This window comes from Triturus cristatus, chromosome 2_1 (assembly GCF_964204655.1).
Source record: "Triturus cristatus chromosome 2_1, aTriCri1.1, whole genome shotgun sequence".
Lineage (NCBI taxonomy): Eukaryota > Metazoa > Chordata > Amphibia > Caudata > Salamandridae > Triturus > Triturus cristatus.
This window is the reverse complement of record NC_140581.1, coordinates 632,496,924-633,650,356: the sequence shown is the minus strand read 5'-3', so window position 1 is coordinate 633,650,356 and position 1,153,433 is coordinate 632,496,924. Positions and strand designations below refer to the sequence as shown.

The 1,153,433-nt window shown below is 45.2% G+C and overlaps 1 protein-coding gene across 1 annotated transcript; it reads left to right on the top strand.

The window, feature by feature from the left end:
- The first annotated feature begins 341,093 nt into the window (after positions 1 to 341,093).
- LOC146865704 (uncharacterized) lies at positions 341,094 to 973,715 on the top strand. Its single transcript, XM_085640187.1, has 12 exons — positions 341,094 to 341,169; positions 359,891 to 362,497; positions 422,735 to 422,923; positions 555,302 to 555,469; positions 608,205 to 608,306; positions 662,317 to 662,427; positions 727,744 to 727,922; positions 821,491 to 821,648; positions 904,589 to 904,631; positions 918,287 to 918,473; positions 948,628 to 948,766; positions 973,234 to 973,715. Exons 1-12 carry the CDS (start codon positions 341,094 to 341,096, stop codon positions 973,331 to 973,333), a joined length of 4,059 nt encoding a protein of 1,352 aa, XP_085496313.1. The 3' UTR covers positions 973,334 to 973,715.
- Positions 973,716 to 1,153,433: the final 179,718 nt, after the last annotated feature.

Sequence of the window (1,153,433 nt, the reverse complement as noted above, 5' to 3'; positions counted from 1 at the left end):
TCCCTCACTCCTGGGAGCCCCGCGCTGCCATCTTCACCTGGGCACCCTCCTGGGACCCGGGACTTTATCTCTCGGCTCGTGGAGGCGGGGTGGGCTCCCGCCCTCCTTCTCTTCACTAGGCGCAGTCCAGCGCGGGGTGGGCTTCCGCCTGGACTCTTCCATTCCTTCTCTTCCCGGGACTTCGCAGGTGGCGGCAGGACTTCCTCCGCAAAACCGGAAGTCCCGCCCACCGCCAGGCACATCATTGCCTGACTTCCGCCTCGGCCGCGCTGCGATCGGCAGCCTCCGGCCGGCTTATTTCACAGTGGGCTGCGGCGGTGATCTTCTAATAATAGCACGCGGGGTGGGCACCCGCATTTAAATATAATTGAAAAGCGGCCATGTGGGGTAGGCACCGACTATAAAATAGCAGGGGAGCAAGGTGGGCACCCGCTCTCCATAAATTGCACTCAGCACTCCAAACGCGGGGTGGACACCCGCAATATATCGGGCAGAATGGGGGAATCCCTACGTCGGGATTCCCTCGGTGGCGATCGCAGCCCAGCGCTGCAGATCCAAAACAGGAGCGCTCCTCAGGGTGCAAAAAGGCAGCATCAAGACTCGGCAGAGTAAAGGGACCAGCAAAAAGGTCCTAAAGGTCCTGAAGGCATCCAGGGGGCAAGGTAGGGCCCAGGGGCCAGCACACAGGGCCCTCCAGCAGGGAGGTAGCCCCCATGGCGGTCCCTCCTGGGCCTCACCAGCAACAAGCCCCCCTCTATCAGGATCCAAAGGAGAACATTTTGTAAGGGGACACAGCCCCTTTTTATACACATAATACCTTTGTCTCAAGGTGCAGGGGAGGGGCGAACCAGATGCAACTGGTTCTTGAGCACTTTGTTTTGCTCAGCCCCTCTCCCTATTCACAGGACAGGCCAGGGTCATCAGTCGCACCACAGGGGCGGAGGCAGCATTGTGTGGGGAAAGCCCAGCCCTATTCAGGTCCCAGGTGTACTCCTCCCACCCATCTAGCTGCTGATCTCCCCATTCACCACTGGGTGACTCCTCCTGACTCTGGGGATTCCGTAGCCCGTCACATGACCTCAGCCAGCCAATCGCCAGACAAGGCACTCATCTCACACTGCACCCAGAAATGCCCACTTCTAGAAGTGGCACTTCCACACTAGGTACATTGACGCCGCACACATCATCGCGCAGCATTTCATCACACGAGTCCGCACATACCAAACTCGGCCCTGCACTCCCCACGCATCAGGAACTAACATGGTCACTCAGATCCCCCATGCATTCCTATGGGAGGGCAGGTCAGTCTCACTCAATGTAACCCAGAGCGCACGCACTTTACACTGGGACACAGTGTTAAAGCGCCTAGAGGCCTAAATCCACTAATACACCATAGGGAAAAGGCTAGGATAAAGGCAAAAAGTTCTAGGGGTGAACTTGCCAGAAGGGCCAAGTCCAACAGTCAGTGAGTTGAGGTAGATGATACATTGAGAGCAGTACATGGTGAGAAATAGGATAGTGCATTGGATATGCTGAATTAGAAGAAAATTAATAAATATATAGATACATAAGTAAATGGAAGGTGTATATATGCATAAGGAAGGTAGTATATGTAGATTAAAGATGCATTTAATAAACTTCGGCTTTCAAGTGTTTTACTTTAAATGAATTCTTTTTTTATTTTTTGTAATTCAATAGTGAGGCAATTTTAGATAAATAGTTATGATAAATGATTTACTTATTTATTCAGTCACTTAAATACATGTTAAAACATAGATCAATGTAGCTACCAGTAATATGTACATTTGTCAAGCAGAACTAATTAATATCTATGTTTTTATAGACATAATTATTATACACTTTTATACAAAGCAATACACATACATTAGTACATATCTATAGTCCAAATAAATGCTTATACAGAGGGACATGCTGTATATTTCTGTTTGTGTATGGTGGTTATGTGGGGAAGAGTCAACTCTTGAGTAGTTATAGCATGCTGCCTTTTTAGATAGCTTTTATATTTCAACCCTTAGTATGAGCAGTGGGTGTTATGTTCCAGGGTTAGGCCCATGTAGCGAAGCTGCTCATTTCTTATATTGTCCTCTTTTTCACAATAACATTGCAGCTGTGACCTTTTGCATATATTCGTGTGTGTGACAATGTTGATTTAGTTTCTCTGAAATTACTTCTGTTTACACATCTGACTTTGCATAATATTATCACAATGCCTCCAACACCAAGTACAAGGCCTCTACGCAAAAATGTACAATTGTCATTCTATCTTTATCCATGTGGCGACAATACTATCAACATATCCATACCATTGCTAATCTATATGTACATTGCAAGAATGCTTTTTAGGTCGAGCATTCAAGACCGCTTGTATATACTTTAGTATATACTTATGTGTGTATGTACTTTGTGGGCTCTGGAGATCAGCTTCTGCTTAGGGACTTTTTTTTCTGTTCAACAGCCTCTATTTAAATGTCTTGATAGCAGAGATCAGGAAACGAACAGAATCACTTTAGCATTCTCTAGATTCCAGTCCATGGAAATTATCTTCCACAGGCACCTGTAGACAAAAATATTTTTTTCAAATCTTGTATTTTCAGTGATATGACCACGAAGGGCCTGCTTTTATATTTAAAACAGAGCTTTGGACTATACAATTTCCCGCTGAAAGGCAATAGTTCTCTCCATGTGTTACCGTACCTAGCATGTCACACAATTTGGTGCTTACTTACCCTCCATCTTAAAGTACAGTAGATTTTTCAGCAGCCTGGCTAATGTGCTGCATAGCTAAATATATATAAGGTCCCAAAGGTGAGACCAATTGCATTGCAAATGCTTGAGTATCCCTGCATCCTCAGACTTCTCCACGTAGCGGTCTGACATCTCATGAGGGGTGTCCAGTTTGTGACCAAGACCGGGTCTTACATTCTCTCCCGCCAAGTAATGGGGTTGGATCATCACTTGGGGGGGATTCTTGGCATCACACCTACACACACACTATGTACACACAGAGTAGGGTTCGGGTAGCAGGAGTACGCCTTATTACTGCCTTGTTTTTATATGCCTACATATATATGCTGTTTTAGCACCATGGTAGAACTGTATCTGCTATTTACTCTTTTGGTGTTTGTAATCGCTTTTATCTGCTTCTGTCTACGGATCATTGCAGCACATGTATTTTATAAAAGAAAAACATTGGTTCAATAAATATATTGAAAACATCCCACTGAGTATTCTCTGTATATTTCTATGAGAGCAAGGAGCACGAGTGACTGGATGAACGGATTTGATCTGTTACCATGATCCTTGAGGGGTCAAGGTTGCCTTGTTCAGTGGGTGCCAGAAACCATTCGCTCCCTGGTAGGGTTATAGGGCTTATGGTGACACTGTGAGCTAGCTGGTCTCTTGGCCAACATATCCTGCAGGGGTGCTTGGAATCAGTCTGGGCATCTCACCCAAAGTTGATGTTGTCCAGCAAATAGCCAGATCCTACGGATTAGTGAGAACTACACAACAAAACTATGCAAAAAGATGCCAGGTCTAACAACAATGATCCGTCCTTATGATAAATTCTTTACCCCGCACAAATAATCTGAAATGGTTCACACCTCACCAACACACTAATGCTTCTCTTTTGGAAGTGGAGTAGTTTTTCTGTGTCTCTTGAAGGCCTTGACGCATGGCAATGTTGACTTCCTTGCCATCTCAACACTGCAACAGGACTTCCCCCAAAGCCACACAGCCAGCATGACTGTCTTGCCCTTGGTGTCAAAAGGTGTAAGTGCAGGTGTAGGTGCAGATGCAATGTTTCATTCTTTAACATGAGTTTTTCATGAATTTAGTTTTGTCATCAAAAATGGTGATAAATTGTGAATAATATTAAGCCAGGCCCGAGAAAGACGTAGTTGATCCAATGATCTTTGCACTCTGGTGAAGCTGCATGCTCAATAGCTGTAACTAATTTCGTTTTAGGAGAAATACTCCTCTCATCTAGCCAATGTCCCAAATATTTCACACCTTTCACCCCAATCATACTTAATTCTAAATAGTTAAACCACTCCTCTGCAAAATCGCCAGGACTGACTTTAAAACCTGGTCATGTTTCCGCATTGTCTCAAAAATCCAAGATGTCATCTTGAAAATAACTGACAAGAGGCACATCCTGAAACAAATGGCGCATGGTGCATTGGAAAACAATGAATGCTAAAGCTAACCCGAATGCCATATGTTTGTACCTACATTTTAATGTTAGCATGGCACAAGATGATAATGGTCTTGAACTGTGATGAAGTGCTATTTGATGAAATACTGACAGGTCCAGGGTGGAAAACACCGTAGCTCCCCTGATAGTCATCATAATCTCATCAATATTAGCCAGGAGATGTCTATTTAGTCATATGGCCGAGTTCAAATCACTCCAATCCACACACAGACATAATTCCCCTTTACCATTCTTGGCTGTCATCATGGGGGGGCCAACCATTTGGATGCTTTTATCTCCTCGATCCCTTCATCACACAGTGTCTAATGTTTGGTGCTATGGCTTCCTCATTATGAATGGAGCACCCTGGGCTTATGTGCTTTAAAGACGGCTCTCTCTTTTAATATAATTTCATGCATAAACCTCTTAAGCAGACCTAATTTGTCAATTCATACCCCAGTAAACTCTTTCTCAAGAGACACTCCCATCAGGACATTTACTTCAGACAGAGCTCCCAAAACTTGATCCGGATGGTTGTGATCTAATTGTATGAATAGATCCCTTTCCTACGGCCTACGCAAAAGACCAGACCAATCTCTGAGGGAAGCTATATCCATTGAAATTCCAGATGTGCTACAAGAAATCCTAACGCATTAATAGGTTTGCTCACATATGCCACCGGTTTCATATTAGATAAATTGAGAATATGCTCGGGAAAGTTTGTGAGATATTATTTTCCTCGTACCATATACTGGTGCCAAAATCTGACATGACTCAAATTTTCTATGCCAATTTTAACTGTGCAAAACAGACTACCACTCTCTACATCCCCACTTGACTCACAAGCATAATGACCTCTTCACATTATTACTCTTAACTTTTATTTATAGTGTTAACAGAAATCTTCAGCCTGCTAATGTTTCCCACCCTGCCATTCAATACTCTTGCAAAATGTCCTTTTTAGGTACATTTGCTGCAGATCTGACCAATAGCAGTGCACGTCTCATCCGTTGCCAGATGACCCTTGAAACCACATTTGTAGCTGCTTAAATTTGTTCTGTCCCAGGACTCTGCAGATGAGGAGTATCCTTTGTCGACCTTAGATTTCTGGACAACTTTCTGAATAGCTTCCACTTTACCAATCTCTTCGTATTACAACTGCTTTAATCCTTTGTCGGTGTTCTCTGCTCTTTTCACAATATCAATCACCATTTGCAATTGTCGGTTCTCAGTACTTATTACTTGTTATTGTACTATTGTTATTAACAACATTTGAGGAACAACTGGTTCCTCAAATGTTGTCAAGGAAGCTCTTATAGCTGCAAGATTCCACCAAAACCAGTCCTGCTACATAACTTTCGAAGGAACCACTAGACATTTGACAGCTTTTAAAAATGTTAATCTTTCTACTTCCGACTTCTTTGTCTTTCCGAGATGTGTGCCCAATTGTCTTAATCCAGTATTGTATTCATCCCTCTCTTTGTCTTCTAGGTCCTCTTCTAAAAGTGCTGGTAGGTGTTTCAATACACGCAGTTGTTGAGCACCTAAACCATGCTTGAGCATGGCCAAATATTTAGATGCCGTAAAAGTGGCACATCCCACTGCCATAACAGATGCTTTCGACCCGCCCTCCCAAGTTGTTGTGGGTTCACCTTGAGCATTTAGAAAAACTAATCATGCTGATAACCCTTCCGCAGAAGGGATGTGTGGGTGCCGCTTTGTCACACAGATCAGCTGAACCCCTGTAGATCAAGGCAGAGAAATAAGCCAGCGTTATGTCTCCCAGCAACCACAAGTTAACAAAGCAGATTGTGTATTGTATGAATTTCGCATCCTGTATCTAGGAAATACTGAGACAAGCGGGCCAGTCAAATGTGACACAGTTGAGCTGGAGATGTACAGAAGCAGCACAAAGTTTTTTTTTTTTTCAACAGGTCTGAGCATGCATGCGTGCACCTCTCCCAATCGCACTCTGGACAGCAAAAATAAAGGGATTCCTAATAAGTAGAATTGTCTTCTTACTATAAAATTAAAGTTGCAGGGTTTCCAGAAAATGAGATCTCTAGCTTGTAGGAGCTGCTGGACTGCCTTGGCATGCTCTCAGCACAGCACAGCATGCGTAACAGATATCTGCAGATTCTAGCTGTGAGTGACTCTCAGGCACACAGTGAGTCCTCAACTTTCACTTGTCACTACTGTAAAGAATTGAGTCCGACACATTGAAGTAAACAGCAAGGATTTATTAAGATAGCATTCTACTGGGTGGGAGACTTCCTGCCAACTGATTCTTAGAATCCCATCACACATTCCACTTCAAGAATGGAATCCACTCCCAACTTTCTTGGCTAAGCATTCCGGGATGTAACAGCCATGTCTCAGGACCTCATCGGAAACTTCCCACAAAGTTCATAACTTCATCCTTACACTTCTCTAAAAAACAAACATGCAGTCCGATCAGTTATTGCTATGGACAGCTAGAGTGCCACACTAGTTGGGTGTTGTCAAAATACTGGTGAGCACTTAAATACACAGTAGTTGGAACCACTGCTAATAGTTCCATAAAAAGGTGATTCTTGATGCGTTCCTTAGAAAGGTGATTCTTGATACATGGTATATGCGTCAGTACCAGGATAGAGCATGGTTTGCCAACCTCCAACATCTCATAAGTATTTGTTAAGAAAAAAAGTCAAAAGTCTCAACAACTTGTAGTCCCCAAACTCTATACTTGTCTTCCAGGATGTTTGATAATATTGTCTGGTCAGTTGTGTTAGTTGCTGCTGAGATGAGCACCAGAAGAGACAGGGTTACCCATCCATTATGCCGAGGAATTCTTCAAGAGTTTCAGTGGTGGTTTCTTACATCCCACACCCTGACATAAAATAGATAGGGGTGCCCAAAAGGCTGTCCTTCGTCATTTAAGGAGTCGGTTGTAAGGGTACTCAGGGATCATAGAAGGACAAGCACTTTCAGTGAGTCTGACAGTTTTAGCGGGTCTAAAATATTCTGCAGATCATGTAATAGGTTTAGGGTAACCTCTGATGACTTTACCCAGGTTCCAACGTTTTCTCTATTCAGGTGCACTTCCCTTGTTTCAAATCTGGCTGATCTTATCAGAGAAGTTATTTTGCTTCAAAAAGATTTTTTACATAACATTTATTTTGGGGAAGTTAGTCTCCTTCCTGTTTTGTGTTTTCATGATTATTTGATCCTCACTAAGGAAAACCTAGGTCAATTCTTTTTCGTGCTCTACCGCAAGGACCTAGAGAAATCGATCAATATGTCTACCCTTGTATTTTTGTGGATTTAAACTCCTGCTCATGAGTACGCTATTGTCCAGCAACATGAACTGCTCACTTTGCCCTTGGGTCAAGGAGGGCTGGGAGCACCAGACGTTCCTCTGTACACCTACTGTGCGCAGGCTCAGTTCCTACATCATTGGGTATTCCCCACAACATTTCAGCCACATATAGCTGTCGAATTGGCTAGATCCACACCTGTACCATTAAATGTAGCAGTCTTCTCCAAATTCAAAAGACCTAGAAATGAAATAGATACTACTGAAATTCTTAGATGGGCCTGGGATGGTTTGCGCACGATGGCTAGACACGACCCCTCTGCCCCTCTAGCATACAACCCCCAGATACCGGCATTGGCGGATCGTGGCAATGTTCTAAGAGCTGAAAAGCTGGGCTGGAGGACTTTTGCCGATCTATACCCATTGGATAATTTTGTCTCTCTCCCCCGGAAAAGATGGGAGCTGGCACTTCATACTTTTCTGACCTACTCCTATAGTACAGGATTAGGGCCACCTGCTGTAAGATACATAGCTCCTTCCCTGCCCCTCTGCCTACATTAACTGCACTAGAGCATGCACTGACTAACACTTTCCAGCGCAAATTAATTACACGATTATACAGCTCTATGCAAGTCACTTTCCCAATTGCCAGACACAAGTCCTTTGAGGGTTGGAACAAGGAATTACTCACACCCCTGACTGAAGTTCAATGAAAGTTCTGCTGTAGTCAGCTAGTGATGCTCTCCTCGAATTATAAGCTCCATTTAATTAACTTTCAATTCTTGCATAGATATTACAGAATGCCTGCGCAGCTTCTTTAGATGGGCCTATGTGAAGATGCTAGATGTTGGAGATGTAACTCACCATAAGCCCCGTCTTATACATGGCATGGCATTGCCCTAAGATAGTGCAATACTGGGTGGAGATTTTTGCTTCAGTGAATGAGATACTAGAAACTAGGCTGGAGCAGTCACCACTTCTGGGTATCCTGGGATATACGAAAAATATACCAGCTGAATCTCAATGCCTTCTTGCGATGCTGCTTCTACTGGCGAAGAGATGGGTAGCCATGTCCTGGGGGAGAGCGGGGGTTCTCAAACCTAAATTCTTGGATTGCTAATGTTACACACTGTCAGGAACAGCTTACTACATTCTGGGAGCTGATGCTGACGGCATCCAGACCCCGTGATATTGGGATCCCTTCCAAGATTGGATTCAGTCTCAGGACCCCTTCGATGTTAGTGCAATCGAGCCTTAGGGGTATATTAAACTATACTGTATGTGTTGTTTTGAGAAACAGGAAGTCACACTGAAACCTGTGGCCACGGGGCCTGTCCCATTGGGATATTCACACTCTCTGCTGACAATTTTGGTACTCCCCTTTTGATGTCCACTCTGTTGACAAAGTGGTGGTTGACATAATATCTTGCTTGTAATTACATGTGTTGTAAAGGCTGTACTGGTTTCTCCCTTATGTTGGGGTTATTGACCCTTTTTTTTTCCCTTTAATGTTTCCTTTATTCCCACTGTTTTCCCTTTCAGCCCTACTATTTCATTATTGTAACTTTTGGAAATGCGTGATTAGGTATTGGGTATGGCGATTGTAAAAAAAAAAGCGTGTACCAATACACTCTGTATTTTTGTTTTATTTGTTCAATAAAACCTTTAATAATTTTTTTTTTAAAAAGAAGTAAGGGCCGAAGGAAGGACTTTATACCATCCATCCACCCTATTTAGAGTAAAACCTGACTGTAAGGGACAGGAAAAAAATTGCAGTGTTGCCCTCTGAGAAAACTCCCAGCATGTGGGACCATCAGTTTCGTTGTTTTTGAAAACAAACTCCTGCTTTTGGAGTTTCTTTTTGAAAAACTAACATTGTTTTAAAAGTTTTCTAGCCAGCCATCATATCTGGCTGTACTGTCCTTCAAATGTTTCATGCGTAGACAGGAGCCACCATGGCAGCAGTTCCTGTCACTGTAAAGAGTTGTCCACAGGGCCAGAGGATAGCTCTAAATTTGGCAGGGTGAGGTCCCTTAGTATGTAGGGGTATTGTCCTCTGCCCTCTTGACGGAGTTAACTCTGTACTTGAAACTTTAAATCAGGCCCATAGTTTTTCTTACTTCTGTCATGAGGTTGGAAGGAAGCCTCTCAATTATACCATGTTGCTCACTTCATAAGGATGCCCTATGCAATTGTTTATATTTTGATAAAATCACCCTAAATATTACATGTTTCTATGCTATTGGGTTAAAACATTTCCATTTCTTGTTTTAAAAATTTCTTGTTTTCCAGTGTTTCATCTGATTTGTTTAATTGAACTGAACCAGAATTAATAAATCCAGCAAGTACTGATTTGCTACAGACATAAGAGGTGTTCTTATAACATGGAGTCTTTTGGTGAACCTATATCTGGCCCTTGTACATTCCTATCGCTTTGTGAGTAAGAGCAAGTACAAATCTTCAGAAGAGTAAACAGTTTTAACTGGTCTTGCAAAGGTTCTAATAATCTTTATCATTAGTCACATCTGCAGTTAAATGTAAAGGAGTGGGAGCATTTGTGGAGCACAAGACCGCTCAATAGAGGGCATCCCAAGTCACTACGTCTTGGCCCACAGTGTAATGGAGTGGCATTCTGTGCCATGTCTTTCAAAATAACTTGGAAACATTCAAACGTTTGGGGCCTTTAGACTTATAAGTTAGTGCCTTCATCTAAGTCAGTTTTAGTACTAAGGGCCTCATGTCGTGAAATCCCAAGTTTTGTGACCACAAAAGTACTTATCATGTTCAAAACCTTTTCTATGAGTTGGGAGTTTCTTTAGTCTAGTAAAAGAATGTCTGCAATCGTTTCTGAATTGCAAATAGGAGGGTTCATGAAAGGGTGTCAGAAGGGTTTATCACTTCCAATTTTGAAAGGGCTTTATTGATAGTTTGTGACTGTAATTGCTATCGTAAACCATTGTTGAGGTAATTACCTCCGAGTTGGGGAAGTAACTCATTTGCAGAAAAGAAGGAGTCCCCTTAGTACATAATGTTCGCAGCCTCGGCGAGGGGACGTTTTACTAAAACTGCCAGCCAAACAATGCAGAATCACTACTGTTTCGCCGGCTGCCAGGTAAATGGTGAGGTTTTTCTGCTATTTGCGCAGCTGCCAACCGAACCACAAATAACCTCTTCTATTCAGCCAGCAGCCAGGTAAATGTATACGTTTTCCTAAAATTTGCATGGCTGTCGGATGAACAATGCAAAATCTTTAATATTTAATAAGCATCCAGTTAAATAATTAGGTTTTTCTGCTATTCACACGGCTGCCAGGCCAGCAGTACAGAGTCTCTGCTACTTTGCCAGCAGCTACGTAAATAGTGAACATTTTCCTGCTATTTGCATGGTTGTTGCCAAAAACAGTGCAGAGTCTCTATTACTTGGCCAGCGGTTGGGTAAATAGTGAACAATTTCTACTAGCCTACGGATGGGTAAATAGCTGCTATCTTTCAGAATACCTGGTGCCTGAAGCCTGGAAGTGCTTGGTGTGTTAGATATGAATGTCTCCAAATGCAATCAAAGACACTAGAGGTGGATGCTCAATACTAGCAATGAAAAAACAATTTGGATACCATCTGCAGCATTACACATTTGCTATGCTCCTCTTATCTCCAACCAGGAAAAAACTCAGGTCAAAAGTAAGGGTTTCTATACCCTTCAGAGTACAATATCCAAGTGGCAACTTTGAACCAAGAGAAATGCGGTAACGTTATTGGACAATAAGGCCCAGAATTGGATTACAATTGTGGAAGTATAATGTTCACAATTCAAAAGGGGACTAAATGTAAAAAAAAAACACCATCAAGTACTATAAAACGGTATGCTTATTGGAGAGTCACATGAGGGGCTAGTATCCGTGAGAATTGCCATCTACCTTCCTGTTTGTACACTCTACTAGACTTGTAAATAATGTATGTTAAGACCCTCATAACAAGTGGGCTGGTAAATCGTGATCCCAGCTCCAATACATCACATCATTTATATCCCGTATGTATTCTAAGTATAACACATTCCTTTTTTTTTACGGCAACATCTGAAATGAAGGGCATTTTTGGGTGGATTTGTCCAGGCTAGAGTGTGAATCTGACAGCATGATATGGCCACCTTATTGGCTTTTCTTTTTCAGATCTGGGTGGTCTATCCCCAAGATGAAAGCCATGTCACTCACAGAATCACCAAATAAAGCTTCAGAATTTGGAGACTTTGGGGTAGCCATCTTACGATAATGATGTCCAGGGGCTGGATTATAGATTGTGCCCTGTGGGGGCAACAGGCATGTGCGCCTGCTTTGTGCGCTCCCGGGGCACAAAGGTATTGAAGAGGGGTCTGCAGATGTTTGTGCGTCCCCTTCTGTAATACTGATAATTCTAGCACACATGTACTGCCGGTGCTATCATGGGAGGGCATTCCCTCCTTTGCATTGAGACAATCACTTTGCCTCTGCGCCCATGTATTACTGATGTGGGTGCAGAGGCAAACATACCCTTGGAAGGTGCACTTTCAGTGCACCACAAAAAGGTGGCTCTTTCGGGCACATCCTAAAGGCAGCCCTCTGGTGCGGGGGAAAAGGGGTTCTATGGATTTCCCAGAGATCCCCTTTCAGGCTAGTGCAGTCACTCACTATTTAAGACTTCTTCAGGTTCCAGTTTACCCCTTTCTTCTAAAGTCACTGTGCTTTTTCTTTTGATGAGAAGACACCCCATCTTAGAGTAGAACTGCTTTATTTAGTGGTGTAATCTAGGTATGCATTGCACTGTTGTCGATTTAGTGTGCGATAGAGAGGCATAAAATCTTATCGAAGGCACAGTAGCGGCAGAATGTGCCAGTTTCTTCCCCGTGTACAAGCGTGAAGGTGTCCTTTTCTTGTCACCTTACCCCACCATATTTACAGATGAAGTCATGCCAGATGTAGAGCCATGATGGGTAGGGAAACTACAGACCATTCCTCAGCTCAGCCAAACATCGACAAACAATTTTGCCCAGCTCTAGATTTGAAGTTTTACCAGTTATTGATTGGTGTACTCTTGGCATCGGGTCTTTATGTTGTTTTAGTTTGTTTCCTGAGGGCGACAGGTATCATGCATTTTACCAGTCACTGGGCCATTTGCCACTGGTAAAATGCATTTTGGTATGTATGAATTGTAATTTGCGATTCGGTAACATGTTACCGAATCGCAATTTAGAATTTAGAATACATACCAATTTGGTATTAGGAAAGGGCATCCATTCCTAATAGCAAATCGCAACAGTATGGTAGAATGTTTTGCATTCACAACCATTCGCATTTTGGGACATATGTATCAATACTGGAAATAACGATTACTTTTCTGCAAATTGCAATTAGTTAATCACTATTCCTGATGTACGTAATGTATGCATTTTTAGCAGTTGCAAACAGAAAATTGGGGCGTTTGCGATTGCAAAAAAAGCTTTTAGCAGGTACTAACCGATTACCGACTCTCAAAAAAGGTTTTGCGAGTCACTATTAGGAAGGGGCATGCCATAGCGAGTCGCAGGGGGATGTAGGATTGTTTTGCGACTGCAAATGCGGTTACAAAGCAATTGCTGTTACCACCAATTTCGAATTTGTGCTCAGCCAGATGCAAACAGGAAGGGGTCCCCAGGGGACCTCTTCCCCTTTGTGTTTGCAAGTTAAAAATTTTTTAAGCGCAGCGGACCACTGTCTGCCCTTAAAAAATGAAGAGAAAACTTTTCATTTTATTCTTTTAAACGCATCCCATTTTCCTTTAAGAAAAACTGTTTGCATATGAAAAAAAATGTTGCTTTATTTAAAAACCAAACACAGACATGGTAGTCTGTTGTCCCCAGCAGACTACCATCCCGGTGATTGTAGCCCATTTCCAATGGGTCGCAAATTGCGACCTGCTTTATGAATATTGATGAGGCAGTTCATTGCTACCCCATTGGTAGTCGCTAAATTTGTCTGATACATATTAGTACATTCTGTTGTGCGAGTCACAAAAAAAAATCACAATTTGCGACCTGCAAAATGGAATGGTTGTACATCTGGCCCCATAGGTTTCATCTAGCGGTTCGTAGTGAGTCACAAATCGACCTACCTTATGAACATTAATGAGATAGGTCAAAACTTGCGACCCTTTGGAAATCACTAAAATCACAGGGATGGTGGCCTGCAGGGGTCAGTTGACCACCATGTCCGTGATTGCTTTTAAATAAAGCAAACAATTTTTTTTAAATGCACCCCGTTTTCATTCAAGGAAAGCGGTTTGCATTTAAAAAAATAAAAATGAAAAAGTTTTTTTCATTTTTTAAGATCAGGCAGTAGTCCCTGGGACCACTGCCTGCTCTGAAAAACAAATTTGCTACCATATCCAAAGGGAAAGGGATCACTTGGGTACCCCTTCCTATCTGCGAATGAGTTACCACCTACTTAAAGTAGCTGGTAAAATGTGAATGTTTTGCGACCGCTTTTCAGTCTCAAAACATTCTTGCATACTGCTGTGATTCAGGATTAGGAAGGAACAACTTAAATACGCCCCTTCCGAATACTGAATTGGTATGTATTCGCAATTCTAAACTGCGATTTGGTAACATGTTACTGAATCACAAATTTGAATTTATACATGCCAAAATGCATTTTTCCATTTGCAAACGGCTTGATTCTGCGAATCTGGCTGTTTGCGGCTGGTAAAAATGCATGATACCTACCCTTTATCACCTTCTTTGAGTAGGTAGTAACCAATTCGCTAATGGAAAGGGGTCTCGAAGGGATCCCTTTCCTTTTGGGAATGGTAGCAGAAACAGTTTTTCAGAGCGGGCAGTGGCCCCACAAACCACTGCCTGCTCTAAAAAAAAAATAAAAGAAATCTTTTAATTTTTCTTTTTTAAATGCACCTTGTTTTCCTTTAAGGAAAATGGGCTGCATTAAAAAAAAATTATTGCTTTATTTAAAAACCCCAACTGGCCACCATCCCTTGGATTTTAGCGATTCCCATTCTGTCGACCTACCTCATTAATATTCATGCGGTAGGTTGATTTGCGACCCACTAGGTATCGCTAAATGAAACTCATGGAGTTTAATACATTAGGAATAGTGATTACCTAATTGCGATTCACACAAAATCACAATTAAGTAATCGCTATTTCTATTTCCACTAAGTAATTGGGCAGCTACTGGAGTGGAGTTTCTGCTCACATGGCTGGAACCGGACTAGATTTACTTAAAATGTCATTGCCTGGAACTTTTTATATTAGGGCGGCAAGGACAGAAGAATTTCTGTTTATTTTGCATAAGATTTTTGGTCATTCCATGGCCTACTTGACCTGTATTGTATTACAATCTCATATATTTTATAAGATTAAACACATGTTCACTGACCTATGTCAATGTTTTTCGAAGTATCTCTCAGTCTGCATGGATCAATAGGAGATTACAGATCACAACTTTATCTTGCACTACTTGGGAAATAATCTTTTATTCTGAAGAAATATATGTTCAGCACAACCGTGCACAAAAAAAACTATGTCTGCCTCAAGAGGGCACTCACGTGCTGCAGACTGCAGAGACGTGTATTTACTCTCACAAAAACAGACAGTACTTGCCTGCTTTTATATATGACTACAACATGTTCAAAGCACAAATACAGGTCTGTAATGCAAATCTGTAGTTTGATACAGTAGAATAACTGTCCTGTTGTCAATGAAGAAATAAAGACACAAAATAAGACCCTTTCAGTTGTGTGCGTTCAAAATTGACTTTTTGGTTTAATTACGAGTAACGACAAGATGAAATGGAAATGTAAACACAAGGAACCCCCCTACAGCAACATTGATGTACTACGTAATATATATTCAAGTCACAGGCCCACACTGTTACACTAAAGCATTTGAACCAACAGAGAAACAGTATCACATAACAACATAACATGCCTCACGCACAAAGCCTTACACACAGGAACACCTGACTATCTGGCCGCCAAACTCAAGAAGGCTGGTCCGAATTGAAACCTCAGGAGCTCCAATACCCTACTTCTCATCCCTATGAAAACACACAAACAAAAAACCGCTGCACTGTCCTTTGCCGGAAACGCGCCCAAAAACTGTAACTCAATCCCAGCAGATATCAAAACTATCTCGTCCTTCCCAAAATTAAAAAAAACACCTAAAAGTCCATTTCCTCAACTGCTCCCTCCCGAAGGGATAGTTGCCGCCTTAGCGCAAATCCCCACTAGCCGTTGCTCCCTGACATTGTATCACAAAGACCTACCCCCTCCCTGCTCTCTGACCACTGCCTGTCCCCCCCCCCCCCAAAGGTTCATCCCAAGACAAAGTGCACTAATCAAGGTTATCTCAGGACTCATGTACTACCTCAATACTGCACAGCACACTTGGACTTCCCAATCCTATATGTATAACACTGCATACTGACCACCTCCTGTCCCCCCCCCCCTAAAGGTTCATCCCAAGACAAAGTGCACTAGTCGAGGTTATCTCAGGACTCACGTACTACCTCAATACTGCACAGCACACTTGGACCTCCGAACCATTATGTATAACACTGCTTTATTATATGACTCTTGTGAAAAACTGCTGTGGTTCAACCAAAGACAACGTGCACTAATCGAGGTTATCTCAGGACTCACGTACTACTTCAATACGGCGCAGCACACTTGGACTTCCGAACTAATATATATAACAAGATAACAGGCTCTATTATATGACTCTTGCGAAAAATTGCTGTAAAGCACTTTGGTACCCCCACGTCCTGCCAGTGCTATATGAAACTCCTTAAATTAAAAAAAATAATAATAATAAACATTAAATCACATAATAGAGGGGTCGTCGCCTACAGTAGATGTCAGCATCAACTGATTTCTCATCAAAACGCTCTTGTAGATCCATTCCTTCATTAATTCACCCCCAAACTGCCTGCCCTAGGTATCTGGTCGCTCATTTCCCACATCAGAGTTCTTCAAAAAACAGTTTCTTTTTATTCCAAACATATAATGAATCTTTCTTTCATTTTAAAAAGAACAGAGCCATAAATATGGTTGTTCTTAACAGCACAGCCGATGCGTTTCGTCCTTGAGGCGGACTTCTTCAGGGCGTTTTGTGAGTCACAATTCTGATCAATCCTATTCGGAAAGCGTAAGGGTTTATCCAGATCTGTAGTCTGTACGAAATATCCTCTTCTTATGTATAGAGAGGTTATATAAAGATTTTTGTGTTTATCTAGCATCACCGTGATATTGGCAATCTAATAAGATCATGTCACTTCATCCGTAGCCTTTTATAATCTGAAAGTGTTCAGTCTTTACAGCCAGTATAGGGCTATATAGATCGCCCGAGCATTCCGAAGATAGCGGCTGCCGGACACAGCCTTCTGTCAGGAAGAAGGACGCCCGTCTGCGATGTTTCTCTGCTCTTCACAGCCACCTCCACTACGAACAGGACTCCTTGAGCTGGATTGAGAATGTAACTTTTCAGCGGGGCTAACCTGGTCCTTCTATCTGGTAAACGCTCCATCGCCATCGGCCTGAACTTGTGACTTAATCTGCTCTTTTTGGAGCCATTTTCACTTAATCTTTAAAATTGCATATATCTGGTTCTGCTGATAGGATTTTTGTTATTTTGGTCTTGTTTTATTTATGAAAGTCTACTCTATTTTTTTATCATGGCATTTTTGTTGTGTTGTGTTTTCACTTTATTATATTTTGAAGTGCCGGACACAGCCTTCTGTGTCCGGCAGCCGCTATCTTCGGAATGCTCGGGCGATCTATAAGATCCATAAGAAGAGGATATTTCGTACAGACTACAGATCTGGATAAACCCTTACGCTTTCCGAATAGGATTGATCAGAATTGTGACTCACAAAACGCCCTGAAGAAGTCCGCCTCAAGGACGAAACGCGTCGGCTGTGCTGTTAAGAACAACCATATTTATGGCTCTGTTCTTTTTAAAATGAAAGAAAGATTCATTATATGTTTGGAATAAAAAGGAACTGTTTTTTGAAGAACTCTGATGTGGGAAATGAATTTTATATTTTTCTTTTCTTACCTACTCTTTAACATGTGGTGCATCTGTGCTTTTGTCTAAAATTTGTTAGGTCCCTTTAGGGACTCGCATTGTTACAGTGGGTGTGATTCAGTGTGCACACAAACCCCCAGTCAGTACATAGGGGAACGAATAAGGGAGGGATAGCAGGTCAGGTGCTGCCATACAGAGGGCTCCACTGTTAGACGTGTTTTTAAAAAAAAGTATCTGGTCGCTCATACAAGATGCTCTGTAATTTTCCCAAAATGGTTCTCTTTGTGTTCTATGTAAAAGCTGTTATAGTGGTGCCATTTTTAGGTCTAGCCCAGAGACATCCAACATTTGTTTTGGTAGTGCTCGTGCGATAAACAGAAAAAGAGGGTCAGCCCTTTTCCAACAAAAGCTGATTTGGGCCAGCTCACTTCCGTAATTCCTCATTGAAACTTTTTCCGCATTTTGGATGAGCATAGAGAATATTCACTTCGCTGTCATGCTGTTGGCTATTAGGCTTAATAGAAAGCAGGGTTTCTCACAAACATTTTCTGTGGGGCAAAAAAGGACTGTAAGAAATTGGGTTACTTCTTGAGCAGCAACCACAATTCTTGCCAGAGTGAAATCACAAGCAAACCCCCAACTAACCAGTGCTCAACTTTCCAATAGCCGAGCACAGAGCAGTCAGGCTTAACTTAGCAGCAAAGTGTATAGTATTTAAGTAGCACTTCAAAATGTAATAAAGTGAAAACACAACACAACAAAAATGCCACACCATGATAAAAAAATAGAGTAGACTTTCATAAATAAAACAAGACCAAAATAACAAAAATCCTATCAGCAGAACCATATATATGCAATTTTAAAGATTAAGTAAAAATGGCTCCAAAAAGAGCAGATTAAGTCCCAAGTTCAGGCCGATGGCGATGGAGCGTTTGCCAGATAGAAGGACCAGGTTAGCCCCGCTGAAAAGTTACATTCTCAATCTAGCTCAAGGAGTCCTGTTCGTAGTGGAGGTGGCTGTGAAGAGCAGAGAAACATCGCAGACGGGCGTCCTTCTTCCTGACAGATTCCCCACAGGCCGAGAAGTATACTGAAGAGTTGGTGTCTGAGATCCAGTTTTTATACTTGGTGCTTCATGTGAAGTGGGAGAAGCTTCTAGAGATTTCCTTTTGAAGCGCACCGGTTTCCTACTTCCGTTCCTCTGCACTGGCTGCAGACTAACTACTACAGAGGGTATGCAATGCTTTAAGTGGAGGCAGGACACAGCCTATTCAAGTACAAGTAGAGCTGTGCCCAGCTCTGCCCTCCCACCCTGACAGTGACAGCCCATCCATTCTCACCTAAACTCTCTGTTGTTTTTAGCTGTCTAGGATGAATGCACAAAGTCCAACTACCTACTACATCCAGTCATGTGACCCAGAGACAGGCTACAAGCACTAAATGGCTAAGACAGGAAAAAATGATAACCGAAAATTAGACTTCACCATGGGAGGATTTTTCATTGCAATTCCAAAGTCGCCAAACATGAACTGGTTACCTGTTTCCATGTGGAAGATACAGCTTATTATGTCATAAGATAACTCAAATGTTATTCTTTGGGAAAGGTAGGGCTTGCAGTAGTGAAAAACACCACCAAGACCTGTAAAACCTAGAAGTACATGTCCAGCCTTTTAAATACACTGCACCCTGCTGTCTCTGCTGTCAAGGGTCTATCCAAGGGTGACTGGTATGTGCTAAAAAGGAAGCTTTAGGCCTCGCAAAATGTTAATTTTGCCATGTTGAAATAGCAGTTTAAAACTGCACCCATAGCAATAGTAGTCCTGAGACAGGATTAAAGGGCTATTTAAGTAGGTGGCACAGTAAGTGCTGCAGGCCCACTAGTAGTATTTAATTTACTGGCCCTGGGTAGAAGGTATAGCAGTTTACAGGGGACTTATAATTAAACTAAATATACCCATTAGGGGTAAGCCAATGTTATCATGTTTTAAGGAGTGAGCACATGCACTTTGGCACTGGTTAGCAGTAATAAAGTGTGCAGAGTCCTAAGGCCAGCAAAAACAAGATCAGCAAAAACAGAGGAGAAAGGCAAAAAAGCTTAGAAGAAGACCGCCCTAAGGCTGCAAGTTCTACAAAGGGTATTTTAGGGTTTGACCAATGGCTGCATCAATGGTGTAAGAGACTAATAACTAGATAATCACAGTAGGATTAACAACTATAGAAGCAAAGGAAGATTGATCACACAATAGCACATGTGTTTACTCCAGTGAAACCCTTTTTACAGGAAGATAATGAGTTGAAAGGAAGTTTGTTTTCCTCAGGAAATGGTAAATATGCCAATAGTCATACCTGATTTGCATATGGCTGTGTGTACAATAACGATGGACCGGAATGCAGCCCGAGTAATTACCAGTGTCTGAGATTGATTCAAACATTCCATCAGTCACTTTGTGTGTACGTCACTGTGACGCCCTTGATGGAATTGGTATGCCCAGACCCCGGGTTTTGCAGACTATGCCATTGGAGCCAACTGAACCTGGCTGATGAGCCATAATAAAGGCAAAACAGGTCTTTGGTTTCTTGTGTTTCAGTTCAGGGAGGACCAGGCCTGGCATTTCGGGCTGGACTGCTCCTACTTGAGAAGGGTCAAGACCAAGTGTACCTGGCTGGTTCCAGACTAAGGTGGCATGGTGTGCAACATTTTGATGGATTGAGATGCGGCCCGAGTAATTGCCAGTGGTTGAGATTAATTCTAGTATTCCATCATCACTTTTTGTACACTTCATGCAGTTCAGCTCTGGCAGCCCAGGAACCTACTTTAAATCCAGCATGTTCAAGGCTGTGCATACTTTGTGCTTCTACATATTACCAGCACCTCTGCTACCGGAATTTTAGTGAGGCATCAGTCTGAAACCCACTACTCTGAGTACAAGGTACACCAAGGAGGAGCAGAATCTTTTTGAGACCAGCATTTAATCAAAATACATTGGTACTTAGCTTGAGATGAACAGTAGTGCTATTTACACATGACTTAAGTGTGTGGTTGTCAGACAGAACGGTACTAGTTTCACCTGCAGCTAGTCTCTCTTGCTACCAAGGTAGTGGCACCATATGAGCAAAATAGAGGGACTATTTTGCAATTTCTGTCTGTCCTCTCTTTGGAGTATCTCAGTCAATGGATGGGCACCCCATGCATGCAATGTGGTTCTTTTATGCAGAAGATATAGTGATATGTATGTGATGAAGGATCGGGGAACAATGAAACTTAAGACAGAATTTAAGTTGTTCAAAGGGATAGAAATTGTTTTAGATAATGTCAGAAGACAGCACTGTTACAAAATGGGGACATTTTGATGTGCTCCATGGACTACTCTATGTATATAAACATGTATTGTATTGTGAACATCTTCTGTTATGAAATGCTTATGTAATAGTACTGTGAATATTCTGTACAAGTATTCCTTTCAACAGTATGATGCATGCTCTGAGAATGTTTAGCTTTGAAATGAGATGGTTGTTTCAGTCATTGTTGGACTGGTGGAGGATCTTTGGTGTAGCAAAAGGAACAAAGGTTACCTCAAATACACATCTTGCCTCCAGCGCATTACTACTTTTTGACAACGATCTGTAGTGTCGCGGTCTAGTTGACGCGCACTACGTCAGGGTAGGAATGCGCGTAGCGGCCATCTTGGACGCTACTGCGCATGCGCGTTAGAGAGCGCGGCGTGAGAGAAGCGAACGGAGCTCACAGCCCGGCGCTCTCTCGGTGAAGTGATCTGTAAAGTTAATAAAGGCAGTTTAACCAGTTATACCCTGTCTCCTGCATATCCTGGAAGGGTGCTTGCACCACGTGCAAAGCAGCAACTTTACAGTGGCGACGAGGCTCGGACAGAGCGGACCCGGTGACCCACAGTGAGGGAGGTGCCCCCAACCTGCACATAGGAGGACGGCCTACGCAGGGGGGACGGCTCAACACGTGGAGAACAGATCCAGGAGGTTGGGGACAGACACCAACGCACCGAGAGAGCGCGGCAGAGGCAGACGGACGCCAGAGGGAGGCACGAGAGCAGTAAGTGTGCCGTCCACGAGGAAGAAGAAAGTCAGGGGCGAACCGTGGTGCGGCAGTAGAGACCCTGGCGGAATCGAGTGGAGACGGCGCAGGCAGCTCCGACGAGATCCCAGTGTCCCGAAGAAGGGGGGAGAGGACAGAAGCGCCAGGTAGCCCGAGGAAACAGGCGGACGTCAAGATGAGTGCGCAGGCATCAGCATTAACGACGCCGGTTCCGTTCCTCCCGCGGCCAAGAGAACCCCAAATGAAATGGGAAGACTGGAGGGAGTACTTCAAAAATTACATAGAAGCACTGGAAGATGAGAATGAGGAGGCGTTCTCCAGCGCCAGGAGGAAGAGGATACTATTGCACAACCTGGGACTAGAAAGAAGGCATACGGGTATTCCAAAACCTCACACCGGTCGCCAGACAGGCAGCGGACACCGACGTGTTCAAACATGCCCTTGAAGATTTGGACAACCACTATCGTCCCGCAGTATGCACCTCCATCGACCGCTACAACTTCCAGCAGAGGAAGCAAGAAGCGGGGGAAACGATAGACGATTACGTGGCGGCACTGAGGAAGCTTGCGATAACATGCAAATATAGAGGATTACAAGACGAATTCATCAAAGACCAAATCGTGATGCACACGACGAGCAAATCGATGCAAGATAAATTGTGGGCGAGTGGAGATGCGACGCTGAAGGACGTGATCGCCATAGTGAAGAGGGCAGAGCTGACCAAGCGCTGCGCAGAAGCAGCAAAGAGAGATCAAGCCCCGAGACTCACGATTAATAAGGTAGATGACGCAGACCAGCATGGAAGAGGAAAACCGGCGCCTGGAGAATACAGAGGATCATACAAGGCGAAAGGAAAACCGGGACAGACGTGGAAGCAAGACAAGGGAGAAACGGCGAGGTGCTACAGATGTGGAAGCCCAAGTCACGCGGCACATGACAAACGGTGCCCCGCCTTCAGAGCCAAATGTGCGTTTTGCTGCCTGGTCGGCCACTACGAGAAGGTGTGCAGAAGGAAAGGGAAACAACGCGTGGTGAAATTCGTGGCACAGGACATAGGTGAAGAAGAAGAAGGCCAGGAGGAAGACGACGAAGTCCTGTGCGTGGAAGACCAGGTACTGGGCATCGAGGGGAGAAGAGCGCGCAAGCCCCAGTGCGACATGCTCATCGGAGGAGTAGGAATCACCATAGTGGCGGATTCGAGGTCCCCTTACACGATCGTCCAAAGATCGGTGTGGAACGAGAGCTTCGAACCCACACTGGGCTCACGCCTAGAACCACCTGACATACGACCGGTCACCTACACAGGGGAACCCATTCCGATGGTCGGATTCAGGAGACTGCTGTTCAAATTCAAAGAACGCAGCGCCCACTGTAAATTATATGTCGCGGAGAAGGGACCATCAGTCCTAGGGTGGATGGACCAAGGAGAGTTGGGCGTACAGCTGAATCCAGGAGGGGACATCCAAGTGCTGGTGACCTTGCACGGAGATGAGTTGACAGCAGCGAAATGGCGGGGCGGACACCCGAAAGTGTTCGGCGGCAAGATCGGTAAACTCGAGAAGTTTACCCACAAGATCGTCCTCAAGGAAAACGTCAGCCCAGTGGCGCACAGAGTAAGGAACATACCGATCGCACCGATCGCAGTGAGAGAGGAAGAAGAAAGTCAGGGGCGAACCGTGGTGCGGCAGTAGAGACCCTGGCGGAATCGAGTGGAGACGGCGCAGGCAGCTCCGACGAGATCCCAGTGTCTCGAAGAAGGGGGGAGAGGACAGAAGCGCCAGGTAGCCCGAGGAAACAGGCGGACGTTAAGATGAGTGCGCAGGCATCAGCATTAACGACGCCGGTTCCGTTCCTCCCGCAGCCAGGAGAACCCCAAATGAAATGGGAAGACTGGAGGGAGTACTTCAAAAATTACCTAGAAGCACTGGAAGATGAGAATGAGGAGGCGTTCTCCAGCGCCAGGAGGAAGAGGATACTATTGCATAACCTGGGACCAGAAGGCATACGGGTATTCCAAAACCTCACACCGGTCGCCAGACAGGCAGCGGACACCGACGTGTTCAAACATGCCCTTGAAGATTTGGACAACCACTATCGTCCCGCAGTATGCACCTCCATCGACCGCTACAACTTCCAGCAGAGGAAGCAAGAAGCGGGGGAAACGATAGACGATTACGTGGCGGCACTGAGGAAGCTTGCGATAACATGCAAATATAGAGGATTACAAGACGAATTCATCAAAGACCAAATCGTGATGCACACGACAAGCAAATCGGTGCAAGATAAATTGTGGGCGAGTGGAGATGCGACGCTAAAGGACGTGATCGCCATAGTGAAGAGGGCAGAGCTGACCAGGCGCTGCGCAGAAGCAGCAAAGAGAGATCAAGCCCCGAGACTCACGATTAATAAGGTAGATGACGCAGACCAGCATGGAAGAGGAAAACCGGCGCCTGGAGAATACAGAGGATCATACAAGGCGAAAGGAAAACCGGGACAGACGTGGAAGCAAGACAAGGGAGAAACGGCGAGGTGCTACAGATGTGGAAGCCCGAGTCACGCGGCACATGACAAACGGTGCCCCGCCTTCAGAGCCAAATGTGCGGTTTGCGGCCTGGTCGGCCACTACGAGAAGGTGTGCAGAAGGAAAGGGAAACAACGCGTGGTGAAATTCGTGGCACAGGACATAGGTGAAGAAGAAGAAGGCCAGGAGGAAGACGACGAAGTCCTGTGCGTGGAAGACCAGGTACTGGGCATCGAGGGGAGAAGAGCGCGCAAGCCCCAGTGCGACATGCTCATCGGAGGAGTAGGAATCACCATAGTGGCGGATTCGAGGTCCCCTTACACGATCGTCCAAAGATCGGTGTGGAACGAGAGCTTCGAACCCACACTGGGCTCACGCCTAGAACCACCTGACATACGACCGGTCACCTACACAGGGGAACCCATTCCGATGGTCGGATTCAGGAGACTGCTGTTCAAATTCAAAGAACGCAGCGCCCACTGTAAATTATATGTCGCGGAGAAGGGACCATCAGTCCTAGGGTGGATGGACCAAGGAGAGTTGGGCGTACAGCTGAATCCAGGAGGGGACATCCAAGTGCTGGTGACCTTGCACGGAGATGAGTTGACAGCAGCGAAATGGCGGGGCGAACACCCGAAAGTGTTCGGCGGCAAGATCGGTAAAATCGAGAAGTTTACCCACAAGATCGTCCTCAAGGAAAACGTCAGCCCAGTGGCGCACAGAGTAAGGAACATACCGATCGCACCGATCGCAGTGAGAGAGGCTGTGCAACAGGAACTACACCGACTGGAGGACGGGGGAATCATCGAACCGATCGACAGCGCGGAGTGGTTGGCGCCACTGGTAGTGGCCATGAAACCGTCAGGCAAGTTGTGCTTATGCGTGGATCTCCGAGAATTGAACAAGAGCATCGTGGTAGAGAAATTCCCCTTACCACGCATAGAAAAAATGTTGGCCCGCACGAAAGGCGTGAAATGGTTCTCCACCATCGACCTGCAATCGGCATACCACCAGGTGGTGCTGCACCCCACGAGCAAGAAATTGACGTTGTTTACAACGCCGTTTGGATGCTATCAGTTCTGTCGCATGCCCTTCGGACTAGCATCCGCAGCTGCAGTGTTCCAAAAGCTGATGGCCCGCCTAATTAAGGGTATAGAGGGAGTGCAATACTTCCAGGATGATATCCTAATAATGGGGAAGGAGCTAGAAGACCACGACGAGAAGTTGGAAGCGGTGCTGAAGATCTTGGAGGAAAACGGTCTGACGGCGGAGTGGGAGAAGTGTCATTTCGGAATGACATCAGTCACATACCTGGGGCACGAGATAGGAGAACACGGGATAACACCGAAGAAAGGGAACGTGAAGGCCATCTGTGACGCACCCCTGCCCACTTCCAAGGAAGAAGTAAGGTCATTCCTAGGGATGGCGGAATACTACAGCAAGTTTGTCCACCACTTCGCCATGAAAACACACAACATGAGACAACTCACGAGGGACAAGACGGCATTTGCATGGACGGAAGAGGCGCAAGAAGAGTTTGACACGGTGAAACGTGAAATCAGCCAGGCGATCCCGCTGCATGGGTAAAACCCCCAGGGGAGATCCATCTTGATGACGGACGCAAGCGAAAAAGGGTTAGGAGCGGTACTCATGCAAGAAAGACCAGAAGGCGGGACGGAGACGATCAGCTTCGCGTCTAGAACATTGACGTCTCCTGAACAAAAGTTCAGCGTAATTGAAAAAGAGATGCTAGCCGTGGTCTGGGCCATGGGGAAGTACCGCCAGTTCCTGTGGGGCACACGTTTTCAGGTGAAGACGGACCACAAACCCCTAGTGAAGGTGTTGACGTCCTGCGGCCATGCTAGCGCCACACCCCGGATTGCAAAAATGACGCTGAAACTCCTGGAGTACAGGTACGACGTGGAGTACGTACCGGGCTCGAGAAACAAGATAGCGGATTACCTCAGCAGGGCGTCGGCAATGGAAAGCGCCACCAGCGGCACAGAGGAAGAAGACGAGAGGGTAGCCTTGACGGAGGATCCGGAAAAGACGATCAGTAGACAGGAGTGGAAAGACGCGTATGCACCACATGCAAAGCAGCAACTTTACACGATCCTGCTACATGGTCAGACCCTGTTTGCATGCTGTTCTCTCTCTGTGCTGTCCCCTGCTCCGATTGTCATGGGTGAGATCTGCTTTTCAACTCCAGATTACTTCTGATGGAACCTAGCTACTGAGGCTCCCCTAATCATCAGCAGTTTTGGTTGGCGGCTCCCGTTTGGTGTTGTACTGCCTGAACCAGTCTGCTGTATTGTGGCCAGTACCACGGCATTGTAGCTGCCATTGGTTTGCGGTGCAGTTTTCCACAACACCATCTTGGGGGTTCTACTTCCTCAAGCCAACCTGCGTCTTTTGGGGAGAAGTGTTACAGACTCATCTTATTTCGAGCGGCCATTTTGGAAGGCTGCTTGAAGTACTGCAGACTAGTTGCCGGGCTCATGGTTCTGTGCATTTCTTCCGGTGTTCATATTCCCACGATAGCCATGTATTCACTGGACTACGGTGATGCATGCACCACACCAATAGCATTCTGCGCATCGGATGTGTGTTTTGGTTCCCGGACCACGGTGATAAGTACACCAAATTGTCAGTGTTCTGGTCATCCCTGCACAACAACGCTTTTCTGAGATTTCCTAGTTGATATATACTGGCACGGTTCCTATCCAAGTTGTTGTGTTCCTATGGTGATGTGCATACCATTGGAGCATGAGCTGCGCTCAAGTTCATATGCTGACATTGATGCGCACACCATTTCGAAATTATCGTTCACATTAAGAAGTGAGAGTACACTGTCTATTTCCAGTTATGTATTTTTAGATGGGCTATTTCTCATTGAGGATCTTTTGCTAATATTGTAAACACTTTGATTTTTGTTTTCGTGTCCACGGGCACACACTACATAGGTTTTACTGACAAATTAAAGCATTTAATTATAGAATAGTTAACTGGTTTTGGCCTACGTTTCATATTACAGCGTACAATACATTATTATTGTGTTTTCTATATTATTAATTTGGTTACACCAAAATGTGCACTATGCAAGCTGTTTCTCTTCCTCCTTTCTTTTTAGATACACCTGGGGAATCACCTGTTAGGTGTGAAATTGGTTTGATGCATCTGAGACCTTTCTGGGGGCAATAGGAGTTTTGAGATATGGTGCAGAGAGAAAGATATGTTTGCTTCTTCGTTTTTGTGGTTTTGAGGCCAGATATATTTTTAAGCATTTGGCATATTTACAAAATCAGGAAGGTAATAATGCTGATGAATAGCGGGATGCTGTATAAAAACGTAAGAACAAATTTGACAAACCGCCTAATGTTATGATATTAGGACACACTTTTTTCACGAGGAAACAGAATGAAGGAAAATATGTTAATGCATTTATTTTGGTTTTATGTAGGCAGGTATCCGATTGCCAATTTGAAGATTTCAGTAATTAAGTTGTCAGAGACCAGTTTGTGTGTCATTGCAGAGACAAACACATTAGGCAGGAGTTGGGTAACCCTACATTAGAAGAAACTTTCAAAGTGTCTAAAATCATTGAGATCTCACATGTTACTTTAAAAGATTTGAATGACAAACCAGTCCAAAATATTAATGTGGTTGGGGAGGGAAAGGGAGTCATAAATCTGAACATAATACTAATGCAGGGTCTTACATACCTACCAAGGTAGATAACTTAGGTCCTAGCACTGTTAATATGTGTTTCCATTGTGGTAACACTCCACATACCAAGTGGGGAAAATGTCCAGGGGCCAGTGTAACATTTAACTATTGCAGAAAGGTTGAACATTTTGCTAAAGTGTGTCTACAGGCGAAGACTTACAAAAAACTGTAGATTGTGTGTGGTTGAGTCTGAGGATGAATCAGACACCGAGGTTATATCTGCTGTTGGAGATGAACAAGTTAGTGCCCAAGAGTGTTTTGGCCCCAATGATGAACCTATTGTGGGTGATCCTTCAAGTTGCGTAGACCCCATAGTCAGAAGTATATGTTGGAGATAAGGTACTTAAACTCTTGTTTGATTTTGGTGCTAGGCTCACCATGATAACTCAACATCTGTTTGCGGAGACATTGAGGAGAGAGACCTTTGATGCCTCCGGACAGTCCCCCTGTTTCACATGAAGGTCGTTGGATTGAACTATTGGGTTATATAAAAGAGGTGATGGAGTTCAAGGGGAGAAAGATCAGAGGCAAGATTTATGTGGCTGTCAATGGCCATGAAACCCTAGGATGTTCCACCAAGGTCTGTTTGGGACGAGACTAAGGCCTGGGGCCAAAGAGCACATGTTAGTGCCTGACTGTAATGATGTGGGTCAAAAGCAGAAGGAGAAGTTCCCTTTTGTGTTTAGTGATGATTTAGGTAAACATTTGAGGCTTCAAACATAAGATCAAAATAAAGGAAGGTGCAGTCCATATCAAGCATAAACAGAGAGGGGTACTTTTAGTGTGAGGGAAGACCTTGAGAAAGAACTCAATAACCTGTGTGACAGAGGCATCATTGAGCCAACAGAATCCTCCTTGTGTCTGTCTCCGATAGTGGTGGCCGCAAGAGTTGCGGACAGTTGCAAGTGTGCATGGACCTGATATCATTGAATAAGGAAATAATGGGTTGATTTGCATCTATTGCCAAAGATCAATGATTTATTTGCTTGTATCGAGGGAGCTAAAATTTTCTCTAAACTTGACTTAGCCTCTGCCTACGACCAGGTGGAACTTCATCCTGATTTGCGACACTTGACTGCATTTAGGTCACCTCTCGGCGCTTTTCAATATTGTTGCATGTCCTTTGGTCTGGCCTCTGTGGCCTCAGTGTTTCAAAGAGTGCTGTACAACTTACTCAAAGAGGTGGAGGGCATCCTGGTGTTTTAGGGTGATGAATTAATTTTTGCTGAAGATGCGAAGTCTCATGATGGTATTCTCCAAAGAAAGTTAGAAATCTTTCAAAAACAGGATGTTGTCTTGTGCAGTGAAGTTGAATACCTAGGAAACATGATTTCAGAGGAAGGTTTGCATGAGTGCTACTCTCGGTTCATTCCTGATTTTGCTACCAAGGTACATCCTATCACCAATTTGCAGAAAAAGGGTGTTCAATTGGTGTGGTGTGATGAATGTATCTCATCTTTTGATCAGATCTTGTCTTTGTTGAGACAGAGCAGGATTCTTAAGCCTTTTGATCCAGGTTTCTCATGTTGTATCAAAGTTGATGCCAGCCAGGTTGGCTTAGGAGCAATCTTGACGCAAAGAATTGGGGAGTATGAATATACTGTGGTGTTTGGATCTAGAGTGTTGAGGGAGGCAGAACTCTAATACTCAGCAATTGAGAAGGAACTATTGGCGTGTTTGTGGGCTATCAAGAAATTTCAGCAGTTTGTGTGTAGAAGGCGCTTCATGTTACAAACTGATCATAAGCCCTTGGTTAGCATGCTAGGTACTGGGGTGAATGAATATTGTACACCAAGAATTTTGAGAATGGTCACTAAACATTTACAGTAGCATTTTAATGTAGTGCACATTTTGGATGGAAGGGCTGATTTCCTTTCCCTTTTTTCCACAAAAGGAGGATGAAGACAATAAAAAAGGAAGTTTTCTGATCTTATTGATGAAGAGTGTGAGGACTGTCTTGTGGCATCTTTGGAAATACCTGAATTGAATGTGTTCCAAAGATGAGTGGATGGCTGCCATGAGGAGTGAGCAGATTTTACAACAGATGAATGAACTAGTAAAAAAGGGTTGGCCCAGGGAAAAGATTGTATCTCCTTTGTTGCAACCATACTGAAAGGGTGAAAGTGAAATCATTATAGAAGATAGTATGCTGTTTTTGTCTGACAAGCTGATTCCACTTCATTCTGTTAGGAATAAAATAATCAGGAAGGCCCATGATGGACATCTAGGATCGCCTTTCACCAACTGTCGCATTTGGGAGACATTTTGGTGGTCTACAATGGATGCTGAGATTAATGAGGAGGTTGGTAACTGTTGTGTGTGTGTATGTTGGCTAATAAAACTCTGAGGGTGGTTACACAGCTCCTCATGCCTATTAAGAGTCCCTCGGGACCATGGGTCAAGCTAGGCATTGATAGCATAAGGCCTTATAATTCTCTACCTGAGGGAACCAGATACATTTTAGCACTCATGAACTATACTTTGAAATGGCCTGAAATCAAAATGGTCAGAGAGCCGAGTGCTAAAATTACCATGGAGTTTCTTAGAGAAGTCTTTATGAAAGAAGTGTTTCCTCAAGTTCTGGTTTCTGACAATGGGACACAGTTTATGAGCAATGAATTACAGGTGTTCCTTAAGCCTTGTGGTATCCAGCATTTGAGAAGTTCTCTGTACCACACACAGACCAATGGACTTGTGGAGAGAATGAACCGTGTGGTGGGGGAATGTATCTGATGTACCAAATTTGGGAACCATGATATTGTAAAGTCTGTGAGTAGCATGTTATGGTTCTATAGAACGACACAGCACTTTTCCAGTAAGGTGTACCCGTTTGAGCTATTGAGGGAAAGGAAGTATAACACCAGTTTCAGACCTGCATGGATGGCAAAGTGGCTCATATATGACTCTGATGTGCAAAAATTGTTGTCCATGGTAAAGGAGAATATGTCTCAAACCCAAGAATAACAAAAAGGTTGGTGCAATAAAAAGAAACGTCTCAAATGGTTCCTCTGGGAATTGAGGACATCGTTTGGATTAAGTCTCCTGTACATATGAAGAGGGGAGAGAACAGGTTTGCTGAGCTGGCCATAGTTGAAAATATCAGAGTAAATGCTGTTCAAGTTGAGGAGGGTCATTGGTGGAATTTAGGAAAAGTGGTTAAAGTAAGGATGGACTCAGGTGACGTTCTCTTAGGGGATAAGGTTTGTGAACCTATTAAGCAGTTGTCAGATAATGTGTGTGGTATCCCTGTGTTGCCCAAAGGTGAAATTAGAAGAAGAAGTTCAAGAGTTATTGTTACTCTGAGTAGGTTTCGGACCAAACTTCTAGGGGTAATGTATGCTTGTCGGTTCCTTGACTATTTCATTATCTGCAGTTTGTTTTGTTTAGTACTTTGTTTTTTTTGTTAAGAAAGGAAGGTGTGTGGTACTTTATGTATATAAGCATGTATTGTTTTGTGAACATCTTCTGTTATGTAATGCTTATGGACTAGTATGATGGACATTCTGTACAAGTATTGCTTTCTATAGTATGATGCATGTTCTTAGAATGTTTAGCTTTGAAATGAGTCGGTTGTTCCAGTCATTGTTAGACTGGAGGAGGAACTTTGGTTGAGGTCCTTTACTATCATGTGCCAACAGAAATAAAGCTTACCTCAAATATTTGCTTTGCCTCCAGCATATTACTACACACTTGTTATATTAAATTCCTAACCTTCCTGCTCCTTTGCCTGACCAGATTTCATGCATACTAATGGGTGGTGTAAGAAAAAAAATAACAGTTTTTGAGTGTCGCCTCTTTGTAAAACAGTGGGCATATATACGCTGGTCTGGCTGTCACTGTGAAATTTGAGTTTAGGTTTCCAGGCTCATCCATTAAATTAAACCCTTCGATGCGTTCGTCGGCCAACGGCCATTGCGAGCACTACCTCCGTAGTGAAGCGCACGTCTGTTGGCCGACGCGGCCCCGCCCGCGCACGGAAACACCCCCACTGCGGCAGTTCCGCCACTGCGGTTAAAGGGTTAAATGCAGACAATCCACAATTTTGGCTGTTGCATGTGAATGATCACTTCCTTCCTGCATTGGTGTTCCTTCATTGTCTCCCGGCAGAGAGATGCTACAATCATTGTTTACTGCAAGACTTATATTAATGAAGTAGCTATATGTAGCTGTTACAATCCTATTTGGCTTTCCTTCTGTGACGAGTCCTCTTCTTATCATGTAGTTCACTTATATATCACCATTCTTAACTCTGGGTAATCAAAAAATGTTTTCTCAAATTTAGAAAATGCTTGAAAAGCTAGCATTGTTGTTCACAAACTCAGTTATGGAATTCCCTTTTAAATTTCTGCTCACCACCCATAGGTGCACTCCCAACGTTTTCTCACCTTGCAAAAAACAACTTTCTATGGTAGTACTGGAGCCTTGCTAAAACAAATGTGATGAGAACAATGTGTATCAGTTTAGAGACTCGCTATACTGCACACAATGCTGGCTAGCAAAATAAACATCGGACATAGTAATTTCACCCTCGTAGTGCCCAGTCTGTTGTTATGTTGTAATAAATGCTTTAAGTTGGAACGCATAAGGCTAAAAAACATGTCAGACAATACGCGAGGGTGCCATAGGGCAAACAGCTACTGGGCCATTACTGTGATGTTTGAGGTTGTTTGCCACTGATGCAATGGGTCGTTGTACACCCCTTTCCTCACTTGACTCTCAGGACAGAGAAGGTGAGAAGCCACTGGCTTGCCAGGGAGGTAGCATGGGGTCAGGATCTCAGAATTTAGCTGTCAACCAACAGACATAATAATGTCTTGCCCTGCCTATTATTTATACTATATGTAAAACTTCAATATCATAGCTAAACTAAATACTACACAATTCAATGTGAATGCAATACTTAGTTAGTAATCAAAGTTGCATTTATCAGTGGGGCACTCTACCCACTCTCTGATACTTTGTCCCTGGAATGGTCAACATGACACGCCTACAGTCCCCAGCCCACTATGTGCATAAGCATGGATTTGGTACAGCTGCAGATGGTGTTAAATACTGTCACTGATCAATTGTACAACTCACCTCTATATCTTGGGCGGAGCTTGCCTGGGCTAAGATGGCCGCAACCAAAGCGAGCTCCGTATTCCGTCCTAACTATCCTATAGGTATCGGCATCATCCGTGGGAGAAGTCACCTTATATGCATTATATTACGTGTGACTTGTGAAGAACTACACATAGATGTGTGAGCTGTCGCTGGAGGTGACTGCTGAGTTCAGCTGTGTGTAACGTTTGGTCGCGGCCTGGCTGACTGAAGTGGGGTAGTCCTGTGAGGCCGCAACTCCAGAGGGGGCCCTACCGCAGCAGCGTTCACCGAGCCAAATGTCTGGACGCTTACTGAGTGAGAGCAGAGTGTTGGTGACTCCTGGCGGATCCAAGATAATGCGCTGAGGCTGGCGGGTCAATCTCACCATGGCGTGGGCCAGATGTAGTTGGCGGTGCAGAGCTCATCCGAGAACGGGGAGGCAACGTTCCAGTGGGCCATCGAGAGGAATCTGCAGGGAGAAGTGCAGTGTCGCAGGGGACCGCTGTGCAGACCTTCGCAGGACCGCGGCCCCTCCCCGGTGAGTGAGCAAAGCGCAACACCCCCCACTCCGACATTCATAGATTGCCGGGACTCCCGCAACACGGGCTGGGCCTTAGTGCAGCTCCAAGCCAAGTCCTAACATCACAGCCCTTGAAGGATTCCAGAGAGGGCCTGAGAGAGCTGTAAGATCCTGTGGCATCGCTGCACCGAGGTGGGTCCTTGGCCTGATACAACTGCGGGGGGAGTGGCGGAACGATCCAGAAGGAGTGGCGCCTATTATAAAATGTCTATTGCGGGGAGTGTGAGGATTGCACAGTCTGCTGCTTCAAACCAATAAACTGCATACAGCCAACATCACTATTGTGAAACAGATAAGGCCCATACAACTTCAAAGAGTGGAGGAGCTGCTGCGCCGCGGGGAGTGGGTCCTATAGTTTCCGCTACATACAGTTACACTGGCACAGGGCGAAACGACCAACACAAAACTCAAGACCATAGGCTGCAGCTGATTGCTGCACACTGAGTCAACGTTGTGGGGGGTGGCAGGCCCTGCGCGAGGTTCAGATCCTGAGAGGCTGGGAAAGAGCCCAGCCATGGGGAAAGTAGACAAAAGCCAGCCCAAGCTTCATTTTGAACTACGCAAAACACCGAGAAACAGAGACGAGGGAGCAGAGTCAGCTGCGTCGGACCAAGGAGACACTGTGGATGAACTTGGGGGAAATGTACGCCAAATCCTGACGGCAATGCAAAAAAGCCTCACTACAATCGACGGGAAAATAGACTCCCTCTCCTATCGAATTGACCATATGACGTAACGAATTGACAAGCACACAGAACACCTAGATATTGCAGAAAGACGGGTGTCTGAAGTAGAAGATGCCCAAACGGAGGCCAATAATAATCAGAAACAAATGTGGAAACACTTAATGGCAATGCAAGAAAAGGCTGAGGATTTGGAAGCCAGATCCAGGCGTAATAATATACTCATATTTGGCTTGCCTGAATCCACAGCAACTGGCAACATGGAGGCATACACAGAGCAGCTACTAGTAAACTTGCTGGGTCAAGACACATTCTCCCCAGTGTTCATTGTAGAGCACGTTCTTCGCTTTTTAGTCCCCAAGCCACCTCCTGGCGCACCCCCGACGAGTGATAGAGTGGCTGCTAAATTACAGAGACAAGGATGGAAACTGCATGAACTTAAGTTCAAGGGCTCTGTGCTGTCGCTCTTCCCGGATTTTACCCAAAGGGTGCAGGAGGAAAGAAGACAATTTGCACCTATGAAATGCAAACTGCGTGAACTGTAGGAAGCTGGCTCTGTATATACCATACCAAAGTGAGGTATAGTGTGCACAGAGTCCAGTGGATCCCCAAAGGTAGGCAGAGGTAAAGTTAGATAGCACCTCAGTCTCTATTTGTGGTAGTGTGGTCGAGCAGTAAGGCAGTATCAGAGGACAGTGTTAAGCATTTGTTGTACACTCTCAGTCAGCAAATGAAATCACACACTCTAAGACTGAAATTCAGAAAAATTGTTTTTGTATAAAAATATTCTTTTAGTTATTTTATTTTCTAGAACCAAGCAAGCCTGGCACAGGTAAGCAATAAATACTTTATAGTAGTAATGCAATTGAAATACAGTTTGAATGATAATTGTATATGCACTTTGGGTTGATTTACAGTATGAATGCAGAGAAATGCAATACTTAGTAAATGCAGTACATACGCTTGAACAGGCTTTATAGTAAAATAGCAGGTAAGTAACTTTTGAGATTACTAGGCTTACACAGAGTAGTATACCTAGATACTACTCTGTGACATTTTCTGAAAACAGGTAAGTAAAATCGTTTTTGTTAGATTATGCAATTCTAAAGAATTTCTTTAGTTTCTCAAACTCCACACTTAAAAACTTTTCACAGTAAAACAGTCAATGTTATCCTATGGAGGAAAATAGTGTTATTGATTTTGAGGTAAGTATTTGGTAGTGGGAGTTGAAGTTCTGAGGGTAGACTCGGGGGTCCCCCAGGGTCAAGGATGCACTCTAGTTACACCCTCAGTGTCACTAGGGCGGCTGGGTGCAGAGTGCTGAGACACAATGTTATCTAAAGGGGGATAGGGGGCCTCCAGTTGGTGGCTGCTGACTAGCAGGCCACTTGGCTGTGGGAGCAAAGCTCCTGGACTGTAGTTCAGGGAAAATGGGGAAACAAAGTAGCACCAAAGGTGCACTCTCAGCGGCGCTAGGGCAACCGGGTGCAGAGTTTGGTTTCGACATCGGACGACCTGTTGTTTTCAATGGAGAACCTCCGGTTTGGAAAGACACTGCAGGCTTGGGGACGAAGGTCTTCTGAGTGCGACCACCACTTCGAGAGGTAAGTTGGGAAGTTAGGGGTCGGTTAGGCACCATCAGTTTGGGCACCCAAGCCGTGGGATGTCAGGTACAGGGGTGTCTTTTGGGGTCGGATCTTCTTACCAGCTCCTGGTCGCGGTTAGGGGGGCTTTCTGGATTTAGGCTGTAGGCGTCGGCTGGAGGCTTAAAGCAAGTCAGGGGTCACCGGATCTCGGGTCAGGATCGCCGAGGTGACATCCTCATGGTGTTTGTCCACTCGAGTTCGGGCTGTGGATGGCAGGTGCAGAGTGGGGTGGATCAGCGGTGTCCGGCCAGAGCCAGAGGTTGCAGATGAACAAATCCAGTGTTCACAGGAGACAAAGTTTTTGTAGTTGAAGGCAGGCAGGTCCTCCTGGGCTTTCGAGGTTTCTGGCTGCAGGACACATGGATTTCGCAGGAGCAGGTGCGAGGGGGAGACAGGCCGGTAGAGCTGAGGCCAAGTCAGTGGGCGTCTTCCCAATGTTAGCTGCTGCATGGCTGCTAGGTCCTTCTTCTTCTTCTTATTGCAGTTTCTTGTCTAAGGAAGCAAGGTTCAGGGGTGCCCCTAAATACTACATTTAGGGGCGCTGCAGGTAGGTAAAAGGTAGGGACCAATGAGTCCTTTCCCTAGGGTGGGTACACCCCTATTATGCCACCCTCGAGTGGGAGAGGGGCATGAGCCTGTCCCTGGTTGGCTGAGTCCCCCCATCTTCAAGATGGCGTGGACTGAGAGTTGTGCTTCACCTCCCCTTCCCTACCTGAGGGGTGGAATTGGCAGAGGTGGGCACACCTCTTTCCCTCACTTGTTTTTCCGGCCAGTTCTCCCGCTCAAAGTGGGGGTCAGAACCAGTGGGGACCAGTGGCTGAGAGCAGCAAGTGGCCTGGGGAAGCTCACAAAAACTGCAAGCCTTTGAAGCTTCCCCTTCGTGAACCCTGCCCATCCTGTCGGAGGAGGCTTGCCACTTCGCCCCAGGATGTGTATTATTTCAGGCCCCAGAGAGGGTAAACATCCATTAATACGTGGATGTTAGTCCGTGTACCATTACTTCACATGCATTACAACGCATGTGATGTTACAACACGTAGCCTTTACTATGCAAGTTGTAACATCGCATGCGTTGTAACGCTTGCGAAGCAAAGGCGATCAACATCATTGAGTGGAAACGGATGCACTTCCGTTTCCACAAAACGACATGCACAACTGACGCTGGAAGCCCGGAGAAAAGGAACTACGGCTGAAGCAGAAGAGAGGAACCGAGGAGGGAGAGGTAAGAGGGGCTGTGTAGTATTTAAGGGTTAAGGGTAGGGGGAGGTCGTGCAGGGAGTAGTATTTTTGCTTTAAGTAGTGTAGTTGTGTTTGTGGAGTGTAGAGTAGTGTATTTTGGTTTAGGGTAGCGTCGGGGAGGGTTGTGCAGGGTAGTGTTTGGGAGTAGGGACAGGACTGGGGGTAGGGGCAGGGTCTTGCTGGGGGTAGTGTTTTAGGGTTTAGGGTAGTGTTGTGTTTGTGTAGTGTAGGGTAGTGTTTTAGGGTTTAGGGTAGTGTTGTGGTGTTTGTGTAGTGTAGGGTCGTGTTTTAGTGTAGGGAATGGCTTGGGGGTAGGGGCAAGGACGTGCTGGGGTAGTGTTTTAGGGTTTAGGGTTTAGGGTAGTGTTGTGGTGTTTGTGTAGTGTAGGGTAGTGTTTTAGGGTTTAGGGTAGTATTGGTGGGTCGTGAAGTATAGTGTTAGAGTGTAGGGTCCAGGTAGGGTGAAGGGGGAAGGTCGTGTAGGGTGTAGTGTATTAGGTTTTAGGGTAGTGATGTGGTGTTAGTGTAGTGTAGGGTAGTGTTTTAGGGTTTAGGGTAGTGTTGTGGTATTTGTGTAGTGTAGGGTAGTGTTTTAGTGTAGGGACCGGCTTGGGGGTAGGGGCAGGGTCATGCTGGGGAGAGTGGTTTAGGGTTTAGGGTAGTGGTGTGGTGTTTCTGTAGTGTAGGGTAGTGTTTTAGGGTTTAGGGTAGTGTTTGGGGCGTCGTGAAGTGTAGTGTTAGAGTGTAGGGTCCAGGCAGGGGGAAGGTCGTGTAGGGGGTAGTGTATTATGGTTTAAGGTAGTGGTGTTTAAGTAGTGTAAGGTAGTGTAGTGTAAGCATGATTTTAGTGCGATGTTTTTAATTAGCATAAACTATAGTACATTTATAACCATTTTCGTTATAAATGCATGCACAGTTAAAACTTGCAAAGTAATGGTTTATGCTAAGTAAAAACATTGCACTAAAAGCATGCAAAGTAATGGTATGCGAAGTATTGACATACGTTCCCCAGAGAGCAGCAGGCTCTCCACCCAGGGCTCCAGAAACATGTCTGGTGGGGCAGCTGAGAGCAGCCACTCAGCCTGGACACTAGTGGTAGGTTAGTTTTCAAGGGGCATCTCTAAGATGCCTTCTGTGTGCATTTTTCATTAAATCCCACACTGGCATCAGTGTTGGGTTAATGTGCTGAGAAGTGTGATACCAAACTTCACAGTTTTCAGTGTAGCCATTATGATGCTGTGGAGTTCTTAATGACAAACTCCCAACACCATATACTCTTAATGGCAGCACTGCACTTACAATGTCTAAGAATGGACTTAGACACTGTAGGGGTACAGGGCTCATGCACCTGTACCCTCACCACTGGTACAGTGCACACAGCTCGAGGGGTGATTGATCTATGCCAGGGCAGTGGGTTGAAGGCATGCCATACACAGGGGTGTGCCATGTCGAATTTTCACTTGGTTCTGAACCAAAACACTGAGCCTGCAAAGGCAGTGTGTGAGTGTAGAGGTACAGGGCTTCTAAGGGTGGCACAATAAGTGCTGCAGCCCTCAGAGGTCTTTCCTGGTCACAGTGCCCTGGGTACCTATGGTACCATTTACCAGTGAGGAAAAGTAGGTCGCACACCGCTCGTCACACTAGCAAGTTGCCCCAAAGGACTGTGGGAAATGTAGTGGCGACGGCGGGTACGCCTATGCCACAAAAAGTAAATAGAACAGTATGTGTATGCGTTAGCCATCCCTGGACACGTGTTTCGAGGTAGTTGCCTCTCGTCAGCAGGGAGCAGGTCAGTGTAAAGGGGTGCCGTGTGGACTGCCAAAATGTAATTAAAAGCAGGTCAAGTACCTCTCCTGGCGCGCAGGTGCAGAACCAAGGCTCCTCAGCCCGTTAGCTCAAGGAAGCCGTTTAAATTGTGGAAGAATAGGTCGCACACTGCTCGTCACACCAGCAAGTTGCCCCAAAGGACTGTGGGAAATGTAGTGGCGACGGCGGGTACGCTTATGCCACGGAATGTAAATAGAACAGTATGTGTTGCGTTAGCCATCCCTGGACACGTGTTTCGAGGTAGTTGCCTCTCGTCAGCAGGGAGCAGGTCAGTGTAAAGGGGTGCCGCGTGGACTGCCAAATGTAATTAAAAGCAGGTCAAGTACCTCTCCTGGCGCGCAGGTGCAGACTCAAGGCTCGTCAGCCCGTTGGCTTAAGGAAGCCGTTTAAATTGAGGAAAAGTAGGTCGCACACCGCTCGTCACACCAGCAAGTTGCCCCAAAGGACTGTGGGAAATGTAGTGGCGACGGCGGGTACGCCTATGCCACAAAAAGTAAATAGAACAGTATGTGTATGCGTTAGCCATCCCTGGACACGTGTTTCGAGGTAGTTGCCTCTCGTCAGCAGGGAGCAGGTCAGTGTAAAGGGGTGCCGTGTGGACTCCCAAAATGTAATTAAAAGCAGGTCAAGTACCTCTCCTGGCGCGCAGGTGCAGAACCAAGGCTCGTCAGCCCGTTAGCTCAAGGAAGCCGTTTAAATTGTGGAAGAATAGGTCGCACACTGCTCGTCACACCAGCAAGTTGCCCCAAAGGACTGTGGGAAATGTAGTGGCGACGGCGGGTACGCCTATGCCACGGAATGTAAATAGAACAGTATGTGTTGCGTTAGCCATCCCTGGACACGTGTTTCGAGGTAGTTGCCTCTCGTCAGCAGGGAGCAGGTCAGTGTAAAGGGGTGCCGCGTGGACTGCCAAATGTAATTAAAAGCAGGTCAAGTACCTCTCCTGGCGCGCAGGTGCAGACTCAAGGCTCGTCAGCCCGTTGGCTTAAGGAAGCCGTTTAAATTGAGGAAAAGTAGGTCGCACACCGCTCGTCACACCAGCAAGTTGCCCCAAAGGACTGTGGGAAATGTAGTGGCGACGGCGGGTACGCCTATGCCACAAAAAGTAAATAGAACAGTATGTGTATGCGTTAGCCATCCCTGGACACGTGTTTCGAGGTAGTTGCCTCTCGTCAGCAGGGAGCAGGTCAGTGTAAAGGGGAGGAGTCTCCAACGGGCAGAGCGAGATCCGATGTACAGGTGAGCGATTTCTCGCGTCTTTCCATAATAATTGAACATTAACACATCAATTTTATGTGTGTATGTCCAGCTTGAGCTTTCTAGGTAAAGGTTAATTGGTCATCTGACGCTCTCTAATGAGAGCATAGGCTAAGTCAATATGGCCGCCGCAGTTTACGCCTATGACTTGGCGTCTTTGGTTACCATGACAATTGCCTACGTGGTCCGTTTTCCCGCCTCCTGACACACTATTTAAAAACTGCGGGCTAATGGGCCAGGTTACTCACCTGTACATCGGATCTCGCTCTGCCCGTTGGAGACTCCTCGGTGCTTTGTTACTCTGCAAATATTATATTGCGGTAAGATTCGGAAGCGTTATTACTCTCCGCCTGCTCGAACCTCTTTTGTTCTGCAATCAGGTCCGATTGTTTTTCTGGCTTTGCTGCAAACACGTACTTTGCTCGTTATATGATGTCCTATATTCACGCATTACAAGGCATGCGTGGAGTAGCTTTAATTATGTGTAGTGTATAATGCTCCTCATGTAGTAATTTATTCCATAGTTTTTTATATTTTTATATATACATTTGTATACTTTTCACTTCTCTCTTAGACCTCTGGGACGATGTTAAATATAAACATCCCCGTCATCTAGAGATTATATGGTTCCATTGATTGTGGACGACAAGTCACTGAATTTCGGCGGTTACATTGTTGACGTTGTCCTTGCGCCCAATTGTAAGTCATTCATATTTTGCTGAGAATACACTTACCATTGCATTAGCTCCCCTTTTTTTCATTATTGCTATTTTTCAAGGTTCATGACTGACTTTAGGTGCCCTATTTCTCTGTCTCTCTCTCCTTTAGAGTCAACTGAATGCCACATTGCCTTACAATATATTCCATTTAAGGATTGAAAAAATCAACGAGGATTTGATCTGTTTGTTTTGGCGCCCACTTGTGAGTTACATTCAGTCTTTCTGGTACACACCGGTGATTAAGTTAGTAGTTGTTTTGATTTTCTCCAATATCTTAAGGATCATGACTGACCCTAGGTGTCCCCCTTTCTCTTTCCCAATTTTTCTACTTTAGAGCTGATTAAATGACAATTTGCTTCCAACTATATTCAACTTAAGGATTGAAAGAAATCCATGAGGACTCGTCCTTCTATAACCTACGCTACGATTTTAGTGGTAGGTTAGGTTTCTCTCTTTTTGTTTCTCCTTTTGGTTTCTGTCTATTGGTATCCTCGGTGCTTACTTCTGTTTGTCTTATCTGTTTTGAGTTTGTTAGTTCTAAAACAAAGGCATATTTCTCTGGTCTGGCCCTGTAAATGTGGTAGTACTTTTATCAGACTGTAATGTGATACATTTTTTGGAATGTTTAAAGTTAATTCTTTAGGTAGAAACAAAATGACTACCAGGTTTAAATATACCTCATAATTGAAATAAGTGTATCTATGTACTAGGAAACAATGTCGTCTTGTCTTGTCATTGCTTTTATGGTGCTTATATTTGTGTATAAGTGTTCTTATAATATGTATATGTTCTTATATATGTATGTTATTTATATGTATATATTTTTCTGTTTATTGTTTGACAGCCCTGAAGAAGTCCTGTTTCAGGACGAAACGCATCGGCTGGTCTGTTTGTAAAGTCATAGAAACTGTTTGCTCATGTCTTTTGAAATTATTATATAATTGAAAAATAAAATGTTTATAAGGTATGATCTCTGAGAAAACTAAACAATGACAAAGGACTCCCTTGTCTTCTAACTGTCTATGTGGTGCACCTCTTGTTTTTTGTAATACACTTGGATTCCTAAGGGAATAGGCATTTCAACAGTGGGTGCCACTGAGTGTGCACACTTTTCTCCCTCATATATAGGGTCATTACAGATAGAGTCATAGAAGGTTAGGTGCTGGTCAAGTGAAGGTTCCACTGTTAGTTCTTGCTTCTCAAATCTATTTACCCTTCCATAGCACTAATCAACTCTTACAACTTGACTATCATTTAGCTCATTCACTGATACCACGGTTAGAGTTGAGCAATGCCTGGCTTTAAAGACAGACGACAGGAATTGGCCCAGGACCTCTTTGCAACAAGACCAAGAGGTTCAGAGGCCAATGCCCCAAAAGCAGAGGGCCTAAAACTAAAGTTTCAAAGATTAGAAAAGTTGAAAAAACACGAAATGTCCAGGTGGTGGGACGGAACCACCCTGGAAAAATACATTGAGAATGACAAAATACCACAGGGCCTGCGAATCCTAATTTTTCCAACGTTCGAGGACTTAGACAAGGAACAACTGGAGGACTGGGAGGGAAACCTCCGTAATGCCTCTATTAACATGATGCGTATTTTGATAAAAAATGCAGAGAAAAAGGGACTTAAATTACAAAAGGAAATTGAAGAACTAGAGAAGGAAATAGCAGACTCTGACTTAAAGGAAACAGTAAAGAAAAACTATGCGATATTAGATGGAATTTTGGAGGGATATCAAACATATTTGAGGGACAAGAAGGTGAAGAAGATCATAAGAGATGACAAGGATTACAGGGATGGGAGAGTATACACTTTCTCCCATAAATATGATAATGTTAAAATCTCAGGAGAGGGTAAAAGACCAAGGGAGGATACCTCAGAATTGACCTCCTCTAGCAGTATAAACTCACTATCATCAGTGGCCAGTTCTGTGGCAACTGAGGACCTAGTGGAAGCAACAGAAATTGAAAACAGGCCCAATAACAATTTTTTATTGGAAATGGAGAGACTGAGATTAGGTGCAAGAACTGGAACAAAAGATCAAAAGTCAGAAGGGGTGGGAGGAGATGGCAGGAATTCAAACAGAAACATCAACAAAAAGACAAGATCAGAAACAGTAAGCAGAGTGACCAGATCAAGGAAACCAGAGAATTAATGAATCCAGAAAATAAGGCGGGTAGTGCAGATAAGGAACTTATGATTGTCAATTTGTCAACCAGAACTTTATCTAATGATGAAATTTCTGTATTAAGTAAGGGACTTGGCTTTTGCCCCAATCAAGTGAGCGGGGAGGTTGATATATTTGTTGACTTATTCAAATTCATTCGTATGTTAAAACTCAAGGATCATTTTGTACGGAATCCGTCTACTTGTGATATTCCTGATGTAGAAACTGTGCATTCAATACACACTGTTCATGAAATAAATACGATTCAAAGCATGATGTCTGTTGAACTTGAAACGTCTATAAACATCGAACTTGTTAGAAATGAACTTGAAATTGCAGAGGATATGTCTGTGGACAGCGGCCTAAAACCAAAGTCCAAATTTATCCCCGTTGGTACCCATTCTAACATAGATATCTTTAGACAAAGAGTTACCAAAGGCTTTTATAATCTTTTGGAGCATCCCATACCATTTCATCAGAGAAACTTTAATCTTACCTCCATGGAAAATGTGGCGCTAAAAAACCTTAAATCAGACCCAAGTATTGTTATTTGTGAGGCTGATAAAGGGGGAAACATAGTTATTATGGAAAAACAAGACTATATGAAGGAAATAGATCGACAATTGGCCGACACATCCTGCTATACCAAACTATTGACAATCCTATTAACACTCTCAACTCGTATATAAACATGAGACTCAATGAGTGGGGTGAAGTTGGTTTGCTGAGTGAGGAAGAACTTAGATACTTAATAGTCTCAGAACCTACTTTCCCCTGCATTTACATTCTCCCGAAAATACACAAGGGCGGCCAGTTTCCACCAGGCCGCCCTATCATCTCCGGAGTAAATTCACCCACGGAAAAACTTTCCGAATATGTGGACCTCTTCATTCAGCCACTAGTACAGAATCTACCCGCGTACATTAAGGACTCACATTCTGGGCAAATTTGAAGGTTTTAGGTGGTCGGAGTCCCTTCTCTTTGTGACAATGGACGTCGCCAGTCTATAAACCTGCATCAAAAAAGAGTTTGGGACAAAAGCACTACAATCCTTTCTGGGACAAAGAACAGTTGATCACTACGCCCATAATGAAGTATTATTGGAAATGACTGACATCATTCTTTCCAAAAACTTCTTCTTGCATGACTCCACATGGTTCCACCAAATCCAGGGCACGGCCATGGGATCGAGGTTTGCTCCCGCTTATGCCGGGCTCTTTATGGGCTGGTTTGAGCGGGAGCATGCCTGGGGCAGACATGCGGCCAAGTGGATGGAGCATGTAATCTTCTGGGGTAGGTACATCGACGATGTAATCATGTTGTGGGATGGACCTACCGCCACTCTCATGGAATATCATGACTATCTGAATGACAATCCCTTTAATGTAGCACTCACCATTAGTCATAGTCAGCGGGAAATAGATTTCCTGGATATTACCTTCTTCATCCAGGATGATCATATACATAGTCGTACCCACAGGAAGATCACGGCGTGCAATAGCACACTGCACTATCAAAGCTCACATCCCCAACATGTCATTTCAAATATTCCCTATGGGGAAATGATCCGCATGCGTCGTAATTGTAGTACAGATGAAACCTTCTCTCAGAATCTAGAGGAAACTAAGCAACGATTCCGGGATCGTGGCTATCCGGAAACAGTATTAAAGAAAGCACAAACAAAAGTTTTGAAGATCCCGAGACGAGACACTTTAACACCCAAACCAATGAGGAAACTTCAAAAAGCCCCCATTGCATTTGCGACTCAATTTGATGACCGTAGCAAAAAGATATATAATATCTTAAGAAAACATTGGCATTTGTTGACTGAGATACCAGGTCTTAAAGATATTATACCACCTAAACCGAAAGTCACATATAGAAGAGGGCAAAATTTACGTAACATACTGTGCCCCAGCTATGTCACCACTTTGAAACCACAAACCTGGCTCCAGTCCAAGATGCTTGGTTTCTACACGTGTAACCAATGCAATATGTGCAAACTGGGGAAAAACAAAACTAAAAGTTTTAGCTTTAATTCTAAACGCAATTACACAATAAGCCACCTAATCAACTGCAACTCGAAATATGTAACGTATGTGCTAGGCTGCCCCTGTAATAAGATCTATGTGGGCAGCACCAAAAGGGTTTTGAAAATAAGAATGCAGGAACATGTCAGGGCCCGTCGAAATGGTGATTTGAGATACCCACTCACATATCACATGCAGGAAAACCACACAAATGAAGAGGAATTGTGGTTTATGGGAATAGATCATATACCCAATAATGTGAGGGGTGGTAATCGGGAATTGTCGTTGAGAAAAAATTAGGCAGGATGGATCTGTAAACTGCGAAGTGTGGAATTTGGATTTAATAACGATGATGAAATGCATTACTTTCTTTAATAACATTGTCTTATAGTTCTGTGGTTATTATTGCAGGTGGAAACCAGGAAATTATTATGTATAACCCAAGTTAAACAAACTACTTGGATTATCTGAAACATATGTACAAATACACTGTATGCTTATAATTAGAATATATGTTTCTTCCTGTCATTCTTCCTGCTATTTGCACAACTATATCTATGATGCATTTCGTCAACCTTGATTTTAACTCCTAAAGTGCTCTCTCCATTTGCTAAGTTTACCTTACTACTACTGATCTTCTTAGGGCTCCTCAGAGGGGCTCTATGCTGTTGGAATCAAGACAGATCTCAAGAGTGGGATAATTCCCTATGAGAGGGACTCCTTAACAACTCCCATTGGAATAACGTTTGTGAAAAATAGTTCTTTTATCATTTTTTTGCTGTCTGCTAGGCCATCCCTACACCTCATAGGTGGAAGTGGAACTTGGACAAACTGCAATATATCCCCAACTGGGGGTACATAATAATAACGTTTTGGAAAAATAGTTCTTTGCTTCTTTACTGTGTTGCTGGCCTTGCCATCTTTGATTTTCCCTGCACCTCTAGATGGGAAGTGGACCTTGGACAAATTGTAATATACTCCCTATTGTGGGATACAATAATTCTTGTTGACTATACAGCTACTTTGTTTTTCTGCAATTGTTTCCAATAGATTTCACAATTGCACTAGTTACGAACCAACCCACCACGCAGACATATTCCAACTCATTTGTTGTTTAACTAAAATTATACATTGCAATACTCAAGGGAACTTTCATCTATAGATATTTAGACATTTCACCATAGCTGCCGCTGGGTACGTCAGGTCTCATTTATATATATTGCTATGGTAACTAACTACGTGGTCTCCATCGTCATTTGCATCATCATAAGATCGCGGGCACTGGGGCTGAAATATACTCTGATCGCCCTTTTCGTTTCTCTTCCAAATAATTCGATAGCAATATATTACTATTATGATACTCGTTTTTCCTTTCTGTGTTTTTTTTTTTTATATAGTTATATTAATGGTATACTGGACACTCTTCAATTGGATCACGTACTACGTCAATATGGCCGCCGTAACGAACTAAATCGGATTCATCATTTTTGAACGCTAGAATAACCATTTTCGCGATTTCTCGCGTCTTTCCATAATAATTGAACATTAACACATCAATTTTATGTGTGTATGTCCAGCTTGAGCTTTCTAGGTAAAGGTTAATTGGTCATCTGACGCTCTCTAATGAGAGCATAGGCTATGTCAATATGGCCGCCGCAGTTTATGCCTATGACTTGGCGTCTTTGGTTACCATGACAATTGCCTACGTGGTCCGTTTTCCCGCCTCCTGACACACTATTTAAAAACTGCGGGCTAATGGGCCAGGTTACTCACCTGTACATCGGATCTCGCTCTGCCCGTTGGAGACTCCTCGGTGCTTTGTTACTCTGCAAATATTATATTGCGGTAAGATTCGGAAGCGTTATTACGCTCCGCCTGCTCGAACCTCTTTTGTTCTGCAATCAGGTCCGATTGTTTTTCTGGCTTTGCTGCAAACACGTACTTTGCTCGTTATATGATGTCCTATATTCACGCATTACAAGGCATGCGTGGAGTAGCTTTAATTATGTGTAGTGTATAATGCTCCTCATGTAGTAATTTATTCCATAGTTTTTTATATTTTTATATATACATTTTGTATACTTTTCACTTCTCTCTTAGACCTCTGGGACGATGTTAAATATAAACATCCCCGTCATCTAGAGATTATATGGTTCCATTGATTGTGGACGACAAGTCACTGAATTTCGGCGGTTACATTGTTGAAGTTGTCCTTGCGCCCAATTGTAAGTCATTCATATTTTGCTGAGAATACACTTACCATTGTATTAGCTCCCCTTTTTTTCATTATTGCTATTTTTCAAGGTTCATGACTGACTTTAGGTGCCCTATTTCTCTGTCTCTCTCTCCTTTAGAGTCAACTGAATGCCACATTGCCTTACAATATATTCCATTTAAGGATTGAAAAAATCAACGAGGATTTGATCTGTTTGTTTTGGCGCCCACTTGTGAGTTACATTCAGTCTTTCTGGTACACACCGGTGATTAAGTTAGTAGTTGTTTTGATTTTCTCCAATATCTTAAGGATCATGACTGACCCTAGGTGTCCCACTTTCTCTTTCCCAATTTTTCTACTTTAGAGCTGATTAAATGACAATTTGCTTCCAACTATATTCAACTTAAGGATTGAAAGAAATCCATGAGGACTCGTCCTTCTATAACCTACGCTACGATTTTAGTGGTAGGTTAGGTTTCTCTCTTTTTGTTTCTCCTTTTGGTTTCTGTCTATTGGTATCCTCGGTGCTTACTTCTGTTTGTCTTATCTGTTTTGAGTTTGTTAGTTCTAAAACAAAGGCATATTTCTCTGGTCTGGCCCTGTAAATGTGGTAGTACTTTTATCAGACTGTAATGTGATACATTGTTTGGAATGTTTAAAGTTAATTCTTTAGGTAGAAACAAAATGACTACCAGGTTTAAATATACCTCATAATTGAAATAAGTGTATCTATCTACTAGGAAACAATGTCGTCTTGTCTTGTCATTGCTTTTATGGTGCTTATATTTGTGTATAAGTGTTCTTATAATATGTATATGTTCTTATATATGTATGTTATTTATATGTATATATTTTTCTGTTTATTGTTTGACAGCCCTGAAGAAGTCCTGTTTCAGGACGAAACGCGTCGGCTGGTCTGTTTGTAAAGTCATATAAACTGTTTGCTCATGTCTTTTGAAATTATTGTATAATTGAAAAATAAAATGTTTAAAAGGTATGATCTCTGAGAAAACTAAACAATGACAAAGGACTCCCTTGTCTTCTAACTGTCTATGTGGTGCACCTCTTGTTTTTTGTAATACACTTGGATTCCTAAGGGAATAGGCATTTCAACAGTGGGTGCCACTGAGTGTGCACACGTTTCTCCCTCATATATAGGGTCATTACAGATAGAGTCATAGAAGGTTAGGTGCTGGTCAAGTGAAGGTTCCACTGTTAGTTCTTGCTTCTCAAAAGAACTCCCTATACCTCACTTGATTACCTGTTTTGAGGAGATAGTGGAGGACGGGTTGATGCTCCCCTCAATGAGGAAGGCTATGATAGTGACTCTGCTGAACCAGGAAAACCCCAAACAAATTCACTTCCTATAGGCCACTGGCACTTCTAAATGTAGATACAAAAATATTTGCTAAAATTCTGGCGAACAGATTGACCCCCTTGGTCCTGATTCTAGTTGGGCTGGAGCAAGCGGGATTCTTTCCGGTTCGAATACTAACATATAATTTGAACATTGTATTTTGGGGCTATACAGCATGTTGAGCCAGAAGTCAAGGCTGCTGCATTCTTTTTAGACACAGAGAAGGCTTTTGACTCAGTGGAATGGGCATTTATGGAAACAGTGCTGAGAAGGGTTGGGGTAGGCGAGGTCTTCTCCAAATGGGTCGCGGTCTTATATACCATGCCAACGGCAAGGATCAGAGTTGGTGATACGGTCATGCCTCCCATTGAGATATCGAGAGGTACACGACAAGGATGCCCACTGTCCCCACTACTATACTCCATAGTTGCGGAGCCATTGGCGTGTGCTTTAAGGGAACATCATGGGCACGTGGGAATTAGATTTCCCAATTATCATCTCATAATGTCTGCATACGCGGATGACATGCTGTTATACGTCTGAAACCCTGGGGCTAATCTGACCCCTGTGCTTAATGAGGTAATGCGATTTGGTAACATCTCAGGCCTCAGGGTCAACTGGGCTAAGTCCATTATTTTTCCTCTTACCCCGGCTATGAAAACAACGGATTTGGGGTTTGCTATTTAGGCAGTGACATCTCTTCCACTTGTAAATATGAAACATAGATATGAAAAGGCTTTGCATATAATGAGCCATATCACGGAGAGGAGGATCATGCTTCCAAACCGTACACCATGAGATTAGCAGGCTTCTCAGAATCTCTTAGAAGTATTAGCATCAAGCTGATTAAACCAGCCAGGCAGTAATATAGAATAATGATATATGCTTTGTCTGTGTATTTCTCTCCTCCACTGAATGGCTCATTATTCTTTTCAGATCTAGGCTCAATACCAATAAAATATTGAGAAGACCTTAAGTATTATGAAGTGCCAAGCAATGCAAATAATAAAATGTTGTTGAAGTTTTATGGAAGAAAGCAGCTAGGTTAATACTGAATGCACTGCCTAGACATGTCACTATAGAGTAGTAAGGGTATTGCCCACCTCAAATGGCCAGCTGCCTGAAAGACCATAAAATAAGTTATCATTCACAGGGATATGAGAGGCAACACAATACAGGATTCACTGTGTTTATATAACATGAGATTGATTGGAGAGTCCACACAAGGCTTGTAAAATTCAAGTGTTCTTTTAATCCAAAGTTCGGTACAGCCACAGTCGCAGCCAACGCGTTTCACCAAAGCATGGGCTTCTTCAGGGCTGTTTGAAATCATACAAAAGGATAGTGGTTGTGGCATTAGTGACTTGGACAGATAAATAAAGTTACTAACAGAAAGAAAATAAGAGGCTTGTTTGTGTCAAAGAATAAAGTAGACAGGGCGGTGGTAAAGAAAAGGAGGTGGTACACACTTATCAGATGGTGAACTGACCAAGGACCTGATGATGACCGTGAAGGGGGTAAAAGGTAAGGTATAGTGACCGAAAAGGTACTGAAAAGAGTGCCCTTGAATGGCGAACAACCTTAATGATAAAGTAACCATCTCATGTGAGAAAGCGAAACTTCAGAGGGACGGTGATTGTGTACAGGTAAACCAGTGGAAGAGAGAAAAAAAGACTAAAGCGTGATCAAAAAGTGCGGCTTACCAAAATGTGTCAGTAGATAATGCGCAGAGGCTTACGCGAGATAAAGGTGGATTGTCCAGTAGTCAAAGTCAACCTATAAAGAGTAAGAAGTGGCAGTGAGCAATCTGGCCTGGGATGGAGTAGGCAATGAGGCATCAAGGTAATAATGTTAGGCTGCGAAGTCAACTAACCTCGCTGTGCTCAGACACTTAGGTAGCAGACGAAATCAGGCACTTGGTAGATTTTTATATCAGAAATAATCCAGGGTACTTGGATCTAATGTAGACACAAGACATGAGATAGCAGTTAAAGGTGAACCACAGCGACATCAGTATGTATAGTCAGTCTAGCCAAATGTGCTAGAATAGGCTCAGTTAATGGGCAAATAGAAAAACGGTAAGAATCAGAGAAAGCACTCTAGGAGGTGAAGACCGGGGAAAATCAGTAACAGGTGGCAATTCAATAGCAGGTGGCAATATGCAAGAAAAAACATAGTAAGGTTGAAGCACTGGATGTATAGTACCAAAAAATATAAAAATATATATAAAAAAATATATAGAAGGTCACAGCGTATAGGTAATACGATCTGTAAATACCCACATGGTTTCTGCGCGACATTCTGTAGAGACATGGGAGTCAAGGTGGGCATAGGGTGCGCGTAAAGAGAAAAGAAAAAGTATCAACCTATGTTGTAATTGTAGACATGAAAAAACTGTGAGTTACGACCGTAAATAAAATAGAGCACTAGAATATATCACGTAGGCAATCTGTACGTGATTAGACGGTGTGATTAGTGTGCCCTAGTCTAAGGTAAAGACTCGTAGTGGCACTAGTATGGTGTTCCTACCAAAAATAAATAAGAAACACTAGTGCTAATGGTGAACAGAGGCGCTCTGCAACAATCTATATGGATGGAAATACAGCCAAAGTCCCCCAGTCTATCTGCCCAGAACTTACTTGATAAAACGCATAAGTATTCCATCCGTCGGGAGCCTGTCGAAACGTGGTAACCGTCGTGTTGAGGCGGGTGCACGGATGAACAGACTGCAAGCGTTTAAATAGACTAATACCGATGAAGCAGTTCCGGTTTAGGTCAGCAGAAGTGTAAGTGTAATTTACGTTCGTAACTCACAGTGTTTTCATGTCTACAATTACAACATAGGTTGATACTTTTTCTTTTCTCTTTACGCGCACCCTATGCCCACCTTGACTCCTATGTCTCTACAGAATGTCGCGCTGAAACCATGTGGGTTTTTACAGATCGTATTACCTATATGCTGTGACCTTCTATATATTTTTTATATATATTTTTATATTTTTTTGTACTATACATCCAGTGCTTCGACCTTACTATGTTTTTTCTTGCATATTGCTACCTGCTATTGAATTGCCACCTGTTACTGATTTTCCCCAGTCTTCACCTCCTAGAGTGCTTTCTCTGATTCTTACCGTTTTTCTCTTTGCCCATTAACTGAGCCTATTCTAGCACATTTGGCTAGACTGACTATACATACTGATGTCTCTGTGGTTCACCTTTAACCGCTATCTCATGTCTTGTGTCTACAATAAAATGTTGTTGTGTAAATTGCCTCTGTCCTCCATTTTTTGGATTTATTCTGTAATGTTTTTTTACTCTGTGCACCAGGACTCGGCTAACCAGGCCCCAGTGCATGTGCTGTGATCCATAATACATGTCAAATTGGCTGTACTGCTAATTTGCATATTTAACTTACCTGTAAGTCCAAATTTTATGGTATGAGGGGGTCTGTAGGTTAAATATCACTAGTGGACTGCAGCACACACTGTGCTTCATATTGGGGTAGTAAGCTCTATATAAATACTCCAATACAAAACAATGCATTACAATATAGTGACTGTACCGAACATGACTGTAGGTATGGCAGCTGTATCGCCCTTTGACAGGCATAAACATTAATATTAATGTCACTCATAAGTAGGCCTTAAATGTCAAATAAGGCATCGTGTATTTTACATGTAAAGGTTTAATGTAAAACATGTCCTTATAGTGACTAGGCCCCAAATCTATTTTCACTGTAGCATGTTTAGCTGTTCTATAGGAAAGCATTGAGACTAAACATTCAAAATTAAATAAAGTTATCTCCACCATGAAGCCACGTAAAAAGTTCATTCTTGGACACTGTAAAATATTTATTACAATCCCAATTCATTGAAAAAGTTGGAATTGTACTAAATATTTTTCAAAAGGTACTTTTTAAAAAGTCACTTATAACTTGCCTAAATCCTCTAGAAACCTATTTGCATGTTTTTCCAACTGTCACCCAAGAGCTGAATAGCTCCTGGGTGAGGTGTGAACTTGCTCTAAGAGCTTAGACAAATGCCTTGGGTATGGGGGAAGTGTCTTGTTCCTCTGACAGGATGTCCATCTGGGCAGTGCCCAGGTACTTCATTATCTTCAAAGAGACCTGCCTTGTCACCGGCAGATGTAGCTAACACCTGGGCCTATCCTCTTTTTTCCTTTTAGACTACCAGACACCAAATCAGTGGGTGAGGAGCAGCCCCCAGAACCAGTTTTGAGTGACCACAGAGGAGGTCTTGCTGATTTTCCTGGCCATACTTCCAGGGTGGGCACAGAAGCTCTTTATAGGAAAGAAAGGTTCTGCCATCTTGGTTTTGGGTGGAGAGGATCACTGTGGGGTTGTTTATTCACTGAAAAAACCATAGGTTTCAGGGACATTATAGTAAGGCTGACATTTCACTCATACAAAAGCAGAGAAATTCGGCTGTTATAGTTAGCTGAGCTAACTATAACTTGCTCCCCCGCAATGCACTGCTGATGACGTCACATATTATATCACTCATGGCATGGTCAGTGACATCACTGATGACATCTCAAATGACATCACTGATGACATCATCTACTTAATATCTGATGCACTTCCTCACACCCTAATACAACCTTTCATACTCTAAAATACAGACTTCCATTCTCAAAACCATATATATACCAATGCTAGTTAGTACATACCCACTCACTGATTCATAGGGATACACACACATCCACTCACCCATACAGTCACTCATTTCCGCAGTCACTCATCAATACAGCCACTGATATATGCACTCATACACCCATATAGACACTCACACACCAACAATCACCCATAGAGTTATGCACACACCTAGTCAGTCACCCAAATAATCAATCACACTACCATTTACTCACCTATATAGTTATGCACACACCACCTCGCTTAGGCATACATTTAGTAACACATTCTAACTCTCTTCTACAATCACTGACATAAGCACACACTCATCCATATAACCACTCTCACACTCACTCACTAACACATACAGCCACTTATATACTCTAACACTCACATATACTGCCTTTCACATATGCAGCTACTCACCCATATACCACTGAGACATCCATACACTCACCAACACAGCCATACGCACACTCACTCAACCATACCGTCCCTCACAGATGCACTCATGGCCCATATACCCGGGGATTCACCCACTCATATATCCATGCAGGGAGTCAAACATTCCCTCACTCACCTACACAAACACTTAGGCACTTATACTGGTACTCAGGCAACTAATCAATAACCCATATAGACACTAATGTACCTACTCAGCAACCCATGAAGTCACTTACACACCAACTGACAGACTGATACAAACATTTACACAGATTAATCACTCACATACCCAAGAAATCATCCATACAGACACTCATACACCCACTCATTCTTCAAATACACCTTGGCGTGTATGTGTATATATATATATATATATATATATATTTCTTAAACTTTTTAGATACACTGACACTCACTGGATGATGTCATCAGTGATGTCATCAGTGATGACATTTGAGATGTCATCAGCGATGTCACTGAACATGTCATGAGTGATGTAATATGTGACGACATCAGCAGTGCATTGCGGGGGTGCGAGTTATAGTTAGCTGCAGCCAAATTTCTCTTCTTTTGTATTAGTGAAATGTCAGCCCAACTATAACGTCCCTGAAACCTATGGTTTTTTCACTGAATATCAAAGGTTTTTCAAATGCTAATTTCTAACTATAACGTCCCTGAAACATATGGTTTTTTTAAGTGAATTTTAAAGGTTTTTTAGTTGCTAATTAATAACTATAACGTCCCTGAAACCTATGGTTTTTTCAGTGAATTTCAAAGGTTTTTTAAAGGCTAATTACTAACTATAACGTCCCTAAAACCAATGTTTTTTTCAGTGAATGTCAAAGGTGTTTCTAAATGCCGATTACTAACTGTAACGTCCCTGAAACCTATGTTTTTTTCAATGAATATCTAAGGCTTTTTAAATGCTAATTTATAACTATAACACAGTCGTGGCGTTTGCAGAGTGGTGCAGAAAGGAGGCTAAGCCTCTGACCAGAGCTCAGGAATTCTGCTGCATAGGACTTACAGGATGTACCAGCAGGACTTCTTGGCACCCAAAGTCCCTCAGGAGTAAAGTGAACTTCATCCCTCAACCTGTAGTGTGCCAGGAGGTGCGTTTGCAGACTGGTGGAGGAAGGGGGTGTGGACTCCGAAGACCTCTTAGCAATTCCACTGTGTGGGACGTGCTGGAGGTAACAGGAGGGGTAGTTGGTCCCCAAGGACATCCTTGGGGTCCAACTACCATTCCTATTACCCCCAGTAAGTCCCACACAGTGGAATTGCTAAGAGGTCTTCAGTGGCCATGCTCCCTTTGTCCACCAATCTGCAAACACGCTCCCTGGCGCGCTCTTGGATGGGGATGAAAGTCTCCTTTGATGCTGGGGGTCCTTAGGGGCCAACTAGCCTACCTGACAGCTCCAGTAAGACCCAGATAGTTAAATTGATGAGAGGTGGACACAGGCCAGGCCCCCTTTTTGCACCACTCTGCAAATGCGCCTCATGGTGCACTGTTGGTTGGGGGATGAAGTCCACTTTAGTCCTGAGGTCCTCAGGGCACAAGAGGACCTCATCGTCCCACCAGCAGTGTGCCAAGAGGTGCATTTGCAGAGTGGTGTAAAAAGGAGCATGGCCTTGGACCACCTCTCAGCAAACCCACTATGTGGGGCTTACTGGAGGTACCTGGTGGGCCAGTTGGCCCCTAAGGACCCTTAAGATTCTAGGGAACTTAATTCCCGGATGTATGACGTTACAACGCATGCTTTTACACCGCATGCCGTTACAACGCATTTTTTACACCGCAAGATCTGTTACAACGCCAGCCTTTACAACGCATGCTTTTACAACGACGTACACTAGATGGAGTGCTGACATTAGAAATGTATAATTTACTATTCTAACTCCAGTCCACGTTGCAGTAGGGAAGGTGTTTGGATAGTAAAACTACACTATTTCTAATGTTAGCACGCCATCTAGTGCATTTCGTTGTAATAGCATGCGTTGTAATGGCATGCGTTGTAACAGATTTCGCGTTGTAATAGTTTCGTTGTAATGGTAGTGCGGTGTAAAAGTTGCGTTGTAAAGGTTGTTCACCTTAATTCCCTAATCTAGAATGGGACCGGAGGAGCGTTTGCAGAGTGGTTCAGGGAGGGGGTGGGTCTTCTGGCGAGATGCTGTCTTCTCTTTTTTTTTTTGCTAGAAGGGGGCTGTGTGCCCCCCCTTCTCTCAATATTTAGTAGGCCCTGGGGACCCCATCCCCCAGGGCCTGCAAAAAAATGTTTTAATAAAAAAAATGGGAAGGGGGCCCTCCTCCAGAGGACAAATTCAGCCCCAGGGAGCCATCCCCTAGGGCATGGCCGCATATTTTTATTTTTAAAATAATAAATCATTTTAAAGCGGGGGCCATGTGATCCCCCTCCTGAGGCCAGTATTGGCCCCAGGGACCCCATCCCCCGAGGCATTGCCTTGTTTAAGTTTTTTTATGTACACAGGAGGGGGCAGCTTGGCTTCCCCTTCCCTAGCCTCAATGTTGGGGACTGCGGCGGGAGCCCCAATGCCCCCGCGGTCCCTGCCTCTTCCCTGCCTCCTGTGGGAGCCGGCATTGCTTTTAGGCAAAGTGAGCTGGTGACATGCAGCTCCCTTTGCCCAAAAGCAATTCTGCTTTGTTTCATGGAAGCGAGAGCAGATTTCCTGCTCTCACTTCCACGAAGCAAAGCAGTGTTTGCTATGGCAGGGCCGGAGCCGTGCTCCCTCCCTGCCATAGCAAACTGCAATGTCCCGAAGGGGGAGGTACCCAGGGCATTGCTGGACCCGGCTCTGGGGGGTAGCGGTCCCCAGGGCCAAGGAGGGCTTCTGGAGGGGGGCCGCACAGCCTCCCTCCCATCACGATTGAAGCTCCGGGGAGGTGGTGGTCCCCTGAGCCCGGGTACCGCAACAGACTCCCGCCCATAATTAAAGTTTGCCCTGGGGAAGGTGGTGGTCCCTGGGCAGTGTGTGGAGGGGCAGGAGCCCCCCACACTTTATATAATGATATTTAAACCCCGGGAAGGTGATGGTCTCCAGGGCTTGGGGAGCCCGCGAGGCCCCCTGCTCATAATTACAGAATGCCCCGGGGAGGTGGCAGTCCCTGGGGCAGCGTGGCGGGGCAGGAGCCCCCCACTCATTTTTTAAGAACAGCCCCGGGAAGGTGGCGGTCCCTGGGGCTGCGGGGGGGCCACATGCCCCTGCACATTAGTACAAAGCCCTGGGGAGGTGGAGGTCCCCAGTGCTGGGGAGCCACTGTGGCCCCCGTATAACAGTCATACAATGCCCCCTTGACCTGGCCCTCCAGGGGGCAAAAAGCAAAAAATCACCAAAGCACAAGAGACCACGCTTCGTTTAAAAAAAATATTTTCGTCAGGATTCACACACCATACGCGAATCCCACCCAAATTATTAATACATTTGCTTTTTTGACCCCCTGAGCAGGAATAGGGGGTCAGGGTGTTTCTACCCTGCCCCCATTTTTTCTTGTGACTTGGTTCTACTGAGTCACAAGATGGCTGCCAAAACTTCTTGGTTTGAAGTGTTGGCAGCCAATCAGAGTCAAACTCGTGCTCAAGAGGGTTCGCGGATCCACCGTGGTCACCAGATATCTTTCACATTTTATTTTCTCCAGATCTACTAAACAGAATTACACCATTTGATGCAAAGAGTGCACTCTGAATCAAGAGCTACCGTTCTGCTAAATTTGGTGTAATTTCATTCAGCTGTTCAGGCTGTAGCTGTGACAAAAGTTTCCTTTAGAAATTGGAGAAAACATCTTTTGGGACCCCCCCTTTTTTCTCGGCCCCCGCTTGATGAATCACCAAAAACTTTTAAGACAAGAACTGACCGGAGCGCCCCATTAGGTTTGAAAATTTCGCAAAGATTCGTCAAACGGTGCAAAAGATATTGGCAAATCAAAAAACGTGTTTCCTATGGAAACTGGGTCCTAACTATAACTACCTACTGGCGGCCGCCAGTAAGTAATATATATATATATATATATATATATATATATATATATATATATACCTATATTATATAGATAGATAGATAGATAGATAGATAGATAGATAGATAGATAGATAGATAGATAGATAGATAGATAGATAGATAGATAGATAGATAGCGGAATATAATTTTTCGTCTTTTTTATTGTTCGTATTGTGTTTTTAATGTAATGTATTTTATTCATTGTCTGTGAGCTTTAATGGGCACTCATGCAATGTAGATCAGTGCAAATGGAAGTGTCAGTCAACTTTGGTAAAATGTTTAACTTCAAAATGTAAAAACATAAACAGCTTTGAGTCAGGAAGGGCTGATCCTTTGGTAATTGGAGTTGGTTAGGGGTGCACATTAAGGGGTGTCAGAGGTGGAACAGCGCAAACCCTAGGTTTTGATGAAAAGCTGGATCAACTAAAATAATATATCCTGGCTTTTTATGAAAATGGCATGCCAAGTGAAAGCAGGAGCAATTAAGTGATCAAGCAGTGTATTGCATGATATACCTACCCATGACATGGAAAAGCACACGTTCAACCTGGCTGACCCCTTTGTGGCCGTCCTCACACAGTAAATTGTACTGGAGGGTGTATCTCAAATACAAATCCTATATTAGACATAACTGACTCGCCTTTGCGTCATAGCTTGTGGGCCTATTTGCCATAGTACAATGCAGGTGCAGGTTTAGAAGAAATCAACCTATTAACTTCTCGGAATCATCGGGAGGATCCAGTGATTCCGACGCACAACCTGGTCCCAGCCGTATTGATAGTCACCCTGGTCAGTCTTTTTTAGATCGGGGCAACAAAAGGAGGGGGAGAGGGAGAACATGGCATCAATATGCAGGAGAACGTCAGACCCGCAACAAACATTACCAATGGGGACCACAACCCAATTAGTAGGTACTGAGACAGAGAGTATTCCCATCTTTAACCTGTCCAACCCCCTCCTATCCTCCTCAGAAATCTCATTACTAAGTAAGGGACTATCCTTTGTAATTACAGAACGCACAAATTTTTTCAATTTAAAAACAGAGCTTTATCAGTTTTTCAGAAAGATTCGTTTAAAATTATTTTTTGCAGATAAGGATATCCCCTTGAAGTATTCCAACACGAACCTCAAACCACCGTCAACTTTTTATCCCAGTAATGGGATGATGCCACCTGAGTTATTGACCTTTGAAAAAGTAATTCTAACAGGAATCGATAAACTGAAAGAAAGTACTAAATTCATTCCATATAACATCAGTCTAGAGGAGCGTAAAGCATTATTGGCTTTAAAAAATGACAAGACAATCGTTCTGAAACCTGCTGATAAAGGTGGCGGGATTGTTGTACAGAACAGGGACGACTATGACATCGAGATCAGAAAACAAATAGGAGAAGAAAAACACTATAAAAAACTGGATATGAATCCCTTAGTGGATATTAAGAAAGAGATACTCAAAATAACGACGGAAGGCTTGGAAGAAGGATTTCTGAGTAAGAAAGAGTTTGAATTCTTAAATATCGATTGTCCTAGAACTCCGGTTCTGTACACCCTCCCGAAAATACACAAGAGCACTACCCATCCCCCAGGACGTCCTATACTATCAGGATGTGGTTCAGTTCTTGAACCCATTGGTCAATTTATAGACTTTTTTATAAAAGACTATGTTCCTCTTCAGGAGACCTATGTTAGAGATTCAATGCATATGATTAATCTATTGGAAGATCGACCGTATGACATCAATAAAGACCGACTAGCGACACTGGACATCACCTCATTATACACAAACATACCTCAGCAGGAATGTATACAGGTGATCCAGGATTTACTTGAAACTAGACCAAAACCCCATCAGGTACCCACTTCCTTTATTGTCACACTTTTACAAATTGCATTAACACACAATTACTTTGTTTCGGAAGGCAAGTACTACGAACAATGCTCCGGGACCAGTATGGGCGCAATTTTTGCGCCAAATTTGGCGAATATCTTTATGGATAATCTAGAGCATAAATTTGTCCTCAATAATGCAAACATATACCACTCAAAAATCAATTGTTGGAAAAGATATATTGATGACATTTTTTTGATTTGGTCTGACACAGTTCCTGAGTTTAATAATTTTGTCTCTTATTTAAATTCAGTTCAACCACACCTTAAGTTCACATCCACCATACATGACTCTTGCATTGCCTTTTTAGACCTTAGCATCTCACATGATGAGGGCAAACTCTATACTTCATTGCACAGAAAACCAACTGAGCGTAATACACTACTCGCTTACAATAGTCATCACTCGCGTGCCTTGAGAGATGGATTGCCTCATGGACAATTTTTGCGAATACGTCGCAATTGTACCAAAAAAGAGGACTATATGAGAGAGGCGGGTATTCTGCAGGACAAATTGTTGACTCGGGGTTATCCGAAAAAATTAGTAAAGAATTCTTTAAAAAGAGCCTGGTTCTGCCCCAGAGAGACATTACTAACTCCGAAAGAAAAAACCAAGGTTGACAAATTAATCTGTGTCACCACGTTTGGTATCCACACGAATGCTATTCGAAAATTGGTCACGAAAAATTGGCACATCATTCAAAATATAGACTCTAGCATTGACGTACCTATGTTTGCCTTTAAAAGAGGCAAAAATATCAAAGATCACCTTGTAAGATCATCAATGGAGAGTCCATGCCAAAATCTAAGATCATTGGAATCAACCTGGGGCTTACCAGATGTCAAAGGTCACTACAAATGTGGTAACTGTGTCGCCTGTGAATTCACAGTAAACACCAAAAAATTCACTCATGGAAAAGTCGATCAATTACTAAATTTCTTTGCCAACTGCAATACTAAAAATGTAGTATACTGTATACTGTGTCCCTGTGGACTACCATATATTGGACAAACCCAACAAATTGTTAAAGCACGCATAGGACAACATCGCAGCAGGATCAGGAATTCTGTTCCCAATGCCCCATTGGTCAATCACTTCGAAGAGAAAGGGCACACTGCAAATGACATTCGCTGGCAGGTAATAGATAAAGTGATTGCTCCGAAAAGAGGTGGAGATCTATCGCAGATATTACAATGACTAGAGTGTCGTTGGATTGAACGTACTAACTCCATATTACAGGGACTGAATACAGCTGAGGAATGGCGGGGGTTTATTACTACCCTTTCCTAATCAGTGTTGCTTCCGTACCTAGCATGTCTCTTAACACATTTTTCTTAATACTGTTCCAACTGAAAATCCAAAGAGTCTTTGTCATGCTTTTCCATAATTAGCCTGATTTGTACCTGTGTGACAATGGGTGATGTATACAGTATATGGTTAGGGATCTAACCTTCACATGTACTAAATAAGAGCGAATTTACAGTATTACAATGCCTTTCACTGAACAGTTAACTATTGATTGTAGCATATTGTCTTGGATAAGACAACGATTTTAAGCCTTGTTGTAAGTGTTTGTCATGTATGTGCATTATTTTTTATTGTTTCAAATCAGTTAATATTTTCACCATTGTTTGCTCTTTGAATTGAAACATTCACTGTATAGTGTTCAAGTAACTAGAGTCATTGCCACTGCTACATGCTAGAACCAATGTCCGTACATTTAAGCCTGATATTAGCAACCACTGTATCCTCGTGCAACCTAATAATAATTGCTACGACAATTGCTTTCTTATATCGCAACCCTTATCAAGTTCCTACTGATTGAGTACTGCCGTAGAATGCAGGACCGCTTCCGACAAGTTTAATGACTGTGTACACGTATCAGTTGTCCATCACCTTGTCAATGAGGATATTCAATCCGCCAGTCCCGTTTTGTATGGGTTCTTAAACTATTTTTTAACGTAGCGGTTGAGAACGGGATCAGCTCTCACTCCTTCCAAACACCTAGATTAATTTCGATTACAAGCTTTTTAATCAAACTATACTGAGTGTTTGCAGGTCCTGGTCACTAGGCAACGCCACGCTCGCGTCACAGCCACACTACCGTTCGACACTCCTGATTGGCTCTTTTTTAACGAATCAGGCTTAAGTATTCTATTGCCGGACCAACCGCTGTGATCGTACCTAACAGACAGGACCTTGTTTGCCTGCTGCAGCACTCCGCGGGATATTCGGAAACCCGTAAGAAGGGAGAGAGGTAGGCGCTGTTTCTCCACTTCAATGGTTCCCGTTTTATGCCATTTGTAGACCAAAGAGGCTTATTTCCCTAACAGATCTTTTAATACTACCGTCCTCCGCTCCTATTTATTTTTTGCTATAGTTGATCGGACTCGCTAATACGAGGTGACAGCTATACAAAAGTTTGGAACTTCAGTTGGTGTGGTATATTGAAGGACCCTTACATCACGTACAATTACAATCGCATCGATTTACAGTGGGCCACTGCCTCCGTGTGAGTCTCCTCTCACAGGGGTGAGTAGAAATTCGGGTTCTTACCTGATAAATTAATTATCGAATCATGGTATGGATAATAATGGTTTTCCTTTGTCCTCACACAGCACCCGGCTGGGTACCTGTGAGTATATTTTATCCTTTCTTTTTGAACACGGTGTCACTGTATATTTACACGCTACACCAGTCCTGGACGTTAAGGTAGAGAGGCGCATCAACTATTTTCTTTCCTTTCTTGACACTTTTTGGCTCCTTTTTTTGACACACATTCGTTATTCTCCTTTCAGGTGTCCCTATATTAGACAGTCCTGACGAGACCCTTTAAGTTGGAACAGGGTCGAAACGCCGTTGACGCGATAGGCAAATCACTAATCAACACCTATATTAATTAAGTGTTGTTAATTTGAATTATTAAGTGTTTGTGATTACCTTTGTAAAGTGAAATGGAAACCTTGTTTGTATGTCGTATGTTATGTAAATTGTCTGTTTAAGGTTTTTCTTCATTGGGACACTAATTTGTAATTTGTTTGTTTAATGTCAAAATTGTATTGTAAATCTATGTGCACCTTTTGTGTAAATATTCTAGTAATATAAACGAAGATCATTCTTCACAAAAAAGAACCAACGTGTATGGCTTTGCCTTTTCTTCTGACATCTTTCACAATCCCCGCTTCCTTTTTGATTATTATTTTAGATTACATACTATATTGATAAGTATTAATCCGCATGAGCTATTGTTTCCTTACAGCACACAATACCCAGGCTCCTTGTGGGTAGGGTTTCCTTGTTTCCCAATCGAATAGTACAATGCAGAGCATCGTGCACAACAGCCTTTTCAGTGCGATGACATCAGCAGTATTCAACTGAGTGTAAGCCTGCTACTGCACAGTCTTCTGTCGTTCACATAACACAGTGCTTTGTTTTGTGAAAGCTCGTAAATGTAGGTCCAAGATTATAAGCAAAATATCATACCCCTCTCGACCGTTTTGAAAAATGACAGGAATCAAAACAATGAAAAATCTGTGAGATGATTTTCAGTGTAAGTTAATGAAGACAACCAGTATAGTAGTTTGGATGAAAAAGCCCCGCAGGGCTAAACTCCTGCACCAGGGTGTTAGTGCATTTCTGATCGCATAAATGAGGTTCAGCTGTATAATGTTGACCACACACTTAGAGAATCTGCAGTTTAGTCATCTTCTGACCAAGCTCCACAAAGGCTGTAAAGTGAGTTGGCTGGAATGCATCCCCAGGCTGATCTGGCCATTTCCATGTTACTGTGTGTTAGAAACTGAGTTTCTAGTTGGCAGAGGTATACACCCTGTTCAAGTAGGACCCACAATCCTAGTCAGGGTAAGTCAGGTACACACCCTAAATTAATATGTGCTCACCCTCTGGTACCTTGGTACAAAGTGAAAACACAACACAATAAAAATGACACACCAAGTTAGTAAATAAGGCATAATTTAATGAACAAAACAAGACTAAAGCGACAAAAATCCAATATAACCTGAGTTATGAATTTTTAAAGAATATCTTGAAATATAGTGCTTAAAAGCAAATAGTGCCAACCGGCATTTCACTGGGTCAAATCTAAATGTTCAGGCAGATCGTGATGGAGCATAAGTCAGATACAGGTACCAGTCTTGTACCGCTGAAAAGTACCTTGTTGCGTCATCGACAAAGACCTGATACATAGAGCAGAACAAGCAACGCGTCGTCGTCGATCCCTTTGGATGAGGCAATGCGTCGGTTCCAAGTCGTAGATGCATTGTTGTAGAAACCCACTTTCAAGTGCCCAGAACTAAATTGCCACCACTTAGCATGTCAAGACTCTCAGATGGCAGGGTCCAGGTGCTGTAGATGAGTGGATTTAAATCTTTGATGTCCCTGACACTTCTAACAGGAGGCAAGCCAACAAGCCCTTGGAGTCACTTAGTTTCTGGGTTGTATAGATGCAGTCCAATCCTTCTTACTCCCAGGCAAGGAGGGCAGCAGGCAGCAGGTCAGCACAGTAGAAAAGAAGTCAGCAGGGTGACATTCATTCATTCAAAAAAGTCTTTATTTCGATTGTTCATCTTAAAAGACAAATACAAAGAGTAAAAAGGTGACGCATCCAAATATACAAAAGAGGAAGATAAAATAGACTTTTTTTTAAAAACAGTATTAAATGTATCATTCGAAAACACTTTACAGAAAAACGTACATCTGCTTAATTCATTGCAGTTCAACCCTGGGGAATGGCCTGAGCTAATAATCATAACCCACCGACTTTTCGCGGATAGCCCAAGACCAACTAAGAAATTTGGCCACCCCAGTTATTATAGTGGCATTGCCCCCACTTTTTAATAGTCTTTTGGCAATCATAGCCGAATTCGTGCCCAAGTTTCTGCATAAAGGTTTAAGCCACACGCTTCTAGGGAAGCAGTAAACAGGGCAAACATATAAAAGGTGGTCGATGGTTTCGACTGATTCAGGACAAAATGGGCACTTATCGCCTTTACCAGTTGTCCAGTTGCGAGTGAACTTCCTAAGCGGGAGAGTTTCAACTCGAAACTGGTGGAACAACCTGCGGTCTCTGGGTTTGGTGATGAGATCCCAGTAACCTTCCAACTGTGGGTAGTCTTTAAAGTCTAGAAAAGCTCTTGACAGTAAAGAACCTCCTGTGCTAATATGCCTCCTATAATAAATTAAGTCCCAATAGGCTGCTCTAAATGATACTTTTGGTGGAAATACGGCCGACTCTGGGGACACCCGTAAGTCCCTCATCCCCATCTCTATAAGTAGGGCTTTGATTCTGGATAGCCATAAGATCTTATTTGAGCGATCCAGACCCCTTATTTCCGCTAAGGCTTTGGCAAAGGGGATTAATTCTGGAACTGTCCAGAGTCTTCTCCAAAAAGCCAGCATTCTGTACTGGGCGATGTCCTCGATTGTGTTACAGCCCAGGTCAAGAAGAAGGGGGATGCGGGGGGTCGAACTGGGTAGGCCCACTATAGATCTAAGGAACTTGTTTTGGGCCTTTGTTAGATCTGTTAAATTGCTACAACCCCAAATCTCGGCACCATAGAGTATGGCCGGAATGATTTTCAGTATGTATAATTTAACCACTGGGGCTATTGGCTTGGTCTGGGAAAGCCTGTGTTCCTTTAACAAAGCCCCTGCTAGCTGGGAGTGTTTCAGTGCAAGTAGCTTCACATGAGGTAACCAGCTCAACCTTGCGCCTAGGGTGATACCCAGGTAGGAAAATACGTTAGCCTGTTCCAGGAGCTTCCCGCTCATGAAAACTCTTGCAGAAACAGGTCTCGCCCCGTGGAGTACCATACATTTTGTTTTTCCCACATTTACAACCAGCTCATGATCGGTACAAAACTCCTCAAAGCGGGACAGTGCCAACTGAAGGCCCTGCCTCGTTTTTGAGAGAATCAGGGTGTCATCGACGAACATGAGCAAAGGTATCCTTTGGCCGGCCAGCATGGGGGCGTCAGTTGGAAAATTATCAAAGTACTGCACCACCCATTGATGAAAAGAGAAAAGAGGGTTGGGGCCAGGACGCACCCCTGGCGGACACCCTTCCCGACACTGAATTTCTCGGTGAGCTCACCTGGTTTTCCCCACCGAACCTGGGCGTAGTTGGAAGTGTGGAGTTTAACCACAAAATCCACCAGTTCCTTGGGCATCCCTAGACCTAGCAGTACATCCCACAGTTTTACTCTAGGAACAAGGTCAAAGGCAGATTTTAAATCTACGAATCCTGCAAATATCAGGCCCTTACCTAAGAGAACCTCCTTCCAATAGAGCATGACGAATCTAAATACTTGGTCTAGGGTCCCCAAGTAAGCCCGGAAGCCTACTTGCAGGGAAGATAAGATGTTCTCTTCAGACATCCAGATTTGGATCCTGCCCAGCAGGACCCGAGCAGTGATTTTTTGAAGTGCGTTGATAAGGCTGATCGGCCTGTAATTGGCCGGGGCGGAACGATCCCCCTTCTTATAAATTGGGATAATTTCCGCCCCGGACCAGGAGGTTGGAAAGGGTGTACCCCCCGCCAGTGAATTAATCAGGGTCATGATGTAGGGGACCCAGAGATCGCTGTTCTGTTTAAAGAGGTCTGGGGGGATACAATCGGGCCCTGGTGCTTTACCACTAGGGATGTTCCTCAGAACCACCTCGGCCTCCTTGGCACTAACCGTCAGTCGAGAGTCGACACTTATAACCGGAGCAGGTGTTTCATACTCCGAGTCCTGGTGATATTGGGCTTCGAAAAAAGCAACCCAGTGGTGTGGGTCCACGTTGTTGTTAGGGGTAATTAACCTTTGCCCGTTTCCCCATTTTATTAGGTCCCGAAACCGGGTCATATTCCTCCCTTTGCAAGCAGACAGAAGATCCTTCCATCTATCCTCATCCCAGTCTCTTTTTGCATCTCTTTGGGTGGATTTATAATGGGCCCTAGACTGCTGGATGAGGGTAAGATTCCTGGATTTGATGGCTTTCACAAGAGCTTTGTGGGAGGACCTACAACAGACGTTATACCATGAAATGGGATCAGGCTTACATTTCACTCTTAATGGCTAAGAATTTATAAAGAACCCCTTCAAACTACGAAAGAGCTCTTTATGGATTACAGATAATCTGGCTTTGAGGGACTCCAGAGAACCGCAGTCATTAATTTCCCCCAGAGAGCCTGAAACAAGTGCCCGGATTTCTAGTATACTCTTGTCATCAAGTACAACCTTGTCCCAGGGGACCCTTCTCAGGTCATTACCCAAAATTACATGATTAGGGCCGCTATCCGACTCAGTGGATGCTATAGGGCCAAAGCACAGCCCATTAAGAGTGAGCACCAGTGGATTATGATCGCTTTTGGGTCGAGAGTGAACTTTCATGTCAACGACGTGATGCCAAAAGTCTACCTTGACTAGAATATAGTCAATCCTGCTTTTATTGCGCCCGTTATCAAAGGTTGCCACCCCGATTGCATCAGACTTCGTCCTGCCGTTTACAGCTCTGAGTCCCCATTCCAGACACAGCCCTTTAACCTGTAGAGCAACCTCAGTCCATTTTTTAATGGGTTGGAGATCCAACTGTTGCACACCCCAGAGAGCATCCACCTCTTCACTGAGCCAGCCATCGTCCGAGTCCAACGGCTCAAAGCATGTGTTGAAATCCCCAGTTATAATCAAATTGGTATTGTGGGCGCTCTCGACTAGAAGAGACTCAAGAGCTGCTATGACCTGGGAGTACCTGCCTCCCTGTTGCCCTCTGGCATAAACGTTGTACAGGAGTAGATTGAGACCACCTGAGGAACTTACTCTTATGACTAGAATGTCAGGGTTGCCAGAGGGAATTTCAACCACAGTGATCCCCTCCTTTTGCCTAACCCAGCATGATAGACCTCCTACCGGCCTCCCCCTTAAGCCCTTATATGCTGGTTTCGAAAAATTTAGACAACCTATGTGAAAAACATTATCCACAGCCCAGGTTTCTTGGAATGCCCAGATGTCTACCCCGTTGATAAAAGATGCCCAGTCAGCTGACCCAGTTTTAGATTCCAGGCCAGCTATATTCCACGAGGAAATGACCAAGGATACATCTTGTGGGGAGGGTAGGGACCCAGTAGCAGCTGCTAGGTCCGTGGGACAGCAGTCCAAGATAGTTATGGCTGGGTTCGCTGTGGTGGTGACCAGGGTTTGGACTTTATGGACTACTGGGCTAGGGTGGCTGGTGTTAGATAACCCCCCACCAGACCCAAATACATCTATCGAAAATCTCCCCTTAGGTCCCACCCGCTGTCAATCTATTTCTTCAAGTGATGAGAGAACATTGAAGCGGTTATTAAGCTGGATGGAAAAGTCAGGCCTAAGATGGTTGTGTCTTGCAGTATGGGCATCCCGGTGACCCTGGGATAAGTGCTGTTGGTAGAAGAAGCGAAGGGGTAGTATGGCAATGGAGGCCCCATTAACAGGTTAATAACTAGCTGCCTCAAGAATATGTCGAACAAGGCCTGGGGACCTAAAACTTAATACAACAATCACCTTTTAGAAATTTGGCGGATTGCCCAACCCATTCAATCCGTCTGACCATTTTAAATTCCTCGAATAGGCCGTCCCCAAGATTTGTCATTTTGTTCAAATGATATAGGGCCTTGTTTTTAAGAGAGGACCAATGTTCTTGAATGCCCTGTGGTAAAGTGGGAACATTCGCCAGGATGACCGTGTAGGGAGATGCTTCGGGGGGCAGGTGAAGGTTGGGTTGTCTTACTTGACATCCAGAATAACTGTTATTGATTAGCCTATGGGAGCTCTTTAACATAGATGACCTTTGGTTAGGGGATGCCTCGGTGATACTGGGCCCACTTGGCAAAACGGTGCTTATGCTTCCAACTGGATCTGCCCCATCCTTGTGAATTTTAGCTTGTACCGTAGCACCATGCTGGTCCTTGTGAATGTCCCCCACCAAAGCTGGAAAGTTACTGGTGGGGGTAGCCTTGGGGACCTGAGCCTGGCCCTCATGTGAAGGGTTTACCAGAGTGTCCTCAATCCTTGCGAGCCTGGTGTCAACAGAGACCAGTCTTTGGGCAAAAGGCTCAAGGAGGGCAGCTAAAAGCTCCTTTAAAATACAGGAGATGTCACTTCCACTCAAAAGATGGTTAGAGTCAGTAGAAACTTTGGAGGCGTTATCGGTGGGTGGGGGGGGGGTACTGCACTTGAGCTACCAAATATGAATACCCCTTTCGTAGCAGTGGATGACAATAGTGGTTTTTGTTTCGTAGTGCTGTGCCCCTTCCTTGCCTTTTTCTGTGTCGTCTTGTTATTTTTCCCAACCCCTTTCATCCCTCTTGTAGTAACGCCAGCGGGAGTGCACGTAGAACTCAGGGGGGGTGGCGGATGGTGCTCAGGACTGGATGTGGCGGGGCTGGATATCCTAGACCGCAAGCGATCGTTGGGGGCAGCTGCTTCAGAGTTTGATCGAGAGACATTCAAAGGAGCACAGGGCTGTAACCCCCCCCCTAGGACTCTAGGATCTAAAGAGAGTATGCGTTCGGTGGCCTCTATATCGTGGATTAAAACGGATTCCGCTCTTTTTAAAAAGTTATCCAGGGTACTAACCACCCTGCCAGCTGGTTCGCGTTTGTTCATTATGAGACTGCTTCGTAAGAAGAACAACCCTGCCGCAGGGAAAAGGACCAATAACAGAGCTAAATGGAAAGTTGAAAGTTGCACAAACCTGTTCCGAATGTCATAAGGCGATTAATTCCACGAGGAAAATAAGGTGGCCCAGCCCGGCCTCCTCCGGCCTCGGATGGCCGTAGACGGCCCCGCCCTTGTCCCGGGCTTCTCCCGGTGCGGCCCGCGCGCGTCCTCGCTGGGCGAGGGACTAGGCGGACCTTTAAGCGCCTCCTGGGGCGTGTGCTGTGTCGTCCTGTCCCAGGGGATCCTGGGTGTTGTAGTGTGACTGGGGCCGGCGGAGCCAAGCCCGGCCGGTCCCATGTTGCTGCAGGGGGGCGGAGCCAAGCCCGGCCGAAGGAACAGCGAGGCACCAGGGAGCAGGAGAAGAGAGGTAATGCAGCAACAGCTGCTGGCGCCCAGAGAAAGCAAGGAGAACAGGGGGCTCCGCACTAGGCGGACCTTTAAGCGCCTCCTGGCGCGTGTGCTGTGTCGTCCTGTCCCAGGGGATCCTGGGTGTTGTAGTTTGACTGGGGTCGGCGGAGCCAAGCCCGGTCGGTCCCACGTTGCTGCAGGGGGGCAAGCCAAGCCCGGCCGAAGGAACAGCGAGGCACCAGGGAGCAGGAGAAGAGAGGTAACGCAGCAACAGCTGCTGGCGCCCAGAGAAAGCAAGGAGAACAGGGGTCTCCGCACTAGGCGGACCTTTAAGCGCCTCCTGGCGCGTGTGCTGTGTCGTCCTGTCCCAGAGGATCCTGGGTGTTGTAGTTTGACTGGGGCCGGCGGAGCCAAGCCCGGCCGGTCCCACGTTGCTGCAGGGGGGCGGAGCCAAGCCCGGCCGAAGGAACAGCGAGGCACCAGGGAGCAGGAGAAGAGAGGTAACGCAGCAACAGCTGCTGGCGCCCAGAGAAAGCAAGGAGAATATATTATCACAGAAGACCTGCTTGAGACAAAAGGGTGACATTCCTTTCAGCAGCACAGCAGTCCTTCTTCCCGGCAGAGTATTCACACGTCCAGAAGTGTACTGAGTTTGTGGTGTCAGTGGTCCAGTATTTCCACCAGTTCTGCCATTGAAGTAGAGGAGACTACAAAGAGAGGCCTTTAAAGTGCACGGAGTCCCTACCCTTCTTGCCCTGGCTCCTGACTCACTACAGGGGGGTTATGCAGCCCTTTGTGTTGGGATAGGACACAATCTATTTATGCTGCCCAGGATGGCCCATCCGAATGTGGATGGCTCATCAGTCACACTTAAGCTCCCTTTGTGTGTGGCTGTCTGGAGGGAATACACAAAGCCCAGCTGTCACCCACCCCAGACTTATATTCAGAGATAGAAAGAAGGCACTAAATGGCAAAGAAAATTCCATCATTCTAAAAGTGGCATTTCTAGAATTACAATTTAATATCTAACTGCACCATAAGTTAGGATTTTAAATTGTGATTCTAGAGACACTCGGGGTCCTATCTCTTCCCAATCGGAAATTATACTTATAAGATGTAATAGGGTAATACACATTTTAACCTATGGGAGGAATATGCTTTGCAGTAGTTAACAATTAATTTAAGAGTTTCGCACTTCCAGGACATGTGAAAACGTAAAAGTACATGTTCTACGTTTTAAAGACACTACACCCTGCCCTTGGGCTGTCAGAGGCCTACGTTAGGGGTGACTTATATGTATTAAAAAGGAAGGTTTGGATCTGACAAGAGGATTAACTTGCCAGGTCGGCATGGCAGTTTAAAACTACGCACAGGCTTTTCGCTGGCATGCCTGCAACATGTTTAAAGGGTGGGTGGCGCAATCAGTGCTGCAGGCCCAGTAGTAGCATTTAATTTACAGGACCATAGACCATGGGGTGGACTAGCAAAAATACATAATGACAGCATCAAAGTTACTTCACTGGAGGAGCATAGCAACACAAATATTAAAATCATGGTCTTTCGGTTGGACCTTATATAACAATTCAGCTGGAAGGGGGCCTTAGTCTATTGGCCCCCAGACCCCTTAGTCGATTTCTCACTCCAACTTACCGAACTAATAGCTCCCCATGTGATCTTGACAAAACAAATTTCTATTGTTGGGAGACTTCAACATCCACAGTGAATGCAGCTCTAATACCAACGCACTGACACTTATAACAGACCTCGCTCTTCTGGGCTTACTTAAGCTCAATTAAGGCCCTACCCACAAAGCAGGTCACACATTGAACATTATTTTTTCTAATTCGTCCTGCATTTTGTGTGAACCCGCTGACGTGGTCAGATCATGCATTCATTGAATTTTCTATCCAGGGTCCTAGAGAGATGAATGGCCCCACCCCTGTTATTCAGTCTGCATATAGACAATGGAAGAAAATCACCCAAGAGCGCTTCCAAGCCTCCTTCCTGGCGCCTGTGGGTGCCGCACCTACCAACAAAGAGGATGTTTTTGCTAAATACAAATCAGCCATCACATGCGCCTTAGATCAGCACGCACCATTGAAATCTCTCCCAAACTCTCCTAAGCGTCCTCAGACTGTTTGATTTTCCCCTCAGCTGCGCACTCAAAAACAATTTGCAGAAAACTTGAAAGATGCTGGCGTTGCTCCCTTGATGAGAGGCTCAAGACAGATATAAAGTCGCCCTCTCTGACTATCGCAAAAACATCAAGGTCACCAGGAGAGCTCATATCGCGTCTCAATTAGCCCAGGCTGGCAACGCCCCCAAAACCCATTACTGAATTCTTCAGTCTTTTATCAACCCCTCGGCATGTGATAACTTAGAGGCCCCCTCTCAATCCCTTTGCAATGACATCGCACAATACTTCTCTCAGAAAGTAGAGCTTATATACGATAAAATCGTTTCATCTGGAAGCCAGACTCCGGCCGCCCTGACTAATGACTTGCCAGAACAGACAAACATCCAGCTGTTAGAGAGTTTCCCTCCTGTGACCTTGGAAGATGTTGAAGCACTGTTACATATTGTAAAATCTGGCTCGGCCAAAGTCGCAGCCTCCTTGTACTATCAAATATCCCCTTCCATAGAGTTTCTCCTCAATCACTCTCTGAAAGAGGGTCACGTTCCTCTGTAATGGAAAGCAGCACAGGTTATGCCCATCCGCAAGAACTCCAAGGCCCCTATGACTGATCTCTCCAAACTCCGTCCCATCTCGCTTCTCCCTCTACTGAGTAAATTACTAGAGAAACACATCAACAAACATCTGTCCGACCATGTCGAATTCACTGGAAGTCTAGACTCTTCCCAGTCAGGCTTCAGGCCCAAATACAGCACCAAATTAGCCCTGCTAGAGGTCACAGATAACATCAGGATGAACCTAGACAGGGGCTAATCGATGATTCTGGTGCTGTTGGACCTCTCTGCCGCGTTCGACACGGTCTCACATGAGATACTGCTCAGGAGATTGGAAGAGATTGGACTAAGAGACTCCGCCCTCCGGTGGATGATTAGCTTTCTCTCCTCCAGTACCCACACCGTTAACCTTGGCCCTTAACATTCGTCGTCTGTGAAGCTGACCAAGGGAGTTCCCCAGTGCTCGTGTCTGAGCCCTACCTTGTTTAATATCTATGTGGCTCCCTTGGCCAACCTTCTCAGAACTTGCGGTTTTATTTCCATCTCCTACACCGACAATACACAGCTGCTATTTTCCTTCAATAAACTTACCTCATCCGTACAGTCGGCCTTCTCTTCTTGAATGAAGACTATCTCCAATTGGATGAGATGTAACTTCCTCCAATTCAATGTGGGGAAGACAGAAATCATGCTCTTTGGAGACGCACACTTACTATGGACACCTGATTGGTGGCCTTTGGACCTTGGCACCCCCCCCTCCCCAAGTCCACTGTCAAGAACCTAGGCATTCACCTGGACCAGGCTCTCACCCTGAAGGAGCATGCCACTCAGACAGCTGGCTCTTGCTTTCACATGTTGGGCCTATTACGCCGAGCTTTTCCCCTGCTTCCTGACTCAGAAGACCCTGACGCAGGCACTGATATTGAGCCGCCTAGATTACTCCAATGGCCTCTTGTCCTTGGCCATTGAGTCCCCGCTTTGCAGATTAGAGGTAGTCCAAAACACGGTGGTGCAACTGGTCCTAAATGCCCCCTCAGACTGTCTCTCGCCCTCTCCTCCATCAGCTACACTGGCTCCCGGTACAAGAGAGGGTCAAGTTTAAGGTTTGCTGCACGGTCCACAAAGCGTTAAACCATCTCAGCCCCGCCTACCTTGCAGAGAAATTCATGCCGTACACACCCTCTAGGTCCCTCCGCTCTGGGACCAAATCTCTACTAATGGTCCCCGAGTAAGGAAGGCCAGACTAGGTGGAAAGGCATTCCTCCACCTTGGTCCTCTTTACTGGAACCAGCTCCCCTTGTACTTGAGACAATGCTCTGAGCACCTCAAATTCAGGAAGCACCTTAAGACCTTCCTTTTCTGTCTCTGATCCTGATCCAGTCCCTCAGTTCTTCAGTTGCCTGTCGGCAGCGCAGAGATACCCCGTCGGGGGTCGATTCAGGCGCTAAATAAATACTAAATAAATGGGACATGTAGTGCTAGTCTAGGGAACTTTAAGTAAATTAAATATGACAATTGTGGATAAGCTCATGTTACCATGTTTAAAGCAGAGAACACATGCACTTTAACACTGGTCAGCAGTTATGTTATATTATGTTATGTTATGTTATTTTATTTTGTAGTGCGCACAGATACTCCAAAGAGTGTCCCGGCGCAAACCAAGAGGGGTGAAAGAGCTAACACAACACAAAAAGATGCGTTTTCAGATTTTTCCTAAAAGCCAAGGGGTCTTGAATGTTTCGAAGAGCAAATGGGAGGGCATTCCTTGCCAGGATGAGAGAGCAGCCACCCAGGCATTTGAAGCAGGGAACCTGGGCTAAAAGTTGAGACGTAGAGCGCAGTTGTCTCACCGGGGCATAGAAGGAGAACAGCTTCTGCAGGTAGGTAGGGCCCAGTCCATGGAGAGTGCAGTGGGTGATAACTAATGATCTAAACTTGACCCGTTCAGCCGTGGGAAAGTGTTCAGAGTCCTAAAGCCAGCAAAAATAAAGTCAGCAAACAGGATGACAAAAGGCAAAAAAGTCAGGGAAAACCATGCCAAGGATGCCAAGTCTAACACCACTCCTGACATAATTGGGTGCAAGAATGCTGGGTCCAGTTGTACCAGGTATGAAAATGTAACCAATGAATCAACTGGGCATTGAGAGGGAAGCAGAGGCCAGGGACACCAAGAGTGTGGAAATCTGCCCCCTCCAACAGCACTAGGACATTATGGCATGCTCCCTGCTTCAGCCCGAGAGCCCGACCAATGCATCAACACACTTGCTATGTCACAGCCCTGGCACAAGGGCCTGCTGTGTCTTCCCTGCTTTCACTTAGCACCTGCTCAGGGCAGGGGGTAAAGGTGAGCTGAAATTGGGGAAGACCTGCAGAACAGGAGCAGTTAACCTTGAGTCTGACAGATATTTCCGATCCGGAGACCAGGGAGTAGAGATATGAGCTGGAATTGGTCTCACCTGTCCCGGTATACTCACCCATACATTTTGGGCATCTCTTAATAAGGAACCTCGTGTGTGTGTGTGTTTCAAGGACCATGACACCTTCCGTACCAAACAAGATGCAGACTTTGAGCAGACAGACCTGTAGTTTAAAGTAACTATCTCTATAAGCCCTTTTACCTCCCTCTACTGCTCAGGACTCCATAGCTGTTAATACGCAGGCTTCTTGTCCTTTAATGTTCTAAACATTAAGGGGCCGATTCCGATGTTGGACGGACTCATGTCCGTCCGACATCGGTCAGGAGCCGTAACCGACCGACCTGCTGTCATCGGTTACGGCCCTGCTAGTACGATGCGACCGAACAGGGTTCGGTCACACTTGTTTACAAGACAATGCAGGCATGCATTCCGAGCGAATGCATGCCTGCATCCTTGAAAGCAGGGGTGCAGTTCATCCCTGTACCCTGTGGGCGGCACCCCAAAGTGCCTGCCACCGGGTTCAGGGATCCACAGAGGGGCACCATTGGTGCCCCCAGGCCACCATACGGTAGCCTCGCACCCATGGGCCCCCAAAGGCAGTTTCCGACTGCCTTTTCGTGCCGGAAAAACCGGCACGGAAAGGCAGTGAAAAACTACTATCGTACTCCCTCGGTCGCAAAGAGGCAACCGGGGGAGTACTGGGAGATTTCCGGACAGCGGACGGGCTCTCCAAGCCTGTCGTCCGCAATCCGGAAATCCGTGTCGGATTCCTTTCCGACTGAGCCCATTGGAATGGCTTGGTCGGAAAGGAATCCGGCCGACATGATCCGAATCGGTCCGAAGGGCTCCAACCGATGGTTGGAACCCTTCCGACCGAAATCGGAATTGGCCCCAAAGTAGAAATACACAATACAGAAGTGCATTAGTTATTCAGGCAAATGAGAAACTGACTTTTCCAGCCCTGGCAGGCAAGTTATATCCAGAGAAGATTCCCATGCATTTCTGCGTCTTGCCCATGAAATGTAGGGTTCGATGTTCTCCAAATCTATACTGACAGGTTTACGGACATTTTTGTAACTTTACAGAGGAAAGGCCTACTTCAATAGATTAGTTTGCTTTAGGGAAGTCCTTCCTGTGAAAATACTCAGTGTTTGGTGCTGCCTGCTAGCCTCACACACATTTGTCTCCGTTGAAGAGCTCAGGCCTCCTACTTTGCCACATCAAGACCAAGGTCATCTATCAGAGGGCCCTACAGTGTGCTTGAAGGCAGGGGTCTTAGCTATTCTACTAGAGATCAAGTTTCCATTTTTTCTAGTCTAAGGTGATTCTTCAGTAGGTCATCCTGGGTCGCTCATGGCTCAGTGAGACCATCTAGCGATCACCTTAGCCCAGGAGTATTACCAGGGGCTCTGTCGCACTTCAAAGATGGTAGACATGAAAGTAATGGAAGCGGAGTAACGTTTAACCTTTTTATAAAATGGATTCTTGAAAATCACCTCTTAACAATAGGAATTCAGTTTCAGGAGATATATATCAAAATCTAAATATATTCCAAAGTAGAGTGAGTTGAGGATGCAACAAGCAGAATCTAAAAATATACTTTAATAACATAATAAGCTAGGGAGCATTGCACTGGCAATTTCTCTCTTTAATGCCTTAAAAATTATGCAATGATTTATGTAGGCTTCCACCGGTATAGAGTCAGAATATCGAGTTTCAAATGTCGACTTGCACTTATATCGACTTTGAAATATCGAGGAACATAAATATCGACAGACAGAATATTGTGGTCCAGAATATCGAGTTTAAGGTAAGAAATATTGTTGTTCAAAATATCGTTATTTTAGTTAGTGTTATGTATTTTAGTATGTATTTTAAATGCATGTGCTCTTTTTTGTGTGTAAGTATTGCTTTTGTTTTTTAATATATGTGTTCATTTTTTAGTAATTATTAATTTTATTTAAATTTAATTTTGAGTTTTAGTTCCGTAGCGGGTTGTGGGTTTATAGTGGAATAGGGTGGGAAGTAATTTAATTATAACAAATTGAATATTAAGTTTTTATTAATTAATATGTATTTATTTTATATTTTATATTGTTAATTGTGCCACTTGTTTTATTAAATATTTATTAATTGGTTGTTAAATATTATGAATTAATTGGTACTTATATTGATTGTGTAATTTTTTTAGGAGCGGGTTGTGGGTTGATAGGGGAGTAGAGTGGGAAGTAATTTAATTATACTTAATTTATTATTATATTTTATTAATTAATATATATGTATTTTATATTGTTAATTGTGGGAATTAATTTACTATTATTTATTTAGTAATTGGTTGATAATTATTATTAATTAATTGATAAATATGTTAATTGTGTTATTTATTTAGGAGCGGGTTTTGGGTTAATAGGGGAGTAGGGTGGGAAGTAATTTGATTTTAATAAATGTATTTTTATTTTTAATTTCATATTTAATTAATTTTATTTTATAGTGTTAATTGTGTGAATTAAGTTTTTTAATAATTATTTATATTTTGCTTGTTAATTGTTATTTAATAATGAATTGTTAATTACGGTAATTGTGTCATGTTTTACGAAATTGGTGGTGGCATTTATAGGGGAATATGGTGAGAGGTAAATTATTTATAATTAATTAATTATTTGTTAATTAATGCAAATTACCTAATTAATATTTAAATATGCCAATTGTGTAAATTTTGATGTGTGAGTTGTGGGGTTTATAGTGGTAACTGTTGGGAATTAATTCAAATAAATTAATTAATGATTTGTTGTTAATTGATATTAATTTATTAATGAAAAATTAGTTATGTAAATATTTTTAGGTGTGTGTTTTTGTATTTATTGGGGTAGAGGGTGGAAAGTAATTTTGTTTAAAATAATCAATCATTCCTTTTTCATTAATAATCATTTCATAATTAATAATAATATTTTTGGTAATTGTTTAGTTTTTATTTTGTTTGGGGATTTAGGTTCAATAGCTGTAACTTTTCGTTTGTACATTAAGGGGCCGATTCCAATCCTGGGAAAAGGCTGTACGAATCGTCATACGGAGCGTTTTCTCCGTACGACTCGTACCCGGTAAACTGTCCGTACAACCTAGGAAGTAGGATTCGTACAGAAAGCCTATTTCCGTACGTTTCGTACAAAAGACCGTACGGGTAAAAAAAAAACAACGATTCTGATCCGGAACCGCTTGTATGCGACGTCCGGACGCATTCAAGCAGCGGTTTCCGGCCCAGCAAGTACGATTCGTCCCTACGTCACTCCGTACGGCTCTTTTTTTACGGGAGCCAAACACAGCTGGAAAAGCAGAGTCCGACACGAACCGCTACGCAACGGAACCCCGGTACGCGACGTACGCACCATGAACCCCATCGTACGTGTCATCCCGGTCCTCCTAGCCTACGACCTGGTGCACCGGACCCGACGCACACGCCGCAGAAGGTGAGAACAACACCTAGGGGCCAGGGAGGGGGTGAGGGGCAGGAAACATACCCTATACCCAAAGCAAAACCAATAATATGGAGCCCATACATTAACACCAGGGTCTTTTCACTTGGGGAGGCGTGGCCAGCAACCCCTGCGTACCGCAACAACAGAAGTGGACGTGTACGGTGCATTGCACACGTACCCCTACCACCAGTAGAACAGTCATACAGACCGTACATACGCAATGAATGCGTGGGTACGGTGCGTTCCACACGTACCCCTACGGCACCAGTAGAACAGTCATACGGACCGTACACATGCATGGGTGCAGAGGATTGCCAGCAGTGGCCACACATATAGGGGTGGGTGCAGATTAATACCAGCAGTGGACAGAGACATGGGGGTGGGTGCAGAGGACTCCCAGCAGTGGACAGAGACATGGGGGTGGGTGCAGATGAATACCAGCAGTGTCCAGACATATGGGGGTGGGTGCACAGGACTCCCAGCAGTGGCCTGCAATATGAGGGGTGTGTGCAGATGAATACCAGCAGTGTCCAGACATATGGGGGTGGGTGCAGAGGACTCCCAGCAGTGGGCTGCAATATGAGGGGTGTGTGCAGATGAATACCAGCAGTGTCCAGACATATGGGGGTGGGTGCACAGGACTCCCAGCAGTGGACAGAGACATGGGGGTGGGCGCAGAGGACTCCCAGCAGTGGACAGAGATATGGGGGGGTGTACATCATTATCAGATGATCACACCTACCTGGTGGTATGGACGCATCCCTAACTTTGGACTATGATGATAGTGCTATGACAACACATCACTGACAGCAGTGTCCCACTCCCAGGAGGATGGATGTATTTCACACACTGCATGACACACCACATGTGGGTGTGAGGACATATAACACATGCATACCCACCCATGGCGGATGCAGCACAATACACACCCTGATATCATGCCACAAGACTGTATAGCCTACAAAACTAAGATAGCCAAAGGGAACACACACTGTCACGCACATCCCAGGACTAATAGGAATGTCCAGGTGCTGGTCCAGCCACCAAGATGTTGTCTCTCATGGAAGGAATAGGGTGGAAGTCCCCTAGATACAATGCCCACAATTGTCAGTCAGGTGCCCAAATACCCTGCATAACAAGTACCATTTGTGTGGTAGGCCGTGATTACACACATGCATAGTGCTGAAAAGGGGGAATTTGTCCATGAAGGCATTTCGACATACTCAAAACACAAGTACAGTGACTAGCAAGGATGGCACAGACGATTCAGCAGGAGACATCGGTGAGCAGGCATGGCCATTGTTGAAGGGATCCGTCACCAACAAAGGAAATGTTGACACAGGTCAGCACAACAATTGTGCAACTGTTTGCAGGGAAGGTGTCAGGTGGCACAGAAGAAGGAACACTCCTTGGGACAATGTCTCTAAACAAAATTAACACACACTACCAATGATTCTTTGCAGAGACATTGTGATGGCACACAGATACCATGGTCCACCTCATGACCATCATACAAAAACATTTCTCTGAACCCTAACACATTACCAGAACACCAATTCCAGGAGCCTCAGCACCAACATCAAGTACCTGAAATGCAATAGCGTTGAAAGTCAAAATAAAGGCGTTATTCAGCACTAAAAAAAAACAACGAAAAATAGACTACGTACAGAGGCCAATGGCCAGTCCATATTTCAAGTCCAAGGGGGGACGTAGGGTACCACGTCTACCCCTAGCTTGCCTGCACAAAGGAACCTCAAGGTTTGTCGACCGGGGGGGGCATCATCTGTGGCAGTACCAGGCACCGCAGGGTCAGGAGGGGGAAGGGTAGGTGTTGCGGGTGCAGGTGGGGATGTCTCCGCCACAGGGGGTGGGGCAGCGCCGAAGGTGGAGGCGAGCTCGGCGCTGCACACCGCTGCCAGTGCCTCCATCCGAACCCCTGCACCTGAGAATTTCCCAGGGTCAACAGAGGGTGTGGTGGGTGAGGGATGGGGTGCAGCGCTCTTGGGGGAGGGGGTCGACATGGTGGGGGACTCAACTCCCGTGCCCGGGGACTTCCTCACCCGCTTGTGGGGTGGTCGCTCAGTGGGGGCGAGGTCCAGTTCACCCATAGAGATCTCCTTGGGTGAGAGTTTGGCAGGGGAGCCAATTGGAGTGGTTTTGGAGGAACAGGGTTGTGAGGACTGCGGACTGCAACTGTGGCTGCGTGTATGTCTTCTGTCCCCAGACCCTGTGGGTGTGCCTACATCCCCCTGAGTGTGCATGGCAGGAGGTGTGCGATTTGCCTTACTTGGGGGTGTGCTGGCTGTGTTTGGTGGGGTGCGTGCCCGTGACTGTCTGGGTGTGCGTTGGACAGGCATGGGAGAGGGAAATGTGGATGGGTCTGGGGTAGGGGTGGGACAGAGCAATGCAGGAGACTAACTGCTGCCGTCAGGGAAGAGTCCATGGTCCGCAGAATCCTGCGTTGGTCAGACATCGTTGCTGACATGCCCTCCATGAACGACACCATCTGTGTGAGCAGTTTAGTGTGTCCATGGAGGACATTCAGCACCGATGCCTGCCCAACCTGCAACTGCCGCAGTATGTCCACAGACTCTTCACTGAGGGCAGCAGGGGTGACAGGGGCAGGGGGTGCGGTGCCTGGGCCGAAGGAGACATGGTGGGCCTCTGCATGGACAGAAGGGACGGGAGCAACTGAGAGGGCGGGGATGGTAACGGATGAGGCGGGGACAGATGTGGGGATGCTGCCAGGTGGTGTTGCAGCCTCCGCCTCCCCCAGGAGATCAGCGCTGGACCCGTCGGCGTCGTAGCTGGTATCGTGTCCAGACAGGTCCTCTGACTGACTCCCCTCACCTTCTGTGCCACTGGCTCCTCCTGACTCTACAGCACTGGTGGCACTGTCGCTGGGTCCTTCCTCCAGGTCCGTGCAGGTGTCTCCCTCCGTTGCGGATGATGATGCTGTGGGCAAGGAGAAGAAACCGAAATGCATCAGTCACCTGTATACATCTGACACATGAGCACAAAAACAATTGGTCACAGTGCATATCAGGCAATGCATCATGAGTAACAGCTAGATTACTCCGCACATATGTAAGCCCGGTACTGCCCAGTTGGTAGACCCACTATGCCACTTGGACACAAGGAAAAAAAGAACACACCAGGCCACTACTTGAATGAGAAATACACTGAGAAGCTAGTGTCTGTGAACCGGTGAGCACAGAAATACAATGAAGTCATGCCACCTCTTGTTTACCCTGAAAGAAACAGTAGTGGTGCACCCAACGTAAACTGACACACCTCAATACTCAAGGTGTCACCACACTCAGAGACCTGTAAGTACTTTGGAACACAAAACGAAAAAATGTTGGTACCATGGGACTCACAATACTTTACACAATCGACATGTTTGGAATGGGCCAATTCGCCATTTTGCGAAAACAACACTCATGTGCCTGCATGAAATATCTGCACACAAAACTACATTTACACTGTCATTGAAGAAGCTGGCACCTTTTCTAAGAAGCCACTGTTAGAAATGAATGGTGTTGCAGAAAGTACATATACATGGGCCCATGGAGGTCTGGATGTCTTGAGACTTGTTAGTTTGTATCACCAACAACAAAGTAGTTTCACAAAATCCAGACCACTGTGGGAACATGTATATGGAGAATCTGCAACACCATTTAATTCTAACAGTGGCTTCTTTGCAAAGGTGCCAGCGTGTTCCATGAAAGTGGAAATGTTGTTTGGTGTGCACTTCCTTGGGAGACATCTTTCATGCAGGCACATCAGTGTTCTCAACACAAATCATCAAATGACCACATTTAAAACATGAAGAACTCTTGACAAGTGCTGTGAGTGCCAAGGTACAATTTTTTTAAGAGTAACAACTTGAACTATGTCAGTTGTCACATGGCCATCCGTCACCTGATTACACAGTTGACTACACATATGACCTACTGCCTGTCATCTGGAGCGGCATCAATGTCCACACCCCGGACAATGCATAAGCTACTGGGCCTGCAACTGGGTTGTTAAAAAGCATAGCTGTACTGTGGAGACACCCTCATGGCAAGCCAGAATGTCCACACAGATGTCAGCACACAAAGTTCAAACTGCGTTGCATCTGAACCACACACAGGTGCCAAAAATGTATGAGCAGGAATCATGTTTTAGAAAAAATGACACAGGCTGAAAAGCACGAACATTAAGTACTGGCCAGCATCACAGGGGCACAGCACGGTGAGTCTGTGTACAGCCAATTCTCACACAGACGTCCGACCTGGCAAGGAAAAATCAGGGGTGCTCATGTAGGCCTCACCCGCACAACCACCCATACCTGAGTCAATGTCATTGATACAGATCAAGAAGTGACACCTCTTATTCAGGGTAACAAAAACTGTGCAGCAAAAATTGCTAGATTTACACAACATCACCTCCTGGGGCTGGCAACACATATTTGTGACAAACAACCAGCAACAGATTTTTGTGAATAGCCACACAGTCACTGCCCAGTGTGATTATGCACAAGCAAACGAGTGTATCCCTGTCCTGTGGACACATGTAGCACACATTATAAAAATACAAACTAGGCCAGGGACCAATGCCACAGAGGCAGAACTATGCTGAACCCACAGAGAATGTGCACAGTGTTGGATGACACACATGATTAGGAGGCCAGGGTGTCTCAGGGGACTGTAGTGGTCACACTGCTCCGTGTTCCTGGAATGAGCTGACTGTACCATGAGCAACCGTCGTGGCACTATGCATATCTCACACTCATGCACATCATGTCTAAGGCCACAACATTGGTCATGCATGCTGCAAGGGTGTTCATTTGAAACCTCACACTCCTATGTTGAGACTCATCATCAGTGCCAACAAAATATGGACCCCCAACATAGTGAACAGGTCATGGCACAGGCAATGTACCAACACAAGTCACAGACCACCCTCCAACATGATGCAGAAAGCAATGTGCACTTAGATTTACTGGAACCTTAGATGACCATGTGCAAATGTGATTACACACAGACCAGGGGGCACATGTCAAAGAGGGGAAGGGATGAAAAAGAGCACCAGGTGACATTGGGGACCAAAAAAATGCACTGCACATATAAACTCTGGGAGTGTATCCAGGCTACAGAGCACTTCCAAAAGCTGGTGACACATAACACAACAAACAGCCATGTACCTACCCCCTCGTTGCTGCAGTCTCTCCTGTAACTGCCTATCGAGGTCAGGGAATACCACCGCCAGGACACGGTTCATGTGGGGGGTCAGGCATCGGTGCCCACCATGGGGGCGAGGAGAGTCGATCCCCAGCTGGACCCAGGCGATCCGCCGGGTCCAGCACCGGATGTCCTCCCACCTTTTGCGGACCTGGGGCAGGCTCCGACTACGCTCCCCCGCAGATCTCACGGCCCTGACGATGTCCCTCCAGATCACCCCCTTCTCGTAGGCAGTTACCTGTCAGGATGACAAAGTGACACAACATCAATACACCTGCTCCATGTCCCAGAGACACACATTTGAACATCTTCAAAATGTTGAACAGGGCATAGGATGCTGACAGGAATTACATCATTCACAATATGAAATTGGCCTGTGTGCAAGCCCCAATGCACTACATGCATTGAAAGTCAACAGGTGGCATGAGGGGTGCGACACACTCACTGATCATGGCACACACTGTGCAGCACATGCAACAGCAGGCTGATGGCCAGCACGTGTCAAGCAGTCACATGTCCCACTCCACTGACGCACCCTCAGCAGACTAGACAGACACACCCAGGCACAGATCACTCGCCTGTCAGTCACAACAGCGGATACAACCCTCACTCTGCACGTGTGCCACTTACTAGTGGGGTGTCACAGGTGTCGTGCCAGCTCTGTAAGTCAGACACACAGCACGGCTTACTTGTCACATCAGATGGGTAGATCTGTTGCCTCCTCCATGCAGCTGTGGTGCAACACTTCACATAGACACTCACCCACATGACAAGGAACATTCACACACATCAATGTCCATGAGGTCGTACACATCATTTGGACACTCTCACCACAGGTCCACTCAACTCATACACATCTGTGGGTACAGTCACCTGTCACACCGGGGGGACCACTGAATCACCTCAGGACAATAGGAAAAAAAGCCACCAAGGATTTCCCAGGCTGAATGTGTCATGCACTATGCAGTGAATGTCACAGTAAGGACAATGCAAGTGAGCAGTGCACACAGGAACTACCTCATGCTCTGCATGAGAGACATAAGCTTGTCCCCCCCCTGGGACCCACTCTAAACAACATTGCATGTCTGTCACACCTGGACACAATGCCAGAAGTGACAGTCACACAACAGGTGCATAGGGAAAGGAAGTGGAGTCAGCACTCACCTGCTCCCCTCGTCTCCCATACAGCTTGGGGTACTGTGGGAGGAGGATGTCCAGCAACGCCCCATTCTCCTCCAGGGTGAATGGCTGGGCCCTCTCCACAGTACGTGACATGGTCCAGAGGAAGCAGAGACAGCAGCAGTGTTGTCGACTGGAAAGTTGTGCAGGCAAGTGCCCTCTCATGGGTTCTGGCTGCCTTATATCTGTCTTGCTGAGGGGCATTCATTTTGAGGAGTACATAGTGATTGGTCAGACACATTTGCATCGTACGTTTACTCCAATCCCTTTAAACATACACCTATGACACGCATTCGCATCGTTCAAATTTTGAGCATCATGTCAAGTCAACAACCACTTTGCAACATTGTATTTTGTGGCCAACTGACTGTTCCAGGACACCTGATGGACACAACTGAAAACTCAGTATCCATGACAACCAGCATGCATTTTGAAATCCACACACAGGTATGGTGCGTTTCACACGTGCCCCTACGGCACAAGTACAATGGTGAAACGAAGCGTACACATGCGATGATTGCGGGTGTATGGTGCGTTTCACACGTAAACCTACGGCACAAGTACACTGGTGAAACGAAGCGTACACACGCGATGATTGCGGGTGTATGGTGCGTTTCACATGTACCCCTACGGCACAAGTACAATGGTGAAACGAAGCGTACACACGTGATGATTGCAGGTGTACGGTGCGTTTCACACGTACCCCTATGGCACAAGTACAATGGTGAAACGAAGCATACACACACGATGATTGCGGGTGTACGGTGCGTTTCACACGTACCCCTACGGCACAAGTATACTAGTGAAATGAAGCGTACACACGCGATGATTGCGGGTGTACGGTGCGTTTCACACGCTTACAATGGGAATACAGGCATACACATGCCAGGGCCAGGAATGGAGGGCTACGAGTCGCAGAAGGATGTCCATCAAGTACTTGTCATTGCATACTTTCATGTACAGTCCCTAGGTGTGTCAGCCAGTGATATTGCACATGTTATCTCATCTAGTTGCACAATTGATGTGTGATGACCTGTGTACACATGTCATGTGTGATGGGGCACTATGTGGCACACATCACTTTGCCACATGTGTGTCTGTAGTCCAACTGTGTCATGCACAGCAGCAGTGGGTTGGCACAGTCATCACCACCGCACCTGTCTCCTGATGCCAGGGACAGGGACACTCTCTCAACTGACATGTCACGATCAGTGTGCCCCTATGTGACTATGTCAGGTGTGTGTCATGTGTTCCCATGAGCTTGCTGTTAGTGTTCCGTCAACTGCATCTGCTGTTGGTGCATCCAACATGGGTCTGTGTGGAGATGGGCATGGCACACATCTACGCACACCATGCCACATGTGGATTCCCACCGCTGTAGGGTCTGTGTGCATCGGACATCATATTTTCCCAGGCATACATGTCTGCGTCGTCTCAATGGCTGTGTTTAATTGTTGTCACGTGTACCCCTTCATCGCAATGTGTGTCATATGTACATTTGACATTCCATGTGACCTGTTTGTGTGCCTTGCAGTCAACTGTCTGGATGAGATGACATCCTTCCAATGCAGCTATGTGGATGTGTGTCACTCCGGTGATATCTCTGGCTGTTCACTCAGACTTGCCCCCAGCTCATTTCAGGGCCTGTCATGTAGAATTGACAATCAACAGGTGTATCTGGCTTTTCGTAGGCGTGCCAGCAAGGTGGCATATGTGTCCTGGATGTATTGCACACACCAGACTCCATAGTTACCTGATGTGTAGTAGCAGTTTAGCATGTGCTATGTTCATTGACATTGATGTTGGCAGACTCTCAATCTTCATGATTCCTAACAATGTCTTGCAGGGCACCGCCTGTCCCAAGAACAATGCCAGACTTGGCTGCCATGAGGGAACGTGCCTGCATCCGACGTTACAGATTCACTCAACAGTTGATTGAGGACTTGACCGACAGGCTGGCACCACACCTCCAACCGCAACACAGGTGTCCTACTGCGCTGACCCCAAAGATGAAGGTGATGGCAGCCCTACATTTTTTTGTCACGGGTACGTTTCTATTGACCATAGCTGATGTTGGTGGGATGTCACAGTCAATGTTCAGCCGTCTCCTGCGTGATGTTTTGGCAGCCATGTTGGAGCACCTTGATGAATTCATCAAATTTCCTACTCCTGAGGAGTTGACAGATGTCAAGGGTGATTTCTATGCCCTGGGAGGGATGCACCATGTTATTGGGTCCATTGATGGGACACATGTGGCTTTGGTACCACCACAGGCACAGGAGGTAGCCTATCGAAACCGTAAACATTATCACTCCATTAATGCCCTTGTGGTGTGTCTTGCTAAAATGCTGATTTCCCATGTCTGTGCACGTTTTCCAGGATCAGCACACACTGCCTACATCATGAGGCGTAGCAGTGTACCACAAATGATGCTGCGGCTGCACAACGAACGAGCATGTCTTGTTGGTGGGTATACTCTGTTTGTCCTGTGTGTTGCGGTACCTTTGGCTCTTACGGCATCTATTGACCCACTTATTTACATGATGTTTCCATGTAAGGGACTCTGGATATCCCAACATGCCATGGCTAATGACACCTCTCCGCAACCCAAGAACAGCTGCAGATCACAGGTACAACAATGCACACGGGCAGACCTGGCGAGTGATTGAGAGGACGTTTGGCCTCCTGAAGAGCCGATTCCGGTGCCTTGACAAGACAGGCGGGTCCCTCCCATATGCACCGGAGAAGGTGTGCAAAATCTTCATTGCGTGCTGCATGCTGCACAACATGGCCGTTGAGAAGGCAGTGCCACTCATCCTTGATCCTGATGAGGAGCAACACCCACCCGTGGAGGATCCAGGGCTTGGTCACGAGGCAAGTGATGAGGAGGAGGAGGATGATATCCGGAGTCAGCTCATACGCAACTTCTTCTCATAATGGTGAGTCACTGGGTATGAGTGTGCAAGCTTGTAGCATTGAGTGGCATGTGTTGCAATGTGTGTGTCCAGCTGACTGAATGCAAAGTGACTTTGACGTGTGTACTGATGTGTCACTCGAGTGATGATGTCATGCCACACAGTTTTGCGGAGAGATTTTCTTTGAAATTTGCATGTGTCCAACATTGTTCATGTTTTGTAACTGACCATGTGTGCGGCGAGATTTGTTTTAGGTGACTTCTTGTGTGTCTGTCATTCCCAGGTTTTTGCGCCTGTTGTCTGCTCGTGTCATCCTTGTCCTCCTGCTATTCCTCATGAGGATTGCAACATGTGCTGAATCAGCATTCCATGCACGGACATGTGGAAATGTCAGTTTGTGTAAGGATTGCAGCAAGGCTTTTTGGTGGTGGTACGGGTTGGGAATGTTTGGGGACTGCTTCTGTGCATGTTGTGGTACCATGCATACATGTCTTCTCACCATGGAGCATATAACATGTAGCATCACTCCCATGACATGATAGTCACCCTTCGTGACAGTCATCTGTAGTGGAGTGTGGAGTCTGATGAAGGCATCAATGTGTGTAAACCTTGCCTCTGAAACATTGCTGATGCTACGGGTGGACATAGTGTGGGACATCACAACAACTGGCTCTATGGTGATTTGCAGCATCTCCGTGTGCAGCAGGATGTGTTTGGCTCATCCCCTTGACTTGTGTGCCAGTTCATTGGGATTTACAACATCCGTGTTGTGAAGGGGGGGTCCTGCGTATGTCCCACATGTTCTGTCAACTGACCTGTGAGTCTGTTCGTATGGATGCATTTCCCTTTGTGTGAGTTTGTGCAATAAAGGTGTTCTGCACAATCCAAAGTGCCTCATCTCTGTCACTGCATATCTCTTGCCAGTTTGCATGCGTCATCTATGGCATAATTGTCAAAGATTGAGCATATGAGTGTATGTGTACTTCGGCAACATGCATGCATTTCTTCATGGCTAATAATCTCTATTGTGCATGAAGTACCTGGTTGTGTATGTATTTGTGCAAGTTGCTCCCCACGACGGGACGTCAACGCCCGCTGACAGTGTGTCTCTGTCGGGGACGGGATTAGTGACACAATGTTAGTCCTGTCACTAACCTTCGTCGCGGGGACTCAGCAGGAACGATGGTGGTTGCGTGAACCCCACCTCCCTTAAGCGCCCACTCCCACAGAGTGAAGTACCCTACTGTGAGAGGAGGCCCCCAGGGGAAACGGGGAAAAGAAAGGGAAAAGAACAACAAAGGGCGTTGCGGCAGGAGAAGCGAATCCCAGGTCTGGTCGATAAGAGTGCGACTTCTGGTGATGGAGTTGCTCTGAAGGGGGAAAATAAACAACAAGGATTAATGGTTCCTTGAACTGCCTGATGAACCTATCCCCCTTGGTGTTGCCTCTACTAAGTCTTGTCCCACTCACCAGGTTTCCCTCTCTCCACGAATGAATTCTTCACAGCACTAGAAGTATTTCAGTGAAGAAGAGGCTTGAATTCTCCTGCACAAGTCACTAAATAATAACTCAGGCAAATGTCTCGACAAACGGGGTTGTAATGAGCCTGCAGAAAAAAGTCTCATAAATATAGAAACGAAAAAGTTCTGAGTACGGGTAAATGTCTTCGAGGGAAGACCTCGCTTCGAGGTTGATTCAGCGGTATACTCCCCTCTTCTACGTTCTTTGGTAACCGGCCATAAATCAGGATAGCCGTCTGAATACGTATCTCGGCTGTTAGAGAAAACTGTTATAGCGCGTTGGAGCCCCGGGTGAACGCTGTGGTGCTTCGGGAGATAACCGTTGCTCACTGTGCATCTCGTTGCCGCTACTTTGTTCTCCCGTATCCCTGGAAGTTCTCAAAGACAGACACAGTTACTTCCATGCACACAGGAGCTATAAGGGGATTTGGTTTTCCCCCTGAGTGTCAGGACACCGAGCCGGCAGCTCACTGCGCAGTACACGAATACCTGGTGCTTCGGTTCCGTTATTCTTCGTGCTCAGGGTTGCTCGGTGTTTCCGCGGCTCGCTTGACTCGGCTTGGCATACGACGACAGGAAAGACGCTGCAATTACTTCCCGCTGGTATCCGGCGGGGAGCACCATCCGCCACGTCCTCTTGGTACTTGATTGACAAGCACCTTTCTCTTGAGGAGGAGGTGCTTATATGCAAGGGAGGTCTGAGCCTCCTTTTGAGGCGGCACACAGCATGCTGGGACATGTAGTATCCCGGGCCTTTTTTCCACCAGATTTGCGCGTTTGAGGCCTGTTTGTCTCTATCTACATTCTGCCTAGTGGATGCTCTGAGAGCGATCGCTACAGTCTCATGTGCGCAGCTCCGCATTTTGTTGCCTGATCCTGTGGCCTGTTGATTCTTCATACATTTTCTCAGAGTGACCCATGAGTAACCTGACACTCCTTCCTTTACATACACCTGTTGCACTGTGCCTTTCTGACCTCCTTGTCTTTGTGTGCTACTTTTTTCCTAGTTTCTCACCCCTCCCCACTGCTGCTGCCTCACCTGCGGCACCGCCCCACCGAGTGCCCTGATTCGGCAACCCACACGCCTACAAAATGCTCCTCCCTTCCCCCTCCACCCATTCTAAATGCAGCCAGCAGCTTGTCTGTGCCACTGTTGCACCAACGCCCTGCCAAAGGCAGGACCGTCTGCGCCTGCAACGTGCACAGTGCATGACCCTCTGGTCCTTGCATGACCCACGTCACACAACAGGCTCATGCTGCAGCCACCCTCCAAGCAATGTCCTCCAGACAATTAACCGCCTGCTATCAGGCAACCCCTAAGCGCACACACAACACCTTTGCATGCTGAGTGTGCAACTCCAACTGCCTACACAACGCTGTCCTGCCTACCAGACCCTGTCAGAACAACCAGGTCATGTGCCTCCTACTCCACACCCGCTCCGTCCACAAGCACGCCATTGGACTCTGTTACCTTGTCAACACAACGGCCCCACACATCACCTTCATGACAGTAACCTGGTCAAAAGCATCCTCAGCACACAACTTCTTCATTGCCATCTCAGACGCATACAAGATCACCCACAGGGACGGCAACAAAAATCCGGGAGGATGAATTGCAATTTATTCCCAAGTACACCCTCAGAGTCACAAATCCGGTTTTGCTCCAACCACCTGGCAACCCTCAGAGTAACACTCATCTACAGATCTCCAGGCCTACATCCACAATTCTGCAAAGCCATCAACACGTACATCTGCACGCACCCCCTCACCTCTACAGGCTACATGTGGCTGGGGGCCAGTAACTTCTTGCTGGAGGAGAACCACACCACCATCCAACATTAGTCCATCAACATTTGCATCCACGTCTCCGACAAGTAACACACTGCCCCACACCCTGCTACCGATCCCCCAAAGATGCTTGATGTAAGTCACCACAGAAAAGCTGTGTGGGACACTCGAACCAACACCACCGCCACTCCCTGCAACCTCACACACTGGATCAGCTACTGATCCAACAATCTTGCCACATTGACAGACTTTCCTGTGAAGCAAAACAACAGTTAAGCCACCTGGGACAAGGCAGATCTACTGGACTCATACAGATCGAGCCGGACTCTTGTGCAAACCTTGCCACACAAAGTACCTTCATTTCCCTTACAGCCCTGGAAAACGCCACACACAGTCATCACCATATCATCAGCAAGGACAAGTGTAGATCCTTCAGATAGGGCCGAGGCACCAAAACACATGACATCAAGGAGCTCATCAGCATTGTGAGTGAATTGACAGCAGATCTCCATCCAAAAGAAACCCCACCCTTGCAAGGCAGATCACATCCCTTGCAACTTTCTACCACTGCAAGCTCATGGCCATACACGACAGCCTTGGCACACAGAGGCAGACAGCACTATTATCCGCGTGACAAACCCCCCTCAAGTTCTGGACTCCCGTCAGCAACAAATACACCACCTGGCTCATGTGCACCATCCACTCTGGCTCTCCATAAGGCCCCTTCCCACACAACATCTCAACCACATCATTCCCCATCCTTGAAGCCCACGTCCAGGGCGTCCTGAATGTCTCATTTGAGTTTGCCACATTCCATGGGAGCTGGAGGCATGCAGAGACCCAGGCTCTTCTTCAACAACGGATGACAGTACCGCAGGATCTCCTGGAACATCACCCTGCTTCCCTACCCAGCAAATGTCATCAGGAAGACACTCAACGAGCGACTAACAAACTTCCTCCAGGCAACCGGCACCAGAACATCTTCCACAGTAATCACACCACTGCAACCGTCATCATTCCCACCACCAACGAAAACTTAGCCCTACTCAACAATGGTGAGACCACCCCCCTTGACCTCTCAACGGCATTGTACACCATGTGCTACCACACTGTCAGCTCACACATCTCCAACACTGGTATCCAGAGGAGGGCCCAGGATTAAATCACCAAGTAGCTCACCAGCAAGGCCCAGGGAGTCGGCCTCCACCCTGGCGCATGTAGTACACTGGGGTCATGTGGACCATGCCCCAGGGCTAATCTCTCAGCGTGACAATCTTCAATGTCTCCATGACCCCCCTCCCCACCATCACATGCGCACACGACCTCATCATCATCTCGTATGCCATTGACACCCAGCTGCTCCTCAACCTCACCAAAGACCCAGCCATTGCCAGATCCAACCTTCAAGAAGGCATGAGATCCGTTGATGAATGGCTGACCATCAGCCACCTGAGGCTGGACTTGGACAGGACTGAGGTCATCATCTGAGGATTGTCCCCTTATGGCTGGGTCAACTCCTTGTGTCCCACCGGCCTGGGCACCACACCAGCACCCAGTGGCCACGCACGCAAGCTGGTGTTCATCATGGACTTATCGCTCACAATTACCATGCAACTCAACACCATCTGTACCTCATGCTGCAACACCCTCCGCATGCTGCAAATGATCCACAGATAGATCCACTCCAAGGAAAGACAGACCGTCCCCCAGGTCCACAACACCTGCCGAGTCAACTACAGCAACGCCCTCTACGGAGGAACAACAGCAAAACTGCAGGAGAAGTTGTCCACATCCATGGGGCATCCGCACAGCTCATCTTCAACATCCCCCGCCCCAGCCACATCACCGTCCACCTGAGATAGCTAGAATGGCTCACTGTCTGCTGCAGGATCACCTTCAGACTCCTGAACCACACTCAGGAGGCAGTCCACAACCCCAGACCCAAAACCGACCTTGGACGTCTGTCATCCAACACCCTGTTGGCCCAACTTTGTGCAGTCCAACTTGCCCTGGCCACCATTCATCACATCCACAGAACAACTGCATGCAGGAGATAGTTCTCCCACCTCGCAAAACAGACCTGGGACTCCCTCCCCGGCCACCTCAACATGACCCATGACCTCTACACCTTCATGATACTCTGTCAAATTGGTCTGTCTGAGCAGTATTGCAAGCCCCCCATCAGCAGCTTGAGGCCATCACGGGTGAGGATTGGGCTCCATGTCTGTATTTGGTGATACATTGTGACCCATGTGTGTCCTCGACCGGACTCAGATCCATGTGTATGGATAGCTGGAGTTAGTTCAACACTCTGGCTTATTTTGACATATCCCCACACCTATGTTGTGGACTCATGCTAAATGACTGCAACATAAAATTACAATTATATATTTTTTATTATGGGTCTGGGGTGTGATTTCTGCACAGAAAAAGGTGCAATACAGGGACCATAGAATCCAAAGTTCACAGGGGGAGATGGGATCCTTGGCATTTGAAGTCATCCGAGTCCAGGCCACAGTGTTTGGCATCATTGGTCTGACTGTGACCAGCAAGTCCATGTGGCAGATGATGTCAGTCAATTAGGTGATGCTGTCGCACATGGAGGCCAGGTGCCACGCCAGGTGACCTGGGAGATGTGGATGGTCCGCTGCCTCTCACGGTCTTTTCCGTGGACGACCCACCTTCCTCCGGGGACCCTCAGATGCAGGCCTTGACGATGCTTGGGGCGCTCCGTCGGACGAATCCTCCTCCTCCTCCCTCCCTGTGGCTGGTGGTGGTCTTCGCCTGGTGGCACAGGGAGGGTTGCCCATGTTGTCGGCGATCCGACGGAGTGAACGGCTTATGTCCCTTTTCACTGCCAGGAGCTCAGCCAGTCTTGCCTCCATCCGTCCTTGGTGTTCTTGTTGACTGGCGTGTTGCTCGGCCTGCTGGTTCTTCATCTCTGTGAGGGTCACCACTACCTGGCTGAACTCCCTGGTGTCACACCAGTATGCATCCATGATGTTGTCTATGTGTGACATACCGGTCCCTTCAGCTGGCTGGTCAGGTTCTCGCCTCCGCCTGCCTCCACTCCCACCAGCCCTGCCCACATGAGTCTGGGCTGCCGCTGTGGGCACATCGGGTCTACGGGACCCCTGAGGGATGGCAGTGGCAGTGTTGTCTGCCTCCTCCTGGGTGCCCAGCGCACCTTGTCCCTCCTGGTCACACTGGCTCAGGTGTTCACTGCGGGCAGAGCTCTTCGGTGCCTCCTGGGATGTGGCAGGAATGGGGGTGGTGGTTGGCACAGATGTTCCTGAACCAGGTGCTGCAGGGGCTTGGACACCAGAGGGTCCAGGTCAGTCGGGGTCATCCGCGGAGTGTTGAGAGGCGTCGCTGCTGGTGGGATCAGGTTCCTCCCGAGCCTGGGACTGTGATTGTTCACCCCCATTGTTGGGGGGAGAATCATCACGTTGCCCTGTGTGTGAGAGACAGACAATGTTAATGCTGTTTCATGCAACATCCATGTTTCATACACATTCAAGTTGGCACTGTTCCTCCAGATAGTTGTATGTGCCTAGCATTCTCCTCAATGTTCACTCGTGGATGGGTATGTTGCGGGGGACAGATTGATATGTTCTCCTGAGTCCTTGACATGTAGATTTTTAGCTTGGATGCTTCTTCGGCTATGTATTGGTGTTGTTGTGTTACATGTCCATTGTGACAGTGGGTAAATCCATTGCCTGTCCCGGGGGTGTCTGCTTGTGTAAGGGGTGTGTGTGACAGGGCCTGCTGGTGGGTGTAGTGTGATTTGGCAGTGGGGCTCCCAGGTGATGTAGCTGTCCCCCCATGGAGCATGCTGCCATGACAGTGAGTGTGAGTTCCTGTCCTAGATATCTGACCTTGTTGTCTTGGTGTTTGTGTTTGCACTGGTCACAGGAGGGCCTTGTGCTGCCTACACCCGGGCCAAGTGTCAGCTATCTTGTCAGTACTTTCCCAATCCCTGTGCATTGCGCATGGTGCATGGGTATGTACCTGGGCCATATGGGATGAGGGCAATTGTGTCTGATTTGGAGTTCAACAATGCGTTTTGTGACACCCACCCTCTCAGCATACGGGACATCCATTCCTGGGTTGGTGCTTCGTGTAGCATGGGACATAGCATGGCCTTGCTTTCTCAATGGGGCATACACATGTTATTGGCATTAGAGTTGTTTTTGACTGTGGTTGTGGCCGGTGAGGGCTTGGTGGTAGTTGTGTGCATTTTGTGTAGTTGGGGTGTGGAAGCCATTACCCCCATGTTACGTAAGTTGTGTGTGTACTCACCAGGCTCTGGAAGTCCTTGAAGTCCATGTACTCCCACCGGCGGAATCAGGGCCATCACCTTCACCTCCCAGGGATGGAAATGTACTGGTCTGCGGGGCCCACCCCCTCCAGTGATGTTGCTCTGTGCGTAGTCATCATTTATTTTTCGCTTGACCGCCCTCCGCAGATCGTACCACCTGGCTTGGCATTCAGTCCTGGTCCTTCTGATGGGTGCAACAGCATTCACTCTATCGACGATCCTCTGCCACAGGCATGATTTTTCGGCTATGCTGGTATGTCTGACCAATGTTCCAAACAGCTGTGGCTCGACTCTGATGACTTCATTGACAAGGATCTCCAGCTCCTCCCTTGTGAACTTTGGATTCTTGTCTGTGGTCATGGTGTGGGGTGAGGGTGTGGATGGTTGTGGGTGTGTGGTTGTGAATGTGAAGTTGTGTGTCTGAATGTGAAGAGGGGGTATGTGTGAAGGGGGTTGTGTGAAGGTGTATATGTTAAGGTGGATGGGTGCAGCTGTTGGTGTGTGCTCTCTAGCTGCAGTGAGTCTGTTGCAAAGGCTCATTGTTTCTGTGTGTGGGCCCTTTTTATTGGTCCATTTGTGGGTGGGCCTCAGTTTGAATTTTTGGTGGGTGTGTTATAAGGGGTGGTTGTGAGTTTGCCCCTCTGTTTGCCTGTTTGGATGTGGCCAGATCAGTCATTTCCATGTATTGTGCACTGTAGACGTGTTTTGTGGTGTTGTGCAAGTCGAATAGACCCTCCTTGTGCTGTTTTACATTGCCTATGTACGGTGCGTACATACGCGATGTTGTTGTGAGGTGCGTACATACGCGATGTTGGGGTACGCACCGTATATATGCGATGATGTTGTTGTGAGGTGCTGTACATACGTGAGGATGTTGTTGTGGGGTGCGTACATACGTGATGTTGGGGTACGCACCGTACATACGCGATGATGTTGTTGTGAGGTGTGTACATACGTGACGATGTTGTTGTGGGGTGCGTACATACGCGATGTTGGGGTATGCACCGTACATATGCGATGATGTTGTTGTGAGGTGCGTACATACGTGATGATGTTGTTGTGGGGTGCGTACATACGCGATGTTGGGGTACGCACCGTACATACGCGATGATGTTGTTGTGAGGTGCGTACATACGTGATGATGTTGTTGTGGGGTGCGTACATACGCGATGTTGGGGTATGCACCATACATACGCGATGATGTTGTTGTGGGGTGCGTACATACGCGTTGTTGGGGTATGCACCGTACATACACGATGATGTTGTTGTGGGATGCGTACATACGCGATGTTGGGGTACGCACCGTACATACGCGATGATGTTGTTGTGAGGTGTGTACATACGCGATGTTGGGGTACGCACCGTACATACGCGATGATGTTGTTGTGAGGTGCGTAGATACGCGATGTTGGGGTACGCACCGTACATACGCGATGATGTTGTTGTGGGGTGTGTACATACGCGATGTTGGGGTACGCACCGTAGATACGCGATGATGTTGTGATGTTGGGGTATGCACCGTACATACGCGATGATGTTGTTGTAAGGTGTGTACATACGCAATGTTGTTGTGAGGTGCGTACATACGTGATGATGTTGTTGTGGGGTGCATACATATGCGATGTTGGGGTACACACCATACATACGCGATGATGTTGTTGTGGGGTGCGTACATACGCGTTGTTGGGGTATGCACCGTACATACGTGATGATGTTGTGGGATGCATACATACGCGATGTTGGGGTACGCACCGTACATACGCGATGATGTTGTTGTGAGGTGCGTACATACGCGATGTTGGGGTACGCACCGTACATACGCGATGATGTTGTTGTGAGGTGCGTAGATACGCGATGTTGGGGTACGCACCGTACATACGCGATGATGTTGTGATGTTGGGGTACGCACCTTACATACGGAATGATGTTGTTGTAAGGTGTGTACATACGCAATGTTGTTGTGAGGTGCGTACATATCCATGGGGGGGCCTGTACCACTCGCACCCCGGGAACTACTTTTCCCAGGATACGAGTCGTACAAAGTTTGCTTTGTAGCGGGTAAAGTCATTCCCCATGTACGGGACGTTTTCCATACGAACCCTAAATCGGAAAGCCGGTCCGGATCGTACTTGTACGGTCGGACTGTATTTTTAGGCTTCGTACGGAAAAGTGTCCGGGTCCGTCTCGTACAACTTTTCCCGATCGAATTCGTACAGATCGGGCCGATCCGTATGTATTTTTCCCGAACGAATCGTACTTCACGGGTGGGACGGGACTTGTACGATTAGTACGGGAAAAATTACGGATGCGAGTCGTACTGAAAAAAAAAACTACAGGATCGGAATCGGTCCCTTAGTTTTACATTTTTAAATGTGTTTAAACATTATTACTATTTGTTTAATTGATAATTATGTATATTATGGAGGTATACTTTTTTGTTCAATTTAGATGTGTGTTGTAAATTGTGTGGTGTTATAGGGTAGGAAAATAAATATTACATTTATGTAAAAAAAAAATCTGGATTAAGATGAATTTTTATTACAAAATATTTATTTGTTTGTAAATTGTTTGTTAAATTTACTAAATTAATATTTGTATGTTAATTTTAGATTTTTGTAACATTTAAGTATTGTTATGTCTTGTTAATTGTTATATTTCTTTATATATGTTTTGTTTTGGTTTTTTAAAAATATATTTTGTATTGTAGTTGATATTTTGTTTGTTTTTAAATTTGAATTTTGTTCTGTGGGAATAATAATGTATATCCCTACGATATCCAACACTTTCCCTACTGTTGTACTCCCTGGAGTGGGAATAGTAATTTTATTCCCTTTGCTATCCAACACTTTCCCTACTGTTGCACTCATTGGATTGAGAATAGTAAATTATTCCCCTCCACTATCCAACACTTTCCCTACTGTTGCACCCGCTGGAGTGGGAATAGTAATTTTATCTCCTTTGCTATCCAACACTTTCCCTACTGTTGCACTCATTGGAGTGGGAATAGTAAATTATTCCCCTCCACTATACAACACTTTCCCTACTGTTGCACCCGCTGGAGTGGGAATAGTAATTTTCCCCCCTCCGCTATCCAACACTTTCCCTACTGTTGCACTGGCTGGAGTGGGAATAGTAATTTTTTGTTGAATCAAAGAGAACTAGCTCTGGAGTGGGAGCTCCTAGCGTATGTTTGTTTTGGAAAGGAAACACATTATGTTAATAGTAAGGCCCTCACTCACCAACCTAGTTGGTGACTTGCTTCATGATCGGGCCCAACCCAAGGCACCGAGTGCACCTTGGGTGTGCTACGATGCCTGGATACAGCAGAGCTGGTATTGTGCCGTGAGAGTGCAGTGAAAAGAAGTGAGTGAATGTTAAAAAGACTGTCCTAAGGGTCCCTAGGATAAAAAGGACTATTTTAATAAGTGTGCCCTTGGCAGTGAATAAAAACGAGAGGCGGATATTTAGGGAGGTCTTAAGGTAACTCCAATACCCTAATCGGGCAACATGTTTTAGCCATGCTCTCTTTAATGGTATGGCTTTCATCAGGACCTATGTGTAGTGCAAGGTGAGTGGTCTAAACAACCGTCATTCAAAGACCATATATGTGACACATGAGCTATTGTGTGCTAAGTGGGAGAGGAGATCTTCCTCTAGTGCGCTTTCCTGTGGGGAAGGAAAAGACAGACAAACATACAGAGAAACATGTGTCTGCAGGAGAAATAGACATAGAGAAAAGACACACCCCTGTGGGAGTGTCGAGCGCTTGTGTGTGCAAAATAAATGAAACTAAAATAAAGTTAACTCAGGAGAGACCCTAAAGCACGGCTAGTATCAGGATGTGTCATTATTATGAAATCAAGTATGCCTTCTTTTATGACTGAAAGTAGGTATAAAAATGTTTTGTGATTTTGAGAACATATCTCAAGGGAGAAGAAAGATTGAGTGTACGGGGTACATTCACATGAATTCGCACTAGCTTGTGAAGAAAGATTTTTCATTTTAGGTCAAAAGATAGTTATGACACTGAGGTGTTGATCTGATATGCTGATGTTTAGTTCCGATTAAATTCCATTATTTTCATTTAACCCTGTGACGTTCGTGGAAAGGTGATAGATCCAACGTTGATCCTTATGTAGTAGAATCCTGTCATTTGAAAGGGTCTGGCTGTTGATATGTTCTATTACAGTCCAGTTTAGGTCGTTGGGGGTGTGGTTTGCTTGGATGAAGTGGTCTGTTAGTTTACTTCTGTTCTTTCTACACCCTATGGTGCTGCGGTGTTCCACATTGCGGGTTCGGACTTTGCGACTTGTCATGCCTATATATCGTAGGCCGCAAGTGCAGGTAATCAAATAGATCGCATTATTAGAGTTGCAGTTAGTGTGGTGAAGCTGCTGCCACGTTTTTCCTGCCTCCAGATTCAAGGTCTATGTTGCTTTTGTAAGGTGACAGACACTGCAGTCACCACACGGTAATGACCCTTAATGCCTGGGAGACTCTACGCATTTAGAACAGTGTTGGGTGCTGGAGTTCTGGGTATAGGTGGCCTAGTGGAGACCAAACGGTCGCGTAGGCTACCCGCTTTTTTGTATTCCAAGAGTGGTCGTTCCCATTTCATGGTGCCACTGTTGATTATGTGCGAGTTCTTGTTAAGTATCTTGGCTACTTGGTTAGAGGCAACATTATAGGTGGTGACGCAGGTCAAGCGTGTCGTGGTGCTGTCCCGTGTGGTGTCATCTAGGATGGCATCCCTTTGTTGGTTGTGGGCCCTCTTCTTGGTGGTGTTGATAATCTTCTCCGGATACCCACGTGTTCATAGTTTATCCGCTAGTTCAGAGGATTGCTGTTTGTAGTCTTTGGTGAGACTGTAGTTATGGCGTATCCGTAGATATTGGCCGTATGGCAGGTTTTCTCTGAGGGGCCTCGGGTGAAAGCTACCAAACTGCAGTAAGGAATTCCATGATGTAGGTTTGTAATATGTGGTAGTCTGTAGTTTGCCTTCTATAGCCTCAATGTTTAGTTCCAGGAAGGCTATCTTGGAGTTGCTAGCACTACTGGTAAACCGTAGGAAGGGAACCCGCTGGTTCAGCCACGTCAGAAAATTGTCAATGGTGTCGTTCGGCCCTGTCCATATCATGAGAATATCGTCGATGTAGCGTCGCCAAAATTGGATATTGGTGCTGTATGGGTTGGTAGCTGTTAAGATGTGTTGTTTCTCAAACTGGTATACGTAGAGACCAGCTACGCTAGGGGCAAAAACGCTGCCCATAGACGTCCCTTTCGTCTGCAAGTAGAACTCTCCTTTAAATTTGAAATAATTTTGTTTAAGTTCTAGGGTGGCGCACTGTAAAATAAATTTCCTCGGTGTTGTGTGTTTCCAGGTGGTTTCAGAGAGCATATTCCTGAGCACATGTAAGGTATCGTTCTGCGGGAGGCTCGTATATAAACTCTCAATGTCCAGTCCTACTAGGAGTTGGACAGTGGGGTCAAATTCAGTATTCTTGATAAGGTTCAGGAGATGTTTTGTGTCCTTTAGGTGGAGGACGCTTGGACCATTGGGTTTAAGAAAAAGTTACAAAACCTTGATAGGGGTTCAAGGATGGAATTAATCCCTGATACTATTGGGTGTCCGGGTGGAGGTCTTATCTCTTTATGAATTTTTAGGACCGTATAGAAATACGGTACCTTCGGCTTTTTAGCACAGAGGTAATCAGCCTCTTGTTTGAAAATCTGGTTGTTGGTCTCCGCAGTTTCTACCAGAGAGATGATGGTGTCCCTTAGGGTGGTGGTGGGGTCTTCTTTCAGGTGTTTGTAGTTCCGAGTATCGCTTAGTAGCCTCCTACATTCAGTGGTGTAGTCTGTCTTGTTCTGAATGACTATCCCTCCACCCTTGTCAGCTGGTTTTATAACAATGAGGGGGTTTTCTTGGAGGTTATGTATGGCCTCTCTTTTTTTGGTAATCAGATTGTTGAAGGGCTTGGGCGGATCAAGATTTTCAATTTGATTATAGACTGCCTGCTCGAAGGCGATGATTTCCACACGGATGCAGGAAGGCGGTGGGCAAAATGAAAATTTTAATTTCAGCCCTATTTCATTGGTTTGTGGATTAGATTCCGTTGGTAGTTGTTTTTCAAAAAACGCCTTTAGTTTGAGCGTGCGGAAAAATTCAGCTAATTCCACATGGAGTTGGAATTTGTCCAGGCGTGTGGTTGGTTGGTTGGTTGCATAAGCTTGGGAACTATGAAGTTGGTATTTGGACTGAAGCAAAGAGAAGGAGGCCAGAGAACCTCTCTCCAAGAGTTCTCCTGTCTTAGAAATGCCCATTTCCTGAAGCCCCTCAATTTCCTGATCTCAGTTAAACTAGCACCTTTCCATAGGGGGGTCTCCCGCGTAGGTTTCCCCTCCCACCTCATCAGTTTTCCTGCACTCCTCCATGCCGCTATTACCCGTTGAGTAGCAGGGAGGAGTCGTGTGGTCCGGGCACCCCATGTAAGAAGTGGAGCTGGGAGCGCTCCTGAAACTGAAGCCTTTCCATCCTATATGTTGGGTGATCCCCAGGTGCGTGGTTCCATTCATGAATGATTATGAGGTGGGCCACCTTATCGTAAGCTCTGATATCTGGCATGGCCAACCCTCCGTTGTAAGGGTTCCGTTGTAAGGTCTGCAGTGCTATCCGCGGTCTAGCTCCGTCCCATAGGAGGAGGCGCAATTCACTATTAATGGAAGTACAAATGGCGTCCGGTAGTTTGTGATATGTATTTTGCAGAACGTAAAGAAATTGGGGGAGTGTTACCATTTTATACATGGCGGCCCTTCCCATGATAGTCAGAGGAAGCTTCCTCCATCTTCTCACATCTGCCTGAAAGTTTAGCAACACCCGTCGTATGTTACACTTCATTCGGGCCTCAGGGTCGGTGGTGATATAAAGTCCCAAGTAAAGAAACCCCTCCGTGGACAGCCGCAGGCCGCTGGGATAGGTGTAAGCCTTGGGGTCTCCACTCAACGGATAAAGGGTGGATTTAGTCCAGTTAATCTTATATCCAGCATAGCTGCCATATGCCTCAAAGATGTGCAGTAGCCGAGTGCGTGTTTCCGCAGGTTGCGTGACATAAAGCAGAATATCATCCGCATATAATGATATGCACTCTTCCTCTCCAGGACACGAATCGGCGAGGAAGCCACCTAGATTCGGTCGGGTGCGAGCCATACAGGCCAGCGGCTCCAATATGAGGGTGAACAGTAAAGGGGATAGGGGGCACCCCTGCTTGGTGCCTCTCTGTATCGGCCAGCTGGCGGAGAGAATGCCATTGACCCGGACCCACGCTTTGGGCATGTTGTATAACAATGCCAGCCAATCGTGCAAAATCGGGCCGAAGCCACATGAAGGGCCAGTGAATCGTGTCAAACGCCTTTTCCACGTTGAGCAAAAGAAGCAAGTGGGGACTGTCCCGACCCTTTACCGTGTCCATCCAGTTAGCTAAGTGGCGCAACGCGTCGCACGCTTGGGCATAAAGCCAGACTGGTCCCTGTGCACCAGCGGCAGAATCCCATTCAAAAGGCGCCTTGCCAGGATTGTGGCCGGGATCTTTGTTTCAAGATTAAGAAGGGAAATGGGGCGATAGGACCCTCATTCCTCTGGGGGTTTCCCGTCTTTGTGGATAACTACCACCGTGGCTAGGCGAAGGTCCTGCGGGAGACTCCCCTGCTCCTTTGATTCCAGGAACATCTTAAGGAGATGCGGCGCAAGCAATGCACTGTTCAGTTTGAAGAATTCACCCGGTAGGCCATTAGGGCCCGGAGTCTTACCTGCCTTTTGTCGACCAAGGGCCTCGGTCACTTCCGCCAGCGTCAGATCTCCTGCTAGGCTATCCCTGTCATTGGGTGTAAATGAGGGTAAGTCAACGGTTTGCAGGTATTGGCATATCTGTGGGTCTCCCACCTGAGTGCGGGCGGTGTATAGGGTCATGTAATACCGCGCAAAGGCTCCAGCAATAGCTTCTGGAGTGGTGTGAGTAACCTCTTGTTCCCTGATGGACATCACCCATCGCGACTCGATTTCCTTCCGCCCCAACCACGCCAACAACTTCCCTGCCCTGTCCCCAGTTTCATAAAACCTATGCTGAGTTGCCAATTGGTGCGTTCTCACCTCATTAGTCGCTATATATTCTCGTCTGGTTATCTCAAGTGGACGCAAAGTGTGTTCATTCAGTGCGGTGGGGTCAGTCCCTTCTAATTCCAAGAGTGTATGTTCTAATTCCTCAAGCTCCTGGGTCTCACTCTTTTTTTATTGAGCCAGTATGTTCTGCACTCTGTCACGTAACACCGTTTTATAGGCCTCCCACAAAGTGACCGCTGATGGGACAGAACCCTCATTCTTGGTGAAGTATAGCTCGGATTCAATCCGAAGCTCTTCAGTGACAGTCTCATCTCGCAGTTCCCATGCATTTAACCTCCACTGTGACATGACACGCCCACCTCCACTGCCCACCTTCATTAGAAGGGGAGAATGGTCTGATATGCCCCCACCACCCCCTCCACCTTTTGTAGCAGTGTGATCACGGCCTTGAATCAAACTAAGGCCATTCCCATCAGACAACCTCAAAACCGTGCCCAAAACATAATAACATCCACCCCCTCCCCACACTCTTCAGACTTCCCTGCCACCCCCCCGCTCGTCAACATGACAACTGTGGAGCAGATAGTCCGCTAAGAGGTCTGTTACCCCCCTTCCCTCCCACCCAATTACCTACATAATACTATAACAAAAATTGCACACAAAATGTTTTCCCGGCTTCGCTCTAAGTCAGTGGATATCCACTAGGCCTCAGGAAAGTCTTACTGTCCAGTTGTGGCCTGCGGGCCCCGCTTCTCATGTCTCCTCGCCTGCATTGGGTGGCTGCCGGGTCTGCGTATCAGGAGCATGGAGGTTTTGATCCGTCGCTTCTAGTCGTAGGATACTGTTGAGTAACGGGTGATCACTAGGTATCTCGTCAGAGTCTTCCCGTTCAGATAAGTCGGATTGTCCAGTGTCTTCTGGTCTGATCATAGGATCTGCCGATCGTGAGCGAACCACATCGTCTCCAGATTCTGATAGGAGTGTGTCTGTACCTCTGGATCTCAGTGTTCTTCCCAGAGTATTTCCCGCTGAGTACCTGGCCCGCAATCCTCTCCTCCGGCGTTTGTCTTTGGGTCTATCTTGAGACCGGCTCCTTCAGATTAATGGAGCTTGGGTTGGGTCTTTCAGCATCGGTCGCCATAGTTGCGGTCGTTCCTCTACCCAGGCCCACACCTCTTCAGGGGTTTGAAAGACCCTTGAAAAATAATTTTCAGTTTGGCCGGAAATAGCAACATATACTGGATCCCCATAGCACGAAGTTTGATCTTGACCTGGTCAAAGGTCCGCCTCTGCTTTTGCACGTCGCGGGAGTAGTCAGGAAAGACCATCACTTTAGTATTTTCATAACGGATCTCCCCTTTTTTCCAGATCTCCCTCAGTATTAAGTCTCTATCGTGAAAGTTCAGGAAACGTGCTATTAGGGGTTGAGGAGGGGCCCCTGGTGGAGGAGCAAAGTTCGGCATTCTGTGCACCCGTTCTATAACAAAACATGTCGAGAACGGCGCCTGTGGTAGTATATTTTTCAGGAATGTCAGAAGAAACTGTCCCGGGTCAACCAACTCCACCTTTTCAGGAAAACCAATAAATCTGAGGTTGTTCCTCCTGGCCTTATTTTCGGTGTTGTCCACTCTCCAGGCCACTTCCGCCACCGTTGACAAGAGGCCTGTAACATCCTTGCGCGTGACTTGGGAGGTATCTTTCAGTTCCGAGATGTGGTGTTCAGTTTCGGTCACCCACTCTGAGACCTTACGGAGATCCTGGCGCAACAGTGTCACCTCGGAATGGACCTCCGCTATCCTCCCCTCCAAACTTTCACTGGATTCCCGAATAGCTTGCAGGATGGTCACCGTATCCGGGGGCGGAACAGGACTGCCTTCCGCACCCAGTGCGGCCGGTACCACTTTGGCAAAGCGGTCCAATTTACCCTGCCGAGACTGCTTGGATTCTTTGTCCTTGTCCTTCGCCATCGTAATGGGGCTTGGAGAAGGCGACAACTCAGACAGCGTCAGTGAGGTCCCCTATTCCCACCTTTATTCAGTAGCGGAGCAAGCAGTCGAGCCCTAGGTGGTTCAATGGTGGCTGAGACGATGTGAGGTGCTGTAGACGTCCCTCCAGGCTAGGCGGCACAGCGATGGATCTTCCCAGTCACCGTCTTCCACGCAGCACGGCCGGAATCGCACCAAACAGGGAAGATGGGGGTCATCAGCAGCCTGGGAAAGTTGGCACCAGTAAGTATCGGTCTTCAGAGGAACCGCATGAGGACAGATGATCCAGAAGCAGTACCATGAGGGGTGGGGAACACCAACACCTGCGCTCCTCGTATATCTGGCAACTGATATTAGGAGCTTGTTGTGGCAGTGGCACCAGCCGATGGCATCCCCCTCCCGTCACAAGTCTCACCAGAGCGTTGGAGTCTGAACCTCACCTGCGCTCAAAGAGGAGGGTGGGTCAGCCCACAGGGAGAACACGCGCCGGTCAGCATTTCAAGATTGCTCTCCAGCGTGGTGCAGAGGTTCCAGCTCAGTGTTCGGGGACGGCCTGTGGTGCGTCAGGACCAGCCGACATCCAAGGCACGGTCTAGCTGAGGTGAGTGTAGGGGTAGCAACGCCAGGACAGCAATTACGGTGATTAGGGGCCAAGCCGTGCCCAAGTCATCACCGCTCGCCTGGGTAAGTCGTTCCTGCTGAGGGAGGCAGCCACCGTGCCGGTCAGGGGCGAGGGAGCCGAGCCCAGTGCTGGTCATACAGGTCGTGAATCAGGCGACTGGGGCCCTCTCCGCACCAGTGCGTCTCCACGTTATGTGACCTTCCGCGCGACCCAACAGGAACTAGAGCAAGGGAGAGGGAAGCGGCATTGTCGTCTTTTCAGGCCGGGCTGCCCCCGGGAAGCAGAGAAGTTGCGGAGCACCGACTGCGCCTGTGGCTCTCGCAGCTCGCCGCAGGGGCAAGCGGTAGTGCTGTACCTGATGCTTCTGATGCAGGTGCCTACGTCCACGCCCCGGGCCAAAACCAGCTGGCGGCCCGTTACAACTGGGGTGAGTGGAGGGATAGCACCACCAGGGCAGCGATCACAGTGCTTAGGGGCCAAGCAGCGCCCAGGTCATCGCCGCTCACCTGGGCAAGTCGTTTCCGCTGAAGGAGGCAGCCACCAGATCGAACAGGGGCGAGGGGGCCCAGCCCAGTGCTGGTCGCACAGGTCTTGGAGCAGGCGACCGACGTCCTCTCTGCATTCCTCCATGTTATGCCGCCCTCCACGTGGCCCAGTGGGAACTAGAGCCCGGGAGGGGAAAGCAGCCTTGTCCTCTCGGGCCTGGCCGCCTCGGGGAAGAAGAGAGGTGGTGGGGCACCGCCTGCGGCTCTCGCAGCTCGCTGCAAGGGACAAGCGGCAGCGCCACGCTCTACGCTTCCAGTGCAGGCGCTTACTTCCGCTCCCCGGGATCAAGAACAACCGTCAGCCCGTTGCAGTGTCCTCAGACTCAGGGAGGCAGGTCAGGCACAGCTCCGGGCTCTCCCCTCACAGTGTTAGGCCTGGGTGACAACGCTGGGCTCCCCTTCCAGGCGTTCGCTGCATCGCAGTGGCTCTCACTCTGGGCCAGGCTCCGGCTAAGGTGTTGGCGCCGTCATTTTGGTCGAGATCGCGCTCCAGCCCCAGCACCAGAAAACTTCGCGGTCACCGGGTCCGGAAAGCACCGCAGAACCCCTCAGTGACACCGCCCTGTTCCGACAGGTTTCCGTCAGCAGGACAGCCGCTTAGGTAGCTAAGAGAAGCAGGATTATGGCAGGATCATGAGCGGGGGCGAGCGGAGCTCTCGTTGAGCACGTCTACATCGCCATGATGCTGGCCACGTCCCCTCGGAAGTCGATATTATTGACAATGATATTTATGTCGCGATATTTTGGTAACTCGATATTGTGGTCGTCGATATTCTGTCAGTGATTCGCTTCCACCCAGATGTACTGGAATCTCATTCTTATGTGCTACTTTGAAAGATTCCCAGGTGTTGTTTAGTTCCAGCTAATCAGTATGATCTGCGCATTTCTTAGGTTGCATAAACTAAGGGCTTGGCGTCTATAATGATTCCGTACACTCCCTCAGGATATGTTGGCCCAGAGACCTGCTAGCACACAGTGCCACCGTAACCCCCTCTAACCTTACCAGGGAGCGAATGGTTTCTGGCAACCACTGAACATGACAACTCTGAACCCCAGGGATCGTGGAAACAGTACAGAACCTTTCACTCAGTCACTCGTACTCACTTATTCTCATAGAAGTATACAGAGAATACACAGTGGTACGTTTTGAATAGGTTTATCGAACCAACGTTATTCTTGTATAAAATACATGTGCTGCAATGATTAATAGACAGAAGCAAATCAAAGTGATTAGGAGCACCAAAAGTGTAAATAGTAGATATAGTTCTTCCATGGTGCTAAAACAGTGCATATATGCAGGCATATAAAACAAGGCAGTAACCAAGCATACTCCCACTCAGCACACCCTACTCTTAAGTGTACCTGGAGTGTGTGTAGGTGTGGAGCCAAGAATCCCCCAAAGGGACGATCCAACCCCATTACCTGATGGGAGAGAATGAAGCACCCCGTCTTGGTCATGAACTGGACATTTCTCAGGATATGTCCGCATGCAGGGACCCTCAGTGTCAGCTGAAGTGCCTCCTCTCCTAATCCATCGGGATGCTCATCCTTTTATAATAGAAAGCTGCCTTGCGATGTGCATATAGATTAGTGATGTTATGGATATGTAGATAGCCCGGTCGCCCCGTGAATGAAGATAGAGACGACATTTGTACATAGTGCGAAAGGAGACCTTGTACATGATGTTCAGGGCATTGTGATATTGTTGTGCAAAGCTAGATATGTTAACAAGTTTAGTTTCAGAGAAACTAATCCAACATTGTCGCGCAAGCAAATATGTGCAAATGTTCACGGCTGAAATGTTATTGTGATGACAGTGTAAGAACTAGGCTACTTCGCTACAAGGGCCTTACCAGGGAATAGAACACAGGCACATACTGTATGGCTGCCTTTGCCAGACCACATATCTTATCATTGTTGCTGTCCTCAGGTTTGCCTGATCATGTGGCCCATGGGCTCCCACCATTCTGTTTCCCAATATGTAGGCCCTACCTGCCCAGCTGCTAGCTATATTGTCCCTGATTCCTTCATCCAATCCCACTTTCTGCTAATGACTCATCCTAATGAGGGCATGGATCTTTAGTCACATATAGGAAAATTAAAAGCTAGATTTTGTAGGCTGCCACTTTTAAATGATCTGCTAGCAATGAGACAGCAAATTAGTGACCCAAAAAAAGCATTAGGAATCAGGATACTTGAGAAAAGTATGGAGTAAAAATAATCAATTGTAGAACAGAAGAAAAACAAAAGTAAACGTATGGCAGTGTCAAGAAAAATCCATCATTATTCCAGAACCCTCAGCCCAGTTGGGTCTTCCAGAATATTCTTTTCCTGGGCTTTTGGATATTAACTGGTACTTACATTGTTGTACTAGAAAAGCCTCTGATTTCTTAAGATGGACTACCACTACCCACAACAAAGAACCTGACTTAAGGGGCTCATTACGAAGGCAGTCGGACATGAGTCTGCCTGCCATCGTTGCGGTGGTTGGGACCACCCGCCAGTAATGCCAGTCCCACCACACATATTAGGATGCCCCGCCAGTATGGCGGGCGCATCCGGGGCCCTTAACATTGCAGATGATGGTGCTGGATGCAGCACCGTTCGCAATGTCAAACTGGCATGCACTGCATTTCCCTGCACTGCTTGGCAGGCACCTCGCGCTGCCTGCCACGCAGTGCAGGGAAATGCATGGGGCCCAGGGCAGCAACACCCCCCCAAACAAGGAGGGCCTGCCATGGGCCCCCAAACCCAAACCCGCCAGCCTTACCATGGCGGGACTTTCTTTACCCACATCATCATTTGGTGGACGGTGCCTGCTAGGCACCGCCACCATTTAATGCGCCCTGCACCATCCCCATGGCAATTGGTATGATTGCATTTGGTGGTGAAGTGGTGGACGGACTAATTGGGCGGTGGGTAAAACGCTCAGGACCCGATTCTGATGCGGGTTGGAAAAGCTTCCCGACCGAATCGGTTGGGAAATAGTTTCCGACCCACTCGGATCGGGAGAGTCCGACTGGCAGAGTACGATGCATACTGATGCTTCCAGATAGGATTTGGTTGGACTCCCATTGACTTCAATGGGAGCATATGTTCCTAACCGGATCATAATTGGGCCCTTGGTCGGTAAAACAAGTTCCCGATCCGATTTGGAAGGAGCAAATGCCGTTAGGAGGCCTTCCTAACCACATCAGGCCCTAGGTGGGAATGCTTTCCTAACCGCATCAGAATCAGGCCCTAAGTGATGGCGGAAGGACCGCCACCGCCATCCTAATCGGCTCCTAAATGAGAAGAATAAAGTAGCATTGTGTGAGCTGAAGTAACTTGTACCTTGGTCAATGAAATGACCTCAGTGAAACATTTTCACTTTTTGTGTATTTTCAGATCCAAAGGCATACATATCTCTGCAGTGGCTTAAACTACTACTAAGAACTACTACTACTAGGAAGCAATCTTCTGGTAGGACACCTAGCCTTCGTAAAATACTCAGCTGTGGTGGCGGTTAGAGTATTAAGGACATAAGGACATTTGTTTAAAAAACACAAACTAAAAAATATGTGAGGCTAAATGTTCAATGCTTCTCAAGTTCACCCTCTGAAAAATGGATATGAGTATTTTAAAGGGGGAGGCCCATCTGATCTCGCTAGAGTGAAGTAGAGCTAAGAAGGAAGAAAAAGAGGACTGCTGCCGAGCAGATGAAGAAATGTGCAAAAGTACACAAATATGCAGTAGAAAATCTCTCTCTCTCTCTCTCTCTCTTCCACTATATATATGTATATATATATATTTCTCTGTTAAATTCCTGCAGATGCACGCTCTACACCAAAGCGAAGGGCGCGTCATCGCGGGGATTTTGCAGGAAAATCCAAGCAATTACTGCCATCAATGGCAGTTTGACCTATAAATAACACTTGTAGTGCCGAAACGCGTAATGCTGCTAGCGCAGATGATGGACTTATTTGAATAAAGAAATTTGCACCTCACCTGTGGTTCCTGCTTGATCTGAGAAGCAGTGGGAGTTTTCTGGATACATATATATATATATAAATATATATATAAATTCACTGAAAAAACCATAGGTTTCACACATGTTATAGTTAGCGGAAATTTTACTGATAAAAAACCAATGAAATTGCCCCGTTATAGTTAGTGCTGGCAACTATAACTCACGCGACCGCAATCCTCTGCTGATGCTAATACTGTATTTAGACACTTATTTGCCCATGTCTTCTTCCATACATTTTTAGCTATACATATATTACAAATATTTTTTTTTATAAAGACACATATGTCATCAGCAGAAGATTGCGGTCGCGTGAGTTATAGTTGCCAGCACTAACTATAACGGGGCAATTTCATTGGTTTTTTATCAGTAAAATTTCCGCTAACTATAACATGTGTGAAACCTATGGTTTTTTCAGTGAATTTGCAAGGTTTTTTAAATGCTAATTCCTAACTATAACGTGTGTGAAACCTATGGTTTTTTCAGTGAATTTGTACGGTTTTTTAAATGCTAAGTTACTTTACGCCATTCGAGGCGTGCGCGCCCACTTAACGCAGTGCGTTCCGTGCACGGTTTTTATCAACTTTAATAAGCCCTGTACATTTGGTGGCCTTCGGCCACCAAAAGCACAGGGGGGGGGGTCAATGTGGATAGTGTTTTTTTTATTTCGATTTTATAATTTCATGTTGCCAAAATATAGTTTTTTTACTGATGTAATAAGCCCTGTACATATGGTGGCCTACGGCCACCAAAAGCACAGGGGGTGGGGGAAGTGTGGATAGTGTTTTTTTTATTTCTATTTTTTACCGTACGCTTACGGTAAGCGTACTCGGCAAAATTGCCGAAAAAAAAATAAAACCGTTTTTGCTCTTGGGGGATGTTTGGGGACTCCCTCAACATGACTATGTGGGAGGGAGTTGTCAAAACAGCCCCGTAACATGTTTTTGGGCATCATGTTTGATAAATAACACTCAGTGCGAGAGACAAAATGGCGGACGCCGCTTCCTGGTTTCGGCCGATTCGAATGTTTACTAAGATCTAAGAGCCAATCAGAATCGCGCTCGCGCACGCCACCGTACGCGTACGGTAAGCGTACGGTAAGCGTACCGTAAGCGGGCTCAGATATATATATTAATTTAAAGGCTATTTTCTCAGAATCTACTGAACAGATTTACACCAAACCTACAAAAGGCACTTCCTTGACATAGGGACTACCTCTCTGCCAAATTTCTAGTAATTCTGTTCAGCCGTTCGGGCTGTAGCTCTGTCTAAAGGTCCTATGGAAAAATGCATGGGAAAAACGCGTTTTGGGACCCCCTTTTTATCTCAGCCCCCGCTTGACGAATCCCCCCGAGACTTTCAGGGTAGGAGCGGAGCGTAGCGCCCCACCTATTTTGAGAAATTCGCGAGGATTCATCGACCTGCGCCAAAGTTATTCAAAATAGAATGTTGCGGATTTCCTATGGAAAAGGGGTCCTAACTATAACTACCTACTGGCGACCGCCAGTAGGTAATATATATATATATATATATATATATATATATATATATATATATATATTCACTTAAACAACCATAGGTCTCACACATGTTATAGTTAGGTGGATATTTCACTCGTAAAAAACCAATGAAATTGGCCCGTTATAGTTAGTTCAGATAACTATAACTCGCGCGCCCGCAATCCACTGCACATGACGTCACATATTACATCACTCATGACATGGTCAGTGGCATCACTCATGACATCACTGATGACATCATCCTTGTGATAGAGTGGCGGTCGCGCGAGTTATAGTTATCTGAACTAACTATAACGGGGGAATTTCATTGGTTTTTTACGAGTGAAATATTCACCTAACTATAACGTGTGAAACCTATGGTTTTTTAAGTGAATTTGCAAGGTTTTTTAAATGCTAATTCCTAACTATAACGTGTGTGAAACCTATGGTTTTTTCAGTGAATTTGTACGTTTTTTTAAATGCTAATTTATTTATGTATTATTATTTTTTTATATATTTATTTTACAATAAACTACATATTACAAATTATTTTCTTTTTTGGGGGGGTTTCACCCTGCGATTTTTTTTTTATTTTTTTTTTTTTATATTTTTTTGGGGGGGGGGTTTCAGGGTGCGCGCACTGTGCGCGCACACCCCCGTGATTTAAAAAAAATAAAAAAAATTTTGCCTTCGGGGTCCTTCAGGGACCCCCTGAGAAAGGCTAGGGGGTCAGGAACTCTCTACCCTGCCCCCTTTTCACGTTCGCCACCTTCCTTTTTCACTCTCGCACTGAAAACAAACAAAATGGCGGCCGACACTTCCTGATTTCGACCGATTCGAACGTTGACTAACATGTAACCACCAATCAGAATTACGCTCGCGCACGTTAGGGTGCTCGCACGGTGCGAGCACCCTGCGCGCGTATAGATATATATATGCTTTTAAATGCTATTTTCTCCGGAAATACTGAACAGATTTACACCAGACCTGCAAAAGGCACTTCCTTGACCTTATGGCTACCTCTCTGCCAAATTTCAAGTAATTCTGTTCAGCCGTTCGGGCTGTAGCTGCGACTAAAGGTCCTATGGAAAAATGCATGGGGGAAACGTGTTTTGGGACCCCCCTTTTTTCTCGGCCCCCGCTTGACGAATCACCCCGAGACTTTCAGGGTAGGAGCTGAACGGAGCGCCCCATTAGTTTTGAAAATTTCGCGAGGATTCATCAACCGGCGCCAAAGTTATTCAAAATAGAATTTTGAGATTTCCTATGGAAACACGGTCCTAACTATAACTATCTACTGGCGACCGCCAGTAGATAATATATATATATATATATATATATATATATATATATATATATATATATACACACATATACATATTACCTACTGGCGGTCGCCAGTAGGTAGTTATAGTTAGGACCTAGTTTCCATAGGAAACTCATTTTTTGTTTTCGCAATAACTTTAGCGCCGGTTGACGAATCTTCGTGAAATTTTCAAAACGTATGGCTCGTTACGGTCAGCTCCTACCTTAAAAGTTTCAGGGTGATTCGGCAAGCGTGGGCCGAGAAAAAAGGGGGGTCCCAAAATGTGTTTTCTCCATGTTGATTCCCATAGGAAACTTTAGACATGGCTACAGCCCGAACTGCTGAACGGAATTAAACCAAATTTGGCAAAAAGGTAGTGCTTGTTTCACAAAGCGCCCTTTTTTTTAAATGGTGTAAATCCATTCAGTAGTGGCGGAAAAAATAAAAAAATAGAGGTCAAAAAATCAATTTCCCATAGGAAACTTTAGACACGGTTACAGCCAAAACTGCTGAACGGAATTACACCAAATTTGGCAAAAATGTAGTGCTTGGTTCAGAAAGCGCCCTTTCTTTTAAATGGTGTAAATCCTTTCAGTAGTTGCTGAGAAAATAAAAAAATAAAAGTTTTGATATCTATGGCCACGGTGGATCCGCGCACCCTCCCGATCACGTGCTGCATTCTAATTGGCTGTCAACATTTCAAACCAGGAAGTATTGGATGCCATCTTGTGCCTCGGTAAAACCAAAGCACAAGAAAACAGTAAAACAAACACGTAAAACAAGAAAAGGGGGCCAGGTAGAAACACCCTGACCCCCTAGGCATGACCCCCCGGGCCAAGAAAAGCATTTTAAAAAAAAGAATATCACAAGATGCGCTAAGGATCCGCGGATCCGGCCATGAAAAAAAATTAAAACGAACCGCGGGCTCACGCGCTTTGTTATTAATTAGCCCCCAGGTGGGCCAAGTCCCGGGGGCATGTCACAAATTGTTTGTGGGGGCCCAGGGGGACCCCGCAGCCCCGGGGACCGCCATCCCCCGGGGCTTTATATAAATATTTGCGGGGGCACACACACCCCCCGGGGCTTCTTTTTCTGATGTATGGGGGCCTCAAAGGCCACCCCAAGCCCCAGGGACCGCCACCTGCCGGGGCTTTCATTTGATATTTGCGGGGGCTAAGAGAGGTGGTCCAGGCCACGCCCCTTTTTACACCTATCTGCAGCGTACCTCTGTGGCGCTTACTGGAGGTACCTGGTAGGCTAGTTGGCCCCCAGGGGCCCTCAAGATTGAAGGGGACTTAATCCCCCAACTTAAAATGCACCACGGGTCTTGTTTGCACACATGGTACCTCAGGCCCCGCCCCCTTCCTTCACCACTGTGCAAACGCGCCCTGTGGCGCCTTGTAAGTTGAGGAATTAATTCCCATTGAATACAGAGGGTCCCTGGGGGCCAACTAGCCCACCAGGTACCTCCAGTATGCACCAGAGAGCTGCATTGCAGAGAGGTGTTCAGAGGCTATGCCCCTTTTTACACCTCTCTTCAACGCAGCTCTGTGGCGCTTATTGGAGGTACCTCATGGGCTAGTTGGACCACAGGGACCCTCAGGATTTAAGGGGACTTAATCTCCCAACTTAAAACGCACCACAGGGTGCTTTTCACAGTGGAGAAGGGAGGGGACAGGGCCTGAGGTGACATGTGTTCAAACACACCCTGTGGCGCGTTTAAAGTTGGGGAATTAATGTCCCTTCAATCCTGAGGGCCCCCGGGGGACAACTAACCCACCAGGTACCTCCAGGAGGCGCCAAAGAGCTGGGTGCAGAGAGGTGTTCAGAGGCCACTCCCCTTTTTACAACTATCTGCAACGCAGCTCTGTGGCTAGTTGGACCCCATGGACCATCAGGATTCAAGGGTACGTAATCACCCAACTTAAAATGGCCACAGGGCGTGTTTGCACATATGTCACCTCAGGCCCCCACCTCCCTTCACCACTGTGCAAACGCGCCCCGTAGCGCGTTTTAAGAGGTAGTTTTAATCCCCCATGCCCTATTATGTACTACGGCCTTACAGAGGAGGTCATGCTAATCACAGAGGTACCCCAACACTTCGGGCCCGATTCACAGAACTAACTTAAGACAAAATCCTAAACTTACTACCATTTTGGTATTCACAGAATGCACTTACTGCTTTTGGTATTCACAGAATGCACTTACTACTTTTGGTATTCACAGAATGGATTTACGACTACTAACTTTACGTCCGCACTCGGGCTGGAAATTCCGGCCCGGAGGCGGAGCTTCTGGACCGGAGGCGGGGCTTCCGGGCCGGAGGCGGAGCTTTCGGCCCAGAGGTGGAGATTTTGGCCATGGCTAAATCTCCGCCACTGGCCGGAATCCCCACCTCCAGGCCGGAAGCTCCGCCTCAGGCCCAGAAGCCCCGCCTCCGGCCCGGAAGCCCCGCCTCTGGGCCCGAAGCTCCGCCTCCGGGCCGGAAATTCTGGCCCGAGTGCGGACGTAAAGTTAGTAGTCGTAAATCCATTCTGTGAATACCAAAAGTAGCAAGTGCATTCTGTGAATACCAAAAGTAGTAAGTTTAGGATTTTGTCTCAAGTTAATTCTGTGAATCGGGCCCTTCGTGTTCCCTAGTGTATGTAGGTGTTTTCACTGTATTCTAAGTGTCTTTTAGCACTGGCTCTAGGCCTGGTTTATCAGAGTCAGTTACCACCAGTACCCGTCTGAAAAAGTTGTGGGCACATGATGACTTTGCAACAAGGCCTCTTTCTGCTCCTCTGTTGGTTCTTTCTGCACATGTCTTGCTTCTTCCTGCACTTTTCTTCGTCTTTGTGGACTTCTGTTGCTTCTTTCTGCATTTCTTTAGCTTCTTTCTGTGAGTTTTTTCATCTTTCTTCACATGTCCTACCTCTGTAGGCATAGTTAGAAACTAGCATTTAAAAACCTTTGAAATTCACTTAAAAAACCATAGGTTTCAGGCACGTTATAGTTAGAAATTAGCATTTAAAAAACCTTTGAAATTCATTGAAAAAACCATAGGTTTCAGGCACGTTAGAGTTAGAAATTAGCATTTAAAAAACCTTTGATATTCACTGAAAAAACCATAGGTTTCAGGCATGTTATATTTAGAAATTAGCATTTAAATAACCTTAGAAATTCACTGAAAAAACCATAGGTTTTAGGGAAATTTATAGTTAGTTAGACATTTCACTCGTACAAAACCATAGAAATTCCCCCATTATACTTAGTACAACGAACTATAACTCACGCCCCCGCAATGCACTGCTGATGACGTCACATATTACATCACTCATGACATGGTCAGTGACATCACTCATGACATCACTGATGACATCTCAAATGACATCACTGATGACATCACTGATGACATTATCCTGTGACTGTGTGTTTCTGTAAAGTTTAAATTTGTTCAATATATATAGGGAAAGGCGTATTGAAGAATGAGTGGGGGTGGGGGTGAGGGGTGATGGCGGACAGGGAGTTGCTGCTGGGCATGTTGGAGCAGTGTTGGGTGTCCGACCTGCATGATCGTTGGCTCCATTGCATCTGTTCTCAGAGACTTGCGAGCCGACTGGCTGGCTCGTAGATGAAGAGCTACGAGCCGAATGGCTGGCTCGTAGAGGGAGAGCGGCTGCCCGTCAGTTCGCAGAGGGAGAGCTGCGGGCCAGCTAGCAGAGGAACAGCTGCGGGCCGACAGGTATAGGGAAAGGTGCAGGCCGTCGGCTTCCAAAGGGATAGCTAAGGAACAGTGATGTGGGGAGAGGGAGTGTGAAAGGGGTATCTCGCAGAGAGAGAGAGACCTGCGGCATATTCCTAGTCTTGGCTTCACAGATACAACTGCGGCCTGAGAAGTCGCACCCAAAGATCTGCGAGCCGACCAGTGGTTCGCAGAGGGAGACTTGCGGGCCCAAGAAAGTTGTTGGGGTATGCTGGTGATATGGGAAGAGGGTGCGTTACCTGCTGATGTGGGGAGAGGCAGCGTGAAAGGAGTATCTCGCACAGACAGACCTCTGGTATGTTTTCAGAGTTGCGTCGGAAAGATGCAAGCTGACGAACTGAATCACAAAATAGCTTTTCAATGCTCATATAGTGTGACTTATCAATAGTTCGCACCCAGGCTCGCAGAGGGACAGCTGTGGCCCGTGGGCTCGACTCGCAGAGGGAGAACTACGGGCCGTCCACTCCCAAAGGAACAGAAGCGTACTAGCTCGCAGAGCTAGAGGCACAGCAGCGTACTAGCTCGCAAAGTTTGAGAGCTGCGAGCTGACGGACTGGCTTCTAAAGGCATAGCTGCGAAGTGGTGATGTGGGGAGAGGGAGCGTGAAACAGGAATCTCGCACAGACAGAGCTCCGGTATATTTTCAATATTGCCTCGCAGAGGTAGAACTACGGAGAGATACGAGCTGATGGACTGAATCACAAAATGGCTGCCAGCACTTCCTAGTCTCAACAGTTCGCAGCCAATGAGCCGCAAGCTCGTGCTCGTAACCCCTCAACCAATCAGATGTCAGAATTCTCAAATATCGATATCTGTACAATACGATACTTCTCAAAAACTACTGAACGGATTTACCCCATTTAAACAAAAGCGTGCTTTCTGCCAAATGTGGCGCGTCCACTCGCACAGACAGAGCTCTGGTATATTAAATTGCCTATGGCACCTATGTTTTATACTTTCACTCGATGCGAGGCACAAGATGGCTGCTAACAGTTCCTGGTTTTAAATGTTAGCAGCCAATCAGAGGACACTTCCTGCTTTGAAGAGTTAGCAACCAATCAGAGGCAAGCTCTTGCTCGGGAGTTAGGCTCCGCCCAGATCTATATATATTTTTTTCCTTTAATATCTCAAAAACTACTGAACGGATTTACATCATTTCAACAAAAGCGTGCTATCTGGACCAAGACCTTTCTCCCTGCCAAATTTGGCATAATTCCGTTCAGCAGTTTGACCTGTAGCCTTTTCTAAAGGTTCCTATGGAAAATGCATTGAGAAAACACGTTTTGGGACCCCCCTTTTTTCTCAGCCCCCCTCGACCAATCACCCCCAAACTTCAAAGATAGGCGCTGATCAAAAAAGAGAAACATTTAGGAAAATTTCGTAAAGAATCGTCAAACGACGCCAAAGTTATAAGCACATGAAAAAATGCTTTTCCTATGGAAACAGGGCCCTAACTATAACTATCTACTGGCGACATGCCAATATATAAATAGAATATATATATATATATATATATATAGAATATATATATATATATATATATATACTGAATTCAATGGGAAGGATATGTGAACAGGGAAGCGCTCTTCTAAAATAGATATAACAGCGAACTATCAGGGAAGGTACACATACAAGTCTATTGAGGGAACAGGTATACTGTACCTGCAATACTGTTTGATGGCTGTAGGAAGCCTGTTCTGTATATGATATTATCACTAGTTGGTAATACCAAGCACAGAGTCCAGGGGTTCCCTGAAAGTGTACAGGGCTCAATGCAACACCCAAAGTGCTCTATTAGTGGTAGTGTGGGTGATAAACCTTAGGCCTAAAACAGAGGAGTGTCAGACATTTACTACACACACAGATCAATAAAGGACACACGCCTCAAGAAGGAGAGCCCGACCAATTTTATAAATTATGATTTGTTATTTTTTATTTTAAGTTCAAAACTTCATAACAAGGTAACTACATTTCACATTCAAAAATCGACACTGCAATATTCAAATAGTTCAAGATGCCTGAGGAGAGAATCAAGTGAGGGGTCCAGTCCTCGGGTGGTCAGACCCATATTCAGTGCAGGGTTGTTTGTGGGGGACTAGAGCACCCGTACGGTGCTGAGTTCAGTACCTTCGCCAGACGGTCAATACTGGCACTGTTCTTCAACCTCGCGGTCGGCAGAGGCAAGGAGTGGGATAGGTTTCAGCAGGCGGGCAACTCAGTTACTGTCGCTGGCGGTCAATGACTGTAGTTCGTATGGGGGTCTGCCATCAACGGATCGTCTCAGAGAGATTGCAGTCAGGACGGAGGTGCAGGAGGTGACTGACAGGGTCACTAGCAGGAGGGATTGTGGAGGTTGTCCAGTTGCAGGGGGTTCTGTGGGCAATGCAGAGTCACATCGACACAAGTGTCAGCCCTCTACCACTGCGGTCCTTGGGAGATATTTAGTAGCAGTGAGCCACATCGACACCAGTGTCGTTCTTGTTGTTCTTGTGCAGCAAGGAGTCGCTTTGACCAGAGTCGGTCCTCCCTGTGGCGGTTCTTGGGGTTTGATTCTTCTTGGACAGGTCCACTGTCCTCGGGAGATTGGAGTCTTTATTGAAGGCAACAGTCCTCCCAGGGGTTTTGGAGGCTGTGCTGAATGACAGGTAGAAGGTTTCGTCAAAGTTGGAGAGAGGCCGGTAGGGCTGGGGCCAAGGCTGTTGTCGTCTTCTGGGTTTGGCTGCAGGGTGTCATCTGCTTCGTAGGTCCTCACAAATCTGGGATCCAGGTCTGGGGGAGCCCCCTAATTACAAAATTTAAGAGGCATTTTAGGGGAGTAGCAGGTAGGGCCAATGGGCACTGCACCTGGGTAGGGGGCGTTGACCTAGCCCAGATTGGAGGGGTCCCCCCATCCTCAAGATGGCGGGGACTGAAAAGTGTGCTTCACCTCACTTTCCCCCACCTTAGGGAAGGAGTTGGCAAAGGTCAGCACACCTCCAATCTTTTTTTAATTTTCCTGCCCGTTTTTCCACCCAAAGTGGGGGAGTAAACCAGGGGCTGCCATCTGCTGCTAGCAGAAGAGGCTGGGGGTCACATTACAAAGGTGGCAGGCCTTTGAAGCTTTCCTTCTTCGAGAACGGGTTCATCCTGGTGGATGAGGCATGACACCTCTGCCCAGGATGTGCATTGTTTCTGGTCCCAGAGAGCAGGGGCTCTCTACACAGGGACCAGAAACATGTCTGGCGGTGGCTGGCTGCCTACAGACGGTCATAGACCACACCATGGCTGGTAGGAATTCAGGGGGCACCTCTGGGGTGCCCTCTAGGTTCATGGTACAATAAATCCCATGGGAAAGGATTTATTGAAAGGAGTAGTTTGCTACTAAACACTCCTGAATCAGTGAAGCCATCATGATGCTGTGGAGCTCGAGTTGTCGAGTTCTCAGGCAAAGAACTCTCTATGGCTTCACTGGCACTTACAACATTAGGACATGGTGCCTAGTATTGTAGGGGCATATCTGCTCATGCAGATATGCCTTCACCTGTAGTATAGTGCACTCTGCCTTAGGGCTGTGAGGCCTGCTGGAAGGTTCATTTGCCTATGCTGCCAGGCAGTGTTAGCTGGCATTGCACCCAGACAGGGTGCCATGTCGACTTCATCATTTTTCTCCCTCACAGGTGCATGCTGGCTGCCAGGGCAGTGGCATGGTCTTAGTGAGGGGGCCCCAAGGGACCCTTTTCAGCCTCCATGCCCTAGGCATCTAGGGTACCACTTACTAGGGATTTACAGTAGGGCAGAAGTACCAATTGTGGACATGTTTTTGGGAAAGGACACTGGTACTGGGAACCTGTACAGCAGAGACCCAGTACTATACAGTCAAAGTTGTATCAAAAGCCAAGAAAAAGTGGGGGGAAGGGGGTACTGCAACAGTACCTCATTTTCTCACAATGGCACTGACATCTGATTGCACTAATTTGTTTACGAATTTTGTGGAGCACCAGTTGAAGAAATTTTAATGCAAATTGCAAATCGTTTGAATGACTAAATAATGTGAGTGTAATTGAAGAAATATTATTGCAAATTGCAAATCATTTGAACGACTAAACAGTGTGAGTGTATATATATAGCAAGGCTCTGAGGAGCCGAAACGTAATGGTCGTCGCTTTTGGCAAATAAATCTAATTTTGCACTTTACTTGGTTCGTGTACCTGCTTTTTGAAAACGTCCGGAGGATTACTGAGGCTGGCAAAAGGCGGTAATCAGGATATATATATATATATATCCACACCGTCACACTCAGAATTAGCGCGCTCTCAGAAAATCGCAAAACTCCGGGAGAGTGCGTGTATCACCATTTATATCACAACGAGTTTCGATTCAAAGAACCTTGATCACGTGAAATGTAACACCCAATCCCGAGACAACTTATTCTCTAATGCAAACATTGAAAAAGGACCAACCAAGTTACTGTGTCGGACATCTTGGAATGGTAGAAGTAAATATAATACTGTACTTGGCATATCTGATACGATATTACATGTACCAACAGCTTCCTATGTACATTACTTCGCATAAACAGTATCATGATCGACCAACCATTGCATAGTCCCATTGACTATATTGTAAAATGTCAATGATCTTCATCAATAAAGTTTCAAATAGAACTTTATTAATCCCTGATGTGAACCATATTGTTATAATCAGTTAGACAGTATAGATCTGGTATAACAACATGTTAGACAAATATAAGTCATTCCATAAGCATCTGAGAATACCAAAGCAAGGTCACTATCCAAGTGGATCGTGTCATCGTGATGCGGAAAATATCGTCCGAGTTCACATGTATACTCTAAACAGTTGTTATTAATATGTACACATAAACATCAAGGCAAAACTTAAGAAACAGGAACACAAGCAAGTGCCCGCAGTCCTCTATACACCAGTGTATCTCTAATCATACTGGAAACTGAAAAAAGGTCCTATTACAATCAATACTAATGACTCAACTCATGAGTGCTTGAGAGAAGTCTCGTGTGAGTTCTACGGTGCCGCACAGGACAAAAGAGGAAAGTAGAAAGGGTAGGCAGCCCGTGTAGGTGAACCCCGTGAGTGAGCCCCTTCCTTCCTCCTGTGTGAAATAAAGAAAAAGGGAACAGAAAAAACAAAAAAGACTAATTGAAAACCAGCATGGACAACACTTTCCACATGATATCCTCATATTGCCATCATTCGAAAAGCAAAAACATCAAAGATCGATAAAAATAGATATCTATATAAACTGTTTTAGAGGAAGAACACTGATGTATAGGGTAAAAATCACAGGATGGAATTCACATGATTATACATTTTGTACTCAAACAAACCATTCATATACTAGTACTGCCCAGCCTCATTAAAAATTCAATTCTAGAAGGAAACAGATAAAATGTCACGATAACCAATGTTATACTACTCTTTAAGATGTACCGCTAATTCTTCATCTTGATTCAGGCCCCCAGGGGCCCTTGTCTGAAAGTTGATAATATGTCTTGACTCCTTTTGAGTGTCAAGACCCTATTTCCTCCTCGGGGTCCTTTATGAACTTGTTCCAGAATCAAAAAACTTAGGCCCATCGCATTGGAGAAATGTTTGTCCTGAAAATGGCGGGCTACAGGATATTTTTGGTCGCAATGTAAGATGGCCCTATAATGCTCTAAAATACGTTTCTTGGCCATCAAAGTTGTGGATCTAATATACCACAAATTGCATTCACAGACAATTGCATAAATAACAAAAATGGAACTGCAAGTAAGAAATTGCGTAATTTCTTTGCGTACCCCATTGTATTCTACATGATTACAAAATTTACTATTTCTACGGGCTTTGCAATGCCCGCAGGGAAAAAAACCTTTTAGGCCATGTAGATTCCTGTCAGGATAGATGGTGACGTCACTATGCACTAACTGATCCCTAATACTCCTACCCCTTCTGTAGGTTATATTGGGTCTGTCAGCTACAGTGTTACCAATGATGCTGTCTGATTTGAGTATGTTCCAGTTACGGGTCAAAATGCGTTTGATGTTGTTAGAGTCTTGACTGTAGGTCATGATGATCCTTGTGCTGTCACAATCGTCATCGCTCTCCTTGACAATGGTTTCTGAGATCGTTGAAGATCTATCAATGCTCTCAGCTCTGTCTCTGGCTTTCTTGAGCACCCAGTTGGGATAACCTCTTTCTCTGAAGCGTGCACACATCAAATCCCTTTCTTTTTCGAAAAATCGCCGATCACGCTTACCGTACGCGTACGGTAAAAAATGTTTTTAAAAAAAAAATTATCCACACTCTCCCCACCGCGTGTGCAAATGGTGCCCGAAGGGCACCATTTGTGCATTGCATATCAATCTTATGAAAATAATAAAGAATACATTTCACAACGATGCGCATAATATGTCCCCCATGTGCGCACGGTGCGCGAAGCGCATCGTGCGTACATGGCCCATCCCGCATAACGTGGGCACGTGGTGCGCGCAGCGCACCGCGTGACCACCGTGCGTGCACGGCACTAACTGCGTAACGTGGGCGCGCGGTGCGCGAAGCGCACCGCGTGCTCACCGTGCGCGCATGGAACGAACTGCGTTAACTGGGCGCGCACGCCACGAATGGCGTAAAGTAACTTAGCATTTAAAACACCGCAATCTTCTGCTGATGACATATGTGTCTTTATGAAAAAAAAATATTTGTAATATATGTATAGCTAAAATTTAATGGAAGAAGACATGGGCAAATAAGTGTCTAAATACAGTATTAGCATCAGCAGAGGATTGCGGTCGCGTGAGTTATAGTTGCCTGCACTAACTATAACGGGGGAATTTCATTGTTTTTTTACGAGTGAAATGTACAGCTAACTATAACATGTGTGAAACCTATGGTTTTATCAGTGAATATATATATATATATATATATATATATTCACCAGCTATAAACTATAACTTGCACCCCCGCGATGCACTGCTTATGATCTGATATAGTACTTTTCTACCAAATTTTGTACAGCCTGTGTCCTGCTAATGGGTGTAAGCGTTTACAAAAGGTATCTGCTCCTAATGCATCATAGGTGTGAAGAGGTATTGAACGCAGTATAAATCTTCACATTGAAGACTAATTCTGTGCTGTTGACAGTTGACGACTTGTGTTCAGCATGTTCCACTCACGTTTTTTGCTCTGCAGAAAAAGTTTTGAACAAGGCAAAGATTCTACGTACTACATACTAAGGGGCAAATTTAGCAAATAATCACACAGAGCAGCAAGTCACCTTTCTGCGCTGCCTCATATGGAAAGGGCAGGAATGTGCCTTACCTAACAATAAATGGTGCATTCCTGTCCTTTTAGCACTAATGCAGGCACTCTTGCACCATGGTCAAGGGTGCCTGCGTTGTAAGCAGGATTTGTTTTGTGTAGGAAGGGGCACCTTCCTGCAGAAAACCAATTCCCTAAGGCATGCAGCTCCTCCTAGGACCAGTCCATGCTGCCAACCCAGTGGTCTTGTGCCATACCTGCATACAAACCCTTTCTGGCATTGCAACCAGTAGGAATTCCTCTACTCTCGATGTCTAACCATCCACATTTGCTAATTTTGCACATTTCATTAGTACCCCAGGTTAATTCCAGTCCTTATAAGACCCTCCAATCCTGTTTAGGATCAAAACGCTGTCAACACCAACTGAAGACAGGCCTTTCATTCATAAACTTTACACTGGGTACATTGCCCCATGAGGATATATGTATACAATATAACTGGCTGTCTTTCCAAATAATACCAGTATACCATTCATGCTCACATAACTTGTCACCTTTCCTCTGTGTTTGGTTTTGGTTTTTCTCACTTGGTGTTTCTTGCAAAACTGTCTCACCACTCACATGATTGTGATTATCTAGTCTTCGCATTTTTATGTCTACAAAAATAAATTTCAATTGAATATTACAATTGTATACTGTTTGATCTCCATTTGTTGTGTATAGATTAATTTCTGGCACAATTCTGCCTGTCATAATTTAAATGTTATGATTTTGATTGATTCAATACAGGATTTTCCTGCCTTACTATATTATTTTCTTACAAAAGGAGTTCCATGTGAATGCTTGTTCTAAGTGCATACATGCTACCCATATTCATGTGGATATTTGGGTCGCTCTTGTTTATTCAGAATATATATTGCACTGTGGTACACCGCAAGAACTGTGTTTCTTGCTCTACCCTAAGTAGGGTTTTGAGTATTTTTGTCCTATATAGTTTTTTGGTGTTTGTCACAGATGCCTCTACTGACCCCAGCGATCTCAAAAAGTATCGTTCCATCTCCCTCCTCCCCTACTCAGCAAAAGTACTCGAAAAAGCCATCACCCAACAGCTCACAGAATTCCTAGAACAAAACCACTTACTGGACGCCTCAAAATAAGGATTCCGTCCCAACCACAGCACTGAGACCACACTGATCCCCACCACAGACAACATAGGAACACTCCTCAACTGTGGAGAAATGATGGCCTTAATCCTCGACCTCTCCGCAGCATTCGACATCATCTCCCACAACACCCTCATTAACAAACTCTACAACATAGCATACAGCAAGACACCCTCTAATGGATTGCTTTCTTCCTTACAGGATGTGCACAAAGCATCCAACTGCCTCCCTTCACCTCCCCACCAAAGACATCATATGCGGCCTACCAGATGGATCATCACTCAGCATCACCCTGTTCAACATCTACATGACACCCCTCGCAGACGTTGTCAGATCCCAAGGACTCAACATAATCTCCTACACAAATGACTCTTAACTGATCCTCTCGCTCACTGAGGACCCCTCCAATGCCATAACCAACTTTCATGACACCATGACCGACATAGCTGAATGGATGAGAGACAACTGCCTTCAACTCAAGTCCAACAATACTGAAGGACTGATCTTAATGGCAGAACACTTCCACATGGGGCGCAGTAGGTGGCCTGCAGAACTCGGACCTATGCCCTCACCGACCGACCATGCACACAACATCGGTATCATCCTAGAAAGCCAACTGACCATGAAACGGCAAGTCACCTCAGTCTTATCCTCCTGCTTCCACACACTTCGCATGCTCTGCAGAATCTTCAGATGGATCCCAGCCAACACCAGGAAGACCTTCAACCAGTCCTTCATCACCAGCTGCCTTGACTATGGCAACACCCTCTGTGCCAGCATGCCCACCCAGCTCCTCAGAAGACTCCAGACCATACAGAACACTGCAGCCAGACTCATCCTGAACCTCCTCAAACAAACCCACATTGCCCCCGACCTAAGAGACCTCCACTGGCTCCCCATCTAAGAAGAGATGCCAGTTCAAGATCCACACGCAGGCCTACAAAGCCCTCTAGGACCTGCCTACATCAACCATCTATGAACTTCCACTAACCCCATGGACACATGCACTCCTCTTCACTCCACCTCGCATATACTCACCCATCCGTAACAGCCACAGCAGTGGTCACACCTTCTCCTACGTCATTGGCAAGACCTGGAACGACCTCCCCCTCCAGCTCCTTACATCCCCCTTGCTGGCAGACTTTAGAAAGAGACTCAAGACCTGATTTTCGACGTAGACAGGCACCCATATACCCATAGGGGTGACAGTGTTGCACTGTACAAATGCTGTGTGATTGATTGATTGATTAAGGCTACAAGCATCACCGTACATGGTGCACATCCACCATCATTACTTACCCCCACAACAGCCCTCCAAACAATATCAGACAGGGAGGCACCACTCTACACCAAGGAGTATATAGCTAAATTCATTAGATGACCATCACTCTTCTCTTCCAGCACATTTGTACTTTTGTACTTTTTCCAAGCCCTACAAAGGTCATTCTAAAGAACCTAGAGAAGGCAAAGAAAAAACACTTAAGAACAGAACTGCATGCTTGCATGCGTAAAGAGTACTTAAAAGCAGGAAAGGCCAACACAGAAGCTGTATCCGCTGCTCAATCGAAACTGCGTCCATGGTTCAGCAATATCTGGCAAATCACCACCCAGTGTACGGCTTGAGTTGGCAGGTCATAGAGAAGGCCGTATCATTTTCCTGAGGTTGAGACACATCGTAGACTCTCAAAAGACTTGAATTCAAATGGATCGATAAATGTGACTCAAGAGGAATGGGCTCAACACCATGGAAGAGTGGAATAAATTAATTACCCTTATGAAGAAACACTTATGTGGCTTCTGCAACATAAGCTATGACTCTGGACTACATACCCACTTCTTCTGGGACTGATTTGGTGAATTTTCCTCTTTGGATATTGATTTAAAAATTTGTGATCACTCATGAGAAAATGGGTGACAAAAACATTTTCCTAGGCAGACATGCTGGTTTGATTTAAAACATTCACAGTAATTTGATTTGTGTTGTTTTTCCATTTTGTATTGTCCATTTTTGTATTCTGAATTTTATGTATTTAAAATGTATTGTTTGTTATTTGTAGCATAGGGCATCCCCCTTTCAACCTCAGTCACTCCAGCACAATCTCTGATGACTATGACATACAACAACTGCTGCCTCCTTACACAACTTCTGTCACACCTTTGATAGTATATACAGCAGGCCCTAGTATCAACATTGTTCCCTCTTATGTACCAGGGTCCATCTACCTCCAATGCAGGATGGTATGGCCTTATACCAGTCTTACTGGAACTTGTCAGGCTTGTTATGTACCAAGGTCCATCCACCTTTCAGCCTTATACAGGGCTTTCTAGGATTTGTCATCACCCAGCCATTTTGTTGAATCAACCTCTCCTCTGCACAATTGTTGTGCATCTGGGGCCAGATTTATGACCATTTGCTTTTGCGACTCGCAAATTACGAAAAATTGTGAGTCGCAAAAGCAAATGTACAACAGTGTCAGAGACACTGTTAGCAATTCACAATGGGGTCAAACAAAGCGAGGCTCATGAATATTTTTGGAAATGGGATTTTTGGTCAGCTAGGGCATGTGCCAAAGTCGGGCACAAACCACCACTCTAGTCAGGATAAGGGAGTTACACTCCTAAAATAACCCATGCTCACCCCCTTGGTAGCTTGGAACGAGCAGTCAGGCTTATCTTAGAGGCAGTGTGTAAAGCATTTGCACATAACCAACAGTAATACAGTGTAAGCACTACAAAAGGACACCACCCCAGTTTAGAAAAATATCCAATATTTTTATATACTTAAGACAAGACCAAATACGATAAAAAACCACAATACAATACCTAAAAATCTTCGGTTATCAAAATACGCTTGAAAAACGATTCCTTGATGTCAATAGCTCCGTCCGGGGCTATCACGGCATCGTGAGCAAACAAATCCAAACAGTTCTGGCTGACCGCGGTGTCGCGGGCCAGCTACGGTGTAAGAAAGACCCGCAAACAGCACCTTTTAGAAATGCAGGGCGTCGGCGACCTCTCGTTGAGCTTCCGAAAGCACAGCAACCGCAGGCGTCGGTTCCGGAGGTCGGTGCAGGAGTCTACGGGGCCCTCGAGGTCACATGCGTTGTTGATCGATCTCCTCTATGTTGGAGTCAGGAGCACTGTCGTCAGAAGGCGTCGGGTGCTGCGGTGCGAAGTGCAGCAGTGCGGCGTGCGGTGCCCTCAGGTCGCGGTGGGAGCAGCGGCTCGGTGGCAGCATCAGATGGCATCGACGGTGAGACCAGGGTCGTGGTGCGAGATGAAGGCGGTGCTCGTCGCGGATCTGGCAGGTTACGGTGCAAGCAGTGGCGTGGCTGAAGCGCTGTCGTCAGCTGACAAACTGGAGTCGATGGCGCAGACATCGGTAGGCCAAGGCTGCGGTGTGGGATGAGGGCGGTGCATTGTGTAACATTACGAGCGGTGCCCTCGAACCACGGTGCAAGCAGCGGCGTAGATTTCGGCGAGGAGCGTCATCATCGGGGATACCAAGGTGTCGTTGTGAAGCGAGGCGGTGCGGTGCCAACAGGTCGCGGCTTGGTGGCGGTGTCAGCAGGCGTCATTGGTGAGACCAGGGTCACGGTGAGGCATTGTGGCGGTGCCCTCTGCGGTGCCTTCAGGACACAGAGTTGGCAGTGGCATTGTAGATGTCGTCGGGTTGCTTTTCTTCTGTTGCAGCACAAAACACACAGTCCCCAGTGCTGAGGGCAGAAGAACTTGAAGTCTTTGCTGTTCCTGAGACTTCTTGAACAGGGGGCAAGCTCTACCTCAAGCCATTGGAGAAACTCACAAAAGTAGATTGCAGAAAGTTTAGTCCAGTCCTTTCACTGCCCAAGACAGAAGCAGCCACTGCAGGCTAACACAGCAAAGCACACAGCAATGTGGTAGTTCCTCCTCACAGCTTCTCCAGCTCTTCTTCTTGGCAGTCTTCTTGGCTTGGTCCAAAAGAGTTCTAAAGTTCAGTGGTCTGGGTCCCAATATATATGTCCAAAATCCTTTGATCTCTTAGGCAGAGAGTGTCTGTGCCCCGCCAGAACCAGTTCTGCCTTCTCTGGTGTGACTTCCTGGCAAGAGGTGGAGACGGCATGGTCAGAGGCAGACCTAGCCCTTTGAGGTGCAAGGAAATCTCCTCCCCCTTCCCCAATTGCAGCCCAGGTCTAATAAGCCCTTTTCTGACCCACCTAGACTAGCTTGAGCCACTCTTGCTCCCCAGCCTAATGTCATCCAAAACCCAGATAGGCAATCCACATTCCAGCAGAGGCACACAGGATGACTGAGCAAGAAAATACCTACTTTCTAAAAGTGGTATTTTCAATCACAGAATGTAAAAATCCCCTTCACTAAAAGATGCATCTTTAGAATCTGAGTTCAGGCATACTAAACTTTATTTTCTTACCTAATTCCCCGGGCCAGTTATGTTTATTCTGTCCTATGGGGACCAGGTAGCCTTGCAATAGCGAAAAACAAAATTGGCCGTAGTTCGCTACCAGGACATGCCACACGCACCAGGGCATGTTCTACCTTTCACCTACACTGCACTCGGCCCACAGGAGTACCTTAGGGGTGGTGGACATGTAAGAAAGGGGAAGGTGAGGGACTGGCAAGTGTGTGCACTGGCCAAGTCGACATGGCGGTTACAAATCACACGCAGACTCCACAATGGCGGGTCTGGGTTACCTTTTCAGGGCTACTCACGTGAGTGGCACAATCAGTGCTGCAGGCCCACTAGTAGCATTTGATTCAAAGGCCCTGGCACACTCGGTGCAGTTTACTAGGGACTAACAAGTAAATCAAATATCAAATGATGGAAACACAAATCCATCACACAATTTACCACAGGAGCACTTGCACATTACCACTGATCAGCAGTGAGAAAAATGCGCACAAACACTGCGCTAGCAAAAACAGGATTCAAAACTGGGAGGTCAGAAAGCAAAAACTCAGGGAAAACACGCCAAAAGATGCCAAGTCTAACAAATATTAATGAGCAACTCGCAATTTGCAACTCCAATGGGATTGGCTTGCCCACCCAGGGATGGTGGCCTGCTGGGCTCAGCAGACCTCCATGTCTGGAACGGCTTTTAAATGAAGCAGGTTTTTTTTAATGCAGCCCATTTTCCTGAAAGGAAAACGGGATATAGTTAAAACAAATTAAATGAAACGTTTTCGTTTCATTTTTTAAGGGCAGCAGTGGTCCCTGGGATCACTGTCTGCCCTTATAAAATATTTTCCAATGCATTCTCAAAGGGAAAGAGGTCCCATGGGGACCCCTTCCAGTTTGCGAATGATGTACCACCTACCTGAAGTAGGTGGTAAATTGCAACTGTTTTGCTACCGCAATTGCGGTCGCAAAACAGTTGTACATGGGGCTCAGACTCGCTATTAGGAAGGAACGCTCTTGAAACGTCCCTTCCAAATAGCGAGTCGCAAATCCTAATGAGCGAGTTGCAAATAAATTGAAACTCGCTAATTAGGGTTTGTACATGACCCTTAGGTATTTTTACATGCGCAAACGGGTCGCAAAATTCATACATCTGGCCCCAGGTCTGCACCAGGTCTCCATCTCTGATATGTATACCAATACCCCTTGCAATCAATTCACTTTCACTTTCACTTCAAGAGAATTCGCTGCCAATTATGGAGCATATTTACGAGGGGATATTGCGTTCTGGTGGTGATAGTCCCCCTTCTCCTTATTTCAAAAGCAGCGTCCAGCCACTAAATGTGGCTTAATGCCGCCTTGTAAATACATGGAGTGAATACATGGAGTGAAAACAAAGAGGTATGAAGTTCCTAAAATTGACGCAAGGTGTGTTAGAATCACTAGAAGATACCAGGGTGAAACTGTGAAAATAATGAGATAAGCAGGAGTGAAGGTTACTCCTTTTGGAAAAGAAGACCCTCACACACCCAACAAGCGGGTGTCTTGCTTCATCACCGGGTCTTTGCTCCTTATCGGGCCGGCGGTGCAATGCCCGATCAGGCACCCAAATGGGGCCTTCCTATCGGAGATCTTTATTTCCAACGCCGAGGAGTGAGGTGTGTGGGGGGAGTTAGTTTTAATAGTTGGTGTAGGTGCATGTGAGGTGAGAGGTAAGTAAACTAAAACAGGGGTAGGTGATCCACTTCAAACAATTTTAATAAAGCATGGTCACCATCCTGATTAAAATAAAGATAATACGCACATATTTCACCTTTAGGTGTGTGAGTAAATGTGCTAAAAAGATCAAAGGGTCAACATGTTTCTTGCCTTGTAATGTATTAAATGGCAATTCTTCAGGACCAAAAAAATGATACGGCTACCTACACCTTTTTGGTGGTGGTCACAACCTCTAGGAGGTATCACTGGTGCCCACACGTACAGCACCCTAAAAAAGTGTGTGGTACCGCGAGTAAAAAACACAACCTGCGAAGGAAAAGGAAAATTACAGGTATAAGCATTATAATTAAAAAAAAAACAATCCAAGATATCAGGTTAACTTTAGACAATAGGTGATGTAAATGAAACCGTGACATGCGTTGATTGTGAGCAAACGTTTGTAGGACTTGCTTCGAGCTATCAGCAGCAAAGTATATAGAAAACCAATACAATGACCAGCCCAGGATAGGTTGCGTCAAATTACCAAGAGTAGTGTCACAAAACTCACCCTCATAGGCTGTGACGAATTCGAGGCCAGGGTGGGAGAGCACTAATTTTTAGTGTCCTGAAATATGGAAAGCAGATAAACAACTGAAAGGTAAAAAGAAAGGTAAAAGCAAAACATAGCAAGGTATTGTAAACCTATGTAGCATTGAACCTCATAGTATATTGAAGTATAGGTTAGTTAACAGAAGAAACAGTCTACAACTGTGGCCCCGCAACGGCACGAGCAACTCGAGTGATACATATTGAGATGTCACCATCAGGTTAAATACACGTCACTGTGTTGGTTACCCGTAACCCAATGGGTACATGAGGGTCTGTGTTAAAGCGCTCAAGTCCCTAACAGCGACCGTCACGAAAACTAGTACGCTGTAAGTGACATGTTGGCACCTCCAACCCGCGTCAGATTAGCGTGGAGGAAGTAGCGTGGAAGAACCTGGGACGCTGTCAATACAGCAAGTACAGTTTATTGATGTGGATCCAGGCATACTCAAGGACAACTCACTCATGAATCAGAGGAAAACATGCTAGCGATAGTATCTGGCCATTGTTCATGGAGACAGTAAGATATCAAAAAGACCTGGAGCATACGGTTCACGCATACGGACAACCCTTATTGACCAGGACTCTGAAGCTCACGGATCATTTATGCGGGCACAGCCTAGTGGTAAGGGCGATATTGTATAAATACTCACGGTTCCGTATTTAGGAAAATACCGTAAACCTAAGACCTCACCAGCCGCTGCAGTCTGGTACTCTCACGCCCGACTAGTTCCTGGTTATGAGAACACGTCGGCCTGAGTAAAAAAGGAGGGCGGGACATCCGGTTGAGAAAGGCGTGCTATGGCTATAACAACTAGTCCACTGACCTCGTTGAGTGTGTATTGGAGGGGACGCATTCGTGGTTGTCATGGTGTCTCACGCGGGAGAAAAACAATCCCCATCGCTCGAGTGATAGTAAAGAAAACGGGGGAGTTAGAGACAATCTGCTCGCACTATAGGTACAGAAAACGGATCAACAGTTGACCACTGGAGGGATATGGGAATTAAAAAAAACTAAAGAGAAATGAAGAAAGTTAAAGGGAGCACAGGGTCAAATTCAGTGTACTGAGTTGGGGATACAGGGAGCAAGCATACTCCATTCAGCTTGAATTATGGAACGCAGAAAGTTAATTTAAGTAAGCATGCTCCACGGAATATCCTCGTTAAGACCAGTTGTGTCTGCAGCCAATCGTAGGACCCAACGCTGTTCGAGTCTAAAGAGGGATTTTTTTGACATGTAGGGGTGGGATTCTAAGACAACCCATTGGAACGAGGTGGGAGCATGTCGTTCCAGATGATAATGGGTCGTCATCTTGGTGTTTGTCTTTGCGCATCTGAAATTGCTTTTATGTTCCAGTGCTGGAGCAGAGTTTTCTGTTTGAAAATTCGCTGGCTTTTGAAGCTCTGGCATGTCTATTTGTCATATTAATTTTATTAATTACTAGCAATTAATTATTTGTCTTGTGCAAGTGCGTTTATATTAATCAATCCGTTTGTCCTAACAAGAGAGAGTTACACGTGGGTGCGCATAAATGTGCTGTTTAAAATTAACGTGCGTGTTTTCATGTTTAAACGTTGCTATGTGCTGTTTATTTTTTAGCACAAAATGCTTTCCGAATTAATGCTTTTCTATGTTGCAAGTGCTAGATAGATGCATACACATAAGGGTATTAGTGGGGTTAACACTGTTTAATCACTATGCTGTGGTAATGTTGTTTTTGTTTCTTTTAATTAAGATGGTCTATTGAGGCCTATGATGGCCTAGAAAAGATGGCCGATTTGTAAGCCTTGCTGTGATTTATAATATGAAAACTGTGACGAGGGAGACCCCTGCTGGAAATGGTCCTGAAGCTAACTGACCATGGTCCTTGCTTGCTTGTTTGAAAACTTTCCATGAGGACAGCAGCAGTTTTGGGAGATCTCCAAGTGAAATGAAAATGTCCTTGGCAGCCTTGGGAAACAAAGGAGCCTTAGAGAAAAACTCTGAACTGTGGCTCGATTGCCGAGGAGAAGTAGAACTAATAAGAAACATGTTTTATTTCTTGGTTCCTGTTCCGTAGTCTTTATTATGTGAACTTTTCCTGAGCGGAGATTTTCAAATGTAGCGATGTTACATCCTTTCCTTCTCGCTCTGCTCAGCAGGTCCGGCGGACATTACAACCTTTTCTATGTTTCCAATGTATCTTTCCATTGTTTAAGACACTATAAGAAATGTTAGCCTAGAGAGGGTTTTTTGCCACTTGCCATTTTGCCTTTGCCGCGTACCGAATCTGCGTTGCTGAGGATTGATGCTGAAGGGACTTCGTCTTGAGAGACATTTACCGAGAGACTTGTCCTGACCCGTTCTGACATTTAGCTAGAATAGGTAACTATGAGAAAATGATTTACTCTGATTGATTTCCTTTGACTAATTTTAGATAAAGCAATATAATTTTAAACATGGTGTTGGATATTCTTTCTTGTCAATTATTGGGTTTATATTTTTGATCATTGCTGTATATGTTGTATAGATTATGTTTAAGGACAGTCACAAAAACCAGGTCTTATCGACCTCGATATAGATGCAGGGTGATTAGGAGTTTTCCTTCCACAGGTTTATTGCTGGTAGAGTATTTGAGCGTATGTTAGTGTAGTGAAATGGGCCCTAGCGTATGATGTATGCATGTGCGTGTAACTGTGAGATTACTCTATCCGTGGTAGTGGGAATATTATACACACCCTGATCTCTATCAATTTCCTGGTAGCAGAATTTGATGGTTTTTGGTGATTGTCTTGATCTGATAAGATTGCTTGTACATTAGTTTATTGATTATTGATTATTGGTTCATGTTGGTATATGTACTAATACTATATGTTGGAGTTGTAATGTTGAGTTATATGTAGTGCTTCTGGAACTTGGAAGCTGTAGCAGTTCCGTAGTAGGGCAGAGGGAAGTATATGCTGCTCTCGGGAAAGACGGAATTGTAAGGAATAACGTGTGACAATTGAAGTTGCGCGTCACATTGTCTGGGTTCGGAATCAGTGACATCGTCGTATGTTACTATTAGAATATATTTCTGGTATATAAGGAGTGTGTATGATAGTGAAGGTTATCTGTGAAACTTTGGTCTTAAGTCCCAGGGATCCGTAAGGATTTCCGTCAAAGCTTATCGCGGGAGGAGTAATAGGTATTTTCTGAGCTTGTTTGAAGAACTGGGCAAAGAAAGCTTGCTTAGTTGATGTATGTTATAATTCTGTAGTGGGACAGATTGTGCGCTGTTCTCGGGAAGCAGGATTCTGTGTGCATGTACTATATTTTCTTGTATGAATGTGCGTGAATGTTTGTACATTTAGTTGATTGTAAGACTCTTTGGACAAGTGCTAGAGGAAACAGTTAATGAATGTATGTTAGTAGGGCAGAGTAGAGGAAGTGCTACTGTGTCAATGAAAGGTCTCTTATGAAATAGACTCTCTTTTTACTATTCTGTGGTTAGCGAAGCAGACAATGGAGATGTTTTTATGTTGTAACTAATAGATTTGTAGAAATTTTGACACGCAGTCTACTGAAAAGATTTTGTAAAGGAGGGGTAGACGAGTGACAGAAGACAGGAGACAAGCGACTGCAGCGACTGTTGACGTCAGAAAGACCGCGCTCTGATTGGATGGTAGATCAGAATAGTGCTTGCGCTAGGATTGGTGCGTAAGTGTGAGCCGCGCAAGGATTGGAAGGGCTATTTAGTGACGTAGACGTTCCAGGATTGGTGCGTTAGTGTGAGTCGCGCTGTTATTGGTTGAAAATTTGTATTGTATATTTATAATACGAGAAAGAGTAGAGAGTTTTGGTAAACGCTAAAATGTATTACCAAGAAGAGAAAAAGAAGAAAACATTTTTTTGGTAAAATTAAAAAGTGGTTTAGCAAGGATAAAGATGTTAAAACAAGAGAGGGTGAGTTGTTACCTCCACCGAAAACACCTGCATCCTTCATGGCTGCAAGACATGGGTTTCATACCTGTATATGGTTGGAGAATTGGGTTAGGTATACTAAAGAAGATGGTGTTCTAGCATTTCCAGAACATGGTTCATTTAATCTAGCCGTGTTGAGAAATTTACGGGAAAAGATGTTATGTCTAGACCCGAAACCGAGACCTACACAGTTCGAGGCTTTAGTGGAATGGGAAGAGGAAGTACATGAGAGAGAAAAACAGAGATCTGGAGGGTACTATAGGTACATGTTTGGGAGGAGACATGATCGTGAGACTCATCATGATCGAATGAAAAGGTGGCGAGATGTTAGTATGTCAGAGGGATTATATCCGATGAGAACAGTTGAAGGAGGAGCAGAAAGGGTTCCTGAGTCAGAAATAAGAAAATATGGAGTTAATGAGTATGAGGATGAGGTCTTGAATGACATGATTTACAAGAGACCACCTCCATATAGACCAGAACTGGATAAAAGTACACCAGTTGTTTCTCCGATAAGAGATACAGTGTGTGTTAGTGAGACAGAAAATGAGACACCTGAGGTAAGAAGTGATCATTACCTTGATGAGAATGCCAGACAATTAGCCAGAACTACAACAGAGTTGACAGAGAAAATTAGGGAGTTAACGAAGAATCTAGAAGCTGTTACGGTGCCTGTAACAATAGGTCCGGTTATGCCTGTGTTTGACAAACAGAGGACAGGTGAGAATGGACTGGTGATTCCATATGTTGGGAATAATCTGACAAATTCAGTTGGTCCTTCAGGAGATTCAGGCAAAAGAGCAGAAAGAAGTGACCTGAGACAATCAAGACATGACACATGTAGTGAAATATTGGATGCTAGTGAAGCTAGTTGTTCAGGGATGCCAATTTTAGAACCGCAAAAGAGAGTGGTTCCAGTGAGAAAAACTGCTGAAATAACAGTTGATGATTTGAATGATTGGATGAAGGTTCTACAGAAAAAGGATAAAGATTCACAAGTAATTGATGTAGCTAGGTTACGTGTAGAACTAGAAGAGCTTGTTACAGGAACAGTTCCAACAGAGATTCTGAAGAGTCATCATGATGGTGAACTAATGTTCATGTGCAAAAATATCACCTGGAGAGCAAGGAATACACATGACAGGCTAAGAGCGATAGCAAATGAGCAGGGAGTTGACATTGATAAAGTGAAAGCTTTACAAAGAACTTACAGGATGGATTTTACAGAGAAGGATATTGAAAATTTGAATGCTACTGGTAGAACAGGACAGATTAAGGAAATGGTAGCATTATTGCGAAGATGGGGTGATGTAGAAAAGTGGAAGGATAGGTGGTACAAGAAAAGAGATGAGGCTGAAGATAGAACAACTTATTCAGCATTTCCAGTGAGAGAAAAGGAGAAACCAGTGGAAAATTATCCTATGAGAGAAATACCTGGAGGAGGATATGTACATGTTCCATGGACCAGACAGGATATTTTATCATTTACGAATGATTTCCCTCGATTGAGAGAAAAGCCCGTCGAGTGGTATAGGCAGGTAGATAGGTTTGTGAAATTGTCAAAAGTGCTGTGGGTTGACCTGAATAGTCTGTTTGATATAATTGTTCCAGCAGACTTGTGGACTGAGTGTAAAATAGTTGTGAGTTGGCCTACTGAGGAATATCCAAGAGACCCAAGAACAGGGGCACCAGATCCAGAGGTAATGAGAAAGTATGATCAGGTGATGGTATACCTGAAGAGTAAAGTTCCTGCAAAAGAGACAGACTGGGTAAAGATAGATCGAACACAACAGGAAGCGAAGGAATCAGTTCATGCTTTTTACGAGAGGCTGATACTGGCATTTAAACAATTCAGTGGAGATGAACACCTGGGTGACAAAGATTTGAGTCATTTTGTATACAGATTTGTATATGGCCTTAGACCTGAAATTGGTGAGAGAATTTGTGAGCACACAGTGGATTGGCAGAGTAAGAAAGTAGATGAGATCCTGAGACATGCGAAATACTTCAGTGATGAAATTGAAGCAAAACAAAGAAAGCTGAAAGAGAAAGCAATGTGGGCACAAGTGAAAGTTGCGGAAAGACAGGAAGCACAGTTAGTGGAACAAGCGAATAATCCAGGAAATAATGCAGGGAATAGACCTAGATATGCAGGGAAAGGAAAGGGAAGTCTTGAGGAAGCGAAAAAAAAGTTTCCTTGTCACAACTGTGGCCAATTGGGGCATTGGAGATCGGCATGTCCTAATCCACCATTAGTAAGTAATGAAAATAAACCCTTAAATCAACAGGTGCAGAACGAAGGAAATAATCAACAGCAGCAACAACAGAAAGTTGTGAGACAGCAGAGTCAAGAGCCAAAACCGCCCTTGCCGCAGAATAGAGGGTTACAAAAGTATAATCAGGATTCAGGATTCTACAATGATGAGCAGGTAAACAAACCAAGACGTTCTAACAAAGTACAACAGTACTTGTTAAAGAGTGAAGGGAGTGAGTCTGAGGGTGATTATTGACGGTGCCGAAGAGAGGAAGAAGAGTGCATACTTGGTGCAACTCTAGAAATAGACCAGGCAGGACCATTTGTGGATGGGAAAATAAATGAGGAGAGTGTTACTTTTTTGGTAGACACAGGTGCGACAAGATCAACTGTCAGGTCAACAGATGTTAGAAATCTTCCTCTCTCGGATGAAGCAATCCAAGTAGTTGGTGTAGCCAATACGCAAATCAGAACACGTCTTACTGAACCTGTAAGAGTACAGATAGGGAAATTTTCAGACATGCACAGATTCATTGTCTGTGACACGAGTCCAGTGAACCTATTGGGTAGAGACTTGTTATGCAAAATGAACTGTACAATTTTTTGTACACCGGATGGAATAGCCTTTGAGACACCAGATAAAGATGTTTTGTACCGAGTGACTCTAGAGAATAGAGAAAGTGAGTTAATTGGTGCATTTGCTGTGTTTAATCCGGAGGATTTGCCTCGAGAGCTGAGAGACACAGTGAAAAGGACAGTTTGGGATTTTACTGGAGAGGATGTGGGATTGATGAATAATGTGGATCCAGTGAAAATTGCAGTGAAAGAGGGAATCACATATCCTAACATTCCTCAGTACAAAATGACACCAGAAATAATTGAAGGGATAACTCCTATAATTGAGAAAATGATTCAGCAAGGAATCCTGAGAGAACTACTGAGTAGTCCGTGTAATTCACCGATAATGGGACTAAAAAAGCCCAATGGGAAATTTAGGATTGTACAGGATTTGAGAAAAGTTAATCAAATTGTGGTGGCATGTTGTCCTATTGTGCCAAATCCATCAGTGATCCTGTATCAAATTCCACATGATGCTGAGTGGTATACAGTGATTGATTTATGTCATGCGTTCTTTTCAATTCCATTGCATCATGATAGCCAACCGATTTTTGCATTTAGGTTTGGCCAGCGTATCTTAGCATGGTGTCGTATCCCACAGGGGTATACGGAGAGTCCTTCGATATTCAATCAGTTATTGAAAAAATCGTTGGAAAGTTTGATCATGCCCGAGAGTTCAGTGCTAGTGCAGTATATTGATGACCTACTGGTGGCATCAAAGACACGTGAAGCTTGTGAAGTAGATACCATAGCTTTACTGAATCATCTGGCAGATGGAGGGTTAAAGGTATCTCCAGCCAAATTGCAATTTTGCAAGAAAGAGGTGCATTATCTTGGACACAATATTGAAAAGGGTCTGAGAAAAGTGACTGATGACAGGATCAGAATAATCAGAGAAATGAAAGCTCCAAAAACTCAGAGAGAAGTGAGAATGTTCCTGGGTATGGTGGGTTATTGTCGTCAGTGGATAATTAATTTTTCCTTGATAGCAAAGCCACTGATTAAACTGACAAAAAGTGAGATGACAGATCCATTGGATCTAGATGCAGAACAAATGGCAGCATTTGAAGAGCTCAAAAATAAAATGTGTGAGGCTCCAGCCTTGGGTATGCCTGACTATGAGAAAGAATTTGAGTTGTACTGCAGTGAGAGGAATGGATGTGCACTTTCGGTGTTAATTCAGAAACATGGATTACTGAGAAGGCCTATTGCGTACTTCTCATCGACACTTGACCCTGTAGCTGTGGGTTTACCAGGTTGTCTGAAATCTGTGGCAGCAACATGCAGAAGCCTGGAACAGAGTGAGGGAATCATAATGGGATATCCTGTAAGGGTATTCGTACCTCACAATGTGGCAATTCTTTTGACAAGAAGCAGAACTCAGTACATGTCACATAGTCGGTTGACTAAATATGAAAAAGTGATTCTGGGAGCATCAAATGTGACTCTCGAGAGATGTGTAAATCTGAATCCAGCGACACTTTTGCCAGATATTGAAAATGTGGGTGTGAAGATGGAAGATGATCATGATTGTTTGGATGTGCTTGATTACTGTACAAAACCGAGACCAGACATAAGGGATCTACCCTTGGATGAGAGTGATCATGTGTTGTTTGTGGATGGATCATGCCTGAGAAATGATAATGGTGTGCTATGTGCAGCATATGCGGTATGTAAAGTTTCAGAGGTCATGGAAGCATCACCATTGAAAGGAGTGAAATCTGCGCAAGTTGCTGAATTGGTGGCATTGACAAAAGCTTGCGAAATTGGGAAAGATTTGAGGACAACTGTAATGACTGATAGTCAGTATGGATTTGGAGTGGTGCATGATTTTGGCCAGCTTTGGCTACAAAGAGGTTTCTTGACATCGAGTGGAACTCCGATAAAGAATGCTGAAATGATTGGTAAATTGCTTGAGGCGATACAGCTGCCTAAAGAGTTAGCAGTTGTAAAATGTGCTGCCCATGGACAAGGGGAGGATTTTATAACGGTCGGAAACCGTTATGCCAACGATGTTGCGCAATACTGTGCCAAGACAAATCAGTCCATCAATCGGGACAGAGAGGGGGAAATGTCTTTACTCTCTGTGATGTTTACTAATGTTTTAGAGACATGGGATGAAGTGAAACAGTTGCAAGATGAGGCAGGAGAGGAAGAGAAAAAAGATTGGATTAAGGCAGGATGTGCTCCAAGAGAAACAGACCATGTTTGGGTCTACAGAGATGGCAGACCAGTAATGCCCAACTCCATCTTGTCGTCAATGGCAAGGATGTATCATGGCCAGGGACATTTGGGGAGGGATGCGATGGTTAGGTCGTTCAAGCAGACCTGGTACAATGCAAAGTTCAGGACAATTGCAGAAAGCATCTGTCAAAGGTGTTTAGTTTGTCAGCAATTTAACACTGGAAAAAAGACAGTGGTGAGTCTGGGGACAATAGGCAGAGAAGGAGGTCCTTTTACAAGAATGCAGATTGATTTCATTGAAATGCCCCAAGTAAACAGACTGAGGTATGTTTTAGTGGTAGTCTGTTTGTTTTCAAGATGGGTGGAAGCTTACCCGACTAGAAGAAATGATGGATTAACAGTGGCAAAGTTACTGTTCAGGGAGTTGATTCCTAGGTATGGGTTTCCAGTAACAGTTGAGTCTGATAGAGGTGGACACTTTCAAAATGAGCTTATGGGTTTGATTTGTGAAGCATTGAAAATACAGCAGAAGCTACATTGTGCATACCGACCAGAGGCTTCTGGTGTGGTTGAGCAGATTAATGGCACAATCAAGAATAGGATTGGAAAAATGTGCTTAGCCACTGGCATGAAATGGCCAGACGTTTTACCTCTAGTTCTGATGACTTTGAGATCTACTCCAGATAGAACTACTGGTTTGAGTCCGCACGAAATAATCATGGGACGTGCAATGCGCCATGCATTCGTGCCTGTCAATAAGTTGGTGACAATAACTGATGACATGATTTTGGATTACTGTAAAGGCCTGGCTGACGCAGTTCATTCTGTGTTTCACCAGGTTGGAGAAGAAGCTACCACACTTGAGAAGAAGCAAGCCCATGATCTGAGTCCAGGAGACTGGGTGAGGATAAAAGTTCACAGAAGAAGAAATTGCTTGATTCCAAGGTGGGGAAGGCCAAGACAAGTTATTCTGACTACGACGACTGCAGTAAAGTGTGCTGGAGTGAAGCACTGGGTACATGCAAGTGATACTCTGAGAGTTCCAAACCCAAAAGAAGGAACTGGTAAAGAGTATTTTGAAGAGTCAGATTCCAGTGATGATGAAGATACAGAATCAGTGGGGAAAGAAGTAGGAAAAGCTTCGAATGAACCACTGCGAGTATCAGAGAAGAGATCAGATTCTGTAAGAGAGCCTGAAGTTTCAAACAGCAGTGAAGGAAAAAGAAAAGAAAAAAGAAATCACACAGAGACTACTCCTGAATCAGAAGAGGAGGAGATTGAAGAACCACTTGAGATTATACTTGAAGAAGTAGGGTCAGAAGAAGATAGAGAGGGACAGATTGCGGAAGACCCCCGAGGAGGTGTAGGGAACATTCTTGATGAGCCAGGTGAAGGGACAAGTAGACAGCAAGAAGATTGCGTGTCGGAGACTCGAGGAGGGACAAAAGTAGGGAAATCTCAAACAGTGGTGAAAAAATCTGTGGAAAAGAAGAAAGCTGCTGGAAAACGGAAACAAGAGGCACTTGAAACAGATGATGAGAATGAACAAACAGAGGGTCGAGTTCTGAGAAAGAGAACTTGGATTGGAGAAAGAAGTAATAAAGAAATAAAGCCGGAAAAGGTGTTAAGAGGAGATCGTTGGCCTAACAACAGAGTTAAGAGGCTGAGATACAAAATAATAAGAGCAAGTACATCGAAAGCTGAACAAGTGAATGAAGTTTCGAGTCAAAGTTCAAAAGCTGAAGGAGAAGAATCAAAGGAATCAAAAGAACCAGTAGAAATAAAAAGAGTAAGAAGACCCAACCAAAAGTACAGATCACCGGAATGGTCTTATGTGGCACTGTCTGAAGGAGGAAAAGAAGAAACAGTGACTCGAGATAATCCGGAAGAGATCTTGAGAGAAGTGGTTGAGGAAGATACTGGTGAAATTCTGAAAGTACTCTTGACTGACATTGGAGAAGAGTCGAGTACTGAGGATTTTGATGTCAGAGATCTAATACAATTTGATGTTGAAGAAATTGAAGTGAAGAATGACAAGTATCCAAACTGAATAAAGGAAGGATTCACTTGGATTAAGTGAACGAAAAGATCATTTGGAAAAACTGAAAGCTGAAGAATTTGCTGAAGAATTGAAAAAGTTCCAACAGTAGTGGAGTAGTAGAGGCTAAACTAAAGTAGTAAAATGGCTAACATAGAGGATAATAGAAATAGATGTGCCTTCTTTAAAAGGTGGTGTAGAATGTGCTGCTGCTGTACTGGATTATTAATGCTTCTATGGGGTGTTTTAGTTTTATTAGTTACTTTTAAAGTAAAGTTTGAGATGCATACAGAGAATGTGACAAATGTAGAGGAGAATTCGCAAAAAGTAGTTCCAATTAGAATTAGTAATACTTACATACACAAAGATAGGTCAATTAATAATTTTTCTAGTAATGTTTTTTCAAAATTGTTATATGAATATGTGAAAACAATGGAAGTAAGGGATTGCTACGTCTGTATGCAATTACCTGCATCCGTTTCAGAGGGTGTTACTTATCATCATTTACCAGCTACATATGGTATTTCCTGTAGTATTTTAAGTAGTGTTTTTTATTTGTTAGGGAAAGTAGATTATAAGATGTCTAACAGAGATAGTATTTTTGGGCACTTGCCAATGAACAAAGAGCTGAATCCAGCTAAAGAAGCTAACACTTTTGGTGAGATTTTTATTGAAGAAAAAGGATTAACATTAGATTACATTTTTAAGAATAATTTAACTTGCAGTTTGAAAGGAGAGGAGAAAGCTTTTCTGGATATGGTAGAGGAAAGGAGATTGAACATGCATGAGAAAGCGGGAAAATATAAAGTGAGTGAGACAATTTGGGACATTGAGATGGGAAAAGAATTGAAGAATGGGGCCAGTCCAACTTTAGCTTTAGATGCACCACAGAAGGGTAAACTTTGTATTACAAGAAGGAAATCCCAATATGATACATATTTTGTTGGGACTAGTGAGTGCCATGATACATACTTCATTGCAACAGGTTGGGGTTTCAGAGGTGGAGAAGATACAATTTTTCCAGGAGTGTACTATGTTTGTGGGAACAAGGCTTATTACAAGTTGCCTGACCATTGGTATGGCACGTGTTATGTGGGCCTGGTTTTTCCAAAGATTTTTCATATAGATAAAATAACAGATGTAGAACATATTAATTTACTAATGCGTTTTAAGAGAGAAACTTGGTCTGAAATAGTGGGTGACATTTTTGGGGTTTTGATTCCAGCAGTGGGAATTTCTTTGAATGCTTATGGAATTCGGAAACTGTCCACAGTGGTTGATCGCTTATCGACAAATACCGCTGGAGGGTTTCTTTTGGTGAATACGGAATTAAGTGCCGTACGTGCCATGTCTATGCAAAATCGACTTGCCCTTGATATTCTATTGGCCAAGGAGGGTGGAGTCTGTGGAATGCTGAAAGTTCAACATTGTTGCACTTACATTCCAGATGAAAGCAAAGACCTGAAGGTCTATATCAAAAATATTACTGATTTGCATGAAGAATTAGTACCACTTGAAGCTGAGAGTTTATGGACTAAAATAGCTAATAAAATGATAGCTGTTAAGGATTTTATTGCAAAAATAGGTAGTACTATTATAGGTAGAATATTGTTTCCTTTAACTTGTATAATTGTTGCTTTATTGATAATAAGATTGGTGTGTGTGTGTTGTAAAAACAGGGGAGGGAGGAAGAAATTGAATAAAGAAAAGAAAAACAAGAGGTTGAAAAGAGAACCGCAAGAAATTGAATTAGAAGAATTGAGGGAGAGTGTTTACTTAGAGACAAAAAGGGGATGATGAAAGAGTGACTGGTGTGTAATGTTGTGTAAGGGGAAAAAGACATTTCCGATTTCTCCTAAAATGGGACTAAATTTTCACTAATTTTTTTTTTTGGGTTTATTTGGTGATAAAATCACCAAAGGGGGGATTGCTGGAGCAGAGTTTTCTGTTTGAAAATTCGCTGGCTTTTGAAGCTCTGGCATATCTATTTGTCATATTAATTTTATTAATTACTAGCAATTAATTATTTGTCTTGTGCAAGTGCGTTTATATTAATCAATCCGTTTGTCCTAACAAGAGAGAGTTACACGTGGGTGCGCATAAATGTGCTGTTTAAAATTAACGTGCGTGTTTTCATGTTTAAACGTTGCTATGTGCTGTTTATTTTTTAGCACAAAATGCTTTCCGAATTAATGCTTTTCTATGTTGCAAGTGCTAGATAGATGCATACACATAAGGGTATTAGTGGGGTTAACACTGTTTAATCACTATGCTGTGGTAATGTTGTTTTTGTTTCTTTTAATTAAGATGGTCTATTGAGGCCTATGATGGCCTAGAAAAGATGGCCGATTTGTAAGCCTTGCTGTGATTTATAATATGAAAACTGTGACGAGGGAGACCCCTGCTGGAAATGGTCCTGAAGCTAACTGACCATGGTCCTTGCTTGCTTGTTTGAAAACTTTCCATGAGGACAGCAGCAGTTTTGGGAGATCTCCAAGTGAAATGAAAATGTCCTTGGCAGCCTTGGGAAACAAAGGAGCCTTAGAGAAAAACTCTGAACTGTGGCTCGATTGCCGAGGAGAAGTAGAACTAATAAGATACATGTTTTATTTCTTGGTTCCTGTTCCGTAGTCTTTATTATGTGAACTTTTCCTGAGCGGAGATTTTCAAATGTAGCGATGTTACATCCTTTCCTTCTCGCTCTGCTCAGCAGGTCCGGCGGACATTACAACCTTTTCTATGTTTCCAATGTATCTTTCCATTGTTTAAGACACTATAAGAAATGTTAGCCTAGAGAGGGTTTTTTGCCACTTGCCATTTTGCCTTTGCCGCGTACCGAATCTGCGTTGCTGAGGATTGATGCTGAAGGGACTTCGTCTTGAGAGACATTTACCGAGAGACTTGTCCTGACCCGTTCTGACATTTAGCTAGAATAGGTAACTATGAGAAAATGATTGATTTCCTTTGACTAATTTTAGATAAAGCAATATAATTTTAAACATGGTGTTGGATATTCTTTCTTGTCAATTATTGGGTTTATATTTTTGATCATTGGTGTATATGTTGTATAGATTATGTTTAAGGACAGTCACAAAAACCAGGTCTTATCGACCTCGATATAGATGCAGGGTGATTAGGAGTTTTCCTTCCACAGGTTTATTGCTGGTAGAGTATTTGAGCGTATGTTAGTGTAGTGAAATGGGCCCTAGCGTATGATGTATGCATGTGCGTGTAACTGTGAGATTACTATATCCGTGGTAGTGGGAATATTATACACACCCTGATCTCTATCACCAGCATGCGGGTCTTGACTGCACCCGTGGTCATGCCTATGTATGGTAGACCACACGGACATGTCATCATATAGATGCAGTTAGATGAGTTGCAGTTGGTGTGTTTGCAGATGGTCCAAGTCAGGCCATTAGGAAATACCAATTCTTTACTGATCCTTGTCTGGGAACACATAGAACAAGCCCCACAGGGATAGTGGCCCTTAACTGGAGGCAAATCCCACAACATTCTTTGTGACCTGATAGTTTGTTTCTTAGGTCTGGTATGTATTAGTAAATCCTTCAGATTACTAGTACGTTTAAATGCGAACCTGGGATGTTCTAAATCCAAGTCACCAGTATTGAGAATAACCCAATGTTTTTTTATGATTGACCTGATCCTGTTGGAATCAGGGGTATATGTAGTGACACACGTAATCGATTGTTCATGTTCCTTGATGTTAATTTCTAACAGACTCTCTCTGTTATTGTTTCTTGCTCGTTTACGTGCCCGTGACACTACTTGTTTGGGATAGTCTTGTTTGATCAGATCATTCATGAGGGTCGCGGACTCTCTCTGGTAGTCTGCCAAAGAGCTGCAGTTCCTTCTAATACGCAAGAATTGCCCGAAGGGCAAATTTTCCCTCAATGACTTGGGATGATAACTGCTGAATAAGAGGAGGCTGTTCCTATCTGTAGGTTTACGGTACAGATTTGTAGTGATCTTATCTCCTTCAAGACGGACAAGTAGATCCAGGAAGGGAACTTCTGTGTCAGAGATAGTATGTGTAAATCTCAAATAGGGGTTTAGGGTGTTGATCCAAGTACAAAATTCTGTACATTTCGCATAGTCTCCTCTCCAAAGGATCAGAATGTCGTCAATGAATCTTTTCCAGAGCAGTACATTCGCCGAGTATGGATTAGTGGAGTGGTGAATTTCCCTAGCTTCAAAGGCTGACATGTACATACATGCTAGACTCGGCGCGAATGTACTGCCCATGGAAGTACCTTGGGTTTGGTGGTACAATTGTGTGTTGTACTCAAAGAAGTTTTGAGTAAGGGCCAGGCTAGCGCATTCCATTATAAATGGTACAGGAGTAGTGGAAATACGCTCACTGTTAATTAGAGCATCCTCGATAACCTGGAGAGTGGCTTGTTGGGGTATGTTGGTATATAACGCCTCAACATCCAATGTCAGCAAAAGATCTATTTCCTGTGGGTGTGGGATACCCTCCAGGAGGCGGAGGACGTCAGTAGTATCTTGGATGTAGGAAGGAGTAGTTCTGACCAAGGGCTGGATGAAATGGTCAACAAACTGCGACAGAGGTTTGTAAATACAGCCAATTTTCACGTTTCACTTAGCGTGAAAAGGGACATGCAATGGGTGTTGCATTGGGCGTTCTGCTGCAACACCTGTTGCTTTTTGATGCTGCTACATATTTACATGGATGAGGAACTGCCAAAAACTAAGACCAGGTACAACCTGGACTTAGGGTTGCAATATGTGGAGAAAGGATACATTTCTCCTCCTACTTTGCTGTTTCTTTGTGTGCTGCATACATAGAAACAGCAAATCGCCTTTAAAGATTGTTTATGTGCATGAAGGTGTCCCTTCCTGCACGTAAAGAATCGCCCCTGCAGCGTAGGCACCCTTGCAACATGGCACAAGGAAGCTTGCACTGGCTTTTTTAGCACCACCGCTAGGGGAAACGCAGGGGTGTGCTGTATTGTTGTAAATATGGCGCATCCCTGCTATTTAACATTTTTTGGAGCATGTTGTTACCTTTCTGCAGGGAACCGATGTTTGATCTTCCACAATTCATTTAATTAATGGTTTTAAAAAAAATTATTTTGTCATGAAATTACATACAATTCTTCTTCACAGCTCCTTGCCTTCTATACGGCATCACTCTGATGTGACACGATATGGCTGTATAAAATCCTCAGCCTCATTGAGCGTTTCTACACTAGCTATCTGGCCATTCGTAAACTGAGATTTATATTCTGGTAAGGGAGTCAGAGAAGGCTCAATCCCTTGTCTCTTCAGACTTGTGATATTTATTCAGTAAGCTCCCAGATCCACTGGGACCCGGGGGTCAATCCTCCACTATACGTTTATTAATTATTTTCCTTTCCATTTTAACATGAATTCTAATTCATTATTTTTCACCACTCCCTGCCTATAAATGGCCTTGTAGGCATCCTGTTACCTACACTGGCTCATTGAGCCTTTCAAATGCTCCCCCAGCCACAGGCATGATAGACAGGGGCTCATGGTTGAGACGAAGACTTGCATCTGCTTGAGTCGCTCCGTAAACCACGCCCCTGTCACACCCACAGCATGCCTCCTCCACAAGGACGCAGCGTAGCGCCGCAGTTTATCTACCTCTACCACCTAGGATGCATGGGCACTGTCTTCCCTAACGGAAACAAGCATAGGCGAAGCAAATAGGTTTCGCCTATTTTTTTTTTTTTTTTTTTTTACTGAGTTTTATATAGCGAGAACTTGACCCGGTAGTCTATGTGAGATCTAATGGCTTTGTCAATTTTTTTTTATATTTTGCACAATAGCACAAACTACTGAGCAAAATGGCTTAAAGTAAAAAAAAAAAATCAATATTGTTTCATTAAAACTACATTAAAGGGCAGGTCACAGTGGTTTGGGAACTTATCATGCACCAGTTACCAGCATGCGTGTGCGTACTGCCAGGTCATTCTTCGCGTTTTCTGTGGAGACTCATTTCAAGTCTTTCAGTCGAATAATCTTTCAATAGTGTGTACTGGCTCTGGATGGGTCAGAGTGACATTTGCCTGCTGTGGCCTTGGCTGTTCAGCAGCAGATACTGAAACCACTGGACTGTCTTTCTGTCTAATAATACACGTAGAAATAAAAAACACTCATGGACATCTGAACAGGAACCATTGAATGGAACGTTGTCGTTCACAACTGTAAATTCAAAGCTTGCCAAAATAATATTAATAAGGCCCTAAGTTAACATGTAAATACACAAAATAGATGTACACCCATAAAACATAAAAAAGTTATACAGGAGTAAAACCTAAACACGTTTTGTTGGCCTTAGGGCTGAGTCCTAACGACAACAAAAACAAATTCAGGAAAACAGAAATGACCTACTTCCATGTATAGGTTTGCTACTGACACTGCGGGAACATGAGAGCCCTGATAATGCAAACCACCTTGCTTTATGCACGCTTCAAGCAAAAGAGCACGGAGTATGCTGAATGCTTTCCTTGCAACAGGGCTGTGCATTCATACTTCAAGTGAATATTCAGATTAACAATTTTGTTTTTTAATATAAGCAACAGCCCCCGTGAAGTCAAGAATTTAGAGGAGACTAGTGCATTGGAGGAAATATCTTCTCTGGCTAATTCCATTGGGAGAGGGTTGTAAAGATAAGTGAGTAGTTTGGAAATGTAGCAGTAGGAATCCCAAAACTAATCCTAACCTCCAGACTAATAATCTTAACTCTAGTGCTGTTTGTTCTCCTCCTTCTTAAAGGTTTGGATATATTTAATCAAAAGGTGGGACAAATTGTGAGAACAAAAGCTATCAACAACAAGCGGAAGGAAAAGAAACTATACTGAATTGGAGGAACTCCAAAGGCAAATTTAAAATGACATGAAAGAACTGGAACAATCTAGACGCAAACATGTCAAAGCTGAGGACTTCTTTTTAGGTCTCGCCTGAGACAGCGCTTTAGCGCTGCTCTGGCGAGACTTATAGTAAGCGAGTTTTGGAAGTGCAAACAGTGGCTTTTCAGGCCTCCAAATACAGTGCATGTGCGTCGGCCGGGCGCGCGCACCATTTGGAGGCCTGAAAGTACTCATTTGCTTTCACTTTCGCGGGCCGCACGGCCGCTTTGATGTGATCGCGATCGCGATTACCGGGGCAGCTTGCCCCTCATTGCTGTCGCGCTTTTCTTTTCCGACGCTTACAGTTTCGCTTTCAAAATGAAAAGTATGTATATTTTCCATAGACTTCCCGGTCCGTCGCCGCGGTTTTATTTTGAGCCTGCCCTGTGTTAGCAAGGCTCCCCCAGGGGTGGTGGTGGCAGATTGCACCATACTTGCTTTGTACGTGGAGCAATACCTGGACTGCGTCGAGTCGCTGCCTCTTGATATTCAGCGCGGCGTCTCTCTGTTGCGGGCGATAGACACGCGTTACCGAGAAGTTTTAAATGAAATTGATGAGGTCTATGAACAGCATGTGAATGAAAGCAACCCTACTTGCTACAGCTCTGGTCTGTTCTGTATGAGGTGTTTAAGCGGCAATTTCCCGTTGGCTAAGGACAGCAAAGAGCAGTTAAGCTGGCAGTGATGACTGGCGCACTCCAACATTCACAGATGGGATAGAGAAGTGGGCACTTGACAGCAGCATTTCCGGTTCTGGTGTCCTGCACGGCTTAGGCTAGGTGTGCAGAAAGATCCATGTGTGCGTTTACGTAACAGGACATTAATTTTATGTCCGAGCTTGCCCGTGCTGTTGTACCGCTGTAATATTTTCCGGGCTTGTTTTAAAAGCAGCCACGGTACTTTCCATAGGCAACTCCAGCCTGAGCATTGCGGTGTGTGCGCAGCGGGAGAGCTGCAAGGAGCTCGGATGGGGGAAGGCTCAGGATCCTCAAGTGAAAAGTTAGCAACAGACGCCGCGCTCACTGCCCAGGCTCGCATCATCTGCAGCAGCACGGAATCCCTGCAGCTAGTTAGGACGAGCATTTCTTGTGTTTGTGTTTTTATCGTTGTGTCAGCAACGCGTTGCACTCATTTGACTATTTCCGTATTCTCTGCCGCCCTCCAAAAAGTCATGCCTGAGGAAGACCTCCCCCCTCCACCCACGTCACTGTCTGAGTGCTGGAGCTGCTTCATGTCCGCTGCGCTATCCAGAAGACGCGTGAACCCCCTCCTACCTCCTCACCCACATGTAATGCCGGCAGCAACTAGTGTGCCACATTGAGGCTGTCACTCAAGCTGGTATGTGACCGCAGCCTGTACAAGCTGCTCGCCATGACTGCACTTAACCTTCACCTTTGGCCCCTGCTCGTCCTTTCCTCACCCTGCTGTCCCCGTGCGCACACAGCTGCAGCAGGCCTTGAGCACTAAACTCTCATAGGCTGACCCTGTGTTTCCCAGACGCAAGTCCAGTGTACCCAATGAATTAAACCAGCCTCTCCCCTTGAGTGAATGAATGAATACATAATGACGCTTGCATAACACAACTGCTAATGCCTTCAGTGGGCCAAGAGCAAAAGGTGAATATTAGAAGTAACAGCCGTGTCAAATTGTAATCAATGTTTAATGTGATATTCTGTACTTTGATATACATAGTATCCAAAAAAACGTGTCACATCTCCGAGCCGCGCAGTGGTTCATTAATTACCGCGATGTTATGTTCACACCGCCAGCCCTGCTTTTTACTGCGATTGCTCATTTTCGCTTCTCTCACTTAACTTCTTATTTTTTCAAAGGACATTGATTTTTCGTATCAATACATAAACCCCCTCAGTTTAGGCAGCATCTGCGCCCAGTGAACTCGCTGGAGTCCCAAGCAGGAGACTGAGTATGTCAGGGCACTTCAAAGCGCCTACCCTCTAATGAACAGACCTAGATTTGTATTGCTCCGCTGTGTTTGTATAGTGCTTCATTGCGCTGATGACGCGCTCGGAGTATCACCAGGCTCCTTTGAGGCCCTTGGGGTGTGCATGGTGTGTGTGGGTGGGGTTGTGATGTGCGAGGAGACATACTACGGTCATGTTGCTGCAACCTGGGCTCAAACATGATGGGGTGCTGCAAGGCGCACCTCTAGGTGCTGTCGAACATGCCACCTTCTTTGCCAGCAGTCATTGTTGCACATTCACTTGGTAGGAAGTTTATAAGGCTCTTCGAGGGTCAAGGAGACCGTCATTTCGACAGTCGACAAGTGCAAGATTTTTTGTAACAAGCGACGGTCAGGAGTTGCCCAAGGCCGGTTCAAGTGGTCTGTGGAACTGGCCCTGAACATAAAAGAAGTAAAATAGGCACCGATCATGGCTTACCATGCAAGATGCCAGGACACTCCTTTCAAACACTATTAGGATTCTTCCCACCAAACATAGCTGTGGACTTTTGTCGCTCGCCACCCCAGCAAACCTCGGATTGACTGTCTCCAGCAGCAATCGTAAATATCCGGCTTGCTTTTAATGTCTTCATTTTCAATTTTGGACCTGTGCTTAAAAATTAACTATCCCACTTGCCTGCTATTGTCAGACCTATTAACTTGGCCAGTGCTTGTTTCCATTCAGTGCAGTCAAACAGCAGCTCCACGGTACTAGCTTTCATGCAGGCAATTTGGAACATAAGAGCTCGGCATCTCAATTAATCATAATCTCCCCTCAGTTTTCACTCTTGATCCCCCTAACATCCAGCTGCATATTTCTCTGTCCCTCCTCCACCTTTCACGGGGGAGGCCGGCCCTATTTCCTTCCATTATTCTTCTCATGGAATTCTGCATCCAACATGCCTGCTTATAACAAGCATTTGCAATCCAATAGGTCACGCATTACTGAATGTTTGAGCTATTGCTTTTGCATTATTATTAGCAATGCCAATAGCTCAAAGTTTAATAATGCGAGACCTATTGCATTGCAAATGCTTGTTTGTGAATAGGTTTCGAAGGGCAAGATGTGATCATTCTAGTGAGTCATCAGAGGAGGGTTATTTACTTTTTTTTCTTTTTTAAATAAAGTTTACTACTAATAAATCAATATTGCAATTGTAGGCTTCATACTCCATCTTGTGTGTGATGTTTGCTGTCAATGTTCTGTATATTGTGGACAACCCCGCATTTTCATGGCTCAGTAATGTAATGTTGAATGTATTTTCAATGGCAAGCCAACAATTTTCACAAGAATATTAAAATGTCGTTTCAGCAGAATTGTACATTTTTATGGTTTCACCAAGCTGTTTTAGCAGAATCACACAAAATGTAGCAATATTTTATTCTAGTACAGATGGCATCCGTATTGTAGAATTATGAGAGACTTTCGAAATGTTTCCCTCTATTTAATTTTTATTAGTTTGTTCTTTGAGACCTGTGTACAATTGTATTGAATATATAAATTCCTTTGAGAACATCCCTATAAAGGTTCGCTCTTTGTTGGATGTGTTATGAGGCCCTTTCTTACAGATTTTGGAGGTGGGTCCACTTCAGATTGCTCTCCCATTATATGCTCTGTATTTTGCAGACCTGCACTTTCTGAGTTCTTTGATTGATTCTAGATTCTGAGCTTTGCACACTGAGCTTTATTGATTATAAAACGTATTTCTGTGTAATGTATAATATGAAAATAAACCTTTAAGGTTTAAACGTTCCCTGTCTGTCATTCTTGTAGAGCCAAATGGGTTTAACTTTTTTCAAATTGAAATTGTCATTTCGGGCGCTTTACAGAGAAACAGGTCCAGAAAGTAGCACCAAAATCCGAAATGGAGTAACAACACTCCCAGTTTATCAGTCGTGCAAGATAACAAGAGGGAGCGAAGCGGCAACCCCAAAGGGCTTGTGGGTGGGGTGGTGGTGGTCCCAGAGTGCACACCCTCTCTTGATTAGCAGGCCAGAACATGGGCAACATGTTGTGGAAGCCATTCCAGGACTCTGAGTAATGGTCCCTATTGAAATGCATTGCAGTGAATAGCAGGTTTTGAGAGTCACAAAAAGGAGCACATACAAAGGGTGAAAACAGATTTTAGTCACAATATAAATCATTTGTTGTTGATAGCATTCTAATTTTAGGAATTGTGGTGTGTGCTAAGGTGATCTTACCCAGTGAAAAATGCTGATCCTCTGCTTAGATTTTATAAACTATGTTTGAGAGAAAACTGTTTTCTCTCATGCTTTCTTTGGAAGTCATGGAAGGAGCTCCAGAAGCTCAAATTAGAGCACCTTTGTTATAAATTCACTCTGTCCTCAGTCATGTGAGTAAAATATCTAACATTCTGAGTAAAACATGTACTTCCAACAGAAGCAGCAGCATATCAGCTAATGTTCCGGTGTACGACTGCAGCCTCCCACAGTGTTCTAATGAACAACTAGAGTGCTAACATTCTGTGTGTATGAGAGAGCGTGGCAGCCCTGAGGCCATCTTGATGGATTCAAAGCTGCAAAACATAATGCATTTCCTTTAGAAATTAACAGTATGAGGGGAATCTTTTCTCATACAAATAATTGTTAATGCCCTAGAAATCTAAAATGAGGACAAGCAGCTGGCAGGGGCAGTGGAACCACATGGGACCACAGAGGGTAGGCGAGAGGGTGCATTGACACGCAAACACTCAGCCGGGGCAGAAGGGAGTGGGGCAGAGACATCAAGCTGACCACAGAGGGCAGGTCAGGCATGGCAGTGACAGCACTGCAGACCACGGAGGCCCAGATGAAGGGGGCACGGGCATTCACATGGAAAATGGAAAATGGAAGGCAGGGGAGAGGGGGAAGGGACAGCAAACTGAAAAGAAAGGAGAGGCCGGCATGAGCAAGGGAAGCAAGCTGAACATGAAGGGCAGGTGGGAGGGAAACAGGGACACGCAGATGATGAACAGTAACATATATGTCAACAGACGTGATTCAAGCAGTAGTCCTACAAACCAAAAAAAACCACTTTTATTTAGCTTTCTCCAACCTGAAATCGGTCCGCTTCAATGCAACTCAATAGGAAACATACTTTCCCCGATTATTTTTTCTATTACTCCTGCTTCCTGTTTTCCCAATGTTGACATGTATGCAGAGGCAGCCGATGGTCCGTGCAAGTAACGGCGGTGGGGCCGGGTAAGGGGGGATTTCGAGGGATGATGCAGAGGGAAAAATAAATAAATAATGAATTTTCCCTCTGCATCGTCCCTCGAAATCCTGCCTTACAGGGCCCCACCGCTGGTACCTGCACAGACCGCGGCTGTGCAGAGGGCAAGCGTGAGGTTGGCAGGGGCAGGATGCTGACCACAGAGGGCAGGCTGCTATGGGCAATGTAAGCACAATGGACAACAGAGGGAAAGATAGAGGGGGCAGGGGCAAGCAAATGAAGAAAAGGGAGCAGGAGGAAGGGAAGGTGAAGGTAAGCAGGCTGACCACGGATTGCAGGCCAGCAAAGGGGCAGTGGCTTCACAACAGACTAGGAGAGCAAGAGGGAGAGGGCAGTGACATGCACACAGAGAATGGAGGGCAAGGGGGAGGGGGCAGTAAACTGAAATGGATGGCAGGCCAGCTCGGGCAAGGGTAGCAAGCTGGCTACGAAGGGCAGATGGCGGGGGCATGCAGGTGATCAACAGAGGTCAGGCATGAGAGAGGCAGGGCAGTATGCTGCCATAGAGGGCAGGCCAGCAGGAGAAAGGGCAGCACAATGGACCGCAGAGGGTGTGGGTGAGGAAGGGGTCCGGGTCACACACAAAGAACAGGGTGCAGGAGAAAGAGGAAGAAGGAAGGATAGGGAATGCAAGCCGACCACAGAGGGCAGGCTGGAAGGGGTAGCACAATGAACCACAGAGAGCAAGATGGAGGGAGCAGGAGTACACACACAGAGAACGGTGAGCATGGTAGATGGGGCAAACAAGCTGAACACAGAGGGCAGACTGGCATTGGCAGGGGAAGGAAGCTGGCCAAAGAGGGTGGAAGAAGTGGGCAGGTGTACGTAGATAGAGAACAGAGGGCAGGCAGAAGTAGATGGAGGCAGGGCCACTAAGCTGACCACAGAGGGGAAGCCGGCATAGATATGGGCAGTAAGTACCATGGACTGTAGGAGGGAAAAGGCAGGTGCAGGAGCAGCAACTGGCCATTCATGGCAGGCCAGCATGGGCAGGGGTAATACAATAGCCCAAGAACCGAGTTTGAGGGGGCCGAGGGTCACTCATAGAGAGAATGGGAGGCAGACGGAAGGTCAGCAAGCTGACCACGGAGGAGAGGCCTGCATGGGCAGGGATAGCAAGGTGCCCATGGAAAGTAAGTGGGAGGGGAACAGGGGCATGCAGATGGAGAACAGTGGGCCGGGGGATCGAGGTCGGGGCAGCAAGCTGACAACAGATGGCAGACAAACATGGGCAGGGCAACACAATGGACCATGCAGGGCAGGGAGGAGGTGGCAGGGGCACACACACAAAGAACAAAGGACAGGTGGAAGGGGCAGGGACAACAAACTGACCATGGAGAGCAAGCCAGCATTATCAGGGGCAGCAATCTGTACACGAAGCCCAGGTAGGATGGCACAGGCGCACGCAGACAGAGAATGGAGGTCAGATGAGAGGGGCAGGGGAGGCAAGCTTACTTCTTCAGGCAGGCCGGCTGGGGCAAGCTGTTCATGGAGGGCAGGCTGCTGTGAATTGGCCACTATTAGGGTGCACATTGCCGAAGGCGCAGCTCATTTGGGGTGTTGGATGAATATGATGAGAAAAAAACAGAAGTTAAGAGACATTATTGTTAGGAATAGTAATATGATCATCCCCTTCATTGAAAAATAGCAGAAATTAACTGGAACAAAACAAAGGTTAAAGTGACATCATAGTTATGTGCTGAAATGCATTACGAACTAACGTTTATAAAATGAAAAAACACTGAAATTAGCTAGTTATAGTTCAATGAACCAACTAAAACTTGCTACCCTCCTTTCACTGCTTATGTCCCCACATATTACATCTCTCATCACATGTTAAATTATTTTATTGATGGCCTCACTAATGACATCTCTAATGACATCACAGATGACAATATCCAAGGTACTATTCCTTAAGTTACTCTATAAACCCCTACATCATTTTAGAAAACGAAGGGCCTCATTTAAAAGAAATGACCCATCGCTCCCACAGTGCAGCAACGTGTCAAAATCACTTACGACGCGCAACGTCATTATTTTGCATCATGGAAGCACCATATTTGCGTTATGGCGCACTATGTTGCAAGCAGAGAACAATGTAAAAAATTACGCTGGCAACGGTGTAGTGGTGCAGCAAACAATGACACATCTGTCGCAAAAGTGTCTTAAGGAAGATTAGCATCACATAATGCGACCCAAAACTTTTGCACAGTGTGAAAATGTGGAAACATCAAAAAATGCTTTAAAAAATGATGCAAATGAAAAAAACTCAAAACAAAATACACTGAAAGCAGCCATGGAGCAGGGAGAAGATACCAGCAGGCTGACTTGCTAGGGAAAAGGAAGAGGAAATCCAGCTTCAGTGAGGAGGAAAATGAGATACTGATAACGGAGGTGACAGACTACCAACACCAGCTGCTTGTCAACTCTAAATTGCCATTATCAAAGTCATTTGGCAGGTCATATTGACCAAGGTCATCCATGTCCGCCAAGCGAAGAGGACACTTATTGACTTGAAGAAACGCTGGCATGACATAAAGAGCAGGACAAAGGTAAAAACGGCTAACACCCTAAATACAACTATGCAGACCAGAGCTGGGAGCCCAGGATGACCTGAAGAAGCGGGTTGGCAGTTGTCATTCCAGAGAAGTTGGTGGCAGGACTTCCAGGACAAGCGGTGCAGCCCATGAGGAACAGCAAGACGTACAGGGTAAGTCTAAAAAAGGGCCAATGTGGGAGAAAATCACATGTTGGGAAGTTCAGATAGCTAAGTATCTGCACTTGACTCAGCTGTTTGCAGAGCAAAGGGCATGTATGTGGGCTCATGTACTGGTAAGCATCATGGGCCTATATCATGACGCATGGCAGTGCAGCAAGCCTTCCTGCTGCGCTGCCATGCCTCAAAATTAAAAGGCAGGAATGTGCTGTATCTACAAGAAACAATGGATTCCTGGCCTCTCCCCACCACTGGTACACAAACTGCATCCATGTGCCAATGCAGACACCCTTGCGCCATGGTGCAAGGTTGCCTGCATTGCAGGGATTATTGTTGCTGTGCAGGAAGGGGCACCTTCCTATACAAAATCAATCATTCCCACGTCACTTGCACTCTTGTAAAATGATTCAAGAGTGCCTGCGATGGTGCAAGGAAGCCATTTTGTGTGCCAGCGTAGGGGAAAAGGACAAGAAAGTGCTGGATCCCATACATAGGGCCTCATCTACAAGAAAATGACACAGCTCGGCACCGCAAGCCATTTAGCTACACCGTGCTGCGTCATTTTCAAAGCACAGGGATGCACAACAATGCAACGCATCTCAGTGCTTTCCCCTGCACTGGCACACAATTGGCAGACATGCGCCAGCACAGGCAACCTTGCATCATTTTGTAAGGTTGCCTGCGCTGTGGGTATGATTGTTTTTGTGCAGGAAGGAACACCTTCCTGCACAAAAACAATAATTAATGCTATTTTCGTCTTTCTATGCATGCTGCAGCAAAAACAAGGTGAAATAAAACATATTTCTCCACGTTGCGCCATTCCTACGACTCCCCAGTGAAGGTGTAGGTTTCTGACACATTCTCAGTTTTACAAAATCTTGTAAATCTGGGAATGTGTCAGGTTCCAGGAATGTTGCATGGGAACACCCACAGCAACACCCATGGAACGTTCCTTTCACGCAGAGTAATGCGTGAAAGGGGCCCATATTTACAAGGCCATGAAAAGTTACGCAGGGCGACTTTACTTGGCCCTGTAAATATGGGAAAGCCTATTGCTCCAGGGGTGTATCAAAAAAAGTGATGCACCCGTGGCGCAATGGGCTTGTAAATAAGCCCCATTACGCACATTCATGCACTGTGTGTTTTAACACAGGGCAACACTGCAAAAATCCTTGCAGTTCCGCCCTGTGCCAATACCTCATCGCTGAGGCCTACTGTGTGTCCCTGGGGGTAATTTGGTAGTGCAGTGTATTGTAGGTGCTGGCTGAGCAAATACAACTGCCAGTGTGTGTGTGGGTGTGGAAACATTGCATATGAAGGATGTGAGAAGCCACATGTGTACAGCAAGGTTGGCTCACAATTGCAAATGCACTGCTGTGTCTGACATTGTTATACATGTTTATATCTCGGTAGGCATAACAAAGAGGAGGATAACGGGGTAAAACATACCTACGCATGATGTAGTATTGGTTGAAGATTGAGCATGTGGCAGGAGGGAGTCCGGAGGTAAAGTGTCTCACCATGCCACATATGTCAAAGTGAGAGAATGTGAAACGGGGTCAGTCAAGTTTAGGAAAACTTTGAATGCCACCACAAAGCCCTTCAGAAGGGGATAGTGTGAGACTGAGGTGAATTGGACCACTTGTGTGGGAAACTGGGCCAGATACATGTCACCAATACCAGCACTACTAGTATGTGAGCCTCAGCCCACATATACAGCCTGCCATGTCAGTCAATTGGATATGGGCACACCTACTGTTGGTGTTGTAGGAACATGAGGCTCAATGTAGGGTCAGGGTGACATCAGTTTGAGGCAGAAAGTTGTGTCCCTGGTCCAAAACAAGGGGCAGAGGAGACATGTACATGTCCAAGTGAGGGAGCCTGAGTCAAACAATGTGTGATAGTCGGAAGAAGAACTACTCACCCAATGACCAAAACTTGTGAGTGTCTCTGCTAGCAATCTAAATGGTTTCACTGGGCACATTCCCTCAGAGTTGCTACACTGTGCCCACTGCCTACTAATATGAAGCTGTGTGCGTGTGTGTGTGTGTGTGTGTGTTCACTTAACCCACATCAGTATCCACCACTCATAAAACCATCCTAAGAGCGTGGCCTCACACAATCCTGCTGTGTATTAAGATGTGAAGCTGTGTAGAGGACATGTCTGAAGTACAAACCCCCTGACAATATTAATGCACATTGTGCATTCACGATACCACAACAAGCCACAGTGCTGTGGTGTACTGTGAAAAATGCTGACAGAAGGTACATAACTAAATATTTTCCCAACCCACATCACTTCCACATGAGCAAAGGGCACAGTATTGGTCACAGGGAATGCTGGCTCCATGAGGAATAATTTAGCAATGTTCATAGTAGTGTTGTCACGACGCCCGAATAATTGGGGGCATATACACAAGGCCAGTGCACAGCAGGAGTTTCACTTAAAAGGCTGTTGCTGCTGTGCACTGAGCCTATACATATCCAAAAGGCCTGATAAAGCCACTCTGCATGGCTCTTCATGGGCGTGTTGATATGGAGAGAGACAATTTAGTGGAAGTAGCTGGGTGCCTCACACTACGATGGGTAGGCATGCCATGGGGCTCTTGGTGGGTGTGCCCAAGTAACTGACATGGCATATACGACAGTCCCTAAATCATGAAAAGTTGTACACCTGGACATGCCTCAATATCAGATGCCTCACCAGGGGAGGAGTAGAGGAGGAACAACAAGGAGCTATCACATAAGTAATCCACAAATGTTTCTTTGCCACGTTTGCCGCATTTAGCAGCACAGGCAGAAAGAGGAAATAGCCTCCTTTTCCATTTTCAGGTCAAAATGGTGCTCCTACCTGCACAAACTTAATCACCCCAACAACCCAGACACCCTTGGAGCATGGTGCAAGGATGCCTGCATTGGTGCATGGCACCCATTTGTACACCTGCCCCATGGGAGAGGACAGGAATGCATAGTATGTCATAGATATGGGGTTGGCATGCCCTGTTCTGTTTGATGTAGGTATGCATGGCAGGATGCAGGTAAACGCTTACCTATGCCATTAACTTCTAAATGAGGCCATGATGGACAAGCTTTTGACTCTTGTGAGCAACTGGCAAGGATTACCATCAACATCAATGTTTTCCTTTCCAGGGAAAGAAGCACCTACTCCTGACCAGCTGCATGACCTCGAAGTGGATCCTGCGGAGGATGACATACCGCTGAGGCTTGATCAAGACACCCTCCAGGAAATCCTCGATTCCATGCAAACAGCCTCTCCAGTTGCAAGAAGGGCCAACAGCATTGTGGGGTCTCCACATGATCTGTCTCTCACACACCAAACACCACCTGCCAGCCCACCCCAGAACAGAACGCTGAGGACCCTCAAACAGTTGTCCAACGTTGTGTGGTAGGAGTGCAGCGTGGGCTGGTAAATGAGTTGCGGGTGGAGAGGGAGACTGGAGGCTGCCACCCTACAGGGAGTGTGTAGGTGCCTCAGCCCCAATACGGACTCCTCAGAGGCTGTAAGAGGCACCTACTCTCCACTTCATGTCTTGGACTGGTCCCTGGCTGACATCACTGGTGTCACAAGGCAGCTGCATGAGCAAATGCCCTGCCAAAGTTGCTTTAGCGAGGTTTTCAACAGGCTGGGGGCTATCCAGATCATCCTGAAGTCCATGGAGCAGAAGCAGGACTCCTACATCGCTATAATGGGTTGCTACCACCGCAATGTAGCTGCTGTGCTGGCGAAACAGCAGGTCCTTCTCAGTGCTTTGCTGCCTTACTTGTTGGCGCAGGGAAATGCTGCTGGGAATCAGGGGTCCACATCTTCAGCACCTGATGTGTGTATGCATTTGTCGGCTCCGGGACCTTCAACAACACCCTCACATGAGACAACACAGACATCAGTGGAGGAAGATGTGGACTTCTGTACTTTGCAAAAGAAAACAGCTCAGTAGCATATCTCTATACCACATGGATAATTTTTGCTATGCCTTGTTCTGATATCCATGCTAGTGCACCTCTCAACAGGTAATGTCCTCCATTAGCTTGCCCACCTGTTGCTCTCATCCCAGTGTAGATTGTCTATGTGGACTTTCTTTCCTAATGGCAATTGGATCTTCCTTCTCACTGGAACATTCCTCTCTTCAACATGTTCCTTGGCATGTATCACCCCTGGACTGGGTCTGGACATCCAATGGCTCACAATGTATGTTGGGGTTGTTGCCCCAAACACTGCCAGTTGAACCATGCTCCTTGGTTGACATGTAAATGAATATAGTTTCAGTTATCAACATGTTGGATTTCTGGTAATGAGTGGAGTAACTAGTCCATGGTGGTAGTGCTGACTCTGAAGGCACTATCTGACATCTACAGTATGTAGTGAGTCTGAGATCCTGGCATAAATATGCGCAGTGCATGCTAAATGGTACATGTGATCCATAATTACATCAAGACTATCATGTAGGAATCCAAGGTCAAAATCGTGAAGTGCAACAATAGTCGATCAGTTAATGTTAACTGAATGATTTTACTCTCTTGGACAACTTCAATTTACATCTAGAGGACCCTCAAGACAGGGATGCTGCCCACCTTATAGATGTTATGGAAAGCCTAGGTCTCTCACAATGGGTCACTGGTGACACCCACTCAGCAGGTCATTTGCTGGATGGGGTATTTTCTAATGATGAATCCCTCCAGTGTCTACCCCCTCTCCCCTTGACCTGGTCCAATCACAAAGCAGTCATGTTTACCCTCAACCTTCAGCGGCCTTGTTCAGACAGTGGTCCGATAATAAATCTTAAACGGTTCCACCCTAGGAACCTAATATCGGCTGAAGCCTTGGCAAGATCCCTGACCCAGAAACCCCTGGAGTTCAGTAGCGATCCGACCGTAGCAGCAACTGCCTTCGAGCAATGGCTCCACTGCGCAATAGATTTTTTAGCACCTGAAAAAATATATTCCAATTGCAGATCTAAACCTTCTGAACCTTGGTTCTCAAAACAACTCAAGCGACAAAAACAGGAGTGCCGCCATCTAGAGAGGAGATGGAGACTTCACTATAACACTAATGACAGGGAAGTTTACAAACAGTCTTTGCTATCTTATAAAGAGTTAATTTCTAGAGAAAAAACTTGCTACAACACTGCAACCATTGTAGCATCAAAAAAACTCATCCAGAGAACTGTTTGCCACAATAAAGAAGTTAGCTAAACCCCCAGAGGCTGTAAACACAAATGCTAGTCAAGAATTCGGTAACTCTTTAGCCACCTTCTTTCAGGACAAGGTTAAGGCAGTCTACAGCAATTTTTCTGTGGCCCTGTCTCGGGGCCCAATCTCATCCCAGTGCCCTCTGGCCAATGGTGACATTTCAAAAGTGGCTCCAGTCTAGATTACTGAAGCTGCCAAATCCTCTACGTTACCTTCTTTTCATCACTGACTTTCTTTAGATCATGTAACAAAATAACTGCTGCCCACCAAATCAGGCTCTCCTCTCGATCCGAGTCCAACAAAGATCTTCCACCTCTTGCCGGAAATCTTTGCCACACACCTCTTACTAATTTTTAACCAAATGTTTATCTCGGGTACTTTTCTAATCAAAGGGAAGTTAGCATCTATCCTTCCACTCTTAAAACACTAATTTAAACTCTGCAGATCCGAACAACTTTTGCCCTATTTCCAGGCTTCCACTGCCTGCAAAAATGGTTGAACAGGCTATGAATACTGTAATTTCAGGTTATATTGAGGAGCATGGATTTCTGGATGCCACCCAATATGGCTTCAGGAAGGACCATAGTAGTACAGAACTGGCTCTGATCTCTGCATCAGAACAGGTTTGGCTGACAGTCGATACTGGGGGCAATGCAGCACTGGTGCTGCTAGACCTCTCTGCCATGTTCGATACTGTCAATCACAAAAAACTGCTGGAGTGTCTGCAGGCAAAAGGTATGAAGGGGAGAGCTTTGGCTTTACTCGAGTCATTTTTGTCGGATCGAGAACAATTTGTTGCATTATCTGAGTTTAAATCATCCAACTTCACACTTCTGTGTGGGGTTCCCCAGGGCTCTTCTCTGAGCCCTACTCTTTTTAATATCTATGTGGCCCCCCAAGCACAACTGATACGATCATTGGTCTTCTCAGCAATCTCCTATGCTGATGATACCCAAATTATTGTATCAGTGACAAGTAACCCCTCGGACACAGTCTCACAGTTTCATGACTGCCTTCTCCATGTTGGACAGTGGATGGCTGCAAACTGTTTAAAACTTAACTGTAATAAAATCGAGGTTCTCCTATTTGGCGGCAATGCGTCTTTTTGGTCACCTTCTTACTGCCCTCAGGAACTAGGCTCTCTTCCCGTTCCAACAAACAAAATAAAGAATTTGGGAGTCACCTTTGACTCCAAACTTACCTTCGAAGGCCATGTGAATACCTCAGCATCCTTTTATGCACTAAAGCATCTTAGAAAAGTCTTTCCTTTTATACCCCATAATCCTCGTAAACTTGTCATTACAGCTCTGGTTTTGTCTAGAGCCGATTACTGTAATGTTCTTTTCATCAATCTGAGGAAAAATTGTCTCACCAAAATGCAGATCATACAAAACGCCGCTGCTCGCATACTGTTGGATATTCCTAAGCATAAATCCACTGCCTCCGCGCTTAGACAAGTACACTGGCTCCCAATAAAAAGACTAATAACTTTAAGGCTCTATGCATCGCCTTCAAAGCGATACATGTTTGGGACCAAGCTTTTTTAAACAAAACCTCCAATGGTATGTTCCAACTCGGTCGCTTCGACCTTCCTTTGCTCATAATCTTGTGATACCCAACTTTAGGAAAACCGCCTGGAGCAGCAGAAGTTTTCTGGTCGGCACCATCAGACTATGGAACTCTCTTCCCCTAGATCTAAAAAGAGAAACTCAACTGCTGGCCTTCAGAAAAGCATTAAAAACCTTTTCATTCTCTGATCTTTTAAAGTAGGTCTTAGTGTTCAGCTGTTCTGTGAGCTAGCACCTAGACACCCTCGGGTATTTGTTCTCGCACCATAGACCCAGTTTTCATTTAATTTCATTTCAGTAAATGTTGTTTTGGTCCTGGTGGCTGATACAGCCATGCATACTAGCCTGGAAAAAGCTGTAAAGCTAAAGAAAATAGGTCCTAGGGAGAATGCGTAAGTGACAGGCATCAGTGTCATTCATTCATATAATATATGTTGCATCACATACACGCACAGTGCTACTTCACATTAATACCTGTTTTGAGCTGTGTGTCCATTCACAGCAAGAGTGCCACTTACAGTGACCATTGACATTTTAATATTCCTAAAGTGACTCAATAGCAAACTAACAAGTTGTGAGTTGTGACACCTTAGGTGCTCTATCTACAAACACACATATGTGAAAAATGACAGCGACTCACACCATGTGCATAACACAACCTAAGCAGATGTCACAACTGATTATCATTATATGGGCAAGCAGTTGTGAAACAGCTAAACTGGGTTTATTAAATTATATATATGTACATATATATGATCCTGAATGGAGTCCCAAACGCGCTCTTGGAGTAAAAAATAATAATTACCAGGGAAACGGATGGTCACATTGACGCAGGTAGGTTTATTCACGTCATAAACCTGCTGCAACGCGTTTCACCCGCGAACAGGCTTGTTCACACAGCGTGCCAAACACAAATGCCACAATACATACTGTTCCGTAGAAAAATCATTAACATGGACAAAGGACTTGAAAATACAAGCAGTCAGTAATGGTACGCTAAGTAAGGCGCCATTTTGTAATGTGTTTTCACTGGTAGTATATATAAGTGATCATCCATTATTTTGTCTGTTATTCTGTCAGAAAATATCAACCATGAAAGAAAGTGTTACCATTGTAATGGTGCTAATCCTTCACTAGTTAGCGGAAAAATCCATGAACATCATACTTTGGCATATCTTGCGTTAATACAAACAACGATATACGAATTAATTTCAAGGCATGCGATACTAATTAAACAACAGTATCTGAGGCTGATTATAGCATTGTGCCGTTCGTAATGTGTGGTCTCTATTTTTGGGTTTGAACCTTCACATGCTAAGTAGCCGTTTTTTTAAAATAAAACTTTATGTGAGTATGTGAATACAACATATTCCCTGGGATCGTGTAATGATCGCCTAATAGTGGCAAACACCATTGTGATGCATCTGTTTGGATGTAAGGAGTATCATATACCCTAGTTGGTCACCGTCAACTATGCATGCATAAACTTTGATAAATAAAAAACTTAGTACATGCAATTGTTCATTTAACTTGTTAAAAAGGTCAGACGGTTAAACAAAATCGCCAATAGTGGCAAAGAGAACATACCGTCTATCTATTGTTCCTCAGTCAATTGATTACGTCAGTAGTACTACGCCAATTCGTAGCAAAAATAGCATAACGTCTATTCCATGATATCCTAGAAGGAAAGAGCATCAACCCTACACTAAAGACTCTATGCAGGACTTTATTCATGTATACGTGATGCTTTGAGTTATACAAGAACCGTCCAAAGTCAATATCGGGACTATGAATGTGGCATAATGAGTGCAGATTCTTTATTGGAGGAGTTGGAGATTAAGCATGACAAAGCAGCGTGCAGTCAGTTCAAGCCCAAATCGGTATTCCTGCCCAAGATGAACCACGATAATATTGACACCTTCCAAGACCTTGTAGGTAACGATCTTCTTAAATTCAGGCAAAAAAATTGGCCCAAGAAATTACGGAACTTTGGGTATAATTTGTCACATGCACAAAAAAAAGCGATGGAGGAACTGGCCAAAGATGAAAACATGGTAGTGAGACCCGCAGACAAAGGGGGCAACATTGTAATCCTAACTAGAGCAATGTACATCACAGAGGCCTTGAGACAACTCAGTGATAGAACCACATACACTCCGTCTAGCAGGGCAGATTACAACAACAGTATTACCAACATCTGGGAGAAGTTATCCGAATGGAAAGACAAAGGGCTGATTGAATGGGAGGAATATTGTTTCCTTAAAAAAGATTTCCCCATATTGCCAGTAATGTACTTACTCCCGAAAATTCACAAAAGTAGGGAGAATCCACCAGGGAGACCCATCATCTCCTCTAGAGGCTGTGTGTTAGAGAACATTTCACGGTATGTAGATAATTTTTTGAGGGATTTTGTTCATGCTTTACCCTCATTTGTCAGAGATACCAAAGATTTCTTGAGTAAAATAGAGAAATTCGTGTGGAAGAAAGAGTACATCCTGGTTACCCTAGATGTCAACTCCTTATACACAGTGATTGACCATGACCAAGGCCTAGAGGCATGCGCTAGGTTTCTAAAACGTAGGAACATACGCTTTTTGGGTCATACTGCCATGATTCTTGACATGATCAAGTTTTGCTTACGCAATAACTTTTTTATGTTCAATAACGATTTGTACAAGCAAACACTGGGGACCGCGATGGGAACATGCTTTGCACCGAGTTTCGCCAACCTCTTCATGGGAGCATGGGAGGAGGATTTGCACATGAGTTCTACTCTTCGAGATACCCTAACCAAGGTTACACTTTGGTTAAGGTATATCGACGATATTTTCTTCATTTGGTAGGGAGATGAAGAAGAGTTGAGATTCTTCATCGAGACCCTCAACCATAACAACAATCATCTCACCTTTACGAGTACCATCAGTCGCAAAGAAGTCACCTATCTAGACACTCAAGTAAGAGTAGTCAAGAATAAATTACAGACTATTCTTTACCGTAAAAGTACAGCGGGAAACACCTTGCTCCATGCTATGAGTAGTCACCCAGATAATTTGAAATGGAGTATACCGTATGGGGAACTTCTCAGAGCAAAGAGAAATTGCAGCAATCTGAATGATTACCAAAACGAGGAAAGAATAATGGTAAAAAGATTCAGAGAAAGGGGTTATCCACAGTGGGTACTCAAAAGGGCAATGGATAAGATATCCGATGTTGAGAGAAATACGCTTTTAGAGGATAAAACTAAAGAACCCATAAGTGACGACGAAGATTCCAACATTGCACGTATGATTCTAACGTTCAATGGGAATTCTGAACCTGTAAGAAAAATCCTGGCACAAAATTGGAAACTTCTGAAAAGTGACTCCATAATAGGGGAAAGCATACCAGATAGACCAAACATTACATATAGGAGGGGCCGTACTTTCAAAGACTTGCTGATCCATAGTGATATAACAACAAGTACAGTTTCGAGAAGCATTAACATGCAAGGCTTCTTTCCCTGCGGACACTGCAAGGCTTGTGCTAACAGTCGCATGGTGAAGGAATTCTGGAACACCAGTACTAATACAATGGTTAGTATTAACCAGTTTCTAACATGTAACAGTACCTTCGTCATATACGTTCTAGAATGCCCATGTAAGCTAAGATACGTGGGCAGCACAACACACATGGCGAAAAAACGAATTCTGGAACACATGAGGGCGATTACAAACAAAGACAAACAATATCCTATCGCCCGTCATTTTGAAAGATTCCATTTTTCAGACTGCAAGAAACTCTCCTACTATGGGATAGAACAAATCCTACCAAACAAACGAGGTGGAAATCGCACCCTGCGCCTTAGACAAAGAGAATCAAGACACATCATTGGGATGTGCACCAGATTTCCCAACGGACATAATATGGATGAGGAAATGGCGATCCATTTACAGTCTAAATGAATGTTTTGTTGAAAGAACCATCAACTTCACAAACTCTGTGAAGCAGCACACATTACAGACTAAGAATCTCTTAAATAATGTACAGCTTTTGTGATCCTTTTAGGTCCTTTTCAGGTTCTTACCAGGTCTACTTTCAGGTTGTTTGTACAAAAGAACTTCCATGTATTAATTGAGATAATACTTTTTTAGACTTCTTTATAGATTTTTCCTGAAAAATATTTTTTTACTGTAAAATGTCTCCAGATGTTTTAATAACTCTTCCATTATTTTTGAATTAAGTCACAAACATGTGTAAAATGTTAATACGATATCCTTCTGATTTTCTCTCACTCCACTTTTCTTTTGTTCTTCTTCTTACAGGAGGAAAGGAAGGGACCATGATTTTCCAAGGGCCAAAGGGGTCCCTACCCTTTTCTTCACTTACCTTCCAGACCTTGGGGTTTTGACAACTATCAAGTAATTTACTATAATTTGAGGTTCCGAGTACATATTAACGAACTTTTGTCTTATGCTGCACTTAACAGACATGCCAGAGATTTTGACCTCTAATGTGACCTCTTGTCATTTAAACAAACCAAGATGCTCTCTTCTCTCTCTATCTTCTATACGAATTCTTCTTCTTATACTATTTTGTTTTCACTGATGGGTGTTTTAGAGGAAGTTAGTTTGAACAGGGTAAACACATTATGCCACATTCATAGTCCCGATATTGACTTTGAACGGTTCTTGTATAACTCAAAGCATCACGTATACATGAAGAAAGTCCTGCATAGAGTCTTTAGTGTAGGGTTGATGCTCTTTCCTTCTAGGATATCATGGAATAGACGTTATGCTATTTTTGCTACGAATTGGCGTAGTACTACTGACGTAATCAATTGACTGAGGAACAATAGATAGACGGTATGTTTTCTTTGCCACTATTGGCGAATTTTGTTTAACTGTCTGACCTTTTTAACAAGTTAAATGAACAATTCCATGTACTAAGTTTTTTATTTATCAAAGTTTATGCATGCATAGTTGACGGTGACCAACTAGGGTATATGATACTCCTTACATCCAAACAGATGCATTACAATGGTGTTTGCCACTATTAGGCGATCATTACACGATCCCAGGGAATATGTTGCATTCACATACTCAAATAAAGTTTTATTTAAAAAAACGGCTACTTAGCATGTGAAGGTTCAAACCCAAAAATAGAGACCACACATTACGAACGGCACAATGCTATAATCAGCCTCAGATACTGTTGTTTAATTAGTATCGCATGCCTTGAAATTAATTCGTATATCGTTGTTTGTATTAACGCAAGATATGCCAAAGTATGATGTTCATGCGGATTTTTCCGCTTACTAGTGAAGGATTAGCACCATTACAATGGTAACACTTTCTTTCATGGTAGATATTTTCTGACAGAATAATAGACAAAATAATGGATGATCACTTATATATACTACCAGTGAAAACACATTACAAAATGGCGCCTTACTTAGCGTACCATTACAGACTGCTTGTATTTTCAAGTCCTTTGTCCATGTTAATGATTTTTCTACGGAACAGTATGTATTGTGGCATTTGTGTTTGGCACGCTGTGTGAACAAGCCCATTCGCGGGTGAAACGCGTTGCAGCAGGTTTATGACGTGAATAAACCTACCTGTGTCAATGTGACCATCTGTTTCCCTGGTAATTATTTTTTACTCCAAGAGCGCGTTTGGGACTCCATTCAGGATCATATTACTGCCGGTTGTCTCCGCCGGTCCGCGCCACCCCTCCTATGGGGGCTAGAACTTCAGAAGGAGTGACTTCGTGGATTAATACATATATATATATATATACATATATATATATATATATATATACATATATATATATTCACAGAAAAAACCATAGGTTTCAGGGGTGTTATAGTTAGCTGGACTTTTCACTTGTACAAAACCATTGAAATTCCCCCGTTATAGTTAGTTCAGCTAACTATAACTCGCGCGCCCGCAATGCACTGCTGATGACGTCACATATTACATCACTCATGACATGGTCAGTGACATCACTCATGACATCACTGATGACATCTCAAATGACATCACTGATGACATCACTGATTACATCATCCAGTGAATGTCTGTTTTTCTGAAAATTAAATATGTTTTATATATGTATATCTCAAGGTCGATGGAAGAATAAATGGGTATATAAGTGTCTAAATGGATGATTTGTTTTTGAAAAATTGATTCTGTAACTGAGTGATTAAGTGTATCATAGTGAATACATGGCTTAGTGAGTAATGTTTAAATATGTAAATATCTGTATCAGTCTCTCACTTTGTGTATAAGTGGCTGCATGGGTTGGTGAGTAGCTACATGGGTGTCTATATAGGTTACTAGTTGGTTTTTTGAGTATCAGTCTGAGTGTCTGCATGGTTCGGTGCGGGGTATTACGTAGTGCATAGGTGCATGAATGAGTGACTCACTGTTTGTATGTGTTGAAGACAGCATGTGTGCAGGACTGTATGGGTGGATGAGTGTGTGTATGGGTGTGTTAGTGAGTGAATGACTGTCTCAATAGTGTCTTTATGAGTAACTACATATGTTTTAAACTAGTATATGTGACTATTGGTGTATAGAAGTGAGTATATGTGAGAGTGAGAGATTGAAAGAGTTCCTGTATGAATAAGTATGTGTTTCTATACGTGATTGTTTAAAAGACTAAGTATTTGTAAGTTTCCGTAGAAGTAAGTGTGGTGGTGTGTGTATAACTGTATATGCAAGTAAATGTATGTTTGATTCTTTATTAGCATGAGTGACTATGTGTGTGAGTAACTCTATGGATGAGTGGCATTGTGTAACAACATGTATAGGTGTATGAGTACATATGATGAGTGAGTACATGTATGAGTGACTGTATAGGACTGTTGGTGAATGAGTGGATGTGTATGTGGATCTTAGAATTACTGAAGAGGTTGTTGTAACTGGTATTGGTATGTCCATTGTTTTGAAAATTTTAGTCTCTATTTTTGAATGTGTGTATCAAAGGTTATATTAGGGTGAGAGGAGGTCTGCCACTCTATCACAAGGATGATGTCATCAGTGATGTCATCAGTGATGTCATTTGAGATGTCATATGCAACTTTACACTCCCCAGCACATATTTTATATTACAACTTTAGAGACTAGTTAGGTTACACAACACTGCCCTGTGCATATTACACTCCAAGGCGCACATCGCATAGCACGCGCTAGTGCCTGTGCTATCTCGCGCTCTCCAATGAATCTGTCATTGCGCACAATGTATTGCATATTATATTTCACGCCCGGTTCATCTTATATCACACTTTTTGGTGCATAGTTTATACCATACACTATATCTAGTTTTCATTTTCAATCGTGCTCTCAGGACTATGTTCTATATAACACTGTGTTCACCTACCCTTTTCACGGGCATTACATTTTGCGATAGGGGGTGGAGGGTCAGGGGGTGTTTCTGCCAAGTGAGCCCGGAGTCACAGTCACAAACGTCCTCTTCTTCCTGAATAAAAGTGAGATTATGCTGCATACTTGTTCATATTTTAAGTAGTTCGCACAGACACACGTTTTAAAAACAATAAAGTTCCTAATACCCGCCTTCTCTGAACAGTTAGCTTGCTGCCCCATCTCCCTCCTCCCTATCCTCTGTTGTGTGAATCCATGGACTAGCCTCCTCCCTCCTGCCATGCATGGTCTGATGTGCTGCCACTGCCCTCAATTTAGTATGATGTACCAGTCCCCTCCTCCTGCCCTCCATTGCCCAATTCTATGCCCCATCATTGACCTCCTGCTTAAACACTGTGCTTAGCTTGCTGCCCCTGTTCTCCTTGCCCCTGCCCTCCGATGTCTTTGTGCATGCCCCTGCTCCATCCTTTTTGCCCACCATGTTCCACGGACCTGCCACTCCTATCTACTCTGAGTGTTCTGTTGAGCTGCCACTCCCCTCCCACCTGCCTAGCCTTGTCAGATGACTGTAACCTGTCCCTGCCACCTCCACCCTGCCTGTCCACATGCCATGCCCCTATCCTCTTCCTCCTGTCCTACATGGTCCATTGTACTGCCACACCCTTCTGCCCTCCCTGGTCGGTTGTGCTGCAACTGCTCCTCCTGCCTGCCCCGTGCGGTCTGTTGAGAGGCCCCTTCCCCTGAACTTTCTTGTGCACAGGTCCTGACCCTCCCTTCTATCCTCCATCGTCCTTTGTGCATGCCCCTGCACCCTCCTTCTTGCCCATCATAGCCATTGTGCTGCCACTAACCCTCCTACTTGCCATGCATGGTCTTCTGTGCTGCCATGGCCCCTCCCTCCTTCCCTGTGTGGTCAGTTAGCTGCCCCTGACCCCCTCCCACCTTCCCTCCATGGTCTGTGTGTATGCCATCACAGTCTCACTGTTGCTCTTCATGGTGTGTCTTGCTTCTAGTGCCCATCCTGCCTGACCTCCATGGCTATCTTGCTGCTCCTTCCCTGCCCTCTTGCCCCCAGCCCTCTGTTTACATGTGCAGACCCCTACTCTCTCCCTCCTGGCTTGTCTGTTCCATTGTAATGCCCCTGATCCGTCCCTCCTGCCCTTTATGGTCTGTTATGCTGCAGCTTTCTCTCCTGTCTGTCCATTATGGTCAGCTAGCTACCATTGCCTCTTGCCCCTCTGTTCTCTGTTGTTCATGTGCATGGTCCTGTCCCCTCCCTCTTGCTTTCTATGAATTGTTGTGCTGCACTCCCGTCCCGCATGCCCTGTGTGGTGTATTGTGCTGCTGCAAACCCTGATGCCTGCCCTGCAGGGTCAGTTTGGTGCACCTCTCCATGTCCCTCCTGTCCTCTGTTATCCAAGTCCATGTCGCTACCCCATTTCCTTCCATGATCCAATGTACCATACTTGCGAACATTTTGAACTTGGTAAGAGGGAGATTTTGAAAAAAAACTGGGGTATTGATTTTCCCCTTTGAGTTACATTGAAAAAGAGGAGATTGTAGACAGGAGACAGATCAAATAAAGCCCATTTGAGCTTAAAAACATTGGACGTTTCCTGGCTGAATCGGGTCTGTTGGCATGTATGGTTGTACTACCATTGCCTCTTCCTTCTGCCCACAATGGTCTATTACATTGCCACAGCCTCTCTTGCAAGTCCTGTATTGTTGGTTTGTTGCCCCTGCCCCCCTTTCCACTGCCCTCCATAGTCTGTTGTGCTGCCACGGCCCTTCCTGCCTGCCCAGTGTGGTTAAATTGTTGCCTTTGCACCCTCCTACCTGCCTTCAATTTTCAGAGTCCGTGCCCCTGGCCTCTGCCTCTCAACAGTATCCTAATGAACAACTAGATTGCTAACATTCTATATTTATTACAAAAGTGTGGAACGCCTGACGTCATCTTGATGTAATCAAAACTGTAATACCTAGAGAATTTCCTTTAGAAATTACATATATGAGAGGGTCTTATTGGCATCAAAATTATGGTTAGTGCTCTAAAAGACTAAACTAAGGACACATTTTCTGGTTTTTCAAATAGCGACAAAGCACTTTTAAATTATTTGTTATCTTTATGTTTTTTTTATCCAGTTGACCACTTTATTAAATGTTGCACTTAGGGGAGAGGATGTGGTGTTACTTCCAGAACTGCAGACTTTGCAACTGGGGAACCAGGTTGGAGTTTCTGCTTCAGCTCGATATTCTGTGATTCTGGTCAAATCACTTAGTCTCCCCATGTCTACAACCAAAATGAATTTGTTCTTGTGTGATGTAACCAATGCTCATGTAAAGCACTCCAATACCTGACAAGTCTGCACTATATAACACTGCAAAAACACAAAATAATAAGTGTTTTGCACACTTCTGTCATTGGGCTATATTTGGGCTACATCTGGGTGATTTTGGGCTACATTTGGGCTCTTTTGTCTCCGGTGGCCATCTTGGGAGATTTATTTGTTATGAAGTTTCCTAATTTCCTCATGTACTGCAGTCTCCTCAGTAGGAAATGCTTTCAGTTTTTTACTTTGATTCCATCATGAAGGTATTCAGGTATGTCACACATTTGCCATACATTCTGAAAGTTAGCCCTCTAGATGCTCATTAGATCACTGTAGTAAAACTACTGTTCACCATGGAAGTCTGCTCCTGGTATTAAAAGTGCATGTTTCAGTCTGCATGTCAGAATTTTTTAATGAAATAGAAGAGGATTTGAGAAGTCACTCAAAATGTGCCCTCATTTTCTTTCTTCAGCATTAATCATAATTTCTATGGAAAAATGTACCCCCTCATTGTGTTCCTTTTTAAATTAAATGTTTTAAGTGTTACCAGTTTGTTCCAATCAAGATGGCTTCAGGTGTGCCATACTTTTGTCATAATGAAGACAGTAAGCGCTCTAGTTGTTTTTAAGAACACTCTGGGACATTCTGTCATTGGGCTATACTTGGGCTACATCTGGGTGATATTTGGGCTACATTTGGGCTCTTTTGTCTCTGGTGGCCATCTTGGGAGACTTATTTGTTATGAAGTTTCCTAATTTCCTCATTTACTGCAGTCTCCTCAGTAGGAAATACTTTCAGCTTTTTACTTTGATTCCATCAAGAAGGCATTCAGATGTGTCACACATTTGCCATAAATTCAGAATGTTAGCACTCTTTTTGCTCATTAGATCACTGTAGTAAAGCTACTGCTCACCAGGGAAAACTGCTGCTGGTATTGAAAGTGCATGTTTCAGTCTGCATGTCAGAATTTTTTAATGAAATAAAAGAGGATTTCAGAAGTCAAAATGTGCCCTTGTTTTTCTTTCTGCAGCACTGATCATACTTGTTATGGAAAATTGAACCCCCTCATTTTGTTCCTTTTTAAATTAAATGTTTTAAGAGTTACCACTTTAATCCAAGCAAGATGGCTTCAGGTGTGCCATACGTTTATCATAAGTAGGACTGTTAGCGCTCTAGTTGTTCTTTGGAACACTCTGGGAAGCTGCAGTAGAACACAAAGGAATCAACTGACAGTCTCTGCCCTTGTTGGATGTACATGTTTTACTGAGAATGTCAGACTTCATTCTCACATGACTGAGAAAGATAATGTGAATTTACAGAAAATAAGCTCTCAGTTTAGCTTATAGATCACCTTCCAAACCTCTGTGGGAAAAGCATGAGAAAATATTTTTCTCTCAATCATGATATCCCAGCAGAAGGCTTTTTCACATGGTGAAATCACCTTAGAACATACCACAATTCCTAAAATGAGTATGGTACCATCATCAAATGATTTATAATGTAACTAAAGTCTTAAAACCTTCTATTAACTGCAATGCTTTTTAATGAGGTGCTATCATGTATATTGGTCCCAAGATGGCTGCCAACACTTCTTGGATGAAGTGCTGACAGCCAATCAGATCTCAGGATGAGATGTGTGGTTAGGCTCCGCCCACATATATATATGATTTTACTTTTGATTTTCTCAGGAACTACTGAACATATTGACGCCAGACCTGCAAAAGGCACTTCCCTGAGCTGAGGACTACCTCTCTGCCAAATTTCAAGTAATTCTGTTCAGCCGTTCGGGCTGTACCTTGGACTAAAGGTCCCTATGGAAAATTGCATGGGGAAAATGCGTTTTGGGACCCCCTTTTTTCTCAGCCCCCGCTTGACGAATCCCCCCAAGACTTTCAGGGTAGGAGCGGAGCGGAGCGCCCCACCTATTTTGAAAATTTCGCGAGGATTCGTCAACCGGCGCCAAAGTTATTCCAAATAGAATGTTGCGGATTTCCTATGGAAACACGGTCCTAACTATAACTATCTACTGGCGACCGCCAGTAGATAATATATATATATACATATATTTTTTTTTTCTTCAAAGACGCCCATGCAATGAGAGGCGCACTCCTCCAGCTGTTGGTTAACAAACCCTTTATTTAAATGAAACAGCGCTGCAAATTCGAATTTTGTATCCATGTGGCCTGACGCGTTTCAAAGCAGTCGTGCTTCTTCCTCAGAGGCCGTTTGTCAGCACATCAAGTTCAGGGTCCCACAACTCCTAGCGTTTCTGCATGCATTTATTGGCCTCAGGTGTGCCTCTTCTAGTAGTTTTCGCCATGCACGCTGGGACTTGTGGTCTCAATACCCCCATTAAACACCTCCAGTGGCTGTGTGCTTGGCAAACCAGTAATGGATTACTCATCGCCCTCCAGTTAGCGTCGGATTTGAAGTTCTGTTCCTTGCTCTAGTAACAGCTGCGCCGTCGCTGAACCAGACAATGCCGGTAAGACGATCCCCAGCACAGTGTAGGGGGCGGTGCGATCTCTCCGCGGCTGGACTTGCCGCGTAGAATTTTCTTCAAAGACGCCCATGCAATGAGAGGCGCACTCCTCCAGCTGTTGGTTAACAAACCCTTTATTTAAATGAAACAGCGCTGCAAATTCGAATTTTGTATCCATGTGGCCTGACGCGTTTCAAAGCAGTCGTGCTTCTTCCTCAGAGGCCGTTTGTCAGCACATCAAGTTCAGGGTCCCACAACTCCTAGCGTTTCTGCATGCATTTATTGGCCTCAGGTGTGCCTCTTCTAGTAGTTTTCGCCATGCACGCTGGGACTTGTGGTCTCAATACCCCCATTAAACACCTCCAGTGGCTGTGTGCTTGGCAAACCAGTAATGGATTACTCATCGCCCTCCAGTTAGCGTCGGATTTGAAGTTCTGTTCCTTGCTCTAGTAACAGCTGCGCCGTCGCTGAACCAGACAATGCCGGTAAGACGATCCCCAGCACAGTGTAGGGGGCGGTGCGATCTCTCCGCGGCTGGACTTGCCGCGTAGAATTTTCTTCAAAGACGCCCATGCAATGAGAGGCGCACTCCTCCAGCTGTTGGTTAACAAACCCTTTATTTAAATGAAACAGCGCTGCAAATTCGAATTTTGTATCCATGTGGCCTGACGCGTTTCAAAGCAGTCGTGCTTCTTCCTCAGAGGCCGTTTGTCAGCACATCAAGTTCAGGGTCCCACAACTCCTAGCGTTTCTGCATGCATTTATTGGCCTCAGGTGTGCCTCTTCTAGTAGTTTTCGCCATGCACGCTGGGACTTGTGGTCTCAATACCCCCATTAAACACCTCCAGTGGCTGTGTGCTTGGCAAACCAGTAATGGATTACTCATCGCCCTCCAGTTAGCGTCGGATTTGAAGTTCTGTTCCTTGCTCTAGTAACAGCTGCGCCGTCGCTGAACCAGACAATGCCGGTAAGACGATCCCCAGCACAGTGTAGGGGGCGGTGCGATCTCTCCGCGGCTGGACTTGCCGCGTAGAATTTTCTTCAAAGACGCCCATGCAATGAGAGGCGCACTCCTCCAGCTGTTGGTTAACAAACCCTTTATTTAAATGAAACAGCGCTGCAAATTCGAATTTTGTATCCATGTGGCCTGACGCGTTTCAAAGCAGTCGTGCTTCTTCCTCAGAGGCCGTTTGTCAGCACATCAAGTTCAGGGTCCCACAACTCCTAGCGTTTCTGCATGCATTTATTGGCCTCAGGTGTGCCTCTTCTAGTAGTTTTCGCCATGCACGCTGGGACTTGTGGTCTCAATACCCCCATTAAACACCTCCAGTGGCTGTGTGCTTGGCAAACCAGTAATGGATTACTCATCGCCCTCCAGTTAGCGTCGGATTTGAAGTTCTGTTCCTTGCTCTAGTAACAGCTGCGCCGTCGCTGAACCAGACAATGCCGGTAAGACGATCCCCAGCACAGTGTAGGGGGCGGTGCGATCTCTCCGCGGCTGGACTTGCCGCGTAGAATTTTCTTCAAAGACGCCCATGCAATGAGAGGCGCACTCCTCCAGCTGTTGGTTAACAAACCCTTTATTTAAATGAAACAGCGCTGCAAATTCGAATTTTGTATCCATGTGGCCTGACGCGTTTCAAAGCAGTCGTGCTTCTTCCTCAGAGGCCGTTTGTCAGCACATCAAGTTCAGGGTCCCACAACTCCTAGCGTTTCTGCATGCATTTATTGGCCTCAGGTGTGCCTCTTCTAGTAGTTTTCGCCATGCACGCTGGGACTTGTGGTCTCAATACCCCCATTAAACACCTCCAGTGGCTGTGTGCTTGGCAAACCAGTAATGGATTACTCATCGCCCTCCAGTTAGCGTCGGATTTGAAGTTCTGTTCCTTGCTCTAGTAACAGCTGCGCCGTCGCTGAACCAGACAATGCCGGTAAGACGATCCCCAGCACAGTGTAGGGGGCGGTGCGATCTCTCCGCGGCTGGACTTGCCGCGTAGAATTTTCTTCAAAGACGCCCATGCAATGAGAGGCGCACTCCTCCAGCTGTTGGTTAACAAACCCTTTATTTAAATGAAACAGCGCTGCAAATTCGAATTTTGTATCCATGTGGCCTGACGCGTTTCAAAGCAGTCGTGCTTCTTCCTCAGAGGCCGTTTGTCAGCACATCAAGTTCAGGGTCCCACAACTCCTAGCGTTTCTGCATGCATTTATTGGCCTCAGGTGTGCCTCTTCTAGTAGTTTTCGCCATGCACGCTGGGACTTGTGGTCTCAATACCCCCATTAAACACCTCCAGTGGCTGTGTGCTTGGCAAACCAGTAATGGATTACTCATCGCCCTCCAGTTAGCGTCGGATTTGAAGTTCTGTTCCTTGCTCTAGTAACAGCTGCGCCGTCGCTGAACCAGACAATGCCGGTAAGACGATCCCCAGCACAGTGTAGGGGGCGGTGCGATCTCTCCGCGGCTGGACTTGCCGCGTAGAATTTTCTTCAAAGACGCCCATGCAATGAGAGGCGCACTCCTCCAGCTGTTGGTTAACAAACCCTTTATTTAAATGAAACAGCGCTGCAAATTCGAATTTTGTATCCATGTGGCCTGACGCGTTTCAAAGCAGTCGTGCTTCTTCCTCAGAGGCCGTTTGTCAGCACATCAAGTTCAGGGTCCCACAACTCCTAGCGTTTCTGCATGCATTTATTGGCCTCAGGTGTGCCTCTTCTAGTAGTTTTCGCCATGCACGCTGGGACTTGTGGTCTCAATACCCCCATTAAACACCTCCAGTGGCTGTGTGCTTGGCAAACCAGTAATGGATTACTCATCGCCCTCCAGTTAGCGTCGGATTTGAAGTTCTGTTCCTTGCTCTAGTAACAGCTGCGCCGTCGCTGAACCAGACAATGCCGGTAAGACGATCCCCAGCACAGTGTAGGGGGCGGTGCGATCTCTCCGCGGCTGGACTTGCCGCGTAGAATTTTCTTCAAAGACGCCCATGCAATGAGAGGCGCACTCCTCCAGCTGTTGGTTAACAAACCCTTTATTTAAATGAAACAGCGCTGCAAATTCGAATTTTGTATCCATGTGGCCTGACGCGTTTCAAAGCAGTCGTGCTTCTTCCTCAGAGGCCGTTTGTCAGCACATCAAGTTCAGGGTCCCACAACTCCTAGCGTTTCTGCATGCATTTATTGGCCTCAGGTGTGCCTCTTCTAGTAGTTTTCGCCATGCACGCTGGGACTTGTGGTCTCAATACCCCCATTAAACACCTCCAGTGGCTGTGTGCTTGGCAAACCAGTAATGGATTACTCATCGCCCTCCAGTTAGCGTCGGATTTGAAGTTCTGTTCCTTGCTCTAGTAACAGCTGCGCCGTCGCTGAACCAGACAATGCCGGTAAGACGATCCCCAGCACAGTGTAGGGGGCGGTGCGATCTCTCCGCGGCTGGACTTGCCGCGTAGAATTTTCTTCAAAGACGCCCATGCAATGAGAGGCGCACTCCTCCAGCTGTTGGTTAACAAACCCTTTATTTAAATGAAACAGCGCTGCAAATTCGAATTTTGTATCCATGTGGCCTGACGCGTTTCAAAGCAGTCGTGCTTCTTCCTCAGAGGCCGTTTGTCAGCACATCAAGTTCAGGGTCCCACAACTCCTAGCGTTTCTGCATGCATTTATTGGCCTCAGGTGTGCCTCTTCTAGTAGTTTTCGCCATGCACGCTGGGACTTGTGGTCTCAATACCCCCATTAAACACCTCCAGTGGCTGTGTGCTTGGCAAACCAGTAATGGATTACTCATCGCCCTCCAGTTAGCGTCGGATTTGAAGTTCTGTTCCTTGCTCTAGTAACAGCTGCGCCGTCGCTGAACCAGACAATGCCGGTAAGACGATCCCCAGCACAGTGTAGGGGGCGGTGCGATCTCTCCGCGGCTGGACTTGCCGCGTAGAATTTTCTTCAAAGACGCCCATGCAATGAGAGGCGCACTCCTCCAGCTGTTGGTTAACAAACCCTTTATTTAAATGAAACAGCGCTGCAAATTCGAATTTTGTATCCATGTGGCCTGACGCGTTTCAAAGCAGTCGTGCTTCTTCCTCAGAGGCCGTTTGTCAGCACATCAAGTTCAGGGTCCCACAACTCCTAGCGTTTCTGCATGCATTTATTGGCCTCAGGTGTGCCTCTTCTAGTAGTTTTCGCCATGCACGCTGGGACTTGTGGTCTCAATACCCCCATTAAACACCTCCAGTGGCTGTGTGCTTGGCAAACCAGTAATGGATTACTCATCGCCCTCCAGTTAGCGTCGGATTTGAAGTTCTGTTCCTTGCTCTAGTAACAGCTGCGCCGTCGCTGAACCAGACAATGCCGGTAAGACGATCCCCAGCACAGTGTAGGGGGCGGTGCGATCTCTCCGCGGCTGGACTTGCCGCGTAGAATTTTCTTCAAAGACGCCCATGCAATGAGAGGCGCACTCCTCCAGCTGTTGGTTAACAAACCCTTTATTTAAATGAAACAGCGCTGCAAATTCGAATTTTGTATCCATGTGGCCTGACGCGTTTCAAAGCAGTCGTGCTTCTTCCTCAGAGGCCGTTTGTCAGCACATCAAGTTCAGGGTCCCACAACTCCTAGCGTTTCTGCATGCATTTATTGGCCTCAGGTGTGCCTCTTCTAGTAGTTTTCGCCATGCACGCTGGGACTTGTGGTCTCAATACCCCCATTAAACACCTCCAGTGGCTGTGTGCTTGGCAAACCAGTAATGGATTACTCATCGCCCTCCAGTTAGCGTCGGATTTGAAGTTCTGTTCCTTGCTCTAGTAACAGCTGCGCCGTCGCTGAACCAGACAATGCCGGTAAGACGATCCCCAGCACAGTGTAGGGGGCGGTGCGATCTCTCCGCGGCTGGACTTGCCGCGTAGAATTTTCTTCAAAGACGCCCATGCAATGAGAGGCGCACTCCTCCAGCTGTTGGTTAACAAACCCTTTATTTAAATGAAACAGCGCTGCAAATTCGAATTTTGTATCCATGTGGCCTGACGCGTTTCAAAGCAGTCGTGCTTCTTCCTCAGAGGCCGTTTGTCAGCACATCAAGTTCAGGGTCCCACAACTCCTAGCGTTTCTGCATGCATTTATTGGCCTCAGGTGTGCCTCTTCTAGTAGTTTTCGCCATGCACGCTGGGACTTGTGGTCTCAATACCCCCATTAAACACCTCCAGTGGCTGTGTGCTTGGCAAACCAGTAATGGATTACTCATCGCCCTCCAGTTAGCGTCGGATTTGAAGTTCTGTTCCTTGCTCTAGTAACAGCTGCGCCGTCGCTGAACCAGACAATGCCGGTAAGACGATCCCCAGCACAGTGTAGGGGGCGGTGCGATCTCTCCGCGGCTGGACTTGCCGCGTAGAATTTTCTTCAAAGACGCCCATGCAATGAGAGGCGCACTCCTCCAGCTGTTGGTTAACAAACCCTTTATTTAAATGAAACAGCGCTGCAAATTCGAATTTTGTATCCATGTGGCCTGACGCGTTTCAAAGCAGTCGTGCTTCTTCCTCAGAGGCCGTTTGTCAGCACATCAAGTTCAGGGTCCCACAACTCCTAGCGTTTCTGCATGCATTTATTGGCCTCAGGTGTGCCTCTTCTAGTAGTTTTCGCCATGCACGCTGGGACTTGTGGTCTCAATACCCCCATTAAACACCTCCAGTGGCTGTGTGCTTGGCAAACCAGTAATGGATTACTCATCGCCCTCCAGTTAGCGTCGGATTTGAAGTTCTGTTCCTTGCTCTAGTAACAGCTGCGCCGTCGCTGAACCAGACAATGCCGGTAAGACGATCCCCAGCACAGTGTAGGGGGCGGTGCGATCTCTCCGCGGCTGGACTTGCCGCGTAGAATTTTCTTCAAAGACGCCCATGCAATGAGAGGCGCACTCCTCCAGCTGTTGGTTAACAAACCCTTTATTTAAATGAAACAGCGCTGCAAATTCGAATTTTGTATCCATGTGGCCTGACGCGTTTCAAAGCAGTCGTGCTTCTTCCTCAGAGGCCGTTTGTCAGCACATCAAGTTCAGGGTCCCACAACTCCTAGCGTTTCTGCATGCATTTATTGGCCTCAGGTGTGCCTCTTCTAGTAGTTTTCGCCATGCACGCTGGGACTTGTGGTCTCAATACCCCCATTAAACACCTCCAGTGGCTGTGTGCTTGGCAAACCAGTAATGGATTACTCATCGCCCTCCAGTTAGCGTCGGATTTGAAGTTCTGTTCCTTGCTCTGGTAACAGCTGCGCCGTCGCTGAACCAGACAATGCCGGTAAGACGATCCCCAGCACAGTGTAGGGGGCGGTGCGATCTCTCCGCGGCTGGACTTGCCGCGTAGAATTTTCTTCAAAGACGCCCATGCAATGAGAGGCGCACTCCTCCAGCTGTTGGTTAACAAACCCTTTATTTAAATGAAACAGCGCTGCAAATTCGAATTTTGTATCCATGTGGCCTGACGCGTTTCAAAGCAGTCGTGCTTCTTCCTCAGAGGCCGTTTGTCAGCACATCAAGTTCAGGGTCCCACAACTCCTAGCGTTTCTGCATGCATTTATTGGCCTCAGGTGTGCCTCTTCTAGTAGTTTTCGCCATGCACGCTGGGACTTGTGGTCTCAATACCCCCATTAAACACCTCCAGTGGCTGTGTGCTTGGCAAACCAGTAATGGATTACTCATCGCCCTCCAGTTAGCGTCGGATTTGAAGTTCTGTTCCTTGCTCTAGTAACAGCTGCGCCGTCGCTGAACCAGACAATGCCGGTAAGACGATCCCCAGCACAGTGTAGGGGGCGGTGCGATCTCTCCGCGGCTGGACTTGCCGCGTAGAATTTTCTTCAAAGACGCCCATGCAATGAGAGGCGCACTCCTCCAGCTGTTGGTTAACAAACCCTTTATTTAAATGAAACAGCGCTGCAAATTCGAATTTTGTATCCATGTGGCCTGACGCGTTTCAAAGCAGTCGTGCTTCTTCCTCAGAGGCCGTTTGTCAGCACATCAAGTTCAGGGTCCCACAACTCCTAGCGTTTCTGCATGCATTTATTGGCCTCAGGTGTGCCTCTTCTAGTAGTTTTCGCCATGCACGCTGGGACTTGTGGTCTCAATACCCCCATTAAACACCTCCAGTGGCTGTGTGCTTGGCAAACCAGTAATGGATTACTCATCGCCCTCCAGTTAGCGTCGGATTTGAAGTTCTGTTCCTTGCTCTAGTAACAGCTGCGCCGTCGCTGAACCAGACAATGCCGGTAAGACGATCCCCAGCACAGTGTAGGGGGCGGTGCGATCTCTCCGCGGCTGGACTTGCCGCGTAGAATTTTCTTCAAAGACGCCCATGCAATGAGAGGCGCACTCCTCCAGCTGTTGGTTAACAAACCCTTTATTTAAATGAAACAGCGCTGCAAATTCGAATTTTGTATCCATGTGGCCTGACGCGTTTCAAAGCAGTCGTGCTTCTTCCTCAGAGGCCGTTTGTCAGCACATCAAGTTCAGGGTCCCACAACTCCTAGCGTTTCTGCATGCATTTATTGGCCTCAGGTGTGCCTCTTCTAGTAGTTTTCGCCATGCACGCTGGGACTTGTGGTCTCAATACCCCCATTAAACACCTCCAGTGGCTGTGTGCTTGGCAAACCAGTAATGGATTACTCATCGCCCTCCAGTTAGCGTCGGATTTGAAGTTCTGTTCCTTGCTCTAGTAACAGCTGCGCCGTCGCTGAACCAGACAATGCCGGTAAGACGATCCCCAGCACAGTGTAGGGGGCGGTGCGATCTCTCCGCGGCTGGACTTGCCGCGTAGAATTTTCTTCAAAGACGCCCATGCAATGAGAGGCGCACTCCTCCAGCTGTTGGTTAACAAACCCTTTATTTAAATGAAACAGCGCTGCAAATTCGAATTTTGTATCCATGTGGCCTGACGCGTTTCAAAGCAGTCGTGCTTCTTCCTCAGAGGCCGTTTGTCAGCACATCAAGTTCAGGGTCCCACAACTCCTAGCGTTTCTGCATGCATTTATTGGCCTCAGGTGTGCCTCTTCTAGTAGTTTTCGCCATGCACGCTGGGACTTGTGGTCTCAATACCCCCATTAAACACCTCCAGTGGCTGTGTGCTTGGCAAACCAGTAATGGATTACTCATCGCCCTCCAGTTAGCGTCGGATTTGAAGTTCTGTTCCTTGCTCTAGTAACAGCTGCGCCGTCGCTGAACCAGACAATGCCGGTAAGACGATCCCCAGCACAGTGTAGGGGGCGAACATGAATGCACAGTCCTGCTCCTGCATTCAATAAAGCTACGTTAGCAATCTTCCATGGAGTGCGCCTTCGTTTTTGGACAACACTGAAAGGTATGAAAACGGCCGCCCTGCCGTGAAAGCGCACCGTCTTTGAAATGTCACAGGATGCTGGAGGGGCTAAAGAACTGTTCGTTGCCTCACCGCGGCCATGGGAGATATTATATTGGACTGTGAAGGCATGTTTGGAGGCCCACTGGAGGGCTTGAGCAGTGATTAAAATTGTGGCAAACGGAACAACCTACTGGAAGGTTTATTATTGACAGCACTTCAATTACCAGAGTGCACGGCGCTAAAAGAAACTCACCTGCGATCCCACTAGAGGGAAATAAATGGCCGAGATTTGCTTCGTTTCCGTTGTGCCAGTAAAGCCTGTGAACAAGAGCCAGGAGGCTTGAAACGCGTCAGGCGAAATTTGCAATTCGAACATGAATGCACAGTCCTGCTCCTGCATTCAATAAAGCTACGTTAGCAATCTTCCATGGAGTGCGCCTTCGTTTTTGGACAACACTGAAAGGTATGAAAACGGCCGCCCTGCCGTGAAAGCGCACCGTCTTTGAAATGTCACAGGATGCTGGAGGGGCTAAAGAACTGTTCGTTGCCTCACCGCGGCCATGGGAGATATTATATTGGACTGTGAAGGCATGTTTGGAGGCCCACTGGAGGGCTTGAGCAGTGATTAAAATTGTGGCAAACGGAACAACCTACTGGAAGGTTTATTATTGACAGCACTTCAATTACCAGAGTGCACGGCGCTAAAAGAAACTCACCTGCGATCCCACTAGAGGGAAATAAATGGCCGAGATTTGCTTCGTTTCCGTTGTGCCAGTAAAGCCTGTGAACAAGAGCCAGGAGGCTTGAAACGCGTCAGGCGAAATTTGCAATTCGAACATGAATGCACAGTCCTGCTCCTGCATTCAATAAAGCTACGTTAGCAATCTTCCATGGAGTGCGCCTTCGTTTTTGGACAACACTGAAAGGTATGAAAACGGCCGCCCTGCCGTGAAAGCGCACCGTCTTTGAAATGTCACAGGATGCTGGAGGGGCTAAAGAACTGTTCGTTGCCTCACCGCGGCCATGGGAGATATTATATTGGACTGTGAAGGCATGTTTGGAGGCCCACTGGAGGGCTTGAGCAGTGATTAAAATTGTGGCAAACGGAACAACCTACTGGAAGGTTTATTATTGACAGCACTTCAATTACCAGAGTGCACGGCGCTAAAAGAAACTCACCTGCGATCCCACTAGAGGGAAATAAATGGCCGAGATTTGCTTCGTTTCCGTTGTGCCAGTAAAGCCTGTGAACAAGAGCCAGGAGGCTTGAAACGCGTCAGGCGAAATTTGCAATTCGAACATGAATGCACAGTCCTGCTCCTGCATTCAATAAAGCTACGTTAGCAATCTTCCATGGAGTGCGCCTTCGTTTTTGGACAACACTGAAAGGTATGAAAACGGCCGCCCTGCCGTGAAAGCGCACCGTCTTTGAAATGTCACAGGATGCTGGAGGGGCTAAAGAACTGTTCGTTGCCTCACCGCGGCCATGGGAGATATTATATTGGACTGTGAAGGCATGTTTGGAGGCCCACTGGAGGGCTTGAGCAGTGATTAAAATTGTGGCAAACGGAACAACCTACTGGAAGGTTTATTATTGACAGCACTTCAATTACCAGAGTGCACGGCGCTAAAAGAAACTCACCTGCGATCCCACTAGAGGGAAATAAATGGCCGAGATTTGCTTCGTTTCCGTTGTGCCAGTAAAGCCTGTGAACAAGAGCCAGGAGGCTTGAAACGCGTCAGGCGAAATTTGCAATTCGAACATGAATGCACAGTCCTGCTCCTGCATTCAATAAAGCTACGTTAGCAATCTTCCATGGAGTGCGCCTTCGTTTTTGGACAACACTGAAAGGTATGAAAACGGCCGCCCTGCCGTGAAAGCGCACCGTCTTTGAAATGTCACAGGATGCTGGAGGGGCTAAAGAACTGTTCGTTGCCTCACCGCGGCCATGGGAGATATTATATTGGACTGTGAAGGCATGTTTGGAGGCCCACTGGAGGGCTTGAGCAGTGATTAAAATTGTGGCAAACGGAACAACCTACTGGAAGGTTTATTATTGACAGCACTTCAATTACCAGAGTGCACGGCGCTAAAAGAAACTCACCTGCGATCCCACTAGAGGGAAATAAATGGCCGAGATTTGCTTCGTTTCCGTTGTGCCAGTAAAGCCTGTGAACAAGAGCCAGGAGGCTTGAAACGCGTCAGGCGAAATTTGCAATTCGAACATGAATGCACAGTCCTGCTCCTGCATTCAATAAAGCTACGTTAGCAATCTTCCATGGAGTGCGCCTTCGTTTTTGGACAACACTGAAAGGTATGAAAACGGCCGCCCTGCCGTGAAAGCGCACCGTCTTTGAAATGTCACAGGATGCTGGAGGGGCTAAAGAACTGTTCGTTGCCTCACCGCGGCCATGGGAGATATTATATTGGACTGTGAAGGCATGTTTGGAGGCCCACTGGAGGGCTTGAGCAGTGATTAAAATTGTGGCAAACGGAACAACCTACTGGAAGGTTTATTATTGACAGCACTTCAATTACCAGAGTGCACGGCGCTAAAAGAAACTCACCTGCGATCCCACTAGAGGGAAATAAATGGCCGAGATTTGCTTCGTTTCCGTTGTGCCAGTAAAGCCTGTGAACAAGAGCCAGGAGGCTTGAAACGCGTCAGGCGAAATTTGCAATTCGAACATGAATGCACAGTCCTGCTCCTGCATTCAATAAAGCTACGTTAGCAATCTTCCATGGAGTGCGCCTTCGTTTTTGGACAACACTGAAAGGTATGAAAACGGCCGCCCTGCCGTGAAAGCGCACCGTCTTTGAAATGTCACAGGATGCTGGAGGGGCTAAAGAACTGTTCGTTGCCTCACCGCGGCCATGGGAGATATTATATTGGACTGTGAAGGCATGTTTGGAGGCCCACTGGAGGGCTTGAGCAGTGATTAAAATTGTGGCAAACGGAACAACCTACTGGAAGGTTTATTATTGACAGCACTTCAATTACCAGAGTGCACGGCGCTAAAAGAAACTCACCTGCGATCCCACTAGAGGGAAATAAATGGCCGAGATTTGCTTCGTTTCCGTTGTGCCAGTAAAGCCTGTGAACAAGAGCCAGGAGGCTTGAAACGCGTCAGGCGAAATTTGCAATTCGAACATGAATGCACAGTCCTGCTCCTGCATTCAATAAAGCTACGTTAGCAATCTTCCATGGAGTGCGCCTTCGTTTTTGGACAACACTGAAAGGTATGAAAACGGCCGCCCTGCCGTGAAAGCGCACCGTCTTTGAAATGTCACAGGATGCTGGAGGGGCTAAAGAACTGTTCGTTGCCTCACCGCGGCCATGGGAGATATTATATTGGACTGTGAAGGCATGTTTGGAGGCCCACTGGAGGGCTTGAGCAGTGATTAAAATTGTGGCAAACGGAACAACCTACTGGAAGGTTTATTATTGACAGCACTTCAATTACCAGAGTGCACGGCGCTAAAAGAAACTCACCTGCGATCCCACTAGAGGGAAATAAATGGCCGAGATTTGCTTCGTTTCCGTTGTGCCAGTAAAGCCTGTGAACAAGAGCCAGGAGGCTTGAAACGCGTCAGGCGAAATTTGCAATTCGAACATGAATGCACAGTCCTGCTCCTGCATTCAATAAAGCTACGTTAGCAATCTTCCATGGAGTGCGCCTTCGTTTTTGGACAACACTGAAAGGTATGAAAACGGCCGCCCTGCCGTGAAAGCGCACCGTCTTTGAAATGTCACAGGATGCTGGAGGGGCTAAAGAACTGTTCGTTGCCTCACCGCGGCCATGGGAGATATTATATTGGACTGTGAAGGCATGTTTGGAGGCCCACTGGAGGGCTTGAGCAGTGATTAAAATTGTGGCAAACGGAACAACCTACTGGAAGGTTTATTATTGACAGCACTTCAATTACCAGAGTGCACGGCGCTAAAAGAAACTCACCTGCGATCCCACTAGAGGGAAATAAATGGCCGAGATTTGCTTCGTTTCCGTTGTGCCAGTAAAGCCTGTGAACAAGAGCCAGGAGGCTTGAAACGCGTCAGGCGAAATTTGCAATTCGAACATGAATGCACAGTCCTGCTCCTGCATTCAATAAAGCTACGTTAGCAATCTTCCATGGAGTGCGCCTTCGTTTTTGGACAACACTGAAAGGTATGAAAACGGCCGCCCTGCCGTGAAAGCGCACCGTCTTTGAAATGTCACAGGATGCTGGAGGGGCTAAAGAACTGTTCGTTGCCTCACCGCGGCCATGGGAGATATTATATTGGACTGTGAAGGCATGTTTGGAGGCCCACTGGAGGGCTTGAGCAGTGATTAAAATTGTGGCAAACGGAACAACCTACTGGAAGGTTTATTATTGACAGCACTTCAATTACCAGAGTGCACGGCGCTAAAAGAAACTCACCTGCGATCCCACTAGAGGGAAATAAATGGCCGAGATTTGCTTCGTTTCCGTTGTGCCAGTAAAGCCTGTGAACAAGAGCCAGGAGGCTTGAAACGCGTCAGGCGAAATTTGCAATTCGAACATGAATGCACAGTCCTGCTCCTGCATTCAATAAAGCTACGTTAGCAATCTTCCATGGAGTGCGCCTTCGTTTTTGGACAACACTGAAAGGTATGAAAACGGCCGCCCTGCCGTGAAAGCGCACCGTCTTTGAAATGTCACAGGATGCTGGAGGGGCTAAAGAACTGTTCGTTGCCTCACCGCGGCCATGGGAGATATTATATTGGACTGTGAAGGCATGTTTGGAGGCCCACTGGAGGGCTTGAGCAGTGATTAAAATTGTGGCAAACGGAACAACCTACTGGAAGGTTTATTATTGACAGCACTTCAATTACCAGAGTGCACGGCGCTAAAAGAAACTCACCTGCGATCCCACTAGAGGGAAATAAATGGCCGAGATTTGCTTCGTTTCCGTTGTGCCAGTAAAGCCTGTGAACAAGAGCCAGGAGGCTTGAAACGCGTCAGGCGAAATTTGCAATTCGAACATGAATGCACAGTCCTGCTCCTGCATTCAATAAAGCTACGTTAGCAATCTTCCATGGAGTGCGCCTTCGTTTTTGGACAACACTGAAAGGTATGAAAACGGCCGCCCTGCCGTGAAAGCGCACCGTCTTTGAAATGTCACAGGATGCTGGAGGGGCTAAAGAACTGTTCGTTGCCTCACCGCGGCCATGGGAGATATTATATTGGACTGTGAAGGCATGTTTGGAGGCCCACTGGAGGGCTTGAGCAGTGATTAAAATTGTGGCAAACGGAACAACCTACTGGAAGGTTTATTATTGACAGCACTTCAATTACCAGAGTGCACGGCGCTAAAAGAAACTCACCTGCGATCCCACTAGAGGGAAATAAATGGCCGAGATTTGCTTCGTTTCCGTTGTGCCAGTAAAGCCTGTGAACAAGAGCCAGGAGGCTTGAAACGCGTCAGGCGAAATTTGCAATTCGAACATGAATGCACAGTCCTGCTCCTGCATTCAATAAAGCTACGTTAGCAATCTTCCATGGAGTGCGCCTTCGTTTTTGGACAACACTGAAAGGTATGAAAACGGCCGCCCTGCCGTGAAAGCGCACCGTCTTTGAAATGTCACAGGATGCTGGAGGGGCTAAAGAACTGTTCGTTGCCTCACCGCGGCCATGGGAGATATTATATTGGACTGTGAAGGCATGTTTGGAGGCCCACTGGAGGGCTTGAGCAGTGATTAAAATTGTGGCAAACGGAACAACCTACTGGAAGGTTTATTATTGACAGCACTTCAATTACCAGAGTGCACGGCGCTAAAAGAAACTCACCTGCGATCCCACTAGAGGGAAATAAATGGCCGAGATTTGCTTCGTTTCCGTTGTGCCAGTAAAGCCTGTGAACAAGAGCCAGGAGGCTTGAAACGCGTCAGGCGAAATTTGCAATTCGAACATGAATGCACAGTCCTGCTCCTGCATTCAATAAAGCTACGTTAGCAATCTTCCATGGAGTGCGCCTTCGTTTTTGGACAACACTGAAAGGTATGAAAACGGCCGCCCTGCCGTGAAAGCGCACCGTCTTTGAAATGTCACAGGATGCTGGAGGGGCTAAAGAACTGTTCGTTGCCTCACCGCGGCCATGGGAGATATTATATTGGACTGTGAAGGCATGTTTGGAGGCCCACTGGAGGGCTTGAGCAGTGATTAAAATTGTGGCAAACGGAACAACCTACTGGAAGGTTTATTATTGACAGCACTTCAATTACCAGAGTGCACGGCGCTAAAAGAAACTCACCTGCGATCCCACTAGAGGGAAATAAATGGCCGAGATTTGCTTCGTTTCCGTTGTGCCAGTAAAGCCTGTGAACAAGAGCCAGGAGGCTTGAAACGCGTCAGGCGAAATTTGCAATTCGAACATGAATGCACAGTCCTGCTCCTGCATTCAATAAAGCTACGTTAGCAATCTTCCATGGAGTGCGCCTTCGTTTTTGGACAACACTGAAAGGTATGAAAACGGCCGCCCTGCCGTGAAAGCGCACCGTCTTTGAAATGTCACAGGATGCTGGAGGGGCTAAAGAACTGTTCGTTGCCTCACCGCGGCCATGGGAGATATTATATTGGACTGTGAAGGCATGTTTGGAGGCCCACTGGAGGGCTTGAGCAGTGATTAAAATTGTGGCAAACGGAACAACCTACTGGAAGGTTTATTATTGACAGCACTTCAATTACCAGAGTGCACGGCGCTAAAAGAAACTCACCTGCGATCCCACTAGAGGGAAATAAATGGCCGAGATTTGCTTCGTTTCCGTTGTGCCAGTAAAGCCTGTGAACAAGAGCCAGGAGGCTTGAAACGCGTCAGGCGAAATTTGCAATTCGAACATGAATGCACAGTCCTGCTCCTGCATTCAATAAAGCTACGTTAGCAATCTTCCATGGAGTGCGCCTTCGTTTTTGGACAACACTGAAAGGTATGAAAACGGCCGCCCTGCCGTGAAAGCGCACCGTCTTTGAAATGTCACAGGATGCTGGAGGGGCTAAAGAACTGTTCGTTGCCTCACCGCGGCCATGGGAGATATTATATTGGACTGTGAAGGCATGTTTGGAGGCCCACTGGAGGGCTTGAGCAGTGATTAAAATTGTGGCAAACGGAACAACCTACTGGAAGGTTTATTATTGACAGCACTTCAATTACCAGAGTGCACGGCGCTAAAAGAAACTCACCTGCGATCCCACTAGAGGGAAATAAATGGCCGAGATTTGCTTCGTTTCCGTTGTGCCAGTAAAGCCTGTGAACAAGAGCCAGGAGGCTTGAAACGCGTCAGGCGAAATTTGCAATTCGAACATGAATGCACAGTCCTGCTCCTGCATTCAATAAAGCTACGTTAGCAATCTTCCATGGAGTGCGCCTTCGTTTTTGGACAACACTGAAAGGTATGAAAACGGCCGCCCTGCCGTGAAAGCGCACCGTCTTTGAAATGTCACAGGATGCTGGAGGGGCTAAAGAACTGTTCGTTGCCTCACCGCGGCCATGGGAGATATTATATTGGACTGTGAAGGCATGTTTGGAGGCCCACTGGAGGGCTTGAGCAGTGATTAAAATTGTGGCAAACGGAACAACCTACTGGAAGGTTTATTATTGACAGCACTTCAATTACCAGAGTGCACGGCGCTAAAAGAAACTCACCTGCGATCCCACTAGAGGGAAATAAATGGCCGAGATTTGCTTCGTTTCCGTTGTGCCAGTAAAGCCTGTGAACAAGAGCCAGGAGGCTTGAAACGCGTCAGGCGAAATTTGCAATTCGAACATGAATGCACAGTCCTGCTCCTGCATTCAATAAAGCTACGTTAGCAATCTTCCATGGAGTGCGCCTTCGTTTTTGGACAACACTGAAAGGTATGAAAACGGCCGCCCTGCCGTGAAAGCGCACCGTCTTTGAAATGTCACAGGATGCTGGAGGGGCTAAAGAACTGTTCGTTGCCTCACCGCGGCCATGGGAGATATTATATTGGACTGTGAAGGCATGTTTGGAGGCCCACTGGAGGGCTTGAGCAGTGATTAAAATTGTGGCAAACGGAACAACCTACTGGAAGGTTTATTATTGACAGCACTTCAATTACCAGAGTGCACGGCGCTAAAAGAAACTCACCTGCGATCCCACTAGAGGGAAATAAATGGCCGAGATTTGCTTCGTTTCCGTTGTGCCAGTAAAGCCTGTGAACAAGAGCCAGGAGGCTTGAAACGCGTCAGGCGAAATTTGCAATTCGAACATGAATGCACAGTCCTGCTCCTGCATTCAATAAAGCTACGTTAGCAATCTTCCATGGAGTGCGCCTTCGTTTTTGGACAACACTGAAAGATATATACATATATATATATATATATATATATATATATATATATATTTCCTACTGGCGGTCGCCAGTAGCTAGTTATAGTTATGACCACGTTTCCATAGGAAAACCTCAACATTCTATTTTGAATAACTTTGGCGCCGGTCGACGAATCCTCGCGAATTTCTCAAAATAGGTGGGGCGCTACGCTCCGCTCCTACCCTGAAAGTCTCGGGGGGATTCGTCAAGCGGGGGCTGAGATAAAAGGGGGGTCCCAAAACGCGTTTTTCCCATGCATTTTTCCATAGGACCTTTAGAACGAGCTACAGCCCGAACGGCTGAACAGAATTACTAGAAATTTGGCAGAGAGGTAGTCCCTAGGTCAAGGAAGTGCCTTTTGTAGGTTTGGTGTAAATCTGTTCAGTAGATTCTGAGAAAATAGCCTTTAAATCAATATATATATCTGAGCCCGCTTACGGTACGCTTACCGTACGCTTACGGTAAGCGTACGGTGGCGTGCGCGAGCGCGATTCTGATTGGCTCTTAGATCTTAGTAAACATTCGAATTGGCAGAAACCAGGAAGCGGCGTCCGCCATTTTGTCTACCGCACTGAGTGTTATGTATCAAACATGATGGCCAAAAACATGTTACGGGGATGTTTTGACAACTCCCTCTCACATAGTCATGTTGAGGGAGTCCCCAAACATCCCCCAAGAGCAAAAACGGCATTATTTTTTTTTCGGCAATTTCGCGGGGTACGCTTACCGTACGCTTACCGTAAGCGTACGGTAAAAAAATAAAAATAAAAAAAACACTATCCACACTTTCTCCACCCCTTGTGCAAATGGTGGCCGAAGGCCACCATTTGTGCATGGCTTATCAGAGCACAGAAAATTTTCCCAAAAAATTTCAACAGATTACCTATCACAAGGAAGCGCATAATATGTCCTCCATGTGCGCACGGTGCGCGAAGCGCATCGTGCGTACATGGCCCATCTAGCGTAACGTGGGCACGGCACTAACTGCGTAAAGTGGGTGCGCGGTGCGCGAAGCGCACCGCGTGCTCACTGTGCGCGCACGGTGCGCGAAGCGCACCGTGCGCGCACGGAACGAACTGCGTTAAGTGGGCGCGCACGCCACGAATGGCGTAAAGTCACTTAGCATTTAAAAAACCGTACAAATTCACTGAAAAAACCATAGGTTTCACACACGTTATAGTTAGGAATTAGCATTTAAAAAACCTTGCAAATTCACTGAAAAAACCATAGGTTTCACACATGTTATAGTTAGCGGAAATTTTACTGATAAAAAACCAATGAAATTGCCCCGTTATAGTTAGTGCTGGCAACTATAACTCACGCGACCGCAATCTTCTGCTGATGACATATGTGTCTTTATGAAAAAAAAATATTTGTAATATATGTATAGCTAAAAATGTATGGAAGAAGACATGGGCAAATAAGTGTCTAAATACAGTATTAGCATCAGCAGAGGATTGCGGTCGCGTGAGTTATAGTTGCCAGCACTAACTATAACGGGGCAATTTCATTGGTTTTTTATCAGTAAAATTTCCGCTAACTATAACATGTGTGAAACCTATGGTTTTTTCAGTGAATATATATATATATATATATATATATATATACAGTAAGCCTAACCTAACTACCTACACTAGCCTAACTTAATACCAAACTAACCTATCTATCCTAGAGTGTCTTCCTCTAAACAAAAAACACAACAGACACATTAAACATCTACCCCCGCCCCCGTATGACACAATTGCACATGAGACTAACAACAACTGCAGCTATACACAAACTATGAACATGAAGAGCTAACAAATATATATATTTTTTGTGCTTTTAAAAAAAAATATATATTTATTTTTTAAAGAACACAGACTAAACATCAACCCCATTCAATTATCAAACTACCCACCCATATCCTCAACTAACACCTAACAATAGTAATCCTGATATAACACACTAAACCTAAACTAACCTACACCTATACTAAGTAATAAAGCAACCTAAGCAAAGACTCACTAATATTCTACTAACACATAAATGAGGAGGGCACGGAACGCTGACAGAAGCCCTATATCTGATGCTGGATGTGGTCCGCTGTCTGCTCCAGGCGACTGACCTTCTGCAGCAGTGTAGCAAGCTGCAACTGCAGTCCTGATGACTGAAGCCTCATGCTCTGCTGGCCCTTCATCAATAGGTTTACCATCTCCAGATGTTTTTGTGTTGGAGGAGTACCACCTCGCTGTGTTGCCGCTGCTGGTGGGGCAGAGGAGGGCCTGGGTAGTGGGCCAGAGGAGGAGCCAGGTAGTGGGGCAGAGGAGGGCCTGGGTAGTGGGGTAGAGCAGGGGCCTGGTAGTGGAGCAGAGGAGAGTCCTGTGACAGGCCCAGCCAGGCCACCATGTCCTTTTCCAGCTGGACGGCTCCTGCGTGCCCTCTTCATGATGGGTTGTTTGATGGAACCCCGCATGCCATTACCACGCATGCCGGTTCAATGTGGTCTTAACCACGCATAAGCCTTTACCACATATGCCTTTACAAGAAATATACATTGTTAAGGCATGTATGGCAAAGACATATGCATACTTAAAACTTACCTATATACCCCAACCCCCCGCCCTGAGCCCTAAATGCCCCCTGGGCAAAAATCTACCCCAAACCCACCCTTTAAAAAGTATATATATATTTTTGATTTTATCAGACAGATATGAATAAAGCATATATAGACATGCATTGCACAGTAAATAGCAACATTGATAGCACAGTTGTGGATTCCTGAATAACAGACAATATCATATCAACAGGGAACATAAATATACAGTGTAATATTATTATGTGACTCCAGAGACATAAAAAACAGTCAGCAGTCCAATAGGCATAAAGAGCAATTAACAAAAGTAAAGGGAAAAATAAAACACACACAGGCAGATCTATCCAATGATATTGTGGTGCCTTAGTGAAGGAGAGAGTCAACGATATGTCACAAGTTCCAGGAGCCCACAATGAGAATCTGCATTACCAATGGAAGGGAGTCATACATAAAATGTGTAATGGCGAGGCAACTATTGGGATGCTTCCTGAGAGCTAGCAGTCGCCAGTGGCCTGGAGAACCCAGTGAGGGCTGTGTCTCTGTCCCTAAGCCAAGACATGAAGGGCTCAAAGATATCTTTCGGGCGAGATGCCTTGGGCATGAGATCCCAGTAAGTCACCAGCTGTTCCTGACAATAGGCAATGCCCCGGACCCACTCCAGAACTCGAGGGTGCCTAGGAGCTCCCCAATGTATAGCCAGTCTGTGCTTTGCTAGGAGTAGCAACATAGCAGTAAGGCAGCGCAACCCTGATGGGGTCTCCTCAACATAGCTATATCAACGAGAGATGTGTAGTTCCAGCCTTCCTTGCATCATTGACCCACACCATTACATCATGGCCCCCGGTTTGGGTCACCTTACTAACTAGATTGGGTAAGAACCACCTACAAGAGACATTACATATGGGGTTCTTATCTGGGCGACATTTATCACTACAGCATACTCTCGTGACTAGCCTCTATCGATATCATTTCGCTCTATGGGGCAATTATTTAAGTCCTTCTACGTAGTATGTAATACATTTTGCCCATTACAATATGGCGCCCATGATAAACGCCTTTTTCCATCTCGGCATGACATACACTCCTTTAGTATTTTTTGCTAGAGACATGTCAACGTCACACAGTTCCAACCGCTGGCCAATCAGAATACATACCTAGTCAGTGATTGGTCCGTTAGACGTGACATCATCACACGTGTCATGCTCCTAGCCAATCTTGGTTTGAATAAATAACAGCGTCACCGACCCACTGTCCAACTTCCGGGTTCGGCGACGCGGGCAGGTTTACTCACCTCCAGGGGAATTTTGCAAAGTAAGTACACCCTGGGTTTCTCGATGATTAATTCGGAGGGGTGGTTCCTTACATCAGATACTCGTTGGGGCACTCCAGACACGTTTAGTATATCCGCACCTTTTTTCGGATCTCTGTCCATCCCCGGGACACATTTGGATTGCTCGCATGCATTGCCTTTGAGCTGTTCTTTCTCATAGGACTCTGTACTGGTCACTATCAGGATCATTACGGATCCATGAGCGGGACTTCTCCACTTTGTGGGCGCGAATCCTTCAACACGCACAATTGCACAGTATCATCACGCTAAGGAGTGCAAGGACTAATTCGGGCACACACTGAGTCAGAAACTTCTACTTGTACTCACTACAATTGATCATAGGCTTTTTTAACGAACCTATTGGGACATGCACATCTTTGCCCCGCCTTCGGTTAAGCTGCCCCTGGTTGACCACGTTATAGATCTGAGTATCATAGCACACGAGAGGTGTCACACGCTCAAATAATATGTTTATGAGACACCAGAGATGGATATCTCTCTCTTGTGACCTTGTTAATGTCATATCTTCCTATGCCTCTACTTCTTCTCTCCACAATACCATTATACCATAGGGAACGAATGTGTTTCTCCCCCTGTTGACGCGCCATGCACCTGATGATGAGCTTTTTATAAAATGAAATGGTGAGTCTATACGTAACCATGATTTATTTTCTACAATTGAAATAATGGTTGTGATTCCAACCATAGCCTTGCTATGCTCCTTGTTTTAACCGTTTTTACCTTATCTTACCTTGTCATAAATCATGTATTGGTTAATTGGTCATTAACCAGGTAGTAGTCCAGTATAATTTACAGTCTGGAGTATATTAAATGGATCACTGCTTTACTAGACGAGTGGTGATTGACTAACCTTTGTTTTATAATGTTTTACAGATGCCAAGGGTGGCTTTTGGTTCATATCTTTTCCAATTTTTCTTTCCTTAGGTGACCCCCTTTTTTAAAACAATACATAAGGTAGGGGCACCTATTAAGGGTTGACTAACATATTAGTTCTCACCCCTGTTTTTCACACCACACTGTAGATAGTTTTTGAGCACATTTCACTTTAGTATTATAGGTCCTGACGAAGCGCCATGAGATCCCCCTGACTGACTGGGCGCGAAACATGTTGACCAGAAGAGTAGAGCGTAGCTAGCCACTCCTCCTTTGTGAGCATATATAGCTTTTACGCCACCCACCCCCCCTTTTAATCAGGTGGTTGACTGAGCCAATAAAATTATATTTCAGATTAACCAACCTTTTTAAGTCACTTACATCTACACTCCCGGGCCCTCACACGCATGCACCATACGGCAGGGAACAAAAGATCTCCGACAAAGAGCCCCTGTTTGGGTGCCCGTCGGGTATTGCACCGCCGACCCGACGAGGAGCAAAACCCAGATGATGAAGCATGACACCTAGCTTGCTGGGTGTGTGAGGGTTTCAGTTCCACCCTTAAGGGATTCCCTTCCCTTGTGCACCTACATTCACTAGGTTAAAGTCTGGGTTCGGAATACTTTATTCCCCTTCGACTTCCCATCCTGTAGGAACTACACATCTCTCGTTGATATAGCTACTTAGGGCCTATGTGTAGGACCTCTATAAAAATAGCCCACCTTTTATTCTCCTTCCCTTTGTCGAACAAAACGTCTCCTCAACATAGCCCAGCAGTGTAACTAATGGGGAACACTCCAATGTTTGTCCAGTGATGGCTTGTATGGTATCACATACCTCCCCCCAGAATTTAGAGATGGCTGGGCACTCCCAAGCTATGTCTAGGAAGGCGGTCCCTTCAAGTTTGCACTTCCAGCACCGCGAGTCCACCCGCAGCTTTAATTTAAATAGCTGTAAGGGGGTACAGTAATATCGATGTAGTAATTTAAAATGTATACGCCTCAACTTATAGTTTGGGGATAGGTGTTGTATTTGTGAGCAGCAAAATGCCCACTGTTCATCTGTGGGCTGGTTTGCCAGCTCCGACCACCAGTGCTCCAACGCTTTCGGAGCAGTCCATAGGGTGTGTGCCTGAGTGTGAGTGTAGAGCCTGGTGACCAATTTGAGAGGGGACGGTGTGACCAATAAGTATTCCAATGGCTGCATGGTGGCCGGGGATGCTGGAAAAGAAGGGTGCAGTGCTTTACAGGTCGCCCTTAATTGATAGTATAGGATCAATTCCAGAACCTACCCCAACCCCACCCTTAGCCCTAAAATACCCCCTAAGCCTGAAAAAATGAACCCGATCCCTGGCCCCCACCCTAAGCCTAAAAATGACCCCCTGACCAACAAACTACCCCTTCCTCCTTGTCCTGAGACCTAAAACTACCCCCTCCCTCCTGAAACTTTCCCGAACCCCCTAAGCCCTAAAAGCTATCCCACCCCGAGCAAATTAAAAACTACCCCGCACACATTAAAGGCCCCATCCCAACTTACCTCTCTGCGTCCTCTCCCAATCCTTCATCTTCCTCGGTCGCCCATTCCGGATATCTAGACCGCGCATATGCCTTTACCACAGATATGCTTGTTTAAGGCATATGCCTTCCTGATATGGCAAAATCTCTCCAACCTGATCCGGAAATCCTTCTGCTCCTCTGGGGTCATGTTGGCTTTTGGAGAGGAAAAGACACAGGAATCAGACAAAGCTTATTTGTCACACCGGAGCATGCATACATGTATCATTCACTATTAGCACCACAAGAAGCATGTGCAGCCTACCACACTGATATCTATGTAACTTACTATGTGCAGCCATCATGAGAAGTATGCCCTTCCCCTGAGAAAACAATGGTCAGTCATCCAGGTCGTGGCCGTGTTCCCCCTTGGGTATGCTTGGAGACATGCCTAAGGGTACAATCTTGGCCCAAACAGATAAGTGAGATGTGTGATGTGTAGCAAGTATATATATTGTGACCCAGCATTGCCTCATTATCATAGCATATACACAGGACACACACATAGCAGCATAGAGTTTGTCATTGCCAGCTATTAGGAACATGCAAAAGACACACAATTGATGGACGGAATGCAGAACAAATCAAAACATTCACCCCCAGTCAAGAGATCTGGGTTAAATCCATCATTCTTTTGCTCACCATGCCATCCCAGATGGACCTGGCCATATGCAAATCAGTCTTGACCCTGTGCCTCATGGGAACAGTCCAGCCGAACTGCCAAGCCAGGTCCTCTCGGAACTGGAAACAAGCATCCTAGGACCGGTTTTGGGGTTTCACCCCTCTTCAGCCAGGATAGCTTGATTCCAGTGGTACAGTGAACCCAGGACCCACGTCTGGGCGTACCTGGTGCACTTAGGGCGAGAAAGCAAAAGACACACAATTGATGTACAGAATGCAGAACAAATCAAAACATTCACCCCCTGTCAAGAGATCTGGGTTAAATCCATCATTCTTTTGCTCACCATACCACCCCAGTTTGGACCTGGCGATATGCAAATCAGTCTTGACCCTGTGCCTCATGGGAACAGTCCAGCCGAACTGCCAAGCCAAGTCCTCTCTGAACTGGAAACAAGCATCCTAGGACCGGTTTTGGGGTTTCACCCCTCTTCAGCCAGGATAGCTTGATTCCAGTGGTACAGTGAACCCAGGACCCATGTCTGGGCGTACCTGGCGCACTTAGGGCGAGAAAGCAAAAGACACACAATTGATGTACAGAATGCAGAACAAATCAAAACATTCACCCCCTGTCAAGAGATCTGGGTTAAATCCATCATTCTTTTGCTCACCATACCACCCCAGTTTGGACCTGGCCATATGCAAATCAGTCTTGACCCTGTGCCTCATGGGAACAGTCCAGCTCGAACTGCCAAGCCAGGTCATCCCTGGACCGGAAACGAGCATCTTAGGACCGGTTTCGGGGTTTCACCCCTCTTCAGCCAGGATAGCTTGATTCCAGTGGCACAGTGAGCCCAGGCCCCACATCTGGGCATACCAGGCGCACTGAGGGCGAGAAAGCAAAAGACACACAATTGATGGATGGAATGCAGAACAAATCAAAACATTCACCCCCAGTCACAACATCTGGGTTAAATCCATCATTCTTTTGCTCACCATGCCAGTCTTGACCCTGTGCCTCATGGGAACAGTCCAGCCCGAACTGCCAAGCCAGGTCCTCCCTGGACCGGAAACAAGCATCCTAGGACCGGTTTCAGGGTTTCACCCCTCTTCAGCCAGGATTGATTCCAGTGGCACAGCGAGCCCAGGACCCACGTCTGGGCATACCTGGCGCACTTAGGGCGAGAAAGCAAAAGACTCACAATTGATGGACGGAATCCAGAACAAATCAAAACATTCAAGAGATCTGGTTTAAATCTATCATTCTTTTGCTCACCATGCCACCCCAGTTTGGACCAGGCCATATGCAAATCAGTCTTGACCCTGTGCCTCAAGCTATCCTGGCTGATGAGGGCTGAAAGCCTGAAACCGGTCCTAGGATGCTTGTTTCCAATCCAGGGAGGACCTGACCTGGCAGTTCGGGGTAGACTGTTCCCATTGGGTGCAGGGTCAAGACTGATTTGCATATAGCTGGGTCCAAACTGGAATGGCATGGTGAGCAAAAAAAACGATGGATTTAGGCCCAGATCTCTGTACTGGGGTGAATGTATGACATTGTTCTGAATTCTGTCCATCACTTGTTATTTTTGCATTTGTCACCCCGAGTGGGATGGGTATGCCCAGATGCGGGTCCCGTGCTCTCCATGCCACTATAGTCAAGCTATCCTGGCTGATGAGGGCTGAAAGCTCGAAACCGGTCCTAGGATGCTTGTTTCCAGTCCATGGAGGACCTGGCCTGGCAGTTCGGGCTGGACTGTTCCCATTGGGTGCAGGGTCAAGACTGATTTGCATATGGCTGGGTCCAAACTGGAATGGCATGGTGAGCAAAAAACAATGGATTTAGGCCCAGATCTCTGTACTGGGGTGAATGTATGACATTGTTCTGCATTCTGTCCATCAATTGTTGTTTTTGCATTTGTCACCCTGAGTGGGACGGGTATGCCGAGACGTGGGTCCCGTGCACTCCATGCCACTGGAGTCAAGCTATCCAGGCTGATGAGGGCTGAAAGCCCAAAACCGGTCCTAGGATGCTTGTTTCCAGTCCTGGGAGGACCTGGCCTGGCAGTTCGGGCTGGACTGTTCCCATTGGGTGCAGGGTCAAGACTGATTTGCATATGGCTGGGTCCAAACTGGAATGGCATGGTGAGCAAAAGAACAATGTATTTAGGTTCAGATCTCTGTACTGGGGTGAATGTATGACATTGTTCTGTATTCTGTTGATTAATTGTTCTTTTTGCATTTGTCACCCCAAGTGGGACGGGTATGCCCAGTCGTGGGTCCCGTGCTCTCCATGCCACTAGAGTCAAGCTATCCTGGCTGATGAGGGCTGAAAGCCCAAAACTGATCCTAGGATGCTTGTTTCCAGTCCAGGGAGGACCTGGCCCAGCAGTTCGGGCTGGACTGTTCCCATTGGGTGCAGGGTCAAGACTGATTTGCATATGGCTGGGTCCAAACTGGAATGGTATGGTGAGCAAAAAAGCAATGGAATTAGGCCCAGATCTCTGTACTGGGGTGAATGTATGACATTGTTCTGCATTCTGTCCATCAATTGTTCTTTTTGCACTTGTCACCCCAAGTGGGACGGGTATGCCCAGTCGTGGGTCCCGTGCTCTCCATGCCACTGGAGTCAAGCTATCCTGGCTGATGAGGGCTGAAAGCCCGAAACCGGTCCTAGGATGCTTGTTTCCAGTCCAGGGAGGACCTGGCCTGGCAGTTTGGGCTGAACTGTTCCCATTGAGTGCAGGGTCAAGACTGATTTGCATATGGCTGGGTCCAAACTGGAATGGCATGGTAAGCAAAAAAACTATGGATTTCCACCCAGATTTCTGTACTGGGGTGAATGTATGACATTGTTCTGCATTCTGTCCATCAATTGTTTTTTTTGCAACCTCACATGCAACTTACTTGCTGTTAATGTATTTCATGGGATTGACACATGATCATGCCAATGCCACTACATCATAGTATACCTAGGTAAAATAGCAAAATGAACAAGTGTTCCATTATATACCCAATAGTGTGTTACAATATTAATGTACGGATTGTAACCAATATGCATATTAACACAGACTTTGTCCATGGGATTATTGTGTGCATACATGTATTAGAGTACATATCTGAGACTGTTTGGAGCTGTATCTGTCAGGTATTTAGCAACACATTGTTGAATTAAGGGGAATCCAGGTGATTACATATGGATACCTGCAGCATTTTAAGTTATGTGTAAGGGTCTGCATCCTTACAACAGGTGCACACGTGCCTGTGCTACTTCACACATTGTACTTATGTGTCACCAAAACCTCCAAAGCTATTGATAACGCCCCAAGCTGGCAACATCCAGCTCTCTGCTGCCCTGGAGTTTTGGATGTTTGTTCTGGGATACGGGTTACACCCTAACCACACCTATATCCTGGATAAGAAAAAACTTTGGTTACACATACTATGTCAAGGAGTTCACAGCCTAGACCATGCAACAATTGTGTCACATACTTGGGCTAACATTTTGGCTATTGAGGACCATAGTGTGGGTGACCGATATAATATTCACTTACTATAAATGAGTTTGGGGCTGGTGATGGTACGTGTGCCATATGTCTCTACAGCATAGTTGATACAACAGTAGTACACATGGAGGCATACATCATGTGGCCATGCAGATATAGCTAATCAATCCCAGGGGCATATTGGGTCTGTCTTTGGTCATTGGAACTATACCATCCCTCTGTCATGAATCTACATGTCTGCAGCAGCTCATCTCTGCAGACTGATGAAGTCTGCCGCACATCTCACAGCAATTCATTTCAGAAGACACAAACAACCATCAGCAATCACAGTAAAAATTAGGTGACACTTGCCGGTAGCATAGGCATCCCTAAATGTTTCTATCTCAGCAGAGTCCTATTAAGTCCACTTACAAGACAGAATCATGGTACATAGCTCTGTGAAATCAGTAATTTAACACAGTGCATACCTATACCGCACATTTCATAGTCCTCACAAAAACAGGTTATTGCCTGTAGGCTGGATTTGAAGCACAAGGGGCATTTGGAATGCCCTCCTAATGGACATATGTATGCCATTTTGCGATGGAATTCGATTATAGCAGGCACATCTCATAAGCGGTGCACCAGCCTAGATGGTCACATGGTGCTATTTCAATCTGATTGGCCACAATCTGCATAATATGACAATGCTCGAGTCTTCACAATTACATACGTAAACTTGGCCAGCCTACACACATCAAACTATAGGCATGCTTTGTTGTCTTCTTCACTCTTACATGTTACCAGTGCACTGTAAATGAACAGTGTTCACTCAAGGCCCATACAGACTCTTTAAGTAAGGAGGATGTAGGTATGTAACCAACACATATGTATGACTCTTTCTGGTTGATACACACCCCCTGTCCCACCTGTGGCCTGATGACATGTGAGCGCTCACCCATGCATCGGATATGTGGGGTGGGCCACACAGTCCAGAGTCAGTAATGACGTAGCAGACAGGGTGATACTACTCCATGCACAGTGCATGATGGGTCCTACATCACCAATGGGCCTCCCCTGCAATGCTTGCTCAGCTTTGCCCATTATGAAGCCCTGGTGAACAGGCCCCTGTGTCATAGGCAGGGCCTGTTACAATATTTAGAAGCACGGCAACACATCAATCTTTCTGGCAGCGCAGCCTAGCATTACTTTATGAGAGCAAGGACGCGTCGTCTCTGCAAAACATACAGCACATTCCTGTCCTTTTCCCATGTGGTGGCACACCATGGGCATCCATGCTCCAACGCAGGCACCCTTGTCCCATGATGCAAGTGCAAGGGTGCCTGCATGGTAAATCTTTTTGTGCAGGAAGGGACACCTTCCTGCACAAACACAGGTGCAAGAGGTGTTTTTCTCTTTCCACTTGTGCTGCAGTGTGCAGCACAAATAGTTAAATGAAAAACAAGCGCACATTTAGGTATTTTCCCTCGTTGGGCCTCCCTTACGCATACCTTGAGAAGGCATAGGAATGTGACACATTCCCAGATTCACATAATCTTGTACATCTGAGAATGTATCAGGCTCCATGGATGTAGCATTTGAACACCCACTGCAACATCCATACGGCGTCACTTCCAAGCAGAGTTATGCGTGTAAGGGTGCCATATTTACAAGGCCATGTGAAGCCACACAAGGTGGCTTTCCTGGCCATGTCGATTTGGGCAGGAAAAATGCTTGCAGTAGCATCACATAATATTTTACTCACCAGCTTTACAACGGCCTTGTAATTAAGGCCCTCAGTGTCTGTATTTTAGTAAGCACGTATCATGCCATAGTCACCTGTGTATCTATCTATGGCCAAGTTATTTACAAAAGTGTAAAGAGCATTTAGCTACAGGCAAACAGTTACAAGCTCATAGTATATGGGAACTTACCAACTTTCCCGCCAACTTCCAGGCCTTGGTGATCCAGAAGATCCTGCTCCTGGTTCATAAGGTCAACCCACCGGTGTTTATATTGGCACAGGGTCGGATACACCTCAAACAGTCTCAACATTTGTAATCTTATCTTTTCCCAACATTGACACCTCTTCTGGGATGGGTACCCCTGCAGCACCATGCCTCCACTTCCAATCATGTTGGGGAGGTACCATACGATGAGACACAGCAGGCCGCCATACTGCCCCTCAGTCATGTTCCTGGTCCTGCCCCTGCCCGACATCTCTTTATACCTAAAACCTTTACTATCCCCAACTAACTATATACCCTTAACCCTTCCCCCTACAACTATATTAAATAACCCCTATATGGACAGACACCCCATAATACACTACACAAACTCCACAAAATTACCAAAACTGGACACCTTCACAACCAAGAAACTCCACAAAACTCTCCAGCAAACACCAATAAACTTTACCACCAAGCACAGACAAATAGACAGTAAGGGAAAGTGAAAGCAAATTCATACTTCCTGGTTTGTAGCATGACAGAGGCATTACATCCTTTCCTGTGTGGATGAGATACGTTTCTGGCCTCTGCATCATTTTCCTAACTGATGCGTGAATATTTTCGATCCATCTCTAGACAAATGTGCAAACCACTAGTTAGGTAAAGCCTTGTGTATGACTCAGTGACCTTGATACAGTGTTTTTGAATGAGGCTTTTTCCACTCATGCATCACATTATGTAGTAAAGCGTCTGTTTACTGACAAATGTGTCACAATCTATATATGTTAAAGTCAAATTTCCTTCCCTTGAGTCATTTTACATAGCTGTATGTCACGTTTGATGGACATGCATGCCTTTGCGTGACACGAAATTGAAGTTTGTTACCATACATTTTTCTTCCCTTGAGTCATTTTACAGAGTTCTACGTAACTTTTGGTGGCCATGCATGACTTTGCATTACACAAAAGTGACGTTTCCTACCTTAAAGTTAGATTTACTTCCCTTGAGTCATTTTACAGAGTCCTACGTCATTTTTGATGTCCATGCATAAATTTGCATGACAATTGGTCACATTCACTGCATAAATATTACCTTTCGTATGATAGTGTCAGCTCTCGTTGTATGGTGCTATCTGTCCTAATAGTTTGTTGACTTCACAAGTGACACATCTTTGGCAACTGAACAGTGCTATGGAACTGTTCAAGGTGGAACTGCCACACAACACTTTACACAGCACAGTGCACTGTTTAAGGATGTGTGACGTTAATGCCTGGCATACAACAAGAATGTACTTTTCTGAGGGCTAGTCCTAGTTGACAGAATGTGTTGCAGTTGATATTTTCCCAAAATGTGGCATAGACACAATGACAAGTAATAGTTTATATAATTTATTTCATTCAATTGGTTTAATTGTCCATTCACATACATGTGTTTCATGTGAAATTATTTTGCACAATTTGTGCATGTCTGCGATTGACTGCAGCTGTGTTCTGGTGGTACAGAGTGCCGGCATCATCTTCTTCATCATCCTCCATTGGGTCGGGTAGTTCTAGCTCACCGTCCCATGGGATAGTTGTCTGCACACAAATGTTATGCAGAATTGCACAGACCAATATTATCTTCCATACCACTGGAGGAGAGTAAAGCAATCTACCCCTGATATGTCAAGGCACCTGAATTTGACCTTCAGCAGTCCAAAGATGTTTTCAACTAACTTGCAGGTCCTGCCGTGAGCATGGTTATAGGCCTTCTCCGGCTCAGTAGTGGGGTATGCATGGGGTGTCATAACCCATGGCTGGATGTCACATCTCTGGTTAGCTGAAAGAAAAGCAAAGGTCAAGTATCTATACTTTAGAGAACTGTTACTGATACATTGCAGGCCTTGTACCATATGTCTAGTTACATGGCCATACTATAATATTCTTTTCACAATATATGTTAGTTATTCTGTTGTTGTTAGCTTGACACATTTTTCTTCCATTACTCTATGTTATAGCAAATACTGAGCATAGGCTGATAGATTGTACACTTCTACACCATGTCTGTGATGTTGATCCAATTATTTTCTGGGATGTATATTTGGAGTATCTGCCAACCACTCAATGTTATGTACTCACACAACGTGTGGCCTTGCTGATTGTCTGCTCCAGCTTTAGGGCTGGTGTGGGCTGGTGCAACTTATTTTTATGCCCACCCAGAACATCCTCCTGAGACTGCCTCCCTATCACCAGCAAAAGTGTCCCTCATCTCTCCATGGCCACTCTCTCACATACATTTTTTTAGTGTTGATGCGCTGGTAAAGGCTTGCTTGCCTTATCCAACCAGATATCCACACATGATACAGATCTGTTTTTTGCAGCAGGCATATTGCGTTACTTTATGGTGAATCAATACTATCACTGAACAAAAACTCATATCTCTCTTTCTAGCAGGAACATTACTCACAATAGTTATCTTGACATTTGTTTGGCTGCCTAACAGATGGTCCAACAAGGAACTCTGCGGCAGGTGCTTACTTTGTAAGTCATTACTAAACACTGCGATCCCCCTGAGGTCAGTGCCCCACCATCCTGGTCAGCAGGTATTGCGACCACACCTTTTGCACCACCCTAAAGTCGACCCTGCTGATGGTGGTACACATTTGGTAACTTGGTTCTCCGTAGGTAGATGTTGGCATAGTTGGCATGCCTTACACTGACACATGCACACGTCCATGAAAATCCACAGATGTTGGTGTTGGGATACATGACATGCCTGATGACCCATGGAAGTGGCATGTAGACACCCTCACAACCCCCATGGGAACCTCCTTTACACAAATGGATGGTAGACTGAAATTGGGCCAGAAAAATCATGTCTTGGTACTCTTCCAACAGAAGCCATAGTGGCATTGAGTGTCTTGATATTGTTAGCTTGTGTGTTTGCCTGACACATGTAACATGATACATGGTGCATGTATGAGCCACACCCCTCTTACTTCATTTCCGAACTACGTCAACAGAGACACTCATGGTTATTATGTCATTCATTTCTACCTGTTGGTGGGGGGGAAGGAATTGGAGTTTAGATTACCTACAAGTAGCCATTCTCATTTTGAACATTCTGGAATCGTTCATTGATGATGCAGTGCCAGAATATGTAGGCACCATGCACACTGCCAGGGTATTTGGCCAGCATGTTGGTGAAAAGGCCCTGATAGTCCACAATGGCCTGGACATTCATGGAGTGTGTGTGCTTCTGATTCCTAAACAGAAGTGCTAGGCTGCAGGATGTACCAATTGCACATGTATGCAGTTCATGCCTCACAGCTTGTGTGGAAATCCAGCAATGGCATACAATCCTTGCTTGATCTCCAACTGCAGTTCCTGTGTGTTGGGGAAGATAAGGTAGTGGGGTGTCAGCGTGATGATGGCATCCAGGATGGAGGGAAGAAATTAGGAGAAAGATGGCTGGGATATTCCAGCCACTGTCCCGCTGTTGTCTGCAATGACCCTGACACCAGCATATATAGTACCGCTATGAGCTTAATCTGTGGAGGTATGTTAGTAGCCCTATCGGCTGTTGGCTGTAGCTTTGGGGCAATTGTGTGCTTCAGATCTACTATGGACTGCCTCCTCAGCCGATAAAGAGGGATGATCTCCTCCTCCCTGAGTCCAATCAGAGTGGTCCTCTGGTGATAAATGCACTCCCTCCTCCTGCGTTGGTTTTGTGGTGGTGAGGTGAGGGTTGGGTGGTTGGGGTGGGGTGGATGGTGTTTGTTGTCTCTGTGCCGCTCCTAGTTCCAAAAAAACAACCTCTATTGTGGAAATCGGTTTGCAAAACTGTCCTATCAAGCTTCTCTTTATAGTGCAAAGTAGATGCATCATTTCCTGCGCCTGGGTTTCACAGGTGCTGGAATTTTGATGTTATCGCAACGCCGCACCACTTTTGCAGCCGCTGCATCACTTTTGGTAAGTTTCATAAATATACATGTGTCACCTTTATGCTGTAATTTACGACAGAACACCTACGTTGCATATTTTAATACTTACGTGACGCAGGCAATTCCGACACAGGCTCTTCTTGTCGCACAGATCCGGAAAGTGACGCATCCTCACAAATACGTCACTTTGTAAATATGGAGCAGTCACTGCGCCATCAATGCGTCAAACGTTTCGACGCATTGGAGGTGCAAGCTCCTTGTTAATAAGTCCCAAAGTAGGTAGTAAAAGGCACATAAAGATAGACAGCATAAACTAACTATATGTACATGTGTACATGTCTGAAGTAGACATTTTGTAGTACTGGAGACAAGTCTGATTCACCATGGTAAAAATTATATGATGCACAGCTTTCTTTTTTTTTTTAAGTTTAAAAGCTTTATTTCAAATAAAGGTAGTACAGAGAACAAGAAACCAATGATACAAATTATTTCATTATAAGAGAAAAAACATATCAAATGAGGGGTTTATGTACAGAAGAAAAGAAAGCTATTTTACATTTTTAAGGGCATAAGGGAGAGGAAAGAAAGGGGGGAAAGAGGGAAGGAAGGAAGGTATACATTCTAAAACTAATAAATTAAGAAATTACATCTTACATCGGAATAAGAAAGATAAAAACTAATCAAGCTAATATATATAGTAATCAAAAAAAAACAGTAAGAGGCAAGGAATGAGGAAAATAAACGTTCAAGGAGGTTTGAAATTTTCAGCATTTAAACGAGCGTTATCAGTTAATACTAAATGATCTAAATAAGTGGTAAGGGGTAACCAAAAGAGATCTCTATTAAGGAAACGTTTACAAGAGGAGGCAAAAGCAATATCAAGTCGATGCATATGACAGAGGCTATTCCACCAGTGTTAAATGGAGAGTTTTGTTAGTGTTTTCCAATTTAGAGTGATGTGTTGGAAAGCCAAAGCGAGCAGGAGGTCAAAAAGACCCTTTTTATCAGGGAGAAGGTCTATGGAATCAGAGAGACTTCCAGAGAAAAGTAGGGGGATAGAATAGGGAATAGAAATATAAAATAGGCGAGACACATAGGACCAAACTTTCTCCCAAAAAGAGGAGACTGAAGGGCAGAGGAAAACAAGGTGAAGAAGACCGGTATTAGGGGAACCACAGGTCCAATAGTTTGTAGTAGTAGAGTGAGAGAATTTAGCAATAGAGGTGGGAGTGAGATAAAGCCTGTGGTATAGAAAGAACATAGATTGAGTAAGAGAAGCGGAACAAAAGATTTTTAGAGAACGGGACCAAAGTTTGTCCCAAAAGGTAATAGACCATTCACTTCCCAGGTCAGATTCCCATGCGAGTTCCAACTTGGTTTTCATACGCTCTGGATTAGGAGCTGAGAAATATTTATAAATAAGAGATGCTTTAGGAACTAAGAGAAGAAGTTTAAGAAGAGAATGAGAGGCAGGGGGAAGAGATGAGGATGGAAGAGAATAGAAAATATCAAGAATGACCGTCATTAGAACAGTAAATTTCTGTAGGAAGGAGCGGGGACATTGAAAAGCAGTCTGAAACTGGGGAAATAAACACGGGGTTAGACCATCAAAAAGGTCTTTGACCCAGGTTATACCTCTTGATCTCCAAGAGTTCCAAAAAATAGTTCTACCATTGATAGTAATGAGGGAATTATGCCAAATAGGGGAATCTAAAAAGGATTCTTTAGAGATAGGATTGGGATGTAGCAAAGGTTTCAGTAGAGAACAAGTGTGTTTAAACAAAGGGAGAGAAGTAAGAGGGGTTTTGGCAGAAAAGGCCAGGACTTCCTTTAAAGAGAACGGTAATGATAAGGCTCGCTCAATGGAGAGCCACAAGGGAGTGAAAGGGGAGAAGTCAGAAAGGAGCCATTTGGAGGCTTGTCGAAGACAAAAAGATTTATGATATAAGCGAAAATTAGGGAAATTTACACCACCATTATATTTGGTCCTACGAAGAGAAGAAAGAGAGATCCTTGATTTTTTATTTTGCCAAAGAAATTTAGATAGACGGGAATCGATTTGTTTAAAATAGCAGGCAGGAATGTGAACAGGGAGCATGGAAAGAGTATAAATCAAAATAGGAGTAATCATCATCTTGATTGAATCCAACCGACCCCACCATGAAAGAACGAGAGGATTCCAAGAGGAAAGTAATTTGTCAATCCGAGACAGGATCGCAGACATATTTAATTTAATAGAAGAGGCGATAGAATTGGAGAACCATATACCTAGATATTTGATTTTGGAACTATTCCATGCAAACCCAGAGGAAGAAAAGGAATGAGGAAGACAAAATTTAGTGAGGGGAAGAATTTCTGTTTTGTCAGAATTAATTCTATAACCAGAAACAAGGGAAAAAGAAGCAAATTCTTGTAATAAGGGAGGAATGGATTTGTCAGGATCGGAAATAAAGAGTAGGATGTCATCTGCATAAGCAGAGAGTTTTAAATGTTGCTCACCGCACGAAAAACCAGAGATGGAAGCATTGTTGCGGATTGAGGAAAGGAAAGGTTCAAGAGCAAGAACAAAAAGAAGAGGGGATAGAGGACATCCCTGACGGACCCCACGCTGGAGGTGAAAATAAGACGAGATACGACCATTAACTAATACTGAAGCTCTGGGGGCTGAGTATAACAAAGATATAAGAGAAATACATTTGGGACCAAAGCCATGCCATTTCAAGGATGCAAATAGAAATGACCAATCCACTGTATCAAATGCTTTTTCAGCATCAACAGATATGGCCGCTAAAGATGTGGAGAGAGAGGGGACTTTGTTTAAAACATTAAGAAAAAGACGAGAATTATCAGAGGTCAACCTGCTTTTGACAAAACCACATTGCTCTTTACCAACTAAATGAGGTAAAAGAGGATCTAAACGTAAAGCAAGTGTCTTGGCAAAAAGTTTGTAATCAACATTAACCAGAGAAATCGGTCTATAATTTTTGCTAAACATAGGATCTCGTCCTTCTTTATGAATCAGGCAAATTGTGGCTTCTTGAAAAGTACCTTCTGTTTTACCAGAGAGAAAAAAAGAATGAAAAAGGTTTAAAAGCTTAGGAAGGAGTAAGTTTGAAAAATGTAGGTAAAATTCAACTGAAAAGCCATCAGGGCCAGGTGTTTTCCCTTTCTTTAGAACAGACAAAGCAGAGGAGAGTTCATTAAGGGTGAGGTCAACCTCAAGACCAGAAAGATTAAGATGAGACTTGGATAAGGATGGTAATTTATCAAGATAACATTGAATGAGAGAACTAGAGGGAGGGGACTCCGGGGTGTACAAATCTTCATAGAACAGTTTAAATTAATTAAGGATGTCTTGATCCTTATGAAGAAGAGTGCCATCCGCAGAATAAACAGAGTCAATCAATGTACGATCTTTGCGGGATTTAAGGTAATTTGCTAGAAGTTTTCCAACTTTATTATGACCACTATAATAGCGAGCGCTACTACGGAGAAGTATGGAAGGCACATTGTCAGTCGAAGTTTTGTTGAATGCCAATTTAGCGTGAATCATGGCTGAAAGAACTGCGTTATCCGATGAGGAATAAAAGGTATGCTAAAGCTTTGATGTGGGCCAGGGTAGCTTTATGTTGCTGGAGAAAACGTTTCTTCTTTCTTGAGACAAAGTCTATAATGAAACCTCTTGCAGTAGCTTTAAAGGAGTCCCAAATTATGTAAGGGGTGGAAATAGAAACGTTGTTAATGTCAAAAAATTCATTAGCAAAGTGGTGAAAGAAGAGGAGAAAAGAGGGTCAAGAAGAAGAGAGCTGTTGAAACGCCAACGGGAGGACCTGGGATGTGGTGGAAGTAGATCAAGGTCAGTTATGATTGGGGAATGGTCAGAAATAACGATAGGTTCAATAGAAGAGGATAATACGTTTTGAGATAAAGATTGAGAAAGAAAGATATAGTCTAAACAAGAGAGAGAATTGTGAGGGGGAGAGAAGAAAGAGAAGTCAAGGGAATCAGGGTGAGTGAGCCTCCAAGAGTCAACAAGATGTGTTTGGGAGATAGTATCCAAAAATTGTTTATGAGATCTATAGGGTGTAAAGTCTGTTTGTTATTGGCAATCAAGAAAGGGGTCAACAACTTGGTTACAGTCACCACCTAAAATGAAATTTTCATCTCTAAATTTAATACATTTTTGTGTGATCATAGGCCAAAAGGAGCAATCAGGATGAGTGGGACCATAAACATTAAAAACAGTCAAAGAGACATTATTAATTAACAGCTTAGCTAACAGCCATCTACCTTCTGTATCATTTTCTTGCGATATAATTTTACAATTTAGTTTCTTATGACATAGAATTATTACACCATTTTTCTTATTAGAAGTGGGAGAGACTAAAACTGATCCTACCCAGCTTCTCTTCAATTTCAAAGCCTCAGTTTCTGTTAGATGGGTCTCTTGCAGAAAAACCAGGTCAGGGTTATAAGAGGCAAGATGTGATAGAATTCTCTGTCTCTTAATAGGGTTAATGAAACCTTTCACATTCCAAGAAATAACTCTGAATGTAAAACCATCAAAAATACATAAAAAACGACAACAATAAATACAAAACGTACAATATTAACAGAGATGCAATAAATACTGTAATCAAACTTACAATCCAAATACAAGTACACCATTAGAGAAAAGGAGGGAAAGGGAAGGAAAAAGGAAGAAGGGAAAGAAAGACCAAAAAAGGAGAGGATTGAAAAAAGAGACAAGAAGAGAAGACAGTACATGACAACCACCAATGCAATTAAGAAATGTAGATTGAGAAAAATAGAGAGGATGGCGACTGTGATACGTACCTTTTAGGGGAAGACAAAAGAAGACGTGCGGGGAGTGGCGACTCGAGGAAGACGGCACAACTAACCGGGGAGGTAGCGTCACAGCGGGGAACATATTTGATAAACAGAAAACAGATAGAAATGCGTTAGAGGATATGAACTTTTTTTTTTCCTTTTTTTTTTAAAAAGTACCTATAACAAATAGAAGAATATAAAAGAAGTACGGAAAACAATATAAGACAAATATAGTGCTACGATACAATCATTAACAATAACCTGAAAAGATAAAAAACAATAAGCAAAACCAAGCAAGAGTAAATTCAAAATAGAGGAGAAAAAAAAAGTCACGGTCTGGCGGTTGAAGAAGAGAAAGGGCCAGAGACATCCATCGACGATGTGGAATGCGGCTGGATGAATTTTCTCAGCTCTGCCGGATCCTCAAAAGTGGAGGTTTTATTTTGGTAAGTAACCTTGAATAAACATGGGTGAAAAAGTCCATAACGAGCTCCAAGTGTGCGTAAGGGAGGTCGAAGATCCAAAAATTCTTTCCGCCGTTTAGCAGTCGCAGAGGAAACATCCTGAGATAAAAATAACTTAGCACCTGACCAGACAAGCTGTTTTTTGTGTTTAGCTACATTTAAAACCAGTAGCAAGTCTGTAAATTTCAAAAACAGAAAAATAACACCTCGTGGCTTGGAAGGAGCAGCTGAAGAAGACAAACGGGGACCCAACCTGTGTGCTCTTTGTATATTTAGATTTGTAGATGCAGGTAGATCCAGAAGCTTTACGAGAAAATTGTGGAAGAAGGGAACTGGATCATCACCCTCTAAATTTTCTGGAAGACCATATAAGCGTGGATTGTTGCGCCTATTACTGTTTTCCAAGTGCTCTGCAGATTTCTTTAGCCAAAGGACCTCCTTCTCAAGGACAATTAATTTTGTAGAACCAGTTTGAAGTTCATCAACTTGCTGTTCCACTGTGTAAATACGAGAGTCCATAGAAGCCCACTTAGTGTCCATAGCTTGTAAGCGTGAATTAGTCTCCTCGATAAAGGGGCGCAAAGCGTGAATTTCCTCAAAGATAGTGTCAAGAGAAATCGGAGAAGCAGGCTTTGGTGGAGAAAGAGGGTCCTGTTTGAGGCGTTTATTAGCGGCAGATGAAATTTGCGTTTTAATTGATGCTGGTGACGAAGTTGACTTTGAAGAAATGGATTGCGCCATAGTGATAGTTTTCCTAAATACAGGAGCAGAGGGAAAAGATACTGACACTGGAGACTGAGGTGTGGATCTCTTCTGTGTAAGTAATCGTTTCTTGCTCCTGCCCATAGGGTAGAGAAGGAAAAACTATGTGCGAGAAAAAAAATAAAAATAAATAACACCAGTGAAGAAGTAGAATGACTCACAGTGCGTGAGGTAAGCTCCACAAGTGGATGCACAAACAGTTCAAAAATACAGCTGTATTGTTATTAAAGTTAAAAATATGACTGGTCTGGCATAGAATGGCAGAAAAAATAAGAAATATCATCAAAAATCAGGAAAGCAGCATTGTAATTGAGGTGTAATGCCAGGAAATCCTCACAGGGAAAAACAAAATGGTGGCCGCAGAGGAGATAGAACAATAAAGAGAGGTTTTACCTCAAAATACAAAGAAGTGACTCATTTCAGGCATATGAGGGTGATCAGGAGCAGTTCCGATGCCTAAAACTCTCAGTTTCGATGTGTAGAGAGAGTTTTTTGCTGCGAATTTTACCACGACATTTCCGCCGCGACACGGAGCTCCGGAGCTAGGCGGCCATCTTGTTTGGTGCCGCGCGCGCTCCCCATGATGCACAGCTTTCTATCAGTAAACTTGTAAGTGCAAACAGTACATCATTTAAAAAAGGTAGAGACTGAGCGCAACTAGTGTGAGTTGCATACATACATTATGAATGAGGTGTGACTTAAATAAAAGTACTGTTGCCAAAATATGTGAGAAGAAATAAAAGTTATCCTTACAATACATCTTCCACCTGTGGATTTCAGTGCACATGTTGACATTAAAGAGTTGTCATGTAGTGCAATCGACAATTTCTATTTAAACTGGAGACTTATATGTTGCAGATATTTATTTCCAGACCTACAGTAATATGCCTTTAGAGATCATCGTGATGCTATCAATTATGTCAATTAACATGTCATGAGTGATTTAAACTGTAAGGTCATAAGCAGTGCAAGGCGGGGTGCAAGTTATAGTGAGTTCATTGAACTGCAATTGGTGAATTCCATTTTGTTCAATCTATAAACATTAGTTGGGAACCCATTTCAACACTTAACTAAAACGTCACTTAAACCTTTGTTTTTTCTCTGAATATATATCCATAATGGCTGATACAATAGGTCACTCGTGCTGCTTTGTTGTTCAATCTCTGCGCTAAATTAGTAGTGAGAATGCTCTAGGCCGTTACTTCCAATTCAAATTCCAATTCAATAGACCTTTTTAGTAGCCTGAGAGGAAAAGGGGTTAACAACAATATAAATCTTAAGGTAAAGTGTGACCATTAGGACCACACAATAAAAGTCTGAGTTAGTAACTTGAAGTTAAAAGGTTTATTACAATCTCAAAGCCAGACTAATATAAATCAATCTCAGGAACATACTATAAAAATACAAGATTATCAAAGTAAGACCAAAGCGGCGTACAGTATTGGCCCTCAACAGCAAGGAGCATATAAGAATTTCTGTGGCAGCTATACAGAAAATAAGGAATAGGATTTGATGACTAGACGAAGTGGTTAGCCCATTTTGGAAAAATCTATAGTTCAGTCTCGCCTGGGCAATCGGAGGGGCTGTTACCCTTGAATCAAGTTGGTCCAGTCGCGGCCTTTAAGGAGGAGGATGTTGAAAAAGCTATCCTAGAGACATCTAAGAGTAAGGCCCCAGGTCCAGACGGTGTTCCCGCAGATCTATATAGGTCTGCACCTAAATTATGGGCCAAAATATTAGCAAATGTTTTTAATGCTGCTAGATACAAGCATATTCCCGATTCCTGGGCAAAATCTATAATCATCCCAATTTTCAAAAAAGGCCAGAGGGATGATCCGGCCTGTTATAGGCCTATCTCCCTAATTGACTCCTCAGTTAAAATCCTAGGTAGAGTCATATTGGGCAGATTGAATACCTGGCTCGAGGGTAGCGGCATATTATCAGACGCCCAATATGGCTTTAAGGCAAATAGGAGCACGCAGGATCAATGCTTAAATCTCCACTTACTTATTTCCAAATACACGATTGCTAAGGAGGGGTCTCTGTATATGGCCTTCATGCACCTCTCCTCAGCCTTTGACCTGGTCAACAGGTCAAAATTGTGGAGTATTCTCTTGGATATAGGGGTTGACCCACCTCTAGTTGGATTTCTGGCAGATCTCCATCGCGGTTTATTATCCACGGTGAGAGTTACCCAGGGGGGAAGGTGCACTAGCTGTTTTAATTCAGAGAGGGGCGTAAGGCAGGGGTGCATATTGGCACCTCTCCTTTTTACATTATATATAAATGCCTTGGGCCCAGTTTTGGCCAATGCAGTGGTGGATGTACCTCGTGTAGGAGATACTAGGATTCCAGTTCTCCTATACGCGGATGACGCCGTGCTTTTGGCACGCTCAGGGGTGGCTCTTGACAGACTACTGGCATCTTTCGGTGATTTCATGACATCCTTAGACCTGAAAATTAACACTCAAAAATCACAGGTCATGGTCACCGGCCAGGCCATCAGGAAAAAGAAATCTAAAATCTTTCTGTGCCTAGGTCATGAGGTTAAAAGGGTACCAACTTTCACCTACCTGGGCGTCGTCTTTGATGAGAAAGGTACATGGGGCCCGCAACAAAAACTAAAAGGCAACTCTCTGGCCAGATCGGCTACAGCTATACTTGGTTTTGCCAAAAGGCTGGGAGCTCGCCCTCTGGAGGCCATTCTGAAAGTTTATAAAGCGAAATCGTTGGCAATAGCCACCTATGGCTCTGCAATATGGGGCTATACTAATACCAACAACATACAGAGAGCGGAAAATAAGTTCTTAAGATCTTTGCTGTTTGTCCCCCAGTCTACACCAACCTTTACAATACACTCAGAACTGGGTATGGGGTTTGTCGCAGATTTAATTAAAGTGGCCCCTGTGATATGCTGGCTAAAATCTTGGCTTAACCAGGAGATTTCTCTAACCCACCGGATACTCCGGGATTGCCTTGCTCTGGATAGAGCCCTGAGAATTCCATGGTTAGCATATGTTAAAAAGATGTTGGCAACAGCAGGCAGACCTGAGCTATTTCATTCCCCACATCGTATTAATAAAAAGGACACTATGGGGATTAAGACTGCACTACTAACACGTTTCATGGCTGACAGGGAGGACACAGAATTAAATAAACCGTTAGCGAGAAGGAACTACGGGTTAATAACTGTCCCCGGTCTTGAACCTTATCTGATTTTTGTAACCATGCCACTTCATAGGTCCCTTCTTACCAAGTTCCGCCTAAATTTGATACATTTTGTGCTAGGTTCTTATCCCACATGGGCTACTCCTGACAATGCTACACCATGTGATTGTGACAATTTTTCTTGTCAAGATACATTACATTTTAATATGTTTTGTGAACATTATGCGCAGATTAGGTCAAAATACTTGTTACCTATACTTAAAGGGGCTGGTTTTGTTCAGGTTCGGCCTGCGCTTCTGTTCCTACAGCTGATGCCTAATATTACTGTTGCTTTTCATGTAGCAAATTTCCTAGTGGCTGCCGTTCGCATTAGCAAGAAGCGCCTTAGTGTACGGCCTAGCTCTAAAGTAATTAATGTGGTCATGACGGAGGGTGGCTTTTAAGGTGTGGAGTTTTTCTATCCCTGTTAGATTTTTAACATGGAAATTTTATCTTTATATTATATTTATCTTCTTTTAAACTTAGAATCGAACCCATGAAATAAGTTCTTTTCAAAAACTTTTAAACATTGGTAATGTTCTTATATCGGTAATTGATGACTATGCACCTTGTATTTTATGTAATGTGACTTTCTGTTTGTATTGTCTCTTTTTATGATCTTTTATTGATCGAATAAAAGTAATTGACTGACTGACTGACTGACTGACTGACTAGTCGAATGGTTTCGATACTTCTCCCATTCATGGAAAATATTCACAACATGTACTAAACCCTACTATAAACTACGGATAGGGGAAACCCTGTTGAATCAGGATAGCAAGAAAGGTGTTAGCATCAGAACCTCTGTAGAAGTTGTATAGGTAGTCAGTCATGTGTAGCAAGAAGCCACACAATCAGAGATGACAAGGGAGGTCTGTACCTCTCTAAGTATAAAGAGAATCTGATCAAACCCCAGATGGGGCCACTTTTTAAAAAGAATTAGAGAAATACAACCTCATTCGAAAACATTCGAGAAATATGACCTCATAAGCCAGTTATCTAGAAAGAACTTGGCACCTTGAATACTACTCCCATATTCCAGTCTCCGCTTCCAAAGCGTCCTTGGATTCCTCCCTTCGTCTGATAGTACCAAGTGGTAACACTCCCTTTGTTCTTAATTAAAATAATGTAACCTTGCCAGTTCTTCCTCGCCTCACTATCTCTGAAATGCAATGTGCTTTTTACTAACTAATGAATTCCTTTTGTCTGTACCTGAAGAGGAGAAAACATTCAGAAAAACAACTTCCACGTTAGTATTAAATGTTTCGACTGTAAGCTTAAGGCCCACAATCATGCTAACTTAACAGTTTTCTTGATATTCATATTAATTCTACATACTACCGATAATCCAATAGATGAAATCTATAATAAAGGAATTCAGCTATTTTATACTGTACTGATACATTTTTTAATAAACAAAAATGACAACGGATCACAATTGATAAAGAAAGCATTGAACACACATATGATTCATTCTCACTAATCCCTGTCCGAAAGCACTGCATTAAATGCATTTTAGCGCACCACCTTTCAATCTAAACCTATAGAAGGAAAAACATTCATACGCACACCTATTTATCTCTCAAACACACAATAAATGCACCTGCTGTACTTTTAGTGCACTATATCTTATCGGTATTATTGCATCACACGAGTAGATAAGGCCAAAAGTAAATATATATATATGGCCTAGCCAAACGTAAAAGGATGGAGCCAAAATGATGCTACTCCTGTGGATATCCAGGGTGTCTCCTAGATGATAGAGGCCTGGTTATGGGTGCACGCGTACTTGCTCTCTCTCTAAATGAATTAGAGTATAGTGACTCCTTTATTGTGTTTTTTGTTTATCTCTTACTTATGATGACTGATTAATGTGGGTCTCTGTAGCTGAGAGCTGCTTCAGAATCCTAATCTTTTTCATCGAAGTAAGAGGTAGTTTAACCACGGACTTCTCTTAAAATCCCTAACGTTAATCCACCAATTGCATTCAATAATCTAACTTCCTGCTGGCAATAGCTGTATGTAAATACATTGCATCACCTTCATCTGAAGTGTCTCTCACGTGTGCTTTGTACATCAAGTGGCCCAGAGGTGAGGAGGAATGCTCGGGCAGGTGACACCAGACTCAGGAGGGTGCTTAGTCACACCTAATCCATGAAACATGCACTACCAACGGAAAGGCGACGAGGCCGGCTGATGACAGAGCGCGCAGACTATCCTGGATGCTGCATCGGATTAAAGGCTCTAATCAGATTCAGGGTTTACCAGACAGAAATAGAGATGCAAGAACTGGAGCGAGGAGAGACATTGATCCGGGATACCTGTCCTCCAGAGCCTTACTCTCGAAGGTACGTCGCTCTGTTTGGTTCCACCTTCCAGACGAGTGGGAGGGTGACTGGAAGGTCCATCCAGGTGAGTTGATTGTTGTGGGGAATGCTAGTTTAAGGAGTTGATTGATTCGTTCAATCGCCCACAAAGTATGTGCAGTCCTCATACCTACATGTCCTTACTGGCACAACGTAGTACACAGAAGGAGCAGGGAACAACAGCACCTATAAATTGCAAATCGGAATGTACTGTGAATCTTTCGGTCTTTAACGCAAATAAGTGCTTGAGTACTTGTAGTCTGGGTATTTTCACAAAAAGGCGCCATTTAGAGTTTTCAAGGAATGCAGGATTCCTCTGCAGTGAGTGAGTGCAGTATTATAATTAACAGTATTTTAAGTTCATGCAGTCTTTCGTCCTTCTAAATAGTAATGTGATTTATAAACTGAAGCTGTGATTTTTATTCAAGGCAATTATAGTATTGGCCGATCTTTTAACAGATATTTTGTTCAGGCAATAAAGTTTGACGTAAATAATTGAAGAAATGCATTGTATCCAAAATTAAAATAGTTTTTTGAGGCATAATGAATTCCCACAGCCTGGGATTTATTTATGAGTAGGAAACTCTGTGAAAGTGGTGTAACGTTTAATTTAATAATGTGAGTACGCTGTTTGATTTATGGCTGTTGATGTAGTGTTTGTGCTTATAAATAAAACGAGGAAAAGAAGATATATAGAGTTTCTTAAGAAAGATAGGTATTTGTGTTTAAGGATGTCTAAGATTTCCTTGATTAATTCTACATATTACATTTTTTATGAGTACGCGTTCTTAACAATTGGCGTGGTTATCATCAACCTGTGCATTAAATGTTCCAAAACTTTCATGTGTAAAAGCAGTTGTTGGAAAACCTTTAGCCCTACACGCTTTTCCGGCTGGATTTAAAAGAAGTTGTTATGGTTATGACAGCTGAAGGCCTTTCCTTTTACTTTTGTTGTTGGGAAAGCAGGTTTGATGGAGAAAGTCAACACTAAGGCCCCCTCTCGCCACATATCATCAACACATCTGTAGCAGGCCTACTAAGAAGTAGTGTCTGTATTGACTTTTTTTTAATCAATTGCCACGGTTAATGTGAGGGAGAGGGGGGAATCAATGGTTTCTGTTCCTTAACATGTGCAAGTAACCCAGAACCTGCAAAGTTCTGATTTTACTCCTGCCCACATGACCTCAATCACAGCTGTTGGGAGATATACAATTGGTGCACATATCCCTGGCTGCACTTGTAAATCGTTTGTGCTATAGTCCTTTTCATATGTTTGCTTTGAACTTGTGCACACATGTCTGGAACACTTCCCGTGACGTTTGTGGATTGACGTTCATATATGTCATAAGGGCGTCCTGTGAATATTTGTTTGGGATGTATATGCGTGGCATCGGGCAGTGAAGCTGCTCATTGTAGGCCCAGGTGAATGTGAATGACTTTTATAATAACAGGAGGTAGGACCTCATAAAGAAATGTTTGCACTGTATTTGTGGTTCAATTTCTGCACCCCCTTTTTGGGCATCCGTGTAGCCACATCTCTGTTGAAAGCGTTCAACAGAGAAGCTCCCTAGCGGGTGGTTTGGGCACGTTGGCGACTGCTTATTTAACATCTGCATAGCGTCACCACTGACAGTATGTCTGATTTCTTTGTTAAACTACTGCAAACAAAGTGCATTTCTTACATTGAATCTAAATTTCTAAGTCTGTCTAGCAATTGTTTTGCCAGATATTAAACCAATTATAAGTGTTTTATAATTCTATAAGAACATAATATGATAGGGGTGTTCTGTAGACTGTTGGAGGCTCATTCACACAAAAAGGAGTAGATCTGGGCTCAAGTGTATGCCCTAGTTTTAGTCTCTATTGCGGAATTTACTAAATTCCATAGGGTTTCTCGCAGACATCTGACATGCAGAGATTTATATGCATAATCCCCCAGCCTGCTAGCCTGAACCTTCTTCCCCCAAGCCTAATTGGTTTCAGCAATGTATGTTTATTGCTTTTTACATTTTTCTCTAACATCCTTTTTAGAGAATACTGCTTTACTGTAGAGAAACATTCCCTAGCACACTGACGAAAAATGTCCTTTTCCCGTCCCACTCTGAAAACACACTTATGCCTGCTACTGGAACAGTAGTTTTCCTTGTGCTTCCTATGTTTATAACTTAATGGACATCTTTTGTCAACACCCACAAAGTTCCGACTGACCATTGTAACATCATTCTTTTCCCCTTTTCCTTACCTAACTCAGATTTATGGCCTCATTACTAGACCCAGTGGCGGCTGGTATCAACGGGAAAGGAGAGCGGGCACGCATGCTCAAATAAAATGTAAAAAAATTCAAATGAACGGGCACGCGGGCGCACTTACATAAACTTAAAATATATTAACAGAAACACCTGACAACAGGACCTCCTTCTCCGGACCTCGTTGTGCTGCAGCCCAGCAACCAGGTAACTCCCTCGACCAATCAGGGTACTGCTCTCATCAGCATGAGAGCAGCGCCCTTTTTGGTGGGAGCGGCCTGCCAGGGCGCTCAACAGTGCTATGGAGGCCTGGATTTGCTCTAACACAGCAGTTTTCAGACAGCTGGGTTAGAGGTTTCAAAGCGCGCATACAACCCACCTTCCTCTTAGTCCCTGCTGCTGTTGTTCAACAGGGGGCCCGCCCCCTCCCCGATGCTCGTTCAGGACGGGAGGATGTTAGGATGAAAAATAAAGTGGTAATGATGAATTACCGTTTTATTTTTCATCTCATGGCCCGGGGGCATTTAGGTGTTTCAACACTACTCCACTCCAATGGAGGAGCCGCTCCTTACTAGTCCCTGTGTAAATGTGGCAGCGTAGGTGCAAAAATGTACTGCCCCATCGGTATTACGAGAACTGTGAGAACACCACAGATCTGTTTAAATTCACTTGGAGATTTTGACTGCAGATGACCCTGGGAGACACTCAGTTGGAAAATTAGGAATTCCTGAGGGAGTCGGACATAGATTTAACAATCCCCCTGGTAATTTCTTGTTTTCAATGAGACCCTCAGGGACTCACTGTCAGGGACAGCTTTAGTGTTGGCAGGTGCCCGTTGCAACAATCTTTTTTGGCATCCCCCAGTAACCTTCTCCTCCACAAATTCCCTCACTACCACACTCCAACCTTACCCCCTCATCTCTCCTTAGCCCCTCTCTCATATGTATTTCATTCATTTTATAGCGCTACTCATACCAGTGTAGGGTGTCAGAGCACTTTACATCGCAGATACATTATACAAAGACAATGAAGCATGTGTGTAAATCAGTCAATAGGAAATGTTACATACAACAATGAGGATTGCAAGGTGTAGGAATCATATGTCATCCATTCTACTAGGCAGTATATTTTAAGAATGTTCAGTCTAGAGAAGCACAAACGGAGGATTTAAAAGGTACCACAGTTATTGGATTGGTTTTACAAATAAGAAAGTATTCCTACCCAAACAAACCCTTTTTAGAAACATTGAAATAATGACAGGTTAGGGAAAAAAAGTTAACGCTGTAACCTGTAGCATGTAATTTGCATGCAGCTCCTTGATGACAGTTCATAGGTAACTGTGCTATATTAGGCTTGCGACAAAAGCAGTAACACACTGAGCTATCCACAGGAAATATAGTTCTGTGATCTGCATGATACCTGTTCTTTGCAGAAGGCATTTTAATCCCTCTGCGCTACTTTATGATGAGTCACCACTGCCACTAGACAAACTTCTCTCTCCAGCAGGAACATTAATCCCCAGAGTTATCTTGACATTTTTATTGTTGCCTGAAAACTGCTGGATGCACAAGGAACTCTGCAGCCGGTGCTTTAAAAACCATAACTTATTTCTAAACACAAGCCTCCTTCCCCTTGCCCCCGAGCTTATTGTCAGGTGCAGCTGCACCGGTCGTACCACCCTAAACAAGGCCCTGCTCACTGTAGTTACTAATTTTCCTTGTATTAGGAATTTCGGGGGATAGACTTACCGAGCTTAGTAATGAGGACCTCATATGAGAGCCTTTCTCATGCAAGTGCATACAGAGTAGACAGATTGACTTTTCCGCACCAGTAAAAAAAAAAAAAACAGTCTTTTGACTGAAACTCCAAGAGTTACACTCTGCAGACAGTGTTGGCTGGTCTGGGTATAAAATACCTCATGGTCTGTGGGTACTATAGAGGTATTACCAGGGGGTTGACAGATGTGAGTTTTTCTACAAAGAAATATTTCTTGGGTAGCAGCAAGAAATTGCATTTGGCATGTGAATGTTTTCTTCTGTTAGACTCTCGACAAATGCAAACTGTAATCTGCAACCTGAAATAAAGAGTAAATAACCATACATGCTTTTTAGCCTTTATTTAGATAGTAGAGGTTTGACAGGTATCATTTGCACTCAAAACCCCAGAGAAGTGAAACACATTCTTTTATCCTCATACAATATAGAAAGATGATAAATTGTAGCTGGAAGGTAGGGGCGACTTCAAATAGTTAGAACTGAGAGCTATGAAAGACATGTTGTGAAGAAGGTAATTAGGTACACTGGAAGGCGTACGCCAAACAATAGGACATTCTCAGTTTTCATTTAATTACGGCTCTTGACTCAGAAATTAAACATTTGTAGAAATGAATGACCCATTAGGGAAAGTACTACTTTTGAAGAAAATTGAAATTATCTGAAAGACACATTTTCTATATTAGACAACTTCTTTACATTGTTTCTAATTTTAACTATACATTTAGAATCTTAAATCAACGTGTTTAAGTCTGAACTAGAGACAGCTTTAGATGTTTTCCAATCTTCTATTCACGAATTATAATAAGACATACAATAATAATAGAAATACAAGCAGTAGCTTTTGGTCAGACTCCTTCAGCTATTGCTCGGTTGGAGTGAATGAATGAATGAATGAAACACATTTGTTAAAGCGCAAATGGCTACTCCAAAGAGCGTCCTGGCGCTGACGGAAAGCGGTTAGGGGAGCTATGGTACTCTGCTAAGTTTTGAAAAGCCATGTTTTCTGATGTTTCGTAAAGACTGAGATATCTGAAATGGAACGTAGGGTGACTGGGAGCCTGTTACAAGCCTGGGCTACCAAAAATCCAAAAGATCTGGCACCCATCTGGGCCAGGCGTACTTTAGGAGTACAGGCATGGTTGGAGGAGGAGGATCTTAGAGATCGAGCCGGGATGTAACGATTGACTCGTTTGCTAAGATAGCCAGCTCCTTTCCCATGGAAGGCCTTAAAAAAGACAATAAGAGCTTTGAATTTGATCCTCTCCTTAATATCAGCCAATGAAGTGATTTGAAGAGGGGGAATATCAGAGATCTTGGTTTAGGTTGGAAAATCATCCTAGATGCGGCGTTTTGAACCACTTGTCGGCGCTGTACAAGGTAACATGGAAGACCCAAATACATGACATTTGCGTAGTCCAGTTGTGATGTCACCAAGGCCTGGACGACTATTTTCCTAGACTCAATTGTCAAGAGAGGAAGACATTTTTTTAACATACGCAAAATGCCGAAGCAGGTGCCAACCAGGGCTTGAACCTGAGACTTCATGGACAAGGCGTTATCCAGAAAACTCAGAGGTTTCTTACAACTGACTGCTTGGTGTGCGGTGGTGAATATTCTTCTGACCACCATGCGTTCCAGTTACTGACGACAGGTTGGCCAAAGAAAACAATCTCCGATTTATCCGAGTTGCATTTGAGCTGGTTCGCCTTAAGCCACTTGGAAAACCTTAGAGAGACAGGCCCTGATATTAATACCCTTCAAATGTAGAAAAACCGACTGAAAAACATAGTGAAACAGGCATCTCTAGAGAAAAATTATAGACACCTGACAAACTAGTGGAGACACATAAATAGAACCCACGTCTTGGTTTATACTCTCTTCCCCTTTTATAAGAGAGACATTGTGGAGCCATGCATCAGCTACAGCTGCATTGTGATTGTGTCTGTGTGTGTTATATGAGTTTTCTACATTCATTCTGTTTATTTTAATCCCTTAAGTGCTGAGGCTTTACACTGAAACTGAACTCTTTGAGCATGTTTGAGGAAGTATGAACTTAATCCTTCAAAAGTCTTTTTCTCACATCTTGTCGATTCCCCTGGAGGGAACTGAGAAAATAGGCAAACGTTTGTGTTTTGTGGGGTTTTTTTTGGTCAAAATGCACTGTGCAAGAAAGTACATCGTTTTTTTCTGCAGAGTTGTAAAAATTGTGATATTCTAAGTGGCAGTCAATGTTTCCTATTTTTGTGGTTTCTACCTACTTGCACTTTGTGGAGGAAACAGATGTGAAACCTGTGGGTGAACTTGGAAAGCTATTCATGTTTGAAAAGTAGACACAATTCTAAATTCAGCAAGGGGTCATTTGTCTAGATCACTTTTGGGTTACCCAAAGGAACTAATCATTAAAATTAAAAACTGTTGAACGTAAGTAGGAAAGCATAGAAATAGGTGACAAACGTTTTCATCGAATTTTTTTCCCCTGGTGGACAAACTGCAAAAGTGACATACTGTTACATCCGTCACATTCTTCTGGTCATAGTAATTTCTTGGATTTGGTGGTTATTCAAAAACTTGGGATTCCCAGAGCCATCAACTCAGGTGCAGCCTATAGTGATGTTTCATTGTATATCGACCATGCATCATTTCATATGGTAGAATCTAATTAATGAAAAATAGATATGAAGGAAATTATGCATCATGTTTTAATTGTGCTCAAGACAATTTCATGTAAGAATAGTGCTTATTTGTGCATCTGTGAATTTAGCATTACCCATAACATCATGTGATGTAGAGGGCAATTTGCAAAATGTGTTCTTTCTTGCACACTTGCCTACATTTGAAAGCTAAAAAGAAGAGAACTTAAATAGACAATAATAAATGCTCTACTATTTTCTGTTCCCACACTACTTCTGATAAAATTGGCACCCACTTCTGTGGATCGGCCTATCACCCATGACAGAAAAGGCTCCAAAACACAACCAGGAAATATCAAGTTAAAAAAAAATAATAATAAACTTGTTCTTGCAATGTAAGTAGATGCAACGTTTGGGCCTTGATTTGACTGGCATCCAAGGAGGCCTACCACATCCAGACATTTCTAAAAACTAGACACCCAGGGGAGTCCAGCATTGTGTGACTTGTGTGGATCAATCAATCAAAGCTTTATTTCGACAAGTATTGTCATAAAAGCACAAAAACACATAAAAACACAATTACATATAAAAAACATTTTTTTTTAAAAGTATATCATAAAAGCGTCTAATAACATTGTATACAATAAATATTTAAAAACGCATTAAACTTGGCAGCTTTGAGAATGAAAAAGAATAATCAGCTGGAGCTAATTTGCCTCTGCCTGATCAACCATGCCCAACCTAGGAATTTTGGCCACCCCACAGACTATAATAGTGCTAGTGTCCGTTTTGAGAATTCTCAGAGCGGCAAGGTGATCCCTAACTCCTAGGTGCAAACAAACGGGCCTAAGCCATTTCCTTCTTGGAGGGGAAGGATCCCAAACCTAAACTGGATAAAGAGTGATCTGTCCTTGGGTTTCGTAATGAAGTCCAGGTAGGGTTCTAAGAAGGGCATATGCTTGTGCTGGCGAAATGCCTCTGTCAACCTACCGAGATTGGGGTCCCTTGACTCCTGAGCATCAACCCAATCCCAGTAAGCTCTTTTAGTTTCCTCCTTAGATAATGGAGCCCCCAGCTCCTGGTCAGATGCGAGGCCTGTTGCGGCCAGTAGCTTCTTGATGTTTGTAAGCCACTCAATTTTATGGGCTCCTCGCAGATTCATGACCTCCCTTAGGCCATCAGCATAGCTGGAGAGCTCAGGGGTGCACCACAACCGCGCCCAATATAACAGAGGGCGGAGAATAGCTAAGTCTCTAATGGAGCGTCTGCCTAGGTCGCTCAGTAGTGGTTTCGTCGGGGTAGCCCGTGGGAGCGATGCAAGGTCTCTAAAGAACTTATTTTCGTTAGTCACCAGGGCATCTACACAACAAAAGCCCCATAGTTCCGCTCCATAAAGAGCACTGCCTACCGCCTTTGCAGCGTAGATATCCAAAGCTGGGGCAATGGGTTTGGTGGTGGAGGCACGGAATTCCCTCCCCAGGGCTCCAGTTACCCGTCTGTGGTTTAACGCCATTTTGTCGATATGGGCCTGCCACTTGAGCCTGTCAGAGATTCTGATCCCCAAATAATCAAACTCCCTGACTCGCTCGAGTGGTTTCCCATCTAGGGTCAGAGTGGATCTGAAGGATTTGGATGGATTAAGATAGAGGAGTTTGGTTTTAGAAGTATTAATGACAAGGCCTCTCATCTCACAAAACAAAGAGAAGCGATCTAAGAGCTTCTGTAATCCTGCTGGAGTTTTTGATATTAGAAGCGTGTCGTCCGCAAAAAGAAGGGCGGGGACTTTGTCACTCGCCAATGCGGGGGCATCAGCTTCAACTTCAAGCAGGTAAGAGACTACGCCATTCACAAACAATGTGAAGAGCGTGGGTGCCAACAAGCAGCCTTGACGAACCCCTCTATTCACCGGAATTTTGTCGGTTTTTTGTTCCTGAGACCCCCATCTGATGCGAGCAAAGTTGTCTTCGTGCATTCGAATGAGGAGGTTTAGGATGTATGGTGGGATCCCCATCTCCTTCAAGATCGACCACAGACGGTCACGGGGAACCAGATCGAAGGCGGTCTTAAGGTCAATGAACGCCAGGTATAGGGCGCCCTTACCAATAGTGACCACCTTCCAATGGAGGAGCACTAGTCTAAATGCTTGATCAATTGTGCTAGTGCAGGCCCTAAAGCCTGCCTGGAACTTTGACATAATGCCGTTTTCATCCACCCAGGAGTGGATCCTTTCCAGAAGGACCCTACCGGCCAATTTCTGCCCAGAGTCAATAAGGCTGATTGGGCGGTAGTTCGCTGGATCCCCCCTGGAGCCTTTCTTGAAGATGGGAATCACTTCGGCTCCTTTCCAGGACTCAGGCACAGGTGAGCCTTCCAACAGGGCATTAATAAATATTACAAAATAGGCAGCCCATCCATCGATGTTGGCTTTGAATAGGTCACCTGGGATACCATCTGGTCCCGGGGCCTTTGCCGATACAATTTTATTAATGGCGGTCTCAACCTCCTTCTTCTCAATCCTAGAGAATAGGGGAAGGTCTGGGTGTGTGGCTATAAGGCCAGTTTGAGTGCAGAGATCCTCCACATGCTCCACCCCTACGTATAAATTCCTGAAGTGGTCGAACCATTCCCTGTCTGTAATATGATTGGGAATTTGGTCGGCATTACAGTTAATAGAGCTTCTCACTAGGGACCAAAATAGCTCACCATTTTTAGAATGGCTTGCGGATTTTAGGGAGTCCCAGCGTTGCTCTTCCCAGTCTCTCCTGGCAGAAACAAGGGCCTGTTTGTAGAGCAACCTCGCTGGTCTGACCTCGCCCGGTATATTAGATTTAATTGCGAGGATCAAGCTGTTTTTTTTAGATCTGCAGTTCTTATTAAACCACTTGGTTTCTGGCTTGGATCTTGCATTGAGTTTTTTCCTACGATCAAGGAACAAGGTGCCAATCGAGACCATAGTTTCCTCAAAAACTTTAGTGTGGCCAACCAAGGCTGTGGATGCTGTGGAGAGCCTGGCAGTATGATCAGCGAGGATCTTCTCCAGAGCAGCAAGTTTTGTATTACACAGAATGAATTTAGGCCATTTGAGGAATCTATTACAGTTGGAGGGCAAAGGTGTCTTGGTTGCCATTTGCAATCCACCTGAAGGGGCTTGGGCTTGCCTGTGCCACATCTCCCGCATACTGAGAGACAGAGGGTTATGGTCACTATTTTTTTTTTTTTTTTGTGAATTCTTTTTATTGAACAACTTGCACAGTAGGACAATATCTTTACAGCATTTCAATATACGAACTGTCTTTGTACATTTCTTTTTTTTTTTTTGAAACCGTTTATTACAAAATTCAAAAAATATACAAAGATGGGCCTACAACCTTCAGGCCGGCCGCTAGCGAGCAAGAGGAGCATGTGATACAAACAATAGCGCGCATGCCGCGGCAAAGGGAAATGCACAGGAGTTAGAAGCGGTGGTAGCCACACCATCCGGGCACACATAACGGTTTCATTTTAATATAAATAACAACAAAAGAACAAACCCACAAGGCAACCCACAATCGAAAACAGCAGCATGTGCTCCCCTAGCGGGGGGGACCCTACCAATCCATAGGAGTAGCAAGGGGGGGAAAAAGGTCAAGACCGGGATTAGGTGGACTCAATGCCCGAGACCGGGGAGATAAACTGGCTAAGGGGATGGGGCCGGTGACGGATCGGGCACTAACGGCGGGGTGCAGATTCCCCCGCGGTGTTATGGTCACTATTGATTGTTGATAATACAGTCATATCATCAACATGTTTCCACCCCCTCCTATCTATCAATATATAATCGATTCTACTTTGGGAGGCAACCCTGTTGAAAGTGTTTGCACCCAATAGATCAGAAGTTGTACGCCCGTTAACGGCTCTAAGGCCAAATTCTAGTGACAGAGCGTTTATTTGGATGACCACCGGGGACCATCTTTTTATAGGGTTGAGAGACAGTAGGGGTATACCCCATCTAGTGTCCTCATCATGTGTTCCCAGGATGTCATCTGTAGCAAGAGGTTCAAATGAACAATTAAGATCACCAGCGACAAGTAGGAGGGACTCGGGAGGGCAAGAGGAAAGCATACCTGAGAGGGCTGTGATAGTGGGGGACAAGACTCCCCCCTGGGTTCCTCGTGCATAGACATTAAATAGTTCCCATGAGTAGCCAGTCTTGGTGCCTTTGATGGTGAGACTCATTATGTCAGGCATAGAGCAGCTATTAAGGGTAATCCTAAGATTGAGATCTGCCCTAACCCAGACCATGAGTCCGCCAGAGGGGCGACCGCGGCCAGTTGAAATGGCTGGTGCAAAAAAACAACTAAACCCCGACTTATACAGGGGCTCAACGCTCCAGGTTTCCTGGAACATGCATATGTCATATTCCTCGATTAAATCACCCCAGTCTGGGAGAGTGAGCTTGCTACGTAGACCTGCCACATTCCACGAGACAAGCTTGAAGTGACTGGAGAGACTTTCCCGGGGAACTAAAGCACTTAGGTGATGGATTGGATGATGATCAGTGCTAATGATGGGCCTCTGGGGTGTGGTTGTTGGGGTATGTAAATCGAAACCCAGGTGTTCTGATGTTATGGTGGTTTCTAATGTGGAGCAGCCTGAGGAGGGCGGGGATCTGATGGATACACCTCCATTACCCTGTAGTCAATCAACGGCCTCAAGGCTACTGTAGCGGTTTTCCAAGAAGATGGGATCTAGCGGCAATGAGGGTATAGGCCAGCTCCTTTGCGAAAAGCCTCTCCTGTTCCGGTGAACAAGCATCCACGCATCCGAAAAGTGACCAGGAGGATAAAAATAGGTCAAGGGACGGGCTATGATAGATGTTCCTGGACTGGGGTGTTTCCAGTTACAGATATGGTCAACAGTTTTTGGGTCATTAAAATTGATCAAGATACAGTCCCCCCTTATGTTCTTCGGCAAATGACCTACCCATGGGACCCTTCTTATCATGAGTAATTTGCTACTTATGTGCATTGGCAATGGTCTATTTTTATTAAGCCAATGTACCACCCTGTTCCTCAATGTTGTAGGGGACTCATCTTCATTTTTGCCCAATTACGGGACCCCTGTTAAGATAACTACGTATGGAGAGGTTTCAGGTGGCAGGTTGGGTATGTTTGCCCCACTAGGGATCCTAGATAAGGGTGACCTGACAACTTCTTTCAACTGGGTTGTACTAGACTGTACTAGACTGTATGGGTTTCCTATGGTCAGGAGCTAGTGTGGACTCATTAATTGCCATAGATGGATGACATTCAGAGGGGGCTGCTGGTTGGGCTTGAGGGGCCGCCAGATCTTTTTCTACTCTTAGGGTAGTTGGTATTTTCAAAGCCCTTGGTTGATGGGAGATGTTTTGGGTGTTAGTCAGGGCCCCTAAGCCGCATTCGATCCTAGATAAAAGCTGTTCAATTTTAAGCATTCTGTCCTCCATAGGGCGAAGGAGAAGCCTAATCGCATCCAGTACGTCGAGTATATTCGGTAGCTCTGGTAATCTTTCCCTATCTACCTCGCTAGCCCCCCCCCAATAACATCCTGACACATCATACTAGTTGATGGTGAGTGGGATTGGGAAGCAACCTTGTCTAGTGGGACCGCCTGTAACAGCTGTTCAGGAATAACAGAGGGTGCTTTTAATTTTCCCTTGAGGATTGTTGGTTTTTGTTTTTTTTTGCTATTCTTACCAATCCCACCATTGGTTAATGAACACCCTTGTTTCTTTTTGGGGATTGTCCCGGGATTTCTTGCTCGCAGTTGCCTAGTAACGGGCTCGGAAACCATGCTAGGGACCGTCAGCAGCAAACGAGGAGAAATTAACAGGGAGTCAAGGGTCATAGACTGTTCCTCCAGGGAGACAGCAGCGTCAATTCCGCTTGGCGGCAAGTCCTGGCCCAAAAGGTCCACGTCAGAGCCAGTAGTAGTAGTGTGATTAGAGGTTTGCTGTTCAGGAGAGCGCACATTGGCGAAATAACCCATGGAGGACCTCCTGGCTGCCGCGAGGTCCTGTGAGACGCGGCGTTCTAGCAACATGATTTCTTGATCAATCACGCAGTTGACCTTGGTGACAAATTGGTCCATTGTCCCAGTGAGGCGTGCATTGACCGCTCTGCCTTTAGAGTCCTTTGATGGCATAATGGGGGCCAAGGAATTGATTAAATAGAGGCCAAAGATCACAGAGGCGATAAAAATGAGTTATCAAGTGTACAGGGTCAAATAACAGAGTTGCTTACAATTGGGCTCAAAAAAATAGAAGAACAACAGTACCTTGTGTGGATCTCTTTGTCTTTTCTTACACAGCATTCCATGCAAACATTAAACTTTAGCTAAAATCACAGATTTTCCTCCAAATTCTGTGAGAAAGTTCAAGAAAATGTGGAGGTGAACAAAATTCCTTCATTGCAGAGTACCAACACTTCTCCACATAAAAACTAAAGATTTTTCTTTTGAAACTCACTCATTTTGGCAATGTTGCATTATTTGGGCCTAGGCTTGGAGGCACCCAGGAAATCATATTAACTCCAGACATTCTATAAACCATACACCCAAGGGAGTCCAGGAGGTTTCTGGGAAGCGGAAAGATTGCTGGGGGTCTTAAGGGGAGGCAAATCCATTCAGTGGTCTATGTGTGTAATGGAGAGCGAAATTTCCCTTTGGGAGCTAAAGTGTGAACCGCCTCTTTTTATAACCCCCCAATTAACATTTTCATCTCTATGAAACTCAGCTTGCCAAAATGTAGCCAGTTTTACTATGTGGGTGGCAAATGTTGTGCAGATTAATCAAATGATAGCAAAGCTATAAACAAATCAAAAAAGCATTTTCAATGGACAGTGTGATTTAAATGTGACTGCAGTCTCTGTCACTGACTATGTGTGTGTGTATGATATATATATGAATATATATATAAAAATCAAACAATCCTGGATTACCTCTTCCTTTGGTTACATGAACACAGGTACGGACCACCAAAGTGCAAATTTGATTATTGTGCTTTATTTGCCAAATCAGTCAGCATGACGCGTTTCGGCTGCGTTGCCACAGCCTTGATCAAATGACAACCCAGAACCAAAATGGGCTTTTTTATAGTGATTTCCATGACAACAAGGTCACACAGAACAGGGCTAATAGTAGATCTAGACAACATACTATAACGTTGTGTCATAAAACAAGGTTCCCCATCAATTTTTGTAATGAAATAATATAAATAGTTTAAATACAACAATCTGACAAACATGAACAGGTTAGCAAGTATAAACGTTGATTATAATACAACAAATGTTGACTAATATAAAACCAAATGATTACAACTCTGCTCCTTGTGTTATGAGAGAGCCAAAGCTCAATTCTAATACGCCCTTGTAAAAGAGACCAAAGATGCCTAGAGAAAGTGCAAGTGCTTAAAGGCAATATTTAAATAAGTGAAACAGTGCAAAATTATCCATGCATAACAGATATTAAATTAAATAATAAATAATAACATGGCCGATGCTTATACAATTTCTAAAAATTATTTAAAGTGCAAGTGCAATAAATTCTTAAATTTCATTTCAGTTTGAATACTCAATAAATGGATACATCCTTTAAAGAGAACCTCATAAATAGCAAAACAGTATAACAATTGAGTTGACCTCCGTGATTCATCCAAGTCATACACATTAATGATATTTATTAACAATATTGCACTGATTAAATCAAAAATACCTAGTTGAAATCAAAGAGAATGTTAAAAACAGTCTAAAAAAACAAATCCCTAAAACCAGCAGGAGTACTCGCAGTCACCTCGATCAAAAACAAAGTTTTAAAATCACGGTAAAAACGAGACCCAAACCAGTCCTTAAAAATCGTCTTAAAAAATTGTTTACAATCAAACTCGTCATAACTAAAAGAATGCAGAGTATGTTTTCCACACATAATAGACAAATGGAATTAGGTCCCTACCTATTTAAAGGAAATTGTAGCGGTCCTCTCCCGGTCCTGGTGTCGAGAAGTACAATATATTTTGATTCCAATTGTCTTAGTTGTTTCTCCCTGTTCCCTCCTCTCAAGTTCTTGGGCACTGAGTCAATGACAAAATAGCTCAAATCATTCAACTTATTCTCATGTACTAGTTTGAAATGACGAGCTACTGGATCGCTCTGATCTGAATTCACTATCACCCGTAAGTGTTGCAGGATGCGGTTGAATACCTGTAACTTGGTACTTTCAATATACTTTAATTTACAAGTGCATTCAAGTACGTATACCGCAAACTCCGTGCGGCATGTGAACAGCCCTTTAATTTTGATGGGCTCAGGGTCAAATGCGCTCCTATATTCTGTTTTATTGATGCCAAATTTACAAGCCCGGCATGAGATGCATTTATGTAAGCCTGTTTTCTTAGATAGCCAATTAGTAGAGCCTGGGTGTGTGGATTGAGAAGGACATGAGTTTCAGAACCCAGGCAAAGAGAACTGCAGGAACATGCTTTGGACTACTCAGAGCCTGCAGGAAGATCTTTCCCCTGCTCCCAGAGACCGCAAGGAGGCTCCTCATCCAGGGTCTAATCCTGGCAAGATTAGACTACTGTAACGCTATATACTTGGGAGCTCCTGAGGCCACCTTGAATTCACTGCAGAAGGTCCAAAATGCCGCAGCCCGCCTGCTTACGGGCACACCTGGAAGATCCTCCGCCAGGCCAGCCCTCAACTCTCTCCACTGGCTCCCAGTCAGAGAAAGGGTCTTGTTCAAAGCCCTCTGTCTGGCCCACAAAACACTCAACAACAACGGTCCCCCTCTTCTGAGAGAACTTTTAATTCCATACAAAGCAGAGAGGGATCTCCGGTCCAATTCTGAAAATCTCATTGCAGTCCCTAGAGTGAGAAAAGCTAAGACCGGTGGCCGTCGCTTCTCGGTTCACACGGCGAAGAGATGGAACCAGCTACCCCGAAAACTTAGGACTGAACCGAACTATCTCCAGTTCAGAAAGACCTTAAAGACCTTCCTTTTCCCGCAAATATAATCCCATTAGTTGGCCAAAACCCCTGGAGAAGCAGATCAGCGCTGGGATGCTCTTCGGAGTTACTACGCGCTTTACAAAACCATTAAATTAAATTAAATTAAATTAAAAATTAAATTAGAGGTTACCACCTCAGGACTCGATTTAACCAGGGCATCCCTCATCGAGGGTGCCCGTCTGAAGGTGATAAGAGGGTGGTCTGGTAAGATCGGAGATAAAGTTATATCAGTTTTGAGCATGGGCCAATGCTTGTTAATAATGCCCCTAACTTTCTTCTCCTCACTACTGAATGTAGTTATCACTCTTATTTGAGTGGGTATCATTGTTCCCTCCACCAATCTCTTTTTTTCTCACCTTAGAGGTAGTTTCCAAACATTGCTCTCTAATATGGCTATTGGCCCTCGTTTTTGCCAGTTCTAACATTTTTGGACAGTATCCTCGGGCAATAAATCTATTTTGTGCTTGGGTTTGGCATTCAACAAGATCTTTATCGGAGCTTCAAATTCTCCGCATTCTTAAAAATTCCCCATACGGAATACTTTTGATCAGATGACCTGGGTGGGAACTGCTTGCATGCAATACCGCATTGCCTGCAGTTGTTTTTCTGTGTAGTTTGGTCAAGGAGGTTTTTTAAAAAAAAAATTTTTTTTAAAAATTTTAATGAACAAAGAGAGGTGAAGAAAAGGAATCATGAAAAGGAAGGATTAAGAAATACAAATATTTTTTACTTATCTTATTTTTAAAATAACTTATTTTGATAAAAAACATTTTTAATAATTTGCAAGGAAACAGAGTTTCATTTTATATTTTTCTTTCAAGTTCGGAAAAAAAAGAAAAAAAGTATTAATATTCAATCATACATTTTATAAAGCAATAAATGTTTTTACATATTTTACAAAGCAATTTTTTGCCCTTTTTTTGCTGTTTTCAGAATTTTTTAATTTTCACTTAAAATAGTGAAAACAATTGTATTCATCATTTAACAGCGGGCAAAAAAAAAACAATCTGAAAGATTGTTTAAAAAAGCCCAAAAACTATCCACACTAAAATATACTTTGATAGAAATATTACATATATATTACAAATACCTTTCTAGATGAATAATAATCTTTAAACATTGTTGCAAAAGCACATATGCCAAAATAATATCTGTCAAAAAAGTCCACATTTGTTTTTATTACTTTTCCTTTAGGCCAAATAGTAATTTCAAAATCCTTTTTAAGGGAAATCTTCAATTATAATCCTTTAAAATTTCTAAAAATGCTTTCTTCAGATGCAGTTTTTAGTTTTTAAAATTTAGGTTTCAGAAAAATTAAGTAAGAATTGGGTAAATCATAAGGCAAACGTTGCTTGAAAATTAATTGGGAATCATTACACAGTGTCCAGCCTTTTTCACATTTAAGATAAACTGTGTAATGTCCCGAAGTTACAGTAGGTCCTTCATGAAAAATTATTGCAACTGTAACAAAAGTTTTTCCAGAAATTGATAATTGTTGTCCTATAAACTTCTTTATTAAAGTATCCAATTTTGAACCATCAGCTCTACAACGTTGCATCATTAAAATTACATACTGACCGTATTTCTGTAAAAATAACGTGGAAAACATGTCAGATTTGCATTCAGAACATTCCATGTTGTGATTGGCTTCTTTAACTAATTTACTAAAAGTCACTGATTTACTTTGTGGTAATGGTAAATATATGAACCTTTCAGAATCAACATTACTACTTCATGTGTTCATACAGTTTTCACAGCAATGTTCCCATTTATAAGAGACACCAAATACATTTTCTACTTCTACTCCTTCCTCTTCCAGTACCATCAGCATATATATTAAGAATTCCTGTGCATCTTGCTGAACATTTTCTTTAAACTGCGTAGAACCTGAACATACATCTAAAAGATTTCTAACATCAGAAGCAATTTCTATTTTAGTTTTATCATTACTGAGCTTCTCATAAAGGAGACTCAGCAGAGAACAGAATCTTTTTCCATGATTTACTTTTATCTGCTCTTGCAAATTTTCAAGATAAAAAACAACATTCAGCACTACATTTGCGTAGCAGTTGACACCAGAGCTATTTTCAAAATGACAACCAACAACCTCTTGAACACTGTCCTTTTTCTTTTTGCTTACAATCACATCACTCTCCTTTTGTTTTCTCTTCTGTCCATCCTCATTACAAATATTCTCAATTCTCCTTTTCTGAGAAACAACATGTTTTTCAATCACAGGATACTGACCTAAATGAGGAGCATAGGTTCTTCTTAATCTATTATACTCCTTTACACAGTTTGCATCAGCACTAACTTTTGAGTCATCAAAGTCTATCATAAATAAACCAGATAATGTTTTCACTCGTGACAAAGCAACATATGCCATACCTTCTTTGAATACAGTAGAACCAATGTTTACAAAAGCACTATCTACAGTTAATCCTTGAGACTTGTGAATAGTTACAGCATATGCTAGAGAAAATGGAAACTGCTTCCTACGTACATACAAGTCTTTCACTAGCAAAAAACGAACTGAACAACGACTAATGTCTTTAACCTCTTCAATCTGGTCAAATTTTATTCTTTTAAAAATTCAATTCCATCTTTTTTCTGGTACTTTCTCATAACCCACAACTTTACCCATAGCTCCATTTACTAAACCTTTTTCTACATCCAAATTTCTCCTTAAAATCACTCGACAATTCATGCAAACATATAGATTTTTTTCTAATCCAGCTGTTTTTGAAATGTTCTTCTCTAGTGAATCCAATTTATTTTTCAGTTTGCCTGTTAATGTAATAGTAATTCCTTCATGCGCTGAATTTTGTCCACTGCTTCCATTTTCTTAATCTCTTCTTTTTCCAATTTCAAAAGTTCCTCATTGAATATTGAGCATTCGCGTAGTGTTGTCATTAAGCAGATTACAGTATTTTTTTCAGCAATGTTCTTGAAAATTTTCTCTGCAACTATTGTTTCCTTTGGAAATAAATTATGTAGCATCCGACTCTGTAATGCTTTTTTGCCATCTTCTGTGAGAAGTCCAATTCTAATATCTTTCAGAATAGTTGCATAATCTTCATCGTTTGCTTGCCTCATATTGGTAGTGACTTCTTTGTACTCAAAGAACGACCAAATATTTGCATTACCAATGCTTCCTAATGACTTCTTCGTGTCTTCATGTGTCACAGTATTAAACACGGGTTGTCCTTTTACTGGAGTGAGCTGTAAAAGATCCCCAAAAACTATGACGTGTTTTCCTCCAAATAACACGTCATAGTCTCTTTTTAGAATTTGTTGCATTCTTAAATGCACAAAGGCAAGCATTAAGTTTGATACCATGCTCACCTCATCAATAATGAGAACTTGCATCTTCTTCAACACTCTTGAAACTTTGAAGCATGCTTCTCCTATTAGCTTGTGATATTGTATTTGGTTCTCATGCTCCACTGGTAACATTAGCAAGCGATGTAAGGTAATTCCTTTTATGTTATAGGCTGCTAACCCAGTTGGAGCAGTTACAACACAAGACAAAGTGGAAGCTGTTTTTTGCTGTAGGTAGCTTCTGATGACTTTTATTAAGAAACTTTTTCCAGTTCCTGCTTGTCCACTCACATACATCCTGATTGGTTCAAATGATGTGCATGAGCACTCTTTATTTTCATGTAGTAATCCATGATCAATTTTTTTGGTGACTTCTTCATAAATTTGTTTTTGTTCTTCATTCAGTTGTTGTTCCAGATTTAGTAAGTCTATTGAATCTTCCTGTGCTTGATTCATAGCCGTTTCTACTTCAGTCATGGCTATTGCAGCTTCATTTTCTACAATAGGTTGTCCTAGGGGATCTTGACTGAGTGTTCCAGAACTTTGGCTGTCTTGAGAACTGTCTCTAGCTACTTCAGCTGCAATTGTACTTTCCTGTTCTATTTCTTCATTTAACATTTGCACGTAAATCGTGAAAGTACTGCATTGAATTGTTTCTTTATACGCATTAAATGAATCTTCATAGCTGTGAAATTCTCCCAGTAGTTCGTCCTCTGAACGCCATGGTTTAAATAGCTGTAAAAGTGCCAAGTAGTAAAATTCCTTTTTCTCAGTTGTATCACAACTGAGCTTCCTGTGATTAATCAAACTTCCTTTTGTTTGCTTCACCAAACATCCTTCTTCACCAATGACTTTATATTTTCCATTATTGATGTCTTCTGTGGCTTTCCGTGAAAAAATGTAGTTCTGCAGCACTTCATAGAGACACATGTTCTCAAGATGACGACTTCTTTTTGGGTAATACGTGTCCAACATGTTTGATTTCAAAATATCTGTACTTTCCGGGTTATACTCGGCCAAATATTCAATTTCTGCAACAGATTTCAGTACCCGATTTCTCATTCCTGCAAGGCCTAAACTTACCCAAATTTTTCTTCTGGATTTCGGGTAAAGACTTGCAGATGATAACCTATCTGAGTATTCGTAGGATCCAATTTCTCGATGCGATAACATCTTTAAACTGAAACTGTATAGCTTCTTACTGACAGTCTTCTCATGAGAAATCTCTTCCCACATTTCCTTCAATTCTGTTTTCTCAGATTTAGTGATGTATGATGTGACATACCGAGCAACAGCAATAGAATTGTCTGCCACATACTGAATATCCATGTTAGCATTCCACATGGATAAAATGACTGGGTTGTAGTCATTTATGTATTTTGACTCTTCTTTTCTTCGTAGGTTGTAGGTATTCTTAGGTGATTTTCTTGTAATAGTATGTCGCACAGCTGACATAAAACTGTTTACTCTTCCTTTTGAAAGAACAGGTCGTGGAAATCCAAATCGACATTTTGTGTAGAATTTATCTTTGCTCTTGTACTTTCGCCGACAGTATTTTCCACACCGATGATTTTGAAAACGTAGAACTTGCTCTTTTAACTTTTTCTCTTGTGTGCTTTTAGGTATAGCACATGTTGCATATTCTTCAATGAAACTTAAAACTACTTCATCTGCATCTGTTCCAAATTTTGGGGCATCCTTGATCCACAACAGCATATGAATATGAGGAGCACCTCTTGCTTGGTACTCTTTTCTCCAAAAGAAATCCACAACTTCTCCAAGAAGTGGATTTTTTTTATTGCAGATGAAGGACATCATAGCCTCAAATCTATGATTAAAATATCTGCAAACATTAACCGGATCCAACGAGCACAGTTCTCCTGCTGTCTTGTATTCGATGTTTTTAATGTTAGAATTTGCTTCTCGAAGAAAATCCAGTAAATCATCCCAAGCGTACTCGGCACAGCTTAGGGTAAGGAACCATGTTGGTGTTCCTAAATTTCGTAACATGCATTTTAATTCTCCATGGCGTCGGTACCAATATTCATTTGTCCCACGCTGACAAGCCATCAGATTGATCAATTGTGTTTCCAAATGATCATCTCGGTGCTGCACTTTGTCCATAAAATCCTTAGCAGACACATTATGTAGATGTACTCCACTTTTTAAAATGTGATTTACTGCATAAGATAGTGCAGACAAGTCGCTTTCAAATAAAAGATGAAACAAATAAGGAATACTTTGACGAAATCTTGGATCTTCTGCATATAATCTTGTAGTCCGATACTCAGAAGCTGGAATCTGTTCTGGGCGTTCATCGTATCGTCCACCTTTTCCTGTAGGAAACAGCTGGGGAAAACATCGAGCTTCCAAGCTCTTCTCCCATACACTCACGGGAGTTCCTTTTGCTTTCTTCATCTGAAACAGATCAATAGTGTCTCCCATGACTTCTTTTGAATGAAGAGGATGTATGCTAAAATGTTCATAAATTTCTTCTTCTTTTGACTTGTCCACTTTTTCAATTTGCCCAGTTGGTGTTTCTGTGTCTTCTTGTAAATCTTCTTCATCTTCATCTATATAAATTGATTCATACCATTTATTATTCCTTTTCAAATATAAATTTGCTCTTTGTACTTTCCGTACATCTACCAGCTCCTGCCAAATCTTCTTATTCTTTGTAGGTACACCATTAACCAGAATACCTAATGGTTCAGTTTCCAAAGTATCTGCATCAATAGTTTCCATATTTTTCTTCAAATCCAATGGCAAATACACCACTCTTCCTTTTAAACCTCTCAGTAAATCTGAAGGAGGTAATTCACCAGTTTTGGGCTCCATACGTACTATGGTCTGGAACGGATGAACACATTGAATGAGTATAGACTCATATGTATTTAAATCAGAAAGTTCGGCAGGAATAGCATCCAATTCTAAATTATTATGTACAGCTCTGGTCGGCATTCTATTTTCTTCTAACTTGTTATAACAGTATTTACAAATACGCTGATGTTCACCCAATTCAAAACAATTTTCCAGAAATATATATGTTGCAAAATCCTTCCACTTATAATTATCTTCATTTTCACTTTTTTTATACAGATCAACATTCCTTGTTTTAATTTTATAATGGCTTCTGCGGCAACAAATACAAGTAATATTTGGTCTTTCATTAGAGATGATAGTAAATTTTGTCATTTCATCCTCAAAATTTTTAGTAATAATGAGTTCTACATTCTGTTCCTCATTTTCCTCATTAACTGTGTCCTTTTCTGCACTTTCTTGTTCTGGACCAAAGTAACAAAACTGAATCTCATCGGTAACCTTCACTACATCTGATACAGATCCACGGAACAGAGCATTATTTAACTCATTTAACTTTACTGCTGGACTTTTAGCAAAATACAATGTTCTCACAAACTTTCTCATTTCAGTATGATGAACAGCCAGCATCCTAAAATGGTGAAAAACACTTTGACACACTTTCCTAGATAGACAAGCCAGAGAATGTCCTTGCAAACCAGTATTTTCTCTCACTCTGCATGAATCTAGTCTTTGAAGCACCTTAATCTTCTGCTTTACACTCTTTTTACTATATTCTCTTAGAAAGTGCATCTTGTGCATCTTGTTGTATATTAGCACTGAACGTTAAAGATCCAGTACATGTATCCAACAGTTGGCGAATACCAGAAGCAGAATGGATCTTACTTCTATCAGTTCTCAATTCTTGAAATAAAGTATAAAGTGCCGCACATAATCTTTTTTCCTGACTTTCCATAATTTCACCATAAACATCTTCAAGATAAAATATAACGTTTAGAATACCATTACCATAGCAGTTGACACCAGAAGCATTTTCTGATTGGAATCCGACAACATCATCACTTGTTTGTATTTTCTGCTTCTTTACATCTTTTCTTTTCTCTTGATTTTGTTTCTGCTTTCCAACCATAGTTGATTCTTCACCATGTTTGCGTTTTGAACACACAACACATTTCTCATAAAAAGGATATTCACCTAAACTTGGAGCATAAAGTCTTCTCAAACGATTATATTCTCTTACACAATTAACCCAACAATTCGGCTGCCGGTCACCATCGCAGCGATCCGTTTCTCACCCATTTGTCCAGCCGATGAGGGAGTCTCCATCGCACCGTTGCAGCGTGCTCCATGGTTGTCCCGAAGATCGTAGCTTTCAGCCTGCCAGTCGGATCTGCCTCGGATGCCTGGACCCAATGCCTCCAACCGCTGCGTGAGTCTCAATCCGTGACGTTGATATATCGGAGCCGCGATGGGGTGGCTGCCCGGTTGAAGATCGATCTGACCTGATGGTGGAGCCTTTCCGGTCTCTTGGTTGGTGTTGCTGTTGTGATTCAGGCTGCGGTGAACCCCCAGATCGCTGGCGGCGCCGATCCACTTCAGGCGGGGATTGATTGGTGCACATCTCCCTGTCTTGCCGCTAGTCTGTGCTGCCTTTCCTCGCTTCCTCCACACTGCGGGAGCCCCGTCATGTCCGTGTGCTGCGCCTTCGTTCACAGGTAGGAGATTCCTTTATCTCCCGATCTCCCGCGTCTCTCCCTTTTGCCTTTCAGCTCTGCTTCACCAACTCCACATCGCGGGAGCTGGGTGAAGATCTGGGTCGGATAGCGGATGTCGCTCCACACGTACGGGGTGAAACCTGGAGTGTCTGCGCGCTGCTAGCTGGGCGCTGTCTGTTTCTAAGGCCAGGTCTCACTTGGAACTTTTTGCAGGATTGGAGGTGAAGCAGCCATGCCATATTTTCAGAGAGATGGTTGAGGGTTATTTTCTACCTTGTTAATTGGATTAATTCATTGTTGTCACGTAGGCATTGTGTGAAAACTGCACTGGAGCAATCGTTTTTGTGTGCCCCCACGACTTGCTGCTGCATTTGTTGTCATTTTGGTTTGAGTGCTCCCGTTCTTGGCTACCATCTTGTTTCTGGGCTGGAAGCTGGATGCCCCTCCTCCCCGGTCCCTATGTTCAGCTGAGCATGGAAATAGAAAGGAGCGGGCTCAACCTTAACCTTCACCTTCTTAGTTTGGTGGCCATCTTGTAATGGGCAGGTGAATTAATAGCCATACATCTTGGCAGTGCATAACAAGAGAAAAATTATTTCGACAACCCCTGCTGTTGGGTTGCTTCCTGGAGTGGTCCTGCTGTCTTTTTCCCACACTCATTGTTTTTTGGTTGGTGTCTTCCCACTTTATGGTTCCAGCATTCTTCACTTTAACACCATCCTCCTCCCACCGACAATTAATTTCCATGGGTCAATAGACACACTTCTCACAATGGTTCTGAGTCCTGATCCCTCAGGATTCAACGCTTCTATCATCAACTACCCACCCAACCTATCGAAAAATGCGGCCAAGAAATACAAGCATCACTTTCTCAGGGCCTGGCCCGAAACCTTAATCTCTGATGTCTACTTTTCCACTATCAACGGTACCAGAGTTAATGACCTTATTTTCTACACCAGGAAAAGAGCATGCTGGCGAAAAGCCTTCTACTCTATGCTCTGAATAACAAGTTCTAGGAAAACACCTCACGGTATCAAGCTCACAACAGCTCCTTCGTCCACACTCAACGCCAATACCACCATCACCATCTATAACAATGGTATCATCCTAATCCAAGCGTCCATTGTCAATCTATTTAAGATAACCAACATCTTCCCGTTACTCAAAAACGCGGCTTCCTCGAAACCTAATGTCACCCAGACTCACCCTCCCATCTCTCAGGACCCGTCGAGTCCACTCCCCGCTACGTTAGGAAGTCAATTTCCCCATCTCCTTCTAAATCACTCCTCACCACCTGATCACCACAGAGGGGTGCCATCCCATGTTGCTGTGCCCCAAATATCTAGTCCCCTGAATCTGATAGTGAGAGACTTCTCGGTCACACCCGATGCACATCTAGCCAGTCCGAGCCTATCTGTTCCCCGACTAGAGAGAACCCATGCTGTCCAACTTGCATTGCCTCCAATGATTGAGTCATCTTCCCCCAGCCCTCTCCCTTTGTCTCATATGAGGCTGGAGTCCAAGCAAATGCCCACCACCGATCATGATCGGACAAGGTCAATCAATCTGGCGAGTCCTGGACCTAACCCGCAGCCTAACGATCACTCCTCCCTTACTAAGGCACCTACCTCACTATTAAAAGCACTTGGATCTCAGCTAGCCTCAAATGACCATCTTCCTCCACAGGATCTCCCCCTCACCACCTCGGACCCCGTAGGTAGACACCGAGACCTCCCCTCACTGATCGATTCCCTTTCACACCCTCCTCCTCTCGCTCAACACCCAGACTTGGCTGCGCGCCTAGTTGAGATTTCTCTTCAGTTGCACCTTCTAACGTTTGAGCTACATGGCTTGAAAGCCTTCTCAAATGACCTTTTCCCCATGCTCAGATCTTTCCTCACCTCTGCAAACTTGTCCAATGCTCCCTCTAGCGATAGATATCCAATGTTCAAGCCTTTACCTTCCTCCATCTTGAAATCCATTCCCCTACCTAATGACACCTCTCGCCCTAGAAGATATGAGACCTACCTTGCATCCACAGATCTACAGGACCTGCTCAACTCTTACCCTAATTGGTCCAACCCCAACATGAGCCCGCCGAGACAAATACAATCCATCCTTTCTAACCCAAATAGAGTACCTCCTAGCAATCCCAGAGGCAGCAATAAGATCAACCTCACTCATGTGAATATCACCCAGATTCCTCCCACCACAAATGCACTACGAATTAAATGTGTACTTCAAAATTGCAGATCAGCCAGTAAACACGCCACTGATATCTTCGACCTCATACAACACATGGACTTAGACATTATCATCCTCACTGAAACTTGGTTAAATCCCGCTTCCACTCCTATTTTAGACATCCTAGTACCTCCCACTCATGATATAATTAGGTTAGACAGAGTTGGAAACTGGGTGGGGGCTTAGCCTGTATTCATAGAAACACACTTTCGATTTCTGTTGTTGAGTCCTCTGCGCCCTCCTCTTGTGAATATTTCTGTCTCAGCATCTCAAGTAAGAACCTGCCGGTCTGCAAACTTCACACCTTCTACCACCCCCGGGAGACAATCTCCCCTTCATTGAGCAATTATTTGAAATCGTTTCTAGCAATGTAGACTCAGCTGTGTCCCAAATCTTCCTTGGTGACTTTAATCTTGATTGGGCTAACCCCAAAGACCCTGCAGTTTCAAGCCTTAAAGCCTTTTTAAATGATCATGATCTGACCCAGCACTGTGACCAGCCAACTCATAATAAAGGAAAAATTCTAGACCTCATTATTTCGAAAGGGCAGACCGTCACCTTAGATTCTATTACCCCATGTGACTGGTCAGACCACCACTGCATCCTTTTTTTAAATCAACAAGGAGGTACAGTTGAGGAAGGCTCAACCATTGAAATCAAAGATATGGAAAAGGGACTTCAGACTAATAAACTCTGTTGAGCTAGCCGCCCATTGTACATCTGCCCTCTCCTCACAAGCGGACCTGACTGAGGTGCAGTTACTCACTGACTCCTACAATTGGACCATCTTCAACATCATGAATGACATTGCTCCAATCAAACATAAAAATGCTTTAACAAAAATATCCAAACCTTGGTATAATGATAACTTAAACACGGAACGTCGCAACCTTAGGGCAGTTGAACACTCCTGGAGATCAAATCCCTCCTCGGACCAACTTAAACTCCTAAGAGACGCTAGGAGCCTCTACTACAAACAAATCAGGAACGCCAAGTCTAACTATTTCAGACACCAATTGGATCAAGCGGCAAACCATCCCAAGAAGCTTTTCGAATTGGTCAAACAGCAATCAATTGTAGGTCCAAACCTCTCTGAACCTAGAGGCAGTCCACTCTTGTGACGAACTTGCTACTTTCTTCATTGAGAAATCAAAACTCATATCTTCTGACCTTGCTGCTAAGAAGGCTGTACTTCTCTCCTCCAGGGCAGCCTCACCACCTGACCGCTTTGAAAAGCTCAACTCTACCCCCCTGAACGCTAAGAACAATGCGTCTTGGGACACCTTTACCCCATTTAGTGAACAAGACATCAAAAAGATTCTCCTGAACATCAACCCTTCCAACCACTTCAGTGACCCGTTACCCCCATCCATTTTCAAGGAAATCAAGAATGCACTCATCCACACCTGGACAAGGATTGTAAATGCGTCTCTATCACTAAGGCACAATCCCTGATTGCCTAAAAGCAGCTCAAGTATCCCCTATTCTAAAAAAACCTAACGCTGATAGGACCGATCTCAATAATTTCCGACCTATCTCCAACATCCCCACCCTAGCTAAACTCCTTGAAAAATGCGTTCAATCGCAACTCTGTGCTCACATTGAGAATTACCAACTCTTAGACCGGCATCAATCCGGCTTTCGGATGGGGCACAGCACCGAATCAGCCCTCATTCATGTTATGGATGACATTTTAAAGATATTCGATCAAAATGAATCCTGCCTCCTGATCCTCCTTGACCTTTCCTCCGCTTTTGACATGGTTAATCATGACAACCTCTTATCCATTCTTCAAAACAGGATGGGTTTTGGTGATCAGGTGCTACAGTGGTTCTCGTCCTTCCTCCACCACAGATCGCGAAGAGTCAAGGCAATCTCTCTCGCAGCCCTCTCCAGTTCTCATGGGGGTCACCCAAGGATCTGCCTTATCTTCTATCCTCTTCAACCTTTTCTTGGAACCATTAGCTAACTCACTTAACTCCATGGATATTCGTTTCCACATGTATGCCGACGACACGCAACTCTATTTGAAAATCTCATCCCCGGAAAACATCATCTCACTCAACACCACCCTAACGTATACTCAAAACTGGTTAACTGAGAACCATCTCCATCTCCCCTCAGAATCACATCCCCAATCTTGACCTCTGGCTGAGCCACCTCACTGCTTTCAACTGCAGTCCTCTCATCGTAGACTCAGCCAAATCTCTAGGAGTCACCATGGACAAGAACCTGAATATGAAAAATCATATCAGCAATACATGTAAAGGAGCAAACCACTTGATGAGGACACTCAGAAATATCAAACCTTTCCTTCCACTTAAGGATTTCAAGCAGGTGGTCCAAGCGCTTGTCCTACCGAGGCTAGATTACGGGAGTGCTACCCTCTGTGGCCTTCCCAAATACACCCTGGCTCCGCTAAGGGCATCACTGAATGCTGCTGCTAGACTGGGTACAGGCACCAAACGCAATGAGCACATATCACCAGTCCTAAAATCTCTAAATTGGCTCCCCTACGAAGCACGAATCCAGTTAAAAATTGCCGTTATTGATGCACAAAGCCATCCACTTCAATACTCCCAGGTACCTGGCACAAAAAACTTGAACTATCCTGCAGAGTAAGAGCCTCTAGAAGCGCCACTACTTTCCTCCTGAAACCACTTATCCTTAACAAAAAGAGAACTTGTCACAGAGCCTTCTCTGGCGCTGCTCCAAAGATATGGAACTCTCTTCCACCAGAAGTACGCAGAATCTCCGTAACAACGGTGTTCAAACTGGAAATCAAAAGATTCCTGATGAATAAAAGCCTTCAGTAATTGGGCTAGGCTCTCTGGCCCGTTGTTTCTACTTTCATGGTTCCAACATTTACTACTACACTTTTTATGACATACTGTGTCCCTCTTTTGCTACCCTGTACAATTGTTTAACATAACTTCCATTTGGAATTTTCATGTAACTCATGATCATTCGTGTTTTTATCCCTACTTGTTGTTGTTTTTACATTATTGTCCTTCTGGTTCCAGTTCGAATGTACAGCGCTCTTATATCCTTTGGGATCTTGTTCGCGCTATATAAAACTTTATAAATAAATAAATAACCTTGTTCTCATCAAAATCAATTAAATACAAACCAGACAAAGTTCTAACTCGAGATAATGCAACATATACTATTCCCTCTTTAAACACAGTTCTTCCTACATTTATCAAAGCATTATCTACACTTAAACCTTGAGATTTATGAATAGTTATTGCATATGCTAAACAGAAGGGAAATTGTTTTCTACGAACATACAAGTCTTTTACAATCAAAAAATGTACAGCACAACGCACAATCTGTCTTTTTTTTTTTGTCCTCATTCACCAATACCCATAACGTGCTGTCCGTCTATGCATTCCCCTTTGTCAATAGGCTAGGATAACGTGGGCTTTTCCCTCGGATTCTCTCTATGCTCTCAGCCCGTAGCCTAGAGGGGTATGTTATCAGACCAAAGAGCACTTTCCAACTGTTGATTTGGGGAGGTTTGGTACCACTCCAGCTTGTTAAAAGACCTTGTGGACTCTCTCAATGCACAATAACCATGGGCATGTCCAGTTTGGTCCTGGGAGTGTCCACTTGGCATAATCATAGGACCACAAAAAAAAATCATCTCCAGAGCAACAGGGAGTCCCAGTATGCAATCTTTTTCTTGCTACACACTCTGGCCATGTCCATTTTAGATGTTTCATATAAGGAAGTTAGCCAGTCCGAGTGAGTAAGGGGGGCGAAATCTACCCAATGCTTACAAATTTGTCTTCTTGCCAGAAGAATTTAATAGAATAGAATAGGAGAAGTCTGGCTGGACCCAGTATCTAGGTATGTAAGCCGAAAATTATTAATTTTAGGTTGATTGTGATTTCTATCCCCAATATGCTCTCCAATGTTTTTTGTACTTCTTCCCAGAATGTTTGGATGGAGGGGCAGTCTCTAAACATATGAAGGTCCGAAGCCTCAAGCAAACCACATTTTTTGCAACTAACTTGTGTACTTTTACTAATTCTTGATAATCTAAGGGGGGATAGGTATGCACGATGAGCCGTGAATAGATGGTTCCTCCTCAACCATACTGGTTTAACTATGTTGAAGCAGATTTTGAAAGATTCCTGCCATAAATGGTCACACTGTTCGTTAGGCAGCGATCCACTCCACAACTCATCAGCCAGCTTGAATTCTCCATCGACCTCCTGTTCTATGGCCCAATACCAATAGGAATCTTCATTTTTACCTACTGGCCTTTCCACAAGCTGTTGCTCCAAACTAGTTCCTCCACCTATGAATTTTCCTTTTTTGAGCTGGGATTGTACCCAACTATGTAACTGAATGTATTTAAATCTTGAAAGGTCGCTACCCACTAACTTTTCTAGATCTTACCATCGGATAAATGTTTCATTGCTAATTAGATCTCCCCATAGTTTAATTCCAGCGTCTCTAAGTTGGATAGCCAGCCTATCGCGGAGGCAGTCTGGGGAGCCTGGAGAATCCCAGAGTGGGGCCAGTTTGGAGAAGTAGCTAAGACCTGTCGCCTTCCTTAATGCTACCCATATCATGGCAAACCCCTGCAGGACTTTAAGTTTAATTTTCTTGAAGAATTTTTAATCTCCAAATTTGTACATAAACCCTTCTGGTGTCAGCCCTGCCCCTTTCAACATGGCCAGAAACATAGCTTCACTCCCTTTGTCACTTGGCGTTTTCAACAACATTCGAGAGTGAGTAAGTTGGAATGCCCAAGCATAATATTGTAAATCCGGTAACACCAGCCCCCCCTTTTCCCTCCTTCTTCTTAGTTTCTTCCAAGCAATTCTGGTAGATTTATATGCCCAGATAAAAGAATTGATTTCCCGTTGGAATTTTCCTATGGTGTCTTTATCAAAATGGAGAGGGATTGTGTTAAAAAGGAAAGTGGCCTTAGGCAATATAGACATTTTGACTAAGTTGACTCTCCCCAGAGAGGATAAGGGAAGATGTACCCATGACTTCATTTGTTTACGACGATCCCGAAATACTCGTGATAGGTTGGAATCTGCCAGTTTATTGATATCTTGGATGATTGTGATACCAAGATAACGCATACTGCAGCTTGTCTGGAATGCAGGATTCTGGATATTCCAAGTCATGATTTCTGTCTTGCCAGCATATATCTCATAGCCAGAAACCCTGCCAAATTCCTCCGCCAGTTTGATTACTGCCGGTAGGGTTCTGTCTAGATCTGCAGACAGAATCAAACTATCATCCGCATATAGGGCCTCCCTTCTCTCCCACTCCCCATATCTGAATGATTCGATATCGGGGTTGTCCCTTAGTTTCTCTGCAAATGGTTCGATATACATGTCGAACAGCAGGGGGGAGAGAGGGCAACCCTTTCCAGTTCCTCTAGTTCTACCGAATGGCTTTGTAAGGCAACCATTCACCAAAAGCTTGGCCGATGGGGATTTATAGATTGACTGTATAGCCCGACAGAATGTTGCGCCCAGATTGAATTTCTCCATGACTTTCGATAGGTAAATCCAGTTCACCCTATCGAAAGTTTTGGTGGCATCTAGAGTCAGGGCTGCGAGGGGTAGCGAACATGCAGAGGCAATGTCTATTGCACCAACCAGGTCATAAGTGAGGTCTGCTAACTGTCGCCCTTTCACAAACCCCTTTTGGTTGGGATGAAGAATATCTCTAGCCACCTCCCCCAATCTAGAAGCCAAAATAGTTGTATAGATTTTATAATCGGCATTTAGAAGTGATATGGGCCGATAGGACCCACATCTAGAGGGGTTTTTACCCGGTTTCAAAATAAGAACTACGGTAGCATCATTCCATGTTACCGGTGGGCTAATACCATCCATAAAGATTTTGTTTAATAGGAGAGTTATTGTTGGTATTAAATTCTCTTCAAGTGAACGGAATAGTTCTATTGGAAGCCCATCCGGGCCGGCCGCCTTGCCCCTTTTCCCACTTGCCAATGCTTTCCTCACTTCCTCCTGTGTAATGGGTTGCCCCAACTCCAGTTGTTGTTTGGAGCTGGTAGGTGTTAGAGCGATATTCTCCAGCCAAGATTTTGCCTTGGAATTATCGTCTGTGGAGGTTTCTTTATATATTTCCTGGAAGTAATCCAGGAAGGCCTCTCCTATTGCCACATCTGAATAAATGGGGGGTTCTCCATTACCCACTGAAATCTCCTTAATATGGTTCCAGAGCTGGTCTGCCTTGATCTTCCAAGCTAGTAATTTTCCAGCTCCTTCCCCATACTCAAAATGAGCCATCTTGCTCACTTCCCACCTACGCATAAGCTGTCCCTGGAGAACCGACTCCATTTGTTCCTTCAATTTCCTTTTGGTTTCTAGATCTTCCTTCTGACCAATTCCCTCTTGGGCATTTAATTTTGTTTCCACCTTCCTCATTTCTTCCTCCAAACCCCCAATCTCTTCTCTATATTTCTTACTTCTATAGCTTGCCCTATTAGTTATTATACCCTTCCAAAAAGCCTTGAGGGTATCCCAAACTGTCGTAATGTCTGCAGTTCCCAAGTTAGTCTCTAAAAAGTGATTTGTCTCTCGAGAGAGAGGAAACTCAGCTCATTTTCTTCTAATAGGAGAGTTCGGTCAAAGGACCACGCTCTAGCCCGTTGGGTGCCTAGGCTCTGTAGCGTCAATAGAATGCTGGAATGGTCAGACAGATGCGATGGCAAGTATTTTATGTCCTTTACTTTGTCTCTAAGAGTATGACTAATCAATATGTAGTCAATCTGTGACTTATGTCCATACTTAAGGTTCCTAAACGATACACCCATCTGTTGCCCTGACCTTTCTCTCCAGATATCTCTAAGGCCCAATTGCGACATTATTGTTAGGAGGGATATCCTTGACCTCGTAGAAGAGATTGTCCTGCTATTTGGGGACTTGTCCAATTTAGGATCCAAAAAGATATTGAAATCTCCTGCCCACATCACCGGCTCGGGGAAGTCCAATAAGTACGAGAAAATAGTTTGGAGATTGGAGGGTTCGTCATGGTGCGGGCCGTAGTAGCCGACTAACGTAAGAAGAACCTCTCTAACAGTGACTTTCAATATTAACCATCTACCCCCTGGGTCCCTCTTATGTTGTAAAATCTGTGCTTTGGCTGATTTTTTTAAAAGGATCCATACCCCCCTAATATTTGCTGTCTGATCTGTGCATACATAGGAGTTCACTCACTTCTGTGATTTCAATATATCTCTTGTCTCCGCCTCAAGAAGATGTGTCTCCTGGATAACCAAGACTTGGGCGGGGGAATCTCTCAGCTATTATAAGATTCTTCTTCTACGTGACCCCACCCTCAAGCCATTTACGTTCCAGGATAGAATCTGCAGAGAATTTATTTAGGGGAGTACTCCACCCTCCAGGCCCTCCTCAAAGTGATGCGGCAGTTGCTACTTAATTTTAACCCATCAGACAATCCTAACCTAGCTAAAACTTTCTGGTCAACATAACCTATGATAAATATTATGAATATGATGAATGAGGTCTTTTTATTATTAATTAATCCCATGTGCTCCCATACCCCCATCCTACAACCCCCCACCCTGCACCCCCCTTGGAGAACCCAACCCCTATTTACCTGGACTAGTTGTTGTCCAGATGTGGCATCTGTGGCCTCCTACTCCTCTGCCTATTTACTCCCAATGTGTTATCCACCACAAAAAAAAAAAGAAAAGAAGTAGAGGAAGGATGATGGTGCCCCTGGATATATATTGGTATGAATGAACTCTATTTCCCTCATTATACCCTTTTGATAAAAAAATATTTTTTTTCCCTTTTCCCCCTTCCCTTTCCTTCTTCTCTTCCCCCTTTTCCCCATTCCTTCCCCTTTCTTCTTTTACCTTCTCTTCCTCATTTCCTTATTGTGTATATCATTTTTTTTTCTTTCTCATAACCATGGTGATATATTTCATGTGACTACCGAAGACTACCGGAGATGATGGCCCTCGCCTCTACCTTTCAGACCTTTCAGACCATAGCTTAATGATTAGTTTGCTTACGGGGTCCCTTTACCGATGCTTTCCAGTAATTCATCTGCCTCCTGAATAGACCTGACGTTATGCATTTTATTATTATGCATTACCTTCGGGAAGGCAGGGAACTTATGTGCACCGTGGCGCCGATCTACTTAAAATTGTCCATTCTTCTCCCAAGTTCCCACTGTCTTTCCAGTGTTTCTCTCGAGAGATCCGAGCGAACTTCAAAGGTAAAATCCTTGCTTCTTACGGTTTTCATTTTTAAGGCCAAGTTCAGGAATCTTTCTTTCACAGCATAAGTTAGAAAATTAATAAGAATTTTCCTTGGCTTAGTCCTATTTGGATTTAGCCGGAAGGGATCCCTATGGATTCTCTGTATATCTTTTATCAAAAAATCTACTGAGTCATCGAGTGGGAGGGCTTCTTTTAGCAGGTTTGCCATGAAATTTCTCAAGTCGGAGCCCTCTTTTCCTTCTGGAATATTCAAAGGTTATTCCTACGGGAATTGTTTTCCAACGTTTCCATTCTTTCGCGCAAGACAACTTCGCCTTTTTGGATTTTTACCTCTGCCAACCCTAAACTGGACTTTAACTCCTCGACAGAATGCTCAAGGGATTCTGTTCTAGTGTTTTTTTTCTAATATCTCACATGAGCTCCTGATCTCCCCTTGATTGGCAGCTGACACGGCAAAACCTTGCTTTATATCTTCCTTTAAAGATGCAAATAGGGCTTCCATCGAGATTAAAAATGAAGAAGGGAAGGGCCCAGTCTGCTCTGAGTTGTCTAAGCCTGATCCTGCATCCAACCCAGCTGCGCCCAAAGTTTGACCAAGAGTAGCAGTAGCAGTATTGACAGCATCAGTTCCAACAACAGCGGGGGGAAGAACAGTTTTGATGGTTGTGTCTAAGTCAGTGAGGGGGACAATAGCCGTCATGGGTAGTTCAGAGTCCACCCCTGAAAAGCCTGTAGATTGCATCTCACCCTGATTTGTAATGAGTAAGACCTCTGGTTGGACCCTGAAAAAGGACCTTAAGGAGGGGGTAACCTTCACTATATTAGACACAGCCATAGTCTTCCCTTTTTTATACTCCTGCCTTTAACCTGGTAGCTCTGAAAAGCTGAGTTATCACAGGACAAGTTGGTATTCTTAGATATACCTGGGATAGATGTAGTGATTTTAGCCCCCTTCCCCACTGACCGGTCGCCACTCACTTTCCCCGTTTCTTTGAATTGTCGCTTTTCCCCTCCAAACACATTTTTGCCAGCTTTCTTACCTTGCCTCTCTTTTGGTTTTTCGGTAATATTAACCCATTTTCCTAAAGACCTCCTACCGTCTTTATCGTCTTGAGCGCCTTGGCAATATGGGGTAGATTGGGGGTGCTGATCCGGTTGGGCGTCAGTATCTCCAAACACAGAAGCCTCCTCAGCACAGTAAGAATCAATGTCACCAACTGCACGGGAGACCGTGGGGGAGGCCAAGGTCGTCAGACCGTCCCCAATGCACTCCGCATTCTCCAGTTCCCCTCTCGCTGCTCCAAAGAAACGCCCGATGCTGACGCTGCCTGCTGCTATTCACCCGGAGGAGGCCGCGGGCCGCCGCTCTGCGGCCGCGCCTCAGCTCCAGGGCGGCAGCGCACCAATGCGGAAGACAGGGTGGGCGAGGGACGCCGAGACTCCAGACGATCCGTCACCGCTGCGGGTCCCGGGATCGGCGACCTTACACTCTGCGCAATGCCGAAAAGAACGAAGGATCGAGAAAAAAAGTTGGCCAGGTAACCAGGTAGGTGGAATTCCGGCTAGAGCTACGCGGCAGAGGGAGTGAGGTGCAGACGCTCAGCCGGCAGGTGCCATGTTCTCCCAGTTGCTCCCGCACAATCTGTCTTACCTCTGTAATCTGATCAAATTTGACTTTCAAGAATTCAATTCCATTTCTATTTTGATATTTCACAAAATCAACAACTTTCCCCATTGCTCCATTCACTAAACCTTCTTCTACATTTGGATTACGCCTCAAAATTACCCGACAGTTTAAACATACATTTACATTTATTTCTAAGCCAGCAGTTTTTGATACAGACTTTTCCAAAGAATCCAATTTAGCCTGTAGTTTTTCTGAAAGAAGAATTGTTACTCCTTGATGCTCGATTTTATCAATAGCTTCAATGTGAACTATTTCTTCATTTTCCAATTTCATAAGCTCTCTATTAAATGTATAACACTCTTCCACTGTAGGCATTAAGCAAACTATAGACTTTTTTTCTTTCATTTTCTTGTACATTACTTCTGCTGGTGTGTTTTCATTTGTAAACATGTTCTTTAGTAGATGACTTTGAAAAGCTTCTTTATCATGTTTGCTTTGAACACCAATTCTTACATCTTTTAGAATATTTCCATAATCTTCATCTCTTGCTTGTTGCATATTCTGAGTGAGTTCTTTATATTAAAAATGTAACTACAGATTCACATTTCCAATACTTCCCAGAGATTTCTTTGTTTCTTCATGTGGAAGAGTTTTAAACACTGGTTCTCCGTTTACAGGTGTTAGTTGTAGCAGATCTCCAAATACAATTAAATGTTTTCCTCCAAAGAGAACGTCATAATCTGTTTTTAATACCTGCTGCAATCTTAAGTGTACAAAAGCAAGTATTAAGTTTGAGACCATGCTCACCTCATCAATAATTAATAGTTTAATTTTCTTCAGCACTCTTGACACTTCATGAGAAGCTTCTCCAGACAACTTCTGATATTGTAATTTACTATCATGCTCAACTGGTAACATCAGTAATCTATGCAAAGTAATTCCTTTAACATTGTGTGCAGCTAATCCGGTTGGAGCTGTTACCACAAAACATAAATGGGAACCAGTAGTTTTTTTTAAGATAACTGGTCAAAACTTTAATTTAAAAACTTTTGCCTGTCCCAGCTTGACCACTGATGTGCATCAGAAGAGGTTTAAAAGATGAACACACACATTCTTTTTTATCATGCAGCAAACCATGTTCTATCTGTTCTCTCACTTGTACATATATTTCTTTCTGTTCAACATTTAGTTCTTCTAACTTTTCCAATGTAATATTGTCCTTGTGTGCTTGTTGCATTGCAATTTTGACTTCATGCATAGCAATCGCTGCTTCATTTTCCAGTATTGTTTGTCCAAGAGGATCTTGACTACATTGACCACTACTTTCACTATCTTGAGAACTTTCATTAGCTATTTCAGCTGTAATAGTCTTTTCCTGTTCAACTTCATCATTCAACATTTTTAAATATGTAGGGAAAATTGTACATGCAATGCTATCTTTACATGCATAAAAAGAACCTTCGTAGCAGTCAAAGTCTCCAAGTAATTCACTTTCGCTACGCCATGGTTTAAAGAGTTGGAGAAGTGCTAAATAGTAAAATTCTCGCTTATCTGGAGTTTCACAACTGAGTTTCTTGTGGTTTATAAGATTACCCTTTGCATGTTTTACTAAACAACCATGACATCCAACTACTGCATATTTTCCTTCTTTTAAATTCTGTTTAACATTTCTTTTGAAGCTGTAATGTTGAAGTACTTCGTACAGACATAGCTGTTCCAGATGTCGACTCCTTTTCGGATAGTATGTGTCCAACATATTAGTTTTAAGAATGTCTGTACTGTCTGGTTCATTTGCTGCTAAGTATTGAATTTCTTCTAATGATTTTAACACTCTATTCCGTGAGCAGGCAAGACCTAAACTTACCCAAATGATTCCTCGAGACTTTGAATATAAACTTGAAGAGCACAAGCAGTCTGCACATTCATAGGATCCAATTTCTCGGTGGGAAAGCATTTTCAAAGTAAAGCTGTACAATTTTTTGCTGATGCTTTTCTCTTGGGCAATTTCTTCCCACATTTGTTTCATCTCTGTTTTTTCTGATTTTGTTATGTACGATGTAACATAACGGGCAACAGCAATTGAGTTATCTGCAACATACTGGATGTCCATGTTCGCATTCCACATTTTTTAAATGACTGGATTGTAGTCATTGATATACTTTGACACTTCTGTTCTTTTTAAGTTGTAGGTATTCTTTGGAGATTTCCGAGTTATTGTGTGCCTTACAGAAGAAACACATTTTTAGCCAAACGAAATAATTCTCTGAAAAAAAAAATAGATTCAATTATTTTTTACATCAGTTCAATATATATATATATATATATATCTGAGCACATGGATCACCCCATATAAGCCACCGAGAGCGCTCCGGTCTGAACAGGGAAACCTTATTGTGGTCCCCAGGGTGAAGAAAACCCGCGTTGGCGGCCGCAGATTCTCTGTGAACACAGCCAGAAAATGGAACGCACTTCCCCCAAACCTCAGAGCGGAACCAAACCTTTTAAGATTCAGGAAATCCCTCAAAACCCTCCTCTTTCCTTGATCTACTTGAAGTCTTCCTTGCCCCCCCCCTTTAGGATTACGAGGTTCAGCGCTGGGATACTCAAGGGTGACTGTGCGCTCTATAAAAACCTAAAAATAAATAAATAAATAAATATTACAATATTAACATACAATTACATAAATTCTACTGACGGCTTCCAGAGGCAGTGCTGCAATGTGATGGAGCACGGCAGGGGAGCATTAGGATGAAGGGTAGTGCCATAGAACATACAGCAAGTATTTATTTAATTATTTACATACACCTTTACAATTTACATGTAACTGCACTACCTCATACTTTTCACCTCTCCACCGCACCCCACCACCCCACACACTCCCTCTGCAACCCACCGCAGACAACTTTATAGATAATATTTTTAAAAATTGTAATCTATATACTTAGGATGATATTACCAACCAAACGGCACACAGAAAAATTACCATTATTAGCCTATCAATTTTATCTACAACTTCGCAAACATAACACTGCACCCAAAGCTTTAATTGGAGGGGAGGGAGTCTGAGCACTGGCACTTTATTTTTGGGGGCCTCGAAACGGATCTCCAAGGGGCTCTATTTTCGGGGCTCGCAAAGGTAGTCCGTTGTTTTTTTTTTTATTGTACTGTAGTGAGACAGTGAGACAATGCACATTGCTCACTACTAAAAAGTGGAGACATCATGCCAGGTGAGTCACGTTGTAGGAGAAAAGAAATCCTTTAAAGAGAGCCATTTTCTCTCACGATTTCCCCTTCTCTTTTTGCAGCGCAGGAGCAACATCATCGTGGTGTGATTAGCAGAGAGACCACCAGGCCCACAACGCCCATTGTCCCGGACTCCCTGAGACAGCTTCCCAATAGCACACACAGAGCCGCACCCGAGTACTTCACAGGTCTTCAAAAGACAATTTGGCATATCAGCAAGGAACGGCGATGAATAACGCAAAGCGTGCTTAGCGCTTTGTTATTCATCACCGTCTATCTCTGGAATTTATCGCCCTGGTAGCACGTTATCAGCAACGCGTTGCTCCAGGACGATAAAAATTCTAGAGATAGCGGGGGAAATCACTGTTTTGCAGGGAACATCGCTGGTTTTCCAGCGATGTTCCCTGCAAAAGTGCAATAACGTTGCTGATACGACCCTGTGGTCTTAGCAGCATAATCCACCCCCTATGTTAGGGATGAGTAAGTCAGGATTTTAGCAGACGTTAGTTTTTGGAGAAAATAGCGGTTTTCTCCAAAAACTAACGTCTGCAAAAATGCTGGGGCAGCTTTGTAAATATCACGATGTGCACATCAGCGATATTTGCAAGGCTGTACTGCCCAGTGACTACCACTTTGCATCTCATTAGAGATGCAAAGGGAGGCGTCGGGAAAAAGGGTGCTAACATGCGATTATGCATGTTAGCACCCTCTTGTAAATAGGGCGATAGTTTTATTTCCGCTTTTTTGGGGTTTAAAGCAAAAAAAGCAGAGATAAAGCCCTTGTTAATATGCCCCCATTTGCTTGTAAATGATGCTGTTTTTTTCCACCCCTTTTTAGAGCCCCTACATCCCCACTCTGCCTATTGCTGAAAGACCTAGCCTCCCCCAAAATTTCGCTCTGGTTGCACCTTTGGAAACGACCACACGCAGCCAACTCCAGCACAACCCTGCTCTCACCTTTCACAGGGTGTTGTTGTAGAGCTACAAAAACACACGCTTTGCCTGGCTCACTTAGGGGCATTTTATCAAGAACGGCGTTAAAATTATCGCCGCTTTAGCGGCAGGAAACTGCAGCTAAAGCGACGATAATGAGCTTGATGATATGCCCTTGTGAATTCTCATAGAAGCCCAGCTTCACACCACAACCAGGCCGGCTATGGGAATTGACAAGGGCATATTATCAACCCATTATCGCAGCTTTAGCGGCAGTTTCCTTCCGCTAAAGCGGTAATAATTTTACCGCCGTTCTTGATAATATGCCCCGTTATCTTTCAATTTTAACGTCTTACACTGCAAAGCTGCTTTACATTTCTTTCCCTATATCAACCTTTGTTTAAAACACCACCAGGGAAGGGTGGTGAACTCTGGTCCACAAAGAGCAACTCAAAGCTTTCTTGTTCTTTATCAGAAACTTCATCTGCCTCTCAATGATTATCGCCAGCCTTTTCGGCCCCTTAAGAGGCTGGGTGGATGAGTATAATACGCATTATTTCGTGAGAGTGCACTTAAATAAGGAAGGATAGTTGAATAAAAGGCGACTGGATGCATGGCCACATGGATGAATGGATAGCTAGATGGATGGATGTATGGATATATGGATGAATGGAAGGATAAATGGATGCATAGACCAGTACTTAGGATACATGGGTGGGCTGATAAACGCGTAGGATTGGTTCTGGGACAGATGTATGTATGAATATGTGGGCGTATAACTGGATTGATAGCACAGTGCTTACCATAGGCGAGTGGGCTGATAGATACTTAGAATAACTTCAGGGACAGATGTATGTATGTATGTTGGTAGGAATGTCTGAATGAATTGAAAGATGGTTGGATGGCGCAGTGCTTAGGATGAATGGATGCAGGACTTTAAGTGGGCTGGCTCTGAGCCCCGACAGTTATTTTCAGAAAAACTCGAAACGGGTCTCTATCGAGCTCTATTTTCGGCCCTCGCAAAGGTAGTCAAGTTTTCTTTTTTTTTTTTTATTGCACTGCAGTCAGAGCTTGCACATCGATGTGCGCATGCTCATTTTGCTCACTACTGAGAAGTGGAGACATCATGCTACGTGAGCCACGTTGTAGGAGGAAGAGCAATCCTTTAAAGAGCGTGTTTCCCGAACGTAGGAGCATATTATCAAGAACGCCGTTAAAATTATCGCCGCTTTAGCGGCAGGAAACTGCCGCTAAAGCGGCGATAATGAACTTGATAATATGCCCTTGTGAATTCCCATAGAAGCCCAGCTTCACACCACAACCTGGCCAGCTATGGGAATTGACAAGGGCATATTATCAAGCCCATAATCGCCGCTTTAGCGGCAGTTTCCTGCCACTAAAGCGGTAATAATTTTAACGCTGGTCTTGATAATATGCCCCGTTGGATAATTTGAGGGGATTTTCTTAAGCACACAATGCTAGTTATCTTCATGTAGACCACGCCCCTACTTGGATAGCCCACACCCCTTTAACAGGTTTGCCCCGCCCCTTTTAGAGCACCCCCAGTTTTTTCCCCACTTAAAGCCCTCACTGCACCATAGTAACAAAGAAATGATCCAAGCTTCCATTTAAATGTACAATGGCACCAAGTTTCATAATTTACCATCAACGCTGGCAGCCTTCTACCACAGTGCAAGAGTGTCTATCAGCACGAAGATTTGTTACCCACAGAAATGTTGTGTGATTTGCGTAGCTGTCTGCTAGAACACTCATCACCAAAAGGTATTAAAACATGCAAATGTGAGAGAAAAAAGTATACCATACCATAAACCGCTTCATAAATGGGCCCAGTGCCACTACACCACCCTCATCCCCATTCTTGCTTAACTTTACGAAATCAAAGAAAGACCCCAGTAAACCTGGTAGAGCCACTATAGCAATACAGGGATTTAATTTGAACAAGTCTCTGCTGGAACGCCCAGCAGCAAAATGTATTAAAACATGCAAATTTCCGGATAAAACATGTACCATGCCATAGAGCGCTTTATAAATTGACCCAGTGGCACTACATCACCTTTACTAGCTACACATATGCACGTTACAAATGTCTGTGTTATAATCAGCAACATACCTACCTCTCCCACCCCCACCCCTTCCCTTGCTTAACCTTACAAAATCAAAACAACAAGCCCCAGCACTCCCGTTAGCGCCACTATAGCCATACATAGCCTTAATTTCAACAAGGTGTCTGCCGGAACGCTTATCAGCAAAAGTTATTGAAACCTGCAATTTTCCAAGTAAAACATACACCATACAATAAGGCGGTTTATAAATAGTCCCAGTACCACTACACCACCTCCACACCCGCCCTTACTTAACTTTACGCAATAAAGCAAAGAGCCCCAGCAAACCTGGAAGCGCCACTATAGCCATACAGAGGCTTAATTTCAACAGATGCCTCCCGAAACACTCATCTGCAAAACGTATTAAAACATGCAAATTTGCGGGTAAAACATATACCATGCCATAGGGCGCTTTATAAATGGTCCCAGTGGTACTACATCACCTTTAGTAGCTAGACATCTGCACGTTACTAAAGTCTGTGTTTTAATCACCAACATACCCACCTCCCCCACCCCCACCCCCGCCCTTGCTTAACCGTACGAAATCAAACAGAAACCCCCACCATTCCTAGTAGCGCCACTATACCCATACACGGGCTTAATTTTAACAGGTGTCTTCCGGAACGCTTATCAGCAAAAAGTATTCAAACATGCAAATTGGCAGGTAAAACATAAACCATCCCATAGCACGGTTTATAAATGGGCCCAGTGGCACTACACCACCTTTACTAGCTATACATCTGTATGTTAATAAAGTCGTTTAAACACTCTGTACAGTGTATAGCAGAGGATGGGGAGATTAAACAAAGTTGTAATTCCCAAACTTTTGATATACCATCCCTTTACTGTATGTATATTAAGGACATTAAATTGAATGAAAAAATTGACGAGTGTCTCAAAAGAGATAGTGAAACTGAGCTCCGGTAAAACCCGGACCACATAAACACCTACGTATATTCAGCACAGGAACACAGCCTGACAATTACAATCACTTGTAATGACATGTACTTCACTAATGTCAAGAAAGTCATACAGAAACTATACCAAACATTTTCATTTCTTTTTTATCTCTCACACATTTATAAAACATCTCTTCTAAAGAGACACTCCCCAAACACTTCTATTTCATAAGAACAGACAATAATTAATACATTTACTACCATATATTTTAGTATATCTACCTTTTTATTATTCACTAGTCACAAACTACTAAAACTATTAACGATACCCAAATGCAAACCAGAAACCATGTTCATATTATATCTCAACCTATATTCAAATGATTCAAACTATGCGTACATATAAAAGGATCGTATCACTTTTACTATCTCCATCTCCTCTCCATATAATCTCCAAACACAGTAGATGGCCTCACAGTGCAACAACCTACCTAGACTTATATTCAAATCTACCTCTCGCTGTCAAAAATGAGACCACAACCTGTCCACATAATATTTCTGGCTTTGGTTTTATCGCTTTTAACTAAATAACACATATATCTTCTACCCCCCCTTCCCCACTACTTCCACAAAAAGTATAATTTGCAAACGTGGGACATTTTGTTTATCTCGCCTGAATACATTAACTAACCCAAATTAACACTGTACCTCATTTTCAAAACCATACAGTCCTTTATACATTTCTTCTTTGTGAAAAATTCCTAAACATATCTAAAGTACTTATATAACAACAGGTCAAACTTTATGCATATTTTATAACCAATATGAAACACCACACTTTACTAACAGGATATTATTTTGAAATAAAAATACTTTCAAACTTAAAAATATCACCTTAAATACTTAGGGGTATATCAGCAACAACCGGCGATAATTATCGCTAAGCGCACTTAGCGCTAGGATAATTATCGCCGGCTAGCGCGGATTTTTATCGCTGAGATAGCGTGCTATTAGCAACGCTTATCTCAAAAGCGATAAAAATCCTAGCGGTAACTGCCTAACGTGAGATTATCGCTGGAAACCCAGTGATAATCTCACAAAATGTGGCGTTAGCTTGTTGATAGGCCCCCACAAACTTAGCCATGATATCCACCTTCCATAGGATATCATGGCTAAGTCAGTCCTGAAGCAGGCGTAAGGAAAGTAGCAATAACAGGGGTTTTCGCTACTTTTCTTGCCGCTATGCTTCATAGCGTGGGGCTTGATCATAGGAGAAATGTCGCTTAGCGACATTTCTCCTGTCATGTCAGGTCAGGAACGCCCACTTTGCATCTCATTAGAGATGCAAAGCTGGATGTTAATAATTTGTGCGCTAATGCAAGGTTTCACGCGTTAGCGTGACCTTGCTAATTAGGTGATAAAATTATTGCCGCTTTTCGGCCGAAAACGGAGGCAAAAGCGGCGATAATTGTCTATCGCCGCCTTGTAAATATGCCCCAGAATCACTACTACAGAACACACAACACGCCTTTTTCATTTCTACTTCACCTTTGTAGTTGGTATGCAGATTTCAAATGTCACACACGCATGCAATTCTTTCTTTCTCACAGAGTACATGTAATGCACCGCTTTCATAAAGAATGGAACCAGTAATGGCACAATTTCTCAGTCGCTCCACATATAAATACATGTAAAGAACAAATCAGAATACTTCATTCCTTCATCGACATTCCAAAACTTATCTCCATTGGTTATTTTTGAATTTTCCATCTGAAAAGCTACTTAATTTTCCGTGCCACATACAGGTCAGAAGTTCAACCTATTTTATCACCACACTTTCTGGAACATTCTACGTCACCTGCAGGTTAAAAGTTCATGATTTTTTTAAACGTAACAGGTTTTTTTTTCAGCATATTCTCTAACATTTAACAGCACCTGCGAGTTAAAAGTTCACCATTGTTTTAAGTTCCAAATGTACCTTCCAAATGCAATTAGCACGTCTGGTTGAGCTTTGCACATTTCATCCTATCGAATATACTCCATGTTTAGACTGCTCTTTATTAACCAATGACAAACATGCTTTTTCACGCAACTAATATGCACCCTAGTTGTTAGTACCCAGTGCTTCTTATCTTGCAATCAATTATCGTTTTCTGTGTAGTTTGCACTTTACAGATACCGTATTGATTTACCTTCGCAGTCCCTGTAAAACACCACCTAAGCACCATATACAAATTACCGTGTTCCAAACAAAACTTCCTCCTACTACGTATAAAATATTACTGACACTACTTAGACAGGTGTGGCACAGCGGCCAGGGCACATGACTTCACACCATAAGACACACAGTTAAGGCTCACACTTTCATCCCCGACTCCCGCACCAGCTCACCTTAGCAGCATCAGACTCTACGCAATACCTCACTTAATTTCCGTAGCCAGCCCTTTCAGACCGGTAGCTATGAGTAGTTTGCTTCGCACCCCCTCTATAGCACACCCTAAACACCCCCACAAAGGTTACAGTGTTCCTACCTTCCTCTTTCCTACTTTTTTTGCCCTTTTTTCCCCTTACTCGCTTCGACGGAATCACAAAATGGCGGCCAACACTTCCTAGTTGCACCCGCTCGCAGCGCTCCCAACCAATAAGCAGCAAGCTTGTGCTAGTAACGCCTCAGCCAATCAGATGGCAGAATTCCCAAATATTAATATCTGTAAATTTCGATATTTCTCAAAAACTACTGAACGGATTTACACCCTATAAACAAAAGCGTGCTTTCTAGACCAAGACCCTTCTCCCTTCCAAATTTGGGGTAATTCCGTTCACCCGTTCGACCTGTAGCCTTGTCTAAAGTTTCCTATGGAAATACTGAGTAGATAATGAGAGTGCTGATAGTTGACAGGAAGGTGAGTTTTTAAGTGCTTCTGTGTTGACACAGAGTTTAGATAAAGACATGATTCTGTGAGCATTATTGCAGGAGTGGATAGAGAATGACAGTCTGATTGGTGTACTCCATAAATACTACTTGGCTTATTGGAAGGGTGAATCAGTAGTCAGCTGGGATTTACAGGCCTGCATAGATTGCACACATTTCACTGTAGCAGTAATGTCTTAATGCCTGAGGCATTCTACAGGTGTATGCAGTGACTAGATAGTGAGAGTGCTGGTAGTTGATAGGAGAGTAAGTTTTCAAGTGCTTGTGTTTCAGCACAGAGAGTAGATACAGAGATAGTGCTGTCAGGATGATAGGAGCAGTGGTCAGGGACTAACAGTGTGACTGCTTATCTACATGGCTACTGTATGGATTTTTACAGGAGTGAATCACTAGTGTGCTGGAGGTAAAGGTACCGCGTTGATTGTTCACATTTACTTATATAGTGCTTGTGTGTTGGCACAGAGATTAGATAAGGACATGATTCTGTCAGGATGATTGCAGGAGTGGACAGAGTCCAATAGGTGGATTGGGACACTGCATGAATACTATCTGGCTTATAGCAAGGGTGAATGAGTAGTCTGCTGGGGGTTAGAGGCCTGCATAGATTGTGCACATTGGATTGTAGCAGTGCATGTATTAGTACCTGAGTCATTCTACAAATGCATGCATAGTGGCTGGATACTTACACTGCTGGTAGTTGACTGCAGGGACAGTTTATAAATGCTTCTGTGTTGCAACAGAGTTTAGATAAGGACATCCTTCTGACAGGATGATTGCAGGAGTAGACAGAGACTGACAATCTAATTGGGGCACTGCATGAATACTACCTGGCTTATAGCAAGGGTGAATCAGTACTCTACTGGGGGTTAGAGGCCTGCATAGATTGTGCACATTTGATTGTAGCCCTGCGTGTCATAATACCTGAGTCATTCTACAAATGCATGCATAGTGGCTGGATACTTACACTGCTGGTAGTTGACTGCAGGGAGAGTTTATAAATGCTTCTGTGTTGGCACAGAGATTAGATAAGGACATCCTTCTGACAGAATGATTGCAGGAGTGGACAGAGACTGACAATCTAATGGGGCAGTGCATGAATACTACCTGGCTTATAGCAAGGGTGAATCAGTACTCTGCTGTGGGTTACGGACCTGCATAAATTGCACACATTTCATTGTAGCAGAATGTGTCTTAAAGCCAGAGGCTTTCTACAGGTGTATGGACAGTAACTAGATAGTGAGAGTGCTGGTAGTTCTCAGGAGGGTGAGTTTTTAAGGGGTTGTGTGTTGAAACAGCGATTAAATAAAGACATGCTTCTGTGAGGATAATTGCAGGAGTGGACAGAGACTGATAGACTGATTGCAGCACTGAATAAATACTACTGAGCTTATTCCAAGGGTGAATCAATAGTATGCTGGGGGTTACAGGCCTGCATACATTGCACATATTTAACTGTAGGACTATGTGTCTCAATGCCTGAGGCATTCTACAGGTGTATAGACACTGACTAGGTAGTGAAAGTGCTGGTAGTTTACAGAAGAGTGAGTTTTTAAGTGCTTCTGTGTTGGCACAGCAATTAGATAAGAACATGGTTCTGTCAGGATAATTGCAGGAATGGACAGAGACTGATAGGCTGATTGGGGCACTGCATGAATACTACCTAGTTATTGAAAGGGTGAATCAGAAGTCTGCTAGAGGTTACAGGCCTGCATACATTACGCACATTTCACTGTAGCACTATGTGTCTTAATGCCTGAGGCATTCTACAGGTGTATGGACAGTGACTAGATAGTGAGAGTGCTGGTAGTTGACAGAAGAGAGAGTTTTTAAGTGCTTCTGTGTTGGCACAGCGATTATATAAGGACATGCTTCTGTCAGGATAATTGCAGGACTGGACAGAGACTGATAGGCTGATTGGAGCGAGCACTGCATGAATACTACCTAGTTATTGCAAGGGTGAATCAGAAGTCTACTGGGGATTACAGGCCTGCATACATTTCACATATTTCACTGTACCACTATGTATCTTAGTGCCTGCGACATTCTATAAGTGCATGGATACTGAGTGGATAGATTAAATGGTGGTAGTTGACAGCAGGGAGAGTTTATAAATGCTTCTGTGTTGTCACAGCGATTACATAAGGACATGCTTCTATCAGGATAATTGCAGGAATGGACCGAGACTAATAGGCTGATTGTAGCACTGCATAAATACTACGTGGCTTATTGCAAGGGTGAATCAGTAGTATGCTGGGGGTTACAGGCCTACATACATTGTGCACATTTCACTGTAGCACCATGTGTCTTAATGCCTGAGGCATTCAAAAAGGTGTATGGACACTGTCCAGATACTGAGAATGCTATGAGTTGACAGAAGAGTGAGTTTTTAAGTACTTGTGTGTTGGCACAGACAGTAAATAAGGACATGGTTCTGTCAGGATAATTGCAGGACTGGATAGAGAGTGACAGTGTAATTGGGGCACTGCTTGAATAGTATCTGGCTTATAGCAAGGGTGAAATAGTACTCTGTTGGGGGTTAGGGGCCTGCATACATTGCACACATTTAACTGTAGCACTATGTGTCTCAATGCCTGAGGCATTCTACAGGTGTATAGACACTGACTAAATAGTGAGAGTGCTGGTAGTTGAGTTAAGACTGAGTTTTTAAGTGCTTCTGTGTTGGCAGACCGATTAGATAAGGACATGCTTCTGTCAGGATAATTGCAGTAGTGGACAGAGACTGATAGCCTGATTGGGGCATTGCATGAATACTACCTAGTTATTGAAAGGGTGAATCAGAAGTCTGCTGGAGGTTACAGGCCTGCATACACTATGCACATTTCACTGTAGCACTATGTGTCTTAATGCCTGAGGCATTCTACAGGTATATGGACACTGACTAGATAGTGAGAGTGCTGGTAGTTGCCAGAAGAGTGAGTTTTTAAGTGCTTCTGTGTTGGCACAGTAATTACATAAGGACATGCTTCGGTCAGGATAATTTTAGGACTGGACAGAGACTGATAGGCTGATTGGATCACTGCATGAATACTACCTAGTTATTGCAAGGGTGAATCAGAAGTCTGCTGGAGGTTATAGGCCTGCATACATTACGCACATTTCACTGTAGCACTATGGGCCTCATGTAGGTAGCGAAATACCGGTCGGTAACGGCCGATTTTCGGTAAATATGCCGTTACCGACCGGTATTCAGACAAGTGAGATGTAGGAGTCCAAAAACCACTTTTCGGTAAATATGAGGCGGTAAATACCGATTCATAGTTACCGAATTCTAAAATACCGATTCATATTTACCGAATACATAATTAACGAATCGGTAAATATGAAGTGGTAAATATGAAGTGGTAAAAATTTAAAATGACATGTAGGAGCAGTCGGTAATTAAGAAATCCAGGAAAATCGGTAAATAAGAGTCGGTAATTAACACGGATTGAAAGCAGGTGGTAACCATCAACAATGCACATAAGCAATCCCAAAATGCAACAGCGTGGACAACATGGCCGCCATGTACGTCATTGCAAGGCGCCTACGTCTACAGGCAGCAGGACTGAGGGTGTGGCGACGGGAGGAACAAATCTACAGACAGCGCATCACACTATTACAGCTGACTGATGCAGAGATACATGAGAGGTACAGGCTACACCCCGAAACCATCATGGACCTGATAAGGGACCTGCACCCACTCCTGGACCAGCCAACAAGAAGGGCGCACGCCATACCACCACATGTGCAGGTGCTCTGCAGCCTACATCTACTGGCATCCGGCAGTTATCAGGTGGTGATAGCTGCGGTGGGTGGTGTATCCCAGAGTTGCCTGTCCCGTTTCTTCAGGAAGTTCCTGGATGCCATGATGCAGAGAATGCACCACTACATAAGCTTCCCAAACACACAGGCTGCACTGCAGAAAACAAAAACAGACTTTTATCACATGGCACAGTTCCCCCATGTCATCGGCTGTATTGATGGTACACACATCCCAATCTGTCCACCAGCTGATACAGAGCACATCTACAGGAACAGGAAGTCCACCCACTCCATCAATGTGCAGGTGATCTGTGATGCAGGGAACATCATCACAGATATTGTTGCAAAGTTTCCTGGGAGCACCCACGACTCTTACATCTTCCAGAATAGTGGGATCTACACACGACTGAGTGCCGGCGAATTCGGAGAGGGATACCTGCTGGGTAAGTAACAGTGACGCCCCTTGAAACCTGCAAATCAGAGTGTATAGAGGCATGTAACTGATGGTTCCCTTTTACTCATCCAGGCGACAGTGCATATGCATGCCGTTCATTCATCCTCACTCCCTACCTACACCCAGCAACCCAGAGTGAGAGACGATACAACGTGGCCCACAAAACAACACGCAATGTGGTGGAGCGCACGTTTGGACTACTGAAGAGCAGGTTCCGCTGCCTCCACAAGAGCGGAGGCGCACGCCAGTACAAACCCATCACCTGCTGCAAGATTATTGCCACTTGTGCAATGCTGCACAACCTTGCCACGAAAAAAGGTACAGATGTGGAACTAACATATTTTGAGGACAACGAGGATGAGTCAGGCCAGCCAGAGGGCAGCGCAGCTAGAGTGCCAACTGCAATCGATGGGAGAGAGAGACGGGCAGAGATCACATGCAACTATTTCTGAGTAAGTGAGGGGACACAGCGAGTTGTGAGAAGTCATGACGTAGTTTAATGTGGCACCACGCCATGAACACATGAACAGGCCAATCTGGCAATATACCATCTATACAAGGAGTATGTCCAGGGTTACGTCACCCAATGGGAAGTGGCTAAGCAGGGCCACATCAATGTTTGCGCATACGCGCTGCAGTGGTGGATTGCACGGCCTGTGCATCCTCACTAGAGCCAACCCCAAGCCGCCTGCTGCTCCTGCGTGCTTCGGGGACGGGGGGTGTGATGCTGCTGCTGGTGTCGATGCTCTCCGCAGCATCCCCTGCAGCAGTTGTCGACGCCTGACTAGTCAATAGCACCCCTAGTGCACTTGTCACCTGCACCATCCCCCGAGACAGGTCGCTGCAGCACTGTGTTAGGCCCTCCTGCATCGTCACAGAGCGCCGGCAAAGTAGGGAAGTCGCAGTTGCCAGACGGTTGAGTGCCCTGCTGGTAGTGTCCCTTCTCTGGCGTTCCCGGCGCCGTGCTTCGATGTCAGCATCTAATTTGCTGCACAACTGCTGGATTGACTGGGACATGTCCCGAATGCCCGCAGCCATGCCGCCAATGTTTGTGTCCATGTTGACTAAGCTTGTCTTCATCACCCGCATGTGCCTCTGGACTGACATAACTGCCTTTGATTGCAGGCGCTGTTGCTTCAACATTTGGCCCTCGAGCCCCAAGAAGACACCATGGCCGTCAGTGGGTGCTGGTGGACTCTGGACACGCGACCTGCGGCGCCCTCTTGCTCCCGTCTGTGCTGCCTGTGAGGTGTGGGGCACAGTGGGATGGCTCCCTTCCTGGTGCCCGGTGCGGTCTTCTGGGCCCATGCTGTCGTCTGACGAGGTGTCGAAGGCTCGTAGCCTGGCTGCTGGACGCCTCCTCATTCTCACACCTGCAAGCGGAGATGTGGCCGGTGATTCGAACATGAGTGGCGATGCTGGCTGTGGTTGTGGTGATGCTGGCTCTCGGTGAGGTGATGCTGGCTCTGTGTGCGGCGAGGCTGGCTGTGTTGGTGGTTCGGCTGCCAGTGGGCCTGCTCCCTGGTCTGAACTCGTGCTGGCTAGAGGTGATTTTTGTGGCCGGTGTGCCGTCTCCCCTGCAGCATGCCCTGTACTGCATGATGTCACATCTGTGGACAGAAAAACAACATTGGCTCAGTGTCCCCGAAGGGCTGCATTGCAAGCGTCACAATAAATCATTTCACATTCCAATCTGTCCTCTGTCTCCTTGTGCCTCGAGTGCGTGACATGCCTTGTTGCCCTGTGACATTTACGTCATGGTTAGTGTTGCCCTGACTACATCTCCCGGAATGCATTGCCTGTCTGCACTGACACGTGTGGACTGCAGTGTGATTCTCGTTTCACAATGGGGGATGTGGGATAGGGGTAGGGGAGGCTACATTGCTGTGCTTTCGTCTTACCTTGGTGTGTTGCGGCTCTGGCAGAGCTGTCGGCGTCCCCAAGACCCACGACGCTCTCTTGCTCGATTGTGGCCGCCACCAGCTCCTCCAGTTCGGTGAGGGCAGGTGCCCTGTTGGTTCCACCTCCGGTCTGGCTGGCCTCCTTCTGGATGTCGCCCATCTTCCTCTTGGTCACAATCCTCAGGTCATACCAGCGCTTTTTGAGGACCTCAATGTCCCTGTGGGTCACTCCCACAGCATTGACCTGCGCCTGGATGGCCAGCCATATGTTGCGCTTTTCGGCCTCAGGCACTTGCAGGAATTGCCTCCCAAACAGCTTCTGGTGCTGCTTCACCACCTCCTCCACCAGCACCTGGAGTTCCTTGGGGCTGAATTTGAGCTTCCTCCTCCTTTCCCCTCCGTCTTTCTGTGTTCTCTGGCTGGACATGCTGTTCGTTTCCCGCTCGCACATGCAACTGCTCCCTGCCTCTCCTCTGCACTCCAAGCCTCTCCAGGGTCGGCTAATTATGTACACCTGCCTGGGTGTGGCCACGTCGGCTAATTGTGTACACCTGCCTGGGTGTGGGCAGTTCCTGGTTGGGTGGGCTGTCGTTGCACAGGATTAGCTGTTTCGTCAAGTCATGTGATGTTATTTACCGAATCCGTACATACCGATTCGGTATTTTCCGATTCGGTAGATACCACCTCGGTATTTTCCGAATCGGTAGATACCACCTCGGTATTTTCCGATTCGGTAATTATCACCTCGGTATTTACCGAATCGGTGAATTCCGATTCGTATTTACCGAATGTTACCGAATCGGTAACTGTTACCGAATTTTTACCTACATATAACTTACCGATTCTAATTTACCGATTCGGTACGGCTCGGTATTTAAGAACCGGTAAAATTTATTTACCTACATGAGGCCCTATGTGTCTTAATGCCTGAGGCATTCTACAGGTGTATGGACACTGAGTAGATAGTGAGAGTGTTGTGAGTTGATAGGAGAGTGAGTTTTTAAGTGCTTGTGTGTTGGCACAGACAATAAATAAGGACATGGTTCTGTAAAGATCACACATTTCACTGTACCACTATGTGTCTTAATGTCTATGACATTCTATAAGTGCATGGATACTGAGTGGATAGTTTAAATGGTGTTAGTTGACAGCAGGGAGAGTTTACAAGTGCTTCTGTGTTATCACAGCGATTACATAAGGACATGCTTCTATCAGAATAATTACAGGACTGGACAGAGACTGTTAGGCTGATTGGGGCACTGCATAAATACTACTGAACTTATTGCAAGGGTGACTCACTAGTATGTTGGGGGTTACAGGCCTACATACATTGTGCACATTTCACTATACCACTGTGTGTCTTAATGCCTGAGACATTCTACTGGTGTATGCACAGTGACTAGATACTGAGAGTGCTGGTAGTTGACAGGAGGGTGAGTTTTTAACTGCTTCTGTGTTGGCACAGAAATTAGATAAGGACATACTTCTGTTAGGATGATTGCAGGAGTGGACTGATACTCTGATTGGACACTGTATGAATACTACGTGGCTTATTATAAAGGTGAGTCAATAGTCTGCTGGGGATTACAGGCCTGCATACATTGCACACATTTCACTGTAGCACCATGTGTCTTAATGCCTGAGGCATTCAATAAGGTGTATGGCCACTGACTAGATAGTGAGAGTGCTATGAGTTGACAGAAGAGTGAGTTTTTAAGTGCTTGTGTAATGGCACAAACAGTAAATATGGACATGGTTCTGTCAGGATGATTGCAGGACTGGATAGAGAGTGACAGTCTAATTAGGGCACTACTTGAATACTACCTGGCTTATATCAATGGTGAATCAGTACCCTGTTGGGGGTTAGGGGCCTGCATACATTGTGCACATTTAACAGCGATTAGATAAGGGCATGCTTCTGTCAGGATAATTGCAGGAGTGGACAGAGACTGATAGGCTAATTGGGGCACTGCATAAATACTGCCTGGTTATTGAAAGGGTGAATCAGGAATCTGCTGGGGGTTACAGGCCTGCATACATTGCGCACATTTCACTGTAGCACTATGTGTCTTAATGCCTGAGGCATTCTACAGGTGTATGGACAGTGACTAGATAGTGACAGTGCTGGTAGTTGAGAGTAACTTTTCAAGTGCTTGTGTTTCAGCACAGAGAGTAGATACAGACATAGTGCTGTCAAGATGATAGGAGCAGTGGTCAGGGACTAACAGTGTGACTGCTTATCTACATGGCTACTGTATGGATTTTTACAGGAGTGAATCACTAGTGTGCTGGAAGTAAAGGTACCGCGTTGATTGTGCACATTTACTTATATACTAACTACGAAATTAGACATTATAGAACCACAAAATCACTTGTCATACACTTATAAAATCACATTTACACCACGTGTGCAATCCTCTAATGTATCAGATACCTCTCATTAATTCATACAAATATAAATATAATGTAAACAAATCCCTAACTCATGACATACCAACTACTACATACCAGAAAGAATACAATGTACTGACGTTCTTTGCAGCTACATATTGTCCTTTAAATCTACAAATATGCAACTTCATCAAACTGTACCTCTCAACAGACTTAATGAAGAAGAGTAATAAAGAACCCTTTTTTTATAAGGATTTTTTAAACTGCACAAACTGTACCAACTAATAACAGATTCGTAATTATTAACAGCTTATATGATCATTTTACAAACATCACAATTGTACCTCATTTTACCACACTATCTATAATAATGCAATATTTTTAAACTATACCTTTTTACACAGAAGAAATAATCATCCCTAATAAACTACACCTTATATGAATAGTTTAGAAAATACACCTTCTTAGTACATATTTAACCAATTAATAGTAAATAAAAGCCTTCATTCAACTATATCTTCCAACACACTTACATAAATATATCACTGTACATACTGCTTTTTAAGCAAACTTCAAGTGCAATAAAAATAATCCCAATATACATCTGTGCATTTTATAATATATTTCAAACAATACAGTTTCATAAAAATGTCAATTGTTTTTTAAATTAACCTAAAACATATGTAACTCACCTTTAAATAAATCTGTTGAATGCAAAATCTCACACACTCAGTCAGGATTTTCTTTTTCACACAGAGAATGTAGATCATCAGACTCTGCAAGGTTGAACCAGTATTGACAAACTTTCCCTCAATTTTTCAACACATATAGACATAAGCAACAAATGGCATTGCTTCCCAGTGTTTTTCAAATTGAAAAACGATTTTCCATTGGTCACAGAGAATAATACTTCTCAACTGGCATCTTCACCCCTTGTCCTTAACGTCAGTTTCCATAGCAACAGGTCATGCAACATTCAACTTAGCTGCCATGTCACAAGTTCACCACACAATGTTGCAAATGACAATAGCAGGTGTGGTTGGCTTTGCAATGCTTGACCTTATCCTTTATGCTGTACCTTTCCAGCATATGTAAATAACCAATACGAAACATGCTTTGTAAACAAAGTAAAATGCACCCTATATTTGAATGTAGAGTGTTCTTAAACAGCCAATCAAATCTCTACTTTGTTAAAAACAGCATCTTGCTCACCATTTTAGATAGATTTTATTCTTCCACCTGCCTACCTCAGCTGCAGCATCGTCTGATTACCTACAGAAATCCCTTCAAGATGCTTTCTGTGTGGATTATTGGACACAGCTATATTTTCTGGTGCAAAAGGTATGCTGAAAGCAGGGGTATTGATAAAGACCTAGCTTTGCAAAATGTAGACATTAAATGGATTGGACAGAGAGGATTAAAGTGGCACCAATTGATGCCATTAGTCAAATCCTTTTTGCATCTCCAACCACCTGACCTCATGATTGTGCACTGTGGTGGCAATGACCTAGGCACATTGACTGGGTTAACTCTGGAAATGCTAATGAAGGACACCTTTGCAGAATTGATGTTGCTTTTCCCCCAAACTGCCTTTGTGTACTCTAACATATGCCAAAGACAGAAATGGAACAGGTCCAATCAATTTTGTCCACAGATTGAGAAAGCAAGATAAAATATCAATAAAGCTGTTTCTGCTTATCTCAGAGACCATAGTATGGGGTCCATATACAACAACAATCTGCGTTTTAATATGGATGGCATATACAGAAGAGATGGTGTACATTTCACAGATGAGGGAAACAGAGTCTTTGTCAACAACTTAAAACTCTGCATTGGCACTTACATGTAGCTACAACAATCTCCCAATAAACACAAGGGCTCTTTTTAGAGCCACCCAATATCCTAACATATAACCTAGGTTTTTATTAAAAAAAAATATATATATTTTTCCTTGGAGTCGCACACCCTGCGCGAATTGGAGTAGCGCACCCCTCGCGTGCACACTAGGGGCCGCGCTGAGCGCCGCGCTAGGTAGGTGACTCCGTATTTTCCCGTAAAAAAAACCATGGCTCTTACCATTAATTTCTATTCGCCCCGGGGATTCCATCCCCCGGGGCCCATATAACACGTTGGGGACCATGGGGGGAGCCCCAATGCCCCCACGGTCCCGCTGGCTCCCCGTCTCCTACGGGAGCCGGTGCTTTTCCACATGGGAGCTGCTAACATGCAGCTCCCCATGTGGAAAAGCAATCTGTTTTGCTTCATTGAAGTGAGAGCAGGTTTCCCTGCTTTCGCTTCAATGAAGCAAAGCAGTTTGCAATGACAGGTCGGGAGCCATGAGGCTCCTGACCTGTCATTGCAAACAACAGTGTCCCGTGGGTGGGCACCCTGGGACACTGCAGAAGCCGGCCCTGGGGGGTGGCAGTCCCCAGGGCCACCACAGGCTCCAGGAGGGGGGCCACGCGGCCCCCTCTAAAATCTGTAGAAAGCCCCGGGGAGGTGGTGGTCCCTGGGCATGGGGGGCTCGAGCCCCCACACATTTTTTTTTAACAAAAAAGAAGCACCGGGGGGTGGCGGTCCCCGGGGCTGCGGGGATCCCCCCTGGGCCCCCGCAAACATTATTTAGAAATGCCCCTGGGACTTGCCCACCCGGGGGCTAATTAATAAGGAAGCGCGGGAGTCCACGCTTTGTTTTTTTCATTTTCAAATTCTTTTTTGTTGGACCCCCTAAGCACACCTAGGGGGTCAAGGTGTTTCTATCCTGCCCCCTTTTCCTGATTTCCACATTTGTTTTTCAGTTTTCTTCTGCCTCTGTTCTACCAAGGCACAAAATGGCTGCCAACACTTCCTGGTTTGGAGTGTTGACAGGCAATTAACATGAAGCTCGTGATCGGGAGGGTGCGCCCAGGGTGCACGCAGGGTGCGCGGATCCTCCGTGACCATAGATATCACTATCTTTATTTCTTCATTTCTCAAAAACTACTGCACGGATTTACACCATTTTTAAAAGGTCGCTTTCTGAGCCAAGCAATACCTTTTTGCCAAATTTGGTGTAATTCCGTTCAGCAGTTTTTGCTATAACAGTGTCTAAAGTTTCCTATGGGAAAATTATTTTTTCACCGCTATTTTTTGAATTTCTCAGGAACTACTGAACGGATTTACACCATTTAAAATAAAAGAGAGAGCACTTTCTGAACCAAGGGCTACCTTTTTGCAAAATTTGGTGTAATTCCATTCAGTAGTTTGGACTGTAGCCGTGTCTAAAATTTCCTATAGGAAATAACATGGGGAAAACGCATTTTGGGACCCCCCTTTTTTCTCAGCCCCGCTTGACGAATCACCCCCAAACTTTCAGGATAGGACCTGACCGGAACGTGCCATTAGTTTTGAAAATTTTGCAAAGATTCGTCAAACGGCGCCAAAGTTATTCACAATAGAATGTTACAATTTTCCTATGGATAATAGGCCCTAACTATAACTACCTACTGGCGACCACCAGTAGGTAATATATATATATATATATATATATATATATATATATATATATATATATACATTCCACACAATTGGGTCCCAGCCTGAGCGCTCAGTAGCGGGTGCATGCGTGAGGCCGAATCCGTGGCCTGGTTTAATTTTTGGTTTAAAGCATTTTTATTAGGACAAAACAAAACATGGGGGAGGGGGATAGGAGGTTAGGGTTACATACAATACAGTGAAAGAAAAAGGTGCAACTCAGGAGGGTTGGCGAAGGGTAGTTCGGTGGTCCAGAGGAAAAGCACAGTAAATGAAAGGCAAAAAATACAATCTATTGAATCCCCGCGTGCATATCCAACACCCCAAATCTGAGCAATGAAAGCCAGTAGCAACTCAACAAGGCACAATCCAACCCCCCCCATCCCCCATCCCCCCAATAAAGGGAAAAAAAAGGAAACAATACCCCAACTCCCCCGTCCAATGGCTCCGCACCAGGTTTATCCGCCCCAAAAAGCCCGCACCCCCCCCCCCCAAGGATCCCGTCTCACATTTAGTCTAGTCCGCCGGGATCACCGGTGGCGTCAGCCTAAGAAGCCTAAGATACCTCGGGCAGGTGAGCTCCCGGAATTCGGTGGACAGCAGCGCTAGGAAGGGTTGCCACAGCTCTTCAAATTGGTCTATCTCCCCCGCCACCGTAAGCGACAACTTCTCCATTCCCAGCACATGCCAGAGCCTATGCAACCAACCCGTAATGGAGGGAACAGTGGTGGTGCGCCAGTGGATAAGGATGTTCTGGACCGCAGACCCCAGCACAATCGCGATCTGCCTACCCCTGCGGGACTTCAGCGGGTACATTAGGTCATTGGGGAGGCCCAGCAAGACATACGCCGGAAAACGCGGCAGCTCTATCTCAAAGTGCTTATCAACCTCGTCCAAAACTTCCTTCCAGTAAGCGGTCAGCACGGGGCAATCCCAAAGAATGTGTGAGAGGGTACCTTCCTGCCCGCAGCCCCGCCAGCACCCCTTGTCAGTGTGTCTATGCATTTCATACAGTCTCTCCGGGGTGTAGTACCAATAAGTGGACACCTTAGTAAAGGTCTCCGTAAGGCCCGTATGATAAGCAGAGTGCCGCGCCCGATACGCAATTTTGTCCCATTCCTTATGGCTGAGTGTCCTACCCAATTCTCTGTGCCAGCGCTCCCTCCCTGGGTTATAATAGTGAAACGGCGGGGGTTGTAGGAACTTGTACAAATCAGTAATTAGCTTAGCATCGGAGGTCCGGGTAACCAACCACCTCTCATACGGTGTAATTTGACGAGCAGCGGTGTCACGCACCTGGGGCTGGAGGGCCCAATGCCGAACCTGCATGTAGCGCAATCTGTCCAGCTCCGTCAGGCCGAAATCCCGCCGAAGTTGCTGAAAAGGAATCGCGCCCTCTGGTCCATAGATCTGGCAGAGCACCCTGCAGCCCGCGTGCACCCAATGGGAAAAAGCTCCCGGCTCCATCCCTGGAGAGAAGTCCGGGTTACCCACTATGGGTGTGAACGGCGAAGGGAAGGTGGTAAGGCCCCGAACCTCGCAGACTGCATCCCACACCCTCAGGGGGACCCGCGTAACAAAGGAGGCGTAAAGGTTAGGGGGCGATGCGCGCGGCGCAAGAATGGAACCTCTTGTAAGGTGCGGCCCGCCACTGCCTGGTCTTGAAAAAGCCAGTGTTTGTCGGACTCCCACCTGCTTCACTCCACCAGATATCGCAGCTGCGCCGCCTGAAAGTACTTACGGAGGTCCGGGATACCGAGACCCCCCGCCTCCGGAGCAAGCGTGGAGAGGACCCTCTTCATCCGCGGCTTGCGGCCCTGCCAGACAAAGCGGGAGATGTCAGCCTGCGTTTGTCGTATCCAGCCCACCGGGGGCTGGAGAGGTAGGGCCCGGAAAAGATACAGTATCTGGGGCAACACCGTCATCTTAACCGCCGCGATTCGCCCCAACCAGGACAGTAGGCCCTTGCTCCAGCGGCCAAGCTCCTCCTTGATCTTCCTGCCGAGGGAGGTGTAATTGGCCGCAACCATCTCCGGTAATGTGGGCGCCAGCAGAATCCCCAGGTATGGCACCGTGGACGAGGACCACTGCATGGGGAAGAGCCGCTGAAGGTCCCTCCTGGTATCCGCAACCAGGGACACATCTAACGCCACCGACTTGCTCATATTCATTTTGAAGCCGGCCACACGTGCAAAGGTGTCCAGTTCCTGGATGCAAGCAGGCAGCGACCTCCTAGGGTCGTCCACGGTCAACAGGACATCGTCCGCATAGAGGCTAACCGTGTGGACATACTGGCCCATCTGGACCCCAATAGCATCCGGGCTGTTGCGAATCCTCTGAGCGAACGGCTCCATGTAGAGGGCAAACAGAAGCGGCGAGAGGGGGCAGCCCTGCCTCGTGCCGCGTTCGATAGCAAATCCACCGGAGCTACACCCATTGACCCGCACCGACGCTGAAGGATGCTTATAACAGTTGAATACCATGGTGCGGAACTTATCACCGATTCCCAGTTTCCTGAGAACCAGCTCGAGATACGGCCAATGATCTCTGTCGAAGGCCTTCTCCGCATCAACGGACAGCAGCATCCGCTCCCCCGGGATCCGCGAGGCCTTCTCCAGAACATGCGTCACCCGCTTGGTATTGTCAACCGTCTGTCTGCCGGGTACAAAGCCAGCCTGGTCCGCCTCCACCAGTCCGGGGAGGTGCGGGCCCAGCCTGGACGCTAGGATCCCCGTATACAACTTGAGGTCGATATTTAAAAGCGAAATGGGTCGATACGAACCGCAGAAGGCCCGGTCTTTCCCAGGTTTCGGGATTACCGAGACCGTCGCACTCAGGAGATCCGGTGGGATGGCTCCCGGTTCAGAGAAGGAATTAAATAGCCGAGCAAGGACCGGGGCCACGGCCGTGCAAAAAACCTTATAAAACAGAGACGTGTACCCGTCTGGACCCGGGGCCTTACCATGCTTCAGCCGCGCTTCTGCGGAAATCACTTCCTCAACATGGATATCCCGCTCCAGATGGTCCGCCTGAGCAGGATCCAGCACCGGAAGGGCCACTGACTCCAAATAGTCTTCGGCATCCCGCGGCGAGGAGGGCTCCTCCGCATACAGCGCCTCGTAGAAGCTGCGGAAAGATTCTGCTACCTCTGCGTCCCCAGAAACGACCACCCCGTCCGTACCCACCAGTTCCTTCACGACGCTACGCTGCCGCGTGACCCGGAGCCGGTGCGCCAGGAGCTTACCACATTTGTCCCCCCCAGTGTAGAAGGCATGCTTCAAGCGCAAGGCGGCATACTCCGCCCTATCAAGATCCAGCGCCGACAGGAGTTTCCTCGCAGCCTTCAACTGCCTCCACACCCTTGGAGCCCCCGTACGGCGGTGGACCTGCTCAAGCTCCCGGACCTGAACGGTCAGCTCGTCCCTTTTCCGTTGCCGCTCCCTGTTTTCGGCTGAGGAGATGGAAATAAATTCCCCCGGAGGACTGCCTTCAATGCCGCCCACTGTGTCGCTTGTGAAGTGTCGGTGTTGCTATTGTGAGTTAAGTAATCCTGTATGACCTCCCCAATGCGTTCACTACAGACTTTTTGTGTAAAAGGGTATCTCGAAGGCGCCACACCCCCCTAGAGGGAGAGGCCGCCGGCCACTTGAAAACGCCGGCGACTGGTGCATGGTCAGACAGGGTCAGGACCCCAATGTCCGCCGCTGTGGCGGCGGCGCGCATCGGTCCACTCACCAGAAGATAGTCCAGCCGTGAGTAGGTTCGGTGTGCGTGTGAAAAGTAAGAGTAGTCCCTATCAGTGGGGTGTATGGAGCGCCAAAGGTCGTGTAAGTCCATTTCCGCAATCTGGGCCTTCACAGCCTGGGACAGTTCCCCCGTCTGCGGGGAGCGCTGCGCCGACCTGTCCATCACAGAATCGAAGACAATATTAAGATCTCCCCCCAAGATGACATGGCGGTCGGGAGAAGCAGTGACGTCCACCAACACAGAGTCCAAGAAACGCTCTTGGTGGTCATTTGGGCTATAAACGGAGCCGACCGTGAACGATATGCCTCCTAAGCGCATGCGATACGCAAGAAGCCTCCCCTTCTGTTCAGCATACTTATACAAAACCTCCCCCCTAAAGGAGCTCGCTAGAAGAATGGCTACCCCCGCAGTCTTGTTCGCTGCTGAGGAGAAGAACTGGGTGGGGAACTTAGCAGAGCGCAGCCTATGGTAATCCCGGGACAATAAGTGGGTCTCCTGCAAGAGGCAAATGTCCGCCTGCAATCCCCTCCAGCAAAGATAAGATCGCTCTGCGCTTCACAGGGTTATTCAGACCCTTAACATTAAGGGTCACTACCTTTAGGGCCGACATTCCTCCCGGGGATCAGGAACGCTGTGCAATGGGCAAGGGATCAGCGGGTGGGGCGCGGGGCAGTTGCGCGGGACAAGCCAAAACAGACCAAGCGTGGGCACGGACGACATCGGACGGGACTTCCCCAACCCCAAAACAACCCCTGCACCCACCCAAAACACAACCATGGCAACTAGCCAAATGCAAACTTAAACACCCCATTGTCCCAGTCAAGCCCCGAACGGGCAAGTCCGTAGAAAAAAGCAAAGTGGACGTTCAGCCACTCACCTCCATCCGCTCCCTCTCGACCCCCCCGCCCCATACCCAGCATTAAAGAAGCTGAGAGCATCTCCCCCCGGAGTGAGTGTTAGGCCGTCATGGCCACGCCGGTGGAGCCGGCAGAGTCCCTGGCCGCCGCCCTCAAAGCGTCGGCCATGTCCGCCCTGATAGTAGGGGAATCGGGACGCCCCGCGCTGGCCGCCGATTGTCTCCTCGTCGACCTCCGCCGGCTCCGTCTCTCTGAGCGCCTCCACGACGGTGTAGCCCCTTCCTCCTCCGCCGCCGTAAGCCCCATGTCCTGCAAGGAGCGTAGCTGATGCAGCACCCCATTCCACCGGAAGATCAGGCGGAAGGGATGTCCCCAAGAGTACGGCGTCTCATGTTCGCACAGAAAGTCAGTGGCAATCCTGAAGGACCTGCGTTTCTGCAGCGTGATGGCGGATAGGTCCTGATAAAGCGCTACAGGCCGCTCCCGGAAAGTCAGGGGCTGTTTCCTGCGGGCCTCAGTCATGATGCGTTCCTTCAGCGGGAAGTCGTGCAGGAAAGCCAAAATGTCCGGTGGGGGTGCCGATGACTGGCGCTGCCGGCCAACCCTGTGTGCCCTATCAATGCGAATAGGGAAGCCTGCAGCTTCCCCCAGGATCTCCCGGAACAGGTCTTGCAGATAGCCCACCAAGTCGGTACCTTCATCCGTGGACGGCACACCACGCACTCGGATGTTGTTCCTCCGTGACCTGTTCTCAAGGTCCTCAGAGTGGGCCTGGAGCTCAACACACTGCTCCCGGAGGCGGAGAACGTCCTGTTGGAGATGGACCATCTCCTCGTCCCGACGTTGGGACTCCGTCTCCACCGTCTCAACCCGCTCGCCAAGGCCCTCCACTTCTCTACGCACTTCCCGGACCTCGCTGGCCACTTCCCGCTTCAGCGTCTGGAAGTCCTCTTTGAGGGAGCTAAACAGTTCTTCCATAAAGGACCTCGTGACCGGTGGCTCCCCCCCAGTTCCATCCGCCGAGGCCCGGGAAGACCCCGGCGAGGGTTGTGTTCTGTCCCGCAGTTGCTGGGCCCTGCCAAGCATGTCCGGCAGGGTGCGGTCCCCCTTCCTCGAACCGCCTCTTCCAGTCATCGCAAACGCTGCAGTCGATGAGTGGGCACAGGTCCAGCCGCCTCAGGAATGCCCAGCCGCTGGCAAGCGCTCGACGTGGGGATCCCCCTGCAAGCAGGGTCGCCGCGTCGCAGGTGACAAGATGGCGGTTCAGTCCGGGCACCGCCAGCCGCGGGCGCCCATCCGAGACAGCAATTGAAAGCTATAGTAGGGGGCTCCTTATCAGCACGTCCCTCAGAGAGTTAGCCCAGCAGCGGTGGCGGGCACATACATCCGCCAGCAAAGGCTCCGGTGAAGGCCAACAACATCGATCCCTCGGGGACAAAATGGCGGCAGGGCGGGGCAGGGCAGAACGGCCAGGCCCGGCGACATCACCGGGGCCCCCTAGAAACACAGCAATCTGAGAAGTTCCACAGCCGGTTTCACTCTGTCACACACAAGGGCCAAGATGGTCCGACCCCAACCGTGAGTCCGCCGTACTTCGGCCAAGGGGCCGGGGCCCACACAGTGCGGGGCGTCGCCGACACCAGTCTGAGCGCCAAAGCACACGTCCAAAGTCCTCCACGCCGCCGGGTCCCAGCCCGCAAAGCTCCTTTATCCTCCGTCGAGCGACGGGTCAGACTTCCTCCAGATCGTCAGCTTTCAGCACCAGGCCCAGCCGAGGCGCCCGGACAGCACTCCGATGCGTTCCACCACCCAGGCCCTCCGTCGCTCCTCGAACTTTGATCGGACTTTGGGGGTACTTTCCCCGAGGCGATCAGGGCCAAAGCGACATCAACGTGCGCGCCAGGTGCTCCGCCGCCCTCCTCTCACACGCTGAGCATCAGCGGGGGGAGAAAAGCGTACGAAAAAGGGCTCGAGCTGAGTCGGGCCGGAGGAGCTACGGGAGGAAGAGTCCGCTCACCCTGCCATCTTGGCCACGCCCCCCTGGTTTAATTTTTGAAACAAGATTACGCCACACTCAGGAAACACAGTTCAATGTCTTTATTTGAATCCACCACACACAGACGCGTTTCAGCCACAAAGGCACGCGTAATATTGTTTAAAAAAAAATATATATATATATATATATTCAATGAAAAAACCAAAGGTTTCACACATGTTATAGTTAGCTGGACATTTCACTCGTAAAAAACCATTGAAATTCCCCCGTTATAGTTAGTTCAGCTAACTATAACTCGCGCGCCCGCAATGCACTGCTGATGACGTCACATATTACATCACTCATGACATGGTCAGTGACATCACTCATGACATCTCAAATGACATCACTGATGACATCACTGATGACATCATCCAGTGAATGTGTGTTTTTCTGAAAATTAAATATGTTTTATATATGTATATCTCAAGGTCGATGGAAGAATAAATGGGTATATAAGTGTCTAAATGGATGATTTGTTTTTGAAAAATTGATTGTGTAACTGACTGATTAAGTGTATCATAGTGAATACATGGCTAAGTGAGTAATGTTTAAATATGTAAATATCTGTATCAGTCTCTCACTTTGTGTATAAGTGGCTGCATGGGTTGGTGAGTAGCTACATGGGTGTCTATATAGGTTATTAGTTGGTTTTTTGAGTATCAGTCTGAGTGTCTGCATGGTTCGGTGGGGGGTATTACGTAGTGCATAGGTGCATGAATGAGTGACTCACTGTTTGTATGTGTTGAACACAGCATGTGTGCAGGACTGTATGGGTGGATGAGTGTGTGTATGGGTGTGTTAGTGAGTGAATGACTGTCTCAATAGTGTCTTTATGAGTAACTACATATGTTTTAAACTAGTATATGTGACTATTGGTGTATATATGTGAGTATATGTGAGAGTGAGAGATTGAAAGAGTTCCTGTATGAATAAGTATGTGTTTCTATAAGTGATTGTTTAAAAGACTAAGTATGTGTAAGTTTCCGTAGAAGTAAGTGTGGTGGTGTGTGTATAACTGTATATGCAAGTAAATGTATGTTTGATTCTTTATTAGCATGAGTGACTATGTGTGTGAGTAACTCTATGGATGAGTGGCATTGTGTAACAGGATGTATAGGTGCATGAGTACATATGATGAGTGAGTACATGTATGAGTGACTGTATAGGACTGTTGGTGAATGGGTGGATGTGTATGTGGATCTTAGAATTACTGAAGAGGTTGTTGTAACTGGTATTGGTATGTCCATTGTTTTGAAAATGTTAGTCTCTATTTTTGAATGTGTGTATCAAAGGTTATATTAGGGTGAGAGGAGGTCTGCCACTCTATCACAAGGATGATGTCATCAGTGATGTCATCAGTGATGTCATTTGAGATGTCATCAGTGATGTCATGAGTGATGTCACTGACCATGTCATGAGTGATGTAATATGTGACGTCATCAGCAGTGCATTGCGGGCGCGCGAGTTATAGTTAGCTGAACTAACTATAACGGGGGAATTTCAATGGTTTTTTACGAGTGAAATGTCCAGCTAACTATAACATGTGTGAAACCTTTGGTTTTTTCATTGAATTTCTAAGGTTTTTTAAATGCTAATTCCTAACTATAACGTGTGTGAAACCCATGGTTTTTTCAGTGAATTTGCAAGGTTTTTTAAATGCTAATTTCTAACTATGCCTACAGAGATAGGACATGTGAAGAAAGAAGAAAAAATGCACAGAAAGAAACAAAAGAAGTGCAGAAAGAAGCAACAGAAGTCCTCAAATACGAAGATAAGTGCAGGAAGAAGGATAACGTGCAGAAAGAACAAAAAGAAGAGCAGAAAGAAGCCTTGTTGCAAAATCATCCTGTACCCTCAACTTTTTCAGACGGATACTGGTGGTAACTGAGTCTGACTAGCCAGTGCTATGTTAAAAGACACTTAGAATACAGTGAAAACACCTACATACACTAGGGAACATTATGCGTTGGGGTCCCCCTGTGATTAGCATGACCTCCTCTGTAAGCCCCTAGTACATAATAGGGCATGGGGATTAAAACTACCTCTTAAAACAGGCCACAGGGCGTTTTTGCACACGTTAACTCAGGCCCCGTCCCCTCCCTTCACCACTGTGTAAACACGCCCTGTGTCCATTTTTAGTTGGGAGATTAAGTTCATTTGAATCCTGAGGGTCCCTAGGGTCCAACTAGCCCACTAGGTACCTCCAGTAAATGCCACAGAGCTGTGTTGCAGAGAGGTGTAAAAAGTGGCACGGCCTGGACCACCTCCTTGCAATGCAGCTCAGTGGCGCTTACTGGAAGCACTTGGTGGGCTAGTTAGCCCCCAGGGGCCCTCAGTATTGAAGGGAAATTATATCCCCAATTTAAAACGTGCCATAGTGCGTGTTTGCACACGTCACCTCAGGCCCCGTCCCCTCCCTTCACCACTGTGTAAACGCGCCCTGTGGCTGTTCTAAGTTGAGAGATTAAGTCCCCTTGAATCCTAAGGGTCCCTAGGGTCAAACTAGACCACTAGGTACCTCCAGTAAGCGCCACAGAGCTGCGTTGCAGAGAGGTGTAAAAAGGGGCTTGGCCTCAGAACACCTGTCTGCAGCGCAGCTCCCTGGCGCATACTGGAGATGCCTGTTGGGGGCGCGTTTGCAGAGTGCTGCACGGAGGGGGCATGGCCTCCGGCACGATGCCAGTCTTTTATTTATTTTAATTTTTTAAGAAGGGGGGCTGTGTGGTTCCCCTTCTTATTCTAATTTATTGGCCCTGATGACCCCATCCCCCAGGGCCTGTCTCCTAATTATATTTTTTTGACCCCAATCCCTAGGGCCGGCCACTGTTTTTTATTATTTTAAAAAAATATTTATTTATAGACACACCTAGGACATGCTGGACAAACCGTACGTACCTATCACCATGACGATTTGCGGGATATTCATTAAAAGGCGACTATGCATGCAATGAATCCACGTGGAATGTATTTACACTACTAGTGAAGCTCTGACATGTCTGATGCCCTACCGTGCCTAATCCCGGTAGACACCCTTGTCGTTTATTTATACAAACATGGGTAGCTATTGACGGGCACATTTATTACACATGCACACCAAGCCATTCAAAGGGGATTCGACAAAAATTCGACCAAAACTATGCAAGAAACCCCCCTCACGGTTAATAAAACACACATCCACTGCCGGATGTGTAATACTTTTTATTTTACTCTCTGGAAAGGGGATGAACATCACTTGAGAGTCACAGCGCGCTCCTGACAGAGCCCAATGCTGTGTTACACCCACCATTGCCTGCCGAGTGCCACACACCTCTGTGTTGTATTCCACTAGCTAGTGCATATGCTATGACACTCTCTAGCCCATGTGCACTGTAACACCACCCCGTGAATATGTCATGCCACACTTGTCTTCGCACGGGTTATATTGCCCCATCTAACGTGCCTTCCTCGATGCCTATGTTATAACGCACAGTGCTATGCCATACATATTACAATCTGCGATCCATATCTGTGTCACAGTGCATATGCAACGTTACACTCCCCAGCACATATTTTATATTACAACTTTAGAGACTAGTTAGGTTACACAACACTGCCCTGTGCATATTACACTCCAAGGCGCATATCGCATAGCACGCGCTAGTGCCTGTGCTATCTCGCGCTCTCCAATGAATCTGTCATTGCGCACAATGTATTGCATATTATATTTCACGCCCGGTTCATCTTATATCACACTTTTTGGTGCATAGTTTATACCATACACTATATCTAGTTTTCATTTTCAATCGTGCTCTCAGGACTATGTTCTATATAACACTGTGTTCACCTACCCTTTTCACGGGCATTACATTTTGCGATAGGGGGTGGAGGGTCAGGGGGTGTTTCTGCCAAGTGAGCCCGGAGTCACAGTCACAAACGTCCTCTTCTTCCTGAATAAAAGTGAGATTATGCTGCATACTTGTTCATATTTTAAGTAGTTCGCACAGACTCAATGTTTTAAAAACAATAAAGTTCCTAATACCCGCCTTCTCTGAACAGTTAGCTTGCTGCCCCATCCCCCTCCTCCCTATCCTCTGTTGTGTGAATCCATGGAATAGCCTCCTCCCTCCTGCCATGCATGGTCTGATGTGCTGCCACTGCCCTCAATTTAGTATGATGTACCAGTCCACTCCTCCTGCCCTCCATTGCCCAATTCTATGCCCCATCATTGACCTCCTGCTTAAACTCTGTGCTTAGCTTGCTGCCCCTATTCTCCTTCCCCCTGCCCTCCGATGTCTTTGTGCATGCCCCTGCTCCATCCTTTTTGCCCACCATGTCCCATGGACCTGCCACTCCTATCTACTCTGAGTGTTCTGTTGAGCTGCCACTCCCCTCCCACCTGCCTAGCATTGTCAGATGACTGTAACCTGTCCCTGCCACCTCCACCCTGCCTGTCCACATGCCATGCCCCTATCCTCTTCCTCCTGTCCTACATGGTCCATTGTACTGCCACACCCTTCTGCCCTCCCTGGTCTGTTGTGCTGCAACTGCTCCTCCTGCGTGCCCCGTGTGGTCTGTTGTGAGGTCCCTTCCCCTGAACTTTCTTGTCTGTGCACAGGTCCTGACCCTCCCTTCTATCCTCCATCGTCCTTTGTGCATGCCCCTGCACCCTCCTTCTTGCCCATCATAGCCATTGGTCTTCTGTGCTGCCATGGCCCCTCCCACCTTCCCTGTGTGGTCAGTTAGCTGCCCCTGACCCCCTCCCACCTTCCCTCCATGGTCTGTGTGTATGCCATCACAGTCTCACTGTTGCTCTTCATGGTGTGTCTTGCTTCTAGTGCCCATCCTGCCTGACCTCCATGGCTATCTTGCTGCTCCTGCCCTGCCCCCTTGCCCCCAGCCCTCTGTTTACATGTGAAGACCCCTACTCCCTCCCTCCTGGCTTGTCTGTTCCATTGTAATGCCCCTGATCCATCCCTACTGCCCTTTATGGTCTGTAATGCTGCAGCTTTCTCTCCTGTCTGTCCATTATGGTCAGCTAGCTACCATTGCCTCTTGCCCCTCTGTTCTCTGTTGTCCATGTGCATGGTCCTGTCCCCTCCCTCTTGCTTTCTATGGATTGTTGTGCTGCACTCCCGTCCTGCATGCCCTGTGTGGTGTATTGTGCTGCTGCAAACCCTGATGCCTGCCCTGCAGGGTCAGTTTGGTGCACCTCTCCATGCCCCTCTTGTCCTCTGTTATCCAAGTCCATGTCCCTATCCCATTTCCTTCCATGATCCAATGTACCATACTTGCGAACATTTTGAACTTGGTAAGAGGGAGATTTTGAAAAAAAACTGGGGTATTGATTTTCCCCTTTGAGTTACATTGAAAAAGAGGATATTGTAGACAGGAGACAGATCAAATAAAGCCCATTTGAGCTTAAAAACATTGGACGTTTCCTGGCTGAATCGGGTCTGTTGGCATGTATGGTTGTACTACCATTGCCTCTTCCTTCTGCCCACAATGGTCTATTACATTGCCACAGCCTTGAAGGAGGGTAGATTTTGTATCACAGGGGGCCCCTGGCCCGTTCTGTCCACACCTGAAGTATGAGACCCTTGTCCTTGCCCTGCCAGCCGCATTTGTAGGCCGTATTAAATTGACCAGCGGGTCCTGTGTTGCTATATAATTATCCTGAGACATCCTTACCACTCAGCCAGCATAAAACCCCTGTGTAGGCCCTTCTGTTCAATATGTAGGCCTCTTTGTTAAATTGACCATAGCTCTGCAATTTTAGTGTATAGCAGTCTGAAGGCAGGTCTGCGAGGCCTTCTGCTCCAAACTAGTAGCCCCCACCCTACCCGAGTGCTCCGTGCTCGGTATCAAAGTTCAACATCCCACTGAAGCTGTCGACATACAGTAGGCTGCATCCTGGACTGGTACTTGCTTCCTGGGCAGGTTTCCCGCTTTTAGGAAGTGGCAACCGCAGAGCGTCAAGTTAGGAGAACTGAGGAGATTTTGTACATGAATATATTGAATTCCCGTACAATACCCATTATTTTCTGCTTGCTCTATGGAACTTACGATAAGCGATTGGCCTGAGAGACTGACCTTTTCACCCAGTCCATTGTCAGCATTAAGTGGGTAAATGACGAAATGTCTGGTAAAATCTGCAGACGAAGCTTTTGGGTAGCATACGTAGGTAGATGTAGCGTGCAAAGGAGCCCACAAAATGATATAAAAAGGGAGCACCCACAGATATCGACGGACTACCTCGCCGTCTGTATGTAGGTTAACAGGCTGTGCAGGTTTTCCCCAAGAGCTGGGAGCTCTTGTCTTCCTTTGCTTAAAATGTCTTGCTCTGCTTTGCTTGAAGTATCTTATTCTATTTTACCTATATGAAATGTCATGTTATGTTTAACCATTGTTCTCTTTACTTTTGCATTTAAAAGATTTTGTATTGTAATTGCAGGAATGCTTGCTCTAAGAGTAAACGTGAGTGTTCCTAGGTAACATTTTCCTTGGTGTAACTTGTTTCTCATGATGCATTTATAGATGTGTTTTCTCTCTCTCTCTGTCAGTACATTAATTAAGATACAGAGAATATCATGACAGCTGTATGATTATCTGGATTCTGTATTTTGTGCTTTATGTCTCTATTCTGCGGTTTCTTTGAAGTTGTATCTTCTCATTAAACTGCCATTGTATTCTGCCACCAATTCAATGTCTCATATGTCTGTTTTCTTCATTTTTGGAGCAAGCGTTCCTAGGCACCCCGGCTCAAATTAAGGTGCCCCTTTTGTCCCTGACTCACTCTCCTGCTCAGTTCTGTGGTGGCTCCCGGGGCTCTGGGGACCGCCTCTAGCTTCCTTGACCCGTAATAGATCTTCCCTCCAACAGCCTCTCTTGCAAGTCCTGTATTGTTGGTTTGTTGCCCCTGCCCCCTTTCCACTGCCCTCCATAGTCTGTTGTGCTTCCACGGCCCTTCCTGCCTGCTCAGTGTGGTTAAATTGTTGCCTTTGCACTCTCCTACCTGCCTTCAATTTTCAGAGTCCGTGCCCCTGGCCTTTGCCTCTCAACAGTATCCCAATGAACAACTAGATTGCTAACATTCTATATTTATTACAAAAGTGTGGAACGCCTGACATCATCTTGATGTAATCAAAACTGTAATACCTAGAGCATTTCCTTTAGAAATTACATATATGAGAGGGTCTTATTGGCATCAAAATTATGGTTAGTGCTCTAAAAGACTAAAATAAGGACATTTTGTCTGAGTTTTCAAATAGCGACAAAGCACTTTTAAATTATTTGTTATCTTTATGTTTTTTTTATCCAGTTGACCACTTGATTAAATGTTGCACTTAGGGGAGAGGATGTGGTGTTACTTCCAGAACTGCAGACTTTGCAACTGGGGAACCAGGTTGAAGTTTCTGCTTCAGCTCGACATTCTGTGATTCTGGTCAAATCACTTAGTCTCCCCATGTCTATAACCAAAATGAATTTGTGCTTGTGTGATGTAACCAATGCTCATGTAAAGCACTCCAATACCTGACAAGTCTGCACTATATAACACTGCAAAAACACTAAATAATAAGTGTTTTGCACACTTCTGTCATTGGGCTATATTTGGGCTACATCTGGGTGATTTTGGGCTACATTTGGGCTCTTTTGTCTCCGGTGGCCATCTTGGGAGATTTATTTGTTATGAAGTTTCCTAATTTCCTCATGTACTGCAGTGTCCTCAGTAGGAAATGCTTTCAGTTTTTTACGTTGATTCCATCATGAAGGTATTCAGATATGTCACACATTTGCCATAAATTCTGAATGTTAGCACTCTAGTTGCTCATTATATCACTGTAGTAAAACTACTGTTCACCATGGAAGTCTGCTCCTGGTATTAAAAGTGCATGTTTCAGTCTGCATGTCAGAATTTTTTAATGAAATAGAAGAGGATTTGAGAAGTCACTCAAAATGTGCCTTCATTTTCTTTCTTCAGCATTAATGATAATTTCTATGGTAAAATGAACCCCCTCATTGTGTTCCTTTTTAAATTAAATGTTTTAAGTGTTACCAGTTTATTCCAATCAAGATGGCTTCAGGTGTGCCATACTTTTGTCATAATGAAGACAGTAAGCGCTCTAGTTGTTTGTAAGAACATTCTGGGACATTCTGTCATTGGGCTATACTTGGGCTACATCTGGGTGATATTTGGGCTACATTTGGGCTCTTTTGTCTCTGGTGGCCATCTTGGGAGACTTATTTGTTATGAAGTTTCCTAATTTCCTCATTTACTGCAGTCTCCTCAGTAGGAAATACTTTCAGTTTTTTACTTTGATTCCATCAAGAAGGCATTCAGATGTGTCACACATTTGCCATAAATTCAGAATGTTAGCACTCTTTTTGCTCATTAGATCACTGTAGTAAAGCTACTGCTCACCAGGGAAAACTGCTGCTGGTATTGAAAGTGCATGTTTCAGTCTGCATGTCAGAATTTTTTAATGAAATAGAAGAGGATTTGAGAAGTCACTCAAAATGTGCCCTAATTTTTCTTTCTGCAGCACTAATCATACTTTTTATGGAAAAATGAACCCCCTCATTTTGTTCCTTTTGAAATTAAATGTTTTAAGAGTTACCACTTTATTCCAAGCAAGATGGCTTCAGGTGTGCCATACGTTTATCATAGGTAGGACTGTTAGCGCTCTAGTAGTTCTTTGGAACACTCTGGGAAGCTGCAGTAGAACACAAAGGAATCAACTGACAGTCTCTGCCCTTGTTGGATGTACATGTTTTACTGAGAATGTCAGACTTCATTCTCACATGACTGAGAAAGATAATGTGAATTTACAGAAAATAAGCTCTCAGTTTAGTTTATAGATCACCTTCCAAACCTCTGTGGTAAAAGCATGAGAAAATATTTTTCTCTCAATCATGATATCCCAGCAGAAGGCTTTTTCACATGGTGAAATCACCTTAGAACATACCACAATTCCTAAAATGAGTATGGTACCATCAACAAATGATTTATAATGTAACTAAAGTCTTAAAACCTTCTATTAACTGCAATGCTTTTTAATGAGGTGCTATCATGTATATTGGTCCCAAGATGGCTGCCAACACTTCTTGGATGAAGTGCTGACAGCCAATCAGATCTCAGGATGAGATGTGTGGTTAGGCTCCGCCCACATATATATATGGTTTTAAATGCTATTTTCTCAGGAAATACTGAACAGATTTACACCAGACCTGCAAAAGGCACTTCCTTGACCTTATGGCTACCTCTCTGTCAAATTTCAAGTAATTCTGTTCAGCCGTTCGGGCTGTAGCTGTGTCTAAAGGTCCTATGGAAAAATGCATGGGAAAAACGCGTTTTGGGACCCCCCTTTTATCTCAGCCCCCGCTTGACGAATCCCCCCGAGACTTTCAGGGTAGGAGCGGAGCGTAGCGCCCCACCTATTTTGAAAAATTCGCGAGGATTCGTCGACCGGCGCCAAAGTTATTCAAAATAGAATGTTGCGGATTTCCTATGGAAACGTGGTCCTAACTATAACTACCTACTGGCGACCGCCAGTAGGTAATATATATATATATATATATATATATATATGTTACCACAACAGAGAACAGTCCATATCGATCCGAATATAGCACAGCACTCATGGAAATTATTTTCTTGTGATTTATTTGTGTGTTTCCCTCCCCCGCACCAACAGACGTGTTTCGGCGTTGCCGCCTTCCTCGATGTCGGTAAGAAGCTATACAAGCCACCATTTTAAAGTGCACAGTGCTACCTGAGAAAGAAATATTCATTCATGAACAGCGAAAACAGCCAAATCAACTCACTGTACCTAGTTTTGGTAATCATTGGAGCGGCCATCTTATAACATGACTCTGACATCAGTTATATATAAACAAGTCTAAATTTTAAAACAATTCTTATCTTTAAAGACAGGCAGCTGTTTAATAAAATATCAAATACTAGCAAAGATGCCAAAATTACGTAGAGGATAATGAATGATTGTTGCAAGAAATTACACATTTCTATTCCGCAAGCTAATGCTTATTTCATCCTCTAAACAATTGTGAATAACCTAGCCTGTCTTGATGTTTAAAACAAAACAATCAAGCCCTGAATGGGCAAATAATACATCTCAAAAAATGGGGGACAAGGGCTGCAGGAAAACATACAGTAAGAAGAAATTGGTCCCATTTGTTACTTAAATATAGAATATGTTTTTACAAAAGTAAATCTCTGGAACCATTTTCAATAGCAGATAATTTCATTTGAACAAGGTGTACACCCCTGTGCCTGGCTGAGATAGACCGTAAACAGAACCACACTAAGGAAGAAGAGGTCAAGCGGAAGTCATACATGTATCCCCTAATGCTGGAAATCTTACTCTAGATGGATCCAAAGTTCTTCTGTTATATTCAGACCTGTGGGTGCCATGTATTAGGTCAATGATGTATCCATTTTCCGGAGTATCCTGTCTCCTCCTCTTTCTTGTTTGGGAGCCTGATCTATGCAAAAGAATGTTAGCAAATCACAATTACTGTTTGCTGACCCAAAGTGGCGAGCCACCGGACATGTGGGATCTTTTTTGGCAATTGCACGCATATGTTCAAAGACGCGTATTTTTGCCAGGTGAATGGTACTTCCCACGTATCATTTGTGGCATGGACATTCTAAACAGTATATCGTGAAGTCTGAATTGCAATTCAGGAGACACCTGATTTTTTTCTTAACTGTTGGACCTTCAATGGTACTGTAGCTAGTGACTTTCCGACTAAATTTGCAGGCCTTACATTGCATACACAGATAAAATCCGGTACTGCTATCTTTCCTCTGTGTGGGTGCACAGTAGTGGCTCGAAACTAAATAGTCACTTAGCAATTTGCAGCGTTTATACGTGACCAAAGGTTGGACTGGGATGACCTCTTTCATTATGGAATCAGTTTTAAGAATATGCTAATTCTTTTTGAAAATACTCACTAATTGTGAAGATCTGGAATTATAGCGGGCAATCATTCTTGCTGGTCCGATTTTATTGCTAGATGTTGGGGCATGTGTTGTTTTGGGTATCAGTAGTTCTGTTCTTGTTACTGTATTTACTCTTCTATCTGCCATACTCAAGACCTGATGTGAGTAGCCCCTGACCTTAAAACGCCTGAAAGATGCATTTTTGGCTATTTGATATTCCTGAGAAGTTGTACAGTTTCTTTTCAAGCGCAATAGTTCCCCATAGGGGATGTTGTTGATCATGCTTTTAAGGTGGAAGATACTCGCATGTAAGACAGAATTGCCTGCTGTTGGCTTTCGATAGAGCCTGGTCAAAATCTGTCTGTTATCCACATAAACATCTAGGTCTAGGTATACTACACTGGCCTTACTGATCTGTCCACTAAATTTTAAGTTCAGGTCATTTGAGTTGAGAAAAGTTATGTACTCCTCAGCACACGATAAAAAGATCATCAATGTAGCGTGCCCATAGTGTTACATTTTCAAACCAATTATTGGGTGTGTCCTTCCAGGCCACGTGCTTCTCCCACTAGCCCACGAACAAGTTTGCGTAGCTGGTGGCAAAGCATGTGCCCATCGTGGTCCCCCGCTGTTTCCTATAAAGTTGACCAGCAAAGATGAAGATGTTATTCTCAAGACAAAATTGCACCATTTCTAAAAGCATTCTGTTTTGCAAACGGAATTACAAAGGTCGTTTGCCTATAAAACCATTGTGCCGCTCTTATGCCTTGTTGATGATTAATTCAAGTGTACAAATTGGTGATATCAAGAGTTATGAGAAGCATGTCTTCCTCCCACATTATACCCTCGATCTGTCTCAGAAAGTCTCGAGTATCTTGAATGTATGAACTTAGACTCTTCATCCAAGGAGCCAGGAAGGAGTCTATGTAGATGGAGCAGTTTTCTAGTAGACTGTAATTGATGCCACAATTGGCCTCCCGGGTGGATTTCACTCGTCCTTGTGCACTTTTGGAAGGTGATAGAAGGACGGAAGTACTGGATATTCAGAGTGCAAAAACCTGAACTCATCCAAGTCCAGCATCCCTTGTTCTCTCCAATATGTAAGACGTTGGTGAAAGTTGAAGATACAGTTTGTGTAGTCTATTCTGTTAACTGGCAGGTAGCACTCCTTATCCTGTAGTTGATTCATTGCTTCCTTTAAGTAATGTTCCCTCGAAAACAAGACAATGTGTCCCCCCTTGTCGGAAGATTTTATGATTATGGAATCATTTTTCAGAGCCTGTATAGCCTGCCACTGGGCAAGGGGGATGCTGTACTGCATCTTGGTGGTATTTTTGTTATTCTCCAATTTCTTCAAATCCATTATCACTACATCATTAAAGACGTCTATAGCATCAAATGGTGTCTGGGGAATGGTTCTTGATTTGATTTTGAACCCGCTTCTTTCTCTTGATTGGGTTATTCCTGTTTGTTCTAAAACAGTGTCATAGTCTTTGTTTTCTGAGGCTTCAAGGGAATGTTGAGTTGCCAGTGTTTCAATGTCACTCCCTGTGAGTGACTCCGTATCTCCGACATTGGTATTCTGTCCACTATTGCTGGTCGGAGTTGGATGTAGTAGATGTACTTTTTGCGGTTTTAGTATTCGTATATATTTAAAAAGATCTACTCTGGCTTCAGTATAGTCAAACTCAGCTGTTGGGCAAAAAGACAGTCCTAGTTGTAGTACATTAACCTCATCTTCGGTAAGTGTTCTTTCGGACAAATTGATGATGGTTTTGATGTCTACCATCTGCCCCGGTTGCCCTTGCTGCGAGTCACCCTGGGTGATGGTATTTCGTTTCCTTCCTTTCGTGCCACGTCTTGTTTTTCGTTTCTTTTGTGTTGTTGCTCCGGGGATGTGTTCTGGGTGTTGGTCTTTGTCTGTTTTCCCGAATGAGCCGATACTCCTGAAAAAAAGTTGGCTCAGAGCATTTATCTCTATCTTCAGTACCTGATGTTTGCTCCCCCTATGATGTTTCCACCTCCGATTCCGAGGTGACTCCAGTTGGGGGCACTCCAGGTTTGTATTGGCTCAATTTCGTGCTGGGATTGTCATATTTACGGGCAAATGTTAGTACCCGGCCTAAGAGATAATCATTCTCATCTCGTTGGAATTTCGTTTGCTTCCTTCGCCTAATCCCATTCTCATATTCCTTTAACCTCTTCATCATTCCAGTTCTTAGCTCTTTGCTTTATTTTGTGTCTTTATCTGTTTTGATCATTTCTTCCAGTTGCCTATATATACTGTCCACAATCAGGTTTCAGACTTGGTGCGCTCCACTGTGGGTGCTGGCATGGTGCTGAACCCTAGAGCCGAAAGTTAATTTGACTTTCAAAGGAATAGCGCACTCAATAATTCGTTAGTAATTCCTTTTTTATTGCAAACACCACAACTCCACCAACACATTTCAACCTCACAGGGTCTTTATCACGGTAGGTGAGTCTTTCTTTACTCTTTTTTTATACCTCACCCATCATCTATACATAAGACCAGACGCAGAGTTTCAGGTTACTTAGAAACACCCTGTTGCCTTCATCTGTTCAGTGCACGCCATCATTTCTATAAATTTCATGCATGTCAAAACCCAATAGATACAGCCCATGCGATGGTCTCTGAGGAATGTAGAAATAGTTTTATTAACATGTTTCCCGGCTTCGTCAATCTGTGGACAGAATTGATTTGACAACTTCAATCTCTGTCTTTGGCATATATCAGAGTATACCAAGACAGTGTGAGGGGAAGTGACATCAGTTTTTCAAAGGTTTCTTTCATTTGGATTTCCAGCCCTACCCCATTCAATGTGCCTAGGTCATTGCTACCACAGTGCACAATCATGAGGTGAGGAGACAGGGAATCCACAATGGATTTAACCAAAGCCAGCAACTGATGAAACTTTATCTATCTTTGGCCAAACCAAGTAATCTGCACATTTGGCAAACCCAAGTCCCTGTCAAGACCTCTCTTATTTGCAGCCTCTTTAGCCCAATAAATATAGCTGTGGTCCACTATCCATACTCTAAGCATTTTAAAAGTAAAGGAGCAATAGTACTCAGGAGAAGGCTGGAGATGAATAAGGTAGTTTTCCAAAGGAAAAGCAGTTACAATGGAGGTAGTTTTAATTTCAAAAAGATATTTTTCATTGGATGCTCTCAGCATGAAAGTGAATAAAATTCGGTAGTGTGTTGGATGCCTTAGCAAGAAGTCTTATTATTGGCTGTTGTTTAAAATATTAATGTAATACAGACATGGATTTGCTTTTGAATCTGTGGAGTAAAGCTCACCTGCTGTATCTAATTGGGGAGAAGAATGTTCCTTCTAGAATGTGCTATGAACTTGTGACCTACTGGTTCCACTGAGTTGCTAGATACACTGAGCTAAGAGTGTATGGGGGAGGCTTTTAAAGAGACAGAACATTTCTTTAAAAGTTGAGGAGTGATGGCACAATTTAAGTAATGGCAATCTTTAATTTCCAACTCAGGACTATGTAATAAACTGTTGTGTAGTATTACATTATTTTTTTTAAATGGAGCTAGATATAGGTTTGAATTTCTCTACAATCATTGTGAATACATCGCAAACACACATAGATAGGAATCTCTTTTTGAAAGGGAGGGAAAGGGTTAACAGATACTAACCATTCACAAGTGGAGACAGTGTTGTCTAAAATGAAAGACATGATTTAATTTGCTGCCTTTCTCATGATCAAGAGTACAAAGTTGAAGAGGTTGCCATTTCATGGTTGCTTTGTATGAGAGTGGGTTACCATTCTTGTGCTTAGTTTTTACAAATCCTAACAGTGTCAGAACTATCCAGAAAGAGCTAAAACAACTGTATAATCTGCAAACTGAATTCACTCGTACATACATAACTTTGTAATCCTTTATAAAAAATTACATTCAAAATAAAGATGTATATGGGATTTTGATCAAAAAGTGTATCACAGTAATATGAAAAAATATATCAGATGAACTGTTTCTATTAAAGGGTATGTGGTTAAGAGGTTAGTGGTGAAGGTTTTGGTATGTAAGAGAAAAATGAATTAGTACTCTTTATTACATTATGTACTTTATTGAAAAATAATAGTATAGTATTGTGGAAAGTTGCTATGAGGAATTGCAGATGTTTTAAATGTCAAAACGCCATGTGCAGGACAGATACATCTGTGATTTCCATTCTGGGAGTTGTAGTACTTTTGGTAACATTATTAATGAGGAGTAGTGTAGTCACAAATAAAATATGAGAATATGTTGCCTGCCTGTATATGAATTAGAAAGAAGTAATTCTTGTTAGGTATCCGTTGGGAAGTGCTTATTAATGTGGTTTGTGACTTATATGACCACTTTGCATATGCTTGGATGGTGAGATATGGTTCTTGTTGTTGCACATAGCTATATATAGGGTAGGCCTTTAGAGTTTACTTAAAGATGCAGAGAGATATATATTTTTGGAAGATGGCTTTAAGGTGTACAACTATTGAGAAATGTTTACATGATGATCTATGTTCAGTAAGGCTGATGAGAATTTCATGTATATGGTGAGGGTGGTGTTTTTTCTTTAAACAAGGTTTGTTTAAAATTGAAGAGGATTAATAGTGCAGAATGCCTTGAGAGTGCTTGTTTTACCTTCATTTGGAATGTAAGTTTTGTTTCAGAAATGCAGAATATATGTTTTAGAACGAGAAGAAGTATTTTGGAAATGATGTAGGCATACCATCAAAAAAAGGTTTTTTTCTTTGAAAAATTTAAAAATGTTGTTTTCCGTTCTACAAACTTACTGTTGCATGTGCACGCTCAGTAACAAAGCAATGTCTGCTCACAGAGAGCCATGTATGCAATTATATACCAAGTGTGATATCTAGACTTCACTCACACATAGCTCCGTAGAAAAGCATATATACGGTAAAACTGGTAGTCTGATGCTGACTGAAGGAGATAACCAATGAGTCAGAGATATAGTCAGAACTGTTGTATCTAACAGCAATGAAGGTACTTTCACAGTCAGTCGGGCATTATTCAGGCACCCATGCAATCACCCAAACCCTAGTGAGGCAGACATTAAATCAGTGATTCAGTATCTATGGAGGTATTCAATCACCTAGACACTACATATGTACTCTTCGAATCAGGCAGGCAGAAATTATGTAGTCATTGAACTATGGAGGCACTACCTATACATTCAACTAATCACCCAGACACTAACCATTTACTTATACAATTAACAAGGCTGTATCTATGCAGTTATTGTGACACTTCTGCAGAAGCTATGCAGTCATCTAAACACCCACTTATAACCCATTCATCCATTGAAATACTGAGGCACATGCATGAACTCATGCACACACTCAGGTACTACTCATGCACTAATATAATTATGTAGAGAGTACCATTGTAGTAAATCTGTTATCCATCCAGTACCTAGGCACTCATTTAATTACTGAGGGAATACACTTGCACTAATACAATCACCCCAGCAGTACACTTACCTTTATCCAATCTCTCAAGCTTTAACAATGGAGTCATGCAATCACTCAGCCACTAGTCATGCGCTCCTCAAATCAGCCGTACCAAAGGGGATGATGGACGGAACGTTTGAGCAAATCAAACACTCACCCCCAGTCAACTGATCTGGGTTTAATCCATCATCATTCTTTAGCTCACTCCACCACCCCAGTTCAGACATGGCCATATGCAAATCAGTCTGACCCTGTGCCTCATGGGAACAGTCCAGCCTGAACTGCCAAGCCATGTCTTCCCTGGACCGGAAACAAGCATCCTGGGACCGGTTTTGGGTTCATAACCCTCATCAGCCAGGCTATCTTGAATCCAGTGGCAAAGTGAGCAAGGGACCCACGTCTGGGCATACCCTGCCAACTTAGGGCAAACAAAGTGATACCAAAGGGGATAATGGACGGAGCGTTTGAGCAAATCAAACACTCACCCCCAGTAAACTGATCTGGGTCTAATCCATCTTCATTCTTTAGCTCACTCTACCACCCCAGTTCTGACATGGCCATATGCAAATCAGTCTGACCCTGTGCCTCATGGGAACAGTCCAGCCCGAACTACCAAGCCATGTCTTCCCTGGACCGGAAACTAGCATCCTGTGACCGGTTTCGGGTTCATAACCCTCATCAGCCAGGCTATCTTGAATCCAGTGGCAAAGTGAGCAAGGGACCCACGTCTGGGCATACCCTGCCAACTTATGGCGAACAAAGCGATACCAAAGGGGATGGTGGACGGAGCGTTTGAGCAAATCAAACACTCACCCCCTGTCAACTGATCTGGGTTTAATCCATCATCATTCTTTAGCTCACTCCACCACCCCAGTTCAGACATGGCCATATGCAAATCAGTCTGACCCTGTGCCTCATGGGAACAGTCCAGCCCGAACTGCCAAGCCATGTCTTCCCTGGACCGGAAACAAGCATCCTGGGACCGGTTTTGGGTTCATAACCCTCATCAGCCAGGCTATCTTGAATCCAGTAGCAAAGTGAGCAAGGGACCCACGTCTGGGCATACCCTGCCAACTTTGGGCGAACAAAGCGATATCAAAGGGGATGATGGACGGAGCGTTTGAGCAAATCAAACACTCACCCCCTGTCAACTGATCTGGGTTTAATCCATCATCATTCTTTAGCTCACTCCACCACCCCAGTTCAGACATGGCCATATGCAAATCAGTCTGACCCTGTGCCTCATGGGAACAGTCCAGCCCGAACTGCCAAGCCATGTCTTCCCTGGACCGGAAACAAGCATCCTGGGACCGGTTTTGGATTCATAACCCTCATCAGCCAGGCTATCTTGAATCCAGTAGCAAAGTGAGCAAGGGACCCACGTCTGGGCATACCCTGCCAACTTTGGGCGAACAAAGTGATACCAAAGGGGATGATGGACGAAGCGTTTGAGCAAATCAAACACTCACCCCCTGTCAACTGATCTGGGTTTAATCCATCATCATTCTTTAGCTCACTCCACCACCCCAGTTCAGACATGGCCATATGCAAATCAGTCTGACCCTGTGCCTCATGGGAACAGTCCAGCCCGAACTGCCAAGCCATGTCTTCCCTGGACCGGAAACAAGCATCCTGGGACCGGTTTCGGGTTCATAACCCTCATCAGCCAGGCAATCTTGAATCCAGTGGCAAAGTGAGCAAGGGTCCCATGTCTGGGCAAACCCTGCCAACTTTGGGCGAACAAAGCGATACCAAAGGGAATGATGGACGCAAAGTGATGCTTGAAAAGGGCCCATATTTATAAGGCCATGGAAAGCTACGCAGAGTGTCTTTAGGTGGCCTTGTAAATATGGAGCACCACATTACAGCTCCAGTGTGCCAAAAGCAGTGATGCACCGAAACATGCATGGGGCTTGTAAATAAGCCTCCTTGCCTTTAAGTTCATTTTAAAATTTACTACAGAAGGGATAAACTGTTCTTTCACCATGTGTCACTAAGTGAGAAGTGCCGTTGCTGTGTTAAAAGGTAACTCATAAATAAAGTTTTGTGTTTTGCTCTTGGTTTGTTATATTGAAGTAAGTGTATGTAGTAATACATCTAGGTTCATCTGCAGATTTTAAACTGCAACATAACATCAAAACTGTTTTTGTTTCAGTAGTAAAGTAGTTGGTAGATTGGCCAGGATAAAAATGTAAATATACTTGTTTTGATTTATAGAACAATATCTACATAACTACACACAGAATTCCTTCAAAAGCTTGGGCGGAAAAGCAACAGAAGCAACTACAGTATATTTGCAGAAATTAGTTACAAAAGGGGCAAAATGCAGAAAAAGTGGTGGAAGAAAAAAGAGTTTATGGTAAGACACCAAAGTCATTTCTTAAAAATATATGTGGACATTTGCAAAGATTACAAAATAAAGAAAATGAAATTATGACTATGAGAAACAATTTGAGTGGACAAAGTGTGCAGTGCAAGAACAGAAAAGATTGTAAAAACCATGGACGCACATTAACCAGAAGACAGAAGCAGTTTAAGGAAATCAGAGCAAGGATGTTTCATAGTAGAGTAGTTGTAAATCTACTGAGAAATTTGAAAAAAGCATAGAAGAAGGAGAGATGCACTGAAACAGAAAGAGCGCTTTGAGAGAGTAGCTGATAAGCCTTTAGCTTTGAAGAGGAAGCTTTTTATTTTGATTCTAAATATAATGAAGACACTTGCCAAAATAGTGTTGTACATGAGGAGACAAAACCAGAAAATAAGATTAGATAATAGAAGTAACTTTTGTACAGTTTTTAGTGGAGAATGGATACATACTTCTAGTAAGGAGCATTTCTTTAACGAAGAAAGTTATCTCCAGGACAACAGATTAGTTCATGCTATTGCTGAAAGAGGATGATGTCATGAAAGGAAGAATGACAGTCCTATAGCAAAAGAGGTGATGGTACCTAGAAATGTTGAAGTTATTGCAGAAGAGGTACAAGGAAAACGTAGTCAGGCCCCTGTATACAAATTGATTTGTAGTAGTGTTTGTAGTATTAGACGGCTATCCACTAATATATATTTTTAAAAATTCTACGTATATTTCCAAGGCAAAGTTTAAAACGCAAAATAAATACTTTTCAAGGTTTGGATCCTTGTACGCTGAGAAAGCATACACATGTGCAGGGACACTCACTAGCATGTTAAGCAAAGAAAATGTGTCAAAGCACCTTTCATCATTTTAGTATGTTAGCTGTACACCACTCAACAATTCGAACTTTAGATAGGTGGCTGTACTATGTGAAAACTCCTGCTTTATGTTCAGGAGAAATTAATAGGGCACTTGTGCATGGTACTGTGGCAGAAAAGGTTTGTGATGGTGTGCAGTTTTGTTTCTTTGGTCCAGAACAGGACTGTATTGAAATTGAAGAGTTGATAACAGGAGAAGTTGCAGAACAGGAAACAGGTCCTTCAGTTGATAGTTTTGAAGAAGAGATAACAACATTTAAGACAGTATGTTCTAAAAAAACAGAGTATGTTTGTGTAAGTCGTCGACGCACTCACTACAAGAATTAAACGCGCACTGTTGACATATATTTAAAAAGAGAAAAATGATAACTGGCAGAAGTTTGCACTGTACTTATTTGTAGAACAAAGATTTGACTTATCCACATGACAAGTTATATCTAAGTACTGCTACAATAAATTAAAGGATAATAAAATGCCTGCTAGAACTGTGCATAACAAGTTAGAACTGGTTCCCCTTCTAGAAGCACTTCAAGGTTTAAATATTTATGAGTATATTCTTATCCAAACTATACATCCATTTCAGGCTATAATATGTATGGAGCCAAAGACAGGCAAGTTACCCCCAACAGAGCTGCAGAAAGGTCTAAAATGTAGAGTAGTGTATTTGTAGATGTCAAGAAAAACATTGAAGTGGGTAGGGGTAGATAGAGATTTGAAGGAAGGACTAGTAATTCTTATAAATGGCATGCCTACCAAGAACAAGAAGATATGGCAGGAGTAAGTAGATGTTACCAAAGTTAAAAAAGCTACTTTATATCTGGCACAAAACAATGTTTACTACAGAACTGTGGAAAGCCTGCAAGATATCACACATATGGAGGATCAGACATTTCCATCAACAGGTCAAATTGAGAAGGTGGATCAGTCCAGAACAGAAGAAATTTATGAACATTATAGCATCCACACTTTGCATTCTAAAGAGGTTCTTGGCGGTGCCATTGAGCTGTTTCAAATGAAGGAAGTAGAAGGAGCTCCATTAAGGGTGTGGGAAAAAAGTTCAGAAGCTTGATGTTTCCCAAATCTTTTTCCTACTGGACTAGGTGGCATGAATGGTGAGCGCCTGTGCAAATACCTGCAGCTGAGTATAGATGTAGTAGACTTTATTCAGAAGACCCTAGATTTTGTCAGTGTATCCCATATATATTTCACTAATATTTGGGAGTGACTTGTCTGGCCACTCCTATGCCGTGAATCATATTCTAAAAACAGGAGTTAATTTCCATAATATATCAGCAAGAGAACGTTTGGAGAAAGTTCAAGGAAAAGATGAGCACTTGGAATACAATTTAATAAACCTAATGGCATGTCAGCGTGGGACTAATGAATATTGGTATCAGCATCATGGTGAACTGAAGTGCATGTTGAGGAATTTTGGAGCACCTACTAATCTCCTGATGTTGAGTTGTGCTGAATATGCATGGGATGGCCTGCTAGATTTCTTGCGGGAAGCAAATTTAAATATAAAAGACATTCCTCTGAAGACGCCAGGAGAACTGTGCTCACTAGGCCGTGCAAACGTTTGCAGATATTGTAATCACAGATTTCAAGCAATGATGTCCTTCCTCTTGAACAAAACAAAACCTCTTCTTGGTGAAGTGACTGATTTCTTTTGGCATAAAGAGTACCAAGCCAGAGGTGCTCCCCATATTCACATACCAATCCAATCCAATATTTCTTAATTTCGGTTATTCACCATAAAAGAACAAACACAGATATATACAAACAATTAAAATGATTAAAAAATGTAAAAAGAGATAAAAACAATTCATCTAAAGTAGTACTTTGTAGGTTAAGAAGATGGTAGGAAAATCAGTCACAGTCAGGGCCTTGGTTTTGCATCTTAAGGAAGTTTCTCCTGACCCACCACATGGAATTCAAGAAACGTGAAACCGCAAAAACTATATGGGAATCTGTGTTGTATTTTAAAATTCTAAATGTTTCCATGCAGTGGATTGTGCCTAAATGTTTACACAGCTGGACCAACCATCTTTGTCATATTAGTTGATATCCCGGGCAAAAAAAACCCACATGTAGTTCAGACTCAACACACATGTTACAGGCTGGACACCTACTTTGATTACCACCTGACCATTTACAAGAAAAGGCATGCAAGGGGAGACAGCTGTGGCGAAACTGTACATATAGTTTCCTGCCTGATATCGGGCAGATTTCGTCAAGACAAGGCTCCAACCTGCAAGTGTCTTTTACTTCCAGGAAGAGTGAAGTAAGGGTGCTATGAGCAGGTTCTGTATGGAGTTTTGCAGTTAATCTGCCCCAGTAGCTAGTACTTAATAATTTACGTGGTGTTCTCATACAAGCTGTGTCAGGGTTAATTCTTTTAGGCCTATTTCATACAGGCTCTCCCTGATAAATAAAAGCCATGGCATCTTTCCTGAGCTGGGGAGTCTCAAGATTTCCTGTAGCTCTGATCTATACTCTGACAGTTCCGGTGTTACCCAAAGGCGCCGCCAAAAGAGTAGTGGCCTGCAACCGAATTCCTCGGCAATGGATCTCACCCCTAGGTCCATGCGCAATGGAAACAATGGGGAGCTTTTCGGTAGTCCAAATAGTTGTCTAAGAAAGTTGTTCTCGGTGCTGACCAGAGACCTGTGGTTAGAGTGACCCCAGAGTTCAACCCCATAATGAGCAGAACTCCTCGCCTGACATTTATATATCTCCATAGCCAGGCTCACTGGTTTGTGGAGGGTCTTTCTGAGAAACTTAGCCAAGCCACCTGTAGTTTGTGTCAATTTGAGATTAGCCTTATTTATTTGAGCCAGCCAGGTCATGTTTTCAGTAAGAGTTAGGCCCAAGAAATCAACTACAGAGACCTGCTCCAAAGGGATTCCATTCATGTGTGGTTTAGAGCGTGTGGATTTGCTAGGGTTGAAGATCATACATTTTGTTTTATTAATATTGATCTCTAATCCCCTGGTCTGACAAAACTCGCAAAACCCATCTAGGATTCTTTGTAAACCCATTGGCGACTTCGAGAGGAGCAGAATATCGTCTGCAAACATCAATGCGGGCACGTGCTTGTGCGTGATTTTAGGAACATCTGTGTCCTTGCAGGCTCTCAGTGCATCTATCAAACCATTGATGTATATGCAGAACAGAGTGGGGGCAAGCACACATCCCTGCCTGATTTCCCTATTTACAGGGATGGGCTGCGTAAGTTCCTCATTTTTCCCGTATCTGATTTGGGTGAAAATTCCATTATGTAACCTTTTAAGTGTGTCTAAAAGGTAAGGGGAAAGTCCCAGCTCACTTAAAACCCTCCATAAGGCATCTCTGGGTACCAAGTCAAAGGTGCTCTTCAGGTCAGCAAAGACCAGATACAGACTGCCCCCCCCCCCTCTAAATGGACTGTTTTCCAGTAGAGAAGCTGGAGCCTGATAATCTGGTCTATTGTTGATGTTTTCTCCCTAAAGCCAGCCTGCAGGGGAGTCAGGATCTTTAGCTCTTCAAGCCAGGATTGAAGCTGGTCTAAAAGTATCCTGGCAAAGATTTTCTGCGAGACATCGATCAAGCTGATCGGTCTATAATTTACCGGTGACAGAGGAGATCCCTTCTTATACACAGGGATGATCTCAACACCTAACCAAGTTGCGGGAATAGCCATTCCCTGCAAGATGGCGTTGAAGATCACCCAAACGTAAGGGCCCCAGATCTTAGGTTCAGCCCGATAAAGATCTCCTGGAATCTTGTCCAGACCGGCAGCCTTGCCAGGTAATATTTATTTAGGGCTTTATGGACTTCTGTCAGGGATATCTCGGGAGTGACTATCTCAGGTCCCAGAATTGTCAGGGTTGCTAGGGTCTGACTTCTTTCTGCGTCTCCTTTACAGGCATAGAGGGCTCAAAAGTGCTCTCTCCAACAATGAGCCGCAATGTTTGGCTCGAGGGCCGCTTGGCCTTTGTTACTGCCAGTGGTTACAATGCACCAGAATAATTTCATGTCTTTAGATTCCAGAGCCAATTTCAGGTTGTCCCACTGATCTGTTTCCCATGAAGATTTAGCAGCTGCAATGGTGGATTTATAGTCATATCTGGCTGCTTTTACTGTGGTGTTGCACTTTATCTTTATGGCCTCTATTAGTACTTTTTGGCCGCCTGGCAGCCCTCATTGTACCAGGATTGCCTTGGCATCCTCCGACTGCCCCTAGTACACGTTGACCAAAAAGTCTCTGCAGCATTATGAGTGTAGATTTGTTGATTATTTTGACCTCGTCTAAAGACGTGGCTAAGTCTCCAGACTTAACTAACTCTAATAGGGCCTCAATGTTGGGAATAATAGTTATAAATAGGAGAGCCATTTTACTGTGAGATTTTTCCACCCAGGACCACCTATCTTTCCGCCTATTATTAGGGAGGGTCAGTCTGTGATCAGCATTGGTTTGTTTCACAGGTTTAGTCCCAGTGAGTGGCAGATTAAGAGTAAGTAATAAGGCGTTGTGGTGACTGTCTTGCTGTGGACAGATAATAAAATCTTTAGCCAGAGGCCATAGCCTTGTTTCTAAAAGAATATAATTTAAAATAGAGGAGTGGCCGACTCTATTAAAAGTGTGGTTCTCAGGAGAATCTGAGCCAAAGCGACCATTACAGGCTCGCAGAGAATACTATAAGGTGATCGCCTTAATTTGGAGTGCCAATGGTGTTCAGGCCCTAATAGGGGGAATATTGGTTTCGGGGATAGCCCACAGCTCATCCTACCCAGTTACGGATGGACCCATTAGATCTTTCAGAGGTTCAAATTGGAAGTTTATGTCGCCTCTCAGCACTACTGAAGCATTATAATGTCAGTACAAGGCATATTATGTCTGGGGAAATGTGCGGCACTAGTGTGGTCCTACATTCAAGATGGCTCCCTACCCACATGCAGAACCCGCCCAATGGTCTGCCTCGCCCCTTGGTAACAGCTGGTATGTGAAATGAGGCGAAACCCTTGCGGGTTGAATTCACCACAGACCAGGTTTCCTGGAACAGGCCAATATCACACATGTCTACATGCGCCCCCCAATCAGGGCAGTCAAGCTTGTTTTTGATGCCTGCCACGTTCCAGGACATGATCTTAAGATTGTTCGCTGCACTCACACTGACTGTGGAATGCCTCTGCACTAGAGTCTTTGGGTGAGCAACGGTGACTGGCGTTGGTAGAGTGCCTGAAGTTATTACTTGAGACTTGATCGGGAAATTAGAAGTTGATGTGGTATCTACCCCCTATCTATGTTACAATTGTTTTCCCTGTTACCACGTGAATAGTTTGTGGCTAGTGAGTGTGTACTAGTAACAGGTTGTGTGTCCTTGTCGGTGGTGAAATGTTTAAGACTGGTGGTTCTAGGTGCAATTAAGGGAAATTCAGGGAGGACTGTTTCCCCAGTGTCAACATTTCGGGTGATCACAGTCGGGTCAGTTTCTGGGGGGCTAGGTGACTTCTTCTTAGGGTCTATAACCCTTTCCACTGAGTGCTCCCTCACATGGGGTGGCCAAGATGACCCCTTGGCCAAGAGTCAATCAACCTCTTCTAAAACCCCAAATCTGTTTGCCAGGGGCAAGTTGAAAACATAGGGTTACATTTGGGGGGACCCTGACCTGTCATTATCCGGGTCTGGCGCCATTTGTTGTGTCTAATTCTGGGATCATCCCTAACAGCATGAGCAAAAACTATAGCATAGGGGGAACCCTATCCTGTCATTGTCCGAGTCTGATGCCATGTGTGGTGCCTCAATCTAAAAACATTCCTATCATCATGGGAAGTTGTTGAAACATAAAAGTGGGTTAGCGGGGAGAGTCTAATTTCAGAACCTATGAATGGAAAACAGTTACTAAAGTATAATAGATTTTGCACAACAATGGGGTTTCTAAAGTTGACTATAACGCAGTCCCCACTGAAATCTTTGGGTCTGTTACCCACCCAGCCCACTCTACGTGTCAAGAGTATTTCACCAGCATTGACAGAGTTGATTTGGCTATTTCTAGCAAACAGGTTTAAACATTTGTTCTTCAACTCAAAATGGTTTTCCCGCTGTCCTTCTTTGAGAGAAGGAACTCCAGTGAGAATGATGACATATGGAATTGAGGCTGGTGGGAGATTTATAGTTGGCAGGTCCATCCCAACCCTGCCTTTCGCTCTCGTCACCCCCCCTTTGTCAGAAGATGACCCAGAGGTACCCTCCAGTTCAGGTGCACTACCCCTTGCTTTGTGACCCTTCTCGCAGTGTTTACTTTGGTCCTCCTGGATGTCATTTGGGCCCCCTCTGATAGTAATAGACTGCTCTCTGGTCTCAGTTATTCCAGGTTCAGCGGGATCTACGATCGCTTTGCTATTCTCTCTTGCCGATGTAATGGGCTTTGATGCTATCCCAGCAGTACAAGTGCATGTAGTGGAGAATAGATCCAGACGGGCAGATACCTGGGCAAGGTCCGGGGTTAATGATAGTCTGCATTCGGTGAGTTCGAACTCATATGCCACAACGCCTATTGCCCTTTGGAGCATTCTGTCGATAGATGTCTGTGGAAGAGAGGGGGATACAAGCCGCTGTGGTGCATGGCAAAGGGCAGCTGTTGTCTGCTTCCCCATGACAACAGAAAGGGTGAATACGATAGGCGGAGCACTTTACATTTACCTAGAATAAGCTGGTGAGTGTCCCATCATGCTTGTGTGCCAAATTAGGACAAGAGGAGAGTCAGACAATCAAAATTAAAATGAGTAGGACTGGAAGAAAAAACAAAGGGTTGGGGTCACTTACAGTTTTAGCCTCTGGGTTGCCCTTCACTAAAGCCGTGGGAATCCCAGCCTCGGTAGAGGATTTTGATGTTAGAGGGGTGGCCCAGCCCAGCCTCTTCCGGTCTCTCACGGGCGCAGACGGGCCCGCCCTTGGTCTGGGCTTCGCCCGGGTGCATCCCTGGCATGCCTGCGCACGTCCCGCGCTGTGGGAGCCCTGTTGGAATTTTTAAAGTGCCTCCGGGCGCGTATTGTGTGCGCCAGCGGCTGTGGCTGCGGCTGCCGTGAGGGAGGCTGGAACCTGTGGTCCAGTCCCGCTCCTTGCTTCCCCCTCCTGCGGCAACAATCAGCAGCGTTGCAGGGCTTCCCCCGCTGCGGGAGCCCTGTTTGAATATTTAAAGCGCCTCTGGGCGCGTATTGCGGGCGTCGGCGGCTGTGGCTGCCGCGAGGGAGGCTGGGACCTGTGGTCCAGTCCCGCTCCTTCCTTCCCCCTCCTGTGGCAACATTCAGCAGCGTTGCAGGGCTTCACATACTGTTGTGGGTAAACGTGCCCCAAAGTTTGGAACAGACAGTGATGAGTCTAGTGTCTTTTATTGAGCAGTATGTAACTTGCTCCATCCTAAAGGAGAGTAGTGACAACATATTAAGAGAACAGGTTCTAAGATTCCAAAATCATAGCTGTAGAAAATACTGTCAGCAAAAATACAAAGCAAAAGGGAACTTTTATGCAAGAGGTTGTTTCGAATTCCCACGACCTGTCATCTCACAAGGAAGAGTCAACAGCTTTTTGTCTGCAGTCAGACATACACTTACAAGGAAATCAGCGGAAAATACATACAACCTAAGAAGAACAGAGGCCTCCAAGTTCATTAATGACTACAACCCTGACTTTTTCCAAGCTAACCCAGATTTATGGATCCCACTCCAAACTAATGTCCAGGATAGTATAGTATTGGTAGCCCCCCCCATGGTCTTCAGGGGTTATAGTACCCATCTATAAAAAGGGGATAGGGCAAACCCAAAAAATTACAGACCAATCTCCCTGCTGGATACAACATCAAAGCTCATGGGCTGCCTTCTCCTCTCTAGGTTAGAGGGATGGGCTAGATCCAGGCTCAGTATGGCTTCCAGCAGGGAAGAGGATCAGTGCTTGAACTTAGCATTGATCATAGAAAAATATACTAGAATGAAGGAGGGGAAATTATACATGGCTTTCATGGACCTTATCGCAGCGTTTGACTGCATGGTCCATGATAAGTTATGGTCTATAATGGAGATGATGGAGGTCGAACCTGCTATACTAAATTTCATCAGGCAATCGTACGCAAACGCAACGGCATCAGTGCGTTACACCAAAACTGGAGACTGTACACGTTCCTTTAAAATCTCCAGGGGAGTAAGGCAGGGTTGCGTATTGGCCCATTTCCTCTTCTCTCTGTATACTAACGGAGTAGAAAAGGCACTCACAGTGGCTACTAGGGATGTCCCCCTTTTTGATAATCAAACGCTACCAATACTGGCTTACGCAGATGACCCAGTTTTCATCGCCAGAACAGGGATTGGGCTACAAAGGCTGATAACCGCGTATGTCTCCTTTATGGATTCACTTCAGTTGAAAGTGAACCAAACTAAGTCTTTTGTAATCATAGCAGGGGCTACAAAAAAAGAAAAGTTACCGCATTTTCGCGCGGAAGCAAAAAAAATTGAGGTAGTGGACTCTTTTCCCTACTTGGGCATCCACTTGGGCATCCTTTTTGATAAAGATCTGTCATGGGCAACATTGATGGAGGGAAGAAAGATGGTGATGGAGAGGGGTATTATTGCCATAAAATCCTTTGCAAGAAAATTGGGTGGTAAACCCTTATTACCGATGAAAAATATTTACCAGGACAGAGTTAAAGCAGCAGCGACCTTTGCAGCTGGGGTTTGGGGTATGGTTGCATCGATACCACTACAAACTATTGAGAATACATTTTTTAAATCCGTAGTGGGCTTACCTCCCTCTTACAAGTGTTATCCTACACTCAGAATTGGGCCTGCCTTATATCTCAGATTATATACGGTTAGCCCCACTTCTCCTCTGGCATTCAATCTGGAGGAGAGATACAGTTTCACTGACTCATTCAATATTAAGGAGCTGTTTTGCAATAGACAAGTGGAAGAGGTCTAGGTGGCTTAGTTACCTAGAGTCAGTGCCAAGGGAGATTGGTCTCCATGAACTCTTTAAAGACCCCCTGGCCTGTAGGAAGATATCTCAACAGAGGGTTAGTGATATGTTCATATTGATGGCCGAGTATAAGCGCAAGGAACACTATAAAGAGAAACATGCAGCCCCGGTATATGGCCTCAATCCACCATTAATTGAAGGAGGTTTCTCTTATCTAGTAAATGTAAATAGGATGCAACATAGATTCATATGACTGAGGTTTCACACAAACCTGATTCCCCTTATGTTAGGTTATCCTGAAAAAACATATAATCACGCCGATTTAAGTGCGTGTCCATGTGATAACCTATCACCTCAAACAGAATTGCATATATTTTTATTTTGCAGCCTATACGAGAAGGAAAGGATTGTCCACCTCAATCCAATTTTAAAGAAAATGAATTTAAAGCAGTGTCGGGTAGCAATATACTTTCTAAACACACTCCCTGACCCTTTGGTTTGTTATTCAGTTGCATCATTCCTATAGGCCTGCATGAGGAAGAGGAAAGGGACAACGCGTAGATTACTGAGTTTGCAAAACAATAACACAAGTATCTAGATTTAGTAAATGAAATGGTTCTCTTTTTAACATTTTTATGTATCTTCATCTTTATCCTAGAATTGTGTGAAATATTTGTGATTTTATAGATAGAATATTGAAATAATTTTAATGTGATTTATCTATATGTGCTTTTATGATCTTTTTTTAACATGAGATGTATTGATGATTGATTGATTGATTGATTGATTGATTGATTGACAATTACCCTGTGATTCTGAAGATGTAGAATGCAAACATGAATGTACAGTTTGTTGCAGACAGCTCAATTACTGTTGCTCGGTACGTTACATCTTATATAACAAAGTCAGAGAAAACTGAGATGAAGGATATGTGGGAGGAGATTTCAGCAGAAAAGAGTCTTACAAAGAAATTGTACAGTTTTAGTTTGAAAAAGCTTTCTCACAAAGAGATAGGCTCCTATGAATGTGTAGACCAGTTAAGCTCAGCTAGTTTGTTTTCTAAATCTAGAGGAATTCTATGGGTGAGTTTAGGGCTTGCCAATACTCATAACAGATTACTGAAGTATTTTCCTGAAATTCAATATCTTGCAGAATTTGAGTCACACAGTGCAGATATTCTGAATAGTAACATGCTGGAGACATGCTATCTAAGAAGTCCTCATCTGGAAAGTATGTGTCTCTATGAAATACATCAACATTATACTTTCAGAAGTAATGTCAGTGAAAACATAGATGAAGGTACATTTGCTGTGGCTGAATGTGAAGGATGTTTGGTGAGACGTTTCCTTTATGTGAAAGACTTGTATGTCCAGCAAAAGCAGTTCCGAGTGTCTTTAGCGTATGCAGTAACTATTCACAAATCACAAGGTTTTAATGTAGATACAGATCTTGTGAAAATTGGTAGCAGTGTATCTGAAGAAGAAATGTCATATGTTGCTTTTTTGAGCATTAGAACATTGTCTGGCTTATTTCTGATTGATTTTGATGGGAAGAAAGTAAGTACTGATGGTAGCTGTGTAACGGAGTATAATCGGTTAAGAGCTTAATGTGCTCATCATTTAGGCCAGTATCCTGTGGCTCAAAAAGCAATACTGTGTCCAAAGCGGAAAATATCAAAGCAGTCTATCAGAATTGAACAGAGAGATGAACAAAAAGAAAATCAACAAGGAGGAAAGAAAAGAAAACTACAGCACAATGAGGAAACACAAGGCTATCACTTTGACAATAAATCTGGAGTGAACTGTTATGCAAATGTAGTGTTAAATGGACTAAATTATGTCTCACACATTTTATTAAAGAAAAGGTAGATAAAAGAATGTCTTCACAACTCTGTAGTTTACTTGAAGAATTAAGAAGTGACAGAAGTATTGTACATTCTGCTACTGGAATAAGAAAACTCACTGATGACTGTACTGGTTCAGTAGTGTTCTCTCAAACTCTTCAGAAGGTTACTCAAGAATTTCTAATGGTAATGCTTGGACTATTAGATGAAGAAGATGTGAACATCAATTAATTATTTGGTTTAACTTATAAATGGACTCATAACTGTGAAGATTGGGAAATTACTTCCAGCACTGAAATCAATTCAGAACGATTCCTCTACTTGAAATTACCAGATTGTAAAGGTGTGCCCTTTGAAGATTTAACTACAAACGCCCATCAAGATATGACCTGCCAAAACAACAGATCAGAACTTAGGTCAACGTTGTTTCTACAAAGGTATGGAGAATATGTCATAGTCATGCTACAACGATGTAGCGTGGATAGTACTAAATTAGAAACTGAAATTACAAACTTTAAAGCTGTACATTTTCTATCTCAAAAAGAACTTAAGGAGTTAATATAACCTTTGGACACTACACAATATATTTATTTAAGATATCAAACAGGATGGACAGAGTGCAATGACATACAAGTGGCATTCAAATCAAGATTACCTAAAAAGCTACCAAACTCATAATTGCTATTTCTAGAACCAAAGAAAATGTGGTATTGTGTTGACAGATATATGGATTATGTGTTTCTGAGACATTATTCCGCCTATTAGGGGTATTGTCTATGGAAAGCTGTTAGAAATGGAGGACTCTTTTCAACTGCGGGGAAGGAATTTATAAAACATTTGAGGACGGTATTGTGTTACTACATTTAAAAAGTATATGGCGGTACTATAATACCAGTAGGCTTAAGTTGCATGTGAAAAGTCCCTTCACCACTAAAAAAACAAGTCCCTTTTTGTTTCTACTACAGCATCTTCTACGAAGTACTATGTGTTATGTTTTTCATACATTGACTAAGAACATTTTAGACATCATTTGAACTAACAGGGATGATTTTTACAAAAGGATGCACAAAAAAGAAGACTGCTTCATAATTGTTGGACATTTTGCACCAGATATAAAAATATCAGAAACAGTTTTAACATATAGTTGCTTTCATTAAGCAAGCCAGTATTAAAAAATGGGTAGTGAGTGCAGTGAACAGTATTACATAGTTGTACTGATCTACTGAGCACATTTTATTTTTACAATCCATTGATTTTTTTCCCACTGTTTAATGATGAGACTTCATACAAAGTACTACTGAAAGTGAACACGTATAAAAGCTGAAAAAAGGAAAAAACAGTAAAACATTGCTCTATGTTGAATTAAAGTTTTGGTTAAAAAATATTGTATGTTGTTTGGTTGCCTAATGTTCAAAATTCCATTTTAATACATTTGTGTCTAATTTTTTTCACAATGGTTGCAGGTTGAGATATATTATGTGTGTCAAATCACTAATCTAGTGATGGATTCATTGGGTTACTACTCATGTACTCATCCCATTTCCCACTACCTAAGCAGTTTCCAATCGCTCAAGGTACTGCACTTGAATTCATCTAATCTCCCAGCCACTACTCGGGCAGTCATCCAATCACCCAGGTGCTACCCATTCACTGAGGCACTACCCATCATGCACTCATCCAATCACTCATACACTATCCATGCACTAATCCAATCACCCAGGCACTTTCCATGCACTCACCGAATCACCCAGGCACTACCCTTGCACTCATCCAATTACCCAGGTGTCACCCTTCCACTCATTCATTTACTCAGCCACTACCCGTGCACTCATCCATTCACTCAGGCAGTACCCATGCATTCATCCAATTACCCAGGCGCTATCCATGCACTCACCCAATCAGCCACACACTATGTATGCACTCATCCAATCACCCAGACACTATCCTTGCACTCATTCATTCAATGAGGCGCTACTTATGCACTCATCCAATCACCCAGGTGCTACTCTTGCACTCATACAATCAATCAGGTACCTCCCATACACTCATCCATTCTCTCAGGCACTACCCATGCAGTCATGCAATCAACCAGGCATCACCCATGCACTCTTCTATTCAATGATGTGCTATCCATGCACTCATCCAATCGCTCAGGCACTACTCTTCCACTCATACAGTCACCCTGGCAGTACCCAAGGCACTCATCCAATCACTCAGGCACTACCCATACACACATCCAATTGCCCAGACACTATGCATCCACTCATCCAAACACTTAGGCACTATCTTTGCACTCATGCAATCACCCTTGCACTACTTTTGCACTCATCCAGTCCCCCAGGCACTACATATACACTCATCCAATCATTTAGGCACTACCCTTACACATATCCATTCACCGAGGAACTACCCATATACTCTTCCAATCACCCAGGCACTATTCATGCACTCATCCATTCACCCAGGCACTATCCCTACACTCTCCCAATCACCTAGGCACAATCCATGCACTCACACAATCACCCAGGTACTACCCTTGAACTCATCCATTCACTCAGGTGCCACCAATGCACTCATCCACTTACACAGGCACTATCCATGCACTCATCCATTCACTCAAGCATTACCCATATACTCATCGAATGACCAAGTCACTAATCATGCACATATACAGTCACTCAGGCACTACCCATGCACTCATCCAATCACCCAGGCACTACCCTTGCACTCATCTATTCACTCAGGTACTACCCATGCACTGTGTAATCATCCAGACACTAACCATGCATTCATCCATTCACTCAGGCACTGTCCATGCTTTCAGCCATTCACTCAGGTACTTCTCTTGTAATCACCCTTTTACTCGGGCACTATCTATGCACTCATCTATTCATTCAGGCACTACCCATGCACTCTATCCATTATCCATGTACCACTCTTGCATTCATTCATTCTTCAATATGCCACTCATCCAGTCCTTCACTATTGCAAACATTATACACATACATGCATTCATTCAATTTTTTAATAACTGTAAAAAACATTTATTTTGTTTTTGGGGAAGGTTTTTTTTTTGTGATGTTTCAAATTACCATTTTTTTGTTTTTCTTTGAAGCAAAAATAGACTTCAACTGGCAGCTCTCAAAATTATGAGAATGCTGCAAGGACCAAAGACAAAATCAACATTGGTGAGTCTTGCAACTGTTGCGGAAACCTGTTATGCTCTGCCTAATCGGTTGTTGTGGAAAGTTTTCAGATGGTAGAGCATTTGAAGTTGTTCCACAAGAGTGTTTTTTATTTGTATTTCTTGACAACTTCTTCTCACAAATTGTACATTGTGCAATTTTTGCAGCAGTTTTGGATTCTCTAGAAGGAATTGTGAAGAACTCCCATGCGATACTGCTTTTTTTCTGTGGAGACCTCTCATCTTCAGAGTCTTCAGAATACAGTTCTGGACTTCTTGGTTTTTCTGCTGTTGTTGGTTTTCTCCCTGTTGTTGTTCTGTTGTTTGAGTTGCCACTTTTTAAATAAAGTTGTTAAAATTTCACTAGAAAATTCCAGACACCTTCTCTCACTGAAGTGCTCTCAGAGAATGAACCAGAAAGGTGTATGGGTGTGTTCTTCATAATGTTATAGTTGAAAAGTGTATCAAATAATCATATTTCTTTGTTTCCCGGTCACATGATCTTCACAGCGATCGGTGTCATTGCGAAGACCGGAAAATTGAACGGAATAATATTTTGTTTGAAAATAAGTAGTCAAACATAAATGTTAATCGACTGACATTAAACTCCAAAAGAGTATCATACAATGTAATATGTATAAATCTGTGTTATAGACTTTATCAAAAACACACATTCATTGTGGTTACTGATGTCATTGTGACTTCCAGCATAACCGCAATCACACAAAACACCAAATAAAAGGCTTTTAATTTTAAAATGTCTTCCAAAAGTTAGGTTTAAAGAGTATATCAATAAACTACTTGTGTTAAATATTAATTAAAATATTTCTAAATGTGTGTACCCTAGTTTTGAAAAAACACGTGCACATCGCGACTAACGACAACGCCGTGGTCAATAGAGTCACTGCGAATATATAAAACATCACATTGCAGAAATTTTTTCACAAAACCATCACATAAACTCAAATATTAACTCTATATTAATAAACCACTAGTGTCTACTACTACTGGCGTGGGGAGTAATGATCCAAGAAATAGCAGGACGCACCGCACAATCCACACAAGCAAGTTCGGGGCCGACGCCTTCTGCAGGGCGGACGGCCCCAGGGGTCAGACACAAGGGGACCCAGTATAGACGACACAAAGCACAGACCTCGAGTTACCAAGACCCAGCAGTGGGGGGAGGGTGAGGGGAGGGATGGCAAGGGGTTCAGGGGGGTGAGTCCGGGTGGGGGGAGTTAAGTTGCAGTTAAGTTTGATAACGTTCATAAAAATGAAAAGGAACATTGAAAGGGAGGACTCCTCCGCGGACGAGACCTGTGGTCTAATTCCTGATTTGTATTGTTACAAAACCGTGCTCCACCTCGGCTGAGATGGAAGTGATTGATGCTGATTATTGTATGTTGTCTGCTGATATGGAGGAACACCTAATAAAGAAATTTCAACAAAAAAACCCACTAGTGTCTACTATTTAGTAACGTCTGTCTATATTTCTGTTTAAGACTTTCCTAGAAACATGCGCCTTTCGTGACATCACCACGGGTATCCCGATGTCGTTGCGAATATAAAAAATGTAAAAACAACGCTTATTAATCCACTGAAGAAAATACAAGCTTATAAAAATCCCTCTTATAGAGACATTTAGATAGAAAATACAATTTAAAAACCTTAAAAATGTAATTAACCCCTTCGCTGCCAGGCCTTTTCCCCCTCCTGTGCCACGCCCTTTTTTGGCTATTTGGGGTAGTGCGCGCTGAGGCCCCTGTAACGTTTTGACCACATAAGGTATCCACGCCAAATTTGCGTCCTTTTATTCCAACATCATGGGGATTCTGAAGGGTTTGTGGATTCTCCTGGAGGGGTCACAGAAATGAGCCAAAATACAGCAAAATTTAGGGTTTTTTGGGGAAAAAGGGAAAAACGGGCTGCAAATGAAAGCATCTGAGTTTTTCCCTGCAAATGTTATCAAACAAGGGTTTGTGGGCTGAAATCACCATTTTCCCAGCTTTTAGGGGATACCAGACTTTTGTCAGAAACCCAACATTGTTTACACAGTTTTGGCATTTTTCTGGGACATAGCCTATTTTTGCTATTTTTTGTGCTTTCAACCTCCTTCCAGTTAATGGTAGAAATGGGTACAAAAGCAATAATGGATCCTGGAAAGCTATACATTTTAGAGAAGTAGACAAAATTCTGAATTCAGCAAGGGGTCATTTGTGTAGATCCTGGATTCCCCTCGGTGTCTAGTTTTAAAAAATGTACAGGTTTGCTAGGTTTGCTAGGTTTGCCTACGTGCCAACTGCGCTAGGGCCCAAAACCCATAGGTATGCACATTGCTAAAAAATATTCGGAGCCCAGTGGGCTTTCTGCCGCCCTGGGGGGGAATCGGGGAAGGGGGTTTCATCCCGATATGCCCCTAAAGGGGCAGAAAGACTGTGGCTATTTTTTGTGGGGGTGGGGGCATTGGTATGACCATTTTGGGCAGCCCCCACCCCCACGCATAAAAAAAGCCTGCGTACTCACTGGTGTCTAGTGGGCTTTCTGCCCCCCCAGGGGGCAGATCAGGGACCACTGCCACCATCTGCCCTCCCGGGGGGGCAGAAAGACTTAAATTTCTCTGGGGGTGGGGTGGGGTATTGTCATGCCCATTTTGGGGAGCCCCTACCCCTACACTAATAAAACAAAAAAATCCATGGTTTCTAGTGGGCATTCTGCGCCCCCAGGGGGGGCCAGATTGGGGGCTACAGCTCCCATCTGCCTCCTGGGGGGCAGAAAGACTGTCATTTTTGTGGGGGGGAGGGTGGGGGCATTGGTGTGCCCGTTTCGGGCAGCCCACACCCTAAAAACAATTGCGCAAAAAAAATCCCTGGTGTTTAGTGGGCTTTCTGCCCCATCGAAGGGGCAGATTAGGGGCCAATGCCCCATCTGCCCCCCGGGGGCAGAAAGACTGTAACAATTGGGGGGTGGGGTGGGGGCATGGGCCTGCCCGTTTTGGGCAGCCCCCACCCCTATTTTTTTTATTTTTTTTATTCCCTGGTGTCTAGTGGTCTTTTTGCCCCCCCGGGGGGGCAGATTGGGGGCCAATGCCCCAGAAAGGCTGTAATGGTGGCACCCTAAAAAAAACCTGAAAACAAATCCCTGGTTTATAGTGGGCTTTCTGCCCCCCCGAAGGAGCAGATTAGGGGCCAATGCCCCATCTGCCCCCCGGGGGGGCAGAAAGACTGTGATAATTGGGGGGTGGGGTGGGGCATGGGCCTGCCCGTTTTGGGCAACCCCCACCCCTATTTCAATTTTATTTTTAATTCCCTGGTGTCTAGTGGTCTTTTTGCCCCCCCGGGGGGCATATTGGGGGCCAATGCCCCATCTGCCCCCCAGGGGGGGCAGAAAGACTGTAATGGTGGTGGGTGGGTGGGGGCATTGGCGTGCCCATTTCGGGCAGCCCCCACCCTAAAAAAAAACGGACGAGAAATCCCTGGTGTATAGTGGGCTTTCTGCCCCCCCCCGAAGGGGCAGATTAGGGGCCAATGCCCCATCTGCCCCCCGGGGGGGCAGAAAGACTGTGATAATTGGGGGGTCGGGTGGGGTGGGGGCATGGGCCTGCCCGTTTTGGGCAGCCCCCACCCTTGTTTTTATTTTTACAAAAATTCCCTGGTGTCTAGTGAGCTTTTTGCCCCCCCGGGGGGGGGCAGATTGGGGGCTACAGCCCCCATCTGCCCCCCAGGGGGGCAAAAAGACTAAATGATGCCAAAATTATTTGGGGGGTGCAAAGGCCCTTGCCCATGGGGCCGCTCCCCCCTCCCTGGTGTCTAGTGGGTTGATCCCTGCTTGGGGATTGCCCTCCTGTGGCTGAGATAGCCTCTGAGCACGTAGAAAGTGAAACTGAAATGAGCCTCTTGGCTCATTTCAGTTTCACTTTCAGTGTAATGACGTCGGCGCGACGTGCACACCGATCGTCATTGCACTGAAAGCAGAGGGGGGGCCTCGGGAGCTGGGGAAGCTCTTCCCCAGCTCCCGAGGCTATTTTCAGTAAAAGGGAATCCCTCTGGTGCCCGCACCAGAGGGATTCCCCAGGGAATGCCCCATGACGTGCTGGACGCGTCATGGGCACAGCGCGACTTTGCTCCATGATGAGTCCAGCACGTCATGGGCACAGAAGGGGTTAAAAGGTTACATGGACATTATAATTGGGAAATAGAATTTGAAAAACCTTAAAAATTCACTGGATAAACCAAAGGTTACAGGGATGTTAAAGTGAGGATTAAGCATTTTAAAAACCTTAGAAATTCACTGAAACAACCAAATGTTACAGGGGCATTATAGTTAGGAAATAGAATTTAAAAAACCTTAGAAATTCTCTGAAAAAATCAAAGGTTACAGGGATGTTATAATTAGCCTGATATTTGTACAAAACCAGAGAAATTCATCAGTGAGCTAATTATAACTCACACCTCCGCAATGCCCTGCTTATGACCTCACATATTACTTCACTCATCATGACATGGTCAGTGACATATCAAATGGCATCACTCGTGACATCAGCCACAGAATCTCTCACACACCCACTCACACCCCAATATAACCTTTCATTCACCCACTCCAACTTCCATGCTATCATTCTCAAAACCATTGACACAACTATACCAGTACATGCACACCCTCTCACTGATTCATGGGTCTATACACATATCTACTCAGTCACCTATACAGCCACTCATACACCAACTCAATCACTAATACAGCCCCTTGATATATCCACTCATACACCCATACAGCCACTCTCACACTCTCAGTCACCCATAGAGCTACTCACACACCTACTCACTCACCCATAGAGCCAATCACACAGTTATACACACACCAACTCACTTATTCATACATATACAGTCACTGATATTATCACACACTCACCCACACAGCCACTCTAGATACGGTCACTTATATACTGCAACACTCACCCATACTGCCTTTCACATATGCAGTTACTCACCCATATGCCACTGAACCCATACAGCCACTGACTCACCCACTCACACATCCATGTAGGCAGTTATACACCCCCTCACCCACCCACATTGACACTCATACACCCATAGGAGGTACTCAGACAACCATTCAATAACCCATACCACAACTCATGTACCTGCTCACCAATCCATACAGCTACTTACACACCAACTGATAGACTGATACAGACATTCACACAAATGAATCACTCACCCATACATTCACTGAGGCACATATAATCACTCACTTATACAGTTAGTCACGCACCCACTAAATCATCCATACAGGCACTCATGCACCCACTGATTCATCAATACGCCTTGGTCTATATATTTATTTAACACTCAGAAACTTTTAAGAAACACTTACAGCCACCATATGATGTCATCAGTGATGTCACTGACCATGTCATGAGTGATGTAATATGTGAGGTCATAAGCAGTGCATTGCAGGGGCGTGAGTTATAGTTAGCTCAGCTAACTATTACCTACTGGTCGTCGCCAGTAGGTAGTTATAGTTAGGACCTAGTTTCCATTGGAAAAGCATTTTTTGATTTGCCAATATGTTTTGCGCCGTTAGACGAACCTTTGCAAAATTTTCAAAACTAATGCAGCGCTCCGGTCAGCTCCTGTCTTGAAAGTTTTGGGGTGATTCGTGAAGCGGGGGCCAAGAAAAAAGGGGGTTCCAAACGCGTTTTCTCTATGTTAATTTCCATAAGAAACCATAGACAATGCTACAGCCTGAACTGCTGAATGGAATTGCACCAAATTTGGCAAAAGGTGGCTCTTGGTTAAGAAAGTGACCTTGTTGTTAAATGGTGTAAATCTGTTCAGTACATCCTGAGAAATTCATATATTTAGAAATATTAGTATCTGGTGACCGCGGTGGACCCGTGAGCCCTCCCGATCTCGAGCTTGACTATGATTGACTGGCAACACTTGAAACCAGGAAGTGTTGGCAGCCATTTTGTGACTCGGTTGAACCGAACCACAAGAAAAAAGGTTAGAAAACAAGAAAAAGGGGCAGGGTAGGAACACCCTGACCCCCTAGGCATGCTCAAGGGGTCCCACAAGGACACTGAGGGCACTCACATTTTTTTTTTAACAACATTTTTAATAAATGAAGCACGGTCTCCCGCGCTTCCTTTTATTAAGCCCCTGGGTGAGTCAGGTCCTGGGAGCAATGCCAAAATATGATGGGTGGGCCCTGCGGGGACCCAACAGCCCTGGGGACCGCCACCTCCCCGGGGCAATTTTAATGAAAATGCGGGGGCACGGGCCTCCCTGCAGTTCTGGGGACCACCACCTCCCTGGAGTTTTTTAAAAGAAAAGCGTGGGGGGCAACTACCCCCCACGCTACCCCAGGGACCACCACCTCCCCAGGGCATTCGATAATTATGGGTGGGGGGCCTCACAGACCCCGCCAATCCCTGGGACCACCACCTCCCCATGGCAATAATTTATGTAATGTAGTGTGAGGGGGGCTTCTGACCCCCACACTGCCCCGGGGACCACCACCTCCCCCGGGGCATTCATTAATTAAAATGCGGGGGTCCATTGTGGCCCCCCAGGACCACCACCTTCCCAGGGCTTTAAATTTGATGGAGGGGGCCCACCTCATGGAGCCCTCCATGGCCCTGAGGGCTGTCATCCCCCGCCCTGCCATAGCAAGCCTCTGCTTCACTTCATGGAAGCGTGAGCAGGAAAATTGCTATTGCTTCCATGAAGCGAAGCAGTATTGCTTTTGGGCAAAGGGAGCTGCATGTTTGTAGCTCTCTTTTCCCAAAAGCAATGCCAGGTCCTGCAGGAGGCAGGGAGCTGGCAGGGACCATGGGGGCATTGGGGCTCCCCTGTGGTCCCCAACATTTTGGCCTTGCCCCGGGGGATGGGGTCCCCAGGTTCAAAATTGGCCCGGGCGGGGGGCCACTCAGCCCCCTCCATTTTGTAAGTATTATTATTTATTTTTTTAAACAGAAGGCCGGGGGATGGGGTCCTGGGGCCAAAATTGTCCTAAGGAGGGTGGCTACGTGGCCCCCCAAAACTTTTTATCGAAAAAAGGCAGGGCAAGCCCCATGGGATGGGGTCCATGGGGCCAAAAGTGGCCCAGGGAAGGAGGGCCATGGGGCTCCCATTCCATAAAAAACGTTTTTGCAAGGCCCCAGAGATGGGGTCCCAGGGTTGAAATCGGCCCCCGGGATGGGGGCCGTACAGCCCCCTCCCTTTTCAATAATTTTCTTTTTTTTAATGACTCAGGCCCCGGGGGATGAGGTCCCAGGGGCCCAAAAGGGTCAAGGGAAGGGGGGCCATACAGACTCCGCCTTCCTAAAATAAAAAAAAAGAAACTGGCAACTCGCCGGAAGCCCCACCCCCTCCCTGCACCACTCTGCAAACACACCTCCTGACGCGCTCTGGGTTGGGGGATGAAGTTCCCTTTGCTGGTGAAGGTCCTTAGGGGCCAACTAGCCCACCAGGTACCTCCAGTAAGCACCACACAGTGGGATTGCTGAGAGGTGGTCCAAAGCCACGCCCCTTTGTACAACACTCTGCAAATGTGTCTCTTGGCGCACTGCTGCTGGGGCGATGAGGTACCGTTGTGTCCTGAGGACTTCAGGACTAAAGTGGACTTCATCTCCCAAGCAGCAGTGTGCCAGGAGGCGTGTATGCAGAGTGGTGTAGAAAGGGGGCATGGCATCTGACCACTCGCAGCAATACAGCTGTTGTGGCTTACTAGAGGTGGCAGGAGGGCTTGTTGGCCCCCAGGGACCCTCAGGAGGCAAGGGGACTTCATCCCCCACTCAAGAGCACGCCAGGAGGTGCATTTGCACAGTGATGGAGAAAGGGGGCATGGCCTGTGTCCACCCCTCAGCAATCCCACTGTGTGGGGCTTACTGGATGTAACAGGTAGGCTAGTTAGCCCCTAAGAACCCCCAGCAGTGAAGGGGACTTCAATCCCCATCCAAGAGCATGCCAGCGAGCTCGTTCACAGAGTGGTGGGCAAAGAGGGCGTGGCCTGCTATGAGAACTAAGCAATCCTGCTGTGTGGGACTTACTGGAGGTAATAGGAGGGGTAGTTGGCCCTCAAGGATGTACTACCCCTCCTGTTACCTCCAGTAAGTCCCACACAGTTGGATTGCTAAGAGGTCTTCGGAGGCCACACCCCCTTTTCTCCACCACTCTGCAAATGTGCCTCCTGGCACACTACTGGTTGGGGGATGAAGTCCACTTTACTCCTTAAGTACCTACTGTAAATCCTACGCAGCGGAATTCCTGAGTGCTGGTCGGAGGCCCAGCCCCCTTTCTTCACAACTCTGCAAACGTGACTACTAGTTATAGAAGCATTTGCAATGTAATAGATCTCGCCTTTTCGAGAGTTAGAGCTATTAGTGTTGTAAATGTAAACGTTTTTTACTAATGTTTTTGGGAATGGAGTGGATGTACGTTGTGTGCAGTGAAATTATGTGGTATGTTGTGCAGTGAAATTATGTGGATAGAATCAATCAATCAATCAATATATTTGTAAAGCGCGCTACTCACCCGGAGGGTCACAAGCCGCTAGGGGAAAGGGGGTCCGCTACTGCTCGAACAGCCAGGTCGTGAGATGCTTCCTGAAGGAGAGGTGGTCTTGGGTGAGGGGGAGGTGGATGGGGAGGGAGTTCCATGTCTTGGCTGCCAGGTAGGAGAACGATCTTCCTCCCATGGTTGCTCTTCGGATGCGTGGAACGGCGGCGAGGGCGTGGCTGGATGATCGTAGCTGGCGGGTGGGAGTGTAGAAGGTCAGGCGGTTGTTGAGGTACCTGGGGCGCAGGTTGTGGAGGGCTTTGTGTGCGTGGGTGAGGAGTCGGAACGTGATTCTCTTGCTGACGGGGAGCCAGTGAAGGTCTTTCAGGTGTCCGGAGATGTGGCTGTGTCGGGGGATGTCTAGGATGACATCCCCCGAAGGCGTTCTGGATGCGTTGGAGTCTTTTCTGTAGTTTGGCTGTGGTTCCGGTGTAGAGGGTGTTGCCGTAGTCCAAACGGCTGGTGACGAGTGCCTGGGTGACCGTCTTCCTGGTTTCGGTGGGGATCCATCGGAAAATCTTTCGGAGCATGCGTAGGATGTTGAAGCATGATGATGAGACGGCGTTGACTTGTCTGGTCATCGAGAGGGAGGAGTCCAGGATGAAGCCCAGGTTGCGTGCGTGGTCCGTTGGTTTGGGGGCGCTGCCCAGGGTGGGGGGCCACCAGGAGTCGTCCCAGGCAGAGGGTGATGGTCCGAGGATGAGGACTTCCGTTTTGTCGGAGTTAAGTTTCAGGCGGCTGTTTGTCATCCACTCGGCTACGTCTTTCATCCCTTCGTGTAGGTTGGTTCTGGCAGTGGCTGGGTCATTGGTGAGGGAGAGGATCAGCTGGGTGTCGTCGGCGTAGGAGATGATGTTGAGGTTGTGTCGGCGTGCGATGGCTGCGAGGGGGCTCATGTAGACGTTGAAGAGGGTGGGGCTGAGTGATGATCCTTGTGGTACGCCGCAGATGACTTCGGTGGCCTCGGATCTGAACGGGGGGAGGCTTACTCTCTGGGTTCTTCCGGTGAGGAATGAGATGATCCACTCTAGGGCCTTCTCTTGAATTCCGATGTTGCGGAGGCGCTGCACCAGGGTGCGGTGGCAGACAGTATCGAATGCTGCGGAGAGGTCTAGGAGGATGAGGGCCGCTGTTTACCCGTTGTCGAGCAGGGTTCGGATGTCATCAGTGGGTGCGATGAGGGCGGTCTCGGTGCTTTGGTTGGCTCTGAAGCCGGACTGCGAGTGGTCGAGGGATCCGTTCGTCTCAAGGAAGGTGGAGAGCTGTTTGTTGGCGGTCTTCTCGATGACTTTGGCAGGGAACGGGAGGAGCGAGATGGGGCGGTAGTTCTTGAGGTCGGTGGGGTCTGCTGATGGTTTCTTCAGGAGGGTGCTGAGTTCGGCATGCTTCCAGCTCTCAGGGAAGGTGGCGGTGTTGAAGGAGCAGTTGATGATGTCCTGGAGTTGGGGTGCGATGACGGAGTCGGCCTTGTTGAAGATGTGGTGGGGGCATGGGTCGGTTGGTGATCCGGAGTGGATGGTGTTCATCGTGCGGATGGTGTCTTCGGTGCTGACCGGGGACCAGGCGCGGAGGGTGATGGTGGGGGGCGTCGGTTCGGGGGTTGAATGCGTGGTCTGTGCGCCGAAGCTGTTGTGTATGTCGGCGATCTTGCGGTGAAAGAACGATGCCAGTGAGTTGCAGAGGTCTAGTGAGGGAGTGATGTCGTTGTTTTCGGCGCTGGGGTTGGAGAGCTCTTTGACGATGTTGAAGAGTTCCTTGCTGTTGTGTGCGTTGTTGTCTAGTCGTTCCTTGAATGCTGTCCTCTTGGTGGTGTGGATCAGCTGGTGGTGTTTGCGGGAGGTGTGCTTGAGGGTGTTCATGTTGTCTGTAGTCGGGTTTTCTCGCCAGGCTTTCTCGAGGGTGCGGCAGTTCTTATTGGAGTTCTTGAGGTCGTCGTTGAACCAGGGGGCTGTCTTGCTTTTGGTCCTGTTGGGATGGTTTTTCAGGGGTGCGAGGTCGTTGGCGCAGTTGGTGATCCACTGTGAGAGGTTGTTGGCTGCTTGGTTGGGGTCCGTTGAGCTGGCGGGAGGGTTCTGGCTCAGTGCTGTGGAGAGCTGGTCGGAGGTGATCTTGTTCCAGCTCCTGCGGGGAGCCTGTTGCTGGTGGTGGTGAGTCGTGGTTCTTCTGAAGCTGAAGTGGACGCAGCTGGGGTCTGTCCAGTGGAGTCCGGTGGAGTGGCTGAAGGAGATGTGCTTGCTGGAGGAGAAGTCTGGGTCAAGCGTGTGTCCGGCGTAATGTGTGGGGGTGTTCACCAGTTGCTTGAGTCCGAGGTTGGCGAGGTTGTCCAGCAGGGTGGTGTTGTTGTTGTCGCTGTTGTTCTCCAGGTGGAAGTTGAGGTCCCCTAGGAGGATGTAGTCAGCGGAGGGGAGGGCGTGTGGGCTGATGAAGTCAGCGATGTCTTCACTGAATTGTGTGCGGGGTCCTGGTGGTCTGTAGATGAGGGTGCCTCTGAGTGTGGTCTTGGGGTCGGTGTGGATCTGGAAGTGAAGATGTTCGGCGGCTGTGAGGGTGTCGTCGGAGTTGGTCGTGATGCGGATGGTGTTCTTGTGGACAATGGCGATGCCTCCTCCAGTCTGGTTAATGCGGTCCCTCCGGGTGATCTTGTATCCATCCGGGATGGCGATGGCGATGTCGGGCGCTGAGGAGGCGTTCATCCATGTTTCCGTGAGGAAGGCGACGTCTGGAGATGTGGTGTCGAGCAGGTTCCAGAGTTCCACGGCGTGTCTGTGGACGGAGCGGGTGTTGAGCAGGATGCACTTCAGGTGGTTGCTGCTGGTACTTGGCTTGGCGGGTGTAGTGCGGGTCCGGATGCAGGAGAATTTGCAGGACTGGCAGGTGAAGGGTCCGTGGGTGCGTCTTGGGGCGGCGCGGCAGCAGCCGGGGATTCGGCCGGTGTTGAGTGCGATGAGAGTGGCGGCGTTGTAGGTCTGGCGGGTGGGCTGGGTCTGCGGGGGCCAGAGGGTCTGGCGCTGGCTGGGCGCGGTCCAGGCGCGGACGGGCGCAGACGGGCTTGCCTTAGGCGTGCCCGCTGCGCACGTCTGCTGCGCGGCCTCCATATGAGTGGGAGAGGGAGGGAGGAGCAGCTGGGAGGTGGGAGCGGGGCGGCCAATGGGGTGAGAGTGGGCGGAGCTACGGGACGCGGTGGCGGGAAGCGGGCAGCGAGGGACGGGAACAGAATAGAAAGGGAGCACCACTGGGCAACGAAATACAAAATACAGAATACACAGGTACAACGGGGGCACAAGGAGGCAAAAGGGAGTCACAAATGAAGGCAGGCACTCACACGGGTACAAAAGAGAAGGGGGGCACTGGCACTCGGCAGGCAGTCAGGTCTTTAAGTAGCGGCAAGCGTCACACAGGGGGCTGCGTGGCGGTGAGGGGATCGACCTGCCTGGTGAACAGGGTCAAAGGTCGCTCTCTCTACCGCTGCGCGGCCTCCATATGAATGGGAGAGGGAGGGAGGAGCAGCTGGCAGGTGGGAGCGGGGCGGCCAATGGGGTGAGAGTGGGCGGAGCTACGGGACGCGGTGGCGGGAAGCGGGCAGCGAGGGACGAGAACAGAAGAGAAAGGCAGCACCACTGGGTAACGAAATACAAAATACAGAATACACAGGTACAACGGGGGCACAAGGAGGCAAAAGGGAGTCACAAATGAAGGCAGGCACTCACACGGGTACAAAAGAGAAGGGGGCACTGGCACTCGGCAGGCAGTCAGGTCTTTAAGTAGCGGCAAGCGTCACACAGGGGGCTGCGTGGCGGTGAGGGGAGCGACCTGCCTGGTGAAGGTAGAAAGTATGTGGTATTTAGTGTATAGGAATTGTGTAGATTGGGATTATGTGTTATGGAGAGTAATTATGTGGTATGGTAGTCTGTTGTGGAGTGGTAACCTCAGGTTTAGTCTTCCTCGTTTCCATAGAAGCTAAACTATAAACTCAATGAGACAAAAAAAAGAAGGAACCACTGAGGAGCACTTCTGGGTATGAGCAGGGCCACTGGAATTATGCGACTGTTCGGCTGCCCCGATTTTTGCACAATTAGAAATTTTCTGCATTTGCCACATAATCCATCATCTGCTGCATAATCTGAAGATTTGAACAAAATAAATAGTTTCTAGCTCAAATGGCTCAATCGTTACCAAAAATGCAGCAACAAGTGTTACAGCATGGTGGAATGGTCACCTGTTACTTATTGCTAAATGTGGGTGATAAATTGGTACTAATAATGCGCAAACCACTCTTGCTTCTTTCTGCGCCTCTCTTGCCTCTTTCTGCATTTCTCTTGCTTCTTTCTGCACCTTTCTTCCTTTTTCTGCACTTCTAATGCCTCTTTCTGCAAATCTCTTCTTCTTCCTTCACCCCTCTTGCCTCTTTCTGTACCTCTGTTGCTTCTTTCTGCTGTTTCTTTCTTCTTTCTGTACCTCTGTTGCTTCATTATGCACTTCCCTTGCTTCTGTCCGTATCCCGCTTGCCTCTTTCTGCACTTCTGTTGCTTCTTTCTGCGCCTCTCTTGCCTCTTTCTGCATTTCTCTTGCTTCTTTCTGCACCTTTCTTCCTTTTACTACACTTCTCTTGCCTCTTTCTGCACATCTCTTCTTCTTTCTGCACCCCTCTTGCCTCTTTCTGTAACTCTGTTGCTTCTTTCTGCACTTTCTTACCTCTTTCTGTGCCTCTCTTGCTTCTTTCTTTTGCACCTCTCTTGCCTCTTTCTGCACCTCTGTTGCTTCTTGCTGCACTTCTCTTGGCTCTTTATGCACCTCTCTTGCTTCTTTCTGCACCCCTCTTCCCTCTTTCTGCACCCCTCTTCCCTCTTTCTGCACCTCTGCTGCCTGTTTCTGTACCTCTCTTGCCTCTTTCTGCACTTCTCTTGCCTCTTTCTTCACCCCCCTTATCTCTTTCTGTACCTCTGATGCTTATTTCTGCACTTTCTTGCTTCTTTCTGTACCTCTGTTGCTTCTTTCTTCACTTCCCTTGCCTCTTTCTGTATCCCGTTTGCCTCTTTCTGCACTTCTGTTGGTTCTTTCTTCACTTTTCTTGCTGTTTTCCGCACCTCTCTTGCTTCTTTCTGTACCCCTCTTTCCTCATTATGCACCCCTCTTTCCTCATTATGCACCCCTCTTTCCGCACTTCTCTTGCCTCTCTCTGTACCCCTCTTGCCTGTTTCTGCACCTCACCTGCCTCTTTCTGCACCTCACGTGCCTCTTTCTGCACTTCTCTTGCTTCTTTCTGCACCTCTCACGTTTCTTTCTGCAACTCTCTTGTCTTTCATCACTTCCCTTGCTTCTTTCTACTCCTCTGTTGCTTCTTTCAGCACTTCTCTTGCCCTTTTCTGTACTTTTCTTCCCTGTTTCTGTACCTTTGTTTCCTCTTTCTGTACCTCTGTTGCCTCCTTCTGCACCGCACTTGCTTCTTTCTGCACCCCTCTTGCCTCTTTCTGTACCCCTCTTCCCTCTTTTTGCACCTCTCTTGCCTCTTTCTGCACCCTTGTTCCCTCTTTCTGCACATCTCCTGCCTGATACTTCACCTCTCTTGCCTCTTTCTGCACCTCTGTTGCTTCTGTCTGCACTTCTCTTGCTACTTTCTGATCCTCTCTTGCTTCTTTCTGTACCCCTCTTACCTCTTTCTGCACCCTGCTTCCCTCTTTGTGTGCCTCTCTTGCTTCTTTCGGCACCTCTCTTACCTCTTTATGCAGTTCTCTTGCCTCTTTCTGTACCTCTTTTGCTGATTTCTGCACATCTCTTGCCTCTTTCTGTACCCCCTGGCCTCTTTCTGTACCTCTGTTGGTTCTTTCTTTATTGCTCTTGCTAATTTCTGTACCTGTTTTGCAAATTTCTGCACCCCTCTTGCCTCTTTCCACACCCTTCTTCCCTCTTTCTGCACCTCTCTTGCCTCTGTCTGCACCCCTGTTCCCTGTCGCCTCCTCTTTTGCCTGTTTCTGAAACTCTCTTGCCTCTTTCTGCAGTTCTCTTGCCTCCTTCTGCACCCCTGTTCCTTATTTCTGCAATTGTCTTGCCTCTTTCTGTACCCCTTTAGCCTCTTTTGGCACTTCTCTTGCCTCTTTCTGCACCTCTGTTGCTTCTTTTTGCACTCGCCTTCCCTCTTTCTGCACCTCCCTGTGCATCTTTCTGTGCCCCTCTTGTCTCTTTCTGCACCTCTGTTGGTTCTTTCTGCACTTCTCTTGCTTTTTCCTGTACCTCTCTTGCTTCTTTCTGCACCAGTCTTCCCTTTTTCTGTACCTCTCTTGCCTCCTTCTGTACCCCTCTTACCTCTTTCTGCATCTATTTGGTTCTTTCTGCACTTCTCTTGCTTTTTTGTGCACCTTTCTAGCCTCTTACTGTATCTCTCTTCCCTCTTTCTGCATCTCTATTGCCTCTTTCTGCACTTCTGTTCCCTCTTTCTGCACCTTTCCTGCCTGATACTTTACCTCTCCTGCCTCTTTCTGCACCTCTCTTGCCTCTTTCTGCACCTCTGTTGCTTCTTTCTGCACTTCTCTTGCCTCTTTCTGCACCCCTCTTGCCTCTTTCTGCACCTCTGTTGCCTCTTTCTGTACTTCTCTTGCCTCTTTCTGAACTTTTCTTTCCTCTTTCTGCATTTCTGTTGCTTCTTTCTGTACTTCTCTTGGCTCTTTCTTCACCCCTCTTGCCTCTTTCTGTACCTCTGTTGCTTCTTTCTGCACATTCTTGCTTCTTTCTGCACCTCTATTGCTTCTTTCTGTACCTCTATCGCTTCTTTCTGTACCCTCTCTTGCCTCTTTCTGCACACCTCTTCCCTCTTTCTGCACCTCTCCTGCCTCTTTCTGCACCTCTCTTGCCTCTTTCTGCAGTTCTCTTGCCTCTTTCTGTACCGCTGTTGCTTCTTTCTGCACTTCTCTTGCCTCTTTCTGTATACATCTTGCCTCTTTCTGCACCTCTGTTGGTTCTTTCTTCACTTTTCTTGCTTTTTTCCGCACCTCTCTTGCTTCTTTCTGTACCCCTCTTGCCTCATTCTGCACCCCTCTTTCCTCTTTCTGCACTTCTCTTGCCTCTGTCTGTACCCCTCTTGCCTGTTTCTGCACCTCACTTGCCTGTTTCTGCACCTCACTTGCCTCTTTCTGCACTTCTCTTGCTTTTTTCTGCACCGCTCTTGTTTCTTTCTGCAACTCTCTTGTTTCTTTCATCACTTCTCTTGAGTCTTTCTACACCTCTGCTGCTTCTTTCAGCACTTCTCTTGCCTCTTTCTGTACTTTTCTTGCCTGTTTCTGCACCTCTGTTGCCTCATTCTGTACCTCTGTTGCCTCTTTCTGCACCACACGTGCTTCTTTCTGCACCCCTCTTGCCTCTTTCTGTATCCCTCTTCCATCTTATTGCACCTCTCTTGCCTCTTTCTGTACCCCGTTCCCTCTTTCTGCACCTCTCCTGCCTGATGCCTCACCTCTCTTGCCTATTTATGCACCTCTGTTGCTTCTTTCTGCACTTCTCTTGCCTCTTTCTGCACCCATCTTGCCTCTTTCTGCACCTCTGTTTCTTCTTTCTGTACTTCTCTTGCTTCTTTCTGTACCTCCCTTGCTTCTTTCTGTACCCCTCTTAGGCTCTTACCTCTTTTTGTACCCTTCTTTCCTTTTTGTGTGCCTCTCTTGATTCTTCCTGCACCTCTCTTGCCTATTTCTGCAGTTCTCTTGCCTCTTTCTGCACCTCTTATGCTGATTTGTGCACATCTCTTGCCTCTTTATGCACCCCTTGGCCTCTTTCTGTACCTCTGCTGGTTCTTTCTGCATTGCTCTTGCTTCTTTCTGCACCTCTTTTGCAAATTTCTGCACCCCTCTTGCCTCTTTCTGCAGTTCTCTTGCCTCCTTCTGCACCCCTGTTCCTATTTCTGCAGTTGTCTTGCCTCTTTCTGTTCCCCTCTAGCCTCTTTCTGCACCCATGTTGCTTCTTTCTGCACTTCTCTTGCTTTTTTCCCTCTCTTTCTTCTTTCTGCATCCCTTTTGCCTCTTTCTGCACACCTCTTCCCTCTTTCTGTATTCTCATGCCTCTTTCTGCACTTCTCGTGCTTCTTTCTGTACTTCTCTGGCTTCTTTCTATGCCTCTCTTGCTTTTTTCTGCACTCGTCTGCCCTCTTTCCTCACCTCCCTGTGCCTCTTTCTGTGCCCCTCTTGTCTCTTTCTCCACCTCCGTAGCTTCTTTCTGCCTTTCTCTTGCTTCTTTCTGTACCACTCTTGCTTCTTTCTGTACCTCTCTTGCTTCTTTCTGCACCATTCTTCCCTTTTTCTATACCTCTCTTGCCTCCTTCTGCACCCCTCTTACCTCTTTCTGCACCTCTGTTATTTCTTTCTGCACTTCTCTTGCTTTTGTCTGCACTTTTCTAGCCTCTTACTGTATCTCTTTTCCTTCTTTCTGCACATCTATTGCCTCTTTCTGCACTTCTGTTCCCTCTTTTGGTACCCTTTCTGCCTGATACTTCACCTCTCTTGCCTCTTTCTGTACCTCTGTTGCTTCTTTCTGTACTTCTCTTGCCTCTTTCTTTACCCTTCTTCCCTCTTTGTGTGCCTCTCTTGCTTCTTTCTACTCCTCTCTTGTCTCTTTCTGCAGTTCTCTTGCCTCTTTCTGCACCTCTTTTGCTGATTTCTGCACATCTCTTGCCTCTTTCTGCACCCACTGGCCTCTTTGTGTACCTCTGTTGGTTCTTTCTGCATTGCTCTTGCTTCTTTCTGCACCTCTCTTCCAAATTTCTGCACCCCTCTTGCCTCTTTCTGCACCCTACTTCCCTCTTTCTGCACCTCTCTTGCCTCTGTCTGCATCCCTGTTCCCTCTGTCTGCTCCTCTTTTGCTTGTTTCTGCAACTCTCTTGCCTCTTTCTGCAGTTCTCTTGCCTCCTTCTGCACCCCTGTTCCTATTTCTGCAGTTGTCTTGCCTCTTTCTGTCCCCCTCTAGCCTCTTTCTGCACCCATGTTGCTTCTTTCTGCACTTCCCTTGCTTTTTTCCCTCTCTTGCTTCTTTCTGCATCCCTTTTGCCTCTTTCTGCACTTCTCTTTCCTCTTTCTGCACCTCTGTTGCTTCTTTCTGTACGTCTCTTGCTTCTTTCTATACCTCTCTTGCTTTTTTCTGTACCTCTCGTGCTTCTTTCTGCACCATTCTTCCCTTTTTTTATACCTCTCTTGCCTCCTTCTGCACCCCTCTTACCTCTTTCTGCACCTCTGTTATTTCTTTCTGCACTTCTCTTGCTTTTGTCTGCACTTTTCTAGCCTCTTACTGTATCTCTCTTCCTTCTTTCTGCACCTCTATTGCCTCTTTCTGCACTTCTGTTCCCTCTTTTGGTACCCTTTCTGCCTGATACTTCACCTCTCTTGCCTCTTTCCGCACCTCTGTTGCCTCTTTCTGTACTTCTCTTGCCTCTTTTTTTACCCTTCTTCTCTCTTTGTGTGCCTCTCTTGCTTCTTTCTACACCTCGCTTGCCTATTTCTGCAGTTCTCTTGCCTCTTTCTGCACTTCTTTTGCTGATTTGTGCACATCTCTTGCCTCTTTCTGCACCCCTTGGCCTCTTTCTGTACCTCTGCTGGTTCTTTCTGCATTGCTCTTGCTTCTTTCTGCACCTCTCTTGCAAATTTCTGCACCCCTCTTGCCTCTTTCTGCACCCTACTTCCCTCTTTTTGCACCTCTCTTGCCTCTGTCTGCACCTCTTTTGCCTGTTTGTGCAACTCTCTTGCCTCTTTCTGCAGCTCTCTGCATACCTTTTCTGTGTAGTCGATATATAGTGAACCTTCAAGAGTAAAAGAGAAGTTTAAGACATTGTGGGAGATGGATTAGTGATTAGGCTACTTTGTATGAGTTTGTGGAAAGGAACAGTCAAAGTAGGCCTCTTTCTGCACCTCTGCTGCTTCTTTCTGCATTTTTCTTGCTTCTTTCTGCACCTTTATTCCTCTTTCTGCACCTCTCTTGCCTCTTTCTGCACCTTTCCTTTGCTTTCTGTACATGTCCTACCTATGTAGGCTTAGTTAGAAATTAGCATTTAAAAAAATGAAAAAAACACAGGTTTCAGGGACATTATAGTTATGAATTGGGACATTGGGACTGCCACCTGTCGGTGGTCTCACCAACATCCAGGTCTTAGGTCCGACAGCCGCATTACAATTTGGATGGGCGTACCGCAGGGTCTGGGGGACAGACCACCGCCTCCGGTGGCAGTCGGACACTAATCCCTACAATAGAGGTGATTAGGATGTCCATTTTCCACAGCCTTTCACTGCTATGAAAAGTCTGTTGGAAAGGGTCCTTGTGGGCCACTGCTAAGAGGCGCCCCCCCAAACATCCATGCACCGTCTTCTAGGTACCACATGGTGCCTGGCACACGGTGCATGGAAGTTTGAAAATGTGCCTTTTTGTACTACGGCATGTATTGCAGCCCTTTTCCGGGACGCAGCACAAGCTGCAGTAGACAAATGCAGTTTCCGACCGCCTTCACAGCAGTCTTAATAAAATATGGCGGGTTGGACAGCTGACTACTTGTCTGGCGTTCACAATCCTGCTACGATGGCGGTCGGATGATCGACCAACCGCCATCGTAATGAGGCCCTCTTTTTCAGTGGATTTCTAGGATTGCTTCTGCCGCGCTGGTATTAAAGAATATTGTACTTAAACTCTAACTATGTGTATGGGTGTGTGAGTGGTAGAGTATGAATGTGTGTGTATTCAGTCTGGGTACAAAAAAAGAAGGTATGTGTATGCAGGTGTGACTGTATGTATGTATGTGTTTTTGTGTATCTTTGTGTTGGCATGTGGGTGTCTTTATATATGTGTGTGTTTTTTACTCACAATTTGTTTAAATTTACACTAGTTTCATGTCTTCCATCTTGTTTTTTTTCTTATTCCTTACTTTGCTACGTCACCCCCATCAACCCTCCTTCACTCTTTTCTCATTTTCAATTCTAGTGCCATCTTTTATGTCTTTTTGCCTCTGTGTTTCCATTTACTGGAATTTGCATTTTCCTTGGAATTTACATAGCCCTTAAAGTGGCATACGTACCTGAAAAAATGTCTGCCGTGTTTGCAATTTTATTCAAAGTTGAGAAGTTATAAAAAAAAACATTTTTACTATGTTTTTCCCACATTTTTCATGCCTCTGACCCATTTTGGTGCCTCTCTTTAGCTGTACATTTGTTTTCATGGTTCTAAAGTCACATGGAAGTTTGAAGTCTCGATTTGCAAGGTGTTGGAAACACATTTTTGATCTCCTTCATCAACCAAAAGAAAAATTCAATGTGATAGACAACATTCAGTAATTTCGAATTCACAAATTTAACACAGAAAATGTACATAAATATTAACCCTTTCATGCCCACTTGGTGCTTTCTTCAAATGCTTAGATCACAAAAACTACTGAACAGATTTACAATAACCGTGAAAACCATGCTTTCTTGGTAAAGATTTTCTTTTCAGACAAGTTTGGATTAAATCCATTCAGTGGTGAGCAACGTTTCCTATGGGATTTGAAACAGAAAAGTACATACTTTGGACCCCCTCTTTATGTTTTTCATGATGAATTCACACAAAAATTGCATGCTTGAAAACTACTCCAAATAATTCTAACTGGTTAGTAAGTGCTGGCACATATATTTCAATTTGTCTTTTTAGTGAGTGCCTCTAACTGGTAGCTAAATACGCACATGTGCATATATTGTGTTTATGGCCTCAAGCTTACCTCACTATGACAAGCAAGGTCACAACATCTGGAACTCTCTGATTCTTATTTATGACAGCTCTGTGTCACTTTGGCACCACATTCGTGACGCAGGGCTCTCATTTTGATTTATGAAGCCACCCTGCGTGTAAGTTGACAGAGCGCAAACCGCTGTGTCACCTTACTCAGCACCAGGAGGCGTTCCATGGGTGTTGTGGTGCGTTTTCCCACACAACACCCATGGAATTTAACGCTGCCCCAGATTTACAAAGTGATGTAAACCTGGGGAAGAACCAAATCCGTACGCCTCCTGAGGTGAGGTGTAATGAGGAGAAATATGTTTATTTCTCCTCGTTTTTTCATCTTTCCATGTGTGCTGCATTCTGGGTGTTGTGGTGCGTTTTCCCACACAACACCCATGGAATTTACCGCTTCCCCAGATTTACAAAGTGATGTAAACCTGGGGAAGAACCAAATCCGTACGCCTCCTGAGGTGAGGTGTAATGAGGAGAAATATGTTTATTTCTCCTCGTTTTTTCATCTTTCCATGTGTGCTGCATTCTGCAGCACACATAAAAAGAGGAAAAGGTTTCTTAGGATTGTTTATGTGCAGGAAGGTGCCCTTTCCTGTACAAAAACAATCCTGCATGCAACTGAGGCACCCTTGCACCATGGTGCTAGGCTGCCAAAATGGTGACAGCACAGAGAGAAAGGACAAGAACGCACCAAATTGCTTCAATACGGTGCATTCCTGCCCTTTCACTTTGGTGTAGGGCACCGCAGCAAGGTGCTTTGCTGTGCTACCCTACGCCAAAATCCCAAAAATGAGTCCCTCTGTGTTTCTGTGCTGAGTGGGCATAACCCACCAGTTCATGCCTGGTTACCCATTTGAAGTGGAGCAATGATCAATTTGAATATGGTTGATCTCTTTCGATAACAGCCAAGAGGAGTTTTCAAACAATAGACTTTCATGCTAATATGTAACTATAACTACCCACAGGAATTTCCAGTGTATAAGAATCTCCGATTTAAGCATTTCCATCCACCTCTTTTTGTATTCTTACTTGGAATGTAGTTATTATTTATATTCTGTTTTTCCAGGGACGTCAAGAATTCATGCACTGTAGATGTGTGAAATGAGCAAAAAGAGAAGGAAACACTGCAGGAGGAGAAGCAGCTCAGAAAACCCTGAGTGGAAGTTAAGTAAGTTTCCAAAATTACATCGCTTGGGTAGCATGCAATCACATGTCCTTTTTACAGTACAAAACTATCGTAGAGCATATGTGCATCAGCACATGTAGGAAAGAGCAATGAATTAGGAATGGGCCAGCATGTTGGTCTTATTTCAACATGCATATTAAAGTAAGAGAGGGAACTATAGCAAAGCTCTTAATCATGTGCCAAATAAAAAATAATTGTGTAAACAAATATTGCGCCTGATTCACAAACGCATTTATGGTTGTGGAAAGTTCTACTACAGGAGTACTCATTTAAATATTCTGACATGGCTTTGTAGATCGGCCCTGAAACATCCAGCTCCCTATTAGTAAAAGTGCAGAGAGACCTGTGAGAAACTCGATTCTTAGTTGGGGTGACACTATACTTGTTCGGTCCAGTGAAGGTTTCAGCAATTTAAACCCTTGGTAACCGTGGCATAGAGCAAGCAGGCTTAACTTAAGGAAATGTGTAAAGGGTTTACAAGTACCAAAACAGCTTGAAAGTCAAAAACACAACACAATATTGCGGGACACAGGAAAGAGAAAAAAGCAGCAATGGAAAAAATCGAGGGCGAAATCCTTGACATTGAGGGTGCTCTCACAGACAATAACGCAAAGGAGGCTAGGCATATTCTCGATATCAAAACGAAAGAGTATTGAGACATGGCCACAGATACAGCCAGGATTCAACATATGGCAACCAGTCATAAAATATACGAGCTATACGAGCTAGGATATAAGACAGGGAAATTGCTTGCCTGGCTGGACCGGCGGGAACAAGCCAATAGGATAGTTACCACTCTAATCTCAAAAGATGGTGAACAGCTTAGGGAGCCTCAAGCAATTGCGAAGGAATTCGCAACCTATTACACAGAAGTGTATTCACCCTCCAGGAACTGAACAGCAGAGGAGGCGAAAGAATTACTTGAAGACATGCCCATCCCAGCCCTGGATGCAGAGGCCCTGACTCTTACGGAGGAAGACATAATGGAGGGAGAGATAGAACAGGCGATCCAAAATATCCAATCGGGGAAAGCATCAGGGCCCAACGGCATCCCGGTTGAGCTGTATAAAATCACCTCAACCACATTGACCCCCCATCTAAAAAACATGTATAATGAAAGTCGGGAGCTAGGGGCATTGCTCGAGGATCAACGTCTTGCATCCATTGTAGTGATTCACAAAGAGGGTAAACTAAAAGATAAATGCACGTCCTACCGGCCTATCTTGCTGATAAACGCAGAAGCGAAAATCCTTGCCAAAGTACTTGCCGATCGCCTCTTCCAAGTACTCCCGCGATTGGTACACCTGGACCAGTCAGGTTTCATGCCAGGGAGGAATACAGCGCTCAACTTTCGCAGACTTAATGGAGTGCTGGGAAGGGTGGAGACAATACAGCAGGAAGCAGTGGTCATGTCTCTCGATGCTCGGATGGCCTTCAACACCATAGAGTGGCTGTATATGTTCACAGTGCCGTTGAAAATGGGGTTCGGTCCTAATTTCAGGGCATGGGTTAAGCTGCTTTACGCAGACCCTGTGGCACAAGTGGTGGTTAATAATACAACATTCCACAGATTCCCACTGAAGACATGGACGAGGCAGGGGTGTCCTCTGTTGCCCCTGATTTTCGCAGTAATGTTGGCACCCCTGGCTTTTGGGTCCGGAGGGACCCAATGGTCAGGAGATTGCATTGGACTCATGAATGGGAGGACAGAATATCCCTATATGCCGATGACATCCTTTTGTATTTGGCATCCCCTAAACATTCAATTCACAGGCTTTTAAATTCTCCAACTTTGGAAGGTACCCAGGCTATAATATAAATTGGTCCAAATCCACCATCTATGTGTTACATGGCAAATCCCAAGCACTTCCCGCTGACTGCGAGGCGGGGGTAGTAAAAGAGGGCTTCCGCTACTTAGGAATGTTAATAATGACAGACCCAAACCTCTTTTATGACCGTAACTTGCTGTCCCCCTGCGGCGCCTACAAGAAGATGCAAACCACTGGAAGACACTGCCCCTCTACCTGCTCTGCAGGGCATCTCTTTTTAAAATGATGGCACACCCCTGTTTTTCTACATCGTACAAAATACACCATACGCTGTACCCCCCAAATACTTTACGGAGATAGAAAACGAACAAAGAAAGTTATTATGGGAAGGAAAGCCATTGAGAATTGCTCACCAGAAGCTAGTTCGGGGTTCAGGGAGGAATCGCATCACCCGACATACGGAGATACTATTGGGCGTCACAACTGGTGGCCATTAACCACTACATGTATCAGTCGCCGGGCGATCCAGCTTATCGTAGGGATAGGTATGTTCTGGGTAGGAGGGGATAAATGAGAGTGCTGTACACCTCACTGAGTCGCTCAGCTCTTACGGGAGCGACCAAAACCACGGTTCAACTGTGGCATACGGCTCAGAAACAGTTGGGGTGGAACAATAGGATCACGCAACACACCCCACTTTGGTATGCAGAAATACTTGCGCAAATGGGCAAACATCAGAGATTCGATAAATGGGTCCTCATAGGGATATCCCGGGTGGGTAATCTGTGGGTGCGGGCAATGTATGAATGTTCAAAGTACTTCAAAAGGAGTACGAATGATCTAATACAGAAACATTTAGTTATCTACAGATTAAACATGCATTGCAGTGAGCGATCCCCAAGGGCGTGATCCTCCCAGAGTCCTCTCCGCTGGAAGACAGACTCCTAATAGATCGTTTGACCAAGAAAGCAATGTCCCTAACATACCAGAAACTGATAAATAACTCCCGGACCCCCTCACCAAACTTAGAGACAGGTGTCAGGTCGACATAGGGGAAATTAATGAAGAGGACTGGCAAGACTCTCTGTCGTCCCTGAAAGAAGTGGCCATATCGAGCAAGTTCAGCTGGTGCAGCTGAAAATATTGCAGAGGATAAATTACTCGCGTAGTTGCCTAGTGAGAATGGACAAACTAGAGGATGCCTCCTGTGGAAAAGGATACGGCCTGGAGGGTACATACTACTACATGATTTGGGAATGCCCTAGAATGCAACTATATTGGGAATCCATCACACAAAAGATGTCCGAGGTTAAAGGGATAGAATTGACCCCCACTCTGAGCTGGTGTCTCCTCAATGTATGGGAACCCACAGATCTTAGTGAGAAGGGGCGGCTCTGGGTCACATTGGAGCTCATAATTGCAAAACGAAATATTGCCAGACACTAGGGGGCCCCAGAGGTGCCGGGCGTACGTGAGTGGGAGAGAGACCTGGATTGGTGTAGGGTTGCGGAGGAAACAGTATATACAAGTAGGGGATGCCCTAAGAAATGTGAGCAGATCTGGGGCATGTGGAATGCATACTGTGGAAATCTGTGTGAGAGCCCAATGGTAGAGATGCAGAGGAGAGTAAACCCCATGGACGATTCACCGTAATAGCAATAGGCGGAGTGTGGAAAGCAGAAAGGCTGGATGGTAAAAGAGACATGCCCAGGAATGTAAAATTGTACAAATAATGACAACGGGTACCAAAATAATGTGTAAATTGTTATGCTTCCTGTCACTTTAATAAAAAGAATTAAAAAAATAAAAACACAATAAAAGTCCCATTGCAATTTATAAAAACAGAGCATAATTTAATGAGCAAAATGACACCAAAATGATAAACATCCAATAAGGAGAACTGCAAATATAATTTACAAAATATTTTTAAAGGAAAATAGCACCCAAAAGCATGAAGTACCAACCACAGTCATCTGGTTGCTCGTGTCTGGGCCAAAGGTACGTTTTAGGCCACCCGCGATGGACTGTGGGTTGGATATAAGAGCCAGGTTTGTCCCAGTGGAAAAATCACCTCCTGGCATTGACAATCTTCAGTGAATACAGGCAGTGGGCTGGCGTTGAGAGAGGGGCTCGACGTCACTGATTCTGGTGTTGGAATAAAGTTTCGGCAATATGGCTGGTTTTAGGCAGGAGAAGCTCCACATGGGAAAAGTTCAAGTTTTCTTCTTCAACTATGGCACAGATGAAGCTGTACTTTCAAATCGAAGAGGGCTCAGCATTGCTGGATTCAGCATTAAAATTAACATAGTGGGAGCTACGGCGAAGCATGGCCCAGCGCCCTCTTCAAATTGGCAAAGCGGTCACTCAAAAATGGTTCTGAGGGCAGTTCCTCTCTCACTAGGATTGGTGCCTGGCTAAGGTGGGGGAAGGCCCAGGTGTTAGCTACATCTGCCTGTGACAGGGTAGGCCTCTTGACAGGTAATTAAGATACTTCATGAAAGGAGTTACTCAGCTCCTGGGTGACAGTTGGAAGTGCATGCAAATGAGATTCTAGAGTCATCAGCAGGTAGAAGTTGGCTTTTTAAAAGTACTTTTTGTAAAATATTTGTTACCAATCTGACTTTAGCAATAGATTAGGCTTGTAATATTTGAAAAATGTCAAGAATGAAGTTTGTAGCTGTTTCCTAATCAGAGAACATTATTAATTTCAATATTGTATCCCAGTGCTTTCCTTTGGAAAAGTAGTAGACTCCATGTCCTATGAGCATTCAAGGCCTATTTAGGGGTGCCTTATTAATATTTAAAAGAATGATTTAGGCCTGTCAAATAGAGTTGTTTTGGCAGATAGAATTTCTAGTTTTAAAACTGCATAGACAGGCTACAGAGGCATTTGAGTTAAGGATGGGAGCATGGTGATTCCTCTTGTTTTTGTGCCAAATGTCTCACCATTCCCTCCCACCTGCCCCCTCCCTGGCCAGCAGTGAAATCATTTATGCTTCCACTACAAACCCAGAGTTCTCCAATTTCAAATTGTTGTTGTTTTCAAAAGGGCACCCTTGCTGTCTCAAAAATGAAATTAGAGCTCTGCCAACATACTGCCGTGATAACACGGTCAGGGCAGCAACCATAGAGGCATTCTACTCCCGAGGCTTCACCTAGAGAGGCATCTGTAAGGATTATTGTTCAATGATCTCACCAGGTCTGCCGTCCCAAAGCAGGAATCTGTCCTCTATGTACAGACAAGAGAACATGGGAAAAGCTCCCACTTTGAGCTCATGGGCCAACTACACTCACTTCCAAAAAGATTTTGGATTAATAGAAGGCAGATTTATTTCTCACAACTGTCCATGTTGGAGCACTGAAACTGACAACACAACTGTATGGTGTCTAGGAGGGTGTATCACTGAACACTGTAAAAGGTGTTTTCTCAAACAAAAAGATAAATGTTGACATCTCCATAAATTAAATGAGCAGGATAAATATGCTTGCTATGTTATCTGTTATTTGGCCATGCACTCTTTTTACACAGAGTGGCCCAGTGTCCACCCAGGGTGGATTCCTGTGAGGACAACCATTGGAAACTAGTAGACCCTTCACCTTCATTAAGAGTCACCGGTGAGCTGTAATTTTCTTTGGCTGGAATGATGATAATACACTATTACTGCTAATAATAAACATAAAAACAATTAGGGTAATTTAATTTGGAAATTCAAATTGAAATTCATAAATACATATTTATACTGATAATGAACAATAGACACGATAAGACAATATTGGAATTAACCCTGTTGCAGGGCCAGGTAATAATTGGAAATGATTTTAAATTTGTCCAGGACTTGATCACAACAACTGAAATAAGGTACCGACGGAGAGAAAGCCAAATATGTGCACAGCTGTTATTATATATTGGTGGATACTTGACAATCTCAACACAGTGAAGACCAACATTATATATATATATATATATATATATATATATATATATATATATATATATATATATATATATATATATATATATATATTGCAAAAAGAAAGAACCCACGTGGCTGGCACTCACAGAAAGGATAAAGGCTATTGTCAGGTAAGCGGCACACAGCACACACGCCCCCTCAATGCCACTGATCCGGCGCGTTTCGGGAATTCTCCCTTCCTCATGGATCACTCAAGAAACAGTGCGGCAAACAAATGGGCTGCTAGGAAGTGTCCACCTTTTATTCTTAACAGGAAGTCTGCCTTAGGTGAGATTAATTAGCTGTAGCATTCTGGGTATTGCAGTCCAATTATAATTTATAAAACCCAAGTGTCGGATCAGTGGCACTGAGGGGGCATGTGTGCTGAGTGCCGCTTACCTGACAAGAGCCTTTATCCTTTCTGCCTGTGAGTGCCAGCCACGTGGGCCAAACCCGGCCACGGCGTGGCACCGCTGCAAGATCCAAGCAGAGCCGCCCCTGTGACACATGGCAGGAGTGCGGTGCGGGTGGCCTGGAGGCTGCTGTGTTGATGGTTAGTGCGGTGTTCATTGGCTCCTTCTGCAAAGAACTTTTACAAGATACCAAGGATGTCTTGAGATTGTTATCAGTTACAACATTTGATGTTGATCAAGATCTCCTGGTGTCCTTTGATATTGCATCACTGTATACAGCCATTCCGCAATTGGAAACTCTGGAGGCAATACGTGAACTACTGGAAATTGCTCCTCAAAATCCAGAAACCATTACACCCATTCCGTTCATTATGGAATGTGCAAGATTGGCAATGACTGAAAAAATTTTCAAGTTCGAAGAGAAGATGTACCTTCAAGTTTCAGGAACTTCGATGGGGAGTATTTTTGCCCCTTCGTTAGCCAATCTGTATGTTCATGTCTTTGAACAGAACCATGTACTCAATGTTGACAATCCATTCCGTGAGCAAATAAGAGTGTGGAAACGCTATATTGATGACATTTTTGTCATCTTCAGAGGTACCACCCAAGCTGTCTCGGAATTCTATGATTGGTTGAATAACCAAAATTCCTTTTTGAGATTCACCATGGAGTACAGTAAAGAAAAATTACCTTTTCTGGATATATGTATATACCCTGCAAATGGTGGTCTAGGTTGCGAATTATATAAAAAACCCATGGCCAGAAACTCTCTGCTTACTTTTCAGAGTTACCACCCCAGAGCATTGCGAGAGAATTTGCCGGTGGGACAGTTTTTGCAACTTCGCAGAAATTGTTCGGACACGGAGAGTTTTTGTAAGCATGCTCAGAATCTTTCTGTTCAGCTACAACAGCGTCAATATTCCTCACATTTAGTAAAGAAGGCAATGAAGAGGGCGCTGAACAATAACCGAGATGCTCTGCTCGAGCCACCAGTAACTAAACCATCACTGTCGAGACTTACATTTGTACACACTTTTTGTACTCAGACAAACAAGGTTCAAAAGAGCATACGTAGACACTGGCCGATTCTAAATATTGGGCCGGACACCCTACCAAGGCCCTTCTTTTCATACAAAAGAGGTACCAGTTTGCGAGACACCCTTGTACATACCAGACCAAAAACTGTCTCACCTGTCAAAAGCAACACATTATGGGATTTACCGAGGGTTCAAGGACATTTTCCCTGTGGTACATGTACAGCTTGTCCACAGACCACACCAACTAAAGAGGTTGATATTGGGACACAGACACCGTGGGTAATTAAAAAACACACTAACTGCAACTCTGAAAGAGTTATATACCTCATTACTTGCCCCTGTTCATTGAGATATGTCGGGATGACGACACGCAAAATAAAGCTGCGCATCAATGAACACAAAAGTACCATCATGTGCAAGAAACAGGCGACTAAATTGACTCAGCAATTCCTCACCTATCAACACAAGGCAGAGGAATTACAATGAACGGTACTAGAACAACCGTTCATTCCGACACACGTTAGCGACATCACCCGCTTCCTATTCAAAAAGGAACAGAAATGGATTTATTTACTCCATAGCGACACACAAGGGTTAAATGACGATATACCCTGGACTAGCCTCTGAGTTCATAAATTTCTCCATGGCTATATGATTAATACAATCTTTTAGACCTTGTACTTACCTTGGTGCAAGTGTAGCACACTTAGTCAAACTGGGGTCTGACGTTCCTTTAACGATAGGCTATATATCATTATATTGTCGTTGTTATAATATAATGTTTCTGCCTTACATTTATGAGCAGTTGCTTACACCACTTTCGCAATGCTTATCTGTATGCTCATTTACATTTTAACATTAAGCTACTGTTCAATTACATTGTGCCATCGACCCATATTGCTTTTGAATGGCTAACACTCCATGCATTATGTTTGTCACTGTATTCGAGTACAATTTGGTACTCGATTAAGTTTATGCCTTTGCTGAAAGACTTCAATTACCATAAGTCTCCTTCTTCGTTGACGCATCTGTTACGATGCCGCGTGTCTATTTATACGCGTCAGCTTCACGGGTCGGTGCCTCCCCGTCCAGCTCTACGCAGCCGGAGGTACCGACGGATAGGTAAGCGTTCTTGGATAATGCTCCGCTTACATTTTGAATCCAAAGTTAATGAGACTGGTTCATTATGGCAGCAGTCTCGTAGATAGCTATTTGGAATCTATGTTTAGATCTTGATCGTTGCATAACACTCCTGTGAGACATAAAACATCGATATAATTTCATTTTTATTCTCATTTTTACGTAAGACTAGAGGAGTGACTCGATAGATAACAGAAGCAGTGTTATTCTTTTCAGCCGGTCTCTGTCGGTATTTTCATACATGAGACAACATTTGAGAAGGCAGGTCCGTGGATGGTTCGCCGTTTTGTTCTCCATGTTCCTGTAGATAGGACAAGCGCGTAGTGATTTTTAACATTGACAGTAATATCGTTTGTCATACCCGTTTATTTCAAATACAGAGCGGGCCTCATTCATCTGAGCGGATGCCAGGTGGGGTGAGGAGAGACCCCCTACGTTGAGGGGTAAGCGTTTTACTCAATAAGTTCTCATTTTGGTAAAACAATTTTTGTATTCAGCACAATTTGCTATAGATTTGTCTATTTTAGTTAAATGAAAGACATTATTATTAACTAAGTGGAGCCTTATAAGCGTCTATTTTTTCAGAGATAATATTGTGAAGAAAAGCCTGTGAACATCATTGATATTTCCATTATAATTTTCTTTATTGTCATTTTTAGGATTTGAGTATTACTCCACGAATATTCGGGAGTGCTTCAGAACCTGCATTCAAGTAGGTTTTGTATTTTCATTTCTTTTTTGGATAACACACCATACAGCAGTAGCATGTTTATTCTGGTCCTGATGAAAGCCTGATTGGCACTCAATCGATAGGCTGAAACATGTAGACCAACTCTAGGACACCAGCAGTTATTCTTTCAAACTGCTTTTGCACTGTTTTTAGTCTCATCACTTGGTCAGTTATTAATAAAACGGTTGTACTGACCCTGTAGATGTTTTTAACATTTGCACTCACTGATTTTGTTTTTCTGCACTGCTTAAACACCATCAACCACATCCAATTGCACCTTAGCGACATCATGGTAGATCTGGAGTTGTGAATTTCATTTCTTCCTCTCTGTTTATACACCACATGGTTCTCCTGAACTGGAGTTGAGTGTATGGTTGAATCCTAAATGATGATGTACGCTACTTTTAGTGGCTGATGGGATTCAATATCAATGATACTGTTCACATTTGTGCTTTTTTTTCCTGATTTTGAAGATGCCTATATATAAAGTATTGGCTCCTACATTTTGACCCTTGTTTTCCGTTTGTTGATATTGCATTAAGGGAAAGGGATTGGTAACCATAGGGTCGGTAAATATTGTTCCCTTTGACCCCCCATTCAAAATTTATTGTTGTTATACCTTTATCCTTTCTGCCTGTGAGTGCCAGCCACGTGGGTTCTTTCTTTTTGCAAAATAATATGTGGTCCAAACCCGGCCACGGCGTGGCACCGCTGCAAGATCCAAGCATAGCCGCCCCTGTGACATATTGCGGGAGTGCGGTGCGGGTGGCCTGGAGGCTGCTGTGTTGATGGTTAGTGCGGTGTTGATTGGCTCCTTCTGCAAAGAACTTTTATCAAAGACCCTGCGGCAGACGCCCCACTTGGGTTTTATAAATTATAATTGGACTGCAATACCCAGAATGCTACAGCTAATTAATCTCACCTGAGGCAGACTTCCTGTTAAAAATAAAATGTGGACACTTCCTTGCAGCCCATTTGTGTGCCGCACTGTTTCTTGAGTGATCCATGAGGAAGGGAGAATTCCCGAAATGCGTCGGTTCAGTGACATTGAGGCGGCGTGTGTGCTGAGTGCCGCTTACCTGACAAGAGCCTTTATCCTTTCTGCCTGTGAGTGCCAGCCACGTGGGTTCTTTCTTATTGCAAAATAATATGTGGTCCAAACCCGGCCACGGCGTGGCACCGCTGCAAGATCCAAGCTGAGCCGCCCCTGTGACACATGGCGGGAGTGCGGTGCGGGTGGCCTGGAGGCTGCTGTGTTGATGGTTAGTGCGGTGTTCATTGGCTCCTTCTGCAAAGAACTTTTATCAAAGACACTGCGGCAGACGCCCCACTTGGGTTTTATAAATTATAATTGGACTGCAATACCCAGAATGCTACAGCTAATTAATCTCACCTGAGGCAGACTTCCTGTTAAAAATAAAAGGTGGACACTTCCTTGCAGCCCATTTGTGTGCCGCACTGTTTCTTGAGTGATCCATGAGGAAGGGAGAATTCCCGAAATGCGTCGGATCAGTGACATTGAGGGGGCGTGTGTGCTGAGTGCCGCTTACCTGACAAGAGCCTTTATCCTTTCTGCCTGTGAGTGCCAGCCACGTGGGTTCTTTCTTTTTGCAAAATATTATGTGGTCCAAACCCGGCCACGGCGTGACACCGCTGCAAGATCCAAGCAGAGCCGCACCCTGTGACACATGGCGGGAGTGCGGTGCGGGTGGCCTGGAGGCTGCTGTGTTGATGGTTAGTGCGGTGTTCATTGGCTCCTTCTGCAAAGAACTTTTATCAAAGACACTGCGGCAGACGCCCCACTTGGGTTTTATAAATCATAATTGGGCTGCAATACCCAGAATGCTACAGCTAATTAATCTCACCTGAGGCAGACTTCCTGTTAAAAATAAAAGGTGGACACTTCCTTGCTGCGCATTTGTTTGCCGCACTGTTTCTTGAGTGATCCATGAGGAAGGGAGAATTCCCGAAACGCGTCGGATCAGTGGCATTGAGGGGGCGTGTGTGCTGAGTGCCGCTTACCTGACAAGAGCCTTTATCCTTTCTGCCTGTGAGCGCCAGCCACGTGGGTTCTTTCTTTTTGCAAAATATATATATATATATACACTAAAAACATAGGTTAAATAAATGTTATAGTTAGGTGAAATATTCTGTAGCACAGTAATGATTTAAATTCTAAAAACCACTGAAATTCACCGGTTATAATTATCTAAAGTAACTATAACTCGTGCCCTAAGGTAACTTTAACACATGCCCCTGCATGCACAGTTTTCTCATCAATAATTTCACTGCAAAAGTTGCTCCAATATTGTCAATAATGTCGTAGAAGATGTCATGAGTGATGCAATATGTGCGGTAATTCGCAGTGCATGGTGGCAAAATAAAAATGTTTTGGCCCCAGACTGGGCCATTCTGGGACCCCATCACCAGGCCAAGGGTGTCAAGGTATCCTTTACAGTTTCAATTGGGAATAATAGGCCTCTTGGCCGTTAGAGAAATTTTAATGCAAATTATTGTCTATGAAATGAATGTATTAAAAAATATTGAATTCAATTTCATGTTCAGGAGAATTCTATAGAATTAATGAATTTTCCATACTCCCTTAAGTTAATGTAAACAGGGGTCTTCTTTACTTCTTTTTTTAATTTATTCATCTTTTTTGCAACTCACTTGAACGCATTGGTTATGTATTTCTTCCATTTCCATTGTTGGATGAATGTTTTTAAAGGTGATTTTGCACTTTAGTAATTAGGCCGGCATGAAGACCTCAGTGTTGGAATGCATTGCCATGGAATAAATGGCTGGTGAAATTCATCCCAGAATTCAAGCTTTTTTTGTATTTTCAATACAAATACAAAGTTTCAGGGTGATCCATTAAGCAGGGGCTGAGAAAAGGGGGTGGGGGGGGGGGTCAAAAAAGTGTTTCCCTGTAACATTTGTTTTTTTCAGTGAATAGGTAGATAGATAGATAGATAGATAGATAGATAGATAGATAGATAGATAGATAGATAGATAGATAGATAGATAGATAGATAGATAGATAGATAGATAGATAGATAGATAGATAGATAGATAGATAGATAGATAGATAGATAGATAGATAGATAGATAGATAGATAGATAGATAGATAGATGAAACATTACTATGTAGACACTGCTTTTGATTACAAAAGGAGGGTGTGTGTGTTCATTCTACATCTAAATTCAAAGTTAAAGTGGTCTCCGACAACCTTCCTGTAAATGTACATATCCTGAAGAAGTGGAAAACCGAGTATAGTCTCGTCAGAAATTGCCAATCTGACATTTTGCTGGTGTCAACCAGAGGGTTTGCACTTGTTCCAGCAGTGGTCTATTTCTTCAGCAAGTACATACTAAGGCAAAACGCACTAATTATTAAAAGAAAGTTTGAAGGATACTTAATGGTTTGCTGGTGCCGGTGGACAATGGTGCGTATCTAAAGGAAGAATCAGTCAATAGAAAACCAAGTGCAAATATGTTTATGAGTAAAATAAAAAGTGGGGTATATCCGGGCCTTACCAGTCCAGAAACAATGAGAATTGTTTACAATCCAAACAATTTGAATATGGTTGTATATGCCTCTTATCTTAGAAAGAATTAGTGTATGTTTCTGACATGTTATCAAGTATTTTAGTTCGCTCACAGCCACAAACATCTATTTAGAATAATTGCACATCGCAAATTATTATGCTATGTCGATGAAGGATTGATAACCCCAATATCTACATAGAGGTTTTGTAGGATAGTTATTTACTCCTGAAACATATCGGTTTTGGATCAAGAGGATTTTGAGATGGAGTGGAAGTTACACTCTTACTTTCCAGAGTGCTACAAGTAGGAGTTTCCTCAGATCGATTTTACATACTACAATCCCTTGTCAGGAGGAGAACTTTGCATCAAAATAGAGTTTCAACATTTAAAAGTAAGAGTGACCCGTTATTAGGAAAAAACTGTGTGTGTGAATGTGTGTGCGTTTGTGTGTGAGATCTAGGGATAGGACTCAATGGGATTATATCATTTTAGGGGAGAAGAATCTTTGTATCAAAGAGGTGCGCCGTGAGCAAACAGGGAATGTGCGCCTTATTAGGTTGAATGCGCTGCCCTCAGGGTAGCCACAAACTTGCACAACCCTGAGGCAGCTAATTCACATGAAATATGAAGCAGCTGCTTCAAATCTGCTCTGTCTTTCACTGTTCAGACAGCACCTGCCCACACTTTAAAGAGGAGAGAGAGATCCCCTTGCAGGCGGGTGCAGTGAGTAAGTGCACTCGCATGCAAGGGAATGTTTGGAGGTCTACAGGACCCACTTAACCACTTTCACAGGGCTGTCAACAGGGGGAGCACTGACAGTGTGTCACATTTTTGTGGTGCACTATCAGTGCACCCCCTGACAGCTTCTTTACCTCTGCACCCGTGTCCATAATATGGCACGGACACAGAGGTAAAGAGATTCCCTCATTTGTATGTGGCCACGCTCCCATGTGAATGAGGGAACTCCCTCTTTAGATAGCACTGGTGCAACATGTGCGCCCATGCTATCTGTATTACAGAATGGTCCGTGCGCGCATCTCTGGCCCCTTTTGTAATGCCAAAGTGCCTCGGGGACGCACAAAGTGGGCACAAGCGCCCTTTGCGCCCCAGGGCACATCCGTAATATGGGCCCTAGTGTGCTAAACAGTCAATGAGTCACTGGAGTGGTAACTAGGTTCTGAGAGCTGACGTAGACTATTACTCCACCATAATATAGGGTTCTTTAAATATGTGTGCCTTGAACTCTTTTCTAAGTTGTGGGAGTCTGGGCAGTCCTGCTGGATACTGGTAGGGGTGAGGAAATTCCTTTTCACTAATCCGCAGTGAGCAGATGAAAAACTTGGGGCAATTTTATCCATTTCTGATGGCATCACATCTGCCTGAAAAAGTGGAATGTGGAAAAATGGCCTGCAGCACAAGAATTCATAATTCTCCACAATAAAATGCATGGAACACTTATGCAATCCTGCAATGTCGGGTGCCTTACAAAGTATTTATCCTATTGGGATTTACATTAAGTTAATTACACTGCTTTGCCAGTGACAGTGAACCTCTGCATGGTGCTTGCCTGCTAGAGTGAGAGGTGTTGGTTGTCTGGAGTTATTTATTTCCTGAATTCTGAAATTTTATGTTGTAATTAATTTGTAGAGGCCCAAAGTGCTCCATGTAGAGGTTGGCAGTGATGAAGGACAATGTGGAACCCTTGGGGAATCCACAGGCATAGGGACCTTTTAGGACCTGAAGGTGCCAATCTGAAAAAAACGTTGTTGATTACATAGGTAGGAGGAAAACCAATAAGGACTTTGTCAGTAATCTCATTCAGGACTTCAGGGTGTAGATAAAAATGGGATGAGCAATAGTGCCGTGGGCAGAGGTCCAGTAATATTAGAGGCTGGGATCATCTTTATCTTTGATCAGGATGACATTGTCTATCATTTGTAGGATAGCTGTCTCAGTACTGCAGAGTGTTCAGAAGCGGAATTGGTAGTCATGCAGGAGATGGTTGGCTTGATGTGATCTTGGAGTTGTACATAGACAGCTTTTTCAGTGATCTTGCCAGTCTTGCAGATGAAGGATAGTTGATTGAGGAGGAGTATTTGATATTTGATATTTATTAGTTTATATAATGCCCGAATCACCCCGTCAGGGGTATCTCTGCACTGGGGCAGTGTGCTTCAGCCAGGCGAACACACCTCAGAAAAGATAGGTTTTTAGCAGCTTCCTGAAATGTAGAAGGTTCTAGCATTCACGTAGTTGGCAGGGAAGTTCGATCCAGAGTGTAGGTGTGAGGTAAGTAAATGCCCTGCCACCCATGCGAGCTTTATTAATTCTCGGGGTACAGAGAAGTAGTTTAGATCCTGATCGAAGAGGCCTAGAGGGTGTATACCTTAGTAATTTGACAGACAGGTGGGGGGGGGGCAGCTCATTGAGAGCTTTGAAAACAGTGCAGCAGATCTTAAATTTCACTTGGTTCCTCACAGGGAGCCAGTGGAGTTTGTTTAGAAGCAGTATAGAGTCCATTCTGGGAGGGGCATTTGCTACTAGTCGGGCCGCAGTGTTCTGGACTACTTGCAATTTGTCCAAGGAAGCCTTGTTGGCCGAAGCCAACAATGCATTGCAGTAGTCTAGTCGAGCTTGCATCAGTGTTTTTCGTGTGGAGGATGGTAAAAGAGGGAACACTCTTCTAAGGAGGCTGAGTAGGTGAAAACATGTTCCTGTGGTAGTGGTGGCATGTGCTTTGAGTGTGGGTTTCTGATCAATACGGATTCCCAGATTCTTGACCACTGTTTTAGGGGTGGGGGTCGGGCCCAGTTCCTCCGGCCACCAACTGGGTGTCCAGCTTATTGCCGCACCTCCAAACAACATAATTTCCAATTTCTCGGCATTCAGTTGAAGGAAGTTGGCCCTCATCCAGGCAGCAATGGTCTTAAAGCCCTCTGAGAAGATGAGTTGGATATTATGGTTGGATTTACCAAAAGAGTGTAAGAGCTCGGTGTAGTCCGCATAGGAAATGGGACTGAACCCTAGGGGCTTCATTAGTTTGGCCAAGGGAGTAACATGCATTTTAAAAAGATTATGGCTCAGACAGGAGCCCTGCGGTACTCCCTTGGTCACTTAGGTGGTCTTGGATCTAAAAGTGCCCATTGAAACTGTCTGAGTTCTGTCTGTTAGAAATTCTGCCAACCATTTCAGTGCTGCTCCTTGAACCCCGATGTCCTGAAGTCTCTCCAGTAGGATTTGGTGCGAGATGGTGTCAAATGTCGCCGATAGGTCAAGCAGCACTAAAAGTGTTGCCTGACCCTTGTCCAGTGCCATTCTGATGTTATCAGTTACCTCTATCAGGGCGGACTCGGTACTGTGCTTGGCCCGGAAACCTGACTGGGAGACATCCAGGCAGTGTGAGGTTTCTGCAAACTCAGATAAGTACTTGTTAATGTGTTTTTCTAGTAACTTACTCTGAAGGGGGAGCAGAGAGATGGGGCGATAATTAGACAGTTTGTCTATAGGAGCTTTGAGGTTTTTCCGGATGGGAACAACTTGTGCTGCTTTCCATTCGGGAGGGAGTCTGCCATCCCTCAAGGAACTATTGAGGATGGTGTAGATTGGAGGAGCGAGTTGTTTGGCAAGGGGGACCCTGATTTAACTTTAGTTAACAGAGACTCTACCTCTTCAGGGATAAGTAATGGAAAGTTATGCAGTTGCGCGGTATTGGCAGAGGTTGCTGAGCGTTCTGTAGAGGGATTATTATGAATACCACTGGCTGCGATAATTTTATGGTAGATTGCGTCAATTTTCTGGATAAAATAGGACGCTATGTTGTCACATAGAAATAGAGAGGGAGCTTCTACAGTGTTGCATTACTTAGGGTTTGTAAAGGACTTCAGGACTTGATATAGAGTCCTTGAGTTGTTACCGGCCTGCTCTAGTTGATTGGCGATATGCAGTTTGCATGCGGACTTTATATTTTTATGATAAAAGGATAGCGTGGCTTTGAATCTCTCTTTATCCTGTGCATTATGTCGCCATTTTCGTTCTAATTTTTTACATTGGCTCTTTTCAGTCCAAAGGAGCGGGGAATACCAACTGGTTTGAGAGTGTTTGGGAGAGTGGGTCTGTTGTTTCAAAGGCGCTACGTAGTTGGCAAAGTCATCCGGGGTCTAGCATGGGTTTCTTGGCTCATGCATTTGAGCACCTTCTGGGATTCCTAACTAAAGAGTTTAACAGAGACTGTCGCATCATCTTTCTATTAATTAATAAACTAGTACTTTCAATTCGACCTAGTCTCTTTGAGTTGGGTAAATGTTTCAATCTCAAATTTAACAGAAAAACAATAATTTATGTTATTGGGAATGTTCTATGGTGCTGGTGCACTAACTGTCCTGTTCCTATTCTCAGACTCCCCTAACTTTAACAAAAAGGCAAACTCCAACACACAAAATGTTCATTTATAAAAGCAGCTATTTATTTCTTCAGCCCTCATTAAATCAGACTCTTAATCAGACAACTTTGGTGACCAAAATTTTCAGGACACAATTTATGCTCATGTGCACATTTAGAAAAGTATTATTATATGGATGTTCTTCTAAACACAGAATAGTAACTTTACAGCATGCAGACATCACTCGCGTTTAATCAGACTCTTTACTAGTTTTGGCAAAACCAATAGGTCTGAGATTTGAAACCTATTTGTTTGCCAGTTTTTTTTTTCTTAATCTTAGGTGGCCTCTTCATATGAAAGCGCATTCCCCTTTTGACCCATTTTCAAAATAGTTCGGAAATGTTTAACTTTCCCCAAAATGGTCCAGGATTGGAGTAAGATTATTAAATAAGCCTGCTGGGCTACTATGGGCAAAGTTTCCCTTTTCCCTAATATTCAAGGGCTGGAGTTATAATAGGAAATTAGCCTTACCAGCATCCAGTGCTCGCTGACATCTACAGGAATGGAGGATGGGCGCATGTGTGGAAAATATTATTTACATAAATAAAAATAAAACGTCCCTTACGCAACGTCCTCACTCCTGACCTCTTCTTTACTGGAACCGGATGCTGGAACTTCCTTGGCTAATCCTGGTGCTGCTCACATGCAGCATGTGAGCAGCGCCAGGATTGGTGGGAGCTGCCTCACCTCGCCACTCCACAGCACTCGGAGGCCTGCACTTACTGAGAGTAAGACAGCTGGGTTGACAGGTTTAAAGTGCGCATGTGTGGCTGGCCGTCGTAAGACAGCTGGGCAAAAAGAACATGGGCACTTCAAACACTGCATTAGTGAGGCCACCCTTCTCCCTGATGCTGTCACTCAGCAGCGACCCGCCCTGTCCTGATGCTCGACTCGGGACAGGGGATGAAAAAACAAATAGTAATAAATGACCATCTTATTTTTCATCTCGGGGGCTTTGAGGGGGAATTTTAAGTGGGGCGACGCTCTTCCGCTCCAACGGAGGAGCCGTCCCAGCCAGCAACCACAAAACCCTCTGCAAGCATAGGGAAGAAGGAGAATACAGGGGAAAGAGGAATGTGAGGGTGTGGTGTGCAAAAGGAACAAGGTCCATGGAGGGAAGGAAGAGGGGGGGCTGGGTAGACGAACAAGAGTGGTTAGTGGGCAGAGGTAACTTGGAGAATGCAGGGAGAGGTGTGAGGAAAGAACGAGAGGGCGGTGGAGCAGCACATATGGGACTGAGGGTGGTAGCAAGCAAGAGGCTTATTGTAGTAAAAAATAGTTACTCATGCATTTCAATGCAAGCACTGCATTGGTTTTGGAAGGATGCATCCTTAAAATGTAATAGCATCAGGTGATAGTGAAGTACTCCCTTGTGCAGAGCCACAATGTGCCCGACAAAGCGTCATACCAAAAGTTGAAAGATACTGGGCGAGAAAAGCCAATGGTTGAGCCTGAAGCCCAGTCTAAAGAGATTGTAAGGAAAACGTTTGTTTTATTGCTGCACTGTCAGCTCATAGCAAAAGAAATTATCTTTGTATGAAATGTCAAATACTTTAGAACGTAGTTGATAAGATGCACTACTAAATGTACCAAAAATCCCAGTTGTCGGGAAATAATTGATTACAGTTTATGAATAAAGTTCCTTGGTTGGTAATTTGTCATTTTTTTCTTCAGATAAACACCTTCCAGTTGGCTGTAATTATAATCAGAAATGCATAAAAATCATTGATCAGAAAGATGAAATGGATATAGAAGAAAACAAATGCGCCACACCTCAGTCTCTGAACTTGGAAATGTCTAATGAAAACAGCAACATTTTTCACAGTGCAGATAGGAATGGAAATCGGAGAACGACTGAAGTAGACAGTGCTAAATGGAATGATAGATCTAAAGACTGCTTGGGAGGAATTCGAGACCCAAATTGCCATCCCTCCACCAGTAATGATTTACACGAAGAGGTCATTGCAGTAGTCACACTAAATGAGTCAAAAGCCTCAAAAGGTAGAAGAATCATACTCCAGCATTCTCCAAGCCCTGTGGACTCATTTCCATCTTCAACATGGCCAATTACCACAGAATTTAAATGTGACTGTTTAAATGTGAACGTGGAACTGAAAAAAGGTTTTCTATCAAATAGTAGGACTCACCTTCTTATAGAAAAGGGAAAATGCCCAAAGAAAAGCAGGAGCTATCATGGCAGGCAGCACCAGAAGAGTCAGTGTTTCAGCTACCACTGTCATGAGAACCTGGCAGATGCTCATGGAAAACATAGACCATACCCTAAAAACAATGCTCATGTTGCCAACAAAGACAGCGCCATACTCAAAGTAAGCATTAGCGAAAAGGATATTGAGGTTAATTATAACAAAAAACTTCAGTCTGTAGTAGTTCACATTGAACCTACTGAATATAGTGACCAATGTGACAACAAAACTAAAAAGCGACAAAAAAGCTGTAATTCAAAAGACACAGACTATCCTGTAACAGATGGTTCTTGCAGCACAAGTCCACTCCCAGATGATAGTCCCAAAGTAAGAGATGACTCTTATAATAATTGCATGCGTCCTGAGTGGTACTCAGATATCCCTCCACCTAAAGAATTTGCTGACTGTAAAGATCCACATTCACATACCATTAGAGAGGATGGATGCCCACTTCTAAAAAAATCTAGTAATAAACATTGTAATATATCAGAGTTACCATCTTGGTTAACTGATGAATGTGATGTGCCTGAGTTGCTAAGTGATGGTACCGCAGACTATGGTGGGGACAGAGATCATTCCCATATAGTAGAGACCAGGTCATCCCAATTCAACCATAATGTGCACAATCAGCAGAAGCCAAGCACATCGAGTGTGGCTTGCTTAAGTTATCAAACTAAAGTTAAGTCATGGAATGACGCTCAAATAAAGAACATCCATTTTGTGCCCTGTCCCCCCGGTAACAAGAAATCATATTTTGGATCTAAAGCAGTAAGAAGAAAAACATTTCCAGAAGCTTTAAATGAAACATTTCTTCTTTATCAACTTCGAAAAGATTCATTCTTCACGCACTGGTCATCGCCTATTTGTAGGATACTGCCGGAGGAAGAAGAGAGTGCCCCAGTTACCACTACAGACTCCCTCGCTCAAGAACCTGGGGAGGAACTCAACAAATCTTTCAGCTGCGCATCATCACTTAGTAGTCTGTTAGAGTCCAAACCATCTCAGACACATGACTCCACACCTTCTGATCTTGAAATGCCCCTTTCCCTCTCTGAACCGGAGGAAAGTGCTGAGGACATCTTCATGAATGATGGTGACTGTGCCGTGAAGGATGGAAAAGACAATATCAGCATTCCTTCTTTTCAGTCTTGGACAAATGTAAATTCTAATACGAAGGAGGAAGATAAGGAATTTGAGCCTTTGGATAGCCTTTCAGGAGAACAACCCGAATTAACTGAAAGTGGGTTTGATGAAGAGCCAGTTGACAGTGACCACCACAATGATGCGCAAGATCCTACGGAGATTCCAAGTATTCCTTTATCAAGCGAAGCAACATCCTTTTTTGAAAGCCCTGTCACCCCAGGAAAGAACAGCACTAAAAGTGCCTACTCAGAGTGGTACTCAGCACAACCATCAGAAATACAGTCACAATTCTATAAGGTGTCTCTGGAGAAGGAGGTGACGGGGAAGAGGCGAAAGAGTTCAGTTGTGACTGTTGTAACTGGAGAGCAGGAGCAGCGTGTAATCATTCAAGGTGAAACGCAAGCGCCAGTCAGTGTCTTGGGTTCTGTAGAGAATGTTGGATGCAACAAAGATGCCAAACAGCCTGACACTGCACATAGAGATCCATTCCCCATGCTAGTTCAAGATAAAGAAGCCCCACTTGAAAAAGAATTCCACAGCTGTTTTGATATCCAAAGCATGTTTCAGAAGTCCCTTATGCTAGAAGAGGCCAATTTACAGGGCAATGTCTCACAAAAAATTGAGAACTCTGACTCCTTGGGGTCTCCTGAAGATAGGGTTTTTGCTGAAGGTGAGCTCCTGAAAGCACCATCAGAAAACCAAAGTAGTCAGCAAATGGAAGAAAACAGAGAGCTTGGTGAATGTATAGTACTGGAGAACACACCAGGAGCCAGCCGTGACAGTGAAACATCACTCACTCTTTCAGAGACGGGGGACTGCTTGGCTCTTCGATTAGTCAAATCTGACTCTGAAAGTTATGATCAGAAGAAAGCCGAAAAAATCCAAGCATACAGTCGGAAAGCAGAAGTGACTAGAAAACAGTTTGGTAAGAAAGGTATGTTTTGCAATTGCTTGAATTTCTTATTCCCATTATCTCACATCAGTTTACTTTATCAGCAAAACATAAATTATTTATAATTCATATAAGTATTAGTATTACATTGTAATTATTTTGTTTTGTAACAGAAGTTATCACTACTCTTAATTGAAATATGTCATTCTGACCTTAATGTGAAGGTTAATGTTCAATTCAAAGACTAACACTCTGACTATGCTCGTGCAACCTGATGTACACATTGTTATTTATTTAGTCAACTTGTATGGTGACTTATTAAAAAGTGCTTGGCATCGCGGAGTTTGCAGAGTTTTTTGCACTCCTCACTACGCGGAGCTCGCGAAGTTCCGAAAAACTCCACTCCGCAGTCGTCAAAATCAAGTTGGCGAGCACGAGCATGGAAAATCAACCTCCCAACGAGATATCTCAATGCAGGCGGTCAGATTTCTCATTGCGAGTAGTCACGTCTGCTCACGACTGCTCGCGTTGAGAAACCGTTGAGAAAGCTGCCGCTCGAGTACAAATGTACTTAAGCGGCAGAAAGGAAGCAGTGCCCGCTTGCGCTGTGCATGGTGCCGTTCGCAATGATTGCACAGTGCGGACAAGCACCTGGCACTGAAAATCACCGCAAACATATAACGCACTCTGCTGCTCAAGGAGCTCTGTGTAGCGCGGCAGAGTTTTTATGTTCTTTGCGGAGTTTCGTGTAGCGGACCTCCACAAACTCCTCCCAGGCTTATAAAATACATATAAGCCTGACACAATAAGTGGGATATATGCTGCAGAAAAATGCCAGTGAATAGGATAAAAATAAGGAAAAAAAAGAATATTCCTGAACTGAAAGTGTGTCAATGAAGAGAGGCCAAAAGGGGCAAAAGAACGAAATCCAAAAGTTGCAAATAGTCTGGAAGTAACCGTGAATCACAGATGAGAAATGGAAGCAGTGAGAACCCTTATATAAGGATAGACAGAGAGGAGTTAGGAAAGTCAGGAACAAATTTAAAGATGATACAGTTTAAAAAAACAAATTGTGTTGAGAATGATGGAGTAAGTGAAGTTGGTTAAGTGCAATAGAAAAGAAAAGGTAGATTAAAGGTATAGAGTGCTGTAAAATTCTGGAGTGCGGAAATAGAATAGACAGAAAATCCTAAAAGATGATAATTTTAATGATGAAGACGAGAGAAAATAGACGTATGGAACAGGATCTTTGGAATTTTAAGCGAAGGCAGAAATGAATGCATGAGTAGAAAAAGAGTGGGAAAGTTAGAAAATAACTACAGGGCTGGGATGGGATGATGAACAGAGTTGGGATGGATGACTAACAGAAAGCATGACGGAGACTAGGTCTAAGATGGAAAAAAAAGAAATCAGATTTGTGATAAGCTGGTGGATAATGAACCGAAGTGCATCCAAGGGTGCACAGCAGATGAGCAGATAGAGCTATGAGACTGAGAAGAGCCAGGAAAGAGAGGAAGGAGAGGTAAGCATGATTCTGTGGAAGGCGTGTCAAAGGCCAGTCGGTCTGCATCGGTCAGTAACCAAACTGCAACTGACAGCCAGAAACACTGCACTTTACCATTTAGGATTACTGATAGGCTACACTTAAGTTGCAAATCCAAGTAATTATGTCCATTGGCCAGAAATGTTAAGGCCCCAGACAAAGATATGGTCAGCAGCCCTGGCTGAGAGAATAGTGTTTTTAGAAGACCTGTCTATGAAGGAGGCACAAGATGTCTAAAGTTCTGGCAAGGTGTGAGGCTGTGTTGATCAATGTCCAGTCAGTGATTAGTAATTGCCACAATGTATTTGATTTCATTATGGAGAAAGTCTCGGACTTCATCTGTTTAACACTCTTGGTTAGAAGAAATTAGTTTTGTTGATGAATGACTTCATCCTACCAGGTTAGCAGATTGATATTTCTTGGAGAGGTAGGAAACGCAGTGGAGCTTTTGTGGTAATTGCGCAGTTTTGTCTAAAATGCGTGAACTTTACAGAGAGTGCACATGCAGACTTGCAGGTATTAGTGATCAGACCGGTTGATTTAGGGAGAGCCAATTGACAAATATTCATATACTATAGCGTGACCAGTGGTCACCTTGGAGTAGCACTGGAACATCATGTGCACACCTGAATTTGGTGACATTAGTAAATGGTCGCAATATTCTGGTAAGAAGTGTGACTGTACATTTTGAAGATCTTGCTGATACACACCCCAACTATAATATAGAGAGATACTAACGCTGTATAACTTCAACTCACCCTAAGAAGTTTTAACACATAGATGTGGCCATATGCTTGATGTGATCTGTGCCAAGGATGATCTATGTGCTAATAAATATTTTTTTCTGGTTCTTTGGATCAACCACTTTGTTATCCTATTTGGTTGGCATAAGAACTCTCTGCTAGGCAATAACCCTGCAAAGGCATCACCCGAGCTGATAAGACATTGGCACAGTTTAGGTATATGTCCAAATTAGTCTCAACAGTAAGGGCCTGATTATGATCTTGGCTGTAATGGTCCTCCCATGGCAGCGGCGGCAGATTCCCTGTATGCCTAGTAGGCGGTCTGCCCGCCCTATTTAGATGTGTGTGGTTTGTCAGTTGAAAGACCGCCTGGCTCCCACCGGCTTTGCCGGTCTTGTTTACCTGATCCGACGGGGGTCTCAGGGAACATTGGCTGATGGAGGGAGCCCAGCCACTTTCTCCGCCAGGCCAATCACAATGTGCTTTCCTGCTGAGGAAACTGTGGCAGTCAAACCTCCACACCTGAGTTGGCAGAAAAATGTGTATAAGTCCGAAACTCACCTTCACTCACCTTTACACTTTCTGTACCACCATGGATTCAATCCTACAAGTCATGCTGCTGCTGCTTCAACACGAACAAGATCAACACCGTCGTCACCGGAAACTTGGCTGGTCACACAAGCCATAGCATACCAATGTGTAGTGGCAATGTCATAATGTTGATGTTTATGACATGTAAAGTAAAACACCTGTATGACTACAATGTATGATTGAATTTTGAGCAAGCTGCTTTACCAAAAATAGGCACTTGCTAAAAAAAGAATCACATCATAAAGCTTAAAGTCACTACATAGGTGTGTACACAGAAAGTACATAAAAAAGGCATACACGTCATTGTTATAAGTGCAATGTAAGTACATGTTAAAATTGAACCAGACAGGATGGAAGCCTCACCTCAACAGTTCTCAGGAAAATCAATGCCAGTCCCAGATCTTAACCATTCTACATTTTTCCTTGTCTAGTGAAAGTCCTGTATTGCATACAATTAAATGTGTCACATTAGTTTGCATGGGACAATAAATATGTGCACATACGCATCAGTAATCAATGGGAAACAAACAATCCTGTATGTATATATCATAAAATCAAGTTGAAACATCTGTTTGTTGGTGCATATGGCCATTGTTATGATGAATGCCTGTACCTAAATGCACATGACATCACTTACCATGGCAACCAGTTTATGCACCTAAGAAAGCAGACATCAAAAAACTCTAGGCTGGATTACCTAACATCATATTAAAGACAAATATGTACTACACATGTCAGTTTCAAACATTGCCAGGAATCAAACAATGCTAAGGGAAAGAAATGCCAGGACTAACTTGTTGAAATCCAAACCGTAGATTTATTACAACAAATTAGAGAACTCTCTCAAAATAAATTATTCCAAATGGCAGTCCAAAATGCTGCATGTAAAGTCCTGTGCACTTTAGTGCTGCCACAAGGCTTGCCTCCTGTATAACTGTCAAGGGGAACTGTGGAAGTTAGTTCTTCATAAATGTTGATCCAGACTCTTGTAGTTGGAGAGAGAGGGCTATATTTAAGTAGATACAATTATAGAGACCCCATCCTGCAGCTAGTCAGGAGTAACTGCCTACTCAGTTCAAGCAGTGCTAGGTAACTTTCACCACATTCCATATTCTGGAATCTGTGGCTTGCAAAGAAGGTGCAGAACACCACAGGAACATCCTCAGGAATGGGCAACCAGTGTGCAGAGCAGACACCTCACATAACCTACATTGGGGGGATGGGGTTTGGATGGGTGGACTTAGATTTGGGAGGGGTGTACTTGCCTTTGGGAGGGGGGTCTTGGAAGTGGAAGGGTTGGATGGGCATTTCTCAGGGGTGGATTGGGATGCTAGATGGGTTTGGATGTGGGAGGGGTAGATTGCTGTTTTTAGGGGTGGTTTCAGTTATGGGAGGGGTTCTGGCAAGGGTAAAATGGAGATCCTGAATGCGGAACTTGGGAGGCTGTGTGGGAAGGAGTGGGGCTTGGGAGGTGAAGGGACTGGCTCTGTGTGATGTGCATGTGTCTGTTGATGGTGCTGTTGCCTGTGGGTCTAGTGTATGTCTGAAAAGTGTGGGTGTGTCTTGTGCCCTAGGTTTCTGTTGTCTGTATAATTGGGTTTGACTCTGTTTCTTCTGTGTGTACTCTAAGGATGTTGTGTCTCTGTATGTGTGTGGTGTGGATGTGATTGTGGTGTGGCTGGTGACTGTGGATGTGTGTGCTGTAGAATGTGATAGGGATGTAGCTGGTGAATGTGGGTGTAATGGTTGTTGTGGTGATGAATGTGTGCGTGGTAGTGTTGGTGTCATCTGTGGATGTGATGAGGTGTGACTGGTGAAAGTGGGTGTAGTGAAGTCTGTGGATGTGATGGTTGTTGTGATGGTGACTGTGGGTGTGGTGGCGTTGGTGTCATTTGTGGATGTGAAGGGGCTGGTGAGTGTGGGCGTGGTGAAGTCTGTGGATGTGATGTTGTGGTGGTGACTGTGGGTGTGGTGGTGTCGGTGTCATCTGTGGATGTGATGGTCTGTGGGATGGTGAATGTGGGTGTGGTGGATTCCATGTATGAGATGGTTGATATGGTGATGACTGTGGATTTGATGGTATCCATGTCAGTATGTTTGAAGGTGTTCATATGTCTAGTGTTGGGTTTGTGTGTCTTTGTGTGTGCTGTGCTACTATCTGTATGAGAGGGTGTGTGCAAATATGTATGTGCTTGGTACAGGTTTGGGAATAGGGAATTGGGATGAGAAAGGGGGTGATGGCCACAAGGTTGAGGTAGAGGCTCCAGTGAGGGAGGAGGTCAGAGCCTGAAATAACCTCTATAGCTCAGACATTGCACTGTGAATGCCTTCCAGGTATGCCACCATCTGTTGCAGATGGCTGCCTTGAACCTGGATGGCATTCAGTATTGAAGTCTGACCTACACAGATGTTCCTCAAAAGGTCAACTAGCCTCCTCACTCAGCACTGCCGGGGCGGCAGGGGCATGGAGGGAGGTGCCTGGAGCAAAGCAAATAGGACCCCTCTTAGGGCTGCAGACCTGGCTAACTGGGTGGGATACAACAGGGAGGGTCGAGATGGTACTGGGTTGGCAGACAAGGATGATATTGTTGGGGTCCTTGTTGGGTCCGTCACCACTAGGTAGTGTCCACGGGAGGATGCATCAGGTGATGACGTTGTGGAACTTGGGTCCTCCCTACCACTCCCCTCACCCTCTGGGCCACAGTGTCCCTCAGTCTCCATGGTGTCAGGACCGGAACTGCGGTGGCCAGCTGCTTCCCGGCCATGGTTAGCCCTTACTCCCTCACTTGCCTCGGATTATGCTGAAATGACATATATAATAGGTTAATCGAATCTGTGTAAACACAATTTAACCTGACCTGTGAGCACAAAACATGTATGTATGTATGTATGTATGTATCGCTTATTTGTATAACGCAAACTGTCACCCGAAGGGTATCCTGGCGCTTAGACATTATACTGACAACACACAAAACGATAACAAGGAATTAATCTGACCTAGGGAAAAGATATGTTTTTAGTTCCTTCCTGAAAGAGGAAAAATCCCCAGAGCTTCTCAGCGACAGGGGTAGAGCGTTCCAATGTTTAGCTGCCACAAATCTAAAAGATCGCCCGCCCATCCAAGCCCTCAAAACCTTCGGAATTACCACAAGATCTGCTGACAGTGATCGAAGGGAGCGAGTGGGCACATACCGCAGGAACAATTCCTGCAGCGGAATAGGTCCTTGCCCATGAAGTCCTTTGAATACTAAACAAAGTGCTTTAAAAATAATTCGTTGTGGGACAGGCAGCCAGTGAAGGTCAGCCAGCACCGTGGAAGAGGAATCATAGCGGCGCCGGGAAAGAGCCAATTTGGCCGCCATATTCTGCACACGTTGCAGTTTAGCCACCAAATTGGCCGGTGCGCCCAGTAGTAGTGCATTGCAGTAATCCAACCTGCTCAGTATGATGCCACGCACCACTTCAGGCCGAACATGAGCCTGCAGCAGCGGAAGAATCTTCCACAGCATATGGAGCAGCATCATGCAGGTGGCCACAGTTTTATTCACAAAAAGGTCCAATTGAAGATTAGGCCCAAGCACTACACCCAGATTCCTGGCGGAGGCTGCAGCCAAGGGAGCATCCTGAAAGGAGGTAGGCCAGAAGTCAGGAGGCAATGGCCGAGGAACACGGTCCATCGAGCAGTGTAATACCTCTGTTTTAGAGCTATTAAACTGCAGGGAGTTTTGCCTCAGCCAATCTGCAGTTGACGCCATACACTGGTGAAAAGTCTCTAAAGGCACCGCATCCTTGCCCTCGATGGAAAAGATGAGCTGCGTATCATCGGCATAATTAATAACCGAGATACCGAATGATTTAATCAAGCTCACCAGAGGTCGGAGATAGAGATTAAACAAAATAGGGCTAATGGCAGACCCTTGTGGGACGCCCTGCCCAACTACTTTAATATCCGACTGGAATGGTGGCAAGGCCACTACCTGGCGTCTGTCTCCCAGGTAGGAGATCAGCCAGTCACGAGCCAGACCCTTCACCCCTACATCCTCAAGTCTTCTGACCAGGATGTCGTGGTTGACCGTGTCGAAGGCGGCCGACATGTCGAGCAGCACTAAAAAGGCTGCTCTTCCAAGGTCGGCTCGCGAACGAAGGTCGTCCAAAACGGTCACCAGGGCAGACTCCGTGCCATGTGCTGGTCTGAAACCAAATTGAGACGCGTCCAGGCGGAAATTGGTCTCCATAAAACTGGACAGATGCTGAGTTACCAGTTTCTCCAGAATCTTAATGGGAAAAGGGAGCAGCGATATAGGTCTATAATTTGCTGGGCAGGTGGGATCCAAAGTTTCCTTCTTCAATAAAGGTGAGACCACTGCTAATTTCCAACACTCCGGAACACGTGCCATAGAGAGAGACTGGCAGCAGATAGCATACAGCGGGGGAAAAAGCTCCGCCTGGAATACTTTCCAGTATTTGTGTGGCAATGGGTCCCAAGGGGAGCCAGAAGATACACGATTAGCCAGCAGACAGAACTCCTCAAAGGACGGAAGGGGAAAACTATCCAGCTGCGCCTGTCTACCACCAACCCCTTTCGTCTCCATGTCGGCCACTAATACGGGGCCCCATACAGGCTGAGTAGCAAGTGTAGTTGTCAAAACAAGCTTGCTTAAGATCAGAGCGATCTTATCTTCGAAAGCCTGTGCCAGAGAGGTACATAGAGCTTGGGAGGCAGGGATGTCATTAGCCGCACAAGCCGGTCGAGAGAGGTCCCAAACAATCTTAAACAGGTCCTGCGTTTTATTCGGTGCATTTAAGAGCGATTCCTCAAGGAATCGCGCTTTCGCATCCTTGATCTGTGTTTTATAAGTTAATAAGGCCTGTTTAAAAAGGACTTTCTCAGATTCCAGATAGTGTTTTCTCCAAGTTCGCTCCGCACGTCTACAGCAAAGCTTCAATTGCGACAGCTCAGCGGTAAACCAAGGCATAGCGATCTTAGATCTATCCCTGATTTTACGCAGGGGGGCCACCACCTCCAAGGAGTTAAAGATTTTCCGGCTGAGACACTCGTAGCTTGCATCCACACTGTCTCCTAAGGGGATTTCCCCACCCAGCAAAGACGGCAGGCAAGATTGTTTAAGCAGCCTCGACCACTGCCTGCCCGTCTTAGTCCTAGTACCGATACTTCCACTCCCAGTTGTTACCATAGGGAGTGCGACGGAAAAAAGAACCAGTGCATGGTCCGTCCAACACTGAGGAAGGATATCTCGAACCACTACCTGTCTGGCATCGGCAAAGATCAGGTCAAGGATATGACCCTTAGTATGGGTCTGTGAGCACACCAGCTGCTGCAGGTGAATATCACTACAGGCCTGAACCAGATCCGAGAAGACAGACCTTGTGGGTCCATCAGGTCGTAAATTAAAGTCTCCCAGAATCAAGGTCCTAGCGTGGGTGTTGGAAAGCTCGTAGATGGTATCAATTAACTCGGGCACAGCTGACAGAGTGCTGGCAGGGGGTCGATAACACAACAACCCAGAATAAAGAGTGCCTCCCTGCCCTATCATAGAAAAGCCCAGAGTCTCACAGCCCGAGATACTCTTAGTCTCAAGCATTGAGACATCGAGCGATTCCCTATAAATAAAGCCCACACCGCCTCCTCTAGCTCCCTCCTGCGGGTTGTGTCTGATCTTATAGCCAGGGGGACAGGCTAACCCCAATTCCACCGCACAGTCCGCTCTGGTCCACGTTTCTGTCATGAAAAGAACATCTAACTCACAAGACTCTATGAGTAGTGCAATTTCCATGTGATGTTTACTCAGAGATCTCACGTTCAGCAGACCACACGACAGGGACTGCATACACCGCACGGTGGCATGCGGTTGATGGCACATAGCCGTACCTGGATCGAGTTTTAACAGCATGTCTCTGGTATACGTTAACCGAGCATCAGACGGTGGAACAGGATCCCTGACTCCCGGCGCGACCTGTGCGCGAACGGGCGCAAACGGGCTTACCTCTGGCGCACCTCCGGCGCGCCGCCGTCGCGCTCGCTGCGCGCCAACGCTGCGCGCTGGTACGCACATCCCTTATATACTGTAGCGATAATCCGCGTGGGAGTCCTGCGAGGACACACCTCTAGACCCCCAAAAGATGTCACCTGAAGGCGGCCCAATCCAAGGAGCCTCACCTAAGATGGCGGCCGGAACGCCGCGATCGCGTTCTAAGTAGTCCCCCGGATTCTTACTAAATCCCGCAAAGTGCAGGTGAGTTATCTGAGTTTTAAGGTGCAAGTTTGACCTAGCTAAAACCCCCAAGTAATTAACCAACAGAAGGCGCAAAACGCCAAAAACAGCAGCGCGAGTTGCAGTATATTAAAATGGAATAAAATACGTAAACAAGAACAACAAAATACGCGTTAGCGCTGAAGTATAAAGTCTACCTGAAGGCAGCAAGAGGCGCCTTAAATATACTGTCCAGTGCGCGGGAGTCCTGCGAGGACACACCTCTAGACCCCCAAAAGATGTCACCTGAAGGCGGCCCGATCCAAGGAGCCTCACCTAAGATGGCGGCCGGAACGCCGCGATCGCGTTCTAAGTAGTCCCCCGGATTCTTACTAAATCCCGCAAAGTGCAGGTGAGTTTATCTGAGTTTTAAGGTGCAAGTTTGACCTAGCTAAAACCCCCAAGTAATTAACCAACAGAAGGCGCAAAACGCCAAAAATAGCAGCGCGAGTTGCAGTATATTAAAATGGAATAAAATACGTAAACAAGAACAACAAAATACGTGCTGAAGTATACAAAGTTTACAGATTTCACATGCTTCAAGGCTCCCAATCTTGGATTCACCATTAGCATGAGGCCATGCATGTATGCAACATATTTTGAAAATATTCGGTCACAGTATTGTCACAACCCCAGACAGTTCCTAACTCATATATGAACTTCATCATTATGTATCTCATGGAACAGTGTTACCCCTTCAATGCTTTGGCCCTTGTAGTTAATTATATTAAACTGATATCACCAAAAAGGATACCTACCAAAAATACCTTAGTGCAGTGTCTCCACAAGGCCTTCAAGTCCGCATACTGGACATTTTCCAAACGTGAAATATGAATCAATGGGAGTCAACAAATACAGCAATGTTGTACCAATAGTTGCTTAAACTTAAAGCACTTCACCTTTCTATGTGCATTTGACAGTGTAGAACACTCACTCCAAAACTCTAAAGTATAAGCCTGCTGTCAAATTCAACGGTGGAATCAGTACTGAAGTATCTTAGCAGTGTATCACATACCATATACATACCTAGGATGTTGAAGACAGTAGGAAACAAAGGTTGGGGGGTTTGGCAAATGACTCAGACAGCAAATTTACTTACATAGCCACAGAAATCGTCCCAACGCACTTCAGTACAGAGCAAAATACATCACCATATTTAACTCCTAAGTGCCTATAGGTAATAGAAGTTTGTGGTGTCTAAGTGAAATGCTTGCACTGTGGTCCTAAATGTTCATGAGCACAAAAACTAATAGGAGGTGCAGAGTCTAAAAGAGTAGCGAGCTATTAACTGCTGAGTACGAAATACAAAAAGTACCAAAAAGGTCTTTAGAGGAATCAGGATAACACCAGGCGGGAGTTTAAGAGTTCATCAGCCCACCCTTGCTGGCGGAGCATCGTCATCTGAAACTCTGTGGAATAAAGAGCTAAGTACACAATGGCAGGCCAGAAGGTGCTGCTCAGTGCTCAGCCTGATTATTCCAAGAAGAAAAATACTCCTGCCAGGGGTTATACTCAGAAGCTAAAGAATATAGTGCAGTGCTCAAATGTGAATGTGAATTTAAAAATGAATACTAAGGCAAAAAATATGTTTATTCAGGATTGCCTAGGTTTCATATCTAAAAAAACCATAGTCTTAAACAAAGATAGACTATTTCCTGGCTTGTTTATAAAATGGTCGACATGTTTCAGCCGAGATGGTCACCTGACCGGCTTTCTTCAGGACCAGTAACAAAATAGATATAGGAAAGATGCTACTGCAGGAAAAAATACATATGGTGATGTGGTGTACAGGACAAATCAAAATATAGAAGTATGGACGTCAGATTCGACAGTGGCCGTAGCCACCCTACCATACAAATAGGCTCATCTTTCGACGTAAGAAGGATATCTTCTTTCCTATAGAGGGTCAAAAGAACCAGAGAAATCATATGTCACCGAGGGGCAACACACAGAAAAATCACAGCAATACTAGCCGCTACTCAACAGTGTCAACTCTACACTGTCACTTATTGACCAAAAACTCAAGTTGATGTTTGCCAACATACTATTATTTGAACCATGTTGAAAAACTCACCCAGCTTTCTGTGGGAGAACTGCCTCACCTCACCTGGCTGACAGCTCAGAGAAGGAGGCACCGCTCTGTTCAAAAGTGGGAGCAAAACAGACAAGTTGCGCATTGATACTTGTACTGTTCGTGCCCATCTCACATACCTTCAAACATTTAAATAAACCTAAAAAACTAAAACCTCAAAAACCTCCAGGATCCCCACAGATACATTATCTACAGGTAAGTCATGGTGTAACTATAATATAAAATGAAACATTATGTTGATGATCTAAGCTTATGTAACACAGCTCTAACACAGTAATAAATGAAATAATGTTTTAAGCCTGTGTAAAGTACCCAACATGATGTAACGCTGTTGTGTCATAGAAAGAACCAAAACCCACAACCTAATGTGGATGTAAAACAAGAATATATGTACTTCGCTAGTTCTTAGGCACCAAAAGCTTAGCATACAGTTCTCAATGAACCGACTCCCAAGTTGCTCGCCCCCTCCTTACCTCTCCGTCGGTACTTCAGACTGGCCTCCGGGCTGTCTGGGAGGTAAGGGTGGGAGGGAGGGAGTTGTATTTATACCCGCCTTGATAGAATAAGTGTGGCTAAACGAAGTCAGGTGTGAGCGTCTCAAGAATCGCGTCGCTGTTATCGGCTACATGGAGCATGCGCGAGAGACGGAACACGTCTAAGGAAGCTAGCGCGTGATCCGGCTAGTTATTGTAGCGCATGTGTGTAAGACAAACGGCGCGAGTATGGGCAATCAGTGTCACTTGCCAGTGCATGCGCACTAACACATGCACGCCGTGTAAGACAAACGGCGCGAGTGTGGGCAATCAGTGTCACTTGCAAGTGCATGTGCACTAAAAGAGGCCCGCCTCGCACCAGGAAATGTGCGATGCGCCCCTGACAGTGTACTTCCACCGGGCGAAGAGATCAAAGATACAGTGATATTCTCAAATGGTTGTCATTTACATGGGCATTCATCATAATTTAACAGATGACAATGATTATTATACATCCGCGGTCTATCCCTATATAAAATTAAGATGTTATTTGGGGGTTCAATATCGATAAACTCTCAGTGATAAATAGCGAGTATCACGAAAGAGAGAAAAAGAGAAAATGGATCACAGGCATACAGTGGCCCAGAAGACATACTGGCTAATAATCTTCATTCAAAATTGAGATGAAAAAAATTTTTAATACCCAATTTATAAAATATGAGTAATAAGAACACCAATACTGATGGCTATTGGTGTCAAAACGGCCGCCATTGGTTATGATTTACCGAATATGCCGTAGTTTGACTAAGGTTTTAAAAATACATTAAAGGAGACAACAAGAGTCTCTACCAAACAATTCCACTGCGCTCGATAGCTACTAGGCAAAGTGGAAGAAGAAGTCAAGCCATATGGCCTCCAGTAGAGGCACGTATCAGTGTAGAGGGTATATTTCAACAGAAGACGGGAAATCAACATTACTTAAAACAGCATTCATCATTAGATGTTACCAAGAATGCAATGGAAGGGCAAGTACCTTGGCAAAAGGGTGTCAACCTATATGATTCAGGTGTCACTTCTGGGTAGATATCAAGTCATTCTTAGCAGGTATCCACAACTAGCCACGCATGGATGTGCAAATCACACTCAATTGAGATGTCAGTTTTGGAAATCAGTCACTAGAGTTCAAATGGAAACCCACGGTATGTTGTCGTTCAACCCTTGTGTGTTTGTTTTGCATTTGAAAATCCACCTCTGTTCTCTAGAAAATAAGAATCTAGAGATGTCATTTATGTGTTGGGGAATGAAAGGACGTTCCAACACAAGCCATCTCAGTTCGTCGGCCTTATGCTTCTTAGCCAAAAAATGGTCCGTCAGGCAGGTAGATTGTTTCTTGCAGCGAATGGTGCTCTTGTGCTCGCTGATGCGGAGCTTAACTTTACGTGTGGTATATCCAATATAGTGCAAACCACATGGACACGTAATCCTATAGATCACACATTCCGTGTTACAATTGGTGTGATTGTGTAGTATCCAGGGGCGGTTTGTCCCTATATCCACTGATGGATCAAACAATAACAGAGACGCTTTATTGGATGCAAGCATATGTAGGACCCCCAGTGAGAAACTTACCTTTGTTCCCACCTTCTGTACTTTGTCCAACCGTATACAGAAGATGGTACGTAAGCACTGGCATATATTGAATGTAGCATCTGAAAACATCTTGCCCCCACTGTTTGCATTCAAGAAGGGTCCCAGTCTACGTGACAGTTTGGTCCATACACGGCCATTATCGCAGCCAACCTGTGGGCCCAGTACCCTGTGGTCATTACCTCTGGTCCGTGGCCACTTCCCTTGCGGCTCGTGCAGTGTTTGCCCTCAGACCATCAAGACCACATCAGTGGATATAGGGACAAACCGCCCCTGGATACTACACAATCACACCAATTGTAACACGGAATGTGTGATCTATAGGATTACGTGTCCATGTGGTTTGCACTATATTGGATATACCACACGTAAAGTTAAGCTCCGCATCAGCGAGCACAAGAGCACCATTCGCTGCAAGAAACAATCTACCTGCCTGACGGACCATTTTTTGGCTAAGAAGCATAAGGCCGACGAACTGAGATGGCTTGTGTTGGAACGTCCTTTCATTCCCCAACACATAAATGACATCTCTAGATTCTTATTTTCTAGAGAACAGAGGTGGATTTTCAAATGCAAAACAGACACACAAGGGTTGAACGACAACATACCGTGGGTTTCCATTTGAACTCTAGTGACTGATTTCCAAAACTGACATCTCAATTGAGTGTGATTTGCACATCCATGTGTGGCTAGTTGTGGATACCTGCTAAGAATGACTTGATATCTACCCTGAAGTGACACCTGAATCATATAGGTTGACACCCTTTTGCCAAGGTACTTGCCCTTCCATTGCATTCTTGGTAACATCTAATGATGAATGCTGTTTTAAGTAATGTTGATTTCCCGTCTTCTGTTGAAATATACCCTCTACACTGATACGTGCCTCTACTGGAGGCCATATGGATTGACTTCTTCTTCCACTTTGCCTAGTAGCTATCGAGCGCAGTGGAATTGTTTGGTAGAGACTCTTGTTGTCTCCTTTAATGTATTTTTAAAACCTTAGTCAAACTACGGCATATTCGGTAAATCATAACCAATGGCGGCCATTTTGACACCAATAGCCATCAGTATTGGTGTTCTTATTACTCATATTTTATAAATTGGGTATTAAAAATTTTTTTCATCTCAATTTTGAATGAAGATTATTAGCCAGTATGTCTTCTGGGCCACTGTATGCCTGTGATCCATTTTCTCTTTTTCTCTCTTTCGTGATACTCGCTATTTATCACTGAGAGTTTATCGATATTGAACCCCCAAATAACATCTTAATTTTATATAGGGATAGACCGCGGATGTATAATAATCATTGTCATCTGTTAAATTATGATGAATGCCCATGTAAATGACAACCATTTGAGAATATCACTGTATCTTTGATCTCTTCGCCCGGTGGAAGTACACTGTCAGGGGCGCATCGCATATTTCCTGGTGCGAGGCGGGCCTCTTTTAGTGCACATGCACTTGCAAGTGACACTGATTGCCCACACTCGCGCCGTTTGTCTTACACGGCGTGCATGCGTTAGTGCGCATGCACTGGCAAGTGACACTGATTGCCCATACTCGCGCCGTTTGTCTTACACGGCGCGCATGCGCTACAACAACTAGCCGGATCACGCGCTAGCTTCCTTAGACGTGTTCCGTCTCTCGCGCATGCTCCATGTAGCCGATAATAGCGACGCGATTCTTGAGACGCTCACACCTGACTTTGTTTAGCCACACTTATTCTATCAAGGCGGGTATAAATACAACTCCCTCCCTCCCACCCTTACCTCCCAGACAGCCCGGAGGCCAGTCTGAAGTACCGACGGAGAGGTAAGGAGGGGGCGAGCAACTTGGGAGTCGGTTCATTGAGAACTGTATGCTAAGCTTTTGGTGCCTAAGAACTAGCGAAGCACATATATTCTTGTTTTACAGCCACATTAGGTTGTGGTTTTTGGTTCTTTCTATGACACAACAGCGTTACATCATGTTGGGTACTTTACACAGGCTTAAAACATTATTTCATTTATTACTGTGTTAGAGCTGTGTTACATAAGCTTAGATCATCAACATAATGTTTCATTTTATATTATAGTTACACCATGACTTACCTGTAGATAATGTATCTGTGGGGATCCTGGAGGTTTTTGAGGTTTTAGTTTTTTAGGTTTATTTAAATGTTTGAAGGTATGTGAGATGGGCACGAACAGTACAAGTATCAATGTGCAACTTGTCTGTTTTGCTCCCGCTTTTGAACAGAGCGGTGCCTCCTTCTCTGAGCTGTCAGCCGGGTGAGGTGAGGCAGTTCTCCCACAGAAAGCTGGGTGAGTTTTTCAACATGGTTCAAATAATAGTATGTTGGCAAACATCAACTTGAGTTTTTGGTCAATAAGTGACAGTGTAGAGTTGACACTGTTGAGTAGCGGCTAGTATTGCTGTGATTTTTCTGTGTGTTGCCCCTCGGTGACATATGATTTCTCTGGTTCTTTTGACCCTCTATAGGAAAGAAGATATCCTTCTTACGTCGAAAGATGAGCCTATTTGTATGGTAGGGTGGCTACGGCCACTGTCGAATCTGACGTCCATACTTCTATATTTTGATTTGTCCTGTACACCACATCACCATATGTATTTTTTCCTGCAGTAGCATCTTTCCTATATCTATTTTGTTACTGGTCCTGAAGAAAGCCGGGTCAGGTGACCATCTCGGCTGAAACATGTCGACCATTTTATAAACAAGCCAGGAAATAGTCTATCTTTGTTTAAGACTATGGTTTTTTTAGATATGAAACCTAGGAAATCCTGAATAAACATATTTTTTGCCTTAGTATTCATTTTTAAATTCACATTCACATTTGAGCACTGCACTATATTCTTTAGCTTCTGAGTATAACCCCTGGCAGGAGTATTTTTCTTCTTGGAATAATCAGGCTGAGCACTGAGCAGCACCTTCTGGCCTGCCATTGTGTACTTAGCTCTTTATTCCACAGAGTTTCAGATGACGATGCTCCGCCAGCAAGGGTGGGCTGATGAACTCTTAAACTCCCGCCTGGTGTTATCCTGATTCCTCTAAAGACCTTTTTGGTACTTTTTGTATTTCGTACTCAGCAGTTAATAGCTCGCTACTCTTTTAGACTCTGCACCTCCTATTAGTTTTTGTGCTTTTGATCTGAGGGTTTTGGAGTTGTAGGAGTCTTTAAACTGAATGTCCCTCTTGACCCCCTCTTAAATTGTATTTGTTGTTCCTAAATGTTCATGAACATCATAGTACTTATTAACATACAGCATTCAATATGTAAAACATACCTCAAACACTCGCATATAAATCTGAATTTTTACCATAATACACATTGATGCATGTCAACAGTTGTCTAATGAGGCATGAGTTTGCCATGAGTAACAGTTCACCTGATTATTTCTCCACATACATATCTGTAGTGGAAAATTCTATCTTGCACAATCTTTGCAAGTATGCCATTTATCTCCAACATTCCTTCATCATATTGACATGACAAGGGACATAGTGAAATGCTTTAGGGTATGTGTTACTCTGTTACCAATGTGTGCACATTCCTGTCTGTGTTACCACAATAATTGGATATCTATCACCGTTATTTGTCATAAAGCAGACTGGCTGACACACACATTTGTGAAGGAGTGAGACCTCACGCTAATATAACACTCTAAACATTTATGAAATAGTATTTCTTTTATTAACAACACATTTTATTTGGTTATTCCGGTGAGATTTGGGCCGGAGCCCTACAAAAACTTGTAGGAAGTAAAATAAATCAGGAATACCAACATTTTTAAACATTGCAATGCCTGTGAAACATGCAGATGACACAAAATAAACAAAATGCAGACTGTGCTAGATCTTACTATTAGTACAAGTGGTACACTCACAGAGTAAAGGGCTATCTCATAACATATACCGAGTTGATCAGTGGATGTATGCATATGTAAAAATTCCTGTCAGGTGTCAGAGGATGGTAAAGGGGGAAGGAAGATCAATCCCATGATACGTCGTCCTTCAGTTCCAAATTTTCCTATGCTTTTGGGGGCAGCCATGGGCCAGAAACACCGCAATCTCCGCACCCATACATTGGTCGAGTTTGGTCTTCCATTTGCCTATAGTTGGGGGAGAAGTCCCTTTCCACATCTGGGCATTATCACACTTGGCGATGGTGAGGGCTAAGAAGAGATGTCGTTTGTACTTGTTTCCCTCAATTTTGTCAGTACTGTGTAAAAGGAAGAGTTGTTGGTCAAGTGGGAGTTCCCAGGATAACACCTCGCTTAAACATGAAGATACCCCGTGCCAAAAGGGCTGCAACGCAGTGCAGCTCCAGACTGTATGCAATAATGTCTAATCCTCCCACTCACATCGTAAACATGTAGGGGACTGGATAACACCCATCATCTAGAGACTAACGCATGTGTAGTATGCGCGGTGTAGATACTTGAACTGTATGAGGTCGACACAGCTGCGCCCCGGGGGCTAGCAATGGCTTCAGTCCAGTTGACGTCCGTCAAGTCAGAGATACATCCTGCCACGCATTCCTAGTCTTATCAAGTGTCGTCCATGTATGAGTCGTCAAAGTTTGGTATATTTGCCTGATTTTATGTAAGCCCAGGTCCCCCATCAGTAGGCGGCCCTCGAGAGGGTGAAACTCTGGTAGTGTCTCCAAGGCATGAACCAAGGGGGTCAAAGCATGGCGGAATTGGAGATATTTGTAAAATTGCGTCCAATGTAGCTGAAAGTCTACTTGCAATTATTGAAAAGATTTCAATGTAGCGCCCCGCATCATATCAACCAGGGTCGGTATCCCTACTAAATCCCACCCGCAGAATCCCCTCAGCACCGCTACTGGGCGGAGGTATGTACCGTGCCACAATGGAGTTGTTTGGGTTAGGGTCCCGCGCCATCCTATCTGTCGGACCTTATTCCACCAGAGCTGTATCACCACTCTACTCGCCAGAGGTAAAATATCTAGGTTTCCAGTACTATAGAGGAGCTGGAGATGGAGAAGGGGGCCCCTTCCATTGCCGCGTGTTCTATAGCAAAAAGCCAGGTCGGTTGGGGAGTTATACCATCATTCATTTATTAGCAGTACATGGGAGGCTGCATAGTATGCATAATTATCAGCTGCTGCAATGCCCCTGCAGTACGTGGACTGTGTGCAGATGTGAAGCACTGCCCTGACCGCCCCTCTGTTCCAGAGAAATGTATTCTGTATGGCATTGACTTGCGTGAACCAGGATTGTGGAATTTTATAGGGGAAGTTTTGGAATCTGTACAGAATTCTGAGTAAAGAAAGCATCTTAACCCCTTCCATTCTCATGACGAGCTCAGCTCGTCATGAGTCACAGTGGAGCTGTGCTCATGACGAGCTGAGCTCGTCATAACGGCCGCGTCCTGCCCACACGCAATAAATTCCCAGCGGGAGAATTAATCAGTGGGCGGGGTCGTGACGAGCTCAGTGGCGCCGCAGACCCCCCCGCACCGTGTGGGAATTACCCCCTCAGGGAAGGGGTTAAGGATGGCAGATCGTCAATACAGTGATAGTGGGAGGGAGGACCATATTGTTGTTTCACAATTGAGACTCGCAATCAATGGTTTCATGTCATTTGCCTGTGAGATCTTAGGGCATGGCACAACAAAGATGCCCAGATATTTAAAACCTCCCGTCGCGTGTTACAGCTGTGCCGTCCAGGTACCCAGCCCCTGGTGGCCGCAAACTGGGAAAAGCACGGTTGTAGCAGGGTTGGTGTGCAAACCAGTAGTTTCCCCAAACACTCTAAGAATTTGTAAGAAGCGGGGCCCTGAAAACCACGGGTCCGTCATAAAGAAAAGGACGTTATCTGCGTTTAACACAATGCGGTCCGATCTCGACTGGGACCATTCAAAACCACAGAGCACTGGGTCGCTCTGAACCCATGCCGCCAAAGGTTCCACTGCTAGGGCAAACAACAGTGGGGATAGGGGGTAGCCCTGTCTGGTGGCCCTGTGGATTGGGATGGGGTTTGAGTGGTGTCCGGCAATATGGACAGCCGTTGGAAAGCTGGTATATAATAAACAAACATATGCTATAAAGTGAGGACCAACATTTACTGCTTCAAGCAACTGAAATAGGTAGACCCAGCTGAGCGAATCGAAAGCTTTATCTATGTCAGCTAATAGTATAGCTGCAGGACGTCTCAGTGCCGGGGCCGTCGCTATGGCGTTATGTACCTGTTAGAAGGTGGTTCTGACACTATGGGCCGCCCAGATTTTTCACTTTTTGAGCACCTAATTGTTGAGTTTTTACTGTGGGGAAGCCTCATAATTTGGGACTCGCCCACAGTGAACTCATAATGAAAGAGACTGCATGGGGCTTTTTACAGGTGTCCCCCTGACTTTACCAGGCCACTGGGCAGCAGCTGGAGTAAGGGACACCGGGCTGGTTACATGCAGACACATGTGTATAAGAGTGTGCACACGTGTAGGTGCTGATCAGGGGACATTTCTAGCGTGCGCAGCCCAGGAGCAGCTACGAAGTGAATGGTGTGGCAGGACTTAAGCAGAATTGGGTGGTGACATGGAATAGGCTTTATACATTGGGAAGAAACATGACAGGGAAAGTCAGTGTGCTTTACAGTGTGTATTCCATTATTCTCTTATGGGATAGGGAGCACATGGGCTACTTTTACTTTCCTAAGGCCTACCAATTCCAGACACGCACTAAAGTCCACTGTAATGGGTGTGAGAAGAAGTATTCTGCAGAGTCCAAAGTCATATTGGTACTGCTTTTGGGTCATCCAGAACTGTCATATTTCTCTGAGTCTGCCATAACCAGGGCTTGGCTGGGGCCTGCCCTCAGCAGGCTGGATTGATAACCTTTCTTTCACGAGCTAAAACCTCCTCTCCAAGGAGGAGAAGATGGGTGGAGCTACAGGCTCATCCATCAGCAGCTATCACTGGGTGCCAGGCACCAGTCTGCACCAGGGAAAAGGCAGCTCTGGGAGGAAGGGGCTTTTTCAGAGACCATGTGGCAGGAGACCCTGGACGACGCCATCTTGAACTAACCCAGAGGCCTGGGCAGGAAGGAGGGAGCAGGGGCAGAGAAGTGATGTGGCACTGTGTGATAGGACACACAGTGACTTCCTGCCAGTCCACTCCCCAACTTCTTAAAGGAACTTGCACAGGAAGAGAAGCTCTCTCTGGGGTGTGGTCTGCTGAGGCAGAAGGTGCTGGAGCCTGGCGCAATAGGCAGTTGGAAGGAGAAACCCCCTGACTGCCCCCAGGATCCTGAACAGCACCGGAAGAAGAGTCCAGGACCAGTGCGCAGAAGCAGGGGCCTCTGCTCAGGGAGAAGAGAGGCCCAGAAGGAGAGCAGACGAAAGGCTGGTGCAGGGAGCCAGTGAAGACCGCTCCCTGCAGAGTGAACCCTCTTGGAGACAAGGAGGTTGAAGGAGAGTGCTCCCAGTTGCTGGGGAGCACCACCAGGAGCAAAAAGAGGCCAGAATGAAGCAGATCGGACCCCCGGGGGCCGAGATATGCCCCCCGAAGGTAGGTGACCTTTGACCCCTAAGAAGACCAACGACGAAGCACGTGGGGCTCCGCCGCCGGTCTCAGAGATGCCCCCGGGGTGGATCAGGTCCCGGGGGCTGCACCCAAAAAGAAGTCAAGGCAGGGGGGTGCCGTCGCGCTCCCCCGTTAAGGTGACCAAATGGGCCTGGGACCCCTTCCCCCGACCGTCGCGCACCCCGCAACAGTCTGCCCAAGGGGCCCGGGACCCCATCCCTGGGGCCCGCAGAAGAGCCAATTCGGGGAGTGCCGAGGTGGAGGGCCAGGAGCCCACCCTAGCCCCCAGCAGAGAAACTAAGTCGGGGAGCGCCATCGTGCTCCCCGTGAAGAATATACCGGGGCCTGTGACCCCATCTCCAAGTGGAAGGTGGAAATGGGGGAGTGCCGTCGCGCCCCCTTGGGAGGACTGGAAGGGGCCGGGACCCCATCTCCTGGCCCTGATGTGAGGAGGAAGGAGGGGGGAGTGCACAGACCAGCACAATTCTCTGTGTCTGCGGGCAGACGAGAAGAAAGGTGCCGGCTCCCATTGCAGCACGCAAGGGTGCTGGCCGGGCGGGGAGCCGGCGGGGGCAGCCGGGGATGAACTCCCTGGCCTGCCCTCCAACGAGAAAGGCGTGCGGGGGTCCCGGGTGGGACTGGGGCCCCCGAAACCAAGGAGTCAGTGCCAGGGGCCCAGGTGGGACAGGGTCCCCACCAGTGGCATGAGCGGCTGGGGGTGGGCTCCCTGAGCCGTAACTAACTCACCTGGAGGTCCGGGTGGGACAGGGCCCCCCACCGAGGCCAGCAGAAGTGGCGTGAGGCCGGCGGCAGCATCGCAGCTCTCCCCAGCACAGCGGGAGAGCCGCTGATGTAATATTCACGAAAAGGAGCCTGAAGCGCCCCATAATGCCTTGCAAGGCATGGGGAAATCCATCTTTTTTGGTGCCTGGTGGCCCCCAGATTAGGGGGGTCACCCTCATTTGTGAAAGAGGTGCAGGGGGAGCTGAAGGAGCAACACAGCCTCCCCCAGCACGAAGAAGAAAAGTTCCACCCTAAGTGTTCTGTGGACTTCAAAGAAATAACCCCTCAAGGGCTCAGCCAGCATTTTAACACCTTTTAGGCTGGAACTTTGTTCTACAGCTGAGGGTGTATGGAGAAGTGCATCAAGGAATGAAGGGCTGAGTTGGGGATTTCCGGAGAAGGGCATCCCTTGGAGGAGAAGTGTAACTGCCCCTGTAGTGCATTTACTAACGTTATTTCTTTTTGAGGGACTGAAGGTCACATGTGTAATGTGAAGTACCTGAGTAAGATGATGTCATAAGCAAAGTGGGGTTATGTTGCCAGACATTCCTGCTAGGGTGTCTGGCTGTATATGCGTAATCCTGGGATTTCACCTGTGATGCCTCTAGGGTCTTTAATTGCAATGCATTCTAATGACCCACAAGAGTGATGAGTACTGTCAATCTAAAGTGATGCTTAAACATGTATTCTTGCTGCTGTGCTTAGGTGAAGAACCCAGACTGCTAGCCCTTAAGATGTAGAGGTGTATACTTCATGGTCAGTAAGAAATGCTCAGTCAGGGTTATGTGTCACCAAGGCAAGGTTACCTATTTTAAATGCTTGTTGAGATAATGTGGTGGGTCGCCACTGGGATGGTGCCAGTGCGCAGGACCCTCGCTCCAGGTTATGTTCAACTAATGGCATTGGGGGCAAGATGATATGCATACATGGGAGTTGTGGTACTAGACCCCACCCCCCCTGCAGGAGGGGTGGAGATGTTATGCAATGTCACAAAGTAATGTGTGTGTTAAATAAATGTACTCTTACTTTTATAAAGCAAGGTACAGACTGGACAATCAATTATTGAGTGTTAATCCTGCGCACCTGCAAATGGTGATTACTAGCCCACACCACCTCCCATGAGTAAGCCTCAGACTGCCCGCCAACGCTACCCTCTGAGAGTCAGGTGCTACAATTGGGTGTTTGGTTCCCAGTGAAGGACCAATGTAGTCATGTTATTTGTGCAGGCCTCACAGATACTACCTCGTTTTCCAACAGTACCCTTCTTATGTTGTGGCATGTGGCCCGATGAGGCATAAAGCCCGATTGGTCTGGGTGGATTAAGTCGGACACGCATGTCCGTAGGCGATGGGCCAGGACATTCCCTAGTAGTTTAGGCTCAAACTTAATGAGTGAGATAGGACGGTATGATGAGGGGTCTTCCCTGAGGGCGACCCGGCTTCAGGAATAAGACTATCTCTGCATGCCGCCAATCTTGGTGTAGTATATTTTGTTTTCTGGCATCCTGTATGGCAGCCAATAGGTGGGGGCCTAACATATGCTTATCCGGCCTCAGGAACTCCATAGGGAATCCATTGGGTACAGGTGCCAGCCCTGGGCGTAGAGCCTGTAGGGCTCCACTCAGCTCGTCTATTGAGATAGGGGCTTCTAGTTCGTCACGCATATGGTATGTGAGCTTCCGAGGTGGGATATCTCCCAGGAATTCTGCTATTTGGGCCTCTGAAATTTGTTCGCGGCGCTCATATAGTGAGGAGAAATGTCGTGCAAATTCACGGGCCACATGTTCCTTCGATGAGCATAGGACCCCCTCAGCATCGTGGATGGTGGGGACCACGGCAGGGGATTTGTCAACCTGGCAGAGCCTGTGGACCATTTTACTCGATTTATCGCCCCATTGGTATATCCGATGTTGCGATGCCTCACAGATCTCTCTCGTTTCCCCCATTAGATATTGCTGTAGAGTTTGTTGCACTTGCAACAGATTGTGTTGGAGAGTGGGGCTGGGGTCCCGATTACGTTGTGCCGCCAGGGACGCCTGGCAGGACTCTAGGTCTGACAGCTGCTCTTGTCGCGCACATTTCTCTTTGGTGTGGTAGCTAATTTTGACCCCACATATGGTGGGCTTTAGGGCCTCCCATAGGATACCACGAGACGGGGCGGAAGCAACATTAATGTCTAGGTATTCGTATATTGCCGCTTGTAGCATGTCCTGGTAGTCTGGGTTTCGAAGGTGCCAAGGGCAAATCTGCCACCTAAAGGGGGGTCTACAAGATCGAGAATGGAATTTAAGGGTGATCAGGGAATGATCTGAGAGCCCTCGGGGGAGGTTTAGCGACTTGTGAAAACTTATGGAGGAATATGTGAGGTGTGAAAAATTAATCCAATCTGGATTTTGAATCGTGAACCGCGGACATAAATGTGTAGTCGAGGTCCGTGGGATGATATTCTCGCCAGATGTCCGCCCAGCCTAAGGTAGGCAGTTAGGCTTCTCACTGGTTTCCTAGGCAGACGATACCCAGATTGTAGTATCCATCTCAAGCAATATGGAGGAAACCGCGGCTCGCTGTAATCAATGTATGTCCCACGCAGACCATTGGATGAGCGCAAACTGCCTAAAGCTTAATGGAAGTAAAACAGAGGTTCTTCTGTTGAGATCCAACACCTCTTTTTGGTCTTAGAACTGGTGGCCTCTGGACATGGGAAGTCTTCCCACTCCAGTGCATTAGGTTAAAAATCTGGGCATCATTTTTTATGACAGACTTACCTTTCAACATCAAACTAATAAAGTCGCTTCTCGGGTTCACTTTACACTAAAAGTAATCCGGAAAGTGAGACCATTCATTCTCCCAGATGCAGTAAAAACACTGGTAACAACCTTAGCAATGGCCAGACTGGACTATGGAAATGCCCTTTACTTGGGCCTTCAGAAACAGCACATGCTCAAAATGCAGCGGGTACAAAATGCTGCCGCCAGGATGCTGCTGAACATCCCTAAGTTCCAGTCTGTGAGCCAAGGCTTAATAAAATTACATTGGCTCCCGGTGAAAAAGAGGACAGAATTCAAAGCTTTGTGTCTAGCATATAAAGTGGTACATGGAACAGGACCTGCGTACCTGAAACAACATTTCTCATGGTGCCATCCTTGTAGAATGCTTCGCTCAGCGCAGAGCAAACTTCTCTAGACACCTAAATATAGGAAGGTTCGCTGAGGCGGAAGTAGCTTTCTCCTGTACACTGTAAAATTGTGGAACGTGCTCCCTCTAGCCAAAAAAAGCTGCCCGACATTACTCTCTTTTAGAAAAGCACTGAAAACCTGGCTTTTCTCAAACTAAATCCTAACTCCTGCTGTTCACCTTCAGCAGATCCCTCCTTTGCAGCGCCTAGACACCCCTGGGCATTCGAGCGCTATATAAATTTCAAAATCAAATCAAACAAGTTCAGTTTAGAAAGACCCACTGGTGGTTGACAGTCTGTACTGCGTTGTCTGTCTATCGGCCCCATTGTGTCATTCCAGTCCCCAGGAAATATTATTTCTGATGCCTTTTGGGCTATGTATTAAATCAAATATTATGTGTGTTATCCCAAATTAACTATGTGAGGTTTTGTACATCCACTTCATAATAATTGCCCTGTATGCTATGTCACATGTAATAGGGCTACCATTCCATCTTCCGCACTATTGAAGGATCATCATGCCTGACACAATAAAGACTAGTGGCCTGTTTGGTACAACTGACCCCCATGGCATCAAACAACTTGAGCAATATGTGGAGTTGTGGCGGAATGTGTCTGCTCTGAATAGCCCATTGGTTGTGGAAAGGAATCATGTGGGATCCTTTCACAAAAACAATAGACAAAGCACATCATCATACACCTTGTACAAAACTTACACCTTCAAGAACTTTCCTTATGCATTGGACACTGGGTACCCTTAATGTGGATGGGAACAATCCTGGCTGTATCAAAAACCGGGTCATGTAACATGAAATTTTGAACAGAACGTATCCCCTTGTTGCTGCTGTTGGGCCCCCCACAGCCCATCAAGCTCTGGATAGGCCACCCTAAGAATGCAGGCCATTAGGGGGGTCAGGGTGCAGCGTGTACCCTGCACATGTTGGGAGGACTTCCCTAGCTGGACTTCCGGGTTCAGCGTCCTAGGTCCCCCCACCTTTTGCGGCAAAGGACATTACACCGCATATAGACCCCCAGGGTACGCACCTTCCTAGCGGCAGCCTTCCATATGTTGGGCTTCTGATGGACGTTGAGCTATATGGCAATAAAATAGGAAAGAAAAACATTTGTAATGTGATTTTTTGTTTGTCTGTATTGCTGTCACTTACATTTTCTACAGATATCACTACTATAACTCATGAGTTAGCATACAACATGTATATTATCACATGCTGGCCTGAACCAATATCCTCATACCCACTTTTGTCTTGTGACCTTTGACCCTGTCACCAGGCAGGTCGCTCACCCTATCCGCCACGCAGCCCCCTGTGGGTTGAACCTCCGTTGCCGCTTTTGCAGGCAAACTGCTCGCTCCCTCTTTTATTCTGTACCCCTGCGCTTGGCTTCTGTGCCACTTTGTATTTTCATTCTGTACCCCTGTGTTTTGCCTTCTGTACCCCTGTGCTCTGTTGTCCCTTTCCCGCCGTCTTTTCCCGCCGTTTTTTCCCTGGGTTTTACCCCGCCGCTGAGCCCCTGCGGCCCCGCCCCCTTCACTCCCATTGGCCGCCCCGCTCCCACCTCCCAGCTGCTCCTCCCTCCCTCTGCCCTCATATGGAGGCCGCGAAGCGACCGCGCAGCGGACACGCGCAGCGGGCGCGCCGCTGGCGCGCTTAAGGCAAGCCTGTCTGCGCACGTCCGCGCCTGGACCGCACCCAGCGGCAGAACCCCTGGACCCCGTGCCCCCCGCAACGCCAGACTGCACTACGACGCAAGCACCCTCCACGCTCTCAACACCAGACGAGACCACCTCTGCCACTGGGCCACCCCGAAACGCACCCAGGGGCCTTTCACCTGCCGGAACTGCAGATTCACCAGCATCCAACCCTCCACACCACCAGCCAGCGAACCCAACCACCTCCGCTGCATCCTCCTCAACACCCGCTCCGCTCGCAAGCACGCCATCAAACTCTGGGACCTCCTAGACTCCACCGCCCCCGACGTCGCCTTCCTGACGGAGACCTGGCTGAACGCCACCTCAGCACCAGACATCGCCATAGCCTTCCCGCAGGGCTACAAGATCTCCCGCAGAGACCGCACCAATGGAGTGGGAGGAGGAATCGCCATCATCCACAAAGACTCCATCAAAATCTCAACGAACACTGATGACACCCTCACCACCGCCGAGCACATGCACTTCCAGATCCACACCGACCCCAACACCACCCTCAGAGGAACTCTCATCTACAGACCTCCCGGACCCCGCCCACAGTTCAGTGACACCATCGCCGACCTCATCAGCACCCACGCCCTCGCTTCCACTGACTACATCCTCCTCGGGGACCTGAACTTCCACCTCGAGAACAACAACGACGCCAACTCCACTGCCCTGATCGACAACCTCGCCAACCTCGGACTCAAACAGCTCGTAACGACACCTACTCACGCCGCTGGACACACGTTCGACCCCATCTTCTCTGCAAGCCCCCACGTCTCCTTCAACCACACCACCGAACCACACTGGACCGACCACAGATGCGTCCACTTCACCTTCAGAAAACCCACCACACACCACCGCACCCAACAGCTACCACGCCGCTGCTGGGGCAAGGTCACCGAGGACCAACTGACTACTGCCCTCACCCTGAGACCACCCACCGACCCCACCGACCAAGACACCGCCGCGACCAACCTCACACAGTGGATCAACGACTGCGCCAACACCCTTGCCCCTCTCAAGACCTCTACAACCAACCACACCAACAAGAAAGCCGCCTGGTTCACCGAGGACCCCCGGATCTCCAAGCACACCTGTCGGAAGCTGGAGAAGAAATGGCTCCACGACCGAACACCAGACAACCACACAGCCCTCAAGAGCGCCACCCGCAGACACCACCAACTCATCAGGCCCGCCAAGAAGACCGCTTTCAAGGACCGCCTAGACAACAACGCACACAACACCAAAGAGCTCTTCAGCATCGTGAAAGAACTCTCCAACCCCAGCTCCAACACCAACGACATCCCGCCATCTCAAGACCTGTGCGACTCCCTGGCCACCTTCTTCCACCGCAAGATCACCGACATCCATGACAGCTTCAACTCTGACCCCCCCGCACCCACCGAGTCCACCACCCCTGCGACTACCACTCGCACCAGTCGCCTGACCATCTGGTCCAGTGTCAGCGACGAAGACACCATCAAAACCATGAACTCCATCCACTCCGGATCCCCATCGGACCCCTGCCCTCACCACGTCTTCAACAAAGCCAGCGCAACCATCGCGCCCCACCTCCGGAAAACAATCAACTGTTCCTTCGAGACAGCAACCTTCCCAGAAAGCTGGAAGCACGCCGAGATCAACGCCCTTCTGAAGAAGCCCAAGGCAGACCCCAAGGACCTCAAGAACTTCCGGCCCATCTCCCTGCTCCCTTTCCCGGCAAAAGTGACCGAGAAGATTGTCAACAAACAGCTGACCCGCTACCTCGCAGTTAACAACATCCTGGACCCTTCCCAATCCGTTTTTCGCAGCAACCACAGCACCGAGACCGCCCTCATCGCCGACACTGATGACATCCGGACCCTGATGGACAAAGGAGAAACAGCCGCCCTCATCCTCCTGGACCTGTCAGCAGCCTTTGACACGGTCTGCCACCGCACCCTATCAGCACGCCTCCATGACGCCGGTATCCAAGAGAAGGCCCTGGCCTGGACCACATCCTTATTCTCCGGCAAAACCCAGAGCATCCGCCTCCCACCCTTCCGCTCCAAAACCACGAGATCATCTGCGGCGTCCCACAGGGATCCTCCCTCAGCCCGACGCTGTTCAATATCTACATGCCCCCCTCGCCCACGTCGCACGACAACACAACCTCAAAATCATCTCCTACGCCAATGACACCCAGCTGATCATATCCCTCACCGAAGATCCCCACACCGCCAAAGCTAACCTCCACAGAGGAATGAAGGCCGTAGCCGACTGGATGAAGGACAGCAGACTGAAGCTGAACTCAGACAAGACAGAGGTCCTCATTCTCGGACCCACCCCATCAGCCTGGGACGACTCTTGGTGGCCCACGTCACTAGGCACAGCCCCGGAACCCACGGACCACGCACGAAACCTGGGGGTCATCCTCGACTCCACTCTCTCCATGACCAGGCAAGTCAACGCCGTCTCCGCGTCCTGCTTCAACACCCTCCGTATGCTCCGCAGGATCTTCAAATGGATCCCCCTCGACACGAGAAAAAACGTTACCCAGGCCCTCATCACCAACAGACTCGACTACGGGAACGCCCTCTACTCAGGAACTACAAACAAGCTCCTGAGACGACTCCAACGCATCCAGAACGCCTCGGCCCGATTCATCCTCGACATCCCCCGCCGCAGCCACATCACACTCCACCTGAGAGGACTGCACTGGCTCCCCGTCAACAAAAGGATCACCTTCAAGCTCCTGATCCATGCACACAAAGCACTGCACAACACCGGACCCACCTACCTCAACAACCGACTCAGCTTCCACACCTCCACCCGAAGCCTCCGCTCAGCCAACCTCGCCTCGCCACAGTCCCTCGCATCTGAAAAACCACCGCCGGCGGCAGATCCTTCTCCTACCTCGCCGCCAAGACCTGGAACACTCTCCCCACCATCCTACGACAGACCCAGGACCTGCTGGCCTTCAGAAGACTCCTCAAGACCTGGCTCTTCGACCAGTAGCACCCCCCCCCCCCTCCCCAGCGCCTTGAGACCCTATCGGGTATGTAGCGCGCTTTACAAATGCAGTGATTGATTGATTGATTGTCTTGAACTGCTGCCCATCCTCATCCCATGTCATGGACTAAACACATTAATCCAAGCCGGTGACACCATCTGACCAAGGGGTCACTACATAATCTGTGATGAGACCTACTTCTGATCAGTGCTAAAGATTGATAACTAATGAAGGATACACATTCATAATCATGCCACAGTAAATAGTGACCACTGTGGATAAGGGCCCTCTGTGTGGACACTAAAGTCTTTGACATGTGAGTCAAACAAGAAAGTGTTAAGTCAAGAAGCAATGTAACTCTCCCTTTCAACTGTTGTCTATTTAAATGCTTTCAGGGGCCTATTTCAAGCATACCTCACACTTTTAGCCACAAAGGTTTCATGTTTTGGACAGATGTACCTCAGTGACTCAGTTTTAAGACCCTGTGACTCTGACTCAGCCCCAGTCTGGTCCCTTATGCTGACTGGGTATTGCTCATTGTCAGGCCCTATGATCTGCAGCCTGATGATCTGGAGGTCACATGAACACTACCTTCCATCTACTCTTACATTTAAAAGGTCACCTTGTGCACATCCAATAAGTCATCTGAGACATACTGGTGCTCTCAAATTACACTATGGAGAGGCCTGATCTAGGCTGAGTGGGTTGTGGGAGTATACACATAGCTAATATCATTTATTTTAGCTACTTTACAGAGCACATACATATCTTCAGTTGCAAAGACTACAAAATGTGTTTCACATTGACCATGATGGTATTTGGCAACTTCTCACACATATATCAATCATATACATGCATAGATCTCTACAGTCACACAAAATTGTATCTAGGGAATATTACACACTACTCATATTATTGGTGTTCTGTATTCAACATTGCAGAGGGCTAACTACTCACTATCCTTGGTCTATGTCAGGACCACAATATGGGACACTTAACAGCAATCACTACACTTCACTCTTGAACTCAAAGGGACATTGTAGCCGGTGTAAAAGGAAAATTTGCAGTTAGTCAGATTCATATAGGTATTTCAGACATGTACGTGCTCCTCTGGTGAGCCATAGAGCTGCCTATACAGGGACAGGACGTCCTCAGTCAGCATATACAGCTATTCTACTGTGAAATGCACAGGCTCTGTCCCCTGTCTTCCCAGGCATCCTTGGTTGCAGCGGTCAGAAACAGCAGCCAAACTGGAGGAGGTCTTGATGACAGCAGTGTCAGGAGGCAAGTGACGTTTTTCCAATTGCCGTGTACATGTACATGAGGAATGCACTGGTCAGTGGAGACAGACACAGCCATTGGCCTTTCTACGTTGCTTTCACAAATGTTACCCTACGTCTGTGTCCATAGTGCAGTTCATTGTGCAATCAACTTCCGCGGCAGCCGTCTGATTCCAAATGTCGGCAAGGTCAAACTCCTGCCATTTCTGAAGGTGTAATTGTGTGCTTGTGACAGTTAGGAGCGTAACCACCACTCAAAATGGTGGCTAGTTTGTGTACATGTTCTAACTACGATGGCCACTCATTAATTTGAAATTAAACAGTCATTTGTGGTGCATTACTGTGGGTAAGTGCGAGAGCTGATTGGGGTTGCCAACATCTCAGTTGACGGTATTTTGGGTTGATAAAATAAAAACAATAACATTGTGTAAATGATACATGTGAAATGTATTATTTACACATTTTTCCTATTATGATAATTGACGTGACTATTTTTCATTTGTGAAGAATGAAGGACAAACCAAAGGGGGCTTTAAAATGTGTTGTCAGGCCATATATTATTTTAGAACAACATAACATATATGAGTTTTGTTATCACATGTGATAATGTTGAAAATGTTTAATAGGTTAAATCTTTCCTCAGTGCAGACATTTGAACCTTGGGACAGTGAGGAGACAACAGGCTCCAAGGTACAGGCCTTCTCCAGATCTTGCCACAATGGAAGAAAGGGATATCATCAAGTTGTTCAGATCGAATAGGCACTATACTGGATTTATCTCAACAGCTGGCGCCTTGTCTTTTGCTTCATAACAGGAATCCCACATCTATTACACCAATTGTCAAACTCATGGCATTTTGTGGCCATAGGTTCCTTCCAATACACTGTGTCATTATCCGGTGGTATGTAACAACCACTGTCAGTGGTGTGCTACAAAAAAGCACTTTCAGCAGTGATGAGATTCATGGCCATTTACATCAATCTCCCATGACGTCAGGATACAGCCAATGTGAAGGGTGATTTCTATGCTTTTGCACGTCTACTACATGTGGTTGGAGCAATTGATGGCACACATATTGCCTTAGTGCCACCTCATGCCAGGAAACAAGTCTACCGGAATCAGAAGCACTTCCATTAAATCAACGTGCAAGTTGTCTGTTTAACTGATTTCTTAATTTCAAGCAGCTGTGCCCAATTCCCTGGTTCAGCCCATGATTCCTTTTTTCTATGGAACAGCACCGTACGCCTTCACACAACCTGGTTTGTTGGATAGTATATTCTGTCATGATATTGGTTGATCTAAAATTTGTGTTACATCTTTCGGTTCTTTCTTTTGTCTTCCATCTAAGAGACTCAGACTCAGTTGGCACTGCTGAGGAATCCAACAACGCCAGTGTAAGTCTGCTTCAATGAGGCCCATGGAAGAACACAGAGACCAGTGGAGTTGGCTTTCGGGCTCCTGAAGGCCAGATTTCGTTGGCTGAACAAAGTTGGTGGAGCACTGCTCTACTCACTCGCTAAGGTGTGACAGATCATAGTGGTCTGCTGCATGCTCCACAACATCGCCCTGTGATGGAACATCCCTTACATCCCAGAGGATAGAGACCATGAATAGCCACCGGCTGAGGATTTTGAAATGCCAAATGAAGATGATAGTGGTGATGAGGAAGGAGTTGACTTACGTCAAGATGTCATTGACAACTTCTTCTCATGAAAATAAGTATATCTGTACATTTACTCACTTTCACCATTACACCAACTATTGATGTGATGATGAGTGAAGTATGTTGTGTTAATTTGTTAGGAAGGGCAAGCTCAGGGGAATCCAGACCCAAGATGTTTGTTGATCAATGTTTTGAGACATTGACTACTTTGTACAGATCATTGTTTATCGCTGAATGTTTTGTGAAACTGTGCCCTCCAAAAGTTAACTTTGTAATGTGTCTACTTTGTTAGATTTGATTGGTAATCTTTTTGTTTTGATCCGTTTTAGGTTTCCTCACCATTGTCATCTTCATTTGAACATTTCAGAGTTGTCACGTTTGCTGGTATTTGGTGCTGTTTCATAGTACAAAGGGAACATGGGTTGATTCTGGGACAGACAGGCACAAACTCTGGGCGTACAAACAGCCGCGGCCCGTGGAGGGAGTTCCGTGGGGCGGTAAGGCGGGGCGGGGGAGGGGCAGGGTGGGGGGTTCTAAAAACCGGAATGTGGATAATTACAGGTAAGTAAACAATTAAATAAATAAAACGAATTTCGTAGCGCGCGCTGCATCGCATTTTGCGATAAAGCGCGCGCTACGAAATTCGTTTTATTTATTTAATTGTTTACTTACCTGTAATTATCCATATTCCGGTTTTTAGAACCCCCCAACTGCCCCTCCCCCGCCCCGCCTTACCGCCCCACGGAACTCCCTCCACGGGCCACGGCTGCGTACAAATAGTGAACCAAGACAACTTGCACATTCATTGAATGGAAGATTTGAGGACTCTGTAGGACTTGTTCTCAGTCGTGTGTTGGAACTAAGGCAAGATGTGTGCCATCATCAGCTCAAACCACCTGTGGTGGTGGAGGCAAACCATGCTAATCTTCCTTCACATTGGCTACATTCTCATTGTGTGTAAAGTGTGTGTAGCTGTTGATGTCCCATCATTGTAGGACATACTTCTTGTGTCAACCACTGCAACTTGGTTGTGACATTCCACCAGATACTTGAACAGTGATTTGAATCATCCTGTTGCCACAAAATGGACTACAGCCATGATTTTGTCTATTGGTGTATTAGATGGAGGATTCATATTGTGAGACAGTAAATTTGGCTTCAGCTGTTGTTTTCAATCAATGATAGTTTACCTATTGAATCTGACTGTTGTAGTATCTATCCCTTTCTTCCATGGTGGAAAGGTCTGGAACTGAAGACGTGCAAATGGCACTGGTTATTTAAGTTATGCATGTGTTGTAATGTTTTCGGAACACTATGAAAACCAAATCTTTGTTACAGTACAATAAAACACCAATGTCTGATTTGTGGTTTGGTTATGGTATTTCTGACATATGTGTTGCATATTACCTACAGGGAATTCATGTTGGAATAGACAAACATTGCATTGGCTGACATTACAAAATGTATGATAGTAGGTAAGCTGACAACAAATTGAGAAAAGGAATTCAACAGCATGATGTTGGTATTTTATGGTTTTATTGACCACAACCAAAACAAAGGAAAGAGACTAAAAATAAATGATCAACAAACTATGGAATTGTCAGTCATGGTAGATGAAACTATCATTGTGGAGCCAAATTTGTTAAAAGTCCAATGTCCATTATACACCTGGAATCAGAAAAGGTAAAGGGGCCAAAAAATATCCACAGAGGGAATGTTAAGCACACACTGAAGGAAATTAGGTGCAGCGTTTCTTACTGGTGTTGGAGGTCTTGCCTTCCTCTCATGCTGATAGTTTGGGGGACATCCCCTCCCGCAGCAGGGGTGGAATCTACAGTTGCTGTGATGGCTGCAGGTAGTTCCTCCTGCGGCAGGGCCTCCCTTTCTGTAGATGTACCTGGGCTGAAGAAAGATGGTGTTGGGCCACAGGAGGGGTAGATGGTGCAGGGAAAGCCCTGAACACATGGGTGAGGATGTCCTGCAGCACCCCAGTCAGGGATACCAAATTGGAGTTGTGTTGCTCTATCTGGAGATTGTGCTCCCTTTGCAGCACCTTCATCTCCCGGAGCTCGGTGATGAGCTGGCCCATCATGTCTTGGGACTGTTGACTGGCTCCCAAGATGCGGTCAATGGTGGCCTGGGTGATAGTGGTATCTGGGGCAATACCGTCCTAGCCCACAGGTTCCCTCTCACGTACACTACCCCTCTGCACTGTGCCCTTGAGCCTCTGTGCCAACTCCCACTGGGTCCTAGCTGAACACCAGTCAGGACAGGGTAGCAGAAGATGGTCATGCTGCTGCTTGGGACACAGAATGTGGAGGCAAGAATCGGCTGTGGTATTGTCTCAGCTGAGGTGAGAGGTGTAGCTTTGGGCTGAGTGAGGCTCACTTGAGTCATGCACCCAGGCGGACCAGATAAGCCAGCATCCTCCTGCTTTTCCAGACTATCAACGGAGTCCTCCCTGGAGACTTGAACCTGGGGTAGAGTAGAGCCTGCCACAGCTGCAGCTATGGGCCCATATGCTCTTGCAGGTGGACCTATTTTGTATGGAAAACACCAAATTGTAAATGTCTGGCTTTTATATGTAAAAGATTTGTAGCTAATACCAAAAGCAACCTAAAAGGAAAATAATGCAATGATGATTCCTTTCAGTGGTATTGCAATGATTTACACAAACAGTTTGAATTCCATACAACAACTTTACATCAACATGTGAGATGATGCCCTGAAAATGTAAAACGGTAGTTAGTAAGTATACATGAGATATACCAAACATTGGATACAACACAGTTGAGATGAGGAATGTGAAACCACATTCCAAGGCCTAGCAGGCTACCTATCTGGCAAAGACACAACTTAGAAGGATATTGGACATCAAATAAACATTGCAGAGTACAATCTTGGAGGTCACCACTTATATTTAGCAAACTAAAGGACATATCTGAACATATAGACAAAAAAAACATGTCTACTCCCTGACAGGTAATGGAGGACATAATCAATTGACCCCAGACACATTTCATGAGAGAGCATCACATAGGACTTGATGAATACTTGTCAGTTTAACAGATGTGGATACATGAAAGTAAAGAGAATTAACAATTATGACATTGCAATCTTATTTCCACAAAACAGAAACAAGGCATCATGGTGATTGTAGTAATTTCAGTGTAACATTGACATAACTTGCTAACTTGTAAGTGGACCATACCTAGTGATAATCTGCAGTAAAAGGAGCAATACCATTTACAAAAGGAAACACATATGTGAAGCTTGTTATCTGGTGTAGAGAGCACCATTGCATCATGTGGAGGGTGATGGAGATTGGGACCTGTAATCTTAAACACAACAACACACATTCCTACCAACAAGTGAGCATATGCTACAAATATATATAGGTTTCTAAGTTTGTAAAAGGTGGGAAACACATTGGCAGAAGCTACATTAAAAGCAAAAAGGAGAATTTGATTTAGTGACACACTGAGAAGTGTAACTTACTAGTTTCCACTCCACCAGGGATTCCGATCATGCCTTCAGGGTGCAGGATCACGTAGACCTCCTCCCAGGGGTGCCTGGCCACTAAATGGTGCTTGAAGACCAGGGTATGGACCCTCCCCTGCAGGTCGTTTCACTGCTTCCTTATCTCCTCCTGTGTATGCACGTTGTTAGCTATAGCATTCACTCGGTCAACTATTCTGGTTCACATTTGCCTTTTCTGTACAATGGATGTATATTAGACTTGGGCTCCAAACAATTGTGGCTTTATTCAGATGATTTCATCTACCATAACTGGCAATTCTACCTCTGCAAAACGTGGGTTTTTCTGCCCTGGCATTTCTAAATGATATTGATTTAATAAAATAACTGGGTCAAATCTGTAAAAAAGTGGTAACAGGGACAATAAGTACAGAGGGGAAAAAAACACAACTTCCTGTGTCCTCTGGGTCGTCTGCACAGTAGTGCTGCTGTGGAGTGGCAAAGAATCATTGTATGATATGGGGTGTATTATATTGGGTTGCATTCAGGTGAAGGTAATTAGCCAACAGACATCAGATGTGTGTATTTTGCAAACATCCAATGTCCACAGCAATAGTACCTTCGGGAAACAGCTGCCAGGACACCGCCAGTTCAACTGTCTGATCTAAATATGCTCGGCGCTATCCCACCACCCTAACGGTGATGAAGTACTGATCGCCAGATGAGGAGTCCATGCGTCGGCGATGCGTGAGCCGCGACTGCGTTGGTTAACACTCCGTCCCCATGGACAGCGGCCCAGCCTGCATGGAGTGGGAGCACTGCCTATTCGACAGTGTTTTTGGGACTGCTGCAGCGGTCCACCAGTAAGACTGCAAAGATCGAAATCAGGCCCTAAGTGACATGAATGATTCAGTCATTACTGCAAACAAACCCAGTCAGCTACCAAGGCCAGCCATTGACACTTTAGTATCAGACAGGAAAATGTGTAGCTAGTCCAAACCCAGGAGTAGGAAATGGCCCCACCACCCCACCTCTCTTACCAGCAGCTGCCGCGGCTGTCTACTAACATAGAAGTTCAAGGCATCATGCACTTACCTTTCAATATTTTAGTTCTTGAATCTTTTTTTCTCCACACTATTCATGGCCTCGATATTCAGTAGTACAATTGGTGCAGATGGATCAACTAATTCAGTCTTTCAGCACTGCAGCTTTGTTGTTTATGGCTGATACACAGATATTATTTGCTGTAGATAAAGACTCTAGTGTAAGTGAAGAAACTTTGTGGAATGTACAAGGCTGGATGTCTTAAATGACAAAAAAATAATCTCTTCCGCATCTGACAGCTGTCTGTCTGGTACCATCATTCTGGCATACACCGCTGGATGAAAAACCTACCCCAATGCATAGTGTGAAGAATTTGTGGGTTAAAATAGTTTTAGGCATCACAATGGAGGACCAGACAAGATCTGTGCAAATAATGAACTTTTGTTTCTGCATGGCTGGATTACTACAATTCTGAATATCTTTGCCAGCCAAACGAAATCTCTTAACAGATGGTCCAAAATGCAGCTGTCAGAATGATCTTATATCAAGATATATGAGCACATCTTGAATGCAGTATGTACACTTTCACTGCCCGGTTAGTGAAAGGATAATTTATGCCTGGTACACAAAGCACTTTACGACATAAGACCTAATCCTCTGACTAATAGACACAGCTTGAGATCCATAACGGCCTTCCGTAGTAATGCACTAACTTTATCCGAGCCGCCAGACTTCGGAACAGGCATGCCCGACAATTACAGAAAGACGCATCTCAGGTTATGTTTAGGAAGCTGCTAAAAACCTAGGGCCATATTATCAAGGAACGGCGATAACATTATCGCCGCTTTAGCGGCAGGAAACTGCTGCTAAAGCGGCGATAATGTGCTTGATAATATGCCCGTGAGAATTCCCATAGAAGCCCAGGCTCACACCAGAACCTGGGCTTCTATGGGAATTCTCAAGGGCATATTATCAAGCACCTTATCGCCGCTTTAGTGGCAGTTTCCTGCTGCTAAAGTGGCGCTAATGTTATCGCTGTTCCTTGATAATATGGGGTCATATCAACAACAACCGGCGATAATTATCGCTGAGCGCACTAAGCGCTCGGATAATTATCGCCGGCTAGCGCCGATTTTTATCGCTGAGATAGCGTGCTATTAGCAACGCTTATCTCAATAGCGATAAAAATCCTGGTGCTAAGTGGCTAACGTGAGATTATCGCTGGAAACCCAGCGATAATCTCACGTTAGCTTGTTGATAGGGACAGACAAATTTAGCCATGATATCCTCCTTCCATAGGATATCATGGCTAAGTCAGAAAAATACCAGACGTAAAAAAGCAGCGTTAACTGCGGTTAGCGTTGCCTTTTTTTGTCTCTAACAGGGTTAGCGATATTCTTGATAATAGGAGAAATGTCGCTTAGCGACATTTCTCCTATTATTTTACTCTGGAACGCCCCCTTTGCATCTCATTAGAGATGCAAGGGGAAGCGTAGAGTAAAAGGGTGCTAACATACGAATGTGCATGTTAGCACTCTGTTGTTGATAGGGTGTTAGTTTTATCTCTGCTTTTTTGGCTTTTAAAGCCAAAAAAGCAGAGATAAAGCCTTTGTTGATATGCCCCATGGCCCCTAGATATTTTCGGCATGCTAGGCTGTATTATAGGTGTCAGAAAATATGTAAATCCTCATTATTCTTGAGTTGAGTAGCTACGGCTACCACTAAAGTACCTAGGGGTGTATGTCTGTGCTTAACATATAATCCAAAAATAAATTTAAAAACCTGCTAAAAGTATAACAATAGAGCATAAGTGGTCAAGAACGTCTGTCTCTTCAACATCTACATAGGACAGGCTACAGGGACAGCAGCAAAGAAAGCAAAGAATTGAGTTTATAAAAGTAACATTGCAATCTCAAACAATGCAAACCCAAAATAATAAGTGAGGAAAAAGTGTCAGTGCAAAGCAAACTGTTCAACTTGTCAAAGGTCGCAGACAAAACCAGAAAATATGAATTAAGGTCTATTTGTTACTATTAGAACCTTCTGCACAAGAAGTAGAGCAGTATTGATAAAATGAGCAAGGCGAAACCCAGATTGAAAGAGACAGAAAACATAATGGTTCTGATTCCATGCCTGTATTGTTAGGAGCTTAGTCTGTCTTGAAGGGCCAGCTATAAAATCAGCTGTAGCCTGATTGAAGCATTTTTGTGATTGATGAATCCTTTCCCTTTCCGCCCTTTTCAGCCCTGTCCTAAATGTTGTCACTTCCCCCCTAAAAATGGTTAGAGCCCTCCATACTGAGAAATCAGTCGCGGTTTCCAGATTTTGTTCTAAAAACTGGCTTAATGTTATCGGCATTTGATCCACCTATGTTGTGTTCGCTAAAAGAGATTTGTTGAATACCCATCTTTGCTTTTCTAAGCCTGGATCTATAACTATAAAACTCAAGGCGACCAGTGAATAATCCGAAAAAGGTTTGGGAATGATTTCTGATTGCATTTTGCGTACCGAATGGGAGGCTAGAAAGAAACCTACGCGCAACGAGGAATTCAATCTTTTTGAATGACATGTATAGAGTCTCTCATTAGTCCTTCTTTAAACGATTTTAAAACGTAACCGTTTTTGGCTTTTATCTGAGTTCGATTAGGGCGAGATGCATTAAGTGTGACATCGGGAACCACGTTGACATCACTCCCTATTATCCAATCGCCTTGTTCCCCTTTCGCCAAATCATATAACTTGTCCAGCCCCCCCCCCCTAGAGAGTCTTCTATAGGACCATAATAACCCGTTAAGTTAATCAATTGATTTGCCATCTTAATCTGCACCCAAGTCCATCGCGTGCCTGGGCCCCTATATACTTTCATTATTTCACAGGGTACTTCTCTAGTGATTAAAATTGCGACTACTTTTATAGCAGCATTTGTGGATGTATATACTACATGTTGAAAACCCCCCAAATTATTAAATAAAACAGCATCATTCTTTAGATGTGTTTCTTGAAAGAAAATAATATTTGCCTGCAATGATTTAAACCAGGCCAGTATTGCTCTTGACTTGATCTTATTATTTAAGCCATTGGCATTGCAAGAGATCATTCTTAAGTGTCTATCTGCCATGTTCTTCTTGAATCCTCATAATATCTCCCTTTGCTATTATTTATTGCTGTAACTGTGTAATACCCATTATTCCAGCTGCATCATTTTTGTGCTAGAGAGATTCTAAATCATAATACAATCTTACAAAAGAGGTATGAAGAAATCGAACATATTGGCAAATATTTGGCACGGGAGGTCAGGCGGAGGTCTAATCTGAATTGTATTAAGAAGATTAAAAACCCTAAACAGGACAGTATAAAAACTGAAACACAAGGGATAGCAGAGGTGTTTCTTCAGCATTATGGAAATATAACTCAGATGCATATGACATACCCCCACAAGCAGTGATTAGTTGTTTGGATGAGTTAAATATACCGACCTTACCAAGAGAGCAGGCAGAAGTACTTCTTGCTCCAATCTGTTTAGAAGAGGTGACACAGGCAGTTAATTCTGCCCAAAACGCAAAAGCCTGCAGGTACAATGGGATTCCTTCCGAAGTTTATAAATTGTTTGCTCCCCAGCTTAATGATTTTTTTGGAAGATTGTTCAATAGTATTGTGAGGGGAGTGGTGATTCCCACCTCTTTCACTGAAGCAGTTATTGTCAGTTTTAATAAAAAGGGAAAAACAGCACATGATGTAAATTCTTAACATCCAATTAGTCTCTTGAAACATGACTATAAATTATTCACTAAGATTCTTGCAAATCGTCTGGCTACAGTTGCACTGTTAATTATCCATGGGGACCAAAATGGATTTATCTTGGACCGACATGGCAGATAATACTCACTATCTAACACAAGCAATAGGCTTCTCTTCCTCACAGAATATTAAAGCTGCGGTGATGATGCTGAATGCGGAGAAAGCATTCAACCGCGTCCAGTGGAAGGTGCTGTTCACAATCTTGGAAAGATTTACATTCCCAGTCGCATTTATTTCGATTGTGAGTAATCTATATGTGGGAGCAAAGGGCAATATAATTATTAATGAAAAACAGCAGTAAATAGGACTATAAGGTGTGAGATTTGCCAGGGCTGCGCCTTGTCGCCAATCCTTTTCGCGCTGTTCATTGAACCTCTTGCATGTGCCATCAGTCAGGACCCTAATATCAGGGCTCGTGCTCTAGAGGCCTCGAAATTAAAGTTGTTTGCGGATGACATGGTGCTGTATTTAAAGGCGGAGAAAGCTAATCTCTCTAATGTAATAAAAAAATAGAAGTATTTTCTAACTTGGGAGAATATAAGATAAATCATGCAAAGTCCGAAGCTCTCCTTTTTAATTGCACAGCATATGTATTACCCACTACTATGCAATCGTACTTCTCTCCGAAAAGACCCATAAGATATTTGGGGATTTTTGTCACTGATAACATAGAAGATCTGTTCAGGCTAAATTATATTTCCACTCTAGACAAGATTCGTAGGCTTCTGAACAGATGGCAAAATGGGTCTGTGACGATTATTGGGTGAGTAGCTTTGGTGAAAATTAGTATTCTACCATTGTTGCTTTTTGTGTTTACTAATGTGCCGACCAAAGTCCCTCAGTCCTTTTTCAGTCAATGAATTTCGCCATCCAACATTTTATTTGGCAGGGCAAAAAAACAAGATTAACACGAGAGGCCGCTGAGTTGGACTATGAGGAGGGAGGACTAGCACTACCTATCATAAAGTGTTATTATCAAGCAGCACTTAATGCACTGGTTAGTGAGGTCCTATTCCAACATTCCTAACAATGCAAACTTTTATCTAGAAGAAATGGTGAAGGCATCAGAAATCAACCTTCCCCCTTCCCTACTAATGCCAAGACTCCCGAAAAAATCAAGAGATAAAATGCCTTATATAATTGTAGAAAGATTTAATAGGATATGGGAAAGTTGGGAAATACAGAGGCTTCATCCATCCCTGAATATAGCCGAATGCAACTATCTATTCTTATGAGTAGTAAGTGAAATCCAATGGGATATAGGAAGATTCGAGATTTCTTTTGTATTAATGAATTTATGACCCGGCAGCAATTGTCTAACTTAAATCCTCTCATTAGCCCTTTCTTTTTTTTTGTTTTCTCTCAATCAAAAATGTCTGTGAGGGCTGCATAATGGAGGAGTGGGTCTTTACAGAACCTCTAAATTCGGTGTACTTTGTGTCTAAATTAGCAGGCATAGGAAATTGGTACAAACTGCTAAATTTTAAAGGCAAGGACTGTACTATATTAGAGTTATAACACCGGATTGAATCCTCTCCCGGGTGCAAAGTGGATATTGCACAGTGGAAATTTTTTAACCACATTACGGCTGAGGGATTCGAGCCGCTAATCTAAAAAGAACGTAATTTTATAGCAAATGGCTGCTGTATCACACTCCAGTAAAATGGCGCAGAGACAAAATATCGAGTACAAAATATCGAGTAGCGGAAATATCGAGTCATCAATATCACGGTCAGAAATATCGACAGCAAGAATATTGTGGTCAAGAATATCGAATTAAGGTGAGTAATATCGATTTGAAAAATATCGAAGTGTTTAATATCGTTTGCAAACATATTGGTTTTTATTATTACTATGTATTTTAGTATATATTTTATATGTACATGATGTATTTTTTTGTATAAGAATTGTTTGTGTTTTTAATATACGTGATAAATATTTTGTACTTATTATTTCTTTTTTTATTTTAATTTTGCACTTTTAGTTCCGTAGCAGGTTGTGGGTTTATAATGGAATAGGGTGGGAAGAAATTTAATTATATTAAATTTATTTTAAAAGATTTAATTCGAATTTTGCGCTTTTAGTTCTGTAGCTAGTTGTGGATTTATAGGGGAATAGCGTGGGAAGAAATGTAATCATATTTAGGGGCCGATTCCGATCCTGTATTTTTTTTTCCCGTACGACTCGTATCCATATTTTTTTACGTACGAATCGTACAAGTACCGTACAAACGGTGAAGTACGATTCGTACGGGAAAAATACATACGAATCGCCTCGGGAAAAGTCTACGAGACGTCCCCAGACAGTTTTACGTACGAGTCGTAAAACTGAAGTCCGAGCGCACAAGTACGATCCGTACCGGTGTTCCGAATGCACAAGCATATGGAAAACGTCCCGTACAGAGCGAACTGTGTACGACCCCTACCCCGGGTACACTTGTGCCTGGGGCACGAGTAGTACGGCCCCCCCACCCCCGTATGTACGGAACGTACCCCAGGTGTACCCCCCACCCGCGTATGTACGCGCCGTACCCCCACCCCAGCCCCGTATGTACGCGCCGTACCCCCAGCCCAGTATGTACGCGCCGTACCCCCAGCGCATAGCGCTGGGGATACGGTGCGTACATACGGGGCTGGGGGTACGGCGCATACATACGGGGCTGGGGGTACAGCGCGTACATACGGGGCTGAGGGTACGGCGCGTACATACAGGGCTGGGGGTACGGTGCGTACATATGGGGCTGGGGGTACGGCGCGTACATACGGGGCTGGGGGTACGGCGCGTACATACGGGGCTGGGGTATGGCACGTACATACGGGGCTGGGGGTACGGCGCGTACATACAGGGCTGGGGAGGGGGTACAGTCCGTACATATGCAATGTTGGGGCGCGTACCGAGCCCCCTTTTCCTCGTGCATCGCGGCGTACTTAGCTTTTCCGGCACTTTTTGGCTCCCGTAAAAATATAGCCGTGCGGAGTGCTGTGGGTACGAATCGTACTTGCTGGTCCGTAAAACGCTGCCTGACTCCGTGCGGACGTCGCGTACGCGCTGTCCAGGATCGGAATTGTATGTATTTTTTAGCCGTACAGTGTTTTTTACGTTTCGTACGGAAATGGTATTTCTGTACGAATCGTACTTGCTGGTTTGTACGGTGGAATTCCCGGGTACGAGTCGTACGGAGAAAAGGCTCAGTACGACCATTTGTACCTGGGTTTTACAGGATCGGAATCGGCACCTAAATGTATTAAAAAAAATTCTTTGAATTTTGCGTTTTTAGTTCCGTAGCGGTTAGCGGGTTTATAGGGGAATAGGGTGGGAAGTAATTGAATTATATTAGATTTATTGATCAATTTTTATTTATTACTATTTGTTTAATTGGTATTTTATAATTTTACATTTGTAAAGCAATTTATTATTACTCAATTAATAATGTATTGTTAATTAATTTTAATTAATTAATTTTTAATTAATTATGGTAATTGTGTAATTAATTTTAGGTGTGTTTTGTGGTGTTTATAGGTGTAAAGGGTGGGACGTAATCTAATTTTAATTTATGAATTAATAATTGGTTGTTAATTAATTTTAATGAATTAATTTGTAATTAATGTTGGTCATTGTGTAATTAATTTTAGGTGTGTGTTGTCTTTTTTATAGGTGTAAAGGGTGGGAAGTAATTTGTTTTTAATTGATGAATTAATAATTGGTTGTTAATTAATTTTAATTAATACATTGGTAATTAATTATGGTAATTATGTAATTAATTTTAGGTGTGTATTGTGGTGTTTATAGGAATAAAGGGTGGGAAGTAATTTGTGTTTAATTAATATATAGGGCTCGATTCCGATCCTGTCCAGAAAGCCCGCCGTACGGCTTGGATCCGGAGGGCTTTCCGGACGAAATGTGCTCAGGGCATCCGAGCGAGCGAGTACGATGCGTCCTTAAGCTTACGGACTCGATTCGCTTGGACTTCCATTGAAGTCTATGGGAGCCTGCGTACAGATGCTTACACAGGCTCCCATTGCAGAAAATGGGTGGGTGGGGAAAGCGTATATCCTACGGTGGACATCCCATGGTGCCCGCCACACGGTGCATGCTTGGATCGGGGGGACCCAAGGGCAACCCCCGTGACCGATTCGGAGGGCCCCGGGTGAAGGGGGGCCGGCTACGGCCCTCCGAAGTACTTTCCTGGAGCTTTTTGGAGTCGGAGGCTCCGACTCGATCCGGCTGATCGGCACGTGCATCATACTTGGTTGCTCAGAAATTGGACCCATTGTGCTGCACAATTCGACCATGTTGTAGTCGTCAGCAGGGCATCGCTGATGGGTACTAGTCGCTCGGAGCACGAGGCGATATTCACATCGTACTTGCTAGCACGTACAGCGGTACGAGTCGTTTGGAAACCGTGGCTACGAATTGGACTCTCTCGCTACGGATCCCATTCGGAGCCGTTCCGGACTAGATCGGAATCAGGCCCATAGTTGTTAATTAATATTAATTAATAGAGAATTATGTTGGGTAATTGTTTATTTTTTTTGTTGTATTTATTTTTAAAGCGATATAGGGTGGGTATTAAATACAGTTTAATTATTTCATTATTAGTTGTTAATAGTAATTGTTTTTAATTGTAAAATAAGTCTTAATTGTGTTTTATTATTTTATAGTTTAATTTAGGTGTGTGTTGTGGAAATTATAGTGTTAAAGTGTGTGTAGTCAATTAATCGATCATTAATTATGTTCATTATGTAAATAAATGTAAATAAACATTTGTAAGTGTTTTGTTATTGGTGTGGTGCTATAAGTTAGGAAATAAAATTAATACATTTATTTTTTAATTAATTTGTTTGTTTGTAAATATTTTCTAGTTTAAAATAAATATTTATTTGTAAATGTATTTATTATTTTATTATATATAGTATTTGTAGGTTTTTGTTATATGTAATTAATATTATAATATGTGATCTTTGTATATGTTTAATTCATTTTATTTTAATTTTTTAAATATTGTTTAATTGTTATCATTTTTTGATTTTTCAATATGTATATTTTTTTAAGTGTTTGAGTGTGGATAGTAATTTTCTTTTTTACGGTATCCAACACTTTCCCTACTGTTGCATTCACTGGAGAGGGAATTGTACTTTTTACCCCTCCGCTATCCAGCACTTTCCCTACTGTTGCATTCACTGGAGTTGGAATAGTAATTTTTAACCCTTCGCTATCCAGCTCTTCCCCTACTGTTGCACTCACTCGAGTGGGAATTGTAATTTTTACCTCTATGCTATCCTGTACTTTCCCTACTGTTGCACTCACTGGAGTTGGAATAGTAATTTTTACCTCTCCGCTATCCAACACTTTCCCTACTGTTGCTCTCAATGGAGTGGGAATATTACATTTTAACCCTCTGCTATCCAACACTTTCCCTACTGTTGCTCTCAATGGAGTGGGAATATGAAATGTTACCCCTCTGCTATCCAACACTTTGCCTACTGTTGCCCTCACTGGAGTTGGAATAGTCATTTTTACCCCTCCGCTATCCTGCAATTTCCCAACTGTTGCACTGACTGGAGTGGGAATAGTAATTTTTACTTCTCCACCATCCAACACTTTCTCTACTGTTGCACTCACTGGAGTTGGAATAGTAAATTTAATTATTTTGCTATCCAACACTTTTCCTACTGTTGCACTGATTGTATTGGGCAATTTAAGTTTAATTATTTTTTATAGTTTAATGTTTCAATTTATTCTAGAATGTTTTTTTCTATATTTTAAAATATTTATATATATATACATATATTCACTCCAGACCCTTCCTCTCATGACCCCTACACAACACATAGTACTGTAAGGTCAGTGCTCCCGCATAGTCGCAGGTCATAGCATGCCCCGTCCCGCCGCGGGACGGGAAGACCCCTATGATGAAGCATGACACCAAGGGCCCCGTTTGGTGTGTGAAGGGTATTTAAGCAAACACCGTGTGCATCCAATCCAGGATAGGAAACACACTTCCTTGACACAGTAAGACACTTTATCAAGAGAAACTCCCCCGCCTTCAAGGTGGATCTTTTAGTTTTGATTACAGATTCTAAGAGGAGGACGTATCCACCTCCAGTGTTCATGCGGGACACTACCTTGCTCCAAAACTTCTCAGGTTAAACGTTGAAAATGCCCACACATGACGCCGACACTTTGATCTGCTAATTGACATGGAACATAAATGGGCTGCTTGACAAGGTCAAGCTTGGCGCAGTTCTAACGTGGGCCATGCAATTGAGCATTGATGTGTTCCTCCTCCAGGAGATCCACCTCATAGGGACGAACAGCAGAAGTCAATGCAGATACAGGTTTAATATGATGTACAATGCAAGCTTCCACAGAGGGTTGGGGGGTTGGCAGTTCTTATCAATACCCGGATCCCCTGTAAGGTGGAGGTGATGGGTGGTGGGAACTCTCTGGGTCTCTCCTATCATCCTTTGCTCGGTCTATGCCCCACCATCTTTTGCACAATCATTCCTTATGGCCCTCAGCGAAGCAGGCTCACAGCAATGGATGAATCTACGATTAATGGTCTGACAAATGATGCCTTCGACCATGCAAGACCAACCCCCCAGAGCTTCCCCTATACCAATCTACTGTGATCCTTTATGGAGTCTCTTGGCTTAAGTGATGTATGACGCCACTACCACCCTAAACCTGGAGGAGACAACTTCTTCTCTGTGGTCGCCGCACCCTCTCATGAATTTATTTTTTCCTGGTTCCCACCACACACCTGCCCTCTATCTTTGTTATTTGACTACATGCCTGAGTCTGTCGATCATGCCCCCTTAGAGATGCAGGTACAGGGAGGCCATCCATGTGCTTGCCCCCCTGGTTGTTCAGCTCATGTTGGCTGACCCAGCAGCCTTTCTGGGACTTCCTGAGCGAAATCTCAGCTCAATTTTTCAAAGACAGCTACAGGTCTGTTGACGCTGCCATGCTGCTGTGGGGCACATACTGTTCGGTAATAAGAGGGGAGGTGATTTATGAAAAAGGAAGAAAACCCCAGAGATTAGTGCATTGTATTGGGTGGCTGAGTGTTCCTATGCCGGAACACTCCCTGTGGAAGTGCAACATGCAATAGTGCAAGCAAGGCTAGCGCTTCAACAGCTCCAGGTGGATGAAGCCAGGGAACTATGGCAAGCGTCCAAGAATCTCTTATATAAACACAGCCATATGTCCAGAATACTGTTGCTTTGGCTGAGCCAGCGCACAGAGAGGACCTCAATCAAGGGCCACAGAAGGCTTGGTAAATGCGTTTGCCACCTATTATTCAGAGCTCTATGTGGAGTCACTAAACTGATCAGAAGCAGAACTCCATTCATATATCTCTGCAGTCAACCAGAACTATCTGACAGCTGGCCAGAGGCGAACACTAGAGAAACTGCTTATGGTGTACAAGTTTGCAGATACCATTGCCCAGCTTGCCGGGGGGTAAAGCCCCAGACCCTAACGGACTCCCTGTTGAGTTCTTTCCCCGCCAGGTCAATATCTCCATGCAGCCCATCCTGAATCTCTACAAGGACGCAATAATAGGCAACTCCTGTGGGACCTGGAAGAGTCTCATATTAAGAATTGGTTGTGCATACATAAAGTATGAATGCATCCCTGCATGGGGCACACCAGGGATGCATTCATACTTTATGTATGCACAACCAATTCATGATTTGATGACTTGTTTGGACAGACACGCCTCCTGAGGGAGCACCCGAACTACTGAACTTTGTTTTGAAAACTTGAACCCTGCAGCTGTGCACCTTCTGACTACCTTTTGTGTCAATACCATTTTTAGAGTCTCATATTAACACATTCCTCAAACCAGACCAACCCCCACTGGTATTGCTCCTTGTATAGACCTATTTGACTGAACTGTGAAACCAAAATCCTGACCAAAGTTTGTGAGATGTGGCTAAGTACTGACTGTACTTACCAATTTAATCCATAAAGACCAGAGTTACTTCATGCCCCATGGATTGAAGGCTCCACAATGCACAAGCGGTTGCCGACCAGCTGTGACGGCTGCTGGCAGGATTGCTAATCAATTTTTTAAAAGTGTTTGCCAGTGTGTCATGGGTGTATGTGTTCCTGTTGCTCAACTACTTAGGCTTTGTCCCCAGTACTTGTCATGAGTTCAATTGCTTCATGGTCGGCCTTATGCTGGCGTACAAGTAGAGGGAACACTATAGGTATCAATAGCTCTTAAAAGAGGTACGCGTCATGGCTGTCCCTTGTCGCCCCTGTTGTTTGCGCTGATATTCGAGTCCCTTGCACATCTCCTTTGAACAGGCCAGAGGGTGAAGGGCTTTATATAGTCTGAATATTGTGAGGACCGATTGTCCCTATATGCAGATGATCTACTGGTGAACCTCAGCCACCTCTGCACCACCGGGCCGGTGGTCATGGAGCTCCTTGATACTCTGGGAACTGTTCTTGGCTACGGGTCAACTAGAATAAGACACGGTTGTTCCCAGTGGGGCCTAAGGATGTGACAGAGGAATGGGCCTGTGGTATTTGGAAATTAATATATGCGCTACCGTGACACAAATTTAGTAGGACAATCTCTCATCCAAATTCGTGCCAACCCATAGTGACCTACAGTGCTGGTCTTCGCGGCCTCTGTTCAAACTTGGACTTGTGGCACTACTAAAGATAATTGTTCTCCCATGCCTGCTCCAAGCTGTGCATATCTACCCTTACAATATAATGAAGTTGACGCTGATGAGATGGTGTATGGGTGACCGCCCCCTGCACCAGTACATACTGGGATCTGCATCTGTCGGGCACCCCCCCCTGTACACAGGCAACGCTGCAAATCAAGCTGTCCTCTCTCAGAGACCTCTGATGGGAGGGCCAACTAATGTGAAAGACACCTCTATGGTGTGGAACCCCTCTACTTGAGATTTCACAGCTGCAGGCTTCAGGGATGGGATTCCCTCAGAATCGCTACCTTCGGCCATTTAGTGACAGATTCAGGTATAAAGTCTTTCACACAGCTCCAGGACAAGTTTGGTTTGGAGAGATCACAGTTTCATAGGTCCCTACAGCTGAGCCATCCATGAGACCGTACATGAGTGGATGCAATGACATCCCAGAATGCAGCACCTTGAGGCAAAGCTCACTATGGCCCCACTTCGTGACAAAGGTTGTGTGCCCCTTATATACAAATCCCTAGTACTCAACACCCTGGTCTCCTTCTAGATAGGGAGCGATGGGAAGGTGACCTGGGGGAGATGACATGGGAGAGTGGGCGTCCGTGCATATGAGTCCATGAAGGCCACCATAACTGCTAGATTTTGACTCATACAGTTTAAATATATACAACACATATATTTGACTCTACTACTGCTGTGGTGCATGCAGCGAGCAGACAACCCATTATGCCTACGCTGTGGGGGGTAGGAGATTTTCTTCATTCTTTCTGGCGTTGTGTGTTTCTTTCACCATACTGGAGCTCTGTTGAGTCATTGCCATGACTGACCCTTGGCCATCATCTTTCTCTCACGTCAAAGATGGTCCTCCTCTATATCCTGGTCAATGAGGGATTCATGCATCCTGAGTGGACATTAATGAGACAGGGTCTAGTGGTTGCAAAGAGAAATAAAGCCCGCCAGTTGCGGCAACTTATGCCCTGGATGTTGGAATGTGGCTGGCCGAGATGGACCTGTGCTGCATGCCAGTGGCGGCTCACAGAGGGAGGTCTATGGGGCGGCGGGACGGGGGAGTGGCATGGTGGGGGGTAGTGGAGTCGGACATACGACGGCCAGGAGTAAAGTAAGTAAATAAATAAATAAAACTATTTACCTTGCGCTCGCTGCATCGCCACCCGACCGCCCCACAGCACTCCCTCTGCGAGCCGCCACTGCTGCATTCATGAAAAACCAACCTATGCAGCCTGGGGATGCCCCAAAAAGCATGCAGGGGTGTGGGGTGGGTGGTAGCAGTACCAGGAGGGAATAATAATGTAACCGAATTAGGATGTTGGGGGGGCATTGCCAGCGGGCAACACTCAAGATGTACCAGGTGAATGTATGTTGTTTTGTATTTCTTCCTTATAATTCCTGTGTGCTTGAAATGTGAAAAATTCAATGAACAGATTATATGAAAAAAGGTTGTCACTTGAAGAGCGGAAGTCTACAAGCTGACGGCTAGGAGGAGGGTAAACTATGCCATGATAATTAGATGTCAAACAGAGACACCAATCAGAGGGAAGGTGGAAGAGAGCAATAGAAAGTCTGAGGGAATAAATTAGAAGGATGAAATGGATAATCAGAGCAAATACCTCAGATGAAGGGCGGCGTAAAGGCAGAAGAATGAGTTTGATGAACTTGCAGGTGGGAGACAAATAGGAAGCTGTAGAGGAAATTGAGGGCATGGTGGGTGAAGATAAAATGACAGAGCGAGAAAGAGAGAGAAAAGAAGATAGTTTGAAGCGGAAAATATCATTGTAGGATAGGAATGTAATGAAGAGAATAAAGGATGCTTTAAAAAGCAGAGGAATATTTAATGAGTCAAATGAGCTATATCATGTGGAGAAGATCTGTGTCCTGTGTTCTGCCTTCACAGAAGTAACCATTATCAGGTTTTCAGACATATACTTAATTAACTAATGTGATAACATTCATGGAGCTTAAATAATTGTTGCCATCTATTTCTCGTAGGCAGCCACATAGAATGATATTATATTATAATGAACCTTGAATAAAAACAGTCCACTTAACTGCATATTGTTTGTAATATAAACATGTACTGAGGCACTAGAAACAGGTATGGATTTCTGAATTTAATGAGAAGGACGGTCCTAAATACAGTAAACAGGAATGTGCTCGGATTTTGGTCTGATGAAGTGATGAATACTCGCATAAAATGTCGGCATAGATATGAATATACAGAGCGGTATTTTTAATGGACGAGTAATAACAATAGCATGCATGTAATATAATATTATGAAGAACTGGATGTCAAATTAGCACATTTTTACCGCTGCTGATAAGGTCATCCCCGTCCTTTCTCTGGCAGTTGTTTGGGCTCCCATTGTAGGAATCGACACCTCTGAAAAGAACATTATATGACATCTCTGTTGTTTTGCTGTGATCCAATTCCTTATTTTGCACGATTGTGTGATCCATATGCTCAACAATCGGTAGGCAGATATGAGGACATGCACCAGCTGCCATCACACCATCCTAATGCCAAAAGTAGGTAAAATGTAAGAACTCGTCCTGTTTTTCTGTAAACTAAGCTGATGGGAATCCATAGCAACATTGCTGGATAGGTCTTTGGCAGTGACACGTTAAAACACACAGAACTGTGACCTTTGTGGTATCAATACATGTTATTGATTCTAGAGAAGTATTATAAGAGGATCACTGCTGGGACACTTAAATCCTATTCTCATGATGTGAAATATCTAGATACAGGCTGTATTAAGCCAACAGATATAATCCATCAAATATTGAGTTATCAACAAGAGCATCAAAGGAGTCTTTCAATCACCTAAATCTTTCGGTTGAAATATTGATTCCTTAAGCAGGTAGGTTTTGGTCAATTAAACAACACAGAGGATCATTTGGACGCATCATTCATGGCTGTAAGGCAGGCTTTGAATGAAGCTTGGGGAGCACCGTTGTGGCTAATGATTTAAGAGACCTGCATTCATTGTGACCGGCTTGCTTTCTATGAAATATTAAATGCTGTAGATTTATAGCACCTGTACGTGTATGAGATAGGTTTCAGATCTACCATCTTTGCTGTTGTGTAGGGAGTCCTATCATATTAGTATTTCCATCTGCCCTGCATTTGTATGAGTTTCACTAGTCATGGCATCTGGATGTGAGCCTGCAAATGAATGTAGGTCTGCGCTGTTGACTAAAATAAGCAAATACACTATAGCCCTGATTATGAGCTGCATGATGATGTGGACAAACTCCGCACACAAAATGAATGTTTGCTGTGTGGTGACACCCTGCAGTTACCTGTAGTGACCTGGTTTCACCGCGGGGCATTCCGCATGATATTCCCTGCTCCATGGAGATTAGCACTCACATGTACCTCCTGCTGTGAGCAGGTGGTAAACGTGTGCTGAGAGGCGAAAGCGTGTTAGAAGACAGGTGAGGGAAATAAAAGGAACAGCCATGGCAGGGCGAGAGCACTGCATGCTCCCCCTTACTGTGAAAACAGCTTGGTTGGGGACAGAGTCTTGGCAAATCTTGCAGCCAAAGTCTCAAGCGATTTGATCTACTAGTTTTTAAAGATCGTAAAATGAACCTGGGTGCCAGAATACCAAGCTATCTGGGATTGGGTGGAGCAGAATTGCACAAGGGAATCCCACTCTGACTTGTAATCGTGCCCCATGTGGTATCCTGAGCAATCTCTAATGTACCTCTACCTCTAATTCTATTTCCAGGATCCTTATATATACTCTATATTCTGATTAGATAATTTCAGTTTACTTTGCAAATATACCTCCATTGGTATACCAACAGTAAACAGCTACAATGTACCAAATTCAAATTATTCACCACCCAAACACAGGTAGACAGCCCATGATTAAAACTACTGTTGGGGGGTGTAGCCTGAATGAGGACTCAAGATGGCATGCCTTGCCAGAACTCCTGAGCCGGGGCTCCCGGTAATGCCTCTCACCACCGCATTATTGTCTTCTTGTCGGTGGTGGGTGACCACCTCCCTTGCCGAAACCAGCAGAGACCTGAGAGGCAGCAGAGCGGGTGCTGGTGAGCCTGTTGGTGGTGTGTAATAAACATGGCCTCCCGCTCAGGAGCAAAGGCCCTGGCCATGCATGACTGATGCGGAGTGCTCCTGCCCGCTCACCCTGTGGAATTAAGGCAGAGGCTGTGGAGCCTCCCTGCTCTTTCCTTTCCCGTCTGGAGGTCGCTGGGTGTTTCAGCTCACAGTGCCATCACACTATATGGACTGCTGAAAGCATGATCAGTCTCACATCCTTATGGGAAGCTTGCATGTAATCTCTGGGCAATTTTTGAAATGTTTTGAGTAATTCATTTCTATGACGCAACCTGCCTGTATTACTCGCTAGCAACAGATCCCTCAAGATGGGGGGCTCCCCCCATGGCATCCTCATGCCACAAGCCCCAGAGGACCTCTTCAATTAAGGGCATGTCACCTGTAGTGAAAACACCTAAAGGTAGTGTCTGCCTGGAGGTCGTAGAGGAGACACTATAGGGGATTGCTGTATCTCTCCCAGACGTATTTTTACCTGCAATGAAGGCGGACATCCAATCCCTTCTTCTGTAAATGAAAGATATTGCGGCTATGAATGCAAACTTTACCAAAGAGCTCACCGAACTCGACCAATCAGTGAGGGGAGTAGAGTCCCACACAGATGTAGTGGATGGGATGGTGGCACAACAGGATCAGGTACAGGATGACCTGGTTGAGAGGGACTAGAGACCCAACAACGACTTCTGGTTTATGTCCTGGAAGACAACAAGAACCGATCCTGTTCCCATTATATACAGATCAGAGATGTGATTGTCACCATTTTCAAAGCAGATCTGCAAAACTAAATGCAGGAACTGTTTCGTCACATGCTTCTGGACTCCGATGGTAGGACGTTTTCTCCTCATATGAACAATGTAACCATCAAACACCCGAAGTACTCACCAGAGTCCACTACAACCAAGGCAAGGAAGCCATCCTGAGAGCAGCTTGGACACTGTCAGAGGTTCACACCCTCACCATTTTTCAAGACATATTGTTCCAGACATTGGTCAAACGTCGCAACTTCAGGAAGGTGCTGTCCTATCAATGTGAAAAGAAAATCCTGTAATGCTGGGGTTTCCAACTGCACTTAATTTTCACAGTTTATAACAAGCAGGTTTCAGCGCACACATCAGATGAAGCCCAAACTCTGTTGCACATGATCCCTCCTACTAAAAATAGTGGTGACTAGTCGGTGCCCCTAACTCTTCAAAGACGGATGGATGGTGACGACGACTCTCGAGAGCGACTCATAAGGCCTCTAGGAAAAACAGGCACTGGCGAGACCAACGGATGGTCCTTCCTGTACTGGATTATTACTGACTACCTATTGGGCATTTGCCACCTTTGAACTTTAAGCCTAACCTGGTGGTCCATGGCTTGATGAACTGCAAAAGCCCCCCCTCTGGTGAAACTGACAGGCTACTCTATTGGCCCTTCTTTGGCGTCCGCGTCCAGACTTACACAGATCCATTGTTGTATCCTTTATTCTCGGGCAGGAGGGGTTCCCTGGATTACCCTCATGAGTTGCACCCGTCAACATAGCTGATGCACACTATTCAGTCACCATGCTGTGTTTATTCCACTGAGCATTGTCTTGTTTTTCTCTATGTTGTTCAGTCTTTATTTTCGCATTTGCTGTTTTACCCGTAACAAGGGCGGAGAGCAGATTTCCATGTACTCTTGGTGTCGGCGCTTATCAGGGTGCTGATCTAACTGATATGCCTTTCATGGACCATTCCTTCTCACTTCTGACTCTGGACACGGAGATTTACTTGTTGTTCTTGTTTTCAATTCTTGGGCTTTATATTCCGGGAAATCATAGATTCCCCTGTGCATTTAATCCCGGCACCCTATATGGTGCTGAGCGTTGATCATTGAGCAATCGATTGATATATCTATTTTGGATTGTCTTAATTACATTTTGATTCTGGGTTTTTACTTCTTCTTGATGCACTACATATTTCTGGCATCTGACCCTAGGACATAGCTGTTTGCAACTATTTTATATTACAATCGGAGTGATTGATCTGTCCGGTTTCTAGTCCTCTGCATTTGTCACAGATACAATGGCCCCTCACTTTGAGTGGAACTCACTTTTGCCCTGAAGAAGTCCATTGTATTGGCCGAAATGAGTTGACTGGTCTACCCTACATGTTGCTTGATATGTTTTATCAATAAAAAGAGGACTTGAAGAACAAATCTTGGATACAGACTTTATAATTGTTACTGTATTGATGTGTTGGTGCACCGATTGCTCTTATGTTGAGCTGTTTTTTCCCTTATTCACTATTCCAGGGTGCACACTATTCTTCTGTATACATATGGCTTGGACACTGGGAACCCTCAGGGGGATGGGGCTACATCACAATCAACAGGGCCTACCTTACACTTCCAGCCCCATTGATAGTGAGATAATGCCCCATTATGTTTAATTGGCACATCCCTAAGTATAGTTTCACTGAATGTTCAAGGGCTTAACACTCCAATGAAATGGAAGGTACTCCTGAAGGAGGTGGACATAGCCATGTTTCAGGAGTCACATCTCCTGGCACCTGGCACTAAAAGGATTGATCCATACTGGTTTACGCTCTATTTTTACACACCTGACCCTTCTAATACTAAGGGGGTGGCCCTATTATTTAAGTGAGGTTTGTCCAAAGCTATTGACTTATCACATGTTGATACGAGGGCAGGATAGTGGGTTTTAGTTAGCAACTAGTGGCTGGGTGCTCACGCTCTTCTCTTTCTAAGGGCCCACTGATAACATGGATCAGTTTTATGCCTTTTTACTCCCATTTATTGCAAACTTTACAGAGGGCGAATTAATTATTAAGGGTGAATTTAACACAGCCCTAGACTCCAACTTGGACCACTCTGCGGCCTGCTACAATACTTATCCGATCCCCCTATCTCTGACGCAAGGCATTCAAGGTCGTAACTTGCTAGATTTCTGAAGGGAAACCCACGTTGGGGAGAGGGACTACACGTAGTTTTCGAATGTCCATAAAACAAACACACAGGTTGACTTTTTCCTAATTGCCACCTCTCTTCAATGGCATACCCTATCAGCCATGATAGGCACCCATGTCCTGTCAGACCATGCCCCGGTGTTTTTGGTGTTGGATGGAGGAGCAGCCCCCCGGCGTGTGGCCCCAACATGGTACATTAACAAAATTGCATTGTGAGACCTTGTGCTGCAGGATTCAATGCAAGAGTCTTTGGAGCATTACTTTAAGGAAAACAACACTTGAGATGTGTCTTATGCTACTGTGTGGGACGTGACCAATGCTGTACTGCAAGGCAAACTCTTAAATCACACATCCACTTTTGTTAAATTAGATAAATCTAAGTAGATGGATCTCAAGATCAACACAGCCACACAACGCTATGGGCTCAAATAGGATGCACAGGGAGCTGAGACGTGTTCACAGAGAGCTGGAGCAGCTCAACTAGACTGCTGCCGCATGGAAACTTTTTTATATCAATCAGAAATACCATGAGAAGGGGGATAACACCCATAGAATGCTAGCATACAAGTTGAGATAGAAGCAAACAGAAACCATATCTCTTCCATCAGGGACGATGAAGGGACATCCCACGCGGACAAACCTGATATCCTTGACCTATTACTCATCGTTCTATCACACCCACCCTCCACCAGCAGCCACCTAGGACTGTTATATGGAAGATTTTGCCTTCCCCCATGTTGACCACATGCTACTCCAAGAGCTGGAAGAGCAAATCACCCCGAGGAGGTGAGGATAGCTGTATTTCAATTAAAAGCCAACAAGGTTCTTGGACCTAATAAGTTCTCTGTATCATTTTATAAAGCTTACTGCAAGTTGTTAGTGGAGCCCTTGGCTAAGGTGTTTATCTTCTTCCTGCTCACCAAATCAGTAACACTAACCATGACGGAATACACAATAACTCTCCTTTTGAAACCGGGCAAAGGACCCACAACCTGCTTCTCCTATAGGCCCATTGCCCTGCTACATTTTGATGTTAAAATATTCACCTTTATCTTGGTCTCCCGCCTCCACTCTGTCTGACCGTTGTTGTTATCTAGCTACCAGTCAGGGTTTATTAGGAATAGACAGGCTTGAGATAATATTTGTCTGGCGGTGAACGTGGTCGATGTGGTAGAATGGACCAAAACCCAAACCCTCCTTCTCTCACTTGACATAGAGAAGGCCTTTGAACGGGTGAACTGGAAATTTCTCCAAATAATCCTGTCGAAGATTAGGCTTGGCCCTCACATGACGACCTATTTGCTGGCCAATTACACAACCCCGACATTATGTTTTAGAGTCAAAGGTGCCCTCTCTTCACCGATATCACTTGTAGGGGCACTAGACAGATATGCCTCCTGTCTCCGCTAATTTTTGTCCTCATGATGGAGCCACTGGTCCACCACCTTAAAACAAACCCTGGGCTCCAACGGCTTGAGATGGATGGAAAATTTTACAAATTAGCATTGTTCTCAGATGATACATTGTGCTTTCTTACATGCCCAGATACGTCCTTTCAATTTTTGTTGTACAAATTAAAGCAATTCAAAGTGGCTTTGGGCTTCCTCATTAACCACGCAAAGTCTAAAGGCAATGGGATCACGGACCCCACTCACAGGACCCGATCCTTGCTCTCCACTTTTGGTCTCGCGCCACCTCCTTGCGTTATTTAAGGATCTCCATTATTAGCTCCATCTGTACTCTTTATGAATATGATATAACTCTGGTATTGAAGGTTCTATTAAAAGATCTCAACTGCTGGGATAGGCTGGAGATGTCATGGCTGGGTCATAGTAATGCTGTGAAGAGGAGCTACCTGTCCCGGATACTCTATGTGATACACAATTTGCCCCTTTGGATCTACCGTGACACCATTCAGCATACCCCAAAATAGTTGCTACAATTTATGTGGCATAATTTCAGTCCCCGAATACCAAGAACAACAATTTATTGTAGAACATCAGACGGAGAGCTTGGGTACCCCAATAAAGAGCACTGCATTCACCCCTCCCGATTACAATCTGCATCTTGTATCACCTCCCCTATGCCATGCCTTGGGTGCTCCTAGAACAGGGGTGCTTCGCCATCCTTCATATTCTTTGGATGAAGCTCTGAAACCATTTTTCACCCTCATAAACTCCATTGCACGCTACTGCAACTCTCCTGCAACATAGGGATAAAATGAACCATTCACACTCAGCCACTACATTTCCTTTCCCCCACTCTATTGTACACAACCCAGAGTTTGTGCCGGGAACATTGGATAGTCATTTTGCAGGTTGGAGGGCGGAGTACACCCCCTTTTGGGAGATCTGTACCAAGATTGGCTTACGTTTTATAGGCAGACTTTTTGGCAGCGCTTCCATCTGAGCGCTACAGATGAATTACGTCTCAACCAACTGCTACACTTGGCAAACACAGCATTAGTGAAAGACAACAGAAGTAGAGCCCAAAAACATCTGGATCAACTCTTTGCTCAGGGTCTCCTAACAAAGACAGCAGTTTCATGTATGCAGCTTTATGTAGTCTTTTCCAGCTGTGCTGACACCCCTATCAGTCATGATGGGAGCAGGACTTCGGGATCACCATTGCTGATGGCGCATGGCAGCGGCTTTGATCGCATGCAGTCAGGAACTCTATCTGTCCAAAGCATAAGACCAAGGCCTTCAAAATCCTCACAAGATGGTATTTCACTACGATTCGACTTCATGCCATGACTAGAGCTTCTGACCTTTGCTGGAGAGGCTGTGAAGCTAGCGACACTTATCTACACATCTGGTGGCACTGTATACTTGTAAAACGCTTCTGGTCATAGGTGCTCCTCTTGATCCATGGATTTGTTCAGTGACCCTGCCAATGGTCACTTTGGTGCTCTTATTGGGGAGGCTTCAGAGGATTCAGTTTATCTATAAAGTACCCATACGGACAGCAGATCAATTGTTCCTCCTGGCAGCAAGACTAGCAACAGCCCACACCTGGAAGAACCCTCACCCACTAAGTCTTTCGCTATAGTGATCGAAGATGTGGCCTATATATGCCATGGATCGCCAACCGCAATATTCACGGATTGGAGGTACAAGTTTGACTGACTCTGGCTGCCTTTCAAGACGTACGTCAAGAGGGATATGTCAGGGGTGAACTCATCTTACAACAAGCAAGACTGGGAGGACTTTCGTATTCTGATAGCGAGGCTCGGGGTGGGGCAGGTGAAGATGAGTCTCTATGATGTGTACCTGATCAGATGACTCTACCTGCCTGCTGTTACCACGTTTCTCCGTATAACTAACTGTACCATGAGACATTGTATGTTGCTTAGCTTGCTACTGTGATGATACTATCTCTTTCTTTGTCCTCCCTGTTCTTTTATCTTGTGCTGAGACCACCTGAAACCACCCCTTCCTTTCTAAAAGCCCAATAAATAAATGTGTTTAAAAAAAAAAAAAAAGACTACTGTTGGAATCATGTGCCATTCTAAATATATTTTAGTGTCTCCATTCAAACAAATTAGAAAAGTTCTTAAAAAATCTAAATAAATGTATCTGAATATACTATAATATGCTGTATCATATTTATAATATAACAAATATATTAAGACCGCAATAAAGCTAACAATTCAGCAATGCATTTCTACACCAACAACTCTCATTGATTCTCTGCTTGGAATTTCAATTTAAAAGCTGGATTGGTGAGCAAGCACCTGAAACTGCCAAAGCCGGACCTGGGGTTGAAAGACACAAGAAGCAGTGACAGCGCTTGCGAGGCAGCATCCGACCGCTGGGCCAAGAGAAGGAAACAATTTAAAGAGAGCAAGAACTGCAGTTCGACTGTAGGGAGCTCGGCCACAAGCAACTTCACACAAGATTCAGGTTAGTTTTTGGAGCATTCCAATATTTTCAAAGTAAAGTTGAATATCACTTACATTTTCTGTGTTTTAAAGTGTTTGGAAGTGAATTTAGACAACCCAAAATAAACTGCTTTTTTAAACAGTAGTTATTCTCAAGTTGTCTCAGCTCAACTAACAACAGGCTCCTATTTTCTATTTCTTTTTTTAAAAACTTTTTTAACAACATTCTTTTGTTCCTAAATATATAACACAGAAAACATCGCCAAAGTAAAAAAAAAATTGACAATCGTTGTGTTCTAGTTCTCTCATTATTTCAATTTCCTAGTTCACATGAGGGTTACTTCCTCAATATTTTCTACATCTTTATTATTTTTAGCTTAGCCCACTCCCCTTCCAGGGGCTGTATTATAGCTAAGATGCACTGTCCCTGTTTAATACCATGGCACACCTTAACAGGGTGCGTTGGGCTCAAATACAGAGAACCGTGAGCGACTGCACCTGCCTGCAGGGGGATGTTTTGGTGGTCCATGGGACCACATTTTCCTCCTTGCAGGGGTCTCCGTTGGAGGGCACACTGACTGTGTGCCATTTCTTTGTGGTGCACAATGAGTGCGACTCCTGGTGGCCTCATTGTCTCTGTGTTCACATCCATACTGTTCGGGCACAGAGGCGAAGTGTTTCCCTCATTTGCATGGGGCTATGTCTCAATGCAAATTAGGGAACGACCCTTTAGGGGGATATCTGCAATATTGAAGCAGCCACCCAAGCCTCTGTAGTCCCTTCTGCAATAAGTGCACTAGGGGCCAGAAAGCGGCATACATGCCCATTGTGCCCCCAAGGCACTTTATTTTATACGGTCTATGTGTATCCTCAGTATCTAACTCATTCTATTCCTCCAGGTGTTAATGCAGTACCTTAGTTACCTCAACCCTCATTAGGTAAGGCTAGAGAACAGTCCATTGTTTCACCTCCTACTCTGCCATCCTACTCTTCATCTCAGCCCATTCCGTTATCCCATCTGCTGCTTTTACATCTCTCCATGTGCTTTTGATATGGAGCTCCTCTGCCAAGGACCACTCCAACATGTCCTTCTTCCAAGCTATTTGACAGGGCCCTATAGGTGCAGCCAGTGTATGGCTACCCTCCATTTTACCAGCACGGTCCCCAGTACTACTAGTTTGTATCTCATTTTTTCCCAAGTTTATCCGAATTCACCACAGGCCTAGGTCATGTGCAAGGAGGAGGCAACTAATTCTCCGTAATTGGGGCAACCTGAGGGTATTTCAGGATATTTTCGGTACAGATATTGAATGTGAATAAACTTAAACCTAGCAGTGCGTGATGTCTTTTTGACCTGGGAGCATATTGCTTTCTACTCCTCATCTGTTAAAGGCTTTCCTATGTCATCCTGCCACTATTCAGTCACTTTCATGGGAGTACGGGTTCTAACTCCTTTCAGTGTCTTATATAGCTTTGATACTAGCCTAAATGCTCCCCCTGTATCTATATGTAATCTCCAAAGGTTGAGGGCAAACAGCAGGGGTGACAATGGGCCCCTTTGTCTAGTGCCCCACTCAGTTCTCCAGCTTTCTGATATCATACCCCCAGATCTAATTTGGACACTAGGTTCAGAGTAGAGCAAATGCACTCATCTCTCAGATTTAGACCTAAATCACATAACTTGCAGTATCAAGAACAAATAATGCCAATACAGATGTATCAAAGGCATTTTCTATGTCGATTGATATCAACATGTACTCGTCTTCTCTCTGTTGTGCTGCGTGTCATATGTGATTAAGCCTCCTCGGATTCATGAGTATGCTCCGACCAGAATAAAACCACACTGGTCCTCATGGACCTGAAAGCGTCCCATTGGCAAGTACTTTGATCAACAATTTAATGTTGGTGTTGATCACCAACATCCTATAGAAGGAAAGATTCTGAGAGTCTCTCTCTGGCTTTTGTACCATTGCTATAATGGCCTCCCTTGCCGTATCAGGGAGTTTTCCCTTGAAGTCAGATTTGCTTAATACCTCTAAGAGCCAATGGCTATGTATAAGAACTATGAAATTCTGCTGGGAGGTCATTTTGACCCTGCGTTTTTGCCTTTGGTATGTTCCTTATTTCTTCAGCAATTACCACCATCTGGAGCACCCTCTCCTGTTTGGTTCTATGCTTTATCCTGAGTTTAGGAAGTGTAATCTTCTCAAAAATATAAATACTAAGTTCTTGGGGATGCACTGGGACTTTGTGTACATACCCTCTAAATATTTGTGGAGTGTACCATTTATGTCAGTTTGGGTGATTGCCATTGTGCTGGCTGCTCTATTTAACCCTAGAATTATTGGTCTTGATCATTCCCTTTTCAGTATCCAAGCTAACACACTTTCTCGTTTGTTACCCTCTCTGTGTATCCTATGCATCCACTGCCCGCTCTGTGTAATCTCTACCTATACTCTCTGTGGGTGAACCTTTTCCAGTCTGCCCCATATTCTTCCCAGATACATTTGCATATCCAAAAACTCTTGCTTCGCTTGTGGAGTCCTACTTTCTTATGCTTGTGACCTAATCAGCTTTGATTCCACTTCTAGCAGTGTGGTAAATATTTCATTACCGGTACTATTTTTTATGCGGTAAAGTCTAGTAAGAATAACTCAGTAAATATAAGAGGCAGAATCCGTGGTATTAGAGGTTCTAAAAGGCTTTATTCCTATACAAAGGAATACAATTCGAATTGTAGGCTTCTGTTCCATCACCACGAAAGTTCAGGAAGGAAGGGCATACATTATTGACAGGTAATCGTATTTATATGGAAAGCATTACATTGAGATAGATGCAAGAGGCGTAACAGCTGATAATACAGATAAAATAGGCATACGTAACTAAAAAGGCGGATATTTAGGCGTAACTTATAAAACGTCATTATACATGATGTCACAAGTGGGTGGATCCATAAGAGAATCCTGCAATGTCAGCAGAAATATTTGACAGAGATGCGCGCGCAGCCGTATGACGTGTGATTGACGTGCAACTAGAGGGTGAAAGGGACTTGACATTTAACTCTACATGTGGAGACAGAAGTCTGGGGGTTATGTCAACCTAATCCCAAATCATATCTAATATCCTATGTTTAAAGAACTGTGTTATCCAAAAGGAAAGGTCTCTAGGTTAGAATCTATTCTATACTGACGGTTAGTGCGTGTACAAGCGTCTAAATGTCTACATGAGATGCGAGGGGGTAGGAATATTCCATGGTAACGGGGGCTATGAATTACTTGCATGTGGACAGCGAGGCCTGGCCCTTTGCACGGTAGCTGGAGGAATGTTTACCTAAACTACTAGACAGGAATGCATCGGATGAGGAGCGGAGTAGATAATCTTGAAGGTGAAATACAGTTTTTGGCAGGCAACAGGCTAGATCAGGCACCGTTAGCCGCGCAGGGAGTAGGACAAAGTTCATGGATACAGATGTAGGCTCAGACTGGAGCTTTCAGAGGCAGAAGGCAGGAAAAGACTTGATGACAGAATTCTGGGCCTACTCGCCTGAATCTGTAAAATGTGGAAAGGAAACCACATAAAGTCGGTGGCCTTTCATACTTAGGAATGGAATATCTGACCCATTCATGGCGGATCTGAAAGAGGACATGTTGACGGTGGACGCACATGTATTTGCGTCTTCAAAACTGGAACTGGAGGGAACATACATGTACTTATAGCATGCACATGGAGCCGTTGGGGTCTACGATAGGGGACATAACTGATCACAAAATTCATATTTCCTCATTCCCTCCTTGTCCCCTACGGACCCTCAGGTGATATCGATCTTCATTAATCCATCGATCTGTTCATATAGCATCATTTGTTCTTCTTTCTTCTTCCGGGATCTTGAACGAAAACTTGGATGTGGGATACACGATGTGGCACACAGACCACAAATCGCTGGCCCACATTGTAGACATAAGCAACAACTGAATAGTATGAGGAAGCCAATACCTAGGAAGGATAGGATCCTCCATCCCCAGGCTGACAACACGCCCCAGAACCAACCGGACCAAGTCCAGGTGCCTGGACTCTGGTGTATCTGGCTTATAATCTTATGAAGGCGGGTTATGGCTTTATATACTGACGGCGAATTTTCTGGTATGAAAATGCAGCAACTTGATCCGATGACCCTACAAGCTCCGCCCCTATCGGCCAGGATGACGTCAAGGACAAGACGATTCTGAAGCACAACAATCCGCATAGCAGACTGCTCTTCTGTTAAATTGCCTAAGGCGGAAATAGTCTCGTTCACTACTGCTTCAAGGGTTCTGGTTAATCTACGTATCAGCTTACTATTAGTGACTGTACCTATATAGGGAAAGAACCCTTTATTGAAATCTGTGTATTTTTCCCATGCTGTTTCAGTGTAATCGACAATTGGGAGATCTCTCTGTTGTCTATTGTGTACTAAATGGGTATTTCTGTGATAATCAGGAGGAGCTAGGAAAACAGGTGGTAGAAGGAATGCTATGTAACAGGTACCATCCCAATCTAGAGGTAGATGTATATATGCAGTCTGGCCACATATGAAGTAGGAATGACGGGAAGCTCTAAATGTAGACTTGCCTTGATCACTGAATTTTATTACAGTGGTACATTTACTATGGCCCATGTGTATGGAACCATTCTTTCTTACACATAACTCCCCTTTTACTGGGAATACTGACATGGCAGGCAAGATTGGTGTAGCTTCGGATTCAACGTTCAGGATCATGAGGTTAAGTGTAAAATTACCTAATCCATATACTTCATTTTCTAGATCAGTTCCTGTTCTCTTGGGAAGTCCCTCCTTGTTAGGGTAGCAGACTTTAAGCAAAACTAGGTTCAGGTTTCCCCATACCCAGTTGTCTTGATAAACTGCGGAATTTGAATCTAGGGAATTAATCAAACTAAACCATGCTCCACAGGAGCCATTGTGTGTGAACGGATAGGGAAAGAGGGGCAAAACTCCCTTATAGTTCTGATAGGGAGGGAGTCGGCCACATATCCAACAATTTGTGGCATTGCTGGTCTGGTGGGAATGATGTAACATACTAATGAATGTGTTGTTGCGCAGCGCAAATCTATAGGACAACTCATGCGGAGGTAATTCACTAAAAGAATGTTCTGCAGTTACATTGTGAGCACGCTTAAAAATAGGGTAATACATGTGCAATAGTATGCTGGAAAAGATGATCAGAAGACTTAGAAAAAACAAAATTAATAATGTTACTGTACAGTGACTACGAAGTGATTTACAATACGCATGCTTTTTAAGCTGCATCTGTTGATTTCTTTTTCTATTCCGGTCTAGAGGATACATGTCAGAGACAAATTCAACCGATTCACCTTGGAGAGGACTTAAACAATCAAATTGTCTGACTTGCTAGACCTTAATTTTAGTTTGTAAAGTTCTGGTTTTGACTGCTCAACCAAGGGGAGCTTTGAGTCTGTCTGTGAGGGAATACAAGGTTGAGTATTCACACTGGATGGTAGTCCATAAAATTTCTTGATATGACTCGAATGCAACCACCCTTTTCGTCCCTCGATCTTTACGGCTGTCCTTGTAGTTAGTAGAACTAGCTTCGGCGACTTCCACCTAGGCTCCAGTTGGGTCTTCCGGTCGAAATTCCGGACCAGAACCAGGTCACCAGGAACCACGTCATGGGGCTTCCCCTCAGTATTATCGGGAAAAGCTGCGGCTACCTGTGAACGACAAGATTGTAGTGCAGACATCAAGGAAGCCAGGTAATCTGTCAGCATATTACAGTCAACATCAGTGATTTTGCGAGGTATAGGCGTCCCCCACATATTTGGTGGTCTACCGAAGATCACCTCGTACGGGGATAGCCCTGTTCGAGAATGTGCTACCATTCTCATGTAAAAGAGCGCAACTGGTAAGGCTACTATCCAATCGACACCTTTTTCTCTACATATTTTGGACAATCTAATTTTCAGAGTTTGATTATGGCGTTCCACGAGACCTGCTGCCTCGGGATGTCGGACACAGTGAAATTTCCATTGGTAGCCTAACAAAAGGGAAACGTGTTTCATTAGTTCGGATGAGAACGGCTGGCCGTTATCTGAGTAGACAACACGTGGTAAACCGTACCGTGGGAAGAATTCTCGAACTAACTGTTTGGCAGTAGTCGGGGCAGTGTAATCTGAAACCGGGTAGGCTTCCGTCCAACGGGAAAGAGCACAGACAACTACGAGAACATATTTGAATCCTCGACATCGTTCCATCTGGATATAATCCATCTGGAGGACTTCAAAAGCATGATCGGGAGGTTGAAATCCACCCTGCTCTACGGGGATGCTTTTACCTGGATTAAACTGACAACATATCATACAGGTACGAACTTTTTGTTTAGCTGCGGCTCGTAGATGTTTGTTGAACCAAATGTGTTGAATGCTGTCTAGCATAGCTTTTTCTCCTAGGTGCGCTGGACTATGTATCGTGTTAATGATGACTTGAACCATGGAGTCGGGAAGAAACCATATAGATTTTTCCTTCGTCATCCATCCTTGATCCGTTTGGATCCCTCCTAATTCAGTCCATTTCTTTATTTCTTCTGGTGTAGCATGTGTCTGTATGTCAATTACATCAAGGGCGGGATCCTTAACTGTCATGCAATGTGTTGGTGTCGGAACTATTGTCTTTGTCGTGTCAGTTGTGTGAGTCTGATTCTGAGCAGTCTGTTTAGCTGTTCTGTCAGCTAGGTCATTACCCTGAGAAATGATATCGGTAACTTTTGTGTGAGCTTTGCATTTCATAATCGATATTGCAGTAGGTAAATGAATCGCGTCCAATAGGGCTTGGATGAGGGGTCCGTGTTGGATGTGGGCACCGTGAGAAGTTAAATAACCTCTCTCTCGCCACAGTACGCCGAAGTCATGGACGACTCCGAATGCATAACGTGAATCTGTGTATATGTTGACTTTCTTATCTTTGGCTTGAATACAGGCTTGTGTCAGAGCGATGAGCTCTGCTGCTTGAGCTGACAAAGTGTTAATACAATTTGTTTCAATGACTTCAGTGTCTGTTGTGACTGCGTAAGCGGCCACTAACTCTCCTGTACTTGTTCTCATACATGACCCATCTACATACAATGTCAAGTCTGGATCTGACAAAGGGATATCTGTCAAGTCTTGTCTGGGTTTCGTCGTGATAGTAATGACTTCGACACAATCATGTGCCAATGGATCTGTTCCGCCCACTGGTAACAGTGTGGCAGGATTCAACGTATTACAACGTCTGATTTCTATGTGTGGCTGAAATAATGTCAATTCGTAACCGGTAAGTCTCGCTATAGTTAAGTGTTGTGTTTGTGTGCGGTTCAAGAGAACCTCTACTGCGTGTGGTACTTGTACTGTCAATTGGTGTCCTAACACTATGGCATCGCTTTGTCTGATTGCTAAAGCCGTTGCTGCCACCGATTTCAGGCACGCTGGAAGAGCCTGAGCTACTGGATCTAATGTACTAGAGAAATAAGCACATGGTTTGTGTGATCCTGCTTGTTCCTGAGTGAGTACTGACAAGGCAGTACCTTCGCGTTCTGTAACAAAGAGTGTAAACTGTTTACTGTAACATGGTGTTGCTAAAACAGGTGCTCGGCATAAAGCTTTCTTTAAGCTTTCAAAGGCGTGTGTATGTTCTTGAGTCCAAGGGAGGACAGTCGATGTGGCTGCCTCCTGTGTTGTCAACTGGATGAGTGGTTTTGCTAGAAATGCATATTGAGGGATCCATTGCCTACAGTACGAGGTGAGGCCTATAAAAGCCCGCACCTCCTTTTGTGTCTTGGGTGGTGGCATGCTAGCGATTAACTGGATGCGGTCGGGTGTAAGCTGCCTTCCCTCCTTGGACAGCGAGTGCCCAAGGTAGACAACTCGCGGGACACAGAATTGCAGCTTAGAAGGGGACACCTTGTGCCCCTTGTCGGCCAGAAATTCCAAAACCGTCAGTGACGCTTTTTCACATTCATGTTCACTTCGGGCGGTGATCAGCAGATCATCGACATATTGAAGCAAGGCAGTGTTAACGGGCATGTGGATACTGTCAAGTTCTCGTTTCAGTGCTTGGCTATAGATGCTGGGGCTTTCTGTAAATCCTTGAGGTGCGCGTGTGAATTTAAAACTTCGTCCATTTAAACTGAATCCGAACAGATATTGACTTTCCGGATCTATTGGGACGCTAAAGAAAGCATTCTTGAGATCAATTACAGTGAAGAACGTTGCTTCTGAGTCAATAGCTGTTAGTAATGAAGAGATATCTGGGACCACAGGGTATTGTGGTACAATACATTTATTTAATTCGCGCAGATCAATAACCAATCGATATACTGGTGGTGCTTTTGGATCCGTTCTTTTAAGAATCGGAATTATCGGGGAATTACATACATTGGAGTCGGTTTCGACAACCACTCCTTGTGCAATGAGCTCGTCAATGATTTGCAGCAAAGCCACAACAGCATCTGGTGGTAACTTGTATTGTCGCATTCGTGGTAGTACTACTCCTGTTTTTAGTGTAACTCGATATGGTGTAATGTTCATGCAACCAACATCAGTGGGGCCTTGTGCCCATAAATGTGTAGGTAAATTCTGTAATCGGTGATCCATATCTCTTGACACGTAGTGACCTTTGAAGTCACGTAGAAATAGTCGTACTCCTTCCGGAGAACAACATATTATAGCTCCTAGAGCTTTCAATGTTTTTATACCTAACAAGTTTTCTGGACATGATTTAGTAAGCAATAAATCTGTAGTACGTGTCAATGGACCAATCGTAAGTGGAAGAGGTTGTGTTACGTCATTAATTATGGGTTTTCCTGAGAATCCAAGGGAAATATTCTGTGAGCCTGAGAGGGGTGCCCCTGGAACTTCACTGCGTCTTATAGTTGTTCTGCTTGCCCCTGTATCAAGTAAAAACTTTCTGTCTTCCCCTAATAGTTCACTATGTACATAAGGTCCCTCCTGGTCTACAGGAACCTCAATAAGGGGTAAGCCAACTTCCCTTTCTAGGCTATTTCATGTATATCGCTGATAATCGGGATAATCTGCTTGTGCATACTGATACATCTGTTGTGTTGTCGCTTGTGTTGCAGCAATAGGCTGCGTTTGTGGTGGTGCTACGGTCTGTTGAGGAGCTGCCTGTTGCGTAGCTAGTTGTTGCGGAGCTAACCTGGGTTGTGCATGCTGAGGGATTTGTTGTTGATTCTGATCCTGTCTAGGTGGACCTGGTCTTTCCTGGGTTCTACCTGTGGCAATGTTATGTTTCAGGACTGGACAATCGTGTATATAATGACCTAGTTGTTTACAATAGTTGCATGTCCCTTTCGTAGGACCTGCGAAATCACCCTTTTGGTGACCATCAGCTGGAACTGACTGAGCAACAAGCATTTTCATTTTTGTATCTTTCATACGTCTTTGTTCGTGTTCTTGTTCTTCTCTAATTCTATTGTGGTGATATTGTAACATCTGTGATGGGGTATTACCTTGCCAGGTACTTTCGAATTTCAATACTCTATTCTTGACTTGCAGCAGAGAATTTTCAACTAATTTTGTCACAAACAGATGTGGATATGACTCACTACTGGCTTTTATGCCACTATTTATACCAAAACATTTTTCAAATCGGGAATAGAAATCACTAGTGTCTTCATCTGGCTTTTGTTTACAGGCTGAGATTGCACCCCAGTCTTCCTTTTTCGTAGTTAATAAACGTGGCAGTACCTGTACTAGTAGTCCTGCTAGTGCTGTAGTCTTTTCCCCAAGTCCTGCTCCTGCAGCTCGGGCCCTTTCTTCGTTTTCTAATGCTGTCCAATCTATCTTTTGGTCTCCCACCTCCCATTCCTTTTCTTTGAGTTTCTCGTAAACACCGGCGGGTAATAGGACTTTTAATATTTTCATAATGTCGGGGTAGGTATACTCTCCCATGAGTAACATGTCTTTTATCTCGCGATGGAAACCTGCTGGGTCCTTGTCATGACTGGGTACTACTTTCTTCATTTCTAATAATTCCAGTTTAGTTATAGGCGTGTACACAAACACGCGGGTAAAGTTATTACCGTCACCTCTGATTGGGTGTACTTCGCGTAACGGGTTCTGTCTATCTATGTGATACATTTTTCTTCCCATAATGGGAACTGGAACGTGTTCTGGGCATACGAAAGCTATATACTGGTTTCGAAATTCTAGAATTTCATTAATTAAATCAGTACCTGACCCTCTCCATTTATTCGTGAGTAGTTCTGTCAATATGTCAGGTAAGGGTCCTGGATCGGAATGTTGGCTTTTATATAATATAAGGAGGTGTTGAATCATGTATATACTGGCTAAATGCTGTTCGTAGGGGTCAAGGTTCAGAAACGTGTGTGCTAGTGCATCATCATTGTATTCGCTGGGACTGTCAGCCCATTGTACTGCTGACCTGGCTAATTCTTGTTCGTCCATGGAATCAAGCATATGGTACCCCCTTCGATCTCGGAGTAGTTTATCAGCGGCTTGGAATAGGTGTTCAGGGGATCTTGTATTTAACATAGGGTTTGTAAAATGTCTATTACATTCCGGACGCATCGGACGTATCGGATCATTAAAGCCTCTAGTATTATTATGGGGTCTTCCTCTACCTACGTAAGCTATTGTTTCTAATTGCTCTGATTCTTGGTCCTCCTCTTCTTCTGATTCAATTCTGTCTGCGTCTCGTCTTTCTTTATGTATTCGTTCTATTTCCTTGCGGATCTTTCGACACATAACTACTATGCATGACTGTTTATCATGTTTCTCTTCTGATATGTTCTGACCCCATTTGGCAAGTTTTTGCATGGTATCATGATCTGCCCCAGGCCTGTCTTGGTTCCTAATTACGCAATTTATGAAAAAGCGTAGTAGTTGTCTTTGTACATCCACTTTCTGGTATTCCATAGCTTCGTTAATACTTTCTGGACCTCGCCCTGTTTGGACGAAGCGATATATATTGTCTAGGTGTTCAACCATTCCTGGTATCGTCATTAAATACAATGTAGCTCGTCGTATACGTAGTGATGATATGAGCAATTTGTCCTGTCTACCTGGTACTGGGTCGTATCTACAATCCACAAGCTGTTCTTTAAACATGTCGGATGTCGCTAGTTGGGGTGTACGCTGGAGTGCTAAATCTCTAAGGGTCTGTTTATTTCGCGGCGGTGTGGCAAACATGTCTGTCGTACCTCCTGTAGCACCATCTGAAGTGCTGGGCAAGAAAGGATTCGTTGGACGTAAGATAGAAATCGTAGATGCGGGAAAAACTGTAGAAACGGACGGACCTGTGGGAACTTGTGTAGGAGTTTGTATTGCGGGGATACAGACGGATGCTCTTGGTGTTGAACACCATCGGCAAGCGGTGTGTGTGGTATGGCATTAGCATACTCGGGAGCTACGTCATCTAAATAGGAGGAAAGGAAAACGTCCTTTGCTGTTTTGGGATGTGTTTTGGGATGTGCTTTTATCGGGAGCAATGGAGGAGTTAAGTCTTTTGGTATTTCCGGGGTAGCCTTAGGTAACCCTTCGGCCAGAAGAGGATACATACCATTCATAAGAGTATTTCTTTGTCTATCTACTTGTTCTGATTTTACTCGGGTACCTTCCTCAATTAGTAGATTTTCTCGGGTTTTATTTGAATTCTCTCTACCTTTCTCTTCCTGTCTGAGCGCTTTTTCCGTACGTCTATATGATTCTTTACGCCATAATTCAATGGCATCTTTCTGTGACTGTCTGGCTTTCTTTTTCCATAATTCTTCTTCTACTCTCATGATGCAATCTGCATCCCAGGTCCCCGTTGCGGGCCACCTCTGACTTTCTGGCAAATCCTTGGTGTAGTCTACCCATAAATCAAGAAATAATACGGCATCTAGGCCATGCTTATGATACATAAAGTACCCTGGAGTGTCCCTAGGTGGAATGGGAACAGCTTCTTCGAGTACCCCTTTTCTGGTTTTGATCTGTCTTAATTTCGAAAAGAGCGGCATTTTTAGACGGTTACTAGAACACACTTTATACAATAAACACAATAATGAACAGTCATTCACACTACAATATGTACAAAACGTATTAAAACATTTAACACTTAACAGTTTTACGAATGATGATAACTAATAGAAAACTAGTTACTGACATAATACTGACACTAGATAATACCTGTTTATATGCAAGACATACTATATATACTGCTAAACAGTACAGATACACTGCTGAAACAGTGCAGACCGGATTTGTGTACCCAAACCCGTCTTGACCGGCACAGACTATGTGCACGTTAAATGCCTCCCCGGTAATGGTACTCACCGGGTAGCTCGGAACGGAAGGCCTCGGAACGGAACTGAAACTGGACCGGACTGGACTCGACTCGACTGGACTCGGAGCTTCGGAACCTGGTGGGCCTCTGTATACCTCGGATCTTGCTCTCTCAGCTAGGCTCTGGTCGGGATACTTCGCACTTCTCACCGCCTCGTCTGGGTGTTGATCGCAGCCTCAGTCGCCCCCGCTTGGCCGGAGGGAGATACAGGAAATCCTGCGGGTACGCGTTTTTGTCCGTTCAGCTGTAGCAGGAGACCGGGCCTGCAACGCACCGCCGGCGCGTGAGATGAGAAAGTGTCCCTGTTCGGGCGCCAATTTATGTGGTAAATATTTCATTACCGGTACTATTTTTTATGCGGTAAAGTCTAGTAAGAATAACTCAGTAAATATAAGAGGCAGAATCCGTGGTATTAGAGGTTCTAAAAGGCTTTATTCCTATACAAAGGAATACAATTCGAATTGTAGGCTTCTGTTCCATCACCACGAAAGTTCAGGAAGGAAGGGCATACATTATTGACAGGTAATCGTATTTATATGGAAAGCATTACATTGAGATAGATGCAAGAGGCGTAACAGCTGATAATACAGATAAAATAGGCATACGTAACTAAAAAGGCGGATATTTAGGCGTAACTTATAAAACGTCATTATACATGATGTCACAAGTGGGTGGATCCATAAGAGAATCCTGCAATGTCAGCAGAAATATTTGACAGAGATGCGCGCGCAGCCGTATGACGTGTGATTGACGTGCAACTAGAGGGTGAAAGGGACTTGACATTTAACTCTACATGTGGAGACAGAAGTCTGGGGGTTATGTCAACCTAATCCCAAATCATATCTAATATCCTATGTTTAAAGAACTGTGTTATCCAAAAGGAAAGGTCTCTAGGATAGAATCTATTCTATACTGACGGTTAGTGCGTGTACAAGCGTCTAAATGTCTACATGAGATGCGAGGGGGTAGGAATATTCCATGGTAACGGGGGCTATGAATTACTTGCATGTGGACAGCGAGGCCTGGCCCTTTGCACGGTAGCTGGAGGAATGTTTACCTAAACTACTAGACAGGAATGCATCGGATGAGGAGCGGAGTAGATAATCTTGAAGGTGAAATACAGTTGTTGGCAGGCAACAGGCTGGATCAGGCACCGTTAGCCGCGCAGGGAGTAGGACAAAGTTCATGGATACAGATGTAGGCTCAGACTGGAGCTTTCAGAGGCAGAAGGCAGGAAAAGACTTGATGACAGAATTCTGGGCCTACTCGCCTGAATCTGTAAAATGTGGAAAGGGAACCACATAAAGTCGGTGGCCTTTCATACTTAGGAATGGAATATCTGACCCATTCATGGCGGGTCTGAAAGAGGACATGTTGACGGTGGACGCACATGTATTTGCGTCTTCAAAACTGGAACTGGAGGGAACATACATGTACTTATAGCATGCACATGGAGCCGTTGGGGTCTACGATAGGGGACATAACTGATCACAAAATTCATATTTCCTCAGCAGGGAGGCCTGCAACTTCTGCCTTGCAATTAACATCTTACACACCCCCCTTCACTACTACCTGCATGACTTCCCACTCAGTACCTCTAAGTTCAGTAGATTCCCAATTATTAACCCGGTATTTTACCACAAATTAGGTGTATTTTAGTGCATCTGCTTTCAGTCTCCATGTGGGTATTCCAGATGTAACCCCTGTTTCAGCCACTTGCTTAAGTAAGGTAAAGTGATCCTACAGAAACCTGCCCAAATAATTAGCTCTACATTTTCTCGTGCAAAGGTCTTTGGAGATGAGGGCGTGGTCCAACCTGCTATTCATGTCATATGCACCACAGTAACAAGAATACTCTTTACCTCTTGAATTTAGGAGTCTTCCAGCACCTATGTACCTGTCTTCCCATTACCTCCCCTAGGGCTTGCGTCATACCTTTGGGGGTTGTTTGTCCACTATACAATCTAGTACGCAGTTAAAGTCCCGGCCCCAGACTGTCGAGTATGGTGTGACCATATTTAGCAGTGTCATAGAGAAAGTGTTATGGTCTGTGTTGGGGCCACAGAAATTCACACAGCTTATCTCTGCCTTCAAGCAGTCCATAGGCCAGGATATATATGTCTCCTATATCCACCATGTTGCAGTGGCACCCACAAAGACGCTCCTCCTGCATATGTGGACTAGAAAGCAGAATAAAATTGTCCTCCCCACTTCTTCCATAATATATACCCTATTCCTCCTCAGTAAAATGTGTTTCGTGGTATACCTTATATCTCTTGACATAATCTCCAAGCTTTCAAACACTCCATGTCAATATTTTTATAACCCTTACCCAGTATGGTTCATAAAACACCATCCTTTTACTCCTCAGCCATCCCGTCCAGCAGGAGTCATTTCTCACATTTCTTCTACAATACAAGCAGGACGTCTAATATATTTCAAGCGTGTATCCCTCCCTGAGATGTTTTTCATTTGTGGCATGTGTTGTGGCAACCCACACAATATACAACTCCCCGCCAACCCCAAGCAAGCACTCTGACAGCCAAATCACAAATGCATTTCCATAATATTGAGACTCAGACCCCAAGTTGGAGTCTAGTCTACAACTCCCTTATCCTCAATTTCTCAATTATTATGAAGTTGGGAATGCAATCACGTTCAATTTTCATCTCTCTATTAACAACAGCTATGTAGTGAATTTGCAGGGAATTGCAGTCCCTGCCACATCCGGACCAGTGTTGGCACAGTGCCTGCAAGGGTAGGAACCACTCCTCCCAGATGCCCTGAGAAAGGCTTTCCTTATCCTAAAATGCAAGAGGCATCAGCCTATCTGGCCCAGTATTTGGAAATAAATATGTGAGCAATAGTAAACAGAAACAAAACTGGTAACATTTCCCTCATCTGTTCACAGGTCCCAGTGTTATCCTGTCTGTCTGCCATTACTGTGTTCTCTTTGAGCTTATTTCAGGTCTCTGATATAAGCTCCATTTCTGTATTTTCTTTCAGAGCATTCCCTGACGTTGACTCCTTCATCTGTGGGGCTGTGCTCTTTTTCATTCCCAGTGTTCATTTGTCCTAAACCAAAATACCGCATGGGAACATGAGTGGCGCTGTCCTTCGAGTCTCCCTCTTACTAATCTTTGAACCCTGTCTGGTCCCCCCATTCCACTCTAGGGCCCCTAGCTTAAGAGCCTGCAATTCAGCTCTCTGACATTTCCAGCCATTCCTAGACCACCTCGGGGACAGCAGAGAAGTAACACTTCTTGTTACACTATCAATTTGGCTGGGAATAAAAGCAAATACTTCAAGTTCAGCACTTTTGCCTAATTGACTCACAGGCTCCCTCTGTGTGTAATTCAGAAAAATCCTTATACCTTTGTCTTCATACTTGACCTCCCACTCCTTCCTTGAATGCCGCACAATATTATCTCTAAGTCTTTAATTAAGATATCTAGCTCTAACAACCCATGGGGAGAGGCCCATGAGGGGCACAAGGTCTCTGTGTGCCATCTCTATTATGAAGCAACTGGAAAATCCCTCAAGTTTCATCACAACTTTAATCTATTTCTCCAGGAACCTTTCAAGTGTTATCCGTTCCACGAACTCCAGGAACCCCACAAAGCACAGGTTGTGTGCTGGGGTCTATCCTTTGCAACTTCAGCACAAATTTCCAGGTTATGCACCAGCTCCAACAGAGAATTGACCATAATTTTCAAGTCTGTCACTTCTACGTTCAACCCTTCTACTAATTTCCAATGTTTGCATGACCTTTCATTGAATTTGCAAAGGACCCTTTGAAGTGAATTCATTTCTGCTGTGATGGTGTACATTTTTCTTTCTACACTTGTCTTTATGCGTCACTTACCTCAAGTATTTGGATTGGCTTCACCTGCTGGGTTGGTTTGTGCTGGGCCCTCTTTTCAGCCGGTGTTCATTTTGGTCTGCGGTGTTACTATGGTTGTCCAGGTGTTTCCCAGATTATGCACAGTGTCTCTGTGGCCAGCCATTAAGTGAAGGGACAGCTGTCCCTTCATGCCTATCTGCTTCTATTGATCTCTAAATGACAGGAACATCAAATCTGATGACATAACTCAGGTTCGCCACAGACTCTTCTTCTCCTCCTCTCTGAGGTCTCCTTACTCTGCGTTTCACAGAGATTGTAGAATGGTGCTGGATGCCAACAGGGGTCCAGGAGCTTCACTGGCTGACATGCTGTCAACCATTGTGCCAGGCCACACTCCCTCAAGTACCCATTTTCTAAGATTTGCCTGTGTAGTTATCTTTTTTTGCCATGGAAGCAAAAGCATTGTACAAATAAACCTTGGGTATATAATGTCACAAAATAATTACTGGGAATTTCAATACAATTTGATTTTTGAAGTTTGAGGCCTGCTACCTCTGCCTCCAGTTCCCCGGGTTTATGCAACAGGCACAACAGGCAAAAGCAGAGACAGAGAGAGAATACAAATAGAGAAAGAGAAACAAAGAGGGAGGTCAAGAGAGATTGGAAGAAAGAGAAAGGAAAGGAGCAAAGGATGGTTCCAACAGTTTTGCCAGGGCTGCTTTTGTTTCCCAGTCCCGCACAGGGATGAAATTCCCCCACAGTGCTACCCCTAACATGGAGGAAATGCATCGAGTAGATTCTACTTCCCATTTAGAGCTTCCTCCAGTAATTATTTTGTGACATTATACACCGAAGGAATTCAATCAACAATGTAATTCTTAACCAGAAACTTTCGGAAATGCTCATTGTATATTTCACTTATGTTAACAACACTCAAAACACAATTAATGTTTTATATTCTAATCAATCCCCAATGCATTTCAGGCTTACAGGAGAAAAGGCTATTATGCGGGACACACAGTGGCGATCTCTTGCCAGTACTGCTTATGAGGGGGACCTGGATCATACATATCAATGCGTAGCGCGACAGACTGCGTGTATGTGGGAAAAGATTATGGTTAGGATTATCAAATAGTCTCCCTTTGCAAGAGAGCTCAATTTCTGGGATTTGCAGCCCTTCCAATTTAACATCTGAAATATGGCAATTGCACAGTGGAGGGAGGAAGGCTGCCAACTGCTTGGAGACCTATTTCCTGAGAACACCTTAATTCCCAGGAAGCACAAGACACATTTGGGGTGGGTCCCGGGCAATTTCTACAATATGCCAAATTGGCTAGCACAGCCAGAGAGCTCTGGATGGGCCTCACTGATGCCCCCCCCTCACCTTGAGTATCCCGGATGTCATCTTGCTGATTGGCTCTGGGAGACACTTGGTTACACTGATGTATAAAGCTCTGAAAGTGGATAAATCCAGGCCTATATTTAAAGCCTGGCGCTCCTGGTACGCTGACACCCCTCTCTGCACCTGTTTTTCTAAAAATATTAATTTAAGATTTGTTGTGTACTTTATAAATTGATTAGCTTCAATATTGTGATGAAATAAAATCACATCCATTTTTGGAAAGACTGTATGGTGGTGCTCAACTTTGTTTAGATACAACTGATTAATTCTTGCTTTGATTTATCTGTTTTAATTGTTCTCCACTGGGACATTTTCTTGTTGTACCACAAGGAATAGGATCAGGCATGTTAAATGGTTACAAATACACTGATAAAAAAGTGAGATTGCAAGTAAACAAATATGTCTATCTCTATTGATAAACCCATACCAAACACATTTTAAAAATAAAATTTGTTATATGGTGCCGCAATCATAACTAATAATACACAGCTGTTATCAAATTGTATTGACATTTTACGATTGTTGTCTAACATTTATTTGAAAATGCGCAGCAGAATACCCAAAACTTAAAATATTGATTTGAACCCTCTCTTTTTGCACAAAATAATATAACACATGCAGGGCTATACTTCCATTCTTGTACTGTGGCATTACTACAAATATACAAAATTTCAAATAAGTAAAGGCCTCAATATTTAGGGGATTTGTGTAGAATGTACTGGTTTGAAAGAAAACGATGATCAAAGAACACAGTATCTGTATGTTAACCATTTGTCTTAAATGGTGATGGCTATGACTATGTTAGTATTTGAAGTAAAATACTAGCATGCAGCACCACTGATTAAGAACTATGGACTTCATTTAGGGTATGGAATGATTTTCAGATACCTACAATTTGTAGAGCAGTCTCTAATTGCAGAGGTAGAACCATTCTGCTGAACTGAGGTCAGATTGGCCTTGTATTCTGCAGAGAATTTCTCTGGGCGCCTGGAGTCATTGTTGGCTGGTTTTTGAAGTATTTGTACATCACTTCAAACAGTACCACAGTAAAAATACACCAAACAAGAAACCCACAACAGAGTTAGAAAAATAGAGTAGATTTTATTAAATACAACAAGACCAAAACAACAAAACAGGGGAGAACCAAAGCTTTGCATTTTTAAAAGGTTTTAGTGAAAATAGCGCCAAAAAGCAAAACGTGTCAGGTCGGGATATCTGGTTGAACTGGAACGGGTCAAAGTCAGACTTTCAGGCTGACCATCATGGAGCGCAGGTAAGATATAATCACCTAGGTAAGCCAGCTGAGGTTTATCTTGTAAAGTCTGTGCCAAGGGTCCCATTCGCATTGAGGAGGACTGTGAGGAGCAGAGAGAGTGTCGCGGGAGGTTGTTGGTTAACATGAACATCTGGCTGGCATTGCAGACGGGTGTTGCTGGAGCGAGAAAAGTCAGGCTGACGGACCTTCACATTGGATCATGGAGCAAGTGGCGAGGTCTTGGTGCGTACTGGCCTTTTCGCAGTTACCAAGAGCTCAAAAACTTGGTTTCAGTTCACTGAACATCAACCAGGCTCCAGGCCCTGAGGGGCACCACTTGGAGGTCAGAAACTCACTGCAACTGAGTCCAGGTGCCGGTGCAGGATGTTGGGGAGCCTTTTATGTGTCTGAGGCTCAGATCAGGATGCTAGGAAACTAGCACTTGGAGTCAACCTGGGAGTTCTGGATTCACGATGAAATTGCAGGTCCAGTTCTTCCTCCCCAGGCAAGAGGGCAGCAGGCAGAAGGTCAGCAGGGCATCGGATCTTTCGGAACAGCAGTCCAGCAGAGTGGTAGTCCTTTGGCAGCACAGTTGTCCTACTTCCTGGCAGAGTATCAACAGGTCCTGAAGTGTACTGATGAGTTGGTGTCTGAGGTCCAGTATTTATATCTAGTTGTGCATTTGAAATGGGAAAGAAACCTCTAGAGGTTTTCTTTTTTGGTCCCCAGGTATCCTGCCTTCCCTGTCCTGTCTCCAGTTGTGCCTTTGAAATGGGGGAGAAACCTCTAGAGGTTTTCTTTTGAGGTCCCCAGGTATCCTGCCTTCTCTGTCCCGGCTCCAGACTAGCTGCAGGGGGTATGCTGCCCTTTGTGTGGAGGCAGAACACAGCCTATTCAAGTGTAAGTGGGGTTGTGCCCAATTCCTCTCTCCAGGGCCGGCTTTAACACTGGTGGCACCCTGTGCGACAACATTTGTTGGCGCCCCCCATGTGCACCCACACGGCCCTCACTACCACCCTTTAACAGTGCCCCCTCAAGTCTCCATAACCACTCTCTCTCAGATGTATTTAATTAGTTATATAGTGCCACCTATACCAGTGTAGGGTGTCAGAGCACTTTACATCACACACACATTACACAGAGACAATCAATCATATGTGTGTAAATCAGCATATAGGAAATGTTACATGAGCCAGAAGACTACAAGGTTAGTCACACATCACCCATACTGGTAGACAATATAGTTTAAGAGTGCTTGGTCTGAAGAAACACAGACTCAGAACTTAAAACATAACCCCATAGTTAAGGGTTACATTTAATAATAAGGATTTATTTAACCAAAATGAACCCTTTTTGAAACATTAGAATAAGGAAAGACAGAGGAAAAAATCATAATGCTCTAATCTATACCTTGCAGTTTGCATTCAGCTCTCTGATGAACGTTATTAGCTAACTGTTCCATGATAGCATTTTAACATCTACACTGCTAGTAACAAAAGGATCTCTCTGACAAAAGCACTGATCTTTTTAAACTATATGCACTTTGTGATCTGCATGGTACGCATTCTTTGCAGCATGCATATTAACCCTCTGTGCTACCATAAAATGAGTTAAAATTCCACTTGACAAAACTTCTTCTCTCTCCAGGAAAAACATGAATCGCCAAAGTTATCTTGACAATTTTATTGTTGTATGAAAATTGCCTGAGGCAAGGAACATGGGGGCAGGTGCTTTTTAAACCATAAAATACTTCCAAACATGGTTCCCCCTCGAAGAGTCAGCACTCGGTGTGGTGGCACCGGTCACACAGCCCTAGAGCCGGCCCTGCCTCTGTCTTATCCTGCCAGTGATGGCCCATTTAGGCACACCTAAGCTTCCTACTGTGTGTGGCTGTCTAGGATGAATACACAAAGCTCAACTGTCAGCTACACCCATTCACGTGACCCAGGTACAGGCTGCAGGCACCAAATGGCTAAGGCAAGAAAATGCCAACTTTCTGTTGGCATTTTCAAAATTGCAATTTAGACTCCGATTTTAAATTCAAATTCTGGTGACATCAAACATTAACTGGTCTAATCCTTGGTTTACATCTTTTAATTGGCTATTTTCATTGAGGCAATTCTAAATGCAACACTGCCTGCACTGTTAATTATTTCACTGTGAATGGTCAGACATGGTACCTTAAATATTTCTCTGAAACAAGTGCCCTTGTGGTCTCTCCTATACTGGTAAACGCCCTAGAGATAAATAAATAAATAAATAATTTTACACCAACACCAGTCTAGAGATGTCTTGTTTAACTTTTCCCTTTGGTTGAGCGCTACGTCACATTTAATCATCAAGCGGGTGAGATGAAATGAAGGTTTATTGATGTAATGAAATGTTCATTAAGAAAACCAAAAAAATATTGATCACTTGCTAACTATACAAGAAAACAGCTGGATCTGGAGGTCTAATACAGTGACCCAAGGGTTGACTGTATCTTTGGAATGGTTCTCCGGGTCTGTTAGCAAATAACTCCCTTACTGATCTGGTCTTTACTGCTGGTTTCATACTTACAGGATGCGACATTATGCACAATATCATGTATTACCTTGATTCTACCTTGTTAGTATGGTTTTTCATATTTCAATCTCCCCTATTCGCAGGAGTTGTTTTGTTTATTTTCCAGGTTAATGAAACCTACCCCCTTTGGGGTGCTGACATAACCTTTCTGCCTTTTTTGCAATGTGTAAATATCAGATTACACTGCACTTTCAACAATATGGTGGCACCTAGTTGTTACACACTAAATGGTACTTTTAAGATCATGGCAGACTTTAATTGCCCTGTGTATTCCGACGTTTCCCATACATGCCAACATTTACAAGAGGAAAGTGGGAGATTTTGAAAAAAATCGGGGGAATATATGAGGGAGAGAGTTAAAATAAAGCAACTTTTTTTCTTCAAAAATCGAATCTCCCTCCTGAATCAGGCTAGTTGGTATGTATCATTACCATGATTTCAGTTTGTTTTCTGATGCACTGTATTTCTTCTTTTCTGAGTCATTTTGTAGTAGTTGGTCCCTTTTGTTTTGATGACTGTGGATCTAGTCTTCTAGCAGCCTATTTTTCCATTTATTGTGCATTCCCAAAATGGTCCCTTTGTTGTGCTGTCCGCCTCGGTAGGCTTACAATGTATATTTCTACTCCGAACCTAAATTGTTTAGGTAGGTTTGTCATTGTCTTTCATTCATTAAGTGCTTGGACGACGGGGAGGTTGTCCTGGTTTCCCTTTCCACAAAATGTTGTCTCATGAATAAGAGCTGGTGAGTGTGCTTTTCTGTTTCTGCTCTTTGTTTTACTTTGTTGAACTTTAGTTATTATCTAATGTTACTTTTTACCATATATGACATTTTAAATCTTGGGATGTAGAGCTACGTTGATTCTTTTGGGCCAATGTATTTGTACCTAAGTACTACAAGTCTGTACGTTTTTTCTTTTTGTCTGTGCTGTACTGTATATAGTACTTTTTATGGCCACACCTTTGCTGTGAGTTTAGGTGATTTATTCTCTACGGTAAAACGGTGTGTTCACTCCATTTTGCGGTTGGATTGCTTAGGTGGGCATCAGGGCACCCACCTTTAAAGATGCGGGACGGGGGGATGGGATCCCTTGGGCCAATAATAGCTCATGGAGGGGGAAGCATGTGGAATTGGCTGCATGCGGGACGAGAGTCATAGTTACCTTAGGGGACTAGTTATAGTTCCTTGAGATAACTATAGCTGGGGAATTTCTGTGGTTTTTATAGTTTAAAACATAACATTATACTGAATACTTCACCTAAGTATAATGTTGCTTTAACCTTTGTTTTTTTAGTGAATAAGTATGCATATGTATATGTATGTGTGTATATATATTGCCCAATGGTGGTAGCCACTGGGTAGTTATTATTATGATTATTATTATTTACGGATTTATAGAGTGCGTCAGCTACTCAGAGAGTGTCGCGGCGCTATGTAGTACGTGTGATCCCTTTAAATTATGGAGCTAGAAAGCAGAGCAAAACAGCCAGGTCTTAAGAAGTCTCTTAAATGTCACAGTGTCCCTAGTAGCGTGGAGCAGAACTGGAAGGGCATTCCACACCCTGGCAGTCAGCTGAGAGAAGAAGCCATCGCCCCACTTTTTTCGTCTGAATTGTGGAATTGTAACCAGCAAGGCATTAGATGACCAAAGAGACCCAGCTGGTTGGTGAGGTGTAAATCTACAAGACAGATACTGAGGGCTTTTGTGATAAAAAGCTCTGTGTGCCCGGAACAGACCTTTGAATCTCACACATTCTTTTATAGGGAACCAGGCTAGTTCCTTTTGACCTGGTTGAATGTGGGCTCTGCTGTGAAGACGTAACAAATGCCTGACGGCAGCATTCTGCACCAGCTGTAATCTCTTCAGGAGGTAGTCAGGTAGGCGCCAGTGCAGATAGTTGGTATAGTCCAGTCTTGGTGTAATCAAGGCCTAGATCACCGTTTGCTGCTGCGGGAGGGAGAGGAGGAAGAGAAACTTGAAGAAAAAAATAGCAGGCCACAGCAGGTGCCTATTACTCCCGCAACCTAAGGGCAAAAGAAGCCATGGTATGAAACTTTACCCCAAGATTGCGCGCCACTGTAGTAGGGGGAGGAGGCGAGGGATCATCCTTTGGCCATTGGTCATTGTCCCAGCTAGGTGGGGGCCCCCAAAGAGCAGAATTTCTGTCTTATTAGTATGACATTGGAGGCCGCAATTATGCATCCACTGGATTACAGACATCAGACAGGCCTTAAAGTTATGCAGTGCATTCGGTGGATTTGTATCAAGAGTAAAAAGCAACTGCATATCATTTGCATAAGATATAGTTTGTACACCAAAATATTTAATCAGGGTAGCCAAAGGGTTCATGCACTCATTAAACTATGTGCGGCTAAGTGCAGACCCCTGGAGGACCCCATAACAAATGATTTAGAGTCAGAGGCAAATGGGGCCCTCCAGACTGACTGAGACCTATCTGTCAAGCAGGAATGGAGCCAAGCCATGGCAGAACCGCAGACACCTATGACCACTGGGCACTGCAGAAGTATCTTATGGGAGACCTTGTTAAAAGCCGCAGATAGATCAAGGAGAATCAGTGCTACCTGCTTCCCCTGATCTACCGCTAGCGTTATTATGTCAGAGACGTCTAACAGTGTGGCCTCAGTACTAAAGCCAGGGCAGAAGCCTGTTTGAGTAGGATGAAGTAGTGCACTCTTTTCAAGGAAAGCAGAAAGTTGCTTGTTAATCTTTTTTTCATCAAGATCTTGTTAAAAAATGACAGCAAAGAGATGGGGCGAAAATTGGCAAGGTTGGTTTTATCTGCAGAGGGTTTCTTTAACAAAGGAATCAGCTTAGCCTGCCTTCAACACCTGGGCAGTGTGGCCAGACAAACAGGCTATTTTAGAATCTGGTTTAGAACTGGGATCATGGCAATACAATTGGCAGCAAGAATGTGTAAAGGACAAGGGTCATAAGGAGACCCTGATTTTCAGCCACTCAAGGCCAGAGCTAGCTCCTCAAGTGATATCAGAGCAAATTCCTGTAGCACTTGTCCACATGGGAGCATTAATTCAGTCTGCGGTGCCGCAGGGTCACTAAACACAATGAGACTCTGTCCGTGAGACGCAGAGCATACAAAATGGTTTGAATCTTTGTGTCAAAAAAGTCGGACAACTGTTTTGAAGGCTGAAGCAATGCTTCTGGATGCGTGAACTTTTTAAAAAACTTGAATATTTCTCTGGGCTTCTTTTGAGACATATTAATCTGTTCTGTAAAGAAATCAGACTGAGCCTTCTTGATTGCTCTGTCCAAAGGAAAATCAAGCACTCAAGCTCACAATAGTATAGTCATTGGAAGTCCAACTCGTATTGAGTGATAGGTCTTTGACAGTGAATAAATTCAGTCCACTGAAGTTTAGTTCTTCCTTTACTTCAAAGTCAGGGTTACAGACAGAAAAATCCAAAACAACGCAGCCGACACATGTTTCATCCTCCTGGACTTTTTCAAGGCTTTAAAGCATAAAGCAACTGTGAGTTTTCAAATCTCCTCACAACTTCTGTTACATCAAGTGTGTATTAAGATGTAGGGTAAATCTTTCGAGAATGTCCCCGTCAGACAGTACTACTAGACAACCCGCAACTCCTGTCTGTTCATTTAAAGTCAGGGAAAAGTATGTAGGTTTGACCTTGATAAGACCATGTGTCTATTAAAACTTGATCCGTGGAAATGCCGTGTATGCCTTCTTGATTGCTCGATGGAAGGTATTCAAAGCCTTCTTATAAAGTGCTTTATCATTTGAAAGATAACGACACCTCAAATCTCTTTCACATTTTTTGCAAAGGCGTTTTTAGCCCCTCACCAAACCAAGGGGCAGACAGTTTTTTTGTTGAGGAATTAGCCTCTCTATGTTCAATCGGTGAAAAGTGATTGGCCACCTTTGTAAGCCAGGAATCTACCGATCCAGCGTTGGTCTCCATGTCCCCATCAAGGACGGAGTGTTTGCTCAAGGCGAGACTAAACTCCATGGAGGAGACAGTGGCCCAACTACGAAATGGTAAGAGGTGCGAAACCCGCCTCCATGCGGATCAAGATCTAGTGACCACTGAAAGTGAATAAGAGCATCATCAGACCAAGTCAGGGGACTAATACTAAGTACCGTGATGGGTATTAGAAAAGATAGCGTCTAGGGTGTGAGCCGCAATGTGAGTGGGCTGAGTCACAAACTGCTAAACATCCCAAGATGACATAGGCTCCAAAAGAGTTGGCCACATGTATATTAAGAACTCCAAGAACCCTAAAATTAGAGTATTTCAGCTTGTACTTTGAAAGGAACTTGTCCAGGGAAGATAAAAACTCCCCTGCATGCCCAGGGGGGCGACAAATCAATACGACAGCCAGAGTTTTATTAGCAGACAATTTGATGTAAAAGCCCAAAGACTCAGCCCCTAGAAGCTCCTTTGTATCAAAAGTAGCTCAACTAAGAGACTGTTTGTGCAAAAAAGTAATACCACCCCCTTTCTCCCCCACTCTGTCAAGGTGCAATACAGAGTATCTAGCAGCGGTGGCCAGAGCTACATCCGGCGCAGAACTCTCAAACATCCAGGTTTCAGTTAGAAAAAATACATCACCCCTGTCCTCAGTTAAAATGTCACGAATATGTAGAGCATTTTCATGAGGTGATTGGATATTGCAGAGAAAAGCATGCTATACTTGCTTGTTAGAGGGATTATAAGGTCTACTAGTGAATTGGGCCCTGGGAGACATGCCCAGTCCCTGCAAGACACCCAAACAATGTTTACAAGTAGGGGGGAAAGGGGGGAAAGGTTTTGACTTACCACTAACATTATAGTTAGGTGCAAATGTCCACATTTTGTACTGTAAAAATCACTGAAGTCCACCATTTATACTAGTTAACTGTAGGAACTATAATTCATGCCCTCGCCATGCACTGCTTGGGACCTCGCATATTACATCGCTCATGAAATGCTCTAGGAGGTCAGTGATAACATCACTAATGACATCATTGATTACAACAGTGTGCATGGCGAGAGTGCAAGTTATATTTTCTTGAGTAAACTATAGCTGGTGGAGTTCAATGATTTTTAGGGTTTAAAACGTGGTTTTCACCTGACTATAGCATTATTTTACCCTTTTTTTCAGTAAATATATATATATATATATATATATATATATATATATATATATATATATATATATATATATATATGTCTGTGTGTGTGTGAGTGGTTCTAAATAAAGTTGATATACATAGAGAAGAAGACGATGATGGCAGGCCATCAGGTATATCCTATTTGTGGGAGGAGAATGGGAGCAACAAAAGAAAAGGGCCGGTAGGTAGTTTATGGCTACCCCTTGATACCTCGCCTCACCTCTTACTTCCCTTGTCTACGACGGGCAAGGAAGGAATACAGAGCCAAAAACGATGTAAAATGTAAATTTGTCCATAGGCATGTCCATAGTATAAAGCAGATCACGTGGTGGAAACACCTTCTCTATTGATCACTCATGTGCAGCTCTACATGAAGTAAGCAGGCACATTTCAGAACATGTCTCACGCAGAAAAAACCTGCCTCAGTTTATCAAAAATCGATACTGCTTCAGTTCTTGACAAAAGTCTTCTACTCCACTGGGAGGAAACCTACAAATTGCTATCTTTGATGACATCTGATCATAATATTCCAGCTATGCTTCGATTTTGAAGCAACCCACACTGCTCTAGTTATGGATGTAATTGTGCAGTCTCAACCACACCCAACACAAAGTTCACTAATGCAACTTCCTCACCCGCACAAACTTAACGTGGCAAATCAATGGCTATTTTCGCAAGAAGCACGTTTCACCTAAGCAACTTTGGGGTGCTAGTAACACAATCTTTCTTCAGACAAAGCATGTCAAGTTCATGGAAAGCGCAAATAGACAACTGGGCATAACAAGAAATTTTGGAAAAGCAAAACGCTGTGTTCAAGTCACAAATAAATTAGAATTTACAAACAGCTTTTAGTAATCCCAAACGATCGATTGATGCATGTATCCGCATCCAATATAGTAGGAATATAGTAGGGAATGTAGGCATGTACCAGCAGGAAATAATTTGAACATGTATCGAGCACTCATTAAGTCATCCTTTAATAAATTGCACATGCCCTCAAGTAATCTGAGCCATAGGTAAAGTTAGTGATCCTCATTGACATAGCCTGCCTCCGATATTTATGATACAGGTTTAGTTAAGAGAAGTTTTATGAAGGTTGGCACCTTGTTTCTTAAAATCAAGATTTGAGACAAGTTGTTCCATGTTGGCCTCCGTCTCCAGACACAAAGTCTAATTTTGCAAGAATTTTCTGAGGTAAAAGCAAAATAGATTTTTGCCAGACAGCACCTTCCCCCTACATTGGAATAAGGACATATCCAGGCTTTTTATCAGTAATTTAGCACCACAATTAGATGGTGCATTAAACCTAGTGCTTTACCTATATTTATGGAAAAGCTTCAAGGCAGTCAATACATCTTCAGGAGCTGAGCTGACTGTACAGAATGGCACAGTTTGCCAAGTACCACAATTTCCCTCCTATGGTTGGGAAATTATGCTAGCAGCAGCAAAACACTTTACTGTGATGGGCTCAGTGGTATATCGCACCCTAAATGGAACAACGAAGATCACACTGAATGTGGTAATCTTTTGATAGCACCTGCTTTCAAGACTGCCAACATACTCAACTGCATAAAGGGTGGATGGTAATCTGTTTATTATTGGGGTGATATAATTTATTCAGTACTGTATACAAAGCTGTCCCTTATTTAATGATGAATATTCAAACTAGATTAATTTGAATCTGGTTTTGTATCTTTATTACTAGGTTGTAAAGGGACAGGTGTTCTGAAATTTCTGATAACTCTGAAGTTCCTCTCCCTTCAACTGCTTCTCTTCTGGTTCTTGCTGATGGCCATAATCTGCAGCGCTTTCGCTTTTCACAATGATATTTTGGGACTCTTGTAACTTTTTTATGCGTTTTACCATGATATAAAACTAGATAGATTTATGAGAATACACTGGAGATCAAGACTTCGTTTGTAGTATATAAACTGCAGTGTGGAAAAGACCATATCATGCTCTCAAAGATTGCTTGGAAGTATACAAATGTAAATTGTTTAGCAAACAAAATGTTTGGTGGAACACATTTTGTATCATTTCCTTTCTCGCTACTTTCTAATTAGGTTTCGTGTTTGTTGTAGCTGATTACATACACCCTTAAAATAATATATACATTTTTATATATCGTCTAATCTGCCTCATGTTAGGTATGTGGTCGTCAGTTTTCTTCTCGAAGCCTCACAGCTTTTGTTCAATGGCTGATCATCAGACAACATATCTAAACAATCTTTCCAACTTCTGATTTCAGTTAAAGACTGACTTTCACTCTCAATTGAATTACTTTTTTTCTAAATTAATGGCATTTCAGGCTTCTAAGTTCCACTGTATATATAATATGTATAACGCACAAGCCTGCTTGAAAAATACAGAATACGCGAGTAGCTTGTGAAATGGCATTTGTACAAAACAGTAGTCCAACAAAAACTAATTAGATCAGAGCACTGTTTAGCAGAAAAAAATTAATGCATACAATTTCGTACCCAGATTTCCTCTGGCGTGAGCGCCGCTTCTGTTTACTACTATAGTACTGTGAAATCGCAGCATGAAAGTGCCAGCTGGAATAAATCATGTCTTATTCTTGGTATGTCTTTACTATTTTAATAAACCCCCTTTCTTTGTGCATCATGTATTTATCAGGTCTGATTTTTATATTATTTTAAATGTGCACAATCTTTTTGTAACGTGATCTGCAGACATCTGTGGCGGACCACGTCCAAAATAAAAATAATTGCATAAATACAACATTTACGTGCAGGTGCGTGCCTCTGTATGTAAAGAACTGCTTGTGTTACTAATGCTGTGTTGTACTCTCAGAGGCTGCAGAGCACATCCTGAGTTTCTCAATGTTGTTACATCCTTGTGCCATTAGGGATAGCTAAGGCATCATTTCTTGTGGATGATTAATTGGTATGATTGGCTTAACAAAGAATGTGGTTAGTGGTGTGTGGTGTGTGTTGCAGTTTCAGTCAAGGGCAGTTCACTGACACAGTCATTCCAGGAACAGTTTTAGGCCAAGTGTTTGAGGAGGGACATAACTTCCTAACACATTTTGAGGCAAACCGGGTATACACATTTTAACACTACTGATGCACTTCTTGAATTAGATTTAACCATTCTTTTCAAGTACTTTATTGATTATACAATAGCACCTGCAAAACAACAAGCCGTTAGAAGCAGTGGTGTCAGGTCTCCGCACACTAAACCTGTTCCAATTAACTATTAGAAGCTAATGTACTGGGCTGAAAATAGCAATCAATTTTATTAATTTCAATATTAATTATGAAATAAATGATACAGCGTATCTTACATAAATTTAAAACATCATAATTATGTATGTATATTGGTGATTTAAATAGCATGAACTTAGATGCAAAGCTTTGCAATACAAGAAATAGTTTTACAATGAGGGGGTTAAAAAGGCAAAGGTGGGTGGAGGGCAAATGTATATAAAGATAGAAAAGGTGAACTAGATGGACATAAAGAAAGCCATAGAAAGAGAGTGTGCGAGAAACAGAGAAAGAGAAAGAAAGTAGGCAATTAGATAGTTAAGCAACTGGGAGAAACCCTGTAGACCTAATGTGAGTTACGATTGAGCTTTCACAAGTCTCAAATAGTTTGGCAACTAAAAAGGTAATTTGGTTTCTGTGAGGAATTTAATTTCCAGTTGGTAGTATTGTTCCAGCAGTAAGGCTTTCCTCAGATACATGCCACCAACTAACTAAAACAGCACTGTTAAGAATGAAGAAGCTAGAAGCTAGAATGGAGCTAGCTATCTTTTTTCTAGATTTTCCCTGCCTTTTTTTTTGTGGAGGCAAAGAGAGGGCAAATAGCTCAAAACTCAAATTTAAATGACCTCTGGATGTGAGACGTCTTGATCTATATGAAGAAGCCAATGATGATGAGACTTTCTTTCAGATAATCAATGCAGAAAATGTGAATGCTTCCTGACGAAACAAGAAGGAAAGAATGAGTCTGACTTGTACTCAGTACTCAGAGATCAGTGGGACATTTGTTGAGAAGTTTCAGTTCACTGTTACTAAAGTTTTAATTATTTTAGGTGTGTGATGGTAGTTTACCAATTTTTATTTTCATTCAGCATGGATGGACTCAGTGGTGGGTCCTGGTCAGGCCAAAAACTCCTTTCCTTTTTTCTGCCTCACTAGGTACAAAAGCACACAATCTGTTGGGTGGGAATGATGCCACGCCATCTGACCCGAGTGTTGGGAGTGGCGAGGCGGTGTTGCATTGGGTGGTGGATCATGTCCAGTTAGAAAAAAAAGGTCACAAAGGTAGAGCCTGAAGGCAAATGAATGGCAAGGAACATTTTGCTCCCCAGGAGCCTTAGTGTAATAATATGGCAAGCTTGAAATATTTTCCATCAATATGCATGTGACATCAATTCAGAGGTAGACCCAACATTTTAGGACATTGTTCGACCAGTCAAAGGTGATCAAAGCATTGATGCAAGAGGAACACCTTTACTTTTTCTGTTGCACCAGAGTCGGCTCTGATTCGGCAGCTGGACCACTTGCCAAAGAGTGTTTGAAGATGATAAGATTGGTAAGCTGCTGGACTGGAAAATTAAATCTCGTAATAACCAAAACCAGGTTAACAAATTATTATTGAAATAGACTCTTGAACAGTATTAGAGGTTCATCACACTATAAATGAAATGTTATTAAACATTTACTCTAGGTTACATGCAGAAGAGCAGCAACTCCCAGAACTAGGAGCATTTGATAAGTTTACAGTTAAAGATCAGTTCACACTTGCACACTTTACCTTACTGGGCTACCATCCGGAATTTATACAACTACCCACCCGTGTAATTAATGTGTTTCTTTCTTTTTTGGGCGGGGCGCATCCCTCGTGGCAAGATTAATGACCTCTCAAAAGTGGGGATTGGTAGAACCGCCTGCCCCATTTTCTTGCTGGAGAAGATTGTTCTGAAACGTGGATGTATGGATTTATAAATGCTGAAATCTACTGAAAAAAGTTTCATCATTTTGGGGGTTTGTCGAAAGTACAATGTAATAAATTAAGATTATTCTTTTGTCATTCTAATGTACTGTCATAATGATACATTTGGTCACCAGTGAACTGCTTAATGCAATTATCTGAAGCTGACAACATCATATGCATTAGCTAGTGTAATGTTCATGTTAACAGTGAATTGGGTTTAAAGGACTCTTGCATTTTTCATGTCTGTCGATAATCACAAACAGTGCTTTTCTGCCTTTGTAAGTGAGCTAGTGGAATAGTTTTTTTTTTTTTAAATCCCTTTCATTGGCTCTTAGGACAGTGAGTGTTATTAACTAACTAGGTTAAAGAGCATTTGTTGTTTAAAGTAACAACCACAAAAAGAAGGCAGTATATCCCAAGGTCACAAATTAGCATTTATGTGCAGGATTCAGGGCTGCATATCTTATTGCAAACCTATGAATCACAAGCATAAGCTGCTGATTTAGCACATACATGTCATATGATGTATTAACTGCTGATCTTTGGTGTTGCTGAAAGCGCTGACTTAACCAGGAGATTGTGTCATGAGAAATGAAACACTGCTAGGGTAGGTTCAGGACCACTGCTGCTAACATGAATCGATTGATGACTATTTCTGTGAAAAGTCAGTTATCAGCATTTGTTGTTTGCCTGCTTTGCCCTATTTACTGTAATTACAACATTTTCTCATACTGTGCCTAATTAGCTGCAACCATTTTTGAAGTTAGAAGATATTTTTGAAAATCTGTTGTATTTTCTTAAATAAGTTGTACTCATTTTCAGGATACTCGATGTGTTTTTAGGGTAAAGGAACACAAACAGCAAAAAGTCTGGTCTCCCATTTTGAATGGTTTTTGTAAAACCACACTGGTGGTAGTTGAAACTGGTGTGTGGCGACTGACAGCACGATGAAGGTGTTTAATAAAACAACACCAACGTAACATATTTATGCAATATAGACAGTCAAAAATAATTTCACCAGAAACGTCAGGGATAGCATCACTGAGAGTACTGATAGTACGGAAAGAGTTCAAATGTACTCCTCATTCCAAGTTCAACCTTTTCACTTACAAGAATGGACTCCAACTCCATGCTATAATATCTTCTCCATTTAGGTGACAGCTCTTTGCACCGTATATGAATGGAAACCAGCTCAAATCAAGTCAATCATTAACAATTTACATTTAAGTTCAGTCAATGATGAGAGTTTTAGGAAATTGATTAGTAAGTTCTTTTTAGTCGTCTTTTTATTCAGTTAGTAAATCAAATAATCTGGTAAAAGAAATCGTCAAAAAATATGATTAGAGTCATCAATATAGCAAACTAACAGCATGTTCCTTAAAGGAATTAGTCCCTACTCTATCTAAAAGGAACCTAAACTAACAGAACCCATAAAGAGTTCCTGGAAAAGAGCAAGATCTGAGGAGCATCAAATAGAATTCCAAATTAAACCAAACTCCCCATAAAGAGCAGTTCTTGATACTCAGCCTAGTCTCATCTCTCCAACAGTATTAGTATCCAGTCACAGTAGCAACTGCACACATAAATTGCAATCAAAAATAGGAAAACAGATACAGCTGTAGCTGCACCCGTCAGGGCAAAGGAAAATATATTGTCACCTGCAAAATCTCAAGCGTCAGCAATCACCATCTGCAATAGCTCACAGCAAGTGGGCAAGAGCGGTGCAAGGGAGAATGCAAGGAAGAATGGCGTGAATGGGGCTAGCTAGCTAGAAACATGCATGAATATAAAAGACATAAGAACACGTTATTACAAAGTTGCAGCTGCGATCATTCCCAACCAATGAGAAGTCATCTTTTGTCTGTGAGTAACTTCATTATTCCTTTCCCATGGCAAACATGTGAAGCTAGCGATCCAGAAATGAATCCTACGATGTTAGCGATTGTACAACTGGGACCAGCTAACCTTGGTTCCTACAGAAAAATATTGCAGTGTTCAGTCTTTCATTTATTAAATGTTTCACTGAGGAACAATCAACTCCACTAAAGACAGAAACATTTACTTGCAGATCTCTTATTAGGTAATGGCGGTGGTTAGCCAAAATATCGAGTTTTAAATTTCGACCTACAATAATATCGTGTTTTTAATATCGTAGGTACAGAATATCGAAGTCAAGAATATCGATGGACAGAATATCGATCTCAAGGTAAGTAATATCGAAGTAAATAATATCGAAGTAATTAATATCGATGTAAGTAATATCGTAAGTAAAAATTTCGATGTCAATAATATCGATATTTATTTAGTGTAATGTCATTTAATATGTATTTTATTTGTATGTGAAAGATTATTGTAATGTATTTTAATACATTTAAAAATAAATGTTTAGAGATTTATAATTATTTTACATTTAATTTAGCGTTTTAGTATCAGAGCGGGTTGTGGGTTTATAGGGGAATAGGGTGGGAAGTAATTTAATTATAATTAATGAATTAATATGTATTGTTTAATTGGTATTTATGATTAATTAATTGGTAATTAATTAATAATTGGTAATTAATTGATTAATTAATTGTTAATTAATTATTAATTGTACAATTATTTTATTAATTGGTTAATTATATACATTATAATTAGTTTATTATTAATATTTATTTATTGTTAATTAATTAATTGTTAATTAGTAATTAATTGGTGATTTAATTTTATTAAGTGATTAATTGATAATTAAATTAATTATGTGAATTTTAATGTGTAGTGGGTTGTGGGTTTATAGGGGAATAGGGTGGGAAGTAATGTAATTATAATTAATGAATTAATATGTATTGTTTCATTGGTATTTATGATTAATTAATTTGTAATCAATTAATAATTGGTAATTAATGTGATTAATAGATTAATTAATTTTTAATTAATTATTAATTGTAAAATTACTTTATTATTTTGTTAATTATATAAATTATAATTAGTTTATTAATAATATTTCTTTATTGTTATAGTTAATTATTAATTGTTAATTAGTAATTAATTGGTGATTTAATTTTATTAAGTGATTAATTCATAATTAAATTAATTATGTGAATTTTTATGTGTAGTGTGTTGTGTGTTAAAGGGGGAATAGTGTGGGATGTAATTAAAATTTATTTATTTAAATATTTATTTTACATAATTGGTATTTAATAATATTTTTTTTTTTTAAACATTGTTAACATGCAATTTTTTTATAAGAAATTATTAAATTGGTTATAATGTTAATAGAATCACTATGCTATCTAGTGCTTTCCCAACTGTTTTACTATCTGGAGTGGGAATAGTAATTTTTACCCCTACGCTATCCAGCGCTTTCCCTACTGTTGCACTCTCTGGAGTTGGAATAGTAATTTTTACCCCTACGCTATCCAGCGCTTTCCCTACTGTTGCACTCTTTGGAGTTGGAATAGTAATTTTTACCCCTACGCTATCCAACCTTTTCTCTACTGTTGCACTGTCTGGAGTGGGAATAGTAATTTTTACCCTTACGCTATCCAACACTTTCCCTACTATTGCACTCTCTGGAGTGGGAATAGTAATTTTTACCCCTACGCTATCCAACGTTTTCCCTACTGTTGCACTCTCTGGAGTTGGAATAGTAATTTTTACCCTTACGCTATCCAACACTTTCCCTACTATTGCATTCTCTGGAGTGGGAATAGTAAATTTGACCCTTACGCTATCCAACACTTTCCCTACTATTGCACTCTCTGGAGTTGGAATAGTAATTTTTACCCCTACGCTATCCAATGTTTTCCCTACTGTTGCACTCTTTGGAGTTGGAATAGTTATTTTTACCCCTACGCTATCCAACGTTTTCTATACTGTTGCACTCTCTGGAGTGGGAATAGTAAATGTTACCCTTACGCTATCCAACACTTTCCCTACTATTGCACTCTCTGGAGTGGGAATAGTAAATTTTACGCTTACGCTATCCAACACTTTCCCTACTATTGCACTCTCTGGAGTTGGAATAGTAATTTTTACCCCTATGCTATCCAACGTTTTCCCTACTGTTGCACTCTTTGGAGTTGGAATAGTTATTTGTACCCCTACGCTATCCAACGTTTTCCCTACTGTTGCACTGTCTGGAGTGGGAATAGTAATTTTTACCCTTACGCTATCCAACACTTTCCCTACTATTGCACTCTCTGGAGTGGGAATAGTAATTTTTACCATTACGCTATCCAACATTTTCCCTACTATTGCACTCTCTGGAGTTGGAATAGTAATTTTTACCCCTACGCTATCCAACACTTTCCCTACTGTTGCACTCTTTGGAGTTGGAATAGTAATTTTTACTCCTACGCTATCCAATGTTTTCCCTACTGTTGCACTCTCGGGAGTTGGAATAGATATTTTTACCCCTACGCTATCCAACATTTTCCTTACTGTTGTTTTTGTTGAAGTTGGACTAGTAGTTTTATTGTGTCTGATATTAAATATGTTTTGTAATATTTTAGCTATTGTAATATATAATTAATAATAAAAATTATTCAAATTAAAATTATTGATTATTATTTGCTATATGTAATTATTTAATATTTATTAATGTTATTGTTTTATGTGTATAGATGTATTGGTAATTTAAATAAATATTTAATAATTTATATGTTATAGAAATTATTATTAAAAGTAATTATTAAGTAAGTGTATATATTATATATTATATATATGTTTAATTAAAGTTTCATTTAATTATATATATTTATTATAAATTTTACATATTATACAATATATTTAATTATGTTTCTTTGATTTATAAGTATTATTTGGTTTATTTTACATATATTTTTAAACTAAAAAAAAACCGATATTTTTGAATTACGATATTTTTGACATCGATATTAAATTATCGATATTTTTGTACTTACCATGTTGTAGATAGGATGTCGATATTCTTGACCACGATATTTTTGTTGCGATATTTTTGTAGGTCGAATTTTTGTCTTTCGAAATTATGTCATACAACCGGTAATGGCATCATATTTCTTATAAGCATACATCTACTGTTAAAACACAGTTCTCTATTCAATATTATATGAAGATGTGACAAATACAAGTTTAGTTTTTAGTTTATCAAGAATACGCAGTTGAGGAAAATAATACATTTTATAAACTCAGCATTCTTCAGTTATGACGAAATCTGAGCAAGTCAGATTAAGGTCAAACTATGGAATTAAACGTGTGCATCGTTCATCATTTTTTTTAAGCATCTATCTCAAAGAAAGCAAAGGCCTAGCTGAGGCCTGGCAGAAGGAATGCAAGCTTGGTGCATTCTGCACATTTTTCTGCTTGATATTTTAAATGCAATTTTTCTTACTGAAACCTAAGGCAAATTAACATCATTATTGATTAGTTTTATATGCAGTTTTCTACGTTCAGAATTCTTAAGCAATGTGTTACAGGATTTATAATTGTGCCAATGTATCACTCAGAATGGCAGACACAACACGGTGCCCTATGCCCATTAGGTAGTCGAACACAAATGTAACAGAAAAGACATATAATTTACATACTTATATAAGAGGTATTTATCAATGTTTTTAAATAAATTGCAACAGATGTTTTTTTTAATGTTATTTCCAACTCTTGAAGTAAGTCAGTAGCAAGGAAGTCTGGCAGTAGAAAGTTCAAGTGAGGGGCACCTAACAAGCTTAAAGTTCTAAACTTGGAGGTGGCATCTACAATTACTAGTTGGTGTGTAAGAGGGAAAGGTGTCCAAATGATAACAACTTGTTTATTAATTTGAGTGTTAACATTAGTAGTTTATATAGGCCCTGTAATGGGGTGAGCCTAGCTAGGTTGGGTAGAGCCTGGGACCTTGGCTGGAGTGATAAGAGTAGTACAGTCAACTGAAGACCAGTGAATTAATGAGTGTTCTGGCTGTCTAGAATGGTATGAGTGAACGGGCCTTGAGAAAGTTACATTGGAAGTGTGTTTTCATTGGCTGCACTGAGGATGAAGACTTTCATCATTATTGATGGGCTGATGAGACAATTGAGGTTTCACGCCAATAGATTGACATTCAGTGCATAAAGGGAAAAGAGGACAGTGTTGGTAAGAGGGGTGGATACAGAAAAGGAGAGAAAGAACAAGACTTCTGTTCTGGAGTTCAGCATCCGTGAATGTAGTACTAGTCCATGACGGATGGCTGCAAAGCAGTCAGACATTCATTGCTATAGGCGACTGTATGTAATGATTAAGAATTGGTAAGAAGAAGATTTATAGTTTAAATGGTGCATTGGAAAAAGAAGAGTTACCAAAATGTATAAGTCAGACTAAGATCTATCCCACGTGACTCTCCTCAAAGCTCCTAGGTACCACTATCCTACTTTCATATCTTTACAACCTCCCTAAGACTATATAACATTTACTAATGTTTAGAGACAATTTAAAACATAAACTAACAATGCACCTTGTGACATCAAGCCCTCGACTCCAACTTCTTGAAATCCTTTTCTAATGTTGCTGTGTTCCACTACTGCATTGTGCACACATGGTTATGGTCAGTGGTGCAACAAAATCTTAGCCCCCCCCCCACTGCAGTGTACAGTGAGTGAGTCCCCACATACACTTACCCTGACACCCATCATTTTTGAGCAGCTTACCCTTATAAACTACCCCCAAGATAAGAGCAGGATTTTCTGTGATAAAATTAGCTTTAAGGAGATTATCATGTTCTGCAGTGTGGAAGATATCAGGGCACATCAAAAACATTTTTGGGTGTTATTTATTTAAAAAATAGGGTTTTGGGTGCTTCTAAAGCAGAAATGGTTCTCTGACCCAATATCGGACCCAGAAATATTGTGCAACAGAAATATTGTGTCAAAAATATTGAGCACAAAAATATTGTTTTTCTATGCATATACGTAAGTACAAAAAATATCCAAAAAAAATCGTTCTACACTAATAGCCAAAATCTATAGACACAAATATATTTTTTTAACATATCTATAGTTAAAAGTAGTAAATCTGAAATATTTTAACATAGAACTATAAAACTCTAGAAATAATAAATGAACTATTCCCACTCCAATTCGTACAACAGTAGGGAAAGCGTTGGACTCAGGTGGGGTAAAATGTAGTATTCCCACTTCAGTCTGTGCAACAGTAGGGAAAGAATTATACACCAGAGGGGTAAGATGTACTGTTCCCACTACAGTAGGTACAACAGTAGGGAAAGCGTTGGACTCAGGAGGGGTAGCCTTTACTATTCCCACTCCAGTCTGTGCAAGAGTAGGGATAGCATTGGACACCGGAGGGGTACAACTTACTATTTACACTCCAGTAGGTGCCACAGTGGGAAAAGCTTTGGAATCTGGAGGGGTAAAAAATGTACTATTCCCTCTCCAGTCTGTTCAACAGTAGGGAAAGCATTGGACTCTGAAGGGGTAAAATTGACTATTCCCACTCCCGTCTGTGCTACATTGGAAAGAGCGTAGTTCACCTCAAATAAATAACGTATTTTAACAACTCTATAAAATAACCAAAAATATGCAAAATTGAGGGGCCTATCATAATGGTGGTGGAAAAGCCTGCGAACTTCGGTCGCAGGTTCTCGTCGGTTTCAATTCTGACCAGCTGATTAAGAATCAGTCGGTTGGAACTGAAACCGGCCGGTCATTCCGGCTGGCTTCCGACGGGCTCAAGGAGCTCATCTTCCAGTCGGAACCGGCTCGTAATCCCAAAGGACGGGCCTTTCCGCCCTTGGGATTACGATACACGGTTTACGGCATGGTTCCCCTGTTGGCCTGTCCGACATGGAAACCATGTCCGAAAGCGTGTTTGGGGAGGACCCAGCAGGGCCCTCTTGTGTGTGCAGCCTCCAGTTGGGGTCCAACGGGGACTAAGACTCCAGTCCGGGTGTTACCCGAGACAGACAACACACTACGATCCATGTGCAGTAGCAGCTGCGGCCGCTCCCTGGCTCAACATCGCAACCGCCGTCTACTGCCTACCGATTGGCAAAACAAGCATAAACCAGCAAAAACGGCAAGACCCAGGCCACAGGAGCAACGAGAGTCCCCCGGGGGTCACGGCGAGCCACTTTGCTGCATCGTCGCCCAGCACCACCGCCGCACTGCTGCCCTGCAGGACACAACGCCCCATACACCATCGCCACGGTTACCGTGTGGTGCGTGGAGCAAAGCCGAGAGAGTGGAGGGCCGCCCAGCTGTAGGGCCCTAAAAGGAGCTTGACTGGCTCGACGGTGTGTCAATAAAGGGGCCCAGCGTAAGCCAGCATAGTGGTCCCAGAGGGGAGTACAGAGCAATCAGTGCAGAGCGCCCAGAGTGACTGGTCTGAACTGGCCCGAATTGGACCACAGCCTCTGGAACTGAGGTAACTGACTGTAAGGGTGGTTGAGGGCCCTCCTAGCTCGCACCTTGGTGTGGGGGTTTTGACCGTAGGTCAGTTGGTCCCGTTTACAAGACGATGTCAGGTGGACGCAAGTCAGCCCAATATCGTAATCACCCCCTAAATGTCTAAATCTTAAGAACAATTAAACAAAATACATAGTGATTGCAGTTTGTATTAATTATTATTAATTAAAACAAATATTATTAATTTAATTAAAATACTACACTATATTCTCAAAAACATCACAACCAACAATTAAAATGTAACTGAAGTAAAACAGTATAACACAATTGACATATTAAGTAACAAAACAATTTGTAATAAATGAATAAATAGTTTTTTAATGTATTATTACTTAAATAATCTCCCACCCTATGTTCCTACAAACACAACAAAACACACCTAATATATAACATATGAAAATAAATTATTAATTATTTTTTACAAAAGTATAAATAAATTAAATATTTCAATTAATAATGATAATAAGATATTAGTAATTGATTATAACTTACCTACCCACCCTATTCCTCTACAAACTAATGAACACACACATAAAATATAACTTAACAAATATGATACTTTCACAATTTGCCTAGTTATCAATTAATTAATAATTAATTAAAAATAAAGTATTTCCTAATAACTTCCCACCGTATTCCCCCAAAAACGTAACAACCCGCACCTAAACTATATCTTAAAAATTATAATAATTACACAATTTACATCATTAATTACCAATTAAACAATTAGGGGTCGATTCCGATCCTGGTTTTTTTTTCCCCTACGACTCGTATCCGTATTTTTTTACGTATGAATCGTACAAGTCCCGTACAAACGGCGAAGTACGATTCGTACGTGGAAAATACATACGAATCGCCTTGGGAAAAGTCTAAGAGACGTCCCCGGACAGTTTTACTTACAAATCGTAAAACTGAAGTCCGAGCGAGCAAGTACGATCCGTACCGCCCGTCCGAAAACACAAGCGCATGGAAAAGGCTCCGTACGGAGCGAACTTTGTACGAGCCCTACCCCGAGTACACTTGTGCCCGGGGTAAGAGTCGTACGGCCCCCCAGCCTCCCACCCCTCCCGCGTACGTCCGCACCGTACCCCCCACCCCCCCGTATGTAGAGCGCGCACCCCCCACCCCCGTATGTATGGCGCGTACCCCCCACACCCCGTATGTACAGCGCGTACCCCCCACCCGCGTATGTCCGCACCGTACCCCTGGCGTACCCCCCACTCGCGTATGTTCGCACCGTATTGGGGTACGCCTGGGGTACGGTGCGAACATACGCGGGTGGGGGGTACGCCTGGGGTACGGTGTGAACATCCGCAGGTGGGGGTACGCCTGGGGTACGGTGCGAACATACGCGGGTGGGGGGTACCCCTGGGGTACAGTGCGGACATACGCGGGTGGGGGTACGCCTGGGGTACGGTGCGAACATACGCGGGTGGGGGGTATGCCTGGGGTATGGTGCAGATATACGCAGGTGGGGGGTACGACTGGGGTACGGTGCGAACATACGCAGGTGGGGGTACGCCTGGGGTACGGTGCAGACATACGCAGGTGGGGGGTACGCCTGGGGTACGGGGCGGACATACGTGGGTGGGGGGTACACCTGGGGTACGGTGCGGACATAAGTGGGTGGGGAGTACGCCTGGGGTACAGTGCGGACATACGCGGGTGGGGGGTACGCCTGGGGTAGGGTGCGAACATACGCGGGTTGTGGTATGCCTGGGGTACGGTGTGGACATACGTGGGTGGGGGTATGCACCGTACACACGGGGGTGGGGGGTACGTGCTGTACACACGGGGGTGGGGGGTACACGTCGTACATATGGGGGTGGGGGGTACGCGCCATACATACGGGGGGTGGGGGTACGCGCCGTACATACGGGGGTGGGGGGTACGGGCCATCCATATGCCATGTTGGGGTACGCACGTACATGATGACAATTACGATGTGGGTGATGGCGTGTACGTCGCGTAGCGGGCCCCCTTTTCCTCGTGCATCGCAGCGTACTTAGCTTTTCCGACACTTTTTGGCTCCCGTAAAAATATAGCCGTGCGGAGTGCTGTAGGTACGAATCGTACTTGCTGGTCCGTAAAACGCTGCCTGACTCCGTGCGGACAATGCGTACGCGCTGTCCAGGATTGGAACTGTATGTATTTATTAGTCGTACGGTGTTTTTTACAATTCATACGGAAATGGTATTTCTGTACGACTCGTACTTGCTGGTTTGTACGGTGGAATTCCCGGGTACGAGTCGTACGGAGAAAACGCTCTGTATGACCATTTGTACCCGGGTTTTACAGGATCGGAATCATTACCTTAATGTTAAATAAAATTAATTATTAATTCATTATAAATAATTTACTTCCCACCCTTTACGCCTACAATACCACAACCCACACCGAAAATAAAACTTCAAAACTTAATTCATTGCACAATTTACTTAATTCATTATCAATTAAGCAATTCATTTTAATTAAAATTAATTATTAATTATTTAGCATTAATTTGCTTCCCACCCTTTACCCCTACAAATACCACAACCCGCACTTAAAACAAAACTTGAAAAAATAAGTAATTACACAATTTACATAATTAATTATCAATTAAATAATTAAATGTGCTTAAAATTAATAATGTATTAATTAATTAATTAATTATTATTTATTTACTTCCCACCTTGTACCCCTACAAACCCCTCAACCTGCTACAACACTAAAAATTACATTTAAAAACAACTACAAAATTACAAACTATATATTTAAAAACATTAACAATAATTATGCAGAAGATAATTAAAAAATATATTTTTTACAAATATATTTTTGTGAACGATATTAACATAGATTTTTTTGACATCGATATTACTTACCTTAGAAATCGATATTCTTGTCAACAATTTTCATGCCTCACGATATTTTTGTATCACGATATTAAAAGCTCGATATTTCTGCATCTCAATATTTTTAACTCAATATTTTGACGGAATGCCACAGAAATGCTATGTGAAGTGGAGAGAGGGTGAAAGAAAGTGCCTCCTTTGTACTATTGAAGTTTCATTTGTTACCAACCATTATATCAATCACTTTTTTTGAGTCTTTCTTTCTGAGTCTACTTCTCATCTGTATATCTCATTTTTTCGTCACGTTTTCATCTTCAAGCTTATCACCCAATCTCTCATTTACCGACTCCCCTCATTTGTACTACTGTTTTTTAAATCTGTCATTCTCATTTTCTTTATTTGCCACTTGTCCTCCCTGCTGCATACCCTTTTCTCCAACTCACTCCCCTCCCACACCCAGGTACCCTCATAACTCTATTTCTATCCAGTTACATACATTTCTTTGTGTTTTCCCTTCACACTCAAATTTATGTTCCTCATTTTTATACCTCTAACATGTTCCTGCACACCACTTTTTATTCTCTTGCATCTGTGACAGTTTTGCCCTCTACTCTAGTTCTACATGCTTTCTTTGCACTGCCATCTCTATCTCTTACAGTTTGCTGCCTACCACCAGCTTTACAACTCCCATTCTCTAAACTCTAAAGCTGCATATCGTTACCTCTCTCTCCCAGTTTCAATCCCTTCCCCACCGTTCAAATACACCTCGATCATCTTATTTGCCTTGAACCTACTCATCTCATTATCTCAAATTACTATGCCATCCAGCCACCCTTTCACATTCAACCCTACCTTTGACCACAAATTATCACATTTCCATAGTCCATCTCTTACTTCCAGCTTTGTTTCCCTAAATCATTCTCTCTCATCGATAAATGCCATTTTCTCCGCCGTCTCTGCCTCTGTAATCGTCTTGCTTCTGAATCTCCAATTTCCAAATTACCTCCACTTTTATCTCTCTCTTTCATAATTTAGGACTCCTATCACATTCATTTTCATCACTTATACCTCTCTCATTCCCTCACATACATCTTCCAAATTCCTGTTTTCCTTTTACTTTTCTCATTCCCAATTTTCCTTTCACCTGACTTAACCTCCTTATTCCTTCCTCACCTGTGTCATTTCTTTCCCATTCCATCACTCCACTCACCCTGAACATCCATACCCAAGTTGTTGGAACTCCTTATTGAATTTGCAATGGATAGCTCTGTTCCTTTGTGTTTTCCTCCTACACTTTCAGTCTCTGTAATGAGCTCCTGCCTTTACTCTCTTTTGCCATTCTTAAGCCTTTCATCATCTTACGTTGTCTATCTTCCAGCCCCTTGCTTCATTTTTTCAACTTTTTTCCTCTTTGTTTCTTCTCAGTTGCTTTCTGTTCGTGTATTCTCCTATCCCTTCCATTCTCCCTTCTTATTGTTTTGTTCCTGTCTTGCATTTCTTGGTTACTTTGTCAATTTTTCATATCTCTTTTGGTCTTCCTTTTTCATTGTACCTCCTGCTTTCTTTCTCACAGCTGCGGTCGGTAGTAGGAGTAGCTGCCGGGCAGTGACGTGGGGAGGGAGAGTGGCAGGGTGGGGTGTAGTAAACTATGGATTATGGAGGTTTACAGGTAAGATAACATATAAATTAATAAAACGAATTTCGTTGCGTGCACTGCATCCCCAAATGCGATGCAGTGCACGCACCGAAATTCGTTTTATTAATTTATATTTTATCTTACCTGTAAACCTCCATAATCCATAGTTTACTACCCCCACCCTGCCCCCCCCACGTCACCACCCGACAGCTACCCCTACTACCGACCACGGCTGCTTTCTCATTCTAGCTATCCCCATCCCTTTCAATCTTTCCCTCCTGAGTAGTTTCCCTTCTTTTTCTTTCCTCCCCTCATAGGTTTTCTTTCCCCTTCCGTATCCTCTCTTTTGCTTCCACTCCATTGCTCCTTCTTTGCTGTTTCTTTGCTTGACTCCCCCTTCTCTTTCACACTTATTTTCTTACTCTTTCTGTGTCACCATGCTGAGTCCTAAATCCCCTTCAACCCCTCTACCCTCAGTCCTGTCAGATCTATCTCTTCAGTCGGTTATTTATGACTCTCATCCTAATTTTTATCAACTCAATGGGTGCAATGGGCCTTGTTTAATCAGTGCGATAAATTACTCATAAGTCCATCCATAGGTTAGAATACATTTTTGGGCAAGCCACCTCTTAGAGTTGTACTGCTCACCATTTATTCAAATATTTTATCTGTGTACCCGTGCCTAAGGGGGTCCACCTGACTCGGCACAATCTAATTGGCAGGTATGCCCTTAAAATAAATGTAATGCTCAAACAAACATGTCATAATTCAAACAGACCTTGCCCCGCTCCAGTACCCAATTCCTCGTTAGAGGCCCACATAGCCAACTACAATGATTGGCTAGAAGCTGCTCATAAGACCTTACCCAAATGGAATCCAGGGAACCATCCAAATCCTACCGCTGCCAGGTTCAATTGTATTGTAATTATACTGCAATTGCATTTATATAGCGCTTACTACCCCTGACGAGGTGTCGAAGTGCTTTTTTGACGAGTAGCACGCTACTCCGGAACCCATAAAGGATTAGTGTTGAATCGGTATAGTGAAATATGAAAAGTAATTTGAGTGGCGGGTAGGTTAGTGAGTTATTTGTAATCAGAAGGATAGTGGAGGGATGGAAGAGGGAAAAAAGGTTGGCATTAATATAGCGCTTGCTGCCCCTGATGAGGTGTTGAAGCGCTTTTTCTGCAAGTAGCACGCGACTCTGGAACCCACAAATGATTAGTGGTGAATTAGTATAGTGAAATATGAAATTTAAAGAAGTGGACATGTTAGTACGTTATTTTGATTGAAAAGGATAGTTGAGGGATAGAAGAGTGAAGAATTTAGATGTTTTTGTTTTAGAGGTCATAGCAGTAGGAAGAGGCTTGGGTTGAGTAAAAGGGATGTGGAGTGGAAGAATCAAGGGACAGAGTAGGGGAGAGTCTAGAAAGGATTATTTTGGGCACCATAGTAGTGGTATGGGGTTTGGGATGAATGAAAGAGTGGATGTAGAGGATATATTGATAGAGGTATAGGGTGAGAAATAGGCTAGTGCACTGGAAACAGTAGTAGAAAGAGGTTTGTGATGAGTCTGAAGTTGACAATGACGAGTTATGATCAATCAAACGTGTCTGCAAAATGTTAGAAAGGCTGTGGCATACTTACCACACTTAGGGGGCATATTCTCAAGGAGCTATTGCCGAGTTATCAGCACTTTATGGCAGCCAAAGTTGTCACCCCATTCACAAGCTGGCGCTAACAGCCCATAGCACCAGTTTACCTGTGATAGCAGCCGCAAAAAACATCGCCACAGATGACCCCGGCAACTATCGCTAATGAGATGCAGAGTAGGCGTTCCCGAGCAAATAGCTGCAACAACACCACTCCGCAACATTCTCAACAACCAGCCAGATCGGCGATAGGAACACAAAACATGCGATAAGGCGCGTTAGCAGCAGGAAACTAACACCTGCTCTGACCTGGTGTAAAGTCAGATGACAGCCTGCACCACAAAAGGGAGCCCAGCCCTGAAGAACAACAGATGCCATGGAGCCACTGAAAAAGCGGACCGGACACCCAAGAGGGCCACAACACCCACCGCCACCTCCCACCGGACCCCCACTCCCTGGGCACCCACCCCCGGCCCAAGACATGCCACATCAACTACACGGAATCATGTACCAAATAATCCGCCTGATGTAGCACAATCACATTTGGTGACATGCATGTGTCGTCACAAAAATGAGCATCACACATTCACCTACGATGTAACAAATGAAAATTTATTCAAAGAAACACAGAACAGAATTGAAGACACATGGCGGCTCCCTTCATGATGAGAAGGTGTGTCTTTCGCACATCAAAGGACAGAGAGAGAGTGAAGGAGAGAGAGAGAGAGAAGTAAAGGGAGCCAGAGAAAGACGGACAGAGAGGGGGAGTGAGAGAAAGACGGACAGAGAGCGGGAGTGAGAGAAAGACGGACAGAGAGGGGGAGCAAGAGAAAGACGGACAGAGAAGGGGAGCGAGAGAAAGATGGACAGAGAGGGGGAGCGAGAGAAAGATGGACAGAGAGGGGGAGCAAGAGAAAGACAGACAGAGAGGGGGAGCGAGAGAAAGACAGACAGAGGGGGGAGCAAGAGAAAGACGGACAGAGAGGGGGAGAGAGGCACAGACAACAGAAGAGATGGACAGGGAGAGAGAGTGCCGACATTGCGCACCCAGGCCACACTGCTCACCTGCTGCCACCGGTGTGTCTCCAACCATGTGCCAGTATGTAGTGCAGTTCACCAGGTCACACATCTGAAACAGATCTGTCTTCTGAAACAGAGTCCAGATACATTAATGGCAAAGTACAAACAATTGCACAAGACATCACCTGACTGCCACTGCGCACCCAGGCAGATGCACCCCAACCCCTCCCACCGCCCAGCGGTGCATGCCCGCCCCTGCGCACCCAGGCCTCACTGCTCACCTTCCGCCCTTGGCGTGTAGCAATGAGGGCCCACCACGTGCCGCTGCCAGCCACAAGCCTGGGGCCCACGGACATGGCACCCTCCACATCATGCAGCCCCGCTCCGCAGGCCACCAGGTCTCACATTTGATTCTGGGTCTTGATTTCACCATGGCAGAGGACATACCAGTGCACCCGGCCTCAAACGCAGGCTGCACACCCGCTCAGCCCATGAGGTGCCACTAACTCTGTGATCCGTGATGCAACACCACGCGGTGGTAGGCCCGCGCTTCCCGCTGGCTCTGGCCTACACTGAGGTCCAGCAGGGCACACACATCCTGAGCAGTCCGGACCACCTGGACGGGGCATCATCACAGGCTGCACACCCACTCAGCATTTAAGGTGCACCTACCTCAGTGCACCCAAAATCACCGTCCTGTGGCAGTGGGCCTGTGCTGGCTACAATGTATCCGGAGCCACCAAGTCTGTGCCCCCCACAGTCATGGACCATGTATGATTGGGTATCGTGGTGCAGACGTTATCATGTCACCTCCAGTCCTGGGGAATGTGATTTTGCAGGGCCCGAGGCCCTCATGCCTACATAAACACCACATGGATGCACCCAGATAGAGTGGAAATGGCATCGAGCACATGTCACATGTCCTGTGATGCGTGTGCTGGATGGGTGTGGTGTGGGTGTAAACCAGCCATGAGGGAGTGGGTGTGGCATGCTGACAACTAGACCTGTGATCAGCAGAGTACTACAGAGCAGACCCGGGACATGTAGCGTTGCCGTCCCCTCCTCGTGAGCGTAAGCGGAGTGTGCTGTCCTGGCGTATGCCATTTCAGTGTAAGGGTTTGTAAATGACTCCGGGGCCCTGGGCGTGGTTCCGTACTGGGCTGGAGTAGGAAGTAACTCATGCGTGGTCCCTGTTGTTGTGCCAGTGCCACCCGGAACGCATTCGGCAATGTGTCACCCTGTGACCCCTGTTCTACAACATGAGCCATATAGACGTAAGAGGAGTCCAGTGAGCCTACATTGATCCATACTGCCACACTTGAAAGATCAGAGACATGACACATCTGTGTGAATATGAATGTTTAATGCACATTCAGTGGAGTGTTGCATCTGGAGCAGTACAAGGCCATGCAAACCCCACATGACGATGTTGGTCCATGGAGGGCCAGCCAGAGTCCTTCAGGGAATGACAAGTCCAAATGAAGAGTTAAGTCCGCAGTCTGATTGCAGTGTCATTGGCGATCAAACAGCATATGGCAGTACATGTCGAGGCCCAAGGTGAGTGTTTCAGAAGGCATCGGGGGACAGTGGAAGGTGATGATGCAGAGGGCAGAACCAAGCTGAAGATGGCCCTACGGCGGAGATGTATGCTACTGTGTCCTTCTTACGACAAGGGCAGAATAATCTGCATCTTTGTCCTCTGCTGTTTCATGTGCCTCACGTGTGGGTGGTGGTGTTCTGTCTCCAGCGCTGTGTGGCACTGACACTTCAGGTAGCAGAGATGTGGATGGAGTGGTAACAGCAGCATGCATCAGCGCCAGGCCTTGTGGCAGCAATGCCATGAGAATGGTCCTGAGGTCATTGAGGAACCCAGCTAACTCTTGATGGTGTGCAGCTGTGGCAGCCGCACTTTCCGCATTCGCCCGCTCCATGGTCTCCATTAACCTCCGCATGTTTCCCAACTCCCGTGTGACTTTCACTAGAGCCACTCTGACTGGACAGTTGTTCTATTCTCTGAGTCAGGGCTCCAGCGATGTCAGCCATGGTCCATTGGAGAGCATGGAGCGGACAGTGGGTGTCCGCTAGGGACCGTGAGTGGTGATTGATAGAACTTACACACCCACGTATTCCTTCTGGTTTGTCTGCCATGTGGTCGAAGCCCACCCGCACCAGTTCAGCCAGATTCTCCTTGCACCCCAACACATGGCGTTGGAAGGCCATGTGTTCATTATGGGGGTCCTGGGAGGCATCCGTGGTGGGGGGTGCTGCCTGCTGTGTGGTCTGTGCAGGGGGTAGGGTCTCCTCGTAGCAGCTGGGCTGCCCAGCTCCTGAAAGTGGGCTGCGTAGGCTCTCCACGAACAGTTGGAGGGCATCAGAGTTGAAGCTGTGGTGGTCTTCTTCGTCATCAGAGAAGAGAGGGTTGGGCTGCTCTGCAGGAGGTGTTGATTCTCCCTCTGCAAAGTGAAGGGGAGATGCAGTTTAATGATGTGTTCACAGGTATGTTGTCGCATTGTACATGTTTTCATACAGACAGCAGGACTGGGTACATTGTGGCTGTTTGGGAGGAGCTGCCCATTTGATGGGGGACAGTGGACATTTCGACAACAGACGTGTGTGTTTGTACTTGTGCATTATCAACTCACATTTCCCTGCAATGCCAAATGTGATTGGCCACTGTCTGCACCCAAGCGGCACCAGTTGTGGCCTGTGTTCTGTTGTAGGTGTTTTGCGGATTTAGCCACATCGTTGGCAATGTTGATGTGCTCGGCATGTAATGTGTGTGTGCCGCATTTTGGGAGAGTCACCCCTGCAGCTCTGATTTGGCTGCCCCTTATCCCTTACATGTGGCGTGCCTTTGACTTCTGTGCTTGTAGAGTGCTGACATGTTGCATACTTGGGTACAGTGGTCTCTTGGTGGGAGTTGGTGGTCTGGGGCATGGTTTGTCTGAAGATGTGCTATGCTTACTTGTGCATGTGTGCTATTGTGCCCATTTCCTCCCATCCCCCCAGGCCCTGGTCGTTTCTCACCCTGTTGCTGTTGTGTCCGGTCCTGTTGTGCAGTGGCCGGGCCCCCAACTCCTGCCACTGTCTCCCCACTAATGACTGTGGCCACCATTTCCTCCATCTCGTCCAGCTCCTCCTGTGGCGCTGGACTACCACCTCCAGTCTGCATTGCTGCCTTCCAGTTGTTGGCGAGTTTCAGCTTCGTTTTTCGCTTGACATCATTCCAGCGCCTCTTGACCACTTCCATTGTCCTCTTCAGCACTCACCTTGTCCACGATGGACTGACATAGTCCATTTTTAGTTGCCAATGAGACAGTGGAGGTGACGAACATTAGTTGATGGTGATCTATCACCTCCCTTATCAGGATCCTGTTTTCCTGTGGACTGAACCTTTTCTTCCTACTCTTCTTCTCCTTGCCCTTCCCTGACCCCGAGGTCCCAGGCTGGTGCTCCGGGGGGCTTGTGGGGTTCTTGTTCCCCTCCGTACTTGCTCGGGCAACGTCCATTGTGCTTCGCTGTTGTTTGACATTTTGTTTCTTTTTTTTTCTACTTTTATGGTGATTGTTCCCACCTGACACGTGTTAATTGAATGCCTGCAGCTCGCTTTCGCTGATTTTTGTATCGCGATTGCACTAATCGCAGTTTTTTGTGCTTTCGTGCTTCGCATTTTTGCAGCGTGGCATTGGGTTTAATGCTGCCATTTGACGCGTTATCTGGTGACTATCGCATGGTACCACCGTGTTGTGAATACTTGGTTAACACAGCGTAAGTTTCCCGCAATAGACTGCGATGTTGGAGGTTGCGTTAAGTAACTTTTGCGATGGTTATCACACGTTCTTGAGAAAATCCCCCTTAGAATCTTGAACTGGAGCTAAAATCTGATTTGTCTCAATTTTTTTAAAGACAAAATCTTGGCTATTCTGAACCTAAGGCACTTGACAGAGTGACTGCATCTGATCCTGCTATGATACCATCAATCATCATTACAGAAATCACTGAATTTCTACTCATTAACAATGAGAAATTTGTGCTACTTACATGGACTGTAAGTTCGGGCTCCCCACTGCACCCTTTACCATCTAAGGTCAGGAGGCAGGCAGCCAAGCTAGTCACTTAGGTAGGTCATTGTGAAATCTGTCACTTTCTACGGGGAAGGTACCCTGGTTGTGCTCTTGCTCAAGAAACTACCTGCCAAAACGGAAGTTCTTTGTAACTTTTGACCAATTTCCCTGCTACCTTAATTCATGAAAATCTTGGAGAATTATGTCAACCGTATCATACTAGACTATCTAGAAGTCTGCCACCTGCTTGATCCTGCTGAATCCGGACTCCGTCCCATTCACTGACCTGCTCTGGTAACAGTGATGGATGATCTCCAAATGACAGTTGACTGGGGTAACTTTGTGGCCCTGGCCCTGCTTGATCTGTCTGCTGTATTTCATACAATAACCCACTCCAATTCTGTTGAGAAGGTTTGCAGAAAGTTGGAATAATATGATTGGCCTTGGAGTGGGGCACCTCCTACCTTTCCGGTAGGCAACAAGTAGTCTGACTGCACCCTTTTCAGTCTGGAGCTCAAAGAGGTGGGAGAAGGAGGTCCTCAGGGATTGTCACTGAGTCCCTCTTTATTCAATATTTATCTGAAACCGCTTGCTCAACTGACCCGCAGCCAAGGCCTATCCTTCATGAACTATGCAGATGACACACAGTTTATCATCCTGGCTGATATCAAATTGTCATCCCCGTTTAAGAGATTCCATCTATACATGAGAGAGATTATGATCTGGCTCAGTGACAATGCATTACATTATAATACTAATACAACTGTAATTCTATTCTGCTCTGCTATACCAGGGCCTTGCTGCCTCCACGTAGACTTATGGCACTCTGCTAATGAACCACCCCCCCAATGAGTAATCTCTCCTCAACTAGCCAAGGTCATAAATCGTCTGTATCTTGCTTTTCCTAGCTCAGAGTGTTAAGAAAAATTCTCCCATTGCTACCCCTTTGACTCAAGAAGACTTATTGTTCAGTCAACAATTATGAGTCAACTGGAATATTGCATCTCACTGTATCTGGGATCTCCTGACTATGCCATTAAGCTGCTTTTCTGCATTGAAAGTGCTGCTGCAAACCTCCTGCAAAGTTTGGGCTGGACTGTTCCCATAGGGAGCAGGGTCAAGACTGATTTGCATATGGCTGGGTCTAAACTGGAATGATGTTGGCATGAAACAAAACGATGGATTTAACCCAGATCAGTGACTCGGAGTGAATGTTTGATTTGTTCAGCATTCTGTCCATCATCTGTTCTTTTTACATTTGTCACCCTAAGTGAGAAGGGTATGCCTTGAGGTGGGGCCCGTGCTCACTACACCACCAGACTCAAGCTAGCCTGGCTGATGAGGGGTGATACCCCGAACCGGTCTCAGGATGCTTATTTCTGGTCCAGGGAGGGCCTGGCCTGGCAGTTCGGGCTGGACTGTTCCCATGGAGAGCAGGGCAAAGATTGATTAGGACATGGCTGGGTCTAAACTGGTAAGGAGTGGTGTCCTGTGCTTGGTACACCACCAGATTCAAGCTAGCCTGACCGATTAGGGGTGATACTGTGAAACCGCTCCCAGAATGCTTGTTTCTAGTTCTGGGAGGACCAGTCCTGGCAGTTCAGGCTGGACTGTTCCCATGGGAAGGAGGGTTAAGACTGATTTGCATATGGGTGGGTTTAAAATAGAATGGCCTGGTGTGCAAAAAAGCAATGGATTTAAACCAGGTCTGTGATGGGGGAAATATTTGATTTGTTCAGTATTCCGCCAATTATCTTGCAAGCTGCTTCTTTTCCCATCTGGCGGCCAAGACCTGGAACAACCTCCCAATGCACCTCAGAGCCTCACGATTGATCTAGCAATTCAGGAAGGACCTCGAGACATGGATGTTCAACAAATAGGAGAACAGGCAGCACTATCGACAGCGCCCGAGACCCTCACAGGTGAAGCAGCCGCACTCTGCAAATCCTGATTGACTGATTGATTGATTGATTGATTGATTGATTGATTGATTGATTGATTGATTGATTGATTGATTGATTGATTGATTGATTGATTGATTGATTGGAGGTTACTTTGTGTGCCCGAATTCAAACAAGTTCATCTTGGAGAAAGATCTTCATTCATTCTAGGCTTTCACGCTATTGGACGATCAATCATCTTGCTTTTTAAAAAGGCTGGAAAACCTGGCTCTTCACTCAGTAATGCCATTGGTTCTTGTGAGCCAGTTCTTAGCACCAGGACACCTTTATGAATATTTGGAGTGCTCTATAAATACTAAAGTGCTGAGATCACAGCTGTGGAGAAAAGGCTTCATTTCTACATGGTTCAGTGATAGAATATCAATGACAAAAACAATGATGTTAAAAATATCGGGGAAAAAATATAGAATACAAAAATATCGACTCTCATACCTACACAGGTAAGTACATAAATATTGAATCAAAAATAGTAAAACATATAGATGTAATAAATATCAATGTAAATAGATATAAAATAAAATAATATATATATATATACATTAAATATATTAAATATTAATATTAATTTTAACAAAATAAATTAAATGTAATATACATTTTCACAAAATATGAGAAATAAACTTAATTAAACACACAAACATAATAATTCATACATATATATATTTACATTAACATATTTATTAAACCATTATCTTTTATTTATTTGAAAACTTTTAAATTATATAAAAATTAAATATATATATATATATCAATAATTTAAAATAAAAAGAAACATTCTACAATAATTAAATAAATTAAACTATTAAAAAATATTTGAACTTACATTTACCAAAACAATCAGTGCAACAGTAGGGAAAGTGTTGGATGACAAAATAATTACATTTACTATTCCAGCTCCAGTGAGTGCAACAGTAGGGAAAGTGTTGGATAGCGGAGGGGTACAAATCACTATTCCTTCTCCAAAGAATGCAACAGGAGAGAAAGTGTTGGATAGCGGAGGGGTAAAAATTACAATTCCCACTCCAAACAGTGCAGCAGTAGGGAAAGTGCTGGATAGCGGAGGGGTAAAAATTACAATTCACACTCCACTGAATGCAACAGTAGAATCACTGCTGGATAGCAGTGGGCTAAAACATTTTATTTCCCCTACAGTGAATGCAACAGTAGGGAAAGTGTTGGATAGCAGAGAGGTAGAAATTGTTATTCCCACTCCAGTGAGTTCAACAGAATGGAAAGTGTTGGATAGTGAAGAGACGAAAATTACTATTCAAACTCAAACAGTTAAAACTAAAATAAAAAACGTTCAAAATTATAAAAATTCATAAAAAAATATTATTTCTAAATGAAAATTCAAGTATTTTAAATATATACAAATTAATAATATTAGTTCCATAAAAAAAAACTACAAATAATGTATAATATAAAATAATAAATAAAGGTATACAATAAAATTCTTTTAAACTAGTAAATATTTACAAACAAATACATTAATTAATACATTAATTTATTTATTGTATTTTCTACCCTATAACACCACACCAATAACAACACACTTCAACATTTCTAATTAAAAATTTTCAAAAATTAACATAATTAATAACAAACTAAGGCGGTCGACCTCGAATCTGGGGAACTGGGTTCGAGCCTCGGCAATGACACTGAACATCCTGTGATTCTAGGCAAATCACTTAATCTCCCCATGCCTAACAAAAATGAATGTGTCCTAATGTAATGCAACTGGTGCTATGTAATGCGCTCTGATACCCTATTCGGGTCAATTACCCAAAATACAAATTACTTCCCACCCTTTACTCCTATAAACACTAAAACAAACACCTAAAATTAATTATGCAATTACAATAATTAATTACCAAATAATTAATTGAAATTCATGAACAGGCAATTATTATTTTCATCAATTAAAAAATTACTTCCAACTTTAACACCTATAAACACCTATAAACACCACAACACACACCTAAACTTAATTATACAATTAGAAAAATTAATTACCAATCAATTAATTGAAATTAATTAACAACCAATTATTTATTAATTAATAGTTAATTACTTTACACATTTAACACTATAACATCTCAAACAAATATTAATAAATAAAAAATAATCAATACATGTATTATAATTAAATTGCTTACCACCGTATAAACCCACAACCCGCTAAGGAACTAAAAACACAAAATTCAATTACTTTTTTTTTAATAACTAAACATGTAACACATACATTAAAAATACACGTTATTCCTATACAAAAAAACATACAACACATACATATAAAATAAATACTAAAATACATAACATTAATAAACAAATGATATTTTCAACAACTATATTTTTGCAAACGATATTAATCTGTATGTCGGTATTTCTGACCCATGATATTTGCAACTCGATATTTGAGCAAATAGATATTTTTGATTCGATATGCACCTTGCAACACTTCCAATAGAATGCAATAGGACAAGTGCAGGATTCTGTCTTGTGGAGTAGGTTCAGCACAGGTAGGAGTAGCAGTTCAAGTTATCCAAAAATACTATGCAAGCAGGGATTTTTAATTTCATTTTTAAAAAGGTCAGCTTAAAAATATGAATATCAGAATACACATTTGAAGAGAGGGGAATAGAGAGAAACAAGCCACTTCAATGAAAGATTTTTTTAAATCAGTTTGGAGAATTAAGTAATCTCAATAAAGAGGCCAAGCTACATGCAAAAAGATATGTGCCATGCAAAAGGATCTGTGGATGAGACACTGGCACTGCCCAAATCTCTTTGCAAAACATTTGCTTCTTTATCCCTTTGCAGCCAACCAGTTCAAACTGTGTTGGACCTCCTTTGACATGTGATGTATAGGGTCTCCAAGCACTGCAGGGGCTAAGTGGGCCTCAATTATACCCATTCTTAAGGTTAGAGCTATAACTAATTATAAAAACGCAGTTTTGTTAGCCATAACCCCATAATATGTTTTCCAGTCTTGAGAAAGCCACAGGCTTGCATTCAAAATATAAGTGAAACATATGTTGGATGTACTATTATGAACATAATTGGGCTGCATCATTGTATGGAAGCTGCTATCTCCTTGACTCCAAAGGATACCACTGCTTTTGATCAGATGGACTATCCAATTGTTGCTTGTCCAGTTAATAGTATTCCAAGCTATAGCATTCAATTGTAAAATGATGTTACTTTTATTGACTTTTCTTTGTCCAAAGTGATTTCTGTATGTCATTATGGGTTTCCTAATGAGGTTATTTGTTCCATAAAACCTTCTATTTTTTACAATATTTCTGACAAATCCTAATAAATTTTGGGACTTCACAGGTCTTTCATACGGGATAAATATTCTTGGAAATGCTGCAAGATACAGTGACGATACATTTATTATACCCTTGGCTGCTAAGCCTTTTCCTCCTCGAATGCTATGCCCTTCTTTTGCTATTTGGGATACTTTGTGCTTATGCCTTTATAACTTTTTTTCACATGAGGTATCCACACCAAATTGACATCCTTTTTCCCAACATCATGGGGATTCTGAGGGTACCCAGGGTTTGAGTATTACCCTAGAAGAAACATAGAAAATAGGAAAAATACAGCTAAATATGGGATTTGTTTTCGAAAAATAGGAAAATAGGAAACATGTTCTGCACAAGAAAATATCTGTTATTTTACCCTAAAAATGGCACCAACAAAAGGTTTGTTGTGCTAAAATCACATCTTCCCAGCTTTTAGGAACAAGCAGGACCTAGAACTATTCGACAAATACTTAATCACACTCAAAACACACACCCTCACCCCACGCAATGCCTCTCAGATCCTCACTACCCCCACCACCCCTTCTACTCATGAAGATCAGCGTCCCCCCACCCCACCCAACCCTGAGGAAGGAAGCACTACTAACGCTCCATCCCCAACACACATCGCACTAACTCCCTCATCTACCTCATGCAGCACCTCTCATCATCCCACTCCTTCTCACAGATCCAAGGATAAAAGCAACAATAACCCTCCCTCCTGTTCACGCACTGCGCTGACATCCCCACCCACTTTCACGCATGGTGCTGACACCCCTTTCCACGTCATACAATGCTTCTCACGACCTTACCTCGACCCCTTGCACCCTTTCCCGTGATGAAGAACATCGACCCATGACCGCACCCAGAACCAATGAAAGAAACAACTCTCCCTCCTTAACACGCACTACTATGACACCCTCATCCACTCCACGCAGCGCTATTCAAGACCTTCCTATTACCCCCTCCATTCTTTCCTCTACTGGAAAACATCAACCCCTTCCCTCACCCAGAACCGATGAAAGAAATACCAACACTCACTCCTTTGCACATACTACACTGACACCCTCGTACACTTCACACAACACTGCTTACTACCTCACTACTACCCCCACCACCCCTTCTTCTCCGGAAGAAAATCAACCCCTTCCCGCCCCTAGAACCAATGTAAGAAACGTCAACAACTCTCCTTCCTCAGCTTGCATTGCACTAACACCGTCACCTAGACTTACCATTAGAGCCAACAGTAACACGACTCCCTCAACATCCAACATCCTTTCTCCCTCACCACACCCGCAGATTGATCAAGACTCACTCAAAACCCACTCACACCACACCTCCAGGAACCTACATAACGTTATCTTAGAAATTCAAACCATTCTACAACTTGCAGAAAAATCTCTTACTAAACTTAAGCATATTCAGAACTCTCTTGAGACAGATGACATCATGATAAAATCTATCCCCCTGCCTCTACTCAACCGACACTTGCGCACACGCAATCTCCCCAACTACTTAACGGACCAGGAAATACAATCACTGCTACTGCTATACGAAAAGCCTTCTTGCCCTAACATAGACAAAGAGGAATACGCTATCCTCCCAATCCCCATCAACCCTTGCAGAACATCCCATCCAATCCATAGAGGAATAAACCGGAACAATCTTCACTCTATAACCCCGAACCTCGCTAATCAGGAGCTAACTACTTTAAAGAACTCCTCAAACCAAATCTCTTGCTTCCTACTAAACTGCCGTTCAGCCCCTAAACATGCGTCTGACATTGCCGACCTCCTCCTTAGCATGAAAAGGGATATAATCATCCTCACAGAAACTTGGCTCAAGGAATCCTCCTCACCATGCCTAGACCTTCTTGTCCCTCCAGACTACAACATCATTAGATTAGACAGACCATACAAAACAGGCGAAGGCCTAGCCTGTATACATCGATCTGACATCACAGTCACAAAATTTCAAGCGGAACTCCTAGACTCCTGTGAATACCTTGGGATTTCTGTGAAATGCAACAGTAGGGAAAGTGTTGGATAGCAGAGAGGTAGAAATTGTTATTCCCACTCCAGTGAGTTCAACAGAATGGAAAGTGTTGGATAGTGAAGAGACGAAAATTACTATTCAAACTCAAACAGTTAAAACTAAAATAAAAAACGTTCAAAATTATAAAAATTCATAAAAAAATATTATTTCTAAATGAAAATTCAAGTATTTTAAATATATACAAATTAATAATATTAGTTCCATAAAAAAAAACTACAAATAATGTATAATATAAAATAATAAATAAAGGTATACAATAAAATTCTTTTAAACTAGTAAATATTTACAAACAAATACATTAATTAATACATTAATTTATTTATTGTATTTTCTACCCTATAACACCACACCAATAACAACACACTTCAACATTTCTAATTAAACATTTTCAAAAATTAACATAATTAATAACAAACTAAGGCGGTCGACCTCGAATCTGGGGAACTGGGTTCGAGCCTCGGCAATGACACTGAACATCCTGTGATTCTAGGCAAATCACTTAATCTCCCCATGCCTAACAAAAATGAATGTGTCCTAATGTAATGCAACTGGTGCTATGTAATGCGCTCTGATACCCTATTCGGGTCAATTACCCAAAATACAAATTACTTCCCACCCTTTACTCCTATAAACACTAAAACAAACACCTAAAATTAATTATGCAATTACAATAATTAATTACCAAATAATTAATTGAAATTCATGAACAGGCAATTATTATTTTCATCAATTAAAAAATTACTTCCAACTTTAACACCTATAAACACCTATAAACACCACAACACACACCTAAACTTAATTATACAATTAGAAAAATTAATTACCAATCAATTAATTGAAATTAATTAACAACCAATTATTTATTAATTAATAGTTAATTACTTTACACATTTAACACTATAACATCTCAAACAAATATTAATAAATAAAAAATAATCAATACATGTATTATAATTAAATTGCTTACCACCGTATAAACCCACAACCCGCTAAGGAACTAAAAACACAAAATTCAATTACTTTTTTTTTAATAACTAAACATGTAACACATACATTAAAAATACACGTTATTCCTATACAAAAAAACATACAACACATACATATAAAATAAATACTAAAATACATAACATTAATAAACAAATGATATTTTCAACAACTATATTTTTGCAAACGATATTAATCTGTATGTCGGTATTTCTGACCCATGATATTTGCAACTCGATATTTGAGCAAATAGATATTTTTGATTCGATATGCACCTTGCAACACTTCCAATAGAATGCAATAGGACAAGTGCAGGATTCTGTCTTGTGGAGTAGGTTCAGCACAGGTAGGAGTAGCAGTTCAAGTTATCCAAAAATACTATGCAAGCAGGGATTTTTAATTTCATTTTTAAAAAGGTCAGCTTAAAAATATGAATATCAGAATACACATTTGAAGAGAGGGGAATAGAGAGAAACAAGCCACTTCAATGAAAGAATTTTTTTAATCAGTTTGGAGAATTAAGTAATCTCAATAAAGAGGCCAAGCTACATGCAAAAAGATATGTGCCATGCAAAAGGATCTGTGGATGAGTCACTGGCACTGCCCCTCTCTTTGCAAAACATTTGCTTCTTTATCCCTTTGCAGCCAACCAGTTCAAACTGTGTTGGACCTCCTTTGACATGTGATGTATAGGGTCTCCAAGCACTGCAGGGGCTAAGTGGGCCTCAATTATACCCATTCTTAAGGTTAGAGCTATAACTAATTATAAAAACGCAGTTTTGTTAGCCATAACCCCATAATATGTTTTCCAGTCTTGAGAAAGCCACAGGCTTGCATTCAAAATATAAGTGAAACATATGTTGGATGTACTATTATGAACATAATTGGGCTGCATCATTGTATGGAAGCTGCTATCTCCTTGACTCCAAAGGATACCACTGCTTTTGATCAGATGGACTATCCAATTGTTGCTTGTCCAGTTAATAGTATTCCAAGCTATAGCATTCAATTGTAAAATGATGTTACTTTTATTGACTTTTCTTTGTCCAAAGTGATTTCTGTATGTCATTATGGGTTTCCTAATGAGGTTATTTGTTCCATAAAACCTTCTATTTTTTACAATATTTCTGACAAATCCTAATAAATTTTGGGACTTCACAGGTCTTTCATACGGGATAAATATTCTTGGAAATGCTGCAAGATACAGTGACGATACATTTATTATACCCTTGGCTGCTAAGCCTTTTCCTCCTCGAATGCTACGCCCTTCTTTTGCTATTTGGGATACTTTGTGCTTATGCCTTTATAACTTTTTTTCACATGAGGTATCCACACCAAATTGACATCCTTTTTCCCAACATCATGGGGATTCTGAGGGTACCCAGGGTTTGAGTATTACCCTAGAAGAAACATAGAAAATAGGAAAAATACAGCTAAATATGGGATTTGTTTTCGAAAAATAGGAAAATAGGAAACATGTTCTGCACAAGAAAATATCTGTTATTTTACCTTAAAAATGGCACCAACAAAAGGTTTGTTGTGCTAAAATCACATCTTCCCAGCTTTTAGGAACAAGCAGGACCTAGAACTATTCGACAAATACTTAATCACACTCAAAACACACACCCTCACCCCACGCAATGCCTCTCAGATCCTCACTACCCCCACCACCCCTTCTACTCATGAAGATCAGCGTCCCCCCACCCCACCCAACCCTGAGGAAGGAAGCACTACTAACGCTCCATCCCCAACACACATCGCACTAACTCCCTCATCTACCTCATGCAGCACCTCTCATCATCCCACTCCTTCTCACAGATCCAAGGATAAAAGCAACAATAACCCTCCCTCCTGTTCACGCACTGCGCTGACATCCCCACCCACTTTCACGCATGGTGCTGACACCCCTTTCCACGTCATACAATGCTTCTCACGACCTTACCTCGACCCCTTGCACCCTTTCCCGTGATGAAGAACATCGACCCATGACCGCACCCAGAACCAATGAAAGAAACAACTCTCCCTCCTTAACACGCACTACTATGACACCCTCATCCACTCCACGCAGCGCTATTCAAGACCTTCCTATTACCCCCTCCATTCTTTCCTCTACTGGAAAACATCAACCCCTTCCCTCACCCAGAACCGATGAAAGAAATACCAACACTCACTCCTTTGCACATACTACACTGACACCCTCGTACACTTCACACAACACTGCTTACTACCTCACTACTACCCCCACCACCCCTTCTTCTCCGGAAGAAAATCAACCCCTTCCCGCCCCTAGAACCAATGTAAGAAACGAAATCATCAAGTAACCACTCCCTCAAACTGCACATACTCTACCACCCTCCAGGTCTAAACACAACTTTCACAGAACAACTTATGGAAATCATCACTACTAACTCGTCCCCTTACTCCACTGACATATTCCTTGGCGACTTCAATCTGCAGTGGGAGAACCCACTCGACAAGCAGACCATTCACTGACTCAAGCTATCACAAAGCCTACTCACACAAAGGACGCTACACTCGACTGGCTCATTTCAATTGAATCGATCTCAATTACCCCTTGTGACTGATCAGACCATCACATTATCACCTTCCAAATCTCATTCACTGACAAGAAAACTCCCTCGCAACAAATCAAGCCGAAACAATGGATAAGAGACACAAAGAACATTAACTGGAACAAACTTGCCTCCCAATGTGAGAAGGCCCTTACCCCCCCTAATTACATGGCACACGTCAATGCCCTCACTGACCTTTATAACTCCATGATGACCAAGGTTTTCAACCAAGCCGCTCCGCCAAAACTCAAAAGAATTCCAGGCAAGGATCAAAACCCCTTGGTTCAGCGGAGCCCTGAACAATGAGAGACGCAAACTCAGAACAACAGAACGTAAATGGAGGCAACATCCCTCCCCCCTCCATCTTAAACTACTTTGAAAAGCCAGAAAATCATATAATAAAAGCATTCTACAATCAAAAAAAGACTTCTTCAAATCAGAACTAGAGAATGCCAAAAATAAGCCCAAAAAACTCTTCAAAATTTTGAAACAACAATCGAACAAACTTGCCAAATCATCAACCGTTACAACGACTTCACAGCTAAATAGTGAAGAATTCTCATTCTTCACAACAAAAACAAATTCCCTCCAACTTGAACTTAGATCGGTGGCTATCAACTTAGCCACCCCAATGATCACTCAAGCCACTAACCAAACTCAACAAAAGCTAAGTCTACCCAAAAATAACTCTCACTGGTCTACCTTCAAACTTTACGAGCTCAAGGACATCACAAACATTATAGAGACTACCAAACTCAATAACCACTTCAATAACCCTGTCCAAGCTAATTGGCTTCCTCACCTCTACCATATCATCTCTCCTCTCTGGACAAAAATCATCAACGCCTCACTAACACAAGGTCACATCCCAGACATCCTAAAATCTGGTCAAGTCACCCCTATCCTAAAAAAAACGACAGCCAACACCTCCGACCCCAACAATTTCCGACCTATAACCAACATCCCCATGCTAGCTAAGGTCTTGGAAAAATGTGTTCAGCAACAACTAAATCAACACATCGCAAACTTCAATCTATTAAACATCCACCAATCGGGTTTCAGACCTGGCCACAGCACAGAAACTGCCATCCTACATATAGTAGACAACGCCCTCTTAGCTCTTGACCGCAATGAAACCTGCCTACTAGTTCTGCTTGACCTCTCATCAGCCTTCGATACAGTCAATCACGACAAACTCTTAAGAAGACTAGAAAGCAGGATGGGTCTATCTGGCACAGTCCTTAGTTGGTTCAAATCCTTTCTGTAAAACAGAACACAATCATTCATGACCAACAAGATTCTTTCTCTCTCCTCACCTAACCTACTGGGAGTTACACAAGGCTCTACCCTATCCCCCACACTATTCAACTTATATGTCGAACCACTTACCGACCTACTTCAGCAGGCAAACATCTCCCACCATATGTACGCGGACGACACCCAACTTTACATTAAGATCACCTCCATAGAAGAGATAATGACAATGAATCTTGCTCTCGAAAAAACCGTCCAATGGTTAACAACCAACTTCCTCAAGCTAAACTCACAAAAAACGGAATTTCTCTTAATCTCTCCCCCTAATAACATCCAGGAAATAAAGGAGTGGACCAAAATGATCACTGCTTTGAACTGCACACCAATGAGGGTGGACTCCACAATGTCACTTGGAATCACACTGGATAAGAACCTTAACATGCAAGCTCACATCAACTCGATGGCTAAAAATGCCCGCTTTCACCTCAGCTACCTCAGAAAAATGAAGCCATTCATCGAGAATCCAGACCTCAAAACGGCAGTTCAATCGTTAGTCATATCGAGGCTGGAATATGGATGCACTACCCTCTCAGGGCTTCCCGAAATCTCTACCGCCCAACTAAAAGCCTGTCTTAACGCCGCAGCTAGACTCACAACTGGATCTAGGAAATTTGACCACATATCGCCACACCTAAAGCACTCAACTGGCTACCCTATGATGCTTGTATTCAACTAAAGATGGCTTGCATCACACACAAGGTGTTACACCACAACACCTCCCAATACCTAGCCCAAAAACGTACTCTATCGGGAGGAAACAGACACTCTAGGAGTGCAGATAATCTACTCCTGAAACCCTCACGTTTCAACAAGACTAAAACCTCCAACAGAGCTTTTTCAGGTGCAGCGCCAAGAATATGGAACTCACTTCCGCCATCCATCAGAAAAATCACCTCGAGACCCGTCTTCAAAAAGGAAGCAAAATCATTCTTGATGAGCAAACTCCTCCCCTAAAGTCTGCACAACACCATGCCAGCTTATATCCTCTAACTTGACTATAATGATCTTGACGATCTCTGTTATACTATGCTGTTACTTTGTATTCGTTGGTCTTATTTTTATGTATGCTATGTTGATACTAATTGCGTTACTTGTACCCTGATCACCATGTAAAGCGCTCTGTTACCCTACTCTGGGTCTGGTTCGCGATATATAAAACTCTAAAAATAAATAAAAATAAATAAGCAGAGCTGAATCAAAAAAACATTTTTTTACCACTGTTTTGGCAGTTTTCTAATAGGTAGCCCATTTTTTCAAATTTTTGTGCTTTCAACCTACTTCCAGTTTGTGGTGGAAGCAAATATGAAACCAAGGGGTGATGCCAAAAATATATACATTACTGAAAAGTAGAAGCAATTCTGAATTCAGTAAGACAAGTGGTCATTTGTGTGGATTCCTCAAAGATTTCCTAAAAAAGTAACTGTTGAAATAAAAAATATTGAAAAGGAGTAGGAAAAAGAGCCACTTGTAACAAAACTTTTATATGTGACTTCTTGTTACGATAGCTGATTTACAAAAGCAGTATACAATTTCAACCGCTAGAACTAATATGTTGAACTTACATTTCGTCATTAGTTACATCGTAACCATCTTATCTCACCCCATTTTCAAACACACACATCTTTTCTTCCGATTTATTTTCACCGATTCCTGTCATACTCATGGTTTGACATCGTCAAATCTCTAAGCTTATTTTCCTTCTCTAAGATGGCCGCCATACTTCCAGTCCTCTCTTTCTGTTTACTACTTGCTTTCTATACTTAACACGGTTACACGCACAGTAACATCCTTCCGGATCGGAGCATTTTGAAGATGCCCGTCTAACGAGTGAACCGAGGTAACTTCCCTAACTAATTATCCTATCCGACTTTGGTGCTTGGTTCTATTTCACTCTATATGTTGCCGCCACCGTGTATATTCCGGCGCACTTTTTGGTGTTTACACGCGTTAAACCGAGTACAGCGGGTTATTTGGGTCTAACTTAACACGTTTGGTGATTCTTCACAATTAAGTTCCTTACTTTTAGTCGTTCACTGTTTTACTTAGAGACTTGCACATCTTCTGTGTTTGGTATCCCGGATGGGATATGTTACATGTTTAGTTGCACATTGTTTTAGGTTAGAGACTCTGGCATCTTTCGTTCTTATTATTTATTGATTTATGGAATCCCCGATGGGACATGCTACATTATCTCCTATTTCTATTATAGGATTACTCCTGACGAAGGGTTCCAACCCGAAATGCATTGAGGATATCCGTTGGTACCGTTGTTGATACAACATGTGAAATTTGCAATACAGCATAAAGAGCACTCTATCGTGAATAAATGAACTTTGATTCAACTCTCATTTGTATAAAAATTTGGTAACTTCGTTACCCTTCAGCGCTGTGCGCACAGAGGGACACTACCCAGGATGGGACAGTGCAACTATCATTATTCACCGACCTTGGTTTAGGGGTCGCTCCTCTTGCAGCACGCCACTACCTGCTAAGATTTATCTACATTTAGAGAAAAAACTGGTGTGCGTGATATCTCAACTTCTGATGTATAGGGTTTCCCAAAAACATGTGATGGCCAGAGACAACCATTGAGGTGCACCGTACAAGAATTTTTCATTGTGTACTGACTGTACAGCAAATCATATTGTAAAATAGAAAGAATAAAAACTGAGTATAAAGGAAACCTATGTATTTCTGAAATAAACACAAGTTACTGAGTTTAGGAGCATTGGTTATTTGTACACTCTGAATTTGGGGTTGCCCATACCACGATGTCATTTAGAGGGCAATTTTCAGAATATTTTCTTTCTTACTCACTGGCTTACATTTGAAAGCCACACATGCAGCGAAATCCAATTGCGAATAACAACTGGTCTACTATTCTGTGTTCCCACGTGCTCCCAATACAAACAGTAGCCCACTTGTGTGGCTGGGCCTAGCGCATTCAATTTTATTTTGCAGAATCAACACTTTTTTCCCAACGTGAGTAGCTGCAGATTTGGAGTCCTAGCTCAGCCGCCATCCAGAGAAACCCACCATGCCCAATCATTTATGAAAATGAAACACCCAGGGTGTCCAGGGTGATGTTACTTGTGTGGTTCTCACAATGTTTTCATACCCAAAATCCCTTGCAAACTTTGGCTAAGAACACACATTTTCCTCACATTTTTGTCAAATTACCCTACCACCCAGCATTCCCACACATTTCCATGGGTACCTCACTTGGCTAAAAAACCATGACAAGGCACCATCCACTTTATAGGCTACACACACACCTTTCATGCATCACACACAGAAAAGCATTCGCACTTGCACGCCCAACACATTACAACACTCACATAAACAAACTGCGCCGTTCAATGGCCTTTCACTTTCATACTGTTACAGGACAGACACACCAATCATGCCACCAGCCACCCTGACATCAACCAACTTCCAAACGCACCAGCAGCAAATCACTACACCCACACTGCCAGTCAACCGCCCCTTGGCCCTCACCGCAAGGCAATCGCCACTAGGCAAAAAGGGAATTCTTCCAGCCCCTTGCTGCAATCCTGCTTGCTCATGCTGCACTACAGGCATATCAATGTCCTCCCCCAAAGACACTCTAATCCCGCTAAAGATGGTTTAATTATCCGATGATTCCTCCTGTACAGAAAATTCACTGACAGAATCTTGCACTTGGACCTCTGCCTCAGATGCAGAGTCAATCTCAGTATAATTTTTAGAGGCATATTCAGAAAGCAAACCAACAAACTGCTGGCTGCAGGCAGCCATAATTCTTGCTAATAAAACTGTAGCAAAAAAACAGACAACAATAGAAAACACTTCATCAAATATAACTCAACAAACTGTGACTGTTTCAAACAGTAAATAACTATTGATATATAACTCCCTGGAAGGAAACTATCAATATAAACCACAAGATGAACTTTCTACTAAAAAAAATACCCAGATACCTATCACTTCCCATGAACAGATAGGCTGAGGGTCTACTGCTCCTACTCAGCACAGTCACAGCAAGCACAAAAGATAACTCACTAGAAAGGAAAACCCTAAATAAAACACTTACACACATTATAGATCTTGCATACATCCAGATGTGTCTTTGCAAGACAATAAAGTATAAGCTAAGTTTGCTAACATTATCACTTCAGTAAAAAAACAATAATCAAGCAGGGCAACAATACTCATCAAGTTTAAAAAAAACAAAGTTCCTGTTCCAAACTCACGCAACTACACAGACTGCAGCTCTACCAATGCTGAAACCACAAGCAGGATTCGCCACCAAGGAAATTAAAAACTTTGCACTACAGTAAAAGAAAAAAATACATTAACTTAACAAATGCACATGATGATAAGAAGTAAAACAGTTAACAGAAAGCACAATGAAGTTTGGGCCATGAGGCAGATCGTCATAAAAAATGTCCCAAATGCCCCCAAGGGGGCACAAAGGCAAACATTGTATCTCTAGGAGGAAGATACCCTTATCCTAAGGGAACCTCCACTACATGCCTAAAACATGGTCAATCTGCCTCAAAGGAGGGCAAAAACAAAGGCAATATTGGGATCCAAATGGGGGAGCAACCCTTGCCCTAAGGGCTGCTCCCCCTTTCAACAAATCATCCCTGGTGGCTCAGTGGTGGCATTCCTGCTACGCGATCACTATCCCACCCACGATACAGCAGCAGGAACGCACTCAAGAGAAACACAAGGTCAAAGGAGAAACTCTTTCCTTTCACCTGGTGTCTCTCTTGCTGCCCGATCCCCCCCACCCATAGGCAAGAGTACTTACCTGAAATGTGCTCCTTGCCTGCTGCACTGAAAGCAAATGGCTTCCTGGGTGTCCACTGCGTGTGGGTGGTTGGACATGCTGGACATGTCCTTAGCACCCGAGCGCTGAGAAACGAGAGAAATAGAATAGTTATACTTGTTGCAAGTATTATTATACACACATTAGTCCTTCAGAGATATCAGTTGTACTACATTCATGCTTCAAGTGCACTGTGGGCATGGCGGTGCTGTTACATCAGTGTAAAGACGATAAAAACTGGGGGGGGGGAAAGGGAGACTTGATTAATTGCTCCAAACAGCTTATTCACATGGGTAAATTTACAGAGTGAGTCATGCTTCACTCCAATTGGTTAATAGGTGACTCATGGGAAAAGAAGATTTACACACTAATGTAATTAATCACAGATTAAGTATGTCTCGAAGATTAAATCAACAGGCTATCACCATAGGTTAGTAGCAGGGGATTAGCATGCTATTGTTGCCTAAATGCAATTTAAAACATAACAGTGTCCATCATTCTACTTACTTGCCTCTCCTGTTGTAGATCATTCATGAAAAACAATGCACCAGTAGCGATTACCTTAACTGAATATAGACAATGAACGCTACAGTATAAAGATAAAAAGATGCTCATGTCGAGAGAAAAGAGACTATATTTATATTAGATGCTAGTCTACCTGCAGTTATGGGACGGGATTATACCAAAGAATTACTGGCTGAATGCCCATTCTCACAGAACATAAACCAATCAATATTTGCAAATGCAAATGCAAAATTACAATGGGATAGTTCTCAAAATTATTGATTGTTTTGAAAAGACTTGCTGGTTGGGTGCCCTTAAAGAGGCATTATGATGATTTAAAAAAGAATCACATTCCTTATGGCTCAAATACATTTTATAGTAATGTTATTCTAGTAACTGCAATATATTATTCAGACAAAATCAAATCTTACTGAATGTGATACATGTACAAAGGGGTACAAAATATTATATTAAAGAAAACAAGGCATCTCTATCCTGTCATTTAATCCTCTCGGATTGAAAGTATCTAGTTTGTTCATCAAGTTTCTTTCTTTCTGCAGAAGTACTTTCAGTATGTTAGCTTCTGGTTTGCAGAGTTCTCTCTCTACTCCCTGGAATTTTAGTTAGCCCACATTAAATGCTTCAAAATGTTCAGAGACATTGGACTTTAAGTTTTTGTTCCATTATGTGTGTATTAATTTTCCTCTTAGTCTTGCCTACATATAGTAGGCCACAAAGGCATTTTAATGTATATGTTCAATCTGTGGTGTCAAAGGTACTCTAATCCCTAATGGTAATTTGCACTGCGGGCAAAGAACCCTCACTGAAATTAACATACTTTTACAACTGAATGCTTTAGTTTTCAATACCAATAATCGGGCTAACAACAACAGGTCCATGCATCCTAATAAAAGCAGTGCTGAGTGGGACTACCCATTCGCCTCAAGGTGATAAAAGTTTCTACTACTACAGAGGAAGTCAAGCAAGAGGATATACCTCACAATCACACTGAAAGATTAATGAACGTAGAATAACCAGAAATATGTAGGAGTGCACAAAAGAGGTTCATTCACCTTGCTGTGTTATTGTGAACAGAGTACGGAAGAATCCAAAAGAGGAATGTAGTAACTCGCAACATGGAGCTCTCATCCTATACTTTGACCTTGAATTATAATTTAATTATGCTATCATAGGATTTATGGTCACACACTTGACTATTAAATTGATCCTTCTTTGATGTGGGGTAGTGGGTGTAATCTATGTTCTTTGGTATTCACCACACCCACTGACTTATTTTTGCTGTAAATTGCAAATTAATGGAGGCTAAAAGAAACAGGCGACCCTCGAATGTGTTGTGCCATTAGCAAAATGTGAACAGAAACTGGAAAAGTTTCTCATCTAAAATGAACATTCCCATTTCTCATATATTTCATTTCAGATATATTGCACATTTTGATACAGGCCTCTCTTTACAGCTCTGTTATGAGTCTTCTATGTCAAAAATAATAGTGTTATAGAAAATTTGCTATTCTTGTATGTTTGTTTTGATTCTTTACTATTAAATAGCCTGTCCCCTAGTGCTCACTTTACACTGACCTAGCCACCTTGATGATCCAGTTAGCATATAAACCTGGTCCTAATTTGAGGCTAGTTAGGGGTCGCAGCTGCAACCTCTAGCTTGCTCCCTGCTACACCTGGCCCTTCTTTTGCGACCCCTGGCCTCAGAAGAGGCAAAAGTATTGCCCCCCTCTGAGGCCAGGGGTTGCAAAGGAAGTGCCAGGAGTAGCAGGGAGCAAGTTAGAGATCGCAGCTGTGACCCCTAATTAGCCTCAAATGACATCCATGCATATAAAGATGAGTTACAAAAAATACATTTTATGACACTGGTGAAAAAATATAAATCAAAGTGAAATAAATGCAAACGTGAACAATGGAGTTGAAAATGTATATATCTTTATGAATATGTATATGCCTATCATCCAATGTAACAACAAATCTAATTATGTAACTACATAACTACATCTAAACACCAATGCATATCTATGTAAGAAAGTTCCTTCTTTCCAGAATTACTAGGATTGGCATTAACATTAGAATTAATATCAGCACTTCAAATGTGATTTTCTTTTTTTTACTTTTCCTTTCTTTATATTGTTCTGAGGAATCTTCTCTCCCTCATTCTTTGAAAATAAGAAAATTTTGTTTTTCACTTGATCGATTTTAAAAGAAAGACTTAAAAATCCCTATTTTATTGAATCAATATAACCTTGTAACTCCCAGCTTCTTTGGTCAGATTGCTGGATCTAGTTAAGAAGTGCCGAAAGCCTCAATTGTCTCCCCTTGTGATTCTTAATTAACAACTCAGTGTAAAGTGCTTATTCATTTCAGTTTCTAAAATCCTCTGAAGCTATGCCATTCCCAATGTGCCTCTTTGTGGCTGGAATTTCTGTGCTCTTGTGGCTTTTTGACAATGGTTCTGGGGTCCCTGACCCTAAGGATACTGTCAAACTGCAAACTGGTGCTCCTCAGCATAAGGAAATCCCTCTTTCTGCATGGTCAATCCCAAAGGTCTGGACTGATACTGCCGGTTTTCCACAATGAGAGTACACTAAGACATGCTGACCAGACCTCAGTGACAGTGTTCTAACCTGTTGCAGAGTGTACATTGAATTGGCTACCACCAATTAGCATAAGCGGACATACCTATAGCACCTGATTACAACTTCGGCGGTAAGGGAACCACTGTAGGCGGTCCCTCCACGCTCTTCCCTGGCGGTCCGACTACCCGATTAGGATGTAAGTGGGAAAACCCCCTCCAGACCACAGTCAATGTCGATATCACAGCTCCAGCAGTCGAAGAGGTGGCCAATGGAGGTGGTGCCAGCATGTGTACAACTATGTAGATTATGAAACTGAATAAGAATGCAACAGAGCACCAATATTGCAATGAGATATATCACATTTTCAAAAACCCAACCCCAGCTGCCCAAGAGAGACCAACTCCAGTTTCCACTTTCTAGTCCCTTGACATTCTCGAGGATGTCTAAGATGTGTTAGGTAATATTCTTTTCCATATTCTTGAACCCGACTACACACTGGTCTCCCACTACCGTGCATACACCACCACTCTTAGCTAAAATAAAATCAACTGCATATCTGGTCTGTTCTGAATATATTTGCATACTCTCCAACTGAGTGGTGATGTCGCGCAAAGCTGCCACTGTGGTATTAGACAAAATTTGCAGCTGGCAGCCAAAGTTTTCTCTAACTTTCTCACCCCTGACCATAGAAGTACCACCCAAAGTGAAAATAGAAGAAAGAATGTACCCAAAAGTAATACCATTGCTGTAATTATTAACCTCTATATCCGACACCCCCTCACAGAACTCTTTGATCAGTGTTCTTTTGACCCATCTTACTTTATGCTTCGCACATTTACAAGGCACACCCAAAGGCAGTACCATTCCAAGGGCCACATCGTCCGTACCATTATGGACATTAGAATAAGTCCGATTAGACAAGAAGAAAAACCCTGGGTGTGCATAAATTGGCCTATAATTCCACTGCAGAGTACCGGGAATTCATCCCAAAGGTACTTGGATCTTCTGAATTCACTAAAGGGAACATCTCCTTCTACAGTACTATCCCTGAAGAATTTATATATAATGAAGCATCAGTACTATTGATAATAGGGCAACAAGCAGGGTAATACCCAGCTTCATGGGGAACTGTCAATTCCTTGTAATGCCAACCCACCAATATTATGTTCTGTTTATCCATGTAGAAATTATCACAGTATGTATTGATATCGCAACTGGGGTAACCCTCCCCCAATGGTTTTCTATGGTACAGGCAGGTCCCAGAGTGACCAAAACCAAACACTTCTTTTACTTCTACAAAATCATGTGGCCGAGTGTATGTATAATTCACAAGTGATAATAATGGGTATGCAGTCCACAGGCTAGTGGCAGATTGAGTGGGATAACAGGCTGTCCCTTCGCCAAAGAACCGAAAATTCATTACTCAGGGCTGCACTTTTGTTTCTTGTCGGGGAGGTAACCTTACTTTTATTACGTAGAGGTACAGTTTGATCATTCTCCAACACCCATGATACCCCACACAATACTATTAGCACAAAAACACAAGAGCAACACGTGTTATTTTCCGTTTTTGTTTTCACACCATATCATGCTGGGCAACAAGAACCATTGGCTGCTCTTCCTCAGCAACCTTTCTACCAAATGGATGCATACTATATTGTAAAGGGGGCCAAAATGCAAAAAGATATACAAGTTCCCAGTGTCTGTCAGAGCCTCACTGGTACATGCTCCAATTGTCCATCAAAAGTTGGCGCTCTTGAGCACCGGCAGTGGAGCTTGCTCATTCCTAAGCTCTTTTAATGGATGTCACTTTGATAAAGATGGTATACCTGAAGGGTATATTTCTTGTCTCCCTAACTAATGTTCTAGCAATAAGGTCAAAGTAAATACAAAATTCTCCACTAATTTTCTGCTAATGCCGTTGGTACTGAGCGCAGTATAACCTATCTTATACAGTCTAGCCCTAATCTTTTTTCTCCTTAGACTCAGTATCCCTCAGTTAAGGGTGCACATTGTACCTGGTAACCCCAAGCACTGTGGGATCAGTGAACAAAGGCTCTTGGATATCTCGTATTTCCGGGGGAACAGCCTAGTTTAAAGCATCCTCATTCTCCTTATCCGTTTGAGTCCATGTTAACTGAGTGTCGCTGAAAGGAACAAACCAGGGCATCTGTTCGCACTCCGTGACCTCTATTCCGTCTTTGACCCACTGGTCATAGGGTAACGCAATGGAATCCTCCGACAATGGGTAGCATGCACCCAATTCTTTCAACCAGTGACCTTTACAGCCATCCGTGTCACCAACAGAACCTGCTCAGGACCCTTCCAGGGTGGCTCCAAACTTTTCTTCGTCTGAAAATTGTGAAGGAGAACATAATCACCAGGCTGGATGTTGTGGTTGGGTCCCTCTGGTGTGGAAGGTAGGGATTCCCGCACCTGTTGGTGAATGGAACGTAAACTTTCAGTTAACTGGCCAAGGTAATCAAGCATCACAGGGTACTCAATTTCTGCAAACCTATGAGGGCGCGGGATTCCCCAGACATTTGCTGGGTGTCCAAACACAACCTTGTAAGGTGACAATTCTGTTCTACAATGGGTGGTTGTTCTTGTCAACAAAAGAGCTAATGGTAAAGCATCTGGCCACTTTAACCCTGTCGTCTTCTGAAATGTTGCCAGTTTCAGTTTGAGAGTACCATTGTACTTCTCAACCAAATCCGCTGACTGTGGATGATTGACAGCATGAAATTTCAGTTTTACATGAAGACCTTCACAATCAATTTAATCACTTTCCCATTAAAATGACTTCCGTTGTCACTCCAGATAATTCGGGGCAAGCCAAAACGAGGAAAGAACTCCTTAAGGGGTACCTTCGCAGTCGTAATGGCTGTGTTATCTTTAGTGGGGTAAGCCTCAACCCATTTACTGAATGCACATACAACCACCAAAACATACTTAAGATTATTGCATCCCTGCAATTCAACATAGTCAATTTGAAGGACTTCAAAAGGAAAAGTGGGTGGTGCAAAATTACCAGGTGGCGTCGGGGTACCCTTCCCTGGATTATGCATCATGCAAACCATGCCGTACTTTACTAAATGTGCAGCCGTCCTACAAATATTGTCATTCTGCCATACAGGGGAAAACAATTTACAAATGCCTTTTACACTAATATGAACTGGACCATGTGCCATAGTAACCACAGTAAGAACATATGCGTCTGGCACCATCCGTCTTTGTTTCCCTGATTATCAATACAACATCTTTTCTCATTCAACTGTGCCATACTCTCCTGCCATTGTGCCAGCTCCTCTATCGTGGCTTCACTCTGTATCCCCTTTTTTCATACATAACAACTTCTGGGACCCACCTAGCTGGACCTGCTACGAACATGCTACAAACATGCGTTTCATCTTTGTTCGGTCCGTTTCCTTAGCTGTCTGATCTTCAAAAGCAGCTCCTCTACCACATCATCAGTAACTTTCCTGTGGGCACTACATTTAATTATGGCCAATTTCTTGGGGAGCGTTAAAGCGGACAAAAGCCTAATATGAGGTGCCCCTGCTGAATCTTGGTACCATGAGAGGTAGGAAACCCTCTCTCTGCCCAAAGCCGGCCAAAATTATGAGTAACCCCAAATGCGTACTGGCTGTCAGTATAAATATTGACAACCAGCCCTTCACTCAATTCGCAAGCTCGAATAAGGACAGCAAGTTCAGCAGCTTGAGCTGACTGATAAGGGACCCGTGAGGTCTCTACCACAGTTTTCAACTGCATCATTCTCAGAAGGGAGGGGTAGTAACGTGGCTGGGTTCAGAGTAGCACATCTATTAATCGTAATGTGTTTAGCGAACAATGTCAATTCATAGCCAGTAAGACGTGCACTGGTAGGGTGCTGTGTCTTTGTCTTATTCAAAAGTGTATCCACAGCAAGGGGTACCATAACTGTAAGATCAGTATCACGTACGAGTCTAGCCAATTGTGTGATTCAAGTGGCCATGGCCTCGACCGCTTTCAAGCAACTCTGGAGGGCTCTAGCAACAGGATCAAGCACAGCAGAAAAATAAGCACAAGGCCTCTGCTTATCTCCAAATTTTTGTGTTAGGACAGAAAGCGTGCAACCAGCCATCTCGTGGACATAGAGCACAAACGGTTTACCATAGTTAGGTGTGCCAAGCACTGGAGCCGAACAAAGCACAGTTTTCAATTGCTCAAAAGACTGCTGGCATTCGGGCGTCCAAGGCAAAGGCTCATGCACTGCTTTTGTTGTTAATGCAAGGAAATGTTTGATTAGTAATGAGTAGTTTGGGATCCACTGGCAACAGTAGGAAGTCATACCTATAAAAGCACGTACATATTTTTGAGTTAGTGGAATGTGCATTTTTACAATGGTACTAATATGCTCAGAGGTCAATCTCTTACCCTCCTTCAACAGCAGGTGACCTAAGTAGGTGACCTGTTGACAATACTGAAATTTGCGGAAAGAAAAACCTTACGTCCATGATGGGTCAAATGCAACAACAATTTGACTGTAATATCTTTGCGACCTTGTTCCATATCAGAAGCGATCAAAAGGTCGTAAACGTACTGCACCAATACATTACCTGGAGAAAGTGACAATGAATCCAATTGACTCCTTAATGACTGACTATAAATGCTAGGACTTTCCATATAGCCTTGAGGAGCGTGACAGAATCTAAAACTGATATCTACTGTCTGGATGGATAGGAATACTAAAGAAAGCATTCTGAGAATCGGATTAATCAGACTATTACAAACATTGGCAAACGTTTCTTCAACCACTCCCTTTTGTATCAAATCCTGAATAATTCGAAAAAGACCCCGTTCTCCTGCCTGTGGTATTTTATATCGAGGAATAAGGGGTAAAGTAGCATTTTCTTTAACTTGTCTAGAAACTGGTGGTATATGCAACAGACCCACATCTGTATCACCCGTCACCCACAAAGTGGGTGGCACCTGGGAAAATTCAACTGGAAGGGGCGCATCCTGGGACAAACAGTACTTAGCACTCACATCCGGACCAATAGTAATATAAACACCTGCAGGGGAACAATAAATAGTAGCATGCAATTTCTTCAATAAATCTAAACCTATCAAATTTTCACCACAGTCAGAAGTAAGAAGAAACAGAGAATCTACAGTAACAGGATCAATGGTAAGGGTAAGGGGTGTGAATTGGGGCTTACAACCAGTACTCCTGAAAAACCCACCAAAATGGTATTCTGCCCAGACAGAGCCGCCCCAGGGACCATATGGTGGGAAACAGCACCTGTATGCCCCAAACATTCTTTAGTAGATCCTTGCTCATCCACCTTGACATATGGGACACGCTGATCTACAGGTATTTGTACTGGTCCCGTACCCTGTCCCCGGCTGTCATCACGATATTACTGTCCAATCAAAGTAATTATTGTCAGAGCAACCCTATGAAACTGTAGCATTCTGAGCTTCATCAGCCCCATGACCTCTCCCACTAGAACCTCGACCTCTGGGAGACGCAACTTTCTGTAAAAGCACAGGGCACTGGCTAAGCCAATGACCTTCTTCTTTACAATATGCACACTGATTTGGTCCTAAAGATGTTGTGGAAGGCGGCCTGCTGGTACGGGGAATCTGTCTGGAAGGACCACCTCTTCCCCTATTATTGCCCCGAAATGCTTGCTACAACAAAACCTTCATCTTTAGGTCCTTATGTTTCTTATCAGTCTTATCCTTTTCCTCCTGATCTTGGTGTTCATAATGCTGGGCCATATTTAAAATAACACAGGGGGAAGACGTGGACCAAGTACTCTCAGAAGCTTGCAAACGAGTCAGAATTTCAGGAAGAAGGTTAGAAACAAACCTGTCAACAAACAATCGAACTCCTCCCTCACCAACGAAGGTAAGGTGCTGCATTGGCGAACTAGGACCGGCCACCAAGAGCAGGCAGACACGGATATCGGGGGCTGCTGAATAGCAATGCCTGACCCCAAAATGGCTGATGCGCAGCCAGCGGCCCACATTTAACTATTTCGAAGTTGGATCCCCGGGGAGTCAGGCTGCCCGATTCCAAAATGGTGCCCAAAAGCTGCGGGATCAATGCAGCTGGAGAGCGGGAAGGAAACTAACAACCGGAACACCTCAGTGGCCACCAGAAGGTAGGCTAGGTATTTCCACTGAACCGACAGTTGCCTCTGGAGGGGGTCACACATTGACCTATAGGGATGACCCAGATTTGCTCCCGAATTATGTGAGAATGACTCTGAATGCGCCTCGCCTGACCTGCTAATGGCGGTTACCTCTCCCACTGGCATTTTTCTCACCATCACTCACCCCCTCTGAAGACATGCGGACATTGGCCCTGTCCTCCCGCCGCATCACTGCATAGATTACACCCCATAGGCTTTTGAGTCATTGAAAATTTTGGGGACCGACTGAACTTAACACCAAGGTCATAACCCCCTTGCCTGACCTCAAGATGGCCACCTTAGTTGGTCTCTCCACTATGCTTGACCACTCCTGGACAATCAAACTGGCCATCGGCCTGAATTTAATCACATCCCTCACCTGACTTTGATCCTGCTCTCCCTCCAGGACATGTTCTCTTTGAACTTTCCCTCGACCGTGGAGACCCTGATATTTGACCGAGGCCCGGTGGAGCTACCTGTTAGCTGAAGAGGAGATGGGCTGTGGATTCCTCCTCAGCCGTCACCTACCCAGACGGACTTTGGGCAGACTTTCTTTGTCTCTCTGTTGTATCCCCCTCCTTCCCATTCACCCTACCCCCTTCCCCCTCTACGCTCCTTTCTTCTTGTCTTCTATCCCTTTTATGTTTTTCTGTTGACACCTAGCTATTTGACCAATGCCCGGTGGAGCTACCTGATAGCTGAAGAGGAGTTGGGCTACGGATTCCCTTCCGGCCATCACCTACCCAGCCGGACCTTGGGCAGACCTTCCCTTCCTCTCTCCGTCGTATCTATACCCTACCCATTTTTCCCCAACCCCCTTTCCCTTCCTCACTCCATTTTCCTTTTCCTCCATGCTCCTTAAAAGTTTTTACTGATATCTTTGGTAACTTGTAACTGATGTATGTTTGCAACTATGTGGAACCTAATGTAAAGCGCTCTGATACCTTCGGCCAGCGCTATATAAAACTCTTTAAATAAGTCAATAAATAAATAGACATTTCCTGCCCACTATAGTCCAAAAACGTATCTTCAAACTGGGTAAAGAAATCAGACACACACTCGTCCTTCTTCTGTCGACAAGCTGTCGGTTTGTCCCTGTTCGGGCTCCAACTGAAGGAAGTGACCCGATTAGGGTCACCCAGGTCATCAATGACCTTGTCTCAGCCTTCCATACCAAATGAAGAGTCGGTCAAACAGTAGTGAATACAAACCAATATCTGTTTATTAATATACACTCAAAGCGGAACCTGGTCTGCCCAGTCGCTAAGAGTGCTGCAGAGGGACTGAAATCAACAAGCATAGAGATACATTATGTACATTTCGTAACTGGGCTAAAACACGCCCACAGTGCAATTTTCTAGGCAGGTGCAGCTAAACAGTAAAATACAAAAAATGGTTTCAGCACTTCTATCGCTCACAGAGTATCTCAATTCCAAGGTTGTTCCATTTGGGCCTGCCACTTGACAAGTGGGAGAAGGCCTCTATCTAGTGTGAAAGGTATGCGCTAATAAGAACAGTGTATTCATTACTGAAACAGGGCAGAATTGAAGGAAACAAAACTCCATGGGGAGCAATTCTCAGAATTTAAACGAGATCAGTTTTGAACAGCTTAAAATGGCTCCTATAAAGAAAATGGCGCAGTGAATGCTAACTTACATAGTGCATTCCGCTAAAATTAATATTTCTATTCGAAGACACTCTATCCCTCTCTCTGTTTGAAAAGACTTTGAAAATGTTTTTTTTCCAGAAATGTTGTATTATTGTTTTGCAACATAAAGCTTTAACCCCTTCGATGCTCATGACGGAATGGTTCCGTCATGAGCATCGGTGCCCCTGTGCTCATGACGGAACCATTCCGTCATGAGGCCAGGGGCACGAAATCCCTCTGCTGCAGACAGCAGAGGGATTTCTATTTAATCCCTTTGACCTTGGGAGCTGGGGAAGAGCTACCCCAGCTCTCGAGGCCCCCTCCCTGGTTTCTGTGCAATGAAGATCAGCGCGCACGTCGCGCTGTCTTCATTGCACAGAAACCGAAACTGAAATGAGCCTTTAGGTTCATTTCAGTTTCACTTTGTATGTGCTCAGGGGGCTATCTCAGCCCCCCGGGCACGTAGAAAGACGGGAGAGGTATCATTGGAAAGGGGAGAATCTCCCCTTTCCAATGGTACTCCTCCCCAGTGGATCCCTGCTTGGGGATCGCCCCAGGAGGGCGTTCCCCCAGCAGGGATCCACCCACTAGACACCAGGGAGGGGGGAGTGGCCCCTTAGGCAAGGGCTTTTGCTCCCCCCAAATATTTTTAGTGTAATTTAGTCTTTTTGCCCCCCCTGGGGGGCAGATGGGGCAGTAGCCCCCAATCTGCCCCCCAGGGGGGCAAAAAGTCCACTAGACACCAGGGATATTTACTTTGCGCACATCATTTATTAGGGTGGGGGCTGCCCATGAAGGGCATGTCCATGCCCCCACCCCGCATAATGTACAGTCTTTATGCCCCCCTGGGGGGCAGTTGGGGGCAGCAGCCCCTAATCTGCCCCCCCGGGGGGCAGAAAGCCCACTATACGCCAGGGATTCATTTTTTCTTATAATTTGTGGTGGGGGCTGCCCAATATGGGCATGCCCATGCCCCCACCCACCCTCCGCAAAAATGACAGCCTTTCTGCCCCCCCCGGGGGGGGGCAAAAAGCCCAGTAGACACCAGGGAGTTTTTTAGGCAAATTTTAATTAGGGTGGGGGCAATGGCATGCCCGTTTTGGGCAGCCCCCACCCTAATTAAAATTTGCCCAAAAAACTCCCTGGTGTCTTGTGGACTTTCTGTCACCCCCTGGCGGGCAGATGGGGGCATTAGCCCCCAATCTGGCCCGCCGGGGGGCAAAAAGCCCACAGGACACCAGGGATTTTTGGGGGGCAAATTTGAATTAGGGTGGGAGCTCCCAAAACGGGCATGCCCATGCCTCCATCCGCAAAATAACAGCCTTCCTGCCCCCCTTGGGGGGCAGATGGGGCAGTAGCCCCCAATCTTCCTCCCCGGAGGACCAAAAAGCCCACTAGACGCCAGGGATTTTTTGGGCAAATTTTAATTAGGGTGGGGGCATTGGCATGCCGGTTTTGGGCGATTTGGGTGATTTTTTCAGCTAAAATTGAGGTTTGCAGGGGATTCTGGGTAAGGAAACGTTGGGGGATCCATGCAAGCCATACCTCCCTGGAAGTCCCCGGGTGTCTAGTTTTCAGAAATGTGTGGGTTTGGTAGGTTTCCCTAGATGGCCGTCGAGCACTGGGCCAAAAACTCAAGTGGCCAGGTGGTTTTGCGATAGGCCATTTTGATGTCGCCTCACTACGTTTTGGGCCCTTGCCTGTCGCGGGTACTTGGGCCTCCCACACAAGTGAGGCACCATTTTTACCGGGAGACCTGGGGGAACATTGGGTGGTGGTAAATTTGTGTGAGCCCGGTGATGCCACAACTTTCCCATACCAAAACATGTGAAAAAAGTGATTTTTTCAGCTAAAATTGAGGTTTGCAGGGGATTCTGGGTAAGGAAACGTTGGGAGATCCACGCAAGTCATACCTTCCTGGAAACCTCCGGGTGTCTAGTTTCCAGAAATGTGTGGGTTTGGTAGGTTTCCCTACGTGCCGGCAGAACTAGGGTTCAAAAACTACAGCTAGGCAAATTGAGGTTTGACCACGTTGCGTTTTGCGCAGTTTCCTGTCGCGGGCACTAGGCCGACCCGCACAAGTGAAGTACCATTTTTCTTGTAGGGCTTTGGGGAACGCGGGGTGGGTGTAAATTTGTGGATCCACGCAGATTCCAGAACTTTCCATCATAGAAATGTGGGGAAAATTTTTTATTTTTGACAATTTTTTAGGTTTGCAAGGGATTCTGGGTAACAGACCCTGGTGGGAGGCCCTCAAGTCACCCCATCCTGGATTCCCCTGGGTGTCTAGTTTTCAAAAATATATAGGTTTGCTAGGTTTCCCTAGGTGCCAGCAGAGCTAGGGTTAAAAAACTACAGCTGGTCACAATGCCAAAAAAGGGTCATTTTTCAATTCAAAATTGAGGTGTGACCACGTTGCGTTTTGCGCCGTTTCCTGTTGCGGGCACTAGGCCGACCCGCACAAGTGAGGTACCATTTTTCTCATAGGACTTTGGGGAACGCGGGGTGGGTGGAAATTTGTGGATCCACGCAGATTCCAGAACTTTCCATCATAGAAATGTGGGGAAAATGTGTTTTTTTGGACAATTTTTTAGGTTTGCAAGAGATTCTGGGTAACATACCCTGGTGGGAGGCCCTCAAGTCACCCCATCCTGGATTTCCCTGGGTGTCTTGTTTTCAAAAATATATAGGTTTGCTAGGTTTCCCTAGGTGCCAGCAGAGCTAGGGTTAAAAAACTACAGCTGGTCACAATGCCAAAAAAGGGTCATTTTTCAATTCAAAATTGAGGTGTGACCATGTTGCGTTTTGCGCCATTTCCTGTCGCGGGCACTAGGCCGACCCGCACAAGTGAGGTACCATTTTTCTCGTAGGACTTTGGGGAACGCGGGATGGGTGGAAATTTGTGGATCCACGCAGATTCCAGAACTTTCCGTCATAGAAATGTGGGGGAAATGTGTTTTTTTTGACAATTTTTTAGGTTTGCAAGGGATTCTGGGTAACAGACCCTGGTGGGAGGCACTCAAGTCACCCCATCCTGGATTTCCCTGCGTGTCTAGTTTTCAGAAATATATAGGTTTGCTAGGTTTCCCTAGGTGCCGGCAGAGCTAGGTTTAAAAAACTACAGCTAGTCACTTTGCCAAAAAAGGGTCATTTTTCACTGCAAAAATGAGGTGTGACCACGTTGCGTTTTGCGCCGTTTCCTTTCTCGGGCACTGGGCCGACCCGCACAAGTCAGGTACCATTTTTCTCGTAGGACTTTGGGGGTGGGTGGAAATTTGTGGATCCACGCAGATTCCAGAACTTTCCATCACAGAAATGTGGGAAAATTAGGTTTTTTTGACACTTTTTTAGGTTTGCAAGGGATTCTGGGTAACAGACCCTGGTGGGAGGCACTCAAGTCACCCCATCCTGGATTCCCCTGGGTATCTAGTTTTCAAAAATATATAGGTTTGCTAGGTTTCCCCAGGTGCCGGCAGAGCTAGGGTTCAAAAACTACAGCTAGGCAATTTGGCAAAAAAGGGTCATTTTTCACTGCAAAATTGAGGTGTGACCATGTTGCGTTTTGCTCCGTTTCCTTTCGCGGGCACTGGGCCGACCCGCACAAGTGAGGTACCATTTTTCTCGTAGGACGTTGGGAAACGCGGGGTGGGTGGAAATTTGTGGATCCACGCAGATTCCAGAACTTTCCATCACAGAAATGTGGGGAAAATATGGTTTTTTTGACAATTTTTTATGTTTGCAAGGGATTCTGGGTAACAGACCCTAATGGGAGGCACTCAAGTCACCCCATCCTGGATTCCCCTGGGTGTCTAGTTTTCAAAAATATATAGGTTTGCTAGGTTTCCCTAGGTGCCGGCAGAGCTAGGGTTCAAAAACTACAGCTAGGCAATTTGCCAAAAAAGGGTCATTTTTCACTGCAAAATTGAGGTGTGACCATGTTGCGTTTTGCTCCGTTTCCTTTCGCGGGCACTGGGCCGACCCGCACAAGTGAGGTACCATTTTTCTCGTAGGACGTTGGGAAACGCGGGGTGGGTGGAAATTTGTGGATCCACGCAGATTCCAGAACTTTCCATCACAGAAATGTGGGGAAAATATGGTTTTTTGACAATTTTTTATGTTTGCAAGGGATTCTGGGTAACAGACCCTGGTGGGAGGCACTCAAGTCACCCCATCCTGGATTCCCATGGGTGTCTAGTTTCCAGAAATATATAGGTTTGCTAGGTTTCCCTAGGTGCCGGTAGAGCTAGGGTTCAAAAACTACAGCTAGTCACTTTGCCAAAAAAGGGTAATTTTTCACAGCAAAATTGAGGTGTGACCACGTTGTGTTTTGCACCGTTTCCTGTCGCGGCACTAGGCCGACCCGCACAAGTGAGGTACCATTTTTCTCGTAGGACTTTGGGGAACGCGGGGAGGGTGGAAATTTGTGGATCCACGCAGATTCCAGAACTTTCCATCACAGAAATGTGGGGAAAATGTTTTTTTTGACAATTTTTTACGTTTGCAAGGGATTCTGGGTGATAGACCCCGGTGGGAGGCACTCAAGTCACCCCATCCTGGATTCCCCTGGGTGTCTAGTTTTCAGAAATATATAGGTTTGCTAGGTTTCCCTAGATGCCAGCAGAGCTAGGGTTCAAAAACTACAGTTAGGCACTTTGCAAAAAAAGGGTCATTTTTCACTGCAAAATTGAGGTGTGACCACGTTGCGTTTTGCGCCGTTTCCTGTCACGGGCACTAGGCCGACAAACACAAGTGAGGTACCATTTTTCTTGTAGGACTTTGAGGAACATGGTGTGGGTGTAAATTTGTGGATTCCCGCAGATTCCAGAACTTTCCACCACAGAAATGTGGGGAAAATGTGTTTTTTTTCTCAATTTTTTAGGTTTTCAAGGGATTCTGGGTAACAGATCATGGTGGGAGGCAGTCAAGTCACCCCATCCTGGATTCCCCTGGGTGTCTAGTTTTCAAAAATGTATAGGTTTGCTAGGTTTCCCTAGGTGCCGGCAGAGCTAGGGTTCAAAAACTACAGCTAGACTCTTCGCAAAAAATGTGTAAATTTTCGTTGTGAAAATGTGGTGTGTTCACGTTAGGTTTTGAGCCACTTCCTGTCGTGGGCACTATGCCTACCCACACAAGTGAGGTACCATTGTTATCGGGAGACTTAGGGTAGTTCAGATTTGTAAAGCAATTGTTATTACCTATTGATTTTTGATGCATTTCTCCCTTCCAAATGAAAGACATTGTGTAAAAAAAAGTCATTTTGAAAAATGACCAATAATTCTCATGCTAGTATGAGTATTCCCAATTTCAAAAATGTGCAAATATGCACTGTTTCTGAAATCTGTAATTTGTTCCCATTTCAGAAATACATAGGTGTCTTTCATATCGATTTTTCCATGTATACATTTTCCCACAATAATTGCTATATACCCGGGACATAATAAAAAACCATTACAAAATGCTGCTCAGTTTTTTACTCTGGGTTCGTTGGGCTCTTGGTGAACCTACAAGTCCTATATATCCCCACAACCAGGAAGGTCCAGCGAATGTAACGGTACATTGCTTTCAAAGAGATGTCATAATTAGAAGAAGTTACAGGTGAAAACGTTGACTCAAAAGGCTGCTTTTTTCAACTAATTTTTAATTTTTCCTATATTTAACTGGTAGTTTCTAAAAAGAAACCTTGATGGATCTACACAAATGACCCCTTGCTGAATTCAGAATTTTGTATACTTTTCAAAAATGTATAGCTTTCCAGGATCCATTATTGCTTTTGTACCCATTTCTACCATTAACTGGAAGGAGGTTGAAAGCACAAAAAATAGCAAAAATTGGGTATGTCCCAGAAAAATGCAAAAACTGTGTACAAAATGTTGGTTTTCTGACAAAATTTTGTCATTCCCTAAAAGCTGGAGAAATGGTGATTTCAGCCCCACAAACCCTTTTTTGATACCATTTGCAGAGAAAAACCCAGACGCTTTCATTTGCAGACTGTTTTTCCCATTTTTCACCAAAAAAACAAAATGTTGCTGTATTTTGACTAATTTCTGGGAACCCTCTAGGAGAATCCACATTCCCTGGGTACCTTTAGAATCCCCATGATGTTGGAAGAAAAGGACGCCAATTTGTCGTGGATACCTAATGTGGTCAAAAAGTTACAGGGGCCTAAGTGCGCACTACCCCAAATAGCCCAAAAAAGGCTTAGCACAGGAGGGGAAAAGGCCTAGCAGCGAAGGGGTTAAATATTAACCCGTAACTTTGTTAACTTTCCATTAACTGATACAGCGCTACACATTCCAATACATGGTCGATTCAATTATACCACCCCGCCAAACAGGTGACAGCATTCCTGATGTATCCATCTTCTCGGAGCACAGTACATACAGTGATTAGACAAATCCACACCCCTTGCTTCTCATTACCAGCCATGGAGCTTCATAGCCATCCTATCGTCCGTTATACACATTTGAATGCAGATATGTTAACAGTGAACCCCAATAGTCTTTTGGTTTTGATCCCGCTGGTTGTTCCTCAGCATATATTTTTAATTGTATCCTGCAGTACACCACGTTCTTAAGTCATGCTGCTTTCGTAGGACTGACCTTGCTTCCTCAGTGTAGTGCTATCCTGCGTTGTGCAATCACCAGACACACCAGTAACAGCTTCTTTGTAAGCGAGCGGAAATTATTTTAAAACCGCTGGAGACACACCACTAGTGTTCACTCCACTTTAGTATTGACCATCACAGTTAGTACATTCGTAATTTGTATCCAGAAACCATTGACTTTCTGACATTTCCAGGCTAGATGGAGAAAGTTTGGCTCCCCCCACGTTACAGCGAGGACAGTTTGAGTTGCTCTTTAGACCATATTTATATAATTGCTGCGGTGTATAATACATCTGATGCAAATATTTAAATTGAATAATACGTAAATTGCAGTTAGATGTTAGCGTAGCCAATTGTGTACAGCATCTTTTCCAGTCTACCTCTTCCATTGGTTCATCCAATATTGCTTTCCATTTCTCCATTGAGTTTTATTACCACCGAAGATGAGGAGTTCAGTTTTCCCACCATTTAGTTTTAGTTTATTTGCGAGCATCCAGCTATCTTTTTTAGCCCCGGCTGGAGAGAAGATGTCTTCGAAGTCTCCTTGGAGGAAAGCGAAAAGATGAGCTGGGTGTCATCCGCCTATGAGTATATTGTTAACCCTGCTTGCTCTGCTATCGTAGCCAGAGGGCTGAAGTATATGTTGAAAAGCAATGGACTGAGTATGGAGCCCTGAGAGACTCCATACGGGTAAACCTGAGTCTTGGAATGAGCAATTGAGGAGAAGACCTGAAAGGTCCTTTAAGATAGAAAGCTGGACAGCCATTTGAGTGTCGTACCGTCAATGCCCTTTGATTGAAGGGTTTTTAGAAGAGAAGTGTGGGAAACAGTGTCGAACGCGGCACTTGATGAAATGAAAATGAAAATGAAAATGATTACGTGCTTATATAGCGCACGACTACCCGGAGGCATCTCGGCGCTTGCTTAGGGAACCCGTCCTGGTATTCCCCTGTGAGATAACCCCAACAGGGCATCCGCAATAAAATAAGTGCCACTGTATCTCCTTTGTTGACCTGTTGACGAATATTCTCAGTAACTCCCAGAAGTGTCGATTCTGTGGAGAAACCTGCTCTAAAGCCCGATTGAGATGGATATAGAACGTTTTGTGCCACAACAAACTTCGTCAACTGGACGTTAATGTGTTTTTCCAGAATCTTGGAGAGGACAGGAAGCAGAGAGATGGGCCAAAAGTTAGAGAGGACCTTGGGGTCAGAGTTGGCTTTTTTAAGCAAGGAGAGGACCATAGCATGTTTCCAGGCTGCAGGAACCCTAGCTTCGTATGGTGATGCGTTGAGGAGCTCCATGAGGATAGTAAGTATAGGGAGGTGTAGTTTTTGAAGCACAGAAGAGGGAACCGGATCCTTGGGGGAACCAGATTTGATGCTCTTAAGAATACTACGAAAGGAAGAGATGTCAAGGGGGATCCATTTGTCTAGCAGGATGCCACTGCTGACTTGAACATCTTCCTGTGAGAGGCATTGTGTTGCAGAATAATTAGGTTGCAAATGTATTATTGTAGTCATATGTTTATTAAATTCAGAGTAGATTTTATCAATTTTATCCACAAAAAATTCCGCCAGATCATCACACTGTTTAGAGAAAAGACCCGGAGGCTCGGGTTGATAAGTGGCACCAGATAGTTCCTTCACTACTTTAAACAAAACTTTGGGGCAGTTTTGTGAATGTAAAATAGTGTGATTGGCGTGCTCAGTCATAGCAGTGTTGCACATTAAGTGATAGTTATTTAAAGCTAACTTATATGTGGATTTTTTGCCGGTTCGTAGTTTTTCCCCCAGCGTCTTTCTAGATTTTTACATTTAGTTTTTTCCATTTTAAGTTTTTCTGAGAACCAAGGAGCTGGAGGGCAATGATGATCCGATTTTTTGTTAGACAATGGGAGACATGCGTCAATAGAAGAGGTTAGCCAATTGTGGATGACCTCATTGTCATCTAGGTTAACTATCGAGGTAACCGGCATGGTGTTATTCAGAAGGAGGTTCAGACTGTTAACATCTAGATTTTTCCAATTTCTACAGTTTCTTGACCCAGAGAGAAGAGATTAACTCTTAAGGTACAGTTAATGTTTAACCTTAAATTCCACCGGAAAATGGTCAGACCAAGGAATGGGAATAGCATGCTTGCAACAGACAGTGCTAAGGTTGGAAAAAATGGGATCCAATAAGTGTCCAGCCTTATGAGTGGGTCCTGAGTTGTGGAGAGAGACATTCATAGCGGCCAAGTTGGCAATGAGAGTGGGCTGGTAGTGCAAGAAGCTTCATTAAAATGTAAATTCAGGTCACCTAAAATCAAGAAAATAGTGGCTTCTAGTAGTAAGGGAGCAATAAGATCTGGGAATGCAGCTGCCCAAGGTCCAGCCGGTCCCGGGGGGGGGCGGTAGATTAAGGTCCCAGAAAGGGTGAAATTAGGAGACAGCAAAAGTTTAAACAGACCAGCTTCGCAGTCCTTGAAGCCTAAGTCATCCCATTTACACGTTTAGGATGTTTTAAAAATTATTGCTATGCCTCCTCCTACTCCTAACTGCGCGATTCTTTCCAAGATACGTGTAGTTTGAGGGAAGTGCATGCGCAATATCGGGTCCGGAGCTCTCCTTTAGCCAAGTCTCTGTTAGGAAGATGGTGTCAGGTTGAGAGTCGGTGAGGAGGTCAAGGATATCTCCCTTATGTTTTGAGAGTGCCCTACAATTGAGACTAAAAAAGTGAATTCAGTATAGGTATCATTATTCTTCTTGGTCGAAATAGGCATCAAATTATATTTACGACAAGTAGATTTCGAGTGGGATTGTGCTGTGAAGGTGTATCCACAGCAGGGGCAGTTTGAAGGATCTGTGTCGGGAATGAGAGGTGAACAGTGAGGGCCGGGCTTGGGCCGAAGGGCCTGAAGTGTTTAGCTGGAATAAGTACTATGGCCGTTATTGATTTGGGCAGGGGTTCTGGCCCCAGGCCCCATTGGGTTGCGGACAGGCGGATACAGGCTTGCCTTTGGCGCGCCATCGGCGCGCCGGCGACGCGCCCGCTGCACGCGTTCCCTGCGCAAAGCGAGAGGCATCTGCTTTTAAGGAGGGTGAGCGATCAGCTGCAGAACAGCTGATTGGTGGCCAAGACCGGAGGTCGCAATCACTTCCTGTTGCACGTTGCGGTCCCTCTACACAAACCGAATAATCGGTGGTGGACCGGGGACACTGTGCAAGTAGAGGCGGTGAATTTAATTTAACCCCTTCTGTGCCCATGACGAGCTGGACTCGTCATGGGCCGCGGTTGCGCTGTGCCCATGATGAGTCCAGCTCGTCATAAACCCCGCCCGCTAATGCAACGGCCGGCACAGGGCGGGGAAAGGGCGTGGCACACAAGGGGTTAAAAGCAAGTAAAAACGTTATTTTTAAAAACAAGTGCAAAATACAAGCATTAGGTGGTATTTAAAAAGCAGTGCTTTGAAGTAGCGAGATAGTGAGATGGAAGCCCTTTCCCAGGCGCTCATCTTCTAAACAGTGTCAGCGTCTGTCTCTCGTCAGGCGCATCAAGCGCGGTAAGATTATCATTTTAACAACCGCTATCCTATCTGCCATCGACAATGGGTATGGAATCCAACGCATCACTTGATCCTCTAATCTGGTTATGGCTCTACCTTAGTTCTTACAGAACAACACCTCTGGATCCCTGTGTACCCATACACCCAGATATTTGACCGAGTCAGTCGCCCATTCCAGCGGGAAGTCCACTGTGCAGGTTTCCATTTCCGCTGTAAGAGGTAATATCACCTACTTTGCCCAGTTTATAATTAGGCCAGAGTGATAGTCAACTCGTATATACTTGCGGATTATAGGCCCTATATGCGTTTTTGGTTCTCTCACATACAACGTCACATCGTCTGCATAGAGAGATATGATCAATGGGTGTAGTTGAAAGTTTAATGCCACATTTACATGCTTCTGCCTTATTTTGCAAGCCAGTGACTCCATAGCTAGTGTAAATAATGGTGGAGATAGTGGGCAACCCTGCCTGGTCCCTCTATGGATCCCAAAGGGGTCTGACGTGTGTGCATTAATTCTTACCCTTGCTCCCGGGGCCTCATACAATATTCTAATCCATTTGCGAAAGGCTTCAGGTATACCTATGCGTGCGAGCACTGTAAACATAAATGGCCATGCAATGGAATCGAATGCTTTAGTTGCATCCAACAACACTGCTGCTGCCTGCATTTTAGGTTTTAGGTAATGGAACAGGGCAAATAAGGTGCGTAAATTATGAGTGGTGGATCTGGCAGTTATGAATCCTGACTGATCTGGTAGTATCATCTTTGGGATCAATGGCTGTATGTCCCCATCGTACGCCTCTTCATATACTGCATGTAGCCGCCGGGCAAGTAATTCAGCATATTCTTTATAAAATTCCCCCGTGAACCCATCCACTCCTGGTGCCTTGCCATTTGGCAAAGTGTGTATTGCGGATTTTACGTCATCCACTGTTATAGGTTGCACCAGGTACTCTCTATGCCCCGGTGATAACCAGGCCAGAGCTCATCGTCAAGGTAATGATACAGCTCTTCTACTGTAGCCGTTTCTCTGGCAGCATACAGATTTATATAAAAGTATTTCTGAGTTCTCGCAGTGCCCGTTCCCGTTGTCATCTACTATTTGAGTAATTGAATCTGCAGCTTTCCGTCGTTTTAGTTTTTGGGTGAGGTTATGCGTGGGCCAAATGTCACTTGGAGAGGAACTGCAGTTCCTGTTCCACCAATGCCTCGAAATTTGTTGAGTGTTCTCTAATTGACGCCAATTTGGCTCCTGTGGGTTGTTGTTCGTATTCCCTTTCGAGGGAATGTAGCGACTTTTCTGTATTGTCTAATTGTGTTTTCATACTTTTTAATACTCCTGCCTGGGAGCTTATACACTTACCTCTTAGTATTGCTTTGAAGGCCTCCCATAAAGAGCCGTCGCTTACAACCGAGCCTTCATTTACTCTAAAGTATTCTTCTATTGCTTCTCTTATTTCTTCTTTAGCAACGACATTCAAAAGGGTTGCCACTTGGAACTGCCATGTGAAAGGCCTGGGAGTCACACTGGGGACCTGCAGTGCGAGCAATACTGGCATGTGATCTGATAATGTCTTGGGGGGTGAGGTACATCAGTTATCCATTGGCACATCACCGGAGTGACGAGCCAAGAGTCCAATCTGGACCAGGTGCCATGGACCGATGATACAAATGTGCCTATCCGGCTCTGAGGGTGCCTCAATCTCCAGGCATCCATCAGGCCGAAGTCGCCCACCCCACTCCGAAGTATCTTTGCTGCTTGTTTACCCTGCCAATTAGTGGCGCTGATCTATCTGTTTCAGGGTCTAAATACGTTTTGAGATCTCCCCCACATATAATATACTTTGTACTATAGTATGTATTTGTCGCCATACCTCTTTAAAAAATTCAGGGTCATCCACATTTGGAGCACATGTGTTCACTAGAGTGATATCCTTTCCTGCCAGCTGCCCACGTACCAATATCATTCTTCTCTGGTCGTCTGTGTAATGTGCTATGGGCACAAATGGAGTCCCTTGCTTAATTAAGAGAAGCACTCCCTGTGAATCTGTAGAGTATGAAAAAGCTATATGATACGTCGCCCAGCGGGCACCCACCTTGCACTCTTGTTGTTTAGACAAATGTGTTTACTGTAATAAAGCCATTTGGATATGATGTCTGTCTAGGAACTGTAGCACCATTCTAACTTTACAAGGGATGTTCAGCCCACGTGTATTCCATGTCAAAAAATGTATTTTGTCTCCAAGCGACGTCACAATATTTTGCAGTCTAATAATGTGCTTTAGAATAGGCAAGTAATGTTGTGTGGGGTAGTGATCACTCGGGTATGTGTAAGCTGTGTCAAAACATCCCCACTTCCCCCCACCCACTTCAGCAGCCCCAACTAGCCAAAGGTTCCCCACATAAACAGACATACCCAACCACACAACTACATCATACAAGAACTTTCTCATACAATATCAGCTATTTGTGCCGATACTCGATTGGGGTACTCCCTCGTGGGGATGTGACAGCGGCCCTAATCCCCTCCAGGTGGACGTAGGTGGCCGGATTCTGCCAATCGACTTTATCTCCTGACACCAGTGGCCTAGTGTTCTATTCACCTATCTAGATGTCCACCTGTTTCTTCCCCATTCAGGGGCATATCCACAGATATCTATTAAATAACATCCAGTCTTTGTGCTCTATCTTGGCTTTCAAACACATTTACGCTCAGCCTTCTTCGTCTTCCACATCTGAGGTGTCCCGGACCTTATGCTTGCCTTCTATTTGTGTGACAAATTCTTTGGCTGCTTTCGGTATTGCAAATATACGTTGTTTACCTTCATGATCTATGCGCAGTCTGGCCGGGTATAGCATCGCATACGTTATTTTTGCTTTCTGCAGCTGGTGTTTTATAGGCAAGAACTCTGCGTGCTGACTGTACTGCAGCTGTAAAATCCAGATAAAAGGAGATATGATTGTTCTGATATTGTAGCTTGCCCTTCTCCCTGGCCAATCTCAATACAGTGTCCCTGTCCCGGTAGTTCAGCAGTTTTGCTGTTATAATGCACGGTGGTGCCCCTGGCGGGGCGTGCCATGAACGCCCTGTGCGCACGAGCTACCACTAGTAACGCCGACAGGTTTTCGCTCCAAAACAGTGTCTTTAATATGTCCTCAATATATTCCTCCATTTTGCCCGTGTTTGTGGATTCAGGCACTCCAGTTACGTGCAGATTATTATGACGGGAGCGCAACTCTAAATCCTTGTTTTTTTTGCCTGAATAACGGCCAGTACACGTTCCATATTCAAACTTTTGGTGCTCACCGTTTGTAGCTCATCTTCGTTCTTAGATATTCTCTGTTCTGCTTCCGTGATTTGTGCAGCTTGTTTGTCCATTTTTGTCGCCATGTTGTCTACGCGCAGATTCAGGAGTCTATTTTCCCGTCGATTGATTGCAGGCTGGCCTGCATGGCCAGCAGTGTTGTCTCCAGGGTACTACTCCCAGTTGCCCCCTCACTCTGCGCACCTTCTGTGCCTACTTCTGTGGCTTGTTTGGTGTTACTTCTGGTATCAAAGTTCAGGCGTGATTGTGTTTTGTCCGTTTTACCTATTTCCCAGTCTTTATCCCTCAACTGTGTCGTGATCCAGCCTGCCAACTGCGACCATGCCCAGCTCGCTGCAGCACTACGTATTCCTTTATCAGTTTCTCCCACTGATGGTATTCAACTTGCAGTTTGCGTCTCTCAGGGACTGCTTTATTTGTTCGTATGCATCTAATCCTGTTGCGATATTTATACACTGTGCTCTGACTTCCTCTGAGCGCACTGCCTTCATGTTTGTTGAGTGCCCCTTTTATGCCACAGTGTGCTATGTTCAATTTAATCACGCCTTTGCTGACTGTGCTCTCTGCTACTCGCAGCTTACTTACATAGGAAATGTGCCCACCACTTTACACTCCTTGTCCTCCTGGCATGTATTTTACTCCTCGGCGGCTACTCTGTGTATTTTGCAGTCTCTATTCCTTCGACAGTATCTCTGCCCTTCGCGCTGATCCCCAGTAACTCCTGGCACAGCTACAATACAGCTGGGCCCTCTGTTAATCCTGCCGCCCGGGCTCAATTTTCGGCTCACTGATCATTAGCCCCGCCTACCTCTCCTCTCAGCGCGGTGATCTCCGTTTTGGCCTCTTGCGTAAACCAGCGCCCCGGGCCCAATCACGTATTTGATGCTCATCTCTTCATCACGTTTCCCTCACTCTGCGGGCTCCCAGCATCAGCCCTGATCTTCGGAACAGTTAGGCCGCATCACGATCTGCCTTCTCCCTCCCGATACGCTTTCATCAGTTACCACTGTCAAGCTTCGCTGCTCTCTCGCCTCCGGTCGCCTAGCAGCTGTCTCCAGTCATAGCTCACTCGGTTCCCCTGGTGTTCGCACACAATCTACAGTGTTTTCCTTATAGCCTCTTGTGTCTGAATCGGATTTTGGACAGATATTTGGAGCCCTGCTGGCGGAGATGCACTAATGTGCTGCCATCTTGCCGCGGGCTCTCTGGCACCCCCCCCAGACTTTGACAATGTTGACTGTTTCACAAAACAATGTGCTTTCTCGCACTTAGGGGCCCATTAGGATGTACGGTGGATTGCCACCACCCGCATGCCGGTGGCGATCCGCCCACATCCGTCTCCGCCCGCCACCCATTTCCCCCCCACCATATTAGTATGGCAGGGGGACCCCGGCGGACGGAAAGACCGTCTGCCGGTCACACAGGTGACCGGGCGGAGAATGGGCCTCCTATGGTGGCGGTGTCTGTTAGACACCGCCAACCATATTAGGACGGCAGCTGAAAGCCGCCTTCTGTTGCCGCCACAGCAAGGCATGCGGTCCTTGCCATTGGGGGCCTGTAGCGGGCCCCCAGGAATTCTGGGGGGTGGGGGGTGCACATGGGGGGTACCTATGGTACCCCCCTGCATTGGTATGCACAACATCGCAGGCACCACGCGGTGCCTGCCACGTTGTGCATGCAAATGCACAACATGCATTTTTGGCATTGTGGCGGGTGGTGCTGGAAGCACCGCCCGCCGCAATGTCAGGAATGCGGGATGCGCCCGCCAGTATGGTGGGGGTATCCTAATGCCTAGTGCGGGACCGCCGCATACATAGCGGGCGGTCCCATTTCCCGGGCCTACGGGTGGACTCCTGCCAATCTGCGTTCCTCACCCGGTCCACTGCCCTTTAAGCCCCTCTAGTGTGCCCTGCCTATAGTATAATGTATTTTAACATTATGTGCCAGCGTGATTGTTGGGAAGTGGGTAGCCTTCAGAAAATGGTGGGAAAACCAACAGTTATTAATACTTTGGGGCTATTCATCGTCATTCTTGGTGGGTTTAACAGCCAATGGATGCATTTAATTTTCGTTTTAAAAGTGTGCAAATTGTTTTTTTTTAAAAACCAAACACCCCCATAATGTCAATGGATGTTGAGGGAAAGGGTTATTCTGTCTGAAAAAATATTTTCAAGTGGACAAATAACTAAAAATAAATTAAGAAAAATTAAGGTCGAACCGCAACATAATACTAGTTCAAATCAAATCAAATCAAACAGTCTTTATTTCGACTTCATGTCATAAAAGACAATTTTAAAAACAAAACTCATCATTTACAAAAAACACATTTAAAAAACATTTCATCATCAAGTGTTTCCAGTTTAGGCTACACATATAAAATTCATGATACTAAAGCAAGGAGCAACATGATTTGTTTTACTGCATAAGTGGCATTCATAATCGACCTGATAAAAAAAAAAAAAAATATCTATCTTTCATAAAAACAAGCTAAAAGGATACAGAAGTTCCACCTTTATACTGGATTTCTTTTAGGGCGGCTGGAGGGCTTTCAGTTTCCCAGCTCTAATTAGCCACATCCGTTTCAGAAACTTAGCTAGGGCTATCACTATTATTTCAGAACTATCAGTTTGAAATATTCTCAGTGCAGTGATCCCCGTCCTAATACCCTTTTCAATACAGACTGCTCTTATCCATCTTAGGCGGGGGGCCTTATATACTGGGCAAATAAACAAAATATGTGCTATGGTTTCACGGTGGTTTTTACAAAAAGGGCACATTTGATCGTTTTTACTGGAAGCCCAATTACAGGTGACCGTGTTCAGTGGAAGAGTACCTACCCTGAACTGATGATATAATTTCCTATCAAGAGGCAGTGTGATCAAATCCCAGTACATCTCATACCCAGTAGAATGTTTCAGCTCCAGAAAAACCTAGGTATGTGATGGATCTGTTTGTGACTGGAACTCCACCTGGGATATATGTGACCAGTAAGCCTCTTTCAACTCTTGTTTAGTAGGAAATAATGTCCCCTGTGGGTTGTCCCAAAGATCCCCCATTCCTAAGGACTTTAAAAGGATTTTTACCTTTCTGAACCAAGGAATTCTTTCCCCAGTATCCATATTGCGCGTCTCCAAAAGTGCTAACGCATAGTGATTCAATTCAGGGGTAACCCACAGTCTTCTCCAGTAGGCAACTGGTCTAAATCTGCATATATTTTCTAGACTCTGACACCCCAGATCCATGAGAAGAGGTATTAGTGGTGTGGATTGTGGGAGGCCTGTGATACAGCGAAGAAACCTATTATGTGCTTTTTGTAAGCCTGCTATTTCAGACGACCCCCACAATTCGGCTCCATACAGCATGGAAGATCTTACTCTCGAGTCATAGATTTTTAGTACTGGGGCTATGGGTTTGGTGGCTGATAGCTTAAATTCTCTTAACAAAGCGCCAGAAAGTTGCGCATGCTTGGAGATTAAATGGGCCACATGTGGCTTCCACTGTAACCTGGAGCCCAGTGTAATACCCAAGTAGTTAAAGCTGTCAGTCTGCTCTAATGATTCCCCATTCATTGAAACTCTGCCCCTGATGTTCGGTGCCTATGCATTGTCATACATTTTGTTTTGGAGACATTAACAGAGAGGCCATAGTCATTACAAAATTTTTCAAAGCAGTCTATTGCCTTCTGTAACCCTTCCTGGGTCTTGGATAGTAGGAGGGTATCATCAGCAAACATCAGAAGGGGGACGGGGATGCCATTCTGTTTGGGTGGATCGGTTATAGAGTCCTTGTAATAATCAATAACTCTATTTATATACAGTGTGAATAGTGTGGGTGCCAGCACACAACCTTGCCGGACACCCCTATCCGTTGGGAAGCTGTCAGTCACCTGGCTCTGGTTGCCCCACCTGACCTGCGCATAATTATTTTCATGTAGTGTAATCAAAATTGCAAGTAATTCAGGTGGGATACCCTGGTCATGGAGCGCTCTCCACAGCCTATCTCTCGGAAGTAAGTCAAATGCAGCCTTTAAATCAACAAAGGCTGCATATAGTGTACCTCCCCCCAGAACCACCCATTTCCAGTATATTGTGGAAAATCTAAAAACTTGGTCCACCGTGCTGGTCAGGGGTCGAAAACCAGCCTGTAAAGTGGACATAATTCCTGATTCCTCAATCCAGGTCTGGACCCTGAGAAGTACCATTCTGGCCACAACTTTTTGGATACAAGCTATTAGGCTAATTGGCCTGTAGTTTCCCGGGTCGGCTCGGTCACCCTTCTTATAAATTGGTATGATTTCAGCTCCCCGCCATATATCTGGCACCGTAGTGCCTTTAGCCAAAGTGTTCGCCAATAGTTCGATGTACGGGACCCAGACTGATCTGCTATGCAAGAACAAGTCTGCAGGAATTTTGTCTAGGCCCGGGGCCCTGCCTTTAGGAATTAAATTGAGGGCACATTCAACATCCTTTTTGGTGAACACTAGCGTAGTAGCTGGCAGAAGGGGACTAAGAGAAGCTAGGGCGGGTGGCGGGACAATATTTACATTAGCAAACTGGGACTTAAAGTGCTTTACCCATTGTTCTGGTGGGACATGATTGACCGGGGCTGGTTTTTGGTTCCCCATGCCCCACCTCACAAGATGCCAGAAGTCCGTCGAATCTCTGGACTGACTGGCTGCCAATAGTTCCTCCCAGTATTTAGTGTCCCAGGTTTTTTTCGCCACATTTTGTGTCTTTTTGTAGTGAATCCTTGCCGCCCTTATAACTTCCCTATCAGTGGATCGCACTGCATCGGCTAAAGATTTGTAAGCGATCCTACAGTTTTTATCATACCATGATACTTGTTTTCTTTTCCCCTTACCAGGGTGCTTTTTCCTGGAGATATTAAAAAAAGTACTAAGTTTTAAAAAAAGGGTCGAGTGAATACGAATTACCCTACTGCAGCAATCCTCAAAATCCAGCTGCCCCAGCATTTCGATTGTTGCTTCTTTTACCATGTCATTCATTATATTGATAGATTCGGGCTTACCCAGACACTCAGCCCATCTAAGCCGCCGGGTATCATTTGTCATGATGATGTCATCTATCGAGTCAACTTGTGATGACCCCTGCCCTTTGTATAGCTGCAACTCAAGGCTTAAAGGATTATGGTCACTTTCGATACGCTGTGTAACTGTCATGTCAAGTATGGCGGACCAAAATTCGAGATTGACCAATATATAGTCAATTCTACTGGTGCTCAATCCATTGTTAAAAGTTGGATTGCCCTGCTTATCACCTTGTGTCCTACCATTCACTGCTCTCAGCCCATGCTCAAGGCTAAAAGTCTTAAGTTGTAGGGCTGCCTGGGTCCACCGTTTAATAGGGGTTAGGTTAAGGGTGGGGATTTGCCAGCAGATATCCTCTGCCTCCGTGAGCTCCAAGTCTGTTTGGTCCAGGGGCTCATAGGAGCAGTTGAAATCACCGCAGATTAGCAAATTGGCCCTTCCCCTCCAAATACTAACATGGTGTCCCAGTGCTGTCACAACTTCTGAAGGTTTCCCTCCTGGCTTTCCTCTGGCATACACATTAAAAATAATAAGCTCACCAAACAGTGGAGATTTTAGCTTAACCGCCAGAATATCCCTTGAATTAATTTCAAGTTGTGAAATTGTGAAGCCATCATCTTGCTTTACCCAAGTAGTCAATCCCCCCTTGGGTCTCCCTCTATTAGTTTTCGTTGCGGCTATTGCAAAGTGGAGATACCCTGTTCTATGTTGGGGCTCTAAAGCCCATGTTTCTTGCATGTTAACTATCATGAATTTATCAATAAAAGTAGTCCAGTCCCTGGAAGTCAACTTGTTTTTTAGACCTGCCACATTCCACGAGACCAGAAACTGGGTCTCCGCATTGCCGTTTATGTTGTTTTGGACAGTTGCTGAAACTCCTGTACCATTAGTATCCAACTTTCCACCTGACTCAGTTCCGCTACCCTCCCCCGGGCGGTCAATATGAATTGACTTCCCTGGAAGGTTGCTAAGCATGGAAGGGCCTGTGGCCCCTGCATAAATCTCATAGTTATTTAAACCATAATTAGATGTATCATTAATACAATCTCCTTGAATAGTTATTTTTGTGCTGCGCTCAGAATTAATTGGGACATTGATAGTAACACTAGTCAAATTAGGATCTCTATCGGGTATATTTAAGCCAATGGGAGAAATCCTATCCAAGGCCTCAGCCATACCCGCTGACTCCTCCCCGGGTAGCTGTAGACTTCAATCACAAGCATCCAAACCACTAAAGATGTCGAACCGGTTAGATACTTCCAGTGGAGTGAAAAGTGCCGGATAGTCCAGGCTCCTATATACAGGGAAGCCTGGCCTAGTAGGTACCGTATTCCACCCAGAGAATTCTGAGGTTTTGACTGGGTTCCTGATATTCAACGTGTTGGGAAATTTAATACTAGATAATGTATAACCCCTAGTCTGATGGGTTGAAAATACTACAGATCGTGGGTAGAAATAAGTCAGAGGACGTGGAATAATGCTGCTATCTGAATTGACCCCTGGCCAATTTAGGATGTAGCGTACTGCGTTTTGATCTCTAAAATTTATCACAACCACATCCCCCTCAGTATCTTTGGGTCTACCCCCCAACCACTGGAGCCGGCGTACATAGATTATTTCGCCATCTATATTACTGGCGATTGGCCTATGTAGTGCCAGCCAGTGTGTTATTTTATTCTTTAGTTGGGAGAAACCCTCTCTCTTATTCACTGGGAGCTCAGGAACCCCCGTTAGAATCACAACATAAGGAACAGCCTCAGGTGGAAGATCCGGTAAGGGTCCGCTAGACTGATTCCCCCGGGTCTGCCTCAAGCCTCCCTCCTCATGTCTCTGTGGCCCATCCGGACAGTTACCCATATCATTAGTAGTATTATTTGCAGAGATTATAGGATGACAATTAGTATTAACTGACGCATTACGCACAGGAGCGTTTGTCTGGTTGGTAGTGAGATTACTCGCAGTAAAATTAGAGACTGAAACTGGCCCTCTTAATAAGTTGCTACTAGAGGACGGGACGTCTAATGATGGATTAGTTAAAACTGTATTTACAGCTAGCCCATTTTCGATCAATAGTGGTCGAGATTTATCAATAAGATTTCCCCCAGAGGGGTGGACTTGGGCCTGATTGAGCTCCGAGTGACCTTTTAATTGTGTAGGACTAGACTTCCTATCCAGGTCTGCTTCAATTTTCCCTAGTCGATTTTCAATTTTTTCCAATCTTTCCACTATTGCAAGGGTATAAGAACGCAATATCAGCTCAAAAGTGTCCATAAAATTGCTAGTAAGTTTAATGTTAGACCCATTGTCTTTAGGGCAATGTTCAGTACTATATTCCCCCTCTATAAGTACAGAGGTCGGCGATGGTATAGGAATAATGTCCGATCCGGTCACGTCCTTAGAAATTACAGCGGATATGACCTTAGAACTGGAGGGGATTGCCTTCTTCCCAAAATCGGTGTGGCTCATCCTCTGTTTTGTAGATTCCATCCCTTTGCGTCTCCTCTTAGTAGGTGGTGGAACTTGCTTTGCAGGTTGTGCAACTTTCTTAGTTTTTTTAGACTTGTGGGGGGTAGGTGTCACTATTGTCGAAATTCCTGGAGAGCTGAGTAGATCAAGTGACGGATTGATAATATCAATTCCAGTGGGAAGAGCACTGGGTGCTACACATTCTCTCAACAGGAGTGGAACACCTTCTGTACTTAGAATATCATCAACAGAGGCTGATACAAGAGTATGATCATTTGGAAGAATGGCTGTAGGATTAGGTTCGAGCAATGCCCTAATTTTAATGTTTTCAATAGAGCGTCTACGTTCAAGTCTGCGCTCTACTAGGGAAGACTCAGTTGTACCTGCAGATGGAGTCTTAATAAGGTAATTGTCTAAAGTGCCGTTCATTATAGTTCCCAGTCTGTCAGCCAACGTAGAAATCGGACTCGGCACACAAGTAGTCATTATAGTAGCTGGGTCGGGTAAAAGGATAACAACAATAGGAAGTATATGCAACTTACGATGGGACGTATTCCTATGTCATTCCGTCTGACCAGAGTGCAGTGCCCGGGCCGGTCTCGTCGGTCCACGGAGGGCCCGCCCTTTGCCCGGGCTTAGCCCGGCGCCGCCCGCGCGCGTCCCGCGACGCGGGAAGACCAGCGTCCTTTTGAGCGCCTCCGAGCGCGTGGCTAGCGTCACGGGTCGCTAGGGCCGTTGGGAGCTGTAGTTTGCTCCGGCCGCGAGAAGGTGATGCGGCGATGGCGGCGTCTTCGGCCCTGAAGAGGGACAGCAGGGTTATGAAAGGAGGTAGGAGAGGCACCAGCAATAACCTCTGACCAAGTTGCAAGTCACCCGTGTTAGGCAGGCCTTCAAGTTCAAAAATTCCCGCTCCCCCGGAAGACCAGCGTCCTTTTGAGCGCCTCCGGGCGCGTGGCTAGCGTCACGGGTCGCTAGGGCCGCTGGGAGCTGTAGTTTTCTCCGGCCGCGAGAAGGTGATGCGGCGATGGCGGCGTCTTCGGCCCTGAAGAGGGACAGCAGGGTTATGAAAGGAGGTAGGAGAGGCACCAGCAATAACCTCTGACCAAGTTGCAAGTCACACGTGTTAGGCAGGGCTTCAAGTTCAAAAGTTCCCGCTCCCCCGGAAGACCAGCGTCCTTTTGAGCGCCTCCAGGCGCGTGGCTAGCGTCACGGGTCGCTAGGGCCGCTGGGAGCTGTAGTTTGCTCCGGCCGCGAGAAGGTGATGCGGCGATGGCGGCGTCTTCGGCCCTGAAGAGGGACAGCAGGGTTATGAAAGGAGGTAGGAGAGGCACCAGCAATAACCTCTGACCAAGTTGCAAGTCACCTGTGTTAGGCAGGGCTTCAAGTTCAAAATACTAGTTATAAACCGAGAATTTCACCTCTAACGAAAATCTCCTTGATAAGGGTTCATTTATATTCATGGAAATTTGCAACACTATGGGACTTCAGTAAATCTGCGTACGTTTACATTTTCTTTGGCACTGCCTGGCTGGAATGTACTTGCCTGAGAAGCACTTACTCAATTATTTTATTTAAACACTAAACCTGCAGATTAAGCAGCATTCTAAAAATAAGGCCTGCCGCTCGTGCTTCTTGTACCTACCTCGTTATAGGCATTGTTGGGGGTATATTCACAAGAACGTGTGCTAAACATCTCCAAAAAAGGTTAACGCAACTTTACACATCGCAGCCTATCGCGGAAAAATAATCCTGTGTCAACGTGGAATTCACAACACGGCGGTACCATGTGATAGTCTGCCGAAAACGCGGCCAACGTCCGCGATACAACCACCGTAACGGAGATAAAAACACAAACCCCAATGCTTAAAAAGACGCGATGTGCCCAAACGCAATAAGAAAACAGTGACAACCAGCGAGAGGCCAGCAAAACCCACGCGTAATGCGGGAAAAAGCACAAGAACAGCATACGAAAACTGCCACTAAAAAACAACATCAATTGCGGAGTACCACGGATGCACCCTGACCGACTGCAGAGGACAACATGAACCCCACAATCCCCGCGGAGGAACACCCAGGAATACAGGGCCTGTGGAGGAGCAATAAGAAGAGGAAGAGGAAGACTGGGTACAGTCGCCAGGAAAACCCGACATTGGTGAACATTCCCCGGTGGTCCACTATTGCCTGCACATTGATGGAATGCATGTGCTTTCTGTTGCGGTAGTGGTGTGCAGTATCCGCTGGGGGCACAAGTGGGACATGTGTGCAGTCTTTTGCTCCCAACACTGCTGGGAATTCCAGCTATGGCGTAGAAGCCTTGCTTGGTCTCCTGCTGTTCCTGCGCAGTGTAGGGGGAAGTGAAGGTACTGGGGTATGAAGTTGATGATGGCATCCAGGACAGGTGTGATGAACTTTGATAGGGCTGGCTGTGAGACCCCTCCGACTCTGGCAGTTTTTGGTTGGAAGGTACCAGAGGCCAACAGGTGCAGCACAGCCAGCAGCTTTGTCTGCGGAGGGACGTTGGTTCTCCGCTGTGTTGGGACCGTCAACCTCGGGCGTTAGGTCTGTGAGAGTGGTGCGTTTTCGGTAGGTCCACTGTCTTACTCTGCGCTACCTCTGTGGTAGTCCGGGGGGGGACAGGTCCGGGTCCTGGGGGTGGTGGCAGCCCTGGGGTTGGGGCGGAAGGTGTTGTGGCCCTGTTGGGGCTCTGAGCTGCATGATGAGTAGCTCCATGGCATCGTTTGTTCTTCGGGTGTGGCTGTCTCCCGGTCGTCCGGCTTTACACCTGCAGGAGGCATGTGTTAAATACCTTCTGCTACCGCGGCTTATCACGTGGTTTTGTCTCGCATCACGGATCTGGCAGTTCGTTGTGAAAGTGGCGTTGTGGTTTTTTCGTGTCTTTTTGCATGGGAACGCATCTCAATAGGGTTAGTTGGTGGTGTCCACCATGGAGATACATTTTGGGGCAGTTATCGCGGGAATACTGGCTATGTCTGCAGTTTGCACCGGCTTGTGAATGGGGGGTTAAATCTATCTCCACTTTTGATGCGTTAAGGTGGAGATAAATCGGAGATAAGTCCTTGTGAATTTCCCCCTTGGTCTTTGTCAGTAAAGGGTGGTTGGGTTGCATTGCCGATTCGTAGCCGTTTGGAAATTCTCAAAACCAGAGTACCCAGAAGGATGTGTTGTCTGGTGATAGGTTGTGCCTTGCTAATGTTTGGAATTATAATTCCAAGGATGCTGAGTCTTCTAGCATTGTATCAGAAAATGGTGGAAGAAGAATCGGCTGGAAAATACAAAATATTCTGGAAAAAGAAGCCATATTAGTTAAGAGGCCTACTGTGCCACTGTGTCGTTGAAAGCTAATCTGGCTCCATGGACTTTTTGCCATGTTCTAAAAAAATTCTGTTCCTCTGCTCAGTAAATGATCTTGACTCTAGATCTCTGAGAAAGTCTTCAACACTTGAAGGAGTTCGAAACATTTCTTAACAAGACTCATCTCTATTATAGGAGTATATTTTTGGGATGTGCAGAGTATTCCCTGAATGTGACAGAAATGAGTATGGTATAGTCTGTTTCCGTCAGGCCATTTTGTCATTACAGTCACATACATTTCTTTCAATTTTCTTTATGTAATGCACCAGAAGACAATTTAAGTAAATTAGATAGTTCTTTCTTCTTTTCTTATACAATGATTACGCTACTGAAAATTACCCCAAAACAACTGAGATTTTGGCCCAGCTCCCTCCCAATAACGTTTCACCCTTCTGCACATGTTTAGTAGTAATAGTGGTGGTGTAACCTAATTTGGATTTGTGGTTTATACTGCGGAAGTAAAGGTTGCTATACATTTCAGGAAATACCTGGCAAAGCTCAAAACTACTTGATGAGGATTGAGTAGGACAATGCAAAGTGGTGGTGGGGTGCTGAGAACAGTCCTCAGGCGAGGTACTGCCATTGACTACAGCAGTGCGGCAGTGGCCTCAGGGACACAAACAGACATCAGGTTAAAAGCTGTAGCATGGTGGGGAAGCAGAGCCAACCAAAGACCAATATGAAGGTGTCTCCTCCCCACATCTCCCCTGGGCCCATTGTGCTGCTCCCTCATCCTGAAGGCTGTCATACATCAGAAAAGGAATTGAACTGTGCATGTGAGTCTACTGCCAGTCAGAGGCTTTGTCCTTGTGTCAAAAAAGCATTCCTAGTTACTGTATGGTTCCTGGTGTACCTCTGGCCGGTCATATTGGATCACTTTGACAGCCACGCCAGGTTTCAAACACACACAAGGCTGATGTACACAGCTGGTACAGGGGCACTCAGAATATCTGAATGTTATAGACTGTAGCTAACGTTTATACATTAATACTTTGCCGTTCTAGTGACCTGACGAGTCACAGGGACAAAATGGAACATCAGATAATTCAGTAGGTGACAGGAGGATATGTAAGTTATAGCACTTAATTGGATAAAATAGATAGCATATTACACATGATCAGAGAAACCACTAACGCACTAGACATGGTGACCATTGGTCTTTGCCTTCAGAGGACCGACCAGAAGAAGCTGGATAAGAGAGTGATGACTGCATAGATATTGTTGGTGGAGATCCAGCCAAGAATTTTAGAGATGCAGGTGCGAATATCAGGCTTACATAAGATAATACAATTTTTGAAATACCATGCAGAAGATGTGGAACACCTGTCTTAAAGAAACATTGTACAGATTGTTGGTCTCTCTGAGAAGGTCAAAGAGAAAGGCATGGAGCTATAGCTGGAGAACCTGATCAGAAAAAGGTTGCACAAGGTTGCACAAGATGGGCTCACTATGTTTCTCTCAGAGGAAAGGAACCAGACAGTACCTGGTACATACCCACAGCCAGTGGTGGCAACACTGTTGAAATACTGTGACCACAACATTCTGCTCTAGAATGCCAGAAGTAACGTCTCCTAATTCTATACTACTTGTTTTGGAATACTTGATTGCAGTGCAGCATAAAAGCAATTCCTTCATGAACTTCAAAACAAAGGTGCATGATTTGGAAATAGGGTATATGCTAATGTTTCCAGCCAACCTGAAGGTACCAGACAGAGATAAGAACATTTAATGAATCTAAAGTTATCTGAGACATGACTGAGCAATGGGTAGTACACAACAGAAGGAGATTGAAAAACTGTGATGTGTCTGATGCATGGGATGAGTGTGCATGTTGGTGAATGTATTTAAGCATGGAGCTATGAAAATATGATGATGCCTGGAAGGCTGCAGTCTTTGTGCTGTTTGACCCTTGGATGGTTAAGGGAAGTTAAGGGAATATGGAGTCCGAACTGCAACTATCAGGCTCCTTCTGTAATTTAAGGGTCTAATATGAAATAAAGGGCTTACCAAAGTAGCAGCATATTCTTGTATGAAAATATTGTCCAAGAACTACAATATTTTGGCAATAAGGACAGAATAGGGAATATAGGGGAAGTGGAATTTAATACCCGTCTGTGTAGCATTTGGAGCTACATGTATTTATGCATTTTATGGAGTGCGAATGTGGGACTGTGTGGGAATGTAAGAGTTGTGGTGAATAGGACCCAGATTGTGCATGTTTGTTGGTACTCAGTTTGATGTGGTGTCAATTTTGTCAGTCTAATGGAAGAAATGGAGTCTGTATGGTGTTTTGGAGTTATGTATAAGATATGCATGTTCAGGTTTATAGGTGTAGGGAAGTGCAGTATGCTGGTTTCTGGTTCAGATGTTGGGAAGTGTAGTTCCCTGTGTTTTGGAAGTTGTGCACATGGACATGGGGAAGAACAGTATCGAGTATTGTGGTGTTGCAGGTGTGGGGAAGACAAGTACCCTGGTAAATTATGTTTAGATGTGGTGTGTAGATGGCTAACAGAAGTACCCTGCTGTGTGGCATGTATTTTTGGTATTGGAAATGAGGGGGTGATCCGTTACCTATTGCAAGTGGAAGTTTGATGAATGATGGTATGATATTGCGGCTGGTAGTCACAATTAATTTCTGCCTGTATGTGTTCTGGAACCAGTCCTCACTTTGTACGAATGCAAAGAGTTGACACATTAATAGTACTGGAGGAATAGTATGTTGGTGTGATGTATCTGTGTGTTTTTGTTTTACCTGTATGTGCTTAGAGACCAGTCATCACTTTGTACAAATGGGAGGATTTGACATGTGCATTGATGATTGTCTTGTTTGTCTGTTGGTGTATTTCAAGTTAGATCTGCTGGAGTTAGTCACCATTAGATAGAGATTGAAAGCTTGAGTGTACTTGGCTTCAGAGGGTGTAACTGTCAGGTGTATTATATTGATGGTTCCTTGCCCAGTCGCGGTGCACTGCAATGGACGGGTGTTACATGTAGGAGTACTGGACTGTACAAAAACTTGTATGTTGTGTTTGTTTAAGAAGTTCAATCTGTGTATAATGGGGTCTATCATCATTATATATGGGAGGTGTTATGTATGCTGTTTGTGCAGCATCCAGAGGGGGTTGTAGAGTGTGCAGATTCAGATGCATTTCTTCATCTGATACTTGATCACGTTGGTTTGGCCAGCTAGTGTGCACGTTTTTGTGTGTACAAGAGACAGTGTGTTTTGGAGTGTGTTGGCCTTGTGGATATGTGTGTATTGTTTCTAGAGAGATTTTCATGTCATTTCTGGATGATTGTGCCACCTCTTTGGCATTTGTCCTGTTTGTAAAGGCAGGGGAGGATTGTGGCGTGTTTGGTGGTTCTGTGCATAAGGAATCAATGTGATGTAGTGACATGAGGTGTCTATGATGGATGGTCTGAGTTTGCATGCTGTGGAATGTTGTTGACGGTGGAACTGTGGAAATGTGAAGATGTATGCAATGTTGGGGTCTGTGTGCTAGATGGAGCCTGGGCACTTAAGGACAGTTGGAGGGACACTGGGCCCGATTCACAGAACTAACTTAAGACAAAATCCTAAACTTACTACCATTTTGGTATTCACAGAAGGCACTTACTCATTTTGGTATTCAAAGAATACACATTGATGAGTAAGTGCCTTCTGTGAATACCAAAATGAGTAAGTGCCTTCTGTGAATACCAAAATGAGTAAATGATGATGTTAGAAGTGACACCAACCAAGGAGCACAGATGAAATAGTTTTATGAAAGCAACTCAGAACGAGTGAGTAGACTTGAATAAGCTAAATCATTATTAGTTAATTACTACCTACTCCAAACTATCAAACATTGCTGATGAAGGAATGGGGCTGCTGGAGTTTGAAACAGACAGTTCTGACCTACCCCAACAAATCTTCTAGGGACTAGGAGACCATTTTTCATATTGCAATGTCTGTCATAGGGATGGAGTTTTGAAAGATGTTCTATTTAAGTCGAATAGGATGTTTGAAGCAATTTTGTATTCTCCTGGAACACACTGATTCAGCATTTTAGCTTTGTCACTGGAAGATGAGTCATGAAGCAGCACACTGGTAAGGTGATTGCCAACTGGGATGTAGCTAACAAGCGCATACTCTTTTCACAGCTAACATTTGAGACTTACAGACCTTAATACACTTTGCTGACTTTAAAGTCAGAGGAATGGGAAATCCAAACAAAAGACGTAGAATACAAGGGTTTATAGGAAGGCTGGACATATATATTTTATGTTATTACCAGAGGCACATTTAACTGAAAGGGGAGTGAGAAGTGTCAGAAGAGAATAAAGGGTTCGATTAGTCTCAAAGTCCTAGTCTTCATACGCTAGGGGAGACCTTGTGTGGGTAAGGCCTATTGATCCTTATGCAGCACAGCGGAAGCACAAGGACACAGAGGTTAGATATGTGATACTGGAAGAGAGCTTGATGCATATAAGCAGCCAGCTCCTCACTGATAGAATTGCAAGATGTGGTCTCAACATATAGGATCCACTAGCTTACAAGTGCGGCTGAGACTTTAATTATGCCCCAGATATTCTCCTTGACAGATTACACCTGGTGCTCCAGGGTGTAGTGAATGTTGCAGTCTCTGAGAAATTTCAGGAATGGGCCAGATGATGGAACTTGACAGATGACTGAAGGCTTGCCAACCTGCTGACCAGGAAATACCTGTTTTATTGCTCTATATATTACCTATCTTCAAGACTGGTTATTTCTTAACGCATCTCAATTGCTCTGTAAGGTTGCATAGACTGAATATCTGGCCTGGCCAAAATTTGATCGCAGTCTTTTAAATCTGATATTGCAATGGACATGCATACCAACATGGTGATTACAAGTGGTAGCACTAGAGGACTAGTTTTTCAGGAGGCCTGTGAAGGAAATTTTAATTTATCACTTTAGACCGAATACAGACACTGTAGGTGATGTATCTATGAATTGGAGGCCTTCAAGTAGTGCCTCCTATGTACTTCTTTCTTTTGGGTACTGAAAACACTCACTAGGGATTCTTGTTGCTTGGACCTACGGCCCTCTCTTTTTTGATCTCCTGTGTGGGCTGTTCCTGACTGCTGCTCCCTGCTCGCCGGACCCACTTCGTGGCAATAGCTTGTGGAGGACTGGTGGTTGGTGCCTGTATCGACTGGGGAGCCTGGGGCATACCTGCAGGGCTGCGAGCGTAATCGCAGGGACTCCATTGCCCAGGAGTCCCTGCCTGGCCAACTTGTATCACCTGGCCCGCTCTCCCTGCTAGCCCCGCCCTCTGCGCACAGGTCGGACTTACAAACTCTCCTTCATCTTGCTTCAGCGGGATTCTTGTTGCTTGGACCTACGGCCCTCTCTTTTTTGATCTCCTGTGTGGGCTGTTCCTGACTGCTGCTCCCTGCTCGCCGGACCCGCTTCGCGGGTCCCGCTTCGTGGCAATAGCTTGTGGAGGACTGGTGGTTGGTGCCTGTATCGACTGGGGAGCCTGGGGCATACCTGCAGGGCTGCGAGCGTAATCGCAGGGACTCCATTGCGCAGGAGTCCCTGCCTGGCCAACTTGTATCACCTGGCCCGCTCTCCCTGCTAGCCCCGTCTCCCTGTGCGTCACACTGACTATATACGTGTGGCACTTGCCTCCGCTGCGCGGGAGCGCCCGGGGCGAAGCCCGGGCAAAGGGCGGGCCGTCTAAGGCCGTCCAAGGACGTATAAGGACGGGCCGGGCTCATTATCTTGCCTTAAGGACTCAAAGTACTTTTTAAATTATATTAATTATTGTTATTAGCTTTTTTTTTTACAGGTAGTTTCGTTTAGGTTTTGGTCTTATTATTATTTTATTTTTAACTTTATTTAATTGTTTGTATGATGGCTCTACGTTCTGGGAAGGGTAGGCAGGTAACAGTAAAATCGAGTAGTGTTAAAGCAACTGGACCTTTAGATGATTTTATTATACGGGCAACAGGGATATTGGAAAAAGAAATTGCCCTTACAGAAAAGCGCTTGTCATTAGATTTAGTAACTGGGATACGCTCTTCTCTGGGACGGATTGGTTCTGTAACTACTCCTGAAAAAAGTGTGGCCAATAACTTGGAAGCTAGCCCAATTCTTGTAGTAATTTCTGATCCCCAACCAATTTCGATGAATGATATGGTGGTCTGCCCAAATGAAGGCCGCATACCGTCAAATACTACCGGGGATAGTACCCAACTTTGTAACCCGATTAACACAGGGCCCACTCCAATGCAACTCCAGGTCCTGGATTCTGACCCAGTAGTAGTAATTACTAGCAAACGGAAAAGAGGAGGAGGTCAAAAAAAGGGAAGTAGAGTTAAATCAGCAATGACAAATGCCGTAAAGGTTGCGGTAAACCCAGTTAAACAAAGGGGTATCCCTCCTGGGGATGTTGGTGATGCAACTTTTTGCTGCTCACATAATAATGACGAACTTTTGGTAACCATTGAAAAGCGGGTAAAAAGCCTTTTGATGCCCCTCCTAGAGAGAATGCAAATCGTCAATTTAAAATTGGATCAATTAGAATATCTCATATCAGCTAATACCCACTCTCTTGAAACATTAGTAAAGAATAGTAAACCCCCTGAGATCTTGGATAACTGTATTACAACTAAGAAGGTGGGTCAAAAAAATCAAACTAAAGCGCCACAAACACCTGTAGTTGGGGACCGCCAGGAAGCCCCCTCACAAACAGCTCTAACTGAGCCTACATTGGTGGTTACTGTGGGTTCTCAGTTAAAGACTGTAGCAGCTATAGCATCAACATCTAAGTCATCTACTCCTAGAGAAAAAGTACCTCTAAATAAACAGGTTCGTGTAAACCTACCCCCTGATTCTGCCCCATTCATGGCAATCTTGACAGGTGTCCCAGTACTAGCGCCAAATCGTCTGGAATCAAATCAGGATCTTGAAAATAAAGTAACCTTTTGGCTTAATAAAAACAGGCCACTCCCCCCAGCTGCAAAAACAAAAATGTTAAGTGTGCGAAGGGTCCCCTGGGTGGGGCCAAGTGTGAAAGATCTAGAGGGGGATTGTATCCTTATACATTTTATGGATAGTTGGGTTAAAGACTTGATCTGCCGTGAACCAAGGTTTGGCAGATCGGGGGATATTCAATGCATAGGTTTGGAATACTTTTACCCAAACTTGAAATATGCTTCCCCTAATCTATGCCATAATTATTCCAGGGTAAGATTACAGAGTGAAACACATCCCAGGTGGACAATGAGTAATGCTGCTGTGCGACCGCCCTATAATAACCCTGGTATGAACCACCGGGGTGATGGTTTCTTTAGGGGGCCTTTGAGTAACAAACCTATGCGACCACCCTATAATTACCCAAGAATGAGATTTCAAGGAGAGGAATATTTAGGGTGGATGCCGAATAATAACAATAATATTCCCCTAAGAAACCGCTTTGATCCATTAGTGGGAATGGAGGGGTTAGATTGACCATCAACTAGCGGATTGGAAAATGTATCTTCTACAGTACAGTCAAATTTGCGTGAGAATAAGGGTAAAAGATTAAAGGTTACCTCTGTGGAGGATGTTACAGCTAGTGATGTACATATTGTTAATCCTTTAAATCTAGAGTCTCATGTTAACACAGGCTGTGAATTGAATTTGTCTGCCCCTCGGTTAGACTTGCCAATTCGATTGGACCCTGTAGGTGATAATTTAGGGGAATCAAAGCTCCGCCTAATCTCATGGAACATTGCAGGACTTTCCACTAGATTAGAAGACGAGATATGGTTGGATTTTGTGGGTGGCCAAGATATCTTGTGCTTTCAGGAGACATGGAGTCGAACTGATAAGGAGATTGATGGCTTTCAGCCGTTTAATGTTCCAGCTGTGCCATCATCAGTAGGAAGGGCAAAGGGTGGGATAATGACTGCAATCTCCCTTAAATTGAAGAATTTAGTAACCTCCAAGATAGTGGATACCTCATGGTACCAACTGCTTTTGCTGGAATATTTGTTTACTGTGCCACTGTTATTGATTAATTGGTACCATAATGTTTTTTCTGATAATGAGACATCTGTAATTATGAGTTTGCAGGAAGCAATTTGTAAGGCACGTAGTAACCGGCCTCTATTATTTATCATTTGGGTTGGTGATTTTATTGTTCACTGTGTAAATTTGGTGGTTCAAATGTGTGTGGCTTGGAGGATGTAAACGAACAACCTTTGACACACTTTAAGCACACACTGAAGGGGGACGCATTAAATAATATCATTGTTTTAAATGATTTATGCATAGTGGAGCCTTGGGTTGCCCCAAATTTATTACCGATACCAACTTTTCAGGGAACTAGAGGCTCGATGAGTGTCATTGATTTTGCCATTGTGTCTAGTAGCTATTCCCATTATGTAGATAAGCTTGAGATACTCGCAAATGCGGCAAGTTATCACAACCCCTTAATGTTAACTTTGTGTCCTCCTGCTAGTATAAAACACCCAATTTGGGAGCAACCCATAAAGTATACCAGGATTCAAGGTGTTATCTTGAAGTGGGGCAAAATAGATGCTGCCGGTCTAGAGGCAGAGATTTTAAGCGTTCATAGCTCTGAAGTTGAGTCATGTTTATTGCCAACATCCGATCCTGAAAAGGTCATTAGGAACTTTGAAATCTTGTGTGGGTATGTGGCTGATCATCTTAAAAAACCAATTGGGAAAAATAAATCCAAGGGTTTTAGATGGTTTGATTCTGTGTGTTCTGCATCCCACAAAACTCTAAAAGTGGCTTTGCAACAAAAACCAAGGAATAAGGAGCTGGTAAAAACTGCCAGAATTGCCTACAAGGAGGCCACTAGAAAAAGGAAGCAGGATCTAAAAAACCTTGCTTGGGATGATCTAGAGAAGGCCTCAGAGTTAAAAGACAGTAGGCTTTTTTGGGAAGTAGTGAATCGCCCCCTTTTTACGAACGATGGTAGAGATAACATAGTGATGCAGATTACTGGTGAATTATGGGAAGCCCATTTTGGGAAAATTTTTAACCCAAAAGCAAAAATACTCTCGGGTCTGCTGGATGACACTATGAATCTGGAGGCTTCACTTACAGCCTCGTCTCTTAGTTCCTCGATCACGTTGCAAGAGGTGGAAGAGGCCTTGAGGAAAGGTATACCACTAAAGGCTCCTGGTCCTGATGCTGTGCCATTGGACTTTTTTCGGCATAACATCAATGTATGGGCACCTTTGCTTCTGAATGTATTCAAGGCGGTTATTATTGGCCGTATCCCTGCATCATGGAAGGAGGCAGTGGTGGTGCCGATTTTTAAGAAGGGTGATAGGGGTGATCCTCGATGCTATCGCCCTATATCATTAATAGATGCATCATGCAAATTGCTGGGTAGAATAATCCTCGCCAGGTTGGAAACATGGGCAGACTCTGTGGGTCTTATTATAAATTCCCAATATGGTTTTAAAAGAGGAAAGGGAACGATCGAACAGTGTCTGAACTTGGCATTAATTATAGGCAAGTACATGAGGGCAAGGAATTCCTCTATCCACCTTGCCTTCATGGACTTGTCAAGTGCTTTTGACACTGTTTGTAGAGACAAGTTGTGGCAAATGATGGATGACATGGGTTTTGAGGAACCCTTGGTTATGTTGCTGCGCAGATTGCATGCAGCAACAACCGTGGCTATAAGATTTGGACCGGGGGGGAAAAAACAAAACCTATTCCCTCAACTGAGGGCGTGCGACAAGGTTGCATTTTAGCGCCTTTTTTGTTCTTAGTATATACAAATGGCCTGGAGAAGTATTTGCTGGATCACTGCTGTGATTTCCCAAAGGTAAATGGTAGAAGTATCCCCATGCTTTCTTACGCCGACGACACGGTATTAATGACCCTTACAGGAAATAGCATGCAGATTTGTCTTGATGCTTTTAATACCTTCATGCTGGACCTGGACCTGAAGGTAAATTTTGCAAAATCCTTTGCGATGGTCTGTGGCCCAAAAGGGTCAAAATCTAGGAAGCTTATGGTAAAAAACTTCACCATCGAAAAGGTGGATAATTTTAATTACCTGGGAAATCTCTTTAATAATAAACTGAGCTGGGCCCCTTTGATGAAGGCCCGAGTGCAGAGTGCTAGTCGATCCATAGAGGGCCTGTTCCGTTTTTGCAGTAAGCTGGGTCAAAAACCGGTCGCACACCTAAAAACTTTGTACAGATCAAAATGCTTATCTGTGGCCACTTATGGGGCGGGGGTATGGGGGATTGAAAACCCGGCCGTGATACAGGTCATGGAAAATAAATTTTTCAAACGCTTATTATCAATCCCTTCGGGTTCGTCAAACAGTTTTTGCCATGTTGAGATGGGAATGGATTATGTGACTGATGCCATTCGCATCTCCCCTTTATTACTTTGGGATAAAATATGGTTATCTGAAGATCTTAAGTTTTCCAAAGAAATTCTTCAAGATTGTAAAAGTCTTGATTACGCAATGCAGATCCCTTGGTTGTCATATGTCAGTGATACGTTATATAAAATAGGATTGGGTCATCTTTATGATAATCCTGAAAATATCCGGGGAGATATTAAAACATTATTTAAAACGAGTTATCGGAAATACTCAAATACATTGTGTCCGGCTAGGTCAACAAGCTGTATGGATAAACTGCAGCATCAGTTTTATTTAACTTTTACAACCCATGTACAATGGCGGTTTTATCTTACCAGGTTTAGACTAAACATTCTTCATTTTCTTTTTGCCTTTCCAAAACAAGGGGGTTGGTGTGAGAGGCTGCCCCCTTGCCCTTGTAATAACAAAGTTAGTCAGAGTACCATTCATGTTGTCCTCTTTTGCTCTTTATACCAGGAGCCTAGGATTAGGTTTATTAAGCCTATCCTTAAAGGGCGGCAACCTTGTAATTATAAAGAAGGTTATGACTACTTATTATCACTATCATCTCCTGGAGTATGTTGTGCCATGATAAATTTCATACGACTTTCACTCCACATTAGGAAACGGTATAGTTAGTCTGGTGTTAGGCCTCTACATTGTTGTGGGAAACCGTATTAGAAATTGTTGTTGTATGACGGCCACTAAATTGCCTTGTGCATTTATTTATACTCTCTGGTTTAGGATGCCAAGTATGTCCTATTATACTGACAAATGATTTGTCAAATGTATTAAATTATGGGTTTTTTTTTGTTTGTTTTTTTATTTTCCTAAATGCATGTTCTTTTTAATATAAGAATGTATACTTTTATGATTCATTTTTTGAATCGAATAAAGTTTTTTGAGACTGAGACTGGGTACTGAAAACACTCACTAGGGACATTTTGAAGGTTGGAGATGTGATGCAGAACTTGGAAACTAGATATGTACTCCACATTAAGGTGAGAACAGAATTGCTTAAGGGTAAGGTCACTTATGTGAAGGAACTAGAGAGAATGAGACTAATCTATCATTGAGAATATACTACCACATAACGCAACAAAGGTGACAAGACAGGACACCAGCTCACCAATAACTCAAGCAAATACCCGTAATGCAGTTATTGCTGCAATAAGAGGAAAAGGGGGAGTAGTAGCCCCCTCACATAGTGACATCAATGCAGTGTTCACACACTATTACTCTTGCCTGTTGAAGATCCCTGAGTCTCTGTGTGTGGACAGTGTATAAACATATGTGCTCTTATCTGGACTGAGAACTCTTTCATATGAACATAAGGAAGCACACAAAGAAACCTTAAATGTGCCTGAAATAAAAAATGAGATAAAATATTTATCCAACTGCAAAGCCTGGGTGGTGATGGTCTGATGGAAGAAAGTCGAAATAGGGATGCTGCCTTAAGGTAACAGGGATATATTGCACCCTGCCCTATACACACAGCTCTCAGTGCTAAACAAAGACTATAAAATATGGGGGAAGTGTTTGTCAACAACACTGTTGCAAGTTCTATCAAGCTCTTGATCTTGCTCAGGCAAGAGCAGGTTTGTACTCAGAAGAAGCATGCTACCCAATATAAGAAGGCTACTTCTTCTGTTAGACAACCTGACTGAGAATGACATCACATCTGTTGTGGTGCCAATAGACAGGGAAAAGGTGTTTGATACCCTGAGCTGGAATTTCTTGTTCACTGTACTAGACATGATGTGATTTGGGAAGGAAATACTTGCTTGTATCGGACTATTATACACAGCATAATCAGCCCAGGGTAAAACAGATCAAGGAATTTCAAAAGTATAATCAATAGAAAGGGGACCAGGCATTGATGGCGCCTGTTCCTATTGCTCTTTGCATTGGTGATGGAATCTCATTACGGGCTCACTCCCTACATTAGCACTGTACGCAGATGATATTCTCATTTATATCAGAGATAGTCAGACAGCCTTGGACCCAACAACTCAGGATTCATTAGAACATCCAGTCTTGCCTCTATCAAAATTCATAGGTAAAATTAGGCTAACGACCTATACAACAGTCAAAGAGGTTTGGGCCAATCAGGACACAATGAAGCCTTTGGCCGAAAGGAGGTTGCAGACCAGTCAATGGTATTGAGTGAGACCACAGGGATACAGACTAAAGCACTTCTGAAGTTTAGGAAGACAGTATAGGCACAGGAAGACTTCTGTGGCGAAAGGAGAATAGTAAGGATAAGAAACAATGCCTCCAGAAGATCCATGCCTAGCAACATTAGTTAGTGGGTTACTCTCACTATGCTCAGTTTACATCCCCTTACATGCTTACACCTTTTTTGCTACTCAGTTAGGGCTTTGTTCTTCAATTCTCTCTTGCTACACATCCTATTTCCTCTGCCAATGTTTCTGTAGATATGTCTACTTTTCCAAACATATCCTTCAGTGGCATCAAGTCATGCTGCTCTTGCTTCACCCCAGTTCTTTATTAGCATTTGTAATCTACAACCAGTTCTCTGGCAGTCTACAGTTTGCCAGAGGCCTTGTTACAGCAACTTCCACTACTATATTGAGTGGGAACTCCATTTCTACATCATGCATACATTATCTGACATTATTTGTTACTCTCATAAGTAACTGTCCTTCATCTTTCTTAAGACCATCCATTGTGGATCAACTCCAGCACATCCTGACTGATTACCTCCTATTGTCATTCCTGAAGGTACCAGCTGCATGTCTCTCTCTCATTAACTTCTTCTCCTCCAAAGGTTGTTTCTTAGTCCTGATGCAGACAGGCTTTAGAAACAACACTAAAGGATGGAATGATGGGGGACTGCACTGGTACACCAACAACTTCTGTGAAGTGTGAAACAGTAACCTTGTACAAAGGTATCATCAGGTGACCAATCCGAGAGAGAGCAATGTGACTAAAGCAGTTGCCGCAGCACGAGGCTCTGTTTCATTCTAGGTGACTCCTTTCGGTGAGGGTCAGAATGGCCCTATCCAAGATGACACTATTACGGCTGTTGCAACTATTCATGACAATGCCACTAGAGATATCATGGAGGGTTTTTAAAGATTTCAACTCTTTATTAGTTCACCTTATATTGGGCACCAACAGGCCAAGGGTTGCTCCTGAAAATAAAGTTACAGTTGCCAATAGCTGAAGTTTGTTGGAACCTACCAAACTCTGAACCATACATTCTGACTGCAGAGGTGTAGTGGGTGGCACATGGGCTGAACCAGGCCACATCTGTAGAATTCTACCACAGCTTGTGAAAATAGGGATGTGCTCAATGCTTTCAGATCTGTTATTCAAGGAACTAAAGACAAAAGATCCCCACACAACACTGCTAAATACTGCTGGGAAAGTTGCCTAAAGAAAACAGAAATTGATGAAGTATATGCACCATCATTGCCATTATTGTGGCTACTCAAGTTCATAGTGATCAACGAGTCAGTTACTGTTTCGGCATGGATGAGGGCAGGCTTGCAGTGTGTAGGGGTCCAGAAGTAAATTGCAAGAACATGAAGATCTTTTCTCATGACATACCTTTAGTGCAATTTTTTATGGTAGTATGTTGGAACCACACAATCCCCTACCAGCCTAAACAACGAGGTCTTAACAATGACTGCGTCTTAACCACGAATGCCTTTACCACGCATGCAGTACGATGAATTTAGTTGTAATAGCATAATTGGTAAAGGCATATGCATGGTTAAGGTTACCTGCTCTGAGTATGCCCCTGACCTCAGCCGTGAAAATACCCCAGCTCCCCTCCCTGAGTACTAAAAGCGGACCCCAGTCCTAAAAACTAGCCCCACCTCAGCCCTAAAAATACCCCAAAACCCCGCCCTGAGCCCTAAAACCCACCTCAGTCTTGTAAACGACCCCAAACCCCCCCTGACTTTAGCCCTAACTCCGTGGACCCAGCCCTAAAAAATACCCCAGCCCCCGGCCTGAGCCCTAAAACCATCCCCCAGTTGTAAAAAGTACCCTGACCCCGTCCTGAAACCCTAAAATACAGCCCTGCAAACTACCCAGCCCCCCACCCTGAGCCCTAACACTGAACTCTCTGCCCTATAAAGTACCCTGACCACCCCCCCGAGCCTTAAAACCCTAAAAAACGTTCCTGACCCCAAAACTCCCGGAAATTGTACTCACCAAGCTGGTCCTCGTCCAGGCAGTAAGTCCCTCCAAGTCTGCAACACCTCCCACCCCCCGTCCATTCGCTCCGAGTCTAGAGTCCTAACTACCACTAATGTCCAAACCATGTATATGAGTGGTAAAGGCATATGCGTGGTTTAGACGTGCGTGTTTCTGCTTGTGTTGTTTAGCCATGCATAGTTTAGGCTGCATAGTTAAGACCGCTTCCCAGTTTTTTACATATTGTCACTCAACAGGGCAGCTAGGCGGACATGGGATGCTGGCCTAGATAAACCACCCAAGCCTTAGTATTTGATCTGTTGATGAGCTTGGGAGTCACAAAGAAACATTTCACACTGCTATATAAAACCTTATGTGCCGTGGTGGGGGCTGACCTATCTTAGAAGAGGACCAAGTGGGAGGAGTATTTTGGCTATGACCTGACTGACAAGGAATGGACGGTGTCTCTCAGATACCTGGCAAAAGTGATGAGGAATGCTGAATTAAAGTAATGCAATACAAATCTTTAAATTGTGTCTACTTCAAAATCCTGTATTTGCATAGGACGTACCATTCCATGCCGGACTGCTGTGACAGGTGTATCTTGGCTCCAGCTCGATTACTGGACATGATATGATAGGGCACTGCCCGATGCTAAGGAAATGCTGGGAAGGTGTGATACAAGAGGTAAACGTTCTGCCTGGTAGAAACATCCTCAGAAGTCCAAAGGCTTGCATATGGGGTTTATTATCTGGACCTAAAAAGAGATTGACTTATAAATGTATACATTAGGCACTCCTGCTCACCAAAAGGCAGACAGCCAAGGGGCAGAAGTCTTGAAGTGGCACCTAATGTCAAAACAGGAAGATGGGAATAAACCAGTTGGGCCATATAAAAATATAAAACTTGAAAAGGGTGGATACATGAAATCTCTCAGTGGAACTTTGTGCTATTGCTGTTTATGGCCAAGTCAGATCTTAGACCCAGTAGAAGGAACAGTGAGAAGGTGTGTGATTGTGCCCTACCCTGTACATGGTAGGAACTGAACTAAGACAGAAAATATATAATTGACTAACGTAAGTTAACGTGAAACTGTACAGCTGAACCTTGACGAATCCAACTTTGTGCTAATTTATATTGTTGGTTGCTTCCAGTTGGCAGTATGTACTTACCCCTTTGGTGATCGTTATTAAGATGAGATATCAGTTAGGAATGTGCCACGAAAAATGATGATCCTCTTCGCTTTTCCTTTTCATACCAAACCTCAGTATATCACGAGACTTAACTTTTTTTAGACTGTCTGTGCAGTGGGATAAGAGACATATGTACTGTCCAAATGCTTTAAGAACATTGCTATCAGATCGTATGCCAAGAATGATTGTTCTATCAGAAAATCAATAAAGAAAGAGTTTTAAAAAAATGTAACAAGTGCCAGAGTATAATGTCAAAATGTCGTCTGTCATAAATATTTTGTCCTAAATATCCATTATAAAAAGTTGGCCCCGGAGCGCTAGGTGGCGTCTGACCGGCATGGCCGCTTCGCGGTGAAGCTCCGGGCGCCGGACCCCGCCGATCCTCCCTACTCCGCTGGATCCTGCCCTGGCCGGCCGCTTTTGGCTGTCCTGGAGCCCTGAACCGCCTGGCTATCATTGGTACGAGTTTAGGGTGTCATTGCCCCCCCGGAGCTGTGCCCGCCGTCTCTCGTCAGTGCGTGGCGGCAGGCGGCTGTGATCCTGGTTGCTGGGTGCGGGCGCACGGCTACTCGAGCCCGAGCCTGGCGGCCGGGAGAAGCCGTCGCTGCTGCTGCGGGGGGCCACCCCCCCCCCGGGATGTCCTTCAGCTGGAGGCAAGGAGCTGTGGGGCTCATTCTGGGACGCGGAGCTGCGCTGGAGTTCAGGCGGTGAGTGCGTCGCTGAGTGACCTCCCCGGCGGGGCGACTTGAGTGACTGTGGAGGTTGGAGGTGGCGAGGGGCCCTCCCCATCGAGACGGGTGTCGGCAGCCGGTGGCCGGGGACCGGCTCCCCCTCCTTTCCCCCCCACCAACTGCAGCGGTGGGATGGTGGCTGTGACGCCGCGTCGGGGGTTCGGGCCGCAGGCCGGCAGTCGGGGGGAGTGATTGGCCACCCCTCGTCTTCTTCCCTTGGCCCCCCCACCCCCCCCTCCGTATCCACCTCTGGAGTCCTGTGTGTTGGGGGTGGCCCTGTCCACGGAGGCCCCTGGAGCCTATAATCTTACGCTGTGCACGGGCGCTGGACTCTCCGGGAGGAGGTTGTGGCGCGGACGGGCGCCCTGTGACCTTGGCTGGTGTGCGGTGGCCTGACCCCGGCTGCCGCGCGGAGTGAAGAGTGGTGCCCCCCCAGGCGGGATCCGGGACTGCGGACGAGCAACAGCTCTTACGGGCACATCGGTTGCCGGATCGGGCAGTTGGCGAGGGGCTACAACGTGGTGCTTGTGGCGAGTGGCCTTCTGATCTGGTGAGGTGTCCTTCTGCCGTTCGCATCCCGAGTCCTTGCGGAATCGCCGAGGCTGGTTCCGTTGCCCGTTGACTGGGCGAAGTGCCCCGGTGCCTGCGGTGCCGCTGCCATGGGTAAAGACAGGGCTTCCAGGCCGACGCCCGCGGCCACCCAGACTAAGATGGACAAATTCACGACCTCCGAGAAAGGGCTGAGCCCCGCCGGGGAGGTGGCCCAAACCCCTAGCACGGACCTTGGGGTTTGGCCTGCTATCTTGCAGGCCATCACGGCGTCCCGCTCCTCCCTGGAGGGTATGGTGGGAGAGGTGAAGGTGGACATTGCCCTTCTTCGACAAGACCTGCGTAACGCCACCGCCCGCATCTCTGAAGCTGAATCTAGAATTTCGACAGCTGAAGACGACATCCGCCAGCTGCAGGACCAGGTGCGTGAACTGACCACCCACTCTAAAGAGCTGCACCGCCGGGTTGAAGACGCGGAAAATCGGGCTCGTCGCTGTAACCTCCGCCTGGTAGGTTTCCCGGAGGGAGCAGAGGCGGGCCGTGCAGATGATTTCTTGGAGCGTTGGTTTAAATCCTGGATGCCGGCAGACAGCCTCTCGGACTGTTTCGTGGTGGAGAGGGCCCATCGCTCCCTGGCTCCTAGACCCCGGGAGCACCCCCCCGTCCCTTTATCCTGAAGATCCTGAATTTCAGAGACAGAGATGCGATCCTACGGGAGGCCAGGCGCTCTATGACTCTCCATTACCAACATCACACTATAATGGTATTCCCGGACTACACCCGAGAGGTCCAGGAGCTCCGGCGCTCCTACATGGAGGTAAAGCAGAAGATGCGATCCATGGGCCTCCAATATCAGCTGCAGTTCCCAGCCCGCCTCCCAGTCATTTTTCAGCAAAAGACCTTCTTCTTCGACACGCCACGGGCAGCCTGGACTTGGCTCGCTGAGGAATGTCCCCTGCAGCGCGCTGGTCGGGGATTACCGGTGGAGGGGCGAGAGAGGCAATAGGCGCCCCGCTCTTCCAGGTCCCGACGACGACGGCGCACACTGCCCCGCGCGCGCGCGGAGTAAGAGGTGATTGTCACGCGCTCTGGGGGGCGGCCGCGCCGAGCATCCAGGGCCTCGTCAGCCTCTTCGGTGGCGCTCGCCAGTCCTGCTGCCGCCGGGCGGCGGGCCGTGTCCCCCCAGCGAGCGGACTCTGCGACCCAGCCTGCTCCTCAAGTAGACACTTCGGACCTTTCCCGCAGCCCTACCATTTGACTTCCATCTACTACTTGTAAACTTTGTCGGGGAGGGGAAACTGGGATGTGTTTCCTGGTTATTGGACTTAGCAGTCGGGCCTCGGTGCCCCTACACACTTGTTGCTCTCGGCCAGGGCGGGTGAATTGGGTTTGCTCTGATTTCTTAAGGGGTCCACTGGCACTCAGGCCCGAGCGTTTTAGCTTGGTTTTGGTTACACACTGTTAGGGCGACAGATGCTTCTTTTCTCGAAGTATAGGGTGGGGGGTGTGGGGTTGGGGCTGGTTTGGGGCTGTTTCTTCCTCCCAGGGAGGTTTTTGTTGTTAGAGGGTGCAATCCTCGCTGTTGTGGTTCTATGGCATCATGTAATGTTTGACCTGATCTCCCGTCCGATCTCTTCATGTCCCTCCCTCCGGGAAGCTCTCCTGCCCACGCGCTCATTGGCCCCTGTGTGGGCGCGGTGTCCGCTGGGTGACGGTTGCATGCGCGCTTCCCGGCTCCCCCACTGCTCCCCTTCACGGCTACCTTGTCTATCTTCTGTCATGCATGCCCCTGCTTGCTCCCATGGCGGACACACCCATGCCTAAGGCTGCCGTGCGCATCTTGTCCTGGAATGTTAATGGCCTGCTGGATCGTTTTAAGTGTATGGCGGTCCTCAAATATGCGCAGCGTGCGTAGATTGACGTGCTCCTTCTTCAAGAGACCCACCTTATGGGTAACAAATGTCCCTTCCTCGCCCGCTACGGATACGATAGGGTCTGGCACTTGGGCTTCGCTAGGGGCTCCCAGGGGGTGGCTATCCTGCTTAAACGCTTCTTTCCCTTTGTACTGACTCAGGTGCATCTAGACCCCCAGGGAATGGCTGTTACGGTGTGTGGCACCCTGGAGGGGCGGCCGCTTACACTTCTGTCCCTCTACGCAGTGCCGTTCCTGTTGCAGACCGCTCTCTCTTACACCGCGGATCTCCTCCACAAACTCCCGACGGGATCTCTTGTCCTCGGCGGAGACTTCAACGTGGTCTATACACCCCATCTGGACTCGACGGGCCCGGTCTCCTTTACCAGAACTGCTCGCGCGAAACAGTTATCGTGTTGGGCTGAAGCCCAGGGCTTGTGTGACGTTTGGAGGGTTTGGCACCCACGCAATCACCAATATACCCACACTTCGGCGGCTCACTATTCCCACGCCCGGATTGACCTCATTTTTGTCCCCTCTACCGACTGTGTCGGGGTTTGTGATGTCCGCATCCTTCCGAGAGGCCTCTCTGATCACTCGCCGGTGCTTCTTGCTCTTGGTCCACCTCCCTTTTCTGCCCGTCCGACGTGGCGTTTGAATGCCTGGTTCCTTCAGGATAAAGCCTTTCGGAGGGTGGTGGAGACTGGGATTACGGAGTACTACCTTCACAATGTGGGCTCCGTCTCCTCCTCGGCCGTCCTATGGGAGGCCGGCAAGGCGACTATTAGAGGGGTTGCGAAGGGGCATCTGCAGCAGCGGCGGCTCCGCCAACTCCAGCAACTTACAGCTTGTGAAGCGCAGGCCCTAGAGCTCGAGCGCGACCAGGACGCGTTGGGTGACAACACACGGGCGCGATGGCTGGCCTTTCTCCGAGAGGAAATACGCATGCACTCTCTGGAGGTGGCAAAGACTCTTTGGCGTTCCTCGGTGGCTCGGGTTTACGGGTGGGGGTATAAGAACGGAACGCTTCTTCACCGACTGGCCACATACCCTCGTGCAGGCCGGGTGATTCCGGCCATCGCAGACGCCGCGGGTGGGACCCACACGGTATCGGTGGCAATAGCTCAAACCTTTGCGGACTACTACTCCCAACTATACCGGGCGCGGGTGCAGGGGATCTCCCTTGCGGAATTGATGAGGGGGAGTGTGGCGGATCTTGGGCGGTTGGGACAGGAGGCTAGCGAGACCTTGGACCTGCATATTACCCTGCAGGAGGTCGAGAACGCAATCACCCATCTAGCGCCTGGGAAGACCCCGGGACCGGACGGTTTTCCGCAGGAGTACTACGCCCATTTCCGTGACACCCTGGCCCCGCGGCTTCTGGATCTCTTTGCAGAGGTGGTGGAAAAGGGTTAATTCCCGCGAGAATCAGATACCGCCACTATAGTCGTCCTTCCGAAGACTCAGCCCCCATCACAGGCCTGCTCCGACTACCGGCCGATATCCCTCATCAACACCGAGCTTAAAATATACGCTACCATCCTTGCGCACCGGTTGCGCCCGCTTCTTGTCTCGCTGGTCCACCCGGACCAATGCGGGTTTATGCCGAACCGAGGAACCAGGCACTGCCTGCGGCGCTTACATCTTGCTCTGGCCCACAGAGAGCGCCTTTCTCCTTATCTGGCCCTTCTGCTGGTTGATTTCGAGAAGGCCTTTGATTCGGTGGGGTGGGAGTACCTTGGAGACACCTTGGAGAGAATGGGGTTCGGCCCCCAGTTTCGCGCCATGGTTCGGGTTTTGTACGCGGACCCCCGGGCTCGAGTGCTGGTTAATGGGACGTTGTCCCACGCGTTTTCCATAGGATGAGGGACACGGCAGGGCTGCCCGCTCTCGCCCCTCCTCTTCGCCCTGGCGATGGAGCCCCTGGCTGTGCTCATCCGGGCAGACCCTGCTCTCCGTGGCTGGGACTGGCCGGGTATGGTCCCTGATAAAATTGAGTTATATGCGGACGAGGTTCTTCTTTATCTTTCGGATCCGGCTGTCTCGGGTCCTCGGGTACGCCGGACTCTTCATCGGTTCGGACTGGCATCTGGTCTCCGTCTGAACTCCGGGAAGTCTGTTTTGGTTCCGTTACACCCGTCTCGGGAGTGTTTTGATTGGCAGTCTGACATTCCCTTCTGACGGCTGTCCTTTAAATACCTGGGGATCTGGGTTACCCTTCTCCCGGAACTATGCTGGGCTCTCAACGTGGCCCCCGTGGTTAATAAGGCCAGATCAGACATGGTAAAATGGCAGTCACTCCCGCTGAACCCATTGGGAAGGATTGCTCTTTATAAGAGGATGATCCTCCCTCGGTTTCTATACATGCTTCAAAACACGCCATGCTCCTTCCCCCGCTCTTGGTTTCGGGACCTGGACAAGACTTTGGGGTGGAGGTAGGCCCTGGCTGGCTTTAGACCGCTGTCGAGTTCCTACTTACGACGGCGGCCTGAGCATGACTAATCTTTACCTGTACTATCTCGCTACGCGGCTGCTGGTGGTCCATGACTGGTTTTCGGGTGGGTGGGATGATCCGGTTTATAGACTGGAGGTGCAGATCACCGGATTCTCTTCTATTCAGAATATGCTCTATGGAGCGACGGTCCCTCGATCGCTTCCGGAGGTCGTACGGGCCCCCTTTCTGGCGTGGCGAGCGGCCCTACGGCACACCCACTGGTCGAAGGTACTAACCCGGGTTACACCGCTCTGGCATGGCACTTGGATGCGGGAAGTATCGGGACTCGGCGGCTTTCGCAACTGGGACCTCTTGGGGATCTCCTGCCTGGGTGACGTCTGGCGGGGAAGCCACATGTGTTCCTTTCAAGAGCTCCGGAGTCGGTTTTCTTTACATCCCTCGCAATTCTATAGGTATCTCCAGCTGCACCATGCGCTTCAATCTCATGTCCCCCTGAACTCCAAACTCCCCGACCATAGCCCGCCTGAAGCTCAGGTGATGCTGGCATGTCTTGGGAGGGGGGGCATTTCCCGTATTTACCGCTCCCTAGTCAATAATACCCCGATGGATTGGAGTGGGCTGAAGCAGCGGTGGGAGGCCTGGGTGGGTCCTCTGGACGACAATGATTGGAGGGACGCCCTTATGGCGCCCAGGACGATCACCGCATCGGCTTGATTGCGGCTTATCCAGCTTTATTACCTTCACACTGCCTACCTGACCCCGGAACGTCTGTTTCGAGCGGGCCTGTGCCGGGGCCTCCTGCGCTCGGTGCGGGGTGGAACCGGCAGATTTCTTCCATATGGTCTGGTCTTGCTCTCGCCTGGAGAGCTTCTGGGGGAGATTGAAACTGAATTGACTGAAGTTCTGGGGTGGGAGGTCTCCCATGACCCCCGGTTAGCGCTGTTGGGAATAACGAATGGGCTGGATGGCTCCCGTAATGAGCAGTATTTTCTAACCACGGCCCTGGTGGTGGCCAAGAGAGATATTGCGGCCACCTGGAAGCAGATAGACCCACCCAGAGGAGACAAATGGAGGAGAGGGGTGGACTGGTGCGCTGCACAGGAACGGACACTGTACGCTGCACGGGGTTGTCCCAGAAAATTTTGTAAAATATGGGGGAAATGGCTTGGGGACTTTGTTTAAGGGAGGGTATGCGTAGGGCGGGAACGGGAGGGGGGGTGGCAGAGAATACTCATGCGGCTGTTTTTTACTGAGTATGTGACAGGTCTGGTTGATGCCAAGTTGCTCAAATAGCTGTAGGTCCTTTTTGATCTTGATGCCTATCTGAAAATAAAAATTTGTTTATCAAAAAAGTTGGCCACACTGGAGTTAAAAATGGAAAATTTAACACATGGGATCCTGCGATTCCTATATTAAAATCCATCTCCAATTTCGTATAATGGGCAACTTGAGACGCACCCAGTCGCCAATTATAAAGAAATTCCGTTGCCACCCAACTGTAATAAGTTATTACAGTTGAGTTCTGACATCACAGTTCCTTGTAGCCAGAGCCAGCAGCTGAAGGGGAAGGTTGGTCAGGTCAGAGAGCATAATTAAAGAAGCAGCCAAATGAGTGAAAACGAAACATGTATTTTCTTTCTTCTGCTCTGTTTTTCTATCTGTACTGTGACAAGCAGAAAGGAGATATTTATGGTAACATTTATTTTTTGGCTCCTGCTTGTTTCTACGCATTCCCTACTGCTGTGCCACATTTAAAAACTGACTAGTATTAAACTGATTCTAATATCTTTTTGCAACAAATATCTAACATTGTTTTGATGTGTTCAGTTTTGTACAGAAGAATCTATTTTTTCCATAGTTGCAAACATGTCTCTTTTTTTATATGAAAGAGTTGCACACCATGGATTTAAGTGGTGGGTGGGAACGATGATGGTGTGTCCATGTATTATAAGGACAAAAGTAATCCAAACCATACATGCTAAGGATATTCCAAGTCATCTCGGAGTTCCATAACCTTATAAAGAAACTGTGCCTTCAGCCTCATTTCTCTGTATGGTTATGGAACTCCTTGGTGACTTGCAATATGTTTTTAATATATGGCAGGGGGAACTTTATCCCATATATACATTCAGTCAGAGGATGTTTTTGTTAATGCTGCTTTTATGTCAGACAATAGATAGTGTGACATACACCCACTCTTTGGTGATCCCTACTGTACTAATCTCTTGGATGAATCTAGACTTGTGCTACCTAGCAGTCGACCTTGTGACCTTCGGAAGCAAGGACTTGTTACGGTGTTCTTTTCTGCAGCACAGTCACATTGTTCACCCGCACGGATTGATGATGGATAGAATGGTCTGTAGAGGGGATAGCAGGATAGAGAAAGAGAGAGCAGTGGTTTGCACTTGTTCGCTATTGAACTTCGATTGTTTGGAACCATCAATTCTAAGGAGTAATATGTTCTTGTAGTGTTATATTGTAGTACAAGAGAAGCTTTTTGGATCTCAAGATGAATCAAATCAAAGAATTTATTTGTGTGAAGTAGTTTGCCTCTTCATAACATGATGATATTCTCTGTGGTTTAATTTGACCAGGTCATGCATTGGCAGTCCCTAGTGTTGTCAAACTATGGATCCTCTTCAAGGACTATTTAAAGGTGTGGCTCAAGAAAGCCTTAGTTTTATGTCAGTGTAACACAAACAAAATAACTGTATGCAAATACTTATGCAAATAGATGTGAGAGAAATGTGTTCTGGAGTCAGACAAACTGTCATTCTTGACTTGCAAATGTCACGGATGGCATTATTAACATGCCATCCTATAAGTAAACAGTTGTTGGTGGCTTTGATGCATAGATTCTGTTGTTTTTAAGTTGGACAGTGGGGGCATCTTTTTGAGTTTTGTGGGGGGTCTCAAGCAAAACTTGTACGTTTGAAGCACATTGCTGCACACATTTTATATTTTAGTATAAGACTTGAATATGTTTTTATTGGTAAATGATTTCAATCCAGATTGCACCTTTTGGCAGTGGGCAATAGTATTTCTCATTGGAGGTTTAGAAGCATGTAATTAATAGCAGACTGTAGGAGAGTAGGGTCTGCTATCCTATGGTCACCCCAAATTTTTGCTTTTTGCTTCACTGGTTTTTGACATATTGAGGCTGTGGGCCTGCTAATCAGACCCCCAGCCTGCTGTTCTCTCTACTAAATTGACACTATGCACTATAGGTGCATAACCAATTGGAATTGGATCACCCTGTGAGCCCCTGTACCATTGTACACTAGGTACCCAGAGCATTGGTGTATCTAAGGCCTACCAGGGGCTGGAGCATGTATTATGCCACCCCTGGCCTGGCCTAGCAATTTGACACAACTGGCTGATCACTCAGCTGGGGTAAGTTGGTGTAACCACCTCTTACTTAGGTGTAGTATACCTATACCTAACCTTAAATGGGACACCTGGTAACCTATAAGTCACTCCTATGGCAGGCCTTAACAATCCTGAAGACAGAGTGCTTGGTTCCATGTGCGATGGTGCTCTGGCATGAGCTGAGCCTGTCTGCAGTGGTCGGAACAACTTCCTTCTACCGTTTCCAGATATCGTCATACCATATACTCTTAAGTGCATTATGAACCTCGCGGTTAAATGCTATCTTTGGTTTGGCTTTATCAAAACATGTCGAGTAAGGTGTCATACGAATTGGAATACTAAACCCTCGCCAATTCTGGCGACGGGGTTAGCATTCCACCCTTCTAGAGGGACACGACATGTACAGTACCTGAAACCCGGGTAAAATCAGACATAGCCTCAGCTCCACAAAATGGATGCTGCCACCACAGACACAAGTCTGCCCTCCTGCTGCTGGGAGTCCTTCCTGCTTGGGAGACGTGGACAAAGGGTTTCCTGCCAGGGGAGGTGCATGCACCACCCCAGACAGGATTTTGTGTATTGGTCAGGTAGGGCTTGAATGGAATCAGACATGCCTGAGGCTCACAAGGAGCCTCAGTGCATATGCCAGTTCAAACCGGTCCTGGGGCACACCAGCCCCGGACCTGGGGCGAGCTGGACAAAGGATTGGGGGTGTAACCACCCCCCTTCCTGGTCCCACCCATAGGGAGGGACCTAGCAGGTAGTCCGGCCCCTAGAATCCGCTTAAAGGTAGGAGCTGTGTCCTAAGACTTCAGACATCCTGGAATCAACTTACTACAAAGAAGAAGACGAGAACTTCGACGCTCTGCTGCACAGAGGACAGAAGGAAATCTCCCCTATGGTCAGGGAGGGACCACCTTGCTAACGCAAGCACCAACCAGCTACTCGACGTCTGCTTTGCCGCCGCCTCCTGCCGGAGCCCGAGCCCAGAGCCCAACAAGACCTGGACCTCCAGACCTCCCACCGCCCGATCCACAGTCCCTGAAAAGAAGGAACCCGTGGAGGCACCGAGACACGTGGAGCCAGCTATCTTGAAAGACCCACGACAAGCTGCAAGCGCGACAACAGAGGCTCCCTCCAAATTGTGCTTTGGGTCCTGAGATGCCCAACACCTGAGCAGCATCTGCACCAAAGGTGAGCCCGCCAGCATCTCCACGATCTGCGTGGGGCCCCTCTGCACTTTGCATCTTGACACGCCTGCCCGGTCCCTGGCCCGTTGGCTAGTGGCCATTTTGGTGACGAACCTTGAAAACTACGATGCTGGTCTGGTTGCTCCAGACTGGCCCCTGCTTTCCTCCAAAGGAGCAGCCCCTCTGACCTTGCTGGTTAGAGTAATCAGCTTTCTTCATTCTTCATGACTTCTGCTTTTGCCAAGGCTTGTTTGCTTTCTTCGCGTTGCTGACACCGCCGACAGCGAGAGCCTGCGTGGGACAGCTCGTGACCCGACTCTTGGACGTCGTTGACCTTCAGGAACTACGTGGCTGCGGAGACAAGCTACCCCTCATCACCTGTTTGCACCCGAAATCGCCTGGTACCTACCTGGTGCCACGCCGGTCACTGGCTAGTGACTGTGAACACTGTCCCCTCTGCTTTCAGGCCTTCTACAACTCCGATCCACCCTTGGATCCACCGCAGCTCTTCTGGACCGACCGCCTGCAGCATCTTTGTCATCAGGCTCCATTGAATCGATAGACGAAACCCGACGCACTTCGAGACCTATGCACCCGCTTCCTGTGGGTGAGGTAAAGCTGGCACTCCGGTGCCCAAGTGTAGAGAAACATCTCTAGTGTCTGTGTTTAAAGTCTTAAGTTCGTAGTCCATCCAGAAGACTCTTCTAGCAGTAACTTTTGAACTTTTACGCACCCATTGAAAACCTATGGGAGCCCGCGTGTAACTTTCCTCACTGCACACGCGACCCGTGGACCTCCTGGTCACTAACTAACATTAGCTCCTTGTAGGCCCAGCGATTCTAGAGGCCCTAGGCCTTTTCCCTTTCCTGTTCGTGGTACTTATACCACTATTTTAGTATATGGTTTGAGTGGCCACCAGGGCCCATCCATATGAAGTGCAACTTCTGTATATTGTAATACTTTCTTGTTTAACGATTTGTGCTCCTGTGTTCATAAAGAGTCTAGGGGATACTTTGAGTAATAAATACATATATATTTTGAATATATATCTGTGTGGTGTCCTTTCATTGGTATAAAGGGGGGTTACATATGGTAAAACAGCTTGCTTAACACGCTTTAACGAGTTTAGCCTCAAAGACTGCTTAGCCTACGCTACCACTAGGGCAGCTAGTCCGAAAAGGTTGACTTACAACCACACCATAAGGGTTGCTTGGCATGGTACAAGGTGGTCACTTTAACTAGTGAACATCATATACCAGGCCAACTTCTCACACAGACCATATCTGTAAATGTACTGCATACCTGCCAACTTAAAGAACAATCTCACAGGGTGAGGAGGTGTGGGGCCTTGAAGGCGGCGGGCCTCCTACCGAGAAGTACCTGTCGACACCCCCGTCAAGACCCCTCCGCCTCCCACCCACCCCTCAGCTCATTTTCCCTGCCACCTTGTGATATTGGCTTCTCACCGGGACAGCGTGTGATGGGAGACGATATTATGTGTCACACGGTGGCACAGTGTGAGTTGCAGGTATGGTACTACTGGGTTTGTTTTTCATTGCTGTTCCTAGATCAGAAGAATGAGAACACATAATACTCGGACATGAAGCAGCAAGGTCATTTCCACTACAAATGTAGTTTCCACTGCAGGATTGCCTGCCTGAGAAATTATCATCAAATAGCAGCAAAAAAAATAATACTAAATGTAGAATTAATACTCTTTTTCATGCCATCTATTGGAATGTAAGGCGTGACCACAGAACAGTTGTAGTACAATAGCACACACTACCCACAAGCAATAATAAAAGTCAGGCTTTTACAAAATACATAAACTGTTTGCTTGCAGTGATATCGACCAAAATGCATCCAACAATAACATATGCCAGTATTGCTGTACACGGCAAAGACTCTGAACTTCTGAACAAACTACTAGTCTCTACATACAAAAAGGTTTTTCAGATGCATCAGTCTGCTTCACCAGCACAGTTGAGACTTGAATTTGGTCTAATGAACGAAACAATAGGGAGGATGTAGGCAACAATAATGCGTTGGTATCGACTGAAACAGAATATAGCTAACTCCGAAATGAACAATGCTCCCCGGGCGGAACTAGACAACGACAAAAAATCACCATACAATCAATACCTCCAAAAAGCTCTAACAAAAACTTGTACGGGTGAGCTTTGGAACAATAAGGCCACTTATTCAACTTTCAAGCAAGTAATAAATAAAACTGCATAACTTCACTCCTTGCTAGTCAATAAAAACATCTTCAGTGAGAGAAGGCACGCCTGGATGGTGATAAAAAATTATAAGACCAGCCAACCTGGGTCCACAAAGGGCCGACACTATGCCGACTCTGCAGCAGTAACAAAGAGGACTTTATTCATCTAATTTGCACGTCCCAAACTTTGCACAGCACAAGCCACTTTATCAAGAAAAGCTCTAAACACCAGAAGAATAAGGACATGCAGAGCGGCCATAAAAGCAGGGCTGAATCCGTCAGATCTGCAAACGAACTGTCAACTGATAACATTTCTCAACCACTATGATCTGGCACTGAAAACAGAAACTCTAGCTACAAAGCAGATAGAGAAATCTATGATACGCTAAGAAACTTTATTGGCCATGATACGTAAGTGGAGAATGCTTGTAACTTTACAATCAGGCCTGAAATGTAGCTTGTAACTGAGTGGTAGAATGCTGAAACTTTATGATTTAGTAAGTGCTTACTGCATGCTACGAATCCCATTAGGAACATATGACCACTGTTTATTATAACACTTGAGCATGTAAGCTTTAAAGTTTTTAAAAATAAACACATTTTATTGGTTACTTTTACTTATGCAATAAATTGTTAAGGCTTTAACTAACTAAACAATAAACATGTATTATCATCATCATAAACTGTTTATATTGCTGTACGATCCACTCAATAAGGACTCTATACTCAGTTTGCTAGTGGAGCAAACAAGCTGATGGTGTGTATTTGTGTGTTTTCCAGTGAACTCCGAGGATACGCGCTCCGTGGACCTGGGGGTCCGGCCTGATCATGAAGAGAAGGGGTTCTACTCAGAGAATTTTCATTCCGCCTCTTGGATCTTCAGAGGGGATGATGGGATCCCAGACAACAGTCCTCGGTGCTTAAGCAAAAGGCCCAGGCCGGTGGCAAGTAAGTGGATACCTAATACAGGATATGTAAAGACATGTTCTTATAAAGGCCTCAGTATCAGGATATAATGGCAGGCGGGCGCGAGCACATTCTCAAACTTGTAACACCAACTGTACGCACTGAATATAAATATTGCAATTACAGATCTGTTACTCAAGTGGAAACATTGAAAAGCACATTTCCTGATTGACAAGTGATGTTTCTAATCACCTCAGCGTGATATTGACATCCCAAAATAGCCTGGACCCTTTAAGAAGGGAGGAGTACAATTCTGGTTGTGTTTGGTACACAGATTTAAAAAAGCTTAAAGTTCCACTGACAACCTTTCTACTGAATTAATATACTTGCAGCAGAAAAAAACTGTGAAGAACATGCAGGTTACAGGTTCAAATGCAACTCGGTCATTTCTTCATTGATTAGTAAAGTTACAAACAAACAGTGCAAATAATAACTAATTGCGTCACCATGTAGAGGCTTAAATGAGTTACCATTTCAAAAAAATGTATTCACACGCGGATGCCCAAAGGACTATGGGGCATATTTACAAGGAGGCGATAGAAAATTATCGCTGCTTTGGCCGTTTTCGGTCGAAAAGCGGTGATAATGTTATTGCCTAATTAGCAAGGTCACGCTAACGTGTGAAACCTTGCATTAGCGCTCAAAATCTTAACGCCCAGCTTTGCATCTCTAATGAGATGCAAAGTGGGCGTTCCTGACCTAACATGACAGGAGAAATGTCGCTAAGCGACATTTCTCCTATCATCAAACCCCACGCTATGAAGCATAGCGGCAGGAAAAGTGGCGATAACCCCTGTTATCGCTATTACGCCTGCTTCAGGACTGACTTAGCCATGATATCCTATGTAAGGTGGATATCATGGCAAAGTTTGTGGGGTCCTATCAACAAGCTAACGCCACATTTCGTGAGATTATCGCTGGGTTTCCAGCAATAATCTCACGTTAGGCAGTTAGTGCTAGGATTTTTATCGCTTTTGAGATAAGCGTTGCTAATAGCACGCTATCTCAGCAATAAAAATCCACGCTAGCCGGCGATAATTATCCTAGCGCTAAGTGCGCTTAGCGATAATTATCGCCGGTTGTTGCTGATATGCCCCTATCTCTGGCATCGCTACTTTAACAAGGCACTTATTGGTCATTTTTAAATAGAATATGAAAATTGCAACAACACAAAGTAAAATGCCCACATAGATTATATTGTGTATACTTTAGTCTCCCTTCTTTGGAACCTGATTGTATTCGTAAAGGGGATGAAGTCTATTTAATTCTTCTTTGTCAAAAGGAGGCCTTCTCAGCCCTTCCTATATTGCTTGCATTGTACTGTATTTGCACAACTCTATGCAATGCAGGGGCGTTCAAACAAGACCCTGCAGTCCCGAGGACGCAGGGGGCCCCACCCCTACAGATGCCCCCCAACCCTTCAAGGGGGCCATATTCAGCCTAAGGTCATAGATTATCTGTGAGATATGGGGGACTCGGGGGCCCATTTTCACATTCTGCATTATGCTACTTTTATAGCACTTTAAAACACCTGATCAGATGCCGAAGTGCTTGGCGTGTGGGTAGCATGCCACTATGTATGTAACATGGCCCTTGTGGTCAGTGTTTCGATGCCATGTTTGATGAGTGGAGCGGAGAGGAGCGGAGCGGAGCTGGGCTTTTGTTGTGTTATTTGTAGGTTCCCCATAAAGAGTGAAATTAAGTGCACATTCTGGCACATTGGTCTGTGAAAACGTGCATGTGATATGAATTGATACCAATAAGTAAATAAGTTAATCCTTTACTGTGGCAATTCATAACAAGCATTGACATAGCCAATAGGTCTCCCCTTTGGGACCTTATAAGTTTAGCCATGCAGCAGATACGTCCAGTGGGTTTCGCAGTGGCGACAGGGGCAGACTGGTTCCCTTCAGCTCCGAGGTGTATAGTGCAGAAAAAATAAATGTGTGCGTCCTCCCCAAGCGGCCGCCATTCTGTGTGCTAAAGCATGGCTGCTGCCCATAATAAAGCATGCACAATAAAGCGCATGAAACCTATGTGTAAAAAACAAAAGCACAGGAAAAGGAAGGGGGGAGTTTACATAATGGGGTCTTACTGATGAACTATTGATGTGAGTGAAAGCCATTTTAGGCAGCCTGCTCCTTTGTGCCCCCCCCCCCCTGCAGGGGGTTTCGCAGTGGTGACAGAGACAGACATTCAGTTTTAAGATGCCCTGCGGAAAAAAGAAATGAAACAAACGTGATCCGGAAGCGCTAGTATTATTGACTAATGACATCTTTTAAAGGAGCAACAACAGAAGACTAACCTGATCGAGGCTAATTCACGGATGACCCGTGTAAGTAACTAACACTGACAGGTCGGGTCATTTAAAATAAATCTGCTTTCAAATTCTTAATGGTCCCAAGTGCCCTCAACAATGCACCCCCCCAAGACCGCACCTACTTTACTGGTCAGCTCTGCCGTCTAGGAAGACTCGGTGAATGCCACGTTATTTATGTGTATGTTGCAGCTAATAGTTGCAGATAGAGTTGTCTCTCCGTGACAAAAGTTCCGGAGAATTATTCTTATACACCATTAATCAGATTCTGCAACCTTCCCCGAAATGACAAAGAGATGAGCCTCTGCCAGATTATGCCCGAGTAGGAAGTGCTGCTGCTGCAGAAGAAATAAAGTTCACCCCTCTGCGTAGTGTTTTCTTCATTTAGTCTCTCCTCCAGGTTCACTGTAAATGCACCTCGACACTCCCAATTTAACCACAAATGATTGCAGTTGGAACGCAAATCCGGGCAGAGATTTGCTGCTAGCATGTCATCCATAAATCGTGAGTGGGGCTGGGTTGTAGCCTAATGCCGCAGTTGGTGTTCTGGAGAGATCACATGGGATATGAAGGGGAGGGCGTTCAGGGCCGGAGTCCTTGTTGCCGACGACCAGCTTTGGGCTGAGAGCCGAGATGGGATAGGGAAGGAAGGCCAGGCAGGAGAGTTGTTAAGACCTGTGCTCATGTTTTTAAAAAAAACACGCCGGGCGACGTGTTTAATAAACAAAACAGGGCGCGCGCCTCCTGCTGTGAGCTGAGATGGCACAGTGTGTGGCGGCAGAAAGCATCAATTAATACAAAAAAAAGTGTTCTCCAACAATCGTGAGTGGGGGTGGGTTATAGCCTAATGCAGCCGCTGGTGATCCAGAGAGATGACACGGGATAGGGAAGGGAGGGCGTGCAGGGCTTGAGTCCTTGTTGCCGATGACCAGCTTTGGGCTGAGAGCCAAGAAGGGATAGGGAAGGGAGGCTAGGTGTGAGAGCTGAAAAAAAAAAAGACAGAAGGGAGCTGCGCCATTATAAGCATTGCGCCACACAAGCAAATGATTTAAATAACCCACTGGGAATGCAGCTTGAAACTTAGAAACTAAAAAAAAACACAACTTAGAAACAAACAAAAAAACGCGCCTGTGAAAGTGAAAGCAACCACGCTGTCATTAGTAACATGATCTAAGGGAAAGGGAAGACTGCAGATGCCACAATCCACACCGCTGCTCGCTCCTGACACCAAAATGCTATGGAAGGGAACATTTAGATAAAAGGTGAGACAAAGACATGCCTTTGGCCAATTGCGTGCTTTCATTTTTTGAAAGCCACACGCAAAGGCCAATAGAATCTAACAACCACACGTACGAGCTTTCTGAAAGCTTTCTGAAGTCTGGAGTGATTCCAAGAGGCCTTCTCCTAGGCAGCGCATGCGTGCTGCGCTAGGCTTGACCTAAAAATTGGTATAGTAAACAGCAGATAAAATCACAGAGTTACCTAGAATACCATATTATAAAATAAATATAAAACAAAGTGGAGCCTAGTAGGTTTTACGGCCAATGAGGGCAAGACACTCTGGACTCAACATAGACAACTTTTACAACCCAGTTACACTGGGGTGTCAAGTCTGTTTATGGCAACATACAGGATATTTATAAACTTACAGAACCTAGAAAGGCCCATCAGTCTGTTGATACTTAGACAGAAGGTCCTGGCTTCTTTGCATGTGTGGATGCTAGGAGATAAAAACATTGGTCTCAGTAAAGTGCGACGTGCTTTAAAAAATGCTGGACAGCAACATCATAAATGAAGTAGTGATTCTCGGCTACAATCGCAAAACTTGCAACGTTGCTGATTAACTTGCTTTGCCCAATTTGTCCTATTTTCTTGAATCGGCAGTCATCAGTCTGGTACATAATATAAGGAGTCTGGTTGTTCCATAAAGGGTCTCCTCTGTTAGATAAAGGTTTAGACCTTAGCGTTTACATCCTGCAATTAATTGAGCAAAAGTAGCATCTGGTATTTTCGCTATATCTGCTTTATGAGAAATGGCTAAGACTTGTCTTTTTCAAAATAGACTTGATGGACAGGAATATGAAAATCAATGCAGATACTGACTTCAGGTTGATCATTCGACCATTGGCCGCTGTTGTTAGGTAGGATCCGCAAGTATTCTTCTGGGCATTAGCTCCAGTAAGGCTGTCTTTAACCCCTTCAGTGCCCATGACGAGCTGGACTCGTCATGGGCTGCGGTGGCGCTGTGCCCATGACGAGTTCAGCTCGTCATGAACTCCGCCCCCTAATGCAAGGCGCGGCACTGGGCGGGGAAAGGGGCGGGCATGCAAGGGGTTAAAGATCCTGGGTCTGCTGTGATGAGTGAATGGGAGTATTTAATGTGCAATGCCTTACATTCCAGCTCTTGCCTAGTAATACTGAACTTCAGCCCAGCCATAAAAGCGACTGCCTTGTGTGTTTTTGTAGTTTGAAGATTCGCTTGTAGGCGGTACACTGTACTTTGTCTAACGTAGTCGCCAGTTTCCCTGGGTAAGGTTGATGGCTGTAGAAAGCAGTAGGCAGTAGTTTTGCTTGCACAACTCGAATTATTGCCAATGCCGAAGGACTATGCAGATGCTTATTTAATTTGCACAGGGTGAATGCGGCTGCAGATGCTCTTTTTTTTAGATGCTGTAAGTGTGTGTTGGGCTTTTGATTCTCAGAAAACCAAACTCCCAATTAGTTGTACTTTGATGAGTTGTTAGTCTTCAGTTCTCCTAGCCTCTAGAAGTATTTAGTTTTATGTTTGTAGTTACCAAATAGTGTGTTCTTGGTCTTCCCAGCATTGATTGTGAGTTTGTTGTGATTGTTGTATGCATTCAACTGGTGAGGTGCCCTTTGCATTCCGTTTCTGGTGTGATCCAAGAGGATCAAATCGCTCGCATATTGAAGTAGTGACACGATCTGTGGCTGTACTGTTTTATCTTTTGATATGGCTTGGTCAAAGTCTGCTGTGTTTAAGTTAAACAGAATCAGTGCTAACACGCCGTCCTGTTTCAAGCCACAGTTTGTTGATGTTTCCGGTGTGACTTTATTTCTGTTATCAATCTTAATACGGACCCATGTATTAGAATAGAGGGAGATGATTATCTTCAATAAAGAAGAGGAGATGCCTCGTGCTAATTTTGACCATAGTATATTCTGGTCCACACTATTGAATGCAGCAGAGTAGTCTATAAAGCACCTGAAAAGTGGGGGACTGAAGGTTTGCATGGTTTGGCGGGCCAAGTAGGATAGCGCAATTGTGTTCTCTATGTCTGAATAATTTGCCCTAAAGCAGGTTTCTTAATAAGGGATTATGTTTTCCTCTGCAGACCAGGACTTGAGCTGCTGCAATAAAATGTTGGCGTATGCTTTCACTTCTACACCCGAAATGGCAATTAATTGATAGTTTGATAAATCTATGTTAAGCCCTTTTTTTATGGATTGGATGTAATATTGATCTTCTCCAAGAGTGTGGTATTTGAGCAACGCGGAAGCAGTGATAGTAAAGTGGACTGAGAATATTGATCCACGTCTCAGTGTTTGCCTTCAACATCGACCCTGGCAGCCCATTGACAGCTGCATTTCTGAATATGGTAGTTCCTCGGCCATGGTTGGTATTTTGTACAATGTCTGTGTTCATCCTTGCATCTACACCTTTTAAAGACTCCAAGGGGAGTTCATGCGATACGTGAAGTAGCTGTCCGGAATGAATTGTTTGGGTTTTTTGGGGTGTTGTTAGAACTATATCACATATTGTTGGGGGCTCCACCACCATACCCACTCCTTTTTGTTCATTGTATAAGGCCTTGACATGTTTGATATATTTTTCCATTGTGACTCTGTTACCCCCGACACAGGCTTTGCTATCGAGTTTGTTAATGTCCTACCAAAAATGTGCCTGGCTGTGAAGGCCATGGAGAGAATAGACATAAAGCCATTCTTTTTCCCTATGTTTAGTCTTTGTGATCCATAGCAACGTTTAATGTTCTTTTCTTAGTGTGAGCCCCCTTTGCTGCATGTTGGAGTTGTGTCTGCTTTTTTTGTATTCTCTCGAGACTAGCCTTAGTGTTCTTCTGCTTTTCCGTATGTCCACCCTGTGCCATGGGTTTTTTGGTATCCCTGAAGGTTTTCTTTTATAAGTTGGTGGTTTCTTGTCTTCTTTTTTAGAGCATGGTATAGAGTTCCCATAACGGTGGCCCAAGATGATATCACATTTTGGCCTGGGCAGAGTCTGTAAAATATGTTTCCCACCTAGAGGTAGAGTTACATTATTTTACCCATGGTTCACTAATCTTACTCCATTATAACCGTTTTAATAGCACATGATTCTCATCACCTTGCGTCTTGCCCACGATATTAAATTTAGAGGCTGTGCTGGCGATTAGCCAAAGTAAGGAATACTGTGTGAGATGGCCACTGGCCTGGAGTTGCTTGATCTCAGAGGCTTTATAGGTGCAATGTATTGGATTACTTGCAAATGTGTAGTCCAAGGTTGAAATGACTCTAAATATACGTAGTGGCATACTATCTTTTTTTAGGTCGAGCATCAGCGTGCCTGCGCTGTCTGCAAGACCTTTTGGAATCACTCGTACTGAGTGGAATCCCGCCTGCTGCTGCCATAGGTTCAGTCCGCTGTTGCTCTTCTTGCCTACCTCCTAACTCTGATCCTGCAACTTTGAATGATTCTCCTAGCTAGGCATGTGATAAACATTTTCTTTTTTCTTCCCCCCATAAAAGTGATCCCATCACCTCCCCCTTACCTTTGATCGACCCCTACCCATCATGGGCCCGCCCCCTCCCTGTGCCCTTGAGATGCTCTTAGGAGCAGTGTTTTGGACGTTTGTGAGGTGTTAGGTGAGACTTGTTGGTTAATAGTTGAATTGCTTTTTTGTACACCTGGGATCGAGGAGTCATCACAAGGGGCGGGTCGACGATCTTCCCTTCCTTCATTTGTAAGTTACTGAAAATTGGAAATACTTTCGTTTGTGCTGCTGCGCTTTGGATGTCTGTCCTCAGGCTTTTGTATGTTTAGTTTGGCAAGTACTTTAGGTGTTTTGTTTTTTAAATTCTTCAGCCTTTTTTTTCTCGTGTCTTGTTAGAGGTTTCATTGGTTGTGTTGGCAATTGCGTTGATTCAGTGCAAGTTTGATGGTGTGTCTCTCCCTAGTCATTCACTAGCTTCAGCCCCTCGCAGGAGCAGTCCTTAAACATATGAGACTTAAAGTTGTTTCTGTGTGTCCATCACTCATTGTCAGAAATGTAGATTGTGGGTTGAGATTCAGGTCCCCTGCATTTCCAGGATAAATGGTGGTGAGCATTTCCATTATGCCTGCAGTGGTTCATTGTTTAAAGGTATTCTGGTTTGTTACATTAGTTTGTTGTACACCAACAGTGATAGTAGGTCTAGGAGAGGGCACAAATTGTGTTGACTACTGGGGCACAAGCACAGTCGCTGTTTTGTTTGAGTGCATTACATTTTGATTCCACACTGCATATGTTTGAGTCTGCTAAGATTGCATTAAATGAATTTTCAGCTCGAGTTTGTGTGATTGCCACGTAAGCATGTTAGTATCGGCCAACATTGATTCATTGATTGACATGGGAATGGTACTTGTCAAGGAATTGTAATTATGGTTAGAGTTTGAATGTTTGGTGCAGCCCGTGTTCGACTGTTCCAGGGCTTCTAGAATAGTAGCATCTGTATACTTCAGTGTGAAACTTACAGGCTCCCTTAATGGGGAGTCACTTATCGTCCATGGAGAGGAGGCATTACTGTTTACAAAAGTCGCTTTACATTCATCAGTACTTGCACTACCGTTTCTTAAGTTGCATCATGGTTTTTCAAACATGTGAGCTGAGTTGGGGGAAAGAGGTATGCAGGTGAAGATGGGTAGGGTCAATTGTTGAGGATAGTTGAATTATATCTGCGTCACCCATGCTCTTATCTCCTGGTTTAACTCCTGTGTGAGTTGGTATAGACTTGTGTAAAGGTCTCTGGCGAGAGCTAGATGTTGCGGTCGATTCAATGGCCACATAAGATACTTCTTCACGTCCTGATTTTAAGTAGATCTCCGAGTACAGAGTGAGTTTTAGAAAGTATTGACGGATTAGAATGGTACCCCTCGAGCAGGACTAGCGATAGGCCTGGGTTTCCTAGTAGTTTCACTAGCAATTGGAGAGCCCTGCAGAGCAGGGGGTTGTTTGGGGGTTCCACCTTTCCTAATGGTTCCCGTTTGTTTCCGTCCAATGCTGGAGATTTTATATACGAATTTCCAGTTTGGAAATTGAGCACAGTAAGACAGGGGGAGTTTCTTGCCAGTCATTGCTTCTTGCTAGTTTTAGTGTTTTAGTTTTTGTCATTAGCCCAAGAGGGCTACCGTTGGTTTTCTTTTCTGGTTTATTTTCCTTTGTGGGGTTCTGCCTCCTACCCTGTTTGAGTTCCGCTGTGAGCTCTTTATGAGCCCAAAGGACCAAATCTCAAGTCGATTTCCTCATGCAAGGTATGACATGGGGCACAAGTGCAGTACCTTACATGGGGAGTATAATTAGTGGTCAACCTTGTTCCTTAAGTATTTAGCGTTTAGTTTTAGTGATACATGTCAGAAGCTTGGTGTTGAGCTTTCGTAGTGGTTTACTGAGGTATGGTGTGTGCCAGGACGTATTGTATCTTTAGGGTCCCCCTGAAGTAGTCCATAGGAGGTGGCGGTGGTAGAGGGCTACTGCGTTTGTGGCACTTTTTGATTCAACCACTCGCTCAGACCATACTTGTGCCTATTCTGTCACCAAGTCCTCGCCCCCTTACTCCTTGGCTCCAGGGCCACTATGCTGGCCTTGCAATTTTCCCATCCCCGCCAGAGACATTTTAAAGCATGGGGAAAGTGGGCTCTGGCTCAAGGCCCCAGCCTTTCAGGGGGACCCCTGATAGAGCCAGCACGTTTTTCAGAAAGTCTTGACCTGATGGCTTTGAATAATCTTTAAACTGATCATTGTAAATAGCGTTTTTCTATCATTTATTTGTAACCATTTGCTACGGCGCAAATTTCCCTGCTGTGCGGGTGGATTTAATGCGTGCGGAAATCGGACAGCCCCCCAGCCGTCCAACGCACAGACCGACCCTGACGTCAGATGGCCGGGGGCCGTCTGACATATGGAAGTCGTTAACGTGTGAGTCATTACAGACATTTTGCAGACAAAATGTGTTTATGTTTCATGCAACACCCATATAAAAAGTTTCTTTTAGATCAATACAGGACCTCACATATGAGAAATGGGAGCATGTGACAGATTATTTGCAGTAATATTAGGGAGCTGGTGCTCTGATACAATACTGAAAACACACATCACTATCCCTGAATTTCAGATGTACAAACATTTAGAATTTGAACAAAGATGGCATGAAAGAGCTGAAACTGGATCATAAAATCAAAGCTGTCCCAAACAGAGGCCTCCAAAATACATTTAGCCCAGGGCCCCCAAAATTCATAAAACATCCCTGCCCCCACGCAGAACTCCCGGGCAGAATGGAGCAGTGCGTCATGGCGGAGGGAGGTCAAAGGGGTAGAAAAGGACACCGGGAGGGAGGTCAGCTGGAGGCCAGCAAGCAGATGCAAGTGGGCCGGGGGGGAGCCAGTGATTCGAGTGTTTGGCATGCAGAAAGGAGAAATGGTTCACAGGGTGGCAGGCAGGAAGCAACACCGCAGCCATAAAGCGGGTAGGCTCCCCTATGCAAACAAGCCGCACCGACCTACTGCTGCCCGCCTGCTCTCGCTGTGGGCGCATTGCCAGTGCCTATACACTTACTGTGTCCTCCCGTACTCCGACGCTCTGTCGACCACCATTCGCTTTTCAGGTTTTTTTGCGGAGCCCCAGGTGTCTTTTGGCCTTGGGAAGCATGGCTCCCGGGTGACAGCTCCGTATCGCCGCTTGGCAGTTTCGGCTTCGGCTCCAGGCTTGCGCCTTACTCGTCAGGAGTCTACTGATAAGGAGTGGAAAGTGTTTTACCAAGGAGAGGAAAAATATTGATACCAATATACCCAAACACACCATAATATTCACTGTGAATTAAACGCTGATAATAATGTTTTTGAAGAAATACATGCTTTCTTTTCCTGAATTGTTTGAGGCCATCACATATGGCACTTCTGTCTTTTGTCATGTTGGAAGAACAGGTGCTAAATCTAGCGTGTCTGGTCCGCCACCACATTGCCTGATGCTCATGGGGCAAATAAGAGAAAGGCAACTGAACGCACTCAAAAGGGCAAACAGTTTAATCCAGATTAGTTAAAATGACACCATCCCTGGAAGTATACAATGAAAAAAGTTTAGGGAGCAAAGCAATGGAACCAGAATGCGAGGGAGTCCGCTTATTAAAAACCTTGGATAAAACAGTAAATAACTGATGACTGATTAACTGAAGATCAGTATATCTTGTGCCCCGCCATACACAGTGTTGTTATCAATAATGTAATTTCAGAAGTTGCAGTGATGTTATCAATTATGTCATACAATATGTCATGAGTGATGTAATATGTGAGGTAATTAGCAGTGCATGATGAGGGCGAGAGTTATAATTACTTTAGAGCACAAGTTATAGTTACTTGTGATAACTATAACTGGTGAATATCAAATGTTATCTTAAGATCTGTAGGCTCCACATTGTGAACTTACATCGTTTTTAACCTTAATTTCCCCAAAGCTTTGAATTGATTTACATGAAATCACAAAAAATCACTTTCTGGACCAAGATATAACTTTCTTCCTAATTTGGTGTTACTCCGTTCAGCAGTTTTGGCAGCATAGTTTTCTATGGAAAAAAGAATGGGGGGCAGCATATTTTGGGACCTCCATCTTTTTCTCAGCCCCTGCTTGATAGATCACCCCAAAACTTTCCAGGAAGGAGCTGAAGTAGATGAGACTTAAAAAAAAAAAAGGTTTTGTGAATATTCGTTAAAGGGCATCAAAGTTAAAAGCAAACCAAAACATGCTTTTTCTTTGGAAACGTGGGCATAACTATAATTACTCCGTGGCGACTGCCAATATAAGAACAAGCAAAGAAGAGATGTTTATTAGGTATGTAAGAAATTGGGTTACTGTTTTAGGGGAGTGAAACAATTCTCAAGCAGCAACCACAATTCTTCTCAGGGTGTAGTCACAAGCAACCCCTAAATTAACCTGTGCTCAACCCTCGAGTAGCTTGGCACAGAACAATCCAGCTTAACTCAGAGGCAATATGTAAAGTACACTTCAAACAGTAATACAGTGAAAATGCACAACAAAAGAATCCCAAAACAGATTTAGAAAAATAGAATCATTTTTAATAAATAAAACAAGACCAAAACGACAAAAGCCAATCAGTCGAACAGGAGATATTCAATGTTAAAGATTTTTTTTTAAAAAAGGACCAACATGTGTAAAGCTCCAACTGTGGGCATCTGTTCACGTCGGACCGGCGCGTCGGACCGATATAAAGTCGCAAGTTCAGGCCGACCACAATGGACTGCAGGCCGGCTATAGGGACCCAAATAGGCCCACTGAATAAAGTACCTTAAATCCTAATTTGCAAAGCATTGCGAAGATCCACATAAAACATTTGTCGCACAGCCGAAGCAATGCATCGGTTCCAAGATGTGGTGAGGCGGCAGTGCAAGGTCATGCATCTTTGTCGAGGATCCCATCGACAAGAGCTTGTGAAGCAAAGTCCAATGTCGAAGATGCATCACACATTGGAGTGATGCGTCGGTTCCACGGAGCTGCAAGGTTTCGATGTGGAGTCCGTCATCGAGCCTGCCATCGACAAGGGGTGCGAGTGCCTGTGCCGAGGTTACAATGCCACAATGGACTGAGATGCGATGCTGGGCTTTGCGGAGGTTACGATCCACGCAGTAGAGGTGATTCGTTGGTTCCTCTCTGGTTTGCGCTGTGCAGCAAAGGAGATGTATCTGTTCCACTGGATCCACAGAGGCTGGCAGAGCACCCTAGGGCCACTTCCAAGGGCCCAGAACTGGGATGGCACCACTTGGCAGGGTAGACTCATAGATGGTATAGTCCAGGTGCAGGTGCAACGTTGTTGGAAGCCTATTGTGTCCCTAAGGCTTCAGATCAGGAGGCCAGTCAACAAGCCCTTGGAGTCACTCTGGAGTTCTGAGTTCAAGAGATGCAGGTCAAGTCCTTCTTACCCAGGCAAAAGGGCAGCAAACGGCAGGTAAGCACAGAAGGACAGCAGTCCTTCAAAGCAGCAGTCCAGCAGAGTAGCAGTCCTTTCAGTAGCACAGCAGTCCTTTTCCCAGGCAGAGTATCCAGAGATCCAGATGTGTACTAATGAGTGGGTGTCTGAGGTCCAGTATGTGTGCCTAGTTGTGCCTTTGAAGTGGTGGAGAAGCTTCTAGAGGTTTCCCTTTAAAATACCCAGGCAATCTTCCTTCCCTGTCCTGGCCCCTGACTAATGACGGGGTATGCAGCCCTTTATGTGGAGGGAGGAAACAGTCTATTCAAGTGTTAGTAGGTCGGTGCTCAGCTCTGCCCTCCTACCCTGCCAGTAATGTCCCATCCAGGCACACCTAATCCCTATTTTGTGTGACTGTCTAGGAGGAATACACAAAGCCCAACTGTCAGCTCACCCAGTCATGTGACCCAGAGATAGGCTACAGGCACTAAATGGCTAAGGCAGAAAAATGCAAATTTTCTAAAACTGGCATTTTCAAAATGTTAATTTAAAATCTAAAATTGAAATACCAATAGTTAGTATTTTTTATTACAATTCCAAAGACACCAAACATGAAATTGATACCTGTTCCCATTTGGAAATTACCTCTGATTAATTGTGAAAAGGTAACGCCAATATTATCCTATGGCAAAGTCAGGGCTTGCAGTAGGGAAAAACTAATTTAAGAGTTTCTTTACTCCCCGCACATGTAAATCTTAAAAGTGCATGTCCAACTTTTTAATTACACTGCACCCTGCCTTCTGGTCCACCCAGGGTCTACCCTAGGGGTGACTTGAATATAATAAAATGGAAGGTCTGGGTCTGGCGAAGGTCAAAATGGCAGTTTAAATACTGTATACACAGACTGAAATGGCATGCTTGAGACATGTTAAAAGGGAAGCTGAAGTGGGTTGCACAATCAGTGCTGCAGGCCTACTATAGCATTTAATTTACGTTCCATGGGCACATGTAGTGCCACTTTACTGGGGCCTTACAAATAAACTAAATATGCCAATTTGGGAGGAGCCAGTCTTGCCATATTTTAAGGAGAGAGCATGTGCACGTTAGCACTGGTTGGCAGTGATAATATGCATAGAGTCTTAAGGTCAGGAAAAACAAGACAAGCAAAAATGGAGGAGGAATGCATAGTGTTTCAGGGAAGACCACCCTAAGGCTGACAGGTCTAACAAAGGAGTTATAAAAGGTAGTATATCTTGCTCGAAATTGGTTACCCATTGCACTGGAAGCTAAACATTATTTCATTATGATGAAGAATCTCTATTGAACTAATGCAACTAAGATTGATAAAATCTGGGTTATGGAAAAATAGTAAGAGTAGATTGTAAATATTCTACTGTAGACCATAACTGGAACTCTCATTCATTGAGAGTTGTGTGCCCGGTAGTGCAATTAAATTGTATTGGATAAAGCCTGTGTGCCCTCTGATCAATGGCATATAACCTTGGCTGAATGACCTTTGCTTGGCATAATATCAAATATATTTTATTACTACTGTTAGCCATGATAGTTCACCTCTGTTCTATATATGTGCTATATATGTACATTAGTGATACCCAGCAAATTTTTAATTAGGTTTTCTGTTATGTATAAAACCCAAATGGCGATTCGGTAACACGTTACTGTATTTCAATTTAGGTTTATGACCAAATACTAATTTGGTATTTGGATAAGGTGTGTTTAGGGCGTCCCTTCCAAACACCTAATCAGAATGGTATATATTAATGTTTTGTGAACAAAGTCCAGTCACACCATAGTAATACTTTACAGACTACAAAAATGTAGCGGTAACCCATTTGCAAACAGGAAGGGGTCCCCAAGGGACCCCTTTTCCTTTATGAATTTTGACAAAATCATTTTTCAAGAGAAGACAGTGGTGTCGTGGACCACTGGCAACTCTTAAAAATGTTATTCAACAACTGTTGAATGCTGGAAAAATGATTTGGACTAGTGTCAGCGGGCCAAACAGACTGTATACCAGAGCAGAGGGTGCCCACGCAAGTGGGTAAAGATTTGGGGGGCATGGATGAACTACAGGGACCAATAAAAAAACGCTTGAGGGGGGCCCATGGTCAGGGAGCTTGTCACTTAGGTTAATGATGAACACCTCTGGGCAATAGCGACCTAGTGGGAATGTGCACAGTGAAATTATGCTATGTGTTTGTATACACTGAAGCACCACTGTGTATATTGTACTGTTCTATGGAAGCATATGTTTAATGGTTAATAAAAAGAATTACAAAAAATAAAATGTTATTCAAACTTTTATTTTTCGTAAAAACATCCTGTTTTTATTTAAGGCAAATGGGTTGCATTTAAAGAAAATGGCTTTATTTTAAAGCAATCACATACTTGGTGGTCTGATAACATCTGCAGGCCTCCATAGCTGTGATGGCTGTGATTTATAGTGGGTTGCAATTTGCGACCTACCTCATTAATATTCCTGAGGTACGTTGAATTGCAACCCACTATGAATCAGGTTTTCATGAACTGACCTATTTAGTACTTTGGTTGGTTCGCAAAAACAGAATTGATTCGGTATAAGTCGGTGCACAATTTGAGACCACTTTTACCGACTCCATTCTTAGTACATCTGGCTCTAGATGAATACCACAAATTTCTTAATAACAATCCCTGTGATGTAAATTTTCAATTGGAACAGCATCATGAGAGATTAGAATGTTTTAATGCTAAATAATACCTAGTAAACAACAAACTGCAGGTTCAAGGCATTCATTAAAACAAATTATTAATATTCAATGATGAAATAGATTATGGGCTGATCACAACTGCAGTGAAGAATCATTATATTAAAATTAAAAGATTTCTAACTGAGGGTATACAACTAAAAAACAAAGGGGCATATGTACAAGGAGTTAACGCTGTCGTAGCGTCACTTTATTGATGTTACAGCAGCTTTTTTTTATCGCCTTATTTACAAGTTGCCTCTAACTGCAGTTAGCAGCAGTTTCCAGCGTAAACGTGAATTTTTAGGATCGCCACTTCTGTTAGCAGAACTTCCCGAAAATGAGATGCAAGGTAGGCATTCCTGTGCAAAAACTGCTGCTAACCCCACTTTCGATATTTACAAGGAATTCTTTGTATGGTGCAAAACCCCAAAAACTGCCTCTCACTCGAGTTAGAGGTAGTTTTTTAAGACCAGAAAATATCTGGTCTTAAAAATGATGCAAACACTTGGGGCCTCATTTCAGAAGGTTTTGGTGCTGGACAACGCTGCAAGGAATTTTGCTGCGCTGCCCTGCAACAAAACTACAGGGCAGGAATATGGACCATCAATAAGATAGGGCGGATTCCTTGGTCTCATTCATGAAAAGTGTTGCATCACTGCGACAAAACAGCATTCCAACACTTTCACTACGCCCTTCTTGCGACACCATAGATGCGCTGTATTCATCTACTGCGCTCCATGTCGCAATTAATAACAGATACGTCTGGAATCCTGATGTATCTGTCAGTGCCAAAGTCACGCATTGCTGCAGTTGTGTCACAAGCATGATGCAACTCCAGCAATGCATGGGGCCAGCCCATCCCTGTGGCACTGCGTCACCCTTACGCCTGCCATGAGGCAGGCGTAAGATACTGACGCACTGGTGTCCTACAATTGTTGCAGTGAAATCTGATGGATTTCACTGCGCCACTCCAATGAGGCTTTGTTGCGTGGGAACACCTACCCGCAACCTTCATACCTGATGCAGGTATAACGTGGCAAAGGGCTTCACAAGGTCACGCATATGCCTAGATGCGTCACTTTGCAAATACGGGGCAACGTGGCGCAAGAATCACGCTGTAAGTACGTCAAGAAAATGACGCACCTGCGGGGTGAAACTGTAAGAAGGGGCTCATGAATAAGCCCCCCATCTTTTTTCCCTATGCTGTCAACAAATGGCTGCCATGTGCCAACGCCGGGCACCCTTGTGCCATGGTGACAGTGTTGCGGAGTTGGTTAATGTTGTGGCTCCATCTCTTCTCGAAACGTCTGCAGGTGGGGCTGTGAGTGAACCAGTTGGCCTCTTGGAGTGTTGTTTGCCTGGTCTTGTCTTGAGGGGTTCCAGGGTGTCGGCGCAGTTGGAGATCCATTGGTGGAGGATGCGAGCTGCGGTGTTGGCGTCTGTAAGCATTGGCAGAGTGGTGGTGCTGAGGGAGTTGACGGATAGCTCTTCAGGGGTTTTGATCTAACTGCAACGGGGGAGCAATGATGGCGATGGTGTATGGTGGGAGTGGTGAAGGCGTGATGTAAACAATGATGGTCGGTATAGGAGAGTCCTGTGGTGTGGCTGTAGTTGAAGTTTCCGCTCCTGGAGAAGACGGGCTCTAAGGTGTGTGTCGGGCTATGCTGGATGGTGCAGTGACTAGCTGCTTGAGTCTGATGTTGGTGAGGTTCCCCAGGAGGGGGGTGTTGTTCTAGTCATTGGGGTTGTCCACATGGAACTTGAGGTCTCCGAGTAGGATGTAGTCGGTGGATGGGAGAGCCTGGGGTGCGATGAGGTCTACAATGGCGTAGGTGAATGGGGTTCATGGCTCGGGGGCCCAGTAGTTGGGGGTGCCATAGAGGGTGGTGTTGGGGTTGGTCCGGATCTGGAAGTAGAGGTGTTCCGTGGTTAGTCGGAGTGTGCTTTTTCAGACAATGGCAATGCCTTCTCCTGGCCACTTGGGGTGGTCCATGCTGGTGAATTAGTAGTCATCATGGATGGTGATGGCGATGTCCAGTAGAGAGCAGAGGTTGGTCCAGGTTTCTGTAAAGAAGGCGATGTCTGAAGAGGTGGCATCGAGGAGGTCCCAGATGTGTGTTGCGTGTTTGTGGGGGGGCCGCACGTTGAGAAGGATGCAGTTGAACCGGTCGGCTGTGCTGTTGGTCAGTTGGGCTATTTTTAAGAACAGTGGTCCCTAGAGAAACAACAGTAAAAAGGGTGGGGGGGATGAATATAGACCCAGTCAGTACTATATTTGTATAACTTGCCCAGCCAGACAGAGGTCAGATATTTAATATTTAAAATTCAAATAGGAACCATACAGACAAGACAATTTGTAAGTGGGACACTAGCCTGCATCCAACTAAACCAAGAGGGACATACAATGAAGAACACAAAAGGCTCAAGCAAAGTTGTAGGTTTGTTAAACACACAATTTTCAACGTGAGAAACAAATTGCAAGAGAACACCTTTACACATTAAATGACAATTTAGAGCAGTGTATAAGGTGTATCGGGTGTCGACGGCGTTTCGATCTATATATACAATAAATGGATCATCATCAGGACATTTAGAATAAGCATGCCTGTGTGCAATTGCCTGTAATAACTGAGGTACAATTAGGAGAAGGAAAAGGGGGAAAAAAAAGAAATACAGATAATTAAAAGAGAGCACCGGTTCAGGTACAAACATAAGAGTAAAATACGGACTAGTCTGTTTCATGTAGCAAGGTTTGGGTGCACCTCATAAATAGGATACAATTACACATTTGCCTTAATGACAAAGTCTAAGGGAGGCCGTGCGGGTAGAGATAAAAACATGGAAGGAAGGAAAATACATAGCCATTCTGCGCTTGGCCGCGCGAAGGTGCCTAAGAAATATGAAAAGACGAGCAATTCCGCTGTGAACTGGGAAGAGTGAACGTGCGCACCTTACGTAAGTTAAGCCGTGAATAAACACTTATAGGGATTCACATACATGTTGGCAACTCCCGCATGGATCGTAACAAATATGAAACTGAGGGCATAAATGGTGAACAACCAGACCTCAAGGAGGAAAAATAAAGGAGCTGTAGTTAGGGGGGAAGGAGGAGTTGAAATAGATGCCAGAGAATGAGCAGGCAGGTGCTTACCAAGAAAAATACACCCAGAGGTGTAGGGGAACCGGACCGCTTAGAGCGTCAAAGGTAATGGCGCGGTATTAGTGAGACCTGTACAAAAAAGAATAATAAGGAAAAAGTAAGCAGCGTGCAGAGCAGTCGCTCTGAAATAGAAATTCGTGAGTGAAGGAAAAGAGGGCTTACCCATCCAGTGATGGGAAGGGGAAGGTGCGATGGCTTGAGTATCCCAATGTGGGAGGGAGCCGCGTGCTCCTAACTCCAGATTTAGGGTTGTGCTGTAAGGAAAGAATGAGGTCAGGTCTGAAGTATGGTATCTTCAAGCGTAGTGGTAGGATTTGAGAGGGCGAGACCGCTTACCTAGGTCCGTGTTCCTGGGTTGCAGACAGTAAATGCCGGCTTCCGAGATGCGGGAAAGAGAGCCCTTAGCCAGCTGGGTTTTTATGGTGTGTGGTAAAGCGCGATTGGGTAGAAATGGTCATGTGGTCTGTGGATAGAGATGAAAGAGGGACAAGGGTTTTGTGGTTGTGTGGTGAAGCGCGATTGGGTAGAAATGGTCATGTGGTCTCTGGATAGAGATGAATGAGGGACAAGGGAAAGTAAGAATGGTGTCGGCCATCTTAAGCTGGTATGGAAGTGTCAGAGTGGTAGAGTGTTGAATGCAACTCTGATAGCGAGAGCATGAAGAAAAAATAGACCACAGAGGTAAGAGTAAACGAGTAAGAAAAATGAAAAACGGGGAGCCAATGTGGTGAAATTCTATACAGATTCCAGTGTACGGCGCTTACGTAACAAAAAGGTCAGAGCCAAGTACAACTGTCAAATGGCAGGTAGAACGATGCCAATGCCTCCAGTTAAATCCATAAATTCCGAACTCATTAAAAAAGGACAGTAGAGGGTAGGTGGGACAAAAACATGTAAGCAATAAATGGGCACAACCACAGTGCTATATATACATTGGTGTCAAGATGGTAATAATTGCATCAAGGTTACAGGTAAAGTATAATTAAACCACAATTACATTATACTTTATATAAGTGTGGTCCAATCTTCAAGCCGGTTCAGACCTGTGAGTATGCTGTTAGTCTTCAGGATCCATTTTAATTCTTCCTTATTGAGTAGTTTGGAAATGTCCCCAGCTCCCGGGGGTGGTTTAACCACACTGATGACAGTCCAGCGTATGTCATTGTCAGTGTGTCCGTTTCCTCAAAATGTTCAACAACGGGGGCATTTTAAGTCTTACAGCGTACTCTGTTACGGTGTTGTCAGATCCTGATGGGTGTTTTGCCCTATGTAGATTTTATTACATGGATATAAAATAGCATAAACAACATTGTGTGTATTGCAATTAGAGAACGATTTTAGTTCGATTTTAGTATTTTCAAAAACAAATACTTTACATGCAATGGTAAAGTCGCATATACTGCAGTTACCACACTTAGCGTGCCCAGTAAGGGGTGCAAGCCCCTGTAATCATTGAGGGTGCTTGAGGGTCTGGCATTGGGTAAGGCTGCACATACGAGATGGTCTTTAATATTTTTGTTCTTTTTGAAAGCGAACATCGGACGTTAAAGATTAAGTGTGCCAGCATTCAAGACCCCCCAATTCTTAATGATGGTTTTGCGTATAATGTTAGAGACCGGGGAAAAGGTAGTGACGCAGACTAGGCGATTTTGGGAGGGTTTTTCCCTTGGTTAAAGAAGGATGTCTCGAGGACAATACTAGGCTCTTTTCATGGCATTGCGGACTAGCCTACGTGGATACCCTCTGCTTGTTAGTTTGCTATTCAGCACCTCAGCCTCATGGAAATAATCTCCTTTGAGTGAGCAGTTTCTCCTAATCCGGAGGAACTGAGAGTAAGGTAAAGAGTCTCTGAGTGTGCAGGGATGGTGGCTGTCGTATCTTAATAAGGTGTTGCGATCTGTAAGTTTGCAGAAAAGGCTGGTGATTAGTACCCCTTCTTTATGGAGGATATTGAGATCAAGGAATGGAATGGAAGCTTTGTCGTACGTCAATGTAAATTTACGGCCCTCACAATTGTTATTAAGCCAGTGGAGGAATGAATGCAGGGTTGTTTCAGTATCTTGCCAGAAAAATATCATCTATGTATCTCTTCCACTTGATAATACCATCCTGGAATGGATTAAAAGGTGACAAAATGTGGTTTTTCTCAAGAGAATCCATGTACAATATCGCTAAGTTTGGGGCAAAAATGGCCCCCATTGATGTGCCCTTCACCTGTTGATAAAACTGTTCATCGAATTGGAAAAAATTCCTGCTGAGGCAGATCTCTAGAAGTTGGAGTGTGAAGATTTTGGGGACAGCACGGGGGCGTGGACAGTTATTGAGAATTGTCTCCATCACTAGTAGGGACTCAATTTGGGGGATATTTGTGTACAAGGACTCCACGTCCAAAGTACACAAAGTGTCCGTAATGGGATTGAAAGGGTGGTTTTCTATGATGTTAATCGTGCCCATGCTGTCACGGATATAACATTCGGTGTGGGGGACAAAGTCCCTAATGAAAAAATAGATGTATTGTCCAAGTGGCTCTAAAATTGAGCCGCAACCAGAGACTATCGGGCGGCCCGGGGGGTTTTCCTGACTCTGGTGCACTTTGGGCAAAGTATAGACATAACTCAGTTATACAAATATAGTACTGACTGGGTCTATATTAATTTCCCCCATTTTTACTGTTGTTTCTCCAGGGACCACTGTTTCTTAAAAATAGCTTAATTCCTAAGGTCCCTTGCAGACCTTACTTGGGTTCCCCTGTTTCTTTATAAGTTGGTCGGTTGGGCGGCAGGAGGCGCTGGTGTACTGATGTGGCAGAAGGTGCGTTTGCAGTTTGGACAGGCACAGGTGCAAGATAATTCTACAGTGTTGCTAGACGGCAGGGGTTGTGGCGTCCAGGTTTGATGATGAGGAGGGTACTGGCGTCGTTGCGGTTGAGTGTCCGAGAGGAAGGGTCCTTGGTGCTGGGCACAGTCCAGGGGCGGACGGAGGCAGACGGCTTTCCTTTGGCACACCAGTGGTACGCCTGCTGTGCATGGCCGCACAGCGGCCACCATTATGTAGTGCTGTTAAGGGGACTGGACAGCTGGGAGGTGGGATATGCGGGAAAGGACACTGGAGGGGATGGGGAAGCGGGGGAGCGGGGTTGTAAATATATATTTTTTTAATTCTTACCTTGTGGCCGGGTCCCGCGTCTTCTGTGCTCCTGTTCTCCTGAGTCTGCTTCCAGGAACAGGAAGCAGGCAGCCAAGCTCCCCCCCTTAAGCCAATGACAATGCTGCAATGTTACGTTGTGATTGTTCTTGAGCACCGTGACAAGGCGTTCAGCCAGGGGCTGGAGGGGTGGGCATGTTCTCCATGCAGGATGTAATGCAGCCTGCATTGCGAACAGGGTTGTGAGCATGACTGCTTTGGGCAGCCTGAGAGGGCCAACCAAACAGTCATTGCGCACTTGAGTGGGCATACCACTTCACCCCTGCACTGCTCTGTGAGTAGAGTAGCCCCACTAACCCTTCCGCCAAAGGAAAAATAGCATGAGTACATCAGAAAGTTATCATCATGTTATGTTTCCTCTCCTTGCACTGCTTGAAAGCAGTGGGGTGACCCTTTTCCGCCATAGCGCTTGAGCTGCAACTGGGGGTGCGTCACCCACAGGTGCTAGGCCAGGGCCCGACTGGACCCTGGGGCCTCCTCCACTATGAGTACCACCTTCTCCCCACCTGTACATTGACACCATGTCACAATCCGCTGCACTCTCTCCAAATCTGTGACTCAGCCAGCAGGAGCCTCAGCCAGGCAGGATTTCACAAGCCTGGGTATAGCAGTCGCTGCCAAGTCCACTGTGGAACCTCCCGAAGCAGGTGATGCAACAGGGCCCCCTTAGGCGTGAAGTTGCTGCGCTCCCGCCACAAAAGTTTGGCGCAGCTCAGGGGCCTCACCCTCCACAGCGTCTGGCCAGAGCAACATCCTCCGGCCTGTGAATCAGAAAGGCACGGCTCACCATTGGTAATCTCCTCCATGCACCCCTGTGTAGTGTTGGCACCTGGTATGCGATGTAGTCCTATCTACGTTGGTGCACAGGAGCACCTTTACTGTTCACATCTCCAAGGGGCACCAGGCAGTCTTCTCACAAAGGTCAGCAACGTGTCTCCATGCGACCTGGCAGACTTCACCACCAGGTAAGGGCAATCTCTGACCCCTCAATGTCTACTGCCATGGTGCAGCAACTCCACAGCACCTCCGCATCCCACTCCAGGTACCAGACGCAGGCCAAGCGAGGCCTCCAGGACCCGGGGATAGTCCACGCTTTCATGGTTTTTTATGCCATGGTGTTGCAAGGAGTGCGCATTGATAAGTGATGCATCACTGGTTTTGCCTCTTTTCATGATTGTAGCCCTGAATGTCCTCTTCCCTTGGGACTCTGACCGGTCAACCCTGGCTGTTGGGGGGCTTGGGAGGGTTGTGGATCTGTGCTGCACTTGGCCCTGGCTGCTCCAGTCAGCATTTCATTGGTTTTGTTTCCGATTTTTCATTGGAGGTGGACTTATGGGCTATTTTTACCTCTAGAGGCAAAAAAAGTCACGTTGGGCTGACTAACGTGAGATTTTTTGCCGCTAATGAGTCTTTCATCAGTTTACACCTGCTAACGTCAGATTTTGTATCGCCTTCACGCTAGTGTTAGCTGCAGTTTTCACCATAGCTAACTGAAACTAAGGCCATGTACTGACGTATTGTAAATACATCGCTAACAGGGCATTTTTGGTGATAGGCCGCGTCAAGAAAACTGTTGCTAACTAGCGTTTGCGTTAGTTAGCGGCAGTTCTTGTACATCTACCCCAAAGTGAGTAAGAGCAGAGAGGGTGGTGAGAGTGAATTTATTGAAAGACAAACCAAAGATGAAAACATTTGAAGGGTAATGTAAGTTTACTACTTAATCCAATTTTGGAAACAAGATAATTTACAACATTTTATGTATGCATTGGGACAATTTACAGATGGATACATTTTCAAAAGAATATATTTCATAACCCCTGGCAATGTCTTGTAGATCTATGACATTAAAACAACTGTTGAGCATTAGCTATAGAGTCAATTTCAAGAAGAACAGAAATAGCTTGGCAGAATTTCCATAAATGTAGCAAATGTATATGTTGTAAGTATGTTCTAGACTCATGTAGAACATTTTAAAGGAAAGGGGTGCTGCGGGGAAGCCAGTGCTTTTAAAAAAAAGAAAGTTTTCACCAAATTCGCAGATGCTCTGCAAATTTGTTGTAAATTTGAAAAACAAAAATTTTTGACCTCAGGCGGGACCCCACCATCAGGCCTGGGCAGGGTACTCCTACTCTGCCCCCTTATGCTTTTTTATAAAAAGAATTCCAGGACCCTGGACTGAGTCCCGAGTACAGGATGACTGCCACCACAGCCTTGTTGCACCATTAGATCTGTCGGTCCTGTGGATCCTATGTGGAGTGATATTCAAAAACATCTTAATGGGTCTACACAAACTCACAAAAACACTCTTTCTGGACCAAGATCTAGCTTTCTCACAAATGTGGTGGAAATACTTCCAGTGGGTTGGGCTCTTTGCTATGTCTAAAGTTTTGGAACTCCCCTTTCTTGTCCTCTGCTTGACTGCTCACCCCCGAAACTTTCCATGCGCGAACTGGTCAAAAAATATAACTTTTTTTAAAGTTTTGTGGAGATTCGTCAAATGGTGCCATAGTTATTAGCAACATAAAAATGCCATTTCCTATGGAAACACGACCATAATTATAACTACCCAGTGGTTACCTATATATATGTATATATATATATATATTCACTTAAAAAACCATAGGTTTCACACATGTTATAGTTAGGTGGATATTTCACTCGTAAAAAACCAATGAAATTCCCCCGTTATAGTTAGTTCAGATAACTATAGCTCGCGTGCCCGCAATCCACTGCTCATGACATCACTCATGACATGGTCAGTGGCATCACTCATGACATCACTGATGACATCATCCTTGTGATAGAGTGGCGGTCGCGCGAGTTATAGTTATCTGAACTAACTATAACGGGGGAATTTCATTGGTTTTTTACGAGTGAAATATCCACCTAACTATAACATGTGTGAAACCTATGGTTTTTTAAGTGAATTTGCAAGGTTACTTTACGCCATTCGTGGTGTGCGCGCCCACTTAACGCAGTTCGTTCCGTGCGCGCACCGTGCGCGCACAGTGAGCACGCGGTGCGCTTCGAGCACCGCGCGCCCACTTTACGCAGTTAGTGCCGTGCACGCACGGTGGGCAGGCGGTGCGCTACGCGCACCGCGTGCCCACGTTACGCTAGATGGGCCATGTACGCACGATGCGCTTCGCGCACCGTGCGCACATGGAGGACATATGATGCACTTCGTTTTGAAAGGTAATATTTTAATTTTTCGTATATGTTATAAGCCATGCACAAATGGTGCCCTTCGGGCACCATTTGCACACGGGGTGGAGAGAGTGTGGATCATTTTTTTTTTTAATATTTTTTTTTTTAATATTTTAGTTTAACTCGAATCTGTAATAAGCCATGCACAATTGGTGCCCTTCGGGCAGCCATTGCACACGGGGTGGGGAGAGTGTGGATAATTTTTTTTTATATCAATGATGGAATATTGTCTGTACAATAACATCTTTATGTTTAATAACTTACTGTACCAGCAAATTCAGGGTGTAGCGATGGGTGCCAGCTTCTCCCCCAGCTACGCATGCCTTCACATGGGGTGGTGGGAGGAGCGGGTACTCAAAACTGAACACAAGTACATTGTTGAAAGCCATATCATCAAATGGCTTCGTTACATTGATGATCTTTTTGTTATCTGGCGGGGTACCAAAGAACAAGCCTCTAATTTTGTGTCTGATATTAATCACAATCTTTTGAATTTAAAATTTACTGCCACCATCAGTGAAATTGAGGTTGAATTTCTAGACACCCAAATCTATATTCATGATAATGCATTAGAGACACGCCTTCACAGAAAAAAGACAGCTGGCAATTCCACCTTACATGCCCAGAGCTCTCATCCTAAGCACTTGATAAATAGCATACCTTACGGTGAGATGCTTCGTTTAAGACGCATATGTAGCAATGAGGTGGATTTACATAAAGCCCAATTGGAGAGCAAAGAGAGATTCCTCGCTCGAGGGTATGCTCCCAACATTGTCTCACAGGCGATCTCCAAATCCATGAGTTGCTCTCGGGACAGCCTGCTAAAAGACAAACAGACACTCCCAGCTTCCCTTTCCATGTCTGCCACCTGCCCTGTAGCCCCAGAATTTCGTTTGATTTTAGGTTACAGTCGCCAACATAAAGCCATTCAAAAGATAGTACAAAATAACTGGCCACTGGTACTTAACGATCCAGTAATAGGACCCTTGCTGCCGCAACGTGTGTCCATTACGTACAGCAAAGCACCATCCATGAGGGATAGTTTAGTCACCACTAACCCTGAAATTATTGAGAGTACTACATGGCTACAGACTCACAAAGGCTTTTTTAAATGTAAAACGTGCAAAGCATGTATTCATGGCAAAAACACCAAGACCTACACCACCCCATTTTGTGACAAAGAGTACAAAATACAAAAATTACTCACATGTAAAACCGAATATGCTATTTATGTTCTTACGTGCCCTTGTGACCTAAGATATATTGGAAGTACCAAACTTCAGGTTCACAAAAGAGTTTTACAACATCTACGAGCAATAACTCATCAGGACAATACATATCCGGTAGCTCGGCATTTTAAAGAATTCCATCAATCAGACATCAAAACTTGAGCTACTATGTGATTGACAGTATACCCCCCAGCAGACGGGGTGGTGACAGGGACCAGAAATTGAGACAACTGGAGACTAGATATATTATTCAGCTTGATACCAAGTCACCAGGGGGTTTGAATGCCACGGAAGATCTTTACACTTGTCTGTAACTATGATAAGGATTTTTTATAAGACTCAAGTGGTGTATGACATTCTCTCTTAATGCTTGACCTAAGCATTTTCATGGGGTTACGATTTAGATGCAGTTAATCAATGTACATTTGTATATAATTCATTCATGGTCAAATATCTGGTCCGGGAACTGTTTTAGGAGAGGTAGATCAGGGATGTAAAGATTTTATGTATTTATTTATTCATATTTATGACTATTTATTATCAAGATATATATATTTATTGTCAAATGGAAAATTGTTTACAAATGCTATTTTGCACATATTTATACATATTTTATACATATTTTATCTTTTGCTAATCATTTGCACCTCCCATTGCCTTACCCTCCTAACTCCGTCTCTCCAAGAGACTTTGTCTTTTGTTGACACCAGGCACTTTATTCACACCTTTTTATATTACAAATTTGCACATTTTTAATTGTCTTTCGAGGTAATCTGTGCTTGTTGCTGCTAAAACTTTGTCTCAGATCAATATATATTTTTGGAGGTGACTCTGTCCTGTCCTCCCGCATATTCTAAATTTCGTCATTTATGCCAACGGACTATCATTAATTTCCACTCTCTGGTCCGTTAATGCATCTTTACATTCTCCCTTTCTGGCACTTTGCACTTATTGCACCTTATTCACTTTGCCAAACTTACGTATGGGCTAACTCAGTTATTTCAACTTGGAGTTTAACATAATATACCTTAGCCATTAGATTCGTACTTTGTTACACATCGCGAGCAATTTCTTTTCATTAATCTTGTTATTTTTAATATTATTTTTGTCCCCTTTTATTGGTGTTGGCACTTTCCATTCCACACGTAAGCCCATCCACTTTCTAAGCCCACGCAGTATTGCCTGCAAATTTTCTATTCCAACTAGGTACCTAATTGTTATACTGCCTTCTATACCTTTTGAAAATCTCCGTACTTTATGTATATGCATTTGCATACTATTTATATTAGGCATTTTATTAGATCATGTGAGTAACTTTCTGCATTTATTTTCCTCATAGCCAGCTATACCTGTCTGGTTGCAGATAATACGTATTTCACAATTATTCATGAGCAACAGAAGGTTTGATATCAAAATGTGTATTTTATTTACATTTTAGTCGCAAGTTGGTTTTGAGGCTCTATTTTGGCAATTTTACTGTTTCTATTTCCATGGCTTTCAAATCATGTGATGTGGCTACGTAATTGTATTTGCACTTTAAATAACTTACACGGATTGGCTCCGACATGTCATGTGAACAAGGCTTTGACGAGCTGAAACGCGTCATGGCGATGAAGGAGTAAACAAACAAATTGAGCACTTACTTTGGGTCTGTGTCCTGTTTTGTTCGGCGGAGTATTGTCACCGAATTGGAATCGAAGTAATATATATATATATATATATATATATTTTTTTTTTTTTTTTTGTTAATTTCTCTCAAAAAACCATAGGTTTTAGGGAAAGTTATAGTTAGTTGGACATTTCACTTGTACAAAACCAGAGAAATTCCCCCGTTATAGTTAGTTCAGCTAACTATAACTCGTGCCCCCGCAATGCACTGCTGATGGCATCACTTATTACATCACTCATGACATGGTCGGTGACATCACTGATGACATCTCAAATGACATCACTGATGACATCATCCAGTGACTGTGTGTTTCTGTAAAGTTTAAATATGTTTAATATATATAGGGAAAGGCGTATTGAAGAATGAGTGGGTGTATAAGTGTCTGAATGGATGATTTAGTAGGTGCGTGACTGACTCTATATAAGTGAGTGATTAAACGTATCTTACTGAATGCATGGGTTAGTGAGTAAACTGTGTGAATGTCTGTATCCGTCTGTCTGTTGGTGTGTAAGCAGCTGCATGGGTTTGCAAATAGCTACATGAGTGTCTATATGGGTTATTGATTGGTTTTCCGAGTATCTGTGTGGGTGCCTGACTGTTGGTGTGGGTGGGGTGTGTGTGACTCTGTGCATAGATGTTTGAGTGGGTGATTCACTGGGTGCATGGTTTCAAGAGTGCATCTGTGATGGACTGTTTGGGTGGGTGAGTGTGTGTATGGGTGTGTTAGTGAGTGAATATATATCTCAGTGGTACATGTGAGAGTAACTACATATGTGAAAGGCAGTATATATGTGTGTTGGAGTGTATAAATGGCTATAAGTGAGAGTGTGTGATTGTGAGAGTGGCTGTATGGATGAGTGTGTGCTTGTATCAGTGATTGTATAAGAGCGTAAGAATGTGCTAGTATTTGTATGAGTAATTGAGCTGGTGTTTGTATAGGTGAGTAAATGGCAGTGTGATTAATTATTTGCATGACTGGCTAGGTTTGTGAGTACTTATATGGATGAGGGGTGGTGTGTGAGTGTCTATATAGGTGTATGAGTGCATATGATAGTCCTGTACTGAGTGACCATAAGTATGAGTGACTGTACGGGTGAGTGAGTGGATGTGTGTGTAAACCTAAGAATCAGTGAGTGGGTATGTAGTTATTGGTGTTGGAGTGTTTATGGTTTTCATGGCAGTCTGTAATTTAGAGTAGGTGCATCAAAGATTATATTAGGGTGTGAGGAGGTGCATTAGATTATCACGTGGATGATGTAATCAGTGATGTAATTTGAGATGTCATCAGTAATGTCACTGACCATGTCATGAATGATGTCATATGTGATGTCATCAGCAGTGCATTGCAGGGCGCGAGTTATAGTTACCTCAGCTAACTATAACGGCCGAATTTCTCTGGTTTTGTATGAGTGAAATGTCCAACCAACTATAACGTCCTGAAACCTGTGGTTTTTTCAGTGAATTTCAAAGGTTTTTTAAATGCTAATTTCTAACTATAACGTCCCTGAAACCTATGGTTTTTTCAGTGAATTTCAAAGGTTTTTTAAATGCTAATTCCTAACTATGCCTACAGAGGTAGGACATGTACAGAAAGAAGAACAAAGGCACAGAAAGCACCAAGAGAAATGTAGAAAGAGGCAACAAAAGTCCAGAAAGACAAAGAAAAGTGCAGAATCAAGCAAGAGATATGCAGAAAGAACCAGCAGATGTGCAGAAAGAGGCCTTGTTGCAAAGTCATCCTGTGCCCCCAACTTTTTGCTGACTGGTACTGGTGGTAACTGACTCTGACTAACCAGGCCCAGAGCCAGTGCTATGCTGAAAGACACTTACACTATGGGCTGGGGTACCCCTGTGATTGGCATGACCTCCCCTGGAAGGCCCTAGTACATAATAGGGCAGGGGGATTACAACTACCGCTAACTCAGAGGTGCAGAAAGAGGCATGAGAAGTGCAGAAAGAAGCAACTGAGGTACAGAAAGAGGCAAGAGTGGTGCAGCGAGAGGGAAGAGAGTTATAGAAAGAGGCAAGAAAGTTGCACAAAGAGGGAAGAGGGGTACAGAAAGAGGCAGGAGAGGTACAGAAAGAAGCAAGTGAAGTGCAGAAAGAAGCAACAGAGGTGCAGAAAGACATGAGAGGTGCAGAAACAAGCAAAGAGAAGTGCAAAAGGAGGCAAGAGAATTACTGAAAGAAGCAACAGAGGTTAAGAAAGAACCAAGAGAAGTGTAAAAAGAGGCAAGTGAGGTGCAGAAAGAAACAAGAGCAGTGCAGAAAGATCCAACAGAGGTGCAAAAAGAGGCAAGAGGAGTGCAGAAAGAGGTAAGAGAGGTGCACAAAGAGGCAACAGAGGTATAGAAAGATGCAGTCGGTGTGCAGAAAGAAGCAAGTGAGGTACAGAAAGAGGCAAGAGAGGTACAGAAAGAGGCAAGAGAATTGCTGAAAGAAGCAACAGAGGTGTAGAAAGAAGCAAGAAAAGTGCAGAAAGAGGCACGTGAGAGGCAGAATCAGGCAAGAAAAGTACAGAAAGAGGGAAGACGAGTGCAGAAAGAGACAACAGGTGCAAAAAGAAGCCAGACAGATGCAGAAAGAAGCATGAAAAGTACGGAATGAAGCAACAGGGGTGCAGAAAGAGGCAAGAGAAGTGCAGAAAGAAGCAACAAAAGTGCAGAAGGAGGCAAGAGAACTGCAGAAAGAGGCAAGAGAGTTGCAGAAACAGGCAAAAGATCTACAGAAAGAGGGAACAGAGGTGCAAACAGAGGCAAGAGAGGTGCAGAAACAGGTCAAAGGAGTGCAGAAAGAGGCAAGAGGGGTACAGAAATTTGCAAGAGAGGTACAGAAAGAAGCAAGAGCAGTGCAATAGAACCAACAGAGGTGAAGTGAGGTGCAGACGGAGGCAAGAGAACTGTAGAAAGAGGCAAGAGAGTTGCAGAAACAGGCAAAAGAGATGCAGAAAGAGGGAACAGGTAGGCAGACTGAGGCAAGAGAGGTGCAGAAAAAGGCAATCGGGGTGCAGAAATTTGGAACAGAGGTACAGGAAGAAGCCAAAGCAGTACAGAAAGAACCAACAGAGGTGCGGAAAGAGGCAAGATGCAAGAGGGGTACAGAAAGGGGTAGGAGAGGTACAGAAAGAAACAAGAGGGGTACAGAAAACGGCAGGTGGGGTGCAGAAAAAGGAAGAGAACTGCAGGACGAAGCAACAGAGGTGCTGAAAGAGGCACGCAGGGTGCAGAAAGAGACAAGTCAGGTGAAGAAAGAAGGAACAGAGGTACAGAAAAAGGCAAGAGTGGTACGTAAAGAGGAAAGAGAGGTGTAGAAAGAGGCAAGAGAGTTGCTCAAAGAGGGAAGAGGGGTGCAGAAACAAGCAAAAGGGGTGCAGAAAGAAGCAAGTGAGGTGCAGAAAGAGACAAGAGAGTTACAGAAAGAAGCAGGAATGTTACAGAAAGAAGCAAGTGAAGTGCAGAAGGAGGCAAGAGAACTGCAGAAAGAGGCAATAGAGGTGCAGAAAGAGGCATGTGAAGTACAGAAAGAAGCAAGATAAGTGCAGAAAGAAGCAACAGAAGTGCAGAAAGACGTGACAGAAGTGCAGAAAGAGGGAAGAGGGGTGGAGAGAGAGGCAAGAGGGCTGTAGAAAGAAACAAAAGAAGTGCAGAAAGAAGGAACAGAGGTGCAGAAAGAGGCAAAAAGGGTGCAGAAAGACATAAGAGGGGTACAGAAAAAGGCAAGAGAGGTGCAGAAAGAGGGAAGAAGGGTACAGAAAGAGGCAAAACGGGTACAGAAAGAAGCAAATGAGGTGCAGAAAGAGGCAACAGACATGCAGAAAGAGGGAAGAGAGGTGCAGAAAGTTAAAGAGATTTGCAGAAAGAGGCAGGAGAAGTGCATAAAAAGAAAGAAATATGCAGAAAGAAGCAGCAGAAATGCAGAAAGAGGCAAGAGAGACGCAGAAGGAAGCAAGAGTGGCTTGCACACCATTAGTACCAATTTAACACCCACATTTAGCAATAAGTAACAGGTGACCATTCTAAGTTTGCAAAGGGCCTTCCACCACGCTGTAACACTTGTCGCTGCATTTTTGGCAACGTTTGAACTGTTTGAGCTAGAAACAAGGCTTTTTTTGTTCAAATCTGCAGATTAGGGAGCAGATGATGAATTTTGTGGCTAAAAGCAGGAAATGTATAACTGTGCGAAAATCGGTGGAGCCACAAAGTCGCATAATTCCAGTGGCCCTCCTCATACTTCTGACTAGGTTCACAAGTGCTCCTCAGTGATTCCTTCTTTTTTTGTCTCACTGAATTCATAGTTGAGCTTCTATGGAAACGAAGAAGCCTAAACCTGACATTACCACTCCGCAACACAGACTACCATACCACATAATTACTTTCCATAACACATAATCCCACTCTACATAATTCCTATACACTAAATACCACATACTTTCTATCCACATAATTTCACTGCACAACATACCACATAATTCCACTACACACAATGCACATCCACTCCATTCCAAAAAACAAAACGGCGATAACTCTAATTCTCGCAAATGCAAAACCTATTACATTGCAAACACTTCTTTAACTAGTAGTCGTGTTTGCAGAGTGGTGGAGAAAGGGTGCTGGTCCTCCGACCAGCGCTCAGGAATTCCGCTGCATAGGACTTACAGGAGGTACCAGGAAGGCTTATTGGCCCCCAAAGTCCCTCAGGAGTAAATTGGACTTCATCCCCCATCCCGTAGTCTGCCAGGAGGCATGTTTGCAGAGTGGTGGAGAAAGGGGGGCATGGCCTCCGAAGACATTTTAGCAATCCCTCTGTGTGCGACTTACTGGAGGTAATAAGAGGGGTAGTTAGCCCCCAAGGACATCCTTGGGGACCAACGACCCTTCCTATTACCTCCAGTAAGTCCCACACAGCAGGATTGCTAAATTCTCATAGCAGGCCATGCCCCCTTTGCCCACTAGTCTGCAAACACGCTCCCTGGCGTGCTCTTGGATGGGGATTGAAGTCCCCTTCACTGCTAGGGGTCCTTTAGGGGTTAACTAGCCTACCTCTTACCTCCAGTAAGCCCCACACAGTGGGATTGCTGAGAGATTGACAAAGGTCATGCCCCCTTTCCCCACCACTCTGCAGGCGTGCCTCCTGGTGTGTTGGGGTATTGCGGGTTCCTGGGGGCCAACTAGCCCACTAGGTTCTTCCAGTAAGTGCCACACACCTGGATTGCTGAGAGTGGGCCGAGGCCAAGCCCCCTTTTTACACCACTCTGCAAACACGGCTCCTGGTGCACTGCTGCTTGGGGGATGAATTCCACTTGTGTTCTGACTATTGTCATATCCTCTAGCTTTGACAGTTTTTTTGTTGTGGCTGCCGTGAGTTTTTTGAACACCTGGTGAGAGAGATGCTTGCCCCAGGTCTTGGTGAGTGAAAATTCAATTAACTTATCTTTGAGGTGTCGCCTGTAAGACAAGCTTGAGCCCGCTACCTCTAGTTCAAGCCAGATTAGGCCATGCATAGAGTCATGCGATGCAGGTCTAAGCCTGAGACAGAAGTTTAGGAAGCAACTGCCTCTGGCCCAATATTGTTTTGTAATGCTGAATTTAAGTCTTACTTGCACTGGTGACACTCTCTTTGGCAAGCGAAGGCAGCTTTGTAGATGCGAGTAATAAATGTGTCCACCTTGGCAAACCTTCCTGCCCAGGGTGATTTCGCTCCCATAGGTTAATGTGGGGATGACTTTTGCTTTCAGCACCTGAAGAAGGGGATAAACTCAGTCCTAACCATTTCTGAGCAACAGATGAAAGAGCAACCATTAAGCTGAAGCTTTTGTTATTCATAGAATGCTGATGAGATTTGAATGATCCAGGTAGATGCCCAAATATTTGTACTCACAGCTGAGATGGAGCCAGGTACCGTTGGTATGACACCTCCCATGATGGATTATTTGTGGTCCGAATGTAATCAATGTGGTTTTTGTTTGATTGATTTCTAGCCTGTTCCTGACAGTGTAGGCAGGTAAGATGGAAAGTTGACGCAGAGGCCAGTCTTTCTTTGGCTAGGAAGCACAAGGTCATCTGCATATAGCAGATTGTTTATACGTTGACCTCCCAATTTGGGTGGGTAACAGTTTGCTTTATCACAGGGCAATATATAAGTTAAATAGCAAGGGAGCAAGCATGCATCCTTACTTCAGCCCAGATTTTGGAGCGATCACATGCTCTCCATGCCACTGGAGTCAAGCTATCCTGGCCGATGAGGGGTGAAACCCTGAAATCGGTTCTAGGATGCTTGTTTCCAGTCCAGGGAGGACCTGGCCTGGCAGTTCGGTCTGGATTGTTCCAATGAGGCACAGGGTCAAGACTGATTTGCAAATGGCTGGGTTCAAACTGGAATTGCATGGTGAGCAAAAAAACAATGGATTTAGGCCCAGATCTCTGTACTGGGGTGAATGTATGACATTGCTCTGCATTCTGTCCATCAATTGTTCTTTTTGCCTTTGTCACCCCGAGTGGTACGGGTATGGCCAGACGTGGGTCCTGTGCTCTCTATACCACTGGAGTCAATCTATCCTGGCTGATGAGGGGTGAAACCCCGAAACCGGTCCTAGGATGCTTGTTTCCAGTCCAGGGAGCACCTGGCCTGGCAGTTCGGTCTGGACTGTTCCCATGAGGCACAGGATCAAGACTGATTTGCATATGGCTGGGTTCAAACTGGAATGGCATGGTGAGCAAAACAACGTTGGTTGTAGGCCCAGATCTCTGTACTGGGGTGAATGTATGACATTGTTCTGCATTCTGTCCATCAATTGTTCTTTTTGCATTTGTGATCCGAGAGCCATCTCCTAGTTTGACCCGCACCCAGGTGTTAGTGTACAACTGCTCAGTTGATCTCAATAAGGTAACTGGCAAACCCAAGACCTCCAGTTTGCACCATGAGGGGCCCCTTGGTATGCTGTCAAATGCAGCTTTAAAGTCAACGAAGCAGGATTTAAGCACCAGTTTGTATCTGAAGGTTTTGTCACATGAGGGCCAGCGCCATCAGATTTGAAGTAGCATTGATTTCTCTGCCCAGGCTTTTAGATCATCGAGTAGCAGGCATTGTTATCAATTAAAGCAATCAGGCAATAGTGGCAAGGATCAGATTTCGGGCCGCCTTTAAAAATTGGCTGGATGATGGAAACTCTCCAGGACACCGGAATGCTGTTAGTTACCAGGCAGTATTTGAAATAGGAAGGTAGCACCTTGGCCCGAAATGTAGAGCCAGATGTAAAGAGGGCTGTGGGGAGTCCGTTGGGACCAGGCACCCCATCTTTCTGCAGCCCCACCAGATTCAGGACACAGTGTTCCTCTTTTTGACTAGATCCATGGAAATCAGTAAGTGATCTACTATTGAGTGTGTTCGTTGCAGGCATTTTTGCAGCTTCAAGAGCAGCGGTGCGATCACTTGACAATCAATGAAGAGATTGTGTGGCCGTACAGTGAGTGTCTGATGAAAAGTGTGACGTCAGGAATGAGACCTAAGCAGATTCTGTGATGTTCGCGTTGGTGCCCATCTTGCTTCTGGTTGTCACTTGATTAACTATTGACCAGAATTGTTTTGTATTCTTTTTCTTGCTTATGAACAACATTCAGGTCCAGAAGTCCTTGTTTCTTTTCTTTTTGCTGTGCCAGATTGATTTCCTGAAAAGGGACCTTTATTTGTTTAGAATGATTTTTGCGGTTGGAGAGGTCGGCCACTGAACAAGGATGCACATGTTGTGGTTAACTTCACCTTTCAAGACCTTCTGGGATTCTGTCATTTTAAGTTTAGAAGGGAGATCGCATGGCTTTACGCAGGAAGGGAGATTGACTTGAAATTTCTGAAGGATTTGATCTGTGAAGAGCGTGCCTGATGGGGGAGTTTCTTTGGGCAATTGATGTAGTGTATTGAGCTCTGACCCATGACAGAGACTCTGGGCTGATTTCATTGTCCCATTTCAGCCGTTTGAAAATTTCTGTGCACACTCCGGTGCTGGTGGAAGGAGCAGCTTCCAATTTTGTTGGGTCTGATGGAAAAATAGATTTGCTGCATTCTATGGTTGCTTTCAATTCAAGCCCCTAAGGAGAAAGCGTCAATGTACTTGAAGATTGGAGTTGTGCTTAGGAAGTTAAACAACCACTGCAACACCATTGTCTTGAAAAAGCCACAGAGCACATGAGGGAGGTACTAGCCTGGTGTATATGTCTCTGACACATATTACCATTTGAAGGCACTATGAGCTAAACTATAAAAAGCTTTGGGCCTGATTTAGACACTGGAGGAAAGAGTACCATTCATCAGAGTGGCAGAGAACTTAACATCTGGCACCCTGACGACCCATAGTCTATCCTACTGAGAGATGACCACCAACCAAGTGGTCATCTTTGTACATTGAAAGGAACTGCCTTCTTGGTGGCTCCCTTCAAAGTACAATAATTTGGTGGACAGCCGCCACAGGTTTTGACGGACATCCACCAAAATGTTAACATTATTTTGTTTTCCAAAAACAAACTCCCAAAGTGGGAGCTTGTTATTGAAGAACCAAAAACTAGAGTCTGGCTGCCGATGACAATGGCCACCTGGGAACAGGGCTCAGCTGCATCAGGAGGCCTGAGTGATGCAGTGGCATTGCCAGTACAGTTTATTTATTTAGGAGCTTATAAAGCGCACTAATACCCGAAGGTGTCCTGGCGCTGAAATGCTGATTAACCCTGAAGACCGAGGGACTAATCCTTAAATAGCCAGGTCTTCAGCCCCTTCCTGAAAGGCATAAGTTCATCCTCCCTCCTAAGATGTAGTGGGAGACGATTCCAAATGGTGGCGGCACCAAAGGAGAACATCCTTCCACCCCAGTTAGCCTTTTTTATTCTGGGAACCACCACAAGGTTGTTTTCAGCGGAGCGTAGTGCCCTCCCTGGTACATACCGCTTAAGACAATCTCTCATAAACTCTGGGCCAGAGCCTTTCCGGGCCTTAAAAACCATACATATGGCCTTAAATTGAGAGCGTCTGTGAATTGGGAGCCAATGTAATTTCCTCATTCCTTCCCTAATTGAGATAAACTTGGGGGCACCGGTCAACAGTCTTGCTACTGCGTTTTGAACCACCTGTAGTCTGTACAGATGTTTTTTCCTCAAATTGAGGTACAAACTATTACAGTAGTCGAGGCGTGACAAAACTAAAGCAGAGACAGCTAGCCGGAAACCATCCTTGGGAAGGAAGGATTTTATCTTCCTAAGAATTCTGATAATATGAAAACAGGAGGAAACCACTGCGCTGACCTGACCACCAAAGTCCAATTTCTGATCCATCAAGACGCCTAGGTTCCTAGCTTTTGAGGTAGGTACTGGTGGCTTCCCTAGGGCCTCAGGCCACATAGCTGGCGACCAGGTATTTGGATTGTTTCAGAATATCATGACCTCTGTCTTGCCGGCGTTCAGTTTGAGGCAATTCGCGGCCATCCAACCAGCAATATCTTTAAGACAGTCATGACACCTTATTGTCATATCCACTTTAGATTCTCTATGGATTGATAACAAGATTTGCGTGTCATCAGCATATGAAGTAAGTTGGAGGCCATAGGATCTAATCAAATCTCCCAGGGGGCTAACGTAAACGTTAAAGAGCGTAAGGCTGAGGGAAAACCCTTGCGGGACCCCACACGGGAGAGCAAACGGCTTAGATACCTCAGCCCCCAGCTCCACGGTTTGGGTCCTATCGGTCAAAAAAGACTTCAGGAGACTCCAAGCCGTACCTACCACTCCTGTCTTAGCAAACCGGTCCATCATAACACCATGATGGACCGTATCAAATGCAGCGGACAGGTCAAGCAGAATCAGGACTGCCTCTTCCCCCTGATCCACCGCCTCTCTCACTTCCTCTGTCGCCTTAATCAAGGCCAGTTCTGTGCTATGTCCAGCACGAAACCCGAACTGCGTAGAATCCAGGGCCTTCGTTCTCTCCAAGAAAAGGCTAAGTTGCTTATTTATGGCCTTCTCAAATAGTTTTGCAGGCAGAGGGAGCCGCGAGATAGGTCTATAGCTGGTAGGGTCACTTTTATCTAGAGTTGGTTTTTTAATTAGGGGTAAGATGGAGGCCACTTTCCATCTCCTAGGGTAAGTGCCTGCCTTAATAATGGCGTTGAATAGCGGAGTTAACGTGGAGGCAATCACCACTGAACACTCTTTAAGGACTGCTACCGGACACGGATCACTAGGGGCCCCTGACCGTGCAGTCAGCATGAGACCAGTGACCTCTTCAGATAACAATGGGGTAAATTCCCTTAGTTTATCCTGCGGCCGTCCTGCCCCAGCGACACCCCATTGTGCTGCAATACCACCCTCTCCATAGATTTCTGCAAAGGATGAAAAAATCCCTGCCACTTTAGTCTGAAAGAAGGTGGCTAAGGTCTCACACATATCCGCACTAGTAGCTGAAATAGGCACAGCTGGAGTTGTAAGTTTGGTAACAGTCCTAAACAACTCTCTAGAGGAAGAACTGGCCCTCTCAATTTGCTCCGTGAAGTATGTTTTTTTAGCTTCATTTATTAGATTTTTATAAATCGAGAGGCTCCTTTTATAACTTTCTTTATTAGCTGGACTGTACCCATTCCGCCATTTCCTCTCCAGTTTCTTGCAAGCAGTTTTGGCCATCTGCAGAGATTCTGAAAACCATGGTGCTGAAGGCATCGTTCTTTTAGGTGTAAAAGATTTTTCAGGTGCAAAAATATCGCAAGCCCTCTCAATCCACTTGGAATATAAGTTAACAGCATTATTCACATCCTCTGGGATACTAGGGGCATTGCGACTTAGGTGATTCCTCATTTCAACCCTGTCAATCTTTTTCCAAGCCCGGCACAGAATCTTCGCCCTTGGCTTAGAACTAGACAGGGTCTGAGAGTCAGGGGCAAGTGTGAAAATTATGGCAGCATGGTCTGACCAGGGAAGAGGCAGGATATCAGTAATGGCAAGATCATGTCTGTTTGAAAAAATGCCATCTAGGGTGTGCCCTCCTGTATGCGAAGGTCCTGTCACCCTTTGTTCCAGCCCACCTGCAACCATAAGTTCCGTAAGTTGCAGATTATCTGGGTCTAAAGGATCCTCCAAATAGAAATTAAAGTCCCCCTTGACGGTAAACGAGCGGGCACTGAGACCATCCTCTACCAGAGTACCAAGGGCTTCCAAGAACGTTCTTCTGGGTCCCGGGGGACGGTAAATCAGAAGTGCTTTAAATGTGTTCTGGGGAGACAGGCGCACAATGATAGATAAGGCCTCACAAACATTATTGGAGGCTGTGGAGCCAGTTGAACCAGTGCAGTGGCCAGCTTTTTATCCATGCTGCCCCCGGGTCGCAACTGTTTCAACCACTGTGCTGCCCAAAGTGACCTTCGACATGCAGGAAGATGGCGCTGCTTCTCATCTGGCCCAACATGGCCTTGGGGAGGGCACAGCCATGCCAAAGTGGGTCATGGGGCAGGGCTCAGCTCATGGGCCCAACACTGGGTACTAGGGAGCAGAGGAGGCAGCCTGCCCTCCCCATCTCTGCCCATTCTGATCTTTTGGCCCCTCTTGCCCACCATGACGTGGGCTGGAGCATGAGCCGGCCAGACTCGGGCCCAAGCAGTGGATGACGTGGAGCAGTGCATGGGCGGCATGCCCACGCCAACATTTAACTGCGACCTTCCCAGCCAATTGCGGGTTTTGAGACCCCAGATCCCTGCGGGTAGAGTGTGGCAGGTGCCTAATGCCCTGCGCAGCTTTGGAAGATGGCCACTTGAACTTGGGGCCTGCAGGAGCCCCGTGAGCGCTCGGCCTCCTGGGGGGGGGCTGCTACCTTCTCATTAGCTTCATCAGCCTTTCATAGGCCGTGGCTGGCTGGCCCCTTGCCTGACTCCTGTGGTGCCTGTTGTGATTCTGGATGGGCTCGGCAGTCCCTTCCCCCACCATCGGCTCCCTGGACAGAAGCTGGGGCAGGACCGTAGGCTCTAGCTATCCGCTTGGGTCATTCCAGCACAGCGGGGCACATTAGGGGACAGGGCCCTGGCAGCTGGAATAGACGTGCAGCCAGTGCCTGTCGCTCCATGTGGCAGGGGCTTGTTGTGGCCTAGAGGACCCTTCCGGCCCGAGGAGGACCCAAATTCCCACAGTGGGACCTGCCGTCAGCCTGCTGCCCCCCTCCTTAGACCCTTGTGGACCTGCCTTTGGGCCCCACACCATGTGGAGCAATGCATCCCAACCACGATGGTGCAGTGGAGAACCTTAAAGTGCTGAGTCTTGCTGCCCGTGGGCCTGGCCCCTGCAACAGATCCACAGAGGTCACCCTCACCCTTCGCCTATTCTGGTCCTCCTTTCCCTCACAAGTTGGAGCTTCGGGGCTCCTGCGGAGACTTGCTGTACACCACGGTGGGGAGAATGGCCTTTCAAAGAGCATCATACAGGGGGCTGTGTCGCCACCCTTTTGCAGCCCACACCACCCTTGGGCCTATGAAGCCTGCCTCTCCTCCCTCCAGGGCGGACCATTAAGCTAGCTGTTGGGACCCTCGCTGGACCATCTGAGGGGTTGTGTGCCCTCCTCTCGACCATAACGCCGAAGATGCCTTCGGGAAACTCGGCCTGCCAGTTGCTCTTCACAGAGGTAGCTTCGCTGTCCCACCCCGTGACTGCCCCCGCCTTGGTGGCTCCACCTCAGGACCCATACGATGGACCGGTTTATGCAGGAAGTCACCATGGTGTGTCGTCGCCTGGAGGGCATGGATGCAAAGATGTCCAACCTCGCAGCGGAGTCAAGGTTTATCTAGGCCAACAATGCTGGCTTCAATGACAGGTTGGAAGAGGGGTGTAAATATGGCATGTCAGTTACAAGCTCACTGACCTGGAGGACGGGAGCTGCAGGGACAACCTCGGCTTCTTCGGCTTTCCAGAATGAGCGGAGGGGTCTGATGCCCGCAGCTTTCTCAGGCACCTCTTTACCACCCTTATGTGGGATGTCCGTCTCCAACCCTCTGGTGATAAAGCGGGCCTACTGTGTGCTTCCTTCACCGTTAGCAGGTTCAGCAACTCTTGATGGCAGTTAATGCCCCTGGCCAATATGACTTTGAGGGCCACGAGATTTGGACTTTTCCTATGAGACCAATGGCAAGAGGAAGGCCTTCCATGGCCTCAGTCCCCGTTTGCGCAAGCTTGACATCAAATGTGGCCTCTTTGAACCCGCACGCATGTAGATCACGATGGTTGGCAAGTCCAAGGAGTTCCTTGATATAGGGGAGTCGCAAACTTTTCTGGAGAGTCTCCTGGACCGGGGGATGGACACTGCCTCTGTTGACTCATCGACAAAGGCTCAGCCAGCGGACACCCTCCCCTTGGAGGCTGAGGACCAGGGCACCTATATGGGCCAACACCTGGAAAGATTTCAAGACCACTGTAGCAGGTCCCATAGTGGCAAGGACAAGGCGATTGGAGCAGTGGCAGAGCTTACACAGGACCATAGACGTGGCAAGTCCCGCTCCCAGCTTAAAGGTTGGCCATGAATTGCTGCCTACCTGTGCCTTCAGCATCCTCTGATTGTTGGATTGCTATTTTCCAAGTGGCCGCTGTAGGAAAGTGTCTCTTTTGGACATGGTTAGCCCCCACTTTTTGCCTGGAAATAATGCAATTTTGACTGGAAGTGCACAGGATCCCTGCCGACCAGGTCCCCTGTGCCAGAAGCTCTTTCCCTAAACTATACCTTTTGTTTCCCAATTGTCCCAACTTCAGTACTCTTTGTAAGTCCCTAGTAAATGGTACCCATCGTGCCTAGAGCAAGAACTCTGACCTGGCTCTCCTAGGGGACATCGCAGTGGACCATGGTCTTGTAGATGTCTGGCACCTCTTGCATATGGATAGGGAGTTCACATTTCTCTAACCGTTGCATGGTGCTCAGTCCCATTTGGATTACTTCTTAATTTCTCAACCGGTGCTTGCCATTTTGTGCAGATTCTTGAGGGCATGCTCTTGTACAACTCCCCGATCCTCCTCTCCCTGGATCTGGGGATGTCCAGCCCTGGCCGCAAACGGTGGTGCCTTAATATCTCCCGTTATTGGTCTCCCCTCAGCTCCGTTCCCATGTTACGAGCACAACCGGGCATCTGTCGCCTTGCTGCACACTTTCTGGGTGGCTGCCAAGGCAACTATTCAGGCCATTTAATGATAGATGCTGCCCTCACGAACATACCAAAAGCTAGGCATCAGAGGGCCTTGGAGGCTGACACTGCATCCTACCCGCCTTGGTCCCCCTCCGGTGCTACCTGGAAAAGGCCTGAATGGACCTTAATGCGCTCTATACTTCCAAAGCTGAGTATTCACTGCAACTGCTGAAGGGTCGGCATCAAGAGTCGGGTGAGAAGGCGTGGAGGTTGCTGGTATTGCAACTTCACCAGCAGGAGACTGCGCTAGCTTTCCTAGCCTTCAAGTCCGATCGCAGTTCTCCCCAATCCTGGGAAGTAACTCCTCCTCTGCAGCAGCTACCGCCCCAGTTCTCTAGTAAATGGAGATATCAATATCTTAGTTGGGGTTCTGGAAGCTTGTTCTTAGGAGCCCAGCATCAGCGCGGCTGAGAGCAAACATTGCTTAATAAGGTAAGGCAAGGAATCATAGGCATTACAATTGTAAGGCAACACAACAATAGCAAAAAAATTGACATTTCGCAAACAGACGGGCCATGACCAATTAAGGCAGGGACTTGTTCATTAAGATTGTTTTTACTTCATGTTTGAAAGCAGCCGTGTAGGGGATTCTGCGATTTTCCGGTGGGAGAGAGTTCCAGATCTTAGGTGCCGCGCCAGTTAATACTTACACTGTTAATACCTTTATTTCACCCAAATGCTCATTTAAGAGCAAGCTTTGTGGCCCAATAAATGTTTCAAATCCCAATTAAGTCACTCAGTCCGTAGTACTTTTAGGACCATAGTGAAAGGGTGCCTGCTTTGTGGGGAATGATTATTTATGTGCAGGAAGGTGTCCCTTCCTGCACATAAGCAATCTTATTCCTGCACATAAACAATCTTAAATGGCGATTTGTAACTTCTATGTGTGCTGCTTGTGTGCAAAAATGAGGAGAAATAAAGCATTTCTCCTCATTGCGGCCTGTTAAGATCAAGTTTTCCCTGGTCTTAATTTTGGCGCTACCCCATATTTACGCCACTCTTGTAAATATGAGGCAGCGTCAAAATCAATGGGTGTTGCGGCAGAACGCCCACCGCAATGCCCATTGCCCACCCCTTTCACGCTATGTGTAGCATGAAAGTGTGCCTTATTTACAAGTCAGAGTTAAGCCATGTTAAGTGGCTCAGCGATGCCTTGCAAATAAGATGAAGCCCATATCACCACCAGAACATCAAAAAAAGTGAAGTTTTTTTGGCGATAGGGCCTTGTAAATATGCCCCTAGTTTTAATTTTGAAGTAGTTTGTGTCTCTCTCTGTAGATTGATTTGTTAATGGAGTTTCGAGAATAGGCCTCATAAGGGACAGTGTGTCCTCTTCTATCCTCCTCTAACTCTTTACAATAAAGCAAAAGTCACTTGAAACGTGTCATGAAATAAAGATTTGCTAACATTGAAACAAACATCAGAAAGCATCTTTTGACCTTATTAAGGCTACATGGAAGATGTCCTGGCAGCGAAAATCTGAAGTTAAGTGGATTAGCACACTGACCTACCTGTGTACCTCATTTAATTTAATTGGAGTCAGAATTTTTGGCCCTTATTTATGAGGCGTTATGCTACCGTCATGTCCATTTTTTGTGACGAAGGGCGGTGTAAACCAATGCGCCACATTGCGCCATATTTCCAAAGTGACACATCTAGGCGCATGCGTCACTTTGTAAACCCCAGCGCTACATAATACCTGCATCAGGTATAATGGTGTTCCCCCATAAAAAAGGCTTGTAGAAGTAGCACAGTGAAATCTATAAGATTTTACCGCGCCACTGCTACAAATTCACTGTGTCAAATCCTTACACGTACCTCACAGCAGGTGTAAGGACTGACGCAGACCCTTTTACATGGGACTCGCCCATATGTAATGAGACATTGCTGTAGTTGCGTCTGTTTTGCGACACACTCCACTAATGTGCCATTACTGCACCACCAGATACATCAGTATTCCTGACATATCTGGTCAATTCTTGCGACATGGAGTGCCATACTATAAATGAGGCGCATCCATCGTGTCGCAAGGAGTTCACACTGAAAAGTGTTGCATAGCTGTTTTCAACCAGCAATGCAACACTTTTCATAAATTAGGCCCTTTGGATTTTCGAACTTAAAAAAATTAAAATTGTGAAAAAGTGATCACTGAGTTGTTAGTCATATAGGGTGTGAACTACACTTTTTTTTGTGCATATATATGTAACTTGCACACATTGATTTACGAGTTCAAAGAATCCTCAAAAGGAGAAAATGTACTCATAAACTGATGGACACATTTGTAAATTTTATACCACAGGTGGCGAGTGGATATTCCCGGACTGAGAAGCCATAGAAAGCTTGAGAACACTCACAAACCTCTCAGAGACGTTTTGAGGCATGGGCAAAGAGGGCAATTGCCCAGAGCCCCAACCTTTCAAGCCCCCCCATCCCGGGAAAATGAACTTTCTCTCTATTTAACCACTGACTATTATATTCCTCTATCTAAAGGCTCTCCATCTCTACCCACCTCTATCTTGGCTCCACCTTTCTACCCAGCGTCATTTTCTTTAGGATTTTAGGGTCATGGGCAAGACATATTAAAACTGTTGTTGTGTGACCCTGTTAAAGCTTAACATTATTTCTTGTTTGGCATCATGCAGGCTTGAATTAGCATGGAATGGGTAAAGCAATTCAAATTACTTCCATACCTGGGCCCCAAACTTATGTCTTGCCCCAGGTCCCTTACATAAGATGACACTACTCTCCACAATACATGTCCACCTTGGAAATGGTCATAGCCTTACTCTTGTAAAGAGCAAGAGTAATACCCATTTAAGTGTGGGAATGGATCAAAAACATCCACAAAATTAGTTTGGAAAAAAAGGCATTTTTCAAAAGAACAAAAAACATAGTTTTTCCATGCAGAAAACAAAAGTACAATTGCAGAAATGTGAAAGTATATTTGCATGTGGAAAGCTCTTCACATAAGTGTCAGTAATTTTCGAAGGAATCACTCAATACATTGCAGTGTGGGATGTATGTGAGACACTTCATTGCCTGCATATGTCATAGTCCAGCGTCAACCCCAGCTCCCATTATGTCAAAGCCCCTGCTGATGCAGCCTGAAGGACTGAACTCACAAACCTCCTATAACTACATGTCAAACGAAGTGCAAAGCTAATGGCAACATATTGGTAGAAACAGTCCTCCCCATTAAAACATCATGTAAGAAATTGGGTGTCTGATTGGCAGAGGTATGCACCCTGTCCAAGCATGAACCACAATCCTATTCAGGGTAAGCCATCTAAATACCTTAAATTAACCTGTGCTCACTATTGGGTAGCTTGGCACAGAGCAGGCGGGCTTTACTTAAGAGGCAATGTGTAAAGTATTTGTGCAACACTTCAAACAGTAGCTCAGTGAAGCACCACAAAAAGGTTTCATACCAGTTTATAGGAATTGCTTATATTTTTATGAACAAAACAATTCCAAATTGACAAAAATCCAATAAGTATAACCAGAGTTATAAATTTCTAAAGAATAAATGAAAATATTGTGCTTAAAGCGCCAACCGGAGACATCTGGTCGTGCTTGACTGGGGTAAGCTCAAAAGTACGGGCCAACCATGATTGAGCGCAAGTTGGATACAGAGACCAGCCGTGGCCCACTGAAACAGTACCTTGCATGCACCGACCGCAGACGATGCAAGAAGAATGGGAGACAATGCATCCTTGTTGAGACTTTCGATGAAGGCGATTCATCAGTTCCGAGCTGCGCAATGTCAAAGATGCATTGAGAGTCAACATGCGAGAAGCACTGGAGCGATGCATCATCATGGAACCACTGGGTTGTAGGCAATGTGAACAGCATGAATAGAAGCGCAGAGACGCGCAAAGTTGGGGTTGTGAAGTCCACAGTATGTGCTGCAGCAGCGATGCATCAGCGTTGAGGGAGATGCACTGGTTCTGCTCAGAGCAGCACCATTTAAGCGTTGATTACCGCAGTTGCAGCACTTTATACCCATTTTCAAGGAGCCAGGTTTGGCACTACTTGAAAAGTCCTGGTACTCTTGGTTCAAGTGAAATGGGTCAATCCTTCCTCAGCAGGGCAGATGGTAGCAGGCAGCAAGGCAGCACAGCAGAAAAGCAGACTGGCAATCCTTGTAGCAGCACATCAGTCATCCCTCCTGGCAGAGTTCTTCATAGGTCCAGTAGTGTCTGATTTAGTGGGGTCAGAAACCCAGTATTTATACCCAGTTGTGCCTTTGAAGTGCAGATGACTTTAAAGAGGGGCTTTGAAGTACACAGAGGTCCTCCGTCCCATCCCTGGTTCCAGATTCACTTCAGGGAGTTATGCAACCCTTTGTATGGGGACAGGACACTGCTTATTCAGGTGTTAGCTCCTCCCTCCCATCCTACCAGGATGGCCTATCAGGATGTGGATGGCCAATTAGTCACACCTAAGCTCCCTTTATTTGTGGCTGTCTAGAGGGAATGCACAGAGTCAAGCTCTTACCTACCCCAGACATGTATTTGAGACAGGCTGCATGCACACAGGGCTAAGAGCAGAAGTGGCTTATTCAAAATGTTAATGATAAATTCACCTTAATCACTAAAGAGGACTTATTATGACCATTTCTATGATATGAAACATGATTCAGCTACTCCTTCTCAATCTGGAATTACAACTTGTAAGGAATTCCCAATGTTAACCTACGAGAGGGGTAGGCCTCACATTAGTGAAAAACAAATGTGGGTGTTTTTCACTACTAGGACATGGAAAACTTTAAAGTATATGTCTTACCTTTCGATTACACAACACCCTGCCCTATGGAGTGATTAGGGACTCCGTTATGGGTGACTTCTATGTTATGAAAGGGGAGTTTAAGGCTTGGCAAGGGTTTTAAGTGTCAAGTCCACATAGCAGTGTAAACTGCACACCCAAGCTTTGTAGTGGCAGGCCTGCAACATGTTTATAGTGGTACTTGTATGGGTGCCTCACTCAGTGCTGCAAGCCCACTAAAAGCATTTCATGGGCCCTGTAGTGCCCTCTAATAGGGACTTATAGATAAATTAAATATGCCATTTGTGGATAAGTCAATCAAACCATGGTTTAGGGGAGAAGCACATGCACCTTAGCACTGGTTAGCAGTGTTACCGTGCTCAGTCATAAGGCCAACAAAAAGAATTCAGCAAAATTGGAGGCACAAAGGCAAAAAGTTTCGGAGAAGACCACCACAAAGCTGTCAGGTCTAACACATCATATTGAAGAAGCCTCAAAGAATATGTAAACTACGAAAGGGCACACATTTGACATAACCTGAGGCACAGATGCATTTTGCCTCATGCAAGGTGACTACAGGTTTGCAGTGTTGACATTGTCTATTTCATTGCTAATCCCGCACCCACCTACGTCCATTCTCACCGACACCAGAATGCTAACATCTGCTGCATGTATAGGAAAAAACAGCCAGTCAGGCGGTGGGCCTGAGGGTTACAGGTCAGACTCTGAAGAGAGACCACAGAACTTAAAACTGTTCTGATGCAGCCCTTAGTGGATATTGTCTCTTGGCTTCAAAAAGTTGTTCAACAAAAAATAATTTCTCTGTAATGTGTGGCTAATATAATACATGGCTGAGAACTACCTGGACTTTGGTGTTTGTCACCACTGGTTGCTCCTTGTTGCAGGCACAGTCGTTGGCCTAAAAGAGCTAACCTGTAACCTGTACAGCCCTCCGTACAACCCTGTGCTGCACCATTTTCTTAACTAGAGTAATGTTTTATTTTGTGGCATAGTTGCAGTGCTATGCAATGAACCTGGCTACTTCCTGCTCTGTTCCAGTGTCACTTGTTTGACATGAAGGCAAATATGTCATTTGAAATGTCATTAGTGATATCACTGCGTATGTCATGACTGTTGTAATATGTGAAGTCATAAGCAGGGCACTGCGAGGTGTAAGTTATAGTTAGAACAGCTAACTATAAGTGCTAGAGTTCTCTTGTTTTGTACGAGTGAACTGTGAGCCCAACTATAGTGTCCCTGTGACCTTTGGCTTTTTCATTGAATTTGTAAGGTTTTTTATTCTATTCCCTAATTATAACGTTCCTGTAACCTTTGTTTTTTTCAGTGAATTTCTAAGGATTTTTTTAATTTTATTTCCGAACTATAACGTCCCTGTAACCTTTGGTTTTGTCAGTGAATTTCTAAGGTTATTTGAATTTTATTTCCTATCTGCAACCTGTTGACGTTTAATTTCTGTGACATGAGCATTGTGCCAGAATGAATCCTGCTGTGTTCTTATCCAAGAAGTGGCCACCGTTTTGTCCAACTGGAGCACTTTCTACTGGCTAACTAGTAAGTGCTACATCATTGGGTAAATGTATAGTGCATCTCCTACAATACAACTGTGTTAAGGACCCAGAGAAAATGTCTCCAGTGACCTTGTGTGTCTGTAACTTTGCCAATGTGATTGTTCCTCAAGCGTCTTCACCAGATATCTTTAGAAAGTAGAACTGCAGAGAAAACACACTTGGATGATTTGGGGGCAATGCAATTGTATTGCCAGGCACGAAGAACGCATCTCCAACATAGGTGGGAAATGTGCTGGGGGGTTGTTTTAGTAAGCTGTCCATCATCCTGGGAAAAGACGTTGCATACCACATATGTATATGAGTTAGGACCAAAAGAGTGAGGCTTGTAGGCAAGTTTACATACTTCTAGCTTGCAAAAGTTTAGAACACGATCTCTGGTCTCAGCAGCAGATGTCAAGAAAGAACCACCTCATGACAGACACCCTATGAGATTTTACGCTCAAGAAAAGCAAGGATGCAAACACCTCCATCAAGGATTACAGATACATTTTCGAAGTGGAAATGCAGAGAAAACACTCTTGCTTTGCCTTGGCCATGCCCACGAAATTATGGCGAATAGTACTTTCCAGAAGTAGGGCTTCAACTCAGGCATCAGCTTTCTTTATATCCATAAGTGCTTCTAATTGAGGTTTAACTTCTGTTAAATGAGCATCGTGCCAGTCTGAATCGTGCCATGCGTATTAATCCAAGAAGAGGACATCGTTTTGTGCAACACCTCTACGCAACAGGAGTACTTTCTACTGGCTAATTAGTAAGGGCTTTCTTGTTGGGTAAATATTTAGTGTGTCTCCTACAATGCAACTGCATAAAGGACACCAAGAAAATGTCTCCAGTGACCTTGTGTGTCTGTAACTCTGCCAATGTAAGTGTTCCTCGAGTGTCTTTATCAGATAACTTTACAAGGTGGAACTGCAGAGTAAACACACTTGGATGATTTTTACTTTGCAGAAGTAAGTGCTTCTTTGTTTGGGGGAGATGCAATCCTATTCCTAGGCATGAGGAATGTGTCTCCAAAATGAAAGGGGAAACACATTGGGGGATTCATTTAGTAAGCTGTCCATCATCCTGGGAAAAGGGCGGGAAGACGTTGCATACCACTAATGTATATAGGGCGGGGATAAATGGGCGGGACTTGTAGGCAAGTCTACATACTTATAAGAACACAATCTATGGTCTCTGCAGCAGATGACTAGAAAGAAGACCCTTGTCATAGACACTATATGAGCTATTGCCCACGAGAAAGGCAAAGATGCAAACACCTCCATCAAGGATTACCGATAACTTTCACAGTGCAATGTTTTTTGCTTTGCCTTGGCCATGCTCACGAAGTTAGGATGATTAATTCTTTACAGAAGTGAAGCTTCACCTCAGGCACCTGCTTTGTTTAGTAAAGGGAGGGGCCACGCAGCCCCCTCCACAGGCCAATTTAAGCCACAGGGACCCCATCCCCTGGGGCCCAGACTTTTATTTTTTTAATAGGCGAGAGGGGCTGCGTGGCCTCCTTCCTGGGCTGATTTTGGCCTGGGGACCAGCATTTTTGTAATGGGGAGTGGGCACCAGGGCCCCCATCCCGGGCTGATTTTGGCTCCTGCTTCTCTGGGTGCCGTCTGCACTGGGACCACAGGGGAGCCTGTAGGACCCAGCAGTCCCTGCCAGCTCCCTGCCTCCTGCGGAAGCTGGCATTGCTGTCACACACAGGGACCTGCTGGAAATGCAGCCCCCCCTGTGTGTGAAAGCAATTTGTCTGTTTCCCTGCTCGCTTGACAGCAGGCAGGGAAACAGACGAATAATGCTTGTCCCCCCTCCATTGCAGTACAAAGCCCCGAATAAGTGGTACTTCCCGGCCCTGGTGAGACCGCGCGGCACCCCTTAATTTGAAATAATTGTCCAAGAGAGGTGGCTGTCCCTAGGGTTGTGGGGGGGCCCCACAGGCCCGCATTAATTTCATGTTTAGTCCCGGGGAGGTGGCAGTCCCTGGGTTAAGGGTGGGTCAAGCATGCCCATCCACATACATGTTGTAAAGGGCCCCAGGGAGGTAGTGGCCCCCAGGCAGCAGGCCCCTGCATTCTTTTATAAACATTTTCCCCTGGAAGGTGGTGGTCCCCAGAGCTTTCATAAGCCATAGAAGGGGAGACCCGTGCGCCCCCTCCTGTTTAAGTGGCATGCCCCAGGGACCTGGCCTACCCGAGGAGTTAATTAAACACAAGCGCAATATTGAGTTTTTTTGTTTTTTTTAAAATGCTTATTGGCCTGTCGGGGTATGGGGTTAGGGTATTCCTACCTTTCCCCATTTCTTATATTTTATGTTTTGTTTGGGACTTCCAAGTCCCAAGATGGCTGCCAACACTCACTGGTTGAAGTGTTGGCATCCAATCACAGCTCTACAATTCCCTGTACGAGCTCGTTATTTTTCAAGAAATCATCACGGCCACAGATGTCACTAACTGTATTTTCTCTAATTTCTCAACAACTTCGGAACAGATTTACGCCAAATAAGAATAAGTGGAATCTGTGTAACCTCACCTACCTCTCTGCCAAATTTGGTGTAATTCCATTCAGCGGTTCGGGTCCTATGGGAATTAAGGGGCATATTTACAAGCTGGCGATAAAACATTATCGCCGCTTTTGCGGCCGTTTTCGGCTGAAAAGCGGCGATAATTTTATCGCCTAATTAGCAAGGCCACGCTAAAGCGTGAAACCTTGCTTTAGCGTGGGGATTCCTAACGCCCAGCTTTGCATCTCTAATGTGATGCAAAGTGGGCGTTCCTGACCTAACATGACAGGAGAAATGTCGCTAAGCGACATTTCTCCTATCATCAAGCCCCACGCTATGAAGCATAGCGGCAGGAAAAGTAGCGATAACCCCTGTTATCGCTACTTTCCTTATGCCTGCTTCCGGACTGACTTAGCCATGATATCCCATGGAAGGTGGATATCATGGCTAAGTTTGTGAGTCCCTATCAGCAAGCTAACGCCACCCTACGTGAGGTTATCGCTGGATAATCTCACGTTAGACAGTTAGCGTGAGGATTTTTATCACTGAGGAGATAAGCGTTGCTAATAGCACGCTATCTCCGCGATAAAAATCCACGTTACCCGGCGATAATTATCCTCATGCTAAGAGCGCTGAGTGATAATTATCGCCGGCTGTTGCTGATATGCCCCTAACATGGGAAACTCACCTTTTGTGATCCCTCTATTTCTCGACCCCTACTTGACGGATCACCCTGAAACTTTCCATGTGCAACAACAATCACCCACACAGGTTTTAGGGACAATTTTGTGAAGATTCGTCGCATGGCGCCATAGATATAGGCAAGTCAAAAAATACTACTGGTGGTCGCCAGTATGTAGTTATAGACCATGTTTCCATAGGAAAGCATTTTTCAATTTGTCTATAACTTTGGCGCCGTTTGACAAATCTTCACGAAGTTTTCCAAAATAAAGTGGTCCGGGGATTCTTGCTGCACATGGAAAGTTTTGGGGGGATTTGTGAAGCGGGGGCTGAGAAAAATGGGTTGAAAAGAGGACCAATTTGCAATGTTAATCCCCGTAGCAACCTGTCAACATGACTACAGCCCGAAGCACTGAAAGGAATGATTCCACATTTGACAGAAAGGTGGATGTTGTTATGCAGATTGTGCTTTTGTTATGTGGTGCACTGAGACGGCCAGCCAAACAGTTATGCACATTGATAACAGTGCATATCACTCCCTGTGGGTACCTGTTATTCCCCTTGGCCCCACCCCCAACTCCCTGGGACACAAAATAAAACAATACCAAACTGCGGTTTATTATCGTTTTAGTTTTCTTTTATTTTTCACTGCTGGATTCTGCCATAGCAGGGGAGGCGCCACTGAAGCTCTAACTCAGAGAAATATCTACTTACATTAATTCACTTTACACTCTGCAGGCGCATCAAACAAGTGTTCTGTGCTGAGCCACCAAAGCCCATCATGATACAGCCCCTGTTTCTTCAAAAAGGGACCAAAAATAAATTCTGTTGCTGGATCACAGTTTAATGTTGAACTTTAAATGTGAACCTGTAGGTATTGTACCTGTGGCTTTGACGTTTCTTCCAGGAGTTGCACTTGAAATCCATTATATGCAAACATATGTAAACATAATCGTTGCTGTATCTGACTTACCGATCAGAACTATTTGCTTATTTACATGTTTAGAGTTTGAAGTACTTTACCCTATACATTTCAAAACAATAAGTTGTAATTGTCACAATGGAGCTGGGAGACCGACGCACTTTGATAAAGCAATTTCAGTCACACTGACAATCTACTCTTCTTCTTTGGGTCTCTATTGCAACATCAGTTGCTCCACCGTCCCTCCTAATCCTCCACAACGGCACCCCTTGAGCGATTGACAAGATAGCCAGCGGCTGTATTATGTGCTAACTACTACCTTTACGTGGTACAATACTAGTAAATGCTTCCCTTCTGTCTCCCGCAGTTCGTGAACGCACAGTAGGAATTACTAAAGGAATTGGTGATTATCCATGGGGATTTCGAATTCAGTTTTCAAAACCTATCCTAGTGACCGAAGTGGATACTAGTAAGTGACATGCTCTAATGTTTTACACTGATTGGACTGCAATGGAATATTTACAGAACTGGGCAAAGTTAACTAAAATATAAAAATGTTCTTACAAATATGCCTATAAATGATGAAACATTTCTGTGACAATATTTCTTGAAAATGATTATACCTTTGATAAGAAGATCTCAAGCCTTTAAAACAGCCTTCAATATAGATATTATAGGAATGTTTTTATCTTTTCAAGCATTCATGTAATTATGTAATTGTAGTGAACATGATATGAAGCACCAAACTAGTCACTTCCTAACTTTGAGCTCAGTACTGATATATGTGTAATGATGATGTGTGGAGTCTGGTATCCGGATATCTGAGGATATGGACCTTAAGTGACAAAAACGTTAATTGAGGAGCTCATAACTTTGAATTGTGCAATCAGGGTGTATGTGTTACGTTAATATGCGTGTTCATGCATCGATTCATTGTGCATTGTAACATACTATATATTTTCAGACAGAATGAGCACTGCACATTATTTTATAGATTTAGGTTTGCTTATGGATAACATCTGTTTTTATGCACAGCTTAGTCTGTGTATATAACATGGACTGCTTTTAAGAATACAAGTGGTCAATATGTACAAATTCTGAACACTATGATGACTAATTACTCAATGTAGAATGAAGAGTATGTCCAGCCAATTTGTGTTTTTTATGACTTATTAAACCTGATGAATTGGGCATTTTCACATACTAAGCCAATGCTTTGTGCGCATTCATGTATTCAGCTTATGCTGTAAAATGGAAAAAAAGGTAATTTAGAAGGTATTTCTCTGTGTGGGCAATTCTTAATGGGAATTCTATGCACACCACTTCCTGATTGCCCGTGCCCCCGCCCACCGCAGGGATCCGGTTGGAATAACAGTGCCACACTAACGCGGATCTCCACCAACCGGTTCTGGCGGTAGGGGTAGGTCGGTCAGCGCAGTGTCGCTGAGTTACGGTGAGTGTGGGACTTTCAACGGATGTCAGGAATACGATCCTCTTGACATCAACAATCACGCTGGCGGTGAGTCGCAGTAACCGATGCGGCAACTGCCTGCAATTCCATACGCACGCTGCCTTATTAAGAGCATCATTATCGTTTTAGTTTTATGGGTACAGAGGCAAGGCCCCGCACCGCCCTTTCCACATGCCACCACCTCACTCAGGTGTGTCTGTATGGCAGTCTTAGTTGGGGCAGGCTCTCCTGTGCACCTGGCTAACGGTGATCATGCATCATTAATTATATTGGTGCGTTTTGAATGGTTGCTTTTGCCAACTGGCCACTCGTCCTCACCAGTGTTGGGCGTTTGGTGTATGGCTGGATACCACCTGATACTCCGTTATGGTACCTATAACATTAACAATGCTTTTCTTTAGGATACTATATCTTGAGGTGTCACAGCCCCACCAGACACTATTGAGGTGCAGTTACTAGAGCCTTAGGGTGAGTTCTACTGTTCTCCGTGAGCTACTGCTCTTTGATGATTATAGCAACCATTTTTATATATTTCTTTTTGATATCACGTGTGTTGCTTGTCACACTATCACTATATGTGACACTGTGAGTCAGTTGCACCGACACTTTTGGATCACTTATTGTTTCATCAAGCGAGAGCTACACTGTTTAAAAGTATACATTGTGACTAATGCTTTGTTCGTGTATACTTTTTGTTTTCGTTTAGATCTCCATTAATATATGTAGGTCAATTACCTCTGACATGGTAGGTGGATTTGTCTTAAACTACCACGGTGTGTAGATAGTTTGCACATGGTCCTGATGAATTGCCGTAGGATCCTTAGGACGTTTGAGGCAAGAAACATGTTGACCCTATTAGAGTAGAGAGTTAGGATCTTGAAACATAATTTTCAGATGAGTCGCCACTCTACCCCCTTTTTTTAATCAAGTGGGAGCCATTCTATTCAAATTAATCTTTGGACTACCCAATCTGTTTTAGCCTTCACTAATCACACAACACATCTACTCTTCCTCAGGCCCCTCACCCACACCTCACCAAATGGCATGGAACAAAAGATCTCCGCCAAAGAGTCCCTCATTGGGTGCCCGTTGGGTATTGCAGCGCCGACCCCACGAGGAGCAGACCCAATGATGAAACATGACACCTAGCTGGCTGGGTGTTTGAGGGCCTTAGTTCCGAAGGGAGGAATCCCCCTCCCTACTCATCCACTATAGGACTAACCTGTCCTGTAGTCTGCTTCCGGTGTACCTCTCTCCACCAAATTTTTTATTGACCCACCTAGGAACCGCATACCAAATTTGTTGTTTTAGATACTTGGGCATGTATGCTGGACCTGACCAAAAGCCCTGTTAAGTCCCCTCTTCTTGATGAACAATTCTTAATGAGAGAATTAGGAAGACTGAAGAAGACGATAGAATTCCACATATTTCTTTCAGTAAGACACACCAGATATAGCGCATGGCCATGATTACCAGGTGCGGTGGAAGCACAGGCTCCCGTTGTTCTTAAATGGAGAAAAAGTGATTTTAATTGAGAGCTATTTTATATGCCTTTACCAGGTCAGCGTATGCAGCGAGATATTAGTGTATTTGTAGTGGTAGGGTATAGGCCTAAAAGACATGTTTATGTTGGTGTCTCATGTAATATACATGCAAGGAGTTATATCTGAACTTAAACCCCTGTCTGGTACAAACAGAAATTCTAGTTATCATTGTAAAATAGCTGGCAAATGACCTCATTACGAGTCACTTGGTGTTTGATGCAATATATATCAGACCCATATGAGATAAATAACAGTAGTTACTACACGTTTTGGAATTATCTGGGACACTCATAACGACAGGCATGATAGTCAGACAACAAGATCTATAGATCTGGCGGAACAGTACATTTTCAAACACCTGATCACCTGTTCAGAAGCTCAAAGGATCATGTGAGTTAGAATTACCATCATAATGAACACCTCAGCAATTAAAAATACGATTGATATGAAAGCTAAATACATCTCAAACATTGTTTCTCACACATCCTTAACCCCTTAGTCTTGCACCCTTAATGTATTATACTATATATTATTCATAATTTTTGCTACATCACCAAATTCTGTACTGGAAACATATGAATCCATACTTAAAATGATCATGGTAGCATTACCAGTAAGAAAAGACACGCCCTACACAACTTTCAGGAGAGATTCAATGTTACTATAAAGCTGGCAGGCAAGAGTGGTGCATTGTTTGCCAGGAAAACTGACATCTCATTACTGCAAGGCCTACCTCTCCCACAGGATACCACTGGTGTTACCTTATTACATGTAATAAACTGTAATTTCCAAACTGGGACAGGTACCCAGTTCATGTTTGGTGTCTTTTGAATTATAATGAAAAATCCTAACTTATGGTGAAGTCGGATTTTAAATTACAATTTTGCAAATGCAACTTTAAGAAAGTTGATATTTTCCTGCCTTAGGTATCGCACAAATATGCATCAAAAGATAGAAGGATTGGAGTCTCACAAAATCTCTTGCCAGCACTCTGACCAACCATCTGAAAAAGAAGAAATATCTGCTGAACACCATACGTAAATCCATTCTGTGGTTACTCCAACCAGATCAAAAAAAGCATCCCGAATCATTGGAAAATATTGACCATTGGTAAGGAGACATTGCCTCTCCCCTTGTTTGCCTTTAAGAGGAGTGTTAATATCAAAGACCAACTAGTCCATATCTGGCCAAGACAAAAGAAGAATGATGGACAGGAATCTCTGTGGAGTTTACCACCTGTCAAAGGTCATTTTCAATGTGGGATGTGTGCCGTTTGTCCACACACAAAACAAACAACAGAAATTGCCATAGGCACGGATAGACCCTGGATACTAATGAAACACACAAACTGTAACAGTGAAAAACTGATCTACCTTATCTGTTGCCCATGTGGTCTTCGCTACGTGGGGATGACCACTCGCAAGATCAAGAGAAGGATACTAGAACACAAGAGCACCATTCGATGTAAGAAAAGATCGACGAAGATGACCAATCATTTTCTAGATATGAACCATTCTGCTGATGACTGTATTGGACAGTTTTGGAGCAACCATGGATTCCGGCGCACGACACAGACATATCAAAATTCTTGTTTAGACGGGAACAGCGTTGGGTATTCAGAATAAAAAGCGACACCACAGGACTGAACAACGAAATCCCTTGGTTGTCTCTATAAAAGAAACACACAGTATTCATTTCTGTTCCATACTGTTTGGTCATTCCTTTAGCCCACGTACACATCCGGGCAGGGGCCTTTCCTATTAACTGCATATGCAGCAGTGTACAGCATCTCCATACAACACTCTATTATATTTCCACCATTCAGGCTATACAACATTCTGAGTATACCAGCTGACGCTACATATATCTAACCTGATTATACTGTGGTTCACAGTTGTTTCGCTTGGCACTAAGCATATGCACATGAGGCCACCAATGAATCCTAATGTGTGCATACTAGCACAACTGTCGTCATGCATATAGCAATCCTGATAAACTTACGATCAAGAAAGTATGCTCATTTTCCATGAGATGTGTCCTTTGAATGCTCCGTAAACATAATTTAACACAGTAAATGACACCATCAAACATAGTTTTGCAAATGTTTTTTTTATTGTTGTTTGCCCATCAATGCATCTTGCAGGACTGCTAGTATTGCGATTCATGAGAGTCAGGCACATTGCTTAAGATACCCGAACAGTGTGGCTTGTAAGGCACACAAAATAAAGTTATTTAATTCAAAGTTATTTTTGGAAATGGTGTAACATATTATCTGCACACATGCGCGGTACGCTTGCCACGCACGCGCAGTGTCAACTTTGTCTGCAGTATCCAGGCATTGTTAGGAGACACCTATGGGTCCTGACATCGAGGCGCGGGGAAGAGACTCGCTACAGGACTATTTAAATGGCTGCCCTGCCCTCCGGTCGGTACCTCCGGTCGCAGCTCGTGTACCACGATGGGGTACCGACGGAGAGGTAAGTTAGGGTGATGGCCATTGGGTCTTTGTCGGTACACTGAAAGAATGTGTGGCTTGGTTTTTAATTTTGAAGGGGGTCTTTAGTTTACATGCAGGTTCCTTTTAACCATCACTAGCCACCGCAGAGATTAATATACTGGATGCCTGTTATCCACGGTTGTGTTTGTGATCGACATATGCCAAACTAGACCGCCACTAGTTTTAGCAATCCCTTAATATAGTGATGCAGCTACTGCAGGGATATCGACGCTTCTGTACATTGGTGGCCCGTCGTGATAGTTTAGTTGCATTGAGGATTTTGGCTATGGTTAAAACCGCTACGTGTCAGACCACACTTTGATAAGTAATCCCCTTCCATTGATGCAATAGCGGCCATTGTTCTATCCGAGTCCCCTGCCTGAATATCTGGTTGAGAATGCGTTGCCCCTTGGTCATGATACCACTTTGATGGGGTAAGCATCTAATATTGGTATGATCCCTAATACATGATCCCTGATATAAGATCATAATGCCAGATCCAGCATCACCTAAACGTGTGGTTGGACGAGTGAATTGCACTCTGAACATCTAGGATCTCTGTGCATATGAGCATGAGAAATCAGCCATGTGTACCATTTTTAAGCGATATATATGTCTGCTCAGGTCTATAGTCTCCCTGCACTTGCTGTCCTGAATGGTCGTTTTTCTTCACACATATTGATTTATAGATCAGCGCCCACATTTGTAGTTGCAAGGTGTGACACAAGATCTTGTTTTTTACAGAGCGGGCCCCCTTACCTGAGCTGTCACCAGGTAGAGGTATGGCTACTTATCCTAAATGTGTGGGTAAGTGTATTCTCTCTAACAAACGTATGAGCACCTGCTAATGAGGATAAGGTTTATCCTTATAGCACTATATGCACCACATTATAATGAAAGGATTGTTCTTTGACTTGTCACACTTTTTGTCTTTTGTCTCACTCTTACAGATAGATCCAGTAATACCCATCAGAAAGCACATAGGATTACTAGTTGTGTATTGTTTTCTTTCTTTCTCACATTTTGCACTAGCAGCAGCAATTTTTGATTCATTTTTGGGTGAAATGATTTCTCACTTAGCCATCGCCCACGACCGACTTCTCATCATTGGTGATTTTAATTATTGGCCCCATGACGAACAAGAGAGTGCCACCTCAATAGAGCTAACAGATCTTCTGTCTGGTATGAACTGCACCCAACATGTGCGTGAACCCACCCACATAAAGGGGCACACATTAGATCAAGTCTGGACAGCCAACTTGACGAACTCGACCCCCCTGATTTACCCTTGCACTTGGTCAGATCATCACTTTATCTCTTTTACTCTTTCTGACGTTCACCCCATCAAAACTCAATTGATAAAAAACTATATGTCTAGACACTGGAGAAGTGCTAATATTGATCACCTCTGTTCTCTTCTAACCACTACGGTCCCGTCTGTATCGGAATCGGTCCAAATACAGGCAGCGAACTTCAAGGTATGGCTTGAGTCCGCATGCGAATGCGTCGCCTCCCTTAAGCTCACTAAGATTCTTATACCCCACGATGCACAGCGGTGGTTCTCTGATGATCTCAAGACAAAGAAGTTGGCACTGAGACAAGCAGAACATAGATGGAGACTTCACTATCATGTAGAAGATAAGATCGCTTACACTAACTTGATGAAAGAATACAAAAACTCTATTCTTCAAACCAAAACAGATTCTTTTTCCAACAAGGTTCTAAATTCTGCTAACAAACCGAAAGATATTTTTCAATAGTAAATGAACTCTCTAAACCTGACAGAATCATGGTAAAACCGATTACCTCGCAGCTCCTTTGTGATTCTCTCAACTCTTACTTTATGGAGAAAATCACTACCATTAAGGCTAGTATCCCGACCTCTGCTACCTCCACAGACGCCCCCAATATTGGTAGATCATCTTCTCAGCTGACTTTGATCCCCACTATTACTCAGGAGACCTTTCTAGGTCTACTTAAAAAAGTTGGCTCTGGCTCTCCTACTGATTGTTGTCCTCCTCACGTCTTTCAGGAAGTTTTCTCTAAAAGCCCTGATCCCCCACTCTCTCTACTTAACAAATCACTTAAGTCAGGCATTGTTACTGACCTTTTTAAAAGTGCGAAAATTATTCCTATCTTAAAAAAGCCAGGTGCTGATCCATCTACACTTGGCAACTACCTTCCAATCTCATCACTACCTCAGCTTGCCAAGGTTTTAGAGGCACATGTCTCAACTCAACTAAGCACTTTTGCTGAACAGTCCCATGTTTTGGATCCCCACCAGGCTGGGTTTCGACCATCCCATTCTACAGAGTCAGTCATCTTGACAGTTATGGATGATCTCAGAGGGGGGGCGGATAGAGGCCGTACCCAGGCCCTGGTTCTCCTGGATTTGTCAACAGCTTATGACACGGTCGATCACAACATCTTGATTGACCTTGTCTGTAATGCCGGGTTCCAGGGCCTGGCTTTAAATTGGTTCTCTTCCTACCTCAGTAAACGGTTTCAATCGGTAAGTCTTGCCAACTTCTCCTCTAAGAAAATGGAACTGACCTTTGGGTGTTTCCCCAGGGCTCCTCCCTTTCCCCGCTTCTTTTTAACTTGTACCTTTTTCCTCTAATTTCCTCTTTGCAGGAAAGGAAAGTTGGTATCTAGATTTACGCCGATGATCTTCAACTGGTCTTTGACATTGATTTTCTTCCATCTTCTGTGTCTCATTTTCAAGACACCGTGACCTTCATAAGTGAGAGGATGAACAAAAATCAATTGAAGCTCAACCCTGATAAAACGGAGCGTATCCTCACTGGAGGACTTGCTAATCCTTGGAACTCCAACTTTTGGCCTTCTACCATGGGCAATCCTCCTCTTCCTGTTAGCTCAGCCAAGAGTTTGGGTATAGAGATAAGCAATGACCTGTCGATGAAGGCCCAGATCAGTTCGGTGGTTTCTGCTGGGTTTTTCCAACTGCGTAGAATCAAGAAGATCAGCAGATTCCTATCCCGGGAAGCCCTGACCTTAGTGATCTTGGCCTTGGTTATCTCCCGTCTGGACTACGCCAATACACTCTATGTAGGCATCCCGGCTTATCAACTTAGACGCCTCCAGCTAGTCCAGAATCAGGCCGCTAGACTAATCTTTCACCAACCTAAATGGCACCGTGATAGACCACTGATGAGGGGCCTCCACTGGCTCCCTGTGGCTATGCATGGCCAGTTTAAGATGGGATGCATGATTTCAAAGCTCTTCACGGCAACAGCCCAGCCTTCATCTCGTCTAAAATTATATGCTATGCCCCCACTCGTAATCTAGGATCCTCCCATCTGAACCTATTAGTCACTCCTATTTTTAAACGTAAGAAACATGGTGGCTCCCGTTTTGCAGTCTTAGCCCCTCAGTTCTGGAATTCGCTCTTATGCACCTTTCAGAAAACAGCTGAAGACATGGTTGCTTTCCCAGGCATATGGCAATTAGGCTTCCTCTCTGATGCTGCATTTCTTCCACTCCAGCGCCAAGAAACCGTTTAGTGAATGTGCGCTTGATAAGTACTTTATAACATAACATAATATAAAATCTTGGTCCTGAAGAAAGCCTGGATACAGTTTTTGATCATTTAGGCTGAAGCATGTCAACCTTTTTTGTTATAGAGTAGTTTTAAATCAGTACTACTCATTGCACTGCCTTTTAATCCTACCAGTGCGAGCAAGCTAATAAAGAGTTTTTTTCCTCCACTAGGTGGTTTTAATCTCACCACTGTGAATTCACTCAATCACGCCCCATTGTGCTGCACTCTCACCACACCTATCATTCACATATGGGATTTTAGCATCCTAGGAATATCCTTACCATCTTGAAAACATCCTAGAGGTCCTACCTCAACGTGAGGGAGTTGTAGCCCTCAGTGGGACTAGGTCTCCCACTGGGAGGAAAAACCCATATGGTGAAGCATGCCACCTATGGTGGGTGAGGGTTTTCGTCCTGTAAGGGATTGTCCCCTGTTTATATGGGAGATTTTGGGAGACTCTAATCCTTCTATCTTTTGATGCATATTTGTGCGCTAGCATAGACCCGAGGATTTTTTGTGTTACAATTGTATTTTAGTAGGGGATACTCTCCTCGTTGGTCTTTAAATCAGTTCCCTTGGACCCTCCCCTCTCCTTTTTGTGTGTTAGTAATTTTCCTGCCTTAGCCATTTAGTGCCTGCAGCCTGTCTCTGGGTCACATGACTGGGTGTAGTTGACTGTAGGGCTTTCTGTATTTCAGCTAGACAGCCACACACAATAGAGAGCTTAAGTATGGATGGGCCATAACTGGCAGGATGGGAGAGAAGAACTAGGCACAGCCCTTCATACACTTGAATAGGTTGTGGCCTGCCTCCACACAAAGGGCTGCATACCCCTGTAGGTAGTCTAGAGCCAGTGCAGGAGGGGCAGGTCACCTATGCCCTTCAAAGGGAAGGCTCTAGAAGGCTCTCTCCCACTTCAAAGGCAGAACCGGGTATAAATATTGAACCTCAGACACCAACTCCTCAGTACACTTCTGGACCTGTCGATACCCTGCCAAGAAGACGGACTGTTGTGCTGATGAAAATACTGCCATTCTGCTGGACTACTGCTCTGAAGGACTGCTGCACTGCTGTGCTGACCTGCTGCTTGCTGCCCTTTTGCCTGGGTGAGAAGGACTGAACCTGCATCTCTTGAACCCAAAACCCCAGAGGTACTCCAAGGGCCAGTTGCTGGCCTCCTGATCTGAAGCCTCGGGAACATAACAGGCTTCCAAAAACCATGCACCTGCACCCAGACTATGCCATCTGTGAGTCTACCGTGCCAGCTGGTGTCACCACAGTCTTGGGCCCTTGGAAGTGATCATTAAGGTGCTCTGCCAGCCTCTGTGGATCCAGTGGAACCAATGCATAACCACTGCTGCATGGAGTGGAACATCATAAAGACCCGCAAAGCCGCCGAAGCTTCTTCAGAACCGCTGCTGACGATGCATCCTAGGTGAGCACCCTGGCATCCCTCATTGACGGCAGCCTTGTTGGACTCCGCATCGCTGGCTCGCAGCTCCTCAGAACCGATGCATCACCTCAACTGCGCAACGCATACTCGACGCATGACTTTGCATCGTAAGCCTTCTTTGAAGGTTTCCTCGATAACCACGTGTGACTTCACATCGCACCCTCGCCGCACCTCGGAACCGACGCATCCCGCTGGCTACGCAACACATCTTCGACATGCATCCTCCCAACATCCCAAAAACAGGATTTAAGGTACTTTGTTCAACGGGCCTTGCTGGGTCCCTGTAGCCGGAACATACTCCATAGCAGTTGGCCTGAACTTGTGAATTTGGCCCTGTACGGCGTGACCAGATGTCCACAGTTGGTGCTTTGTGCTTTTTGCCACAATTTTGACAAAAATCTTTCAACTTGAATAGCTCCGGTTCTACTGATTGGATTCTTGTCATTTTGGTCTGGCTTTGTTTGTTAACAAGTACTCTATTTTCCTAAACCAGGGTGGGATCCTTTTGTGGTGTGTTATCACTGTGTTACTGTTTAAGGTGTTGCACAAATACTTTATACATTGCCTTTAAGTTAAGCCTGGCTGCTCTGTGCCAAGCTACCAGGCAGATGAGCACTGGTTAATTTAGGGTTTGCTTGTGTCTCACCCTGACAATGATTGTGGTTGCTGCTTTTACTAGGATTCACACCCCATTCAACCAACAACTGTAATGGGTGAGCGTGCGTATGGCTGTGTCGGTTAGTCAGTGCATGTGACAGTGGTATATTGGTGAGTAACTGGGTATGTGAAAGGCAGTATAGGTGAGTGATGGGGTATGTGAGTGACTGTATGGGTGAATGAGTGAATGTGAGACTGGATGTATGGGTGAGTGTCTGCTTGTGTCTGTGACAGCATAGATGAGTGAGTATGTGTTAGTATCTGTATGAGTGGTTGAGCGAGTGTGCATGTAACTGTATGGGTGAGTAAATGGCTATGTGATGGACTGTATGGGTGTGAGTAGGTGTTCGAGTAGCTCTATGGGTGACTGACTCAGAGACTAGGTAGCTGTATGGGTGTATCAGGGAATATGTCAGCTACTATATTAGTGAGTGTTAGTGAGTGAGTGGGTGTACGAAAGAGGCTTTATGGGCGAGTTATTGAGTGGGTGTGTGCATAGATTGATGAATCAGTGAGTGGGTGTGTAAGTACTGGTATGGGTCTGGAATGGGTTTGTGAATGGTCATGTGAGAATAGGACTGGGTGTATGAAAGATTTTATCGGGGTGTGAATGGGTGCATCAGAGATTCTGTGCATGATGTCATCAGTGATGTCATTTGAGATGTCATCAGAGTTGTCACTGACCATTTCAAAGCAATTCTGCTTCGCTTAATGGAAGCGAGAGCATTTTCAATGATCTCGCTTCCATGAAGTGCACCAGGGTTTGCTATGGCTCGGCGGGAGCAATGCTTCAGCCAAGCCATAGCAAAATGCAATGTTCCAGGAGTGGGCACCCAAGGACATTGCTGGAGCTTGCCCTGGGGGGTGGTGGTTCCCAGGGCCATCTAAGGCTCCACGAGGGGCAGTGGAGTAAATCCAGCCGCTGCTTTGGTGGGCCGACAGTCTAACCAACAAACTCTCAATAAGCCCCTGTATGATTTTGGATTATTTTATTTATTTATATATAATATCCCATTTGGATGTATTATATACATTTGTTTGTGACGTTCCTCATGTGTTTTTTTTGTTGCCCACCTCACTCAAGTTCAGTCTTCTATCCTTGGCACAGATGCAAATTTTAGTTTTTTCTCCTTCGCTGTGGTCTGCAATCTGCATCCCTTACTGCACAATATTGGTCTCACATGACACTGAGGTTGTAGTTGTTGAGTGGGATCAGGTGGATTTGGTGGATGTACAGGTGGTTTATTGGTGGGCATCCTCCTCCCTCTACACACAGAGATGTTTCTGGTGCAACATCACTATGACTTTGAGATGTTGCTCAATGCTCGTCAAGACTTGGGCCTGATTTTCAGTCAACCTTGAGACATGTTATTGGTTAGTTTTAATGTTTCACATGGTCTTTCTGATGTGACAAGTATCTCCTGGCACAGAGTATTGTTAATAGAAAAACTGATCCTTATAGACAGAAGGATATGCCTATGCCAATATCTCACCCCCCAGGGTTTGAAATATGGGAGGCCGTGGAGGGGAGATTGTTAAATGAGGAGAAATCCTCCTCACTAGTGGTTTCTTCTCCCTCATAAGATGAAGAGAAGACCAGACTTACACTTGCATTAGAGGGAGGAGGTGCCTGTAGGTTGAGACGTTGTTTTAGGAGAGCCCTGCATAGCCAGAACAAGCATCTGTGACTTTGTAGCTGTTGTCTGATGACATGCAATCTATAGGAGGGTGCAATCTATAGGAGGGAGTATTGGCTGTCCTTAAGGTCTTTATTAAGATGTTTTCCTGGGTGGACTCAAAACTCTCCTTCTCCTTTTCTCCTTTCCGTAGGCCCTTTGCTTTATTTGTTACAGGTAACTATTGGGTACAAAGGGGTGTTCCATAGTAATGATATTCTAGACTTTTATGTACTCAGTTTCCTATATTTGTTTTCTCACGATTTACACAGCATTTTCAGAAAACTCCAGTTTCTAGATATAAAGTAGGAAAGGGGAAGCATTAGGTAAGAGAATGCACCTCCCAGTATGTTCTCTGTATACCCATGTTCACATTAGAAAAAGGTATAATCCACTGTATGAAAGTGCCTATTTTGACATGGTGGTGGGGCAATGAGGCTCCCTTGTGTCCTGAGGACTTCAGGACTAAAGTGAACTTCATCCCCCAAACAGCAGGAGGCGCATTTGCAGAGTTGTGTAAAAAGGGGGCATGGCCTCTGACCACCTCTTAGCAATCCCTCTGTGTGAGGCTTACTGGACATAACAGGAGGGCTAGTTGGCCCCCAACAATCCTCAAGAGGCAAGGGGACTTCATCCCACAACTATGAGCGAAACCACGAGGCGTGTTTGCAGAGTGGTGGAGAAAGGAGACGTGGCCTGCAACCACCTCTCAGCAATCCCACTGTGTGGGGCTTACTGGAGGTAACAGGTAGGCTAGTGGGCCCCTAAGCACCCCCAGCAGGGAAGGAGACGTCATCCCCCAACCAAGAGCACGCCAGGAGGCGCATTTGCTGAGTGATTGACAAAGGGGTCGTGGCCTGTTATCAGAACTCAGCAATCCTGCTGTGTGGGACTTACCGGAGGTAATAGGAGGGGTAGTTGGCCCCCAAGGACTACTGGTTGGGGGATGAAGTCCACTTTACTCCTGAGGGTCCTTCCGGGCCAAGAATCCCTCCTGGTACCTCCTGTAAGTCCTATGCAGTGGAATTCCTGAGCACTGGTTGGAGGTCCAGCCCCCTTTCTCCACCACTCTGCAAACATGACTGCTAGTTAAAAAACCATAGAAATTAACTGAATAATACACAGGTTTCAGCGACGTTATAGTTAGAAATTAGCATGCTAAAACCCTTAGAAATTCACTGAAAAAACAAAGGTTAGATGGAGGATATAGTTAGTCTGACATTTCACTCATACAAAACCAGAGAAATTCAGCTGTTATTTTTAGCTGAGCTAACTATAACTCGTGCCTCGCCAATGCACTGCTAATGGCCTCACATATTACATCACACATGACATGATTAGTGACATCACTGATGACATCTCAATTGACATCACTGATGACATCATCCAGTGACTGTGAGTGTTTTTTAAAAAGTGTGAGTGTTATATATAGCAAGGGGTATTGTTGAATCAGTGGATGTATTAGTGACTGTATGGATGACTCAGTGGGTGCATGACTGACTGTATAAGTGAGTGATTAGGTGTCTCAGTGAATGTATGGATGAATGACTAGTTGTGTGAATGTGTGCATCTTTCTGTCAGTTAATGTCTAAGAGGGTGTATGAGTATGTTAGTGGGTATTGTGAATGACTATATGGATGATTGATTGGTTGTCTGACTATGTCTATAGTTGTCTGGGTGTCTGTGTGTGTGGGTGCGGAGTTGTCTGACTGCCTGTAAGGATCAGTGAGTGGTTAAGTCAGTGGCTGTATGGGATACTGTGTGTGCGTGAGAAGATGTATGGGTAAGTGAGTATCTGTATGACTGTGTCGGTGATTGAGTGCATGTGTCAGTATGGGTGAGTAACTGAGTATGTGAAAGGCAGTATACGTGGGTGATAGGGTATATGAGTGACTATATGCATGAGTGAGTGAATGTGAGAGTGGTTAAATAGATGAGTGCATGCTTCTGTCAGTGACTGTATAGCTGAATGAGTATGTGTTACTATTTGTATGAGTAAGTAAGTGGCTGGTTGTGTAACTGTTTGGGTGAGTAAGTGGCTGTATGATTGACTGTATGGGTGAGTGTCTATGTGTGTGAGTAGTTCTATGGCTGACTCACTCAGTGTGTGAGTGCCTGTATGGCTGTATGAGTGGATATGTCAATGGATGTATTAGTGAGTGTGTGGGTCCGTGACTGTCAGTATGAGTGAGCGTGTGGATGTGTGTGTAGTTATATGAATCAGTAAGTGGGTGTGTAAGTACTGGCATGGCTCTGTGAACGGGTTTGTGAATGGTTGTGTAGGAGCAGCAGTGGGTGTATAAAAGATTCTAAAGGGGTGTGAGTGGATGCATCCCAGATGCTGTGGATGATATCATCACTGATGTCACCAGTGATGTAATTTGAGATGTCATCAGTGTCACTGACCATGTCATGCGTGATGTAATATGTGAGATCATAAGCAGTAATAGCGGATTAATTTCTCTGGTTTTGTACGACTGAAATGTCAGACTAACTATAAAGTCCCTCTAACCTGTTTTTTTCTGTAAATTTCTATGTTTTAAAAAAATGCAAATTTCTAACTTTAACGTCCCTAAAACTTGTGCTTTTTTCAGTTAACTTATGCACACACTTAAAAGCCAATGATTAAATATTTTTAAAACACTACATTTAACAAAATTGACAATAACATAAATTAGAAATTAATAAATGGCAACATAATTTAAAACATAATACAATTATGACTATTAAAATGAACAACTAGTTATTATTAAAATGTTAAACAAACTATTTAAATAAAATATAGATTTGTCCATGCATATAAATATATATATTTTAAACAATATTTAAACAAATACAAATGTATCCAAATAGTAACAATAACTCAAAAAAAGTAAATCAAAACACACATATTAACAAAAACATATTAACAACTGTTAACAATAAAAACTATTTTAAACAAATAACACTAAGCACAAAAAATGTAAATTCATTTTAACAAAAATAGGAAAAGTGTTACATCTTCCACAAATAGTGTTTTATATTTCCATTCCAAACTAAGCAACAACAGGGAAAGAATTGGACTTCGGGCGATTAAATTCACAACTCCTTTGACAATCTATGCAACCGCAGAGAAAGTGTTTGATGTTGGAGGGGTTAGATCCACTACTCGTACTCCACTCTAAGCAACAGTAGGGAAAGCGTTGGACTTTAGAGGGGCTACATTTATTATTCCCACTCCAATGTAAGCACCAGTAGGGAAGATACTGGACTTTAGTGGAGTTAGATTTACAATTCCCACTCCACTCTAAGTAACAGTAAATTAAATGTTGCATTTAGGAGGAGTTACAATTACTGTTCCCACTTCAGACTAAGAAACAGTAGTGAAAGTGTTGGAGTTAGGAGGGGTTATATTTACTATTCTCACTCCACTCTAAGCAGCAGTAGGGAAAGTGTTGGACTTCGAAGGGGTCAGCTTTACTATTCTTGTTTCAATCTAACGAACAGTAAGGAAAGTGTTGAACTTCAGAGGGGTTAAATTTACTATTACCTCTCCAATGTAAGCAACAGTAAGGATGGTGTGGACATCGGACGATTTAAACTTACTAGTCTTACCTATCCAACAGTAGGGAAAGTGTTAGATGTCAGACAGGTTACATACATCATTCCATAACATAATCACTTTATATAACAAATTTGCATACCTAATAACAAAAAATAATAATACATATTCAAGTTACAAAACATATACCATATGAAGTAAATAAATGACATTTTTTTAATAAAAACATTCAAATATATTAAAAAATTATATTTTTGATTACAAATTAGTTTCCTCCCTAGTAGCCAAAGAATTTAAATAAATAAAACAATAATACATTTATGCTACTACTCAAGTAAAACAAATACAAAATGAAACAATAATAACTGTTAAATACACTTTACAAAAATAATTATTAATTACACTTAATAATTAATAAATAAATACATCAATCAACTAAAAGTATAATTTACATGACAAATAATTATAAGATTTGTATAATTAGTTATCATTTTAATATTAATTCAATATAAAAATTAATGAATGGAAATATAATTTAAATAACTTCTCACCCTAAGTAGATCCCCGTAGGATATCATCTCTCTTTAGACTTCACTTCACATACATGTCCATCTACTCCAAACACACTGCTGAAACTGCGATTGACAGTAGCACACCATAGCTGTATGCGCTGTTTCGTAGTTCTCTATACCTCTCTCTCGCTCTTTCTCTCTTCCCACCTTCTTTAATATATAATCCTGATCTCTTCTTTTCCTATGCACATATTCAGCCCCTTACTCATGGTTAAGTGCCCAATTATCTTTATGTTTTAGTCTCCAACGTTCACAGTAAGGTGCCAATTACGATCCGGTAAAAAAATTCCCGTACGACTCGTATCCGGTCTTTTTACCGTACGAATCGTACAAGTGCCGTACAAACTGGCAATCACGATTCGCATGGTAAAAAGTCCATACGAACCGCCTTGGGAATTATTCCCCACACGTCCTCGGGTCGGAAAATGTGTCCGACACGTCCTCGGACGATTTACCGTACAAACGTGAAAAGCGAAGTCCGACCGGGGAATCACGATCCGTCCCGGGCGTCCGAATGTTCAACCGTATGGTTAAAAGACCGTCCGCACCGAACTCCAATAGCAACCATGGAGACGTCCAAACAGGTGCCAGGTACGCTACGTACCCCCCCCAGCCCCCGCATGTACGCGCCGTACCCCCCCAGCCCCCGCATGTACACGCCGTACCCCCCCAGCCCCCGCTTGTACGCGCCGTACCCCCCCGAGCCCCCGCATGTACGCGCTATACCCCCCCAGCCCCCGCATGTACGTGCCATACCCCCCCCAGCCCCCGCATGTACGCGCCGTACCCCCGTGTATGTACACCCGAGTACGTGTCGAACCCCCCGTGTATGTACACCCGAGTACGTGTCGAACCCCCCCGTGTATGTACACCCGAGTACGTGTCGAACCCCCCCGTGTATGTACACCCGAGTACGTGTCGAACCCCCCCGTGTATGTACACCCGTGTACGTTCTAGTCGTACCCCCACCCGTGTATGTACGGTGCGTACCCCCAGCGCGGGTGTACATACACGGGGGGGTTCGACACGTACTCGGGTGTACATACACGGGGGTTCGACACGTACTCGGGTGTACATACACGGGGGGGTTCGACACGTACTCGGGTGTACATACACGGGGGGTTCGACACGTACTCGGGTGTACATACACGGGTGGGGGTACGACTCGAACGTACACAGGTGTACATACACGGGGGGTTCGACACGTACTCGGGTGTACATACACGGGGGGGTTCGACACGTACTCGGGTGTACATACACGGGGGGGTTCAACACGTACTCGGGTGTACATACACGGGTGGGGGTACGACTCGAACGTACACGGGTGTACATACACGGGGGGTTCGACACGTACAGTTCGACATGTACTCGGGTGTACATATACGGGTGGGGGTACGACTCGAACGTACACGGGTGTACATACACGGGGGGGTTCGACACGTACAGTTCGACACGTACTCGGGTGTACATACACGGGGGGTACGGCGCGTACATGCGGGGGCTGGGGGGGTACGGCGCGTACATGCGGGGGCTGGGGGGGGTACGGCGCGTACATGCGGGGGCTGGGGGGGTACGGCGCGTGCGTGCGGGGGCTGGGGGGGGTACGGCGCGTACATGCGGGGGCTGGGGGGGGTACGGCGCGTACGTGCGGGGGCTGGGGGGGTACAGCGCGTACATGCGGGGGCTGGGGGGGGTACGGCGCTTACCGGGCCACCTACTCTGGTCATTTCGCGTCGTACTTCGCTTTTCCGGCACTTTTTGGGTGCCGTAAAAATATTGCCGTCCGGACTGCTGTCGGTTCGAATCGTAATTCCTGGGTCGTGAAACGCGGCCTGAGAGCGTCCCGACGTCACGTCAGCGCATTCCCCGGATCCCATTTGTATGTATCTTTTCGTCGGTCGGTGTTTTGTACGACTCGTACGGAAATGGTGTTTCCGTGCGAATCGTACTTGCATGTTTGTAAAGTTTTACGACCGGGTACGAGTCGGACGGAAAAAAGCCTCCGTCCGACGGTTCGTACCCGGTTTTTGCCGGATCGTAATCGGCACCTTAATGTCCTACCCAGTACATGATGTGGCACTATTGTTTCTTTGATTACCTAATATGTGCGTTGTTCTTTTATAATTTACATTTTTGTCAGAGTTTGTAAATTCCAAATAAAGAATGTTTTTGAACAAAAAGAGTCTTGCTTCTTGACTTGGCCATAGTCACTTGGTGTAAGCACAACCTATAAGTAAGTGTCTGAGCAGTTGGTGGAACACAAGTTAACTTTGCTGTAATTACTTTTATGTATTGTAAGAGCCACCCAAAACTATTTTATTGAAATCTTGAAAATGCACCAATATCATTTAGTATTTGGATTGCCATGACTGACAGAGTATAACCCTTCAGTCAAATGAATGTAAGGTCAGTAAAATTACGTTCCACATACTGCTAATAACCCAAACTTGAACCTGTGGCTAGTCCAGCCTTGAATCAATGTTTGCCCTTCTCTAGAGGTGATTACAGGACAATTAGATGATTTCCTCAAGTTTTCATCATAGAAAAACCATTTGTAGGGCTGTGGTAGTGGCCAAAATTATCATCTTATATATCTGGAAACATGATTTTCTGTCACGGGTGCATGACTATAGCCTGGGTATGTTTACACTGCAGTGAGGGCAAAAGCATCCATACTCCATAAGAGATGGAATCAATATTTGTAAAGCTTTGAGATATATATGCTAACTAAAGTATTACATTTGAAAACATGATGTGTGAATTGTATTGATTCCTTTAGTCTTGCTCTTATTAGATCTTTTTTTCTCCACCCTTCCAACCTTCCAACCTTCCTCTTCCACTTAACTGTCCACTGTTAACTGTATGTGTTATTCCCCTTTTAGAATAGAATAGTGTTTTTACTTACATTGTATTGTATTTTGGGGAGATTTGAGTGTTTGCAGATATTTTATTCGAATGCTGATACTTTTGTTTTCATTAAGACTGTTGTGAATATTGATTCAGAAGAAAAATATAAAGAGTACACCTATAGAGGTAATTACTGAGCAGAACAGCAATAGTTCTTCCTGATCAGTATCAAGACATTGCTGATGTTTTCAAGGAAAAGGAGGTTGAGTCACCTCATCACCCTATATTACTGACAAATTGATTTACTTTAAATTAGGGTAAGACTATACGTTGATTTAATGCTTTGGAACAATTAAAGGTGAACATGGTGATTGCTGATGCAAAGATTGAACAAATGGAAATCAATATTTCTTATGGTCTGGAAAAACAATTGGTCAAATATGTGCATCTCTACACAAGAATTGAATTGACAAACTACCCTGATAAAAAACAACTTTTACAAAAAAAACAATGAAAAATTACCAGTGGACAGTAAACCTTTATCCTCCCACATATAACAGTTATCCATTAGATCTTTTTGCTGTGAGCACTGTGGGTTGGACAGTGTTTAGTTGCAGGTGTGTGTCTTTTTGTGAGTATTATGTTGACATGAATTGGAAAGTATGTCTTTCGTACAATCCTTTTGATTATCAGGGGTAGTCTCTAGCTCTGTCATATGGTTACAAAGGAATAGCTGCTACTCAGCATATGATGACCTCAGAATCTTAAGATGTATGCAGGTGTAGTCGTTATATGCTGGAACTGATAATCTGACTGGCTGACTGAAAGTATTTATAGAACGCACTACTGCCGAGGCGTCTTGGCGCTGAGTGAAAGTGCAGAGACAGTGATCAACATGTTCAGGGTTGGGAGAAGAGCCATGTTTCAATTTCCTCTCTGAACACAGATCTGCTAGGTTGGAGTCTCAAATGTGTGGGCAGTGAATTCCAGTTTGGAAGCTAGGAAGAAAAAACATTTCCCTCCACACCTTGCTTTCTTATCCTTGGAAGTTGTACCAAACCAAGGGAAGATGATCTTAAAGATCGTGATGGTACATATCTAGCAAACAAGGGTTGCACATCCTTCGCTGCACCACCAAACAGGGCTTTATGCACAAAACAGAGTGTTTTAAAATCGATGCGTCGTCTCACTGGAAGCCAGTGAAGTTGTTTTATACTAATATAAAATAATCTCAAGCCAGAGAGAATGTTTCATTATCAAATGGGAAAAGCTGGAAAGGAAACTTAGGGTGTTGTCTTTCCTTCAGTTCTGAGATTCTTATAAAGAAAAGATATTAGAATATATGTCACCATCCCTGCCATCTTCCTGTATTGAGGCAATATCTGATACAAAATATTTAACTGTTAGAACTCTTAACATGCTATAATCTGCAGCATACTAAGATATAAATATGAGTTTGCATGCCAAGCGAATAAAGCTATGTACTGCCAAAGACATTCCATAATGGAAGGTACAGGAAGTGTAATTCATAGTGTATCTTAAAAGCACTTACAGGCTGTGCAGATGCACTATTTAATCTACACATAGAAATAAATGTCAACCAATTCATCTGGTGTTCAGAACGTCTCTTTTACTAGTCAAGTTGCTGGAAAACCTCAGGTTCCATGCAGCCAGCAAGAGGATGGGATCACCAAAATATCTCAGTATTTCCTCCTAGATAAAGGTGCCCATTTTATGTTAGGCTTAAGCCCATTGAGCTATGAAGGGCTTTAGCTGCTTTTTTAGAACGTTTTTATGAAAGCTGTTATAAATACATAAAGATAGAAATATTAACAAACCCATGTGTAACTTACCAAATAGATAATAACATAAGCATCTAGCAGTGACCCAAAAGCTTTGGTAATGAAGTATACTATTTCAGGCAATTGTGCAAATGTACACCAGCAAAAAGTTATCTCTCACAGTGAAGAACACCAATGGCTGATATGGGTTCACCCATTTCCTAATGCTGTATGCTGCAATGGTCAAAAGCAAAATGTGAATGACAACTTAAAGACCAACAAATGAACAGGGCTCACCAAAAAACCCTCTGAATGAATATATCAATGTTTATTTATTTATTAGTATTTAGAAATTCTTGAGTCGAGGTAGACAGCTCCAGTTATCTCTATAGCCTTACCTGAAACAAGGTCACAAGCAGATTTCTCAAGGGGCTTAGTCCATCAAAGCCTTGCTACTGATTCAGGGTGCATGTTGACTAAAAGTCTTTTGAAGCCACTTGTAATGAGTCAACATTTAGACTCAGGCAGGTTATTGGAAGGTCATCAAAAGAACAGTTGAGATTTAGACAGGAATCAGAAATTGATTTTTGTATCTTACAGGCACTGCAACGGACACTAAGGGCCTGATTATGAGTTTGGTGGACGGGCTACTTTATCACAATGGTGACATATAACCCGTCCCCCATATTGCGAGTTCCATTATATCCAATGGAACATAATGGAACTCATAATACGGCGGACTGGATATCCGACACGTTTGTGATGGAGTAACCTGTCCACCAAAAACGTAATGAGGCCCTAATTGTAAAGCAATACTTGGTTTCACTTGTGGTGGCAGAGGTACTAGAGAAACAATTTGTCTGCTTTAACAAACAGTGCAATCTATGAAAGTGGTTGATTAAAACTGAGAGAAAACACTGTATTCGATTATGTCCAGGTTTTGCTGTAGTTGAGTTATCCTGTTGTTTGCATCCTTAAGGGATGATAGAGTGGGAGAATTTAACACTGGTCAGTTAGACTGGATGGGCAGTGGCTTCAGAAAAGTAAAAGGGGAACTGAACAGAAATTTGTAGGTGTGGGTTAAAAGAAACTGGCATTTTATGAACACTTGTTGGGTTATAACCCATTGGATTTTGTCTGCACCTTTATCATGTCAGTGCAACAGCAGAGAAAGTGTTGGATAGTTGAGGGGTAAACATTACTATCCCCACTCCAGTGAGTGCAACAGTAGGGAAAGTGTTGGATAGCGGAGGGGTAAAAATCACTATTCCCACTTCCGTGAGTGCAACAGTAGGGAAAGTGTTGGCTAGCCGAGGGGTAAAACTTCCTATTCCCACTCCAGTGAATGCAACAGTAGTAAAAGTGTTGGATAGTGGCAGGATACAATTTACTATTCCCCCTCCAATCAGTGCAACAGTAAGGAAAGTGTTGGATAGCAGAGGGGTAAAAAATACTATTCCCACACCAGTCAGTGCAGCAGTAGGGAAATTGTTGGATAGCAGAGGTGTAGAATTTCCTATTCCCACTCCAATCATTGTAAAAGTAGGGAAAGTGTTGGATAGCGGAGGGGTAAAAATTACTATTCACACTAAAGTGAGTGCAACAGTAGAGAAAGTGTTGGATAGCGGAGGGGTAAAAATGACTACTCCCACTCCAGTGAATACAACAGTAGGGAAAGTGTTGGATAGCAGAGGGGTCAAAATTAATATTCCAACTCGAGTGAGTGCAAGAGTAGGGAAAGTGTAGGATAGCGAAGGGGTGAAAAATACTATTCCCACACCAGTCAGTGCAACAGTAGAGAAAGTGTTGGATAGCGGAGGGGTACAAATTACTATTCCCACTCCAGTGAGCGCAACAGTAGGGAAAGTGTTGGATAGCGGAGGGGTAAAAATTACTATTCCACACTCCAGTGAGTGCAACAGTAGGGAAAGTGTTGGATTGCAGAGGAGTAACAGTTAATATTCTCACTCCAGTCAGTTCAAAATTAAAAACAAACAAAAGTTTAACAAAAATATTTTAAAAACAAAACAAATTAAAAAATATATAAATAAAAATGCAAATATATTTAATGTTAAAAATGTTTTAAAAAAAACATATTTTAATGTTAAATACATTTACAAATACCTACAAATGTTATATTAAATAAAATAAAAAATTGTTTCCAAACAAATAAATATTTTTAATTAGAAATTATTTAGAAACAAAAACATTAATTATTACATACATTTACTTTTCTTATTTCCTACCCTATAACACCACAAAATTCACAACCAACATCTAAATAAAAATAAAAATGTACTTCCTCAACTAACATAATTAATTGCCAATTGAAGAACTATTATTAATAAAAAAAATTTAATACTCCTAAAAATTATTTACCTTCCCACATTTTACCCCTATAATCCCCACAACCCACAACTAAAATTAAACTGTAAAAAAATTAATTACACAATTAAAACACTAATAGCATTTAACAACTAATTATAAAGTAAGTAAAATTAATTTACTCCCCACACTGTACCCCTATAACAATAAAACCCACATACAGAAAATACAAACAAATACCCATATTAAATATAAATTCATTAATTAATATTAATGATCAATTAATTTTGAATTAAACAAAAAATACTTCCCACCCTTCACCCCTACAAACCCCACAACCCACACCTAAAAATAATTAGACAAATTCCAGATTTAATTTACAATTAATTAATTAATATTAATTAACAACTAATTCTTAATACATTAAACATAAATTACTTCCCAACCTTTACCCCACATACCCCACAACCCACACCTAAAAATGAATAACACAATTACCATAATTAATCCATTAATTAGTTAATATACATGAACAACTAATCATTAATTAATTAAACATGAATTACTTCCCACCCTTTACCCCTAAACACCCCACAACCGCATAAAAAATAAATTACTTCCCACCCTGTACCCTTATAAACCCCACAACCCGCACCTAAAGAAAATTACACAATTACCACAATAATTTTCCATTAATTATTATTATTAATTAACAACCAATGAAGTAGTTTAATTATAATAAATTAATGATTATTTCAAATTTATTTAATTTAGATTTTATAGCGTTAATTGTGGGAAGTAATTTATTTGTAATTATTTACAAATAAATTACTTCCCACAATTAACGCTATAAAATTAAATTAAATAAATTTTAAATAATCATTAATTTATTATAATTAAACTATTCCCACCCTATTCCCCTATAAACCCACAACCCGCTACGGAACGAAAAAATGCAAAATGTAATTAAAATAAAAATCTTAAATACTACAAATATAACACATATATTAAAAAACATAAGCATGTATACAAAACACATTCATCACATCCATTTAAAATATAAACTAAAATACATAACATTAATAAAAAATCAATATTTTAAGCATCTATATTTTTGCAAACAATATTAATGACTTCTATATTTTTTAAAACTATATTTCTTACCTTAAATTCGATATTCTTGACCACGATATTTCTGAATCACGATATTTGCAACACGATATTTGTGTAAGTCGACATTTCCAACTCAATATTCTCTCTCAGCACCACTTAAAAATGACTGTGAAACTTTTAGAAATCCTTGTTGGTCAACACAAAGGGGCCGATTCCGATCCTGTATTTTGTTTTCCCGTACAACTCGAATCCGTATTGTTTTCCGTATGAATCGTACAAGTCATGTCCGACCCGTGAAGTACGATTCGTACGTAAAAAAGTACATACGGATCGGACCGATCCGTACGAATCGTAGCGGGAAAAGTTGTACGAGACGGACCCGGACACTTTTCCGTACGAATCGTAAAAAGACAGTCCGAGTGTACAAGTACGATCCGGACCGGCTTTCTGATTTACGAATCGTATGGAAAACGTCCCATACACGGGGAATGACTTGTACATATGCAATGTCGGTGTATGCACCCTACATACGCAATGTTGTTGTATGCACCAATTTTGTATTACGCACCGTACATACGCAATGGCGGTGTACACACCCTACATACGCAATGTCGTTGTACGCACCAATGTTGTAGTACGCACTGTACAAAGCAATGGCGGTGTATGCGCCGTACATATGCAATGGCGGTGTACGCACCGTACATAGAAATGGCGGTGTACACACGGTACATAGCAATGGCGGTGTACGCACCATACATATGCAATGGCGGTGTATGCACTGTCCATAGCAATGGCGGTATACGCACCGAACATAGCTGTGGCGGTGTACGCACCGTACATATGCAATGGCGGTGTACGCATCGTACATAGCAATGGCGGAGTACGCACCGTACATAGCAATGGCAGTGTACGCACCGTACATAGCAATGGCGGTGTACGCACCGTACATAGCAATGGCGGTGTACGCACCGTACATAGCAATGGCGGTGTACGCACCGTACATATGCAATGGGGGTGTACGCACCGTACATAGCAATGGCCGTGTACGCACCGTACATACACAACGCACAGGGGTGTGTGCCTGTACGACTTGTACCCCTGTACCATACTGAACCAAGGACACTGTAAAACAGCACAAGGAGGGTCTATTCGACTCGCACAACACCACAAAACACGTCTACAGTGCACTAAGAATGGAAATGACTGACCTGGACACATCCAAACAGGCAAACAGAGGGGCAAACTCACAACCACCCCTTATAACACACCCACCAAAAATTCAAACTGAGGCCCACCCACAAATGGACCAATAAAAAGGGCCCATGCACACAAACCATGAGCCTTTGCAACAGACTCACTGCAGCTAGAGAGCACACACCAACAACTGCACCCATCCACCTTAACATATACACTGTCACACAACCTCCTTTACACATACCCCCCCTACACATTCACACCCACTCCGTCACATTCAGACCCACACACCCACAACCATCCACACCCTCACCCCACACCATGCCCACAGACAAGAATCCAAAGTTCACAAGGGAGGAGCTGGAGATCCTTGTCAATGAAGTCATCAGAGTCGAGCCACAGCTGTTTGGAACATTGGTCAGACAGACCAGCATAGCTGAAAAATCACGCCTGTGGCAGAGGATCGTCGATAGGGCGAATGCTGTTGCACCCATCAGAAGGACCAGGAATGAATGCCAAGCCAGGTGGTACGATCTGCGGAGGGCGGTCAAGCGCAAAATGAATGATGACTACGCCCAGAGCAACATCACTGGAGGTGGTGCGCCCCGCAGACCAGTACATTGCCATCCCTGGGAGGAGAAGGTGATGGCCCTGCTTCCGCCGGTGGGAGTACATGGACTGCAAGGACTTCCAGAGCCTGGTGAGTACACAAACAACTTACGTAACATGGGGGTAATGGCATCCACACCCCAACTACACAAAATGCACGCAACTACCCCCAAGCCCTCACCGGCCAGAACCACAGTAAAAAATAACGCTAATGCCACTAACATGTGTATGCTCCATTGAGAAAGCAAGGCCATGCTATGTCCCATGCTACATGAAGCAGCAACCCAAGAATGGATGTCCGGTATGCTGGGAGGGTGGGTGGCACAAAACACATTGTTGAACTCCAAATCAGACACAATTCCCCTCATCCCATATGGCCCAGGTACATACCCATGAACCATGCGCAATGCACAGGGATTGGGAAAGTACTGATAAGATAGCTCACACTCAGCCCGGGTGTAGGCAGCACAAGGCCCTCCTGTGACCAGTGCAAACACAAACACCAAGACAACCTGGTCAGATATCTAGGACAGGAACTCACACTCACTGTCCTGGCAGCATGCTCCATGGGGGTACAGCTACATCACCTGGGAGCCCCAGTGCCAAATCACACTACAGCCACCAGCAGGCCCTGTCACACACACCCCTTACACAAGCAGACACCCCCTAGACAGGCAATGGATTTCCACACTGTCACAATGGACATGTAACACAACAACACCAATACATAGCCAAAGAAGCATCCAAGCCAAAAATCTACATGTCAAAGACTCAGGAGAACATATCAAACTGTCCCCCGCAACATACCCATCCACAAGTGAACATTGAGGAGAATGCTAGGCACATACAACTACCTGGAGGAACAGTGCCAACTTGAATGTGTATGATACATGCATGTTGCATGAAACAGCATTAACATTGTCTGTATCTCACACACAGGGCAACGTGAGGAATCTACCCCCAACAATGGGGGTGAAGATTCACAGTCCATGGCCAGGGAGGAACCTGATCCCATTGGCAGCGACGCCTCTCAACATTCCGCGGATGACCCCGACCGACCTGGACCCTCTGGTGTCCAAGCCCCTGCAGAACCTGATTCAGGACCATCTGTGCCAACCACCACCCCCATTCCTGCCACATCCCAGGAGACACAGAGGAGCCCTGCCCGCAGTGAACAACTGAGCCAGTCTGACCAGGAGGGACAAGGAGCGCCGGGCACCCAGGAGGAGGCAGACAACACTGCCACTGCGATCCCTCAGGGATCCCGTAGACCCAATGTGCCCACAACGGCAGGCCAGGCTCATGTGGGCAGGGGTGGTGGGAGTGGAGGCAGGCAGAGGCGAGCACCTGACCAGCCAGCTGAAGGGACCGGTATGTCACACATACACAACATCATGGAGGCATACCGGCGTGACATCAGGGAGTTCAGCCAGGTAGTGGTGACCCTCACAGAGATCAAGAACCAGCAGACCGAGCAACACGCCAGTCAACAAGAACACCAAGGACGGATGGAGGCAAGACTGGCTGAGCTCCTGGCGGTGCAAAGGGACACAAGCCATTCACTCCGTCGGATCGCCGACAACATGGGCAACCCTCCCTGTGCCACCAGGCGAAGACCACCACCAGCCACAGGGAGGGAGGAGGAGGAGGAGGAGGAGGAGGAGGATTCGTCCGACGGAGCGTCCCAAGCATCGTCAAGGCCTGCATCTGAGGGTCCATGGAGGAAGGTGGGTCGTCCACGGAAAAGACCGTGAGAGGCAGCGGACATCCACATCTCCCAGGTCACCTGGCCTGGCACCTAGCCTTCATGTGCAACAGCATCACCTCATTGACTGACATCTCTGCCACATGGACCTGCTGGTCACAGTCTGACTAATGATGCCAAACACTGTGGTCTGGACTCTGATGACTTCAAATGGCAAGGATCCCATCTCCCCCTGTGAACTTTGGATTCTATGGTCCCTGCATTGCACCGTTTTCAGTGCACAAATCACGCTCCAGACCTATAATTAAATAATTAATACGTGAAATTTTATGTTGCAGTCATTTAGCATGAGCCCACAACATATGTGTGGGGAATGGGGGTGGGCGGAATTTGCGTAATCGCGTTACGCAAATCTCTGCGAAACGGTAAAAAATCTCCGCGAACACGCGGAATTGCTTGTTCGCGATGCTTTTTTCCTGTTCACAATCGCTGTTTGCGTGCTCGGGGAGAAATATCTCGCGAACACGCATTTTGAGAACGCAAACAAGCAAAAATTTCGCGAAGTCGCGGAAAGGGGAATTTTTGGCAATTTCGCGTTCTCCGCAGAACGCAAAATTACCCAAATTCCGCAAACGGAACGGAATTTACCGCCCAGGCCTAGTGGGGATATGTCAAAGTATGCCTGAGGGTGGAACTAACTCCAGCCATCCATACACTTGGATCTGAGTCGAGTCGAGGACACACATGTGTCTCAATGTATCACCAAATACAGACATGGAGCACAATACTCACCCGTGATGGCCTCAAGCTGCTGAAGGGGGGGCTTGCAATACTGCTCAGACAGACCAATTTGGAAGAGTATCATGAAGTTGTAGAGGTCATGGGTCATGTTGATGTGCCCGGAGAGGGAGTCCCAGGTCTGTTTGGTGAGGTGGGAGAACTATCTCCTGCATGCAGTATTTATGTGGATGTGATGAATGGTGGCCAGGGCAAGGTGGGCTGCACGGAGTTGGGCCAAGGGGTGTTGGATGACAGACGTCCAAGGTTTGTTTTGGGTCTGGGGTTGTGAACTGCCTCCTGAGTGTGGTTGAGGAGTCTGAAGGTGTCCTGCAGCAGACAGTGAGCCATTCTAGCCATCTCAGGTGGACGGTGATGTGGCTGGGGCGGGGGATGTTGAAGATGAGGTGTGCGGATGCACCCTGGATGTGGACAACTTCTCCTGCAGTTTTGCTGTTGTTCTACGTAGAGGCCGGTGCTGTTGTTGAGCCGGCTGGTGTCGTGGACCTGGGGGACGGTCTGTCTTGCCTTGTAGTGGATCTATCTGTGGATCATTTGCAGCATGCGGAGGGTGTTGCAGCATGAGGCACAGATGGTGGTGAGTTGCATGGTAATTGTCAGCGATGGGTCCATGATGAACACCAGCTTGCGTGCGTGGCCACTGGGTGATGGTGCGGTGCCCAGACCAGTGGGACACAAGGAGTTGACGCAGCCGTAAGGGGACAATCCTCAGATGATGACCTCAGTCCTGTCCAAGTCCAGCCTCAGGTGGCTGATGTTCAGCCATTCGGCAACGGATCTCATGCCTTCTTGAAGTTTGGATCTGGCAATGGCTGGCTCTTTGGTGAGCTTGAGGAGCAGCTGGGTGTGAATGGCATACGAGATGATGATGAGGTCGTGTGCGCATGTGATGGTGGAGAGGGGGGTCATGGAGACATTGAAGATCGTCACGCTGAGAGAAGAGCCCTGGGGCATGTGCCACATGACCCCAGTGTCCTACATGCTGCAGGGTGGAGGCAGACTCCCTGGGCCTTGCTGGTGAGCTACTTTCTGATTGAATCCTGGGCCCTCCTCTGGATACCAGTGTTGGAGATGTGTGAGCTGACAGTGTGGTATCACATGGTGTACAATGCCGTTGAGAGGTCAAGGGGGGGAATATGGTCTTGTGCCGGTTGCCTGGAGCTGGTTGCGTGGAGGAAATTTGTCAGTTGCTTGTTGAGTGTCTTCCGGATGACATTTGCTGGGTAGGGAAGCAGGGTGATGTACCAGGAGATCCTGCAGTACTGCCGTCCGTTGTTTAAGAAGGGCCTGGGTCACTGCATGCCTCCAGCACCCATGGAATGTGGCTAACTCAAAGGAGACATTCAGGACGCGCTGGACGTGGGCTTCAAGGATGGGGAATGATGTGGTTGAGATGTTGTGTGGGAAGGGGCCTGATGGAGAGCCAGAGTGGATGGTGCACATGAGCCAGGTGGAGTACTTGCTGCTGACGGGAGGCCAGAACATGAGGGGGGTTTGTCCTGCGGATAATAGTGCTGTCTGCCTCTGTGTGCCAAGGCTGTTGTGTATGGCCATGAGCTAGCAGTGGTACAAAGTTGCAAGGGATGTGAGCTGCCTTGCAAGGGTGGGGTGTCTTGGATGGAGATCTGCTGTCAGTTCACTCACAATGCTGATGAGCTCCTTGATGTCGTGTGTTTTGGTGTCTCAGCACTATCTGAAGGATCTCCACTTGTCCATGCTGATGATATGGTGATGGCTGTGTGTGGTCTTTTCCAGGCCTGTAAGGTAAATGATGGCTCTTTGTGTTGCAAGGTGTGCACAAGAGTCCGGCTACGTCTGTAGGAGTCCAGTAGGTCTGCCTTGTCCCAGGTGCCTTAACTATTGTTGTGCTTCCCAGGAGTGTCCGTCAATGTGGAAAGATTGTTGGATCAGTTGCTGATCCAGTGCGTGAGGTTTCAGGGTGTTGCGTTGGTGTTGTTTTGAGTGTCCCACACAGCTTGTCTGTGGTGACTTACATCAAGCATCTTTGGGAGATCGTTAGCAGGGTGTGGGGCAGTGTGTTGCTTGTCAGAGACGTCGATTAAAATGTTGATGGACCAATGATGGATGGTGGTGTGGTTCTCCTCCAGCCAGAAGTTACTGGCCCCCGGGGCGCTAGGTGGCGCCAAACCAAGATGGCCGCGTTGTAGCAAGGCTCTCGCCCGACCGGGCACTCTTTATATCCTTAAGGGCATCCTGACCATACTATCCTGTTTATCGATACCTTCGCTGGACGCCTGAACACCCGTGGATTGCAGCGGTGCCAGCTGCATCGCTATACCCTGGCGAACGGCGGTGAAACCGGTGGTTGTTCCCCTGGGCGGAGGGATCGGATGCGTTGAAGCCAGCAGATGCGCGACGTCGGCCCGCCAGGAAACTCTGCGGCTTTTGCGGCCTTTGCGCCGTTACGGAGACATCGCCCCGGAGGGTGAGCTGAGCGCCGGAGGGAGACGGGAAGACACTGTGGGGAGGACGGCGCCTGCAGTGCCCCCGAAGGTAGGAGACACCCTGGTGCTTGGGAGAGAGAGAAAGCGCGACCGGCTACGGCCCAGGGATCCGTGCGGCCCCGCCTCAGCGCTGGCTGTAGGATACTGCGGGGGCCTGGACACTGCCACATTTGCCCGCTGCAGCTTTGGCCCTTTGCAAGAGTTACCTGGCTGTGTGTGGGCCCCCTTCAACTGGACTAATCTGACCCCGGTGGGGTGCAATTGTACTGCCTGCGGCCCGCGTGGGGGCGGGGAGGAGCTCCCCGCGCGGTGCGGCCTGCCCGACGGGGATTCGGGGGTCGCCTACCGACCCTACCTGAGTTGGAGCGCCGGCGAGGCTTGGAAACACTGACGGTCAACACCCCCCGGAGGTGCGGGGCGAATCGGGGGCGCAGCTTCTCCCTGGGCTTGCGGTGGTGACAGGCGAGCAGGGCCCGGCTGGGCTTCTCGACGCGACCTCCCTCCTCCTGCCTTCTGGCCTTCTCCCTTCTGCGGCCCCCGGCCGAACAGCGTGTCGCGGCTGCTGGCGTGGCTGGCACCGGACACAGGGGCGCGCAGATGCTGTAGGGAGGTCAGGGTGCTGCCCGCCTCGTGATACCGGAACGGAGTCGCCTGCCAGACGGGAGGCGTGTAGCTTCACTACCGGAGCCTGGGAGAGGAGGGGGCCCAACTTACTGAGTGCATCGACCTACGGCTCGGGATCGCTGCTGACCTGGCGCAGGTGCGGTCGTCCTTGTGCTAAAGAGGTCGGGCTCGGTGGGGTCTGCCTGATACTACCTGCTTACACTCGCTCAACTGGGGAGAGCCACGTAGCGCCGCCCCTCACGCCGCCATCTGGGACCTGCATCTCCGGGCTGGTCTGCGATTGCCCCGGCTGGGGGGGCTCCTCCTGTCGTCCGGGCTGCCGGGGAGGCCTGAACTCCGGAAGGAGCGGACCGGGCCATGGGTCGCAGCGATGCTAGGCAGTCCAAACTGCCGTTCGAGACCAAGAAGAATCCCGTGACGGTGCCGGAGTCGGGGAGCGAACCGCCTGCCGCTAGTGCCCAGGACGAGGAATGGAAGTCCCTATTAGTGAGCATGAAGCATAGCCTGTCGTCCATAGACTCAAAAATAGACACCATCAATACCAGATTGGACAGTGTTGTTGCTAAGCTGGAGCGACACGATACTCGTATTAAGGAGACAGAAGAAAGGATCTCCACCCTGGAGGACGGAGCCACTTCTACCGACAGGCAGGTAACCCAAATGGACAGGCTCCTAAAAATCATTGCGGACAAGAATGAGGATTTAGAGGCGAGGTCCCGTCGCAATAACATCCACGTCCTGGGACTTGCGGAGTCCACCAACACAGGAAAAATGGAGGTCTTCATCGAGAACCTTGTCGTTGAACTGTTTGGGAAAGAATCATTCTCCTCACACCTCATCGTGGAAAGAGCCCATAGATCCTTGGCTGCCCGACCTCCACCGGGCGCTCAGCCGCGACCCGTCATCGCGCGCTTCCTTAACTACAGGGACAGGGACGCAGTGCTGAGACGGGCGCGAGAGATTGGCACAGTGGTGTGTGGGAACGCCACATTATCCTTTTTCCCCAACTTCACTGCCTCGGTGCAGGAAGCCAGACGGAAATTCGCCGGGGTAAAAAAGAAACTACAGACCCTGGAGCTGCCCTACGCCATGCTCTATCCTGCGAAGCTAAAAATCTCTCATCAAGGCAGACTGCATTTTTTCCAAACTCCACAGCAGGTGGAAGACTTCCTCAAGCATCATAAGAAAGACATAGCCGGAGAGGGAACGGGAGGGAGGCGCTCTGGGGCGACATCGCCGAAGGCACAGCAGGACTGATCGTGCCAGGATGGCACCCCGGACTTGAGCGACCACCGCTGCTTAACATACTCGGACTGACTAGAAGTATATCCCGGTGAGGCATTTATAATGTTTAGGTCAGATGTCAGATGAACTGGAATATCTTACAATCTGTGCCCGGTCACCCGCCTCTGTCCCGCATTGTGATACCAGGAGCATTTCTGGTTCCTAGTGGGTGTAAGTAGAGAGGTGGTGGGCAGGTTTGACGCCCTTAGTCATTGTCCCCCGATGGGCGAACCCCTATACACCCCCTCCCTTAGTAGGGGGGGGCACTAGTTATTTCCTTTTTGTTATTAGGGTTGGTATTGTTTGGGGCGGGAGGGGTTGGGAGGGAGCTTGGTACCAGGCTAGTAAGGTTTGCCGGAGTGGGAGGGAGCCAACTCCGACTTGTTTAAGAGATCTTAGACTCAGCAGTACCATGTACATGGAGTTGGGAAGGGGTGGTAGTTGTTGGGGGAGTTTGTTCTGTTAGTGAACTTGAGTGCTACACGACTTTATATGCTATGATTATATGTCACGGATAGCTGTGTCTGGGTGAATGGGAGACGTAGTTGACTCGCGGCCTACTTTGCAATTTCAGCTTGTATCCTGGAACGTACGAGGGTTGAACAACCCGAGAAAGAAGAGACAGGTCCTGGGTTATTTGGATAGGCAGGGAGTGTCTATTGCCATGCTTCAGGAGACGCATCTATTACCGGGTGGGTCCCCCTTATTTGCATCTCGCTGGGCTTCCTGTAGAGTGTTTTCCTCCTACTCGAACTATGCTAGAGGTGTTACGATTCTGGTACGACGGGGGATGGGGTTTATACCTGCGGGGACTGAGGTGGACTCTGGCGGCAGGTACTGTTTGGTCTGGGGGAAGCTGCACTCACACACAATACTTTTTGCCTGTTACTATGGCCCCAACACGGACGATCCGGCCCCATTTCTTACACTGTGGGGGAAGATTCAAACCCTGGAAGTTGCTCATGTCATATTAGGGGGCGATTTCAATACCGCGCTTCGGCCTGCTATGGACAGATCACACCCTCAGTCGTCGCACTACACGCAAACCCAACGCACACTGTTAGGCATAGTCGACGAACACCACCTGGTGGATGCATGGAGGCACTCACACCCCTCGCTCAGACAGGGTACTCATTACTCTGCAGTGCACTCCACATGGGCACGCATAGATTACATATTTCTGTCAGCGGGTCTTTCTCCATGGGTGGTTCGGACACTTCATCTCGCCCGCACATTCTCAGACCACTCACCAGTCCTCCTTTCACTACGCATACCCGTTGCGATATCCCCTTATTTGAGTTGGCGCCTCAACCCGGCGCATCTCACTGATTCGGCCTTCAGGGCGGAACTGGAGCAAGACATACAGGAGTTTTTTTAACGCAATGTAGATTCGGTATCCAGTATTACCACGGTCTGGGAAGCCTTCAAAGTCACTGTGAGAGGCTGGTGTATAGCTAAAGGGGGAGGGGTCCTTAGATCCTTGCGCGGGGATCTGCACAAACTGGAGACTGAGATACGTTGCTTGGAGGGCGAACTGACGCAGCGCCCGCGGGGGCTGTAGCGGCAGCGCAGCTCAGAGAGAAAATGAATGAATATACTGAAGCGGCAGATAAAGAAAGCAAGTTCCTAGGGAAACCGTTTGTTGCGCGGGTATACGGTGAAGGAGATAGACCCGGTAAAGCGTTAGCCTCAGCAGTCCGTCCCCCTAGGTACTGAAATTACGTTGCCTCCCTGCTAGACGAGCAAGGTGTCCCGCAGCGCAACCTCCCAGATCAGCTTCGTGTCCTCACCGACCATTACACCAGACTCTACACCACACACAGAACGACACCGATCAACCTACATGAGTATCTCGACGACACGGCCATAGCCTGGCTGGGCCCTTCTCAGCAGGAATTTCTCGACCACGAAATCGAACTTGATGAAATAAAAGAAGCTATAATGTCCATGTCTTCAGGTAAAGCACCGGGCTCGGACGGGTTACCGATCGACTTTTACAAAGCTTTCATTCATGTACTAGCCCCGGTGCTGAAGCACGTATACTACACCGCACTGGAGGAGGGATCCCTGCCGGCTACGATGCACGAAGCCCTTATCACGTCGTTGTTGAAGCCGGGGAAGCCACCAGAACAATGCGATTCGTACAGGCCTCTATCGTTGCTAAATGTGGATATTAAAATATTGGCAAAGGTACTGGCCACACGCCTTAATCTCCTGATGGACCGCCTCGTCCTTCCGGATCAGGCGGGGTTTGTCCCTAATCGTGCGACTGCACATAATCTGCGCACGTTGCAGGCTGTGCTGCAGGATATCAACCCTCAGTGTGAGGCCGCGGCGATTTTCCTAGACGCCACTAAGGCGTTTGATTCCCTGGAATGGCATTACCTTATGGCACTGCTTGAGCGGATGGGCATTCCCTTCAGCTTCCTGAATTGGATCCGGTTGTTGTATTGTCGGCCTCAGGCTGCGGTCTTACTCAATGGTGCCCGATCTGCCCCTTTTGTCATCCGCAGGGGTACCAGACAGGGGTGCCCCCTCTCTCCGGTACTGTTCACTATCGCGATTGAACCCCTGGCGGCCAAACTCCGGCAGCACCACAACCACCGCTCTCTTATATATCCAGAGCGCCAACTGCTCATAGCACTATATGCGGATGACATAACCCTTTATGTGCATAAGCCGCAAGAAAATCTGAACCCTTTGCTGCGTGAAATAACCAAATTCGGAGCCATAGCTGGGATTCAGAGAAACTGGGCGAAGTCGACCTTATTCCCCTTGACGGACAAGACCCTGCAGTTCCCCCTAGACTACCCCTTGATGTGGGAGTCGGAGGAGATTAAACACCTGGGCATCAGAGTGGCTAGAAATCGGGAGACCCTTATCAGGGCTAATTACGGGACGGCACTAGACAAAATTACCGAGAATGTCACTAAATGGATCCATCTCCCGCTGTCTATGGCAGGGCGTATTTCCCTGATTAAGATGGTGGTTCTTCCCAAATTGTTATACCTTTTTACCAACATACCATATAGCCCGGGTTCCTACTTCTTCCGGGCTCTTAACTCCCAGCTGTCGCGTCTGGTCTGGGGCGGGAAGCAGGCCAGAATCGGGATGCGGACCCTCATGTTGCCTTACCACCAGGGAGGGTTTGATGTGCCTAACTTTCACCGCTACTACGACTGTGCCCAAGGGCACTTCGCTGCCTATTGGCTCCACCCCCCACCCTTTATGGCGCACCTGGCAGTAGAAGATGGGTATATGAGGCCTGAGCAACCCTCAGGATATCTATATTCGGAGGTCCGAATGGGAGATCGTGACCCCACTACGGTTGACTGCACAGTAAGGGCCTGGAAACGCATAGCGGAACATATGGAGGTAAAATTCCTATACTCTCCACGTATGGTCCTAGCTCATGACCCTAGACTGAGTGTTGCCCGAGAGGAACTCGGTCGCAAAATGCTCACAAGGCTCGCGATCCGCACGTGGGGTGACCTATATCACCAGGGGAGTTTCCGCACGTGGCACACTTCCCCGTCGGGGATGGATACGTTCCTTTACGTCCGGCTGCGGCAAAATATAAAGGCGGTCACGCCTAATTTCCCGGATGAGCCAGATGTCTTGGCGCCTCTTCATGCTCTGTTGCAGGCGGACACTCCGAAACATGTGGTCTCTATGTTGTATGCCCATGCAAAGGCTGCTCCGCCCCCCCCTTTCTTCAGAGCACGGGCGGACTGGGACAGTGACCTGGGGGCCCCAATGTCGGACGAACAGTGGGAGGAGAGTTGTTCTCATACCACTGCAGTGACGGGTAATGTGCGCCTTAGATTAGTTCATTTTAAATTTTTGCACCGCCTCCACTATACCCCAGCCAGACTGTGTCGATTCGGACTGAGAGATGACGACTGCTGTGTGAGGTGCAGGAGATTGGGCGCTGACTTCCTGCATCTGGCCTGGACGTGCCCTGCCGTTGCCACTTATTGGGAGGAGATCTTTGCGGCCCTATTCGAAATGATCGGGGTGGTCACCGCGCCTTGCCCTGAGCTTGCCCTGCTGGGCCGGTCGCATCCGGCGCTAAAGGCACATCGGAAATTCTTTGCTTTGGGACTTCTGTTGGCTAAACGACACGTGGCGTGCAGATGGGGACGGGGGCGAGCGCCTAAATTCAAGGTCTGGCTGAGTACGATGTCCACCTGGCAGGAAAGACTTCATCAGTACGCAGACCTCTTGCCCCCCAAGTCGCGGCCTAGGGACCTCTGGGGGCCCCTCGTTACTTACCTCCTGCGGGCTCGGAATGGGGGCGAGTCCGAGGAGGGAGGGGCCGGGAACATGGAGAGAGCTAACTCATCCACCACGCCTTGTTCTGACCCTCCCTCATTGACTACGGCGACAGATTAATTCCTTGACCCCCTTTCTTCTTCCTTTCCTCCCCACGTATGGCATACGGGGCACTCCCTGTATGCCCGGACCGGGTACACGCTTTCTGGTATGATTGCATTCTGTGCGCCTGCTGCATGGGTGGGGGGGTGTGCGGCAGACATTTCCCCGGATTTGGGACACCATAAAGCCTACCCCACCGCAGCGCATGCTGAGTGGCATTGACGGGTGTAGCACCAGTTCACGTTCACTAATTGCATCAAGGATATCTCCTCCCAGGTCATTGGCTAGGTCAGTTAAGTGCAGAGCAACATCACACCGAGCTTAGACTGTACCCAGCAATGGGGACACCTCATACCATGGCCCTGCACTGGACAGTTCCTTACGCCACATACTAAGTATGGTGGACATGCACTGGGGGAGTACAGTTCTCATTGGAGTCAAAAGTTGGTTATAATAAAATGAAAAAACAAAACCTCACATAGTCACTGGTCAAGTACTCCTTGCTGTTATCACTGCCAATGTATGCATCCATCAACAGCCTAAATGTATTACTCCGCGGCCGACCCATGTGGGTTGTAGGCGACATGCCGTGTTCATGAATTGCTCCTGTCTAACAAGTGCTATACGTCTATTGAACTGCATGTTGTTGCTGCCGGCCTGGTAACATGGTTGTAGGCAAGAAGCTGTGTACTCTCTGTTACTGACTAATAAAGGTTTTTTTAAAAAAAAAAAAGTTTCTGGCCCCCAGCCACATGTAGTCTGTGGAGGTGAGGGCGTGCGTGCAGATGTACGTGTTGATGGCTTAGCGCAATTGTGGATGTAGGCCTGGATATCTGTAGATGAGTGTTACTCTGAGGGTTGCCAGGGAGTTGCTACAAACTCATATTTGTGACTCTGAGGGTGTACTTGTGAATCAATTGCAATTCATCCTCCGGGATTGTTGTTGCCGTCCCTGCGGGTGATCTGGTATCCGTCTGAGATGGCAATGAAGAAGTCGTGTTCTGGGGATGCTTATGTCCAGGTTACTGTCATGAGGTTGATGTGTGGGCCTGTTGTGTTGAGGAGGTAACAGAGTCCAATGGCGTGCTGGTGGACGGAGCGGGTGTGGAGTAGGAGGCACATGACCTGGTTGTTCTGACAGGGTCTGGTAGGCTGGGCAGCGCTGTGTAGGCAGTTTGAGTTGCACACTCAGCATGCGAAGGTGTCGTGTGTGCGCTTAGGGGTTGCCTGATAGCAGGCGGATGATTGTGTGGAGGACATTGCTTGGAGGTTGGCTGCAGCATGAGCCTGTTGTGTGACGTGGGTCATGCAAAGACCAGAGGCTCGGGCACTGTGTACGTTGCAGGCGCAGACGGTCCTGCCTTTGGCACGGCGTTGGCGCAACAGTGGCACAGACAAGCTGCTGGCTGCATTAAGAATGGGTGGAGGGGGGAAGGGAGGAGTATTTTGGAGGCGTGTGGGTTGCAGAATCATGGCACTCGGCGGGGCGGTGCCGCAGGTGATGCAGCAGCAGGCGGAATGGGTGAGAAACTAGGCAAAAAGTAGCACACAAAGACAAGGAGGTCAGAAAGGCACAATGCAACAGGTGTATGTAAAAAAAGGAGTGGCAGCTAACTCATGGGTCACTATGAGAAAATGTATGACCAATCAGTAAAAATGACGGTCACAGGGTCAGGCAACAAAATGCGGAGCTGCGCACAGCAGACACACCATCAGCATGTGTTCACGTCCCGTTGTGTGGAGCAACCTGCACAAATACATACACAACCAGGGACTTCATGCACAATAGATATTATTAGCCATGAAGAACTGCATGCATGTTGCCGAAGTACACATACACATATGCTCAATATTTGACAAGTATGCCATAGATGACGCATGCAAACTGGCAAGAGAGCTGCAGTGACAGAGATGAGGCACTTTGGATTGTGCTGAACACCTTTATTCCACATACACACACAAAGGGAAATGCATCCATGTGACTCACGGGTCAGTTGACAGAACATGTGGGACATACGCTGGACCCCCCCTTCATGACACGGATGATGTCAATCCCAATGAACTGGCACACAAGTCAAGGGAATGAGCCAAACACATCCTGCTGCACACGGAGAGGCTGCAATTCCCCATAGAGCCTGTTGTTGTGATGTCCCACACTATGTCCACCCGTAGCATCCGCAATGTTTCAGAGGCAAGGTTTACACACATTGATGCCTTCATCAGACGCCACACTCCACAGTCAAGAAGGGTGACTATCATGTCATGGGAGTGATGCTACATGTTATATGCTCCATGGTGAGAAGACATGTATGCATGGTACCACAACATGCACAGAAGCAGGCCACACATTCCCAACCCGTACCACCACCAAAAAGCCTTGCTGCTATCCTTACCCAAACTGACATTTCCACATGTCCGTGCATAGAACGCTGATTCAGCACACGTTGCAATCCTCATGAGGAATAGCAGGAGGACAAAGATGACACGAGCAGACAACAGGCGCAAAAACCTGGGAATGGCAGACACACAAGAAGTCACCTAAAACAATTCTCACCGCACACATGGACATTTACAAAACATGAACAATGTTGGACACATGTAAATTTCAAAGAAAGTCTCTTCGCAAAACTGTGTGGCATGACATCATCACTCGAGTGACACATCAGAACACACATCAAAGTCACTTTGCATTCAGTCAGCTGGACACACACATTGCAACACATGCCACTCAATGCTACAAGCCTGCACACTCATACCCAGTGACTCACCATTATGAGAAGAAGTTGAGCGTATGAGCTGACTCCGGATATCATCTTCCTCCTCCTCATCACTAGCCTCGTGAGCAAGCCCTTGATCCTCCACGGGTGGATGTCCCTGCTCATCCGGATCCAGGATGAGTGGCACTGCCTTCTCAACTGCCATGTTGTTCAGCATGCAGCACACGATGAAGATTCGGCAGACCTTCTCCGGGGCATAAGGGAGGGACCCGCCTGTCTTGTCCAGGCACCGGAATCGGCTCTTCAGGAGGCCAAACGTCCACTCAATCACTCGCCTGGTCTGCCGTGTGCATTGTTGTACCTGTGATCTGCAGATGTTCTTGGGTTGCGGAGAGGTGTCATTAGCCATGGCATGTTGGGATATCCAGAGTCCCCTACATGGAAACATCATGTAAAAAAGTGGGTCAGGAGATGCCGTAAGAGCTAAAGATACCGCAACACACAGGACAAACAGAGTATACCCACCAACAAGAAATGCTCGTTCGTTGTGCAGCCGCAGCATCATTTGTGGCACCCTGCTACGCCTCATGATGTAGGCATCGTGTGCTGATCCTGGAAAACGTGCACAGACATGGGAAATCAGCATGTTAGCAAGACACACCACAAGGGCATTTATCGAGTGGTAATGTTTTCTATTGCGATAGTCTTGTTCCTGTGCCTGTGGTGGTACCAAAGCCACATGTGTACCATCAATGGACCCAATGACATGGGGCATCCCTCCCAGGGCATAGAAATCACCCTTGACATCTGTCAACTCCTCAGGAGTAGGAAATGTGATGAATTCATCAAGGTGCTCCAACATGGCTGCTAAAACATCACGCAGGACACGGCTGAACATTGTCTGTGACATGCCACCAACATCAGCTAAGGTGAATTGAAACGTACCTGTGGCAAAAAAATATAGGGCTGCCATCACCTTCATCTTTGGGGTCAGCGCAGTAGGATAACTGTGTCGCGGTTGGAGGTGTGGTGCCAGCCTGTCGGTCAAGTCCTCAATCAACTGTTGAGTGAATCTGTAACGTCGGATGCAGGCACGTTCCCTCATGGCACCCAAGTCTGGCATTGGTCTTGGGACAGGCGGTGCCCTGCAAGACATTGTTTGTAAGAATGAAGATTGAGAGTCTGCCAATATCAATGTCAATGAACATAGCACATGCGACACTGCTAATACACATCAGGTAACTATGGAGTCGGGTGTGTGCAATACATACAGGACACATATGCCAGCTTGCTGGCACTCCGACAAAAAGCCAGATAAACCTGTTGATTGTCAAGTCTACATGACATGCCCTGAAATTAGTTGGTGGCCAGTCTGAGTGAAGAGCCACAGATATCACCGGAGTGACACACAACCACATATCTGCATTGGAAGGATGTCATCTCATCCACACAGCTGACTGCAAGGCACACTCACAGGTCACAAGGAATGTCAAATGTACATATCAAACACATTGCGATGAAGGGGTACACGTGACAAGAGAAAGACACAGCCATTGAGACAACGCAGACATGTATGATTGGGAAAATATGATGTCCGATGCACACAGAGCCTACAGCGGTGGTAATCCACATGTGGCATGGTGTGCGTAGATGTGTCCCATGCCCATCTCCACACAGACCCATGTTGGATGCACCAACAGCAGATGCAGTTGACGGAACACTGACATCAAGCTCATGGGAACACATGACACACACCTGACATAGTCACAAAGGGGCACGCAGATCTTGACATGTCAGTTGATAGAGTGTCCCTGTCTCTGGCATCAGGAAACAGGTGCGGGTGGTGATGACTGTGCATCCCACTGCTGCTGTGTATGACACAGTTGGACTACAGACACACGTGGCAAGTGTCAAGGTGATGTGTGCCACATAGTGCTCCATCACACATGACATGTGTCCACAGGTCATCACACATCAATTATGCAACTAGATGAGATGACCTGTGCAATATCACTGGCTGCCACACCTAGGGCCTGCAAATAACAGTATGCAATGACAAGTACTTGATGGACATCCTTGTGTGACTCGGCACACACATGCATTCCTGGCATGTGTGCGCCTGTATTACCATTGTAAGCGTGTGAAATGCGTACCCGTACGTGTCAAGCGCACTTTACTACTAGTGCGTACCCGTAGGTGTCTAACGCACTGTACTACTAGTGCGTACCCGTACGTGTGAACTAGTGCGTACCCATAGGTGTCTAACGCACTGTACTACTAGTGCATACGCGTACATGTGAACTAGTGCGTACCCGTAAGTGTCTAACGCACTGTACTACTAGTGCGTACCCGTACGTGTGAACTAGTGCGTACCCGTATGTGTCAAACGCACTTTACTACTAGTGCGTACCCGTACGTGTGAACTATTGCGTACCTGTAGGTATCTAACGCACTGTACTACTAGTGCGTACTCGTACGTGTGAAACGCACCGTACACCCACTATCATCGCATGTGTACGCTTCGTTTCACCATTGTACTTGTGCCATAGGGGTACGTGTCAAACGCACCGTACACCCGCTATCATCGCGTGTGTACGCTTCGTTTCACCATTGTACTTGTGCCATAGGGGTATGTGTGAAACGCACCGTACACCCGCTAGCATCACGTGTGTACGCTTCGTTTCACCATTGTACTTGTGCCGTAGGGGTACGTGTCAAACGCACTGTACCTGTGTGTGGATTTAAAAATTACTTAGGGTACACATAAGGGACAATTATTAGGCCCTAAATGCATGCTGGTTGTCATGGAGACAGAGTTTTCAGTTGAAAAGTGTCGATCATGTGTCCTGGAACAGTCAGTTGGCCACAAAATACAATGTTGCAAAGTGGTTGTTGACTTGACATGATGCTCAAAATTTGAACGATGCGAATGCTGTCATTGGTGTATGTTTAAAGTCATTGGTGTATGTTTAAAGGGATTGGAGTAAACGTAGGATGCGACCAACAACTATGTACTCCTCTAAATAAATGCCCCTCAGCAAGACAGATATAAGGCAGCCAGAACGCATGAGAGGGCACTTGCCTGCACAACTTTCCAGTCGACCACACTGCTGCTGTCTCTGCTTCCTCTGGACCGTGTCACGTACTCTGGAGAGGGCCCAGCCATTCACCCAGGAGGAGAATGAAGCCTTGCTGGACGTCCTCCTCCCACAGTACACCAAGCTGTATGGGAGACCAGGGGAGCAGGTGAGTGCTGAGTCCACTAACTTTGCCTATGCACCTGTTGTGTGACTGTCAATATTGTGTCCACGTGGGACAGACATGCAATGTTGTTTAGAGTTGGTCCCAGGGGGGGACATGCTGATGTCTCTCATGCAGAGCATGATGTAGTTCCTGTGTGCACTCCTCACTTGCATTGTGCTTACTGTGACTTTCACTGCATAGTGCATGACACTTTCAGCCTGGCAAATCCTTGGTGGCTTTTTTTCCTATTGTCCTGAGGTGATTCAGTGGTCCCCCCGGTGTGACAGGTGACTGTACCCACAGATGTGTATGAGTTGAGTGGCCCTGTGGTGAGAGTGTCCAAATGATGTGTACGACCTCATGGACAGTGATGTGTGTGAATGTTCCTTGTCATGTGGATGAGTGTCTATGTGAAGTGTTGAACCACAGCTGCATGGAGGATGCAACAGATCAACCCATCTGATGTGACAAGTAAGCCGTGCTGTGTGTCTGACTTGCAGGGCTAGCATGACACCTGTGAATCCCCACTGGCAAGTGGCACATGTGCAGAGTGAGGGTTGTATCCGCTGTTGTCAATGACAGGCGAGTGATCTGTGCTTGGGTGTGTCTGTCTAGTATGCTGATGGTGCGTCAGTGGAGTGGGACATGTGACTGCTTGGCACGTGCTGCCCTTCAGCCTGCTGTTGCATGTGCTGCACAGTGTGTGGCATGATCAGTGAGTGTTTCGCACCCCTCATGCCAACCAGTTGACTTTCAATGCCATGTAGTGCATTGGGGCTTGCACACAGGCCAATTTCTTATTGTGTATGATGTAATTCCTGTTTGCATCCTATGCCCTGTTCAACATTTCAATGATGTTCAAATGTGTGTTTCTGGGACATGGAGCAGGTGTATTGATGTTGTGTCACTTTGTCATCCTGACAGGTAACTGCCTACGAGAAGGGCGTGATCTGGAAAGACATCGTCAGGGCCGTGAGATCTGAGGGGGAGCGTAGTTGGCAGCTGCCACAGGTCCGCAAGAGGTGGCAGGACATCCGGTGCTGGACCTGGCGGATATCTCGGGTCCAGCTGAGGCTCGACAGTCCTCGCCCCCACGGCGGCCGCCGATGCCTGACCCCCCACATGAAACGTGTCCTGGCGGTGGTATTCCCTGAGCTCGATAGGCAGTTACAGGAGAGACTGCAGCAAGGAGGGGGTAGGTACATGGCTGTTTGTCGTGTTATGTGTCGCCAGCTTTTGGAAGTGCTCTGTAGCCTGGATACACTCCCAGAGTTAATATGTGCAGTGCATTTTCTGTTTCCCAATGTCACCTGGTGCTCTTTTTCATCCCTTCCCCTCCTTGACATGTGTCCCCTGGTCTGTGTGTAATCACATTTGCACATGGTCATCTAGGGTGCCAGTAAATCTAAGTGCACATTGCTTTCAGCATCATGTGGGAGGGTGGTCTGTGACTTGTGTTGGTACCTTGCCTGTGCCATGACCTGTTCACTATGTTGGGGGTCCATATTTGTTGGCACTGATGATGATTCTCAACATAGGAGTGTGAGCTTTCAATTGAACACCCTTGCAGTATGCATGACCAATGTTGTGGCCTCAGACATGATGTGCATGAGTGGGAGATATGCATATTGCCATGACGGTTGAACATGGTACAGTCAGCTCATTCCAGGACCACGGAGCAGTGTGCCCACTACAGTCCCTTGAGAAACCCTGGCCTCCTAATCATGTGTGTCATCCAACACTGTGCACATTCTCTGTGTGTTCAGCATAGGTCTGCCTCTGTGGCATTGTTCCCTGGCCTAGTTAGTATTTTGCAAATGTGTGCTACATGTGTCCACTGGACAGGGATACACCATTTTGCTTGTGCATACTCGCACTGGGCAGTGCCTGTGTGGCTATTCACAACAATCTGTTGATGGTTGTTTGTCACAAATATGTGTTGCCAGCCCCACGAGGTGATGTTGTGTAAATGAAGCTATTTTTCCTGCACAGTTATTGTAACCCTGAATAAGAGGTGTCACTTCTTGATCTGTATCAATCACATTGACTCAGGCATTGGTTGTGGTGTGCAGTAGAGGCATACATGTGCCACCCTGATTTTTCATTGCCAGGTCTGACTTGTGTGTGAGACTTGGCTGTACAAAGAATCACCGTGCAGTGCCCCTGTGATGCTGGCCAGTGCTTAATTTACCTGCTTTGCAGCCTGTGTCAGTTTTTTAAAAACATGATTCCTGCTCATACATTTTGAGCACCTGTGTGTCGTTCAGATGCAACGCTGTTTGGACTTTGTGTGCTGACATCTGTGTGTACATTCTGGCTTGCCATGAGGGTGTCCCCACAGTACAGCTAGGCTTTTTTTCTACCCAATTGCAGGCCCATTAGCTTATGCATTGTCCTGGGTGTGGACATGTGTGCCACTCAAGATGACAGGCAGTAGGTCATATGTGTAGCCAACTGTGTAATCAGGTGACGGATGGCCATGTGACAACTGACATAATTCAAGTTGTTACTCTTAAAAAATTGTACCTTGGCACTCACAGCACTTGTCAACAGTTCTTCATGTTTTAAATGTGGAAATTTGATGATTTGTGTTAAGAACGCTGATGTGCCTGCATGAAAAAAGTCGCCCAAGGAAGTGCACACCAAACGACATTTCCACTTTCATGGAACACACTGGCACATTTTCTAAGAACCCACTGTTAGAATTAAATGGTGTTGCAGATTCTCCATATACATGTTCCCACAGTGCTAATGATTTTGTGAGACTCCTTTGTTGTTGGTGATACAAACTGACGAGTCTCAAGACATCAAGACCTCCGTGGGCCCATGTATATGTACTTTCTGCAACACCATGGCTTCTTAGAAAAGGTGACAGCTTCTTCAATGACAGTGTAAATGTACTTTTGTGTGCACTGCCTTGTGCGACATATTTCATGCAGGCACATGAGTGTTCTTTTCACGAAATGGCGAATTGGCACATTCAAAACATGTAGATTGTGTAAAGTATTGTGAGTCCCAAGGTAGCAACATTTTTTCGTTTTGTGTTCCAAAGTACTTACAGGTCTCTGAGTGTGGTGACACCTTGAGTATTGAGGTGTGTCAGTTTACATTGGGTGCACCACTACTGTTTCTTTCAGGTTAAACAAGAGGTGGCATGACTTCATTGTATTGTTGTGCTCACCGGTTCACAGACACTAGCTTCTCAGTGTATTTCTCATTCAAGTTGTGGCCTTTTGTGTTCTTTATTTCCTGATGTCCAAGTGGCATAGTGGGTCTACCAACTGGGCAGTACAGGGCTTACATATGTGCGGAGTTATCTAGCTGTTACTCATGATGCATTGCCTGATATGCACTGTGACCAATTTTTCTTGTGCTCATGTGTCAGATGTATACAGGTGACTGATGCATTTCGGTTTCTTCTCCTTGCCCACAGCATCATCATCCGCAACCGAGGGAGACACCTGCATGGACCTGGAGGAGGGACCCAGCGACAGTGCCACCAGTGCTGGGGAGTCAGAAGGAGCCAGTGTCACGGAGGGCGAGAGGAGTCAGTCGGAGGACCTGTCTGGAGGCGAGAGCAGCTATGACACCGACGGGTCCGAGGCTGACCTCCCTGAGGAGGCGGAGGCTGCAACACCAACTGGCAGCATCCCCACATCTGTCCCCGCCTCCTCCATTAACATCTCTGCCCTCCCAGTTGCTCCCGTCCCTTCTGTCCGTGCAGAGTCCCCCCATGTCTCCTTCAGCCCAGGCACCGCACCCCCTGCCCCTGTCACCCCTGCTGCCCTCAGTGAAGAGTCTGTCGACATACTGCGGCAGTTGCAGGTTGGGCAGGCATCGGTGCTGACTGTCTTCCATGGACACACTAAACTGCTCACACAGATGGTGTCGTTCATGGAGGGCATGTCAGCAACGATGTCTGACCAACACAGGTTTCTGCCGTCCATGGACTCTTCCCTGACGGCAGCAGTTTCTCTCCTGCAGCGCTCCGTCCCCGGATCCATCGACACTGCCCTCTCCCATGCCTGCCCAACGCACACCCAGACAGTCACGGGCACGCACCCCACCAGACATATCCAGCACACCCCCAAGTAAGGCACAGCGCACACCTCCTGGCACACACACTCAGGGGGATGTAGGCACACCCACAGGGGCTGGGGCAGACGACATACACGCAGCCACAGTCGCAGTCCGCAGTCCTCACAACCCTGTTCCTCCAAAACCACTCCCCTTAGCTCCCCTGCCAAACTCTCACCTAAGGAGACCTATATGGTTGAGCTGGACCTCGCCCCCACTGAGCCACCACCCCACAAGCGGGCGAGGAAGTCCCCGGGCACGGGAGTTGAGTCCCCCACCATGTCCACCCCTTCCCTTAAGAGCGCTGCACCCCATCCCTCACCCACCACACCCTCCGTTGGCCCTGGGGTATCTTCAGGTGCAGGGGTTAGGATGGAGGCCCTAGCAGCAGTGTGCAGCGCCAAGCTCACCTCCACCTTTGGCGCTGCCCCACTCCCTGTGGTGGTGACGTCCACCCCTGCACCCACCACACCTACCCCTCCCCCTCATGTCCCTGCGGTGCCTGGTCCTGCCACAGATGATGCCCCCCCCCCCCCCGGTCGACAAACCTTGAGGTTCCTTAGTGCAGGCAAGGTAGGGGTGGACGCCGTCCCCTACGTCCACTCTTGGACTTGAGAAATGGACTGGCCATTGGCCTTTGTACATAGTATCTTTTAAATTTATTTATTTTTGGTGCCGAATAAAGCCTTTTCTTTTACTTTCAACACTATTGCATTTCAGGTACTTGATGTTGGTGATGAGGCTCCGGGAGTTGGTGTTCTGGTAATGTGTTAGGGTTCTGAGAAATGTTTTTGTATGATGGTCATGAGATGGACCATGGTATCTGTGTGCCATCACAATGTCTCTGCAAAGAATCATTGGTAGTGTGTGTTCATTTAGTTTGGAGACATTGTCCCAAGGAGTGTTCCCTCCTCTGTGGCACCTGACATCTTCCCTGCAAACAGTTGCACAATTGTTGTGCTGACCTGTGTCCACATTTCCTTTGTTGGTGACGGATCCCTTCAACAATGGCCATGCCTGCTCACCGATGTCTCCTGCTGCATCGTCTGTGCCATCCTTGCTAGTCACTGTACTTGTGTTTTGGGTATGTAGGAATGCCTTCAGGGACAAAATGGCCCATTTCAGCACTATGCATGTGTGTAATCACGGCCTACCACACAAATGGTACTTGTTATGCAGGGTATTTGGGCACCTGACTCACAATTGTGGGCATTGTATCTGGTGGAATTGAACCCTATTCCTCACATGAGAGACAACATCTTGGTGGCTGGACCAGCACCTGTACATTCCTAACACTCCTGGGATGTGCGTGACAGTGTGCGTTCACTTTGGCTATCTTAGTTTTGTATGCAGTTACATGACTATACAGTCTGTTGACATGAAATCAGGGTGTGTATTGTGCTGCATCTGCCATGGGTGGGTATGCATGTGTTATATGTCCTCACACCCACATGTGGTGTGTCATGCAGTGTGTGACAGACATCCATCGTCCTGGGAGTGGGACCCTGCTGTCAGTGATGTGTTGTAATAGCACTAAAATCATAGTCCAAAGTTAGGGATGCGTCCATACCACCATGTAGGTGTGGTCATCTGATGATGATGTACACCCCCATATCTCGGTCCACTGCTGGGAGTCCTCTGCACCCACCCCTCATAGGTCTGGACACTGCTGGGAGTCCTCTACACCCACCCCTCATATTGCAGGCCACTGCTGGTAGTCATATGCACCCACCCCTCATATTTCTGGACGCTGCTGGTAGTCATATGCACCCACCCCTCATATGTCTGGACACTGCTGGGAGTCCTCTGCACCCACCCCTCATATTGCAGGCCACTGCTGGGAGTCCTCTGTCACCCACCCCTCATATGTCTGGACACTGCTGGTAGTCATATGCACCCACCCCTCATATGTCTGGACACTGCTGGGAGTCATATGCACCCACCCCTCATATGTCTGGACACTGCTGGGAGTCCTCTGCACCCACCCCTCATATTGCAGGCCACTGCTGGGAGTCCTCTGTCACCCACCCCTCATATGTCTGGACACTGCTGATAGTCATATGCACCCACCCCTCATATGTCTGGACACTGCTGGGAGTCATATGCACCCACCCCTCATATTGCAGGCCACTGCTGGGAGTCATATGCACCCACCCCTCAAATCTCTGTCCACAGCTGGGAATCCTATGCACCCAACCCTCATATCTCTGACCAATGCTGGTAGCCATGTGCACCCACCCCTCATATGTCTGGACACTGCAGGGAGTCATATGCACCCACCCCTCATATGTCTGGACACTGCTGGGCGTCATATGCACCCACCCCTCATATTGCAGGCCACTGCTGGGAGTCATATGCACCCACCCCTCATATCTCTGTCCACTGCTGGTAGTCATATGCACCAACCCCTCATAAGTCTGGACACTGCTGCGAGTCATATGCACCCACCCCTCATATTTCTGGACACTGCTGGTAGTCATATGCACCCACCCCTCATATGTCTGGACACTGCTGGGAGTCATATGCACCCACCCCTCATATTGCAGGCCACTGCTGGTAGTCATATGCACCCACCCCTCATATCTCTGTCCACTGCTAGGAGTCATATGCACCCACCCCTCATATTGCAGGCCACTGCTGGTAGTCATATGCACCCACCCCTCATATCTCTGTCCACTGCTAGGAGTCATATGCACCCATCCCTCATATTGAAGGCCACTGCTGGTAGTCATATGCACCTACCCCTAATATCTCTGTCCACTGCTGGAAGTCATATGCACCCACCCCTCATATCTCTGACCACTGCTGGTAGTCATATGCACCCACCCCTCATATGTCTGGACACTGCTGGGAGTCATATGCACCCACCCCTCATATTGCAGGCCACTGCTGGGAGTCATATGCACCCACCCCTCATATCTCTGTCCACTGCTGGGAGTCATATGCACCCACCCCTCATATCTGTGACCACTGCTGGTAGTTATATGCACCCACCCCTCATATGTCTGGACACTGCTGGGAGTCATATGCACCCACCCCTCATATGTCTGGACACTGCTGGGAGTCATATGCACCCACCCCTCATATTGCAGGCCACTGCTGGGAGTCATATGCACCCACCCCTCATATCTCTGTCCACTGCTGGGAGTCATATGCACCCACCCCTCATATCTCTGACCACTGCTGGTAGTCATATGCACCCACCCCTCATATGTCTGAACACTGCTGGTAGTCATATGCACCCACCCCTCATATGTCTGGACACTGCTGGAAGTCATATGCACCCACCCCTCATATTGCAGGCCACTGCTGCTAGTCATATGCACCCACCCCTCATATCTCTTTCCACTGCTAGGAGTCATATGCACCCACCCCTCATATTGCAGGCCACTGCTGGGAGTCATATGCACCCACCCACGCACCCCCTTGGAGCAGTACACTGCTGGCCTGGACCTACACACACACCAATATGAAGGTAACATGCTGGGCCAGTCCTCTAAGCCCACATTCCTGGCATGTGTACGCCTCGTATCCCAAATGTACTGGTGCCATAACGGGTTACGTGTGACACGCACCATACCCATGCATTCATTGCATGTGTACGGTCCGTATCACTGGTCTAATGGTGTCGTAGGGGTACGTGTGGTACGCACCGTACCCACACATTCATTGTGTGTGTATGGTCGGTATCACAGTTCTACTGTGCCGTAGGGGTACGTGTGGTATGCACCGTACCCACGCATTAATTGTGTGTGTACGGTCCGTATCACAGTTCTACTGTGCTGTAGGGGTACGTGTGGTACACACCGTACCCACGCATTCATTGCGTGTGTACGGTCCGTATCACTGTTCTAATGGTGTCATAGGGGTATGTGTGGTACGCACCGTACCCACGCATTCATTGCGTGTGTACGGTCCTCATCACTGTTCTAATGGTGCCGTATGGGTACGTGTGACACGCACCGTACCCACGCATTCATTGCGTGTGTACGGTCCGTATCACAGTTCTACTGTGCCGTAGGGGTAGGTGTGACACGCACCGTACCCACGCATTCATTGCATGTGTACGGTCCGTATCACAGTTCTACAGTGCAGTAGGGGTATGTGTGGTACGCACCGTACCCACGCATTCATTGCGTGTGTACGGTCCATATCACTGTTCTAATGGTCCCGGAGGGGTACGTGTGCAACGCACCGTACACGGCCACTTCCGTTGTTGTGGTACACAGGGGTTGCTGGCCACGCCCCCCCAAGTGACCAGACCCTGGTGGTAATGTATGGCCTCCATATTATAGGTTTGGCTTTGAGTATGGGGTTTGTTTCCTGCCCCTCACCCCCACCCTGGCCCCTGGGTGTTGTTCTCACCTTCTGTGGCGTGTGCGTCGGGTGCGGTGCACCAGGTCGTAGGCCAAGAGGACCGGGATGACACGTACGACGGGGTTCATGGCGTGTACGTCGCGTACCGGGGCTCCGTTGCGTAGCGGTTCGCGTCGGACTCTGTTTTCCGGCTGTGTTTGACTCCTGTAAAAAGAAGAGCCGTACGGAGTGACGTAGGGACGAATCGTACTTGCTGGGCCGGAAACCGCTGCCTGAATACGTCCGGACGTCGCGTACAAGCTGTTCCGGATCAGAATCGTATGTTTTTTTGACCCGTACGGGCTTTTCTACGAAACGTACGGAAATAGGCTTTCTGTACGAATCGTACTTCCTAGGTTGTACGGAAAGTTTACCGGATACGAGTCGTACGGGGTTATACGCTCCGTACAATGATTCGTACAGCCTTTTTACAGGATCAGTGCTACAGAGATATAAGCTTTTCTCAGCTCTACAAGGAAAGAATGAACATGTGGGCAACGATGTGGTGAGATTATTAAACATGGCCACTACGTGCAAGCTTGAATATTCAGTGACTAATTGCTGTGTTCACATGAAAAACTACTTCTGTAGTATCCAGATGTTAATGATTGTATTATTATTGTGGAAGCAATTAAACATATTAATGTTTGTGAGTAGAAAATGAGATGGGCTGGAAATGTGAATTAAATAAGTGAAGTGTATGATGGAAGAGATGAGGAAAGTAGGCCATACAAAGAACGCTGTACAGCAAAATGTGAGGAATTCAAACCTTGATGCCAAATTCAGGTGCTTCAAATGCAGGAAATTGGACCCCCCCACCCCCAAACAGTGTGGTATAATTTGTGAGAAAATCTACTTTTCATAATAGTGGGTGGAAAAATATTACCCAAGGATGCATAAATTGGTGAAAGGCTGACCAATTCAGCAGACAGAAGATCTGGATGAAAGGAAAGACAACTGTATTATAAGAAAAGAGTGGGTACAGAGAAGTAGCAAAAATGCCTAGGTAAAAAGTGACATGAAACAAAAAGATAATTGGGTATTTGTTATATTCTGAATCCCTATATATGCCTTATACATTAACAGGAGCTAAATAGTTCGAAGAGGTGTTTTGGGAATAGATAGAATGACTGGTAGAAACAGATATCAATCGAGGTGCATAAGGTAAAAAAGAAACATCTTCTTTGCATGGTTCAATGAACATTATGTTTTAAAGGAAGGAGCAGAGTAGGAAAGTTCTACAAAACAAAGGGATGAGATAATCTCCTAGGTTCTATATTACCTCTCTCTCTCACTACCTCACCCCTTGGGCTACTGCAACCCTCTTATCTATTTCCCTGCCTCTCTTTCTCTACGTAGGTCTTCCTCTTTCTACCACTCCTAATCATTCCTTTCTTACTTACTTAACTTCTCTGTCTACTTCAGATATTGTTCTACATCATCTCTATCTCTACCTCCCTTCTTCCTCTATTTCACTTCTCTTGCAATACTGTTCTCTTTATGTCCCTATATATCTTTTGTATCTTGCTCCCTTCCATTTGTATTACTCAAGAGGGTCACATGTAACTGTCTAGCGAGAGAAGTGCACACATCAACAGAGAAGAGTGACATGGCAGAGGAAGAAAAATTAAGAGAAAGTTATTACATTTTTACAGATGGAATGGTGAAAATCCTCAGAGCGGAGCTTGATTTTAACTATTGAAGCAAGAATGCCAGTAGGGAAGGAGGATACATTTGTGATTAGATCAATGGCATTGTGTTCTTTGAGGGCCAATAGTGCACAGTCCCATGCAAATTACGACTCATCAATGCATGCAATGATTACCATAATGAGAAAAACTCACCTGTAATTCTGTAATTGTTTCATTTTACTATTGGAAACAGTTGTGCTTGAAAGCCAGAAATAGAGTTCAAAATGATGTAGAGCACATTCTTCACCAAAGGGAGCATCTGTCTATAACAATTACCATTGATATCCTTCTGTGACGTAGATGGTGCAGCGGAGGAGGCAGGTCTTCAGGTTGGTGATATAGTGATGGCTGTGAATGGAACAGATGTCACCAGCATTGCACACTCGGAGGCGGCAGCCCTTGCACGGCAAGGTAAGCATGAGTTTGGATATTCACACATCTTCATTGCTTTAATACAAACTCTAAAATTGTGGATTAGCCCTAGCTATAAGTCATACAACAAATTTGAATGAAACCAAATGTATCTGAGAATATGTGCGCATGTTAGAACAGAAAGCTTATCATTCTCAGCAGCAGATTATCTCATAGGTTATACAACTACCTGCACTCTTTTTAATGTAAATTAATGAGAATTGTCCCATGTGGCTCTCATTTAATTTCACATGCTTATCAGAGGAATTTACACTATTTGCATGGCTAATGCTTGTGGAACCAGATTCAGTTCTTCAGATGACACGGCAAAGCTCTGCCATTGCATAACAGAACAAGCCTTTGTCCATCTGCTAACAAACAAGGGGTAACCTCAAGATCCAAGGGCCAGATATAGAGATTGACCGGCAAACTGCAGTCCACCAGTAATCTGGAGGTAATAAATCCGGTCTCACCAGATTTAAATCTCTCCACAGGCCTGTAGATCACTATGCTTCCAGAGGAGTCACCATCATGGAGCTCCTCTAAATGTGTTAAATGTTTGCAGTGCAGCTGCCATATTTCATGCAGCCTCACAGCTGTTTCGGGGATTCCACAATATCCTATTCTTCTCGAAAGCCATTGTAGCTGTGCTGCTAAATAATTTAACTCCATACTAGAAGCTCTCAATCCTCCCTTATCCATCGAGATTTCAGTTTAGTCAGCCCAGCTCTACTCTTTCCCTGGCCAAATCAATTCATTTAATTTTTTATTTATTTATAAAGTTTTGTATAGCACGAACAAGACCCAAGATTGTATCAGAGCGCTTCACTTTTAGGATAGTAAGGATACAGTGGATGGAAAAGATGATTGATTACAAATATGTGTATAGAATGGCTACGCAGGCTACCCAGGTGTACAACAATGTAGTAAACAATCATGGCATCAGAAGAGCGGACATAAAAATAAGCAATAGAGCCATGGCTCTTTAGGGCGGAAACTTGTTCATCAGTATTTTTTTCACTTCTGTTTTGAAAGAAGCGGTGGATGAGATTCGACAGAATTTCAGTGGAAATGAATTCCAGATCTTCAAGGCAATTTTTGTGGAAGATCTGTGGTTTCAGAAGCAATGAACTTGCACTTCGTGATGATCTGCAACCCCCCGATAATTATAGCTTTTGAGCCAGATAAATGAGGGTCTTGAAGTGTAGGGCTTTGTGAGTCAAGCAGGCAAACTTGAACTGTATTCTTGCTTCATAAGGTACCCAGTTTAGGGTTTTCAAGGCTGGGGATATGTGATTGTTTCTTTTTGTACCGGTAATCAATCTAGCTGCAGCATTAATGGAAGCTCTTAGCGGGGCCAGGCTATGTTTAGGAAGACCATAAAGCGTGGCCCTCCCATGGTCTAGCCTTGGGAGTAAAAGAGATTGTACCGCCTGCTTAAAGTTCATCCTGCGGGAGGAAAGGTTTGAGATTCCTTGGTAAACTCATCTGGTATTTAGCTCCCTTGGTTGTATTGCGAATATGATTCTTCATGTTCAAGTGAGTCTGTCCAACTCATTTAAGAGAACTCTAGGTACAGTTACTGGTGAATAAGCTAAATAATAAAGCAACCTAGGCACCATCAGAATCTTAGCCACAGCGACAAATCCAATCATAGCTAGAGGAAGTTTTTTTTCTTTTCAAAAGGTTATCAATGAGCACACAAAAGTAATCGCAGCAACCACATTTCTTTCCACTCTATATCTATTTTCATGACATGTTTTTTATACAAAAGTAGTGGAATGTGTGCGACTCCCAGGCAACAACTGGGTAATTTTTGTTTAACTGGCCAGGGCAAGAGTTTTTCACTAAGGAAAAAGACAGGTTTTAGGCTAGTTGATCTTTAGGCTTGCCAAAATCTTTATTTTAACCAGATTACTTAGGGCCTGATAAAAAATGTGGCAGTCTAACTGTGGACTGCCACGCCAGCACCCCCCTGCGAGACCCCCAAACCAGTAGTCTGACCACCCGGTAGATTACATGTATAATCCTGGCGGGCGATCCCACGTCAGTGCCTTTCTAAGGCTCATAGGCAAGCATTAGAAAGGCACCGCTGTAGGATTGCCTCAGCCCGTTCCTGCACGGACAGTAATGCACAATGTTGATCATTTCTTTCTGTGCAGGAACAGGGGGTGCAAAAATACAGAGGCATCAAGGGGCACTGTATAGGACCTCTGATTTGCCTCACCACCATCTTTACCATGGTGGGGTTCACCACCATGGAAAGGATCGCAGTAAGGCAACTGTAATGTGCTTGGCTGAGCCACAGCGGCACCACCAGCATATTGCTGCCTCAGACCACTGTGCCACTGCCGCAGGATTCAGGATCCTGGCAGTAGCAGCAGTCCATTAGGGGTCCAACCGCTGTACTTGGAATACGGTGGGTGAAACACCAATCTAGCAGTCCACGGACCACCAAATATGGGTTCGGTAGTCCTGTAGGTGCCCTGAAGAAAGTCCAGCACCCTTTATGGGGCACCAGTGGACTGAATCATGTTGGCAGTAGGGTCTTAGGACCATAATATCCCACACGACCCTAATCCTTTTTCTTTTAAATATTCCTGCCAGATCCAAGAATAAAGGGAAACTGGGATCTGACAGAGGATTTTTAATCTTCATCCCCCTCTGGTCCAAAAAATCTTTTAATAGCTCCCTTAGACATGGTCGAACCCACCCTGACTTCTAGGCGTCAGCGTGTCTCGATGATGAAGCATGACACCACTAGGGTGTGTGAGAGAATGTAAAACAAAAGGAGTTGCCTCCTTCCTCACCTATTGGTGATGAACTATTCTGAGCTTAACGTAGGGACATTCCACCAGTGTCAACTCAGGTTTAGGCATTAAATGTATCCGGGACCGCCGGATCAACAACTAGGAGAATACTTTTTGTGCAACAGTGTTAACACACAGGAGGGTGCACTCCCCTCGTGAGTTCCTCTCAGCCCTCCAAGAAGTGAGAAACTTTTCTCACTTCATAAGTTTTAGTAGGTGGGAGTCCTGCACCACTGGAGGAGCTGGAGGAAATGGAGGCCACAGTCATCATTGCGGAGACGGTGCAAGGAGTCGGGAGTACGGACACAGCACAACAGGACCTGACACAACATCAACAGGGTGAGCAACGACCAGGGACTGGGGGCACGGGGGGAGATGGGCACAATGGCATACATGTACAATGATGTGTAGCACACTGCACACCCACAATGACCCAGGAGCATGGCCCTGATCCCCGTGGCCTACTGCAGCACACACACATAGCAATCACAGCACATCCTACGACAAAGTGCAACAAAGACACTGCCGAACAGAGGGCACAACTGGGTCCGCCCAAGCGCAGAAACAGACCAATCACATATAACATAGCAGGAATCTGTGAGATAGAAATGTACATGTACAAGTTCACATCCGTAATGTAGTCCAAATGTCCACTGTCCCACCTCAAATTCAAGCACCTCACTAACAGTCACAATGTACATTGACATACAGTCCGCATGTAATCAATCACAATGCGCAAACATACATGTCAAAACATTGTCAACATGCATCCCTACTTCACATTGCAGATGGAAAAACAACACCTTCAGCAGAGCAGACCAGACAACCCATCAGTGATGCTGGAGAGGACCAACACACTTCCGACACCGACGCCCCACAACAACTCATGGCCATCCGTGGCAACCCACCCCCAGGAGCAGGGCAGTCAAGCCACATAGAGGAGACCCCAGTCCCTGCACAGACCACACAGCAGGAAGCACCCCCCACCACGGCTGGCTACCGACACACCACCGAGGCACACATCGCATTTCAATGCCAGGTGTCAGAATACCAAACAGCGGTGGCCGAACAGGTGTGGGTGGGGTCAGAGCCCATGGAAGCCAACCTGGACCACATACGTGGGTGTCCAAGTCCTATCAGGGAACACCTACACCCCACAAAGGAGACCCACACTGCCACAGAGACACTTGCATCTGCACATGTCCTGTGACGAACCACGCCCAGATCCACGGAATCATCCATCACACACCCATGCCGGACCTCCATATGACGGCCCAGTCCACACCTCTTATGTCTTGAGTGGGTGATGACAAAGCTACATGTCCAAGATCTTACCCGCTGCCAGCGGGGAATTGTTTGCGTCCGCTGTACACAGCGCAATGTAAAGTTGCAGGGCCCGGGACCCTCATGCATACATGACGACCACACAGACACACGCAGATAGTTAGAGGGCCTGGCTACGGGCACGTGTGCCCGGCACCTTTATTGGCAGGGTCACATGTACAGTGACGCCTGTGCTGGATGTGTGTGGGGTGAGTGTAGGCCAGCCCGCAAGAAGTGGTTGGTGGTGGCAACAACTACAATAGTGATCCCAAATAAAATGGAAACATAAAATACCAGCATCACAGAGACAACTGCGGAGCATCATGGTGGTAGCCGGTGCCAGTTCAGAGGTCACCCAATGATAAAACTGAAGTGTCAATGAGTAGTGGTGCACTGAGTTAGTGGCACCTGTAGTGCTGAGCAGGTCATCAGGCATATGATGGCATACACGACAGGTGTGAGCAAATCTGACAGTCTGGCAGTGAGGCAATTTTGAATCAGGCATTCGGCGTTTGGAGGTGGTCCTTGCGGTGGTGAGCCTCCTGCGGTGATGCGACGTCCGGGCCGGTCAGGACTCGATGTGATGTGTGAGCCCTGGTGGACCGCAAGTGAGTCAGGAGGCAGGGGACAGCGCAGGGCCACAGACACATGGCGTTGATGACCCAAGGCAATTGTCTCAGAGGCCATCCAATATCTCAGCAGACAGGGTCCCTGACTTGAGCTGCACAGAGTAATTGGCCCCGGATGCACTGCGGCTGGCACAGGCACCCCGCCACGGGACGGTGACTTGCGGTGCAGTGAGGTAGGGCCACGCAAGCTGAGCGGGTCTTCATCGATGTCCAAGGTGTATGTGCCGGAGGGATGAGGGGCACAGTGGAAGCTGTCCTCCAGGGCATGATGCAGAGGGTAGAAGCTATCCGGAAGCAGCATGATGATGACGACAACCCCCAGTCCATGGACTCATTCGCCACCAAAGTTCAACCACAAAGTGTCCATGGATGTCGGGGTACAGACTTAGTGGAACTAGAGCTGAAAGCGTATGCAGTCTGCGATGAGGCCAGTACAGTGACATCAAGTCTGCCATATATAAATCAAGACTGAGTTCTGAAAGTGTGACCTACTCTACCGCAGTGTAGGCCAGAGGCAGCCATCAGCACGAGCCAGCCGCTGTTCAGGGAGCTCCTCCTGGAACTCTAACACACAACGTTGAAATGGCATGTGGGGGTGACTTATGGTTGACGGTGGTGGAAGCACAAGAGCTGAGCGGGTGTTCAGTCAGCGACAATGCCGTGTCATGCCTGGTACAGACTGGATTGGATTGGTGTGAGGCCTGCTGTACCGCAGAGTAGGCCGAAGACGTAGTCATCAAGGGCCCACAGCCACGTGTGTTTGGGATGCCATTCACATACTTTGTATAACCACATCAAAGGGAGTATACTGATTTAAACTCAGCATTGATATGTGTACTTGGACATTGTATAATTAAGACTCAGTTCCACATGTGTGACCTACTTGACTGCAGTGTAGGCCGATGGCAGTGGTCAGCAGGGGCCCACAGCCATGTGTCATTGGCCCGTGTGGCACAGAGTTAGTGACACCAGAGCAGTTGTCGGCAGTGTTAGATCACCTCCGTAACGAGGATCCTTTTCTACTCCGGAATGAACCGCATCTTCCTCTTACTCGTCGCCTTGCGTACAATGATATGTACTGGGCCATTGCGTAATCAAGACTCAGTCCCCAATGTGTGACTTACTCGACCACAGTGTAGTCCGTAGGGAGTGGTCAGCATGGGACAACAGACAGGTGTCGTAAGAACGGCATGCACAGAGTTGGTGGCACCACATCGAAGGGAGTATACTGATATGAATTCTGCCATGATGTGTGTACTCTGCCATAGCATAATTCAAGACTCAGTTCCAAATGTGTGACCTACTTGTCCATTGTGTAGGCCGGAGGCTGCAGTAGAGTACTTCAACAATAAAGGAGGCTGTGTCGCAGAGGCTGTGATAGTCTGAGGAGGCCAGCCACGGTCGCGGACCTCGGGTTTGGAGCTTGCACCGGCATGTGGTGGGCCCTCTTTGACACACGCCGGTGTCGGCAGGTGAACAGTGAGGCCTGGCTGCGCAGGGGTGGGCATGAGGGATTAGGGGCACAGCGTTCTGGGGTGCAGCAGGTGCACTGGATCACAGGCCACACCCCTCACAGCAACGGCATCAGCCTTGTGGTGGGGTGGGAGGCGCCGCCCTGGCAGACACGATGGGCATTTCGGATGAGAACCACGCCCAGGGCTATGTGCTATTTATTCACATCCCTACGCTGGCCTGGCATACGCAGGGCTATCCCACTCCACACATGCTTGCAGGGGGTACGCCATTAGCTCATTTCCGTGATCTTCCCCACTGGCTGGGGTCAAATGGTTGCGTCTACTGTCCACTGCAGTCCAAGGACCAGCAGTGCATGAGGACATGGATATGTCTATGGTCGGCATACTGCAGTCTGTCCAGCGCATCTCCACCACACTTGGCATTGTGGACATTCACATGGCTCAGGCACACTGCCTGGGTAGTTGGATATGACTTTGGTGAAGAGTCCCCGGTGGTCCACTATTGCCTGCACATTGATGGAATGCGTGTGCTTTGTGTTGCGGTAATTGTGTGCAGTGTCGTCAGGGGGCACAAGTAGGCCTTGTGTGCAGTCGATTGCACATGACACGTGTGGGACTCCAGCTATGGCGTATAGTCCTTGCTTGGTCTTCAGCTGTTCCTGCGCATTGTGGGGGACGTATGGGTACTGGGGTACGAGGGTGATGATGGCATCCAGGACAGGTGTGTGTAACTTGGATGGGGCTGGCTGTGGGACTCCTCTGACTCTGGCGGTTGTTACTTGGGAGGTACCGTTGTCCAACAGGTGCAGCACAGCCAGCAGCTTTGACTGCGGATGAATGTTGGTTTTCCGCTGTGTTGGTACTGTCAGCCTGTGGGCAGTGTTATTCAGGATGCGGAGGATGGTTGTCCTTTTGAGCCTGTAGTGGGCAATGACATACTCTGGTGTTCAGTCTGTGAGACTAGTGCGTTTCCTTAAGGTCCGCTGTCTTTGTCTGCGCTGCCTCTGTGGTGCTCCGGAGGCAATGTGCGAGAGGAATCCGGGGAGGGTGGTGGTCCTGGAGGTGGTAGAGGTGGGTGTTGTGGCCCTGTTGGGGCTCCGAGCTGCATGATGATTAGCTCCATGGCATCTGTTGTTCTTCAGGTGCGGCTGGCTGTGGGCAGGGCTCCCTTTGAGGTGCAGGTTGTCGTCCAGCTTTGCACTAGGTCAGAGCAGGTGTTAATTGCCTGCTGCTAACGCACCTTATCGCATGCTTTGTGGTCTTATCACTGATCTGTCTGGTCGTTGAGAATGTTGAGGTGTGGTGTTGTTGCGGCTTTTTGTTCGGGAACGCCTATTCTGCATCTCATTAGCGATAATTCCCGGGGTCATCTGTGGCGACGTTTTTTGCGGCTGCTTTCGCAGGGAATATGGTGGTATCGGCTGTTAGCACCGGCTTGTCAATGGGGCGATACATTTATCGCGACTTTGGCTGCGCTAAAGTGCCGGTAACTCAGCGATAGTTCCTTGAGAATATGCCCCTATATCTGGTATCATTTAGGTCTGCTCTTCCAGCTGAGCTGCATCCAATTTTTATTGCCATGTAAGCAATTGGATGAATTTCCTTGTCATATTTCCTCAGACGTTTGAAAGCACTAAATAAGTGGAACTTCATCTCTGATTAAAATTAAAATTACATCACAAAATATATGAAATTTCTATTTGCTTATTCATTTATACCAGGCCTGTGACACATCATGGAGAAAATGGGCATCAACAAAAACACACTAGATCAAATCTTAATAAATGTGGCTCAAAGATAGTGGATTTTGTAAATTTGGATAGAACATGAATGTCATTGTTTTCAGTCAGTTGTTATTAGATATATTTATTCTGTGAACCAGTATATACGATAATGCTGATGGCCAGATTTAGATCTTGGCAGATGGGATACTCCATCAGAAATGTGACGGATATCCTGCCCACCGTATTACAAGTTCACAAGTGCCAAATGATATACTACGCTTGTAATACAGCAAATGGAACATCTGTCATGTTTGTGACGGAGTATCCCATCTACCAAGATCTAAATCAGGCCCTAACTGATTTAATTATTGAGACTTTCTAAGAGGTGGTCTAGGTTTAGGTACTGGTAAAATATGACAGAGTACTCAGACATAATAAAGGTACACTTCAGTTTCATTGAAAGGAATATAACTTTATTTATATTCAGGAACCTGTCAGTAGCTGGACCAACTATTTGAAGCTTTCCAGTCCACTATCTCCCACCCATTGTGCTACTCCAGACCGAGAGAAGCCATATGCAGATCTTTCTGGTCTTGCTTTTATAGGATAATACAGCTCGCACCACAAGGTGAGGTCCCCTCCAGACAGGAAAAGAAACCCCAGACCTGGTTCCACCTACTTGGGCCTCATCAATGAGATTTAGCTGGAGTCTAGTGGGCCTACTGTGAGGGACCACTTTAAGGCAAAGGTTTTATAGGGAGGTTAAAGAGTATGAAGGTGAGGTATGACACATGAGTAGTGCAAATAATGTTATATTTGTGGTATAAGTTTAGAATTAATCACGTGGATAACCACATATGTGCTGGAGTATAGGACCATGATGAGTTTAAGGCTCAATGTTGCTTGTAGTCATCATCATTTAATAATGTTTTTGTTCATTCAGAGTAAAAGAGTTCAGCAATTCTTAAGATAAATAGATACGTGGTATAGACACAGTAAATATTAGCCTGCCCACCTTACAAATTAGGAGAAGCAATACTAGAAATATGAGGTGTAACTAGCTTTCTCTCACGTGATGAGAAATAAACAGCACTCTCAGTTGCATTGTCTTTACATACCAGGTAGGGAGAATCCTCGCAGACAGATCCAGAGTGGGAGATGAGTGACTTTATAAGAGATGAGCAAAATAATTTTCTCCCCAAAGCCACAATCATAAAGAGGATTTAAGTAAGAGCTAGCAAGCATGAACTACATCATTGCATAGTTATTAATACTGGGTTTCCAAAGAGAATCATCTGTCACCAGTGGAAAAAGCATGCTTAACTGAGTCTGACTGACAAAGACCTTCATTAAAAAGTCAGAAACCTCATAAATAAAATTTTAAAAAGTCAGAAGCCTACTGCCATAGGGTTCATCCTATATTTTGACTACATTTCAAGCTTTCTGAAGATTCACGTGCATCGACGTAGCAGTCCTAGAAATCTGCACAAGTAGTATTCCCACTGGTTAGTAGTTACTAATGTAGATACAGATTCACATTACTTTCTCCATTTGTAGTTGTGTCTTTCTAGTAATTCAGGTGTAAATTGTCCTGAATTTCCCGGCTTGGTTCACAACGCATGTTATGTTTGCATTTGTGTCTTATACCAGATTTAGCTCTGAATTATGTGAAATTCCAGAAATAGAACATGTGTACTCATGGAAGAAGCTTTGTGAATCAGGTCTGTGAGTAGGCATGATTTACACCTGGAAATTCATATGTCTGAAGTAAGACACACATATTAACAGAAACTGTTTTGGAATCAGGAGTTTTCTGCATCAATGCGTCAGAGGCCATCCCAGGATGTTTGTCAAACCAAATCATGTGTCTTTGCAAAGCTGCTCCAGGATTTGAGGAAAATCGAAATCTTAATAATAGATCCACTCCCTGCCTTGAAAATGGGAAACTGAATAAATCTATGTTTGGCAGTACTGAATCCAATATGTTACAAACACGTTTTAGATGGTTGTACATGCCATGCTGTACCTTAATTCCCAAATACTTAATTATGGCCAGGTCATATTCCAGTGAAATTTTTTATATTGGGACTGGGTTCATCTTGTTCAAGGAATACACCTCATGCAAGTCCACAGAGGTGATATACTTCCCCAAACATATCAACTGTATTTAGAGCACTCTGTAGTTGTATGCCTGGTTTCAATGCATGCATCAGAAAGTGACATGCATATAACAAGGGAAGAGATGCAACTCTACCTAATGTTAACCACAGTCCCTAAATGTGGCATGAACAGGCTGTATTAGTGGTGGAAAATTATAGACCAATATCTCGCCTACCTTTCCCTGCAAAAATACTGGAGAAATCAATGAACAAGGAGATGCTAGCCTTTTTGGATGCTAACTTGCTGCTTGATTCCTCACAGTATGGCTTCAGAGCAAATAATGGCACGGAAACTGCCTTGGTAGCATCCTCAGAGGAAGTGAGAATGGCAGTCGACAACGGGGGAAGAGCGACATTGATTCTATTGGTTCTATCTGCCGCTTTTGATACGGTTCACCAGTCACTCCTCATAAAGAGGCTCCATTTGTTAGGCTTTAGAAACTCGGCTCGGGCCACATTGATCTCATTTTTTAGTAACAGACAATAGTGGGTGGGGATGGGGAATGCAAGCACCATGCCATTCCCTCTACCCTGTGCTGTATTAGTAGTGGTTCCATAGCCAATGAAAATAGTCAAAGACGAGACATGAACTCTATAAAGTGATTTATTTTACTATTTATAGAGTTCTGCAGAAACATATGCATTGGTTCAATCAGGGAAACAAAATATGGTCTAGATCCCAGATGTTGCAAAAACTGAGATAGGCAGTCCCCCACAATGAGTCAAACACTTTGTCAGCATTAGGTAATGCTTCCACTGCTAAATTACTTAAGTCAAATTCATTTGCAGTATTTGTTATCATCTGAGGTTGCAGCTCATGGGCCTCACTTGGATAACTCCCTTGTGTAACTCATTTAATCGCTTCAGACAAACCTAACCCTCTGCATTTAGAGTCCCTTATCCATACAGTAGGCAATTTTCACAAAAAAGGGTTGCTCCCCCACAAAGCTTGGCCACTTTCAGCATAAGTGCAAAATGATGTCCACACTAACATATCATGGTGATGAGATGGCTTTCCTTAGCATTCTTTAAAAAAAATGTAAAGGCAAACCCTCACCACTGAGTCGTTATATTAAGCACCACTTTTCCATAGGAAATAATTGTTTGAATTGCTTATGACGTTATCGCAATTTGATGAATCTTCAGAAAACTTTCCAAACAAAAGTCTCATCCACCACAGGTGAAAGTTGTGTGATCCATCAAGCGAAGACAATTAAAAAGGGTGGGGGTCCCAAGATGTGTTTTCCCCATTCATTTCTCCTCAGAAACTTAGACACAGATACAGCCAAAATGACTGATCGGAAGTACACAAAATTTGGTAGAAAGCAAATTCCTTATCCAGAAAGTGGTGCCCTTTGTGATTTGGTGTACTCTGTTTAGTAGTTTTTGAGAAATTACGGTTAGAATAATATAGATATTTCTTGCTGTGGAGGATCCACTTAGCTGACAGATCTTGAGATAAGATCTGATTGGCTGCCACCACATGAACAAAATGTGGCGGCAGCCATTTTAGGATGTCAGGACATAGTCCCCTTTCCTGAGCAAAATCAAAACAAAGATATGGTGCCAGGGTACAGATACCCTGCCCCCCTAGTCCTGATGGGGGCTCCAAGAGGGACCTCACTTGGGGCCAAAAGCATAATATTTTTAACATTTTGCCACACATACATGGAGGCGCCATGGATCTGCTGATTTATTTTTTTAAAGCCCCAGGTGAGCCAGGGCCTGGAGGAGTGGCAAAATGTATTTAATAAGGGAAGGGGACATGTGCCCCGCCCCCATTCCAGAGCCTCTATGTAGCATAGGGGACCCTATCTCCTGGGGCTGTATTCCAAATTAAGGGGATGGGCCATGTGCCCCCCCTCTAAGTCTGCAAGAGACCCCGGGTACCCTAAGCTCTGGGGGTGTATTTCAAATTAAGCGGTGAGGGAGATTTATCCCCCTCCCTAAGCCTCATAAGGATCTCTTAGGAGATCATCCCGAGGGCCATATTTCAAATTAATGGAAGGAGGCATATGCCCCCGCGTGCCATAGATCGACTCCGGCAACCCCATCCCTTGGTTCCAAATTGGAGCAGTGTCCCTGGGATACTGCTGTTTTCTGCCCAGGAGAGTACGTCCATAGCCAGCCCACACTCTTTTAGGCAGAAAACACACATTTGTCCCCGCCCGGACACGAGCAGTGCATGCCAACTCTCGCCAGCACCACAATGGATATGACAGGAAAGCCAAATTGGGCCTTGGGTCCCTCCCTGTGCCCCAAAACTTTTCCCTACATGTGGGTGCTCCAGGAAGTCACAGGGGCATCCACTATTAATCTAAGGGGCCAGCTCCTGCCAGGGGAACCAACAGAAGCTTAGAGCCATGCAGTCCCCTCAAGAAATACCATGTTGCTGGTGCCCCGGGTGGGCACCAGGGCACCAACCGCTTTAAAAAAAGCCAGCTCCTGCCCGCACCCATGATGGGTACTGACTAGGCAGCTGGCAGGTGCCACAGGGGCCTTGGGGCTTCCCCCCTACTCCTGCAGCCCCCAAATAAATTTTAGAAAGTGCAGAAGCACCAGGGCACCCACCAATATGTATGAAAACAACAAGTGAATAAAAAATGAGCATCAGGAGCCGCTCATTTAATATTTGCTGCTCCTTCAAGGAGCAACCCATAATACCCAGCAAGGGCTTTTTTATATTGCAATATTTCTAGCTGGTGCTGTCCCTAGAAGGGGCAAGGGCACCACCAATCATTTGTTTTAATATTGTGGAGGGCTGCAGAGAGTGCACGAGCCCCCCAGCAACATCAAAAAAACTATAACTTAACATTATAACCTACAATCCTTTTAAAGCACTCCAAGCTGGAGTTGTATGCTTTTCAGCTGCAGTCAGAGCACCCCATGTTGTGGCCTCTATGGCTGTACTTTGTGGCCTGAAAAATGTTAAAAGAAAGACTCAAAGACTTGTTGATTTTTTTTTATAAAGCTTTATTAAAATGTTTTTGGACACTCCTTTTAATTAAATATTGCAGCGTGTGCATTTATAAAAGATAACTTTGATTACAATTATTTGTGACTTTTTTATTAAAACAATAGGTCTGATTTGTATATGTTGATGTGCTGATCCCTTGATAAAGCCAATAGGCTCTCCTTTTATATTTTGGTGTTCTGACTCTTTTACAAAGTCATTATAACTGCCTTACTTAAAATGACACCCGTTATATTGCTACATCACATAGGCTGCGGTGGATGCATGTGGGGATTGGGTGAAGGGCCTGGCTGCCAGCCCGTGCTCCCAACCCCATGCCAGGGGTTGGGTGTCAGAATGGGGCTGGGCTGCCTGCGGCCAGTCCCTGCTCTCAACAATATGCTGCACATCCAAAGGCTGTGTGCAGTGGGGGCTTGGGCGCAGGGCCCAGCCACAGGGCAGGTGAGGCCCTGGTCCCAGCTCCATGCCGTGCACAGCCAAAGACCAACCACAGTGGGGGCATGCACGGCAATAGACATCTTACTTTTTTTTAAACTAGAAATTCCCTGGAAGGTTAAAGTGAGGTTATAGTTAGTAATTGTAATAATATGTTAAAAAAAAATCACTGAAAACACAAATATTAAAGGGATTTTATAGTTAGGTGAAAACCACTTAAATTCACCAGTTATATTTATCTCAAGTAACAGTAAGTCATGCCCTAATGTAACTATATCTCACGCCAACACCATGTACTCCTAATTACCTCGCATATCATATCACTCATTACATATTCTATGACATCATTGATAGCAGGGCATTCTGTTTTAACTGTACATAAAGAAAAATGTTGCACCTCCCCAGATGGAAGGAATGTACAGAATCCAGTTCATGTAAAGATGCCAGCGAAAGAAGGTAAAAAGAAGGGGTTAGAGTTATTTCACAGACTCATCATTTCAGAACTGAAGCATTTTCAATCTTTTGTATAAGGAAGCCATAGTTGCTGCTTTTTTATTTCATGCAACTAAGAACCATTGACAAAGCCAATAGTCCTGGCTTGTTGTAGGTGTGATGCATTATATATCTGGATCAATAAAAGAAGTAGCAGAATACCAGTCGGGCAGCACACTATGCGAATCAAGTATTTCTAGCTCCTTTGTTTTAAGCCAAGCCCGTAATTACTTCAAACAGGCCCTTTGGAGAGACTCCCAAGTTTGTTCAACCCAGTTAAAGCCCCGGAAACAGCACCATGTCACAGTCACCTCAGGTCCCGGCACTGGGCATCATGTATGACTCATGGTTTCCAAGTTTTCAGATTGCCTATGTTCAGGGGCATACTGAACCTTCCCCCACCCCTTGAGTTAGGAACTACAGCAAGGGTGACGTTCTTGATGGGCCTCTTCAGTCTTCTACTTTGCAGACAAAGGCTCAGCTCATAATTAATGTGAAAAGGTGGGTGAGTAAGTAAGTGAAGGAATGGGTAAATGGCTGGATGGATTAATGAATGGATGAATGGATGACTGAAAGGGTTAATATATGGATAATGAGAGAAAGAAAGGATGGATGAGTGAGTGAAAGGATGCATGAGAGAAAGGGTAAATAAATAGATGTATGGGTGGAATGGTGGATGTATGGGTGGAATGGTGGATGTATGGGTAAACGGGTGGATGGTTGGGCACAAGGGTGAATGGATGGGTAAAAGGGTGGATGGATGGGTAAAAGGGTGGATAGATGAGTGAAAGGACGGCTAGATGAGTGTAAGGGTGGATGAAGGGCAAGTGAATGGGCGGATGGATGAGTGAAATGATGGATGGATTGATGAACTGATAAGTGAAAGGGTGGATCGATGAGAGAAAGGTTGGATGGATTAGTGACAGGGTCAATGGATGGATTTATGAGTGGATGTATTGTTGAGTGGATGGATGAGTGAAAGGATGGCTAAGTGAAAGGGGGATGGAGAGAGAAAGGGAGGCTGGAAGGATGAGTGAAAGTATGCATAGATGATTGACAGGGTGGATGGGCGAATGAAAAGAAGGATGTAAGGATGGGTGAGTGAAAGAATGCATAGATGAGTGAAAGGGAGGGCGAAGAGCTGGAAGTACGCATAGGAACAGGAAAACACCTATTAGCATTGTTTTTGTGTAGGAAGGTGCCCCTTCCTGCATAAAAACAATCCTGCATACAACAGAGGCACCCTTGCACCATGGTACAAGGTTGCCTGCTCAGGCGCTAGGCTGCAGAAACGGCACCAGCGCAGGGTGAAAGGACAGGAAAGCACCATATTGCAAAAAAATGATGCATTCCTGCCCTTTCACTTTGGCATAGGGCAGCACAGCAAGGAGTCTTGTTGCACTGCCCTATGCCAAATTTCCATAAATAAGCCACTAGGAGACAAGGCAGTTGTCATGTGCACCCTAAATGTGGCCTAGATTCTTATTTACATGTAGAAGCATTATAGACTATTACATCAAATGCAAGACGTTTTTATACAGTGCTCACATATTTCAAGGTGCTGCCATATGCAATAATAAAAGGAGGTATGGTGAAATTAAATATTGCCTGGGAGCACACCATTTAGTCAAGCAAGAAAACTGGGGTTGAACTCAGTTTTTCTGGTTTCTCATTGTGAATTTCAGACACTAGATGGCAATTACTTTCTTCTGTTTTATATCACAGGTCAATGCTTTGTTTTCCATTCTTGCTGCATGAGGTTAGAGTGTGAGTGGCTGTAAAAAGCCTCAGGCAAACTTGTCTCTTTTTGGTCTTAAGAGTCTAAGAGGACCTAAAGGTGAGCCAGAGCAAGGCATCTGTCTCGAGCCTGGCTTGAACCTTCAGTCACTCAACCAACTCTAAAGCCCACCGGACATGGATTTGAATTTGAATTCCAACAAAGGCATCTTACCTTTTCATCCTTCTGGGATCGATAAAATAGCTAACCCAATCCTGCAAAACTATAAAATATCACGTAGCCTGTGTAATGCAGAATACAAATTTATATATTTAACTGAAACAGTTTTCAAGCAATGTTAAGTTTACAATGTGTTGTATACTAGAACCCCTATCATTAAAAGTCTCAAAAGTACAGAAGGGCATCAATTATGTTCCTTTTTTTTTAATCACGGCACATGCAGACATCCTAATTATGTTGTGTGCTGTGGAGTTATGGTTAGCCATTCAGGATTAGGTGCAGCTTTAAAAGCATCATCAGTAATGCTTTTCAAAAATGTTTGAGATATATTTTTTAAGTGTTGTAGTTAGTAGTGTCTACCTTTTTACCATGCATAAAACTTTGTGTTATATGAACTTAAGTGGTTAGAGCCACCGATTATGTTTGGACTAGTTACTTTCAAAATGTATGGTAGCTCCTGGTACAGCACATATCCACATCGCAAGCCCCACAACCACAAAAATTTTCCCAGGTAAATTTCAACAAGTTTCCCATGCCAAAATGTACATGGGAAAAACTTTGCTGGGGATAAGTGCCTTGTAAATAACAGAGCATGCAGGTTTTGGTGCAGAGAATGCTAAATTCTGTGTCTCCCATTTTCAGACAAAATTCACAATTGATGCTATTTATCACACCAGATAAATTGCGACCCCCTCTAAGTATCTAACTGAACATGTGCCATAGATATCACACTTTCCTCCAAGGCATTTTTAATCAGGGCCTAAGTAGAATTACGTAGTTCACAGTACAAAATCTTGCCGTCCTAATGAGCATAGTTTTCAATGTGTTTTTGGGAAAGATATATGCATGCAATTTTAGATACATTTAAGCTTGGAATACAGCCAAGAGGGGTGAGAGATGCAAATACCTACCATCAGTACATAGGCGACTGACTCAGCTTTCTGGGGTCGTTAGGATTTGGGACTGCTTTGCAGTAGGGGTGTCACCTTTTACAGAATAACAATGGGACATATTAACAAGCCAGGCAATATAATTATGGCCGCTTTAGCGGCAGAAAACTGCCGCTAAAATGGCGATAATGGGCTTGATAATATGCTCTATGGATTTCCAATTGAAGCTCAGGTTAGATGTCCTTCACATCTAACATGGGCTTCAATTGGAATTCCATAGAGCATATTATCAAGCCCATTGTCGCCGTTTTAGCGGCAGTTTTCTGCCACTAAAGAGGCGATAATTTTATCGCCTGGCTTGTTAATATGCCCCCAGGTCTTTACTGCATCCTTGAATCTGGGGTGATTTTGGATGTTTCTTATCTTTGCAGGGAGTGAGTTTTAAAATGTTGCTTTATGGACAGAGAAGGAAGTTCCATCAGTGTGTAACTTCCTGAAGGAAATGAATGAGGGCTGGGATGTCAGTTTTGAGGCCAGAGTTCTAGTCTGTGTGTATCAGTGAATCTTTGTTTAGATTCCCCTGTTGGTAATAAACAGTGATTTGAAAGAGAAACATCTGACCAAGTATTTTGAGCGCAGGAGTTACCAGGGCAGGCCAAGAAGAGCCCCTTGGAAGCAGGAGCTGGCCACCTTCTACACAGGGCCTCAAGGCAGACCTCTCATGCTCCTTGAATATAATAGTTACATTTATCTGAGGAACACCAGGAGGGAATGTGGAAGGGAGAGATGACTTCTTTGAGGAGCAAACCCAGCATGGTCGTCTTGTCTTCTGCGATAGTTTATAGGGCAGAAGGCTATGTTAGCAGGGGGCAGTGCTTAAAATAGATAATACTTTGTGAAGGTATTTTCTGTCCATGCAGTAATTGCTTCCTGCTCAGATGAGCCAATATGTTAACTCAAATGAGGTAGGGATTGGGTTTGCAGGGCCCAGCGATTGTGCCTAATTTCCTCCCTGCCACAACAAAGCAGAGACTAGTTTGTCTGCAGTCTAGTCTTTTTCTCACACCATGATTACTACAAAATTGTATGCAATTGTTCTAATTTAGCCCTATCATTCTTATTAGACAACATACTCATATATGCAAAAAATATCTTGGATTACTTCATCATACTGCTACTGAGTTTCCACCCCAAGAAGTCTTATTTCATACGTCATTTGGTTTGCACAAGAATTCAATAGAAATCTGCAAACATTGTTAGCAGTAAATACATTCTCATTCTTTGTGTAATGTTGCAAATTATTTTCACGAATGTTATTGCTATTTAATAATCTGCTCCCATTTGTATTCAGGGATATGTTGCAGGTTTGACTGTCAGCCCTGAGCTGCCATGCTATTTATTCACTAAAAAGTCAACAATAGCTGTATTGGCATTAAATGTTGATTCCTTTACCCATGCTTAGCTCCCCAACAGCTACTTATTTTCTGCCCAGTGGCTAGGTAGAGGGACTGGAATGTAAAAAATACATAAGACTTTTAAAGCTCTGTTTATTTTCTGATCTTTTCACTTAGACAAGGGGTACCGAGTGCAGTGTGATGAGTGCCACATGTAAAATTAGGTCAACATCTCTTACCCTTGGTAATCCCAGATTGACACCCATCTGTGATGTGGGGGTATCATCTATAATCAAGCTTGTGTGCTCAGTTTCTATCCTTAATGTATGTTATTAGAGCAAATCCTATCAAACATGGGTTGTGTTTCTTGCTAAATGACTACCCAAGCATTTCAAATTCAAAAATATTTGGTGGGAGTTGTCACAAAGTACCAAATAATATCTATTCAACATTCTTTGTGCTATAGAGCTAGGACATGTGGCAGCTTCCCCCAAATAGCTACAAAGCTGTTTACTATACTAACATCATATTCAGAAAAGAACATAACAGTATTGTCTGCAGGTAAATGCAGCATGAACAGAGCAGTAACTAAATAATGGGCCTAAACTGCATTATTTGCTTCCAGTTTTCAAAACCTTCCTTTGGTGAAAGGACGGTAAAATGTCTTGTAAAAGATTTTTTTAAGACTAGTTAGGTTGACAAAACTGGCTCAGGGGTGCCGATTCCGATCCTGTAAAACCCGGGTACGAATGGTGGTACGGAGCCTATTCTCCGTACGACTCGTACCCGGGAAATCCACCTTACAAACCAGCAAGTACGATTCGTACAGAAATACCATTTCCGTACGAATCGTAAAAAACACCGTACGGCTAAAAAATACCTACTATTCTGATCCTGGACAGCGTGTACGCGATGTCCGCATGGAGTCAGGCAGCGTTTTACAGACCAGCAAGTACGATTCGTACCTACAGCACTCCGCACGGCTATTTTTTTACGGGAGCCAAAAAGTGCCGGAAAAGCTAAGTACGCTGTGATGCACGACGAAAAGGGGGCCCTGTACGCGACGTACACGCCATCTACCACACGTACGTGTCGTCATGTACGGTGCATAACCCAACATTGCATATGTACGGTGCGTACATACGCGCTGTTGGGGTACGCACCGTACATAGTCCGACAGTGCGTATGTACGGTGCGTATGTCCGCACTGTACCCCCCCACCCGCGTATGTCCGCACCGTACCCCAGGCGTACCCCAATCCTCACGTATGTACGGTCCGTACCCACGCGAGGATTGGGGTACGCCTGGGGTACGGTGCGGACATACGCGGGTGGGGGGGTACGGTGCAGACATACGCGGGTGGGGGGGAGGCTGGGGGGGCCATACGACTCGTACCCCGGGCACAAGTGTACCTGGGGTAGGGGTCATACAAAGTTCACTCCGTACGGGACGTTTTCCATATGCTTGTGTATTCGGAACGCCGGTACGGATCGGACTTGTGCGCTCGGACTTCAGTTTTACGACTCGTACGTAAAACTGTCCGGGGACATCTCGTAGAGCTTTTCCCGATACTATTCGTATGTATTTCTTAACGTACGAATTGTACTTCACCGGTTGTACAGGACTTGTACGATTCATACGTAAAAAAATACGGATACAAGTCGTACGGTAATTTTTTTTAACGGATCGGAATCGGCACCAGAGTGTTTGAAGTGTACGATTTGCCCGAGATTGTGATGTAAAATATAATCTGGTGTTTCACATTAATGTGTTTTAAAAAAGAACATTTGTCATTCACTGGGCTAAAATTCCTTGAGAGCCCCAAAATCATGTTATGCCTATGTTGGAAACCGGGCAACCTTGTTAGCAGTCACCAGGTTCCCAGCACAGTGGTAGCTTGGCTCGAGCGGTTGGGGGTCAGGCACCGTGTTAAGCGTCCGTCACACCCTCACAATAACCATGCGTTCATCCGTTCCAAAAACGACACTACACCGTAAAAATAATGCAAGTCAAGTTGAAAATATATATGTCTTTATCTTATTTTCTCTTAGTTGCAGGTTTCATTACATAAATACAATACAATAAGATTTTCCCTTAAAAGAGCAGGGCAAATAAACAATGCTACTTTGGAATTTCAATAAATAGGTTCAGGTCATCATTACGCAAAGAATAAATAGATGTGCAATAAATACAGATGGCAAATAAATACAGTCAGACAATAAATACAGTGCAGGAATAAATTAGTGGATGACAATAAATAAAGCACCTTCAATAAATAAGGTAAAACAATCAATGACAGTTACAGTTCAAATCATTTTCATGAGGTCACTTGGTCTTACTTTGCCCATACGCAACTTAAGGTCATTTGGATGGCATGGGGGTGTCCCACCTAGATTGATCAAGGCTGGGGCCTAAGCTGAGGCAGAACAAGAGTAACCTAAAGATCTGGCCCTCCAAACCACACAACCCTTTATGGAGGTCACTGTAACAGTCTCAGTTCACCCCTGGCACTCCCAGGCTGGTTCTAACACCCCTTTAGCCCCTAGAATGGTCTTTTAGGGCTCCACGGGACCTCAGACGCCCCCTCTACCACTTACTGTCCTTTTTAAGATGATCGGCTCCACTCGGCACCGTGTCGACGCCGTGAGGCGGCTCCGGATCGATGTCGTTGGGCGGCCTCGACTCGATGTCGCTGGGCGGTCTCGACTCGATGTCGCTGGGCGGTCTCGACTCGATGTCGCTGGGTGGTCTCGACTCGATGTCGCTGGACGGCCTCGTCTCGATGTCGCCTTCCGGCGTCGCAGGGACTCGGACTCCCCACTTCCTGGTGTCTCCGGAGTGCGATCTCCACTCCCGACCTCCGGCGCGCTTCACCTCAGTTTCCGGCGACTCCGGTGGGCGGACTTCACTCCCCCGTCGACGCCTCACCTCGACCTCAGGTGACTCCCGACTCGACCTCCGGCGCCTCTCCACGACCTCCGTCGGCGCCCTCACTCGACCTCGGGTGATTCCCGACTCGACCTCCGGCGCCTCTCCGCGACCTCCGTCGGCGCCCTCACTCGACCTCTGGCGGCTCCGGGTACGACGTCTGCTTTCTGTCAGCGCCGCTTCTCTACCTCCGGCCCCAGGTCTCCAGGCTTCTCGACGTCAGGACTCCAGGAGGACACTGCTGAACAGGTCAGGAGCTTGCTGTTCTTCTTCTTTAAGGCCTGTTCCAAATATTCAGTTCTTTAAGATGGTTCTTCTGGTCTTGATCCCACACAGGGCTTTAGGTTGGGCTTGGTCAGTAGAGACTAGCATCAAGGGTGGGTTTCTGGACCCCACTCCAAGCACTGGTTTCCACCTCTGCTGCCTTACTCCGACCTCCTTCTATCTCTGTCCTCTCTCCTCTCTAGTCAGATGCCAACTGCCACTCTGAGATGGCCTCCCAACATTCTAAACTGCCTCCCACTGTCACAGGATTCTAGAATGTTCCAGGAGATTCTGGTGATGTCACAGGTGACAATGGATGGCCCCCATTTTGTGTCTCAGGCCCTCAGACAGAAGTTCCAGGGGTAGGGAAAATGGCTCCCTGACCCTGCATCAACACTAAAAAGTCTGGTGGTTCCCAAAAATGAAAAATTATAACAGGGTTTGAGGCAAAAGTGGGACAAAATAAATAATGATGAGGAGGGACCACCCAAAGGGCTGACAGGTCTAACACGCGTCCTCCCCAGCTGAAAGTGGGGAGAGCTACCCAACCCCTTGGGAGTTCTCATCACTAAGGCGGAAATACCTTGAGAGACCGTCTGCATTGGCGTGGTCCACTCCAGGCTGATGTTCCACCTGAAAGTCCATTCCCTGTAGGGAGATAGACCACCTTAGCAACTTGGGACTCTCCCCCTTCATCTGCATCAGCCACCGAAGGGGTCTGTGGTCGGTCTGAACTAGGAAGTGCGAGCCAAACAGGTATGGCCGCAACTTCTTCAGAGCCCATACCACGGCAAAGGCTTCACGCTCTATTGCACTCCACTTCTGTTCCCTGGGAAGTAGTCTCCGGGATAGGAAGACCACGGGTTGATCCAGACCTTCTTCATTGAGTTGCGATAACACTGCCCCAATGCCATGTTCCGATGCGTCCGTCTGGACAATGAACTCCTTGGAAAAATCTGGGGCCCTTAAGACCGGGGCCTCGCACATGGCTTGCTTCAGTTTCACAAAGGCCTGCTGACAAGCCTCCGTCCAGACTACCCGTCGAGGTTGCTTCTTGGACGTAAGCTCCGTGAGGGGGGCCACAATGGTCCCATACCCCTTCACGAAGCGGCGGTAATATCCGGGGAGGCCCAGAAAAGCTCGGACCTCAGTCTGAGTCTTGGGGGGTTCCCAGGCCATGATTGCCTCGATTTTCACCTGGAGGGGTTGCACCGCTCCCCTACCCACCAAGTGTCCAAGGTACACTACCGACCCCTGCCCGATCTGGCATTTACTGGCCTTGATCGTTAAACCAGCGTGTTTCAGGGCCTGGAGAACAGCTTGCAGGTGACGCAAGTGATCCTCTCAGTTACTGAAGACGGCAATGTCGTCCAGGTAAGCAGCAGAGAAACTCTCCATTCCAGTGAGGATCTGGTTCACCAGACGCTGAAACGTGGCAGGTGCGTTCTTGAGCCCAAAGGGCATCACGCAGAACTGGTAGTGGCCCTTGGGCGTGGAGAAGGCTGACCTTTCCTTAGCTCCATCAGTCAGAGAGATCTGCCAGTACCCAGAAGTAAGGTCAAAGGTACTCAGATATTGGGCAGCTCCCAGCCGGTCAATCAGTTCATCTGCCCTCGGGATCGGATGAGCATCAGTCTTGGTTACTGAGTTCAGTCCCCGGTAGTCCACACAGAACCTCAGTTCCGGTTGGCCCCCGGTGGCGCAGCTTTTGGTACTAGTACTCCCGGACTGGACCAGGGGCTACTGGAAGGTTCAATCACTCCTAGCTCCAGCATCTTAGTGACTTCACTGTGAATGCTGGCCTTCACCTTGTCTGTCATCCGGTAGATCTTTGACTTCACAGGTGGGCTGTCTCCTGTGTCCACGTCATGGACGCACAGGTGAGTCCTACCCGGAACAAGGGAGAACAACGGAGAGTACTGCCCCAGGACCTGGCGGCAGTCCTCCTGCTGTTCAGGAGTTAGGGACGGGGAGAGAATCACTCCCTCCACCAACCCATCCTTCTCTTGAGACGCAAATAAGTCGGGGAGAGGCCCGCTTTCCACGTCCTCTGCTCCGTCAGTCACCATCAGCAATATGACTTCGGGCCTCTCATGGTGGGGTTTGAGGCGGTTGGCATGCAGCACCCGTAGGGGCTGGCGAGGGGTCTTCAGATCCACCAAGTAGGTAGCCTTACCCTTCTTCTCCAACACCTCAAAGGGTCCTGACCAGCGATCCTGGAGGGTGCTAAGCTCTCCTGGTTCGATCACCCACACCTTCTGGCCAGGCTCCAACTCCACCGGGTGAGCATTGTGGTCATACCACGCTTTCATCACTGCTTGGCTGGCTTCCAAGTTGTCAGAAGCTTGCTTCCACAACTTAGCCATTTGGCTCCGGAAGGCCAGCATGTAGCTCACCACGTCCTGGGGAAGCTTTCTGGGAGTTCTTTCCCATCCGTCTCTCACTAGGCCGAGAGGTCCACGCACAGGGTGCCCATACAAAAGCTCGAAGGGGCTGAAGCCCACTCCCTTCTGTGGCACTTCCCTGTAGGAAAACAATAGACAGGGTAGGAGGACGTCCCATTTCCTCCGCAGGCTTTCAGGCAGACTTCTGATCATACCTTTCAAGGTTTTATTGAACCTCTCCACCAGACCATTGGTCTGGGGGTGGTAAGGAGTGGTGAACCGGTAGGTCACTCCACACTCCTTCCACATGGCCCGCATGTATGCTGACATGAAGTTGGTCCCCCTGTCGGACACAACTTCCTTGGGAAAACCCACTCGGGTAAAGATTCCCATCAGGGCCCTAGCCACAACAGGTGCAGTAATGGTCCTCAGAGGTATAGCCTCTGGGTACCGTGTGGCATGATCCACCAGAACCAGGATAAACCTGTGACCAGCTGTAGTAGGCGGATCTAACGGACCCACAATGTCGATGACCACCCTTTCAAAGGGGGTGCTAACGACAGGAAGTGGTTCCAGGGGAGCCTTCAGCTTCACCCCTGTTTTCCCACTGGCTTGACAAGACACACACGTCCGGCAGTAGGTGTCGGACGACACTTTCATTTGAGGCCAATAAAAGTGCGGGACAAGCCGGGCAAAGGTCTTGTCTTGCCCCAGGTGTCCTGCCAAGGGAATCTCATGAGCCAATTCCAGAAGGAAGGCTCGGTAACGTTGAGGGACAACCAAGGCCCATGACGATCCGTGCATGGGTGCCTTGGGTTCACTGTAGAGGAGTCCATCCTCCCAGTAAATGTTGTAGTTCCCCTCAACGTTCCCTGCTGCCTGGGCTTCGGCCTGTCGCCTCAGTCCCTCAAGGGTAGGACACTCTCTCTGGCCCTTGCAGAATTCCTCCCTGGTCGGCCCTCCCTCCACGTGCCACTCGGCCGGGATGGGTAGGTTCTCCTGTTCGGTAACATCCCCCTCCGCGGACTCCTGGTACACCACCTCCGGTGGCCTATCCGTCACACGGGGCGCGGATGCCGAGGCAGGCTCCTCCTGCCCTCGGTTCTTCCCTTGGTCGGCAGCCGGCGGTGCCTTTGTTCCAGGCTCCCGCCTAAACGAACTCCCCCTCCGGGTAGTCGCAGACCTTGTGCTGACACAGGCCCAGTCAGGTGTACCCAGCATCTCAGCATGAGTCCGGTATTCCACCTCCTTCCAAGCATTATGCTCCATGTCATTCCCCAGCAGACAATCGACTGGCACGGCAGGGCTTACGGCAACTCTAAGCAACCCTGCAACCCCTTCCCATTCAAATGGAACCTCGGCCACCGGATAGTGGCCCATTCTGCCGTCAGCCATCACGGCAGGGTGGAGTACATGGGGAATCACCTGCTCTGGAGACACCAGTTGGCTACGTACCATAGTCATACTGGCTCCTGTGTCTCTCAGAGCCTCCCCTCTTTGGCCGTTGATGGTGACCCACTGCCCATACTTTGTGGTATTTGCGGGCACCTGGATCTTAGGAACCATCTCCCGTTCTCCCAGGGACACTAAAGTGACACCCGCCCACTCCCTTCCCTTACCTAAGGGCATCTCCTCCCCGAGCACTACACTAGCTACTCCGGGGGCCTTTCCTCAGATGGGAGGGGGTGGTCTTTTCGGGCACTTCACATCTCCCTTATAGTGTTCGACACCACCGCACTCGAAGCAATGGACAACCCTTGGCTGCTGACTCTGGCCAGGATTAGGGTTTCTGGGTGGGTTAGCCCTAGGGGTGAATCCTGTTCCCTTCCCTTGGAAACTATTTTGGGGGCCTTTAGAGAACTCCGTTTTCTTTTCCCCTCCCTCTTTCTTCTGGGGGGCGCCCTGTCCGGTCTTTTGAGAGTCCCCTCCAGTCCCCCTTGTGGACACCCGGGTACTAGCCCAAATGTCCACCTCCTCAGCAAGCTTCCGGGGATTGGTCAGCTTGCTATCCACCAGGTGTTGACGCAGTTCAGGGAAACATTTTTTGAGCAGGTGTTCCTTCAACATCAAATCAAACAACCCCTCGTAGTCCCTCACCTCGCTGCCCTGTATCCAACCCTCTAATGCCTTCTTTGCATAGTCCAGGAAATCCACCCAATTCTGTGTGCCCAGTTTGTGGCTACCCCGGAACTTCTGTCGGTACTTCTCGGGTGTTAGTCCAAACTTCCTCACGAGCGCCACTTTCATGGTGGGGTAGTGGGTCTGCTCATCCTACTCCAGGGCCAATAATGTATCCCTACCAGCTGGAGGCATGTGTCTATACAATCCCCCTCCCCAATATTTCTCTGGACCCCCATGGACTCTTAAAGAGACCTCATAGGCTGCTAGCCACCTGGCGATATCATCACCCGCACTATAGCTAGCTACTATGTCTTTTGGCAAATAGGGTTTGGATTCCCTGGTGATTTCTCTTTCTTCGCTGCCACTACTAGGAACAGGGTGTGCCCCGACCTGTAGGATCTGGAGATCTATCTCCCTGAGCCTCAACTCGTGAGCCATCCTCCGTTCCTCCTTTTCTTTCTCCAGCTTCGCCAATTCCCATGTGAGCTGTCTTTTCTCCCTCCGGTCAGTGAATTCTGCTTCTAATAAGCCGTTGCTAGAGACACTGCTGCCCTTCCTTGAAAGTGTTCTGGGCCCCGCTACTAGGTCCCCCACCTCAGGTTGGTACAAACCAGCCCCCTCGCTGTCAGGCTCTCCATCCCTGTCCTCCTTCTCAACCTTACTTTCTCGCCGTGCCTCCCCCCAAGCCCTCAAGCTGGTCTGGAGTTCACCCTTCTTTGCACCTTGGGGACAAAACACCCCCTCCCGCTGACAAAACTCCCTGAGTTGAGCCACAGTGTAAGTTTCCACATCCTCCAACACAAACTCCATTTTGCCCACTCAGGATAGAAGACAGTTGCTTACAGAAGCTATGCAGGGGGGTACCTTTTGTAATACCTCCTCCCACCACCAGAAGTAAATTTGGAAAAAACAAAACTCAAAATCAGGAAGTCCGCTTGGAGAAAACTCCCGGTGTAGGCCTATGGACTACCCAAAGTTATTGTCGAGTAGACGCAAGCACAGCTCTATCCCACCACTGAACACCAATTTTATGTTGGAAACCGGGCAACCGGGTTAGCAGTCACCAGGTTCCCAGCACAGTGGTAGCTTGGCTCGAGCGGTTGGGGGTCAGGCACCGTGTTAAGCGTACGTCACACCCTCACAATAACCATGCGTTCATCCGTTCCAAAAACGACACTACACCGTAAAAATAATGCAAGTCAAGTTGAAAATATATATGTCTTTATCTTATTTTCTCTTAGTTGCAGGTTTCATTACATAAATACAATACAATAAGATTTTACCTTAAAAGAGCAGGTCAAATAAACAATGCTACTTTGGAATTTCAATAAATAGGTTCAGGTCATCATTACGCAAAGAATAAATAGATGTGCAATAAATACAGATGGCAAATAAATACAGTCAGACAATAAATACAGTGCAGGAATAAATTAGTGGATGACAATAAATAAAGCACCTTCAATAAATAAGGTAAAACAATCAATGACAGTTACAGTTCAAATCATTTTCATGAGGTCACTTGGTCTTACTTTGCCCATACGCAACTTAAGGTCATTTGGATGGCATGGGGGTGTCCCACCTAGATTGATCAAGGCTGGGGCCTAAGCTGAGGCAGAACAAGAGTAACCTAAAGATCTGGCCCTCCAAACCACACAACCCTTTATGGAGGTCACTGTACCAGTCTCAGTTCACCCCTGGCACTCCCAGGCTGGTTCTAACACCCCTTTAGCCCTTAGAATGGTCTTTTAGGGCTCCACGGGACCTCAGACGCCCCCTCTACCACTTACTGTCCTTTTTAAGATGATCGGCTCCGCTCGGCACCGTGTCGACGCCGTGAGGCGGCTCCGGATCGATGTCGTTGGGCGGCCTCGACTCGATGTCGCTGGGCGGTCTCGACTCGATGTCGCTGGGCGGTCTCGACTCGATGTCGCCTTCCGGCGTCGCAGGGACTCGGACTCCCCACTTCCTGGTGTCTCCGGAGTGCGATCTCCACTCCCGACCTCCGGCGCGCTTCACCTCAGTTTCCGGCGACTCCGGTGGGCGGACTTCACTCCACCGTCGACGCCTCACCTCGACCTCAGGTGACTCCCGACTCGACCTCCGGCGCCTCTCCACGACCTCCGTCGGCGCCCTCACTCGACCTCGGGTGATTCCCGACTCGACCTCCGGCGCCTCTCCACGACCTCCGTCGGCGCCCTCACTCGACCTCTGGCGGCTCCGGGTACGACGTCTGCTTTCTGTCAGCGCCGCTTCTCTACCTCCGGCCCCAGGTCTCCAGGCTTCTCGATGTCAGGACTCCAGGAGGACACTGCTGAACAGGTCAGGAGCTTGCTGTTCTTCTTCTTTAAGGCCTGTTCCAAATATTCAGTTCTTTAAGATGGTTCTTCTGGTCTTGATCCCACACAGGGCTTTAGGTTGGGCTTGGTCAGTAGAGACTAGCATCAAGGGTGGGTTTCTGGACCCCACTCCAAGCACTGGTTTCCACCTCTGCTGCCTTACTCCGACCTCCTTCTATCTCTGTCCTCTCTCTTCTCTAGTCAGATGCCAACTGCCACTCTGAGATGGCCTCCCAACATTCTAAACTGCCTCCCACTGTCACAGGATTCTAGAATGTTCCAGGAGGTTCTGGTGATGTCACAGGTGACAATGGATGGCCACCATTTTGTGTCTCAGGCCCTCAGACAGAAGTTCCAGGGGTAGGGAAAATGGCTCCCTGACCCTGCATCAACACTAAAAAGTCTGGTGGTTCCCAAAAAGGAAAAATTATAACAGGGTTTGAGGCAAAAGTGGGACAAAATAAATAATGATGAGGAGGGACCACCCAAAGGGCTGACAGGTCTAACACGCGTCCTCCCCAGCTGAAAGTGGGGAGAGCTACCCAACCCCTTGGGAGTTCTCATCACTAAGGCGGAAATACCTTGAGAGACCGTCTGCATTGGCGTGGTCCACTCCAGGCTGATGTTCCACCTGAAAGTCCATTCCCTGTAGGGAGATAGACCACCTTAGCAACTTGGGACTCTCCCCCTTCATCTGCATCAGCCACCGAAGGGGTCTGTGGTCGGTCTGAACTAGGAAGTGCGAGCCAAACAGGTATGGCCGCAACTTCTTCAGAGCCCATACCACGGCAAAGGCTTCACGCTCTATTGCACTCCACTTCTGTTCCCTGGGAAGTAGTCTCCGGGATAGGAAGACCACGGGTTGATCCAGACCTTCTTCATTGAGTTGCGATAACACTGCCCCAATGCCATGTTCCGATGCGTCCGTCTGGACAATGAACTCCTTGGAAAAATCTGGGGCCCTTAAGACCGGGGCCTCGCACATGGCTTGCTTCAGTTTCACAAAGGCCTGCTGACAAGCCTCCGTCCAGACTACCCGTCGAGGTTGCTTCTTGGACGTAAGCTCCGTGAGGGGGGCCACAATGGTCCCATACCCCTTCACGAAGCGGCGGTAATATCCGGTGAGGCCCAGAAAAGCTCGGACCTCAGTCTGAGTCTTGGGGGGTTCCCAGGCCATGATTGCCTCGATTTTCACCTGGAGGGGTTGCACCGCTCCCCTACCCACCAAGTGTCCAAGGTACACTACCGACCCCTGCCCGATCTGGCATTTACTGGCCTTGATCGTTAAACCAGCGTGTTTCAGGGCCTGGAGAACAGCTTGCAGGTGACGCAAGTGATCCTCTCAGTTACTGAAGACGGCAATGTCGTCCAGGTAAGCAGCAGAGAAACTCTCCATTCCAGTGAGGATCTGGTTCACCAGACGCTGAAACGTGGCAGGTGCGTTCTTGAGCCCAAAGGGCATCACGCAGAACTGGTAGTGGCCCTTGGGCGTGGAGAAGGCTGACCTTTCCTTAGCTCCATCAGTCAGAGAGATCTGCCAGTACCCAGAAGTAAGGTCAAAGGTACTCAGATATTGGGCAGCTCCCAGCCGGTCAATCAGTTCATCTGCCCTCGGGATCGGATGAGCATCAGTCTTGGTTACTGAGTTCAGTCCCCGGTAGTCCACACAGAACCTCAGTTCCGGTTGGCCCCCGGTGGCGCAGCTTTTGGTACTAGTACTCCCGGACTGGACCAGGGGCTACTGGAAGGTTCAATCACTCCTAGCTCCAGCATCTTAGTGACTTCACTGTGAATGCTGGCCTTCACCTTGTCTGTCATCCGGTAGATCTTTGACTTCACAGGTGGGCTGTCTCCTGTGTCCACGTCATGGACGCACAGGTGAGTCCTACCCGGAACAAGGGAGAACAACGGAGAGTACTGCCCCAGGACCTGGCGGCAGTCCTCCTGCTGTTCAGGAGTTAGGGACGGGGAGAGAATCACTCCCTCCACCAACCCATCCTTCTCTTGAGACGCAAATAAGTCGGGGAGAGGCCCGCTTTCCACGTCCTCTGCTCCGTCAGTCACCATCAGCAATATGACTTCGGGCCTCTCATGGTGGGGTTTGAGGCGGTTGGCATGCAGCACCCGTAGGGGCTGGCGAGGGGTCTTCAGATCCACCAAGTAGGTAGCCTTACCCTTCTTCTCCAACACCTCAAAGGGTCCTGACCAGCGATCCTGGAGAGTGCTAAGCTCTCCTGGTTCGATCACCCACACCTTCTGGCCAGGCTCCAACTCCACCGGGTGAGCATTGTGGTCATACCACGCTTTCATCACTGCTTGGCTGGCTTCCAAGTTGTCAGAAGCTTGCTTCCACAACTTAGCCATTTGGCTCCGGAAGGCCAGCATGTAGCTCACCACGTCCTGGGGAAGCTTTCTGGGAGTTCTTTCCCATCCGTCTCTCACTAGGCCGAGAGGTCCACGCACAGGGTGCCCATACAAAAGCTCGAAGGGGCTGAAGCCCACTCCCTTCTGTGGCACTTCCCTGTAGGAAAACAATAGACAGGGTAGGAGGACGTCCCATTTCCTCCGCAGGCTTTCAGGCAGACTTCTGATCATGCCTTTCAAGGTTTTATTGAACCTCTCCACCAGACCATTGGTCTGGGGGTGGTAAGGAGTGGTGAACCGGTAGGTCACTCCACACTCCTTCCACATGGCCCGCATGTATGCTGACATGAAGTTGGTCCCCCTGTCGGACACAACTTCCTTGGGAAAACCCACTCGGGTAAAGATTCCCATCAGGGCCCTAGCCACAACAGGTGCAGTAATGGTCCTCAGAGGTATAGCCTCTGGGTACCGTGTGGCATGATCCACCAGAACCAGGATAAACCTGTGACCAGCTGTAGTAGGCGGATCTAACGGACCCACAATGTCGATGACCACCCTTTCAAAGGGGGTGCTAACGACAGGAAGTGGTTCCAGGGGAGCTTTCAGCTTCACCCCTGTTTTCCCACTGGCTTGACAAGACACACACGTCCGGCAGTAGGTGTCGGACGACACTTTCATTTGAGGCCAATAAAAGTGCGGGACAAGCCGGGCAAAGGTCTTGTCTTGCCCCAGGTGTCCTGCCAAGGGAATCTCATGAGCCAATTCCAGAAGGAAGGCTCGGTAACGTTGAGGGACAACCAAGGCCCGTGACGATCCGTGCATGGGTGCCTTGGGTTCACTGTAGAGGAGTCCATCCTCCCAGTAAATGTTGTAGTTCCCCTCAACGTTCCCTGCTGCCTGGGCTTCGGCCTGTCGCCTCAGTCCCTCAAGGGTAGGACACTCTCTCTGGCCCTTGCAGAATTCCTCCCTGGTCGGCCCTCCCTCCACGTGCCACTCGGCCGGGATGGGTAGGTTCTCCAGTTCGGTAACATCCCCCTCCGCGGACTCCTGGTACACCACCTCCGGTGGCCTATCCGTCACACGGGGCGCGGATGCCGAGGCAGGCTCCTCCTGCCCTCGGTTCTTCCCTTGGTCGGCAGCCGGCGGTGCCTTTGTTCCAGGCTCCCGCCTAAACGAACTCCCCCTCCGGGTAGTCGCAGACCTTGTGCTGACACAGGCCCAGTCAGGTGTACCCAGCATCTCAGCATGAGTCCGGTATTCCACCTCCTTCCAAGCATTATGCTCCATGTCATTCCCCAGCAGACAATCGACTGGCACGGCAGGGCTTACGGCAACTCTAAGCAACCCTGCAACCCCTTCCCATTCAAATGGAACCTCGGCCACCGGATAGTGGCCCATTCTGCCGTCAGCCATCACGGCAGGGTGGAGTACATGGGGAACCACCTGCTCTGGAGACACCAGTTGGCTACGTACCATAGTCATACTGGCTCCTGTGTCTCTCAGAGCCTCCCCTCTTTGGCCGTTGATGGTGACCCACTGCCCATACTTTGTGGTATTTGCGGGCACCTGGATCTTAGGAACCATCTCCCGTTCTCCCAGGGACACTAAAGTGAAACCCGCCCACTCCCTTCCCTTACCTAAGGGCATCTCCTCCCCGAGCACTACACTAGCTACTCCGGGGGCCTTTCCTCTGATGGGAGGGGGTGGTCTTTTCGGGCACTTCACATCTCCCTTATAGTGTTCGACACCACCGCACTCGAAGCAATGGACAACCCTTGGCTGCTGACTCTGGCCAGGATTAGGGTTTCTGGGTGGGTTAGCCCTAGGGGTGAATCCTGTTCCCTTCCCTTGGAAACTATTTTGGGGGCCTTTAGAGAACTCCGTTTTCTTTTCCCCTCCCTCTTTCTTCTGGGGGGCGCCCTGTCCGGTCTTTTGAGAGTCCCCTCCAGTCCCCCTTGTGGACACCCGGGTACTAGCCCAAATGTCCACCTCCTCAGCAAGCTTCCGGGGATTGGTCAGCTTGCTATCCACCAGGTGTTGACGCAGTTCAGGGAAACATTTTTTGAGCAGGTGTTCCTTCAACATCAAATCAAACAACCCCTCGTAGTCCCTCACCTCGCTGCCCTGTATCCAACCCTCTAATGCCTTCTTTGCATAGTCCAGGAAATCCACCCAATTCTGTGTGCCCAGTTTGTGGCTACCCCGGAACTTCTGTCGGTACTTCTCGGGTGTTAGTCCAAACTTCCTCACGAGCGCCACTTTCATGGTGGGGTAGTGGGTCTGCTCATCCTACTCCAGGGCCAATAATGTATCCCTACCAGCTGGAGGCATGTGTCTATACAATCCCCCTCCCCAATATTTCTCTGGACCCCCATGGACTCTTAAAGAGACCTCATAGGCTGCTAGCCACCTGGCGATATCATCACCCGCACTATAGCTAGCTACTATGTCTTTTGGCAAATAGGGTTTGGATTCCCTGGTGATTTCTCTTTCTTCGCTGCCACCACTAGGAACAGGGTGTGCCCCGACCCGTAGGATCTGGAGATCTATCTCCCTGAGCCTCAACTCGTGAGCCATCCTCCGTTCCTCCTTTTCTTTCTCCAGCTTCGCCAATTCCCATGTGAGCTGTCTTTTCTCCCTCCGGTCAGTGAATTCTGCTTCTAATAAGCCGTTGCTAGAGACACTGCTGCCCTTCCTTGAAAGTGTTCTGGGCCCCGCTACTAGGTCCCCCACCTCAGGTTGGTACAAACCAGCCCCCTCGCTGTCAGGCTCTCCATCCCTGTCCTCCTTCTCAACCTTACTTTCTCGCCGTGCCTCCCCCCAAGCCCTCAAGGTGGTCTGGAGTTCACCCTTCTTTGCACCTTGGGGACAAAACACCCCCTCCCGCTGACAAAACTCCCTGAGTTGAGCCACAGTGTAAGTTTCCACATCCTCCAACACAAACTCCATTTTGCCCACTCAGGATAGAAGACAGTTGCTTACAGAAGCTATGCAGGGGGGTACCTTTTGTAATACCTCCTCCCACCACCAGAAGTAAATTTGGAAAAAACAAAACTCAAAATCAGGAAGTCCGCTTGGAGAAAACTCCCGGTGTAGGCCTATGGACTACCCAAAGTTATTGTCGAGTAGACGCAAGCACAGCTCTATCCCACCACTGAACACCAATTTTATGTTGGAAACCGGGCAACCGGGTTAGCAGTCACCAGGTTCCCAGCACAGTGGTAGCTTGGCTCGAGCGGTTGGGGGTCAGGCACCGTGTTAAGCGTACGTCACACCCTCACAATAACCATGCGTTCATCCGTTCCAAAAACGACACTACACCGTAAAAATAATGCAAGTCAAGTTGAAAATATATATGTCTTTATCTTATTTTCTCTTAGTTGCAGGTTTCATTACATAAATACAATACAATAAGATTTTACCTTAAAAGAGCAGGTCAAATAAACAATGCTACTTTGGAATTTCAATAAATAGGTTCAGGTCATCATTACGCAAAGAATAAATAGATGTGCAATAAATACAGATGGCAAATAAATACAGTCAGACAATAAATACAGTGCAGGAATAAATTAGTGGATGACAATAAATAAAGCACCTTCAATAAATAAGGTAAAACAATCAATGACAGTTACAGTTCAAATCATTTTCATGAGGTCACTTGGTCTTACTTTGCCCATACGCAACTTAAGGTCATTTGGATGGCATGGGGGTGTCCCACCTAGATTGATCAAGGCTGGGGCCTAAGCTGAGGCAGAACAAGAGTAACCTAAAGATCTGGCCCTCCAAACCACACAACCCTTTATGGAGGTCACTGTACCAGTCTCAGTTCACCCCTGGCACTCCCAGGCTGGTTCTAACACCCCTTTAGCCCCTAGAATGGTCTTTTAGGGCTCCACGGGACCTCAGACGCCCCCTCTACCACTTACTGTCCTTTTTAAGATGATCGGCTCCGCTCGGCACCGTGTCGACGCCGTGAGGCGGCTCCGGATCGATGTCGTTGGGCGGCCTCGACTCGATGTCGCTGGGCGGTCTCGACTCGATGTCGCTGGGCGGTCTCGACTCGATGTCGCCTTCCGGCGTCGCAGGGACTCGGACTCCCCACTTCCTGGTGTCTCCGGAGTGCGATCTCCACTCCCGACCTCCGGCGCGCTTCACCTCAGTTTCCGGCGACTCCGGTGGGCGGACTTCACTCCACCGTCGACGCCTCACCTCGACCTCAGGTGACTCCCGACTCGACCTCCGGCGCCTCTCCACGACCTCCGTCGGCGCCCTCACTCGACCTCGGGTGATTCCCGACTCGACCTCCGGCGCCTCTCCACGACCTCCGTCGGCGCCCTCACTCGACCTCTGGCGGCTCCGGGTACGACGTCTGCTTTCTGTTAGCGCCGCTTCTCTACCTCCGGCCCCAGGTCTCCAGGCTTCTCGATGTCAGGACTCCAGGAGGACACTGCTGAACAGGTCAGGAGCTTGCTGTTCTTCTTCTTTAAGGCCTGTTCCAAATATTCAGTTCTTTAAGATGGTTCTTCTGGTCTTGATCCCACACAGGGCTTTAGGTTGGGCTTGGTCAGTAGAGACTAGCATCAAGGGTGGGTTTCTGGACCCCACTCCAAGCACTGGTTTCCACCTCTGCTGCCTTACTCCGACCTCCTTCTATCTCTGTCCTCTCTCTTCTCTAGTCAGATGCCAACTGCCACTCTGAGATGGCCTCCCAACATTCTAAACTGCCTCCCACTGTCACAGGATTCTAGAATGTTCCAGGAGGTTCTGGTGATGTCACAGGTGACAATGGATGGCCACCATTTTGTGTCTCAGGCCCTCAGACAGAAGTTCCAGGGGTAGGGAAAATGGCTCCCTGACCCTGCATCAACACTAAAAAGTCTGGTGGTTCCCAAAAAGGAAAAATTATAACAGGGTTTGAGGCAAAAGTGGGACAAAATAAATAATGATGAGGAGGGACCACCCAAAGGGCTGACAGGTCTAACAGCCTAGAATAATGTTACTAACACTGTGGGCCTCATGTAGGAAGCCAAATACCGGTCGGTAACGGCCGATTTTCGGTAATTATACCGTTACCGACCGGTATTTTGGCTTTTGAGATGTAGGGGGAGAATTTCATGATTCGGTATTTACCGAATCGGTAAAATTACCGAATCGGTAATATTACCGATTCGGTAAATACCGAATCATGAAATGAGATGTAGGGGGAGTGTGTGGTGGGTGTGGGGATTCGTTATTTACCACCAACTAAAGGTTGGTGGTAAATGACGAATAGGTGACAAAAAGCATTTTTGTGCACGTTTAAGTGTGCAATGTGGCAGACATACATGCCCTTAGGGCATGTATGTGCGCCACATGTGCACACATGGCCGAATCAGGGGTGCAACAGGGTGTCAATGTGACACCCTGCCACCCTTGCATGTGCTCCCCCATTACCGAATCGGTATTTACCGATTCGGTAATGAGGCATACCTTCCCATCAATGGGAAGGTATGCCTCATTACCGAATCGGTAAATACCGATTCGGTAATTACCGAATTTTTCCGAATCGGTAATATTTACCGACTCATTACCTACATTGCATTTACCACTTCATAAATACCGAATCGGTATGATTCGGTATTTATGAAGTGGTAAATGCAAGCCCACCTACATAAGGCCCTGTGTGTTTTAAAATGCACTATTTGCCCCATGTAGTCTCAAACAATGACTCTGTGTTTTACGCACTACATCGGAAAAGCAAGAGGCCCCCATAAGTAATTTTGATTTGGTTCTTATGATGTCTCTATCATCACTAATCTATGTGTTAACCCCCTCCCCCCGAAGTTTGAGTCTAGTTGCGCCCCTGCCTACATCTCGCCCATCGCTTACCATTGGTTGTATTATTGCCACTCTGTTTTACTTATTTCTTTTTTCGATGGCTTGACTTGTCCATCTTTTGTTTGTGCCTCCCTAGAAGCATAGCCTTTTTAACATCCTCTTGACTGGCTAACTTGTGTACTTTTTCTGCTCACAATAAACAATAAAGAAATTGGTGATCCTGAATTAAGATGATGATCCCATAGAGAGTGTTAGTCACCTACCTTACCAGGTTAGAGATGGCAGAACACAAAAAGTAGAAAGAAAATAGGTCCAAATATGCACTGAAAAATAGAATTATGTAGCGACTGGCACTGCTTAGAATTTCTGTGTATGTGGTTCCTCATGATCTAGAAGACCAGATAGTACTAGAGTAGTGGAAAAACACATTGGGGGATATTCACAAGGAGCTATCGCTGAGTTAACGCCACCTTATCGCAGCCAAAGTTGCGATAAATGAATTGCCCCATACACAAGCTGGTGTTAACAGCCCACAGCACCAGTTTACCCACGATAGCAGCCGCAAAAAACATCGTCACAGAAGACCCCCACAACTATCGCTAATGAGATGCAGAGTAGGCGTTCCCGTGCCCAAAGCCGTGACAACACCACTCCACAATATTCACAACGACCAGCCAGAACTGCGATAAGAACACAAAACAGGCAATAAGGCGCGTTAGCAGCAGGAAAATAACACCTGCTCTGACCTGGTGCAATGTCGGACCACAGCCTGCACCACAAAAGGAAGCACAGCCCACAGCCACATCGGAAGGGCAACAGATGCCATGGAGCCACTGGTCATACGGCCTGGACACCCAAGAGGGCCACAACACCCACCACCACCACCCCAAGACACCAACCCCCACCCGGAACACCCCCCCGGACCACCACATAGGCAGCTCAGACAAAGACAGCGGGCCCCCAGGAAAAGCACCAGCCACACAGACCCAACACCTGACAATGTCATTGCCCACTACAGGCTCAAAAGGACAACCATCGTACGCATCCTGACCAACAACGCCCAACAGGCCGACGGCACTAACACAGTGGACAACCAACATCCCACCCCACACAAAGCTGCTGGCTGTGCTGCACCTGTTGGCCCCTGGTACCACCCAACCAACACCCGCCAGAGGCGGAGGAGTCACACAGCCAGCCACATCAAAGTCCCTCACACCTGTCCTGGACATCACCATCAGCCTGGTACCCCAGTCCCTATACGTCCAACACAATGTGCAGGATCCGCTGGATACCAAGCAAGAACCATACGCCATAGCTGGATGCACGCACGTGTTGGGGGCGATCCACAGCACACATGTCATACCTGTGCCCCCTGCCGACACAGCACACAATCACCGCAATAGAAAGCACACGTCTCACATCAATGTGCAGGCAAAAACAGAACACCGTGGAACCTCCACCAATCTCGCCTCCAAATACCCAGCCAGTGTGCACGATTCCTCCAACCTCCGAAAGTCCATCAGCAACCAGTGTTCCCAGGATGGCACTAAGGGAAATGCGCAGCCCCTTGGCAAGTTCCAAATGAACACCCCACTCACCTCAACTTCACAACCATGCAACTCACAACTCTGGCAATGCACACGTCACAAAATCAAAACCAACATGCAAAACAACATGTCAACCCACCAGACACGACAGAGCAACTCACAATGGTAACCTGGGCAAGCCATGAACATGAGCCATCAACGGCATGGCACCTCAGCCACACACTAGCCGAATGTGGGGAAAGGTGGCAACCAGGCATGTGTGAAGGAGGCAGGAGAACCATGATTGGGAAAGTACACAATGCCAAGAGTGGCAGAGATGTGCTGGACAGACCCGGTATGCAGAACACACCCATATCCATGGCGACATACACCTCTGGTGTATGTAGTGTAGTGTACAGTGGACGCAACCATGTCACCCCGGCCAGTGGGGGAGGTCGCAGAAATGTTGCCTGTTGCGTCCCACCCATAAGCGTGAGCGGAGTGGGATGGCCTGGCGTACGCCAGGCCAGCGTAGGGGTGTGAATAAAAAGCACATAGCCCTGTGAGTGGTCCTCTTCCAGAAAGCCCAACGTCTCTGCCAGGGTGGCGCCTCTCACCACGCCACGAGGCCAACGCCATCCTCGTGAGCGCAGTTGCCTGTGATCCTGTGCACATGCCGTGCCCCAGGCCACTGGACCCCGAACCCGTCAGGCTCGCCCCTGCGCAGCCAGGCCACACTGATCACCTCCGACACGGCGTGTGTCAATAGGGCCCACCATGTGCCTGCGCAAGCTCCCAGCCTGAGGCCTGCGACCTTGGTAGCCTCTCAGACCATCACGGCCTCCACGACACAGGCCCGCTTTAGTCCTTTCTCATTGATGTACTCTACTGCTGCCTCCGGCCTACACTACGGTCAAGTAGGTCACACATTTGGAACTGAGTCTTGATTGCACCATGGCAGTGAACATTATTTAAGGCAGAGTTCATGTCACTATACTCCCTTCGATGTGGTGCCACCAAGTCTGTGCATAGCATCACGGTGGTTAGCCAAAATATCGAGTTTTAAATTTCGACCTACAATAATATCGTGTTTTTAATATCGTAGGTACAGAATATCGAAGTCAAGAATATCGATGGACAGAATATCGATCCCAAGGTAAGTAATATCGAAGTAAATAATATCGAAGTAATTAATATCGATGTAAGTAATATCGTAAGTAAAAATTTCGATGTCAATAATATCGATATTTATTTAGTGTAATGTCATTTAATATGTATTTTATTTGTATGTTAAAGATTATTGTAATGTATTTTAATACATTTAAAAATAAATGTTTAGAGATTTATAATTATTTTACATTTAATTTAGCGTTTTAGTATCAGAGCGGGTTGTGGGTTTATAGGGGAATAGGGTGGGAAGTAATTTAATTATAATTAATGAATTAATATGTATTGTTTAATTGGTATTTATGATTAATTAATTGGTAATTAATTAATAATTGGTAATTAATTGATTAATTAATTGTTAATTAATTATTAATTGTACAATTATTTTATTAATTGGTTAATTATATACATTATAATTAGTTTATTATTAATATTTATTTATTGTTAATTAATTAATTGTTAATTAGTAATTAATTGGTGATTTAATTTTATTAAGTGATTAATTGATAATTAAATTAATTATGTGAATTTTAATGTGTAGTGGGTTGTGGGTTTATAGGGGAATAGGGTGGGAAGTAATGTAATTATAATTAATGAATTAATATGTATTGTTTCATTGGTATTTATGATTAATTAATTTGTAATCAATTAATAATTGGTAATTAATGTGATTAATAGATTAATTAATTTTTAATTAATTATTAATTGTAAAATTACTTTATTATTTTGTTAATTATATAAATTATAATTAGTTTATTAATAATATTTCTTTATTGTTATAGTTAATTAATTAATTGTTAATTAGTAATTAATTGGTGATTTAATTTTATTAAGTGATTAATTCATAATTAAATTAATTATGTGAATTTTTATGTGTAGTGTGTTGTGTGTTAAAGGGGGAATAGTGTGGGATGTAATTAAAATTTATTTATTTAAATATTTATTTTACATAATTGGTATTTAATAATATTTTTTTTTTTAAAACATTGTTAACATGCAATTTTTTTATAAGAAATTATTAAATTGGTTATAATGTTAATAGAATCACTATGCTATCTAGTTCTTTCCCAACTGTTTTACTATCTGGAGTGGGAATAGTAATTTTTACCCCTACGCTATCCAGCGCTTTCCCTACTGTTGCACTCTCTGGAGTTGGAATAGTAATTTTTACCCCTACGCTATCCAGCGCTTTCCCTACTGTTGCACTCTTTGGAGTTGGAATAGTAATTTTTACCCCTACGCTATCCAACCTTTTCTCTACTGTTGCACTGTCTGGAGTGGGAATAGTAATTTTTACCATTACGCTATCCAACACTTTCCCTACTATTGCACTCTCTGGAGTGGGAATAGTAATTTTTACCCCTACGCTATCCAACGTTTTCCCTACTGTTGCACTCTCTGGAGTTTGAATAGTAATTTTTACCCTTACGCTATCCAACACTTTCCCTACTATTGCATTCTCTGTAGTGGGAATAGTAAATTTGACCCTTACGCTATCCAACACTTTCCCTACTATTGCACTCTCTGGAGTTGGAATAGTAATTTTTACCCCTACGCTATCCAATGTTTTCCCTACTGTTGCACTCTTTGGAGTTGGAATAGTTATTTTTACCCCTACGCTATCCAACGTTTTCTATACTGTTGCACTCTCTGGAGTGGGAATAGTAAATGTTACCCTTACGCTATCCAACACTTTCCCTACTATTGCACTCTCTGGAGTGGGAATAGTAAATTTTACGCTTACGCTATCCAACAGTTTCCCTACTATTGCACTCTCTGGAGTTGGAATAGTAATTTTTACCCCTATGCTATCCAACGTTTTCCCTACTGTTGCACTCTTTGGAGTTGGAATAGTTATTTGTACCCCTACGCTATCCAACGTTTTCCCTACTGTTGCACTGTCTGGAGTGGGAATAGTAATTTTTACCCTTACGCTATCCAACACTTTCCCTACTATTGCACTCTCTGGAGTGGGAATAGTAATTTTTACCATTACGCTATCCAACATTTTCCCTACTATTGCACTCTCTGGAGTTGGAATAGTAATTTTTACCCCTACGCTATCCAACACTTTCCCTATTGTTGCACTCTTTGGAGTTGGAATAGTAATTTTTACTCCTACGCTATCCAATGTTTTCCCTACTGTTGCACTCTCGGGAGTTGGAATAGATATTTTTACCCCTACGCTATCCAACATTTTCCTTACTGTTGTTTTTGTTGAAGTTGGACTAGTAGTTTTATTGTGTCTGATATTAAATATGTTTTGTAATATTTTAGCTATTGTAATATATAATTAATAATAAAAATTATTCAAATTAAAATTATTGATTATTATTTGCTATATGTAATTATTTAATATTTATTAATGTTATTGTTTTATGTGTATAGATGTATTGGTAATTTAAATAAATATTTAATAATTTATATGTTATAGAAATTATTATTAAAAGTAATTATTAAGTAAGTGTATATATTATATATTATATATATGTTTAATTAAAGTTTCATTTAATTATATATATTTATTATAAATTTTACATATTATACAATATATTTAATTATGTTTCTTTGATTTATAAGTATTATTTGGTTTATTTTACATATATTTTTAAACTAAAAAAAAACCGATATTTTTGAATTACGATATTTTTGACATCGATATTAAATTATCGATATTTTTGTACTTACCATGTTGTAGATAGGATGTCGATATTCTTGACCACGATATTTTTGTTGCGATATTTTTGTAGGTCGAATTTTTGTCTTTCGAAATTATGTCATACAATCTAGCATCACAACCACACGTGGCTGTGGGCCCTTGCTGACCACTGCCCCCGGCCTACACTGCGGTCGAATAAGTCACACACACTTTCAAATTCAGCCTTGATTTATTTATGGCAGACTTGATGTCATTGTACAGGCCTCATTGCAGACTGCATACCCTTTCAGCCCCAGTGCCACTATGTCTATTCCTTGAGACACATCATGGAGGTGTTACTGACTTTGTGGCAAAAACGAGGCCGTGGCATTCCACCCCTCCATTTTCTGCTTCTGGACAGCTTCTACCCTCTGCATCATGCCCTGAAGGACACCTTCCACTGTCCCTAGTAACCCTCCGCAACATACACCTCGGACATTGATGAGGACCCGCTCAGGTCGCATGGCCCATCTGACTGCATCGCAAGTCACCGTCCCGTGGCTGGGTGCCTGTGCCGGTCGCAGTGCATCCGGGGCCACTAACTCTGTGCTGCTCATGTCCGGGACCCCTTCTTCTGAGATATTGGATGGCCTCTGAGGCGATGGTCTTGGGGTCATCAACGCCATGTTTCTGTGGCCCTGCGCTGTCTTCTGCCTCCAGCCTCAACTGCGGTTCACCAGGGCTCACACATCAAATAGAGTCCTGACCAGCCCAGACGTCGCATCACTGCAGGAGGCACATGCCACCACCGCCAGGACCACCTCCAACCGCCATCTGCCAGAGTCGAAACAGTGGTCCTGACAGACTGACGGAGTTGCTCACACCTGTCGTGGATGCCATCATCAGACTGACACCCTGCTCGGCACTCCAGGTGCCACTGACACAGTGCAACGCAAGCCATCGTCCGTTACTGATTGAGTTTTGTGTTGTTGAGAGTTTGCGCATCAATGTCACCTCAAGAGTGTGGGCGACCTGGGACGTTGATGAGGAAGATAATGCAGGTCTGACACACCCCACTGCATCTGCATCAGGAATGTCTCGAAGGGACACGATCCGAGACTTTTTCTTCACATGTGCGCGCTCAGCTGCAGTGCCCCAACCTCAGTGCACTGCAACTCACGGGCACTTCTTTTTGCTCATTGTGTGCCCTCTGGACTTGCTCAGGCTACCTCCATGATGCTCCGCAGTTGTCCCCGTGATGCTGATGTTCTCTGTTTACATATTCATTGTGTTAACTGTTGTATTTGTTGTCAGCACCAACAACTCCCTGAGGGCTGGCTTGCACCCATCCCACACACATCCAGCACAGGCGTCTCTGTACATGTGGCCCTGCCAATAAAGGGGCTGGGCGCACGTGCCCGTAGCCAGTTCAACATAATATCTGCGTGTGTCCCTGTGGTCTTGTTGTATTCATGAGTGCCCAGGGCTCTACGACATTACATTGTGCTGTGTACATCGGATGCAGGCATGTCACCGCAGGCATCGGGTTTGAGCTTGTACATGTAGCTTTGTCGTCACCCACTCAATTCGTAAGGGGAGTGGCCTGGGCTGCCATACGCAGGGCCAACGTGGGTGTGTGACTGATATGTGCGTGCCCCTGGGCGTGGTTGTGTACTGTGAATGTGCATCTGCATGTGTCTCTATGGCAGTGTGGGTCTCCTTTGGGGGGTGTACGTGGTCCCTGAAGGGTAATAGACACCAACGTATGTGATCTAGTTTGCCTTCCATGGGTTGGGACCCCACCCACACCTGTTCGGCCACCTCCTTTTTGGCATGCTGACACATGGCATTGGGGTGCCATGTGTGGGTGGGTGAAGTGTCGTGAGCCAGCTGTGCTTGCGGGTGCTTCCTGCTGTGTGGTCTGTTGCAGGCTCTGTGTTCTCCTCTAAGTAGCTTGGCTGCCCAGGTCCTGGTGGTGGGTTCCGTGGGATGTCCAAGGGCTGTTGTAGGGTGTCGGTGTCGAAGGTGTGGTGGTCCTCTCCGGCATCACAGATGTGTTGTCTTCTGTGCTCTGCTGGAGGTGTTGTGTGCCCCTCTGCAATGTGGAGGGGAGATGCATGTTGACATTGTGTTGCCATGTATGATGGTGCATTGTTCTGGTCTACATGCAGACTGTATGACAATGTACATTGTGACTGTTTGGGAGGTGGTGACTACTGCTGGGGGACAGTATACATTTGGACTACATGACGGATGTGAGGTCGTACGCGTGCACTTCCATTTCACAGTTTGCAGCTGTGTCAGATGTAGTAGGGATGTTTCTGTGCATTTGCGGAGCCAGTTGTGTCCTCTGTTCTGCAGTGTCGGCTTGGCGCATTGTACCACGTTGTCGTCAATGTGGGTGTGCTGTTCTTGCTATGTGTGTGTTCTGCAGTGTGCCGAGGGGATGGGGACATGATCCAGGGTAATTGTGGGTGTGCAGTGTGCTACACCTCATTGTGCATGTGTGCCATTGTGCCCATCTCCCCCCGTCCCCCCAGTCCATGGTCGTTACTCACCCTGTTGATGTTGTGACAGGTCCTCTTGAGCTGTGCCCGTACTCCCTACACCTTGCACCGTCTCCACATTGATGACTGTGGCCTTGTTTTCCTCCACCTCCTCCTGTTGCCGTTGCAGCCTTCCTGTTGGCAGCGGATTTGTGCCTGGTTTAGGTTGTCACATCATGCCAGCGCCTCTTGGCCTCCTCAATTTGCCTCCTCGGCACTCCGACTGCATTCCAGGTGGTCTACTTGTGGGTCAGTTGCTGGTAGTGTTCTGTCACCTCCGTGAGGCTGATCTGGTTTTGCTGCAGACTGCACCCCGTCTTCCTCTCCCTCTTCTCCTCGGCCGTCCCGGTCCTCGTTGTTCCTTGCTGGTGGTTTGTGGGGGTTGTGGGGTTTACGTTGGCCCCTGCGCTGGGTCAGGGTGCATCCATGTTGCTACGTGCTTTGGCTTGTTTCTGGTGTGTTGTTTCTGTGGTTTTTATGGTGCATTTTGCCACTAGATTCGTGGGATTTGCAAGCCTGTGGCTGGTTTTTAGCTACTTTTTGTACCGCGATTGGCCTCATCGCATGATTTTTTGCTTTCGCATTTTGCATTTTTGTGGCGTGGCATTGATTTTTGCGCGGCCATTTGACACATTATCTGGTGACTATCGCATGCTACCGCCACGCTGTGAATACTTTCTGATTATTTTCGTGCGATAGGCTGTGATGTTGATAGTTGCGTTAAGCTACTCTTGCGGTAGCTTTCACACGTTCGTGTGAATATACCCTATTGTTGTTATTGATGAAGGATTTTGACAGGATGATATCGTTATGTTAACTCTTGTTGAGGGTCAGCTTTCCAGGAATGGATGTAAATTGCAAATATTTTACTTCATCTCCATCAGGTACACTCTCTCTAGGAATTAAATCAGTGTTTTCAAAACTGTGGTTCCCAACCACACTGGTGGGCCATAAGCCAATTTTTGGTGGTTCCTGAATGTTCTAGCAATAAATAAAGATACCTTTAAATTCTGTAATTATCACATTAGCTGCGCTTGTTAAAAGTCAGGCTGTGTCTTCTGACAAATTGCTGCTTATTTTTTTAACACGGGGATTGGTGTTTACAAAAAGACCTGTAAATTAACTGTACACATTCAGCAGTTAGAAAAGCAAAAATGAAGCACATTTTTGTAATTCTGAAGTGTGATGGAAACAAAGATTTTAATAGGATCCAAAAAATAAAGATACTTCACGTGGTGATGCACAAATGATATCTATTCATTGAAACCCGATTTCCACACATTGTGCGTAACATAGTTCAATCAGTAAAAGCGTTTGTCTGTTCAAATTTAGCAGCCAATTCTCTGGAAAATGTGAGGTCTGTATATGACTGCACTAACACTCTATGCTTTCGTTACATTAAAAAATATCGCCCACCTTATATCCATAAAAGTTAGGTGGGTTGCAGACGTTTACTGCTCTAAAAATTGGGTTGTAGTTCTAAGAAGTTTGGGAAGCACTGTTTTTCCAATTAGCTTCCCTTGCTGTTCTCTACTTTTTTGAGATTGTGTACATACAGTATCCAGTGGCATGATAGGGAGCACGACATAGTGCAAAATGGAAACACTAGCATATTCAGTTTCCTTAATCTGCATAATGTATAATCAAAGCTTTTGACTTGACATCCACATTTTGAGTCCTGTCAGTCGTAAATTTGATAATTTAGGACATTTATTTTCTTGCTTTGCTGAGAGAGAGACACTCACAACGAAAATATGGAACTATTTTTGTGACACAAAGATGTAATCATTCACTAGTGAAGGCGCACTAAAAACATGTAATCAGATTTGAATGCATTTTCTGTATAGCATGTTAATGAAGACCTTACAGCAGAAAGCAATATTGTAACCCTGGGCATTCATTTTCTCCATCAGAAAACAGTGGCAGCGACAGTTACAGTGGGGCACTGGCTGTGCTTGCAAAATGCTCATGCCCCCGATATTGTCAAAAAATAGGAAACACAGGCAGCTCTTTTTCTGTTGACATAGACTATGGTAAGGCTGTATTTTTTATCTTTCTATTACTGCACTCAATCTCCTCCAGAAAGTCTTTGGCAATGTTTTCAATTGAAACAAATCCTGTCCGTAACATTGACTTTTGAGCCCTGCGGGGTGTGTGATAGGAAGCATTGCTAGCAGCACAAGGACATTGATAAGCAACAATATATATTCAATTCTTCTCTGGACCTTTTAATTTAAAATATATAACTCATACTTCAAACCCTGTTGAGTACACTGTTAAAACTCTAAATACCCCATACTGTAACCACTGTCTCCCTTTATCCGTTAAACGCAGTAGAACTTTATAATTGTTCACAGTGTATTCGACATTCTGTAAATGAACATTGAAGAAGGCGCAAATTCACTAAAGTATTGGACCACTTAAGAGGTTCTTCATTAACAATGAAAAATCTTGTCAATGAGTAACAAAACATGAATTTGCACTCGTAAATGCATAAACACCTAGTTAAAGTTCTGCTACTACAGCAGAATTTTCTGTGTGAATAAATCTGCTCACAATGACCGGTTGTGGGTCTTCCTAGGTGAAAATTTGGGGCATTTTGTGCTTACTGACTTCATATCTTTTTTTTCCACAAAAGATGTCCAGGTAAAATATATGTCCTTTGTTCACATATATTTTGAATCCTAAGCAAGGGTTTGTGACTTCCTCCGAAGTGTGTTTTCCCTGCCACAGTCACTGCAGCACTGCAGCAACCGGGTCAGGACTCCAGCTCCCAGGAACCTTTGGGGCAGCCAGCACGTTACTGCTAAGTGTGCCAGGAAGCGCTTAAAACTGCAGCAGGGCTCCCGCAGCGCGTAACACCCGTTTTGTGTTTTCCCTGCCACAGTCACCCCAGCACTGCAGCAACCGGGTCGGGACTCCAGCTACCAGGAACCTTTGGGGCAGCCAGCACATCATGGCAAAGCACCAGGAGGCGCTTAAAACCGCGGCAGGGCTCCCACAGCGCGGGACGTGCATGGGCGCACCCGGGCAAAGCCTTAGCCAAGGCCGGGCCCGTCTACACCCATCAGCGACAGGAACTGGCAGGGCGGGGCCACCTCCCTGGGATTTTGGATTCTGCATTTCTTTTCCAGCTGAGACTCTTTGGGACTCGAGGCTTGAAGACAGTAACATCTTAAAACTGTGAGTTAAAAGCCTATATTTTCAGTTGCCCCAATTACCATCTCTTCCCAGTTCCACGATCTGTCTTTGGGGTGCCCTTATTCAGCTGCCGTGATAGGGCTCCTGGCTAGGAATTGTAATCATTGCTATCAAGTTTGTGTCCTTGGCACAATACTATTCAATACGATTCACTTCTGTCTAGCACTATAGTGTTGCCTCTCACTGATCTATCACCATGGGGAAAAGGAAATCTATTGACAAAGATGGGGGTGGGAAGATCGAAGGGCCACGCAGGAAAGTTAGCAAAACCAAGATGGATAGTAAATCTAGTGCTAACAACTGTGTTCTTGAGCGCATCGATGATCTTTTGGTAGAATGCCATGACATCTTAGCTTCCACTCCAAACTTAGCCAACTCATATAATTTGCAACTTCTGATGAACCAGTCCCTCCCCCTAGACCAAACCCCAATCTCACCAAATGAATCCCGTCCATATTTACTAAGCGCACCACACAAAGCACTATGACTAAGGTCCCAGTGTCAAATATCACCACCCAATACAGACTAGCAAAGGCTGCTAGGGAAGTAGAGACCTCTTCCTCTCCCATTGAAGTGGCAGATAAAAGCTGACCAGACTGTACAACTGATACAGCTGATATAATTGACATCAACACCACCTTTAGCGTTCCTGTAACCAATTGTTATTTACCACTCTATGATTTGCCTGAAAGTACAACGGGAAGGCAGGAAGAAGCAGGTAGGGCCTCTCCATCTGCAAGTCCATCTGTAGTAAATAAGGACACCGAGAAAGAGCCTCTAGAGAGGAGAGGGGAGGGTCAACTAACCCAGTAGGGATGGAAACTTGCAGGGTCTTCACTGAACTCAGGGACAAAGTCACTCTATTAAAATCACTAATTGTAGCGCTTACTAAACAGGGTAAGATACTTGCGGATAAAGATCAACCTAGAGTAGACATACCCATCCAGCCATTACCCATCCAGCCATCGTGCTCGTTATTGAGACAGGCCAACTCGCTAGGAACCAGAGCAACCCCTAAGCCTATTAACACTATAGTGCCACTCGTACCACTAAAATACATTCAAACGCGTCATCCTAAACAATCAAACATAAAACTCATTGACCCAGTGGGTACCAATGAAACAATCTAGCTGATACTGAGCGCCTTTATAGTCTAAGATGTGAACAAGACCAACGATCCCATAGGAGCATCTTTATTATCAACGTACCAAAATCCTCGTCCTCCTATGTTAAACATGAAGACAATAATTCGTTGGTTAATAAATCAATCCATTGGATTTGGAAAATAAGGGGGTGCAGGTCAATCATCAGGGAAGATATCCTTTGGGCAAAACGACTAACCCACAACGCCTCTCCAACTGACTCGATCGAATTACATCTAAGAGATGAGACCTTAGCACACAATCTTATAGCTCTAGAGGCAAGATCGTGCCCGCCTATTGCCACAAACATACAGATGAAGTATAACCCCCCTGCCATGCTCCAGCCTCATGCCCGCAAAAGAAATGCCATCCTGACGGGGACTGACTCATCCCTGGCTTTAAATGATTGACTGGCATGGCAAGACTATGCAACCCTTATGATCTCATGCCATCTAGTCAAGGTCGTATCACCAACTCATAAGACTAACTCGGCCGGGGATCCATTATGTAACTTGCCACCCAAGATCCAGCCCCCTACTACGGAGATGATTCTACACAGGCCACCAGCGGCATCCCATCAAGGGTAAGCCTAGATCAGGAAGTATGCTCTATTGACCCCCAGCGTAATGGAGGATCCCCATTTAGCTGCAGTGTCCCTGAGGAATCATCACCTACACTTTGCATTCTGATGTGGAACGTGGCAGTACAAAGGTCAAGGATGGAACTTCCTCATTGGATGCAGTATATAGAGCAGTTCGACATCTGTATCTTAAAGGAAACGTGGGTTACCACACCTGTTTTCATCCCCGGTTATGTCACGATAAGCTGTCCACCTGTCACTACTAGACCAGGTCGACCGGCAGGGGGTTGATGACCTGGATCAAGATTTATCTGCAATGTGCCGTCAGAGAGATTAAGACCAATAGCTCGAACATCCTTGCAATCAACCTTAGGGGCAGGAACAGTAAGGAGGTGGACATTTACAATGTCTATCCCCTTGGAGTCAAGGCGGGATCCAGTTCACCAACCATACAAGCGTTGGAAGACTGCCTCCAGGAAAGAGAGTCCTTTTCTCCCTTAATAATAGCAGGGGTTTTCAATACTATTACGAACTTTTGGGCTCAGGAGATCTAACAGACAGTGGCAAGGTAGACGAGCTGTGACACGTTCCCCCACTTGACTTGCAACCAGTCAAAAAATTGACTCAAGCCACCTTGCAGCTTCAAGCCTTAATCCTTGAGTATGGCCTTAGGGAGCTAATGGCAGGACTACATTCGACAAGATGGAGGCTAATACCTTCAACAGAACTGCCAACATGAGCCAAATCGATTATGTGCTAATAGATCTGAGACTATGGCCCGAAGTGTTGGACATGACAGTTGGAGTAACTACAGATAGCGACCACAACCCTCTTGAGCTTGCCATGACCACTATTTGGACTAAGACCACCAGCAGCTCTGACGCAAAGCTTTCGACCAAGAAGGTGTACCCTACAAATAACAACAGGTGCCTTAAGTGGGTGCGTCGAGCTATTGACACCAGCAAGCTCGAAGCCATGAAGCAAGCACCCCTGGAAAGTACTAGCAAACTTAATGACACACTAGCTCGGGGGGATGAGCTTTCAGTGGTCACGACTATCCATACGTTTTTCTTTACCCAGTTAGCCTCTTACTTTAGCCTCCCGAGGTCCCATCGCAAGAAGTCACTTGACAATTTCCAACTTTCCTGGTTTAATTGGAAATGTAAGAAACTGCAGTCAGAACTGGCAGCTGCAATTAGAGCAAACAATGTGGAAGAAATACGACTGGCCAGGAAGTCTTAAAAGCTAGCACAGGTAGAAGCAAAAAAAGAGTGGACCGAGGACCGTTGGATCCAGATTTGTGACGCCTTCCAAGGGAAAGATTCTCAGCACTTCTGGTTGCTAGTTACCAGGGGTCAAGCTGAAAAATCCAAACCACCAACAAACAATATCGCTGAGGCTGCCTGGTTTGATCATTTTTCAGCAGTGTACACGGGATCTGGAGTGACGGATTTTGAAGGTTCCATCAAGGAATACACTAGTTTTCAGCCAAACAGTAACCTACTTTCCCCAGCCGAGATAACACAAAGCATCAACTCCATAGTTAAAAACAAGGACTCAGGTCCTGATGGTGTACCGGGAGATGATTTGCTCAATGACCCTTCGAACTGGACTAACTACGTCCTAATACTAGCAAATGGAATTTCTGCTGGGGCCCCGATACCTCCGCCATGGAAGGGAGTTGAGGTTATCCCGGTCTTCAAGAAGGGGGAACGTTCGCTGCCCACCAATTATAGGCTGATTAGCCTAATCAATGGTGTACAGAAGGTTTGCTCCCACGCCCTTCTCATTAAAATCACTGACTGGATCGAGGAAAATAACATACAATCCCCCTTCCAAGCAGGTTTCATGAGGAAAGTCAGCACCATTGATCAGGTCTTTCTTTTTACTTTGCTGGACTAGAAGACAGTGTTATTAGAACAGGGCAGTCTTTATACCGCCATTATTATTCTAAAGTCAGCCTTTGATCCTAACCCCAGGCCCAAACTATGGCAGGTCCTACGTGATATGGGGCTCCCGTATGACATCTTGGCACTTCTAATTCGATTGTATGAGGACAACTATGCAAGGGTGCGCTGAGGGGATAATTAAAGTTGTTAGAGGGGTACGGCAGGACTGTGTTTTAGCCCCCACCCTATTTTCACTCTTCATAAACGGAGTGGTGAAGTAAAAGTAACAACTTTACTGTTTGCGGATGACACTCTGCTGGTTTCCAAAACACCTAGTGGCCTCCAGTTGTTACTTGACCATTTTATGGCCTTTTGTGGATTGAGAGGATTGAAGATCAACACCTCAAAAACAAAGCTTATACTGATTGACCCCCACAAGTCGTTCCGGTGTAAACTGCTGTTGGGGGGACCCCTCTGGTGAGAGTGGATACCTTTGATTACTTTGGTGTAACCCTTACGGAGAAATTGTCCTGGAAACAACACATCTCAAAACTAACCCTTCAGCAGAGGAAAACCACAGGGGCACTGATCATGGAACATAGGGCCTCGCAAACAAGGCTGATAGCAGCCGCGCTCCAGATTTATGATCAGAAGGTGGTAGGTTCTGCTCTTTATGGGACTGAAATCTGGGGGTTCGACAATTTAGAGGGCCTTCTCCACACAGAAAATACATTTTTGAGGTCGCTTTGTTCTCTTCCCAGAGTAGCCCGCTCTTTCCCCTCAGGTTTGACATGGGCAGAACCACCATAGTGGATAAAGCAAAACCACGCCCCCTACTTTTCTGGCTAAATCTAAAACAAATACCTGAGCTTATCCACTATGTGGCCGCCCTTGAAGAAGTCCTTAAGTTAGATAGGTTTAAAAAAATTGGGTTGTTTAACAACATCATGTCATTGCTTTCCGCTATAGGCTTGGGGAATTTGTGGGTCAAGTCTGATGTTAGCTTGTTGCCCCGTAGAGACTACGTTAAGACCCGCTACAGGAACTGGTTGGATCAGAGAAATGCCACACACACAACAGGAGGCGATCTCACATCTGAATTATTAGAGTTTAAACTACTAGGCATGTTCGAGCAGTATATGGAGGTTATCACCATTCCGTGTGACAGAAAGTTGTATATTCAATTTAGATGTGGTACCATCCCTCTGAAATCGTTCACAGCGCCATGGCAGCAGGGAGCCACGGAGGTATTGTGCTGCTGTCCCCGTTGCCCAGGGGTCCATGAAACGATATAACACGTGCTCTCTGCTTGCCCACTCTATAAAACTCCGAGACATAAATGGTTAGCCCCTGTTTGCAGGCAGATTTGTACCTAATGTCATCAGGATGCCCTACGCATTTCGAAAACAGACTCCAGGCCACTGATAGCTTGCGCAGTAGCCAAGTTTGTGGGAAAAATGTGGCTTATTAGGAGGTTTGCACTGAAGATCAACTGAATCGATTGTACAGCTTTTAAATTGATCCCTAGTGCAGTTAGTTTGAAGTTATAGTCTACACATCGCATATTAATAGCATTCGAAATTGAGATCAAGCCACTGTGATTATGTGCAAGGGTTATCTGCACAACAACCCTCGGTAATTCCTTTTGTACAATGGTAACATTATCGAACTACTTCAACACATTGTTGCTTCATTTACCCGAGCTATTGCTTCATCCTTAAAGGGGCTAAGTGATCAACAATGTAAGTTGTGCTCCCATTGGTTTTTTAGGTCTCGCTGAGACAGCGAAAGCTGTCTCTTTGAGACATTTTGTAAGTGGATTTTTGAAAGTGCTTCCCCGGCATAGAGCTACAGTGCACGAGGCGTGCACGCGCGCAAAGCAGCCATATGGCTTTACGTCGCTCTCCCTGCCTCTTTGACCCTTGCATTCCCCCTCCCTTCTCACCCAGCCCTGATTACTTTCACTTTCGCCGCTTTGTTGTTTGATCGCAAACGCGATCACTTCCGCTTGTTTACTTTTGTAACCTCCCAGGAGGGCTGCCCGTTACATATGACTTTACTCGGTTCGTTTAAGTTTAAGAGCCCTCTTTACTTAATGAAAGTTCCAAAATCTGAAACTTACTTTTCAGCCCCTCCCACTTATCCTCGGTGTTGTCGTCCTCTACAGCAGGGCCGCCGCAACCACTATTCTGGAATGGGTGGGTAACGGCTAATTCTGCGCCATGTTTCCTTTCACCGTTCGCCGTGCACATCGTCTAGCAGGTACGTGTTTTTCCCCCAGACAGTCAGTCCCACAAGAATTAGCTCTACTATACAGAGTTTGCTAGTGAAGCGCTACTTCGTATTCTTTCTTTGAACAACTTTGTTTTTGACCGGTTGAGGAAGTGCACCATTCCTGGAGGTACTGCAATACCTGATTGATGCGTACAGTGGAAAATGTTTAATGTGATCCTTCTCAGCTCTTTTTCTTTGCCGTGAGTTTAAATGCTTTACAACTTCCTGCTTGCTTAATGTTCCATGCTCTAGCCCCTCCCACTTATCCTCGGTGTTGTTGTCCTCTACAGCAGGGCCGCCGCAACCACTATTCTGGAATGGGTGGGTAACGGCTAATTCTGCGCCATGTTTCCTTTCACCGTTCGCCGTGCACATCGTCTAGCCAAAAGGAAGGCTTTTTTAAAAATAGAAGTTTTGAGAGAGTAGATGGTAAGATGACTTTTTATTTGCACATCAATTTCCCAAAAATAAAGTTATCTTAGCAGAATAGGAGTACTTGTGCCATCTGTGTTAATTTCTGCCATGTGGCCAACTTGAAGAGACTGACCATGCCGCTGCAACAGTGACTTCGCTTACATCTTTCCATAGAAGATGACTGAGCAATTTTGCTTATGTGTCGTTATAAAACGTAAGCGTCACGTTTTACCATTTGTCACGAATGCATATTCTCCCCTATGTTTATATTATTGTTTTATTTAACAATTATAGCATCGAGGAGTTGAGCATTCCCATAACTGAGGCATCACAGGATAGCTCTGCTTACATGAAGCCTCGAGATAAATGCTTTGCGCAAAGGCCCCATTATAGTGGTTAACATGATAACTTTATTGCAGAGGAGCACATGGGTGGTTTGGCTTCACAATTCGCGGTACTGATATGTATTATATAAAATGCCAGACGCGCTGTACGTTTCCAGTTCAGTTCAGCATCTTACAACCGTGCATGTTTCTTTGGCGCATCCCTTAAACAAACGTTTTCTCCTTCAAAGAATACGTCCTATAAAAAGGTAAAGTGTGCCTATGTTCGGTTGGGGTAAGCTTGACAGCCACTGCGTGAATGTTTCAATAAATACGAGCCTCGTCCCACCCTATACAAAGGTGTCCACCGACAGCCGGAAGATTGAGCAAAAAAATACAGCATTGAAGAAGCTGACCTATTCAGACCTTTCTGACATAGATTTTGATAGATTTATGGTTTAAACTGATTAATAGTCCGTTTCTGAAGATTGCCTACGAGACACGTCTATGAGGCGCAGTCTTATGGACGCGTCTTTCTGCCATTTGTGACTGCTGACCTCGGGCACTCACTGCAATCAGTCACCCTGTCCTTACACGGGCCGGAGGAACGCGCATGCTCACGTGTGCTCAGCTTACAGGCGCATGTATGCCCAGCTCTGCCCTGCGATCACTCGGTGTGGAGAGCACGGGTGAGCCGGCTTGTTCATCTTCGAAAAGCGTTAATACGGAGGCTGTGCACAGCCCCCTTTAAAGTCACTGTGTACACATTTTTGTGTTCTATACATAAGGTACACACTGATCAAGGATTCAAAAACGATATTATAATGTGGGGTAAATGTGATATTCGTAGAATGTTAACTGTTTAGAAAATAAATTGCAATTGCGAGGTTTGAGCTGTTGGCATTGTAAATAACAATGCCTTTTATTTACGTGTTGGTTTTTAAAACATAAATAAAAGGCATTGCCATTTCCAATGCCAATAGCTTAAACTCTCGCAAATGCGAGACCTATTGCATTGCAAATGCTTGTCTAATATGTATGCAATATGGTACCCTCGCACTAAACGCACTTGCACTTTCTTACATCTACTTGTGAGGTCCAACCCGTGAGAGCAATCTCTTTAGTGTATTTTTACAGGGTTTTATTTTACCTGCAGGAAGACTTTTAATATTGTATTGTTTTTACAAATGATAGTTTTTAGTTGTCAGTCTAGCCATAAACTGATGGATCCACCTAACAGAATTTCGGCTGTTGCACTTATAATGCATTTATGCTATGCCTTCAACAGTGTATCCTCACAATATATACACTTGCACTTTTAAGTAATCTTCCTAGGGTTCCATTATGTGTGAGCCTCTTATTCGGCTTACTCGCTACCCTACATTCCATTTTTAACTGTTTATTATGAAGTTTATACATTTTAATCTGTCAATTAACTTTTGTCTGCAGAATGAATTATGGCAATGTATGCGATGGTGAATCCACTGTTTTGTACTTCTCTGCACTTTGATGGTCACAATGACCGAATAAAGTTCTTTGACTGACTGACTGACCAAAGAAAATGGCAAAAATATGGCAACATTATTATTATAATTATTATTATTATTATTTATTTATTTATTTTTAAATGGAAAAGGGTAATGTGCAAGAAAGTTTATTTATTAATAAATCTGCATCAACAAAAGGTTTGCTGTGAGAATTGTAAACTCTTCACAGCTTTCCAAAACAGGCTAAGTTGTAGAAAAGTAATTTTCTTCACCACAGTTTTTTTAATTTTTTTAATTTTCTAAGTGAGGGTCACTATTTTCTAATTTTTGTGGTTTCTACTTGCAATTTGTGGTGAGAAAGAGGTGTGAAACCAAGGGGTGAAACTTGGAAGTTGCGCTTTTCAGAAAAGTAGACAAACATCTGAGTTCAGCAAGGGGTAATTTGTGTATATAGCTCATGGTTTCCTAAAGACATAATCATGAAATAAAAAAATAGTGTAAGGTAAGTAGTAAAAAATGGAAATAGATGACAATGTTTTCATCTGTATTTGCGGGACTCGACTCATTCTTTAACATGCATCACACCTTCCCCTTTCAGAAATATAAAGAGTTTGTTGTTTGTCAAAATTCTTCATACCTAGTCATCAACTGAACTGCAGTTTATAATGATTTTGTTATTGTGTTTTGACTGTGAATCAATTAATAAGGTAGAATCTAATGAATAAAAAAATTGTATGAAGGAACGTTATGCATTTTTGAAACGTGCCCAAGAATCTGACTTTAGAAAATGGGGTATCTACTTTGAACTTTTCCCCATAATATCAGGTGATTCTAAGGGCTTTTTACAAAATGTGTTCTTTTGTGCACTCCGACTTACCTTTGGAAGACAAATATGTAATGACATTTAGTACATGATAACAAATGCCCTGCTCTTCTATAGTCACACTCTTCTAATAAAAAATGTACCTCAGATGTGTTATTGGACATATTGCACAGGACTGGAAATGCCCAAAAAACACCAGGAATGCTTCAAAATGCTTGATGTGAGTTATATTGATTATCGTTCTGGGAAAGCTGTGGTATTTGAGACTATGGTTGACTGGCACCCAGTGGAAACTGACAACCCCAGATATTTGAAAAAAAGTAGAGATCTGTGGATTTCCTGGCTAGCATTGCTTTCATGGATCACACTACTCTTTCTTACCCAAAAATACCCTGCAAATGTAATACTCTGGCTACATTCAGAGACTTTCTTCATGATTCTGTGGGGGGACATTCTGGAATCTGGTGGGATTCCTACTACCCAGCATTCCTATGCTTTTGCTAACAAAAGCAGTGCTCTACTTGTGTGGATGAGCCTATCTTCTGCAAAAGGAAATGCCCCAAACGGCAATGTGGGAACACCATGATTGTTCATTTGAATTTCAACCAATGTGGTGATGTGGGTAGCTGCTGTATTTATGCATGGGGTTGGCCAGTACCCAGAGAAACCAACCAAGACCAGACATATTTGAAAACTAGACACCCGTGTAAGTCCAAGGTGGTGTGGCTTGCTTGGATCCCACTGAATTTTCTTAACCAGAGCATCTTGCAAATGTCAAACTTAGGATTAAATCACACAACTTCATCACATTTATATAGCCACGAAGGGGGTCCAGGGATGTGTGGCTTAAGTGGATCTGATCACTTTTACTTGCCCAATTAATTTCAACATTTCAGTGCATTTTTGCCTGGCAGAGCATGGCAGAAATTGCAACCTACAATAAAATTCCTATTGTCCTGCATTCCCACGCTTCACTTCACTTCTCCTGGTGAAAATTGAACTCCACATTTGTGAGTTGGCCTATCATACTGAACAGGGACTGGCCAAAATGTGGGTAATGTAATGTAAAGTTAGTGTAGTGTCAAACATGGTTAACATTCAGGCCAATGCTGTCACATGTCTTGTACCCACCCACACATGTTGGAACCAAATTCCATGAGAGACAAGTGGAAATACAAACTTGTAAAGGTTTTGTCATTGGGTGAAAGTGCCAGAGAATTTTAACAATTAAAACTATGGGGAAATTGTGGTTTCGACCCATACTGTGACACCTGGATATTTCAGGTAAGAAAACATGCTGTGATCCAAGCAACCCACACCAGCTTGGATTCTCTTGTATTTCTAGTTTTCAGAAATGGCCAATATTTTCAGGGTTCCCTGGGTGCCAGCCATCTTCAGGTCCAAAGGTTGCAGCCTGTGGAAAGAGAGAGGAAATTGGGAGTTCTCAGGTATAGGGCCCAATGCAATTCCTGACGAAGAGGGAACTCTGTCGGAACAACGACAGTGTTCCCTCTCCGCCAAGACTAAAGGCCACTCTCCTGATTTAAATTAGGGAAGACCATAGTTTGACACCGGCTGAGACTACTCCATCTCTGCCGTGGTCAAACTTCTATGATGGCCCAATGCTGTAAGGGCCACTGGAGGTTTGGCGATATGTCCACCAACCTAATTTAGCTGGGTGGACATAAAGCTGTTCTTTAATGCCCATCACCAGCAGGAAAAACTTGACAGTAACGGGCTTTGAAAAGTTCTCAATGCCCCCTCGCCACAGGAGGGGGTTGAGGGGGAAACCCCTATGGAGAGAGGGGCATTGTTTTTTTCATTTTACAAAAAGAAAATCTTGATCGTACGGCACAATTGCAAAGCATTGACAGGAACCACCACTATGACACTTCCTGCCAATGCTAGAAATGTTCGTTGGTCCAGCGGGAATTTCTAAATTGCCCATCTAAACCTATGCCAGGGTAGCAGAGTAAATTACTCCATCGACCTGGCGCAGGACAGGCCAACTGCCAAAATGTAAATCAGGCCCAAAGTTTTGGCAGTCACAGGGCATTCATGGTAAGAAAACATGTAGGACCCATGCGCCACATTACCCTTGTTTCCGTTTATTTTGATAGTTTCAGAAATGCCAAGGATTGCTTGTGTTCTGTAGGTGCCAGATGAGCCCGGGCCCAAAAGTTGCAATTATCCCCCATGAAAAGAGAAAGAAAATTGGGTGCTTTTAGGCATAGTTTTCGCATTCACAGGGCATTCTGGGTAAGACAACTAGCTGGGATCCTTGCAAGGCACATTATTTTGATTCCACTGGGTTTCTAATGTTCAGAAATACCCAGGATTGGTAAGGTTTTATGGGTGCCAGCTGACCCAGAGCCCAGATACTGCTGCCATCCCCCTGGCAAGTGAAAGGAAATTTGGAGTTCTTTGTGCATAGTTTTCGTATATAGGCTGGCAGAGAAGGGGTAAACCACCCCCCGCTCTGAGTCTCACTGTAAGGCAGAAAGACTGTCTGATGCCTGCAAGTGAGGCCTGTTGCCAAGACAGACAGGAAACACATCTGGACCTCTATGAATCTGGCTTGTCAATTTTCCATTGCCTAGTTCCCATCAAAACCACCATATTGGTCAATAATAGTTTGTCATGTGTGCTGTGTTGAAAGTGAAATGGTTTATGTTGTGCTCTCAATTGTTTTTATTTTTTTATTTCCAAACAGTATTGGTGCTTGAGACTGACCTGTAGCAAGTTCTATGAAGGGACCTCCTCTCATCTGAACTCAGTCGAGGTATACTCGGATGAAAGGTCTAACACCTGATTGTCTGCTGTGAAGGATGTAGTTCCTTTCACCGAAGATGTAGCGATCTCCATTGACTTCACAGCATAGAATTTTGTTTTGAATAAGAGAAATGAGATAGAGTGGTAATTGGCCTCTCTTTCGGGTCTGGGTTTGTTGTCTCCAAAAAGGGCAGGGTATTTCAGTCTTTTGAAGGGTTGTGCTTAGCAGTTGGAAGACCTAAGTTGCAAGAGTACTGAAGTGTTCCCGGTGGAATTATGCTTCACAAGACTCAACAGGACAGTGAGGACTGCATCTGAGGTGGAAACTGTAGGGGTTCCAGGGTCTATTAAAAATTACACAAGATGTTGCCTTGTCTTTATATAAAAAAGGGTAAATAGATATTTTTTAGTGTTGGATCATTGTTGAGAAATTCAGATTTTGTAATCCTCTCATAGATCATGAATATATAGAATTATAGATGAGTAATAGAGATTATTATCACCGGTGTTCTGTGTGACATCCAATGGACAAAGAGAGTGAACCTCCTAAAGTCTAACTCTGTTAAAGAAATGTTAAAAAGCCCAGTTCCACCATTACAGGAAACTCTAGGCCCATTGACGACTTCTCTCCAATTAGCAAGTCATTTGAGAAAGGAGTCACTAGCCAAATTCAGTGTTTCTCGGCCATATCCATGCTGTCAATTAGAAGTTTGAGGCTTCTGGAACTCTTGGATTTCTCTGCCGCTTTTGAAATAGTGGACTACAATTTGTTGGTTTATGTCTCAACCTAGTCACAAGAAAGAAAGGGCCCCCACCTGCATGGCTTTATTTCTTTCTTAGTGATCAGGGTTTTTGTCTTTCCTGTTGTAGGCTTCAAATGCTAAGTATCACAGTTGTCAACCCCAAAGATTCCCCTTTCTCTCAGTGTATCGTCAGTCTTTAAATGAAGTCCCTGATCTACCAAAGTTGACTTTAACTTAATGGGGCAATAAGGACATTCTATTTGGAACTCCAGCTATAATCATTAAAGATCTTTCAGTCATCTCTTCCTCAGTCATCATCTTTAGTGGTGACAATTGCTTTCTGAACAAAGGAAAAAACTAGTGGTTTTCCATCACATCTTAAGTTGCTTCTGACATAGTCCCTATAGAAAACCTCCCTCAAATTACTTATCAATCATGCTCATCCTCGATGGAGGACTATTTCTAATTAGTATGGTAGTAATGGACTATATTTGGTCAGTGCAAGGCTTCCAACTCTAGGGGACCCATAACAGATAGTTCCACCTGGCTAGTTGTAAAATGCCCTTGCCTAACCTCTTCACCCTCCCATTTAACCATATTCTAAAAGAGACTTATGGAATGGGCCCATGTTATCGCGCCGATGTTTTTATTCATAACAAAAGAAAATGTCATGCTCTTGATATCCGCGCTTAACATGACGAAGAACAGGGGCTTCCAATTTTATCTCTAATCTATAATTGACTTTGTCAATATTGTTAATCCCTAACATTTATTCTAGATATTGGAAAATACTTTTTGTGGAATATGCTGTACCTTAAACTTTTCGTTTTTATGGCTTAGTGGTCGTAACTATAATGTAGGGCATTCTCATCCGAATGTTATATTTTATATATGAACGGAAGGCATATTGAATTTCTGCAGTCTATATCACACTATATTTTTCACGATTACCTTCATACACAACTCTCTTTTTGTTGTACTGAAAGGAACACATTGTGCATGGGGCAACACTTTGCATTTGAAATCAATACATTTCTAGGACCTTTTTTTTTACTTGTTATTTACAATGCCAACGAAATACAAAGCAAATTTTTCTCTCTTCCGATCTGCAGCTCTGGCATCCTTTTGGGACAGTCATTTTTCTATATCATGGAGAATCGGGTCTGTGTGTCTTCTCAACCCTCTTTATTGACAGTGGAGATCCACCTTGGAGAGTTCTGTGCATGGCATTATGAATTAATAAGCCCTTTTACAAGTTTTGAGATGTATTTATTTAACTGTGATTTGCATAAAATAATCTAACCACCACGAAACCTAAATTGCAACAAGAAGTAGGAAAATTGCTTATGTGTTTTACTATGGAACAGGTGCTAGTCAGGTGACCCTGCCCTCCTTTATGTGACATGCCTCTTTTGAATGTGCCTACAGAAGAACAGGAACACAGTTATACCTAATGCAAAAGTGCATATTGAATGCACAAAGCAGTACAAGTTCAGACCTACACTATATGGTGTACACAGCACACAGTGAGGAGCCACTTTTTCCCTGGGACATTGTGGGCAGCCAAGTGCAGCCTGACTGCAACTAGAGGGATTATGACAACCCCTGCTGGCATGGGCAGTGGCAACGACCAGGCGGGCTCATTTTGCTGTGTCCGGCAGAATTGACCTGTGCCCTGGCTTGTGGTTAGTCGGGTGCAGGTCCAGTAATGGTGGCAAGCTGGGAGACTTTTTTAGTAGCCGTTGAAGCAAAATCAGATAAACTAAAGGTCTGGAGGGGGAGCTGCTGAAGAAGTTATGATGCATTAGTATGATTGGGCGGAGTGATAAGGATTTTCCAAAAACATAGAAGCTTAGATGGAAATCTTATGGTTTTTTTCTTCTTCACATGCCTTAATTGAACATTTCACTGCGGCTTTACACACAAACGTCCCTAAATGCTGCATGCTACTGTAACTTTGAGTGTGTGGGAAGGGGGTTGAGTTTTAGAGTTTATTGTTCTGATTGATTGAAAGCGCTCTAGATGGTCCTAGAAGAAATGAATATGAGTGGATACAATGACCAGGTTTATACCCTGTTTACTGCTCTAGTCACTAGCTTATGGATGGCTTGTCAATATAGTAGCACGGAAATATAAAACAATAAAAAGCAATTGAAAAGAAGTATAACAAGATTACAACCTCTTCTTGGAAACAGAAAACAGATGATATGGGTGGAATCAATTATTACTCAAAAGCGCTACCTATTCTATTTACTAAAACGTTTTTGTCTTTAGCGAGACATCTGTTAGCGGTTGTCTTTACAATTTAGCACTAGGGCCCGATTTACTAAGCTTTCAAGCAACTTGATACAGCAAGGAAACCTGGATAGATGTGTACAATGAAGTGGCAGAGCGTGTTGTTAGCCTCCTTGACTCAACGACACACTCCGCCACTCCAGAAACGCACGGCTGCACCATATTTACAAGAATGTGGTGCAGCCTTGCGTTTCCCCCTGCGAGTGTGGAAGAGGATCTACAGAAAGCTAACTACAGACCAGGCTGTCATGCACCTACAAACTCTATGCCACTCTTTTTCCACTTGAGAATGTTGAAGCAATACAGTGTATCCTTGCACATCTGTCCACCCAGCGAAATGACAATGCAATGCCTGTGGACAGTGGGTGCGTAGATAGGATATTGTATATTGAGCCAATTAGCCTAGCTCCTATGAGGGATAGCAAGCACTACAATGTGGAGCTGATCAGTTGGGCCGGTGATTTCAGCCACCTGGCCCCAGACTGACACCAACTGGGAGTACTTTTTTCCACTCCAAAAATACTTAAATCACAACAAATCACAACCTCCACCCATCCTTTGCAGAAGCCTCAATCACCTTTCCTCTTAAACTTCATGAATGAACTCAGAAAACGGTACATTTCAACTTTGACATTTTCTGCTCATATGATCTATTCTTAAAAGTAACTTTCAAGATAACATATTTAATAGCAATTTAGTAAGTGCATCTAAAGGTTAGGAACACAAAACAGATATTATAGGTGGCAGCTGTACCTGGCACATTAGACCAGCTACAGCCATCAGGCCAGCAGAGTAATTCTAAGGACAGTTCTAACTTTTTTTGCATGAAGACTCTGCAGTCGTAAAGATACTACTCATAAAATACCTTGTGAATAGCACAAAACCCTAAACTTACACAAAAGTGTAGGTTTATTTTTGTGAATCAGGCCCAATTTTGTTTCTCTTCTTGAGAATGGTATGAGTGAGAGAAATAAGTTACTTAGAACATTGAAAGGGTTGATGATGTAAAAAGGCTTTTACTGTGATATCTAATGATGATAACAGGTGCTTGGTAGAGCATTCTTCTGAGGTTGTGGTTGTCCTCTTTGTATATTGCATTGGTCAGATTGCCACCTTGTGCTGGTGCATTCAGGCAGTAAATCGGACACCCGACACTATCACCAAATTTAAATATATAGTTGAAACCACCAACAGTGTTTAAAATATGCCAATTTATCTGTCATTTATTCTTTTGGTATCAGCAAAGTTGACCGTATTTGTAGTTCACCTTTAATATCACATATCAATTCTCTTAAACAGTTGTTTTATTACTCTAAGGATATTTCTGTTGCAGCCACTTGAATTGATATGTTGTAAAGCAGAGAAGCATGATGTCCATTCTTGTCTTTGTATGTGTAGAACAACTGAACACATTGTGGACAATGTGGTATTTACCAATATTGTGTACTATATAAAAGGCAACTAACAATAACAATATAATAATTGGCAACTTGTGACACACCCAGTCACCGATTATAAAGAAAAGACATCAGAACTCAAATGTACTAAGTTATTGCAGTTGATTTCTGATGTCACAATGCCTGCTGAAGAACATGAAGAATTAAATAAACGTGTTCTTATAATATAGCAGCATATGGATTGCTTGTAAGAAAAGTAATCTTTCATTTTCGCTGCTTTAAGCAGCTGCTCCATGACCTGACCTGCTTTCCACCGCGGCTTCTGGCTCTGGCAGTAGGCATTGTGACGTCAGAACTCAGTTGTAATAACTTAGTACAGTTGGGTTCTGACGTTTTTCTTTATAATCGGTAACTGGGTGCATCACAAGCTGACGATTATAAAGAAATTAGGGACGAGCATTTATACAAGGATTGCAGAATCCCATATATTTGGTGATAGTGAGACCAACATGTTATACACACTATGTTTAACATGATTGTTTTTAATAACTGCTTGCCGCAAATATCTAACAGATTTTTGATATCTTTCATTTTGCACTAGAGCTTTTATTTTTTGTTCTTAATGTTTGTAAACATGCTGGCACTTTCATATGAAAGAACTAAGCGCCAAGCTTTTTAAGAGGTTTGTGGGAAAGGTGATGGTGTGACCATGTATTACATGGGATAAAGTACCCACTGGTGGACATGATAATGATATTGGAAATATCCTTAATGTTCTGTAACTCCTCAGTGACATGCAATATCCTTCTAATGTGTGGCAGGGGATACTTTACCCCCTATATTACTTGTGAGCAATTATTATTGTCGGCTTACGTCACACATCAATTTCTGTGATTTGTTGTATTTTATTCCTGCAATGAGATTGAATTACTGCTGAAATAATCACACATCTAAATGTGTAGTTGTTGCTCACTTCAAACTTGGATATGATTTACTCAGGAATCTGTAGGAGTTAGAAACTCTACCTGGTGGACAAAACGTTTATAAATCATGCCTCTAAGTCAGCATGTTTTACTTATGAAAGTTCATGAGAAGTTCATACATTGGTCTAGAATAAGACAATACTACTTAGACCCTCATAATGTGTGACCTGTAAACTGTGATGGGCCCAGTAACAGTAATTCCAAAGATGGGAAAAAACAGGGATTTTAACAGGCCACTAGTAATGCAGAAAAAATGCAACAGTAATTCACCCCGATAAAGAAAAAAACACAGCTACAACCATAAATCTGTTTTAGAAAGGAATCAACCATAGTGTAAAAAGGCCCAATCTTGTTTCAAGAAGTTAAATGCAATGTAGTGCCTACACAAGAATCCATGTACATGTCATCATGATACATTTGTAACTTCAGAAAAGTGTGTCCAAAATATGCTCACAGCCAAGAAAAACAATAACTGACTCAGACTGACTCTCCATTTCACATACATTTTTCCAATTAAAAAAAAAAAGTAATCCGCAAAATAAAGTATTTTGCATTTCTATAAACATTTCTTTTCTGCCTATTAGTTTATTTTCATTACAAAATTATAAAAATAACACTGTTAAATAATTGTGCTTCACAGGTCCTGATCTCCTGGCCTTGGTTGTTGGCTCAGATATTAGTCGTTGCCCAAACACCCCGAAACCAACGTGCCGTGGGTACCTACACAAGCGAACTCACTCAGGAATTCTAAAGGGCTGGAGGAAAAGATGGTTTGTTTTAAAGCATGATGGGTGCCTTTATTACTACAAGCAGAAAAAGGTAACAAAGACTACAATCTTCTAACTATATTTTTGCATGATTTTAGAAAGTATTACTAAAATTGTCGCTCTCAGAATCTGATTGATTAAATTGGGACGGAGGTACCTCTTGCAATGTAATACATACAATATGGTTATCTCAAAGTATAGTTCAAGAGAAACTGTGTTTAGCCCCTGATAGCTATGGCACAAGCGGCAGGCAATGTCCCAGAGGAATGCATATGATGTTAAAGCAGTATCAACTGACATGAAAGTTTAGAGCGCTATAAAATTTCCAAATCAATTCCGAAAATGTAGGAAAGATGTAATTTACAAAATGATATTACATGATTAAAAATTAATTTGGGGAAGTGAGGATATAGATTTTGAAAGTTTTAAAGCAAAAGTATCAAGAAATGGCAAGTGTCAATGAAAATCTATGTTCATGATAGACAGGGACTCGGGTGCAATGTCAGGCAACTACAATAGAACAAGATCTGTTTTTACCTTAGGACTTTGTTACTTTTCTGTTTCTAAAACTCCTTCACCAAGCATATGGCGGCTGGTAGGGAACGGGGTGTGGTGCAGCGGGGAGGTGGGGGTTGAAAAATACAAAATATATTAAAAAAACACTTACCTCTTCTGTCATCTCCTTCTGTGAGAAGAGACATATGTCAGAAAGACATCTCTGGCTGAAAAGATTGATGTTACTTGGATCCTCATTTGAGAGATCTCTCCCAGGTGACACACCACTACAATGTAGCCATGCTTTTATTAGAACACATGTTCCTGGTATTAGAAATGTCTACATTGTTCTCTGGCTGGGCAGCATTTCACATTTAATTGGAATGCTAATTACAGATTCTAGCTGAAGAGTAGACTGCAGCTCTGGTACATTTCAGCACAATACTGCATATTCATTCCAAAAGTTACTTTTCTACGACAGATATCAAACATGTAAATATACTCCTGAATTCGATTTTTGATAACATAGTGAAAAATAACTTATAAACAAGACTCTACAATTTTCCTGGGCTGAATTGTAAAAATCAACTTTTTTCACACTTAGGCCTGCTTAAGGCTAATGTAACAGCCTAGTCAGTCACAAACAGCTTTTGGAAACTTTCCTTTGTGGGGTTATACATTTCTTTAATGTTTAGTAGTCACATTTTTACACTAAGCACTTACTCATGTGTGCATACAGGGTCCACTGAAAGGTAATTTACCAAATGTTAAAAGTAGATTTTCTACATGGCAGAACACATTCCTATGCCATGTGTTACTCCAATGATTTCAAATTGCAGTCAGCCAAGACACATTGGCATTCTTTGTTACATGTGTGTGTAGTGTAACTGGGCAGTGTGTAAATATACCTATATTAAAGGCTGCGGTAAATTATACGAGCACTGTAGAGAAATTCTAATATTGCTGAATGTAATACAGGTCTACCATCTTCTAAAGAACTTAGTATTCACCCATAATCAAATAGAATCTTTCTTAATTTCCATATTGGCGAACGGCATTTTTGAGGTTATAATTATGCCAGACGTCATTCTATGAATCAGAGCTGTGATTTTGGCATATGCATTTTCTTGTACACTTATGTTGAACTCAGCTGTGCATAGTAACTTTGTAAATCAGACCCACTGTGTCTCGAAGTTATGAACTATTAACATTTACTTGTCCTTAATTCTGGCTTTAATAATGGCAAATTCAACTTTTCAGCAGCTTAGCCTAGCTATGGGAACAATAATTGGCAATCCAATCTTTTTTCCTTGCACATCTTTGTATACAAATTTTGATTCAAGGCTATTTTAGCACCATTTTCAATAGTCTTTTCAGAAGAAGTCTTTTTTTTGGTTCTAAGGGGACTGATTCCATCACAATCCTGAGAGTTACATCAACCTCCTGGACAGTCTGTTTTCTATCTCCTATTTTCATCCATGGAGGACTATAAAAATAGGTGGATAAGTGCTGAAGGAGTGCCAAAGGCAAGCCCATCTGGACCCATCCAAGCCCAACCAAGTCCCGGGGCTGGCCACCATGCCAGTCAGAATCCAGGACAACCTCCTATTCTGTTCTCCCCAGAGACAGGAATTCTCATACAACTACAGAGGTACGTTGTTTAAGCGTGACGTCTTTCTATCAATGGAGATTGGAAATACACTTATGTGAAATTGTATTTTCTTGTCAAACGATAATTTGCAATTGCACTCACTAATAACACACTATCCAGGAAGCCCTGAAGTTAAAGGCCTCCATATATATTTCTTTGGTCCTAAAGAAGACCATAGACCCATAGGGAATGTTCCAGGCTGAAAGATGTCGACCCAACAAATAGGTGTCGTGGAACAGTGACTCATCCACTAAACACCGCTTTGTTTTTTTTAGACTTATCCCTATCCTATTCTTTCCCCCCAATAAAGATTCACCCAAAGGATAGGAGACCATTTTAATCCACTCAACACTGTCAACATCTAGACAGGCCCCCTGGTGGAGGCTTCGATGTCACTTGTAGAACAGGACACTCAAATGACAAGACCCGACGATGATGCTATCCACTGAACCACACTAAGCGGAGATTACATTCACCGCAGTCTGTGAACGTGTGGTTGAGGGTCCCCGAGACAATAAGTTCTGCAACTCTACTATTGAGACTTTTGTGGTTCATCCCCCCCTTTCTGATAGATAATCAGTACCTCTTGGAAGCTGAATGAATCTCTGCTTCTTCCTCCCTCCACTTTTTTTATCTGGACTATTCAGAATCCTCAACAGACTTACCCAGCTAACTCTATTAACGGCTGAATGCAATGTTTCTCTGCCGACCTTTGCCACTGAAGCAATAAATGTTATTTCTTCAACCTTGATAACTTTAAAATAATTATTTTCCTTAAATCCACCCTCAATTGCTGAACTCCAATTTTTTGTCTGGTAAAACTGAATCTGTTGCACCAAGTAATGTTATCAGCCTGTAATTTGCTGGGTTAGTTATTGTCCTTTTTAATGTACTAGAATCGCTACACACAGTTGTCAGTAAATCTAAAATTAATGTGTGCAGGAAGCTGCATTTAAATGCTGAGGAAATTTCATGGCCTAGCTCTGTATTTAGAGTACAGTTGGAAACCCCATGGGGGCCTTTATGCATTGAAGATTTGGTTGTCTGAATTAATCATACTATATCCTTCTAAAATGTGGGTTCAGATGCACAGTGCTCTCTTCCATTCCTAACTAGTAATTAGTGCAGGGAACTGCTCGAGAACACCCTCTTGACCCTCCTTGTCCAATTCTCTTTTTATACTGAGAGCTATATGATTTTTCCGAGATTGGTGCAGCAAAATCACCTTCTCTGTAGCTCAAGCTGCAAAGATCTAAAAACCATTCATGTTCCTCTTGTAAAGAATATTACATATTGTTAACCATTATGCCTCACTAAGCTCATGGTTCTCCCTTTTGCTGTACATGTTTGCATTCCCCTATATCCTCCATCAAATCAGAAATGTAGGACCTGGATAGCTCTCATATGCGTTTATCAAATAAGTCACAACCATGAAACAGTTATTCGTCATAACAAATTCCCACATTCTCCCGAATTGACAAATTATTGCATATAGTAGGGTTCACCCTTAATTTTCAACATCCTTAAGCAAAATCACTTAATTACTGAACACTTAATTCATGGTGCCCATATGAAAAAACAAACTTAACTCCTCAAAGTGTGCATATTTCTCAAATTGCATATCTTTCTTAGGTTATTTAGAAATGTTTGCCCTTGAGAGATGGTACAAATCAAATTCTTTAATAACAGTATACAAAGACAGAGAGCTAAGTATTCTATACTGATCATTAATTAAACGATAATTGCTTTAACACTTAAAGAAATAAATGTGGTCCACACAGGTAAATCCTCATTAAATTGCCATTCAGTCTCCTTCAGGTTAATCTATCGGTACATCCCCTAGTTTGTTGCCTTGCTTATTTTCTTTTTGTGGGGTGGAAATCTTATCTGGGATAAGCTTTGTGATCTACCATTGTGAGATGAAATTTCTGGTAAAAATTCCCAACTCATAAAATTATCTTCTTACAGTGTACCTCAGATTTCTTAAATATTCCCTGAAGAATACTGTAACAGGAATTCTGTAATGTCTCCAACCAGGCAGGACAGAGTTAGTGATTAGTTGTATTTCTCTTTAGGTAGCTTCACCACTCATCCCAGCTAATTGTTTAAACTTAAGAGGGATGAGCTAACATATTATTCAGATTAAATAACTCCTTTTTAATGATGAAGCATTTATTAAAATGGCCTGATCATCTTTAGAGTACCATCCTTTCCCTTTAACTGTCATTTGTAACAAGACTGACCTTCCTGTGTTTGCCTCACACTTGAGGCAAGTCATGGGCATAGGTTAGTTTTGAACCTGTATAAGGCTCTTAAAGCAGGCAGAACCCTATATCACCTGAACCCCAGACGGAGATGGTATCTACAGGAACCTCTCACAGACAGAGATTGGAACACATCTTGCACCCAGGTGCAGTGGATAGCAAACAATGGCAGATTTAAACTGACACATTTCAAATTCGTTCACTATACTTATTTTACCCTACTAAGACTACATGAAATTTACGTGAACTGGCCCTCCTAATGTACTAAATGCAGGGGGTGAAGGGGAGATGCCATGTTCTTTCACATGGTCTGGACATTTAGATTTATAGCTGAATACATAGTGGAAGTGACCATGATTGTGAAGCGAGTAACTTATATTAGACGTGAGAATACAATAAAATATTGTTTGCTTGGTGTCATACCAAAACCTAAAAAGCAACAGATCCAATATAAACTTGCCACTGAGGCCTGTTGCTGGAAAGCGTAGAATAGCAATGCATTGGCTATCCTCCAGGATCTCCCTGGTGTGTGCATGGGAATTGGACATACTGGAATGCGTCTGTGTAGAAGAAAGACGCATGAAGGAGTTCTGGACAGACAAGGGGCAGGGCAGTAATGAATAATTGATTGATCCGACCCCTAGATGGGGAAGACTAGAACTATATGGAGTATAACAGGATCATCTAATCAATGTATAATAAAGGACATAATGCAGCTGGACTAGCCCACATCCTTGATTGATGGCAAGTAATGCATCACAAAGCCATGTCTAATAAAAGCCCTGTTTGTAAAGCAAACAGAGTATGCATGTAATTCCAATATTGTTATCAAAAAGAGAGGAAGACTACGACAACTGAAGCTTATTTAAAAAGGTGCTGTTTAAGGAGATGCTGTTATGATGCTGCTTGGATGCAAACCATGTAACCTTCCCATATCTTCATTGAAATTGATTCTGACAGAATGAATTAAAAAAAGACCAGCCAGAAGTAGTCTGTTGAAATGTACAGTCTTCAGAAATTAAGGCAGGAAACAAAGTGAACTTTTGGGTATTTATTAAAAGTGGTTCAGGATAAACACCTCAGCCACCCAAAGGAGTCCAACTCCTGGCTCATTTGAAAACATACATTATAATCACAACCCAGGCCTATAGCATTCTGGAACTAATACAGAAGATACCACACATCTCCCTCATCAATAGAAAAACAAACAAAAAACAAATATGAAAAGTAAGTAAAACATAACAATCAAGCAAAAATAATGGAGTCTACTCTACATAGTCTTGTAAATATGAAGGAGCACAGGTTGATCTTTGAGACCTTCTACTGAATATAGCGGTTGGGTTATCTCCAGTCTTGTCACCAACATTGTCAGAATTACTGTCACATCCCACCAACCTTCCCTTGTACACAAGAACTCTGCCAAGATTCCGCACTCTGTGATCTGAAGTTTTGACAGCATTGTGAAACAATTTGATAACTTTCAGGGGTTTGGTAAACTTAAATCCAGCAGTGCCCCAACCAGGTTTTTAAATCACAACCAAATCACCAACATTAACATTAGTTTTCTTAACTGCATGTCTCAAATCATATTGAATCTTACTTTTAAAACATTTCTCATCTTCTCTCATTTTCCAATCCTACAAATGGGGGTCAGCACACTTGCTGGAAAGAAATGTATTCACCCATGGTAGTTCTAAAACCGTGACTGCCTCCCTTCCTCGAAAAAGAAGAAAAGGTGTTTTTCCTGTAGTCGAGTGAGGAGTAAATCTGTAAACTCCAACCCTTTTTAAGACCTCCTCTTTCCAATAGACACAATTACTCTTTGCCAATTAAATCATCGCTTTTAAGACTCGATTAAATCTCTCAACAGTACCATTCGTCTTGGGATGATAAAGAGCACACTTCTTATGGGTAATACCACTCCCCAAAAGAAACTCTTCCATTTCTCTTGAGACCAGCTGTACACCATTATCTGTAAGTAAAGACTCAGGTAAACCTTCTCTGATAAACAAGTCTTTTAAAAAATTAATTACAGTTTTTGTGTCCGCCTCTCTATAGAAACAAAGCTCAGGCCACCTTGAATAAAGATCTATGACAACAATAACATAAGTAACCAGACCTTCACCCTGAATGGGGCCTAAAATGTCCAATGCAATGTCCTTCCATGGTCCACTAGGGCGTGTACGAGCTCCAACGGGTTGTGTCCTAGTCTTCATCTTTTTCTCACACAGAGAATATGGTATACACTCCCTCACTAGACGTTCAATCTGCAAATCCATACCAGGCCACCAATAATTAGAACGTAACCTTTCTTTTGTTTTAGAAATGCCTAAATGAGATTTATGCGCCAGTTCCATTAATTCCCCACGTAAACTGGCAGGAGGTACTAGTCTATGCCCTCTCAGAAGCAACCCCTCACTAGAGGACAGTTGATCTTTCACACACCAAAACTCATTACAAGATGCTCCACCTTGATCTCTCTTGGACCAACCAGAACAGATGAGATTCATTACATTTTGAATAACTTCGTCTTCAAGACAGGCTTCATCCCAACAATTACACAAACAAAATCAGAAGATTTATTGAGAAAAGAATCATTCTGTTCAGTTTCAGAATGAGAAACAGTAATAGTCATGGGAACTAATCTTGAATGTGCATAAGCGACCACATTATCAGAACCAGGAATATGCTTCACGCAAAAGTCATGGGCTTGTAATCTTACCACCCATTTTGAAATCCTAGGTGATATGAAATCAATCCCTTTGTTAGAAAAAAGCTCAAATAAAGGTTTATGATAAGTTTTCATTCCCCACAAAAATTTCTTTAATTTTTTAACTGCCCAATGAACAGCAAGGGCTTCCCTTTCGATGACAGAATATCTAGTTTCTGCTCCCCTCAGACTCCTTGAGATAAACATTATAGTGTTTTCAGGACTAAAACCTCCTTGATATAAGACACCACCCAGTCCTTTGAGACTGGCATCCATGACAAGGATGGAAGTCTTACATGGATCAAATTTACGTAGTTTTGGAGCCTGAGGAAGCTTATATTTTATTTCACAGAATTCCTTCCAACACTCATCATTCCAGTCAAACTTAGCCCCCTTTTTTTAGCAAATTCCTTATATTGTATGTGTTTTCTGCAAAATTCTTAAAAATGTGTTATAGTATTATGCCATACCTAAGAAACGTAAAAGTTCTTCTTTAGAAGCTGGAGGAATAAGATTCTTGATAGTATCAACCAATTCAGACTTGGGTACCACACCATCACAAGTTATTTGGGGGCATATTATAGAGACAGGTGATAACATCGCCTTGTGAATTCCAATTGAAGCCCATGTTAGATGTGAAGGACATCTAACCTGAGCTTCAATTGGAATTCCATAGAGCATATTATCAAGCCCATTATTGCCGTTTTAGCGGCAGTTTTCTGCCCCAGAGTGTCCTAAGTAGTCTATTTTATCAAGACCAAACTTGTACTTCTCAAGTTTAACAGTTAGATTGTGAGAATTTAACCTGCCCAGAACATTCCTGACCCTAGAATCATGTTCACATCCATCACACCCATAAACCAGTATATCATCTTCATAAACACAAACTCCAGATAGTCCATGCAAAACGTTCTCCATTACTCGCTGAAAAACTGAGGCTATCGACACAAGCCCAAATGGCATTCTCTCAAATCTAAAAGTCACAAATGGCATGACAAAGGCAGTGAGATCTTTAAATGACTCATCTAGCAAAATTTAATGCTAGGCGGATGCCAAATCTATGGTGCTAAAGATTTTAGCGCCACCAACCAACGTTAAAAGCTCAGAAATATTAGGTAAAGGATATTTGTCCACCAAAACACATTTGTTTAGTTGTCTGAGATCCACACACAATCTCAGCGAGCGATCAGCTTTTCTAGCAGCCACAACCGGAGCCAACCACAAAGGTGCTTCAACTTCTTCTATTATGCCTTGAGACTTGAGTTTCTTCAATTCAACAACCATCTCCTCTCTAACTGAAAACGGAACATTACGAACTTTGAAGGAGACTGGAACTTAAACTGGTGCAAGTTTTATCTTGTGACTATATCCTTTTAAGCATCCTAGATTTCCTCCAAAAACATGGGGAAACTCTTCCTTAAATTTCCCTTCTATGGAAACATCATGACCAACTACCTTATGTTCTGTGGGTATAGGGTCTCAAAATGGATTCGGTTTGTCTGCTTTGTTACACACAAGGGGGTGGGGGGACGGCTCAGGCTGTGAAATCGACCGCCGCATATAGGTCTTGTCAGACCTATCTGCCTGTTTGGGTAGTAGGGGAGGTTCGGGTGGGGGGTTGGGTGGGTTGACTCAGGGGGGTGGCTGGGGCACAGGGTGGGCAAAACATGGCACAGTAAAGTAAAATGTATGAGGGAACAAAATTTCAAAGATTTTAGATATTTTGGACAGATTACTCACAGAAGAGAAGAGGAGATTAAGACGGCGTTAATAGAAAAGGGAAACAGTAGGATCATGATGAAGGAAAGGGATCTTAAACAGTTTTTATGGGTTCATTAAAGCTTAGAGTTATAACTATCAATATTTGTGGGCTCAACGACCAAGCTAAATGACAAAGGGCGGCAAGCCTATTGAAAACTATGAGTGCTGATATCTTATGTATTCAGGAGAGCCACATAGAAGGTATGCGGGGTGGAGTTCTCGAACAGCTTGGATTTAGGTTACTTGTTGCTACAAAGCAAGGCACCCGGACAAGAGGAGTAGCTATTCTAACCCGACGGAATGATATTATTGCTAAAAGGAAACTATCAGATAAATGGGGCCGCTGGGCAATAATAAAGTGTGTGTTCGCCAGAGAAGTCTTTACTGTTTGTTCATTGTACGGCTCGACCGCTGATGAACCAGAAGTTTTAGAGTATTTAGAATAGAATTAGCAAATTGGCCCACCCCTTTAATAGTTTGTGGTGATTTTAATATTAATGGACTGGGGGGGCTATGGGGCGGGGGGGAGATATCTATTCTGGGAGAAAAAAAAGGGTCTTCAAGGCACTGACTAATATGGTTAGCTACCATGGCCTCATTGATTTATGGAATTATGTAAAACTAAACGACCCATGGAGCACGTTCTTTTCTGCTCCACATAAGGCAGTTTTCAGACTTGATTATTTTTTTATATCTCACTCACTTGCACATCGGGCAGGGATAGAAAAGTATCCGAGGGTAATATCTGACCATAACCCCTTGGCCCTTACTCTGGCTTTCTCCGACGGTTTGCGTTGTGAGCGGATATGGACCTTTGAAAGAGAGCTCTTAATAGATCCTGAATATGTTTCTCGTATGAAGGGATGGATTACCTCATATTGGGATAGGAATAGATATAGTACAAGCTCTGGGAAGGTGTGGGACGCTTTTAAGGCAGGCATTAGAGGGGAGACGCTTAGCTTCACCCTCTCTCGACAAAAGAAAGAAGTACGTCAGACGGAAGCACTGCATAAATCTCTAGCTAGTATTGAGGAGGAACTGGCAACTGCAGTAAGCGCTGGTTTATCTCTTAATGATATCTTATCCCGGTTGGCGTGGGCCAAGGCAGAAATAGGAGATCAAGCTGCCTCAAAGGCAGCCAAGGTTTTTTTAAACAAGAGGGAACATTGCTATGAATTTAGTGATAGAATTGGCCGTACGCTGGCAGCCAGACTCAGACAAAGGAGTGTTAAGAGCGAAATAAATGAGATCATAGATGAGAGCGGGAATTTAGTTAAGGATCCACTTAAGATTCAGGGAGTATTTCTGCGGTTTTATCAGCGACTATACGGGGCTGGACCTTCGGTTCAGAAGGAATTAATATCAGGTTATCTTAATAGCATATCACTATCTCGTATTAATGATGAGGCTAGATCGAGACTTGAATCTATTTTTACATATGAAGAGGTACACTGCGCCCTGAAGAGCCTCCCTCCATGCAAAGCCTCCGGTCCTGATCAGATTCCTTTGGAATTTTATAAAACTTTCTGGGATGAAATCGGACCTGTATTGGTGGATACGATCTGCCTACTACAACTTGGGAGCTCGGTCTCCGACTCATGGTCGGGAGCTAATATTATTACATTTAAAAAAAGGGTAAACCACCCCTAGAGCCCGGATCTTATCGACCCATCACTTTAATAAACTGTGATGTAAAGATTATGTCTAAAGCTTTGGCTACTAGATTAAACTCCATAATAACGAAAGTAATCCATCCATACCAACACGGATTTATCCCTGGAAGAGGGACTACTCAACATATTCGTCGGGCAATAACTTTATTCAATGCAGCAGAAGGCTCCGGTGACCCTATGGCTATGCTTCTTCTGGACACCGAGAAGGCTTTCGATAGGGTCTCCTTGGACTACCTATGGCAGGCTATGAATTGGGCCGGGGTTTACAAAAGCTATTTGTACCATGTATAATGCACCCACAGCTCGCCTCAGAGTTCCGATTATGCGTGGTACTAGGCAGGGCTGCCCCTGCTCACCCCTATTATTTGCTATTTATATTGATCCTCTAATCCGGCAGTTTATGGCATATCGTGGGATTGAGCCTGTTATATATCATGGAGCATCTACAAAAGTCTTAGCATATGCTGATGACGTCGCCTTAGCTACGCCCAACCCAGTAGCAGCAATGGCAGCAGTTGAGGAAATTGCTCTAGCCTTCGGCTCAATTTCTGGGTATGCCCTAAATAAACAGAAAACGCAGATTGTTGTGAATAGGGAAATAAGACGTTCCGATTCATGGATGACAGACTCAGCGATATATCTTGGGATTAATATTACTTCAGATTTGAATAACTTATGGGCACATACATCAATGTAAAAACCGGTCGCAAACGGGCAGATTCTCAGAATCTGCCCCTTTGCGACCGGTATTTTTGCATTTGGGATGCATCATCCCAAATGCAAAAATCGCAATTTAAGGAATCTCTAAATTGCGATTCCTTAAATTGCGATTGCATTTAAGGAATCCCAAATTGAGATTCCTTAAATGCAATGCATGAAAGTTAAAAGATTAGCGATTTCGCTAATAAGGGGAGCAAATTACCATGAAGTTGAACTTCATGGTAATTTGCAAAACTTTGAAAAAAGCACTTTTGTGCCTTTTTCAAAGTTTCATGTTGCGCACACACATGCCCTTAGAGCATGTGTGTGTGCAACATATGTGCACAGATCAATTTCAGGGGTGCAATAGGGTGTCATTTTGACACCCTTGCACCCTTGAAATTGCATGAGCAATTTGCGAGTACCTACTGGTACTCGCAAATTGCTCATGCAATCTCCAATTCATTCCTATGGGCCTGGAGGCCCATAGGAATGAATGGGACGGCATTCCTTAATTGCGACTCGCAATTTGCGACTCACAATTAAGGAATTTGTAGGAATCGCTATTTTTATAGCGATTCCTACATGCATAGGCTTTTGCAATTCCTTAATTGCGATTTCTTAAAAATCGCAATTAAGGAATCGCAAAAGTCTTTGTTGATGCATGTGCCAGATAGTGGCTACTAATATTATCCCATTATTCGGAAGGCCAACATAGATTTTGATAAATTTCATAATTTACACCTGTCATTGGTTGGCCGCTGTAACGTGATAAAAATGGTACTCCTACCAAAGATACTGTACCTGTTTAGATCAATACCCTTGGAATTTGAGAAACAATGGTTTATTGCATTGGACAACTTGGCTAACTGATTCATTTGGGCTCACGTTAAAACCCGGAGGTCCTTACGTTTTATGACTCTACCCCAATTAAGGGGCGGCTGGGCTGTTCCGGACTTTAAACTATATTAGTGGGCTGCCGCTTTTCAATATATGGCTGGAATACTTGGTGGCAGTCCCAAAAATGTAAGTATGGAAGGAAAGATCCCAGATGTATATATACTTCTGGTGGGGGAAGATGCCAAAAATATCTTTATGAGATTTAGCGAGCTGAGCTATTTTAAGCGAACCAAGTTTAGAACTCTTCAGGCTGCGTTTAAAATTTGGTCTACTTTTTTAAAAAAGGTTGGTTTAGGGAGGCTGAATTACTACACACAAATGAGTGGTAACCCAACGCTCCCAGAAATCTTCTCAGACCAAACTATGGCATTTTGGGCAGAATATGGCCTCTCAAAAGTTGGAGATTTATTAGGCACTGATGGAATCTATCAGTTTAAGGATATTCAAGATAAATTTGGAATTGGGGCTGGGAATTTTTTTAAATATCTCCAGCTCCGGAGTTATCTGAGTAAAAAGCTGGGTGGACCAAATGGGTTCGATAAGGTAAAAACTATGGAAGTTATAAGAAGTATGGATGGTTGCACTATTAAAGGAATATATATATAGGGAACTTCTGGCACTTAAACAAGATGATCTAGAGAAACATGCTGGAAAATGGAAATACAGGCTGGGCACTGATCCGGACAATTTTTTTCAGTCGCTAGAGCTGGGACAGACAGTATTACCCTCTGCGGGGCTCCCGGGCCCAACATTATAAAACAGTATTTTCCCTGTACTACACTCTGGCAAAAATTTCTCAATGGGGGGGCAGCAGGGAATCACATGCCCACGTTGCGATTCCCTACAGGCTGATCCAGATCATATGTTTTCAACCTGCCCCCAATTAGATATGTTAAAAACTGCAATTTCCTAACAGACTTCAGGAATTTGCTCAAGAACTGGGGCTGCTGGATGCATGGAGGGTGACGCACCCCGTTGAGAGACAATACACCTTCCACTCGGGGGCCCACCGCAGCCTCTCTAGAATAGACTATATTTTCACACTGGCAACAGGGATGATGGGCATGGCAGATATTAGACTTCTACCCAGGGGCATATCGGACCACTCACCGATCCTGGTCACATTTACGGCGGCCACACGGCGGAAACGCAGACTGTTCCCCATCCGGGCAGGTCACCTCCAAAATCGTGTGATACGAAAGGGCCTCCTCAGGACGACGAAGAGTTACTTTGAGGAAAACTCAGGCTCGGTCACCTCCCCAACAACGTTGTGGGAGGCGTTCAAGACTGTGGTTCGTGGGCAGGCCATGTCACTGATAGTGGGGCAGCAGCGGGACCACCGCAAGCACGTGGATGACTTAGAGGGGGAACTATTGCAGGCGGAGGCGGCCGTGGCGGCAGACACTACGGACGGCACGCTGCATGACCTACATAGGGCGCAAACGGAATATAGGGCATACACACGAGAAGAGGCTATGACTCAACTGACTAAGACACAACACACGATCTATGAGCAGTGGGACAAGGCGGGACGCCTACTGGCTTGGCTCGGGAAGCGGGAAAGGGCGAGCAACTGGGTAACCCAGATAGAAGCGAAGGGCGGGGCCTTGGTGACGGCGCCAAACCTAATAGCAGAGGCACTGGCGCAACATTTTGAGGATATATACAAGCCTATGGCTTCAGATGGGGAGGCAGACCACTTAGCATTCCTACGAGACATACGCATGCCATCACTAGATGAAGCGCCCGTAGCTGCACTGGAGGCTGACATCACGACAGAGGAACTGACGCAAGCTATTAGGGCACTTCACGCGGGGAAGGCGCTAGGGCCCAATGGAATACCAGTTGAATTTTATAAGCTGGCAGGCACGCAGATATCATCTCACCTCCTCGCCATGTATACTGAAAGTTTGGAGAAGGGAATATTGCCCACAGAGCAACGGCTTGCCACCATAGTGTCCATACCTAAGACAGGGAAACCGCCGCACAAATGCGGATCATACAGACCGATCTCACTCCTCAATGCGGAGGCAAAACATTGGCATCCAGGATACAGCCCTATCTTGGAGCCATAATACATCCAGACCAATCTGGATTTATGCCCAACCGCAATACAGCATTAAATCTCAGAAGGGTGCATGGTGTGATGGAGCGTAAGGCAATAATTGATGAGGACGCAGTCATACTCTCGCTCGACGCGCAGATGGCCTTTGACCTAGTGGAATGGCCCTTCCTATTTGCAGTCCTTCAACATCTGGGGTTCGGGCCCAAAATATGCGCTTGGATACGGTTGCTCTACACGAAACCGGTGGCACAAGTTGTAGTCAACGGCCACTTATCGGCGGAATTCCCATTGGGCAGGGGGACTAGGCAAGGGTGCCCACTCTCGCCGCTCTTGTTTGCGATAGTCTTGGAGCCTTTGGCGGCATGGATTAGGCAGGACCTCTCCATACGAGGGCTGCGGTGGGCTGATGGGTGGGAGGATCGCATTTCACTGTATGCGGATGATATACTGCTTTATTTGACGTCCCAGGCTTGGTCCATTAACTGCCTGTTAGACATCTGCGCCGCGTACGGCCGGATGTCGGGGTACACCATTAACTGGGGAAAGTCTTTGCTATATCTACCTCATGGCCCTCAGCCGCGGCTACCGAGAGGCTGCCCACTGCAAGTGGTAACAGATGGCTTTAAATATTTGGGAGTGTTCGTGACGCATGATCGGGCGCTTTTCATGGACAGGAACCTGAACCTGCCCCTGGAGCGGTTTAAAAAAGACGTCAAGTTTTGGCGTACCCTACCCCTGACGCTCCTGGGACGTGCAGCCCTATTTAAAATGATGGCACTCCCCCGGTTCTTATACGCTCTGCAAAATACGCCCTTTCGGGTTCCAGATGCATATTTCACGACGGTCAAGGGGGAGATCACATCGCTGCTATGGGACAGGAAAACGCCTCGCATAGCTCAACAAAAACTCACAAGCTGCTGGTACGACGGCGGAATAGCCCTCCCGGACTTGCAGATTTACTATTGGGCCTCCCAGCTGGTCGCGGTCAATCAGTGGCTGCACACCCCACGGGATGATCCCTCATTCAGGCTTGACCGGCACCTGCTAGAACCATCGGGACTGATGGGTGCCCTATATAACAAACAGGTACAAAAAAGTTGTACAGGGCCCACACAGCACACATTGCAAATATGGTACGAGGCGCAACGCACACTGGGGTGGGATGGGGTAGTCACACAGGCGATGCCGCTGTGGGAGACCAAGCGCCTGGGGAGGTTGGGTCGGACGAAGGGATTCCGAGGCTGGGATCTGATCGGCATCTCCAAAGTGGGGGACCTGTGGCGCAAGGGGGAGGTGGTCTCCTTTGCTCACCTTCAGGAGACGTATGATATGGCTAAGATGGAATTTTATCGATATTTGCAGGTCCGACATGCGCTGCAGTCCCTGATACCGCGGGGCACGAGGCTCGAAGAGGCCTCTCCACTAGAGGACAGGCTCTTGACGGACCACCTTCATAAGAGAGCGATCTCACTGACATATAAGAAAATAGTGAATAACCGGAAAGATCTTATGGTGGAGCTTAAAGGGAAGTGGGAGCGAGACGTGGGGGAGATCGATGAAGCGGATTGGAGGGAGGCGCTCGCCTCCCCTAGAGAGGCGGCGATTCCATCGAGACTGCGGTTAGTCCAATTAAAAGTCTGACATCGTACCTACTACCCTAGACACCTTCTACATAAAATACGCAGGGCTGACACGCCGCTCTGTCTCCGACAGTGTGGAGAGGTGGGCACATATTACCACACCATTTGGCTTTGCCCTGTAATAGGTCACACATGTAGGGACGCTTCCAAGCCCGAGGTGCTGCCTACTTAATATATGGGACCCAACAGATCTGCCTGCAATGGCCCAGGACTGGGTGACGCTCGGAATGACAATAGCTAAGCGCAACATTGCCCAACGATGGGGATCCAGTGTCGACCCCACACTGACTCAATGGTGCAAAGACATGGATATGGTGATGGTGGCGGAAAAGTCAGTGTACGTTCATCGGAGATGCCCTAAAAAGTGGGGAAAGATGTGGGGTTGATGGAATAAGTATCGAGGGAACACTTGTGAACCCCCCAAACCCATTGCCACAGACTCTGAGGATAGCGATGCAGCGGAGTAGTCAGGTCATGAAATGAAGGGACAGGAACGATAAGAATGAAAAAGAGAAAGAACATAGTGAATAAAGGAGTGATAGCCCAGAAACATGAGAATGTGACTGTTCAGGATATGCTTATGCAGTTCGTATATTGCTATGCTATGAAGAGATTGTAAAACTGTGCAAGTTGTTAAATAAAAAGAATTTACAAAAAAACAAAACTGCAATTTCGACTTTTCTCGAATTCACCCTGGGTCTTCGGGTTAAGTTAACTTCATTGTTAATTCTTTTGGGGGTTGATAACACCCAGGGACATACCATGTCTCTTCGTTTTCTCTTTATTGCCATGGCAGTTTTACAAATTTGTGTAGCTTCAGCCTGGCTAGATCCAGCTGCCCCTACATTTAATTTATGGCTGGCCTGGCTTCTCTCTGTATTTAATCTTGAGAAGGGAATATACAAGAAGAAAGGCAAGAAAGGGAAATCTCTCGGTAGACGTATTTGGGCACCTCTATATAGCTGGCGGAAGACCTAGGTCTAAAATAGATTTCTGGCTGCTCCAATGGAATGGAGTCCATATGCTGCCAACTCATATTTTCTTATTTGATATGTATCTGTTTAATTTTCCGCTACAAAATATTTATCTAATTAAGTATTATAGGCTTTCGGCTTTATTTTCTCAATTCCTTCGTCTACTTCCAAATAAAATTCTGTTTGTTAAAATTTGGTATTATGTTTCCTCAGATATAATTGAAATGAATTGTTAATTACAGTGCAAAATAAAATAAAAAAATATTTAAAAATAAATAAATAAATGACCAACTACCTTGACAGGTTGAATGTGCTTAAGAATGTTAGGAGGATCACTATTAGGATCCAACATCACTCCCAGATCCCTCTGATGCCCCCAACTCAAAATGCTGTCTCCTTTCTTAGAGACATACATCTTGCCAGAAGTGTACCGACTCTCATATTCAATCTGACCCACAAAATATCCTCTCAATTCAATGGGATCACCTCCATAGGCAAAAGGTTTGATATCCGGTTTAAGGAATTTAACCTTTCCTTTTAATTTACTTTCAAAGAACGTGTTAGCTATAATACTAATCTTTGCACCAGAGTCAAAAAGTACTTTGATAAAGTCTACAGGAACATCACCTCCAACCTGCAATAAAATTTGACCACACTGAAAATCTGAAAAAGATCCCTCCAAATCACATTCAATCTAATTCACTCTTTGTTTTGATCCTTTGAGTCTGCACACAATTGCGAAATTACCTTTTCTTTCATAAAAGGTACAGACAGACTTGAGAGCGGGACATGATTTGTAATTTGCTAAATGACCTTGTTTGTCACACCTATAACATTTTCTTTCACTCCAACTTTGAGTCTTTACAACTTCTTTTTTACGTGGAATTACTTTAAAATTTGACTCAGTAGTTTTAGAGGTAACACTCTCTTTCCAACGCAAATTCACAGCTGAAACCTCTTTGTTAATGTCTTTTTTGATTACTTCTACACATTTAAGGGAATGCTCTATCCTTTTTGCCACAAGTAAAACCTCATCTATGCTGGTTTAATCTTTAAGCCACAATTCATCACGTACCATCTCTATTTTACAGCCTAGCATAAACTGATCTCTGATTCTTTCATCAACTAGCGTACCAAATTTGCAAGAAGACGCTAAACGTCTTAGATCTGTATTATAGTTTTCAGTAGATTCACCATCCTTTTGTAGTCTCTTTCCAAAATGATAACGTTCAAGAATAGTGCTGACTTTAGGTATAATGTACATCAAGTTTATGCATGCAGATTTCATATTCATTAAGATCTACCACAATAGAATCAAAAACGTGTTGTCCTTCTGACCCTAGACAGTGTATAAGGAGAGCTGTTCTCCTCTCCGTACTCAAAGAAGTTCCACAAACCCGAGAGCATCTTTCAAAAACTTTTTTCCACTTTGACCATTTAATTGGTGGATCACCAGGAGATTGCAGAAAAAACGGAGGAGCAGTAACATTCTGCATATTTGAGGCCGAATGAGAATAAGAAAAGAAAATTAAATAAAAATTGTTAAACTACAGATGTAACTTACAAATGATATAACCCAATGCTGTGCATGTAATAGAATTATAGTCAAAATTGCCTTGCACCTTACTGACACAGAGAATAGGGTTCAAAAATAAGTAGTTAAGCTGTGCGTGTTGGCTTAGAATTACAATACGTATTTAACATTCTTGTGCATTATAGAACTCCAAATACTTTATAATTGAGTGTTAGTAGAAATATAAAAGTAGTTGTAGAGCTTACTTGTTTTGTTTCTTAATTTGGAAATATAAATGTCAAGAAAACTTGAGAGCAACAACCTAATTATAATTTAACACACATATAATAGCTGTGTGTATCAGCGCAGTACAAATAAAAAAAATCCAGCTGTTTAAGATTAAATGAATGCTCTGAAAACACTGTAAGTGAAAATGACACACAAGAATGCTGTGTGTGTCAACGCAGTATAAGTAAAGAGAACAGTTGTTTTAAATTTGAATGACACATCAAAAATGCTGTGTGTGTCAGCGCAGTATGAGTAGGAGAAGAGTTGATGAAATGCTGTGTGTGTCAGCGCAGTATAATTAGGAGAACATCTGGTAGATGAATGATTGACACACAGAGACGCTGTGTGTGTCAGCGCGAAAATTGAAGAAATCCTCAACATGCAATACCAGAGCTGTGCGTGTCAGCGAGAAGGGAAGGAAAAGGACTCTTATTGTGACATGCGAGGTGATAGAATCCTCGCAGTAACAATGGTAACACAGCTGAGGATGAAGACGTGAAGCCCAGCATGAAGCGCAGCATAGAACAAAGCTGACCAGAGGGTGAAACGCAGAGGTTTCCCTTGTACGCAGTCGTGAGAGCGTTCTACAGCCCGCGCAAGTCTTCAATGAAAAGCTGAGTGCGCGAGAGCCTTTAAACTGTGGCAGTTCAAACAAGGCTCAATTTCATTAAAAGTTATGCGCAAGGAGTTTAAACGGTGGCACTTAAAGCATTACTGAGTTAGAAGTCATGCGAGCGGGATTAAGATAAATATAAAACAATAGAGAAAAAATGTATTTTCTCACCAAAATGTAGCCAAACCTCAGACTTGCAGCAAACAAGGCATCAAAGTCTTCACTAAGACGCTCTTTCCGTCTTCTTGAAAGTTAATGTAGGCGCGTTGCTGCTCCGATGCACACTGGTGAAATGTAGAATGTAGCAGTTTAAAAATGAAGAGAGTGAGCCTCACCAAACAGCGAAGTATCCTTCAATTGCAAATATGGAGTTGAACTGTCCTGAAATCCAGTATAAAGTTCCCAGTCGTCGCCAATGTTGAAATGTACAGTCTTCAGAAATGAAGGCAGGAAACAAAGTGAAGGTTTGGGTATTTATTAAAAGTGGTTCAAGATAAACAGCTCAGCCACCCAAAGGAGCCCAACTCCTGGCTCATTTGAAAACATACATTATAATCACAACACAGGTCTATAACATTCTGGAACTAATACAGATGATGTCACTGACAAGAGAAGTAAAGGCACATTACCACAAAGTCCAATGCATACTTTCACCTACTTCCAAGAAACAAGATCTAACTTTAATATTAGGGTGGCAGGCCTCTTAAATGGAGAGTAGAAACCACTGGTAAAGTGAACAAAGAAAGCCTGCTGTGTGTTGAAACACACTTCTTTCAAGTATCTGCTCTTCCATGATTTGAGGGATTGGATACTTTGGACACTAGGGTAAGTAATCTCCCAGCATAGCATGAAGTCTTTTACTGAAATCTTGGAAGAATTCACAGTTCTCTTGACTGAAATTTACCACAACCTGCAGCTCCAACAAGCCTTCTCTCTCTATCTGTCAGGCCGGCAGTAGCCGTATACTCTAGGCTCCTACTAACCTGCGGATCGATCGGCAGGAACGATGGCGTGTAGAATAGTTCTCCCTTCCCACTGGTGCAACCCCACGCTGGCGAACCAAAACAACCAACGCGTGGTAGAGGCACTTAGGGGGAAGAAGAGAGGAACGAATGAAGGGAAGGATCGGGTCCGCTTGTCTCGGAACCGGATGGTCTGACGGGTAGTGCTCTAGTAAGCTGCAGTAAGGGGGAGACAGACAAGGCACAGCATTAGGGACGGAAGTACCACTTACCTCCTACCTCCCTGCTCCCCTCTCAAGGGCCACCACTCACCTACTGTGGGCGCTAACTTCGATTCCCCAGTCAGGGAGACCGTTGGCATCACGGTCTTGGAAACGGTAGATAGGGTATGGCTTGTGCAGAACCAGTTCGTTCTGTTGATGCCCACGCGGTAGTTAACCTCACTACCGTGGCAGTATCCAGCAATGCCTATCTAAACAATATGGTGTCCTCTCTCTGTCAACAATTGTCGAAGTAAGCGGCAGGGCTTCCACGCCTCCTCGCGCTGTTCGCGCAGGACGCAGACGAAGGAGACGGAAATCGGGAATTCCTCGGGAAAGACTCTGGGCTACGGCAGTTACGTCACTGCCTAGCAGATGATTATGCAAACGGGTGCTCCTGCTCCTCCCAACGGAGAGTCCTACCTGATACCGGCTCTAGGTACCTCAGGCAAGAACGGGAACCAGGGAGACTTCAGGAGCGGCGTAACAACGGGTACTGGACAGGGAAGTCACGATGCTGCAATGGTAAGCGAGCGCTCGTCCTCCAGCGGGGAATACCATCCGCTAAGCGCTGTCTTCAGGGAACCTCCTCGGATTGTCAAGCGCCATTTCTCCAGAGGGGGATGGTCTTATAGCTGCGGTCATGTGACCGACCCCGCTTCCGGTGCTCCGCCGTTGGATGTCCCGAGGTCTTCTGGGACTTGTAGTCGGCCTTAGGAGTGCGCTCCTTTGCCTCGCGGTTAGATACCCCCGGGTGGCGCCGATCTGCTGTCTGGAAGCCACATGGCTCGCGAGGATCATGACAGTACCCCCTCTCAAGGACCGCCGTCTCGGCGGTTGTCCTGGTTTACCAGGATGTTGGGCGTGAAACTGTCGGAGTAGTTGTGGACAATGTAAGTTAGCTGCTGGTTCCCAAGTCCGTTCTTCCGGCCCAAACCCTTTCCATTCTACCAGGTATTGCACTCTTCCCCTCACTTGTCGGGAGTCTAATAAGGCCTGGACTTCGTATTCCTCTTGCCCTTCTACCTCCACTGGGAGGGGAGTCAGAGGTAGTCTCATGTTGGCAGGGCATGGCCGGAGAAGGGAAACATGGAAAACAGGATGTATTTTCCAGGAGGCAGGAAGGCTTAGTCTTACCGCAACGGGATTCAGGACGCGGTCTATTCTGTATGGCCCTACGTACTTGGGTGCCAATTTACCCACCCCCTTTAGATGTAAGTTCTTGGTGGATAACCATACTTTGTCTCCTACCCTATACTCGGGTTCTGGCGTTCTCTTTTTGTCAGCGTATAGTTTTTGTGTGTTTTGCGCTGTCTCTAAATGGAGTTTGGTTTCTCGGAGAATGGTGCGGAGATGTGTATGGTGTTCTTGGATTGTAGGGTGTGTAGAGACTACAGGCCACTCGAACGGAAGAATGTCGGGGTGGAAACCATAAAGACAAAAGAACGGGGAACACCCTAGGGTGGTGTGTTCTGCGTTATTGTAGGCGAACTCTGCTAACCATATTAAGGGGTACCACTCCATGGTGTTTTGGAGGGTAAAGCAGCGCAGGTACTGTTCTAACGTCTGGTTCAGACGTTCTGTTTTGCCATCCGTCTGGGGATGGTAACTTGTGGATAGACGGGCATCAATGTTCATCGTGTCACATAGTTTTCTCCAAAAGCGTGAGGTAAACTGGGATCCTCGGTCTGTGATAAGCACCTTTGGTAGTCCGTGCGCTCTCACCACATGTTGTAGGAATACCAGAGCCAGTTCGCCCGCCGTGGGTAGTCTTTTGAGAGGGACGAAGTGGCCCATCTTCGTTAAGTGATCTACAATTACTAGCACGGTGGTGTATCCTTCACAGGGTGGCATCTCCACGATGAAATCCATCGATACTGTATGCCATGGGGCTGGTGGAATGGGTATGGGACGCAACAGCCCCGCTGGTTTCGAATGGCTGACCTTACTCTGCGCACAGATGGCACAATTCTTCAGATATTCTTTGGCATCTGTTCGTAATGTGGGCCACCAGAAGGATCTTTCAAGTCCTGCTATGGTTTTCTATTCCCCCATATGGCCTCCTAGCGCGGAATCATGAACCCAGGCAATCGCTTGCTGTTGTTGTGCTTTCTGCGGGAGAAATAAGGCATCGTTCTGGAACAGGAAGTCCCCTCTTTTTGTTCTGTGGGCTGGGTCGATTTGTATCCAGGCTGAAATGTTGACGTCAGTTAAGGACGCCTTTACAGCCTCAAGGTATTCGTCCGACGAGGTGAGAGCATGCACTTGATGAGCAAACGCCTTGCTGGGCAGGATCGACGGTGGATCGGAGGGTAGGCTCTCTTCAGGGGGTATGGTTTCTTCCATACGGGATAAGGCGTCGGCCTTGCCGTTCTGGGGTCCAGGTCTGTATTTGATGAGAAAGTCATAATCTGAGAAGAATAGGGACCAGCGTAACTGACGTGGTGTGAGGGCTCTGGCCGATTTCAGGAATAAAAGGTTTCTATGGTCGGTGTACATCTCAACAGTATGGCTTGCCCCTAGCAGATAGTGCCTCCACTCTTCGCACGCCCGTTTAATGGCCAGTAGTTCCTTGTCCGTAATGGAGTAGTTCACCTCACTCGGGGAGAGTTTCTTGGAATAAAACGCCACCGGATGGAGTTGCCCCGTTTGTTGGTGCCGTTGTGATAGCACTCCTCCTATGGCGTATTGAGACGCATCCGTCTCCACCACGAACGGCAGGTCAGTATTTGGGTGTAACAAAATGGGAGCTGTTGTGAACCGCCGTTTTAGTTCCTGAAAAGACCGTTCCGCCTCTTGATCCCAGACGAAAGGAGTATTTTTTCTTAGTAGACGAGAGATGGGGTGGATTACCTTCGAGAAATCCTTTATGAAACGCCTATAGTAATTGGCGAACCCCAGGAATCGTTGTACCGCCTTAACGTGGCTTGGGGCCTTCCAGGAAGTGATTGCATCTACTTTGGCGGTATCCATTTGAAACCCTTGTGCATTAATGATGTACCCTAGGAAGGCAACTTCCTGTACATGAAATAAGCATTTCTCTAACTTGGCATACAACGAATGTCGTTGAAGACGTGTCAACACTTCCTGCACATGGGTGATGTGCTCCTGTAAGGTGGACGAATAGATGAGTATATCATCTATGTAGACTATACAACACACCTCCAGCAGACCTCGGAGAACTTCATCCATGAAGAACTGAAATGCTGCTGGGGCGTTGCATAGCCCGAATGGCATTACTTGGTACTCGTAGAGACCAAACTTCGTTCGGAACGCCGTCTTCCATTCGTCCCCAGATTTCACGCGAACCAAATGGTATGCACCTCGAAGGTCAAGCTTGGTGTATATTCGGGCCCCTTTGAGCTGGTCTAGCAATACGGGAATCAAAGGGAGAGGGTACCGGTTCTTGATGGTTATCTTGTTGATGGCGCGGTAATCGATGCAGGCTCGTAACTCATCGCAGTCCTTCTTGGCGATGAAAAAGAGGGGCGACGAGGCCGGCGACGAGGAAGGGCGGATGAATCCTGATTCCAGGTTCTCTTCCAGATATTTCTTGAGGTAACGGGTCTCTGGTTCTGTTAGAGCGTATACACGACTGCAGGGAATGTCCGCTCCCGGGTGTAGATCGATCCGACAATCAAATGTTCGGTGGGGAGGTAATGTGGCCGCTGTTTGTTTGTCGAACACCGGTTGGTATTGCAGATATTCGTTGGGTAAGGATACAGCGCAGCAATACTCGGCTTCTTCCCGACCTTCGGCGAGGAAACTGGCTTGTGTTCTGGAACCATTGTCCTGCAAGACGTGCCGAGTACAGTGCGTTTTGCAATACTCAGAGGTCAGTGACACCGTACGTTCTGCCCATCGTACTACCGGGTCATGTAGCGTTAGCCACGGCATGCCTAGGATCAAACGGAATTGAGGCGCGTCTATCAGGTCAAACTGCAGGACTTCGTAGTGTTCTTCCCCCACCCTCATTGAGAGGGGAACGGTGTGATACCTAACCGGTCCGGAGGTTAAGGTCTTCCCATCTACAGCCTTCACTATTTCGGGTATCATCTTCTTTTCGTATGGCACCCCAAACCGTCGAGCATACTGGAGATCCATAAAATTTCCGGTGGCGCCCGAATCCAACAAGGACGCCACCTCTAGCAGGCTGTTTTTAGTGATCCATAAGGTTACACACACATTGATGTGTGCTACGGCGGGTTGCATAGTGTTAGCGAGTGCAAGGGGGATCCGTGACGAATCGGTACCCATGGCAGTGATCCCTTCCTGTCGTGGGCTTTCTAGTTTTCCGACTCCTGTGAGAAGGTCGCTGCAGGTACCTGTGGGGGACCGGGTCTTTCCGGGGCCTTGGCTCTCGCGCGACATTCCCTGATAAAATGCCCGCTCTTCCCACAGTAAAGACACAGCTTCTGTTGTCTTCTTTTTTCCCGTTCTTCGGGGGTAAGAGGACCTCGCACTCCCCCGATCTGCATAGGTTCGCTGAGATCTATGGTCTTCTGACGGTCTTCGGGGAGCGATCGCATTCTGGGCAACGGGAAGCGGTTCTCACCTCGGCCTTTATCCGTCTTCCGTTCTTGTAGGCGATGTTCCAATTGTACCGCGAGATCAATCAGCTCCTCACAAGTGGGAGGCAGCTGAACCACTTGCGATAACACGTCTTTCAGCTCACCTCGAAGACCTTGGTAAAAGAGGGTGGAGCGTTTCTCGGTAGGCCAGTCGGTTTCCACCACCAATCGATTAAAGGTCGTGATATACGATAGCAGGTCCTGCGTGCCTTGTCTCAGAGTGAGCAATTCCCGATCCAAGGATAGCATGTGCGACTTGCGGTCGAACAATCTTCTTAGTGCGGTACAAAAATCGTGGAAGTTGTGCAGCACCGGGTCGTTTCTGTCCATCAACGGAATAGTCCAGCTGGCTGCATTGCCCCCCATGTACGACATCATAAAGGAAGTCTTGGCGGTATGTTCTTGGAAGATCGCTGGTTTGCAAAGGAAGTGTAGCCGGCATTGGTTAAGAAAGGTCTCAAATTTCTTTGGGTCCCCAAAGAACCTTTCGGGGGGAGCTAGTGGTATACCATGAGTCTGGATGACATGTACTGTCGGAGCAGAATCCTGTGGAGGTTGGGGCGTGCCCGAAGGAGTAAAGGACCCTGTACCAGTAGCACCACCCCCCATTACCGGGGTTGTGCGTGTCGCAGGCGGGGGAAGGGTCCAATCCTTTATATATGTACTCTTGCTAGGGCCTTGTCTTGTAATGCCTGCAACCTCCCTACGCAAGGTACTCATTTCTCTTTTCATATCCTGGTTCTCTAACCTAGAATCGTGCACTTCCTGTTGTAAAGCCGTAATGCTTTCCAACAGGGAGGTCAACACGACATTGGAGTCCATCGTTCAGGCCGAAAGGTTTACGTGGGCTTGACAATCTGTCAGGCCGGCAGTAGCCGTATACTCTAGGCTCCTACTAACCTGCGGATCGATCGGCAGGAACGATGGCGTGTAGAATAGTTCTCCCTTCCCACTGGTGCAACCCCACGCTGGCGAACCAAAACAACCAACGCGTGGTAGAGGCACTTAGGGGGAAGAAGAGAGGAACGAATGAAGGGAAGGATCGGGTCCGCTTGTCTCGGAACCGGATGGTCTGACGGGTAGTGCTCTAGTAAGCTGCAGTAAGGGGGAGACAGACAAGGCACAGCATTAGGGACGGAAGTACCACTTACCTCCTACCTCCCTGCTCCCCTCTCAAGGGCCACCACTCACCTACTGTGGGCGCTAACTTCGATTCCCCAGTCAGGGAGACCGTTGGCATCACGGTCTTGGAAACGGTAGATAGGGTATGGCTTGTGCAGAACCAGTTCGTTCTGTTGATGCCCACGCGGTAGTTAACCTCACTACCGTGGCAGTATCCAGCAATGCCTATCTAAACAATATGGTGTCCTCTCTCTGTCAACAATTGTCGAAGTAAGCGGCAGGGCTTCCACGCCTCCTCGCGCTGTTCGCGCAGGACGCAGACGAAGGAGACGGAAATCGGGAATTCCTCGGGAAAGACTCTGGGCTACGGCAGTTACGTCACTGCCTAGCAGATGATTATGCAAACGGGTGCTCCTGCTCCTCCCAACGGAGAGTCCTACCTGATACCGGCTCTAGGTACCTCAGGCAAGAACGGGAACCAGGGAGACTTCAGGAGCGGCGTAACAACGGGTACTGGACAGGGAAGTCACGATGCTGCAATGGTAAGCGAGCGCTCGTCCTCCAGCGGGGAATACCATCCGCTAAGCGCTGTCTTCAGGGAACCTCCTCGGATTGTCAAGCGCCATTTCTCCAGAGGGGGATGGTCTTATAGCTGCGGTCATGTGACCGACCCCGCTTCCGGTGCTCCGCCGTTGGATGTCCCGAGGTCTTCTGGGACTTGTAGTCGGCCTTAGGAGTGCGCTCCTTTGCCGCGCGGTTAGATACCCCCGGGTGGCGCCGATCTGCTGTCTGGAAGCCACATGGCTCGCGAGGATCATGACACTATCTTATCAATGTTGATATACTGCCCGACTGCAGCACTTTACAGATTAAACTCATCATCTCAGAGCTATCAGAATAGAAAAAGCTTTCCATAGTTTACAAGTCATTAATTATCCACCTTCCTGGCACATTCTGCATTCTTAGCAGGCCTGGAAAGCAGATCTGGAACCTCTCATGGATGTGGACTGGCAGGACGTCCTCATGCCTCCTAAGGAAAATTGCCTACTTGCCAGCCTAAACTGCCAAGCTACTTCCTCTTTGAACCGGAACACAAGCAACCCGAGACTGGTTTTGTCCTATTTGGGCCCAGTCACACTTAGGGCATCACAATGAAAACTACAAAAACTGATGGCTTGAAAGCTGGAAGTAATCCCAGCCACTTGTAATTGCTTGGGGCTTCATGCCATGTATGCCCAGCCTTGTGCAAAAAAGATTTTGTCATACTTCAATGAAAACAGTTCATCCTGAACTGCTAAGGCAGGGCCTCCCTGAACCAGAACACAAGCACCTCATGACCGATTTGGCCTCATCAGTTGGGGACAGCTGGCTTCCACTGGCACAGTGAGTATGGAACCAGCAATTGGGCATCCCCATCAAACATAAATTATCACCCTAAGTGCTAGTGGTATTCAGGGTGATGTACCTACACAGACCAGATAGGTATATTTACCATTAGTTGCAAGCTGTGACTAGAACAGGATGACTTAAAACATAATCATATCTGTAGTATGCTCATTGTTGTCTATAATTTTGAGTTATACTTAGTGTAAGCTCATTATTTTTGATGATTAAGATATGCTAGGGCAGTAATAACTATATCTAGTGCTATATTTAGGCCCAATGAAACCTTATGTTCTTCACAAACACATATGCTTTGCATTCGCTTTGCATTCGCTTTGCATTCGCATTCGCATCGCATCGCATTCACATCTGCCCGGCATAAGCACATATTCAAAAGCCATGCCACATTGAGCTGATAAAAGGTTGAAAAGACACCACACCCACTAAGAGCGTGGACAAGGGCTCACATTTAGGGAGCCATACTAATGAGCAGTTGCCTATGTACGCTGGGTGATGCGTACGCGCCGACGCAGAAACACAAAAGTCCTTTTTAGGTCGAGCCTACAGCAGCGCAGGCGCTGTTGCTCGACTTTTACTAAGGGGCTTTTCAAAGTGCTACCCACAAGCTTTTCTTGGCCTGAAGCTTGCGTGCATGTGCGCGTGCACGGGCCATTACTTTACATTACATACTCGCTGGCCATTACTTTCACTTTCGCGGCAATGGCTCTCCTCCAAGAATATTCAGGAGAATATTCTGAGTTCTAGCTACCAAAAACTCAAATTCCAAGCAATGACGGAGTGTACTGCAGCAAATACATCAAATATTGGGAGCCCTAAATGCAAGGTAATGTTTTTGTACAAAAGGCACATATATTTTCCCCTTACAAACTCTGTTACAATACATGTACAACTTTCGAGATGGCCTCAAACTCCTTCTGAAATGACTTCACAAGAGGTTAAAGATGCTTTTCTTGAAAGTTCTGTGCTCAGTTTGGAAAGGTGGCCCAAGAATCCGCGGGTGTTAACTCATTTTTAATACAGAAATAAGCACCATACTTTCAACTAAGTGCATGCCAACTGTGGAGCCCGCTGGAACCGACTTCATTAGCAGCCCTCTGTGTGATTCCCACATCTAGCCTAACGTAGAGATGTGGCTTCACTGCTATTGCATAAACTTCATGGACAGTGTGCGTTTTATACACCACAGGAATAAGTCCATTAGAAGACAGACCACTGCTGGGATCGTGTGAAGTCGACAAGTGCATAAAATTGCAACTTGGTGAACTTTTTTTTAACCTAAAAAGCTTCGGTTTAAGTGGGTATTTCTCGTGGCGGGAAACTGTGAGTGGTTTCTATGTGTAGGCAGTATGGAAGAGCCCACGCCAACTGGCCCTCTCCTGCCCACTCCACCTGGCCCTCTCCTGCCCACTCCACCTGACCCTCTCCTGCCCACTCCACCTGACCCTCTCCTGGCCCTCTCCTGCCCACTCCACCAGACCCTCTCCTGCCCACTCAACCTGGCCCTCTCCTGCCCACTGCATCGGACCCTCTCCTGTCCACTCCACCTGGCCCTCTCCTGTCCACTCTACCTCACCCTCTCCTGCCCACTCTACATCACCCTCTCCTGCCCACTACACCTGGCCCTCTTCTGCCCACTGCACCAGGCCCTCTCCTGCCCACTCCACCTGACCCTCTCCTGCCCACTCCACCTGACCCTCTCCTGTCCACGCTACCTCACCCTCTCCTGCCCACGCTACCTCACCCTCTCCTGCCCACGCTACCTCACCCTTTCCTGCCCACTCCACCGGGCCCTCTCCTGCCCACTCTACCAGGCCCTCTCCTGCCCATTCTACCTGGTCCTCTCCTGCCCATTCTACCTGGTCCTCTCCTGCCCACTCTACCTGGCCCTCTCCTGCCCACTCCACCTTGCCCTCTCCTGCCCACTACACCTTGCCCTATCCTACCCACTCCACCTTGCCCTCTCCTGCCCACTCTACCTTGCCCTCTCCTGCCCACTCCACCATGCCCTCTCCTGCCCACTCCACCTTGTCCTCTCCTGCCCACTCCACCTGGCCCTCTCTGGCCCACTCCACCTGACCCTCTCCTGCCCACTCCACCTGACCCTCTTCTGCCCACTCCACCTGACCCTCTTCTACCCACTGCAGCTGACCCTCTCCTGTCCACTCCACCTGACCCTCTCCTGTCCACTTTACCTCACCCTCTCCTGCCCACTCTACCTGATCCTCTCCTGCCCACTCCCCCTGGCCCTCTCCTGCCCACTCCATCTGACCCTCTCCTGCCCACTCCACCTGACCTCTCCTGCCCACGCTACCTCACCCTCTCCCGCCCATTCTACCTCACCCTCTCCTGCCCACTCCCCTGGCCCTCTCCTGCCCACTCCACCTGACCCTCTCCTGCCCACTCTACATCACCCTCTCCTGCCCACTCTACCTTACCCTCTCCTGCCCATTCTACATCACACTCTCCCGCCCACTCCCGCTGACCCTCTCCTCCCACTCCACCTCACCCTTTCCTGCCCACTCTACCTCACCCTCTCCTGCCCACTCTAACTCACCCTCTCCTGTCCACTCTACCTCACCCTCTCCTGCCCATTCTACCTCACACTCTCCTGCCCACTCCCCCTGGCCCTCTCCTGCCCACTCCACCTGACCCTCTCCTGCCCACTCTACATCACCCTCTCCTGCCCACTCTACCTTACCCTCTCCTGCCCATTCTACATCACACTCTCCCGCCCACTCCCCCTGACCCTCTCCCACCCACTCCACCTCACCCTCTCCTGCCCACTCTACCTCACCCTTTCCTGCCCACTCTAACTCACCCTCTCCTGTCCACTCTACCTCACCCTCTCCTGCCCACTCCACCTGACCCTCTCCTGTCACTCTACCTCACCCTCTCTTGCCCACTCTACCTCACCCTCTCTTGCCCACTCTACCTAGCCCTATCCTGCCCACTGCACCTGGCCCTATCCTGCCTACTCCACCTAACCCTCTCCTGCCTACTCCACCTGACCCTCTCCTGGCCACTCTACCTCACACTCTCTGCCCACCCCACCTATCCCTCTCCTGCCCACTCCACCGGACCCTCTCCTGCCCACTCCCCCTGACCCTCTCCTACACACGCTACCTCACCCTCTCCTGCCCATTCTACCTCACCCTCTCCTGCCCACTCTACCTGAACCTCTCCTGCCCACTGCACCTGGCCCTCTCCTGCCCACTGCACCTGGCCCTCTCCTGCCCACTGCACCTGGCCCTCTCCTGCCCACTCCACCTGACCCTCTCCTGCCCACTCTACCTCACAATCTCCTGCCCACTCCACCTGCCCTCTCCTGCCCACTACACCGGACCCTCTCCTGCCCACTCCCCCTGACCCTCTCCTACACACGCTACCTCACCCTCGCCTGCCCATTCTACCTCACCCTCTCCTGCCCACTCTACCTGGCCCTCTCCTGCCCACTGCACCTGGCCCTCTCCTGCCCACTGCACCTGGCCCTCTCCTGCCCACTGCACCTGGCCCTCTCCTGGCCACTCCACCCAGCCCTCTCCTGCCCACTCCACCTGACCCTCTCCTGCCCACTCTACCTCACAATCTCCTGCCCACTCCACCTGGCCCTCTCCTGCCCACTCCACCTGACCCTCTCCTGCCCACTTTAGGAGGCCACCACCCACTTCAGCACTGGCGCAATATCACTCATGGCATGGATACTGCCCTAAGTTTGGTTGGAGCAAGCAAATTGAGAGAGCCTGCCTTCCACCAAGGGTCACCTGCGCTACCCATCTTTCGAAGTCATATGTCTGATAGATAACTCACTCCAGAGGCCTTTCAGAGACCTTACTTAGATCTGAATTCACCAAACTGACTGAACTATGACTATCACTCTAGAGTCCAGCTAGTCAGACTAACTCCTGCCTGACATCTAACTGACTACCTCTTGTCCAGCTCTATCAGTCTTTCACTCACTGGCGTGAACAGGGCACTTTACTTATCCCCCTTTCCCATTAGGGTGTGACTGTAAATGTTATCAGATTCATTACAGAACCAGAAGCATCATCTGCCTCTCATTCTATCCCCCAAACCACCATTACAACAAGCTCTGCACTTCAGCAGGGAGGCCAAGCAATGGATCCTCATGCATGACCTCTGAGCTCCCAGGCTGGGCAGCTCAGTAGTCCATCCGTCAGAATCCTGCAGGGCCTTCGGGCTCTTGTTCTACACACCCGGCACCTTTTACAGCAGCAGAATCCAGATTTGCACTAAGGTGGAATATAGTGCGCCAATCACATGTTGTACGCTGTACGTGGAAACATACTTGCCCGTCTAAGCTCCGAAAGAGTCTGGCGTCATTTATGTACAAAGCAATCTGTGGCATGACAGCATACAGATACAGTTACTATATCACAGCAACACGGATGGCACCTAACTCCGCCTTAGCCATGTCTTCGCGGCATAGCCAATAGGTCTCGCTTTTGGGACCTTATAAGTGTTTAGTTATGCAGCACAATATCCTTGGTGCAACAACATCAACTGTTGCATGGCTAAATACTTATAAGGTCCCAAAGGCGAGATATATTGGCTATGCCAATGCTTGTTTCAAATTGCAGATTAGACTTTTCAGTCCGAGCCGAGCAGGCGTAGAGCAAGATCTGAACTTCACAAGGACAATAGAGGTACAGTGCAGGTGAGACACTTTGATGAAGTAAGTTGGTGAGGGTATCCTCGCCACTATGCCCTAAGACCAGCAGGGGCATTATTCCACAAGAACAGCAGGGGTATTTTTTAACAATACTTATACTCCTGCAGTGTGTGACTGCAGGGTCCACCCCCTCGGAGAATCTATGTCGCAGGATAATAACGTAATAGAAGTAGGTTTGAGATTCCTTCTTTTATAATAATAACACATCATGCTTTTAACAATTGTTTGTGTTCACTATTAGCCTCATTATACTCTGCGATGCTTAATCACGTGTTTTGCACTGCTTGTGATGTGTGTAGGGCACGCTACTCAGGTAGACGGTCAGGCTATCCGAGTAGGTAGGAAACTTACTGCGTGAAGGACAATGCAGTGGGTAAAAAAAACAGTCACCGTATATATCAAATTAAGGTATTTCCCCGGAGTAGCCACGCGCGGTACAAGGGGCATTTCATTCATCCATTCATATGTATGTTCCAGCATGTTTGGAACAGATTGCATGGCACCGATGCACTGCGCTGGCTATGCTCACATTTAGCTTTGCTATGCGCAGCCATTTTAACTCAAAAGATGGCTTTCTCATTGTTTGCACCATAGAAAATTACACAGGATGGTGAAAAAATCATAAGTTACGAGTTGATGCACAATTGGCGCATGCTTTAGAACGCATGCGACCCACGGCTAGGGAGTAAAACTAGCAACCCGGTCCTGAAGAAAGCCATATTGACCCGATGGACATTAGAAATAATAGCTGAAACACATAGATCAAGGATGTGGTGGAACATCATTATTTCACACCATATCCACTATTGCTTTTAATCTTACCCAAGGTGCCCATGATTAAAATTACCTTGAGTGGTAGATTACCTTTGGTTAATTTTAATTCACAGATTCCAACAAATTCACACAAAAAACACTCCGCTATAACTCAGGTGTTGCAGCACACCCAGATGTACTAGGCATCTAGGGTGGGAACCCTATGATGAATCATGCGCTAGTGTGTGAGGGTTGTTTTAAAAAACCAAAGGGTTTCCTCAATCGCACGAGTGAGGGACATCTCATGATGTTCTGAAAAGTGGTAGCATGCTCGTTTTTCTTCATTGTTGTATTTAAAATAGAGAACAAGTGCAAAATGTGACGGGAGGATGCTTGCTATAATTCCAACCACTGTCAATCGCTCGGGTAGCATTCCAACCTATTGTTCTTTTTTCTCACATTGCCACCTCAGATTAGACCCAAACATATACAAATTAGTCTTGATTCTGCTGCAATGGGAACAGTCCAGCCCAAACTTCCAAGGCAAGTCCTCTCTGAGCAGAAGAGAACACAGACAACCCAAGTGGTTAAAGTGAGCTCAGACGTCGGTGCCTTGCTCACTGTGCTATTGGAACCAAGCCACATCCAACTGAAGAGCCAAATCTGGGTGAAAACGGTCCTGGGATGAAAGTTCAGCTGGACAGTTCCTTCTAAAGCAGGATCAAGACTGTATTGCATGTGGCTGAGTCCAAACTGGAACAGTCTAGTAGGATTGGTCAGTGTCCCAGGGGCAGGTCTGGAGGTCAGAGCAGGGTCCAGACACAGAACCGGGCATACTATGTGTGGCAGGGGCCATCACAGATGCATGGTGGTTCAGTGTCTTTGTTCTATTCAATCACTGGTGCCTGTTTTGAGTGACACTGAGGGTGGCCAACATTACATTATCCCTTTGCATGCCTACAGTCAATTTGTCGTGTTTTAACTTGACATCTTTTCACAAACATTGAACATTGACATTTGACACACATTTCATTGTGTGCCTGTGCAAGATAATATTCCCTGAAAAGGCTTTTGCTTACACTTACACTTCATAGGCATATTATCAAATACCTTGAACATTCTGCACAGGGGTTATGTTCACTACGCAAAATGTCTTTGTTTGTTTTGTCCGCTCGTTGACAAAGCTATCACAATAGAATCAACAATAGCGGCCTGACTGGCCCTTCGGCATAGCAACATGGGTGATGTTTATTATATAAACGGCATCACTTCCTTGTTAAGTTAGATGAGCATTTTGCTGGCACTGAGAGGTCACCATATGCGGGAATTCCAGCTCAGCTGCTTCCTGTTTACCTCTGCGAGAGAGGATAACCATCTCTCCATCAAGACGGGCACCCTGATGACACTTACCCACATGTAATGGGGAGTTAGATCACCTTACAGAGATTCTGGCAGATTTACTCACCCTGGGTACACTAGGAGCAGTAGTTAGGAGTACACTATAATACAGTATTTATATGCACACATATATACAGTGTTACAGCACATTGGTTGAACTGTTTATCTTCTTCACCCTTCTCGTAATGCTGATTACGTCATTCTGTTTCCTTCTATTGATTATTGCAGGTCACATATTTTACTCAAGAATCACAATGCTGTATTTTTTTACCGGGACAAAGTCAAAGTGCTTGGTGGAGATGATGCAGGTGGGCTCAGTTAACCTGTATCTTGCAGGGAGTCCACGCCTTAATCCTTCTTGAAGCGAGGCAAAGTCCTTAGGGCTGTGGTCCCAGAATGTGCAGCAGATGCAGTCCTTCAGAGTGCATACTTTAAGGCTGCAGATCAAGTTTCCAGCAGGGCAGTCCATCTCCTTTTAGTTTCAGTCAGCAGATCTGAGTTGCTTGGCAACTCTTTCCTATTTATGCAATGTTCTTGGGTGTCAAGCAGGGGGGCACACCTAGCCAATGGGATGCAGGGTACCACCCAGGTGAATGACCACTTCCTCCAAAGTATGGCAAGTTCTTGTCTCAGAAACCACCATTCTTTCAAATGCCAACATGAAGGAAGTCTCTCCTCGAAGGTTAGTTCAGGTGAAACCAACCCACTGGTGTGGCTAATATTCTCTAACACTCCCCTTCTAGCCCTGTCCCTCAACTAATTACAGGGGTTCCTGTATGACTGGGGGTGCAGGATGTGGGAGTGAGCCTGTGCTGTCCCTTAGTGTAATTCTCCCTTTGAAGACCAGTTTGGTCACTCCATCCCCTTTCTGCCTTCTGGCTCTGCAGTTTCAGTTCTCCTCCACAGGATACGAATTGTCTCTCTAGCAGGTTACTTCACAATTCATTAAGACAGCTTGGCTCAGCCTGGCAGAGGCTAGCCAATCAGGAGAGAGCAGCCAAAAGGATGGATTTTGGCTTACTGAAAAGAAAGCGCTGAAGGGGTTAATGTCCATGTTTATATTTACATGGCACTCCACCACTGGTGACCTAGGGGAGGCCTTAGGGGTGACGTATATGTAAAAATAAGGAAGATTACTACTTTTTAATTCCAAAGTTGGATTTCCAAATAATTACAATTTAAAAGCAGCCTGCAAGGCAGGGCTGACTTTCAAAATGACAGCAAGCAACACAGCAGTGCACACTCTAGTGCAGAAAATCAACTGAGCCTCTAAACCTCCCTGTCCTATTATATACTAGGTACGTATAGGTAGTTTGAACCTCCCTTGTCTTATTGTATACTAGGGACTTTCAGGGATCTGTCATTGTCAATTGTAATTAGACCTAACCACCATATACCATTAAAGCAAAGCACTGGCCCTTGGTCTCGTAGCATAGCCCAGGATACTGTCAGAGTCAGTTGCCACCGGTACCAAGCAAAAAATAGGGGTGATCAGGGCCAAAAGAATGGCTTTCCCACAGGAGTTAGCATGGGGGCTGCATGTGCCCCTACTGTGGCGAACCTATACATAGGTCTTTTTGAATAAAAGTTCATCTATAACAAAATAGTGCCATTCTTTGAAAATTTAAAGAGTTGGGCAAGATTTATAGATTACATCTTCTTCATTTGGGAGTGTGATGAAGAGACTCTCTATGAGTTCACCAGCTGGATAAATCTCTGTGATGAGAGCCTGAAATTCACACCAACTATTAGCAATGATAAAGTCGAGTTTCTGGACATTTGGATCTTGAATGTAGATGGTCATCTAAAAGTATTGCTCTATACCGAGTCCACAGCCTGTAATACTTTGCTACATTTTCAAAATTACAATCCCAAGTGTCAACAGCAAAGTATACCTTGAGGTCAATTTCTAAGAACATGAAGGAATTGTAGTACCATTAGGGACTATGACCAAAACGCTTGACTTTTAAAAGACAAACTCCTAAAGAGAGGATACCCAAGACAGTTAATCAGGGATGCCTACAGGAGAGCCAAATACTATAATTGTGATATTATGTTTGACAACAGAGAGCAAGAAAAAAATGATAACATGCACTATGTAGTCAGATGCTCGAACAGCAATGATAAAATCAAGCAGGTCATCAATATTCAGTAGCGTATTCTCAATACGGACGAGAACGGATTGATTCTACCTAAACCACTATTTGTGTTTTGATGCAATAGAAACTTGAGAGATGGACTGGTAAAAGCAAGACCAAAGACCAACTCTCAGTTTGTTCAGAAATCCATCACTGTATCCAATCCAATCAAAGGCAACCACCGCTGTGGCCTTTGCCATGCTTGTGATACAGCCATTGTCTCTGACACTATCACAAATGGGAAGAAGACAGTAAATCTTGGGAGTATGACTAACTGCAGAACTCAAAACATAGTATACTTTATTATCTGCCGCTGTTATCTGGGATATGTTAGAAAATCTAGCAGAGAGTTTAGAAGGCGATTCTGTGAGAACAATTCTGCAATTCGGAGCAATAGTTTGCAGGCACCCATGGTGGATCACTGTATGGAATTCAAGCATACTGAGAGCCAACTAAAGTGGACCATCTTGGAAAAAATTGCTGAAATACTAATAGGGACAGCACTGCATACGGAAAAAAGAGAGAAGTCTTTTGGATGTTCTATTTAGATACTGTAAAAAAAAGAACTCCATGACTGCATTCCATGTGCCTTATCAGATATGGCTAATCCCCTTCTACATTCATTTTAGGATCCTGTAATCTAGGTTACTCCTACAGAAGCCATGGATTATTCTCTTTTGTCACAGCTTTTCTCTAGGGTAAATCTGGTTTAGGTAGGGATATTCCCAAGGTGTCTCTACTTAGATTCATCTTTAGGTTCACCATTGTTTCTTGTACTTTTGTTTTATTCTGTCTAGTGGACCATTCCAATATGGCCGCCATTATCATTCCCCTGCATTATCGTATTTGGAGAAAAGATGTTTCGATGTAGAGCTTCGTATCAGCAAGTTCATGAAATTATTCTTGCAGTGTTAATCCCTATGATGTTTTTTCTTTATTTAAGCTACTTCTGAGTTAATTCTGACCTGTTCCTCTTTCTTTCAATATGGATTGAGGATCAGTGTGTTCTGAGTGATAAATTTAAGATGGTCGACATCTTTTGCCTCCTCGCATTCAGACTTTTGGACCAGCCTTGTGCTAAGAGCCATTTTTTCTAACATCCCCTGTTATAAACCCAGATGCATGTATATGCTGGCACTTGTATTCTTGTATTCAGCGAGAGCGAACGCCCGACCAGCCTAGGACGATGCCGATTTGAAAAAATAAGGATTAGGAAAGGTCTTCGTATGGGGTCCATCTGTTTTTGTAGTTCCCCGGAAGCCATTTTACCCCCCCCAGGCTCCTTGCTTACTCTCCTTATTTATGGCCTATTTTTGCCCAAGCATTATTTCTTTTAGACATTATCATCATCCTGCGCTTATCTCTCTGGACAAGTATCTGTGCACGTTACAGATATAAATAACATAACATTTCCTCTGTGGCAGAGTGGGGATTAGCCTTTACGCTCTGTGTTATTGTAATACGGAGCCTTTACTTTCAAGAATTTAAGGGAACAGGTAACTTAACTTCATGTGACTCGTTCTCCTGTATTCCATGTAGGAATCCACTTGTCTAGATGGTTGAAATTCATGCATTGCAGCTTAGCACCTCCACTTCTGAACCGGGCTGACTTTGATCTTCTGCGTTCGATTCAGGGCTTTCCTCAAAGGGATGGTGCTATCTCTCACTGTTGTATTTTATAACACACCATTTGGGGGTCTACTTGCATGGTCCCTTTATCTGCACAGCGACAGATGTATCCGGATGTTATTTTATAAAGTAAAGGGTTATAAGGTAGTATTTGGAAATGGCACAAAGAAGAGAATGTATATAAGGTAACCTTCTGGCCATGAATAACCTCTTTCGACTATGGTATGCTGCGCAAGTGTTGGTGTTGTAATACACTTGTGGAGTGAGTTATTGTTTTGTGGACACTTGCATGTTCGTATTTTGGTTGAGTGATAGGAGGTTTTCTGTTCCGCACTTTGAGGCATTTGCTTATTTTGCTATTTGGATTTGTTTCCATTAGATAGAACCCTGCTATGGCCACCTTGTTTTCCTCCCTCCCACCCAAGCTTTTAATGGCTGTTTTTTCTTAAACCATCATGGTTCACCTTGAAGAAGGTGGGTGGTCGCCTTGATCACCGACACCAAAACCCGATAAGCACCAGCTCTTGAACAATTGAGACACCATTCAAAAATAACAATCTGTTACAGATCCACCTTACACGTTTGAAATAATGCAAAGTATGTGATATGTACTAAGAAATTAGAAAAGATGGGTCTCAGAGATTTTGTTCCGTAACTGACTATTATTGAAAAATATGCCTTGTTAGCTATATATGGATACATTGTAAATGATAGCTCTGTCCATAATATGTTTTTATAGTATGTATGATGGCCTGTCTTGTCTCTGTATGGATGGTATGTGTGATATATGAGTGGTTGTGAATTTTGTAGCTAGAAGGGTGGGAGGTTAAAAATTGTTAGAGTAAATCAATGACTTATTCTTAGTATGTTTAGTTAGCATGTTTGTGACATATATGGTATAAGGAGAGAGAAAAAAACTTGAGAACTAGAAAAAATATATATGAGTATTTCTTCAATGCTTTGAAACATTTTTTTGTATCCTATATATGTATTGCTGACTATAGTATAGAGCCTGATTTGGAGGTGGGTTTTTGCTTCAGTATGTTTTGATATATTTCCCTGTCCCTCGCCAATATTATTCACTTCTGGAAAACCCAGTGTTGATATAATTCAGTATCTCTTTAGGTATGCATGAGTAACCAAACAAAAGGGTTCTAGATCTGTTGTAACAATTTTCTTGGGTAGTCAATGTTGTCATGTTCTGAAGTTGCACAAACCATGTGTTACCTTGCCAGGTTAGGGGAACAGGTGGTGCACTGTGAGCTAGCAGGACTAAGGTCAACATATCCTGAGGGTGTGCTCAGAATCAGTCTTGCACAATCCTGATGTTTATGTTGTCCAACAAACACACAGATTTTACTGAGAAAGTATAAGCCGTACGACAGCTTGGCGCATGTATTTGCATCAGACAACTTTTGTTCGGGAGTGGGATGAGTATGACATTTTGGAATTCCATTAAGTAAAGGAATCCTCATGTCTTGAATTGAATTAGGATAGACCATGGTGACCTCGCCCCTCCACAAGTGACCCTTAGCTACCGTTCGCCAGTTGCAGTGCATGTGATTCAGGAATGCTCACGTCGAATGAACCACAATAAAGTAGTGTGGGCTATATGTAAAGGGAACTGGCGGAGCGTGTCGTTAGCTTCCTTGGCAGGGCTGCACCATATTACAATAATATGGTGCAGCCGTGCGTTTCCCCCTGCACTGGCGATACGTTTAGCAGCTTAGCACCAACGCAGGCACCCTTGCACCATAGTGAAAGGGTGTCTGCGTGCAGGGAAAGATTGTTTATCTACAGGAAGGTTCCTCTTACCCCAACAATCTTGAAATGCCATTTTGTAACTTCTATGTGTTCTGCTTAATGCAGCACACACAGAAGTTGCAAAACAGCATTTTTTTTAAAAAAAGGGGGACCTTCCTGTACATAAACAATCATTTGCCTTTTGCTGTTTTCATGTGTGCTGCACTACGCAGCACACAAGAAAACAGCAAAAACGAGGAGAAATGAAACATTTCTACTCGCTTCGCCAGGTTAAGACCAGGTTTTCCCTGGTCTTAATTCTGGCGCTGCCTCCTATTTACACCTCCCTTGTAATCAGGAGGCAGCTTCAGAAGCAATGGGTGTTGCGGTGGAATGCCCACCGCAACACCCATTGCCCTCCCCTTTCACGCTAAGCATAGCGTGAAACGGTGCCTTATTTGCAAGGCAGCTTTGCCACATTAAGTGGCTTAATGCTGCTTTGTAAATAAGGCAAAGCCCCTATCGCCACAGGAACTTTGAAAAAAGTGACGTTCCCTTGGCGATAGGGGCTTGTACATATGCCCCGTGTGTCTACAACGGACGGCCATGGTCTGCCCCAGTTCGATTTAAGACATGAGGATTCATTTACTGTATGGATTTTAATTCAAAGAGTAACACTAAGGGCCTGATTTTGATCTTGGCTGTATTACTACCATCCCACCGCGGTGGCGGTCCCAAGTACTACGTCAAGTTGACACGGTCAACCCACCGTATTTAGATGTTGTGGCAATAGAAATGAGACTGCCGGAGTGGCGGTCTGCTCTGTTGGCTAACAGTACTCCTTCGCAGTCGTGCTGGTGGGTTTGCGCTGAGCCCATTGAGATGTTCCCGTTGTGCTGGCAGTGTACTGCGGGCAGAGTGAGGCCATGGTGGTGTGGAGACAGGTAAGAACTGCTTATTTTCATCACAATAAACATATTTGTTGTGTATCTGTCAATATGTATGTGTAGGTAATGTGTACTGTCCATATTTTTCACATATAGCATTGCATACCAACAACATACACGCACCATTGTATATACACCCACCCTCACCACAAAAGCCTACCTTAGACCCCAGCGATAACAGGGTGGCTGAGCGTCATGGTCAAGTAGCAACAACACAGGAAGGACCGGGACAATGGCGTTCGAGACAGAATCTGTGGTGGGACCCCAAAAAAAGGTGAGTTTTCAGCTCTTTTTCTTTGGTTCCCCCAACTCGAGCTTAGAGGTTTCGCCACCACAGTTGCCTTGACGCAAAGACACATCGTAATCTGGATGGCGGGAATCTTGGCGGGACTCCCTCCAAAAGCGGTAGAAAGATCTTGGCAGAGTCGGCGGGACCGCGGCGGTCTTCCGTCCAGTGACCACCAACATCTAAACTGAGCAGGTGGACCGCCAAGCTGGCTGACAGAAGACTGCCAAAAAAGTGACAGCAGAATCCGATCCACTAAGACCTAACCCTTAAGTTTCAAATGAATCACTATAATTCAAATCCTAAGGAGACCCCTCAACACATGAGGGTTAAACTGCATTAACATCACTTTTCAAGGGGAGAAGACCAGCTAAGAGGAAACCATTGGGGAATTTTAAAAGAATTTGAACATAAGAACAGCTTCCCCACATAGATGTCTCTGATCATACCTTTTTGGCATACCGTGAAGATTTGGAAATCACCCACAAGTTTTAAAGAACAATACTCCCAATATCTAATTTTCCCAATTAATTGTGGACTGGCTCTCTGCTCTTTCTATCATCCATACTGAGTCATCTTTACTCCACATTCACTTTCACCAGCACGATTTTTTATGGATGATGGTTCATCATAGTAATTAAGCATCACAATTGAGTTTTATTTACAAAGATTGTATATGCCTTTTTCCTCAGATTTTTTTATCAGTATATGTATGAATTAATTAAATATTGTGTAAGTTAAAAGAGATTGGTTGTTCATAAAAACAGTATATCAAAATAAATATTTGCTTTTTTTTTTTTAGGAAAAATATTTAGGCTAAACGTAGGTAATAATTTTCTGCTGTTTGCTGTATGTGGGTCCAACTTCTCCCAGCCTAAAAACTGACAATACCCACTACATTGACCTATTCAACTCCAATGGCAATAGAGAAAGTGAGAGTGGTAACATTGAAAGTACATGATTACCTAACTAAAGCACACACTTCACCAAAAGTCACATAATGGTTAAACATAACAGTTCTCCAGATATATATGCAAATTATATCACTTTCTAACAGCCAAAACCCTCCAGTGAGGCAGTTAGATCAGTAATGGTGCCAGAGATTATATACTTCAAAACCCTTCACAGTATACGTAGCAATGAGTATCAATGGCTCCAGAAAGCATTATACATCAATGGGCCTGGGCTGTAAAGAACAGTAATCAACACCAGTGATCCATCTGTAATAAACTACAGTTTCCCAGCAGTCAGTAAGGAATACCAATGTCCCAATCTACAGTGTCCCCACCCTTTGCTAGGTTTCCTCAATTTGAAACAATCACCTGCCCAGAGCCTCTCACAGTTTTCATCAGAGACCAATCTTGCCCTGTGTCCTATGAAATTGGTAAACCAACAGTTGTGGCCCATGTAGAGTCGCATTGTTCACCAGCCACACCCCTGCTGCAAGGCTCAGTGCTGCACCACAACCATACCACATCCATACCATGATCTGAAAAGCACTTGACCTCCACCCTTGTGTTTGTGCAACTAGAGAAGTCAGAAATATCTTAAATTTGCAATGGTGTTTGGTCTGACACTTGAGTTTTTTCCACAATCCTAAAAGTGTATATATAAAAAGCTGGCATCAGTGATTAAGAATATTCTCTTCTTAACTTTCTTTCCTTGGACACTGCTAATAATTGACCTTTCCAAGCATAACATACATCCTACCTAATTACAGAATCACAAAAAAATAAATTTCCAAGATAACAATTTGAGGCCAGTACCTGCACTTTTCCGCAGCTGCAGCTGAATTCACTTTGATGCCACCAGGGACAGGAGGTCAGATTTCTTTCACACACTCGCATAAACGGAGCAGCAGTCTAGAGAACTGCAGACAGTCCAGTCTTGTCTAGGGTACTGAACCTCTCACCATAATATTCTGCACACATGCACAGGGGCATGAACAGACACACACACACACATGTGAGGGACTACATGTTCGTGTCAGCACCGTCCCACAAACTCAAAGCTAGAGCAGGTGGGGCAAAACAAGCCATTTATCCTAAACACCATGGTCTCACTAGAGGGCATAGTGTGACTGAAAGAAATTGGGTAAATTGGGTAGGTACCCACCTCAGTTAATAACCACAATCCTTGTTAGGGTAAATCACTAAAGTCACTAAATTAACCTAAGCACAACCCCTGGACAACCCCTGGCAGCTATGGCACAGCTCAAACACGCTTAACTTAGAAGCAATGTGTAAAATATTGATGCAGTACTAAAACAGTGATAAAGTCAAACTGCAAAACAGTAAAACTAGTTAGAATAATAGAGTACAATTTAACCGGAAATATGAATATTCAACGTTTTAAGTGAAAATAGCGCTAAAAAGCACAAAGTGCCAATGATAGTCAATGGTTGCAGCAGGGCCTAGGAACAGTTTGACGCTGACCACAATGGAGCGCGGGTTGGATGCAATAAACAGGTTCATCCTGGTCAAAGATTTTACCTTCTAACTTTAATCCTTCAAATCCAAATCCACCACATGAGTACACTTCTACAACTCACTAGGACCTTAGGGGAGGCACTTAGAGACTCACAGGGTGGCAGGCAGAGACCAGTCCAGGTCAAGGTGCCACTGATCAGCTAGGTAGTTCCATGAATGGTCTCTTGTAGCTTGTGGTATCCCTGTAGCTTGAACAGGATGTCAGCCTAATTACCCTTGGAGTCCACTTCTTTGTCCTGAGTACACAAGGAAAAGCAGGTCCAGTCTTCTAGGCTCTTCTCAGGTCTCAGACAGAAGGTTCAGTCCTCTTATGATCTTCCACAGATCCAAGAGTACTCTGAAGAGGGTGCCTGGAGATACCATATTTATGCCTGACATACACTTGTGGGTGGGAATGACCCCTGGGGATGCCCTAGCCAATGGACTAAGGTTCCCAGGGCTCGCTCTACCCACTTTGGACATTTTCAAGATGGCCAAAGTCTTCGACCACTCTAAACTTAGGATCTAAGGGCTCGTGGTTGGTCTGGGGGTGTACTATGGTAATCCCAGTGCCCTTTCACATTAGAAAAATAAAAAACATAAAATCTGGTTTCACTACAGAAAAGTATGTTACTAATCTGGAATTAGCATTATAAGGTGTTACACTGTAATCCAACATTTCCTTATGGCAGAGGTCTTCAAACTTTTGTAGGTTGAGCCCCCCCATCTGAATTTTTTTAGATGTTGCCCCCCCCCCCCCCCCCACCACCTGACAGAAATTTTTGGAATCGACCGCCACGCGCATATTCCGGGCATATCCAGCAAATAATGTTCAATACATTAAGAGTGTTTTGTAAACTGCAGGTCAAAACACCACTTGTGCGCAAATTGTTTTTACTAGAATATTTTGTTTTACACATGGCATAGATTGATAATAACACCACCAACATAAATGTGACAGGTGTGCCTGTTTTTCAGAGACGGTCAATCTGTGGATGGATTTTTGCTACTGCCATCCTCAGGTTCAGCTCCACATCCAGTCGTGAACGGTACTTAGTCTTTAATACTGCAAGTGCTGAGAATCCAATCTCACATAAATAGGACGAGCTGAAAGGCAAGAGAGTTTTGATAGCAGTTTCTCCCAAAGCTGAATATTCTGCAGACATTTTCAGCCAAGACAGGGACTGTAAGGGAGACAGTGTTAGCAGATTTTTCGAGCACTCCCTAGCTCAGAGCTGGTACAAGAGAAACAAATCTTCTCTAGAAATCATTAACAAATGTTTTAGGCAGCATCATAATGGGATCATTGCCCACCAACCAGTTATGGATCCGAAGGCAATTGAAAGTCCACAGAGGGGGCGCTGAACAAACACCTAATTGAGAATTCCTTAGTGGTACGATAAGTTGCTTGCCTGAAGCAGTGCGGGTTTAGGACGCGTCAGGCTTATGTTTAAAAAAAATAGAATTAATAATAAATTCATGATGTTGTCTATTTTACCTCAGAGTAACGTTGTCTGACAGACTTTGTGATGGCAGGGACATGTTAGGGATTTTGGGTGCCCTGAGCCAAAACTAATTTGGGGGCTCCTGTTCAGTACAGCTTTGAGTTTAAATGATTTACTTTCAGCTCTGCCATACCCTATTTAGCCAGGCTTCTAAAGGTTCACAGGCACTGTAGTCAAAATTCTAAAAGCGTTTACATCTAATATTCAGAGATAGTGATGTGTGTTCACTTGTTACAAAGCAGCAGCCCACTAATTTTACAGTGCATAATACCTGTGATATCCTCTAATTTCTCATATGTGAGGACCCGCTTGGATCTAACTTTTTTATGTTTAACTTTTTTATGGTTGTTGCATGAAACAAACACATTTCTCTGCAAATAGTAATAGACTCCCTCACATCAATCACATTAAAAAGAAATTAAACAAAACGGTGTTTGCAAGAATCTGTTTAGGAATTATTCCCGGCTATCAGGGCAAAAACAGAACTGTCTCTAGCAAGGGGCCCCTGGAAGACTGAATTGCAGTGCATTTAGATGTCTCCTTTTGTAATTTAGGACGAAACCTTGATGGGGCACGACATGCCCATACTTGTGTACAGGGGTGAGTGAGGTGATCATATGAATTTGGGTGCGCATGGTAGTGCAGAGTGGGACGAATGAATGTAGTGATGGGCTTATTTGAGTTAGATTGCAAATTGAGCAGTGAGAGGGACAGGTGAGTGGAGTGTCACGAGTGCAGGTTGAGTAGTGTGCTCGTGTGACTGCAGAGGGAGGTACAGGCTGAACAGCGCAAGTGCATTGTGAGTGCAGAGTGATCACTGGGAGTGGAGGGTGAGCGGGGAATGGTGTGAGTGCATGGTGATCAGTGTGAGTGCAGGGTGAGCGGGTGAATGGTGTGAGTGCATGTGATCAGTGTGAGCGCATTGTGATCGCTGTGAGTGCAGAGTGATCGCTGTGAGTGCAGAGTGATCACTGTGAGTGGGGGGTAAGCGGGTGAATGGTGTGAGTGCATCGGGATCAGTGTGAGTGCAGGGTGAGGGTGAAAGTGAAGGGCGAGAATGAGGAGCGAGATGTCTGAATGCAAGGTGCAATACCAGACACTTGAAGTAACTCAGCATGTTATTGATGGCAGCATAGGGTTTCAAATGTGTTAAACTATTGCTATTATGGCAGTAACCAGGGATCAGGGTGGAGGAAATAAATAATGTGCTGATCCCTCAACAAACTTCCAGTCTTATGATTAGGGTTGCCAGCTCATTATTTTGATGCCACAGATGGTATAAAATAAGCAGTCACCTAAAGCTGTATTTTCAGCACTTGTCTGTGTATACTCTGAACAGCAAATATAAATAGAGAGTACTTTTAATTGTTTTCTAGAGCTGCCTGAATCCTCAATGACTGATAATAAAAGGGAACAAAGACAGAAAAGTCACATTACAAATGAATACATACTTCTTTATTTATAATCATATTTAGTGTCAAGACAAGCAATTTGCAGGCTGTTTAAACAACACATGGCTGGCTGGCATTTTGCGCCCCTTCCTGTGTAATTTTAAAAGAAACTTTTCGGGATGTTTTATGGATTTTGGGGGCCCTGGGCCAAATGTATTTTGGGGGCCCCTGTTCGGACCAGCTTTGATTTTATGATCCAGTCTCAGCTCTTTCATACCTTCTTTGGTCAAATACTAAATGTGTGTACATCTGATATTCAGTGATGTGTGTTTTTAGTATGTAACACAACTGCAGCTAACTAATATTACTGCAAATAATCTCTGTCACACCCTCCCATTTCTCATAAGTGAGGTCCTCTATTGAGCTAAAATAAACTTTTTATATGCATGACGCATAAACACATTTTGTCTGCAAAATGTCTGCAATAGACTCTTACACATTAAAAATGAATAGAAAAACGCTATTTACAAAATTGTGTTTAAAAATTATTCAAGGTCATGAGGGCAAGACTCCATAGAACAGAGCTGGCTCTTTCAGCCACCCCCACCCCACCCCCTTTGAAAGGCTGGGGCCCTGGGACAGAGCCCACTTTGCCCATGCCTTAAAAGGTCTCTGGAAACTTTGTCTCCTTTCTGGGAAGAGCTACCTCTCCCAGGAGGGGGTTAATTGATAAAGCTGAAATGCTTCAGCTGCAGTGGGAGGCAGGGGTCTCCTCCGTGATGATATCGAAAACAAATGAACAGGACTGTCTTGGTTGGCTTTTGGTTTTCGCAGAGGAGACGTCCTGCCTCCCACTGCAGCTGAAGCATTTTTTCAGCTCTATCAATTAACCCCCTCCTGGGAGAGTTAACAAGACAAAAGCATGGGCACGTAGTGCCCCATCGATTTCACCTCCCTCCCCCCTCCTACCATACCGGAGTTCTCCAAGAAGATTTGCGATGCAGGAAAAGAAAGTAAGATTAGAGTGGAATGCGCGCCCCTCCCTGAGATGGTGTCGCGCCCCCCCCAGGGGGGCCCGCCCCACAGATTGAAGAACTCTGTTTTATGGGAACAGCCAGCCTTAGTACAGTGAAAACAGCTTTATGATATTTCACTGTAAGGACTTGTGGAATATTAAACTTTTACATGTCCTACTTTTAAATACCATGTACCCTACCCTATGGGCAATAGGGCCTAAGCAAAAGGTGACATATTAACATTTAAAAGTAAAGTTCAGGCCTGTCAAAAGGATTTATTTAGACAGGCCGAATTAGCATTTAAATCTACAGTGGTAGGCCAGTAGATATGCTTTACTCAGTCACTTGAGGGATTGCCACAAGGGTGCTGCAGCCCACCAGTGCCATTTAACTTACAGGTACCAAATACACTATGTATAATATTCTAGAGACTTATAGGTAAGGTAAATGAGCCAATCAGATGTATACAAAAGTCGTAATGTTGAAAGGGTATGCACAAGCACTTTACCTCTGATTAACATGGGTAAAATACAAGGAGTTCCTTTACCAGCAGAAATAGGGTTCAGCAAAAAGGTTCAACATTTTGGGGTGACTTGTCTGCAGGGTGACCCTGCAGGCAAGTTAAGTTGCATTAATTTCAATCAGAAAATATAATCAAAAATTGATTATCCATGCTAGTCAATCAAATAATCAGAATAAAATGCATTCAGCGCATTCCATAAAAGAAAGAATCCCTATTTTAGGAACAGGGAGAAAATGGTGTCAGTCAGAACTCATAAAGAGTTCTAGTTAGAAAGAGAAAGCGAGAGTATAAGCATAAAGCTAATGAATCAGTTCAATAAATCAATAATCAATAAAAACAGAGCGTCCTATAAAGAGAGGACCAAGAAACTCAGTAGAGTCTCAGACCAGCATAGCTCAAAGAGTAAATGGATATGGATGGGATCAGAAGGAGCAATAGCAGCAGCTGGAGCAGCTGCAAATCAGCAATAAGGGTAGTGGAGTGGTAACCTACTCTAGGAACACACAGTTTTCTAAACACGCAAAGTAATGTTACAATCTTCATGCTGTTTCTTCTTCTGTCAACCAATCAGCTTTTGATGCTCTCATGGGCACACATTCACTCCTCGTCTTCTCACAGAAAAATAATAGTTCACCGACACGGATGTCTAAGTTTGCTACTATGTTGTATCATTTCTAAGCTTTTACAAGTTATTCTGCCATTTGTCTACTTTCCCACATATAAACTACATTTCTTATCTTGTAGTAAATCAAGTGTATCCTTCTGCTGACAACCGTCTATGTAAAGGTTGTAACATCTGTATCAAGAAAATAAAAAAAAAATTGCGGAGCAGCCAACCATTCATTTTCTTTAGAAATGCTGAATCTTCAGATGTGAACTTGTTAATTACTTCACTAAATATCAAATTTCTAATCATGAGCTAGCAGTGATCTTTGTATAAGTTAATAGAAACATTATGCAGAGCTTAGATTTCTGCAACATGTCCGTGAAAAGGTCAAGAAATAAAAATTTTATGCACATTAAGAATTTTCCAGTCATGTCAGCTTGTTAGGCACGCTGTTGTTTCAGCCATTTGAGTCCAAACACGAGTAAATATGGTTGCCTACTACAATTTTTGCATTCATTAAAGCCTACCCATAAATTCTGCACATGTATTATCAACTGTATTATGTTCTCGATATTACCTTACACTACCCCAGTGGGTTACTGAATTATTTTCTGTTTGTGGTTTGCCACTGGGAACTGGTCGTTGAGAGAGCAAATGTTAAGGCAAGGGTGCGAGCAGGCATATTTACGCAACAAAAGTAGAAAGAAAAATGAACAACATAAAAGAAATGGGACAGACTGGGCGGACAGGTTGTGAAATTGTGGGCAGTTGTGTTGAAAGATTAAGGGGCATATTCAAAAGGAGCTATCGCGAATTAACGGCACTTTATCGCAGCCAAAGTCGTGATAAATTTACCTCCCCATTCACAAGCTGGTGCTAACAGCCCACAGCACCAGTTTACCTGCAATAGCAGCCGCAAAAAACATCGCCACAGAGGCCCCCCGTAACTATCGCTAAGGAGATGCAGAGTGGGCGTTCCCGTGCCAAAAGCCGCGACAATATCACACCTCAACATTGTCAACAACCTGCCAGATCTGCGATAAAAACACAAAACAGGCGATAAGGCGCGTTAACACCAGGAAATCTACACCTGCTCTGACCTGGTGTAAAGTCGGACGACAGCCTGCACCACAAAAGGGAGCACAACCCAGGGCCAAATTGGAAGGGCAACAGATGCTACAGTGCCACCCATCATATGGCCCGGACACCCAAGAGGGCCACAACACCCACCGCCACCACCCCGGGACCACCCCTCCCTGGCACCCCCCCCGACCAAAGACATGCCACATCAGCTACACCTAGACATGTACAAAATACTCCACCTGATGTCGCAAAATCACAACTGGTGACATGCATGTGTCGACACAGAAATGAGCAGCACACATTCACTTTCGAAGCAACAAATGATACTTTATTAAAATAAACACTGAAATGAAACACATGATGAGAAGGTGTGTCCTGCGCACATCAAAGGACACAGAGAGCGAAGGAGAGAGAGAAGAAGAGAGGTAGAGAGAGAGAGAGAGGTCGAGAGAGAAGAAGAGAGAAGAAGAGAGGGAGAGAGAGAGAGAGAGAAAGAGAGAGGGAGAGAGAGAAGAAGAGAGGGAGAGAGAGAGAGAGAGAGAGAGAAGAAAAAGACAGGGAGAGAGAGAGAGAGAGAGAGTGAGAGAGAAGAGAGGGAGAGAGAGAGAGAGAGAGTGCCGCCCCTGCGCACCCAGGCCACACTGCTCATCTGCTACCAACGGTGTGTCTCCAACCACGTGCCAGTATGTATCGCAGTGCACCAGGTCACACATCTGAGTCAGAGCCGTCAGCTGAAACAGAGTCCAGATACATGAATGGCACAGTGCACACAACAGCAAAAGACAGCATTGCCTGCCCGCCCATGCACACCCAGGCAGAGGCACCCCAACCCTTCCTGCTGCCCATCGGAGCTTGCCCACCCATGCACACCCAGGCCTCACTGCTCACCTACCGCCACCGGCGCATAGACAGGAGGTCCAACCACGTGCCGCTGCAAGCCACAAGCCTGGGACCCATGGACATGGCACCCTCCACACCATGCAGCCACGCTCCGCAGGCCAACAGGTCTCACGTTTGGTACTGGGTCTTGATTACTCCATGGCAGAGGACATACCAGTTTACCTGGCACCATCGCAGGCTGCACACCCGCTCAGCCCAAAGGGTGTCACTAACTCTGGGATCCCGGAAGTGACGCCATGTGGCGACAGGCTGGCGCTGCCCGCTGGCTCTGGCCTACTTGGCAGTTCGGGCTGGACTGTTCCCATGGGGCACAGGGTCAAGACTGATTTGCATATGGCTGGGTTCAAACTGGAATGGCACGGTGAGCATGGATTTAGGCCCAGATCTCTGTACTGGGGTGAATGTATGACATTGTTCTGCATTCTTTCCATCAATTGTTGTTTTTGCATTTGTCACCCCGAGTGGGAAGGGTATGCTCAGACGTGAGTCCCTTGCTCTCCATGCCACTGGAATCAAGCTATCCTGGCTGACGAGGGCTGAAAGCCCGAAACCGGTCCTAGGATGCTTGTTTCCAGTCCAGGGAGGACCTGGCTTGGCAGTTCGGGCTGGACTGTTCCCATGGGGCACAGGGTCAAGACGGATTTGCATATGGCTGGGTTCAAACTGGAATGGCATGGTGAGCAAAAAACGATGGATTTAGGCCCAGATCTCTGTACTGGGGTGAATGTATGACATTGTTCTGCATTCTGTCCATCAATTGTTGTTTTTGCATTTGTCACCCCGAGTGGGAAGGGTATGCTCAGACGTGAGTCCCTTGCTCTCCATGCCACTGGAATCAAGCTATCCTGGCTGACGAGGGCTGAAAGCCCGAAACCGGTCCTAGGATGCTTGTTTCCAGTCCAGGGAGGACCTGGCTTGGCAGTTCTGGCTGGACTGTTCCCATGGGGCACAGGGTCAAGACTGATTTGCATATGGCTGGGTTCCAACTGGAATGGCATGGTGAGCAAAACAACGATGGATTTAGGCCCAGATCTCTGTACTGGGGTGAATGTATGACATTGTTCTGCATTCCGTCCATCAATTGTTGTTTTTGCATTTGTCACCCCGAGTGGGAAGGGTATGCTCAGACGTGAGTCCCTTGCTCTCCATGCCACTGGAATCAAGCTATCCTGGCTGACGAGGGCTGAAAGCCCGAAACCGGTCCTAGGATGCTTGTTTCCAGTCCAGGGAGGACCTGGCTTGGCAGTTCGGGCTGGAGTGTTCCCATGGGGCACAGGGTCAAGACTGATTTGCATATGGCTGGGTTCAAACTGGAATGGCATGGTGAGCAAAAAAACGATGGATTTAGGCCCAGATCTCTGTACTGGGGTGAATGTATGACATTGTTCTGCATTCTGTCCATCAATTGTTGTTTTTGCATTTGTCACCCCGAGTGGGAAGGGTATGCTCAGACGTGAGTCCCTTGCCCTCCATGCCACTGGAATCAAGCTATCCTGGCTGACGAGGGCTGAAAGCCCGAAACCGGTCCTAGGATGCTTGTTTCCAGTCCAGGGAGAACCTGGCTTGGCAGTTCGGGCTGGACTGTTCCCATGGGGCACAGGGTCAAGACTGATTTGCATATGGCTGGGTTCAAACTGAAATGGCATGGTGAGCAAAAAAACGATGGATTTAGGCCCAGATCTCTGTACTGGGGTGAATGTATGACATTGTTCTGCATTCTGTCCATCAATTGTTGTTTTTGCATTTGTCACCCCGAGTGGGAAGGGTATGCTCAGACGTGAGTCCCTTGCTCTCCATGCCACTGGAATCAAGCTATCCTGGCTGACGAGGGCTGAAAGCCCGAAACCGGTCCTAGGATGCTTGTTTCCAGTCCAGGGAGGACCTGGCTTGGCAGTTCAGGCTGGACTGTTCCCATGGGGCACAGGGTCAAGACTGATTTGCATATGGCTGGGTTCAAACTGGAATGGCATGGTGAGCAAAACAACGATGGATTTAGGCCCAGATCTCTGTACTGGGGTGAATGTATGACATTGTTCTGCATTCTGTCCATCAATTGTTGTTTTTGCATTTGTCACCCCGAGTGGGAAGGGTATGCTCAGACGTGAGTCCCTTGCTCTCCATGCCACTGGAATCAAGCTATCCTGGCTGACGAGGGCTGAAAGCCCGAAACCGGTCCTAGGATGCTTGTCTCCAGTCCAGGGAGGACCTGGCTTGGCAGTTCGGGCTGGACTGTTCCCATGGGGCACAGGGTCAAGACTGATTTGCATATGGCTGGGTTCAAACTGGAATAGCATGGTGAGCAAAAAAACGATGGATTTAGGCCCAGATCTCTGTACTGGGGTGAATGTATGACATTGTTCTGCATTCTGTCCATCAATTGTTGTTTTTGCATTTGTCACCCCGAGTGGGAAGGGTATGCTCAGACGTGAGTCCCTTGCTCTCCATGCCACTGGAATCAAGCTATCCTGGCTGACGAGGGCTGAAAGCCCGAAACCGGTCCTAGGATGCTTGTTTCCAGTCCAGGGAGGACCTGGCTTGGCAGTTCGGGCTGGACTGTTCCCATGGGGCAAAGGGTCAAGACTGATTTGCATATGGCTGGGTTCAAACTGGAATGGCATGGTGAGCAAAAAAACGATGGATTTAGGCCCAGATCTCTGTACTGGGGTGAATGTATGACATTGTTCTGCATTCTGTCCATCAATTGTTGTTTTTGCATTTGTCACCCCGAGTGGGAAGGGTATGCTCAGACGTGAGTCCCTTGCTCTCTATGCCACTGGAATCAAGCTATCCTGGCTGACGAGGGCTGAAAGCCCGAAACCGGTCCTAGGATGCTTGTTTCCAGTCCAGGGAGGACCTGGCTTGGCAGTTCGGGCTGGACTGTTCCCATGGGGCACAGGGTCAAGACTGATTTGCATATGACTGGGTTCAAACTGGAATGGCATGGTGAGCAAAAAAACGATGGATTTAGGCCCAGATCTCTGTACTGGGGTGAATGTATGACATTGTTCTGCATTCTGTCCATCAATTGTTGTTTTTGCATTTGTCACCCCGAGTGGGAAGGGTATGCTCAGACGTGAGTCCCTTGCTCTCCATGCCACTGGAATCAGGCTATCCTGGCTGACGAGGGCTGAAAGCCCGAAACCGGTCCTAGGATGCTTGTTTCCAGTCCAGGGAGGACCTGGCTTGGCAGTTCGGGCTGGACTGTTCCCATGGGGCACAGGGTCAAGACTGATTTGCATATGGCTGAGTTCAAACTGGAATGGCATGGTGAGCAAAAAAACGATGGATTTAGGCCCAGATCTCTGTACTGGGGTGAATGTATGACATTGTTCTGCATTCTGTCCATCAATTGTTTTTGCATTTGTCACCCCGAGTGGGAAGGGTATGCTCAGACGTGAGTCCCTTGCTCTCCATGCCACTGGAATCAAGCTATCCTGGCTGACGAGGGCTGAAAGCCCGAAACCGGTCCTAGGATGCTTGTTTCCAGTCCAGGGAGGACCTGGCTTGGAAGTTCGGGCTGGACTGTTCCCATGGGGCACAGGGTCAAGACTGATTTGCATATGGCTGGGTTCAAACTGGAATGGCATGGTGAGCAAAAAAACGATGGATTTAGGCCCAGATCTCTGTACTGGGGTGAATGTATGACATTGTTCTGCATTCTGTCCATCAATTGTTGTTTTTGCATTTGTCACCCCGAGTGGGAAGGGTATGCTCAGACGTGAGTCCCTTGCTCTCTATGCCACTGGAATCAAGCTATCCTGGCTGACGAGGGCTGAAAGCCCAAAACCAGTCCTAGGATGCTTGTTTCCAGTCCAGGGAGGACCTGGCTTGGCAGTTCGGGCTGGACTGTTCCCATGGGGCACAGGGTCAAGACTGATTTGCATATGACTGGGTTCAAACTGGAATGGCATGGTGAGCAAAAAAACGATGGATTTAGGCCCAGATCTCTGTACTGGGGTGAATGTATGACATTGTTCTGCATTCTGTCCATCAATTGTTGTTTTTGCATTTGTCACCCCGAGTGGGAAGGGTATGCTCAGACGTGAGTCCCTTGCTCTCCATGCCACTGGAATCAAGCTATCCTGGCTGACGAGGGCTGAAAGCCCGAAACCGGTCCTAGGATGCCCGTTTCCAGTCCAGGGAGGACCTGGCTTGGCAGTTCGGGCTGGACTGTTCCCATGGGGCACAGGGTCAAGACTGATTTGCATATGGCTGGGTTCAAACTGGAATGGCATGGTGAGCAAAAAAACGATGGATTTAGGCCCAGATCTCTGTACTGGGGTGAATGTATGACATTGTTCTGCATTCTGTCCATCAATTGTTGTTTTTGCATTTGTCACCCCGAGTGGGAAGGGTATGCTCAGACGTGAGTCCCTTGCTCTCCATGCCACTGGAATCAAGCTATCCTGGCTGACGAGGGCTGAAAGCCCGAAACCGGTCCTAGGATGCTTGTTTCCAGTCCAGGGAGGACCTGGCTTGGCAGTTCGGGCTGGACTGTTCCCATGGGGCACAGGGTCAAGACTGATTTGCATATGGCTGGGTTCAAACTGGAATGGCATGGTGAGCAAAAAAACGATGGATTTAGGCCCAGATCTCTGTACTGGGGTGAATGTATGACATTGTTCTGCATTCTGTCCATCAATTGTTGTTTTTGCATTTGTCACCCCGAGTGGGAAGGGTATGCTCAGACGTGAGTCCCTTGCTCTCCATGCCACTGGAATCAAGCTATCCTGGCTGACGAGGGCTGAAAGCCCGAAACCGGTCCTAGGATGCTTGTTTCCAGTCCAGGGAGGACCTGGCTTGGAAGTTCGGGCTGGACTGTTCCCATGGAGCACAGGGTCAAGACTGATTTGCATATGGCTGGGTTCAAACTGGAATGGCATGGTGAGCAAAAAAACGATGGATTTAGGCCCAGATCTCTGTACTGGGGTGAATGTATGACATTGTTCTGCATTCTGTCCATCAATTGTTGTTTTTGCATTTGTCACCCCGAGTGGGAAGGGTATGCTCAGACGTGAGTCCCTTGCTCTCCATGCCACTGGAATCAAGCTATCCTGGCTGACGAGGGCTGAAAGCCCGAAACCGGTCCTAGGATGCTTGTTTCCAGTCCAGGGAGGACCTGGCTTGGAAGTTCGGGCTGGACTGTTCCCATGGGGCACAGGGTCAAGACTGATTTGCATATGGCTGGGTTCAAACTGGAATGGCATGGTGAGCAAAAAAACGATGGATTTAGGCCCAGATCTCTGTACTGGGGTGAATGTATGACATTGTTCTGCATTCTGTCCATCAATTGTTGTTTTTGCATTTGTCACCCCGAGTGGGAAGGGTATGCTCAGACGTGAGTCCCTTGCTCTCTATGCCACTGGAATCAAGCTATCCTGGCTGACGAGGGCTGAAAGCCCGAAACCGGTCCTAGGATGCTTGTTTCCAGTCCAGGGAGGACCTGGCTTGGCAGTTCGGGCTGGACTGTTCCCATGGGGCACAGGGTCAAGACTGATTTGCATATGGCTGGGTTCAAACTGGAATGGCATGGTGAGCAAAAAAACGATGGATTTAGGCCCAGATCTCTGTACTGGGGTGAATGTATGACATTGTTCTGCATTCTGTCCATCAATTGTTGTTTTTGCATTTGTCACCCCGAGTGGGAAGGGTATGCTCAGACGTGAGTCCCTTGCCCTCCATGCCACTGGAATCAAGCTATCCTGGCTGACGAGGGCTGAAAGCCCGAAACCGGTCCTAGGATGCTTGTTTCCAGTCCAGGGAGAACCTGGCTTGGCAGTTCGGGCTGGACTGTTCCCATGGGGCACAGGGTCAAGACTGATTTGCATATGGCTGGGTTCAAACTGGAATGGCATGGTGAGCAAAAAAACGATGGATTTAGGCCCAGATCTCTGTACTGGGGTGAATGTATGACATTGTTCTGCATTCTGTCCATCAATTGTTGTTTTTGGATTTGTCACCCCGAGTGGGAAGGGTATGCTCAGACGTGAGTCCCTTGCTCTCCATGCCACTGGAATCAAGCTATCCTGGCTGACGAGGGCTGAAAGCCCGAAACCGGTCCTAGGATGCTTGTTTCCAGTCCAGGGAGGACCTGGCTTGGCAGTTCGGGCTGGACTGTTCCCATGGGGCACAGGGTCAAGACTGATTTGCATATGGCTGGGTTCAAACTGGAATGGCATGGTGAGCAAAAAAACGATGAACTTAGGCCCAGATCTCTGTACTGGGGTGAATGTATGACATTGTTCTGCATTCTGTCCATCAATTGTTGTTTTTGCATTTGTCACCCCGAGTGGGAAGGGTATGCTCAGACGTGAGTCCCTTGCTCTCCATGCCACTGGAATCAAGCTATCCTGGCTGACGAGGGCTGAAAGCCCGAAACCGGTCCTAGGATGCTTGTTTCCAGTCCAGGGAGGACCTGGCTTGGCAGTTCGGGCTGGACTGTTCCCATGGGGCACAGGGTCAAGACTGATTTGCATATGGCTGGGTTCAAACTGGAATGGCATGGTGAGCAAAAAAACGATGGATTTAGGCCCAGATCTCTGTACTGGGGTAAATGTATGACATTGTTCTGCAATCTGTCCATCAATTGTTGTTTTTGCATTTGTCACCCCGAGTGGGAAGGGTATGCTCAGACGTGAGTCCCTTGCTCTCCATGCCACTGGAATCAAGCTATCCTGGCTGACGAGGGCTGAAAGCCCGAAACCGGTCCTAGGATGCTTGTTTCCAGTCCAGGGAGGACCTGGCTTGGCAGTTCGGGCTGGACTGTTCCCATGGAGCACAGGGTCAAGACTGATTTGCATATGGCTGGGTTCAAACTGGAATGGCATGGTGAGCAAAAAAACGATGGATTTAGGCCCAGATCTCTGTACTGGGGTGAATGTATGACATTGTTCTGCATTCTGTCCATCAATTGTTGTTTTTGCATTTGTCACCCCGAGTGGGAAGGGTATGCTCAGACGTGAGTCCCTTGCTCTCCATGCCACTGGAATCAAGCTATCCTGGCTGACGAGGGCTGAAAGCCCGAAACCGGTCCTAGGATGCTTGTTTCCAGTCCAGGGAGGACCTGGCTTGGCAGTTCGGGCTGGACTGTTCCCATGGGGCACAGGGTCAAGACTGATTTGCATATGGCTGGGTTCAAACTGGAATGGCATGGTGAGCAAAAAAACGATGGATTTAGGCCCAGATCTCTGTACTGGGGTGAATGTATGACATTGTTCTGCATTCTGTCCATCAATTGTTGTTTTTGCATTTGTCACCCCGAGTGGGAAGGGTATGCTCAGACGTGAGTCCCTTGCTCTCCATGCCACTGGAATCAAGCTATCCTGGCTGACGAGGGCTGAAAGCCCGAAACCGGTCCTAGGATGCTTGTTTCCAGTCCAGGGAGGACCTGGCTTGGCAGTTCGGGCTGGACTGTTCCCATGGGGCACAGGGTCAAGACTGATTTGCATATGGCTGGGTTCAACCTGGAATGGCATGGTGAGCAAAAAAACGATGGATTTAGGCCCAGATCTCTGTACTGGGGTGAATGTATGACATTGTTCTGCATTCTGTCCATCAATTGTTGTTTTTGCATTTGTCACCCCGAGTGGGAAGGGTATGCTCAGACGTGAGTCCCTTGCTCTCCATGCCACTGGAATCAAGCTATCCTGGCTGACGAGGGCTGAAAGCCCGAAACCGGTCCTAGGATGCTTGTTTCCAGTCCAGGGAGGACCTGGCTTGGCAGTTCGGGTTGGACTGTTCCCATGGGGCACAGGGTCAAGACTGATTTGCATATGGCTGGGTTCAAACTGGAATGGCATGGTGAGCAAAAAAACGATGGATTTAGGCCCAGATCTCTGTACTGGGGTGAATGTATGACATTGTTCTGCATTCTGTCCATCAATTGTTGTTTTTGCATTTGTCACCCCGAGTGGGAAGGGTATGCTCAGACGTGAGTCCCTTGCTCTCCATGCCACTGGAATCAAGCTATCCTGGCTGACGAGGGCTGAAAGCCTGAAACCGGTCCTAGGATGCTTGTTTCCAGTCCAGGGAGGACCTGGCTTGGCAGTTCGGGCTGGACTGTTCCCATGGGGCACAGGGTCAAGACTGATTTGCATATGGCTGGGTTCAAACTGGAATGGCATGGTGAGCAAAAAAACGATGGATTTAGGCCCAGATCTCTGTACTGGGGTGAATGTATGACATTGTTCTGCATTCTGTCCATCAATTGTTGTTTTTGCATTTGTCACCCCGAGTGGGAAGGGTATGCTCAGACGTGAGTCCCTTGCTCTCCGTGCCACTGGAATCAAGCTATCCTGGCTGACGAGGGCTGAAAGCCCGAAACCGGTCCTAGGATGCTTGTTTCCAGTCCAGGGAGGACCTGGCTTGGCAGTTCGGGCTGGACTGTTCCCATGGGGCACAGGGTCAAGACTGATTTGCATATGGCTGGGTTCAAACTGGAATGGCATGGTGAGCAAAAAAACGATGGATTTAGGCCCAGATCTCTGTACTGGGGTGAATGTATGATATTGTTCTGCATTCTGTCCATCAATTGTTGTTTTTGCATTTGTCACCCCGAGTGGGAAGGGTATGCTCAGACGTGAGTCCCTTGCTCTCCATGCCACTGGAATCAAGCTATCCTGGCTGACGAGGGCTGAAAGCCCGAAACCGGTCCTAGGATGCCCGTTTCCAGTCCAGGGAGGACCTGGCTTGGCAGTTCGGGCTGGACTGTTCCCATGGGGCACAGGGTCAAGACTGATTTGCATATGGCTGGGTTCAAACTGGAATGGCATGGTGAGCAAAAAAACGATGGATTTAGGCCCAGATCTCTGTACTGGGGTGAATGTATGACATTGTTCTGCATTCTGTCCATCAATTGTTGTTTTTGCATTTGTCACCCCGAGTGGGACGGGTATGCTCAGACGTGAGTCCCTTGCTCTCCATGCCACTGGAATCAAGCTATCCTGGCTGACGAGGGCTGAAAGCCCGAAACCGGTCCTAGGATGCTTGTTTCCAGTCCAGGGAGGACCTGGCTTGGCAGTTCGGGCTGGACTGTTCCCATGGGGCACAGGGTCAAGACTGATTTGCATATGGCTGGGTTCAAACTGGAATGGCATGGTGAGCAAAAAAACGATGGATTTAGGCCCAGATCTCTGTACTGGGGTGAATGTATGACATTGTTCTGCATTCTGTCCATCAATTGTTGTTTTTGCACTACACTGCGGTCCAGCAGGGCACACTAAACCTGAGCTGTCCGGGCGCCGGGACGGGGCGTATCACTGGTTCCACACCCGCTCAGCAGCTTAAGATGCCACTGATTCAGTGCACCCAAAGTCACCGTCCCGTGGTGGGGTGACTGTGCCATCCGCAAGGCCTCGGATGCTACTAACCCTGCGCAACCCCAGTCTGCGCTACATGGTGGTAGGCCCGTGCTGTCTTCCAGGCCTCGGATGCTGCCAACCCTGTGCGCAACAACTCATGGGCCCTTTATGAATGAGAAGCGTGGAGCAGCCATCATCCATTCACCACTGGAAGAGGGGAATGTGACGATGTCGGCCCCTTATGTTGGCGGAGTCACATGGCCAGTGACGCCTGTGCCGAATGGGTGTGGTGTGTGTACAAACCTGCCCTCAGGGAGTGGCTGTGACATGCTGACGACTAGACCAGTGATCTGCACACCACCAGCAAGTACACCTGCGACGGATAGCAATGATGGCCCCCCCTCGGTGCGTCATCGGAGTGGTCTGGCCTGCCATACGCCAGACCAGCGCAGGGCTTGCCACAACGACTCGTGGGCTCGGGCGTGGTTCAGTCCATGTCCGGACAAGGAAGTGATTGAAGCGTGTGTCCCTGTTGTAGTGTTCACTGGACCAGGTACACAAAATGCAATGTTTCACCCTCTGAGTCGCATCCCACAGGATGAACATCATTGATGCAAGGGAAGGCACGGTCCCCACATTCATCCACACATCCATACCTGTATGATGTAAGACATGACACAGCAGTGCGTCACTAGATGTTTATTTGCACATCCAGTGCAGTCAAGCAGCTGGAGCGGTACAGGGCAATGCTGAGCACACTACACAGTATGGGCCAGCCAGAGTCCATCCGGGGATGACATGTAAAGCGGAAGAGGAAGGGTACAGTCCGCCGGCGTGTCATTAGTCGTCAGGAGGTGGCAGTCCATGTCGCTGTCCAAGGTGAGTGCATCAAAGTGTATTGGGGGTCAGTGGAAGGTCATGAGGCCATGTGCAGCACCAAGCAGAAACAGGCCAGGTGGCGGAAATGAATGCTAGTGCCTCCTGATCACAAACCCATCCATGTCCTCGTCCCTGGATGTGTGCTCTGCCCCACCTTTGGGTGTTGCAGTACCGACTGCGGCACTGTGTGCCACTGACACATCAGGGGCCGGAGGGGGGTTGTCGGCAGCACTGTGTGCCACTGACACATCTGGTGCCTGAGTGGATACGCCTGCCGCACTGGGAGGCACTGACACACCAGGGGGCGGGGATGTGGATGGTGAGGGGGCAGCAGCATTCATCAGCGCCACGCCTTGTGGCGGCAATGTCATGATGGAGGTCTGCAGGGCATGATAGAGCCCAGCTACATTTCGATGATGTGCAGCGGTGGCTGGCATCCTTTCTGTCTCCATCCACACCATGTCCATCATGAGCTTTCGCATGTGTGCCAACTCACGGCTGGCATCGCTGGAGCCACTCTGAGCGGACAGCTGTTGTCGTGTTCCCAGCCCCACAGACCACGCAGGACACGCTAGTTCGTTCAGGTATGCTTTATTCGTTTCTGTGGTCTCACCAGTGGGCCCCTGACCTCTCGCCCTGAGGTCTTGCCCTGGAATCCCTTTCTTCCTGTTGTCCCCTCCCCTCACCGGATCTGGTGTCTGGTGTCCGGTGTCCTTTGGCCTCTGCCCTTATGTCCCATGGTCCTAGTGCCCTTGGTCTGGGCATGACATCTCCCCCCTTGTTGCAAACAAAGAAAATTTTTCTTTCTTTTTTTTTTGTATTTGGAGAGAGAGAGAGAGAGAGAGAGAGAGAGAGAGAGAGAGAGAGAGAGAGAGAGAGAGAGAAAGAGAGATAGTCTCCACGGACCTCTGTCTCTTCACATTTCTTCAATTAGTCTTTTTGTTTTCTTGCATTCTCTTCTCGGTCGTTGCGTTCTGTCGTCCACTTGATCTCTTTCCTCACGTGTCTCTTCCTTCAGCCCATGTCTTGGCAGCTCCTCTTCTTTCGATTTCAGTTCTCTGAAGTGCGAACTGTTGCGAGTGATGTGGTATGGCCCGGCTGAAGCCGTTATCATTGGCCCTTTGACTCCGGTCACTGTCAGTGGGTCCCTTGAGAAAACACTGTCGGACTTTCGCACTTGTCTCTGCCGTACTACCACGGTGTCTCCCTCTTCGATCTTTGTGCTTGCTGCGTGTCTTCTCCGATCAGCATATGCCTTCATCTTTTCTTTCGCTTGGGTGTCTCTCGTTGCTATGTCGTGTCGCTCTATGCTTTCCTTTTCTTTGACTTGTGGCAGCCTCGTCCTGCTTGATCGCCCCAACACCAGCTCCGCGGGGCACCTTCCTGTGGAGCTGTGCGGGGTGTTTCGATAATCCCTTAGGACCTGGCACAGAGCTTGTCCTATTGAGATCTGCGTCAATTTTGCTCTTTGTATTGCCTTTTTGATTGTTCCCATGAACCGTTCTGCCATCCCATTTGCTTGTGGCCATAGGGGTGTTATTCGTCGATGATTGATCCCGAGGTATTCCATGAACCTTTTGAATTCTTCGCCTGAAAATGGGGGCCCGTTGTCCGTCTTCAATGTCTGTGGTGAGCCCCATGCTGCGAAGATGTCGTCCAGGACTGGTAGTGTTGCGTTTGCTGACGTCGAAGTTACTTGCCTCACTATTGGGAATCTGGAGAATTCGTCTATTATTACCAACAGGTAATGTCCTGTTTCCAGCGGTCCATAGAAGTCAGCTGCCAGTTCTGTCCACACTGCCTTTGGTAGTTTGGACATTTGCAGTGGCTCCGGCTTTGATGGGGGCCCTGTTACTTGGCAGATGTGGCAGTGCATCACGGTGTCTTCCACCATGTTGTCCAGTCCTGGGAACCACACTTTTTCTCTTAACATTTTTTTTGTAGCCACAATCCCTCGATGTGACTCATGTGCTAGTTCTACTGTCCTTCTCCTCAGAGTTTGCGGAATTACAATTCGGGTGCCTCTCATCATTATTCCATTTTCGCTTTCGGAGAGTTCTTCGCTGATCTTTTTGAATGCCAGTAGCTCTTCTTTTCTCACTCCTTCTTCCCAGTTGTTGTTGTTGTTGACGTGCCTCCACCTTTGCTGTTTCGTCACTTTCATCACTGCTTGCATGGTGGGGTCTTTCCTTGTCTCCTGTTCCAGTTCTTCCATTGATATCGTTGCTGGTGTGTTCAGTTTGAGTGCAAAGTTTAAATATTCCTCCGCCATCGTTGTCGCTTGAGACGCTTGTGGCAGGGGGTGCCTTGACACATAATCTGCAGGATTGTGTTCTTTCCCTGGTTTGTGTATTATTTTGAAGTTGTAGTCCATTAGCCGTATCCCCCACCTCTCTATCCTGGGCGGTATTTTAGCATTTGGATTTCCATATATTGTTATCAGCGCTTGGTGATCTGTTATTATTGTGAATGGTTTTCCGTAGATGAACATGTGGTAGTGTTCACATGCCCATACTACCGCCAGGCTCTCTTTTTCTGGCTGGGAGTATCCTTTTTCGACATCCGATAGGCTTTTGCTTCCATATGCTACTACATGCCTTGGGGAGTCTTTTCCTGGTTGGTGTTGCGCCAGTATTGCCCCTAGCCCCACTGGGCTGGCATCTACTGTCAGTTCAGTGCATAGCCTCGGATCGAAGTATGCTAGGTGGTCTACTGCTGTTACGGCGCTTCTGATCTCCTCAAATGCTTTGCTGCACTTTTCAGTCCATGCGAAACTTTGGCCTTGTTTTGTTAGTTCCCTCAGTGGTGCACTTACTGTAGCGAAATCTTGAATGTACCTTGCACAGTAGCTGGCCAGGCCAAGAAATGACCTCACTTCTGCCACGTCTCTTGGTTGTTGTGCTCTTTCCAGCGTTTTTACCTTGTTGCGATCCGGTCGCATTCCTTTCTTGGAGAAGATGTGGCCAAAGAATACTAGTTCGTCTCGCTCCAACTCACATTTCTCTTTGTTTAGTGTCAGACCTGCCTGCTCTAGGTGAGAGCACACCTCTCTTAGCGCTTTGTCGTGCTCCTCGTTTGATTTTCCAAACACCAGGATGTCGTCGCTGTAGTTTAGGCTGTTTTTTACCGGCCTTATTACTTGTCGTATTGTCTCTTGAAATATTTCTGCAGCCGACGATACGCCAAAGCTCAGACGTTTGTATCTGAACAGGCCTAGGTGTGTGGAAAACGTCATGATGTATCGAGACTGAGGATCTAGTTCTAGCTGGTGGTATCCTTTGTACAGGTCTAGTTTAGAGAATCGCCTCATGCCTGTTAGACAGCTGATCATGTCGTCAAGGTGGGGTCCGGGATGTCTCTCGCGTTCAATTGCTTTGTTTGGTATCCTCATGTCGACACAGATTCTTATTTTTGACGTATCTTTCTTTGGCACGGCCACAATCGGAGACACCCATGGTGTTGGTCCTTCTGCTCGTTCTATGATGTCTTGCTTTAGTAATGCATCCAATTCCTCTTCTACCTGTGGCTGCAGGTGTATTGGTACCCTCCGATGATGTTGCGCTATCGGCCTTACTGTCTCATTAACCCCTTCCATGCTCATGACGGAACGGTTCCGTCATGAGCCACGGTTGAGCTGTGCTCATGACGGAACCGTTCCGTCATGGGCCCGCCCGCGCACGAACCCTTCAGCACCGCGGCGGAATTCGCCCAGCGCTGAAGGGGTTAAAGTGTAGTGTTATTTGCCGCCCCTTTAGCTTCCCTAGGCCTTGCAGTAGATTGGGGTATTCATTCAGGATGCTTCCTTTGTGTGATATATTGTAAGTCATTTCAATAAGACCCATCATCTGAGCCGTGATGTTGCTCAATAGGCATGGTGCTGGGATGTCGCCCTTTAGTACATGAATTTCTTCCTTCATCCTTTGGTCTTTGTATGTCAGTTCTTCTGTGAATTTCCCCATGTTTGTTACTGGTGTTCGGGACCCCCAGGTGAAGACTTCAATTCGGGACGGCCTCAAGCTTGGCTTTATTTTCATTTTTTCGTATTCCGACGCACACATGATGTTGCACGTCGCGCCACTGTCTAAAACGAACTTTGCTTTGTGTGACCCTACCCCTAATGTCACTGATTCTGTCTTTTTGATCTTGCTTTTGTCTACCAGACATATTCTTTCTCTGCTTTCATCCTCCTCATTTTGTTCTGTAGTGACATCCGACATGAGGTATAGTCGTCCTGTCGATCCCTCTTCTTTTTCTTCTTCTTCGTCTGATCCTGTTGATGAGCTCCTTGTTCCTGTGTCGACGTGTCGAACATGCCTGCTGACTGGTGCTCGTGGTCTTTCTGTTCTTCCTCTGTCATTCCTGAATTGCATTCCTTGACACACACTGGCATAGTGATTTCTCCCATTGCATTTCCGACAAGTCTGACCAAATGCCGGACACGGCCCTCGATGTGGAAATTCAAGGCCGCACCTGTAGCACGTTCCTTCCGGTCGTTTCTTGACTGTCTGGCCATTTCTGTCCTTTTTCCATCTGCTTGTGCTGTTGTTGTTTGTCATTCGGTGCACTTGGTCCACTGACCGTTCCTTTCCTCGTTCCATTTCCTTTGCTTGTGCTGTCGCTCTTGCTTCTGCTCTTGCTAGAGATAGGATGTTTTCTAAAGACGTTGGTTCTTTTAGAATTCTTGCGCGAAATTCCGTGTCACGGCAACCCTCTATGATGCGTAGTCTGATTGCTTGTTCATTATCGAATTTGTCGAACTCGCAGTGCGTTACTAGCTTTCGCAGTCTCGTTGCAAAGTCATCCAGCGTTTCATCTTGTTGTTGGAAAGCGATCGTGAAAGTGTATCGCTCAAAATCAACATTTCTTTGCGGGTCAAATTTGTTTGTCAGGCACGCCTTTAGTTTGTCGTAGGTGGTAGTCTCCTCTTTTGGCAGCGTCACTAGTAGGTCTTCAACCTCGTCCCCTACTAGGTTTAGGAATAGGCCTAGTTGCTTCGCTGCTGTCACATCGGTCGCTTCCATGTATCTTTCAAAACGCCTGATCCATTTCTCCCACCGTATTCCTGCTTGTGGCTCTGATGGGTTGAATGGTAGTGGTCTCCGATATTGCGCATTTTGTCTTTCTGCCATCCTTTCTGTTATTGTTGCCTCTTTATTTGCCTTTGCCAATGCTTCTTTTCTGCTTCTGGTGTTTCTTTATTTGTCCTTGCCAATGCTTGTTTAGTCACTATTTTTTTTTTTCTTTGCCAATGCTTGTTTTCTACTTCCGGTGTTTCCTTATTTGTCCTTGCCAATGCTTGTTTCCCACTTATGGTGCTTATTTATTTGCCTTTGCCAGTGCTTCTTTAGTCACTTTTGGTGCCTTTTGCCTTTGCCGATGCTTGTTTCTTCCTTTTGCTGTTCTATTTGGCACTTCTTTATTGTTGCCTGACTTTAAAATGGCCGCCGCGCTGTTCTCTCTTCCTATTGGTCTGTTGGCCTGACTTCAAAATGGCCGCCGGTGATCTCGCGATACTTTTCCACCAATCGAGGCGCTGCCTGACTTCAAAATGGCCGCCCGCTTCTTCTCAATGCTTGATGTCCCTTTTTCTGCCTGACCTTGCCCTCTTCTCGCGATGCTTCGCGCTTGAAACAGCACGCGCGCGCGTCTACTCGGCTATTCAGTCCTCTTACCCGGTGATGCAGGGCAGTCTTCTTTTGCATCCATTACGGTCGGGGTGGGCTCCCGCGCCGTATCGTCTTCAGTTGCTGCACACACGAGCCAGGGTGGGCTCCTGGTCTCGATTACGGTGTCTTCCGGCACGATGTACCGCTGCACTTCGATCTTCTGCTGGGTGCTCGATCACGCACCTTCGTCGCCAGTTGTCGTGTTCCCAGCCCCACAGACCACGCAGGACACGCTAGTTCGTTCAGGTATGCTTTATTCGTTTCTGTGGTCTCACCAGTGGGCCCCTGACCTCTCGCCCTGAGGTCTTGCCCTGGAATCCCTTTCTTCCTGTTGTCCCCTCCCCTCACCGGATCTGGTGTCCGGTGTCCTTTGGCCTCTGCCCTTATGTCCCATGGTCCTAGTGCCCTTGGTCTGGGCATGACAGCTGTTCTTCTTTCCATGTCATGACTCCAGCGATGTCAGTCAGGGCTCATTGGAGACCATGGGGCGGTCATAGACACCCAAGGATGGCGTCCAGGTTGGCAGCCATGAGTTCGGACCCCACCCGCACCTGCTCAGTCGTCTCCCTCTGGCGCTCCAGCACACAGCGTTGGAAGGCCATTTGTTGTTCCTGGGGGACTTGGGCGGGTGCCGGGTCTGTGGGTGCCTCCTGCTGGGTGTATTGGGTGGTGGGTGGGGTCTCATCAATGTAGCTGGGCTGCCCTGATCCTGGAGGTGAGAGGCGGATGAGGTCAACGATGTCTTGGATGGTTTGGGTGTCGATGCTGGTGTTGTCCTCCTCGTCATCAGTGAAGAGTGTCCGGGACCGCTCTGCTGGAGGTGTTGAAGATGCCCCTGCGATGTGTAGGGGAGATGGTGTATTACAATGTGTCCACATGTAGGTAGCCACATGGTGCAGGTTGACATTCAGGCAGCATGGCATTGTACATTGTGACACTCTGTGGGTCTCGGCGAGGAGCCAGGGTCATACTGTGCTCTGCTTGATTGTGCATGTGTGCCATCGTGGCCATCTCCACCCGTCCCCCCAGTACCTGGTGGTCACACATCCTGTTGCAGTAGTGTTGTGTCCTGTCGAGCAGTGTCCGGTCCCCCGACTCCGGCCACAGTATCCATACTGATGACTGTCGACACCAGCTCCGCCATGTCATCCAGCACGAGCTGTGGTGCTGGGCCCCCACCTCCGGTCTGCGTTGCTGCCTTCTGGTTGGTGGAGAGTTTCACCTTGGTCTTCCGCTTGATGTCATTCTATCGCCTCTTGACCTTGTCCATTGTCCGCTTGTGCTCTCTGATGGCATTCACCTTGTCGACGAGGTCCCGCCATATTCCAGTTTTGGTGCCCAATGACACGTTGGAGGTGACGAAGAGTTGATGATGGTGTTCCATCTCCTCCGTGACTATGATCCTGTTCTCCTGCAGACTGAACTTTGTCTTCCTCGTCTTCTTGTCCTTGCCCTTCCCTGTCCCCGATGTCTCAGGCTGGTCGTCCGGGGTGCTTGTGAGGTTGCGCTCGTCCTCTGCGCCTGCTCCGGCTTCCTCCATGATGCTTGGGTGTAGGTCAGTTTGTGTGTGGGTGTTTGTTCTACTTTTATGGTGATTTTTTCAGCCTGCCAGGTGTGTGTTGCAGGCCTGTCGCTGCTTATCGCTGATTTCCTCATCGTGCTTTGGCCCATCGCGTGTTTTTTGGTGTTGTGGTTTGTGGTTTTATCTCCGTCGTGGTGGTTGTATCACGGACATTGTCCGCAGTTTCAGCAGACTATCGCTTGCTACCGCTTTATTGTGAATTCCATGTTGTCAAAGGGTTATTTTCCCGCGATAGGCTGCAATATTAAAAGTTGTGTTACGCTACTCTTGCGGTAGTTATCACACGTTCTTGTGAATGTACCCCTAAGAGTGTTTTAAGTATACCAGTGTTGGTGGGATTGCTGTTAAAAGAAAAATATGGAGGTTAGTCACTTACTGACCGAAATGGAGGGAGGCGGAATGGGTTAAATTCAAGTGTTAGTACAAGTGTAAGACTAGTATGAGTGGCATGGGCGAAAGTTGTGTTTCTTTTTTTAACTTTGCTTGCTTCCAAATAAAGCGGCCGTTTTTCACAAAATGAAAGCGAGATTTAAGTGTAAACATTTTCCAAGTCCCTCTGTTAGTCATAAAACAGTGTTTTAATTCAATTCGAATCCACTAGATGGCGCACAGTACAATATTAAAGATTTAGACACCACGATGATTTCGTCGGTCTTTTTTTTCTTTCGAATATGGTTAGGGCTTTAGGCTGAAGTCAGAAAACTGTGAAGAGCTGCTTGGTGGAGGACTCTGCAGCAACAGAACGAGCTGGAAAACACGATAGCATGCGAAACTGAAGTGCGACACGCGCACCCAAGCTCCCTTTTATTAGCCCGGCCACCTGACGGCGCAGGGATGGCTATTGGGTGAGTGACAGCTCTCAGAGACAAGGCCTATCCTGAGATGATGTGTACTCAGTCCATATGTATTCCTTCCAAAAACAAGCGAAAGGCAATGTAATCCAACACTGTAAACAAAGTGATCAAATATAATGTATCTAAGTGTCAGTGGCGTAGTAGCTGTTGTACCTGTAAGAGTTCCCAACACCGCCCCCTCCCCCTTGCTACGTCACTGCTAAGTGAATCATTTCTCAAGGTCAGTCATCAGGACAGTGGTGGTGGATACTGGATTCATTTTGCCATCTACAGCAGGACTTTGTCACACGAGTTTAGATGGTTTATATTATGAACACTGGTTGGAAACGTCCATGATGTTGATAGCAGCTACAGATCTATTATGGCTTTCATGTCCAGATGGTGCCTGGTGAGTTTGGGCTCAAACCACTTTGCTGGTGCCTGTAACAAGCAGTGGTGCATTGGAGACAGAGCAAGCACTGCTAAAGTCATGTGAAAGCAACTGGAATCATGTTGACAGAATGTATGAAGACTTCATCGGATCCGCCAGAGAATACAGTAACTTTTGGAGAAATGACACTGAGTATATCATTTGGCTTTAAGTAGACTGAAGACACTGCGGCTTTAGCTGCCTTCATCGTACATTGGATGGTAAACCAGCTGCCAAAGAACATTGGAATAATGAGTCTCATTTGGGGGATTCCACTCCAATTCATCAGACTGCCCCCTTTCAAATAACCTTTCAAGAGAGGGAATTATGGGCCTCTATTGCAATGTTAGATCTTTGCCAAAACATGCTATTGAAATTCAGGACCTTATTTCTTCTTTGTCACCCAAATTATGTTTCTTCACTGAAACCTGGTTAAATGCAGCCACACTCCTTTGGCCATTCCAGACCACTATTCATTGCTTAAGCTTGATAGGGAGGGCAGAGCTGGCGGTGGTGTGGCCATAGGCTTCCATCACTCGCTTCAGGTGGAGATGATTGATACCTTAAAATCAGAGTGGGTGGAGCCCTGTCTGTTTATAATCACAATTTCATCCACCGACTCCTAGAAGGGAGCATTAATCACCAGGACAAAGTAAGACTTCAGGCAGTCTCCTAATGATTTTGTAGCCCCTCGTATTCTGGCCACGAATAATGTTATGCTCCCGGGAGATTTCAATTTCCATAGGGAAAATAGGAAGGATAGGGATGTAATGCAACTTTTGGAAGACTTAGAATCGCTTGGTCTCAGACAAATTGTGACGGGACCTACTCACGAGGCAGGGCACACCCTTGACCTCATCTTTACTACGTCAGCGGATGTAATCTGCATTCACCATTTGCCGATTACCTGGTCTGACCATTTCTTAATTAATTTTCAAATTTCTCCCAAAACTACTTTAGAAGCGTTTGGACCGAGACCCTACAAATGTATCCGCACATGGAAAGCAGTCACACCAGATTCGATGGCTGAGGTCTAAGAACCTACCACCTCTATCATATCTTGCAAGGACATTGAAGAGGTGACTGAATTATATTATGATTCCCTGGTTAGGGTTTTTGACAAAATGGCATGCTCCTTGGTACACAAACCATCTACACAACTCTAAAACTAAGTGTAAATGCTTAGGGGAATATGTACAACCCCCTATTGCCACCTCAACATCACTTTTACCGACGTTGTGGTGGCGATAGGGGCTGCGCCTTATGTACAAGGCATCGTTAAGCCACTTAACGTGGCTTAACGCTGCCCTGTACATAAGGCCCCCTTTCACGCTATGCTTAGCGTGAAAGGGATGGGCAGTGGGTGTTGCGGTGGGCATTCCACCGCAACACCCATTCATTTTGACTCTGCGCCCTATGTACAAGGGTGGCGTACATAGGAGGCAGCGCCAAAATTAAGGCGAGGTAAATCCTGGTCTTAAGTTGGCAAAACGAGGAGAAATGCATTATTTCTCCTCGTTTTTGCTTTTTCCATGTGTGCTGCCTTCTGCAGCACACATGGAAAAAGCAAAATGCCATGGTTTGTTTATGTACAGGAAGGTGTCCCTTCCTGTACATAAACAATGTTTTTAAAAAAATGCAATTTGGGCACTTTCATGTGTGCTGCATGAAGCAGAACACATGGAAGTGACAGAATGGCATTTTAGGATTGTTTATGTGCAGGAAGGGACACCTTCCTACACTAAACAATCTTCCCCTGCACGCAGACACCCTTGCACTATGGTGCAAGGGTGCCTGCGTTGGCGCTAAGTTGCTAAACAAGCGCCACCACAGGCAGAAACGCAAGGCTGCACCACATTCTTGTAAATATGGTGCAGCCTTGCGTTTCAGAATTGGCGGAGCGCGGCGTTAAGCCAAGGAGGATAATGCCGCGCTCCGCCCCTTCCTTGTACATATCCCCCTTAGAGAGTAGATGGTGTGCCACCAAATCTCCAGTAGGCAAAGAAGTGTATACGTTGAGATTTAAAAGGTACCACAAGCAGCTTAGCATGGCTCGTAGATATTACCTCTTGGCTTTCATTGACAAGGCAAGCAGTTCAACTATAGAACTATATAAAACTCTGAATAGCTTCTTGAAAATCTCTTCTTGCACCCAGTCTATTGTGGCCTCTCAACAATTGTGTGAGTTGTTGGCAGAATTATTTCAGAATAAAATCAACCTAATTTATAAGAACTTCCCAATTTCCCCACAAGGTTAAATTCAATCATGTGATATTAATCAAGCCCCCTCTAATGTCACCAATTCACTAAGCAAATTTGACCTATGTTCCTTGGAGCAGATGCTAAGAATGCTATCTCAGGCCAAATCGAGATCCCATCTTGTTCCATGTCCCCCTAGGATAACAGCCAATTTGAACCTGGTGATTGCTCCAGCTGTAAGGGGACTTTTTAATCTCTCGTTAACAACAGCCAAGCTTCCAGCAAGCTGGAAATGTGCACAAGTGAGGCCCCTTCTGGAGAAACCTTCAGCTAACCCAAAGGTTCTCTCAGGTGTCAGAGCATCTCATAGTACAAAGGCAGCCTTGGTGGCAGTCTCTGATAATATTAGACTTTCCCTTGATGCTGGGACCGCGACTATGCTGGTTCTTCTGGACCTGTCTGCGGCGTTTGATAAGGTCTCTCATTCCATTCTTGTTCATAGGCTGCATGAGGCTGGCATATGTGGTTGTGCCTTGCTCTGACTCAAGGATTTCTTGAACAATGGAACTCAAAACATCTGTCTTCACTTCTTTAGGTCTAAACCCTTAAACATCAACAAAGGAGTTCCACAGTGTTCCTGCTTGAGCCTGATGCTATTTAGCATTTTTATGGTGCCCCTAGCACAGATGTTGAGAACAGTTGGATTTGAGATCGTATCCTAAGCGGATGATACACAATTGCTTAGCTCCTTTCGGCCTGATTCTAAGAAAGTTCAGTCTCAGTTTTCCTACTGTATGCGTGATATTGCAACATGGATGAGCAATAATTGTCTCCAGTTGAACTGAGAAAAAAAACAGAGAATTTACTTTTTGGCAAAGCCCTGGAAATCTGGTCAGCTGATTGGTGGCCATCTGAGCTTGGCCCTGCCCTCCTCCCCACTCCCCAAGCAGGTAGCAAAAATCTACGGGTCAAAATCGATCAGTTTTTATCAATGAAAGCCCAGGTGGATTTCACCTGCTATGCCACTATACGACTTTTAAGGAAGATTTTTCCATGGCTTCTCCCTAGATAGAGAAAGTCACTGGTCCAGGCTCTTATCACCAGTTGCCTGGACTATGGTACTACACTTCTTGGAGCAGCTAATGACACCTTGATATTAAAACTTCAGATGGTCAGAATACTGCCGCCCAGTTAATTTGCAACTTGCCTCACCATACTTCCATGGCCCCATCCTAAGGGACCTGCATTGGTTGCCCATAAAAAAATGTATATTCTGTAAGATAAGTTGCTTTACACGGAAAGCCTTACTTAAAGCCTTGCCTACTTATCTGCATTCTAAGCTTTGCCTGTATCAGCCCTCCCGGGCCTTAAGATCTTTTAATAAGACTTTTCTGAAATAAACTCTCCTCCGCACGGTCAGGTTTGGCAGTAGATAATTTCCTTATCTGGCACCATTTTTTTGGAATAAACTTCCCCTGTCCATTTGGTTATGTGAATATCATGCTAAATTCCAAAAGCTATTAAAACATGTATCTTTAATGTTTCTTCCTAATTCTCCTGTGGTTAGTCATGCCAACCTGCTGTGCCTAGCGCTGAGATGCTCCTCTGGGAGTAAGTCATGCGTGATAACGAGCTTAACTAACTGTAGTGGGGCTGCATGTGGTGCACAGGAATTCTGATAAAAGAACTCCGATTAACCAGTGAACGTCATTAATGGAATGCTGCAGGCTGGTGGATCCTGGTCGTGACATGCTGGCGACCTCATCAGGAGGCTAGTAGGGTGAGTTTGTTGATAGTCAGTTGTTGAGCTGTTGCTTCATTGTGTCAAGGGTGTTTCTGGAGTTTATCAGCATGCTACTGAAGGTCTCTGTAATGCCATACAGGGTGGTAGTTATATTATAGGTTATAGTCGCAATACACTTCTGAGCAGAACATGTTCAGTCACACGAACAATATGGAAGTCTTGATCTGTTCCTAGTTGGATTCAGCAGGGCAATGCATTATAAGACAATGAGGGTGATGAAATCATGTTATAGGTATAGATAGATACAGCGAAAGCTTTTCTCACCGTGGTAAATGTTCAACTTTCTACACTATCTTAGCTGTCAACATATCGGCTGCCGGTTTGCAGTGCTTTTTCTACTGCATGTTGATTTTCGTTGACTGTGAAGATTGTGCTGCCACTTTTGGATGGCTGTGTTGGAAGGTTGGTGGTTTGCTTGAAAGTAAACTAGTAGTAATTTAGGAGATCTGTGAGTTGCCATGGTAGAACAGATGGTAGATTGACCAGCTCCTCAAAAATCTGTGGCTTGTAAGGCAGTTGGTATCAGAACAATTGTTGTCTGAGTCTAGGGACAGAGATTGAGCAGCACAAAGGCCAGCTTACCATTTGTCCTCCTGTCAGGCATTCATCCCCTATGTTCACGGTGAAAATGGAGCACAGATGTAGGAACGCTTGTGGAGGACTTAATCCACTGTTCTCCTTTTCTAGGCCTAGGCTCCTCAGAGGGCAGCAATACATTATTTGGGGTTCCTTGTTTATTGAGGCTTACTTGACCATTTACAAAATGTGCCATGGATGGGAATTTATTAGATGTTTTTCATCATCACTGCAGGGTTGAATCTTCTTTGCCACAAGCATGTCTTCAATTCTGATAGAGAGCAGAATCTGATTTCACCTGCTCCTTGGGCTTGGATGCAACAAAGAATTCCACCATTGAGGATGCCTGCCAGCATCTGTGAGTCCAGGTATCTTCTATTCTGCAGGAGTAGCTCATAGATTTGTCAATCAATCTTCTTTTTCTTCTTAGTGCTAGGATTTAGCACCATCTTTATCTTGGCAGGGATGGATGGCACCTTTGGGACTGGTGTTGATCCTCCTCACCTTCACCAGCCGGTAAACAGTCTGACGAAGCATTATGCCTTTAACTGTCCCTGAACAAAGAAGTTTGAGGTCACAAGGTCAGTGTGTGAAGTGTGGTAGCATCAAAGGGCTTTAGTCTTGGGGGCGTGGTTAACGCGGGCAAGATGGTAGATGCTTGCTGCCAAGGCTCCGCCACCAGATCGCATGGTCCTGCATCTATTCCCATTCTAGCTGCCATCCTCCTCTACCCCACCCCGAGGACTGTGCTGATTGGGGTGAGGCACTCACTGGACCTCAAACCAGAGACCAGGCGGCTGCCCAGAGTCTTGTACCGAGCCCTGACTCGGCATGCCGTGTGGGTGTTGTGGCCGGGCCATTGAAGTCGAGGGTGTGAGCGTCACCCGCGAAGGGGAGAGGCTTGTTTTGATCAGGCTGCACCGATTGGGGACCTGCCTGGATGCCTGTGTTGGCTGGCTGGACCCTGTGACAGAGACCTTACACCCCCTGGGTCTTACGCTAATGCATCTGTTGCCCTTGCGATGCAGTGAAGGCACCTGGGCGTAGCAGCGAGGTCTGCTGCACAGCAACTAGAGTCTGTGGTGAGATCTGCCCAGCGACCCACACTCATCTGCTGGTAAAAGAGCAGGTGTTTTCCTTATGGGATGAGCCCATGCCCTCGGCCCCATTACCTCTGAACATGACTGACAACAGCTGCTGCAAGGCCAGGTGAGCTGTGGAAATCTGCAGACAAAGGCCTGCCAAACCACCCCCAAGCACCGGAGCTCTTCCACAGCATGTAGAGACACAACGAGTGCAGGGGCTGAGACTCCTGCTGTGGGGCTACATAGCCGGGATTGGTGGTCAGAGAGTCATAAACAGATTCCGGGGGCCCAGCTGAGTCTGTGGGCCTGAATGGAAGCTAAATGCCTCACTCCCTTAACCCAGAGGCAGTGGGCTCTGGGCGCAGGAGCTTGAGAGTCCACGCAAGCCCTAATTGATGATGCCAGAACTCTAATATGATTCAAAAAACAATGGGGCGACCCGGTGTCCCTCAGAACCTGGGTATGGATATGTAAACATATATAAATGATGCAATGTATATAAAATAACATAATACCCATCAACCTTTGTTGCTTTTTGTGTGTTCCAGATGGCAAAAACAGTTTATATATGAACATTTGAGGATTGCAGAAAATAACTTAAAAATTGATTGCTTATATAAGAAATAGTTTTTTACACCGGATAGAACCATTGTTTTTGTTTACATAACTCCAATATGAGCACACCCGGGATCAACTTACCCAGTAGTAACCTTGTGGCTGTGACTACAGCTTTGCGCACCCCCCTGAGGACACCTACCCCTGGGAACCATGAGACCTAAGGATTTGCACCTCTTTTGGCTGAACGCCTTCATGGTACTGGGTTGCTCGTGTTGTGGGGTATGCCCAAGCAACTTTTCCCTGCAAGCGGGCCCTCTACCTGGTGCTGTGATGTCTTGTTACTTTGAACGGTGCTGCCTGCCACGCAGAAGATTCGCGATTTTCAGTTGTTGCCCCTAAATCTCTACTATCACTTGGCCTGTTGCCCTTGCGCCTGTCCCAATACTCAAGCTGCTACTGGTACTTGCAAGCGGGCCTGTGCTGGCGATCGGGCAGCAGTGAAAGGGCGCCTCCAGTCTGGGTCACAACATGCAGCTGCACATGCCCAGGTTCAGCCAACCATCCCTGAACGAGGTGCGGACCCTCTGGTGGCCCTGCGGGGCCCCCACAGTGGAAGAAAACTGGACGTGGTCCTAGCAGCCATTAAAAATCCGGGGCGTCTCTTGAACACAAAATCGACATGTGGCAGCAGACCTTACCTTGTTGAGAGATAATCACCACAAATTGAACAACAGTGTTCGCTCAACAGAGCAGACGGTGTTGTTGCTTCAAACACAGGTGCAAAGGATACAGTCACAGGTGCAGACACTACATAGCCAGGTTTGGAACCTAATGAATAGAGTAGAGGATGCTGAGGAGCGCTAGTGGAGGAAAAACATACGAATAGTGGGGTTCCCCGATGAGCAGTGGGACAAGATACAGTGGCTTAACTTGAGACATGGTTCAGAAGCTTCATTCCCACCTCTGCCCTCACTGCCTTCTTCTCAAACAAACATGCATATCAGGTGATGGTGCATCGCCCTGCCACCCCCCAGTCCTCCCAGACCACTGGTGGCTCACCTACTTCACTACAGGGATCGGAACATTCTCCTATGTGAAGGCCGGAAACAAGATGTCTTGGCAATAGATAACACAGCAGTGCTAATTTTTACCAGACTATACGCTAACTGTTCAACACCAGAGGCACACGCGAAAATTGCATACTTTAAACCTCAAATACTCACATGTGTTTCCAGCTTGCCACCTCTGGGACCAAGTGGACAGACAGTCACATGTTTTCACTGACCCTAAGGATGCATGGGAGTGCGCGGAGTGCCGCAGCGGAGTAGACTGTCCTTCACGCAGGAGTTCTCCAACAGTGCATGACCATCAGGTCACAACAATCAGCGGTGCAAGGAACGCCATACATGCAGCTCTCCCCAAATTCCCCACGCCCCCGATCTGGAACAATTGATGCAAGAGAGAAGAAATGCGCTGCGGGCGGCTGCGGCCTTCCAATACCCCGTTCCCAAATCGGATACCGAGGAAGGAGATTCCAAGTCTACCAGTGAAGAGGGCTCTATGTCCTACATACTCCTTCCACCGGGCTTTAGCATGCCAATCACTCTGACCCCAAAAACAGCAGACGATGTCCTGTGAGTGTTGCTACATTCATAATCCGACTACATATGCAATGTGTATGTATAACATCACTCTCCTTTTTCCCCACCACCCAGAGGACGGCCCCCCTTCAAATATGCCTGCCCTGAGCTGGTACCTTACTGTATCCTTTACACTGCAATCATACCTAACAACGGGGGCATCTAGTAGTAGATGGGGTAACATAAATCTCACCTTATACAGGTAGACTGCAGAAACGGGGGAGTGGAGAAGTCTTCTCCACTAATTACTCCACTTATGTCAGGGGAGTGATGATGTGAATCCAGGCCGGAGTCCCATTGGTAGCGGGTAACACTGTTTTAGATCCCTAATGTACCTATGTGTTTGCAGAGGGCCGTTTAGAGAGCCGGCAGTTGTTGCTTGGCTCCTTATATGCACCCAACACCAAACAGTTGCCCTTCCTACAAAAATTATCTGGTGTGTTGGTGTGCTGGAGCACGCTCCCATGGGTGTCAGGGGTGACTTTAATAGTGTCCCTAATATAGATCTAGACAGATCCTTCCCAACCTTTGTTGCACTCCCACCACCCCCAATGCCAAAACTCTGACAAATTGGCTACAAAAATGGCAGCTAATAGAAGTCTGACAAAGGCGTAAAAATCACACAAAAGTTTACTCATTCTGCAGAAGACAGAAAGAGGAATATGCATTTTAGGATTGTGTTTGTGCAGGAAGGTGTCCCTTCCTGCACAAAAACAATCCTACATGCAATGCAGGCACCCATGCACCAGGGTGTAAGGGTGCCTGTGTTGGTGCTAGGTTGCCAAAAGGGCAGCAGCGCAGGGTAAAAGGCAGGAATGCACCATATTGCCTTAAAGTCATCGCTTTTCTGCCCTTTCCTTGTCAAGCAGTACAGTACCTTGCTGCTCTGCACTGTGTGACAAAACTCGCAAATTGACCCGAGTCTTTTCTGGAACCTGTGGTACTTCCCTGTGTAATTCCCGACCAGCAATTGGAGATCCCAGCCCAGATGGGCTGCCGTCTGAATTCTATAAAACCTACACTCCACTTCTGGCACCAAAACTGAAAACACTATATGACATAGCTATGAATGCCTCACACTTTCCACCCTCAATGTACAAAGCTCTCCTAATATCACTGCCTAAACCAGGCAGGGACCCCGAGGATCTGGCTTCCTACAGGCCTTTAGCACTCCTTGATACAGATTATACAGTCCTAGCTAAGATACTGGCCGAAAGGTTGCCCACCCTGGTGCCGCAGCTGCTGCATCCGGACCAGAAAGGATCGGTACCGGCCCTAAACACCTCCTTGAACCTGGGTCAGTTTCTCCTGGTCCTCGAATACACCCCTGCAACCTGTCCACACTCTGGATGTTTGACTCCCTGGAGCTTGGTCAAATTGTTATACACCAATCCAACAGCCAGGGTCAAAATGGGGCAGCTCATATCTGGTCCAATACTGATCTTCACCAGGACTGCCCATTATCCCCGCTGGTATTCTCGCTAGCAATAGAACCGCTAGCCCACATCCTCAGATGGGGGTGGTCGATGGGGGAGTTCTCTGAGTTCTCAGAGCGATGGGCGACACTCGGTATCACTATTTGCTGACAATATGTTTTTATATCTCAGGAATATCCTGGACATCCCAGTCACCACTGCGCACATGCTAGACAGATTTGCATTGATAATATAACATAACGTGTATTTGTAAAGCACAAATTCACCCAGAAGTGGTATCTTCGTGTGGAATAAAAATGGTTTATTGTTACCCAACTCAATGGGACTCATTTTATCGACCTCAGATGGATGAAAGGCTGAGTGGACCCACCGGGATTTGAACATGTGACCATGAGGTCAAACACAGGCCCCTACAGTGGACACATCAGTCCACTAAGTCACCAGACCCAGCTTGATCTACAGTCTCAAGGTCAACTGGAGCAAGTCATGCCTTTTCCCCGTTGTGGCCACCACACCTGACCCATCTCTTCAAATAAATAGAATCTCCATGCTGTGGTAATCTGTCACGTTGCCTTATCTAGGAATTTGCATATATCATACCCCAGCAGACCTATTTGATGGTACCTTAGTTCGAGCGGCCACTGACCTGGGGCCACAAATGTCGTTCTGACAAACTCTGCCACTTTTAGTAGCGGGCCGCATAGCGCTCAGCAAAATGGTCAATCTACCACGGCTCCTATATTATTTCTCCAACTTCTCACTGTATGTCACAAACCCAATTGAACAAACCACGGGTGACTATTTGCCCTACTTCGCACTGCAATGTGGCACTAGCTAAACTCTATCTCCCACCCGGGGCGTGGCCGAGCCGGCGACCAAAATGGCTGCCTGACACCGAAGCTCCGGAGCCACCGACCGCGTTAAAACCACTCACAGTCTCCCCAGCCGCTGCCTCGCGCTATAGAACATGGGAGGAGACACTACAGGAGAGCTGCTTCATAATGAGCTGCCTGCGAGCCTGATTGCCGGTGGATACATGGAGCTGTGGCCTGCGCTATATCTGGCCTGACGCGGCCCTCAGAGGCCCCGAAATGACAGGGGCTTGGGTGAGCCTGAGGGCGGGGCCTGGAGGTTATTGAGCGGCAGCGAACACCACGCCTGACGCCTAGGCTGCTGCTGATCGAGACGCCAGCCTACCTGATGAAGAGCAGCATCGTCGCTTCAGTCCCTGAGGACATCGGGACACAGAAGTGAGTGCGCGAGGTGGGGGGGTACCAATAATGGGAACACCGAGTAACTCCGCTCGGCTGAGAGAGAATCCACATTGTATGCCGGCAACTTTCAAACAGCGCCGAGTCTCCTGGACCTCCGGCATGACTCGGCACTGACGGCTTCTCAATTCTGATGCACACTGCACATGCCACTGTACCACATATGCAGGAAGCCCCCCCCCCCCTTCCAAACTGGTGCTCATCGGGCACAGCAGCCTCTCTCTCGCTGAGCTGGTGAATAGTATGCACACATGCTAGGCTCCTACAAAACTGCATAACCAGCCACATATTCATGGCTACAGGGAGCTACCATCATAATTAAAGGCTACAGCAGTTAAATAGTAGGAGCAAGCCGCAAGACCTGCTGGAGGCTCAGACTCCTTACATCACACAAGGTCCCAGGGGTGCTTGAAACGATGGGGTGAATGGATCCGAAGCAGTGCCATCTAACCTTTGACACTGCGAAGACTCCTAGACGTGATGAGGCAGAGGACCCACCAGGGGCTGAGGCCCCTCCACTGAATGGCACCGCCGCCATTATGGCGGAGCTACAGGCTGGCTTCCAAGCCATTGACACGCGCCCTGAGGCCCTCACCACCCGCCTGGATGACATTCATAGGCGTCTTGAAAATCACAGAACCCGCATCGCATAGGTCGACAACGGGTGTCAGCCTTAGAAGATTTGCAACCCCCCCATCCAAAAGAGGGTGGAGAGGACTGAACACTTGCTAAAGGCAGTGGCCGCCAAGTCTGAAGATTTGGAGATGCGCTTGCACCGTAATAACTTCCGCATTGCTGGCGTAGCTGGATCTACGAGTACTGGTCCCAAAGCTAAGTTTATTGAAATGGCCCTGACAGATGTCTTTGGCAGGGAGGCCTTTTCCAATACGTTCGCTGTGGAGAGAGCGCATCGGACATTAGGACCATGCCCAATGCCAGGAGCACCCCGAGATTAATAGTAGCGAGACACCTTAACTATCAGGATCGAGATGCCGCGTTGCGACTGGCCCGAGAGAGGGGCTCGCTCTCATATCAAGGGACAGATCTGGCACTCTTCCCGGACTTCACACCAATGGTGTAAGAAGCACTGCGCAAGTATGTGGACATCAAACATGTCCTGCAGAGGGCAAATGTCAAGTATGCTATGCTCTACCCGGCATTACTTCGCATCCAGATCAACGGTAAATACTGAATTTTTGATACCCCTGACGATGCTGTGAAGTTCTGGAAGCATCATCAGAACATGAAGAAAAGCCAAGTGCACGGCGATGAAGAGGAGTTGAGGTCGTAATAACGATCAGTAGCCTTATAAACTCTGTACCAACTGGTCTCTCGATGAGCCCATCTGTCCATGGACAAAAACTGTGCCTAGCCAAAGTAGTCGAGGCAATAGATAAAAGACATGGTTCAATGAGCTATAAATATGAAACAATTACTGAATGGTGGTGAACTTTGCTATCTGCGCAACTGATGCGAGAGGCGGTATAGAATTCATTTATCATATTTTACTTTAAATGACGGCTTTTTGGAGTGTTCCCTATCCCCCTTGGAAGGTCTTTTCTATTGTTTATTGTTCTCAGGGATTAATGGGATTCACTGGGTGCTTTTTTGATTGTATCCGATGTGGGTGGGGGGTTGCGGGAAATGTTTTCTTAGAACCTGTTGTTCCATTTAGATTACGATACAGAGTAATGCTTCTACGGTTGAATGGCTACACGTACATCATGCAATTGCAATGCGACACAACACATAATACCCTGACATCATGCCCCCTCCAGCGATGCAGTGTAAAGGTTTGCGTTTAAAGTGTTTGTCCTGGAATATTAGAATCTACTCCAACCCCAGAAAAGAATGCCAAGTTTTAGCTTACATGGCTAGACATGCCATCCAGATGGCTTTCCTATAAGAGACACTCTACGCACCACTCTAGACACATCGATTTGCATCGACCTGGGGCACTAACTGTTTCTTCACCAATTACAGCACATACTCCCGGGGCGTATGCATTGTAATACACCGAGCACTCCCTTTTCAGGTGAAGGAAATAGTGGTGGATCAGGAAGGCAGATACATCCTGGTGGTGGGGGCGCTGTGCAACAAATTACTTTTGCTGATCAATATTTATGCCCCGAAAGTAGATTCCACAGATTTCTTCCCCAAAGTCGCCACACATATTGAGCAACTAGATGCCAAAAATATACTAAAGGGGGTGACTTCAATCTAACCTTAGATCCCAAATAGGACACAACAGGATGGGACACATCACTAAACCGCACGCTGTGCAAGGTCTCACCTCATTATTACGTACCTCACTGCTAGCAGATCCCTAGAGGGCTCACCACACCACTGGGAGCGACTACTCCTTCTACCCCACACGCTTCATGGTCACGAATAGACCATTGGTACCTTACTCCCTGACTTTTACTGGCAGCCCAAGCTGTTGAGTACTTGCCCCGCATATTGCTAGACCACTCCCTCGTCCTCCTCACAATGGAATTGCCTACTACCTCGCAGCCACACTCCTTCTGGAGATTCCCGCCTGGGGCCTTACTAGATTCGGTTTTTCACAGTGAGGTTGAGGAGGCCATTCAGGAATATTTTCAACTATGGCGCGGTGAAGCTGCAGTCCACACTGCGAGATGCTTTTAAAGCTTATATTAGAGGGATATGTGTATCCAAGCAGGCAGGAGTGCTGCGTTCAATACAGAGGAGCTGGAAGTGGCAGAGGGAAAACGTAGAGATATGGACGCAGCCACACAGGCGACTGATTCCCCCTCATCACTGCATGATCGGGCAGCACTGTTGACAGAATTCACTGACCTCGCTGCACGCGAAGTAAATGTAAATGTGTTGTACTTGTATAGCGCACTGTTACCCTGGGGTGTCCTGGTGCTGTACTCATATCACTGTGGAACCCTTCCTGGCTTTTCACTGTGAAATGTCCACTTCTGGGCACCCCCAAGGTGAAGCCAGGCATCCCAGCACTGTTGGGGCCGTTGTGGAGATTAAGCAAGCTATTGCCCAGAGTTACAGAGTGGGACCCATGATTAGAATAGGCACCGAGGCGAGAATTAACAGGTCCGAGGAAATTGAGCCCAGACCCGCCAAGGCGGGAATTGAACCCTGGTCCCGGGTAAGACCTCTGCATCAGGGTCCGCCGCTCTAAACATTGAGCCACACTTCCCCACAAGTGAACTATCTTGGCAAATATGCTAGGGCCCGAGCATACAATTAGGTGAGAGGCGCAGTAGAACACTTGCCAATCAGTGCCAAGTGGCATACATCATGCAGCTAGATGCTGAAAACAATGTAATGTGAAGTCACTGCTTTCCTATCTTATTATGCCAAGCTATTTACAACGTGCGACCCCCACTGGGGCAAGCCCTCACAGGCTACTTAGAGGAAGTGGCCATGGTGTGGATAGATGAGGTACAACGCAAATTCCTAGCCGCCCATATTGAGGAGGATAAATTAAACAAGCAGTTGACAACCTCGAAGGCAACCGAGCTCCAGGTTCGGATGGCGTAACGGGCAAATTTTACAAAGCCTACAAAAACATACTGGCCCCCACTTGCTAGAAGTATACGATGAAGCCCTACAGGTGGGATCTCTCTACCCACAATGCAAGAAGCCATAATCACACTCCTACCAAACCTGGCAAAACACCCCGAAGTTGCACATTATATAGGCCATTGTCCCTTCTCAATCATAGATTACAAAATCATGGCTAAATCTTAGCCACCCGGCTCTCTCTATTATTTGACAAGATTATATGCCCCTTTCAGGCAGGATTCATCCCCAGCCGCCCCACTACGGTAAATTTGCTTGCTATATTTGCAGTCATCAATCAGATAGACTGCTCTCCCCACGGTAGCTGTCTTGCTTAATGCCAAAAAGGCATTCGATTCTCTAGAATGGCCTTTTTCATATGCGGTGTTACAGAAAATGGGGGTCCCGGTTGGCTTTTTCAGCCTAATTTGACTTCTTTATGCTGCCCCTACCACTCGCCTCGAGCTGTATGGCGAGATAACCCACCACTTCCCTCTCACGCGAGCCACTAAACAGGGCTGCCCCCTTTCGCGTTTGCTATTTATTATAACCATGGACCCATTAGCGCGGCACATCCAGGAAAGGCATGTCTATCGTGGTCTAAGGCTCCTCAGAGGTCCACTAGTGGCCTCATTTTATGTTGATGACGTGATGGTATTTGTACGGGACCCTAGTACGAAACTATCTCCACTTCTACGCGAGGTGGTACAATTCAGAGTCTACTCCGGTCTCACCATCAACTGGACTAAATCAAAGTATTCTCGCTGTCTCTGGCCACTATTCAAGTTGACATTGACTTCCCATTGCGGTGGTGCCCTAAATATCTGGGCATTTTTCTGCACTGTAAAGTGTTCGAGGTGAACCACCTCAATTACGGGCCAGCAATAGACAATCTTACCATGCAAGTTGAGCGATGGATCAAGCTCCCCTTTTATATTGCTGGCAGGATCGCCATCATGAACATGGTTGTCCTCCCACATTTTTTATACTTCTTTTTAAATATTCCCATCACACTCACCACAAAAACTTTTGACATGCTGGGGGCTTTGCTTATCTGACTTATATGGGCAGGCAAGCAACTGCATATCGGGTGGATTATTGTAATCATGCCATATCACCGGGGAGGGTTTGGGGTCACAGATTTCTATTTATATTATTTGATCACACAAATTCACTTTACATAATATTGGTTTCACATGGACTCCCGTCTTTAATATCTGAAGCCAGAATGCTCTCATGTGTACCCAAACTCGCTGTCGGCTATCCTACCACAGGGACTACCACAGAATCCTGCTGAGATTCAGACATTCTCTACCGCTTGTTGGGCATGGTCCAAGCGACGACGATTCCTGCAGGCACAATTCTTATATTCCCGGCACATACCATTAGCTGACAATCCTTGGTTACCCCCCACAACAGAAACTCTAACTAAACGCACCCTGGCCCAATACGGACTACATATTGTGGGTGACCTTTTCAAAGATTCACAATTACCCACTATAGAAGATCTTACCTCGAGTAGAGATGCGACATACATGGATAGATTCCTCCTATACAGGGTACGATACTCCTTATAGGGGGCAGTCCCAACTACGTCATAGGAACGACCAGATTTCCCACCTCTTACATTGGCTATCATAGCATCAGATGGGGCTCATTTGGTATCACGTCTCTACCACTCATCCCTGGCTCTTTGCCCAGCGATAGGCACTAACGCACGCCAAACCTGGGAACAGGACTTAGGCCTCCCATTGACAGACTAGTTGTGGTCTTACTGTTGCGAACAAGCGCATTACGTATCAAATAACCACCGTCATAAAATATTACATTTTAATTATCTGCATTGTGCATACATCACACCGTACCTTTTGGCCAAAATGGACCCCAGCATACCACACACTTTCACCAGATGCGCTGCAGATCAAGCGGGTTTCTTGCACCTAACTTGGAATTGCAGACCCATACTGGCTTATTAGGGAGAGGTCTTCCGACAATTGTCTCTTATGGTTGAACATACACTGCACCCTGTGCCACTAATGGCCCTGCTGGGGTATTTCAGGCCCTTACAGAAGGGAGTGCAACGGTTTACTGCAATTCCCTACTTATGGTGAAATGGCAGGTCTCCCTGCTTTGGAGTAGTGTGCAGACCCCAACAGTGAAGGCTTGGATCTGTGACTTGATATACTGTGACACCACAAGTGAAATATATGCCACATTGCAACCGATCTGGCAACCACTAAAGGGCTACTTGCAGTTGCATCCCCTTGAGACTGATTGACATTTCTGTACATATTTTAACTTATGGTATTATTTCCATGGGACAGGAGTGGGATGTACAAATACATGTTGCCCCCTGGTATTTCTAGTTAAACTATTGGTTGGGAGGGTGGGAGATACATGCACGCAATATGGGGACTGCCCCAGGCTTGCGAAGAGATTCCTCTTGGGGAGGTGGATCTGGACTCAGACGTGACTTAGGATACCCATTTTATGCAGCCTCAACGGCCAGGGGGACTATCCAAGTGGCATATAACTAATACTTGAATGATAATTGACGTGTTGGCTAAACATGATGTATGCCTGAGATGGTCCCTGTTTATACTGAGGAGGCACTCTGTATCATGTTTTGTTGTTTGAATTTCATTTGGTTATCTGATGCAAAATTTGAGAGTATTGGAGACTTGTTCTCTTGATGGATATTATGCTGTACCTCTGTATGTTGCAGAATTCTAAATTTAAAGAAAAAACTCTATCTCCCACCCGATCAGGGCAGCTTAACTGTTCCCAATTTCATGCATTACTTCCTGGACTCCCAACTCCAGTGGGTGGCCAGGTGGCTGACGGGTCGTCAACTGGAGGACATAGCATCCACCTCTCCCGCGCTTGCTGCATTTGTCTACCCGCACACTAAAATGCTGTTACCTCAACCGCTCTTGTTATGAGTGGCATACCCCTGTTTCACAAGAAGTCTCTTCCTCATAGGATCAATGACGCCCTATGTCCCGGCCTTACTGCTATTGGGCACGCCATGTGGTGCGGCTACAACCTAACGGCAGGAACTTAAGTCTCTGGCATGCAGTATTGATACACACCATGGGACACCTTTACTGAGTCGGTGCAATCCTTTCCATGGAGGAACTTGTAACAGAGACCAGCCTTCCTCCACGACATCTCCTGCAGTACACCTACATAACTCAATCACTGGGGACACGCTGGGGTGACATACAACAGGAACCAGACATGCACTTATTGATTCATTACTTACACTAGCTGGGAGAGTAAAACGGTGGGTTGCTGGATCCTTGCTTTCACATGCGGCTGAGACCCTTGCCACACTGCATCAGCACTTGGACATGGAGTTGGGTCATCCACACACTGACAAGGAGTGACAGCGCATCCTGGAATACCCTACACTGCTGTCTTGCAATGGCCGCTTCCCACTGAAACAGTATTATATGTTGCACAGGGCTTGCCTCACACACCCATAAAATGAATTGATATTTCCACTGCCCCAACTCTGCCTGCCCCCGCTACCCTACACTTCCTCCACATGTTCCGGATGTGCCCAGCGCTTTCCCAATATTAGCAGGAAATCAAGACTCACTTGACCTGATGCACAGGACACACAACACCAACACCTAGGGAATCCGCCAACTGAGTCAGATTGGCCACACTAAAAGATATAAGGCAACAACATGATTCATAGACCTAGCCATGCTCCTGGCCAACTGCTCCGGTCAGTCAAAGAGCCAGGTCTTGAGGGTCCTTCTGAAAATGTGAAGAGTTGGGGCACATCCGATGTTGATTGGGAGCTCATTCCAGGTTGCTGCTGCAATGTAGGAGAAGGCTCTTCGACCCGTTCTGGCTCTGCGGATGCACGGGGTTTTGGTGAGGGCGAGGTCGGCAGATCAGAGGTTTCTCTTGGGTACGTGGAAGGAGATTCTTTTGTTGAGATATTGGGTTCCTGTGTTGTGGAGGCATTTGTAGGCATGGGCGAGTATCTTGAAGGTTACTCTCTTCTCGACGGGGAGCCAGTGAAGGTCTTGCAGGTTTTCGGTGATGTATTTGTGTTGGGGGATGGTGAGGACGAGTCTGGATGTGGTGTTCTGTAAGGTCTGGAGCTTGTGGAGCAGAGATTTGTTGATCCCGGCATAGAGGGCATTTCTGTAGTCCAGTCTGCTGGTTTGAGTGCATGAGTGACGGTCTTTCTTGATTGGGGGGAATCCATTTGAAGGTCTTGCAAAGGATGTGGAGGTTGTTGAAGCAGGTGGAGGCGACTGCGTTAATCTGTCGGGTCATGCTGAGGGAGGAGTAAATTATGATGCTGAGGTTCCAGGCGTAGTCCGTGGGGGGTTGCCGAAGGGCAGTGGGCCACCAGGTGTTGTCCTATGCAGAGGAAGAGGACTTCTGTCTTCTCTGAGTTAACCTTCAGGCAGCTGCTGCTCTTCCAGGGTGCAACGTCCTTCATTCCTCCCTGGAAGCGGAGTCTGATGATGCGGGGGTCTTTGGTGAGGGAGAGAATGAGCTGGGTGTCATCAGGGTAGGTTACTATGCCGACGACACCCTTATGATGTATACTTATTACGACACTGTATTGTATATATGAAAGTAAACAATAAAAATAGTTGGAAAACAAATCAGAGGACCTTAGTCATATGTGCTTGCAGTGTTGAGTAGCAGACATGATACAACAGCATGGCTCTTATCCCTGACTCATGAGGGTCCTGAAGCCCTGTGGCAAATGAGTCCACTCATGGCGGACCTGGTATGTATTGAGGTGATGGGTACACTGACTGAGTATTGAAAAATGTTGTTTGTCAGAAAGTATACTTTACTCAACAGCTCCTCCCTTGTCATGATTGGCTTGTCACTTCTTTGGAGGTCTGGACGTGGTTGTAAAATACCTCACTCAAGCTGGGTTATAGGTATTTTAAGTGTTTGTCCCTTCCATATTGTTTCATGTGTCTCTTTTGTTTATTTTGCTGGGTCTCAGTCCCAGAAAGCAAAGGTGCAGCATGGTGTGTGGGGTCCTTGGTCTTTTGGCAGGGGCTATGGGACTAACCCTTGCTATAGCTGATAATACCAGGAAGGCGGGTGCTGGCTGCCGATGCTGTTTCTGCAGGCACTAGCCCATCTGTTTTGTGTCTGTTGATCCTGACTTTGCCTCTCGGGTGCAGGAAGAGGACAATACTACAAATTCTCTTTTAATGCTGGTTTCCACCTTGGATGCTGAAAGAAGCAGTGGTTGTGCGTCAGTGTTTTAATTATGGTGAGTGGGTCACTCAACATTGTATGCCTTCAGAGGCCACATGGTGGGAGGCAGGACTGGACCCGTTTGCTCTTTTTGCACTTTGAGCTCTATTCAGAACAGGACAGGTGGTAAAAACTGACTTTGTCTCAGATGCAGCATCAGAGATCAGACAGGGCCTAAGGTAGACATCTTCTTCATACCCTGAAGCAGATGCAGAAAGATGCCATGCTAAAGATGTGGGGGCAACATATGTACTCAGTTTCAGGAACTAAAACAGTGATCACTGTGCAAGAGATTGGCAGTGCTTCTTCTGTATCCTTCTTTGTCAAGGAGTTCCCAGATGTCTTATTTGTTGCTGTTCCAGGACCTACCATTGCGGAGCACCACTCGGGAGAAGGCAGCATCTTTAGTCAGAAGTTGCCAGAAGTAAGGACAGGATAATCAGATAGCCCACAGCTTCTTCTTCTAAGTCAAGTAGCGATGATAGAGCCTTGATGGCTTCCATGGTCCTTTGTTGAACTTTAGGTTGCAGGAGAGAGGTCCCCTGTAGCCTCAATCACAATTTTCTTCACGGGAATTAACCCCACCTCCTGTACCAGCAGTGTAGTGGGGGAGTTCACAAGGAAGAAAGACCTGCTCTGCCAGAGCTGATATTGCAGATTCAGTGTTGCGGAGAAGGGCTTGTCACCGTCAGCTCATCTGCTGTTGGAGGCCTCTCAAGGAAGGCGCCTGCTGTCACTCTTCCTTCTTTCACACCAGCATAGGTAAGAGTATTCACCACACCAGTACAGTGGGGTTAGGAGGGCGGGCTGTGCCTGCCAGAGGACATCATGGTGGTGGAGCAGCCAGGCAACAGCGGCAGGTGGCCACATTTATGCCTGAAGCCGCAGACCGTTAACCTCTTGGGCATGTCAGCAGCAGCAGGTGGCCGGACTTATGCCTGAAGCTGTGGCTCGTTTACCACTTGGGCATGGCAGCAGCAGCAAGTAGCCTCACTTATGCCAGAAGCTGCTGCTCGTTAGCCCCTTCACTCCAATGCATTGTCAAATTTTGGTGGCCAATGCATTGTCAAATGTTGGTGGCCAGCTTAGCCACAGAAACAACATGGACATCAGAAGATACGGGGAAATTGGAGTGGGGTATTTATTTCCCAGGTTATCTGATCTGATAGCAATGATGTGTGGAGGGGTGTTGAGAGTGGTGATAGCCATCTCAGAGAGCTGGCTGCCCTGAGCCTTTGTGCCTTCATGGATACTACACCCTACAGTCTGTGAAGCTAATATACTGTCAGCGGCTGTAAGAAATTGGGTTTTTATTTGACTGGGGTGTGAGCCCTGGTCAAAGAGGCAACCGCAATCATTGTCAGAGTAAGACACAAGCAACCACAAATTAACCTGTGCTCAACCCTCTGGTATTGGCATCGAGCAGTCAGGCTTAACTCAGAGGCAATGTTTAAAGTATTGGTACAACACATCCAATAGTAAAGCAGTGAAAACACCACACAAAAAGAATCCCACACCAGGTTAGGAAAATGGATCTTAATTTAATAAATATAACAAGATCGAAACGACAAAAATCCCAATAGTAGAACCGAATATAATCAATTTTTCAGTTTCAGGTCATTTAGTGCTAAAAAACACAAAGCGGCAACTTTGGCTATCCGGTCATGCCGGAGCAGGACAAAGTCATAAGTTTAGGCTGACTGCGATGAAACACGGGCCAGCTTCTGGGACCCAGTTAGGCCCCGCTGAACAGAGTGCCTTAAATCTCGGTTTGCGCAGCAATGTGTGGCTCCGTGTCAAAGATGCATCACACAGCCGAAGCAAAGTGCCGGTTCGGAGATGAAGCGAGGCTCCGGTGCAAGGTCCTGGTGTGTTAACGTCGAGGATCCCGTTGCGGGGCTTGTGATGCGAAGCCCGGTGTCAAATATGCGATTTGCAAGAGCACTTTACATTCAGAGAAATACTAAATCACAATTCAGTTCTTCAGAAATGAAACGACAATGAAAATATTGGCAAGTACTTTGCATGATCAACAAAGCAGAAACCTAAGGCGACTCCGTTAAACCGAGTTTTGATTCTACTTTGTCCAGGATGGAATCTCATGCACATGAATAGTGGCTGTGTTTCTTAGCCATTATAGAAGACTTTATTCAGATTCAGAGAATACACCAAGTGAGATGGTGGAAAGATGACTGGGAGGATTAAATATTCACACAATTACAGCAGAGCAGGGCGACACACTGATTGCTCCGATTACTTTAGCAGAAGTTGCTCAGGCCGTGAAGGGATCTCCCACGGCAAAATCTTGCGGGACTGAGGGGATTCCCGCAGAAATGTAAAAGCTATTCGCACCCCAATTGAATACATTTTTAGTCAGTCTGCACAATAATATCTTAGAAGGAGGTAAAAACCCTGATTCTTTTACTCAATCAGCAGTGGTGAGCTTCCTAAGAAAAGGTAAACCTGAGAATGATGCAAACTCATACCATCCTATGCGTTTACTCAATTTAGATTGTACATTTTTAATGACCATTATGGCAAATAGACTCACGCAAATAGTACCTAGCATTATTCAAAGGGATCAGAATGGATTCCTTCAAGGTTGGAGCATGTCTATCAATACACAATATTTAGTTCAGGAAATCGATTATTTTTCAGTAAACAAGATTAAAGCTGCAATCATAATGTTAGACGCAGAGAAAGTGTTCGACATGGTGCAGTGGAACGTCCTTTTTTCTGTATTTACTAAATTCGTTGTATCCTCGGGTTTGTACAGGCAATTAGGAATGTATATGTCAATGCCAAGGTGTGCGTAATAGTGAACGGAGAGCTAGCAGGGGTGATTTCTATTAGTCGCGGGACTCGTCAGAGCTGTCCCCTGTCTCCAATGTTATTTTCATTATTCGTAGAACCCTTGGCCTGCACTCTCAGACAAGATCGGACTATTCAGTCTCCCCTTAGGAGGAGCAGAAAAATTGAAACTCTTTGCGGACAACTTGGCTCTTTATTTGGCAGCGGAAAATGATAATATTTTGCGCGCTTTCGCTAAAATTAATGAATATACAGAAATGGAAGGATATAAGAGGAATCAATCAAAAAACAGAAGCACTGCTTTTTAATTGCTCCCCTGAGATATTAAAAGCACCAATTCAGGCGCATTATTCTCCTTCCACACTATTACGATATCTAGGCATTTTTGTGACTTCACAAATAGACTATTTATTCAAAACAACATTGCACAAAGTACGTAAACTCCTAAATTAATGGCAGAACCTTCCACTGTCTATTATGGGACGTGTGGCTTTAAAATGTATATACTTCCGTTGTTCTTATTTTTTTTTTATATTTTGATTAAGTTCCCTCCAAACTTGCTTTGACTCTGCTGCCAGGAAAATTAGACCATTTTTATGGCGAGGGAAAAAGTCTAGATTGAAAATGCAAGCCCTTCAGTTAGATTCTGAAGAAGGGAGGTTTAGCCCTGCCAAATATAAAAATGTATTATCAGGCGTCCCTACTTTGATTGGCTGTCTAAATCCTTCTTAGCAAGTTCAGAGGAAGCCAACTTTTATTTGCAATGCATGGTGAACACAAACTGTATAATATAACCTTCAAGCTTTCAATGGTGTCTGCAGTCAGTGATATTGAGGTGCTCGTATATGTATATATTTTGTATTAAATAATTCATTTTATTTGTAACTCTCTATATCTGTTTCCCCCTCCATTATTTATGTTTAATGCTATTATTAAACATGATGTCTTCATATAGTTTCTTTGATGATTGCACATGCAAGTGCTTTTACTTTGCTTGCATGTTTTTTAAGCAGTCCTGTTTCCTCAAGGAAAATTTAGCAGATTTAAAAAAAAAAGAAAACTTTGCCCATTTTGACATGCAATCACATGGATTGAAGAAAGCTGTCCCTTGAGCGCCACCATCGTGGTGGTTGCAGTAAATCACAGGTAACCGACAAATTGTGACCAGTCTAATAAGTAATAATTAGTCAGATCCTTCTGCAACCCCCTGCGATTTCCTAGTTTGCAAATCGACCTATTACATAGATTATTACAAAATCAGATTGGATTTGCAGTTCGTGCAGAATTTGTGACTGCTTTAGGAGAATTCAAGCTTAGTGCATCTGGCCCTAAGAAACCAGGCACTAGCTTTCAATATTATTCCATATCAGTAGTGAATATATCCTGCTGCACTGGCTAGAATTCTAAGAAAAACAACATGCAAATTGCCCCTGTAAGAATGAAATGGTATGCAGGTTGTTCTATTAATACGTTTATAAAAAATAATCTAATCTCACAAACTTCATATCATATTGATATCTTATATATTTGTTTATTTAACTCCCTCGAAGAAATACTGACACGGATGCTGCCCAATGGAATGCTTAGAATCTTGGCACTAACTAATGTTGCTTTCCACGTTCAGCGCGGGTGTGAAGTAGGGACACAGAGCAGACAGGGACAGTTTGTGTCTTCGTCTGCTAGTGTCCCATCAAATCAGTGGGAAAAGTGCTAATTGCTTTATTACCCATGTACTGTTGAGCTGTGCAGCTGTTAATTGCCCTTCCTCTCAATATGCATCCTCACCTTAGGTTTGGGCTGATAATTGAGGGGCGGCAATTAACAGCAGATACTGCCCTATCCACAGGGCAGTAATGCATAATAAATATGTATTTACTTGTTTGGATATGTATTTAATTCTTTGCAAAAGCAAACTAATTTGATATCTACTGATCACAATTAGAACTCATATAATTTTGGGATCTGTCATATATTCTCCACTTATCCAAACCACTCCTTCATGTATCTGTACAGTTGCTGAATGCACATACATTGCAGCATGTATTTTAATGACATACTCGAATAATATTCCGTACTACTAATTTCATAATGAGCTTCTTTTTTTCAGGATGAGGGAAAGTGTCGACCTCTGGAGGTGATGAAGCTGGAGGGCTCAGAAATTGGAATTGATACTACTTTGGGCAAGCCATTTGTGTTTAGATATGTGCCACAGTCTGGAAGCAGGATGTTCTACTTTTGTGCCACTTCAAATCAAGAGATGAAGAGGTTAAGCTTTCTTACTAATGTTTTACTGTAATGTTGCTCCTCTTTGGATCAGCTGTTTCCCATATAGACAAAATCTGCTTTGCGATCTGAATAATTCGTTGTTTGCTATAAGCATCAAATCTGTCACTGTGTGTCTAATAATTTTTGATTTCCTGCAATTTGATTTTGAGGAGTACTGACTACTGTGGCCTGTGTACCTGCCTTAACCATTGCATGGTTGTTAATTGGACCAAATTGTCTCTCCTATTTGGACTTAATTGTTAATAGGAGTAGGCCTAACAAAAGTTAGCCCTCTAGGCATGCACGGGACCCTCATTTGTCATAAAAGGGTATAAAGGGAAATGTCAGTGGTATTTGAACCAACATCCCTTACACATGTGTGTGATACTTTAGAAAGCCTACAAATGGAAATTGGATCTGATTTATGAAGGCTTATTCCCGAATTAAGACGCCATTAATACTAGCAGATTGTTCCCTGGTTTAAAGTAATCATAATTAAGCATGTGCTCCTGTGTTTAAGGTAGGACAAAGCCTTTATTATCCGGCCCTTCTTTCTTAATCTTCCTAATCTTAAAACTGCCTAGATCTAGTAACTTCTGTAAGCCAAGTCCAATGTTCCTTCCTTTCTTGTGCTTTGTTCGCCTATGCGCCAGGGTCTTTTAGGGAATGTGATTAAGAGAGAACTCCAGGTGCTGTATTATTAAACATCTGGATAAAAAATTATAAGTAAGTTTAAGATATCTTGTGTGGTAGATCTTACTACTATTAGCATTTAAAGATATATGTATAGTCTGCTGAAGTTTCAAATTCTGAAATAAGTTTAGTGAGATCTTCTTAATAAATTATATTTTTACTGGGGGATATACCTATGTACTTAACCCAATCAGACCAATGCACAAACTGTATCAGAGCTAGACTTAAACAGTAAATACATATGCTCAAATACATATCACAGTCCATTCTGGGAGTTATCATCAGAGTTCTAATAAGCCTGTGCACAAGACTATTGTTCTCTATGGGAGCAGAGAATGCTACTGGCACCAAGACAAGCAAGTGGCAACCTCTATTTTGCCTCATTAGTGAGGTACCGATTGAAATGGAAGGGAATGAAGGGTAAGAGAAATAGATTTCTTACAAGAAACCAAAGCCCTCTACTATTTTGGGAATCAGGGGTATTACAATTTAAGATTTGGAGTAGTTGAGACTAACCTTCTCAGAATCTGGTTATAAAAGTGCATGTAAGTTAGATTAGGGAACACATGTTGTATGTTTTAGGCTTGAAAATGTTACCAAACGTGTTAAGTCATTTTTTATCCTAAAGACTTTCTTGATTCTTGGCGAAGAGGTTGAGAAGATCTTCCTGCAGAGGTTTTTTTTAACAGAACATTTGTAGTCACATCAGAAAAAACTAAGGGGCATATTGTCAAGCACGGCGTTAAAATTATCGCTGCTTTAGCGGCAGAAAACTGCCACTAAAGCGGCGATAATGGGCTTGATAATATGCCGCAGAGAATTCCCATAGAAGGCAACAAAAAGAGATGACTGGGCTGTTCCTTGGGGAAGGAAGGAGGAAAGGATCACTAGGGAAAAAGGGTTAGTGCTCAATGGAGGACAACCCCTGAGTATCTAATTTGTTGGATATAATGGCCTCACACACCCTTGCGAGTGTCATGCTTCATCATCGGCAATGCTCCTCGTTGGGCAGGCGGTGCAATGCCCAACGGGCTCACCTCAAAGAGGGGCTCTTTATCGGAGGTCTTTTGTCCAACTGCCTATGGGTGAAGTGGGGGTGAGGGGCCAGGACAGAGTAGATAGTGTGGGTGAGGATAAAATGTGGCCTAAGGTACCGGAAAGCAATTTTTATTCTGGTGGTCCTCTGCCACAAGTAAAATCAAGGCTAGCCGGTGCTCATGGGGACTATGGTTTCCCGGAGTGAACCAGGGCTAGAGTGCAAATGGTGTGGTCAACATGTTTCTCGCTTCTATTACATTGACTGCGATTCTTCAGGACCTAGTAAAAAACTACAATCTACAAAACATGACCTAATGGTTAGTATCAGTTTAAATACAGCACATGCTGGGGGTCGCGTAACTAGTTAGCATGGAGGAGTCTCGTTCGTTATCGTACACGGGAAACCTCAACCAGCCCGGACACGGAAAGGATTGACAGATTGATAGCTCTTTCTCGATTCTGTGGGTGGTGGTGCATGGCCGTTCTTAGTTGGTGGAGCGATTTGTCTGGTTAATTCCGATAACGAACGAGACTCCTCCATGCTAACTAGTTATGCGACCCCCAGCATGTGCTGTATTTAAACTGATACTAACCATTAGGTCATGTTTTGTAGATTGTAGTTTTTTACTAGGTCCTGAAGAATCGCAGTCAATGTACTAGAAGCGAGAAACATGTTGACCACACCATTTGCACTCTAGCCCTGGTTCACTCCGGGAAACCATAGTCCCCATGAGCACCGGCTAGCCTTGATTTTACTTGTGGCAGAGGACCACCAGAATAAAATTGCTTTCCGGTACCTTAGGCCACATTTTATCCTCACCCACACTATCTACTCTGTCCTGGCCCCTCACCCCCACTTCACCCATAGGCAGTTGGACAAAAGATCTCCGATAAAGAGCCCCTCTTTGAGGTGAGCCCGTTGGGCATTGCACCGCCTGCCCAACGAGGAGCATTGCCGATGATGAAGCATGACACTCGCAAGGGTGTGTGAGGCCATTATATCCAACAAATTGGATACTCAAGTGTTGTCCTCCATTGAGCACTAACCCTTTTTCCCTAGTGATCCTTTCCTCCTTCCTTCCCCAAGGAACAGCCCAGTCATCTCTTTTTGTTGCCTTCATATCTGGGGCTACGACTGTGGCCAGACCTTCCATTCCCTTCTCTTGTGAATGGTAATTAATGCCCTACTGGATCACAATCGATCCTTGTCTTCCCCTACCTATTGTTACACAATTCCCATAGAAGCCCATGTTGACACCAGAACATGGGCTTCTATGGGAATTCTCTGCGGCATATTATCAAGCCCATTATCGCCGCTTTAGCGGCAGTCTCCTGCCGCTAAAGCGACGATAATTTTAATGCCGTTTCTTGATAATATACCCCTAAAGTGCCACCCAGCTCTGGGAGCAGAATGCAACTCTGCATGCTCTGAAGTTTCTAAGAGTCTTCATGGCCTGGCGGCTATGGAATCAAAAAAGAACCGAGTAGCCTGAGACCACAATAGAGGCTTCTGGAAGCTCAAAGCCTGTTTGCCTTCAGTCCTAAACTTGATAATTTATAGAAGGTGTGACAGATTTATCTACAAAAATTAACTACAAGCTTACGGTTCAGTTCTGCAGAAAACCTAAAAAAGGGGGGACTTTTACATGGTTAAAGAGCCTGCAGCCATCTGAAGAAGACTAGGTGTGGGCTAAATTAAAACTTTGAACATGAAGATCGACAAATTCAGGAAACGTTCTCCTTTGCAAAGATGAGCAGTTTCTCAATTTGCCTGAGGTGAAGTTTAGTTTCTCTCAACCCTTTGTTTTAGCAGCCAGATGTTCCCCTCAAGATAGATAGGGCTTCAGATTGCAGAGGATTTTTTGTTGAGTGGGAGTTTTCCCCATGGTCGTTCAAATCTGCCTTAGTAGAAACACAATATTTGTAACACCCCGCTGACAGGGCCCCATTTTGGGACTTCCTGAAAAGGGGAATTGTTAGACTTGGCATCCTTGGCGTGGTTTCCCCTGACTTTTTTGCTTTCTGGCCTCCTGTTTTGCTAACTACATTTTTAGGTTTCTGGGCACTTTACCACTGCAGACCAGTGCTAAAGTGCAGGTGCTCCTTCCCTAAAACAAGGTAACATTGGCTTATCCACAATTGCCATAATTAATTTACTTATAAGTCCCCAGTAAAGTGCTCTACATGTGCCCAGTGCCTGTAAATTAAATGCTACTAGTAGGCCTGCAGCACTGATTGTGCCAAACACTTCAGTAGCCTTTAAACATGCCTCAGACAGACCTCCCATTACAGAACCTGTGTGTGCAGTTTAAACTGCCATTTCGACCTGGAAAGTTAACCCATTTGCCAGGCCCAACCCATCCTTTTTAATACATATAAGTCACCCCTAAGGTAGGCTCTAGACAGCCCCAAGAGCAGGGGACAGTGTATTTAATAAGTTGGATATGTACATTTAAGTTTTATATGTCCAAGTAGTGAAAAAACACTGCCAAATTGTGGAATTCGCTTCCGCCCCACCTAGAGAAAAGCACTGGACTTCTTTCCTTTAGGAAAGCTGTACATTTTTGCTTCTCTCATTGCTTCCTTTTTGTTTCTGGCAGCACCAAGAAGCCTCCAGGCAATAGCATGCTTTATCAAATAAATTTTAATTTCATTTAAAAACTCCCACATTTGTTTTTTCACTCCTTCAAGGCCTATCTTTCCCATAGTGTAACATTGTGATTACTTTATTACATCTTATAAGTGTAATTCCCAATTGGGGCAAGATGGATATTTCGAGTTTGGTGTCTCTGGACTCACAATTTAAAATGACAACTTATGGTGAAGTTTGATTTTAAATTGTAAATCTTTTTTAGAAAGTTGGCATTTTCTTACTTTAACCATTCTGTGCATCTGCTGCCTGTCTCTGAATACATGTCTGGGGTGGGTGACAGCTGAGTTGTGTGCATCCCTCTAGACAGGCACACACAAGGACAGTTGAGGCGTGCCATTCACATCCTGATGGCCCATCATCAGGCTGATGGGTCTTCCTGGGCTGGATTGGAGGGAAGAGCTGACACTCGCACCTGAATAGGGCAATGCCTGTCCCCACACAAAGAGCTGCATAACCCCCTGTAGTGTGTGTGGAGCGAGGGCAGGGACCTTGTGAACTTCAAAGGCCTCTCTTTGAAGCCTCTCCTACTTCAAGAGCACAACTGGGTATAAGTTCTGGACCCCTGACACCACCACACAGTGCATTCTGGACCTGAGGACACTCTGCCAGGAAGAAGGACTGATGTGCTGCTGAAAGGACTGACACTCTGCTGGACTCTGGGCATTCGAGCGCTTTCTAAAATTTATTTTCATTTAAATTTTTTCATTTTCAAGGGAAAAATGTTAGATTTTAGCCTGTTGATCCTGCATGCTTGAGAGAGAATCCTCCATAAATTTCTGTAAAGAAGAACAAACTGAGATAAGAGGTCTTTAGAACCCGACGACTTTGCATATAGTTTTTCAAACCCTTTTCATTGTGAAATAACAATAAATTTGTATAATATATTCTAAACCTTATTAGAGAAGGCTTTTTTTAAACTATTGCAGTGGAAGTCAAGGGATAAACTTCCCCCATAGGGATCACTTGTGCCTTTATGACCTTGAATATAGCATCATCTTCAAGAAGCACCTCTTGCTGCTTGGAGCTTATTGTTCTTCTTCTATTAGAAACCAATAGCATTGCTAATTATACTAGATAAATGTACAAACAATGCAAATAAGGAGCCAGATGTACAAATCTTTTTTGTGTTCAGTAGCAGTCTAAGTCACAAAAACGCAAAAAGGCGTTTTGAAATGTATGAAACCAAAATTGCAACTCAGTAACATGTTACCAAATCGCAATTTGAGCTTGCAACTAAATACTGATTCTGCATTTGGAAAGGGCGTGTCTAGGGCGTTCAATCCAAATATCGAATGGGATGTATTAATGTTGTGCAACCGAAATCCTTTTTCAAAACATTAATATTGATATTTTACAGACGACACACATGTAATGGTAACCCATTAGCAAAGGGACCCATTCCCCTTTGTGAATGTTGACAAAAATATTTTTAAACATTATGACGTGGTCCTGTGAATCACTGCTTACTCCCCAAAAGTATATATTTTCATTTTTTTTAAAGTGCATCCTGTTACCGTTGAGGAAAACAGGTTGTGTTTTTAAAAAAAAAAGATGCTTTATTTAAAAAGCATTCACAGAAAGACTTCATTCATAATGGGACACAATTTTCAACCTACCTCACAATTATTCATGAGGAAGGTCGAATTGCAACCCACTACAAATCAGGTTTTTGGGAACCGACCTATTAGTACGTAGGTCAGTTCGCAAAAACAGAATGAATTTGGTAAAAGTCAGGGCACAATTTGCAATTACCTTTATAGAGTCCATTCTTAGTACTGTGGGGGCGGGGAACCCGTAATTTTGAATCCCCAAAATTCTACCTCAAAAGAATGTCCACAATTTGCAGAAAACACCCAATAACTGATTTCCTTGTCAGCAGAATGCACACAAAAATTAAAAAACTTGATACAGAATAATTGCCATGAAGGCTCTCAGCAAATAGAGTATTAAAAAGAAGTGCAAAATCCCAAGTGGACAGCAAAATCAAAAGAGAAACGGACAGCATTCCTAGCAGCACCTAAGTCTTCAGGAAAGTCTTCTAGCTCAATCCCAAAAGCAATGGTTTTAATACATTATTTTCATATTTGAAATCACTAAAACTGCAGATTCATAGTGGTATGATATAATGTGTTACATTCTCTTCAAATCAGAGCACAGTTTTACTAAGCTTCATATTGCCTAAGCCTTCGAAGCACTATCCCACGGCATGAATATTGATTCTACCCATTCTATGCTAATGCCATACAGAGATGGTGGAACAAACTAGATACATGAACAAGAACAAACTATTATGAATGAGTAGGGTACAGTGAGCTAGCAGAAGGACTTTTGAGTAAAGGTACAGTTTTGTGACCAGGGAAGATTAATCGAGAACAGTGTGAACAATGACAATGGAAATAAACAAACATAATTCTGCGTGACTGTATGCTGAAGAAATATCGCACAGTGAAATGTGCAGGGAGAAGAAAAGAAAGACATCCATTTTGAACAAGATGTCTGCTAGGCCCAAATTGAGGCCTAGTTAACAAGGACCAGAAAAACACACTTCTACATGTCATAGGAAATTCGTTTTAAAGACAATATTATCATATCAGTGTGTACACCATGTAATTAAATATAAAACCACATTCTGAACATTGTTAATAAAGCACAAAACATGAATGCATAAAAAACCTTTAACAGAAACATGTGGCCCATTTTCTTTTATTACATAGATCTTTCTTATGAGCACGAACAAGCAGATGGATATTTCAAATATACATAACATTTACAATGATTTATTAACTGCCTTGGCTCCCTAAGGGGTTGTGAATGGAAGCTGATCTACTCATAGCTGACAGAAGTGGTTTTTATGACATATGGAAGTGATATCATTCAACAACTGCATGTCCATAATTAAAAATGACAAGTGCGTAAATTGACCTGGTGTGCCCTAATTTTTGGAGACCGGCACTTACTTCACTGCATCTGATATTTACCAAGTGCAAGAGAGAAATACACACAGATCAGAAAAACAGAGGAAGAGAAAGACCGCAAAACTAGGGGGTCCTGCTGGGCGCCCCCAAAGCTGTTTCCTAATGCCTTTTTCTGCTGGAATGGCTGGCACAAAAAGGCAGTGGGAAACTGCCATCGTAATCATTCGGCCGGAAAGAGCTGGCAGGGGGTTACTTTGGGCCTTCTGAATGGCAGACGGGTTCTCCAAGCCAAACGTAAGCCATTTGGAACACCGATTCGGATTCCCTTCCGACCGAGCCCATCGTAATAGCTCTGTCAGAAGGGAATCTAAATTGGGGATTACGATGTGGGCAGTAGGGCTCCGACCAACGGTCAGAGCCCCTCCTGCCCGCATCGTAATCGGGCCCTATATGTGTGTGTCAGTCCATCCATTAGCTTGAGAAGAGTGTTTTTTCCCCACTGATACCCTAGTTCCATTCTCTATGGGTTGATGATAATAGTATCAAATTTAAGTAGTGTGAAGAGATCAGCTTCCTATGTCTCACTGAGGCATCATTCAGCAAATGTGTTTGCATCTCTGTTTTTGGCTGATAAACAGCACAGAAGCTTCTGGTTTAACAGTATATTATTTTCCCATCTGTTTGCTCGTCTTGTTGAATTAAAAGGGTTCCACAATGTTAGCTTGTGGTTCCATGTAACCTCACCACAAACCCAAGGGCTGCAACATAACACTCCAGGCTTCTCTAATGTGAAATAGTCAGAGCCTCTTGGAACAGGCTATTCTCAGCACATCTAAGAGCCATTGAAGACAAAAAAAAACATAAAATGTTGCAAAAGGTTTTGACTAACATCGTGTCCTCAATCTAAGTACCTCTCAAGCCCCATGCTGAACACCGAGGCAAGGTCTGCATCACTGATTTAATCTAATTAGCTTTGCAAATGTCTTTAAATCATATCATTTTAATCCAGCTAAACATGTTGCTTTTTTGGGATAGTGTACTTTTTAAGTTTAATTATTTCTCTTCACAGTGCTGAATTAATGTAAATTTTAATTTAAATGGATGGTTAATATAGCATTTTGTCTTTCTTTCAGTGCATCCTCGAGAGTGTGTGCAAATAAACATTGTAAATGCAGAACACTATCAGCAAAAAGTTACACTGTGCCACGCTGCACTTTATTTTCTTACTTTGTATATGTCTTGTTAATCATTCTCTAGAGTGTCGATATACTACATAAGAAAATCCTGTATGTTTTTCATTTCCTTACAATGCGCTTTCCAATTAAATTTGACTTATAATACACGTTGTTGTATTAAAACATTTAAATAATAGCACATTGTCCCCAACGAAAACACTTATTTCTCAAACCAATGACAGACCTATCTGCTGTCTCAGATACCTAGATATATAGATTACTTACAGGCCGTCGCCAGAAGGTAGTTATAGTTAGGATCTAGTTTCCATAGGAAAATCGTTTTTTGATTTGCCAATATCTTTGGCGCTGTTTGACAAATCTTCATGAAGTTTTCAAAACTAATGGCCCGCTCTGGTCAGCTCCTGTCTTAAAAGTTTCGGGGTGATTCGTCAAGCGGGCCGAGAAAAAAGGGGGCTCTCAAAATGCGGCTACAGCCCGAACTGCTAAACGGAATTATACCAAATTTGGCAGAGAGGTAGCTCTTTGTCCAGAGTGCACTCTTTGCTTTAAATGGTGTAAATCTGTTCAGTACTTCCAGAGAAATATAAATATAAAAAATATCAATATCTCGTTACCGAGGAGGATTCATGAACCCTCCCGATCACGAGCTTCATTCTGATTGGCAGCCAACACTTCAAACCAAGAAGTGTTGGCAGCCATCTTGTGACTCTGTAAAACCAAGTCACAAGAAAACAGGAAAACAACAAAAGAAACAGGAAAAGGAGGCAGGGTAGAAACACCCTGACCCCCTAGGCCTCCCCAGGGGGTCCGACAGGGACCCCCAGAATCAGAAAAGGCATTTAAAAAAAAAATATCTTCCTGAGTCGCGCTGGGTGCGTGAATCCGGTAAAAATGTATTTACAAAACAAAGCACAGGCTCCCGTGCTTCGTTTTCCTTAAGCCCCTGGGTGGGACAGGTCCTGGGGGCAATCCAAATTTATGTAGCGGGGCCCACGGGGGGCCTCACAGCCCCAGTGACCACCACCTCCCCAGGGCTTTGCTCATAATGTGAGGGCAGAGGTGCCCCCCCCCCCGCAGCCCCGGGGTTCGCCACCTCCCTGGGGCTTTTTTGAAAAATTGCGTTGGGGGCTCCTGCGCCCCCACGCTGCCCCAGGAACTGCCACCTCCCTGGGGCATTTCTTATTATGGGGCAGCCCCCCAAGCCCCGGGGACCAACCCCTCTCCGGGGCTATTATTAATAATACGTGTGGGGGGCTCGAGCCACCCACAGTACTCCGGGGACCACACCTCCCCGGGGCACTAATTATTAAAATGCGGGGGTCCGTTGCGGAGCCCCGGGCCTGGGGACCACCACCTCACCAGGGCTATTTTCACGTTGGGAGGGAGGGCCACATGGTCCCCCTCCTGGAGCCCTCTATGGCCCTGGGGACCGCTACCCCCCAGGGCCGCCTCTGTCAATGTACCAGGGTGCCCACCCCCAGGACAGATCGCAGCTCCCCCATTGGTCCCCAATGTAAGGCAATCCCCCAGGAGATGGGGTCCCCAGAGACATAATTGGCCTCAGTAGGGGGGCCATGTGGCCCCCCTCTCAAAAAAAAAATGCAGGCAGGCCAGGCCCCAGGGGATGGGGTCCCCAGGCCCAAATTGGCCTCAGGAGGGGGGCAAAAATAATTATATAGAAAATAGAAGCAATGCCCCGGGGCAGGGGTCCCTGCGGCCAAAAAAAGCCTCAGACGGAGGGCCGCGTGGCCCCCTTCCCGTATGAAAAAAAAATGTGTCAGGCCCTAGGGGATGGGGTTCACTGGGCCCAGAAAATATGGAGAGAAGGGGGGCCACACAGCCCCTTTGTAACCCAAAAAAAAGGAAAAAAAGCTGCGGGCCCACCCCCTCTCTGCAGCACATTGCAAACACGCCTCCTGGTGTGTTATGGGTTGGGGGATTAAGTCCCCTAGATCCTTAGGAGTCCTTAGGGGCCAACTAGCCCACCAGGTATCTCCAGTAAGCCCCATACAGTGGGATTGCTGAGAGGTTGTCCGAGGCCACGCCCCTTTTTACTCCACTCTGCAAATGCGCCTCTTGGGGCACTGCTGGTGGAGCGATGAGGTCAATATGTGTCCTGAGGACATCAGGACTAAAGTGGACTTCATACCCCGAGCAGCATTGGGCCAGGAGGCACGTTTGCAGAGTGGTGTAAAAAGGTGGTAACAGGAGGGGTAGTTGGCACCCAAGGTTGACCTTGGGGAACAACTACCCCTCCTGTTACCTCCAGTAAGTCCTACACAGTGGGATTGCTAAGAAGTCTTTGGAGGCCACGCTCACCTTTCTCCACCACTCTGAAAATGCGCATCCTGGCACAGTACTGATTTGGGGATGAAGTCCACTTTACTCCACTTTACTTCTCTGGCAGCCAAGTTGCCCTCCTGGTACCTCCTGTAAGACCTACGCTGTGGAATTCCTGAGCGCTGGTCAGAGGCCCAGGCCCCTTTCTGCACCACTATGCAAACGTGACTACTACCTTGTAGTTAGAAATTAGCATTTATAAAATCTTGGAAATTCACAGAATAAAAACCATAGGTTTCAGGGACATTATAGTTAGGAATTTGCATTTAAAAAACCTTTGAAATTCACTGAAATTCATGTGAGATGTCATCAATGATGTCACTGACCATGTCATGAGAGATGTAATATGTGACTTCATCAGCAGTGCATTGCGGGGTCGTGAGTTATAGTTAGATATTTCTCTGGTTTTGTACAAGTCAAATGTCTGACTAACTATAACGTCCCTGAAACCTGTGGTTTTTTTCAGTGAATATATATATATATATATATTTTCTTTTTTTATAGATAGATAGATAGATAGATAGATAGATAGATAGATAGATAGATAGATAGATAGATAGATAGATAGACATAAATATATATCCATATATATGTATGTATATATATAGATATATACATACACACACACAGTGTTGTTGCAGTTTTCAGTTTCTGTTGGAGGAGCATTTTTCGCTAATAACGTAGGGAACATTTGACAAATTTACGCCAAACTTTCCCCAAAAAGTTCAGCCACTTCAGCTCCTTCATAGACAGTTATGCAGTAATCCATCAAGCTAGGGCCAAGAAAAAGGTGAAGAGGAGTCTCCAAACGTTGATTTCTCATGTTGATTTCCATAGAAAAATGTGCCCGCCAATAGAGAAAAAATGGCTAAATGGAACCACAACAAATATGGCAGAAAATTAGAACTATACTTAGAAAGCAAGCCTTTTGTGATTTGGTGTCAATTTGTTGAGCCATGTTCAAGAAATTAGCTTTTAAAGAGGTACATGTGTTGGGCATGAAGGGGTTAAAAGGGTAGTTATATCTGACAATGGGTTCGACAAGAATCATGCAGTACTGAAAATGAAAAAGAAATAGGACCTTCTGATTGGCTGAGGGAGATTTTTCTCCCATCAGTCATTTTGTACCGTGGGACCAAGCAATCGGTTTGGCTTACTGCAACTCAGAACCAAATGTTTTGCGTGCCATTGAAGGATTCAAGGACTCAATCCATGTATCCTGAATTTGTTTTTAAAAATAGGATCTAAGGGGGCATGGTAGGGAAACCCTGAACCTCAGCCACTTGTTGGGGAGACCCAGAGAAATGCCCCCCTCACAGCGTCCTATAGGGTTTGTGAACTTGAAGTAGTTCACCATGTTACACCTGCAGCCGATTTTCTATTTACCTGAAAGGGATTACCCTGCTAAAGACTTCAAATGACCTGCAATTTTAGCACAAAAGGTTGACAGGTATGCATTTACCACTGAAAATATACCTTTTACCAGGCCCTATGGATAACCCTCTATAGTTTGGTAGAACAATGGCATACAACCTTATTGCCAGGCTAACAATGCCAGTGTGAGATAAACCTCCTCCAAGTGGGACACCACAGCATTCAACATTATTCAACAATCTGGCATGCCTGAAAACCTTCAGTGAAGTTCTGGAAATAAGTATCCACACATTATAAACATCCTCACTACACAGAATTTGCTTATAGTTCTGTTATAATGCTATTTAACATGGGCACATGCCCAGATATCCACTGGTGCATATTCTATGGTCAACAGAAGCTTTGGCCTTTCTCACAGATTTTTTGGAACAGGATTTGGCTTTAAACCAGAAGCTACTTTGAAATATTCCTCGGCAACCCACACCAGGTGTGCTCAGCCTTACCTTGTTTAACGTGGAGTAATTCTAGCACCCCAAACTTTAGTGATTTGTAAACAATCACTTTCAACATGCACAATCACACTTGCCTCCAGAGCTTACCCTATTTCTATACCAGGGATCCACGCGTGTACACTCAGTAACGCTATGCTATTTATGACTATGATGTTGTCATTGGTGTCACTGACCTCATGTTAAATGACGTCATAGATGACATCACAGATGGCATTTCAAATTATGTAATTTAACATGTCTGGACTGATGTAATATGTAAGGACATAAACAATGCATGGTGGGTGCTAAAGTTATAGTTACTTCAGTAAATTATAACTGGCGAATACCATCATTTCTTTATTTTTAAATGTTTTTGGCCATGCACAGCGGTGGTTTGTAAACAGTACCTGGCCTCTGCCCAAGCCGTGGGACCATTCCTCTGTGGGTGACCATCCCCCTGCTGCTCATGGCCGAAGTGGCTAGGACCCTCAGCACATGCCCTTCAGACCTCCGAGTTGAAGGTTGGCCACAGTGCCTGCGCTCAATCCTCCATGGGCACCCATCCCTCTGCCATGAACAGCCTTTGGCCATCCGTGGCGAATGGTTGACCACATGGCCTGACCTAGGGCCAGAACCTGATTCCAACCTCCTGCTGTGCACTGCCTATGGCTGACCATTGCAGCGCGTTGGCCTCAAGACCTTTTGCCCAACCCACAGCGAGGGCAGAAGCCCCCCCACTATGCAACAAGTATATTTATTATCTTTTTTTTTTAATGTCACAGTACCATGGTACTGCAGTGGTACCACCCGTCCGCATCACCTCCATGGTATGGCAGGACCAAGCCACGCAGCCCCTCTTCTCGGAGCCTGTAAAAGCCCCAGGGACACCATCCCCTGGGGCCGGCTCAATTACTGTGTCCCATGGAGCCCACTCCCGGTACACAGTTGTTTCCCCACCTGCATTGGTGTGGGCACTAAAACACATGTCTACTCCCACCCATCAGGAGCAGTTTTAAAGCTCCAGCCGACTGGGAGCAAACATTCCTTCCCTGCCCGCAAGAACACAGGCAGGGAAGGCATTTCTGCTCTTACTTGGTGCGAGCTGTAAAATTGCTCCTAATGGATGGGAGTAGGATGCCAACGCGTTTCGGCTTATGCCTTCAACTGGGCAACCCTTATTCCTCAATCATGATGATTAAAAAACAGTCCTTCTACAAGTACACTGCTCTCTGTTATGCAAGCTGGACCACTTCCTTCATAAAACCATGAGCCATGTTTTCACGCCATATTGAAAATGCCGCACTGATCTCTATGTACATTGTATAGTATGCGGACTGTACAATATATGACTTCCCAACAAGAAAGTTAAACAGTCATAAATTATCGTAAATTACTGGCCCATAGATCAAACCTTTGAATCAATTAGCATTTCACATGTCAACAATAATCAAAGTTTGGAATATAGAAATAGTTCCTTCGAGGTACAATGATGGTTAGGTAAATATAAAAATGTAGGGGTAGATCTACAAGAAACTAACGCAGCGCGGTGCCGCAAGTCATTTTGCTGCGCCGCTCTGCGTTAGGTTCGAAGCACAGGGATGCAACATATTTACAAAAATATGTCACTTCCCTGTTCTTCCCCCTGCGCTGGCGCACAAACCGCTGTCATGCGCCGGCACAGGCACCCTTGCACCATGGTGCAAAGATGCCTGCGTTGTGTGGAGATTGAAACAATCAATTCAGGTGATTTCCTCTTCCAATGTGTGCTCTAGAATGCAGCACGCATTGAAAGAGGAAATAAACTAGGAGAAATTAAAACATTTCTCCTCGTTGCGCCTCCCTACGCCTCCCTTGGGGAGGCATAGCATTCTGACGCATTTCCAGATTTACGATTCCTCGTAAATCTGGAAATGCATCAATGGACATGGGTGTTGCGTGGGAACACCCACAGCAACACCCATGTCACGCGTCTAACACGCAAAGTGTTGCGTGAACAGAGGCGATATTTACAAGCACAGGTTAAGTCACGCAGGGTGACTTTACCTGTTCTTGTAAATATCACTTAGCAGGCTGCGCCACTGGTGTATCACACAACGTGATGCACCGGTGGCGCAAGGGGCTTGTAAATCTGCCCTGTAGTTTTCCCTCGGCTGGATGATAATACTTCCAAATTGATACGTCAGCGTCCAGGGGCGTCACATCATTGTAATGCTCAGTTTGCAAATGTCCATATACAGTGTTCATGTGCAAGTCACTGTCAATATTGATATTTGACTGCAGTTATCTATTCATAGGCTTGATAGTATAAAATGACAGAACTGTTTTAGTGCATTGGTACAAAATACACATCAATAACAGCAAAAATGTGAGTCTAATTTAATTGCAATTACTTCATTGTTCATTGTTATTTTTGAAATGCATCCCTTTTTCTTGTAACGGAAACGGGCTGCATCACAAAAAAAATTGCTTCATTTAAAAAGCAATCACAGACATGGTGGTCTGCTGACCCTAGCAGGCCACCATCCCTGTGAGTGCAGGCCATTATCCCTGTGAGTGCAGGCCATTCTCAGTGGGCCGCAAAGCGAGACCTACATCACGAATATTAATGCGGTAGGTCTATTGGCTACCCACTGGGAATAGCAAAATGTGTCTAAGAGACATTTGTATTTGGGTCATGGCGATTTTATAATTGTGAATCGCAAACTGATTTTTTGTGTGCTTCTGGCCCATAGATACATATCTTAATGTGATGATGCAAATAGTAAGTCAATAGCAGCAAACCCATTCAATACAATGTTCATGTGCAAATGGCTGGTAAAATTAACGTTAACTAAAGGTATTCATTTGTATATCCGGAGCCCCAATCATCAACTCACGTCCATATACATTCAACGCATACAGTTCATCATCATCAATTACAAGGAGTGGTGAAGTCAAGACTATGATGAAATAAATTCAACATGCACAGTTGTCTATTATCCAGCCAATCTCTGCTGCCATTTCAATATCAATAAATCTTTATCCTCTATTGGGACAATAATGGACTAGAGTAACACTGGTGCATATGTGTTTCATCAACCAACAACAGTACCTTAATTGGAGCCAAATAGCAAAAAGCAATATCTTGTAAAAAATATCCAATTGTAGGAGTGTAATGCGCGAGATTCAGAGTTGCATCAGCAACTGACTCAACTTGACGATATAAAAGTCGCAGTGCAGTGCAATTTAAAGGGGCCGATTCCGATCCGGGCCGGAAGGGCACCGAACGCGATCCGGCCGGAAAAACCATGAGCCATATGTGTGTTTCCCACCCGACTCGTACAGCTGTACGAGCGGGCAAGTACGATGCGAGCTACGTGAAATTCACCGACCGAGGCGTGCAATGGATGCGATTTACGACCAAGCCAGTACAATGCACGCGTCGGACAGCCTGTGCGAGCCGGAGTGTCCGGCTCGCAAAACGTCCAGGTGGTTGCCTTTGGGGGTCCACTTCGGACCCCCTGTCACCCGCAGCCCTACGACTCGGACACATGGGGAGACCCAAGGGTACCCCCAACACAGGCATGTACGGTGCGGATGGCACCAACGTGCACCCACTGTACGGGGCGCCCTTGCACGAGACGTACCCATTCAGTCAATGGGAGCCCATGTACGCATTGTACGACCGGCTCCCATTGACTGCTATGGGAGTCCGACCGAACCGAGTCTGGCAGCATACGGCCGCATCGTACTCTCTCGGTCGGACTGCAGGACCCCAGCTCAGTCGGAAAACACTCCGGATACGGCTCGGTTGGAGTGCTTTCCGACCCGGATCGGAATCCGCCCCAAAGTGTAAACAGTGATAGGTGGAACAAAATTCATCGTACACTAATCAACATTAAGTAGACATATCTCAATATAGATATATATATATAGATATATATACGTTTGAATGTAAGTTTACAAAAACTCTCAGGCAATATAGGTTTTTCTGATGGATAATTCTAACCAAAGATTCCTCACCTTTAGTATTTTCCCAGGTAAAAGACTGTGGGCCTAATTTACAATATTGTGACGCACGGCAGCGCGGCTAGCCTTCCTGCTGAGCGTCACAATAAAAGGGCAGAAATGCACCGTATCTACAAGATGTGACACGCTCCTGTCCTTCTCCCCTGTGCCTTCCTGCACAAAAACAATCATCAATGGCATTTTCCTCCTTCTATGGATGCTGCAGAATGCAGCACGCATAGAAAGAGGAAAAAATTAGGAGAAATAAAAGTATTTCTCCTCGTTGAGCCTCCATACACCTGTCCTGGGGAGGCGTAAGATTCGGACACATTCCCAGGTTTACAAAATGTTGTAAATCTCGGAATGCATCAAGTTCCATGGATGTTGAGCGGGAACACCCTCAGCAACACCCGGGGAACACCCCTTTCACGCAGAGATATGTGTGAAAGGGAAACATGTTCACAAGGTCATGAAAAGTCATGCAGGGTGACTTTACATGACCTTGTACATATGGGGAAGCCCATTGCGCTGCCAGTGCGTCAATAATAGTGATGCACCAGCAGCGCAATGGGTTGTAAATATGCCCCTGTATCCGAATATTTTTAAGCAACAGCTCATATGTGCCACTAGGTGGGGCCACATGGCTATGTAGTCCAGAAAGTGACTTAGTGGAACCACGAATAGGTGCCACCCAGTGCACCGAGTTCCTTCAACACAATTTTGGAGCTCTGCTCCAAACCTGTTGGTTTTCCTAAAACTTCAGATATTTCTCAGGCTGTGTGCTAGGGAAGAAATATCTCTCCCAAAAATGACAGGGCTCAAGCTGTTTTGTTGCTGCACAAAACCTATGTCGGTCACTGTCCTCCATGACATATGCCTCTGGTGCCTTGGTTCTCGTTACGACTCAAAGTCATGTGAGAAGTGCACCCTGATGCATTCGAAGGCCATCAGAGAGTGCGAAGCAAATCTGCTCCAAGTCAAACAAGAAGCTGTGCAGTCAACACTCCAAGGGCCCTTTGCCTCCAGTGACTATTGAAAAAGAGCCCTCTTCTTATTGGCCCTGATGCACCCCAAATGCCCTCGGCTGTCGTCAACCCTGTTGTACATAGAGGTCTTCAAAGAGGCCATGCTGCAGGCAGATTTTTAAGATGTTACCAGCTCCCTCTAGAGTACTTTCAGGCACCAACTGTCCCCACAGAAGCCTCCAGTCATGCTTTCTGCTGTGGGGTGTTCCCCAGCACCAACTGTCCTCACAGGACTCTCTACTTTTCCTGTGCTGATATGGTCTAAACCTCGGCCAATTCCTTCTGATTAGTGCCACTGCCAACTTCATCAGTGCCAGCCTCAGCCCCAATGTCAGTCTTTGACCCGAACCAATGTCTGCCCACACCAGGCCTAAGTTGTGCTATGAAATTACATAAGTGCAGCCAGTAACAATTGAAACTGTTTTCCTGCCTCTTTCATGATACAAGTACTATCAGAGGTTGGAGCCCTTGTTCAGCCCTGATTCAGCCCCAATGATACTGAATATGGCGGGCCCTACTTACTTCCCCTCATTATATAGGTGAAGGATTTTATTTGAACCTACAGAATACAAGTGAGTTGGATACCTCTCCAGAGATGGAGCTGTGTCGGATGTATGACGTTACAACGCGTGCTGTTACAACGCATGCTGGTACAACGAAACTGTTACAACGCAAGTGGATTTACAACGCATGCCATTACAACGCAAGTCTTTACATCGACTTGCGCTAGATGGCGTGCTAACATTAGAAAAGTGTAATTTACTATTCCAACTCCAGTCCACTTAACAGTAGGGAAGGTGTTGGGATAGTAAACTACACTATTTGTAATGTTAGCACGCCATCTAGCGCAAGTCGATGTAAAGACTTGCGTTGTAATGGCATGCGTTGTAAATCCACTTGCGTTGTAACAGTTTCGTTGTAATGGTAGTGCGTTGTAAAAGTTGCGTTGTAAAGGTTGTTCCCCGCTGTACTTATCACCTGGTCTACGAACAGAAGAAAGCTATTCTTTTGCAATTGTGGCCTGCAGGGCAGCAGAAGTTCTTGACCCACATCTGCCCACTGTTGAAACAAAGCCACATTTTTTCATGGAAATCCTCCAACCATGGCCGGCTTCCAGAGAACCCTTATTGCCCTTCAATGAGGCTCTCACGATCACTCTTAATTGATGTTTGGATCCTGGTGACTGTACATTTCTCACTTAGCACCCAGCACGAAAAATCCTAGCTGTGCAGGCATCGACCAGTAAAGTGATTCCAAATGGCTTTTGCATCACACCCTCCAGGCAGGGAAGCTAGGTGATGTGTTTAAAAAAAAGATGTTTTCATCAGCCAGCCTAGCCTTGCGCTGTCTGAAATCAATCTGCCTACTGGGTAGGTGCGTCCATGCACTGTGGGACATGGCCAGCAAGATCTAGAACTAGAGGTACAGCAGGATAGTGAGACATAACACATTATTAGGTGTATCTTTTGCATCTACTCCATTCAAAAACATTCTGGAAAGTTAGTTGTCAGGGAAGAACATTTTCTAACAAACTATGGGGCATATCAACAAGGGCTTTATCTCTGCTTTTTTGGCTTTAAAAGCCAAAAAAGCAGAGATAAAACTAGCACCCTATCAACAACAGGGTGCTAACACGCAAATTTGCATGTTAGCACCCTTTTACTCTACGCTTCCCCTTACATCTCTAATGAGATGCAAAGGGGGCGTTCCAGAGTAAAATAATAGGAGAAATGTCGCTAAGCGACATTTCTCCTATTATTAAGAATGTTGCTAACCCTGTTAGAGACAAAAAAAGCAGCGCTAACCGCGGTTAACGCTGCTTTTTTACGTCTGCTAATTTTCAGACTTAGCCATGATATCCTATGGGAGGAGGATATCATGGCTGAGTTTGTCTGTCCCTATCAACAAGGTAACGTGTGATTATCGCTGGGTTTCCAGCGATAATCTCACGTTAGCCTGTTAGCGTGTAGATTTTTATCGCTATTGAGATAAGCGTTGCTAATAGCACGCTATCTCAGCGATAAAAATTCACGCTAGCCGGCGATAATTATCCTCACGCTAAGAGCGCTGAGCGATAATTATCGCCGGTTGTTGTTGATATGCCCCCATGCAATTTGCTTTCAATATGCAGATCTGCATGTAGATATATATGTATGTATTTATTATCTACTGGCTGTCGCCAGTAGATAGTTATAGTTAGGACCGAGTTCCCATAGGAAATCTGAAAATTCTATTTTGAATAACTTTGGCGCCGGTTGACTTATCTTCGTGAAATTTTCAAAACTCATGGGGCGCTCCGCTCAGCTCCTACCCTGAAAGTCTCGGGGTGATTCGTCAAGCGGGGGCTGAGAAAAAAGGGGGTCCCAAAACGCATTTTCCCATAGGACCTTTAGTCGAAGGTACTGCCCGAACGGCTGAACAGAATTACTTGAAATTTGGCAAAGAGGTAGTCCTCAGGTCAGGCATGTGCCTTTTGCTTAAATGGTGTAAATCCGTTCAGTAGTTCCTGAGAAAATCAAAAGTAAAATCACATATATATCTGGGCAGAGCCTAACCACACATCTCATCGTGAGAACTGATTGGCTGTCAGCACTTCATCCAAGAACTGTTGGCAGCCATCTTGGGACCAATATACATGATAGCACCTCATTAAAAAGCATTGCAGTTAATAGAAGGTTTTAAGACTTTAGTTACATTATAAATCATTTGTTTATGGTACCATACTCATTTTAGGAATTGTGGTGTGTTCTAAGGTGATTTTACCATGTGAAAGAGCCTTCTGCTGTGATATCATGAATCATGTTTGAGAAAAAACTATTTTCTCATGCTTTTCCCACAGAGGTTTGGAAGGTGATCTATAAGCTAACTGAGAGCATATTTTCTGTAAATTCACATTATCTTTCTCAGTCATGTGAGAATGAAGTCTGACATTCTCAGTAAAACATGTACATCCAACAAGGGCAGAGACTGTCAGTTGATTCCTTTGTGTTCTACTGCAGCTTCCCAGAGTGTTCTAAAGAACAACTAGAGCGCTAACAGTCTTACTTATGACAAACGTATGGCACACCTGAAGCCATCTTGGTTGGAATAAAGTGGTAATTCTTAAAAAATGTAATTTAAAAAGGAACAAAATGAGGGGGTTCATTTTGCCATAGAAAGTATGATTAGTGCTGCAGAAAGAAAAATGAGGGCACATTTTGAGTGACTTCTCAAATCCTCTTCTATTTCATTAAAAAATTCTGACATGCAGACTGAAACAGGCACTTTCAATACCAGCAGCAGACTTCCCTGGTGAGCAGTAGCTTTACTACAGTGATCTAATAAGCAACTAGAGTGCTAACATTCAGAATTTATGGCAAATGTGTGACACATCTGAATGCCTTCTTGATGGAACCAAAATAAAAAACTGAAAGTATTCCCACTGAGGAGACTGCAGGAAATGAGGAAATTAGGAAACTTCATAACAAATAAATCTCCAAAGATGGCCACCAGAGACAAAAGAGCCCAAATGTAGCCCAAATATCACACAGATGTAGCCCAAGTATAGCCTAATGACAGAATGTCCCAGAGTGTTCTTAAGAACAACTAGAGCGCTTACTGTCTTACGTATGACAAAAGTATGGCACACCTGAAGCCATCTTGATTGGAATAAACTGGTAACACTTAAAACATTTAATTTATAAAGGAACACAATGAGGGGGTTCATTTTGCCATAGAAAGTATGATTAGTGCTGAAGAAAGAAAAATTAGGGCACATTTTGAGTGACTTCTCAAATCCTCTTCTATTTCATTAAAAAAATCTGATATGCAGACTGAAACATGCACTTTTAATACCAGCAGCAGACTTCCGTGGTGAGCAGTAGCTTTACTACAGTGATCTAATGAGCAACTAGAGTGCTAACATTCAGAATTTATGGCAAATGTGTGACATATCTGAATACCTTCTTGATGGAATCAAAGTAAAAAACTGAAAGCATTTCCTACTGAGGAAACTGCAGTAAATGAGGAAATTAGGAAACTTCATAACAAATAAATCTCCCAAGATGGCCACCAGACACAAAAGAGCCTAAATGCAGCACAAATATCACCCAGATGTAGCCCACATGTAGCCCAATGACAGAAGTGTGCAAAACACTTATTTTTTGTGTATTTGCAGTTTTATATAATGCAGATTTGTCAGGTATTGGAATGCTTTACATGAGCATTGGTTACATCACACAAGAACAAATTCATTTTGGTTGTAGACATGGGGAGATTAAGTGATTTGACCACAATCACAGAATGTTGAGCTGAAGCAGAAACTCCAACCTGGTTCCCCAGTTGCAAAGTCTGCAGCTCTGGAAGTAACACCACATCCTCTCGCCAAGGTGCAACATTTAATCAAGTGGTCAACTGGATAAAAAAACATAAAGATTACAAATAATTTAAAAGTTCTTTGTCGCTATTTGAAAACTCATTTTAGTTTTTTAGAGCACTAACCATAATTTTGATGCAAATAAGACCCTCTCATATATGTAATTTCTAAAGGAAATACTCTAGGTATTATAGTTTTGATTACATCAAGATGACGTCAGGCGTTCCACACTTTTGTAATAAATATAGAATGTTAGCAACCTAGTTGTTCATTGGGATACTGTTGAGAGGCAGAGGCCAGGGGCACGGACTCTCAAAATTGAAGGCAGGTAGGAGAGTGCAGAGGCAACAATTTGACCACACTGGGCAGGCAGGAAGGGCAGTGGCAGCACAACAGACTATGGAGGGCAGTGGAAAGGGGGCAGGGGCAACAAACCAACAATACAGGACTGGCAAGAGAGGCTGTGGCAATATAATAGACCATTGTGGGCAGAAGGAAGAGGCAGTGGTAGTACAACCATACATGCCAACAGACCCGTTTCAGCCAAGAAACGTCCAATGTTTTTAAGCTCAAATGGGCTTTATTTGATCTGTCTCCTGTCTACAGTCTCCTCTTTTTCAATGTAACTCAAAGGGGAAGATCAATACCCCAGTTTTTTTTCAAAATCTCCCTCTTACCAAGTTCAAAATGTTCGCAAGTATGGTACATTGAATCATGGTAGGCAGGAGGAATTGGGGTAGGGACATGGACTCGGATAACAGAGGACAGGAGGGACATGGAGAGGTGCACCAAACTGACCCTACAGGGCAGGCATCAGGGTTTGCAGCAGCACAATACACCACACAGCGCATGCGGGACGGGAGTGCAGCACAACAATCCATAGAAAGCAATAGGGAGGGGACAGGACCATGCACATGGACAACTGAGAACAGATAGGAAAGAGGCAATGGTAGCTAGCTGACCATAATGGACAGACAGGAGAGAAAGCTGCAGCATAACAGACCATAAAGGGCAGGAGGGACGGATCAGGGGCATTACAATGGAACAGACAAGCCAGGAGGGAGGGAATAGGGGTCTGCACATGGAAACAGAGGGCTGGGGGCAAGGTGGCAGGGCAGGAGCAGCAAGATGACCATGGAGGTCAGGCAGGATGGGCACTAGAAACAAGACACACCATGGAGAGCAACAATGAGTCTATGGTGGCATACACACAGACCATGGAGGGAAGGTGGGAGGGGGTCAGGGGCAGCTAGCTGACCACACAGGGAAGGTGGGAGGGGCCATGGCAGCACAGAAGACCATGCATGGCAAGCGGGAGGGTTAGTGGCAGCACAATGGCTATGATGGGCAAGAAGGAGGGTGCAGGGGCATGCACAAAGGACCATGGAGGATAGAAGGGAAGGTCAGGACCTGGGCACAGACAAGAGAGTTCAGGGGAAGGGGCCTCACAACAGACCGCGCGGGGCAGGCAGGAGGAGCAGTTGCAGCACAACAGATCAGGGAGGGCAGAAGGGTGTGGCAGTAAAATGGACCATGGAGGACAGGAGGAAGGGGATAGAGGCATGGCATGTGGACAGGCTGGGTGGAGGTGGCAGGGACAGGTTACAGTCATCTGACAATGCTAGGTAGGTGGGAGGAGAGTGGCAGCTCAACAGAACACTCAGAGTAGATAGGAGTGGCAGATTCCATGGAACATAGTGGGCAAAAAGGATGGAGCAGGGGCATGCACAAAGACATTGGAGGGCAGGGGGAAGGAGAATAGGGGCAGGAAGATAAGCACAGAGGCTAAGCAGGAGGTCAATGATGGGCCATAGAATTGGGCAATGGAGGGCAGGAGGAGTGGACTGGTACATCATGCTAAATGGAGGGCAGTGGCAGCACATCAGACCATGCATGGCAGGAGGGAGGAGGCTAGTCCATGGATTCAGACAACAGAGGATAGGGAGGAGGTGGATGGGGCAGCAAGCTAACTGTTCAGAGAAGGTGGGTATTAGGAACTTTATTGTTTTTAAAATGTGTGTCTGTGCAAACTACTTAAAAATATGAACAAGTATGCAGCATAATCTCACTTTCATTCAGGAAGAAGAGGACGTTTGTGACTGTGACTCCGGGTTCACTTGGCAGAAACACCCCCTGACCCTCCACCCCCATCGCAAAATGTAATGCCCGTGAAAAGGGTAGGTGGACGCAGTGTTATATAGAACATAGTCCTGAGAGCACGATTGAAACTGAAAACTAGATGTAGTATATGGTATAAACTATGCACCAAAAAATGTGATATCAGATGAACCGGGGCCTGAAATATAATATGCAATACATTGTGCGCAATGACAGATTCATTGGAGAGCGCGAGATAGCACAGGCACTAGCGCGTGCTATGCGATATGCGCCTTGGAGTGTAATATGCACAAGGCAGTGTTGTGTAACATAACTAGTCTCTAAAGTTGTAATATAAAATATGTGCTGGGGAGTGTAACGTTGCATATGCACTGTGACAAAGATATGGATCCCAGATTGTAATATGTATGGCATAGCGCTGTGCGTTATAACATACACATCGAGGAAGGCACGTTAGATGGGGCAATATAACCCGTGCGAAGGCAAGTGTGGCATGACATATTCACGGGGTGGTGTTACAGTGCACATGGGCTAGAGAGTGTCATAGCATACGCACTAGCAGGTGGAATACAACACAGAGGTGTGAGGCAATCGGCGGGCACTGGTGGGTGTAACACAGCATTGGGCTCAGCCAGGAACACGCTGTGACTCTCAAGTGAGGTTCATCTCCTTTCCAGAGAGTAAAATAAAAAGTATTACACATCCGGCGGTGGATGTGTTTTTTATTAACCGTCAGGGGGGTTTCTTGCATAGTTTGGTCGAATTTTTGTCGAATCCCCTTTGAATGGCTTGGTGTGCGTGTATATTAAATGTTATGTTATGTTATGTTATTATAATTTATAGAGCGCACGATTACCATACGGTGTCCTGGCGCTAAGCATTGATAACCTAAGATGATAAAATGACTAAAACTGAGAGAAAAACCATGTTTTAAGACTCTTCCTAAAAACGCAAAAATCAGGAGTGTTTCTCAACTTAAAAGGGAGTTTGTTCCAGATTTTTGACGCACTATTTACAAAGCTTCTGCCTCCCCAGTTAACTTTTTTAAAACCGGGAGTTTTCACTAGCTTAGCGCCCATAGATCTAAGAGTTCTACACGGGATGTACCAAGAAAACTTATTTCTTAGAAACTCTGGGCCAGTCCCGTTCAAGGCTCTAAACACTATACATAGTGCCTTAAAACGGGATCTCAAATGAGTTGGGAGCCAGTGTAACTTCTTTAGTTCTCCTTTGACTGAAACAGTCCTAGGAGTCCTAGTCAACAATCTGGCAGCAGCATTTTGAATAACCTGTAGCCTATTTTGATGTTGAGTTTGAATATTGACATAAAGACTGTTACAATAGTCAAGACGTGATAATATAAGGGCAGTCACCACCGTTCTCAAGTTCCCCTCCGATAAAAAAAACCTGATTTTCCTAATCATTCTCAGCATCATAGAGCATCCTGATGTCACCTTGCTGACCTGGTCCCCCATATTGAGTTTTTCATCTACCACAACACCCAGGTTTTTAGCTTTCCTACAAGGTGTGGGACAGAGACCAAGATTAGCAGGCCACCAGTCTGGTGTCCACATCAAAGGATTATTGCCAAATCTCAGAACCTCTGTTTTAGCTGAATTCAGCTTGAGGCAATTTGCCGACATCCACCTAGAGATGGAACCCATGCAGTCTGAGAAACGTGCACCTGTTTCTTTTTCAGCTTCCTCCATCACTGACAGCACAATTTGAGTGTCGTCAGCGTAGGAGGTGAGCTGAAACCAAAAAGATCTAATGATGCCAGCCAGGGGTGCCACAAATGTGCCTGTCAATAGCTACCCATGTTTGTATAAATAAACGACAAGGGTGTCTACTTGGAGAGTACCCACCGGCGGGGGCGCCGGGATTAGGCATGGTAGGGCGTCAGACACGTCAGAGCTTCACTAGCGGTGTAAATACATTCCATGTGGATTCATTCTATGCATAGTCGCCTTTTAATGAATATCACGCAAATCGTCATGGTGATAGCTACATACGGTTTGTCCAGCATGTCCTAGGTGTTTCTATAAATATATATATTTTTAAAATAATAAAAAACAAAGGCCGGCCCCGGGGGATGGGGTCCCCGGAGCCATAAGTGGCCTGAGGAGGGGGGCAACGCAGCCCCCTCCTAAAGAATTTAAATAAAAAAAAGGCCACGACCCTGGGGTTGGGGTCCCCGGGGCCGATTAAGGCCTTGGGAGGGCCAAATTTATTTTTTTCAACAAAAAAAATTAGGGTGCAGGCCCTGGAGGATGGGGTCCCCAGGGCCAGTAAATTAGAAAAAGAAGGGGGGCCACACAGCCCTCCTTCTTAAAAAAATAAAATAAATAAAAGACCGGCATCGCGCTGGAGGCCACGCCCCCTCCTTGCAGCACTCTGCAAACGCGCCCCCTGGCCAGTTGTAAGTTGGGGAATTAATTCCCCTTCAATACTGAGGGTCCCTGAGGGCCAACTAGCCCAACAGGTATCTCCAGTGTGCGCCAGGGAGCTGCGTTGCAGACAGGTGTTCTGAGGCCACGCCCCTTTTTACATCTCTATGCAACGCAGCTCTGTGGCGCTTACTGGAGGTACCTAGTGGGGCAGTTTGACCCTAAGGACCCTTAGGATTCAAGGGGACTTAATCTCTCAACTTAGAACGGCCACAGGGCGCGTTTACACAGTGGTGAAGGGAGGGGACGGGCCTGAGGTGACGTGTGCAAACACACCCTGTGGCACGTTTTAAGTTGGGGAAATAATTCCCTTTCAATCCTGAGGGACCCTGGGGCCAACTAGCCCACCAGGTGTTTCCAGTAAGTGCCACTGCTCTGCGTTGCAGAGAGGTGGTGCAGGCCGTGCCCCTTTTTACACCTCTCTGCAATGGCGCTTACTGGACGTACCTAGTGGGCTATTTTGCCCCTAGGGATCCTCAGGATTCAAGGGGACTTAATCTCCCAACTTAAAAAAACGGCCACAGGGCATGTTTACACAGTGGGGAAGGAAGGGGACGGGGCCTGAGGTGACGTGTGCAAACACGCCCTATGGCGCGTTTTAAGTTGGGGAAATAATTCCCCTTCAATCCTGAGGGCCCCTGGGGGCTAACTAGCCCACCAGGTGTTCCAGTAAGCGCCACTGAGCTGCGTTGCAGAGAGGTGGTCTAGGCTGTGCCCCTTTTTACATCCCTCTGCAACGCAGCTCTGTGGCACTTACTGGAGGTACCTAGTGGGCTAGTTTGACCCTAAGGACCCTTAGGATTCAAGGGGACTTAATCTCTCAACTTAGAACGGCCACAGGGCGCGTTTACACAGTGGTGAAGGGAGGGGACGGGGCCTGAGGTGACGTGTGCAAACACGCCCTGTGGCGCGTTTTAAGTTGGGGAAATAATTCCCTTTCAATCCTGAGGGACCCTGGGGGCCAACTAGCCCACCAGGTGTTTCCAGTAAGTGCCACTGCTCTGCGTTGCAGAGAGGTGGTGCAGGCCGTGCCCCTTTTTACACCTCTCTGCAATGGCGCTTACTGGACGTACCTAGTGGGCTATTTTGCCCCTAGGGATCCTCAGGATTCAAGGGGACTTAATCTCCCAACTTAAAAGAACGGCCACAGGGCGTGTTTACACAGTGGGGAAGGAAGGGGACGTGGCCTGAGGTGACGTGTGCAAACACGCCCTATGGCGCGTTTTAAGTTGGGGAAATAATTCCCCTTCAATCCTGAGGGCCCCTGGGGGCTAACTAGCCCACCAGGTGTTCCAGTAAGCGCCACTGAGCTGCGTTGCAGAGAGGTGGTCTAGGCTGTGCCCCTTTTTACATCTCTCTGCAACGCAGCTCTGTGGCGCTTACTGGAGGTACCTAGTGGTCTAGTTGGACCTTAGGGACCCTCAGGATTCAAGGGGACTTAATCTCCCAACTTAAAACGGCCACAGGGCGTGTTTACACAGTGGGGAAGTGAGGGGACGGGGCCTGAGGTCCTTCTTCCTGCACTTTTCTTCGTCTTTGAAGACTTCTGTTGCTTCTTTCTGCATTTCTTTTTTTTCTTTCTGTGCGTTTTTTCTTCTTTCCTCACATGTCCTATCTCTGTAGGCATAGTTAGAAATTAGCATTTAAAAAACCTTTGAAATTCACTGAAAAAAACATAGGTTTCAGGCACGTTATAGTTAGGAATTAGCATTTAAAAAACCTTAGAAATTCACTGAAAAAAACCATAGGTTTCAGGGGCGTTACAGTTAGCTGGACTTTTCACTCGTACAAAACCATTGAAATTCCCCCGTTATAGTTAGTTCAGCTAACTATAACTCGCACGCCCTCAATGCACTGCTGATGACGTCACATATTACATCACTCATGACATGGTCAGTGACATCACTCATGACATCACTGATGACATCTCAAATGACATCACTAATGACATCACTGATGACATCATCCTTGTGATAGAGTGGCAGACCTCCTCTTCCCCTAATATAACCTTTGATACACACATTCAAATATAGAAACTACAATGTTCAAAACAATGGACATACCAATACCAGTTACAACAACCTATTCAGTAATTCTAAGATCCACATACACATCCACTTATTCACCAACAGTCCTATACAGTCACTCATACATGTACTCACTCATCATATGTACTCACACACCTATACATCCTGGTACACAACGCCACTCATCCATAGAGTTACTCACACACATAGTCACTCATGCTAATAAAGAATCAAACATCCATTTACTTGCATATACAGTTATACACACACCACCACACTTACTTCTACAGAAACTTACACATACTTAGTCTTTTAAACAATCACTTATAGAAACACATACTTATTCATACAGGAACTCTTTCAATCTCTCACTCTCACATATACTCACTTATATACACCAATAGTCACATATACTAGTTTAAAACAAATGTAGTTACTCATAAAGACACTATTGAGACAGTCTATCACTCACTAACACACCCATGCACACACTCATCCACCCATACAGTCCTGCACACATGCTGTCTTCAACACATACAAACAGTGAGTCACTCATTCATGCACCTATGCACTACGTAGTACCCCCCACCGAACCATACAGACAATCACACTCATACTGATACTCAAAAAACCAACTAATAACCTATATAGACACTCATGTAGCTACTCACCAACCCATGCAGCCACTTATACACAAAGTGAGAGACTGATACAGATATTTACACATTTAAATATTACTCACTAAGCCATGTATTCACTAAGATACACTTAATCAGTCAGTTATACAATCAATTTTTCAAAAACAAATCATCCATTTAGACACTTATATACCCATTTATTCTTCCATCGACCTTGAGATATACATATATAAAACATATGTAATTTTCAGAAAAACACACATTCACTGGATGATGTCATCAGTGATGTCATTTGAGATGTCATCAGTGATGTCATGAGTGATGTCACTGACCATGTCATGAGTGATGTAATATGTGACGTCATCAGCAGTGCATTGAGGGCGTGCGAGTTATAGTTAGCTGAACTAACTATAACGGGGGAATTTCAATGGTTTTGTACGAGTGAAAAGTCCAGCTAACTGTAACGCCCCTGAAACCTATGGTTTTTTCAGTGAATTTCTAAGGTTTTTTAAATGCTAATTCCTAACTATAACATGCCTGAAACCTATGTTTTTTTCAGTGAATATATATATGTATATAGTATTTTTATAGCACAAACCTAGCCGAAAGGCAGGTGAGCCTTTTACAGGGTCAAAGGCAAGCATAAAGTCAACAAGTGGTAGGAATGGTAGCTGGGTTATGGAATGCTATGTGATATAGTGTTCTTTGAAGAGATGAATCTTCAACTCTTTCCTGATCTGGAGCAGCGCTGGGGCAGTCCTGATATATACAGGGATGTTGTTCCTGATCTGAGGTGTATAGATGTAAATGGCTTGCTACCTTGCTTTTCATTTTTACACTTGTTAGCCTGCAGTCTGATGGCCTGTAGTCTAATGGTGTTGATGTACCGAGAACCATCTGAGAGCTTTGTGAATTATGCTGATGGTTTTGAAGATAGTGTGGGCTGACAAGAGGAGCCACTGACCTTCCATCAAGATGGGAGTGATGTGATCATATTACAGAGAACCAATGTAGATCCATCAAGATGGGGGGGTCAATGTGATTAGGTTTGCTCAGGCCCTGGATGAGACGCGACAGCGTGTAGGATCACCTTAAGGGGAGCCATTGTGGAGTCTGGGAGTGCATGGAGCAAGGCGTTCCTACTATCCAGATACGAGAGTGCAAGGGCTTGAACAGCACTTCTGAAGTCGCATTCTGGAAGAAACAGATGCCATTTTTGTTTTTTCTAGCAATGTGTTCCTTGAGGTTAAGGTTTGTGCCCATGGTAAACCCGATTGACTTGGAATTTGGTCAAAGTTGGGGTTCGAAGCCTCAAGATTATTGCCATTGTACCAGGTTTGTAGTTTTTCTTGATTCAGGCTCTTATTAAATAACAGGAATATTATCTTGGTTGGGTTTAACTTCGGTGTTAGCCATTGCAGTGATCGGGCCACACTTTTTGTGGCCCTAGAGTGCGTAAGGGCAGCGTCCTATGACATTCACGTCAGCGGAAACAGCAGTTATCGTCCTGCTGCGGCAGTTGTTAAGCAACTCTGATTGCCCCCCCCCCAAGAGCCACATCTTAGTGCTATGGGACAGGATCCAATTTTAACTCCCTGTTGAAAATCCATCACATTAGATTGATACGTATTTAAAATCATTCAAAAGGGCTCTGTGTAGTATATACATGTTGTGTTATCATGTCCTATGTTATGTTATGTTGTTTCTAGCTGCTTAGCCAGTGTGAGTGTTCTGTGTGGAATGTCGGTGTGTGGGCCATGAGTGGAATGCTTGAGCGACTGGTATGAGTAGGTGACAGTTGGTGGATGGGCTGAGCAGCTATTAGGCTGCTCCTGGTAGGGCTGCTCTACAGAACTTAACTACCTGTTGTACAGGATCTATGCTACATGTTATCTACTTAAATAAACCTACTTAAACTTCATCTACCAGCGTGGACTACGTTACTACACTCTGCTCTTTATATAGTCCCCCCGTAGTATTCCCCCATTATCAGGGCAAGTTTCACGGGGTCGTGGCTAGGAAGGCCTTCATGGCGAGTGAGCTCCACTGCTCACCCCGCTAACTTGGCAATTCTCCTGCCGGGAACCTGACATCTTTACTTCCCAACATGTCCCCCCATACTCTCAGTCTCTGCTGTGGCCCCTGTGGCTAGGATTATCAGCCTGGTTGGCAGGACCGGGGGATGGCAGCAGCAAGACTGATAGGCCTGGGACTGGGCCTGCAACCCAAGAGGCGTATTTACCAGAGGGGCATTTCCAAAGCAGGGAGTGCAATGTCCGGACTCACTGCCACGGGCGTCTATCTCTGGCTACTTGTGGGGCAGCTGGAAGACGCCACACAGCTGGGTACTGACATGGGCTGTGCCTGAAAACACTGTATAGCCACTGACTGGCGTTGTAGGCCAACACCATCCTGTTGGAGCAGTGGATCCAGTGCGGACTACACTGTAAGTCACCTCATTGCTTACCATCTGGCTTCTGCTGCTAATCATCCTTGCTATGGCATCAGAGCCTAGGGGCTGTTTGTGCTGCCATTCTCTTCAGCTCCCTTAGTACTGGCAAGTGGACCTGGGTGGTAAAGTGACATTGGGTTGGGCTGTGGGTCCGTAACACGGCGACATGGACTGACCACGCACAGCCACCCATGGTGTGACTTCAAGTAACCCCGGTGAGCATGTCCTGCCCCTGAACGGCACCGTACCTTAGATGGCGCTGCTCCCCCACTCTCTTTTGGTGGCAAGCTGGACTCTGTCCTGGCAGCAGTTGAGAAGATTGCCACCATCTGTCAAGTGGCCGATAGGGACATAGTCGACATCACTAAGTTAGTATGAGTCCAGAAGCCATGATGCAGCTTTTGCGCACGTTACTACATGGCTTTATTTTTGCAAGACTCTGTTTTTGACTTTCACATGAGAATTGTCTGCTGTGTTCGTTCTCTGCCTGTTCCTGGAGTTTAGTCTGAACATTGTGAACAAGTTCAATAAACAATGCCCTTTGTTATTCTGCTCTGGTCAGTCCCTAGCACCTAGACACACAATGCTAATGCAGCTGCTGCTGAAAACTCGTACTTTGATATTATGGGGATGCATGTTTAGGTAAGACGCACTTGGAGAGGTTCCTTTCCAGAGAGAAGAGCAATGCGGTTCCTATGATGTAGATATACCATCTAGCCACTAAGGTATGGGGTCTGCTGACGAAGGCCAGAGATCTTCTATTATATAATAATACTTCTTCTTACCAAGGGGAGGGAGGTTAGGCATTATAGTCCTTTCTCCATTGTCTTTATAAGATGACATCTCCCTTTATGATATATGGCCTAGCTGCAATGTTAACTATATTAGTGTTATGCATTTTTCTGCTTGTTGATGGCCCATATACTGCATGTTAGAGCACAATAGTTAAAATAAACATTTTAAGCTATATTTGTGTCTTTGTCAGATCTTATTGTGGAAAGGTACGAGAGTGTGAGCGAAAAGGTGTGTCTTGTTACCGTGATTCCTGAGAGATCCGGGAGTGTTGTGTTCTGGGGTGTCTAATCATTTGCTTCTTCGTGAGTGTGTAGGAGAGCAAGTGAGACACTATAGGTAGTCAGTCCTGGGCTCATGGGCACTATGGTGGGAAGACTTAGCCCTTCTACACCGAGGTCCCATAATCCTGCGGATAGTTCTGTGTATGTGCAGAATCCCTGCAACATGTCCTAGAGTCCACAAGGACATCACTCGAGAACAAGATAGATGCAGTGACAGCTGAACTTACGCTGCTTCATGTGGATCCCTGCAAACTTGCGGAAAAGGTCGATACAGTTGAAATGACCAAAGCAGAACTACAGCCTAAAACCTGCGGCATTGACTCCTTGCTGCGCCGGCTATTGGAACGAGTGGAGATCTCTGAATGCCGAGTGGATGAGGCAGAGGACCACTCGGGCCAAAATAATATACGAGTCCTGCCGGAGGGAGCGGAAGGCTTGAACACTGTCACATATGTGGAGCGGTGGCTACAGCAGCTATTGCTCCAAGATACCTTTTCACAGTTATTTACGGCGGAGCGAGCACATCGTGTTTCTGCATGCCGCCCCTTGTCAAGGCGCCAATCCAAGACCATTATTGTTTTGTGTGCTGCATTATAAAGTCAGATATGCCATTTTACGCGAGACACGCAAGCTGCCAGAGATCAAGGTGGACAACGCCTAGATTGTATTCTTCCCAGATTACACTGTAGAGGTGTAAAGGCAGCATAGCTCCTTCCTTGCAGTTAAACTCTGGCTTCGTGAACTTGACCTTCAATATGCTCTCATATTTCTGGCATACCTCCGTGTTGCAGTGGGGGAAAAACACATTTCTTTGACTCTCCGGAAGATGTATGGGACTGGCTGGAGGCAGCAGGACACTCAACGACTGGCCAGGCTGTGGAACTGGATCCCCCGAACCGCAATAGAGTGGTGAAGAGCCGCAGTAACAGACAACCCCTAAAGTCTGTGGCCAACTTGGAGCAGGTCCTGCAGGAACAACGGAAGGCCTTAAAGAGCGCGGCAGCGATGGGTGACTGTGACTTGACCTCGGGACATGATGGGAAATCTGTCTGATCATTCAGTGATGATGGTTCCTTGACCATATGGCCATCCCGGGCTGACTCAAATGTCCCAATTGCAATATCTACCTGCTGATATGAGGGAATTTCTGATTGTGAGCCATGCTCTGATCTATCCGCCCCTAATGTTGTATGCTATATCTGCCTTGTCTTACAGAGGAGCAGGTGTGCCTTCTGAGGTTTGACATTTTGACCGAGCCCAGACACTTGCAATACGTCTATATCTGGTGAGGCGAGCAGACACTGCAGATTTGTAGGATACATGGGTTCCTGTAACATTCTTTTACACTAGGTGGGGCGCATGTCCCCTGGCTGCTTAGCTCTCCCCCGTCTTTTGACTAATTAACTCTAGCTGAGTTTGGTTAATTACTCATTTGGGTGGAAACATGTTGTGCATCTGCTCTCTTGGTATTTATATCTTTTTATTGTTGAGTTATAAATTCACTGTTCTGACCCACAGCCTCCTCTGGCTCAGCTCTCCAATTCATACCACATCTCTGAACACACATGCCACCACCCATACTGACCAATGTGCGGATCCCGGGGGATGGGTGATACACCAAACTACTCATGATTAAATTTAATATACTCACATGGAATGTGAGGGGCATGCACACACCTTCACGCCGCTATTCAGTCTACGCCTATTTAAGGTGTTGTTACATAGCACATCGCTTTGTTACAAGAAACCCATCTCATACAAGCAGAAAACATCTCATTACAGCGGCGCTGGAGGGGGCATGTGTTTGCCACTAACTATTCCAGCTATGTTTGAGGGGTGCTAGTGTGGATCCGACCTGGGACACCGTTTGTGGCTGAGGATACAGTGCTGAACCCAGAGGGCCGCTATGTCCTGGTGAGTGAACGACTTGACGGCTGACCTTTCCTTTTCTGATCAGTCAGCCTTTTTTCAAGCACTATCAAACATGCTTTCTCAATGGAATGGGGTGCCATGGCTCATTGGGGGAACTTTAATAGTGTAATGGGCACCACCCTTGATCGCTCCTTTCCCCCACTGCCCCGAACAACCACCACCTCAAATGCGCAAATGCTGGCTGATTGGCTCTGGCAATAGCACCTGGTTGACACGTAGCACTCCCAGAATCCAGTTGCGAGGGTCTATTCCTTTTATTCTGTACCCCACAACTTAAATGTCTGCATCAATAGACTAGTGGCCACACCAACATTGCTCTCCTCCATTGCCCGTGTAGAATACATGGGGTGTACACACACTGATCACAATCCCCAACTCCTGCAATTGCAATGGGATGTTGCAATACCTCCCGTTCTCACCTGATGCCTCCAACCTACATTTTGGAGTACCCCCCTTTTCTAGCCTCTCTGAGGTCCGTGATCACTGAATATTTTCACAACAATGCTGGCACGGCTTCCACTAGATTGGTGAAATGGGATACCAAGGACATTGTTTGGGAATACATGGAAACATGAGGCAATCATTTACCAGGGACATCACTAAGTTGGAGTGTACACTCCTAGACCTGGAGAAACAGGCCCTTGGTGAACCCAGTGGCTTGGGGGCACTAGCGGAGTCGCGTCACGAACATAGTACACTTTTGGAAAGGATGTGCTGCCGTAACTATGCTGCGCACTTGGTGCACACGACAGCTACAGCAGACAGGTCAGTACAACTCTTAGCATGGCGTATTCATCCGGTCCAACCTCATAATGGCATTATGCTCGGCCTCAGGCTCCCTCCTCCACACCCAGAACGCTATTCATGGAGAGTTGATGCAACACTACACGACAGTGTACCAGTCTGCTGCAGAACTAAACTTTGATGTGTACACTTCATTCTTTGCTGACCTCACTATACCTCACATTTCATTAGATGAACAACCAGAACTGGAGGAACCCATTACACTAGATGAAGTGAAAAATGCAATCAAGGCGCTGGGTAATGGTAAGGCCTGGGACCTGATGGTCTACCGGCTGAACTCTGCAAGGCCTATGCATCTCAACTAGTCGCACAGTTGTTACCTATATATGAACAGGCCCTCTATATCAGCACGCTCTCTGACTCCCAGAGAGCAGCAATGGTCATCTGCTTGCCCAAGCCTAACAAACACCCAGAACTGTTAGGCTCTTATAGACCATTGGCCTTGCTCAACACTGATTATAAGGTACTGGCAAAAATCCTCGCGAATCACCTAGCGTCCTTTGTTCCGACACTGGTCCATCTGGACCAAAATGGATTCGCCCCCCCCACATATGCCCATTCCCCAAAGGTACGTATATCCCACACAGTACTTCTCAGTCACCAAGGGTGGATAGAGCAGTGTGAGGTTTTACACCTGCGTGGTCTGTTGCATTATTGAATTAGAGTTCTCATAGTTTAATATTTGCAAAAGTATGGATCTGTGTAAAGTAACATCTCCGATGGCTTATTGCAGGGACTGTCCTGCTGCTGGCTTGCTAGGGGCATGACACTGTACCCATTCGACAGATGTTCTTACATTTGTATCCCATGCTTATTATCTTATGGGTTCAGCAACACTCATTCACTACTACGCTATACATGTACAGTTTATGCTTTGCGATTAGTGCACTGCCCTGCTTGTTTTCCATGTTCCTATGTATCTCACTGTTTCAGCACCTGAATAATTATTTGAATAATTACTGCAATGTGTACTTGGCGACAAAGAAAAAGAAACATTTTTCAATAAACAGATTCAAAATAAATCAGGGCAAGTTCCACCAGACAATGCCACAGTTTTTATGCAGGAAGTCAGTTTTCTTCTGTTCAAGGGTGCCATCAAAAGTGCACCAGAGACAGAGATAAGTGAGAGGTGTGACATGTGCTACTTCCTCCTACCCAATAAGAACATAGGCTTCAGAATCACCTTATTTCCAAACTTTGAATGCCATCTTACTGAAGGAGTATTTCAAAATACTCTCTCTGACTCAAGTTCTTTCTGCTACTGGACCCAGAAGACTGGATGGTGGCTTTGGACTTGCTGGATATGTATTTTCATATACACATCTAGCACTCCCACAGACAATACCTGCAGCTCACGGTGTGGTCACAACACTTACAATATACCTTTCTATGCTTCAGCTTGAACTTAGTCTCTTGGGTGTTCATGAATGTAATGATGGTGGTTGCAGCTTATCTTCAAAGGTCAGGGATGCATGTATTTCTGTACCTTCATGGCTGGCTGCTCAAGGCAGGCTTGCCACACTTAATAGTGCACCACCCCCAGACTATGGCCATCCACTGGACAGCTCTGTGATTTTCCATCTGTGAATCAAAGTCCCACCTAATGCCTACATAGATCATTCCTTTTAAAGAGGCTCTCCTGGACATGAGGCATTCAAAGTCTTTACACCACTGCAGAGAGTCTGTGATATTCAACATCTGATCCGGATGTTTCAGGTTAAAGTTGGTGAGAATTGTTCAGAGGTTTATTGGGTTCCTAACCGCATTTAGCTTTCTTGTCCCACTTGTTAGATAGCACATGTGGGCTCTACAGTGGAACCACTGGTTTCAGAGGGCTATGAACAGAGACAGCATGTCTAACACGTTCCCCATCTCGGAGGAGACAGTCCAAGACCTTCTGTGGTGGCAAGCAGACATCAACCTGACTTCTGGCAGGTTGCTCTCCCTACACCACCCATAACTCACAATACTGATGGATGCTTTGTTTCTCAGTTGGTGAGGTCACCCAAGAGAAGTGGAAATCTGAGTTTTGTCGTCTCCAGCACCATGTTGACTCTACATCAACATATTAGAGCTTTGAGTCATCCAGCTGGCACTCAAAGCCTTCTTACCACCCATCAAAGGGAGGCAGGTGCAGATTCTCACAGTCAACACGACTACTATGTCGTATTGCAACAAGCAGGGCAGCTTGAGGTCCTGGGTCTTGTGCCATTCAGCCCTGTGCCTCTAAAGGTGGCTGGATCAGCACTGGATTTTTTTGTTGACCAATCACCTGCTAGAGTATCTGAATGTTGGAGCGAACATATTGAGCAGATATCGACAGGTGAACCACTAATGACATCTCCATCCCACCATTCCCTAAAATATCTTTGATCAGTGAGGTTTGCCCAGAGTAGATCCTTTTGTCACTGCCAAGAATAGGCAGTCTTGAGACTACTGTACATTCGCTTTTCCACTGGGTAGGTTGTTAGGAGATGTAGGGCCATATTCTCAAGGAGCTATCACCGAGTTAACGGCACTTTATCTCAGCCAAAGTTGCGATAAATTTATCTCCCCATTCACAAGCTGGTGTTAACAGCCCATACCACAAGTTTTCCTGTGGTAGCATCTGCAAAAAACATCGCCACAGATGACCCCGGCAACTATCGCTAATGAGATGCAGAGTAGGCGTTCCCAAGCAAAAAGCCGCGACAACACCACTCAACAACATTCTCAATGACCAGCCACAACGGCGATAAGATCACAAAACATGCAATAAGGCGCGTTAGCACCAGGAAAACTAACACCTGCTCTGACCTGGTGCAAAGTCGGACTACAACTTGCACCACAAAAGGGAGCCCAGCCCAGAGCCACACCTGAAGAACAACAGATGCTATGGAGCCACTGAACATGCGTGCCGGACACCCAAGAGGGCCACTACACCCACCGTCACCACCCCCAGGACCACACCCCCCCGGCCCCACCCCGAGCACCCCCTACCTCCCCCGGTCCAAGACACTGCACATCAACGGCACGAAAACATGAACAAAAGCACCCACTTGATGTCGCACAATTGCAACAATCAACATACATGTAAGTACTGAAATCCTGATTCATACATTCACCATTGAAAGAACAAACAAAATGTCACATCCTAATTTGTCACCAAACAACTATTCTGAAGAGTCATGGCGAGGCATCCCTGGAAAATCTGTGACACACAGCCTGCAAGACAATATCCAAGATAAGACGGTGTGTTGGGCACTCATCAAAGGACAGGGAAAGAGCGAAAGAGAGAGAGAGAGAGAGAGAAAGAAAGAGAAAGAAAGAGAGAGACTGAACAAGGAGTGCAAGGCCAATCGGGCCCTTGGCTCATGCAAACATGACAACAGCTGCGTGTGTCTCGAAATCTGTGCACCCCAAATCACAGGCCTGGCATCAAAGTCAGCGCGAAGTCCACATCACATTCAAGAAATGCAAACAGTAGTCAGACTGATGTCAGGAATGAAAGCCCCATTGTCTCAACCCACAAGGCTGAAGGCCAACCCAGACCTTGGTCCTGAATGCGGCTGGCACACCCTTCGTGAGATACCATACCAGCCTCTGACAACTCCCACACCACGAACTGCGCTAATAAAACACCAACGTGCCAACACCCCACACACACTTGTCCCTGCACAACCTACACCTGCGAGGGATGCCCTTGACACATAAGTCAAAAACCTACCCATACGTCCAAACGTCACACACACATACGAATCATTGCCCAGAGCAGTAGCATATCGTCCACCGAACTTTCGCCGTTCTGAGGAGTGCCGGTGCCACAAGCCCAACAAACGCAATGGCAGGCATTCCCAGGCACATGCACAACCCCTGTTACCTGGAACTCTACCGTGCATGAATGCTGCATCTGGTGGGATCCCTGTCAATGGCAGTGTTGCGAATCAGTTTCCGTCTGAGTTTCCATCTTGCCTTCGTCACCTGCGTCCAGCCCTGGTTCCACTGTCGATCATGCACATTCGAGTGGCCCATGGAGGTCTGCCTATCCAACGCAACGGTAGCTGAATTGGATTATGACCTGACAGTGCGCCCACTGTTGGCCCACGAACAGGAGTGTCACCGGGATAGCCGTGCACGGAATGCACTGATCTTTGGCGTATGATCTGGCAGTTGCGCATGGGAGATTGCACAACTCCTTGTGTGCAGTGACCACATCGAGGCGCTCCCCTATTGGACAGTGTTGCAGATTGGAGAAACGGCGTGGACAGAGCACATCTGCCCGGACCAGTTAATGGATTGGCTCACCCTGGTGTTCCTTGAACACGACAACGACGTACTACTGGAACACATTGCAGATGAGGCTGCGCTGGCATTCGAGGACGAGTAACTACGTTCCAGCAGCCACATCGGATTGTCACCCACAGCACAGGTCCCAACAACTTGGTGCATCATGGGGAATGCTCACAGATCCCACCACAACAGAGGACATGTCCGCCTTTGCCTGGACTCTGAATGCATGTGCGTGGAACTACACGTGTGTACACAAACCTGTGCAAGGTGATGCAGTTCCATGGTCGGAGCAGCACAATGTTGTTTGGTAACGTTACCAATTCGGACACACTGCTGGGGGGAGAGCACACACATGGCAATGTAGCACGACATGTGACCTTGTCGGACCCTTTCACCTGATCACTGTCAGCAGAGCAGACAGTCGGTGCAGTCCGGTGGCAGAGCACTATGCAGACCCCATGGGCTTTAAGTCGTGCCCCATCACACGGGACAATGGGCAGACGTCAAACAACACATGACTCGTCCAGCAAGGCAAGGTGGGCTGAGACTGTTGCCATCCGTAATGATTGGTGTTCATTTCTGCCTTCCCATTTCCTGCACCTCGACATGTTCCCATGCTGCGTGTAAGTGTCTTAAGCATGTCCCTGCATGTTGTTGCCGTTGCCTTGTCCGTACTGACACGCACATGCCAATAAAGTCTACGCAACTTTACTGGTGTCTAACTGTGATGAGTGTTGATTAGATTGACCACTCGTGTGCCACAATGAGCATCATCCCTACACAGGGAGGGTCTGACTGACGCATGTACAATGGAGGTGGGTCCCTTTTGACAGCTCCACCTCTGTGAGCCAGACATGGTCTTGGCATAGTTGCTGGCAGACCTGTGCACTTACGTGTCTTCAGCGATGTGAGTATGGTGTCCAACCGCTGACCATGTGGAGCAATGTCATAAATCATAACAGAATGTGTCCACACAGATGTGTGTGAGTAGGTATGCGACTTGAAGTTCTGTTGGCACATGTGATGTAGGACACCACTTGCGGCCTGCTACCGATTTGGTCATTCCTACACACAGCCCTATTCAATACATGGACGTGTGCCTACGTTGGGGGGGTTGTGAGATTTCTGTTAATGTGCAATGGGGACACAGCTAGTACTTACCTTCACAGTCATACAATTGGCCATGTAGCTCAGGGATGAACATGCGCAGTGATGTAATTCACCAGGGTGTACATTCTTGTGCAATCATTGTCCCTACATCCAGCCATACTTTCATACATGAGTGAACATTTCATGACACATCTGTGTGATTTCGAATGTTTTATTCACATTCTGGTGAATGAAGGAGCTGGAGCAGTACATGGCCATCCAAGCCCACATAACATGGAAGGCCAGTGTTGGGCCAACCAGAGTCCTTTGGGGATTGAAAAGTGATTGGGAAGAGGGAGAGTGCAGTCCGAAGCAGGATTGCTGTGTAATTGTCAAGCAGTGAAGATGTGGCAGTCTATGTCGGGGTCCGGGTGGATGTTGCAGAGTATTACGGGGGACAGTGGGAGGTGTTGACCCAGGGCATGATGCATAGGGCTGAACCAGGCAGGAACAGGCCATCTGGCGGTGATGGATGCTACTGCCTCCTTCCTCACACAGTAATTACCATCCCCATCTTACTCCTCTGATACTTCTTCGGTGTCTGGTGTGTCCGGTGTGTGTGGCGGTGTAATGGCTGCATCACTGGGTGCCACTGACACATCAGGATGCGAAGGTGATGGGGCTGCATCAGTGAGTGCCACTGACACATTAGGGGTCTGAGATGTGTGTGTCGAAGTTCCCGCTGCAGTTATCTGGGACTGGCTCAGTTGCAGAAATGGCAAGATGATGGGCAGGGCCTGGAAGATCCCAGCTACATCTCACTGGTGTTCTGCCGTGGCAGCCCTACTTCCAGCCTGCATCTGCTCCATGGTCTCCATTGTCCTCCGTTTTGGTGCCAACTCTGTGCTGTCATCGCTGGTGCCTTTCTGACTGGACAATTCCTGTATCCGAGTAATGGCCCCAGCCAGGTCAGCCAAGGATTGTCGGTGAGCATGGTGCGGACAGGAGGTGTCCGTAAGGGACTGTACGTGGTCCCTGATGGGACTCACAGAAACCCACGTATGGCCTTGAGTTTGACTGCCACGAGCTCGAAACCCACCCGCAGCTGATCCACCAACTGTACCTGACAACCCAATACACGGTGTTGAAATTCCATGTATTGTTCGTGGGGGTCCTGGGAGACAGCTGTGGTGGTGTGTGTTTCCTGCTGTATGGTCTGTGCAGGTGGTGGGGTCACCTCGAGGCAGCTTGCCTGCCCTGCTCCTGGGGGTGTGCTGTGGAGGCTGTCCATTATCGTTGGAGGGTGTCTTGATATATGTGCAGGTTGTCATCTTCATCATCACTGATGGCGTTTGTGGTCTGCTCTGCAGTAAGTGTTGATTGTCCCTCTGCAATGTTAAGGGAAGATGCAGGTTAACAGAGTTTCCCCTATATGTTGATGCTTTGCAGATGTTTACATACAGACTGCATGACAATGCACATTGGGACTGTTTTGGTGGAGCTGGCTATTTGATGGCAGACAGTGGGATTTTCGAATAAATGACGGGTGTGAGGTGGTACCCGTACATTATCATCACACAGTGTCAGTCAATGCCAAATGTGAGTGGCCAATTACTATGCTCAAGCGGAACATGTTGTGTCCTCTGTCCTGTGGTGTAGGTGTTGCACTTTACACCACATTTCCGTCATTGCTGATGTTCTGTGATTGCTATGTGTGTGTGCTGCATTGTGGGGGAGTTGCCCCTGCAGCTCTATTTTGTGTACCCTTGTCCCTTTGAGGCGGTGTGCCTTCACATTGTGTGCTTTTCGGGGGCTGAAATGTTTGCAACTTGGGTCATATGTGATCTTGGACAGATTTTGTGGCCTTGTGCATTGTTCGTCTGCTGCATGTATTGGACGGCATGGGTTGTGGGTGCACGTGGATGTGTCAGAGTGTGACCTGCTCCTTTACGGATGTGATCCGCACTGGAAACCTCCATGTCAAATCCTGCCCCATGTCATGTATTTTGGCTGCTGCAGTGTCACTTGCATAGTCAGTGTGACTCACACAGCCGCTGCTTTTCTGGATTCATCACATGTGCATGGCGCGGTTGTGTCGTTGGTGATTTGGAGGGGGCCCATATGTGCACATAGTGGGGGTGGGCCTACTTGGTGTTCCTATGTGTGCTGCAGTATATCAAGGGTGTCAGGGACATGTTCCACAATCGTTGTGGGTGTGCAGTGAGCTACACATAATTGTGCATGTGTGCCATTGTGCTCACCCCGTCCCCCCAGTCCCTGGTGGTTACTCACCCTGTTGCTGTTGGGTCAGGTCATTTTGAGCTGTGTCCAGGCCCCCAACTCTTGCCACCGTCTCCACACCGATGACTGTGGCCACCATTTGCTCCAGCACATCCAGCTCCTCCTGTGGCCCAGGGGGCCCACCTCCAGTCGCCCTTGCTGCCTTCCTGTTGGCGGAGACTTTTTCCTTGGTTTGGCTGTGCACTTCATGCCAGCGCCTCTTGACCTCCTCCATTGTCCTCCTCGACACTCCGACTGCATTGACTTTGGTGACGATGGTGTTGGACTTGGCCCTTTTTGCAGGGTCATCCCTAAACTTTTTGCCTTCCTCCTGCATTTCTTCTGACCTGTTGTTGGCTGTTCTATGACTCTGGGCACTTTACCACTGCTGTTCAGTGCTAAAGTGCATATGCTCTCCCTACTGTAAAATGTATATGTTGGTTGGATTCCATGATTGGCTTATTTGGTTTACTGTCAGACCCCAGTAAAGTGCACCAGGAGTGCCCAGGGCTTGTAAATACAAATGCTGCTGGTGGGCTTGCAGCACTGGTTGTGCCACCCACAGAAGCGGCCTGGTAAAATGTATCTACGGTCTGCCATTGCAGAACCTGCGTGCAGTCTGGTACTGTCATGCTGACTGGGTAAGTGCACCCACTTGCCAGTCCCTAAACCTTCCCTTAACTTCATATCAGTCACCCCTATGTTAGGCCAAGGGCAGGGTGCATTGTAAGCATAAGGTAGGACAAGCCCTGATGTGTGTGGCATGTCCTAAGAGTGAATTACAGCCATTTTCGTTTTTCACTATTGTAAGGCTACCTGTTCTCCATAGGCCAGAATGGGCTGCTAGAATTGTTACATTCTATGATCCTAACAGACCCAGGGAACATGGTAGAAATTCGAGTTTAGTATGCCTGAACTCAGAATAATAAAATACATCTTTTAGTAAAGTTTATTTTTATATTCTGTGTTTGCAAATACCACTTTTAGAAAGTTGGTATTTGCTTGCCTGGCCATTTCAGCCCGCCTCTGCTATGATGTGTATCTGCCTGTCTGGTTGTGTGAGTGACAGGGCTGGGGAAACCCAGAGGGGCAGGGCTAGGTAGCCTGGTGGTGAATAGGAAGATTGGCAGTCAGATGGGTGGGAGGAGTACACCTGGGCTCTGAATAGGGTTGTGCTCTGCTACCACAATGCAGGCTCCACCTCCTGCGGAGCGGCTGATGTCTCTGCCCTGCACCCTTAATAGAAAGGCAGAGTCATGTCAACAGAGTGCTCAAGAACTGGTTTGGACTGGGCAAAGGCCCCTCTACCCCAGAGGAACAAAGGAATTAGGGGCATACGTATTGGGACCCTGCTCCCAAGAAATTAGATCCTGCTGAAACAAGAAGAACCTCTGCCAGAGAAGAAGGAACTGGGAAACCTGTAGGAGGAGTACTGTCCCTGACCTGGGGGATTGGCCTGCAGTGGTTGCCTTGCTGCTGAAGGAGAGGAGAAAGACTACTAAAGACTTTGCTTCAACTTGTGCTTTGAAAAGATCTCCAAGGGCTTGAACTGAGCTAGCCCCCTGAACGAAGTCTCAGGACCAGTGGACTTCACCCCCAGCTCCCCAGAGTATTTTGGAAGTGCCTGCTGCTGTTGTTGGGCCTTCTGAGGGACTGCGTGTCGCAAGGAGCTGGAAGTGCGACGCAAGGAAGAGAAGCGTGCCGCCGTCGGAGGCGCTGTCGTCGCATCTCGCAAAGGGTGTCGCTGCTGCAGCATCGCATCGAGCGGAAGCATCTCGCATCATTCCGGAAGTGTCTCGCAACACCGAAGAAGCGTGTCGCCATCGCAGCCATCGTAGCTGTCGCATTGCACCGCATCGAGAGAAGAGTCTCGCATCGAGGAGGAAGCGTGTCGCCATCACAGCCATCGTAGTTGTCGCATTGCACCGCAACCAGAAAAGCGCCTCGCATCCACGGAGAAGCATGCCGCCGTCGGAGCCGCTGTCGTCGCATCTCGCAGAAGGGGTGTCGCCGCTGCAGCATCGCATCGAGCGGAAGCGTCTCGCAACGTCGGAGAAGAGTGCCGCTGCCAAGGCCGCTGTCGTCGCATCTCGACAAAGGTGACGCCGCTGTAGCTGACGCATCGAGTCGAGTCTTCTCGCAACATCGGAAAAGCGTAACGCATCTGGAAGATCCCGTCTTTATTGCTTTTGCACCAAGAACTTCAACGCATCTGCATTGCTGCAACACTTTCTTTGCCCTGCGTGTCGCATCTAAGGTACATTGACTTAAAGTGTTGCATTTAAGCACTTAAGAGAAACTAAGCAATCTCCTACCAACTAAGCAACCGTATTGTGTATTTTTAATCGTTTAATGGTCTTGTGATAATCCTATATAAAGAATCCTTATTTTTAATATAAATACCTGTGTGGTGTCCATTTGTAGTGTTGTCACTTGGTTACTGTATGTGTTCACAAATGCTTAACCTATAACGCGCTGAGATAAGCCTTGTCTGCTCGCGCCAAGCTACCTAGAGGGTGAGCATGGGTTGTTTTAGTAGTGTAACCCCTTACCCTGACTAGAGGAAAGGTTCCCTGCTTGTCACAAGTACCTACCTGTGCCAACCAGAGAACCCGGATTCTAACATTGGTGGTCAGCGGTGAGGATTCTGGACTTGCATTTGTGACTCATGTACAGTGATTGGTGAACACTACTTAGTGAGTGCAGACCTTAAACGCAACCAATACTTGTTGGTAGATTTCTTTTTGGGACTTTCTATTTTTGAGTACTGCCAAACTTAACCATGGTGGAGAAAGCAGCATCCATAGTCTCTGTCAATACAGAGTTGGAATGGGAAGAAAAGAAATTGGAAAACTACACTGCCAAGCAGCTGAAATCCTTTTGCAAAAAGTTTAAAGTTTCTACAACTGGATGTAAAAACAAGGCAGAGTTCTACAAGGCGCTGAGGGCCTGGGTAGAAGCAATGAATGCCATTGATGATGATAAAGCAGAGGAACAGTTAGATGGGCCAGACGGTCTAGGTGGAAGGAGAACCCCTTCCCCTGCCGGTAGCAGTGTTTCCAGTAAAAGTCTATCTCCAGAGGAGCTGGCAGATAGAAGAGAGTGTAGGATGCACGAAATGGAGATGACCAAGCTCAAGTTAAAAGGGCAGTTAGAATTGGAATGGCAAATTAGAAAGTTAGCCCTAGAGGAAAAGAAAGTAGAAATGGAGCATGAGTTGATTATGAGGAAGCTTGACTTAGAGCTCGAGAGGCTTGAGACCATGAGTGTCTCAGCCCAGCAACAAGAAATGTGTGCAGCTCAGAGATTGAGCTTTGCTGAGTGGAAGGAGGAATCCAGCTCAGATGGTGGCAGCAATATTGAATTTTCTAGTGCTGAGAAAGTAGTACACACACCCAGAGATGTGGCGCCTGACTTGAAGGAGGGGGTTAACATACACCAGGAGGTTCAAGGACATGAGGTAGCTCCAGTAGTGCGCAGTGTCCCTGAGAGGAATAGGGTAACTGGCGCAGGGGTTCATGGTCCTAGTGGTGGGAGGGACACTCTACTGACTCTAGATGAGAGGTGCAGGGAGAGGGGTTCCCTCAGAATTGAAGTCCTGGTATGTGAGTGTGAAGACCGCCCAGAAGAGTGTGGGTTGGGTTACAGAGACAGTCAAATACTGTCTTGCCAGTCTCAGGAGAGTGGTGTGGAGTACGTGTGCGAGGCACTGGATGGTGAGGTGAAGGATAGTTTGGTCAACCCTGCTAGGGGACTGTGCGATCCAATTGTGGGAGAGCATATTGAGTACTTACAAGTCTGAGGATGCAGAAGGACAACAATACAGAAACTGACTACAGCCAGCAGGGTGGATTCTGCCTGCATCTCTACTCCATAACTTCTGAGGTGGTGCAAGTTTGCAGCAGAACCACAAAGCACCACCTTGCAGTACAAGTGACTTATTGCTTGAAAATCTCCAGATCAAGGGCCTGATTAAAATTTTGGCGGTTGGGCCTTCCTCCGCCAGGGTGATGGAATAATGTATTCAATCACTGTGGTGGCGGTGTGTACAGCCACATTTTTAAAAGTCCGTCAGGCCAGCAGACATTTCAAAAATTGAGAGGAATCGCCGTCAAGGTGGTTTTTGCCGATGCATTGTGACTTTGTCAGATGGCTCCGTCAAATACAGTAAAGTTAATTTATTTTTATTCACAAAGCGGGATTTTCTTTTTGAAAAAAAAAATGCTCCCTTTGCCATGGAAGTTTCCTCCTATGAAAAGGGGGGCATTGAGCACTTTTTAGTGGCCCTTACTGCCAGGTTTTTCCTGGCCATGATTGGCATTGAAAAACAACGTGCATTAGGATGGCGGGCGGACTTTAGTCTGCCCACCACCCTAGCGGTGTTGGGACCGGCCGCCTGCGGTGCGGCGGTCCCGCAACGCAAATTAGGATGCGACCTCCAACGTGGCGGTCACAGTCCGTATCTTTGACATTGTGGTGGGTGCTGCTGTAAGCAGCACCCGCCGCAATGCCAAAGAGGCAAGTCGTACATTGCCATGCACAACGTGGCAGGCACCGCGCAGTGCCTGCCACCTTAAGCATGGCAATGTAGGGGGGTACCATAGGTACCCCCAAGTTCAGCCCCCCTACCTTCCCACCCCCTGGGGGCCTGCAATGGGCCCCCAAAGCAATTCCTGCCAGCCTTTCCATGGTGGCATCGCCGCCATGGAAAGGCCCTGAAAACCCGGCATCATGATATGGATGGAAGTGCCACCATATCATGCCCCAGTTCCGCCCGGCCGGCAATCATAACGATTGCCGACTGACAGAAAAGCGGCAGACGGACTTTCTGTCTGCCGCGGTACCCCCCGCCATGGTAATGTGGCGAGGGGTAAATTATGTTGTGATGGCGGGCGGATCGCCACCGCCGGCCGGGCGGTGGCGATCCACCCACCATCATAATGGCCCCCTATATGTCCGCCCATCTAAATTAGGGGCAGACATATAGCCACAAGTTTGACCACAGTGGAGACAGAATAATCTCAACCTTTATCAAACTATGGTCCACCTGAATCAGAATCAATCGAACGGACCATAATGTTGGCAGGAACGGATCTCCATTACCATTGCCTGTCTGCCAATGTTTAAATTGGGCCCCAAGCTTGAGACTATTCTAAAGTTGAGGACTCTGCAGTTAGACAGAGTATCCACCAGAAAAAGCATTACCGAATGTAAATAATGTGTTCAGGTGCTAAATTTACTCACAGGATTTCTCCATCTACAATGTTAACAACAAGCAAAAAATCTACAAATGGTCTGGGAAAACGTTTGGCTGGAAAAATTATTTTTGGCATGTTTGCTGCCAAAATGTGATTCCCTTTAGTATGATGTAACTATGAGCCAAACTAAGCACAGCTGCTTTTTTGAAATGTAAATAATGAACACATCATCTAAGTCTCAAATAAGCCAAAAAGGTCAGAGTCACAAAAATATCAGGAATATAATTCCTATATAGATAGACTCATCTGTTGAAGTGTTTTAACTACTATCATACAACAGACAATTACTCTTGTGTTTTTTTGTACCATTTTAAAAGCTGCAGTAGTCACTGCTTAGCTATGTGAGTGTTTTAGAGAAACTCTGTACTCCTTTCACCAAGTATTAAATGCGCAATTGACAAACTTTTGTGCACTTAAGTAATTGGTGAGTGTAAATTCTGAAATGCTGATTTACAGAATCAAGATCAGTGGATGTCTAGTGAGCGACATGCCTGGGGGGTGGGTGGGTGGGTATTGTGGGGTAGGAGTGAGGGGAGTTTTCTCTTTGTTGGTTGTTACGGGTTAATAATGAAACAGACCGCTGAGGCGATGCGGGTCTACTCAAGGGGTACAGAATATGACAAGCCCGAGGAACCCGAACTGCACTAGATGAATCAACAACTTCTTGCGCTAGAGCAAGACCAATACCTCCTGGGGGTAATCGGCCTGGGATCAATATGTATAGATGCAGACGGCAATCTGTTGGAACCAACCTGTCAGTTCAGGCTTATCTCTGTAATGCTATTGTTGGAAATGGCCCTTTTTGCAGGGTTATCCCTAAACTTTTTGCTTTTTCCTCCTATTTTTTCCTGACCTATTTGTGTTGGTTTTAGGACTCTAGGCACTTTCCCACTGCCAATCAGTGCTAAAGTGCATATGCTCTCTGAGTAAACTGTGTTATGGATTGGTGTTTCCACGATTGGCCTATTTGATTTATGTGTCAGTCCCTAGTAAAGTGCACTGCGAGTGCCATAAATAAAATGCTGTTGGTGGGCTGCAGCACCGGATTGTGCAACCCACGCAAACAGCCCGTAAAGTGTAACTCTGGCCTGCCATTGCATTGCCTTTGTGCAGCCTGGGGCTGCCATGCCAACTTGGCAAGTGCACCCACTTGCCAGTCCCTAAACCTTCTCTTTTCTACCTGTTAGTCACCCCTAAGATAGGCCCAAGGTACCCCTGTGGGCAGGGTGCATTCTATGTGAAAGGTAGGACATGCCCTGGTGTGTGTGGCATGTCCTGATAGTAAATTACACCCTACTTCGTTTTTCACTATTGCAAGGCTATCCGTTCCCCATAGGCCAGAATGGGCAGTTTGATTTTAACATCCTAAAATCCTAACTGACCCAGGGAACATGGTAGAAATTCGAGTTTAGTATGCCTGAACTCAGAATGATAAAATACATATTTTAGTGAAGATAGTTTTAACATTCTGTGTTTGAAAATACCACTTTTAGAAAGTAGGTATTTTCTTACCTAACCATCCAGCCTGCCTCTGCTAGCTTGTGTATTGTCTGTCTGGTTTGTGAGTGACAGGGGCTGGGGGAGACTCCAGGAGACAGGGTGAGTCAGCACAGGGCTGAATAGACATATCTGCACATAGATGGGTGGGAGGTGTGGTAAATAATTTAATTACCGGGACTTAATTTGATGCGGAAAATCTATAATAATAGCTCAGTAAAATAAGAGGCAGAATCCGTGGTATTAGAGGTTCGGAACGGGCTTTATTCCAAAATCAATTCGAATCGATGGACTCCATGTTCCATCACCACGAAGGTTCAGGAAGTGAAGAACAAACTTTATTGACAAGTAATCATTTTTATACAATAGGCGTTATAGTGAAACAGATGCAGGAGGCGTAACAGTTAATTACAAAGATAAGAACATACATGCGTAACAAGAATGGGTGTAACTGGGCGTAACTTAAAGAACGTCATTGGATACGATGTCATAAATGGGTGGTTCTACGGAAGAATTTCGCAACGTCAGAAGAAATACTTGGCAGAGATGCGCGCGCAGCAGCATGACGTGTGATTGACGTGCAACTAGGGGGTGAAGGGGACTTGACATTTAGCTCTACATGTGGAGACAGAAGTCTGGGGTTATGTCAACCTAATCCCAAATCATATCTAACATCCTATGTTTAAAGAACTGTGTTATCCAAAAAGAAAGGTCTCTTAGGATAGAATCTTATTCTATACTGACTATACTGACTGTTAGTGCGTGTACAAGCGTCTAAGTGTCTACACTAGATGCGAGGGCAGAAATCTTCCATAGTAACAGGGCTATGAATTACTTGCATAAAGACAGAGAAGCCGGGCCTTTTGCTCGGTAGCTGAACGAATGTTTACTTAAACTACTAGACAGGAATGCATTGGATGAGGAGCGGAGCAGAGCAGATAATCTTGAAGGTGAAATACAGTTTTTGGCAGGCAGTCAGACAGGCCGAGTCAGGCACCTTTAGCCGCACAGGGAGTAGGACAAAGTTCATGGATACAGATGCGAGCTCAGACTGGAGCTTTCAGAGGCAGAAGGCAGAAAAGGCTTAATGGCAGAATCAGGGCCTACTCGCCTGGACTGTAAAATAGGATAAATGAACCATATAAAGCCGGTGGCCTTTCATACTTAGGAATAGAATATCCGGCCCATTCATGGCGGATCTGAAAGAGGACATGTTGACGGTGGACGCACATGTGTTTGCGTCTTCATAACTGGAACTGGAGGAAACATACATGTACTTATGATTTATACATGAAACCGTTGGGGTCCAAGATAGGGGACATAACTGATCATAAGAATCCATATTTCCACATTCCCTCCTTGTCCCCTACTTGCCCTTAAGAGATATCAATCTTCATCAATCCGTTGATTTGTTCATATAACATCATTTGTTCTTCTTTCTTCTTCCGGAATCTTGAATGAAAACTTGGATGTGGGATACACGAGGTGGCACATAGACCACAAATCGCTGGCCCACATTGTAGGCATAAGCAGCAACTGAATAGTATGAGAAAGCCAATACCTAGGAAGGATAGGACCCTCCATCCAAAGGTAGATAATACACTCCAGAACCAACCGGACCAAGTCCAGGTGCCTGGATTCTGGTGTATCTGGCTTACAATCTTATGAAGGCGGGTTATGGCTTTATATACTGACGGCGAATTTTCTGGTATGAAAATGCAACAACTTGATCCGATGACCCTACAAGCTCCGCCCCTATCGGCCAGGATGACGTCAAGGACAAGACGATTTTGAAGCACAACAATCCGCATGGCAGACTGCTCTTCTGTTAAATTGCCTAAGGCGGAAATAGTTTCGTTTACTACTGCTTCAAGGGTTCTGGTTAATCTACGTATCAGCTTACTATTAGTGACTGTACCTATATAAGGAAAGAAACCTTTATTGAAATCTGTGTATTTCTCCCATGCTGTCTCAGTGTAATCGACTATTGGGAGATCTCTCTGCTGTCTATTGTGTACTAAATGAGTATTTCTATGATAATCAGGAGGAGCTAGGAAAACAGGTGGTAGAAGGAATGCTATGTAACAGGTACCATCCCAATCTAAAGGTAGGTGTATATATGCGGTCTGTCCACATATAAAATAGGAATGACGAGAAGCTCTAAATGTAGACTTGCCTTGATCACTGAATTTTATCACAGTGGTGCATTTACTATGGCCCATGTGTATGGAGCCATTCTTTCTTATGCATAGTTCCCCTTTAACTGGGAATACGGACATGGCAGGCAAAATTGGTGTCGCTTCAGATTCAACGTTCAGGATCATGAGGTTAAGTGTAAAATTACCTAATCCATATACTTCATTTTCTAGATCAGTTCCTGTTCTTTTGGGAAGTCCCTCCTTGTTAGGGTAGCAGACTTTAATCAAAGCTAAGTTCAGGTTTCCCCAAACCCAGTTGTCTTGATAAACTGCGGAATTCGAATCTAGGGAATTAATTAAACTAAACCATGCTCCACAGGAGCCATTGTGTGTGAACGGATATGGAAAGAGAGGCAGAATTCCCTTATAGTTCTGATAGGGAGGGGGTCGGCCACATATCCAACAATTTGTAGCATTGCTAGTCTGATGGGAATGATGTAACATACTAATAAAAGTGTTATTGCGCAGCGCAAATCTATATGACAACTCATGCGGGGGAAATTCACTAAAAGAATGTTCAGCAGTAACATTGTAAACATGTTTAGAAATAGGATAATATATGTGCAACAATATACTTGCAGCGATTATTAAAAGACATAAGAAAAATAAAATTAATAACGTCACTGTGCAATGACTACGCAGTGATTTACAGTACGCATGTTTCTTCAACTGGATTTGATTACTTCTTTCTCTATTCCGGTCCAGAGGATACATGTCAGAGACAAATTCAACCGATTCACCTTGGAGAGGACTTAAACAATCAAATTGTCTGACTTATTGGACCGTAGTTTTAGTCTATACAGTTCTGAGTTCGGTTTTTCAACCAAAGGAAGCTTTGAGTCTGTCTTTGAGGAAATACAGGGTTTAGTCTCTATATCGGATGGTAGTCCATGAAATTTCTTGATATGACTTGAATGTATCCAGCCTTTTCGACCTTCGATCTTCACGGCTGTCCTCGTGGTTAACAGTACGAGTTGAGGCGATTTCCACCTAGGATCCAGCTGAGACTTCCGGTCAAAGTTCCGTACTAACACCAAATCCCCCGGAACTACGTCGTGGGGTTTCACCTCGGTGTTGTCGGGAAAGGCTGCAGCTACCTGTGAACGACAAGATTGTAGTGCAGACATCAAGGAAGCCAGGTAATCTGTCAGCATATTACAGTCAACGTCAGTTATTTTACGAGGTATAGGCGTCCCCCACATATTTGGTGGTCTACCGAAGATCACCTCATACGGGGATAGCCCTGTTCGAGAGTGTGCTACCATTCTCATGTAAAAGAGTGCAACTGGTAAGGCTACTACCCAGTCGACACCTTTTTCTCTACATATTTTGGACAATCTTATTTTCAGAGTTTGATTATGTCGTTCCACGAGACCTGCTGCCTCGGGGTGTCGGACACAGTGAAATCTCCATTGATAACCTAACAAAAGTGAAACGTGTTTCATTAGTTCGGATGAGAACGGCTGGCCGTTATCTGAGTAGACAGCACGTGGTAAACCGTACCGTGGGAAGAATTCTCGAACCAACTGTTTGGCAGTAGTCGGGGCAGTATAATCTGAAACCGGGTATGCCTCTGTCCAACGGGAAAGAGCACAAACAACTACAAGAACATATTTGAATCCTCGACATCGTTCCATCTGGATATAATCCATCTGGAGGACTTCAAAAGGGTGATCAGGAGGCTGAAATCCACCTTGTTCTACGGGAATGCTTTTACCTGGGTTAAACTGACAACAGATCATACAGGTACGAACTTTTTGTTTAGCTGCTGCTCGTAAATGTTTGTTGAACCAAATGTGTTGAATGCTGTCTAGCATAGCTTTTTCTCCTAGGTGCGCTGGACTATGTATTGTATTAATGATAACTTGGACCATTGAGTCAGGAAGAAACCATATAGATTTTTCTTTCGTCATCCATCCCTGATCGGTTTGGATCCCTCCTAATTCAGTCCATTTCTTTATTTCTTCTGGTGTAGCATGTGTCTGTATGTCAATTACGTCAAGAGCGGGATCCTTAACCGTCATGCAATGTGTTGGTGTCGGAACTATTGTCTTTGTCATGTCAGATTTGTGAGTTTGAGCAGTCTGTTTAGCTGTTCTGTCAGCTAGATCATTGCCTTGGGAAATGATATCAGTAACTTTCGTATGAGCTTTACATTTCATAATTGATATTGCAGTGGGTAGATGTATTGCATCTAATAAGGCATGAATGAGGGGTCCGTGCTGAATGTGGGCACCGTGAGAAGTTAAATAACCTCTCTCTCGCCACAGCACGCCGAAGTCATGGACGACTCCGAATGCATAACGTGAATCTGTGTATATGTTGACTTTCTTATTTGTGGCTTGAATACAGGCTTGTGTCAGAGCGATGAGCTCTGCTGCTTGAGCTGACAAGGTATTAATACGATTTGTTTCAATGACTTCAGTGTCTGTTGTGACTGCATACGCGGCCACTAGCTCTCCTGTACTTGTTCTCATACATGAACCATCTACATACAACGTCAGGTCTGGATCTGTCAATGGGACGTCTGTCAAGTCTTGTCTGGGTTTCGTCGTGATAGTAATAACTTTAATACAATCATGTGCTAGTGGGTCTGTTCCGTTTACTGGCAAAAGTGTGGCAGGATTCAATGTACTACAACGTCTGATTTCTATGTGTGGCTGAAACAATGTTAGTTCGTAACCGGTGAGTCTTGCTATAGTCAAGTGTTGTGTCTGTGTGCGGTTCAAGAGAACCTCTACTGCGTGTGGTACTTGTACTGTCAATTGATGTCCTAACACTATGGCATCGCTTTGTCTGATTGCTAAAGCTGTCGCTGCCACTGATTTCAGGCACGCAGGCAGAGCCTGAGCTACGGGATCTAATGTACTAGAAAAATAAGCACATGGTTTGTGTGATCCTGCTTGTTCCTGTGTGAGTACTGACAAGGCAGTACCTTCGCGTTCTGTGACAAAGAGTGTAAACTGTTTACTGTAACATGGTGTTGCTAGAACAGGTGCTTGGCATAAAGCTTTCTTTAAACTTTCAAAGGCGTGTGTATGTTCTTGAGTCCAAGGGAGGACAGTCGATGTGGCCGCCTCCTGTGTTGTCAACTGAATAAGTGGTTTTGCTAACCGTCAGTGAAGCTTTTTCACATTCAGGTTCGCTTCTAGCGGTGATCAGCAGATCATCGACATATTGAAGCAGGGCAGTGTTGACTGGCATGTGGATACTGTCAAGTTCTCGTTTCAGTGCTTGGCTATAGATGCTGGGGCTTTCTGTGAATCCTTGAGGTGCGCGCGTGAATTTAAAGCTTCGTCCATTTAAACTAAATCCGAACAAGTATTGGCTTTCCGGATCTATTGGGACGCTGAAAAAGGCATTCTTGAGATCAATTACAGTAAAGAATGTTGCTTCGGAATCAATGGTTGTCAGTAATGAAGAAATGTCTGGAACTACGGGGTATTGTGGTACAATACATTTATTTAATTCGCGCAGATCAATAACCAATCGATATACTGGCGAGGCTTTTGGATCAGTTCGTTTAAGGATCGGAATTATCGGGGAATTACATACATTGGAGTCGGTTTCCACAACCACTCCTTGGGTAATAAGCTCGTCAATGATTTGCAGTAAAGCCACTACAGCATCTGGGGGTAACTTGTATTGTCGCATTCGTGGTAGTACCACTCCCGTCTTTAGTGTGACTCGATATGGTGTAATGTTCATGCAACCAACATCTGTAGGGCCTTGTGCCCATAAATGTGTGGGTAAAGTCTGCAGTCGGTGATCCATATCTCGGGACACATAGTGCCCCTTGAAATCACGTAAAAACAATCTTACTCCTTCCGGAGAACAACATATTATAGCTCCTAGAGCTTTCAATGTTTTTATACCTAACAGGTTTTCTGGACATGATTTAGTAAGCAATAAATCTGTAGTTCGTGTCAAAGGACCAATCGTAAGTGGAAGAGGCTGTGATACCTCATTAATGATAGGTTTTCCTGAAAAACCAAGGGAAATATTCTGTGAGCCTGAGAGGGGTGCCCCTGGAACTTCACTATGTTTTATTGTTGTTCGGCTTGCCCCTGTATCAAGTAAAAATTTCCTATCCTGGCCTAACAGTTCACTGTGTACATAAGGTCCTTCTTGATCTACAGGGACCTCGATAAGGGGTAAGCCAACTTCCCTCTCTAGGCTGTTTCATGAGTATCGTTGATAATCAGGGTAGTCATACTGTGCAGTCTGGTACATCTGTCGTGTCGTTGTTGGTGTAGCAGCAATAGGCTGCTGTGGTGGAGCTGGCATAGACTGTTGCGGAGCTGGCATGGCCTGTGCATGCTGCGGAGCTCCTGGTTGGTTCTGATCCTGTCTAAGTGGTCGTGGTCTTTCTTTTGTATTACCTATGGCGATATTATGTTTTAAAACTGGACAATCGTGTACATAATGACCTGGCTGTTTACAATAGTTGCATGTCCCTTTTACAGAACCTGCTGAAACACTAGACTGTGTCATACCCTTTTTATGACCGTCAGCTGGAACTGTCTGGGAAACTAGCATTTTCATTTTCGTGTCTTTCATGCGTCTTTGTTCATGTTCTTGTTCCTCTCTAATTCTATTGTGATGGTACTGTAGCATTTGTAACATTTGTGACGGAGTGTTACCTTGCCAGGTACTCTCGAATTTCAATACTCTATTCTTAACTTGGGGCAGGGCATTTTCAACTAATTTTGTCACAAACAGATGTGGATAAGATTCGCTACTTGCTTTTATTCCACTATTTATACCAAAACATTTTTCGAATCGGGCATAGAAATCACTAGTGTCTTCATCTTGCTTTTGTTTACAGGCTGAGATTGCACCCCAGTCTTCCTTTTTCGTAGTTAATAAACGTGGCAGTACCTGTACTAGTAAACCTGGTAGTGTTTTGGTCTTTTCCCCAAGCCCTGAACCTGGACCTCGAGCTTTTTCTTCGTTTTCTAATGCTGTCCAATCTGTCTTCTGGTCTCCCACCTCCCAGTCCTTTTCCTTGAGTTTTTCGTAAATGCCCGCAGGCATTAATACCTTCAATATTGTCATAATGTCGGGATAGGTATATTCTCCCATGAGCAACATGTCTTTAATTTCACGGTGGAAACCCGCTGGGTCTTTGTCATGACTGGGTACCACTTTCTTCATTTCCAATAGTTCTATTTTAGATATGGGTGTGTATACAAACACACGTTTAAACTGATTGTCATCACCTTTTATCGGGTGCACTTCGCGTAAGGGATTCTGTCTATCCATATAATACGTCGTTCTTTCCTTGATGGGCAGTGAGACATGTTCGGGGCATACAAAAAGAATATACTGCTTTCTGGATTCTAGTATTTCTCTAATTAACTCAGTACCTGAACCTCTCCATTTATTCGTGAGTAATTCAGTTAACATATCAGGTAAGGGACCAGGATCGGAGTGTTGGCTTTTATATAATACGAGGAGTTGTTGAATCATGTAGATACCAGCTAAACGCTGTTCATCGGGGTTGAGGTTCAAAAACGTGTGTGCTAGTGTATCATCACTATATTTTCCGGGACTGTCAACCCAGTGAACGGCTGACCTGGCTAATTCTTGTTCGTCCATAGAATCGAGTATGTGATAACCCCTTCGTGCTCGGAGCAATTTGTCAGCGGCTTGGAACGAATGTTCGGGGGACCTTATATTTATTATTGGGTTTTGGAAATTTCTGTTATTATCTGAACGTATCGGACGTATCGGATCAGTAAAGCATCTAGTATTATTGCAAGATCTTCCTCTACCTACATAGGCCATAGTTTCTAACTGTCCTGTGGGCAGTTCTATTTCTTCCCCCTCTTCGGTTTGTTCAGGCTCGTCTACTGCTAATCTTTCTTCGTGTATTCGTTCTATTTCTTTGCGGATCTTGCGGCACATAGCTACTATACATGATCGTTTATCATGTCTCCCTTCTGATATATTCCGACTCCAGGTGGTAAGAATTTGCATTTCTTCCGGATTTACTCCTGGTCGGTCTTGATTTCTGACCACACAATTTATGAGGAAACGTAACAGTTCCCCCTGTATCTCCACTTTCTGGTACTCCAAGGCTCTATTAATACTTTCAGAATCTCGTCCTGACTGGACAAAATGATATATATTTTCTAAATGTGCAGTCATTCCTGGTAGCCTCCCTAAATATATTGCAGCTCGTCGGATACGTAATGATGCCAGCAGCATTTCATCCTTTTTGCCGGGCACAGGATCATATCTACAATCTATTAGAAGTTCTTTAAGCGTGTCGGGAGTTACTAGTTTGGGCGTACGTTGGTGGGTTGATTCTTGAAAGGAAAGTTTATTTACTCTGGGTGGCGTGGAAAAAATGTTTGTTGTACCTCCCGTAGCACCACCTGGGGTGCTGGATGTGAAAGGATTCGTTGAACGTGATATGGCAACCATAGTGGTGGGTGCAGCTGTAGAAACAGATGTGCTTGCCGGGACTTGTGTCGGAATTTGTTGTTGCGGGGGTACAGACGGAGGAGGGTCTTGGCGTTGAACCCCCTCGGCAGGCGGTCTATGTGGCGCAGCATTAGCATACTCGGGAGCTGCGTCGTCTAAATAAGAAGAAAGAAAAACATCTTCTGCGGTTCTGGGATGCCCTTTGGGATGTACTTTTATCGGAAACAATGGGGGTGGCAAGTCTTTGGGTATCTCCAGAGTAGCCTTAGGTAACCCTTCGGCCAGAAGAGGATACATACCATTCATAAGGGCATTTCTTTGTCTGTCTACTTGTTCTGCTTTTACTCGAGTACCTTCTTCAATTAATAAATTTTCTCGAACTTTATCTGAATTCTCCTTACTCTTCTCTTCCTGTCTACGTGCTTTTTCTGTACGTCTATACGATTCTTTACGCCATAATTCAATGGCATCTTTCTGTGATTGTCTAGCTTTCTTTTTCCATAATTCTTCCTCTACTTTCACGATACAATCTGCATCCCAGGTCCCAGCTGCGGGCCACCTCTGACTTTCTGGTAATTCCTTGGTGTAGTCTACCCATAAATCAAGAAATAATATGGCGTCTAGGCCATGTTTATGATACATGAAGTACCCTGGAGTGTCCCTAGGAGGAATGGGAACAGCTTCTTCGAGTACTCCTTTTCTAGTTTTGATCTGTCTTAATTTCGAAAAGAGCGGCATATTGAGAACTGATCTGATCTGATACCTAATTCTGAACACGTTTAATACAACAAAACACAATAATGAACAGTCATTCACACCACAATATGCAGAACATATTTAAAACATTTAACATTTAATATTTAATGAACAACAATGATGGCCATTTAGGGAACTAGTCACTAAACATGATACTCGGCATTAACTAGGTAATTCTGAATTATATACTAGACATACTTGATATACTGCTAAACAGTACAGATACACTGCTGAAACAGTGCAGACCGGATTTGTGTACCCAAACCCGTCTTGACCGGCACAACCTATGTGCACGTCAGAATGCCTCCCCGATAATGGTACTCACCGGGTAGCTCGGAACGGAAGGCCTCGGAACTGAACTGAACTGGACTCGGACTCGGACCGGACTGGACTCGACTCGAAACTTCGGAACTTCGGAACCTGGTGGGCCTCTGTATACCTCGGATCTTGCTCTCTCAGCTAAGCTCTGGTCGGGATACTTCGCACTTCTCACCGCCTCGTCTGGGTGTTGATCGCAGCCTCAGTTACCCCCGCTCGGCAGGAGGGAGATACAGGAAATCCTGTGGGTACGCGTTGTTGTCCGTCCAGCTGTGACAGGAGACCGGGCCTGCAACGCACCTCCGGCGCGTGAGATGAGAAAGTGTCCCTGTTCGGGCGCCATTTATGTGGTAAATAATTTAATTACCGGGACTTAATTTGATGCGGAAAATCTATAATAATAGCTCAGTAAAATAAGAGGCAGAATCCGTGGTATTAGAGGTTCGGAACGGGCTTTATTTCAAAATCAATTCGAATCGATGGACTCCATGTTCCATCACCACGAAGGTTCAGGAAGTGAAGAACAAACTTTATTGACAAGTAATCATTTTTATACAATAGGCGTTATAGTGAAACAGATGCAGGAGGCGTAACAGTTAATTACAAAGATAAGAACATACATGCGTAACAAGAATGGGTGTAACTGGGCGTAACTTAAAGAACGTCATTGGATACGATGTCATAAATGGGTGGTTCTACGGAAGAATTTCGCAACGTCAGCAGAAATACTTGGCAGAGATGCGCGCGCAGCAGCATGACGTGTGATTGACGTGCAACTAGGGGGTGAAGGGGACTTGACATTTAGCTCTACATGTGGAGACAGAAGTCTGGGGTTATGTCAACCTAATCCCAAATCATATCTAACATCCTATGTTTAAAGAACTGTGTTATCCAAAAAGAAAGGTCTCTTAGGATAGAATCTTATTCTATACTGACTATACTGACTGTTAGTGCGTGTACAAGCGTCTAAGTGTCTACACTAGATGCGAGGGCAGAAATCTTCCATAGTAACAGGGCTATGAATTACTTGCATAAAGACAGAGAAGCCGGGCCTTTTGCTCGGTAGCTGAAAGAATGTTTACTTAAACTACTAGACAGGAATGCATTGGATGAGGAGCGGAGCAGAGCAGATAATCTTGAAGGTGAAATACAGTTTTTGGCAGGCAGTCAGACAGGCCGAGTCAGGCACCGTTAGCCGCACAGGGAGTAGGACAAAGTTCATGGATACAGATGCGAGCTCAGACTGGAGCTTTCAGAGGCAGAAGGCAGAAAAGGCTTAATGGCAGAATCAGGGCCTACTCGCCTGGACTGTAAAATAGGATAAATGAACCATATAAAGCCGGTGGCCTTTCATACTTAGGAATAGAATATCCGGCCCATTCATGGCGGATCTGAAAGAGGACATGTTGACGGTGGACGCACATGTGTTTGCGTCTTCATAACTGGAACTGGAGGAAACATACATGTACTTATGATTTATACATGAAACCGTTGGGGTCCAAGATAGGGGACATAACTGATCATAAGAATCCATATTTCCACAGAGGAGTAGCACCTGGGTCTGAATAGGGCTGTGCCTGCCTTCCACAATGCTGGCTCCACCTCCTGTGGTGTGTCTGATGACCCTGGCCCACACTGACAAAGGAAGAAGGTGCACACTGGCAGAATGCACCCAGAACTGGTTTGAACGAGGTACAGGCCCCTCTGCCTTCAGAGGACAAAGGATTTGGTGGTATAAATATTGGGGCCCAGAACTTTAGATTACTTCTGAACTAAGGAACCTGCCAGGAAGAAGGACTGGGAAAGCAGGAGGACGAGTACTGCCCCTATGCTGTGTGTTGAGGGTTGGCCTGCAGTGGTTACTTCTGTCTTGGGTAGGGAAAGGACTGGACTGTGCTTTCATCATCCTGCTTTTAGAGTTTTCTCCAAGGGCTTGAAGTAGAGCTTGCCTCCTGTTGGAAGTCTCAGGAATAGAAAAGACTTGAAAGAACTCTTTTGGATCAAGAAGACTGCCAAGAAGAAGAGCTGGAGAAGCTGTGAGGAGGAACTACCACTTTGCTGTGTTGCAGTGGCTGCTTCTGTCTTGGGCAGTGAAAGGACTGGACTGAAATTTCTGCAATCTACTTTTGTGAGTTTCTCCAAGAGCTTGAGGTAAAGCTTGCCCCCTGTTCACGAAGTCGCAGGAACAGCAAAGACTTCAAGCTCGTCGCCGTCTACGACGACGCTGCCAACTCCGTGTCCTGAAGGCACCACAGAGGGCAACGCCGCACCGCAACCTGTGGACACCGCACTCCGCACCACCTCGCTTCACAACGACGCCTTGATGTCCCCGATGACGCTCCACGCCGGAATTGATGCCGCAGCTTGCACTGTGGTTCGAGGGCACCGCTCGTAAAGATACACAATGCACCACCCTCATCCCGCACCGCAGCCTTGGCCTACCGACGCCGGTGCCATTGACTCCAGTACGTCAGCCGACGACAGCGCTCCAGCAACGATGACGACGCTGCTTGCACCGTGACCTGCCAGTACCGTGACGAGCACCACCTTCATCTCACACCGCGACCCTGGTCTCACCGATGATGCCATCTGACGCCGCCACCGAACCGATGCTCGCACCGCGACCTGAGGGCACCGCACGCCGCACCGCTGCACTTCGCACCGCAGCACCCAACGCCTGCCGACGCCAGCGCTCCTGACTGCAACAAAAAGGAGTTTGATCTGCAACACGTGGGACTTCTAGGGCCCCGACGACTCCTGCACCGACCTCCGGAACCGACGCCTACCGACGCCTTGTGTTCGGAATCTCAACGAGAGGTCATCGATGCCCTGCATTTCTGAAAGGTACTGTTTGCGGGTCTTACAGACGCCACAGCTGGCCCGCGGCGCCGCGGTCAGCCAGAACTGTTTGGATTTGTTTGATCACGACGCCATGATAGCCCCGGGCAGAGCTATCGACATCAAGGAACTGTTTTACAAGGTTATTTTGCTAACTGAAGATTTTTAAGTACTGTATTGTGGATTTTTATCGTTTTGGTCTTGTCTTAAGTATATAAAAATATTGAATATTTTTCTAAACTGGTGTGGTGTTCTTTTGTAGTACTTACACTGTAATATTGTTGGTTATGTGCAAATGCTTTACACGCTGCCTCTAAGATAAGCCTGACTGCTCGTGCCAAGCTACCAAGGGGGTGAGCAGGGGTTATTTTAGGAGTGTAACTCCCTTACCTTGACTAGGAAGAAGGGTCCCTGTTTGGACAAAGGTGCAAGCCCTTGCCAAATACAGACCGCCATTTCTAACATTGGTTGTCAGCGGTGAGGATAGGACTTGTGTTTGCAGTTGACTTACTGTGATTGGTGTGCACTACTACCATATCACAGACCATTACGTACCACATACTGTTTTACCCTGTTTCCCTTCAGAATTTGGTTGTGGAACTCTGGTTAGTTGTTGCACCTGGGGGGCCTTGGCAAAATGGAAATCAACTTCTGGCACCTGCCCATCTATGAGATGAGGGAACTAAAAGACTTTTGCAAAGAGAGGGGGCTACCTGTGAAGAGGAGATCCACAAGGCAGGATCTTGAGGCAGCGCTGCATAGCTATGAGGTGCTACGATGGGAGGCAACACTATCTGATGACTCTGAGGAGGAATCTGAGGGGGAGGATCCCCAGCCAGAATACCAAGAGGGCAGTGGCCCTGAGGAGGAAACATTCTGGGAAAGAGTGGCTCGTGAGGAGAGGAATCGGATTCGTGCTTGTGACCGGAGGCTGAGGCAGCTAGACCGGAGTGCGAGGAGATGGAGCGAGCCTTAGCTGAAGAGCAAAAGTGTGCAGCTCATGAAGTGAGCTTGGTTGGCTGGGTTGGAGGTGGAGTCCAGGTCAGATGGTGGCAGCAAAAAATGTAGTGTCTAGTACTGAGGGTGAGGTACACGCACACACAGATTTGTGGCCCTGCTTCAAGGAGGGGGTTGACATACACCAGGGGGTTCATGATTGTGAGGTTACTCAGTGGTGCACAGTGTCCCTGAGGTGGATTGGGGAACTGGCACAGGGGATCATATTCCTGGTAGTGGGAGGGACACTCTACTGACTCAAGATGAGAGGTGCAGGGAGAGGGGTTCCCCCATGATAGAAGCCCTGGTAAGTGAGTATGGAGACCAGCCAGAAAAGCATGGGTTGAGAGACAGCAACAGTCAGACACTGTCTCACCAGTCTTGTGAGAATGATGTGGAGTACTTTTCTGAGGCACTGGATGGTTGGGTGAAAGGTAGTTTGGTTAACACCTGTGTGGGGCTGTGTGATCCAATTGTTGGAGAGCATATTTTAAGTCCCCGTTTTCCAGAGCTATGGCAACACCCAGTGGAGTGTGAGTTCTCTGGCACCAGGGAGCTTGCACTGGAGGCAGACCTTTTGGTGGATTCCAGAGGGTCTGGAGAAGCATCTGGGGGTGACCCGGAAGGAAGTGGCTTAGGTATTTCCTCTACCACAAAACCAGATGGGTTTAAGGGTCTAAGGGAAAATTAACAGACCGATGCAGACAAGACCAGTTTCTCAGGTTGAGAAGAAATAGTTCAACTAATGAGAATTTTAAGAAACATGCTGATGTTTTGTCTCACAATCTCCAGGCCAGACATTACCCCCAGAGACTGATACGACAATCATACAAACCAGCTGCAAACAATAATCGTGAAGCTCTGTTAGAACCCACTGAACCTAAAGCACCACTTGAGAGGTTGACCTTTGTTAACACCTTTAGTACCTTATCCAACCAGATCCAAAAGATCGTGCGAAAACACTGACGCATTCTAAATGTAGGTCAAGAGAAATTACCTCCTCCTTTGTTCTCTTTTAAGAGAGGTACCAACTTGCGCGACACATTAGTCCACACGCGACCAAGGAATGAAGTAATTCCTTTATCTAACACTCTATGGAACATGCCGCCCGTGCAGTGACATTTTCCAAGTGGGTGCTGTGCTATGTGTCCACAAACTAAACATACAACTGAGATTAACATCGGAATAGTCAAACCTTGGAGACAAACCAGACACACTAATTGTAACAGCGAGAAAGGGATTTATTTAATCACGTGTCCTTGCCAGAAGAAATATGTGGGCATGACGACTAGAAAAATCAAACAGAGAATCATGGAACATAAGAGCACCATTCGGTGCAAGAAACAATCAACTCGTCTGACTAACCACTTTCTAGAGTTCAACCATAGACCTGAACAAGTTCTATGGACCATTCTTGAGCAACCATATATTCCCTCACATGTCACCGATGTGTTCAAATTTCTTTTTAAAAAAGAACAGCCTTAGGTGTTTAAGTTGCACAGTGACGTAGATGGGCTTAATGATGCCATCCCGTGGACTCTTGTGCAATAGAAATAGACACCTTCAATATGATTGTGAGCTCTCATACAGACACTCTGTCTAGTTATCAACATTTTGTCACAACATCATTCATACCAACACATGGAGTCACCATGCTTTACAGTACTGTCTAAGATCTGTGTGATCTAGCACTATTAACAAGAACTATCGCCGACCGTTTGTTGTACGTCTATAGCCATGGTTGGGCTGGGTCATCAACTGTACTTTGAGATTTGATTTACGCCGTACTACACTAGGTAACTTACTGTAGCACACATACATTCGGTTATTAAGTATGAAACATGTGCAGTGCCTCTAGTGTGCATCACATGTTTAGCTTTGCAGCAATGTGTAGCGTACTTTTGGCGGTATCATTATGAGAGATATACTTGTGGTTATCTTTATTGGCTGGATCTGGACATTATTGTTGCCCCTTATGAGTCCACAGGCTTATATACCTTTGGTTTTTAATAGTGGTTCTAGCATTACATGTACAGTACTCCTACCATGTACTGTGCGCAATTATATCGGGAACGAATGATTCTTACTTTTTTGTTCCGATTTCTGTCCTTCTTTGTCTGGGAACTTTATATACTACATGGTGAGTGGTCGGGGTTCCGTTCTTGTTATGCTTTTGAACATTCCCGACTTTTACTAGTTTATCTGACTAGGACTACATTTCCCATAGGCCCGGGGATTGGATGCTCTGACGGTTGCGTCATGAAGATGCAGCCTTTCATTCCTATTGGCCACGCCATGAAGCGTGCCGATGTGAGTATCGGCAGCGTCGTCCCACAGGTGTAGTCACTTTTTTCCAAGCTTAATTGCCGCGTTCTTAACATGTCCGGTTACCGCTCGGAGCATATAGGATGGACGCCCGGGGTAACGATGGACAGGTAGGTTCAAGCGGCTTTGCTCACATAACTTCTGTGCATTTCTGCCTGCACACAGCACTCACCGTGTGGGTGTTTTGCTGTGCTTCACTACAATCTTCTCCAGTGTAAGCAATCTCTCTGCTGGGTTTTGGGAACCCGTTCTTGAGAAAATTGCTGTTTCTCTATTTGATCCTTTTGAGAAAGTTAAAAATTGTTTCAAGTACGTAACGAATTCTGTTGGATGATTTCTAATGTTGTACTTCTATTATACATTAGTTATGCAAGTGGGTAGCACCATAACTTTTCCATACTTATCTACCTACTACCCTCTTGTTACCTGTAAATGCTGCTGTGGTTTCACAGTTGGCTTTATGAGGGATGCTATTTCCCGTTTTTAACATGATAGCCTGACTGAGTAACCTCCTCCTAGTCCATTTTTTTTATTACAGTAGTATTACCATTTAGGGGTATTTCTATTAGGAACTAGATGCCTGTGGTATATTAGTTCTTTCTTTTCCCTTTTCTCACAGAGCGTTGCCTCACGCCCTGAGTTGTTACCAGGAGTGGTGGGTGGTATCCCCGATTTTACACGGGTAAGAAGGTCAAGTGTAGGCCTTGTTTACAGCACTTATGATTAAGTATGGATGTAAAACTGACTGATACATATGTTTCTTTTTCTTATTTTCAACAGTTGATTGCCAAGTATCCCTGTAGTGTTTCCTAAAATATAGTACACAGGTATACAGTTGGTTGTATCGTTCCACTGTTTTGTCTGAGATAACTTTTCACTTATTCACAAATTAGTTGCAGTAGTAACATACTATGGTCCTGAAGAAAGCCATGATCACAGTTTTGATCTAGGTTGGCTGAAACATGTAGACCGCATTTTTTTCATCAGCGCGTTCGTTAATTTGCTCAGACCGCGCCTTTACTGCTTTTTTAACCTTGACACCTCGAGATTCTCAATAAACATATTTTTTCTCCCGGTAGTCAATTTTAATTTTATACTTTATTGACACTGCACTATATATTATTCAACACACTATGGGCAGCCTCATCGATCTTTAGGAGGTCTAGTCCTCTGTGTACATCTGAAAACATCCGCAAGCTCCTCCTCTGACAATTGAAAGGAGTTGTAGCTCCTTAACTGCACCAGGTTGCGGTTAAGAGGAGATCCCATATGATGAAGCATGCCGCCTCGGTGGGTGATGGGATTCTGTCCTCTTTAAGAGGACTTCCTTCATAGTTGTTTGTCCTGTTGAGTATTATCATTTAGTTTTCCATACTTGTTGCATACTTTGTTCTCACAAGACCCGCGGACTTATTGTTTTTGTAGACATAGTAGGGGGACTTGTCCGCGTTGGTCTGTTAATTTTCCCTTTGACCCTTAAACCCATCTAGTTTTGTGATATTTTGGAGCAGCCTTGGCTGCGGGTCTATTTTCTTTAATACGCAGGTCCTCTGCTGTGTTCTTATACGCTCTAGTGAATTCTTTTTCTTTCTATTTGGTCTGCTGGTAGTCCTCGGGATGGCTGAATTCACGGGTTTGGCATTCGATGAGGAGATGGCTAGATTAATTTTGACCACTACTCCTAGTATTCTTGACACAATTACTACAGCGTCCGGAAGTAGCGGAGACGATTGGTCAAAACTTCTCTTTCTTAAGAAATCACACACTCGCACTGGCATCCATGGTGCCATTATGACGGAGTATCTCCGTGGCAATTGTGCGTCTACTGGCTTGATTGTCACCAACACTCCCGACTCTTTCTGCAAGAGAAAGTTTTCCTGAAGGACTGGTCATTGATAGCATGGCGATGCACTCGCGACTGGTTAATCTTGATTATCAGTACCGCAAAACGCATCGCCGATGCGATATTAATTGAGATACAGTTACTTGAGGGACAGATCAAGACCACGCTATCTAATGTAGTTTACAAAAAAAACCTTGATGAGACGAATAAATCCAACAACACAACAGACCTCTACACGTAATAGAGGGAGGGGTAGGCAAAACTGTAGACAGAACTGGAGAGGTAGTCAACAAGCGCAATGGTGGCTTCCTGCGCCATGGCAATATCCCAATGTCCCATTCCACCCACAGATGATGCCTTTCAATCCATCCCCACAGTTTTTTCAAAATCAGCCTTTTTTAGAACAGGGGCGGGGGCGCACCAGAGGACGGAGAAGAGGACAACAACCCCAAGCGCCAGTCCATTGGAGCCCACCGACATCACCACGGAGCCTCCGCAGCATGACGAAGGGTCCATCAGTAGCAGGACCCAGCGGCAACTAGTAGTCAATTTAACTACACATGTACTGATTGAAATGGAAGATAAAGTTCTCAATAGAGGTTTGGGCTTTGTCCCTACTAGTTTGGGTGATCCTTTTTCCATACAATGCGAACTGGAATGCTTCTTTCGGAAGATCAGACTCCATTTTTTTTCTTCAAGGATAGAACTCAGGATGATATCTCATTAAGAGATGAGAAGGTTGACAGTGGTTTGAGAATTAAATCTACTTTCTATCCACCAGCTCATTCAATACCAGCTCACGTTCTTACTTTTGAAACCGCAGTGACCCATGAAGTATCCAAACTCGGTATGGCCTCTTATCAAAATCTACCTATTCTAGAAAAACAGGCTCTTGACTCCTTATCTAGAAATTCGGCCATTACCATTAAGCCCGCCAATAAAGGCGGTGCTATTGTCATTCTTAACACTACGGATTACCGAGAGGAGTGTCTTAGACAACTTAATGATGAACGCTCTTGCAGACTGTTGGGCACTGATCCTACAGCGAGACTCAAAAAAGAGATCGGTGAACTGGTGGAAGAAGCAAAACTTGAGGGATGGATCTCTACTCACGAGGCAAACTATTTGGTTACTACCCATCCTGTAACACCATATTTTTATATATTACCAAAGGTGCACAAAGCACAACGCCCGCCTCTTGGGAGACCTATTATTTCAGGATTAGGTTCATTGCTTGAACCTTTGTCTACGTTTGTGGACTTCTTCTTGAGACCATTAGTTAAGACTATGCCCACTTACCTCCAAGACATGAAAGATGTCTTACAAATTCTCCCTGACATAGATTTTAATATTGAGACGGATTTCCTAGTCAGTTTCGACGTGGAATCCCTCTATACCTGCATTCCCCAGGTAGAGACACTTGAAGCCATCAGAGCGTTACTGGACCACAGTCCAGAAGTTTTGAGCACACCAGTTCCCTTCATCATGGAATGTGCCAGGTTGGCTATGACTGAAAACTTTTTCAAGTTTGAGGACCGGATTTATCTTCAAATCTCCGGTACTTCAATGGACAGTGTTTTTGCCCCCAGCCTGGCCAATCTCTATCTACATCTGTTTGAACAGAACTGTGTACTCACTGCAGAAAATCCATTCCGTGGCCATATTATTGAATGGAAACATTATATTGATTACATTTTCGTCATTTGGAGAGGAGACATCATTACACTCAATGCCTTCCACATCTGGCTTAATGTCCAGTATAACTTCCTGAATTTCACTATGTAATCCAGCAAAATGAGCCTGCCGTTTCTAGATCTTCGGATCTTTCCATCGGATATCGGCCTGGAAAGTGAACTCTATACCAAATCTATGTCTTGGAATTCTCTTCTCTTCTCACGTATGATAGCTTTCATCCCAAGGCACTTCGGGCAGGCTTGCCCTTTGGCCAGTTTTTCAGGTTGAGAAGAAATTGTTCAACTAATGAGAATTTTAAGAAACATGCTGATGTTTTGTCTCACAATCTCCGGGCCAATCTTGTTCCCACAGCGTCCTACTTTTGCTATGCAACGTTCGCATAATTTGAAAGAATTGCTTTCCAGAAAACAAGCACAAGAATTAGTAAAGCAAGAACACAAGGGCATGCAGAAATGTAGGAACGGCATACATTGCAATAATGCGATGTTGGGTAACTTGTTTGTACATCCCACGAAAGGCACCAAAATTAAATTGCAACACTCCAGTACGTGCGACATATCTAATGTCATCTATGTTCTCAACTGCCCATGCGAAAAAATTTACCTGGGTAGAACTGAAAAAAAAGTTAAAATTCTAGTGGGTGAGCACAAGAGTAGTATCAGAACATAATCTGTGAAATCCACCGTCACTGTGCACCGGATGGAGGCAAGAAACAACATTACACAACTTCAATTTACTGTCTTGGAAGCAGTGTTACCCCAACCTGGAATTGACCCTCATAAAATGCTGGCAAGGGCCGAATTTGTTTGGACCAAAAAATTACATTTAATGCAACCACTAGGGTTGAATGACAGACTTGAATTGAATTGTTTTTTGTGATTGCAGTTTATACCTAGGTAGATCCACGGTTTATGTTTTTTATGCTGTCATTGTTTATGAAGCGGTAGGTTCTGTTTTCTACATTGCCATATAGTATGCCAATCTGAAAGCGGTGTTTAGATTCTATCAGTAGCACGGTCAGGTTTACATAATGAAATGATGTTAATGTGATTCAGATCATTTGTCTTTGAATGCATGTTTGTTCTTTTTTAAGGAAGTTTATCAGCTCATAACTCAAACATAGCATTCGATTTATGTATAACCAAAATAGATTTTGTTTTTCTCCATAATTGAGTGTGCTACTATTGTACACTTCACGATTTTATTTTGTGTACAGCCCGTATGAGATTCTTCCTTTCTTGTTTGCATGCTATGTTTGATCATAGTTGTTACTTTTAAAGAGATTATTCGCTCACAGCGGTTGCGTTTTATTATTCATTTCAAGCACAACTCTATTAGTCACCTTTTGGATTATAGCACTATTCATTTTCGGACTCCACGTAAAGTTTAGTGAATCCCCTACCCCTTTAAGATTCACACAGCTTCGGCCGATATTAAAACGTCCCATCACTTCCCTTTGCTACACTAGTATCGTGGTTCGTGTTCATGGCCGACGGCACTCTGGTAAACTTTGCGTACGTTAAGTGTACTGTTAATATTTATACACAAGTCACTTTACGTCATTTTAGACGTCTCTCACGGTTCCATTCGCATAGCGCCATGGTATAAGCTGTTTATCATTTTGCTTGCCTGTTGTTCAAGCTATTGAGTGTTTGTCACTTTCACAAGATCCACGTAACGCTCGTGTTTCAATTTCTCAAAGTCACCGAACCACTTTTAAATGCGTTTCACAGACGGCGTGATGTTTGAACTTTTTCACATTTACTTTCGTGCACCGAGTGCTGTTCTTTTTCTTTTTCACGTGTGATGTTTATGACATTTATTCTCATCAGTGTAATAGATTAACCCACTAGAGCATGTGACTGTTAGAGATTCTACTCACCCGGGCACTTTCACGCTGCTGTTTAGGAGTCTCATGGTGATTTATCGTAAATGGCATTTTTGATGACTGAAGTTATATGACAGCCTTGAACTGTATTATGTTCAGACCCCTGTTCTTTTGTTTTTTTAGAACCTTGAATGGTGACCCCTGATGAAGGGTCGCGTTATTGACCCGAAATGCATTGGGTTGTTGATTACATCATGGAAACTAATTACTAATTGGATATCATATCATTTATGGATGAATAACCGAGAATAAATATTCCTTGGAAATATGAATATAAGTTCAACCAAAGTGGATTAATTTGATCACAAGCTGATTACATTTTTTTATAACAATTGATTTTGTTATTGGCATTGTGCTCCCGCCAGTGGGAAGGTGTTCCTCCTACAGACTTGTACAAAGAAGAATGTCGTCTGACTCATCCTGGTGATCCAGCGTTTTACCTGGGCCTAAACAAAGGCGATGTTTACTCTATATCTTTAACTCAATTATCAGACATACCCATAGAGGTCTTGGTCCTCCGATAGACCTTGGTAATCCTATTAAAGGGTGGGGTGACTAGGGTCTCAAATGTTTCTCTCCCAATGAGGACCAGGAATTGGTAACCAAATTAGTGAGTAGGCCAAACCTCCTGAAGATGTTTAAACGAGCTAAGATCACATACAAACCAATAGTTCTGCAGTAGAAGTGGAACCTGATGTTCAGGAAATAATCTATAGCTATCTCTGTTATGCATTAAACCCTCCAATATCGTATTCACAATTTTCTTGGCAAAGAGAACATTTATCAAACTAAAGAGACCCAGATATTTAGGCTTTACAATGAGATTTTATCGAATTGATAGCAATTAAATAATCAGCATTTAAGCAAGCTCAGTCAAATTCTCAAGATAAATCAGTTACGGGTGTAGTATGAAACTACGCATGAAACATGAACAGAGGAATTAAAGCTTTTACAGTCCATAGATGGATATTCCTAAAAGAACAGAGGGGCGATTTACAAGAAAGTGACGCATCTGTATAGATGTGTCCCTATCCCTGCGCCACCCTGAGAAACCCTTGCGCCTCCATGGATGCGCCATATTTACAAGACGGTAAACCATGGCGCAAGAATTGACAGATGCGTCAGAAATTCGAATGCATCTGTTGGCGCAAAAGGCACGCATTGCTGGAGTCTTGTCGCAAGCATGATGCAACTCTAGCAATGCATTTTGAGGCCTATCCTCATTGTGCTGAGTCACTTCTTACGCCTGCTTCAAGTTTTTGACGCAGTGGTGTCTTAGACGTGATGCAGTGAAATCTTGTAGATTTCACTGCATCACTTTTACAAGGCTTTCCTGTGTGGGAACGCCCACCCTGCATACATTCTACCTGACGCAGGACGAATGTGATGCAGGGCTTTCCAACGTGACGCATCTCCCTAGATGCGTCACATTGTAAATGGGTCACAATTTTACGCTGCTGCTGCGTCACAAAAAATGATGCAACGGCAGCGCAAAAATGACAAAAGGGGCTTGTATATCTGCCCCTGACTCTGTAAAGGAATGAGCAAAATGGGAAGCGCAGCAGGGCATTGCCAAGCTATGGTTCAGCAAAGCAGTCCAGGTAAAGTTCTACTAGCCAAGGGTTCCAGCCCCTAGCTAAGGCAGGAATCAGTCTGCAAGAGCTAGCTAGAACCAGCCGTCAATCAGAGTGATCTGGCATAGTGGGCCTCGAAAAGAGAAGAGTTCATGCTCAATGGGCTTCGAAAGAGAAATGTTTAAAAAAGGCTCTCCTCCTCCTGGTGGAGAGTGATGATATAGGTTAACCAGTCCATAGATGGCATTGCTTGTCACCCCTTCATCTTACATCCTTCATGTGATCGTCATCCGCTCACACGGTGCAAAAATGGATACATTATCATACTTTCCCATACTGTTCATGGGAATCAGTTTTCCACAATATGCTCGTTCATTCCCAAAGTTTCCCATGTGCCAGTAGTAAAAGTTTAAGTCTTACAGTAGTATCAATGCATAAGTTGCAACATGTTTCCCACATAGTCCGGAATGTCGTGGGAAAGTACAGAAATGTAACAAGGACTAGATGAGAAGAATTCTTTCTACTAGTCATCATGGGAACATTCAGTCTTAAAGAATAATGTCAGTTTAAGACATTAAAATAATTATTTTCATAATTAATATTTCTAAAGCATAATTAGATTTGAATAGAAAAAATTCAATTAAAGCATTTGTCATACAAGTTGAGTATAACATTGTTTAATCAAATTGTGCATAAGCGAGTATGGCCTACTTCCACATTGCAAAGCACAATTTATGTATGCATTTCTAAAGCGCCTGGTTATGCCACGGGCGAGTCCCCGCGCTATGTAGACTTGCTGGTAAGAGAACGGTGATATACACATGCCTGGATTGTATACGGACGCGTTGCTGCTACCTTTGTTGTCTTTAGGATGCAGAGGAGAATAGCCATGTTTTTAGTTTTTTCCTAAATGTAGTTTCGCACGGTTCCATTCTTAGGGTTTCCGGGAGCTTGTTCCAGGAGTTTGCCGCAAGGTATCTAAAAGATCGTGCCCCCATTCTTGTGGTCTGTATTCTTGGGACCTTTACTAATGCCCTTGCTTCTGATCGCAGATTGCGGCCAGGGATATAATATGTTATTAGAGGGTACAGGTATCGTGGGCCTTTTTTTGCAAGAATTTTATGGCAGTAACACATTGACTTGAATTGAACTCTTTTTTCCACTGGCAGCCAGTGTAAGTCCTCCAAGGCTTTTTTGCAGAGGCTCTTTTCGGAAGGCTCAATACCAACCGGGCTGCCGCATTTTTGCACCATCTGTAGCTTGGCTAGCCCCTTCTTTGGTGCTCCCAGGTACAGTACGTTCCCATAATCTAATTGGGAAGTCACCAGTGCGTGCACTATGGTTTTCCTTGTATTAGGTGGTAGTAGGTCCAGAATTGTTCTCAAGGTTTTTAGGGTGCCAAAGCACTTACCCACTACCTTCCGTATTTGTGCATCGAAAGACAATTTAGTGTCCAACCAAACTCCCAGATTTTTAACTTCTGTTTTGAGAGTAGGTACCGGGCCCAATGTTTCTGGCCACCATGCAGAGGACCATATATTCGGTATTTTACCCACTATCATTACTTCTGTTTTATTCCCGTTCAACTTCAGGCAGTGACTGGCCATCCATTTTGCCACGTCCTCTAAAAACCTCGAGAAATTGAGCGCTGTCTGTTTGTTATTTTCTGAGAGTGTTACAATCAGCTGAGTATCATCAGCGTACGATACGATGGTAACGTGATGTTTTTCCACTAGCTCTGCCAGTGGTCCCACATATAAGTTGAATAATGTGGGACTCAAGATTGATCCCTATGGGACTCCCTGGGGCAGTAAGATACTCTTAGATATTTGTGATTGCTGCAGTACTTGAAAACTGCATGACGATAGGAAGGATGTCATCCAGCGTAATGCAGTACTTTCTACACCACATTCCTCTAGTCTGTGCAAGAGCAGCCCATGGGAGACGATATCGAAGGCCGCACTTAAGTCCAACAGGATTATTGCAGCTGTCTGTCCCGCGTCCACCCATTGTCTCATTGTGTCCTTAGCCAGTTACAGAGCTGATTCCATGGAATGGGCAGCTCTAAATCCAGATTGGGAAGGATGTAATAGGTCATTTTTCTGTATATGGTTTGTTAGCTGTTTATTTACCAGTTTCTCACGACAAAATGTAACTACGAGATTGGGCGTAAGTTTTCTAAAACTGCTTGGTCTATGGAGGGTTTTTTTCTCAACGGACGCACTATCGCTTGTTTCCATCTATTCGGTACTTCCCCCTTCTGGAAGGAAGTAGTAATTAACTCAGAGATATAGGGCATGATAAAATCTGCTCCCATCAATAGTTGTTCTGGTCGTGCAGGATCATGTGGGGATCCTAATTTAATTCCTTTGGCGATAGTTTTAAGTTCGTTAAGTTCTAACATTTCAAATTCATTGAGCCTTTCTCCTAAACATGTCTTGTCCTTCCTAGGTTCTAAGCTGCTCCCCTGACGTGCTTCTGCTGGGAAACCGCTATATATTTTACCCACCTTCCCTTCAAAGTATTCAGCAATTTTATTGCAGTTTTCTACTGAGGGTGTTTCTTCATCCTTGTGGTTTTCATAGGATTTAAGTGACTTTAATATGGAAAACATTTCTTTGGAGGAGCTCCTCGCTCTTTCTATTTTTTCCATGTAGAACTTGCACCTTGTGTCCTTAATTAATATATGGTACTTTTTTAGATATTTTTATATAGCAGTCTTTGGCCATGTTGCAGAAATTTTTGCCCCACTTTCGCTCTAACTTCTTACACTCTTTCTTTGTTCTAGCAAGAGTTTCATTGTACCATGGTGCTGAAGCCTTCTGTCTCTTGGGATTCTTAGTATTCCATGGCGCTATCTCATCAACAGCATCTGTTACCCATTCCTCAAACTGGGCATTGGCAGTGTTTATATCAGTTCCTAAAATTTGTTTATTTTTTTCAGTGCCTGTGAGAAGGAACCAGGATTAAAACCCGCCCATTTCCTGTAAGTAACTTTCAAACTAGATCCCTCTATCCTTAATCTGGGTATAGATATTGAAAATGGGATCAAGTAATGGTCTGTCCAAGGGATCGGCCATGGTGTTTCCATTTCTATTTCCTCTTCGATAGTGAATATAGGATCAAGAATATGGCCCCCTTGGTGAGTTGCTGTTTTCACCTGTTGAATGAGGTTCATTGCCATAAGGTCCCTACATAGGGATTGGGCTTCCTTATTCTCTTTGCTACCGAAGTGTATGTTCAAATCGCCAAGTATAAAGAACTTTCCATGGCGTAAGGCTCGTTGAACAGTCTTTTCTCCTAGTCTTTCTATAAATTGGGTAGCTGGGCCTGGTGGACGGTATATTAGGAATCCTGCTATTGTCACATCATCAGCCGCTGAGAGTTTACATAGGAGTGCTTCACAGTGTTTTATATTTGCTTCCGTTATGCTACACTTCAAGGAGGATTTATGAATTATAGTGATTCCACCTCCTCTTTGATCTCTATCTTGCCTTTGAATCTCATACCCCTCCGGGAGTGTATCTATGATATCAGGATCAGAACTGTCATTTAGCCAGGTCTCTGTAAGAAATAACGTATCTAGATTTTTTCTTTTAAAATATCAGAGATCTCATATTTATGTTTAGTCATAGACCGACAATTTAATAGCATTAGTGACCACTTCCTAGCCTGTTTGTTGGAGAGATTCCTGTAAGTGGGGTTAAAATTGCAGTGTAAACATTTAAAAAAGTTCCCATCAGCATTCACATTGTTTTTACATTTGAGTGAGATAGGCTTATCCAGTCTCATTAAATCTTCCCTTGAATATGCAATTGTCGTCTGGTATTCCGGACCTCCATGGGGCCTGTCCCCTGGGCCCGGTCTGGCGCGGACGGGCTTTCCTTTGGCGTGCATTCGGCACGCCAGCGGCACGCCCGCAGCGTGCATCCGCTGCGCGTCCTGTGTAGCATACGGTTTTATCGAGGAGGCAGGGGCCTCTCGAAAGCCAACCTCCCTCGAAACCGGAAGTTGCCCAAATTCCCTCCACAGCAAATGGGATGACCCGCGGTGGACCGGGGAAAGGCAATCTGCTGTTCTAAGGTTAGTACTTGCAATCTTTAAAAAGCCTAATTCTAAAAGCAGTGCAATTCAAAAAAGATTTCCAACAGTTTTAAAAATGAATAATAGCAGTTTCTCGGCGCATGCAGCAAGTAACAAGGCTGTCTGCTTTACTCTCGCTCTTTCGTTTTAGGAAATCTAAGACTCTCTATACATATAAAGATTCTTCATGGAACGTTTCATCCTTCTAGATGGTTGCAAATAGAATTTGCACCAGTGTCAATGGCGCATTACAAAGAGAGTAAAAGAAAATGGTTTCTCAAGCATTATACATTCATGTTCTGCATACAAATTCATACAATAGTAAATTCAGGTAATTTTTACAGCTATATTCAATTGTCATAATTATTTTCTCATTAATTGCGATATTGCTGAAAAATACATTTTGTGAGTTTTCCTTAACATGTTTAAAATATGTATACAAAAAATCAACTACTAAGCAAGTTAGACACACCAAATATAATATTCTTCCAATGCTATATCTTTAAGCACTCTTTTAGGGTGCTTTGCACTATATTTCTCTCAAAAACGTTGTCTTTTTCTGTAAAGTGTGCAAGGTGCACATTCACTTGTATATGTGTTTTCGTTCTCATGTTTAATTTTTATGCCATGTAAAGGAAAACCAGCTTCTAAGTTGGAATTCTGGTATCTGCTCACAGGTAACAACATCGCAGGTGAGACCCAGAATAAATTGGCAATAGTCTTTTAAGAATTTAGGGGCATATTATCAAGCCAGGCGATATCATTATCGCCGCGTTAGCTGCAGAAAACTGCCGATAAAACGGCGATAATGGGCTTGATAATATGCTCTATGGAATTCCAATTGAAGCCCATGTTAGATGTAAAGGATAATTTTATCGCCTGGCTTTATAATATGCCCCTTAATGGTTCAATCCAGAATTTCAGGAGAATTGTTACCTTTCTAATGGCATAAGTGCAAAATCTGTATTTTATGAACTGTTTTAACAATTTAGGTAAAGTAGGCCTTAACTGTAACTGTGATTAGCGCAAGGTAGAAAGGTCCATTCTCGGGTCCGGAGCTGATATTACGATTCCCATTTACTCCCTTTGAGTTTGTTATTGCACTTACTGAAATTTGACGTATTTCGCTGAGCCAGCCTTCACGGTATCCATACTTTGAGATACCCTACACGCCAAGCTAATTACTCCCCTTGCCAGCTGTCAGTTCAGAGCATCTCCTGGAACAATGGACCCATCCTGGGGGATTAGTCTTCTCCTGGAGAGAAAGGTTGCTGGGCTGCAATCTCCAGAAGCTGAAATAAAGCCCTTCCCTGACGAGCTCTTGCTGGATGCTCCCTCATGGCAAAGGAGGTATCAGGTGTTCACCATGAAGAGCACAAATCAACAAAACCCATCTGATTTGTCCCATGATGGTCTGAGATATTTAAAGAAGATATTTGCCGCTCATACATAGAGTTTTATGAGCTACAGCAGGTGCAGTGAGAGTCAAGGGTACCCAAAGCGACAACTAATACCAACTAGGATCACTACAACAAACCTGGGTAGTCCATGTGTGCTGGGTCTGTCAGAGGACCCTGAGTATGAGCTTACATACATTTAAATAAAACTGTTAGAGGTGAAGGAAGAGGAAGGCAAGTCCTCTGTACCTCAGAAATCACTCAGGCCTGCTCCGTTTGGCCATGTACAGAGCAGGGCCACGCATGTGGGATTAGCATCCTCTTTGTCGCTACTTGCAACTAGAGGAGAAGAGAAGAGACCACAACTGTCCCGCCAAGCCAACAGGGAAGAAAAAAGACAATGCAGCCGTGTGAGTGTCTCTCGGTGCACAGAGAGAGGGTGTGCAGCTGCCCTTGGGGAGCAGATGCACCCCGACTAAAACGCACCTAGGCAGGTTCTTCAAAGCTTTATTTTTAAAGAAGAGAGAGGAAAAAGACATGTTCCAGCCCTGCATAGCTTCATGAAAGTGACGTCTTTGATGCAAAGAGCACCCCTTAAGGTCCAAGGGCTTTAGAAATGTGACATCAAGGGTGGTTTCATGACCTGACAGCCAGAGGGTTCCCATATATGGGTAAATCAAATCCCATGCACTGCATTTGATAAATGTATGCAATCCACCTGTGATTGGAGGGATGGGAATGGCTGACCTATATTTGTATCACTGGGCATCCCACCTTTTGGTATCAAATGACCGCGTTGTTTCAAAGCGAACCATTACATCGCAAGTCGTTTCAACGACTTGCTGTAGGGGGCGCTCTGGACTTAGGAATAGTATTATTAACTATTCCTACTCCAGTTTGTGCAACAGCAGGGAAGGTGTTGGATTGTAGATCCAACACCAGTGCAACCCTTACAGCAAGTCGTTGAAACGGCTTGCGATGTAATAGTACGTGTGGTAACAACACGATCTTTGGAACGACCGTGTTGTAAAAGGACCGCGTTGTGGAGACAGCGTTGTAAACACTGTTTCCCCAAATGACTGGTCTAAAAAGGGATGGCAAGATCACATTGAAGCTTCCTCACTTGACTTACATAATATAATGGGGATGCTATACAGAGCCCCCATCTCTTGCTTAATCGCCGAGGTTTGATGGCACAGTCATAGTGCCTAGTTAGAGGGTTTTGGCAGATGGGTTCTCTTTGAGATTACAAAGTTGGGCGATGTGTGGCAAGTCTCAGTACATGAAGTCTTTTCAAGATCTCCTGACAGAGTTTGAACTTCATTGATCCTATTTTTATAAATATCTGCAGCTTCAACACATACAGGCATGCCACCAAGATTCACTGTCAGAGGTACCAAAGTTCAACCCATCAAGGTCGACATTCTAATGTGCCCTGTGGGGAAAGGAGAGTATTGGATATTTATATATTCCTACTCATCAACACCCAGACATTTTCCTAGCTTTAAAGAAAAGATGGTAGGAGTGGGTGGGCCCTTGTGGATGGGTCCAAGTGAGCGGGTCCACTAGATGAAAGCGATTGGAGGGTGGTGAAAATTGCACCGCGTGAGCTCATCATTTCAGAGCGGCTCTGGCTTATTCAGCTAAAATACCTCCATACTGCTTAGCCTGACCCTATGAAGTTATGACATGCAAACGAACCTCCCTCCCGTATGTGTTTTCGCTGTTTGGATGGCAATGGTGACTTCTTCCACATGCTCTGGGGATGTCCCGTTATAATGAAATAGTGGTCAGGAACTTAAACCACACTGGCTTGAATATTGGGTGGACAGATAGACCTGGAATTGCTCTCCTGGGTGTTCTGGATGACCCAGGAGGGAGTTGAGGAGAGAATATGGGGCATATTAACAAACAGGCGATAAAAAATTATCGCCGCTTTTGTGTCCGCTTTCGGACGAAAAGCGGCGATAATTTTATCGCCTTATCAGGAAAGTCACCCTATCGCGTGAAACCTTGCCTGATCGCCATTTCCCTTAACGCCCATCTTTGCATCTCTAATGAGATGCAAAGTGGGCGTTCCTCCCCAGGATAACGGGAGAAATGTCGCTAAGCGACATTTCTCCTATTATCAAGCCTCATTCAAAGCAGCATAGCGACAAGAAAAGTAGCGATAACCTCTGTTATTGCTACTTTCCTTACGCCTGCTTTGAAACTGACTTAGCCATGATATCCTATGTAAGGTGAATATCATGGCTAAGTATGTGAGGCCCTATCAGCAAGCTATCGCCAAAAGTTGTGTGATTATCGCTGGATTTCCAGCGATAATCTCACTTTTGGCTCTTAGCGCTCTGAATTTTATCGCTTTGGAGATAAGCGTTGCTAATAGCACGCTATCTCCGCGATAAAATTCTGAGTTGGCTGGCGATAATTATCCTCATGCTAAGAGCACTGAGCGATAATTATCGCTGGCCCTTGCTGATATGCCCCTTAGTTAGTTGGCATTGATACCTTGACCGCCAAAAGCCACACTGGAGCCATTGGAGCTTTCCAGACCCCCCTCCTTTCACTGACCAGCGTTCTGCCATGGATTGCTGAGTGAAACTAGAAGACCCCGTAGTCATTGCTATTCACATCGTGAGATCAGGGGGAATGGCGGGATTATTAAGGTTCACTGAGATAATGATGAAATGGGTGACGATGTATTTGTATTAGAAACATTTTAATACCTTGATTGTGCTGCATTTATTGCTACGTTATGTTTTTCAGAAAATAAAATTGTTGTAAAAAATGAAATTTGCACAGTTCTCCATGGTGCCCTAGAAGGAGGAAGGGTACCACATAGTGATTGGTTGAATCCTGGGGTTTGCCTGGCTTTGCATCAGTTACCAATAGGAGCCCACCAGCTTTAGAAAATGTGTTACCCTTTGGCCCTCATTACACCTTAGGCAGAATAGCGCTAGGTATTTACAACATGTGGTAAACACCATTACACTAGAGTGACGTATTTGTCATGTAATGAGGCATATTATGTGAAATCCGTATTGAATATATCAAGTGTTGCCTTTTTTACGGCCCTTTCCCTGCCCTTGCGCCTCCCCCCCAAACATTCCAGCTGGTTTGACCTGCAGTAATCTATCATGGAAAGTGTAGTAATCCGCACACAAGTCCTATTCTGATCCCTGTGCAAACCACTGTTTGCACCGGGATCAGAATTTAGCTCTGAACTTTGAATGCGGGCTGACGTCTCCGGGAAGGATAGTTACTGGCCCCGGGAGAGCCTGTACGTGTCTGTTTTAAGTTGTTGCAGGGGCTGGGCTTTTCTGTGTCCTCGGAGTAGGTGGCACCCAGCGTATTTTGGGTTCTGTGAAGTAGTTAGACAAACTAGTTTAACAGTGGCATTTGGTCTTTCTTTGAAACATTCACTGTTATATCGTGTGTACATTATTTCAATTATTAGAAGTGGGTCCATACCCATATGGCTGGTGAAATGTCTGCATATCTGTGTAACAGCACTGAAGTGCCATTGATATTGAATTGTCCATTTTACATTGTTGATTGTATGTGAACTCCCTAGTGACAAAGCCAGAAGGCCTGGCGCACGCTTCATAATTTCATACCTTGCATGATTTACTACAAGCATATATGGGACATTATGCTTTTATTGGTTAGGATCTGCTGGCACACAAACCACTAAAGGTGCCTCAGTGTGGTCGCAATGAGATCTAATCTGCAGTCAGCAGGTTGGTTGACCGCTGTGACCTTTCTTTAGTGTGCACCCCAAGCAGTGTGACAGCCTTGGAATGGTGTCACCATTGGTTTTTCAACCTACTGCATGCATATTTGCAATTATGTTCATAGTATGTATGTTTGCATGTATGAAGCGTTTTCATTTTTAAAAGAAAATGCACTGACTAGACATTGATTTATTGAGTATTATTTGTTGCATTCCTGAGTTCTGAGGTTCTAGCCTATAGCGCATCCATGAGCCAGCCTTCGATTGCTCTGTCTCACTAACCTGAGAGTCAAGAGCTAAAACGAACACTTTGTCCCCACTTAGAAGGTCCCCAGCAAGGGGACTCTAGGACATTAGAAGCAATAAACACCAATATACAGCAATAGGACTTTTGATAGCCCTGGATCCTCCTGGCCCTGATTTTTCACAACAGGTTTACGTATAAGGGTACGAACATGGGTGTTCCCAGGGTAGGGGCTGTAGGGTGTCTGCTGAGAAGGCAGTAAATACATGTAGCATCCTTTTGGGCATTGGCAAAACTTCTCAAATGCTTTTACACTCAATTTACATACCTATGGTGGCCCAGCAAAGGTTGAAGTAAGTGTGTACAGGGTGAGGCAAGATCAATCGTATATCTTCAGATTCTCCACAAGGAACATATTGTCCTAAAAAAAATATTTTCCCTGGGGAGAAAAAAATATGTATGGTGCATTGTCACTTTTAATGCAACTATTACCATACCCTAGCAGACTATCTTTTGCTGTAAAATCCCCCGGTTAGGAGTTAGACATATTCATTGAAATCTACAATTAGGATTTTTGTAAATTACCTACATGCAGATCACATACAAGCCTGCTGGGAAATGTGTTTCTGGAAATAATGTAACCTTATTTCTTTGTGTTGTGTCATAGGTGGCTGGAGGCAATGGATAAAGCTGTTCATCCTGTCAATCAGGTACTGGTCTTCTTACAATGATGTACATGCACAATAAAGGGGCTGTGGTGGGGTGATAAATGAAAACTCTGGGAAGTTGAAATGCAAACATGGCCATCTCTTTGAAAAGGTGATGTAAGAAGACACCTAGAAATCCTCCTGCTGGGGGGATTACTCCAACGTAGGGGAACCTTTTGCCAGATCCAAGAAAATGAAACAAAGCAAGATGGATGCACTAACAAAATGTTGTCACTGCTGTCTGCTCCAGCTCATCGGGGTGGTGCAGGCTGCAGTTAATGTCTGCAGCTCTTCTGAGTTCTTTCATTGAGTATCACTGCCAGAGCCTGAGGATGTCGTACAAATCTCGTGACACGGGATGGACACTTCACAGCAAATGCATCACAGCTGATGCAGCAGCACCCTCACTCATTTTGCAGCTGGCACTGGGACATGTGTCGGTCCTCGGATGCGTGTTACCAGTCCAGGAAGGACCTGGCCTGGCAGTTTGGGCTGGACTGTTCCCATAGGGAGCAGGGTGAAGACAGATTTGCATATGGCTGGGTTTAAACTGGAATGGCATGGGTAGCAAAAAAACATTGAATTTAGGCCCAGATCTCTGTACTGGGGTGAATGTATGACATTGTTCTGCATTCTGTCCATCAATTGTTCATTTTGCATTTGTCACCCCGAGTGGGACGGGTATGCCCAGATGTGGGTCCCGTGCTCTCCATGCCGCTGGAGTCAGGCTAGCCTGGCTGACGAGGGGTGACACCCCAAAACTGGTCCTAGGAAGCTTGTTTACAGTCCAGGGAGGACCTGGCCTGACAGTTTGGGCTGGACTGTTCCCATAGGGAGCAGGGCCAAGACTGATTTGGATATGGCTGGGTTCAAACTGGAATAGCATGGGGAGCAAAAAAAACGACGGGGCAGATTTACAAGCCCCTTGCGCCACTTTTGCATCATTTTTCCCATGTTAAAAATTACGCAAAAGTGGTGCAAGGGGCTTTTAAATCTGCCCCGATGGATATAGATCCAGATCTCTGTACTCAGGTGAATGTTTGACATTGCTGTGCATTCTGCCCATCAATTGTCCATTTTGCGAGTGTCTGGATTTACCAGTGCTAGGCTCTTATTTGTCTGCATCCTCTTACCAATGAACCATGATGAAGGTAATCGAGATAACACTTACACTTGACTGAGGGACCTGTGTGTGATGTACAGATAACAGGATCAGATTCTGTCATGGTCTATTTGGTGTTGTGTCATCCAATGTCAATACAGTTGAGAATTATAATTGCATGCAACATTTTAAATAAAAATCGCTATACAAGTTTCCGTTTTTATCAATGCAATCTAACACATCATTTTTGCAACCTTGAAAGTTAATGTGCTGATTACTTCCTGGTTATCTTCATTACTCCGAAAACTCTTTCCAGTACTTAATAAATGCAGTGTCCCACCGACCGTCCAAGTGCTATGTGACCCAGGTTTTAAAAGTCGTTTAAACCATCTAACCTCTTCCTTTACCACACATTCTGCCTTCCCTTACAAGCGGCAATAAATGGGAAAAAGACCTGACATACTTCCGCTCATCCCAAAGCTTCAAGGAATTGAGATTGTGAATGCCTGAGGAGGAAGGGAAGTAGGCACTGATACAAATAAAAGATATCAAAAGCACTGAAGATTACCGGTAAATAATCAACCTCTTTCTTGTACTATTGCTTACTAAATTAGGAAATACCAGAGCAATAATAGCAATTTGATTTCCAGAATTACACAACTTGAAGATAATGCAAAGTAAATCAATTATGTTTAACAAGCTTTTGCAATATACAAGGGAAATACTCATCTGGGAAATAGCAGTCACCAAACCTCTGGATCCAAACTCAATTTAATTAACGTCGCCTACACCCAACCTGTAATGAATAATAAAGGTGGATGAAGTAGCCATGTTGCTGTTTTGCATACATCTGTAATGGAGGCTCCACATGCCTCCGACCAGGAGGCAGCCATTCCTCAGATGGATCTCCTCTCTACCCTGTTGGAAAGAGTAGCATTCTACGAAATATAAACAATAAAGATCAAATTCATAATTCACCTACTCAAGGTTCCAGTAAATGCTTTATAACCATGTCGAAAGACACTAAAATTTACAAATTATGGCTTGCCAAGTTAAGTTTAACTGCTCTTAACATAACCAGAGTATTCAATAATTCTTCTGGGGTTGAAGGAACTGGAAAGAAAGGTGAGAGAATTATCTTCTGCTTCTGATGAATGGCAGACATTACTTTAGGAGAGAATCTAGGTACTGCGGTGAAAATGTGTCTATCTGAATATACCCTCAAATATGGAGGTCTGATAGATAAAGAATATAGGGGCATATCAGCAACAACCGGCGATAATTATCGCTAAGCGCACTTAGCGCTATGATAATTATCGCCGGCTAGTGTGGATTTGTATCGCTGAGATAGCGTGCTATTTGCAACGCTTATCTCAAAAGCGATAAAAATCCTTATGCTAACTGCCTAACGTGAGATTATCGCTGGAAACCCAGCGATAATCTCGCGCAATGTGGCGTTAGCTTGATGATAGGGACTCACAAACTTACCCATGATATCCACCTTCCATAGGATATCATGGCTAAGTCAGTCCTGAAGCAGGCGTAAGGAAAGTAGCGATAACAGGGGTTATCGCTACTTTTCTTGCTGCTATGCTTCATAGCGTGGGGCTTGATGATAGGAGAAATGGCGCTTAGTGACATTTCTCCTGTCAGGTCAGGTCAGGAACGCCGACTTTGCATCTCATTAGAGATGCAAAGCTGGGCGTTAGGAATTCCTACGCTAACGCAAGTTTTCACACGTTAGCATGAGCTTGCTGATTAGGCGATAAAATTATCGCCGCTTTTTGGCCGAAAACGGCCGCAAAAGCGGCGATAATTTTATCGCCTCGCCTTGCTGATATGCCCCTCAGTTTGCCTAATCTGCCGACTGGGTTTAGGATAACTAGAAAAAACACTTTGTATCATGATTTTAATCCTACACCAGAAAGAGGTGCAAAGTCAGAGAGTTGTAATTCCCTAAAAACCAGGGGCAGATCCCATGAAGTAGCAATCAATTTTTCAGGCGGTCTTAGCAGAAAAGAAACTGTCAACACTCTACTGCCAATTCATTCAATTTACTTAATAAGCTAAGGGGCCTGAACCACTCTCATTGCTGCCTATTGGGGTCTTAAAGTAGCCACTGCCATACCTTTGTCAAATCCCTCTTGAAGAAATTGTATCATCTATTTTGATTAGAAGTCTAATGGGTTTAGGGGCTTCCCTATGCACCAACTAAAAAGCAAAATCAATTTATGATATTAAGATTGAATGGTGGATAACCAGATAGATTCTAGTACTGGTTAAGCTACTGGGGAAGAAAATCCTGCATTTTTCACACCCCTCCATTCAATAGCCAAGCCGCTAGAGGCATCATCTGGTATGCAAAAAGGGGAAGGAGAGGAGCACAGAGTGTCACAGGTCCATATGGAATACCCAATTTCACTCTTGTGGCCATCATCCTGAGTAACAGAAACCAACTAATCCTTGGCAGAGAGGTGCTCCACCAGCAAATCTACTCTTGCCGTTTGAAAATGAGCCAGAAGCTCGGCTATCAATGGAAATGGAGGAAATGCATAAAGGAGGAGACCATGGGTAGGTCAGAGCATCTATTCCCCAATACAATTCTTTGGATATCTGGACAGGAACTATGGCGAAAGAGAATTCTTTGACCAGCAAACAAATCTATTTCAGGAGTTCCAAACCATTGACATATTTCCTTGAATGTATGAGGTGCCAGACAAAATGTGTGGGAAGAGGGAAATACTCTGCTTAATGAACGAGAAGATGCCGAACTAACGGACTATTATGCAGTTGGGTCCATGTATAAGAAAGACTCACAGTGCTTGCCAGGGGACATAGCAGACAAATAATCGTATGAAACATTCATACCACCACACCTTGCTCCCTTTTACACAAGGCTTACCCTGTGCCCTTTTATCCTGAGCCATCCCCTCTTTGGAACATCTCTCTGCTTCCCCTGATGCAATTTGAGAGCTCTTAGCTGAGGAAGAGATATATGACCCAGGTGAACCCGGAACAAGATCCAGATGAACTCCAGGTAATGAGTTGTAACTAGGTGGAATTCCTTGTCAATGGTCATAAATCTGTGATGTTCCAACATTTGACTGCTTAGAAATGTCAATGATGTCCTCCACAAAAAATCTCCGAAACCTCTAATCAGGAGGAAATATTGAAATATGCAGGTAAGCATCCTGAAGATCTAATACAGTTATCCATTCCCCTGTAGACGCCAATGGATTTATCCCATGTAAGGTTTCCATCTTGAAATGGCTTGAACTAGTCATTTTAGGTTTATTATGAGTTTGAAAACTTGTATTAACTTCTGCACCAAGAAGACTCTGGAATATATATCTTCCCCTGCCTGAGACTTTTGTACTAGACAGATTACATTTGTTTGTTCAGAGATTCCCTCTGACAAAGCTTTTAACTTAGTGAGATCCGGGGTGTAGCTTAAATGCTGTGGTGTTGATCTGGAGGTAATTTCTTGAATTCCAGAGCATATCTGAAGGGAGGTACCCACCACTAGTATGCAGACATAGTCAGGATCACTCTTTGTGTTTAGGAGGAGGAAGAGGGGGACAATTTTTCCATCCCCTGAAAAAAAAAAAGATTGGTTAAATGTATTCTTCCCTTTTTGAAATTGAAAACACCTCTGGTGCCTCATCTTCAATAGCCTTCACGGAGGATCTGATGTCTGTGATTTGAATACTTTGATTTTTAAATGCTGTTCACAGCATTTTTTCTAGCTGTTCACCAAACAAGCAATTACCTGAAAAAAACATATGCCATTGCCCAGACGTCTGTGCCCCCTTATGCTGTCCAATCTCCGAGATAATTATGACGATCAGCAGCAATATTAGAGACTGTAGAAAACACTCTAATGATGTCACAAATAACATCTGACAGGAATTTTTCTTGTATCTACAAGTTTTTTAATATTTCAGAGTCATTTTCACTGTCTTGAAAATAGCTATTTTTATAGCCTGTAAATTCTTAACCAATGATGGGAGAAGTATCAACGCAAAACCTAAGTAAGATTTATCAACCCACAAAACACTTCTACATTATCTCTGCCATGTGGCCTACCGCATCCGCCACGGCAACATCATCTGCTATACCTGAAGAACGTCCTGCCAGATTAGCAAGAATTGAGTCTCTCTAGACAGCTGATGGGATGTTTTCGGCCCCTCACACTCAGGGTTATAATCTTGTCAAAATTTAGGAAGGGATGGATTCTCTGGATCCTTCCACTCCCTCTCCAACAAATCTTTAATCTCCTCATTTATTGCCAGGCAGGGTGGAGGATAAAATCGCAGCTGCTGAACCATTTCAAAACACGTGGACGGCTGCTCCTCTTCCCTTGGTACTTGAAGGTTACTGGCCAGATATTTGGACAAGGCAGCCAATCTACTCCTGGATTATCTTTCTTTTAGGCACAGTCTCCGACACATGAGACACTTCATCATCATAATCAGGTGAAAGCCAGGATGAGGCAGGGAATGGCAATGACACATTGACAGAAGAAATAGAACAAGTTGATGAAGATGTGGAGTAGCAACTGACTGAAGCCTTTTGATCTCTTTGAAGCCTTTCATTAGCATGTTAGTAGCTGCATACATTTACCTAAAAGCCAGGGAAGGAAGCCTTTACTTTATCTAAATTGCCAAGTAACCCTAGATTCCTTCCGGAATTTCTTGCAAGTGCTGGGTCTTGAAGCCTGAACCTCTCAGGCTTACACGATGTCTGTCCGCAGGAAGTAGTCAAAAACAAACAGGACGTGTGAGGGGCCTTCACCCCATGTATTGCCCAGCTTATTCCGGTTATGCTGGGTCAAGTGTGCCTGGGTGACTGTTAGGACACATCATATGGTAAGTAATGGTACAAGAGGGGGGTGGAGGAGGTAATTTTTTTTCTCCTGCTGCTCTTTTTTTAAGTACAACCCTGGTTGATTTGGCTTGTTGTACCTTGTGAACAGGTATGTGAGATTGTATTGCACTTAACAGATTTAAGCCATATGCTTAATACATTCTTGGCCATCCAAGCAGCATAATATGTGGCATAACCAGGCAGGATGGCTGTTTTCCTAAATTAGTCCCTGAGCACAACAAAATAATTTGCGATGAGATGAGCTCTTTCTTCCCTTGGCACATTGTGTAAGCAGTCTATAAATTCAAGGCGAGGTAAGGGATAAAGCTTGCAATCAACATGCTCAAAATTAAGGAGGAAACACAAAAAAATGGGCCTCTCCATAGCATACTTTATCGATGTACAGGTACGTATTACCCCAGGGTGCCAACCGCTGCTAAGAACTGCCGTTTCTCTCCCAATAAACGTTTAGGACAACTTCAGAGAAGTGCTGGAACTCTCTCTTTTAAATTGAAAAGGTTCAGGTACTCCATGCTTGACATGTTTCTCCACTTTAAAGCAACGTGTCCAATGGCACCAAAACATTATCAAAGGACCCTGAGTGCAAATAGCTCCTGACAATAGCAAGGTGACAGGGAATCACAGTAGTGTTCTACACTCTGTATAAACAATATGCATGAAATAAGAGAACCAACTAATCAAACCCTACATAGTGCTCTGAGGCCCTTTCTTTCTGGCATACCCTTCCCAGATCCGGAGATTTTGTGATTTTTCATGTCAGCAAGTTGACTTTACACAGAACACACATCAAAGGCTCTTAATCTATGTATGTGTTGTAGGGAAATTCCCTTTTTGACTGTCACCACCAAGTTTTTTCTGACTATTGCTGCTGGTTACATTGGCTACACCCAATTGGCATCGACTACCTAACCTGTAAGTCCCTAGAATATGGTACCCAGGTCCTGTAAGTTAGAGAGAGCCCTCCCCCCCCCCCCCCCCCCCACAACAAGGGATTGAAGCACTGGTTATGCCACCCTGGATGTGACAAGAGTAAAATGAGTCTCCAGTCCTCTATTGGAGACTTGAAGGGCAGTTTTGAGCTGCTAGCTCAACCTTGCCATTTAAAAGCCATGGCAAACTCAACGGTCCCCCTGAAACATATGTAAGTCATCCCTATGGCAGGCCTAATGAGCCCTAAGGAGGGTGAGGAATATTTCATGGGCAGAACATGTAATTTTATATAATGTGATCTAACAGTAACAACTGAAAGCTATTGTTTTTACTGTGGAATGCTTAGTGGCACTGTTGGTGAGTACAAGTTTATATGCTGATCACTCAGCTGTGCTAACTCCTGAACGCTGCAACCAAAGTTGATACTTCAAGGTATCAAACAACTTGTTGCATTTAGCGTGACTTGGTTCTCACGTCGAAATTAATGTAACAAGTTACAGTGTCCAACTTTAACAAAGTTACCACTTTGTTGCCTTCAGTCTCCTGTGTCCATAACAGTTGCACCTGGAGTTTGAACCCAAGACAGCTTTTTGCCCTTCTGGGGAGTCGTGCTAATGACTCCCAGGAAAGGGGACAATAGGGCCTGCACTGGTGAGAGGTGTTGCCTCCCTCCCACAGGAAGCCACATTGGTGCTGGCCCAAAAGGCGAGCTTCAAAACTGAAGCCGTCTTCGAAGGGCAAATGGGGAACACTTGGAAGAGAGGGATCCACATTGTTTAGGCAGACTAGTTGACACCTATGAGGGAGAGGGGAAACCTGTTGTCAAACCGGTTTTCCAGGGGGGTTGCAGCCCCCTTGTTAGCCACACCTCTGGGTTGGGCTAGGGAGCTTTGTATGACCAGGGAGGGGTTCTGCAATTGTGGAAGTGGGCAGAATGGATCATCCTGGAATAGCCAGATGCCTCAGTTACCATAAGGAACAAACAGGATCCAATTTAATAACTGAGGAGGTACCTCAGGAAGTGTGGAACCAATGAAATAACTGTGGAAGTGCCTCAGGATGTGTGTTAAAAATAGGTGTGGCATGCAGTTACGAATGTGTGATTTTGAGTGATGTTGCACAGATTTAGGTGCATGAACCTGACCAAACAAGAATAATAATATCCTAAATAGGGTAGCAGAGAGATCTTCTTGCAGCTTGGTTTTGAAAAAAGCCAACTGACCATTTTTGGCATTTTCTAAGGCTGAAACATGTGGACATGAAATGTTGCAGTACATAATGAACTCTAAGAACATCATGTCTCTTATTATTTCTTGCCAGGGGTCCAATTAAAAAGTCTTTAATAAAATCAAATTTTTCAGTTTAGTTACCCTGAGGTAAATTTAGATATAAGATGCCCCCATAAAAAACACCACTAAGAGCTCCCTTGCATTCTTTCAAGTTTGAGCCCACCCAGATACCCAGGTGTATCTGGGTGAGGACTCAATGATGAAGCTTACTACTAATATAAACTATAGTAGGTGGCAGTCATTTTAGAAAAAACATGAGTTTTGTGGGAAACCATGGGTTTCACAGGTGTGTAGATACCACTCATGAGAGTGGATTCACTCCTTTATGATTTACTTCTGTTATAACAAGAAATGCCTTTATGTAAAGCCTGCATGCCAAATAAGCTTCACAATGAGGATGCCAATACAATTTATTTTCACATTCAATTCTATCAAATGTTTAGACTACTTGTACTAAACCCAGGAGGAGGAGGGGGTGTCACTCTATAGCCACAAATTTCAAGGGTAGTCCACCACTGCCGTTATTGCCCCCTACGTCTCACTACCGGTCAATTAAAAAGAATCGCCGCAAGGGTGCTTGCAATGGCGCTAGACAGCACCCAGTGTGCAGTGCTAGGAGGAGCAGAAGTGTGACAATTCTTAGTAGATATGGCACATTTCTCCTCTCTCCTTTTTACACAATACAGTGCTGCAAATTTGCCTGCTGTCCTGAATTGCATGAAACTTTTGTAAAAATGCCCCCTGGTTGCGCTGTCCTAGTGTCGTGCATGGTGACGCAAGGATTACGCAAAGGCTTCAGTAAGATTTACAAAGCCACGTAACGGGTGATTTTCTCCACCTTCCATGACTACGTAAAGAAATGGCTTGCACTATATTGAGTTACATATCATAGTGACAGGTGTTCCATGGATGGGTGCATGGGTGTTCCCATGCATCCATCCGTGAAATTTTAAGCAATCCTAAATTTACTGAAATCAGTAAACATGGGATTGCACCAAAATGGTATGCTATGTTGACAATGGCATAACAAGGAGAAATTTGCTTACTTTTCCTCGTTATTTCCTCTTTCCAATTGTGCTGCATTCTGCAGCACACATAGAAACAGGATTCGTTTTGTGCAGGAAGGTATACATACCTATACATCTTGCCACCAGGCTGATGTCCAGATGGAAAGGAATTAGCCAACGATCAGTATCTCCACCAGTCAACGAGTAGATAAATGGTATGCGCTACTGTTCCGTGGCCGAATGTATGATATACAAGTGGAGGGGTTGTGAGAAGAAATATATGAGAATATGGAGCCCTCGGGCTTCCTGTCAAGATCTTTACTACTATGCTTATGGATTTGTTTCGGTTGACTAAATTGCCTTATACCAGTGATATAATAATGTGCATCCGCTGCACAGCTTTAATGCTCCATGTAACCACTATCTCTTCATTTACTGTTTGTACTGTTTGTCTGTACTAAAAACAATAAAACTGTTATGTCAGAAATCAGGAAGAAAAATTATGAAAGCCAAATGTATGATTTACAAAATAAAAATGCCAAACGCAATGAGCACATAAATACTTTAACTGGAGCTAATAATAAAGGAGCTGTCCCTGTAAAAACAAAGTACAACATTTAAAAAATAATGAACAGGATGTAGATGGCATTAAATTTTCTGTCAGAAATAACTATTGTGTGATTTGCCAATTCTAAAGGATGTATATGTTGACTAGGACCATATTTGATACCAATCAGGCCCAAGCATTACCTTCAGTGGCTTTACCTGCTGAACCTCTAGAGCCTTTAGAGTGTGCATCTACCAAAACACAGGGTGCCCACAAACCACACCCACAGTTTCCCTGCTTGGACATAGTTGCCTGTCTGCAAAGGTCTGCCAGGTCACAGAGGTGGTCAGCAAGGCAAATATCACTTAGTTTTCTTGTCTGTTACCATAGTAGAAGGCAGGTGGGTTTTGGAAATCAATTAATGCCACTGTGCCCCCCCCAGAGGCAGAAAACGTCCTGCACATCAGGACCATTGATTTTTTTGTGTTTTCTGAAACAAATTCCCTTTCAGGAAAGAAAACAATTGATGGGCATTTCTAAGTATGGTTAACTGATCTGTAGACCCTGCAGAAACCCTGACTGGTGAAAGGCCTGGTGGCTTGAAGCCTGCCCTGAGAACCCAGGTGCAGTAGAAGCGACAAGACCTTTCGCAGCAGTTGGATTAAAGTGGAACTCCGTTTCACCTCCTGGGAGGCAGGACAAGTATCAGAGGCTTGCCCTTTGGGGGGAAGAAAAACTGGTTTATCCCACGTGGAGCTTTATGCTGCACTGAAAACTGGTTCCGCATGACCATGTGGTAAAGGTATCAGAGCTTGTGGAGCCCTGCTGGCCTCAGCAACTAAGTCTGACGGCAAAACATAGAACCGAGATGAGGCAGAAAATCAGTTCCAGCAGCGAAGCAACCTCAGCAGCTATGCAATCCAGCTTTGTCCAATTAGGAACTTGTAAAGCCAAAACCAGTGGCTTCAGTGGGATATCGATGATGAAATATCTGACTGCAAAGGATGCTCACCTGCTTCAGCCGTGGACTTTGTTCGGCTGCAAGATTTTAACTCCTAAAAAGAAGACTGTGCCCTATGGTAAAAACTTTGACCAGGGCTACGATCTCCGTTCCATTGCGTTTGTCCTGGTCAAATACGAACTGAAACCCTACCTTGGTGCTTTACTTTTTCTAAATGCTTTTGCCTTCAATGTTTTCAAATTAATATCTTCTGTTACCTTTATCTGATGTTGATCATTTTGGTGTTGTTTTGCTTCATAATTTTTGCTCTATTCTTTTAAACTGGGGTTCTGTTTTTTATTGTGTTGCTTTCTTGCCTGCTGCTTGAGCATGTGGTGATACATGGTTGCAATTTTGCCCGAAGGCAATTGAAAGTGTGACCTCATTGCTACTTTATTTACTGACACAAAAAGATGATGGACGGAATGTTGAACATAGTCAAACATTCACCCCAGTCACAGATCTGGGTTTAATCCATCGTTATTTTGCTCACCACGCCATTCCAGTTTGGACCCAGCCATATGCAAATCAGGCTTGGCCCTGTTTAACAGTGCAGCCCGAACTGCCAGGCCACTTTATTTTCCGTACATTGTACAAATAGTGTACGTACTCAGCATATGTGACATCAAAACACAGCATTAGTTGTTGATCAGATGTGTGGAGGCACTACCTGCTCTGCATCTGCAGGGATGGTGAGACAACTGCATCGTGGCTGTAAATGTGCTTGAAGAAAAGTTGGAGTTCATCAATGAATGAACTGTGTATATTCATTCATAAAACGGAAATCATTTGCGCGTTCCATGCTAGTCGTATACAAACGTTAATACTGATCCTCTATTATTCAAGGTTCCTCCAGGCTGCTGATTGAGGACATGATATTTATTTGTTCCACATCATATATACCTGTAATGTAATGTGCTGAAAAAGTTTGCCAAGCCAATAAAGTTGCACCTTTCAGGGAGTTTATACCTTTCGACACCTAAGTGCAATTGCAGTGTTCAGAAATGTTTTGTAAATCGTGCAACAAGAATTTCAAAAATACATTTTGAAAAATACTTTTAAAACAAAAAAAGAGTCCTGAGCTGCCTGCTGGAGGAACTGCAGAAGACAGTGACTGTGTGCAAGTAGGGAACCTTGCACAGCACAGTTTAGAAGTAAAACATTCTAAGAATATGTAAAGCCAATAGTCCTGGCTTTGGCTGTCAAGACATTGACTTTGCCCATTCTTGATTCCTGTGAATGTTTTTTAATAAGTACAACAAAAAGGATTCAAAGATGACTATCTCTTCATGTGCATGCATTCGGACGCAAGAGGTACCATTAAGTAAGTGTTGTCTTTTGATTTATCAATGCCATTGTAAATAGGTTGCCGAGTGCATGCGCACACATGCCCACGCGAGGGTGGCCATCTAGCACTGTTTTTTGTTATAATATAGATTTCAATATTTACTTTATTAAAGCAGCAATGTAGATACATTATTTGACGAGAGTTTTCTTTCTCTCTCCATCATGCACCAGCTTCCCAGATGTACGTCAATATGAATTGTGCATAGAGGGGTTCCTTTCTCAAGTACAAATGTACTGAGTGTTCGCTCGCCAGAGTCTTTTCCATTAGATGCAATGAACGGTCAAGTCTGTATTTAAACCAGTCCCTAGTGCAAAATAGCCTAATAACGCACAAGAATTAGACATTAATTCTGGCTGCGACCAGGTGACAGTGGAAGCATTTCAGACTTAATATTAAGAAGGCTCAAGCTGAGGTACAACATTGTGATTTAATGTGATTTAATTCTGCACTCATAGCCTGTAAATCATGGCGATAGGTCGGCCCGGATAGTCCTTTCCATCACAATCGACCAAGCGTGCAACCCTGCCATGTCCAATGCTCCAGCCATTTCCCCATTGTGGATTTTGTGCGCATTTGTGTAGGTTTGGGGTTGAGTTTGGGTGAGTGCTTTGTCTCATGCTTGTTTCATACACAACAGTGGTCTCACATAGCTCGATCAGAATCATAATGCAAAGAATTGACCGAGTTGCAGATGTCACACGTCTTGTCCTTCAAAAGGAACATTGGAAACATTAATTGAAGTTCAAAGCAGTGACTTGTGAACCCCACGTGCAGCTCGTAGTTCAGAAAATGGAGCAGAGCACATCACAGCAGCATGCAGGGCGCCTTATAACAGTTACACCTTCGGAGCAGCGATTGGCATGAAGGAACAAAACACAAACCCGGAGGTACTGTCACGTCCTAAGTATCAGCGGGTCTTACAGCTGGAAAGAAGGCGCTCTCATACCTGCCCATGCCAACCCCTTTAATGTCCCCTGTCGGCCTGATTACCAATCCCATCTTCTTGAAAGCATCACTCGCTCTCAAGCACAAATGACGGGCAGCGCTAATGCATGTTGTACCGCCTGCACTTCCGTGACCCGCCCCTCTCCCCTGGCATTCTTTCTGCTAACGCACAATGTATTAATCCGCTGAGTGGTGCGTGGGCGAGGCAGGGCCAAACCGGCTTTTAGTCCTTAACATCTCAGAGTTGTAGCAATTACCAGAACTGTAGAAGCAATTCTCATCGTAAGTACAGAGCCGAGAGCAGGACTTTTAGTTGTGGTGTACGTGCCCCATTAACAGACCATAGACAAGGGGAATCTTGCAGAAACACCAGGCATGCCGACTCGAGATATCTGTGTATTATCAGTATATTCTTCTCAGACCTACTGTTGTAATGGACATCATACCAATGATTTACATACGAAATCACCCAAACAAGAGTGGAGGCAATATTCTGTCAGCAAGAGGCCATACGTTTCAAGTTTAGACCACTTATTTGCAGAGTCACTACAGTTAGTTATGTAACAATATTTTTCTTTTTTTTATCTTATGCATTACTTGTAGAACCATGTGTGGGTAGATGTCACCCTGCATAACAACAGCCTCCCCCCACTGGCGATCAAAAATCCAGAGTGCCTGGGTCTCCTTCACCAGCTGGACAGGAACAAGGATGTGTGGGTGCCACACTACTGCATCCTGAAGGACGGCTGCTTGTACTTCTACGCCAGCATGCGTGCGACGCACGGCCAAGGTAGGTCACCAAAGTGAACAGTGTACATTGTTAAGGCCGAGTCAACAAGTGCAAAGCTATGAATATATCATGTAAGAAGTAGCCTAAGTTAACAGTACACAAAAAGTAGGGGGCATATTTATCAAATATTCACGCATCGCAGCAGGCCACTTTGCTGCATGAAAGCGAGAGGGCAGGAATGTGCCTTATTTAACATTGTTCCCCGTTACACCTCCCCCGGGGAGGTGCAGCATTTTAACACATTCCCAGGTGTACTTGTCTTGGTAAATCAGGGAATGCGCCAAAATCCATGGGTGGATGCCTGGGAACACCCACGCTCCAGACGTGAAATGCCTCCCTGCGGCAGAGTAACACAAGGCAATGACTTAATGTGCTGCTATGTGTTACTCCACATTTACCAGCCCACGCAGGGCCACGCCTGTTAAATGTCATTCTAAGTGTTGCATCACCTTTGCACCCCCTTCCGGGGCAAAAGGTTTATGCAAAACAATGATCAATATGCCCCTAAGCATTTAATTGCCATGGAAACTAAAACAAAGCATACAGGAGGGCCAGAGAAAAACATTGTTCCTAGTCACATGAAGGGTCAGTGCTTTTCTTAAGCAGGAGAGCGTGGGGTCAGTACATTTTCACAGGCACATTCAAACTTAAAATAAATCTCCCACCAACTGTGCTCTCCTCCACCCTGTTTCATCCCAGAAACAATATTTTCACAATTTTTCGCACTTGGGAATTTTTTTACTTACAAGTTGTAATCAAATGAGAGCTGCCTGCTCTCTGACTTCCAGTTGCGGCCACATCCTGTCCTCTCCTGCAGACTCCGCCCAGGTCCTGTTTCATTGCCCGCGTCTGTATTATGAATGCCTTTTGTACATCCTGGAAATGAGTACATACAGTTTTAAGAAATCATGTTGTCTACAGCACAAGCACTAAATCATTAACTCTGAAAATGAGTGCATCTGCTCTGGACATAGCAGCTCGGAAACACAGTTCTGCAACCCCTGCTCGGTGTGTCCGGGCTGTGCTGTCTGCAGCGCATGCACCAATTTCAGAAGTTACCTGACTAATGCATGTTGCTTCCAAGCTGTACTGTCTGCAGCATGCACCAATTTCCGAAGTTACCGGACTAATGCATGTTGCTTCCAAGCTGTGCTGTCTGCAGCCCATGCACAACTGCTGATGTTACCTGGCGAATACAAGTGCACTTGAAATGCATCTCTAATGTGAATTTAAGTCCAAAAAGTGTGGGATCGTTTGATCATTTCACTCGGAATCAAACACTTTCTACCTCCGAACTGCAGTCAACTATACATACACGCTCTTATCTTAGATGTCAGCAAACCCATTCACAGGCTTGACCAGTATCATCCTGGGGCTGTCTCAGATATACAGTGCACTTTCCCTGTTCGCACCACAGTGCACCTTTAAATAGATGCCCCATGTGCAAACAGGAAAAATGCACTGTATGACCATGAATGTGCTGCCCCCGAAACAGTCACAAACTCGTGCTGCCGTGAGGGCAGCGCAAGGGAGTAGCCAGCAAATTATAATACCCTCCACTTTGATCCATACCTCGAATGTCATTGGGTAGGCGAAGCGAGTTAGGCCTACCGACTCTAGATGAGGTCATTTATTAACCCCTTCCGTTCAACTTTAAGCCATTCATGTATACATTCATCTATCCATCTTTTCCTACTTTCATCCCTCCTTTCACCATTCCATCCATCCACCCTTTCATTATTAGTTTTCCATCATCCATCCTTCCGCTCACACTTCCTTTTCACCATTCATTCATTCATCCATCAATTCTTCTTCATCCATCCACCCATTCACCCTCCTTTTATCAATCCAGCAATCCTTCCTTCCACACCTCCATCCAGGCGACCATTCATCCATTTACCCATTCATCCAGACTTTTATCATTCCAGCCACTTTCTTTCATTTGTTTTATCCTTACATCCATCAGTTCATTTGCCCTTGCATCTATCCGTTCATCCTTTTTAGGGCTGGCTGAGCCAGCGCATGCGCTGCTCTGCGAGACATTTAGTTAGTGGCTTTTCAAAGTGCTACCACAATCTTTTCCTGGCCTCAAGCTTGCGTTCACGAGCGCATGCACGCGCGCAGCCGCCATGTGGCTTTCATGGCTCATTAAGCCTTGCTCTCCCAAGCGCCTCGCTATGCCCCTCCCCACCACAGAGCACATCCCTCCCATCACTTTCGCTTTCTCTCGTCTGATAGATGCGTGTTAATTCTAACAATTTCCATTACCTTTCCTTATGCTTGTGTCTAATTTCTGTGTGAAATCCCTCGCAAATGCCTGAGAGTGTTGGAAGGGCATCTATAGCATTACAGAGAATGTCATAACTAGTATCTTAGAAGCACTTGAGATTCAGCGCCGTCCTCGTAATTGTGTTTTAAATATAGTGATATTTCTAACTACTAGTGACGGAGCTCTAGAGGAGTACACATATGAAACTAAATAACATTTTCACAGGGGAAATACCATGTGCATGCCTTCTTATCTCACATCGTCCTCTTTTTAGTTTGCAGAGTTTTGTCTCCCCACTGAAAAGCTAGGTCTTCTTGGCAGGTCACGTTAGTTACTTTGTCTTGAGCAGCCTCGGCTCACACCTTATCAGTGTATAGCCTGATTAGGTTTGTCTTAATAGTTCATCGCTCATTTACCTTCACTGTCTTGCATCTGCTCCCTACACATTACTTCCTATTGTTATCTGTTTCCATGACTTGCTTTTCTCGTTGTCTTTGTGTTCTCTTCGATAGCACGTTTTATTTTTTTGGCGCATTCTTTCAAATTCAGGCTTCCTCTTCTAAAATGGAATATAGACTTGGCCTGAGAGGGATTTGGTATTAATGAGAAATGTATATAATACTAATTTCATTGGAACACCTATTCCCGATTGTATTGGTTTTCCTCCTACTTTGGCACAGCCTCGTAGGCTCGATTGGGAGTGTAATGTACTCGGTTTCTTTGCAGATCCGCTCATTGAGATAGGTCACCTTTTATTTACATCCACAACATTGCATGCCACATCTCTTGTAAATGCCTCCATTGTGCTTTCAACAAAGATGACATTTTGATTTTTTTACACCTTTAGAATAGACTTGTATCTAAGTGTTATGTGCACTAAAATGGCTGCCCTGTTGGTAGAGAGTTAATTTTAAACTGCACTGTATTAATGTGCACTTTCATTAGTATTAGTCCAGGTCATCTCTGTAAAATGTTGCACCTCTTTCATGTTTCTGGTAATTTACGGTATACATTTTTTTTGTCGTGTTTGCTTCTTAAGCATATTTCTGTTGTAAAGAGAGGTAGGATGTAATTTGGCTCGTTATATCATCCTTTCCTTCAAATGATTACTTTGAATTTCGGGTTCACGTTGCTATTGCAGTGAAGGAAAGTTTCCCCATGTTCAGTGCAGAGTGTGCGATTGTCTTTCTGAAAGTACAGAAATGCGTTGCGATATGTGGCATGGTGTGTTCAGGCTCTTAAATGACAGATGCGTGTTCTGCTATTCAGGATCCTTGCCCGGCCTTCTAAAACAAATAGGAGCAATGTTTGTTTTGGCCCATTGGTCCTTGGGATGTGTCCCCCAGCTGAGTCAATAGGTCTCGCTTTTGGTACCTTATAAGTATTTAGCCATGAAACAGTTGATGTTGTTGCACCAAGGATATTGTGCTGCAAAAGTAAATACTTATAAAGGTCCCAAAAGCGAGACCTATTGGCTATGCCAATGCTTGTTACCCTTCCTTCTCGTCAGTTTCCTCCTTATTTTCATAAGCCCTTCATTTCACTCTTCCTTCCAGCCCTCTCTCTCTCTCTTTCTTTCCCTCTCTTCTCTTCATTTCTTAGTTGTAACTTGCTTGAACCTCTGCTATTGGCGTCCAGTATTTTTAAGAGCATTTGTCTGCAGAGCTGCAGACAGGAAAGGCTATGAGTGTCAACACCACCCCCGCTTAAGCTGCAAAAGCGGGGGGTTAATGAAGCCACTGGGGTAGCGCATTTTGTGAAATACAAAGCGCCTGCTTCAAAGCCTCTCCATTCTTCACTGTGCAGGCGGCAACCCGCCTACACTTTGAAAAGGGGAGAGAGATCCTCTCGCAGGCGGGTGCAGTGAGTGACTGCATCCACCTGCAAGGGGATGTCTAGGGGAATCCATGGGACCCCTTTCTCTCCTCCAGAAGGATGCCTTTGGGAGGTGCACTGAAACTAGGCACCTCATTGAGAAACACTTTCAGTGCACCTCCTAAAGGCATCTTTGCTTCTGCGCCCCCAGTCGATAACATGGCACGGGCACAGAGGCAAAGTGATTCCCACAATTGCTTGGGGCCACGCCTCCATGCAAATGAGGAGATGCCCTCCAATGATAGGGCTGGTGTTACATGTGCATCAGCGCTATTTATATTGCAGAAGGGGCCGCACAAGTGCCTGCGGCACCTTCCTCAATACCAAAGTGTCCTGGGGGCGCACAAAGCAGGCGCACACGCCCTTTGCGCCCCTGGGGCACTTTCTGTAATATGGCGAAATCTGTCATGCATGCTGCCACACTCCTAACATGGAACGAAGAGCATTCAACGACTTCACCCTCATCTCAGACAACTTCACAATTAACTTTCACTATCCTGAACACATTTAAAGCCAATAGACGATAGGCACTCTCCTCCGCATCACCCCACTAGCTCAGAGCCAGCAGCTGAAATAAAAAACTATATTTTACTATTGTTTTAGTTTTTAGCTGCTGGCTCTGAGCAAGCGCGTGTAGGGAGGGGAGCGGCTAGACCATGGGAGGAGGAATGTTGTGCAGTTCTAAGTGAGCATGTCTGTTTGGCCGGCCGTCCTAGGCTGGCCAATCAGACATGTGCACTTAGGTGTTTCTAACCCGGCTGTATTTTACAGGCGGGTTAGAGAAAGGCAAAGACTCCCGGTGCCTGAGCCGAGTGTAAAACCAGCCCGCTCAGCCCAATCCCCACGCTGAAGTGCAGCGTCTGGATTGGATGGGGAGTCTGTTGCCCCAGGGACTGCCGCGAGTAGCAGAACGGTGGAGCATCGAAGCGTGAGGTGGCCCCAGGAACAGGTATGGTAAAATGTTATTAATTCAACCCCCACCACACCCCTGATCCCTGTTGGACGCTTCCGCTGCCCTGCCGCCCTGCCACTGCATAGTGGCAATAGCCGCGGCTGCACTCTCACCCTCTGAATCACCTTGCTGACAATTTTGTTTACTAAAGGCCTACGAACCGCCTGATGCTCCTTCCAAACGAGGTTAGAGATAAAATATAGAAACCAGCCACCGCTGTCAAAGGCCCAAGGCTCTGGCATGAACTAATGCTCGAAGTAAGATGCCTTCCGTTGCAGCAACAGTGTACTTCTTTTCTTTATTCGTGCTTCCATTCGGCGTACTCGACCAGATTGCACCTTACCCTCTGAGGTAGCCATCTGCCTCCCACCCTCCCATCAGATCTCCTGTCCTTCCTGAACAATGTGGATAACCTTGGGGGCACCCTGTGACCTTGCGCACTTGTATCCGATGATCCCTGCTGCTGTGGAAAGTGCTCACCTGCACCTTGGGCCAGGATAGCGCTGTATAAACACTGCCGATTCATAAAATGGAAAAATAAATGCACAGGCGAGACTGCAGTGCGCTTATGATGGACATTCCTATATGCAAAGAGAATACTGTCAGTGAGAAGTCATTCTTTAGCAGAAGACAACTGATCGGTTATTCTATGAGTCTAACGGGAAGTGACAAAGGAAAACACATTTCCGCAGAAAGAGTAGTGAATGCGGCTAGAGTGCCCCAGCAGAAGCTGTGGATGCATTAACAGTACATTAATGAATGCCTAGTTACTGATTAAGCGAGGAGAAAGGTAATGACCTTGCAGAGTGAATGAGTAAAAAGAAGGCAAGACAATGACACACTGCATAATTCATGCAGTGCTGTATGCTGGCACATTCTATCCACGTATGTACAATTACAATATATTTCTACAATGGAGTGGCTTTTTTCTTTCTTATTCTAATGGATTTTGTTGTTACTTTTTAAATCAACAAAGATCTGATACAAAAAAAGCGACTAACGGAATACGGTTCTTTTTAGAAAAAAGAATTACAACCGATGTCATATTCTTTCAACTACTGTCATTGTTTCTAAAAAGTGAAACTGGTTATACTATATGTCCACTGATTTGATAATTTCTAGTTTAAAGCCAAAAAATCACAAACCTTTGAGAAAAAAGGTAGGGAGCACTTCGGTAGGTAATCGTCAAAAATAGGAGGTTATACAAAGAAAATGCTTTATCAGTTAGCTGGGAGCCTTCTACCTCCCTAAGTGCACATTTTTGTTTCCTAATTCAGCAGTTTATGTCATCTGAATAGAGAATATCTGCGAACACCTGTCAGTGGGTAGCAAGTGCTGTATAAATGCAATGACAATGAAAACGGGAATACTGTTTCTAGACAGTAAGTACATCTGCACCACGAAAGAAAACAAGGGATTGAAAACTATCTTTAACATAGTATTTTGTCGTCACACTGTTCTAGAAGGCTATATTTAGAATGCTGACTGCTTGTAAACATGATTCTATGCTTACCTTACCTCTTGTTTTTCTGTTTGGAAAGTACACCTACAAGTACACGTGCATGCAATTCAATGTTAATATGATAATGCTATGAACTATGATAATTATGCTATGAACTATGAAATAAACGGGTTAGACACCAAGACCAAGCACGTTGGCAAACTGACCCTGGTTTGCTATTGCAGTTGATTCGTCAGACCGTCGGCATGCTAGCAGCTTGTAGCTTTACTTCGCAATCATGAGCAGCATATTGTACCCAAGCAAATGAAAAAGGTATCTATAAAGCAGATCAAAAAATCAGAAAGTAAAGTGTTACTCTAAAAAAAACTGTTAGGTGAGATTTATGTATAAAAGACAGACCAATATAATCTCTGAAAATCAAGGGCGGCTGTTCTTCCTTTGTGGGTATTTTCACACATGCATTGCTTGTTGTTCCGCTCTGTAGACCAATTTTGTGCTGACCACTTCAGGGCCAAGTGTGTTGCTCATCTGAAACCCAAAAACTGCTGTAGGAAGCTATGTCCTATGACCGTGTCAGTTCATTGTCGAAGTACTGCACAAGGTCTGTGAGTGCACAGATTTTTATCCCAACAAACAACAATAAAATAACAATTGATAGAAGAGAGTTATGTGTGTAGGAACCTTTACTGCTCGGATGAACTATTCGCAGGTAAGATTCCTGAAAAGAAATGTATTTTGGTTGTTGCTTTGAAGCATCTTAAGGCAATGTCAGGCATTCTCCTGTACATGATGCGCTACTCTACACCATGGATACTGCAAAGGGCTGGTCCAATGTAGAGGACAGACGGAGGGTGAATAAAAGGCCACAATAACTCCTAAACCAGTTATCAGGAATTAAGGGGCGCATTCGGAACGCAGGCGGACTTCAGTCCGCCCGCCACCCAAGCGTTGCTGGGACCGGCCGCCAGCAGTGCAGCGGTCCCACACCGCCAAATAGGAGGCGACCCCCACCCTGGCGGTCACATTCCGCATTTTCGACATTGCGGCGGGTGCTGCTGTAAGCAGCACCTGCTGCAATGCCAAAGAGGCATGTTGTGCATTACCATACACAACGTGGCAGGCACCGCACGGTGCCTGCCACGTTGTGCATTGCAATGAAGGGGGGTACCATAGGTACCCCCGGAATGGGCCATCAAAGCACATCCCCGCTATCCTTTTCATGGTGGCAAAAGCACCGGACGGACTTTCCATCCGCCGCGGTACCCCCACCATGATAATGTGGCAGGGGTAAATCCAGTTGGGATGGCGGGTGGATCGCCACTGCCGGCCCGGCGGTGTCTATCCGCCCGCCATTGTAATCACCCCCTATATCTCTGTAATGCATTTACCCAATGAAGGGCCAAATAATTGAGTGGGGAGTGGTTTACTTGCTTGTCAGCAACATGTGGGTTAAAGTAGGGTGGTTGCTTGTTTCATTTGAACTTTGTTATTACCCCTCATAATTCTTCTAAAGAGCGGCATGTATTTATTTAGCATCTCTCTGTTTTCAGTTTTACTTTCTTCATCAATTATTCGCTTCCAATCTTACTCATGTTTTGGTGCCTAGCTTTGTATTTATTGGTCATCATTTCTTTCTGACTGCGGGGTTATGCTACACTGTGGTTTAATTGTTGTGCCTTTGATTTGCAGTTAGAAATGTGCTACTAAAACCCCCACACATGCATAAATACCGAAGCTTTCCTCCATGGCCAGTGCCGGAAGTCTGACTTTATCTTGTGACACATAGAAACCCAAGTGTTAACTCATTAGCAAGCAGATAGATAGCGTTAGTGAGCGGAGTCACTTGCACGTGAGTCACAGGCAATGTGTGAATAACTTTTCACAGTTTTTATAAAAATAAGGAATACACGGCTCCCAGCCCATCTGTAAGTATAAAATCGCCCACATAGCATGTCTGGCTTACCTTTCTACTAAAGTACTGAAAATCCAATCATGTAACTAATATTACTGACTCGCTGAACATAATGTATTCCAAAAAGCATCAGCCCTCAGGGTCTGACAACAAAAAAGACCAGGGCACCAACAAAATGACTCCCATTAGTGAATTAGACAGCTAAAATGTGACACACATTTGCCTTTGGGGCAGTTTTAACGTGTAAAGACACACTGGAGAGGTGTTCTGCAAGGTTGGGTGACTGCCTGCATCTGTGCTTGCTGCAGGCATTGTTTTGGGTATTATCAGGGAAATCAATAGCCCAACAGGCCAAAAACAGGACCACAGTCAAAAACTGGCCTGTTAGACCAGCCCTTCTGGCTCTGCCAGATTGCCCTATAGGTCAGTTCAACCCTCTCAGCCCCCTCTCTCCCCTGAAGAGTACGTGTCCTTTAACACTCATACAAAACATACTCCACACAACGTACTCACTCACAGACACACAGCCAAGTCTGCTTTGCAGCTTCTCCCGAGTAAGCGTTTTCCAAGGAGAATAAGAAAGGGCAGAGTTAGGGCATCTGTGCATCTTGTAACCTTGTCCGGTGAAGAGCTGTCTAGGTTTCTATCAGTAAAAACGTAACGTTTTAGATACATGACGTATTTCTTCGAAGTATTAAAGCACGGTCCTCGCCCACACGTGGTGCAGCACTGTGCAACCAGTATAAAGGTACAGGAAAAACAATAACTGACAAAAAATTCATATTAAATAATCATTGACAGTGCGGTTGGGTCTGGCTTTTTGATAGTTAAATGGGTTCTGTTTTGAACATGAATATCGGTTTTGAATAGTTTTGTTTTCTGAGTAGGAATAGAAGTAGTGTGTGAAGAGTCAGCTGGCTAGAGTTGTGACTGAGCTCCCACAAGGCCCAAACAATGCAAGATCCGAAGGGGGACCCGTGTGTATGAGGAATCCAAGGGTTAACCTTGGAAGCTTGGCTCCAGCAGCAAGGCCGTCCTCCAAGAAGATACATGTGGCATGAGTGCATCAGCCAGACACCTAAAATACAGATAAGAAGTAAATCGTTTCAAAGATCTTAATCAGGTTGTTTAAGAAGCCAAACATTAAATAAATACAATGTCACACAAATGAAGAATATGAATAATAATGATCAAACCTTATAATAAAAACAAAAACTTGCCCAATAAAAAAGCATGGGGAAAAGGTGTGGTAACTTAACCGGAGAATTGCAACACAAATTTGACAAATTCAAAGAGTATCCTGCATGTGTTTGGCCCAGAAGTGATCAGGGTGTATGCAAGTTGGTGGTTGTTCCCTCTGAATGTTCTTACCCTCAGACTTCAAAATATTTTGCTGCTGCCTTTTCGCTTGGTTTGCGCTGTACAAATGCCACAGATATATATACATTTCTTGAGGAAATATATCTTCAGCGGTGAAACCTGAAGCCTTTGTCTGATGAGGGTTTCAGAAGGTTAGATACTAGGACTGGGCAGACCCATGGTAGTCCTGAATTTTGCATCATATAGCTAATTGGAGTACAAATGACAAAGATGAGCTCACCAAAGCATTTTCTTTTTCAAAGAAAAGTTGCAGATTGCATTGTTCCTCTAGCGAAAGTTGTTCCTCTAGCGAAAGTCTTTCACATAGTCCAAATGTGTTTTACATATAAAAAAAATGAAGATATTATTATTAAATTCAGGATTGGATTCTCAGACTTTGAGATGCACTTCTTTCATATGCATGAGTTAACCCACAGCTCATCTTGCAGGCCCATAAGAAAAGACCGGTACCAACTGGTTGAATAGAATCGTTTCAGGCTTGCAACAGCTTCACCTGTCAGTGGACTATCTGTACACTTCAGGCGCGTAGGTTTGGCAAGCACACTTTACTGGTAGAAACCTGACTGCCTCTGACCCTTTGAGACAGCAGAAAACTGGTACCGCCAGTCCTGCAGCAAAATTCTGGCAAACATCCAGGCAGATAAGGAGACAACTCTCTCCAGTGACCCCTTGCAGATGGGTAGGGAAGTGTTCTCTCCTTCTTAAGTCAAGGCAAATTCTCTTCTTGGAGTGGGTCAAAGAGGCTGCTTAAGAGGGGTGTGTCTAAGATGGCGACTGTGTAGGAGCTACCTGGCAGAGCTCCATCGCACTCATGGAGAGAAAGGGGGATCTGAGGAGTTGCACCAGCCCAGGGCCGCGACATGTCACGAAGAAGGGTACCGGCGGCTTACTTCCTCTCTCACCGAAAGGCGAGGTCTGGGCCCCTATGGGCTGAGATGGTGTGGTGCTGGGGCACCATGATGGCGGGCGCAGCTAAAGAGATGAAAGTGACCAGTCTACACCGGAGGCAGAGGTGGAGACGGCAGCCCCACGAGGGGTGAGCCCCAGCATACTGGAGTGGTTGCGGGAACGCCCTCAGGGAATTGGGACGCATGTGGGCCCTGGATAATTGATAGGTGCTGGGCAGCGAAGTGGAGACTGGTGGTAATTATAGCCTAGAGATGCCACTGATTTGTCCCCCGAGTGACCGGAGCCAGGCTCTCTGCTTGGGGGGCGGTGGCCTACAGTGACGAAGACCGCGCAGGACCTCGGTCAACGGGAGGAGGGAGCGGCAAGCCTGCACCGGAGAAGAGGATGGAGAAGGTGGCCGGGTCCCAGCATAAGGGGAACCCCAGTGAGGCGGATTACAGCAGCCCTCTCCGGACGGTGGCCTATGTGAGATATTTGAACTGGCAGCCCCCTCCCACCTTCTCATCCACTGATGTGGTGACTGGGTCCATAAAGTGAGGTCCCTATTCTATAGAGAAAGTAGACTGGCCTCTGTGCACACCAAATAGCAGACCAGCTGGCAACCTCAGAGGACGTAGCACCGTGGGATCATTCCTTGGCAATACTTAATCAGAGACTTCCGGCTTTTATCGAGGAAGGAGAAGTGCTATTGTCTCTCTCTACCTGATGAACCTGGGGCAGAGGTGAGACATATTGCTGATGTTCTGACGCCTGACCACCTGGGAGGGGCAGAACTGTTCACTAGCGAAGGGGACCACTCACTTCCACATGCACACACTCTTCCGGAGTACTTAGGGGCGAGTAAAATTACTTCCACGAGAACAAAAAAGGATCCCACAGTCAAAGGTTAATTTACTAAGAGCTCCTCCAAATCGACTAGGGAGCCTTCTTCGCCCACACGCTCCCCACCGAAGCCGGGCAAGTGCCAAGATGCAGATGAGGAGGCCCCCGTTACATGCAGATTCATGGAAACCTTTTTTAGCACACTGAGAGATGACATAGCAACCCTTAAGATGGAAATGACTAAGGAAGTGAAGGACCTTCGGAGCGACATGGGTGATCTGGAGCAACGAGTGGATTCGGTGGAAAAAAACTGCCACGCCGCGGTGGAGGAGTTGGAAGCATATTGCAATAAGATCCTTGAACTTAAAGATCGCAATGCTGACCTCAATTACTATTTGGAGGACTTAGAAAATACATTTTGCAGGTCAAACATTAGTATTAAGGGCGTTCCACTACAGGCAGATGCATGCAGACTGGAAGAATGTGTGCTGCAACGCAACCTTTCCACCATATTGTTCCGGAGATGGCAGAGAAAGAACTCCATAATTTCAGCCAGAAGGAACTTATCATGGCCAAGGTATGTGATCAGCACCATGTCCTCTTTGAGGGGATTAAAGTGCGCCTCTACCAAGATCTCTCCTTTATCACGCTCCAACGCCATCAGACTATGAAACTGGTGACCTCCTTTTTGAGAGACAAAGGGAACCGCTACAGGTGGGGCCACCCCTTTTGCCTTGTCTTTGTTTGGGAGGGAGAAACGCACATGGTTTGTACCCTGTCCGAGGCGGCAATGATCTTAGGGTTGAATCTGGAACAAGACAACTCTGCGCATCCCCGGAGACCCCTGATGACTTCCCAATGGCTTGAACCTAGGAAACCATCTAATTCCCAGTCTCAGAAACGATTGAGCAAACCAACCACAATGGAGAGCTTAGAGTGAGATCGTCCTTTTGCAGCACCTCACTAGATGGGACCCGTTCCCGGAGAAGGCGGATGGTTGACGGAGTCAGAGTCTGGACTCCCCTGACATGCTCATTGAATTGGACAATGGTAAACTGTTAATGCTTGAGTATAGAAGCCTCTTGGGAGCTCTCGCCGTTACTGGCATCTCAGCATGACCCTGATTCTGCCTGGTTTTTGGAGTACACCTGTAGGAGTGCGGTGGAGGTGATCCGCATCCTTTACACCCCTTGTTGCTTGATGTGGTTGACCGGCGACATGTAGCCCTACTACACAATCCACTGTCCAACACCAGTTGGTGTATTTGGTTGTGTTTGTCTTTTTGTATTGTATTATCTCTATTCGTTAGTATGCTCCATTCATATATGACACTGTCACACCTCAACATATCCACTGGCAACACAGGGGTACCCCCCTCCCTTAACAGGCTTTCATGACCGATGCTTTCCCCCATACCCATGGTGAAGATAGTTAGCCTCAATGTCAGAGGGTTGAACGGCCCTGCAAAAAGGATAGCATTGTTGTCCCAACTGAGGGCCGCTGAGTGCACGACATATGTCTCTTACAAGAGACGCACTTGCTGAAAAAGGATTGGGGCCGGATGCAGTCGAAGTGGTTCGATCGCCAACACTGGTCCTCTGGCCCTGGAAAGAAGGCGGAGGTGGCGATTTTATTGTCTACTCATTTTCAGGGACAGGTCCTACAGGTACATTTGTAAATTATAGGCCGCATGGTTGCTGTGAGGCTCTCACTCCAGCATCACACGTTTACAGTTACATGACTGCATGCACCCAATGAACATCAAGAGCTTTTTATCTGTCCTGCCATGGGGATGGTCCCTACCACCCCGGACGTTGAAGACTTGGTAAGCAGAGATTTTAACCTGGTACCTTATACGCACTTAGATCAATCCCCTTTTAGAGCAGGCCCATCAGGAGCATTTTCCCCGCAACGGTTGCAGTGGATTACAGATGCAGGGCTGTCTGATATAGGGAGATTGTTGAACCCCAACACAAGGGCTTACTCCTTCTCAGCTGCACATCAGTCTTATGCAAGGATTGACTATCTCCTGACATCTACCCACTTCTTGCCGGAGGTATCACATGCAGATATTGAGATGGCTTCTATTTTGGATCACTCCCCTATCACAATTGCACTATACCTTCCCAATACTTGCCTGAGAGCTAGGATGTGGCGCCTTAACCTTAACTTGTGAGGGGGACTTGTATAGTGATAGGGGCACAACTTAACAGGAAGCCCAAACGTCTAGATCTTGAGACACAAGTGACTGAGCTGGAGGAGTTGCAAAGGCAAGTGGGCTCTCACAAGATACGACGCCAACTTACTATAGCTATAAAACAGCTCAAGGCACTAGATAGACTCAGCGGAATATGCCCTAATCTGCATGAAACAAGGATACCACGCAGGGGGAACAAAGCAGGAAGACTCTTGGCACATAGACTTGCGTACAGACTCACACACAGCGCATCTCCCACATACTAGGTCGCATCCCACATCCCCTCACACAAGACTTGGAAATTGCGATGGAATTTAGGCGGTTTTATGTAGAATTCCTTTAGCTCATAGAGTGCCCTTACAGAGACCATGAAATCGGCCATCATTACAGTCTTACCAAAACCAGGGAAAGACCCTCAGCTCTGCAGCTCCTAACGCTCCATATCCTTATTAAGCGTCAATGCGAAGATATTCACTGGGATCCTCACTCATAGATTGCGGCAGCTCATGCCTGGACTGGTGGGCCCTGACCAATCGGGTTGAATCCCTGGGCACATGTGCGGCGACAACACTAAACGTATATTCCACTTAATAGACAAAACCGTACGATCCCAGGTCCCCACAATGCTTCTCTCAATCGACGCTGAAAAAGCATTAGATCGTGTGCACTGGCCTTTCTTGCAGCTAGTTTTAGAGGCCTGGGGCCCCAGTTCCTTAAGTGGATATGGGCTAGTTACTCCGACTCGGTGGGGCTGGTTGACGTTAATGGCTTGTTATCTCAATGCTTCCCTATATCTAGGGGAACACGACAAGGGTGCCTGCTCTTGCCACTCCTGTTCGCACTCTATATGGAGCCAGTAGCGGAGCATGTGCAGGGTCACCCCCTTATTGAATGGGTCCAAATGGGGGGCCACCTCACAAGAGAGTGTTGTATGCAGACGATGTGCTGTTGGCCATTACTAAACCCCACCAATCACTACCCCCTCTACCAGAGGAACTGATTTGTTTGGGAGGGCCTCAGGATTCAAGGTGAATACCACCAAATCTCAAGCTCTCAATCTCACCATCTCGCAGGCCGACTAGGCCTCCCTGGTTACGACTTTCCCATTCACTTGGGCTACATGAGGAATTTCCTATTTGGGCATTCAGTTGTTCTCAACCATAGAGAAAGTTGTGTCACACAATGCTTTATTGAATACGTCACGCTCCCTAATACAATCCTGGTATGGGGGCCCACTTTCTTGGCTGGGGTGAATAGCCGCCACCAACATGTCCCTATTACCTAAGATCTTATATTATTGCAGGCTATACCACTACAACCACCTCCACCCATGCTGCATAAACTTCAACACTCCCTGGAGGTCTTCATTTGGGGTGGTAAGCGTGCAAGAATGGCACAAGACTTACCTCCCAGTGGCCAAGGGTGGGCTTGGTATACCTCATCTACTGTGCTACTACCAGGCATCTCAGTTGCATTTTTTGGTGGAATGTTAACGTCCATACTCAGAAAAACATTGGTGCTTCTTCGACCAGGCTGTGGCGGGAATTAATATTTGGAAGATTCCTTGGCTTCCACAAAGATACCGCCCACCAAGGGTATATATCTCTCCGGTGGTTCAGGCCACAATGAGAGTATTGGATGGACTCTGTGTCCCTAAGCAACTCTCTACCCCTATTTCACCCCTTACCCCAATCATAAGGAATGCAGATTTCCCCCCAGCACTTACATGGAACAGCCTTCTCTCAGTGGCAGGAGGTGAATTGCAAACGCATTGGAGATTTGTTCGATGTGCAGGCCTTGCTGGAATTTTCGCAGGTGCAACAGGATTCTGGGCTACCAGATTCTGAATCTTGGTATTATGTAGTAATACGACACTGGGTAACCCACCCGTCGATACGTCCACGCGCTAGCAGGCAACTCACCCCATTTAAACGTTGGTTCCTGTCGAGGCGGGATGACAGGCATCTGTCGTCAGATATTTATGCACTTTTAAACACCTAATGAGAGCCTTGTTTTCCCCGTTTAGGACACGGTGGGAGCGCCAATATTTGGACAAAGAATGAACTGACATTCTGCAGCGGGCATGCACTTCAGTTGGTAGCGTCTCAGGCAGGGAGACCCTGCTCCAAATCGCCCATTACTTGTATTATACACCTTGCAGGTTGGTTAAGTAGAAGAAGGGGAGTGACCATAAGTGCTAGAGGCACTGCAATCACTCAGGCACTTTATCCCATTTATTGTGGCACTGCCCCAAACTACACCGATACTGGTCCAAGGTCCTTACCAACATCATTAGTATGTTTAACACCGAGCTGCCCCACTTCCCCAGCTATATTCTATTGGCATTGCCCAACGCTTTATCGTACCCTCTACACTCAGCTATCAGGAGGGCCATAACACTGGCACTGTGTGCTGCTAAGCAGGTTCCCTTCCTGCACATAAACAATCTGAAATGGTGTTTTTCAACTTCTTTGTGTGCTGCTTTAGCGCACACAGAACTTGCAAAATGTCATTTTTTGGTCGTGCCTAGCGGCAGCGCACATACACTGCTCACTCTGCAAGACTGCTGTAGTAAAGTATGAGAGAGAAGCCGCACCCACTCTCCGCCCTTATTTTTCATTGGCTTGGGTCATTGTCATTTGTGAATGCTGCCTTCGGATTCGTTAATAGGCTTGTTAGTACTGGCTTGTCTTCATTTGTAACCTCCCATGACTACTGGCCCCTTTACTTCGATTGTTACACAGATCTATTATTTAGTCTGTAAGCACTATTTATTTTATTGAGTTTCTCTTACTGCAGGCCGGACATGCACTGTTTCAGCTGAAACCACTTGTGTTTTTTTAAGCAGCACAGCCGCCCCGTAACACGGGCGCCTACTTTCAATCACGGCATTATCTCGTGTCTGTTTCAACCCCATCCAAGTAAAATGGATTTAGAAATAATTAGCTAATTAAGTCATGTGAATTCCAGTTAGTACATAATCGTATGCTAATGGGCTGAAGCTGGCAACAGCACATCTGTGTTACATGTCATCTGCACTAAGCCACCTGACAGGTTGTTTTCAAAAGCTGGTTTTATTAACAACAACAACACCACCAATACCACCACCACCAATACCACGAGCACCAATACAACCACCACCACCAATACCACCACCACTAATACCAATACCACCACCAATACTACCACCACCAATACCAGCACCACCAATACCACCAACACCACCAATACCATCACCACCAATATCACCACCACCAATCCAATATCACCACTACCAATACCACCGTCAATACCACCATCAATACCACCACCAATACCACCACTAATACCACCACCAATACCACCACCATCACCACCACCAATACCACCACTACCACCACCAATACCACCACCAACACAAATACCACCAATACCACCACCAATATCACCACCACCAATACCACCACAAATACCACCACCACCAATACCTTCACCGATACCACCCATACCAGCACCACCACCAATAGCACCACCAATACCAACACCACCACCAAAACCACCACCACCAATACCCCACCATCAATACAACCAATACCACCACCAATACCACCACCACCCATGCCAACAATACCACCAATACCAATACCACCACCAATACCAGTACCACCACCACCAATACCAGTACCACCACCAATACCAACCCCCACCAATACCACCACCACCAATACCACCACCACCAATCCCAGTACCACCACCACCATCAATACCAATATCACCACCAATACCAATACCACCACCACCAATACTATCTCCAATGCCACCAATACCACCAATACCGCAAATAATACCACCACCACCAATACCACCACCACCAATACCACCACCACAAATACTACCACTATCACCAATACCACCACCAATACCACCACCAATACCACCACCACCAGTATCACCAATAACACCACCACCAATACCCCACCACCAATACAACCAATACCACCACCAATGCCAACAATACTACCGATACCACCACCACCAATACCACCACCACCAATACCCCCACCAATACCACCAATACCACCACCACCAATACCACCAATGCCACTATCACCAATACCACCACCAATACCCCCATCACCAATACAACCAACACCACAACCACCAATACCACCAATATCACCACCACCAATACCACCAGCAATACCACCACCATCACCAATACACCACCACCAATACAACCAATACCACCACCAATGCCAACAATACTACCGATACCACCACCACCAATACCACCACCACCAATACCCCCACCAATACCACCAATACCACCACCACCAATACCACCAATGCCACTATCACCAATACCACCACCAATACCCCCATCACCAATACAACCAACACCACAACCACCAATACCACCAATATCACCACCACCAATACCACCAGCAATACCACCACCACCACCAATACCACCACCAATACCACCACCAATACCACCACCAATACCACCACCACCGCCAATACCACCACCAATACCACCACCAATGGCACCAATACCACCACCACCAATTCCACCACCACCACCAATACCAATACCACCAATACCACCACCAATACCACCACCACCACCACCAATACCACCACCAATGGCACCAATGGCACCAATACCACCACCACCAATACCACCACCACCACCAATACCATCACAACCAATACCACCACCACCACCACCAATACCACCACCAATACCTCCACCACCACCAATACCACCAATACCACCAATACCCCACACCAATACCCCCACCACCAATACCAACATCACCACCAATACCGCCACCAATACCGCCAGCAATACCACCACCACCAATACCAGTACCATCACCACCAATACAAATACTATCACCAATACCACCACCACCAATACCACCATCAATACCACCACCGCCAATGCCACCACCACCAATACCACCACTACCAATACCACCACCCCAATACCAATACCACCACCACCAATACCAATACCATCACCACAGCACCTCTCTCTCACTAGTATTAGCAGATGCATTGTACGAGGCCGAAACTGCAGACAAAACCATCCCTTCCTCCATACCTGCGATAAGGCACAGCCCGTCCTGCACCAGGAGCTGAACCCAGGGCCCTACTACAGCTGCAGTGTTTTTTATTAGGTCAAAGATAGCAATGACATTACGCAATGCCATGCCACACACTCAAAACACGGAGAGGGCAGGAAATAGCCACCCCCACCGCTCTTCCTCCTGAGCCGTGACAGTGTAATCACAGAGCGAAAGGTGCTGGAGCGCTTTGTTAGTGTTTATAACTCGGATCATATGTAACTCTCACTTCACACTTTGTGTCTGTGTAATTTACAACACTTACACATCTTCTTCACTGCACTATTTATCAACATTTTCTTTTTAAAATTCATCCAGTTTTAGTGCTTATTAAAATCCTGTAAGATCTAGTACTCTCATCAAGACACAGAAGGTATTTAAATCACACTGTATCCTTTCTTTTCAAAATTACTGTTCTCAGTATTTGTTTTTATAGGAAAATGATACCTAGGCACACCCATCCCTAGTAGAGCCTCTGATAACGTTCTCTCACTTAGGGGCATATTATCAAGAAACGGCGTTAAAATTATCGCCGCTTTAGCGGCAGAAAACTGCCGCTAAAGCGGCGATAATGGGCTTGATAATATGCCCTTAAAAATTCTCATAGAAGCCCATGTTCTGGTGTCAACATGGGCTTCTATTGGAATTCTCTGCGGCATATTATCAAGCCCATTATCGCCGCTTTAGCTACAGTTTTCTGCCGCTAAAGCGGTGATAATTTTAATGCCGTGCTTGATAATATGCTCCTTATTTTCTTATTTTATGATCAATAAAGTGGAAACGGGTACCTCTTATTCAAGAACTGCAAACAAGTCAGTGTCATCTCTTGAACTGCAATTTACAAGCATAGAATATGGTATTTTGGACATTGCTCACAAACTGTGCATTACATGAGTTGAAACATAACTGTTTGAACCGTGTGATGGTACAGTATTGATAAATGGAATTGCCTGGAATCGCTCATCTGATGGGTGTCTCTGAAAAAAGGGGAAGACACATAAAAGTAAATGCATTATTTATCAGCTAAGGATCCCGAAATCGTTGTCAGCACATATAGGGCATGACCCACTTATACATCTTCCAAATAATATGATTGAGTTGGTGGACTATAAATCTGGTGTCAGTCATTCTGACAAGACCTAGGCGCTTCGCTAAACACTTGAGCATCTTATTAGAAAAGCGAAAAGGTGAGGGGGATGATAGTCCCCTATGTTTACGCATAATAAAGGGTATAAGGTTGCCCATTTCCTTCATGTCCACTTGTTACTCTAGCTCTAGGCAGTCCATAGCGACAGCATGCGCACTGTTATTCTTTGTTGATGGAGAAAAATGGAGGATACTATTAAGCTGTGGCACACGGGTATGACGTAATAGGTACCTACTTAGTCAAATAGTGGGAGATTAGAATGTCACCTGGAAAAATTCAAGTGTATGTTACAGTCTCATTACGTTAAGTGATACCTTGATTTTGACAACAGAAATGGAGTATATTCAACTAACGGGTCAATACATATATGGCACCAAATCCAGGATGTTTAGAAAAAAGAATTGTCACCCAGCATTGTCACAGGTCGCAGAATTATGGGTGATGGCATGTGTTCATCTCGGTATAGTACCCTCAGGATACAGTGGTCTTAGTGTAAATGCACCTTGAAAATATAAACATTGGCGACAAAGAAAGTGGAAAGGAACGGGTAAGTATAAAAGGATAAAGGTAAGACTAGAGTTCTGTCGAGTACGACTTCACATTACTCGGCTCTCAGAATTGTGATGGCCGTAATGGTATATGCAGATATATGGCGAGCACTACAAACACATAACAGGAAATATATTCCGCTTATTGGAGTTCCCATAATACATAGAGCAGGTTAGGCCAGATATTAGTGTTACAGGAAGTAGTTAGACATACAGATGGGGGGACATACATAATACCCATGTATCTAATGCACATCTCTCTCAGACCATTCTCCTGGGTGTGTAGACCTAGTAAAGAGCCGGGTTAACAACCGGGTCCTGACTTAGAGGATCAGAGATGTTAGAGGACGTGGGTTTCTGAAGTGAGATATATGATGCCATTGACACCTACCTGGGGATAAACTGGAAATCCACTGACAATAAAGCCACAAACTAGGAAGCCATTAAGGTAATCCTGAGAGGCCAGTGTATGAGTAAAATCTGTCAGACTGACAGACGGGAGAGACCTAGCACAACTATAAAAGGGATAAGAAGGCAGATGGGAAGGTAGCGGTAACTCAAGCCAGCATTAATAAGACATAACACAATTGCCTCACTCATTTATATAAAGCCTCTGAGAGGCCCATCGGGGATGGGGTTAGGACTTATCTGGATTGTCTAACATTGCACAGATTGACTCCGGACCAAGCCGACAGGCAGGAACAGTAAATTCAAACTGAGGTAATAGAGAGAGCAATCCAGGACATGTCCAGGAGGAAAACACTGGGTGAGGATGGGCTCCCGGAGTAATGTTGTCAAAAGTGTTAGGGGCAGATAGTGGGAAAGCTAAAGGAAGTATATGACAAGGTCAAGATACAGAGACAACGAGAGAAGCCATAATCATAATGATGCTCAAATCATGCAGAGATCCACTAGACCCAACCTCCTACCGCCCATTAGTGATGATTAATACTGGCATCAATGTACTTGGCAAAGTGTAGGCAACTAGGCTTAATGGTTACTCCCTGCTCACAAAGATCAATGTGACTTCATGCCACAACGGTGCACACTTCTCAATCTACACAGACTCAATCATATCTTGCACACGACTGCCCAGATGAAGCAAGAGTGTGTCGCAGCGAGGAGCAAACACAATAAAGTAAGGGAATCCTATGGGAGGTAACCAATCGAAAAGATCGCAAATTAGAGAGACAATAAAAACAACCAATGGAATGCTGTGGGCGGCCTGTAAGCTCACTGAATAGCAAACAATAAGTCTTGCTACTTATTGCATGTTCTGTGGTAAGCAAAACCTAAAAGTGAAAGTGAGGTGTACATTTGTGGTGGGTTTTGGTGCGATGCCAGATTGGCATATGATGGCTATGTCAGCAGGGTCCAGCAGCGGTTGGATGAGGAAAACATATGGACTCTAGCAGAGGAAGTCTGCATGAGGGCTAATAGTAAGGATCCGAAAGCATTAGAAGATCTACCGACTTGGGCGGAAATGGTGGACAGGTTCACAAATCCACAGCAGGATGGCCCCCATCCTGATAACCTTTTATTTCCGAGATAGAACTGAGGGGGATATTCTCAAGAACGTGTGATAACTACCGCAAAAGTAGCATAATGGAACTCTTCACATCGCAGTCTATTGCGGGAAAATAACACCGTGTTAACGTGGTATTCTCAACACGGCGGCACCATGCGATAGACCCACCACAACGCGTCAAATGACCGCGTTAAAACCAACGCGATGCTGCAAAAATGCGAAACGCGAACACAAAAAATGCTGCGATGAGGCCAATCGCGATACAAAAATCAGCAATAACCAGCGATAACCAGCGATAGGCCTACAATTCCCGCGCATCATGCGGGAAAAGGCACCATAAAAGCAGAGTACAAAAATGGTGAGATGACAATGTAAGAGCACAACCCCACATCCGTGACGTAGAACAAATGACCATTGTCCCGCATCACATAGGCATCTCCTCACAGTCACAATGTACATTGACATGCAGTCGGCATGTAAACCGCGCCAATGCAGACACATGCATGGAACACACAGTGAATCCGCATCTCCCCTTCACATTGCAGAGGGACAAGCAACCCCCCTGCACACAGACGTGTTATTGCCATGATCAATCAACAATGACAGCGTGGACGAATGTAGGGGCAGTGACTCCCGCTTACGTACATGTTGCCCATGTTGTGGGACTTGAGTCTCAGGGGGCATTCCTGCATCATGGTGGTACATAACCGACCCCAAAAGGAGCCCTGTTGTCACCTGTAGGTCACAAATGGCTGCCAAAATGGAATGATCTTGGACACACGTGAAACACCGAAGAGTGGGATACCCTACTAACTGTGACACACAAAACTGGCATTTCGAATACGTGACACCCCAAACAGCCCCTCTGCACAGAGGTGACACACCCACCATCCATGAACACATCATAAAATCGTCATCAACACATGTCGCACTCACACCTGTCTGAGTGATGTGCCTGAACTGATGAGTGACATGCAGTTAGGTAATGTTACTTTGGAATGCATGTATTTGCGCATGCAGTGCCTGTGGTTATCCTGTACTGTCCCATGATTGCCAAGGACGGTCACAATGTGACGTGTTCATCAAAAGAAATTTGCAATGATGGTGTCCCTGCGGGCTATTCCTGCTACGGCTGCAGTGTGGTGTGGTCCACCTGCCTCATCTTCATCATCATCGTCCGGTACCTCTGGGACTGGTATCCATGGTGCCTTGCTGCGTACACATATGTTGTGCAACACACAACATGCAACGATCATCTTGCACACAATGTCAGGGCTGGACAGGAGCCTTCCACCTGTGACGTCCATGCACCTGAAACGTGACTTCAACACGCCAAATGTGCGTTCCACGAAGCCCCTGGTGCGTTTGTGGGCCACATTGTACGGCCTCTGGGCATGTGTGTTCGGGGCTCGCAGGGGCGTCCTCATCCAAGCGCATATCCTTGGTCACCTGTGACAGTGCAGAGAGACATGAGTCAATAGTTGGTTCTGCATGATGTGTTGGCAGGCTCACTGGTTCATTGGTGTGTGATATGTGTGACCTTCCTGTATGACATGTACTGCTTGTTGCAGATGAGCGGCATCTATGTGTATTACGTAGCCTCACTGCTCCTCCCTCCCCCGAGCCCATTCACTTGTGTGTGCAGCGGCGTTGCATCACTTGCACCCCTACGGCACACCATTGTCATGCCAGTCTGGGCATGCTCACAAGCCTTACAACGACACAGTGATGTTGTGCGCTGAAGGTGGGCGGCCACGTGTGTGTAGGCCTATGGTAAGGACAGGGCGGACACAGATGTAGAGTTCATGCCTGGCTGAACTCGCCCTGCGGTTGAGGGTAGACCTTTGACTTATGCTGCGGAAATAGCGACATACACAACTAAGCCTGGGCAAAGCACTACGCTACGCTCGCGTAGCTTGCGAAGTATGCGCTACTTCGCACTACGCGAATTGCACGTAGCGTAGTGCAGCGGTCATTTTTTGCTTGCTCGCGGTCCTCAACGTCAAGTTGGCGACTGCGAGCAAGCAAAATGACATCCCGGCGAGACTTTTTCCTCGTTTGCGATCAGCAACATCAAGTTGCCGATCGCGAGCGTGGAAAATAAACCTCCCGGCGAGATTCTCAACGCGTATGCTCACGACCACTCGCGATGAGAAACTAACAGTCCGCGTTGAGAAAGCTTCCACTCGAGTAAAAATCTACTGGAGCGGCAGAAAACTACAGCTCGCACTGTGCAAGATGCCGTTTGCAATGATTGCACAGTGCCTGGTGCTTGTCCGCACTGTGCAATCATTGAAAACGGCATCTTGCACAGTGCGAACAGGGTACTATGCAGTTCGCGAAGTGATACGCGTAGCTCGCGTAGTGCGAAGTGCACTTTGCGTAGCTACACGTAGTGCTACTTCACAAACTACGCCCAGGGTTACGCACAACAGTTGGCATGTATGATCCCGGACCCCGGGCGAGCTTGCTCACCCTCATGTATCCCTCGTCTGAGGCTGCAATCCGTGGGCATGCTACATAGCAACATCGCAAATTGCGTGACGGCTGGCGCAGACACTACACCAGAGACACACGCATCAGTTACCTCCTTGTGAAGGCCTAAATTCAACCGCGCCCAGAGCCATGTGTCGAATGACCACACCCCTACACCATACTGCCGTACGCCGGTCCACTCCCTTACGCTCACAGGGGGTTCGGCACAGCTACATGTCCCAGGTCTACCCCACTGCTTTATGTGACAAGGTTGTGCACGCTGTACACAGCACAATGTGATGTGGTATGGCCCGGGGCCCTCATGCATACATAATGACCACACGGACGGAGAGAATTTATGGAACTGGCTACGAGCACGTGCGCCCGGACCCTTTTATTGCCAGGGTCACACATCCAGTGACGCCTGTGCTGGATCGGTGTTGGGTAGTGTAAGCAACCCCTCAGGGGTTGGTTGGTGCTGGCAACAACTACAACAGTGATCAGACAATCAGAAGTTCAAAGTACAACCAGCAAGGGTCCATGACGGGAGCTGCACAGAGTTAGTGGTGCCGGATGCTCTGCAGCCGGCACAGGCACACTCGCAAGGGACAGTGACTTGTGGTGCACTGAGATAGGGCCACGAGTGCTGAGCGGGTCCTCGTTTATGTCCAAGGAGAGTGTCGCGGGATGTTACAGGGGACAGTGGAAGGTGTCCATCCAGGGCATGATGCAGAGGGCAGAAGCAAGCAGAAACAGGCAATCTGGAGGAGTTGAATGCTACAGTCTCCTTTATTCCCACCATGTCAGTATCAGCTACATGATGAAGACAACCCCCAGGCCATAGACTCAGACGCCAACAAATTTCAACAGCGGAGTGTCCCTGACTCCCGTGGCACAGAGTCAGTGGCACCAGAGCTGGTAGGGGATGCAGTCTGCGATGATGCCTGTACAATGATATTAACTCTGCAATGAACAAATTAAGACTCAGTTCCAATTGTGTGTCCTACTCGACCGGAGTGTGTACTCGACCGGAGTGTGTGCCGGAGGCAGCGGTCAGCGTGGGGCAACCGCTGTGCAGCCAGCTCCTCCTGGATCTCTAACACATGGCGGTAGAATGGCACGTGGAGAGGATTCCTGGTTGACGGAGGTGGGGGCACCAGAGCTGAGCGGGTGTTCAGCCTGCGACGATGCCGTGTCCTGCCTGGGACGGACTGGATTGGATTTGTCTGAGGCCTGCTGGACCGGTGTGTAGGCCAAAGGCAGAAATCCTCAGGGGCCCACAGACACGTGTTGTCAGAATGCTATGCACAGAGTTGCTGGCACCACATCGAAGAGAGTATAGGGATTTAAACGATGCCTTAAATATGTACTCTGCCATTGTGTGAACAAGACTCAGTTCCAAATGTGTGACCTACATGTCAGCTGTGTATGCCGGTGGAGTATGTCAACGAAAAAGGAGTACTGCGGGCCTTGCTGGCGGAGGCTGTGATGGTCTGAGGAGGCTGGCAAGGTCACAGGCCTCGGGCTTGGAGCTTGCACCGGCACGTGGTGGGCACTCTTGGAGACAAGCTGGTGTCGGCAGGTGAGCAGTGAGGCCTGGAATGCGAAGGGGCAGACGAGACTTGTCCTGGGAGCAGTGGCCGGGGCTGCGGCAGGCGTCCAGGATCGCAGGCACGGGCGTACACGGCGTCGGCCTCATGGCGGGGTGGGAGGAGTCGCCCTGGCATACACATTGGGCATTCCGGAAGAGAACCACGGCCAGAGATACGTGCTTTTTATTCACACCCCTACGCTAGCCTGGTGTACGCCGGGCCAGCCCACTCCGCACATGCTTACAGGGGGGACGTAACAAGCTACATTTCTGTGATCTTCCCGACTGGCTGGGGTGAAATGGTTGCGGCCACTGTCCACAACACTACCAACACCAGCATTGGATGTCGACATGGATATGTCTGTGGTCTGTATACTGCAGTCTGTCCAGCACATCCACGCCACACTTGGCATTGTGTAGATTCTCATTCATGGGTCAGTTGCCTCCTTCGCACATGCCTGGATCCCACCTCTCCCCACATTCTGCTATTGTGTGGCTGAGGTGCCATGCCGTTGATGGCTCATGTACATGGCTAGGCCAGGTTGCCACAGTAAGTTGTGCTGTTTTGTCTGGTGGGTGGGCATATTGTTTGGCATGTTGTATTTGGGTTTTTAACGTGTGTATTGCCAGAGTTGTGAGTTGCATGATTGTGGATTGGAGGTGTGTGGTGTGTTCATTTGGTACTTACCAACGAGCACTGCGTTTCCATAGGTGCCATCCTGGAAGCGCCAGTTGATGATGGACTGTCGGAAGATGTATGAGTTATGCACACTGCCTAGGTAGTTGGCGACGACATTGGTGAATAGACCCCGGTGGTCCACTATTGCCTGCTCATTGATGGAATGCTTGTGCTTTCTGTTGCGGTAATTGTGTGCAGTGTCGCAGGGGGCACAAATAGGACATGTGTGCAGTCAATTGCCCCTAACACGTGCGGGAATGCAGCTATGGCATAGAAGCCTTGCTTGGTCTCCAGCTGTCCCTTCGCAGTGCGGGGGAAGTATAGGTACTGGGGTACCAAGCTGACGATGGCATCCAGGACAGGTGTGAGGAACTTGCATAGGGCCAGCTGTGAGACTCCTCCAACTCTTGCGGTTGTTGGTGGAAAGTCCCAGAGGCCAACAGGTGCAGCACAGCCAGCAGCTTTGTCTGCGGAGGGATGTTGGTTATCCGCTGTGTTGGTGCCATCAGCCTGTGGGCAATGATGTTCAGGATGCAGAGGATGGTTGTCCTTTTGAGTCTGTAGTGGGCAATGACATGCTCTGGTGTTAAGTCTGTGAGGCTGGTGCGTTTCCTGAAGGTCCGCTGTCTTTGTCTGCACTGCCTCTGTGGTGGTCCGGCAGCAGGAGACGGTGGTGGTCCTGGAGGGGTGGTGGTCCTGGGGGTGGTGGCGGTGGGTGTTGTGGCCCTAGAGAGGCTCCGAGCTGCATGATGAGAGGCTCCATGGCCTCTTTTGTTCTTCAGGTGTGGTTCTGGGCTGGGCTCCCTTTTCTGGTGCCGGTTGTCGACCGACTTTGCACCAGGTCAGAGCAGGTGTTAATTTCCTGCTGCTAACGCGCCTTATCACATGTTTTGTGATCTTATCGCAGATCTGGCTGGTCGTTGAGAATGTTGTGGAGTGGTGTTGTCGCTGCTTTTTGCTCGGGAACACCTACTCTGCATCTCATTAGCAATAGTTGCTGGGGTCATCCGCGGCAATGTTTTTTGAGGATGACATCGTCGGAAAAATGGGGATATCGGCTGTTTGCACCGGCTTGTGAATGGGGCGATAGATTTATCGCGACTTTGGCTGCGCTAAAGTGCCGATTACTCGGCGATAGTTCCTTGAGAATATGCCCCTGAGTTTTTAAAACATGAGGGACAGGCATGGTTGCAATCCCTCTGGGAGGGTTCAAGGGACGCAAGTGGGAGCAAAATCAGACTTGGCAGTGACTCAACAGATGCGGAACCCGGGAGGACGATAAGGGTTCAGGGGGCTTATGTGGGACGATGTAATATTGATGTTTTCACTTGTAAATAAAGGTGATATCTATAAGTGATGTAAAGCCATAGGTGGTGCACGGATAATCTGTGTTGTTCACTGTTGGTTCCGAAAAATAAAAGATTTCTTTTCCACACAAAAAATCTTCGGCGTTATGTTGAGGATAGGTTATAACATACGTGAAATATAGAAGTGAAAAAGAAAGGGTAAGGTTACAGGAAGGAGGTAAAATGGGTACACCCTGTGAATAATAAGTACATTTCAGATGTATTATATTAAAAATCAGGCACATTAATTAATAACAAATAATAATAAAACAATAATAACATTAATAAAAATATTAAGTTAGAGTTTGTGGAAGTCTACCCCGTAAATAAATTTCAAAAAGCATAAAATGATTTAAATAAACCGACATTTATGTTGAATTAAACCAAAATAATAAAGATGAAATTATAGTAAAATAACAATTAAATAGTGTTTTGATATTAATCACCCGAAATGAATGCCAAAATGATTACAGCTTCTGAAATAAACACATGGAAGCGTTGTGGATGGTAGACAATATGGGGCAGCTACTCCGTGACTTGGGATCTTACATTGGTTAATAATACAGCTGCACATGGACTTGTACGTAATGTTCTACCAGTCATTTAATTTTACAATTTAATACGATTGACAGAAATGATCCAACAATCTTTGGGGGATATGTACATGGAAGTGGCGGAGAGAGGCGTAAGCCTTCTTGGATTAACGCCTCTCCTTGCCACTTCTGTAACGCAAGGCTGCACCATATGTACAAGAATGTGGTGCAGCCTTTCGTTTCCACCTGTACTGGCGCTAAGTTTAGCAACATAGCGCCAATGCAGGCACCCTTGCACCATAGTGCAAGGGTGTCTGCGTGCAGGGGGGATTGTTTATGTGTAGGAAGGTGTCCCTTCCTGCACATAAACAATCTTAAAATGCCGTTCTGTCACTTTCATGTGTGCTGTGTGACAAAATGGCATTTAAAAAAAAAGTTTATTTATGTACAGGAAGGGACACCTTCCTATACATAAACAAATAATGGCATTTTGCTTTTTCCATGTGTGCTGTACAAGGCAGCACACATGGAAAAATCTAAAACGAGAAGAAATAATGCATTTCTCCTCGTTTCGCCATCTTAAGACAAGTTTTTACCTGGTCTTAATTGTGGTGGTCCCTCCTATGTACCCCACCCTTGTACATAGCGGGCAGCGTCAAAATCAATGGGTGTTGCGGTGGAACGCCCACCGCAACACCCACTGCCCACCCCTTTCACGCTAAACATAGCGTGAAAGGGGGCCTAATGTACACGGCAGCGTTAAGCCACGTTAAGTGGTTTAAGGCTGCCTTGTATAGAAGGTGCAGCTCCTATCGCCACCACAACGCTGCTATAGGTGACGTTGTGGTGGCGATAGGGGCTTGTACATATGCCCCTGTGTTTCTTTGGCCCACACATCAAGCATCAAGTTTCTCTGTATAATGCTCTTCCTTTACTTTTGCAACGTGAGCATCCTTGAGGTATAATAATAAAAAAGGAAGAACCAATCTGTGCGTTTGTTGCTCTTCTATATATTCTGCTTTAGTCAAGCACAGTAACGACAACCCTATGGCACACTGGCTAAGCACTCCACCTCGCCTGCCAAACAAGGCCAAATCGACAGCGACATGATCTCCCGCAATTACTTGAACCAACTTACTTTGTTTCCTGATGCCAAACCTCTAAGTTTGATTGGTGTTTACAGCATGGACGATGGGAATACAATATATATATTTCGTACTGTTTGACTCTAGCCGATAAAATATGTTACCTTTTCCTCACTTTAAAAGTCGAAATCTTAAGATTCGTGTACTTCACCGGTCGTTTTATTATCACAGAGAAAATGTCTTACCAAACTGAAAAGATGCATGAATGTAGTTTTGTATTTTGCTCTTACACAAACATCTCCCGTCTCATGTCGTGTCTGTTTCACTTCCTAGGTGGCCTGTACCTGCAGGGGTACACCGTGAGCGAGCAGTGCATCGGCTCCAAAGGACGCTGTGTGATTGAGGTCAAACCCCCCTCCGAAGAGTTCAAAACCTTTTACCTCAGTGCAGAGAATGTGACCGAAAACAAGCGGTATGATTAGTCTTTCACATATACTGAACTTTCCAGAACTTGCACTATCACAGCAATCTAAAAATGCTCGTATGCTGCATTCCTTTATTTATCCACCCCATTGAAGGATGAGTGTTGGCTGCAAGAAGAGTGGATGGTGGATAGTATGGATATGTAGATCTAAGTACAGAGGGGCAGATTTACAAGTCCCTTGCGACACATTTACGGCGCCGTTGCGTCACTCCTGTGACGCAGTGGCGTCGTAAACAATGCACCACATTGCGACATATTTACGATGTGACGCATCTAGGGAGATGCATCACGTTGTAAAGGCATGCGCTACATTATACTTGCGTCAGGTATAATGTATGCAGGGTGGGCGTTCCCACGTAAGAAAGCCTCGTAAAAGTGATGCAGTGAAATCTACAAGATTTCACTGAGTCACTTTTACAACGCCATTGCGTCAAAACCTTGCGCCTGCTTGAAGCAGGGGTAAGGAGTGACGCAGCATGATAGGAATAGGCATTCCTGACCATTGCTGGAGTTGCGTTGTGCTTACGACACGACTCCAGCAATGCGCTGCCTTTCCGCCAAAAGATGCGTCACGCATCTGTCTATCCTTGCTCCACGGTGTGCCGCATTGTAAATGAGATGAATCCATGGTGGCGCAAGGCTTTTTTTCCGTCACGCAATTTCACTGACGCATCTCTGCTAATATGCAGAGATGCGCCAGTTCTTATAAATCTGCCCCAGAGTGTGTTTTTTGATCTGACTAGAGAGAGCTAGTTAGTTGTAGTTTGTTGGACCTGGCCCTTTTTGCCTTCTTCCTGTATTTTTCTGAGCCTCTTTTTGCTGGCTTTATGACTCTGAGCACTTTACTACTGCTAATCAGTGCTAAAGTGCATGTGTGCAGGACCTGTAAATGAAATGCTGCTGGTGGGCCTGTAGCACTGCTTGCACCACCCACAGAAGTAGCTTTTCAAACTTGACTCTGGCCTACCACTGCAGAGCCTGCGTGCGCAGTTTGCTGCCACAGTGACTTAGCATTTAAAGTTACTTGCCAAGCCTGGAGCTCCCCTTTTACTACATATAGTTCACCCCTAAGGTAGGCCCAATGTGGTCCTATGGGCATAAAAGGTAGGGCATGTGCCTTTATTTTGTGGCATGTCCTGGTAGTGACAAACAGCCTATTTGGTTTCTCACTGCTGTGAGGCCTACACCTTTCATAGGCAAACAGTGGGAATTCCCTTAAAAGTCTTTAAGTGGTAGTTTTTGGTTTGAAAGGAGTAGTGTTGCCATGTTTGGTATGTTTGTAATAGTGGTGATAAATCATGCTTATTGGTGTAGGTGTATTTTTCATTACTATTGTAGAAAGCCCTCTTGTAGAAAGGACTCTACGTGTTTTGCAGCCTGACTCCAGTCCACTTCCAGGGCAGAGTGACAGCTACACTTTGTGCATACAGAGGGTTGGGTGTAACAGGATTACATCTGCATACTATATGGTCTTCCTGGGCCGGGAGAGTGGGAGGAGGGGTACACTTACATACGCTGTGTCCTGACCTCACACAAAGGACACTACTGTACGCCTGGAGCCAGAGCTGGGTTGAAAGGGGGTGTTGTGCACTTCTAAGGTTCTTTTGAAGTTTCCTCCACATCAAAGATATTTTGAGTATAAGTACAGGGGCTGTGACCCCATAATTTTAGACACTGCATGGGACTTGTAACCAGACACTGCTGGCTCTACATTCTGCACTTTGCCAGGAGGAACTGTTGTGCTGCCAGGAGGAACCACCATTTGAACTACTTGCTTTGTGTGTAGACCTGCTGCCTGCTGGGGAACCTTCCACTCTGCCCAAGGAAACTAGGAGCATATATACACGGAAATGTTGGTGTGCGGAGCTGTGCCAAATTTGGCTGCGCCGTGCTCGGACATTTCCGAAACGCCAAGATGCACCATATTTACATCAACGCGGCGCACCCCTGTGTTTTCCCTAGCACTGGCACTAACCTTAGATGGCTAGCACCAATGCAGGCACCCTTGCACTGTAGTGCAAGGCTGCCTGTGTTGCAGGGAATGATTGTCTAGTGCAGGAAGGTGTCTCTCCCTGCACATAAACAATCAATAATGGTGATTTGTTACTTTTATGTGTGCTTCAAATTGCAGCACACAAAGAAGTAGTAAATCGTCATTATTTAATGATTGTTTATGTGCAGGGAGGGACACCTTCCTTCACATAAACAATAATTCATGGCATTTTGCTCTTTCCATGTGTGATGCAGAATGCAGCACTCACAGAAAACACAAAACGAGGAGAATACGTTTTCTCCTCATATTGGCATTCTTACGCCTGCTTTTGCATGGCGTTAGTTTTTGACACTGCTTCAGGCTTACCTATCCTTGTAAATCTGAGGCAGCATAAAAAGCAATGGGTGTTGCAGTGGAACACCCACAGCAACACCCATTGCACACCCCTTTCATGCAAATATCTGTGTGAAAGGTAACTATATTTACAGAGCGGCGTTAAGCCACAAAACGTGGCTTAACCCCACTTTGTAAATGTGAAGCAGGGCCTTGCATCACAGCAACGTTATTAAGAGTGCGTTCCGGTGATGCAATGCCCTTGTAAATATGCCCCCTAGTGTGCTGACCTGCTGCCCACCTGCCTCCCTGTCTTTGTGCCCTCAGTAGTTCTCCAAGGGCAGGTCGCCTGCCCCCTATTCACCAGAGTCTCAGACGAAGATACCTTCCCATAACCGGGCAGCGGAACTACATGTGCGCAAGTGATAGCGAGTGCGGGTTTCCCTGCATCTACTGTCCTGTTCAGGGATTTTCTGAGTCCCCGGCGGAGTCCCCAGTGGACCTCCAGTGGCGTCTTGAACTCGCACTGGTGGGGACACCTCTGGAGCCCTGGGTATTCCACAGTCATTATCAGACCACTCCTCATTGTCATGATCATCTATCCCTCGGTCCGGGGTATCACACTTAGCACCAGGACTGCCATGATATTTCTTAAAGGCTGACACATTCCGAGTAATCATTTCTATGCCCCTTTTTGCCGTGACTTGCGTGCCTTTCATGCTGACAGTACACCAGGGATCCTTTTCAAAAGGAAGTCTGAATTTACTTCCAGGATGTCTGTCCTGAATGAGAACAATGTCTCCCACTTTGAGACGCGGCGCTTCAGCTCTCCGCCTTCTGCTGACTTGCTCATTCACCTTCTTTCTCCGGCAGTCAACAGCTTTTTCGTCCATCCCTTCTGGAACCCACTGGGAAGATGTGGGATAGAATATCTCACCACTCTCCTCATTGACAGATGTCCGGGAGCACGACCAGTAGATGTATGGGGAGTCTGTCTGTAATCCTTCAAAAAGGAATAGATGGATTGTTCCACTGAGTCCCCAGTGGCCACAGCTATTCTAACTTTATTCAGAGTTCTCATAAAGCGCTCAGCTTCTCCATTGGCTTGGGGCCATTTAGGTGTTATCTATTTGTGTACAATTCCTCGAGAGTTTAGGTATGATGTAAATTCCTGCCCCTGGAAAGGAGGACCATTGTCCGTCTTTATCTCTTTTAGAAGTCCCTGGGTGGCCCTCACCTTCTCGAGTTTCGGTATGACTTCCCCAGCGCCCAGAGATGACAGCACTTCAACCTCAGGATACTTGGAATAATCATCGATTACTACCATGGAGTGCCTCCTGTCCGGAAGGCTTCCAAAGTCCATGCTTACACTTATCCAGGGACCCTCCCTGTTGTTTTTCCATTGCAATAGGTGCTGGAAGACTCGGCTCAGCCGTGACTTGACACCAAATGCATGACCGGACAGTAGCTTCAACTGCTTTGTCCATGTGAGGGAACCACACCTTGGTTCTGAGCCTGTTCTTTGTCTTCACCATCCCCTGACCAGCATGAGCGAGCCCTACCACTCAATCCACCAAGGTTGATGGAATGACTAATCGATGGCATAGGAGGAGACATCCATTCGTGTCCGCACACAGTTCCTGCCTCACATGATACAGACTCTCAATTATCTTCCGCACCTCAGGAGTAAGATGTACTCCCTGGCTTCTGAAAAGATGCAATTTGTTGGTCTTCACAGCATCCAATGCCTTCTGCAGGCATTCATCCTCGAGGGTTGCTCGACACAGATCGTTTAAAGATATGGGCAGCAGACATGATCTGTCAGCTAAGTAATGAACATACTCCTCAGTCTCCTCTGCCTCTTCCATTTCACTGGGCGTAGCTTCTCTGGGGTGACAGATAGTCCGCAGGATTACTTGTTTCTGGTTCATGTTCTATGTGGCAATTGTATTCTTGTAACTGCAACAGCCACTTTTCTATGTGTGGGGGAGGCTTGGATGCCGTTCCTGTGAACAGAGGAATGAGAGGATTGTGATCAGTGCTGACTAAGAACGGTTTTCCGTACACGTACAAGTGAAAATTTCAGCACCCCCAATGTACCGCAATTGCCTCTTTCTCTATTTGTGAGTATCTTTGTTCAGTGCCAGTTAGGGATCTGCTTGCAAAAGCCACTGGAGCCCACGCATCTTCATCCTCAGGACGCTGCAGGAGAACAGCTCCTAGCCCCTTGGGGCCAGCATCGACAGCCACTTGAGCCTGTTGTCGGGGATCAAAGTATCTCAAAGTGGTATTGCTCAAGGGGGCATCCTTGGTTGCTTGGAAGGCAGTCTCTTGTTCCAGACCCCACATCAACGGAACTTATGCTTTTGACAGCTCCCTCAATGGAGTAGTCAAAGAAGATAAGTCTTTGATGAACCTACCGCAGTAGTTCACCATGCCCAGGAAACTGCGCATTTCGGACACGTTGGTGGGAGCCGGGGCAGCTTTGTTGTCACGCACTTTCTTCGGATCAGGAGCAACTCCATCTGCTGAAAAGACATATCCGAAGAACTGCAGCTTTTGTTTCAGGAACTTACACTTGTGTCGATGAAGTATTAATCCTGACGTTTGGATCCGTTGAATCACTAGCCTCAGCCGACAGTTATGTTCTGATATGGTCTTGGCATGCACAAGAATGTCATCACTGACATTAACTACTCCCGGGAGACCAGCAAGAAGCTCTCTGATTGTGTTCTGGAATACCTCCGCAGCGCTCGATATACCAAAACTCAATCTCTTGTAGCGCCTCAGACCAGCATGCGTCGAAAATGTTGTGATGTATCTCGACATTTCATCAAGGACCAGTTGATGGTATCCGGCCCTCAGGTCCAGTTTCGAGAACCAACTGGCTCCGCTTAATTCCCCTATCAGGTCATCAATGGTGGGAGTGAGATGCCTTTCTCTCTTGATCGCCGTGTTGGAAATCCTCATGTCTACACAAATCCTTACTTCTCCCAGTTGCTTGGGCTTTCTCGCGACCACAATAGGTGACACCCATGGGGTTGGACCCGGCTTGTTCGAGTTTGCACAGTTCTTTTTCCACCAGTGGTCTCAGGTGGAATGCAACTCTCCGATGACGAAGGGCCACTGGCTGTATGGATCAATGTGGAGATGGATCTGTTTGCCTTTCAGACACCCGATGCCACTGAATACTTTTGGGAATTCTTCTAGTATCTGACTCACTCCTTCTCGGTGGATGTCGAAGGCAAAGGTGACAATTCCTAGCGCCTCCGCTGATTTGCACCCTAGCAGCATTCCATGCCCTTCCTCTGTCACATACACTAGAGCTTCTACCTTCTGAGTGTCATACGCAATAGTGGTTTTGAAGCTTCCACTGATGGCTACGGTTTTTTGTGAGAAGTTGGCCTGGCATATGCTGTCCACTAGTTATAGTGGGCACCCTGTACCAGTCCAAACAACCCTTTATTGATGATAGGTTAAAGCAGGGGTCTTCAAAGTGTGGGGCGCGACCCCCAGGGGGGCCGTGAAGTGATGGAAAGGGGGTCGCGCATTCCCGGTCACACTTCTGCGAGGCACAACAAGGGATTCAGCCCCCCCCTCCCCCGTAGTGTGTCTCAGCTCGAGCTGCTGTGGGCTCCGCTGGGCTGTCTGCAGTCTTATCTCCTGAGTTTTTCACAGGTCGTTAAGGACCATTTGCAGATTTACATACCTTTTGTAAAGTGCTTACTGATTTTTTCTAGTTCCAGTACCCCCTGGGCCCCAACTCTGCCTTTTTCTTACATTTGTATTTTACAGTTACTGCAGTAGTGTGAGAATGCATTTCATGAAAATAAATATAAAGTAGGGTTGCAAGAAGAGAAATACCAGCCATTTGATGTTTAAAGAGCCTGCAAAGGCCTCCTCTTGACACTAAATGGGATTGTACATAAAATCATATGCATTCATTCGTAATGTGATTTTTCTGTCTTTGTTCCCTTTAATTATCAGTCATGGATCATTGAGGCAGCCCTAGAACACAATTAAAAGTGCTTTTATTTATATTTGCTGTTCCAAGTACGCACAGATGAGTGCTGAAATATACAGCTTTGGTTGACTGCTTATTTTTGTACTGTCTGGGACATCAAAATAATGAGCAGGCAACCCTAACCATAGGACTGGAAGTGTGTTGCAGGATCAGCATATTATTTATTTCCTCCACCCTCGATCCCTGATTAATGCCAGAATAGCAATAGTTTAACTTGTATCTTAAACCCTACGCTGCCGTCAATAATATGCTGAGTTACTTCAAGTGTTTGAGAATGCACCCTGCATTCAGAGAACTCACATCTCATTCTCACACTTCACTTTCACGCTCACCCTGCACTCACAGCGATCGCAATGCACTCACACTGATCACCATGCACTCACATCATTCACCCTCTCACACTGCACTCACAGTGATCACTCTGCAATCACAATGCACTTGCGTTGTTCACCCTGTACCTCAGCCTGCAGTCACACCACTCATATGCACTCATGTGACACCTCATTCACCTGTCCCCTCACTGCTCAATTTGCAATTTGCTCAAACAAGCCCATCATTAACCATGCATTCATTCGTCCCACTTTGCACTTACATCCGCACCCAAATTCATGGTCACCTCACTCACCCTGCAGTCACTCCTCTTTCCCTACTCTCACACTGTTGCATCACTCACCGTGCACTGACATGGGCACACTTCTCATCCACAGAGTGCAGAGGGTTAATGTGCCTGCTACAAAGAACATGTACTATGCAGATCACAGAACTGTGAGTAAACTGAGTAGCACTATAAAAAAAAATGTTTGTCAGAAAGGTGCTACAGAGAGATGAGGTGCTTTGTTGGTGAGTGGTAGTGAGGGAATTTACGGAGAAGGAGGAAACGGGGATGGGGCACCAAAAAAGACTGTTGCGCCATGTGTGGCCAGTGCTATGGCCAGCCCTGCCTGGGAGTGTAGGCCCCCTCGCGAAGTTTGGGTCTAGTCGCTCCCATGCTTCTGCCTACTACTATTATTATTTACATTTGTAGTGAGGTGCTATTACCAAAAGGTGTCCTGGGGCTAATAGCCATCTGCTGCCTGAAGGCAAATGAGAAACATACAGAAGGGGAGGGAGAACCAGCCAAAAGGGGTGACCTACAGAGCATAGAGCCAGGTTTTTATATCTTCCTAAAGGATAATAGAGTCTTGGTGGAGCGAAGCAAAGGAGGGTGCACGTTACATAACTGTGTGGCCTGCACCAAAACAGCAAGACAGACAATTCGTGCCTTCCTGAATTAGGGAACAATAAGCAGAGTGGCACAGGCCAAGAGGAGCATACGGGTCCGACCCGTGTGCTCGGTGAGGAGAGATGAGAGGATGAGAAAGTACAGCAAGGGAGTGAGAGAATTCGATTGAAGAGGTCAGGGACGAGGAGAAATGTGAAGTGCCGAAGGGAAGTGCAGACACGCAAGAAGTGAGTGTGAGGATAAGTTGCGGGCACAGAGGAGGGCTACTGTCAAACTGTGAGAGAAGATAGCTGAGAGATGATCTGTGACCTAAAAAGTAATTTGATGCAACATTGGTGAGGGACAGCAGCGATAGGGGAAGAGAGGGAGTACTGGGGTGGGTGCTGAGCAGTGATTTGTAATTAAACATGTGTCAGGGACCTCACCAGTAGGCCACTGCAACTTTAACCGCCCACCCATTGCCTTGCATGTGCGGCCAATGACAATACATATGCAACTACCGAGCATAACACTGTACAAGTGTGACTATTTCAAGCCCCCAAAGCTATAAGAATGGCCTGGATGTCAGGAGTTTATAGTTTTTAATGTATATTGAATTAATAAACAGCTGTTCTGCTCATCTCTAAATTACACAGACAGAGCCATCAAGTGGCAGACGGTCATAGTGCCAGTGTGCACAATTAGGTGCCACTGCGGAGCACCGGAAACCACCTGCTCAAATTAAGCACTAGTGCTGAGGTATCAGGGGAGAGGGACATTGGTTCAAGAAGGTGTGAAAAAACAAAGGATAGATGTGAAAGATGAATGGGGGACTGGAGAGGTGTAAGATACAAATAGACAACAATTTGAACGGAGAGACTTGAGATGAATGAGAAGTGCAGATGGGCACGGGAGGTGACAGGGCCAGAGAGGCCATGAGATAAATGCGAGAAACTGTTAGAGATGAGGGCAGTGAAAAGGCAGAATGGCAAGAGGTGATTAAGGGTGAAGTGAGAAGTTGAATGGGGAGAGTTTAGAAGTTGTAAGAAGGGGTGAAATAAAATGGCCTGCAAAGTGAGAGAGGTATCCAGGAGAGGAGAGGAGAGAGGGATGGAAGGGAGGGGTGAGAGGAAAGTGGCATGGGTAAATTGCTTAACTCTGCACAAGACCGCCAGGGTTTTAAGGGACCCCTGCTGCTCCCGGACAGGGCCAAGTGAGCTTCTAATATGGCAGCACGTATTCCTGCGGAGTGGAAGGCCCATCTCAAAGGTTGACTAGACATGTTTCTGATGTTAATTGCTGTATTTTGGTTATAAACTGGTATTGATGGGGTGAAATATTTCCTCAGTGTTACTGTGTGCAAAAAAATTAAAAATAATGAAGCAATTCTATCCCAAAATAACGCTGCATCACATAACATTATTTAAATTTTCTTCCCACACAATTTAGTCAAGCCTGTCGTGTAATTTGGTCCTCACCTGCCTCGTAATTCCAGAAGCCCTGCCTACAGGTTTAGAAATGTTTATCAGGAGGGGGTCCTTACGACTGAAAATGTTGACAGGGGGGTCTCGGCACCCAAAAGTTTGAAGACCTCTGGGTTAAAGACAACCATAATTGAAACCTATCCTAGTGGTAGCTATGGAGAGCAGCCTTCAGGCTAAGTCTTGAAGGAATGTAAATCAGCTTGTTTTACAAGTCTATAATCTCTTGAATGGCTAAATGAAAGACAACAACACTAGGTATGTATATAAAATATATGTATTTATTTCTAAACACACCCTTCTAGTCTCTTTATGAGACTAGAGGTCAAAACACATAAGTTACCCTTCAAATAGTACAGTAAAATAGCACAAATACAAGTCAGGCCCTAGGGGCGAGCCAAACCATATACTAAAATAGTGGTATAAGAACCACAACTTTACTAGACAGAAGGCCTAGAGCCTGTAGAATCGCTGGAACCCCAATGAACCATCCAAGGTAGTGACACAGGGGACCCACGGGGGCTGTGTGCAGTGTGAGAACACAGCTGCGAGCTCCCGTTAGCTTCTATGGGGAAAGTCGCGGTTAGATTTTTAAAGATTAGGGACACTTAGAAATGAGTCAGGACCAAACCCTTTGGGACTGAGGAAGTTCTAGGGTCAACAGCCACGGGAGCACCGGAGTACTCGTGTTACCTCACCCAGGGAAGCCGGGTGCATAGGTGTCAAATGGTGTTGGGTCGAGTCGTTGTTTTCAATGGGAGCTGGCAAAGAAGTACTGCTGCCGGGAAGATGCAAAGTGTCCGAAGAGATCCAAGCCTGGATCGAAGTCGAGTAGAACCTGAAAGCAGAGGGGACAGAGTCTGGGTCACTTGCCAGTGACCAGGAGGACGATAGGTGGATGCCCACCGATGTCGGGTGATTTCAGGTGAAGAAGGTGAAGCTTGACTCTTCAGCCACGAGGATCAGGAGGCATTGAGGACAACCAGGAGTTGGATTTGAGCCATCCCACAAAGGATGTCAAGTGCTGCAGCATCAGTGCCCGGATTGGACACAACAAGCCTTGGCAACAGCAACCTATGCCGAAAGGAGAAAGATGCTTTGGTGCAAACCAGCAAGGTCTGAGGGACTCACCACTTGGTAGGGAGTCAGGGCACATCTGGAGCAACCAGGGAACCATAAGGAAAATCAAAGTTGCCTTCACAGGGACCCACCAGTCGACGGACCAGGGATCGCGAAGGAACCTCAAGAGGAAACACAAAATGGTGGCCCACGGGTCACTCGGGGTGACTAGGCCAACAATCTTCAGTGGATTGTCTGCTCGAGGTGGGGGCTATAAGTAACCCCAAGCATGACTTCAAGAGACGTCGAGAAGTCAATGCACTAGCAAAAGTGCATGGTGACCAGGAGTTCCGGTTCCATGCTACTCACGAGGGCTGCGGGTCTCAGCTTTGCTGGGGACTCGGGTCAGCCTCTGAGATGTCTGGAAATCCTCTTCCTGGTCTGCAAATACTTCGGAGTCCGGCGGGAGCTTCAGAGATGCAGACCTGCAAAATGCTTTGTTGGTGCCTGCTAAGCAGGGGAATCACTCCTTGACCCCAAGAGAGATTTCTTCAGTCCTCTAGTCTTTAGTAGAGTGTCAAATTTCCAGGATTCAGCTTCAGAGTTTCGTCCAGGGATATCTAAAGTTCTGGTTACAGAGGTTCCTTACTCATACCTAAGGAAGGGGTTGGACAAACCCTGGGGTCCCACCTATGGGAGGGTTTGGAAAGAGGGGTGGCTACACCCATTTCCTTTGTCCAGTTTCACACCAGAGCAGGGGCTGGAAGCCCCTGAACCGGTTTGAGCTGGACTATGCACAGGGACACCAAATGTGCCCCCAGTGCAGGACTTCGAAGCACTCTGAGAGTGCTCCCACCCAGCCCCAATACACATAAGCCTGTCTGGGAGGTGGTTACACCTCCCTGTGACAGGAAACCTATTGTCCAGGCCTCCCCTGCCGGAGTTTCGGTCAGCAGCAGGAGGCCAGACCCGTGTCTGTGGCTGCAGCATCCATTTTGTGATGCCAGGGTTCTGTTAAGTTTCTACCGGGTATACCAGTACTGCCATGTCTCTCCCTTTAGAAGGTTGGGATCATATTCTCACATCAGGAATTGATGTGAGGGTTTGATTCCAAGGTGTTTGACACCAAACACGACATGTTTCCGTGCAGCCAGTCCAAAGTTATTATTAACCGTTTTAGATATAATGCACCAGTGACAACCCCGGAGAAGAGATTCCAAAGGCTGCAGAGGGGCTCAGCTCATGCCTGGGCACCCCCTCACATAAAACCAAGCACCTTGCCTTCAGGATTGATAAGGCCTGCCATAGGGGTGAATGATAGGTTACTATGTGCAGTGATAGGTGAGGTATAGTGAACCTGTACCTCAGTAAGGGATGCATGCCCCACCTTACCCAGGTTGCAGTAGCAGACCTGTGGTGTCAGTTTGAAGGACTTTCCAGGGGTGGCACAATACATACTTCAGCCCCTGGTAGGCCTCTGGGGTACCTATGCCCTGGGTACATAGTATACCATATACAAGGGACTCACAAGGGTACCCCAGAATCCAATCTGGAGTGTACCTAAAGTACATGCAATCAATTTAGAGAGGAAGCAGCTAGGCTGGGGCCCTGAATAGCAGGGTCCCAGCCAGACTAAAGTCGAAAAACAGTGAAACACCAGCAAAAAGTGGGGGTAACCATGTGAAGCAGATCCTACTCTCCTACAGTTTTGTTTGACCATACGCAAATATCTTGATTTGGGCACGCATTAAGGGTGGAGGTGGTGACATCTCCTGGTAAGCTTCACTTGACATAATGTTTATGGCTGCTCCGGTATGTACTATGGCAGTGAATGGACGCTCCGATATCAGAACTTTGCATTGCGACAGCCGAGCTTGTGTATTGGATGCTGACCCCAAGGTGAACACTGAATGTACTGTGTGTTCCTCTCGGCCGTCATCGTCCAACTCACTGTTTTGTTCATGAGACTCTGGGATCATTTTTACATGGGTCTATGTCTCTCTTCCTTTGCTAGATCTATCCACTTTCATGAAGTGATTCACTTTACCACAAGCCATGCACATTTTGCCTCTCGCAGGGCACTCTGATGGCATGTGCGATGGTCCTCCACAGTATCTGCAGGATCGCAGTTTCAGGCCCCTTGTTCGACTCGGTAGCACAGTTGTCTTCGGGGTTATTATATTTACTGGCTCCGTCTTAACGGGAATTTGGAGAGCCGCCTCCATGTGTGCAGCCCTGACCTTTGAGAGTTCCTTTGTTCTTCCCAGGGTAAGTATGTCTGCCAGCGACTTCCTTGACTCTTCCAGGATTCGCACCCTCAGCTTCGCCAATGCGCAACCTTGAATAACATGGCCTCGTATCTCCTCTATCTCATCTCTGAACCCGCAGGTACTAGCCAGTTCCTTTAAGCACGTATGGGATGTATCTAGCGATTCTTCAGGTTGCTGCCTTGCTTGTCTGAATACGAATCATTCGTAATCTTGGTTCGCCATGGCTCAAAATAGCCACTGAGAGCCGCAATTAGCATGAGGTGTGTCTTTGGTGCTGCTTCCACCACAGATTTCGCAATATTATACACTTCTTTCCCACCAAGATGCATTATCATGGCATGCTTCTGTTCATCTTCCAATTGCGTGGCCTCAAAGAAAAGGAGTACACGATCCACACATTGTCTCCACCGCGGGGCCTGAGCGGATGAGGCTCCTTCCACTACAAATGGCTCTATTGCCGGGAAATGAGCCATGTTGCCTGTCTTAGTGATCTGGGTTGCCACCCTGGTCAGTGCTTAATGTGCCCCCCTTTTCGATGCAGTGTTAATGGAGGGTCAGCAGTGCTGAGCTGCTACTCACAGTTGTTCATGTATCCCCCACTGGGGCAGACTCGTGCCTCCACAGCCTGAGCCGAGGGCCAGGGCCCTGTTTCCGCTCTTGAATGTGCCTGGCAGGGCAGCGTCCCAACCCCCACGTGTCCGGGACTTCAACTGGGAGCTGCAGGCCTTCCGGCACGAGCACCTCGCACGTAGGGATAAGTGCGCGGCCGCTGCCCGAAGTCAGATGGTCTCCGTACCAGGCTCGTCACCAAATGTTGTGTCGCTGGTCTTAGCGATGCAGGACTCACATGCGGTGGTATAATATATCGCACCTGGCCGCGTGGTCACTCGAGCGCTGGCTGCAATAACACACACACACGGGATGGCTGTTTACTGGCGCCCGCGTGCGTCAGCTCTCTCGCCGTGCACATGCGCACCACTATTTATTCAACGCGCCCCGTAACGCGGGTCAAACCACATCTCTACACGTCCTCCGGGGAGGATACAAATCAACCCCGGAACACCCAAGCATAATGGGCAAACCCAGCGCAACATCACGCGGTGCACAATACAACATTCCCGGACGCGCTGCAATTTCGGAGTGGCTGGGGGCATTTAAAAAGCTGTGTTGATTTTGGCAGCTACACCGCACGTTCGTGGGCAGCCGTTTTACTCTGTATGGCGTGGGGGACCCAGTGAGGACTCCCTGTGGTGCCCTGCTGGGTGTGTGCACCCCCTCTCTCTTTGGGACGTACCTGGAGGGGCGCTTGCTAGTTGGAGGCACTCGTTCCTTGTAGGTGGCATAACAGGAGGAGTCCTCGATGGATGTCTCTCATGGCCAGACGCTTGCTACCTACAAAGACCGTGGGGTTACCTTAATCACCGTAGTAGGTGTGCAGATGTTCCTTTAACCTGCGTTTAGTGATAAATTACTGTAGAGTGCCTAATAGGAGCCAAGTGTCTAGGCGCCCTATACTTTTATTGGAGAATTGTGTACTTTTTCATAACTGCTGCCTTTCATGCCCTGATGGTATGGTGTATGGCGGTTTTGATTCTTGCACTGACAGGATAACAAGTACTACCACAGGTTTACATACGGTGCACAGTGTTTATGAATTATGTGTTTTAGCCATTACCGCCTGCATTTCATGCCCTGATATTATTATGTATGTCATTTGAATGCTGCCCTTGTCAGGATACTGAATAAGGATTCAGGAGCTGCATAATATGTACATCTGTACATATGTACATAGAGGATCTGCATAATACTCTTTCCAAGCTGTGTCTCTCACCCTCCCCTCCTCTTTCCCGCATTCATTCTCTGTCTACTTCCCCTGCTCCTACCCCCTCTCCCTCAGCCTCATGATTCTGAACTATCTCCCCTGGATGATGACTGGGTTAAACACTGTTAGTTCTGAGCATCATCCTCTGCACCCAAGAACTTAATATGAAAACATCTGGATTGCTGATGTGCAGCGTACTATAAACTTCTGTGGATTTGTGAAAAATAATTCGAATTACAAACTGTGTGCTTCTTGTCCTGGATGGCAAAGCTTCTGGAATGGCCTGTGCTAGGCTTTTACCTTAGATACGGGGCAAACTCATGGCCACAGAAAGTAAACAGTCTGTTCCCCAAACTGTTGCTGTTTGTTCCCATTTAGTACTCTTTCTTTCTTTGTCTACTTCCTTTGCTCCTATCCCCTCTCCCCTGAATCTCTCCCCTTGCCTGCTACACCGCCTAGCCCCCTGTCCTTTGTGCCCTTTGACTAAGCACTCCTTCTCCCCTTGTTGGGGAAAGATCCAATATTTATACTCTGAAGTCTCAGCAAACCCGCTGAGAGAGTCCACAGCACCAAGGGAGCCACTCACAGTTGAGGTATGGTATGGCACACCTTGCCAAAGCACTCCCTCTCCCCTTTTTGGGGAAGTATCCAGTATGTATGCCTTGGAGTCTCAGAGACCCCTCTGAGAGAGTCCACTGCGTAAAGGGAACCTCTCGCAACAGAGATGGGGAAATGATACCACTTCCCCTGGGATCACAGCTTACTGGACTTTGGACGCAGCTTTGACTCATCTACCGGTTTGTGTCCCCGTCACCCCCCCTCCTCTTTGCATGCTGTGTCTCTCACCCTCCCCCCCCTCTTTCCCTCATTCATTCTCTGTCTACTTCCCCTGCTCCTACCCCCCTCCCCTGAGTCTCTACCCTTGCCTACTTTTTCCCTTATGTATATGTCCTTATTGTTTGTTTCGACCTTACATGTAACTATGTTGCCATGCTCTAATAACTGTAACCTTTATAACGATGTAACCTGCAACCTGCAACTATGGTCTGATACTCATGTAAAGCGCTCTGATACCTCCGGGTCTAGCCAGCGCTATATAAAACCTTTAAAATAAAAATAAAATAAGTAATGGTATTGTTAGGACATGTACAACATAGAAACCTTTCTTTTATAGCACTCATTGTGATGTTTGACAGTTGCCTAGTTGGAAAAGTGATTACTGATTCATGACGTTTTGGTCTATGCTACAAGTACAATCTACAATTTATTTTTCAATATAATATTGTGTGGAGTCTCTTTTGTGGTGTGTTTATTGTGTCACTGGTGTGTGAGTGTGTTGCGCAAAGGCTTTACACCTTGCCTCTGAGAAAATCCTGACTGCTCTGGCCAAACTACCAGGGAGTGAGCATGTTTTTTTGGCTGTGTAACTCCCTTACCCTGACTAGAGTGGTGGGTTATGCCTCCCTAGCCAACCGGAAACACCATTTCTAATACAGTTCTAATGTGACCTCTACAGAGAAAGACTTGAAGAAGATCAGCCCTCTCGGTCATTTGTTATTTTTATCATTCAAACCAGCACATATTTATCAATCATTGGTTGGATGTAACATGTCATTCATGAGGCATGCTATTTCGCCATTGATATTGCATGCCACTGCATGCCAGGCATGCCTTTCGTCAAGATATGCTGCCATACCCACAAGTCCTTGATAGGCATATCTCCCACGTACCTAAAGGACAATTTGCATTACTATTGTCCAGCTAGAACTTTAAGATATAGTGATAAGACACTCCTGACTGTCCCCTATATCCGCACTTCCAAATATGGTGGCAGGGCTTTTTGTTTCACTGCCACCACAGCTTGGAATTAACTTTGGCTTCATCTCTGCTGCTGCTTTGACTTTGCAAAGTTCAAAAAACGTTTGAAGACTTAGGTGTTCTAGGTTCTGAGTGTGTTTTTGTGTTTTTGTGTTGGCCGACGCCGAGATATAACTTTGGGTATGAGTTGCAGCGCTTTATCAAGTGGAAATAACATAACACTGATATACAGCCATTACTTTGTGTAGCAGACAGATGAATCCACATAGGCCTTCAATGTGTGAAATCGCGGCGATGTAATTGGAAAGAATGACCTTGCATGAAAAACATGTTGCACCCACTTTTGAAGGAACCACCCTTGCTGCTACACCAAGAGGGACCACCCAACTGCTCCAAAAGGCTTTTCTGAGCTGAGTGGGAGGCAGTGTTCCATGTTGGGTTTGGTGAGTATTTGTACACTGTCTCCCCTCAGCTGTTTGTAGTGAAGTGGGTAAGCAGACAGGCCAACCCTCATGAAGAAGTAGACTCTGGCACAGAGGCGGTTAAATACAAAGTCTATCTCGTAGTATTTTTTGGCAACTGCCAGGGAGGCAGGTTGACAAAAGCACCAGATGCACTGAAGCTAAGATCAATGCCATGCTCAGGATGTCCAGTTGTTGGTTCTTCAGTCCTTGCTACTCCCATGGTCATTTTATTGGAGCATGACAGAATAGAGGAGAACTCAGAAAATGCCTGGGGCGCAAGAAAAGCCATGTTGAGGCAAAATCTGTTACTGCTGCTTGACAGGAAACACTGTAAGGAGCAGGCGCATTTCTATTTGTTTTATGCCTGCCTGAAACACTTTCCATAGCTGCAACTCATCAAATGCTCAAGGAACAAACATACTGCCAGAGTTCATACTGGCACTTGTGTGGATTTAAGAATGCTACACTTTTGTGAATCTAGCTTTCTGTTCCTATTCATATTTTCTTCCACATGTTCTTTTTAACACTCAGTTATTCATCAATTCATGTTCTCACTCATTCATGCACTTATCCTGCCATCATTCATCCATTCAACTAGCCATGCAACCAGGTATTCTTCTGAAAACGCATTTGAGTCTGGCCCCCTTTCTTACCCCCTGCGATAAACCTTTCTTGGGTGCCTGAGAAACAAAATCAGTTAGGATCAATTTTGCTATTTACAATTACGGTGTAACCCATTTGGTCACACAGTAAAGCTCACAGTTAATAAGTATAGATTTATTACAAGTTCAAAGCCAAAGTAATTTAAATAAATCTCAGAAACATAGTATAAAAATACAGATTGCCAACCGAAAGCCAAATCGGCGCACAAAGTTTATCCTGAATAACAGAAAGCATATGAGGAATTCAGGAGCTACGGTACAAAGAATAATAAATACAGTTTGATAAGATTCAAAGTTTCGATCCTCCTGCCTATGATGCATGAGGAGATATTAATTCTAACTAACCTACACTAATTATTGCTAGATGTGAAAGCCCTAATTAGAATCCTAATTAGATCCAATAAAGTAGAAAGATGTCAGCACATCAGAACTTCTGAAGAGGTTCTTCAAGGAAAGAATACAGCATAGCATAAAGCCACACAACAAGAGTATCACATAGAGATCTGTACCTCTCATAGCCTGCAAGGAATCTGAGCAAACCTAAAGATTGTTGTCTAGTTATACCCATAGAAAGAACCTTCTAGAATCCCACATCAAAAGGTCTCATTAGTGTCCCTCTTCAAACAATACTCTTTGTCAGCCACACTCGTAACTCTCTTCTTTGATCCATATATTTGAGATGTCCTTGGATTCCATCTCCTCATTCTGCACAGGCAGTAATCCTCCCTTTGCTCGTTAGTCTTATCGTCCTTGCCAAAAGTACTCCCTTCAAGCTTCCCTATTTCGTTCACACAATGTGCCTTTCTCTATTCATTAGCTCGTACACAGCACTTGCAGAGGAGAGAAAAACAAAGCACCCGAAGCAAATATTCACATTGAAGGTTAAGCATTATGAAATCCAAATGTTTATGACTATGGACAACTTTAGCATGGCAAGCATCACAGCACACATTGTAACTGCATGATTACAGATACATAGACAGTCACATTCTAAATGTAAAACGCTAACTGAGTAAATACATTTCCCATTATATAATAAATGCAAGATATTATTTAAGAGAGTACATGGATTATGGAAGATCAACAATGCTATTCAAACCACATGTGTAGATATATATGAGAACAACAATTCATTGTTCATTGTAAAGGAAACGTTAATATTCACACACATATAAGTGTCAAGGGTATGCGGTAAATGCACTTTCTATATTGGTTTAAGTGCACTACACATCATTAATCATATGAAATCACACAAATATATGAGGCGATAAGTAAACATATATGCAGGACCACTGGAATTATGTGATTGTGTAGATGTGGCAATTTTTGCATAATTATAAATTAGCCTCATTTGCTACATAATCCATCATCTGCCACATAATTTGCAGATTTTAACAAAAAAATGTTGTCTCTAGCTCAAATGGTTCAAATGTTAGTAAAAATGCAGCGACACGTGTTGCGGCGTGGTGGAAGAATCTTTGCAAAGCTGATATGGATAACTTTCTGTTGCCTATTACTAAATTTGGGTGATAAATTGGTACTAATGGGGTGCAACCCCTACCCAGACAGTGTTACCAAGTTTAAAAATGAAAAAATAAATGAAGTAATACCATTACAAAATGTGCGGCATTATGCTGCATAATTAGCCTTTTCTGGCCTCATAATTTACTCAACACTGCCACATAATTTGGCCCTCGCCTGCTGCATAATTCCAGCGGCCCTGCATATATGTGGCTTAATTAATCATGAAAGGGAAGCACCAAAATGACGCTGCTCCATTTCCATCCATCCATCAATGCACTCACTAACCCATTCATAAAACCATGCACTGGCCAGTTTATTCACCCACCTGATCCCCCAACCAAAGGAAAAATGTCCACTTCCATCAACAAAGCCAGATCTCTGGGCTTTGTTAATGTTTGTTACGGTCGCTTTACAGTTGGTTAATAAGTGGTGAATACATAGTAGCCTATTCATAAATTGCATTTAGTAGGATTGTAGGAAATTGGGTTATGTATTGAGGGTGGTGAAACCCTAATAAAGCAACAAACACAATTCCTGTCAGGGTGAAGTCACAAGAGACCCCCAATAAACCTGTGCTTAACTCCCTGGTAGCTTGACACAAAGCAGTCCGGCTCAACTTCGAGGCAATGTGTAAAGTAGTTATGCAGCACTTCAAACAGTAATGAACTGAAAACACAACAAAAAATGCCACACCAATCTACAAAAATAGAGGAAACCTTAATAAACGTTTTGATACCAAAATGACAAAAACACAATCAGTAGAACAGGAGATATGGATTTTAAAGATGTAGGTCAAAATAGTGCATAGAAGCTCAAAGCACCATCCTTGGTTATTTGTTCACACTGGACGCGATGGAGCGTGAGCAGGATACAGGGATACAGGGATCAACTTAGGCCCACTGTACAAAGGCTTACAATGATAAGTTCTATATCAGGGATGCATTGTGAAGCAGCGGTTCTGAGGCCCTGCAATGCAAGGTCTTGCGTTGTGGAAGCATTTCGCAATTGCGGTTCTGATATGTAGCTACAAGGAGATGCGCAGTGCTGCATCGGTTCTGCATGAGAAACCAAACCTGTGGCAGAGCAGAGCACCTTCAGGCCTACTTCCAAGGGTGCAGGACTGGAGTGGCACCACTTGAGGGTCAATACACATAGCAGACTAGTCAAGGTGCTAGGTTCAATTCGTTTGCAGCTTTTTCTGACCCTTAGGCTCTGATTAGGAGGCCAGCCAACTAGCCATTGGAGTCTCTCTGGTGGTCCGGGGTTATAAATGCAGGTCCAGTCCTTTTCACTCAGCAGGGCAGTAGAGCAGCACAGTAGCAGTCCTTGTAGCAGAGCAGCATAGCCGTCCTTCTGAGACTCCAACAGGTCCAGAGGTGTACGGAAGAGTTGGGTTTGAGCGTTTAATATGTTTATCTGGTGCCAGCATTAAAGTAGGGGAAGGTACTCGAGGTTCCCGCTCCAGAGGTGTTTGGAATTTCCTGCCTTCCTGCTCTGGCCCCAGCATGTCTGTGGGCAAAAAAAGAATAGTGTCAGACCCTTTGTGAGCAAGGCTTATTTGTGTATGCAAGGGAGTGCTGTGGAATATTAAATGTTGTATGCTGGAGGTGATGATGCATGGAAAGTTGAGGTGTATGTGCTTAGGTACAACTGGAGGGAGGGTGGACCTCTGACAGGAGCTATGAGGCTATGGCTGTAACCACAGATCTAAGATATAATAAAGAACTTACCTTCTGCCCTTCACTACAGCAGTATTCCTGTCTGCTTCCTAATCCTGCTCGAAGATTTACTTATGTTAATCTTTGTCCAAGTAAATCCTTCTACTAGTACTGACCCAGCATTTCTGAATTAGAAAAGTTGATTTGCATTTGTAAATATAATTATTTTCCCATGTAAATCAAACTGACAAACACATATAGCTTTGAGAATAGAATCAGCTTTGCTTCATGAACTGACTTTTTTCTGCATAACATTTATGCAAGTCAAGGATGCTAAAAATCCAATAGTACCTATGATTCCAAAAGTGGTTTGTTATTATTTTTCCCTGTATTTCTTTAAAAGCATGGGGACAGATGTACAAAGATACCAGGCAATGCAGCGCAGCACCAAAAGTTGCTGAGCTGCATTACGTGATGAGGAGAGAGCAGGACAGTGCCACATCTACAGAGCTATGGCATTATCCTCCCCTCTCCCCAACGCTGGCGCACAATCAGGCTGCTGTGCGCCATGCATTCACCTTTGCACCATAGTGTAAGGGTGTCTGTGTTAGTCTAGCATAGGTTTTGTACTGGAAAGTTACCCTTCCAGTACAAAAAACAATGTTAGACTAACCTTAAAACATTTTCTCACTTTGTGTGTGTGCTGTCCAGAGCAGAACACATGTAAAGTCGGAATAGAAGGAGAAATAAAAGTATTTGTCTTTTTAATGCCTGCTTTAAATTTGCATTTTTTGTGTGCAAACCACTGTCTACTATTTTAGTAGATAGGGTTTTGCATCAAAAATCATGGGTGGCAGCACAAGAACGCCCATGTACCACCTATGCAATGCCCCGGTGGAGCAGAGTAACACAAAGCAGAGCTTTACGTTTCTTTTAGGCAACTTTGCAGAGCAAAACAAGCTTTGTGCTGGAAAGTTAATCCAACAAAAAACATTTTCCTTTGGTTTGAATCACTTTTGTAACACAAACCCAGCAACAGGTTAGTAAATCCGGCCCTTGATGTCCATGCAGTATCCAGGGATCTTTATTTAGACTTGCAAATGGCGAAGCATGTTAACTGTAAACTTCTTTCATACTTGAGGACACTTCACAACAGCTGCCTCTCCTTCCTCATACCCCAATAGCTCTCTGCAGACTTCAACACAGTGGTCACCTTGCCTGCCTTTCTCTACAACCTTTCTTCCCTTGGAAACTCCAATATGGCACTAACTTGGAGAAGAGCCTGCCTCTTCATATCCAAGTCCATAAAGCACACTTTATCCACGAATGTCACCAAGGACTCAATCCTTGGTCCTCTTTGTTTTTCTACAGCGTCTGTCACACTACCTGTCCTCAACGTCTTTACTGCCACCACTATCAGATGCTCCTCTTTCAGACAAGAGCCTTGAATTTCACTGCTACACCTGGATGAGACCATCTGATATTCAGAGACCATCCGACCGAAGAGGGCATTTTTACATGAAAATGGCACCGCGGTTTTGCTGTGCCAAGCTGCGTCATTTTCAAAATGCAGGGATGCACCGTATTAACAAGAATACGGTGCATCCCTGTGCTCACCCCTGCATCGGCGCTGAATAATCTGCCTAGCACCAATGCAGGCACCCTTGCACCATGGTGCAAGGGTGCCTGCATTGCAGCGATGACTGTGTATTTGCAGGAAGGTACACCTTCCTGCACAAAAACAAACATTAATGGCATTTTGCTCCTAGAAAGAGCAAAATACAAGGATAAATAAAAGTATGCCACATTAACGCCTCCATTTGAAAGGCGTTCGTTTTTGGCGCTGCCTCAGATTTACAGATCCTTGTGAATCTGGAGCAGTGTAAAAAAGCCATGGGTGTTGCTGAGAACGCCCACAGCAACACCCATTGAAAACCCCCTTTGCCGCAGAAAACTGCGTTGCAGAGGGACATATTTACAAGGCTGTGTTAAGCCACGCAAAGTGACTTAGCATGGCCTTGTAATTATGGTCTAATATAGACTGCCACTGGAGCCTCAAAAAAAGTGACGCTCCGGTGGCGCTAGGGTCTTGTAAATATGCTCCCGGGTGTTAAAGATGGCACTCAAGGTCTCACTTCATAATCTTGTTTAACTACAGAAAACAATCCACAACCAATTAACTCTTTCGTTACCAACTCCGCTTGTGGCACCTTCTCACTAGTGACTGCTTTACGTTTAGAAGGCAACAGAAATTATGCTAGAAGTCCAAAAAATAAATAAAATGAAATTGTCATTATATAGGCCATGCACAAGCAAATGGCAGGAGAGGGGTCACCAGGACTTACAATCAGAAATGCTCAGTAAAGAAAAGAATCCCAGCCCAACCCCAACCCCAAAAAGAAATGGACATAAATGCAAACAAATAACTGTATATTCATGCACTCATTCACTCATTTTAAAATCAAGATATTGAACCCTGTGTGGTCCGTTTTTAAAAGCTACTTTTATATAGTTGTGTTTTATTAGCTTATTTTAGGTACTCAAACTGTGTTTTCTTGTTAGTTATATAATTTCCAAAATCCTCGCATAGCTTTTTTTGTTCTCCTACACTCTGTTGCAGTTACTAGTGCACTCACAATAATCGATGTTTGTGTGAACCTCTTCTCTCTAATAGTTTGCTATTCACAGTTGATGAGCTCTTAAACTCATCTTCATTTATTTCTCACTGGCTTGAAAAAGACTGTCCTCCATGCAGATGTAGATGAAGCCATCGTGTGCATAAATTTATGAATGGGCGGAACAGGCCAATTGAAAGGCCACAAGACTTCTCGCACAATTCCCATCTTCACCTTCTATTCACACATCCATCAGTGTTGCAGGTGGTAGCCACCTAATGTTTTTGCAGCATGTATTGGCTTTATTAAACAGTGCCTGTGCATGAGCAATATAGAGCTTATTCTTTTGCCTTCACTACTATGCAATAATTAGTAGTTAGACAGTACGTAAATATTTAGGGGCCTAGTTAGAAGCCCTCGCGCCGCCGGTGCGTCACTTTTAATGTGGGAAAATGTAACTTACCGGTGGTGCAAGGGGCTTGTAAATAAGCCCCTTAGTACTTCTGGAAAATTTTATTGCGGTTGGAGTACCCTGAAAATCCATTTAAAAACAAAATTCCTTATGCTTCTTGACGAAGGCCCGGGACACTCATGTTAAAATTTGTTGTCAAAAATATTCAACGATTGGTTGGTGTTTTGGCCAATCAGATAATGTGCATTCTCTTCTGAGAAGCTGAGTATATTTCAATGTAACATGTAATCTATTCCACCACGCGTTAAATTACACCAAAGGAGAAATGTCATTACATTTGGTACTGTTAAACCCAGCCATACCAGTCTCACAGCCATGGCTGGGGTGGGCACCTTCTTATGCTGTATGTAGTTTGCCAATCAGTGGTACAACTTCAGCAAAATCCTAGGGCTAAAGACAGGGCATGAAATCTCATGCCTTTTTGACATTGATGACTTGCCTTTAACCTAAAAGTAAGCAACATCATGCCTCCTTTGAACATGATGATGGCCCATGGTACTTTTTTTTAACAATAACCCTAGGCCATAGTATGATAGTATGATAGTAAACAGGGAGCAATTACATGCACAAACACCAAGATCAAGATTTGGGGCCTGATTCACGAAGGGCCTCTGTACTCGTGGCAGGCTTCCGCACTCGCGAGGAAGTCTCGGGCGGGGTCTACGCAATGAGAATTCTCATTGCAAAGATTCCGCCCCGTTTGCAGATCCTGCCCCACGACTGCAGGGCTTCTGCCACGAGTGTGGAGGCCCTTTGTGAATCAGGCCCTTTGACGGTATACCTGGTTCTAAGAGCCCTCTATTAAAATTGGTTAAATGAGAGGAGCTACAAGGCAGTGTACAAGGTTTACAAGCAACACCTGATTCAGACGTAGCAATTGCATCCCATAGGGACTCATATATGATACTCCTGGTGCATCTATTTCACTGTCCTATGATTTGGAAAGATGTTTTTATAATAAATGACGTGTAATGGATTCTCTTAGTCACATTTTCTGCCCCATTTTAGAATAGACCAATCTGTTAGAAGTGTACTAAAGGTTCTTGTGTTTTTTTGCAGATGGATAACAGCTTTGAAAATTTCAATCAGTAAATGGCTCCCTTTACACCAAGCCATTCAAGACTTCATGAACCGACCCTTGGAGGAAACCAGAATGTGAAGGAAAAGACAAATTTTAATCATTTTGTTGGTTGCGATGGACCAGCTGTATGTATTTAAGGCGCCATGTTCATCGCAGGGCATATCTATGCGAAAGCATTTAATAGAAGCTACAGCACTTTACAAAGTACATTCTACAACAATCCCCAAAAACTATAACTCAAATAGAAAAATAAAATGTGTTTTTTATTTGGTGTTTGCCAATTGTCTTTTATAGTTTGCATTGCCTTGTCATATCTATGTAAAGGGGATTCCCCCTTGGTGGTATGACTTTTTATTGACAGTGATGGAGCAGGGATTCTTAAATCTCAAACGTCGAGTGTAATCATCATACAAACCACGCCACTGGTCGCATGGATTGTTTTGGTTAGCGTGGATACCTAGGAGCAATCATTACATTTCCATAAACATTGAAGACCAGTGGAACTCCACAGGGAACAACAAAGAGAATTGCAATAAGTTTAAAAGATTTATTAACAAATGTAGTTAAATTAAGGTCATTAATTTATTAGGGATTCAGAATTAAGCATCGTTATCACAAGCCTAAATAGTCCATGAGTCGTTCTTTCAAGATAAGGAAAAATAGTACATTAACAAGAACTGTGCAAAGAATACAAAATATGCAAATAGTGCATTCCATACAGGGAAACCCGAATCTAAATTAAGCAGGTATGTGTGGGGAAAGGGAATTTGGTTAGGCAAATAAAGTAAGATGTCAGTTTCAGAAAACCAAATAAAGGTCTCTGGCGAGAGAACATGAATGCTTAGACATTAAGGCTTTGAATTTGGGAGGTGGAGATCAGCAGAGTTGAGAAAGATCTCAATTTGAAGCCATCAAGCATCTCCTCACTAGTCTAAGGAAAACACACTATTAGTATTTAACAAGGTACTAGCTTGCAACATTGCAGCTCATTCTCATTCTCAGGAGCCAATCATTTTACTTCAGACTGTGGAAGTAGGGAAACGCTTCTCTTTCTCTGGGCAATGCAGTGGTCCATGCATGGCTATTTCCTTGAATTAAAGTCCACATGGAGATAGACATAGGAGCAATCATTTACATACATTTTTCATAATCAGGGAAGACCAATGGAACTCCACAGGAAATGAAAAAGAGGGCAGCTCACCATTAGCCCCATGACGTGTGCCACTATAACTCAGGATTGTAACCCCACCTCATGTTAACTCTGATTTTAACCCGTGCCCCAGCAATCCTCATTCATGTATTAATTTAGCCCCAGAAAGCTGTCCCTTTGTTGCATTACTGGCGAATGTTCCTAAATTGGAGGACCCTAGAAGAGAGTCCTGTGTTCAGCTCAAGAATAACGTTTCTCACTGACTATCTGGTCACTCAAATTTCTCCTTGCAGGATTATCACAACGTCCTGATAGTTCGTCGAGTGGACTGGGTTGGACCCATTGCCAAGACCATTTGTGGAGTTTGTATAATAATAACCTTTAGCTACCCGCTACTTGCTGGTGTGTCCTTCTTCAGCAACGCCAATCTTTGGCCACAGAAGGAAACATATGTTTGCTACCTTTAGGTTTCTTTTATAGGTACATACAAATAGCCATGGCCCAACATCTGTCACATGCTCACAATTTCCACCGTAGGGGTGCAGACCTCAGTATTCCCTGGCGGATTTAAATGACATGGATTGATGACAACAGCACTCCGATGACTTGAACCACTCCTAGAGGGGGACAGCACAGTTTTGGAGCATATTTAACTTTGTTACTCTGACTGAAAATAGGACTGTTACTTCATCTTCTCCATGTAGTGAGCCCAAGGGAGTTACTGAGGATGATTATTCAACCTCTAATACCATCTTACCCAGACTTGTCAACGGTGACCGTTCTGGCTATATGGTGAAATGGATTTGCTGAAACTGTCATGTAGTTCCAACAAATCTGTATAGTATCTGCATGTTAAACTAAGGGATTGGTGTCCAGACTAGTTCCAGACACCCCCAGAGGACATGTTAGTCTGTAGACCAGCTAGCTTAGAGTGCCACTATGAGCCCCTCTTACCAAGGCGCGAATAGTTTCTGGCAACTATTGAACATGACAACCCAGACCCCTCAGGGATCGTGGAAACTACACAGTACTTTTCGCTCAGTCACTCGTGCTCACTTAGTCTCAGAGAGATACACAGAATAAAAGGTGGGGTCGTTTTCAATAAGTTTTTATTGAACCAGCGTCGATCTAGTATAAAATACGTGAGCTGCAACAACCATTAGACAGAGACATATGTTTACGGATATAAGTACCAATAGAGTAAGGAAAAGGTAAAATTCTCCCATAGTGCTAAAACAATGAATATATGCAGGCATATAGATACATAACATTAAAATGCGTACTCCTATAATGTAAGCTCTAACTAGATGTAACAACATGTACCAAGCATGTATGTAGGTGTATAGCCAAGAATCCCCTTAGGATAGAGCCAAGCCCATTACCTGATGTGGGAGCGCGACGGACCCCGTGTTAGTCTCCAGATGGACACCCCGCGAGGGATGTCAGACCACTGTGTGCTGGAGCGTATGCGTGCAGAGATCTCAGCTGACGCGTTGTCAGCGTGTCAGCATGGAAGTCTTACTCCTCTATCTTACCCAGTGAAGATGTGGTACTTACATACCCAAAAGGTATCCTCAGGGGTTCTACCTAGATGTGTCATGGTACTTGTGGGCATGTCGGGCTAGGTTGACGATAGTGCTGACCCTTATACAGAGGTATTATGCAGAAAATGGTAATCCTGCTGTGATACTGAGAATCCTCATGTATAATAAATGAGGCTAGCTTTCAGAGAAAACCACACAACATTCATGCGGCACCTAACTAGGTAAAAGGTCAGCGCCAGAACCGTTATGTAGAACAATGGTAGGATGAATGTTGGTAAAAGGTCGTGCAACTACCAAGGCCTATATCATGGGACATTGGGGTTCATAACAGAACATGTCTGGCCTAACCTCTATGCTGCCTGATGCAGACTGGCTCTCCTATGTAGTTAGTTTTGAGCTCATCTTGTTACAAGAAACTTGGGGAGAGGTTCTCAAACATTTTGCACTGGGTTAGCCTGATAAAAGTGGCGCTAACCAGCACAAAATGTTTTTTCCTGATTCCCTTTCCAGTGCAAAACTTGTTTTGCTCTGGAAAGGACCCATATGTAACGCAAAGCAGAGCAAAACTTTGCTTTGCATTACTTTGCGTCAAGGGGTTGATGGGGGGGTTCATGAGCGTTCCAATGCAACCACCCATGCTTTTTTACACTAAATCCTATCTACTAACATTAGTAGACAGGAGTTAGCACCAGAAATTAACACAGCTGAAAAGCAGTTTTTGAAAAGGAGAAATGTTTTCATTTCTCCTTTCTCTCCTGACTTTGCATGTGTGCTGCACTGTGCAGCACACATACAAAATAGGAAAAGGTTTTTCACTTGTCTAGCCATAGTATTTTGCACAGGAAGAGTATACTTCTCGACAAAACCTACGGTAGACAAAGGCACGCACCCTAGCACTATGGTGCTAAGGTGTGTGCCTGGTGCACGGCAGCTGAAATCAGTGCTGGCGCTAGGGAGAGGGGAGGAGAGTGTCATACTTCTGCAGATATGGCGCTCTCCTGCTCCCTCCCTGTCGCACAATGCAGCGCAGCATTTTTGGTTGTTGCGCTGCATTCCGTGATACCTTTGAGAACCTGGTCCATAGTGTCTGGATCACCCAACTTGAGATGGACACCAAAGCTCTTTATGTGCCTGCCCGCCGATCTCTGAGGGGTAGGGCTAAGGGGGTATGATGGTCTTGGCTCGCACAACATGTAATTTTAAGATATACCCAGTACCCAGAAAGCATAAAGGGGTACAGATCCTATGGTTGGTATTTCTAAGTCAATTCACCTCTTGTCTTACTAGCTTTTACAAAGCTGTGGAGTCAAATGACTCATCCTATAGTTTAGATGATTTGTTTTATCCTGTGTATTGTCTCCGTAGAAGGTTTGTTTATACTCTTAATCATTTTAATATTCTAATTGTGCAGATTTTATTTCAAAGCTGGGCTCAACCCCACTATACTACAGCCTTCCCAGGTACAACAGGAGGTCTGTGCACCAGGGTTTTTGGATCGTAGGAGCTAAAAGCTGCTTAAGTATTTACTAGATCTTGGACTGCATAACGCTGTGGAACTATCTGGGGATATCGACTCTGACATCCCCACTTTTACTGCGAGGGGGCAAGGTTCCATCATTGATTATGATCCGGTTTCTCCCCAATCGATAAGCTCAAAACAATACTCAGCTCGGCTAGTGCTTTTAGTGAACATAATCCCATTGAGGTTCTTTCAATTCTTTTGGGGTCTGCCAACACTGCTTCCACAGTTGGGCCTATGGCAGTCTCCTCACATAATCAAGGGTTTAGGCCTAGGTGACGGGGTGTTGATTATTCCAAATTCCTCATCCCAGTGATAAAATCTCACCTACCTCTAAACACCTCTTGTCGGTAACCCAGTCCACCAATACCATTCTTCTGGCATTTGATCCCCTAAAAGCAAATATTAAAAGCAGTCTTCTGTGTCAAGCACAGACCTGCAACAACTCCAAAAGTGGCTGTTTGGGTACGGAGTGTAGGCTTGCCAACAAGCAGCTATGGGAAACGTTAACGTCAGTCCCTAGGGACAGAGTTAAAGTAGTGGCTCGCCAAGATGCATATAAAAAAGCCATTTGGGACAAACAGAGGGGAGTTAAACAGGAGATGCGGGACAGCTCGGTTGTAGCCACTGCTGTTAAGGACACAGGAGTTTTTAAATAATTATCAATCCCCCTAAGATGACCAAAGGACTGACTTACGGCTTGCGGTCAAATATTAATGCAGAGCATTGGGTCAATCACTTCAAAGACATTTATTGCTATTCGGGCCCATGAACTGTAGCCCTGAAGATCTACCCCCACCTTTCCCACTGTCAATTAAATTTGAAGTAACTCAGGTATGGGAGGCGATCAATGACAGGTCCTCAAGGAAGGTACTTGGGCCAGGCGGGGTCCCGACGGACCTATACAAGGAGAACGTGACGTTTTGGGCTCCCTTCATTGACAATGTGGCCAACAACACTGCCCTTAGTGTCTTCTGGAGTCTTGACACACAGCTGTGATCATTCCTGTATACAAAAAAGGCTGCAAAAATGACCCACGTTGTTATAGACCAATTTCGTTATCAGACTCCATGGTTAGAGATATAAGGTCTATTGCCCTAAATGGGATCAAGAAGTGGGCCAACCTTAACTGAGTAATTTCCCCCTTGCAATATGGGTTCAGGGAAGGGCTTGGCACCATAGAGCAATGTCTCAATCTTCAGTCAGTTATTAGTAAGTATACGTTTGCGAAAGGGGCTTCACTGTTTCTCTCCTTTATGGACTTAAGTAGGGCTTTTGATAGTCAACTGTAGTAAGCTCTGGAAAATTATTTCTGGCCTAGGGCTTGATGAGGACCTGGTTGTTTTCCTTCGGGCCTTACATTCTGTGTTATGTGCATCTGTTAGATATGGGCCAGGAGGTGAATGTACTGATTTCGTTGAGTTACGAGGTGTTCGCCAGGGCTGTGTCCTGGCTCCTATCTTATTTTTACTCTATAATAATGGCTTAAATGAATGCCTACAAACCTCAGGGAATGACATGCCCATGATCAAGCCAATCTCTGTCCCGGCCCTGCTTTATGCAGATGATGCAGTGCTAATGCCCCATACTCCAAATGGCCTGAGCTCCTTAATAAGTTGCTTTGCACCTTTATGGACAATTTAGATTTGGAAACGTGTGGCCCTAGAGCTGAGAAAGAAGGATCTTTCTGGATAAAAGGCAGGTAAATTAAACAGGCCACCAATTTCCTATATTTAGGTGTTGTGTTTGTCCAGAAATGTTCTTGATTGCCTTGCATAGCCAATCGATGCCTACATTTCTATCACTCTGTGGGGTTCCTGTTTGATATTGCAAAGGGAGTGGGCTGCAAACCGATCTTGCCCCTTTTAGAGGTTTATCAGCGTAAGTGTTTTCCAGTTTTAATGTACCGTGCTGGTGTCTGGGGGAATCGCTTTTTTCGGCACCGCCTCGGCCAATCACCTTCAACTCCTCACTTTCTCCTGCATGAGGAACTGGGAATAACGTACGTGTCTGACTTCATCAAGGTGGCACCCTTAGTTCTTTGGGTCTCCATCATTGTAGATTGCCTGAATTGTGAGAAGGGGTTTGCCATCCCCTGGCTGAAATATGTGTACGCAATGTCTTAAGCTATTGGCTGGGGCGAATTGTTCACATCGCTACACTCCCTAACCAAAGCTGACATCATCCAGGTCAGACAGCTTTACATGAACCACAGTCAATTAACCAGGGAACAAGAGGTGCTGAGGAAACCCCTTTTGCACGATTATTCTACCATTCAAAGAGTGAACAATCCTGAGCCATACTTGAGAAAGATCGCTCCTAGCCAAATTTCGGCTGGGGGCTATAATATTTCTACTATGCTTTCCCCTGGGCCAATACGACAATGGTTCCGTTTAGTTTGCCCATACGATAAGTCATATGTGCAATCCTTAGAGCATTTGATTTTTTTTATCTGTAAAGACTATGAATCCCTTACCAGAAAGTTTTTAAAACCTCTTTTTAAACTGTGCTGCTTTGAACGCTGCTTTGTATTTTTTACCTATGTTACCAAACATTTTGGTTTGTTTTAATGTTGGAAGCTTTTTAAAGTCAGCTCTTTGTAAATATAAATTACTGATTGTCTGATTTGCTGTTTTAATTGTACCTATTGTACTTATTTTACCCTATATGAAAGTCGGTATTTGATGACTGTAATGTTTTTCTGATTGTTTTTAAATAATCAAATAAAACCTTGATTGATTTAATTGACAAAAAGAATTGTAATTCGTTTTAAAAAATTTGGTAACATATTTAGTTAAATTAAGGTCATAAAGTCATTAAGTATTCAGTCTATGAGCTGATATTTCAAGGAAAGGAAAAATAGAATATTAACAAGAACTACGCAAAGAATGAAAAATATGAAAATAGTGTGTTCCATAAAGGAAACCCCTAATCTAAAGTAAGCAAGTATAGGTCAGAAAAGGGAATCTGGTTAGGCAAATAAAGTAACATGGCAGCTTCAGAAAACCAAATAAAGTTCTAATGAGACAATGTGAATGCTTATGCATTAAACCTTTGCACTTGGGAAGTGGAGATCAGCAGAGGTGAGAAAGATCTTCTCAGTTCGAAGTCAGCAAGCATCTCCTCACTGGCCTACGGAATACACAATATTATTATTCAGCAAGTCACTAGTTTGCAACATTATAGCTCATTCTCAAGAGCCAATCATTTTACTTCAGACTCTGGGACCCTCTTTCTCCTGGCAAAACAATGGTCCATACATGGCTATGTCCTTGAATTGTTACACTGGACAGACTGTTGGGTCCAGTCAGCTCTTTCGCCGAGGTGCTCTCTCATCCTGGCATCTTCTCCTTCTTTCAATGTGAACCTCACTATCAGTTGTCTAACACATAACAATAAACTATTCACTAGCTAACAAAAGGTATCTAGAAAAACTCTGCATCTGCAGTGGGAAATCACATATCATGCAAAACAAACGGAAATGAGATGTGCCGCCCATGTTCACTTCTTGTAATTGCTAAATGCGATCACCTCTAACAAATTATATGTTTAATATGCACGTTATTTAACAATGTAAATCCCACCTTCCTAATAAATGTGTTAATTATGCAAATGAAAAATTGTGCTCTTCCACCCAATCCCGATGAACTGTTCTAGCAAATTAATGCCTCCGAGGTTTAAATCCTAACTTTGGCATTCAAGGCTACAAATAGTATGGGAGTGGTGTCCAACCACTTTTTTTTGCCAGTCATTTCCTATAGTGAAAAGGGCAATATGGGGGCCCCTCAAAGCGTAAATGTATCTAAGTGTGAAAGAAAGTGTTTATAAGCAATGTCGTTGCTGTGGTGGACGGGTAGGGGGCCTGGTGCCCCACCATCTGTGACAACCTTAGTCAGCAAAGACAGACACTACCCTCTCAGCCGGGGAACAGCAATGTTGTGCATGTTTAAATTTCACATTTATCTTACTCTTTCATTCCCTAAGTTTATTTTCTCTTTCCAGGATGTTGTGTTTCTGCAGCTTTTCATGGAGCATATAATCATTTATAGTGTGTAGTGTGAAAAGAGTTTCTGCTATGTAGCTGTATGAGTTCAGGTTGTACATGGGTCACTATAAGAAAGTGGGTTATTGGTTGGCTGGGGTGTGAGCTCTGGTCAAGCAGCAACCACAATCCTTGTCAGGGTAACACACAAGCAAACTCCAAATTAACCTGTGCTCAACCCCCAGGTAGCTTGGCACAAAGCAGTCAGGCTTAACTTAAAGGCAATATGTAAAGTATTTGTGCAACACCTCAAACAGTAAAACAGTGAAAACACAACACAAAAAAATCCCATATCATGTTAGAAAATTAGAGCCGTATTTAATAAATAAAACAAGACCAAAACAACAAAAAACCAATCAGTAGAACTGGAATTATGATTTTTTAAAGAATTAAGTGTAAAATAGCGCCTAAAAGAAGAACGTGCCAACCGCAGCAATCAGGTTGCGTTAGACCAGGTCAAAGTCAACCTAGGAAGCAACGAGATAAGCCACCAATGCACCACCATCCTCAAAGCATCAATCGCCACAGCCACCTTTCTCGAAGCATGGAAACACGCAGAAATCAGACCTCTCCTAAAGAAACCCTCCGCCAACCCGAGCGAACACCAATCAATCAGTCAATCAGAACATTTATATAGCGCACTACTCACCCGGAGGGTCTCAAGGCGCTGGGGATGGGGAGTCCGCTACTGTTCGAACAGCCAGGTCTTGAGCTGCTTCCTGAAGGCGAGGTGGTCCTGGGTCAGGCGGAGGTGGGTCGGGAGGGAATTCCAAGTCTTGGCGGCCAGGTAGGAGAAGGACCTTCCTCCTGTTGTGGCTCTTCGGATGCGGGGGACGGTGGCGAGGGCGTGGCTGGTCGACCGAAGCTGGTGGATGGGAGTGTAGAAGTTGAGGCGGCTGTTGAGGTATCTTGGGCCTTGGTTGCGTAGGGCTTTGTGAGCGTGGGTGAGGAGACGGAAGGTGATTCTCTTGTTGACCGGGAGCCAGTGCAGGTCTCTCAAGTGTCCGGAGATATGGCTGTGTCGGGGGATGTCGAGGATGAGTCTTGCTGAGGCGTTCTGGATCCGCTGGAGTCTCTTCTGGAGCTTGGCGGTGGTTCCGGCATAGAGGGCGTTGCCGTAGTCAAGTCGGCTGGTGACGAGGGCCTGGGTGACCGTCTTCCTGGTCTCGGTGGGGATCCACCGGAATATCTTACGTAGCATGCGCAGGATATTGAAGCAAGACGAGGAGACGGCGTTGACTTGTCTGGTCATGGATAGGGAGGAGTCCAGGATGAAGCCCAGGTTGCGTGCGTGGTCTGTTGGTTTGGGTGCGCTGCCCAGGGCGGGGGGCCACCAGGAGTCGTCCCAGGCGGAGGGTGAGGAGCCCAGGATGAGAACTTCCGTCTTGTCTGAGTTCAGTTTCAAGCGGCTGGTCGTCATCCACTCGGCTACGTCTGTCATCCCTTCGTGTAGGTTGGCTCTGGCGGTGGCGGGGTCCTTGGTGAGGGAGAGGATCAGCTGAGTGTCGTCGGCGTAGGAGATGATGTTGAGGTTGTGTTGGCGTGCGATGGCCGCGAGGGGGCTCATGTAGACATTGAAGAGGGTCGGGCTGAGCGAGGAGCCCTGAGGAACGCCGCAGATGACTTCGGTGGCTTCAGATCTGAACGGGGGTAGGCGGACTCTCTGTGTCCTCCCGGCGAGGAAGTAGATGATCCAATCCAGTGCCTTCTCCTGGATTCCGACGTTGCTGAGGCGCTGCACTAGGGTGCGGTGGCAGACAGTGTCGAATGCCGTGGAGAGGTCCAGGAGGATGAGGACCGCTGTTTCTCCGGTGTCGAGCAGGGCTCGGATGTCATCGGTGGCCGCGATGAGGGCGGTCTCGGTGCTGTGGTTGGCCCGGAAGCCAGACTGCGAGAGGTCGAGGGATCCGTTCGTCTCGAGGAAGGCGGCCAGCTGCTTGTTGACGGTCTTCTCGATGACTTTGGCCGGAAACGGGAGGAGCGAGATGGGGCGGTAGTTTTTGAGTTCGGTGGGGTCCGCTGTTGGTTTCTTCAGCAGAGCGCTGAGTTCGGCGTGCTTCCAGCTCTCAGGGAAGGTTGCGGTGTCGAAGGAGGTGTTGATGATGTCCCGCAGGTGGGGTGCGATGACAGTGTCGGCCTTGTTGAAGACGTGGTGAGGGCAGGGGTCGGTTGGAGATCCGGAGTGGATGGTGTTCATCGTGCGGATGGTGTCTTCGGTGCTGATCGGGGTCCAGGTGCGGAGTGTGGTGGTGGGGGGCCTCGGTGTTGTCGTGGGGAGCGTTGGTTGAGTGCTGAAGCTGTTGTGAATGTCAGCGATCTTGTTGTGGAAGTAGGAGGCGAGGGAGTTGCAGAGGTCTTGAGATGGGGTGATGTCGTTGTTTCCGGCGTTGGGGTTGGAGAGCTCTTTAACGATGTTGAAGAGTTCCTTGCTGTTGTGTGCTCTGTTGTCCAGTCGTTCCTTGAATGCATTTTTCTTGGTGGCGTGGATCAGTTGATGGTGTTTTCGGGTGGCGAGCTTGAGGGTGGTCATGTTGTCTGGTGTCGGGTCTCTGCGCCAGGCTCTCTCGAGGGCTCAGCAGTTCTTCTTGGAGCTCTTGAGTTCGTCGGTGAACCAGGGTGCTTTCTTGCTGCCGGGTCTGCTAGGCGGGGTCCTCAGTGGGGCGAGGTCGTCTGCGCAGCTGCTGATCCATTTTGTGAGGTTGTCGGCGGCCTGGCTGGGGTCCGCTGAGCTGGTGGGGGGGGTGCTGGCTCAGGGATGCGGCGAGCTGGTCGGCTGTGATCTTGATCCAGCTTCTGCGTGCGACTTGTTGCTGGTGGTGGTAGACCGTTGTTCTACTGAAGCTGAAGTGGATGCAGCTGTGGTCCGTCCAGTGGAGTCCGGTGGCGTGGCTGAAGGCGATTTCCTTGCTGGATGAGAAGACGGGGTCGAGTGTGTGTCCGGCATAGTGGGTGGGGGTGGTCACCAGCTGCTTGAGACCGAGGTTGGCGAGGTTGTCCAGCAGGGTGGCGGTGTTGCGGTCGTTGTTGTTCTCCAGGTGGAAGTTGAGGTCCCCGAGGAGGATGTAGTCGGCGGAGGGGAGGGCGTGCGGGCTGATGAAGTCCGCGATGTCTTCGCTGAATTGTGTGCGTGGTCCCGGGGGTCTGTAGATGAGGGTGCCTCTGAGGGTGGTCTTGGGGTCGGTGTGGATCTGGAAGTGCAGGTGTTCGGCGGTGGTGAGGGTGTCGTCGGAGTTGGTCGTGATGTGGATGGTGTTCCTGTGGATGATGGTGATGCCTCCTCCCGTCTGGTTGCCGCGGTCCCTCCGGGTGATCTTGTATCCGTCCGGGATGGCGATGTCGGGTGCAGAGGAGGCGTTCATCCAGGTTTCCATGAGGAATGCGACGTCTGGGGATGTGGTGTCGAGGAGGTTCCAGAGTTCGACGGCGTGTCTGTGGACGGAGCGGGTGTTAAGCAGGATGCACTTCAGGTGTAACTGCTGGTGCTCGGCTTGGCGGGTGCGGTGCAGGTCCGGATGCAGGTGAACTTGCAGGAGTGGCAGCTGAAGGGTCCGTGGGTTCATCTCGGGGTGGCTCGGTAGCATCCCGGGATCCATCCGGTGTTGAGTGCGTTGAGTTCGGTGGTGGTGTAGGTCCGGCGGGGGGGCTGGCGTCTGCGGGGGCCAGTGGTCCTGGCACTGTGCGCGGTCCAGGCGCAGACGGGCGCAGACGGGCTTACCTTTGGCGCGCCTTCGGCGCACAATCGGTGCGCCCGCTGCGCGTCAACGCTGCGCGTATGCACGGTCGCCATTTATGGCGAAGTGGGAGGGAGGGAGGAGCAGCTGGGAGGCGGGAGCAGGGAGGGCACAGAAGGTAAAGGGGGCGTGGCCGCACGCAGGCAGCGGGAAGCGGGGAGCGGGGCGGGGGGCACAGGGGCACAGAGAACGGCACAGAACAACGATAAGGCACACACTATGGGAAACAGGCAGTCAATATGGGGGACAGTACAGAATGGCAAAAACGGGAAAAAGCAGCACAAGAGTAAATCACACGCAAGATATTACGGCGGGGGCGGGGTCGACGGGGCGGGCTCAGCGAGGCTGAGGACAGCAGCGGGGGAACGCACACGCTACAGTTGGTGGCCGTGCGGCGCGGGGGTGTCCTGAGGTCAGGTCACACTCACCTGCGCTGCACGATCACCATTTATGGCCAAGTGGGAGGGAGGGAGGAGCAGCTGGGAGGCGGGAGCGGGGAGGGCACAGAAGGTAAAGGGGGCGTGGCCGCACGCAGGCGGCGGGAAGCGGGGAGCGGGGCGGGGGGCACAGGGGCACAGAGAACGGCACAGAACAACGATAAGGCACACACTATGGGAAACAGGCAGTCAATATGGGGGACAGTACAGAATGGCAAAAACGGGAAAAAGCAGCACAAGAGTAAATCACACGCAAGATATTACGGCGGGGGGCGGGGTCGACGGGGTGGGCTCAGCGAGGCTGAGGACAGCAGCGGGGGAATGCACACGCTACAGCTGGTGGCCGTGCGGCGCGGGGGTGTCCTGAGGTCAGGTCACACTCACCTGCGCTGCACGGTCACCATTTATGGCCAAGTGGGAGGGAGGGAGGAGCAGCTGGGAGGTGGGAGCGGGGAGGGCACAGAAGGTAAAGGGGGCGTGGCCGCACGCAGGTGGCGGGGAGCGGGGAGCGGGGCGGGGGGCAGAGGGGCACAGAGAACGGCACAGAACAACGATAAGGCACACACTATGGGAAACAGGCAGTCAATATGGGGGACAGTACAGAATGGCAAAAACGGGAAAAAGCAGCACAAGAGTAAATCACACGCAAGATATTACGGCGGGGGGCGGGGGCGACGGGGCGGGCTCAGCAAGGCTGAGGACAGCAGCGGGGGAACGCACACGCTACAGCTGGTGGCCGTGCGGCGCGGGGGTGTCCTGAGGTCAGGTCACACTCACCTGCGCTGCACGGTCACCGTTTATGGCCAAGTGGGAGGGAGGGAGGAGCAGCTGGGAGGCGGGAGCGGGGAGGGCACAGAAGGTAAAGGAGGCGTGGCCGCACGCAGGCGGTGGGAAGTGGGGCGGGGGGCACAGGGGCACAGAGAACGGCACAGAACAACGATAAGGCACACACTATGGGAAACAGGCAGTCAATATGGGGACAGTACAGAATGGCAAAAACTGGAAAAAGCAGCACAAGAGTAAATCACACGCAAGATATTACGGCGGGGGGGCGGGGTCGACGGGGCGGGCTCAGCGAGGCTGAGGACAGCAGCGGGGGAACGCACATGCTACAGCTGGTGGCCGTGCGGCGCGGGTGTGTCCTGAGGTCACCAGGACTACTTCACCATCTCACTGCTCTCTTTCCCTGCCAAAGTCTTGGAGAAGGCCATCAACCAGAAGCTCACCGAGCACCTGGAGAGAAATAACCTGCTAGATGCCTCCCAATCCAGTTTCCACACCAACCACAGCACCGAGACCGCCCTGGTCGCTGCCACTGACAACATCTGCGCCAGTGCTTAATTTGTGCCGGTGCTTTCCGGTGCTTAGCACCGGCACTTAATTATTAGGGCCGGGTCTACGCATCTGCTGCTGCGCACGCCCACATTGATGGATGTTTTTTAAAATGTACCTTGGCTTTATTATTGCACTCACGTAACTCGATGCAGTGCAGCCACAAGCCCACAGCCGCAGCGTTTGACGTATCCCACCGAGTGTAAGGGTCAGTGACGGGCCGGCGTTTACTTGCGATTCAGTCACTTCTTCTTAATAATCACTTAGCCTGCAGGTGGGGCCGAGCTGGAGGTTCTGCTGGGGTAGGCAGGGTCTGACATTTTTACCACTTTGCCACGCCCAGCGTATCCACCCGCAGCAGCGCAGCTTCATAGTGGACTTTTAAGTCAGCCCAGCAGCCCCGGTCCAACCGACGACGATAAGGGCAGGGGCGCAGGGCAGAACTGGCTGGGCAGCCTGTGTGCAGCAGCAGCAAACATCGATCAACTGCAGCCAATAGTACCACTACCACCACAGTACTGGCGGTCTGGACTGGTGGTACTGTAGCAAGCAGGCAGCACCAGGCTGCAGCGGCCTAATCAATCGTAGTACGTTACGTACGAACTAACAAAAGCAAAGGCACAACAAGCAGAGGCAGTGCAGCAAGCACTGAGTGTGACCCTGCCGACCGGCCCAATGCGAGTAACGGTAAGATTAGCAGTTTCAATTTAAGCACTTGAGTTAAGCAGTAACGTTTAGTACTAGTAGTAAAGTGAAGCGAGCTAACTAGGGATGCTAATGCTATGCGGTGCCAAAACCAACGCTGTGTTTTTTTTTTGGGTAGCATGATGCAGGCCCGGTTCTACCCTAACAAAGTGCTTTAAGCACCCTCCCCTCCTGTGTCCCCCTCCCCGCCGCCCTTATGTGTGTCAGCCGGGTTGAGACAGCTTCCCCGGCGCCACACAAGCAGACAGTTTTAGAGATTATCGCAGCCGTACCCGGGTACTTCACAAGTCTTTATAAGACCGTTTACATGTTAAAGAGGCTTTGTTTATTTTTTCACCCCTTCATCTTCACATGGCGAACGGCAAAATCCTTTCTTTGACAACGGTAACCTTTGCCTACCGTTCTGCTGCGTCCTGCGTGGATATTTCTTTTTCTATGCAGCGCAGGAGAAAAGAAGTTTGTTTATTCCTATTCACCTTTCCTGACCCCTGCAGCAGCTTATCACATCAGGCTGCCACACTAAGTTTGACTAATGGAGTCTGTAAGACAATGTGTTACTATTAGTTTTTCTTTTTAAAATCTGCACAGGCCCAGCAAGGCATATACTTTGTGTCTGCTTCATTTAAACTGCTTTTATCATTATCGTGGCCTTTGCAGGACAACAATAAGACAATAAAAGATGCCCAGATAACGCTGGTGATTAATGATCCGCTGGAGAGCAATCATTTGTCTGTTAGTAGTTTTTAAATGCAGATGAACTGTATTTTATGTGGATAGCTCAGTGGGTTACTGCCTTTGTCACAGAGATCCTTGTGTTACTTGCAGTTCAGAAGTTACAATCCTAACATAGGACAGTGACCAATGAACTGTCATCAAAGAGCTGCATACAAACATGAATGGTATGGTTAGAACTTCGCTTTTTTTGTTTTGTGATTTAGTTAGAACTTCCCCAGTCTTTCATTATTCTAATGTTGCTAAAATGCGTATGTTTGGGCAGATATACCTTTTTATCAGTAAAGCTGACCCCCATGGAATACTCTTTAAATCCTACCCACCAGTACGGATGACGTGTGATTCATACACCTCGTAATCTTCATTGGTTTATGTGACATTCCCTGTAGACTAATTTACATACTGGCATGATTGATTGTCTCTGTATAATGTGTGCGTGGTGTAAAGTACTGACACACACTACACTGATATGAGTAGTGCTATACAACAAATGAAATGCATATGAGAGAGGGGCTACATAAAGATGAGGAGCACTGTTGGAAGGTGGCAGTGAGGGAATCCGAGGAGGAGGTAGTGGGAGGGGCTATGGAGCGATGAGGGGCACTATTGGAGAGTGGCAGTGAGGGAATCCGAGGAGGAGGTCATGAGGTGGAGGGGGGAGCTAGGGAGAGATGAGGGGCACTGTTGGAGGGTGGTAGTGCGGGAGTCTGAGGAGGAGGTCATGAGAGGGAGGGGCTACAGAGAGATGAAGTGCACTGGTGGAGGGTGGCAATGAGGGAATCCGAGGAGGAGGTTATGAGGGGGAGGGGTTATGGGTAGATGAGGGGCACTTGTGGCGTGTGGCAGTGAGGGAATCCTAGGAGGAGGTCAGGGGCACTGTTGGAAGGTGGTAGTAAAGGTATTTACGGAGAAAGAGGTTATTGGCGCGGCACGAAAAAAGACTTTCGCATCAGCGCTGAAGCCGGCCCTGTCATGGCCTTTCTGTTTTTGTTTATTTAATTAGCAGTCGGGTCATAAGGGCTACTGTGGAACATTAAAGTGCGTGCTAAATATATTTGCTGCTATATTCAATGTTTTAAGTGTGAAGGTGATTTTACTAATGTTTTTACCGGGAAAAATGAAAGTGGGGCCCAATGGTGCCTGATATGGGGCTGGTGCCCAGGGTCAGCTGTGAGATAAGGTGCACTGGAGAGGAGTAGTGGATAATCAAGCCTGTAAGGGGGTGCGTTGCAGAGTCCGGGGTCAGGTGGAGGAGGTTGTAATGAAGATAGATTCTCCCTGAAGGCTCACACAGAGGGAGCCCGAGAAGTGTCACTTGACTAATACTCCCACCTCAGAAACCTCCTCTTCCCATCAAAGGAACATTACATGGAAAAAACACTTTTGGAGAGTGATAACATTTAGAAAGACATCTGGAAAAGAGTGCGTTTTACTGGGCCTTGTAAGACTAAGAAGAGATAAAGGAGGACCCTGTAGCAGGCCTGGCTAGACATATATGCGACAAATCGAGCCTGCAGTGGCCCACCCAAATGCACCCTTTGCCCACTCAAATAAAAATTCCTGAAGCGGGGCCTGGCGTGATGGCATTGGTCCGGTTCTAACTTGTAGATCACCGGCGTGGACAGTGGGACTGGAAGCAGGCAGGCTGCAGGCAGCTCGCCCGGCTCCGGCGGCTCCCTAATATACGATGATTATAGGATCCTCATAGTCGGAGTCCGATGTCTGGTTCATTCAGTTTCACTGTCTGTATGCCAGAGCAGTGCCTGCCTGCCTAGTGCCTGGCCTAGTAGTAACCGGAAGCCGCCACGCCTGCCGGCCCTAGCGGTACGCTTTAACTCAAGATAACAATCAGCAGGCCTCGGGTGCATTTGGCTTATTGGCTGGCCTGGCTCTCATAGAGGGAGTTGTGGTCGGTCCTACAGATGGGCGGCAGTATAGAGTGCAGTGAGATCCGGAATTTTCAAGCGCAGCTAAAAAGTAAATGCTGGTTCAGGGAATCCTTCAATCCGATTCCTACCATGTGTTATTTCTCAGTATACCCTGGAAAAGTATGGATAATGGGCATGACAGTTATTCCAATATGCTTATGATAAAACATGCATATCAATGAGGTGGCATGGAAATTAGCTAGGGAAAATTAATTTATGTGTTTTTAGTGCTCAGAAAGGATTGGGCACTGTAAATTCCCTCTGATAAGCCCCCTCTCTAATAAGAAAATGTCCCCATTATAGAAACCAAAAATACAAGAAAACTTGCACCCGGCCGGAAGGTGGCGCTATGTTGAAATTCATATTTATGCCATGATGAGCCCCTCTATATGACATGTAAATGTCAATCAGTCAGCAAACGTTTTAGATTAGAACACAATGAAAACTGCGATGTGTTGCCACTTTTGAAGCAATTCCACAAAATAGAAATACATTAAATATTATAGGGCAAACCATTGAGATATAAAACAATGTTTTTGGGCCTTCTATTTTCTGAAATGTAGAAGGACATGGCTAATGGCTTGAGTGCCTTTCTTTAACATTTTCATGCTTTCTGGCCTGGGTGCCTTTGTGTGACGTTTCCATGATTTCTTGCCTGGGTGCCTTTGTGTGACGTTTCCATGCTTTCTGGCCTGGGTGCCTTTGTGTGACGTTTCCATGATTTCTGGCCTGGGGCCTTTGTGTGACGTTTCCATGATTTCTGTCCTGGGGGCCTTTGTGTGACGTTTCCATGCTTCCTTGTCTGAGTATTTATGTGTGAGATTTCCATGCTTTCTGGCATGGGTGCTTATGTGTGGCATTTCCACAGTTTATGGCCTGGAATGGTTGCTTATGTGTGACACACACATTTCCATGGTTTATCGCATGGGTGCTTGTGTGACATTTCCATGCTTTCTGGCTTGGGTACCTTTTATGTGACGTTTCCATGCTTCCTTGTCTGAGTACTTGTGTGTGAGATTTCCATGCTTTCTGGTCTGGGTGCTTATGTCAGGTCATCATTTACAATTTACTCTGCTTTGACTCTGTTAAAAATGGCATGCCCTACCGCCAGTATTTTCCTTTCCCCAAATCAGCACACAGAGCACTGACATTTTCCCTTTTCAATGCATTAGTGGTTTTAGATTAGAACACAATGAAAACTGCGATGTGTTGCCACTTTTGAAGCAATTCCACAAAATAGAAATACATTAAATATTATAGGGCAAACCATTGAGATATAAAACAATGTTTTTGGGCCTTCTATTTTCTGAAATGTAGAAGGACATGGCTAATGGCTTGAGTGCCTTTCTTTATGTGACGTTTCCATGATTTCTTGCCTGGGTGCCTTTATGTGACGTTTCCATGATTTCTTGCCTGGGTGCCTTTGTGTGACGTTTCCATGCTTTCTGGCCTGGGTGACTTTGTGTGACGTTTCCATGATTTCTGTCCTGGGGTCCTTTGTGTGACGTTTCCATGCTTCCTTGTCTGAGTATTTATGTGTGAGATTTCCATGCTTTCTGGCATGGGTGCTTATGTGTGACATTTCCACAGTTTATGGCCTGGAATGGTTGCTTATGTGTGACACACACATTTCCATGGTTTATCGCATGGGTGCTTGTGTGACATTTCCATGCTTTCTGGCTTGGGTACCTTTATGTGACGTTTCCATGCTTCCTTGTCTGAGTACTTGTGTGTGAGATTTCCATGCTTTCTGGTCTGGGTGCTTATGTCAGGTCATCATTTACAATTTACTTTGCTTTGACTCTGTTAAAAATGGCATGCCCTACCGCCAGTATTTTCCTTTCCCCAAATCAGCACGCAGAGCACTGACATTTTCCCTTTTCAATGCATTAGTGGTTTTAGCTAATTTATTCCAAAATTGTTCTTTAAATGCACTTTTGCTTTCATCTTTTTCAAAATGGTTCAAGGGGAACCTCCTATCAAAACCTTACTATGAGGAAGGCTCCCTTTCTGAAAATCAGATCAGGTATTATATTTGACTTTTCGCAGTGCCAGTTGAAGATGTGGGTGGAGCTAATAGAGTAAGTGGGTGGAGCCAGAAAAAGTGGGTGTGGCCTCCGACAAACATTTGAGCACCTGCACTTCATATTTTACAAATTAAGCACTGATCTGCGCCCTACTCGACAGGGGAGAATCAGCAGCTTTGATTCTTCTCGACTTCTCTGCAGCTTTCAACAATGTATCTCACCACACACTCATCAAGAGACTGCACCAGATAGGGATCAAGGAGACGTACTCGTGGGACAAACTTAGAGAATCCACCTACCCCCCTTCACTTTGGAACCCACAAACACCGTCTGCGGCATCCCTCAAGGTTCATCCCTCAGCCCCACTCTCTTAAACACCTACATGATGCATCATATCCTACGCCGATGATACCCAACTCATCCTCTCGCTCTCAGCAGACCCCACCACCACTAAGACCAACCTCCACAACTGCATGAAGAATGTCGCAGACTATATGAAGGACAACTGTTTGAAGCTCAACACTGACAAGAAGTGGTGACCTTTGGCAACCACGCCTCCCTCTGGAACAACATCTGGTGGTCCACCGAACTCGGACCCACTTGCACACCAAAAGACCATGCCCGCAATCTCGGAATCATCCTGGACAGCAAATTCACCATGAAATGACAGATCAACACAGTGTCCTCTGCCTGCTTCCACATGCTCCGCTTGCTCCAAAGAATCTTCAAATCAGCACAAAAGAAAACAGTCATGGAAGCATTAATCACCAGCCTGCTGTACTACGGCAAGGCACTGTATGCTGGAACCACTCATAGTCCAGGCTCCAGACAATACAGAACTCAGGAGTCAGACTGATCCTCAACCTGCTCAAATGGACCCACATCACCCAACACCTGCAAAACCTCCACTGGCTGCCCGTCCAGAAAAGATGCCAATTCAAGTTACTGATACACACCTACAAAGCCCTCCACGGCAAGGACCAGAATATATGAACCACCGCCTGAGCTTCCACCAACCATCTAGAAATCTTTGCTCCGTCTCCCTTCCCCTTGAATAGACATCGTTAATTCGCCATAGCCACAGAGGAGGCCGCTCCATCTCCCACTTTGCCGCCAAGTCCTGGAACGCCCTTCTCCTCCGAAATCTCCGAAATCACCCTCGCTGATGGACTTCAGGAAGAGATGCAAGACATGGCTCTTCAACTAAACCCAGCAACCCAGCGCTTGGATACCCTCAAGGGTGGTGAACTGCACTTTACAAGTATTGATTAATTGATTGATTGAACAGTTCGGGCTGAACCTGATGGAGCACTGTCTGATACAGTCCCAGATTAGTCGAGCCAAAGTTTTAGCTTCCTAAGTTTTGCGCTAAGTGACCCGTTCGCATTGGAGAGGGCAGTGAGGAGCAAGGAGAGCATCACAAGAGGTTGTAGGCCTGGCTTAAAGAGCAGGCCGGGTGTTGTGGATTGGAGGGCTGGTGTTTCGTATTGGCAGTCCCTCACGGGTGGTTGATGCTGCTTTGTGAACAGACAGCTGGAGGCAACTTGCGCTGGTTTTCAGTGCAAGTGGCGCAGCCTTGGTGCAAACGGGCCCGTTTGCAGTTGCAAAGAGCCCAACAACTTGATAAAAGAGCCCGTGAGCAACTCCAAGGGTCAAGGACCTGAGAGACACCATTTTGGGGTCAGGCACTCGCTGCAGCTAGGTCCAGGAGCTGTTTGGGGAGCCTTTTATGTCCCTGAAGCTCAGATCAAGAGGTCAACAAATTAGCCCTTGGAGTCAGTCTGGGGTCCTGGGTTCAAGATGAAATTGTAGATCCAGTTCTTCTTTCCCAGGAAAGCGGGTAGAAGGCAGCAGATCAGCACAGCAGGGCAGCTGTTCATTTAGAGCAACAGTCCAGCAGAGTGGCAGTCCTGGTAGTACCCTCTAGTGTGATATATATAAGTACAGCAATTGCTGTGGGTTTGTGTATTTGTATTTTTATGATTGGCTTGATTGGTTTATTTCGTTGTAATGGACACATAATTAAACATAGATAGTCTATGTTAATCTAGCAATAGCCCCTGTGTGGATATGACTGAATACACGGGTTTGGCTTTTGATGAGGATACAGTACAGGCGATATTAGATACACCCAGTATCCTAGACACACATATTTCACAGACCTTATCCAATACAGAAGAATGGACTAAACTTAGCAACATTAAGAAACAACAAGTACGTACCATTCTACATGCTGCTATTCTCACTGAATACCTTAGAGGGAACATAGCTCCTCCTGGCCTCATTGTGTCTAACACCCCAAGATTATTCTTAGATAACAAGGTGTTCGTTACTAACTGGTCTAAAATAGCCTGGCGCTGCACCAGAGATTGGCTTGTCTTAATAATCACGACAGCCAAAGAAACAGCTGACCTATTAGTTATGGAAATCCAAGCCTTGGAAGCACAGCTGAAAACAGGTATTCAGATTTCAGTATACAAAAAGAAATTAGATGAGATAACAAAAAATTTGAATGAGGTCAAAGACGATTTGGTTAAGTATAAAATTGGCAAACTCAAAAAGGATCTGGATAGATTCTCTCTTGAAAAGGTGTACCCTTACATTGCAGATGGGTACCAGGCCAACCTTAACAAAAAGGTAAATAAGAAAGGCACACGAGGTTGGCGTAGAGATACGGACGAGTGGACCTCCAACTCTGACGAGTGGAGTGATTCCACTGACTCGGATACGGACCAATCTCTCTTTCGTCAACCTAGGAGAGGTAGGGGTGGAGGTAGAGGATACCCCTTTCCCCAAAACCAACAAACCCCTTGGTGGCCACCACAACCATGGTCTTTCCCACCACCCCTTTTCCATCCCTGTCCACCCTACGGGGGTCCGTCTTACCAACCTTTTTTGGGACAGGGCAGAGGACGGAGAGGACGCAGGAGAGGGAACAGAGGTCAGACACTGGAGATTCCCAGAGTCAATTGGGACCCTGCACTGGAACAGAGGATCACGAGGAGCATGACAGCCTCCACGAGCGAGCCAACAACTTAATTGTGAATCTGAGCAGTAAAACACTTACACAATTAGAGATTTGTGTTTTGTCCAAAGGTCTAGGTTTTGTACCTACTAAACTTGGCGACGATTTTATGACCCACAAAGAACTGGCCGAATTTTTTCGGAAAATACGTCTGTGTTTTTTCTTTAGTGACTCAGATAAAGAAACACTTGACCAGGGCTCGAATACAGGTCTTCGCAATAAGTCCACTTTTTTGCCTACATCACAACAGGTTCCATCAGAAGTCCTTACTTTTGAAAAAGCGGTTTTGAAAGACTATGAATTGGGCCTGAGTTATACACATAAAACATTTTGCAATTTGTCGAATTTAGAGAGACAATGTATCTCTAATCTGGGCAATGATCCCCTTATCACGATTAAACCAGCAGATAAGGGGGGAGCAACGGTGATCTTGGACACAGAGATATATTGACAAGAATGCAGTAGACAGTTAGAGAATGCTACTTTCTATACACGCATTGCATTAGACCCCACCAGACGGTTACAGCTGAGAATTAAGTCATTGGTAGAAGAAGGGAAAGAGGCGGGTTGGATAACGAAGAACGAGGCTGAGTTCCTGACCCAGAAAAATCCTAGGATACCAGCCTTCTATGTCCTCCCAAAAATACACAAACACCAGCGACCTCCACCTGGGAGGCCCATAGTTTCTGGTATTGGGTCTCTTTTAGAGCCCTTATCGAAATTCGTGGATCACTTTCTTCGACCATTTGTATCCTTAATGCCCTCGTATCTACAGGACACTAAACATGTTTTGCAGTGTCTTGAATCCCTTGCCTTCGATCCCAATTGTCAATTAATGGCCACATACGATGTGGAAGCATTGTATACGAATATACCGCAGGATGCCACGCTTGAGACAATACGGGACCTTCTAGACAATAATCCACGTGATGACCAAACCCCGAATGACTTTGTCATGCAATGTGCTGTATTAGCACTTAAAGAAAACTTTTTCAGCTTTGAAGGGCAATTGTATTGGCAAACCACCGGTACTTCCATGGGGAGTACCTGTGCACCCAGTATGGCCAATCTTTACATGCATGGTTTTGAGACGCAATACATCTATCCTCAACATAACCCTTTCCATGGCCAACTCAAACTATGGAAGCGCTATATAGATGATATCCTGTTCATCTGGGAAGGTGACCAGGAGTCCCTTGAGGACTTCTCTATATGGTTGAATACACGGGATGCAAACCTGAGGTTTACTGGTGAGAAAAACAACTACTCTATCCCTTTTCTGGACCTCAGATTATATCCTAAAGATGAGAGGATACACACTGAGCTATACCAGAAACCGATGGCTCGTAATTCCCTGTTGAGTTTTCACAGTTTCCATCCAAGAGCATTACTAACTAATCTCCCAGTAGGCCAATTTCTCAGACTTAGGAGAAATTGTTCTGAATTGGCCCAGTACCATAAACATGCCAAGAAGCTGACTGAGGAGTTATCTGCCAGACATTATCCGATACAACTGATAAAAAAAGCTGCGAAAAGAGCTCGTAACAACGATAGGGGGGCTCTCCTGGAAACATATACCAAACCAAGATCAGATAGATTGGTATGTGTGACTACTTTCAGTAATCTAACTACGAGTGTTAAAAGGGCCATCAATAAGAACTGGCACATACTCAACACAGGAAAGCTCACATTAGACACGCCCCTGTTTGCATTGAAACGTAGCAGTAATCTACAGGACCTTATGGTACATACACGACCAAGGACCACCTTACATACCAATCGCCAACCAACATTGTGGAACACTAATCCTGTGACTGGACATTTTCCTTGTGGCTCCTGTTCATGTTGTCCCTTTACAAGCCATGTAACGGAGATTGATATTTTACCAGGGAGACCTTGGAAATTGAATAGCCACACCAATTGTAATACCAGCGGGGTGATATATATGATCACGTGCCCCTGCTCATTGAATTACATTGGAATGACCTGTCGTAAAGTACGTCAAAGAATCACTGAACATCGTAGCACCTTCCGGTGCAAGAAATCAAATACACGCATGACAAGACATTATCTTGAAAAGGGTCACACAGAAAATGACCTGCAATGGGTCATTATTGATAAACCCCATTATGATGTTAACATGGGACCTTTGGAAAAGGTCCTATTTCGTCGTGAACAACGTTGGGTGTTTCGCATCAAAAGTCATTTGACAGGTCTGAATGAAGACATCCCCTGGGGCTCTGTTTAATTTTGCCTTGTCCCTCAAAGCTCCTATTGAGTACCATCAGACGTATAGGATTCACGACACAGTCATATACTGTGGGTGACACTATGACATACTTTGTTACTTCTGGTGGGATTAGTGCCAGGTTCCTGCTGATAACCTTGCCTGAAGGTTATGTGCCCTCATGAAGCTATACACAACAATATATGCATAATTATTTTCTTGTCCGAGACACATGTACCAACATAGATTTCCAGATACATCAGAGACATTATCACTTTATTATGCATTGTGCACCATCTTACAATAGAGTGTGTAGCTGTTTTTTCTCTATGCACTGAATTATATGTTTATTTCCTTTTTCATTTGTCTGGATACACGACTATGCTGAGTCATGCAGGAGCGACTTTACTTATCCCTGTTGAGCTCACATTTTCAAAATCCCTAGATCTCAGTACACTGTAGCCATACCGCTTCAATGCCAATGTGGTGGTTATCTATACATGAACCCGTAATATAGGAGCATGTTCACGCTATTTTCGCCAGCCTTTCTACAGTGTTTTACCTTCCCCACATGTTAGAACTACATCTCCCATGATTCCTTGTGAACCGGACGTCTATTGTTGACTTCCGGGTAGACGCACTCATGGAGTTACTTGCGGGGAGTTAAAAGCATTTGGAGACGCGCTGTCTCTCCCCCTTCGGTTGGTGTCATGCACGCAAGGATACAGATCAACATAAGGTACTGTAGGCGTAGTATGTTTGGCCGCCATTTGATATGTGCGCTGCTGAGATGTGTTGTATTTATAATTGATACACTGTAGGTCCCTACATTGCCCTGCCGATACCTTCAAGCACACGCTTGACATTGTCAAAGCGGGATGCTTGTATCGAATGAGTCTGTGACACCTGTTTTTCGAGATGTGTGAGCCATGGAGTTATCACTTCTAATTACAGTTTTGAAACACTCCTTATTGATGAATTTAACAGACTTTGGTCTGTCTGTAGCAATATTAACTACAGTAGTGCTAGACGTTAATTCTAATTGTCCTGTTATGTACAACGTGGGTGAACCATTTTGAGCCGTTCTTTTGTCCTTTTTTTAGTAATTAATGATCTGAGGCATCATTCCTCGAAAGGTAGAGGTAAATTAACATTACCCCTAGGTGAGTCTATTATGTATACTTACCTCAAAGGTGTTTGTCCCTTTCCTAACCACGTGTGTAACACATATCACGTGTGTGGTGTCTGTCTTGGTGGGAGACCATGACGTTTTGATGATTAATTTGTTTACTGTTTTCATTTTTAGAAACACTGGACCGGACTGCAGCTGGTTCTGTTGTTACAAATACCTCATTATTGAGTATGGTTTTTATTCCATTATTTTTGTAGCAGAGTGATATTACTGAGAGGTCCTGATGAATGCCGCGAACGAGTAGTCACCTGGCAGAAACATGTCGACCACTGAGAACTAGGATATTATTTCAATCCTATATCACCTCGTTTTAACCCTAGCTGATGGGAACTACTAGTAAAGTAAATTCTGTTACCCTGTAGCTAGTTTTACCTATTCACAACTTTTTTGATTTACACTCTGCCCCTTACTCCCCCTGCCTAAATTGGCAACCTCATAAAACACCTCACGCTCCTCTCCTTGCTTCTCTGAGAGTTGTATCCCACACTGTATACCTTGCGGTTGCAGTGTGCAAGAGGGGACCCAATGATGAAGCATGTCACCCTCGGGTGAGTGAGGGTTCTCGTCTTTAAAAGAAAAGATTTCTTTCCCCTCTCTTCTCTCCCCCCCCCCTTTTATTTCACACACGCTGACTTCCCCTTCTAGTATAGTAGCATTCCATCACTTTTTGTGAGTTGCAGTCCTGGTAGAAGCACAGCAGTCCTTTTTCCTGGCAGAGTATCCACAGGTCCAGAAGTGTACTGAAGTGGTGGCGTCCGAGGTCCTACATTTATACATAGGTGTGCCTTTGAAGTGGGGAGAAGCTTCTAGAGGCAAAACTTTGAAGTGCACAGATGCTGTACATTCCTCTCCCTGACTCCAGACTAACTGCAGGGCGCAGCTCTTTGTGTGGAGGCCGGACACAGCTTATTCAGGTGTATGCAGGGTTGGGCCCAGCTCCTCCCATCTATTTTGCCAGTGATGGCTCATCCAGTCACACCTAAGCTCCCCATTGTGTATACATGAAGCACAAATATAAGCCACACCCAGTCATGTGACCTAGAGACAGGCTGCAGGCACCATATGGCTAAGGCAAGAAAATGGCAATTTTCTAAAAGTGGCATTTTCAGAATTGCAATTTAAAATTCGACTTCGCCAGAAGTTAGGATTTTAAATTGTGATTCTAGAGATACCTAACATGAACTGGTGATCTCTTTGCATTTGGAAATTACACTTTTACAATGTAATAGGGCAACTCCAATGTTATCCTATGGGAGAGATAGGCCTTGTAGTAGTGAAAAATGAATGTTTGAGTTTTTTACTACCAGGACATTTAAAACTTTAAAGTACATGTCCCACTTTTTAAATATATTGCAGGAGAGAGTGCTGGATAGCCCAACAAAAACCAATTTAGTAAAAAGTGGAGGGTAAAGTCAAGAAGTCCAGGGATTACCCTGCAAAAAGGGCCAAGTTCAGGCCGAACTCAGTACATATTGATGACAATGCCTGTCAATGGGTCATAAAGGGGTTCTGAATACATGATTATTCAATCATTAATCTCTCTGTAGAGCACACAGAGCAATAGTGAGGTGTGCCAGCTATAATTGTCATTATATGCAAAGGTGTGTGCAGGAGGTACTCCTTGTCAAGATATTAGGGGGCATATTTGCACAACCACAACATCACTTTTCAGGACGTTGTGGAGGCAATAGGGGCTTAACGCTGCATTGTAAATAAGGCACCCTTTCACGCTATACTTAGAGTGAAAGGGGAGGGCAATGGGTGTTGCTTTGGGTGTTCCAATCGCAACACCCATTTATTTTGACGCTGCCCCATATTTACAAGGGTGGTATAAATATGAAAACCAGTGAAAACCTGGTCTTACCCTGGCGAAACGAGGAGAAATGAATAATTTCTCCTCGTTTTTGCTGTTTCCATGTGTGCTGTATTGTGCAGCACACATGGAAACAGCAAAACGACAATGATTGTTTATGTGTAGGAAGGTGCCCCTTCATGGGCATAAACAATCATTTTTTTTAAAATGACGTTTTGCAACTTCTATGTGTGCTGCATTGAGCAAAAAAAATGCAAAGAGGCATATACCTTTTTCAATGTGTGATGTAGAATGTATCATGCATAGGAAGAGGCAATAATGAGGAGAAAAAAAGATTTTTCTATATGTTATGCCATCCTCTGGGAGGCGTACTTAAATGACGCAATCCCATGTTGACATCCTTTGTAAATCTGGAATTGCTTCAAATCCATGGGTGGGTGCACAGGAATGCTCAAGCGAATAGGACACGTTACAACACAAACTTTTCCAACGCGTTGTCAACATGGGATAGTGTCATTTAAGTACGCCTCCCAGAGGATGGCATAACATATAGAAAAATCTTTTTTTCTCCTCGTTATTGCCTCTTACAATGCAGTTTTTACATTGCAACATCCATTACAACACTGGATTTTACAACGCATGCCATCACAGCGCATTTTTAGAAAATACACTTACAATGCATTCCATTACAACGCATACCAGTACAACGCATAACATTACAACAGATAATACTTTTAGGGTAACAGTAGTGTAAGTGTTGCATAGTGTAGGGGTAAAAATTACTTTTCCCACTACAGTGAGTGCAACAGTCAGGTAAGTGTTGGATAGTGTAGGGGTAAAAATTACTATTCCCACTCCAGTGAGTGCAACAGTAGAGTAACGTGTTGGATAGTTTAGAGGAAAAATTACTATTGCCCATTACTTACCTTATAATGCGTTGTAATGGCATGTGTTGTAGTGACATGCGTTGTAATGGCTGCGTTGTAATGACATGTAATATAAAGGATGTTGCATTGTAATGACTGTGTTGTAAAGGTAGTGCGTTGTAATGACTGCATTGTAAAGGTTGTTTCCCCGCTCAAGTTCCACCCATGGAACGCCTACCAGCATGAAATGTAACATAGTGCAGTGTAATGCCCTCCGTTCCATTACATTTCTTTGTGTTTTTTCTAAGCCTTGAAAAAGTCATGCAGTTACGAAACGCATATAGGCTGTTTGTTGGAGTAAACTAAAAAGAGACCTGAGGAGAAAAAGAGTAAATGCCTATCAAAGAGGCGCAGAAGAGAACGGTGTGAAGAGGAGAACAGGAGATCAGGAGTGATTGAGACACTCTGTGGTCCGTAGACATTGCCCCTTCCAAAGTTTAGAGGCACGTCTCGTTATAAACTATTCATATCCAAGGATGTTCAAATTAAGATGAGCATGTGGACTCCATTTATTGCCTTCACAACCACCTCACTATTCTTCTTGGTCTAGATGTACAACCCTTTTTTGCGCTGGCAAACAGGAGATCGGCCCTTTTGCGACCGCAAAAAAGGGTAATGGCATGTACAACCGCCTTTTTGAGGGTTAATGGCTCTCAAAATAGCATTTGTGACTCTCACTATTAGGAAGGAGCGTCCCATACTAATAGTGAGACTCACTGCCCAGCAGGCCACCATCCCTGGTAGTGCTAGCTATTCCCAATGGGGTCGCAAATTGTGCTTGCCTCATGAATGTTGATGAGGCATGCAATTTACGACCCCATTGGGAATCGCAAACAGTGTCTGAGACACTGTTGCACATTGCATTTTGTAAATCGCAAATTGCGAGTCGTAAAGCGATGCAATTTGTGAGTCGCAAAATGCAAGCGTCGTACATCTGGCCCCTTATCTTTACCTTCAAGACTTCACACTGATTATCTTGATTTAATATGAACAGCGTAAAGAAAGCTGCTGATAGGTTCAGTAGGATCTGCAGAATTAAATATCCCGTGTGTACATCATCCCAGAGGCTGAAAGGGCCAGATCGGCATTTGGCAAAAATTAGGAAATATTCCCAGGGTATCAGCTGCTATCCATGGCCTATTCTGTGCTAGCCTTAGTCTCAGATATGATGAATAGCAACAGAAATCAAAGAGGGCACTAAGGACAATGTGCATAATCTTTAACTCTTTGCTCATTTCCTAAATCCTCAGCAACAAGTAGGTGGGAGTTGATGGTCTACCAGAAGGGCGAGGGGTGCATCCAGTGATGTCATCTGTGGTCATAGCAAGGGCGATGTCTCTTCTTTTGCAGGTGGAATATAAGAAGACCAGCATCCATTCTATCCTGTACTGTGAGTGGGACAAACACCACAACGGTCAAGGTCAAGTAGGGTCAAGAGTCCAGAAGAATGTGTAATTGGGTCTCGACTTTCAACAACACTTTCAAGGACATAGACCATACGTGATCAGGGGTGGACAGCTATATGAATGCAATTACAATATAATACAATATGTTTGGGACTGGACAATAGCGTTTCAGATTTGAAAGGCTGCAGCTAGTTTTTATGTAATAAAAGCCCAATGATAGTGATAGCCATAAGTTCAGGGACCAGGCATTGGGAGAAGAATACATAAGTGAAGTCTGGTATTGAAAGATAGGGATTGTGCAGACCTTTTGCATTTGGTTGAGGGGGCAGCCTGATTTTATCGAGGAGCATGCAAGGGTCCTCATATTTTTCCTTCGCAATTTCATGCAGAATTTGTTTTAAACCTTCATGAAATTCGCTAAAGAGCAAATTAAGAACACATATGGTAATTGTGCCTTACCCAAGAACATAGGTGTGACTTATCAAGACATGCTACTCAGAAACAACGTTTTGTAAATCAGATCACTGAGATAGCCTGTCTTACTCCTTCATTTTCACGTGTAAATCACGCACAGTACCATAGACAAAAACAGGCAATGTCTTAACAAATATACTGACTTGAACTTTTCGAAATACTAATGCACCAAGTGACACTGGCCAATGGCTTTGTTCTTATTGCATAGAACTAGAAAACGTTATAGTTAGGGTTGGTTAAGATAAACGAGGGTACAAGAAATGCAACTGCTTAGGTAGTAAATTAATTTTCACTCCCAACCCGTGTACCATCTTTATAATCTCACACAATATTTCATACATGCAATGCCAGATTACGTTATTCATAGTGTAGCTAAAATGATATAACTGACCTGAAATGTACCGCAATGCGGTAAAGCAAGGATGACCGTAGCATCTGACATCAGAACTACTGTCCTATTCCCAATTAGGTGCTGTAGCTGCTGACACCTTCTTCATGCTCACACAATGACGGAAAGGGTGACATCTGGCCCAGTGACATGTCACCAGTCATGCACACAGCACTGGGGCAGCTGTAAGAATTCTCAAGAACATTTATTGCTTAGTTTTCTTTTTTTTAACTCCATAACTAGGTGGCAAGATAAGGGGAGCAGCAGGTCCAGGAGAGGTGCTGGACATTAATCAGTAGGGTGTGTTATCCCCAGCAGATTACAACAAGCATTAGAAAAGCCAATAGGTTTCACCTGTGTGAGATCCATTGGCTTTGTCAATTTTTGTGTTTTTTACACGAGGCACAGCAGCACGAGCCTGCCTTCAAGTTAAAACAAGCATTGACATAGCCAATAGGTCTTGCCTTTGGGACCTTATAAGTGTTTAGCCATGCAACGCTTAGGGGCCGATTCCAATCCTGGAAAAAGGCTGTACAAATCTGATCCGGAACAGCTTGCACGCGACGTCTGTATGTATTTAAGCAGCGGTTTCCAGCCCAGCAAGTACGATTCGTCCCTACGGTACTCCGTACGGCTCATTTCTTACGGGAGCCAAAAACAGCTGTAAAAGCAGAGTCCCCAGGGGTACGAGTCGTACAGGCATACACCCCCGTGCGTTGTGTATGTACGGTGCGTACCCCAACATCGTGTAACCCAACATCGCGAACCCCAACATCGCATACCCCACGCACAGTACTACACGATGTTGGGGTATGCGGTGTTGGGGTACGCGATGTTGGGGTACGCACAGTACATACACGATGTTGGGGTACGCACCGTACATACACAATGCACGGGGGTGTATGCCTGTACGACTCGTACCCCTGTACGACTCGCACCCCGGGAACAACTTTTCCCAGAATACAAGTCATAGAAAGTTCGCTTCGTAGCGGGTAATGGCATTCCTCGTGTACGGGACGTTTTCCGTACAAATCGTAAATCGGAAAGCCGGTCCGGATCGTACTAGTACGGTTGGACTGCATTTTTACAATTTGTACGGAAAAGTGTCCGGGTCCGTCTGGTACAACTTTTCCCGATCCGATTTGTAAGGATCGGGCCGATACGTACAAATCAGTTTGGGAAAATGTGTATTTTTCCCGTATGAATCGTACTTCACGGGTCGGACGGGACTTGTACGATTTGTATGGAAAACTTTACCGATACGAGTCGGACGGGAAAAAAAAATACAGGATCGGAATCGGCCCCTTGATGTTGTTGCACCAAGGATAGTGTGCTGGATAACTAAACACTTATAAGGTCCCAAAGGTGAGACCTATTGGCTATGCAGTCCTTATTTGACAGACACCTTTTGAAGAGGAATAAAATTATTCGGAATTATTCGGAAAGCACGGTTTGGCACTATGAAATAACACTGCATGCTCTGCAGACAGGCAAACTGCAATCTGGGGTTAGCAGATGGGCAGTACCAACGATCACACATTGTAAATAGTCTATGAGACAAAGAACCAAGACGATCCACAAAATAGGAGAATTGGCACAACACCCTGCACAGAGGAAATAGTTTGGTGAATATCTCAAAATTATTGGTACCCACTTGCTGGAAAGCAGAATGTTGGGAGTGGTGACTGTGATAGGCCTGATTACAGTTAAGAGTAGGATGGTGGTACATTCATTGTTTTCTAGAATCATAACTCAAGCAGAAAAAGGTGTAAATTTGCTACCACAGGTTTAGAGTTGGAGCAAATGTAAGACTTTTCAAGGATTCCCTAAGAATCTCTGCAATACTTGTGAAAACCTAGCCCAGAACTGACAGCAAAGGACACTTTACAAGCAGTTTAAAGGAGTAAAAACCAAGGGGCATATTATCAAGAGCGGCGTTAAAAATTATTGCCGATTTAGCGGCAAAAAACTGCCGCTAAATCGGCGATAATGGGCTTGATAATATGCCCTTGAGAATTCCAATAGAAGTCCATGTTCTGGTGTAAACATGGGCTTCTATTGGAATTCTCTACGGCATATTATCAAGCCCATTATTGCCGATTTAGCGGCAGTTTTCTGCCGCTAAACCGGCGATAATTTTAACGCCGTCCTTGATTATATGCCCCTAAGAAAGGCCCAGCAGGGCTTTTTAACAGTCAGTAAGGTCCTGGATCTATGAAAAGTTCCATTAAACAAGGTCAGCCACAATATAGTATGGCTATTACTCAGCAGGGAAATAGCAGCAAGAACATGAAAGCAGTCGCCCCAAAACCTCTTAGGCTAAACCAGGCAGAAAGCCAGATGGAGAAAAAAAGCAAGAGCAAACCAACTCTCCAAAGGAAGTTGAAAAAATTCAAATCTCGGGAAACCTATTCTCGGACTGAGAACCTGCCCTACAATTCTTGCCACTAAAATGAATGTACGACTAGTTTATTCCAAGTGCCTGCATTTCAAAACAATACATGCTCAACAAGAATACACCTATAGGCCCACGGAACAGGGGTCAATAAGGATTATCCAAACAGTCGCGTGGGACTCATTTGAATGAGAATACCTTGTCTATTCGTTGGAGGAATACACAGTTTAATTGACAACAAAATTGTATTTCAACCTAAATTCATAGAAGAAAAAAGCCATTCTCAGAATACCACAAAAACTGAAGAGGATAGGCCCAAAGGACAGGGGTCAGGTAGGGCCGTAATATTTATCGAATACACAAAAGGAACCTGACTCCTTCAACCTTTATACTCTTTTTACTTTAGTGCAACATTCAAACAACTACTTTTTTTGTTTGAATGGATTATTTATTTAACCATTCCTTTTAGAAATTCAATTATTTTTTATCAAAAATTCAAATGCATGAAAAGTGGAGAAACACTTAATTTTCAATGACATCAAACAATACATCAGACTAATACAAAAAACAACTCACTGAAAACATTAAAGGACAAACAATGAAATCAAACATCACTATATACAATGATTCTGAACAACAAACATCATATTTGCATCATGACACTTGGCGAATGAGCAAACCTTGTCACTATCCTATATTTTGAGCCAAGGGAAATACCGGACAAAGGGAACTAATTTATGCGTATATACGGGGAATAGTTGTCAGCTCAACTCACTCATAGAATACAGCTTGTTAATTCACAATTCCTCCGTGTCATTTGTTTTTGACATTTCCTATGGGCAATTATTTGATATGATCACTCGGAGTTAACAAGAGCAGTTCAAGTGCACCCTTATTACATCTCACAACCAGGCCATGCATAGACCGTAGTGTCACACAGAAATGAAACCAATTGCACAGGCATACACAGCCAGGCGTAGACAGACACAAGAGTCAACAAGGCCATATACTGACACACACCCGCATGCATACAACCATACATACACAAATGCATGACCGCTGCCACGCAAACACACACAAAATAAATGTAGATACACAAACACATAACGCACATGTAGACAGACACACAATCATATACAGATCAAGCCAACAAGTATAGCTTTTTGATATTAGTGCTTCTACACTGATTTACAATTGTATGTGTGTCGTTGTGAGGCTTGATTTGTCAGAGATTATAAACATTGGTCCATGGAAGGATGTGTGAGCGGGTTTAGGGATGAGTGAATGCCTATACTAAATGAGTGAGTGAATCCAAAGTCATATGGTAAGAAGAATTGTACATTTAATGAATAGGTGAATGAGCGCAAGGGTGCTTCAAATTATATCTGAGTGAGTGCCCAGAAGGCCAGCGATATTGGTGGCAATATGGAATTCTTCACTTGCCATGCTATTGCTCTCGCTCGTCGTTCACATACTCGCCCATTCATCTATGTAAAATTACAAAAAACCAGCATTCTTTAAAGCGACCATCTACATAACCCCAAACGCACACAAACTCACGATATATTGCTAGATAGACACTTTCACTAACAAAAAAAAACAATAATCAACTCTACCAAAACCTGTTCCTCGTGTAAAGGGCTCCGACACCCTTTATTCTGGTATACTAATTATAAAAGCTACTAAATAAATATACAACTAAATATTGTATCCTGCTTTACTTAATAAAAGGAACCTGCGGTCCTTGATCCCTTTAATTGTGCATTTGAATTAGTCATGGCACTCAATGAATCACAACTTGCTATTCAGGTCATCTGCCACTGAAAATACAGTCTAAGTTAAACTTTTCAATAACATGACTTAGACTGGGATATAATTTGCTAACGTTAACATCATACCAGTTGAAATAGTTGTCACTTAAAAGCTAGTTTGTAGTGAACTACTCCATTCCAAATATTAGTACTCCTATGGCGCCTATACTGCTTTGGGAGAGATCTGTCTTAAGAGTTAATGTATGAACAGGTGCACACACAAATAAGTATACTTATAATTTATAGCCGTGGGGGCTTTCAAAGCCCTTCTCTCCTTTCTTCCAGTTCGTCATGCAAAGCTGGACGATCTGCATTGGAAAGCTGCAAGGATTTCAGCCTTCCTTTCCGAGTTAGATTGTTCTTCATGAATTAAGCGTCGACTGTGAGAAGCAGGGTTACAGGAACAACGAACATAAGATGAAACAGCCTGTCTCCTAATTTCACAGATCACCAGTGCATTCAACTTAATGTCTGTAGTCCGTTATTGATGTGTCAACGGATGACATTTGTCCATAGTTTCTGTACTTCCGAGTCAAATAGGAGCTTTTGCAGCCATTCCGATGGCTGAACAGACGCTGGTAGTTAAGGAAGAGCGGGATGGACTAAGTGTATGGCGGTCTAGGATTGGAGCACTGGGGTCACCACAGCCAATTCATGTGCGCTCCATAGAATTGGGACGTGGCTATTGGCTGTCAAGTTCGCATGGGCCTCTTTAGTGTATAAACACTGTCAAAGCTAAAGTAGACAGCCAAGCTGTGTCAGCTGCAGAGTGCGGACACGATACGACAACATTTTCAGCTACGCCAAGCATCATGGGTTATAGAACCACATTTTGGTAATTCTTCCTCTTTACCGCAATGGGGAGAAGGTGTGGCTTAACGCCTAGAGCAGCCGACTTTGGAGTTCAGGAACCAGGTTCGAACATCCTGGGACTCTGGGCAAATCACTTAATCTTCAAGTGCTTAAAAAATGAATGTGTCCATCTGTACTGCATCTAACTGGTGCTCATGTAAAGCGCTCTGATACCTTCGGGTCGAGCTTATGTTATACAAAGCTGCAAGAAAAAACAAGAGGGAGGGGTGGGGAGAGTGCACGCACGCGTGCGCGCGCTAAGCAGCATCTGTTTGCTCTTTATCAAAGTACACACTCGTGCTTGTGGCACACAGCTGCGCACTCCCGCAAGCTGTATGCCGCCACAAGCACGAGCAAAAGCGCGTGGTAGCATTTCTGAAGCCCCATTACTAAAAGTCTCGCCAGAGCAGCGCATGCGCTGGATCAGGCGAGACCTAAAAAGGAAGTGCTAAGACACGGCCAGCGTTAACCACGTCACATCTCTTTTTTTCCTTTAAGCCATGTTGCACAGCAGCTAGCGCTGCTGTGTAATATGTGTAAGAACAGTGTGGGGGTTCTGGGGACAAGCCACATGAGGGAGGTGGGTGATGGGGGGACAATAATCTAGGGCAGGGTGGGAAACAACAAACCACAGACAGCTGGAGGAGGGCTGGGGATGGCAAACAACAAAACAAGGACAGCAAAAGAAGGACGGTGGGTAAGCAGGAATCCAACCTTGAGTAAAGTAGCTGGTGCTCCTGTAAAAGCGCTCCAATACCTTGGGGTCGAGTTGGGGCTATAGAAAATGGCTATTTTTTTAACAAAAAGAGCACAGCCAGCGGTAGGAGGGTGGTAGGGCAAGCAACACGAGGTGGGAGTACAGGGAGGGAGGTTGAAGCAAGAGCACATACAATTGGAGGGAGACGGGATGGACCAAGCAAAAACACTGACAGTGTTGAGAGGGGGATGGACTGAAAACACATGCACTTTTATAGGAGTGCATGACCGCCAAAGAGGACTCTCAGGAACTGTTGAGAGATATTAGACTCCCCAGCCTCTCCCTAGAAGACTGAGATTTCATGGACAGAGACTTGACAACAGAAGAGATAGCTCAAGCAATCCGCTCCTTAAGTTCCGGGAAAGCCCTTGGTCCCAATGGTATCCCCATCGAGCTATACAAATTGCGACCAGACAAACTTGCACCATACCTAAAAACCATGTTTGAGGAATCCAGAATAATCGGAACACTGCCCAGGGAACAGAGGATAGCCACCATAGTTACCATACATAAAGAAGGAAAACCCAAGACTGACTGCGCCTCATACAGGCCCATTTCTCTTCTAAACGCCGAGGCTAAAATCCTGGCCAAACTTCTAGCCAATCGCCTAGTCAAAATAATTAGTAACTTAGTACACACTGACCAATCCAGCTTTAAATACCCCACAGAAATACGGCTTTGAACCTGCGTAGAGTCCATGGGGTTTTGGACAGAGCACATACTATCCAAGAGCCAGCTGTGATCGTGTCTCTAGACGCAACCATGGCGTTTGACACTATGGAGTGACCCTACCTCTGGGCGGTCTTGGCCAAGATGGGTTTTGGCCCGAAATACATCCAATGGGTATGACTCTTATATCATGAGCCTTTGGCCCAAGTGGTAGTCAATAATGAATTATCGGCTACATTTCTACTTAGTCGGGGTACCCGTCAAGGTTGCCCACTTTCACCACTTCTCTTCGCCCTAGCTCTGGAACCACTGGCAGCCTCGATCCGATGGGATCCTAGGATACGAGGACTGCGATGGTCCCCAGACTTAGAAGACCGCATCTCGCTTTATGCGGATGACATATTGCTTTATTTGGCTTCCCCCAAAGAGTCCCCCATAGTTGTATTGGATATCCTAGCTGTATTCAGTAGATTCTCTGGTTTTACGGTCAACTGGAATAAGTCCCTGTTGTTCTTTCTTCGGGGAGATCCACCTGTCCCTCCAAGAGACTGCCGAATACAGATTAACACTACTGGTTTTAAACACCTTAACGGGCCCCACCAACCATGCTGTCCGCATTTGGCATGACGCTACTAATTCTCTTGAATGGGGACAGAAACTAACTTTGGCCACCCCGCTTTGGGATTCTGAGAAGTTGGGCAACCTATAGAAATCAAAAGGGTTCCATAGGTGGGATCTTATTGGCATTTCGCACATTAAAGACATTTGGGGAGAGGGACGGGTCAAATCTTTCCTCACACTACAAACAGAATATGAGCTGGAAGGCACTGAATACTTCTGCTATGCACAGATCTTACACTCACTCCAGTCCCATCTTCCCAAGGGGACCCCTCTTCCCAAAGCTTCACCCTTAGAGGACAGAGTTTTAGATGGCCACCTACCCAAAAAAACGATCTCTTTAATATACAAGAAACTAATCAACAACATGGTGGATCCCCTCCAATCATTGCGGGAGAAATGGAGGCGAGATGGGGTTGAAATAGATGACGAGGACTGGCAAGAGGCAGTGTCCTCCCGTAGAGTGGTTGCCATTCCAGCGCGCCTTAGGATAGTGCAGCTTAAAATCCTCCACAGAATATATCTCACCAGGCCCAGTTTGGTACATATGGGGAGGTCCGATAATGGAGAATGCAAATGGCATTGCGGCCATATGGGGACTTTCATGCATATCATCTGGGAGTGCAAACATATTAGTTCCTACTGGAGCAGAGTCCATGACACAATTAACGCAGTGCTGCATGTCCATCTCCGCCCAGAGGTGCGTAGGTGCCGCCTGAATATATGGGAACCCACAGACCTGAACACTCATCAGACACAGTGGGCTACACTAGGGTTCATGCTTGCTAAAAGAAATATTGCGCAATTGTGGGGCGCAACTCACTCACCCACACTTGAAGCCTGGGAAAAAGACCTTGATTGGTGTATGTGTAGAGAGAAAACGGTGTATTCGGCCAGGGGATGCCCCAAAAAGGGGTCCCGTATATGGAGTCCGTGGAATACACACCGTGTAGAGATTTGTGTACCGCCCCGTTGTGCTGAGCAAGATGACCTCCTCACCCCGTAGCGTTCCCCTCCTATGTGAAGCAATGATATGACACTTTTCCTCCTGTGCATATTTACAGTGTATAACCTGACTGATACCTCTGTATTGTTTATTGGAACCGATGCATGTTTAATAAAAAGATTTATAAAAAAAAAAAAGAGTGGGTGACCAGAGGAAGATCCTTTTCCTATTTCCTACCTCATCACCTGAACCTGGAACTCCCTGCCTCTCCGCCTCAGACTATCCCTGTTGCTTACCCAATTCAGGAAGGATCTCAAGACCTGGCTCTTCGACTGAACCTAAGCTCTCAGTAGGACCTGCTGCCCCCACCCAGCACCTTGAGACCCACGCGGCTGAGTAGTCGAACTTAACAAATACTGATTGATTGATTGATTGATTGATAAATCTTTAAAAAAGTACCTGCAGAAGCCTACGGCTGGTGGAAGGACACTGGTTGCAAACAGGAAGCTGTACTTGGTCCATGCTCCACGGCAGGGACACCCGCAAAGGCGCAGGAGGAAGCTGAGGCAAGGACGAAGCTGTGACCAATAAGAGGCAAGGAAACAAGAGTGACATCGGAGCCAACCAATGTTAAGTAAAGCAATAAAATGGGCGGGCTTTAAGCCCCATTTAAGCTTTTTTTGTTGTTTACAAGAGATTTTGCAAGCGCTGTGCAGTCGAAACCTAAAAAATTACTTTAACTAAACAATTAGAAACTCTCTGTATGCCTTTCCTTATAATGAAATGAAGAAAACGTTTTGTTTGTTTTAATCTTGCCCTCTGTTCACGAACACCCTTGAGCAAGGCATGTGGCGCAGGGGGCAAAAACAAATAGGTATTGTGCAAAAAGTGACAATTCTGCCTGCTATTTGGTACAGGAACATCAAAAATAAGCAACTGTGCCCGAACACTTTTGCACAAGGGAGGGGAAGTGGCACACATCCCCCTCCCCACCCCGCAACAAAGGCAGGACATTATACGCACACCAGGGAATCTACAAGCGACTCCTGTACAAAAATATATAATATACTCAAAATTCTCTGCTCTGAATGTGGTGGTGCACAAATCACCGCTGGCCCTTCGACAAAGCACGAAGTGGATGTACGCACATAGGGCAACTACAAGATGCTTCAGTAAAAACATTGCATTAAAGCAACTATTCCCTCCCCATAAACAAGGTGTGGAAGAGTGTGGGCACAAAACACCCTCCCGGCCCTTCCACAAATATGGAAACGCGCAGACACTGTGAAACTCACAGCTGCTCAGGTTAAGATATGCTAAAAATAAACCTAGACAGCAAATAATACGTTTTATCATATGTCAACACAAATGCAGAGAATTGACACTTTTTCAATCGGCAGCTTGTTCTTCACTTACGTCCCCTAGCTCAGCTGAATTATATAGCACCAAACCAAGGCTTAATTCGGCTACAGGAATGTTCATGTTAAAACAGAAAACTACTTATGTTGTGTTTTTTGGGATATCCTTATAACTTTGCTTTAACCTCTCCCCTTGGTCGAGTTTGACCAGTCTGCACCAAATTCAGAAGATTTCTGTACTGTATTCTTCCAAGTTTTGGTGCAAATTGGTCGAGGGGTTGCAAAGTTATTAATAAAACAACAATTGGTTTTACATTGTCATCCTGATGTACAGGGAAGCAAATCTAGCCTTTGTAATTCCGTCTGGAAAGGATTCACTAATTAGTGGGGATGGTCATAGAATGGTCAATGAGTAAACAATTTATCAGGCGACAGGAGACTTTTGATTGCAATATTGCACAAACCAATTTTACTATTTTTTCAATGATCCATTCGCCGGCCACAGTATTTGTCTTTAATTTTAAAGCATTAATAGCTAAGCATGTAAAGCTATTTCAACAGCGTGATTATGTATTGATTATTTATTTTATGACTTTTTCTGGACTGGGGAGACTGTACCCTCAAAAGACCTCCCCCTTCCCTGCGATTGCACGTGATAGGCAGTAAGGCAGCAGGTGAACGTGGGCTTGTGTGAGGGTGTAACTCACATGCGCCCCCAAAGTGTCCACAGAATGGTTGGGTCTCAGACCCATTTCCGGGGGCCGCAGTCCAGAGAGTGGCTCCTGTGGTTTGTCCTATTACAGCTTTGCAAAGTGGGCCAATTTCACCCTTCACACACTTGACTCTTAGGACGGCGAGGATTCTCAGGGAGGTATTGTAGGGGCCAGAGCTCAGGACTCAACAGTCAACCAACAGACACAACACATTGTCCCGCTCAGTGCTTATCTTTGGGTTAAAAGAAAGCCCTTTAATCAGACTTAATCATATAGCATATGATAACACAGAACAGCGAAATGTGGAGTCTAAGACACAAGGTTGACATGGTGTTGGTGACCTTCATTGAGGCCCTGTGTGCCTTTGGTACCCTGCCCTTGCTGAGTTCATAGGGGCAGATTTACAAGCCCCTTGCGCCACTTTTGCATCATTTTTAACATGGGAAAATGACGCAAAAGTGGCGCAAGGGGTTTGTAAATCTGCCCCATAGTGTCTTCAGTCCCTGGTGCGTAACATGGGACAAGGCACTGATTACGCTCCTCCGATGGCCGCGACTGTACTGGAGGCGCAGTGGCTCTGATCTCACTTGAAACTTGCAAGCTGGGCAAGATCAATGTGGAGGCTCAAACAGTCTCACTCGTCTTTAGCAGTAGCTGCCTTCCTAGGCTGCATGGCATGGAAATGGGCAGCGTGGATGGCAACTGTGCCCTCTAGGCCAGTCAACAGTGATTGGGTGTTTTAAGCAGCTGCAGCCTCTAGGCCAATCACGGCTCCTGCCATGGCAACAAAGAGCAATCTCTGACGTTGGCAGTGACACCACCACTCTCTTAAGTATAAAGCAGGATGCCGGTCACATACGTTGCGTGGCAATCTCAAAGCCTTGATGCAGTTCACACCAAGAACCCCTTAGGGAGACTAAGGACCCTATAAGATGGGCCCCTCCTACCTTGGTTCCCTTGTAAGTGCTTGCTTTCTCTGGTTGTTTCTCATGCTAGGCTCCTGGACAGTCTCTCCTCCTACACGGTAAGGCACACTCCTTCCATCTCTCAGCAGGCAGACTGCAGCATACAATTCTTTTGGGTGTACAGCACAGATTCTATTGGGGGGGGGGGTGCACAATATTTTTGTTGCTGTGAAAATGCACTGCTGTTTTTGACTATGCTTCTTAGACCGGCTTCGTATCACATAGTACAGGTTGTGCTAGCTTTCAGTGCACTAAAATTCCAAAATATCTTTAGATCCAAGCCTAATCGGATCTTTGGCTGACAGATTCTCTTAATGGCGTTTGAAAGTTTCCGCAAGTGGTAACTTCAACACCTCACTAAACTTAAAACACATTTTAAAAAACTATAAAAAATTGCAATAATTCAATAGGCCTTGAAGAACAGCGGAAAACAAGCAAGAAAGGGGTATATTCACAAGAACGTGTGATAACTGCCGCAAGAGTAGCGTAAAGCAACTTTCAATATCGCAGCCCAGCGTGGGAAAATAACCCCGTCTCAACGTGGGATTCACAACAAGGCGGTACCATGCGATAGACACGAGATAACGCGGACAATGTCCGAGATACAACCACCCCGACGGAGATACAAACACAAACCACAACACCAGAAAATATGCGATGAGCCCTTCCCGATGAGGAAAGCAGGGATAAGCAGCACGAGGGCAGCAATACTCACGCGCAATGCGGGAACAATCACGGGAACAGCATACGGAAAATGGCACTGAACAAAATACAGCAACAGCAGAGTACCACGGATGCACCCTGGCCAACTGCAAAGGACATCATGCACACCACAACATCCACCGTGGAAGGACAGAACCCACAGGCACACCGCATGAAATAGACCAGCAGCATACGCACATTATCAGAAGTGCACCTCTACATTAGCAACATCCCGGTACAAACAGCAACCCCTCCACAACTGAACACAAGACACTGGATCGGCAAAGGTGCACAACCAGGCAAATCACATCTGTAACCCCAGGGATATGTAACATGACAATGCACAATTCCAACCTGTAATCTGCAAAAATGTTTAATTCACACATGCAGTGCATTTGGACATCTACTACTGTCCCATGATTGCCACGGACTGACACAATGTGATGTGCTCATGAGAAGTAGGTGTCAATGATGTAGTTCCTAGGGGCCATTCCTGCCGCAGCTGCAGTGGGATGTGGCACACCTGCCCCATCAACATCATCATTGTTCGGTAGCTCTGGAACTGTGATCCATGGGGCCCTGGTGCGAAGATAGATGTTGTGCAACACACAACATACAACGATCATCTTGCACACGACGTCCAGGCTGTACAGGCACCTGAAACGTGACTTCAACACGCCAAATGTGCGTTCAACGATGCCCCTGGTGCGTATGTGGGACGCATTGTACTGCCTCTGGGCGGGTGTGTTCGGGTCTCGGAGGGGTGTCATCATCCAAGGGCAGAGTGCATATCCTTGATCACTTGTGACAGTGCAGGGAGAAAAGAGTCAATACTTGGTTCGGCAGGATGTGATGGCAGGCCCACTAATACAGTGACGCCTGTGCTGGCTGTGTGTTGGGGTGAGTGTAAGCCAGCCCTCAGGGAGTAGCCCCGGATGACCATGGAGTGGTGTAGTCATGTCTGGTGGGTGGTCGTGTAGTCTGACATGTCGAATGTGGCTTGGTCACGTGTGCATCCCCACAGATGTGCCTTGTTCGTTGGTGGCTGTGGGAGGTGTGGTGTGTTGATTTGGTACTTACCAATGAGCAACCCCGTTCCATATGTGCCATCCTGGAAGCGCTGGTTGATGATGGACTGTCAGAAGATGAAGGAATCGTGCACACTGCCTGGGTAGTTGGCGACGAAATTGGTGAAGAGTCCCCGGTGATCCACTATTGCCTGCACATTGATGGAATGCGTGTGCTTTCTGTTGCGGTAGTGGTGTGCAGTCTCCGCAGGGGGGACAAGTGGAACATGTGTGCAGTCAATTGCCCCCAACACGGCCGGGAATCCGGCTATGGCGTAGAAGCCTTGCTTTGTCTCCAGCTGTTCTTTCGCAGTGTTGGGGAAGTGAAGGTACTGAGGTATGAAGCTGAGGATGGCATCCAGGACAGGTGTGATGAACTTTGATAGGGCTGGCTGTGAGACTCCTCTGACTCTGGCAGTTGTTGGTTGGAAGGTACCAGAGGCCAACAGGTGCAGCACAGCCAGCAGATTTGTCTGCAGAGGGAAGTTGGTTCTCCACTGTGTTGGGACCGTCAGCCTGTGGGCGATGTGGATCATGATGCGGAGAATGGTTGTCCTTTTGAGCCTGTAGTGGGCAATGACATCCGCGAGCGTTAGGTCTGTGAGAGTGGTGTGTTTTCGGTAGGTCTGCTCTTTTACTCTACGCTGCCTCTGTGGTGCTCCGGGGGGTCCGGGTCCTGGGGGTGGTGGCGGGCCAGGGGGTTGTGGGGGTGGGTGTTGTGGCCCTGTTGGAGCTCCTAGCTGCATGATGAGTAGCTCCATGGCATTGTTTGTTCTTCGGGTATGGCTGTGTGCGGGGCTCCGTAGCCAACTGCAGGTAGGCATCCGTCTTTACACCTGCTTGAGGCAGGTGTTAAATACCTGCGGCCACCGCGGCTTATCGCCAGTTTTTGGTTCGCTTCGCAGTTCTTGCAGTTTGTTGTGAAAGTGGTGTTGTTGTTTTTTTGTGTGTTTTTGCACAGGTACGCCTACTCTGCATCTCATTAGAGTAGGTTGGTGGTGTCCGCCGTGGTGTTAGAATTTGGGGCAGTTAGCGCGGGAATACTGCAATGTGTGCGGTTTGCACCTGCTTGTGAATGGGGTGTTAAATATATCTCCACTTTTGTTGCGTTAAGGTGGAGATAAATCGGAGATAAGTTGTTGTGAATATGCCCCAAAGTGTTTTTGCATTGGTGGTTATCAAGCCAGATGTCCATTTACACACCTAGTACAAGAGCGATACTTTAAAAAGTTCCAGAGCAATAGATAGAACACATACCTGCAGGCATATGGGACAGGGTGAGAGTTGTTTAATTGTAGAGATCTCAATGAAGAGAACTCTGCAGGAGATGGTCAAGGGAGTATAAAATAAATGACTGCCACGAGGCCAAAGAATCAGATGATTTCAAAATCTCTTTTGAAATCCATAAATTTAACGCACACTGTTTACACTATGGTGGTACAACGTTTAAATACTAGGAAACAAAGGACAATAAATAGAAGACATAAACTTGTCAATTGTGTCTAAAATGATATTTAGATAGTTAAGGAAAAGAAAGGGTTTGTCAGACATTACTTTCTAATTAATACAGGAACAGTCTTGAATGCGCCATTCTTACTGCAACAGTAATGTTTGACCATACAGAGAATACTTTCTGTTGATCACTGATGTATCAACAGATATAAATAAACTTATGGGGGCAGGTGTGGACATTCCAGGATGGGAATACTTTGAAACGTAGACCAACCACAAACATAATAGTCTGCTGCTATTCATTAACATTTGTAGACATATTCACATCCTGCAAATGATCAGAGATTTAGTACATCTTTATCTAGGTTAAGAATGGGGATTTAACACGCACAAAATTGTTGGACTTATAGGGAAAGGGGTTTCTCCAGGGGAAGATGTATCTTTCCACTGAGAAAAAAACATAAGAACGTTTTAAAGTGTGATTAACTTTGTGTAAGTACTTTGGGCCATATTATCAAGGACGGCATTAAAATTATCGCCGGTTTAGCAGCAGAAAACTGCCGCTAAAGCGGCGATAATGGGCTTGTTAATATGCCCTGGAGATTTCCAATAGAAGCCCATGTTCTGGTGTCAACATGGGCTTCTATGGGAATTCACAAGGGCATATTATCAAGCCCATTATCGCCGCTTTAGCGGCAGTTTTCTGCCGCTAAACCGGCGATACTTTTTAAGGCCATCCTTGATAATATGCCCCTCTGTGCGTGCATACATGTCCACCTGCCATGCCTCTCCCATGCATTTTGGAAAGCTGAGGCTGTCATAGTTTACCCGGAGCACTCTCGATATTTCTTAGAATACAAAAAAAAATCATACATTTACAAATGTAGGAGGAAGCATAGAAGAGTATTTTTGGGGATTCATGTTCAGTGTACTTGGGGTGCACACACAATCAGTGAAACTCAGCTTTCTGCTTATTAGTGATCCTGATATTGTACAACAGGGCTCCTCCATTTAATGGAGTAGTAAAGACTAAGGGACAGATATACCTACATTTTGCTTCGTGGCTGCACCACTTTTTTGGCAGGTTCTTTGATATCATATGCTGTGATGTCACAGGCCATGGTGTCACTTGCATACTGCCTAACTTGGTTCGTCCCCCACTTCTTTTTTTAGGGCTAGAAATAACAAGTTGTGAGCCTTTGTTTCCCCTCCATTGCATTTGCAGCTAAGTGTGAGGTTCCAGTCAGGACACCCAATCACAGGAAGGCCTGACGGCCACATAACTTCTGCCTTTGTTTTGGGCTCAGCTCGAATTTAAAATACCAAGCCCCCTCCCCGCCTGAACATTGCTGCTTGGAATGAAAGCAGACAACGTGCAGGCGCTGCTGAAAGTGTCCTGGTGTCTGAATATTACACCAGGCCCAACAAGTCTATGAGAAACTTCTTTCATTACTGAAAAATAATACTGCTGTGGTGCTGCCAATCACATAGATGTATTAAGAGTCCTTAAACATAATATTCAATTACGGTCTCCCAGAAAGTCAGACGCATTGATCTAAGATACAAGTAAAAAGATGAATCCTTCCTTATTTCTGTCACCAAAATAAATGAATGTTATACACAAACTCTTTACGGAACATAAAAGATAATAAACATTGAATGAAATGGGTTCAGTTCATTTAGTACACAAGGATTTTTTGAGCACCCGGTTTTTGAACCTTTACTGTGGGTGAGTGTCACTACCTGAGTTTCACTCACAGGAACTGCATGGTAATTGGACAGTATGTGCTAAGTGGCAGTGTTCGCGTTTTAAGCTAAGGCTTCTGCAATGCAGCTATGATAAGGGCTGGTTACACAAGAACATATTCTGCGCAGCTGTGCAGGCTGCATATGAGGGACTACATACAATCATGCTCAGCCTAGTAACTGCACACTGGTAACCTGCCTGTGAATGTTTTAAACTGCAAATTTGATCTGTCAGTAAACCTTTTTGACAGACCCAAACCTTCCTTTTAAATATTAATAGGTCACCCCTAAAAAAGCCTTATTGCCCATAAAGGCAAGGTGCATAATATATGGAAGTAGGATGACTGGAAGTTAATGTTGAACATGTTCTTGCAGTGAAATAGCCCCAAAAACTTAGGGCTACATTGTTACATTTTATACATGTTAGATTTGGATTGGTAGCAGCTAGAGAAGTATTTCCAAATCTCATTTTAATCCCAATTTAAAATCTAATTTAATGGTGAAAATGAATTTGTCTCACCATTGAGCAAAAAGGCACTTTAAAAAAGTTACCATTTTTTTGCCTAAAGCTTCTAAGCCTTCAACTGTTACCTGGCAGCTGGGTTTCTCCACTGTGGTAAGATGTGTGTTGCTCTCACACAGAGGACAAAAGGTTTGGGTGTGGGGAGGTGCTGGACTTCCCTTGACAGAATGACCCAGAGGAGTGGGGGTTGTGATCCAGGACGAGTTACTCTTCAAAGAAGCCTCCCCTGTCACAAGCAGATGAAACTGACACCAAGCCTGCCCTCTTCTTTTATCTATCTAGCTACCCTTGGCCCCAAACCCAGTGGCTGAGAAGCTGCCCCAGAACTGGTTTGGAGTGACCGCAAGGGAGGGTTTGCCCATTATCATAGCCACACCCATGGGTGAGCACAGGGGCTCTGACCAAGGGAAGAAGGGCTATGTCATATTGGATTGCCCCAGAATGTTCTGCAGGAGGGTTGGGACAGGGCTGGAGGGATGGTATGGCAACCTAGGATTTGCTAGTTGTATCTAGTATCTATAACTGTTCATGCACACTTATAATATAAGCCCTTGCACAAGAAAGTGACAGAGAGCAAGGCCCTGGATCTGGACAGCTACAACACAGGAATTATTATGGACAGCTGGAGGAGAAGTCACCTGAAGCCCCTGATAGACTAAGGACTTTGCCCAATGCTGACCCCCCAGGACTAGATGAGTCTCTCCAGGACCAGTGGCACTGGCCCCCTTACACCTCCTGAGGACCAGCTGGATGCCCTGCAAGACAGCCATGGGGTTTGTGGAGGACAAAGCAGAGGAGGCGGCTGGCAAACGGAGCCAGTGAAACCAGCTCTCCACTGAGTGCACTATTTTAGAAGCCAGTAGAAAGTCCTCTCAGCCTGGACAAAATGAGAAAAATGAGCCCAAAATCGAGTAAATCAGCATAAAGTGCCCAGAGAAACTGCTGTTTACAGCCCATTACCACAGGAGGACAGGGAAGAGAATGAAGCGTGTATCGCTTCTCTGCAATTTAAAAATATTATCCTCATTGGGCCAGTACAAAGAAGACATTTACTTATCCAGGAAGAAGAGGGATGTGCATGGGGCCCCCCTCCCCACAGGCTCATATGGCCCTGGAGACCACATCTCACAGGGCCCACTGAAAGAAAATGCCGTCCTAGGGAACATACGCCACAGGATTGAAGTGAGGAGGACTGGTGCATTCCCAGAGGACCCAGGCCCCACAATGACAAAAGAGTCCCACCAGCGGGGGCGGGTGAGTGTACCTGTCGGCTTCCGCATGGCAATGGAACAATGTTTGCTGGATGAGAGCCAAACAGGCAGCGCGGCCCCAACATAAACTGAGGCTGCGGGTAACCGGGTGGGACCAAGGCACCTTTTTTTTTTAAGTTTAGAAGCTTTATTGAAGATTAATAAACATAGTAAAATTTCATTACAAGAGCAAATGAGTTACAATAAAATATGAAATGATATTGGAACATAGCATTTGTAAAGCCCATCCCAAAAAGAAAAAGAGATGTAAGCAAAAAAATACATAGCAAAAAAAGAAGCGTTTAAGATTTTGGAAGAGGGAGGGGGACAGAAAAAGAGAAAAAGATAGAGGGAGAAAAGGAAGGGGGAAATATAAAATAGAGAAAAATGTAGTTCAAAACCAACAACCTCTATAAGATAAGTTATACGAAGATAAGTAATAAAGAGCTAAAAGAGAAATATAAGTGAGGGTAAGTAATGGCTTTAAGGAGTGTGAGTAGAGAGATATGTTGTGAGAGGTGACCATAATAAGTCTTTTTTAATTAATAAAGATGTTGAAGTAGCAAATGAGCGATCAAGTCTGTGATGGTGACATAACAAATTCCACCAAGCTAGATATGAGATTTTGGAGGTGTCTTTCCAATTGGTTGTAATAATTTGGAGAGAAATGGCTATAAATAAGTTAATACATTTTCGTACATTACATTGAACATTCCAAATTGGTGAGGAGCCCCCTAAAAATATATGTATAATCTCAAAAGGGAAATTGGTAGATAGGATGACTTTTAATTTGGACCAAATCTGAGACCATAGAGACTTAACTAATGGACAATGAAAGAACATATGGAGAAAATCACTGTTCTCACTTGGACATGACCAACATTTTTGGGATTCTAATAAATTAAATTTGTGCAAGTCAGAAGGGGTAAAGAAAAGTCTGTTATAAAAGAAAAATAAAGTCTGTGTAGTGCTTGCAGAGCAGGATGAGGTATGTATTTTGGACCAAACAGAGTCCCAAAGCTGAGGTGAAATTTCCTGGGCTAAGTCATTCTCCCATAGTAATTTACTGGTGACTTAGATCTGTCTGCTAAAGGACGGGAGAGTAGTTTATAAATGACAGAGGCTTTAAACGGGAAGGAGAAATCCAGTGTAAAGGAGGGGACTTGAACAGGAAAGGCTGAAGGGCAATCCTGAGAAAAGATTTGAAAAAGAGAGGTTTTCAAGAGGGAGTACTGAAGAGAGTGAGTGTTGGAGATACTGAACGACTCGCGGAGATCTGAAAACTCCCTTGGTAAATTATCTTTCATTAAATGATCAAGAGTGATAATACCTTTATCAATCCATTCCTTCCAAAAGAGTGCTCTGTTATTAATCTTTAAGAATTTATTATGCCATATTGGGGTTTGGGAGAGAAATTCCATAGGAGAGAGATGAGAACGAAACAGTGAAAGAGAAAGAGCTTTGGAGTGACTGAAAATAGGAGTGGATAGACGTTTTGGAGGTTGAGATATACGGGTAGCCATAAGAAATGAAAAAGGTAGGAGTTGAACAAGTTCTAGTGAACTCCAAGCTGTTAAAGAAAGGGCGGGGGAATCAGCGAAAAAGGGCCAGATTTGTTTTAGTGTGAAGGCAGAGTGGTACCGACTAATGTTAGGAAAATTAACACCTACACAGGGGCATAACAGCAAGGTGAGGCGATAGAATAATCGCCGCTTTTGCGGCCGTTTTCAGCCGAAAAGCGGCGATAATTTTATCGCCTAATTAGCAAGGTCACGCTAACGCGTGAAACCTTGCATTAGCGCTCAAAATCTTAACGCCCAGCTTTGCATCTCTGATGAGATGCAAAGTGGGCATTCCTGACCTAACATGACAGGAGAAATGTCGCTAAGCGACATTTCTCCTATCATCAAGCCCCACGCTATGAAGCATAGCGGCAGGAAAAGTAGCGATAACCTCTGTTATCGCTACTTTCCTTACGCCTGCTTCAGGACTGACTTAGCCATGATATCCTATGGAAGGTGGATATCATGGCTAAGTTTGTGGGGCTCTATCAACAAGCTAAAGCCACATTGTGTGTGATTATCGCTGGGTTTCCAGCGATAATCTCATGTTAGGCAGTTAGTGCGAGGATTTTTATTGCTTTTGAGATAAGCGTTGCTAATAGCACGCTATCTCAGCGATAAAAATCCACGCTAGCCGGCGATAATTATCCTAGCGCTAAGAGCGCTTAGCTATAATTATCGCCGGTTGTTGCTGATATGCCTCGAAGTTTTTAGGCTGCTGGAGATGGGAGAGAGAAATCCCAGCTTTGCGATTGTTCCATAAAAATGTAGTTAAGGAGCGATTTATGGTACTACAGAAATAACGCGGAAGAGAGACCGGGAGCATAGAGAGGTAGAAATTAACAATGGGGAGGAGCATTATTTTGATAGTGGAGAGTCTACCCCACCAGCTTAGGAAAAGCAGGGACCAACTTTCTATAAGAGCAGAGAGTTTTTTGAAGTATTTCTGTGTGTTTGATTTTAATGGTTTCCCTAATAGTGTTTGTATAAAGGACACCTAATAATAGAATAAAGTAGTTGAACATATCTAATAAAAGGGGGACTAAACCCATGCCATCTTAACGCTCCAAACATAAAATCCCAGCTCACCCTATCAAATGCTTTTTCAGCGTCCAACGTGATGGCAGCAACCGGGGAATACAATTTAGAGGCAAGATGGATAATGTTAAGGAGAGTTCTTGAATTGTCGGTTATAGCTCTCCCTTTGACGAAACCAGATTGATATATGTTAATAAGATCAGGAATTACTTTATTAATACGAATGGCTAAAATTTTAGCAAAACATTTACAATCAGTGTTAATCAAAGAAATGAGTCTGTCATTTTTACAAAGGGGGGGATCTTTGTCCTTTTTAGGAATTAGACATAACATTGCTTGGGTGAAGGTGCCTTTTGACTCTCCTTTGTGAAGAAAATGATTTATCAATGAAAATAGATGGGGTATTAAGGATTTTTTTAAATGGAGATAGAACCGAACTGTGAAGCCGTCCGGACCAGGTGTTTTGTCTTTGGGGAGAAGATTAATAGCATTAATAATTACTGTTTCTGTAATAGGAATGTCCAACAGAGTAAGATCTGTCGAAGCAGCAGAGGAATTTGGAATGGATTGGAAGAAATAATCAAGTTGAGCGGAGAAAGGACTAGATTCTGGAGTGTAAAGAGAGGAATAATACTGGATAAAGCAATCAAGTATTTTTTCATCAACAGTATGATGAACACCGGAGTTGTCAGTAATAGTAACGAGTTTAGACTTCTGCTTCTTAATTTTAAGGTAGTTGGCCAGAGATTTACCCGCTTTATTCTGTCCGCCATACATTTTTGCGTTAAATTTAAGGAGATGGTTACAAGCGGAATCCCATGAGTGTTTATTAAAATGCATTTTGGCTTTGATAAGGGGAGAGAGAGTATCCGTAGAATTAGTGGTGAAATATTTATGTTCCAATCTTTTAATTTGTTTAAGGATGAGAGTAGAGTCAGAGAGGGCCTTTTTCTTCTTTCGAGCCATGAAATCAATAATAAATCCTCTAGCAGCAGCCTTGAAGGCATCCCAAATGAAATGAAATTGGGGAGTAGAGGTAAGGTTGTTAAGAAAGATCTCATCCATAAAAAGTGTAAATTGTTCAACAAACTGAGGATCTAAGAGAAGAGAGTTATTAAAGCACCAGCGACGAGAGGTGAGGGGGGATGACGAAAAATCCAACCAAGGCACCTTTTGAAAGTGAAACCAAAAGAGAAGTGCAGGGTGAGGCTGCACACCTTAACACCACATCACACAAATTCGCTGCTCCAGTATTCATGGCTCCTGGAGAGGGCTTTGTTCATCTATCTTCTTCTGCTCTGGGTAGCCACAGTCTGGGCCAGGGCACAGCCAATGCTTTGCCACATGTTTTGGGGGGCTGCAGGAAGTGCTGCAGGCTCCCCCATGCCACATCAATGAAAAATGTGACCCATACACCATCTTAGACCTGAGCTTTGGCTCTTTAGTGCAGGGACCTCTAGGCTTGGGATTATGGCTGAATTAATGTGGTCTAAAATGGTAAACGAAAGAGTAAAAAATATTACATATTTATTTGAAATGCTTTATTTAATAGCGTTTTATTGACAACAGACAGTTGCTGAACATTGCAATGCTTTCCGTTAATAATGTAAGCCTATGAATGTTTTCAGGTATCTAGGAATAAGGATATATCATCAACCAACAGACCTACTCGAGGGAAACCTCATTGGGTTATAACTGCCATTAGGTCCCAGATGCTCTTCCGGGGCGATTTGGCATTAACTGTTTTGCGATGTATAGCACCCCTTAAGATTGTAGTTCTGCCATGGCTACTTTACTTTTTCACAAACCTACCCTTGTATATCCAGCCCCCTGTCTTTCGCTCCTTTGAGAGCGCCATGAGGGAATTCATATGGAATGGGTCCCAATGCCGAGTCGTACTCTCCAAGTTGTATCTGCCCGCTGACCAAGCCAGACTAGCCGAATATGGAGCAATATTATCTGCGCAGCTCAAGTGGGTGTCTAAATGGACATGTGGGCTGAACCTTCACGACACGGCCATGCTCTCGCCACCCTGGTCCCTATCATCAATTCTCCAGCTTTTCCATCCTGGTAGGCGCAGTAAAACACCCACCCCACTATTACTAGAGGTGGTTTATAGATGCATGCGTCGCAGCCTGCCCCTCACACGTTCTACCATCATGTACACACTTGCACTACCCCCCCTGGACATGCCCAGGTGTGTCCGGACCACCTCAAAGACGGAACTTTCTGTTTGGCAGGGGACATGCTTACACACCTTGGGTGACCTCTAGCATGATGACACGCTCACATCCTTCGACACTTTAGTGGAAGAAAGACGGACTGTCGCAAGGTCAGTTCCTCCTATGCAACTAACTGATAACAGCGCTGGTATCCATATGGCGAGATATGTCGAGGGAACCCCCAGCACATCTCAAAGTTCAATATCTGCATATTATGGGTGCAGTAAGACGCTTTACGAAATGGTTTGCAAGCTCTTTACACCTCCACACTGCACACTCTCTTGCACCCCTGCTGCGTCATTGGGACACAGACTTGAACTGCCCATGTACAGATCGAGAATGGGTTGCCATACTGGAGGGTCCAACCTTCATCCCTAGAAACACTTGTTTCCATCTCATCCAATACTACGTAATACACAGAGCGTACCTGACCCGGCCAAAATAAACAGATATTTCATGCATACTGATGCCTACTGCTACAGATGCAGTTTGGTAGATGCAGACCTCCTTCACATGTTATGGGCTTGCCCATCTCTTGCCGGTTTACTAGCAGTATGTAACTACCCAATTGGCATCCTGAGCTTATTCCGCAGAACAAAGGGGAATAGGGCCACGTCCCGATTTATTGACCTGGGCTTAAAACTAAGAGGTGGAAGCTTTCAGAACCCTCTGACCCAGCGATAGCATGGACTCGTTCACTACTGACCTGGGCACAGGCTGAAAGTGCTGCATTAGGTAGGGAGGACACGCTAAGACTACACAAAATCCAGATTGCTGCCATTTGGGCTCCATATTGCAATACTTCCAAAACGAGCAGCATGCAGAAGCTGAACACTTAGCTGCCATGGATGAGGCAGGAACACTAGTCACAGTGTCACAGAATCACATACAGCCGGTGTGCGCAGAAGGCAAGGCACCAGTTCGCCCCCCCCTGTGAGTACCCTAGGATCAGGAGGCCACCTGAGAGACAGCACATAGGACACCACACTGTGATCATGCGTAAAGAGGGATCTAAAGGTGGGCAGGAGTGACCTGAGTTAGGCAGAGTTCAAATATCTAGTTCAAACTGTAGTTCCCCATCACCACACTTCCCCATGGCTAGTCGTCAATACCTATAACCCCCATAACCAGATCTCCTTCTCAGCGCCAACACATCATTCACATTTCGAGTTGACAACACCGTGGGCCCCATTATGAACATGGTGCCCTGCCTATGAAGGCTATTGGCCTTAATGTTGAATCCTAACATGGGGTTGTTATTCTTATTATGTGGTGACTCTAACCAACCCAGTAGGCTTCACTTACAGTTTAATACGGTAACTCCTTGAGAAAGCTAATATGCTTGCGTTATATTTTAATGTGGCGACCCTTTGATTATTGCCTTATATTTTAGTACAACCCCCTTAACAAAGCCAATAAGTCAGCTTTATTTAAAATTACACCCCCTTGTATTGTGATGTTCTATCTGGTATAAGTGGAAGGTATTGTTATTTTTGATGGTCATGACCCAGTAGGGGTCAAATGTGATTTCAGAATGTCACCAAAGTTATTTCTATCAGCCTATTGTACATCTTTGAAAACTAACCTGTAGTATTTTGTAGTGTGTGTAATACATTTAGGTTTCCCTTTTGAACAAAATAGCACTCCTGAACAATAAATGAGTGTTGTTTTTGGGTGCCAGCAGCTGAACATTATGAGCCAACATCACTTGGTTTCCAGTAAGGAGACAATTGTAAACATATTACTTGTGCGGTCCTCATTTCCTGGACAGCTAGTAATCCAATGTCTTACAGTAAGCACAGTACATTCCTAATCTTTAGCAAGCATTGGTAAAGCCAATAGGTCTCACCTGGGAGACCTACTAGCTTTTCAAATAGTTTTATCTATGCTGCACAGCACCGCAAATGCTGTGAAGGATGGCTAAAAACAAGAACAGAAGCCTATGTGGCAAGCATGTTTGCCTAAAAATGATGTGAGCATTTTTTATCTTTTTGTTCATCTATCCAAGTTGGACTTGTAACCAAAAAGTAAAGTAACATGAGCAGGTGAGGGAAATGAACATGGGTGGGGTGAAGCAACACAAAAGACCGAATCACAGAGGGCAGGGAAGCAATAGGAGGGCAGAAGAAGTATCTACTCTGCCTTCATCTATCCATGCATCCATTTGTCCATACAATCTGACATCCATTTACTCGCCTTTTCACACACACATTTATTAATCTTTTTACTCTGACATCCTTCCACCTGTCCATCCAACTAGTCATCCATTCCTTTACTCGGTTATCTTTTATCCATCATGTTAATTCAGTCGTCTCATCATCTTTCTTCACTATTAGGATGATAAAAAAACTTCTGCCCTTTCTTCCTTCCAATGCAGGCAAAACTCTCATCAGTACTCTCGTCATGTCAAAAATAGATTACTGTAACGGCCTACTTATCAATGCCCAGGAAAGAGTCCTACATAAATTACAGATGGTACAAAACGCAGCAACTAGAATTCTCTCGGGCACTCCTAAGTTTAAACCTATCTCTAGGGTAATTCGACAGCTACATTGGCTGCCCATCAAAAGTAGAACAAAATTCAAGGCCCTATGCATCGCCTACAAAGCAATGCACAACACAGGTCCAGAATTCCTAAAAAAAAAAAATGCCTTTACAGACCAACCAGAACCTTACGTTCTTCATCAGATTATTTGCTAACTGTCCCCAGAACAAAAAAAGCCACCTGGGGAGACAGACGTTTCGCTGTAGCCACTGCCAAACTCTGAAACACACTCCCTTTACATATGAAAACCATCCCCACCTTGTTGTCCTTCCGTAAACAATTAAAAACTTGGCTATTCAGTAAATAACTCATCCTTCCCCCTTCTTTTCTCAACTAAGCTGTCCACAGCGCCGAGACACCTAAGGGTATTTGTGCGCTCAATAAATTGCTTAAAATAAAAATAAATAAAATAAAATAAATAAATAAAAAAATCCTTACACTTCCATCCACTCTGCCATCTATCCATACACTCTGCCATCCATCCATCCTTCCATTCATCCATACCCTCTGCCACCCATCAATCCACTTTACCATCCATCCATCTATTCTGTCATCCATCCTTCCATCTAGCCACTCTGCTATCCATCCATACACTCTGGCATTCATCCCCTGTGCCATCCATCCTTTTGTCTATCCACTCTGCCATCCATCCAGCAGTTCATCCATCCATTCTGCCATTCATCCATCTTGCCATCCATCCATCATACATTTATCCACTCTGCCATTCATCTATCCATACATCCATCTGTCCAAACACTCTGCCATCCATTCACTTGTCTTTTCACCCACACATCCATCAATCTTTTTACACTGAAATCCTTCCTCCTGTCCATCCAACTATCCATCAATCACTATTCTCTGCAATCCTTTCACCTTTCCATCCACCTATCTATTCACTCACATGTCCGTTCACTCATACTTTCACACACTCATCAATCTACACACTATTCATCCACCCACTCATCTATCCTTTTATCCTTCCTTCCATTCAATCTGCCTTCCATCGTCTTGTTTTTTATATACCCATCTTTTATTCTTCCTTGCTCCTGCTTGCTCTTCCACCGATGCTGTTAGGATGTCTTCATAGTGGTAATTATCTGCTTTTGTCTGCCTCACATCCTGCACAGCTAATAACCCAATTTCGTACAGTAATCACAGTACATTCGACATCTTTAGCAAGCATTGAGAGTCAATAGGTCTTACCTTGAGATCTACTAGATTTGCCAATGTTTTAGCAATGCTGCACTGCATCCCAGATGCTGTACAGCATATCTAATAAACAGGAAAAGGAGCCTATGTGGCAGGCATGTCTGCCTTCAAAATGATGTGACTGTTTTTTTTTTATTTTTTTGTACAACCTATCCAAGTTGGACTGCTGGTAAACAAAAAATAAAAGTAAAATGTGCGGGCGGGGGAAACAAACAAGTGTGGGGTTAAGCAATACAAAGGACGGAATCAGGGAGGGCAGGCAAGCAATAGGAGGGCAGAGGAAACAACACAGAGGTACACAGCGAAAGCAACATGGAGGGAAGTAAACTGAAACAGGACAACGTGGAAGGGGGATGGTAGCGAAAGAACAAGAGGGAGCACAAAGTGGGATTAATGTGCACTGGATAGCGGCTCGAAGAGTGAAGGTGTATAAAAGTAAGGAGTAGCCAAAAAAGTAAAATACACCCTACTGTGAACTAAACCTCGGATGAAACGATGCAAACAAAGCAAATGAGCCCAATCTTCCCATGGAAGAGCTCTCTTGTCTCTCCCATCCAAGCATCTAACCATTCATCCTTTCACCCTTCAATGCACCCTGATATTTCACCTTTTCATTCTGTCATCCATTAATTCTTTAATCCATCATTCAATCTATCCCTGTTGGGAAACAGCGGTTTAAACGCGGGTAATACCATGCGGGTCGGTTACAACGCGTCCACATCGTCCACGTTACCACGCATGGCAGTACATCGCAAGTCGTTTCAATGACTTGCGCTAGATGGCGCGCAACACCAGGGAATGTGTTGAATTTCAAATCCAACACATTCCCTGCTTTTGCGCTAACTGGAGTAGGAATAGAAATTTATACGATTTCTAAATCCAGCGCGCCTTCTAGTGCAAGTCGTAGAAACGACTTGTGATGTAAAGTCATGCGTGGTAACAATGCAGACAATGTAACGTCTGCGTTGTAACCTACCGCGTGGTATTTGCTCGCGGTGTAAAGAGACATATTCATCCCTGTTCTATCCATTCATCCACTCTGACAACTGTCCATCCACTCTGCCATCCATCAGTCCATCCATCGATCCACACATACACCCATACATACATACATCCATCCATCTGTCCATCCACACTGCAATCCATCCACCTAGCCATCCATCCTTTTATCTATCCACTCTGCCATCCACACACACTGCCATCCATCCACTCTGGCATCCATCCCATCTGCCATCCATCCATCCACCCATCCATCCATCCTTCCTTTCATCTGAAACAGGGCAACCTGGAAGGGGGATGGTAGAGAAAGAACAAGAGAGAGCACAAAGTGGAGCTAATGTGCACTGGAGAGCGGCTCAAAGAGTAAAGGTGTACAGAAACAACTGAGTAGCCAGAAAAGTAAAATACCCTCACTTTGAACTAATTCTGATGGCACCAAGCAAGCGAAGTAAACGAGCCCAGCCCTCCCAAAGAAGTGCTCCTTTGTTTCTCCGACCCAAGCATCTATCCATTCATCCTTTCACCCTTCAATTCACCCTGATATCTACTATTTCACCTTTTCATTATGTCATCCATTTATCCCTTCATCCATCCATACCCGCTGCCACCCATCAATCCACTTTGCCATCCATCCATCAACTCTGTCATCCATCTTTCCATCTATCCACTCTTCCATCCATCTATCCATCCAAGCACTCTGCCATCAATCCATCCATACATCCAGTCTGGCTTCCATCCCCTCTGCCATCCATCCATCCTTTTGTCTATCAACTCTGCCATCCATCCACCCAGCTATCCATCCAACCTGCCATCCATCCATCCTGCCATCAATCCATCTTCCCATACATCAATCATACATTCATCCACTCTGCCATGCACCCATCTCATCCATCTAGCCACGTGTCCATACACTCTGCCTTTCAGTCACTCGTCTATTCACTCACACATCCATCAATCCTTTTACTCTGTCATCCTTTCACCTATCCCTCCACCGATCTATTTACTCAACCTTTCACCCACTGATCCATTTACCCACTCATTCACCCAACAACTCATCTATCCATCCTTTCACCCTTCCATCCATTCTATATTCCTTCCATTGTTCCCTATTCTATTTAGTTATCTTTTGTTCATCCTTGCTCCTGCCTGCTTCTACTGATGCTGTATCCTTTATAGTGGTAAGTATCAGGTTTTGTCGCCGAATTGCAGATGGAAGAGTCCCTTAGAGAACCTCACCCCATTTAGCTGCTAAAGCAAGGGGCTCGTATAAAAGTGAGAGTATATAAAATTTTATAATGTTATGAAAACAAATGTGCTGTGAGAACTGGGAAACTGAGAAAACGGGGCAAATGCACCCGCTCTCATGGAGTGCTTTTAGAAAAATATATTAGTAAAGATTAAATGGAGCCAGTCAGAGAGATAGTACACAGTCATTGCTCCACGACAGGGAAAAAAACTAGATGGACGGGCTAAAACAATAAAATCTTTGACAGAAAGCAACAAAATAAGTGTGACAAAACAAAAGGCCAATGGAAAGCAATGGGCGGAGTTCCTTTTCTGCTCAGCTATCAACATGTTCTCAATACGTCTTTCGCAGCCAGACAGCTCAGCAGCCTGGCAGGTTTCGGCCTAAAAAAAGGGATGGTGCCTTGTTAAAATATATTCTCTGGTCTGCTTTATTACTACATATTCTATGTATCTCTCTAAACTAGTACATGTCCTAGCTCCTTTGAACAGAGTGATAACACACTAATATATTTGTTAGTGGCGTTGGACCCCCTCTCCCCCCTCCCCACCCCCACCGCGTGCGCGCAGCGGGCGCGCCGACAGCGCGCCAAAGGCGAGCTCAAGGCAAGCCCGACTGCGCCCGTCCGCGACTAGAGACTAGAGATGATGCTACCCCCCAGGCAATTTCATGCGGAAGATACCTCAAACCCAGAGGTAGATACATTTTTAGTGCCGCTGAACTCAATAGGTCTTACTCAATGAGTGGCGGGCCCTACACACCGAGCTGGCCACCTATTAGTTGTGACCCTCCTCATCTCTTGACCTGGACGGACCACTCAATGATCTCCTTTACCTCTAACAAGGCTTGGGAAATAAAGGGTGACCTACAGAAGAGAATAGCTTTGGGACAACACAGAGTGTGGTGAAATCTATCTTTAGATGCTTTTAACAGAATTTTTTCTCCTCCTGGGGAAACCAATCTAATTGAACCTTCCAAAAAACTGGAAGCTTTTAACACCGCTCTTCTCACTGCTTTTGATGTAATTATACCAATCAAACAGAGTGCAGGTACAAGACGAATTTCTAGTCCTTGGTATACAGAGGAGCTTAGAAGGGAAAAAGCCAATTGCAGGCGCCCTGAGAGAACTTGGAGAGCAAATAAGGAATGTCAATCTAGACTCCTATTCAGACAGTCCTTGGCCATTTACCACCTAAATCTGAAAGTAGCGAGACACGCCTTCATCATTAAACAGATAGAACAAGCCAGTAACTCTTCTAAAGTATTGTTCTCTATAGTCAAAGATTTCTCATCTCCCAGAGTTTGTGCTCAACCACTTATTGAATCTCAGGATCTCTGTGATTCGTTAGCATTATTTTTCAAGGATAAGATATCCACGATTTACAATAATTTTCCTCCAGAGATGTCATCAACTCTAGATCTGTTGTCTGAATCGAAGGTTGGAGCCCCAACAGTAAACGATGACTGTTTGGAGCATTTTGAATTAACTACCATTGAAGAGGTCATAAATGGCCTCTCTAAAGCAAAATCAGGCTTACCCAATGATCTATGTCCTCCAAAAACTATGGCCCTTTTAGCCGCAAGCTGTGCTCAGGCTGTTAGAGATATTTTCAACTCTTCTCTAACTACGGGCATCATCCCTACGGCTTAGAAAGAGGCATCTGTCCGGCCTGTTCTGAAAAAACCCTCAGCGGACCCGTCTATCCTTTCTAACTACCGCCCCATTTCCCTATTACCACTTTTGGGAAAACAATTGGAAGGTATTGTAAATAAACAACTCTGTTCCTATCTTGAACATAATGGAATTTTAGACCCCTCACAATCGGGTTTTCGGAAAGGTTTCAGCACAGAAACAGCTGTACTGGCAGTAACTTAGACGAACAGTTGATGCAGGGGGTTCAGCAATATTGATTCTTCAAGATCTCTCCACAGCTTTTGATACCATCTCGCATAGAAAGCTGGTGGAGAAACTAGTCTCTGGGGGCATCAAAGGAACTGCTCTGAAATGGCTAGAACATTTCTTGTCTAACAGATCCCAAACAGTCATTCTGGGTCCTTATTCCTCGCCAAAAATGCCTATGAAGAGGGGTGTCCCGCAAGGCTCCTGCTTAAGTCCAACCCTCTTCAATATTTATATGTATCCTTTGGCAAAGATAGTTGAACAGTTGGGCTTCGAGATCATCTCATATGCAGATGACACGCAGCTCATGTTCACTATTGGAGGAAATCTAGAGGATGGGAAAATCCGCTTTGCAAATGGCCTGAAGACGATATATGACTGGATGACGGCCAATTACCTCCAACTAAATCCAGACAAATCAGAGATTATGCTGCTAGGCAAAGCAACCGATGTCTGGGCAAATGACTGGTGGCCTATCCAATTGGGCTCTGCCCCCATCCCCAAGGTTTCAGTCAATGACCTGGGAATAAAAATCGATAGGTCACTGTCGATGAAAGAACATATCGCAAATACATCTGCTTCATGCTATTACAGTCTTCGGCTTCTGAGAAAAATCCTTCCTTATATGCCTACCGACCATCGTAGGACTGTAGTGCAGGCTCTGGTCACCAGCCGTTTGGATCACGGCAATGCCCTGATGGCAGAAGTAGGTGAGACCCTCCTGGCCAAGCTACAGGTAGTCCAGAATACTGCTGCAAGGATGATCTTAACCCCTTGCCTGCTCATGGCAGAACCACTCCGTCATGAGCCACGGTCGCCGTGTGCTCATGACGGAGTGGTTCCGTCATGCTGCGGCCGTTGCGGCCGCTCCGCCCACGCGGCGCTGATTCCCCGCCTGTGCGGGCGAACAATGCAAGTGGGCGGAGTCGTGACGGAACCACTCCGTCATGAGCACAGCCCGCCCGTGGCTCATGACGGAGTGGTTCCGTCACGAGCATGGCGGCGACGCGCTCACCCCGAACCCCCCCAGCACCGCTGCAAAATTCGTGCCACGGCGAAGGCGTTAAATCGACCTGCAGGCACCCCCTCTCTACCATTACTTAGAGAACTCCATTGGCTTACGGTGAAAAGGAGATTTTTTTTAAGATCTGTTGTCTCACCTACTCCGCTTTTAACAACAGAGGTCCTCTCTATCTACAAAAAAAACTCTTTAAATACTGCCCGTCAAGGAATCTCAGATCTAGCTCTTATGGTCTATTGCCAGTCCCCCGCTTCCGTCTTTTCCGGACGGGGGGTAGATCTTTCTCATACCTAGCCCCAAAATACTGGAACCAGCTTCCTTATGCTTTGCGATCAATTCCCAGATATGAGCTTTTTAAGAAAAAGCTGAAAGCCTTTCTGTTCTGAACTTTCTTCTAGTCCATTCTGACGGTTCTCTGTCTAGGTTGTTAGTCTATCAGGCAGCGCCGAGATGCCCCAGGGTGATTTGAGCGCTTTACAAACACAATCACATAACATAACATAGGCAACTTAAGTGGTGGTAAGCACTGAACTCTATGGCCTTGTAATCAACATGCCACTAAATATTGATTCATTTTATATTTTGCCTCTTATGACTGCCGGCCTGCAGACAGAGGCTCATTAAACCATGTGGGGAAGATCAGAGCTGGGATGAGAGGTGGAGGTCAAGAGCTGTTAAAAGTGCCACGTTCTGGAAAGGAGTGAGACAAAGAAATTATGAAAATCTATTTGTAACAAAAAAGAAATTACTAGGAAACTAAAGTGAGTGGGGGGACGTGGGGAAGGGGGTGAGATAAGCTTGAATATATAGTTTGAGAAAAGAAAAATTATGGTAGCTATAAACTGGCAAGGAGGAAAGCATGAAATGTGAAAATAATAGTGGAAACAAGGAAAGAAAGTTGAAAAGAAGGAAGGAAAGGTGAATGGAGATGTGTAAAGAAGGAAAGGTGAAAACAACAAACAAGGGTGGAAGGATGAATGGTTGGAAGGATGAAAGTTTGGATAGATGGGTGAAAGGATCAGTTAACAAAAGGCTGGAAGGAAGGGTGAAAGGATGAATGGGTGGATGGATGGTTGGACGAAAAGCTGTTAACATAAGCAGACAGAAGAGTGAAGGGATGAATGATCGATGTGTGAAGGGAATGGTCATTGAATGGATGGAATGATAAAAGCATGGCTAGACGGTTGAAAGGATGGATTGATGTGTAAAAGGATGGATGAATGAGTGCACCACTGGATGGAAGGAATGTCAATGGAGTGTTGAAGTAATGAAGGGATGGGATAAAGGTTCAAAGAAAGGATGGGTGGAAGGGTGGGAGGGTGAATGGATAGATTGGACGATGTACAGGTGAAGAGAACTAATCTAGGAAGTGTCGGGCTTACTGTTTCTCTCATTCGGTGTCATTATAATTTTGGTTCAAATATGGGTATTTTAGCTACTCCCTTATTTGCCACCTCATTGCGTTCACACAGAACTGGACCGGTGTGCTCATCCTTGTACCGATGCAAGTTTCAGACAAGTATACCCAATAACCCTGGACGTAAATAAACTGTGTCCCATTTCCTTTCCTCCTTTTAATCGCCCAGTCCGTGCATTCATAAATGCGTTGCGCCGTTTTGACTGCCTTTTAAAGGCCTGGAGTTACGTAACACGTAGCCTCGGGCATTCGCTGCGGATGGTTTCTGTTCTGTCAGATGGTTATTTCCGATCTGCCATCTCTAGAGAAAGGCACGTCTGCGCTGCCAGACAGTAAATAACATCTGAGTCCCAAGAGGGCTCGGGTGACCTGGAAAACGTTCTGTTCGAGCGAGAGAGAGGGGCAGACAGAGAGAAGCGGGGGCGGAGATCGAGAGAGAGAAAGACAGAGGCATAGGAGATGGAGTGAGGCAGAGAGAAGAGATAGAAAAGGCGAGCTAGCGTCTGCGCGTGTGTGAAAAATGCTTCGGAATAAATGGGTTTGTTAAATTAAAGAACTATTGCTTTAATGGTATTGGTTGCCTAGTATTATGCATGGCTGCTTCAGTCAAACGTGCCACTTCCTTCCCTTAAACTCTGGGGCCTATTCACAAGCCCCTATCGCCACCACAACGTCACTTTCAGTGACATTGTGGTGGCGATAGGGGCTTCGCCTTATTCACAATGCAGCGTAGAGCCACTTACCAGGGCTTAACGCTGCCTTGTGAATACGTTCTCTTTCACGCTGTGCTTAGTGTGAAAGGGTCGTGCAGTTCCACCACAACACCCATTGATATTTACACTGCCCCCTTTTCACAAGGGCAGCGTAAATAGGAGCTAACGCCAAACTTAAGACCAGGAAAACCCTGGTCTTACGTTGGCGATACGAGGAGAAATGCTTTATTTCTCCTCATTTTTGCATTTTCCATGTGTGTTGCCTTGTGCAGCACACATGGAAAATTCACAATGCTATGGTTTGTTTATGTACAGGAAGGTGTCCCTTCCTGTACATAGTTTTAAGAAAAACAAGGGTACCCCAATACGTGAACCTGGGGTGAAATATGCGGTAAAAAAACAATGGTTCGGGTGTGGCCAAAAGGTCCAATAATAAAGTGATCCTAAGGAGAGCACTTATGATTAGAGAGTTGAAGATTAATTACTATAAAGGAGCAAAAAAATTAATAATGTACATAGGGACATAAGTCAGTTGATGTGAAACATTTATTTCCACAACAATAGAATTCAGGTGCTCACAAAATAAGTGAAAGAGGTGTGACGTGCAGAGTGATGGTGAAGTTTAAAATAATAGCATCGCATTGACAACAATTGTGTAAAACTCCTCAAGCAACTTTATAGAATAGGAAGAGTTTTTTGTTGTAAAGGGTCAACGGCGTTTCGATCTCAGCTGTTCGAGATCATCATCAGGACATATAACGGGTGAGCAAGCTGAATTGATGCAATTATTCGTAGCGCAAGGAAGAGCAATTGAGGGCTTCAGAAAACAGCTGAGGGTAGACGAGTTCACCCAGATTATTTCGCTGAAGGTACGAGCGTGAGAATATCACGTGTGAGTAAACTTGAAGGGCAGGGTCAGCTGTACAAGTTGCGCTTAACGATTTGCTGCCAATATGTTTAGTTAAAGCCACTCCCAGTTCATATTCGGAAAGTCTTGGGAGAGGAGCTCAGCGCGTCTTGCTGCTTGGGCTGTCCGCGTTTAGTGCGAGCCTAAAGTTGCTTGAGGAGTTTTACACTATTGTTGTCAATGCAATGCCGTTATTTTAAACTTCACCATCACTCTGCACGTCACGCCTCTTTCACTTATTGTGTGAGCACCTGAATTCTATTGTTGTGGAAATAAATGTTTCACATGAACTGACTTATGTCCCTATGTACATTATTAATTTTTTTGCTCCTTTAAAGTAATTAATCTTCAACTCTCTAATCATAAGTGCTCTCCTTAGGATCACTTTATTATTGGACCTTCCTGTACATAAACAAACCTTTATTTTAAAATGCTGTTTTGTAACTTACAAAACTGGCATTTTAGGTTTGTTTATGTGCAGGAAGGGGCACCATCCTGTACATAAATAAACCTCCCTGCTTGCAGACACCCTTGCACTCTGGTGCAAGGGTGCCTGCGTTGGCGCTAAGTTGTGAAACTTAGCGCCATCGCAGGGGGAAAAGCAAGGCTGCACCATGTCCTTGTGAATATGGTGCAGCCTGGCATTTTCGAAGTGGCGGAGAGAGGTGTTAAAACAAGAAGGCTAACGCCTCTCTCCACCACTTCCTTGTGAATATCCCCCTTTGTGTTTACATGACTACCCAAGTAACCTTGCTTGTCAATGCAATTTCGTCAAACAAATGGATCTTGCTAGGTATACACTTTACAAACACATGGTTGGCGGTCATATTCTCAAGGTTAACCCACATGACCTCTTGCTCCACTGCTTTATGATATCCTTATTGAGAACAGTTTCAAATAAGCGTCCTTACAGAGATGAGTTTCTGGATGGTACCCACAGTGGTTAAGCATTTCAGCCAATCACAAGCTACGCATTTCAACATTTCCACGGAATATCAGTGTACACGCAGAGGTCTTCAAACTTTTATGCTCGGAGCATCAGTAAGCAAAATGTTTTGCAGTCGGGCCCTCCTTCAAAATATTATGGGAAGAACTGTTGAAGTGGGAAAGGCAGAGCTGAGTGTAAGGGGTGGGGCTTATGGGATCATTTCGTGGGAGCTTTTTATGTAGCTCCTAATCCACATTATATGTGAAACTTATGAAAGTGCAGATACATAGAACAAAAACAGAAAATCAACAAAAGCACTACTCCCCATAATTGGAGATTTGAGATCCTGTCGCTCACCTGGGCCCCAATACAACTGCACCTGCTTCACTCATGATAGCTGCAGTTTTGAGCAGCAGGCTGTCTCCTTTGCTTTTTTCACCATTCTCCACCATACGCAGCTATAACTACAATCTTGAAACAGACTCTCCGTCCCGGTCAGCAAAAATGAGGTCCCATGTGTTGCCCCCTCTTTGAGGGTAGGGCCCTAAAATCTATGATACAGTGGGACTCTCAGACCCCTGGGCACCAGTGCCACTGCACCTACTTCACTAATGGTAGGTATTGGCTTGCAAAGCGGACAATCCTCTATGCCATTTGTTAAAAAGAAGGACTCCCTTCTTGCTTCATCATCTCTGCCATCTCTCTGACGACCAGCTAAGGTGTTTCTTAAGCTTCAATTTTCATCTCCCATGGCCCATTGGTCCAAGGCCCAAAGCCACCCTGGAAAAGTAAATGTGCATTGAACCCTAGTGCAAGCAAGGAAGGATAGCGAAAAGCCAGAATTGAGGTTTCAGTTGGCAATCCCTCTACTGCCTCTTTCAAGAAAGAAGTAAAGTCTCCACTCATGAGTAAACTTACATGAACAGATGTTTGTATAACAAGACATTATTATGGCATACAGTGTTCTTTTGTTCATCTTTCTTCCCTTGTAAAGCGCTCTGATACCTGCAAGGGTCATGTTCGCGCTATATAAAACCTTCAAAATAAATAAATCTCACACCCCTGGCCCCCAGTGGCACTGCAACTGCAGAACCATTGGTACACAAAGCCTTTCCTTCCACTGTGCCATAACTTCTAGGCCTGAGGCCCAAAGCAAGCTACCTGCTCCTTTGTGTATAAAATAAAAACAGAAGCAAAACCAACATTTTGCCCCATGTTGCTTGGGTCTTGTTCCCTGCACAGCAAAGGTAACCTGGGCCCTAATGCAAGCAAGGGAAATAGCCCTCCCCATGCTCTTTTTTGATAATTATCAAGCCATCATTTGGGTGCAGTGACCTCTCCAAACCCTGCCCTCAGGGCCACCACACCTGCTGCACTAATGGCAGTGATTGCCCTTTAAAAAGATGAACCCTTTAAAAAGATGAACCACAGTATCCCCGACCTTCCTCAGGGATCCCTCTGAGGAAGCTATCTCTGTCCATTTGTACATGAACAAATTTGCCCCATGTAGCATCCCACCTCTTCAGCACTATGCATAGGGGAAACAGCCATCACAACGCAGCGGTTTCCCCCAATGTTATTAAATTGCATGCGTTACAATGCATGCAATGTAACAATGCATAGCCATTACTACGCATGCAATTACATTGCATGCGCTTTTCCAACGCATGCGATGTAATGGCGATCCACATCGTTGTAAGGAAACTGAGGCTGTTCCGTTTCCTCACAACGACGTGCACCGTGCACCCCCCTTCAGACGCAGGAACCAGGAGAGAGGGACCAAGAGGAGAGAGAGAGGTAAGGGGGATTGGGCTATGGGTGGGGGTTATTTCTTTAGAGTTTAGGGTAGTGTTGGGGTAGTGTTGTGGTGTTTGTGTAGTGTGGGGGAGTGTTTTGGGGTTTAGTGTAGTGTCGGGGGGTCGTGCAGGGTAGTGTTTGAGTGTAGGGACCGGACTGGGATTCGGGGGAGGGTCGTGCTGGGGGTAGTGTTTTAGGGTTTAGGGTAGTGTTGTGGTGTTTGTGTAGGGTAGTGTTTTAGGATTTAGGGTAGTGTCAGGGGGTCATGCAGGGTAGTGTTTGAGTGTAGGGACCGGACTGGGGATGGGAGGAGGATTGTGCTGGAGGTAGTCTTCTAGGGTTTAGGGTAGTGTTGTGGTGTTTGTGTAGTGTAGGGTAGTGTTTGAGGATTTAGGGTAGTGTCGGGGGGTTGTGCAGGGTAGTGTTTGAGTGTAGGGACTGGACTGGGGGTAGGGGGAGGGTTTCGCTGGGGGTTGTGTTTTAGTGTTTAGGGTAGTATTGTGGTCTTTGTGTAGTGTAGGGGACTGTTTTGGGGTTTAGGGTAGTGTCGGAGGGTCGTGCAGGGTAGTGTAGTGTTATTGTAGGCAGAGGACTGGGGGTCGGGGGAGGGTAAGGTAGAGTCACTTACCGTGCAAACTTTTACCAGGAGTATTTATTATTTATTTATTTTATTTCATTTCTAAAGCGCTACAGCTACCCAACAAAGGGTTTCCCGGCGCTGATGATTTACATTTACCACGCATGCCCTTGTGTTGTAATGGCATGTGTGGTAAAGGCAGAGTCGTGGTAAAATGTTGCGATGTAATGGCATGTCTTTGTCTTTGTCATTGACATCGCATAGTAATATCTGCGTTTTAATGGCACGCGTGGTATTGGTATGCGATGGAATGAGTCATATTCATGCATAGATCTTGGCTATTCCTCATTCTCCAGGGACATTACTGTGAGGTCCAAGGTTTACAGACAATCTGAGATGTGGGTCTGCATGACACTGTGCTGGTATTCTCCCTGCCACTGTTCCCCTCGACTTACCTCAGAGGACATCTGGATGGTGGTGGAAGTGGGCGAGACCTATGGGAACCAACATGCCAATGCTTTTTTAATTTTACAAAAACAGTTTCTATATCTTTTGTTAAAAATTATCATCAATGGTTAAAGTGGACCTTGATATGCCTGAAGGTGAAAGTGAAAGGAGATGGGTGGGAGAGGTTTGGGGGTCTTCTGTGCTGTAAAGCAGAAGACGGGACAGAGAGCTAAAGAAGAAACAGGCCTTCTCGCCGGGGTGGCTGCTACCTGAAGGAAATTTAAATGTGTTTATTCTGTTAACCACCAAATACAGCTGGGGAGCCAGCCTAGGCTTTAATAAATGGAGTCACTTGAATTTTATGGTGACATAGATTTATTCTTTTTGAGAATTAATGTTCTGGAAAGCGTACCTTTAGTGGACACTATAAAAATGTTTGCACTGTGTACAGTTTACCTATTACTAAAATATATACTTTGAAAGCTCTTGTTTGGTCTTAAACACTAAATCATTTTGTGGAAGTTTATCTTATACTGTGTGTAATAATGACTAACATATTCATAGATCTGTTTTTTTAAGAGGCTGGGACCTCAAGCACTAGAAATATACAAGTCACTATTCCCCACTGCACCAATCAGCTTTGGCTTCTGATCACACATACAGACACCTGCAGTGATCACATTAACCAACTGAGGTTTCATAATGTAAAAGACTGCATTTCCCACTGATTAGATTAACTTGCATTTAAGATTTGTTCATTTTTTTCTATGCAGTTACCTGAAGGTGAAAATAAATTCAACCAGACACAGAATATTTCATTATTTTTTTGTTAAGTCTTTGACCACCCCTACCATGGTACCGATTACAGTTCCTACTTATTTTATCCACATCAACTGTGCATGTGAATGAATGAAGCCTAGAAATGTGCCATATAAACAATGTTGCGCTTCCAGGCCATCTTCATTTACAAGTGCTTACAGAGGCATGTGTGTACCCCAGGAAATGTAGTTAGAACCCCCCAGGGGGCTTGCCCCACAGTTTGAAGACCTGATGTACAGTGCAGTTCTCGTAAAATGGGTTATGATGAGATGTGGTCCTCGTAAATATTTTCAGAAGAAATCTCTTGTTCAGGGAGAAGTGGCTCAGGAGTAGCATGCATTAAATTGCATAAAAGTAATAGGTACCCAGAGGTTTCACAATGCAGCTACGAAACGTCTATTAACACCAGCAAGCCATTCTTTGCAAATAGAGTTGTAAAAGTCTAGCAGGGTCTTATAGACGTGTGTACTCGGGGGCAAACCATATCCACGCTATACCGTGGGTAATGCTAGTAGAAAAACAAAGACAAAGTCTGAGATGAACTTATTTATGCTGTTATGGGAGAGAAAAAAAAATGGAAAACTAGTTTACTGTTTGAAATGCGGCGTATAGCTGAAGATGTCCCCGGTTGAAACAGTCATCAATTTCCATGCATCTGCATATCTAACAGTTTGCCATATGTTATGGAAATAAACAATTAACTTGTTTCGTGAGATACTGGAAAATATATCTACTTTGTGGTGCTTCTATAGTGCAAACCTAGCTGGGACGCAAAAGAGCACTGACGAGAGTATAAGCAACAGAAACATTAAAATCATTTATAATAGAAAGGCGACAAATAGTGTAGGGGGATAATGGTCCTCAAAAGAGTTTAATCTTCAGTTTCTTCCTGAATTGCAGGAATGTTTGTGCAGTTCCAATGTTAACTGGGATGACTTTCCTTATTTTATGAGCAAAATAGGTCTGTTGTCTGTGTTTTTTATTGCACGTTGATCTAATTTCTGGCAATTTCTGCCTCCCAATGTTTCACTGTCTGTCAGTGGTTGTTAGCACCTCTAGCTATCACTTCTGATATGGCTTTGTAAGTAATACAGCTGTCTTGAAGAAGATAAGGGCTTGGACTTGGAGCTAGTGCAGTATATATGGTGTTGTGATGATGTGGTTGAACTTCTTCAAACATTTGCTGTGTTGTTTCACAGTGTGTAGGATGCTTTTTAGGGGGTGCCAGGGTGGCTTGGAAGAAATTGGTGAGCAAAGCAAGCATTGCTTCTCTAGATCGTGGGTGGGGGTACCAAAGCTTGCACTGTTGTTCTGAAGTTGGCTTTTGGAAAAAAAAGGGTTCCACTTTTTTCCAGGAGGGAAAGCTAACACTATGATGTCTTGGTTTTCCTGTTGAAATGTTCTTTGAATATGAGCTTGTGTGTGAATCTAAGAGATTTTGCATTGGCTGTCAGATGGAAGAGCTAGGCTTGACCCTGTGATTGTCTGCAGCTTTTGGTAAACAAGAGCATTTCATTCTTCTATGGGCTATGCTTTAGATAGGTACTTGAGATCAAATTCTGTATTAGTTTAAGCCACGAACTGAGTTGCTGAATGTCAGTGATTAAAAAGGTTTTTTGTAGAGTTAAGTGTTGGCAGCTTGATGGTGCATCTTGATGTTATCAGTGAATATGGACCAAATGGTTTCATGTAAAGGTTGAAGATGAAACGGGAGAAAATGGAACTCCATAATGTTTGGCAGGAGACAGGGAGTTTCTGGAATGCTTTAGTTCCTGTCTTTATGAGTTGGTATCAGTTAGCCAAGAAGGAGGTGAACCATTGCATGACTACGTCACATAAGGCCAAATGGGTTTCCAAGGTGTTAATCAATGCCTGATGGCTGTCTATGTAGAGCACTGCATAAAGGTTGAGCATGACCGGCAGGCAAGAGTGGTTTCTCTCACTGATGAGGAGCATAGAGAATAGCTATCTCTATGCTGCAGTGTGGTCTGAAGTAGGATTGGTAATCTTTAGAAAGATTGTTCCTGCTGCTCTTCTCCGTAGTTGGGTGGAGATGGCTTTTTTATGATTTTTCCTTTGAAGGGAAAATGTGTGATTGGGCAGAGATTAGCAAAATCATCTGAGTCTAGGGTTGATTTCTTCAGCAGGTAGAGTATCAATCTTGCATACATCTGGTGAGCTTCTATGTATGAGGGAGGCATTCAGGAGTAGTACGAGGGTGTTTTTTTGTAAAGATATGATAGGGAATGAAGATAGAATATAGGAGGTGGCCTCAAAATAATGCATGATGTTCAACATGTGAGATGAGAATGAAGGTAGTCCATCTGGGGATGGGGAGATGTGAGGTAAGGGGTACTGTGAATGCCTGTGTTGTGCTGTTGATGTGGGTTGTGATTTTGTGGATCTTCTTGTTAAAGCAATGACTGATACTATTGTCTTTATCCACTGATGGAGGGATCGAAGGGCCTGGGAGTGGGTTGAGGCAGTGCTTAAAAAACCTCAAATAGTGTGTTGCCTCTGCAAGTTGCTTCCTTCACAAAAGTCTTGTAGAAGGTAGTTTTAGCTTTAGTGAAGCGTGATATGATACTGAGCAGTGCTTTGAGTTGGGTGAGGTCATCGGGGAGACTGGTCTGCCTCCATTTCTTTTCTTGTTTACATATGGTGTGGTTATTCTCGGACAGTTCTTGGAAGCACCAATGCGGAGATGGTTTCAGTAATAGGATCATGTTTGTAGAGAAGCAATGTGTTCAACTTGGTTTTTCATAGATAGTAAGGAGTATGTTGACATCTGTTATGGGGTGGAGGGAGTTTTGCAGGTTAATTAATTTTTCGTGGAGGGTATCTGTGGGGAGGTCTTTGAAGTAATGGAATGTTAATTTGCTTCTTTTTAGTTGACACTGTAGCAGAGATGTGGTTTGAAGATGGAGAAAGCATTTGCAAAGTGGCATGGTCAGTACAGGAAGAAAAGATTTGCAGTGGATTCAGAAAAAAAAGAGAAATAATTAATTTGAGTGTGTTGCCTTTGGAGTCGGTTTGTTTGGAAATGTGCTAACTTATTTCAAGGAGAGTCCAGAGGGATTTTTGAGCTAGAGTTGCTGGGTAGGTTGAAGTCTTTAAGGAATGTTTGATGGGCATGCTGGATGAAGGTAGTAGTGGTGAGATCTGAGATCTCTTCAATAAAATATGTACAGAAGGTTTGCAGATCAAGTGGAATGAGGCTTTTCAGATTCTGTGTGAGGGATGTGGCAGGTGAAGAGCTTGAAAGGCTTTGCTGTTGCTGTGCCGCTCAGCTTGTAGGGACAGAAACTCTTGTGGATGACCGTAAATCCTCCTGCTGTTTTCTGTGTGAAGTTTCTGTGTTGTAGACTGAAGAGATGAGAATATTCAGGATGTGTGTGTAGTTGTATCTGAACCATGTTTCTGTGATGAGCAGAGAATCTACGTGGTGGTGTTTAATGATGTAAGATAAATCGGTGCCACTGCACACTGTGCGTTAATGAGCATGAGTTGGATCATATGTGCTGTAGATAGGGTTGTCACCTTTCTTGGAAATGATACGGCCATTAGTTTACATTTCATTGGTCTGGAAGGGCCAAATGCTGGTAAGTGAAAAATAATTTATGAAAAATTGTGCAAAATTCTTAGCACAAACACTGTAAGTGATCTGAATTATCTTTATGGTTTTAGATGTATATTTTGCATGAGAAAAATACTGTATTTCCCTATTTTTGTATAGGCATGCCTTTCCCTGTTTTTGTTCTGGCATAGCCTTAACAATACAGGCCAGGGCAGTAAAATCAAGCCAGGTTGCAACCCTAACTGTAGAGTTTGAATGGAAGAAGAGTGCTGATGGGTCATTTGACAGCTCTTCTGGCTTTAGGTCATTCCTAGCCCATGCAAGAGATGCCTTTGTCTTTCTCTGGCCTTTGCTCAGGAATACTGGGTAGAAGATGTCTTTGAGGTATCCAGAAAAAGTTGAAAGGATTCTCTAATTGCCTAAAAGGGATGTTCCAAGAGGGCATATACTGTTGCCTGCTTGCAGTATTCCATGGGGCAATGTTGCAGCCTTGAGTCCATTGATTTTTCTGTTTCAAACTTTTCTGATGTAGTAATAAAGCATGTTACCTGAGTGGCTGAAGAAATCGTGTGACCTGTCTGCTTGTGGTGTACTCTGGAGATGTGTTGCAGTTTTGAGTGTGATAATCAAGAAAACAAAAAAGGTGGTGGGTGGAATGCTTGAGTTAATCTCAGTCCCTTGTAGTTACTAGGGATACACTCCTATTCCTATGACACAGAGAGCACCGAATCCATGTCTGGGCATACCATTCACAAGGAGCACGCTGAAGAAAACAAAGAAGTTGTTGAGTAGAATGCTTGATTTAATCTCAGCCACTGATAATTACTCAGGACCACATTTCAATCCATCATGTTATAATCCACTCGGCTACTCTAGGCAGAGATCAACCATATGCAAATTAGCACTGATCTTGTTCCAGTAGAAACAAACCAACCCAAACTGGCAGGCCAGATCAATTCTAGACGGGAACCGAAGAAATTCCAGACCAGTTTTAGCCTACATAGGCTTCATCAGCGAGGTATGTGTTTCCTGTGGCACTTTCCTTGAGTGTGATTATCATGTGTTTTAGGTCGAGCCTATGCAGCGCACATGCGCTGATTGGAAGACCTTCTGTATTCACTATATTGAGTTTAATCCCGCCTGCTGCTTGGGATTTGTTCACTCCTTTGTCCTTCTTGTTAGTGTTAGAAAGGGCACCATGTCTTCTCTGGAGGGCCAAGTGAGAAGCTTGAACAATCCTGTAAGATTGTTTTCTGTAAATATGTTAAGCTTTTTTGGTTTTCTTTTGCCTGTGTTTGGGGGTATCTCGTTCAGTCCGCTAACACATACCTGTTGTAATTTAATATTATGTGTTATAAGTTACCAAGCATGTGTTTATAATGTACATGTGTATTATCCATGCAATGGTTCGCTCCGCTCCCCCTGCCAGTCCCCAGTTGTTAGTTCCTCCCAAGGAGCTCAAGTTAGAATGTTGGTGAACCATCCTGTGAGATGGAGAGTGGATGATCAGTAAAAAAGATAACTGGACTCACCTGCCTTGGAGTCTGTACATCATTCATCTTTATAACACTGGCGACGAGGATGGGATGCGATCCCACGTGTGCAAAGCACAATGGATTCCTAGGATGGATTCCATGATTGAGGTAAAAGTCAAGGAGTGTGTCAGCTGTGCCAGAAGTGATAAAAGTAAGATCCCACACAGAGCTCCTTTGGCCCCAGTCAGTGTTCCAATGACTCCGTGGACAAAGTTGGCCATGGATATCATAGGGCCCATGGAGATGTTAGGTCCACAGAAGCGGTTCATGTTTGTTTTGGTGGATTACACCTCCCATTGGGTCAATTTCAAGTTTACAGGATCTACAACGACCACCAGTCTCATCTCATTTTTGAAAAACATCTTTGTGTATGAGGGTATTCCGAGCACCCTGGTCACAGACAATGGGGTGCAGTTTGTCTCGGAGACAATGAAGGAGTTTATGGAAGAGCTTAATATAAGGCATGAGAAGACTGCACTCTATTGTCCGAAAGCCAATGGCTTAGTTGAGAGGGTGAATAGAATGGTGAAGGAACACATTCAAATAGCAATCACCAATGGGTTCAATGTGGAAGACTCGTTAAGGGAGTGGTTGTGGGCATACCACACCGCTCCCAATGTGGTTACCGGAGTATCTCCTTTTGTGTTTCTAAGAGGAAGGGAGCCCGGTACCAAAATGTATCCCAGGTGGTTGGGAAGTGGGAAAAGTGTCTGTCATGATCTAGACCAGAGCAAAAAGAAAGTGGAGAGTCATCAACAGAGGTACAAAGCCTGGTATGATGTTAAACACGGTGTTAAGAATGTGGATTTTGAGACAGGCACGCTGGTGAGGGTCAAGAAACCAACGCATGTCCCACCAGGGTCGAGCAAGTATGGGGCTTCCACACGGGTGGATAAGTCTGGTAAGAATGTAGTTCGTCTGGAAAATGGGCAGACATGGAGTAAGGATAGAGTTGTTAACGCGACCTGATCAGGAAAGTGGGATGCAGCTATATGACCACTCATGCTTTAATGTGACCATATTGAGAAAGGGCTCAGGCATTCCTCCCCTACATAGGGATATGTGTTGTAATTTAATAGTATGTGTTATAAGTTAACAAGCATGTGTTTATAATGTACATGTGTATTATCCATGCAATGGTTCGCTCTGTTCCCCCTGCCAGTCCCCAGTTGTTAGTCCCTCCCAAGGAGCTCAAGTTAGAATGTTGGTGAACCATCCTGTGAGATGGAGAGTGGATGATCAGTAATAAAGATAACTGGACTCACCTGCCTTGGAGTCTGTACATCATTCATCTTTATAACAATACCTTTTAGGTTTCGTCCCCCTAGAGTAGTCCATGATCTCTATTTATGTACATTGAGGCCACATTTTTGCATTATTTGCCCCTCACGGGTTACAAAATCACTGTATACTGTACGCCTCAAGCGATTCCATGAATCCCACAGTGCGAAAGTGCGAATCAGTGTGAGTGTGGTATACTGAACCTCTGTCATGCAGATGTCTGTGATGTCTGCACTAGTGCACATTATCACCTTCAAATCTCCCAATCACGATACATCACTTTAATAGATCTGTTCCAAGGTATATCGCACTACTTCTATGTGGTGTTAGAGAACCTTTTTATATGCATCTCTTTCTTGTTGTTATACCAGAGATATCTCTGTCAGGGCATGTCACATCTTTTTCTAAGCGTAATATTTTTTTTTACATTCTTAAATAAAAAATACAAATGTATAAATAGTTACATTGTTTGAAAACATCTAACCGGAAACAACAACTCAGCCAGTTTATTTCGGGACAGAGCCCGCAGTTATTCTTCCAGAGCGCCTCTGACCCATGCAGATCTCTAAGATTCATGGCCCCCACATGTCTCATTGGAAGTGCATGGGACCTTACTTATTCTCATCCTCCATACATTTGACCGGTACAGATCTCTCTAGGGAATTTATCCCTACAGATTTATCTCTTGAAATGTATTTTAAATTCTCTCCCAAAGCACATCGCCAAGATATATTACCGGTGATAAGCTGATTTCTTGCAAAGCTCTAGCTAGGAACACCTCGAGCCTTGCATCCTTTTTCCCCATCAGACCTTCACATAAGTGAACCAATCAGAGCTTTTTACAAAATGAGATTATAACAAATGCATATTTCACGTAGAAGATTTTTTTATTATTTAAAAAAAAAAAAATTTTTAATGAATATTAGGACCAAGAATGACAAATTAGCTGCTCAAAAAAGTATAAATGGCAAAAAAACATTAGCATTTGATAATGAAAATCAATCATTCCTTCTAGAATGTAAGGCGGCAAGAGTTCCAAGGTTGTCAGTTGCAACCTGGCTCCTTGGAGGGGATCGACGCCAGGTTGTGTGCTCAAATAAATCTAATATAAAAGATCGCTTTCGTATGGAGGTCTCCCTGACTTTCACCCACAACATTTTGGTTCACGCACAACAATTCACAACTGCAGGAGGTTTCGCCGTACTAGACCATCTCTCCAAAACCTTGACATTAACTAATTCATATCAGTCCTGGGCTTTGTATTGAGGGTTGGCCAATCATGTCCACCTGCGTACATGTCACATATTGCACTGATTCCCCTCTTCACTGATACTGCTTAGGCTTGATTATGCTGACAATTATTTACATTCACAATTTGGGGCTATCATACCATAGCTCTCCACTATGGGGCATATTATCAAGCACGGCGTTAAAAATATCGCCACTTTAGCAGCAAAAAACTGCCGCTAAAGCGGCGATAATGGGCTTGATAATATGCCGCAGAGAATTCCAATAGAAGCCCATGTTGACAACAGAACATGGGCTTCTATGGGAATTCTCAAGGGCATTATCAAGCCCATTATCACCGCTAAAGCGGCGATAATTTTAACGCCGTTTCTTGATAATATGCCCCAATATTCCTTGAATTAACACCATTTATATCAAGGCCAGCATATCACCAGGGTAGGAATAAGCATCACTCCATGAATGTGTATGAGCCGCCAAGAATTGCCACCATTATGTGAGGGCCAGCATTGAAACAGGGTTCAGACTTCTGTTTTCTTCCATGGATGCCCACCAGATGTCAAGATTTATTTTACAATCATCCTGCTAGGGCCATCATTTTAGAACAAGTGGAAAATAGAATTAAAATTCCACTTGTCAGTGTTGCTGGTTTGAAAAAACGGGTAATGAAAGATACCAAAACAGTATAGGGTCACGTCTGTGTTGTCCCAGAACTAAAAAGAACGGCCCAAGTCTGGATCCTACTATTAATCTGATTAGCAATACTGAAAGTGGCATTTTCATATTACAGAAAATGAAAAGAAAGCAAAAGAAATACTTGATTCAGCTGGAGGTTTCATTTCGAGTTTGGGCAAAACACAGTGCTCAAAGTAGTTGCTGATTGTTGCGAGGCATTAGTACAGCATTTAAGTGGTGGAGAAACTTAACTAACCTGATAGTCTGGTCTTATTTATTGTGTCTTAGACTGCTGTATATTGCGGTAGTCCACAGGTTCCTTTTTGAAGTGAGGTTCATTGATTGAACATAGGAGATGGAGGTAAATGATTTGTTTGTTTATAGTATGCATGAAAGGAAAGTGCGCAAGTGTTGATTAGCACTGCTTATCAATCATACTTTTTTCAGTTTACATTTTTTAGCTCTTTCAGTGTTCTGTGTCCTGAGGAGAACCCTCAAATAAATGTGCCAGGATCTGAAACGGGTCAACAGCTTCTTTTCCGGTCAAATAAGTGCTCAATACATGTGTTACCACTGTTTGCTCACTATGAAGAATTGTTAAAAATCTCTGAAAAGAATGTTGTATGTGAGCTCAGTTGGGTCATTATTTGGCCATCACTCCTTCCAATATGTTTGTATTTTTCCTAGTCAGGTAGTACTCAGGGGCACTATGGTACTCTTGCAGTTTCAATTGTACAGAACCTGAGCTTATAAAAATATAATTTTTTGTTATGTGGTGTATATGTATCGTTTATATGTGATGTAATTTACATTTTTGTCGATATATGTTTGTATTTTTAAATTTTGTGATTCCTGTGTATGGTGAAAAAGCAATGAAATTCTAAAAAGTTCTTTAAAAAAACTCTTTAAAAAAATATACTTTGTACTTAATAATAAAAAATTGATTTTTTCCGTTGATCATAGTAATTGAGTTGTGTGTTCATAAAATGAATGGGTGATTGAATGAGAATCAGTATTGGTATTTTTTCTGATGTGTTGTATTTATGGCCCAGCCTTACTGATTATAGGCCAAACCCTTTCTTGGAATGAGTATTAAGGATACAGGCATGAAGCTCCGACCACTTACAATCCATCTTTTTATTTGGCTCCTGTCACTGTCCTTTGTAAATGGTAGCTTTTCATTGGTCAATAGGCTTAGTAGTCCCTCCTTAGTCCCGCCTTTTCTCTTCTTGTAACCTCCCATTAGGACACCCCCTGTTACGTGTTGTTACTCGGTATATTTTAATTACAGCATCTGAGCACTATTTTCTTACATGGTTTACTCCTGCCTGCTGTTGCAGGCAGGCAGGAGAAAACCATGTAAGAAAATAGTGCTCTCCCGCAATGCTTTTTGTTTTTATTTTACCAGTGTTGCATGCCCCAGCTGGAATAATAGCAGCCGTGCCTTTCTTTTGTTGGTTGTGATCGCAGAATGCAGCCGCATGGTTTATTTTCACCTTCTCTACTTTTCTTACAATGGCAGCACACCTACTTTAGATTAAAACATCTTAAGCTAAATCGCGGGTGCCACGATTAGAAATGGAAAAAAAAGTTGTGGGGATAAATGTTCTTTTATTTCTTTACTTTTTAAGCAATCCCAGCACCCACGCTTTAGCTTAATATGTTTAAAACTAAAGCTCAGGTGCCGCAATTGTAACAAAAGTAAAATAAATAGAAAAAAAGCGTCCACCCGCCATTTCTTTTCTATTTGTTTACTTTTGTTAACAAGCGTTAGCCTGCCATTTTTTTCTGTTTATTTACTTTTGTTACCATCGCGGTACCTGCGCTTTAGCTTCAAACATCTGAAGCTAAAGCATGGGTTCTGCAATTGCTTGAAAAGTAAAGAAATAGAAAAAAAATTGTTGTCTATTTCTTTACATTTGAAGAAATCATGGCACCGTGCTTTAGCTCACGATGTTTAAAGCTAAAGAGCGAGTACCGCAATTGATGTGCAATGCAATAGCTCTCACATTACTGAAAGTTTGAGCTATTGCCGTCGCATTATTATTAGCAACGCCAATAGCTCAAACTTTCAGTAATGCGAGACCTATTGCATTGCGAATGCTAGTTGTACCTAACTGCCTGTGAGAACAGAGCGTGGTCTCTGACTCGAAGAGGGCGACAAACATCAGGCGGTCAAGTGAGCTCCCTGCACATTTTGGAATCTAGGTTGAAAAGATACACCACACGTATCATTCTAAGGTAAGGCAAACGTAGTATAAAATAGTTTTTCTTTCTTGCTGCATAATATAGGCATTCAAAACAGCTTATTGTGTGACAGGCAATTCATTAGTCACAAAGTCTACGCAAGCCTCTGCATCTGCCCTCTGGGCTGAGGGCTGCCCACCATATTTAGAAATCCTGTCTGTGGCCAAAAACTCTGTAATGATGGGCATCTCTGTGATGAAAGTGCATCTGACAAAGCGACAGATGCACTTTCATGACTATTGAATACCAAGAAGGGCTTTGTTGTTGATTATAAATGTCCTCGATGTGCAGTGAGTTTTCCGTCCTGTGTCAGGGAAATTTCAACATTTTAAGTTTTATGACCGCCATGCATCCAAATGGCATGGACGACTGTGGGTTCGCAAATGAGAAATATGCTTTTTTCCTGGCAGACGGCATGCATCCCCCAAGCCCCAAACTCTGTGTTCCTCTTTTGAATGTGATTGTATTGCTGGTGTGTGTATATCTGGAGGGGTTCAGGTGTTCTTCAGTTCTTTCCACAACTGATTACTCTCAGCATCAGCACCACTGTGTCTAACACCAGCTGTAATTATACCACTGTTGAGTGAGCAACCTCCAGAGGGCTGCCTCTGTTCTTTGCTATTACACACCTATTTTTAACTTGCCTTAATTAACAAAGCTGCTCAAGGTGGAGACACTTTAAACTGAAACAGTTATGAAGAACTTTAGGTTCTGTTCCCTCATCAGACTGGATCATACGCAGGGGATGGAGAGTTTATTAGGCTCATTGGTAGACAACCTCTATCGAACAGTGGGCGGCAGGTTTATCTGAATTTCTAGGAGAGCACACCATGTATGGTAATAGCACATCTTCAATGTGTGCTGCTGTAGTGTGTGGTATTTTGCTGGTATGTTTTAACAGCACAATTCTAATTTGCGCAACCCAAAGAGGTCACACACTTTTTGCACAGGTTTTCACGTTCCAATGTGCACAAATGTAGAACGTGTGTTGTTTGTCTACCGGAATATTCTCTGGTGAGATTTGGTGGGCAAACAGCTCGGGCTGCAGTAAGAGACACACAATTTGGAATCCGAAATCAGTGAGGATTTAAGAAAGGGAAATGATGCTCTTGCACTTCCTCATCTTTCAGAATACTGAGCCTAGTCCAAGACTGGTCAGCTGAAACTGAGTTTGTCAGCATCTCTTATACACAATGGAGTCCAAATGGACACCTAAGCCACTTTCATTTAATTGTCAGAGTACCCTGGAGGGTCCCACATTACTCATCTCGTTCTCCTATATTGTTAGACCTGGCATCCATTTTTTTGATTTCCCCCTAGCTTATTGCCATAAGACCACCTGTTTTTGCTGGTCTTACAACTCTGCACACTTTACCACTGCTAACTAGTGCTAAAGAGTTTGTGCTCTTTCCCTAAAACATGGTAACATCGACTTATACTCAGTTGGCATATTCAATGTACTTGTGAGTCCCGAGTGAAGTGGCACTACATGTGTCCAGGGTGTGTAAATGAAATGCTACTAGTGGACCTGCAGCAGTGGTTGTGCCACCCACTTAAGTAGCACTTTAAAAAAGGCTCAGGCCTGTCACTGAAGAGCAAGTGTGTGAAGTTTTAAACTGCCATGTTGACCTGACAAAATAAACCTTTTGCCAGGCCCAAACCGTCCTTTTCAGTACCTATAAGTCACCCCTAGAGTAGGCCCTGGACAGCCCAGAGTGCTGGGTGCAATGTACTTAAAAAGTATGAGATGTACGTTTAAGTTTAACATGTCCTGGTAGTGAAAAACGCTTAAATTTGTTTCTCACTACTGCAAGTCCCATCTCTACCATACAATAACATTGGTGTTGCCTTACTACATTGTATAAGTCTAATTTCCAAATGGGAAGAGATAGCCACTAGTGCAGTGTGAGGCACATGTCCACAGGCATCCAGAAGGCCTCCTTGCTTTCACCCGAGTTGACTGCAAATAGTGCAGTCCTCGTGCCTCACGCCTGCGGGGCACTCCACACTCGATAAAGAGGTGGGGAGCAATCACCCGCAGGCCCCTCAAGCCGTTGGTCTTATGGCCCGCTCCAATTGCTGGGGCTGCAGGCTCACACAATGCTGTACTCCACCCCCTTGGGCCTCATCACCACAGGGTCTAGGGCTGCCAGGAATATGCCTCTTTTACTCTTACCTTATCATGGGGGCAGCAGGGTCTTGGGCCTCTCAGCATCATGCCGTGCACTCTCAGGGGCCTGTTTATGATCGAGAGGCCTATGCATCGTGGCACTCGGCGCTGCAGTTATTGTGTTCCTACTGGGCCTTAGGCTCTGTTGCATCCCTCGCAGGCCACCCGGACTGGCAGGTGCTGTCACCGTCAGCACCGGCCTCTTCAGTGTGACTCAGCGCTGCCATGGCCTCACGGCTAGATGACTCGCCATGGTCTCAGGCCATAGTGGTAGCTCTCGGCAGGTCCCGAACTTCGGGCACCTATCCTCAGCAGTTTGGTGCAGGAGCCCCCAGTCTATTAGCGGGTGCCTCCAGGCCAGACCCCACAGGCTGCTGAAGAATATATTACAGACCCAGACCATAGCTCACAAAAGCAAGGCTACTGCGGCTGCAATCTTGGCCATGCTCCACACCTATTAATGTGCCTCTTAATTTTGTTTCACAATATTTTTCTGTTTGCATGTGAATGTACTTAAAACAAGTTTGAAACATATACATTTGTAGTTCATTTAATATCTTTGTTGTTATTTGCTAGATTTTGTTTGAAGTATTTTGTGAAAATGTGATATATTTTGTATAAAGTATTAGTTTTCATAAATTATTTTCTGTACTCTTCAAATGGATTTTTATGCATTTTAGTATATTATGTATATTTAATTTTTATTAAAATGTTTTAATATTTTTTGGTTTTTACCTCACTTTTTTAAATCTTTGTTTTTTGTTAGAAGTTCTAAGTCTAAACAATTCATTAATTTTAAACAATTTATGTTTCAGATGTTGCACAATTGTCTCCTGAGAAGCAGCATTCCAGTAAGGTGTCCCCTGACCTTGGCTCCTATCTGCCCTCCTTGAATGATGAGACCTTGCAACAAATCCTGGTCACTATCAACAATTCTCCTCCTAGCTTGGCAAGGGCAGAAGACTTTGCTGTGTCTCCAGGTGAACCTACTCAGACATCTTTGTATTCTGCACAAATCCAGCCTGCTAAAGACCAACTTGATGACCATGAAGTGAACTTCAAACACTATTATTTTTCATAAATTATTTTCTGTACTCTTCAAATGGATTTGTATGCATTTTAGTATATCATGTATATTTCATTTTTATTAAAATGTTTTCATCTTTTTTTGATTTTTACCTCATTTTTTAAAATCATTTTTTTTGTTAAAAGTTCTAAGTCTAAACAATTCATTAATTTCAAACAATTTATGTTTCAGATGTTGCACAATTGTCTCCTGTGAAGCCGCATTCCAGGAAGGTGTCCCCTGACCTTGGCTCCCATCTGCCCTCCTTGAATGATGAGACCTTGCAACAAATCCTGGTCACTATCAACAATTCTCCTTCTGGCTTGGCAAGGGCAGAAGACGTTGCTGTGTCTCCAGCTGAACCTACTCAGACATCTTTGTATTCTGCACAAATCCAGCCTGCTAACGACCAACTTGATGACCATGAAGTGAACTTTGAACAAAACGTTTGTGGGGTTCAGCAGTGGATGTTGGAGGTAGTCAAGTTGGAGATGGAGACATTAGCAGGCACTCTTGAAGGAGTGTCTCAGCTCTAACAAGGGCATGACCAGGCAATGATTCCATTGAACTGATGGTTTCCTAGCAGATATAACTTAAGTGACAAATGAGAAGAGTATGAAGATCGAGCTCAGCAAACATTTCAACAATATCATATCACTCAGCTGGAGAACACTGATTCCTCAATCTAGTCATTCCATTTTGGAATGGAATCCAAGATGGACTCCTTCAATACCTTTCTTAGTGCTGTGTTAGAGAGTCAGAAGGCCCTTGCCAGCAGCCTTTTCGACCCTCACTAATGTTATATCTTACTTGTGTCTGACGTCTTCTTCCTCTCCCGAATCTGCATCAGCACCTGTTTAAACTTTGGTTTCTCATCATTCTTCTATCCTTCTGCAAGATGAAGAGCATGCAGAATCAGCAGAGGATGAGGATCTAGATTTCTCAATTTGGCACCGCAAGACTGGGAGGTGAACATTAGTGGGTTAGTTTTGACCAGTTCTTTCTTCCTTTTTTTTTTGTTTGTCGTCATGCCATCTTCTGCACTTCATCTGTAGACCACTGTTTTGGCAACAGTGTTTATTTTGTACATGTATTGTTACCTGTAAGAATCCTTTTTAGATAATGGCAATTAGTGTATTGCTCTATTTATTAATTTTAGTAAAGTTGACTTTCCTTTCTGTGTCATTAGTGACACTCTATATTTGAATTAAATATTTTTAACAAAATTATGTCACTCAAATATTGCTTTGTTGTCCTTATATTACTTTAAAAAATGTTTTAAATAATGATAATTAAAACAAAGCAGTCAAATGGGAATGACCACATCTTTTAAAGGAGATGTGCACGTTAAGGTGATCTAAATAAAAAGGAATGTTTGACTTTTGCAACCTTTTTGTTGGCAAATTACTGAGTCTTAGATCATGTTGTTAAACACTAGTCACTTCTATGTCCTTTGTTTGGCTATATCAAGATTTGTGCATGACCTGCTGTGACTGCATTCTCTCCATATGAGTACCCCAAAAAGTGTGGTCTTCAAATTGAAATACATGCAGAATTGGTTTTAAGGAAAATAGATTAAATATCAAGTATGTCTTCATTTGTTTTTATTAAAGTCGAGTTTCATACTTGAGATTTTAAATTGTGAAGCTGGAAATCATCTTGGCTAAGCACAGCACAATTTTTTTCCAGAGTGTCAAAGACTGAGTAGTACTGTTGAGAGAGTCTTCAATGCTGTATGTGAGAAAATAACCTTACTAAATTAGGAACACTCGCAAGGAACCAGCTTCTGCATATCCACAGACCAGTTGGCCCTGTGAGGAGATTGAGTTTGCCCTGAGGGAGCAAGGTCCAATAGTTGGCCTATGGAGAGGATCACATGAACACATTGTCCAATTTTTGGCCATGATTAGAATTGGTGCTTTAAAATATATACCTAGAATTACTTAATGCAAATCTCTGACATGCTTTTGGAATTGGTAATATGTTGGAACTGACTGTTTGATGTTATGCCCCATTCTTGACTACACTGTAAGGTGTCACGTGTCCTGCTTTCTCACGCCCCTGTTTGCCTGCCCCCCACCACTTACCGAAGGACATAACCCCTGTATTAGCCCTTACCTACTGTCCACTTATTTCCCCATCTACCCAACAAGGCTCATTCTGAGGCGGGAAACCCGTACTCCCTACTATCCCCTACAAGAAATGATTCCTTTTTATAAATCACCCTCCCAACCTTTCCAAAAACACCAATAGAAATCTCAAACATAAAATTCTCAACCTCAAGAAAAAATCTCTCATGATCGACCCCTACTGCTTACACACTAAGGGTACCCTCCTTAATGACTTAATCTTTTCAACCAATCGGCGTGCCAAACAGAGGAAAGTCCTCTCTTCCTCTTCCAATACCAAAAGCACCAAAAAAGTCCCACATGGCCACAAGCATACTATTGCACCCTCCATGATATTCAATGGTAATGCCACCACACGTCTGACATATCTGAGCTTATACTCAATTCTGACCTAGACATCCTCATGCTCACTGAAACCTGGTTGAATGAATCATCTACTCCTATCCTAGACACCCTTGTCCTTCCCAGTCATGACATCATTAGACTAGACCACTCAGAACACTCAGGAAGTGGCCAAGCATATCTTTACAGATCATCACTCTCTATAAAACAATCACAAACTATGTCTCTGCCATCTTGTGAATACCTAAGGTTAGGCATCACCACCACCACTAACAATTAAAGGTGCTTCCTCCAAACACACATTCATTGAACAGATCATGGAGATTATCAAGGCCAACAATGAAGAGCACAAAAATCACATTTTCCTCTGTGATGTCAATATCCACTGTAACAATTCCAATGACCCTCTCATAAACAGTTTTAAATCTTCCCTCCAGGACCTCAACCTTCTCCAAGCCTGCAACAGTCCGACCCATAACAAAGGAGCCACCAAGACTTAATAATTGCTAAAGACCACATCATTCGGTAAATCAGTAAGTTTGTATTTGATTCAGACCTCAACTGAGATCAACAAATACAGAATTATAATTATTATTAATACTCATAAAAATGATTAGATAAAAAAAACTTTTGCTTTTTAGACTCACCATAAGATGGTACAATAGCAATATTCTACAACCTACCCATAAAACATTCGAAAAGAATAAGATAAGATAAAATCTTCAGATTGTGCTTATAACTTAAAACAGCTTCAGAAAGCTTTTTAAAAACTTAAACAAGTTATGGCAAATAAATTCATTAACAGGAGAGTTGCACAATGTAATTAATTCTTGAGCCGAGAATGCATCATACTTTAATTGAATTGGGGTTATATAACGTCGTCGAGCACCTACTATACTCACATTGGGACATATTAGTAAAACGTGAAGCAAATCTTGTTGGCCACCTTTGCATAATTCACATAAACCTTTGTGGTTATTAGTACCTTCCCAACTAGCTAAATAAGTGGTTAAAGGGAGTATATCCAAACGTAAGAGAAGAATACAGCACCTTACTCCGTGCTCTAATTTAAAACGCAAATAGGGAGCATAGGTTTTAAATTCTATTTGTTCTGCAAACCCTTTATAATGCTTCAATTGACTACAATGTTCTTATTCAGATTCATAACTGATTCTCGGGGCCAGATGTTTTAAAAACAATTTCAAGTGTGCTGGGGACCACTCCTGTAAAAGTGCAACCGTACATTGAGAAACCTCAAAGGCTTTCACCATATTCCTATTAAAAGTATACCCAGATGCTTCCTCTCTAAAAGTCTCCAATTTTAACATAGTTATCACCATTCAAATGTAATCCATTCTCCCTTGCGATTGGACTGACAACCACTGCATCGCATTCTTCCTGAAAAAAAAGGCTATCATGTCAATGTGCCAATCAATGATAGCCAAACACTGGGTCGGAGAAACCCGCAACATTAACTCACACACTTTATCGACGGTCAGCAATGACATCCTGCTCCCACCCTCCCCTATGAACAACGTTCATGACCTCACTGATCATTACTAAAATCCATGACCAAAATCATGGATACCCTGGCCCCCAAACAACTTAGAAGATTTCCGTCTACAGGATCCATCCCCTGGTTTAAAACCAACCTAAACGAAGAACGCTGGCACCTCAGACTTGCTGAAAGACCCTGGCGACATTCCCCCTCCTTGGCCAACCTCTTGCTCCTATGTCAAAAATGTAGTGCTTACAATAGACACATCAGCTAATCCAAAGCAACTTTTTTCCAAAATCAACTAGACTCTGCAACCAATCAACCTAAAAAACTCTTAGAAGTGATCAAAAACCAATCCATCCGCAGTAGCGACCCCACTTCTGCAGATAACAAAGCATTACCCTACAGTGAAACCTTTGCCTCCTTTGTTGTGGAGAAAACCTTGCAAAGCTCAAATGATATTGAGAATGCTATTAAACTACTTTCACATGAATCCCCCACTCCCCTCTCCCTTCCCAATCATGATACATGCCCAAAATATCCCCCCATCTCACCACAAAAATAACGCCTCCGGGTCTAGCTTCAAAACCCTCAATGTAAATAGCACTTTAAATTTACTGTCCTCTCTAAAATTCTCCAACAACTTTAGCGACCCTCTCCCCTCCAAACTCTTAAAGGAGTCCATTCACCTCCTACTCCCACTATGGACTGCGAAAAGCAATGCTTTACTCTCCCAAGGCTCCCTACCCACTGCCTCAAAAGTGGCCAGGTTATCCCTATCTTTAAAAAAATTACTTCGACCAATTTGACCCCACGAACTACTGCCCTATCTCAAACCTCCCTACGTAGGCCAAACTAGTAGAAAAATGTGTACATCTACAGATTCACAATCACATTGAGCAATTCCAACTCCTCGACCTCTACCAATCTGGCTTCTGATCGGGTCACAGCACTGAAACTGCCATGGTCCACATCCTCGACAACGCCCTATGCTCACTTGACCAGAATTAATCATGCTTCCTTATCATATTAGACCTATCAGCAGCTTTCAACACTGTCAACCATGTCACCCTTCTATACCTTCTTTAGGACAGGATAGGCCTCTTTAGCCCTATGCTGAAATGGTTCTCCTGCTTTCTAAATAACAGATTTCAACGCATACTAATCAATCACTCGTTCTGACCAGTCTCCACTGTCATTAGGCATACCGCAAGTCTCTGATCTCTCTCCGACATTGTTTGACCCATATATGGAGCTCCTCACTGAAATACTCAAACGCTCTCAAATCTCATACCACATACATGCTGACGATACCCAACTATGGATGAAAATCACCTCCCCAACGAAATCGATATCCTCAACAACACCCTGACTAATACACAATCTCATTTTTGTACAAAATATCCTAATATTTATAACATAATAAAAAATAATATTACACATTGCGGCAGCGTGATATTGTTACTAGCATACTATTCTCGTTTACAAATACTTGCTTCATATGTGAACGTGTCTTCTGGGTTCTCTGTATAATACTGGCTCACTCATAACCACCTTAAAGTTAATGCTCTTTAAACTGGATTTCTACTGACCGCACCACCACCTCCACCTGCATCAAAGACTGGCTCCTCCTTCTAACTGCCTTGAATTGTCCCCCACACATCATTGATTCTGCCATATTCCTAGCTATAACCCTGACTAAAACACAATGCTGGCTCACCCATAACCAACTTAAAGTTAATGCTCTTTAAACTGAATTCCTACTGATCGCACCACCACCTCCCGCTACATCAAAGACTGGCTCCTCCTTCTCACTGCCCTGAATTGTCCCCCACACATCATTGATTCTGCCATATTCCTAGGTATAACCTTGGACAAAGACCTCTCCATGCAAAAGCACATCAGCGCCATCACTAGCGAAACTAATCATCAGTTGCATATTCTTAGGAAGCTAAAACCTTTCCTCCCCGCGGCAGACCTCACAATAGCAGGTCAAGCCCTTGTGCTATCTAAATTAGACTACAGCAGTACTACCCTGGTGGGCGTCCCACAAATCTCACTTGCACCATTAAAGGCCACACTAAATGCAGCTGTTAGGCTGGATCTAAAGAAGTGATTACATCACCACCGACATTCAAGCATTGACCCTTCGAGGCTAGAATTAATTTCAAAATTGCTTGAATGACACACAAAGCTCAGTGTTACAATGCCCACTCTTACCTGACTGAAAAACTGACCCTATCAGGTGGAAACAGATCTTCTACAAGCACTAGCTCCCTACATCTTGGGCCACAAAAATTCAAGAAAAAGAAAACATTTAACAGATCCTTCTCCGGAATTACACCAAAAATATGGAACTTTTTCTCTACCAAGATCAGATGCACCCCAACCATATCCATCTTTAGGAAGGATGTAAAAATGTTACTATCCAACAACGTCCTCTCGCACTGAGAACCTTCCTACACCCCCCCCCCATAGCTGAATGTTCCCTCCTTTTCATGCCGATATATGTTCGAACCTGGACTTGCGCTTGTCTACATTCTCTGATGTTTGTATTCTATATACACGAGCTGTTTACCCTACATGCAAGCATATCACTGACTATTCTATTAATAATTTTGTTAATAATATTCTATCATTTGTATATAATTTATTTTTACTTTGTGTACTAATATATAGTATTCCCATGTCTTCCTGTTCTTTCCCATATTTTGTACACTTCTGTAAAGCACTCTGTCACCCGAATAAGTCATGTTCGCGCTATATAAAACATACAAAATAAATAGATTATCAGTACCCAAATTGTTTCTTGTGCCCATGATAGTGAAAGCAACCAAAGTATGCTGAAAGAGTGTTGCTGTGCTGCATCAATATATTGATGTTCGTCTATTTAGCTATAGGACACAAATTGGGCCATTGCCTGTTTGTTTCTGATTTCACTCCATATTTTTCAGGATGTGAATAAAGAGAGTATTATTTACTGCTGGTCTGTGTAAGTTCACATGGTTACTTATATGACAGGAGTGGTTGTGAGCTAGGGAGAGCTCTGTTGAGCAAGGACAGCATTACATCACAAATAGTAAGCTAAGTTGTGTGCCCTGGATTAGGAGCAACATTTAACCTGCCAAGTCCTAAATCAGCCAATACCCATTACCTGGTGTAGAATAATACTTTTTGCATTATTGCAGATTACGTTTTCTACCTTGCCCAGAGTTTACATATTATCTATCACTCACTGCTGGCTCATAGATGCAAAGCAGTATCTCTGAACTGCAACTCCTCTGATACTCTGTAAAACTGAGTAGCTGGCTGTTATCACCTGTGTGAACGTGTTTTTACAAGGGGATGTGTATTTTGGGGGAAACATCCTTTACTCAGCAGGCAGAACCACAACCTGCCTTTACCCCAACTTCAACATTACCAATCATTTCTTCACCACGCACGTCGTTATTACTTACTTTTGGTGCGCGTTGTTGGACTGGTGTTGGATTTTAAGCCCAACACTTTTCCTACTCTTACACTGACTGGAGTTGGAATAGTAATTTATCCAGCGTCCCCCTAAGGCAAGTCGCTGTAACGACTTGCGTGATAAAGGAACACATGGTAACATCGCAGTCAGGGTATTGACTGACTTGCGTGGGAAATGCATGTGGGGTTCCATCATATATCCGATTTTTTGGTGTGTTTTTTAATCATAATCCATAATTAATACTCTTAAACTCTAACCCAGTAGTGGAGATCAGCTTTCATGTCAACATACACAAATGTACAATAAATATCATTCTTAGCTGTGATACTGTACCTTGAAGGTGACCCTGGTAACACTAGTTTGTCTCTATTTTGATATGTTTATTTACTTCAAGCGTGTTAGTATATACTTATTAACTAAAATTATATTTGCCTTTGCAAACTTTTTGATGCGATGCATGATGGTTTTTGAGTACTGAGTCTGTTTTGACATTACACAACATGCACAACAAAAGAATTAGCAATACAAAACCAGCGCTCACAATGAGAGACAATGTATGAAGGTATACTAGGAACAAATCATACATAGTAATGTGGGCAACGTGACATCAGGAATTTAAAGCATCAATAAATGTTAGGTCCAGCACTCATGTTTGTCCCCTGACCATGTAAAAGTGGACTTTGATAATGGTTTTATTTTTTATATATAAAATTATTGTAAAAAAATTAAACATTACAGTTGTTCCTCTCCTCACTTTGCTGTTTGTATTTTTCCCCAAGATTCTTTTTTAGAATATTTTTTATTTATAAAAGATGCTGTCTCTTCTTTTCAAACAGTGTCTGTCACACACATCATTCAATAATCCATCCATACTTATATCTTTTATGTGTCCTCATTTTCTTCAAGATGTTCCATATTAAATACGTTTTGTACACAGTATTAAACACACGGGCACATATGTACATTTACATTATGGTCCATATGAACTAATCCCTTGTAATGTACTTCCATTGTGCAAGGCGATGGATGGACAAAGCAAAGGCTTATTTCACTTTTTGGTGGAGTTAATTCGAGGTGTGAGAGTTTGAGTATAGTGTTTCTTGCAGTAATTTATATTGTGTGGTTCTGTATATTGTCTTTAGTCTTGTTGAGTTGCTATGTTTGTGGGGTGTTGTGGGGTTGTTTAAGGGTATTTTAGGTAGTAGTTGCTATAATAAATAATAGTTATGTGTGAGAAGGGAAGAAAAACAAACTTTGCAGAGAGGGAGGTCGGAGCACTGGTGTGGCTGGTTTACGCTACCTGCCACAGATGTTAATAGCCGGTTGAGGAGTGTGGCAAGGATACCCTTATGAAGAAAGGATAAAGCAATAGAAGAAGGCGCCTTGGAATTTTGTCGCGCTGACTTCAACAGAGCACAACATTGGTAGGCAAATGTAGTTTCTCAGGAGGAAGACCTGTTGCACAAACTGAGAATTGAAGTTGCTGGTCAACTAGGTACGGTTCAGTGAAATAGTTATTCTTATTACGAAATAATGTATTTTTATTTAATTAAAATAAAATATATACATTAGATAACAGTTCACGCAATGCAAAGCAGAAATTACATTTTCTGTGCTGCCTAGCATGAAAGTTACATAGTTAAAATAAAAATACAAATATTTAATTATGCTCTGACATGATGCATGCTTAATGTGTGCAGCATATGTACAAGACAATGACCGAATTATGCAAGGGTGAAATTGTTAGAGGAAGCTTTATTTATATGCTTTTAGGGATAGATCCATGTGCCAAAATAATCAAATGTCTCATATTTTTATTTATATATGTGTTGTTAAATGTAAGACACCTGCAAAGTGAAATGAAATGTTAAATGAAATTGTCAAACACATCTAATCAACGTCAGTTATCAACACCATTTTTTAAAAAATAACAAAAATTAACTTAATTAAATGTGTGTTTTGATTTAACAGCATGGATGTATGTCTGCAGACACACATCCTCCACCCATTGATTGATACACTTATGGCATGTGATGTTGTACAGCATAAAAATGTAGGTGTTTAAAAATTATAAACATTGCAGCTGCAAACTAAATAATGTTGAACATGTGTGACAGTATTATGGAGCTGAAAAAAATGTAGGCAACACGGACAACCAACAGTTTTATAGATAATCAAACCTTTAACAAAAAACTGAACTTTTGGCTAAAATGTTTGACTGTAGGAATAAGAAGGAGTTCAATAGTATTTTACATATCAATTCTATTTAAACTGAAATTGACCTACCTTATCTTTTTATTTTTTTTAAGAATCAACTCAACGGAAAATTACTTGAATTTGAATTTTTATTTATAAGTAAACTGAACTCCTGGGTGTTTAAAACATTTTTCAGGTAGTCGTTCACATACATCCAAGCTTTGGATTTGCTTTTAATCACTTATAAGAAGTTGAAAATAGGCATTATTTATAACAAACGCAAGTAATTTCTAATGATTATTTATCATTATATTATGTTTACGGTTAATTCAGATAAATAATGTTTAAGTGAAATTGAATTTTGTATGTTAAAAATCAAATTCAGTGCAAATGTACTCACATTTTATTTTAAATATAGGTGGTGCATGTCCATTTCTAGATGTTGAAATTTCTTTATTTCAAAATCCAGCCACTACTGGTGAGTGTTTTTTCCAATAATTTTTTAATTTGTAAATTAGTTTACAAATATTTTGACATCTGACCTATTTCCTTAGACAATGTTATTTTGCTGTTTATTTACACTTTTAGAAAATAGGTTGTTAAATTGTAATAATATTTTTAGGAATATGTCTATTTTTTTTATTAGAACAGGAAAATAAACAAATGAGAGCAAACAGGCAGGCTAAATGACTTCACAAGGTTAATAACAAAAAAACTCAAATAATGGGTAACAGTAGGAAATTCCAGGACAAATAAATTATCAAATCTGAATAAATTTATGTCCACTATAAAAACCCTTCCATAAAAATTCAATAATAATTCTAATCTGATGAATATAAAACATAATTCTCACTAATCCACATTTTGATATAACCGATATTCAGGCAGTACTCCCTAGAATGTTTCCATTCTTAATAGATGACAGTTATGATCTTGAGATATTGAAAACACAATGGGAAACATTATGTTTAAAGTGCATACAAGACTAGCATTAGATATATCTCTAACCACTTAAAAAAGTGCAATGTGCGAATGATTTTGGAAGATACAAGAGGATCGCATACTATCTAAAGTGCATTGTGCTAATCACGAGAATTATTATAAAATTTCCCCTATAGAATATCCAGATCTTGTAATCCACTTTTTGATATAACCGATATTCAGGCAACACTCCCTAAAATGTTCCCATTCTTAATAGATGACAGTTATGATCTTAATATATCAAAATCACAATGGGGAGCATTATGTTTAAAGTGCATACAAGACTAGCATTAGATATACCTCTAATCACTTAAAAAGTGCAATGTGCGAATGATTTTGGAAGATACAAGAGGATCGCATACTATCTAAAGTACATTGTGCTAATCACGAGAATTATTACATATGTTTCCCTCTAGAATATCCAGATCTTGTAATCACCTTTCCTCTACAAAGCCATTAGAAGAAAAAAATGTCCATATACCTCTAAATCGTACAATTGCCCCTACTCGCCTTACGTAGGCTTCCTCAAATTTAAAAGTCCTGGACATTTTATTAAACCAGTGCTCGGTACTGGGTTGCTTATTGGTTCTCCAGTTTTGGAGGACAAGTGACCTAGCGACTGCTATGAAGATTAATATAAAATATTGCCAGTATTTTTGTAAACATTTCACCTCCCCTGAGGAACCAAATAACACCAACATAGTCGATGGCTCAATTGTCAAGGACATAATCAGAGAGATTTCGGCAAAAACCCCTTCCCAGAATTGCTGTAAATCATCACATTCATAAAATATATGGACCCAGCCGCCATCACCTTGTTTGTTACATCGAAAACATTGGTTCTGGCATGTTTGAAACATTTTAGACAATCTCTGGGGTGTGTAATATAATAACCATCTGGATAGGAAGTTCATTCTCTTGTAATTAGCACCTCTAAGTGCTTTATTCGCTAGCTCGCTAAGCTGTTTCCATTCTTTAATATTGAACCTACAACCCTTCTCTAAATGAATTTACTGTAACTCTTTCGTGAGGATCTCTTCGGAATGGGCCTTTTGATGTAACAACCGATACCAACAACCGATCCCCACTATTTTATTTGCCATCTGCTTGGCAATTTGACGTGCCGTGTCACCCATCATTGAATAATTAGTTTTAAGAAAATTAACTAACTGAAGAAAACTCAATGGGAGGGCAGTGGTCAGTGCAGTAACTTGCAATCGAACAGTTTCCCAGGTAATTATTGTTTCATAGTTATAGAAATCGCCAAGCTGAGAAAAACCTAGTTCTTGCCATACTTGATAACGCCCTCTAGACAATATGAGACCTCCTGCTGCACAGTCCTGAGTAGGGGTGTATGTATGAAATGCTGAAATATCTTGTGATTTAAACAAAAAAGCTGTGTTCTTTCCGCTGTCAGTTTCACCTTATATCTGGGTTTTTTAGGAAGTATCGCCAGACGTAAAAAAAACGGGGAGACTTATAGCACTTTCCTCCAGCATATGTATTAACAGAAAATTGTCAAAAACTGACTCTTCCTCACCCAGAAGTCCATTAGGATGTAGGGCGGAAAAACACCCCGACTGCCATGGAAGCAGAAAACAACCGCCCGCCGGCCCCGTGGGAAAACCGGTGGCCAAATTAGCATTAACTGCCCAAAAAATACGATTGCGTCGGTACGAGGCCCAGAATAACCACCCGTAGCGGGCGGAGATGGCCAAAATCCGTCCACGGCGGTCAGAATCGCGGTGGAAAAACAACAACCCTCTGCAAGTATAGCGGAGACACCGCCCCGGAAATTAGTATATCCCTGACGGTCCCGCGTTACGTACCGCCGTCTCCGACCGCTGCGGTCGCACAATGGGATGAATGGGACAGCCAGTGGAAGAGCTGAAGCACAGCCACCGCGGCGGACGAACCGTCAAACATATGGCGGACGGAGCCAAAACCCCAAAAGAAGGCCAAAAAGTGCACACAGAAAACTAGACATGCCTCCCAAATACACAAAACACACTCCAATGACACAACCACATGGAAAAATTAAAAAAAACAAATCCCAGGACAACACACCTGTCAGCAACACCCCAATTGGACTCACCCGCATAGCTGAGTATAAAACCAGCCCCTTCCCTGACCACAATCCCTTGCAAAACTCCAGGCGAGAAGGGACACATACCACAGCTGACAGGAGAGGCAAAGGACACAACATCACCAACCACACCACACACAACACCACCACCAGCTTCAAACCAGCACAACTAACCCCCCTGCACAACACACCCCATACACAGCACAACCACAACCACCACTCACACTCCTGCACCCACAATCACTTTGCACACCACACACCATGGCCACACAGAAAATGCCCAAATTCACTGAGAGTGAGTTGAAGGTCATGGTAGATGAGATAGTCAGAGTGGAACCACAGCTTTTTGGTACCCTGGTCCAAAAGACACCATTAGCCACAAGGGCACAAATGTGGGCTAGGATAGTCCAAAGGGTCAATGCAGTAGGGACCTCCCCAAGATCAGAAAAGGAGATCATTAAGCGTTGGCATGATCTGAAGAGGGTGGTCAAGGAGAGGAGGAGCAAGAACTGTGAGCTGGCTCAGAGGACTGGCGGTGGCCCTCCCATTCCACCAAAACCATTCACACAATGGAAGGAGAAGGTGCTTGCCATACTTCATCCAGAGAGTCTCACAGGAGTAGCAGGGGGAGTGGAGGCTGGTAAGTACAAACAAATGACTACCGCCACTCTGCAATGTACTGCCTTGCACAACTATAAACTACACCACCTAGGACACATACCATCCATCTGCACCACACACTCACAAAAACATGGCTCACAGATCCAACATTCACCCTCTCCCATTCACCCCAAACATAGCTAACAACATAACCATGGGGGCATGTGTACAGGCAGACAGCACTACAACAACCACCAGGCCCCCTGGCCCACACCTGAGCAGGATGGATCCCTCCCCCACCCCACCCAGGAGCAGTTGGAAGCCATTGCAGTACACCAAACAAACTTACAGGTAGGTAGCCATCTTCACAATGAGGGTGTCTGGGGGTGGGGGGCCTGCACCACTACTCCCACCATGCCCCCTATCCCACATCTCAGCAGGATGGAACCCTCCCACCACCTCACCCAGAAGCATGTGTCAGCCATTATACAACCTACATCAAACTTACAGGTAGGTAGCCATCTTCCCTGGGAGGGTGTTTGTGTCTGGGAGGGCTGCACTACTACTCCCAGTATTCCCTCTGTTCCACACCTCAGCAGGATGGAGCCCTTCCCCACCCCACCCACGAGCAGTTGGAAGCCATTGCAGTACACCAAACAAACTCACAGGTAGGTAGCCATCTTCACAATGAGGGTGTCTGGGGGGCCTGCACCACTACTCCCACCATGCCCCCTGCCCCACACCTCAGCAGGATGGAGCCCTCCCACCACCCCACCCAGAAGCATGTGTCAGCCATTACACAACCCGCATCAAACTTACTGGTAGGTAGCCATCTTCCCTGGGAGGGTGTTTGTGTCTGGGAGGGATGCACTACTACTCCCAACATTCCCTTGGTCCCACACCTCAGCAGGATGGAGCCCTCCCCCACCCCACCCAGGAGCAGTTGGAAGCCATTGCAGTACACCAAACAAACTTACAGGTAGGTAGCCAGTACGTGCACCCACCCATTTTTCCCAAATTAAATGGTGCCATATGACAACACCAGCCCTCTCGTTGCACAAAGAGGCATACCTACCCCATTGCCAAGGACAGTGTGCACACAGGTAAGCTAAGGAAACTGTCACAACCACCAAAGTGTGACACACCAATGCACAAGTAGAAGAAAGCCTGGGCACATTCATGCACAGCAACTAGTTACATGTGCATCACCATGGGGCATGTGCAACAAGGACCATTCTAAAAATATGAAAGCATGTGTGGTGGCACAAATCAAGATATGCACATGACAGGACAAAGGGATGCAGGAGATGACAATGGCCAGTCCATGGCCAGATGTGATGTCTGCAAGGTCAGACAAATAAACCATGAGTCCACAATTAAACACATGTTGTGCCGGGCCCTAGATGGCAACAAGTCCCAGTAAACCTCAATTGTACACGGTTCGCATGGTATGCCTTGACACCTCGCACCATGGACAAGTAATGCTTGTACCACTGCATCATGTCACGAAGCACAGTACTGCACACAGTCAACAATGTGATGATATGTCAATTGTGCAGTGTACAAAAAGTGAATGACACGCAGCTAACACAAAGCTTGCCGGGTGCACTGCAATGACCATTTCACATCTGACCCACTGGTGACCAAGAACTCACTGCCGAGGACAACACCAGCAACCTGCAGAGCCAGTCTCCACCCCGGTACAAAGACTCTCGAATGTTGACTCCCAGGATTCCGTGGACAATGAGCTAGAGGCCGGCCCATCTGGTGTGCCAGGGAGCAACAGGTCCCAGGACCCAAGTGTCCCCCCACCACATCTGCGGCAACAACAACTCCACAGCAGACCCCTGCTGTCATGGCCTGTGCGGCCACCGCCACCACCACCAGTGCTGCCTGCAACACCCTCCCTGTCCCAGAGGATGCCCAGCACACACCACTCATGGAGGAGGGCAGGGAGAGGATGCGTGTGCCCACAGTGGTGAGGCAACAGGTCCGTGGCAACAGGGCAGGTGGGAGGGGCAGGGTCACCCAGGGACACCAGGAGGCTGGGACCCACTCCCTGGAACACATCACCAAATTCCTGGGTGTATACGAACAGGCCCAGGGACGAACGGGCCGGTTGGACGATCTGTTGCACAAGCTCATCCTGCTGATGAGGTCCATCGACAGACGCATGGGACAAATCGTGGACCTCTTGGGCCAGCAAGTGGTGGTACTGAGGGACAGGCATGCTCCCCAGACAACACCTCCGCCTCCCTCTGGTGGGCTGCACAATGACAGTTCACCATCCTCCCCTGTGCCCACAGAGAGGGGTGAGTCCTCAGACCCCACTGGCCCTGCAGCAGGGCCCCCCCTGCCAAATGACGAAGGGGCCGTCCCAAGATGACCCTGGGAGTATCTGGAGGCCAAGCACCTGCCAGACGCCACTCACGAAGCCAGCCATGATGGCAACCCCCTCCACCACTGCATTGACTCTTTGGACTGTCCTTCCCCACACTGCCTTGTGAATGGCATCTGTCTGTTGGACTGGGTCACCACAGCAATGTGGTGACTAGTCGACCATCTCATCTACCATGACTGTCAACTCACTGCTCCCCCCAATGGAAATGTACACCCCCCTCACATCTCACCATAGTAAATAAAATATCCTTACACACATGTTGTTGTGTCTGCTCCGTCTTTATTGCAGGGTGTACAGTCTTCAACAGGATCACAATGTACCAGGACCATGGGCTGTATGTAGGCAAGGAGAAGTCAAAGGCACCTAGGGAAACACAACAGAACAACTGTCACTGGTCTGGGTGAGGCATCACAGACATCACACAAGCCCTAACACCTGGGTAACCCAACATGCACATGTCACAATGGCCCCAAGTGTCAACAGACACGTCCCGTTGATGATCCCAACTGACATGTCCGAGAAACATTTCCAACCACCACTGAGTCTACAACTGGCTGATGCTACAATTCTCACATGCCCCTTCACGACAACAGCAATATCATCAGACAATGGGTATGTTGCACACTGACACCCACCGTCAAGTGAAGTAGCGGGTGATGAGCTGTTCATGTAGGTCAACACCTTCCTCCTCTCCACTGTCCTCATCACTGGACACGGCTTGGTTTGCAGGCTGGGGCCTTGGGTCCTCGCCATCATCCAGGAGCAGGAGAATCTCCTTGCGAATGGCTAGGTTGTGGAGCATGCAGCATGCCTCAACAATCTGACACACCTTCCCGGGTGAGTATGCCAGTGCACCTCCGCTCTTGTCCAGGCACCGGAAACGTGACTTGAGTAGGCCAAAAGTACGCTCCACCACACGACGTGTCCTCCCATGGGCCTCATTGTAGCGGACTTCAGCTTGGAACCTGGGATTCCGCAGTGGGCTCAGCAACCAGGGACGGTTGGGATATGCAGAGTCACCTAGGTATGACAAACACAAATAGACATTGCAACGTCGCAGAGTCTCAGGGGAGCAGGTCACACACACAGCACGCCACACGACTAGGCATACTCACCCACAATCCATGCGCACGCTCTGGAAGATTAGCCATCAGCTGGGGCACTATGCTGTTCCGCAGGATGTAGGAGTCGTGGGCCGAGCCTGGGAATTTGGCACATACCTGCGAGATGGTCATATCTGCCAGGCACACCACCTGCACATTGATGGAGTGGTAATGCTTGCGATTGCAGTAAATGTGCTCACTTGCCTGTGGTGGCACAAGAGCAACATGGGTGCAAAATTGGGGATGTGTCCAAGGGGATAGAAGTCTCCCTTCACAGCTGGCAATTCAGCACCCCTGGGGAAATGGATGTATCTGTCCTTGTATAGCATCATGGCGGACAGTACATCACGCAGCACCATGCTGAACATTGGTTGTGACATCCCACCAGCGCTGGCCACAGTCTCCTGGAATGATCCAGTGGCAAAAAAATGCAGGGCTGCCATCACCTTATAAGTAGGGGTGAAAGCTGTTGGATATGTCCTGCGTGGCTGCAGGTGGGGCTCCAACAGATCACAAAGGGTTTTCAGGGTGGCTCTGTCCAGGCGGCATTTGCGTATGATCGCAACATCCTCCATGTCCTCCAGCACCGTCAAGTGACGAGTCAAATTTGGCCTCCTCCTTTTAGAGATGATAGTGGACACGTGTCAATACAATACATCCTGAGATGTGCACAGCATATCACGTTCTGGATGACACAACAACACCAATGACTGACATCTATAGTGACTAACAGACCAGCTTACATGGAGGGACACCTTCAGCTACACAAAGGGCACACGTGTCAACTTACACAAGACAAGTACCTCAAACACCACCTTTGGCTATGTGAATGCACATAGGGATATGGCCACAGTACACATGTGCATGCCTGGGAGTCTAGCATCCAGCATATGTGTAACTAATCAAAACCACTGTCTCATACCTAGCTGCTGTACCGGTCACACCTTAATGCGTCATTACAACCTGGCACACTTCCACCACACAATGACCACAGTCGGCGCTGGAATGATGAATGTGTTCATGAGCAGACATGAGAGGCAATGCTAAATAGATCAACATTCATCGAGACGAGCATTGCTGTGATTGTCACTGGATCTCAACACATTGACATGTGTACGCTGTCCTGCCTACACCAACATCAAATCCTTAAGTGACATGTGAGTGGTTACAGACAAATCTATGTTACACACACACAAACATGGCATGTGTAGCCATCAGTGGAGTAAATTGAACATTGGCATTGTGTGCACAATGATGTGCCATTGAACATGTTGGCACTGTGCACTGTTGATGTTTGACAGATGGCCATCGCCATTGTATGGCACCCATATCGCGGTAGCTACCGCCTGGCACCGGCGGTGTGTCACCAGCACCCCCATTCACACAAGTGCGGTAGTCATAGGCATGGAGACATGTGGAAATGGCAGTTGGCATACTCCGCCACCAGAATGGCGTTGCCTCGTGTCAATGCATGGCACCCATATCGCGGTAACTACCGCCTGGCACCGGCGGTGTGTCACCAGCCCCCCCATTCACACAAGTGCGATAGTCATAGGCATGGAGACATGTGGAAATGGCGGTTGGCATGCCCCGCCACTAAAATCGCGGTAGCGCACACCAGGCCCCAGCGTTGTATCACCGCCGTGGAACATGCCCTTACAGCCAATGGGAGCCATGATTGTGGTGACATAATGCAATTTTGAAGATCGCGGTAGGCATGCTCCGCCGCCGCGGAGGCGGTCATTGGCTGCATTTGAAAGATGCACCATCGCGGTAGCGCACCCCGGGCCCCAGCGTTGTATCACCGCCATGGAGCATGCCCTTACAGCCAATGGGAGCCATGATTGTGGTGACATAATGCAATTTTGAAGATTGCGGTAGGCGTGCTCCGCCACCGTGGAGGTGGTCATTGGATGCATTTGAAAGAGGCAGACCTGGACCACCAATTGCTGCAGCTTAGCACCTTTGAAACGACCCCAGGGGGCTATATATGCGGGAGTGAGCCTCACATTGCTACTGCTCACAGAGCCTGCTGCCTGAGACCCCTCACCTGCTGCTGCCTCCAGGGACTGCTACCTGAGACCCCTCACCTGCTGCTGCCTCCAGGGACTGGTACCTGGGAACCCTCGCCAACAAAATCCCCTGCTGTTGTCTCACGTCCACAGTGATGGCAAGGTCAGAGAAGATCTGTGCCAGTCCCTTCACGAGTGAGGAGCTGGAGGTCCTGGTGGACGAGGAGCTCACACAGTACCCAAGGCTATATGGTGCCTCAATTGTCGTGGTAAGTCTTCAACAGTGGTGTGGTAAGGCAGGGGGGCCACACATGTAGTGGACTGATGCAGTATGTGCCTGGGAGTGTGGGGTAGTGTCATGCACTGCCTGACATGCTGTCTCCAGTGGGAGGGTGTGTGTACCCAATGCCACAGCTTTCCCTCTCTGCACATGTATGTATGAGTGACCTGTGTTGTGTTGTCTGCCATACAGTGACACAGAAGGTTGTTCATGCTGTAGTGATTGCTTGGCTGGATGGCTGTGTGTGCCCTGTAGTCCATCTCAGTGTGAGCCCAGCTGGCCTGCACAGTCCCCGCCTAGAAAGACAAGGACAACTCACTCAACTTACAGAGTATGACATCAGTCTTGTCACATATCACTCCAGCTATGGTCCATCTCAGCACTGTGGTTTGCACACAACTGCCCTTGTGATTGACATATTGGATTTGTGATCTCATGTCCATCCAAGTGACCACCATGAAACATTCAAATATTCACATGACAGGGACATTGATGACTGCGCAGTCTTGGACACAGTGAGTCCACCCACAAACACAGGCTGGCATGTGAAGTATTTGTTGGTCAAGCAAACAATGGACTGGAGATGTGGGCAGGCTATATTGCTGTTTCAGTGCTGGCATCCTGCATGTGTGAGAGATGTGCAGGGACTGTGTTCCCCCTCACACCTGCATGCTTTAACATCCGCTTTTCCCATGCAGGAGTCCCATGTGGGCTGTACTATAGTCTCTGATTGACCTATCGTTGGATATGTGATGATGTTGTATCTTGCTACCATACTGATAGATGTCGGTACATGGCACTGTGTCCCTGATCATTTCTCCCTCTTGTCTCCCATGCCTGCAGCTCAAGGTACACCAACGTAAGGCCGTGTGGAGGGCCATTGTAGCGCAGGTGCAAGCCCTGGGGGTCTCAAACCAACGGCGCACCCACTGCCACAAGAGATGGGACGACATCAGCCGGCTGGCAAAGAATGTGGCGGAGATGACCCTGGGACTGCTTCCTCGCACTGGGTGTCTGGCACGGCGCAGCATGACACCACTAATGCGGAGCATCTTGGCGGTGACACAGCCTGAGCTGGATGCACGTTTGAAGGAGCATCAGCAGCAAGCCAGGGGTGAGCAATTGGGGAGTCTGACTTTGGATGGGAGTGGCTGCATGTGTACAGAGCCTGTGCCAGCGCTGGCCTCTGTGATGTTGGTAGTGTTATGCTGTGGCATGTAAGTGGCTGCTGGCCTAGGTGCCTGTGGCATGCATTTGCCCTACCTGTACTTGCAAAGTAGATTTGGATGCTGTGCCTTCACATTACATTCTGAGTTGTGCTCTTTAGGTTTCTTCTGCATTGGTGTAGTCTTGGGAGTCCCATGGGAGGGAACGGCAGTGTGCCCAATCTGACTGTGCGTACATTAATGCATCCATTGCATGTACCCATATTGGGGAGGGCTAGACATCTTACAGCAATGTGCAGCATTCTATTGTCCCCAAGGTACGACAAGGTGGGTGGCATGGGCTAATGTCCATTGTGGACTGTCATGTTGTAGTCTGGGTCTGTGTTGTCCCCTCCTGTTCCATCCAGTTCTGTCATTGGCAACAAGTACTGTGCCCCCATCATGTCCCCCCATCATGTCCCTAGATGTGCTCAGAACTAGTTGTGTGTCTGTTTGAACAGAGCCACAAGCAGGGTGTTGTGCTGTGTGGTCATCACATGGCTCACTCATGCCTGAGTTTCCAGTTTCCACGCACTGCTTGAGTCTATGTAGTGAGTTGGTACAATGTGATTGCACAGGGTGGTGTGCAACATGTAGATTTGCTCTACTTTTGTCATGCATTGCTTGCATATGTTTGTTCTGTTTTTGCGACTGACCTCACCCTACATCTCTCTCTCCCATGCAGCATCACCTGTGGTTACGGAGGGACAGGAGACGGACACCAGTGGGGGTGACACTAGCACCTCAGCTGCCCAGGAGCCCAGTGACACAGATGTCACCAGCGCATCAGAGGGGGACAGGAGTCTGCTGGAGGAGTCCCAGCCTGAGACACAAAGCACCACATCATCCGATGCCAGCGGGGATACGTCCATGTTGGAGGGCACAGGGAACGGGGACTCTGCATCGACTTCCACCACACAGTGGCCATTGCCCACCCTCCCAGCCACTTCCTCTCGTGCTGCCCGTGTCCGCCACAGTAAGAGGGGAAGGGTGTCCTTCACCCCTGGCACTGCTGCCCCTGCCCCCCCCTGCTGCCATCAGTGCTGAGTCTGTGGACCTTTTGCGCCAGCTGTGTGTAGGCCAGACAGCTCTCCTCAATGCCTTCACTGACCACAACAAGAAATTGGCCCAGGTGGTTGCTTTCATGGAGGGCATACATTCCGACATGGGGGGCTGCACCGGACAGTCCAGGTTTTGTCATCAACAGTGATGTCTGCGGCACATTCTCACAGTCCAGCTCCAGTCCCTTTGTCGCCCCCCCCCCCCCCCCCCCCCCCCGGGCAGTGGCCATGTCTGACGATAGTGACCACGGTCCACATACATCAAAGTCACGATACAGTACACGGAGCACACAGCAGCAGCAACCCAAGCGGTCCCGTGCGCAGACACCATCACCACAGAAGACCAAAGGCACCCCAGAGCACAGGGCGAAAAGCCCGTCGGGTGACACCAGTGGACAATTAGCAAAGCAGCAGACCTCAGGCACACATGCCTCAGTGGCATCCCCATCCAAGGACTCTCCTGCCCCTAAATCATCGCGCAAAGATAATCGTACAGTGTCTGTGCCCACCAAGGAGGTGGTGCATGCCAAGGGTACACCTAGGAAGGGCTCAAAGGCAGTATCACCAACCACCTCGACTCCCATTCCAAGCCCAGTGAAGCAGGGGCTGGAGGGCACTGTAGGGGTAACACCTAGTAAACAGGGGAAGGGGGGCAGAGGCGAAGCAAGGCAAAGCGTTCCGCTGGGTCCAGCACATCACCAGAGGGGCTGCCAGCGCCTGAACCTGCTGCAGCAGTGGTGGTGTGTGTGCCTGTTGTGCCCACACCAATTCACATTGATCCCAAGTCAGGCAAGCCATTTAGGATCCCAAAGAAGTGGAAGGGCACCCCTAAACAATCTCCCAGACACACCGTGACTCCCATCTGCATGACTCCACCTCCACGTGCCACTACACCACCTGGTTCAAACAGCCCTCCAGCTTGCCAAGCCACTGATAGCTCTACCTTAGCTGTTCCGCTCTCTCCCCCTTTAAGTGCCCCGGCAGTCCCCGAGACACAGCCAGCTCCCAATCTGCCTGACAGCCAAGTCTGAGTGTTAGTCACCCTCATTCACTTGTGTCTCACACAGGTGGACCTGTACTGCACATTGTTGCCCCCTGACTGTGTTGCTGACCATGGAAAGGTACAGTCGCACACATTCCCTGTGCAGCTTCTCATGGACTTAGTCTGCAGTTTGTCATGCCCACTGGCCTTGCCGTTCACTGCTGTGTTGGACCCTTCCCTGTGCAGCTTCTCATGGACATGCTCTGCACTCTGCCCTGGCCACTGGCCTTGTTGTTCACTGCTGTTTTGCCCTTGCCTGTGCAGCTTCTCATGGACATGCTCTGCACTCTGCCCTGGCTGCTGGCCTTGTTGTTCACTGCTGTTTTGTCCCCTTGCCTGTGCAGCTTCTCATGGACATGCTCTGCACTCTGTCCTGGCCACTGGCCTTGTTGTTCACTGCTGTTTTGCCCTTGCCTGTGCAGCTTCTCATGGACATGCTCTGCACTCTGCCCTGGCCGCTGGCCTTGTTGTTCACTGCTGTTTTGCCCCCTTGCCTGTGCAGCTTCTCATGGATATGCTCTGCACTCTGCCCTGGCCACTGGCCTTGTTGTTCACTGCTGTTTTGCCCTTGCCTGTGCAGCTTCTCATGGACATGCTCTGCACTCTGCCCTGGCCACTGGCCTTGTTGTTCACTGCTATTTTGGACCATTGCCTGTGCAGCTTCTCATGGACATGCTCTGCACTCTGCCCTGGCCACTGGCCTTGTTGTTCACTGCTGTTTTGCCCTTGCCTGTGCAGCTTCTCATGGACATGCTCTGCATTTTGTGCCTTACTCTTCTCTTCTCATGGTGACTAACTGTGCAATTTGTGAATAAAGACAGTTGCTCCAGTTGTCTATTTTGTCAGTGTCCTTACTGAATAAAGTTATTTTGCTGTGTGTAAATGGTTTACTGTGCAACATGGTCTGTGTGGCACTTCAACATGGTCAATGTTTGGGCTCACTTGCTCTCTTTTTTTCAGGGGTGACAGGGTCTTCAGTTCTTCTTGGCACAGATGCTTGTGGTGGCAACGGTGTCAATTTCGAATGGTTTGCAGTTGTCATTTACTTGATTAGTTCATGTTGGCTCTATTGTACACGTCAGGTTGCGGGGGCACTGTCAGCACAGGGTGGGTTTCTGCACACAGTATTGCAGGCAGTCTGTCCAGGGCCATCATGTGTGTGTTCTTCCTATATGTGTGCCCAGTGGTGTATGTGTGTGGTCATCTTGTGATGGCCAGTCACCCTAGTCCCATGGCTTACTTTCCATGTGTGCAGTGTGAAGGGGGTGAGTTTGTGGGGAGTGTTGACGTGTGCATGCCTATGCAATGTCAACTACACACGTCACCCAGGAGTTGTGTGCCTGTTGTTTTGATTGTTCATCCCTGTGGATGTGGTTGTATGCCCATGTGTGAGTTGTATGTTGTGCACTGTGCAGTGTGTTGGTGTGTCCTTGCAGTTTTGTCTGACTCCTACTTGCTGTTTTTGTCACTTGTGAGTATGCAGAGGGTGTTACTGGCAATTCAGTGTTGTGTTTTGTTGCACATCCATGTGTCTGGTGGCTGTTTGTGGGGTCTGTGAAGACCTGCTGCTCCACATTGCCATTGTGGTTGTGTTTTCTCATGCCTTGCTGTCCCATGGTGCCTTATTGCCTCCAGTGTGGCATGTTGTGCGTGTTGTCGTGCCATCCCCTATATGTGCTTCAGCTGCCTACCCATGGTGGGTCTGCACTCCCTCTCTTTGTGTATGGTACACTCCTGCCATGTCCCCTACTGACATGCAGTACACTTCACTTTGGTGTGAGCTGTCCCCTTGGTTTGTATGTGTGTGTGCCTCCCCATGACTTCATTTGTGCCACTGTGCTTTGTGGTGCAGTTCTTTGGCCAGGGTCAGGGTCAATGTGTCATTTCCCCAATGGGTCACGTGTGATGTTCTGGTGCTGTTTGTCAGTCATGGTTGCTGCTATGCAGTTCAGCTGTGTGTGCTGCCCAGTTCTGTGGTCAAGTTGTTTCCACCTTGGTGTCCGAGACTTGTGCACCTATTGGGTGTTTTGTTGGATGTATGTGTGTTGTTTGTGTTATTGCTTCACTTCCTGGGTGTGCTGTTGTCTTTGTGCTGTGCTGTATGCTGTTGTGTGGGTTGCTGTTCTGTCACTGATGTCTGTGTGTGTCTGGTATGCTTGGTGTGCACACACAGCTTGTTGTGCATGCAGTGCTGTGTGTGTATTGCCTTGTGATTGCCTGGTGTGCATCCCCTGATGCTGTGCTATGTTTGCTCTGTGATTGTTCTGCCTGTGCATCTGTTGTTTGTTTGCTGTGGCTGTGTTGTTCTGTGATGGTGCACTTCTTGTGTGTGTTGTGGTATGTTGTCTGTGCATTGTTCCTGAGTGATGATGTTGTGCACTGCTGTTGTGTCTGTGCTCCCATTGCCTTGCCACAGTTTAGCTGCACAGGGCATGTCTGTTGTTGTTGTGGCTCTGTGTGTGTTTCTGTTGGGTAATGTGTTTGTCTGTTGTATTTGTGTCCACATTTGTGGTGGCATCCCTGTGTGTGTGTGTGATGTTTGTGGCTGAGCCCAGGATGTGCGGTTGTTTGTGTGTGTATTGCCTGTCAAGTATTGGCAGCCTTCAGTGTGTTTGGCACTAGTGTTGTGTGCTGCTGGTGTGAGGGGGTATGTGTGTAGATTCTTACTGGTGTTTGTCAGTCCTGAGGTGTGTAGATGGTCCCTGTGTGTAGTGCTGCTGGTTTACTCATGTGAAGTAGTTGTATGGGTGTGTGGCTGTTCCCAGTTTGACTTCAGGGCCTTCCTTTCATCCTTGTGCCTATACATGGTTTGCCTTGCTGTCTCCCTGTGTTGTTGCACTGAGCTGTCTGTGGTTTGATTTCACTGACTGTGCCAGCCATGTGTGCTTTGTTGGTTTGAGGGTGTTGTGCTCTATTCCTTGTGTTGATGTGATGTACACATGCTTGTTGTGCGTCTCCATGGCCTTCCATTTGTGTGCAGCCCACTTTGGTTTCCCTATTTGTTGTGCTCCATTGCTGTTGGCATGTGGGGTGTGTATTTGTGTGTGTGTCAGTCTGCGATATGTCTTTGTGACTGTGCAGGCTTTGTGTCCATTTGGATGTTGATTCCTTGTGAGTGTTCATTTCTTGCTTGTCCTCATTGCTTTTTCCCTGAGTGTGGTGTAGTGTGTGTTTCCCTGGCGCTGTGCTACTGTGTTGTGTGTTGTGTGTTCCTGTGCAGCCACTCCTGCATTGTGTGACTCCATGATTGTTTGTTGTGTGGTGCAGGGTATGTATTGCCCTGGCTTGTTGTTGTGCATGGGGTGAGTGTTTGATTGGTTCTGATACTCCGTCTATCACCACCCCCTTTTGTACCGCTTTGTTCGCCATAAGTTGGCAGGGTATGCTCAGACGTTGAGTCCCTTGCTCACTTTGCCACTGGATTCAAGCAAGCCTGGCTGAAGACGGCTGAAATGCCAGAAACCGGTCCTAGGAAGCTTGTTTCCGGTCCAGGGAAGGCATAACTTGGCAGTTCGGGCTGGACTGTTCCCATGAGGCACAGGGTCAGACTGATTTGCATATGGCCATGTCTGAACTGGGGTGGCAGAGTGGGCTAAAGAACGGTGATGGATCAAACCCAGATCTGTTGACTGGGTGTGAGTGTTTGATTGGTTCTGATACTCCGTCCATCACCACCCCCTTTTGTACCGCTGGGGTGCACAGGGGGGCACATGGCATGTGCCTTCATGGGGTGTGCTAGTGTGTGGTGGGAGTGGGTGTGTCCCTGTGGTCTTTGTGCCCTGCCCATGCCTGGCACTGGCCCTGCCTTCTGCATTGTGCGCATGTATTTGCTTGTGTTCGCCGCTGTGGTGACGTGACCGGGACAGGTTTCAGGTTTTAATGTCTTTATTTCGATAATAAAATCATAAAAGACAGCAGAAATTACACAAACAGTTTGGGCCATGCTTTACAAACACCATATACTGTCCAGATTACAAATATTTTTACACACGATAAAAACTATACATTAAAAATAATCCTTGTTAAGCATCCCATTTATATTTAGACGATCCGTTTATGAATGTTTTTTAAAAACATAAAATCAATAAATAAAACCATCTTAAAATACTATACAATATCCATCAGTGGATAGGATGTTTTAAGTACGAATCGTATAAGCAATCATTTCTAACTATTTATGGGCTCTAATGATCCAAACCCAGCCAAGGAATTTCGCTGTGCTCACCACAAACAACTCTGAGGTATTGGTCTTCAATGCCCGAATGGCCTCCGCGGACCTACTACAGGTAAGGCGTTGAAACAGAGGTTTTATCCATTTTCTACGTGGGTCTCGGTACATGGGACAGGCAAATAAGAGGTGACCCTCTGTCTCCTTATGACCAGGACACCATTGACAAAATTCAGTTACTCCAGTACCCCAATTTTTAGTGAATGTATTCAAGGGCAAAGAACCCACCCGAAACTGATGGTAGAGTTTCTTATCTAGCGGCCTGGTAATGATATCCCAGTAGTTCTCACGGGAAGGATCCAGCTTGTTAGCCAGGAACCTACCTGTTAAACTTGTGGAACTAGAAGCAGACACTAAGGTTTGTCGAACCGAGGCCCAGTACAATGCTTTAAATTCTTGTTTGGAGGGAAACACATTGGTTCCTGGGGACAACCACAGCTGTTCCAAACCCATTTCAACCAAGATGGTTCTAACCGTGCGTAGCCATGGAATTCTCCCGGATCCCTCAATGGACCTAACTTCGACAAGTTCATTAGCAAATAAGGCAAGGTCAGGAGAAGACCAAATCCGTCTCCAAAAGGCAACCAATCTGAACCTCGCCATCTCATTAATTGGATTACAACCTAAGTCCAAACAAAGGGGTATAGATGGAGTTGATTGCGGAAGCCCCACTAGATTCCGCAAGAACTTACACTGTGCTTTAAACAGGCTAGAAAGATCCATATACGCCCAAAGATCCGCTCCATATAAAATAGCAGCGTTAATCTTTGCGTCATAAATTTTTAGCGCTGGGTGCACACGTTTAGTGATGGATCTCTTTTGTTCCCTAAGGAGACAGCCAGTTAAGCGGGCCAGTTTAAGCTGCTGTTCGACTACCTGCTCCTTCCATCGCAGGCGAAAGTCTAGTGTAACCCCTAGGACATATGATCTACTTGTTCCAAATTAGCCCCACCCATCCTTACCGAGCTCCGAACCCAAATGTTCTTAGTAAAAACCATAAACTTAGTTTTGCCCACGTTTACCTTCAAATCGTTGATGACACAAAACTCCTCGAAGCGGTTCAGAGCCCGCTGTAAACCGCTTCTGGTCTTAGAGAGGAGCAGAGTGTCGTCAGCGAAGATAAGCATGGGGAACTTCTTCCCAGCCAGGGAGGGAGCGTCAGTTGGGAAGGTCTTGAAAAAGTTTACTACCTGGTCAATAAATAACAGGAAGAGTGTGGGCGCCAGGACACAACCCTGACGAACCCCGCGTGTTACTGGGAAGCTGTTCGTCACTTGTCCTTGACCGCCCCACCGAACCCTAGCAAAATTGTCCTCATGCAGTTTAACAATTAGATCCAGAAGTTCCAAGGGTAAACCCAAGTCTCTCAAGACGCACCACAGTTTAGCCCTCGGGACCATGTCAAAAGCCGCCTTTAGATCAATAAAAGCGGCGAAAATTTTCCCCCCGCCTAACAGCACCACCTTCCAGTAAATTAGACAAAATCTAAACAACTGGTCGATGGTGCTGATACCGGATCTAAAGCCTGCTTGCATGGGAGACAAAATGCACTCGGAGACCATCCAACCCTGAACTCTACCTAAGATCATTCGTGCAATGACCTTTTGGAGGGAGTCAATAAGGCTGATCGGGCGATAATTGCCCGGGTTGGACCGATCCCCTTTTTTGTGGATTGGAAGGATCTCAGCCCCCTTCCAGCTCTTTGGGATTCTGGCTCCTTGGGCAATTGCATTAGCTAACCTGGTAATATACGGTACCCAAAGTTCTTGGTTGGATTTAAACAAATCAACAGGGATTAGGTCCATCCCTGGAGCCTTCCCCCGCTCAGTCAAACCCAGAGCTAATTCTGTTTCTTGTTCTGTGAAGAACAGGACCCCACCGTGATCAAACAGTGTGTGCTCATAACTTAGCACAGTGGAGGATTCCGAGATCTCAGACCTAAATTGGGCAGCATAGAAATCCACCCAAGTTCCGGGGGAGACGTGATTTGTAGGCATTTGCGAATCTGGGTCCCTGCCCCACTTTACCAGTTCCCAGAATTTAGTCTGGTTATTGGATGTCGATGCATCCAGAAGATCGGACCAATGCCTGTCTTCCCACTCTCTTTTAGCATCCCACTGGTTTTTTTTATACTGTACCCTAGCTAACTTGACATCACTCATAACCCGAGACTTGACCGCCTTAACTAGTTGGCTATAGGCCTCCCTACATTTCCCGTTGTACCATTTCTGACGGGAACCAAGTTTTTTTGACGGGCCTTCCAAGTATGGACTGGATAAGAGAGATTTAAGCTGTTCAAAACAACATTCGTGGGTCTCGGTTACATAATCGGGGCCGACCCCCTCTGACACAGTGGGCATGAGTTCGTTCACCATGTAGGTGACCAAATTTTTAATACTTTCAAGGAGGGTGGCATCACCCACTAACCTAGACCATTTCAGCCTTCTTCTGTCATTGGTCAAGGTGAGATCTCCTGTCCTAAGAGTATCTGGATTCCTCAATCTATCAGAGCCCAGGAACCTTAAACTAAGCGACAGGGGATTGTGGTCGCTTTCTGGGCGGGACACCACTTCCATGTCGATCATATATTGCCAGAGTTCCAGCTTTAGCAAAATATAATCTATACGGCTTTTCCTTAGACCATTATCATAGGTATTGCAGGCACTTTGATCTGATAAGGAGCGGCCATTAACTGCCCTTAAGCCCCAGTTCAAACATAGGGCCATCCAGTTCAAAGCTGCCTCAGTCCCTTTGGCGATTTTATCAATTGATAGGTCCGGAATGTTCCAGACTGCATCCTCTGAGGACCCCCAACTGTCCCCAACTGCCTGGAGCGGCTCAAAGGTGCAGTTCAAGTCGCCCGCTAGGACAAAGAGATTATCACTTCCTAAACTATCAAGATACCTATCCACTACATCGACAATACCAGGGCAGCGGCCTCCAGGTAGGCCTCGTGCATAGATGTTAATAATAATCAGATCCCGATGGGCAGCTTTGCTCAACTTGATACCCAGGAGGTCTTGATGTTCCAGAGATATTTCAGATAGATGGACTCCCAAGGATTGCTTCACCCAGATCAATAGGCCCCTTGAGGCACGCCCTTTGCTACCACTGATTGCAGGTTTGGAAAAATTAACAAACCCAACCCTATGGATTGGGACCGTAGCCCAAGTTTCCTGGAGTAATATAATATCAAAAGTATCTATAAATTCCAACCACTCCTCTGAGTGTAGCCGGCCCTTGATCCCAGCCACATTCCAGGAAGCTACCTTTAAAATATCGTGTGGAGTTGTTACATTACTTTTATATGATTGAATCATTGGCACAGTGGGGGCTGGGATCTCCACTACCTTCACAGGTTCAGCCCGTAACTCGAGTCTAGGAGTCATACAAGCACCATCCACCCCCACAATTTCCTCTAAAATATCCTCAGTAGTTGCTTCAACCGTCCCCCCCATATGATTTAACAATGGGCCCCCCTCAACAACATGCCCCATGGAAGATTCCACCCTTCCGGGCCCAGATATTACATTCCTGTGACTCTCCACAGTGCTATACTCCTTACTTGGTAAATGTAGTCAATCGACAGCCTCAAGGTCAGAAAGGGGGCCGTAACGATTGAAAAGTTGAAGATGTTGGGAGTGGTAAGGTGTTCTCACAATCGAACGCCTCCTGTCTAATAATCTCTTGGGATGGGGGCCTGGTGTGAGTTTAGAATGTCTTTCGGGATAAAAATAAGCAAGGTCCAGTGTTTGTACATCCCCCATTCTTGCAAACCTTGCTTCCCTTCGAATGGACTCTACCACCCAGGGATCCTTAAACGATACCAAAATGCAGTCACCCTCTAAATCTTTGGACCCAAAACCCACCCAATCTACTCTCCTCACTAATAGGATTTCGGTTGAAGTAGATGGCGGGAGGGGGCGGTTTTTATTCAGCCAGAATACTACTTTATTACGTAGGTCCCTGTCTGTCTCTGTAACGCCCTCCTTGACGGGTGCTGCCCCAGTTAACACAATGGTATATTGGTTTGCTTCTGGGGGTAGGTCAGTACGGAGGTGAGCACCCTTAACAATGTTTCCCCCGGTATGGATTGTGGGGTTACGAATAGTAGTTGACTTTCCTAAAGGAGGCTCGGATGGGGTGCTATGTACAACATTTGCCCTGTCATCCGCCCTACCAGTTTGAGCTCGTTGCGCTGTTATCATAGAGGTGGTTTTACTGGATTCCTGCACCAGGGTGCCTGCACCAACGGTACTATCTATATCCCTGAAACCCACCTGTGCCATAGACTTTGTTGTTACAACCCCCATTGCTTTACCAAGGCTCACATTATCTGTATTCTTAATTGGGTTTGCCTGAGAGGTAGAAGCCCCCACTACTATGGAGGGGGCGGTTAGCTTCTGGAGTAGGCGCATGTTCATATTCGCGACAGACTCCAAGGCATCAATTTTGATGGACATCAACCTAGTTTGCTCCAAGACGGGAAGCAGGAGGGTTTTGAACATGGCCTCCATTTTTACCAGCAGGATTTCATCGCTGTTAAAACAAGTAGGGCAAGGATCTGATGAACCGATAGGAGTTAGAGTGGGGCACAATACATTGGGAAGTACCGAGGGGGGTTGTGTAGCAGTGTGAAGCTGCGAAGCAGCTGCACTGGTATTATTAGAAACATTTGGTTTAGACGGCTTCTGTACTCTCCCCCCATGTTTGCTCTGAGTAGTTTCCCTTTTACAGGTTTTTTTTTTGAAGGAGTCAAACGCTTCCGGTGGATTCGGCACCAAATTATTAATTGTGTCCACTCTGTCTATGCCACTAACATGGGCCCCACTATGCTGGGTGACATCTGAGCTCAAATCAAGATTGTCTGACGAGTGTAGAGAATCCACCCCTTCTCCCACAACATGCATTAGTGCCTCTGTCGTTAGTGAATGTAGATGATTAGATGAGACTTGAGCCGCAGGGCTAGAAATTGTAGCAAGGGCACCTATGGAGGAACGCTTACCACTGACTAAGTCTAGGGAGAGCCTTTTCTCGGTCATTGCTATTTCTTTTTCTAGAATCCCAGTTGCTCGAGTTATAAAAGCATCAAGCGGACCAGAAACTATTCCCTTGGAAGTTTGCAGTTGGACTGTACGGTCTTTACCTGACCTTAGAGGCATGTTAGGGTGAAATAGAAACAAGCAATACCTATGACAAACCCCGAACTGTAGTAATAGGTGGATGCCTGCAGTGATGAAAAACACAATGAAATGTAGAAAAAGCCCAAAAATTGTGGGCAAACTCAGCCTCGTCCAATCACAGGCGGGCACAGACCAGACCCAGACTAGTCCCGGGCTAATCCCAAGTACTCAAAGTTGACCTTATTAACAAGATAGGCAATGGACAATAGCTGCTCTGTCTTTATGTTCTTAAGATGGCATAACAAGAGTCAAGAGAAGCAAACTATCGTAGAGGGGCCGACTGCCACAGTACTCAGCAGATGATCAGCAGGGGAAACTGGGTTAACAACCAGGAGTGGTACCAGAAATTCGTTAGGAAGCAAAGTCCACAGTACCTTAGGGAGACCGATGATGGTATGGCACGACTTAGAGGGGTAGCCCCGCCCCATCCAACTCCGGTCAGTGACGGGCAAGGACGGGCCCGCCCATGGCCCGGGCTTCGCCCGGGCGCTGCCCGCGTGCGTCCCGCGCTGCGGTGAGGGTCCTGGGTTTATGAGGGATTCCCCTCAGCTGTTCAGAATCGCGCTGCGGCGCTAGGCCTTCTGGGGGTTGTAGTCAGGATGGTGCAGCCGGCCAAAGCTGTTTCCTTCGTGACCCCTTAGACACCAGCACGGACAAGCAAGAACAAGGGCGGCATCACAGGGCAGAACCGTTCCCCTCACGGTTTAACTGGAAACTCCTTCGCGCGTCCCGCGCTGCGGTGAGGGTCCTGGGTTTATGAGGGATTCCCCTCAGCTGTTCAGAATCGCGCTGCGGCGCTAGGCCTTCTGGGGGTTGTAGGCAGGATGGTGCAGCCGGCCAAAGCTGTTTCCTTCGTGACCCCTTAGACACCAGCACGGACAAGCAAGAACAAGGGCGGCATCACAGGGCAGAACCGTTCCCCTCACGGTTTAACTGGAAACTCCTTCGCGCGTCCCGCGCTGCGGTGAGGGTCCTGGGTTTATGAGGGATTCCCCTCAGCTGTTCAGAATCGCGCTGCGGCGCTAGGCCTTCTGGGGGTTGTAGGCAGGATGGTGCAGCCGGCCAAAGCTGTTTCCTTCGTGACCCCTTAGACACCAGCACGGACAAGCACGAACAAGGGCGGCATCACAGGGCAGAACCGTTCCCCTCGCGGTTTAACTGGAAACTCCTTCGCGCGTCCCGCGCTGCGGTGAGGGTCCTGGGTTTATGAGGGATTCCCCTCAGCTGTTCAGAATCGCGCTGCGGCGCTAGGCCTTCTGGGGGTTGTAGGCAGGATGGTGCAGCCGGCCAAAGCTGTTTCCTTCGTGACCCCTTAGACACCAGCACGGACAAGCAAGAACAAGGGCAGCATCACAGGGCAGAACCGTTCCCCTCACGGTTTAACTGGAAACTCCTTCGCGCGTCCCCGGGACATTGCTGCATGGTGGCGGTAGCTGTGTGTCCAGGATGCAGCGGGGTGACTTTGTGGCAGGTGGGTGATGTGTGGGTGCCCTTGTGGATGTGTCCCTGTCCCCCTAGGGTGTTTGATGTGGATTTGGACCCTGTGGCAGGCCGTGGCTTGTGTGTTGTGTTATTGCGTACCTGCGGCGGCGTCCGCGGCGGTCCATGAGTTCCTGGTGATGTAGCAGGTACAGCACCAGAAAGACGTGTAGAGCTGGGTCCATTGCGGTCGTGTCCGGGTGGTGTGGACCGGGACTCTGGTTTCGCGCTCCACTGTTGAGTTTCCGCCGTCTCTGGTTGGGCGGTGTCTCCGCTGCGGTGCTTCTGCTTGCTTGAGTCATCTTAATTTGTGGAGCGGGGCAGACATCATTCCGCACGGCGGAGGGTCTCCATTGGCTCCCCCCGCCACGGTAGCGGGCGCACTTTGATGGCGGTGCGCATCGCACCGCAGCGGTCGGAAATTGGCCTATGTTTGACCATACTAATATGGCGGACGTGATGTCCACTGCTAGCGGGCGGAAAAAGGCATTTTTCCGTACCGCCGGTGCAGCGGTGGTCCCACCGCCCTACATCCTAATGGACCCCCTAGTGGGGAAAGTAAGTTAGCTAAGGAAGCCTGATAGTAAGTAGGAAAATGTGGGAGTGCCAATCGTCCTGATGTTAAATCCAATTGTAATGTAGCTATCTTAACCTGAGGGTGTTTATTATTCCATACAAACTTCCTAATTATTTGATCTAACTCCTTAAAGTAATAATTCGAAATTTTCAAAGGGAGGTTGCTGAAAAGAAACAGAAACAAATGGAGCACCGACATGTTGACCATAGAAATCCTCCCTATTAAAGATAAGTGGAGCAGGGACCATTTATCTAATAACTTTTTCACCTTCGTGAGCATGCTATTATAATTCAGGGAGAACAATTGCCCTTTGTCCTTTGTAACGTATATCCCCAGATATTTAACTGGATGCGGTGGCTTTAACTGAATGGAAGCTGGAATATCCGAGGGCATCGCATTGAATGTTAAAATTTCGGGTTTTGCTTGGTTTACTTTATATCCGCCCACCTGCATAAACTTCTGAATTTCATCAAGAGCATTCTGAACATTAGGTGCTCCTGCTTTAAGATATAAAATAATGTCATCCGCATAAAGCTTAATTTTTGCCATCCCCGCAATGGGAGGCAAAATCAATAAGCTCTTCCGAATCCTAGCAGCTAGGGGTTCAATAACAAAGAGAACAGGAGGGGAGATAACGGGCATCCTGGCCATGTGCCTCGCTTAATATTAACCTTGCCGGCTTCTGATTCATTAATGATGATTTTGACTTCCGCATACCTATATACTTCTTTTAGCATCTGTAAAAATGTACCGGAAAACCAAACTTATCCAAAATAAAAAATAAGGCACTCCAGTCTACTAAATCAAAAGCCTTCTCTACATCCATCATCATAATCACCACATTAGTTTTATTTTTAGAGAAAATAATCAATAGCTTGTACTAGAAAGTACATATTGGATGCCATCAATCGTCCTGGAATAAAACCATTTTGGTCGATATGAACCAGCTGTTGTGTTCAGGGAGCTATTCTTTTTGCCCAGATTTTCATAAGCAATTTATAGTCCATATTTAACCGACTAATAGGACGATAAGAACCGGGGTCACAGGGATCTTTTTCCTTTTTGAGAAAAACTACTAGCACTGATTCCTTAAAACTTTTGGGGACATCTATACCTTCCTTTATTTGGTTGAACAATTTTGCTAAGAAGGGGAGTAGTTCTTCTTGAAATGCCTTGTATACTTCCACCGAAATCCCATCAACTCCACTGGCCTTAGCATTGACCATACTTTTTAATACAGATAGAACTTCTGGAATTCCTATTGGGCCATTCAATATCTCCGAGAGCAGCTGTGACAGCTGAGGTAGCTCTAGTTCTTCAAAATAACTCGTCAATTCTACCTCATCTATCGCCTGCGTTTTTGCGTCAATTTGATTGAAATGTGCAAGGAACACCTCCGCAATTGCCTGTTTGTCATATTCTAACTTCCCTGTTGAAGGATTTTTAATTTGGCTAATTAATTGAGCAGCTTTCTGACTTTTCGTGGACCAAGCCAGAAATCTACCAATCTGCTGGCTTTCCTCATAAAGTTTTTGTTGATGGGCCTTACTTCCTGCAATTTCCTCTACCAGGAAGAAATCCTTTAATTACTCCTTGACTCTTGCTAGTTCTTGCTGTTGTGCCTTTACGATGGGCTCCGGTACATCTGTTAGGGTTTCATTTAGTCTAGCCTTTTCCACAGCAGTCTGTAATGCCAGAATCCTTTGTTTCCACAATGTATTTATTCTTGCCTTATATGATATTGTCTGGCCTCTAAAAGTAGCTTTGAATGTCTCCCAGACCATAAACAAAGGAGCCGTATTTAAATTGAGCTGGGAGAACTCCTTGATAAACCCCCTGGTTTCTGTCAGCCAAGTAGTGTCTTGTAATAGGGTTTTATCAAACAGCCATCTTGGCCTCCTTCTTGGAGTAATTCCTAATTGTAATGTAAATGAAACTAGTGAGTGATCTGAGAAAGAGTTGGATAGTATTTCTGCCGGGCCGTTGGCAACTAGCTTATCCTCTAAAAAAAAAAATCTAATCGGGAAGCTGACCTAAATCTTGCAGAGTAACAGGTAAATTGCGAGAAACTAGGGTGCCCTAGTCTAGGATCTTTTAGGGAGAAGTCTTTTGAGAGACTGTTTATTAATTTTGCGGTTTTAGGCTTTAGCTGACGTTTCGCCTTATTTGATGTATCTAGTGCCAGATTCTGGATAAAATTAAAATCACCCCCCAAAATTATTATGCCTTCACTTCGTACTACCAATTGATAAATTTGCTCGAGCGCTGCAGTATCATCCTCAATAGGGCCGTAGTAATTAACCAAATTGAGCACTGTTTCCTCCAGCTTTACTTTCAGCCAAAGCCATCTTCCCTTACCATCTCGCCTCACTTCCTCAACCTGCCAATCAAGGGTATTAGCTAGTAAGATCCCTACCCCTCTAACAGCTAAATTGGCTGATGAAAAATATGCCTGCACATATTTCTTGGGAAGTGATATCTTTGGGGTGTCAGACCTAAGATGTGTTTCTTGTAGAAATATAATCTCAGGAGAGAGGGAAGTTATCCACTTTAAAAAAGCAGAGCTTTTCCGCGGATTCAGCAATCCATTAACATTACATGTAACTATTTTTATATTCTGCATTTCTGATTCCATCTTAGTTGACCCTCCACATTTTATTCCACTATTTCACTTACATTTCCCATTGTTTCGCCTCCAGATCAATCCCTGGAATTTCCTCATGCCCTGTAAACTCCTCATGTATGCTTTATACTTTTCCTGTTTATTTTTAGGTCTCGCGCCTAGCGTTGCACTGCGTAACAGAGCTCGCGCAGCGCGAGACATTTAGTAGATGAAAAACAGGGATTTGGAGCTGACCTAGGATTGGCACACGCACGAGCGTGTGCCTTTCCTTCTGTTGCACATTATTGGCCTTTGCGTGCGTGCTTTTTTTAAAGCCAGCACGCAATAGGGCAAAGGTGGGCGCATTGCTCCGCTCATGGCCTATTGGTGTCTATTACGCGCTTGGTGCGCGTAATAGACACCAATAGGCCATGTGGTTTCAATTATCGTGCCCAGACATGGGCGCGATAATTGAAAGCACATGGGTCGCAGTGGCGTGCGCGCGCGCACCACTTGCGGGCTCTCGGTTTCTGCCTGGTTTATTTAGAGAGAATTCCCAGTTTTAATGTTGTTAACCACTTTTTAAAACGAGCAGATATCAATTCCATATTTACCATGTAAAACCTTCTCTTAAAAAAAAAACCACAGATCTGAGGTATGCTTGTTAAAAAAAATGTACACGTAACCTAAAGAGAGTAATAAAGATTTCGGATTAAGAAAGCAAACCGCAGAAAAGGTTTAGAAACCATCATAAACCTTAAAATATGGTAAACGGTCCCAAATAATTTCCAGTGAAGTGGGGGGGGATACTGGAGGGGACTTCGGCAGACGGCTGTTTGTGATTAGCAGGGAGAAAGCATCGTAAACCCGAGTAAACAGAGAATGCGGGACCAGCCCCCGAGCCCCTCCGGAGTGGGGCAGGCATCAGATGCCTTGTGATTCATAGCAGAGGGTTCAAGACGTGAGCATGGCCCGGCATGTCCTTTCAATTAGCCACATTTTCCCAATCCCCCTGCCAGACTGCGAGGGGGAGGCGGGAGGCAGCCCAACATCCCGCTGCAGCACACTGAGGGGACTCGCAGTGTTGGGAAGCGCTGGTCTGGCTGACATGCGGGGTGCCTAGCGGCCGTCCGATGGCCTCGAGGCGCACAGAAGCCACCCGGCCTGGCGTTTCTTGGAAGTCCCCGCTGACATCACGGCAGGCTGGCCCGGGGGATAAGGCAGCTACTATCTGGGCACCGCATGCGCTGGACATTAACACAGCTACGGGGGAGGCGAGGGAGCAGCAGCCTGCGAAATGGGGCACTCGGGTGAGTTACCAAGGCTTACTTTACTCCGCTGACACTCGTCTGTACTTTAAATTCAGCCTCAATGCAGATTCGACGTATCCGACTGGGCTATAAAGAAATGTAAAGCTTATATAACTTTAGGTCACTTTAGGCAGAGGTCCCTTGATCAAGTACTGCAAATGTTCTTTGCCTCTGGCGTTGTCTGTAGTCCAGTGCTTTTACATGGAAGGTACTGTCAGGTACCGAGTACCTGCACAGTTTTAATTTAAAAGGGAGAGTAGCAGCCCTTCTCTGCAGGGTGGAATGCTTTGAATGGGAGAGTATGCACATTTCTCAGCAGGATGCAAAACAATGGGCGCAATACTTTTAATGAGAGGGTATCAGCGCTTCTCAGCATATGATCAACACTTTTAAAGGGAGAGAAATCAGCGCTTCTCAGCATGAGTTCAACACCTTTAATGGGAGAGTTCCAGCACTTCTCAGCAGAGAGTATCAGCACTTCTCAGCATGGGTTCAACACTTTTAATGGGAGAGTAACAGCACTTCTCAGCATGGGTTTAACACTTTTAATGGGAGAGTAACAGCACTTCTCTGCAGGGTGCAATGATTTGAATGGGAGAGTATAGTCGTTTCTCAGCAGGGTGCAATACTATCAATGGATGAGTACTGGAACTTTGCACCCTGGGCGCAATACTTTTAATGAGACGGTATCAGCACTTCTCAGCATGGGTTCAACACTTATAATGAGAGAGTATCAGCACTTCTCAGCATGGGTTCAACACTCTTAATGGGAGATTATCAGCACATCTCAGCATGGGTACAACACTTTTGATGGGAGAGTATCAGCACTTCTCAGCATGGGTTCAACACTTTTAATGGGAGAGTATCATCACTTCTCAGCATGGATACAACACTTTTAATGGGAGAGTATCAGCACTTCTCAGCATGTGTTCAACACTTAGAATGGGAGAGTATCAGTGCTTCTCAGCATTGGTTCAATGCTCTTAATGGTAGATTATCAGCACTTCTCAGCATGGGTACAACACTTTTAATGGGTGTGAACCAGCACTTCTCGGCATGGGTTCAACACTTTTAATGGAAGAGTATCTTTTACCTATCCTCCTACCACCCCACCTTCCCCGTGCACCCCTGCAGATGGGGAATTGCCAACCATACCCCCTGCATTCTCCCATTGCCCACTCCTCAAACTGGGTGCCATGTTATTGCACCCTTTGTGACCCTGCCCCTCCCTAACTCATGATGAGAAAAATAGAAACATACTTCTTCCTTTTTCCCCCTCTTTCCAACTTTCCTTCTTCCCTCTTTTCAAAAAACACAGCAAAAAAGAAAAAAACAAAAGCCATATCACATGGCAACCAAATTTAGTTCTCTATTTTCCCACTGTGATTTTCTGAAGGAGCTCCTGTGCTTCTTCCAGGTTCGCAAACATATGAAATTTCCCTTGTACAAGTACCCAGAGCTTAGATTGTTGGACTATGGAAGCCTGAGCCCCTTGTGCTTTAAACAGGTGGACAAATTAAAAAAATTATTTCCTGCGAGGGGGTGCCGCCGCAGACTTATCAGAAAGGATACAGCAGCTAGGAACTTCCAGAGTTGAAATCTGTCTCTTTTGGATAGCCTGATTCAATACCCGCTCTCTAATCAGAAAATCTGCAAAGCTCACAAGGATTGTTCTAGGAAACTTTGAGTTCGGGAATGGCTGAGCTGCCACTCTATGGGCTCTTGTGATGGTAAGTTCTTCGGTAAATCCAGGTAGCACATTATCCTTAATGAATGACTCCACCCACTGAAGCATTTGCGTCCCTTCACAACCCTTTGGGACCCCGACCAGTCGAAGATTGGAACGTCGAAATGATTTTCTAATTCTTCAAGCTTGCTTTCCAAAAAAAGTTTTTGTTTTTTGTCCAGGGTTGCATACTGCTGAATCGCAGTCATCTGATCCTCAAGAAATGATATCCTTGAGTCAGCCTCCTGCAATCCCACTGGATAACTAGCGACTGCCTCTTCAATTTTTGACAAACGGAGATGTAGGGCCGCAATCTCATTTGCTTGTGTGACTTTCATCTCTCGTATCTCATCTAAGATGAGATTCAACATGGATTTAATGGCAGATTGAAAGCTGGCTCCAGTGTCTACATGCTAGGTACGGACGGTCTCTTCTAGAGTCGATACTAGACTTTCTGGTGAGGTAGTTGTTTCTACCAGGGAGCTCGAGGGCTGATTGTCCCTTAGATCTCCTTTTGAGTAATCCAGGGGTCTTGAAGGTGAAATCAAGGGGGAACAAATAGATATTGAAACATCCGTTGGACCATGTGCTTGTGTTTTTCCCAGAGATTATAGTTCTTGCGCTACACCTGGAGGTTGCGTAGGTGGAAGAGGTGTTCTGGTCTTCAGAAATAGGGGATACTCCTTCACTTTAGTTAGGAGCTTAACAGTAGAATCCTCAATTACAGGCTCTTGATTTTGGCATGTTTCTAAATTCACAGGATTTCCCAGATCCTGACTGCCGTCCTGTGAGATACGCCCTTTTGAGACTAAATCGCCTTGAGGCGCCGCTGATCTCTCAGATGTAGGACCTTCATTAGTCTTCTCTAAAACCGGGGTCTCAGGGGTTTCTGGGGTTTCCAGGGACTGATCGACATTGGTACCCTTCCCAAGATCTGCCAAATCATCTTCAGAACTTAATGGGCTCGATATTCTAGCCGAGCCTTGACGCGTTTTCTGCAAGCGCTCAGCTCTTAAAGCTGCTGAAGCCATTTTCGCTTGAGTTGATCGAGTTTTTGATTTGACCCCCGCACTTGTGTCAGCATGGGTTAGCAGATTAGCAATTTTTAAATGTTTCCCCATTTTAGTGAAATGACCCACTTTCAATTTGGCCTACTGTCAGATGGGCAGCCTGTTTGGGATATAGTATGAGATCAGTATTCCCAATTTTTGATTCCACCGAAGAAAACTAAAGCAGCAAGGGGGAAAGTTTATATGAATATATCAATATAAAGTTAAAAAAAAAATATCCCCTTCAGCAATCAGCAGCAAGCACCAACGTTGGGAGAACTCTGACCCTCTTTCCGCAGGTTGAAAGTTCAGTCTATATTTTTTGCCCTTCCTTCTCCCCTTTCTTTTCATTTCTTTTTAGCTATTTTGCACTTCAAGCACTGCAGTATGTGTCTTTATAGCGTCTTTATAGCAGTTACACTCATGGAGATAGTATCCTTCCCCTAATTGCCTTTAATATTTGGGAACAGTTCAAGAAAAGAGGATAAAACCTTCAAACCCCCAGGTGGCAATCATCCGATAAAAGTCCACCACTCAACTTTAGAAAAGACAAGAGATCACAGGAGACCGCCAGCAATGCCTCAGAGCTGGGTCTCTCGGCGCAGAGCATGCCCCGCGAGCTCAGAAGCGGCTCAGGAGCGGCTCAGGCGGGATTCGCTGTAGCCATGTCCACCAGCGAATATGTCTATTTTTAATGTATTTCTTCCTCAGGATTATTTTGTTTTTTAAATGGCTTTATGTGTGTTGAAGAACAGAAAAGGCGTGTTTCTTTTTAAAACATTGTCAAATTAATGAATCATACTATCTTTGCTCTATAGCAGTTAGATATCTGATATGGGCGGTGCTTAAGATTAAACATCCTTAAAGGAGGCTAACATGGTGACCCTCTTTTCGGATGCGTGTGGTATATATTGTCTGTGCACTGGAAAAGAAACACAATCACCATTGTCACTTGCACCACCCCATCAGAAGAACCCCCTTGGTATCGCTGAACGGTCTCTGCAGCAGTTGTTTGTGATTCATTTGCAAGAGAAACACAAGATCATGAACATTCTTTGTTGCACATTTGTTAGTCAGCGGGAGGACTAGTGTTCGGGTTCCCTGCCAAAGGCGGATTTTATGAGAAATGACTTTGAGTGGCACACTGTATATTTAAATGTTCATTTAATTACCCATGTTCCTTGGAACACAGGGTTGCCCTCTTTTTTTCTTATGATATCAAATAGACATGAGTGAAGCTCGAGCAATTTATGTTGTAACTCAGCACCCGAAGACAATAACATCCCTGTTATCACATTTGATCCATCTGTAATATTAAGCTGTTATGTGCACCTCAAAATCATCTGTCCCTGCTTCCGTGATACATGCAGGGGCAGAGGGGGAACTGGGGGCTATAAATAACCATATTAATAACAATAAGTAACAAAAAAACTAGCCTCCGGCCAGGCACCCCACCGTCTTGTGAACACCCCTCCCCAGTCCCCAGTCCCCACCCATCTACAAATATGGAAAAAAAATATACCTGGTATCCTGCCATCTGCATATACCCACCCCACCTCAACCCCTCAATTAAATTTGCGAAAAAAACGCCCACCCCTCCCACCCTCTGCAAAGTTCCTCTACCTCTGCCCAAACTGAGAGCAATTACCTGGTTTCTTGCCACTCGCCCCCACCCAGGCCAAAGCTGGCCTCTTTACTGTCATAATGAGAGCGGAGAGGGCACACACTGACAGCGGCGCTGCGGGTGCTGCTTGTTAGTGGCTTCAGATCTCCCCCGCAGACCCACACTGACAGGGCGGAAGGCGGTCAGCACAGGTAGAGCGCTGCACGCATGTTACCATCTCCCTCGGGTCGGTGAAGACCTGGGAGAGGCGGAGAAGGCAGGTGATTCTGCCGAGCGCCATTTCACTGCTGTGCGCTCCGGAAACTCGGGCGAGGCACTGGAACTAAGGCAAAGGGCGTGGTGGCGAGAGCTTCACCTGGGTGACGTCACAACAACGGTTAAACACTATGGTTAGTTACTGTTGTAGCATCACTGGAGTGCATACCCTGATTCAGCTATTCACGCTAAAGGCTTCAAATAGAAGTCATATCCATCAATCGTAATAATTCACATATTACACTTAGTGGATATGCATTGCATTGTTAATGCAATGCGTTTTCTTTTTTTATTTGCAGTAGCTACAAAGGGATTTAACCACAATTAGAGCACAAGGGGTCTAATCTGTGCAGTGAGCTAGAATTACAATACCTGCACCTTCTGCTCTTATAGAAACTAATTCTTTGGGCCTGTGAGGCAATCAATCAACTATGTTTTCTCAAATCGGCAATGCTGTGGTGTGGTAATAACAATGATTTTGACCTTTGCACTGCATCAGTCGTGTTTTGTAGTTCACTTGTTCCAAATGGGGTAGATTATTGGGTCACACTTAATTTCACTAGCATGACATAAAGACATTTATTCCTTGCAACAAGAAATATCAAAAGTGGGCTGCCCACGGAAGTGGTCTAAGATTTGGTCCCCTTGGAATTTGTACAGAGGTGAAATATGTGCCCCCCCCCCCCCCAGATTGAACGATTTAGATGTCTCCCCTTCCCCGTAACTCCAACGGCAAAAGTATATTGTCTATGTATGAAACCTTGTGTTTGCCATTGCCTATGTTGTGACACTGTGAAGCTATGCCTTGTTGTCGATGTCTTTATAATAAAAAGAGTTATAAAAAAAAAAAGAAATAGCAAAAGTAAGACAATATAGTTCTCCTGCAGTAGATGTTTAAAATAGATCAATAAGGTTGTAAAAAACAAGAAGACACTGGCAGAGGGCATCACTTGCAGGGGGGTTCCTCTCTACTCATTTCAATTAACAGCAGTGAGCAGTTTCTCCTGCACTCTGTAGTCTAGCCACACTTGTTTCTTAATGCAGCGCTCCACGTTGCTTATAGTGACTGAAAAAGTTGAAAGATCTCTCCAGGAACCTGGCCTAGGAAGAGTAACTTATAACCCCTTCCAAGAAGCGGGCCTTTGTATCGAACGGCATGCTTTAGAGCTCGGCAGATTGTGAAGTTGGTGGATTTCAATATCCTGATGTACTTGTAATAATGTGGACGGAATGCACGTTTGTGAAGGAGTTCCCATAAGACAAACCCTAAATCAAGCGGTATAGGTATGCATAATCCATATTCACAAATATCCTTCACTTTTATACTTCAAAACTCCATAAACAGACACTTACTTTACACAGAATAACTGAAATAATGAAGCAACAAGATATTTACTTGACCCTTTATATAAAACCCGCAGCCAGAGAAATTAGCAACGATTTGACAGTGGAATGACAGAAAGAAAGAAAGTAAATTGTGGAGTACCATGTGAGGCCTTTATTCTGTAGTTGTTGTTTTATTATCAAAATCTCAATAAAGTAATTGTTGAACTGAAGAGAGGAGTCCTCTAGTGCTTAACTTGTGTTGGTGTTTTCATGGGGTGAGCACCAGGGCCCATTTGTGAGGACCAGGACTTATTTCTCATGATCAGACTGTGACCCAGAGAAAGATATGCAATGACAGAAGGGGAGAAAGGAGGCAGGGAAACACATGAAAAGAGGTTTTATTTACTTGTATTTTATATAGCACAAATGTGGCCCAAGGGTATCAGACTGCTCTACAAGATAATGGCAGCTCGTAATAAAAGACAGTCAGACATTAGACACACAAGCACCATATCAGTACAGTCAATACGATGTAATGAAGATTAGGAAATATTGCTAGGAAAGTACAGTAACTAAAATGTCTCTGGGATAGTAGGTATTGGAGATCATTTTGAAAGGTGGCGAGACTTGGAGTCAAACAGGAGAGGGTTCTAGATGCTTGTTGCACTACCAGAGAAAGACTGCTTCATGTCCCACTCATGCTGGAGCGTGTGAGGCTCGAGGAGGAGAGCTTCTACACTCCTCAAAGGACATCAAAAATGTCTAATATGTCAGCCAGATAGGCAAGTGGGGAGTTGTGCAGGGCCTTGTTGGTGATACTAGCAGTCATATATTGAGCTCATGCATTAGTGGGGAGCCACCAAATAGTCAAAAGAAGAGGAGAGATGTGGTCAATTTATTTGTACAAGGAAACAAAGCCAGAGGGCATGTGAGGACAGCTCTAAGACTGGCCTGCTGAACTTTTGGGAGTCTGACTAGAAGTGATTTTCCATAACTGAATCTGAATACAACAAATGATTGGACTACAAACATAAGTTTTGAGCATAGATGACCTACCTCATGCCCTCAAACAAGTCCGAGTTGGTATTGTGCATTCTTGGCCATATAAGAGATTTGCTTGTGTGGGTTAAACCTATTGTCGAGGGTGAAACCAAGGTATTTGGCGTTCTCCACACATATGGTTTGAAATCTAGAGGAGAATATGAGTCAAACGACACTTTGAGATTTGTAGGAATTCTGCTTTATTTGGTTTTCGCTTAAGGTGGCGGTTTAACATCAACTTTTGGATTTTGCTCAAGGAGTTGTCGAGCAGATAGATGTCATTTGGGGAGGAAATCTTCACTTGAACCTGGGTATCATCTGCATAAGGGTGGGAGAGGATGCCTACGTTTTTAAGGATCTCTTCAGGTGGTTCAGGTAGATGTTAAAATGGGCAGGGGACAAAATCGAGCCACGTGGAACGCCTTTGTGGAAGGCTGACTTTACTTCATGTGGAATTTCCTATATTTATTGCTTGAGAGCAGTTTGAATGCTACGAGGTGAACCAACATAGAGCTGCTCCATCAGTATCCATGAGATCCTTAAAAATGTTAACCAGTGTGCTGCCAAGAGGTCAAAAAGGAGGCATAATGAGGGAGTCGCCTGAGTCAAGGAAGTACAGCGCATTACCAACCACTTGAATAAGGGCCGTCCCAGCACTGTGAAGCTACCTGAACCCAGATTAGGTATAATTGAGGAGGTTATTAGGCTAGATAAGAAGATATAGGTGGGAGACTACACAGCTTTCAATCAACTTCCCTAGTAAGGAAAGGAACGAGAGGAGACAGGTCAGAAATCATTTACGTCACTAGTTATAGTTTTTTCAAGAGGGGATAAACCTGGCTGATTTTCAGACAGTTGATGAAGAAACCTTGGTTAAGTGATGAATTCACCAAAGAAAACCAGCAGGGAAACAGATACTTGGCATCTCCTTGTTGATGGTTCCAGGCACAATACAGTTGAAGGGACTTGAAGGTTTAACTTTGGCAATAGTTTTCAGAAGCTCAGATTTCAAGATTTCTTCAAAATTAGACCAGCTTGATTGAGAATTGGAGATTAATTTGAGGTCATTAGGATGACAGAAATTTGAGGAAGAGAAAAGCTCAATGGACTTGACGTTCTCAGAGAAGAAGTTCACAAAGTATTTGCAAACTCAGCAGAAGTAGGATTGGTTTACTGAGTGATCACTTCAAACAGAAATTTAGGGTCAGTTTCAGAGGGAACCAGAGGCAATTTGATGTGAGAAGACATGGCTCTCAAGATGTAAGATTGATAGCTTTTTCTCGTGGTCCTAACATGAGTCAGATTCGAGGTAAAGGGGAACTTTTTAAGATCTTTTCTTTCATCTTAATATCTATGTTTTTGGTGTCACAAAATCACATCATCTCTTTTGTAAGTTACCCTGAAGTTTTCTTGGTAGGCAAAGAACATATTGAATGGAATATTCACATGGCCATACTACTCCCCAAAGATGGGGGTCACCAGAAGTCAATAGAGTAAGCAACCTCTGAAATGATCCGATCTAGAATGACTCCTTTACAAAGCATGAGGGTGATTATTTTACAAATTAAGCATGGTGTCCCTCCAATCATGCCAAACCATGTGAATACTCCTTAACCATGGCAGATCTGAAGGAGGCCCAACAGAGCCCTGCACCCAACTCGAAAAACTACGCTGCATAGACTCAGAAAAAGGCTATTCTTTGTAAGTAGTTTTCTTCTTACTGCTACCAGGATTCTACTTCCAAATTTCACCTTATCCCCGATCACCCAGTACAATTCCAGTGCAAAGACTCAAGCTCATTTTGAAAATTCTGCTTGAAACTTAACTCCTTTTGAACTGCGATCCTGTTTGGAGCAGGTTACAGTACAGTGAACAATTTTTACAGCTATTTTGCCTCCTTTACCGCCTGATGTCTTGTGTGAGTTGATTTGCCTTTAATTGTCCAATCTTATTTTTAACATTCTGATGAAGCCATTTGTTTACATCAAAACTTCATTGGGCGCACAAAATAATTATGCACACATTTCTTTAGGTGAACCTTTTTATGGGAATAGTGTTCACTTTGCTATTCAACAATATAATCATATGATTGGTATGTTCAGGAGTCGCCCACTGTCCACCAAGTTAAAGCTTCATATCATTGAAAAAAGCGGCAATATTTCTATTGGTGGACCAAAATTAAAAGGACATTTTTACTTTACATCCTTCATTCACGCACTATTCATTACTTGTGAAATGAATCTCCTCTCAAGACATGAAACATCAAGTTTTATTAAATGAATGTCTATTAAGACAAAGCAATATCCATCAAGCATACACAGAAAACATTGGGGTATATGTACAAGAACTGCAGCCAGCTAACGCTAACGCTAGTTAGCTGCAGTTTTCTTAACGTGGCCTATCACCGTTATACATGTTAGCAATGTATTTACAATACGTCGCTACATGGCGATAGTACCAGGTAGCTGCGGTGAAAACTGCTGTTAACACTAGCATGAAGGCGATACAAATTCAGGCGTTAGCGGGCGAAAACTGACAAAAGGCCAATTTACGGGCAAAAAACTCACGTTAGTCAGCCCAACCTCTAGAGGCAAAAATAGCCTATAAGTGAAACCCAATGAAAAATAGGAAACAAAAGCAATGGAATACAGATTGGAGCAGCCAGGGCCAAGTGCAGCACAGATCAACAACCCCCCAAGCCCCCCAACAGCCAGGATGACCAGCCAGAGTCCCAGGGGAAGAGGACATTCAGGGCTACAATCACGAAAAGAGGCGCATCGCTGGGCAAAACCAGTGATGCATGACTTATCATTGTGCACTCCTTGCAACACCATAGCATCCCAAACCTTGAAAGTGTGGATACTCCCCGGGGCCCAAAGGCCTCGCTGGGCCTGCATCTGGGCCCCGGAGTGGGATGCGGAGATGCTGTGGAATTGCTGGGACGTGGTGGTAGACATTGAGGCGTTGGCGATCACCCATTACCTGGTGGTGAAGTTTGGCAGGTCGCATGGAGACACGTTGCTGACCCGTGTGAGAAGACCGCCTGGTGTCCCTTGGAGCTGTGAAGGGTAGAGGCGCTCCTGTGCACCAATGTAGGGAGGTCTGCATCGCATACCACACGCCTCCACTACACCGTGGTTTAGGGAGGTGATTACCAATGGTGGACCACGCCTCTCTGCATCACAGGCCGGAGGATGTTGTGCTGGCTGGACACTGTAGAGGGTGAGGCCCCTGAGCTGCGCCAAACTTGTGTGGCAGGAGCACTGCAACTTCATGCCTAAGGAGCCCCTGTTGCATCACCTGCATCCGGAGGTTCCCCAGCGGACTTGGCATCCATTGCTGTACCCTGGCTTGTGAAATCCTGCCTGGCTGAGGCTCCTGCTGGCTGAGTCACAGATTTGGAGAGAGTGCAGCGGATTGCGCCATGGTGTCAATGCCCAGGTGAGGAGAAGGTGGGACGAGTAGCGGTGGAGGCCCGAAGGTCGAGTAGGGCCCAGGCCTAGCACCTGTGGGTGACGCACCCCCAGTAGCGGCTCATCCGCGGTGGCGGAAGAGCATCGCCTCACTGCTTTCAACAAGTGCAAGAAGAGGAAACATAACATGATGATAACTTGCGGATGTACTTATGCTACGTTTCCTTTGCGGTGGGAGGGTGGGTGGGGCTGCACTACCCACGGAGCAGGGCAGGGGCGCAGTGGTATGCCCACTCAAGTGTGCAATGACTGGTCGGCCCTCTCAGGCCGCCCGGAGCAGTTATGCGCACAGCCTTGTTCGCAATGAAGGCTGCATTACAGCCTGCATGGAGAACATGCCCACCCCTCCAGCTCCCGCTGAACACCTTGGCACAGTGCTCAAGAACAATCACAACCCTGCATTGCAATGTTTTGATTGACCTAGGGGAGGGAGCCTGGCTGCCTGCTTCCTGTTCCTGTAAGCAGACTCAGGGGAGCAGATGCACAGAAGAAGCGGGACCCGGCCTCGAGGTAAGAATTATAAAAATATATATTTACAAACCCCGCTCCCCCCCTCGTCCCACCCCCCTGTCAAGGGTCCTTTACCGCCTCCAGCTGTCCAGTCCCCCACGCAGCACTACATAATGGCAGCTGCTGTGCGGCCATGCGCAGCGGGCGTACCACTGGTGCGCCAAAGGTAAGCCCATCAGCGTCCGTCCGCCCCTGGAACGTGCCCAGCCCCAAGAACCCTTCCTCTCGGACACTCCACCGCTACAACACCAGCACCCTCCTCGTCATCAACCCTGGATGCCACACCGCCTGCCATCTAGCAACACTGTAGAATTTTCTTGCACCCTGCGCCTCTCAAAACTGCAAACGCACCTTCTGCAACATCAGTACACCAGCGCCTCATGCCGCCCAGCCGAACAACAGCGGTGCCGACCGGCTCAACTGCATCCTCCTCAACATGGAGTCACTCTATAAACACGCAACAGAAATCTGGGACCTCCTTGATGCCACCTCTTCAGACACCACCTTCTTTACGAAAACCTGGGCCAACCTCTGATCCGGACCGGACATCGCCATCACCATCCACTACGGCTACAAATTCACTCGCACGGACCACCCCGAGTGGCCAGGAGGAGGCATTGCCATTGTCTGGAAAAGGCACACTCCGACTGGCCACGCAGTGGCCACGCACTGTAATGACCCGACGGTGACCATGGAACACCTCCACCTCCACTTCCAGATCCGGATCAACCCTGACACCACCCTCCGCAGCACTCTCATCTACAGGCCCCCTGGGCCCCGAACCCCCATTCACCGATGCCATTGTAGACCTCATCGCACCCCAGGCTCTCCCATCCACCGACTACATCCTACTCGCAGACCTCATGTTTCACCTGGACAACCCCAGTGACCAGGACACCACCCCTCTCCTGGGGAACCTCGCCAACATGTGACTCAAGCAGCTAGTCACCACACCAACCCACACAGCCTGACACACTCTCGAGCCCGTCTTCTCCACCAGCGGGAACTTCACCACGCCAACTTTACACCATCACCATCATTGCCTCCCCCGTCAAGCGGGTCGATCAAGGCCACCGAAGAACTTCCCCTCAACTCCCTCAGCACCACCACTCCGCCAACGCTAACAGACCCAACACCGCAGCGTACAACCTCCACCAATGGATCTCCAACTGCGCCAACACCCTGGCACCCCTCAAGAAAAGACCAGGCAAACAACACTCCAAGTAGGCCAACTGGTTCACTCCCTCCACTAGTCCAGCCCCACCTGCAGACGTCTCAAGAAGAGATGGAGCCACAACATCAATCAACTCCGCAACACAGTCATCCTTGCACCATGGCGCAAGGGTGCCTGCTTTGGCGCATGGCAGCCATTGTGCGCCAACTTAAAGGAATAAGACAGGGGGGCTTATTCATGAGCCCCTTTGGTGCGTCATTTTCTTGACGTACTTGCAGTGTGTTTCTTGCACCACGTTGTGCCATATTTGCAAAGTGATGCATCTAAGCATATGCGTGACCTTCTGAAGCCCTGTGCCACATTATACATGCATCAGGTATGATGTATGCAGGGTGGGCGTTCACACGCAACAAAGCCTCATAGGAGTGGCGCAGTGAAATCCATTAGATTTCACTACAACAATTGTAGGATGCCACTGTGTTAGTACCTTACTCCTGCCTCATGGCAGGCGTAAGGGTGACACAGTGCCATAGGGATAGGCTGGACACATGCATTGCTGGAGTTGCTTCATGCTTGTGCCACAACTGCAGCAATGCCTGACTTTTGCGATGACAGATACATCAGGATTCCAGTAATTAATTGCGACATGGAGTGCTGTACAGTAAATACAGAGCATCCATGGTGTCGCAAGATGGGGGTAGTGAAAAGTGTTGCAACGCTGTTTTGTCACACTTTTCATGAAAAAGGCCCAGGAATGCACCCTATCTTATTGATGGTGCGCATTCCTGCCCTTGGTTTTGTCACAGGGGAGCGCAGCAACATTCCATGCAGCGCTGTCCAGCACCAAAACCTTCTGAAATGAGGCCCCAAGTGGTTGCACCATTTTTAAGATCAGCTATTTTCTGGTCTTAAAAAACTGCCTCTAACTGGAGTTAGAGTAGGTTTTTTGGGTTTTGCACCATACAATAAATTCCTTGTAAATATCGCGAAGTGGGGTTAGCAGCTGTTTTTGCACGGGAATGCCCACCTTGCATCTCATTTTCGTTAAGTTCCGCTAACAGAACTGCCGATCTGAAAAATGCACGTTTACACTGGAAAACTGCTGCTAACTGCGGTTAGCGGCAACTTGTAAATATGGCGATAAAAAAAATGTATGCTACGGTGATGTTAACTCCTTGTACATATGCCCCATTATCTTTTACATTTTTGTTTTTTAAATGTAAGAAGCTAGGTAATCTAAATGGGCTGATATCCCAGCAACATCTTGTTTTTTCCGTCTCTTTCCTAGACATGTTTCATCAGGATGCAGATGCCCCGCACCACCACATTTACTTCCTTGGTGTCCCCTGTAGGTTTGGGGTAAACTGGCAGCCCTATAAGTTAGTTTGTGGCAATGGAAGTTTCTGGGCTCGATGACTTCCTCCTGCTGAAAGAAGTCAGTGGCAGGTGTCTACCTTGCTTTCATCTATACCTCCCTTTTGGCTTGGGGACTTCTCTGCCAGTGACTGGTCTAATCATCTCTCTGATTCTTCCCCTGTGGCGAATGTTGGTAGCTGCCGGAGGAAGTTGCGGCTGGTCTTCCAGTCCTCGCAATAGAAGAGCAGACTAGTGGCAACATTGCATGCATTCAGGGTTGGCTGTGATGGAGACCCAGATGTCAAGTGGAACACTAGCTTACAGCACTTAAGCTCTGCTGAGAATAAGGTATGGTGTTACTGGTAGTGAGGAGTGGGTGCAGCCAGATCTAATTCCTGCCCCCTGTGTGGAATAATGTGCTGTTATACGTCATTCATTTTGTCTGCAACACCTAAGTTAACTATGGGTAAACACTCCTGAGAACATTGCCTTCATCCACACTGTAAGAGGGGCAGACATGCACTGGAGTGTGTGAAGACTGAGGATGAACAGACACAACACAATTTCCCCTCCTGAAGGGGTCTCAGGCTTGGACTTTACAGCCTTTGATGAGAGCAAAGAGCAGGGTGCACCAAGTAAATTGGGAGGGCTTTGCTCCTTGGGGTTTGGCTTCAGGTAGGTAGAATATGGCATTCGCTGTGATTCTCTGGCTATGGAAAGGCCAAGATAGAATTACTCTACCACCCTTCATTGCTCGCCTTAATCCTTTGAAGTACATGGACCCTAAAGAACCTGATTGTCCCATTGAACTCCTTCATACTTCGATGTGTGAGAAGGTTATCCTAAAGGATTCCATTGAGAAAAAGGTGAAGACTGTTTGCACTGACTCTCATCTGCCTTGTGTGTTGGGACCTGTTACACATAGGCTGCACAGTTTCTCATCTCCGAATTGAAGAGACTTTTAAGGCTGTGTAGCCTGGGTTTGAGTACTTCTCGAGGGAATGGAGTGGCAGGTTGAGCTTCTCCTAGGTATTTCTTTTGATGTAGCCTGAGTCGCTGCCTTTGCTAGTGGGGCTACTGTGGCTGTTCGATGAAATCTTCTTCAGAGGGATTGGCATATGGGCACTTCATAGGTGGCTTGGACCTCTGACTGTTCTTTGTAGGTATTAAATTCTTTAGGGCCTGAGGAAGAGATACACAAACTCTTCAAGGAGAGGAAGAATTCCCCATTTAAACAGCAGCGACAATTCTCTCAATCAGCACTAATGGTTGAAATCTCCTTTTAGTAACCTTCATGGAAGCTGCAGCAGCCTTCCAGTCTCATAGGCATCCAAGAAAGCTCTCTGCAGCAACCTTCACTGAAGCTTTATTTACTAGGGAAGCAACAATTCTCCTGACATGCCAAAGTTGGTCTCAGCTTTCAGGTAGGAGGTTGCATCCAGCACTTTATGAAAGCCTGGGAGCAGTCTACTTCAGATGACGGGGGTTTCCATATCAGCCCAGCCAAACTAAGATGTCAGGCCAACTCTTGCAAAAGCATGTTGCTAAAAGGGTGGCACTCTCCCTGGCTATGCAGAATAATAGACTGGTTGTCCTGGCCCTGGTACAGGGTTTACTTTCTGGAGCCCAATGGTGGTGGGAGGTAGGAGGGATTCCGAATCATCAGACTTCAACACTGTCAATCAGTAGTTGAGAACCAATACCGTTAAGAGGGAGAGAAGCTCCAGAGGATCATTCCACTGCTGTTGTCCACAAACTTTATGGTGCCAATCATTGTGATGTATGCATTCCTTCACATCTCTGTGGCATTCTGGTATCCACAGTTTTTTCACTTCTGTCATGATCATCCAGAGCTCCCTAATGTGCTCTGCCCTGAGTCGCCGCTATCCTGCAAGATCATATGAGGCCTCTTGAAACATAGTCATACACACCACAAGAGGGTAGTGTCATGGCCAGTCTGAGCAGTCAGGAACACAACACTCACATGTGTAGTTGAAGGCACACACAATGGTCAGGCCTAACATCATAGCAATTAGGTTATCAAGGGGTTAAAGAGCCATATGTGCACAGAATTCACCACCAATCCGATTTGGCCCACTTTCACTAGAGTACCTACCCCGAGAACCTTCTGGAACCCTCTGGAAACCTCTTGGTGGCCATTTTGAATCCAGAGAGTTCGGATCTACAGTCAAAAAACCTTTAAGTTTAGACATTCATAATTTGCCCACCTTCAAAGAGAGGTTTCAAGGAAAAACAAGTTACGAGGGAGGGAGGATTTGCACAAACAAAAGAGGCAACAAAGGGCATTGAGCACCCAGTGGTAGGGAGGTGTTGTGATACGCCCAAAGAATTTAATCAAAAGGAAGACAGGCAGCGCATTACCAGCAGTAAGGGACATCACTGTGCAGTGCAGCAGATCACAGCAGCACAGCCACTTGCACATGCAGTTGTCACATATTCTTTCATATCATTTCTCTCTTCCCATCGATGTTGTCTCAGATGCACAATGCTTGATCTAGAGAGTGCAGCTGGGCATCAAGGATCAGGCATCGTTCATCCCTCCCGCTGTACCCAGGATCTCAGGTTAGTCAATCTGGTGAGTTTACTTGCTTCCCAGCCTCTGACATATTGTCAATCCCACAATTGCTACCCAGCCTGAGCTATGGACACCAATAAGGTTCTTAGTATGATTATAGAAACATAGAAACAATAACATTATTGCAACAGGAGGTTCAGACTTCCTGGGTGGAGAGTCAGGAATTTAAAAGGGAGCTAGGAACAGTCAATAAGGAGGTAGCGCGATTATCTAGGAAGTAAAAACAGAATCAAGAGGAGGAAAAAACTTCAAACTATGGTCCTTGCTTCTGTCAGTAGTGGCTTTGGGGTTGTTTTTGTCACCTTCTTTGTCTATAGGTTCTACATGTTATTCCAGGGACAAGCCACCACAACCCTGCAACTCGCAATCCAGCTCCTCCAATTCAAGTTATAAAACCACTTCAGTCAGTGCTTGCCCCTCCAGAGAGGGTTTATGGGGAACCCAAGAGGTATTCAAGATTTATCAACCAATGTAAGCCGCATTTCCTCTGAAAACCAGACGCCTTTCCTGATGACCAGATAAGGACTGTATTATATTATTTTATCTGGGAGGGAACGCAGCTAGTTGGTCAATTACAATTATATAAAGAAACAACCCCATACTGTATAATTTTGGAGCCTTCTGCAGACAAATGCAAAATGATTTGACAGAACGGCCCATGTACTCACTTTAGAATTAGAATTACTCACCCTAAAACATGGAACTCAAGACTTATTTATTTATCTTATTTATAAAGTTTTATATAGTGCGAACAAGATCCTGAAGGATATCAGAGCGCTTTACATTAGACTTGTTCTCACATATAATTACGTTCAGTCATTTGGCTGTTGAAACAGAGTGGCCTGAAGAAAAGAGGCTCTCTGTTTCATCAGGGCTTAGGGGGAAGAATTGAAAGATGCTCTTGCGCAAGTGGTTCATCTCCCCGAGACTTGTGAGGACTTGATTGACTTAACAGTACAACCTGACCATAGACTTTCTGAAAAGCATGGGAATAGATCCAAGACGGATCCCAAAGTAATTGTAACCTCGAGAGGAAACTATGAAGTGGAACCTATGCAAGTACATAGCATTAGGTGGCCTGCGCTCGCCTGAAGAATGTGAGAAAAGAAGGAAGCTTAGGCTTCGCATGTATTGTGGCGGGGTGATTACTTCATCAAGGACTGTCAAGCAGAAGAAAAAAATACAGACAATAAAGATGGTACGGTAGCAGGAAAGAGCTAGGCAGTAGTGACGATCGGAATGGACGACGACAGCAAGTCAGGCAACTACTACTCTCGGACTTGAAGGAGGTCCAAACTTTGAGAGAAGAGTTCAACAAATCTCTGCAGTTTTAGCAAATATCACACATGGGTCAGCACCCATCTAAATGTAAATGTTATTTTATCCATATCCCTGGAAGACAACTTAAGATTCCAGCATTGTTAGATTCTGGGGCAACTGGAAACTTCAATGATCTTAGTTATGCTAAAGGGCTAGAAAACCCATGCAATCAGAAATCTCATCCAGAGCCAGTTAAGACAGTTGACAGTTGGGCCTTAGCTTCAGGACATATACGCCTCCATACAGAATGGTTAACTGTACAATAAATGGAAACCTCGTAAAACATATCAGATTTGAACTGATAAACGCTCCCGAATATAAACTTATTTTGGGAATGTCGTGGTTGATGCAACATGACTCACTCTTTCATTGTGGCACTTGCACTTTTCATTTACAGTTTTATTATTTTAAGAAAATTGCACCCTGGGAATAGGCACTACTACTCGGTCATTATGCCCAGCCCAGTTATCAGCTCATAGAAGCACAGAGAAACAACTTAGCTGTACCGTAAGTTTACCTGACCGCCACATAGAATATCAAATTGTCTTTGTCAATACAAAAGCCAGTATGCTTATCCCTCATCACAACTATGATTGTTGCCTAGACCTCGTACCGAGAGCTAATATTCCTTGTAGTAGGATCTATGCCTCGAGTGGGCAAGTAACACAACACTTGCAAGACTATATAAATGTAAACCTGGCTAAAGGTTTCATCTGACACTCCCAATCACGTGAATCTTCTCCCGTCTTTGTACCCAAGAAAGGAAAGGGAGTCATCTACATGCATCGATAAGAAAGCAATCAACAGGATAACTGTAAAAAAAATTGATATCCTCTGCCTTTGAAAATGGTTTTACTAGATCAAGTCAAGGGGGCTGTACTTTTTACCAAACTGAATCTCCAGGCGCTTACCATCTCATCAGAGTCCAACCGGCTGATGAATGGAAGACTGCATTTAGAATGAAGTTCCGTCATTTCGAATACAATGTCATACCCTTCGGACTCTTCAACACCCCAGCAGCTTTCCAGTATTTCATGGAAGATGTCCTTAACCGCTTCTGTGCCACGCCCTTTCCCCCTCCTGTGCCGGGCGTTTCATTAGTGGGTGGGGTTCATGACGAGATAGTCTCGTCATGGGCACAGCGCGACCGTGTTCCATGACGAGACTATCTCGTCATGGGCACAGAAGAGGTTAAAGGGTTTCTGGATGTTTTTGTATCACATACATAGATGACATTTTAATTTATTCCAATATCCTTCACAAATATGTTCAACATGCGAAGGTCATGTTAGGCATGCTGCACAAACACCACCTCTTTGCCAAATTGGAAACAGTTCTATTTCCTGTGTTCGCCTTTAGGAAACTGAAAGAAAAATGTGTGCAGGCTCCAATCCTATGACACCCGGACGTCACCCTAGCTTTTCTGTTAATAGCAGATGCTTCTTATTATGCCATGGGAGGAGTCCTGTCCCAATTATATCCTGACACTGGCCATATTCCCCCAGAGATCTTTTATTCACTGAACTGTAGTCCCAGCGAACAAAATTACAGTATAACTGACAAATAGTTGCTGGCCATTAGGCAAGTGCTTGAAGAATGGTGACATTATTTAATGGGGAGAAAAACAGTGGGAAACCCAATCTACCCTTGGAGGATTGGGAAATGTAAGTAATAATAGGTAACTGTGCCTACAAGGGATTTCATTTAGAGTACTCAATTGCACTATTTAAACTAATTGCTCTATTGTTAAGCCCCAATATGAAAAATCCAATATAAATTCACATATTTACATCATGATTAGTATACAATGAACAATTTCAAACACGGGTGTGAATTTCTTAGTTTTTTGCTCATTTAATGTGGATGAACAGAAGAGGGGTACAAAATGTGATTACAAAACACAATGACAGAGGCAGATAAATCATATGCAGAAATTGTAACCTTCAAGTCATTAGTGTAGGCATCTATTCCAAACTTATATCAAAACAGGAAATTGATCTGAAGAAACAGAAAACAATTCCTGACAAAATAAATCACTGAGGAAATAGAGGAGATTGTCAACATTTCGGTCTTGGTGGCATTTATGTCCATTAGGCCATCTTCAGGACGGTGAAAGGAGAATTGTAATTGACCCATATAACTGATCAAGCTAAAGTTGTTAAAAACTTCCAGGTCGCAGACACTGGAATGATAAATTATTCAAGTGCTTGGTCAATGACACAGCAGACCCAAAAGAGTTCAGCAATTAAAGACTCATTTTACATCTGCCATTCCCATCCAAAGACGTTAAGGAAGCTGTCAACCAACAACTCTCCAACCATCTTGAACACCACCACCTACTACACATCTCACAGTCTGAATTCAGAAGCAACCACAGCATGGAAACTGATTTCACTGCAGCAACTGATGAGTCTGGACAATCAAGGACAGCACCCTCATCACAAGAGTCCAAAACTCCAGAGTACATGGACCCGCCCAGAGATATCTGACCTCTTTTCACTCAAACAGGATCCAGTGAGTTAGATTACCGCCCTACACTTCCAAACTCAAGAACCTCATCAGCGGAGTCCCTCAAGGATCATTGCTGAGCCCTACCCTCTCCAACTTCTAAATGGCGCCATTTGCCCACGTCACAAGATCCCACGAAATCAACATGGTCTCCTTCGCAGATGACACCCAGCTCATCCCCTGCCTCAAAGACAACAACCACACCACAAGGACCAACTACACCACCTGCATGTCAATGTGGATGAAACAGAACTGCCTTAAACTCAAAACAGATAAAGCAGAAGTTCTGATCTTCAGGTCCAAATACTCTCCATGGGTCTCCTCTTGGTGGCCAACAGACCTGGGACCCATGCCCACTGCCACTGACCACGCCAAAAACCTCAACATCCCCTTGGACGACATACTCACGATGGCCAAACAAGTGAACGCCATCACCTCCTTCTGCTTCTTTATCCTACGAATGCTTCACAAAATATTCCAATGGCTTGCCACTAACACCAAACACACGGTCACCCAACTCTCATCACCAGCAGATTAGACTACTGCAACACACTCTATGCCTGCATTATGAATCAATTTAAACAAAGACTCCGGAACACCGCCACTAGTCTCATCCTCAACATCCCCTGCAGCGCACACATTACACCCCACCTCAGAGAGCTAGACTGGCTACCAATGCAAAAGTGAGGCCAATTCAAACTGCTCGCCCATGCATACAAAGCATTTCACAACGTCAGACCTGCCTCCCTCAACCCCCGCCGCAACTTCCACCAACTCACCAGGTAACTGCACTCAGCCATACTCCACTTCACACAAATACTCCGCATCCGCAGGAGCAAATCAGGAGGATGCGCCTTCTCCTACATCGCCGCCAAATCCTGGAATGACCTTCCACAACACATCAGGACCTCACCATCCCTACTCGAGTTCCGCGAGAAACTGAAGGTCTGGCTATTTAACTAGGAGCCTGATCAGCCTACTCATCTACTCCAGCGCCTGGACTCCATTGGTTGATAAGCGTACTATGCAAATCCTCATAAAATAACATAACCAATGTATTACAATTCAGACCACTCCCCCTTTGGCTATTACACTTCTTCTGCCTAAACAGTTATCACCCAAACACTCTGTTATTTGAGTGGCCCAAGACATCACAATTGCTGTCGACCCACAAACACCATAGGCACCCAAGAGAAATTCATGATCAAACTAAAACCCTTTTAAAAGAGGCAAAGGAGCATATGAAGAAATACGCAGTCCAAAGGAAAGGTAAGAGTAGATTGGTGAGAGGGTATAGTTAGCCACAAAATATTTGCTGAATCCAGGAAATAGAAAACTGAAACCAAAATACCTAGGACTTTTCCCTATCCTTAAAATACTAAGCCCAGTGGTCGTTAAAATAACATGCAGGATGAATATTCACCCAGTGTTTGACGTTTCCCTGTGCTGTGCCACCCCAACATTCGTTTGTGTGCCCCTACCGACCCAATTACCATTGAAGAAAAACTGGAATACAGGTGAACAAAAACTTAGACTCTAAGGAAGTCATAGGTCAATTGTACTACCTTGTAGATTGCTTAGGATTTAGGCCATAGGAGAGATCTTGGAAGCCTGCAAACTATTTCAACCATGCACCCCTGCAAATAAAAAATGAAAAATCCACTCTTAATACCCGATAAAACCCTGAAATCCACAGAGATTCCTGCTCAAACTTTCCAAATATAAACAGACTCCCTCACTGGACACTTTTGCCATTGTCAACGCTTACAGGATAGACATAGACATGATATTTTTCTCCAAATCAATAGCAGTGCGGGTACAACAGATGTTTCCCCTTACTGCTGGCTTTGCGTTTAGCACTTGCTCATTATTGGCTGATAGTTCAAGATCACATGGCCTACTGCACATAGCAGCAAGTCTAATGGACTTACCACTCCCTCGCACAGCTGCTATCCCATCTACCAGCTCAGTGGTTCTCAGCATTGCAAGCCATTCAGGCCCTGGTTTTGTGATGCAGAATGCGTGGCAGTCTCTCCAGCAGGGCTCCAGTGGTTGTAACCATAGACTTTCAGTGGGAATCCACTCTGGGGATTAATTGATTCATGCCTGTTAGCCGCTCTTGAAAGGCCATTGATCCTTGATCTGGAGGTAGATGGTGGCTATTGGCAGGGCTTTACAGCACTGCCTATTATCCAGTACAAACATGTTCTGGTGAGGTCAACCTACACAGTGACATTTTAATCAACTGTCAAGGGGGTATTGACTCCAGGTCCTTGTGGCACTTTGGTAGAAACAGGCATCTTTTCCTTGGCTGTCCCCAACATCAGGGGACTGGGAATGTCCATGAGGACCAGATGAGCAAGGTGTTCCTGCCCTCGGAGGTCCTCTCCCTGTGTCTGGTTATCCTTCCTGAGGTCTGCAGGAGATTTGGCATACAGTTCCTGGACCTTTATGCGCCACTTCTATTCCTACTCTCATGAGCTGGATACACAGGGGAGTTTTTGCCCTGTCCTGGAGGTTAGCCAGCAAGTTCCTATATGTATTTCTCCTATGACACTTAACCCCCAAGTTAATGGTTCTGAACTGCAAGGTGGAGGAAGGTGATTGTACCCTTTTGCCATGTAGATCATGGTTTCCCCTCCTTTGGACCACATCAACCCTCCCTCCTTGGAGGTTGACTTTGTTTATTTCTCCTCTTCGCTCCTTGTGCTATCCTCTGCCAGGGAGCTTATGCCTTTCAGCTGCAGGTTGAAAGGAAGGGGTTGTAAAAGAACGTCATGTGCTGCCATTTAACTAAAGCTATCCAGAAATCAACATGGGTCCTCCAAATTGAATTCTGATGCTCATAACTGGGGGACTCTCCACATGTGGTGTTATGCCCATTCGGTGTCACCTTCAGAATGCAGTTTCCTTCTCTGCTTCGTTTCCTGTGGGATCAGTATGGCCTTAATCTTCTCATCTATGATCAACAGGCACAATTATCTTTTTGTGACCCTTTAAGGCAGCTTGGTGAATAGGGAGGTTTGACAACTCACCTCTTGAAGTACCTTTTCATCTTCCATCCTGCCGTTTATTCCCTTGGGAGTTGCCTTGTTTTTAGTGCTAGCTCTCGAGTTAATCCCTTTGACACTTAGTGTGGTTCTTCGTCCTGACTTTAGGTTCTTGCAGAAGGTTGCTGCTATTTAATGCAGGGCACAGGATGCGATAGGAGCGGATATAGTCAATGGATGTGTGCAAGGCACTCTCTTCATACCACAACGCTCCCACCCATTTCATCCATCTAATCAAGTGTTTTTGACCTTCAGGTTTCCAACTCAGGATTGGTCAGCCTATTCCATGTCCATCATCAGGTGGATTTGGTCCATACGATTGTCTAAATAGGACCCCCTGCTAATAATACTAATTCCTAGGGCAGGGAATTTACAATTGTGAAAAACAATCCTAGGCAATTATTGGGTCATATCAAATATACAGACCTATACAGAGCCGATTGATACTGCCATTAACTCAGTGTACTACCAATTCAAGTTAAAAGTTTCATTTTATTAGTACATCTTTACAAAGAGCCACAGTCCCTTACTAATAATACAATAATATACAGTACAATTGAGAAGAATTCTGTACAACTGAAGAACTCTAGCTAAATACATAGATTGGGGATTTCCCAGTGCAAACTTGGCACAAATAAAGAGAACAAAGTGTTTCACTGTATATTCAGCAGCAATGTAGAATAAAGTCCAAGAGTGAAAATCTGAATATAGCCCCTAATATGCAGAGAACCAGATTGATTCGTATATATAATTCTTCCGATGGTACCTCTTTACAAAATGTCCTAATACTTTGCTAAAGACACTATAATGTAAAGTGTAAATAATCCTAGAAAGAGTTCTCCTACATAATATACTGAGCCTAACTACAGTATAGATTTGGAGACTAGCCGTGTGTAAAAATGGCACTAATAAAGAAAAAAGTGCAACACCCTATAATCAGCAGCAATGTTGAAAAGTAAAGTGCGGGTGTGCATAGTAAGATTTAAAATCAAGCATTTTAGCATTGTCACTGAGGAATAAGCATAATAAAGTGCTATAATAATCCTGAGTAAGATCTTCTATCAATTTAAAAAACGTGTCATACAAAGAAAACAAGGATCAGGAGTATAGCACCATAGCTAGAAGCAGGGTAGAATAGAGTATAATAGGGCAAACAATTGACTGTCTTAGAAGTACATAGAAAATTTGAAGTAAAAAAGCATGCATAGCTATCTTATATTACACTTCAAAGGTTTGGACGGTTCCCGAAAAGCTAAAACCTGAATGATATTCCCAACTCTTATTATTATTTAGAAGCTTGTATAGCGCGCAGGGGTGTCCCGGCGCTATGGACGGTTAGCTGTTGTAAGTATCACTGAGCGTCTAAGGGTTGGTAAACAGCCAGGTCTTTAAATTGCGTTGGACTAAACATTCCGATTCTGTAATACGAAGGGACAGAGGTAGGCTGTTCCAAGATTGAGCAGTAATAACTGCAAAAGCTCTGCCCCAAATTCTAGATCGACGAAACCGGGGAGTCCGCAAGAGGCAAAGGTGATTTGATCTGAGTGATCGGTTGGACTGAGCATGCTTAAGTCTAGCTCTGAGATAGGCAGGACCCTGATCCTGCATTGCTCTATGTGCCAGGACCAGAGATTTAAACTGAATGAGCCTAGTCACAGGCAGCCAGTGTAACTTTTTTAAGTGAGGTGAAATTGGGTGACGATATGGAATGTTACAGATCATTCTTGCCGCCGCGTTCTGCACAATCTGCAGGCTTTTGACCAAGTAGGCTGGCGCTCCAACATACAGGCTGTTCGCATAATCCAGGTGTGAAGTTATAAGGGCAGGAATAGTGGTCCGGCGAGCGTCAAAAGGAAGAAATCATGCGTAGTTTACCAAAACACGCAGATGAGACCCTATTTATTTGAGCCTTGCAGGACAATTCATTGTCAAATCAGAATCCAAGATTCCTGGCTGATTCCACCGGGACTGGGGGGGGGAATTCAGCTCAGGTGACCACCAAAGTAGGGGCAGAGGGAGATTTTTTTGATTAAAAAACAACACCTCGGTTTTATCCAAATTGAGCCTGAGAGTGTTTATTGACATCCAGGAGGAGATGTTGCTAAGGCAGCGTCTGAAGTTAGACAAGGTAGCGTCAGAGTGATCTCTAAATGAAAACACTAGTTGTGTGTCATCAGCGTATGAGATCACTCTGACCCCACAGGATTCTGCCACTGTGGCCAGTGGAGACAGGTAGACATTAAAAAACAGTGGGCTCAGGGCAGAGCCCTGAGGGACTCCACAACTGAGTGGTTTCTTCTCCGAGACAAAAGGCTGAAGGGAGACCTGTTGGGTGCGACCGCTTAGAAAAGATTTGATCCAGGCCAAAGGGGTGCCATGAATCCCAGACTGTACAGTCTTTCCATTAGTATGGCATGAGAGACCGTATTGAATGCCGCGGACAGGTCGAGGAGCACTAGCATTGCAGCGTCGCCTGCGTCCACGCATTCGCGAATAGTCTCTGCGACCTCCAGAAGTGCAGTCTCAGTACTATAGCTGGATCTGAAACCGGACTGCGAATCGTGGAGAAGTTGTCCAGACACAAGGTAATTAGAGAGTTGTTCTTGAACTACTTTCTCCAGAATTTTAGCTGGTTTAGGTAAAAGGGAAATGGGCCGATAATTGCTAAACACAGATGGGTTGGCTTCAGGTTTTTTTAAAATAGGATTCAACATGGCCTGTTTCCAAGTCAAAAGGAAGAGACCAGTTTGTAAGGAGGTGTTCCAGATCAAGTTCAGAGGAGAAATAATAAGAGGGGTCAGCGAGCTAAATAGTTGTGCCGGACATGGGTCCATGGGGGAGCCTGATTTGCATGGCAACAACTTTTGAGATGAGGTTTCAATAGAGATGGATTTAAAAGACGTAAGTGCCTCCTCCTTAGTTATCCTAGAGTCAAGAACATGGGAATCCATGGAAGGGCTAAACGTAGTGAAAATGTCTAGGATTTTGTCATGAAAAAAGTCTTATAGACCATCACAGAGTCCTTGCCTAGGGGGAGTAGAGCTGGATAATGCCAGTGGATTGGAAAACTCTTTCACTATTTTGAACAAAGTTTTTGAGGAGTTGTTGGCAGACTTGACTATCATAATAAAGTACTCTCTCATTACAGTGCGTTTAAGTGTGTGACAGTTCTTAATGGCAGCTCTATAAGTTGATTTTGCCTCTGGATCAGAGGATTGTCTCCAGCTCCGCTCAAGTTTTTTGCAGTTTCTCAGCATGCAGGGTGGGCGAGAACCAAGGAGCTGAAGGTTTTTGTCTAGAGGAGACCGTCGGTAGCAAAGGGGCAATAGTATTTATGGCTGAGGCTAGCCAGCCATTAAAATTTGAGACATCAGTGTCTAGAGCCCCTACTGACTGCCATGTAGAATGGGAAAGTGCAGGGGCCATCGTTGAGCAGGTGACTTTAAACCATTTCCTACCATAATCCTGGGCCTTAACGGAAATGGTTGAGCGAGAGGTTATAGCCAGACTAAACGGGATTAGGAAGTGGTCTGACCATGTAAGAGGAAGGGGTGATGCTGTGGTCAGATTAGGATGATTGGTGAATAATAGGTCCGCATATGGCCTGCCAGATGAGTGGGGCCACTAAGCCGCTGGGTCAAATTGAGGCCCTCTATGGTGTCTAGGAGCAGCCTCGCTTTGGTGCAGGAGGTGTCATCCACATGCAGGTTAAAATCACCCAGAATAGTGAAATGAGGGTGTTTAAGCGATGGGTCAGCAGCTGTAGTGTAGAAGTCAGTAAAATGTTGGGGAAGGGAACCAGGGGGTCTGTATAAGAGAATACCTGCCAAAATTGAATTCGAAGCTTCAGAGATACTAAAATACATGGCTTCTAAAGGGCCAATGTTAGAGAGTTTCCTAGACGAGATCTTCCAGCCTGAGCGTAGAATCACAGCTATCCCAACGCCCACCTTGGTGCTGGTACGATTAATCCCCACAAAGCGATAATCAGGGGGGATAGCAAGGTTGAGGTCAGGATTTGAGGAGTCCTTTACCCAAGTTTCGGTGAGAAACATTAAGTCCAATGCATGAGTTGCAAGGGATAGCCAAATATCTCCCGAATGACGGGGTAGCGATCTACAATTAAGCAGGCAGGCTTTGATATTCCCAACTCTTAGGCCTCTTCAAAGGCCTTTGTCCTCCTCATTTTATCAAACCAAGTTTTAACAGTAGGGATATTAAACGACCTCCCATATTGGGGTATCAAGGAGCGAGCTACCGTTAATGCGACTGATAGAAAATATTGCACATACTTGTTCAGCTTCTGGCTAGTAAAAGAAGCACCAAATAAAACAAAACTGGCTTCATGCATAATCGCAGTCTGCAGGCATTTACTAAGGGTTTGCAAATTGTTCCTCCCAAAATTGATCAAGTTTATGACATGAAAAAAAAGATATGTTGACAATCAATCTCCCTTGTCATTTTGCTGGCAGCGAAAACACTGACCCGGGAACATCTTTTGCAACGCAGGTGGGGTATAGTATGCCATCCATTTTGAAAGATAATATATTTTTTTTAAAATTGGCAGCCCGAAGAGATTTATGCCTCATTTCAGAAATGTGTTCCCATTCCCCGATTGTAAACCTACAGCTGGTTCTATTGTATATTTTGTCGAGAAATGCAGGAATTAAAGCCTTCTCAGAGTGTTTCTTCAAAACCCTATACCAATTACCAACCCGTCAGCTCAGTCTGTACTAAGAACTTGAGTGCCTGAGTCTCTTCCTCATCTCCTGGTAATCAGTTGTCAAAAAACTAACTAGTAATCTGCAAAAAACGGAACCGATAGCGGTGACCCACTGCTCCAAGACACCGCTCAATTTCCTCCCATGCAATCAGACTGTGACCGATATAAAAATACCTCATTACTCTAAAACCCCTTGGAATTCCAGAATTTCTGCATAGATTTAGAGAATCGTAGTCCTAGAAATTTACAGTCCTGTAGCTGAACGAGCCTATGGGAGGTAGGAACATGTCTTGACTTAAAGAAGTTCTTTAAGTGATTTTCTGTTTCTGACAGCGCTTTTTATCTAGTTTTTTTGTGTAAATTTGCTGTCTTTAAAAAAGCCGCAAGGGCCAAAGAGCTAGACAAATGTATGATTGCGGAAAAGGAAGTATTTACAACACAGGGGTGCCCTAAGAAATTGGACAAGAAGTGGGGCAAGTGGAATATCTATCGTGGGAATATATGTGTACCTCCATCGGTGGAACTTGAACTGCGACGAAGTGGTGACCGAGATATGGCTATTATGTAACTATTGCTTTTCATCCCCTCGATAATGCAATAACATCTAATGTGATTGTCGGTAACACTGATTGGTAATGTATGTATAAATACTATGAAACTAATAAACAGAAATCAAAAAAAATAAAAAAAGCAGCGAGATTCATTTCAGATTATTGCACCATACGAGTTGATAAATAATTATTAAAACCTCTGGAGTCCTTCCCTCTTTGTGCCGTAATATCTAATAGTGTTGCCTGGTAATAAGTAAAGAAATAGGGTAATGTGAAACCATCCTGTTAACCCCTTCGCCGTGGCACGAATTTTGCCGCGGCGCCGGGGGGGGTTTGGGGGCAGCGCGGCGCAGCCATGCTCGTGACGGAACCACTCCGTCATGAGCCACGGGCGCGCTGTGTTCATGCCGGAGTGGTTCCGTCACGACTCCGCCCACTCGCGCTATTCGCCCGCACAGGCGGGGAATCAGCGCCGCGTGGGCGGAGCGGCCGCCAACGGCCGCAGCATGACGGAACCACTCCGTCATGAGCACACGGCGCCCGTGGCTCATGACGGAGTGGTTCCGTCATGAGCAGCGATGCGGTTAAAGTATATATTATTAAGTTTATAACTTAGAGAGAAAGGCAGCTAGGTTATATACGAGTGCACAGCCTAGACCTGTCACCATGCAGTAGTGCTAGTATTGCCCACCTCAAATGGCCTGCTGCTTGGAAGACCACAAATATAACATGTTTTTCAAAAGATATGAGAGGCAACACAAAAAACAAGGCTGTATAAGAGTAATACAACAGATGCACAAATTTTCAGTTCACACAAAACATTCGCAGTATCCAGATGTTTCTTTTATTCCAAGACGTGGTGCAACAATGTTCACAGCCAACGCGTTTCGCCCGAACATGGGCTTTTTCAAGGCTGTTTGGGAATCATACAAGAATATGGAATGTATCCTTACTCGGTACACATAGAGAATTCATTTACAAACCATAGTGAAAGAGAAAAGAAGTAAGAATAAGAGACGTTTGAGAGAAAATGCAAAAGAAAGAAAAGGAAAAGAGGCATGCTGATGACAGATAGGGAAAAACAGCAACAGGTTGTTTAGAAAAAGTATATAAGTGCGGAATAGATCAAGTTGGTGAACTGCCGAAAGTTGACTTAGTCACCCATGTGACCCGAGTGGGGCATGCAAGAAACTAGCACAACAGCAACAAAAACGGCTAGATCATGTGACCAGACAAGGTTGCCAAAGAGGAATGCGAGAGCACAAGGTCTTATGCCCTGTGGGTGACACCTTATTGCTATTCCCAATTGAACAGGTGTCTAAAACAAACCCGGACCCAATAAAAGATAAAATTTAAGGTGAACTATTTGGGAAGAGGGAAGCGAGATGTAGAACGCTTACCACGCAATATTAGACGTCGATGCACAAAGTGTATTCCACAGGTATCGTTGCATACAATGTAGGTAGAATCTATATATGATAAAGCCACAAATAAATAAATCCCTGAAGAGAAATTGGAGTCAGTTGATCTTAGAATTCAGAGACACAGAAATACACTCACCAAAATGAAGAGTGAAACGCAAATGTTCATAAGTCATATAGAAAGGTACATCAGGGATGAGAGTTCTCAAGAAGTCCTAGTAGTATTAGGTCTGAGGAAGGAATTAAAATGTCAAATTTGAGAAACAAACTCTTTCGTAAAACGCCGCTAGGTAAGGTCAAAGGGCTAATGTAAGCCCAAATGTAATAAATCTACGCCCTATCTATAAACGGGCCAATTATGATCAGTAGGGAAAGTGAATAGCACAACGAACTTGAAGTCACACATGAAGTGTTCAATGCAAGAGCAGAGTGCTATTAAAACGAACCTGAACAAAGTAAAACTAGATCCTACCCATGGAAAAAAAAAAATAGAAACTCACTTGATAAAATAGTATTCGTTACAGAAACAATCGTGTTGTTGAAGCATTACGCTAACATTGTCAATCAGTCAGAAGAGCTGAAATGCACGTATACGAAGCCCCCATAGACAAAGCAAAGTCCCGTTAGCTACGCTTGACCATAAACCGGAAATTCTAACCGAAGCGCTGCCCTTATCAACCATATTCACAACCTGCACATGGTTGCCCTACCATAATTAAGCAGTTAAAAAGCCATCATACAACTCTAATAAAGCGTTTGGCTGAAGTACATCTAATATAATCACAAATCTGTGATCGAATACAGAGCAGACACGCTAAGAACCCAGACCCATACTTACTTCAAGTGGAGTATTCCAAGTTGTACCTTCGGGGGGTCAGTAACGCCGCGCTTGCCGTCGTGTCAGAACGGTTACCAGGGGAAATATCCCAGTAAGCTTTATATTTCAGCGCCAAAGCGTGCGCTTCCGGGATGTCCCCGATAAGGAGTATAAACTAGACAGCGTATGCATCCTGACTACTCCATCTTGGAGTGGTTCCGGTTTCCAATTCATGATGTCATTTCCTATATCCGGCAAGCACCAAGCTATCGGACGTATGTAATGCGCCATTTTTGAATGGTTCCGGTACAAGGTAATCACTACTACAATAATGTAAACAATGCCCGAGTAATGTCCAACGTTAATTAAAACATGGTGATAATATAGATTTACACAAGGGAACGGTATCCGTCCAAAACGAAAAGGTTTGTCTGAAAGGAAACCGTATCGTTAAAAAATATGTTTACGAATGCATAAAAAGCAGGACCAGATCATATCGAAAGAAAACAGTCGTGAGCATTTCAAGCCATTTAAAACCTAACATGCGCTTTAAGCAACATATGCAAAGACAAGGTATTGATAAGCCAAAAGGTACATTGAGTCTGTGCCGCATGGACGCGAGGGGCCTCCAATGAGAAACAAATTTTGTTTTTTGGCTGAAGAAGTAAATCGTGCAAAATACAGCAGAAACGACTGTAAATCAGTCATATGTATAGGACCCAGTACGTCCTGAAAAATCTTATTTTGAATTGGATCCAATACGTGAAAAGGGTATAAAAGTCGTAATGACATTCGTGATGAATTATGAGACTCGGAAAATACCCAGAGTCTGGGAGGATATGAGACCAAAGAGTAACAGATGTGGAACAAAAGGCATGGATGGAATATATCCACACCCATGAACGATATGGTCCAAGAATTACACCATGTGAAGGAGTATAATTGAGTTAATTCGATAGCACAGCCAACAAGAATAAGACATAGGTGAAGCAGTACAGACAAAGAGGTTACGAGTATAATACAGTGTACGTATACATAACATGTCATACATGGACAACACATTACACAAATCACATTTGTCAAATTAGAACACAAAGAACATGATATACAAACAGTAACATGTTACAAGTCCAAAACGCATAGGTATTTCAATAAGCATTTTGTCTTACTACGCTGTACAGATTTATAGAAAGTAATGCATTTCGTTATCACTATTGAAACCTAGCGAAACCGATCACAAAGTACAAATCCATCTTGCCTCCAATTGCCTAAGTCTGAGTTCCCTATCCCCACCTCTATTCATTGGTAGAGCCACGTCAATGCCATGGAATCGGAACCTAGACCTATCCACTCCTTCTGTACAGGTATGTGAGACTAGAGCGTACGTAGTGTCACCATGTAAAGCTGCTCTACGATGCTCCTGTATACGACTCTTGAGTGGTCTCACAGTACTACCCACATAGATTCTGTTACACCCACAGATCAAAACATACACCACATAGCTGGAAAGACAGTTGATGAAGTGGCGAATTGTGTAACGTCTGTCTGTGTTAAACTTGAATGTGAGTGTTTTGTTACATCCCAAACGGCAAATATTGCAAGAACTGCAGGTATAGAAGCCAAGAGGTTTTTTGAGCCAACTTTGTTTTGGGGGTTGTGGCAAAGTATAGCTGGGGCATAAGGCATCCCTAATGGTTTTACTTTTTCTGAAGGTCATGGAGGGCCTAGATGTGATTATGCTGTTGACCCCCGACGCTCCCTTAAGAATTGACCAGTGTTTGCCCAGTATCTTAAATACCTCATGGTTAAGAGTGGAGTGTGTTGTGATGAAGGCAAGTCTTTCTTTGTGTGTAATGGTGTTCTTGTTGGCACTGTGGAGTAAGTCCTTTCTTTTGAGTTTGGCCGCCCTGTTCTTTGCCAACTGTAGGATATCATGTTTATACCCCCTCTGTTGGAGTCTGTTCAGTGCTAATGTGGTTTGGGACTCAAATTTGTGATCTTCACTGCAATTTCTGCGAATACGCACCAGTTCCCCAAATGGGATAGCTTTTTTGGTAGATGTCGGATGGGCACTGGTATAGTGAAGTATGCTGTTGACTGCAGTATCTTTTCTATGGAGAGTGCTGTGTACTTTTTTATCCTGGACATAGAGTTCAAGATCCAGGAAGTGTATAGTTGTTTGGGACAACTCCATGGTAAAGGCAACATTGAAAGTATTCTGATTCAGGAAAGTAAAATACTCCCTAAATTCAAATTCTGTGCCGGTCCAAATGATAATAATATCGTCAATGTAGCGGCCCCAGAACTGAATATGTCCAATCCATTTGGATGCCATACGTGACCAGGCATGCATGTGTTCCACCCACCCCATAAACAAATTTGCATATGAGGGTGCAAATTTAGAACTCATTGCGGTACCTTGCTCCTGCTTAAACCATGTGTTGTTAAAGAGGAAAAAGTTGTTATCCAGGATAAGGTCAATCATGGATTTAAGCATATTATTATGTTCCAAAAGAGTAGCCATTCTGTTCCCAAGAAAGAAGTCAACAGCCAAAATGCCCAGATCTTTCCTGATGCATGTGTATAGTGAAGTTACATCTAACGTGGCAAACCACATGCCATCCTCCCATTCCAGATCTTCCAATTTGTTCAGAATGTCTGAACTGTCCCTGACATGTGATGGTAAGTTTATGACTAGGGGCTGTAGGAAGGAATCAACAAATTGGGCCAAGGCTTCAGTCATTGAGCCAATGCCCGAAATAATAGGGCGGCCAGGAGGGAAGGGTTGTTTCTTATGTACCTTGGGTAGTAGGTATATGCAGGGAAATCTGGGGTTCCGAACGCTAAGAAATTTATGTTCAGTCTCCGATAGGAGCCCAATCTCTTTCCAATGTGAGAGACGGTCATTGATTCTAGTGGAAGCTGTGGGACAAGGGTTAGAAGGGAGCCTAGTGTAGTTAGTAGTGTCATTAAGCTGTCTGAGAACTTCCTTTTCATAGTCATCTCTATTCATGATCACTACATTGCCCCTTCGCCGTAGCACGAATTTTGCCGCGGCGCCGGGGGGGGTTTGGGGGCAGCGCGGCGCAGCCATGCTCGTGACAGAACCACTCCGTCATGAGCCACGGGCGCGCTGTGCTCATGCCGGAGTGGTTCCGTCACGACTCCGCCCACTCGCGCTATTCGCCCGCACAGGCGGGGAATCAGCGCCGCGTGGGCGGAGCGGCCGCCAACGGCCGCAGCATGACGGAACCACTCCGTCATGAGCACACGGCGCCCGTGGCTCATGACGGAGTGGTTCCGTCATGAGCAGCGATGCGGCTAAAGTATATATTATTAAGCTTAATAGGGAGATTGGAAACCACAAATAAAAATAAAGGTAAAATAGACATCTTAATTAGACACACCCTGCCGATCAATGTCAAGGGGAGAACCGCCCATCTTGCTAAGGATTACACTGATGCTGAAGGTCTGGAGGAAGTACTGTAGGGAAGGCATTGAACAAGAGAAGCTCTGTTTTGCCCTGGTTGATCTTGTAGACCCCTACATTTGTATTGCATTTATTGGCCCTTGAATATGTGTCCTATCGGATTCAGCTAGAGTATCAAATCGTCAATGAAGTGTTTGATTTTTGGCATCCCTTCTAACAGAGGAGTAATAGATTTAGTAGTTCGAATTGGCACTGCCAAGGGTTCGATGAACAGGGTAAAAAGAATAGGTGACATCGGGCATCCCGGACGGGTACCTCAATTAATTTTCACTGAGCTTCCTGTCTATGAATTTTATGATAATTCGTGCTTCCGCATCTTGATATGGATTCTAAGCATTTTAGTGAATTGATCAGGGAATCCAAATTTGCCCAAAATAAAAATAAAGCATCCCAAATAATCAAATCAAAAGCCTTTTCACCATCCAGCATCATAATGGCTGCTCTCTCTTGACTACTAGAGAAGTAATCTCTAGCTTGGATCAAGAAATTCATATTTGTGGCCCTCAGCCTATTTGGTAAGAAACCATTCTGATCCATATGAATCAATAATTGGCCTACAGGACTTTTGTGTGTATACATTCCCCCCGCCACAATGCCCTCTACCCTTCAACACCTCACTCTCGTAGTCTTCACCTTTTCTCAAGGCCTGGCGGTCGTCGGAGGCGACTTCAATGCCGTTGTGCAACCTCTTCGCGACACGACAGGCGCTCCCTCTGCGTGTCGTCTTGCCTCTGCTAAGCGCCTTTCTGATTGGTCCTCCGCTAAGGGTCTCTGCGATGCTTGGAGGGTGTGGAATCCCCGTCGGGAACACTCACACGTCGGCGGCCTACCATAATCACTCTCGTATTGACCTGTTCCTGTTGCTAGTCCCTGACTTTCAACTGGTGTCCGGGGCGACTATTCTGCCCCGAGGCATCTCGGACCACTCCCCTGTCTCCATTCATCTCGGGAATTCCTCCGATGGCGTTCGTACGACTTGGCGGATGAACGCTTGGTTTCTGCAGAATGCGGACTTTGTTGAATGCCTCGGCCGGGAGCTATGGTAATATTTTTGGATCAATACAGGTTCGGTCTCCTCGCCGGGTACACTGTGGGAGGCTGGCAAGGCCACCATATGAGGAGTGGCTAGGGGTTTGGTCCATGCGAGGCGCACGGCCCAGGACGCCCGTCTTGTACAGCTGGCGGCCCACGCGGCGCAGCTGGAAACAACCCAGGCTTCTACTGAAAGTGCTGATTCCGCCCGCCAACTTGCACTGCTCCGTGAGGAGATCTGTCAGATCTCTCTGGATTCCGCTAAAATGCTCTGGCACTCCTCAGTAGTGCACGTATACGGCTGGGGAGATAAAAATGGCAAATTACTACACAACATAGTCTCCTACCCCAAAGCCAACCGCATCATTCCCGAGGTCCGTGACACGGCCGGCGTTCACCATTTCACCTCTCGGGCTATCGCTCAAGCCTTTGCGGGCTACTATGCTAATCTGTATGCTGCCCAACCCCCCGAAGCCTCCCTAGCTGCGTTATTGTCAGAGACAAAGACCCAACTGCCCCGCCTTCCCCAGACGGTCTCAGAGACTCTCGATCTCCCCTTTACTCCGTAGGAGATACACGGGCCATTTCACTCCTGCATTCCTGTAAGACGCCAGAGCTGGATGGCTACCCTAAAGAATACTACGCGACCTACCGTGACATGCTGGTCCCACATTTAGCGGAATTGTTTCAGCATGGGGTGGACACGGGGTCCTTTCCCCCGGAGACGGATGTGGCCACTATTGTGGTCCTCCCAAAGACACAACCGCCCTACCTTGCCTGTGCGGACTACCGCCCCATTTCCCTCATTGATGGTCCTACCCCGTTTTTTATATATTCTACAAAATATATCCTTTCTCCTCCCGGGGCACTGGTTCTGTGAGATCGACGGTATCCTTACCCGGTTTTTAGGGGGGGCCGGGAGGCCACATCTGTCCCTGGCACACTGCTGCATACCTCCTTATGACGGGGGGCATGAGTGCAGTGATTAATTTAAAATGTAAAAAATGAAGTGCCGGTGCTCAAATGTTTTCATAGGAGGCCACCACCCCCTTTCCTAGCTCCACCCACATCCTACATTGGCTCAACCCACTTTAACCTTTGGCTCCAGGGATATGTAACCCGTAATGTGACCGAGATAAGGACTGATGGAGGAAAATACGCTAATAAGGCTAATAAGTTAAAAACAAGGGAGGCTGCTCTTGCTAAGCTTACTCTCCCCTGGTACGACGGGGGCATCGCGCTTCCTGACATTCGCAGGTACTATTGGGCCTCGCAGCTATCGGCCATTAACCATGCCACGTATGCGCCTGGCTTGAATCCGGCGTATGAGATGGACAAGTTCCTGCTTCCCGGCGGGAACTATAACAGGGCACTTTACTCCCGCTCGGCTGGCCGGACCCTTACGGGTCCTACTAAGATTGCGGTGCGGACCTGGAGGGCTGCCACTGCGGCCACGGGCTGGAGTGAGCGACTAACATGTGCTACTCCTTTGTTTGCCTCCGACCGCCTGGGCAGCCTCTGGACTACGAAGGGGTTTGACCAGTGGGATACGATTGGTATCAGCAAAGTGGGAGATCTGTGGCATAAGGGCACGGTTAAGACTTTCGCGGTGCTCCAGGCCGAATACGAGCTTACGGACAGGGAGTTCTTCCGCTATGCCCAGGTTCGACACGCCCTGCTCTCGGTCTTTGGGGAGGGGACCAAGATCCCGGTTTCCTCGCCCCTCGAGGACCGCATACTTGACGGACATGTCCCGGACAGTACTATTTCTTTAACTTATAAAAAACTGATTAATCATCGGGCTGACCTCTTTGTGCGCCTCCGGGAGGCTTGGACGGGGGATGGGGTGGAATTGGACGACGAGGACTGGCAGTCTGCACTGTCGTCCCCCAAGGAGGTCGCCATTCCAGCCCGTCTCCGGTTGGTACAGCTTAAGATTCTTCACCGGGTGTATGTGACGGGTCCTCGCTTGGTCTCGATGGGATTTTCCGACGACGGGCTCTGTAAGCGGGGTTGTGGGCTCAGCGCCACCTTTCTCCATATCCTGTGGGAGTGCCGCGAGGTGGCGGACTACTGGCGCCGGGTCCATACGGTTATGGGACAGGTCACTGGGGTTGTGCTGCTGCCGGAGGTGCGTCGCTGTGTCCTGAATGTGTGGGAGCCCAATGACTACAGCGCGGCTCAGACTCGGTGGGCGGCCCTGGGGAACATGATTGCCAAGAGAGATATAGCGCAGCTTTGGGGCGCCCAACGGCCGCCCACCGTGTCAGTATGGAAGGAGAATATGGACTGGTGTATGTTCAGGGAGAAGACTGTGTATGTGGCCCGTGGTAAGCCGGGGGCATGGGGTAGAATCTGGGGGCAATGGAATGCGTATCGCGGGGGTATCTGTACGCCCCCCCTGGTGGACACCGATATCGCCATGTCCCCCTGACCCTTGATGGTTCCTGGCACCTTTTGGAATAACTACATATGGACGTTCATCTCTCTTGACCCCCCCCCCCGTCCCCAGCCTCCTGGTACTCCTTCCTTTTGCCGGCTGCTTAATGGTCTGAACTGGAGTTCCCCGGAGGAAGCCTGACCCGCACTGTTTGCCCTTATGCCTCGCCTTTTGTTTTTCTTTTAGTTTTTGTGTCTGTTGGACTTAAGTCTCCTGTTCCTTTAGAACTATCCGGAGCCATTACGGGGCTGAGCCCCGGGAATTGACTGCAGCCTTGATAAATGTATATTTCATTCTGTACCTAGCGGCCGGCCCTGGTGGTTGTAGGCCCGTGCTTGTGCCCGAATTATTGTTCAATAAAAATTTTATAAAAAAAAAAAAAAAAAAAAAAAAAACAAGGGAGGCTTTGTGCAGCACACATCCTGAAATCAAGTATTTGCCTATTATCACACCATTTGGTCAAGCATGAAAGCCAGTATTGACCACAGATTCTCCACTTTCACACTGAGCAATTCACCAATTATAACTAGATGTGCATTTATTTCTGTCATCAACGGTTAACACTTTATCCTTAATCAATGGGGGCATACAATTAGTGCAGGAGTGACAAGATAAATCCACATTTTATTTATTTTTGCAGTTTTATATGGTGCGAACCCTGTTGTGGACAGACAGAGGAGCACTTCACAACAGTAGACACAGATTACATTACACATTTTTCAAGGCACATCCAGACATGCAAGAATTCAACTGGTGCTGCTCAATCCAGGTATTTGAACCTGATTCCCTATGTCTCTCCATTGCCTTTGCCTCCCGTGCAGGCTCCTCTGGCTTGTTTTTCATCAGACTTTGTCCCTGAACATGACAGAGAAAGGCAGAAAATGGAAAGAAAGAGGAAGAGAAAGATAGTAAAGCAGAGGCCAAGGGAGGAAGTAGAGATGAAAAAGAACCTTTAAGAGCGAGAGGATTAAGAGACAGGAAGTCTAAGGGGGGGTCAGAAATAGGCATTTAGTGGAATTAAAACAAGGCTGCCTTGGTATTTGTCGAACCCCAACATTCACAACAGGCTCATAAGAAAAACGTTAAGCCCTACAAATTCAGCATTATTATACCTGTATTATTTGGAGCAGCCGAGTCACCTCCTACATTACTGCAGTGAAGTCAGGCTCACACGTGCCAACCTTTTGGAAAGGTTTTAAAATAGCACAAACCGCATGCCTCACCATCCCAGCCTGGGCATTGCAACTTTTAAAACTGTCCAGAGATACACACATGTACATATAATCATTCAAAATGGGACTCATTTACATAATGAATGGCTGCCCTCTATGCCTGGCAGGGTCCAGCCATGAGCAGCCCTGCTTTAGACCCTGTGAAGCAGGCACGCTCAGGAATGCTTAGTGACACATGCACCTGTCCCTGTGCCATAACCTTGTGCGGGGCCCCACAGTGGTCGAGTAGGGGGGTATGATCCTGCACTCGGGTTGGAGGCTAGGCTGGGCACAAGGTGTAGTCCCAGTGACAGTCCCTCTGCCCACAGTGCTCTCTCTCCAAAGCTCTGACCCCCCCATGTGCCCTGGACGGTGCCCACCATTCCTGACCAGCTGGATAGGAGGGAGACCCCGAAGAAGGCCCATGTGAATGTATGGTAAGGGATAGAACAGAGCAGGCCCTGGAGTAAGGTCCATACGCGCATACTAAACAAGGGAGACCCTTAAGGGGCATCGCTTACGAGGTCGATAAGGAATACACACTGAGCAAGAGGAAAACCTCCCAAGAGGGGCCAAGTGGAGGGTATGTGAGTGAGGTCTCGGAGGAAAGGCCCGGATGAATAATTAAGGGCTCTGGGGGTGGGCAGTGGGTGTGATAAAAGGGGCGCTGCAGAGGAGAGGAGAGTCCCGAGGAAGTCTCAAACAGTGCAGTAAGAGAGGGAGAGAAACCTCGGAGGAACGAAACCATTGCTTTCACTGATGCCCTACAACTGCTCTGTCCCTCCCCAGCCCCTACACTCGTGCCCACAATATATCCCTGATCGGCACGGACAGAGTCAGCCACTGGGGGCCCTAATATCCCCATCAAAAGCCCCCACCCAGACGGCTGTCACTACTGTGTCACATGGTGTGTAGCCAGGGACTTTGTACTGGTGTCTGTAGTACCTCATGGCCTCTGACTCAGTTCAGGTGACCTGCGTCACCACGCACAAGAAAGAGCAGCATTTGTTTTAAATTACTTACTGCGATCAGTTACTGCTGGTGACACTGGCAGTCTTAATTAAGAGGCCTTACTGCTGGTGGCACTGCGAGCCTTAATTAAGAGGCCTGCTGCGCAGCTGCTTCAAATCGCCCGCCTCGACTTTGTGCTAACGTGCTACTCGTCCACTGCAGTGTGTGTGGGGGGGCGTGGTCAACCGTCCGTGGAAGGAAAAAGGTGACGCACGGCACACGCTGCCCGCACAAGCCCTCTACCCTCATAGAACCAAATGCAGCCTAATTAGTGGCCCGCCCACTGGCAACACTGAAGCGGAAAGCAAATTGATTTGCATAATTGATAGGGATTTATTATCGGGCTCGCTGCACTCTCTCAGCAGCACTGTCAGCAACACTCTTCTTCTTCACGGAAGGACAATGAGACTGTAACAGTGTGTGAACAACACTGCAATAAGCCGGCAATTATATTTAATTTACTTTTACACATGGCGTGCAGACTGCAGTGAGGTAAGTTGGCAGTGTAGACCCGGCCCTGATAAAAAGATGCCGGTGCTAAGCACCGGGAAGCTCCGGCACAAATTAAGCACTGCATGGGTGTAACCAACCTCCACCTTCACTATCTGGCTTCGAAACTCATCATGGTTCATGACTGGTTTGCGGGCAGCTGGAACTTAAATCGATGGATTTCCCGCAGCTCCAGGCCTACTTATATGGGGCCCCCATTCCGCAGGTCCTCCCCCCATCACTAGGTCAGTCCTCTTGGCTTGGCGCATAGCTCTGCGCCACACGAAATGGGACCGGAAACTTACCAGACAGGTTTGGGATGATGTGCATGTCCTGGCACAAGTCAGGGGTAGGCATTTATGCAAGTATAGTTGCACGCAAAATGTCCGTGGGTGGGGGGGGGGGGGGTTTGTTGCAAGGAGTTTTGCAGTTTTGTTTTTAGGTGTGCACTGTGGTAGCTCAGTGATGGGTAAGCAGAGGCCGGCTTGGGCCATTGGCACTGGAATACTCAGTAATGGGGACGGAGTTTAGATTCCTGACCTGGAATGTACGTTGGGCACCTGCGCCAAGAGGCATAGGGTATTGACCTTCCTCTGACGGCATCACATCTCGACATCGTGCCTCTAGGAAACTACCTGGACGACAGTGGCGCAGTTAGGGTAGCTAAGAAGTGGCGAGGCTAGATACATAATTCTTTCTCTACATAAGCTAGGGGCACAATGATATAGGTGGCCCCTGGCACACGGTCACCCCGACCTATAGTGAGGCCGATGTACAAGGCAGGTATGGCCTTCTGCAAGGCACACTAAATGGCAGGAAAGTTATTATCCTCAACACGTATGCACCAAACATTGATGACCCTTAGTTCTATCAGGTCACGCAGGACCTACTATCAAACGAATCGACTTCCCCTTTATATGGTCGGGAGACTTCAATTGTGTACTTGATCCAGAGCTGGATAGGCATCCCCCTCAAGGCTGTAAGAAATGCTAGAATGTCACAAAAGCACCAGGAGGTCATGCATAAGTTGGGGGCACGGGATGTTTGGCGGGAGGCCCACCCCACCCATCCTCCATTTCCATGTCATTCACTTACTCACTCTACACACAGCAGACTGGATAGAATTCTGGTCTCAGGCATACCAGCCTTTCCTGATGCAGAGGTTACCTACCTATGTTTTTTGTCAGATCATGCCCCGGTGCGAAGTTCTGTGAAATGGGGCTCCCCCATACTGGGCCTGAGGAGATGGAGATTTCCATTGGACATACTTGAGGATACAGCAGGGAGGGCTACTCTCTCCAGGGTGGTAAAGACTACCTGGTGACAAATTGGGAGCCACTGGGAGGGCAAATGAGTGGGAAGCCTTAAAAGCAGTTGTGCGTGAAGCCAGTATGGGTCTAGTGTGCGGTGTGAGAATGCAGCTACTTGGTGAGCTTGACAGGGAAGAAAAAACTAACAGCAATACAGAAGAGGAATCCGGACGATTTCAACATGGGCGAATGTGACTGTATGCAACGCGCATGCATTGCAGACATCTGGGATCGACTGGATAAGTATACTTTAATGCAGTACCGCCAAAGTCTGTATTCTGAGGGGGACAAATCGGGGTGCCTTGTGGGTTCCGCAAAGGTAACAAACACCCCTGCTGACAACTATTCTGAAGGCAGAGCGGGGGAATCTCGAGCACACCAGAGCAGGAATACTAGAGGTATTTAAGGTGCCATCTACAGCATGACTGCTGACTCCAGAGTGACAGCGGAACGTTATGTCCCTCTAGTTGGAGACCTGGCTTTACTGCAACTCGATCCCACAGATGCAATGGATCTAGATTCCAAAATCACTTTCAAATAGATCCAGGGGGTTCTGGGGGCTTTGCTGGGTACCAAGGCACCTGGGCTTGATACCAGCTGGCACAGCCATTGCTGCAGGTGTATGAGGAGGCTTTTGCAACAGGGATACTGCCTCCGACCATCCGCGAAGGGCAAATAGTTTTGTTACGCAAACCTGGGGGGGGGGATGATTAAGACCCTGCTGCATATCGGCCCCTCATGATGATAAATTCAGACATCAAAATACTATGCAAGGCACTGGCTGCCAGATTGGTGCCTCATATGGTGCACTTCATTCATGAGGATCAATGCAGGTTTATACCAGCTCGCAACACAGGTATATCAGGTGACTGACACACACTATGCATGAGGTATAAGCATGGGACCCCGTGTTATATCTTTATACTCTGACAATGCTCTATTCTATATCTCGTTGCCCCGGGATGCGGTCCCAGAGCTCCTAAATATGTTAGAGGAGTTTGGTGAATGTTGAGGTCTGTGTCCTAACAAGCACAAATCATAAATATCCCTCTGGCTCAACTGTTGGGCCTTCGCAGGGACGTACTCCCTTGGATGGGCCTGTTGTGGGAGACTGAACAATTTTGGTACTTATGCATTCAGGTGGCAGCACAGCATGAGCAGATATTGCAGTCGAATGCCTACAAATTGATTGATGCCTTAAAACGATCAGGTGGCTTCTGGAGCACTTTTCCTTTTTCCTTAATGGGGAGGCTGGCGATAGCCAAAATGGTGGTGCTCCCTCGCTGCCTGTATATGCTACAGAATGCACTGTGTCCCATACCTAGGCGGATATTTCATGCACTAGACTCCATATTGATAGACTTGTACTGGGCAGGCAGTTGAAGCAAAGTGGCACTCAGGGATAGGGTGCCTCCTGCTGCCCTACCATTGCTGCTGATGGAGGGAGCGAGTTCCTCTGACTCAGTGCCTTACATGGTTAGGCAAACCACACGCTTCTGACAAACCTTTGTGGAGCGCATCCTGCGGCGCACACTGTTCCATCGAGAGCTGTCAGTCTGGGACTTGGCGCCCGTCAGGAGAGTGATGTCCAGTATGTCCTTTTGGGCGTGGCAGGAGGCGGGATGTAGCTTGCTTGCATACCTGTACCCAGGTGAGTTTCATCACATATAAGCAGGCTTGCGGAGACGGATTTAGGACCGGGACAATACCTGCAATACACTGCGCTGTCTAACCTATTCAAAGAAATATGGCTCACGTATCCCTCGATTCCGCAACACTCTCAGAAGCAAGATATAATACTCACATGTGGCGCCGGCAGATGCCTCATATCACTGCTGTACAAGGCCATGAGAGTAGATGCAAATGACCCTTCCCCCAAGGGCTTTCGCCTCCTGGACGGCAGAACTAGAGTTGCCCCTAAGTGATAGGGACTGGAAGGCGGTGGGCACACTCACACACAGGATTTCTTGTAATGCCCACTTCCGGCTCATACACTAATTACACACACCGCACGTCCATGACCCCGGAGAGACTACATTGCATGGCTCCAGATAGACCCAACTCTTGCCCTAGGTGCCATAAGATAGAGTCTAATTTCATTCACCTGGCTTGAGAGTGCCCCAAGGTGCTCTTCTGGACAGAGGTAATACAGAGGATCAGATGACACGTTAGCAGCCGGGTGCAATTGTCCCCAACACATTGTTTACTGGGGTTGATACGCAAATCTAAAAAACAAAGCAAGATAGCGTATAAACTGATGCAGTTACTATTGGTATTAGCACAATGTAGATAGCGATTCTTTGGATGGGGGTGCAGGCACCTGGGGTTACAACGTTGATCAGGGATGCAGGTGAGTGAACGCTAGCAGAGGAGGTACAAATGAAAAGACGCTGTAAAGACGAGAACCTTGAGGATGACCTAAGGTTATGGAGGGAACTCTGCCATGGCCTATATGTCGAGGAGCCTAGGGCGAGCACATGAGCTACATCTGTGGGGAGTGATTGCACGAGTCCTGTCGGAGAGAAGGATTCAATTGTAGGTTAGAGTGGGAGGGACTCATTTGAGATTGCTCTGAAGGGTCCAAAGGTCGGGAATGTACTCGATGTATATGAATATCTGCCTGTACTGTATGCGAACCTCGAAATGCACACCTTTTTTTGAGTTTTATTTAAAATGAATAAATTAAGTTAACAAAAATAAAAAATAAAAATTAAAACTTATACACAGGGGATCACAGGTCCTCCTCGAATCCCCAGTCCTATGTGCAGTCTGCTACGATTACTGCTCACCCACCATCTGAATCAGAGTCCCTTGAACAGCCTATTAGAATAGAAGAGGTGATCTCTGCGATTGCAAGGTTGAAGCCGATGAAATCACCGGGCCCGAGTGGCTTCAGCGCAATTTTTTATAAGACTTTCTGTAGCAAACTGGCTCCCTGCTTACTCGCCTTTTTAACTCGTTCTCAGATACCAGAACCCTGACAGAGACCATGTTACAAGCCTCCATCTCAGTGATTCCAAAACCCGGGCAAGACCCCAGCAGTGCAGCTCATACCACCCGATATCCCTGCTCAATGTGGATGTGAAACTCTTTGCTAGCATCCTGGCTTATCGCCTTAATCCCCTGATGCCTCGCCTTGTTGATCTAGATCAGGCTGGCTTTATTCTCTCACGTCAATGCGGGGACAACACCAAGCGTATGTGACACCTCATTGACAAAGTCCAGCTTTCCCAGGAAGAGGCACTCAACAGAGTGCACTGGCCCTAGCTGTTCGCAACTCTTAGGCGCTTAGGGATGGGCGAGCGCTTTGTGAATTGGGTGCCCAGCATCTACAGCACGCCTAGTGCAGTAGTTCGGGTCAATGGAGTGAGCTATAGCAGATTCCTGGTGGAGAGGGGCACAAGGCAGGGCTGCCTGCTCTCACCGCTCCTCTTCGCTTTATATATGGAACCCTTTGCACAAAGGCTGCAGGACGACCCCAGCTCAGTAGGCATTACATTCAGGGCGGATCAACACTTGATTAGTCTCTATGCAGACGATATCATATACTCTTTCATCACCGACCCCTCTCCTCACTTACTGCTATTATTTCGGAGCTGGAGGCATGGAGACACAGAGCAAACTCTACGCACCCGGTTCAACTTTCAATGGGTGAAATCCCATCTTCCCTATTTGGGAATGGAATTGGCTCAGAGTCTCATTAAAACTGCACAGGCCAACTACTCTAGACTCACAATCCGCAAAGACCTAGATCACTGGCGGCGACTCTCTCCTGGTTAGGTAGAGCAGCCGCAGTGGAAATTAATGTTCTGCCCTAGGCTTTTTACAACTTTTAGATGCATCCCCTCTCTCCTCCACCCAGAAATATTTGTCAGTTACAAAGGGAGATCGGTCACCTTATCTGGGGTAAGACATAGCCCAGACTCCAAAAACAACTGCTGCAATGCACCTAGCAGGAGGGGGTCAGGCAGTTCCTAATGTCTTGCGGTACTATCAAGCTGCGCAGCTGAGATATCTGATTGAGTGGAATCGCCCAATGACAGAAAAGCACTGGGTCTTCATGGATCAAACGGTAGCGGGCTCACACATCTGGGGAGAGGTCAGGCTCCCCATGTCCACAGATATTGGGGTCTCTTTTATCCATGGTCACCATCCCTACATTGAAAATATAGGACAAGGTAGCGCAAACTGCTGGGCTCTCGTCTTTCCTCTCCCCTATGACTCCGTTATTTGTGAACCCAGCGTTTCCACCCGGTCTGTCACTGGGTATTGCTAAACGCTGGCTGGAGGAAGGCTGTAAACAGGTAGGCTGCCTTTTCAATCAAGAAGGTCTTTTTCCCTTTGACCAACTCAAAACTCATTACTCCTTGTTGGAACAAGACAGGTTTACTCACACCCAGCTGACCCATTGGTTGCTCAATGCAGAGACACGCCCTAAAGTTATCAGACCTATGACCATTTTTGAGAAGTCGAGGCTCCATAATCCAGAATCCCCATGTTCCTGTCCCACAGCAATTTTAATCAAGAAACTTGCAAATTTAACATGGTCTAGTCGGAAGGGGAGAGGGTGGGTGTGGGTTTTATTTAACTTTAAATGTTCCTTTTCTTTTATTGTTTTTATTGACGTGCAAAGCCTTCCAACGCACCAAGCAATATTGTGCTAGGGTCATATTTATTCTCAGCTGTCTGACAATTCTTGCACTTTTATTGAACCTGAATGAACTCTGTCTCTTGTTCCCCATATGCGGCTGGCCCATCTTGGGTTGTAGGCGACATGATGTGTATTATCTTGCTCTCTCGTGATTGCTACTCTGATATGTCAGGCTCTTGTCTTGGGTAAGCATCGGATCTTCGTGGCCGGCCCGTAATGGGTTGTAGGCGGCTTGCTGTGAATGTGATTTGCTTAATTGTTTGCCAATACAAAGATTTGATCCTAAAATTCTGACTTCTTAAAACTGCAAGGTAATTGTACCTCTACTCTTTTCTTTTGGCAGCACTAACTCCCAAGGTTGATCTAGGCCTCTAGCATACCGCCTGCTCAGAACTGTGCGATTCTTGATAAATCTGCTTACAGCTTGTACCCCCACATAACCTCACTTCCCCCCAGGAAACTATCCCCCCCCCCCCCCCCAGTGCGGTCTACCAAAAACAAAAAACACCCCTGTGAGGGAAAAATTGCCCATCATGCCCACCATACTCACTGCCAACTCTAACCTTGTTTTTGGTGCTATGGAACTGCACCTGGCAGCACTCCAGAGAACTCCCCTCCCCATTCCAAAAAGAAAGAAGCAAGAAAGCAAGAAAAAAGTACAACACACAAAAAAAATCCTTCTGAAATGCAAAACGAATCTAGCTCCCTACATCCTCTATAATGTATGACGACAGAGCTGCATTTTGTGCAATAGGCCTTGCGCCTCCTCCATCATTGTACACAAATGAAATTATCCCTTAAACAGAACTTTAAATTTAGACTGCAGGGTTATTGAGGCCTGAGCACCAGCAGCCTTCAATTGGCCCACCAGTCCTAAAGTCTCTTCGTCGTGGAGCAGCTACAGCGCACATACCTGAAAAGACAAGAAACTGCCCCTTGTCGACCAACGTGAAGGATTTTATCTGGCTGGCTGTTGAAAGAATACTCTCCTTTATGCGACAGTGTTCGACCTTCTGCAGTCGCTCTGGAGTTTGCAAAACCATCTTATCGATCTTATTTAGCCTCTGGTGGAGTGTAGCAACCTCTTGAGCTTAGATCAACTTTAACTTTGGAATTTCTGCCAGAATAGTCTCCAACAGAGACTGCAGCGATGCAGGTTGATCCAGACTTGAAGGTGCATAAAAGTACTGGGCGGCGCAGGATGCTGGTCTCCCAGATTAGCCAATTAACTTATAAGCTTTTCAAACTCTGTTCCCAGAGGTACCATTGACTGTAGAGGAAGAATCTGCTCCAAGACCTTTCCCAATGTATGCTGGGCAAACTAACTGTGGGTCTATTGGGGGAAGAGTTGAAGATAGTTATAGGCTTTTCCCCTACTATTGAAGCAGATACAAGTACGGGGGAGGTGGGGGGGGGGGGAGTACAGCTTGCCTGAAGATTTTTCTTCACCTCACCATTAACTTATTGAGGCAAATTACATACTTTTGGAGATAACTCCGATCTTCCCACTTTGCTCTAACTAAGGTGAGCAGGCCACGCACTGGGTGCCAAAACAGTAGTGCAAAAGAAACGGAACCCAAAAAACATCTGTAGAATTCCTTTTCTGTAGGCTAAATGGAAACCTAGTATGAGAAGACACCACTTCCTCCTGAGATTCCAAGAGCCTAGTAAATCTTTCCACCAATCAATTGGCTTTTTGAAGAAGTGGTAGGTTACACAAGAGTGTTTCCACGTCTCTCTCATGGATGAAGAAATTGTTCCTTAGGGGATCTAACCCTAGAAAAGATCACTGTCTTAGGGAATACAACCCTAGAAAATATCGCTGTCCGTGCCCTAGTTTTCCCTCTTGCAGTTGTGCTCCCAAGAGGTACTTCCTCTAGAAACCTGGTGGCATAACATACAACAAGGCGCACTTTTTGCTGGAACTGTGGTGCAGTGGGGTCAAATGGAACAATAATGCCAATGACAGTAGAATAAAGGGTCCAACCTACCCTGGGTCTTTCTGATGCCCAGGTTTCCTGCTGTGGGCACTCAATGGGCTACTAATCACATGAAATTCTTGTGCATTAGTGGAACCACTAGCCTCTTGCTAGTTCCTGGCTCAGGATTCACAGGCTCACTATATAACAGTCTACACGCTTAGCCAACATCAGGTCTTCAATCACTCCCTTGCAGACGGTTCCTGGGCTTACTTTTGAAGTCCCACAAGTTGAGGGTACTGACCCTATGCCCAGCAGAACCCCTACCAGGTATGTCCTCCATCAGCAACCACCCCATCCAGCTCTGACAGTCAGCTAGGCTCCAACAGCTTGTCTGCTTCAGCTCTGTCATTCTCCATCTGTTTCTGGAACACTGCAATGGACACCACTACAATCTCCAATGCCCAATTTCCTAATTTGCTCTGATCTAGGCAAATATGGCATGGTGTCAGCTTGTTCCTGAGACTGTGCTTCGGCCAACACACAGCTGTTGTGGTTTAAGCCAGGTAGGCTGCTGATCTGGTATTAATCTAGAGACAGTCAAGTCAATAACCAAGAGACATCAGACACCTTGCTTCTCTCCTTCCCCTACATTAACTATGTCCAACATGCCACTGATTTCCATCTCAACTTGGGCAATTGGGTACTCCAGGTCATTCCCACTGGCTACCAAGCCTGTCCCATTAGCATCAGAGAGAATCGCTTTAGGTTTGAGATAGTTCCTCTCAACTATGGTCATGTAAGCACCTGTATCCATTAAGGCAGAAACTTTGCTCTCATTGATACTTGCTTCCAACACAAACTGATTTTTATCTGGATGGATGTGCTTAAGGGCATGCAGGTCCCTTACCCAAATGACAAATTCTAGCAGATTGAGTAAAACAGAGCACTCTCAGCTACCTTCATCCGCAGTCACCAATCTTGTGATTATTAGTGCAGTTATATATGATCTTTCAGCTGTCTCTCTTTGTAAGGCACCACCAATAAGTAATCACCATGGTATTTGAAGAAAGTTCATAGCCTCCCTGCTCCTTGCGTTCCTGAGTAAATTAATTCCCTTTCTGATAGTGTCTTCCCTAGGATTCTTGGGAATTGCCTTGGTCCAAGCCGTCCGGTTTGGTGCCAGTATGGTGAGAGTTCCTCTCTACCTTTGACTGAGAGCCAGGCTGCTTCAGTGCTTTGTTAACCCTGTAAGCCAATCACTTGTCAGCCAACACTGCAGGTTTCTCTGGATCCTTTTCAGGCATGTCTGACAGGTATTACTTAAGTGGGGAAGAGTACTCCTCCTTAAATGGCGCTATCACCATCAACTGGTCAGGCACATGAAAATTCTTGTCCATCTCTTCCACTCACTCCAGTCATTGAAGGGCATATTTGGTGCCCTATTTGCATACACAGGTTTGAGCCAGTTCAGGAACCCTTGGTTCCTGCTCTGGCGCAAAACTGGAAAAAAAGGACAGGGGAGTATCCTCCCCTATGTTCAGCCCCTCCTCTAGGAGCGATCTCACAGTCGTTCCAACCCTTTTCTTGAGTATTTAAGGGCCCCCCTGTGGGTGGATCCTCAGATTTATACTGCAACAAGACTCACCTCTGAAACCAAGAAAACTCTTACAGTCTGGACACTTGGACTACGTTGCACTTCGCCTGGAACCAAGACTGCATCAAAGAAGACTACTGCTGCTCCTGGTCTCGCTGTCCTGCAAGTCTTCAGCCTCGTCTGTGTCTGTGCTTCGCTCAGGTTCTCCAGAAGAACTGTGGGCATCTAGGACATTCGAAAAAATCTTTCTTGGAGTGAAGAACTCTCTCCCCTGCATCTGCAGAACCAGCAACAAAGCTGACCAGTCTGCTGTTCTTGTTGTCCTACGACCTCTCAGAGGCTCAGCAACACAAGTGTTGGTTCTTTGGCTTTCAGGAGTCCTGAGTGGTCTTTACTGCAGTTTGGAGGACAGTATCGCTTGTCGGAGTTGCTGGGACCAAACCCATGTGCATCGCATCAACTTGCCATTGCCAAGACTTGTTGGCTCTGCACTCCAGAGATCTTCGGGCTATAAGAAGCTCCAGCCTCCAGCACCTTATCCCTCGAAGATCAGTGTCCTTACTGCATACTTTCTATCGTGGGCCTCCATCTTTGGTGAGCTGCCTGAGGTCCTCTAGCGACTCCTGTGCCTTCAGACTGTGGGTCCTCTCAAGGGTCTTCTTCTGCTTTGATGGGCTCCCCTGGATGCTCAGGCCTGCTCTTATCTGCCTACACTTGGCGAGTTTCTTGGACCTTAATGGTCCCAACGATTGCATCTTGTCGTCTCCCATGCCAGTTGCAGCTACCAAGACTTGTTGGTACTCCCACCCAACCATGACTACCTAGACACAGACGTTTGATGTGGAACAGCTCGTGTACAGCTCCTGGTCTTCCACAGCGTCACTTGGTCCCCACAGCTGCCTACGAGAAGGTCCTTGTCAACTGTCCCTGCCAAGGGTGGGCATCGTGCTTCCATGCCTCCTGGTCACCTCTGAGTGCATAGACTCTGTCACCTCTGCTTGCAGGTGCTCCTCTTCACAAATTCACCCTTGGATTCCACGAACATCTTCAGAGACTTCTTACCAAGTCTTCCGTTGTCATATACGGGCGGTTCCAATGTCACTTCACCCCTATGCACCTGGCTTCCCTGGTGCAGGTAACCTGGTTCCTGGGGCATCCACGGGTGGGGTGGCTCTCCAAGCTTCCGTGCTCCAACTGACTCCAACACGTTTCTTCTGGATCTACTGGGGAGGGTCCTTTTTGTTTAAAAGTGCAACTGCGACTTCTCCATAGACCTCCATTGGGCAGGCGGCTGCGTTTCCAGTCCTCCGTGGAGTTCCTGGGTACTTACCTTGGGTGGTTCCTGGTTTTGATTCACACAGAAAGTTTTAAGGAGGGTCCTAGGGAACGTTTATAGACCTGCAAAGGATTGTATCCCCAATTCTATACTTAAATACAACACAAACAAGCATTGGCATAGCCAATAGGTCTCGTTTTTGCGAGGGTTTAAGCTATTGGCATTGTAAATGGCAATCCGTTGTATTTTATATATTATGATAATTAACACATAAATGAAAGGCACTGTCATGTACAATGGCAATAGCTCAAACTCTTGTAGATGCAAGACCTATTCTAAGGAGCGGCCACCATTGTCCCGGGCTGCTTAGAAAGTGAAAGCAGCATGGAGCGCTGAATATTTCAGAAAAGCATGTTGTGCCTGCAGTAGGAGAAACTATTTGAAGAAAATAGTGCTTACAGACTAAGAAGTCATTGGTTCATAAAGGCTGGCGGGGCTGGGGAAGAGTGCGACAGACGTGTGCCTCCTAAACGGCCAGCGGTGGTTCTGAAAGGGCTTTAGATATTAGAAAAGCTGATATGACTGACTCTGCTCCAGCTCAACAGTTCTGACAGCAACGAGTATTCCTGTGGGACAGGACAGTGGGAGGAAGCGTCCAGCTCGGCAGGGAGTTGTGAGGGAGCACCAGGGCCCAACTGGCATAAGGCCAGACACACCTGCTATTCCCTCCAACACGTCTACCCGACACTGAAAGATGAAGAAAAGGAGGGGTGGGGGGCTGAGAGAAAGGAAAGGTGGGGGGGGGAGACAAAGGAACGAGAATGAGGAGAGGGATACAGAGAGTGGGTAGATAGAAAGAAAGCAAGGGACAGGCAGAGACACAGTCTGAGAGTAGTGTTCTGTGGGGAATTCTGGACCATTCTCTCAAGGGCAGCATCTCTTTAAGGTCAGCAGGGCTGGGGCAGAGCATGACAGATGCCAGGCCTGTTGCTCTACAGAGCCCACAGAGTCTGTGTAAGTGTCAGACACGTTGCTAGAGCCATCCGAGTGACTGATGCAACCCAGCCTTGCCGGACTCTCAGTGTCATGAAGTCAAAGCTGCTGGAAACGTGAAAAGATTCTTGCAGTGCGTCAGATTTGTGACGTGTGGGGTGAAGGTACCAAAGCGCCAGTGAAACAGGACAGGAGCCTCAGACGTCCGTTGGCAGCCGGCCCCACATATCCTGCTGAGCACCGCTCCAAGTTTAGCTATGCTTGCCTCCGGGGAAGGGGGGGGGGAGCGGGACAGTGGGAGGGGGGGGGGCTTTGTGCATCCATCTGCCCTCCATCACCTCGAAGCCTATGAGTGACACAAGCGCCCGTGTCTGTGCTTGGCTTTTCACAACAGCGGGTTCATTCATTATCAGTTGTGGCAATAAACTGTGGTGTGCAAAATATGTTCAAGGAAGGACTTATTGACTCGGCCGTGACGCAGCCCTGCAATACCAGGGGTTCTGCGGTGCATGTCACCAGCAAGCAAAGGGAAGCACACCCTGCCTCCAAAACGAAAAGAATCCTCTTAGGAGTGCGTAACTCATGTATGGCTGCTCAGCCTGGTCTCACGCTGCCCAGGTGGCTGATGGGAGGTCTGGTCCAGAGCCGGAAATTACCATAATGTCGTCTGGAAGAAGCTGCACCGTCTACATGAGGAGTGATTATGACATAAGCATCGCTGGCGACTTATCACTGGCTTCACAGAGAACTGTGGACTGAGATGACATACTCTACACACAGGGGCGCAGCTACCGTTGGTGCAGCAAGTGCAGTGGCACCTGGCCCATGGATCTCTGATCATGGCACATTTTACCTTCCCAGCAGCAGTTAAAGGGGCCACCAGGGTTCAAGGCATCTACGCTTGTAACTACATACTTTTTAAAATACCACAACTTATATTACCTGGAACAGCTAACTTTCACAATGGCAAAAGTGAAAGCCTCTGCTGCCCGCTGTGCCGAAAACGTATTTCCAACTGGGCTCGGCAGCGCAGCCAGGACATGACTCTGGTGGACCGGGAGCTGTGGGAGCGGGTGCACCGGAGCTTCTCGGAGCGCTGCCGCCAGAGGGAGCAGGAGGAGGAGGACGGCGCCCCGCCGCAGGCAGCGCTAGAAGAATTTGTATTCCGAACGCCAGTCCATATCAGCAAACCAGGGGAGCTGCGAGAAGAATATGAAGGCCAACTGAAAAAGTTTTCGGATAACCTTTCTGACCCATTCAGAGGCCGGGCTGAGCATCGATCTGCTTTCATCTCCAAAAGTAGCAGTTACACAAGTGCTTCGCTGGCAGGGAATGAAAATCAGGCAGAGAGAAGTCAAAGCTGCGATGATGCTGTGAAAGACCGATCAAGAAGCCGGCGGAAGGCAAAAGTGAAAGCAGGGGTGCGCGTCAAATGAAGCTGACGAGGAGGGAGGGGGAGAAGGGAGGGGGGAGTGAGAGCAGAAAAGGCAAATGAAGCGGACGAGGAGGGAGGGGGATGAAGGGAGGGGGGAGTGAGACGCGCTCTGTGGTGGGGAGGGGGAGGGGCGTGCGTTGAGGCCTGGGAAAGCGAGAGGAATGCCAGATGGCTGTTGCACACGCGCGTAACTGCACGCTGGTGGCCGGCAAAAGCCTTTGGTAGCACTTTAAAAACCCGCTTACTAAATGTCTCGCAGAGCAGCGCATGCGCTGGCTCAGGTGAGACCTAAAAATTCTTGGGTCTATAGTAAAGAGGCAAATGGTCAGAGATACTGAAAAAAAAATCACACAAAAATATTCGGGGGATAATCCCCTTCAGGACGCAATCCTTCACCCACCATAGGTGGCATGCTTCATCATCTGGGATTCTCCTCCTGATGGGAAGGCCTAGTCCCACCAATGGCTACAACCCCCTCACTGACAGGGAGGAGCTCAGGGATGTTTTTGTTTCTACTCTGTAAAGGATATTCTAAATCCAACAAATGAGAGATAAATTGGGGAAGGGCGCAGAGCAACAGAAAAGTACTGTGTGGGAAGTGATGTTAAAACTAACTAGTGAAAACAAATTATGTGCTTTATTAGTGTGTTCTCACTGTCAGGATTGAAAACGGTGCACCTGCAGTATGGATTTGAACTGCATGTGTCAGACGAAAGAGAAGGTCAACATGTTTCAGCCGTGATGACCCACATGGTGTCAAGGCTTTCATCAGGACCCAAGTAGATGCTGCTGCGAACAAACAGGTGAATAGTGAACAAATAATAAACATTAATGATACTGAAATACAAAACCGCTTGTACAGCTGTTTTCAGTTCAAAGACTAGTAAGCGTACCCGTCGTGTACTGATAAGATACCTCACCTCTACCTGGCAACAGCTAAGGGAAGGGGGGCACCGCTCTCTCCGTCGGCACCCCGGGCAATGTCGAGGCTTCAACCGGAGGTTCCTGGTTCTCCTAGCTCCTCTGAGTCCTTTGGTCCGAGTCCCGTTCATCCTTGCAGCTCACCTTCCACTTATTTAGTATATGGTTGGTCTGCCCCTCGAGACCAGTGTATATTTGTGCTACATACCTGATTTCTTAGAAGTATTTTCATTTGTATCGTTGATTTACCAATGTGATAATGATTGTGCTGTGTAATAAATAATTACTTTTTATAAACACTATGTAGTTCTTTTTTATCTGATCCACACTGTTGATTAAATGTGGTAAGACAATATGCTTTACACTCCTTCAAGATTGGCCTGAAGGCTGCTCTCCACAGCTACCACTTTGAGAGCCTAAGGTTATCAAAGGCCACTAAAATCACCATAGGGTTGCCTGGATTAGTGCAAGGAGCATCACTCCCTTAAGTGTGCACCATATACTAAGCCAGCCTCTTACAGTGTTCTTTATTGAGGTGAGTCTTTAATTCTTTCCTACATTGCAGGTGCACTGTACAGTCCTGATGGATATGGGGATATTGTCCAGATACTGGGTGCATAGATGAAAAAGGTCTGCTGTCTTGTTTTTCTCTTTTTTTTTTACACTTCTAAGTCTGCAGTCTGCTGTTGTTTTGGCTGCAGGTGTACCGAGAACTACCAGAGAGGGTGAGTTTGTCTGCAAAATAAGCAAGGGGCGGCTGGTCTTGGCGGCTTTGTAAATGATCCAGCTGGTTTTAAAGATGGTGTGGGCCGGCAAGGGGATGGGGTGATGCGATCATATTTCTTTAGGCCCTGGATGAGATGTGCTGCGGTGCTTAGGATGCACCTAAGTAGTGCCAGTGAGGAGTCTGCGATGCCATTCTGTACAGCATTGACAACATCTAGATGTGACAGTTTAAGGGTTTGAACAGCAGTTTTGAAGTCGCATTCTGCAAAAAACGGTTCGACTTTGTTTAGAAGGGACAGCTGAAACCAGGTCGTCTGTTTTTTTGTCAATGTGTTCCTTGAGGGTGCGGTTGGTGTGAAGGTCAATCAGAGTGACTTGGCATTCGGTGAAAGTTAGCGCTCATAGCTGTCACCTTTCAATGCAGTCGCGTTTCAGGTCATGGAGTCAGGTTTGTACAGTATCTTGTTTATTGTTCATGGTAAACAACAGATTTGGTTGAGTTGAGCTTCAGGTAGGCACTGGACATCCATGTGTGGATGACATGCAAGCAGCGTTAGAGGCATTAAATGTCTGAAGCAGGTGGTACTTTAAGTACTTGTGTACTAAAGGAATATTGATGATTCTTGATGCGGTTATCGGTGTAAAGCACCGAAGAGCTCCATATAAAGGTTTGAAGATCACAGGAGACAGAATTGAACCCTGGGTGACTCCACTGGTGATAGAGATCTTTTGTGACCTGGAGTTGCTCATGTGAACAAACTAGTGTTGGCTGGAAAGGTAGATGAACCAGAGAAGAATATTGCCGGAGAATCCCATTTGACACTACAATGTACATAGAAGGGTGGGATGGTGAACTGCGTTTGAAGGCAGTTGAAAGGTCCAACTATATCAGGAGGCAAAGGTCTTTTTCATCTGAGGCCAAGAGAGCCACATCTTCATCTGTGGTCACTTTTAAGGTAGCAATCTCTGCGATGCAGCATGATCTCAAGTCAGATAGGTAGTCATGCAGGAAATGGTCATCAATGATAGACCTTGGAGTTGAACACAGACTGCTTTTTCAATGATCTTGCTGATGGTAGATACATGATGGAGCAGTAGTTGGTGAGGTCACTAGGGTCTAAAGTAGGTTTCTTTGTGAGTGTGAGGATCTGGACTGTCTTGACAGCTTCAGGAGAGATGCCTTGATTGAGGGATCATTGACAATAGTATGCAGCTTTTACAGAGAAATAGAAACATGTTAGAGCACTTTGCACCAATCGCATAGGCTGGTACTTGCTTTGAGTGGAGTTTTCCCCTCAATGATGTGTCCTCAAAAAAGAACGTATGTTTATTCTCAGTTCCTGATTTAAATCACCTTCAAAATCAAAAGCAGCATGATGTGGTGATAACTCACTGGGCACCACCTAGAAACTGCAGAGGTGGTTTGGGAGCAGGGCAAGATAGAACCCTCTTTGCTAGTTCCTGCCAGACGTGGCCACTACTGCCACTGACACCCTAAGTTCTGCCTCCCTCAACCTCATTATGGCTGTACAGTTTCTTGAATAGCCTTTCATGGACTCCATTTTCAGCTTTTACTTCCTTCAAATGTTTAGAGCCTCACACCATCTTGCCATCAGTCAGTTTAAAAAGATGGTTCGGTCAGAGTGGAGGTTTTGCGCTAGATCAGTGTGTCAAAGACGGAAGCTAACTATTAGTTGAACTGTTATATTGCTATTATTAGTTTGTTAGTGAATCAAAGAGTAGAGGTTGAGCAGTGTAGATGTTGAATTGCTTCTGTAGTCTAGACAGTCTTCTGGCTTAAATGTCATTAACCTACCTGCGATGTGAATGTTAAGGCAGACTTCAATAGTATGATGGCCAGTCCAGGTGAAAAGATGGTTTACTGTGACCATGTTGGCCCGGAGGAGATAAACATTGTGTTCAGAATGTGTACATGAGTGGGGTCGGAGAGCACAAGCAGCCCAAGCACCCGGTGCCTCGCAGAGGCAGACAACACAGGTCCCACCGCCATGTCCCATATAGGCAATGATCGGTGCTCCCGCCTCCCCTGACTCCCCTCCCTCCCCGCATCCGCGACCACCCCGACTTTGTCCCATACGATGGTCCAGCTCTCAGGCGCACAGCTACAAGTATTCATGGTCCGCGACATAGTGCACCCTTTTCCCTAGTTTATCTATCCCCAGTTAGTTGACGGTTAGTTAATGGCTGCAACCCTATTGCCTCTATGATACACCTCACAGAGGATTACTCACACTGCACGGCCCCCATGCGGCGCGGCGACCACTGCGCGCTCCAGTAGGGCAAACCCAGATGTAGATCCCGGACACATGCCTGCAGCCCAATTCAGAGTAGAGGCGGGAAGCCCGAGGGCCCACGAGATTGAGAGACCGAAAGGGATGCGAATGGGCGCTCATGTTATGTAAGCCTATATGATAATAGCGCTATCGCCTGTGCCTAAGTGTGTAACTGTTTATAAATGCCAATAAAAATGTTTTACAAAAAAAAAAAAAAATGAGTGGGGTCGGAGAGTAACTTATGCAGCTTCAACGCTAGGTTAGACAGCCAGGATCTAGGTTGGGAAACATCAGGTTTATGTACCCAACGTTGCGGCCACATAAGATGCATAGGTTTTATGATTGCTAATGACAACAAGGAAGGTATTTAAGACAGATTGATTTTAACAGAGGGGGGCTGTAGAGTAGGAAGAATAACAAGGAGACTTAAAGAGAGCAAGACCATCTGATGAGAATGGAATTCCACTCTGCTGTTGCCAAGTATTACAAGCTGGGGGTGGCTAAGGAACCCTCAGAGCAGCTACACCTCTGATGTTTTTTTTTTGTATTGTGGTTTCTTGACCAGATTAGGCAGCCAAGTCTTAGATACAAAGGGGGAAGGAGAATGATCCAGCCTAGTGTGCATGACTAGGTCATGAATATTCAAACAATTCCTATTTATGTATCTAGACGCATCCAGGAAGCTGGGGATAGAGAATTGACAGGAGTAGGGTTGGATTAAATTGTACGAATTGTGGTAGGAGGGACAACGGAGAAAGATGAGATGCAATAGAGAGGAAGAATAGAAAAGAAGGACATGACTGGGAACAGGCAAAAGGTGCTCCGATGGCAAGGCTTGACATAAGATAGAGGAGGGCGGTCTGTATCACCTGTGCTAGGACTCCTGGGGTGAAGCATGTGTAAGGGGAAAGCAAATGTATGAGTTAATTTTAGAATGAGAACTTTGAAAGCAGAGAAAGAAGAGCTGGGTGAGGATATGTGGTAGGAGGGTAAATGAGAGGGGATGCTGACAGAGGCAAAACCATCACAAGTGCAGGGTTGGGTAAGGATTGGGGAGAGATGGAGTTAAATGGGGAAGAGGCGGGCTAGTCTGCCACCCTCTGCCCTTAACGAGGACACTCTCTCTTTGTTGCAAGGAGTTATATCAAGAGAATGTCCACTTTCCTGTCCAAATTCCTTCTTTTTACAGAAAGATGAATTCCGAGCTGATGCACTTATGAGACTTGGGAATACAGCAATACCAACTGCTGGTTGACCGACCTTGGTTCAAATAAAAAGAGCAGCACTTCTCAGGCTACTTGATTCCAAGGGACCTCCTTTGTAGCTCTGTGGGAAGGGCCCACCTGACTGATTGTGCCTGAATACATATGCTCACCATGCAGCTTACTTGGATCAAAGAACCAGCCACTGGCACACCAATAAAACAACCTACTAAGGGAATCATGTGAGTACTTTCCAAGGTTGAACTTGTTTCCAGCGCTGTTCACCAATGAAGAAGTGTTACAAAATTGTTT

Coding starts and splice junctions, on each gene's coding strand:
- LOC146865704 (XM_085640187.1), top strand. CDS start 341,094: ATGTGTGAAATGAGCAAAAAGAGAAGGAAACACTGCAGGAGGAGAAGC. Junction 362,498..422,734: donor AAAACAGTTTGGTAAGAAAG/GTATGTTTTGCA, acceptor TCAATTTAAAAG/CTGGATTGGTGAGCAAGCAC. Junction 727,923..821,490: donor ATTACTACAAGCAGAAAAAG/GTAACAAAGACT, acceptor TCTTTTTTTCAG/GATGAGGGAAAGTGTCGACC.